Raw genomic sequence first — 1,153,433 nt, forward strand, 5'->3', positions numbered from 1 at the left:
TTGTTTGACCTTTAGCAGGTCCTTTAACTTTTCTGTGCTTCTGTTTCTTCACCCATAAAAGAGGGATCATGACACTTACCTACCTCATTGGGTGTCGTGAGGCTGAACAAATATGAAACCTGGAGCTTTTTCGATGGAAGACACTGTGCAAGTGCACAGTACTGTTATAAAACCACATCTTTTTAATAAGGGGTTGTGAATTCGCACCTATGCAGTGATTGCAATTACTATACATCCTCACCAGGTTCTTACTGGGATCTTCTTGTGACTGAGATATACAGCATTATGTCCTACACCCAACCAGGAGAAATGATAAAGGTATATATTTAATCTTCTCCCTTTGCATTTTTTATATTTATTGCAGTTTTTTTAAAAAAAGGTACACAACCCAAAGTTTTTCTAAAAAAGTCCAGACATTCAACAGCATCATTTTCCAAAGCCTAAGCAAGAGTATTGGGTATGTAACTTTATGGAAAGTGTTTTGTGACTATTCCCTTCTGTATGAGCTGAGTGGGCTAGGTTCCTCGCAAAGGCCAGAGCGGGTAAGTTAACATTGTGATTTGCAGAAGGAAAGGCACTCAGATGTTGTGATGATGGGCAGTATGGAAGTGCAGAATGACAGACTGAAAAGGAGAGAGAGAATATGTGCATGTACATCAGTGTGTGCAAAAACAGCAGTGTGCCTCTAGCTCAGCAGCTGTGTCTCACACACCCTCCTAGAAGCTCCAGGTGTGGGATGGGATTGCTGTAGTGCTATTTACTAAAGATGCATCAGGGTCTGGATTTTTGCAGGAGATTGAGAAAAGCTGCACTTCTTTGTTTAACTGATAGAATTTTACGGGGTGGCATAAAAAGAAAATAAAAACCAAGATGGATCCAGCATAACCCAGGGGCCAGAAACGTCGGCTTGCAGTGCTGCAGCTCTAGTTTGAAAGCATGTGAAATTTTAGGTGCACTAGGAGCTGGTACAACTGTTTATTTAGACAGAGTTTGGGGGTTAAAAATTGGCTCCAGATACCAAACATGTGTTTTTCCAGTACAATTGGGTTGGGATGTAGCAGGGTACAGAGTTTTCCAGTGGAGCAGGAGTGGCTACTTATGCTTTATAATTTGGAGTGAACAATTTGGGGGTTGAGCCAAATATTGTAAAGATCCAGGTTTTGCGACACTCATGTCCTCGGATGGATCAGTGTCCAGAATGTTTTGATCAGCAGAAACAGCTACACTTCTTCTCTGCTCATGTGGTATATTTTGGTTGGTGATGGCCAAAAATTAGGTGGATCTGGCAGGATACATGTGCCACATCTGGGTTTTTGCCACACTCGTACCACAGCCCAAAATATTTTGCAGCATGAGGAATGGGCTACCCCTGTTCTCTAGATAGGCATTAGAATGTGGGGGACCTGGACCAGGTCAAAATTTGGCTGGATCCTGGTGCTGAATCCAGGGTTTGGCAGAATCATGCTCTGGGATGCATTGCAGGTGAGGGGCGAGGAATGGCGTTTGGTGCTGTAGAAGCAGTTACAGTTGCTTTCTCTATGTTGATGATACAATTGCAGGAAATGGCAACAGAAATTGGCAGGGACGCAGGTAGAGGCTGTTTTTACCTTTTTCCAATACTCGCAACCAGCTGGTAGCACACAAGCCACAAAGCAAAATGTCACAGAAACTCAGCAGGTAATTTCAAATAAAGCCCTGGTCTGTCCCCACACAATCCCCCAACAGGAGAGAGGAGCACTGAGGGCTCAGAACTCTCTCTCTAGTTCATTGGCACTAATTCGTTGCTCTCAGTGAGTCTCGATCTCCAAGGATGACATAAGGGCAGCTGCTAAAAGGCAGCTAGCTCCCCAGAGCTACAAACAGCAGCATGAGCCGAGTGTGATGCACAGCATTGCTGAGCCTCTCCAGGGCTGGGGATGGCTTTCAAGGACAGATCTCAGCGGATTGGCTCAGAGCATCCTTCTCTCCCCCTCCCCTATTATACTCCCAACTGCAGAGATTGGACAAGCCTATGACACGTGTTGAAGGGGAGTGTGAATAAATGGTGAGCCGAGCTGAGGGAGTGGGGAGACAGCAGTGATCCAGATCCAGCCCGGAGAAGTTTGCAGGCCACTCGAGAGTAGCAACAAACTTGGAGAGAGATGTGCAGAGCTCATCCATGAAAAGCGAGGGAGACACCAGGCTCTGAGCTGCAGAGGAAGGAGACCTGCAACCCTGGGTTGCAGACAGCTTCAGCCAAAGTTGGATTTGTAGCTTTCCTCCCACAAAGTCCCCAGAGCTCCAGTGTGCAGCCATGTCCCTGGCAGTGAAGGAGAAGAACCACGTGCGTCTGGTCTTCCTGGGTGCGGCAGGCGTGGGCAAGACAGCCCTGATCCGTCGCTTCCTGCTGGACACTTTTGAGCCCAAGCACCGGCGGACAGTGGAAGAGCTGCACAGCAAGGAGTACGAGGTGAGCGGGGCCACCATCAAGGTAGAGATCCTGGACACCAGTGGCAGCTACTCCTTCCCGGCCATGCGCAAGCTGTCCATCCAGAACAGTGACGCCTTTGCCCTGGTCTACGCGGTGGATGACACAGAGTCCTTCGAGAGCGTCAAGAGCCTGCGGGAGGAGATCCTGGAGGTGAAGGAAGACAAGTTCCCCCCCATCGTGGTGGTGGGCAACAAGGCAGAGGCCAACAGAGAGAGGCAGGTGCTGACTGAGGATGCCCTGTCTCTGGTGGAGCTGGACTGGAACAACCGCTTCCTGGAAGCATCGGCCAAGGAAAACGAGAATGTGGTGGAAGTCTTCAGGGAGCTGCTGCAGCAAGTCAACCTGCCCAGCCGGCTCAGCCCGGCGCTGCGCAGGAGGAGGGAGACCTTCCCAAAGGAGAACGCACTCAGACCACCCATGAACAAGACCAACAGCTGCACTGTTTGCTGAGCTGGGCCAGGCCAGGAGGAGGAGCAGCAGGATGGACTTGAAACTCAGGTGGGCTGGGTAGAGATGAGGCTGCAGCCACTAAAGTGGCACCCCTCCCCCTCCTGTTCCTTACCCAGCCTGCTAAGACTGGTAAACTTGTAGATCAAATGAGGTAGGGGCCCGAGTCACTTTGACTCAGCTGGCCGGGGGCTGGAGAGGGGGAGTGACTGACCCATAGGGAGCATTCAGCAGCAGTCTCCGAAAGGCAGGAACTGGGCGTGCCTGAGTCACTGAAGTCTGTCTTCATGGTGCTACACAGGGGTTTGGGGCGGGAGGGGGGGGGGGTGTGTAGCAAGGGACAGAGGCAGAGAGGAGAGAGTGTATATTTAGAGAGGGGGCTCAGTTAGGAAGCATGTTGCATTTGTGAAGCCTTTGAGCGTCCATCATGAGAGTTAGTAAATACCTTATGTCCCTGAAGCTCTGTGGTACAAGGGGGAGCAAACGAGGGAGTCTCTTCTGTCACATGTAGTGGAAAGCGCACACGTGCATCTGTGAATCCGTATTGTTTCTCACTGGTCCCAGTCCCGTGTTGGGTTCTTGCTCACCAGCCCCTAACCCTGTGCATTTGTACACATTTTTGTACAAGCTTCGTTTACAATGAAATAACCAGTGTCCAAGGTAGTTTTGATTTTGCACTTTGGGTAGCATCACAGAGCACAAGGCAGGGCAGTCTGTGAACAGTCTGGTTTTTATTTTGTTCTTTTTTAAAGTTGTATCCAATTAAAAAAAAATTACATTGCAAACTCAAGGTGTGTTTTTCTTCTGCTCTCTGAAAAGTAGTACCAGCTGTGATCCGTACCCAGCCGGACCTCTGATCACTGTGTTTGCATTTTCTCTTCCACACGCTGTCCTTATCTGGTGGCTTCCCAGTACTTTATGACACTCACCCTCCCCTCCCCTTTTATGGCTTTTCCTGGTAATTTAGCCACTAACATTTTACCAGGCAGTGAGCAGCTACAAACAAAACAGCACTCCTCATATCAAAGTATAACAAGAATGAAGCCATTAAAAAGCATTTGATCTGCTGAAATAAAACCATAAACACATTAAAATGAAGGTAATAAAAGGAGTGGGAGAGGAGAGGCAAGTGGCAGGTTTTGCTGTGATTTACTGCATGCTCCGTTGATTTACCCTCCCCTCTTAAACATGCTATTGCCAGAATTTTCAAAGGTGCTTTTTGTCTGTAAGTGGGGCTAGATTTTTTCTAAAAAATTTCAGACCCGCTATAGGCACCTAGATAAGTGGCCAGAATTTTTAGAGGGGATGACCATGATGGGAGCTGAGCTCTTGGGAAAATCTGGCCACCGGTGTGACAACGGGAGTTGCCAGGCCTGTCACAATACACCGATTCACAGATGGCCGGGTGAGTCATCAGTCTAGGCACAACACACCCATCATTGTTGTGCCCAGATAGGACCATATGCTACACCAGAGCCTTTCAAAATGAATACCTCCATTTGTGAATAAAGGATCACACACTCAGGGCCTGACTTACCCTTACGAGCCCCTAGGCACAGCATCTGCAGCACCCCCCTGCCTACAGCTGACCTTCAGGTTTTCAGTAAAAAATGAAACGAAAAGAAATGTAAACGATAATTTAAATACAGTAGAACCTCAAAGATACAAACACCAGAGTTACGGACTTACCGGTCAACCGGACACCTTGTGGAACCGGAAGTAACCAATCAGGCAGCAGCGCAGACCCCCCGAAAAGACAAATACTGTACTGCCTCTGGCCTTTAGCCCTGAGGCTCACAGCTTCAGCCACTAGGGGTTGGGGCTGGAGCTGCAGGGTGCGGGGGAACTCAGGGCGCCGGGCTTCTGACCCGTGACAGCACTGGGGCACAGTGCTTTAGACCTCCACAGTTCCACTGCCGGTTTCAGCCCCACAGCTCTGTTTATGCCTTCAGTCCTGCAGAGGGGGCTGGGGCTCGGGGCTTTAGCTATGAGGGACTTGCCGGTTTCCACTCCAGTGTTCCCCCCATAGCTAAAGCCCTGAGCCCTGGTGTCCCCCCTCCCCCCGCTCCGCTGAAGCAGGGAGCAGATCCATGGGGAGCCCCAAGCCTGAAACTGAGAGCGGAGCTGAAGCTACTCCCTGCTGCCCAAAGCCCTGGTGCCCTGACAGTCAGAATCCCTGATTCTTCTCCCCCCCGCCCAGAGCCGTGACCTTGCCCCCCACCAACCTGCGGCTGCAGCCCCCCCCCCCTTGTGGCTGAAATCTGTAACCTCTTCTTCAGAGTTAGGGAACATTTCAGAGTTACAGACACCTCGGGAATGGAGACGCCAGCACCCCCAGGCACATGCTGACTGTGCCTAATTGGAAATCCGGCCATGCACATACTGCAACAGTAAGGTGACAAACAGCTACACACCCCAGGTCCACTGTACCCAATGCAGTCAAGCTGGGAGACACAGGTCACCTCTCTGAGACGGATGGGACCACCTGGCATTTCCCAAAGTGCAGCTGAATGTAAAACTTCCCAAGGCCAAAGCAAATCAGAACACAGAGGCTGGTACGAGAGAGAGAGAGAGTGCAATGGCCCACAGCTCTGAGCTGGGTGGGCCAGAGAGTAATATGTCCAAGGATTAGGAAGAGGGGGTGCATTGACTGGCTGGGCAGCTAGACGGAGGGCAGGGAGAGCTTCATATAATGCTGACCCTTCCTCTAGCAGGACTGAGGCACTCACAGGCACTCTCCTTTACAGTGCACAACAGGCTAAAACACTCTGATCTCCTGTCTAGGTTTTCCCTTTTGTTTCCCTTGCTGCTGAGTTGAAGTCACTGTCAGAATCTCTCTTGAACTTTGGCTGTTAGGTAGGATTTTGGTTTTGTTTCTAAATTGTCTTTGTATGATAAGATTTCTGCTCAGGGGCAGGCTTGAAAGATAAATGCTAGCTTAAAGCAAGTCAAGTGCTGAACATGAAGAGTGTGTGGTCTCCAGAGAGATCCTAATGTGGGAAGGAGGCTACCAGTAATGAACACTAACTTTGCCTTCAGAGGGTTTTGGATCAACCCCTAGAATGCTGATTTCCCAAGCAGACAGTGGCTGAATGTCAGCAGAATTTTATGCAAGCAGATGAGAACCTGAGCTTAGATCTGGGACCCTTCTCCCCATCTCCCCCCACACAGTAGCAGGGATTGGAGGATGTGAGTGTAACCCTTCTGCCAGGTGGAGCAGGCAGCAACCTGGACCAGGTTCAGAAACTAGGGATTCCTTTTCAACAATACAACACAGAACCGGCTCGAGCCCACATCACCCCTGAGAGGCAATACTTCCCCACTTGCAAGCACAGAGTCTGAGTGTAGAAAAGAAATTTTTAATGAAAGGAGAGAAGTCATCTGACATTAATTAGGGAAAATGCCTCAAGCAGGATTCATAAACATAAAACTGTGAGCAGGACACCCACCCCAGCATGCGTGGGGCAGAGTCTTCTGCCTCATGTTCTGGAGTTCTATAACCAAAAATTCCTTTACTGTGCCCCCCTCTGCTCCCTCACCATACCCTACTCACAGTAATTGTCCTTGGTCAGTGAGGACTCAGGGTTCAGAAGTGCATCTGTGTGAGTTCACCTCCCACCCAGGGAAGAAGGCTCCTGGCTGCTCCACCATCTGAGCACTTGCTCTGGCTGGACGCCCTGCCAGCCACTGTTCCTCACTGTCTGGAAGTCGTGCCAGCAGCTGTTCCTCACTGCCTCCTGCCGGCCTACTGCTCGCTGCCTCCCGCCAGCTGCTCCCGCCGGCCGACTTCAGGGGCTCAATCAATACTCAATCACCAGCTGCTCCCGCCAGTCACCTTCTGCTGCCACCTGCCTCTCTGCTGTGACCTTTGTAGGTCAATCCCTTAGTGATTGTCAGCTCTTAGGGATTTTTAGCTCTCAGCAGGCTGGGCAGAAACACTGTCCCACAAGTAATTTCAGCACTTAAAACAACAAAAGCCTGCTAATGAAGCCTAGTTAGCTCTGTCTTTGAACAGTGGGGAGGAACAAGTTAAACCAGACTGGGGAGCCTTAGGAAGAGTCCACACCTCCTAGCTGGGACACCTATTCCCACCCGTCTGTTTTCACAAGGGTCTGACATTCGAGCCCCTGGCTTAACAAGGTCCTTTCAGTTGAGGGTTACCCTCTCATTTGGGACAGGTTAAGCACAGTTCTGCTCCCCTTTACTCAGACAATAAAGACAACAACATTGATGACAACATTTCACCACCCCTGCATTCAGTACTAAAGTGATTTGTAACCCAGCACCAGCCAAAGTTGATCACTTGGAACTAGACAGCTCTTGTCTGCTAGATACCTACGCAGAGTAGGTGTATTCATGTAAATACAGTTTGCACCTGAAGTCTGTCCCCCTCCCCAACTAGCTGTGAGGGGACAGTTCATTGAGACTCTGCTTACATGAGCAAATGCTGGGCATGGAGAGTAGTATTCTGGAGACAGCTTTGCTCTTGTTCCCCTATCTCCACATGCAACTTGATGATGTAGCACCATGACCCTGCTGGCCTGGGCCTTTGTATGTTCAGTTGTTACCACCACTTTTCTGCTCTCTAAGAGCCTCTTGTGCAGCCTGGTGCGTTGCTTATGTAACTGTTTGCCTGTTCAGTCATCCATCCACTCTCTCGCCTGACACAACTTGGGACGTATGAATGAGTTCGGCAGAGATCAGAACTCTCTGAACCATTGCCCATTTCATGTGAAAATACCAAATGGAAACTTTTTACTCAAAAGCATTTGGTTAAGGGCCTTAGCTCTGACCCCCATCTGTGGGCAAAGGAGAGTGATAATTGGTCCATGTGCAGAGAGAATCAGGGCTTAGATCTGAGCTTGCCTCTGATGCAGCATTCCCCAGAACTGACAAATGGGAAACACTGCATTGTTCATTCTCATCCCCAAAGTTACAGGCAGACAGGGGAAGCCTGACACAGCACTGCAGAATAGGATAAAAACCTATACAAAATAAAGCTGCATTGCATAGCAAAATGAGGGAGAAGAGAGAGAATGGACATACGCTACAGTCCTCTCCTCTACAGGGCTAGGTGTTCCCTTAATGATAAAGATCAGCTTCAAGTTGTGTCTAAAATCTACTTATGCTCAAAAAGCCCTTACCTCCCACCCAGACGGGATCCAACTTTCAGGGGCTCAATCAATATTCTGGATTAAGCCTGGAAATGAGGGGCTCCCTATCTTCAGATATTTCTGGTCTCCTCAGACTTCCAGTACTTGATGTTAACAAATAAAAAGCCAGTGTGCTTTAAAACAAAAACAAAAGAAGGTTCCCGATTCCTCCCGTGACTCTTCTACCCTGTGTTTAGAGACACCTGCTCAAGCCAAAACCTGCTCCTATACTGTCCCCGTTATACTGATGGTCAGGTCCAATGAAAGAAATTTGGGGCTCATTATATCAAGTTCGCTGGGGTACCACCCCATCCCATTTCATTTACACAGACGTTAGACGTTTTTCACCCCCTCACCCAAGCTCAGGAGCCTGGTAACACAGTTCCCCCTTTTCCCTTCTCTCATCAGCCCCACTGACTGTAGACACCAAGATCCGGAAGGTACCAGTACAGTATATATCCACCTCACTTACATATGGAATCTGTTCTATTATTGTTTTCCCAATGGTACAGTAAATACAGTAATACAGCAAGTGACTGAAGGATTTAAAAAGCCAAAGCAAACAAACAAAACTGCAGCCTTGGCCATTCTGGCATTGGATACCTGTCTGCATTATACCACCTTTTGCACAGTGATGCTGCCGCTTGCTTAAAACAAAGCAACAGTACCCTCTGCTGGCCATGCCTGATGTTGTCAGAATATACAATTCCTGTCCACCCCAGGACAGTTCGGGGCCAGAGCAAGAGGCTGCTGGGAGGGGAGGAAGTCACTGGGAGGTGGGTGGGATGATTATTGAATCAGATTTATTTGCAGCATGAAATGAGAGGGCAGCCTGGGAGAAGCTGGATCAGAATTCCAATTGAATTCTAAGCGCCTGTCAGCACCTGGCTCCATTCCATTTGGCATAAGTACCACGCACTTTCACTCTCCCCATCAGACCCACAGGAGCAGAGACAGGTTTCCCAGTGAGGCTTCCCATACAAAGGCACTTTCAGTCTAGGGGCCTTGTTTGGGAGTCATTGAAACAACAGACAAAAGAGAGAAGTGAGCCCTCCATGGGAGAGAATGAAAGAGGACAACTTTCCATCTGGAACCTGCTCATAGCAGACTCAAATCCTCTAGTTTCAGACTCCTTGCATTTAATGGTGCAGCACACACACAAGAGCACCATAACTCCATGCTGAACACAACTCGTGAAGGGGCCCTGCATGCTGATGAGGCCTTTGTCTTGCATTTAGGCTAGAGTGTGGCCATAAGGTGCAGAGGAAGCCAGGCTCGAAAAGGAATGCCTCCACTGCAGATTGAACTGGGACACTCAGTGTATCACCCTGTTACCCCTTGTAGTTCACCTGTTGCTTTAAAACAACTTGTTCTCCAGATTCTAGTCTCTCTTGCACCAGTGCTATTCTCAGCGTAAAAGAGATTTCTTAGCTTTAATCCACTTGAAACAATTAACTATGATTTGAGTTAGCAATCAGGCTGTGGGTGCTTGCTATTTTCATGTGTAGCATTCAGGATTCAAACAAGAATTCTACCTGTCTGTCGTATTTCAGGAAGCAGTGCAGTCCAGTGGGTAGAGTACTGGGCTGGGACTCCAGGCCTGTGTGACCTCGGGCAAGTCACTTCCCTTCTCTGTGCCTTATTTTACCCTCCCACCCTCAGACTTGCCTATTTAGAGTGTAAGCTCTTCAGAACAGGGATTTTCTTTCATTAGGTGTGCAGCACTTAACATAATGTGGCCCTGGTCTCAGATGGGGCCTTTAAGTGCTACTGTACTACAAATAATACATTTTTAAAATGTATTCCACTAATGGGCCAAAGCAAAGGCTGCCCTTCTATTGGTATCTCTCCAGAGAAGAGAGAGAAAATCCTAAAACTCTTTTTATTATAACCCTTCTCCTTGCTAAAATCATTCCCTCCACCCCCAAAACCTATGTTCTTTATACTCTAGGCTTACCTGGGGCATCACCGGTTCTGAAATCTGAAGTTTGCTCTCAGTGTAATCTCATGTCATCTACAGATAAGCATTTTCTGTGCCTTATTCTATTCCTTGGTCCTCATCATGGGACACATCAGATCAAACCACAGTCAGACGCTCCTCTTTAATCTGTGTACACAAATAATCAAGATACATCTTGAAAGAACTCTATGCCAATGATAGAAGCATTGGCTGAAGGGGAGAGAAATCAGATATAAGACAGTTATATATGGGTAATTGGGTCTGGCTGTTAAAGTTTATCTTTTGATTGATCTACAGATGCAGCACCAAAGCTTAGCTGAACAAGAAAGCTACAATGCTAAAGCTGAAATTGCAAGTAGAGGATCTACTTAGTATGATTAGTCTTCAGGGTCTTTTACTGAAGCTCTGCAGCAGCCTTGGAAAAAGAAACCTAAATGCTAAGTACTCTGGAAAGATAAGGTCTTAGGTATGTCAAGTCAGGCAGCCAAAATTAGTGGATGCTTGACAGGCCAGGGGACCAAAAGTTGCTCTTTTAATTAGCATTAATATATATTAATACCTGTATCCCTATCTAATCGTTATACTTACTTTGTAGTAAGTTTGGCCCTTTTCAGAACACTTGACACCCCTTCAAAAGGTTTGTATTCAAAATCCAATATCTACATTTCAACTGTTATAGTCAGGCCTCATCTACCAAGATGGGACAAAAATTCAACCTGAAGTAGTTTTGGAGAGTGAGGAACTTTTTACTATATTTATGTGTGCTTGTTGGCATGGCTTCACTTCATATGACCCTTAAATATCTCAAAAAATGTCATGTTTGACTGTGATAAATATTAGTAATTACACATGCATTATTTCTACAGCACAGTTTATCCTAGGATGAATTCAAAGTGATTTACCAAGATTAGTTAAGCTTGGCCTACTGCTATAATAGAATCATAGAATATCAGGGTTGGAAGGGACTTCAGGAGAACATCTAGTCCAACCCCCTGCTCAAAAGCAGGACCAATCCCCAACTAAATCATCCCAGCCAGGGCTTTGTCAAGCCTGACCTTAAAAACTTCTAAGGAAGGAGATTCCACCACCTCCCTAGGCAACGCATTCCAGTGTTTCACCACCCTCCTAGTGAAAAGGTTTTTCCTAATATCCAACCTAAACCTCCCCCACTGCAACTTGAGACCATTACTCCTTGTCCTGTCCTCTTCCACCACTGAGAATAGTCTAGAACCATCCTCTCTGGAACCACCTCTCAGGTAGTTGAAAGCAGCTATCAAATCCCCCCTCATTCTTCTCTTCTGCAGGCTAAACAATCCCAGTTCCCTCAGCCTCTCCTCATAAGTCATGTGTTCCAGACCCCTAATAATTTTTGTTGCCCTTCGCTGGACTCTCTCCAATTTATCCACATCCTTCTTGAAGTGTGGGGCCCAAAACTGGACACAGTACTCCAGATGAGGCCTCACCAATGTCGAATAGAGGGGAACGATCACATCCCTCGATCTGCTCGCTATGCCCCTACTTATACATCCCAAAATGCCATTGGCCTTCTTGGCAACAAGGGCACACTGCTGACTCATATCCAGCTTCTCGTCCACTGTCACCCCTAGGTCCTTTTCCGCAGAACTGCTGCCTAGCCATTTGGTCCCTAGTCTGTAGCTGTGCATTGGGTTCTTCCGTTCTAAGTGCAGGACCCTGTACTTATCCTTATTGAACCTCATCAGATTTCTTTTGACCCAATCCTCCAATTTGTCTAGGTCCCTCTGTATCCTATCCCTGCCCTCCAGCGTATCTACCTCTCCTCCCAGTTTAGTATCATCCGCAAATTTGCTGAGAGTGCAATCCACACCATCCTCCAGATCATCTATGAAGATATTGAACAAAACCGGCCCCAGGACTGACCCCTGGGGCACTCCACTTGACACCGGCTGCCAACTAGACATGGAGCCATTGATCACTACCCGTTGAGCCCGACAATCTAGTCAACTTTCTACCCACCTTATAGTGCATTCATCCAGCCCATACTTCTTTAACTTGCTGACAAGAATATTGTGGGAGACCGTGTCAAAAGCTTTGCTAAAGTCAAGAAACAATACATCCACTGCTTTCTCTTCATCCACAGAACCAGTAATCTCATCATAGAAGGCGATTAGATTAGTCAGGCATGACCTTCCCTTGGTGAATCCATGCTGACTGTTCCTGATCGCTTTCTTCTCATGTAAGTGCTTCAGGATTGATTCTTTGAGGACCTGCTCCATGATTTTTCCGGGGACTGAAGCGAGGCTGACTGGCCTGTAGTTCCCAGGATCCTCCTTCTTCCCTTTTTTAAAGATTGGCACTACATTAGCCTTTTTCCAGTCATCCGGGACTTCCCCCGTTCGCCACGAGTTTTCAAAGATAACGGCCAATGGCTCTGCAATCACAGCCGCCAGTTCCTTCAGCACTCTCGGATGCAACTCGTCCGGCCCCATGGACTTGTGCACATCCAGCTTTTCTAAATAGTCCCTCACCACCTCTTTCTCCACAGAGGGCTGGCCATCTATTCCCCATGTTGTGATGCCCAGCGCAGCAGTCTGGGAGCTGACCTTGTTAGTGAAGACAGAGGCAAAAAAGGCATTGAGTACATTAGCTTTTTCCACATCCTCATTCGTTAAGGGGCCCACACTTTCCTTGGCTTTCTTCTTGTTACCAACATACTTGAAGAAACCCTTCTTGTTACTCTTAACATCTCTCGCTAGCTGCAGCTCCAGGTGTGATTTGGCCCTCCTGATTTCATTCCTACATGCCCGAGCAATATTTTTATACTCTTTCCTGGTCATATGTCCAACCTTCCACTTCTTGTAAGCTTCTTTTTTATGTTTAAGATCCGCTAGGATTTCACCGTTAAGCCAAGCTGGTCGTCTGCCATATTTACTATTCTTTCGACACATCAGGATGGTTTGTCCCTGTAACCTCAACAGGGATTCCTTGAAATACAGCCAGCTCTCCTGGACTTCTTTCCCCTTCATGTTAGTCCTCCAGGGGATCCTATCCATCCGTTCCCTGAGGGAGTCGAAGTCTGCTTTCCTGAAGTCCAGGGTCCGTATCCTGCTGCTTACCTTTCCTTCCCTGTGTCAGGATCCTGAACTCAACCAACTCATGGTCACTGCCTCCCAGATTCCCATCCACTTTTGCTTCCCCTACTAATTCTTCCCGGTTTGTGAGCAGCAGGTCAAGAAAAGCTCCCCCCCTAGTTGGCTCCTCTAGCACTTGCACCAGGAAATTGTCCCCTACACGTTCCAAAAACTTCCTGGATTGTCTATGCACTGCTGTATTGCTCTCCCAGTGGATATCAGGAAAATTAAAGTCACCCATGAGAACCAGGGCGTGCGATCTAGTAGCTTCCGCGAGCTGCCGGAAGAAAGCTTCATCCACCTCATCCCCCTGGTCCGGTGGTCTATAGCAGACTCCCACCACTACATCACTCTTGTTGCTCACACTTATAAACTTAATCCAGAGACACTCAGGTTTTTCTGCAGTTTCGTACCGGAGCTCTGAGCAGTCATACTGCTCCCTTACATACAGTGCTACTCCCCCCCCTTTTCTGCCCTGCCTGTCCTTCCTGAACAGTTTATAACCATCCTTGACAGTACTCCAGTCATGTGAGTTATCCCACCAAGTCTCTGTTATTCCAGTCACCTGTCTTAAGACAGGTAAGACTCATTTGACAGATGGAGAAACTGATGCATGGTGAATGGGACCAACGGGACTTAACCGGAAGTCCCCTAACAGTCAGTAGCAGACCCAGGAATAGAACACAGAGATCTTGGCTCAAGATTCTCTGCTCTAAAGACTTGACATGCACTCTCCCCCTGATAGGGAGTGCCTTCTGCTTTCCAAACCTCTTATTCCTAGCTAACCTGGATTTTTATGAGTGGTAGAGCTATTTCTTTACACCACCTAGTGGTAGAAGTTGTGAATTGCAAATGGGGACACCTTGCAAAAATTCTTTCCTCTATTCCAAACTGCAAGAAGTCTGGTAACAAATTAAATTACTATCTAAAAATGTTAATTAATGTCTGAAATCCTTCATAAAGGGTAATTTCTTGCATTTACTAGAGCTGTGAATAACCATCTGGATACAAAGTAAATTTCTAATTCAATATGCACGGAACTATTTCCTGTTTACTTTTATGAACATTCAAGTGCTTGAGAATTACTCACATGAATATAATATATATATTAGATTGCACATTCATGTCAGCATGGGAAAGCTGAATGTTAGACTGTAAAATTCAGAATGTGCACTCTTGGTCAGTGGAAATGTAACTATTGTTCTACAACTTTCAATGCACTGTGCTGGTTGTGCACACACACATCACCATTTAGCAGGCAGCTGTGGCCCTTTCCAGGCAGAGGAGTTCACCCTTTCACTGCCAGTCCAGGTTCTGGGCAACCTATCACAGACCTTAAGTCCAAAAGCTACATATAGTGAAGTGCTGACATCAATGTTGTAATACTGGGTAAACATTGACTGGAGACTGGCAGCTTCTCTTTCTCTTCAAGAAATGGAGATTCCTTTATGACTGTGAGCTTTTAATCATAGGGCAGGGACACCTTTCTGTAGCATATGCTGCCCTAGTGAAAGCACATAGCTATTTGGCTATGACTGAACAGGAGGCCTCATCCCCCCTGCTTGGGACCTTTGGTGGGATACAGAGGGAGTCTGACTTCTAGAAATGCCAGTCTTGCCAACCCCAAGCATTCAAAAATCATGAGGCAAGCCCCAAAATGTCATAAGCTTGTCTTAAAAAATGGAGATTACTTACTATAAGTGGAAGTCAACCTGGGTATGCATGAACACCATGCGCCCAAGTCTGGAGATTTTAACAAGCAGTGTACGTTGGTGCCCTCCCTCCCAACATAGTAGATCTCCTCAAACTCCCAAGCAAGAGTATAAGAGGCTGCATTGGTCAATGCCTTCTTAGTTCCTCCTCTTACCAAGAATCTAACCAGATCTGAAGCACAGGGGATGGAGAGTGGGTAGTGGAATTCAGATGGGGACCACACATCTCGAAGAAATTCCAGTTACAGTAAGTAACCTCCATTTCTTCTTAGGGTGCTGATCCCAGTGTGTACTCCACTGTGCTAAGACTGGAGGTTGGTGTGAGGAAGTTGACAGCAAAGAGGCAGACCCCACTGCTGCACCTGGAGCAGAGGTCTGGACTAATGCATAATGTCTAGCAAAGTGCATACTCCACGTGGCTGCCTTGCAAATATCCTGCATTGGGACTTCGTGCAGGGATGCTATTGTGGTGGCCTGTGCTTTCATAGAGTGGGCTGTTATACTGCCAGGAGGCTGGAGGTAAGTTAAGGTCAACTTTCGATAATACAGACAGAGATCCACTTAGAAATCCTTTGAGAGGATATAGCTTGACCATGGGATCTCCCTGCTATTGCAATGAAGAGTCTTGGAGACTGTCTGATTGGTTTGGTTCTTTGTAGGTAAAAGGTCAGTGCACACCTGATGTCAAAGGAGTGAAATCTCTTCTCTTCAAGATAAGCATGGGATTTTGCAAAAAAGATAGGTAAGTAAATACACTGGTTATGGTGACATTTGGAGACGACCTTGGGGAAGAATTTGGGGTGAAGGCCAAGGGATATCTTGTCCTTTTGAAATACCTTACCCACCTAGGGCTCCCAATTCACTGAATCTCCTGGTCAATGTGATGGCCACTAGAAATACTACCTTCGTGGATAGGTGGGACATGGAACTTGTCACTAAGGGTTCAAACTGACGTCTAGTACTTTTTGACAGCACAAGATTAATATCCCATAGTTGGTTATTGGTTTAATGACTGGTGGGAAGGTCTTGATGAGACCCTTCATGAATCATGTTGTAGTTGGGTGGGTAGAGACAGAGCACCCGTCTATTGGTGGGAGGAAGGCACTAATGTTGCAAGGTGGACTCATAACAAGCTGATCGAGAGACCAGCTTTCTTTAGAGACAGGAGGTAATCTAAAATGATCGAGATTCTTTGAGAGACTGGGTGAGACTGACTGTGCTATACTCAGACGGAGAAACATTTCCATTTAGCCAGATAGCAGGTCTTAGTCAAAACTTTTCTACTCTGGGTAAGTATAGCCTCGACAGGGGACAAACAAGAGCATTCTACTTCCGACACCAATCGAAACACTAGGCTGTGAGGTGGAGCGAGCCCATGTTAGGGTGTTTGACTGTGCCTCATCCTGCATCAGGGGATCTGGGAAGGGGTCTGGCCCTAAGATCCTCTGATGCTGTAGTTCTGTGATGTAGCTATGTGTGACCCTGACAACCTCTGATGCTGTAGCTCTCAGATGATGGAGAGAGGAAGGCTATCCTCTCACTTGAACTGCATTCATGAGAAGTCCATTAATCCAAAACCCCATCCCAACCTGACCCTTGGAGGCTAAGGATAAAATGATAAAATCTGCAACACCACTTGTTTTGCAAAAACAAAACCAAAGACTGCATCCCTCCATAATCAAGATAAGCTTGTACTTTGTGATGAAATATGGCTCTTCCATTCTGAATTTGACCTCCCTTCTCTTTCAGAGACAGCAGAAAAAGTTAGCACTGGGTATAATCAAAGATTCAACAACAGGTTTTTGTGGTGTCATCCAATATCAAACCTACTACTATTAAAGCTTTGATTAGATCCATTGCCAGTTAGAAAAAACAGTTACTAACCTCCCGTAACTGTTGCTCTTCAAGATGAGTTGCACATGTCCATTCCACTCTAGGTGCGCGCATGCCCCAAGCATAGTTGCCAGAATTATTTCCCTCAGCAGTACCTGTTGGGGCGGTTTGAGTACCCTCTGCTGCCGCATGCTGTTAGCACTGGTATAAAGTGCCCAGCTGACCCCTGCACCCCCTCATTTCCATCTTTCTGGAAAACTCCAATGTAGAGGGGTAGGAGGGCAGGTCATGGAATGGACATGTGTAACACATGTCAAAGAACAACAATTATTAAAGATTAGTAACTGTTTTTTTCTTTGAGTGATTGTACTCCCAAGCAGAAGAATAGGTGGAGGGATTGGAGTTCATGGACACATGGAATGCAGTACAGCTCAACCAAATTTGGCATCATCTCTGGAATGTTGAGTGATGACATAACGGGAGGAGAATGTGTGCACCTATGACCAAGTTGCTGCTTTACAAATGTCCTGAATAGGGATCTGCGCTAAGAATGCTGCTGAGAATGCTTGCGACCTTATGGAATGAGCAGTCAGGTTAGCTGGCGGCAAAACACCTGCCTGATCGTAACAAGTGCAAATATATGAAGTAATCCAAGATGAAGATGTCCGTGAAGAGACTAGAGACCTGTCATCCTGTCCATTACAGCTACAAACTGTTGGGTGGACAGAAGAGTTTAGTTCTTTCTACGTAGAAAGCTAGAGCCCATCTAACATCCAATAAGTGAAGATGTTACTCATTCCTATTTGCATGAGGCTTCCGGTAGAAAACAGGAAGGAATTTTGCTTGATTGCTCTGAAATTGCGAAACCACTTTCGGGAGGAAACTGGGGTGAGGCTGTAAATACACCATATCTTTAAAGGTTTCAGAGTAACAGCCGTGTTAGTCTGTATTCGCAAAAAGAAAAGGAGTACTTGTGGCACCTTAGAGACTAACCAATTTATTTGAGCATGAGCTTTCGTGAGCTACAGCTCACTTCATCAGATGTGAAGCTTATTCATCAGAAGCTCATGCTCAAATAAATTGGTTAGTCTCTAAGGTGCCACAAGTACTCCTTTTCTTTTTGCATATCTTTAAAGAAGACTGTATACAGAGCCCTCCGATATGAGGGCATGGAGTTCTGAGACCCTTCTGGCCGAACTGATGGCCACTAAGAAAACCACCTTCCAGGAGAGGAATAATAGGGAGCATGTTGCTAAAGGTTCAAACGAGGGTCCCATAAGCTTTGATAAGACCAAATTCAGGTCTCAAGAAGGAACAGGCTCTCTTACTTGAGGATATAACATTTCTAGGCCTTTGTGGAATCTGACAAACATTTCATTTGAAAAAACAGACCAGTTATCTACTCAAAGGGGGAAAGCTGATATTGCTGCCAGGTGAACCTTGACAGAGGAGATTGCTAAACCTTGCTGTTTCAGGTGCAATAAATATTCAAGTATGTTTTGTATGGATGAATGCATGGGCAAGACTCTACATTGGGATGCACAGAGAACTGCTTCCACTTTGAGAGGTAAGTAGCCCTGGTGGAGTGCTTTCTACTGCCTAGTAGAATATGACAAATTTGCTCTGAGCAAGCTTGCTCTCTGGAATTTAGCCATGGAGCTTCCAGGCCATTAGATGAAGGGAGCTCATTTTGGCTGGACTGTGGTCCTGGGAAATCAGGTCTTTGTGCAACAGAAGTGGGATAGTAGTCACCACTGAGAGACCTAGCAGAGTGGAGAACCAGTGTTAGTGGGCTCATGCTGGGGCTAACAGAATAAGCTTGCCGCGATCCCGCTTGATCTTTAGCGGCGCTCTGTGCACAAGAGGGATAGGTGGAAAAGCATAGTACAGGTGTCCCTTCCATGGTAGTAGGAAGGCGTCCATGATGGAACCCAGACTATAGCCTTGTAGGGAGCAGAACTGGTGACACTTTCTGTTGAACCTGCTTGCAAATAAGTCTATTTGGGGAGTCCCACACTGTTGGAAAATGTCTCTGTCCACATCTGGGCAAGAAGACCTCTTGTGGCAACTGGAGAAAGACCTGCTGAGGCAGTCTGACAGCTTATTCTGCACTTCTGGAAGGTACGAGGCCTCAAGGTTGATTGAGTGGGTTATGCAAAACTCCCATAGTTGTATTGCTTCCCGACAATGGAGGGAAGAGTGAGTTCCTCCTTGCCTGTTGAGATAAAACATGACTGCAGTGTTGTATGTGAGAACAAACAAGTTTCTGCCCTTTATGTGGGGCAGAAAAACCTGACAGGCAAGGCAAACTGCTCTGAGTTCCCTGACGTTGATGTGCTGTGAAGGTTCCACCAGCGACCAAAGGCCCTGAGTTCCGAGGGGCCCCAGATGAGCTCCCCACCCTAGAGCTGATGTATCCAAGACCAGAGTCTCTGATGGTTAAGGACATATAAAGGGAATACCCACACAAATCATGAGAGGATCTAACCACCAATTTAGAGAGATGAGAACCTAACGAGCTATCGTAAGTACAGCATCCAGATGGAGAGGGCTTGGTAAGTACACTGAGGCCAGTCAAGCCTGGAGGAGGCTGAGGTGCAGTCTTGTGTGTTGTACCATGTATGTGCATAAGGCCACGTGACCCAGGAGCCTCATACAGTTTCAGGCTGTTGTGATAGGATTAGATTTGAGGTGTGCTATCAAGGATCTGATTAATTGGAAACAAATCTCTGTTTGACTCTACTGTCCTGGCCTGACTAGAGTCAAACACCACTCCAATTAACTCTATCCTCTGCACTGGAGCGAGGACAGACTTTTCTGCATTTATCAGAAGGCCTAGGACTTTGAACGTCGATTGGGTAAGTCGAATGTTGGACACTATCTGAGCCCTGGACTGGCCCTTGACTAACCAGTCATCCAGGAAAGGGTAGACCTGTACCCTTAACCTTCTCAAGAAAAGTGGCATTACTACCATACATTTTGTAAACACCTGAGGAGCTGCAAACAAGCCAAACGGGACAACTGTGAATTGATAGTGTGCATGGTTCACCACAAATCTGAGGAGTCTTCTGTGTCCCTGGTATATTGCCACATGACAATAAGCATCTCTTAAGTAGAGAGCAGTATATCAGTCTCCGGAATCCAAGGAGGGGATAATGGATGCCCTGGTGACCATGCAGAACTTTATTTTCTTGAGATAGTTGTTGAGTTGATGCAGGTCAAAAATGTATCTGGGACCTTCCTGGGCTTTCGGGATTAGGAACTAATGGGGAGGAGAACCCCTTCCCTCTTAAATTCTGTAGAACTTCTTCCATGCTCCCACCCAAAGGGAAGATTGAATCTCCTGGACCAGAAGGTCTTCGTGAGAGGGGTCCCTGAAGAGGGAGAAGGGTGGATGGGAAGGGGGTATAAACTGTAGGATATGTCCCATTTCCACCGTGCTCAACACCCAACAGTCTGCGGTAGTACAGGACCAAGCATTGAGAAAGTGGGAAAGGTGGTTTGTAAATAAAGGAGAAACAGGGTCTGGCATCACAGAAACTGGTATGGCGTCCTTCAGCATACCATCAAAATGCCTGCTTAGAACCCCCTGGATGACTGAGTGGGGTAGGCATTGATGTTGAGGTAGGATGGGGTGGTTGTCTATGACTAAACCCCGTAGCTCTCTTCCTCTGCAGGTCCTGATGGGGAGCTGGGGCAGATTATCAAAGGGGCCGTTGGGGCCTACAGTGCTTCCTTGAAGGAGTTAGGGTGTATAACCCAAAGGACTTAGCGTGGCTCTTGAGTCTTTTAGCCCATGAAACTTTGCAACCCCGAACAGTCTGTTGGACCTCATGCGGGAACCCTGATGACTGTAGCCATGAACTCCTGCGCATAGCAACTGCTGAAGCAATGGACCTGGCAGCTGAGTCAGCAGTATTTAGCACCACTTCTCAAGAGGCCCTTGCCACTGATTTCCCCTCCTCCGCTACTGAAGAGAACTCTTATCTACCTCTTGTGGGAACAAGTCTTTGAATTTTTGCATGGAGTCCCACATGTTAAAATCATGCCTGTCCAGCAGCGCCTGCTGATTTGCAATTCTGTTGCAGCCCCCAAGTAGAAAAAAATGTCCTACTAAACAAATCTAATTTCTTTGAGCCCTTTGATTTTGGGGTTATCCCCTGATGACCTTGTCTTTTTCTCTTGTTGGCAGTGGACACCATCAGGGATCCTGAGGGATGGATGTAAAGGAACTCATAATCTAGGGCGGGAACAAAGTATTTATGTTTAGCCCTTTTTGAAGTGGGGGAAGGGATGCAGGGGTCTGCCACAAAATCTTAACAGGATCCATAATACCCTTATTGAGAGGCAGGGCTACTTTTGAAGGGCCTGCAGCAGCTAAAATCTCAACTAGACTGGGGGAGGACTCTTTTACTACCTCCATCTGTATGCCCAGATTTAAGGCCACCCTCTTTAACAACTCTTTGTGAGCCTTATAGTCATCCAATGGAGGTGAGGTGCTCTCTCCTGAGACTGTCTCATTAGGGAAGGAGGAATAGGAGGCCAGCAGTGGCTGCGGATGCTCTTTCTGCATCACAGGATCCCGTTGAGCCAGCTTTTTTAGATCAGTACTGGGCTCAGTATTGGGGTCCAGACCAGGTGCTGCCAGGTGGGACAATTCTGCCTGTCTTTCTGAGGCCACTGAATAGCAGTGCTTGAAATATGCCCTGCAAACTGGGGGGAACTGCCAGGGGTTCCAAAAGGGCCCCATGACTGATTTAAGTCCCCAGTGACTGCCTGACCATGCACTCAGTAGTACTCCTGCGCCCTGGTCCATGGAAGTGTGGAAATGCCTGAAGGAGTAGCAAGAATGTCTCCTCAAATGGCAGAAGTAGGACCCAACCCCTGACTCAGAAAAGTATGAGTCTGTCTGGTGACCAAAGGGGGTGCCATGAAGGAGAGGTCTGCACTGTGGCAAGCACAGCCGGCTTCCCTTCTGACCTTACTGAAAGGTGCAGTACCGCAAGTTGAAAGGACCCTGCAGGATCACTCCTGTCTGCTAGCACCGATAATGCCAACGCCTGTACTGCTGGCAATACCGTTACTGACAGTGAGAGAAGGTCCCTGGCAGAGGCAAACACCTCTGATGTGGTCGGTACCGATAGCATTGGTAGCACATGGTGGCACAGATGTAGAAGGCTCTCTTGGTGCTGGACTCCACAGTGCCTGTACAGGTGCTAGAATCAACAGCGCCAACTTCTGCAGTACCAAGACAGAGGAGCGCTTTGGCTCTGATCGCACTCTATTCTGATCTCCATGTCTGGCAGTCTTGGGTGCCGGGGATTGCTCCCTCTTGGCTGGCTGTTTCTTATGCCTTTGTCTAGGCAGTGGGGATGGTGATCAGTGCTGGGACTCTGTATGGTAGGAGGAGCACTCTTTATGGACGCCGAGGCACCTAGTGCTAACTCTGACTGGCCTGGCTCAGATGGAAATCTCAATGCTGCCTCCATGAGCAAAATCTTCAGCCTGGCCTCCTAATCCTTTTCTGTATGCGATTTAAAGTCCCTGAAGATCTGGCAATGGTCCCCAGTGTGAGCTTCTCCCAGGTACTTCAGGTTGCTCAGGGTCATAGCTTTGTTACAGGAAGCGCAGGGCTTAAAGCCTGGTAACTGAAGCATCCCCTGGCACTGGGGATCACACAAAATCTCCACAAAAACACTACAACTAACCAATTCACTAAATTTATTAAATTTCACTAAATTCACAAGCTAAATTCACTAAAAATACCTACAACTAACTGTGTAAAAAAGAATAGAAGACCACAGAGAGCTTGTGGATGCAAGTAAAGCTGTTCCAGCGACCATCACGGCACATGGCAGCCGAGGGCACTTGAGCAGCCCCAACAGGTATCAGTGAGGGAAAAATTTCTGGTTACCGTGCTTGGGGTGTGCACACACAGGACAACACACAGGTGAAGAAGAATCTGTTACCAAAATGCATCATATTGATAGACAATGAAAGTCACCTGATTTGAAAAGGTCCAATATTACCTCTGCTGAGGGCGTGACTCTGAAAAGAGAAAAGGAGGACTTGTGGCACCTTAGAGACTAACCAATTTATTTGAGCATAAGCTTTCGTGAGCTACAGCTCACTTCATCGGATGCATTCAGTGGAAAATACAGGGGGGAGATTTATATACACAGAGAATAAGAAACAATGGGTGTTTCCATACACATTGTAAAGGAAATTGTCTGTCTGTATCTGTACGAGTTTTTTCATGAAGTTGATACATTTCCACTCCATACGGATAAATTCAGTGCCTTGCATAATGGCAGGTTTCAGAGTAGCAGCCGTGTTAGTCTGTATCCGCAAAAAGAAAAGGAGTACTTGTGGTACAAGTGGTACAAGTACTCCTTTTCTTTTTGCGGATACAGACTAACAAGGTTGCTACTCTGAAATCTGAAAAGAGAGTTCACCAACCTTTTCATTTCGAGGTTCACTTTGGAAAAGTTCCTCTTTCTCATGGCTAACTTTCCTCCTCCCAACAGTCCAATCCCATCACTACTTGGCTTTTAAAATCCATTCTGTGAAGCACCAGGCCACTGGAGGTAATGGACCACATTTTGAGAAGACAATGGTGTGGAGTGCACAAGTATAGATCCGTGATATCTAGTAGGGTTTGGATTCCATAAAATGGATCAAAAGGTAGTGTTAGAATTATAATAGTGGCAAAGGCCACCATGCATCAGTGCTTATCTACCCAAGAGATACAAGCCTTCCCTTCCTCTGTGTTGGTTTAGTGATGTTCTGTAATTGTGTCTCCATGACTTGAAATTGCCCTAGGCAGTAATGTGTTTCTGAAATGTTCAAAAATCCTTCAGAAATTATTCTGAAACTAAGTGTCTCGAGATAGAGTACATCCTGACTTCCATCCAGGCAATTATTTGATCCTTGAGTCATTGGCTAGACTAGACTGACAGGTAATGAAAACTTAAAGGAAAGTTCAAGGAGAGGACATCTCTGAGAATCTCTCACATGTAGCTTTATCTTGGCCTGCCCAGGACATACAGTTTGATGCAGTGCCATAATCATAAAGGAGCAGTGCTTGAACCCAATGGGATTTTTTCCATCTGTCGCACCCTAACTGAGGAGCAAGAAATAAAAAATATTAAAGCAATCTACATATTTTACTTTTTTTTTGGTCACATTTTTGTACCATAAAGAAAATAGTCAATGAACTAAAGCTGACAGAAGAAAACCAAATGATTTAGTTAAAAAGGGGGGATAAAAAGACACTTAAATGACGCAGAATGGGCTCATCCATGGTCAACCAGTCCAAAACTAATTGTTTAAGACTTGGACACATCCTTTTAGTTTGGTTACTATGTTTCCTTCCAGCTCCTCCATGCTTGTCTGCCTCATTCTCTTGTGAGGTCTTTCCTTTTACTCTGGAATCTCTCTCAAAGCATGATGTGATGGGGTGAGAGCTACACAGCAATACTTACCTTGGAACAATGACACATTTTGAACGCTGTTGAATACCTTTCATTTGCATTGTTACTAATACTTCCATAACAGTATGAGTTGTCAAAGAACTTTCAGTATTTACTCTGTTCTCACATATAAACCTGCATAGTATGGCTGTCTAGTTTTAGGATGATAAAACATAATAGTCAATACAGCTGCTGACCCTAAGTATTACATAGGATACACTTGTGCTGAATCTGCCACTAAATAGAACTATTTGTAAATAGGCAGGATAAACAACTTGTACTGGGAGAAGTTCAATACTTAGGGGTCCAATTGTTCCTTCTGCAGGTTAATAAATGCTTTGACTTTATTGGGAGTTACTTGAAGCCTGTGGGGAGCGGGGAAGAGAACTGGGCCTCCCAATAAGGGAAGCCAGTCGTGAGATCACAGATGTGCAGGGAAAAGGTTGAAGGAGCATGTGGTAGTTGAAATCATATGAGGGAATGAATACCCAGTTGTTTTTTTCTGCTCCAGCAGGATCTGAAGAGGTATATTTATATGTTCAGCCTTTTGTATTGTTAGCCAAACTAGGTCACCTGTTGCAAAGATATAAACAAAAGAGGCTGTTCCTAACTGAAGAAGTCAGTCTATAACTTTCTAGTGGTCTATTTTGGTTCTAATACAATTATCTGATATGGATTGTGAAGGGTGGCAGAATAGCCAGAAAAGTGCTGAGGACTGCAGTTGGGTTAGAAATGGGGGAGGCACAGTTTTGAAGATTAACAAGTCTATGTGGAAAATGAACATTCAAATGAATGACCCAGTTAATTTCAATGCGAGTTTCTGTTGCATGTATCAGGGTAAGCCAGCTAGGGAGGTGAATGGGTTACCTATAGAAACTAGGCAGCACCTGTTGCTAGTTTAATGCCAGCCCATCTCTACAAATAATATTTAGTGAAAAGCAAAGGACTCTTCCAGCCTATTATGCTTTATAACATTTTAATAACCCTGAAACCATGACTGCACTGGAAGCATGTTTCATCAGTGAAAATTTACAAGCAAATTATTTCCAATGCATTCGACAGTAAAAATTAACACTGGGGGCACATAGAAGATAAAATGTCATATGAAACTTTTTCATTAGGGAGAAGGGCGGGGGAGGAGAAGAGAAGATAAATGGGAAACTTTACTGTGTTTGCATGGACTCAATCTGCCATTAGAGAATGTAGTCTGGCAACCTGCAGCAAGCAATATTTAACCTGAGAATGGGTGGAAAGTTAAACAAAGCCACCCACACCCCACTAGAACGTGGGCACGTCAGCAGAGCTTCCCCTCTCCAGAAAACTAGAGAAGACCCTCCCCCCGAAAAAGTGGAGTGAATGTTGGAGGAGCCCCTTGCAAGTTCCAAAAGCGAACAACAGCTTGTCTCTCCCACAAAGCTTTCCGTTGGTAAGTTACTGCCATTCATGCAAGATGCAATGATCTAGGTAAAACAGTCTGAGGGGACCCCTAAAATGGTCCTGGATAGTCTTATGCACAGAGTTTCCTCCAAGGAAATGAATCTCATGTTTCCAGACGTTTCATGGAGTTGCCAGGTTGGGTTTTTTTGCACGGAGGGTAGGTGGAGGCGGTAGGGCAGGCATCCATACAGTTACATATTAAGTTTGTTTGATATAAATATATTGATGCCTATTTTTCAGAACCCGCACCTCCATGGAAGCTGAGAAAATAACTGTGAAGAGATTGTACATTCAGCAGCAACACAGTGATACAATTAGTACAGCTGTCGTTTTACATGTCAATTCTAACAGACATTTAGCAGTTCATATACAATATGAGAAGGTCCTTACAGGTCATCTTGACCGTCCTTGCTCTGGTTATCACACCATAGCTGTCCACAGCCCAAAAACTAGAGGATTCCAATTCTATTTCCAGACTCTCTCAACTCCAATGATACTTAACATACACAAATGTTTGTATACAATTTTTTGTAATTAAAATGCTCCTTCACATACACAACCATACACTGATTTATCAAGGATGAAAATTGTGGAGCAGAAATAGCAAAAGAAAAAAGGGGAAAAAACCCCTGCTCTGACGGCACCACCCACAAATTAGACTGGACAAATGACTATAAGGAAGTTTACAGTGCTGCTGTAGCAGTGCTGGTCACAGGATATTAGAGACAAGGTGGGTGAGGTAATATCGTTTATTGGACCAACTTCTACTGGTGAGAGGAGACAAGCTTTTGAGCTCTGTGTAAGCTAGAAAGCTTGTCTCTCTCCCCAACAGAAGCTGGTCTAATTAAAGATATTATCTCACCCACCTTATCTCTCTAAGAAGAAGTTTGACAGTTTTAGACTGCTTACAGTTTCAGACTGCTTGTTCTGGATTTAGAAGACAACACTCTCATTGCATGGCTCCCTATGTAAGATAACTGCAACATGTACATGAAAGCAATAGCCCCTAATGCATTTCCATGTAAAAGTCAACAGTGGTTTTATATGAACTAAGAAATGTCTTATGTCACTGAATGCATTAAATAGCTATGAATGTGGCATACTGAAAATGAAAAAAAAAAAATCACAAGCACTACAATCAAATTTTGGCCAAAAGCCAAATTTGTTTCTTGCTTTGACAGGATGTATTCTAATTTCTGAAAGTAGTTCTACTTTATAAAAAGACATCTCTGCTAGCCTAAAGGAAGCTGACAAACACCTGGCTCTGTAAGAGACTCCGAAGTCTAAACAAATGAAGGCTGAGAACATCTGATGTTGAACTCTTCTTCATGAAAGACAGCGAAAGAAGAAAGGCACAGCTCTCTTCCCAGAGGTGCATTGCAAATATCATCTTGAACAGAAACTAAAAGAAGGGTGGGACCGCCCTTCTTTGGGCATGGGAAACAGAGAACCAAACACAATGTTTATACCTCTGTATTTATGTAATTTTTGTTACCATGTTTATGAGCAAGATAGACAGATCTAGCTATCTTAGGTATTTACACAGTAAAAATCACCCCAATATCTAGAATTGATCATTTGTGATAATATTGTCATATGCTAAGACTAGTCAGAAAACTCACTAAGAGCTGCTTCTATTCCATTAAGGAGACTTCTTTCTAAATGAAGATGTATTACTTACGGAATCACTGGCCATTGTGCCAAGGACAGAATTTTAGGAAGCTGGGCCAGTGAAATACACTGCCATCAGAACCCTTCCAGTATTCAAAATCTCTCAGATGCCCTGAACTACCTTTATGAAAATATTGCAATTTTAAAAAAAAATCTTAAAGGGCAGGTAGTAGAGTGGGTTGTACACCTTTTACCTCTGGAGACCTGGAACCAGATCCTCAGCTGGTATAAATCATAGCTTCACTGACTTCAATGGAATTATGACGATTTACACCAGCTGAGGATCTGGCTCTTGGTTTCAAAACCTCGTTGGTACAAACATGAAAATAATTGGGTGGCCTCATCATAATCGTTTATAGCAGAGATACTTGGGGTCCCATTACCTCTGCTTCTACTCTCATTTTCAGAAGCACTAAAACAATTCATCCACAATATTTTAAAAGGAAAACAAAAGCATGGATAAATAAAATAACAGAAGCAGAAACAAAATTAATTCTAACAAAAATGTGGTAACTTCTTTTTTATACACCACATGTTCCTAATGTGATTTGGTAAAAGACTATGAGAGTGTAGTCATCAATTAGCATACCTTTAAAGGACGAGACTTTAATAATGGAAGTAATTTGCCTGGTTGCACATTTAAGTCTTCATTAATATTGAAAGGGTTAAACTTCCTCCATGAAATAAACTGACATTTAACAATATCCTTTAGTATCCCCTGTATTAAAGAAAAATACACATTTATTTGAACAGCCAAGAAAAAACTGCAATTTATTAAGTTTCAAAGAATCTTCGTACTCTCGAAAGCAACTTTCGGTGCATGTTCTTTAACAATCACATTCTATGAGGAGAAATAACATTAAAAGCCACAATTTTTTTTTTTTTAAAATCTCAGAGTTACAGACATCTTTAATTCCAAATGAAAGACAAAAAAAAAAAAAAAAGCTTAACAGAAATTTTAAACTTCCATCGCCAATTTTAAAATATCAGGAGTTTTTCTACAACTCAATGCTAAACTTCAGCATGGAAAATTTTATGTACTGTATGGAAACACGCACATACACACATACATATTTTATGTGTGTGTATATATATAAAATATATATGTAGATTGCGTGTAATGGCAATGAGATGCAATTACTCTGAGGAAAGGTTATTCAGCTAAATACACTACTAAAACTTGAGAAAAAAACAAGTCTTGAACCCAGTTTGTGCATAGTTCATGATCCTCTATAAAACCAGCTTTTGTTGATTTGCAAACTTGCAGGACCCTTTTTATCTGATAAAACCATTAAAAAGCTAATCTTCCAAAAAAATAAAAATAAAAAAATGTAATGCACAAGTTTCCTGATCCAAGCAGGCAGGGAGCACAATGTTCATATAATTTTTTAAAACATACTTGAAGGGTATGTTATTCCATTGTCTTTCTTCCTTTCAAAACAATCAAAAACATTGATCATTTTTTAAAACATAAAGCAATTTTTTTAATATATAAAGCACTCTTCAAACATCTATTTCTTTTGAGTCCATTATTTGGTAAATATGTAACTGCTACACATTAGATTAGGTATTTTCTTCTGTCTTTTTATTTTTTTTTATTTTGTTTTTTTAATAATATCTTCAGTGCTAGGAGTTGGGTTTAAAAATACATGAAATGGTGTGGAGTTGCTCCTCGGGAAACCCGGCTTTCCTGAGACATCTTCCACCATGTGCAAGATAGTGATCACAAAGTTTTCGCCACTTTGACGAAGAAGAGGAAAACAACAACAAAAAATAGTACACAGCAATGGCCAAAGAAAAGGATAATACAACAACACTGTTCAATCCCAGAGCTCTGAAGTAGCATATCTTCATTCTGAAAATAGGTTTCTTTACGATGGAAGTCTTTTTTTTTTTTTCCTTTCTTTTTTTTTTTTAATTCCTTTTTTATTTTAAAGTTTGAAGGAGAAAAAAAAACGGTCTGTAAACAGGTGGGAGCCAAAACTCCTGACTCCTCCAAAAGCAGTCAAAACTATGTCCAAGTGCTTGTTTGTGTTCCTGCTTGCAGGGGAACTATCCACTCTTTACAAATATCTATGGCCACAGTTCAACAAGAGTATTTTTTTTTAAACTTTATATTCCGAATGGAAAATGGTGCAATACTCCGGTAATAATTTTCTTGCATTAGTCCACAATAAAAAGCCGCTAAAGGTAGATATACATATTATTCTCCAGAGATACACACTGTAATTTTTAAAACGCAATAAGAGTCCTTGAGTAAACATTTACACATGAATTGTCGCCGGCCCCTCCTATCAATTTTTTTTTTTTTTTTTTAAACATATAGGATTAGCTACAAGAAGGGCTGCGGACACTCAGTGCAAAGTTAGAAGCTAATAACAATTAAACGTTTGACCAATGAGCAAATAAAAAGCATATATACTGATAAGAGAAAAAAAATCACACATTTGTTAAATCACACACGGGCGCGTGTACACGCACACACATACAAGCTCACTCACACACATACATCTGTTCCAACACAAACACATTGTATGAACTTTAAAAAAATTCCTAGAGCCTGTTTTGTGTGTATTGATGCCAACCTGGAAGTGTAATAATTAGAAAGTGTTCACATTTTGTTATTGGCCTGCTGGATTCAAGTATTTGCATGTTTGATATGTGTTTTTTTTTTGTTTGTTTTTTTAACTTTTTATATTTTGGGGGGATTTTAAAAAAATGACATGAAAAAGTAATGAAACAAGGGTAATGTGCATAGGCAGATCCATGGGAGATGTGGACACAGATACCCCACCCCCACCCTCCAATTCAACCTGTACAGTCAATAGTTACCATTCAGATTCATTACTTTTCTGTACCAAAGATGAATATCACACTCCACTCTCTTCTGATTATTGGGTCCGCCTCTGGTAATGTGCATAATAGTCACAGGCTCATTTAAAATAGGCTTTCATTTTCTCCCTCCCCCCAAAGTTGACAAAATAACCCTTTCCAGCCCAAATTCTGAAAAGTGCCCTTCATGATAGACCTATTCTAAGCAGCTTTTATACCTTGTTTTTAAAAACACCATACAAACGTAAAAAGACATAAAATAATAAGCCATGAAAAAAATAAAACCTGTCATTAGCATGTGACACTGACCAAATGTAGCCCATACTGTTTCATTAACAGTTCACAAGGACTTCTGCAGAGTTTCATATTAGATATTGGACAGAGGTACTAAAAAGGGCTGCCAGTCTGATCTGTTAAAGCTGGATTCTTCGTGAAGCCCTGGACTGGAAAGGGTTACATTTTTTTCCTTTAGTGCTGATGATTGTTATTTCCACTTTGTTTCTCTCTTTCCTAGATGGACTCCCCACTGAGAAGATCACCTGGGAGCAGAGTATTCAAAGGTGTTGGGCTGCCAATAACCCTGCCATCATCGGTGCTGGGGGGCCCCCAAAGGCTGCTTGAGTACTGAGGGACCCCACCCCAGAGCAAATCGCTGCTCCCTTTGCCAGCCAGGCAGGGAGTATTCCAGTGGCCTGCATCATTCCGCACCAATCCATGAGAGCTGCTCGTGGAGCCCATACGAGTCTGATTGGTTCCAGTGTTGGACTGCCAACTGGAGGTGGGTGGCAGTGGCTGGCCTTGTGCTAAGAAACGGTTTACTTCTTCTTCACCAGCAAACTCGGCCAAGATGGTAGTGTTTCCCAAAACACACCTAACAACAACAACACAACACAGTGAAACACAGGGATACAACTGACACTATTTTTACAAGTATCAGAGCCTGCTTATATAGTATCAAATGTGAGTAGGCATTGTTATTCCTAATTTACAAGTTGGGAACATGAGGAAGAGAGGTTAAGTGAGTTGCTCCAGGTCACACATTGAGAACTGGTAGAGTTGGAACCTGGGTCTCCTGAATGCCAGTTCAGTGATTCATATTTTCTAAAAACAATTGCATGTAAGCCATTATTTGAGTTTCAATTGTGAAATGATAGCTGAAGTCTTTTAGTATTATGTTACAATCTCGTTAACTTTTTGAAATCCCTTTTTAATTTACCATTATTGCCCTCCAAACAAATATGTTTTTGTATCTGCACACAATACATATAGCACAACCCAATATCCAACCTCTGTAAAGCAGAGGTCTGTCATGTCCTTAGCAGCATATGTACTAACATTATTTCCCCGCTAATCAAAATTCCTCCTTTATATGGATGGCTCTGAAACCTCGGAGAACACAGAGGATGTACTGTATACGCTTTTAAAATATACACTGATTTTTAAATCTACATTTTCAATTACAGCATAAACACTCCCTAAAGGATAGAATTCTTTCTAACTTAGTCCCACATCTAAACTGAAATAATTAAGTCAGGGCAATTTTTGACCTTATCTGTTCTGAATGCTGCCACACAGTCTTTAATTAAGGAAAGGTCAAAACTTTAAAAAGCAACACCACCATGCATATCATTATGCAAATATTTCTATATTACATACACTTTATTCTTTTATCTAATGAGGCTCATCATGGGAAGCTAGCTGCAACTTTGCATCTGGAGTGACTATTGCCCCGTAATTTTAAAGTATAGGGAAATATAGGAACTGCCATACTGGATCAGTCCAGTGTTACATCTAGCCCAGAATCTTGTCTCCAACAGTGGCCAGAATAAGATGCTTCAGAGAAGAGTGCTTTACGTTATTAATCCTTAGCAATTAGTGGTGGGCTTATGTCCTGAAACATTAGGATTTATATTCCTTATATTTCTAAATCTAATATAATTATGTCTCATCCCAGTAAATGCCAAATTCCTTTTTGACGGCTACTAAGATCTTGCCCTCAATGACAGTTTGTGGCAATGAGTTCCACAGGTTTTTTTTTCTTTTAGTAATGTAGTTTAAAAAGAACATCCTTTCATTAGTTTAAAGGTCTTTCAGTTTCACTGGCAGTCCCTTTGGGAAAAAGTAAATACCAGTGCATGAGTTACCTTCTCTACACCAATTCTTATTTTGATTACCTCTAGCATGTCCTCTTTTATTCATTTTTTCTGTGAATTGAACAGTCTTAGTCTTTTCTGTTTTGCATATGGAATTTTTTCCGTGCCTTTAATCATTTTTGTTGACTGTCTTTGGGTCCCTTCTATTTCCGTTGTATCTTTTTCGAGGTGGCGTGAGCAGAAATGAACACACTACTTATGGTGAACACCTACCATCGATTTCTATAATGGCACTTCATACATTACTTCTGAATGTATTTAGTCCACAAATACTTTTCTTTAGGCAGCTCTCCTACAATTTCTGCTAACAGATAATTTCCAAGACACCACCAAACAATTCAGCAGAGCAATTCAATGACATATCAAGCGAATGCTTAGGAGAACAGGTGCTGTACTAGATTCTACTTTACAGAAAAAAGGAAAAGAAGTGAAAAACCATACATATGCAGAGACTTCTGGGCCTTGGCTGCTTCTTCCTTGGAACTGTAGCGGACCACAGCATTCCCTTGAGTCAGGTTCAGGTGGAATGTAATTAGAGGGCCGTGTTGCAAACACAGTGTCCGCAGTGTAGAACCATCAATCTAATTGCAGAGGAAGAAAAAAGTTGACTTGTTTTTCTGTAGTTGTCCTTAGTATATTTGTTAATGGAAGAGGCTTTAAATGATAAAGGAAAAAATTTACATAGAGTGCAAATGTAGTTTCCTCCCACAAGATAAAAGAATGGAATTAGATGTGTCACTATTTTATTAGGAGGAGGTAATCTTTTCTTTTCAAGTTCTGTACAGTTCAGCACAAAGAACCAGCCAGTTATTTTAAATTAATATAAAAATATTTATCACTACATGCCTACCAAGGGTAGGTCGGGAATCCAGCTTATTCATAAATAGTTTATATTAATAAAGCTTGTTTTTCCAAGACATCTCCTGGTTTCTGATCCCACTGCTTTCAGTCTTATGCCTCTCCATGTAAATTATACTATGGAGAGGAGTAGAAGAATTGACAGACTGGGGAGAATAGCAGAAACCCCAGAAAAATTGGACTTTAAATCTTTGAATTTGCCCCCAAAACACCACTAACTTTTAAACAAATAAACGATGTACACTGGAATGACTAATTATACAGACTCAGAGTTCATATTTGATTCGCTCTTGCTTTTCACCTGCAGATCTAAAAGTGCTTTACAAAGGTAAGTGAATTGCCCAAGGTCACACAGCAGGCCAGTCGCAGAACTGGGAACAGAACCAGGGATTCCTGAGTTCCAATCCAGTGCACTATCCGGCCACAGTGGCTCCCATTAAAACCATTAAATCCACTATGTTGGCTTATCTCAACATATTACTGTTACTGCTACATAGATGATTATTATATACTCATTGCAGCTGACCAAAATTACGAGGTTGATAAGCATTCTTCCTACCATCTCTTAAGTATAGCATTGTTCTTTGCGTAGTCGGTAATATTATTCTGCTTACCTGGGGTGTGAGGTTACGTAGGACCAGCCAGCTGCTTGTTCTTCCTGAACTGTCAGTACTCCAGGCAGAACCTGTATCATAAATCCAGAAAGGGACTAATTTAATACCTTAGTGAGAGCACAATACAACAATCAAACTCATCAGGAATAAAGAATGTGCAAGATACAACACGCTAGCAATGCAACTGCTATTGTAAACATGCTCATAAGCAATCCAATAACCAATTTATCTCCATCCTCTTTTCCTTTCTTATTTGGAATGAAAGGAAGGAGCTCAATGATTAGAATGCTCCCAGTTGGCTCTGAAGGATCAGTGGGATTTCTCACAATCCTGCCATCGTATCTTTCATAATCGGCCACTGTGACACTATATTTGTGAAAGCTGATATTGCAACAAAACTTCCTTCAGGTTACACTGGAATTAGCCAGCGGGTAATACCTTAAAAGCAACAGAGATGACATTTTCTAGTGGCATTTGAAAAACTGCAGTACTTCTAAAGTCACTTTGGTAAAAATACTGAGGCTGTAGATGAAATCCTTGCACCAGCGCTCTGTAGCCATCGGGTGGGCTTTTCCCAAGAAAAAATGGACGTGACAGCCTTTGACAATTAGGGAGAACATTTAATTCCCAGCTTTTTGGGAAGATGATTGATAAAATAGTCAGGTATCAGTAGTGACATTTATTTCTGATGCAGATGCTTTTTGATAAACAAACACACGGAGTATATAGCTATTATATACACATTCCCCCTTTAATTTGTGTATAAACAAAATTATGACAGCCAAAGAAACAGATTGAACAGAAAAGAACGTATACCTTACTGTCTGGGGGCCCCGTTATAAAACTGATGGGATAATCAGGTCCTGGATGTTTTGCATCCCTGCTATAGAGATGTACAGTGCTTAATTTGTAATGAAAGAGGGGCTGGGGCTCAAGCAGTTTTTTACTTTCAAAACTTATGTGGCAACCCCAGAGGTGGCAGAGCTATGAACTGCCAAGCCTAGAGCTGCCGGGGCTCAGTCCTGGCAAGCCCTGGCACAAATTAAGCAGTGGATGTGTATTCTATGTAATAAATTCTACTGATTAATTAGCTAATACTGAAGTCTTGCAACAATTCACAGAAAAACACCTGCCACAAAACAAGAAAAAGGTCTCAAGATATTTAGAAAAAATGAGCAAAAGTATTATAAAGAAAGACCCCTGTTGTAGTGAAATTATTCCCCACTGATTGGAAACATGCCCTACTGACCCATATCTCTATTTTGAGAATGAGCCATCCTAAGTAACAGAAAATAAAACCTGCATTTCAACACAGGAGTTGATGCACTCTGTGTTTATTGAACCTCAAGTACCTGGAGCACAGTACTAGAGCAAAAGTACCATAGTACCATACTACTGTAACATGGAAAATAAAAGCAAACAGAGCATTGCAATATTATAAAATGTAGGAGTCAGAGGAATACCAGAGGAATAAGAGCTGGTCCAACCCAGTGGGCTGGCACCCCAGGTAGATGATGGCTTGGTGTTTGTTAAACCTGGAGGTGGTCTCGTAGGAGCAGTAGTGTTTCTGGGTACCTTCCATAGTTCATGGGATAGAGAGGCTTGTGTGTGAGAGATTGGGCCAGAGGACCATGTAGACTTGATGTCTGACAATTTACCTGCAACAGAGAAACAGAATTTATGTATTTTTGGTAAGTAAGCTAAAAAAAAATCTGAACAATCTGCAACTCCAGTAAGTGAAGAGGTGATCCTCAAGGCTGTTCATTAATTATAATCTGCTAGTATCTGACATTTGTTACTATTGTCCGCTTTCTATTGTAACTCCCAGCACTTCTCTTTCTGATAAAGGACAAAGAACCATAAAACAAGACTAGAGACTATGTCTGATTAGCTGAAATCAAAAATAAAATCATTACTGTATATGTTTTAAGTTATTTAGCCCAAATTATTAAAATAATGAAGTTTATACTTTCTGCACCCAAGAAGGAACAACCACTGCTATTTAAAATACAGAAATTAGCACACACGAGTTCTCATGGTTCAGTATTAAGCTGATTCCAGAAGAGGTAGAAAGGGCAAAATTTCCTATGCTGCTGAATAATCAAAGATAAATGCATCAGGTGTATGGATTCTTTTACAAGTTCCTCTTTGAAACACTAACAATCTTCACGAGAAAAGCCCTATACATCGCAATCTACCACTTCTTACAACTTTTTGTTGACCACTTTTTTGTTATGCTCTGAATCCTACCTTCATTTATATTAGTATCATACTTATTTTATTCCAATTTCTGTCAAACCAGAGTTTTATTAAACATACTATAATGACCTAAAATTATACATTTCAAAGACAAACATTAAAACAAAAAAAGGACAAGTTAGCATTTTGGTGTCAATAACACAAACAGGACCAACTCAAAATATAGACACTACCAAACAAAATGCACACTGTCAAATGATCACCTCTAAAACATTTCACCGTTAAGCTTCCACATATCTGCCTGTCTTTCATGCAGCTACACACATACCAAAGATATAGAGCCTGATTCTCCTGCTCTCATTAACGCCTATGTATATCAAGAGCAACTCCATTGATGTCAACGGAGTCAAACTGGTGTAAAGTCAGAGGCCAGTCAGGCCCTTATTTTTGTGCAAACTGCAGTGACAAAAAGGAAGTTGTTAATACTATTCAAGTAACTGACTGAGAAAAGAAATCTGAAAGTTTGATTTTTAGAACTAGTAGCAGCAGCTGGGCCTACAATTTAACATATAACGAATGTGCATTAATAAAAGTTAGATGTTGCTATGTTACTGATTCTTATGAGGTTCACATGCAGATAGGATGTAACAGCAAAAAAACAAACAAATAAAAAGGAAATATGCATGGCAGATAAAATTAAGAGATAAGCAAGCCATTAATTTACCCTCCTTCAAGGCCCCTTTGCTTTGTGGCAACGTTGACCTAAATGCTGCACTAAGGTCCCTGGATGTTCAAGCTTCACTTAAATTAAAATGAGGTTTTTAATTTACTAAATATGAACAGGAATAAAGCAAATTAGTAGAGTGGGTATTGTTATATTATATTTATTTTATACTGGCTGCACATTTCCAGCTTTCAGTACTCTGAAGATTTTGTTATTTTTTGAGACTGTCTGCAGACTCAGGCAGACAGGATTGCATCGCTTTGCATTTGGTTTGTGTTAGAAAGTTTTTAACTGCAGTGGAAAATATGAAGCCTTGATTATTGTGTTAGTACTTAAGTTTGGAAATTTTAAAAGTTTTTCTACAGCTTGCTGGACTCAAAGAAATCCTAACAATGCCGGGGCTAGAGCTTTATAGCAGATACTTAACTAAAGGGACAGGCAAAACTGAATTTACTGGCAATAGCTTTCAGATCAACCTTTCCTGGTAAGATCCAGCAATAGTGTTACCACTGAGTTCTCGCAGAGAACATTCTGCCTCGCAGTTGGAGCAAAAATAAACTTTGTTAAAAAAGTATGAATGCCAAAATAAAGTAGTAGCATCATGGTATGAAGTGGGCTGAATATGTATTTCATTAGCGCCCTTATCAGATATTCACAACTCCAGGCACGTGGTTAAAATGCTCACCACTGCAGAGCTGCCAGTGGGAGCAGCACAGTGCTCAAAAGATATGAAGTCTGCAGTAGTTATATTATAATAACCAGAGGAAAGCACTTTTTCAGGGCCTTTGCTCTTTGGGGATGGAGAGGGATGCTGAAAGTAGAAAGGCCATTTCTCGTACCTGCAATGCTAGGTGCGGATGCAATGCTGCTGAAAGAGCTACTGTAGCCGGAGGCACTAAGCGGCCAGGCACTCGATGAAGGCAGCGTGGCATTCTGAGATGATGTTGGGGATGACCCTGCAGAACCAGCAAAGAAGCAACTAAGAAAGATGGGCAAAATGGTATTTGCTGCAGAATAAGCAATTCTAACTACATCATGTGCAAATACAAACCAGGCAACCAGTTTCCTCTAACCATGAATGAATGTTATAGAAAGCATGATAAAGTGAAGCAGAATTCTTCAGTATAAAAGAAAAGAAAGCTGGCACCAGAGTGGCAAGTGTGTTGGTGCCCATGCAGAAGACACATTTTGGATTTCCTTTAAGACTATCTGACTCTTGGGACATCAGAGTTAAAGTGAGATCTGAAGGAGGGAAGCTATCTATCTGCATTTTATAACATGCTTGTCAGCCTATCTAAGCACCAGCAACTGTGGATGGATATGAATGTATATGTAAAACCAACCAAATATCCTTGATACCTAAAAACTGCTGAAGTAAGCACTTCTTCCCATGCCCTAATCCCCACAAATACCCTCAGGTATTTTGCAAATTTAGGTTTTGCAGCCGGTAAAATAAATATGTATATCATAACAATGTTCTAAAACTAGCTATATATCAAAAGAGCAATAGTAAGAAACAACTTGAAACCATCTTAAGTTGGCAAATCATTCTACATGTGTTCGACAAACTCACACAACTTAAATTAGGAGCTATCTTGTCATCAGGTTGCCTTATAGGAATGTTAAACATACATCCAAAACCTTCCTACTTGCTAACAAATATACGATGTACCAAAAGTAGGGACTGAAACAAAATACCTTCAGAACAGTCAGAACAAAGAATGGGAGGCTATGAACTGAAAGTATCCACTCTAGCAATCAACCACAATTAGCAGCATATTATGAGTGATTTTCATTATTCAAAACATATATACACATACTGTGTTACGTAATATATTAATTCAGAAAACACAAAATTGTTTCTCTTTACAAGATGATATGCTATACAAAAGCCTAATTCTGATGCACTGTTATTAGGAAATATTTTGTTTTGTATCTTAATTGATGATACAAGAGACTAATGATTTATACAGCACCCAGAAGACAGACACTTGCAACTTGACTTTAATGTCAGTTTGACTGAAACTGAATAAATACGTGGCACCAGTGGCTGCTGCACATCTAAACTCCTGCCATCAAACTGTTCCTAAGACAAAGTAGAATGGAAACTAAGAATACAGCCTATAGACAGATTGCTTATCAGTAACCGAGCTCTCACAGTATATTGTCAGTACATATTAACACTATCGGGACGCACATGCTCTCTTGCCATTGAGTCGGAACCCTCTCGAAAGCAGCTGGGGTTGCACAATGCTTCCATGCAGAATTGAACCTTCAAGACCTGAAGGCATGGAAGGGATCCTCAGCCATAACTGTCCCTCAGTTCCTTCTATGTATTCAGAATCTAAAATGAAGACATAGAAGAAGAATGGTGGTGGAAAGTGAGGATCTATGGTTACACTACAGTTACTGGTCAATTATCTTTCTTCTACCTGTTTTGTCAGTATAGCTCCCCAATTTTAGATGACTGAAGTACTGGTATAAACATAATACCCCCACCTTAAAAAAAAAAAAAAAAAAAAAAAAAGGAAGTGAGCATTAGCACCAGTTATAGCTCAAAAGAGCTGACAAATTAATTGGGGAAGTTTTCCAGAACACCTGGGAGCCCTGCTACTATTCTGAGTGAGCCTTAGGAAGCTCGGTCTCAGACATCACTGTAGGGAGGCAAGGTTTGCAAGGGAAGCAGCCCATCTATTATGGGTGAACTAGCTTGCTGGAAAGCAGGGGTAGCAGAACTAGTAAGGGGAGTGGGAGTTGGTGGGAGGTACAGAGGGAAGATTAAACACTGAGATAGAGGAAGGGTTCAGACAGCCATGTCAGCTTACCCTCCCAAGACAGGCAGCAGGCAAAAGTCCAGGGCATGGGGGGAATAAACAGCCACACTCCCCCAAACTATCACAGGTGCCATTATGGACAGGAAAAGGGGGAGATTAAAGGGAATTTCAGCTCATTTTCCTAGATGATACAAACAGTCTAGGGGACTCACTGATATGCATAGTTCCATCCAAATTGCAGCTTAACACCTGGGTGAAACTTAGAACAGGTTGTGGAACCACCTTATCTTTACAGAATGCTATGTATGAGGGATCTATCATTTGACTAATTCAACACTGTAACAACTTACCAAGGGTTGTGCTGGATTCTCCATCACTGGTAATTTTCAAATAAAGATTGGACCTCGACCTTTGACCTTGTAACAGTTGGATGGGTCTCAAACTCCCTTCCTGATGGCAGCAGAATGGACACCAAAAATCCCTGGGCCAGAGGCCTCAATTTCTAGGATACCTCAAACTGCCTAATGGTAATGGGAGACTGACATTTCAAAGAAGGTGGGGAAAAAATGGACAGGACAACCGTGAGTGTCATCTAATTCCTTACCTCCACTACAGCAACAGGGATTGAGTGTTAAACTGGCATTGAGAAGGTAGGCAAGAAGAGAACAAAAGTTGAACAAATTGCTTAGACTTCACCCTTCCAACCTTGCTGGGCACCAACACACACACCAACACAGAGGAATCCGTCAGTGCCAAGAAGCCTCAATGCCAAGGCCTCCGCTGGTGCTAACCTACTTTCAAAACAGACCCTTCCTTGGGGATTCCGAAATACCCAGAGGAATAGTCATGACTAAGGTTAAGATTTTGTCACGGGTATTTTTAGTAAAAGTCATAGACAGGTTGCAGGCAATAAACAAAAATGCTGGAGATGAGAGCCTAAGCCCCACTATTGTGTGTGTGTGGTGGGGGGCGCTCCAGTACCCACTGCCAGCAGTGGCTGAAGCTGAAGGGAAAATGTCACAGAGGTTTCTGAAAAGTTATGGAATCTGTGACTTCTGTGACAAATTCTTATATTTAGTCATGACTTTTCATTTTTATCTTCCTTCTTATATCAAGGAGTAAGAGGTTAAGGCCAAGCACAACACATTGCCCTTCCTCGAGTTTATTTGAACCTGAGGATTTCTAGGAGCCATGATTCAGAAATCTATTTGGTGCCAAAAATAGCCCCGATTCTAAATAGCTAGGCTTTTTAACTAAGAGCAGATTCAACCAGCAATGCTTTTCCAAGAACAGGGAATAAAGCTTGGAATCCGCCTCCTTATGGGTATGAAGGATAAAAGGACTACAAGCCATGCTCTGACCCTGTGAGTGACCTTCACTGAGGTACTTTAGGCATCAGAAATGCCAGTCTGTCAGTGTCTTCTTTGTACTACAAGATGCAGAGCTTTTAAGTCAATCTCTTACGCTAGGGCATGCCATAATATAATCTCAGACTCCAAGGGATCTGACCAGGGTTGAAGGAACAGGTGCTGACAAAAGTGCTCAGAACTGGGCACGGGACCAGACACCTCAGTATTAAGCAATGATAAAAGCTATCCAAACAGCTAAGCTAACATTACAATGCTAATTCTTACACAAATTAAAGGAAAAAGCTGATGAAGGAAGACAGCATGCTAGTGAGCCCCAGAGTCACTGCTTTCCATAGAGGTTTGTCTCAAAGGAGCATGTATGCCCCTAGAATGGTAATGCATATTGACAATCCATTTAAAAGAGAAGGGGAGATTACTTACTGTAACTGGAGATTCTTCGAGATGTGTGGCCTTATCTGTAATTCCACATGTGGGTATGCATGTGTGCCATGCGCCAGAATCCAAAAATTCTTCAAAGCAGCATCCATCAACCTGAACATGTGCAGTAGTTTCCCTTGTGCTCCTGACCAAGGGCATAAGGGGCAGTATGGATTGATGACTCTCCAGTTCCCTCTTACCACAATCCAACAGGATCCAAAGCAGAGGTGAAGGAGGGCAGGTGGTGGAATACAGATAGAGCCCACCCATCTAAAAGACCCTCCAGTTACAGTAAGTAATCTCCACTACTTCTTCGAGTGCTGGTCCCTATGTGTATTCCACACATGGGTGACTAGCAGGCAATGCTCAGAGTGAAGGAGGGTGCAAGGAAGCTGGTAGCCCAGAGAGGGGTGCCATTTCAGATTGGGAGTGGGGAGAGGAGAACTTTAGTGGTGATTCCAGGGGCTACACTGCAGATACAAGTAGTTTTCAAAAATAACCAACCACCACTACCTTGCAGGCTAACTACTTTAAACCTTGTGATACTGAAACAATTTGGATGATTCACACAAACAATATTTTATTACACACTAACTCAAAGATTGTTTCACAGTAACACACAATGGAAGCACTTTCCATAGCATTGGTTTTTGTATTCTGACTTTCCCAATGCATAAATGATTGATTGACATTCTAAATTTAATAGAATTCCGATGAACTTCATGTTTATATGAAGGAGGTAAAAATATATTGTTCAAAATCTTATAGCAGTAAGATCAAAACTAAAAATGAAACAAGATGGCCCATACTGTGTTCTCATTTATACAACTCCAAATTCAGAATAATGGTTGAAACCCAGGCAATTTTTTCCAGATTTACAGCAGTACTACAGAGAACAGAATTTGCCCTTTTGTGTTTGTTAGTGCAATTTCTGTTGGAAACTGTGCTAGAGACAGCTATGGATAGTGATTCTCTGGTAAAACCTCTCCCTAAGTGGCTCATTATATTGAAGAATTCATTTAGCACAACTTATTGTAAGTATTAAAGTGCAGCTAAATTATTAGAACTTACTTGATTATGTTTCTTTGTAAAACTTCCGTAAAATAAAGATTGGAACAAACATTGCCTCCCAGTAATATGAGATCTTTGTGTAGGACCAACTGAAATTAATTAACTATGGTAAAAGGTCCATCTGTATAGAGATCATCCACAACAAAACCCTTTCATTGGCCGGGGGAGGGGAGGGAGGAGGAGAGAAAGCCATTTAGATATAAAATTGAACTTAAACATACTCCACAAGTTATCATCATCCAATACTTGTGCATAGGTAAATGAAGGGGCATTCTGGAGGTAGCTCTTGCTCTTTTTGTTGAAACACTCGTGATGAAACTAGAAGCTGAGGAGATCTAAAAAGAAACCCCCCTGGATAATTCAGAACTACACTGTGTTGCTGCTGGGCATCATTTACCCTCTCCGATCTTTCTCCTTTAATTTCTTTAGGGTGCTGTTCTAGGCATTTTAGAAATAATGCTACATCATGTCAGGAAAAACACTGGCATCTGGAGTCGATGTGATCTCTGCTTGGTCAGTAGGTTGAATGAAACCACACTTGTAGTCCCCGCAAGCGGTGTATAGCGAATGGTGATAAGAGTAGTCCCTGCAGGGGGACTGGGGAGGTGGATTGTGAGGGGAGAAGGAAAGAAACTCTATAGAGTATCCCTGGTGTATAATCTCCAGGACCCAAATGTCCATGGTGATCTTGTTCCAGGTGTGGGTGAAGAGGGTAACATGACCTCCAAATTTGACAGGGGAAGGCGTAAGTGTCATGAACAGTGGTGAGGAAGTCTCAACCTGCATGTAAAAAATGGCCTTTGGCCTGAGGCTGGGAATAAGCAGAGGCTGTGGAAGTAGGAGCTGCCAGTGGTTCAGGTGGACACTGATAATATGGAGCATCTGCAGGGGGTGGTTGTGGCCTGAAGGGCTGTCTCTGGTTTCTTCTCCTGGGGGCTGAAGTGTAATGGACTTTTCGTTAAACAGGTGGGACCTGTCGAAAGGAAAGTCTATGGATAGTGTTTTTGACCTCTCTAGAAAAGCCTGACAATTGGAGTCCCTTTGCATGACCAGGCCTGTGTGGCCAAACTTCTGGATGCAGTATCTCCGGCATCTACTGCAGCTGGAGAGTCAACTTTGTCACTAGTTTTCCTTCGAACAGAAAAGCTTGGAATTGGGCTCGGTCTTCCACTGGGAGTCCGTAAATCTGACGTAGGTGTTGAAATTGTATTTTGTTAATAAGGCTTGGTAATCAGCTAAATGAAATTGCAGACCTGCAGAGGAGACGACCTTCTTACATAGGAGGTCCAGTCTCTTTGGTCCCTTCTCTACCGATGTCTGGTAGTGCAGCCTAATTCTTTCTGTGGCCACCCGTACCATCAGTGATTTAGGGGCAGGATGGAAAAATAGGAAGTCAGCTCCTTTGGCAGGAACAAAGTAGCATCTTTCGGCCCTTTTTGGCATGGGGCACAAGATGCACGTGTGTACCAAACTGCTCTGGATGGATCTAATTTAAGAACATAACAACGGCCATACTGGGTCAGACCAAAGGTCCATCTAGTCCAGTAACCTGTCTTCTGACAATGGCCAATGCCAGGTGCTTCAGAGATAATGAACAGAACAGGTAACCATTAAGTGACCCATCCCATTGCCCATTCCCAGCTTCTGGCAAACAGTGGTTAGGGACACCATCCCTCATAGGGCTTCGCTGATCAGAAGGGCTACTCTGGCAGGTCCTTGTGGTTGTAAAATGTCCAAGAGTCAATGCTGAGGGTCCTGGACCTCTTCCAAAGGGATATGTGGATTTTTAGCGACCCTTTGCAATAGCTGCTGGTATTGCTGGTGGTCATCTGGTGGGCAAGACAACAAAGGAGTGACGTTATCATCTGGATGGTAGGTATCGAGTGCCTGTTGGGACTCCTGTGCCTTCTCGGAGATACTGATGCCTCCATCTCCTCTGGCTCTTCTGATTCTGAAGACGAATCCATCAGTATTGGTGGAACCATTGGTAGGGGGCACTCCTGCCCGGGGGATGTAACTATTCCTGAGACAGTTAGAACGATTCCTCCTCCAGGGTAAGGACATTCCTCAGGAGGGCAGGGTCCAAGAGGAGTGGAGACTGCAGGTAAGAAAGTAATATATCCTCTGGGATGATGAAGGTCTCCATAGGGCCCGGAGTTTGGGGAGTTCCAGCTGGGACACCTGAAGGATGTGGCTCATCTGTTGCCACTCGTCAGTCTTTGGATAAACGAGGCGGTACCAATGAGGGGCCCGGACCCCACTCGTAGAAGGGACTGGTGTGTATCTGTCTTTCTGCTTTGGTCCCACTGTCACTGCTGGGACTCTCTTTTTTTGTGCCTTGCCCCCCAACCTGGGAGTCTTTGTCAGAACCAGTTCCGTGGGTTCCATTTGTGATGTCTTGCCCGACCTAGATCAGCTCAGGGAGGAAATGGGTTTCTTATGAACAGTCCTCTGAGGGGACCTGTCCTTGCGCCCATGAAGTGTCCCCTACTCTCATGGGGAGCCCTGTAGGAGTTGTCTTTGGGCTTCGGTAGTAAAGGCTCTGCTCCAAAGCTCGTGTTTAGAGGGGTGCTGCTAGTCAGTTGAGGCCGATATACTGTGGGAGGTGGGAGGAGAGAGTGGGCCCTCATCCTCCTCCATCAGAAACTTCCTACAACAGAACTTTCATGCCTCTCTAGTTCTGGATGGAAAAGATGAGCAGATATTGCACTTTGCTGACATACGTGCTTCACCCAGGTGGTACCGGCACCACTGATGCTTGTCACTAGTGGAGAAGGAATGAGGGCAGGAGACGCAACTCTTCAATCTTGGGACTCTGGGCATAATCCCAGGACCGGGGAGGATTGTCCCCAGAATGGGGGTTGGGGAAACTTATCCTATACCTACTATAAACATACGCTAACTAAAACTAATAAACTACATATAAAATCTATTTACAACAAGTTTACTTTACAGATTATGCACTGAAAAAGAGGACATGATTCCAATTCAGGCCATGAGACAGTAAGGAGGAACTGGAAAGGCATTGATCCACATTGCTCTTTATACTCTCAGTCAGGAGCCCAAGGGAAACCACTGTGCATGTGTGAGTCAGTGGACACTGCTCTGAAGAATGTCCGGACTCGGGTGTATGACGTGTATGTGTACCCATGTGTGGAATACACATAGGGACCAGCACTCGAAGAAATAGTAAAATTATTTATTCATACACTAGTATTTATGTAAAGGATTATAGTACATTTTCTAACTACGCAGATATGAGATCTGCATGATGCAGAGCCATGAATTATTATATATAAATGTACAAAGTAGACAACGTTAATTTCAGCGTCACTCTAATGTTGGCACAACACAAATAAAATACTGGATGCATCAGAATCTCAACTATAGCTAAATAACTTCTTTAAGCCTACCTGATTAGCAGTGTAAAAATAATTTAAAAATGTTTAAATTCCCCTCCCTTAAAAACACCTAAAGTCATTAAATAGTTAATTGAGTATTACTCATATACACAAATAACTGAAGTTTTAGCTTGAACAAAGACTACTTTCTGACAGCTTTCCAGATGATAAAGGATATAATTCAACATTACTTAATGTGATAAAAAAAACCTCCCGTCATCTCTCACTCCCTTCAAGTTCCACAGCCTCTTACCGGACATAGCTTCGAGTTCCACTGCTCAGGATACCAGGAAACTTGCTTCAATGATAATTATGATTCACAATCTAGGCAAACACCCACAAGTGACTATGATAGCTCAATCTACGTTTTAAAGTCCTTGCAGGTCCTACTGACAGCTTGGTTATAATTCTGCTCTGCGCATTATAGTGTTCTACTAGACTGCTTTCTTCGGACAATTTACATATTAGGTCACAGCATGACCACAAACAACAACTAAGCTACCTTTAGTTTGGTCCATTTCCCGAAGCTATGGACCCCTGTTGAGGTGTACTAAAGTCCAATGACTCAGTGTTTTAGAGAGGATCCCTCTTCATTCTGGAGTAAAACTTATGGGGAGAGGGATGGAGAAAGGTGAAAAGAATATTTATATATAATAATTTTTTTCCAACCCTCTCTTGGCTGATTTTAGGGATATACAAATCCATCTTCTCTTTCTGCTTGATCCTGTAGTGAAGTCACAAATCAGGTTTTCATGACGTCAACTTGTTGCCATGGAAAGAATTGTGATTTCCTGACTTTGGCATTATGACTTCACTGCTGTGTCAAGTAGGAGAAAAGGCTGGGTTGTGTAGAGAGCAAAACCAAACAGATATAGTATTTAAACATAATAAGAAATCTCCTGGAAAACATGTAGATTTATATTTAAGCCTGAGAGTTTTCAACAGTATGAAAAGTGGTAAGTTTCCAATAAGAATCCAGGAATCTCCAAATTCTGACTTAGCGGGCCAAAAATGTCTAGATTTATGGTGGAAGTTCAACAGTAGCAGCAAAGCATGAACACTATCAGATCCACCTTTCATCTGCACATAGGTAGTACAGACAATTCTCTACCGAAAAAAAAAACCAGTATATACAAAACACAGGAATAAGACAAGTATCAGAGGGGTAGCCATGTTAGTCTGTATCCATAAAAACAACAAGGAGTCCGGTGGCACCTTAAAGACTAACCGCTTTATTTGGGCATAAGCTTTCGTGGGTAAAAAACTACTTCTTCAGATGCATGAAGTGAAAATTACAGATTATGCTTGTATCTGTAATTTTCACTTCATGCATCTGAAAAAGTGGTTTTTTACCCACGAAAGCTTATGCCCAAATAAAGCGGTTAGTCTTTAAGGTGCCACCGAAAGCCTTGTTGTTTTTTAGGAATAAGACAGTTAGTTCAAATGTTTGGAAGGAAGGGAAACAAAGTGACTACAGAGGTGCAAAGTGTTTGTGTGACTTTTGCTCTACCTCCACTCTTGAGAAGATAGCGATTAACATCTTGTATGGTGGTATTAATGGTAGGCCCAGTCGGAACACTTCCAGGAGTGACATCTGGGTCATTCTCAGGGTCAATATTCTGCAGTCCTTTCCACGGCACTCCAGGATGAAATTCTATTTTAAAATAGCAGAAGCAAGAGTCTATGAAATTACTATCCTTTGCTCTAAGCTCCCACACAAAAGACAGACACTGATTCAGTAAATAAAACCAACACTTAGATTCAGTGACATCAGTATTTTTAAGGTAATATTTTTGTGTTTTGTTACCTGGTGGCCAGTTAATGCTGGAACCATTGGAGATTTTATCACTATCAGTTTTGGCACGTGACCAGCTGTGAGGAACAGCTACAGGTGGACTGGCTGGTGAATCACTGTTTTGGATCAGATCGTACCGTCCATAAGAGTCATCAATGGAGGACTTTCCTGAAGGACCAATACTTAGACCTCCAGGAATAGCACCTGAAATGATAGAAGGGAAAAAAATAATTTGTATGGGGGCAGGACTCATTCTTTGGCTGCTCCTTTCATCTTTATTACATTTTATAATTTTTCTTGTCCTTAAAACTTTCCAAATTTTAAAATTAAGTAATGTAATTAAAATATACATACAGTAAGAAAACAAACAATTATTCAAGATTTAACACAGTTCAAGATAGTCTCTCTTGGCACTCCCAGGATCTGAATCTGATGAAAACCTCAGTAGCACATCATACTGTAAGTTAGCTAACAGCAATTCAGAGATCTCTGTCAAAAACAAGCTCAAATGGATAAGGTGATTCTGAATAGGAATTAGAAAACAACAAGTTAATGTGGGGATGTAGAAATAGTTGCAGGCTAACAGCTATCATCGAAGTGAAATGATTTGTGCTGCTAATGACAAAGAAGCAGGACACAGTAATCTTAACAGAGCACAACTCTGAGCAGCGCTGGGAATTTAGTACTCAAGATTTTGGAGGTGGAGTTGGGGAAGGAATTTAAAATGCATTACAGTTAGGGCAAAGGTGATGCAGCTCTGTACTGAGGTACACTGGCAATTCTGTGAGGGATGTTTGCGTAGTGCCTGCCACATTAAGGCTGGTTCTAGTTGGTGCTATTATTCACTCATTTTTCTGAACTACATTCGCCAAACCAAAAACATTTTTAAACAAAGCTTTGATGGAAGGTTCCATGTTCTGCAACCATAATGAGACAGCCTATACCATAAGAAGTTCTTTAAAAGTATTAATTTAATAGTTTATAATCTGAAAGGGTATTTTGTATGAGCTCTTATAATAGAGAATGCCTGGAAATTAGGTTGCTTTGCCAATCTGACCATCATGTCCTAAGAGTACTAATTGATAAACGTAGTTGACATACCATGCTTGCTAGAATTCTGGTCAAGTGAAGAAGCAGCACTAGATATATTATCCATGGAGTTGGGGTGTGTCCACTGAGGAAGGCGAGACTGAGACTGAGAAGTATCCTTCACTGACAAACCACCAGTCATGTCCATGCTGTTTACATTCATGTTCGGATTCAGTCCAGCTTAGGGGAAGCAGGTAGGTTGTTACATATTCCTAACATTTATACTCCCCCAATCTCCAACATTAATTCTTGGTGCTTAATGTCCACACAAATGAGTTATTGAACTTTAGATTTCAAATAGAAATAGTTCTGTATATACTGTATGTCAATTTATCACATGCTGGTCTCAGCCTGCTGCTCAATAAATTCTACTCTTCTAAAAAATATCACCCTTTTGTTTCTGCTAAAACTCCCACTAACTTCAGATAAAATTAAACCATTGACAATGAGAAAAAGAACTCACCATAGGGATGTATTTTAATGCCATCGGCATTTCCACTTTAATTCTTCCTAGTTGTCTCAGAAAAGGCATTTTGCATTAGAATTCGAAATTAAAACAAGCAAGGAATTTGCAACGTTCCATCAGTGACAGATCATTCTGGTCAACTTTCCAACAAATCCTTGGATTTTTTGGGCTACCAATGTTTTTTAAAACGATTAACACCTCAGCAACCAATTGCATAATACTGATTTGTTATTCTTTAAGTTGCTGCTCTTCTACTCAGAGTCACGTTTAATGTATTTAAAAATTATAATAAAGACTAAATGATACATTTTTATATCAATACATAGACAGTATTCTAGGGAAGAACTTTTCATCTTTCCAAGATGGGGATCTTTAGATTTTCAGGAAATGATTCTGAAAGTTAACAGATCAGACAGTGCTGAGCACCTTTCAAGTTTAGGCCCTTCATATACTTATAAGCACCTTTTTGACCTTGTGGTGGTCATCATCCTAGTACCTAGCATACACTAATATACCTTTTCAGCTAACCTGTAAGATAAGTAAGTATCATCAACCCCACTTTACAAAGATTAGATAGAGGCACAGATAAATTACGTTATTTGCCCTACGTCACACAGGAAGTCTCGCACAGATAGAAATAAAATACAGATCTCCTGAATCCCACTCAATTGCCTTGCACACAAGACCATCCTTAATATCCTCCTGGTGCAAGTTTTAGTGAAAACCATATAGTTCAGTTAGAGTGGAACTGGTTCACAATCACGCTACATTCTGCTGACAAAAATAAACACATTGACATCTAATGCACTGTAATCCAGCTTAAAGAGGAGGGCAATAGCAGTGCTGGAAGGGCATTTTCTGTAAGAGATCCTTGACTTTGGAACTTCCCCCCCCTTTGGTGCACCAGAATCAAGAATTAGCTTTCTAAGTATGCTGCTAAGTTCATAATTTCTTTCAGGCTTTTGGGGGAGTGAGTTGAGGTAGGCTATTATGACGACTAGGTGTAGGGCTACTACAGTGATGGGGATAAATTATTGTAATTTTGTGTAGCAACTCAATATGCATTTTGTTAACATGCTTCTTGTAGATTCTCTTGTATTTTATATTTTTAGTACTGTAATGCACCTAGAGCAGTGGTTTTCAACCTGTGGTCCATGGACCCCTGGGGGGTCCGCAGACAATGTCTAAGATTTCCATAGAGGTCCACACCTCCATTCAAAATTTTTTAGGCTTCCACAAATGAAAAAAGGTTGAAAATCACTGACCTAGAACAAAGGATAGGTGCTCAGAAGTTGAAATAATTAAACATATAAACACTATCTCCTCTCTTTTGTAAGTGGAAGCTTAAATGAAAGAAACTTACCAAGAGGGTAAGGAGCAAAGGTGTTCGGAGAAGACTGTTGCTCTTTGGTCTGCAGGTCAGGTAGGCCGGGAGCCTGGGGATGAGGTGAAAAGCTATCCATGGCTGATTTGCCTGCAGAGGGGTGCAAAGATAGATGTGGAGGGGGAGGCTGCTGCTTCATAAGCAGGGCCTGAGCCAGCTGGCGCTGGTGCTGCTGGATCTGCTGCTGCATGTTATTGATTGTACGTGCAACCTGTCACCAAAGATTAAAAAAAAAAACAAAAAACAATCAACAAAAGCTAGATAGTACAAAGGTGCACAAGCCATGCTGCCCCATTTTCTAAATTGAATCAACACAACATCCAGCCCTTTGAAACAAAGAATTAACTGAATTAAGAGTTCAACAACATTCTTTCAAAAGTGAGGAAAGTAGAACTGCATTCAGTAACACTGGTACTCTTCTCTTTCAATATAAATCCATGCAATACAGTTTGGTTTACTTAATGCTACTCTAACTCATTTCGAGTAATGAACTAGAATCTTTATAGGCAGCTGAAACCAGAATCTAATGTTGAAATCAAAGTTGGCAGGTTAAACTTACTTGCTGCTCCTGTTGTCTCATAGGTCCGGAAACATTACGCTGAGCCTGTAACATCTGCTGCTGGATTTGTAAACGTTGGTACGCCTACAATATGAAACAAGGAAGGTCAAAAGTCATACATTAAAAAAAACCTAACATCCTTGTTTAAAGTGTGTTTGTAAGTTACAAAATATAAGGAAAGTGTTAGTCCTGTACTTAGCGGGGAAGGAGAGCTAATAATGGCTGACATCAAGAAGGGTGAGGTGTTTAATGCCTATTTTGTTAAAAAGGTAAATTACGACAAGATACTTAATACAATTAATATTAACAAGGGGAAGGAACACAAGCCAAAATATGGAAATAACAGGATAAAATCTATGTAGATAAGTTAGATGCACTCAAGTTGGCAGGGCCTGATGAAATTGATCCAAGGGTACTTAAGGACCCAGCGAAACAATCTCACAGAATTGAGAGACAGACGTGGTAGATTATCTAGGAGAACTCATGGAGGACGGGTGAGGTTCCACAAGATTGGAGAATGGCAAAAGTAGGACCTATCTTTAAAAAGGGGAACAAAGACTACTGGAGAACTATAGACCTGTCAGCCTAACTTCGATACCTGGAAAGATACTGGAACAAATTATTAAATAATCAATTTGTAAGCAGCTAGAAAATAACAGGGAGATAAGTAATACCCAACACGGATTTGCCAAGAACAAATTATGCCAAATCAACATAATTTCCTTCTTTGATAGGGTTACTAGCTTAGTGGGTGGGGGAGAGGGAGCTGTAACCATGATACTTTGATTTTGGTAAGGCTTTTCACACAGTCCCAATGGAAATGTGGTCTACATGAAATTACTATAAGATGGGTGCAAAACTGGTTGAAAGACCGTACTCAAAGAGCAGTTATCAATGGTTCGTTGCCAAATTCGGAGGATGTATCTAGTGGGATCCTGTAGGGGTCTGTCCTGGGTCTCGTACTATTCAATATTCTCATTAATGAAGAGTCTGTTTATTAAATTTGAGGATGTCACCAAGATGGGAGGGATTGCAAGCATTTTGAAGAATTTGAATTCTAATCCTAATGACTGTGACAAATTAGAGAATAAATATGAAATCAACAAGGTGGAATTCAATAAAGACAAGTACAAAGTACTACACTTTGATTTTTCCTTCCTAAGGCACAACTACAAAATGGGGAATAACTGGCCTGGCAGTAATTCTGCAGAAAAGGGTCTGGGGGGTTACAGTGGATCACAACTTCAAAATGAGTCAACATGATGCAGTTACAAAAAAAAAAAAAAGAAAGAAAAAAGTCTAATGTCATTCTTGGGCTCCACTTGGCCCCATGTGGCATCAGTAAATCCCACAGATAATCTGCCATTAAATAATGAACCTGAGATTAGAAAGGAGAACGAGGCCAGCCCCGTCCTTGTGTGGATGCGAGCGGCACAGTTATGTTCCTGCCACTCTTGGTGTTTGATCTTCTGTGTGGGACAACATAGTGGCCTTATGACACTTATACCGTAACATTCTTCACTGTGTCAGAGCCCCATTATGATGAACTAATGCAATGTTATGATCTAACTAGAGATTTACGCATGAGATTGGGGCCTCCTGAGTTCTCTTCCTATCACTGTTTTGGCACACAACATCTCCATGCCTTAGTTTCCCGTTTGGTAAAATGGGGACAAAAATACTTATTTCTTCGGGGTGGGGGTTGTGAGCCTTACTTGCTCAACGTATAGCAATATATTATAATGTATAGCTATATTAAGAGGAGTGTCATATTTAAGACATAAGTAATTGCCCTGCTCTACTTGGCACTGGAAAGGCCTCAGCTAGAGTCCTGTATCCAGTTATGGGCATCACACTTTCAGAAAGGCGTGGACAAATTGGAGAGAGTCCAGATGAGAACAACAAAAATGAGAAAAGGTTTTGAAAACATGACCTATGAGGAAAGGCTAAATAAATTGAACAGGTTTGCTTTTTGAGAAAAGACGACTGAAGGGGGACCTGATAATAAACATTAAATATGCTAAGGGCTGTTATAGAAAAGATGGTGACCAATTGTTCTCCATGTCAACTATAGGTAGGACAACAAATAATGGGCTTAATCTGCAGCAAAGGAGATTTAGGATTAGGAAAAAACTAACTATAAAGACAGTTAGGTACTGGAATATGCTTCCAAGGGAGGCTATGAAATACTCACTGCTGGAGGTTTTTAAGACTAGGTTACACTAACACCTGTGAGGGATGGTCTAGGTTTACTTGGTCCTGCCTCAGTGCAGAGGCTGGACTACATGACCTCTTGAGGTCCCTTCCATTTCTACATTTCTATGATTCTAAAAATGCAAACTGAAATATTCTTGCTTCCTGAAGAAGGTTACTGCAGCAAAAGTACATTTTCTGGTTAAAAAGAACTTTTGAAAGGATAAATATATTTTTGCTTTAAGTATATTGATTTTTTTAAAACGCAATTCAGCTAATAAAACTTAACTGTTGATAATGAGTATGACTCTCAGCAATTATTTTTCACTTAAAGATGGGAATGAGAGTTTCTCTGCATGATTCATAAAACTAGAAATGAAAAAGTTAAGGGAAATTATGAAAACTATTTATCCAAACAATAATGTGAATTAATGTTTTTCAGTGCTGTCCAAACAGACTGGTAGAATTCTGGCATTTGGTCAGATTAAAACAAAATAAAATGAAGTCATACAGGACCAGGTTCTGACATCCTTACATCAAGTAGTACTTTACTCCAAAAGTTGTACCACTGATTTCAGAGGGACTAGTTGAGGAAAGTTTCAGGGCTGTTTTTTCAAGCACCATCCTGCTCAGTTATTAAAGAGTGTGAATCTAATTTTCCTCCTTAAAATTGAGAAAGGCAGTCAGAGATTAATAGTGGTAGCAAAGATTCTAACCAGGGACGATTTCCGTAAGTGAGTAAAAGTAAAGTGTTAATAGAAGAAATTTTTAAAAATAAATCAGCAGTTTTAGTCCTTACAACAAACAAATAAAACTCTATGGCTACAGAAAAATCTATAGCTCCCAAACAATATTTGTAAATAAGATGTCACCAAGCCACATATTAGTAGGGCTATTTGAGAGCATGCTATACAGTACACACATCAAAAACGGAGACAACTGACTTACTAATTACAGCTACAAGAATGAAAAGGACTAGTGTCCTTGGTATTAAATGACAATACAGAAAATTAGTCACTGTAACAATTAAGGAGCATTAGGAAAAACAAAACATGCTTTTACGTCTTGAAGAATACGTAACTTTCAAAGGAATAACTATCTTTAAAAAAAACAAAACAGTAGCAATGTACTTTCCATTTTTAAAACTAAGCTGGCACTTCTCTTATTTTAAATGTGATGTGCAAATCTGAAAAAATGTCTTCAAGTCTGATTTACATCTCGTTTGCTGTGCCTTTTAACTCACCAGCTGCAGCTGATAGAGCTGGTTCAACATCGTCATATGCTGAGGATTAATTGGCGAGGTTAATAGTGCAGGGTTGAGACCAATGTTTTTTGCTGCAAACTGCAAAAGCTGTGCTTGAACCTGGGGAACAGAGAATACAGCATATCAGATTTAAGCGCAGTATGTTCACTGTTAAAACTGCCCACTATGTAAATAGCCAGTAAGAGCCACAAATCATACACAAAATAAATTTGCAATTAGATGAGTTGTCACCAGTTTTAGAATCGCTATATCAAATATAAACAACAATAACCACAATCAAATCTGCTTTTCTGATGGATGCAGAAACAAAGAAAATAAAGAGTTTTTTAATGGTGTTTCTGTTATCAATGCTGGTCCAAATCATCTGGTCATGTTACTTCATTATTTAGAATTTTTTTCATATTGAAAATATTCTTACTCAGTATACAGTCGCTATGAAACAAAGATGTGACAGTTTTTTGTGCTATGCAATTCAGTCTAACCTGAGGGGATAGAAACTGAGGCACTTGAGCACGAAGACTAGGCTGGGATGAGTTAAGAGGTTGCACTGGCGGTTGCTGCGGCTGTTGCATGGTCCTGGCTTGTGCTGCTCCGCTATTGCCAAACATACCCAGATTGCCACTCGGTATCTATAATATGACAAAGAAGATGATCTTATATCGATGCAACATTCCACAGACTCCATGACAGTGACATGCTTGTGCTGCCTTTTATTCTCAAAGATCATGATAAGCATAGACAACGAAATGATCACATACAGGCTTATATCTATTTTGTGGCAAGTTTTACTGAAGATGTGGTTTAGAATCAGGCTCGTAAGTAATAGCTATAAATCCAAGACAGACATTCCAAGCCTGCTAAAGTTTTGTACAGTTCTTTGAGTGGCACCAGAAGGTTGAATATTTTCCAAAATAAGTCTGCATGACTCTAGGATGTCATCCAAGAAACGAATAATAAAATCATCTGCCAAACACATTTCTGTGTCCATGAGAAGGGGCAAAGAATGAAATCACTAAAATCCTATCACCACACATGACTGAATTTTCTAAGTAGTGTCCATGTAGCCCCAATACACTTCTGTTTTACAAAGCTACTGGCAGGGCTTTGAAGCTGTGCTCTGGCTCTGCTCCAGCTCCAGGCAAAAACCTGCAGCTCCACTGCTCCGGAGCTGCTCCGCGCTCCAGGCTCTGCTCCAAAGCCCTGGCTACTGGTAATGTATCTGATATTAGTGTAGTCACTGTTCCCAAAGGTGTGCCTAACGGTTTGTAAATGCTGGAGAGCTACTGCTGTCAGAAAAGCAGAAAAGTGGTTAAGCATACTCCACCATGCTCAAGCTACCTTTTTATAGTCAATGCCACAAGAGAATGCTACAAGATTTTTCTATATTCTTCTCTCTTTTCATGATCAGCCACAATTTATGACCCCACAAACATTCATAGTTATAAATGTTCACTCCACTTACTTTCCTTTCCCCTCCTTTCATTTTCAGTCCCTCAAATCCTCTTCCAACAAGGCAGATAAGAAATGATTCCCACCCTTTAGTCTGCTAGACATGCTCACTAAAGAGATATGCAAGATCTTTCCCCACACATGCAAAAGCTAACAGTCTTATCTCAGCAATTATGGTAGAAAAACTTGATATAACTCCAGCCTCATCACAAGGTTGTATCATCACTGAATAATCAAGCCAGTGAAGGCTAATTAGAAGAAAATTTCTGTTTTAAACAACTATTCTGGCAATCAGCAATGCCTTAAAAATACAGAAACACTATATCAGTCATTTATGGTTTAGTCAAATATACCCTATATATTTTAAGTTCCTTGTACTTCAAAATACAATGTCCAGTATTATAAATCTGTAGTGCTGCATTCTCCTCTCAATGGACGCATGTAAGTTTCAGGTTACAGCAACTACAGTTAAACAGCGGCTGTTAAAGTGAAATGTTTACAATGACATTTCATATGAACAAAATTTGTTCATATTTGGAAATAGTGGTTTAAACTGAAAAAGGGATGAGAAATTCCTCTAGTAGTGAGTTCAAGAGAGCCGAAATTCAAATTGTGATCTCTCCCAACAGCCTTACCTGTCTAGAAGAATTCAAGTTTTGCATGCCCAGCCCTGAGGCAATCCCGCCCAGGGTCTGATTAGGGAGTGCACTGTTTGAAAGGGGGAGCTTCAGGCTTGGTGAAGGCAAAAATGGTGAAGTAGTGGGCTCTTCCACTAGGCCGCCATCCTGATTGGAGAAAGAAAGGGTGAGCTGTGTGCCGTGTCCACAAGCAGACAGAGCACCAAACAGTTTCCCATGGGAATATAAATGGGCATGGATGAATAAAAAAAATCAAAATGTTAAAAAAAAAAGGCATGAGTAATAGGGAATGGAAAGTATGGGGTGGAAGAAAGAAGAAAAAGAGAAACAGGATTAAGGTACTGTTCTTTTTTACTTTTTGCACATTGCAAATGTACAGATGCATGACCATTCTCATTTCCCATCCAGAATAATCAGGAATTGGTGCTTATGTTAAGTTTAAAATCTAGTATGAACATGATAAAACAAATTCCATGGCCTTGCAGGCAACTTCAACCTCATGAATCAGACCACTGCCATACAACTGCTTTTACAACTCACTCTATTCTCTCCTCTCTTGGCACCAGGACATTAAACAGTGGAAAGAGTAGTGCAACAGCAAATTTCAGAAATCTTTCTCCCTGCAGTTTGTTTGCTGCACTGTCAGAGAAACACAGCACCCACTTGTGACGTGCACTTTGTAAAGCTAGAACTAAGGAAAGACCAGATGAGCTCGCTTTACAGGTTCTTTAGCAGAATGCGATGTGATCACTAGTCTGGGTTCAGTTCCAAATCCCAACTCAGCTGTTCAGAAAGCATGTTTGCATTAATCCTCTTTCCCACTCCAGTTTCAACTGGATGATAAGACTTGTAACCTTGTTTTAATTTTCGTGTAGCACTGACTTACTAATATTCATAATTAAATTCTGCTATTCTCTCTCTCTCTCTCTCTCTCTCTCTCTCTATGCGAACGCAAAAAAGACATTTAAAAACTACTTATATCCTAAGTATGTACTCTCCCTGGTAAGTGATTAAAGTGCTGAGTCCCAAGAAACATGAGACAAGTTTTTAGAAGTAAAAAAAAAAAAAAGTCTTTTGCTGTTCTCTAGCACCACAAAAGATAGCTGAAAGAGGAGCATATCAAATAAAGCACCTAACTGTGGGAATTCTCAGGAAACTTTATGTTCTAAGTTACCCTGTAAATATGAATTTTCAACAGCAGTCCTTTGTGCAAAGGAAAAGTTTATCATCAGTCAAAGTGACACTTGATTTGGTGTTTGAATATCCTGAGGGGGATGCTGACATTTTCTAATGATATCCCCAAGGCCTTTCAGCTCAAGATGTTTTACATTCTACTGGACATCAGTCATACTCCACAAACAACTGCAGCTTGCATGACAGTAACAGGTTCAAAGATTTCTCATGCCTAGGTCATGGACATGCGTTAATTTTTTTTTTTTGGACTCTTTAAAGTGGAGATAATTCCCAGTGACTTGTGTGTTCTTTCTTCCAGGTGCCATTGTTTTCTACACAAATAACAACAGTGTTGGCTGAGAGAGTAATGGATGTAACCACTAAATATTGCCAAAAGCAGAAATATCTACTGCCACATTTCCCCTCCCCCCCTCACCCCCATTTAAAAAAAATGTACATTGATTGCAGTGCTGGTGAAAGTGCTAGACTGACTACTATGGAAATCAAAATTTTCAATTTCCAGAACAGATGTGTTCTGCTTAGCTGCAATGCCACCTCCCCCCGAACTTCAATAGTGTGCCTCAACCCTGAACCGGAACAATCAAATGGCAAGTGTAGTTCAGTGTCCATGTTAATTTGGCCTTTGGTTGTGGTTTGCAGTTTGTGACGTGGGATATTTATTCTCTAGAAATGGAATTGAGGTAAACTCATTTCATTTTAGGCACTTAATTCAATAAACGTTAAGGACTTTTGGTTACTACCAATTTAGGGTAGGCTGGACTTATACTAATGACCTAGAGATTTGTAACCCATTACTAAACTTCAGGACCATCCAGTCACAGCCAACTTTCCCTCTCTTAGTCCATCTCTAATAATCTTGTTAAAAAAAAGGTGTACGCTCCTCCCAAGTTCAACCATCATGTCTCCTATCCATTAGTACAATTTCTTATATTTGACTCCCCATAAAACAATGAAACCAATATGGAATTTAGTATTTTATCAGAGTTGATAAGATTGTAATCTTCTAGGATAGGACCATATGCTCTTGTGGTTGTATAGTGCAGAGCACGCCACGGGTGGTCAGTAAGGCAAAGTTACTTATTTCCAGTTATTTGAAAATCTCTCATGGGATTCTTTCTTGAGTCTCATACGCCAAATGAGAGACAACAGAAATCCCTTTGTGCAAAGATTTTTAGCTGTGCAAGATACTGATAGCTTCACGAGACTCCCCTACACCGCAATGGTCACATGCCACCTAACTGCCACTACCTGATTCCAAAGGGCCTTTTAAACAGTACTGGATTTGCATAGAAAGCCAAAGCTTTTCATACAAATCAATTTAAAAAATAAGACAAAACATCAGTAAACAATTAAAAAAAATAAATACAATCCCCCCCAATCCCTGCTAAAGATGTAAAAATATTACATACATAAAGCTGAAAAGTAGGAGTATTTGGAGGGAAATCACACTTCAGAAGCAGATCACACAAACCCATGCAAGTAGATAGGTATGTGCAAATCTTGCAAGGTGATCTATTCAAAGAAGCAGTGATTACTATACTATCTGTGGAGCTTGAGAGAGTTTTCAAAATAAAAAAATACAAAACACTGAATCAGATGCTTCATGGATAGATGAGGGAACGAAGTGTGTGCGAGTGAATAAAATATCATAAAAAAATCCACCAACCAACATCATCATCTACATACAAACAGACAAAAGCTCAGACTATGTCCTCCTAAAAAGAGAGAAACTTTCAAAAATTGTCCAACTCATTAGGGACATCTGGGACAAGAAGATAGAGAGCATGGATAAGGATGAAGAAACTCACTGATATTCACCTCCAAGTACTAGGCGACAGCCTGGGCAGAGGGAAGTGGTTTGTGGAAGGAGCTGAACGTGGCAAATAGGCATCAAAGCTTTTAGGCACTGGATTCTTCAATAAAGGTGAAGAAGAACTGTTGTTTAGTGAGCAAGATAGTACTGAAAGAAAGGACAGAATTTGTAAGGAAGGAATTCCATGTGATCTTCCAGATGCTCTAGGGTCCAGCAGCAGGTTTGGAAGAAACATACGGGTGGTGTGAGCCAGGCCTGAGGGCTATTGGTATGAATGGAGCAGTGTGGAAGAAGGCATAAAGAGTCAAGAGAGGAGGAGAGAGTAGAATTGAGTGAGTCTACCATGAAATCAATAGAGGTGATGTTGAAGGCAAGTCAATTAACAGGCTTGAATCTGATGCCAAACCAGTCAGGAAACCATCTTTGCAGTAGCAAACTGTATGATGTAACAAATCTCAGAGGTTTGGTTGCAGTGTCATGAGTTTGGCAGGTTTTCCTCTACCAAGAGACACCATGTTCATCAAGCTCTTAAAACTGGGAGTAGAAGACTTAGCTGTACTCACTTTGTAAGATACATTTTTTCTCCACCAGCTGGGATAAGGAGAGAGCCATGCTAAGTTTATTCTTCACCAGCTCATCAAGAACAGGATACAAAAGCACAGAAATGTGGGAGGGAGCCTGGTACAGCTATCAATCTTGGCCCTTTGGCATTTCTGGCTCTGGACAAATTTGGTGTTGGGCATCAAAGAGTTCCCTTCAAGACAACCTCAGCCACAAAGCTACATGGAGCAATTCAATAACACACAATACACTGATGCAACTTAGTCTCAAATTGCTAAATGTCGCACACACATGGAGAGGGGGATCTTTAGCTGCCTGGAACAAGCAAATTGGTGGTGGTGGAGTCTGATGGATATTGCCCCTCTCAGCATCTTCTACCTTTGGCACTTTAGTGGAAGCATCGCCTCTTTCAGTGATCTGGTATTCAATAGTATCTATTTAGTTTGCTAATAAACCAAGCCTCAATATGCTCTAGAGACTTTAACTATGAGGTGGTCAGTGCAGATCACCTTCAGACAACCAAGTAGATCCTCTAAATTTTAATGAATACTGTCTGTGAAGTTATGAGTGGTGGTAACATTGAGTGCTACTTGTCAGCAATGGAACTCAGATTAGACCTTTGCTTCAAGACAAGATCCTCTGAAGTATACTGGGCTGACTGACGGTTTCTCTCATAGGATCTTCAGGAGCTCCCCTCCCAAACTGATGGCTCCACTGGACATCCAGGTTACAACTTCAAGCAAATCTTATATCTGAGCAGAGCATACTTGACTCTTAGGTACAAGATAATATGGTTGCAATCATGTGTGAGGGGCACTGCTAGGCTGCATCTGTAGCTCTTGAAGCCACTGGACTTCTTCCTTTTAAAAGACAAGATGACATCCTGAAAAATAATACAATTCAGAAAGCACTGAGTGCCAAAGCTTGACTCAGTGCAAAACAGAATAAAAAATGTGTGTTATGTTGAGAAAGCAAGTCAAACAAAAGCTTCAAGGCAAATAAGTGTTTTGCTCCACAAACTACAGCTATCCCAAAGCAAGTAAGGAGTGCAGCACATCCAGAAGCAGACCCCAATGTGGAGTACTGAGGAGCTGGAAGTCCCTCACCACAATTCATAGGGCAGAAAAAGAATCTGAATAAATAAGTGTTGAACAAAATCTTCAGAGTGGGAGTAGCAGAAAGGGCATTTGGCTTAACTCAGAAGAGAGCTGTGGGGCACACAGCTCAGATCATCCAAAAACAGCTGGCACGCAGAAACATAGAAATATTTAATAACTTACTGGAGACTCAGAAAAATCAAATAAAAGGATACCTGGTGATTTGTTGAAACAGTGGGCTAAAGGAGGGCTGGAGCAGTGGTGGACTGAAGATCTTGATGCAGCTAAGGCAGTGAGCTTGTTCACTGACCAAGGACAAAGCTGAGCTGGCTAGAAGGGACTAGGGATTAAGGCAGTGCCAGTTGATGAATTCTTGTACTGAAATACCACCACTCAAAAGGCAAAAAAATCATTGAGAAGGTGAGTTACTCTAGTTGCATGAAACTGAAGTATGAGAATGATATATTTAAAAAAATACTATTTTCTCTACTTTAGAGAAGAGATTTTTTTTATTTACTAGCAAGATGATCAAATCCCTATCTAACATTAACAAGTAAATATCTATTTAGGATCATGTGGAATGTTATTGTTGAAAGAAAAAGTCATTGTGACAGACTATGCATACCCTGACAGATAGGGATTTTACTTGCTGTATAAATACTGATTAATTTAGTACTTAATATTAAATAGTTATGCTTAACATAGATTTCTATATTATGTACAATATGCTGCATAATGTGCCTGCCTCTCTCTCTCTCTAGTAATGATATAACTGCTCAATGTGTAATCCTAGAAAAGAAAAGGTTAACTGACACATACGCACACATTTTGTACACTTGAGTATGGAAAGAATCTTTCACTTACCATGTTCATTAAGGCATCCCACAAACTGACTGATAATAGTTAAGAATGAGTGATGAATTTTAAAGCAAGGGGAAGAGGATAGTAAGAAAGATGAGCCATGGGAGACAGAGAAAATTATCAATTTAGTCTGGTCTAAGGAAGGATGGTAGAATAGATGCTGATACAACAGTGGTCTTTGGGAGAATAAAGCTGATCCCCCAGAAACAGGGAAGTGTTTTGTTAACATACATTCACTTGGAGGAAAACTGCAATGAGACTAGATTGATTTTAGTAACAGTAATAATTTTTAGCAGTATTAATGTAAGGTGTGTCTCTGTTTAAATATAGTAACTTGTTTTATACTTTTCCTTGTTCCTGATGTGACAAAGTGCCTCCTCTACCTGGGTGGGTCTTGCACTTATTGGCGGATTTGCTCGCCTTGGAGCTTCACGGCAGCACTCAGTTTGGCTGTTTTTGTAAACCCACAGTCCTGGTCAACTCCTCCTGTGTCTGACCAGGAGCTGGGAGGTTTGGGGGGAATCCGGTCCCACCCTCTACTCCGGGTTCCAGCCCAGGGCCCTGTGGAATGCAGCTGTCTAGAGTGTCTCCTGGAACAGCTGTGCGACAGCTACAACTCCATGGGCTACTTCCCCATGGCCTCCTCCCAACACCTTCTTTATTCTCACCAAACCATCTTCCTCCTGGTGTCTGATAATGCTTGTACTCCTCAGTCCTCCAGCAGTCTACATTCTCACTCTCTGCTTCTAGTGCCTCTTGCTCCCAATTCCTCACATGCGCACCACAAACTGAAGTGAGCTCTTTTTTAAACCCATGTGCCCTGATTAGCCTGCCTTAATTGATTCTAGCTGCTTCTTGATTGGCTGCAGGTGTTCTAAACAGCCTGTCTGCCTTAATTGTCTCCAGAAGGTTCCTGATTGTTCTGGAACCTTCCCTGTTACCTTACCCAGGGAAAAGGGACCTACTTAACCTGGGGCTAATATATCTGCCTTCTATTACTCTCCTGTAGCCATCTGGCCCGACCCTGTCACACTGAATAGAAACTTCAGCTAAATGTTTGTGTTGCAAAGTGCAAAGTAAAAGTAGCAGAAATTATCTACAATGGTGGTCACTAAAAAATTAATATTTAGCAATTACAGCTCAGTATCTGAGATACCAAATTTATGTTCTATTTAAAATGTAGGAAAAGAATTGTGGCATCTCAAAAAAAAGCTGTGGAGTAACTGCATTTTAATGATGACCACTGTAGGAAAGAGTTTAATATACAGAGGAGGGAAACTGAATGCTTCAGGGGACTGGTAATAGACACACCCTTTCATGCGTAAAGCACTAGTTTTAAGCTAGCCCAAATTGATAGACAACAAAGTCATTATCATCAGGTGAGTAGCCTACATAAAATGAACTGGTTTCAATGCAGTTCCTAGTGGGTACTGATTTTCAACATTATTCAAGAAACAAATGGGAGAGGAATCTCAGAATCTCAACTATCCTTTTCTCTCCTAATAATTCCTATAGAGGGGTACTGAGATACATTGGTGGGTCACTGCGGGGAGGTTAACAGTGCCAATGCTTTTGTTGTACCTCTTCTGTAACTTAAGAAAGCATTTCAACCTACAGTATAGTCAATTTGTCCCTTTCCACAAGTTGGTGGCTGCTCCACAGAGCCAAGAACACAGGTGTGTGGTAGGTGCAGTTCACGAAGTTCCTGCCACCTGTACCTTCTGCAGTAGGAGGGAGACCCTGGCACACACCTATCTCTGCTCCAGTGCACCAGGTTGCCTCCCCACTTCTGGCTCCTCAAAACTTCGTGCTGAAGTTCTCACACCCTTTTCCTACAGCCTTTTGTGTCCAAGGCCTCACAAAGACATGAAAACCTCGTCTAGACCTCCTCCTCCTGGCATTGGCCAAGATGGCCATACCTGAGGTTAGGAGAAGAAAGCTTGACAGGGAGGTTCTCTGTGACTGGGAAGACTATTTTCAGTCCCTACTTGTCTCACATATCTGAGCACAGCTCCGAGTGTCATCCACTAACTCCTTGGACTGCTTCACAGAGCAGTGAGGGCTGACTGGGGGACTGCTTGGTATTGATATCCAGTGCCCTCATTTTATATCTACAACCTGCACTACTGTTCCTGGTTTGTTTGTTTTTTGTTTAGTTTTTTCTTCCCATACCATGAAATTAATTATTCCTCAGTTCTTGTGGCCCTTCCCTTGAATGAGGGGCAGGCCGTTAGTACTAAGTGGGCTCCTCTCACCTTTGCAGAATTTACAAAAGGAAAAAAAAAAAGATGGAGAAGACGGACACATCTATACCTCTTTTCTTCATTTTGTTTGTAGTGCTCTCCAGATTACTACAACAGTCAGCAGAAATCAGCAGCTCTTCCCCCACCCTGCATTGTCACTACTGATTTATAAATTACACTCATACTTTTGAACTTACCTTGTCAAGGAAGGTGGGGCGGTCCATGGAAGACTCTTTGGAGATTGATGGTGGGCGGCAGCCAAGGGGTTTGGTGACCATTCCATTATAGTCGGTCACTCCCATTCCACGCTTGTCCATTTCCACCTTCTTTTCCAGCAGAGTACCTGCATAGAAGGGAAGAGTGGAAGCAAGACAAGGGCTGGTGATGCAAGGGTAAAGTGAGTCTGCAAAAACTTCTAAAACCAAAACGACAACACTAGTGTCAGTTATACACCTATTACAATTAATATTAATTTTACAGTAGAAAACTAAAATACACTATCTTTGAAAGCACTACAAATTACACTCTGGGGTTTGGCATAGAAAATAATCACAAAACTGTATGTGTTTTCTTGAAATACTCTTTAGGAAAACAGAAGCTAATTTAACTGGAATAGATCAAACTTTATAATCATGTATTCATTTACTGAAGTACCTTTTACGAAAAGTGTTGGTTAGAAAGACACTTACTCATGGCCTGATCGAGATTCATATTGTTGCTCTTCAAGGCCTCTTCTGCTGGCTCTCTCTGCAAACAATAATGTGGGTTTGGTTATATTGTGTTTCAAGCAAGAACACATTTACAGGACTCCAAACTAAATGGGAAATTTCAAGATTCTCTTTAATACTGGGGTAACACTGACATGTATTAACTGAATCAGATTATGTTTACACGTAACTTTTTTGCTTTCACCAATTATGACATGCTTCCCAGAAAGATCTGGCTTGTCTCACTGGACAAAACGTATATTCTTCTCTATAAAGTTAAATTATATTCTTTTTATAACTGAATTTGTAACCTTATGCAACGGATAACTTTAAAAATATCACCACACACCCCTAACTTAAAAAAAACAAACGAAAAAACTCCCCAAACCACATAATACTCCCTATTTCATTTGTTTAATAGGGGAATGGGGAAGAGAACGAAGACTATTAATAAGTTCAAAGTAAAACCCATGATTAAAAAAAGCTACAAATATAAAAGTTCTACAGGTTTCATCAAAATTAAGCATGTCAGTATCTACACTCAAAGGGTATTTTACATGCTCTTTTGAGGTTTCACAAACTATATTAGAGTAAATGGCCAAATATAGTTAAAACAACTGATTTCCCATTTAGGAAACATTTTTGTATCTGCAGTCAGAAAGGTCAAACACATACACTAGAAGCTACAAAAACCAAGCTGCAGAAAATCCTAGAATATGAATGTTACTTACTGGGAAGCCCATGTCCGTGAGCTGTTTTATCAGACGGTTCATGATCCAGGCCTCATCTTGCTTACTAGATGTCTTCATGCCCTAGGTAAACAAATTGGAAAGACCATTAATCATCTATTTTTCATATTTATAGCAATGAGCTGCAGCCCAATCTATGGCAGGTTTCCCTTATTAATACCGTATGTTGCTTCAGGGTATATTCATATGTATATTTATAACACATTCATGAAACCTACAAAACAGGATAGAATTACATTCCTCTTCTCCCCAGAGGGCACAGAGCAAATTTTACCTCACCTGATCAGGTGTTGTAAAGAACTACTTGCTATCTGCCTGATACGCTGGATACTGCAAATAGCTAACCCTTTCTCTAAACAGCATTATTCATTTCAGTTATCAGCAGGAAAACAAAATAAAGTCACTCAGAAATTCTGACATAGTACAAAGTTCCCTCAAAATACCCAACAAACTGAATATGCAAACTTAATCTGTCAGAGACCATTCAATCCATCGGCTGCATTGAAAAGACTGAAATAGACATCTTTAGTAGAGCTCTGGGCAACTTCTCCACTTCAAGACCCTGAAGTGCAACTCTCTGAATTACAGAGGAACAAATGTTAAGGGTTGGGACAGTAATATAAAAATTGTAATACTGGATCAAACCAGTGGTCTATCTAGTATAGCTGACAATTATGGAACAAGCTGCTCATAAGCAAAGCTAAGTCTGTAAATTAGAGGTTGGTTCATGTCCTGAAATTTGAGGGTTTATATTTCTTGTAATATAAAAATTCCTAATGTAACTGTGGATGTTCTCTTGTTTGAGTTTCATTTTGGTTAAATTTTGCTCTCTTCCCACATCAGTTCAGGCCACAAAATTATACATTCCCCCTTCAGATGTAGGAGACAAAACAGATACTTTTTTTTGCTTATGAATTAAGCTGGACCATTTCTTAAGAGACCAACATTTGATTTTTCCACTGCAAATAAAATCGTTTAAGAGGTCATCAGTATGATTTATTTGTGAATACATTAAAAGATCTTCATAATACATAAATGTTCATGAAACTGGTGAGAAACAAAAACAATCAAAAACATCAGACACCACTCTAAAAGTAAAAGAAATTTTTGTAGCCTTCCATCCACTGCCTTACACTACCCCCCTTGGGAATAGTCTGCATGTTAAGACATTCTAGACACACCTACAACAGACTAACTAAAAGAAAAGGAGTACTTGTGGCACCTCAGAGACTAACACATTTATTTGAGCATAAGCTTTCGTGAGCTACAGCTCACTTCATCGGATCTGATGAAGTGAGCTGTAGCTCATGAAAGCTTGTGCTCAAATAAATGTGTTAGTCTCTAAGGTGCCACAAGTACTCCTTTTCTTTTTGCGAATACAGACTAACACGGCTGCTACTCTGAAACCTGTCAGACTAGCTAAAGTGTATTCAAGGGAACAATATTTTGTTGTCTATCATTTAATATGACTGCTTTTACTTTAGTTGCAACAAGTGTATATAAATCCATTTCCTACAGTACTGCACTCATTTTCACCACTCGTGATGAGACAAACTTTCATTCAAACTCAGAGTATTAATCTTATACAGAAACCATGTGTAACATTCAATGCTAGAAATGCTGTACTCTAATCCTACTGATTTCTACAATCCATCCTTATCACTGTCCTACCTTTTGAAGTCCTTTCTTTGGGGCATTCCCCCATGAATTACAGGAGGAGTTACTCTCTTGTGAAGCAGTATTATTCCACATATCTCCTTCTTCATCTTCCCACTGACTAGTACTGAGGTTCACTTCATCCCCACCACTGCCCCAGCCTTCTTGCATAGATTTAGAAGCTGGGGAGGAAGGAAACATTTATGTTAATTTTCTCTAGATTTTAAATCCTTTCGTTTATATGCACATCCATCCAATCTTCATTATCTTAGCATCTGAACATTTTACAGAATTACACAGGTGCAACATACAGTTTGATCAATATTAATCTTTTGTTCCCTTCCCTGAAGCTGGAGGGAAGGGATACAATATTTTTATTATTACTGTGGGAAAATTGTGAAGAGCAGAATCTTGCTTATACTCTGAAGGAGGTGAAATGTTAGGTCAATCCGATCTCTTGGGGAACAGGGCTCCAAAGCCATGCAGCCACTACAAATATATTATCTCCTGATCTCATGATTCTTGCCCTTTTAGTTGACAATTTCTGTTATTCCTAATGAACATAGATTATAGCTGCTGAGACAGAAGCAGATTCGAAAGTGGTCTGAGCCAAACCTATCGAGATCTCTGAGGATTACAACATGAACGTGGAATTTGGCAGTAGTGAGTGAGTTGCAAGTAGATGTGTAAGGAGAACTGGGATGATCTATTTCCAATTGTCCTGTCCTGTGTTGCTCAAAAGGTGGAATGTCACATTTTGAACCCTCTATAGCTTTTCCAGAGCTGTCAATTATTTCTATGTACAACATGTTGCAGCAGTAGAGCTTAGAAGTTACAAATAAAAAGCTCACCACAGCCAAAATGGCATTCTACAAGATGAGGTGTCGCCTTCAGGCCAACTGTAGATGAAAGAATGTGCATCTGACAGCTGATGCTACTTGGGAATCTAATAGCAGTAAACAATCCAGGATGACTTGAGGCTGTGAACTGTTTTGATGGTTGAAGGGTATAATTCCTCTCCCACTAATTCAGTTTAAGATGTTTCAGACTATTAGTTCTTAAGTACAATCCTCTTCCTACTAACATCACCTGGGTCTTGACGGAGTTTAGCAGCTTTTCATCCAGGCAATTATCTCAATTACACAATTGGTGATAGCACAGTTGGCATTTGATGAGGAAGAACAGAATTGGGTGTCATCTGTGTAACGTAGGCATTTGAGGTCTTGGTGTCTTACGACTTCCCTTTTCTATATCTTTTGCTGTTTATATTGAATTGCTTCCAGGATACACACACACACACACACACAATAAGCAATGTATTTGAATCTGACAGTCCAGTAAACAAATTTGATTTTCTAAAATGTTCTAAATGGGACAAAATTAGTGCACACACCAAAAGAATTGAGATAGTTTACTGAGTTAAGAAAGTGGAAGTTATATATTGATATTAGATTGTCCTTGGTTATAATGGTATTATATTTTCCAACCATAATTAAAACTAAAAACAATTTTAAATGCAAAAAAAGGGTATGGGAGAGGAAACATGACTGAAAAATATGCAGAAGTACAGATGATGTTTCCCACATTATCCACCCTACCTCCCAACACCATCACAACAGAAGCAGTGTGAGAGTTCACCTGGCTTGCACAGTGCTGGGGCAGCAGCTGGAGCATTCACTCTTCCATAGGTCCCCGCTGGCTCGGCAGAATTATCTCCCCACCCTGTACCACTGCTGGGAGGTTTCCCCCATGCTGAAGTTCCATTATCAACTGCAGCAGAAGGAGATGAGGGCTCTCCCCAAGAAGATTCAGTCTTTGTGTGGACAGTAGGCATTTCTCCCCAGCCTGCTGAAATCAGAAAGATAAAATAAAGTTAGTCAAAAAGGAAAAAAAAGGGAAAACAACAGTGAACCTTTCTGAATAAATTTCCAACTACATCTGTCATTAAAATGACTTTTTTTTGAGAGAGAGAGCATAAAGCAATGGATAGACACAATGGCTCTACTTGAGCATGTAAAAATCAACTTGACTTACTCTCAATTTTCTTTTTCTTAATTGAACTTCATGATATGCATGTGTCAAGATGGAAAAAATATTTTCTATCAACTGCATAAAGGCAGATGTTCAAGCTTATCCATACTGCTATACAAATGTACCTCAACTCTGATCTGGAGAAACCACTCTCCTTCTCAGATGAATCATCTCCTTAAATGCTATGCCTCTTCAGACCATGCTAACCTGTCTCAAAGTGCAAGTGAAGTGGTTTCGTGTCATATCATGCTACTAGGAGGCTGTAAGATCACTGAAAATATCAGGAGGAATCTCAGCTAGAGTTGAACACAGAGGTGCAATTTTTAACCAAATAATTTAAGCTATTTTTAGTTCTCTTAACCATTTGCAGATGGTCACACTTCCTTTCTTGTGCTCTAGAAAATAAAATACTGTATTTGCCTGGGTGGCTACCTTTAATGTGATCGTATATTTCATAAGCATTCTAAAAAGTTTTTATTATGGGGTTGCAGGAAAGTGTATTCCCCCCATATTCCCTCCATCACTGAGGCTCTGTGCTGTAACCAACATCCTACCATACCAGGACTAAATGGGACTACAACAACCACCTATGGCTACACCAAAACCAGTTGAAGGGATTGCTGATACAAGGTACTATTTCCCAACCAAAGTGGTTTTTGTATTAGTATCTTAATGTCTTTCAAGGGATTACCTGGTAAATCACTTTAGCTTGGCTTGAGTGGAATGCTTTTAGCCAAGTCCACCTCCTATTGATTTTACCACTTAGGATGAATCTACCAGGAATTATGGCACAGCTCTTGGGACCAACAGAAAAATAAAGAGTGGGATATAGTACAAGCGGAAGGTTCCATTTAAAGTTGTAATTACCTCCAAATTAGGTCTTCTGAAGTCTGTTACACTACAGAAAGCTTTTCCTGGTGGAAAAGTTACTCATTCCATTTTTTGTTATATATTCATTTCAGTGTACTTGAGTGTTAGCGATTAAGAAACCAACTTTGTCTAGAAAGCAAAACAAGATGTAGACAAACATAGCACCTACAGATTCTTTTGGAGAACTGAATTGTTTGGGCAAGTTTCCCAAAAGATATGAGTGAAATATTTTTTTTTTATTAGAGATGGACTTCAAGTCAAGGTAAAGCATATGCACTGGGTATTTATGACAGGCAGTATATTACAGGGGAACTGAAAGACAATGTTATCTTACATGGAACTGAAACCATGGTACATGTTCGGAAGCAGGGGTTCTCAAACTTTCTTTTGCTGGGCCCCCCTTTGAAAATATTTCAGGCTCTGAAGACTTCCACCCCCTCATTCCCCACACTCTTGGTACCAGTCATAGCTTTGCAGCCTCAGTGCAAATTCCTACAGAGCTAAGTAACCATATCATGCCACTTACTTCTGCACTGCTGCTGGCAGCGGTGCTGCCTTCAGAGCTGGGTGCCCAGTCAGCAGCTGCTGCTCTCTGGCAGCTCAGCACTGAAGGCAAGGAAAAAGAATGAGCAAGGAAAAAAAATCACAGTTTTTGTTCATATTTAAAAAATCTGTCCATTCGGAAACAGGATCACCAAAAAAGAGGTCATGTCCGGGAAAACTCAGGCGTATGGTAACCCTATTTTTTGTGATCTTGCGACAACCCCCCCCCCCCCAAGAGCCTTGTGACCCCCTTTTGGACCCCCAGTTTGAGAAATATTGTTCTACAGTAATCACAAAATTAATTACATCACGTGCAAGCACAAAGTTCAGAAAGGACAGCACATTTCATTAATTGAGCATAAGCTTAAAAAACCCACTATGAACAGGCTGCCACCCAATACAAAACACAAGGTTAGTATTGTTATAATTGAAGTTGTATGTCACTTCTGCCGCAGCACGGATTCCTTCTGGGAACAGAAACTTGTGGGGGAGATGCTAATGGTCCTCTCCCTAATCCAGAAGTAGGAAGATTGTGTTGAAAGCACCTGGCGCAGCACTCCCCCTTACTTTAAGTAGAGCAGAATCCATCTGTTTAACAGATATCAGTCATTTCTAATCATCCTTAATTCCCTTCTACTGTATAAAAAGGGTCTTTTCTCACTCAGATTAGTTTACATTTAAGCAAGGTCAGAAGAGTATTATCTGATTTGATCATAATTTTTCCTTTTTCTTCAACAGAGAAGAACTCCATCAAGTACTAATATTTTTAAGAACTATTTCCCTTGCCAAAAGATGAAGCCTCTTGGCAAATGACAAGATATTTGATATCATTTGCTCTACCTTTTTAAGCAGCATGTAAACTGACTAAGAACAGGTGCCATTTTAACAAGGAGGTCTACATTTGCAAGTAATCCATATGGTCATTTCTGAGGGAACAATCAGTCTAACTGATTGTTAGACCATGGAGGTGACACTGAGTTCAAACTCCATGCTGCTGCCATTTACCCATAACTTGCACCAATGTTCCAGTCTTGGTGTGGCTAAGCCACAGGCAGCATACATCACTTCACCAATAATTGGCGACTGGCCAACACACAGCAACACACAGCTCACTTTTAGATATTTGGATGACTGCGCATTGCACATAATGCTGAGATAAACTATATACCCATTTAACTTTAATATATAAATCTCCTTCCCTAGCAGCATGCTCTTCACTCTAACTCCAATATATTTTACAATAATCGCCATGTTATTCTTGACACAAACATTGATTTCATGATGTTCCATAAAACATCATTTCTGAATTTGCATTGCCATAAGAAGGGATGATTTTCAAATTATTTTCATGGAATTCATAAGAGATTTTCATTTTTGAAACAAAGTCACTGTGTACTTAGTAGTACCAGAAAGTAATGTATTTTTCATGTTAAGATTTTTAATAGAAAACTAGAGAAATTCTTAATCAAACCTCTTTGTGACTCATCTAAAATTTTTATTCAAGTTTGCTTTTGGTGACAGTGGGTATTTAGTCATATCCATTTAAAAAGATTTAAAATGACATTATTTCAAAATAATCTTTCCTCTGTTCAGGAGACATCCCTGGCAGACAGGTGCATGTATTCTGTTTTACATATATGTTGGCATAATGAAAGAGATCAACTATACACAAACAGATGAGGTAGGAAAACTTGAAATGCATCTGAAGTCCCAACCAGAACACAGTGTATCTACAGTATTATAATCTTTGCCTGTGTGTGCACAGCCTATGCTGAAAATTATAACTAGTTCAACCCCAAAATTTAGCCTCAGAACATGAATGCTATAATTTCAATAAATGGTATTAGTTCTTAATAGGGCTGTCAAGCGATTACAAAAATTTATCGTGATTAATCACACTTAATAAAAGAATACCATTTATATAAATATTTTGGGATGTCTTCTACATTTTCAAATATATTGATTTCAGTTGCAACACAGAATACAAAGTGTACAGTGCTCACTTTATATTTATTTTTATTAAAATATTTGCACTGTAAAAAAACAAAAGAAATAGTATTTTTCAAGTCACCTAATACAAGTACTGTAGTGCAATCTCTTGATCATGAAAGTTGAACTTACAAATGTAGAGTTATGCACAACCCCCCCGCATTCAAAAAGTAAAACAATCTAAAACTTTAGAGCCTACAAGTCCAATCAGTCCTACTTCTTGTTCAGCCAATCGCTCAGACAATCATGTTTGCTTACACTTACAGAAGATAATGCTACCTGCTTCTTGTTTACAATGTCACCTGGAAGTGAGAACAGTAGTTTGCAATACACTGTTGTAGCCAGTGTTACAAGATATTTACATGCCAGATGCACTAAAGATTCATATGTCCCTTGAACTTCAACCACCATTCCAGAGGATGTGTCTATGCTCATGACAAGTTCTGCTCGACAACTATCCAAAGCAGTGTGGACCCACGCATATTCATTTTCATCATCTGACTCAGATGCCACCAGGAGAAGGTTCATTTTCTTTTTTTGGTGGTTTGGTCTCTGTAGTTTATGCATCAGAGTGTTGCTCTTTTAAGACTTCTGAAAGCATGCTCCACACCTCATCCCTCTCAGATTTTGGAAGGCACTTCAGATTCTTAAATCTTGAGTCCAGTGCTGTAGCTATCTTTAGAAATTTCACATTGGTATCTTCTTTGAATTTTGTCAAATTTTCAGTGAAAGTGTTCTTAAAATAAACACCACATGCTGGGTCATCATCCGAGACTGCTATAACATGAAATATATGGCAGAATGCGGGTAAAACAGAGCAGGAGACATACAATTCTCTCCAACGAGTTCAGTCACAAATTTAATTAACGCATTATTTTTTTAATGAGCATCATCAGCATGGAAGCATGTCCTCTGGAACGATGGCCAAAGTATGAAGAAGCATATGAATCTTTAGCGCATCTGGCACGTAAATATCTTGCGATGCCAGCTACAACAGTGCCATGCGAACACCTATTCTCACTCTCAGGTGACACTGTAATTAAGAAGTAGGCAGCATTATTTCCCGTAAATGTAAACAAACTTGTTTCTCTTAGTGCTTGGCTGAACAAGAGTAGGATCGAGTGGACCTGTAGGCTCTAAAGTTTTACATTGTTTTGTTTTTGAGAGCAGTTACAACAAAAAAAAACCCTACATTTGTAAGTGGCACTTTCATGATAAAAAGATTGCACTACAGTACTTGTATGAGGTGAATTGAAAAATACTATTTCTTTTATCATTTTACAGTGCAAATATTTGTCATAAAAATAATATAAAGTGAGCACTGTACACTTTGTAGTCTGTGTTGTAATTGAAATTGATATATTTGAAAATACAGAAACACATCTACAAATATTTAATGAATTTCAATTGGTATTCTATTGTTTAACAGTGCGATTAATCACAATTACATTTTTAAATCACGATTAATTTTTTGAGTTAACTGTGATTAATTGATAGACCTAGTTAATAAGTAAAAAATCCTAGGAAGCAGTTCTCTTCTTGCTCTTTACATTAACTAAATTCAGTAACATTGACTAATAACCACAGATTGTATGTAATGTCTCAGTCATTTTGATTTAAGTGCTCTAAATGTGTTAAGTATAACAATGTAAAACATTACCAATAACAATGGAGTTAGCCCTTACTAAAATATTACTTGTAATTACATAAAAACAAAATCCATTTGATACAACAGTTTTCAAAGCTCTTTTAACAGATGAAATTAAATGCAGGAAATTAGCAGAGTAGATAAAAATGATAGGTGGTGTGGAAACCTCTACAATAGCTTGGGTGCTGCTAAACACTAACCCCCAGAAAAACTGCCAACAATCTTGGTAATTTAAACAGAACAGCTATGAATATTTGTAATTTTTTCATTTTTACTTTCTTCCAAGCTAAGTATAAATTTTTGTTAATGCTGTTACATAGCTCTGTGCCAACATTTATGACTGTACGCAACTGTTCTACGTTAGGGACTTAAAAAGATGGGAGAAAATTCCATTATCAATCTACTGACGCAAAATACTGCCATAGTGATGGACCGAGTGTCTGCTTACCTAGTATTCAGAGGGAAAGTTCCTCTTTTTACTTGTTCTGGGGTTTGAAAATAAGATGAAATGATTCATATCTGTGGCACGTCCGTGTGGAATCTTAGTTCAAAGAAACTCTGTCCTCCACACCAAACCTTTCTCTGCCTGCCCAGTCCAAGCAGCTTTCCTACTGGTAAGGGTACTGCTTTCCACTACTACTTTAGATTTCACAATGGAAGCAGCTTAGAAAATGAGCTAGAATTGTTTGGATGGAAATGATTTAAAGTGCTTTTAAAACCTCTCCAATCTGTCTTTTGGAAGGCTTTGGGAAAGACAATATCTCTATAACAGCTTAAACTATTGAAATCATTTTGTTGGTTTTCTACAGTTCTGCTAATAGAAAATTTCTGTTTTTACATTTTTCTTTACAGTGCGAGAGAGACAGATATAAAGTGTCCTGAGAAAATATCTCCATGGTTTTAGGCAAACACAGATCTGTTTTTAAAACAGGAATAAAGTCCATAAAAGGGCTTTCTCTGTGGCAAGAAAGTATGTGTTTAACACTAACATTTCCAGCCACTATTTTAATGCTGTAGACCAGTAATATCAATACACACAGTGACTAGGGTTACCATACATCCGTATTATCCCGGACATGTCCAACTTTTTGGTTCTTAAATCGCCATCTGGGAGGAATTTTTAAATATCTAAAAACATCCGGGATTTTGCCATTATTATTTTTCCCCAAAGAAGAGTTGATCGTTCAAGAAAGAGTGAATGTTGATCATTCAAGAAAGAAAGTGAATGTTGATCACTCGAGAGAGTGCCTGCTTTTCCCCCCTAGTTCCCAGGGCTTGCGCTGTGAAACAGTTGTTTCGCACGGCGGGGAGGAGGGGGAACGTGGCGCACTCAGGGGAGAAGGCGGGGCCGGGACGAGGATTTGGGGAAGGGGTCCAATGGGGCAGGGAGGGAGCAGAGTTGGGGCGAGGACTTTGGGGAAGGGGTTGGAATGGGGGCAGGGAAGGGGTGGAGTTGGGGTGGGGAGGCACGAGATACCACCCCACCCCCAGTGGAGTGTCCTCTTTTTTGAATGTTCAAATATGGTAACCCTAACAGCGACCCTATTAAAAAAATATTTTGGGCACAGTAGCAGGGTTTGTTTACAGAAAGATAAAGCATAATCAACATGGGGTCTCAGCCAATAGGAAATCCAGCCCTGGATAATCAAGAGAAATGAAACTGTGTCACAAGGCAGTTATTTCCCCTTAAAATCACTCTATGGTCATTTGGTAGATGTGTTATTTTTCCTCAGATTTATTTTATCCACTGCAAAGAGGAGACAGTGGAATTGAAAACAAGCAAACAAAAATCAAGAGGCCTCATATAGGTTAAAAAGAAACAGATTGTGTTCTAGAACAATGAGATCTCCTTATAAAGTTGATTGGTAACAAAACAACTACTAGTCAATCTGTCACTAGACAGTCTAATAGTACTGTGAAATAATTAAGCTATACGTGGCTATAAACTGTTAACTTATTAAGTATCTGCTGATAATATTAGTTGCTAATATAACAGTTTATAATAATGGATTTAATCCTAGATAGACAATTAAAATGACAAAGACAGATCCATAGTTAACAGTGAAATTATTTTCCACAGCAAATTCTCCAAATAAGCCAGGTATCACCAGGACCCACATGTTAGAGCAGGGGCGGGAAAACTATTTGGCCTAAGGGCCGCATCGGGCCACATCTGAAATTATATGGAGGGCTGGTTAGGGGAGGCTGTGCCTCCCAAAACAGCTAGCCATGGCCCGGCCCCCACCCACTATCCGACTCCCCCTGCTTCTCGCCTCCTGCAAGCCCCCCTGGAGTCCCCTGCCCCATCCACCCCCCGCTCTCTGTCCCCTGAATGCCCCCGGACTCCACACCCCTAACTCCCCTCTCCTTCCTGACTGACACCCCCACCCCCCGGACCCCTTACCCATCCAATCACGCCTTCTCCTTGACCGCCCCTGGACCCCCTGCCCCTGACTGCGCCCTGCCTCCCCTTCCTGATGGCCCCCCCGGGACCCCTGCCACATCTAACCACCCCTTCTCCCTGTCCCGACTGCCCCCCCGGGACCCCTGCCCCTGACGGCCCCATCCAACCCATCCCCCTCCTTCCTGACTGCCCCCCGGGGACCCCTACCTCCGTTCAACCACCCTGATCACTGCCCCACCCCCGAACTCCTCTGCCCCCCGCTCCCTTCCTCCTTACTGTGCTGCCTGGCGCACTGGTGGATCAGTACCTAGACCAGCTTCCCCGGCTTGGTCTAGGTACTGACAGGGAGTGCAACTCAGAGCCCTTTAAAACTTTTCTTATAGCAATTTTATATTAAATAAAAATAACTGAGAAACGCTCATCTGAAATTTTGCTACAAAAAAACATTTTACAAATTTATCTGCTGAAGGAAACTTTAATATTGATTTGTCATCTTTGTTGTCTGTTTGCTCCAGCACACTTGATTGTATTATAAGTTTAAAGAGAATTTCTATTTATTAAGCCTGTGGTACTCTAAGTCAGAATTCACCAATGAGATGTGCTAATGCATTTTTTGCATTAGTCAGCAAAGCAAATAGGGGTCTTGGTGGTTCCAATGGTTAGATTGTTATTTGAAATTCTTCAGTTGGATTTTCTTCCTCTAGTTCTAAATATTTATATTATAGGAGTAACTCAAACCTCACAATCATGCATACTCTAGTCCTAACTGTGTTTATGACAACATACACAAAACATTTGGAAGTCTGTGTGAAATTAGTCTGTGGATTCACATCAGTTTCAATATCATAAAAAACCCACACAAACAGCACTAAATTGCATTCTTGTTATTTTCAACAGGGGTGCAAAACTGAATAAACCGTAAAAATGGGTTTTCACTTCACCTTGGAGGTAGTATTCTTCAGGTCAGGGTTGAGACGCTTTAGAAGGCAATGTGGGGAGACTGGCTTAAATAGACAAATTTAATTTCTGATGCACTCAGACACTTTTCATTATTCATTTATATGAAAACTGTTGGAAAGGGTAAAAACCCATGAATTATCATTAGACCCAGCTGACAAGTGTAGAGTGAAAGTTTATTACTATACATTATTTGTGTAGAATCATACAATATACTACACACAATATTGACTCCACAAAAGCAGAAGTGATATCCATGTAATAAATTGCAGAATGACAGATTTCATTTACCATGCACCCTTAAACACTTGATCTGCACTCTGTCCACTAATTCATCTTTACCAGGACTACTAACCTCACAAACCATTCAGTAGCTATAGAAATGTTTCTTGTCTCTGCATCCCCAAAACTTCTACTGGTCCCGGAGCAGTGAAGTTTAAGGTCTGATATATCTTGTGTCATATCAGGGCTCGAGACTGGAGCTTTTAATCATTAGAAAGTAGAGAGTCCTAGTTTTACAATAGGACATAGAATATCCTTAGATCAGACCTTAACCACACATTATTAGATAAAGAACAGGTATTATAGATACATTTTAGAGGTCTGATATTTTATTAATTTTCTCTCCATCCAAAATGTGCACGATTGGCTTTACAAGCAGAAGAATGTGAAAAAGTGTGCCAATATAATAAAAAAATCTAATTGTTTTTCCTTAAGTATTTAGCACATAAATACTTGCTAAAATACACAAGGGTTTTTTGTCATTTGTTTGGGATAAAATGCATAGTTCACTTGTTGCTTTACCACTTGTGCATAATACAGACATTATTATTTCCAACTGAAATTAAAATGGGTGTTTCCCATTATCCGCTGAGACTAAAAATATTAACTCCTCAGAGCACAAGAGTGTCCCCCTTTCTTCTTATTTTATTTTATTATATTTTTACCATGGATTTCTTTTCTAATTATGTTTTGCACTATCAGACTGGCTTTTGTCACACTTCTTTGGTTTTTCCAGGTAAGAAAAGGAACTGCCTAGTGGAATAACAGAAATTAAACAGATGCAAAAAAAAGTTAGGCTTCTGTTTATGTGAAGGAGGGACTCGGTCTGGTTTCAATTCAGAATGAGTTGTGGGGGTAGCTAGCTAAAGAGCTTAAAAGCAACCATTTCTGTTTAGCTATTCATCTCGGAGAAAAGCATACTGAATGGGTGTGGATATCAACTTTTGTTGAAATACTGCATGCTTTGCTTTATTTGCAGTTTGATGAGAGACTTCCAGAAGCATAACATGATCCTAAACAGATTAGCAACAGTCAATAGACTGTTTAAGGTTAAAACCATGTAAAAATGACTTTGTGCAAGAAAAAATTGTGATTCAAAGATTAAGGGTCATATTTTACTTTTAGAAAGTTTTCCGGGTGGTGTTTTAATTGGTGTTTCTTTTCAACATGCACTTTCGAAACAAAACAAAAAAACCCACCTCATTTATTCAACTTAACTATGTGCATAAAACAAGAACCAGACAGAGGCATCAGTTTTCTGCAGGTCAGCCTTTTACCATCAAAATGGTCTACAGCAATCTGTAAGAATTTACTTTGTACAAGACATGTTGCTAATTGCAACATGAAATTTTGATGTAATGCAGAAAAATTGGTTTTAGTATTTACTACTCTACGAGAGACCACACAATCAAAAGTCTAAGAGAAACTGTCAAGAGGCAAGAAATGTATATTTAATTTGCCTTCAAAATATGTTAAAAATGCACAGGATGTGTATTATGCCATTTTAAAACATGTGTTTTGTTTTGTTTGTTGTTGAAACAGGAACTACAAACGCCTTGTTAAATGGACTGACGGGTCATATCTGCTAAAGTACATCTCTATCCTCTGCTGAAATTTTGTGAATATAATGATATTCTTAAATGAATCAGCTATCCCTTCAACACTTACTGGAACTATGGACCAGGCACAGGATTCCCCTCTCATTCCCCCTTCTCCACCAATGGTAAAATATCAATTAGACACACTGCACACTGAGGGTGAAAACCTACACTCCTTATAAATGCGCTTCAGCAGAGGATCAACTCAGAAATACAGGGACAGAATCCTCTCTTCCTAAATTGGTGACATAGTACAGTATGCTCAAGCAAGAGGGTTGAGGTCACCATTCCATAGGTGAGGTTACGGTCTGATCTCATGATATTCTAGTGCTAGACGCAACATCTGTGTCCTATTGTAAAATTACAGTAACTCTCCTGACCTTATTATGAGAGAAAAAAATTACTTGAAGATTCTTGGTCCAATATAATGAAAATGTACCAAGTTCAACTGTGGTTGAGACCATCTACGTAGAGTTTGAGATATTAATCTTAAATTACAGACCTAAAGATGATCCTTAATGGTTTCCTCTATCAGAATGATATTTTTTTTATATTATTTTTTGAGAATTGTTTTTTCTGTTAAATGCTCTTCCGGGTTATTGGTTTTCATTCTGTTCAATGTAGCTTTGATGCTTCAATTGCCATATTTTTCTTTATTTGCTTAGAAAGACACACACTTCAAGGAGAAACTAGGATAGAAAATGTCCATTCATCTTCATCATACGCTTTATATCTCAACACAAAAGTAGTCATGTAGCAAAAAAGAAATAAGTTGTTAGAGTAAAAAGTATTTAAAAAATAAAAAGGGATTTTTCTTCTTTATCCTAGGTTTTCCTATGGGCAAATGACTCTGGTGCAACCTAATAAAATGGGCCCCATTTGAAAATAATTATGTAAACTTTTTACTTTTAAGTAAGGCATTACCAGAACTCCCTATTCTAAGGAGAGAGAATACTTGCTCATAGCATAAAGAAAAGGAGTACTTGTAGCACCTTAGAGACTAACACATTTATTTGTTACAGCTACAGCTCACAAAAGCTTATGCTCAAATAAATGTGTTAGTCTCTAAGGTGCCACAAGTACTCCTTTTCTTTTTGTGAATACAGACTAACACAGCTGCTACTCTGAAACCTGCTCATAGCATTACTCTCTTACATTTTTCTATGAAGTGACAACTAACTTCTTAAGGGCACCTACTTCCTGTGTGGTTTTATATATTTACTGTGTGAGAGTTTTTATATTCGAAGAACAGTGTAGTCAGTGTGAGATAGAAAGACTCTCAGGTGCCTCCATAGAGGTTGAGATGCCCACCCAATATTTCCTGTAGAAGAAAGATAGTTCCAGGCCACAGAACATACCAGTGCCACAAGACCTCCACATTATTCAAACCTAGGGTGACCATATTTCCCTATGCTGAATATGGGACACCTGGTAAAATTACTCATATTCAAGTGAGTTCAACAGCAATCAATCAGAAATATGCAATACAATTGTTCAAATTAACATGAAGCTGACTGAGCCCCCATTAAAAAGAAATACTGCCTAGTTGGATTCTTAGTATTTACCTTCTTATCTTTAAGGCTTTAGGGTTCACACGGGGAGAGGTGACACACACACACTCCCGTACACCTCTCTCACACGAGGGGATGACTGACCCCGACCCTCCCTGCCCGGCTCTCTCCATCCTCGATGCCTGGCTGGGCCCCCAGGACAGACACACCTCTCCTGGTACCTGGCGCCGAGTCTTCCTGAGGCAATACATGGTTGGGAGGCATGCAGGGTCACATGCATGCCCCCTCGCCCGACCCCAGATTTCTGCCAAGGCCAAGCCCAGAACGTGGCCAGCAGCAGCCTTTTTGCACTGTGCAGGAGGGAAGGGATGGGAGCTGCTTCTAGCTGCAAGGAAGGAGGAGGGGGGAAAGGGATGACCTGCCCCGTGTCTTTGCAGATCTCATCTCTTCTACCACCCTCCCCTGTGGCTGGAAACAGCTTGTCCCTTCCTGCCTGCACAGTGTCGAAAAGCAGTTAACACCTCCAGGCTGCTGCTGGCCACTGACATAACCCAGCCTCCTCCTGTCCCCCAGCTACAGTGCGGGCAGGAAGGGGTTAAGCCCTAAGGATGCATTGTGCAGCAGGCAGGGCCCAGGGAACCTGACTGCAGGGGCTTCAGCGAACCCAGCCAGAGAGGTGGCTCAGCAAGAGAATGTGCCTATGGAACAGAGCAGCCCTGTGCTCGCTGGGGGCAGGACCCAGGGCCGGGGGAGCAGGTGAAGAGGGTACTAAGCCCCTTCCCGGGGAGGGGGGGCTGCTGTGGAGCCCAGCTCATGCCAGAAAGTTTTGAGATTTCCCAGGGCTCCAGCCCAGCCAGAGACAGTGCGGAAAGGAAGGAGCCTGCTGGCCAGGCTGTAGGGGAGCTGAGCACTCCAACCAGGGGCTGGTTTTCTGCACAGCACTGGGAGCAGGATGTGCCCTGTCGGGGGGATGTGGAGGAGCAGTGGGGCTGGGGGGAGAGGGAGCAAAACAGGGGGAGGACAGCGAGAGGGGGAGCACGTAAAGGGCCGATGGGTGGTTAGCAGAGGTGACACATAAGCGGCCATCGTCTGGCACCTGCCCGCACTCACCAGCCACTGCAGCACACAGCCACTGCCGGCTGGAAATGGGATGGGAGGCGGGAGCCAGCAAGCAGGGGGGGCTGTGCTGACAGACCAGCAGAGGGAGTGGCCAACCCTGTGCACTGCAACTTTGCCCCGCCACCAGCCTTGCACACCCATTCCCATCATCGGCCACTGGACCCCCCTGCCACTAACCGCTGGCAGGCAGGTGGCTGGCGACCAAGGATCCGGTCAGCAGCAGCACCCACCAGTGCTGATGGGGGGGAGGCACGCAGAAAATACGGGACAATTTGCCCGTTTTTAAGAAAAAGTTAGAACACCTGCAGGAGGCCTTAAAATATGGGACTGTCCCTTTAAAAACTGGACATCTGGTCACCCTATTCAAACCCTGATCTGAAGACAGAATTATTGATTTCCTTATGGGCTTTTCTATGGCATTCGTCACGATCATATCTGAGTGCTCCACAAACATTAATTCATCTTCACAAAACCCCTGAAGTGAAGGGGCTGTATTATCCCCATTTTATATGTGGGGAGCACAGCCACAGAGGTTAAGGGCAAAAGCATCCCCTAATTTTGGGTGCCCTAGTTCAGGCATCAAGGACCTTATTTTTCAGAGTATTTAGCTTTTTATATCATTGTATATATTTAAGCTCAGCTCCCACTGACTTCAGTTGTAGTTGTGAGTGCTCAGCATCAGAGCAAATCAGACCCCAGGGTCTCAAGTTTGGCACTCAGAAAATGAGGTTTAAGTGACTTATTTAGGATCACACAGGAATAATGAAGCACAGACAGGGATAGAATCCAGGCCTGCAGGGCAGCATTCAACTGTCTTACCCATGAGACTTCCTTTTCTCTTCCTGTAATCTCCTACTTCATTCACTACATAATTTCCAATTTCTGCAACGAAGTCAAAGGGACTTGACAGACAATAGCCTTCTTTACAACACAAACCTGATTCATCCCCAGAGCAACTCCCTCCTGTGTATATGATCACGTAATTAAAGACTGCATCACAATGCATGCACACAAGGTGGCCCAATTATGGCTGCACAGGCAACCACCGTAATTATGGCAATTCCTAACTTTTGAGTGCTTGACTTTGCAACCTTTTAACAGTTCTGTGTGTAATACATACAGACACACACAGACAGATGTTTATTCATAACATTGTTGCAACAATGATTTCAGAATTAATTGTTAAAGCAACAATTCTCTTCCTTTTACAACATATACCAATATATAAATATTTTGGATTTTGTTTTATTTCACTATCTCAGCATTTTTTAATGAACATTCATACACATTTTTCAATATTATCATTTGAACCTAATGCTATGGTTTCTCGGTTGGATTTTTTAAAAATGATCATTAGAAGTCATATGGTATAAGCAGATAAATTTAGAAAACAAAAAAATCTGTAATAGTGCTTTTCCATCTGAAGAGGAAACCATGTATAGTAACACCTTTTATTGAAAGGTAACATTCAAAACCTGAAAGACTAATTTGTTAGTCTCTAAGGTGCCACAAATATTCCTTTTCTTTTTAAAAATAGTAAGTTTTCCTGTGCAAGGTATCGAATTATTTGAATAGTGTGAATAGCACATAATTTAAAATTTATAGTTTCAAAATTGTGGATATGATCTACTAAAATCAGAATTAGTGTAAAGAAAGAATTACTTTAACACTGCCAGAAAGATTAAAAAAATCTGAAGTGACAATTTCATGTGCAAGGTACTATGATTAAAATGTTTTGCAAGTCCATTATATTTGTCATCCATTTAGCCCCTGGAAAATATTTTTCTTTCTAGAGTTTAGGTCAATTTAATGAAAACAGATATCCTCAACTTTTAAAAATACTTTAATTAGTGACTGGAAGCTGAAGCCAAACAAATTCAAAATGGAAATAAGGCACAAATTTTTAACAGTGAGTGTGATTAACCTACCAAAAGAAACGCTAGATCCTTTATCTCTTAATGTCTTCAAATCAAAGCTGGATGCCATTCTGGAAGATATGTTTTAGCCGAACACAAGTTATTGGGCTCTATACAAAGATAACTGGGACAAAGTTAAGGGCCTGTGATAGACAGGAAGTCAGACTAGATGATCTAATGGTTTCTTCTGTTCATATCATCATAGAGTTTAAGGCCAATGTGTATGGAAATAGTTTTATACCAAAATTACAATAAATATGTATTGTTCCAGAACACCAGGTAGAAGAAAATGAAGGAGAGGCAGAAAAACCACAACTGGATAGAAGCAGCATCTGGAATGTCAGTGTTAGGCATGACCAAAATAAGAGGCACCAAGAACTCAGTAGCAGGAAAAGAAAATGGCAAATCTATCTGGAACTTGAACAAAACATCCTTATAGGTGGGAACTCAGAGAAAATAAGTAGCATTAGCTTGGACAGCTTTCCAGGTCAAGTCAAAACTGGATGGAAGAATTTCAGATAACACTGCTAGGTCTAATCAGTTTTGTGATGTCGGGAATCATCATATGGAACATTATTTCCAGTGCATGATCTTTCAGGTTTCTGGTAACTTGTATTTAAAAGGTGACCTATATTTTTCATTGCTATTCGCTCACCACAACACCCTGTCCCTATACAGGAAAACTGTATATTTCTTTCCTCCTGAAATGACCCAATAACCTAAAAACTTGAGTTTGGACTACAACAGAAGTTTACAGATGCTTTCCTAGTCACCCTGAAGATAAAAGTTTTTAACCAATGTGCCTTTGTGGGAGTGACATATAAGTGCAAGGATGCTTGTTATCCCAGTGCAGAAGAGGATATCCTCCCAGTACAAGTCAATGAATAGAATTAGTAGAAACAGCAGCATTCCAGACTTTAATAACAGACACAATTGAAAAATATGTCTTTTGGCAGGAAGTATAGCCAGAAGAACAGAAACAGATGTACAGTACAGTAATTGTCTGAAAATGGCCATCAAAGGCTGAAAGACAAACATAGGGAAACAAATAGCAACAGGGAAAAGAAAACACAGAATCTTAGAAATGTAGGACTGGAAGGGACCTCAAAAGGTTACCTTGTACAGTCCCCTGCACTGAGACAGAACTAAGTGTTATCTTCTGACCATTCCTAGCAGGTGTTTGTTTAACCTGTTCTTTAAAACCTCCAATGATGGAGGTTCCACAACCTCACTAGGCAATTTGTTCCAGTGCTTAACTATCCTTACAGTTAGGAAGTTTTTCCTAATGTCTAACCTAAATCTCCCTTGCAGCAATTTAAGCCCACTACTTCTTGTCCTGTCCTCAGTGGTTAAGGAGAACAATTTATCACCCTCCTCTTTAGAACAACCATTTACATACACTTGCATACTTATATTCCACCTCAGCCTTCTCTTTTCCAGACAAAACAAAACCAATTTTTTTCAATCTTCCCTCAAAGGTGATGTTTTCTAGACCTTTAATCATTTTTGTTGCTCTCTGAACTTTCTTCAGTTTGTCCACATCTTTCCCAAAATGCGGTGCCCAGAACTGGAAACAGTACTGCAATCAAGGCCTTATCAGTGTTGAGTGGAAGAATTACTTCTCGTGTCTTGCTTACAACACTCCTGCTAATACATCCCAGAATGATGATTGCTTTTTTTGCACAACAATATTGACTCATATTTAGTTTGTGATCCACTATAATCTCCAGAACCTTTCTGCAGTACTCCTTCCTAGGCAGTCATTTCCGATTTTGTATTTGTGCAATTGATTATTCCTTCCCTAATGAAGAACTTTGCATTTGTCCATATTGAATTTCATCCTGTTCATTTCAGACCATTTCTCCAATTTTTCAAGATCATTTTGAATTCTAATCCTGTCCTCCAAAATGCTTGCAACCTCTCCCAGTGTGGTATCGTCCAGAAACTTGGTAAGGGTACTCTCTATGCCATTATCCAAATCATATATGAAGATATTGAACAGAACCAGATACAGAACAGATCCATACAGGACCCCACTTTATATGCCTTTCCAGCTTAATTATGAACCATTGATAACTACTCTCTTAGTAGTTTCCCAAAGACTTGTGCACCCATTTTATAGTAGGTTCATCTAGGCAATATTTCCCTAGTTTGTTTGTGAGAACGTCATGTGAGAGAGTATCAAAAGCCTTACTAAAGTCAAGATGTATCACATCTACTGCTTCCCCCCAATCTACAAGGCTTGTTACCCAGTCAAAGAAGGCTATGAGGGCATTAGCTTGGTTTGACATTTTTTGTTCTTAACCAATCCATGTTGACTATTAGTTATCACCTTATTTTCTTCTAGGTGCTTACAAAATGATGGGTTGATTATTTGTTCCAGTATCTTTCAGGTTACCAAAGTTAAGCTGACTAGTCTATAATTCCCTGGGTTGTCCTTATTCACCTTTTTATAGATAGGTACTATATTTGCCCTTTTTCAATCCTTGGGTATCTCTCCTGTCCTCCACAAGTTCTCAAAGATAATCACTAATGGTTCAGAGATCTATTCAGCAAGTGCCTTCAGTATTCTAAGATTTATTTCATCAGGCCCTACTGATCTGAAGATATCTTACTTGTCTAAGTAATAATTTGACTTGTTCTTTTCCTATTTTAGCCTGATGTCTAACCTAAATCTCCCTTGCAGCAATTTAAAACAACTACTTCTTGTCCTGTCCTCAGTTTTCCAATCACTGCTAACTTTTTTGGTGAAAACAAACCAAAAAGGAATTTAGCACTGTGGCCATTGCCCCATTTTCTGTTATTGTGTTTTCTTCTTCATTGAGTAATGGGCCTACCCTGTCCTTGGTCTTCCTCTTATTTTGAATACCTTTGTAAAATGTTTTCTTGTTACTCTTTATATCCCTAGCTAGTTTAATCTTGGTTTTGTCTTGGACTTTCTAATTTTGTCCCTTTGCCATATATACACACACACGGGGACAGTTTGCTCTTGTGCTCTTAATAAAATTGATTTTAAAAAAAAACTATCAACTCTTCTGAAGTCTCTTTCCCCTTAAACTTACTTCCCATGGGACCTTACCTAGCAATTCTCTGAGATTGCGGAAGTCTACCTTCTTGAAGTCCACTGTCTATATTCTGCTGTTTTCCTGCATACCATTCCTTAAAATCATGAATTCTATCATTTCATGATCACTTTCACCTACCAATTCTCAACTAATTCCTCCCTATTTATTTGAATCGTACCTAAAATAGCCTCTCCACCTTCTGTAATAAAAGTTGTATCCAATGCATTCCAAGAATTTGTTGGATAATCTGTGACCTACTGTATTATTTCCCCAACAGATGTCTGGGTAGTTAAGTCGCCCATCACCACCAAGTCCCATGTTTTGGATGATTTTGTTAATTATTTAAAAAAGCCTCATCGACCTCTTCTTCCTGGTTAGGTGATCTGTAGCAGATATGTACCATGACATCACCCCTAGTTTTTTACTCCTTTTATCCTTACTCAGAGACTTTCAACAGGTCGGCCTCCCACTATCTCAACCTCAGTGCAAACTTATTCTGGATCAATATCCCAGTCATGTGAATTATCTCACCAAGTTTCTGTGATGCCAATTATGTCAAAATTGCAATTATTCACTAGTATTTCTAGTTCTTCCTGTTTATTGCCCATAGTTCTTGCATTAGTATACAGATAACTAAGATATTTATTAGATTTTCCCTCTATAATTCCTCTTGCCTCATCTTTGTTCCTGCTGTGATTGTAAGGATGAGATTAGTAAGGATGGTGACAATTATGAAAAGGAATTACAACATGGTACCTTTCCACCCACTGAAAGTTTGAAAAAATTGAGAGAGATCAACAAGCTAAGAGTGTAATCAATGGCTAAACTGACATTTTTGAGAAGCTTTTCTTACATTCATTTTGCTAGTCAACAAAATTCCGCTGAACTTCCTTAACTTGTAGAAAAGTATTCTTCCTTTATCACAAACACTGGGAGATAAGTAAGGACTACTGGCCAGTTTTAATTCTGTTGGATATCTAAATTTCTAATTCACATTTCCTAACTGAGTAAATGTACTCTGGATGAACAGCTTTCCAAATTGGCTATAAGAACCTAATCCAAGCTAGTCTCAGATACGTTAACTAAGCATTGTTCGAGAAACAAAATGGTAGCAAGGACGCTAGGAAAAAGATTACTTCCATGTCAGGCCCAGGAAGAATTATAAATGAGATTTTTGATGCTTGGATTTCAAAAGCAGCAAAGAAAAGTGGGGGCTTTCCTAGTGTCAGATACTAAGGGTATCTAACCAAGACATCAAGCTAACCGAGCTGTAGGTTGTGGGAGTCATTTTCTGCCATGCTATAAATACAGACAGCATTTCAAAAAATCTGCAACTAAACTTCAACCAGACCTAGAAAGCTTTCTGTAGTATTTGTACAGAGGTGAATGCTCAAGGTAAGTTTATGTCCCATCTCCTTTTCTTTGCACTATCAATAAAATATTGTTTCATTTAAGGAAAACTGAATTAAGTTTGGAGATTTATTTAGGAGTGTTACTGAATGGAACCATGGAGAGTGAACAATGTTCTTTTCTTCTTAGGGAGACAAAGAAGCGGGGAACTGCCTTGATATAAAATAAGACACAGAGAAGACTCCAGTCTTTCTCCTGAAATAGTGACACAGCAGGGCAGACTAGCGCTAGTGTAGGCACAGGGACAGCTGAATAATCTAGGTTATCAGATGTTGTTACATCTTGGTTTCCTTTTTTTAAAAAAGGAAAGTAGAAAACTGAGAATACTAGCCTCCCTAATTAAATTTCTGAATTCAGCAGCAGACCAGTAAAAAGGCAACTTCCCAATTGAGAGCAGTACAAGTGTGATTTTAAGAGCCAGCCATTGAAGAGAAATCCCTTACCCTAAGACATGTGGGACACGTGATTTGGTAAATCTGCAAATACACTGCCTTAATTAATAAAAAGGTAGACTACACCTGTTCACAAGTACAAAGAGTGCAAGATTACAAACTCGTTTGTCCAGCTATGGAGCAATTAAAGTCAATACTTGATGGATTCCTGCCTATGGTCTAGAGTTCATGATGCACAAGGCTGACTTTTTCTCTATCTTTATGCTTATTCTCAAGGAAAATCTGATTCCATGTACAAAACAGTTAACAAAAAACACAATTTATTGCTAATTACTACACTATGCCAAATATGCCTGACATCAAAGGGTAATCACTACTGCTAGTCAACGTACACAGCATAATTTTTGTTTATAATACTTAAGCCACTAATGTTCTATAAATCTAGCAATTATTAAAAAAATATTAAGGACACTACAAACATTACAACACTGTACATATAAAAATGAAATATCTAAAAAACTTTAATAGGCTCTCTAGCTATAGTTTCAATCCCTTTCTCTAGGTCTTCAAACAACAATGCATATCCCAACCCAGAGGATGAAACAGTGGCTAGCATAAGCATTGCTGGGCTGGAGTTAATTTCTGAATGAGGCTTTCAGGACTCAGAAAATCTGAGTGAGACCATAGCTATATTTTTATGGGTTGTGCCAGCTGAATCCTCCACCTCACTTTCCAGATGCTCTTCCTGTGCAGCAGACAACCAATTTAGACAAGTGAGTGCAGACTCTTTAAAGACATTCCATTCCCCCTTGCCTTCTTAGCTCAAAAGGCCTCAACTGGCCTGCTGAACCTGATGCAATGCTGAGTGCAGCTATGACAGCAGATCCTGCCATAATGATTTCTTGAAGGATCCCCTTCCCCACATCAGTTTCTTTTCATTCCTGGATCCTGCTGACCTATTCATGAATTTTACAGAGCATCCCTCAGATGAGGTATCAGAAGGGTAGCTGTGTTAGTCTGTACCCACAAAAACAACAGGGAATCCAGTGGCACCTTAAAGACTAAGACTTATTTGGGTATAAGCTTTTGTGGGTAAAAAACCCACTTCTTCTGGGTTTTTTACCCATGAAAGTTTATGCCCAAATACATCTGTTAGTTTTTAAGGTGACACCAGACTCTCCATTGTTTTCCCTCATATCAGAAGTTTTCCAACTGGAAAAGCACATCAACTGGGGGCTCTGCAGGTGAGAATGTAATATTTTTTATTTTATTTTAGTAAACACAACCTACACAATTGTATTATCCTAAACGTTTTTTTAAACTTATCTGAAAAATTGAACAAATTCTTAAGTAACACTAAATTTAAATAAATAGGAAATGTCCAACAGATCTCATTTTATACTATTATTCACATTAATTAAAAACATTTGAAATCACTCCTCGTTATTAGAATGTGTATGTATGTCTTAAAAGACAGAGACGTGTGTGTGTGTGTGTGTGTGTGTAATAAAATATTTATTTCCACTGTATCCTACTTCTGTCTTAAAAAGAAAATGAAACTTGTTCCATACCTGGACCAAGCAGTGGGGACCGGTTCGGCTGGGCACTTGACTGGTGCGAAGGCTGAGGTTCAGCCATATTTGTGTTGATAATGGTGGTAGTAGTGGTGGTGTTGGTTGTGGTACTGCTCTGAATTACAGGGTTGTTTCTATCCCACATGTTTACAGTCTTGTTGTTGTTGTAGTTTGGATCACCCCAAGCTGAGGTACCATCATCAATTTCCATCTTACGGCGAATGGATGGTGGAGAAGGCTCTTCCCAGCCAGTTGCCTCACTGCTATCTTTTTGTTTGGGTGGCACTGGCCCACCAACCCATCCTGACCCAGTCTGTTTAACAGAAGCTGCTCCTCCCCAGTTACTCACACTGTTGTCCTGGGGTTTACTAGCCCAATTCTGTTGAGGGCTAGGTTTTAGAGATTCTCCCCAACTTGTACCTGTATTAGCCTTGGTGTTTGTGCCATTTCCCCATCCACTGGTCCCAGACCTTGTAGTATCATTCCAACCTGACCCTGATCTATTGTCAGTATCCCATCCAGATCCATTCTTCTTCCCCTCAGCCAAGTGTCCAGGGACAGATGATGGTTCAGTCCAATCTCCACTTCCTGAAGTCCAGCCTGGATTTGATTTCTGTCCATCTCCCCAGTTTTGAGATTTGGGTTTCTGAGGTTCACCCCATGTCGGTGATTTATCCTCCTGATTTGCGGTCCCACTCCAAGCGTGGCCACTTTTGGCAGCAGTAGCAGCAGCAGCATTGACAGCAGTAGAGCTAGCTGATTCTCCCCATCCCCCTGGGCCATTTGGCGCTTTGTTGTTGTTGTCTCCCCAACCTGTATTTGCTGGAACAGCTGAGGGTGGAGAGTTGGCCCACCCAGATACTGAAGAGGTATTTGTACTGTTCATGATGGACCCATCATTCTTCCCCCCTGAGTTTGAAGACTGAGAAGCTGTACAACCCCAGGCCTCCGTTCCATTGTCATTCTTTCGTTCAGACCTTGGGGATTCTTCAAATTCCCAGGCAGTGTTTTGCTTTACAGGAGTCTGCCCCCAACCAGTATTGGACAGAACTCTTGGGTCAAGGTCATTCCTTGGCAACTGGACTTGCCCTTGGTCTATCACCCCTTTGTCTCTCCTTCTGGCCTCTCCTGCTCCTTCTCTCCCAGTGTTGCCCTCATTTTGACCTCCACCACTGTCATTACTTTCTTCACTAGCTGTGGTGACAGATGCTGCAGCTTTGGCCCAAGAGTTTATTTGTTCATTGCCCTGCTGCATGGCAGGATTCTGGCTGGTAACACTAGGGCTATCCCACCCTGCTGATCCTTTACCACTGATGTCACTATTGGAATGCTGATTTGGGGGCTTACCCCATTCACCATTAACACCATTACTGGTGTTACGGTTGGGGTGGCCCCAAGCTCCAGAATGCATGCTACCAACACTACTGTTGCCACTGCCCCTGCCCCATGCTAGTACCCCAGGACCAGCAGGAGGTCCTGAATCCCATGCACTTGCTCCATTTCCTTCCTTGTGCACAGCACTGCTGGATCCGTTCTGTTTAGCACTTAATGCTGAGTTCACAGTGTCTCCATTCCCCTGACTGAACCCAGAATTGCCGTTTCCTGTGGCAGGATTACCTGGGGATATTCCCCATACCGAACTACCCATTCCTTCACCATTGCCCCCACTGACTTGAGAAACTGATGTTCCATTAGCACCAGGAAGGCCTTGCAGGTGGGGCGAGATGATGGCCCCCATACCAACAGCCATCCCCCAGTTTGGCAGTCCATTAGTCTGCATTGCATTGATAGGGTTTGGTGAAGAGTTCATGGGGTTAGTGTTATTTGGTCCATCAGTGTTAAGGTTCTGAGGTTGTACGCTGAAAGACACATTCTGAGAAGTGGACGTTTGTGGTTCTGTGCTCTCTTGCGGCAGCAAGTTTCCCCAAGCACCTAAGGTGCTTGTTGGGTTACCATTCTGGTTGCCGATATTCTGACCTATGGCACTGACTGGACTACAAATACTGGAAGGGTTGCCTGCTCCCACAGTTCCTTCATGTCCGAGTACAGGCCAGGCAGCTGGATTGGCATTAGGGTTAAGGTTAAGATTAATGCCAGCATTTGAGTTGGAAGCACCCCAGCAGTTTTGACTTCTACCATCTGCAATCATGTTGTCCATCTTTCCATCCCCACCACTGGCAGAGCAGTGAGTTAGGCCAGAGTTGGAGCCTGTGGCCACACCCCACACTCTGGTTGAGTTTCCATTACCATTTGCTCCACCAGCTCCAAGGGCACTCTGGTTAGAAGTGCTTTGGATGAGTGCTCCATTGGTGCCATTATTGCCATTAGTTTTCTTTGTATGTCCAGTGAAGTTGCCTTGGGCACTCCCTGTAGCCATGCTACTGTTCTCTGAGCCACAGTTAGAGGCAGAGTCAGTTTCTGTAGTACATTCTGAAGCAGATTCAGACTCAGTTCCTGTAATGGAAGGCCACGCTTCCTTGTCAGTCCTATCTATTATCACTTTATCCCAGCTGCAGTTGGCTTCACTTCTGAAAGTGGGCTGCTGTCCCCAGTGGGAATTTTCATAATGGTCTCCCAAACCACTGTGACTAAGATCTGAAAAGGATTAAACAAGACTCAGAATTAGTCTGCCATTCAAATTCTGTTAAAATAACGTCATTAAATACATTTTACTTTCTCAATTACTATACCATACTCTACATAAATTCTAAATTACACTAAAACGAAGCATACACTATTTTTAAAAGACGTATATAAGATAATTTTATGCACCACAATAAGTACCTTACATCTTTCTGTTTAAAAACGTTTTTTCTATAAAAGGAGTTTGATCATAAATTTATCTTCTATATCATCAAGTTCATATTCAACATTTTATGTAAATTTTACAAACATTTTACACTGAAAAGGTTTAAGAACTGCCCAGAAGTTATAAATATTTTGCGTCTTTTGGTATACTAGTAGAAACTGATAAACCAGTGAAAAACAAACAGATTAAAAACAACAAACAGGTTACACTGAGGCACAGTATACTTGTACAGAATCCAAAAAGAAGATCTGAAAAAAAAACTATTAGGACATCTAATCTATCCGCTTGCCAATGCAGGCTGGTCCCTACAATAATAGGTTTTCTAGTGCTTTACCTGGTTTAATTTTAAACGTTTCCTTTGAGCTTCCAAAAATAAAACCTTACAAATTTTAAATTTTTGGTCTCTAAGTCATAATATCTCTGCACCAGAAATAAGCAATCCAAAAAAACTCCCACATTTAAGAAAACTGTATCTGTATTCTGAAAATTACTGGAAAGAGATGAATACTATGTCAAGTGTTGATATTCTGTTAACATTTTAGTTATTTTGACTCAGTTAACTCCCCCCCCCCCTTCTTTTGGTGAAATATGAAAAAAGACAGTTCAACAAAAATCATTTTAAAAATTAAAATATTTCCTCATGTAAAATATTCAAAGAGCTATTACTGATAAATATGAATAGTGTCAAAACACTACATTCACTGCTCATTTAGTTTTCTTTCGTTGCTAAACTCTCTCTCTAAGAACCATACACAGAGAATACAGAACTATGATATTTTAATGCAACTATATTATAGTATCTGAGCATGGCTATAAGTAATGTTTTTTGTAGAGCAAGATAAGTAGTTCTAAAGAACAGCCTGGTTATGTCACTCAATAATACGTATTAAATGGCAAGACCAGAATAAGCAATTTAGCTCTTAAATGATTTAGGTGGTACTTGAATATCATTTTTAAACTTGTAATTACAGTCCAATTTGTCTCAAAAACCAAAGAAAATAAACATTATCTTTGTACTTATCCTTAAAATGCAGCACCAGCCTGCTTAGCTCCTCATCCTCTTGCTCCCTTCCCCCCATGTTCCTCCAACATATAAGCAAACACAAAAATATAACCAAATCCTTCTGATGACCTGGCTCTTTACTAGAGTGCACTTAGTTAAATAACCTGAGAGAAGCCACAATTGGTCATGTTAAGCTTATTTCAAGTTTTAAAGACTTAGATATTGTTATCTATCCTGACTGCATTGTGCAAAAGATATGAGTGCAATTATTCCCTTATATTTTCTCATGATGGGAATTTTATCCTGTATAGCTAGTGTGATCAGAGAGCTATGAATAGAGGCAACTTGTAGGATAGTCTCTCTAAATTGTAGTTTGGATAGAGAGGAAAACCAGTGTGCATACATGCAAATATTGAATGCTGGAAGTCTCAATTATTCTTTGCCTTTCCAACCTACTTTACTTCTAAAGCAGACCAAACTCTTTACAAGATAGACAATTATATTGTCCACAAAAAACCAACCATCTACCTCAAACAAAGCCAACCAGGGATGTATGTTTAGCCAGCTCTGTATAGGTGTGTACCCTATGTAAGCCAAATTAAAACCAAGGATAATGCTTCAAAGGTAGACTACTAACAGCAATTATGCTTGAGTGGATTTAAAACAAAAACCAAAAAAAACACAACTATGCAGCCAGAGTGAAATAGTCTCATAACTGAAAATAGCCAAGAAAGGGTCTCTTTTTCTAAAATCAGTGTACTATATAGGCCCACGTTTGTGTTTTTACATTTGTATCGTTACTATCGTCACTAGTTTATTGAATCAGCATGTAAAAAAGGAAATAAAAGCAGTGGTGTATAACCTCTAATTTGCAGTGATAAAATGAAACATGCTGCTGATTGAAACACCATTCACCAGTCAGAATACAGAGCAGTCGTCACCAACGGTCAACTGGTTGATCCTAGAGGATCTCCCAGTCTATCGCGATCTCCAGTGATGTAGTGAGGCTGCCGCTAAGGCAGAGTCCCTGCCTGCCCTGGCCCCACGCCGCTCCCGTAAGTGGCAAACGCAGCCCCGCAGCGGTGAGGGGTCTTCCTCCACCCACTGCTCCTGCCTGCAAGCACCACCCCCACAGCTCCCATTGGCTAGGATTGCGGAGCTGTGGCCAATGGGAGCTGTGGGGGTGGTGCTTGCAGAGAGGGGCGGCACACGGAGCCATGTGCCCCCCTCCCCAGGGGCTGCGTTGGCCCCATAAGGGAGCCTGCCTTAGCAGCAGCCATGCTACACCACGGACCAGGAGCCACTGGAGATAAGTGCTGTCCGGCTGGAGGCTACACCCCAACCCCCAGCCCTGAACCCCCTCCCAGAGTCAGCACCCCGTACCCTCTCCTGCACCCCAATCCCCTGCCCCACCCCTGACGCCCTCCTGCACCCCAACACTCTGCTCCAGCCCGGAGCCTCTTCCTGCACCCAAACTCCCTCCCAGAGCATGCACCCCAATACCCTAACCCAGGCTCAGCCCAGAGCCCCCCTCCCCCACTGCAAACCCCTCAGCCCCAGCCCAGAGCCTGAACCCCAACCCCCTACCCCAGGCAAGTGAAAACTAGTGAGAATTGGGGAGAGTGAATGATGGAGAGATGGGGGGATGGAGGGGGGGGGCAGGGCTTTGGGGAAGGGGCGGGGTAGATCCTGGGTTTCCCTTAAATTCAAAAAGTGATCTTGGGCTTAAAAAGGTTGGAGACCACTGATATAGAGTCATTACAGAGTCAATGGAAAATGCCAAATGCTCTATCAGTAAATACCATTCTGCCTAGCAACCTTTTAATACATGCTTACACCTTATCAAGTATACACAGACCAAGAAAAGATTTACACAGTAGTTAAACCACAACTGCAATGATCATTTCCTTTTTAAATAAACCGTTGCCACTGATTCACTTCTATGCTCATAGTCAATTTAATGGTACTACATAACTCTTTCCATCACCTGTCACAAAAACAAAGAAAAATGCTGCTGTAGAATTTATTAGAGTTTGATTTAAGGCATTTTTTTATATTTTGACATGTGATGTTGACAATTTGTGTTTTAGCAGTTATAAAGCTTAAACTTTTTGAATCTTAACGTCTACAGTCATTAAAGTGTCTGACACCTCCCCGGTTTGACCAACTGATAATTTTCTGTGACAATTTAAATAGATAAGAATTCAATCAAAAAATGCTTAAAACCCATAATTTGGTGCAACTGTGAAAATTTAAATTGATAAAAATCTAAAAAAAGGCTTAAAAATAAACACTGGTATTATCCGTTGAAATTATAAAAATAAAAATCTAATTCTGCCAAGCACAAATATGAGCGAATAATGTACTGCAGTTGTGAAAAAGGCCAATATAATTCTGGGCTGTATTAACAGGAGTGTCATATGAAAGACACACGGGGCACCTGTTCTGCTCTACTTGCTAATGAAGCCTCATCTGGAATACCGTGTCCAGTTTTGGGTGCCATGCTTTAAGAAAGATGTGGGCAAATTGGAGAGACTCCAGAGGAAAGTAACAAAAATGATAAAAACATTATAAAACATGACCTATGAGGAAAAGTTAAAAAAACTCAGTATGTTCAGTCTTGACAAAAGACTGAGTGCGAACCTAATAATAGTCTTCATATATGTTAAAGGCTGTTATAGAGGACAGTTACTAATTGTTTTCCCATGTCCACTGAAGGTAAGACAGGTAGTGGTGGCTTAATCTGCAGCAAGGAAGATATAGTTAGAAAGTTTTTCCTAATGTCAAACCTAAAGGATAGTTAAGTACTGGAATAGGTTACCAAGGGAGGTTGTGTAATCCCCATCACAGGAGGTTTTTAAGAACAGATTAGACAAACACCTGTCAGGGATGGTCTAGGTATACTTAGTCCTGCCTCAGCAGGGAAAGGTGTGTGTGTTTGTGCGTGGGGGAAAACGGGAGGTAGAGTGGGAAAATGGACTAGATAACCTCTTCAGGTTCCTTCCACACATACATTTCTATGATTTTATGATTCTTTGTGATGGAGCTATTCCTAAAACAAGCTCTGGAGATTGCCTGGCACCTGGTTAATTGTGTCCCCAAACTCTCAGGCACCGTGAGACCCACATGACAACAGTAGGTTTATATACCGTTTTACCAAATTTTCTAATCTGAGCACAGGGGAGGGGAGGGAAAAAAAAGAATAAAAAGAATATCTTCGAACGGCACAATCTTGGGTTCTTTATGTAAAAGCCTGTTTGATATTATTCAGATATTGGTAATTGTTAAGAGCTCGTAATATCTGGATTACGAAACCTAGTTTGTCTTGGAAATATTTGCTAGGGAACTTTCAGGAAGGGCTGACAGCTTTGTTCAAATGTAAGCCACCTTGAACAGGAATTTGGGGTGTAAATATAGTACAATGTTATCCTCCAGAAAATATCATCATCTGGAAGTTTAGCCATCATGGTTTGGTTCTCATTGACTTTTCAATTATGTTATAGCCATTAAAAATGAAATCTTCAGTGGCAGGGAATTAAAAACACCACCACATTCTCACAAGTAGGTGGTGACTCACATATAGTTGTAAAGACTTTTATTAGTCCTTTCAATAATTTCTTTAACTTACAATGGTCAAAGACTGAGGCTGTCTGTAACTGAAGGATGGAACACTGATATAGCTGCCAGATGATCTTGCTACTTTCCTATTCCACTTCAAGGCCCAGCTCTTTCTTGTAGAAAGTTTGACTTTGCTAAGAGATTTGTTGAGCTTCCTGTGCACAATCCAAACAAAAGCTTAACAAGAAGCCACTTTCCATACAGACATGCAGAGAAATTTCAGATCCGAGTTTACAATGTAAACATAGTCTTACAACAAAAAAGACAAGAGTTGGTAGTTGGTCTGTATTTCTTCTAACTGGACTGAGAATCAGATCTGATGAACCCCAGGTTGGGACTACCAAAATCAGAATGGATATCTGTCCTTGTTAGTAGAAGTATTGGAATAAAGACATACAGGAATTCTAGAGTCTGGAGCAGGGGTGGCCAAACTGTGGCTCCGGAGCCACATGTGGCTCTTCAGAAGTTACTATGTGGCTCCTTGTATAGGCACTGACTCCGGGGCTGGAGCTACAGGTGCCAACTTTTCAGTATGCCAGGGGATGCTCATTGCTCACCCCCTGGCTCTGCCACAGGCCCTGCCCCCACTCCACCCCTTCCCGCCCCCACGCTGGCCTTGCCCTTGCTCCTCCCCCTGCCCCCCAGAGCCTCCTGCAAGCCACGAAACAGCTGATCGGGAGCTATAGGGAGGCGCTGATTGGCGGAGCTGCCAGTGGCTGGGAAGCGCTGGGAGTGGGGATGGGTGGGTGCGCTGATGACGTATTACTGTGGCTCTTTGGCAATGTACATTGGTAAATTCTGGCTCCTTCTCAGGCTCAGGTTGGCCATCCCTGGTCTGGAGAAAGCTTGTAAAGGATCACCAGATAGACCTCATCTCCTTGAATTTATCCAGAGTGCCATCTGCCTTTGAAATGTAGTAGTAAAGGATTTCAAAAAGTAGCTCTGTTACACTGGATCAGACCTTATGGGAAATGCCAGAATACTTTAGCTGTGAAGACTGATACAGAACACTCACTGAATGGATGCATAAAATGCAATCATTTGGATCACACACGCCAGACCAGTCCACCATCAGGGATACTTACATCACAACAGAGAGAAAGAGCCAAACTGATTAGAACAATGACAGAATGGACTAGATCTGCCTAATCTGCAAAACAAATGCAAAAGCTTTACTATGAATTCTATTAAACTTTTAAAATATAAAAAGACCAAAAATAATCTAGCTACATTACTGATGGCCACATAATAAAGAGGAGAGTGACAGTTTTGATCTCAATGCCACGTTAGTCAGTATTTTATTATTTTGTAAGTATTTATATTAGGATAGCTTCCAAAAGCCCCAAATCAGTACTGGGGCCCCCATTTTGCTGGGTACTGTACATATATAGAAAAGAGACAATCCCTGCACTAAAGGGTTTACAATCTAAAGATAAACAAAGGGTATAATTCTTCATAAGCATTGCCAAAGTTTGTTTTAAAAAATAAAACTGTTAGGACTCAAAAGTGAAAAGAACATTACAAAACTTAATATTGGAAAATCAATTACTATTTCATTTATATGCTTTCAGGATTCCATATTTACCCTGCAAACTGATGACAAACATTTAAAGCAAGGGGTACAGGAAATCAGACTGCTTTAGGAATCTGATGTCCAGGAGTCCTGAGCAGGAAACAGACTAGTTTGAGCATTAGTCTTAATAGGTCATTGAAGATGGAACAGATTTTTAAACATTGCTGTGTGTTTGTTAAGTCTAGATATGCATCCTGTTCACAGTATAGTTCACTTGAAAAGTAAAATTTAATATGTAGTCAATCAGAAAGGAAAAATTCAACGATAACACAATTACAGTGGAATTCTAGAATACTTTTGATCTGGTAAGTTCAAATGCTTTCCACACTTAGTCTCACCTCATCCTGTCAGTATTATACCCATTTCACAGATGAGAAAAAAACAAACTGTGGCACGTAGAGATTAACCTACACAAGGTCACACAGCAAGTGAGCTGTCAAGATGGGACTAAATCTTACAAATGACTCCTAGTACCCTAGAATGAAGGAAAATAAAATAGAGCCACAGAGCTTAAGGCCAGAAGGGCTAGTCTGACCTCCTATACATCACAGGCCAGCAATACCACCCAGCACTCACACACTAAATGCAACAATCAAAATGAGATCAAATAAAGGAAATGATCTTAAGGAGGCAAATAATTTTAGCTATATATTTCAGACAGATGTAATTTAACAACTACTATGTTGTACACTAAATTCATCCATCAATATTTCACCTTTGGGAACAATTTAAAATTGAGGTTGTCATTTCTTGGTGGCCATTTCCATTTTCCACAAAGCCACCTGCAAAATGGCACCATGTGCAGTTTCTGCTCAGAAACAACCCAGGACTGGAAGTAGCAGGAATTTTGCTCTTCAGGATTAATGGTTCATTAGGAAAGCTGAATGGAGAAAGCTGGAGGACAGCATACCTCCAACATGCATAGCTTTAAGTGGTGTCACCAATAATCACTAATAATTCAATCCCTCCCTTACAAAGAGTAGGAGACAGACAACATTTTTTAACATTAAGAACTGTGGTGAAATATACCTTTAAAACTTTGATTTAGTTACTAATTCAAAATAGAACCCAATTTTTTTTTGCTCCTACAGCTCATAATTAGCTTGAACAATTCAAATATTAGTTTTGAGTTTGGCAGCACCATCAAAAGTAAACCGATAACAAATATGAACTCTGAGAAGAGCAAGAAATGAAGAAAAGCTTCTTTTACCCGTAAACTCATATTAACAAACAGAATACCCATTCTATACATCATGCAGTCTACTCAAAAGTTATAACCCCTCCAGTGATACTCAGTGGTTTACATAAACTATTTCTTTTCAGCTTTGCATTCTATTCTAGAAAAAAAATAATGTACACTATCCATATCTCCCAAATTTCTATTTGTTCACTGCACACAGTTCAAACCAATTACACCTAACAAGTTTCAACCATAATGAAAGATTCAACTGATTTACAAAAACATATTGGCGGGGGGGGGGGGGGGGGGGGAGAGGGGAATTGGATGAAATGTCAGAGACTGGCACAGATTCTTGATAGTTGCACATTAACAGATTTAAAAAAGAAAAAAAATTGAAAAGCTCAAGTTCATTTATAAAACCTCTCTCCCCCTTAGCCCCCCCCCACCAAAAAACACCCCCCCAAACCTTTAAAGATAAAAATAAAACCTTCTCTCGTTACAAGAAAATCTTATTCTAGGTTTGAATTCTTTTTTCAGCCAACATAATAATTAATTGGTTCATTTTGCGAGCAATGACTAAAGCCAGTGACATCAATCCTGCTGAGGATTTTAAATCACAGCACTAATCAGATAAAGTTTATGTATCCTGATCAGGCAAGTCCAAAAAGGACAACTACTTCTCCCCCAAAATAAGAAGTAGCTCACTGTAGTGATTCAAATGGACATCTTAACAGAATTCTAAAAAGATTACAATAAATGTTAATAAAATAAATAGGACCTGCCAGAAAGGCATTTAAAAGCTTAGCTCAAATGTAGTCTAACTTTTATACAGCAAAAAATAGAGTCTCGGAACATTCATTTTAAAGAATAAGATGCAGCATAAAGTAGGAAAAACATCTCAATTCAAGTGCTACTAGTTGGATTGTCAGATATGTTTAACAACATTAGCAGATTTTGTCTAATTCCATCAATCCTTATGTTCTGGAGTCTAAGCAAATTTAAAAACTGTTGTATGTTTGAAGGTGCTCAAAAAGCCAATTTACAACTATTCTCAGATTTAAAGTCCCACGAGGAATTCTTGAAAGCATTGTGTCCAAAATTTCTTCCAAAGAACAGTGACTTTATAAATGCTAAAGCTGCCAAACTGTTCATGTTTTTCTAGAAGTGTGGGAAGATAGTTAAGAGATAAGACAACTGAATAGAACATTTTTTAAAAGACAAAAACAAAATTAAGTAACCAAGTGGAAAAGCCTGTTACTCTAGTTTAATTTTCTGCACCATGACATTAAAATGTAGCTGGTTTCCTCCGATGCAAGAGCCTTTAAAATGCATCAAGAAAAACACGCAGAATAAAGAGCATTCTTCATTATTAGTGGGTATTCCACTAAATGCTAACTCTCTAAAACAAAAACAGTAGTAAATAATGACAAATAATTCAATTTTCTGTTCAGTGCAGCATATCTTTAGCAAGCAGCTCTTTCTGCGAGGACGCCATTTTATCAAACCTGAAATGCAGCCAAAAGCTTAGGACGCTGTGCTGCTGCTCTGTCTCTGAAATGTTATGTAATAAATTGATTTAACAGAAGCAGATGCTATTTGCTCAGGGTTTTTTGTGGAGGCTTTTTTTGCTCTAAAAGGGGCTGATGGGTAATGAAATACCTGAGGAAAGGTGCCGCCCAACCATCCTAGGAGACGCTACATTGTGTGCAGAGCTGTCTCTATTCCTTCATCTATGTTCGCCTGGGCTCTCTGCTTCAATATGTCGGCTGTGTACAGTGTGAGCCTCATCCTGTAGAGCTGCCAAGAAAATCTCTCGGTGCAAGCGTGCGTCCAGACAACCTGCAAGCTCAGTCGGGCCTTACTTGCGCTGGCTTTGGAAAAGCCCTTTCCACACAGGGAGCTCCCCTCGGCCCCTGGCAATCTCCAGCCCCTTTAACTCTGGGTTAAGGAACCAACAGACTAGGATTTTTAATCTTTGATTATCTAATTGCAGCTGACACTAAACCGATCTTCCTTCCTCTTTAAATTCTTTCAACTGTCACTAAACATTTTCACTTCGGGACCTAGCTACAATTAGCACTGTAGCTGCTTTTCTTCTGTTTTTTGAAAGTCAGCCAAAAGAACAACCGCATATTGCTGATTGGCTGCATGCAAATACATTCCTGCCTCCTTTATGTCTTCCTCCTCCCCAATCCCTCTATGACAACAGCTCTAGACATTTGGCATACCAACAGTAGCTGTAATATTCAGGGCAAGTCCCATATGTAAATTGGCAAGCTGCCAAATTCTTAATTACTTTCCTACCTCTATCTAAAAAAAGATCTAAGCAACAAACATGAGAGCATATTAATCAAAGCCTCTGTTTATAAATGTATAGCACAGCAGTCCAAAACAATACATCAGACTGTGATGGTTCTTGCCTTGCTTGCTGTGCAGAAGAAGAAGAAATTCTTTAATAATTGCAGGCTGGAGACCACTAGTTATCTTGCAGACTTGTGAATGTATACAGTGTGAACAAAAATAAACATAATGATCTAACATTTTCAAGACCTAAACAGTATCATAAGTTATAGTAATACGTATGTACAGTATCTTATATAAATGCATAGGTACAAAAGCTTTAACAGGTGCATCTTCAACCCCCCATTCCAATATTTTTAACGCATTGCCTTTTCAACTACTTTGCTTCCTCACTTTCTTCCTCTCCCTCTCCTCTGTCTGAAATACACACTAATTTTATATTAAATTCAACTGTTTTAAGTCTGCAGATACAATTCTTGTCAGACTTTTATCTGAGCTGCCTTATCCATTAAATTAGATTGCACATTACTGATGCCTCTTTGAAGGCTTGGTTGCATTCTTAATATTGCTACCGCTCTAACATCTCAGTACAATCACCACTGTCAAATTAGTGGGTGAAGTTATTAGTTTCACTTACTAAACATTCTTGAAAGTGCTCAATTTTTTTTATTTGAAGACATTTACTCTCCATTTGTTTGTAATAACCTTAGAATCCTGAATAGGTACAACTTAAATCTAAGTAAGTTAGAAGCCTAAAAATAAAATTTCCCCTCTGACCATGCCTTTTTCAATTTGGAAAAAAACCCCACTATTTTGAATGGAACCATAACTGGCATGAATGTTGTGTCCATTTTACAGCACCTTTCATGTAAGAATATCTGTGTGAACTCAGTTATGTGAGTGCACTTTTGATTCGTTTTACTGCAGAACCAGCAAAGAATGTAGAACCCTGTTTGCATGAGTTCCACAAACATTGCGGCTTGGTTTTGTTTTTAAATATGGTAGATTGCAAAAAAAAAATATTTATAATAGAGTACTTTCTCTCCCTCAGATTAGGGCCACAGAGGTTAACCCTCAGCTGATAGTCAACAGGAATATGTTTACTGGACAGAGGTAAATGGGAAATCTGACGGTGGGAAGCTACAGAGAGATTAGGGCCTCTAAGGAGGCTTCAGGGGCAACATCCTGGTTAAAAGCACGGTTTCCATTCGATCTGCTGCTAGAATTTCTACCAGAGTGTTGTCCCTTGACCAAATTTGAGGGCTTAATTATACCAGCCTCTGGCTAGTAGGCGTTATACACTGGAAACTCTGTTTCCATCTAGTTCAGGGGTGGGCAAACTCCGGCCCGTCAGACATTTTTATCCAGACCTCGCACTCCCGCCAGGGAGTGGGGTCAGGGGCTTGCCCCTCTCCACCAGGCGCTCCCCAGACCCCAACTCAATTCCCTTGATGAACACCATCTTCTGGCATGCAGAGCTGCACTGCACAGGCACAACTTTGCCGTGCTGTTTACGGGATTTGAACCCCTCCCACAGGGCAGCCCCCTTCCCCCCCAAACACAGCAGCGCACCCAATCCCCTCCCAGTATCCTATGGCCCCACCCTTGAGAGCCTCGAAACCGCCCAGGGGCCGCACCTGTCCCAGCTAGGGCGCCTCCGCCCGTGGCTGTGCCTGGTACAGCTGCCTTGGTGTCACTGCCGGCAGGGCCACAAGGAGCCCCCAGTACTGACCCTGTAGAGCCCCCCCTCTGCGCCACACACCATGAGTCCCACCTCCCCCTACCTTGGTAGCATCCCTTATAGAGCTCCCCCATGCTACATCCCATAGAGTCCCTCTTCCCCACTGGGTATTCATGGCCCATCATACAATTTCCATACCCAGATGCGGCCCTCAGGCCAAAAAGTTTGCCCACCCAGGATCTAGTTGCAGGAGGAAAGCAGGAGCTTTCTCACTCTTCCTGTTCCTGAAGAACCTTGATGTAGTGATAGTAAAGGATCTCCAACTAATATACCCGCTCCCCCCACTCTGCTAGATACAGCAAGGTGGGGAGAGAAAGAAGACCAAGAGATCTCAGTTATTCAACATTTCACTCATCTCTGGTTTTGGATCATCCAGTGAATAACTCCAGTGCCTGGCAAAGGACATTAACTCAATAGATTTAGGTTATGGCTACACTATAGAGCTTACCGCAATGCAACTGCACCGATGCAGCTTTGCCGCTGCAGTGCTGCTGGTGCAGATGCTCCAAGCCAATAGGAGAGAGTTCTCCCATAGACGCAATTACTCCAGCCCCTGTGAGCGTCGGTAGCTATTTTGGTGGGAGAAGCTCTCCCGTCAACATAGCACTGTCCACACCGGCGCTTAGGTCGGTGTAACTTAAGTCACTCAGGGTGGTGGGTTTATTCACACCCCCGAGTGACATAGCTTATACTGACCTAGGCTATGTACACACTACAGCTTAACTTCTGCTAGGTGTCTGGTACATTTTTCCAGCCCTGCTGTCTGATGTCAAATGCCCTGTAAAAAACAGAGAAATTCTTTCCAAAAATTACTTTGCTGATGAGTTTTACAACTGCAGTAATTTTTAATTTAAAATGCTCATGGTTTTCTCTACATTGAGATTGTCACTTCTAATTGTCGTCAAAATGACCATATGTTGGAATTTTTAAAATATGGCATGAAAAAGTAAATCCTTCATCAGCGACACTCATGAAAAAAAAAAAAAACATCCAACCAATTCTGAATCTTTCTTGCTTAGGAGGTCATGTGTTACTATTTCTTGTTACATGAAATCCAAATCTTGTTTCTGTGATATCATCATCTCCAAAGTAAAAGAACATTAGGAACAGGAGGACTGAGACTTCAAGTGAGGAATGAGCAGCAGGAAAACATCAACTTCTAACCAAGACAGACTGATCGGCTATGCTAATGTATCTAGAAATCAAAAAAGCAGGAGAGAAATACAGAAAAATATATTTATGTGAACTGGCCTTAACACAGAATGTTTCTGAATGTCCACCAGAAGCCACCAACATGTCTAACACTTTCATTCTCTTCCTTAGATTTCCCTTTACAATGGGGTAAGATGAATTTTTCCTTACTTGTGACAATTCCTTTTTTAAATTGGGCTTTTCCAGGAGAAATTACCAATGCTTCTGGTGAGTTTTATTTATAAAGCACATGTACTTACACCATGTAAGTGTAATTATACCTGTTTTGCTCACTCTGTGGTTGTTTCCTCTAAACACAGCACTTGAGAAGTCTTACAATAGGGACATTATTTTGGAATCTGTACTACCGAGCTTGCACACACAGCAACTTTTAAAGTGTGTTCTGAAACCAACTGTACACTGATTTCCTATCGGAGCCTTCTCTCCAATGACTGTCTCCAACCCTACATAAGTAATGTCTTCATGTCCCAGATGTTTGGGAACATGTAACAGGGTGACAAGGCAGTAAGATGTTCAACTTAAGTTTGCATGACTTCACAAAGGTCTCTCTCATCACTAAGATAAGCCACTTGCATGCATATCTTCTGTAGAAGTGCAAATAGTGCTTAATTATTGCCATTTTTGCTCTGCCAGCAAGAGTCACCGTTGACTTAACAGGCAAGGCCTGTGTTTGAAGAGCTTAACAAAAGACGACTTTTAAATTTAAACTCTAATGGAAAAATAGTGTTTATCAAGCAGGGACTAATGATCTTATGCTGTCCGGTATGTATATGAGTCTTGTGCTCACCATGACAACAAGCCTGTCGGTCATCATCAAAATGCATGCTGTGTGCCATAGTTATCATTAACAGTCAACCTTTATCTATCATGATAAACAGCACAACTTGTAGATGGTGACATCATGTAGTTTGAAAACCTTTGCCTCCACATTTTAATAAAAAGGGGGCAATACCTATGTGCACAGAGAAATATGAGGTGACAACAAATGGCATTTTCATAGCATGCTCTTTCAAAGCTACTGCCAGAATGGCAACACGTTACGGGAATCTCTGCATGAAGGCAGCTAAAACCCCAGGTTACTATATTTGCTGCAAGCAGTTATCGGCAGATGCATGTTTCCTTTAAAGGAGTACATATCTATTTAATCTATTGTTTACTCTCAGTAAAAGCTGCAGATTTGGGACCCTGCTAGCTGATTTCTATAGTCACTGTACTACCAGATAATACAATGTTTCTAAGACTTTCTATTTTAAAACTATTACTTTTAAAATTGGCATACTTAGTCTAATACACCACTATTAACCATTAGTTGCAAATTAGCAAATATTTTCTGAACTAATTAATTGTTTAAAAAAATCTATTTGAACGTATTTTCATCTACAGACTGATTTTCAGCCTATATCAATTTAAAATAACACATTACAGTGATTTTGAAAGGCTTAGTTTCAGAAAGTAAATTTCTAGAAGTTGTTGACCTTTCTACTGAAAGATCTTTACAACAAAAACTCTATTTCTGTGCATTGTACAGTACCAAGCACACTATCCACATTAAAGAAATTAATAAGTAATAATAGTGACAGAATTACTTCCATTAGGAAATTCTATTTAGAAGTCCATTTTTCCGATAGCTGGCCATCATATCTGGTTTTCAGTACATATAGACAAGCTCTGGTGTCCGCTTAATCCACTGATACAGATTTGCTGTCATTTCTCCTAATGTTTTCCCTTCATTAGTTACACTTAAAACTTCTTTGGTTTTACTAACTCAAACAGACAAATATTTCGAAGTTCTAAAAATCATAATAATCCATGAACGCAAAGGAAGATTTCTAGCACGATCACTCTATCTTTTGGTGCAGGCAAATTCTATAGGAAGCACAATAAGCACAAAGGGTAAAATTTTCAAAAGCACCTAAGTCACTTATGCCAAAAGGCCTGAATGGGTACCACACTGGTGCTCCCACTCAAGATGCTTCACTGATTCTGTCCTTCCCCACATTAGAAAAAGAGTCAGAAGAAAAACCATCAACCCAATCTCATCTCAGGGGCTGTCAGCATTAACAGGTTGCCTAACCAGTCCTGCTGGCTCCTCGCCTTCTCATTGACTCTGTTTTCCTCCTTATATCATTTACCCAATTTCTTCTTGCACTAATGAGCTAACCAGCTCAAGTAATTAGTAGCCTTGGATTAATATACCTATTCCGCTAATGTATGCATTTGGGCTATAGTCATTCAACTTATGAAATAAACCAGTGATACTCAGACTGAGGCTTGGGAGCCACAAGTGACTCTTTGCAGTGTCTCCTGCAGCTTTTTGAAGCACACACTATTAAAACACTGTGTGACTGAATTATTAACCAATCTAAGTTTTTAGCCAATCAGGATGCTTTTATTATGTTATTAACCAACTGTAGTTGATAAAATTATACCTGGTCAGTCATTTTGCTGAGATATATATAGGTAGAAGAAAGCAACACAACAAAAACCCAAGCACAATCTTAAAGTACAGCAGAACCTCAGCGTTATGAACACCATGGGAATGGAAGTTGTTCGTAACTCTGAACAAAGCATTATGGTTGTTCTTTCAAAAGTTTACAACTGAACATTAACTTAATACAGCTTTGAAACTTTACTATGCAGAAGAAAAATGATGCTTTTAGTCATCTTAATTTAAATGAAACAAGCACAAAAAGTTTCTTTACCTTGTCAAATCTTTTTTTTTAAACTTCGTCTTCATTTTTTAGTAGTTTACGTTTAACACAGAACTGTACTGTATGTGCTTCCCCTCCCCCGATGTGTTTAGGTCCTATGATTGTGTCCCTTGAATAGAAATGCCCCCCAACCTAAAGCAAATACTCACCAGCAACTACACACCACACAACAAAAACACTAACCAAGGAACCAATCCCTGCAACAAACCCCATTGCCAACTCTGTCCGCATATCTATTCAAGGGACACCATCATAGGACCTAACCACATCAGCCACACCATTAGGGGCTCGTTTACCTGCATATCTACCAATGGGATATATGGCATCATGTGCCAGTAATGCCCCACTGCAACGTACATTGGCCAAACCGGACAGTCTCTACACAAAAGAATAAATGGACACAAACCAGACATCAAGAATTGTAACATTCAAAAACCAGTAGGAGAGCACTTCAATCTCCCCGGACACTCAACAACAGACTTAAAAGTGGCAATTTTTCAACAAAGAAATTTCAAAAACAGACGTCAATGAGAAACCGCAGAACTGGAATTAATTTGCAAACTGGACACCATCAAATTAGGCCTGAATAAAGACTGAGAGTTGATGGGTCACTATGAAAAGTAATTTTCCCTCTGCTGATACTCACACCTTCTTGTCAACTGTTGGGAATGGGCGGCATCCACCTTAATTGAATTGGCTTTGTCAGCACTGACCCCCCACTTGGTAAGGCAACTCCCATCTTTTCATGTGCTGTAATATATACTGCTTACTGTATTTTTTACTCCATGCATCTGATGAAGTGGGTTTCAGCCCACGAAAGCTTATGTCCAAATAAATTTGTTAGTCTCTAAGGTGCCACAAGGATTCCTCGTTGTTTTTGCTGGTATCAGTTGGTTAATGAAAACTGAACTTTACTTTTTTTTTCTTTTTATACTGACTGCATAGTATCATACTTGGTCCCACTAATATGACAACTTTATTACTTAACCATATTATGGATGACATGTGTGCACTGATTCAATACACACAACTGTTAAGCTTTAGTGGCTGTAGCAGTATAATAAACATCACACACAAAACTGCATTAATAAAATGATATTCTATTTAAAGTGTAATTCAGATGTAAGCAGCATGTGTACACTTATCTTTTCATCTAAACCTTATGTTGTCAAATTTATAGAAAATGCCTATTATTTTATAATCCAGCTATCCTATTACATTGCATGGTAGTGACATTATGACCTACATATATCCAAAGAGGAATGGCTAATTAGTGACATGAAAACTGATTTTGCTAGATGTTCTATTCCATCTTCAAAAAAAGAAATCAGATATTTGCTATAAAAAGGTTTAATCTTTACATAACTAATAAGATATTGCAGATCCCTGAGTTAGCTAAACAACAGTAGAATGAGAGTTCCTTTTATTTCAGAATCAATCGTGATTATATAATACTGCACGTCTTAAAGTTATTTCATAACACACTTAAAAAAAACCCAGAAAATTAAAGACTACTCCACTATGCTTAAAGTCCTTCTTAGGGTCTCGATCTATAATCCGGATATCTGCTCTTTCTGGCAGCCAACACGTAAACATTAATCTGATTCCTGTGTGAAATCCATTCTGGATAATTTTTGTTAGTTATCAACCAGCTAGTATCAAATCAAATGCCAACTTACACCCATTACAAACAACTTTTGTCACTTCATTTCAGTTTTCTAACTATTTTTACTACTGCCATTCAATATAATCATTAAAACTCACAGGCAATTATAAATCTGAAAACCTGGATTGTTCCTCCTACCCCATTAATTTTGTGTATTGACTTTTTTTTTTTTAAACAAAAGCACTTAGATAAAATAAAGAACATGCAAGGTGAACTTTTGTAATAGACAATTTACTAAATTTGTTTTAGCACCAGGAAGACTGCAGGTAACATCCTGCTCCTGCAAGCATTTTATTTAAATACACTTTGATGCAAGTTGCAAAATAATCCTAAATAAAGTAAGTTGCGGCAAAGCCAAATTGAATCAGATATATGTTTAATAATCACACTCTGAATAACATAACAAAAATATTATTTATCTTAAGTACAAACAGGTTTACTTTGGTGTGACTATAGGACAGGGAGACTACTACTTCTGACAGTTCAGTTTCCTCCACAACACATTAGAGCAATATTTGAAAAAGAAAAACTTGTTTCACACTAACAATACTACTTCTTGTCAGCCTTTTCAAAATGTTCATCTAATGCTAGTAAGCATGTTTGGCTCTCCAGTTACATATTTAAATTTCACCAGCATCAGCACATACAGTTTCTGTCTAAGGGCTACTGCCATCAACTAAGTTCTCTTCCAGTCATTTTAACCATTTGATGTGTAACCAACAAATAAAGGACTAGTTTTATTTTGTTATAAGCTTTAGTTTTATAAATCAATTATCTCCAAAGACAAGGTCTAATACAGGACACATGATTGTAATTCTACCTTATTACTCTGATAAACCTTACCTTTAAACACTACAGGTTTATGTAGAGTTGACTTTCCTAAGAATTAATAAAATAGGAATATGTTAAAATAAAAAATTGTAAGATGTAAGGCTGTAGCTATATGGAACTTGCAAATTAGTTTATTCATAGGAGTGACTTCAGTTTGGTGGTATAACTATGTTCAGTAGTTAAAAACCGCAATAATTCTTTCCCTTCCATTGTTAAACAAAAAACATATTTGTCCAATAAACAGGAATAAGGACTATTTTAACTAACTATTGAGAACATTAGGGAATAGCTTTTTTTGTATGTTCCATACAAACAGAAGATATTATTCTTGCAAGTTTTAAAACAGTCCACATAAGAGACTTAAAAACAAGGCCAGAAATACTTTTTGAAAAGGAACTCAAATTTGAAAAATCATCATTTAGTAATCACTTCCAACTCCTGCTCTGAACCCCTAAGCCACAAAGAAAAAATATACAGTATCTGAAAACAAGCCGAAGTAGACAGTGGCATTGCTATGAGTTAATAACTACTGAAAGCCATGAGCTAAGTTCCATTCTAAATCCAGAATGTTTCCCTATTTGTTTTGCTGTTGATTTTGATTAGTGCTTTACCTCTAGTTTCACTGATTTGCATTCTATTTTTATTTTATCAACCGCTTCTGTTTTACAAAAAAAGGAATTAGTGGTGACTGTCCACATGTTAAAAAACCTAAAGTAAATTAAAATGGTTTGTTTTGGTGAAATGCAATAAAGTTGGGATTTCTGAGCTCTCATTTTTTACCAAGCCTGTGAATACTCAGCTGGCTGTGCCTATTTGTTAAAGAGACACCATCAACTTGAAATATAGTCTGTTAAAAATTAGTTAAAAGTAGTTTCAGATACCACAACTGTCTGAGTACTCCTACCATTCTTGAAGGTTTATAACTACATTTTCCTCTTTTAAAATGCTTCTTCCACCTGAGTGAAACATCACCCATAAAACAAATGGGGAAAGTGACTGCAGTGGAATGGGAAAATTGTCAAATTTTTTAAACTTTTTCCTTGACTAAGCAGCAGCTCAGGATACCTTTAGAATAATTTTGCTTTCATACAGTAACTGATTTTTCCTCCGAACAAAATAGAGATATGTGAAGATATTTCCTAAGAGCAGCTACAGAATTTAGGATCCAAACAGCCAGTCTTCAGGAAAATAATTGTTTTTCCAATTAAAAAAATTAACTGAACGCCTTACATGTAAAAAGCACCTGTTAGACAGTCCTCCAAGAAATGAGGTTAAACATGGACCTCTATAATTCTCAGGAGGCTGAAATCAAGATAACTTTATCAGTATACATTAGAAAGTATGTTTGCTATCCTTGTAGACATCTTGCCTTTATAAGCCAATACACTAAACTATGAGGATATGCCACCCCCAGGAATTCTAAATTAAAATATGACAACAAAAGAGAAGCTAAGTAATATGTGATGAAATAAGTATCCTGAGATGTGAATACAGCTCATTTAGTTTTTCCTGTGATATTACTACATAAAACAAAATTTTATACACTACACAAACAAAAAACATAATTAAACCCAAATAGGAAATATGTGGTCTATATAATAGCATTCACAAATTCCTATTTGTTCACAACACTTATTTCAAACTAAACAGAATACACTACAAACATTATTTAACAAAACTGCAGCCAATGAGCTTTTAAAACCCAAAATAAAAGCTGTATTTTCTCCAGAACCACAGAGATTGAAAGAAAAAAGGTCAGTACTGATGCTGGCATCAACCCATGGGGCTGGAAAATAATGAGATTCTGCCACTGTTGTCAAACCCTCACTTTTCAGAGCACAAGAGATGCACTTTTAAATCTGCTTGTAAATGATCTGGTTTTTCACATCATATTGACTACTGCATGTATTTCTTGTTTTCATTTCTTTTTATACGTTCCTGATCAGTTGCAAGACGACCTTCTGCTTTCCAATACAAAAAACCATAACGCTCAGAAGCTTCATCATAATTCCTGCAGGACCATGACCATTTCTGAGAGTTAATGCATGCAGTTTCATAATGCTAAATTACAGAAAAATAATCTTTAAGAAAAACTAATACTGATTGTATCATTTAAACCTGGCACATCTAATCAAACATGCTTTGGCTATCTGGACACAGCTATACCAACTTTGTTACTTATAACAAAACAAAGGACATACTGACAGGTTTCAGAGTAACAACCGTGTTAGTCTGTATTCGCAAAAAGAAAAGGAGTACTTGTGGCACCTTAGAGCCTAACCAATTCATTTGAGCATAAGCTTTCGTGAGCTACAGCTCACTTCATCGGATGAGACATATTATTTGCTATTCTTGTTCTCTAAGAATAGTTGCCGGCTGTAGTCTTCATTCTTCTGGATCATGAGGTACTAGAAGTACTCTAGAAATGTTCCACCTCAATAAAGGAAGACGCTACTGGCGACATACTGGGGTTGATTGGAGGAGGAGAAAAAAGGTACAAACCAATTTCCATCATCATTATTTGCGGGGGAGATAAGGAATAGCAACTGGAACTAGAACAAGCTATATACACACACATAGCTTTCTTTAACTACAATCTTGAAAAGAAGCCCAAAAGAGCAATTCTGTATGTCATGAGTTTTAGGACTGTTTTTGTTATTTGACTCCAGTATAAGGATTTGGACAGTGATACTTATGTACAAAATGCTTTTATTTTTAAAGAAATCTAGTAGTGTCAAATACAATGTTCTTATGAAATTGAGTTTAAAATACTTAACATTAAATGTATACAGCAGAACCTCAGATTTATGAACTGACCGGTCAACCACACACTTCATCTGGAACCAGAAGCATGCAATCAGGCAGCAGCAGAGGGTGTCTTTTTTTTTTTTTTTTTGGTGGGGGGGGGGAAAGAGGGAGCAAATACAGTACAAACACTCCCCGCGTTACGCAAGACCTGACTTACACAAATTTGCACTTATAGAAAAAGTTAAACTAGAAATAGGAGTAGGGGTTTTGGGGTTTTTTTGGCGTAACGTTTGAGTATACGTTTCCAACTAACGCAAAATTCGAGTTACGCAAGGCTTTCCAGAAGGTAACGATTGCATAAGTCGGGGAGCATCTGTACTGTGTTAAACGTAAACTATTAAAAAAATAAAGGCAAAGTTTAAAAAAATATTTGAGATGGTAAGGAAACTGTTTCTGTGCTTGTTTCATTTAAATTAAAATGGTAAAAGCAGCATTTTTTTCTGCATAGTAAAGTTTCAAAGCTGTATTAAATCAATGTTCATTTGTAAACTTTTGAAAGAACCATAATGTTTTGTTCAAAGTTACAAAGGTTTCAGAGTTATGAACAACCTCCATTCCCGAGGTGTTCGTAACTCTGAGGTTCTACCGTAGTTAGGTCAAAGAATAAGATTTTTACATTACTTACATCTGTACATCAACATTCCTAACCGATTTGAAACATTTTTTTCTTACTTCTTAAGTATTACCCATCCAGATCATGATTACAGAATACTTTAAAAGCCAACAACAAAATTATACCCGCTTCATTGATACGTAGTAATGATATATTTACTGGCATTAATCCTTACATTCCTTATATTTACAGAACATCCTTTTTAACGCCTTGGCATCAGGATGAACATTATGAGGAGTATTTTGAATAGGTCAATGATAGGATTGAGTGGATAAGGAAGACTAATTATAAGAGGATATTACAGGAAGAAAAGAGGCAATAGTGAGTACTTGATGACCAGATGTACTTGCCTTTAATTGCTCCTCTGCGGCTGGAAGGGTTATATGGAGGCCCATGGAGGATACTGGCTGCACATGTTTGAAGTTAACTACGCAGGAACAGACTCTTAAGATAGTTTGGGCTAGAAGTGAGACACTGGCCAACAGTGACCCTCCTGTCCTTTAATTCAGGCTAATGGTTAAAATAAAGACAATATTATTCATCATGACAGGTTTCAGAGTGGTAGCCGTGTTAGTCTGTATCAGCAGAAAGAACGAGGAGTACTTGTAGAACCTTAGAGACTAACAAATTTATTTGAGCATAAGCTTTCGTGGGCTAAAGCCCACTTCATCAGATGCATGCAGTGGAAAATACAGTAGGAAGATGTGCCCACGAAAGCTTATCCTCACATAAATTTGTCAGTCTCTAAGGTGCCACAAGTACTCCTCGTTCTTTCTATTATTCATCATGTGAGTACAGAAACAGCACCTGATCTGTCATAGCATAATGGAGACTTGGTCAGACGACACTAAGTCCAATATTGACCCAATCAACTCGTTAGGCACCCAGCTCATCATGCAGTGAGAGAGAATCAAGCAGGTGGAGGTGTCTTATTATTTACATGTAACCTTAGCTGAAGGATATCTTCTTAAAATAATTGTTGTTAGTTGGTTCAAGATTGCTTGGACACTATGACATCTGTGTGACTATCTGAAGTGGTTTCTGGTTTAGTATTGCACTGGGCTCCTGAATATATAAGGATACATCAGGATTACCATGAATTTCTGTTAAATATCCAGCCACATTGGTTGAGAAATGACCATACTTGAGAGAAGGGTGGCTTGACCAGTGGTTGTGACTTGACAATGACTAACTGACCCTCATGGTGGAGTGAATCAAAAGGCCGCATTTTCCAAGAGCATCTGCAGATCTGGCCATTATCTTGGTAAAGACTCAACGTGCTGAGTTCAGATGTGACAGCAGTGTTTTGTTTGGAAAATGTTGTTACAGGACTGCACAGAATAGGAACCATGGCTGAGAGTTTAAGATCAGGATCTAGAGGTAAACTTCTGTAGACCTAATGAAAAGAGAATTGCTTTGAGTTGACTGTTCAGGCTCTATTTGAAAACTCCATACCCAAAGGAATGAATTTAACTTATTCAAACCCTGCACTGGCTTGATCGAAGAAGACAGAGTAAAACTGCTGAAAGGTTTGTAACCTCTTCTTCTTCTTCTTCTTCGAGTAATGTCCTTATGGGTGCTCTACTTTATGTGACTACCGAGCAGTACTCACAGCTGGACTTCAGACTGCAGACAACACAGCATTTCCAACAGCAGCATCTAATCTAGAAGACTGGACCACTGTGTAATGATTAGAGAAGATATGTATGAAAGACCAAGTGGTTGCCTAAATGTCCAAAAGAGGAACATTCTTGAGTAATGCCACAGAAGCAGATAAGGATCTTGTAGAATGGACCAACTCTCTACAAGAAGATTGTATATTTGAAGATTTAAAACAGAATATGATACAGTCATAGATCCATCTGGAAAGTCTATGGGTGGAAAATCGTCAAACCTTTGGCTCTATCTGCGATAGAAAATCAACCAGACTGTTAGTGTCTAAATTCCTTAGATTTGTCCAAATAAAAAGCTAGCACCCTCCTAACATCTCAAGTGTGTAAAACCACTTCTTCTCTGGGGAAAAACAGAAGGTAGATATCTGTGGTTCACATCAACCAGCTTGACACCTTGGGTAAAAATTTTGGGCATGGGAGTAACGTGACTTCGTTCTTACAAAATACTGTAAATGAAAGATCTGCCATTAGAACTCCTATTTCACCAATCCTCTGAACAGAGATGATATCCACCAAAAAGGCTATCTTCTGAAATAAATCAAAGGGGGAAGATGTAGTCCTTGCCTCAAAAGGAGGTCCCAATCAGACATCTAAGAACTAATTTCAAGTCCCAAATAGGGGTGGGTTCCTTAAGTTGGGGAAAGAGGTTTCTTAGTCCTCTCAGAAATATTACATTTGTAAGATGGGTGAAGACTGAGAATCCTTCAACCGCTGAATGAAAAGCTGTTACAGCAGCCAAATGGACCCTGACAGAGCTTACAGATAAACCTGTGTTCTTCAGTTCTAGAGGTAATCCAGGACGATCAAGAGGGAAGAGTGGGCAGGAGGAAGCTTTGAGATGAGATCTGCTAAGGTCACGAATTGTTGTGGAGAAGATAAGCCCTAGCCTAGGCTCCCATGAACTCTATTCTTTGTATTGGGCTCAAAGCTGACTTTTTAATGTTGAGCTGCAACTCTAGTTTGCAGAACATGGATCTTGTAGTCTGTATAGTGTCAAAGACCTCGTTGTAAAAACGGCCCTTGATCCGCTAGTTGTCCAGGTATGAAAAAACAATTATCCCCAGATGCTGGAGGTAAGCTGCTACCACTGCCAGCACCACTGAGAACACTCATGGGGCAGATGAGAGTCCGAAAGGGTGCACTTGACACTGAAAAGTGTAGGAACCTTTTGTAGACTGGGTGAACTGCAATATGGAAATACGCATCATGCAGGCTGAGGACCAAAAACCAACCCCTTGGTTCTAATAATGGGATTATAGCTGCAAGAAACACCATCCTGAAGTTCTGCGACCCGACAGAGCTGTTTAAGAAGCTCAGATCTAAATTCGGTCTCCACCCTCCATTCTTTTTTGGAACTAGGAAGTACTTGGGAGTAAAATCCCTTCCCTCTGTGCTGAATACGGAATGGCTTTACAGCACCCATTTGCAGAAGTGAGTCAACTTTTTGTTTAAAAAGAGGTGCTTATAGGAGGTGTTCCAGAAAAAGTATGGGGAAGGTGGGTGAGTAAATGGCAGGAAGGTAAATGGATAACGTATCCCAATCTTATAGTCTCCAGCACCCATCTCTCTGATGTGATTCGCTCCCATGAAGAAAGAAATGGGGAAAAGACTGTTACCAAAGGGTGGGAGATGGGTAACAGGTCATATAGGCAGAGCGGGTTTGCGGGATAGTTTCAGACCCTCATCCAGACAACTGAAATTGACATTTAGATGATGATGGTTCTGCAGTGGGCATACACGGAGCAGATGGACTCCCCCTCTGGAATCTTGACCTTTTCCTGGGTGGCCCATAAGGTCTCTGAAGTCCTGAAAATGAGACTGGGTAGGATGTTTGAGCTGACTGGGATCTACTAAACCTCTGTTTGTTTTTAAGTGTGTAGAGATCTAATTGTGGATCTTGAATCTTTAAGGGTACAAAGTGAATCAGTGGACTCCGCAAACAATTTGAGACCATCGAAGGGAAAGTCCTTAACTTTGGACCTCCGTTGGGTATCTAGACATCTAAAACCAGGATGCTCTCCAGATGACTACCGCCATAGAGATGGATTGAGCGGCAGTATCAGCTGCATCCAACAAGGCCTGCAGCAATGACCTAGCTAACAGCTGACCCTCATTAATAGTAGCCTGAAATCATTCACACTGATGAGCCAGCAGGTGCTCAATAAAGGTGGTGAATCTGACATAATTTGAGTGATAGTATTTAGCCAGGAAAGCCTGATAGTTCAGGATCCTAAATTGCTGAGCAGCGGATAAGCATGTCTTTCTGCTGAACAGATCAAGGCATTTTTTATTCTTATCATAGGATGTGGCCTTTATGTTGTGTTGTCTGCCACGTTTGTTCACTGCCTCCACAACCAGGGAATTAGGAAATGGGTAGGTGAACAGAAATTCAGTCCTTAGCATGAATGTATTTTTTTTTTTAATCAGCCCATTTATACATCAGGGAGATTGTGAAAGGGGTCTGCCAGATGGATTTGGCAGAGTCAAGCTGGGCCCCATTAATAGGCAGGGCAACACGGGTGGAGGGAATCCATTGGAGGATGTCTAGGAGCTTATGTTGTAACTCTGACCTCTTCCAAGGGAATCTGAAGGGAGTCTGCAATGTGCTTCATCATTTCTTGGAAGAGTCTGAAGTCATCGGCCATGGTTGATTGGGGGGGGAGGGCGGGCGGGCAGACACGCACAAACATGTCATCTAGGGAAGATGAAGAATTTTTTTTTTTGAGGGGTAACCTCTATCTACTCTGACCTCCTGTTCTTCAAAACAGTCTTGCACCTGGGGAAATGGAGGGGGGCAGTTGGAGTGGGAGAGCATCTTCCCCTGTACTTTCCACTAGAGAGGCTGTGGGGCATGGAAAAACTGCTGATGAGATGATGCACAAGGATCCCAGGATGGCCACTGGGGAGGTCTGAAAGGCAAAAGAGGAGTGTGAGTAGACCCAAAGCAAAAGTGGAGCACTTCTCAAAGAACCACCTCCTTTCCTAAAAAACTGTGACCGTTTTCCCAAGCAATAAGTTTGGAATTTTTTCCTCTTCCAAGGGAGCTGGGACAGACTCCACTACAGATTAATCTATCCTTAAGAAGGAAAAAGTTCTATCTATCCCCAGAAGCTTGTTGGATTCCCTTGAGCTCTTCTTCGTCCAAGACTTTTTCATCTGAAAAAAGGATCCAGAGGCTTCTAATGTCTAGCAGATGATACAATGTGCATCATCATGCCTCTAAAGCTACCAGAGGATCACTGATCTAGATGTGGATCTGATTATTCAGGTCCTCCTCTTCACTGTTGATCTCTTCTTCCCATGGGTATTTTTATCCCCCAGGGACCTCTTTTGGTAAATGGTGCATCTGAGGAACCCAGGTCAACAGGTTTTGAAATATGAATACCCCTTGTCTAATAGTATCAGGCAACTCAAAACCATCTCCCTCAAGACAAAACTGAATGTGTACAAAGCAACTGTTATTGCCATCACAACATATAGCAGTGAGACATGGCAACCTACCAAGAAAGTTACGCAAAAGCTGGATGCATTTCATCACAAATGTCTGAGAAGAATACTGGGAATAACATATAGAGATACGAAGACGAATGAACAAGTCAGAAAAATTACTAGACAAGGTACTCTCTCACAAATAATCTACAAAAGAAGACATCAGTGGCTGGGAGAATTGAAAAAGAATGCTTACCAAATACCGTCCTTGAATGGAAGCCAGAAAACGCAAGAAGAAAGAGGAAGACCATAAATAACATGGAAACGAACAGTTCTGAAGGACATCAAGCACCTCAACATGAAATGGGAAGATCTGCAGAGAAGGGCAGTTGACACGCAAGGATGGCAAATGTGGGTAGCCCAACATGCAGCAAAGCACAGGACGGACTAAGGTCTAAGGTAAGGTAATAGTATCAGGAGGAAGTAGAGGCATTTGCTTCTGGCAGATTCTTGCTCTCTCACAGCCTGGATCCTCTTTTTTGAATGCCTGAGGCTATTTTCATAAGTCCATGAACTCTGGAGCCGTATGAACTCAATTCCTTCTGTAACCTCTTAGTTCAGCTATCTATGTCTCTGTGCAATATGTCAGCTCTTCCAATGGGAGGGGAGAAGCAGCCTCTGTTCAGTGGCAGGAGTTAGGGTGGGGTCAAGGGCGGGAATGTTCCCTGTGCCAGGTGTCACAGCTGCTTCTATCACCAGGGAGGTGCCTAAAGGAAGCAGGGAAAGGCTCTCTAGCTATGCCTGGGTGAAGGCACCATAAATCCCCTTTGAGAAGACTATCTGCTTAGATACCAGACCCCCTTGCAGCTGAACAGGTCTTACCTCCTGATTCTCTATGCTGCTCGGAGGTGGAATAAACCATTACGAAAGCCTCATTTTTTGTGTAAAAGACTGGCAAACATGGGCATTTTGTGACCCTGGAATTCCTATAAGAGTCAGACATGCTGTACACCTCTTTCAACTGGCTCACTGCATGTGGGACTGAGACAGCTGCACACTGGTATGTAGCCTGATATCTTCCTAGACCTATGTTACCAGTTGCATTTTCTCCTATATTCAATCTGAACTCCTCAGTTAGCCTCCTCAGTTAGCACCACCTGGTGGAGAAAAACAAATGAGCGCTGAGATTTCAGCAATCTCCTTATATGCAGGGGATGATATCACTAAAAAGTCTCAGTGTGCTGTCTCCATCTGCTAGCAGGCAGAACAGTTCCCAAGCATCTAGCTTGGCCAAGATAACTGGAGAGAGACACATTCTACTACCTGTGCTCCAAAATCTGCTAACTGGATTTCTACGTGTAGTTTAAAGTTTTCATTTTGACCCTAACTGTTCTGCATCCCGATTTCGCTAACTGTATAATATTGCAGCAGTTCTCTTTATTATTGTGGGTTCACTTGTTTTGCATGCCCCAGAGTGAATGTGCTATGAAAGAAGTGGGAAAGGTTGCTCTGCTTGCTTTTTTTTTTTTTCTCTTTTGTTAATTGCAAGTGTTCTGTCTTTCTTTCTAGCCTTCACAGAAAACTAGGAAAAGGGTAAATAAGTAAATGCACACACCGATGTAGAAAGTGCTGTTGAGGACTGCCTTGCTACTAAGACTGAAAGAACTAAATTAATAAACCCTGCTGGAAGCACTGGTGCAGCAGATTAGCAAATGGGAAATGGAGGTACAAGAAACTATAAAAGCCAGATACCTCAGGAGACCTATTAGTCAGGGAGTCTCTGGTTCAAGGCTTGCTAGAGAGCCTGACATTACTGTATACTAAATCCCTCTGTAGGTTATACTGTAATTTATAGTGATCTTCTGCATGTTTTTGGGGGGAGGGGAGTAACTTTCCACAAAGTGAGCAAGAACTAATTTACCTTTGATTTCTTTACGCTATGTGGATAGACTGTATTTTCTTTACAGCCTATCCAATGGCACAGTGTCTATGACAACCCAAAAAGAATGGCATTCTTGATTCTGGAAATAATTTCTCTCTTTGGACTTCCAGAAAGGAGATATGACAACTTACAGAGAACGCTGCAAGGCTCATGTTTTTCCAGGGTTTTTCTAAGTAAGAAGAGGATGTTGGATAGGGATGACTATTAAGTAGTGTTTGGCCATATGGCTTGGAAAAGTCTCAGTTGGCACTGGACAACTGTATTGTTTTCTTAAATGTGTTTAGACTTGTTCTGACACATTTTTAGAAAACTAAATAAAACAAAACATCCCATCCATAGCACAACAGGGTTATGAAACAAGGCGAACTCTGAACATGAGAGATTGTAATTATGGAAGACATGTCTTTCCAGCTAGCCACAGGTGTACATTGCAGAAGCAGGTAAAAATTTGTCATTCATGAGAGAAGTAGCTATGATTTCTGCAGGATATATAGTAAGTGAAAGAAACTGGCCTACATCGGTTGGCAGAAGAAAAACAAATGTGTAGTTAACTATATCTGTTGTGACAATTCCTAAATAACTTTTACTGTGTTTCTAAGTTTTCCCTTGATCCTCTTTTTCATTATAACAAAAACTTATTTGATGTGAAATGCTGCTGTAATCTGACAATTCACAAGCACCTCTATATCAGCAGCAAATGTAAAAGGAAGAAAAAAAAACTGTGAAAACTAACTGATCTATTCAGTTTTCAAACCTAAACAGCAAAGAAATATTGAAAACGTACCTCAAAATGGTATTTCAGCAATATGAGCACCAATAAATAGAACATCAAGCAATTACATGATACATTGTTGCCATAGGAAAATACTGCCACAGACTTCAAATTCAAAGACCTCCATATCACTCAGGATAAATTCATATCTGCTAAGGAGTGACTGAATTCCTTATTTTTGTATTTCTGGAATATCATCATCTTAGGACAGAGAATGTACAAAACAAAATCAAGACAAAAATAATGGAGTTATTTCTTCTCAAATATATAACTGTGAAACTTCCCCAGAAATTCAACTGTGTCTGCTTACTGAACACATTTATAAATTGTTCTGAGAGTACTTTTTAACTCCTAGCTACTCTGAGTTTGTTCATTTTAGTTTGATATTGGACAAGAGCAATTGCATAAATCTCGTAGCATTTACCATTTCCTGTGGTCTAACATATGGCAATTGCCTCCAATATCTTTTCGAATACAATCACAGGGTACTTTGGACAGAAATACCTCTACAACTTAGTTTCCTATCTAAAATATTTCTGTCAAAAACCTCAAATTAATTGATTTTCATAACCAATTTGCAACAAAGAACAGTTAAGAAGTTTGGTGCTTTCACAGTCATACAACTTGCATGACACGACCACAGCCTAAGTGTTCAAAAATATTGAGTAGGGACCCCAAAAACACCCATGAGATTTTTTGAAAAATCTTAATCTAATTCCCCCTGCCTTCCCCAAATATCGGTGTGACATTTACAGAGTAAAAATTTTACTGTAAGTGCATTCAAATACAGGCTGCAGCTCCCCTGTATATCTTCTTTCTCCTGGACCCCAGTCTGCCTTGCTCCCTTGATTCCCACTTTGATAGGCTCCTTTAGCCCCCAAGAGCCACACTGCCCCCTGGCAGGCTCCAGCAGCTGTCCTCTCTCTATAATCTATGGAGAAAGGGGCTTACTACCTTAACTCTGTTAGTTCCCTCCTTCCTGCAGTGTGACTGGGGAAAAGGACAGGATGAGGTGTCCTTTTCCCCAAAAGGATTCTGCTTCTGAGCTTGGGAGTGTGGGAATGGGCTACTTCCAGTACCACCAAAGACAAATGCCCAAATGAGAGTCAGACCCCGCAAAATCACGAAATTTAAAATAAATTCAATTCAATCTCAGGTTCTTTTTATTTGCCTTTGGGGTTTTGTGCCTTTAGGGAAATACTCAGGTCACATTTTCAAATTTTTTCTCCCCAACCACAAGAACTAGAAACGTATTCTTTGTTTTTAAATAAAGGTTGAGATTCTAATCTAATTAAATACCCCCAGAAGCTGAGAGTTTAAGGAAAACACCAAATGTTGTCAGACTTGCAATAAGACCATGACAGCTGGCAACACTGTCCTGCTCTGCCTGCTCCAGGGCTCTGCCATGCTCAGTATGTGTAGTACTACCGTACTGCAGGCAGCAGCTACATCTACAGTTACAGCAAAATGTCCTTGAGCATCCAAATTGGGAAACCGCAAGCAGTTTCGACAAAATTAAATTAAGTCAGGCTGCAACAGTAATATTCATGATATCTCAAACATTGACAACACTGTGAGGGTATGTCTACTATAGCTGCACAGATTGGCACTGGAGCTATGCTGCTCTAGCATAGAAGCTTCCTACATCAACGAAAGGGGTTTTTCTGTTGATGTAGGTGTACCCACCTCTCTGAGAGGCAGTAGCGAAGTTGATGGAATAATTCTTCCATCAATCTAGATGTGGTTATCCTAACTATGTTGCACAGGGCATGCAATTTTTCACAGTCCTGAGCAATGTAGCTAGGACGACCTAGCTTTCAAGTGTGGACCAGGTCTGACCCACTCTGTTTGCCTTTTCAGAGTAAATACCTCATACAAGAATGCACCCTGCTTTGCCTAACATATGTACGTAACAGGCATAGTGGAAAACAGACTGACAGGTATCTATCAGAGACTCTGAACGAATGGATCACCACTGTGAGAAAGAGATTTACAGAACCCCTAACAGGGAGTGGGAAGGGAGAAGCAAAATTGCCTCTTATGTCCTCACCAGTAGCTGGAGCGGAGGAAGAAAGAAGAGGGAAGGTGGATGAGAGACCATCCTCTCACACACTAGTCCCAATAGTCAGGAAGGTAGGTAGCCTTCATGCTTCCATCTGAAGTGAACATGGTGACTTTGCAGGAAGGTCCAGGGTATTCATTTAGTTTTTCTATGATTTTTGTTTCTTACCATGTGGCTTATCAGGGAGCAGAAGAGCAAGTAAATGTACACCAAAAAAATGCAGTACAGCAAATGTGAAATATACCTGTTTTTAACCTACATGCAAAAGATATCTTAAAGAACATGATGATCGCAAAGTCAAGCACTCAACACATAGGAAATTCCCAAATTAAGGTTGCCTGTGCAAGAATCTTAGGCTGTGCCTGAAACATCTAGCACGAGGCCCTGCTACCTGCAGAAATAGAAATCTATTCACATGATATGAAGATTTTTACCAGTGATACAAACAAAAAATAATATATTTTAAGATTCAGATTTCATGTCTCCCTTTCCTCTCTCATAGTAAGATTTTCAGTAAGATTCATCATACTGAGAAAAGGAAAACAGTAGATAATGGTTGCTGAACAAAAAGTTTTTTAAATTTTGGCATATGTAAACATTTCTAAATTTGAGTTCTGCACCATAAAGTTGCTAATGCATCTGCTTTCATGTTCTCTAAGGAAGAAAGAAATTGCACATGTTCAACTTACAATACTATCATTGCCACATATAATATTTGGCATTTCTTACAGTAGTTTTGATCATAGTCTCTTTAATTACCAAAGGTAAAAGGCATAATTACACAGAGAATGAGTTTGCAGTGTCCCCATTAGATGTGAACACCTTACCTGTTTGGGTTAGGGTCTTACTGGGATGATGCTGTCCACCTGCTCCTGGCTGTGGAGGAGGACTTGCCCCTCCTTGTCCAGTACCTTGTGGTGGGCTTGCGCCCGTCAGAGTTCCAGTAGGCAGTGGCTGACCTCTCTTTAAGAGCTGCTTCTGTTCTTGCTGGCGGAAGCGTGGAGGCACCTCACGAGGCAGGTAACGGGATGCAGCTGGCTGCTGCCCATTAGCAGATGCACGCTTGCCATTGCTGCTGTTGGTGATAGTGCTGGTGGAAGTACTGGTACCGGTACCGGCAGGCTGGGGCTGGCTTAAACTGGTCTTAATAGGTTCTGGCACTGTATAAAATGAAACAAATATTAGTTTAATCCAAGGAAGAATTAAAGATCATTTCTTCAAAACGAGTGGGTAAAAGAAATTATAAAATTTAATCTTAGAAACGCAAAGTAAAATACATACAAGAATTATATATAAAATATATAAAGAAACTTCTACGGAGAAAAATGTCAACATTTGTTTAAGGAATAAACAGTTTTATCCAAGTTTCTGTTAGGAGGGATAATAGTATAAAATTGACCAGGGCTTTTCCCTAAACAACAATCCTGAAGCAACAAATGCAGGAACAAACAGGATAATACCAAAATTACTTTACAAGATGAAGAGGTTACGCACCTCGTGCAGTAACCGTGGTTCTTCAAGATATGCCCTCTATGGGTGCTCTACTGTAGCTGTATCCACATTCCTGCATCTCAGATCAGAGATTTTAGGTAGCAGTGTCCATCTGGGCCCACACGTGCGCTCTCCCTATCTCATGCCTTGCCTCGAGGCTATCTAGCACTGTGTGGACAAACCATCCTCAGTTCCTTCTCTACCACAAAGACATTTATTAAGAGCTCCAAAGTAGAGGGGAGAAGGGCGGGTTGTGGAGCACCCACAGGGACACACATCTTGAAGAACCACTGTTACGGCACAAGGTAAGTAACCTCTTCTTCGAATAGTGTCCCTATGGGTGCTCCACTGTAGGTGACTGTACAACAGTATCCCTGATGGAAGGGTGGGACTTCAGAGTCAGTACTTAAAGAGTTAGTACTGATGATAATACTGTGGATCCAAACACAGCATCTGATGCTGAGTTATAGATGATTGCACACTGTTCTGCAAAAGTATGAGCAGATGCCCAAATTGCTACTCTACATATTTCTGTGATGGGAACGTTTTTAATGAAGTCGAAACAGATCCTGTGGAATGAGTTTGAACTCCAGACAGAGGCTGAAGATTGTAGGTGCAATAGGAAATGCAGTTAGATATCCATCTAGAGTCTCTGTTTCAGGATTGAGGATCCTTTAGACCTCTCTGCAAGCAAAAGGAATAGTTTTGGAGATTTTCTGAAAATTATTGTTCTAACCAAATAGAATGCCAAAGCTCTCCTGACACTGAGTTTATGCAATATTGCTTCTCTCTTGGCATGGTGTGGCTTTGGAAAGAAGGTTGGGAGGGAAGTAAGTTGGTTTATGTGGTGTCAGTGTGACCTTATCACTAAAGAAAATTGTGAAGGGTGGGTGTGCAATTAGAGCCTCTATTTCCCTGATTCTCCAAGCTGAGAAGATGGCTACTAGGAATGTCGTTTTCATAGACAGAGGCATAAGTGAGCATGTGGCCACTGGTTCAAAAGGAGGCTTTGTAAGGCACTTGAAAACCAAGTTAAGGCCCCATGTTGGTGTAGGACGCTTGATTTGTAGGTGGTTACCCATACCCTTGAGGAATCACTGTAGGATAAGTGAATTCGGAATAGCCATCTATCTTATGATGAAAGGCTGTTATGGCTGTGAGGTGTACCTTTATTGAATTTAAAGATAATCCTGACCTTTTTTAGATCTAGGATGTAGTCTAGTACTAGCAGGAGTGGAGAGGATATGGGGGTAACATGTTTTGAGTCACTCCAGATTTGGAATCTTTTCCACTTCTGCATATACATGTGATGAGTTGTTATTTTTGTGCTATGGAATAACACCTCTTTCACACGCTCTGAACAGGAACGCTACATGTTTTCGAACCATTGAGGAACCATACCTTGAGTCACAGAACCTGTGAGCTGGGATGGCAAATCTGGCCGGCATTCTGAGAGAGGAGGTGAGGAAGGGACTGAAAAGTGATTGGGAGGCACACTGCTAACTGAGTAAGGTATGAGAACCACATTTGGGTTGGCCACGTGTGAACTAGGAGAATAACTTTTCTTTTCTTATCTTGAGCAGGACCTTCAATATGCGAGGAATTGGAGGAAAAGCATAAAGGAGATCTGTATTCCAGTGAAAGAGGAAGGCATCTCGTAGTAAATGATGTCCCAGACCGGCTCTGGAGCAATACTGGGAGCATTTTTTGTTTTGGTCTATTAATAAATTAAAATAATTAATAAAATAAGTCTATTTTTCAGACTCTCCAATGACAAAATACATTGTGGAGAACAACAGGGTCCATTTCCCAGTCATGTTCCTGCTGAGGGTGTCCACTGTGGTATTCTGCACAGCCAGCAGGAAGGCTGCTGCTATGATGCTGCTGTGCCAAACACACCAATTCCATAGTTTCACTGCCTTTGCACAAAGGGATGGTGATCTCACTACTCCCTGGTGGCTTATGTAGAACATTCATGCTGTGTTGTCTGTCATGAGTTTTATATGTTTATCCTTGATCAATTATAGGAAATGTCAACAAGCATTCCTGACCACCTTGAGCTACAACAGGTTGATATGTAGTGTTGATTCTAAAAGGAACCATTTGCCTTGAACCATGTGATTATCTAGATGAGCTCCCCAGCCACGTAAAGATGAGTCTGTTGTCAGTATCAGTGTTGCAGGTGGCTGAGTGAAGGGGACTCCTATGCAGACATCCTGCAGATCTTTCCACCATTTGAGAGAGTCTTTGACCATCAACAGCAGTTTATTCAATCTGTCTCTGTTTGGTGTGTATACCGTTTGGAGCCATGCCTGAAGGCAATGCATGTGGAGACTTACGTGACTTTTTATAAAGGAGTTTACTGCCATGTGCCCCAGTAGTAGCTGAAGGCAATTTCTGGCCAATGTCTGGAGGCTGATCTGAATGGCATTGATTAAGATGCTTAGGGTGTTGAACTTGTGTAGTGTGAGGAAGGCTTTGGCCTTCACCACATTTACACAGGCTCCCATGTTATACTGGAGTCAGAGTCAATTTTTGAGTGCCAGTTGTAGTCCCACCTGCAGGAATACATCTATAGTCTTTCGCTTGGCTACCAGGACTTCATCAAAGGATTGAGCCTTAAGTAGACACCCATCTAGATACAGATATATCAGGATTCCTAGTTTGCGAAGATGGGACACTACCACTGATAGGACCTTTGAGAACACTCTGGGTGCAGATAAGTCAAATGGAAGTACGCTGTATTGAAAATGGTCTTGACCTGAGGTGAATCTCAGGAACCGCCTGCGGGATTGGTTGAATCACAATATGAAAATAAGCACCTTATAGGTCAATAGTCAAGAACCCTGGTCCAGAGATGGAATTACTGTTGCTAATGTAACCATCTTGAATCTTTGTGCCGTTTCATATTTCTTTAGTGACCTCAGATCCAGAATGGGTCTCCATCCTCCATTCCTTATGGGTATCAGGAAATATTTGGAGTAAAAGAAACCCTTCCCTCTGTGCTGATTTAGAACTGGTTCTACATGACCAGGGTTTAGGAGATGATTTATTTCCTGACATAACAGGCACTCATGAAAAGGGTTCCTAAAGAGGGACAGGCAGGGAAGAGGGAGGGAGGGAGGTAAAGTGGATTGAATAACCATTGGAGATGATCTCCAGTACCCACTTGTCTGATGTTATCTTTTCCCAGTTTTATCGAAAAAGTCTAAAAGGATATAGCTAACTCTAGTTTTGCAGCAATTAATAGTGAGAGTGGGAGATCTGGGCCTCAACCAATGTCTCAAAATTGATGTTTCGACGTTGAGAGCTGTACAGTTGAAGTTGGGGGGGAGAGGGGCTATTAGCTTTTGGTTTTGTATCCATTGTCTTTTCCTCTGGGATTTGTAGTGTCTCTGGGGTGGAAGGAACTGGGCCAGTCAATCTTTGTGATGCCTGTGATTCGCTGTACTTTATTTTCTGTGCAGGTATGTAGATCCCCAAGGAACATAATGTGGCTCTTGAGCCGTTTACTGTGTGGAGAAGAATGTTTTTTCCACAAAGAGTATGGATCCTTCTAATGGAAGGTCTTCCACAGTCATTTGGACTTCTCTTGGGAGGCCTGAAAGGTGATGCCATGAAGCTCTCCTCATTACTACCGCAGTTGATATGGAGTGAGCAGCTGTATCTGCAGTGTCTAATGTGGTCTATAGTGCTGTCCTTGTCACAAGCTGGCCCTCAGCACTGATGGCTTGTAACTGTTCTCTTTGATCATTTGGGACATGTTCAATAAAGGCACTGATTTTCACATAATTGATATTGATTATATTTTGCCATCAGGACCTGATAATTCACAATCCTAAACTGCAGGATTGCTGTTGAGTACAATTTCCTGCTCAATAAGCCCAGTTTTTTCCAATCCTTGTTGCACGGTGTTGATTTAGGGTGGTGCTGTCTGCCAGGATCAATTACAGCATCTACCACAAGGAAATTTGGGTCCACATCTTTAGAGGGGACATAATATTTTTGTCTGCCCTTTTCCATGTGGGCGTTATCATGGCCAGTGTTTGCCAGATGATTTTATATGGATCTAGTAGGGCTTCATTGATCAGGAGTGTAGTAAGAGCTGATGAGGACCTATGGAGTATGTCCAGCAGCTTGTGTTGTGACTCCTTTACTTCGAGGGGGATCTAAAGTAAGTCTGCCACTCTCTTGGTGAAGTCTTGAAACTGTTTGAAGTCATCTGAGATTGATGATGGAGGAGGCATCACAGCTTCATCTGGATAGAATGATGAAATGTTTGTTGCTGGAATAATTTCTTTATTCAGTTGTGCCTCCTACTCCTCAAAGATCTCCTCTTGAGGATCATGGGGTCTAGAAAGGGAAGCTGAGGGAGATCGTTTTCCTCTATCACTATGAGAGACACCTGAGGTCCTAGAGAACTGGTGTCTATATGCTGCCCACTGGTCCCACTACTGCCACTGGAGTGGTGCAAAAGTCATGGGTGGTCCATACCCAACGTTGTCCATACCAAGTGGGCGGGCCTTCCCTGTCACGGTGACGTTGTGGCTCTGCAAGTGTTTCCAGGTGACTGGTCCCTTGACATTGCCCTGGGGAGCTTTGAACTGAGACCAAAGATATGTTATCATTGACCTCTTCTTCTTCGCTCAACAGAGGTGGAGCAGATAAGGAGGCCCATGGAGAGAGTGTCTCAGTACTCTGGGGAATTCAGGAGACTAAGATGGGGTCGATACCTAGCAGGGAGGATTCCAGCATTTGAAACCAAGAGGTCCTTGGAGAAACAGAATTCCTGTGGTACTATGGTGGTAATCGGTGTCGACTGAGTCGGTCTAGAGTGGCCCATCAGTGTCCAGGGAGTCAGTGGTACCTGCAGTCTTCTGTGGTCCAACAACTGATCAGAAGATGGCGCTCTGGTGAAAGTGCTCAGAACCAAAGCTCTCCTTGTCTCCAGCAGTGCTATTTTAGGAGAGGTAGTCCGGTCTCTATCCCTTCTCTTGACTGACCGTATTGACGCTTCTGAACCTGTGCCCCTCCAGTCTTCAGGCTTACTGCCAATACTGGTACTCATGGGTACCATGTCGCGATTCAGTCAGTACAGAGATTATTTTGCCAGGCATAGAATCATAGAACTAGAAGGCACCTCAAGAGGTTATCTAGTCCAGTCCCCTGCACTCAAGGCAGGCCTAAGTATTATCTAGACAATCCCTGACAAGTGTTTGTCCAACCCGCTCTAAAAATCCCCAATGATGGAGATTGCACCACCTTTCTAAGCAATTTATTCTAGTGATTAACCACTCTGATATAATTAGTCCAACTTAAACTGCCCTTGCTGCAATTTAAGCCCATTGCTTCTTGTCCTATCCTCAGAGGTTAAGAACAACAATTTTTCTCCCTCTGCCTAGTAACAACCTTTTACGTACTTGAAAACTGTTATGTCCACCTCAGTCTTCTCTTCTCCAGAGTAAACAAACCCATTTTTTTCCCAATCTTCCCTCATACGTCATGTTTTCTAGACCTTTAATCATTTCTGTTGCTCTTCTCTGGACTTTCTCCAATTTGTCCCCACCTTTCCTGAAATGTGGCGCTCAGAACTGGACACAATACTCCAGTTGAGGCCTAATCAGCATGGAGTAGAGCGGAAGAATTACTTCTCATGTCATGCTTACAATACTCCTGCTAATACATCCCAGAATGATGTTTGCTTTTTTTGCAACAGCGTTTATTTAGCCTGTGATTCACTATAACCCCCAGATCCCTTTCCACAGTACTCCTTCCTAGGCAGTCATTTCCCATTTTGTACGCACCTTTTTTTTCCCTAGTCAAATTCTTCAGTCTGGGGACCTGTAGCCCTCTTTTTTTAGGTTTTATTAAAGGAATCAGCAGATTTCTTCTTTGAATCCACTGGAGTTTAATGTCCCGAGGATCTTGATGGTCACGTCAAGGATTGTTGCTCTGGAGAGGTCCTGGGTCAGAGGCTGGTCTAAGTAAATTTTTCATCATAAGGAATCTGAGCTTCAGTTAATGGGTCTTTCTTGTCCTTTATTTATATTTCAGACAGAAAGTACACTTTGGTGGCGTATGGAATTCTCCTAAGCAGCTATTGCAGCATGAATGGCTGTCACTGACCAGAATGGCTTCTCTGCAGGAAAGACAGTATTTAAACCTGGGGGAGCTGGTCATGCCCCTTCTTGGGGTTCATTCCGCCCCCACAAGGGGAGAAGGTAACAAAATCAGTAAGGAGAGGGAAATAACGGTTTTCGAAAGCTACAAAAAATGTTTTATTATAAAACAAACCTAGATAACAAATCCTACTAGCTATTCTGTAAACTAAAATTAATTTTAGAAATTAATCATCTCTCAGATTGTGCTAATGGTCCGTCGCAGGCCAAAGGCAGTTGAGAAGGAACTGAGGATGGTTCACCTGTGCAGTGCCAGATAGCCTCGAGGCAAGAAACAAGACAGAGAAAGCGCATGTGCAGACTGAACAGACACTGCCACCTAAAATGTCCGATCTGAGGCGCAAGGAGGCAGATACACCTATAGTGGAGAACCCACAGGGACACTACTCAAAGAAAAAATGTGGCCTCCTCAAACTTTAATACATGCTTAAATATATACAATAACTCTTATGATAGCTAAAAATATCAAATGATGTTTAAATACAATTTATAAATTGGATCAAAACCATAACAAAGGTCCACGTACACACCAGTGAATATAATCTCAAGTATCTTTGTAACAGAGCGCATCAAAAACTCAATTCTGCCTCATGTACATTCTGCCCTTCACCCAGCATCTTGGAAATGAGCTGCGCATGCTCATGCACACACCAGTGTTCATCTCCTACTGTAGGATAAAATAAGCCCTAAATATTCACTGAAATTCATTCCAAACCTTGTGTGGCTCGCATTCATGAAGCTCAAAACAGAGAGAGAGAGAGAGAGAGAGAGAGAGAGAGAGAGAGAGAGTGTGTGTGTGTGTGTGTGTAAGTAAAATATATATATACACACACATATCAGGGGGTACCTGTTGTTTTTGTGGTTACAGATGAACACAAGTAGTCTGGTGGCACCTTAAAGACTAACATTTATTTGGGCATAAGCTTTCGTGGGTAAAACACATCATCTGAAGAAGTGGGTTTTTTACGCACGAAAGCTTATGCCCAAATAAATTTGTTAGTCTTTAAGGCCAAGGGCAGTTGAGAAGGAACTGAAAAAAATATATATAAAAAAACATAACTCAAGAATGTATACTTGTGAAATGAATGTTTCATCTGCATTTCCCTTTAACTCTCCACAACTCTGTGTGTGTGTGACTGGAAAAGTTTTCTGGATTTTTAATTGAGTTTAAGTCAAAGCTAGATTCCTGGTGAAGTAAGACTGTCCGAAAACAATAAAATAAAACAGCAAGTATAAGGTTGCTTCGAATAAAATTGCTTTACTATTCTCCACAGCCAAGGAATTAAATTACAAAGTCAAAAACTATACAGACTCTTCTACCACTGTTTTATCCATAATGGTCAGAGTAAGATACAGATGCAGCAGTGTTTTGCTTTAATACCTAATTTAAGAATATTGTTAAATAACTTTCTGTTATCACTGAAGCGAAGTGTGTGTGTGTTGGCTGAAAAGTAATTTCAAGGGAATAAGTCAGCTCACTATTTTTTAAGTTATCAAATAAATAACTCTGGATTCCATTTTAAGATATACTTGCACATACTATGTATTTGTCTGCTGTGACAGGGTTGGACCGGATGGCTACAGGAGAGTAACAGAAGGCAGATATATTAGCCCCAGGTTAAGTAGGTCCCTTTTCCCTGGGTAAGGTAACAGGGAAGGTTCCAGAACAATCAGGAACCTTCTGGAGACAATTAAGACAGACAGGCTGGTTAGAACACCTGCAGCCAATCAAGAAGCTGCTAGACTCAATTAAGGCAGGCTAATCAGGGCACATGGGTTTAAAAAAGAGCTCACTTCAGTTTGTGGTGCGCATGTGAGGAGCTGGGAGCAAGAGGCACTAGAAGCTGAGAGTGAGAACGTAGACTGTTGGAGGACTGAGGAGTACAAGCATTATCAGACACCAGGAAGAAGGTCCTATGGTGAGGATAAAGAAGGTGTTGGGAGGAGGCCATGGGGAAGTAGCCCAAGGGAGTTGTAGCTGTCACACAGCTGTTCCAGGAGACACTCTAGACAGCTGCATTCCTCAAGGCCCTGGGTTGGAACCCGGAGTAGAGGGCGGGCCCAGGTTCCCCCCAAACCTCCCAACTCCTGGTCAGACACAGGAGGAACTGACCTAGACTGTGGGTACACGAAAACGGCCAAACTGAGTGCTGCCGTGAAGCTCCAAGGCGAGCAAATCCGCCAATAAATGCAAGACTCACCAAGGTAGAGGAGGAACTTTGTCACACTGCATTCATGTGTATGTATGTGCCGTTTGTTTAGAAATGGATTATACATACATACATAATTAGAAAATGTTTTAAATTATGAGATCTGTTTTAAACACATGAATAGGATGGATTTATTCAGTTATTTCATTTGGTTGGAAAGAATAAATTACATGTATCCTATGTACGCTGACCACATTTCTCTGGATTTTTTTTTTTGCACTTTCATACAACAATGCCAAGTGTTCCTAGCACTGTACTAATTCATAACTAAGAGCACATAATTCATTATAACATATCCAATGTTTTACAAAATCAACAGTTGTTTCTCTATCCAATAGTTCTAAGTCAAGGACATTTTTCTAAATAGTAGTCCAATAGTACTCCTAAATATAGTAGTCCAAAAACATTCCTAGTCATAACATTAAGTTTAAATTCACTACCCCATTTTCTATACAAAAGCCATACATATTTTCTACTTTTGAAGATATTTTGCAGGCACACAAAAGGGAATGGCTGTAAGGATAATAATCAACAATATATGTGTTGACAATACCAAATTAGTTTTCTTCATATCATCAATAGTAGCGGAGACCTTTTTTCCTTGCTGATTACAATAGGAGAGGTACTCTATTTAAATTGCAGAGTTGATCCAAAATAGATGTTTTCCATGCAGTACAACTGAATGTGGATTTGCTGAATTAGTATTCGCCTGGTGAGAGTATCTTCAATTTGGGTGATAAAGATTTTGCCTTTTTGAAAGAGAAGTACTGATTCTCCAACGTTTGTGTTATCTTACATTTTCTGGGCATCAGATAGATAGACCAAGGCACAGTAGGACAGCACTACAGAAAGAGCACTAGCTTTTATAAATGTACTGAGTAATTTATAGGATAGTCAGAAAAGATCTATCTGAATATATCTTAGATACTTCAGAAATAAATGTACATAAATAGAAATAATACACTATATAAATAATCCTTGTATTTAAACTTTAATGCTCTCCACAAATTTTAGATTTAAATCACTAAAATCAGTTTCACTTGTGTTTTTCATGGCTATCCCAACTTTTATCTCCTCCTTGATTACCAGTTTCTAAATTTAAACCAAAGCCAAAATTTCCCCATAGAAGTACCAGTTAAGTAAGCAGAATACTAAATTCTCAAAATCATGAAAAATTCTCACTATCCTCTGTGTGAGTAATATGCATTTCCAATCTTTGAGCTGTTTATTTCGCAGTTACTATAACAAATCTCTCGTCTGTACAGTTGATCAGACATTCCTCTCTTTAGCAGGGGCAATTTACTCTTGGGATAGAGTACTCATTTAGACTTTGAATTATAAGCAGGCTTTGGAGAATTCAATTTTATCATTTCAATGGACAGTAGCGATGTTTATTTTAAGCATTTTTCAGATTTTTATAGATTTAAATGTTCATAGTTGTGGAAATTATAGCGGGTCACACAATTATTTAATGATAGTAAACAGATTCAAAAAATTATAACCATTAAAACACAACCACCACATGTCAAAATATACAAAGCAGATTTCCTTAGATCAAACTAAGTTCTCAAGAAACGTTTTTCCTACTTTGCCTATCTGTAAATTTTGATAATCGTCAATTGCAATATTTTTTCATCAGTTTGTGTTTGTACAGTGAGATTGACATTTACTGATAAAAATCTAACCTTTCCAACCCTAATTATAAGCCATTGTGTATGTCTGATCAGCCCATGGTCTTTTAAGTTTAGTCACTTCTCCTAATGTTTGGTGAGATTCCACATAACTATATAACCTTCACATTGTTTACAGCCATGATGCTTTGAACCTTAAGCAATTTTACATATTTTTAACCTGTCTAATAATTCAGGAAACAAAAAACTACATCAAAACTGATCCAAAAGTTTATTATGTGGACATACTAAGCCTTTGTTTTCTGGCTGTCTTTAACCAAATCTTTTACCTTATTTATATCAGCCATTTGAGCATATCCCCATTTTGCTGTGCATCTAAATCCTGTACTCCAGATTTATATCTGACATGTCACACATGCTAATCTTACCTGAAGTAATGAGGCCAAAACTACACCAGATTCTGCCAACAAAGACTGGCACAGAGTCCTTAATAGTGTAAAGTCTACTAGGAAGGGGCTCAGAGCTGTGACTTCCACTTTGATGGGGCAATAGGATGCTGAGGACCAAAGTAACACCAAGAGAGTGACATTAGCTAAGGAGAGGTTATGGCTTGTAGCTGGGAAATGCACTGATTCAGTGAAGTCATTGGGCAGCCACTGCAGAACAGGCAGGAAATTTCTTTTGGTTAATCAGAAAAATGTTGACTAAACTGCAAAATCATGGTTTGCTTAAAACTGAACCTAGACTCTTCACAGCCAGCCAATGCCCATGATCAGCCACTAAGTTTTGGCTTTTGGCTTTAGCCATCCTTGGAAAGTCTGTTATGCATCCATATTGTGAACTAGGATTGAAAATGCTGCATTTCAAAAATACAAGACAGACCTCAGATGTCCTTAATAACCAGGGTTTTGGGGACTGGGACGTAGAAAAAAGGGGTGCAGCACAGATGGGAAGTGTCGGGGGGGAGGGCTTAGCCCTCTGCCTGGCACTAGGACCAAGGAGTCTCCCCTAACAGCTGTTGCTCTGCCCCACTATGCAGTAGCCCCATCCCTTCAACCCAGCTTCCCTTGACCCCAGCTCCCTGTGCAACCAGGTCCTGTGCTTCTGCCTCCTGACTCAGTTGACACCAGCTACCTTGCCTGCTGTATGGAGAGCCTTCCTGACTGCCCGCAACCCCTGTAGCCCTGCCTCCTATTGTACAGGCCAACCAATCAGAATTTTTTTTTACTGATGGAAGACACAGCCAATGAACTCTGTTTCATCCGCAGCACATGTGTATGTGCCCACAAAAGGGGAGGGAGCAGGCAGAGGAAGAAATACAGGATAAAAGGCATCCTGCACTGAATTAGTACAGGACAGACAATTTTTTATTTAAATAAGGGATGTCCCTTACAATACAGGACGACCCTACATTGGCAACCCTACAATGTAAACACTGTTTAGGTGTCATAGGAGTTTTGAGAGCAGTTCCGATGACTAAGTGCTGCTTTCGCATATGTAAAATAGGTTAATATGTTTGAAAAGCAATAGGACTCATCAATACTCCATTTCTCACTATTATTTACTAGCAGCTGAAAGCCCATGCTGTTGCATGAGTGCAATTTGTAAAGTTGTGTATAAAAAAAGCTGAAAATGACTGAACTTGAAAACCAGATAGTAACACACCACAAATACCAGTGATGATTCAACGTAGTGACATTCTAAACAGAAAGAACTCTCACCATGCTTGTAGCTGTTTTCTAACATGCCACACTGACTCAAACAGACATCATTCACGGAGGACTGCCCTCTGAAGAGATTTGATAGTGGTCTGAGGGCTCTGCACTTCACTGATGAGGCACCGACAAACTGGCTTGGCAAGCTCGTATGCAATAAGGCTTCAAAGAGAGACAGAGTACCAATCCCAGAATCTTACTATATAAATATCATCATAACACCGCATAGCCCCAGTCACGGACCAGGAACCCACTGGTGCTGTGAAAATACATAACAAGACAGTACCTGCCACAAAGAACAAACAATCTAAGTAACTCTTTAAACAATTAATCTACCTTTCATTTTGGAGTCTACATCATTTTATATAAACTTATTTCTAAAATAAAAAATAATACATTTCCTTGATGTTCTATTTTAATAATTTCTAAATAATTTCAATGTGCAGGAAAAAAAACTTTTGCCTTTTCTAAAATGCCAGCCAATACTGTCTTCTCAGATCCTGCAACTGAAAATTTTATGGGGAAAGAGAAACCTATGAAACACAGAAAAATGCCTCTTCAAATATGAATAAAATCAACATTCATCATTTACACGCAAATGATTTTGTTTTTTCAGCATAAATCATTTTTAGTTTTATCAAGTTTCCCACGTGATCCAAAATATTTTCATTTTGTTTTAATGCATCTCATTACTTTACAGTAGATTTTGACATTCCAGCTGACCTTTAAGAAGCTTACAGTGTACAGTAAGAATTAAATTGGTTCTTTCACTTGACTATAGTCCCTAAGGAAATGAATTTCAGGCAAGCTCTCTGCAGAAGTAATGCTGTTAGAAAAAGCATAGCTTCTACTTGTTAACAATAGACACTGGCAGCTATCAAACATACTATACAGAGAACATGAAGAAAGTCACAGTACTTCTGCCTGCCATTCTGCCTTTGAGAAGGCTACCTCATTTAAGACTTACCTGTACTCAGAACTTATATCTAAATGCTTGTCTTTTCAAATTGATCTGATGCAAAAATCTGATAAGCTGCCTAGCTTTGGTGATTGAGATGACTCAAAAGAGCATTTATTATTAATTTCAAAGTTCTGTACAAAATCCCTTATAGTACCCCTGTGAGGAATGTAAGTATTCCCATTTTATACAGATGTGGACCAGACACAGAAAGGTTAAGAACCTGATTTTCATAGGTGGCTGAGTGCTTAGAACTCCAGTGGAAACTGCAGGTTCTTAACACCTCTGAAAATCAAGCTCTAAATGACTTTGCCCAAGGCCACAAAATGATGCAGGGGCAGAGCAGAGATTAGGGCTTCTGGCTCACTCAGTAATCCTGAAACTACTCTAATGGTATATCTTTACTACCAACGTAAAAGCGCTGCCATGGCAGCGCTTTAATGTGGCTGTGTAGTTGCGGCACCAGTGCTGGGAGAAAGCTCTCCCAGAGCTGTAAAAACCCCATCTGCACGAGGGGAGTAGCTCCCAGCACTGGTACACTGTCTACACTGCCACTTTACAGTGCTGAAACTTGCATCGCTCAGGGGGGTGTTTAGTCACACCTCTGAGCGAGAAAGTTTCAGTGCTGTAAAGTGGCAGCGTAGACAAGGCCTAAGACATGGTCTTCACTACAAAAAAAGTGTGTGTATGGTGAAGGGGGTGTAGAGATACCATATGCTAACACACACATGGTAATGAAGGGGGGAGGGATAGCTCAGTGGTTTGAGCATTGGCCTGCTAAGCCAAGGGTTGTGAGTTCAATCCCTGAGGGGGCCATTTGGGATCTGGGGCAAAATTTGGGGATTGGTCCTGCTTTGAGCAAGGGGTTGGACTAGATGACCTCCTGAGGTCTCTTCCAACCCTGATATTCTATGATTCTATGAAGGAAGACCCTAGTGCAGAGGTCGGCAACCTACGGCATGCAAGCCGATTTTTAAAGGCACGCTGCTGCTTGCCAGGTCCCAGCCGCCCGCCCCGCTCAGCCGACTGCTGAACCCAGGCCGGGAACCTGGCAGGCAGCAGCGTGCCATTCAAAATCCTGCCCACCCTGGCCTGCTCTTCTCCGCTCCCCCGTGGGGGCAGGGTGAAGAAGCTTGGTCCCTGCTGCTGCTGCAGGACAGGCAAGCTCCCCCCTACCCCGCTTCTTCCCCAGCCGTGCTGGGTTCCTACTGCTCCTCCTCTCCCTCCCTGCCACCGATCAGCTGATGGCCCTTGTGAGGGAGGGGGAGAAGCGGAGCCCCGCTCCGGGGAGGAGGCGGAGAAGAGGTGGGGACAGGGCCGTGGAATCAGGGCATATCCCCTCCAGCTCCCTGCCGTGAGCCGCTCTGGGCGGGGGCTGGGAGCACCCCCACGACCCTAGCCCACACCCCCCAGCCCTCTGCCCTGACCCCTACACCCCTCCACACACACTCCCAGCCCTCTGCCCTGATCCCTACACCCCCCCACGACCCCAGCCCTGACTCCAGCCCCCCCACACCCCATGCCCTGACTCCTGCACCCTCCTCACACACCCGCAGCCCCCGCCCTGATTCCTACCCCCCCACACACCCTATGCCCTGACTCTTGCACCCCCCGCATTCCCACCCCCACCCTGAGCACCAAATGGGAGCTCCTGCACCCCTTGCACCAAATGGGAGCTGCCCAGGCAAGTGCTCCACACCCAAACCTCTTGCCCCAACCCTGAGCCCCCTCCCTCATTCTAGCTGCTGGTCAGACCCTGCACCCTAACCCCCAGCCTGCTCCTTCACCTCCAGCCCTGTGCTCAGTGCACTCCCACCCTCAGCTCAGTGCAAAGAGAGAGGAAGAGAATGCCTAGAACCAGGGAGAAGGTAGGTACCCACTCTATATGGGCAGGGCCGGGACCCCAGACTGGCAGTGGGCTGAGACGGGCTGGCAGCCAGGACCCTGGCTGGCAGGAACCAGCGGATAGAACCCCAGACCAGCAGCGGGCTGAGCCGCTCAGACCACTGTTAGTCTGGGGTTCTGGCTGCCGGCCCCTTGCCAGCTGGGGTCCCGGCTGCAGGCCCCGCTCAGCCTGCTGCCGGCCTAGGTGAATGGAACCCCAGGCTGGCAACGGGCTGAGAGGGCCGGCAGTGTAAGATCAGCATTTTAATTTAATTTTAAATGAAGCTTCTTAAACATTTTGAAAATCTTGTTCACTTTACATATGACAATAGTTTAGTTACATAATATATAGACTTATAGAGAGAGACCTTCTAAAAAACGTTAAAATGTATTACTGGCACACGAAACCTTAAATTAAAGTGAATAAATGAAGACTCGGCACACCACTTCTGAAAGGTTGACGACCCCTGGCCTAGTGTCTACCTTGACCTGCTCATGTGTTAAAATGACACACTGCCTTGTCCTCACCAGAATTTTACCACGTGGTTTAACAAAAAACAAAACAAAAATTTTCTAGGGTGGATGCACCCCAAAAGGAAGTTTCTTTGGCAGAACTAAACCCAACATTGGTCATGATGGCAAGAAATCAGATGCCCTCCTGTCCCAAAGATTTTCCCAAAGGAAAACAGTTGTTTGAAATTTACATTGTTTAAAATTTGAAATGGCAAGACAGATTTTTGATTTGGAAAAGCAGCATATTCTCAGGGGTAAGCACTGTATAGAAACCATAGCATCTGATATTTATAAGTATGTGCATATACATTTGACAGTAATAATATTTGATACATATAACTACTAATAGCACAGAATAATCTACATAAAAATGACTGCTTTAAATAAATTCTTAACCAAGCATTTTCCATAAATAAGCTATAGCAGTAGCTGCCTAATTTTGGATTTACAAACAATATTTGCCTGTTGTGACAGGGTCAGGCCAGATGGCTACAGGAAAGTGACAGAAGGCAGATATATTAGCCCCGGTTAAGTAGGTCCTTTTTCCCTGGGTAAGGTAACAGGGAAGGTTCCAGAACAATCAGGAACTTTCTGGAAACAATTAAGGCAGACAGGCTGATTCGAACACCTGCAGCCAATCAATCAAGAAGCTGCTAGAATCAATTAAGGCAGGCTAATCAGGGCACCTGGGTTTAAAAAGGAGCTCACTTCAGTTTGTGGTGTGTGCACGAGGAGCGGGGAGTGAGAAGGCGTACTACTGGAAGATTAAGAAGTGAGAATAAAGAAGGTGTTCGGAGGAGGCCATGGGAAAGTAGCCCAGGGAGTTGTAGCTGTCACGCAGCTGTTACAGAAACCACTGTAGAGAGCAGCAATCCACATGGCCCTGGGCTGGAACCCGGAGTAGAGGGTGGGCCCAGGTTCCCCCCATCCCTACAACTCCCTACTTGATACTGGAGGAGTTGAACTGGACTGTGGGTTCCACCAGAGGGGAAGGTCTCTGGCCTGTTTCCCAATCTACTACGTGGATCAGCAGAGACTGCGGGGATTGTTCTTCTTCTGTTTCCCCATGCTGGCCACTGATGAGGCTAACTGAGCGAACAGCAGATTTGAGCCACGAAAGTGGCCAAACTGAGGGCTGCCATGAACCTCTGAGGTGAGCAAATCCGCCAATAAGCGCAGGACCCACCAAGGCAGAGGAGGAACTTTGTCACACTATAAGTATGAAAGTCCTAGCAGAACATATAAAGAAAAAAGGGAATGGAAGGATCAGTCATGCTTCTGTTTTAGAATGAAAGTATTTCCACAAATTAATAATAATAATACTTAATACTGCTACTAATAATAATAATTTTACAAAACATAAAAGTGCTTTTTATTTTGAATGCCAAAATATCTCTATCTTTTAAACTAGTAACAAAAAGTAACATTTAAACAATGAAATTAATATCCTTCCAAAAAAATAGATTAACGTCATCATGGTATTTGGAAGAGAAACATTTAATTACACCACTATGATTAATTAAAGCAAGGCATATGAAGGATCTAGAAAATGGCTTAATTCCAAAATTCTGAACAAGAGCAACACTTTGGGGTGTGGGTATGGAACACTTCATTTTGGGTATCAAAAGCAGCAATAATTATTTGGAGAATGTATTTTTAAAATGACTACAAATTGTAACAAACTCTTCAAAAACTCTCAGCATACTATTCAGTAGAGCAGTCTTCTGCAGCATCTAAGCAGCAATGCTGATTTGCTGCTGCATTGTGGGAAAATGCCTGCTGCTGTGGGTGACTACATTAATTTTGCTAACTCTTCATGTACTGCAGCAGACCTCATAACTACTGTATGAATTGTCAAGAGTTTGAAAACACCTTCCTTGATCTAACAGGCACATTTTTGAAATGTGGATGCTCTTTGCAAAACGTACCCACAATGTACAAAGGCATACTATTTTAGCAAACCTTAGGCTGAAAGCATACCAGAGAGCATTATTTTTCATACAACAGGGCAATGCTTGTGGTCAGTGGAGGCTGACCAGGAGATGGAAGCATTGTGCACCATACATTTAATCAGCGTCAACGGCCAATCTATAGAGAGATCTTGCCAGTACCAGAAGAAGCTGCATGTCAAACCTTTCATTGGAAGGTATTATACTTTCACAGCTGTTGTCATTTGATCAACTGTTTGAAATATGGAAAATAAAGTCTAGCCTTTTCATGACGTCATTTATATCACCGCAAGCCATCTTTTCTAAAGTAATATATTATTTTTTTTAAATGACAATATTTAATACTGTGCTCTTAAATAACTCAATTTTAAAACTTCATTGAAGAGAAACTGCACATTCTTGATAAATGCAAGAATTCTGTCAAACACAAAAACAAGCATGTTTTTAAAAAATACAAGAAAATATTGCCAGCACTTTAGATTTATGTGATGTAGATGTATCTTCTATTACAGAGGTTCTCAAACTGTGGTCCGCGGACCACTACTCGTCCATGAGCTCCATTCAGGTGTCTGTGGATAGTTGCCTCTAAGGTGCATGCCTGGGCAGCCGCACATGAGAGAATGAAGGGCCACCCACCTAATTAGTGGAGCCACAAGGTGCCTGGACCCTGGAGAAGACGCACATGTAAGGTGAGATGGTGGCCTTGGGGGGAATAGGGGGTAGATAGGAGGGGGCAGTGGGGTGAGAAGAGGGGGTGGGGGGGATTTGGGATGTACAGGGCTGTGGTGGTCAGAGAAAGAGGCAACTTTCCCCAGCTTCAGGGCTGCGGCTACCAGAGAGAGACCCCCCCCTCCTTTCCAGCCCTGGGGCTGCTGCAGTGGGGGAGAGAGGGAGACACCCCCTGCTTCCCAGCCTCAGCTCTGTGGCTGCCATGGCCGGGGAGAGAGGGCACATCCATCACACTAGAAAGGCAATATTACTGATATTAAAATATGAGTTCTGTGCTTCTAGTTGTAGAACAAAAAAACAATTACTACTTTTTTTTATATAGCGCTTTCCGATGAAGTGAGCTGTAGCTCACGAAAGCTTATGCTCAAATAAATTGGTTAGTCTCTAAGGTGCCATAAGTACTCCTTTTCTTTTTGCGCTTTACAATAGTTAGCTAACGGTACATTTGGAAAGATCATTAAGTTGTCTGCCAAGACCCTCAGCAATTTTCAAGTGGTCCACAAAAAAAAAGTTTGAGAACCACTGTTCTACTACATACTAAAATCTTCACATACTAAAATATTGCTTGCTAGTAATAAATTACTTGATACTTACTGATATCTAAACGTCTTAATCCAATTTTACACAAACAAATCCAATAATTACTGCATATGCTTTTTAATGATTACAATCTCTGAGAAAGCCCAACTATACAAAAAAGTGTTATAAGCCATTGTACTGATGTAATGAATAGGATCAAACTACCAGGTTTCAGTAAGTACAACAGCTTTTAAGTACATTTCTGTGACATAAGGAAAGAATATGAATAAATGACAGAAACAGGTGAAGCCACAAAATACTGATTTATAGCAGGATTATTAACATTCCACTACACTACAGAATTCTACACCCATGGCCCCCAGTTGCCCAAACTGGCGTTTGTAACTTTTTTTTTTTTTTAAAGGCATTCTGAAACAGGAATAGTTAAAACCAGAAATGCATTCTTGGCTTCTACTGTGACAGGATTTATTTACAGCTTCTGTTAAACACAGCAGCTCCACTACAAACTATTGTATGTGAGAAGAATTTTTGATTATACAATGCTAATGCCTCACTGCGTTAAACATATCATGCCAATGTATTATTTTTTTCCTTCAGCAATTCGTTCAGGTCATTGTTTGATGGTTTATGAATTCATTACAGGAAACAGATGGATCCCATAATTCAGCACTATTCTCCCACTCAATAATACAGGCAATTTCCACCCCCCCCCCCATCTTGCTCCCCACTCCAAATCAATCTTAATGAAGCCACTTCCTTGATGTCCAAATCCCTGCACATGTATGCTGAGCAGAGAAACAGAAGTTATTAAAGCAACCTTGAAACAGTAAATGCCTTTTTGATAAAACAGAGAACATTAGCATGCCCATACATAAGCACCGCCTCCTGGAACCAGATACAAATGCTAGCGCTTACCCAACTCAGCTGAGAAATAAAAATTCTAGGTCAAAAGCACAGATGCTCTGATAAGTAGTAAATTCACTTTTAATTGCTGAAAAAAATTCTTACAGGGAAAAATTTTTTCCTCCAATCCACTTTTAAATGGTGAATTTTCATTTAGAAAATTATCTCCTTTGTCTATTAAACTCTGATGTTTTTCACAACAGTGACATCTACTGGTAAAAGTAAAGGTATTTCAGCAAAACTGTTAGCTTGTTATGTAATATCCAATGATTTGTACACAAAAAGTCATCCTTCCCCCTCTCCTTCTCACCTGAACACACACATGCTTAAAATCTATCAGATGTAACAATGAATTTCAGTTTGACACTGACAATGAAACAAGATGGTTCACAAGAGAAAGAACTTTAAACAATGACTTAAGAAATGGCCTAGTAACGGGCTTAAAAAATTTACCCAACAGTTACATTTTGACAACTAAGTCTACTAAGCAGGGTTAAATATAAAATTACACGGAATATGTTTGCATCACCATAACCCCCAAAGCTTTACTCCTTAGTATTCAAAGGAATAAATCAGTTCTGTGCTGTTTACTGCACACTGCATTTAAGATATTGTCAATCAATTTTCTATTTGACAAGAACTGAAGAAGAGCTGTGTAGCTCGAAAGCTTGTCATCTCTTTCACCAACACAAGTTGGTCCAATAAAAAATATTACAGCATCCAGTTTGTCTCTCCCTAATGTTTAAAAACGTAATTTGTGTCTCTCAGGTCAGTGTCAGCTTCCTCTTTTTCGTTCTCCACCCTCACATCTTATATCTTTTCTTCTTTTGTTTCTTATGTGTGCTCTACCTCTTTCCCTTATTTTCTTTTCATTCTCCAAAATCTTTCCTTGCACCAGGCTTCTTCCCTACCAATTTCCCCCATTCTCCCCAACCTACATCAGGGTACCCTTTCACCCCTCACCTCACTCACCCTCAGCCCACCCTAGTAGCCCCGTATACATATATGGAGCTTGAAAAAATTACCAGGTACTCAGTCAGACTACTAAATAAGATGCATAAACGAAGATCAGGAGCCCAACATCCCACCGGAAATGGCAATGAAAAAACCATGTATTCCCCCTTACCCAGTTGTTGGGTTTTCTAATAGGGTGATGTCCATATACCATATTCAGTGGCTCAATTTTCTGTAACCTGCAGGTAGCACATATACAATAAATTTCCAAAAGATATGCTCTGTTCCTTCATCCCCATTCCAGAGCCTTCTCTCTGCGGTGGCAGAGTGATTCTGGTAATCCTTCTCCTCAGTCTCAGTTTTGGGGTCCTCTTCCAACGAGAACAGCTCCAGTTCGCTGTTACTCATAACTTTCCTAAATCACAGCAGAATGTGATCTTTACCTGTTTCATGGTTACATATAGCATACCCAATAGCAGCGGTGAAAAATGACAACGTTCTGGTCTATTTTCACTCTGCTCCATCTTTGGGGGCGAGGGAAAGACACTGGAGCTCTGTGTGCAGACTTACAAGTCAGCACTGCATCGGTTTATACCTAGTTCACATTTGAAAAGCTGTCTTCAAACTTTTTTTTTTCTAACGACAGTTTTGGTTCTACAAGTAGATGACACTCATTCAGGAAAAATCCCTACTCACTGTAGGTAAGTGATTTTTTTAAAGTGTTGCCTAAACAATATATATATTACTTGTCTGAGGCAGCTCTTCAGCCTAGAATTAAGTTTCTAGTTTTGTGTAATATCTATACTGCAGTACCTTCCAAAGCCCTATCTATCTGCAGTCCATGTATTCTAAAGACAAATGCAGTAGTCTGCTCTGCTCATATGAATACATTTCATGGGCTTCCTCAAGGTGTGAACATGATTTGTCTTAGAACCTCACATATTCAGGCATATGATCAGAGGCAGTTGATAGATAACTACCCATCATAAATGGATATATTATAAAACAGTGAAATTTATTTGCTATCTATTCAGTGGCTTTTGATTCAGACAAAAATTAATTCCTAATTTTGATACTGGAAAAGCTCCTTTGCAATTGTCATCCAGAAATATTTTATTGCCATCTGTTGGAAAACAACATTTTATGAGGAAACCTTGATAACTTATAGGCCCCACAGCGATGAGCATGTCACAAATCACATTTCCAAGAGTGAGACTTGAATATTAATATTTATAAATTAAAGATTAAAATAAAATCTTCCTTTCTTAACCTCCTAGAAGCACATAAAAATTCAAGTAAACTGAGAACAGTATTTAATTTGATTATACTTTCCAATTTTGAGAGCTCTAAACATTCTGTTCTTAAGCCTTCATTCCAATATTGACATTAACAGCTGCTCTCAAAACAAGGCTTTTTAAAAATCTATTATTTCTGCATCTTCCTGGATCCTCAGAGGTGCTGTTATATGCTGTCTATACCAAATATTGTTAGACCATATGGAACCATGGCTGCTATGGGATGTCTGAACTTAAGTGTGTTTCCTTTTAACTCAGTTTTAGAATATCACCTAGCCCTAACATAGGGCTTTTCATCACTAGATCCCAAAGCACTTTACAAAGATCAGTATCATTATCCCTATTTGAAAGGAGGGGAAATTGAAGCACAGAGGTGAAGCGACTTACCCACAGTCACCCAGCAGGCCAGTGGCAGAACCAGGCACAGAACTCAGGTCTCAGTCCAATGCCATATCAGCTAGAGCCACACAGCTTCCCTAGAGAGTACAATTCCTACAGTCCCCTCTCTATCCCATCAATAACTGTCCTTATGGAAATGGGCACAAATTTCAGTACCAAATTCTGGTTGTTAACAAATCAATGGGAGTTTTTGACAAGTGAGACCAGTCTTTGACCCTTAAACCCAAATCCTTCTCCAAGCACACAGTGTTTTCAAAGCTGGGAAGACTCCTTGACCCTCACCATGGAACACATCACCACACCATCTCTATAGGCTCTATTCACTTTGTTACCCACCTTCAGTTTATAGTTCTGCTCCAAGAGGACCTTCTACATCTGCAGACGAGTGGGCAAGGTTGGTTTGTTTAATGCACTCCAACCTTTGTACATGAGGCTATAATTCCATGAAATGAGACTGGAACAAGGTTCTTCCCCCAGACCTAAAGGGCCCTACCACCACTATATTTTCTTCTGTGAAAGACTCCCATCATCTTTTCTCAGTCGAAGACAGTACCAAAAATAAGTAATTTAATCCGTGTTTTTCACATTTCCTGTTCTCCTATACTTTACATTACATATTTTGGATAGTCTGTCTGGGGTCCACTCTTAGGAAACACTGCAGATGGTGTAAGAAATTACAGAAAGTCAAACAAATGGTTTGGCTCTTGCTACGAGCACCCCAGAATGAAGATACTGCCTTCATTTATATACACTGTTAGCATATTATTATTTAAATGGTTAGACAAAAGTGCGTTTCCCAGAATACTGTAAGTCTCATCTTCCTAGCCTATCCATTTTTATTACAGGGTCTCCACCTCAGTCTTTTCATCCCTTCTTGTTTCAATGTGTGCTTAAATGTCTTCTTCTGTCAAACTGAGGTTGAGTAGCTTCTTTTTAAATACTGTTTTGAAGTCATACAAGCAACTCAAGGCTGAAGCCCGAAGGAAAATCCATGATATCAAAAATAAGTGGTGGCAAGAAAAGGCGATGGAGATTGAGCTTTATGCTGATAAACATGACATGAGGTTTTTTTCCAAGCAATAAGGTCCATTTATGGTCCTTGCTTCCATGAACCCACCCCAGTCCAAGCTCAAGATGGGTCAATGTATTTTAAGGACAGCAAAGCCATTAAAGCCAGATGGAAGGAGCATTTTGAGTTACTCCTGAACTGTGAGTCAACTGTCTCTGATACCACTATCGAATCTATACCTAAATGATACAAAAAAGAATCACTTGCTGACACCCCCCTGTTCCCCAGGTTGAAATAGTAACACAAGCCATTAAGCAAACTAAGAACAACAAGGCAGCAGGGCCAGATGGCATACTAGCTGAAGTCTACAAGTTTGGAGGTGAGGAATTGGTAAGGAAGCTCCACAAACTTTTTCTTCATATCTGGTATAATGAAACGATTCCAGAAGACTTGAGAAACGCTAACACCGATAAGTCGGAGTGTGAAAACTACTGAGGCATTGCCTTGCTATCTACAGCAGGGAAAATGCTTGCCCATATCCCCTTAAACCAACTACTTCCCCTTGTTGAAGAAATACTGCCGCAATCTCAGTGCGGTTTTAGACCATCCCACGGGACAGCCAACATGAGCTTCATTGCCTGTCAAATCCAGGAAAAATCTTGGTATTAAAATCACGACCTGTACATGGCTTTCATCGATTTGACAAAGGCCTTTGACTCTGTCAATCGCGAAGCCCTGTGGAAGGTGCTGGCCAGATTTGGCTGCCCTCCAAAATTTATTAAGTCCTAAGTCTTCTCCATGATCTGATGACTGTCACGGTTCTCTGTAATGGCCTTGAGATGGAACCTTTCATCATCAAAACTGGGGTTAAACAATGCGTTATAACCCCAACCCTGTTTTCCATCTATTTAATAGTTATTTTGGTCCTCATTAAAGATCACCTCCCCAATGGAGCTGACATTCAATGTAGAGTGGACAGGCAGCTCTTTAATCTTCGACATCTCTGCTCAAAGTCTAAAGTCTTCAGGATATCCATTACTGATCTTCAATATGCTGATGATTGTGTCATCCTCACACACACCGAGAATGACCTGGATTTACTTGCACAAGCTTACCAAAGCCTAGGACTCTCATTGAATATTGAGAAGGCTAAAGTGCTCTATCAACCTGACTTTGGAGACAGTTGAGCACTTTTGCTACCTTGGTAGCCAACCTTCTCAAAATGCAAAAATCGACAGAGGGATCCAGCACAGGATCCAGTGTGCAAGTGCTTCCTTTGGGAAATTGCTCTGACGTGTTTTCACAGACCGTGATCTACAGTTGGACACCAAGATCCAAGACTACAAGACAATTGTTGTTCCTACACTCCTCTATGGATGTGAATCCTGGGTGACCTATTGACAGCACCTCAAAAGTTTGGAGAGGTATCACCAGTGATGCCTCCAGAAGACCCTTCGCATTAAGTGGCACTAATGCCAGCATCCTCGCTGAAGCCAATATCACCAGCATTGAAGCAATGATCCTCATGAACCAATTTCACTGGGCTGGACATTGTGTGCGGATGCCAGACTCTTGCCTCCCAAAATAAGTCTTCTACTCTCAGCTCACCCATGGTGGTCAGAGGAAATGCTACAAAGATACACTGAAAGCGTACCTTAAGAAAACTGATGTGGACATCATAAGCTTGGAGGAGCAAGCCACCAACCGACCCCAATGGAGCCATATCCTCCATAAGCCAGTGGCCCACTTCAAGAAGAAGTGCCTTGCCCTCGAAGTTGGAGAGAGAGGGAAGGAAGGAAGGAAGGAAAAAGAAATAACTTTCTCCCAGCAGGCAGTTGGCCTGCCACAAAATGCCTGTACCTACAGTGGGCAGATCTGCGGTTCCAGGATTGGACTCCTGAGTCATTTCAGGACCCATATGTAAATCTGTGGTAGAGATCATCCTCGAGTTGAGGGATGGCCAATCAATCACACTTAGGTAGCACCCACTAGGCAAAATGCTTCCAGCCTAGAGAGCTCATGGTGAAGGGCCTATGCAGAGTAATGAGCCATTAGGAAAAACAACAGACCTTAGGAGAAGCTTATCCATCACCTGGTGAACCTTCCTGAGAACGCTCCAAACAGCCTGTGGCTGCTATGACTCAGCAGGGCATGTGATCAGACTACATGACACTGATCTCCATTTGGGTACCTGTTTTTTCCCCCACAAATTGGGAACTGTTTTTTTAAACAGTATTCCCGCCATATGGAAAAGCTATATCAGGTAGGAAGTGACATCATCTGTTGTTCACTCCCCCACAACTCAACACCTGAGAAAAGCTCCGAAAGAAAAGGGGGTGGAGAGTCCACGCTGCAAAGCAAGTGCTGCTTGTATCATCAGTCGGGGAGAAACTGGTAATTCATATCCAATCTTTCTAGTATCCTTGGCTTAGTTTGTGGTTTGTTTATTTACTAGGTAATCTGCTTTGATCTGTTTGCTATCATTTATAATCACTTAAAATTTATCTTTTGTAGTTAATAAACTTGTTTTATGTTTTAACCTAAATCAGTGTGCCTTTAAGTGACGTGTCTGGGGAAAAATCTCAGCTTGGTTAACAGACTTGTTGCATATTCCTCTCCACACTGAGGGAGAGGCAAACTGAGTAATAAATTCATACTGGTCAGGGTTTTGACCAGGGCAGAATGGTACAGCTCTGAGCTCCTAGGCTGAGAAGGTGGGCAGTATCTTGGCTGTAGCCCCTCCATTGTTGGTTCATGCAGGGGCTGGTCAGCCTGCATGTAACTGCAGCTGGGTGTGTCCCTGTCTGTGTGAATGCTGGTGGGAGTGTAGGACTAGGAGCAGTCTACAGCTTGTCACAGCAGCACAGTGTGAGAGGGAATCCAGGCTGGTGGGTCAGAGGGCTCAGTGGAACCCCAATTCCAAGTGGTACCCCGGTGGGAACCCATCACAGGGGGGGAAAAAATCACAGGGTCACAGCCCGAGTACTGCTGTGACTCGGGTCCAAGCCCTGTCACTTTGCAGTGTGGATGCAATTCAAGCTGCAGACCCAATCCAAGTCTCGGTAGGGCAACATGGACATGTTTGCAAAGCTATTAGACCTGGGTCCAGCAATTATTTACAATGCAGTGTGGACCCTTGTGACCCTGAGCTAGTGCCAACTGGCAAAGGGTTCACTGCTCTATAACTGTTACTCGACAGGCCTGACAAACTCTCTACTCCTTATGCATTGCTTTCATCGTATTTATCCAAGAGGATCAAGTGAGGTATCTAAAAAAGCTTGTCATACTGATCCTCAGTCATTGCAAGATGTATGTCCAGATGACATTTAAGGATCTGTGTATATATACTGGAAATTTACGTTTTAAAGTCTGAACCAAAGGAGAATTCACAAACAGGTTTGGACAAGACAAAGCATGTATATTCACCTGTCTGCCTTGGTTCATATGTAAAATTATCATTATAAGCCATCACAATGGAAGGGAGTTTGCTTACAACATCAACACGAGGATGTGAGGGCAATATGGTGCCAGCATACCAGGGAATAAACCCTGGGGGTCATGTGACTCTGGGGACAAAACAGTGGCTTTGGGGACCATAAGTGGAAGGCAAAAAGACACTCCATCAGTCACTGAAAAAGCAAAAAGGACAGTGCCTTCTGTAGGCATAAAAGTTGGATCCCAGCCATGTCAGCTGGGAGATTGAGATAAACTACTTTTGACAAGGGTTTTAGCTTGTTAAAGTTTAGACTCTAGGAATTGTGTTACACTTTTTGTTTTATATGTAACCAGATCTGTTTTCATCATTATCCTTACTCACTATCTCTTAAATCCTAGCCTTTGATAATAAGCTTTTCACTATAAATATATCTCAGTGCTGTGATGTTATATTGGAATTGATCCTCAGTTGAAGCAAACAATCTGGTGTTGTGTACTTTTCTTTCAGGGACAGTATAAGCATGCCTCAGTCTCTCTCATCTTATTAAAATCACCCTTGACTTCACTTGCCTCTCCAATTACTGAAACTTTCCACAGATCTTCTCTAATCTGGTTTCCAACCCCGCACTCCACTGAAACAGCTTTCACCAAGGTCTCTAATGACCTCTTCAAGGCCAAAGCTCAGCATCCTCATTCTCCTCAACCTATCGCCTGTCTTTCACACACACAGCCCTGCACTTCTTGAAATGTGTCGTCCCCATAGCTTTTGTGACTCCATTCTCTCTCCCCCCAAGTTCCTCTACTTCTCTAATCATTCCATCAGTGGTGCCTCCTCAACCTCTACCCAACTTTCTGTGGAGGTTGTCCAGGCCTTAATCTTTGGCAACCTCCCCTTCTCCCTCTAAATGTTACCTCTGGATAATTTCATTGAAAAACATATATTAAACTATTGTCTCTATGCTGGCAGCTCACGGATCTACCCCTCCACTTGGAAAGCAAGACAGGGACCTGTGTCTTCCAGTTCAAACTATATCTCAGCCCATCTTTCTGACATATTCTCATCGATATCCAGACAACAGTTTAAGCATAACATGGCCAAAACAGGGCTCTTAATCTTTCCCCCAAGGTGTCCTTCCTTTCTCTTTTTGCAGTCACTGTGGAGGGGGGCATGGATCAGTGTTCATGTTGCACTCCCTGTCAATACCTGGCCCAGGGAAGCTCATGATCTAAACAGTGGACCAAATTTGGTCATGAATCCTGGTTATGTGCTACCTGAGGCACATTGCACATACGCTAAGAAGTTGACAGTGTGGATAAACCATCACCTTCCTTGTCACTCAGATCCAAAGCTTGAGCACGGCCTTTAACATGGCTCTCTTTCTAGATTTTCACATCCAGACCACGTTTAATATCTGTCACTTCTTCCTGCATAACACCTTGAAAACCCAGCCTTTCCTCTTCATCCACACAGCTGAAATTCTTGTCCAGGCCCTTGTAATTTCATGTCTTAACTACTGCAACCTCTTCCTCTCTAGCACTGTCATATTCCATTTTGCCCCCATTTGTATCTAAATAATAGATCTGATGCAAAATCACTTTCATGGTTCGTCACTTCAACCATGCCTTTTTCACATTCTTCCATCTTCACTACATCAAACACAATCTCTTGTCTTTGCTTTGAAAGCCCTTCACTGTCTATCCCAGTGCTTTTCAAACTTTTTGTATTGGTGAACCCCTTTCACACAGCAAGCCTCTGAATGTGACCCCCCCATATAAATTAAAAATGGGGGGAGTTAGTTTAATTTAATGGGGGCTCAGGACTTTCAGCCCCACGGAGCTGACAGCTCGCAACCCCCATGTAACCACCTAGTGACCCCCTGAGGGGCATGACCCTCAGTTGGAGAACCCCGGTCTATCCCAACCCTATCACCTCTTACACAGTATTGAGACATCAACTCCCAACTCTGCTATGCCAACGATATCGCCTCTATTGTTCATTTTTAAAATTTCTGAACACCTTCATGCTCCTTTCATGTCATTCTTATGCACTGGAGGAGCTCACTGAAGGCATCTGCAGGGCCACCTCATTTTTCTACTTCAAATTCCCTCTTAAAACTCTTCGTGCCTACAAAAAAAAACCAACAATGGTTAGGCAGCTGGTGTGCTATGAACACAGGTTATGCTGACCATTAGTATCTCACTGCTTCTTTGTATCACTTCTCCTCACCTCTGCCCCCTCAGTCTGTTTCTTGCATTCTCTTGTTTCTCATCTTACAAGCTTAGATTGTAAGCTTTTGGGGGCAAAGACTGTCTTTGTGTGTTTGTACATTGCCGAGCACAATGGGGCTCTCATCCATGACTGGAGCACCTAGATGCTATCACAATACAAATGAACAAACATTAACAACTGTTTCTTTGTTATAGGATAAAAGCCTCAAGATGTCATGAAGCATCCTTTTTTCTCGGTCAAACATAACCACAAACTGTGATTCTTAATTCATTCTTGTTTCCTTTATGTCATAAATACAGCTCATTTCCCCATCCTCTTACATTATAGCCAATCCAGTACACTTTTGCTTTTTTCACAGTACTTAGGATGTTTTTCACTATGGTTTACTCTTGATGAGGTATTTTTCTGTATTTCGACATTATAACCTGTGTACTAATTAGCATGCTTCGCTGACTAGATTTTAGCTTCTGTTGCATATTCTTGAAGAATGATTGCATTTCCTGTTGTTTTCATAGCTGTCAGCAGCCAGGTATCTAGCCTTTCTTAAACAGAGATACAGAAGTTGCTTTGCATTATGTTATTCAATTTCCTAAAAGCTTTTGTCAATCACATTCTTTATCATTAGGTTTTGTTTTAACATGCAGTCGTAGTCTGTCAAAGAAAACTTAAATCCTTAACAACTTCTAATACTTTCTTTTGCACTTTTCTTCTGTTTGCTTGAAATAAGATTTTAATCTTCAAGTAAATTCACAGTTTACATTCAATGCTCTTTGTAAACTTACTAAAAAGTGGGAACTCGAAATTCTTGAATCACAGTCTGGGGAACTGAACATTTAAAGTTACCATAGTTTTCATGGCTAAATTCTCCTGGGATGAGAGCTGATAACTGATGGTAACTTTCACTGCTTAATACTCTCTCTCTGGATTTCTTTCAAACTACAGATCTCCTTCTCACTGATCATGTGAATTAGCATTTATGAATCCATATGACTTAATTCTAATATTAATCATTCATTTTTATATCACACATGCCTTTCAAAAAAACCCCATTGTGTGTGGCAAGAAGAAATACATAACTCTTGCTAGAAAACAGCCTGCAGATTACTCTCTAATTCTGAAATGTAAGCTTCATGCCATTATTTTCAGCATAGACCTATTCTTTCTTTTGCTCTCGGATATGTCGTCTTCACTCAACAACCCTGAAGAATTCAGAACTTCATTTGTAGAATTCTGATATCTGTAAACTCAACTCTCACCTCAGGAGAAGGAGGGACTAGTTGTCTGTGGAATCAGCTATTACTGAATGATTAAATGGATGGGTAGAGTTGCTAACTACTAGGAGGATTTGGTTTGCTAGTATTAGAAACTTCTGGAAGTCAGTAAATCTTCTGATAATGTGGTTCTACATAAAGCAGGTTTAGTCTTCATAGCATTCTCAGAATTCAGTAGGTAGTTTTGCGTGTATGGGTCTTTCACAGAACAGTGGAGAGAAAAATATATTTAAAAATAGGAAAAAGCAATTTTAAGTCACAACAACTGACAAGTGGACCCAGGGACAGGATCCAGTATCTATTACAGTGGTCCCCAAACTTTTTCTGTTGTTCCTCCCCTTGCCAATAATGAAACCTGTCTGCAGCCCTTCTGGAACCATGGCTGGGAGCAGGCTGGGGCTGGGAGCCTGGGGCAGAAGCGGAGCCACAGCCATGGCTGGGGCCCACGCTGCAGCTGGGGTGGGGCCTTAGCAAAGCTGGGACAAAGCAGGGCTGGGTGGAGCTCCCTCCTGCACCCCTGTGGGGGCTGCCCAGGGCCCACTGTGTCCCTCCCCCCCAAACATTCCTCTGTGCCCCCCTGGGGGGGGGCGCACCCCACAGTTGGGGGCCACTGATCTATTAGGTTCTTCTATAATCCTCATTACCATGGTATCGGATCTTCACAAAAATTAATTTATCTCACAACAGCCCAGTAAGATCGGAAAGTATAACATTTTACAAACTAGAAGTGAGTCAGAAACTGTGTATACTACAATTTTTTTCCCCCTGTACTTTTGCAATGTTATTACCAGCAGTTCAACTTCACCAGAGAGAGTAACACCAGGAGGGCTAGTGAAGACAAGGAGCTGGTTCAGAGTTCTGTTTCACATGGTGGTTTAGACACCAGTTGCCCCCTGCTAGGATTGCTGAGAAATCAGGTGAAAATTCTAGCATACAACAACCAGAGAAATTATGAGACTTGGCCCACTGTCACATACTAAGTTTGTGGCAGAATCAGGAATAGAATCCTTGATTTCGAAATGATGTCGTCCCTTTAGTACAGATATCATACAGAAGACAGGCAAATCATTTTCTTTTAAATTGATACTAAAAAGCAAAAAATAAATTAAAGGCAATTTTGAGCAAAGGGTATGCAATGTTTGCATAACATTTTCTATTTCAAAGGAAATTCACAAAGGGTGCTAAAGTCAGAGTGACCAAATTGTCTTTTCTTCAGTAATGAGATAGCCACTTCTAACAGCAGCTTGAAAGCTAAGTATTATTTACAGTAGAAAACTTCACAATTGCATCATAACACACCTGTACAAAGTTATTTGAAAATTCAGTTCAAAGCAATCAACACATTTATTTATAAAGAGAGATAATAGTCTGGTGTACTCATCAATTCTATTGTCTACATCGAGAGACTAAAATTACATTAGAATGTGGGACACTACTAGATCTATAGGTTAGAGTTTACAAGAAAAAAAAAATCTCGAGACTAGCTTTTCTTTTAAATGAATAACCTGGGGCAGTCTGGTGGATTAGCAGGTTAGAGGTTAACTTGAAGCTCTCATACTTTTATGCTGATAGAAGCAAGGAACTCCAGAGAAACAAGCCTCTCTCTGCCTTTGGAAATGATGAGTGACTACAAATACACTGCATCACTCCACTGTCATATTAGAATTAATTTTTTTAAAGTTACCAACCTTCTGAACTACCTAACTACAGATCAAAAAGCAACTGAGTTTTGAAAATAGAGTAGAAAGGCTGTTAAACTGGGAATATGAAGGGGGTAATGGAAAGCAAAGGCTGCTGATTTCAAATACATACGCAGCTGAATATTGTAGAGGGACACCAACTTTAAAAAAAACACTTCTGTCTGCAAATAATCTATTCAGGTGTTACTTATGATGAAACACTTAGAACTGGGTAAATTGGGATGACAGGAGTATAGTTTATTCACCCCCAAAAATACAGTTTTGGTTGACCCAAAATGTCATCCTCATAGTGGTGTCTCTGGTGCCAACTTTTAGCCCACTTGTTAGGGAACTCAACTGGGATGTGGGAGATCCAGGTTCAATTCTCCAGTCTGCCTGATTTAGGGCAGGGATGTGAACTTGAGTCTCTTACATTGTAAGAGAATGCCTTAAATCACTGAGCTATGGAGCATTCTTGGACAGGTCTCTTTCAATCTCTCCTGTGGAAGCTGTCCCACTTAGTATAACTAATTAAATAGTTATTGGAGATGGACTTGATCTTGAGTCTCCCACATCCCAGGGGACTGCCCTAACCACCAGGCGACAGCCACACTCTTCCACTCTCTCTCTTTGGCCCTTTGACTATTTAATTATTTATAAAAAGTGGAACAGCTTCAACAGAAGAGACAGAGATCAAACCCAGAATAAATCAATAGCCCCACATCGGAGGTGGGAGACCCAAGTTCAAAACCCATCGTCACTTCAGACAGAAGAGAGAAATGAACCCCGGTCTCCTGCCTCTCAGATAAGTGCTCTAACTCCTGAGCTAAAATGTTATGGGGGTGACGGGGCTGGCTCCTTCTCCTCCATGAATACAGTCCTTTCAAAATGCCCCAAAACAAAATGTTTCTATTGAACAACATATCAGTATGGTATTGGTGAAAGACAGGTTAGTGATCATTGGGAGGATAAAATGGTACACAAACCAAGAAAGATTTGTTCATGTAAAAGGAAAAGGAGCTACTATAATTAAAAGTATTTCATAAGTGAGCAGTGGTCAAAATGATAGACTTAGACTTGTATCGTAGCTCTGCTTGCAGGGCATTAGATTTGTGAGTACTGTTTGCCAAGTCCATAAGTATTACCATGCATCTATTTTGCATTTCCTTTTCCTCTTAACTGTTTGATGACTCCACTTCCCTACACTGAATTATAAAAGAAACAAATATACAGAACTTATAATTTAATACTTTCTTTCAGGCCTGTTAATACCCTTAATATTTAACACTTTTTTAAATGCCCCAAATACATAAACAATTGTCCTTTGCTAGTTTTACAAAAGCCAGCCTCTCTATGTGGGTTTTGTTTTGAACAGAGGAGTTTAAGGGCCTAACACTGAAACCTTGGCTGACACAGTATCAGAAGAACTCTTCTCATTAATTCAGCTAAAGCCAAACAGATTCTTTATATCTGCAGGGCCATCATACATTAATGACATATATGAGAAGCAGGTCGTAAATTATTCAGGAACACAAGGAATGCAATTCCAGCAGTTTCCAGATATCTCACAAATGCTGCACGAAAGTTCTCTAAAGAAAAAGCACACTAAATTCTGATAGCCATTCTGCAGTCATTTCACTGGGACTGAGCTGAAACCAATGAAGCTCAGTTCAATTTGTTGAACAGAATCTGAAAGAAAACCTTCTCAGTGAAAACGCTTCTGCACAGCAGGTCTGCTAAATGACTAGGCATTCCTTAAGAAGCTTTTTCACTAGCTCTTCAAACACAACTTTGGCATCTATAAAAGATTTAAACAAGCAGGTTCACTAAAAATAGTATGATGAGACTAGAATAAGGCATAGAGCAAGCAGTACCCATTTGCCAGTGTTTACAGCAGCAGAGCCACTGTGCAAAGCAGGGCTGTTCTATTTGTTGTTTCGTTGACAGCCCTTGGTTGATCAGGCTGTCACCATAGCAACTTTCAGAGCAAAACTCACAATGCACCCAAAGGAACTCTGAGCTAAATTAACTTATTGCATGTCACCAATGAGAAATGACTGTTCAGAGGTAATTTTCTCTACTAATATGTAATAGAGTTAAACTCTCTAAATTGAATTAAATTAATTAAATGCCACTCCCAGTAAATCAGATTCTATTACATGATTGTTAAAAGAAATTAAAGATGTTTTAATAAAGATTACTATTACTAATAAGTTATTACTTCATTTTAATTCAAAATTTTGTTCAGTTTATTTCAGACACGTTCTTCCCGTGTTACAGAGGAATGCATAATCATTCCACACAAAGCTGCTTGGATCACATGCCTTTGTTTCATTCAGCTTTACTTACAATTGTCCAAAGCAATTAAGGACACCAGCAATGGAAAGGGACAGCACTATTTAAACTGAAACAGTATAGGTTACTACTGCACATTTAACATAAGGCTTTTGGGAATTTCTCAAGCCCACTGGATCATCTCCAGAATTGTAGTTTTAGCTCTACTGTGAGCTTCTGTGATGATTAAAGTGGCATTGAACAGACAGAAGAATAAGGGAGACGGGCTCTGTCTAGACAGGTCACTAAGATAATATTTGAATCACTGTGGATCCACAAAAGACAAGGAATCTGCTATCTTGATTTTTTTCAAATATTGGATGACACCATTTCTTTCAAATGGGGAAGGGATGATTCAAGACTTTTCAATGTTAGGTTACAGCCATAAAACAATGAAGTTAACGCTGGACTGGATGGCAGCTGCTAAGATGCTTGCAAACCATTTACTAAACATTTAACATGCATGGAAGTTATTAAAGGTAAATTCAAGTAGTTAGTACTATTACAATCTAATGGAGTTACAGAACTATAAGCTTATGCTCAAATAAATTGGTTAGTCTCCAAGGTGCCACAAGTACTCCTTTTCTTTTTGCATATAACATCTGAGTACTGCATTTCTTTTAAACCAGAACCACAACATGCATGACCTACAACAGGAATCTTTTACTAACAGCAGAGGGAGCACAAGCTATTTCCTTACCTATGCTGACCTTATTGAGGACGCTGTTGCACAAACCAGAAAAAACAGATGCCAGGTTCATTTCAAATTCAATTATAAACATATAGAAAAGTCAACATTTCAGCAAAAAAACTCTTGTAAGAAAAAATTATATGCTTCTAAAAGGAGCTATAAGAAACAATGAAAAACAAAGACAATCATTTAAAAAACCTTCTTCAGTCTCTCAACATTTTTTTAAACCAAAAAGAGTGCATTCTAAATGTGCAGGAGTAAAGCAACAATCTAACTGAGGCTCACAGATAGCTTTAAAGTGTTCATATTTGTGAGGTATCACAAAAACAATATTATGGATTCAAGCGTGCACTGAAGTACCAACTGGAAGTTTGAATATAAGTTACAATGATTATATTTTTTAAAAGACTTTGTTGCTCCTGTCATGCAATAACTACCCCAAGATCAGAATATCTACATACAAAACCACAGCTGCTAATGTTCAATGATTAAGTAAGAGAAATATTTGCGTTATCCATGCAAGAGTCATTTTAATCACCTTTAATCATACCACAAAAACGTAACTGTTTACCCACTATACATCTAAATCAGAGGTGGGCAGGGCAACCTTTTTGGCGTGAAGGCCGCATCTGGGTATGGAAATTGTATGGTGGGCCATGAATGCCCAGTGCGGGAGGGGGACTCTATGGGGTGTAGAATGTGGGGGCTCTATAAGGGATGTTACTGAGGTGGGGAGAGGGGGTGTGTGAGGGAACTCAGCCAGGGCTCGTCCCTCGACGGGATGATTGGGCACCACACGCCTCACTACACTCTCGGCTGGGTTGGTGAATACCCAGTCTATGACACAGACCTTCAGGCTGGGTCCCACAAGCAGTTCAATATAAGCCCAGCCCCTGGGTCAGGGCAGGGCAGCAAACAGTCAAGGGCTCAGGCCCTCAGGCAGGGTTTGAGTCAAATAGTTCAATATAAGCTCTAGCTCCTAGCTTTAGCAACCAGGGGGAAGGGGAGACTGTCACCCGCAAGGTGGGTGGCAGGGGGGACGCAGTCCCACCCACTCCACTGCGTCCCAGCCCAGGGCCCTAGCAGTGGCCGAAGACCCGCTGCTGTTTCAGTGGGGATCCTGGCCGCAACACACTGACATGGGCTCTGGCAGTGCTGCAGCCAGACTGGGGTTGGCTGCCCCTGGGCTACTTCTGGACTCCCCCTCATATGGTACCTGGGTCAGGATGGTGTCCTCGGAGGGTTCCAGCACCACGGGCTCCTCTGGGTCGCCGGCGAGGGGCAGGCTCGGCAGCTCCTCTGGGTAGCTGGCGAAGGGTAGGCTCGGCAGCTCCTCTGGGCGTTGGTTAGTGTCAGGCATTGGACGGTCTGGCCAGTCCTCGGGTTAGCCGAGGCTTGCCAGGGTCTCCCAAGCCGAAGCCAGGCCATGGGCGTCTGGCCTCTCCGGCTGCTGTCGCCCAAATTAGCTCTGGGGTTGGGCTTTTCTACTTCCTGTCCTGCACCTTGACCTCGTAGGGCGGGCGGGCACAGGATTCACTGGCTCCGCCCACTTTGGTGTCTGGGGAGGTTCTTCCCTCAGCAGGGTGGTGGGGCACCACACCGCCTCACTACAGGGGGGCTCTACAGGGACAGTACTGAGGACTCCTAGGGGCCCTGCCGGCAGTGACACCAAGGCGGCCGTAACTGGCACCACCATGGGCGGAAGAACCCTAGCTGGGATGGGTGTGGCCTCTGGGAGGTTTCAAGGCTCTCAAGGGTGGGGCCGTAGGAGACTGGGAGGGAATTGGGCCGGCTGCTGCGTGTGGGGGGGGGGAGGGGGAGGAGAGCTGCCACCTATGGGTGGGGGAATCTGATCCTAGAATCAGCACGGTGAAGTCGCGTCTGTGCAGTGTGGCTCTGCGCATACCGGAAGTCAGGGGCTGGGGAGCACCGGGCAGCGGAGCAAGCACCCGACCCTGCTCCCTGGCGGGAGCTCAAGGACTGGATAAAAACGTCTGATGGGCCGGAAGCAGCCCAGGGGCTGTAGTTTGGCCACCCTTGAACTACATGAACATGCATTTCTGGCAGAAAAGTAATATTTGCTAACAAAAACTATAAAGAGATGTCCAGAACACTTTATCCACCTAACATATGTTACAATAGTTATACTGTCATTAAGTTATCTGAAAGTCACATTTCGGACATTTATATGTTTTGGAGTGTTTTTAGCACCGTAAATATCCAAACTAACAGAATATTACCATAATTTTAATGTTTTCAGTGTCCCTAATCAAAAACAATGATGAAAAATATTTGGGAAACATTTTTATACCTCACTGGATCTTTTTATTATCTTGGAATGAGAATTACTTAAATGAAATCCGTTGTAGATAAAATGTGCCAATCTCAGCATTACTGAATCATATTATGAACTCCCTAGATTAATTAGAGATCACTGTCCCGGCAGATCTAACCAAAAAGTCGTAATACAAGAGAAAGACTGAAAGCAGTTTATCACAAACAATACTGGACCAACATCATACACTACCTACTTGTTAAAAGTGAGCAACAAGGAATCCTTGTTTCTACCTCTAAATTATATTTCTGCAATACACTCCACCATGCACTTCTTCTTTCCCTCACATCGTAAAGTACACATTCGTGGCATACATAGGTGTACTAATGGGAGGAGGGCATGTCCCCCTTCTCCCTATCTCCACTTTAAAAAAAAAAAAAAAGGTGTAATTTCTGTCTTCAAGGGCTTACAGGATGCATACATATCACTCCTGTATAGTGGGAATCCTTTTATCAGGCTAACCTATCTATAATTACCTGGTCATCCCATTTACCCTTTATACACTTTTCTAACATTCCTCAAAGATAGTGTCTCTCAAAACTGTTCCCAGATTAATTCTTAATAATTCCAGTTTCCACTGGAAGAAGTTCACTTCCTTCTGCATAATCCATTGTTTCCCAAAGAAACATTATGGCATTGAAACCTGAAACTCAGAGAGAGTCAAAACCTCTATTCAGAGAGCAGATTCAAAGCCCTCTTGACTCCAGGCAAAAAACTGCACACACTTGTTGCAGGGAACACCAGAAAAGCATTCTAGGTCTGCACATTTACCACTTAAAAGAGGTCATCCAGACACATGGTTAAACTTCTTGCTTGAAGGCTTGTGGCTATGTAAACAACATTTTAGCAACCGTGACACAGAAATCTCTCTCTGTGAAACTATCTTTCAGACCTAGAGGCTCAAGAAAAAAGTGGACTCGACCCTGGAGCAAGATATTCAGACAAATTGTTTGGGACTACTACCTGGGCTCCAAGAAAGGTCTAGGAGCTCAGAGTCCTTGGGGCTACCTGGGGGGAAATGGGATAGATATTGCCCTCTCCACAGTCCTGGGGATCAGTTGGAATTAGGGAAGGAGCTATATATAACTCCTTTCCCCATTTCCAACAGAAAGCATCTCAAGCTATAACCAGGGAGAACTGAAAAATGAGGTGTTTAGAATACAATCTGGGGTGAGCAAGACCAAAGGTGATCCCACCTATGAGCGTGAGAAAGGACACTTTTCAGAGTAGCAGCCGTGTTAGTCTGTATCCGCAAAAAGAAAAGGAGGACTTGTGGCACCTTAGAGACTAACAAATTTATTTGAGCATAAGCTTTCGTGAGCTACAGCTCACTTCATCAGATGCAAGGACACTGTGAGCCCCATTCACCTATGATAAAAGAAGGGAAGTTTCAGCTGGAGAATCGGCTCTCCTTTTCCTGGAAAGTTTGAGGCTGGAGCAAAAGGCAGTTGGCAGATACTGAAACGTCACCAGAAGAGAGAAGTGGTTCACATGTCTCCATGGTGCTGCATTATGGGAGACCATCACACATGGTAGCAAAGGAGGGGAGCTCTGAGACAGACATGTGATTGAGAAGACTATTCAGTAGCATGAGAGGAAGAAAAGAAAAAAGCAGTTTCTGTTGACCACATGAAAGAGGAATGAGGTGGAGAGACTTAGGATCCTTAATTTGGTGTTTGGAAAGAAGGAAGGAAGGCAGAGAACAAGAGTCCTATGGCTTAAAAAATTGTCTGATGAACGCAAGGGAGAAAGCATGTCTGAACAAAGAGTTCTACAGCCTCCTGAGGAAACAAAAGTATCTACCATCTGATCTTCTGAGGTGATTGTTGGGCTGTATCTGAAACATGATTTAGACAGGCAGCGTGGCCTAGTGGTTGGAGCACTGGACTGGAACTCAGGAGACAGATTCATTTCCCAGTTCTGCCACTGACCTGCTGGGCGAGTTTGGGCAAATCACTTACCCTCTCTGTGCCTCACTTTCCTCATCTGTAAAATGAGGATAAAGATAAGCACTTTAAAAAAGTGCTTTGAGATCTCTAATCAAAAGTGCTATATAAGAGCTAGGTATTATTAAACATTCCCCCTAAGGAAAAAAAAACAGTTGTCTTTGTGTTTATTGAAACAGCAGAAAGCAAATAAACTGTGCTACATCACAGGTGCATATTCAAATTTATGATTTCCCTACTATTTCATTTTCAAGTTTTCCTCTGGTTGAGAAGTGGTCCACTGGTTTTATGAGATGCTTGCCAGAGAGGGACTGCAAGGAGAGGGAGCCACTCATACCAATATTTAACTACTGTAAATGAGATAGGAGAACAGGAAACCCCAGAGGGGAGGCAGGAAAGAAGTGGGAGCTTTGCAGTGGGGAGTGTTGATGTATTCAACCTCACAACAAATAGTAGCATTCAGCTGTATGATTCTGAAGGCTGCAGCAGAGGTGAACTGCTCACAATCAGAAAAAAACTGAGCAGCAATTGGGAGACAACACCCCTCTGGTATGTCCACACAGCATTATGGATTCAGAGCCCAAGCAACAGCCCGAGTCACAACTTCAAAACCGCTGTCTGCACATCTATTCTTAGAAAGCTTGCCCCAGCTGCACTAGCCCAAGTCTGTTGACCTGGGCTGGCAGGCTCACTCCAAAATGTTGTGTAGACATATTCCCACTGTCCTAACTACCAGAGAATTGACAGAACTAGAAAGGAAGGCTCCTGAATACTTGGGGAACAGGATCCAGAGCAGGCGGCGGCAGCAGCAGCACTCCTGAAGACAAGCTGGGTCAGAGAGGTGCACGCTGGATTGAGGTACAGAAACAGCAGCAGGAAGACTCCTGGATTGGCCACTTAAGGTCAAAACTGTGGGGGTTAAGAGACTAAGGTGTCTAATTTGCAAAGTCATCATCCATCTGAGATCCTGGTAGCCTGAAATTCAGGATGGATCACAAGAGAGACGGTTTGCTTTAGTTTTCTGAGTACTGGTAGCATTAATATATTGTGGAGGATCATCATAAAAGTGCTTGGCTCCCTTTGTCCCTCTTCTCCTTTTGTTGTAACAGAGGCACTGGAGGACTAGTCAGAGCCATGCTTTCAAGAAAGGAGGCATAGAATAGCCAAGACTGGGTGGACATGGAGGCTGCCTTTCAATAGTCTATGCATTTCACTGTGTTTTGGCTCCTTGGAAGACTGTGCTGTGTAACACTGACTCTTGAAACTTGCAGGGTGGGATGGCAAGACACCAAAGAGCAGTTACTCAACCAAACATCTTATCCACTTAAAAAAAAAAAAAAAAAAAAAAGACTTGCTTCGATAAGCGCCAAGAAACCGCAGAGAGTCACTTTCTCCTAAAAAAATTAAACCCTTGTTTCCTAAAGACCCATTAAAAAAATAAAGCATATGAGCTTTTCCAAAACCAGTTGTGATTACAGAAATTCAAGTGATTGACCATATCAGTTTGCATGGTTTAATACACTGTGTTAGGCAATCCATGTCACAGGGGGAGAGGCCAATTATTGTGCACAGAAGTATACACTGTCGGTAAATAAATCATCATAAAGCAGCATGCAGCTTGATCACAACTATCATTGTATAGCTAGGCTCAATTTATATTCTAGAAAATACAGTAATGTAGATTATTTTTTGTAAAGGAAATTGAAACTTGACAGAGAACAAGCAAGCTCTCTCTGCAGATGCTTTACCAAGGAGCCTGCCGCTGCCCTAGAAAAGTGAGCTTGAACTGGACAAAGTTTGATAGTCAGACCTTTATATTTGCTTTTATTCCACCTTGACAGAGTAGTCTTAGGGTTTGTCAAGATGGGGAAATATCCCAGAATAGATGTTCCACACTAGGTCCCCATGTGGACACACTTATTCTACACTGAAACTGCCTTTGTGTAGTTTAGCTTAATCCACTTTTGGATGTGAATTAAACTAAACTGCAAAAGGGCACTCTTGGTGCAGAATAAGCATCCATATGGGAAGTTAGTGTGGAATAGCTATCTTGTTTTAATTTACATTCTAGTTTATTTCACAATAGCTTCCCCATGCAGACAAGCACTTAGAGGCGTAAGGCCCCAGACATATTATAGAATAAAAAGCTACTATGTAAAGCTTATGGGGTACTGGGTAAAATTTTCAAATGTGCCTGGTGACTTAGGTGCCTGAGTCTCATTTCCAAAAGTGACACACGCACTTTGGAGACTAAGACCTACAGTTCTAAGGCCTTGTAAGGGAACTTACACTGACCTAACTCTGTAAGCATCTACACTAAAACTTCACTCCCACTGAAGTAATTCGCCCACTACACTGACTTAACGCCACCTCCACGGGAGGCATAGAGTAAACACTGATGCAGTTAGGTTGATGCACATCAACTATTGCTGCCTTTCAGAAGCCATCTCACAATACCCCATACTGACAGTTGAATATACTCCTGGTGAGGATGTGCACCACTGACACAAGGAGTCTAAAGTAGACATGCAAAAACGATTTAATTACTGTGGTGGCTATATATTCTTGTAACTTAGGTCGATATAATTTTGTAGTGTAGACATACCCTACATTCCAGATGCCTTTTAAACAACTCCCTCACCTACCCAGATTAAGAATGGTGACAAAAACCTTACAAGACTGCTTTCCCTGTTAACCAGGAAACTAACAAACCAGGTAGAAGAAATCTTGGCGTACTCTGAAAAACAGTCTTCAGTGAAACAAAACTGCGACAGAATGGGATAGGTCTGTATCAGCACATTATACAAAATGGAGCTCATAATCTGAGCAGATCTAAATTCGCCTGAGGGCAGCCTGTGATGTGTTCCATACAGCTACCATACCCAGAAAAGTTGCTTGACTTCTCATTGAGAGACAGTCACTGAGAAGCCATCAAGATTGCAACCTAAGGCCACCAACTAATCGTCTTAACTACCGGCCAACCCTCAAGGAACAATACGCTTTCTACACAGGTGCCTACACTGGATGGGAGCTTCCCACTGTAAAACATCAGAGAGAGAGGTTAAGGGTATGTCTACCCTTAAACTGATGATGCAGCCCTTCAGGGTAGGCACTACCTATGCTGACAGGAGAGGTTTCTCCCATCAGCACTTCCCAAGAAGTGATAGCTAGGTCAATGGAAGAGTTCTTCTGTCAACCTAGTACTGTCCACACTGGGGGTTAGGTCAGCATAGTCTCTCTCAGGGATGTGGATTTTTTACACCCAAGAGACATAGCTATGCTGATGTGAATTCTAGTGTAAACCAGCCCTGAGCCTATATTCCTTGCTTTCCTGTTACACTGTCCCTGAAAGTGTAAAACGAGAAGACCAGAGTGCTCATAGCCTAAGTGGAGAATGAGTAAGTGTCTTAGAGGAGAGGGGAGTTCAGGAGATATAAGACACTGATTTTGGGGTCTAGGGTGGCTAGGCAGCAGCAACACATCTGTAAGTAGGGTGTCAGTCAAGAGGTGGAAGCCTAGGAACATGCCCTATAGCCCCTAGAGCTAGAAACAGAGAATAGACTCTACCAAGATCCAGAAATTGGGTTGCAACAGAATAGTCACCTTTCAGTGGGGTACTTGGCCAGTTTATAACAAACATTTATAGATAGGAAACCAGTGAGGGAACCAAGACAAGGAGCGTGAATGGAGCCTCTCAACAACTGTAGGAGAATATGAATGAAATGAGTGGCAGTGAATAGACTGCAGAGGGACTAATCATCTGCTCTAAGCTACCTGGCTTTTAATATAGGGGACCCACCAGATAAACTATCCAGGTTTTATACCTCATCCAGCACCATGGTATCTGAGAACTTGAAACTTTCCTTTGTACATAATAAAAGCTGAAGAATGCACTCATTGGGTCCTGGAACCAACCCCTCATCCAACCTGCCTCCAGTAAGTTTAAGAAAAATCCAAAGTGTCTGAAGTAACACAAAAAAGAAAAGGTTTCAGAGTAACAGCCGTGTTAGTCTGTATTCGCAAAAAGAAAAGGAGTACTTGTGGTACCTTAGAGACTAACCAATTTATTTGAGCATACATTGGTCAAACTGGACAGTCTCTACGTAAAAGAATAAATGGACACAAATCAGATGTCAAGAATTATAACATTCATAAACCAGTCGGAGAACACGTCAATCTCTCTGGTCACGCAATTACAGACATGAAGGTCGCTATCTTACAACAAAAAAAACTTCAAATCCAGACTCCAGCGAGAAACTGCTGAATTGGAATTCATTTGCAAATTGGATACTATTAATTTAGGCTTAAATAGAGACTGGGAGTGGCTAAGTCATTATGCAAGGTAGCCTATTTCCCCTTGTTTTTTCCTACCCCCCCCCCCCGACATTCTGGTTAAACTTGGATTTATGCTGGAAATGGCCCACCTTGATTATCATACACATTGTAAGGAGAGTGGTCAGTTTGGATGAGCTATTACCAGCAGGAGAGTGAGTTTGTGTGTGGGGGGGGGGGGAGGGGGTGTGTGAGAAGACCTGGATTTGTGCTGGAAATGGCCCACCTTGATTATCGTACACATTGTGGGGAGAGTGGTCGCTTTGGATGGGCTGTTACCAGCAGGAGAGTGAGTTTGTGTGTGTGTGTGTTTTTTTTTTTTTTGGGGGGGGGGGGTGAGAAAACCTGGATTTGTGCTGGAAATGGCCCACCTTGATTATCATACACATTGTAAAGAAAGTGGTCACTTTGGATGGGCTATTACCAGCAAGAGAGTGGGGTGGGAGGAGGTATTGTTTCATGGTCTCTGTGTATATAATGTCTTCTGCAGTTTCCACAGTATGCATCCGATGAAGTGAGCTGTAGCTCACGAAAGCTTATGCTCAAATAAATTGGTTAGTCTCTAAGGTGCCACAAGTACTCCTTTTCTTTTTACGGATACAGACTAACACGGCTGCTACTCTGAAACCTGAAGTAACACAGACTCCTTCGGAGCTAAACTGAGATCTGAGCTTTTTTCAATACACAATAATAGCACATAATGACTTCTAAAGCATATAACTAACAGGGTACCTATAAAGGACCATTTTGGACTTAATCTCATTTCAAAAGTCAAGTCTCAGAAAACTAGTAATCTAGACCCTAGAACCCATAGTGTCTCCATTACATTGGGCTTTATCATCTGTTGCAGTCAGCTGCAATAGTCTTGTTCCTGCTCAGGAGTCTGGCTTTAAGGGCATTTCAAGTGCTTACTAGCACACAACAAAAGCAGAATGGGTTCCAGCTATTTGGTACCACATCTTGTGCTCCCTTGATTATTTATTTAGCAAGTTCAGTTTTATTGAGTTTAAAACTTTTTTACAAACCTGATAAGCTCTCTCTGCTGGACACTCATCAGACTCTACTGCACACAAACTTTGGATGCCACAAGCTCTTGGTTTACTTGGGCTGGGCAGAGTCTTTCTGGCACTGGGCCACCAAACACAGTCCAGGTGCAGACCACCATGTGTCTGACACCCGGTAGTAGTGGCAACCTCCTTGTGGTCCAACTGTCTAGGCACTGAAACTAGTGCTGGCTCTCTTAAGCCTCCTGAGAAGTTGGGAACCTGAAATATAGTAACTCTAAAGAGGAGACACCCCCTCCCCAAGTTAATGACCCCTGATCACTCTGTATTGGTCACCCTCTCTGGAAGAGATCAGCACCTTTCGGAATTCCAATAAAAGATGGATGCAAAATGATAAGAGGTAAGGCACAGTATATTCTTAACACCAAAACTGTGTTCACACTAAAAAACCGCATTTGTAGTTTGATGCAGTGACATACAGTAACTCCCCACTTAACGTTGTAGTTATGTTCCTGAAAAATGCAACTTTAAGTGAAACGATGTTAAGCAAATCCAATTTCCCCATAAGAATGAATGTAAATGGGGAGTTGGGTTCCAGAGAAATTTTTTTTGCCATACACTGCAGTACTATAGTCAGGAGATGCCCCCGCCTTACCCCACACAGGCACAGCCCACTGGCACTGGAGACAATGAGGCAGGCAAGGAGGCTGAAGATGCTGTAGGCTAGGAGAAGCATGTTGCGCAGCAGCAGCTTCCCCTACTCTGCAAGCACCGGGGCAGGGGGCTCAACCCTCAGCCCGCCCACTCCACCTCTTCCCTCAAGCCCCCACCCTTAACCTGCCTCTTCATCCCCCCCTCCCCCTTTACTCTGCACACTGAGCCCTTGCTCCTCCCCGCTCCCTCCCGTGCCCGCGGCAATCAGCTGGCTTACGGCATTCAGGAGGGAGGGGGGAAGAGCGAGGACATGGCGCGCAGGCTCCCCCTTCATCTGCCTCCTGAACACCGCAAGCCAGCTGATTGCCGCAGGTAGGAGACAGGGGAGGGAGGGGGGAGGCTGCGTGCTGCATCCTCACTTCTCCCTCCTGCCCACAGCAATCAGCTGGCTTGCAATGTTCAGGGGGCAAGAGGGAGGGGGGAGGAGCGAGGACGCGGCGTGCAGCCTCCCCCCTCCCTTCCCTGCCTCCTGCCCACAGCAATCAGCTGGCTTGTGGTCTTCAGGAGGCAGGGGAGGGAGGGGGAGCCTGTGCGCCGTGTCCTCACTCCTCCCCCCTCCCTCCTGAACACCACAAGCCAGCTGATTGCTGCGGGCAGGAGGCGAGGGGAGGAGTGGGAGGGCACTGATCCGTGGGGTCTGCCAGCGGGCGGGAGGCAGTGTAGGGGAGCGGTGTAGGGGAGCTGATGGGGGGCTGTCAGCTGTGGACAAGGCACGCAGCCAAATGACGTTATAGCGAAGCATTGCACAACTTTAAATGGAGCATGTTCTGTAATTGAGCAGGGACGTAAGATAGAAACAACGTTAAGCGAGAGGACATTAATTGTGGAGTTACTGTATACTATATAGTTACAATGCTAAACTTAGGATTTAGAAGACCATAGGCCCCAGAATAGTCACCTTGTAAACATAATACTTACAAAAATGTTCAAAAGCTCTTCAGAGCCACAAACAAACAAAAGCTGTAATCCCCAAAGCAGTACAGGGTCTGATTCTTCCTGAAAAAGTGGGATCTGGGCATCATGGATTACAACTGTCTTGCTGAAGTCCTCCACCTCATCCAAGCAATGATGAAGCTGTATAATCAAATGAATAGCTATATAGACAGATTTTTTATAAAAACCCATTAATTTTCTTGTCAAATTTGGTCTGTAAGAGAGATACTGACTGGGGGTAAAGAGGATTTTGCAAATGAGACATAGCATAGGTGGAAACTGGGCCCACACCATTGTGGGTTTCTTATTTCAGGATGATTTCTAACTTAAGCTGGCTTTGGGCTGGTCTTCTAAGAGTTGTAGAGAATGGAAAGCTATCCATTTTTAAACAACTTCAGAGCTCTAGAGGAGCAATCTGAGAATCTGGCACTCCTTGAAGAAGGGAAAAATACTATTTTAATAAAAATGAGGTTACTTTTCTCACAACTGACTAATTGCTATTGTCACACGCAGTGGGAGCCTGCCTTGCAGGCTTCCAAAACACACATCTAAACTAAAGTGAGGAAGAACACAAGGTACACAAAGGAGTAGGTGTTTCTCTGCTTCTCTCAAAAGAAATGTAATAAATTTGGGAAAAGTCAGAGAGAAAGGAAGCAAGTGAAGGTGGTGCCAAAAGTTATTGATGGCAATGATTGTTGCTGCTGCTTGTCAGGAGGAAGAAAACAAATAACCCATCAGTTCAGATCTGATGTACTGAGGATACATTAGGATGAAAGACCACAAATATTTCATTTATAGTGTCATAATAAAAACTTAAATTATCAGAATCCATGTTGCAAACATTACAATCGATGCTAGAGTCTTCTTTACAAAAAAAATGCATCTTCCTTTCATTTCCTCACATTTGCTCCAAATTTATTAAGAACTGGGAGAGACAGACAGGGCCGGGGGGGAGGGGGGGGGGGATGTAAGGGGAGGAGAGGGTCGTGCAGGGCCAGAGGCAGAAGTGACGGATTCGTCTCTTCCGGGACCGACCGCACCAGCCAATCGCACCGGCCCATGGGCGGAAGTGACAAATTCATCTCTTCTGGGACCAAATGCGCCGGCCAATCGCACCAGCCCGCGGGGCCCGGAGCGGTCGCCCCAATTTGCCCTACCCAAGGGACGGCTCTGGAGGCAGAACATGAGTTCAAATAGAATAAAACTAAAATCAGTCCTTTTCTGCATCTGGAGTGGATAAATACCAGTAGTAAGGTCTGGAACTGAAAAAAGTTTGCCCTCCCAAGATTTCCAAAAAGACCTAGAGTCTGTCCACTTTCACCTTTTTCTCCTCATCTAGTTACCATCCAAAACATGCAAACCCATTTCCATTGCAAGGCATTCAGTATTTCCTGTAATCTTGGTCTGAGGTGGAAAATAAAACCATTACTTTTTTTCACCAAAGTACAAGAAAGCCATTTGGTTATTTCCATATGCCTTTCATTATAATCTGAATTTAAGCAGCATATAATACAAAAGCAGCTAAACAAAACTTTATGAAAGAGAATAATGAGAGTATTAGATTGTGTTCTTGAAGGTCTTAATACACTGCACTGTATTCTCAAATGACTACACATTAAGATTTAACTGAAGCATTTGTTACAGTGAGCCTCCTTCCCCCTTCAGCAGCCATGATATATGGTATGTTTTGTTACTGGAAGTCAAGCAATTCAATACAAACAGAGCGCTTTACAAGCAAGATGGCAGAGGCAGATATTCAAGCACACACTATAAATAGTCAGATGAGTCAGAGGTCATAAATCTGCTGTAAATCTTACCAGACTACTGTCTGAAACACACTTCCTAATCTTGTACAAATCTCAGAGATGTTCCCATCAAACTCTGCTGTTCCCTGACAAACTACAGATAGTCCAACATCCACCCCAAATAACTTACAAGTGTAATTTGTTCCAGCCTAGTTATGTAAACATATCAGCGTTATTTTACTCCAAAAACAAAACCAGGATTCTGCTAAAAAAAGGTTCTGCATTGTTTCTGGTGGTAATTCACATGCAAGTTAACTACTTCAATGCTTTCTAATATGCTCTGATACACTGGGTATCGAAGGAATGTACACAACGCTACATTTTGGCCAGCAGCCTAGTAAATGCACAACACCCTACCATAACCAGAACTAAGTGTAAGGCTAAAGCCTGATCCATTTATTGCAGGAGCACTAGAAACAGCACATTTGGCAAGGGAGAAGGGAGCAGCAATCCCAAAAGCTATATAACACTTATCTGTTTAATTCAGAAATGAAACTGACTGGTTCTGAAGAGAGCCACATCCTGTATTCATGGCTTTCCCAAGGTAAGGGATCCAAAATGACAACCACACAAATTAAGCACACACTAGAGAAAATGTAACTATTTTCAAGAAACTACCTATTCCTGCACGATGCAAAAGTTATGAACATCTCTATTTTTATACATATATAAAAATATATACATGCACGCACAAACTATGTTGTATCTAAAACACTGTCAAACAGGAGTGAAAATATAACTGTCCAGGTAGATAAGTGTGTTGTAGCCAAAAATTGGTCAGCTATCTAGAAGATTAAACAAGCCAAACAATCAAAGAAATAGTATAATTTTGACAAGTCAAAGGAAGTGGCGTTTTGTATAACTAAAAAGCTCATATAAAGTCATATTCTTTTACTTAAAAAAGAAACCAGCAATGTAAAACTAATAAACTACCAATAATATATGGACCAAGTCTGAAAACCAACGCTTAAAACAGATTAGCTCATAAAATCAAACCCCCAATAAACAAAGTCTGAGTCATCCTAAAACAATCAGGAGGATCATTATAAAGCACTGCAAAACTATCATATCAGTAATTTCTTTAAATAAAATTTGTTAGTCTTACAGAATTCTGTATGTCCATCTCATGTATAGATGTACATAAACAGCCAAGCTATACTTTATTTTACTTCCTTGAAATACTATTTACAATTGTTGAGGCTCACATTTTTACCTACTCAAGACTCCTCTTGACTCAAACTTGTACTGTTATCTTTAGAAAGTATGAGAATTGGACAAGGAATTTAGAGGGATGGTGTGGAAAATTCTCAGTTTTAATCATTGCAGAATTTTGATATTTACACCACAGCTGATGATGATGATCTCACTTTTGGGGAGAAACAGCCTCTACCTTTTTGAGAACCCTCTCAACCCACACCTGTATCCCTACACACTTGGATCCTGCCAGGCTGAGGCTGCCTGGCACGGAAGGGCAGGCCCGGTCCTTGCACTGTGTCATGGTTGGGTGCAGCCTTACTGTTGGGTCCCGGGGAGGGAGGGAGAGAGTTGCAGAGTGATCTCCCACCTCTGTGCAGCCAGTGGCCTGTGCTCTCCACTTTTATTTGACAAATAAAATGTAGAGAATTGTAAAATATTGTGCATATAATTTTTCTTTTTTGATGCAGAATGCCCTCAGACGTATATATAATAAAAAAGTAAGCCACCAACGACCTCTACAACATATTGAGAATCATCTGCTTCTTAAGACTGCCAAGAAACCAAAACTGGACATGCACTTATTTTTGTCCTGAGCTTTGGCAATATCTAAGATACAGTCACCAGAGAAACACTTGCTATTCTTCACAAACTTTATATAAGACTAAACATTGCGTTTGTTTGCAGACAAAAAAGATTTTACAAAATAAAGATAGCTGTGCTTTATGAAATGAAGTGGGAACCCAGAATCAGAGCATATGGAGAAACTGTTTTTTCGTTAGCTGACTTTGAACACACAGGTACAACTTATTTATGTATATCCTTTCTTTTTATGGTTTACATTGACGTGCTCTGCAGTGGTGGGAACCTAAGCTTTAAGACAATCAGTGTACCATTTGTTCAAGTATACACTGCCTTGTCTACACCAGACTTTTATAACATGATTTTTACCATGTGTTAGAATATGTTAAACAGTACCATATTTTTAAATCCTGGTCTAGACAAAGCCTGTGGGGCTTCAGCTGGGATAGGCAATGAGAGAAGTACAGGGAGAAGAGCAAATCAATCACCTATTATTTGCAGAGAACAGCTGTGTATTATTAGAGCAATGGTTCCCTCGGTGCCATAAGGGGGACAGGGTGGGTCAGCCTCAGTGTTTATAGTCTACAAGTATATACATTTCCTCTCTTAAAAGCCTCCCCATAGTTACTAATTAAGATTATAATAATCTAATGCAGGGGTGGGCAAACTACGGCCCGCAGGCCGGATCCAGCCCCTCGGGGCTTTGGATCAGCCTCCTCGGGATTGCCACCGCCACGGGCTCCGTGCCACTCCTGGAAGCGGCCACACCATGCCCCTGCAGCCCCTGGGGGTGGGGGGACATAGAGGGCTCCACGTGTTTCCCTTGCCTGTGGGTACCTCCCCCGAAGCTCCCATTGGCCAGCTTCGGGGGAGGTACCCACAGGCGAGGGAAACACGAGAAGCCCTCTGTGCCCCCCGTCCCCACCGGCTGCTTCCCGGAGTGGCACAGCGCAGGGCTGGGGCCGGCAGGCAGGGAGCCTGCCCTGGCCCCGGTGTGCATCACTGCCACCCCGGATCTGCTCTAGGTAAGTGGCGCTGGGCCAGAGTCTGAACCTCTCCTGCACTCCGCCCCCAAACTCCCTGCCCTAAGCCCCCTGCCTGTACCTCACACCCCTCCTTCACCCCAGCTCCCCACCCTGAGCCCCCTCCTGCACCCCAACTCCACATCCTGAGCCCCCTGCCACATCCCGCACCCCAACTCCCTGCCCTGAGCCCCCTCCTGCACTCCACACCCCTCCTGCACCCTAACCCCCTTCCCTGAGCCCCCTCATACACCCCGCACCCCACCTCAGCCCGAGCCCCTTCCTGCACACTGCACCCCCTCCCACACCCCACACTCCAACCCCCTGCCCCGGCCCTGCAAGCAATTTTCCCACCCAGATGTGGCCCTCGGGTGAAAAAGTTTGCCCACCCCGATCTAATGGCTGCTATTTACCAGAGTGCAGAACACTTGAATGTTATAGAAGAATGCTTTGATTTACAAAATCTTTATCAGAAGAACCTATTCATCAAGTACATATAAAATAGTAAGTTTATACAATTATAGTAAATTCTAGCAAGCTGTGTAGTTCATTAGCCATTTTCTAAAATGCAGTACCATAAAAAAAATCCAATAATGTGGAAGTACACCCAGTATGTGATAAAAGTATACGTTCTCCCCACATCATCCAATTCTGCAGCACTTTACTCCAGTTAAACAGGAAGCAACCCTCATTTCTTATCAGAGCTCTGAAAACCTTTTTTAGTCACACAACTCTGCAGTAGTGGCCAATGAAATATTAAATATTCAGCTTACTACAATAAACCTTAGTGGCCGATGCCTCAGAAAATATGAGACAGACAAGGAGTATGAGGTAATCTCTTTTATTGGACTGACTTCTGTTGGTGAAAGAGAGAAGCTTTTGAGCAACACGGAGCTCTTCTGTAACTGAGAAATGCCTAAGTTTCTCATCTCTTCTGAAAATTTAGAGTTTAATCCTTTTTTTAATTGAAATAGGAGTGTAAGTTGTGAATGGAGCGCTTTCTAACATGGGATCAGTAACTTCAGAAGAAACCACATATCTTTCAAAGCACCTCCTCTGCTGGGAACGTACGTTTGTTTATTCTGGAGGAGTTCTGTGCTTCAAGTCATAAATGAAAACATTTAGCTGCACTTGAGACCCTTTTGTGATGTTTAATTGACAACACACTACATACACCCACCCACAGGAGACCTTTTTTCTGCTTACTAATCTCTCTTTCCTGAGGCTGCAGCAGAAAATGGTCGCTAAGGTATGTAGAAATTGGGCACATTTTACAGCAAACTACAACTGTGCACACAATATTTGATGGAGCTAACTATGCATTACACTATACACTATGAAACAATGCAGTGGATTTTGCATTTTATTAGAGAATTAACTGAATAACTCTGTTTTGTTCAGAATAAAAGAAACTTAATACATCATTGTAGGATTCTAAAATGGAATAAGTGACCCTGGATAACTTACCTTTTAATTGACTATATAAGTAAAGCTCCTTGGACAGATTATTCCATCCTATATTTACTTAGAACGGATACCTTCCCTTCTAAAACACCAATACCCAAATATAAAACAGTATAAAAACAAGGCTTCAAATACACTGAGAGGCATTAATTGCACACTTCTATACCCAGAATCTGGCCACATAATTTCCTTTCCTTTCCTCTCACTCCAGAAGAGCGATGGAAATATGTCTCATTGTTACAGCAACTGACTGCTAACAACAAAGTTCATAGACAGGAAGTAAAGTGAAAGTTATTAGTCACCGCACTCTTAAAGCGGAATACAGTTTCCCCTGCAGTTACATGACTCATATCCAAGGGCCCTTTTATCAGTTTCTTTCATATTTGTCACTGGCCTCAGTAACTTTTAACACTTCTGCACATCAAAATGCAACATCTACTCTACACAATTCACTCAATTTTATGGTCCATTAGCACTATCTTTGTACTATTTTTCGGCACATTGCCTTGTTCTCTCAGTCAGAGTATATGAGGTAAATACAACTACAGTAGAACCTCAGAGTTACAAACACCTTGGGAATGGTGGTTGTTCGTAACTCTGAACAAAACAATTATGGCTGTTCTTTCCAAAGTTTACAACTGAACATTGACTTAAAACAGTTTTGAAACTTTACAGAACTTTTACAGAAGAAAAGTACTACTTTTAACCATCTTAATTTAAATGAAAAACAGTTTCCTTACCTGGTCAAATCTTTTTTTAAAAAAACTTTCCCTTTATCTTTTTAGTAGTTTACATTTAACACAGTACTGTACTGTATTTTCTTTTCTCTCTCTCTCTCTCTCTCCTCTGCTGCTGCCTGATTGCATACTTTCACTTCCAAATGAGATTGTGGGGTTGACCGGTCAGTTCATAACTCTGGTGTTCATAACTCTGAGATTCTACTGTACTCTCAATATTAATCTTTGTGGTACCAATTAATCTTCTCACTTCTTCAGCATTGTTCAAACAACCCTTTGAAATGTCATAAAATACTGCACAAAATATTCTATTTTAAATCAAAGTCCATAGTTTCCATGTTCAACTTTGACCCTTCTTTAAAAAGAAGTTCAGCAAGATTTGCTCCTTTCATGAATGTATGTTGATTTTATACAATTTAAGATATTCCCATTAGTCTGTCAATGGCTAGTGGTTCAGCATCTCTTTTAAGGGTGAATGTAACGGAGTGAACTGTCACCGGACGGAAACCAAAAAATACAAGTCCTCTGAGAAGCATCCATAGATATTGATCTACCCTAGGAACTCTGAACTAGAGTTGGGTCCAGCTCATTTTAAACTAACCACTAATCCTTGCAGAGGCTGCTGGGAGTGGGAAGGGTCTGGGTCCCATATAGGTCAGGCTAAGCTCATTCCAAGGGAGCATTAACTCCAGGAAGTGTGCTGTTGCTTCCTAAAAGAGGCCCTGCTGAAAGCGTGGAGACCGACAAGTAAACCAGGAAGACTAGAGGAAAGTCCAAGAGCACAGCAGAACAGAGTACTGGAGAACAAGGCAGACCCTCTAAAAGGAAGACACTTAAGAGAGTTTGGGCACAGGCTGACGGCTTCCTCCCCATAAAGACCTGAACTTTGAGTTCCCTAAAGAAAGATAGATTTTAATTACACAGAAACACAGAGGCGCAGAAATCACAGGGTCTGGGTCTAAAAGTTAAATAGGTATAAAACTCTAGTTAAATACTAATACAGAACCAAATAAAAACTGTTACATTCTCTGCCCTCCCCCTCACCCGACACAACCCCCCTTTTTTCTATGCTGGTCAGGTCATCACTCTTCCATCAATAAATTAGCATTATTTCTTAAGAGACCTCATCTCATTCAATGACCTCTAGTTTCTTTGAAAACCTCTTTCTCAACCATTTGTACAATTTTATATTCATTCTGAACTTCTACTGCTTTTAAAACTGTATTTGAAGACTAAACAGTCTGATTTTCCAGTCCACTTTACAGGATGTTTTCTATCCTATTCCACTTTCTTACCTTGACTTGTAGTCTTCCTTTCTTCACACTATATATGTTTATTTAAAATATATTTATTGCTACAGTAAAACACATATGTAGTTTAACCTCTGAATGTTTTCTTTGCCTCCTGTTTTCTCACTTTCTTCCCATTGATTGCTTCCTGCATAGTGCCAAAATATCTGGTAGCAGAACAAATTATCTTTTTTGCTTCACTTTAGTTCCCATTACAAATCTGATTATGTTTTGTCACTAGTGCTTAAATTCTCTATCATTACATTTCCAGTTCCGAAGTGTTACTCAAAACTTGGACAGGAACTTTTTCTAGTTCACTTGTTCATATAGTTAAGAAGGCAGCTGTTCAGTATGAAATCCATAAATGTTCTGTTATCCATTTTGAGCAAGGAACATGATCCCTAGGGAGGAGAAAGCTTCCATCACTACAGTAGTAAATACACTAACACACACTTCCTGTGATCTGTTCTCACGTTGCTCCTCAACACACACCCCATGTAGTTTGGTACCTACATTTTATTTTAGTAGTTTTCTTTGAAACCTCTACCTAACTTAAAAGTATGTATAACTCTTGCACAACTGCTTTGTCTATACTTACTCAGATATGGCACAAACCCTTTAGCTGGGATTTTCAGAGGAACCTAAAGGCCTAATGCATCCAACTCTTATTGAATGTCAATGGGATTTGCATGCTTATCTCCTCAGGCTACTTTGAAAATACTAGCATAACATTCATAGAAAATCTTCCATTTCTGGTTCCTAACCCATTACCCTCTACCAAGCAATTGCCATCTCAGTTCCTGACTTTTATCATCAGACCCTCATAGATGTAGTCAGACACTACACCAGTTCAATATGGAAACCTATACTTATATTTAAATTGTCAGGATGCAGAAAACAGTAAGACACTTCTACACCTCTCAACTCCTCTGGATCTCTGGAATTACATACCATGGAAGCTAAAGGAAACACTTGTTGCACACTGAAGGAACATTGTTCTCTTTTCAACATAACATCTACCTAGTTATACAGCACTCATCACTGTAGTATCTGAGCATTTTACAAGAGTTACAAAAAACCAGTAAGTATAAACTCTCTGGTTTGGTTTCTTGCTCTCCTCTTCCTAAGCATACCTGTTACATATAGTGTTTATTCAAGATTGAGGCAGTGCTTCTCTAGTATGTTGGAAGGAAAAATGATCTACCATATCAGTACACATTTCAGATTTTTCTTCCTAAATCTCACTAACTCTCTTTCAATTGCTGTGGTGGGAGTACTGACATCACCATCCCATTCAATTAAAAAAATACAGAAACTGGCTAAAGAACACACTTGAGGGTCTTGGAGCCCATAATTCTCATGTAAAAATTAAATTGTTTATGTATTTTTGAAGGATTGAGAATGCATGAATTTTAGCTGTACAACTAATTATTGCATAAACAGAGCCTGAATGGGAGTGGGCGCGCAGGGACACATGGGGACGGGGAGGGGAGTGCAGGGGATACATGGGGATACGGGGTGGCTGAGTGGGGGTGTAGGGTCTTGGAGCCCATAATTCTCATGTAAAAATTAAACTGTTTATGTATTTCTGAAGGATTGAGAATGCATGAATTTTAGCTGTACAACTAATTATTGCAGAAACAGAGCCTGGGTGTATGGGGGAGTGGATCAAACATATAGCAAGAAAAGGACTGGCAACAATACTTTTACAGAAGAAGTGGACACTAATTTCCCATTTTTCTACCACAGTAGTATAGGACATCTAAGTAGGAAAGCAAGGGGCAGAATCAAGAAATTAGTGAAGAAATACACCTCTAAATTTGAAAAAGAAACACAAAAACAAACAGAAGTCTAGATGAGAAAACGGTGTCAAAGCTACTTAGGAAACTGATATTAAACTTGACAGTTTCAAGCAATTAAAAAAGAAATAGCTATCACAACAGTACCTTCACATACAAGAAAGCTGCAGGCATTGTGTTCCACTATTACCACAAATCAACAGGCATTAAATTACAATGTGAAAAGAAACCTAATTAGTTACAATGACAATAGAAGACAGTTGGCATTGAATTATGATGTGAAAGATTCATTAGTGTGCCGCAGAACAGTAAAACCTTTTGACACAGTGCAAAAGGCCAATAGTGAGACAAAGCAGCTGATACCTCATGGAAAATTGGAAAAAATTCCATTTAGAGACAATTTGGTCTAATTCTTTTTTAGTACAAGCAATTTTTGCATGTAATAAGGATCTTTAAAAGCTTAACTCCTGCTGTTTAGTCCTCACCTGAAGTCAATCTTCTTGAATGATTTATTTCCACAGTAACTATTTAAGATGTTATAGATGATTTCAAGTGGAGAATGAGCAACAGAAACAGAACTCTAAATCAAAAGATCCTGTTTTCATATAAAAGTTTTTCCCGTATAAGAAGTCAGGACAGAGGAATACAGTTCATATATACAAAGTTGAGCAGTCTGTAAAGTATACTTGTCAAAGTTTCCCCATCACATATCAGCAAGCCTACACATCTCAGGACTCTGGGCTACTCAGATGAAACTTAAATAATTCTGCTGGGATAATATGTAGAACAGTTCAAATCACAAGTTGTCTGTCCCAGTCTTGGTCCTTCTGAAGGCCCCACTCTTGGAAGTCTGGTTTTTTTTTTAGAAGCTGTCAGGTTGATCCCCAGATTCTACAGGAGCTGCTGAAGTATTGCAGCGTCAGGGCCAGATCAGAGCCACTCTATCACCCCTGCCCAGGCCTGGAAGGTATATTCCTGGGGAATTTTGCGCCATTGAGCAGAATTCATGTGCTAAACAGATTTTTCCCCACTGCAGAAAATACATTCTTCCACAAAAGTGCTGCAGTTACTCCTTTCACCCACTCGGGGGCGCTGTGATGCCAGAGCAGAGTGCAGTTGCTCCTGGGCAGGAGCAGCCCCAGCTGCAGATAGGGAAGGGAAAAGAGGCTGCCTTCCTCACAGTATCCTGCCCATGAGACTGGGTCAGGAGGAATTGGGGGGGGGAGGGGCAGAGAGACAGCGTGGGGCATATGGGGTTGCTGGGGGTTCAGACTGGGGTTCAGAAATGCTAATGGGGGGATAGACTAGGGTGGGGGCTGAATGAGAGTGGGCGCACAGGGACACATGGGGACGGGGAGGGGAGTGCAGGGATACATGGGGATATGGGGTGGCTGAGTGGGGGTGCAGGGCCCCTCGGGGGAGGGGGATGCAGGGATACATGGGTAGAGGAGGAGGACGACGAGGAGGAGAGGTGGCTGAGTGGGGGTGCAAGGACACATGGGCAGATGTGCCTGAATGAGAGGCTAGGGATCAGCCAGGCTTTGCATGTTGGAAGCTCCCAAACAATCCCTCCCTGCCCCCCAAAAACTCTGCTACATACTTCTCCCACCCACACCCAACAACCCGCCAAGTTCACACGCAGGCTGCTTCCCAGCAATTGCTTCCCTCTCCTTCAGCTCCTCCATTACTCCTGACTCCCCCAAGCCTTTGCACTGCTTTTGAGGGGTGCAGGAAATATGTTTCTGTATTGTAGTTTAAATGAATTATTACACAGAATTATGTATTAGTATTCCTAGTAAGGAATCTATTTGTCAAGAAACATTTCCTGAATCTTTTTTGTCTGCATTGTTACAGACACTGTTGCTGACAGGTATTTTGAAACAAATTACCAAAATAATTGAAACTGGCGTAATTATATTGTTTTATTTTGAAAAACAAAATATGTTGAATTTTGCAGAATTTTAAAATACTATGAGCAGAATTTTTAATTTTTGGCACAGAATTCCCCCAGGAGTAAAGGTAGAAGGACTGAATAGGGAGAATGCACTGAATGCCTAATATTGCAGGGGAGAGACATTATTTGGCCCTTCTTTCCTGGCTTCTTTTTGGAGTAAGTTTCCTTTTTCTTCCCTGGTCTGTCATGCTGGAGCTCTGCTGAGACCTGGAAGAAAGATAATGCCTCAAGAGACCCATCTTCCAGTGAGACCAGAACAACTGGTGAAGCCTGCCTGCATCTTGGGAGAAGAAAATGGATGAGAAACTCCTGCATACAGTTTGCCTGACACATGAAGACTCACTCATTCATCCAACTAGGTGGCAGCCACAGAGTCTGTCATTTCCCACCATCTTTATCGACAGGTTTTGGCTGACACAGTATGATGCAATACGCCAGGAGATATAAATATGCTTCTCATAACATAGAATGTATCACTTCACTCTACGTTCTTGTAGCAGTTTTCCATGACAAGTGTTGACACTGGACTATGATACATTTCAACTGACTAACTTGTGACCAAAAGCCATACTGAAATGCTAAAACATATTCCAAGATTGGCATCAAAATGAGATTGAAAGACAAATGGTTTGCAAAAGCAAAACAAATGGGAAGTTATGTTAGCCTAGGGTTTTCAGAGTCCCATACTGTCTAGAAACACCACCATCAGCAGATTCCATTATAATTACCATATTGGTAGATATACTTTCCTCATGCAGGTATGTGATATTAGAAACTACAATGAATTTTCCCGTGGTTTTGGTTTGCTGCCTACAGATTTCCGCAATTACAACTATACAACCTGAACGCTCCATTAACCCTTACCTTACACACTTAGAAACGCATCTCTATGGAATACCAGGAATAGCAGAGATATAGGCAAAGGAAAAGGCTATATCAAATGTCACCACTGAGACTGTGGCTGAAGGGAAACCGAGACTCACATATTACTAAGGGTATTTGCTATCCTGCCTGCAATTACAGCTACTAAAAGAAAATATAACCGATTGTTTTGCAAAACTGTTGGGATGTCAGTGCTTTTAGAAACCACTGGATACCGTGCAAGGCATTATTCCATAAAAATGGTGCTAATCTGCATAACATTAATTTGTATAATAGTTACTGACCTACTGGTCCTACACCTATTGCAAAATTCTAGTATTACTGATGCATGGATGCACATCAGGCCATTCCCAAAACTAAACCAAGTCCCTAACCAAATGCTAATCACAAAGACAGTTCACGAAAGAGGCTGCCATGGCAGCTGAAGTCATCTAGGATGCTCACGATAACATTCTCTAGCTTTAAAAAAAAAAAAAAAATCACCTGAAAACAAGTATGGTATGGTATCCTCAGCAGAGAAGCCTGTTTCTGTAGTGACCTCCCTGAAGTGACTTCCCTTCAATTAAGGGAGAGATTAAAATATTGAGGGCAAGCAATTCTCAAGAGCCATGAATACTAGAGACATTTTTTAAAAAGAAAAGAATCACAGAAATGTAGGGATGGAAGGGACCTTGAGAAGTCATCTAGTCTGGCCCCCTATACTGAGGCAGGACCAAGTATATCTAGACCATCCCTGACAGGCGTTTGTCTAATGTGTTCTTAAAAATCTCCAATGAAGGGGACTATACTATCTCCCTTGGTAACCTATTCCAGTACTAACTATCCTTATAGTTAGAAAGGATTTCCTAATATCTAGCCTAAACCTCTCTTGCTGCAGATTAAGCCCATTATTTCTTGTCCTACATTCAGTGGACATGGAGAAATAACTGATCACGGTCCTCTAACATATTTGAAGACTTATCAGGTCTCGCTTCAACCTTCTTTTCTCCAAAAGAAACATGCCATGTTTTAATCTTTCCTCATAGGTCATATTTTCTAAACTTCTTATTTTTGTTACTCTCCTTTGGACTCCAATTTGCCCACATCTTTCTTAAAACGTGGTGCCCATAACTGGACACAGTACTCCAGCTGAGGCCTCACCAGTGCTGAGTGGAACAGGACAATTACCTTTCTGGTCTTACATATGACACTCCTGTTAATATGCCCCAGAATGATATTTGCCCTTTTTCCAACTGCATAACATTGTTGATCATATTCAAGTTGTGATCCACTATAACCCCTCAGATCTTTTTCAGCAGTACTACTGCCTAGCCCATGCTCCCCCGCCCCTCATTTTTGTGCATTTGACTTTTCCTTCCTAAGTGTAGTACTTTGCCTTTGCCATCACTGAATTTCATCTTTGATTTCAGACCAATTCTCCAATTTGTCACGGTCATTTTGAGTTCCAATTTTGTCCTCCAAAGTGCCAGCAAGCCCTCCCAGCTTCATATCATCCACAAATTTTATAAGCACACTCTCCACTCCATTACCCAAGTCATTAGTGAAAATATTGACTAGTACCAGATCTAGGACAGACCCCTATCAGACCACACTAGATACATCCTTTCAGTTTGACAGCAGGTAGTTTGCCCTCTGAAGAGTAATGCCTGAAAGCGAGAGTCTAACGTTTCTCAAGGACAGCAATAAACTCCTTACTGTCTGCCATGTCTCAATCTAAGGAGGGTCTAAACAGGCAAAGCTTTTGAAAGTATTAACTTTTTAATTCTGGTGTGTCATCTAGACTACTATACTAACAACTTTCAAGAGTCATACCATGTTCTGGACTGTTCTGTGAAGGAGACTTTCAGCATCATCTGGATGTCTTCTAAGACATTTTCTTGAGTTCTTGATTTACTAATGGCAAACTAACAGACTAGAAAAGTAAGTCACTTGCGCCTTGGTCAGTTCTGTGGTGTTTCTTGACCCTATATCATGGATTCATTCTCCTCTGTACAGTTTCGGTGGGAGAAACTTCCTTCGCCTTTCCAGGGTGAATCGCATCTGATCAGCTGCTACTTTGGTCAGGCAAGAAGGTGCCTAAATATTCAAAGCACTCTTCTGTTCCCATCAGAACAAGCAATTGAACAGGAAGAAATGGTATGGAACAACTTTGCCTATGTAATTCACAACAGCAGTTTTAACATCTTATCCTTTCTTGGTTTACTCCTGTCATTTAAGTCAGAGAAAATTAAACAGCTGCTGCTAATACGACGTTTGTAACTAAAAGGAGTCTTAGCAAGATGGAAAAAGTCCCTGAAGATGCCAAAAGATGTAGGTATGTTAAGCGTTGGTGTTGTTAACTGCCACTGAAGTAGAAGATGCAACACATCTAGTGGGAAGTCGTGTGGTGAGAACACAGAAATAGTGATCAGCTACAATAATCTTTTTGATACTGACATTCAGTTGTGTGTGTTTACAAAGCTAAGTAATTCAAGGTTCAACTATGTTAATATTTTCTTTTCTCTCAATATATGAAGTCTCAGACAGTGGTTTTTAAACATAGAATACACAACTGTTTGATGAATGAATTTAAAGGAAATGAATTAATAAAAAAAATACTACCATGAGAACCAAAATAAAATAATTTTTTGCACTGAATTTTTCTTCTAATTTGTCCTGCCTTTTGGAGGTCCGTACCCTTTCTATTTCCATCCAGAACATTGTTTCAAAGACCCACTTTATTCCACAACTATGTCTCCCCTTTCCAGATTACGTCACTGGCTTAAATACAAGCGTCTCTTCACATTCAAGGCAAATGCAAAACTGTATCTCCCTACATCTCTACCTTCATCATCTTCTACAGATCATACACTCTTTCTGGTCCACCCAAACCTGTCTTCCGATAGCTCCTTTCTCATTTACCCACTCATACTAGTGCCTGAGTTCTTGATGTCCCACACTATCAGAATACGTCCAAAAATCATAAATCTAGCAGGGGAAAATCAATAATTAAAAATATCAAAAATATCAAATTTTATTTAAATTAAATGAAGGGCTATTTTTAAAAAAGCAGCCCATTTTATTTTAAACTTTTAAACTGATAACCTATTTTAAAAGATAAAAAATTATAATCTATTAAAATCATTTTAACTGAATACAAAAAAACAAGATTAAGCAGTACGTTTGCTGTAAAATTTTAAAGGAAGTCAAATCACTGAACTGGTGGAAGTCACTGGCTAAGCACCTGGAACCAAAATTTGTTGATGTGCTAAACCAGCTTTTGATAGCATCAGCTTCCCCTGCATGTGCAGAGAGAATATTTTCTTTATTTCAGTTTATTCAGCTAGTTCAGTTCAATGACTAGTTCAGTAAAAGATAAGAAGTTGATTTGGAGCTGAAAAAGCATGACAGCTTGTTTTCCTCCTCCAATTTAGGACTGAAAACTAGATATGAAAGGGTGAGATAGACTAGTTCTAAAATCTTGAAAGACATGGTGACAAAAAACAAATCAGTAATTGCATTAATTACAGACAATACTGCCTTTAATAAACCAGTTAGTATTATGTGCAAAACATGTTTGGGGGGAGGGGGCGAAGGGGAGGGGAGAATCATGAGTATCCAGACTTGTAATGTAGTTTTATTTAATAAAATTAAAATACTGTTTGTGCATTTGTTTGAATTTCCATCTAAACAGACTTACATCACAAGAAACAAATTAATCAATTTAAGGAACGTATCATTCATTATTTTCTAACATTAAAAATGTCAAAATTAAGACTCTGAATACATGCAAGATACACTATATAAGGTCTTATATAAGATCTTAAATAAATGTGTATAGACATAGTGTACCCTGATTAGCAAAAAGCAGCACCGGATTTAGGGGAATGTTTAGTTGCAAATCAACATGTTTTAACCACATCTTTATCAACTAATAAGAACCAACCTTCATTCAGAAAATAACTGAAAAGTCCGAATTCAGAAAACAAATTACACAATTCTTGCTTACTGATTCAAATCAGCATTAAAATTGGTGTCTTAATTAAATTGCACTTATTTAAATCAATCCACCCTGAAATCAAGGGCTTTACTCTTGGAAAACAAACTTGGTCAATTATGTATTCCATTTACAATGACAGAACCCTGTTATATTCCCTTCACGGCACTTGTTTATGGAGGTACTGTACCCACTCATGACTATTCTCTAACTTCATTGGGACAAGATTCTGGCCTACTGTAGAACACCTAATTATTATTATACTGGAAGTCACTTTCCTTATTATTTTGCTTTTCTGAAGATACCTTGCAGGATTTTCACTCCTGAGGCTTGTGCTACAAGGCTTTTGATACCTATGGGCCATAAATAGTGAGAGTCCTGAAAGGCACCTTGAAGGAAACAGAATTACAATGCAATTAATTTCTCCATTTCTAAAGATATTTACTGAGCAAGGATTCTCAGTCTACCACAGACTCTACCACAGGACTCTACTGGGAACCACAGCGACAAAAGCAGCAGCATGTTGGGCCACTGATCCCAGGAGCCAACAACATGCACCAGCAGCTGTACTACCCTCAGCCCTGCCCACTGTGGCAGGCAACAGGCTCACTAGCAGCTGTTCCTGGTCGTGCTAGTGTGCGCAAACAGCTTGCACACTCCCGGACAGAAGACACACACCACTGCGTGGAAGGACTCCTGTCGGGGAGCATGCGAGCTGCTTGCTCACACTAAATCCAGGGGCTGTGCAGAGAACTTCTAAACCAAAAGGTGCTAGGGGTATCAGTGTCAGGGCCAGTGCTTGTGCTAAGGAGAATTCTATGGGTGTAGGCAAAAATCTCAGTGTAAAATGCACTGAACAGCTCATGACATGGAGCAAGAGGGAAGAATCAAAGACAGCCTTGTGGTCTTTGAGGCAGTCTTAGAGATAAGGGGTGACTTGGCCAGGTCTCATATTCAGCAATACTCATTTTGCTACACAGGCATTATTTGAAGATTCTATGTGGTCTTCCTTCTTCTCAAAGGGTCACAGCAGTACATGATATAGTGAAACAAGAAGCACTTGAAACCAATAGCCTCTGGAGTTGAAGTAATTCTGAAGCGCAGAGAATCAAAATCTTGAGGTAACAAGCTGTGGCTGTGAAGAGTGCCAAGGCAAATAAGGTGCTGAAATGTTCTATGCAAAACAGAAAACCTGGGTCAAACAGATTCCAGAATAATTCCAATAATTCCAGAAAAAGGTGCCATATTAGTGCTCCTGAACCAGTGGTAACAAGAGAAACAAGGTTTTCCAAATCACATAAGAACAGGATCTGAGCAGAAGGCAAGGAGGGCTGCATGTGGAAAAGCATATCTGAAGTCTTCAACTCACAAGGTGGGTTTAATAGCCAAAATGAAGAAGTGCACCTCCCATGTGAAGTTTCTTCACTGATTATGCTCAAGAATGTTTCCAAGGTGAGCAGAGGTAGGAGTCCTAGCTATTAAGCATTTGCAGGAAGGTAGATCATTACGTAAGTCCCATTGCCTCTGCCCAATAATCTTAAATCCTGAGAGCTTTTGCACCGAGCACAAGATCCAAAACTGATGAATGATGCAAAAATTGTATCTTTAAAGGGAAACTACTAATTTTAAATCTATTCAAAGTAACGGAGATAAATGATTTTCCTAGTTAAATCAACCAAGAGACATAGGTACAGAAAGTCTTAATGCATGATAAACAGTTTAAAATTATCCTGATCCATTTTCATTAGATGACCACTAAAAATTAGAAGGGGAAAAAAAATCACATTTGCCTCTACATTAGGCTCCCTAAATTAAACTACTACTAAACAGACCAACATATGTTGTGATTTTGTAGTTGATAATGATCGAGTCATACATCTAAACCATAGGCTAGATGCCTTTTATAGTTTAAAAAAATAGTAAAACAGCAAATACACCCAAAGGAAGTATTATACCAAAGACAACACCCACAAGTCTGTGGAAAAATACAAGAACATTTTCTAATGTAAGTAGTAAGACTATATGTTTATGGAAAAATCAGAAATGCATTCAAAACAAACTCAAACATATCAAATATTTCACAATAAGATAGTAAGTGTTAATTTACCTTTGGTTTTTTGTTCAGCAGCCTGAAAGAAAAAAAAGTCAGAAATACTGGTCAGTATTAGACACTTTCTACTACTGTTATATCAAAGATATAGGACTGTACCCTTGACCCTTTAAAATTTCCTCTCTTGCAGAGAACTTCCTTGAACACTGAGTCCTTGCTTTAGGAGAAACCTGCTGATATCTTATTAGGACTGCACTACTGTCACACAACATTATTTCTACTTTAAATTTAACCCTATTTAGCTATGCTCTTAAATGACCTGAAGTTAGCATCACTAACTTTGTTATGAAGGTTAACATCAAAGCTGTATCCCAGTTAATATTTACTTATAATTTATGAAATTTGCAGATACAGATAACTCCCCAAAATATCCATATAATTATTAATGGCAATGTCTATAAAACCCAGGGGACAAAATCTTTACATGGCTGTAGCATGAAAATAATTCAAAACCAAATGCAAGGGCTCCGCTGCAATATAGGATTTGAGAAATATGAAACTCTGGATTTTTTTTTTTTTTTTTTAGATAGATAATGTGTGAAGTTGATTTATCTAAATATTTGTTTGGGCTGAAGCAAAACAAAAGTCTGGAAGTCCCACTTTCAGAGATGAAGTGCACAACACAAGGAATTAGCTTCTTAAAGATAGCTTTGCCCCATTCTGAAAAGTTTCTACATAATAATGTTCACTGAACTATTATAGCGGCAGCATAGCGTGTGGGAATGTTTGTAGACACATCTGTATTTATACCACTTATAAATCCAATTAATATGTAATATGCTATCCAATTAATAAACTGAAGAACCAAGAGATCAGTGCAATTTACCTTGCACCACCCTTGACTGCCTTTATCTGTATTCTGCTCACTGATCCATCTAATCAGGACTACTTCCACCTTTCCAAACCTCAGGACACCCTTCAACCTGCCACTTTTAAAAATAAAATACAAGTGTTGAAAAAAGTTTCTTTCCTCACTTGAAGCCAATGACTGGGTGTACTCAGTCTCAGAAGAATGACTATTTACAGCCCAATTTAATGATCCAAGTCTGAGAATGAGAGATAGACACAATAGGGAGCTAGGTATCCCTTTTTCCAATAAGATACTGCACATATCCTTAAGATATTATGAAACCTTAGAGCTTAAAAATGTAATATGATCTACAGTCAGGCTATATTAGAGGTTACTAATATAAATTTATCTTTCTTCTAGATGTCTGTGAAGTTGGACTCTTGGGAATTAAGTACGCTGGCTTCAAGTGGAGGGATTAAAAAAAGTATCATTGTTTTTCTTATGTAAAAAGTACACGACAACGCCATTAATGGTGTATAGGGGTAATGAGGATTTATTGGTACTGCTCTGAGATTATCCACATATCCCATATTTTTGCTATTTATTATACCATGAGTCCATCTAGAACACATGCCCAAAAACTATGTTACACTACCCATCATGGATATGTAATACATATTATAAAGGGAGCTATTAGCAATCCCTATATTTAGTTTGCTTAACACTTCCCATTATAAAAGATTCAGAGAACTTTTCAGAAAAGGTTGCAACTCTCCTATTGTTTCCAGCAGGTGTTCAATATTCAGCAAAGAAAAGCCACGGGGCCAGATAAATGCCTTTTCTTTGTCCCACTACATTCAATTCGTGTTTGTCAGATATAAAAACTTTTCAAAATCTCCATTTTCCTTCCGCTGCTTGCATGCCTCAGGAAAAATGTTTGCAGCATTCCAAAACAGTAAATGAATATAAACATTCTAATTTAAAGCTAGGCTCACGCCAAATCCAAAAAACAGCAGCTTCACTTCACTCAGAATCCTGGGAGCAGGCAGCCTCTCTGCAAGAGACAGAGACACACAGGATGGTTTCCTCTGCATGACACTCGCACCTGAACCTCCAGGTTTTTTCCCCCTGCTTTATATGGGGAAGAAACTCCCCATATCTGGGAGAAGAAGGGAAGAGAAACAGGCTAAGTTCCCTCAAACACCTGTGAACTCGGTGACTCATTCCCTCCCCCAGGATAACACAACAGCAATCTCCAGCTACTAGCTAAAGGAAATAATCCTGTACCTGAAGCAGTGCTGAAGATTCAGGGTTCAAACACTGCCAGTGATGCATGGTGGGGGTGTTACAGTAGCACATTATTTTTATCTTTTTCTTTTTAAAATGCTTGGAAATTTTATTAAATAACCTGTTAAAAGAACCTTATTTAGGTTGCAAAGTCAAACACTCAATTTAGGAAATGACAGAATGTAGGTTGTCCAGGCAACGTTAATCCTCTTCCCTTTTGTATATGCCTTGAGATACAGTTTTTAATTATAGAACATACTATTTTTTCCACAAGAATCCTGTTTCTTTCAGTGCACAGGATGGACAGTGCTCAACAAAAGATTCACTGTTGTGTAATAAGTAAGGCTGTTTGTAGGAGTCCTGCCTCATTTGCCCTAGAAGTTGGAAGGGAATGAGGTAGGGGATTGCAGGGAGAGAAAGAATGGTCTTGTAATTAAGGGAGGTGATTGCACGCAGGAGAAAAATCAGCTCAATCCCTGCCTATGCCACAGTCATATACAAATGCTGAGTAAGTCACTAACCAAAATTTCATCATTGTGCAATTCCTCATTTTCTAGGTGCCCAACTTGATACCCCCCTTGGGGCTGGAAATGCAGCAATATCGAGCACTCAACTGCAAATGAAGTCATTAGAACTGTGGATGTTTAGTACCTCTTGCAATACAGTAGTGTGGTCAGAAGGAATGAGCACAGGCTTAGAACTCAGGACCCTCTAACTCCAAGCTCACTAGTCCAACTGTATGTCCTCAATCAAGTCTTTGTCTTAGCTTCCTCATCAGTAAAATGGGGATAAAACAGTACTCTCTTATCTTGAAGTAGAGAGAAATTCATTCATATTTGTAAAGCTTAGATACTATGATGAGTCCCATAAAAGAGACCATAAGGAAATGAACAGTTTTGTACTCACTGAAAACTCTGGATGGTGTACGCTAAAATTAAGGCAGGGGACACTAATTGAGTTAGATGGATAAAAATATTTACCAGTTATTTCATTCCTTGAGCATCATTCACCCTGTGCTCTTAAAGAGGCAGGGTTCCTTCAGAAAAAAAAACATTATGTGATCATGTAATTAAAGCCTATTACAATGCATGGGCACAACGAAGGAGAATTAAGGTTGCATGTGTGACCTAAGCATTTACTAGCTTTCAAGACCTTACTTTTGCAACCTAAATACTGTTTAATATAGTAGTTTGTATGTAATTAATAGATAAATACAAATTCTACTGATTGTAAATACCAAATTAATAATGAATTATAATACTCATACCAGAAACCATCCCATCGTGAGTATTAGTGGCATGACTTCTGAATAGTCTCACACAAAGGTAAATGACTATGTACATGAGGTTTTAACAAGGAGTTTATTTTTGGATGCCATTGTAGTAGCTGTTACCCAAGTACTGAAATATATTGTTCATCTATTTATCAAATAGTTAATATTTCCCTCCACTTTCATTTAAACTATATTGCATTTTTATAAGAACTTTCCATATTTGTTATATTATTATTGAGTTTGTACTAAACAGATAATTAAATATGTTTTAATAAGTGCTTATGTCATGTACTGCTGCAATTTGGAGCTATCCATTTCAATTTGATTTTTTTAATGTTTATCAATTATTCACATTTTAAATGTAATTTATATATGCTTATTCTAGCAAAGTTTTAATAAGTTTTCCTAATATCTTGCCGCATTATCCAAGATACTCTCATGTTGCCCAAATATTTCCTCCCATCAGAGCTCCTCCTGAAAGAGTGGTTCTTAGTGAAAGGGTATGAGCAGCCTAAAATAGGACCAATAAAAACCAAACTCATGTTATTTTCTAAATTTCTTAAGACATAAAAACCATTGGTGCTATTTGCAGGATGCTACACGAGTTAGATTTAATAGATTAATTAATAGATAACATATATAGCGCTAGCCATAATTTTCAGCTGACCACTTAAATGGATATTGAATGAAATCCATGAATTCAGCAACTTCATATACACGAGAAAAAAAAAGTAGTAAAGTGGCTGGAGGTGGCGGGAAGGAGAGGAGGTACCAGTACATGGAAAACTTGAGACTTGATCTTGCAACTCTTATACAGTTAATGTGACTTCTCATTAAAACTATCTAGAATTAATTCACATGAGTAAAGGCCACAGGACCAACTCCATATAAGCGTTCAAGTAACTGCATCTCTAAAATGCAACAGTGTAGACTAACCTTTTTCTGAGCACCTTCCTTCTTTTTCTTTTCTTCCTGCTTTTTCTTTTTCTTTTCTTCCATCAAATGTTCCTCTTCTTGAATTTCTTGTTCTTTCTCCCTATTAAAAATAAGCATTGGGAAAGTTTATGAATGAGGTCAGTCGTATCAATCAAGACAAACAATATACATAATATTAATGCTACAAAGTACATCTCTCGGAAGTAATATCCGAAAACACTATTCTCTAAAGTTCCAACAAGTAGTATTCCAACAGAATTGTTATGAAAAATTCCAAACCAAAATTCCAAAGCCAAATAAAGAGAATGTCTACTTGCAAACTCCTACCAAAAGACTAACTGACAAAACTGGATTTTTTTTAAGATTCTGACCAAATCTTCCATCCCATATAATTTGATTTATATGGAATTCTAAAACATCCAAAACAACAACAACAAAAAGTAAGTATTATTGTTTGGCAAGTAAGGAGTAAGCCAGACAACTCCCTTGTAATAATAATAAAATAGCTAGGGTGTAGACATGAAAGCTCAAAAATATTACCTTTTAATGGTTTATTATACCACCCCACCACAGCCACTCAAAATTAGGCCCCACCACGCCGTCACTCACCCTCACTCACTTTTACTGGGCTGGGGCAGGGAGCTGGGATGTGGGAGGGGATGCGGGCTCTGGATTGGGGCCAAGGGGTTCAGAGTGTGGAAGGGAGCTCCAGGCTGAACCTGGATCAGGGGGTTGGGGTTCAGGAGGGGCTGAGGGGCACAAGCTCTGGGAGGGAGTTGGGGGCAGGAGGAGGCTCCAGACTAGAGCAGAGTGTTGGACCACAGCAACTGGGAGCTGCGAGTGGCCGTACCTGCGGACGCTCAGGTAAACAAAGTGTGTTGCGGCCTGCCAGGGGCTTACCCTGAACAAGCTGCAAACTAAGTTTGGGGACCCCTGGTATAGGGTTATCTTTGGTTTTTCTGCCATCCTTACAATTCTAGGCTCTCTTGTAATCTTATTGCTGCTCCCTCTCATTTTTAAAATCTGCCCCTTCATTATATTCATGCACCAAGGCCTGGATCCCAACTCTTCAGCCATTCTAAAACATTGCAGCTAAAATAGTCTCTCTCTCTCTCTCCACTCTTGAATATTTGCTTTTAAGTGAGAGGACTTGTCTACACAATTTGCCACACACTAACTCCATGTGGACCCTGCTGACTCATATGAGCAGTTCATTAATGTGCTTTCATCTAGTCCTGTTCGAAACAAGACTAGATCAAAGCGTATTAAACTGTTTGTGTGTGTCATCTGGGTCCACAAGGACAGTTAGTTTGCGGCAAGCTAGTGCAAGATAGATTCATGTTCCAGCTTGCTGCAAACTCAATGTTCATGTAGACGGGCCCCAGCGTCTCTTCATCCTACAGTAGCAGCTATTTTTGTCAACCCAAGAAAGCCAATGAAGTGGCATCAGCACAAGAAGTGCTCCTGTGGGATGGGATGTTCCATGTTCATGATACCATTCTCAAAATGCCATTGTAGGGTCTTTACTTCGCAAAAAGAAACCCACTTAAAAGCATAAAAAGAAAAGAATTTTAAATAATAAATTTAAATTGTGTTCCCTTGTTTAAAATATAAAACAAAATAAACACCTCCCTGCATTTTGGCTTAGGGTAGAAATGCTTTCATGGATGGAATAATGTCCATCCTTGAAATGAGCCATTACTATTGGAAATATAATTTAGGATCTGAAATATCGACTGTTACATTTTTATACCAGTTTAGAATGGTACTAATTTAGCTTTCTTTATTTTATTTATTTATTTTTTAAAAAACACTTTTCAGTGAGGTTGTAACACATAAATGTAGGCTTGGAAGTTCAAAGTTGAGATTCAAACAATACTGGATAAAATTGTCTTTTGTCAAAATAAACCTTTACAAAACCTAAGACCATCTTGAATGTTTATATGAATTTAAGAGTGGAGCATTATGCTGGTATGGGGAAACCTGTTAAACTAGATAGCTGAGGCAGTGCTTATAAGTTGCATTTTTCTAGACCCATGTTCTTGATGACCTGGAGAAATAATATGTTTAAGGCTGTCAAAGGTAAACATGATGCTGACCTGGATTCGGTTTTCTTTCTTTCTGAGATACAAATATATAAATTTTAAAAAATGATTGTTTAATGGTTAATGAGTTGAGATGGAACTTAGAAGACCTGGTTTGAGGCTTCCGTGCAGCAAGGTACTTCAAGTATGTGAGTAGTTCCTTGAAATCAATTGCACTTCTTTTTTTAAGTATGTTGCTGAATTGAAGCGTCAGTACCAGTCTCTGTCACAGACATCTTCTCTCACCTTGGGCAAGTCATTTACTTGGTCTGTCTCAGTTTCCCGTTTGTCAATCGGGGACAGTAGTTCCCTACCTCACACAGATGCTGTGAGGATAAATTTGTTAATGTTTGTGAAGCGCAGAGGTATTATGTGAGCTGCACTACATCTCTCTCCCTGAGGTTGAGTCATTATGTGCTTCCATGGACTCAGATTAATGTAGATTCTACCTTACATATTGATTTTCCCAGACAGAAAGTTCCATTGAAAAGGTAGTTTTTCCACACAACCTCTTTTTTCAATGGCAAAATGTTTCATTCAGAATTTTTTCATCTATTTCTTAACTTTCGAATTCTAAGTTTAGTTGACTTTGGATAGATCATGTAGACAAATGCAAAGCACGCATGATACAATCCACATGAATACTGTGCGGAATGAAGTACAATTAATTTAAATGACAAACTTTCCTTGACTGTGCTTGATAACAGTGTTATAAATGAAAACACAATGACCACTGCGTAATGTTAACTAAAACGAAAGCTCCTATGATCCATGTTTGGCTAGAAGAGTGGTCACCAACCGGTAGATCGCGATCGACTGGTCAATCCTGGAGCTTCTGACAGTCAATTGTGATCTCCAGCTGCTAAAAGACCGGCGGTGCAGCGGGGCTAAGGCAGGCTCCCTGCCTCACCTGGCCCTGCATCGCTCCCGGAAGCGGCCATCACACCCTGAGGCCCTTGGGGAGGAGTACGGGAGGGGGCAGGGGTCTCTGCACGCTGCTCCTGCCGGCAAGCACTACCCCTGGAGCTCCCACTGGCTGGGAATGGGGAACTGCAGCCAATGGGAGTTGCGGGGGCGGTGCCTGCAGAGAGGGGCAGCATGTGGAGCCACACTTCCCCCTCCCCCACCTTCCTCCCCGCCAGGGGGGGCGGGGTGTGGGGCCGGGGCAGGCAGGGAGCCTGCCTTAGTCCCGTTGTACCACCATCTGAGGTAAGCGCCGCCCGGTGGGAGCCCACATCCCTCCCGCATCCCAACACCCAGCCCTGAGCCCCCTCCCAGAGCCAGCATCCCATACCCCCTCCTGCACCCCAATCCCCAGCCCTGAGCCCCCTCCCAGAGCCAACACCCCGTATCCCTCTTGCACCCCAGCCCAGAGCCCTGTCCTGCACTCAAACTCCCTCCTGGAGCCTGTACCCCCTCACCCCCCTCCTGCACCCCAACACTCTGCCTGTGTAAATCTCCTACTGACATCTAAACATAGCCTCTTTGCCAAACAGTATTTATATCCAACTTAAAATACAAAATAAGGACTTGGCACCACTGAGCTGAATGGTAGAAAGAGACAGTGGACGAAGACAGAAGGCCTATATTTCTGCTCTGTCCACATAGAAAACTCCCTCCCCTCCCCACCCCCGCAAGTTAATGCATATTCAACTTAGGAAAGACCTGTGCATGGTTACAGGTGGCTCCCTGTAGGCTATAACAATGGTGGCTGAAACAAGGCTCAGGAACTCACCAGACTAGGATGTGTGGAGCATGCAGACACATGCAGCTGCTCTCCCAACCTTACGCTAATTTCTAGAATGCTGCATATTTCACATTTTCAAAAATACCATGAAATAAAATGAACCAAAAAAAAAAAATCCTCAGACAGACACTCCACAGAAGCAGCTCCTGTCCTCCTTGGCGGGGGCTGCCTCTCCACTCTGGGCACTGACATGGCGTACACAGTTGCAGCACCACTCACTCAAATATGGCCCTGCCCCTGCTCTGTCATCATGACAGAGGGCCACCAAGACAAACCTGAGCAGCACTGCAATCCAACATGCCAGGTTGCAACATCCAGAGAGGAAAGCCACGCCCAGCCCCATGGGACAGGAGCTGCTGCTGCTGCTGCTGGGTGAGTGCAGGGCAGGTTCAACTCCGCAATCCACCTTAGGCCTCCCACCCCACCTGCAGGAGGCACGCCACTGCTGCTCCACAGCAGCTCCAGCAGGGGAAGAGTTCCTGGGAACAGTGGGGAGGCTGAAGTGTTGGGACTCAAGAGAGGAGGTTCAATGAAAGAAGAAGAATATATAAATGGGGATGGGGCACCCAAGGAGGAGTCCCTAGATATACTGGGGTGGGGGGTACGGAGAGCTGGAGAAGAAAGCATTAGGGACTGGGAAGATCCATGGTCTCCCATGGGGTTTGTGTCATTGAGTGAGGATGGAGAAGTGGATGTTATATGGGGGTCGCAGTACTGGGATTTATATATAGTCATTTCAGGTATTTTATTAATGTAAACATAGAAAAAATTAAATGGATAAAATTTTAATAGATAAAATGAAACAAATTCCCCAAAAAGCAAAATAAAAAAATGTATAAAAATTTAAAATTTATAAAAATTCACAGGGCTTTACTGATTTCAAAGGGCCATATTCATTGCTGTAGCTATAGTTAGTCCAATGCTACCTGAAGAGGTTTAGGTGACCTCTTTCCACCACACTTACACTGCACGCAGAAATTAAGAAATTATGTACAGGTAATTTTTAAGTTGTTTTTAAATAACTCTTCTAGTGCTTTGCAGAAAGATAAGGAGGTTGGACATCATCTGTGCCGCTGATGGATTTTGAGAGTAAATAGAGCCGAGACTATGATACACAAGTCTGGTTCTGCCGAGGAGAACAGGAAAAACCCCTGTTGGAATGAACTCAGATTTGACAGAAAATTTAGGTCTCCCAAAGATGAAGCTTCATGCAGTGTTATATATTTGCTCCATCAATGCAGATTTGGATACCAATCTTGGTTAACAGTATCTGCTCCTTAGAATTTTTTTTTTTTTTTGCGCCACTTGGTTTCCAGGCAATGCCAGATCCCTCATGGTTCATTCCATGGAGTAAACAAACCCTAGCTATTCCACTAAGCTTTCAAGCACACCCTCAACAAAGTTTGAGCCAACTGCTCTTTTAAGGCGACAGATTAAAACCAGTGCAAATTAAACTATTCTTAGGGAGTTTCTCCTCCCAGACTTTAACAGCATCTGACGTAATAAAGTCTTTACCAGACCACCACACGGCTTACATTTAAATCTTATTTCTTTTTACTGAGGTTCACCATAGAAAGATCATTTTCAATTTGTGACATGCTGCAAATGTAAGAGAGCTTGGAGACACCGAACGCCACTGAAACCGCTCTTGCCGAAGTCTCTGACCTCTTCCCAGTTAAAGTTCAGAATGAGTACTCCACACTCATCCCCCTTGATCTGTCAGCTGCCTTCAACACACTCAATCCTGCTATTCTTCTTGAAATCTTGTCTTCATGACTGTCTTCTCCTGGTTCTCCTCCCTCTCTAATTGCTCCTTCAGTGTTTCCTTTGGAGGATCCTTCTCATCCATTTGTCAACTTTCTGTGGGGATTCCACAGGGATCTGCCCTTGGTATCCTTCTCTTCTTCCTCTACATCAGTGGTTCTCAACCCCACAATCCAGTCAACATTCTCAGGGCCATACAGGTAGTGTGTATGTGTGTGTGTGTATATATAGCGTGTATGCAGGCCACAACGGTAAATACGTTGAGAACCACTGCTTTATACCTTATCTCGGGGCAATCTCATCCACAAACCCAAATTCAACTACTACATCTATGCTGACAACTCTCAGATCTACCTCTCTACTCCACATTGTCTCTGTCCAAACTAAAATATCTGCTTGTCTTTCTGACATCTCCTTGTGTTTGTCTGTCAGCTCAAGCTACAAGCTATCCAGTACAATGGTTCCAAGAAGCATGGCCACGGTTAGCAGAAAAGGAACTCTGAATGGCTAGAGTCACAACTCCTTATATAAACTTACACAAAATGTATGAATTGCAAAATGGTAAATGTAATCCCAATGGTCATTTCTTTCTAGCGGATTCTGAATTCCATAGGCTGAGGTATGCACTAGTAGGGATCTGGAGAGGAAATCCTAATGGAGATATTTTAACCACTATTCACGATGCATTAAGAAGGTGCAGCTCTTTTGTCTGTTTTGTTCCCATATACTATCGTTAAGACTACGATTATGTCATGGAAATCACGGAATCCATGACTTCCATTGACCTCCAGGACATTTTCTGTCCTGGGGCTGGAGCTCCCAGCCAGCCCCACCCTCGCAGGCCCCAGCCATGGCAGGCAGGCAGACCCCCTGCATATGCCTAGCTGCAGTGGGACCCCCTGAATCTGCCCAGCCGCGGCGGGCAATGGGGACTCCACACTACTTCCCCACCACAGCTGCAGCCAGGGGACCCTGCAGCTACCAGCTACCCAGGGTGAGGAGACTCTGCAGCATCCCAACCCCCAGGGGCACGGGGACCCTGAAGCTCCCATGCCCCACATCAGTGGAGGACCCAGCAGCAATGGGTGCTGAACACACCTACTCCTTTTGTCAGGGATATTTTTAGTGCAAGTCAGGAACAGGTCACAGGCTGCCGTGAATTTTTGTTTATTTCCTGTGACCTGTGTCTGACTTTTACTAAAAACATCCATGACAAAAACTTAGCCTTAACTATGGTATGATGAGATCTTTCAAAAGTTCTGAAAGAGTACATTACACAAAAGATCCATATGTGATCTCCTGTCAAAATGTATATTACCGCTAGTTGTTGATGAAATAATTTGACTTTCAACATAACTTATGACAGAAAATTCTGATATCTTGAAAGAAAGGGCTAGTTTTAATATTCTATTAAAGTTATAATTGTATCTGGAAATTTAACTGTGTACCTCCAACCTGTCCTCTAAGTTCCCAACCCAACTGGTTTGAAACAGATTTATTTTTTCAACTTCAACACTTAAATTCAAAACCTGTTTGGGTACAGCACATCTCAAAACTAACCAGAGATCAGCAAACATTTTTGCTATATTAAACATACACTGTATGTTTAATATCACCACATTAACATGTCAATTACCATTATAAAGGGTACAAGTGCCACTCTTAATAAAAACCTGTTTATTTCATTTCTGAGATTAAAGTAGCCTCAAATTCAGTCAGAAAATATTATAATTTTAATGGAGCTCAATTTTCATTACTAATTTACATAATGACATCTGAATACATGTACTTTAAATATGCTTAAAATTACACAACTAAATCTCCAAGTGGCTTCAGACAGTAGTTCTTGATTTCACTTCTAGGTACACTGTTAAGCAGTCAACTAACAGCATAATGAAATGAGAATATTTAAAAGTCTGCACAGTTCACAAGGTTATTTAAAGTTTTGATTATATTGCCATTGATAAAAACCAAGGTGTGCGTTATACATTTTTCTCCAAAGGCACTATTTGTTCTCCTTTATTATACAGGGACAAGTTAAAAGGTTGGTTTAAAAAATATAAAAGCCCACTGAAAATAAAGCATAATTTCTTTGTATGCATTTGTACGATTTTTTTTTCATTTTATGGATACATGCAGAACTGTATCACAGGTGCTTTAAGTAACTAGCAGAGACAAAGAGTTTTACTGTACTATCACATTCTAACTGACCTGAAAGAAAACAAATTATTTAAACCCACAACCCTAAAAGCAAAATGGTTTTTCAAACTGGAGATCATCATATTGCTCAGGAGAGATCTTCTACTGGAACAGCAGGAAGGGTGGCAAATCAGAACTCAGATAAATTGAGAGACCCAAGTCAAGAAGCATGGATATTATCTATCGGCATTACATGTGGCTCTATTAGTTCACCCACCACCGTAAAAACATATTACAGTCTAGGGGTATGTCTACACTACGAAATCAGGTCGAATTTATGGAAGTCGTTTTTTTAGAAATCGGTTTTATATATTCGCGTGTGTGTGTCCCCACAGAAAATGCTCTAAGTGCATTAAGTGCAGTAACTCGGCGGAGTGCTTCCACAATACCAAGGCTAGCGTCGACTTCCAGAGTGTTGCACTGTGGGTGGCTATCCCACAGTTCCCGCAGTCTCCACTGCCCATTGGAATTCTGGGTTGAGATCCCAATGCCTGATGGGGCTAAAACATTGTCGCGGGTGGTTCTGGGTACATATCGTCAGGCCCCCGATCCCTCCCTCCCTCCGTGAAAGCAAGGGCAGACAATCGTTTCGCACCTTTTTTCCCTGAGTTACCTGTGCAGACGCCATACCACGGCAAGCATGGAGCCCGCTCAGGTAACTGTCACAATATGTCTCCTGGGTGCTGGCAGACACGGTACTGCATTGCTACACAGTAGCAGCAACCCCTTGCCTTCTGGCAGCAGACGGTGCAATATGACTGGTAGCAGTCATCGTCATGTCCGAGGTGCTCCTGGCCGCGTCGGCCGGGAGCGCCTGGACAGACATGGGTGCAGGGACTAAGTCTGGAGTGACTTGACCAAGTCATTCTCTTTAGTCCTGCAGTCAGTCCTATTGAACCATCTTACGGTGAGCAGGCAGGCAATACGGATTGTTAGCAGTCGTACTGTGCCATCTTCTGCCGGGCAGGCAAGAGATGGGGATGGCTAGCAGTCATATTGCACCGTTTTCTGCCAAGCAGCCATGAGATGTGGATGGCTTGCAGTCCTTCTGCACCGTCTGCTGCCAGCCAAAGATGTAAAAGATAGATGGAGTGGATCAAAACAAGAAATAGACCAGATTTGTTTTGTACTCATTTGCTTCCTACCCTCCCCTGTCTAGGGGACTCATTCCTCTAGGTCACACTGCAGTCACTCACAGAGAAGGTGCAGCAAGGTAAAACTAGCCATGCATCAATCAGAGGCCAGACTAACCTCATTGTTCCAATAAGAACAATAACTTTGGTGCACCATTTCTTATTGGAAACCTCCGTGAAGTCCTGCCTGAAATACTCATTGATGTAAAGCCACCCCCTTTGTTGATTTTAGCTCCCTGAAGCCAACCCTGTAAGCCGTGTCGTCAGTCGCCCCTCCCTCCGTCAGAGCAACGGCAGACAATCGTTCCACGCCTTTTTTCTGTGCGGACGCCATACCAAGGCAAGCATGGAGGCCACTCAGCTCACTTTGGCAATTAGGAGCACATTAAACACCACACGCATTATCAATCAGTATCTGAAGCACCAGAACCGGGCAAAGCGATACCGGGCGAGGAGGCGACGTCAGCGCAGTCACATGAGTGATCAGGATATGGACACAGATTTCTCTGAAAGCATGGGCCCTGCCAATGCATGCATCATGGTGCTAATTGGGCAAGTTCATGCTGTGGAACGCTGATTCTGGGCTCGGGAAACAAGCACAGACTGGTGGGACCGCATAGTGTTGCGGGTCTGGGACGATTCCCAGAGGCTGCGAAACTTTCGCATGCGTAGGGGCACTTTCATGGAACTTTGTGACTTGCTTTCCCCTGCCCTGAAGCGCATGAATACCAAGATGAGAGCAGCCCTCACAGTTGAGAAGCGAGTGGCGATAGCCCTGTGGAAGCTTGCAACGCCAGACAGCTACCGGTCAGTTGGGAAGCAATTTGGAGTGGGCAAATCTACTGTTGGGGCTGCTGTGATGCAAGTAGCCCACGCAATCAAAGATCTGCTGATATCAAAGGTAGTGACCCTGGGAAATGTGCAGGTCAGAGTGGATAGCTCTGCTGCAATGGGATTCCCTAACTGTGGTGGGGCCATAGACGGAACCCATATCCCTATCTTGGCACCGGAGCACCAAGCCGCCGAGTACATAAACCGCAAGGGGTACTTTTCATTAGTGCTGCAAGCTCTGGTGGATCACAAGGGACGTTTCACCAACATCAACGTGGGATGGCCGGGAAAGGTACATGACGCTCGCATCTTCAGGAACTCTGGTCTGTTTCAAAAGCTGCAGGAAGGGACTTTATTCCCAGACCAGAAAATAACTGTTGGGGATGTTGAAATGCCTATATGTATCCTTGGGGACCCAGCCTACCCCTCAATGCCATGGCTCATGAAGCCGTACACAGGCAGCCTGGACAGTAGTCAGGAGCTGTTCAACTACAGGCTGAGCAAGTGCAGAATGGTGGTAGAATGTGCATTTGGATGTTTAAAGGCGCGCTGGCGCAGTTTACTGACTCGCTTAGACCTCAGCGAAACCAATATTCCCACTGTAATTACTGCTTGCTGTGTGCTCCACAATATCTGTGAGAGTAAGGGGGAGACGCTTATGGCAGGGTGGGAGGTTGAGGCAAATCGCCTGGCTGCTGGTTACGCGCAGCCAGACACCAGGGCGGTTAGAAGAGCACAGGAGGGCGCGGTACGCATCAGAGAAGCTTTGAAAACCAGTTTCATGACTGGACAGGCTACGGTTTGAAAGTTCTGTTTGTTTCTCCTTGATGAAACCCCCCGCCACTTGGTTCACTCTACTTCCCTGCAAGCTAACCACCCTCCCCTCCTCCCTTTAATCATTGCTTGCAGAGGCAATAAAGTCATTGTTGCTTCACATTCATGCATTCTTTATTCATTCATCACACAAACAGGGGGATGACTACCAAGGTAGCCCAGGAGGGGTGGTGGAGGAGGAAAGGAAAATGCCACACAGCACTTTAAAAGTTTACAACTTTAAAATTTATTGAATGACAGCCTTCTTTTTTTTGGGCAATCCTCTGTGGTGGAGTGGCTGGTTGGCCGGTGGCCCCCCCCCACCGTGTTCTTGGGCGTCTGGGTGTGGAGGCTATGGAACTTGGGGAGGAGGACGGTTGGTTACACAGGGGCTGTAGTGGCAGTCTGTGCTCCAGCTGCCTTTGCTGCAGCTCAACCATACACTGGAACATACTGATTTGATCCTCCAGCAGCCTCAGCATTGAATCCTGCCTCCTCTCATCATGCTGCTGCCACATTTGAGCTTCAGCCCTCTCTTCAGCCCGCCACTTACTCTCTTCAGCCCGCCACCTCTCCTCCCGGTCATTTTGTGCTTTCCTGCACTCTGACATTATTTGCCTCCACGCATTCGTCTGTGCTCTGTCAGTGTGGGAGGACAGCATGAGCTCGGAGAACATTTCATCTCGAGTGCTTTTTTTTTTTTTTCTTTCTTTCTAATCTTCACTAGCCTCTGGGAAGGAGAAGATCCTGTGATCATTGAAACACATGCAGCTGGTGGAGAAAAAAAAAAAGGGACAGCGGTATTTAAAAAGACATTTTATAAAACAGTGGCTACAGTCTTTCAGGGTAAACCTTGCTGTTAATATTACATACGTAGCACATGCGCTTTCGTTACAAGGTCGCATTTTGCCTCCCCCTACCACGTGGCTACCCCCTCAACCCTCCCCCTTCCCCGTGGCTAACAGCGGGGAACATTTCTGTTCAGTCACAGGTAAGCAGCCCAGCAGGAACGTGCTCCTCTGAGTGTCCCCTGAAGAAAAGCACCCTATTTCAACCAGGAGACCACGAATGATATCTCATTCTCCTGAGGATAACACAGAGAGATAAAGAACGGATGTTGTTTGAACGCCAGCAAACATACACTGCAATGCTTTGTTGTACAATGATTCCCGAGTACGTGTTACTGGCCTGGAGTGGTGAAGTGTCCTACCACGGAGGACACAATAAGGCTGCCCTCCCCAGAAACCTTTTGCAAAGGCTTTGGGAGTACATCCAGGAGAGCCGCGAATGCCAGGGCAAAGTAATCCTTTCACATGCTTGCTTTTAAACCACATATAGTATTTTAAAAGGTACACTCACCAGAGGTCCCTTCTCCGCCCGCCGGGTCCAGGAAACAGCTTTGGGTGGGTTCGGGGGGTACTGGCTCCAGGTCCAGGGTGAGAAATAGTTCCTGGCTGTCGGGAAAACCGGTTTCTCCGCTTGCTTGCTGTGAGCTATCTACAACCTCCTCCTCCTCATCGTCCCCAAAACCTGCTTCCGTGTTGCCTCCATCTCCATTGAAGGAGTCAAACAACACGGCTGGGGTACTGGTGGCTGAACCCCCTAAAATGGCATGCAGCTCATCATAGAAGCGGCATGTTTGGGGCTCTGACCCGGAGCGGCCATTCGCCTTTCTGGTAGGCTTGCCTCAGCTCCTTCAGTTTCACGTGGCACTGCTTCGGGTCCCTGTTATGGCCTCTGTCCTTCATGCCCTGGGAGATTTTGACAAAGGTTTTGGCATTTCGAAAACTGGAACGGAGTTCTGATAGCACGGATTCCTCCCCCCATACAGCGATCAGATCCCGTACCTCCCGTTCGGTCCATGCTGGAGCTCTTTTGCGATTCTGGGACTCCATCATGGTCACCTCTGCTGATGAGCTCTGCATGGTCACCTGCAGCTTGCCACGCTGGCCGAACAGGAAATGAGATTCAAAAGTTCGCGGTTCTTTTCCTGTCTACCTGGACAGTGCATCTGAGTTGAAAGTGCTGTCCAGAGCGGTCACAATGGAGCACTCTGGGATAGCTCCCGGAGGCCAATACCGTCGAATTGTGTCCACAGTACCCCAAATTCGACCCGGCAAGGCCGATTTAAGCGCTGATCCACTTGTCAGGGGTGGGGTAAGGAAATCCATTTTCAGAGCCCTTTAAGTCGAAATAAAGGGCTTCATCGTGTGGACGGGTGCAGGTTTACATCGATTTAACGCTGCTAAATTCGACCTAAAGTCCTAGTGTAGACCAGGGCTAGGTTTCTTATTTGTAACTTTTTGAGAGTTCGGAAGTGAAAAAAAGAAAAATGTCTGTTTCCAGGTGACACCAAATATTCACAACTCATGTGACTGAGTTCTCTTATTAACTTCAGAGTCTCCTTCACATTTGAAATCACAGTTTACACTTTTAATTGTAGAGAATTTGGTGAAGTCCTGTCTAGACAACTTGGCACTGACCCTTCTGGGGATAGTTTATGCTTAAACACAAACTCAAAGTTAAGTCTAATGGTGTTGCTACTAAATACAATGCATTCTGGTGTAGTTCTTACATTGGCATTCTAATGAGTTTTGTCCTCATTCATTTTAAGATCCTGAGCGCTTGCCTACACATGAAAGTTGACTAGAACAGCTATTCCACAATGGCTCCCCATGTGGACACTCTTATTCTGAAGCAAGTGCGCCTTTTTCTGGTTTAATTTATTCTACTGGAAAAAGGGACCATTATTCCAGAATAAGAGAGTTCACACGGGGAGCTATTCCAAAATAACTATTGTGCTTTAAATTCACTCCCTACCTTATCCCGGAAAAACTTCCCCATGTAGACAAACTAAATAATTGTGGTGTTGCTGAAGTAAATCCTATACATTACATATATGCTCCTAAGTAATACTGTAGGCAACGTGAAGCATGTCAACATTCTGAAAAGGTTAAGGTATTAGCTTAGTACAGTGGTTCTCAACCCGTGGGCCGCTTGCAGCCCATTCAGCACACAGCTGCAGCTCATGTGACATCTTCAGGGCAACACAGGTAGTACATATAGTGTGTGGTATGTGGCCTACATAACAGAGAGCTGCATGTGCAGCCCACAATAGTAAATAGGTTGAGAACCACTAGTTTAGTAGATGCTAATACACTGGCATTTCTACACCATCTTTCAGAGACCTCCGAGCATTTTATTAACAGCTTCTAATTAAGGGCTTGTCTACATGTGAAAGTTAATCTGGAAAAAGTAGGGTGTGAATTTAAAATTGGTTAACTATTCCTGATTAACTCCATATGTGGATGTTATTTCAGAATAAGAGTGCCTTAGTGCATTAAGCTAATTTTGAGAAAAGAACTCTTCTTCTGGAATACCAGTGTTCACACATGGAGTTAATTAGAAATCGTTAATCAGGAATAGCTATTGCAGAATAACCCCATGAAGACAAGCCCTAAAATCACACAACACACTTAAGTAGAAACAGGATATACACAGATAAAACTTAATCTACTACTGAAATGCTACTGCATCAAGGGTGAAATAGAGCTGCAGTTTAACAGCTCACAGAAGCACTACAACAATAGTTTAGAACAGAGCGTGAAAATATAACAGTCAATTAAAATATCCTATTGAAGGTACAGGGGAATATTTAGGCTGACACAGGAAACTATGTTAATAATTTAATCTTACTCTGACAAGTAGTGCCAATGATTTTTCATGAGGAGAACTGAAAAGGATATTTGTTTTATGCATCTCACCTAAAGGATAGTATCTCCAACAGCACAAAGTCTCCCACTACTACAGTCATTTTGACGTACAGGTTAAGTACCAAGAGAAGAGGCCAAACAACTTCCTGCAAAATGTAGATCTTACTTGGAGGTTTCCGAATATTAACTCAACAGGTCCCTTTCATGTAGGGTGAAACAACTGCTTCATTAATTTTTTTCAGTATAGCTATACTGACACACAGAAGCCAATTAACGTGAGCTGGACAATAAGGGAGACCAAGCATTTACACGTTACTAAGGCTATGTTTTAGTCATGGGTATTTTTAGGAAAAGTCATAGACAGGTCACAGGCAGTAAACAAAAATTTATGGCCCGTGACCCGTCCATGACTTGTATGATACCCTAACTAAAACTTGGGCAGGGGTGCTGCAGGTGCAGCTCGGGACCCCCACTGGGGCTGGGGTGGCCTGGCAGCAGCGTGCAACCCAGGACCCCCACTGGTGCTGGGGGGAGGGAGGGGGCACGCGGAGGGTTGGCGGGCGGGCTGGCAGGCTCCCTACCCAGCTCCATGTGTTCCTGCAGCTCCTAGGGGGAGGGAAGGCCAGGGAGGCTTCATGCGCTGCCCCCGCCATGAGCTCCAGCTCCACAGCTCCCATTGGCTGGGAACCGCAGCCAATGGGAGCTGCATGGGCGGTGCTTGCAAGCAGAGCCATCTGACCTCACTGCCTGGGTCAGGAGCCGCAGAGACATGCCAGCCGCTTCCGGGGAGTCCCCTTCCCTCAAGTAAGCACCGCCCCGTACCCCAACCCCCTGACCCAGCCCTGAGCCCTCTCCAACACCCAAACTGCTGCTACTGGCCCAGGGGCTGCCACACCGGCCGCTGCAAACGTCACAGAATCTGTGACTTCTGTGACAGAAGACATGCAGCCTTATACATTACTATTTAATGAGCTATGTTGTGTTAGTTTACTGAACACTAATAACCAAACCTATCATTCAACACCATTTCTATTACAAAAGTATAAAGAAAAAAATCAGTGCACTAGTATTCAATATACTATGTTCACATATACTGGAAAGCAGTACTCCTTAAAGTGGAATTTGACCTGATTCCAGCCATCATCATCCAGCTACCAAAGCACCTGAATCAATGTAACCCCCAAGTGCAGACAAGGGAAGTTGCAATTTGCATTGGTGGCATTTTATCCAGTTTCAAGAGGCGCCACACCAGCGCACATCACGGCTTTTCTGGTCTACACTTGGGGTTTGCACCAGTGCAGCTTCACTGCTAGCTGGTCATCTATTGCTCGAATTGGAACAAAATTCCCAACGTAGAACAAAGCCTCAAAAGAAACAAGAATATAGAATACTGACACACAGCAGAATTGACTCATTGAGTTTGGCAGGTATCCTACTAGCTCTAGGATTTGCCTGAAGTTGGGGGTGGGGGCAGCAGAGGGAAACAACTCTGTTTTGTGTTTTTAGTCAAATATGGTACATTTTTCTGCATGGAGGACTTTAATAGATGTTTTAATGAGAGATTTAGAAGAGAGGACTGAGGCACAGTGAACTAGGTCAAGTAGAGGGTTCCAGGCAGACAGCATTGAATGGAAAGAGGCAGAGATGAGAATGGAAGAAAGACATGAAGGGGACAATTCGTTACCAGAAATTTTTCCCATTTTATTTTTGTATCTTCCAAAAAGGAAAAATTGTTTTTAAATAGACTCTACTTTAGAAAATGTCACCTAGTAGACCAGGGTTCTCCAACTGGGGGTTGTGACCCCTCAGGGGGTTGCGAGGTTACTACGTGAGGGTCTTGAGCTGTCAGCCTCCACCCCGAAACTCCGCTTCACCACAAGAATTTATAATAGTGTTAAATATTTAAAAAACATGTTTTTAATTTATGGGGGGGAGGGGTGGTCACACTCAGAGGCTTCCTGTGTGGAAGGGGTCACCAATACAAAAGTTTGAGAATCTCTATGGTAGACACACACAAGTTAGTAGTTGCTTTTCTAGCTGTTCTACTGCATTAAAAATCAGTTGTCGGAATTCTGTTAGTAACCATCTGCTTCTGTTATGTTCACTCTGGGTTAAATAAAGTTTTAGTGGCTTTTCAAGTCCAAGAGTCCGAGGCATAGTCAGTCAATCGATGGAGCTTTGAAGAGAACTGAAGAACTTAGGAAACAGAGCTAGAAAAAGCAGCCAGGATCACCTTATATTTACAAGCAAATGTCCTGAAGAGAAGATTAGAAGGGTAAAAAGGCTGTATTAGTGACCCAGAAACACTGGTGTATTGAACAAGGTGTATGCCAGGGAAGGGCAGGTGGTGAAATGTATTAAAGAAAAATCTAATCATAAATATATACAAAAAGTCTTTCTGGAAACAAGAATCCAAGACTTTAAAAAAAGAGCATTTATACAAATACAACAGATTACTATGCAATTAACAGGTATAGGATGGTACAAGGAGGAGGAAAACATTAGAAAAAAAGTAGTATTGTGTACTTGATGAAGAATACCTGGAGCATCTGAATTTACAGCAAAACTACTAGTTATATCAACCCAGTATTGTTAGGACTGTCAAAATTGGAATATTTTTATTTCAACAGATATCAATTTTTTTTATCCATTTATATGTTCACACTTGTGGGAAATTACAGGGGTCAGACAATAATTATTTAACTTCATTAGGTGTTACATTTCAAAAAGTTAAAGCTTTTTAACCATTAAAACAAAAATTGTCAACATTACATATCAAAAGTAAAAATACCTTTAAATGAAACTTTAATAAATTCTCATGCAGCATTTTTCTCACTTTGCCCATCTGTAAATCTCAATTATTGATGGACTTTGTCGGTTTGTGCGTGAAGAGTGAAATCAACGTTTCCCAACATGTACCAATAAAAATGTAATCTTTCCAAGCTTAAGTATTGTTTCTCTAGTTTTTCATCTTTACTTTTGAAGCTAAAAATATAAAAGCCCTGCCATCTAGCAATGGTGTATATGTGTCATACCAGAAGACATGTCAGACCTGAGATGGAAAGAGAACCAACTCTGTTCAATTAAAGAAGTTCAACTTCACTTTAGCCTCGCCATTAAATTGTAATACTGTAGAAGTTATTTTTGTTGTAAGTACCTTAACAGAAATAAGCAGAACAAATGAAATAGGTGGCCTGTTTAAAAACAAAAGTACATGATCTATGCCAATGTTTTAGCTTTAAGCCTTATGGTCTTTAACCAAAATGCCTACAATAAAAGGAAAAAATGTTGCTTTCCATTTTTGTAAATGTAATTGTTACAATGGGATACAAAATGCTTGATGTTTTGGGAAGATTTTGGATTACAATAAATCCTTATTTCCTCTGCCTCCCCACATTTAAACTTGCAATAACATACAACCATTCTTCAATGAATTAATTCTTTTTTTTAAGTTTAGCTGCCTTTTTAAAGTTTTTCAAACACTATTCTAGTTAAATGCACTGGGAATATGGAATTCAATTTATCAAGTATGAAAAGAAGAATTTTGAGCAAGACCCCAGTGAGCTAATCCAGAGTCACAATAAAATGTCAGGGGTCCTGGGATTCTCAGCAGGGGGATAACACCAAATCTTTAAGAAAGAACACCTACATGCTCTACTATAAACTGTGTTTTAAAATGTCCACTGTACAGATCTGAAACCTTAAACTAAAGACAAAAGAGGGCACATTACTGTCTAATTATATCTTACTGACTTCTTAATGTGCATTAACTTTGTTTAGTAAAACTAGTTGAAACTTTGTGCTCAAGATTTGTTTCATTCATCTTGAAAAGAGAAGATCAAGAACTCTGAAGTGAGTGAAAGTAGTTTGTTTCACTGAAGTTTCTGCAACCAGATCTGTATCCTCAGCTGAAACGCTATTTTGAAATTACAACAATACTAGAGAAATAAGATTTATTGGACCAACTTCTGTTGGTGAAAGAGACAAGTTTTTGAGCTACACAGAAAAGAGAGGCGATCTCACCAGTATCAACATCTCTACTAGTGCATCAATGCTTTTCTCAAATTTACCTGGAAGTTTTAAAGTATGACCTCCTTTCAAAAAATAAACTTATACAACTCCATTAAGGTCATCAAGCCTGAAAAAAATCTTTCAAAAAGCAAGGCATGGGGGGAAATAGTGCAACAATATATTTGGGAACTAAGCAAGCAGAAATTATTCAAATGGTAACTGGATGGCATCCATGTACCGGGCTTGTAGCCACCAGAATGACCCATCTCCCTAGATTTTATTGAGAATGTTCTGGGCATCAGAAAGATCATGTAACAGATACCAGCTCTATAGGAGAATGTATCTATAAATGTTCTCCGTGGATCTGGGAATCAGTTGCAGTGAACACACCCTTCTTGTCTACCATCAGTTTTCCATCATAATCTGAGTCATAACTTGTACATACACCCACTACTCCATAAAAAGCCTGGGAGAAAGAGAGACCCCTGCGGCACATACTAAAAGGGACCAAATCTGGGATCTGGTTAGCAGATGCAGGAAGAGTTCCACAGAGGCCTATTCACAGATCAGTTGTACATTCAGTTCTATTCCCGTGGCATAGCAGAATGTTGCAATTCTAGCTCACCAGACTGGCCCCTTAAAACAGAATATATATTATTATTGGCTTTAAATGTTTTTAATTAGGACTGTCAAGAGCTTAAAAAATTAATCTAGATTAATCGCACACTTAAAAATATTATCTTGATTAATCGTGCGGTTAAATAATAAATACCATTTATTTAAATTTGTGGATATTCTGTACATTTTCAAATAAATTGATTTCTATTACAACACAGAATACAAAGTGTACGGTGCTCACTTTATATTTATTTTTATTATAAATGTGCACTGTAAAAAAACAAAGGAAATACTATTTTTCAATTCACCTAATACAAGTACTGTAGTGCAATCTCTATCATGAAAGTTGAACTTACAAAGGTAGAATTATGTACAAAAAAAATTACTGCATCCAAAAATAAAACAAATGTAAAACTTTAGAGCCTGTGAGTCCACTCAGTCCTACTTCAGCCAATCACTCAGACAAACAATTTGCAAGAGATAATGCTGCCTGCTTCTTGTTTACAATATCACCTGAAAGTGAGAACAGGTATTCACATGGCACTGTTGTAGCCAGTGTGACGTTGCACTCTATACGATTTTATGAAAGTATGCTGATGAGTATGAATATAACGTAACTAAAATATGCTTCATGCAAAAGGTCTCTTGTAAGGTATTACAAAGCTTATAATCTACTGAGTGTGGTCATCCTATTTGTATAAATGTATCACTCTTGTATCTGAAACTAGAAATATGAAATATAATTCTGAGGGCCTATTGTAATTATGCAAAGTGTGGGCCATTAATGGTGGTTTCGAATCTTGAAGGATCCCATCAACCAGGACAAGTGACTGCGGATGGCTCTGTTTGCAGGCAGGCCTTCCTGTGACTCAGGCTGGGAGGAACGAAGGCTTGGGGGTCTTACAGTGACATGTGATCATGTCACCTGAATTGGAATCCATCTTAAACCTAGTGGTTTTCCATTGAGAAGGAGGGGTGGAAACCCAGAGGGACAAAGGATTCCCGCCTTATGCAAAAGATATATAAATGTGTGGAACAGAACAAGGGGAAGGCCATCATGAGAAATCCCCTAGCTACCACATGAGCTGGAACAAGGACTGTACCAGGGGAAAGGATTGGACCCAGACTAGAAAGGTGTCTGGTCTGTGAAAGAAACTTATTGAATCATCTGTGAGGGTGAGATTTTACCTGTATTCATTTTATTACTGTACTAAACTTAGACTTGCGTATTTTATTTTGCTTGGTAATTCACTTTGTTCTGTCTGTTACTACTTGGAACCACTTAAATCCTACTTTCGGTATTTAATAAAATCACTTTTTACTTATGAATTAACCCAGAGTATGCATTAATACCCCGGGGGGGGGGGGGGGGGGCGCAAACAACTGTGTATACCTCTCTATCAGTGTTATAGAGGGCGAACAATTTATGAGTTTACCCTGTATAAGCTTTATACAGGGTAAAACAGATTTATTTAGGGTTTGGACCCCATTGGGAGTTGGGCATCTGAATGTTAAAGACAGGAACACTTCCTAAGTTGTTTCAGTTACGCTTGCAGTTTGAGGCACATGTTTCAGACCCTGGGTCTGTGTTGGAGCAGACTGGCATGTCTGGCTCAGCAAGACAGGGTGCTGGAATCCCAAACTGGCAGGGAAAGCAAGGGCAGAAGTAATCTTGGCACATCAGGTGGCAGTCCCAAGGAGGTTTCTGTGATCCAATCCGTCACAGCCACAAGGTATTTACGTGCCAGATGCTCTAAAGATTCATATGTCCCTTCATGCTTCAACCACCACTCCAGAGGATAGGCATCCATGTTGATGACAGGTTCTGCTCGATAATGATCCAAAGCAGAGCAGACCGATGCACGTACATTTTCATCATCTCAGTCAGATGCCACCAGCAGAAGGTTGATTTTCTTTTTTGGTGGCTCGGGTTTTGTAGTTTCTACATCGGAGCGTTGCTCTTTTAAGACTTCTGAAAGCACGCTCCACACCTCGTCCCTCTCAGATTTTGGACAGCACTTCAGATTCTTAAACCTTGGGTTGAGTGCTGTAGCTATTTTTAGAAATCTCACACTGGTATCTTCTTTGCATTTTGTCAAATCTCCTGTGAAAGTGTCCTTAAAGCGAACATGTGCTGGGTTATCGCCTGAGACTGCTATAACATGAAATATATGGCAGAATGCGGGTAAAACAGAACAGGAGACATACAATTCTCCCCCAAGGAGGTCAGTCACATATTTAATTAACACACTTTTTTTTTTTTTTTTAAATCAAGCATCATCAACAGGAAGCATGTCCTCTGGAATGGTAGCCAAAACATAAAAGAGCATACGAATGTTTAGCATACCTGGCATGTAAACACCTTGCAACGCCGGCTACAAACGTACCATGTGAACGCCTGTGCTCACTTTCAGGTGACATCGTAAATAAGAAGTGGGCAGCAGTATCTCCCATAAATGTAAACGAACTTGTTTTTCTTACCGACTGGCTGAACAAGAAGTAGGACTGAGTGGACTTGTAGGCTCTAAAGTTTTACATTGTTTTGATTTGGAGTGGTTATGTAACCCCCCCCCCCAAAATCTACATTTGTAAGTTACACTTTCACAATAAAGAGATTACACTATGGTAACTGTATGAGGTGAACTGAAAAACACTATTACTTTTATCATTTTTACAGTGCAAATATTTGTAATCAAAAATACTTATATAAAGTGAGCGCTGTACAGTTTGTATTCTGTTGTAACAGAAATCAATATATTTGAAAATGTAGAAAAACATCCAAAAATATTTAATTTCAATTGATATTCTATTGTTTAACAGTGCAATTGTGATAAATAATTTAATCGTGATTAATTTTTTTAGTTAATCATGTGAATTAACTGTGATTGACTGCCCTATTTTTAATTTAACTACACCATAAAACTATGCTAAAAGTTTTATTTTCAATATTAAAACTTGTTGTTTTTTTTACAGATGAGATTAAACAAGCCAAAATGCTTTTTTTGGGCTAGAACGATACATTTCGTAAGCATGTATGAATACAGCCATAAGTCTGAAAACCGAATGAAGAAATAAGTCTGACAATAGACTCCAATATACCAAGAGTCATGATAATTTATCTTTTATGATATTCACTTAACAAGTATTTGTGGAGACTTGCATCTGAACCAGATTTGGGTCATTTCTCTCAAAAAGCTTGATTAGAAAGATATATGCATTACCAAAAAACAGTAACAATTCTGCATTTTCCCCATTCCATCAAATCCCACAGAAAATCATGTTTTCCCTCAAACTATGCTGTTCATATAAGGATACTAGTTTATTAATGGTAAGAATACTACTCACCACACATTTATGACAACTACACTGAAATCAGTGGTCTAACATCTAAATCAACAATATATGCATTCTGTCTTATGACAAATGATGTTAGAAAATATGAATTGGCAGTTAGAATACCATCACCTACACCGCTTTACAAATGCATGGCAGCTATGTTTTTCATATTCGAGTTACCAAAACACAGGGGAAATCTACTTATTAAGTGTAGAATTACATTTTGCACCAACTACTTCTATATTGTGAAACCAAGCGGTGTTATTGTTAAAAACCTATCTGCCACTTATGTATGGCATGTGTTGGCTTCCTAATTACTATGAGTCACCACTGCTTATTGAACTAATGTATTAAGGTTTTAGCATCATCAGCATTGCAAATAAAATGAGAACGAGTTGCCACATGCTCTCCTTTCAAACTTGACAGCTAAAATTCTACTCCAGATTCTCTATTTTTGGTAATGCAAAAAGCAGAGAACACCATTTGATTTTCAAATGTCAGGTTAAGCCTGCAGTGCTGGCAGTCTGAAGAATCTTGTAATCTGAACAGAGTTTTATATGGTACACTAATTTTATTTATAAGGTTATTTTCCAGACCACACCTACAGTTTAACTGAAAAAAAAAATGACAACCAATTGCAAAGTCTGTAGACACAATACAAAGCAGAATTTTTAAATACTAAGAAAAGATCACTAATAGATGAATAACAAATACTTAAACCTGTAGTAAAATGATTCAGCTTTTTAAATTCAGAAACTTATTAAATCAATATTGTATTTGTTATATATCAACATCAGGACTACAGTCAGAAAGCTAAACTTACAATTATTGTTTGAGGACTCCGCTGTACTCATGCTTAACAAATACATGGTAAACTAAATTGAGAAAAATATAACCATAATAGAATGAAGAATTTTTTAGAACGACAATTACCTCTGAATTCTGACCTGATTTTTCACTGTTTAATGACAATCTTAAACTACATGTTAACCTCAGACAGAGCAATTAAAGTATTTTTAAATTGGGTATTCTTGTTTTTACAGTTTTTCCTTCTTGTGTTGATGAAGTTAAGTTAGATGGATCAAAATGAACTACTGTTTATGCCAAATTAAATAAATAGTTGTAATTCTGATAAATTCATGCAGCCTGCCCAATGAAACAGATATTCTCTGGAGATACTAGTACAGTAAAAGCTGTTTTATCAGGCATGTTGGGGAAATGGGGGGTGCCGGTAAGTGAAAAATGCTGGTTAACTAAGAGGGAGGGAATTTGGGTGAGGGAGAGGGTGTGGGGCTGGAGCATGGGAGGGGGCTCACCATGAGCAGCTCCCTTCAAGGAGCGACCTGTCCCACCTGCTCCTAGGCAGAGGCGCAGCAGGCACCTCTGCATGCTGCCCCCACCCCGAGCACTGGCTCCGCAGCTCCCATTGGCCGGGAACCGCTGCGGGGGCAGTGCCTTCAACATGAAGTGCCAGCCAATAACAATTTTAACTAAAACCAGAGTTTAAGATGAACTCATGTTTTTGTATATTAATGGATAACTACCTCCTTAAAATTCTATTCAATAAAGCTAAATAAGTAAAAAATTTACTTTCACAAACAAAAAATGAAAAAAGGCTCTCATCTGTCACTGGAAGTCCAAATACATACATACACAAACAAGAATAAAAGGGAGGAATAAAACAAACAATACATACATACACAAACAAGAATAAAAGGGAGTGGGAAAGGAAACAGCAGCAAGGAAGAAAATGAAGTTCCTTCTTCAGTAGATATTTACTGGTACTAGATATCTACTATTGACTATAAAAATGTAAGGCCCACAGACAGCAGCTTGATGGGAAGCTCCACACAGGTCCCATTCTGCCCTTGGGTTGACTCTAATAAAATAGTGCCCTAGCCTAGCAGTAGTTATAAAATATTTTGAGCCATGTAAATGTGTTTCTCTCTGGCTTATTTACCACAAAGTATGTCACATTTACTTGACAAGTCAATTTCTCTCTGAAGAACTATATGCATCATTTTTCTCTCTAAAGATTCCACTCTTTAGTCTGAACAAAAACTAGCTTTAGAATAGATCTAACACGTTTTAAATACAAAGAAATTACATTTCCAAGTAAGACCTAGTTTACACCTAAAACTTAGGTCAACATCACTCAGGGCTGTGAAATTCACACCCCTAATGGACACACACAAGCTGACATCAGCCCTAGTATAGACACTGCTATGTCGACAGAAGAATTCTTCTGTTGACCTAGCTACCACCTCTCAAGCAGATCACCGCAGCAAGTGTCTATAGCAGCACAGCTGCAGTGCCATAGCTGTGCCCTGAAGTGTAGGCAAGCCCCAAGAGATTACCGTGAATATTCTTTAAACTTAAACTTGTAAAAATAAATTCCACTACATTTGTTGACAAACCAGAGAAAAATCTCACTTTGATTTAAATTTCTGACGTGAATGTACATTTCATGACACAGGAACAGCAAGCTGCAGATAGTTGTACATTAAGAATGTATTCCAACTACACAGACCTCAAAAGAAACGATGGGGCTGTCTGCAAAGCTAGACAATCTGGGCATCCAGCCATAAAACATCACTGCTATAGCACAAATAACTGTTCTCATTCTTCTGAGCCCTCCATGACCACAAAACACAAAAGGAAAGAGCTCCAGAAAGCAGCCTTCACTACCTCCCCAAACTTTTAATATTTCATAGGTCTGAATTACACAGGACTTTAATTTTGTAAAATTATACGGCTTATACATCCAGGGTCAAGGTTAATCAATTCAAAATTTGATGCTTAGATTCTTGGAACTGTGAAGATTGTAAATATATAGCTAACTACTTCATAGAGATCTTTCTATAGATATTAATAGTGTTATCCAGCATGTCTTCACAAAGAGCGAGCTTTTGATTTGAAAGAGGTAAGATTAAAATGTAAACTCAAAAGGGACAGATTGCCAAGTGAAACATTTTTAGAAAAATTAAGCGAATCAAGAACATTTCTTGAAAAAACAAAGTCAATCTTAAAATACATTAAAATTATACTAATAAAAATTTTAATATTTTCTTGAAGAATCTAATTATGATAATTGTGATTTAATAGCAAAACTTAGTCTCCAACTAAAATCAATAATTTAACTAACCTAATTTTGACCAGCAGAATGGCACTAAAGCAATTTTTTAAAGTGGCAGTTCATACAAAAGAAAATAACTTAATACATGGTCACATTTGTAGTTGCTTTCTGAAAACTACAATGCAGATTAGTCATATTTTAAGTGTTACATGCAAAACATTTCTAAATATGCTTATATTAAGAGTCCAAACTCTAAAGCATGATTTTCTGACAGATTAATAATTTTCATAAACAGACAAGATTTCAAAAACAAAACCATATATTGCTTTAAGCACTAAATTTGACTTCTATTAAAATGGTCACTCTCTCTTTATGTGGTTACTTTTTACTGCTAAATCAAAGAGGCCATGCAGAGTGTAAAATCCATTTAGTAATGCAATTTTATTTGAGACAACACACCTACAACACTGCACACAATTTTATATTGTCATTTCTAAAGCATCTCCCAATTCACTTTCTCTTTTAAATACCATTTGTCCTCGCTGATATCTTCATAATGCAACTGAAAACCTCCAGTCATTAATCACTAGAAGGCACCAGCTGATACAAAATTGGCCAGAATGTAGTGTCACCAGGCATTAAAGAGGTTTCCTTATCATTCATCTCTAATACTAAGGGATTGACAAACTTCTACCTGCAACTTCCAAGTCAGGAGAAAACCTTCTGATGGTGTTACCACAATCTTGTTATCTGAATTTTAACTATTACACCCAATAGTAATTCTGTGCTGTTCATGGTTTGGTGTGACTGAAGATTGAACAAAGTCTTACATTTTTCATTGATTTTTTTTCAAGTAAGTAGTATGCATGTCCACAATTAAACTAGCATAACCTGAAATTATTACATAAATAACTACAGTAACAGGATTTAACATACAGGAAATTAACAGTCTACTTTATCTGAATAGGAAAGGTTTAGGGTTTTTTTGTTTGTTTTTTAACTTTAAGTCTGCAGTGTTCGCATAGCCAGTACTACATGGACTTTATCTAACAATTCTTTCCAACTGAGAGCCTCTCTTTGCTGAAGTAAAAGACTGTTCCACCCTTGACCTCCTCCTTCAGCTTGTTTTGGAAAGGGGCCAGATGACAGCATTTGGAAAAGTGCATATTTATCTCTGTAAGGACAGCTGCCTAGAGGGAAATACATGTAATTTAAAGTATTATCCATTCCCACTGTCACCAGTCTCATTGATTTTTCCTTACTAAAACTGAAAGTAAAACATTTCCAGATCACTGTTTTAATATATTGGTTTCTCATGAATGAAAAAAGGGGGTCTATAATGTTAAACTGTAGATTGTTTGGAGTAACTCATACATTGATATGTAAGCAGCTTACAGTGGTAGCTGTTTTCTCTAGAAGTCAGCAAGTAAGGAAACTAAGTCCTCTATATGAAAAACAAATTTGTTCACAATCCTAAGTAACCAAGATTCTTAAAAAGTAGACTACCAAATGCTTGTGCTATTTCTAGATAGACTGCTTTTGTAGACTCTGTTCTTTAAGTGAAATTTCTTAATAAGTTCAATTTATATTTATCATCAAAATATTTCAAGATTTAAATAATTTGTAGCTTGTGGTGGGAAAAGTTTTAGTCTCACTCTAATCTAATGCTTTACTTTGAGTTTCACACATCATTAAAACTACTAACAGTCCTGAGTATTTAGTCAACACAAAGAATCTTAAGATTGGGCATAACAATACAGTCTCCCACAATGATCATGTTTTTCTCAAACTTATTTGGAAAAATTCATCCTACCTGAAAAAACTTAACATCTATTGTATCAATAATATTCAAAAAATAAAAACAAGGCAGAAGTAAAATATTTATCTATTGTCTTTAAAATTTCAACAAAAGGATCACAAACTTCACCAAAAGTGTACTTTAGATGTTAGGGGGTAATGAAAGACCCTCTAAGCAGGTTAGAGAGGTCTCTACCTCTTCTTTCCCTCTTCCTAGCAACTGACGAGGCTTAGTGAAAGAGGGTGATGCACACATTCCCATTCACAGAGCACAGGAGACAGTTTTGGAAAAGGCGCAAAGACATTCCAGAAAACTTGAAAAGGAAAGAGCTTTAAATTAGCAAATCCTTTTTAAAAAGAGACCCCAACCAAGGTTCAAAAACAGCACTTTGTCAGACATTCCATCACTTTCACTTCCCAGCAGCTGGGAAACTTTGTTGGGACTAGACTTCTCACCAGGACATTGCTTGTGGACTAGACTAGCTCTTCTCCCTGCTCTCCATCACCTCTTCCACTTGCTAGTAGGTTTAGTCTTCTGCCTGGTAGGTGTTTAGTACAACATCCAAGCTATGTACCAGATAACCTCCTAATCACAAAAGAATCTGTACAGCATAAACTGACAGACACCAAATGAAAATGGTAAAGGACCCCATCACCCATTTATCTCAAGAATAAAAGTGGGCTTTTTTTAAAAACAGCTGTACGTTTGTGTATTACCAAACAATTAATATTTGTCAATACATGCTCTACTTATAGCTTGCTATCCCGCAAAGAACTGAAACATAAAAAAATCATAAGTGCAATATCAAACACCTGAAAAAGTTCTGAACAGCACAGTCATTTTGAACTAACATATTTGGCCTATGACACTACATACATTAGACACAGTCTTATTTGTCCAAAGAAGTACATCATACTCTTGGCCCCACCCCAAACAGCCTCTGATGCATGTTTTAACCTTGCTCTGGAGGGACTGTCTCTATGTCTCCATGCCCATTCATTCCTTGGCCAATACAACTGCGATTTTTGGAACCCAAGCACCTGTTCACCAGGAACTGAACTGAGACCATTCTCATCTCACAGATATTACCTCACCCACCTTGTCTGCCTAACAATGGTGAAATGATTTCAGAAGTCAACATATTTCACTGAATTTAATGTGGTCATAGAGGTGAAAAACTACCACCAGTCCCTTGAACCATCCAGGTCCCCTCAAGTTATCCAGTATTGAACTCCACAGCCTTTTTTGGAAACCAGATTGTCTGAATTTAGAAGTTAAGAAACATGGCTGTAAAAATATTGATATCCAATAACAACAGTGTCTTCCAATATAGTTAAGTAGAAATATCTAGCAGCAGCCTTCTTAACTATTTATACACAAGTTACTATTAAGGAGAAGAGTCACTTTGGAAAAGATTTTAAAAGGGGCAGTAGCAGACAAAATAATATTACTCGAAGACAAGTACGTTTTAGACATTTGTCAGTGCACCATTTTGAGATCATAGTTCACAATTCATAGATTAACTTGGCTGGAAAGATATTCAAATGGCAGCTTATTGGATTTAACAAGTCACAGAAGATGTGAAGCAATTCAACTATTAGGCATGGAAAAAAAAACCTGTCAGGTAATTTGTTAGGTCACATCCAATACTATCTCACCTAACCCCCAATACATATTTCTGAGAGAAGCAAACAAAGGTTTTCTAAATCTGTGTTTACCACCTCAGTGATTTCTTAAACAAATCAAATATAATGTACAACAGCAACCAAAATCCAAAGGTCATCTCTCACCAAATCCAAACTGAGGAAACATTTACTGTTAGTAAGGATTTTAAAAAGTGGGAATCATTTGAATAATGGCATCCAAGAACAGCAGATGTTGTCTTGTTCATTATTCTTAGTGTAACAATATTCATTGATTTAAGATATATATTGATACAAATACAACCAACCAGACCACTAACAGCAGCAATTACTGGGTTTTAACTAGTTTAATTAGTCCAATGATGAAATTAAATTATTAGTCTGGATTCCACTGAATATAAAATCAAATTAGTTTAAGATACAGGAAAAAATATTTCCTCAATTCATTTATATGCAAAAATGGCCATGTTGTGCTCAAGAAAAATACAAATCAAAGTTGAAAATTATATAAACTGAATATAAGCAAATATTTTCCAATAAAAATATCCAAATTGAAGCAGAGAATAAAGCTAACCCTAGACCAAATCAAAGTATGACTTGCTAGATTACAATGGCCATTCTAAAGAAAATAAAATGCTGAAGTTTCCAGCAATAACAATTAAAAATATATAACTTAAGAAAACAAAATATTAAATTATATTATGAGGCATAAAATAATTCGTATATTTCAGTGAGTCTCATAACTGGACCTTCTACTAATGCACAGTTACACAGTAAAGAGATTACCCTTTGACAGAAACTTGCAAAATAAAACAGAGGATTCAAATATCTTTAATAAACTTCCACTGCCTCATGATTTCTAAGAATAACAATTGAACATCCATCTCTCTTTGCAGTTAGCAACACGGTTTTTGTTCCTTACTGATGCTCTTACTGAAACTAACAAAGAAAATTTGGCTTCATTAAAATATGAAAAATAATCTCCCTCATGTCTAGTATTTAGAGACTAAGTTCTGGTAGTTACCATAACCTAATTATATAAAAACAAACTACGGATCTAAAGAGCTCTTACCATTTAACTGAAACTGACCATCAAGGATGATGTTCAAGTTTCACCTACTTGGTTATGATCAAAAGCAGCCCTGGTGACCTCGCTAATTATTTTATACTAATTTTCAAACGCTACACATCAACTCACACATCCATCATCATTTATTAAAAGCAAACTCACAAGGTTCTTCCTGTAATCTAGAACATTTTTAACTGCTACATATGGGACTCCACCTAAAATGATGATGCAGGAAATGATAATTAGATACGTGTAAAAAAATCACCATATGAAAATACCAAGTTTTTATAAAGGTCTATTTTTTAACAATTAGGAAGTAGGGAAAACGATTTTAGTTTTAAGATATATCTTAAAGTAACTGTTTAAAAACAGTTGGCGTGGAAGTACTTTACAGTATTATTTGTTCCACCGGTTCCATAATAAAATAAAAAGGTGAAGACTATTTGAAAATAAAATACAGATATAGTGAAAAATCCTGCCCTGAACTCCAAGGGGGGAAAGGGTGGCATGCACTAACGAAATGACTTAACAGGTCTTTCCCATCTCCAACTTCTACTGTTTCCAGATTAATATAAAACTATCGCCCCTTACCTTTTCTTCTTTTCCTTCAGGGGCTCTTTGGCAGCTTTCGACTCAGTCTTTCTACAATGAAACAAGTGAGTATTTCGTCTAGCGTGTGGTCTCTCTGACGTGCTTCTTGCTTATTTTAATGCTTTTTAAAAAAAAAAATACCCGTAATTTCACGAATCTGAATCCGAAAAAAAAAAAACCTCACACGGCCACGAAAAAGATTCAGTCGTTTCCCCCCCCCCCCCCAACAAAAAGCAACTCCCCCCACAACCTGCCACAGAAGAGAAGAAAAACAAGTCAACAAGAAACAGTATCCAAGCAGAAGAGCAAAGAGCTTCAGTGTTATCCAGCCCAAGTGCAGGAGAAACAGGTTCAATTCCAAAACAAGCTTTTGATTTCCAGTGGAGAAAGAAAGGGGAAAAAAGTCCCTAGTTAGACTTTTGCACACGAATGTTGTTTTAAATACACATTTGCTTTCGAGTTGCAGCAAAACCCACGGAATCAGGATGTGGAGTGGATCGGGGAGAGTTTATTTTTTGTTTGTGTTGATGGATTCTCTGTCCACATGGAGGAGCATCTGAGACTTCAAAAAGTGCAAATTAAAAGGAGAAAGTGGATCCCACAACCTGGTTGAAAGAGGGCTCCCCCTCCAAAATTTGGAGCCACAGGGGGATCCAACAGTCTCTCTCACATGAGGATCCAGGCAGGAGGAGGATCCAGTGAAGTCTCTCTCACAGGGAGAAGGACGGGGGAGGATCCAGCAGTCACTCACAGGGGGAGGATCCAGCAGTCTCTCTTATGGGGCATCCAAGCAGAAGGATCTCTCACAGGGGGGACCCAATGGGGCGAGGGGAATCCAGCAGAGCGTCTCTCGCGGAGGATCAGGGGCAGGAGGAGGACGAGGGGAGATCCAGCGGCAGGAGGAGGACGAGGGGAGATCCAGCGGGGTCTCTCCGTCTCCTCCAGAGGGATCCAGAAGTGCCCCTCAGGACCAGGCTGGAAGCTGCCGCAGCGGAGCCTCTCACTGGGGGGGGGGGGGGAGGGAATCCAGGAGTCTTGCGCCCCGGGGGGAGGCAAGAGGCTGAGGCAGCAACGTCTCCCCAGGGGGCTGCAGCAGCGTCTCTCTGTGGCGGGGAGGCTGGGGCTGCAGCGTCTCGCGCGCGCTCTCTCTAGCAGACAGGCGGTGCCGGGCCCCCGCTGCTCCTCCTCGATGCTGCTGCTGCCGCCGCTACCACCACCGTCCTCAGGAGCAGAGCTGCTGCCACCGCGGCCATTTTGTTGCTAACTGACAAGAACCCCGCCAGGCAGCGCGAGACCAGAAGGAGGCCCGCTGCTCGATTCCCCCCCCCCCCCCCCCCCAAACAGGAAGCCTCAGCGCCCCCCCTCTGATCACGTGACGGGAGGGAAGAGAAACTGCGGCATGCAAATGAGTTGGGTGGCAGAGCCAATCAGCGCCGCGGCTCAGCGGCAGGTTCTGCCCCCCCCTTCCCGCGCGCTCCCGAGACCTGAAGACGCGCGAGCTGCTCCGGTCCTCCCTCCCGCCAGCTTCTGCTAGCTCCGTCCATCTTGGCTAGAGCAGCCTTGTGTGTCTCCTAACTGCGCAGGAAGGCGCGCGGCTCGCACCTGCTGCCCGCGCAACTGGGCACGTTGCTCACCCTCTCGCATTTTATGTGCAGAATGCATCCGGGCGGCTGGTATATGCACACCTCGTTCGCGGCAATGCCTTTTTTTGTGCGACTTTAAAATGCAGCACCGACAAATAACATCACCATCTAAACACAACCCAGCAACTCAAAAAAAAAAAAAAAAAAAAAAAAACCATGCACGCCCCCCATGGCTAAGCGCGCCGGTGCAAAACGTGACTTTAAAAATGTATCCGCAAAAAGAAAAGGAGGACTTGTGGCACCTTAGAGACTAACCAATTTATTTGAGCATAAGCTTTCGTGAGCTACAGCTCACTTCATCGGATGCATACTGTGTATGACTGCCAGCTTCAAGTGAAGAAGCAATGCAAAAATTGCCAAGACTGATGCGTTTTGCAGTGAGGGTCTTTAGCACCACTACAGTTGGCACAAGTGCAACATATACCAAATACCAACGCAGAACGCAGCAGTGCACAATGCTCAAAAGAAAACTATGCCAACTAAAACCCCTCCAACGCATTATTAAGGATCTACAACCTATCCTGAAGGATGACCCAACACTCTCACAAGTCTTGGGAGACAGGCCAGTCCTTGCCTACAGACAGCCCCGCAACCTGAAGCAAATACTCACCAACAACCACATACCACACAACAGAACCACTAACCCAGGAACTTATCCTTGCAACAAAGCCCGTTGCCAATTGTGCCCACATATCTATTCAGGGGACACCATCACAGGGCCTAATAACATCAGCCACACTATCAGAGGCTCGTTCACCTGCACATCCACCAATGTGATATATGCCATCATGTGCCAGCAATGCCCCTCTGCCATGTACATTGGTCAAACTGGACAGTCTCTACGTAAAAGAATAAATGGACACAAATCAGATGTCAAGAATTATAACATTCATAAACCAGTCGGAGAACACTTCAATCTCTCTGGTCACGCAATCACAGACATGAAGGTCGCTATCTTAAAACAAAAAAACTTCAAATCCAGACTCCAGCGAGAAACTGCTGAATTGGAATTCATTTGCAAATTGGATACTATTAATTTAGGCTTAAATAGAGACTGGGAGTGGCTAAGTCATTATGCAAGGTAGCCTGTTTCTTCTTGTTTTTTCCTACCCCCCCCCCCCCAGATGTTCTAGTTTAACTTGGATTTAAACTTGGAGAGTGGTCAGTTTAGATGAGCTATTACCAGCAGGAGAGTGAGTTTGTGTGTGTATGGGGGTGGGGGGGATGTGAGAAAACCTTGATCTATGCAGGAAATAGCCCTACTTGATTATGTAAAGAGTTGTCACTTTGGATGGGCTAGCACCAGCAGGAGAGTGAATTTGTGTGGGGGGTGGAGGGTGAGAAAACCTGGATTTGTGCTGGAAATGGCCCACCTGTTGATCACTTTAGATAAGCTATTACCAGCAGGACAGTGGGGTGGGAGGAGGTATTGTTTCATATTCTCTGTGTGTATATAAAGTCTGCTGCAGTTTCCACGGTAAACATCTGATGAAGTGAGCTGTAGCTCACGAAAGCTCATGCTCAAATAAATTGGTTAGTCTCTAAGGTGCCACAAGTACTCCTTTTCTTTATGCCAACATAAAACGTAATTCACAAATGACAATGCAAAACGTACCAGGGACAATGCATATTTTAAATCTAGGGCCAATTTGTGTTTTGCATTTTCTGTAACAAGAAAAAGTCAGAGAGCACTTAAGTCCTTACGGTACATGGACCTCATTTTCTGTTACCCAGGCAAAGCTTGTATAGATTTAATGACAGTTTTGACTGAGAAAGTACTGCAGGATCAGGCGCAATTTGCAAGGATTGCCAGGTACATAATATTAATACACAGGGATAATTTTTTAAAGGATGTTCTCCCTTTTGTGGACAGAAATTGTACCTGCTGCTGAATGGTGGGTACAAATCTGAGCACTTGTGCCTCTAACTTCCTGCAGCTGGCGCAAATCAGTGAGTCAAGTGCTCAGCAAACTACCTTTGATCCGATGAAGTGAGCTGTAGCTCAGGAAAGCTTATGCTCAAATAAATTGGTTGGTCTCTAAGGTACCACAAGTCCTCCTTTTCTTTTTGCAAATACAGACTAACAGGGCTGCTACTCTGAAACCAAACATTTAGGTTCTGATCCTGCAAAATTTAGGCCTTGACTACAGACAAAATGTGTACCTAGAACTGATTTAGTTAAATTAGTACAAACTTCTTGTGTGGACACTATCAAATTGGTTTGAGTGCCTTATATCAATTTACCTTAAACCAATAAGTAATTGCCTTAAGTGATTGAGTATGGATTGCAGGATTAGACCTTAAGTGTTGAAAATTTAGTGGTATATGTAACAGAAACATGAAATTTTTGTTTATAAAAATACAATCGTAATCGAATTTGAATTCAGTACCTCTGATACAAAGACAATACCTTAACAAGCAGGCTAAAATGTCTTTGGTTAACACTAATGCGAGCATAAGTGTTACTTTGGCCACTGGAGGGAGCCCATATTGTTCCAGAATGCAACAGAAACAGAACTTCAAATATAAAAAATAATAAAACATGAAATATCAGATCATTATAGTTAGAACAAAGTGTGTTCTCTATGTCAGACCAAGATCTAGATGTATGCAAAATGTTATAAAAATCAGATTTAAGTGTACTATTTTGCTTCGTAAGCAGCAAAAAGTAAAATGATTAAGAACAACAATTTCCCTGCATTTTGAATGTCAATCTAGCACCTTTCACCACAACTTTAAATTCACGTATATTTTTTCTAATGTAATGTGAGGCTGAGAGACCCTTGACTACAGTGTTCCTGCTCTTACACATCAAGGTCTAAGCTATTTACATTTCAAAGGCAAGTCGTTTGTACTAGTGTAACTGTGTAGATAATTCAGATGAGCTTTCTTTACCTTTTTCTGTTAAACAAATGTAGGTCAACACCTGCAAACGGCTTCCCACAACGATCTCCCCAAAAGCAAGGAAGCAAATTGCCACCTTGTTACTTTCAGAGTGGATTTTGTTCAACATAACACAACAACCCAATACAGTACAAACAAAACAGAGACAACCATGTATCTTAATCACTGATGTATATAGTACAATCTAAGCAAAAGGTTATAATGGGAATATTATGTCACAAATAAAATTTTGTATAGATACAACTGTATTCTACAGATAATTCTGTTTGTTTAGATATATTAGGTCAAATTTGGCCCCAAATTTAGATTTTGTACAAATATAAGCTATTATAAAATCTAAGAACAGAAGTATTTGCCTGATTTTTTAAATTCAAAATGTCTTTTTAAGAAGTAAATATTCCCCTGCCTGTTTTCAACACAAACATTGTAGCATGAGGCAAAGTTCATGATAGCCAAAAATTGAAACTGACTAAAACCAAAAGTGAAACTAACTAATGTATTTTCTTGGCCAAGCTGAAATAAATGCAAACATTATTAGTTAAAATACACACACCCTTACACAGAACCAATTGTGAAAAGTAAATTAGATTTTAAAAAAAATCAATGTCCATATTTTAAGGTGCTATTTGTAAAGATAAAAATGCATTCAAAAATTATTTCAATTAATGTTCTTCTATCATTAAATACAAGGATTGTTCAATCCATTATTTGATTTTCCCTGCTTTGGTTTCTCCTGGCTCAGCCACCACTGGACTTATTCCCGATTTTGCATTTCTAATTATCTTGGTTGTGCTCCCTTGGAATTCAAGCAGAGGTGTTTGGCAAGTTTAAGAACACCTCTGACTTGGTTTAAGCTATCTGAAAGTTGGTAAGTGAAACGGACACACAAAGGAGTACTCAGACCAACTTGCAGATGTGGGTAAAGGTTATAATGCATCTGATTCAAAACAGGATAGGCAGTGCCTATTCTCCCTATCCTGGGAACCCTCAAATACTTGGACTACTATAGGTCAGTAAGTCATGCCCTTAAATATTTCTATACATGAACAATGGTCCACACAAATCATAGAATCATAGAATATTAGGGTTGGAAGAGACCTCAGGAGGTCATCTAGTCTAATCCCCTGCTCAAAGCAGGACCAACACCAACTAAATCATCCCAGCCAGGGCTTTGTCAAGCCTGACCTTAAAAACCTCTAAGGATGGAGATTCCAGCATCTCCCTCAGTAACCCACTCCAGTGCTTCACCACCCTCCTAGTGAAATAGTGTTTCCTAATATCCAACCTAGACCTCCCACGCTGCAACTTGAGACCATTGCTTCTTGTTCTGGCATCTGCCACCACTGAGAACAGCCTAGCTCCATGCTCTTTGGAAACCCCCTTCAGGTAGTTAAAGGCTGTTATCAAATCCCCCCTCACTCTTCTCTTCTGCAGACTAAATAACCCCAGTTCCCTCAGCCTCTCCTCATAAGTCATGTGCCCCAGCCCCCTAATCATTTTTGTTGCCCTCCACTGGACTCTCTCCAATTTGTCCACATCCCTTCTGTCGTGGCGGGGACCAAAACTGGACACAACAGTTCAGATGTGGCTTCACCAGTGCCAAATAGAGGGGAATAATCATTTCTCTCGATCCGCTGACAATGCTCCTACTAATACAGCCCAATATGCCGTTGGCCTTCTTGGCAACAAGGGCTCACTGGTGACTCATATCCAGCTTCTCATCCACTGTAATCCCCAGGTCCTTTTCTGCAGAACTGCTGCTTAGCCAGTCGGTCACCAGCCTGTAGCAGTGCATGGGATTCTTCCTTCCTAAGTGCAGGACTCTGAACTTGACCTTTTACCTCATCAGATTTCTTTTGGCCCAATCCTCCAATTTGTCTAGGTCAGATGATAGTATGACTTAGCCAAACATGCTCAGAAAAAGTATTTTCATCCAGAAATGGAGGACAACTCCACAACTTCTCACCCAAACATTTCTTCATCATGTCTCACTGTGCTAACAGGTATTTTCCGGTTCACCGATCATAATTGCTGCAACCTGCAGTACTGAATGCTTCTGAGGCTGCCTGTGTCTAAGAGACAGCCAATATACTTTTTTATTTTCTGTGCATTTCATTTCTATGCTTAGCACAATTAAGGGAGTTTAACATGTACCAAGATTAATTACTTAAAACTACCTAAAAAGAAAAGGAGTACTTGGGCACCTTAGAGACTAACAATTTATTTGAGCATAAGCTTGCATGATGCATCCGATGAAATGAGCTGTAGCTCACAAAAGCTGATGCTCAGGTAAATTGGTTAGTCTCTAAGGTGCCACAAGTACTCCTTTTCTTTTTGCGAATACAGACTAACACAGCTGCTACTCTGAAACCTGTTAAAACTACCTAGTATTTTCTTTGCCCTAGAGGAAAGGATATTATATGGCCTGTTGACTTGTGTTTCACCTGTCAGCCAGATTCTCATTTTGGTGGGCAAGTGAACAGCTTGTGTTTTGAGCTTCACAGAAATCAGCCCTTTTTCTCCTGGTGCCACCTTCCACCATACAATTCCCTTCATATCGAGGGCCAATATTTAACATCTTTTGTGGCAAACCCTGAATGGCCTTCATCAATTTCCAAGGCATCTACTGAAGTACAGCCTATGTTTCAGGTAGACCCTGCTACCTTTGAACTTTATCCTTTCCCTCCACAGTTCAAGTATTTTCTTTGTCACACATGAGCAAGAACAGATGTGATCAAGTATGAAAGGAATGGAAAGGGGTTGTATGATGCTGGTAGTTCATTGCTGGAACAAAAAGAGGAATTCCTGTAGAAGAGAATGAATTTTCAGTGTGATGCCAGCAATCTTTGTAAACCAATCATTTCTAGGTATCCCTGTGCCCAAGGGGAAAGGACCTGGCAAACTTTTTTGACAGGGCACTGTGCACTTTGAACAGATGGACCTAAGTGTAGGCAGCCCAGATCATAGAGCTACATTAATTTTGTATGTTGAGAGCAGGAATTCTAGACACAGGATTTTGCCCCTTTGGGATCAGGTGGGAGAGGCCTAATAATGGATAATTTAAGCTATTTTTCATTTTCCATCATAGACCCCACCACTTTTAGATAGGACATTTTTTCCAACAGCCCAACCAAAGAGTGTGGGAGTAGGTCAGAAAGGCATCCAAAGGCTTCTTCCATGCAGAATAAAGAGTATACAATCTTCAGTTCAAGCAACTTGTATAATCAGGACTAGCTACTCTTTCAGATTAATTAAATCCCCACACTTTGGAAGGGCTGGGGTTTGTGTCATTATGCAAGATTAAGAATTCCTGGAAACCACCTTAAAAACCTTCCTTGGTAATATATTGTTATTCTGACAAGATAGGCAGAGACAGATTTTTATGAATTGGATGGCGTGGGGGTGACTTCTGATCAAGGCTGATTCTGGGATGGATGCTGATTTCAAAATGCATTGCACATGCTCAACACCTCTGATGATCAGACCCATCCTCTTCTCGTCCACACTACCAGCACTTTTTGATTTCAGAAAATAAATTAAAATGATTTCTTATGTCTTCATATTTATAGCAAATCAGATTTAAATAACTGGTTCTCATTTCACTTTTCAGACGAAGAAACAAAAATTGCAGTTGACCTCTTTCATTCTTGCTACACTTTAACTATTTCTAGATATTTTCTTTCTTTCTTCTTTCCTTGCACCCTGGGATACATCTGTTCACTCCACAATCAGAAGACCACCAAACAAGGTTCCAGAAGCCCTTGCAACTCATCTCCTTATTCTTCTCAAGGCCATATTAACCCCATCTTCAATGGGAGCTGCACATGCACCTCCAAAAATCTGGCTAATTTTATTTTTGGCACCTAGGCAAAAACAATGTTCTGTGTTCCACCCTGCTGCCTCTGCAGCCCTTCACACATTTCCAGCTCTGCTGGTGGTAACAGCAGATACTAGAATGGGTTTCTCCTACTCAACTTTTTACCCATGTGATTGTCACTCATCAAGTGGGGTGGAGTAAAATGGGAGCAGGAGGGATTAAGAGCCTAAGGGTTATAGTCTGAGAGGGAGAGTGTAATCTGATATGACAATAGCTAGCTTCATACAGGAATACAGATCTGAGGAGTCTGGAGAGGCTAAAAAATGTCTTTGGCTGCAGATAGATCACTTTTGCTTGCAGGTAGTTTTCTTGGGGTGCTTTAACACAGCAGTGGATCAGTGATGCAGTTAGGCAGTTAAGTGAGCACAAAGAATCTGAGGGTGACAGCCTAGCCATTGCTCAAAATACAACAAGGAGTATACAAAATAGCAGTGAAGTGGTGAAGTGCTGGGGGTATTAAACCTGCCAATGACAGATCAATTCAGGGAACTGATACTAAAGTCTCTGATGCTCTGGAATAAAAAGCCTGCAGCAGAAAGTGAAAAGATAGATCCTAATGTAGAGAGGTGAATTCAAGTTTTGCCTGCTGAAGATAGAAGAACATTGGCAGGTTTAATTTATCTGGCTCGCTTTAGGGCAGGAGTATTGTCATGGTGAGAATAAAGCAGTAATGATATAGTAATTCCTGGTTTCTGTTTCCAGGTCTGCTAATGACCTTGGGCAAATCTCTTAATTTCTCTGTACCTCAGTGCATCCTCCAGTAAACTGGATATAATATTCTGTCTATCTAACTTAGGGTTTTATATTGCCACCCACCACTGTAGTATCAGAACATCTTCCATGTAAAATCACTAGCTCTAGCAATGTCCCTAGTGGATGTTTGGTTCTTCTCAGTTTTGTGGGTAAAATCTCTCCTTCAGGTAGGGGCTTGGAGTTTTTTGGATGGTTGGTTGAATTGCTTCACTTTCTTTCTTTCTTTTTATTTATTCATGTGGAGAAAGGGGGATGTTGGGAAGAAAGTGTTGTCAATGCTGTATCATTCCTGTTATGGTAGAAAGGCTTTTTGCAATATTTCCTTCAGGCTCTTGATATTCACCTTCCATACCTCTGAGGGGTGTTATGAGGCTTACTTAATGAGTGTAAATTGGAATTATTTTAATAAAAAATGTAGTTTCGGTGTTTTGGCCAAATTCCATTCGGATAATTGGATCCTGCCTATCTAATATTTCTCCATAGTTTCAATTGAATATAGCATTCTTTTCTTTCTGTCCTTAATTGTGTACTGTATAAACATTGCTGCCTTCTATCTCAGAGATGACTGCATTTCAAAGCTGGGTGACCCCACTACATACCCATTGGAGTATGTAAATTTTATTGAATGCTTTGGGACCTGTGGATGAAAATGCACTATTATCATTATTGCGATTATTCTGCAAGGATTTAACTGCATACCTTTCATTTGATTAAAGCATTCATGACATATTTGTGATTTTGGTAAGATTCTATAGGTGATCCGAAAGAATGAAGAATTATCTTCCTGTCCCTGCACCCAAAGGGGCTTCTGTATTCCTGACAAAGCCTACAAGATTGATCCATGGGGAGGGAAAGTGAGAAATAAAGAACCACAAGTGACAAATACTAGCTTTGTTCCTTAATGCACTCAGATACTATGGTGATGAGGGCCATATAAAAAAGGGAATAGAATAAAATAGAAGAGAAGATCCTCCACTTGCTTTAAACTCCCACACCATACAGGAAACTGCAATCCTTCCAAGCCAGGGACTGGACTCCTTTCAAAGTCTGTCAGTCCACTCCTTAATTGGCTGGAGGAGTCACTCTGATTTTGAAGAATTTATTGATACCCACCTACCATCCTTGAAGTTTTATGGTAATATAGATCCAATAGAAATCCATTTTACGGAGATATTAAAATAATGAAGGTGAGAATTAAGAGAGCAGCACACTCCTTTGAAAGACCACTGATCATAATATAGTGCTTTAGAGAAAGTTATCATCCAGTCCCCTTAAAGAAAGTTATCAATTAGTCACTATTTAAGGCCTAGGAGAATTGTTCCCTGAAGAGGATTTTAGGAGGAAAGCCATATACTAAGTGATAAATTTATCACTAGGGGCTGCATGGCTCCATGGATTAAGAAGAAATGGTATAGAGTATTCAGAACACAGAGCAAGATGACCTGTTAACTTCCGAAATGCTGAGGAAGGTTCCATGTACAGTATTACTAACAAACTGATGAGGTCTCATAGAATAGCCACTTTTTCCTGCCTCAGCACCTTAAAATATTTTTAGCCAACCACCTTTGTCATGTGCCGCTCTGATATCCGAAGTATTATGGCATTAGCTGGGGACAATGGATGGCACTATTCTACTCAGAACAGAGTATGTTAGAGATGATGTAAAATATGTCAGTAAGTGGGCATAAGGAACATCTTATGGGCCGAATTCAGCCCTGGTATAATCCTATTAATGTCACTGGGGATGAATTTGGGCCAGTTACTCTCCCTTATAACCACATGCACCCACTGATGTAATTTACACCACTTTACTTGTCACCTTTGAATGTGTTTAACAATGCTGCACTCAGTCAGGGTGGTCCTAGTTGTGTGCAGTGGAACAGTTTTTGAAGAACACCTGAGAACAACTCTCCACTCAGTGTGCAGCATCAACAGAAATAAAGGTCATAATTATTGGCTTTGCTATGATCCTTAAATATGCTTTTATCTGCTACACTGGAAGATGTAACTGCTTTTGAAAGCTAAGCCCAGTTTTCAAAAGCAGTTGAGTACATTGGTAGCACAAATGCTGCATTCCCATGAGCAGAGGGGCACTTAGATGAACAACTACTGGGGTTTTTTGTTTTTATTTATTTATTTATTGTGGCTAAGTGGTGCCCAGTTTAGGTGCCCACTTTGGAAATTTGGGCTCGCTATAGGCCCAATACTGAGACTTTCTTTCCTCCTACTCTCTAAGCAAATCTCATGTAGAAAGGCTTTGCTTCGGAGACCTACAAGGGAGCTAGGGTAAACAGAGTTCTCATTTCAAATTGGCAGCAAGGGTTAAACATACATTCATTTGCTACTCCTCTGCATCTCCAGCAGTAGCTGGATGAGGCCTGCTGTTTCCCTTCTGTATGGCTTTGTGCCCATGCGGATCCTCATTATGAACTGACTCAATGGCCATCCCTCTGCCATGTGCCCCTCCCTTCTGCAGAGATCTCCTCTGCAATGCACTTGAGGGCATGAAGCTCTCCAAAGGGATTCTCCATTGATTTTTGCCTCCCCAGGCACAGCCCCTGCAAAGCAGACATGCAGCTTTTAAGTGCATGTACACAGCTCTATTCAGGCAAACTAGTATGACGAGCGAAGACAGTATGAAGAAAAGGAGTACTTGTGGCACCTTAGAGACTAACCAATTTATTTGAGCATGAGCTTTCGTGAGCTACAGCTCACTTCATCAGATGCATACCGTGGAAACTGCAGCAGACTTTATATATACACAGAGAATATGAAACAATACCTCCTCCCACCCCACTGTCCTGCTGGTAATAGCTTATCTAAAGTGATCAACAGGTGGGCCATTTCCAGCACAAATCCAGGTTTTCTCACCCTCCACCCCCCCACACAAATTCACTCTCCTGCTGGTGCTAGCCCATCCAAAGTGACAACTCTTTACATAATCAAGTCGGGCTATTTCCTGCATAAATCCAGTTTATGCAGGAAATAGCCCGACTTGATTATGTAAAGAGTTGTCACTTTGGATGGGCTAGCACCAGCAGGAGAGTGAATTTGTGTGGGGGGGGTGGAGGGTGAGAAAACCTGGATTTGTGCTGGAAATGGCCCACCTGTTGATCACTTTAGATAAGCTATTACCAGCAGGACAGTGGGGTGGGAGGAGGTATTGTTTCATATTCTCTGTGTATATATAAAGTCTGCTGCAGTTTCCACGGTATGCATCTGATGAAGTGAGCTGTAGCTCACGAAAGCTCATGCTCAAATAAATTGGTTAGTCTCTAAGGTGCCACAAGTACTCCTTTTCTTTTTGTGAATACAGACTAACACGGCTGTTCCTCTGAAGACAGTATGGCAAGTGCAGAATCCCCATTCAGGAGCTTGGTGCCACTGGAGAAGCTGGCATACACACTTCGAGTATATTTAAACATGTTTTCACCCTGGCAGTTCTGGAACGGAGCTAAAGCAAAAATGCCCAAAAGGGAAGGCAATGCAGAGCATTTTTGCCACTGAGGAGCAGGATTTTGGATACATGATGCCAACTAAAAGAGGCCCTGCCTGAGCACATGAGAAATCAGAAGCGTGTTCATGCCTTGAACTAGCAGGTGGGAGTGAGAGTGGAGAAACAGGAGGCTCCTAACTTGTGTGCTGACTGATCAGATGACTCACAGGCTGACCCCAGACACATCATGTGACTCCCTTGCACTCAAATCAACCTAGGTGCAAAACTGAGCCAAAGCACTGAGAGATTGCTGAACTCTACTGGGGTAAGTAAATTACAAACAAAATATTTGTGTTTACTGTGGGGATTTGACTGTGCATAATAATATATTACTCATATTGAGAACTACAGGAGTTTTATATGTTTAAATATGTACAATTAATTAGACAGAATTGTTTTTAATATGGTTCTTCCCTATAATCTCATTCTGAACTAATAGACTTTTTACTGGATCAAGATTTGGAGTATTTTCCATTTTGTGAATGTTATTACTGCCTCTTAGCTCAGGGAAACAGTTTTGGATTCATTCTTTCTATTTTTTTAGTGTGTGTGTGTGTGTGTGCCTTTAAAAATGCTGTTAAGAGAATATTAAGGTTGTATGGTATATCACACAACAGTCAAGAAATGCAACCTTAAGTCTGCCCCCTTGGGAATACGCTTTGTGATGTAGTCTTTAATTATATGGTCAAATAAAAGAAAAATATAATTCTCAAATAATACAACATGATGTCATAACATATATTAAGTGCAGCAGCTTGAAGGAGTATGCACTACTGTGTGTATGATAGGCAAACAGAGTCTATTCAAGTAATTTGCATGGAAAGGACAAAATAAATCATTCTTACAAAATTTAATACAAATTAAGTATAACAGAGTGTAATAGTGACTTGACTTCTCTGTGAACACAGAGGACCAGATTCTCAGTTTATGTAATCAGCATCACTACATCAAAGTCCATGGCGCTGGATATCCTGGCCCAGGGTGAAAGCCCTAACAGTCAGAAACAAAGGAAATGAAGGAAGAGCGCTCATCTGACCATATTTCAGGGTGTTTTGTTCTCAGAGTTCCCCTTATAAAGCCCCCCACCAAAATGAAAATCAACAAGGAAATCTGCGTATGACTACAGCATTATATGCTATGCTGGAAAAACCCAGTAAGGGCTAGATTGGGTTTTTGAAAGCAGAAGCTCTGTTGGGGAGTTGTGTGGAATTGAGCATGGGACGAGAAGAGTTCATTGCACTCATCTTCCAAAACTGACCTTCAGGTGATTATGAACACAGAAGGAAGCAGGGTCTTGGCCACACCTCCACACAGAAAAGCCACTCCCATTTCAAGATATTGGAAACATCAGGTTGTGCTAGCCCACTCACAACCCTGGAACTCAGGTTGTGCAATTGCTGACACTTTGGCTGCCCTTTGAGTAGGAGAGCAAGGTGGAGGAAAGGGGTCCCTGCTTGCATTTTCCCCTGCTTGTTCACCCACAAAAGAGCAGCCAGAATCTGACACTAAGACATTGCAGAAGACAGTGCAAGAAAATGCAGCTCTGATTAATTTACTGTTGGGAAAAAATCACTACTTGGCAAAATATGAAGTTTTCAATGTGTGCCTAACCGTAAAGGGGCCATCTGCAAGCAATGAATGTGTCTGCATAGGCTTCATCTGAGACTGCAAGGAACTCTGAAAAGTTCACTGCACATTCCAATACTCTGTGGGTCCTTACTAATGCAGCTGCTATACAATAACCTTAAACAACCCTTGTCAGAATCTGAATGAATAGAAAGTAGCGTGTATTCCACATCTTCCCCCAGGTGTAGATGCATTTTTTTTTATCTTTCCAATGTTTTCCTTCATACCATACTCGTTTCTGATCAGAACAAACATTTTGTGGCTGATTCTCTTCCACTGAAGCAGTTGGACCAAACTTTAAAGTGGTGTAAATGAGAGGAGAAACATGCTTCAGGCTCACTGTCTGGTGCTTGGATGCCAAGACAGATGTATTGCTTTGAAGTGGTGTTTTTTGGTTGGTTGGTTGTTCTTTTTTGTTTTGTTTTTTTGGGGAGGAGGTGAGACAAGGTGGGTGAGGGAATATCTTTATTGGGCCAACTTCTGTTTGGGAGAGAGAGAAGCTTTCGAGCGACTCTGAGCTCTTCCTCAGGTCTGGGAAAGGTACTCAGAGTGTCACAGCTAAAAAGAAGATCAAACTGAAGGTTTAGCATCAGTAGGTTTTTTTTGTTGAGCATTTTATGGCTTGGTACAGTATAAATCAGCTTGTCTAAGGGTATCATTTTGTTTCATTAGTGCCCCTCAATTCTCTTTTATGGTAAATGTTTGGTTCATTTATATATGCCGAACACAGCTACACACACACTCTTCTGGAGCCAGCACCAGTGTTAGCTAAGAAAGGGGTACATACTTGGGTATTAGAAGGGTGCGATGGGGCCTCTATTAAGTTTGAGTTCTATTTTGCACTTGCAGGGTTTCAACCTCTGGTTTGTACAAAGGATACAGTGCATACTCTCATAGGTTTACAACACATCATGTTTGATTAAAGACCAACTTTCCCAGGCATCTTCATCTAAACCTATTACTTAGTTTATGAGTTAAACACAATTGTAAAATAAGACCTTTAAGAATTTTTAGTGTCTCACCATTTTTCAGAACCCTTTTGCTGGTTTGTTATCCTTCACATTTTGCATATAATTAAAAATGGTAGCCAGTTACCTTCAAATATACACTTGAGAGGGCAGTAGGTGGTAAGTAAGCAGAGTTAACACTTACAAAAAAAATCTTACCCCCATTCTATTCACAATTTTTGCTGAACAAAAATGGCCACTATTTGCTATAATCTGCAATGGGACTGAAGTTACCCAAATGAAGCAAAGATATTTATGCCTCAGTAAAGATAGCTGCTACTTCGCTGGAGGGGTGATCATAATAAAGACAGCCACTGGGACTGATCTCTGGGAAGATGGATGCTATTTCACTAAAACGATCATACTTCTCAACCTTCCAGTGTGTGACACAAGCAGTTGAAATGTGGAACCGGTGTTTTGTTGTGCATTGTGCCATAATGCACAACAAAATTTATGAATGTTTATTATGTTTTTTAAGTATAAAACCTGTTTTAAGGATATTTCTCGTTATACAAATTATATGAACCAGATTTTTTTTTTTTTAAGAAAACTATTTCAACAGAAATTCTGTCATCTGGTCTCACAAAGAACCGCAACATGGGTCTTCAGCAGGGTTGAATCCTGGACCATCTGACACCCAACCCAGACTATTATTACATGAACTTCAGGAGTAACTGTTACCTTCTACACAAGGGGACATGACACACTTTGCCAGTGCATTACATAGTTATTTGCTACACACCAGCAGAACGCTAAGAATAAGACCACCTGGGTTCTATTCCTGGCTCTTGGAAATGGTGTAGACTAGTGGTTGGTTAGAGCAAGGAGACTGAAATCAGGAATTCTGTGCTCCATTCCTAGTTCTGGGGAGGGGAAGGAAGGGGAGGGGATTCTTTAGCGTCTCTAGACAACATAGCCAAGCATATAGGGTTCTTTCTGGGAGATAGTGTAGCTCAGTGGATAAGTCTGGTGTGCTACATTGGTGACCTGTGTCCTATTCCACACTCTGCTAGAAATGACATTGTGCAGCTGCTCAGCTTATTTATAAAATGGGGAGGCTGATGCTTGACTGCCTCCTAAGGTAGGGGTCCTTGCAACATTAGCCAGTGTTTGAGATTGATATGCACAAGTTAAGTGTGTGGTGTGTAATGTGTTTGTGGGGAGGCATGAGATCATAATTAAGGTTTTGCTTTGTACTGCGAGGGAGACTAAAGTGTTGTGTGTAACGTATTCCCTTATCTGTTAGAAGCAGAAAGAAGTTCTTTGTAATGATATGGATGGAGTCTGTTGCTATCTATGGAAATGTGCTGTGTGGGCATTAGGAGACAGGTAAGATTTGTTCCATAACATGGCTTTTTCTTGCTTTTTAGAGTTTGTATTGGATGACCACCACATTTTACCAACCTGACTTGCTTTTAAACAACATATCTGTGTATGGAATTATATACAGAATAGAGTGATTATATTTTTGCAATCTGGAAGTGAATATCTGACGACAGTTCTACTGAAACATTAGGTCGTTTCCCTTTGTTTTGTTTGTTGGGTCTGGTGCCTCATTCTCGGAGCTGCGGCTTCTGCTGAAAAAGACAGAGGTCCATTGTTTCTGCTGCTTAAGAAATACAGTGAAGGATTTATTTTGTTGGAACTAGAAGGGAATGACTATGCCAGGATTTGCTAGTGTGATTTTTGTTTGTTCTGTATATCAGCACATACCATCTGTATATCAGCACATACCATGAGCAATAATGGTGTGCCAGCCAAAAAGCAAGGCTGATGCGATGGCCTACATTTTTAGAAGTGTCCACTAATTTTAGATGTCAGACAGACACCTAAGACCTGATTTTCAAAAGTGCCGATCATCTGCATTCTCATGACAGTTGCTCGGCCACTCCAAAATCAGGCCTTGGGTGCCACAAGTTGGACACCAAAAACTAGGGAACCCTTCTGACAGTGCAGACAGATGTATTTAGAGCACTCATACCATGACTGAGATGACACTCAAGGTACTGTTAGATGTGCTGTGATGGTAGGCAATCAAACTGTTATAAATGAATACTCCTGGGGAAATTCTGCACCACTGCGGCTCAGCAGAAAAATGCCCCCCTGCAGATTCTCTTTGCTTCCTTGCAGAAAATGATTTCTGTGGGAAAGCCAAGAGAAGCTGCACCAGTACTCACTCACCCCTCCCCCGCAGCTCAGAGGTGTCTGTTCAGGCAGCCAGGGGGAGAGGTAACTCACTGGGGAGAGTGGGGACTGGGGATGCCCTGGCCACCCAGTGACATTAGTCACAGCTGGGTGGGAGGGCGGGGGAGGATGGAGACAGTTCCCCCTCCCCCTTCCCTGCATGGAGCAGCCCCAGAAACTTCACGTGGCTACAGGAAGCTCTGGACTGGGGGGCAGGGGGGGAGGGGAGTTTCCAGGTGCGGGGGGAGGGTAAGGCTCAGTGGTGGGGAGGGTTGGGTGCAGGGGAGACTGGATGCACAGGGGTTGGGCAGACAGGGAAAGCAGCTCCCTGTACAGTGACCCTTCCCCCCCACCAGCGCACCTAGAACCCCCACTGCTGAGCCCTCTCCACATCAGGAGCCCCCTGAACCCAGAGTCCCCCCACCAAGCCCCACAAACGCCTTCTCTGCTGAGCCTCACCCCCTGCATCAGGAGCCCCCCACACTGACCCCCCACCCCTCCAAGCCCCACTCCCTCAGTCCCCTTCACTGAGCTCTAATCACCTTCACCTGGAATCCCCTGCAGAGTCCCATTCCCCCTGCACCCAGAACCGTGCACTGAGCCCCTGTGTAGCCAGATTCCCCCCAAACCCAGACCTCCACCAAGCTGCCTGCACCCAGATTGCGCCACACAGAACCCTTGTACTCTTGAAAATGCATCCGATGAAGTGAGCTGTAGCTCACAAAAGCTTATGCTCAAATAAATTTGTTAGTCTCTAAGGTGCCATAAGTCCTCCTTTTCTTTTTGCGAATACAGACTAACACAGCTGCTACTCTGAAACCTGTACTCTTGAGGGAATTCTGCAGCCAAAAATTAAGAAATTTAAAATTCTGCAAAGTTCTGCATATTTTAATTGTCAAAATAACACAGAAACACAACAATATAATCACACCATTTTCAATTATTTTGGTAATTTATTTCAAAATAATTTTCAGCAAATAATTTCAAATGGTGATTATATTGTGATTTTTTGACAAATAAAATATGCACATTGTTACAAAATTTTAAAATATTGTGTGCAGAAGGGGAGCAGCCCCAGAATTATTAATTTTTTGGTGCAGAATATTTAATTTTTTGGCTCAAAACTCTCTCAGGAGTAAAAGGAATAGAGTTTGTTTGGTTTGTTTTTGTCAATGAATTGAGAGGTCAAAGATGTCAAACTCACATCATCCCCAGAGACTGAATTACTTTACTTATTAGAAAAGGATCAGCACAGGCAGCAACAGAGCTAGTTCACCACGCCCCGCTCTGCCAGTGGGACTCAGCCAAGACTGGAAGAAGCACTTGTACAAAGAGGGGTTCAGTATTCAGTCCTTGGCCTCTGCTCACAAGGTGACAGCTGCTTGGTGGGTTTGGGTGATGTAGGTGCACCTTTCAAGTAGGAACTGGACTGAGATCACAAGTACATGACTGCCAAACAGATGATAATACTGGGTCACCACCAACCTGGGCTGTTTTCAGACTGGTGACCCAAGAGTGAAGTTCTCTGTATTTTATCAATAACCCCCAGAGTCATCCAGTCAGACTTGTTGCAAAATGTAACTTCTTTTCAGTAATGCTGCTGACAGGTTTCCCACATACTCTATGTGCCATTGGTTGAAGCACATGCTTAGGGGAAGGGGAGTCTGTCCTTGTCCTCAGCCAGGAGGTTACGCCTTGATGGAATCGCAGAGTGCGGGCAGAAATGTTAGCCCTTAACAAAGCATGAGGAAGGTATCCTACCATGTTGATTCATTGGTGCAATAGAGAAAAGGCTCTCTGTACTTTCTGCTGTCTCCACTACACCCACAACATACACAGCTCATCCATGGAACACAGGTCAGGATTAGGCTAATATTTTGGAATATGTCCATGTTGTTTAAAAAAGTCTGCCTGATTCAATGTTAGAGGAACTTTCTAAGAGCTCTGATACCTGAGAAGGTTTCATGTTCCAGAGTTATTTATTTGTCTTATGAAGAACATCACTTTGAACACACTGTCTAAATAAGAATTAATTGTGTTAAAAATTCAGGTTAATGAATACTGTAAGAAGTTGTCTTGGGGGGAGGCTCTTTTGTGAGAGCATAACCCTGATGTTAGCAGGACCCAGTCTCTGTGGAAACAGGTTACTCATCTTTTCCAGAAGATAGATGCATGTTTATTTTCTATTCTCTGAAGTGGTTAATCTACATGTGGAGCAAAGAAAAGATGGCTTACTAGGCTAATTGCTAATACAAAAAAAAAAAAAAAGTACTGTGAGCAAATATTTGAAAACAGACACAGAAGGCTGTGAAAACAAATACAATCTCATTTTCCATGAAGTTTTCCCACCAGAAATCATGCAGTTCAAAGAGACGTCCAGTAAATACAGTACCTTCAGGCTTCCAGTGCCAATGCTGTTCATTAGCCACCTCCTAATTCTATGATGCAGAGCCAGATTAATGGAAAGGTGACTAAGGAAGGCACCAAGGGACCCACTAATGATATTGTATAGTCCTTAGAGGAGACCTCTCTAGCCATATTGCCCATGTAAGGCAAAATACACACATCACAAGGATACAATGCCATATAATCACAAAAAAACCCAACAGAATTTCAAGAGGGCAAGATGTCATCACAGAAGGGGTGCCGGGAACTGATGAAACCCAAGATGGAAAAAATAATTGCATGCATGTTTTTTAATACAAGGGGATCGCCCTAAGCTCATTAAAACAGATCGAAGTTTTAAACCGTGTATTACTTTAAAAATTAATTTACGGCTGTGGGGCTCAGTGGCCCAGAGAACATTAAAATGATAAATCCAGAAAGATGATGTGATTAGAAGAGAGTATTACTTTGGTCACAACATGGACTTTCAAAGCTGTGAAGGGGAAGCATCACAGCCATGTTAACCTTTGTCTCATTGTTTCTGGTTTTAACCCTGAGTTTCAGAGAGTTTAAAGAATCATAAAAGTTTGGTCCAAGATTAAATATTATGTGCAAGAGTTTGAGGTTTTCTATCTATCTTTGTTGCATCTGATGCAGCGCTAGAATGTAAGATTATACAACTTTATGTTATACTTCCTGACTGAAAAAGAAGTTCTTGTAAGCATTCAGGACAACTTTTGTAAAACATACAGGGCCCAATCCTTGGGTTTGGCAGAGCTGTGCTTCACCCACCCACGACCCGAGTGAGGAGGCAAAGGTGGTTGTATGCCATCTTTCTGTTCTCCTGATCTTTCAGGCCAGTTCAATCCTAGAGTAAGTTAGGCAAATCTCAAGGCTGCTCTAATTTATGTTGGCTAGTGATAGCCTCCAAGGGGTGTCATTTCAGCAAGAAATTGTTGGAGTGCAGCAGTGTTCCTGAGATACACCTCCATGCCCCTATGGCAACTGCATTACTTAGTTCATAATAGCTACATCAGTCTTTTAGAGGATAGGTTTTCATACATGGAGACAATGGGTGCACCCACAAAAATGTGGAGTGCACGGGTTGCTTGTGGAGAGCTCCATATTACACACAAATTAAATTTTGCATGAAGAAGTATCCATTTACTCCTGTAATTACCTTATTTGTGTGCACAAATGCCATTTGGCAATGAGCTAGAATGCTCTTGCCAGCTGTCCCAAGGTTTAAATCGGGGGGGGGGGGGGGGAGAATGAGGACTGGCATTCTTGGTGGTGAGTGCTCTGCCCTGAAACTCACTACTTCTTGCAGATCCATCAAAGCCATGTCTGTCCACTTTTAGGGCACAGTGCAAGAGGCACCTATTCTGTTTGAATGCTGGCTGGATTTTCAGTCGATGAGGCTATTGGCAACACTGTAGTGGCACTTTAGGCAATGGTAAATAAGTGTTTCAATTTGTTATAGTGTTAGGTACCATGGGCATCTAGAAAACACTCAGAAATAAAAAACAACAGATGAATTTAGCAAGAGCTTCCCATGCACAGGAGGTGCTTGTGTGCCTATTGCATCCACATTTAAAAATTTGGCCCTGGAGCTGCAAGACAAATCACCCCAATGACAGCAATTTCCAATTTATAAGTGGTTACTCCCTTTAACCTTTCCTGTTGCGAGTATCACTTGGGTCTCCAGTTTGTGGAGGATGGTGCACAGACATGTTCTGTAATACCTGGGCACAATGAGATCTGTTATTAGGGGAGAGAGCACCAGCCTTTGCTTCGCATACCCCATCCTTCCCGCTGGTTCCTGTGCCTGTGTGATTATTGTAGTCTGCTTCTAGTTCCTGTTCTTAGCAAATGAATTAACGGTAACAGTAAATTAATTTTATTCTTTTGCTGGTTAGTCTGTCGAAGGAGTGCAAATCAGATTTTTCCACTGCCCCATTAATGGAGCCTCAATTTCTCATTCAGCAGGCAGTGTGAGGTGAGTCACAGGGCTGCAAGCTGCCTATTGAATGGACCAGTAGCTTGAACAAAGACTCCATTCACTCCAGGTCTCTGCTAGATTTCCTTAGAGTGTGCACTGCTTTATTTTTTTTTCTCTTTCCCAAACTTTGTTGGCTAATTTCATTGACAATATTCATAACTTGGGATTGGAGATCTGTCTCCTACTCATATAAGACCTCTGGGTTTGTTATTTTTTTCCTATGCTCCCCATGCCCCCACCCGCTGATTCCTATTTAAAATAGTTTTCATTGTTTACTGTCCTGAAGGGCAGCAGGATCCTGTAAGCACTGAATATAGGGGGTCTTCAGCATTGCCCAAGAGGGTGTGGGGGGGGGAGGGAAGTTTGCCAAGGGATGTAAACAGTTCTGAAATTATTGTGTGCCATATAATTGAATGACCCCTTTAAATATATGGCAAACATTTAAAAACAAAAGCCTATTAAGCTTTTATGTCTGTAATGCTTTGTATCCATTCCAGTTAATTACAGCTATTTAAAAACATCTGCATTTCAGAACTTTCCTCCCTTCCCTCAGGCTGCCCCTCCTGAGACATCTCTCTTCAGGCTGCTTGGTCTGCACAGTAATTATAATCCCCAAGTACCTGACATCAAAACCAAGTGCAGTGCATCATTCTTTCGAAAGCAAGGGAAACCATATTACAAGTGAAGGGGTTGAACCAAAACCCTGGCTCCAAATACCCTCAGACTTTGGTCAAGTTCGGACCTGGATCTGAACTTTATGACTTGAGCGCACGTCTAAATGTTACTAATTTAGAAGACAGAATTGAAGACAAATTTGTGTTGGAGTGCCAGCCCACAAAGCAGGGTTTATCTGCTACTTTCTACAAGAAATGGCATGAGATTTTTAATTTCCAACCTCAACTCATGGTTTAGGTGTCACAGTATCCTGAATGGAGTTATTGGCCAGATTCACTGTCAGTGTGCTATGACCCCATGACGCCTGGTCAGCTAGGCTGGAGTAAAGCATTGTCATGTAGGGGTAAGCATATAACTTGGGTAATACTGCTGGCACTTGGGCCTCTCTGCCAGCTCTGCTGTGCCTCTACAGGAGCCCCTGGTGCAGGAGGCATCCCAGGGCTGGGTGGAAGCAGCTAGAGAAAGGGAGCAGATGGAGAGGACATGGCCAGGGTGTTCTTGTGATTCTGTCCCCCTGCAATGGTCCACCTGGGGCACTGCAACATGGGTGCAAGTTAGGACAGCCCCCTAGTCTGTTCCAAGGGCAGAGCCAGCCCCGGAAAAGGGAAGACATAAGCCCCTAATCCCTAGCACTGACACAGATGACTTTGCCCCACAGGAGTTGATGCTATGTAAGTGCTAACTATCATGACGACTGATTATTATACGGCATACTTCCCAGCAGGATGTGAACCAGCCTCCTTTTCTCCTTACCAAATGGGCAGACTCCCACCTGAGCATCTAAAGAAGCTGCAACAAATATTTTGTTTTTCTTCTGTGAATGACTGTAGAAGTGCATACCGAAGAGCACTTGGCTTGTACTTAAAGCATGATAATTATTAATGTTTTGTTTCAGAGTAGCAGCCGTGTTAGTCTGTATTCGCAAAAAGAAAAGGAGGACTTGTGGCACCTGAGAGACTAACCAATTTATTTGAGCATAAGCTTTTGCGAGCTACAGCTCACTTCATCGGATGCTTAAAAGCATTTTCCACTTTTATGCATCTGATGAAGTGAGCTGTAGCTCACGAAAGCTCATGCTCAAATAAATTGGTTAGTCTCTCAGGTGCCACAAGTACTCCTTTTCTTTTTATTAATGTTTTGTACAGCAATTCTGTTTTCTCCTTCTCTCCTGTGGAACAAGGAAGGTCCCAGCATGAGTGAAGTGCTACAGTGTTAGCTCCACTAACCTGCAGCAGCATTCCAGACAGAAACCCAGCTCTTTTTGTGCTACTAAGCTTTCCAAGCAAGATTTCTTGTCTTGTTCATTTATCAGCTTGTTTCCCTGCAGAGAGGTACTGTTTAGAGGAAAAAGAATGTGTTTTTCAGTCCACAGAGCAAGTGATTTGCTTTTTGAGGTTGTTTGCCAAAACCACATTCTTATTTCAGCTTCCTTTCCAAACAGAGGGAGGCCAAGGTCAGAAACAAAACTCTGTAGGCTGATTTTTGTGCACTCTTTGCCTTATGTGGAAGCTGAGCTGACTTGAGGCTGAATCATTCAGCACACCTTTAGGTCTGAACATCTCCAAGATTTCCTGTGCAGTCAGCAGTATCCAATAAATTAACAGCAAGACAAAACCTAAACCACCCCCTAAAAACCAAACAAAACCAAGCATCCTATCCCTTATTGGGCTAATTGGGGAAAAAACTTAACAACTGATTTTAAAGATGAAGTGAAAAGGAAAACTATAAAAGCAAAATAAAGGGACAGCCACACCCTGCAATGATCACAAGTGACAGAATAAGTTTATATCCCTTTATGAATGGGCAGCTTAAATACACTATTTTTCAGGCCTTGAGTTACTCTGGCTGAGACAGAAGAGCCAAGAACCCAACTGACTCCCTTAGGCCTCTGAAATTCCCAGCCTGTGTTCTTGGAAAAAAAAAAGATTAATGGACTAGACTAAAAGAAAAACAGTGTGTAGGGAAAAGGACATACCACAACAGCCAAGGATCAGGTCAATTTGTATTTCTGAATCTGGACACACTTGTATATTTTAACAGCAATTATTCCTTTAACACGCTCCTTTCGTCCACAAATCATCTCAGAGATCCTCTATCGATCTCCCAAATGTGGGTGTTTCCATGGGAAAAGCTGCTGATCATATATATCTATATATCAGTTTATCACAGTTCTGCTTCCAAGGTCTGTTGCTTTTTTCTAGCCACTCAGTCCCAGAAAACATCCTCCCCTCTCCATTTGCTTCCCATGGTTTAGAGCTGTGGTTCAGAACTGGTAGTCCAGACTGCCTCCTGCTCACATGGTCCTGGCTCCTCCGCTCCTCGTTTCCAGCTGCTCTATTACATTAAGGAGAATTAACAACACAGGTCTGATATTAGTTTTCTATGTTACACAGTCACCAGTGGAAGGAGAGCTAGCCTGCACAATTATGGATAGGAGAGGCACTATCAGACAATCTCTGTTTTAAGATGTGGGCCAAACTCTAAGAGAACTGGAGGACACTTGGGTCTAGCACCATGGTGGGCAACCTGTGGCCCACCAGGGTAATCTGCTGGCAGGCCGCGAGACAGTGTTTACATTGACCGTCCGCAGACACGGCCGCCCTCAGGTCCCAGTGACTGTGATTTGCTGTTCCCGGCCAATGGGAGCTGCGGGAAGCAGTGGCCAGCTCGTCTCTGTGGCCTGCGTCGCTTCCCGCAGCTCCCATTGGCTGGGAACGGCAAACCATGGCCACTGGGAGCTGTGGGCAGCCGTGCCTGTGGATGGTCAATGTAAACACTGTCTCGTGGCCCGCCAGCGAATTACCCTGACGGGCCGCATGTGGCCCGTGGGCTGCAGGTTGCCCACTACTGGTTTAGCAGAACTGGAAAAAAATCTGAAGGTAAGGCCCAGTCTTAAGATTCTCTCTCTCCCTCTTTCACCGCATGTGCGCCCAGCTATAACCCTTTTCTTCTTGGCTTTAGGATCCCAAGGCATTCAATACAGTGATCACTGGGAGACCAAATCCCCATAATTCCCAACAACCAACTCCCTTGCCCCCTGGTCCCTGTCCTCAGACACCAGCGGAGTGCAGGGTCCCAGGTCAAACTTGTCCTGCATGAATCAGGGACTCCTTCCCCTGCTGCTGCTAGATGTGTTTCTGAGCCAGCTCTGTAAGAATTTCAAGCTGCTCCTTGTTACCTCTCCAGACCCAGAACGCTCAAATGTGACCCATTTCACACACACCAAACCACCTTTAGTCACACACTGGCAATAGCCCCCTTATTTTCAAGCAGTGACACACAGGCAGGTAGGCACAGCATGATTGAAAAACCTCTCATGCCTTTAGGGCAAACAGCTACTCCTTTGTCAGAAAGTGAAGAGAGATTTAGCTCCCAAGGCTCAAAGAAGATATAAAAAAGCTTATTATATGCCAGGATAGCTTCCTACATCACCAAAGGTCAAATTCAGATCCAGTTTCAGTCACAAGGCAGACGTTTGTCAGACAAGCACTAATCATTATATTTAGTAATCATATTCACCTATTAGAAACTCCATGCTGTAAACATGTCTATGAATTAACAAGGCATCTGGCCTCTCTCATACAATCTGAGCAGCTTGGATCATGAAGTGTCTGAGGAAAAATAAAAAGCACCTTCCATCTGCTACCACCAAAGCAATCAGACCAGCTCTTCCAAAGGATGGCACGTCTCCTCACGCAAAATGTGTTAGTCAAACAAAAACAAGCATTTCGCAGACAGCGTTTGAGGGAACTGAAATAACTCAGAGGAAGGGAGTGAAATTAAGAAAGGGAAAAATTAGACTAAAAAATAATAAATTTGGCAGAAAGCTTCCCAATGATGAGGGCTGTTACTAGAGTACAGAATAATCTCCTCAAAGAAAGTGCTGGAAACTCCATCGCTTGGGTCATTTAAAAATAGGCTGGAAGAAGGACTCAAGAATAATCTCTGAACTAGAAGATGACCCTGCTTCGACCCTCTAACTTAGTTTGTTCCAACATTATGAATTGTAAGTCTGGTTCCAAGTGTACATGAGCACTTTACTCCCACAAATCACAGGGTTTTAACTAATGGCTTTGACTCTGTGGTGGATCGAGAGGCATACGTTGACCTTGGGTGGGTAAAGGCTGTTTGCACCTTCAGCTCATTCAGTGGTGATTCTGCAGAAGCGTAAAAAGGCAAGTTCAGACCGGTTGTGTCTAAACAGGACTTTAGCGGGTTCTCCCACTATTGGTCTAGCAACTGCAGCTCCACCAGTGGTAGCAGTAATGGGAGAATTCAGTGTAGACCAGATGCTGCCATTTTTACTGCGGTGTCAGTAGCAGATCTGGCTGACATGGCAGAAAAGGTTGGGAGCTGGTCTACGTTAAGGCTCCCATTGCTGCTACCGCTGGAGCAGATGTACCAATACTAGAGCCACTAGTGGGAGATTGCCCGCAGATGTCAGTGTGGACAAAGCCGTAGCTGCTGAGAGAGGTATGCGAAACCGAGAGGAGATGTGCATACTGCTGCAACAAGTCAGAGTCTGTGAAGGCAAGCCTGCCTGCATTGAACCAGCAGAGACAGAGCTTTAAAGGAAAACAAACAAAACCCCTACATACAATTTGTATATATGTGCCTTGCCCGAAAATGCAGCATTTTAAATGTGCACATCTTCAAGGGGCAAATAGCAGGCCCTGTTGACTCTGTAGCTCTAGAGGGCAGCAGCCCCTGCCCATTTCCTCTGGAGGCCATGGGACTCTCTTTTTCTAAGGTTCCCATCTCTCTGTCTACCTCCCCTCAAATTTATTCCCGTCTGCCCCATCTCTCTTTCTCTGCACTTCTGCTTCCCATCTCCTGAGCTTCAGCTTCCCTCCCTGCTTCAGCTCTGCCACTTCCAGCCAGCTTAGTTTTTTCCTGACCTAATTTTCCCACATCCAGAGGGGCCAGATTTGCTGCTTGGCTTGTACTGAGCATGCTCACACAGCTCTGAGCCCCCTCCGCCCATCCTGGATCCTTCACCCCACCTCCAAACTCAGCCTCCTCCCCCAGCTTCTTCCCCACAGTTCTGCCTTTTCTAGCCTGTATCACTCAGACACAACCCTGCCTGCCTGCAGTATGTTATTTTCACGAATGGGATGAAGGATCTGAGGAGTCCAGGCAAAGACGCTCTCCATCTCTTCTGTGGAATCAGCGCTTTATCACTTACAGTTGGCTTGGTACAAGATGTAAAATAACAAATGAACCTTCTAGACATCAGATCTACAAGCTACTGCAACAGGATGTTAATGTGAATTATTAGCACAACTGAATGAAAATGTACCAGGCTTTTTAACCTTGCTTTGCGTTGAGGGCACATAAACTTTACACCAACAAAGGTCACATTGGCAATTCATCTGGAGCTCAGAGGCCACAGCTTAAGGATCTACTTTCATGAATAAAGTTAAGCATATGCATAATTCTTTGCCAGACAAAGCTCCAGTACCATTAATATCTTCCATGATGAACACAAACTGCTTGTTGTTTGAACTCATTAGCAATAAAACCGGACAGCTGATTGGCTTCATCCTCATTCTACCCTTGGAGGGAGAAGACAGCTGAGGATTGCATTTCAGAACTCCAAGAGTCACATCTGGCCCCAGGGGCTGCCCTTTGGGAAGTCTCCTTCATGACCCCAGTCCTGCATCCATTGAAATCAATGGGTGATTTGTCACTGGCTTGAATGGGAGCAGAATTGGGCTCCACATGCACAAGGAAACTCTTCAAGCATGAAAGCTAATTTAAAAGGAGCTCATCTCCTTGTGTTCAGAGACAGAGCAAGAGAAAATCATGACAGATTTTGGTGTATTTTAACTGAATTATCGTCCACTGGGGATTAAGCTAAAACCACAAACATTATTTCATTTTCTAGTGAGGCTGCAGTGATGAATTTGAGTTTCAAAGGAGAAAGCCTGATTGTTTTTGCTTTTGGTAATAGTGATTCACTCCTCCCTCTTCAGATGTAAAACAATATCACGGTACACGTATTTTAAAACAAAGGATCTGTAACTTTCTTATAACGTAGACTTGTGGAGGTAAATACATTAAAGCCTTACACTGGTACACCAAAATGCAACCAAATTTTGCACTAGATTCTGTTTAAAATATTCTGCTTAATTGATTTTTTTAAAAATCATTATGTTGCTCTCGGCTTGACTATTGATCTGCAACACTGTGGAAGTAATGAAGAAGCCTTGAAATCAATAAGGCCAAAGTATATCTCAAACTATATCTGCCTCACTAGCACAACAGGGATGTGACCAGTCAAATTCCCCAGACAGGGCAGGGAGTAGAACCAATCTCTTCCCAGGACTGCTAAGATTTATTTGTATTGGCATAAACATAACTAATGAAACCCTGACAATGCCTCACTTTTGTGAAAGCTGATAATATATCGCATCACTCACAGTGAAATGAGCAAAAACACAATTTGCAAAATAAAATCCCAACCCTGAGCTGTTGTTAGTGCACTTGATTCTCTCCCATCTGGATCAGGATAGTATTTCTTCTGATGAGCTCATATGTGGGTCTTTTTCACAGTGTTTATAGGTCGGAGAGGTTTTTGCTTCCCTTTCTGTCACTATAATGTAGGTAGCTGCAATCGCAGGCTGATAACTTTGTTTAGGGCTAACAAAGTTATCTTATCTTGTTTGTATTATTAATATTACTCTAGATAAGCCACCCGGAGAAGTTGGCAAGTGAGTCTCCAGGAAGTGACCTCATGAAAGTAAAAAGTTCAGACAGTTATTTACTATCATAAGAATAGCTGGCTGAATACAATCATACTTTGAACTTCTATGCAATTTTCCAGCTGAAAATTACTTGCTTAATCTTTACTTGCTCTTTTACACCTCATGGCACAGATGAGCAGATGTTTATCAGGTGTCATTTATACTTGAAAGGGACAGATTTTCAAAAGATTTTCAAGATCTTGGGTGCACCTTGGGTGCTGAGCTCTTTTGAAAATCTGGCCATAAGAATCACAATGGGAACTGCTGGGTGCTCAGCATTTTTGAAAATCTGCCTCTTATTTATGTGCCTGAATGTGAGTTCAGCTTTCTTGACAATCAAACTCTCAACTGTGGATGCTAAACTAATGGAAATCTGGCCCCACAATCCTGAAAGAAGATCGGCTCATGGATTTTCCACTCAGTGCCTACTCAGACATCTTGTTTCAGTGGGGGTCTTTCTGAATAAAGCCTTCAGGGTGTGCCCCATTGTCTTCCTCAGGAATTGCAGGTGCTCAGCACCTTTGTGGGTCCAGCTCAGAGAAAAGGGTAGCAAGAATTTTATTATGCATAGCCACTAAAAGAAAAAAAAAATCACATACCTAGCTGAAATCAGTTAACTTGGTACAAACTTGCAATTTTTTAAAATATAGCTTTTCTATCAAAACTCTGTGTATGACACCCATTTGTCAGAGAGAACAGGAGTTCCTCACACACTGAGACAGATGCTGTCGGAGAAGCATGGTCAACATACAAATTTGTACCAATTTAACTGATTTCAGCTAGGAGTGTGATATTTTCTTATTACTAGGTAGTAACAGTACAGCTCCTTGGTGTGGATGCAGTTATACCAGTACGAAGCTGCTTATTACCAGTAACTAAATTTACAGGAATAAACCATACAGATGTACGCATCTGTAAACCAGCATAACAGCATCCACACTAGGCAGGTTGTACCATTTTAATTATGCTAGTTTCAAACCAATATAGTTACAGTGGTACAAAAATTGTGTACAGCTAAGCCCTGGGATTGCATACAGTAGTCATTACAACGCAGTGTCTCCTTTTCAGGGACTGGAAAATGAATGTTACAGTTACACATTTCAAACCATCAAAACCATCAAATTAATTTCTTTCTTTCTTTTTCTTTCTTTCTTTTTGGAAAAGGCTGAACCTAATCTGCACCTCTGAAGTTTAAAAATATGGTAATGCAATTAGTGGCTTTGGCTGTCTAATGAAGCCACTTTAAATCCCTGCAAAAATACCATTAAAAGAGAATGCTTAAGAGCCTCTTCAAACTTTCCAAAATGTGAAGTACGTTCTTATTCAGAAGATGCCAATCTAGTCTCCTTTCTCCAAGGTTCAAGATTAATTAGGGACTTGTTTAGTGCATGAAGGAGGAAACAAATGAACTCTTGGATTGCAGAGCACTGGAACCAATTTTTTAATCATTTTTTTTCTTTACAATTACATTCCTATCATGGAAGTCTTCATTAGACTTCTGTCACAGGCCCATATTATGTCAGGTAAGTATTACCAGTGCTTGGCTTTCATCCAGATTGAATGTTATGAATTTTCTCACAAATAAATACAGGAGATGTATTTTAATACAATAAAAATATGTTTATTCAAATATTTGTGAATTTGCATAATAAATTCATACATACCCCTACAGTATACAAAAAACCTGGCTGTTCAGATATTATATTAGAGAAATATATTAATGCCTGATCTTGACACAGTACCATTATGCAACAACATTACCTAAGATAAGGAATAATAAAGGTGGATGGAATGGATATGTTTGAGGCTAATTGTTAAAAGAATGGCTTGTGTATGTTTAGTGAAAGGGAAAGGGAAAAGGAAACTGTGCTGTATGGATAAACTCACAACCTTGCTTTCCAGTGAGCTGCAAGGGTTAGATCCAGATACAAACTCCCCCAAAGGTTGGAGGAACTGGTTTGGTTAATTCTATAGGTAAGGGCCAGCTGGGAAATTTAGATTTGGATCCAAATGACCCCAAATTCATAGATAGTCTAATCCAGGATTTTGGTTCCAGCACATCTCTAGTTCTAATGACATTTAGCTCTAAGGGAGATTACTTTATCAGTATTCTCTCTCTCATGTATGCATGCACACACAAAACCCTGTTTTGATGTTGAGAACTTCTTCAGGAAAGTCTGTAGAATTAAAATAGAACCATTAAAAAAAAACAACAACAACAACCCGTGCACGGTACTATTTATGTGTGCATGTCTGTGAGAGAGGGGGTTCAGTGGCTCTAGTTTCTATGCAAGTGCTAAAAAAGAAAAGAGAAGCAAAACTTGAGAGAGAGATTGCTGTAGAATAGGTTTCAGAGTAACAGCCGTGTTAGTCTGTATTCGCAAAAAGAAAAGGAGGACTTGTGGCACCTTAGCGACTAACCAATTTATTTGCGCATGAGCTTTCGTGAGCTACAGCTCACTTCATCGGATGCATACCGTGGAAACTCTACAGCTCACTTCATCGGATGCATACCGTGGAAACTCTACAGCTCACTTCATCGGATGCATACCGTGGAAACTGCAGAAGGTGTGTATATAATGTCTTCTGCAGTTTCCATGGTATGCATCCGATGAAGTGAGCTGTAGCTCACGAAAGCTCATGCTCAAATAAATTGGTTAGTCTCTAAGGTGCCACAAGTACTCCTTTTCTTTTTGCTGTAGAATAGAGACATATGCGTGACACTGGAGAACAGACGTTGAAATGGCCACTAGCCTGTTCTTAGTTTATACGTTTTTGATGGGATATTAACAGGCTCCAAAACTTAATTATAGTTATCACAGATGGACTCTCCCCACCCAAAATAAAACCTCACAATCTAGTCTGTCAACTGATTTCTGGAGGAAGATGGATGCTCCTTATGCAAATTGGTCTTTGGAGATGTACCTATATATGCCCACAAATGCCTTTTTTAATTTTTGCTACATATAGTCTAACACTATATCAGGGAGTATGAAGATTCATTCCTTATCCCAACGTTTGTGATGAAAGCTCAGTGGGAAATGGGAAATATGTAACAATGACTGGCAGATCTAGTTACTCTTTTCCATTAGTACCAATTTATCATTATCCAGACCTCTACCAGGGTTAGCAGATAATGTTTTCTCTAAGTGGGAAAGCAAGGGTATAGTTTTCATAGCTGATTTGTTCAATTCTACCTCTCTTATGTCCTTTGAGCAATTGCAGATCAGATCTATGCTTCCCAGGATGCACTTCTATGGCTATTTATAAATAAGGCATTACATCACCTCTTGACCATGTTTCCTAACCTAATTTCTATTGGTTAGACTGATAAAGGCTGTACAATAGATACTCTTGACAGAGAGAGCTGTATGTCACTTCCCTACTCAATATTAACAGGACTTTAAAGCACATGGGCACGAGGGGATTTTGCTCAAAGAAATTTTTTAAGTATAGGTAATATTTCTGAATACTAAGCATGGTGAGGTAGTTAAAAAACCCTGGATTTTTATTGTGTTTCTTGTGCTGCACACCACATGTCTGATTAAACCAGCAGAAGATTGATCAGCACAGACTTAATTGTAGTAACACTATAACAATGGACAAAGTGGCCTTCTGCCAGCTTAATATGCAGAACAATTCAAGCAGTTTTGGACCAGTCAACAAAGCCTCTGCTGGATGTGGTGGTGCAGTGGTAGCCGTAATCTCAAGAGCTCTAATTAAGTAGACTTTAGAGACCTGTGTTCAAACAGATCTTAGGTCACAAGTGAAATGAGTTTATCCCTAGAGGATGAATTGTCCCCACCTGACAAACAAGTAGTCTGCAGACTCTGATCAGGAAATCCCAGGATTTGAAAATTTCCAGGGGAGTTTCAGCCTTAAAATTCACCCCCCCAAATTAAAACTAACCAAGACTTTAGGATCATTCTTGCATACATTGTATTATGAGTGATACAGGGAGAAGAGTACTACATGGGTCGATCACAGCAACATCAACAGAATCAAAACCTGTTCTAAAGCCCATGGAAGTCAATAAGAACCTTTCTACTGACTTCAGTGGGCTTTGGATCAGGCCCATTGTGCCTTGACAGGGTGCAGAGAAATTATCCTTGCAACAAGTTAATTGTGGTTATTTAAAGTGCTATTTCTTATCTTGGCTTCACTAGAAGGGTATGTTTTACAATGGGATTTATACCTGAGTTTTGCCAACACTTGTGAGAGGTGGTGTTTATCTTAAAGCCCCAGCTCCTGAAGTTGAGAAATTATGTGAGAATCTCTGCTTGTCTCTTAAAGAAAGAGGATGTTTCTAGCACTCTTGGCTGCAGAGAAAAGGTGGGAAACCATGACCCAAGTGTAACATAAAGGTTTAAAAACCAGAAGGCAAATAAAAAGAACCTAACGTTGATTATTTTTAAAAATCTGATGATTTTAAAGTCAATCTTATGACTTTGTGGGTCTGACTCATTAATTTTTTTGAATACTTGGGATTGTCAATACTAGTAGCTTTGTCATTTCAGTGTTATCCCCTGGTCTTTTGTAATACTTTCCTCTGAATTCAGCAACTGGTCATTCTGACTCTATTTAATTTGATCACTTCCGCTGGCACTGAACTGTTTGTATTAAAAATCTGATCACAGGTGATAGAATATTACCATTTAATTAATAAGGAAAGCCACATTTCTGAGTGAGGCGGAAGGAAGAAAGAAAGAAAAAATAAAGACTCCACAAGCCTGAAGGAAGAATTATGGAATAACAAGGTAACGACAACCAAAAATGAGTCAGATGTTCTAAGCATAAGCACTCACGTGAGTTCAGCAAGCTATGATTTACACTCTGTCGGCCATACAGACATTGAGATCAGTCACTTATTTAAATCAAAACGATAGGAGCAGACTTGATTCAAATAAGAAAAAGACCCTGCAATATGGTATTCCACCCCTTGTCTCCTAATAGTCCTGATGAGCTTGAACCAAAATACTGAACGATCCCAAACTTTGGGGAAGTTCTGTTCTGATCTGAATCAGCACTTTGCAGCCTAGACCCATCTGTAATGTTCAATAACCATTTTCACTAAAGGTCTTTCACTCTCCCAACATAAAACCATTATCAAAAATGAGCATGGGCCATGAAATGTATAAAGAGATCTCAGTGCTCTCACATCTGGTGTGTATGCACACGTGTGCTTGGATCTGGCGTTTTTAGACCATTATATATTCAGAGAACAACTGTGAGTTTTGATCCAGATGTATTTGCTTCAGCGCTCAGTGACCATCCTGAACTGAATAGATGGACACGGTCAGCTTAAGATGGAGCATGGCATGTTGAGATTGTGAGATGGAACATCTAGAACAGCAGTTCTCAAACTGTGGGTCAGGACCCCGAAGTGGGTTGCAACCCCGTTAAAATGGAGTCGTCAGGGCTGGCTTAGACTTGCTGGGGTCTGGGGTTGAAGCCTGAGCCCCACCACCCTGGGCTGAAGCCTGAGAGCTTCAGCCCCGGGTGGCGGGGCTCAGGTTAAAGGCCCTTTTCTGGGGCTGAAGCCCTTGGGGTTTGGCTTTGACCCCCCCCTCCACCTGGGGCAGCAGGGCTCGGGCAGGCTCAGGCTTCGGTCCCCCGTCCTGGGGTCGTGTAATAATCTTTGTTCTCAGAAGGGAGTCGGGTGCAATGAAGTTTGAGAACCCCTGATCTAGAAAATTAGGGCAGGGTTAAGAGTGCACCTTCAACTTCAGGTTTCAGAGTAACAGCCGTGTTAGTCTGTATTCGCAAAAAGAAAAAGAGTACTTGTGGCACCTTAGAGACTAACCAATTTATTTGAGCATAAGCTTTCGTGAGCTACAGCTCACTTCATCGGATGCATACTGCGGAAACTGCAGAAGACATTATATACACAGAGACCGGAGAGTGGGGTGGGAGGACGTATTGTTTCATGGTCTCTGTGTATATAATGTCTTCTGCAGTTTCCACAGTATGCATCCGATGAAGTGAGCTGTAGCTCACGAAAGCTTATGCTCAAATAAATTGGTTAGTCTCTAAGGTGCCACAAGTACTCCTTTCCTTCAACTTCAGTTACTAGATAGGTCTCCAAAGGTCACACCCCCATGCTAAATGTGAAGGAGACTGCAAGCGTCTCCATTTTATGCAAATTTTTTATTGTCATCAGACTCCTAGCAACTTGCCACCAGGGCCTTTTGTTGGGCAAATTGTGAGCTTCCTGAGGCTATGTTTCAGGTGCTGACTCATGCCCCCATGGAGCCAAGCGGTGAAATATGGTGGATCTGCTTTTTCTTTTTTGCTTGTTCTCACAGCAACTGATTACACGGGGTGCGAGAGATCCTACAGCAGGGATCAGGAACCCCTGAGCAACAGAGAGATTGACCTCAAAATTAAGGGCTTGGGGAAGAGAAGAAATCCTTGTCAAAAGTATTTACGTGCCTTTGCCAGAATATGTGCTTTGTCTTCCTAATGTCTCCTATCCAGGTAAAGGCAAAAGGTAATAATCATCTGTATAATCTGATTTGCAAGGTTAGCTGCCCTGAATCATAAATATGAATGGGATTTATGACCATGAAGGTGCACTTTGTAAGGCTTCAAGAGGAGAGCGACGTTGTCACATCTCCCTTCTCACAGACCTTCATAAAAAGAGAGAGGAAAATGCTGAGATCCAAAAACTACCAAGCCATAAAGGAAGACTTTAAAAAATAGATTTACTTTAATTATATACTTCTGTAATTTTCTGTAGTTTCCCCATCCCATTATTAAATCACAGCAGTAACTCCTCTAATAGATTCTCACAGTAAACACATTGGTTTAGCTTTATTGTCTCCTAGCACGACCAGTGTGTAGTGAAAACAAAGCTCTGCCACAGCTTCTCATCTGGCAGCACTGATCAGAATAGAGGAGGGCAGGCTGGGGAATCATAGTTCTCTTCACTACTATAGAGATGAGATATCCTTGCTCTGAGGAATGCCCTATCTCCAGAGTTGAGCCCCCCCCCGAAATTCATACTTCAGTTTGCTAAGGCTCTACACTGAAACTGGCTGGAGATTCCCCACAAAGAATTCCCTCCGGGTAGGGGGATTTTCCACTGGTGGAAAAAACATTTGTAGTGAGCTCCTCTACTTGTCTTCCTTACCGTGTCATAAAGTCAGAAGAAAGGGTGTGTTGGAGGGCTGGGAGTGAGCTGAGCTCCGCTATGCCTGATTCTCCACCAATGTAAATTATGTTACTGAATTTACAGCAGTGGTGGAAGTTAAAGTAGCCTCCTTGCTGCTCTAACTTTTGCCAGAGCCAAGCCACTGAGGAGCAGGGAGCTGAAACTGGTTCGCTGAAATAGCCACTCTACACAGCTCGGACACAGCAGAGAAACCAGGCCCGGATACATAGGTACCGGCTTCCTCTGGGCCCAGGGGGCTGAACCCCGCATTCCACCCCAGGCCCCTCCCCCACCTCACCCCTTACCCCAAGTCCCCCCCCTTCCCGCCTCTTTCCGCCCCTGCTCCACCCCAGGTCCCGCCACTTCCACCCCCACCCCGCCTCTTCCCACCCAGTTCTGCCCCCTCCCCCCAGTGTGCCCCATCCCCACTCCTCCCCCTCACTCCCAGAGTCTCCTGCATGCTGTAGAACAGCTGATCATGGTGAGTGGGAGGCACTGGGATGGAGGGGGAAGCTGGCTGCCATTTTTTCCATGGAGCAGACACGGAATCAGCGACTATGCCCGGATAAGGGGAAGCTTGGCTGGTACCTTAGGAACAGCACCGGACCAGAGGATTAGAAATACACTCCACCTCGCTCCTTGTCTGGCGAGCTTCACTCTGTTTTGTACAGAGATATCTTAGATGTGTGGAGAGAATTTGCCCTCCATGAGCTGGATTCTTGCCCCTTAAATCTCCTAAAGACTTTGGAGACTTTGGGGCCTGGAGCTGGGGTGGGGGTGGGGGAGGGAAGGGGGTTAGGCTCCTTGTGAGGATTGTTATCACCTCCCTTCAGGAGGGGAGGGTGCCAGCTGTCCTTACACAGGTTGTGAGGAAGCCCTGGGCCTAAAAATCTATCTCTAGATATTAACAGTCTGGGCCATTATCACCCTGTCTCTATGTTCCCCATTCTGGGGGAGAGTATGGAGGAAGGAATGTTGGGAAGCACTCCAGATAACCCAGACCCTGCATACATCTCCTTTATTTAGCAACGAGCCTGTTTTATACACAGGTGTAACAGGGAGCTCTGTCTGGTGATCGATGATGGACCAAGCTAAGGTACCCATGCTGATATTGACAGGCCCATCAGCTGTTTTTGTTGCCATTGGTCATGATGTTCTCTTGACTTGGCTGAGGGTTCTTGAAGGGGTGGGCAGGGGCAGGACAACCCATCACTTGGCTAATTCCTTCCTTTCTGAGATGTCCCAAAGGGTGCTAATAGGTTCTTATGCCCCTGCTGCCTGTGGAGTGCTACAGGGTTCCATCCTGCCACCCTTCCTGCTTAATGTGAGCATATAGCCATTGGGAGAGTATGGAAGATGCTTTGGCCTGGATGACCAGTAGCATATGAGTAACACTCATAGCTCCATTGTTTTAAACCCAGATTCTGTGGTCTCCTTGTTTTCCCAGTGCCTGACAGAGGTAGGGATGTGGAAGGGAGAAAACTGGCTAAAGAAATAACTTGGATGAGGTGGGGGTGATGTTGATAGGCAAGGGAAACATCTGGAAGACTGGGGTCAGGGTTGCAAGTGTGCTCTCCCTTGGAGGTGAAAGTCCAGCATAGTTCACACTAGAATTATCATTGCTCTTAGATTCCCAGGTGACAATGGCAGCAAGCAGTGACTTTTTCATTGGCTGCTGTCCTGTAATCTACCACTTGCCTCTCTGATGCAGTTCTCACCCTAATCATTCAGACCTTTGTAACCTCCAGGCTAGATTATCTCAACACATGCTACTTGGAGCTATTCTGGAGAATGATTTTGAGACCTCAGCTAGTGCAGAATACAGCTGCTGGTGTCTTGAATGGGACAAGCCATTATGAGTATAACACCATGGCTCCAAGCCACGCACTTGGTAAATGTGCATCTCCGAGTTCACCTTTGTACACAAGAGCCAAGGGGGTAAATCTGCTGATGGTTCAGTTTGCTCCTCCTTCTCACCATATCTGTGCATAGCTCTCACTGATAGTAGTGGGAGTTATACATGGGTAACAGGTAGAAGTTAGTATTGCTGGTGTTTTACTCCATAGCATCCACAAGATGGGAGATTTAACTAATGCTGGGGTATCCTACTTCTTTAGTGAGAAATCTGTGGCTGTCAGCAAAAGGCTGTGTGTGTACCAGGCTACTGCAATAGACAATAGATTGAAAAGTTTTGGCTCATGATTGTAGATCAGGATTGAAGACAAGGAGATGTATGGATCAACTGCTGTACTGGATTTGGATGACAGCGCACCCTTTACCACTGGAAAGCAGTTTAGGAACATTAAAGCATGGTACTAATGGTAAAACAGGCTGCTTTATTTAGCTCTGAGGTTTGTTATGGAGGCCACATTTACAATGCAATAGAATTAGGTTTTTTGCATATGTTACCTTTCATGTGAAAGGTTTCAGAGTAGCAGCTGTGTTAGTCTGTATTTGCAAAAAGAAAAGGAGTACTTGTGGCACCTTAGAGACTAACCAATTTATTTGAGCATGAGCTTTCGTGAGCTACAGCTCACTTCATCGGATGCACTTAAAGAAAAATGTGAAAGGTATTCTAAAATGGCTTTACAAGCTCTTTGGGGCAGGGGCTGTGTTTGTACAGAGCCTACTACAATACAGCAGGTACTACACAAGGTGAGTAAAGGTGGCAACATTGGGCCCTGAATAACTTTACATATCACATTTCCTTTTCATCATTTATCTTTCTGCTCTTCACTCAGCATTGACAGTGAAACTCATCCGGGCATTTTCACTTTCTCCTTCTAGTCAGTCCCTTTCTGGTTCTCACACACTAACACAACCCCCTGGTGTTTGTTTTGCAGTGCTGGAGGGGAAACATTCACATTTAAGCACACACAACTGAGTTTGCTGACATTTTCATGAAAACATGTTGATTCATATTAAGCTTTATAAAATCTTTTTGTTTTCTTTAAATACAAACTAAATATGTCTAGGTTTCTACAGTGGCATGTATAATGGAAATAGAAAAGTACTATTAACGGGGGTAGGGAAGAGGAGAAAGAGGGAAGCTGCTCCTGGATCTTCTGGAATGTCAGGTTCCCCAAAAATATCCATAGATCTCCTTCCAAATCCCCTCTTAACTGTGCCTACCTTGAAATGTAACAATAGAGTCTGCAGGCACTGGGACCTGAAAGTATTAGCATCTCCTTAGCATTTAGCTACAGTGTGTGGCAGAAAAAGAATAGTAACACGAGGAGGAGGACAACAAGGAGAGAGGAAGAAGCAACTGGAACGTTCTGCAGAGCCAGCAGCATCACCACACAGACGCTCACAGCTGGGGATATGATGAGCACAGGTGTTTGCTAGCTAGAGCCAGCAGTCAGATTCCTTGGCAAGGATCTCCCAGTGTGCTCTCACAGGCAGAAAGAGGGAGGCATCTCTGTCCACTGGCATGAATTGTGCTGGGACTCCAGAACACACTCGGGGTTTGAATTGAAGCCACCACGCTCCCTGAGCTGGAGTCCTATTTTATTTCTGAACCCCAGAGCACAGATGACCATGGCTAAAAGAAGAGTGACAAGGAGATATCAGCCGTTAACGCTCTTGAGCTCCTGCTGGCACCGTTACAACTCTCGGTCTTCATTAAGAGGAACAAATGGCGGAGGTCTTTGATGTGGTGCGACAGAGCCACTGCAGAACGGGTAGCGGAGGCTTATTGCCATGGGGCACGCTGCTTGCAAACCGCACTGGAGAGCAGATATGCTAACAAGCTTTCTGGCGGCTGCCACAGCTCAGTCTTAAGACAAAGAGAGTAAATAACCTTGGAGATACTTCTATTACTACTGCAGTGAGACTCTTCTCCGTGTTTTGTAAAAGAGGAGGTCATGTCAGCATGCGATTAGAGGTGGTCAGCTGTAAGACTGGTGTGGTCTATTGGACAGAACACAGGACTGGGAGTCAGGACTTCCAGGTCCTATCCGCGAGCTCTGTCACCACTTGCTCTGCCTGTGCCTTAACCACAAGATATGGGTGAAACTGAAGCATCAAGACAATAGTAATAATCATGAATTGTCAGGGCTGCACTCCCTGTCCTCTACAGGAGGGAGCATTCCTTAGAAACTCCACAAGTTCAGTCTCATTGAGATTTCCAAGCACTCGTCCATCTCTTGCTGCTTTCAGTAGATGCTCTGAGCATGAGGAAATAACCTGCTAACCCTCCCCACAGCATCTACAGAAGAGGCAGTAGCGAAAGCAGGTGTGTCTACTCACGTTAGGCTGATGAACCTGCTGCACCCAGGACAGTGGAGCTAAGAAACCCTAAAGAAAATAAACACACTCCCTTCATGTGCATGGTCCCCTTGTCCTCTGGCAACGGAACTCCAATTTTGGGCCAGAAGCTCTCACGGAGAACTGCCCTGTATGTATCTTGTTAACATTTGAAACTCATCTGGCAGGAATCGGGAAGAAACACACGTTTTCCAGTCTGACCTTTCTCAGGAAACAAACCAAGTATGTTGGTAGCAAACCAGGTCAGGGGAATAGGACTGATTTTAGCTGTCTCTTGTTTCTCCTCAGAGGGACTCGCTCTCTGCTTTGTTTGGTCTGCGTCCCTGGGTGGGCATGGCCCTGTCAGTTTGATGAATGAGGCTGGGTAGAAGAGGCTTCTCAGTCTCATTTGAAATGTTCTCCTGGTGGGTTGATGAGAAACTGTCACCTGGAAACGTTCCTCTAGGGGAAGGTCTGTCACTTTGCCTTTGGTCCTCATTTAAACTTTCTTTTTAATGGTTAAGTGTATTTATATACCACCTCCAGAAGTTTATTTTGCCTGACCAGATCACAGAGTGATTAATGACTACGGTCTTGCCAGGATATCAATGCCTTGGCTGTGCCATAGCTAGAGACAGAATCCAGCTGGTGCAGAAAAATATGGGTTTGCTGCTACTTCCAAACATCAGGCTGCTCAGAGACCTACAGGCTTCCTCCAAACTGTGCTTGGCATTGCCATGATCCCTAATGATATCAACCCTGGCAGAAACATGGCCAAAAATCAGTGTTGCCAGCAATGTACAGTAGTAGCTCAGGAAATACTGATTGGCTGGGGAAGGAGGGGGGATGTCATTTCCTGAAATGCTGCAATCTGAAGGTAGAATATCTAGAGATGATGTGGGAGCAATCAGATTGGCAGGTACAACAGTATGAAACATTTAAGGAGCGCTGATGGGCAGAGAGCAGTTCTGTGGGTTGCTCTACTCCAGGCCCTTTTCTCATTACATCAACTCACTAGCTGGCTGATATTATGATATCGTTGCTTTCGCTCTCTTATCTGTACTATGTATAGCTAGCATGGCTCTAAGCATAGAGAGGCAGATAACTTCACGTAATATCTACTTCACAAGGTGAAACACATGGTCAACATCCAGCAGTCATGAATCAGTGCTTTAAGGTGAAATTCACCCTGGTGCAGAAAACACACACAAACTTCAAACCAACTGAAACCCTATTGTGAGTCCTTAAGTGGGACTTAACTGGTGCATCTATATATTTAATGATATGGTCTCCATTACTGTAATATCTGAGCGCCTACAATCCCTAATGTGTTTACCCTCATAACACTGTGGTGAGGTAAGGCAGTGCTATTATCCCCATGGTACAGAAGGGGAACAGAGGCACATAGAGGCTAAGTGACTTGCCCAAGATCAAACAGGAAGTATGTGGCAGAGCAGGAACTTGAACCAAGGTCTCCCAAGTCCTAGGCTACTGCCCGAACAAGACCATCCTTCTTCCCTTACTGGCCTTTTGTGGTCAGTCTGCAAATGTTAACCCTAAGAGAACTTTAGTCAGTCCCATTCCTTACCAAGAGGCTGAGCTTTGCTCCTCAGCAACATACCCAGTCTCCCTCTGACCCCCCATGGGTTTCAGTGTGGGGTGGCAGGTGACAACCAAGGGTATGTGGTCAGTGGGCTTTTTTTTCTTTCTTCTGTATTGAAGCAAGTTCTCCTGGAGTACTGTACCTCATCCAGTGCCCATCAACAACTATGTGGGTGAAACCAGACAATCACTATGCTCTTGAATGAACTCACACCAACAAATAATAAAAGACAAAGACAGCCTGTGACCTGTAGGCGAACACTTTTCACAAAATGATTGCTCCATATCTGACCTCTCAGTCCTCATCCTCAAAGGAAGTCTGTACAACACCTTCAAAAGATGAGCTTGGGAACTTAAATTCATCTCTGCTAGAAATAATAAACAAGGACTTAGCAGGATCCTGGTTTCATTACAACAATTTGTAACACCCCCCATTGCTTGCTAACTCTTAATTCCCCACTTTATTTTAAGCAGTCTCCTACAGCATGTGAACCCCTTATGCTTAACTTCTGTCCCAATTTGTATTTAGCTTAGACATTCTGGTTACCTTACCCAGACATGAGGAAGAGCTCTGTGATGTTCAAAACATTGACCCTTCCACTAACAGAAGTTGGTCCAATAAAAGACATTACCTCACATACCTTGTCTCTCTCATATCCTGGGACCAACTTGGCAACAACAACACAGCAAACAATTTTGCAACTTTATTATTTTCTGGAGTACATTTAGTGCTTGTGAAAGGAACCAATCGCATAACAAGGCCCCAGAGGGCCCTGGTGCAAGAATTAGATTAGAGGCCTGCTCCATGATTCTAAAATTGAAAATTTATTTTACCATCTACATCACGGCCCCCAACCTACGCCACTACCCCCCAACATCACCCATTCCCTCCACAGCCCCCACAACTCACCCCATTGCCCCCAATATCCCTCACTCACCCAACCCCTCATCCTGCAGCTCCCCAACAATCCCCACTCACCCGATAGCTCACACCCCTTTTCCCAGCATCCCTGGGACCGTCCTGGCCTCTCATTGTTGCCCCTCAGGCTCAGCGCTCTGCCCCATCCCACACTAGGGTGGCTCCTCCTGCCACCCAGTTCTGCTTACGCCCATCGCCCGCCCCACACTCACACAACATGGGCCAAATATGAATGATGAGTAGAGTTGCGACCCCATGCAGAGGTGCCATTTGGCTCAGCCACCCCTCTGTTACAGAAGGGCCAGTCAGGCCAAACCTGAGTGGCATTGTGACCTTGTGCACCAAGTTATAACACCACTCACTCAAATTTGGCCTGGATGATCTCCTGTCATGACAGAGGGGCAGCCGGACGAAACCTGAGAGGTGCTGTGCCTTTCACGAACCCATCAAAATGCCACTCACTCATTGGCTGCTCCCTCCATCTGGTTGGGTCCCCAAAACAGCGTGGGCCTTTGTGTGACTGCACCACTTGCACCATGGTAGCTATGCCACTGAAAGGAACTGGTTTGAGCTACCTGAAGGGTGAAGTCCTGTCTGCATAGCACAGGCAGAGAATGGTCAGTGACCATGCCAGCACACCTGACTCTGCCTTAGTATGTGCTTAACTCAGCCATGGAATTAGGGATGATAGGTAAGCGTGAGCCATGTGCCCATTCAGTCGCTGGCTTCTCTGCAGCAACGTGTGCGCTGCAGAAAAGCGCCATTCATGATGTGAGTGTATGTCATCACAGAGCAGAAAGAGACCAAGCTGCTGCTGCATTCTTAAAAATGATGTTGATGAGTTGCACTGACTCTGCCTACCAACGTGCCCAAGGCTTGCACAGAAGTTTGGCTGGATGTGATGTGTGTGTTGCTTTATGGCTGTGCTTTTATTTCTGGATGCGATCCAAACCTACCAGAAAGAGACAGAAAGCTGTTCTCACACACTGTACCCTCTCTGATTTAGAGCTTTCAAGTTAAAGGCTAGAGGCAAAGCTTTTGTTATATTCTTCCAGCTCTTGCAAAACCTGCGAGAGTCCTTCCAGCCTCTCCACCATATTTTAAAAGTCTCCTGCTCTTTCTTAAAGTCTGACTTCATCTTTTACTTTCTCAGCTCTTAAAGCTGTGATGTCTGAAATAAGAAAGGCTACAACTAACCCAGAAAACCCATATATGTAATATGGAATGGAAAAGAATGGCAGAGGTTGAAAGTATAAGAAGATTAAAGTTAAATAAAAGTATGATGCCTCAGTGTGTCAGGAAAAGGACTCTAGCAAAAAGTTTTTGAAGATGATGACCAAAGTAATGCAAAATAAGTCTTCACAGATCTTGCTGCAGCATTTTATGGATGACTGTTTGGAGCACTATAGATACTGGATCAATTTTAGCTAACTATACCTAATCATATAATAAAAAATTTCTGCGCCTCTGTGCTACCTAGGAACCTTTAGTTCACAGATCTCAAAGGATTTTACAAGGGTTACTTTGTGATGCTGATAAGCTGAGTGCCAGCTCTGGCCATGGCCATTGGTGACAGCTAAGAACTGACAAACTCATTGCTGGAAGCCAAACCAGCTCACCTGTATGTTAGTTTTGTTCAAAACAGGTATTAATCTTATAAAATGTATTTAGTGTTTAGACTCTGTGAAATGCTTGTAAATTTCTACATGCATTAATCTCACTTGTAATGTTTGTATTCCATGCTATAAGGACATATGTAAGTTTTGCTTTATAACTTTGAAAATGTTTGCTCTGAACTTGTGATCCCAAGCATGGGAATCATCCCCACTGCCTTGACCATCAAGGACTATCAAAAATTAAGTGGGCCATTATAAGACAAAAGCTTTGTTAATTGCCCCATTCACCTGTGGAGAAGTATGGGCATTGTCCCATCAGTTTGAATGCTGGAAGAGGGAAATAAAAAATCTTTGTGTCCACTATTTTTAACTCTTTGCTGTCTGAACTCTCACAGGGCCAGAGACACTAAGCTGAAGCCAGAGATGCCCAGGGGTTACCCCCGGGTCCACTCTGAAAGGCATTTTGAATTGACAGATGACTACAACTTTCAGAGTAGCAGCCGTGTTAGTTTGTATCCGTAGAAAGAAAAGGAGTACTTGTGGCACCTTAGAGACTAACCAATTTATTAGAGCATAAGCTTTCGTGAGCTACAGCTCACTTCATCGGATGCATACAGTTGAAAATATAGTGGGGAGATTTTATATACACAGAGAACATGAAACAATGGGTGTTACCATACACACTGTAGCAAGAGTGATCAGGAAAGGTGACCTATTACCAGCAGGAGAGAGGGGGTGGGGGTGGGGGGAGAAACCTTTTGTAGTGATAATCAAGGTGGGCCATTTCCAGCAGTTTACAATGACAGTGGAAGGGGAAATAAACAAGGGGAAATAGTTTTCTTTGTGTAATGACACATCCACTTCCAGTCTTTATTCATGCCTAAGTTAATTGTATCCAGTTTGCAAATTAATTCCAATTCAGCAGTCTCTCCTTGGAGTCTGTTTTTGAAGTTTTTTTGTTGAAGAATTGCCACTTTTAGGTCTGTAATCGAGTGATCAGAGAGATTGAAGTGTTCTCCGACTGGTTTTTGAATGTTATAATTCTTGATGTCTGATTTGTGTCCATTTATTCTTTTACGTAGAGACTGTCCAGTTTGGCCAATGTACATGGCAGAGGGGCATTGCTGGCACATGATGGCATATATCACATTGGTAGATGTGCAGGTGAACGAGCCTCTGATAGCGTGGCTGATGTTATTAGGCCCTATGATGGTGTCCCCTGAATAGATATGTGGACACAGTTGGCAACAGGCTTTGTTGCAAGGATAGGTTCCTGGGTTCATGTTTTTGTTGTGTGGTTGCTGGTGAGTATTTGCTTCAGGTTGGGGGGCTGTCTGTAAGCAAAGACTGGACTGTCTCCCAAGATCTGTGAGAGTGATGGGTCTTCCTTCAGGATAGGTTGTAGATCCTTGATGATGCATTTTAGTTGGGGGCTGAAGGTGATGGATAGTGGTGTTCTGTTATTTTCTTTGTTGGGCCTGTCCTGTAGTAGGTAACTTCTGGGTACTCTTCTGGCTCTCTCCTTGTAAACTGTTGGAAATGGCCCACCTTGATTATCACTACAAAAGGTCCCCCCCCCCTCCTGCTAGTGATAGCTCACCTTTCCTGATCACACTTGTTACAGTGCGTATGGTAACACCCATGTTTCATATTCTCTGTGTATATAAAATATCTCCACTATATTTTCAACTGTATGCATCCGATGAAGTGAGCTGTAGCTCACGAAAGCTTATGCTCTCATAAATTTGTTAGTCTCTAAGGTGACACAAGTACTCCTTTTCTGACTACAACTTTGTCACTCTTAGTTAGATTGCAACTTGTTTGTGTGTATATGTTTGCTTGCTTTAACCTGTAAACAACTCTCATTTCTTTTTCCTAGTTAATAAACCTTTAGATAGCTTATTACAGGATTGGCTACAGGCATTGTCTTTGGTGTAAGATCTAGGGTACCAACTGATCTGTGGTAAGTGACTGGTCTCTGTGTGATTTACCACTAAGTCCAGCTTGCCTGGGTGGCAAGATGGACTGAAGAGTCTAATGCAGGGGTCGGCAACCTATTGCATGCGTGCCAAAGAAGGCACATGAGCCGATTTTTAATGCAACGCTGAGGCCTGCTGGGTCCCAGCTGCCAGCCCCGCTCTTCGCCGCCCCTCTCCCCCCTGTGGGGGCAGGGTGAAGAAGCTTGGGCCTGCCGGCTGCTGCTGCAGGGCAGGCAAGGTCCCCCCTCCCCCGCCTCTTCCCCCCCCCCCCCCCCCGCCGTGCTGGGTTCCTGCCCCTCCTTCTCTCCCTCCCTGCCTCCAATCAGCTGATGGCCCTTGTGAGGGAGGGGGAGAAGCAGCCGCTCCGGGGAGGAGGCGGAGAAGAGGTGGGGACGAGGCCTTGGGGAAGGGGGGTGGAATCAGGGCATATCCCCTCCAGCCCCCTGCTGTGAACCACTCTGGGCAGGGGGCTGGGAGCACCCCCATGATCCTACCACACACACCCCAGCCCTCTGCCCTGACCCCTGCACCCCCCTCACACATACCCCAGCCTCCTGCCCTGACCCCTGCACCACCCCATGACCCCAGCCCTGACTCCAGCCCCCCCCCACACCCCATGCCCTGACTCCTACACCCTCCTCACATGCCCCCTGCCCTGACTCTTGCACCCCCCACATTCCCACCCCCACCCTGCACACCAAACGGGAGCTCCTGCACCCCCCTCCCCCACATTCCCACCTGCACCCCTCACACCAAATGGGAGCTGCCCAGGTAAGTGCTCCACACCTCAACCTCGTGCCCCAACCCTGCGCCCCCTCCCTCATTCTATTTCCTGGCCAGACCCTACACCCCAACCCCCAGCCCTGTGCTCAGTGCACTCCCACCCTCAGCTCAGTGCAGAGAGAGAAGAAGTGAATGGGCTAGAACCAGGGAGAAGGTAGGTACCCACCCTATGTGGGCAGGGCCGGGATCCCAGACTGGCAGCGGGCTGAGCAGGGCCGGCAGCCAGGATCCTGGCTGGCAGGAGCCGGCAGATGGAACCCCAGACTGGCAGCGGGTTGAGTGGCAGCAGGCTGAGCCGCTCAGCCCACTGCTGGTCTGGGGTCCCAGCTGCCGGCCCCGCTCAGCCCGCTGCTGGTCTGGGGTTTTGGCTGCCGGCCCCTTGCCAGCCGGGGTCCTGGCCGCAGGCCCCGCTCAGCCTGCTGCTGGCCTAGGTGAATGGAACCCCAGGCTGGCAGCGGGCTGAGCGGGCCAGCGGCGTAAGATCAGCATTTTAATTTAATTTTAAATGAAGCTTCTTAAACATTTGAAAACCTTGTTTACTTTACATATGACAATAGTTTAGTTATATAATATATAGACTTCTAGAGAGAGACTTTCTAAAAATGTTAAAATGTATTATTGGCACGCGAAACCTTAAATTAAAGTGAATAAATGAAGACTTGGCACACCACTTCTGAAAGGTTGCTGACCCCTGGTCTAAAGGGACTTTCTCTGGCTCCATGGTAAGACTGTTCCAGTGATCCAGAAATTCAATTTGTTACTGGCTTGGTGAAATCTAATTATAGAACTTACCACCAGTTGGGGGTATCTCCCTTGTTTTTGACAGTTTGCCCTGAGGTAGGCACTCATGTTCGTGAGCAACTCCAGAGAGCATGACATAATTAAACCTGGCAACATCCACTGAAATAGATAGCTACTTTACTCATTGTACAGCCAGTAAACTGAGGAACAGAGAGGTTAAAGGCCTGATCGAACTCCCATTTAAGTCAATGGGAAGACAGTATGTCTCAACATTGCCACGGGGAGTGAGCCTCCCAGCCTGGGTAGACAGACTCATGCTAGCAGGGTTCAATCCACTCCACTAAATGTAGCAACATAGGCATTGTGGCGTGGCTGGATTTTGGGCTTTCAAGTCAAGGTGGTCAGGGGGGCTTGAGAGCCCAAGCAGCAACGTCCATACTGCTGGTCTTAGTGAGCTAGCATGAGCCCCGCTAGCGCAAGTCTGTCTACCTGCTATGCTGGGAGGCATACTCTCTATGGCTTAAATGGGAGTTGGATTGAGGCCCTAAGTAACTGATCTAAGACTACATAGTATGTTAGTGTTAGAGTTGAGAATACAACCCAAAAGTCCTGCTGCTTTACCCAATAGATCACACTTCCCCAGTGCATACATGCTTTCATCTGACCAACGATTAAGGAAGCAGGACTCAAGGGGAAAAGCCCTATTTTTAAAAAAAGCCATTACAGCAATTTTTCTCACTCTCGGTCTGTTCCCCGTCCCCCCCCCCCCATCTTCTCTTGAATTGTGTTCAAACTTCTTGCAAAGCTGATCCTTCCATGTTACTGCAGAACAGGCAACAGGCCCACACTTCCTTGTAATTACTGCAGATCGGTCCTGCATTTGCCTTCTTTAGAAATGGCGAGATTGGGATCATGAAGATGAAAAGCCAAAGATAAGCTATTTTACCCAGCCCATCTGAGAAGGCTGGAGGTTTCCTTTGGAGGTGTCACTGTGATTAGTACTGCTTTCCTGTAAATGACCCCTGCAGTCACATAAATACTAGAAAAGAGCTTCTTGTACTTCTCCACTCTGGCGGGAAATGACTGTGTAATTTAGTCTTTTGAGAGAGTAGTATCTCTGCCAACAGATCTACAATGTAATCAAGGCCTGTCTAATGTAACATTGGGTTGTGAAGGGACAGAGACCTATGGAGAAGCTACTGCATTGTGGTGTATATGGTTTCTTTTTGAAGAGGCTATTGCTTGCTCACTGCATTCCTTTCCTTGGGCCCATAAATCTATAGCAGAGGGCTCCAAGACAAATGAAAAACTCAAATAAAGCAGCAAAGGAGATTGCTGAGGGAGGCAGTGTGGTCCTGGGGACAAGGCACCAGAATGAGAGTCAGGAGACCTGGATTCTATTCCCATCTCTTGCACTGATGCACTGTGACCCTGGCAAGTCATTTAAGCCAAACTTTGCAAAAGCAATATGAGCAAAGGTGCCTTCCCACCACACTCTAAAACAAAGTCTTCACCCAGTGTAGAGTCAAAGCTCATCCCCTGCCTGGAAGTTGGCTTTATCAATGCAGAAATACCAGTAAGATAAAGATCTGCTCAAACCTTGTCCCCAAGCTTGGGTGCTCCTAAATTTGCCATCCCAGAACTGCTCAGCCCATATCCTAGATCATCTGGACCCAATTTTCAGGCCCAACAAGGTTGTGGCTCAGCACAGCTCCTGGGAAAGATGTTTTTGTACCATGCTTATGTTACACTGCCAACCTGCTAGCAACAGGCAAATTTGGTTCTTGTGCAACTTAGAGCAGCCTCAGGGCAAACAATTTCTGCTCTACAGTTCTCCTCCTACCTGCAGCTTTTCATATGTGTTTCCAAGGCAGAATTGGTCTATTAAAGTTTTGTAAACTCCTTCTTTCCACCACTAGCACCTTTTTCCAACCTGTACATTTTGGGACACTGTCTAGATTGCTTTGCTGCAAATTTGCCCTGCATTTTTAATCTTCTTACTTATATTGCAGCCCTTTGGAAGCAATTAAAATTTCCCAATTGACATCCCCAGTGATCACAAACAACCCTACAATAACAAACAAATACAGTTGGGCCAGATCCTCAGCTGGTATAAATCACCATTCCTCTACTGATTTCAGTGGTGCCACACTGATTTATGCCTGCTGCGGATCTGATCTATTGTGTGTCAAGGAGATCCAGAAATATGTGGCAAGAGACCATATCTCCCTTCTGTGTTTTGTATACAGAATACCGCAGCAACAGTGGAAGGACACAGATTTCAGTGCCAGCTTTCCAAGGGGATCTAATTAAAAATAAAAGAGTCAGCAAAAATGTTTAAGAGATTATGAAAAATACCTGGACAATGTTCTTTTAAGCAAGGAGCTAATCTCCCCTGTGTGCTGGCTCTCTCTGCAGTGTCCATTAAAGTGGGCATAAGAGAAAAATTGTGCACATAAAATTTAACTTGAACCAGGGTGTTAATAAATAAATCCGGATGGATAACACTGGAGGGGACCAAACAACTGCACGGTTAACAGACAAGGACCTGCTACTCTGAAGAGGGGAGGTACGCCTACTGTTATGCTATAGCCCAGTTTCTGATACACTGGAATACTGAGCATTACTTTCCCTTTTGGTGTTCTTCCACTTATTCGGGGAAAGTAGTCCACAGGAAGAACATCAAATCAAACCAACACCATGGCATTTTCTCCTTTCGGTCGTACCACCAAGGGCCTGATTTAAAGCTCATGGAAGTAAATGGGAGTTTTCCCACCCATTTCCATGGATTTTGGATTAGGGCTTTCATGCATCAGATTGGCTCTTGCTGACAGGTCCCCCTTTGCCATCCTGGACCCCTCTGCTCTGGGGATTATTTCAGAGAGGGGAGCTGGTGCCCTATTCTCCCTCTGAGTTTCTGCTGGGTTGCAGCAGCTTAATGTGTTTAGTTCCCTAGGAGCCCACTGGCTGAAACTACCAAAGGGAGTTTATGTCTTATGTTCCTAAAAGCTCATACTTCAGGGTTTCAGCCAGCCACCAGCAGGGGTCAGGAACGGATTCCTCTTCCCCGTGGCGCCCCCGTCCCTCTCCCAAATGTATTCTGGGAGGTGTTTTTTGCTCTCCTTCATTTCCCCCAGGTTAGATTTGCAGTGACTGTGGGGTTTTTACACCTTTCTCTGCAGCATGTGGGTGTGGGTCACTAACCAGAATTATCTGGGTATACCTCATTTAATCATTTCCTTGCCATCGGGGGGCTGGGGAGGACACTCATGCACCTTGGTAATGCTGTAATGCTTTGGTCTCATTTCAGTTGCTGGGTTTATGGTGTGGATGCTGGGTGGTGTTGGTGTCCTGTGATGTGCAGGGGATCAGACCAGATGAACTGATGATCCCTTCTGGCCTTAAACTCTTTGACACTATGAATCTCTAAATGGGCATATGTCCAGGCTGCCCCGCCCCACTTTTTGGGCTAAGCTGACCCTGATGGACCACTCTGACTGAGGGGAAGTTGTGGCTACTTTCTCCCGCTTCAATGTAATGGTAGACAATCTGCTTCAGAGACCCTGCATCTGGATTCATGGTATCTCAAATTGGGGGAGTAGATGTCAGGTCAGGTCTATGCATGAAATTGCCCTGGAGTAGCTAAAGGTGTGACACTGCACCCATTCTGTTAAAATGGTGCAGCTCTGTGTGGGGGCACTTTCCATCCGTTTAAATGAGTCTTACAGTGGTTTAGCTTGTCTGTAGGTTGAATAGATGCAGCAAACAAAATCATCCACCAAGTTTCAACAGTTAGTTTAAAGTGGTTCATCATCATACTTGCAGTTAAACTGGTACAACTTCTGTGGGTACGTGTACACTTCACACGAGGGATGTAAATTTGAGCTTTACACATGCTAGCCCTGGCTGAGCTAGTGAACTAAAAATGTGTGTAGCTGCCAAAGCAGGAGCAGTGGAAGAGGCTAGCCACCAACTATGATCTCGTCTGAAGCGGTAGGCATGTACTCGGGGTGGCTAGCCCCTCCCACTGCCACGGCTACATTTTCATTGTTAGCTCAGGGCTTGTGCGGCGGGTATGCCTCCTTGGCTAGAATTTACACCTTCAGCTCAAAGTGCGGACTTACCCGGTGTATAGATCATGCCTCAGTGTAATAAATTAGGGGAGAGAGGCTCCTTGTGAAGAGAGGGCCTCAGTGACTCAAAATGGGAATGAAACACACTGCATTGCCTCAGACTGGCCGAGGCAGGTGCTCTCTTGAGGGGGAAAGTTTGTGTCACAGGTTGGATTCGGGGGGAGTTGTTCTTTGTGTGGGTGGCTGGATGTCTCTAGGTGTGGGGAGGACTTGCACTTAATGGGGGAGAAAAGTGGGTTTCTCCATCTGTGGTGTCCAGGAAGAGCCAAACATTTAACTATCCCGCGCCCTTCCCATCCCCAACACCAATAGCCCCCCCCCCGAATCCTCTGCAATGCATCTTGGTGTGGTTTTGTTTTTCTGTGCAGAAGCAGCTGAATAGCACGACGGAACGGTCTTTACTAAACACACAGTGATCTCTCCATGTCATGATTAAGACAGACTTGGAAACAAGCAGCAGAGTTCATCAATCCTGCGTCAGCTTTTCAGTTCCCAGGACAGCTCATTAGCCGCACCGTGTCACAAAAGATATTGCCTTCCATTTGAAGAGAGAAAATGCCACACGCAGTGCGTGTGGACAGAGGGGAATAAAGCGTGCAACACATCAAAGAGTCCTGGCAGTGGTAACACAGGAAACAGAAGAGATTTTAGGCGTGGAGGGAGCCAGTAGCCCATCTCAGGCATCTGTCCCTTCCTTTAAGTTAGCACCAAACCTGCCTCTTTGCACAATACCTGCCTGACATCTTTTAACAACTAGTTAGACTTGTTACTGCTTTTGATGCCTTTGGAGAGTTTATTCACTTCTGTCTGTACTGAAAATTTCTGGATTAATTCATTCAGTGCTCAGGTCGTAGTTACTGCAGGTGCCTGTCCCCTCTTCCTCCTGTCTGACACTTGCTCAGCGATCCTCCTTCAATGTTATATAGGATTTATTACAAAAATAATCTAACACAAGACCACTACTTATTATGCTAAACGTAATTGTCTCACTGTCACCTTGTGGTCCCCCCCGCCTGTCTGTCTATCATAGTCACCTGTTGTCTCTGACCTTAAACTTAGATTGTGAACTCTTTTGGGCAGAGACGATCTCTTTGTCTAAGTTTGTACTGCACCTAGTATAACGGAGTCTTGACTTCTTGGTGCTGCTATGTTACAAATAATAAATAAGAATTAGAATAATCATAACAATAGCTTTTATTTATGTAGCATTAAGAATCCCAAAGTGTCTTATAAACTTTGGGCTAGATTCTGGCACCTTGACTCACGTTGTGTAGTACCTTACTGTGCAAGTAGACCCACTGCAGTCCATGGGATTACTCAGACAGTAAGGTACTACTCACCATCAGCAGGTATTGTTAAAAAAATCAAGTTATTAGCTCTCATGGCTGTGGAGAAAAGCTGAAGAACATAACCTGAGTGTACCCTTAAGGCTCAAAAACCAGAAGGCAAATAAAAAGACCCCCAGGTTATTTAAAATCCCATGATTTTTAAAGTCAGTATCATGATTTTTTAGGGCCTGACTCATGATATTTGAACACTTGGGAATGGCAGTGCTGCTTTACCCATCACTGAAATGCAGCCACCTCTGTCTAGTCAATGGCACACAGCAATTACAGTTTCGGGCAAGAAGCAAGGAAGCATACCGTATACTGCTGAAACTTCAGCAGAAAGGAATTATTTACTTAGGTTCGTATTTGGGCATAACTCTGCAATTAACATCAGCTTTTAATAAAATTGATTTGGGATATTTAGTCACTAAAAATGGTCAGGACCTCAGTTTTGTCTTACAAAAAAGATGCTGTGGTATTTAGTATCCTAGCTAATTTTAGTGTGGAATGCAGTGCCCTGAATAGAAACCATGCAGACACAGTAGCCAAGTTTCAAGAATTAATATAAACAGATATTTTAATGGGCAAATACATATAAGTGCCAAAAGATCAGGTTCATAATGATTCTGCTATAGCTATGTTAGTCAATTTCCCCATGTACACAAACCCCAAGTCCTTCAAGTCCTATAAGAGCTCAAAACTTCCCTCCTCTCCCCGCCCCACAAACAACAAATATCTGTAAAACCATGAAACCTCCGTCTCTCACCTGTCTGGTACTTGCACAACCTAAATGCTAACATCAGGACTCCTTTCTTTTTTCTAAGTGCGTAAAACATTTGCTTCAGTGAAGAGATTTTGTAGAGCAAATTTTCCAATGAGTGTGCAATGGATAGGCATGCACTCCACTGTGCCTGACAAACTCTGCAGTTGCATATGCAAATCACCATGCTGGCATGTGCAAATTGGGTAGCTGTGTACTAATGGGTACCACTGGCAATTTATGACTGCAAATGCCCCTCTGTGCAGGAACAAGCAGGTTTTCATAGGTGCAACATACAGACTGCGCTCTTAATGGTGGATGTTTTAGTCCAGCCTCCAAATTTAAAGATCAGAGTGATAAGCCTCTTAAAAGCCAACAAAAAAAGTGTGGCAGAGAACACAGGAAGGGCTTATAACAAAACAGCTGACACCACCTTAACTTTATCTGTACTAGCAAGTGTTTCTCTGATTAATGACCCAGTTCATTTACAGGAAGTGGTAAGTACAGCAGACGTGACCACCTCCCTGTCATTAGCAACAGCTGCAATCACTAAATTCATCACCAGATACTTTTGGGTTTTGGCAAACCTGTTTTAAACACAAATTTGGCTCAGATGAATAATTTTGTCTATTAAAAAAGAGGTATGCAAACACTGCCCCAAAGTTACTGCAGTCTATAATTTTCTAATGCAGAGAGTGAGACACGCACAGAGAGATGGCATCTGCTACAGCCAACATCCAGGGCCAGATCTATTCATGCTGTTGCAGGGAGCTATCAACTGAACTTTCTGAACCAGCCTGAGCTGATGCATCCCAGAGGGATTTAGCTAAGGGAGGGTAGTGCAGACTACCATGGGCATCCCTCCCTTGAAGTTTCCACTAGGGAAGCAGTTTTCATTCCCATCTGGGGTTCTCTAGGACCCTGCTAGCAGAGGCAGAAGCAAGCACTTGCTGAAACAGCTCCTCCCACCCAGCAACACCACCTTTATGGGGTGCACTGGCCATCTGCAGGGTCCCCATCCAAGTGTAGGGCAATTGTAGGCATTTTGTGCAACCCCACGCTCTGGAGTTGCACAAAACCTAAAAGAACTGGTGGCCTAGAAGTTGTGCCCTTTACTTTTGTAAAGCTGTGTCCTTCAACAGCTAAAGAGAGGAGCAGGATATCTGAAAAAACAAACAAACAAACAAACAAAAAAAACCCCCCAGGATCTCCCCCTTTAATGCCATTGAAATTGTCTGGTCTAAGGAAGTTTTTTGGGGGTAGATATTTTGCAAAAAGGGTAGGTACTGTGTTTCCCTAATAGATAGAGTGACCATGAATGTAGCCTGGAGTTGGGGAGGACACGATGCAGTTTCCTGGGCTGAAGTCTCTCTCCTTGGGCCAGGCAGAGTCTGGCATTACTGTGGAGTTTGTGTGCTTGCCCCTAATTTTTAGGCAATGCCTCATGTTGCTAAACAGTAACCCTTTTGTCCAATTAAAGAAACGTCTTGACAGGTTCCTTCTTGATTGGCAAGACTGTGACTGGAACACAGCATCCATAGGCAAGGGTTTAAAAAAAGGGGGAAATCATTATGTCCCTGCCAGAACGAAAAGGATTTCCTCTCCACTCAAACGCCCCCAATTTAGAATGACAAATCTATAGAGAAACTTGACATAAATATTGTTACATCCCCTCTCTCCTTCTGATGGGCACCAATACCCCCAAACATCAGTTCTGGGTACACTAAGACATTGCTCCTCTGCTCCTGTAACCATTCCAATAATCGAACAATATAATATAATCTCATGGAAATTCCGGGGCATACTGGGGAGGAGATACAGGAGCAGCAGGAACTGATTACCACTATTTGTCAGTAGGAGAAAGGGTAGGGAGGGTAACGGGTGTGGGGCAAGAGGGAAAGAACTTGCTCTGGAAATCTAAATGGAGAGTGTGTGTTATGCAGACAGAATACATGAGAGGACAGGCCAATGTGAAAAACAAGGCATTCAGATCTCACAGTGATTGATGCAGTATAAGAACTGAGACAGACAATGAGAAGATGAGGACTCTTGTCAGGATGAGAACAGTGATATTCAGTAAGCCCGGACTGAGCTAAATATTTATGCAACTGCCTAACATTAACCAGGCGCTTAAGTTAATTGGACTTTAACATGTAGTTAAATGCTTTCCTGAAGCTAAGCCATGACTCACCAGTGGCAGAGAGAAGGCTGTTTACTTGGTTGGTGTTTAAATGTGCGTTTTATTTTTGGAAAGCTGCTTGAGTCCATGGCTGTCATTTTCCATGCATTTCCTCTCTCTCTCTTTTAAAGGCTTCTGGTTAAAAATAAAAACCAACCAACCATCCAACAGTAGCAGGGAGAACAAAGTGAGTGTGAAACCAGCTACTGAGAGGGGGGGAATCATAGCTGCTCTGACAGCATGGGGATTTGTCATTGTTCACGTCACCGCTTTAGATGATATCTCTCCCAGTATGTATAGTTGTGGAATACTGAGATATATTTAACGATCCCACTGTGGTTCACGATATGTACTGTAATATAGCTGCCAAAATATCACCACATGGACTATGTAAAGAATATCTTTTTCTTGTATGCAGACATAGATTCCAAGGCCAGAACGGATCATTGTGATCATGGAGAATGACCTCATGTCTGACAGGCCACAGAACTTCCCCAAAATAATTCCTAGAGCAGATCTTTTAGAAAAACATCAGAGATCAATGACCAGGTTCTGTAACCAGAGGATAGACTCTGTATCAAGGGAAGACTAGGCACTGCAAACCACCCACCAGATGTCAAGTTGGGCACTTTTCTACCCCATGAGTTACTGTCTGCAATGCTGCCGCACAGTCACAGCATAGGGAGGAAATGAGGCCTATTGTTGCAGCAAATCTGGTTGAGCCTGGTCCGGGATCTACGATCAAGTGGACAAGAAGACAGGTGCAGGTGATGGACTCCTGAATTTACTTAGTGTGTTAAACTTTTCCACGCCATAAGAACATAGTTTTCAGCTCCCTGGCAGTGCTGATCACCAGTGGATGGTAAAGAGCAGCACTTTGGCCAGAAGTGAGTTAGCTGCTAATGAAAAGTGGTATCAAAAGACCAGCTTTGGTGTCATGCCCTGGTTCACAGGGAGGGATTCTCCCCCCCTGAATATAAGCAGATCTTTAAGTCATGTGCTGTGTGTTATTTCCTATCTGAAAATGGGGCATCAAGTTTCACCTGTCAAAGCTGTCCAGGCAAATCTAGCAGTAATGACATCTTGTCAAAGGTCTGTCAGAGTTACGTGTGCTAGCACATACAAACTGAAGTTTGGTGTGTACTTCAAGCAGCCACTAATAATACAAGTGGCCAAATTCAGCTCTGTCTTGACAAACTGTGTGGCAACAGTGTCCCCAAGCTGCAGAGCAGTCCGAAAACACCAGGGCCAATGCAGATAGATGAAGGCCTGAAGGATCTGCTCCTGAGGAGGTTCTTGATAGTTTTTGTATCAAGATAGTACAGGAAGAGATCTTCCTTTTCACAGGTGTTCCAGGTGAAGCTGATGTGTCAGACTATGGTCAAGTTTTGCTCCCCAGCATGTGACAACTGGTTGGAATGGCAGTAGCCATCCTTGTACCTGGCTTGAGATGGGTTGATTGGCAAGATGATTGTTTAGTTAGAAAGTAGTTGCCACAGTCTTGGTTTCACTAAGAATTCGTTTCCATTGCTGGAAGTAAGTGATCAAAGTATCCATGTCTTGGCTGGGATTCCCTTCAATCCTATGGAAGTCATTTCCAGTGTCAGGAATATAGATGTGATCAGCGTACACACGCTTCTCAGCCTGTGTCTCAGGAAGGTCATATGAGTTTATGTTGAATAAAAGGGAAGCCAAAACAGGCCCTTGTGGAAGGTCATGGTGGAGGTATTTAAGGCAACGGATTTTCTCCCCAACTTGCAGGATGAAGCTTTTGTTACTAATCATTTCTCAGACGAACCACATCCTTGACCTATAGGGAATAAATTGCAGCAGCTGGACCATCTCTTATAAAGGATATATGGCCCACTCTTCCAGGCCCCTGCTCATGCAAGCAGTCTTTACTCATGTGAGGCATCCCATTGACTAACACTATGATATTCATGTGCTAAATTGTATTTGTCGTCCACCTTTGGTCACTTCACCTGTACTCTGCCTGATAATTCATCTCTGCCAGGACTGCTTCTAACATTCCAAACCTCCCTGGGGCTTCAAACAGCTACCATTAAAAAAGAATGGATCGCTTCTTGTCCCACAAATGACTCTAGGGTGGAGGAATGGGGGGTAAATACACAAGCTTTATACACTGTGTGTATATTCTATGTCCTAGATAGATCATTGGAGATACCTAAATTGAAGACTGACTAACCCTTTTCACTACTTTAGATTACTTACATATAACTGACAATTTCTGAAGTTTCCCATGCTTGCTCTCCACCTCAGGTGGAATGTTTGTTTTGAAAGTTTGAGCAAAAACAGTGCAGCCATGTTCAAGAAGGTAGTCACTGAAAAACTGGTAGTTTCCCAACATTAAGCATTTCCAGTCATTTTTACTAAAAGTAGCTTGAGTGCCTCCATGGTTTGAAACAGCAACTTGAAATTTTATACACACATATGCAATGTATACAGTATATGTAATCTCCTTCCCCACCCACATGTGTGTGTACGTTTATAAAGGGAAGGGAAGGCAAGTTCTCATGGATGGACAAGGCACAACTATGAAAGGAAATACCCGACCAGGCCTCTTTAAATATCGCCCTACCTATCATCTCTCATTCACTACTGAGAGGATGATTTCTGCCGCCAATTGGCCACTGATGCCAGCCCCCGGCAGCCACTTCTTAAATTTCTGTCTGTATCCATCTGTTGTCTCTGGTCTTATACTTAGATTGTCATCTCTTTGTGGCATGGACTATCTTTTGGTTCTGTGTTTGTACAGTGCCTAGCACAATGGGGTCCTGGTCCATGACGAGAGTTTCTAGGCGCTACAATAATACAAAAAATTAACAATCACAGTTATAATTCATTGTTTATCTGTGCTATCTCCCGCAATAGGAGGACACCAGCTTACAACTTTGCACCACCCAAGATCTGCATGTGCATCCAGTGTTAAAATCGGAGCAGTTTGAAGCACTAACCTAAAGGCTTTTGTTTCATAGTATTTACCAACCTCTGTCAGCCAACGAGAACATGCTCAGGCAATGGAATTAAAACAATCACCAAACTGAAAGCCCCAAGGAGAATGAGGAGGAGGAAGCTGCCTTCATACAAGGCACACTACTACTACAACAGCTGCAGGCATCAGTGGTTTCTTTTCTTTTTTCCACCCCTATCTTTGCTTGGCTACAGGCCAAAGCAAGTCACCCGTGCACTGTGCTTCCCGCCAAATAAACAAACAAAGCTCTGAGTGGTATCTGTGGTAAACAACTTTTTCTGCAGTGCTATGAAAGCATGGATGGCAATGGGGGAGCAGTCCTCTGCTGGTTACTGTATAGCAAAGTAGGGCTCTCGGATACAAATTACCAGGGCTTTGCACAACTCCCCTGCATGTGCTGCTTTTGCACAAACTCATTTACCTTGTGACGTAATCAGATTCAAAGCTGCAGATGAGACCAGGGGAAGCTAATGAGAGCTGTGGCTGCTCAGAACACTTTTATGTGGTCACCTACACATGAATGCAGGTATCTAACTTTAGGCACGCCAGTTTGTAAAGACTGGCCTGGGCGCCACTGTCCCACCTAGCCTCTTCTTTTCTCCACTGAGTGAACCAGGGTGAGAGCAAGCAGCATGAGAGTAGAGTTGATGAGTATGTACGACTGGTGAGAGCAGCACCATTTTACCTAACCCATGGTCATGGCTAAATTCTGCAACAAAATACTAAAGAACGTTAATAACTGCCATTGTGCTGTGTTCTCACTGACCTCAGCACGCTGGCACAGGGTTGCAAACAAGAGAGTCTAGTTAATCCCATGCTCTACCTCAGACATTTACTCACATCTCTCCATCCCTTCACCAAACAGGTGTTGATTGTGTTTAAAAAAAAGGGGGGGATAAGATTTACAGGATGAGATTTTCTAAAGTACCTAAGGGGTTTAGGAGCACACCTCCCATTGACTTTTGAGACTAAAATAGGGAGGAAACTATATCAGATCATAATCCTGAATGTACTTGTATGAGTACGGTAAGCAAAGTTTGATGTATTTAGCTGCTCCTGGTAATTAGGGGAGCAGTACAGGAAGTGCAAACTATTGTTATTAGTAATATATTATTAGCATGGCTAACTGTACCAAAGGGCAATGAGACATCTCAAAGAATCATCCTAAATGCCTGCCCATTTTCCATTGCTAGGAGAACATCAATCAATGAGACACTGCAGTGTCTCTAATAGTCCCAGGCCTGAAACCTGGTTGGCAGGGATCAAGAGACTCCTCTCAGTACGTTTGCTCCAAAAAGGCAAGTTCAATTTAAGTATTATAGTTGTATTTCAATAGCACCTGGAGGCCCTAAACAGGATCAGATCCTCACTGTGCAAGGCACTGTACACACACTCAGTAAGAGACAGTCTCTGGTTCCAAAGAGCTGAAAAACTAAATAGACAAGGTGAGAAAGAAAACAGAGGTCCAGAGAAGGGAAGTGGCCTGTTCAAGATCACTCTGTTGACACAGCAGGTTAGCGGTAAAGCCAGGATGAGAACCCATGTCTCGAATGTCACTCCACTGCTCTGTTTACTGGACTACACAGGCATGGGACATTTAGTGAGATTATTACAAGGTAGTTCCTTAAGCAAGCATCTACTAATTTGAAGCAGGCTGGTATCCTGCCCTGTCTTTAAGTAGCATTAATTATCTCCAGAAACAACAGAATCAATCCCTCTCCGCACTTTTCCCTCTTTTTTTTCTTATAACTAGTTATGAAGGACATAGGTCCAACTTACAAGAAAAAGCCCAAATGCTCTCCAACATTTTGGATCTCAGGGCCAGTAATTTCACCAGGCTACTTGCAGAATGAGGTGCTACCCAATGAGAGGAAGGTGGCAGAATCTGGCTATGCATGAACAAAGATGACGGACGCTCAACCTGAGATGTTAGGTTTGTCCCTTCCAGGAAAGGTGAAAGGATAGGCTGCCACTCATAGAAAAGCCAGCTGTCTCAGACAGTGAATGCTGAAATGGTGCTGTTATCTGGAAGGTGGCTTTTTGATGGACTCTGGTTTAATTGTCTGAAACGGACTCAAAGGTTTAGCAGCAATCGAAGAATTCTTTTTAAAATCAGGTTTAGCAACTCAAATAGAGGAATGCCCAATGCCTTTGAGAGTAGGGTGGGGTGAGATCCATGCCAGTGGCCTTGGGCTACCTTCCTCTTTGTACTTTGTTTCACTGGACTGCAGGCTGAATTTCCCTGAAATAATAGGTGAATTCACCAAAGGGCTATGGCTTAATAAACGAAATGCCAAGCCTGGGAAAGAAGTCTGTTGGCAGGCTATTAAGGAAGTGCAGGTTGTTTAGGCAGCCTGTTGATAAGACCATTTTATCAGAGTTGCAAATGGCAAAGAAGCTGAAATGGCTCTATCTGGGGTTATATGGTGAGGTGAGTAAAAGCTGAGACACTGTGTTCTTGAGCTGCTTTCTGCTGACTGAGAGCTCTGTGGTGATAATAACTTAGCCCCCTTGGGACTCAAATAACCCTCTTTCATCATGCCCATGTCTGGGAAGCATCACAGGTTCCCTGGTCCTCCAGCTTCACTGAAAACCCTGAGCCCTACATGAAACTGATCTGATCCCCTTTCCTCTCAGCCCCACTACCCACAGACACAACCAACCAAAGAATGCCTGGCACAGGAGTTTGGAGTATGGAGGGGCATTATCACTCAGAGAATCCTGGGCCTTGTAGCCAGGAGAAACCAACTGAATCGCTACAGGGAGCCCCAGTTCTGCTGGCTGTGGTCTACTGTAGATGAGGGGGATGTACAGGGTACAGTGGCTGAGAGGACGTTAGCTGAGAGTTTCCACGGTATGCATCCGATGAAGTGAGCTCATGAAAGCTCATGCTCAAATAAATTGGTTAGTCTCTAAGGTGCCACAAGTACTCCTTTTCTTTTTGCGAATACAGACTAACACGGCTGTTACTCTGAAACCTGAGACCACATGGTTGAGGTAACTTGTTTTTATATGGCTGAATTCAACTGATGTTCACAGATACTATACCATTTTCAAACAGCCACAGAAACAAAGTCCTTTTTTATTCCTTTTCTTCCGGATTTGTCCTGGTAATGTGTGCACAAACCTATATTCTACTCTTTCCTATCCTTTCTTTCCCTTATCCACAATGCATTACATAAGCCTTTAGCCCAGGCCCTGTCCAAAAAGAAAGACTTTAGGCTTGGATTTATTTAATTTATTGAATTTCTGGGCCAGATACTCAGCTGGGGTAAATAAGCCTAGCTCTGAGTCAATGGAACTGTGCTGACTTACATCAGGATAGCCAAAGATTTGGCCCTCATTGGGTAAGAACTCTTCCACCCCCACCCACAAAAACACACAGAATTATTGCAAATAAATTTTTTTGCATAGCAGCTAATTAAAAAAAAGAAACAAAACCAAAGCACCCTCAGGCACTAATCAATAATAATTGTTATTTATTCACAATGCAACAATTGTAGGAGTCAAGATTCAGATCAGTTTCAGAAATAAAACCACATTGTTTGATAATTTTATTGTGTACCCTTAACTGGCTGCCAGACAGACTATGAAGCAAAAGAGGGAACTGATCCCTGAAGTCTTTGTTCATGGCTTGCCTATGCCCATGCAGTCTTTTCTGCACAGAACAGAGAATCAGCCACCCTGTGGGGCAGTATTCCCCTTTCTTCAGGGCGCCTGCACTCTTGCTGTGTTCATGGCATCTTTGGTATCTGTGGGTCAGACCTTTGCTTTCTTATGTCTACACACAAAGAAAAACCCATGGCTGGGGCGCTGGAACAATTTTTACAGTGGGGTTCTGAGAGCCATTGAACCAAACTGTAAACCCTGTATACGATGGAAACCACTTCAAGCCAGAGGGTGCACCACCACCCTCAGCATTCCTAGTTCCAGCACCTATGCCCGTGGTTGGCCTGTGCCAGTTGACTTGGGCTTGTGCTGCTGTTTCATTGCTGTGTAGACTTCTGAGCTCCGGCTGGAGCCCGGGTTCTAGGACTCTACACTCTTCCCCTGACTAAAGTATGCATAGAAACTCCTCAAGGTGAACTCTGCAGAGTTTCTACCAATTCAAAGATATTCCTATGTAGGGAAAATAACTCACCCACAGTTTTTACTAAGCCTATAATAAAGGGAAAACTGACTGATTTCAGTAAGACAACAGCCAAGAATAGACTCCAGGACTTGGCTCTATATGTATTAAACTTTCCCTATTGTAATTTTTTATTAGTAAATATAGCAGTATTTTAGTCCATTTTAAGGTGAAGGGATAAATAGATGATGACCATGATTCATTCAGGCAAATCAAACCCATCCACGTCTAAATGTAGATCATGCACTTGTCACCGTGGAAGGCTCCAAATTTCATTTTTTTCCCCTTTAAAGTAAAAGTCTCCATTATACAAACCAAACCACAGATCAACCAGCAGCTTTGTATTAAAAGATCATTTGGTGACATTTTAATCTCAGATGGTAATGTGGATGTTTATCATTTCTGATCTCCCTTTCCTGCAACCATCCACAGATGACAAGATCTGTGAAATTGCAACTGCCAAGGAGAGAAATGAAAATTAACCTCGTGCCCATCAGCTGCCTCAACACCACCCTTTCCAAGCCGGCCTTGACCACCTCTCTTCGTTGCTGAGAGAGAATGCCTTCTACATGCAGCATGCTTCCCATTCAGCCTGCGATGTCTTACATACCATGACCACATGTTAGTGAATAACAAACTCTGTCATGTTAAACAGATTGCTTTAAATCCAACACTTTCTTTCTGATTCTAATTTGCTTTACTTTTCATGCTACTTTCTCACATATAAAAGGGGAACTGGGAGGAAAAATAAAAAGACACATGCACACCTGAAAATCTTTTTCATGTACCTGCTGCTGCTACCACTCAGTGCTGAATTTGAATAGAAATGGATGGGAGGGAGATGGTGAAGGATGAATAACATTTCATGCCCTGTAGTCAAACATAATTTCAAGTAGGAAACGAGTGCTGACTAGTAAGATGGCTCATCTTGTTAGAAGGCTAATGCACACTTCAGAACCCTTTCTTTGAAGACTAGGGTCTAATTTCCAGTTTTCAATTATTAGTTTGGTAACAATTTTTCAGAAAAGGGGCCCTTTTTGTGAAAGGAAAGGAATGGTCAGAGGGGAAAAAAAAATCCCTAGTGCTAGTGGTTTGACCAGCCCAATTAAATTGATATCAACTGAACTGCTGTGCAAAGAAACCTTAACATTCTGCTACTGCATTTCTCCTGAAAGACCCATGGGTGAGATTTTCCTCATGTTCCAAGTGACTTAGAAGCACACAGCTTAAAGACTTTCAATGGAACTTGTGTGCCTAAAACACTTAGGTACTTGTGAAAATCCCACCCAGATGTGCTTAACTTCATACACTGGTGTATGCTGTTTGCATCTGTATAATTTGCTCTCTGTCCTACAGCTGAGATTTTCAAAATTGGTTGTCTAAAGTTAGGCTCATAGGTCCATTTTGGGATACTTAACTATATGGTCTGATTTTCAAACATGTTGAACTCTCATCAGTTTCCACTGAAGTCGACAGAAGCTACTGGGTGCTCAGCACTTTTACAAATGAATTCACTTATTTAGGTATCTAAATATGGATTTAGAAGGCTAATTTTAGGTGCCCAGTTTTGAACATCTCAGCACACCTGTAGGGAAGTTCCAACTCCCAGCTGATGGGACAGTTGCCATTTTTGTCTTTGGGTTCAACCTGCTAGAGGGCAGACATCCACACAGCGTTCTTGCTTGTAGACCTTACTTTTATTCTTTCTTGACGTCTTGTTCTTGTAATATAAAATAATGGTAATGATGGGCTGGATTTACAAAAGATCTCAGCACCAAAGAAGATGAGCTCTTTCAAAATTCAGGCCATTTATTTTGGTGCATAAATGGGAAATGAGCTCTTCTCAGCTGCTGTCACATCAGGGCACACCCTGGTTTTTAGCATACAGAGAATAGTTCAACTATATGCAGAATAATATAGAATGTTCTTCAAGGGGACATGGAGAAGAAAAAATAAAGTTGATATCCCTTAGTAGGACTGAAATGGACCAACAAGAAAGTCTGCTTCACCCCAAATGGACAAGTCTCTAAGGGCTAGATTGATCAAGGTATTTAGGCACCTAAAGATGCAGATAAGCGCCTAGTAGGGTTTTCAAATCAGCCTATGCAGGTTAGGTGCCTAAATCCCATTGAAATGTGCCATCCCCACAGAGCGACTGACCATGCTCCAGCCCAGGGCTATGGGGACTCAAAAGGACTTCCATGTAATGGCTGCTTCCAGCTGCTCTGGGCCAGGGTGGAGACAGGCACTGGAATGGAGAACAAGAAGCCAGTCTCTCCTGTGCTCTCAGTGACCACCCTGCTGGCACCCAGGTGGCATGGAGGAGTAAGCAGTCTGACTAGAATGCAAAAGGGACAACAGTCGGACTAGGGGAAGGGGAGGGAAAGCAGTAAACTGAGACAAGGAGTCTGACAATACTCTGATTGGAGTGTGGGGAGACTGAAAGCCAGGGATGTGAAGAGCAGTCTGGGACTGGCTGGGCAAGGAAACAGGGGCTGGGAGCCAGGAACTAGGGGAGGCTGGGGCTGGTTGGGTGGGAGACTGGGAGTAGGAACACTGAATTTGGATGAGTTGGGGGGAGGGGAAGAGATTGGGACTAGCTGCACAAGGAGACCTGGACAAGGCACCAGTGTGTGTGTGTGGGTGGGAAACGGGGCACTGGGAGGAGAGACATTTTGACAAGGAGCTGGTGTTTGTGGGGAGAATGGGGACTGGATGGGCAAAGAGACTGGGATAAGGAGCCATGGAGGGGGCAGAAGGAAGACTGAGTTTAGATGAGGAGCACAGAGAGGGAGAGCAGGACTGGGAGCCAATGGAGGTGGAAGGAGAGAGACAGACTGGAAGAAGAGCTGGGAACTGGGGAGAGACTGGGATTTGGGGGTAGATTAAGACTGGGACAGCAGGCCTGGAGAGGGAGACTAGTACTGGCTGTGTAAAGAGGCTGGGACTGTGATGAGAAGCCCAAGGGGTGGAGTCTGGGACCAGGTAGTCAAGGAGAATGGGACAGACACAAGAAGTCGGGGTGGGGAAGAGAAAGGATGGGGACAGGTTGGAGGAAATAGGGCAGAAGGGGTCAATTTGGGGAGAATGGGCAGAAGAATCCTGAGTCTCATGACTCCTCTGATCCCAGCAAATATCTGTCAAGCCCACTAGCAAAGTGTGTGTCTCATCCCCCTCTAGCGATGGTCCATATAAAGGAAGACAATTTACTCTTGCTATCAGGGCTATTAAGTGGCTGAGGTCTATGCAGTGGATATAAAGGCTCTAACCCTGCTGATAGAGTGTGTGTACCAATATGCCTCTGCATGATGGAATTTATGTTTTTTTCAGTTTGCATTATTTAAAACGTAGGAAATTACAAACCAAAAACTACATTAAAAGAACATTATTTAGATTAATTTGGCCCCCTTGTTCATATGCATTCTTACACTGATTCATCCCCAGAGCAAGTCTATGCTGAACAATGAAAGAGGCAGGGGATCTGTGGAAAAAATAGCATGTGATCATATAATTAAAGATGATCATAGGACATACACCACAAAAGGGCAGAATTAAGGTTGCACAAACAACCTGAATTCTGGCATGTCCTAACTTTTGAGTCCATGACTTTACAACCTTAATGTTCTTTCAGCATAGCTTTTTGGTGCATAACTTATATAAAAAACATCTTGAAATTTTTCTTTTGCAAAAATTGTGCATTTTTTCTGCTTGCTTGCTTCATTAGCAATACCTGATCTTATCTACACTGTTTTTGCTGGAGGGCTCAATGGTCAACTAGAGACATTATAACATCACAAGAGACCAAAGCCATAGCCCAATTAGGAGGGGAAAGGATTTGTAGTCAAACTCCTTACGACTCTCTGAGGGTTTCTTAGTTTTGTTAACACCCATTTAAGTCAGGAGAGGAAAGATGTCTTTGTGAAAGTTTCAGATGTCCCTGTCTCTTCAACTGAGGGCTAAGAAAACTTCCATTCCTGGGCCTCCAAAGAGGTCTCTGGATCTCCAAATAACCCTCCTGTGAAACCTGGGAAGACAAGACTTGATATTCCAGATATTTTAAAGGTAAAAACACAAGCAGAAATAAATCCAATTAACCTCCCTTTCCTCAACTTTCAGGCTTTCTTTATACACTTGATAGAAGGAAAAAACAGGTAGAAACCCAAATATTGTTGTTTTACAGGTCACCTTTTAGTTAAAGTTTCTTCCATATATTTCACATACCCCAATGTTCTTTACAAAATGAGGAGTTAGGGTCCCATCCAACATCCACTATAGTCAATGGGCTTCTTTCTACTGCTATCAATGGACACTGAAGCATACTCTCAAGTACAAGTAGAGCAGTGGCCATGTGCAGGTAAATGCAGCAACCATTATGCATATGAACTTCGACTTAATACAAACCTTAGACACGTCATTCAGGGTTGGGAAGTTGGCCCAGACACAAGGGTTATCTTTTCTAAAATGTATGATGAGTTCTATAGCTCTACCTACATTTGAGAGGTGGGCAGAGGGGACTTTGGTTTAATGACTCATAGGAAGGATAGCACCTCTAATTGTAACATTCTGGATCCCTGTTACCACACTGCCGTGTCAGCAATGGATGTACAATAGGGGACATCATATGATCAGGTAGAAGTCCACAAGAGACAGGTCTTTTGGAGCCAATAGATTTTATCTGCTCACACTCTGTATTTATTCACCCCTTCAGAATTAAAATGAGGTTAAGGATAGCAGTTCTCATGAGGATGATGAAGGGGTGGCTTTGGTGGAAACTACTGTGAAATCTCCCTGAATGCTGTGAGTTAGGGCAGACATTGAACAAGTTACACCCTGGGACCAGTCATTCACTTCTAGTCTGTCCCAAATTTAATTCAAGATCTCCCTTTGCTCTTATGCACATCCTCACCTTTCTTCAATCCCCACATAGAATTTATACTTCTCCACTCTGGAAGCAGCCTGCAGTTCATTAAATATCTTAAAGGTGCTAATGATTTTTTTAAAACTGTCTAATGTTTTTCCAGCTCATTTCCTGCTGCTATCACCCCAAATCCGGTGGGCAGTAATGACATGTCTGAGGCAGAAAATGGGATTATGATGAACAGAGTGAATGCTGTTGAAATATGGGCTACATTAAACATTTGCAGACTCTCTCTCTCTCTCTCCTCCCCCTCCTTCCCCCCCCGCAGCAGGCTTCTGCATTGTATTCCCCTCACATTCAGGCTCCAGGTCTGTAGGCTCACCAAGAGGAAGGTAATACAGAGATAATAATAGCAAAATAGAACTGTTAGCATAAATAAAGGCGATCTTGGCTTGAGACTGGCTGAAAAAATTATGTGATGAGTCAGTTTCTATTTACCTCATCACAGGTTACTAATTCAGGGTGAAATTAACTAGGTTTGAGTGAGACTTAAGTGGTGCATAGTTCTTGTGCTGGCCCCCTGCACCGGGGAGAACGTCGCCCACTGAGATCAGCGCCAATGCTAACAGGTCACGCATGGCATTAAAGCAGTCGTGCGTGAAAAGCCTTCATAAAATGTTGCCAAAATGTTCACTATTTTTTTCTGGGTCATTACATTTTTATTTTCATGATTTTTATATGTGAAACGTCTGGGCTTGCTTTAAAACACAACAGTTCAAATTTTTGCATGTTTAAAGATGGAAATCGATCATCAAAGGGAGAGTTTTACTGAGACATTGTTATACTACTAATAATTCATTATTTGTATTGCGATCATGTCTTGAAGCCCCATTGAAGACTGCAGCCCCACTGTGTTAGGTGCCAAATATATATGTAGTAAGTAATAGGGACTGTCCAGGTCTTTATGTCCCAGTTCTGCAGAGCTGAAAATTTTACTAGACAAAATATACAAAGTGTGGGAGAAAGGAAGAAATATGATCCCCATTTAAATGGGGGAAACTAAGGCACAGAGTGATTCAATTACTTGCCTAAGGTCACACACAGGAAGACTACAGCACAGCTGGGAGTTGAACCAAGATCTTCTGTGTCTCAGTCCAGTGTCCCAATCAAAAGACCTCTCTACTGAAAGGACTGACATATCCCAATCCTAGAAGGGGAATTGGTTTAGCACCTGCCCCTTAATGAAATAAACAATTCCCCTGTGGAGGACAGGCAGCCTACACCTTTTCTTCCAGTACTGACGGATGCAGCAAGCAGGCTCACATCTCACTGTGGGTCCTGCCACATCTCACAAGTGAAGGAATCCTTATTTAGACCTTGATCCGACAATGGGATCTACTCGCAGAGTCCCAGCAAAGGGGCAGGCAGAAGCAAATCTAACTGCAGAATCAGGACATTGGTATCATTTTCTCCTCAGACTCCAGTCCACACTGGCTCACTTCCCTTCTTTCCTGTGTCTCAACCTCATCTGCATTGTGCACCCTCGGCTCTTATTATTAAGCACAAACTGATAATTTTACTGCTAATCTACCTCCACTAAGGTGTTAGAGACTGTGTGCAAATAAACTGTTGGTAAGGCTGCAAAAGTGGCTTTTATGCTAGCACAATTGTGGACTATGTGCTCCAATATAATTTAGAGAGGTCTGAAGGCTGCTTTAAATTACATCAACTGCACCAACGTGTTAAACTGGCAGCTTACAATCACTGGGGCATAAGAAAACCTCAGCCACATCCCTTTCTTGCATCTATACCCCCTATATGTGCAGCCAATGACTCAGGAACTGCTACGCTGTCTCTGCACTACTAGGCAATTCCTGTATGCTGTGGTAATTCTTTTGTGGCTAGTTATAGTAGGGTGGGGAAAAGTGGTTGCACCACAATGGAGAATCTAGGCCATGGAGTGAATTTCTTTGTCCAGTTTCCTGTTTCTCTAAATGTGTATTTTTCTGGGGTGGGTGGAAATCTCTTTATTTAAAAAGAACATATATCTTTTTTAAAAGAAACTACATTTCAAATTGTGCAACTTTTGCTCAAAATTAGGGACACTTTGGAAGACAAGATTTAGAGTGAAAACAGGGAAAATGTATCATTTTGTGTTTTCTGCCTTTTTGTGCATGAATATTTTGTAGCACCATACATACAAAGAAGCGCCTACCCATTGACCGCAATAGATTCGATGAGATGAATAACATTTTTTTGTTTTTGAATCTCTGCATTCCCCTACAGAATGCTAGTTTAAATGGCGGGGAAGAGAGAAAACAGCTGGCAGTTCAGAAGAAAAAAATGTTCTGAATATGCTAAGCATGTGATTATCAAAGGTTCATAGCTGAGTCGAATCAAAACCAATATCTTCCAGAACAATGAAAGGCACTTCTCAGTGAGGACTGTTCCCAGGCCAAATTTCATTTTGCAAACATCTTTCAAAAATAAAAAGCTTGTAATATTTATTTCACTTCCTTGATGTTCAAACTGGCTGAACTGATTCTGCTACATTTCTCTAAATATTTCACCTTTATACAAGAAACCAAGCCTGGAAAATTCCAGCCCAAGAAGTGAAAAGACCAGAAAGTTATGCACAAATTTAAACAGGTGTTTAGAATGGAAATCCTGCCCCCCATATCCCAGTCACTTTGCTTGTCTCATCCATCTTTTAGGTCTTGTCTTTTAGATTGTAAGCTCTCTGAGGCAGGGACTATACTCAAATATCATATGTTTGTACATCACCTAGCACAATAAGGTCCTTACCTGGTTGCCCTCTAGGTGCTACCACAAGACAAAAATTAAATGATACTAATACCCATCTTAATTATAGCAGCTGCTGCCACCTTGGTTATAATCCATATCCTAACTTCTTATTTCTGTGCTGATCAGGATTTCATGACCAAAGAGGCAAATAGGTATCTCTTGGATCCATAAACTTGCACTTCACTGTAAAAGACCTCAATAGCTGCTTAATAATTTGCAGATACATAGCTCTTTGTATCTAAAGATCTCAAAGCAAACTTAACTCATGCCTGGGAGGTACCTGAGTTTTATTAACCTGGTTAACAGATGGGGAAACTGAGGCACTGAGCACTTAATGATTCGCTCAAGATTACATAGTGAGTCTGTGGCAGAGCTATCAACAGAACTGAAGAGCTGTGATTGGTGTTAGTCAGCCAGTCTACTGCTTTCACTACCACCAGCTAGACAGCACTGCATTCTCTACATGCCAAGGCAAGGTTTTGGAAAATGCCATCCAGATTTGTGTGTGTTTTCTTGCTGGTAAACATGAAGCCAGAATTCATTGCTTGTTCTGCTAGCTACCCTTTGTTTTTAGCATACTAATTGCACTGTGTGTGTATAGGTGAATTCTGTATACAGCAAACCCCACCGGGAGAGCAAAGGGGAAACTTCAGGAACTGATGAGTCACAGAAAGCCCAGGGCAGTTAAAGTGGGAAGGGATTTTCAAATTCCTGGAAGGGGATCAATATAGCTCAGTGAGATTAATTTTACGTTTTAACATTTCTGAAACTGGGGTTGTTCACTGACTCAGACTCCACCAGCATGTGTGAATAGATCTCTCTATTCTCTGGATCAAATTCTGCTGTTCTTACTGACACTAAAGAGTACTTAGTACTAAGTATTAGTGCCCTTCGTACTAGACTTAATATCACAGTAAGGTACTGCTGGTAGAATCAAAACCACAGTATGTACGTTTAGCCTCTCCAAAGTTACTGAATCCTCCCTTTTTTTGGCTATGATGATGATTATGGTAGCACCTTGAAGCCCTTATTATATTCGGCACTTTACAAACAGATAGTGAAAGACAGTCCCTGATCTGAAAAGCTTACAATCCAAACAGACAAGGCAGACAAAGGGGTGGGCATGGGAAATAGAGGGTCTGAGAGGTGAAGCAATTTGCCCAAGGTCACAGAGTAGATCAGCAGTATAGCCAAGAATAGAAGCCTGTCTCCTGAATCCCAGTCCAGTGCCCTACCCAACAGACCATACTGCCTTCCGATCTGTTCCTGACTAAGGGCCCAGTCCTGCAAATACTTATTCCTGAGTATAGTGCTGTAGTCTCATCCACTTCAATGGAAACACTTGCAGTTGTAAGCACTACATTCCGCAATACATGTTTGCAGGATGAGGCCCAGCATTATTACTCTTCTGCCAGACCCTCTGAGTAGCAATGCATGCAGTGAGGAAGCTGATTTGAGTTCATTCCCATTCACATGATGCCTCTTGCTCAAAAGTGCTGAACAATAATAGACGTAAAAAGGAGTAATGATAAATAAATAAATAAATAAATAAATAAATACAAACCACGAAGCTCCCAAGTGCTTCACAATTGCTGCAGCCCACGCTTTCCAGCCCAGTGTGTTTGTGCCCCTGCTCCGGAGCCCATGCCAGCAATGTTAATCTGCACCCAGATCAATTAACCGGAATGCCAGATCTGACCTTCGCAGCTCTGGGGAAGTTTGGATCCGGATTTGATTCCAAGTGTGAGTGTCACGGCCTGTTCCCCTCTCCAAACAGGAGTGTTTATAAGAAGTCTCCCTGGAATGAGCAATGACTTGAGGATGAAAGGGTGAGAGGTGGCCTTTTCCAGACCTTCCTAACATCAGCTGGGAATTTCTGAGTTGTCTAGAATTTAAAAGAAATTGCAGTCACAAGCTTACCAACAGAGTCTCACCTTCGAAGCACACTCCCAGAGAAAAGAGTGAGCCTAAGTTAACTAAATTATCCTGTGTTCTTTACACACACACACACACACACACACACACACACGAGAGGGTCAATGCATGTATCTCTTCTGCATATGCAAATCGGAGAACAAAATGGCTGCTGTCTATGCAGGCAAGCAGGATTCTTAGAAATGTCAAGGTGCAACAGACACAAAACAGGCCCAGCTCATTATGAACTGTGTTCTTTGAATTATGACAACCAACACATGGATGTATATCAACAAATCAAACCAAGGTACAGGTGCATGGCTTGTGCTCCATAAAAAAGAGAGTGCAACCAAATACCATTGCATAGTGAAGCATGAAAGTGGTGAGATAAGGAATGTTATCTGGAAGCTCCTGAGTGACTACTATGAATGGCAGTGACTGGGATGCCAAAATTTAAAACCACCCTGCACAACTGTGCAAAGCCGACCCACACCAGCCCCCCCCAAGTCCCCACCGATCTAAAACCTCTGACCTGGTTTGTGAAGGTTCACCAGCCCTTCAAGTCAGTCTCTGCAACTTGGTGCAGATTTATGGATTTACACTGAAATCATATGAAAGCTGGAGTTTGGCATGGTCTCAGAGCCACAGTCCTGTTTTGAAGTCTGTTTACTTTAAAAACGGATCTTTTTATTGCCTCCAGGTGATAAAAAGGATGCCGTGCATTTTTAAAAACATAACAACCTTGCTTTAAGTTCATTTTAAATCCTAAATGGAAAATTATATTTATTCATTAATCTTCATGCTTAAGAGCTCAGTGAAGGAAATATGCTTCCCAAACACAAACTCGGTTTAGAGAACTTCAGGATTGCATGGTAAAGCACACCAAAGTCAGATGTCAAAATATTAAAGTTATGTGAGAATACAAGAAAATATTATTATGATTATTATTTATTTATTATTTGCAATAACTGCTCAGCAGCCACAGTCATGGCTTAGACCTCTGTTGTGCTAGGTACTGTACATGTATGCAATTAAAGATGTGCTCTGCCCCAAAGATCTTACAGTCTCAACATATGATGAGAGACAACAGTTGGATACCACACATGGCGGGAAGGAGGAGGTAACCTGCCATGATGATATTTAGTGTAATAAGCAGCAGTCACAGCACGCTAGCTGCCTAGCTGTTTTGCCATTTTTCCAGTCTTCAATACCCACGTAGCATGTGGAAGTATATTCGTCAATCCTGGATAATCACATTATTTTCATTATTACAATGGCTCACCTAAACCTTAAGCTTAAGGGTTTAAACCATGCTCTAATTACTATGGACTAGGAAGTTTTGCTCCTTCCTCTGAAACATCAGGAGCTGGCCACTGTCGGAGACAGAAAAATGTGCTAGGTGGACTTTGGGTCTGGTCCAGTCTGGCATTTTTTATGTTCCTAGTATTTCCTTACTGACACTTTTTCCAAAGGGCACTTCTCTCCACAATAAATATTTCAATACTCTAAGGCTAGCAACAGCCTTGTACTATATATTTTCTTTTCAACCAGCAGGAACACCTTCCTTTGGTGCTGTTCAGTAGAATAGCTTGTGAACTATCATGCAAAGCTAATTTCCTTGTGCATACATGCACAGTGCAGCTTTCCTTAAGTCCATTTCAGGGTGTGAGTCAGGTAATTCAAGAGATAACATAGTTGCAAACGTGTGTACTTCTGCTGTTTACTGTTCATATGGATGACATTCCTGGATTTTGTCTGGCATACGCAATACTACAACAGTAATTACACATGGGATTCTAGGATTGCAGAAAAAATGTATAAACTTATAGTGCATTATCTGAGTAATTTAAAACTGCCATACTGCATTCACACAAGGAGGCAGAGTGAACTTTGGGATTTCCTGAGCTGCAAGCACAACTTTAACTTCAACATTTACTGTCTTTTGCAGCCAGTTACGAATGACATTGTGGAGAAAGGTGTGTTCCTTACAATGACTAGTGGCTATTACTAACGTTGACTTTGGCTGAGTGAATATAGCAGATGTCTTGCTCTTCAATCAGTTGCATCATATTGGGGATAGTTGGTCAGTTCTTGGCATTATTACTTTAAGTTTTCTGTCTGACCAGAATGGAATTAGTCAGTGATCGGAAAAGTGAGGCCTTGGTAAACACTGGCTACTGCCAGATATAGTGCTGGCTTTTCACACACAAGATCTGCCAAAATACTTCACTAACTCCCCTGCTAGAGGGTGAGAAAACCTGGATTTGTGCTGGAAATGGCCACCTGATGATCACTTTAGATAAGCTATTACCAGCAGGACAGGGGGGTGGGAGGAGGTATTGTTTCATATTCTCTGTGTGTATATAAAGTCTGCTGCAGTTTCCACGGTATGCATCTGATGAAGTGAGCTGTAGCTCACGAAAGCTCATGCTCAAATAAATTGGTTAGTCTCTAAGGTGCCACAAGTACTCCTTTTCTTTTTCCCCTGCTAGTCCAATTCTGGGGATCAACAGTCTCACAATCCTGGCCTACATCACTACTGCTATTACCATGCTAAGATCTCACATAACAATGTACTGCCAATGCACTTTGGAACATCTACACTGCAGCTGGGACTGTGCTTCCCGGCCGGGGTAAGCAGATGTGCTAGCTCTCCTCAAGCTAGCATGCTAAAAATAGCAGTGTAGCTGTGGGAATGGGTAGCACAAGTGGCTGCGTGGGATTGTCTTCTGTCTGGACCCCTAGGTACATACTCAGGCAGCTAGCCTGAGCCCATGCCCATGGTAGGAAGGACGCTCCCAGCTGCAGTAGCAATGTACCCTCAGATCTGGTAGTGGGCTCTCACACAGTTCTGCTAACCATGCCTGGCAAACCATTGTCTACTTTTATCACTGTGGCAGCAACTGGTTGGACATTTTGCTATTTTTACAGCAGTGAGGAGGCAATGGTTCACTATTGCTCTAGTGCTATCATTCCTGCTAAGGAAGCTTTCTTACCAGTATACACTTCCAATATAATATCAGCATATTCCTGCTAAAAATCAGAAGCGTTGTAAGACTTAATGCTCACCTACTTGACACCATTGTGTGCGTGTTCTCCCAACGTCACAATAAGAACTGATTTAAATCTATTGTATGCCTGGGGGTAAAATCATCCCCTGAGAAACACTTTCAGGACCTCATTGTGCTAGGTGCTGTACAAACACATACCAAGAGACAGTTCTTACCCTGAAGAGCTTACAGTCTAAATACAAGACAAAGGGTGGGAGGGGAGACAGAGAGCTGAAGGGGCTTTTCTGAGGGCACACAGCTGATCAGTGGCAGAGCCAGGAAAATAATTTAGGTCTCCTGAGCCCCAACCCAGGGTGCTCTGCATTAGATCATGATGCCTCTCCATTAAATTTAAAAATGACCATGCTGGGCCCCACTCCTGTAATCAGAACCACATAGGTAGACCCATGGGCTCCATGCTGGTACAGGGATCCATTCTGTCAGCACAAGTAGCCTCATTGAATTCAGTGAGTCTGCTCATGTGAGAAAGGTTAACCACGTGCACAAGTGTTTGCCGGATGGGGACCCTGGTTTGCAATGAGTTGCTTGATTATAAGAAAAACAAAATAAAAAAACACTCTTGCCCTCCCTGCAGAGAAACAACGCCCTCAGTCCTCCTCCCGCTCCCAGTGTACTTGGATTACACTTTTTTTTAAACGCACTTTTTCTTAGATGTGGGAGGAGGGTTCTTTGAGCTCTCATGCGTTCAGTGCTACATTGTACTGTTGCTGCTTTCAACACATTTCACTCAGTTAAACAGTAACTGATGACATTTACACACTTAAATACTTAGGTGCTCTCATCATGGATTTTTAAATCTATAAAGACAAGCATACAGCAATGCCTCTCACTCACTCACTCACAACCAACCTTTGTGTGAGATATCAAAGCAGTAACGCGTGCCAGCAAAACTGCAACCAGCCTATCACAGGTTCATCAGGTTTCAATGGCCTTGAGCAACTCTGTGTGCAGCGGTCTTCAGACAAGGAATTTATTAAATTTTCCCACTGCCTGACAGGCTTCTCTCTCTTCCTCCTGCCCATCGCCCTCAACCTCTTTCCTTCTGACAAATGGGTTCTGCCAATCTTATGCTTTTAAAATTTATTTATTTATTTTCTCTCTCTCTCTCTCTCTTTTTTTTAATCTTATCACTGGCCACTAGAGTGTGACTACTCAAGCATCTGTTTGAGGAAAACCCATTAAAGTGCCATCTTAAAAAAAAAAAAAAAAAAAAAAAGGCAGCAAGCTATATAGCCCATTAGTGACTAGTTCAGCCTTATTATACTACATTGCTTGATATGACTAGCTTTGCATACATATAACACATACTAAATTGTTCCTTTATTTATTTATTTGGCTAGCCTAGTTTAGGCTTTGTATGGTGCCCTGTAATAAATTTCATGTTTCAGACAATAGCTTGTTGCCTCTAGCAGCCTGCCCCTTTCATAATCCAGCACTGCTAAAAGCATCTGCTTTGCTTGCCACTTCCTATCAATGAACTGGATCGTTATAGTGACGCCAGCTAGTGCGGCTACAGTTAAGGTGCTGTCAGTTTCCATTTGAGAGAATAATGCTCCCTCTGCTCCTCAAACTCCTACATTTGCCATCCTTTATAGTGTAGCTGTAAAAATTTGCACTAGACTGAGACACTTTCTCTCTTCCTCTCAACAGACTGTGTGCAAATACATAATGTATATGTACACTGAAATACATACATATACAGTGATGTAATATATGTGCAATATATGTATATAAATAGTATTTCTGTGTATGTATGAATACATGTAACTGTGATGTATTACTTATGTACATGTGTGTGCATGCATGTATCTATGTATTGTGACAGGGTCGGGCCAGATGGCTACAGGAGAGTGATCCTATTGGGATCCGGGAAGTGCTAAAGAATCCCCCCCCCCGCAGCCTAAGAGGGGGATCCACAGGACCTGGACACCAAATGAGTATGGGGGACAACTAATGAAATAACAGGGACAGGAGTGTGGTCAAAAGGTCAAACGAAGGGAACCAGACGGGGACACTGAGCAGAGAACCCCGGACAGCGTCCACTGCTCCTCAAAGGCGTCAAGGGAGTCAGTGGACACCGCCCAGAGGAACTCTGCCCGGATACATGAATGGACGGAGGATCAGAAATAGGCCCCACAGTCAAAGGAGCCTCCATTGGCCAACTACAGGAGAGTGATAGAAGGCAGCTACATTAGCCCCAGGTTAAGTAGGTCCCTTTTCCCTGGGTAAGGTAACAGGGAAGGTTTTTTTTTTTTTTTTTGAAACAGAAAGAAAGTTTATTGGTAACGCTTACAAAATTACCAGAGGAAACAAAACAACTATGCAACAAAACAACGCAATCAGAAGGTATAACACAGCAGCTTTCAGGAGGGAGAAGTGTTCAGGCTAGCCTGGGCCCAGAGCGGGGGGGCTTCCTCGACACTCGTGGTCTTCCACCCTCCTGAGTTACCTGGTGGCCTAGAGCGGGGGGGCTTCCTCGACACTCGTGGTCTTCCACCCCCTCGAGTTACCCAGTGCCGTGCCCAGTGTCACCGACCCTCCCTCTCCTGAGAGTGCCTGGTAAAATGGGCACGGCTGCGGGGTGGGCGGTTTAGGGAGAGGGGGGGTAGACACCCATGTATTATAGGACCCCTCTTAGATGACAGGAATGATGGTATCCCCAGCGGCAACAGCTGGGGCTAGTGTCTCTCGCTCTTACCCTCAATCAAAGGGTCAGACGGAGGGAACCGGACGGGGTCACCGAGCAGAGAACCCCGGACAGCGTCCACTGCTCCTCAAAGGCGTCAAGGGAGTCAGTGGACACCGCCCAGAGGAACTCTGCCCGGATACGTGAATGGACGGAGGATCGGAAATAGGCCCCACAGTCAAAGGAGCCTCCATTGGCCAACTACAGGAGAGTGATAGAAGGCAGCTACATTAGCCCCAGGTTAAGTAGGTCCCTTTTCCCTGGGTAAGGTAACAAGGAAGGTTCCCGAACAGTCAGGAACTTTCTGGAAACAATTAAGGCAGACAGGCTGATTAGAACACCTGCAGACAATCAAGAAGCTGCTAGAATCAATTAAGACAAGCTAATCAGGGCACCTGGGTTTAAAAAGGAGCTCACTTCAGTTTGTGATGTGCATGCGAGGAGCTGGGCACACGAGGCGCAAGAAGCTGAGAGTGAGAAGGCATACTACTGGAAGACTAAAAAGTACAAGCATCATCAGACATCAGGAGGAAGGTCCTGGGGTGAGAATAAAGAAGGTGTTGGGCGGAGGCCATGGGGAAGTAGCCCAGGGAGTTGTAGCTGTCACACAGCTGTTACAGGAGCCACTGTAGACAGCTGCAATCCACAGGGCCCTGCGCGGAACCCGGAATAGAGGGTTGGCCCGGGTTCCCTCCATCCCCCCAACTCCCTACTTGATACCGGAGGAATTGAACTGGACTGTGGGTTCCACCAGAGGGGAAGGTCTCTGGCCTGTTCCCTGATCCACTAGGTGGATCAGCAGAGACTGCGGGGATTGTTCTTCTTCCTTTTCCCCAGGCTGGCCAGTGATGAGGCTAACTGAGTGAACGGCAGATTTGAGCCACGAAAGTGGCCAAACTGAGGGCTGCCGTGAACCTCAGAGGCGAGCAAATCTGCCAATAAGCGCAGGACCCACCAAGGCAGAGGAGGGACTTTGTCACAGTATACAAACCTACAGAGGGAGAAAACATTTTAAATTAGGCTTGGAAGGAATAGATTTTTATGAGTAAATGTCAATTTCACTGTACATACACATACCAACTAAAAATATTTCCATTAATAATAATAGAAATGCACAGATAAGCACAATAAGAAAAATGCTGCTTGAGAACTTATTAGAGTTTGCTTTAAGGATATTTGTTTTGTATATTTTGACATGTCATGTTGACAATTTAAATTTTGTAACTTGTTCTATGTTTGTCTAATTCTGAACTTCATGCTTCAGAGTGATAGGATCTAATCAAATATTATGGACCAGATCCTCAGCTGGAGTACGCTGGCATAGCTCCACTGATTTTGTTGGACTTACACCAATTTACAGCAGTTGGATCTGGCCCTAAAAGGCTCTTTCGGCAGGTAGCATTTGGCAATCAGTCCTGTGCACACAAATACCGTTTAAACAACATCAGGGAAGACAGTGAAGACACATTTTGGAATTGTGGTGCACCCTACTTGTGTCCTGCATTAAATTACTGTCGTTATAATTAACTATTACTGTTTATTATCCCTTATGGTCCAAAGTGTGAAAGGTGCAGCAAAGAACCACATGGACCCTGCCCTAATGAGACAAATAGCTAACAAAGTATAGGTTTTTTGGGGGAAAAAAGCCTAAATACATACACCACCTTGCACTCTGAACTTGAAATAGCTGTGAAGGGACAATGCAGGGCTGTGTTTTAACCCTTACAACTTCTCCCAAGAGAGATCTTCCCCCTTCATTCTTTGTGGGGGGTTTAAATATTGCTATAATCCCCCTAACACTGAAATATCTGAAGTCCCTGAATTCCTATGCATACTGCGCGTGCTGCATTAAATCCTCCTGTGACAAGCTCAGCAGGATGAGATGAGGTTGCAGAGTCTCCACTTCTCCCTGCATTCCCTTGCTTGTGTGAGGAGTGAGACTCTCAGTGTGTCCTTGACGCTGTTTTTTGCAGCTCTATTTGCAGCATGCTCATGCCCCTTCAATCCACAACCCCCCCCCCCACCCTCTTCCCTTCTTTTCTTCTTCTCCTTTCTGTGCAGCTACTGCAGCAACATTTGGCAACAGCCAACATGAATGGGCTGCTAGAGATGAAGCATTTCTCTCCCTCTACCGCCAGACTGACCCCTCTTGGTCCTCAACTCTCTCATACACAATGTAACAGCGTCTTGGAATGGCTCAGAGCAGAACCATAGTAGTGAGATGAGGATTGGGGGTATGGAAGAGACTTTTCCTGCTCTCATCCACAATCCTTCAAAATGTAACGAAAACATTATTTATTTTCTTTTTCAGGCAAGAGAAAGGATGGGCTGCAAAATCCAGATCCAGAATTCAAACCAATACCCGGGATGTCCTATTGCAGAGATAGGAGTCAGCAAACAATTTTGATACAGTTTCAGGCTTGGATCCGATCTTCTCCCGCGCTTCACAATAATTCATTGGGTTGAAATCTGGGTTTGAATCCACCACCCACCTTGCACAAGAGTTCAGGGAGGTTCCATTAGGGAATGGGGAAGTATTGCTTCACATCCAAATCCAAAGAACATGCAGCAGTTGTGACACTGGCAGGCTAGGTGCCAGCTCTTGCCAAGGCTGCTGGCATTAGCTAAGAACCGACAAACTCATAGCTGGAGACCAGACAAGTTCACTTATGTGTTAGTGCTGCTCAAATAGTCTTATAAGAATGTATTTAGTGTTTAGACTCTACAGAATGTTTGTAAACTGCTGCATTCATTAATCTTATTTGTAATGTCTGTATTCCATGCCATAAGGAAAAAAAGTAAGTTTTGCTTTATATCTTTGAGAATGTTCCTTTATCCAACCACGGAGGGACAGTGGAAGGACTCACTGCCTAATGGAGACTGAAGCTTGAGTGAGGGCTAGTTGGCTGAGACTCAACCCTGACACAGCTCAAATTATGACTACAGGATGGGGAAACTAATTGGAACAAATGGCAGAAATTATATCAGAATCCCTCTTAACAAGCTAATCGTGTTGTTTGTTTTCAGATTTCATAACCTAGCAGGTCTGCATTGCATCTCAAGTAAAAGCCATTGGCAAGAGCTCAGTACCAGGCAAACTGGTTGAAACTATAGTAAACAGAATTAGGAGACATAGATGAACAGGATGTGTTGGGGAAGAGTCAGCACGGCTTTTGTAAAGGGAAATCATGCCTCATCAATCTATTAGAATTACTTGAGGGGGTCAACAAACATGTGGACAATGATGATCCAGTGGATATAGCGTACTGAGACTTTCAGAAAGCCTTTGACAAGGTTTCTCACCAAAGAGTGTTAAGCAAAGTAGGGAGTCATGGGATAAGAGGGAAGGTCCTCTCATGGATTAATTACTGGTTAAAAGGAAACAAAGGGCAGGAATATATGGTCAGTTTTCACAGTGGAGAGAAATCGGTAGCAAGGATCTGTACTGGGACCAGTGCTGTTGAACATATTCATAAACGATCTGGAAAAAGGGGTAAACAGTGAGATGACAAAATTTGCAGACGATGCAAAATTACTCAAGAAAGTTAAATCCAAAGCTGACTGTAAAGAGTTACAAAGGGATCCCACAAAACTGGGTGACTGGGTAACAATATAACAGATGAAATTCAATGTTGATAAATACAAAGTAATGCACATTGTAAAACATAATCCCAGCTATACATACAAAATGATGGGGTCTAAATTAGCTGTTGCCACTCAAAAGAGATCTTGAAGTCATTGTGGATAGTTCTCTAAAAATATCTGTTCAACATGCAGCACCAGACAAAAAAAGCTAACAGAAGGTTAGGAACCATTAGGAAAGGATAGATTATAAAACAGAAAATATCATCATGCCACTATATAAATCCATGGTACACCCACACCTTGAATACTGCATGCAGTTCTGGTTGCCCTATCTCAAAAAAGATATATTAGAATTGGAAAAAGAGAAGGGCAATGAAAATGATTAGGGGTATAGAACAGCTTCCATAGTAGGGGAGATTAAAAAGTCGGAGACTGTTTATTTTAGACAAGGGATGACTGAGGGGGGATATGAGAGAAGTCTATGAAATCCTGAATGGTGTGGAGAAAGTAAATAAGGAAGTGTTGTTTACCCTTTTACATAACACAAGAACTAGACGTCACCCAATTAAATTAATAGGCAGCAGGTTTAAAACAAACTTAAGGAAGTTCTTCTTCACATAATGCACAGCCAACCTGTGGAACTTGTTGCCAGGGGATGTTGTGAAGGCCAGAAGTATAATTGTGTTAAAAAAATAATGAGATACGTTCATGGAGGATAGGCCCATAAATAGCTATTAGCCAAGATGGTCAGGGACAATAAAATAAAATAAAGCCCCAGACTTCTGTGCCATTCCAAAGATTCAGTAATCTGGCTATGACAGGCAGAGCAAGCCACGTTTCTGACAGTCATACAGCTCAGGAAAACAAACTTTATTCCACTGCAGACTATAGTGAAACCCTTTGCATGTCTCTGATCTCACTGATGTTTTTCCTGTATAAGCCACTTCCCACAGCCATAGAGAGACACAATATTTACCCCCACATCACACTAATTAAAAGATTGCACATGTAGAACAAAAGGTCAGCACCTGAAATAAAATGATTATAAAATAGGAAGGTGCATGGGCCACTAGAGCAGGTGACTGTAAGTCAGGACCCCAGTGTTCAGTTCTTAGTTCTGCAATTGACTCATTGTCTGATCTTGAGGAATTCACTCAGCCTACCTGTGCTTCAGTTCTCCACCTGTAAATTGGGCTGAATGTTTACACACCTCTCACCTGAATGGAGAACTCTGCTTTTGAATAGTGCGTTGTATGCAGAAAGCACATAACATAAACCCTCCGCAATGGCTTCTAGGTGAAGTTCCAGTTGCTAGTTTCAGCCTATAAAGCTCTAAAAGGTTTGGGTTCCAGTTATGCGATGCACTACCTCTCTCCCTGGCCCATCCTGCTATGACAGGAGATCAGTGAAGGTGCTCAGGCTGGACACACTTGAAATAACGGAGGGTTTGTAGGCTGGACATTCTCTCTGAAAGATTATGGAATCTGGGTTAGCGTTTCTCTCTTTGGTACCTTCTGGACACACTGCAAAGCTCATCTTTTCTCACGGGCATTAAGGGAGATTGGAGATCAAGAGCTGGGGGGACTGGAGACCGACAGTGACGAGGGGGGACAGGTGTCTGAAGACATGGTTGTGCAGTAGTCTTGTGGGAGAGTCTGTTAACTGGAACATGTGTGATTGGAATAACTAATGCACTTGAGAATTGGCGCAAACAAATTAGGGCTGGAATTTTTGAAAGTGCCTAAGGGAACTGGATGCCTACCTTCCTTAGGTCTTTGGGAAATTCCAGCTCAAATGGTTAACAAGAGGATCTCCTCTTCCCTTCAGGCCTCTCCCTAGATTTACTAGACACATCTCTCTTTAAGTACTGTAGAAAGGGGAGTTGTGTTCCCCGTTCTTATTCCCCTTCAATGGGAAACCTGAATGCCTTATCTTCTGGCCAGGAGGCAAGAGTGCCAGCATCAGAACCACCGCGACATTTAACAAGTATCTCTCCACCATTCTTGTTCTTTATATTATGAAGAAATAAGCTGGCATTTCTTTGATCTAGGAACGCTTACAATAAGATGGATAAATACATATAATTAGCTAAGGAGAGACCAAACTCCAGTGAATACAATACATGCTGTGAGACAACCCTCCATTAAAAGCCTCCTTGTTTAAACTTCAATATTTTAGCAATAATGACAAAGAAACACCATGAAAAGCATTTATTTTTCACTTTTTATTTAATCCCCTCTAATAGGTTCATCAGATAATTCCTTTTACCTTGAATTGCCCCCCCCCCATTCCATGCCCAAATTCATGTTTCCAGCTCTCCTAGTTAAACTGGATCCCAGAGCATTACTAGCAGAGATTTTCCACTCTTGTAATCTGCATTCTCTCTTCCTACCATTGTTGTTTTATTGACCTTCACTGTACAGTACAGAACAACATACACTTGAGAGGCAACAGGGCTGTGTTCCTAGCACACACAATCCTACCATAAGCAGTAACAAAAGAACAATTGCATTTACATAACATAGTAAAATGTATACAGAAGGGGCCTGGCCAACTACTTGTACAGGCTGACAAATTCCTCACAATTTATGTGCCCTGTTTTGCTGATCTGCTTCTCCAGCTTGGCGAGCTGCCACTGAGAAATCCACGTGAAACAGGGGGAGGGGAATCCCCACTAAAGCAGGTGCTGTATTTTATATGTGTGCATGTGTATACACGCTTACACACACACAAACATGCACACCATTAAGAGGCTAAGGAGGGGAGTTGGGGAAATATAATATCCAGGACACACTTTAAATGTCATGTTTTCATATTTATTCCAAACCGGAAAACAGAAATAACCAGGGGCGGGGGGGAGGGGGATCAAGGGGTAGGAGTTGGGGGGCTGGCTTTTTTTTATTGTTCCCTTCAGAGATTAGATTTGGGCTGACCGCAAACATCAGCATTCTGCACTCTCGGGGGAATTAGAGACTGAGCTTTCTCCTTCCCTCCCCCGGTAAACAGTGCTGAACTGATGATGCAACATTCAGCTTTAATATGCCGTAGAGGCCCCAGCTAAGGTTGCATTATTATCAGCAGCAGCCTAGTATCCAGAACTGTTGTGTTGAGCAGATCCTAGAATGTTTCCCTAGAGAAGGAACAATCATTCATTTTCACTGTCTGCTAATTTAAAGATGTGAATAGAAGAAAAGTTCGATTCTGCACAGGAGGACTTAGCATTGGACACTTTGACTGATGTGTGGGTATAGAATGTAGTTACCATCAGGGCAATGTTTCAAAGAAAACTAAGGGTCTCAATTAGTGGAAATGCATTCTACAAAGGTCCACAGATTAAGTACTAGATTGGTCTAAACAAAGCACACTGACCTGCACATGCCCTTACTTCGAATCTCCTAAACCCTCAAAGCTGGATCCAGAGCCAAATGTCACATATGGCTCCTATCTTTATGATCGGATGGACCAAAATAATGGATCCATGCATGCCCTCATGAACTCTGGAGTGTTCGAAATCCAGACCCAAATTTTGTGGCTTGGGTCTATTAATAATGAAACACTGAAAACATTGAAGTCAATGGGCCAAGTGTGCATAGTCTCACTAGACTTGATTCTCATTTACAATAAAGCCACTTTGCACCACTCTGGCAGTATAATGTGGCCTTACAAGACGTGTAAATGTAATTTATGTCCACTTTAAGACCCCTTTATACTGACAAAGTGGTGCCAAGGGACCTTAGTGACAAGAGAATCAGGTCCAATGAGACTATTCATAGCCGTAAGAACTACACTGGGCAGCAAGTGTTTGCGGGATCAGACTCGCATACAGTACTGATAGGCCCAAATCCAGATTCTGTCCTGTTTTTATTCAGTCCTTACTCAGGGATACTGTGTTCCTGAATTTGTGCTAAGCAAAAACCAAGTAAGGAATCAAAGATTTGGCCTAGTTAAACTAGTCTCTAGATTACTTTACTGTGTAGTCCTTAGGGTACTCATACAGGTGCATTGAAAATAATGTTATTTCCACAAGAGCTTTATCATTGCTGTGTTATTGCCACAGTAACCATGTCGTTACAATCAAATTTGTATCACCATAAGAAAGTGGTTCCTTAGAAATTAAACAGCATTCCCCAATGGGATAATTTGTCCTGCTAAATTCCCACATGCAAACAACAAAAGCCACAGGTAAATTTACTGCAGAAATTCAGACAACAGAAGACCTATTACTGTCAAACTAATGCCTACTATAGCTGCCAGAAAAAATAACAAATATAGATCAAGGGCTGAAGTTGCCTAAAGATACACATAGGTACCTAGTGAAATTTACAAAAGCACCTGAAGGAGTTAGCTGCCTAATTCCTATTGATTTAAATGGGAGTTAGATGACTAACCTGCTTAGGTGCTTTTGTAAATTTCCCTACATGCCTATCTGCATCTTTAGGCACCTACATCTCTTTGTAAATCTAGTCTTGTCTTACTACACCAAATACCAAACACATTGATAAAGATATTTGTGCGTTGCTATCAGGGCTAAGCCATGGCGTTATAGTGTGTCCTTACCAGAGCACCTTCTTTCAGCATTGTGTGGTGAAGCAGCAACTCACCCTCAGTTTCCCAACTGCTCTTCTGCTGCTCCACACCCCCAATCTCTAATGCCTTCTGGATTGCAGAAATTTAGGTCTCTGGCTAGGTCACTTACAGTTCTACCCCTTCAGGGATTCAAAGTCCAAACCAGTATGAAGCAACATAAAGTCTTCCCTTTCCTCTGGTAGATCTGCTTGGCACCAGTCTTCCTCAGTCTGACAGTGAGAGCTCCACATCTGCTCTCTCTACCTCCTCCCCTCCAACCCCCTAACTGAACAAGGCTCTTCTTTTTTAAGCCCTTCCCTGGAAGCCTGCCTCCTGCTCCAGGTATCTCAATTTGGGCTCATTGGGCCTTCAGTAGCCCATTAACCCCTTCCTGCCTTGCGTGGAGGCTTGTGTGCCCCATTACATATGCATATTAAGATATTCTGGAAGAAATAAAATATTTCAAACCATCCTTCAGGTAGGTGTGTGTGTGTGTGTATGTATCTCTCTCTCTCTCTCTAGCTTTGAAGATCTGTGGCAGTTGGCCCAAGTAATCTACCCTCTTTGTAATCTCCCTCACATAACCAATGAAATAATAGTATACAAATTAGGTATACAGCCAGGGAGGTGATTGGTTGAGCCATCTCGCAATGGTCTAGGTCTCTTGGCATGGCATAGATACATGTCTTGCTGTCACACACATATAATGTCTTCTGCAGTTTCCACAGTATGCATCCGATGAAGTGAGCTGTAGCTCACGAAAGCTTATGCTCAAATAAATTGGTTAGTCTCTAAGGTGCCACAAGTACTCCTTTTCTTTTTGTGAATACAGACTAACACGGCTGTTACTCTGAAACCTGTCACACAGGTGTAATTTGTAAACTCAAAATGGCTGAGAACTTAAAAAATGGATGGTATCAGAGCATGAAACCCAGTGGTGATTCAACCTGGTGATATTCTGAATAAGATGACCTGTCAACCGTGCTTGTAATTGTTTCCATCCCTTCACACTGGCTCAGAGATTTTGGGCTTCAGAGTGACAAAGACACACAAAGTGACAAGTGACTCTTCTTTATTTATATACATAAAATCTGTGTAACCAAATGGGAAACAGGTGTTAGTCAAGGGTATCGTGTCTGATCTAGACCAGTCCACTAAATAACCAGACATCTCACAGTCTATTTACAACAGAGGTTTTCAACTGGGGCAGCAGAGGGGTGTCCCCTGGGGCATGAGTCAAACTTTCTATGGGGGTCACAGCAAGCCTTCTAATTCAGAAATTTATGCCACTCGCTCAAATTTGGCCCAGCTGCCCCTTCGTCATGACCCAGTAGAAGCAGTGGTGGAGGCAGACAAGGAAGAGGACAGGGCTGGGGACCCAGGTGGGTCAGGGCTGGGCTCCCTGGGGGCTCATTCCACTCACTGCCTCAGGTTCTTCACAGAGTGCTGTTGCCTGCACTTGACCCTGTTAGTGCTGGCCTCGCATTTCAACCAGCCTGGGCCACCGAGCGCAGTGGCTCCTGTGTGGCCTCAAGGATTTTACCTGCTCTGCAGCACTTAATTTGTGCTGGGGTTTGCCAGGGCTGAGCCTCAGCACCTCTGGGCCTGGCAGTTCATAGCCCTGGCACCTCTGGGCTTGTTGTGTCAGTTCTGAAAGTAAAAATATTGCTTGAGCCCTGGCACTTCTTATGAATTAAGCACTGCTTCTCTGGCTATCTGGCTGCACCAGGGGATGACCTTGGGGCATACCTAGTAAGTGGGATGGGGGCGGGGGCTGGGGTTTGTGCCTCCCACAGGGCACAGGAATAGAAGAGGGGAGGCCCAGTGGTGCTAGCCCCCCCTTCAGGGATCTCTGAATTGGGATAGCCTCTGGGGCACAGGGGCTGGGCCCCACCATCCTACCCTGGGGATTGGAGAAATGGGGTGGGGGGGGGTATCCAGCCCTTGTTGGAGGGTAAAGAGCCCTGCTGCTAACTTGACACCTACTCAGTTACAAAACAAAAGTTAAGGTCCTGCACCCATCACCTCTGCCTTGAGGGCCCCTACTCTGCAACATGACCTCTCCTCTGCCTTCAGGGAACCTCTACACACACCTGCACCTGCCCATCATGAAGGAGAGGCAGCTGGCTGGGCCCAATTGGAGTAGAATTGCAACCCTGTGTGCCAGACAGTATTCTTTTCACTTCTGAGGGGAAGTAGGGGGAGGTGAGGGCGTCAAGTTAAAAAAAATGCTAAGTGGGGCATGATTCAAAAAAGGTTGAGAACTCCTGCTTTAGAATAATCAGCAAGCATGGGAGAGATTAGGAAGGGTCCCTACAGCACACAGATTGTTGCACAAAGCATAATTTCTCATCCCTCATTCTGAGCACCACAGCTACCTCCGTCCTCTGAATCTGAGGGTTATTTGTTATCTCTACTAGGGCTGTACTAAACAGTTACAAGCAAAGGGAGTGCCCATGTCTTGTGCCTATAAAGGTTAAGGGCTCTATTGTGCATTTAAGGCTCATCTGCACTTGAGGGCAGTGAGGTGCCTCAGCTGGACACATTGCTCCCTGGAGCTCTGGGTCTGCAGCATGCAAGTGACCATCCAGATCTGCAGGCTGGTATGGAAGGGTGGGATCATGCCTTGTGTCTTCTGCAGTGATTAGTTCCACTAACACTTTTAGCCTCACGCTGCCTATGCTCAGGTGAGTGCAAAGGTTGCAATTTGTACATCCACCCTGGGGTGAGTCACAATCTGGCCCTGAATGCTTCCCCTTGAAGTGTTCTTCGCATCCATGATGGAACTTCATGATCTCCATAATTCGCCCCCAACCCCTACTTGAATCCCACTCCTGGCTCCTTCTCCTGCAACTCAGCCATCATTCTTCTGTAAGTGCATTGCAGTGAGTTGATTACTGGATATTGCAGTGCACTGAACTTTGTCTTCTGAACTCATTTCAGCCATTTAGATGTCTGTACTGTTTGACTTAGTCTGGGATGCAATCCAGAAAGAGTGGGATGGAGAGATTCTGCAACTCATTTATTCTTTGCCTTGAATGACTGTCTGGCTTTTTCACCAATATTTACCTTCTGGCTCAGGAGGACTGCATGGGATTCCCGTTGGAGCCCATCAGTGCTGTTCCTTAATTGGACAAAGGGGTCACTATTGTGTAACATGAGATATTCCCTGTTCCCAAGGGCTGAGCATGTAGACCAACAACCCTACAAGTTTTCTTTTGTTTTTACTCCTAAATTCCATTCTGCAATAGCAATATGATGATCTAGGCACTGCACTGCAGAGGTGAGGCAGACATTTCAGAGGACCAGGCAGGGTGTTCCAGCTGATTTTTTTTTCAGATAGTTAAGTATCTTGGTCTTTGGTTTCATGCTCAATAAATAACACTCAAGGTGTGCTATGAATTATCATTCATAGATGTACTGCATTCCATGTTGCTGTGTCAAATATACTGAATATGTAAATATATATGTTTCCACCTATAATACAGATAGAAAAGGAAGGGCAAATTGGAAAGTGTCTCTCAGGTTTTTAACATGATGCCTACGACCATAAAGTGAAATCCTGAACCCACTGAAGTCAATGGGCATTTTGCTATTGTCACCCTGGATACTTCAGACCTAGCCAACTACTGCCCAGTGTCAAAACTCCAATTCCCGAGCAAGTTCACAGAGATGTTAGGCAAAGGCCAACAACAGTTCTTCTAACTGATGCTAACATTCTCAACTTGATGCAATCTGGATTCAAGCCAGGACATGGAACTGAAACTGCTTCAATGGCACTGACGTAGGATCTCCCGCTATCAATGGATACGGGGCAGACAACCATTCTCATCCTCCTGGACCTATCAGCAGCATTCAGCACTGTTGACCATGAGGCAATGCTGTCTCACCTGACAGAGATGGCAGGGGCCCTGGGTAATGTGTTAAAATGGTTTGAGACCTTTCTGGAGAGGCACCCAATGAGTAGTGATGGGAAACTGCACCTCGACCAGTAGGCCCCTCACTGATAGTGTTCCACAAGGATCAATTCTCTCTCCTGTCCCTTTCAACATTTACATGCAACCACAACGTGAACTGGTCAGACCGCGTCGGCTGATGTGCCAGCTGTATGCAGAGGATTTGCCTCCGCTCTCTATACTGACTTACTGTTGAATTTCAAACAAAGTTAAGGTCTCTGTTCTTATCTTTGAGGCACTCCATGGCCTGGGCCCAGGATATGTGAAAGTTTGCTCAAAGCTCCAGGACAAAGATTGTGGCACATTCCTGTGGCACAACAGAACTCTCAACAATAAGCTCGCCTGTGTGGGAGACAGAATTTTCTTGGTGGCCAGTCTGACCCTGTAGAATGAACTCCCTCACAAACCAAGGACCATTGTAAACCTCACCACCTTCCACTCCAAGTGCAAGGCACATTTTTGTTTGACCTTGCTGTCTCTAACATAGCAACGTGTATATTAACCCCATCCCACCCCCACTCTCCCAAAAAACAACTACCAGTACATGCTTTTCCCTCTGGAAAGAGAATGAGAGAACAAACAATACGTGACAAACGTTAGTCACTAAATGCATTACAGGAAGGAGCTCAGACACTACATTGATCAGTGTGGTATTAGAACCTATATAGAATAGGAGCTTTCCCATTGACTTCAATGGGGCCAGGAATCACTTACAGTATCTAAGCCCACCCACCCCTACACACAAGATACACCTTGAATGCCTGTAGCCTATAAATTCCATTGTAGCTCAGATGTTCTGTAGTTTTACTCCATTAGGTCCCAATCCTGCAAAGGGATGCACTGCACATTGTGTGGACCCCTGCATCTGTTCAAAATCTTGTTGAATTCAGTGGCCCCCTGCCCATGGGCATGCCTTTGCAGGATCAGGCCCTTAGCTGGTAGCACAGAAAGGGGCCTGACACTAACATTCAGATTTCCCCATTCCATGGTCCACGAAGGATATTCAGATCCAAGGTTTGGTTTCAAGCCAAGTTAGAGAGAGGGGTTCACTGCAAAATTTGATTCTGGATTCTGAACCTCCCCAATGAACACAGGTGAGGGGTGCTGGAATCTGGGGTCTGGGTTTCCTACCATCTTTAGTAACCTATTTACAAGGGGGAAATTGTGAACCTTCCAGTGGTATCTAGAGAACGACACCAAAGAAGAGTGTGTTACACAGACAAAAAGGAGATCGGATAGCTGTGATAACGTGCACTGTACCAGCCCAATTAATAACTGTCTCTCTTCTTTTTATTCTTTATTGAGCTAATACAACTGCCTGCCCCAGCGTAAGTATAAAAGGAAATATGCTCCCTCCCCATTCCTCTACAGACGCTGCCGCAGTCATGTTGACATATAACAGATTCCACAGCTATAGCTGCTATATCGAGAACTGCCTGTGCCAAGACTTCCTATTGTGTGCCTTGCCCTCCCTCCCCTCCTGATATCCAGGAAGAACAGTCCCAGCCTATTACCCAGTCAGTACACATGCTAACACTTCACCCTCATGAATCTTTCATGGCACTCCAGAAGATTTTTCAAGCATACGCCACCACCACCGGGCCACTGCAGGGCCGCCTGAATCAGCTAGAGCTGGATAAAATAGGAGAAGGCAGCAGCGGCTCAGCACAGTGCCTGCCAGGTCCAAGTCAGTGAGGGGTGATTAATTGGGACAGGTTTAAGCAATGTCTTCTAGGTAGAGTGCTCTGCAGCCAGCTACACAGAGAGATCCTGCCTGCTATGGCACGTTGCTCCTCATTTGCACCTTTCCAGCTTAGTCTCACAGAGAGGAAAAAACAAACAAACAAAAAATTAAACCTCAAGCCTTTCAGCAAAGCCAAGCAAGCTAGGAAACAGCAGTTAGAAAACAGGGCTTAATTCTGCATCCTGGCAGCGTGTGGCTGGCTGGTACCCCAATTAGCACGGCATGTTGATTACAAGCACCACTATGGGCTCTATTCCATCAAACCACATACAATGCTTTCCTCCCCCTCCACATGCATACGGGTGGGTGCTTTGTACCAGGAGGGGTGGAAACAAAGAACATTCAGTTTGAATTCTCATGATCATTTAAAAATATCAGCAGGAACTGACCCTCTTTATGGTGTGTTTCTGAGTTATGTAATTCGGCAGCCGAACTGGAGGGCAGCCCTTGATCCCGAAAGGTAGCATGCAACTCAGGAATCAAGTGCTACAGTGGATTAGCTTATGCGTCTGCAAGGGGAGGCGAATGACGGCCAAATCCTTCCAGCCCCCATCTCCCCCCAAACATCTGCAGAGCCTATGCATGTTTGTGCAGCACTCAAAATAACAACAAGAGAAAATTATTCCTCCAAATCACCCCCTCACCAGTGAATGAATAAATACAAAGCTGTATTGAAGAACAGAAGACATCGGTGATAGCTCAGGACAACGTACCTTATTCAGGGAGTAATGACAAAGCCACAGCTATGGGTGTTGTTTTGCTTCTTTTGCCTTAGATTCAGATTGTAAACGAGGGGCAGAACTAACCATCTCTAGGGGTTGACCCTTTCCCCAGCCTATTTGAAAACTATTTAGTCCCTGCCTCCTCAATTGATTGACACACATCCAGACCAATTGCACCACACACTGCTCCTTTGGGGCTGTGAAGCCACATTACAGGTAGGGCCTTTGCTACACATTGCGCAGGTCTTTAATGCTACTGAAATGGACCACTCACCAGTGCAATGTGTATGTCTCATACCCAGACTTAGAGTTGAATGTGTTAATGTGAAGAATGACTTATACAGTGAAGGATGCCTCTCAGTATCAGTCTGGCATCAGAATAAGAATAAGAACATTGCAAGCTGATCCAAGAATGATGTCAATAGGGTTATTCGAAGAAACATTGGAAATGCCATACTACCTCAAAACACTATCCTTTTTTTGACAGTGGCCAGCACCAGATGTTTCACAGCAAGGTGCAAGAATCCCTGAAACAGACCAGTATGGAATAACCTGCCCAAGGGGAAGTTTCTTCCTAATTCCAAGATATTAGTGAAGCATGAGTGTTGTGAATGCAGTTGTGAATACTCTCATTCTCCAAATACATTTCTAATTGTTTTTGAATCATGTTTACCTTAGACCTCAATAAAATAAAGCAATGAGTTCTATGGTGTGACAGGGTCAGGCCAGATGGCTACAAAAGAGTGATCGAAGGTAGATACATTAGTTCCAGGTTAAGCAGGTCCCTTTTCCCTGGGTAAAATAACGGGGACGATTCCAGAACACTCAGGAACTTTCTAGAACTAATTAAGGCAGGCAGGCTAATTAGGACACCTGTAGTGAATTGGGAAGCTGCTAGAATTAATTAAGGCTAATCAGGACACCTGGTTTAAAAAGGCTCTCACTCCTGTTAGTGAGGTGTGTGCAAGGAGCTGAGAGTGAGAGGGCGTGCTGCTGGAGGACTGAGGAGTACAAACGCTATCCGGCATCAGAAGGAAGGTCTTGTGGTGAGGATACAGAAGGTGTTGGGAGGAGGCCATGGGGAAGTAGCCCAGGGAGTTGCAACTATCACACAGGTGTTACACAAAACACTATAGACAGCTGTGATCCACAGGGCCCTGGGCTGGAACCCCGAGTAGAGGGAGGGTCTGGGTTCCCTCCAACTCCCTATTGGATACAGGAGGAGTTGCCTTGGACTGTGGGTCCCACCAGAGGGGAAGGTTCCTGGCCTGTCCCCCAACCTACTAGGTGGACCAGCAGAGACTGTGGGGATTGTTCTCCTTTCTTTTCCCCATGCTGGCCAGTGATGAGGTTATCTGAGTGAACGGCAGATTTGAGCCATGAAAGTGGCCAAACTGAGGGCTACTGTAAATCTCTGAGGTGAGCAAAATCCGCCAATAAGCGCAGGACCCACCAAGGTAGAGGAGGAACTTTGTCACAATGGGTTAATTATGTCTTGCATAGAAACTATTTCCTTGGTCAGTTTTAAATTTGTTGACTTCATACTGGATTGAATTTCTCCTTGTTTTTGTATTATAAAAAAAAAGTGTGAATAGGCATGCCTGATTTGCCTTATATACACACCACTCACTGTCACCACACATCATCTCCTCTCTAAGCTAAATGGTCCCATTTTTCAACCACTCTTCATATGCAAGTCTTTCAATGTCTCCAATCCCTATTTCTGCTATATCTTTTTGAGACGGTTTGCCTGGAAATGAACACAATATTCCAGGCAAGGCCATATAATTGATTTATATAATAGTATTACAATATTCTCAGCATTATTTTTAATCTCATTCTTTATACTTCCTACCATTTTCTTTGCTTATCTGACAGCTGTTGCACATTGAGAGCAGAGATTTTCACTGAGCTGTCCACATGGATACTCAGGTCTTTTCCTTGAGCCATTACAGTTAATTTAGAACCCACCAGTATGTAGGAGTAGCTCAAAGGTTTCCTTCCAGGTTGGCATTATTCTGCATTTGCCAATACTGAATTCCATCCTCAAGCATGCTGCCCGTTTACTGAGCTTTGCTTGGTCCCTCTGAAGTTCCTCATGGTCTTCCCTAGTCTTGACTAACCTAAGTAAATTTGGGCTGCTTGCAAACTTTGCTACTTCGTTGTTCAAATTCTTTTTCAGCTCCTTAATAAATATATTACACAAAACTAGGGCTTCCAGGGATCCCTGTGACTATGATGAAAATTGACCATTTATCCCTTCTCTTTGTTTTTCCTCTCTTAACCAGTTTCTGATCCATGACAATTTTGCCTTTAACTTCATGACTACTAAGTTTCTCTAACTGTCTCTTAGGAAGAACTTTGTCAAAGGCTTTGTAAAAGTCCAGATCAACTAGTATCATCCATTTCTCCATTAATCCACTGTTTCAACAAAAAGCTTGTTTTCTTTCCCTTCATCCTTCTTGAAATAATTGACTATATTCCAGACCTCTATCCTTGAAGTTCATTCTGGATGGCTTGTTTCTCCCCAACCTTGGTTGTATTGTCCCTAGGGTGTAGAATTGATCTCCTCAGATGAATCTCCCAGCCCTGCCTCCATCCATTTTTCAAAAGGACTGAAATATATATTCTTTCCTGAGAGATTTTCTATTTTAATCAGTATCAACTGTTCTGTAGGATACCTGCCTTCTTGCATATTTTTTGCAATGGTAAAACTTCATTAGGCTTTTTAGATGTGTTATTTTTAGATTATTTAGTTACTACTTTAAAAACACACTAATATTCATAATAATACATTTTAAATATAAGTGCCTTGGTGGGGGCCTTTTAAAATATAAAATAACAATTCACAATAAATAATAATAAATTATTATTGCTGATAACAAGGGAGTGTGTTATATTTTCATAAGCTCTAGACCACCTACAGCTCACAAAATATAATGGGAAACATTAAGCGTTTAACTGGTTTTATACATTCCCTCCCCCACCTCCACTCCCCATGTTCTGTAATAGATTTACAAACAGTATAAGGGAAAAAAAATCTTCCCTTATAAGAATAGCATCAAAATTCTTCTCAGCTTTCCAGCTGCTGAGTGTTTCTGAAGCCTTCAGTGAAATGCAATTAGTATCTTTTACCGCCTGCCTTCTGGGGATAGTGACATTATTATCTTATTGCCGTTTCACCTTGACATGCAGATCACAAGGCAGAGAGCTGGATTCTGTCTTGAGACGGCTTGAATTGTGGCATTTCCACAGATGGCTCAGTGATTTGAGAAAAAGGAGAGAGAAAAAAGTAAAGCGAACTATTTTCTAGCTTTATAGATCTCAGCTTTAAAAAATAATTAAAAAAAGAGAATTAGAAATGGAAAAAATAACACACATCAGCTCTTTGCAGGACAAACAAGGGAGAGAAACAGGGGAGAGGGTGATCCAAAAAGCTTTTCAAAATCCTTCCCAAGCCAAACCCCAGCACTAGATGCTGTTGTGAAAGTGCCAGCATTTGGGTTTAGGCTTAGGTAAGGACCCCACTTTCCCTCAGCCCAAACCCTCAGCATATTTCAGTTCCATATGGACATATTCACAGATTTTTGCTTCTCACCGGGGTGGGGAGGGGGAAGAGGAGAGGAGAGAAGAGAAAGAAAGAGAATAATTTTATATCCTTTCAAAAAAATGATCACAGAGGCATGATCTGCAACTCTTTAGCTACACTAATGGGGTCAGCCTTCCTAAATGTTGAGCTGTCCAATGTGTAATATTTGTCTCTTTGAGTAGCGGATTGATGGTTTTATTTTTGTTTTGTTACATTAAACTTCAGATTGCATAGCCTGAAAGAATGGGCTTTTTGAACAGCAAAAGCAGAGTAAATCTAAGGTGTGTGCATATGCATGCATGCATGTCCTTCTCAACAAAGCCATGTGAGTGGGCTGTCAGTTTAAGAAACGAGTTTAAGAGTCTTGCTTGACTCAGGGAGAGCAACACTGCCTTGTGGAGACCTCTATAGAAAGAGTCCATCCTCACATACAGACTTATATCAGGCTGCCTGCTTCCTAGCTGACCTATAGAAGAAGTAATTTTCATTTGCTTTCAGTGTCCTTGGATTTGAACTTGCATCCCAGCAGGAGAGAGCTCAGAACACCAATGAGTGAGTGGGACACTGTGTATGAAAGGAGGTGGGGTTTAAACATTATTTAAAAGTGGGTTTACAAGTCTGGCAACTTCAATAGGTGATGTGAAAACTTCCTGTTGTGAGAAGGGGCTATTACTGTCATCATCCAAGGTCTTGCCTGACTTTGGAGGCAGACATGTTGGCTTCTCAAGTCAAGCAGTTTGTTTTTCTCACACTTTGGTAGCATGTGTGCCTGCGTCTGGAAGGAATTTCATTACACTTAAAGGTGAGAAGTGGCCCTTCACTTATCATAACTTGAAGGATTTTTTGGGAGCGGGGTACTGTGTAAAAACTCAGCTCACAGGGGGCTGTGAGATCCTTTTCTCTGGTTTCAGTTCCCCTGGGTCCTCATGGCTTGACTCTCAGGTATGCACAAACGCAGTAACTCAGTAACAATCTGCATCTAAATCAGACTCGAGTTTCTTGAAGCAAACCCATCAATTGGCCCCGGTATGCTCAAATTTAGAGATGGACCACAGCCACCATATTCGTATCTGGATCCAAACCTCCTCACAGTTTGAGTTGGCCCATTATAAAGTTAAGAGACAATTGCAAGCATGGTACCAGGATCAGAACCTCGCCACAGTTCAAGGGTTTTTACATGCAGGATTTTGATTCAGTCAATTCTCTGCTTGATACTGGACCCAGTTATGAACCTTAGCGTGAAACTTTCAATGACCATAGACTGGATTCCAAGTTTATAATGAAACACACAAGCCAGGAGAGTTTGGTGTCTTCTAGGTTACATAATGGAAGGTTTCTCTGGCTTTGGTGAGTCTTATAATATCTTGTAGCCACAATGAGATGAATATATGTTGTCTATTGTGTACTTGTTCTGGGGAGTGGGATCAGGGGCTGATCCCACTCCCCAGAACAACTTCCTGAGAACACACAACCAAATGGGACTGGCGGAGCTGCTGTTAGCAGCTTGATGAGCATCTCCTGTTTTCTGTTTAGATCCTTTTCTGGCTTATTTGCTGATGTTTGTTTATTTTAAGCTCAAATGGCAAGTGTGTCTACTAAATTGAGCTCCTTTTCCACACATGCATCAGCTCAGTTTCTTCTCTTATGATGAGGGGTTCACTGACCAATGATTGGCACAGTCATTTGTTAGAAGCCTAATTTGTACTGACCTCATTCTCATACAGCAGGTGGGCTTTGGGCTATTGAAAAGATACACGACAGGAGTTAAGATATCTCCAAAATCTTTATGAATTTATCATTTAAAAAAGAGAGAGATAGAAAGGATGTTGGTTTTTTAAAACACAGTAAAATATATTAAATAAACCTCCTTATTTTTTGATGGTGGATTGGCAACAATGGATGATGCTAATTAGAGATTCCATAAAGCAACTGGCTAATTTCCACAGCGGGTGGTGTGAGGCACAAGAGAAGCATCTCAACAATTTACAGCTTAACCAGTTTTTATTTTCTCTTTATTGCTGTCACCAGGATTAACAAATGCAAAGTATTCATCCCATTTTACTGGCAAACTCTTTTAGTACTTTGGTGCATTAATGTGAAGTTTTAAAATGTATTTGTTGTTTTGTGGTGGGTTTTTTGGTTTTCTATTGCAAAATCTGAAGTTCTAACTTCTAAGATAGGTTCATGAGTTTGTCAGTTAGGGTGTTACCAGCTCTAGCAAAGACATCTCTCATTAGGGACAGCATCAATTAGACTCATTTAATTTGTTATTTATTATTATTATTATTGAGGAAAATCCTCTGGATCATAATAATCTTTTCCTAAAAAGATCCATATGCTAAATGGAAATGGACCAAAACTGATAATTAAAATGTAACTTTCAAGTTTCTGAGAGAGCACCAGAGGAGAAAAATTAAACAGAAATTAAACAAGAAACATTTCATTTTGCAGGCTTTTTCTGTATCTACTTATGTGTACTATATGTAGCACCTTCCACCTGAGAATCTCAAACTGCTCTACAAATAGTAATTAGACCTCACAAGTCCCTCATCAAGTAGATGTAACAAAACATGCTACTGCAGTTTGCCTTGATCTTGTTGATTTGATTCTATGTTGACTTTTAATCGCTCCTGCCCAATTTCCTGCCAGGATACATCTGGTGAGTTGGTCTAAGTGCTGCTCTAGCGGTTGCAATAAAGTAGCCAAATGAGCAAGTCTGTTAAGTTGGGAGTCCTCAAAACATATCAATAGGGAAAAGATTGATCCCCTTGGAAGCCCTCTCTTGTGCTCTGGGAATGGGGCTCTTTCAGTAGCTCTGGACCAACAGCAACAGGAGTTCCAGTACATATATTTGGATTGCTGATTTATTTAAAGGAAAATGTAGGAAGGGCGGGTTAGTGTTTTGGGTGCTAGCCTGGGAAATAGGAGACTTGGCTTCAATACTCTGCTTTGCCACAGACATTTTGAGCAAATCACTTAGTCTCTCTGGGCCAGATTTATAAAGGCAGATACACGTCTAGGAGGAACTCCCATTGAAAACCAGACACCTAACCTACTTAGGCACTTTAAAAAATCCCACTAGGTGCCTATCTGCATCTGAAAATCTGTTACCCGTCTGTAAAATAAGGATAGTAGCATTGCCCAAACTCACAAGGGTGCTGTGAAGATAATAAATATATTACATATTGTGAGGAACTCAAATACTATGCTAACAGGGGCCATATATCCCTTAGTTCAGTGGTTCTCAACCTGCGGCTCATGGGCCGCTTGTGGCCCAATCAGCACATAGCTGCAGCCCATGTAACATTCTCAGGGCCATAGAGGTAGTATTCAATGGTAAACAGGTTGAGAACCAACAGATGTTTAGCTAAGAACCATCCTCAAATATTCTTTAGCTGTGAAACACAGCACCTTCTACCACTGCTCTGTTTAAACAAGTCATCCAGGACTTGAGTACCAAAGTGGAGGTGCCAGCTAGTGCATTGTAGAGTGGATGGGCTTTATCAGCATCTTTACTCCAAAGTGAAAGCCAAAAGCTTCCACTTTGTTGGTAGATATCTGCCACTAGTCTTTCCCATTTTCCCATCACTGGCCCCATAATGGTACACAATATCCTAATCTCACTCAGATCCAACAGAGGCTCAGAAGTCCAGTAGATTTGCCCAGTTTCATCATTGTGCAGATTAGTTCGTCCTACCAGGGGTTATGGTGGCCGCTATGATCAATATGGTCATTAATAGGCTCAAACCCTTGCAGTTGTGGGTGCTCAGCACCTCTCTAGACACAGCATTAAAACTTGAAAACTCTGGCCTAGATTTTTAAGGGTATTTAGGTATTGCTACATGCAGTGTGAAAACTGAATTGTCTTTGAAAGCATAAATGAGAACAGGAGCCTAGGATAAAAGATCCTAAGAAAACTGGTAGCCACTAGCTACTGTCTTAGCATGAAGACAATTATAACCATTGTAAAGAGCACGATCCTGTGGTAAAGGGTAGTTTTGCTGCATGACAAAGCCCAGCATGGTTCTTCACAGTCTCCTGATATGAAATCATAATGGTTACTCTTGCGTTTTAGCTCCCAGCCTAGAAGAGTCCCTGGGGACGGGGGGCAGAGAGCAAGAGTGAGAGAGAGGCACACACACACACACACACACACTCACACACACAGAGTGCTGAAGCAATATTATTTCAACTGACCACATCCAAACTGACCACTCTCCAACTGTGCCCACATATCTATTCAGGGGACACCATCACAGGGCCTAATAACATCAGCCACACTATCAGAGGCTCGTTCACCTGCACATCCACCAATGTGATATATGCCATCATGTGCCAGCAATGCCCCTCTGCCATTTACATTGGTCAAACTGGACAGTCTCTACGTAAAAGAATAAATGGACACAAATCAGATGTCAAGAATTATAACATTCATAAACCAGTCGGAGAACACTTCAATCTCTCTGGTCACGCAATCACAGACATGAAGGTCGCTATCTTAAAACAAAAAAACTTCAAATCCAGACTCCAGCGAGAAACTGCTGAATTGGAATTCATTTGCAAATTGGATACTATTAATTTAGGCTTAAATAGAGACTGGGAGTGGCTAAGTCATTATGCAAGGTAGCCTATTTCCCCTTGTTTCCCCCCCCCCCCCCCCGACGTTCTGGTTAAACTTGGATTTAAACTTGGAGAGTGGTCAGTTTGGATGAGCTATTGCCAGCAGGAGAGTGAGTTTGTGTGTGTCTCCCCAGGAAAAAGGGGGGGGGTGGGTGAGAAAGCCTGGATTTGTGCTGGACATGGCCCACCTTGATTACCATGCACATTGTAGGGAGAGTGGTCACTTTGGATGAGCTATTACCAGCAGGAAAGTGAGTTTGTGTGTGTGTGTTTTTTGGAGGAGGGTGAGGGGGTGAGAGAACCTGGATTTGTGCAGGAAATGGCCCACCTTGATTATCATGCACATTGTGTAGAGAGTTGTCACTTTGGATGGGCTATTACCAGCAGGAGAGTGAGTTTGTGTGTGGGGGGGTGGAGGGTGAGAAAACCTGGATTTGTGCTGGAAATGGCCCAACTTGATGATCACTTTAGATAAGCTATTACCAGCAGGACAGTGGGGTGGGAGGAGGTATTGTTTCATGATCTCTGTGTGTATATAAAGTCTGCTGCAGTTTCCACGGTATGCATCCGATGAAGTGAGCTGTGGCTCACGAAAGCTCATGCTCAAATAAATTGGTTAGTCTCTAAGGTGCCACAAGTACTCCTTTTCTTTTTGCGAATACAGACTAACACGGCTGTTACTCTGAAACCTGTCATTTTATACTAAAATCTTTGAAAAAAATATCCCAGGTGCTAGTTTGGAGTTCTGCATGGGGCTTTAGAGCTATTATGCTGAGAGGTGTGGGTGACTACACTAGTTACAAACCTCTTTCAGACTTGGTGAACACACCCTTTGTTCAATTAATATAATGTCAGGAACCCCCCACCTCAGAAAAAAGGGGTTGTGAACCCACTTAGGAGTTGTGGACTGAGTGGTCAGAGGGTTTTGCTGAGTATTGTTTAGGTAAGTGTTTATGGAGGGCAGAGGGAGAGGCAAAACACACAGAATGAGAGAGACTCAGGACCAAAGCCAGAAAGCCAAGCAGCAGCATGTAAACATGGTGCAATCCTGGAGAAGCTCAGAAAGAGGGTCAGGAGTGCTGGCTGAATGAAGCTTGCGTGTGTGAGCTAAGAAACTGCTCCTCTTGGTTTTGTTCCCTCCTGTGTTTGAAGAAGCAGGACTGTAAAGGGGCCCTCACCTCTTGAGCACCTCTGAGTGGCTGCAGTACCAGATTCCTTTTCCTGCCCCTAGTGCCCCCTGCCATCTGACTTTGGTGGGTCTTCAGTGGCTTGGCCCTCCAGCCAAGTCACAAAGTCCAAATGAACCCCCTTTTCCTCTCAGCTTGCTGCTTCTTGAAGCGGGGCTAATAGGACCAAGGGACCCCAAGTAGGAAGCAACAAAGGCTGAATACACCACATCACAAGGACTTGGTACATTCCTTATAAAAAAGCAAGACAGCATCAAAGAAAATACCGGGCTCCATCATCAATATCTGCTTCCAACTGGGACATTCCCATGGCCCTGAACTTTGAGTAGCCGCTTGGTCAAAAAGAGGTAACGGAATATTTATGAAGTCCATAAAAGCATATAATCATCAGTTCAGTTTTTCCTGAATCTGGCTAATGCCAGGAACTTTGTACTGTAACAAAACCTGACCTGTGACCACCCAAAAATAAATGAAAATTATCATCAAATCATTGTCCATTAGCTTCAGTGGGAAGATTCCTCCATCAAAAGAATAATTGGTGGGAAAAACTCATTTCCACTACAGCAAAAAATAATAAGTTCAGATAATGCAAATATAATTCAGAAGAAAGTTTGAACTCTGCTCATTTGCTTAAAAATTACCCATTAACTACTGCATGCTAATTATCCACCTTTTTTCATTTTGTTTTTATGAGAGAGATTCATTCATTTTTAAACAAAATAAATGCCCAGAAAATCATGCCACCCACTTCAATTATGATCAAAATAACCATCTCTATGATAAGTTAAAGCAGCAATAGCAGCCTGGAGAAAATGTATTCTGAAGATAACTCATTACTGAGCACTTTGTCTCACCTTCCCTTAATAAACTAGTCATGTTTTTCACTTTATAAACATCGAAAATATTGGGTTTTTTAATAGGGTAATTTGTACTACGAACTCCTGTAAAGATGTTTTGATTTTATTTTTTTGTGGTTCATAGAGCTCCAGTTTTGGAGTATATGTGGACAAAAGGACTTTGACTTGTTCATTTTTTTCATTTCCAGATTGCTCACTAGAAATCCAAGACCCGCTCCCTGACTCTGAATGGAGGTCTATGTGAAATTTGAGAGCTAGGATGGGTAATTAGGTTTGTCAAGTTATTCCACAAAAGGCAGTAAGACACATGGTATGATTTTCAAAAATGCCTAAATGACTTTGGAGCCTAAATCCCATTGACTTTCAATAGGATTTAGGCTCCTGAGGCTGCCTAAGAGTATGTCTACCCTGCATTGTAAATCTGGGTCTGTGGGACCTGCGCTTGTGGACATGGTGTTTCCAAGTCCATGCCTGAAGTTTCAAACTGCATTGTAAACCTGGGTTTACAATTGCTGGGTCTCAGAATCATGCTAACGTGTCCATACCTCACTACGTAGACCTTCTGACTCGGGTCTGCATAGATCCACAATATAAAATGACAGGGCTCAGACCCAAGTCTCAGGGGGCTAGGTCTCTGATCCCCCTCTTCCCTGCAGCAGGGTCCTAGGACCCGGGTCCTGACTGCTTGCTGACCCAAGTCAGACAGATGTGTGTGTGGACGGTAGGGGGGTTTGGGCTTAGATCTGAGACTACAATGTAGACATAATCTAAATCGCTTTTGAAAATGGGATTTAGGAACTTCTGTAATTGTTAACCCTTCACTAGGAACACAGCTCTTCCAGATGGTTTGAAAGGATGGATCTTTTGTTATTGTTTGTGTGTGTGTGTGAATAAAATAGTTATCTTTATTCAGTTTTTAAATAAAATGAGCTATATAAAAGAGAAATTGGATGGACTAACGAGGTTCGAAAAACCACACTGATATCTAGTCTAGCTACAAAGATGCAGCCATATTTATTACTCGCCATTTACGCCTACACAAGTGACCTTCTGTTTATTGTGCAAAACTTACTTATTTTGTTGTTACCCTATCCTCCTGATTCTACTCATTTCCCCATTTGTCTGTTTTATCCACCTGTAGCATCCTGCCAGGAAACTACACTGCAAACTCTCTGGACCAGAAACTGTCTTTTCTTTTACTTGTTTAGACACTGCCTAGCACAACAGCCCCTTGTTTGGCATCCCCAGTGCTATACAAATAACCGTACAATAATATGCACATATATCTATACACACATAAATAAAAACAATGCTACACTTCCAGATGGGCATCATCTTGTTCTCAATGAAGAACTCCCATGGACTTCAGTGGGAACAGGACTGAGCCCCAATACAGACTGCTGGATGGCTAAAGATGCCAAGGGTCTGATACTCTTTCAAGGGGAAATTTCAGGATCCTCGGCATCCAGAGGGAGGTGCCCACAGGCCAAATTTTTCAAAACTGGTCTCCATGTTTGGGGGTCTCAGTTTTGGGGTGCTCAGCCTGAGACATCAAGGGCATGATTTTCAGCCATGCAGAATATCCACAGCTCTGAATGAAGTTGGTGGGAGCTCCACGGGCTCACTATCTCTGAATTCAGGCCACAGATGCTTCAACGTGGGTGCTCAAAAATAGAGGTCTGAGCTGGAAATCCATAGGAGCCGAAAGCAGTCAGTACCTCCCGGGTGGTATTCTACAACGCAAGGGAGTTCTTTGCCCAAGGTCAGTTGCAGACCCAGAAATGGAAGTCTGGAGTCCTGACTCCCAGAAGCTTGTTATAACCACATTGGGGCCCAAGGTTTCAAACCCCAGCCCCCCAGGGCTCTTAGGAGCCAGCATGTTCTGACTCACCATCCACTGACCTGTTAGCAGTCTCCAGAACTGGAAGCTCAACTTTGGCAGAGGACTCCAGTTCTGGGCTCTGATTGGTGAAACTCTGAGGGTCCTGACTAGTTCCCTGCTTCTACTTAAACCAAGCAGAGGAACAGGAAGGTGTCCGTGCTTAGGACTGTCTTCCTTGTGCTACGTGCTCCTTGACTCTGACCTTCTGCTATCCCGACCCTGCCTACCTTTTGACCATGGGCCTCTGACCTGTCTCAATCTCTGATCTCCTGGTAATCTGTCTCCTGACATGAGACTCTTAGTCTGCCCTCTGCCAGCTTCTGGAGCTTTGGTATCCAGACTCAGACTGCCTCCTCACTCCCAACTCATGCTCCAACCACTAAGTCAGACCACCCACCTCCCAATTGTGACAAACCACTAATTGCAGCCTCCTGGAATGAAAGCTCCGGGCTGAATCCCCGTATCCAAATGGCCCTGAAGATATCTCCTACCTATCTTACATTGGTCAAACCAAACCCCAGCCCCAATTCAAACCATCCAAAATTTTGGCAAAGTTGGGACGTTGAGCTTTGCCTCTCACAGCCCTTTATTAGAAGTCAAAATAGGACTGAAGAAAATGGTTTTATCATTTAATCTGCAAATGTATCCCAGGTTTCCCCTCCCAAGAAGATTTCTTTTCCTTGATTTCATCATGCTCAGAATGCTATCATCTGAATGTCCATTGACTCACTGAACACTGAAACCTTGCTGAAGGGCACTGTTTGGTGAAGGTGATTTCCAAAACAACAAGAGAGATTTGGAAATATAAAATGTGAGGCCTGAATCTGACCTCCGTTTTACACCTGGGTAACATAATTAACTTCAGTGGCATTACTCCTGATGTACACTGGCACAAATGAAGGTAGAATTAGGCCCCTGGCACCCAAGGATGAGGATTTGTGCACATTGTCACAAGGGTAAGGTGGTAAAAGCCATACCAACTGGTGCCAGCTCTTTTCCAAGGCCAAAACAGGTGCTTTCCCTTTAATAGGCGGCCATCTGTGTCACACAACTCTAATTAAGCATCTGTTCTCCAAGAGGCTAACAAGTTCTTTTACTGATAATCCCAAACAGCTTGCCAGCATTATTTATAACACAGCTACAGTGAGTCCCCTCTCTGGTTTGAGTCCCTTCATTGTTAGAATAAGATCTAACTGCATCATTATTATAAAAAGACACATAAAATATAACCCAACTGTACTCAGTATACATGGAAATCCCTATGATTTGAATTCATACAGCTTTATTCAGAAAAAGACTTAACGAGACAGGTTGTCACTGGGCATCAAAGGATTTGGGATGATATTTAGGATAACAGTTTTTAGACATGGAGCAAATCCTATTATGATACCAAATGGCCATCAGTTGTCACGGTGGCAGGTATAGTGCACATCTGAACTGGGATGCCAGCCACGAGCCTGGTCATCTGAGATAAATTGTACATCACACTCCGTTTGCCCTGTGTTAGACAGGGAATTGAAAGGCTTTCGTGTGCATCAGCAGCTGGCAGTCACAGAGCACTGATAGCATCTGCCTCTTCTCCTCTGCTCTGCAATATCCCTGCATGTGCCCGGTGCTCATAAAGGGAATCTGCTAGTAAAGAATATGGAATTGGATACACCTGGGATTCCCAGAATGCCATAATAGGAGACAAAACAAGGTATACCAGCCACCGGAGCAATAGGGGTATTAACTAAAGCTTTCACTTGGGGTGTTTGGCCCTACATGAGAGCCTTCTGACCCCAAGCAATACTAGTGAAGTCTTAATAAGGCCCAGATACTGCTTCACAAAGGGGCTGATCCAAAGTCCACTGGACCGGGAGTCTTTCCATGAACTTCAATGGTCTTTGGGTTAGGCCCAGAGGCTGTTAGATAAATAGAAATGGGAGAAAATGAGGAGTGATCACCAATCTTCCAGTCAGAGGTGGTGAACAGCTTAAACCTGAGTGCATTCAGACACCAAGAAGGGCCTCAGACCCCATTGGGTTGGGTCCAGTGTTCACCCCAACTAGACACCATATCTCTTTATATATCAGAGCCAATGCCCACTGAAGTCAAGAGGAATCTTTCCTCTGACTTCAGTAGGTGCTGAACTGGGCCCTAAGTAAGGAAGAATCACCTTGGTTAAGTGTCTTATCCCACTTCTAGCCTGCGTTACCCTTATTATTCAACTGCCGGCATACAGCAGTACAAACAAATACTGTCTCCAGGATCCTCCTTCAGCCTCCAATACAGCAACAAATTTAGCAGAGAAAAGATTCCCCCCAACCGCCACTATCTCTCTTTCTTTGTTCATTCTTTTATCTCAGCAGTCCTCCAAAGTCTGTTAGCTCTACTGCTCACAGCAATGCCCCCTGCTAGTGTATATCAGCATGGACCTTCTAGTTTTCTGTTCTCCTCGATTCCAGGGGAGCAGCAGTGCTCTTCTTGCTTATGCTTTTCAAGATCAGTTACTAGCGGTGCAATTCTAGAATCAGCCCAGGCTGGTGCAGTACCCTGGGAACTGAGCCACAGCCCGTGAGGTGTATTAGTACCACAAGCGAGGTTGCTAGCATGCTGAGGCGATACCCACCGGTCCTCATTGCTGTACAGGAAGGTTAAAGAAATACATAAAAATGTGCTGACCAAGATAAATTTTTCTTGCAAAAAAATCCCTGGGAAGTTCACAGCAGTGATATATAAAAGTGCTGGAAAGTTTACAAAGCAAGGGAGACTTTATAAGGGTCTAAAAACACACAAAAGAAATAACTAAATTAACTTCTGTCTTGCAGCTGCTAAAGGCAATGCCAGCTTCTTATGATAATGATAATTTCCACGAGTCACCAGGAGCCACAACACAATTCTTTCCTTTCCTTTTTTAGTGGCTATTAATCCAGCTATTGCAATGGAAACAATCTTAATAGCGGGCCATTCTTTTGAAACTTCTGGAGCTAATTTTCACCTCATCACTCTTCCAGGTACAAATGGTTCTACTACAAAGAGATACAGAGACAAGCCAGGGTGATAAAACAAAACACCACCAGACACTAATTAAAAGATTGAGATATAGACTATCAGGTTAGCTTTTGCAAAGAAAAGAAAAGAAATAAATAAGAGACAACGTCCAGCAGTCAGAGCAGGGGATTGGAAATCAGGACTCCTAGGTTCCATTTTTGCGTGTTCCAGTGACTCACTATATAACTTTGATGAAGTGAGCTGTAGCTCACGAAAGCTCATGCTCAAATAAATTGGTTAGTCTCTAAGGTGCCACAAGTATTCCTTTTCTTTTTATATAACTTTGGAAAATTCATTCAGTGCATGATTCTTCTTTCAGGTATACTGGTGCAAATCAGCAGTAACTCCATAGCTATGAGAGTGCCACTGGTATAAAAACAACATGAGAGAGCAAAGTTATGTCCTTAACTTCTATGCCTCAGTTTGCCCATCCATAAACTGGATATAACGCTTAATTAGTACAGCAGAGGGGCATTGAGAGAATAAATGTTTGTTTATTGAGATTGGTGGGCCTCAATTTGAGACTGCTGGATGAAACCTCCGCAATACGTATCATGATCATCATACTCTAAATTAAATCAAACAGCTTTATAATAAAATCTACAGCTGTTGTGATCTAAGGAGTGAAAAGATGGGCAGCATAATTATCTGTTTGGGGTTCACTGTGAAGAAGCAATCAGCTGACAGAGCAGACGAATGGTGGCCTAGTTTCAGAGGGGCTGGGAGATGCTTTAAATCTAATCAAGTTGTCCCAATCTATCCCAGACCTAACTGAGCCCCCAACCAAACTACTTTAAGCAACCACATGCTTGACTGCCACTGAGAAACAAGAAGGACAAATAACTACAAATGGGCTCCATCCAAATCCCTGGAATGGAGCACTCCTATATTTTTGGGATAGGATGGGCAAAATGAAATCTGGATCCAAATGTTCTACCTTGGGCTCACCTTTACAAATAATTGGCTCAATGTGAAAAGGACATTTTAAATGCATTTGGTATCTGATTAATGGCAGTGGCTGTATCTCCCCTCCTCCCCAACCTAGCTTTGAGACAAGACATTAAAGCTAGTTCCTTTAGACTCCTCACATGCGATTTATGAAGATGGAAGCAAGAAGACCCATGGCATTTAAAAAAAGATAAGGAATAGGGAATAGCCCCATTGTCCTAGGGAATATTCTCTTTTCTTAGGAAAATGAATGTTCATGTCCCAGGCTGTGTACAAAGTTATTATGTGGCAGATTACGTCATCTGTTAGTTTCATATTCTGCCACAGCAATTTTGCCTTTCGGAGCCTTTTGGAGGTTTAAGGCCAAACCGGACTGGGCTTCAGCACAAATGCACAAGAGGAAGGTCACAAGGAGCCTTCCCACTTCTCGCAACCCCACACAGGTCCTAACCACACAAATGCAGCTCCTGTGGTTTCTTGACTGCAGGGCTTCATCCCACTGGTACTCTTCTGGGATGTAAGCCATCTCAGAAAAAGGACGGATGCAGGGTAATGCCCCACCCCCTTCACCCTGGAGGGTTCGCTGGCTGGGGAAGGCAGTGGTCATTACTTAGCATGTGGTGCAGAACTGGGGAGGGCATGCACCCTTACAGAGTTGCACTCTGCTGCAGGACACCACCTACTCAGAGTTGTGGTTTAACAGCATAGCCTGGTTCTTTGGGCTCCCTGCACTTTGAGAAAATGACCTCTCTCTCCTCATGACTATTTCAAAACTTGGATTCCTCAGTTCCCATCCCTGCACACTCCTGCTGTTGTCTCTGTTAAAGGGCCAAAAGCATTACCTTATTGAGAGGCACCGGGCTGACACGCCACCACTCACTGGCAAGGAGGGAAGAGGATCATTCTCTGAAGAGCTAAAATCCTAATCTGCCTTAAACTGTTTAAGACCCAGGACAAGCCCTTCCAAGGTAGCACCCATTGTCAACGACATGCTGATGAGGGAGAGCAAGGCAGAGTCATGGAGCACTCGACATGGGTTTCAATACCGTGAAAGAGGGTCTTGCAAAGTGAAGATCAAGATTCAGTTAGACTTCACTCTCCATTATTTAAGTGTATTGCTTTCTGTACTCATTAGAAGCTGGAGTGAAAGGGCTGCAGCAGGACAAGGCATCAAGGGATTAAAGACACCAAAAGGCTGTTTGACGAATCCTGATATCCCTAGGCACCATCAGGCTTGAGAACCAAAACCTTTCCCTCCCATTTCCAAGCAGCCAGCACTGCAATGTGTCTCAAAGAGCTAACACAGTCCTTTGGGTTTGCAGCATCGCAGAGATCATGATCAGTGGGTCCATTTTCCAGACACACATCTCTCATATTTCAACAGTGCTTTCCATTCCGAAAGGATCTCAAAGCACTTTAAAAGGTATAGCAACCCAAGGGCCTTAAAAGCCGGCCTCTCATACAATGGATATCCTGGCCTACATGGTGAATTCCACTGAATAACTGTGAGTTCCTGTATTAAGCACCACCTCCTTTCTACAGGATAAGTGGACTGGAAGGCCGCAGGAGTGTATTTACACAGGAATCTGCTCAGTCTGCCACTGAAATGTAGCTATCATTGGGGTAGAACAGGTCCCAACCCCACCACATGATAGGAAAGAACAAGAATGTCAGATCAAGTTGAAAATGTCCGGGCAGCGTATGAGGGAAGCAAAGTATAAAATTAGTTTGGACAGGATCCTGGGACTAACACCCCTACTGTTGTGAAAATGCCATGGATTTTGGTCAGTTTTACACCTCATCTGGAAGGTGACATTTCCATCAGCACAGTGACCCCCTCTCAACATTCCACTGGGGCATCAATTCTGTACTGACCCAGAAAGAAGGGGTGCCATTATGGTGACTCACTGATACCATATGTCTGAACCTGCTTAGCTTGTGACTCTGTCAAGGCCATAGTCCAAGATGGAGTGACTGAATAACACAGACGACTCATAGACTTTCTGCTCTCTTCCTGGTCATTCAGAGTTTACATGGATGCTAGCAGCTACCCTGTCTAGTAGCTAAGCTGCTCTCTGCAAAAAGATCCACTCCTAATTTTAGGCAAGAAGGTTTGTGTACAATCTGGGCAGGGATATGTTAGCAGTTTCCTAAGAGAGGATGACGAGAACCTGGAAAATCTACCTCTTAAACGTTTAATTTGAACTCTACCATTACGATGAGAAATTAACACTACCCCTCCCCCACCCCTACACGTAGTCCCGCAATCTGATTTAGGGCATGCCTATATGGAGAGTGAATACACGGCAAGCTGCGGCGTGGATCTAGAGCGTGCTAGCATGAGGCATACTAACTGGCTGCGTGGATCCTGCTAGTGGGCACTTAAAGTTCCGCAGTGCACTTTATCTAGATCAAAGAGCACTAACTTTCCATACAGACAAGCCGTTAACCTGTCACTCGTTTCCTTTTCTTGGCTTTTTGGATACAGACAAATGAAGAATTAAACCAGAGCCTGATGCTGGGCTCAGCAACATAGGCACCGACTTCTACTAGCGCCGATGGGTGCTCGACCCCCTTCTGACCCCGGCCCTGCCCTGCCTCCACCCCTGCCCCGCCCCCATTCCAACCCCTTCCCCAAAGTCCCTGCCCCAACTCCGCCCCCTCCCGGACCCTATTCTGACTCCTTCCCCAAATCCCCACCCCGGCCCCATCTCTTCCCCACCTCCTCCCCTGCGCGTGCCATGTTCCCGCTCCTCCCCCGTCCCTCCCAGAGCTTGCCAGAGCTGTTTGGTGGTGGCAAGCGCTGGGAGGCAGGCGGAGGAGAGGGGACGCGGCGTGCTCAGGGGAGGAGGTGGAAGAGGAGGTGAGGCAGGGCGGGGAGCTTGGCTGCTGGTGGGTGCAGAGCACCCACTAATTTTTCCTTGTGCGTGCTCCAGTCCAGAGCACCCATGGGGTCAGCGCCTATGCTCAGCAACAAGAGTGACATATCAGTTTACTGCCCTAAATGAACACCAATTTTTAATCCCCCCTTTCTCCTAGAGCTACAGGTGGAAAGCCCAGCAGCATCTTATCCCTTTATCTTTTCCAGGTCAAATGTATAACATACAGTTAAATATGTGGGTTTTCTTTTGGTTCTGTTTCTTTCACATGATGGCACTTTGCATAAGAGTAGCGTTTTGTACCAGTGCCCTTAGCCAAATTGACATCCCCACTGCATGCCACCTCATTGCAATTTTTGCATGTCATTTCTATTGTATACACAGTGTCTTTCAACCCACAGACTACAGAGCGTGGATTTTGTGGAGAGCAGACAAGTTTCAGGCTCACTTGTAAGTGTAAAATATTGTTAGTCTAACATCTGTTATTTCCTCCATCCGGGGACTACATCCCGCACTCGCATGCTAGGTGACCCAGAAGTTCCTTTCCAAGTAACTACTGCAATTCTGTTCCCAGAACATCGTATTTGATTCTGTGTGTGTGTGTGTGTGTGTGTGTGTGTGTGTGAGAGAGAGAGAGAGAGAGAGAGAGAGAGAGAGAGAGAAAGAACGCGCAATTTTGCCTTTTGGAAGTTCTCAACTGTGAAACATGCTGCAGCGCTTCCTGTGGGAAAGGCAAGCTTCCAAAATACACTGGGATTGGAATTGCTAGATCACTCCTGTGCAATGAGGAAGAGGAGGGAGAGACACTGAATAAATATTTATCTGTCTACACCGCATTTTGGAACAGAAAATTCGAAAAAGCAACAACCTCCAATAAAACTCTCAATCTGCTGAAGCTCTCTCCTACTCAGAAACCCCTGCAGCTTAATAACTTACTGATGTTTGGGCAGATTTTATTTTACTTTGAAGAAAGAAATAATGGGAGGAAAAGGATTGTCTAAAAAATAAGAGAAATCAAAATCAGCCCATCTGTGCCAAATTACTCAGCAATAAATCAGCTGTTACTTGCCTGGTTGCTCTGCTACACTTACGTTATTCCAGTTTCTTTTGTTATTAGCACACTTGACTTTGCAATACCATAATTGGTACCAGGGCTTGTGTAGCTGTGCTGCATTGTGTCATGCTGTATTTGGATCAAAGGTCAGAGTGCTGCAATTGAAGAAGATTGCAAGAGATGGGAAACAGGATAATGATACTAACTTGCTGAATTCATATGTCCATCATCATTGCATTTTCCTGGCTGTCTGATGATTCAAAGTCCATGGAACAGGCCTCCCCCCAACTAGGGACATTATTTCACTCTACGCAGAGATAATGTCCATAAGCAGCCCGAGCTGCCAGCATGCATCATGAGCTATCAACCACCAGGCTTTTCTTAAAGGGTTTCTCCCAGCTCCCCCCTGGGCTTTATTTTGGGTGTACAGGAATTGTGATACTTTCACCCTCCCTGAATATAAATTGAGGATCTAGAAGTTTCTATTCCATTGACATACAATAGGTTTGGGTTCCATATGATGAGAGTGAAGTGGGGTGGCACACAACATTCACAAGGGCCTAGTCTGAGTACCTCTCTAGCTTTTGAACGGCTACTGCCTCCCCAGAAAAAATGGCCTTGGAAACAGAGCATAGGGGTGAAGTGCAAAATTCAGATGTGAATCCTCACCCACACTTTCCCACAGATGGGGCAACTGAATCTGGGGTGTATTAATTATTAACCCCAATCCCTACACCTAGTTCCTTATTACACAGAATGTCCCCCTTTTTAAAAAAATATATGTACAACAAGATCAGGAGATGCTGAGTGCTGCAAAAAGCAGCATGAAATATCCCTAGTGAATGTAGATGAGTTTTTGTTTTCTTCTTCTTTAATAAATAATAATAATAATAAATAATAATAATATCAGAAGGAGGGCTGCTAAGTAAACAGTCCCTTATTTTTGAAATACAATGTTGGCTACCCTAGTTGTGTCCCACATGGCTGGAAGTCTGGAATTATTACTAATGAGGCCCAATCCTACAGTTTTTACATGCTCATTGCAATGCTGGGTTTATATGAGATGTAAGTGGTGCATAGACTTTGTGCGGGCTCCTTGCCCGGGGTGAATTTTGTCCCATGGTGAATAATGGCTGCTGGCTCTGGCTCTAGGTTGAAGAGACCAGCTGTCAAACTTGGGGCCCTACATTGCGCAACTAAGAGCTGCATCTAGGCCATCAGATAACAGAACTCAGGCATATTTAACAGGTATCTGAGCATCTAAGTGCCCATCTGAGCATCCAAATGCAGAATGCAGTGACCTAAACTTAGATGCCTAAGTTTTAAGGCTGGGCCCTGAGTACTAATGGAAAGAACTTTCAGTTCCATTGAACATTTCCACTCTGCCTGGACTTCTACACAGCACAAAAAAACCCTCCCTAACCCTTGTCCCAGCACATCCAGGGTCCTGTATAAAACCTGAAATGGACCCTTTGGAGGGAAGTCATGGCAGGGTTTCTACTTCAGTTGATTCAGAGGCATGGTGAGGTGTATGTGGGGAGGAGCTATTTCCAGGTCATTCATTCATTCCAAATGTGACACTGGCTGACCAGTTCATACTAGAGCATATTCAGGCCAATTCACTTGTGTATTAGTATAGATCAAAATGAGTGTAAATGTAAGAGTGTATTCAGGTGTTTAAACTTCATGAAAACTAGTGGAATGTTACTTGTACTGTTTTCACTTATCTGTCCCTGTTATAATGTAATAGCAGACATTTACACTGTGTATATCCCTGTAACTAAATAACCCTTCAAAGAAATCTTGTGAAATGCTAATGAAGGACATAAAGGACTTTAACAGAAAATGCTAACTTCAAAGCAAGTGGCCATTATGTATGGTGTTCGGAGGTCAAAAGACTAAGTGCATTCCTTGATGACCGTCATCAAAGGAAAAGCCTATGTGGGTAGGGACATTGTCAGCTTGCTTTCTGTGTGAAGAGACTACAAATATGGATTCAAAGAAAGATCCTGCATCTCTGAACTCTTTGGACTCTTACAGGGAAGTGTACCAGATGCAAAGCAGCCATACCCAGATATCTAAGTACTTTGAAAAGGGAAACTGGCAGTTTATTACATCACTGCCATCCTTTGGAATTATAAACTGCGATTCACTTGTACATATATTTTACCTGCTTTAATTTCTCAATATGTCTCATTGTTTTTTCTTAGCTAATAAATCTTTACTTAGTTTACTACAGAACAGGCTACCAGCGTTGTCTTCGGTGTAAGATCTCGAGTACCAACTGGAGTAAGTGACTGGTCTCTTGGGACTAGAAGCAATCTGCTGTAGTGTGATTTTTGGTTTAAATAACCTTTTATCACAAAGTTCAGTTTGTCTAGGTGGCAAGATAAACTGGACAGTCTAAGGGGACTGTCTGTGACTCCATGGTAAGACTGGCACAGTGATCCTGGAGTTTACATTAGTTACTGATTTGGTGAAATCAGAATACAGAACATACCACCAGTTTGGGGTATCTGCCCTTGTTTTCTGACAGTCTGTCCTGAGATAGGCACTACTCACAGTTGTGAGCCACTCCAGACAGCATGACACCAAATTTGAGGGATGAGAATTTGGTCTGACACAATACCACACAGGCAGTATGCCTGGCAGCTTTCCTATAGACCCCCCAAAACTTAGGGGGAGAGCACAATGTAAGTCTCACTGCACAGAACTGCACTCCCAGACAAATGCTGCTATTTTCAACAGAGCGGGGCCTGAAGTCTATTCCAAGACACCAAGACTATACCGGCGGGGGGGAAGGAAGGAGAGAAGAGACACACACAGCCCAACAGTTAAAAAAGATTTTTTGCATTGTGATATTTTAAATGGGAAAAAATGGTAAGTGCAAAAGGATTTGTAGAGCTTCTCTTTTCATGTACAAAAGCCCTTCCAGAAGCAATCACCTCTGTTGTCCACACACACATACACACACATACACTGCGCTTCATGAATTCACATTGGCACTCCAGAGGCTTAAATGGGAGAAGTACAACATAAGCCACCGTTGTCAGCAAGCCACCCGATACTATAATTGGGTCGGCTGAGCTAAGAAGATGGAAGGAGAAAAAGAAAGAAAGAAATAAAAGATGAAGCCCCCGCATCAATGGGAAAACACTACAATCCCATGCATACATTGTCCGGTTAAATTGATGGTCTTGCATTATTTCTAGCTTGCATTAAATAGCTCTGTAGAGTTAACACTGTTCTTGAAAGATAACTTCACCTTTCACCTCTTAAGCTCTGAGATACTCCTAAAAGTACTGGCACATTATTATAAATGACAGAAAGCAACGTTAATGCCAAAATGCTCTATCTGTTCTCCTCCCTCCTCGTCACTAGTGTATTATTGGCATTATTAAAAAGAAAACATATCTTGGAAATATAGGATTCCCTTTCAGTGGCAAATACCATGCTTGGAAACTACCTCTCATCTCCACTGTATGCCAAGTGCCGACAGGTTACTATTTCCAACCTCTTGTCTTTGTTGCTCCTCCTTGACATTTCTCACTCTCTCAAAAAAGTGTCAGATTATTATTACTGTTATTAATAATTTGCCTCATCTTTGAATGTGAGAATTAGAAGGGAGATATTAATGGGAAGTTAGCAGAGGAAACGCCTCGCACTTTGGAAAGCATCAATGAAGCCAAAATTAGGACAGCTGAAAACAGAAATGTTTTTTGCCATTTAAAAAAAGCAAGCAAGCAAGCAAACCCACAAACTGCGTTAATGTTATTTAGGATGCTGCAGAAGTATGGGCCAAATCCTCAGCTAGTGTAAACAAGTGTAGTTCAATTGAAGTTGTTGATGGCACTGTGCCAATTCACACTAGCCAAGGATCTGGCCCGGATATCTATATACAATCTCTTTCCTGCCCCCTCTCAAATGCCTGGAAGAGACTTCCAGTTTTCATCCTCTCTCCTTCAAGCAATCCCTCCTTCCTTGACATCATCATCATCAACTCCCTTCAACCCTTCTTTCCAGGATCTGTTGTCTTGTGTTTGTCTCACCTAGCCTGTAAAGTCTGGGGGGCGGGGGAAGAATGTGCCTTAATCTATGTTTGTAAAGCACTCCGTAAATTACTAAATAAATGTGTTTGTTTTCAACCGCTTATTTGTTTTTCAAAGAGGTATTTATGGGAAGGCAAAAAGAAAAGGAGGACTTGTGGCACCTTAGAGACTAACCAATTTATTTGAGCATAAGCTTTCGTGAGCTACAGCTCACTTCATCGGATGCATACTAGAGTCTTGGTCTTCTAGCCAGCAACGGCACTTCCCCAAACTCTCCTCTGCTCCAAACTCTCCTCTGCAGTCAGAGCAGAGGAGAGTTTGGGGAAGTGCCGTTGCTGGCTAGAAGGCCAAGACTCTAGTATGCATCCGATGAAGTGAGCTGTAGCTCACGAAAGCTTATGCTCAAATAAATTAGTTAGTCTCTAAGGTGCCACAAGTCCTCCTTTTCTTTTTGCAAATACAGACTAACAAGGCTGTTACTCTGATACAGGAAGGTAGGCAGCTGAATAAGTAATTAGGTACATAGACCATGACTGAAGTAAGAGAAAAGGTGGGTGAAGTAATATCTTTTATTGGACCAATAAAACTGGTCCAATAAAAGGAATTATGTCACCCACCTGGTCTCTCTAATATCCTGGGATCAACACGACTACAACAACACTGCGTATAACTGAGGTGACACAGATAAAGAAAGGATTGTGAACAGGAAAAAACTCAGGAATCTGAATTCTCCATTGCAGCCCAGGTTGCAAATAGTCAAGCCAGCATTTGTTGGGATAAATCAACTGGTAAAAGGCAGACAAGGAAGATATTTTTAAATGAAAGACTTCACCCTTTCTACCTACATTTGACAGGAGAGGATGATGAGTGATGCTGTAAAAATAAATAGACATCTGGTGCACCACCAAACAGCTGCATTTGAATGCCTCACTGCTAATGGCCATCACAGCTGGGCAGCTAGGCTTCCAGTTACTTGGATCTGTGTGTGCCAAGGCTGTTTGCACATTCCAGTGTGGTTTGCAGATGCACCCATTGCATCATCCTTTTAAATGTGGCCTTTAAAGCTATTCAGTAAAAAATAGGTGCCTTAAACATTTTGAGGATGGGATTTAGGCATCAAGGACAACTTTGCTATTAAATCCTTCCCAAGAGTTAGAGTCTACTGGAAATCAAATGAATAGGGTCAAGATGGAATAAGGTATTTTAAATACCTCTTTTCCCAAGGCTGAAAATATAGCAAAAAGAAATTATGCATCAAAACTACCAGCAGCAGCAGAGGTGAATACTGAAAAACGAGCTGTACAGCACTCCTGCCAGTTGATGGAAAACTTTAATACATAAAAATATTTTTCTGAGAAATAGACCCAAACCAGACCCTTGAATCCAAACCTCTTTGAACTTTAGGGTTGGAGGTGCAGAAGTGAAATCACAAAGCCAAACCTGTCTCTACAGTTTTGGTTCTCGGCCATTTCCAGTACCAGAAGGGGCCTATTTTTTGGTTCAATAGCAACCAAAATCCTGCAACAATATATGGGTCTTCAGCTGGTATAAATTGGTGCAGTCCACTGAAGTCAATGGATTTACATCAGCAGGAGATCTGGCCCATGATCTTAAATGATTTCTATCACTGACCTCTTGTGTGACTTTAGGCAAATTGTGTGAAGGAAAACTGCAGATTTTAAATTAGACAATGATCCTTTTAGAGACAAGGCCTGTGATAATTTCTTGGACCAACTTCTGTTGGTGAAAGAGACTTTCATGCTCTTCTTCAGGTCTGGGAAAGGTAATCAGAGCATCACAGCTAAATACAAGGTGGAATGGCTTGTTAAGCATATGGAATTAACACATGCTGCAAGAGACCATTCAAAATTAAGTGGGCAGACACTGCAAACGACCATTGTTTTAAATCTTTTCAATACAACTCTACTGGTGTTAATGAGACCTCGTTGTTATTATAGCTTGAGGCCCGTTGTGCTAGGCACTATACAAATGCAGAGTAAGACAGACTTCCTGCCCCTCAGAATCTACAGTATACCAAACAAGAAAACCAAAGGAGAGGAAATGGAAGTATTAGCTCTGTTTTATAAATGGATATCTGAGGCATAGAGAAACTAAGCAACTTACCCACAGTCACACAGGGAATCTGGGGCAGAGCTAGGAACCAAAGCCAGGACATGGCCGGCCCAGTCCAGTGCCTTAACCACAAGACCATCTTTCCTCCTAGAAGAGCACCTTGTCTTTGCTGTTTATCAGGATTCGTTGACCGGGTGGGGGGAGCAGAGAGAACTTGCCTTGCAAACCAGCTCCTTTCCTCATGCCTGATTCACACAGCAAATTTTCATGGGATCATAGTAACTTCCATAGAAATAAATGTAATGCTACAAATGCCAGAATGTGGATTATCATAAAATAGGCTGGTTAAAAAAAGGGAAGAAGGAGTTTGCCAAGGGGTGACTGGCTCTTACAATTAAATATGTCCTTGTTGAAAAGAGGGAAACTTTTTGTCCTCAGTGGAGGCTGACAAGCCCCTAGGCTATTGGCCATTGGATTCATGTGGCAATATACTGAACTGTATGGCTTTGAAACTCAACTGCCTAAAAAGACAAGAAACGACTAACAAGTGGACTGTTAAAAGTCACATCACCAGCAACTATACAAGGCAAAAAGAAAAGGAGTACTTGTGGCACCTTAGAGACTAACCAATTTATTTGAGCATGAGCCCCCCCCACCCCCAGATGTTCTGGTTTAACTTGGATTTAAACTTGGAGAGTGGTCAGTTTAGATGAGCTATTACCAGCAGGAGAGTGAGTTTGTGTGTGTATGGGGGTGGGGGGGATGTGAGAAAACCTGGATCTATGCAGGAAATAGCCCGACTTGATTATGTAAAGAGTTGTCACTTTGGATGGGCTAGCACCAGCAGGAGAGTGAATTTGTGTGGGGGGGTGGAGGGTGAGAAAACCTGGATTTGTGCTGGAAATGGCCCACCTGTTGATCACTTTAGATAAGCTATTACCAGCAGGACAGTGGGGTGGGAGGAGGTATTGTTTCATATTCTCTGTGTGTATATAAAGTCTGCTGCAGTTTCCACGGTATGCATCTGATGAAGTGAGCTGTAGCTCACGAAAGCTCATGCTCAAATAAATTGGTTAGTCTCTAAGGTGCCACAAGTACTCCTTTTCTTTTTCCTCTGAAACCTGTCATCTCTTTCAAATGAAAAGGTTTGCTTCTCCACTCACTCCACCACAGTTGCTTCTGCGCTCAGAGCCAAGGATATTTTGACACTTAAATGACAGCAACAGAGAGTCTCTTTGAAGGAGAAAACAAACTGAGAAACAGAACCAAGAAGCCCTCTCTACAGAACTTCATACTCCTCCCTACTGGTAATTCCACTGGACTCCACTGGAATCTGACAACAAATCTTGCTTGGTTTCTGCTGGTTTGTATAGGTATTTATTTAGATTTAAGGTGGATTTTCTAAAGCACGCAATGTTGGCCTAGTTCTGTTTCCATTGAAGTCAATGGAAGTTTTACCTTTGACTTCAATGGGAGCAGAATTAGGTCACCATGGAGCGCTTCTGAAAATTCCCCCTTTATACTGCACCTTTCTAAACTTTAAGCATGTCCACAATAAAATAAATGCACATGATGACAAGTAGGCTCAGGAACCAGTAGAACAATAGACTTATTGCTCCATTTCATAACCTAGTTGTCAAGAAGGGCAGGAAAGGGGGTGACAGGATTGTATTACAAAGCAGAGCAGATCCAGCACTTGCCCTACAATTTAATGACACATAAAACTCAGCGTGTTCCAAAGTTTAGTTAAGCAGCCATAAGTTTTGATGCTAATGCAGAGCTTATCTGAGCTATTCAAATGTCATGAGTCTGTAAATACAGGCTGTGCATCTTGTAATTACAGGCTCCTACTCGGGATTTTGGCATTTCTACTCCTAGCCCAACCTCAGAAGCGCAGAAGGATGTGAAAATGAAAAACAGTAAAACATAAATATTAACCTAACTTTTTTGAACCTCAGAAAAAGGTTTGATTTCCATTTCTGGCAAAAGTTCTCGCACTTGAAGTGCTGCCCTGTGTGGCGTATTTGTCTAAGATTAAAAGCATTCTGTGGCAGTGACTATATCTTGTAAAAATTCTGAAAAGCACTGTCTACGGTACAATTATGGAGCCATAAAAAGAATAAGATTTTTGAGTCAACTCCTATTATAAGCAAACGGGTGGCTCTTTTTGCCCATTTCTACTGCAAACCAGCTGACACTCAGCTATCCCTGGCAGTGTGTACTAAAAGGATACTGTCCAGTTAAAATCTATTGGCTAGTTTTTCAGATGTTCTTAATAGAAGCTGCCAGGCGCTGAGCACTTTTGCACATCTGGCCACTTCATATATGTGCCTAAATGGAAGCAGCTCTTTGGAAAACCTCGCCCCCAATATTTATCAAAAAATATCCTTGCCTATATTGTAAATATTATTAGTATTTGTATTACTGTAGGGCCTAAGGCTCTTCGGTAATTAGAGGGGAAATAATTATCACCTTTAGCCATTGCTTATCAATTTTACTGTCAGGGTCTTTCACACTTCCACAGTGTTCCAGTGTCTGAGTAGCACTGCGATGTTTATCTGTTGCAGAATAAGGCGCTAGATTTGGGGCCAAATTTGACCTGACCTCTCCTTCCCTCCCCCCTGTACATTCTATTTTGCTTTGTGCCATTATTGTTTCCTGAAAGCTGCGTACATATACATTCATTTACATCATTTTAGTTCTGTTGAGAAAAAAATCTCCTTCCCCTAATAGAAGAAAACCAACCTTGTCTCCAGCCAGTCAGAACTTGTCAGCAGTCTCAGTGCTACAGGGTACGACGAGCCAGATGACACTGAGCACAACAAGGGATTGGCTGGCAAGAAGGGAATGATGTTTGCATCCTATTTTTAGTACAGCCTGCAGCAGGCTCTTGTGATCACAGAGCTGGGTCTGCAGGAACAATGTGCGATGGATGATCATTCTCAATGACATTAAATCCCACTCTGAACTCCCATGTTACTGAATTAAATAGCAACCCCAGGAAAGAAACGCCTTATTCACTGCACTGGTCTCTCTCTAAATCTTTGCAGTCAAGTATAGGGGAGGCAGGGTGTGCAGGGTGGCTTGAGAATATGGTTCCCCTCAATTTCTTCACCCCCCTCTCCATGTTTCTTTGTAAATAAAGGAAGCTGCAATTCACACAAAGTCATGACAAGAATCCTCCCTGCAATCTCCACACGGGCCATCCTTATTAGCTAACGTACTTTTCCCCTAAGACCAGCCTGGTTATAGCTTCAAAGCTGTGCAAAGATTAGACAGCAGCAACTCACAGAGATGTTCCTGGGGTCTGCCAACAGGCCAGATATGAAACAGTTGCTGGGTAAATGTCTCCCACATGCACCAAAGCTATTTGGGGCCCAATTCTCTCCACTCAGACAGGACACAAGCACATTTTCCATTAATTTCCATGGAGGCCATTTGTGTCATCTGGGGTGGGAGTTGAGTCAGGATCATAGTTCGCAGCTGCCAGCTGTCTTTTGTTGATATTTATAAGTGAAGCTACCTAGGGAAAGGTGCTGGTTGGATGGGCCTGGAGACCGACACCTATTTAGCCACAGAAATGGTACAACACAAGGAGCAGCACTGCCCATGTCACCCGAAATTCAAACTGAATCTGAACAGGTTTTTTGCTTTTTTTAATCCCTGAGGTTAGAAAAGGTTAATTTATTTCTTGGATCATTTTTGTTTCGTTTTTCTCCATTTTCACCATGCACCTCTGAGCTTCCTTTTTTCAGCTGGGAAGGAAGCAGAAGCTATAGCTATTATCAAAAACACCATTCATCAATATTTATACATATCCTAACACATGTTCTCCAAATTATCCCAATAAACAATTCAGCTTAAGCTGCTAAGCAGCCAAGCTTCTACTACAAAGCTGGAATGACATGAAACTTGCTGTTTCTCGTTGTAACCTCAGCCTAGGCTCAACGAAAGCTCCCCAAGGCACACAAACCTAGGCATATTGGAGCTTATTGAAAAACAATTCATAGTTTGTCACTAAAATCACATGAGTTTTGCTGTTTTACAGGATTCTGATGCTAAACCAGGAGAAAGTCAATGGCCTGATGGAAGTTCTACATTGTGGTAACTGGGCATTTCAGAAACGAAGCTTGGGGGAGTGATTGAAACCAAAGGAAAGAGTTGCATGAACCTTTGTAAACAAATCTGTCAAGCTTCACCAACTGCAACCCTCATGTCTATATAAAGGAATGTCCTTTATTAGTTATAGGCAATAAAGTCTCTGATCTCACGGGGATGTAAATCAGGAGTAATTCCAATAAAATCAATGGAGCTCAGAAGCAAGAGCAATGGGTCTGCTTCTCCACTGCCTTGCCCTTGTGTTGTCATACATACCTGTGCAAGGTAAGAGCAAAATATAAAATCCTCCACTGGTGATGGCATTTTGCACTTCCTTTCCAGAAGTGTAAATGACTATCGGGGTTGCAAAGCAGCAGAGAATCAGGCCGACTGTGTCTCATTCCGTAGGACAGTAGTTTTACTGGGCCAGACTCTGATCTCATTTACCCTGGTTTAAAGCCCAAGTAACTCCTTGACTTTCTTTAATTTGTGCTGACTCAAAGAGTAGGCTGTTGCTCCCCTTCTCTCTGTTCATACACTAGCCAGGACATTAAGAAGACAAGCTTAGAATTTAGATAATAAACACTACTGTGAAAATCTTCTTAAAATATTTCAAGGATTATTTCACTGTGCAGTTGCACTCTTGCGGCTTAGTGGCAGTTATACTTCCGGAGGGTTTGTCTGTAATTCTAATGCACACGGCTCTGCAGTTTTCAGAACATACCCGGAGATGCATTGCTGGGGGAACAGAAGAGTTCTATTCTCTTCCTGATGTATGGAGGTGAACCCATCTGAATTTAGCCCACTACGAGGGTGCTTCAGTGGGAGATGTACCTGCTTGCCCCTGGGCTGAGTTTGAACCAGCAGGTCTCAATCATCCCAGAATATCACAGCAGTGTAAGCTACACTTGTTTTGTACACCCATCATATGCACAAATGCACAAATCAGTGCAACCAAAAATATTTTATCATTTACACCCATTTTACACTTGGCATGTAACCGTCGCTATGTTCATCACCACTCATATTAGACCCACTGTCTTTAGGATTCACCCATCCATTTGTTAAGGCTCTTCTAGCTCAGTGAAAAATCCGTAAGATTCTTTGTTTATTTTTGGCACATGATTATTTCTCATAATCCCATTTACTTGTTCTGATAATGCAGATACATAGGCATTCGGCCAGCTTTCAGTCTCATTCACACTGGTATAAATCTGGAGTAACTCTGCTCAAATCAATGGAGTTACTCCACATTTACACTGGCATAAACGAAGAAAAGTCTGGCTGATTGAGAATGAACTATTCAACATTTAGGCCTTGGTCACTAAAATATCATGGTGATGATTGCAGTTGGAAACCCGATAGAGATGAATCTACCTATTTATTGTAATAAATGGATATAGACAGAGAGAAGGATGTAAAGACAGATAGTCCAATAGAATACAAGTCAGAGATGTTGTTTCAATGCAAACACAGGGTGTCTAAAGTTTAAATAAAATAAGCTTATCTAGGGACCTAATAGATTCTCTGGCACTTGCAGTCTTTAAGTCAAAACTGGATGTCTTCATAAAAAATTAGCTGGAACTCAAACAGAAGTTATGGGCTTGGTGCAGAAGTTATGAGGTGATGTTCTCTGGCCTGTAGTATATAGGAGGTCAGTCTAGATAATTCTAATGGTCCCACCCGGCCCTAAAAATCTATGAAAATGGGGATGTGATGTTTCACTCCATATTGTTTATGAAATATGCTTATGAATATGACATAATTGAGATGTACTTTATGTGAAATATCATTGGAAAGGCTATAATTTACTGCAGTGGTCCCCAACCTTTCTTGGTAACGGTAACGCTTCTCGGCGGCATTTCGGCGGCGGTGTGTCCTGCGGGCGCACAGAAATGCTCCGGCGGGCACCACGTTGGGGACCCCTGATTTACTGAATGTGATTCTCCACTGTGTATGCCTGTATTATTTCTGTATCTGAAGTTAAGAATGTTGACTATATATCTGACGAAGTGGGCTGTAGCTCACGAAAGCTCATGCTCAAATAAATTGGTTAGTCTCTAAGGCGCCACAAGTTCTCCTGTTCTTTTTGGGGATACAGACTGACACGGCTGCTACTCTGAAACTGACTATATATCTGTATTTCAATTATGTTACTTTGGGTGACATCCACTAACACTGCAGGTTAGCCAGAAAAGCCAGAAAGGGTGGATGGCCCGTCAGTGAGGGCAAGGGACTGTGAAAAGGCTTGGCCTTCATGCCATACCGCCACTGACTCATGGATGCTGTGATACTACAAAGTCAGGTGGTCTTGTCACTGGCGTAGCCGGGTGGAGAAAACTGCGGGAGCGGAGGTAAAAAAAAAAAGGTGCCACCCGCTAGTACTCACCCGGCGGCGCTCCGGGTCTTCAGTGGCACTTCGGCATCGGGTCCTTCACTCGCCCCGGTCTTCAGCAGCACTGAAGGACTCCCCACCCAGCCACTGCAATGCCGCCGAAGACCAGAGCGAGTGAAGGACCCGACACCAAAGTGCCGCTGAAGACCCGGAGCACCACCTGATCTGCCGCCAAAGATCCGGAGCGCCGCTGGGTGAGTAAAAATTAAAAAGGCGCCAAAGAATTAAAAAGGCCCCACTTCTGCTCGGTGGGAGAGCGGCTGCTGCCCCGCTCCCCACCCTAGCTATGCTACTGGGTCTTGTCACCCGATACTAAACATTACCTGGGACTTCCCGTAACTTTCCACTGGAAGGGACCAGGTGGGGGGGCAAGTTTGGGAAACAAAGGATTCCCACCGTATGTAAATGCTATTTAAGGTCAGGGAGGAAGGCAAATGAGACTCCTCCTCTCCATGGCCTGTCTGCCTAAGAAGAAAGATTGCTAACGCTACCTGAAGGGAAGACGGAGGGGGAAGAAGAGGAGAGTCCAGACTGAGACAGGGGTCCAGTCTGAAAAGGAATATAACTGGAACTCTGAACCACAGAAACTTTGCAACCTGTCTAAAATAACATTTAGGGTAAGAAATTACATTTTGTAACCTGTTTCTTAAGTATATTGAGCTTAGCTTGCATACTTTGTTTTACTTGCTCAGTAATCTGCTTTGTTGTGTGTGTTATCTCTTATATTCACTTAAAATTCACCTTTTGTAGCTAATAAATTTATTTCTTGATTATAATATAACCCAGTTTATGTAATTTCTCACAGGGGGGGAGGGTGCAAGAAGTTGTGCATATCTCTCTCCACACAGAGGGAGGGGGCGAATTTCATAAAACCTTTGGGTTTGTACCCCTTAAAAGAAGTGGGCACCAGACGGTTGGAGCAAGCCCCTAAGGCTGAATCTTTCCAGAGAAGATCTCTGTCTTTCTCTGCAGCTGGGTGTGGCCCTGCCTGTGTGCTTGGCTGGAAGAGGCTTGTGCGCCTAACCCAGTATGGACAGATAAAGGGGACCCAGACTGGCAGAATAGGCTGACTCAGTTAAACCCCAGGACATCAGGTGATACCCCAAAGGGCCCAAGCCCATCACAGGGGGAATAGAGAATGCTGAGCATTTGTTTTGATGGACTGACAGCTCAAGGTGATAACACAGGGTGCAAGTTGCACTGTGTGAAATACTGAAGATGCAAATCCTGCCGAATCAGTTGCAATGGAGGCTTTAGACTGGGATTATCAAAGGAGTCTAATGGAGTTAGATGCTCATGTCCCATTACATTTCAGTGGGACTTTGGTCCTTAGCTCCCATTAAAAACCCTAGCTGTAAATGCCAAAGCACCAAGGAGGGGCAGAGGGACTCTTACCTTTAGAGTGGTCCAAGCCGGAATGCCAATGAAAGTAATAGGATGAAATTAAGAAGAGGATGATTTCGGTTGGATGGTGGTGAGATCTGTAGAATGGCCTTCCTGGGGAAGTGAGGAAACTCCACAAGTCAAGTCATCTCAAACTAGACTAGATAAAGCATGGGAGAATATAGTGAAAGGAACGATCCTACAATCCTGTCCTAGCTAGGGAGAGGCAGGCTGCCCTAATAGCCTTTTTACATCTAACCTGTCACTAGGCAGCACTATGAAATGCAATGCTAAATGGAAATGGGGTCAAGCCTGCAAACATTCACCAGGCTCTGGAGACCTTTAGCACAAAAATAACATTTCTTTTTTAAGTACTCATCCCCCTCCATTATTTCCCCTGTGAAATCCTCACAGCACATTCAGGTTTGTCACAGTTCTATGACGTCACTGATCATCAGAATTTCCACGCAACCCCTGGAATCAGTGTGGTCACAGAACAATCCATTCGAGGCTACTTATGCAAACCAGGAGGCGTCACAGGATTTCTCAGCAGGAGGACAAACTCATTTTGTAAAAGATATTTGTATAGAGCCATAGGTTTGCACAGCACTTTACAGGTATAAAACATGAGATACCTACCCTAAAGGGATTATAATGTAACAACATATACCACTAAATTAAAACATACAAGGATGCTGTGCTGAATGCCCTTCAATGCCTAATTCGAGGGCTGGGGGCTGCATTCAAGCCATATTACGAGGCAGAACTCAATTTTAATTTTTAATTTGCAGTTTGCCTTTAAACAGCCAACGCTCCCCAACTTCAAATGAGGGAGAAATGTATCACCATTATATTGTGGGGGAGGGAGTGTTCTCACAATGGTTAATTGATCAATGGTTATTGTTATTTATTATTTGTTACACAAGGGAAGTGTGTTCAGCAACAGCATTTTTTTACTGGATTACTTGTTGCTATATGATTCCTGGGTTCTGTATTTTTAGCAACACTGTTACATTCTCACCCACTGCATGGAGCTGGGGAGGGTGGAATGGAAGAGGCATTCACACAATTAATGTAAAGAGAGTAATTAATTTTAAAACAATGCCCAGGAGGTGGGAGAGTTAGGTTTTTGTTTTTTTTTTTAAGTTTTTTTTTTTTTTTTAAAGAAATTAAAGTCACACCAAAGCTCCCGTGTCCCTCAGGACTGAGCGTTACACTGACTGCACTTGTTATGTTCACATTTTAATACTCATTCAAGCACATTTCTCATGCTCTGTTATTTTACCACTTCCTCACCCTTGTATAATAGATACAGTCATTGCCACTAAAAAGCCAACATTTACCCACAGAGGTATGTAAAATACCGTGGCGTAAGCTGATGGGTGGTTTTACCAGCTAGGGAATAGAAATAAAGCTCCAAGCCGCAGTCCTTTCCTCAGGGCTTGTTCATTAACCACCAATAAACAAAACAAAATAAAATAAAAACAAAAACAAAAACAAAAAACATCACAAAACCCAGAAGCAAATTAGATGAAAAACACTGGGAATGGTTCCACAGAGGCTTTGCCCAGCCAGCCAGGCTTCCTTTCCCCTTAACTCATCTTCCCCTTCCTTTTATATGCTGCTCCCAGCAGCCATGAGATTAGTTAAGACCTATGAACTCTTGAGACTGCCTTGCATTCACCTTGTCACACACGGTTATTTCTTGTTCTAAACCCAGGAAACATCCAACTGTAACCATTATGGGTAACCGAGTAACAGCTGTGTTAGTCTGTATTCGCAAAAAGAAAAGGAGGACTTGTGGCACCTTAGAGACTAACCAATTCATTTGAGCATAAGCTTTTGTGATATTTTTTCATGCTTTGTGTGTATAAAAAGATCTTCTACACTTTCCACAGTATGCATCCGATGAAGTGAGCTGTAGCTCACGAAAGCTTATGCTCAAGTAAATTGGTTAGTCTCTAAGGTGCCACAAGTACTGCTTTTCTTTTTGCATTATGGGTAAGTAAATAATGAGGTTGTAATGGCAACTCACACTTTGTCCCAGATAGGGGTCTGAAATCAGCAAGGGGGCCAGGACCTGGCTCAGGCCATTGGAATCTCATGTTCACAAGAATGAAGTATTAATTGGAGTCAAGCAATGTAGGGAAGCACTGTGCAGGCATCTAGACTGCACCTTCCCTTCTTTACTGACAATGAGCCTCATTCCTGGCCTGTATCGCCCTCTGCTATTCCACTCTTAAATAAGCCAAGCACAGCCCTTGTGCTTCTCGAGCAGTCATAACAAACAGTGCACACAAAGTGCAAAAGCCTTGCACCTCTGTAGATCTGACTCAGGTCACAAGTGACAGTGAGTTCGGTGGCCCACCTCACAAAGCCACCGGGCCCACTCTGGCTTACTTCTCAGGGTGAATTCAACACTTGAGTTCAGGATTATCACAAAAGTATTTTATTGACTTCAGATACCTACTAAGCTAACCCCTTTGGATTTCTAGAACTGAGCAAATCAGCATTTCAGTTCATGAAGCCTCATGAACAGCCTTGAGTTTCACCTGGCAGCTGCAGAATCTTCTGAAAGGCAGGTCTAGCCCCAAGTCCTGATAATTAAAACTATTGTCTAGTCTTAGAAAGGGAGCAACCTGGGGTCCTATTGATTTTGTGTGAGTGTGAGAAAGAGCACAAGCAATAGAAAGGGGACTGTAAGTAGGGGTGGATGCATTAATGAAAAGGAATTAGACTTCTGGACAGGCTCTAAGGGCAACCTCACAAAGACCAGAGGTTCAGCTAAGCCATCAGAGGTCACAGGAGCCTCCAAATCATTTGAATCTTGCCCATCACTAAGGGTATCCCTATACTGCAAGTGAAGGTGTGATTGTAGTATGGATAGGTACATCCAGGCTAGCTTTAATTTACCTAGCATGAGTAACAACAGTACTGTAGAAAGAAAAGGAGTACTTGTGGCACCTTAGAGACTAACCAATTTATTTGAGCATGAGCTTTCGTGAGCTACAGCTCACTTCATCGGATGCATACCGTGGAAACTGCAGCAGACATTATATACACACAGAGATCATGAAACAATACCTCCTCCCACCCCACTGTCCTGCTGGTAATAGCTTATCTAAAGTGATCATCAAGTTGGGCCATTTCCAGCACAAATCCAGGTTTTCTCACTCTCCACCCCCCCACACACAAACTCACTCTCCTGCTGGTAATAGCCCATCCAAAGTGACAACTCTCTTCACAATGTGCATGATAATCAAGGTGGGCCATTTCCTGCACAAATCCAGGTTTTCTCACCCCCCCCACCCCCCTCCAAAAACCACACACACAAACTCACTCTCCTGCTGGTAATAGTTCATCCAAAGTGACCACTCTCCCTACAATGTGCATGATAATCAAGGTGGGCCATTTCCAGCACAAATCCAGGTTTTCTCACCCCCCTACCCCCATACACACACAAACTCACTCTCCTGCTGGTAATAGCTCATCCAAAGTGACCACTCTCCCATGTGAAGGAGAGTGGTCACTTTGGATGAGCTATTACCAGCAGGAGAGTGAGTTTGTGTGTGTGGTTTTTGGAGGGGGGTGAGGGGGTGAGAGAACCTGGATTTGTGCAGGAAATAGCCCACCTTGATTATCATGCACATTATGAAGAGAGTTGTCACTTTGGATGGGCTATTACCAGCAGATGAGTGAGTTTGTGTGTGGGGGGGTGGAGGGTGAGAAAACCTGGATTTGTGCTGGAAATGGCCCAACTTGATGATCACTTTAGATAAGCTATTACCAGCAGGACAGTGGGGTGGGAGGAGGTATTGTTTCATGATCTCTGTGTGTATATAAAGTCTGCTGCAGTTTCCACGGTATGCATCTGATGAAGTGAGCTGTAGCTCACGAAAGCTCATGCTCAAATAAATTGGTTAGTCTCTAAGGTGCCACAAGTACTCCTTTTCTTTTTGCGAATACAGACTAACACGGCTGTTACTCTCAAACAGTACTGTAGATATGGCAGGGACTTCAGTATGGGCTAGCAACCAGAGTACAAGCCCTCTGGGGGCCCTGGATATGTACTCTGGTTGCTTGCTCATGCAGAAGCCCAGGCTGTCACATCTACATTACTGTGGTTTCCCATGCTTAAAAGTAGCACGGATAGGCCTACTTGTGCATAGATTCCAAGGCCAGAAAGGTCCATTGTGATGATCTAGTCTGACCTCCTGTAGAACACAAGCCACAGAACTGCCCCAAAATAATTTCTAGCACAGATCTTTTAGAAAAACACCCAGTCTTGATTTTAAAATGGCCGGTGATGGAGAATCCACCACGACCCTGTGTAAATTGTTCCAATGGTTAATTACCATCACTGATAAAAATTTACACCTTTTTTTTAGGCTGAATTTTCTAGCTTCAACTTTCTGCCATTGGATTGTATTATACCCTTCTCTGCTAGACTGAAGAGTCCATTATAAAATATTTGTTCCCCATGAAGATACTTAAAGGTTGTAATCAAGTCACCCTTTAACCTTTCCTTTGTTAAGCTTAATAGATTGAGCTCCTTGAGTCTTTCACCATAAGGTATGTTCCCTAATCCTTTAATCATTCTTGTGGCTCTTCTCTGAAGCTCTCCAATTTATTCACACCCTTCTTGAATTGTGGACACCAGAACTGGACACAATATTCCAGCAGCAGTTGCATCAATGCCAAATATAGAGATAAAATAACCTCTCTACTCCTGTTCAAGATTCCCCTGCTTATACTTCCCAGGATCTTATTAGCCCTTTTGGCTATAGCTGCACACTGGGGGCTCATGTTCAGCTGATGATCTACCAGGACCCCCAAATCTTTTTCAGAGTCATTGCTTCCCAGGATAGAGTCCCCGCACCTGTAAATGTGTTGTACGTTCTTTTTTCCTAGATGTATACACTTAACCTAAGGTCTCTCTAGTGCACATGTAATTTGATACCATTCTAAGGCCCTTTTACACTGCCAGAGGAGGTATAAAAGGGCTTTAGTGTAAATGAGCACATGTGGTTGGTGTTCAGGCATGGTTTGGATATGCATCCAGAAGACCAGACACTTAGGCATATCTGAACTGTGCACGTCTCTGGGTGTGCAAAACTGGGCAGGATCTCTCTCACAAGACTTTCCTTTCTGCTGGCAGATTCTACAGTTCCAGTTCTGGTGCCAGCCACAAACTAGAAAGGAACCCACCCCTCAAAAGTTTGGATCAAGCTTAGTTCTAAAATCAGGTGAAGATGGAAGGATGAGTTTGTTACAAGTAATGCACAGAGCAACACTTAGAGGTAAGGCTGCCTATGCATTTCTATTGTGAAATTTTACTTTTCTTGTTACAGTTTGTATTACAGCAGTGCCTAGATGCTGTACAAACATTTAGCAACTGTCCCTGCCACAAAGAGTTTACAATCTAAATAGACTAGACAAACAAAGAACGGAAGGAGGCAAGAGATGAAGTGACTGGCCCAACGCCATAAGGAAGGTCAGTGGCTCAGCTGGGAATGGAACCCATGTCTCCTGACTCTTAGTTGTGTGCCCTATCCATGGATCACACTGCCTCTCCAACCTATTTTCAGTTACTTGTAACTTCCTCAAATAAATTTCTTTTCCCCTGAAAGTTTCATGAAAAAAATGGTTGAGCATTTTCAAGCATGGAACAAGTGAAATGAGCTGTAGCTCACGAAAGCTCATGCTCAAATAAATTGGTTAGTCTCTAAGGTGCCACAAGTACTCCTTTTCTTTTTGCAAATACAGACTAACACGGCTGTTCCTCTGAAACCTGATAAGAAGATAATTTTGCAACCTTTTCTTTGAATAACTCTAGTGCCTTTGGAGAAGGTGATGGGAATTTGAAATTTGGCAGACACATAATCCCTAGGTTGCAGATGTACCTTACAATGGTCCAGTCAAAATCAGATTTGATATTGTTTAAAGATGTACTTTGTGAATGTGCACCAGATCATGTTAAATAATAAAATTAGGATCTTTGAAAATTCCACTAGCAATGCATATGAGTGTTTATATAAACTAAGAGAAAATGTCCATACAATGAACATACAGTGTCTCAGGACTGTGCTGGACGTGCAGATGAAAGCATAACAAAGAGTGGAATTTCTGTTTGCACACATAGCAGATTGTGGAATATGATCTGCGAAGGGGTGTATGGAGGCAGGCAGTGTTCAAAGGAGTCCAGCCTCCTTCAGTATGATATTTGAAGGGGAGGAATAAAGAATTACAGACTTGTGGTTAAGGTACTAGATAGGGACACAGGAACCTTGGTTCATTCCCAAGCACTGCCACAGATTTCCTGCGTGACCTTGGGCAAGTTACTTCATCTTTCTGTGCCCCATTTTCTCATCTGTAAAATGAGGCTATTGATACTGCTTTATCTATGAAGATAAATTCACTGAGGCCTGTGAGGCACTCAGATATCATTGGGCATGGGGGCATATAAGTACCTAGACAGACATGGAGGGAGCACCTCAAAACATTTATGAAGAAGGAAGCAAAGCTGGGAAGGAGTCTTGTTTTCTTTTATATGACACAGAAAGGTGTGTCTCAAATGAAGCAATGGTTACTTTTGCATTGATTGTACACATTGCCTAGCAAATAGCTGAATGTGGTGACTGTGGTGGAATTGGAGCTGCTCTGTAATAATTTATGAATACTCCATGTTGCCAGGTTATTGGGATATTTACTATATGACTATACTGGTTTTCATTTAATAGGGGTCTGTAAGAAAAAACAAGCAGGAATGAATGACTCAAGATAAGCCACTTCTCCGCAAATGCCTGAGGGCTCTTAAGAGACATTGGATGCAAAACAATCTGTTCAAACCTTATATTTAACAGTGAGTGACACTTTGAATTAGTTTTCCATACCTGAAGAAGAGCTCAAAAGCTTGACTCTCTCACTGTGAGCACCTCCTGTTGGCTGGGTGCAAACCTGTACACCCTTTCTCTCTGCTCATGGTGCCCCGTCGGCCGTTGCCCTTGTCAGGCAGAGCTTCAGTGGCTCAGCCCTCTGGCTAAGTCACACAGTTAATACGCAGGAACGAACAAACCCTTTATAGGGTAACAAAGTTCAGTAGATGGTTGACCCTCTTCAGCATCTTCAGTCCTTGGCCTATTTAAACTCCTAGTCCCTTTATTGTGCTTGTCTCCTTCTTGGGGCTTTGGCCACTGTTCCAGTGGGTAGGACCTGGGCCCACCTACTAATCCAGGCCCCAACCAAGGGACCCTATAGCCATGTACTGCCTTCCTTTAATGGTTACTGCTGCTTTCACCGGGAGGCTTCCCAACTGGTCCCATCACCTTCTTGGGTTCTCTGTCTGTTTCCTGCTTGACCAAGGTCTCTTCCAGGCCTTGTTGTCTGCCGAGTTTCTCAGTCTTTCAGTCATTCTGCCCCCTTCTGGTCCCAGCCAACAACTGACCTGCTTAGGCCCTGCAGCTCCTTCCAACTGAACCTGCTGGGCTCTGATTCACGGCTTCCCTGCAGTCTTTCTAGGCAGGCCTGGAGGAGCCCCTTCGCTGCTCCTTTTCTAGGGCAGAGTGTGTTAGGACTGCAAGGCCTTCAGCAGGAGGCTGCAAAGGGCCCAGTACACGCCCCACCCATCACACTCACCAACAGAAGTTGGTTCAATAAAAGATATTACATCATCTACCTTGTCTATTTAATATCCTAGGACTAGCATCGCTACAACACTGCACATTACAGGAAAAGGCCCATGCACACCAGCTGTTGATAGGACTAGAGCAGTTTAAAAAGGGATTCTCTCAAGAGAGGGGGAGATGTTCAAGGGCATGATAAAAAGACATGGGGAACCATTTGGGGTGTCCGAAGAAGCTAGGCCTACCTAAGTCACCTTCACAGGACTCTTTGGGTAAGCATGTAAGATTCTTTGTTGTTTTAAAACCCTTTTTCTCTAAATATTTTGTTCCTAATGTTAAAATAAACAATGCTTTGGTTTAAGAAGGCGGTCTGGTCACTATACACCACTGGTCACTGACTCCCAAAAGGAAGAACTGCATGTGCTGAAACCAGTTGGACCTGCTGGGAAAGCATGGTTGTTACACAGGATGCTGTAGCCCAGGGGGTCTGGCGTAACAGTGAAAGAATTGCAGCATTCCAGACCAGGAGAAGTAAGGGCCTGAGGCCTGACACCTGAAGGAGTGCTCTCAGAAAGATCAGAGAGGAAGAGAGATGCAGCTCACCCTACAACCATAACAGCAACATTTCCTTGACTCTTCATTTTTAATTTTTTTTAAATGTAGGAAATCCCATTTTAACAAAACAATCTACATGGAAAGAACATGAACGTTGCAAAGCATAGTATTCCCAAGTCAGGATACAACAATGGTTATGTTTCCTGTTCAACCTGAATCCTGCCCCGTAGTATGTATGCATAGCTGGACCATGACATACCCTGCAATGTAACACAGAGAGAAGACATAAACCAGCAGGACGATTTACAAGCCCAGGACTAACTTAGATCTACTTTCTGGTCCTTAGCCATGATGTAGACAATGATAAAACTAATGTTAATTTATTCACCTGTCCAAAAAAGCCACTTGCCTCAGGTTAAATATTGGCAGGCTGATCTATAGCATCTTTCTGTCTCCCTAATTATAACCTAGGGTTCCCACCTGTCCAGGTTTTCCCAGGAGTGAATCTTTTTTGAGGTAGCTCTCCTGGGAAATCTGTACAAGTGCTCAGTACACACTGCCAGCTGTCTAGTTTTATGGGTTTAGGATCATCCCGGAATGTGCCTTTTTTTGTAACTCAGAAGAGCCAGCCCTCCCGGGGCCCCACAAGGGCAGAGTGTTGGCCCGGGAAAGATAATTTCCTGTTCCACAAGGGACGAAAGGAACGGGAGATCTGTCGCGTACTTGAGCTCACGTTGCTTAATTGTTTGGCATGCTGCGGTAGGAAAGCAAAACCTTTCATTGGGAGGTTACAGGTTCAGCTCTGCAAAGAGATTTTTTGTTTCCCCCTCATTTAACACTAGCTCGGTTTAGTGTTGCATTTTGTTTGGGTTGGGTTTTAACTTTTTGCCCAAACGTTCATTAGCAAAAGCGACATTTATGGGGACAGGCAGCCTCTAAAGGCAGCTAACCGCTCCCTGGCTGCGGGCCCTGTGGCTTGTTTCCTTAGCAACTGCAGGAAGGGAAAACAGAATCTGTCAGATGGAAAATGTCAATTACAGCAGAGCTGTAGAGGAGAGAGGCAGCTAGAGGAGGAGGGCGGTGGGGGGAGGAAGGCGCAGCAGAGGGTTGTGCAATGGTGAAGGAGATTTGGCAGGAGGGAGAGCAAGTGTCGAGAACAGCAAATCTGTAAAGGAGAGAGGCTGCGACAGAGAGAATTGTGTGCAGTGGAGCAGGGCGGATGTCAGTGGAGCGGGGGGGGGGGGTGGGGGGAGGCAAGGGGGAGATGGTTGAACAGCGCAGCCCTGACAAACAGGATGAGAATGATACTATTCAGAGACAGACAGACAGACTGCCAGGTTGATTATAACACGGTTTCTTTGGCAATTTTGCCAGCCCGAGAGCCTGTGAGAGTGGTCCTAAGAAGCCACCTGACTGCAGCCCCCAGATCTGACAGGGATGAGGGCAGCCAGAAGATTAAATAACTAGATGAAGAGAGAGAGAAATAAAAAGAGCCGGGGGCGCGCGCTGCCTGCACTTGCGATATTGATCTGCGCCCCCTCGTGTATGTCTCAGCGGGCCAAGGTCCGACTGAAAGAGAAACCACCTGCCGAAACGGTCGGGAAAGAGTGAGAGACCCAGCGTTAATACGAATCAAAACCAATCCTCCCTCCGCAGACCACCACCCACCCTGCCAGGGAATGGAGGGAGGGACAGAGAGAGGCAGCTTCTTTGCAGGGCGCCCAGGAAGAGGGCGACTCTGGGGGCAGTGGTCGGTTAACAAGGCCCTGGCCAGTGAGGCTCGTTTGGGGATGCCCCGGAGGAAGAAGGAAGGCGCAGGCGTGTGTGTGCATGTGCATACACGCGCCATTCATCTGTGTTGCTGTGTTCTGTCCCCCTAACCTTACAGCTTCCCCATGCATCAGACTCTGCCGTACAGTCTGAGACACGCACGGCATAGGCTGGTACTGCACCTTGTTTTTAAACGAATGACTTACAGGGAACTGAGGTTAGACTCTTCCCCCCTCCCTCCTCTCTAGGCTTTGAGGACAACTGCTCATTTCTTCATGTGTTTGTTTCTCTCTCTCTCTCTCACACACACACACACACACACACAAAATCCTGCAGTCCTGGCTTTCAGGCCATGGAGGTGAATGGGACTCAGGACGCCCTGCTAAGTGGGTTAAGCCTCAGAGAAAAATCGAGCTGTTCTCTCTTGCCAACATCTGACTTTACAGAAGAGCCACAGGACAAACATAAAAAGGGAAAATCCTGGCCATTGCTGCTGTTCCTTAAGGGCAGCAGATGAATTTGGGGATGTTGGCTACGTCACTTCCATTTACGTCAGTGTGAACTGCAGCAGCTAATTCCCCGCACGCTTTTCTGCAAATATTCCCTTTAGTAGAGCGCCTAACTGGAGAAAAGGGGGTAGAGCTTATTAGCCTGTGGTTTTATGTGGTCTGGAAAGGGCTAACACAGGGCACATGGTACCCAAGCATCATTCATGAAAGACTGACAGACATAAAGGATACAGAGAAAATAGGAAAAAGACCTAAAATACTTACTTTCAGTTGTGTCCAAGGATGAGAGAATTGATTCTGATTAAATAAAAAAATCCCACAGAACCTTTCCAATTGCTACAATTGAATTTGAAGGGCACTTTTTACAGTCTCCTTGTGGATTTGAACCTGGCTTCTATGACAGGAAGAATGATCTTATGTTTAAGGCTCTGAACTAGGACTCAAGAAATCAGGATTTAGTTTCTGTCTCTGCCATAAGCTTGCTGCATGACCTTGGGCAAGTCACAAACTCCCTGTGCCATCTATAAAGAAGGGGGTTGTACTAATTCTCTCTGTCCTTCTGAGGAGTTCTGAGACTTACTTCATTAATGTCTGGGAAGTGTGCAGATACTATGGCAAAGAGGGCCTATAAGAAGCTCCACAAACAGATAAGAACCAAAATTACCAGCAGTCTCATGTTCACCGGGAGGTTTTCAGGGGAGTGTTGCAGACCTAAGACACATCTGAACCAAATCGGAATTTTGAGCTCTTTGTGATTTACCCATCACTGCTTGTGACCTGAGCCAAGATTTGAACGTGGCGCACCAGATGGGAAGGTTTTTTCCCCATGAATTCACCATGCCATCCCTGCCCAGCCTTCCCAAGAATATCTGATTAAAAATTATAACAATGGCAGCAGCTAGTCACTCTGCACTTCTCACTTTGGACAACAATTCACACACAGCCAGCTCTTGATGTGGCAGCAACTTCACCCCCAGGGTGCAGGGGTTATTATTCAGTCCCTTGATGTCAACACCTACTTGCAAAAAGAAAAGGAGTACTTGTGGCACCTTAGAGACTAACCAATTTATTTGAGCATGAGCTTTCGTGAGCTACAGCTCACTTCATCGGATGCATACCGTGGAAACTGCAGCAGACTTTATATACACACAGAGAATATGAAACAATACCTCCTCCCACCCCACTGTCCTGCTGGTAATAGCTTATCTAAAGTGATCATCAGGTTGGGCCATTTCCAGCACAAATCCAGGTTTTCTCACCCTCCACCCCCCCACACAAATTCACTCTCCTGCTGGTGATAGCCCATCCAAAGTGACAACTCTTTACACAATGTGCATGATAATCAAGTTGGGCCATTTCCTGCACAAATCCAGGTTTCTGCACAAATCCAGCAGGAGAGTGAGTGTGGTTTTAGGGAGGGGGGTGAGGGGGTGAGAGAACCTGGATTTGTGCAGGAAATGGCCCAACTTGATTATCATGCACATTGTGTAAAGAGTTGTGACTTTGGATGGGCTATCACCAGCAGGAGAGTGAATTTGTGTGGGGGGGTGGAGGGTGAGAAAACCTGGATTTGTGCTGGAAATGGCCCAACCTGATGATCACTTTAGATAAGCTATTACCAGCAGGACAGTGGGGTGGGTGGAGGTATTGTTTCATATTCTCTGTGTGTATATAAAGTCTGCTGCAGTTTCCACGGTATGCATCCGATGAAGTGAGCTGTGGCTCACGAAAGCTCATGCTCAAATAAATTGGTTAGTCTCTAAGGTGCCACAAGTACTCCTTTTCTTTTTGCGAATACAGACTAACACGGCTGTTACTCTAACACCTACTTGCTCATTTAAAGCTGTTTTAAATGGTAACAGTGCTAAATCACCCCACACTCTCTTCCCTTAAAGACCATATGGACTTCCTTGTCGGACTGCGACATACTTAAATTACAACATTTTTCATCTTGATTGACAATTATATTCTGGTGGAAGTTGGAGAATAGCAGGCTCAATGACTATTTGTAGGATAGAGTAAGTAGAATAAAATGGAGAATAATTATTTTATTAATATGGTCCCTGGCAGTTGGTTAAAAAGGAGATTTTTAGTCAGGCTTGTTCTGTATTTGTACACTCTGTATAGTTGTCTAGACCAGGAGACTACGGTGCAGAAGGCCTGGATGTCATTGCCCCACACTGCCACTGATTCACCTTGTTCAACCCCTTTAAACTCTCTGTTCTCCATCTCTCCCCCTGTAAAATAGGGATGATCATACTTGTCCATCTTTGTAAAGAGCTGTGAGATCCATGGATAAAAGGTGCAATTATTGTGTGCAAGTATCATCGCTTTCACTGCTGCTCTCCCAGGTTGCCCCTTATGAATAAGAAAAGCTACAGATCAAAATCTGTAAAGCCACCGCCTCCTCCTCCAAATTTCCTTCTGCCATAATGTACAATGACAACTGCAATCTGACGAGGGCTAGGCAGGTGGAGAGTTGTGATCACTGCCCTGATTGGCTAAGAATTGCAAACATCCTATTATTGTTATTATTATTATTAAACATTTATATTGTGGCAGTGCCTAAAGACCTTAACTGGGTTGGACCCTATTATCTAGGTGGTTACCCTGTTTTTCTCTCAAATCCCACCCTGGTACACATGTTTGGTTCATCCACCTGTTCTGTCTTGTCTTTTAAATTATAAGCTCTTTGGAGAAGGGACTGTCACCTACTATGTGTTTTAACAATGTCTAGCACAATGGCATCCTGACCTGGTTGAATTTTAGGAGTTGTCACAATAAAAATGTTAAACAGTCATTGTAATATTTACATTTTTCCCCATCCCCTCCCTTTCATTCCACATAACTTTTTTCCTCTTGTGAGGCAGATTAATTGTGATGATGGACTTTACAAGCGTCAGTCGTGGTTCTGTGCCTACATGAGACCCAATCAGTGCCGTATTTAAAGGACCAAAGAGAAGGGCAGGAAATGGGGAAAGCCACTGGCATCTCTCCTGTCCCACTGAAGAAGTGCAGCAGCAATCACTGCCCTGGAAATGAATGTACAGGTCTATTTTCCTGTGTTTTCAATTCCTCTATCACTGGTTATTTTTACACATCAGCTTTTGTAATTGAGTTAAAATCTGTTCTGATTAACACCTCTGTCTGAAATGAAGACACCCAAATAAAAAGCCAAGAATCCAAACATAAACCTTCAGTCTGTTGCCATCCCAGAATTTTCATAAGTCCTTTTCGTGGCCTTCAGAAGGGCAAAAGGTGCTGGCTTCCGGCACCTCTGAAGAGCTCCGACAGAGCAAGAACAGCCTGGGTGGCAGCAGCATAAGCTTCCACTCACACTGCCCTGCCACTGGGCCTCAACTTTCAGCTAAAGGGCAAGCCTGTAGGGCTGAGAGGGATGCTCAGTTTCTGTGAGTACCCAGGCTCCTCCTCTGAGCCTCATATTAAGTCTTCATAAGCATCCCAAACTCATACCTCAAGTTATGATAATGCCACAGCGATGGGCATAGCATAAAATCCTAATTTAGGCAGACCACAATAAATAAACAATAATAATTCAATAAATAATCAATATCTAGCATTTATCAAGCACATTTCATCCCTAGATCCCAATTGCTTTACACACTTGGGTGAGCACTATTACCCCACGTTACAGACAGGGTAACAGAGGAATGAAGAGGTTAAGTAATTGGCCCAAGGTCACACCACGACCCTGGGGCAAAGTCAGGAATAGAACCCAAGTCTCTTGGCTGCCGAGCCTGACACCCAATCATGATGCCATAATTAGCGTCTCCATGAACTCAACACCCACTCCCCAAATCTTTGACTTTCTCTGGGAGTTTTGTGCTTTGAAAAGATCTTAAAGGGGACACACCCATTCCATTCACCCAGAGACCTTCTCTTCCTAAACTCTCTTATTTTTAAACACAGGGGGCCTCTGATATATACCAGCTGAGAATCTTGTTCTACGGTCTAAGAAAATCACTTCATCTGCTTTTTGCCACCTATCCCACCCAGCTGCTTCCTCCTAACTTAACCCCTGCAGGAAACAGACATTTTGGTCACTAGTCCTTAAGCCACTTGCAGAATCTTTCCAGGGAAGAAAATGAATATTGTAAGGAGGAATCAAGTAAAAGTGATTCATATTTGGTAGCCTTTGAAACTTTGAATCAGCTAATGGTTGGGCCATTTCAAATTCTGCAGAGACTCTAAAATCAATTGAGGTGCAATAAAGGGCTCTTGCTGACTGAGGCAGTGTTGTAAATATCAGTTCTTTTAACCTGGTTTAAGTCCAATAGGTTCAGCAACACCTACTGAAGAAAGGGCCAGACCTTGCTTATTAGAGGTCTAGGAAGAGAAGACAATGATGGCTACTGAGGCAGCACTAGAAGTGACCCAAGTAGTGACCCAAGAAGGAAAGAAGATGGTGAGCTGCATAATGCACATCATCCTTGAGGGGGTATCTGATAGAAGCTACTTATGTATGAAATGTGGCCTGATAGAGCTCATGGCAAAAAAGATTCAGATATTAGAGATGCAGCTGGAGATAATCATAGAATCATAGGACGGGAAGGGACCTCAAGAGGTCATCTAGTCCAGTCCCCTGCACTCATGGCAGGACTAAATATTATCTAGACCATTCCTTACAGGTGTTTGGAGATCTTTTAAGAGCAGATTAGATAATGATGGAGATTCCACAACCCCCCTCGGCAATTTTATTCCAGTGGTTAACCACCCTGACAGTTAGGAAGTTTTTCCTAATGTCCAACCTAAACCTCTCTTGCTGCAATTTAAGCCCATGCTTCTTGTCCTATCCTCAGAGGTTAAGAAGAACAATTTTTCTCCCTCCTCCTTGTAATAACCTTTTATGTACTTGAAAACTTTTATCATGTCCCCTCTCAGTTTTCTCTTTTTCAGACTAAACACATCCAATTTTTTCAATCTTCCCTCATAGGTCATGTTTTCTAGAACTTTAATAATTTTTGTTGCTCTTCTCTGGACTTTCTCCTATTTGTCTACATCTTTCCTGAAATGTGGCACCCAGTGCTGGACACGATACTCCAGTTGAGGCATAATTAGCACGGAGTAGAGCAGAAGAATTACTTCTAGTGTCTTGCTTACAACACTCCTGCTAATACAATGATGGAATTCATCTGAGGATGAAGATATAATGCCGGAGAAGACAGAGGAGATGGTACAGACAACAAGATTTGTAGATCCCTGCTGAACAAAAGGAGCTGGAGGGAGGGCTGCCAGAAGAGGAGGGTGATCCATAGAAGAATGTGACCATGAGGACAAGGTAAAGGAAGGGACCAGCTAGTGGTGGTGAAATTAAGTTGAATAACTGGTTTGCTGCACTGGGGAATGAAGAGGAGAAACAGGCAGAAGATGGGATGGAAGAAGAGACGAAGAGATGATGGAGATAACCAGGGACTGGAGCCAAAGGAACTATGAGGATGTTGTACAGGGGACTGTGTGAGAGAACAAAAAACAGATTCCTACCAATACCAGGAAGAGACAGGCCTAGTGAACAGGACTCCACACTCAAAAGACTCGACAGGCCTGTCCCTAGACCAGATCCAGAGAACAGGAGAGTGTGCTGTCCACCAGGAGCAAGGATAAGTAATGTGGACATGAGGCTGAAGAGGCTCCTGATGGAGTGGTTAAAAATTCACTGATCATGCTGCATGTTGGGACAAATGACACTGCTAGATTCCCATTGGAATGGATCAAGGGTGTCTAAGCCCAGCTGGTTAAGAAGTTTGAAGAAGTGGAAGCTGAGGTGATTTTCAGTGGAATACTTCTAGACCCCAGAGAAGGCAGTGACAGCCTGACAAGATAATTAAGATCAACAGATGGCTCAAAGATTGGTGCTAGACATTTTCACATTTGAGGTGGAACAACAACGTAAAGAGGTTAATGCACTCAAATTGGGAGGACTGGATAACTTCCATCGCAGAATACTGAAAGAACTGGCACATGAGATTGCTAGTCCAGTAACAAGGATTTTTAATAAATCTGTCTATTCAGGGGTAGTACCGTATGACTGGAGAATAGGTAACGTCATACCTATATTTAAAAAAAGGGAAAAAAGTGATCCGGGCAATTATAGGCTTGTTAGTTACTGACTTCAGTAGTATGCAAGGATTTAGAGCAAATTGTGAAATTAAATTAATATATGTAAATTTAAATAATTAAATTCACAGAGGTAAAATGAATAGAGGTAAAGGGGGTGTAATGCAACATTGGTTTGCCAATGGTAGATCATACCAGACTAATCTGATTTCCTTCTTTGAGAAAATAACTGATTTTTTAGATAAGGGAAGTGCAGTAGTTCTAATATATTTGGACTTCAGTAAAGCATTTGACATCATAATACATGGGAAATTATTAGTTAAATTAGAGACAACAGGGTTCAGTATAAGCATTGTAAGGTGGATAAGGAATTAACTAAAAGGGAGAAGGCAGCTGGTTGTGTTGAAAGGTGAATTATCGGATTGGAGCAGAGTTCCTCAATGATTGGTCTTGGGACCAATCTTATTCAACATTTTTTATTAATGACCTTGGCACAAAAAGTAAGAGTGTGCTAAACAAATATGCTGATGATACAAAGTTGGGATGCACCATCAATAGTGAAGAGGATCAGAATATTATACAGGAAGATTTGGAGGTTCTCAAAGACTCAAGTGACAGAAATGGGATAAAATTATAGTACAAAGTGCAAGGTGCAATAGTACAAAGTACACTTAGGGTATAATAATAAGAATTTCTGCTACAAGTGAGGGGGTGATCAGTTGGAAGGAACAAAGGAGGAGTGGGTGTGTGGGTTGATCACCGGATGACTATGAGCCACCAATGTGATGCGGCCGTGAAAAAGGCAAATGCAATCCTAGAAAGTATCAGGCAGGGCATTTCTGGTAGAGATAGAGAAGTATTAATGTCATTGTACAAGGCACTGCCAAGACCTTGTTTGGAATACTGTGTACAATTCTGGTTGCCCATGTTCAAGAAAGATAAATTTAAACTGGAGCAGGTGCAGAGAAGAGCTACTAGAATGATCAGGGGAATGGAGGGCCTATCTTATGAGAGGAGACTGGAAAAGCTTGGCTTGTTTAGACTCACAAAAAGGTGGAGAGAGTATATGATTGCTCTCTACAAATACATTACAGGGTTAAATAGCTGGAAGGGTGAAGAGCTATTTAAACTAAAGGACAATGTTGGCACAAGAACAAATGGATGAAAACTGGCTGCAGGGGCACCAGAACGGGGTGGGCCAGGGCCCTACCACTTTTGGAAAGGCTCCACTGCTCCTGACTGGCCACGAACAAATTTGGGCTAGAAATTAGAAGAAGATTTCGAGCCATCAGAGGAGTGAGCTTCTGGAACAGCCTCACAATCGGAATTGTGGGGGCAAAAAAATTAATTAGTTGTAAGAGAAAGCTGGACAAACTTATGAGTGCAATTATATGGAGGGGTTGCTTGTGATGGTAGGGGCTGGGCTCAAAAGCCCTGAGGCTCACTTATGGTTTATATCTTGTGTTGCTAAAGCTCATGCTTTATGTGGGGTTGGGGAGGAATAACCTTGAGGGCTTTTCACCTTCCTCTGCAGTATGTGGGTGCAGGTCACTTGCCAGGATTATCTGGGTCTCTCTCACTTAATCATTGCCCTGCCATTGTAGGGACTTGGAGCACTGGTGCAGCTCAGTCCCCCCATTCTCTGCTTGCGGTGCATAGTCTAGTTTCCTGTGGGTTTCATTTACTTTGGTTTCATTTCCCTTGTTGGATTTAGTGTCAGGGTCCTGGGTGGTGTTGGTGGCTTGTGACATACAGGATGTCAGATTAGGTTGGGGTGGCCAACCTGTGGCTCTGGAGCCACATGCGGCTCTTCAGACATTAATATGTGGCTCCTTGTATAGGCACTGACTCCGGGGCTGGTGCTACAGGGCCCAACTTTCCAATGTGCCAGGGGGTGCTTTCTGCTCAACCCCTGCCCCCACTTCGCCCAGTGCCCTCACTCCCCCCCACAGAGCCTCCTGCATGCTACGAAACAGCTGATCGGGAGGTGCAGGGAGGAAAGGGGAGGTGCTGATCAGAGCCACCCGGGGGGTGAGGGGGAAGAGGGGCAATTTGCCCCAGGCCCCACAGGGGCCCCCACGAGACTGTCTGAGGTCTGAGACAAGTAAGGGGCCAGTAGCGTAGCTAGGGGGGTGCGGGGCAGTGGCTGCTCTCCCACTGAAAACAAGAGGCACCTTTTGAATTTTTACTCACCTGGCGGCGCTCCGGGTCTTCAGCCGCATTTCGGCGGCGGGTCCTTCAGTGCCGCTGAAGACCCGGAGTGAGTGAAGGACCTGCCGCCAAAGTGCCGCCGAAGACCCAGAGCGCTGTTGGGGAGTACAAGCGGCGGGCACCTTTTTTTATGTCCGCTCCCCCTGTTCGCCCACCTGGCTACGCCATATGAAGGGCCCCTCAGAATTGCTTTGCCCCAGGCCCCCTGAATCCTCTGGGCAGCCCTGGTGCTGATCTGCAGGGCTGCCAGTGGGTGGGAGAGCTGATGCGGGGCTGCTGACATATTACTGTGGCTCTTTGGCAATGTACATTGATAAATTCTGAGGCTCAGGTTGGCTACCCCTGGACTAGGTGATCTGCTGGTCATTTCTGGCCTTTAGCTTTATGAAAGAGCATGACATAGCACTGGTATAGTTTGTCCAATGTATGTAAAAGTTTAATAGATTAACAGATTCCAAGGCCAGAAGGGACCATTGTGATCAGCTAGTCGGACCTCCTCTATATTACAGCCCACAAACCATCCCTAAAATAATTCATAGAGCAGACCTTCTAGAAAAATGTTCATTTAAAAACTGCCTATGATGGAGAATCCACCATGACCCTTAGTAAATTGTTCCAATGGTTAATTACCCTGACTGTTAAAAATGTACACCTTACTTCCAGTCTGAATTTGTCTACCTTGAGCTTCCAGCCACTGGAACCACTAGACTGAAGAGCCAGCATCAAATATTTGTTCCCCATTAGGTACTTATACACTGTAATCAAGTCACCCCTTACCCATCTAAACAGATTGAGCTCCTTAGAGACTATCACTAAAAGGCAGAATTTCTAATCTTTTAATCATTTTCAAGGCTCTTCTCTGAACCCTCTCCAACTTATCAACATCCTTCTGGAATTGTGGACAGCAGAACTGGACACAGCATTCCATCAGCAGTCGCACCAGTGCCAGAGACAGAGGTAAACTAACCTCACTACTCCTACTCAAGATTCCCATGGCTATTCATCCAAGGATTGCATTCACCCATGTGGCCACAGCTGTACACTGGGAGCTCATGTTCAGCTGATTATCCAGCACAACCCCTGTCTAGGTTCCTTCCCCACTCTGAACTCTAGGGTACAGATGGTCGTATAATTAATGGTAATCAACATGGGTTTATGGAAAATAGATCCTGTCAAAATAACTTTTTTATGGAAAATAGATCCTGTCAAAATAACTGACTAATTATACGAACCTTAGTGTTCCAAGACTTACTGAAAATCAACATTAGCAGTCTAGCACACTCCTCAGCCAGCTCTTTTAAAAATCTTATATGCAAATTATCTGGATCTGCTGATTTTAAAATGTCTGATTTTTGTAGCTACTGTTTAACATCCTCCTGAGATACTAGTAGAATGGAAAGGGTGTTATCATCATATGATATGACTACATCACCTGTTTTCCTCCCCAAATACAGAACAGAATGAGTCATTGAACACTTCTGCCTTTTATGCACTGTTGTTGATAATTCTACAATTTCTATCTAGTAACGGACCATTACCTTTATTAGGATTCTTTTTGTTCGTAGTACATTTAAAAAACTCCTTCTTAGTTTCCTTAACTCTGCTGGGCATAGATTTGTGTGTTTAAATGCGCATTTAGTGGCTGTCAGGAAACAAATTCCTATTAATATAAAGATATGCACTTCTTGGGGCAAAATAAGAGCGCTCCAAGGAAAAATGTATATATTTCAATGAATGTTAGTGTGATAATGAAAAAGTGCAAACATCTAAAGCTTACTCTATCTTAAAGAGACACTGTCAAGTTGAAATGCAGATAATTAAAAATATTTAAAGTTTCTCCACCTCTGTAATTAACATATTAGATTATTAAAATGAAAAGAATTTCAAACCAATTTTATTTCTTCACCATTTATGCTCCTTGCTTATTTATTTATTATTTGCATTTCACTCAGTTTGAAGAATGTAACAACTGACCAGTTGCACTTTTGTTTCTAGTCAGTTTCGTTTTGCGTGTGGTTCCCTATATTTGAGGGAAAACTGTAAAGTCACCTTCACAAAAAATCCCTATTAATTGGAATTAAAAACAAAAACATTTCTATTAATTTCAGGTGTTTGTCAATATCCTTTTAAATTAATTGGAGATAACTTAAATTTTTGGGTCAACCTAAGATGACAGTGTCCTTTTAATTAATGAATATTAAAAAAGCTTGCACATAGATTGTTAATTCTTTCTTTTGTCTGCCCTTCCTTGTTAGGATGAATCCTTTGCAAAACTCCACAGATTTTCCTTTTCTTACAGACAGTACAATTTTACTAATATCCAAACTGATAAATTATGTAAGTGAAGTCAGAGTAAAACCTTTCATGGACATAAGAAATTATTTCTGCGTCATGCAGAGTTTCCTGTTCCACTCATTTATTTTTTTTGGTTGTCATCTTCATTTGAGCAACCTTTCTGAGACTTGAAAAGGTCAGTGCCCCCACATTTGGTCCGTAGGATTATAGGTGACGAGCTGTGTTGAAAGATATAATTGAGCCCCTGGCACGCAAGAGATTTCAACCTGTCCAGGCTATCAGACAGGTCTATTTCTTTGAAGAATCTAAAGAATGTGAGAGTTGGGGATGGAGATGGAATTTTTAAGAAGCTGGAGGCTGTGTCAAAAGATAATTAGTGTAGTCTAATTGGTCTCAAGGCCCTTGATCACAACTCTGTATGCAGTCTGCAATACCTATACCCTCTCTTCTTTCCAGTGACGGTAAGGCATCCAATAGTGAGCTTCTTGGTTGCCATGCCTGGGATCAGGTTTAGGTACAAGAAGCACAGTCACTGCAGGCAATACTGAAAAGAAAAGGCATGCAATCACAAGTCTGCATGACCGTGTTTATTAGATGGTCCCGGTCTGTAGGTAAAAATGTAACAGGGAAATGAAAACTTTAGTGGTTTGAAACTGTATATGATTGTCAGATCTACCCATCTAAGGTGGGACATCTCACAAGTTTGCAGAATGTTGGGACCCTGGTATCCTCAATTTTCTGTTCTAGATATTAAATGTATGGACCCTCACTGCTTCTTAGTCCTAATTCTAACTTTATCCAACAATTTATTTAGCCTCCCCCTAAGCCAACTTAGTCGTGGTGCTTATCCTGTGCCTGTAACGTGCTCCAGGTGGAGAACAGATGGTGCTCTCAATTCATTATGGACACAGTGAAGAATGGTCATCTCTAGATCTCTGGTTTGAATCTGACTAATCTTAATAGCTATTCAATAGCCTTTGTGAATTGAGTAAGAGGCTCTCCATCCAATTCTTATTGGACAGATATCCATATCACTGAAACCTAACTCACAACTGTGACCTTTGTAAATACTCTTCTTCTATGGGCTGGGCATATTGAACTATGGTACCTCTCCCTGTTAGGGCCTTGTTTGAACTAGGGACATTTGTAGCTAGGTGTGTGTTTAAATTTTTTTTTTTTGCACCATTACTGGCAGGATCCCTACTACCAATGGCATGGTGGTAAAAGTGCCTGCACCCAGGCTGCTCTACAGCTTTCACCATTGGTTGCACTGGTGCAAAAACCCCAACAAAATGCAAATTTCCTGGTGAGGACACACCCTAGAGGTGGTCATGTCTGAGGCACACGGATGGATAGGGAAGGGACACTGTTGCAAAGCTTGCATATGTACTGCACTTGCATTTGCATGTGCTCTGGTGTGTTTCCAGTGCTGCCAATTTACCACCTCGTATTGGCAACATGGAGTTAAAGATGCAGCTGGAAGTATACGAGTCATGTTTGTTCCAAAGTTGGGAAGCAGAAAGGGAGAACACTTTGACCTGTTTTACGCCTTCAGATATCTTGAAGACTGAGCCAAAATAATATATTAGGAAGCCAGAAACTGACTGTAGCTTTAGATGTCAGAGATATCATCATAGTCACTCTGTCAGTAGCCTATCCATCATCATTTGGACACAGTCTCTGGAGCTGGTTAGATATAATTAACCCTGTGTCTGCTACATTTCAATGGCAGAACATTAGCAAGCAGAGCATCCATTATTCTCCCCTCTGTGCTGAGAGTTGAGCAATTTATTTTCTCAAGTAGACAGTGTGTAGTGAAGAGTGTGATGAGGAAGGAGGAGGACTGGAAATATATAAAACCAGGCAGAAGCCAGTTAAAGTGGTAATTAGAAGAATGAAAGGAAATCTACCAAATTGTATGGAATATTTTCAGGGAACAATATTCTTTGGGTCACATTCTCAGCAGGCACAAGCAAAGAAAAGTCACCCACTATTTGCCCTATACTACTGTAACCTTCCTGGGGTAAGTGTGTGTCAACAGCATTCCAATTTCAGCTACAGAGGCAGTTGCAGAGAATCATACCACCTGCCAAGGTCTGAATGAGCAGCAGTCCCAAATGTTGCTCCTGTTGTAACAGAGGAAGGAAATGTATAGAAAGAGCAGCTTTACACAGCCTTCTTATTCAGAAGGAACTCCAGTTGAAGCCAGCAGGGCTTTGCACATACAAGGTTTGTGGAGAGAGACCCTAAAAAAGAGACTGTGTTTCCTGGTGCCTTGTGGGAAGCAGTTAATGTTCAGGTGGCAATAAAAATGGTAGCAAAAACCTGGGCACTATTGGGGTAGCAACAGTAACCTGTCTAGATCATATCTCTAGGAACAGAAATGTTCAGTTTAGTTCAGAAATGGACTAAGCTTTAGTCCTAATTAATTTTTTTAAAGAAGCTTTTCCTATTCACGTGAACTGGAAAATGGTGAATATTTATTAAGGACCACGAGACCTTAGCAAGTAAATTATTACTGTATACTAGTAGAAAGAATAAATATTGTTTATAATTATTATTTAAGGGCTGCTGGTGCACTGGGGTAGAAAGTGGGAATTTAATAAGGCATTATAGTTTGAAAAACATGGGGCCAGGCTCTAGTACTTTAATACACACTGATTTAATACCTTTCTATTCAACAGAGTATCAATATTTTTTATCTAGTCCATAGTTTGATCAGGGAAGACTATCAGTTTCTCAGGAGAGGACTGCTTAAGCAAATAGGAGTATTTTCTTCAGTGATATCAGTGCCAAAGTGAACAAAGGAAAACTTATGATTACTCTAAAATGAAAGCCCCCAGACAAAGACTGATTTTTCTAGGAAGCAGTTTTGTGTTCTATTTGCCTGTATTGGTGCATTTTATTTTCCCTCATGGAGAGAAATTGCTTGTTTATACACTTTCCCCGTTTTCCCCCTATGCTTACATTACATGGTTTTAACATGTCCTAAGCAGATTTTCTGGAAGAAGTCTAGCCATAGTCAAGCAAATAAGATTTTATTAGCTTCATTTTTCACTCAGATACGTGGATAGTGAGGTTATCAAAAGCAAAGAGATAGAAAAAAATATGAAAAATATGGAAAGCAAGCTTTAAATCAGACAAACAAATGGGCCTCTATAGAAAAGAGTCTAGCTAGCTAGTTTGTATTTTTCTAATGTTCCCATTCCCGCAGTACCTGAGCACCAATAATGGGATACTGTAAAATTGTCATATTGTATAAAGCAAAGGCAGCCCAAGTTTATTCAGCCAAGGAAAATATTGTCAGCTGGTCGGTCTGGAGGCTGTGGGCCACGGAGCAAACAAATATGGGTCTGTTTTAAAGACTGCTTCAGGAAGAGATGACCCATTGGTATGGTGTTGTCAAGGGGTTAGAGTAGCTGCATGGGAATCCAGATGTATGGGTTCTAGTCCCAGCCCTGCCACAGATTGGCTGGGTGACCTTGCTTTGTGCAATATTTTATCCATCTATAATATTAGTTTCTCAGAACTAATATGTTTGTAGAGAAGCTCAATTAATATTGAAAAGCACTTCAGATTACTTGGTACAAGCTATTATTTTAAACAAGAAATACTGTCATAAATATTTGGATACAAAATGAAGGAGCTTTAAGAAGAGGCGGTTATGCAGGTTAGGATGAGTGGTAGGAAGGCCGTGAGAGGGCATAGAGGCAATCAGCAGACGCCACATTTCAGCTTTGTTTCAAGTTAAATGAGGATGAAACCAGACTCAGGTTGGAAACTGCTCTCTCAGTGATGCTGAAGGAGATGTGTCTCTAAATATAGAATGACTGGCCTACTGTTTAGAAATAACATGCGTTGATTAATCCTATTACCCAGCTCAACAAAAGAAAACTTTCCAATGAGAACTGCCATGGGTGAAATGACATTAACACATGACGGTCATAAACCAGCAAGAGCTGATCTCTCTCACCCTACTGCAATCTATCAGGTCTCTTTTCCTCTTTCCATAATTTGTTGAGATGCTGGAAATCTGCATACAAAGGCACCAGAGCTGTGAAGAGAGCCAGCGCAGGGCCTACGCACCACTTAATCCCCGCTTGCACCCATAGGATTGGTACAGTCACTCATGATAATATTCAAGTAGAATGAAGGATTCTAGCCAATAACATGGCTGGTTCAAAAGCTGAGATTTAAAAGCAAAAATTATTTGTCCGGCAGACTTCACGCATATCTGAGTCTCATGCCTGCAGCATCGTCCCTGGTTTCTGAGGGTGAATGCCCGGTGTTCGTGTACCTCCTCTGTATCCTAAAGATAAACATGTCCTTCACTGTAGTCACCTATTCCATCATAAGCTCCTATCAAATGAGCCTTGCTAGCTTGTAAATTACTGCGCAAACCATTCTAAACAATAAAGGCAATTTTACTTACTGAACCATTAAATTTACATACTTAAATTAGACTCAACCAGACGTTGAGAGGGGACATCTCACGGCCAGACAAACAATGAATTTAGGGAAAGAACTGCCGTGTACTTCCCCACCTCTCACATGAAATTAATGAGGTGCTTCAATTTAATCATAATTAAAATTACATCTTTATTTAGTTACTTAGCGGAGTTGGACTCACTGCGCAGCACGGAAGACGCAGCAACCCCATCCATCTACCTTTCCAAAAGAGAGAAGAGCTGAGCGTGCGGGTTTCTCTTACCCTAACTTCCTCTGGATCCCTGGACTTTGTGTGTCTGTGTGTATATGAGTGAGTGTGAGTTAAGGGCCCAAGAGGTTCACTAATTCACTAATGTTTATTATTAAGGTGAACAAAACAAAGCGGAAAGGGAAAGAAAAAAGCAAATTCAAATGAAGTGAGAAATAGGGTTTGAGATCAGGGAGACTGGTGGGAGATATGAGGAGAGGAGGAGGAAAGAGACAGAAAGACATTAACTCTTTGGAGTTTACCAACTAATCGGAAACCTTCTCAGCAACATTAGTTTTAAAACTTTAATGTGTCTTAAATGGAAAAGCTCATTAGAAACCAGCACTTTGAAATAAAACCCAGAATATATACTTAGAGAAAGAGAGAGAGTGAGCAGAGATGAGACACAGCAGGTCTTGTGTGCCTCTGCAATTTGTTTTGCATTTGCTCTCACACACATAATTTATTCATCTCAAGATGCTTTTGTGCAGTTGCAGGGCTAGCGTGGTGAGAAATGCTCACTGAGAGTGGAAGCAGTACCCACTGTGCTGTATTTATAAATTTACTGTGGCAATGAAAAGCTTTTGGGCTCTCAAAACAGTCCAGAATGACTCTGGACCTTTCCCATTCATCCATTCCTGTACATGCAGGGTTCTGCTGTGACTAGCACTGAGCCAATGCCCAAAGACATCTCTTCTCCCCCACTCCCTTCACCTGCCTGAAGGCACAATTCCTCTGGGAACTCCTGCAGGGAGGCTGCACTTTCACACTATTTCCACCATAGACAGTGGCTGTAAGCACCAGCTGAGCCCTTGCTTTTCTCCAGTACATAGGAATTGAGCTAGAAAAGAGAGTGATAGGAACTGTTGCAGTCGGGGATGATGTGACCTACAGATGGAATCCAGGGACAGCAATGTTGGCTCCTCCCTATAGGTCAGTGGTGAGGCTAGACCTAGAATATTGCAACAGACTGGTCATCTCAATTCCTGAGAGACACCAACAAACCGTAGGGATTTTTGGGAAGAGCAACAAAAAATGCCCATGATCTGTATGCAGTGGAGTAAGTAACTGAACGGTGCAAGCATGAGAAGGGAACGGTATGAGAGGGTGACTGGCAACTGACAGGGGAGGGACTAGGTGGCCTGACAGATCTTTACCGTCTCTACTTTCTGTGCAGTTATGGTTCTGCATTATTGAAGGATAAAGCAATGAAATGGAGTAAAGGAAGTCTTAAGCTGTATTGTAATAGCCCAGTGGAGGTCATGTCCCTCCATTGTACTAGTGCTAGGCATCGTACACGCATGTAGTAAGAGACAGAGACTGCTGTAAAAGGCTTACCATCTAAATAGACAAAGGTGGGGGAGGAAGGAAATGTTACCATACCCATTTAACACATGAGGAACTGCAGCTGAGAGAGATCAAGAGATTTGCCTGAGGCCACACAGGGAGTCTCTGGAGGAGCCAGGAATTGGACACATGCCTATTAAGTCGAAGGGTATGTCTGCACCACCGAGACTACACCAGCATACCTATGTCACCATGAGGCAGCCTACACTGAGAGAAGGGGTTTTTCTGATGATATAGGAGCATCACCTCCTCAAACGACATTAGCTATATCGACAGAAGCAGTCTTCCATCGACCTAGCTGTGTCTACACTGCAGGGTTTTGTTGGCATAGCTACGTTGCTCAGGGGAGTGGTATTTTCACACCCCTCCCTGCCTGATGCAGCCATGCCAATCTAACTTTCAAATATAGGTCAAATCCTAGTCTGGTGCCTCATCCACAGGGTCAGAAATGGATTATATGACAAAAAGGGCCTTTAACGGTATGGGGGCCTGGCTCTGGGCCCCGGAAGGGGCGGGGCTGGGGGGGTTCAGCCTCTCCCAGCCAGCCCATCCACGATGCCTGGCCTGTGCCGCCTGGGGCTCCAGCGGTGATTTAAAAGGGCCTGAGCCTCTGGCCGCTGCCGAGGTAGCTGCAGTGGTAGCCGGGAGACCCGGCCCTTTTAAATCGCCAGGCCCCGGGGCAGCTGCCCCTTTTACCACCCCTATCCTGTTGGCTCCTTTTACCCCCTCTCCTGTCAGTGGCCCGTCGGTGGCCCTGTCGGCGGCGGGAGTGGGGACAGCAAAAGGGGCAGCAATGTTAAAATGCTGCTGCAGTAGCACTTTAATGTCTTCTGCATATGGGCCGGTACCGGCAGCCACTTCTTACCGGTACACTGTACCGGCCCACTTTCACTCCTGACCGTGGGCCTAATTGACCTCTCACTTACAACAGTGTAACCCCATCACCTGATGCGGAGTCAGTCATGTTTTACACTGACGTGGGTGAACAGAATCAGACCTTGTGGTACCAGACGGACAGAATCCAAACACAGGGTAGCCAGTTCTCCCAGTGATATGTGAGGAGCTGCTCAGGTGGATAATGCTAATGGGGCTACAGGTAGAAACCCTTCACCTCCACCTCATTTACTTACCTCCCAGGCAATGAAGGGAGACTAGACCCCAACAAGGTCAAATGATGCTTAATTTTTCTATTGCAGGGGTATCAAATGTATGCCTGGAGGCTGGATCTGGCACAGATGATACATTGATGTGTCCTGCATGACATATTCAGATCCTTCAGAATCGAAGCTTTGATTTATAAAAGTAAGTTCCTAGCTCTGGTGGCTGCGGAAATTACCTTTCAAACATGAACCCATGCACTGACCTTTACCTGAGTCTGCAAACAGCCTGAAATAATGACTCAGAGGAGTAGCCACCCCGTCCCCTACCAATCTGATTGGAGCCTCATCTTTAGAGCCCAGTGATCGCACTTTAGTGTCAACATTAAAGTACTTAAATCACTGATTGTTTTAGCGGATGGCATGGAGTGAAGCCCACTGGACTGGGAATTCCACGTTGTGGCAGGAAAGTAAATGCAGAAGGAAGATCAGAAGAGACTCACAAAGACCAGGAAGGCTCAGAGAAACAGGAGGAGGAGGAATGGAAAGGAATCTGTGTTTGTGCTGTATCTAGCAAAGTGGGGTCCATAACTGTGGCTCCGAGATGCTACTGAAATACAAACAACAACAATAATGAAGGACAGAAACAGTGGGGGCCTAACAAGGAGACGATTTTCTCACTGAGTGATGAATGTGACAACGAGGCACTAAACCAACAATAAATAATAACTAAACGTTCAGTTGCTACATAAAAGCCGTATTTTCCCCTTGATCTCTTTGCAAGGGATTTACTGACATCAGTGACATTTCACCATGCATTGTGGTGAGAGTATAGTTCTGAATTCATACCATGATCCATGGACCATAAATAAACATAGAATTTGGGTAAATGAATTTGACACCTCTGTTTTATAGCATCTTAACTCTTTCTTCAGGCCAGGAGGGACCAAGAATTAGCTACATTTGACTGGAAATAGCATTTATACCTTTCAGCTCTGGGTGCCTTTTAAAAAAAAAGTGTTATCTCGCCTGTAAATCAAAACACAGTTCAGAAATAAAAGCCTTCAAATGACATCAGCAAGATCAAACATCAGCCCATGAAGAGGGAAGATGGAAGAACCGGGGCTGGGGGGATTAGAGCCAGAGATACAGTTTGTCTACATTAAAAATGCAACATCAGCAGAGGCATCTGAAAGAGTCATTCATCAACTCCAGGATCAGAGAAACATCTTAAAGTAAGTACGTCATTTACATATGCACATGCACAAATTGTCTGCTGGGGAAGGAGAGGAGAGCAGCAGTCTTTGTGCCTTGTAAGTCTTTCCCTAGTCCTTTGGGTAAATACAGGACCAGAATGACATTAGGCATGGAAAATAAGAACCTTGCTCACAGTAACACGGGGTACAACTCATGTGAGCAGCCTGCATGGAAAGTAATCTAATGCTGCAATTTCACAGAAACAATATAGAGTCACTCACATACATTATGATTAATGGCTGGATACCATGGTGTGAAAACCATTTTAAAAATGCCATTTTTGTCACTGACAATGTTACACATATAGTAAAGGTCATACATGATAAGAGCATTATCCATATTTCTTCTGCAAACACGTTTAACCTTGTAGAGCACAATTCCCCAGAAGATCAGTGATCCATCTCCAGCAACAGAACTGTACTCTGCAGAATCTAAGAAAGTCAATTTTACATGCACACACACACACACACTTTTATATATGTTATATATGCATCCCAACATTTATAATTTCTCTCTCTCTCACACACACACACAGGAAATCTTGCATGTCTTTCAGACCCAAAGGAAATGGAAATGTTCTGTAACAATGCCTCACCCCTTAAACTCCAGATTTGGTATGCTGTCAATTTGTACAGGAACCCATCCTGTGTGTCTTGCCACCCAGGAATCCAAATGTGCCCTTCTAATGAGCACCATAAAGGATGCCTCGGAGCCTGATTTCACAACCCTTACCCTTGTTAAGTAGCACCGTTCTCCATGATTATAAACAAGTTCTTGCATTGTGCAAGATGAAAGGGCAACTCACTAGGGTTGCCAATTTTGGTTGGACATATTCTTGGAGGTTTCATCACATGACGTAATATTTAATTAAAGATTAATCTTTAATTCGTGGAGACTCCAGGACAATCCTGGAGGGCTGGCAACCCTAACTCCCAGGTACAATCTCTTCTGCCTTTATGGTCTCCATAGGGGTTGCCAGTGTAGTTCTGTTCGGGGTAGAAATAGTGGAGAGGCCGTGCCAAAGGGATTCCTCCTGAATGACCCTGGACCTCCCCTTCTGTGTTACTCTGAGATCAAGGCAAAGGGGATGGGGGGAGCGGGGGTTAGACTCCCATGCTGTTTTCAATGTAAACAGCCCTGAGAATCACAGAGGCACTGCTGTGTAAGCAGGAACTGATTACATTCCCTAGTCGATTTCTAGGCTGACATTCTCAGTTTGTCAGATCAGCTTGTGCTCCCCTGTGTGAACAGCACACCATCATTCGAGGTGGGAAAATGTTTCCCCCAAGTGGTTTGCAAAGTCTGCTGGACCAAATTATTCTTCTCATCGTTAATGCTTCTCTCCCCAAGCCTTTTCACCCACGAAAAAGCTAGGATGCCATTAGCATGACTGAAAATATCTCATCTAGGGTATCACTGATGGAATGAGTGTTCTGATCATCTCACTTGTTGGGGGGGGGGAGAATGAGGGAACACACCTGGGTGATTCTGGCAGCACGCCCTTTTACTCCAGAGATGACAGAAATAGACTAGAAGAGGCACCTCAGACAGTAGGCATTCATAGATTATACATCATTCATTGTTTTTCTTTACCTTGTTAGCTTTTGTAGTACGGAAACAAAGGATTTACCTTATTGTAGCAGACCCTGGACATTCCTTCTGCAGTGCCTGGCTGCCGATAAGTCAGGAAAAAAAGGAGGATTTCCCTTATCCACCTAGCTAATTGTTCCATTCTGTGAAGATGTTGTGTACATTTTTTGCAGATTCCTTCCTGACCGTGGTAGGAATTCAGTTTATGCCCTGAAGCATGTGGCTTAACTCTCAGATAATTCTGTTATCTTATGTAACCACAAAGGGAATTAATGGTCATACATTATTTAGTTCTTTTAAAAACCCAGCCAGAACATTTATCTCAATAAACACCTTAAGATAAATCCTCTCTAAAGTCAACATAAAAGGAGTGTTTGGTTTTTTTAGTGGTTCAAAATTTACTACCCTTTAAAGTTTACTTTGTGGTTGTTAATACAAATGGACACTTTTGCAAGGAGAAGATGCTGCTGGTGGAATTCTTACAGTGAAAAACTAGCAAGAGGAGATTACAGTCCACAGATTATACAAGGGCCTCAGGGTGGACTGGCTGACATGAAGCCCAAAATTTATAACAAATGTTACGGCTTGCACTAGGACAGGAGCTACCAAAGTGCGTTGCCAAAGAAGACCACAATGTAGACTACAGCACCATACAGAGGTGGGTGGGGGAGCATACATTATGATTCCTGCAGCCTGCACCTCGGTATTAAAGATGGGAATGGCCTTTAATCTGCTCCATTTTATGCAAATTAGGTAGAGGCCTGTGAGGGGCTGCCAAGGAAACCCCTGGTTGGGCAAAGCTTGTGATCCTCTGTGGACCTAAGGAAAAGGGTTCATAGCTTGGCGGAAATAACAGAGGCAGATACAAAGCCCTGTGGCTACAAACAGAGTCTCACTAGAGAGAACAAGGAGTACTTTTGGCACCTTAGAGACTAACCAAATAAATTGGCTAGTCTCTAAGGTGCCACAAGTTCTCCTTTTCTTTTTGCGAATACAGACTAACACGACTGCTACTCTGAAACTAGAGAGAACAGGTCCTCTGAGCAGAAAATTAGTAAGCAGGTTCCTGGAAATGGGGGTCAGAATCAGGTGGGCCTGGGAAAGGTTACAGCCTGCATTGGGAACACTTTGCTGCTCCAGCCACATCCTCTTCATGCTTCTGACCTTTGACTCTGCATGGCCCAGGGGAGAGGCCCCAGGTCCAATAATTGTTTGTGTTTTCCAAGAAGTCAGGTCAAATATCTGACCAAAGGGGAAAAAGAACAAGTTTCTTCTGGCCCGGGTTTGATTCTGCCCAGTGTATTTTCAGTATATAATAGACCACTTCAATGAACAAATAGAAAACAACCCCTCCTCCCACCCCCAGCAAAATCCTGAGTGGCTTTCATTCACTCTTGTTGTTGTCTAAAAGACAGTCAGAGACTGCTTGTGTCTGCATATGCAAGTGTGTTTGCAGATTCACACGTGTAGTTGTATCTGCCAGTGCACACTAGTATGTGTGTATGCTTGCGTGAGTGCATGTATTTTCATTCAGCTACACCCTATTCATAAGAACAGAGAGTTAACCACTCGCTGTAAGTGATCTCTGCCATCTTTTGTGGGTTGAGAACCTGGAACGCTGCATAAATCATTATTCTTGCTAATTACTAGGAAACTTCAAACAAGACAAGCATTTTACTCCTCATCACTGAATTTTGTTATGCTAATTAGAGTTGTATAAGCTGTTGCTATTAAACCTGGAGAGTCAGAAAAAACATTTGCATTAATACCCACAAAGCTGCTTCAAAACCTAGTTATTAGTATTTCAATGCGGTTCATGTTATCAAGAAGCTGCTGCCGTTTCAGGGGCTAGTTTGTTGTTTTCTTTTACCCCCTAAATCCTGCTTTGAACTAAAATATAAATAAATGCAGGGCGATGCAGCGTGCTTCATGCAGACTGCACTGCCAAACAAGGAACAAAATGTATGAAGACAGGTTGAAGAGGAGCAGATATAAATGTGAAGGAAGCACGAAAACCTGAGCCTTGGTCTAGGCTGCGGGGCGGGGAGCTATCTAAGTTACGCAACTTCAGCTACATGAATAACGTAGCTGAAGTCGACGTATTCAGATCGACTTACTGTGGTGTCTTCACTGCGGTGAGTCGACTGCTGCTGCTCCCCCGTCAACTCCGCCTGCGCCTCTCACGGCGCTGGAGTGCAGGAGTTGACAGGAAAGCGCTCGAGGGTTGATTTATCACGTCTAGATGAGACGCGATAAATAGATCCCTGCTGGATCGATCGCTGCCCACCGATCCGGCGGGTAGTGAAGACATATCCTTAGACTCTGTTACTCCAATATATAGCACTTTTCAGTTTAGGATCTCAAAGCCCATAAGCCAACATTTTCAGAAGTGGGCACTGATTTTGGATGCCAAATTTGGGCTTGACTTTCAGAGGTACTGAACACCCAGTGCCTCTGTGGGGTTCAATTGGAATTGTGGGCACTCAGTATTCAGCTGAAAGTTGAGCACCCACACTCAGTGGCAACTTGTAAATGTTAAATGTTAACAAACAGATGCCCAAGCTTCATGATGCCCATTATACAGATAGGTAAAGTGAGAGACAGAGAGAAAGAGGGAAAAGCTGCAGTTTAGCTCTGATAAGTTTCTATAAAATATCCCCGGCTTACTCAGTCTTACACTGTGTGCACAGGGTGACCTACCCAAGCAGAAGCAACTCTCATGCTTTTTCATCAGACTTGCAGGGTAGAATTCTGCCCTTGGTTCCATGCACATGTTGCTATAGACAATCGGTTAACTAGTGGAAGTGAGGTCAGCATTTGAGCTGCAGAGGATATCACTGAATGATGCTTTGGCCCAGCTGAATGTGGTTATGTATGGAGCTAACAGGCTGCTCAGAGGTTCCTGATAATGAGTTCATAATATTTTGCACTTATAGTGGTTGCTATCCAAAGTCAGCATTTGCCAATAGTTACCATAGTGTAGAATCTGAGACACTGGTAGTTTTTCCATAGTCTGAAAATAGGAAAGAACTCTGTTATAATGACTAGCAATCTTTTTTCCACCTAATCTTTTAGTTATAACCATTGTATGTGGCTGTTTCCATCAGAAGGTCTCACAGCATTTTACAATGCTCAGTTACTCCTCTGCATATCCCTTTGATGCAGTAATGATTATCCCCATTTTACATATCAAACACGTATAGAAAACTTAAGTGACTTGCCCAAGATAAGGCAGGTAATCTATGAACAAGCTTGGAACAGAACTCAGATCTTTTGCCTCACGGTACTGGGACTTAACTACAAGATCATCCTTACTGTTAAGTGTTCAGGAAGGAATGAAGAGCCATGAGAAATGTTTCCCTTCCATCACACTGAGCTGCAGGCATAATTTTTCTTGTGATCATTTTGCTTCTGGTGATCACTACAGCATGGGGGCTTAATTCTCTGGTGTGTGACAGGTCTGTGCTCAGCATTAGGTATCTGTAAGGAGAAGGGGATGCTTAAGGATGTAATTATAGTTATGAGTAAGAGTCCTTAAGCCATAATTGCAGTGTATGTTGTTATTGGACTGCATTTTACCTGTGTAACAGACAAACGGCCCGTTGTGTGCCAACTGGTATCCAGACATCCATAGTGGACTTCATCAATTAGTACAATCCCCACCTGTTGGCTAGACTTGCTGTGTGTCTTTCAGCTCAGGACACAAAATTCCCTTCTGTGACATTTATTTCACAGTAAAGAGTAGACCACATTGACAGCTGGCTGTCACTTAAATAATACATCTTGAACTATATATCTAACCCACAGTGTTATTCTATTGACTGGACTTCAAGTTATTGGCTTTTAACAGAGCATTTGTCACTTGCTGCTGAAAAGGGAAATCTGTCCTGTCCTGCAGTATATTGCTGTCCAGAAAAACAAAAACAAACAAAACCCTCCATTATTTCCTGTGGGTTAAAATATACAAGTCAATTTAGTATAGACTAAGGGTAGGACTATTGTAATACTGATGAGTTATTTCCCCATGCTTTCCCCACAGGTTTTCTGCTCCATGTTAATTCTGACCCACAGCATGCCCCATTCCCCCCTGCTATGGCACTTCTCAGCTTCTATTAACCAGAGACTGTCAATCACACTAACCTATGCAGCGCTCTTTCTAAAATGACCTAACCTGGTATTAGAACCCATGTCATCTGAGTTGAGAAACCAGAGCACTGGCTTACTGTGCTTCTCCCAGCATTAATCTCCCTCATTTCCGGTGGCAACTGCTGCTTTACATTCCCTCAGGTCTCATTTACATCTGTATGTGTCCAAATAAATAAGCCACATTCCCCTCTGCATCCAACAGACAATGTGAAGGTCTCGCTTTTTCTATATTGCTATGAATCAGTGTAAGAAGAAGGGACAGTTGGCAAGGACAGTGCCACCATCCTTTGGGGCCTATTCTAACTCCCTAGCCTCCCTAATCATAGGCAGATTAAATAGTAATAATAATAATAATAATAATAATAGAAAAACCACAGTAGCAAAGCTATGGTAAAGAGAACTCTAAGATGGATGAGGAAAATGAAGACACTATGAAATGCAATTGATGTCAACTTCTACTTATTTTTTAATTTCATCTCTTACAAGCTTTTTGGAAGCTAACATGATTAAGTTCTTCACACAATTTATTAGCATCATGTTGGAAATCCAGCAGTATATTATGCTGTCTGAGTAATCCAATTAGTAAAATGTATTTATTTAACCAGAATATTAGCGACACACAATCCCAAATGCAGTAAAGTCCCTGATCCTAGAGTTCCTCTCGCTACTCAAAATGCATTTCCCAGCTATCGAAAGGTTTATTCTAATGAAATAAATATTATCCCTTTATTTTCAGAATAACAGAGGTAAACTGAGCCTGCATCCTCAGCAGACAGCTTCTTGCAATAGATATTGGTGTAGATTTCACAGCTTTACAGTACCAGCCGCTCCTCCCCTCACAAAAAAACACAACAAACCAAACCAAATCAAAACTATTTCCAACTGGATTTCTCAGCCAATTGCTCATAAAATATAGAACTTTCTTTCATATGGAAACGCAAATGCACAAGTAGGCTTGTATCATCTTTCAAACTTTAGCCTGATTGGAAAGACCTTTAAAATAAACACAGTGTGACACATGAAGGGTCTTAACATTTGCACATGCGTACTCTAGTGTAAATGAATTTAGAGCCGGTGAAAGAGAAGTGATTGACAGCCTCTGAGTCCGAAGCAGGAAAGAAGTCGCATAGGCAGCAGCATACAACTTTTGCACCACCACTACCACACACAGGCTTGCCAATGTGTCTTGACCCTAAACTGAAGAGACCGCCTCGTGGGCTTTCCTTAGATTTTTAGCTCTTTGGGGCAGGGACCATCAGTTTGTTCTGTGGTTATACAACGCCTAGCACAATGCTTTGAGTTTGTGTGTGTGGTTTTTGGAGGGGTTGAGGGGGTGAGAGAACCTGGATTTGTGCAGGAAATGGCCCACCTTGATTATCACACACATTGTGAAGAGAGTGGTCACTTTGGATGGGCTATTACCAGCAGGAGAGTGAGTTTGTGTGTGGGGGGGCGGAGGGTGAGAAAACCTGGATTTGTGCTGGAAATGGCCCAACTTGATGATCACTTTAGATAAGCTATTACCAGCAGGACAGTGGGGTGGGAGGAGGTATTGTTTCATGATCTCTGTGTGTATATAATGTCTGCTGCAGTTTCCACGGTATGCATCCGATGAAGTGAGCTATAGCTCACGAAAGCTCATGCTCAAATAAATTGGTTAGTCGCTAAGGTGCCACAAGTACTCCTTTTCTTTTTGCGAATACAGACTAACACGGCTGTTACTCTGAAACCTGCTTTATGATGGGGGCTCCTGGTCACTACCACAATACAAACAGATAATTCGGGTTGCCCTCTATGTCTACTCAATCGCTGGCCTTTCTGCAGAGAATGCCAGCCAAGGGCTCGTCTCGACGCGGATCGTGGCACTGGCTTTTGTGAAGCAGTAACACCAGTTTGTCTCTATTTATTTGTTTCTTTTCAGTGAGCAGCCATCACTCAATACAGCAGTGATTTCTAGTCACTACCAACACAAACTAGATTTGAACTAGCAACCTAGCACATTCCCTTGAGCCTGCCAGTTCCTTGAAGGTTTTACAATAATTTTAGTGAGTTCCTTTTTGCATATCCTACCATTTTTGTGAACATAGGCTGAGGTGCTTAGAACATGGGTTCTCAGCCTGGGGCTCAGAGCCTCCAGCTGGGGCACAATCAGGTTCAGGGGAGTCACAAACACTCTCCTTCCTTTATAGCTAGATGGGGTGGATGGGGAATCCCGAAACTTTTTCTGGTGTAACACGAGGTCACAGCATGGAAAAGATTGCGAACTACTGGGCAATTAAAGGACAGGGAGACCTGCCTCTCCCCATAGCTTTAGGACCTACCCCCTTAAGACAGCTAAGGTAAAATTATAAGGGTCCTGGGGCTAGTTTGTGGGGAGCAGGCATGGCAGAGAGAGGATGTACCTAGGGCTTTCCAAGTAATCTGCCAGGCACTGGTTTGCTTCCGGCCCTTGGGAACCAAACTCCAGGGTTTGATGTGCAAATCAGAATCATAGAAACTTAAGGCTGAAAGGACCCCGAGAGGTAATCTAGTTCAGTGTTTCTCAACGACTGGTCCGTGGACCGGCACCAGTCCCTGAGATCTCCCTGACACAGTTTAGGAAGGCAGCAAGCTGGGTAAAAGACCTCCAGAACCAGGGGGACCAGGGGGCCATGGCCCTCCCACTTTTTGAAAGTGGACAGGCCTGGCCCATCCACTTTTCGCCATGGGCCTCCCTGCTCCTCCTCTTGCCCCTGGCCAGGGTGGCAGCTGGATCCCGGCCAGTGAGCCCGGGCACTGTGGGGCACTGTGCCGCAGACGCTCCTCCTGTCCTGGGCGGAGGGCCCCAGGGGCAGAGGGTATGCACTGCAGCTCTTACCATGGCTGGGCTGCGGCTCCAAGGCCCTGTCTCCTAGCCGGAACCGGGTCAGGGAGAGCCACACAGGTAGCTGTGGGGAGCTGCAATTCCTCCACCTTCCCTGGGCAGGGGGCCCGCAGGGCGGGGACACAGCCTGGGGGTTGCTTTTGGCACCCCACACCCCAGGCATGTAGAGAGTCCATGGCTCCCTGCGGGGCCTCAGGAGAAGGGGTGTAGGGTGGGGACACAGGGGGAGGGGCAGGCTGGCCCCCCCACTTTTGGGAAGGCTCCGCCACCACTGCCCTGGTATCAAAAAGGTTGAGAAACAGTGATTCTAGTCTATCCCCCTGTGCTGAGGCAGGGCCAAATATACCAACACCATCCCTGACAGGTGTTTGTCCAATCTGTTCTTAAAAACCTCCAGTGATGGGGATTCCACAACCTCCCTAGGGAACCTATTCCAGTACTTAACTATCCTTATACTGTAGTTAGAAAGTTTTTACTAATAGCTAACTTAAGTCTCCCTTGCTGCAGATGAAGCCAATTACTTCTTGTCCTACCTTCAGTAGACCTGAAGAACATTTGAACACTGTCCTCTTGATAATAGCCCTTAACATACTTGAAGACTGTTTTAGGTCCCCTCCCTCAACCCAGTCTTCTTCAAGGACTACAGGATTAAACATATTGAAAGGGAGAGCAGAATCCATACAAATGATTCCATTACTTTTTGCACCTCTCCCGAAAGTAGAGCTTGCTGAATAACAGATATTCCGATTTGCTGACACTTCCAAAAAATCTATAGAAAAAAAATCATTTCAGGTCGAATGAAATGCTACATGTGATCCCAAACAAGGTATTGGAGTACTTGTGGCACCTTAGAGACTTATAAATTTATTAGAGCATAAGCTTTCTTGGGCTACAGGCCACTGAATTGGATGCATAGAATGGAACATATAGTAAGAAGATATATATATACTCATACAGAGAAGGTGGAAGTTGCCATACAAACTGTAAGAGACTAATTAACTTCCACCTTCTCTGTATATATATATCTTCTTACTATATGTTCCATTCTATGCATCCGATTAAGTGGCCTGTAGCCCACGAAAGCTTATGCTCTAATAAATTTGTTAGTCTCTAAGGTGTCACAAGTACTCCTGTTCTTTTTGCGGATACAGACTAACACGGCTGCTACACTGAAACAAAGTATTGTGTTTCAATTCCAAATATTTTTTGTTTTTAATTTTTTTTTCAAAAATAAAGGAAATTTCTGAATGAAAGGTTATTTTGAAATCGAAGAATCAAAATATTTCATTTTGGTATTTTCCAAGTGAATGTTTGGATTTGTTCAGATTTTTTTTTTTCTGACTGAAACAATTTAGCAAAATCGACACAAATTGGGGAAATCTTTTGGGGTTGCCCAATGTGCATTTTTGAAGGAAAAAAGTTCTGGTCAAAAAATTTCACCCAGCTGTACCCCAAAGAGACTGAAATCTAGACCAGACGCAGCCCATGCATGTCAGAACCCAGCAGATAAGAAGGGATTAGGGTGTGCACATGTCATATAGACCCAATAATATGTTTCCCCCTGCAGTTCCCTTTCAGAGCAGGAATGGCTTTTTATTCTCCCCAAGTTAATGTGAGATCAGTTCTCTTTGCCTTCTGTTTTGGGAGCTATTTTTTGAAAGCCCCAATTGCCAAAGCCGGGGGGGGGGAAGGGAGGAGTTAATAGCCATTCACAGTTAGTAACAGGTCTGAAAAATGCCAGCATCATCAGACAAAGGATCTAACTTTTTCTGCCAGGGATTTGTTATTTTGTGTTTATTTTCAGACCCTCCTTCAAATAAATCATTACTGGAATGTGGGGAAGTGTCTATTCCTCCTGCTGATGTGCTGAGCTTCAGTGTGTGTGTGTGTGTCTGTCAGTCTGTGTCTGTGAGAGAGAGAGAGAGAGAGAGACATACACGCACACAAAACATGGAGACCCTCATAATAATACTAATGGGAATTACCCATGTAAATTAGAGATTAATAGACCCCAAGGAATTAGTTACTGTTGGGGGTTCATACTTCCTAAATAGGGGATTCTGTGCCTAGTGCGTAGAGCAAAGACTGGGAGTCACAACACTGGAGTTCTACTTCCACCTCCAGCAGTGACTCTGTGTGGCTCCTGTGTGCCTCAGTTTCCCCATTGGCAAAGCAGCTGTAATGACTTACCTACCTTGTAGAAACATTGCAAGACTTATTTGATGTTTGCATGAAACTTTTTGACGTCTTTGGACAAAAGGTACTGTACAAGTGCAAAGCATGATCAGCTGTGGCCTCCATGGGCTCTGTGCATGGAGTGAGAGGTGGGCGATCTTTATGTTCCAAAAGCCACATCCAGTGATTTTCCACAGAGACTAAATGCCAGGGACACAACCGACCATTCTCCAAAAATATCACGGACATAAAACACGTGTCCCTTTTATTAAGCAGCCTTAACAAAATAAGAATCAGGTTTCTTCCTCCCCTTCCCCACCCCCTTTATTCACAGTCTTGATGGCAGCTGTTAGGGGCTCTCCTACTTCACCTTTAACAGGATATTAATAAAAAGAAGCCCTCTAAGCTTCCCACGCTGGGGTGATGATGAGCCAGACTCCATCTCTAAACGAGGACATCTCCTGCAATATTACCCCCTCCAGACTAATAGCTGACAATGTATGCCTTCCACATTAATGATAAGGGTACAAGGGGAAACAGACTGCTCGCCTGTTCCGCTGACATTACACTCTTCGATGTACCCTCCAACTTCCCCTAAGGCAACAGAGCTAGTAATAGGTTCCTCTAACTGCCTCCTGCATCAAACCTGACACAGGCCGCTTTCTTCTCTTTTCCCACCACTCTGCTTACCGCTCTGTCATTGTCATTGATTTTGACTTAAAAAAAAAAGCTTTCCCATGCTTTGAGAATTGTAAGTTAGTGAAGGGCAAGCGACCGGGGGTGGAGCAGGAGAGAGGAAGGCGGAGGGGCTTTCTCTTGTGGTGTCTGCCTCTGAGCTGGGGAGAGACAAAGAGGGGATGCTGTGACCATTGCAGGGCTGAGTGGACAGTGAGGCTTATGCCACAGGAACAGCCCCCGTATCAGGATTCACAGGGATGATGCCCACCCATACAGGTTGCTCTGTCACTGATTTTTGCAGTGGTGACAGGATTTGCTTTGGTTTTGCACTGACGTTAAGAGCACTGGACCTCTGAGGGAGGGGTGGCTCTTCTAACTCTGTTGTCATCCCAACCTCAAAAGCATGCTGAGGGTACCCTCCTTATCTGCCTAATAGGAGAAGGAGAAGGGAGGGTTCCAGGAAGGGCTCTCTTCCTCCCCCAAATGTCTGCTGTAAGACTGTGGAGGAAGGAAGCTTCTCCTCCCCAGCTCCTGAGAGATAAGGTTATCTCAGGAAATCTTACAAGCTCCTTGAGAGCTGGAAGTGGGAGAGTCTGAGGTTAGTCAGGGCCTGCTGGTCAGCACCACGAAGGTCATGTTCCTTTCACCAAGAAGCCAGGACCAGCTGAATGACTGTTACTGTTCTAGAGTGAATATGATGCAGTGGTTAGGCCAACAGCTTGATAACTGGGACTCCTGAGTTCTCTCCAGAAATCTGGCCCTGGTTCCCTGTCAGTTTCTCTGTCTCTGTTTGTAACATGGGTGTGACACCTCCTTGCTCACGCCGGTGCTATAAAAACCTCCGTTTGTGCTTGTGGTTTGGCTGCGTGGTTTCCTTTAATTCCTTCTCTCTGGTATGTTGCCTCTAGGATCCAGAGTCAGCAGTGATCTGAGGCCCTGGCCTAGGTCTAGAGGAGGACATCTCTCTGGACACCTCAAGGCAACCTCATTAGCTCCCCATAGCATCTCATTCCTCCACCTACCACAGTGGTGACCCCAGAGATGTACCTCTCCTTATGCTATGGTATAGGGCTGAGGGATGATGAGTGGGTGCTTGCCCATGGAGAAGTAAGTGGATTTCCCTTAGAGAAATGAGGGGGAGGGCTAAGGAGAGGTGACCTTGTTAAATCCCAAAGTGGAGGGAAACCATTAGACTTCACGGTGGTGCAAACTTTAATTCAATACTAACATGGGCTTCTATGGCAAGCCCCAATAAAGTACTCTATGCATGCCTAGCTGGGGGTGGCTTTCTGCTCATAACCTCTGATTTATGCCCTGTCTGGTTTCCTGGTGAACTGCTGTGTGCAACAACGTTCTACAAGAAAAAAAAGTTAAGTTTTAAATCAAGTATATTCCATGTGTTCCCTGTGTCCTTCTCTGCTGCTCTGGGTGGCAAAGATACGGGGTGAAGATAGGGGGTCATGGGGTCAAACCCTAGATGTGGCCAACACATGTTAAGAACACACCTATGTTCCTAGTGAAGAGAAGATGTCACAGCCAGTACATTCTGATGGGCAGGAGCATCGTAGGCAGGTACTGGGAGGCTCCGGTCTGGCTTCTATGCCAGTGCTAATTGTCTGCATTGGCACCACTATGGTACAAAGTAACATGATGGTGGATGACTTGGTGCTTAGCCTTGTTCAGAGTAAGTATGTTCAAGACTTAACACAATCTAGTCCATGTCAGCAGTAAATGAAACTGAGAATCATCCACCAGCTGGTTGACTGCTACTTGAAATGAATTTCACTCCAGTTCTTAGTGAACAGGCATCCTTTTCATCATAAAAATTAACACACCGCTGCTAGCAGGGTCAGTGGTGAAGTTACTACGAAAGGGAGAAGGAAAGAGAGGTATGTCTGAGCACTATGTTTTAAACCTGTGGACAGTGGAAGACTATTAGTTTTTCTTTCCTGCAGATCAAATCCACTTTGGACACAGCAAACAAATATAAATGCAGGATCAATCTTCAGATGCAAGATATAGACCACTGTAGACTTGCAAAGTATCTATACTGCACTTCCATTCAGCTGGAGCAATGGAGACAGAGTTGGCCTTTGGCATTTTAACTGCCATGCTGTCTAATTCTGCTCTAAGCAGATCTATGGGATGCCATGGTAAATATACCAGAGGCTGCTGACACTTTGCATATAGCAGAGTTCTCACCACTGGAGCTGCAGAAGTGGGGAATGGTTCAGAAAAATGCCTAGTGTAGATGGAGACAGTGTCTATCCCCTTCTAGTTGCCGGTTCACGTAGGAGGCTTTGAGTGAATCTCCTGGAGAAGGAGTTTACTAACCAGAACATTTGTGGAAATAGCAAGTTGTATGTGACTGTCTGAGACTATCTGCCCAAAGCTATTTTGAATTCATTAAACACAGTGGTTGCCCCACACCTCTAAGAGCTAGCCTCATCCAATCAAGGAGCAGAAACAACATCAGGAGACCCATTTGTCCAACCAAAACCTAACCAATGCAGCTTGAATTCTGAATCTCTCACACTCTCAATGAACGGCTTGCAAACAAGCTGCAGACCAAGGGTAACTGGCAGGCATTATTTGGGTAATAATTCTAAATCATGAATACATCTGAGAAACCGGCAAGCTGTTCACAGGCCATTCACCAACAAGGAAAAACTCTGAATCAGCTCAACAGTTTGTTCACTATAAATTATTTATTCAGCTGTAGCCATAACCTTATTTAAAGCATTAAGACCCAATTAGGCAACTCTTCATCACTCAGCACATTCTGCTCCATCATAGGAGTAACAGTCTCTTCAGTGTCCACCATTGCACATTCCGTAATTTAGATACTTTGCCCTTAGGTATGGCAGCATTGCCCAGCTGAAGACCTCAAAGAGCTTCACAAATGTTAACAAGTTTAGCTTCACAAGACTCCTAGGAGGGAGATAAGTATTGTTATCCTCATTTTATAGATAGGGAAAAAGAAGCACAGTTGGTTAGGGGCCTAATGTTCAGAAATGACCTTTAATGGTGGGTACCTTGTATTCTTTGCATGCCCAATTTGGGATACTTAGAACCTGATTCTCAGAGCCTGACTGCTCAATGTCTCTGAAAATCAGGCCCTGGGTATCTCAAGTTGAGCACCCCAAAGCTGAGGGAGGCACCCAAAATTAGAGGCCACTTTTGAAAATGTTGGGACTTTGGGACTTTGCCCAAGGTCAAAGAGCAAATTTTTGTCTGAGCGGAAAATCGGATCTAGCTCTCCTTTCTCCCATTGCAGTAACTACAAGCCTCTCTCTATTATCTACAGCTTCCGCGAAGCCTGTGCAAAAATGAATAGTGCTTCCCCAAAACACATTTTACCTGAGCTGTCTCATGACTCCCCTGCAAGTTGTCAGAGCCTCTCAGACAAACACTAAGTTCAGAACAGTGTCAGGAATCGGACATCAGAGCCGAGCATACCAGGTTCTGGGACTTTGGAAGTGCTACTAGCTGCTGCAGAGCCTGGGCTCTTTTTCAGAAGATCCTGCAGCTCTCTGAGCTATGGACACCTGCTGCGATGTCACCACCCCATTCCAGTTAGCATGTGCCATTGGAGCTGTCTGAATGGGGAGGGCGGGGATGCAAAACAGAGTAGAGACAGGTTTGATATGAAGTATCCAATTGAATAAAAGCATATAGGGAATTGAACCTTCCCCTCCCCTTGTTTTATGGGGGTGATGGGGTACAGGAGAGGTGGGGGAGATGTTTCCCACATTGGCACGAAAGGGGCAACACCTTTATGAGAATGGTTCCAACGTAATGCCCTAGACTAAAGTGGGCTGGGGCTGAAATAGTTAATTACTGCTCAGCTGTCTGAAGCCTTTAACGACTCTGATTAATTTCTCTCCCCTTTTTAAGCATTCTCTGCATAAGTGATTTGCTCCTCCACCCCTCTCCTTTTCTCTTTGTAGAGCTGTTTGCAGGCAAGGCGCTGTGCTGGAATTATTTATTCCATTCTGTGCTGCTTACCTAGCACTGCAGCAAAGCTCCGTAAGCCCAAATCCCTGGCCTATCATATGTGGTGCTCTGAGCCATGGCACGGCAGTGAAAGCCATCTTGGCATTGTCCTTCTGTTTCAGGTCCCTTTCCAGCATCAGAGCTCAGGGACTTGTTTTTTAACTGAGCAAATTTCTTCCTAGAACAGTGAGTGAGTATGTAAGTACCTGAAAGAACTGATTTATGGTTATTAAAACCAGACAGAGCCTATCATGCAGGGATTGCTCTCTGGCATTGGATGAGAAAAGAACAATGCTAGCTGCACTGGTGTTTACAGGCAGCGGTGGGGGTAGGGAGTATGGTTCCTCCAGTACCTGTCATTGGTCCCCGTTTCTCCCCTGGGACATGAAAGCAAAGAAGGGTCTTTGTGTGCACCCATACCTAGAGGGAGTGCTGCACAATCATATTCCTAACTGCTGTGTTGCTATGATCTACATATGCCACACGGCATTCCACTGATCTGGGGAGTCAGAGAGACCCAGTTAAAGAGAGCTCAGTGCTCTGTCCTGCCCCCTCCCCCTTGCCCATTCCCTGCTTAGTGGCCTGCTCTGTGACCTCCTTCCAGGCAGGGAGGAGACAGGTTTCCTTTTTGTGCCCTCTTGGTTCAGCAGTTCATCCCTGCTAGTGTATTATTTATTCTAATGCTGTTGTAACTCCTGCCATTGCCCCCCGCTCTCCCCATTGCCCCCCTCCCTCTCTCCATCACCACTAGCTGCACCGTTATACGGGACCCACAACCCTGCCAGCTGAGTAAGTAGACCTCCCGATCCCTTCAATCCCCTTCTGTGTTGTTTACCGAGCACCTTCAGACAATCTAACATTATAGAATATTTTGCAGCAGCTATGCCCATCCATCAGCCTGGGACTACAGCCCTGATGGAGGACAGAACTGAAGGAATTACACAGCGCCTGGCACAGACACAGTATTTTAAAAGTAAACAACAGTACACCTCTCTCTGCTGCTTCCAATCGTGTTTTCCATCTGTTAGGATAATTACTACATGAATTATTATGATTGTTGTTGTTACTGGTTGTGAGTAGGAACGGGTTTCTCTTTCTTTCCACATGTTAAAGGTCATGTACTGGCTGTGATGCAGTATACACTGCATAGCTCCCTTTCTTCAAAAATAAACCCGTCCCAAAGGGATCTGTATCATCAGCTGGAGTCAGTCACAGATTGCAGGTAGGATATAATAACAATGCATTGCATCTACTGCCTTTCGTCCAATGATCTCATCCGAACAGTTTACAAATCACAGTGCCCCTGGAAGGGAGGTGGGCATTTGTTATCACCAGTTTGCAGCAGAGACGGGCCCAAAGTGGAACAGAGGATCTGGGCCAGGCGAATGCTGGGAAGGTTCAGATCTGAGTTCTGCGGCTCTAACTTGTCTCCATGATCCACCTGATTGAGCCTGTCAAAGCTGTATTGAAAAAGTAATCATTTGGATTCGAGCACTCCTCCTTCCACCACTGCACACTCCTGACATTCTGACATTCATATTTGGATCTAAATGCCATGGCTCAGGTCCATCTCCACTTACAGATGGGGAAAGTGAGGCATCCAGATATTTTTCCAAGGCCACCCAGCAGAGCCAATGACAAGGTCAGGAAGAGACCCAGGCCACTGCTCCACCACTCTAACCACTAGACAATACTGGTTCACCTTTTGTCTATATGGTCCCCATTCTCTGTGTACCCAGTCCATTTCCTACTGAAGTCACAGAGACTCTTTCTGTTGACTTAAATGGGAGCTGGAGCAGGACCTAAGTTTCTCACTAATTTGGGGCCAGATTTGATCTCATGAGTAGCAAGATAAATCAGGAATAACTCCACTGACTTCAGCAGAGTTACTCCTCACCTATACTGGTGTAGCTGAGATAGATTTTGTCTCTATTATTTCAAAGTGCTCTCTCTTACTTTCATTGTATTTCATCTACAGTGTGATAAAAGCCTTTCCAAAGTGTGGTTTTTCCTCTAATAGACAAGGCACAGCCAGTGAGATGAATGCATTTCCTAGGTTAGTTTGCTCTAATAAGTGTCCAGACACACACACACACACATGCACACACACACAATCATTAGTACCTTTTGCTGTGAGCCCTAATTTTGGAGACTGCTGCTGTCCCAGATGTCTTGTTACTTCATTTAAAGCATGTGCTTAAGCTCCATTGAAATAAGTGAAACTTAAGTGCTTTGCTGAATCAGGCACTCAATTAATGACAAAGATAAAAAATTATCCCCGTTCCAGAAAAGGACAGACGTGAAAATTACAACAAATCTATTTTAAAAACCAGCCACCCGTTGAAGGCAAGAGACACCAAGAATCCATACTCAACATTACACCTTCAAAATAATACAATACAAGAACCTGGAGGAAAAGGAACTCCATTACATGTCTCCAGTTCTGTCCCCCACATGCCATCCCATAGACAAAGTTAATGGCTCTGCATGGGAGAAGTCAATTGTCTGAGTTAATGTTTGAGCTGGCTTTGAAATCTAAGCAACCATCATGTATGATCTCTGGAGTTCACCACCATGTTCAGTGTAAGCTACCATAGCTTTAGGAATAAATGAGATAGCTTGAGTTTATCCATGTAAATTAAAAGAAAATCCCAGCAAATCATAAAAATACAGGACCACGTGGAAATCGTTGATGCCTCATGATATGGAGGTGTAGGTAAGCAGAGACATCTTACTGCACACCTAAAGAAGAATAACTTGAGCTGTTTGAAAAATGCAGAAAATATTTTGCAACAATATTTCAATTCTTTTCATCAAACATTTCAAATTTTCAAACAATGTTGACCACTCTGAGTTGGTTGAAAAGCATAAAAATAACACAAAATATTTCAAACAATTTTGACAAATTGGATTTTTAAAAAACTAGCTTTAAAAACAATCCTTTGAATGATATATGGCATAACCCTCAACTTCTAATCATCTAGGAATGCAAATCAAATGGTTCAGAGTACAATAACACAAAGTAAGACAACACACAGAGAAACAAATATTTCTACGTTGTTCTCAATAGCAATATTATATTTGTATTACATATACACTTTTAACAGAGCATATTTTGCTGCCAAATATCTTTACTACAAATATATTGTAGGAAAAAAAGGTGACTATTGCTTGCTTGTTTCTTACAGGAATTCCATTCAGGTCTCCAACCATTGTTTCATGTTTCCACTACAGTAAACATCCCAGCCTCACCTGTCCCTTCATGATGGGGTGGGAGATTATGCAGTTTGCAAGCACACAGACCTTCACTGGGCCCATGTCAAGTAACAAATAAACCTCTTGCTTTGATGTAATCCAAATTGAAATCCTTACCTGCTCTTGACTCCTTCAAAGGCGGTTTTCTGGCAAGAGCTTATTGGATGATTTATTCTTTGCTGAAAGACAGAGAAAATAAAGAATTTAAATGACACACAAACAGTTTACCTGATTGTGATGGATCTTTTCTACATTTGGGTAAAAAGTATCAGAGATCTTTCAGTTTTATTTTCATTATTCAGCATTATGTGCAACACTCACTTACAATGAATATTTCTTTCCACCCAATTTTTTCACTTTGGCAAACTCTCTCCCTACCACATATTATTGTATTTTGAATTGGGATGGATGAACAGATTCAGATAACATAAGAGACACTTTTTATGAGCATTTGCACCCTATAATCAAACCAAATCTTTTCTGACTTTCAAAACAAAATTTGCATAACTTTCCCCCATTATTTTTGCATAGCTTTTCTCACATTATTTTTCATTTAATTCACACCATTGCCCTCTTTCTGCATAGAAACAGAGCTGCTCAGGTGTGTGTGTTAAAGGCCCTGTCTTGCTAATGGCGATTCCATTTTAGCTTAAGAGGTAAGTGCCTGTGCTTTTGGAGCAGGATGATCTGAGCTTATCCCCTCTGTCACTTTGAAGTTCTAGAAGCCAAAGTGTGCAGCATAGTAATCACCATGAACGTTGTGACAACACATGCGTTTTTCCTGGATTCAGTCTGGTCTGAAATCCAAGGGGCCAAAACAGCAGGAAGAAGCCTGTTCTTGGGTTATTTCCTGTCCAGCCACAAACAGAAGCCCCAGAACTCTCACAAAAAAAACCCGTTTGAGTGAGATTTCCAATCCAGTTTTGCAAACCTAAAGGTGTGGATAATTTAGATAATTATCTAATATAGATAACTTCGATTTGGATAAAGTAGATAATTTAGAACAGTAGCAACCTTTCCGGTGAGTGCTCCACCAACTGCTATTTTAATGTAATATCTTTCTCCAGCCTAGCCCGTGTGGCTGAAAAGACGGTTTGCTTTGGTCTGTTGTGTGAGTACTAAAGATAGTGCAGGGTTCAGAGTAGCAGCCGTGTGAGTCTGTCTTCGCAAAAAGAGAAGGAGTTCCTTGTGGCACCTGAGAGACTAACCCATTTATTTGAGCACAAGCTTTCGTGAGCTACAGTGCCACAAGTCCTCCTTTTCTTTTTGCGAAGATATTGTAGGACTTCAGAACAACCAAAAGGGAGGGTGTCCTCAGAGCGCTTCCGCCGACGTGCACGGGCTGAAATTGTGGAAAAGCGGCATCACTTGCCCCATAACCTCAGCCGTACAGAACACAATGCCATCCGCTGCCTCAGAAACAACTCTGACATCATAATCAAAAAGGCTGACAAAGGAGGTGCTGTCGTCATCATGAATAGGTCGGAATACGAACAAGAGGCTGCTCGGCAGCTTTCCAACGCCACTTTCTACAAGCCATTACCCTCTGATCCCACTGAGGGTTACCAAAAGAAACGACACCATCTGCTCAAGAAACTTCCTGAAAAAGCACAAGAGCAAATCCGCACAGACACACCCCTGGAACCCCGACCTGGGGTATTCTATCTGCTACCTAAGATCCATAAACCTGGGAATCCTGGATGCCCCATCATCTCAGGCATTGGCGCCCTGACAGCTGGATTGTCTGGCTATGTAGACTCCCGCCTCAGACCCTACGCTACCAGCACTCCCAGCTACCTTCGAGACACCACTGACTTCCTGAGGAAACTACAATCCATCGGTGATCTTCCTGAAAACACCATCCTGGCCACTATGGATGTAGAAGCCCTCTACACCAACATTCCACACAAAGATGGACGACAAGCCGTCAGGCACAGTATCCCCAATAATGCCACGGCAAACCTGGTGGCTGAACTTTGTGACTTTGTCCTCACCCATAACTATTTCACATTTGGGGAGAATGTATACCTTCAAATCAGTGGCACTGCTATGGGTACCCACATGGCCCCACAGTGTGCCAACATTTTTATGGCTGACTTAGAACAACACTTCCTCAGCTCTCGTCCCCTAATGCCCCTACTCTACTTGCACTATACTGATGACATCTTCATCATCTGGACCCATGGAAAAGAAGCCCTTGAGGAATTCCACCATGATTTCAACAATTTCCATCCCACCATCAACCTCAGCCTGGACCAGTCCACACAAGAGATCCACTTCCTGGATTCTTTTGGCAAGGTATCGAGTTTCGTTGTTCCAAAGCCCTGGGCAGGAGCATGAAAAGGGTCTCCCCAGGACATTATACAAGCCTACTTAACAAACCAGTGTGTGCCTACATGAGGGAGGAAAAGGAACTATTGTAAACTTTCAAGAGGCTATTATGAAATAAATAAAATGGAAACTAAAATAGTTTTAAAAAGTTACCAATAGTTCAGTGTCTTAAATGCTAATATAGACAATCCATTTTAATGGTACTGCAGAAAGGATGGCATTGTGTTATTATTTGTATTGTGGTAACACCTATGAGCTTGAGTAACAATTCAGCATCCCATTGTGCTGCTCACTGTACAAACACAGAACAAAAAGGCAATCCCTGCCCTGAAGATATTACAGTCTTAGCAGACGGAGAACAAGTAACCAGCCAAAACAGCACTGGTTTGAAGATCAGAGATGTAACAGCAATTTGGCCTGATTTAATGTGACCTTTATTTACTAGATTGAGAGGTCAGACAATAGCATTTTATACCCAGGCAATTTTTTCCACGCTACACTATTAGAAATGAAGGCCTGTCATCAGTTCATTATAGAGAAGGGCCGGCCATAATGCAGCACAGAGCAGCTACTGGCTGGATGTCTCATAGTCAGTGCCCATGACAGGGTCCACAGCTGTAGATTCTCACCCAATCAGCAGAGTGCAACATCAACTGAAGGCGATAAAAGGTTTCCTATATTTACTAGCCATTCACCTTTGGAGATGCAAGTTCACTAACTACCTTCCATAAGCACATGAAACTTCCAGTGAGGTCAATAGAAACAGACATTTTACCAGACCAGGTAAGAGCATTTGTTCACCAAGTCCAGCATTCTGCTTCTGGTATTGGCTCATTTGAGCTGATGACTCCCTATATCAGCAACTCCCACAGACACACTAAACTCTGTATATCTCCATTTAGATCTTCTAAATGTACTGTCATTAATTTTATGGAATTACCACTAGTTCTAATACCGGACAGAGTGAAAAAGAGAACAGATCAGTCTTCATTGTAATTGCCACATCATAATTTTGAAAATCCCAGTCAAGATCCCTCTAATTCTTCTCTTTTCCAAGCTAAATAGTCCTAATTTCTGCAAACGTTTCTCATGTGCACTCTATGGTATGTTATAACTTCATTGCCTTTCTCTGGACCTTTTCAGTCTCAGCCAATACCCTTTCTAAGGAGATCAAAGTTTGAGACAGGGGTCCAGCAAAGGGCGTACACCACTGGTTTAATATACCATATTTTCTGTGCCATTTTGTTCCCCTTTTTAAAAAGCATTATATTAGCTTATTTTTTGTAAAGAAGGAGACAAGTAAATTGTAGAAAAAGAAAGTAACCTATGGCCTTTATGTTCCAGGTTCAAAGCTGGATGAATCTCAAGTAAAAAATGAACCTTAAACCTAGTGGTATCAGAAAGACCCCATACAGTTTGGAAACTTCTGCCCACCCCTCTGCACAGGAAAGGGACATATTGCAGATCTGAACTTAAGTGCCTTGACAGAGACAGTGCATCTGTCTTCACTATCATTTACTCATTCCAGTTATGTGGTCCCCTCATGGTCACCAAATTTCCTCCCAATATTTAAAAACAATAACATGGAAAGAAACGGTTATGCACAGCACAACTGTATATCTCATATACAGTGAAGGAGAATAGGGCAGAGACCCCTCTTTAATTCCCTGTGGAAGACCCTCCTCACTATTCCTCAAAATGTGGACATGAAATGCGAACAGCTAGTTAAACTGAAATTCCTGTCAAGCCAAGAGGGCTGGGCCTACAACCCATTCTCTCTTTCTGTTAAGGTGAAATACTTTGGCAAGGAAATTGTCTTTCTGCACCAGATGTATCCCCCTAGTAACTTGGTAAATCCAGTTCTTAGGCTTTGCCACAAAGAGGCTTAAAATCAGTTAGCAAATATTTTTAAAGGGGGTTTCTGTGATGAAAGAGGAGTGTGAGAAAGGCCATTGATTAGGAGCTTTTCAATGCTTATAGGCCAAAAGGATGAATTATAGCTTTTAAGAAAAGTGCTTTATAAATGGGGTGATACATGGAGTGGGGTGAAGCTTACAAGCAGATGCTTCAATATTACTTTGTTTTTAAGCCTTTGTGAACTATTTTCAGGATTCCATTTTCAGCATTAATTCATATTTATGCAACATTTTTGAAGATGAAAATTAACAGGGTGATCTGTGGTGCCCTACAGGTAATGGAGGAACAGCTGTCCCATCAGACTCCATTTTCATCTGGCATATCAGATTGCAATTCTGGAGATGGGTAGCTGGGCCGTGGAATAGGACCTTTTAGTGCATCAGCAACCTTCACTACAGCTCCCAGGTTCTGATTTTATCTTTGATTGATAACGTATGCACAAGTACTGGGCTAGCTCTGTAAAAGTCACCTATCTTAGCTGGGCACTGCAAAAACGCCTCGATGTTAGGAGACTTAGAGCTGAGCAAATACTTCAAAAATATCCTTCAAATATTTGCTCAGATAAAATGATGAATTAACTTTGGGCGTGTTTACTTTCCACAATCATTCTGGCAGAATTGTTTGAAAAAACAGCAAATATTACACAATATTCATGGAAAGCAAATTTTGAACATGTACATTTTTGCTTATCTACCCTGGAAACCTGATTCTAGAAGCTACTCTCCTCCAATCAGGGTATGTCAGCAATACCATATGACCTATATGTCCAATCAAAACTCAACCAACACAACTCAGATTTACCATACTGAAGTGCCACAATAAAGGCTCATGTGTAATCTATAGAACAAGAAAAATTTGCAGAACGTATTCAGCAATAACTTCAAAAAACAAACACATCTGAGAAAATGGTGAAGTGCTTGTAGATTGTTTACAAAGACAGAGGGTAAAATAGAATCTTTTGCTATGAATACCTCAGGTTCCTTTTGTATTATAAGCAAATTAGAGCATTAGGATGCCATTAGATATTATTTACCCCTGTACAGCCATGCAAAAAGATATGGTCCCTGCCTTAGGAGTTTGCAATCAGAAGTCATCCTATAAATATAGGGAAGAGGACTGGAGGCCCTAGGACTTGTGAACAGGCAGTAAAGATTGTACATGTCTGGTAGTTCCATGGTTTTCTTTTTCTTATACTTGTTTAAAAGGGAAGGCGAGGGTTGGCAGGCTATTTCATCACACAGGCAGATAGTGTTTTTCCAGAAAGAGTAATTAGAGGTTTTGGACGATCAAGCAATACGATACCTGATTTCTATACAATACATAATAGGTGACCATAAATATCAACTGGTTCACTTATAAACCTCTTGGGACAGATGACTAGATCTGAACTAAACCTATCATAAAATCCAAGTGACTTCTATGTGCACAAGCTGTTGGCTCTGAGTGTGAATGAAAGCCCTATTTTTGTTTGTAAGTGGTCTGCAGGGAACTTGTTAATGAATCTCAGCATCCTTGTCTACACTAGCCTTTTTCTCTTTACTCTTCCCACTGTTACCATCCCTGGTGCAGCTCCCACTGTTGGTATCAACAGTGGGAGCTGCACCATAGGTAGCCACCGGTATTTTAACCATCATGTTGCCTAGACCTGTTCTCAGCAGTGTTAGGTGACAATGTTTAAAGCCCCAGCAGAATTGCCTACACCGTGGGTCAAGCTGCTCTGGTGATACCAATACTGGACATTTTAAGAAACTAGTGGCTGGTGTAGAAACAACTGAAGATGTTATTCAAGGGCCATTAAAACCAGACAGAGAGGAAACCAGAGGCACTTTCTGGGGGGGGGGGGGGGAAGAATATGCATTTGGAAGATAAAAGAAATCTGAGCCATGTGATCAGTATCCAGCAAGATGATAAATAGAAGCACGAGAAAATACTCCGAAGTGCAAACACTGATGTGTCTGAAGCCTGAAATTTGGTAGAGTATTTTTGCCCATCACAACCTGCAGATCAGTAATTGAGAAGGACACATCCTCTTTCTTATATTGAGTCTGTCTGAGACTGATGATAGTGGCAAGTTAATTAATTATCTCCAGCATCAGTTTACTTGAAGATTTTTTTTCCCAGTAACCCATCAAAGAAGCTTGATAGAGGCCTTGATTAGAGGGATAATGAAGGAAATCTCCAGTAGATTAGATCATTTCTAGTCTAATTGCAGCCATTGTTAACATGGGCTGCTTTCGTGGTTCTGGGATTCATGTCAGGGAAATTTCATGAGAGTGCAAATCCACCTGAAATGTGATATTTAAGGATAAATTCAAGTAACAGCATGTTTATCATATTTCTGTCAATGGAATAAGAAAAAAAAATCAGATCAGCTGATTCAATATTGGGAAGAGATTTTGCATGCATCCTATCTCGTGTTCTCTCAGTCCATGGGAATGACCCATATTTTGGACTCAAATCACAGACGGTTTGGGATCCCTGAAAACATGACATGTGCAGGGGAGCAGAAGGAGGGTACTCACTGATGTAAAGGGAGAGTAGGGATTTTGATATGCACATCTTTCTCTGTGTCTGAAGGCCTCTTACTAACATTGACCATTTAACACAGACTATAAATGGGGTGGTTCAACTCAGTCCTTTTCACCACTCATCAGCTTCCTTCTCTGGTGCAATTCAGTGATTCCCCGTCCTCGGAACTAGATTGTCAGGGCAGCAGAATGGGGACAGTAGATCCTAATGGGCTGCTGAATTTACCTGGCAAACCTACTTCCTTGCTGCATTTCTAAGAATGAGCTTGCAGTGAGTAGAACAGACATGGAGAAAAACTTGCATAGATTGGACTCACCCCAGTCAGAACAGAGATGCAGCAAGACTAACAGAAAATGTTATAACTTTCCTTATCTCACATGGTGAGTATAAGGCGGCACATGAATGATGAAAGTGCCGGGGCAAGCTCTGCCTTGTCTTACATCCCAGTGGGACAACATGGAGTTGTCAGGGCAGCATTTGGCCTGCTCTGTGCAATTAGGTGGCAAAGGAACTGTTCCACAATTCTGGTAGTGTGATTCTTGTGTGTGAGAGCGTGCGTGTGAGAGAGAAAGAGACAGAAGTGTATGTTGCTTTTTAAAAATGTAAACTTAAATACATTTGGAAAGAACCAAAAGCCTGTGAGCTTCAGACTGAGCCAGATGCCCCTGGTGGCTGTGTCATTTAGTGTTGAACAGATATCTCTGGAAAGTGAAGTCTCTATCCACAGAACAGAGAGACACTGAAGCAAGCTCCCCTACACCACCGTGCTTCATTGCTTCTAGCAACAAGCTGGTGCATACTGTCTCTAGGGTCTCACTGTGAAGACTGCCAAAAAGGAGGTCAACGGATGCCAACCATGATGGTGGGTCTTGTCCTGAGGATGAACGTCCACTGGGAATGTGAGTCCGGCTACCAATTCCTTTCTCACAGGCCACTAAACGGCTGTCAGGTGGGTCACCACTGAGCGGGATTCAAACCAGCAACTGAAAGATGAAAACCTCCATCTCCCAACACTTTCCCCTTGCTGGTGTCCCCAGTACAAATTCCCTTTGCCTTCGAAGTCCCCTGGGTATTTTAGGGTAATTTTCAATCTACCCAAACCATGCACACTGTGCCAATCTAATAGCAGGAAGAAATAAATGGCCAGGCTCCGATATTTCAGTCTATTGGGCAGATCTCTATCTCACATAAATAAAACCCCAGGCCATGCCCAGAAATCCCTGGGGCACATTTAAGCAATCTCTTTATATTATTTTAAGAGGCTCCAGATGTTTTCCACTGTGTTGGTGTTCTGCAAACTACTCCCGGACATAGTTACATTGACTGTAGGGTTAGAAGATGCCAGAGATGCCATTCTATAAATGCCTGGATAGCAGAAACAGAAAAAGGACAACAGTCTGACGGAAATGCAGTGATAATGATGGTGAAGTATTATCTTCATAAACAGAACACAACATGAAAGGAGAGCATCGTCATCACCATCTCACAGTTAGTACATGTCCCGCTCTTCAACATGAATGTTAGTTGCCTTATTTTCTATCTGGTAAATGGTAGGTGATGGGAAGAGACCTGGCTTCATACCACTGCACTGCTACCATCATTCTATAACTGCAGACTGGGTCCATGCAAGTGGGCTTAAATAAAAAGAGAGAGGTGGGGAAGTAGAAAGTGTTTTATGGGATTAAATGTCCCAGTCTGAAGTAAAGCAATTTCCTTCGGTCTCCTGCCATTTCCTTGTGGAGGCTTATCATCTCCAGCTGGGACGATATAAAGCCCCATTTAATCGAGATCCATTTAACACTGAATCACGCTAACAAGATTACTTAGCCAGGGCTAATTCTGCATTTGCTGAAGTGCAGTATCCAGGGTGAGTAATCTCTACGTACTGGTGGCAGGTTCACAGACAGGTTAGCCAGTGGCTTAGCATCACAGACAAAACATGGAAAGTACATGGAGGACCATGACAATGAAAACCCAGCCAGTTAGCCTATTTGGCTATTTCCTTTCCCCTATTCCATGTTATTTGAGATCATTGCAGAGAGGGTTTCATCATTACCCCATAGGATCCTAAAGGGGGAATTATTTTCTTTGTCCTCTCTAGCAGCTGGGCGGCCAATACAGTGAAATCCTCTTCAGTCATTATTTGTTAAGTGCATAGCATCCTTTTTGTGAGTTAAAGGGCACAGTATTTTTTGCCTGGGACTGAATTCAAAAGGTTTTGCCTTCCATCAGGAGGTAACTCAAGATTTGAGGACTAATTGAATACATTTATATGCACACAAGTGATAGGCATTCATACAATTTTTTAAAGTAGATTCTTACAATTCAGTCATTTAAAAATATAGCACTAGGGGCTCCATTATTTATGATTATTATTAATGGCAGCAACATACTTCCCTCACAGTGTGTGTGAAGTGCCTTTTTTTTTTTAAAAGGGGGAAATCTGCTTTCCAGGATTCATAAAACACCATCAGAGTGCCATATAATCATTACAAGAAATAATAAACAATACCTATAATTCCATGTCTTTACTGCCTTACACCTGAGACTCTCAGAGTGCTTTAGACAGGTAAATGGTTTAAGCCTCTCAGTACCCCAAAAATGCTCCCAACCCTCCAAAAATCTATGGGCAGAGCTAAGACTGTTGGGCTGTGATGAAATATGTATTTCTTTATACATGATAAGAATAACGTGTTTGCTTATTAGGTGGGCAGTGCAAGATTTGATGATGATCTCAACCATTCACTTCCTTACTTTTTAGTGCAAGGATTTTGGAAACAATGTGATTGTTAATTATACTGTTATCACTTAGTCACCTTAGTTCCCCCCTCCCCCTTAAATAAATGAAGGGTTTTCTCCTGTTTTGTTTTTTTAATCTTTGGAATTTCTCATGCCATTATTTATTTATTTATTTGTACATCTTGCATCCCCCCCCCTTTTGCGTAGGCAAAGGAAGACACAATTTTTAACACTGTAAATAAATGGGACAGGCGAGTCACCAGATTGTTAAGGAACTCGGTGGAGGAGAAGAATCTAATAATGGCTCCTACAAAGCTCCGCCTTGTTCAGGACCTGATCTAAAGCCCAGTGCTGTCAGTGGAAAGAGCCACATATTGACTTCAGTTGCTTTTGGATCAGGCCCTCACTGTGCTTCTGACACGTTATTTAGCTACGCTAGACATGAGTGCATGCACAACATAGCCTACTTTCACTTAAATATTAAGCATAAAAAATTCATAGCAAATGAAGTGTCAGAACCAAGAATGGAACCAATGACTTGAATTCAGCTGTTTTGTTCCACAGCCAATATCTCACCCACTATGCCATAGTATCTGCCAGCCAAGCCCCTAATCCAAATCCTGTGCTTTGCTTGGCCTAAGTACTAAGTACAGCTCTGAACCAATATATATGAAAGCAAGATATGGTTCTGCCAATTCAGAGTTCACGGTTCCTGGCTCTGTCACAAACTTACTAGGTGACCTACAGCAAGTAACTCAGAGTTAATTTTTCAAAAGTATACATGTGATTTAGAAGAGTCTAAATCCCATTTTGAAAAGTGACTTAAGTTTCATTGGAAAATGCGAATTTGTCAAACCTGAAATGTTTTGCGGAAACATCTCTGATTCAAAGAATTTTTGTCAGATCAGAGGTAGGGTTCTTGGTGGGCTACTGAGAAGCCAAGACTTCCAGGGCCTCCAGCTGCAGGGTTCCAGGATCTGCAGCTCTAGGGCAGCCTCACTATGCCAGGGCTTCCAGGCTCCCTGTCATAGACCCAGGAACCTGGAAGCCTTGGGTGCCCCAACTCTAACCAGGGCTTGGCTACCAGCTTCACAACAGGGAACCTGAAAGTCCTGGAACAGGCTTCCAAGATTCACAGCTCTGGGGCAGGCCTGCTCTGCGGCAGGCCTTCTCTGCAGACTGCCCCAGGGCTGGGAGGGTTTCCAGGCTCCCAGGTCAGCTTGTTCCCATGCTGCCCACTTCCCAAGGCATTTTGTTCGGGCATCCAGGAGAAGGAATAGCCTAGATTGAGGCCAATAATAGATTCTCTGTTGCTATTTTTTCCCCCTCCATCAATTCATTGACAGGGAATTGTGTCTAGATGTGAAATGATGCCAGTTGCATAAACATTTTACAATTCCTGCCCTTGAAAAATGTCTTTTGCACAAGTCAATGTCAAAATCTACTTACATGTTATTTTGTGGCATAATGTGATTTTGTTGGGCAGCTAGAGGGACGCAAAGGAACGTTAGACACTGTTCACATTTCAAAAACGTTATTTAAAGCCTTTAAATCTCAATTTTTTTCCAAAATTTTCAGCAAAGTTTCCAGTTGCCCATGAGACTTAATCTGAAACATTAGAAAGCATGAGAATTTTTTCTGTCTTTTTGAATTAATAGAAGAATAAAAATCAGCCTTAAAATGAGACAAGGTTTACATAAGAAGCCAGGGAAGTTCTATTTCATGTAGGCACAGAGGTCGTGCAGGGAGACCACTGTTATATATCAGCTGTAGAATGAGCCTCATGTTCTTTCTAAGCTGCAACTAGCCAATAGAAGATGACATACATACATGAGATGCATGTATGTACAATGGGAAAGGCAATGGGGTCTAGTGCCTAGGGCACTGGACTGGGAGTCAGGAGTCTTGGGCTTTATTTCTGGCTCAGTCATTGACCTAGTATGTGACCTCAGTCCCCCCTTCTGTAAAATGGGGACAATTTTGTAAGGTGTTTTGAAATCTGTGTTTGAAATTCACTAAGAGCTAAGTAAATAAGTGCCCAGCCATGCTCCAACTGAAGCCCATGGCTAAATCGTTCACTGAAATCAACATGATCTGTAATGGGCCCCAAAGTATCCAACAATAGAAGTAATCAATAATTTTGCTTTCGTTACAGTCGATTTTCTTCCTGTATCGCTAGCACATGCATTTCCATGGAGATATGACTCCGCGGAAAGTGTAAGAGGTAGTAACATGTAGAGCTGTGTCATAGGGCAATTGGCCCTTGAAGGGGAGTCAGGGCCTAGCTTGCACACAATGACCCTGGGAAGACCCCCCCTGGGAGTAACTGATTGCTTACATGGCTGTTTAATGCCAACATATAGTAACTGTCAATCAGTAGACTTGGCAGAATTCAATCCTTATTTTTTATAATTTAGACGGATAATATCAACGTTTATTTTTAAGTGTTTTTTCAATTTTGTATCTATTTAAATTTCACAGTTGCCAGAAATTACAGGAGAGGGGAGGTCACATAATAGGGAGGTCAGACCATTGTTTAATGACAGGAGATGCTGAGATTCAAAAAGTTAAAGCTTTCTAACCACCATAACACAAAACTGTCAGGATTACATGTCAAATTTACCAAGTCAATATCCTTAAATCAAACTCTAGCCAATTCTTTCTTACATTCCCTATCTGTACATTTTGATCCTCATCAATGGAAACTTTTTTTTGTTGGTTTGTGTGGTAGGATGGGATCTACATTTAGCAGTAAAAATCTAATCCTTCCAAGCCTATCAATCCGTAGAGGAGCATGTGCGCCCTATAAAAAGGCTGCCTGAGGATACTCCTATGTGGGAGGTGCCTTTAAGGAGAAGGGATTTGTAAGGGGGAAGGCAACCCTGAAGGGTAAGTGTCCACATGGAGGGAATAGGAGTAGCCCAGGGGAAGGAACTGGGAGGGCTCCAGAGAGAGGGAGAGACTGTACCCCACATGAACAGAAGTACCCTGAAAAGAAGGAACCTAAGACTGTTCCCCAGGAACAGGAATATCGTGAAAGAAGGATCTGGAGGTGGTCTGCAAGGGAAGAGAGCAAAAGCAGTCTAGAGTCCTGACTTCAGACGAGGGACTTGGCCTTGAACGCCCTGTGTCTACCAGATTCAGAAGTTAATTGGCTGATACCAAGGTGGCAGAAATACCTAAACGAAGTCTTGCTTATACTTTTGTTAATCTTTGTGGTCAATAAATGAGACCCTCTCAAGGGGTTGCTATTTTATGCACAGAAGGTCATGTGGACTTGTCTATACTTTAGGTGAGGGGAAACTAAGGCAGGGCTCACCTATGGCTCCACAACCAGACACTAGAGGGCTGAGAGGCAGAGCTGGAACATTCACAAGTTGGCCAAAATATTTTGGCCTAAAGTTTTGGGTTTTTTTTACTTTTCAGTTTTCACCAAAAAAATTGGGGGAAAATCATTTTGGATCAACCCCCTTTTTATTTATTTTTTTATTTTTCAGAACAGCCAGTGAACTGAAAAATCGGGTATTTACACAGATCTAGTAACAAGCTATATTTTGAGCTAGAAGGAAATGAACAGTTAGACAAAAGTCAACATTTCAGCTCAGGATGATATTGTTAAGTGACTCAAGAACAGTTTGATGAATTTTCTTCAAACTTTGCGGAAACATTCTCCTTTGCCTTCAGAGTAAATATTTCAATTTTCAGGTCAATCCAATTTTACAATCAAAGTTATATGGGAGACAAAACAGGTTTTTATAATGGAAGCCAGCTGCACCTTGACACCACTCCATAATAAGCTGGTGTTCTAGTTTTCTTACTGACTCAAGCAATACTGAAACCATATTTAGCAACAGACAGATTAAAATGAGAATTGTGGAAGCATGAAGCCTTGTTATCTGCTAGATTTTCCACAGCTGAGGCTCAGCCATGCATTGATTGCCAATTCAGATCACAAAGTTTGTCCCTGTGGAGCCTCCATATGTTTCTCCCCCTGGAGGAGCTATGAATGTCAATACACCCGTTGGCGTGCAGTATATGCAAGTCCTCCAGAGGATGAAATGAGAACTGACATTAATTGGCCACCATTGCCCTTCGTAACTTTTAAACATTGTCCAATTTTTTTTATGAGTCAGGAAAAATAAAGCTGTATTTAGTGTGACACACAAACATGGTATTGATGGATAGATTCATCGCTGACTATTCGCTATATGGAAATGTAAGGACTAGCCACATAAAATGTTCACATAACATAATACAAAACAGGTGAATGCATAGGTGCTGGAACTAGGGGTGTAGGGGGTGCTGCAGCACCCCCAGGTTTTGCACAGAGTCCCGGCTGCTGGCCCCTCGCCCAGAGGCTCTGCTGCTGGCCCCGAGTCCCAGTGGCCAGCCCGCCTGCTCCTGGCCCTGCCCCCAGCTGCCTCACTCCTGTCCACACCCCTGCCTCCCGGAGCCACGGCCCTGTTCCCAGCCCCAGCTCAGCACTCCCACTCTAAAAACTGTTCCAGCGCCACTGGGTGAATGAGTAGACAGATTGCTCAACTAAGCTGCCACTTCATGATCTTTATAGAGAACTTGGTATTATGCTGAGAAACTAGTCTAGAAAATTACCATCGAAGTTATAGTTTTAAAAACATTTTTTTCATTCCCATTTCCCAAAACATGCAAACTAACCACTTCTACAGAACCTTCAATTGGAGGATTTCAAGGGGTTTTACAAACATTAATTAAGCTTCACATCACCCCTGTGAGACAGGTTAGTGTCATTAACTGCATTTTGCAGCCAGATAAACTGAGGTATAACGAGATTAAATAAACTTGTTTTAGGTCATACAGCAAACCAATGGCAAAATCAGGCATAGAACCCAGAGGGCCTGTCTCTCCTATCCCTTCTCTAAAAACTTCTACCTTCCCTCTCCCTTCCAGGAATCTATAACGTTTTATCTGATCTTATTCCATCATTTTTCATTAAATGACCACCTTCTTGTGAGACTATGAGCGACAGTTTTGTCCATTAAAACCTTATTTTGCCAGGAAATAGTGAGGGGCAGAGATTATATCTCAGAGTGCAGCAAGGGGATTTCTCCTGGAGAGTATTAAAGGAATATGTATACTCAGTGGTATAGTTTGCTAGTTAGTTAAATTCTGTGGTTTTTTTAAGGTTCAGAGTTTCAGTTTACATAAACATGCCAATGTTTGCATGCTTACCTGGATTATACCCGAACTATCCCAAACTCCTGAATCTCCAAAATTGGTCTGGAAATCTCAGGAGAACAAACTCCTGTGAGGTTTCTTATAAATTCCTGTGTAAATTGGTGGAACGATCTAAAGCAAAGAGAGCCTAGACTCTGATCCTGCAAAGACTTGAAGCATGAATAGTCTCATTCAGTCTTATGAAATTCATCACATGCTCAAAAGTTAAGCATGCACCTAAGTCTTTGCAGGATTCAGGCTTTAGTCAGCAAGTCTCTTGCCTGGCATTTATTCTTGAGGGCAGTGTTTATAATGAGGTAATAAATATCTGGCTGTAACCAGAAAATAAAATGGAGAAACTCCCCAGCTTGTGTTCAACCCAGGCCCATGATAACTGAGTGTGGAGCATCATCTTTCCAAAGGCCCTCTCCTGCCCTCTCTTTCCAAAACAGCCATTCCTATATTACAGAGCTACCTCTGTGGACCTGTGCAGGAAGAGAGAAAGACTGAGCTGGTTAATCTCCAGGTCACCAAAAATCACAAAGTGCTCCTTCACCCTGTCACATCTTGCTTCTGGGTGGACTGGTAAAACAGCAAGAACAGCTGTTTTTTTATGGTATTACAGCATCTCCACTTCCAGTCTTGGCTGGAAACAGAAAGTTCAGAGATGTACATGAAAAATCAGAGGTGGGGCCAGAACAGAACCAGAAAATCAGATCTGGACCCCTGCACTGCATGATGATTAAAAATGAAAACAATGAAAAGTTACCCAGTATTTTTGAAACCTCAGAAAAAAAATTGTTTTGAGCTCTGGGTGAATTTTCAGGTCCATTGTTACTTTATCTGATCAGGTTCAACCACACCTTAATTTAGGAACTTCCATTTTCTTCTGTGCTGTTCTTATATATGACGAGTTTGAGTTTCTTTAAACAAAGTAAGCTTTATTTTCCCCAAATCCTCCTTAACTTCAGCCTCTGTGTATCTAGCATGGTACGTACTGATCTAACTGAGGTACTTACATGGCCTCATTACCATAGTATCTGAGCACCTCACAATCTTTAACATATTTATTTTCACAATATCCTGTGAAGTAGGCCAGTGCTGTTATCTTCATTTCACAGATGGGGAATTAATGCCCAGAGAAGCTATGTGACTTGCCTGAAGTCACACAGGAGGTCTGTGTCAGATCAGGAAATCGAACCTAGGTCTCCAAAGGGCCATGCTAGTACCCACTGGATGATCCTTCCTCTACATGTCTGGCTACGGAAAGAATTCTAGACATGCATTTTATTAGGCATGCATGTCTTCTATCAAACTCTCAAGGGAATATAACCACCAGATTTTTGTAAACAATTGAGGGTCTGAGTTGTTACCAGCAGTAACTATCTTGCCTCTTAGCCACTTCCAAAGCCTCATTCAGGAGCATAATTCCTCACCCTAGACAGGTCTGCCCTGTGACCGGGCTATGGTGATCTTTTGGTGTTGTAGTCTTTTATTACTGAGTGATAGCGGCACTCTTTGAGTGCTTGCTTCACTGAGGGTGATATCCAAATTTCTATATTAAAACTATAATCCTTTTTACCCCCTTTAAATTATTCTGGCCCTACTGCAGCTACAAGTCAAATAAAGTTGTACTGCAGCTACAAGTCAAATAAAGTAAAGAAGCGTGCAAATTCCAGCAACAATGTAGGCAGACTTCATAGCACCCAGGATAAAAGCATGCAGCAAGTCAGCCTGCCCATAGCAAAAGTACATGGAAAAATATGTTGTAAACCTCACAGAGCAGAAATACACAATCATAGTGAAGGGAGAACCTTGAAATGTTCTGACTTTGGTTCAGATAAGCATCCAAAATCACCCCCAGGGCAATTTTCATAGAGGGAGAGCAATAAACAGCACTTCTCCTCTGCACTGCACAACTCTAGCTACAACTGACAACCAGTTTATAACGGGATTTCATTGCTAGATTTGTAAACTGTAAAATTTCCAACAACAAATGCATAATAAAAGCAATGGATTAACTCTTTTTGGAATGCAGCCATTACTGGTTGTTCTACTGCCCTCACCCTAACTAAAATACGCCCAGCCTTTATTGAAGAATTGGTTCTTGTTTGTTAAAGAAAAACCTCATCAGTATGAGCTATAACAGAGAACAGACATAACACAAACCACAGAACACAGCAGAAAATAGAACTGATAGACATTTTAAAATTTTGGAACTTTTACAAAATAAAGAAAATTGAAAAAAAATTAGGAGAAATTTTGGTGTTTCCAAGAAATTTCCTCCTTGCTTTTAAACCCACTATATACATTTTAATTTCAAATTGAAAAAAATTAGATTTTTAAAAACTTTTTGATAGAGGTCGTTTTATTTAAATTTGCAAAATGTTTCCCTCCATTTCAGGTCAGTTCTAGCAGAATGAGATGAGTAAGGCAGACAATAAAGATTCTGTTTAGTCCCTAGACAATTTATTTTTATTGTAAACATACTGTCTCATGATATTTATAAATCTGACACTTTATAATATTACAGAAAAACTTGTTTCAAGTCCTGCCTTTGCAGTTCACATAATAGAGAGGGAATGTGGTCAAGTGGCTACTTTGGGAGTTCTGGACTCTGTTCACAGATCTGTCACTGATTTAATCTGTGATTTAGTGGAATTCACTCTGGGCCTCAGTTTTAAATGTGTGCAAATACTAACTCTGCTAATATTGGCAGAGGGGAGGAGGAAGGGGTGCGGTTGCAAGGACTAATTAATTCACATCTGTAAATTGCTTTGAGATCGTCAGATGGAAGGCACTAAACAAAGTGAAAATTATCATTACAATAAAATAAATGAAACTGGTAAGCCAACCTGGTTGAATTATTCACTGTGAATTCAGCCCTTTTTTTCTGGCTGTAAATCTATCACAAACCAATCTACTTTGCTGGTTTGAATAATTTTAAGACTCTGACTTACTGGTAAAGTGTTTCATTTGCCTATTCATTACCTGTTATTCAGCGATTGCGATTGGTTACATAAGTCACCATGTTATTGTTTCTGTTCCCAGACTGGATTGCTAAACCTTTATTAAGTATGAGAATAATGAATACTCTTGTTGGCATATTAAAATGGGTGACTGGGAGAAGAATAGTCACTCTCTATACATGTCTGCAAACAAATCCCCATTCAAATGAATGTTCAATAGCGAGCAACAGTGGGTGCACACATGATTCAACCGAACAATGGTTGGTTCATAAACACTGGTTTTCACAGTTTCACCTGCTCTACCTACACGGGTACTTGAAATATGGAGGTGGCCAGCCTATGACTGGATATCCAGCAGTACAAAGAAAAGCCCGCAGAAACAAGTTAATAAGTGGAATGAAAAAACACAAAATAAAATGAACAAACACACCTTGTGCACAGCACCACCCAACTCACCTTGCTTGCGCTGTACCTTTCCCCCCATGGCCTTTATTTTTGTGTCTTTACAGAATGTAAGCTCTTCCAAGTGGGAATTGCATTCTGCTACCTGGGTGTACAGCTCCTAGTGCAGTGGGGCCTTCGGACGCTCCTGCATTATACATAAACAAGGAAGATCCCACTGGGCTTTTAACTGGGTCCAACCAATGGGAGTTTTATAGCAACAAAATCCCATCCTTTACCACAACTGTACTTTGGTACAAAAGTCAAAATTCAAGCAGCTTGTCACATTACAAGCTTCTCCCGCAGCAAATGCCAGAAACTAGCTATGCCTGAAACCCGCCGTCCCTGCTTAAATAGGAAAAAGCTCACACTTACTCAAAGCTGCCACCTCTTGCCTGTTTTTGCTGACTGCATGGTTCCCCTTTGCATGTAATTATTTTGGTATGCTGGTGTTAATGATGTGTCCAGTTCAGTTAGCCTGTTCATCAGTATTGTTGATCATTTGCTGTTTCTTTGTTTCTTGCCTCCACAAAGGTCACTACATCATCAGCAAAATCAAGTACAGTTCATCCATTATTTATCAGGCCCAGCCTACCGCTCACCTGTCCCTCATTTCAAGGCCACACCACATTTTAAACCCACGCTTCCCTTCAGCCCGACATGCCGTTGGTGTAACTTTTGTCAGTATAAAATATGTATTAAACTGACATGCTGAATTGTGAAAATGAAGCACATGGTGTTAAGTTCAAGGATCTGGTATTATTTTAAATTTCCTTTACTTGATCCTTGCTATGAGTCCCTGCCCCATGTTGTGTCCTATAGAACAGATGACTGCTTGTAGGCAGATGTGTGTAATGACCTGCCATTTGCTAGGGTCGCTATATGACATAGGAGTGCAGCCCATTCTAATCCCAAAAGTATGGATCAGAGAAGGCAGTTTGGTTTCGGTCTCTTCCTTGACCTAACAGTCATCATGCTCCTACAAGAGTGTCCTGCATGCAATCTAATTACAATATTGACTGTCCTCCTCAGGAGCAATATCATAGTATAGGGTTCCAAAGGGAGACCATGTGGATATTGTCAAATGCCTTGTAAAAAAAAAATCAATAAAATTCATCATGTATCCACAGTGGAACACTAGTACCTTTCCAATCTGAGTCCTCACAATGTCAATCTGGTCAGTGCTGGAGTTAAGCACATGCATGATGTGTCCCGGAGAGTTTGGTGGTACAGATGGGACTTAGTGTTGTCAAAGCCCCTAAGCCTCCTGGGAGGCTTTTGAATGTCAATCCCCTGAGAAGTGCAATAATATTCCAGAAAATGCATAGCCTTGGACTACCTTATTTCTGTTACAGAACAAACTCTACCTAAAAATAAAGACCCCAAGGGTAGGCCTGTGAGGATTGTTTTTTTGTTGTTGTTTTTTTGTTTGTTTGTTTTTTAAAGAAAAGGTCTTAAAACCCTTGACACAAGCGGAAATGTCCCGATTAGCTGTCAGAGAAGCAATTCCAATGTCAATAACCCCCAATACACACATACATTACAGAAAGCTAGTGTGAATAAGGATTATTGTTGAGAGGTATTCTTCACCACAACACTCAGGTCACCCTGTGTCATCATTTTTCTCCTGTAACCTGCCCCTATGGCTTAGGTGATGATATTTATCATATCTATTGCTTATGCTGAGAGGAAAACCAGGAAAGTACCTTATAACAATACATACCCCTCCACAAAGGAGGGGGAGGGAAGTGGGGAATGCCACAACCACTTTGTACTACCCTTTCCCCTATTTGTCCTGGTTATCAGACTGGAAAAGATCACCAATTACCCTCTTCCCAACCACCACTGCTTCTGCTAACAAAAGATGAAAAGCACATTTATTTCTCTTAAGTGAGATCTTTTTGTGACACATAAAGACCCTCGTATACATGACAATTACTGTAAAAATGTCTCTCTGTCTACAGCACATCGGCAAATGGATTTAAGCTCATATGATGGATGTAAAAATGTCTATAACTGCCCCCGTCGCAGCTCCCTAGAAGCTCTCAGTGGTTCTACCATGTTTTTCCATGTATATAAAGGCCCACAAAGAACAAAAAGGCATGTCAGCAAAGAAAGGTGGATTTTCTTTCCCCACCTAATCAAGGAAACTTAATTTTATTTATTTTTATCAACAATTTCAAGAACTATTTCTCAATCATAAAAGTAAAAAGCAGAGGCTAAGACAGCCAGCTAGTCAGCCCATCACTCATATTTAGCTTTTATTTGTGCTAGAAAGCCTTAAGAGATGCAATATCTTGCTTGCAGAGACACCCTAGTGGCAACATTACATTACTCAAAACACCAAATGAGGCTTGTGCAGATAATGCAAACTTCCCCATTCTGCTCCTCGTTCACTTTATGGATCTTACCAATGGCTGTATGTGCAAATTAGGGCTTTTTTTCCCCTTCCCCTCAGTTTATTCTCCTAACCAATTTGATTTCCAGCATTGACATTTAGAAAAATCAAGCAAACTTTATGTAAAAACAAATATTTTCATTGGACTGTCAGTAAATTATAAGTTTCAGAGTAGCAGCCATGTTAGTCTGTATTCGCAGAAAGAAAAGGAGGACTTGTTGCACCTTAGAGACTAACAAATTTATTTGAGCATAAGCTTTCCTGCTACAGCTCACTTCATTGGAGCATTACACTAGAGATTTTTCCACACACATGCCCCACCATGATTTCTCCGATGGCACAAAGTATCAGGGACAGTACCCCTGTGTAAAATATAGACAGACATCTCATCCCCCTGAGACCCTTTCATCAAAGGGCCTCAAAGGGCCAGATTTATCAAGGTATTCAGGTGCACAAAGATGCAGAAAGGCACCTAGTGAAATTTACAAAAGTGCATAAGCAGATTAGGCACCTAAATCCCATTGAACCCCATTGGGAATTAACTTTTGAAAATTCCACTAGGTGCCTATCTGCATCTTCAGCTGCCTAAATACTTTCGTAAATCTGGACCAAGGGACTTAGCAAACATTAATGACAATTACATATGTATGGTTGTAGCACCTAGAGGCCACAACTGGTGTTCAAGGTCCTATGGTGCTAAGTAATGTACAAACAAGTACAACAAAGATGGTCATTGCCTCAGAGAGCTCATAATCCAAGATCATTACTGACTGTATCTTCATGATAGCCCCATGAAGTACATAATTGCTGTCTCTGTTTTAAAGATGGAGAAACTTAGCCCCGCCCCCAAGAAAAATATCCTTTAGGCAAAGCTACCCTGATTTCAATGAGACCAGGATTTTAGCCACTGGCATATACAGTACACTTCCTTTATATACTTTGATAGTGTACATCAGAATCAGCATGGATTTGACAAGAAAAAATCATGTCAGACCAACCTGATAGCTTTCTTTGGCAGGGTAACAAGCCTTATGGATGGGGGGAAGCAGTAGATATGGTATATCTTGACTTCAGTAAAGCTTTTGATACTGTCTCACATGACCCTCTCTTAAACAAACTAGAGAAATGCAACCTAGATGGAGCTACTATAAGGTGGATGCATAACTGGTTGGAAAACGATTCCCAGAAAGTAGTTATCAGTGGTTCAGTCATGCTAGAAGGGCGTAATGAGTGGGGTCCCTCAGGGATCAGTTCTGGGTCTGGTTCTGTTCAATATCTTAATCAATGATTTAGATAATGGCATAGAGAGTACCCTTATAATGTTGGCAGACAATACAAACTGGGAGGGGTTGCAAGGGCTTTGGAAAATAAAATCTTGGGGTCATAGTGGATCACAAGCTAAATAAGAGTCAACAGTATAACACTGTTGCAAAAAAAGCAAACAACATTCTGGGATGCATTAGCAGGAGTGTTGTAAGCAAGACATGCAAAGTAATTCTTCTGCTCTACTCTGTGCTGATTAGGCCTCAGCTGGAATAGTGTGTCCAATTCTGGGCGCCACATTTCAGGAAAGGTGTGGACAAATTGGAGAAAGTCCAGAGAAGAGCAACAAAAATGATTAAAGGTTTAGAAAACAAGACCTATGAGGGAAGATTGAAAAAACTGGGTTTGTTTAGTCTGGAAAAGAGAAGACTGAGAGGGGACATGATAAAAGTTTTCAAGTACATAAAAGGTTGTTACAAGGAGGAGGGAGAAAATTTGTTCTTCTTAACCTCTGAGGATAGGACAAGAAGTAATGGGCTTAAATTAGGTTGGACATTTGGAAAAACTTCCTAACTGTCAGGGTGGTTAAGCACTAGAATAAATTGCCTAGGGAGGTTGTGGAATCTTCATCACTGGAGATTTTTTAAGAGCAGGTCGGACAAACACCTGTCAGGGATGGTCCAGATAATAATTAGTCCTGCCATGAGTGCAGGGGACTGGACTAGATGACCTCTCGAGGTCCCTTCCAGTCCTATGATTCTGCCTCCATTGCAGTCTCTGAATTCACATTCACCTGAGAGAGATTTCTTGCTCCTATTTACACTGTTACCCTAACAACAGCACAAGGTGTCAGGTGTCTGGGAGCTAAAGGCTTCCCTCTCTGTGGTATGATATTAAAAGCATATGCAACGAGGCTGCACCTTCTGTTCGCACTCTGTCAGTAATCCCGCGTAGGCAGGTTTGCTGTTAACCTTCCTAATGGAAAGTCTGTTAGATGGCTCACTGGCTGTGTCTCACAGTTAAGTATTATCTGTAAAGATGCAGACTGTTGATTTGTGGGCTTCTTTTAAAGAGAGAGCTGCAGAGGCTTAAACGAAATGGCTGGATGCAGCACAGACCAGAGGATGAAAGGTGTTTTTGTCCAAATTTGGGACAATCAGATTATGTGTACCTAATTCCTACAGAAGAAATAACTCACTTTGGCTGCTCTTGGGGAGGGAAAACGAACTCATTCTAACTTAATTGCAAATTTACTTCTCTCTTTTTCCCTCCTCTGATAAAAAGAAGGTAAAAAACCTTGTAAATGGGAATATCTTATGTTCATTAGTGGTTTGTGAGAGAGACAGAGAGACACAACTCATTACTGGGTTCTTCACCTTTACCCTTGACAATGGTTATTTACATAATAACCTGACCCTTAGGTCTCTGTTCATTAACAAACACATGTGAAAACACAGAAGCAGCTGGCCAGAACTCATAAATATATATTGTTAACCTTGCTTAGAAGACTTACTTTCACTTACTAAAAAAAAGGAGACACTATTTTGCATGGCTATTTAGTTACAACCTCAGTAAATGGTACAATAGGCCAGAGGAACGAAAGAGCATCAGTCGAGTAGCACTAAATGTGCACTCACACTCGGCTATACTGTCAGTTAGTTTTAGACATAGGGTTCAATGCTTGATTAATTCCTTCATTATTGTGTTTATTGCTTTATGTTTTATGGGCTACCTCAGAGGTGGTTCCCCTCACTGAAGCCCAGGAGCAGAGACAGATTAAGGCATTAAACCCACATGGTGTCCTGTCCCTGCACCACAGCTTCACCCCTGCACCGTAGCCCTGTCCTGCCTGGGCTGGTAGTGGCAGGGGCCAGCCACCTAGGAGCCAGCAGCTGGGCTGGTAGAGAGCTAAAGCTGCCCTCACCTCTCCCTGGACCACCAATCTCTGTCTTCTAGTGGGGTCTGTCTCAGAGGTGGATAGGATTCAGCCCCCACATGCCCATCTCTCTGTGTGTAGGGCCTGCTCATAGATTCATAGACTTTACAGTCAGAAGGGACCATCATGATAATTTAGTCGACCTCCTCCACATTGCAGGCCACAGAACCTTACCCACCTGCTCCTGTAATAAACCCTTAATCTCTGGCTGAGTTACTGAAGTCCTCAAATCCTGATTTATAGACTTCAAGTTATAGAGAATTCACCATTTACACTAGTTTAAACCTGCAAGTGACCCGTGCCCCAAGCTGCAGAGGAAGGTGAAAAACCCCTAGGGTCTTTGCCAATCTGACCAGGGAAAAAGTCCTTCCTGACCCCAAATATGGAGATCAGTTAGACCCTGAGGATGTAGGCAAGGTCCACCAGCCAGACACCTGGGAAAGAATTTTCTGTAGTAACTCAGAGCCCTCCCCATCCAGTGTCCCATCACCGGCCATTGGAGAAATTTGCTGCCAGCAGTCACAGATTGCCTACATGCCATTGCAGGCAGTCTCATCATACCATCCCTCCATGAAATTATCAAGCTGAGTCTTGAAGCCAGTTAGGTTTTTTGCCCCCACGGCTCCCCTTCGAAGGCTCTTCCAGAACTTCACTCCTCTGATAGCTAGAAACCTTTGCCTAATTTCAAGCCTAAACTTGTTGATGGCCAGTTTATGTCCATTTGTTCTTGTGTCCAAGACACAACTAACTCTTCCCCATGATAGGGGAGCAACGCTGAACCCTCCCCCACAGTCCTCCATTGGGCTGGTGTAAGCAAGGACCTCTCAGAGCAGCTGAGATAAATAAAGCAATTGGTGCCCCTCACAACTACTGTTTCAGCCTGCCTGCAGAGCCAGAGAGACATCACTGCATTCGTTACACTTTAGTCAGGTTTTAAAGCTGTTCTTCATAACCATGAGGGTTTTTAAAAAAATGAAGTTGAATCATGTGATGATGTCAAAATCTCTATGTGCCTGGACCCTAAACATGCACCAGATGTGCCTGTGCCTTAATCCAGCTGTGCTCAGGAGTGGCGCTCCCTCTGTACACTGACAGCTACGAGTTTAAGGTGAATCCATGACACCCTGAACCATAGGCTGCCCTGACTTTCATTGACCAACAGGGGCTCCTTATCTGGCTTAAATTAGGCCCTTCAACATTCCCTATTCTTTAAAGGGGGATATTTTAATAATCATTTCTGTCAGGCACCCAATGTGATTTCTCCACATTGTACTGATTATAGGAAGTTTTCCATCTAATCTATTGATACTTTGCTTCAGTTCTGCAGTAGGGACATCTGCCCAAGTCTACTTCTTTGGTGAAGCCCCTAATAGCAATTGTACAGTGGATTCTGAAAGGTACCAGTGGTTTCTATGACCTGCTGTGGCCCTTGTGGCTAGCAATAGTCATTGGCCCTTCAGGTACTTGCCTTCCACAAGCCGCTCCAGTTTTACAGTAAATGGATCTATTCATGCCATGTTCCTAAAGGCAGCATTTCCAAAAGCTCTTTTTTTGTGGTCAAAAACATCTTGTTTTACGATCTTCCAAAGCACTTTCACAATCCTCATCGGTGTAGTAAGAGACAGTGTGGTGCAGTGTATAGGGCACCAGTGTTAGTCAGGAGAGCCGTTTTCTATGCAACTTGTTAAATAACCTTTGCTAAATTACTTAAACCATCTGTGCCTTGGTTTCCCCAAGCATACAATGAGAATAGCGTTACTCACCAAGCTTTGAGAAGCGCTTTGAGATCTCCAGATGAAAAGTGCTATGAGCTTATTGTTGTCAGAAACTCAGCTGCGCATTTTATCTGAGCTATGGGATGACATGGGTGTGACACACGAGTGCAATCTAGACCAATGAGGCGCTGTGTCACCCCTTTCCTGCAACCCTGGGTGCCGTAAAAACTTTGCTAGAGTAACAACCACCTGGGCCGCTCACAAACAGCCTTCCAGCATGCAAGCCACACCCTGAGTGTCTGTGTGTAGCCTGTCAGCCACACTTGGGTTACACTCTGGCTTTTACCAGCCTCGATTACTTCTGTAGGGTGACCCGAACACACTCCCAGTCCTGCATTTCCACCCAGAAATTAATGTTCTATACTACACAGTCCTTTCCTGGACAGTCCACAAATATTAAGTCCATTATTCCTTTAAGGGAATAATATACACACAACTTGCCACCCTAAATGGAATTACCCAAACACTTTAATTTAAACACCCTGGATTAGATAAAACAAGTGTATTAACTACAAAAGAGATAGATTTTAAGTGAATACAAGCAATGAAGCTTAAAAGTCAGAAATGGTTACAAGAAAATAAAGATAAAAATGCTTTCTAGTGCCTAGCTTAACACACTGTATTAGATTAAAAGCAAAGTTTCTCACCACATGCGTCCAACAACATTACTGACCAAACTTTCAGGACCCTCCCCCAGAGTTCAACGGCTGTTTCCTGTGTCTTTTCAGGTGCAGAGACTGAGATGGGCATAGAGAGAGAGAGAGAGAGAGAGAGAGAGAGGAGTTTCTTGGCGTGTTTTCCCCTCCTTTTTATAGTTTCAGCCTGCCCCCCCTTTAAGATTGCCTCCCCAGGCACCTGCTTGGAATGCTGGTGCCTGGAGCCGGCCCTGCGGGTAGATATACCAGTGCTAGCTGTGATCAAGCCACAGGGATAAAAACAGATTTGTAGGCAGAGTGCTGCGAGCTGCAGGAGGGTTGAGCTGCCTGAGAATGTGCCTAGAGTCTCAGATGGGATCGTACTCAGGGCAGCTAACTCCTCCCATCACCCTTACAACTTCCAGCTCCAGCATACACATACCCTTAGAAGACAGATGGAGAGCTCCCACTTGAGAAACATTTTTGTTAGTATTAGTATAGGATAGTGACAGAGAAGGGCCTTGTGATCAAATGTTAGTTTCTCTTTCAAGGGCTAAGATGATTTTGAGACATTTCCACAGTCATGTATCCATTGAAGAGACACTGAAGAAAGAAAGTAAAGGACACTCAATATTCTTGCTACATTTAGTTCCCACTATTGAAATCCTTCAACAGTGCAAACCCTGCAATGCTTTGGAAGACAGTGGGTAGAAGGATGATGGCAGCTGCTAAAATCTAGCCATGACCATGCAGCTGGTGAGTATGTAAATGTACAATGTTGCCACTGTGTGGTCTAATTACTCAGAATGCACCCATGGTATTGAGATTTCAAGGTCAAGGGTTCTTCAGAGTGGAGAGTGCATGGATTTTTTATGTTCTACGTGAGTTCCTTTTGGCACACTGTGATTATCTACAAAAGGGGGCCCTTCCAAATCCCATAGTAATTATTTCAGAAACCAGCAATTCTATCTGCTCCCACCCTATCATGCCTCGGGCATTAGGCTAGAGGAGCTTGGGAGGATGAGAAAGAAATAGCACATACACACACTTTCTTGAAAATTAGGCAGAAGGCTTCCCTACAAAAATATGCATTGGACAACAAATCCATAAGATTGGATTGGTCTCCACATACATAGGAAGCTCTGGTATGGATGTATAGAGATTTGAAAAAGGAACGGTCTAGAGAGATTATTCATATTTTCACACTTTTGTTGTGTCAACTAGAAAAGCTGTTCCTCTCTCTGGAGCAACTCTCAAAATCTTCATTGGCATCATCCTAAATAATATCTTATATTTACTATAGACCATTATATCCCAAAGAACAAGCTCCATGGGCTTGATTCATTCCCACAGATCGTGGCTTTCAAAGTACATCCCCTCTGTCCCTGGGGCTAGCTGTGCGGCATGGGGGGAAATATACATGCCAAGGGAGATCAGGTGGCATGGCCTCCACTGCCCTTCTCAGTGGGATCTGTCATGACACAGAAGCTTGTATTTTCAGCTGGGACTCCATAGGAGTCCAGCTGGCAGAGGCTGCCAGGAGATGGGTTAAATGAGGCAACGTGCGCATCACAAGAAACTGGAGCTTGATCTTTCCTATCCATCTCATGAAGCCAGGAGCTGTCAAACATTTTTATAAAGTTGACCTCATCTTAATAGAAAGACTGTCCCAAAGACAATGTTTGAAAACTGTATAATCTCTCTGTGCCAACCAGAATTGCTTACGAGACAAAGCACTGTTCAGAAAGCATTCACCATACTCTTAATGGCTTGAATGCAGTATAAAGGCCGGAATCGAGGAGGAGAGCCAGGATCATGTGTCCTGCCAGCTCTCTGCACACCTCCACCCAAGACTCCATGGACCGCAGTGTGAGGAGAACTGATACAGAGCTCACCACTGAGTTATCTGAATGCATTGCAAGTTCCCTCTGCAGCTATTTTCTGCTTTCTCCATGAATGTCAGTCTGTTACACTCTAGATGCCAGTATCAGACATTTTGGCTTTGTGAGCTGAGAGCTTTGCAGAATGCTAGCCCTTGGGCCTGGCTGGAGTTTGACATTTGAGAGACAGAGGACCTGGTTAGAGAAACCTTAGATAAGGCTGATGTGTGATTCAAGCAGAATTATATCTAGTGGTTGCAGAGTACACAGTTTAATTGTGTTTATGTATGAAAGGCTGAAATTAACAGCTCATGCTGCATACTCTGGCAACAAAATCAATCCCCTACACTGTATACAGTCTATATTATCCAGCATGAATCCCTCAGAAGCCTTTTTACTTATTCACTCAGTATTTCCAAACCAATTACTAGCTTACAGTTTGCAAAGCGGGCTGACACTTGGGGTTTCAGGCAGGGACTTCCTTCAGTCCCACTACCAATCCAAGTATGTTTTAATTTAGTGAAGAGGGAAAGCATATAATTTTTTAGCTCCAGGGAAGCCAGAGGCAATCACAAATATCCCTTGAGCTGAGTCAAATTCTTCAGTTTAAAGAAGCAGCTCATTCTATTGCAATAATTGGACTTTAGTGTCCCTTTCGTTTAAAAAAACAATAGCTGATTTAGAGAGCTGATCACTTGGACACATGGCTTTTCACCTCTGGGACCCTAGTACAGCCCTAAATTTAATTGGAATGAACCCAGAATAGCAAGTGGTTCTCATATATGGAAATAAAGCCACTCAACAATCCACAAACCCACCTATAGTCAGTGTGCCTTCATTAGCATTCACTCTCTAGGCAAGACTGAGCTAGGATAGACCTGGGAGGAATATGAATCCATTTTGTTACCCAAGAGGAAGGCTAGACTGGTAGGAGGGTCATGTGATGACTGCGTGTTGGACAATCTTCATCTGCCATGACAGTGAGCAAAGTTGGATAAATACACCCAGAGGGTGCTGCAGTAACAGGCCTGACACATTCTGCTGCAGATCAAACAGCAAAAATTCTGGGAAGAAGGTATCAGCCAAAAGAGAAGCTGTTGGAGATTAAATGAGCAGGTGATGTCTATTCACCTCGGAAATGCTAATGATACTTTTCAGATAGGGAGACACAGTAGGCCTGTTGGAGTAACAGGGTAAGGTTTGTGCACTGACTGCAGCCGGTGCCTATTGATTTGAATAGGACTAAGTGAGCAGAGACTGGGATCATTAGTAGGTGCAAAATCGAGGAACGCTGGGAAAGGCCAAAGTAATAATACAACGCACTTTCCATTGGAGGATCTCAAAGTGCTTTGAAAACAACAATTGAATTACTTTGCTCTTAATACTTCTCTCGAGTAAAGAGGCATCATTATCCCCATTTTGCAGCTAGGAAAACCCAGGCACAGAGGCATGAAGTTACTTGCTCCAGGTTACACCGGGAGACTGTGGCAGCACTGTAAATAGAAGCCTGTTCTCCTGACCCCCAGTCAAGTCCTAGGATTTTACCCACAAACCATGCTTCTTCCTGTGGATAGCAAATGGCAGGCCAGAATTAGACACAGGGGTGGCACATATAGCTCCAGCTTGGAAAATGCCATCATGTATTTTTAATCCAACCGCCCCGTCACTGAATAATCAAATGAAAGGATTGCTGAGTTTGACTGGCATTTGTAAGTAGCTTGTGAAAGGGGCTAATAGAGGGAGAAAATTAGCTGCATTTATCATCTTAACTACATTCATATTATACTCACGATCCAATTGTTTAAAAATTGGGCTTTTAGAGCTGCTCCTTTTTAAAGTGTAAGCATTACAAACAATTGTGATTTATTCTCAGAACAAACATTCTGTTAAAAAGATGCATTTTTTAGCCTATATATGCCATAAAAGAAGTGACCTATGGTGCACAGATTTGTATTGAATAACTTTCAATAGAGTCTTATGAAACAAGAAAATGAAAGCTCCAGAGGATTTTATGTTAGGGGCTTAGTCAGAGCTTATCTGAATCATCAGAAGTACGCAAAGATATTGTGTATAAAAGATACACTATGTAACTACTAATTTTTTCCTATATAATATATCTTTAAATGTCTAGAGATTCTGCTGTTTGGAGATACTGACAGCCATTTTGTATTCCATTCAATACAGATTGTTACAGAGGAGACAAGCACATTGTGCTTTCTTAGGAGTCCTCATCTCCATTAGAGAAATTTTGCAAAACATCACTTCTGTATTATCTGTACTGAACATCAGCCAGCAGCCCTCACCCATACCCCGATTTCTACCAAATACAGGGTCAGATATTCAAGAGCACTGCCTGGGATCACATGAAATAGATGGATAGAGCTGGCTGTCATCAGTGTACTGTAAACACAGTAGTCCATGCCTCTTGACTAATCCTTCCAATGGCCCAATATGCACGTTGAACAAGAGTGGGGACAAGATGGAACCCTGCAGAAATCCACATGAAAGAAACTTTGGGAAAGAAGAGCAATTGCCCAGAACTATCCTTTGGGACCATGCAGAGAGACAGGAATGAAGCCACTGAAGGGGGCTATCAAAATGCTAGAGTCCACAGACAAATCACCAGCACTCTATTGTCAACAGTACTTAAAGCATCTGACAGATCTAACTACATGAACACCTGATCTTCATCCACTGCCAGGAGGAGATCAGCTACCAAAGCAACCAGTGCTGCACCACGCTCAGGTTTGTGCAGGTCTAGGTTCTTTGTGTGTTTCTGATCGCATTGGATCTTCTGATGACCTGAGAGTTTATTCTGTTAACAAGATACGTCCTTTATACTTATGCCAGGGGGCAGGTGTCAAGACTTCCGAGTTCTATTCCCACCTCTACCAGTGACTCACTATATGACTTTGGTGGACAAGTCAGGAGGACACGTCAGAAGATCTAACAGATCTTTGCCATCACTAAAGCCATTTCTATACTGGGAATATGCCTCAATTCAAATGATCGATGGCTAAGGCTATGTTTAAGTCACGGGTATTTTTAATAAAAGTCATGGACAGGTCACGGGCAGTAAACAAAAATTCATGGCCTGGGACCTGTCTATGACTTGTACTATATATCCCTGATTAAATCCTGGGGGAAGGGGCCCTGGGTGCTTGCAGGGGAGAAGGGGTGGCCTGGGGGTGCTAGGGGGGTGGGTTGGCAGGGCTGGCAGGCTCCCTACCTGGCTCCTTGCAGCTCCCTGGAAGCGACGACATGTTCCTTCCTCAGCTCCTAGCTCCGTGTGCTGCCCCCGCCCCAAGCGCTGGCTCTGCAGCTCCCATGGCCGGGAATTGCGGCCAATGGGAGCTGTGGGGGAGGTGCCTGCAGGCAGAGGCAGCACACAGAGCTAGGAGCTGAGGGAGGGACATGTCACTGCTTTCGGGGAGCCCCCAAGGTAAGCGCTGCCCAGAGCCCTCACTCCCTCCCGCACCCCAAACCCCAGCCCTGCACCCAAACTCCTGCTGCTGCTGGGGGCAGTAGGGGTGGTGGCCCGAGACTGCCCCAGCAACGGCTGGCATGGCTGGCTCAGGGGCTGCTCAAACAGCCCCCGCGCCAGCTGCACCAGCCACTGCAGAAGTCACAGAATCCGTGACTTCCATGACCTCCATGACAAACTTGCAGTCTTATCAATGACCAGCCACAGATGTACCTTGAAACTAGTGTAAAGTCATCCAATGCAAATCACACCAGCTCATCTTGTCTACATTTGGTGTTTACCCCAGAGCAGTTACATCAGTGGCTAGCCATTGCTTTCAGGGGAAGAAAGGTTCCAGTGGCTATGGAGCTAGGCTGGAAGAAAAGAGACGGGTGTTCAAATCCGTGTTCCACCACAGACTTCCTGTGTGACTCTAGATGTGTCACCTAGTCTCTCTGTGACTCAGTGCCCCATCTGTAAAATGGGGATAACAGAACTGCCCTTCCTCACAGGGGTGTTGTGAAGATAAATACTTTAAAGGTGTGAGGTGTTCAGATACTACACTAATGGGGGCCATATAAATCCCTTAGATAGGCTGATGGAATTGGGACAAATTCTCAATGTAGGCAAGGCCCAAGTTCTATGATTGTAATTAAATGCTCTACAGCCTTCCTGCAGAGTGGGAATACCCTCTGCGGCTGCCGCTGCCCTGTATCTGCGAACTGATGCTGGGTGGGAAGCCACTGGCTTTTTGGAGACAAACAGGAAAGTCTCCTTGTCCTTATCAATGGCAAAAAAAAATTATAGTCATATTTTGTCAACTATTTCCTTAAATTGCCACTCTGGCTCTGCTAGGGAAGCCCCCAATGATGACCACACTGGGTCACAGAGCTGGAAAACTGTGAGATTCCTCTCTGCCCCTTTTCCTCAACCTCTCACCTGAATGTATTGATTGTGCAGCTTTTCATTCACGCTTTGAGGGACCAGACTGTTTTTCTAATTAAGCCGGCAGCTTACGCCCAAGCGATAGTGAAAGAGTGCAATTAGCCCTGAGTCATAGTTTGCATTCATTTCCCCAACTGCAAGCTGCCAGTCCGCCAGCAATAGAGACATTGCTCGCTAGGCAAAGCATTTCATGCCGGCTTGCTGGGAGGAGTCACTGACCCACTCAGTAATTACTCATGCTAACAGCTTAACTCACATGCAAATTCCTCAGCTGACTGACAGGTGAACAGTGAGATGGCCCTGCCTTGAGTTAGGGGGTGGGGGGAAGAAAGGGAGGGGAAAAATGGGGGGGCGGAGTGACACAGATGTAAAAGCTTGTGTCAATTTCAGCTCTAACGTGGCTTCAAAGTAGGACATGATTCATTAGCCTTATTTCATGCCCAGGATAACAAAGTTGTGGTTGCGATGTTAATTAAGGAGGGAGGGAGTGGGGTGGAACTTGGAAGGGACCCTTCAGCTAGCATGGCAGACAGCGCCCAGATGACAGGGCCGCTCCAAAACACTTGCTGTCTCCCCAAGGGGACCTCAACACATCAGCCTCCCCCCTGCCCCAACTGCCCTTCATTGTGCACCACTCCAAACCAAGGGAGATTTATTCTCACCACTTCCGACAGAGCCAAATCCAGGCAATAAGCCCCTGAGTCCTGTTCCACTGCCATGAAAAGAAGAGCTGCCCTGGATGTTTTCCCTTCAGTATCTGGAGCCTGCTCGGGACCCAGTGGGTTCTAAAACATTCTCATTCCTTCTGGCCGTAGCAATCATTTTACTGTCATAGGAAATTGGTTGAAAGTGACAAGAAAGGGCTGCTGGTGTCAGGGGGACAGTTTGAAAGCAAAAAGCATTGTCATGTATTTCCTTCCAGCCTGCCCTGCCTCCTCCCTCTGCCATTGCCTCTCTTGTCCCATTCTCCCTTCCTACTAAGGTGGCCTGGTTGCTCAGTAACTGAAGTGGGTGCCTTGGCACCATTGGGCCTATCTCTAGTTTAAAAGAAGGGAAGGGAGTAGACAGCGGAGTTTATGGGAGAGGAAGGAGCCTGGAGAAGGAAAGGAGAAACTTATAAGCGCTGTCACAATGCAGACAGAACTGGAACAGGAGACACGCCTCAGAATAACCTGCCATAGCCACTAGGGGCATGTCTACACAGTCCGCAACAGCGAGCCTCCAAGCCCAGGTCAACAGACTGGAGCTCACGCTACCATGCTAAAAATAGTTGTGTGGACATGACCGCTTGGGCTGGAGCTTAGGGTCTGAAGTCTAGCAGGGTGAGGGAGGATTTCAAAGCCTGAGCCTCAACTTCAAAGCAATGTCTACACAGCTATTTTTAATGTGATAGGGCAATTCCCGTAAGCCAAGAGCCGAGGCTTGCTGCCTCGGACAGCCATTGGCTACATAGATGTAACCTAGGCCACATGACTTTATTCCCTGTTTCTTACTATGTTTCTTCATTGATGTTTGATGACTCTCTGGTTTGTATTCAGGGCCCTAATAAAATCTCTTTAACCACGCCCTGACTGTATACATACCCCAATGCAACCCGATTAAATTGACAGAGCTGCATGGGATGCAAGACAGACCACTATCCCACTAAACTATTTGTGATGTGAGATTTGGAGAGGAAAACATATGACATGCACTGATGGCATTGACACCCCCAGCTGTGCAGAGAGGTTTATTGTTAGATTAATGCTCCCATAGTGCTGCACTTTAGTATTATCCATATTAGAGTAGTGCCTAGAAACGTCAACTGAGATGAGGGCCATATTGGGTGAGGTGACAGACATACACATAGTAAGAGACAGTCCCTTATGCTCAGAGGTTATCATCTAAATGGAAAACACAGACAAAGGGCGGGAGAAAGGAAACCTTATTATTCCCATTGTACAGATTGGGAGAAATTAAGTAACTTGCTCAAGGTCACAGAGGAAGTCTATGGTGCAGCCAGGAATTCAACCCAGAATTCCCAAGTTCCAGTTGAGTGCCTCAGCCACAAGACCATCCTTCCTCTCATTTACAAACATTGTGGGAGGGAAAGTGAGTCTGGATCAAAAGAAGCTACTTTGCTGAAGACAGGAGAGCACTGACATTAAAAATCACCTTGGTGAGTGTTTCATTGCAAGGACCTAAAAACCTGCATACAGTCTTGCCCTTTAAATAAGATGAAGAATATCAGCCCAGCACAGCTGCCTTTATAAGGAAAGCTAAGTGTAGCAAAAGTCGTTTAATCTCTCACAAACCTGTGAGCGGCTTCCCAATCCCTCCTCCTCCTCCTCCTTTAAAGAAGCCATCAAGAATTTTTAAGTCTATGGACTCTTACTCATGGAATAAATAAAAATCAGGACTCGGAACAATAGTGCAGACTCCTATGAGGTCCAGATACTGTAAACTGGTGCCACGCCAATTCATCATTTATTACAGCCTTTTCCAAGTGCATCTATTTTTTTTTTGAAAGTGGCTGTCACGAACATCTCTCAAATGTAACAACATGCTAGGATTCAGGGACAAGAAGGGGGGTGGGGAGGAGAGGGAATGCATGGCTTTGCTAGCTGGGTTTTTTGCTACAATAGCTATCTTAATTTTAATTTTATTTATTTATTTTTTAAAAACCTCCAGCGCCAGCGCTCTGCATAGAGCCTGGTTGCAGCTCCAAAAAGCTCTTCTATTATTCTCAGGCCATTTGGTAGCGGTTGCCATGGAGATCAAAAGCAAAATGGCATGCAAATCAACACAAGCCCTGGCGTTCAATAACAACATTAAAAGGGCAGCCGGATAAGACGACAGAAAACACTTGAAATGCTTCAACCTGCACTGCTAACTGTGATTAGATCTAAAAGGGAAGAAAAATACCCTAATGGATTATATTGAGCAGGGTAAAGGACTGCAAAATAGGACTTCACTGCAGTCTCTGTGATTATCTTATATGTATACACCCATACATATATTATACATACACACAAACACACATATGTCGTAGATTGGAACAAATAATTCTTAATGAATAATTTATACCTTGAATTTACCCCTTTTTTCTGCTTAGAATATCCATAAGCAGCTGCCGATTGCCTTGCATTTGCTATTAGAAATCTTGTATGGTATTGTTTCTGAGTATCTCTTCTAGTTGTTGTTGTTTTTGTTTTTTTTAACTCCTCTAGGGACTGATGATGCATATTGCTGTTTCAAGCTGTGCTGCTTAGCTGTGAGTGGTCAGAACAGTCACACAGCCCTTGTTTCCATTCCCTGTCTGAATGAAAGCATACAAGAACTTCTGGTGCAAGTATCTGTGCACACAGTTTAGTTTCTGCAAGTATTCACATGTGACTTTGAAATCTACTTCCGGCAAACATTTTCCACCAGCAAAACCCTGTTGTGCTCAGAAGTTCCAAAAAATTAACTCAAAGGGGGTGAGAGCACAGCTAAAGCAAATTAATTGAAGTATTCAAACTAACAGTCATGGCCTTTTTTTTTTTTTTTGCATCATTTGCCCAGTCCTAATTATATATATTTATATATATAATTAGAACAGAGCAAATGATGGGAAAATTGTATACACACATATATGCGTATATTACACAAAAAAACTATATTAAAATAATATTCTTACGGCTGCAAAGTCAAGCGCTCAAATGTTAGGAAATGCTAAAATTAAGGTTACCTGTGCCATCTTAATTTGACCCCTTTTTGCCCATGCTTTGTGCTACAGTTTGTAATGAAATGATCAAATACTATTTTTTCCACAGGACTCCTTCCTTATTCAGTGCACAGTCGGGCTAGTGCTCACTTAACAAGCAGCTGTTTATTATTTTGTTTCTGTCCTCATTGTTGTTGTTATTAGCTATTATTAAGACTACGATTTAGACATGGGTATTTTTAGTAAAAGTCGTGGACAGGTCATGGGCAATAAACAAAAAATCACACCCTGTGACCTGTCCCTGAGTTTTACTAAAAATACCCCTAACTAAATCTTAGGTGCTGGCGGGTGGGAGCTCCTGCAGATGCTGCTGATCTGGGGTGTGGGGATGCTCCAGGGCCCTGCCGCTGCTGGGGTGGCCTTGCTGCTGCTGCTGCTGCTCTGGGCAGAGTGGGGAGGCTGCCCAGGGTCCCGGTGCTGCTGCTGCTCGAGGTGGGGGGTGGCCCAAGGCCACGCCGCTGCTGCTCCCAGACCATCGCTCTGGGGAAGCTTGGGGCTGCCCAAGCAGTGGCTGATGCGGCTGGCTCCAGGGCCACCCCAGCTGCTCGGACGGCCCTGGGATCAGCTGCACCAGCTGCTGCCAAAGTCATGGAGGTCCCAGAAAGTCACGGAGTCTGTGACCTCCATGAAAGACTCGCAGCCTTACCTATTATTTGTATTACCATAGGAGCCTGTGGCCCCATTCTGTTCTCTAGAGATTTTAAACCGGGGTGGGCAAACTGCAGCCCAAGGGCTGCATCCGGGCCTCCAGATGTTTTAATCCATCCCTTGAGCTCCCGCTGGGGAGCGGGGTCAGGGATTTGCCTCACTTTGTGTGGCTCCTGGAAACAGTGGCATGTCCCCCCTCCGGCTCCTATGCATAGGGGCAGCCAGGGGGCTCCGCACGCTGCCTCCGCCCGAAGAGCAGCCCCCGCAGCTCCCATTGGCTGGGAAAAGTGGCCAGTGGGAGCTACAGGGGCAGTGCCTGCAGACGGAGCAGTGCTCAGAGGCACCTGGCCACGCCTCTGCATAGGAGCCGGAGTGGGGACATGCCGGTCCTTCTGGGAGCTGTTTCAGGTAAGCGCCGCCCAGAGCCTGCACCCCTGACGCCCTCCCATGTCTCAACCCCCTGCCCCAGCCCTGATCCCACTCCTGCCCTCCAAACTCCTTGGTCCCAGCCTGGAGCACCCTCCTGTACCCCCAACCCCTCATCCCCAGACCCACCCCAGAGTCCACACCCACAGCCCTCACCTCCTCCTGCACCCCAATCCCCAATTTCGTAGCATTCATGGCCCGCCATACAATTTCCATACCCAGATGAGGCCCCAGGCCCCCCCAAAAGGTTTGCCCACCCCTTGTTTAGACCATGCCCTTCACTGTAGTATCAGAACGCCTTCTAGTAGTGCATTAAGCAACATGACTAACAGCTGTTATCATAGAATATCAGGGTTGGAAGGGACCTCAGGAGGTCATCTAGTCCAACCCCCTGCTCAAAGCAGGACCAATCCCCAACTAAATCATCCCAGCCAGGGCTTTGTCAAGCCTCACCTTAAAAACTTCTAAGGAAGGAGATTCCACCACCTCCCTAGGTAATGCATTCCAGTGTTTCACCACCCTCCTAGTGAAAAGGTTTTCCTAATATCCAACCTAAACCTCCCCCACTGCAACTTGAGACCATTACTCCTTGTTCTGTCATCAGCTACCACTGAGAATAGTCTAGAACCATCCTCTCTGGAACCACCTCTCAGGTAGTTGAAAGCAGCTATCAAATCCCCCCTCATTCTTCTCTTCCGCAGACTAAACAATCCCAGTTCCCTCAGCCTCTCCTCATAAGTCATGTGTTCCAGACCCCTAATTATTTTTGTTGCCCTCCGCTGGACTCTTTCCAATTTTTCCACATCCTTCTTGTAGTGTGGGGACACAGTACTCCAGATGAGGCCTCACCAATGTCGAATAGAGGGGAATGATCACCTCCCTCGATCTGCTGGCAATGCCCCTACATATACATTCCAAAATGCCACTGGCCTTCCTGGCAACAAGGGCACACTGTTGACTCATATCCAGCTTCTCGTCCACTGTAACCCCTAGGTCCTTTTCTGCAGAACTGCTGCTGAGCCATTCTGTCCCTAGTCTGTAGCGGTGCATGGGATTTTTCCGTCCTAAGTGCAGGACTCTGCACTTGTCCTTGTTGAACCTCATCAGATTTCTTTTGGCCCAATCTTCTAATTTGTCTAGGGCCCTCTGTATCCTACCCCTACCCTCCAGCGTATCTACCTCTCCTCCCAGTTTAGTGTCATCTGCAAACTTGCTGAGGGTGCAATCCACAGCATCCTCCAGATCATTTATGAAGATATTGAACAAAACCAGCCCGAGGACCGACCTTTGGGACACTCCACTTGATACCGGCTGCCAACTAGACATGGAGCCATTGATCACTACCTGTTGAGCCCGACAGTCTAGCCAACTTTCTATCCACCTTACAGTCCATTCATCCAGCCCATACTTCTTTAACTTGCTGGCAAGAATACTGTGGGAGACCGTGTCAAAAGCTTTGCTAAAGTCAAGGAACAACACATCCACCACTTTCCTCTCATCCACAGAGCCAGTTATCTCGTCATAGAAGGCAATTAGATTAGTCAGGCATGACTTGATCTTGGTGAATCCATGCTGACTGTTCCTGATCACTTTCCTCTCCTCTAAGTGCTTCAGAATTGATTCCTTGAGGACCTGCTCCATGATTTTTCCAGGGACTGAGGTGAGGCTGACTGGCCTGTAGCTCCCAGGATCCTCCTTCTTCCCTTTTTTAAAGATGGGCACTACATTAGCCTTTTTCCAGTTGTCCTATGTGTTGTTTGTTCTCTCATCCTCTCTCCAGAGGGAAAAGTGTGTACAGTGGAGTGTTTTTTGGTTTTGTTAATATAAATATACCTGTCACTAAATATTAATATTAGAGAAGGCAGGTCTGTGAAATGCACGTTACACGTGGAACAGAAAGTGATGAGGTTTGTGATTGTCTTTGATTCCTGAGGGAATTCATTCCACAGGCTCAGACCACCCCCAGAAAACATTTGGTCTCTTGCACAGACAAGCTTTTTACTCTTATTGTAGAGAGTTCCATTGTCCCAGAGGAGCATAATTGTCAGTTTTTGTCCTGAAGTTTTAGATGGTCTTTTAGGTGTCCTGGGCCCAAGACATGCAGTGCTTTGAAGATAAGGACTGAGACCTTGAACTTGATTGGAAATCCTGTGGGAAGTCAGTGTAGAAAGTGGAGGACAGGTCTGATGTGCTTGTGATAGCTTTTATTGCTGAGGAAATATTGCTGCAGTGTTATGGTCTAGTTGGAGTTTCTTAAGTGCTGAAGGTTTCATGCCCAGGTATAATGCACTGCTGTATTCCAGGTGAGGAGTGAGGAAGACAAGAATAATTGAAACCAGGTTTTCATTCCCCAGAATGGGATGGAGTCTCTTAGCTGACCAGAGACGGCAGAAAGCATTACTCTCAGCTGTTGTTATGTGAAAGCTCAGTATCAGCAAGGAATCGGAGAGTACTCCTAGACTACAGACGGAATTAACCTTCAACCAAAGAAGCCTGGACTGTGGCTGCAAACTCTTCAAAATAGTTTCCTCTGCCCACCAGCATCACCTCTGTCCACAGATCCAGGGGCATGAAAAGTCTTTCTTCTTCACTGAAAGTAAATGATATCGGTGGAGCCATGCAAAAGATCCTAATCAATTTCAGCCCACTTGAGGAGGCAAGGTGAAGAAAACAGATGCTCTTACACCTTCTAATGTCTTTAAAATGACATTGCAGCCTCAGTAGGGGCTCCCAGATGGAGAGTGAGAGGAGCCCTTTGCTCAGAGTAATACTAGGAATTAATTGGCCTTGGATTCAACCTAATGAACGAAACCTTATAATCTATAATTGGACCGCTAATTCTTTGAGGTACTTTGGGGACAGAGCAGAATCTTGGTAGATGCTCTGGTTTGGATTTGAGGAGGAGATTGTGATCATTTCTCCTCTGCCTCAAATATATATTATTTGTATAAACATTAACTATTGGACTTAAGTACCTTTCTATCATCTTCCCGCTTTGAAACTAATTAGCTTTACTTGTTCTATTCACTACACCAGCTGGATTTATGAACCTTTCACCTCAAACTAGCAAAAACCAGGAGCAGGATGCTGCGGTGGATCTACTGAATACTCTGCCACCCATGCTGGGCACAGAGCCATTTTAGACAGCAGTTTTCCGGAGCCAGCAGGTCCAGGTCCTCAGCACCAGACTTGATCAATTGGTACAGATTCAGGGACCTCATTGTTGCTCATGCTAGGCACAGAACCCTCTTGGCAAGAGGTTCTCCATCATTAACTGTGCTGGGTCTTTGGCACCAACTCAAAGGACCCCGACAGATCCAGGGACTTCCCTGACATTTATGTGTGGCAGAGAGCCACATTGGTGAGCAGATCTCCAAACTCGATACTAGACTTACATTTTGCTAGACATAGTCATTTAAAACTGAATAGACTCCCCAGTTGGATAAGGTTTGAGGCATCCCTCCTACTCATCACAGATTGTTTTCCTAAGTCACTGCTGGACTGAAAAGCGACCTCCAATGTCCACAGTCATAGTGGCATTGTGAACTTCTTTGGCAGCCTTTTCCCCCATAGATCTGAAAGCCCCTTGCAAACATTAATTCTGTCTATCTCAGCACTTACACTGTGCTCCTCCCTGTGGTATCAAAGTGCTTTCTAAAATCAATAAGCAAAGCACAATGCTTGCTCAGCACACAATTTTAAAACATTCCCTGCTTTATTTGAAAATCATCAAATAAGGCAAAGAGCTAAGTTGCTGAGCCTCGTCCTCAGTTACTTCAGCTCTTGGGGCCAGCTCCTGAGTTGACGTAAATCTGCACTGATTTACTGAAGTCAATACAGCTGCATCAGTTTACACCAGCTGAGAGTCTGGCTTTCACTGGCTTCAGTGGAAACTGAAGATGCTCAGCACCTTGCAGGATCGGACCCTCATTCATGATTCAGGACAGCATATAGCAATGGTTTGTTCAGGCACAGAAGTGCATACGACTGAACCATTTCCTAGGTGGTTGGAATACACTGATTTTTCATTTGCAGGTAATATCAGAAATGGCCAAATGTATTTTCTTCAACTGTTCCCCCAAAGACATTCACTTCTGGGGAAGACCAAGTTTATAAAGCTTCAGCCCTTGAGGGTTACTTTTTGAGTCAGAATATGTAGCTGAAGAAAAGAGTTTCATATGAAACACCGTCCGGCAAGTGAGGAGAGAAAGCAGAGGTTTCTGTTACAAGCATAGCCCTCCAAGTGGCTGATTCTAGGTGCAGCAGAGACAAGAGGAGGGCTTTATTACAGTCAGTGGCTAAACAGGAACACATTTGGTCTTAGGCCCATGCTGGTGTCCCTCAGTTCAGCTAAAGTGTCATGCATGATACAAGAATGGTGAATGGAATAGGCAAGAGTGATCTTCACTAGGCATGATCCTTACATTAAACCTTGGATGATTAATCCTGGCATTAGTCGTGCATGATGCCTGTCCTTTTCCTTGTATAAATAGTCATCTCTATTCTAATAAATTAGCTTAGGCTTTCTTGACTCTTTCTGTTTATTTAAGGGGTTCTCGTCAAACAAATTTGTACCAGCTTAGATCATAGAATCAAAGAATATTAGGGTTGGAAGGGACCTCAGGAGGTCATCTAGTCCAACCCCCTGCTCAAAGCAGGACCAATCCCCAACTAAATCATCCCAGCCAGGGCTTTGTCAAGCCTCACCTAAAAAACTTCTAAGGAAGGAGATTCCACCACCTCCCTAGGTAACGCATTCCAGTGTTTCACCACCCTCCTAGTGAAAAAGTTTTTCCTAATATCCAACCTAAACCTCCCCCACTGCAACTTGAGACCATTACTCCTTGTTCTGTCATCAGCTACCACTGAGAACAGTCTAGATCCATCCTCTTTGGAACCTCCTTTCAGGTAGTTGAAAGCAGCTATCAAATCCCCCCTCATTCTTCTCTTCCGCAGACTAAACAATCCCAGTTCCCTCAGCCTCTCCTCATAAGTCATGTGTTCCAGACCCCTAATTATTTTTGTTGCCCTCCGCTGGACTCTTTCCAATTTTTCCACATCCTTCTTGTAGTGTGGGGCCCAAAACTGGACACAGTACTCCAGATGAGGCCTCACCAATGTCGAATAGAGGGAAACGATCACGTCCCTCGATCTGCTGGCAATGCCCCTACATATACATCCCAAAATGCCACTGGCCTTCTTGGCAACAAGGACACACTGTTGACTCATATCCAGCTTCTCGTCCACTGTAACCCCTAGGTCCTTTTCTGCAGAACTGCTGCTGAGCCATTCTGTCCCTAGTCTGTAGCGTGCATGGGATTTTTCCATCCTAAGTGCAGGACTCTGCAATTGTCCTTGTTGAACCTCATCAGATTTCTTTTGGCCCAATCCTCTAATTTGTCTAGGGTTCTCTGTATCCTATTTCTACCCTCCAGCGTATCTACCTCTCCTCCCAGTTTAGTGTCATCTGCAAACTTGCTGAGGGTGCAATCCACAGCATCCTCCAGATCATTTATGAAGATATTGAACAAAACCAGCCCAAGGACTGACCCTTGGGGCACTCCACTTGATACTGGCTGCCAACTAGACATGGAGCCATTGATCACTACCTGTTGAGCCCGACAATCTAGCCAACTTTCTATCCACCTTATAGTCCATTCATCCAGCCCATACTTCTTTAACTTGCTGGCAAGAATACTGTGGGAGACCGCGTCAAAAGCTTTGCTAAAGTCAAGGAACAACACGTCCACCGCTTTCCCCTCATCCACAGAGCCAGTTATCTCGTCATAGAAGGCAATTAGATTAGTCAGGCATGACTTGATCTTGGTGAATCCATGCTGACTGTTCCTGATCACTTTCCTCTCCTCTAAGTGCTTCAGAATTGATTCCTTGAGGACCTGCTCCATGATTTTTCCAGGGACTGAGGTGAGGCTGACTGGCCTGTAGCTCCCAGGATCCTCCTCCTTCCCTTTTTTAAAGATAGGCACTACATTAGCCTTTTTCCAGTCGTCCGGGACTTCCCCCAATTGCTATGAGTTTTGAAAGATAATGGCCAATGGCTCTGCAATCACATATGCCAACTGCTTTAGCACTCTTGGATACAGCGCATCCAGCCCCATGGACTTGTGCTCGTCCAGCTTTTCTAAATAGTCCCTAACCACTTCTTTCTCCACAGATGGCTGGTCACCTCCTCCCCATGCTGTGCTGCCCAGTGCAGCAGTCTGGGAGCTTACCTTGTTCATGAAGACAGAGGCAAAAAAAGCATTGAGTACATTAGCTTTTTCCACATCCTCTGTCACTAGGTTGCCTCCCTCATTCAGTAAGGGGCCCACACTTTCCTTGACTTTCTTCTTGTTGCAAACATACCTGAAGAAACCCTTCTTGTTACTCTTAACATCTCTTGCTAGCTGCAACTCCAGGTGTGATTTGGCCTTCTTGATTTCAGTCCTGCATGCCCGAGCAATATTTTTATACTCTTCCCTGGTCATTTGTCCAATCTTCCGCTTCTTGTAAGCTTCTTTTTTGTGTTTAAGATCAGCAAGGATTTCACTGTTAAGCCAAGCTGGCCACCTGCCATATTTACTATTCTGTCTACACATCGGGATGGTTTGTCCCTGTAATCTCAATAAGGATTCTTTAAAATACAGCCAGCTCTCCTGGACTCCTTTCCCCCTCATTTTATTCTCCCAGGGGATCCTGCCCATCAGTTCCCTGAGGGAGTCAAAGTCTGCTTTTCTGACTGATAAACTGGTTTAGTTGAAGTCTTGCAAACTCCTGTGTGGACACACTTACTTTCATTTAACAGTAGCTTTTTCAGTTTAGCTTAAAACTTTTCCTGATCAACTAAAGCTACACTGCTGGTTTAAACCAAATTGGGAGTATACGCACAAGGAGTTGCATTATTTTAATTAACCCGGTTTAAAAATCACACCTTTAGTTAGCTGATGCAACTCTGAGTGTAGTTCAAATTTTAAGACCATCCATCCTTCTTTCACTCACATATTTTCACCGGTGCTGGTTTAAGAATCTTCCACTTTTGCATCCCTTTTATCTGACTCAAACATCCCTTTTACAGACTTAGATCTTTCCAATCTCAGATCTAAACATTTTCTCACCCTCTGAATTTTTCCTTCCTTCTGCTCTGATGTTATTTCATTCTATAAAGCTTTTGGGGATACAGTTTGCAGGAAGGACACTGCTATCTATTTTGCTTATTGGTTGCTTTACAGGCACACTTAGTTTTAAGTCTTGATGACCTCTAAGTCTCCATGATTTGAAGAAAATCAGCTCAGTTGTTTTAAAGTTATGAGCATTTAAAAGTGACCTATGAACAAAGTTTTAAAAACTGGGCTTGTGCTATTCCTGCATTTCATTTATGATATAAAGAAAGCCTGAAGGAGGGTTTTCACTTTTCTTTTAAACCTAAGAAATGCCTGGAATGTCCAGTCTGCTCTTCCCTGGTTTTGCTGGGGGAGTCCATGGGGCAGTCGGAAAAGTTTATTGCAAGCTCTTATACCTCACCTAATGGGATAAAGGTATTGAATCTTTAACAAAGGTCTATTTTTCTCCCACATATTCATTACACGTTGACATTAAATAGGGCTTAACAAAAACAACCGCTCCAGCAGGTTAAGCTGTCTGATTACAAATCCCTTCCATCTCTTCAGGGGTGAAAGTAAGGCAGTACGGGCTGGTACAGTGTACTGGTAAAAAGTAGCCACCAATACCGGCCCGTACCGCTGACTTTAAAGCGCTGCCGGGTTGTCGATGGGGGGCGCAAAAGGGGCAGTGACATTAAAGCGCTGTTTCCCCTTTTGGTCCCCCCCGGATGCCAACGGGGAGGTAGCATAAAAAGTAGCTGGCCCCAGGCCATAATTTAAAAGGCCCAGAGCTCCGGCTGCTGCTGCTCCTTTAAATCGCTGCTGGAGTCCCAGGCGACATGGGCCAGGTAGCGCAAATGGGCTGGCTGGGGGATGCTGACCCTAGCCCTGTCCCTTCCGCCCGAGGCCACACCCCTTTGGGCCATGAGATGGCCATGTACTGGTAAGAGCTCCATTTTACTTTCACCCTGCCTCTCTTTCTTGTGATGTTAGCATTTCAGTAGTTCTCCAGTTACGGTCCTACCAAATTCACGGTCCACTTTGGTCAATTTCATGGTAATAGGGTTTTTTAAATTGCAAATTTCATGATTTCAGCTATTTAAATCTGAAATTTCACGGTGTTGTAATTCTAGGGGTTCTGACCCAAAAAAAGAAGTTGTGGGGGGTTCGCAAGGTTATTGTAGAGGGCGGGGTTGCGGTACTGCTACCCTTACTTCTGCACTGTTGCTGCTGGCGGCAGCTGCTTTCAGATCTGAGCAGCTGGAGAGCAGTGCAGCGGCTGCTGGCCGGGAATCCAGCTCTGAAGGCAGAGCCGCCACCAGCAGCAGCACAGAAGTAAGGATGGCAGGGTATGGTATTGCCACCCTTCCTTCTGCTGCTGCCTGCAGAACTGGCCCCTCAGTCAGCAGTGACACTCTCTGGCTGCCCAGCTCTGAAGGCTGCAGCACAGAAGTAAGGTGGCACGGGATGGTATTGCCACCCTTACTTCTGCACTGCTGCTGGCAGGGCGCTGCCTTCAGAGCTGGGTGTCTGGCCAACAGCTGCCACTCTCCGGCTGCACAGCTCTGAAGGCAGCACAAAAGTAAGGGTAGTAATATCGTGACCCCTCTAAAATAACCTTGTGACCCCCCTGCAACTCCCTTTTGGGTCATGAACCCCAATTTGAGAAATGCTGATCTCCCCCGTGAAATCTGTATAATATAGTGTAACAGCACACATAAAACCGGATTTCACGGTCTGTGACATGTTTTTCATGGCTGTGAATTTGGTAGGGCCTTAATCATAGAATCTTCCAGAGAAGACAGAACCTGAATTCCTAATGTAAGTAACAAGCAGGGAGACCAACCAACCAACCAAACTAAAAAAAAACATTGACAGAAACCTTTCAGATCTTCTGTCTCCATCATAAAGAAGCAAAACTGGGCACTATCCCAGTGTTATGTCCTTTGCAGGTCACCTTTAAAGGGAATTTGTCAATGTTAAAAAGAATGGTACTTCGTGTGTCAGAAAAAGTTTCTACCTACTCTTGTTACAAGTAACATCTATGAATACTACCATGTAGATTTCCAAAAGCACAATGGAAAGCTCGGCACCCAACTCCCATTGATTAAAGTTAGGCACCGAGCTCCTCTTTGGGCCTTTGAAAATCTCCCCTTATATCTGAAAGAAATTAGAAGAATATTGGGGGAAAGGAAAGGAAGGGGAGAACTATGAAAGATAGTGGAGGAGGCTGAGTGGTTGAAGCAAAAGGGAAGGGGAGACAAAGGCCTATACACCTAGTCTCCAGGCTAGAGCTCTCTAATAAATCTGGATCTTTGGAATGAATAATAATTATCCAGAGTGGCATTTTCCAATGTGCCTAAGGGAGTTTGGTGCCCCTCACCAAGGTGTTGTGCATCTCACTCCCTTAGGCATATTTGAAAATCCCACTCAAGTGTTGCCTGAACTTTTGTCCAAATTACAAATCCATTTTTTCCAAGGTTTCCAAGTAAAATATATATTTCAGATATATGACTCCTAACTTATTTCTGTCCTTCCCCACTGATATAAAGGAACATATGACCCACAATTCCCACACTACAGCTGTAGTGTGACAGTGACTTAATTAGTTAATGTTTGTAAGCCTCTTTGAGATACCCAGATGGAAAATGCTGCAGAACTACAAAGAATTATTACCCAATACAGGCACCTCAGAGCTAAGGATTCCCATTTAAGGACAAGCCAAATTTAAAGAAAGCTGGTTCAACAGTTTTAAAGTTACAGGGTGGGATTTTCTGGTCCCCTAATACCACTTTGTAGGTGTCTCAAAGTGGCCTTAACACAGTCAGAAGAAGCAAGTGAAGAATTCCCACTGTGTTTGGGAACTGGTCACTTACTCCTTTGCCAGCTTCTCCTTACTCCCACCATAAGGGGCGGGATGAGGTGTTTGGGGAGTTCCAGGGGAGTAGGCCATGGGCAGGATGGTGAGGGGGTGTGGCAGACCAGAGAGCAGCTCTGTCCAATTCTCCACTAGTGTAAGGTCCTAAGGGAGCTTAGCAGTGTAATTTTGAGCTGCTCTTGTGCAGCTCTAACTTGCACTAGAGAAGGGTGACTGAGGATCAGGGAACCACAACTGGCTCCCTGCAGACTCCATCTCCACTGGACTGGAGAAACTATCCCAGCATGTCTAACATCAGCACCATTGTGTTGATTCACCACACTGCTAGAATCTGGGAAAGAGGGGAGACCATGAAGTGGAGAGAGCTGTTCTCTTGCATCCAGCCCCTCCTTTTTTTCATTTGGTTTGATAAAGATGGATTCAATGATAGTGGGATTAAGAACTGCAGAATATCTCAAACTCTGTCATTTCTAATCTTAGGCCATTAATCTTTAAACAGTCAAAACTGTAAAATATACAACTGATTTTTTTCAAACTTAGCTTGTTTCATAGATCTCATTAGAACTGAGCAATCAAAGCCAAGTAGCGGTCTGTAACTTACTTATGCAAGGTTGCATACTGAATTTAATTTGGTGTTATATTCTATTAGTTGACAAATAGTTTACAAAGCTATAGAGAGAAAACATTTCAAAGGGAGGAGTTTATAATCTTAATTCTGCATTTTCTGACTTTGAAATAATGCAACTTTAAATCTGAAAAAAAGTGTTATTCAATTTCTAATGGCACACACACAAGATTATGATTTCTTTCATCACAAGTGCCACCCACTGCAGAAGAATTTTCTCCTCATCAATCCAATTGTTAAAAAGGTTCTATTTTCCCCATAGTGTCAGTCATGATGAAACCCTCCACTTGTTCCTGTGTCCGCATGGCTGAAGGAGTTAATTGGGCAACATTTCGCTCACCTACCCAGCATCAGAACCCCTTGCTGAAGCTCAGCTGTGTCTCATACACCCTCCTAATTACATTTATTCACAGAAATCAAAAGGAGAGGGAAGCAGTTGAGTAAAGGTCACATTAATAACAGAGGCTGAAAGAAAGCCTGTGGATATGTATTTTTCATTAAAGCCACATTTGACTGAAGGGGACTATTCTTTCTGGATTGGCAGCATTTCTTCAGCAGGCTGTCGATATAAATTTTAAAAGAGATTTTGCTATTCTTCTTGTCCCTGCTTGTTGTCTACTGGAAACTTGTTTCTTTAAAAAGAAAACTAACACTGCTCACCTCAAGGTCAGGTCTAACCTGAGGTAACAGACATCAAGACAGGGGTGTTTGCACCCTCCCCAAGACAATGGGCACTACATCTACTTCCAGACCTAGGCTTTATTGAGGGCCCTTTGAGAAGCAGGGGACCCTGAAGATACAGAGACCATAGGCATCTAGAGTCAGCTGGGCACGCAGTCTGAAACCTGAATTGCCAGTTGTGGCCAGGCTTGATCATGCACGTGTTTAAAGGTGTGTTAGGGATGAACAGAGGCGAGTCTCACCATACATGGAAGGCAGCAATAGAAATGAGGAGACATAAGTTCTGTTCCCACTGGCCTGCTGGTGACTTTAGAGAAGTGACTTCCCCTCTTTGTGCCTCAGTTTCCCGATCTATAAAATGACAGGTTCCCACAATGTGACATGAGCCTTTAAGGATTTTGATTTCAGGAAACAAATTTGATGTACTTGGCATGAGGTTACCATATACAGCCTACTTGTTCCAATGCCTCATCCATGCCCCAAATCCTCTGTTTTCCCATGCACTAAGACCTGTCTTTCTTCCTTCAAACATCTCCTCATTGCTCACTGGTCAATTTGCTTCCAGATGCTGATCACTCCACAAGTGTCTGCTCCCCCTGTTCTGCCTAAGTCTTAATTAACTACATTGTGTCCATCTAAACTAGATGATACACTGCTTGGGTCTGAAACTATCATCTTAATAAAATGCTTTATAAATAAATAATATTGACCATTGGTGAGATCCCCAATTGGAATCATCAGGCTCTCACTCGTCAGGACATCATCAATGGAGGACTTACCTCAGGCCCTGATACAGATACACATGCATGCACCCACATGATCTGTGTCAGCCAGATACACTAAAATGTCATTTACTACAATAGCTCTGTCCACAAGACACTGGCCCTTGTAGAAATGGGAATCAACTTGGTAAAGAAGTAGGATGATGAAATCTTGAGTAAATACTTGGATGACCTTTAGGTCTGCTTGTCTCTCTCTGTTTTCATGTACAGCATCTGAATCTTTGAAGGAGATACCTGTACTATCTATATGCTCACACTACATATAAACTGCACAGATGGCTGCATTCCCCATCCTCAGCTGCCTCTAAAATGTGCTTTTATCACAATCGGACTGAACATTACACTCACAGCCTTTCACTCAAATATGCACCACAGATCAGATTACTCCTAGCTAGATGAGGTACTTATATGGTCCCCATTACCACAATATCTGAGGTCCAGATTTTTAAAGGTATTTAGACTCAGCATTGCAAAGCCTAAGGGTATGTCTACACTACGAAATTAGGTCAAATTTATAGAACTCGTTTTTTTAGAAATCGGTTTTATATATTTGCGTGTGTGTGTCTCCACTGAAAAATGCTCTAAGTGCATTAAGTACAGTAAATCGGCGGAGTGCTTCCACAGTACCGAGGCAAGAGTCGACTTCCGGAGTGTTGCACTGTGAGTGGCTATCCCACAGTTCCCGCAGTCTCCGCGGCCCATTGGAATTCTGGGTTGAGATCCCAATGCCTGATGGGGCTAAAACATTGTCGCGGGTGGTTCATATTGTCAGGCCCCCGTTCCCTCCCTCCACCCGTGAAAGCAAGGGCAGACAATTGTTTCGCGCCTTTTTTCCTGAGTTACCTGTGCAGACGCCATACCACTGCAAGCATGGAGCCCGCTCAGGTAACCATCACCCTATGTCTCCTGGGTGCTGGCAGACGTGGTACTGCATTGCTACACAGCAGCATCAACCCCTTGCCTTGTGGCAGCAGACAGTACAGTACGACTGGTAGCCATCATCGTCATGTCCGAGGTGCTCCTGGCCACGTCGGCCAGGAGCGCCTGGGCAGACATGGGCGGAGGGACTAAATTTGGAGTGACTTGACCAGGTCATTCTCTTTAGTCCTGCAGTCAGTCCTATTGAACCGTCTTATGGTGAGCAGGCAGGCGATACGGATTGCTAGCAGTCCTACTGTACCATCTTCTGCCAGGCAGGCAAGAGATGTGGATGGCTTGCAGTCCTTCTGCACCGTCTGCTGCCAGCCAAAGATGTAAAAGATAGATGGAGTGGATCAAAACAAGAAATAGACCAGATTTGTTTTGTACTCATTTGCTTCCCCCCTCTTCCCCGTCTAGGAGACTCATTCCTCTAGGTCACACTGCAGTCACTCACAGAGAAGGTGCAGCGAGGTAAATCTAGCCATGTATCAATCAGAGGCCAGACCAACCTGCTTGTTCCAATAAGAACAATTACTTAGGTGCACCATTTCTTATTGGAACCCTCCGTGAAGTCCTGCCTGAAATACTCATTGATGTAAAGCCACCCCCTTTGTTGATTTTAATTCTCTGTAAGCCAACCCTGTAAGCCAGTCATCAGTCGCCCCTCCCTCCGTCAGAGCAATGGCAGACAATCGTTCCGCGCCTTTTTTCAGTGCGGACGCCATACCAAGGCAAGCGTGGAGGCCGCTCAGCTCACTTTGGCAATTAGGAGCACATTAAACACCACACGCATTATCCAGCAGTATATGCAGCACCAGAACCTGGCAGAGCGATACTGGGCGAGGAGGCGACGTCAGCGCGGTCACATGAGTGATCAGGACATGGATACAGATTTCTCTGAAAGCATGGGCCCTGCCAATGCATGCATCATGGTGCTAATGGGGCAGGTTCATGCTGTGGAACGCCGATTCTGGGCTCGGGAAACAAGCACAGACTGGTGGGACCGCATAGTGTTGCAGGTCTGGGATGATTCCCAGTGGCTGTGAAACTTTCGCATGCGTAAGGGCACTTTCATGGAACTTTGTGACTTGCTTTCCCCTGCCTGAAGCGCATGAATACCAAGATGAGAGCAGCCCTCACAGTTGAGAAGCAAGTGGCGATAGCCCTGTGGAAGCTTGCAATGCCAGACAGCCAGGTCAGTTGGGAATCAATTTGGAGTGGGCAAATCTACTGTGGGGGCTGCTGTGATGCAAGTAGCCCACGCAATCAAAGATCTGCTGATATCAAGGGTAGTGACCCTGGGAAATGTGCAGGTCATAGTAGAATCATAGAATCATAGAATATCAGGGTTGGAAGGGACCCCAGAAGGTCATCTAGTCCAACCCCCTGCTCGAAGCAGGACCAATTCCCAGTTAAATCATCCCAGCCAGGGCTTTGTCAAGCCTGACCTTAAAAACCTCTAAGGAAGGAGATTCTACCACCTCCCTAGGTAACGCATTCCAGTGTTTCACCACCCTCTTAGTGAAAAAGTTTTTCCTAATAGTGGATGGCTTTGCTGCAATGGGATTCCCTAACTGTGGTGGGGCCATAGACGGAACCCATATCCCTATCTTGGCACCGGAGCACCAAGCCGGTGAGTACATAAACCGCAAGGGGTACTTTTCAATAGTGCTGCAAGCTCTGGTGGATCACAAGGGACGTTTCACCAACATCAACGTGGGATGGCCGGGAAAGGTACATGACGCTCGCATCTTCAGGAACTCTGGTCTGTTTCAAAAGCTGCAGGAAGGGACTTTTTTCCCAGACCAGAAAATAACTGTTGGGGATGTTGAAATGCCTATAGTTATCCTTGGGGACCCAGCCTACCCCTTAATGCCGTGGCTCATGAAGCCGTACACAGGCAGCCTGGACAGTAGTCAGGAGCTGTTCAGCTACAGGCTAAGCAAGTGCAGAATGGTGGTAGAATGTGCATTTGGACATTTAAAGGTGCGCTGGCGCAGTTTACTGACTCACTTAGACCTCAGCGAAACCAATATTCCCACTGTTATTACTGCTTGCTGTGTGTGCCACAATATCTGTGAGAGTAAGGGGGAGACGTTTATGGCGGGGTGGGAGGTTGAGGCAAATCGCCTGGTTGCTGGTTACGCGCAGCCAGACACCAGGGCGGTTAGAAGAGCACAGGAGGGTGCGGTACGCAACAGAGAAGCTTTGAAAACCAGTTTCATGACTGGCCAGGCTACGGTGTGAAAGTTCTGTTCGTTTCTCCTTGATGAAACCCCCCGCCCCTTGGTTCACTCTACTTTCCTGTAAGCTAACCACCCTCCCCTCCTCCCTTCGATCACCACTTGCAGAGGCAATAAAGTCATTGTTGCTTCACATTCATGCATTCTTTATTCATTCATCACACAAATAGGGGGATGACTACCAAGGTAGCCCAGGAGGGGTGGTGGAGGAGGGAAGGAAAATGCCACACAGCACTTTAAAAGTTTACAACTTTAAAATTTATTGAATGCCAGCCTTCTTTTTTTTGGGCAATCCTCTGTGGTGGAGTGGCTGGTTGGCTGGAGGCCCCCCCACCGTGTTCTTGGGCATCTGGGTGTGGAGGCTATGGAACTTGGGGAGGAGGACGGTTGGTTACACAGGGGCTGTAGTGGCAGTCTGTGCTCCAGCTGCCTTTGCTGCAGCTCAACCATACACTGGAACATACTGATTTGATCCTCCAGCAGCCTCAGCATTGAATCCTGCCTCCTCTCATCACGCTGCTGCCACATTTGAGCTTCAGCTCTGTCTTCAGCCCGCCACCTCTCTTCCCGGTCATTTTGTGCTTTCCTGCACTCTGACATTATTTGCCTCCACGCATTCATCTGTGCTCTGTCAGTGTGGGAGGACAGCATGAACTCAGAGAACATTTCATCACGAGTGCGTTTTTTTTTCTTTCTAATCTTCACTAGCCTCTGGGAAGGAGAAGATCCTGTGATCATTGAAACACATGCAGCTGGTAGAGAAAAAAAAAAAGGGACAGCGGTATTTAAAAAGACACATTTTATAAAACAGTGGCTACACTCTTTCAGGGTAAACCTTGCTGTTAACATTACATACATAGCACATGTGCTTTCGTTACAAGGTCGCATTTTGCCTCCCCACACCGCGTGACTACCCCCTCACTCCTCCCTCCCCATGGCTAACAGCGGAGAACATTTCTGTTCAGCCACAGGCAAACAGCCCAGCAGGAACAGGCACCTCTGAGTGTCCCCTGAAGAAAAGCACCCTATTTCAACCAGGTGACCATGAATGATATCTCACTCTCCTGAGGATAACACAGAGAGATAAAGAACGGATGTTGTTTGAACGCCAGCAAACATACACTGCAATGCTTTGTTGTACAGTGATTCCCGAGTACGTGTTACTGGCCTGGAGTTGTAAAGTGTCCTACCATGGAGGACACAATAAGGCTGCCCTCCCCAGAAACCTTTTGCAAAGGCTTTGGGAGTACATCCAGGAGAACCGCGAATGCCAGGGCAAATTAATCCTTTCACATGCTTGCTTTTAAACCATGTATAGTATTTTAAAAGGTACACTCAACGGAGGTCCCTTCTCCGCCTGCCGGGTCCAGGAGACAGCCTTGGGTGAGTTCGGGGGGCATGGGCTCCAGGTCCAGGGTGAGAAACAGTTCCTGGCTGTCGGGAAAACCGGTTTCTCCGCTTGCTTGCTGTGAGCTATCTACAACCTCCTCCTCATCATCCTCTTCTTCATCCCCAAAACCTGCTTCCGTGTTGCCTCCATCTCCATTGAAGGAATCAAACAACACGGCTGGGGTAGTGGTGGCTGAACCCCCTAAAATGGCATACAGCTCATCATAGAAGCGGCATGTTTGGGGCTCTGACCCGGAGTGGCCGTTCGCCTCTCTGGTTTTCTGATAGGCTTGCCTCAGCTCCTTAAGTTTCACGCGGCACTGCTTCGGATCCCTGTTATGGCCTCTGTCCTTCATGCCCTGGGAGATTTTGACAAAGGTTTTGGCATTTCAAAAACTGGAACGGAGTTCTGATAGCACGGATTCCTCTCCGCATACAGCGATTAGATCCCATACCTCCCGTTCAGTGCATGCTGGAGCTCTTTTGTAATTCTGGGATTCCATCATGGTCACCTCTGCTGATGAGCTCTGCATGGTCACCTGCAGCTTGCCACGCTGGCCAAACAGGAAGTGAGATTCAAAAGTTCGCGGTTCTTTTCCTGTCTACCGGGCCAGTGCATCTGAGTTGAGAGTGCTGTCCAGAGCGGTCACAATGGAGCACTCTGGGATAGCTCCCGGAGGCCAATACCATCGAATTGTGCCCACAGTACCCCAAATTCGACCCGGCAAGGCCCATTTAAGCGTTAATCCACTTGTCAGGGGTGGAGTAAGGAAATCGATTTTAAGAGCCCTTTAAGTCGAAATAAAGGGCTTCATCGTGTGGACGGGTGCAGGTTTACATTGATTTAACGCTGCTAAATTCAACCTAAAGTCCTAGTGTAGACCAGGGCTAAGTGACTTAGATGGCGAAGCCCTGTTTTCAAAAGTGATTTAGGATACCATTGACTGTCACAATTGCCTAAGTCACTTTTGAAAATGGGACTAAGTCATGGAGACCTTGCAGTGCTGAGTGGTGCAACACCTAAATACTTTTAAAAATCTGGGCCTGAGTATCTGACACTTTCACAAGGACTCCTCCTTGTTTCTGACACTTTTTAATGTATTTATCCTCAGAACAGCCCATTGAGGGAGAGAAGCGCTATTACCTCCATGTTCAGAGGCACAGAGTGACTAAGGCCCAGATTTTTAAAGGTATTTAAGTGCCCAACTTCCCAAATCTGGGCACAAGTGATTTGTCCACGGTCACACTGGAAGTCTGTTGTGGAGCAGGGAATTGAACCAGATCTAAACTAGTGGCCTAATCACTGGACTGTCCTTCCTCTTTGTTGTCTTTGGAACAAACTGCAACTATAATCACAGTTCTCCGATATTTACATCTATAAACTGAAATACAAGTGTATTAGCAGCTCAGAAGGCATCTAGATCGGATCTGTTTTTTCTAAGTACACAAATATAGTAATAAAGACACTAAGGCTGAGATAGTCAAAGCCACTTAATGGATTTGGCTGTCCAATCCCCATTAAAATCAATGGGACCTGGGATCTGAATCCCCCAGGCTGCTTTGCAAAGCTCAGCCTGTGTTGTTCATCCAATATATAATGATTTTGAATTAATTTCTGAACAAGTGTGTAGAAAGCTGCATGATGCTTCTTGGTGCCTCTCTTCCCACCCTGGATTTTTGTTGTTCGTTACCAGTTTGTTTCTAGCTCCAAAATCATCAATGTCTACTTCAAACCTATGTTGCACTAGAAATCCCCCAAGCCCACTTCAAAGCTGGATGGTCCTGAATTAGTACAGCGGAGCCTGACAGCAGGAATAGGTGTCAGTAGCTTTCATGAGCTACTTAACCTGCCGACTAATACACAAAGTCATTTCTGCCACAGCTGTCTGAACAATACATTTGCCAATTAAGTTAATACAATCAAATCCCTTGTATCCAGCAGAAAGGGCAGAGCAAATCCAGGTGAAAGAGAATGGAATCTTACAATTCTCCTATGTGTCACACAGCAGAAGAACAAAGGGAAAGAAACAACATTATAAAAACAGTGAAATCCACTGTAAATTAATGTGAGGTATTAGGGGCCTCGCTTATACCTTGGTCTGTAACACTACAAAGAGGTGAATTATGGGAAAGCTAGCCAAGTGGAACTTAGAACACAAATTGACTCACTGGCTTCGTGCTTTTTGAACCTGTTCTTTAAAGTGGTTCTGTTGGACTGGGTCTGATTTCATTCACCTACAGTCCTTCTCTGGATTTGTGGGGATGTCCCCTCTACTGAGCTGGGCTCTGTGTGATACACAGTACGCAGGTGTCATAAATATACAGCTAAGGGTAGCATAAAATCCCTCCTTACCTGTAAAGGATAAGAAGCTCAGATAACCTGATTGGCACCTGACCAGAAGGACCAATGGGGAAAGAAGATACTTCCAAATCGGGGGGGGGGGGGGGGAGAGGGGGCCGCGGGAGGCTTTGTTTGGTGCTCTGTGTGTGTTCTCCCTGGAGACAAAGGGAGAGACCAGACAAGTAATCCAGCTCCCACTGAAATGATACATCTAATATTACAGAAATAGTAAGTAATAGCAAGGAAATGCATTAGAGTGTCTTTTGTTTTAACTTGTGAATTGTCCCTGTGCTAAGAGGGAGGTTTATCCCTGTTTTTGTAACTTTGAAACTAAGCCTAGAGGAAGTTCTGCTGTGTTTTTGAATCTTTTGTTACCCTGTAAAGTTATATTCCATCATGATTTTACAGAGATGATTTTTACTTTTTTTTTTTAAATCAAATCCTTCTTTTAAGAACCTGACTGATTTCTCTATTGTCTTAAGATCCAAGGGTGGGTCTGTGTTCACCTGTACCAATTGGTGAGGATATTATTCTCAAGCCTTCCCCAGGAAAGGGGGTTCAGGGCTTGGAGGAATATTTTGGGGGAATAGGCCTCCAAGTGGTCCTTTCCCTGATTCTTTATCTAAATCACTTGGTGGTGGCAGCAAACTGTTCAAGGACAAGGTGGAATTTGTACTTTGGGGAAGTTTTTAACCTAAGCTGTAAAAATAAGTTTAGGGGGTCTCGCATGCGGGTCCCCACATCTGTACCCCAGAGTTCAGAGTGGGGAAGGAACCCTGACAACAGGTTAAGGTACCAACCTCATGCGCTGCTTTGACACCATAGTGATAGACACCTATGGGTAAGTATATATTGCAATTACAGGGTATGACTGCAGTTCAAGGAGACATACCTGAGCTAACTTTAGCTAGCTTGGGACCTGGAGCAGGGAAGCTGTGGCAGCACAGATGGGCCTCCTGAGTAATTAACCCAGGGCTTTGGGCGGGCTTGTACCACCCGCTGAAGCGCATGAGTTTTAGTACGTATATTAAAGCTAGCTCAGCTACATCTGCTTGAGCTGCCACCGTACTCTGTGATTGCAGTACAGACATACCCTTAGAAATAAAAACAGGTAACTATAGGCACAGTCACAGGGTGCTGGGGAAGGACAAGGGGAAAATAACTTCTGCTCCCGCTAACTTTTCAGCATTCTCTTAATGATTCCCTCAACATAGCTGCAGATCCTGTCCATTTTTGCTATAGGCCCCTCCCTATTTTTATGAGGTTGTACCTCTGTAGGTCATATAGACTAGACAGAAGGGTGGAGCCTAGAGCTGGAGAATACTCGGGTTCCAGGTCTCAGAGTCCTGGAACAGTTTTTTGAATGCAATTTTCTTTTAACTGGTTTTCAAGACCAAACAACACAGTTTATTACAGGCCCAATCATGCTCCCTTTGAACTCATTAGCAAAACTCCCACAGATGTCAATGGGAGAGGGCTCCACCTTTACATTCCAAAATAAATAAATGCACAGAAGCTATTATAAATACCAGGAGTTCCAATAAAAACATAGCAATATGAAGCTTAAAATATTCATCTAGAGTTTTTATCCCTAGTAAACAACTTAATGGCCCCCTGGCAAGAAAAAGAGAAATCCTGATACTGAAAGAATACCTATCATGTGGATGTATAGAGACAGGTCTTCTGAGCAAGTCAGGCTGCGCTCAGTGCAGGACTTGTGTATTTGTCCGTGAGGATGTATGTGTGTGCACACGCACAAAAATGGCTTTATGATGCCTTTGTGTCCCCACAATCCCAAGACGAGGTATGGGCTGATTCAATCCTATGGTGCAATTTAGAGGGGCCTTGGGGACGCTCTAAATTGCACACCACTCCCTATGGCCCCAAGGGCCTATTCTGGTAGCAAGTGTACAAGGGTGCTCTGGACATGTATGCTACTTTAGGGGTGGCATTGATCTCTCCACACTCTCAAGGAGTTCCCCCTCCATAGAGTGAATCCTCAGGTAGCCAGATAATTTGGCATTTCAGCCCCTTCATGCTGCTGGAAAAGTGCAAAAGGACCACAAGTGAGGACAACAATCTGGCCTTAAGATTTTTACGACAAATAGAGTTTTCTACAGCCATAACTTCCAATGGGAAATTATTTCCATGCCATTCTCACAAACTACTCAGGTTCCTTCCATTTTGCTAATTACCTTATTTCTTGTCATCATCATCACTGTGTAATAGTATCTTTTAAAACCACTACCAGAGGGGTAGCCGTGTTAGTCTGGATCTGTAAAAGCGGCAAAGAGACCTATGGCACCTTATTTACTAACTGTTAGTCTGTAAGGTGCCACAGGACTCTTTGCCACTTTTAAAACCAGGTTTTTCTGCTGCCCTGACAGGAAAACTCCATAGCTTCCTCCAGATCAGAGGTTCTCAAACGGTGGTCCGTGGGCCACTGGGCTCTATTCAGATGTTCTGCGGATAGTTCCCTCTAAGATGCACGCCTGGGTGGCCGCACACAAAAGAATGAAGGGTCACCCACCTGATTAGTGGAGCCGTGCAGGCCTGGCTCCACTAATTAGGTGCCTGGACCCTGGAGAAGATGCACACGTAAGGTGAGGTGGTAGCCTTGGAGGGAGTAGGGGGTAGGTGGGAGGGGGCAGTGGGGTGAGAAGGCGGCATGGGGGGAATTTGGGATGTACAGGGCTGCGGTGGCCAGAGAAAGAGGCGACTTTCCCCAGTTCCAGGGTTGCGGCTGCTGGGGAGAGACCCCCCTCCTTCCCAGCCTCAGCTCTGTGGCGAGGGAGACACCCCCCCCACCTTCCCAGTCCAGCTCGGTGCCTGCCACAGCAGGGGAGAGAGGGCACATCCATCACATTAGAAAGGTAAGACTACTCATGTTAAAATATGAGTTGTGTGCTTTTATTTGTAGAACAAAAAAACGTTTATTTTTAAGGTTTTTTTATATAGAGCTTTTACCCAAAGCACTTTACAATAGTTAGCTAATGGTACAAACAGCATTTGGAAAGATCATTAAGTGGTCCGCTGAGACCCTTAGCAATTTTAAAGTGGTCCGTGAAAAGAAAAGTTTGAGAATCACTGCTGGAGATCATTCTCTTGTGGGGGACGGGGGAGGGAGAGAAGAGAGAATTTGCCTACCGCACCTTTGCTCCCCCCCCAAAAAAAGAGAAAACAAGCATGGGTTTCTGTCTAGAGCCATGAATCTTAAAGTATTTGTCAGAGATGCAGAAGAGAAACCCTGTGCCACCGCAGTACAGCCAGATCTTCACAAACTAAATGGCACCAGGGTTTTAACAGTGAAACAGGACCTTCCATCACCTCTGCCTCCAGGATCCCCACTCCTGCCAGGGGACTTGAATGTTCTAGAGGGGCAGAGCAGCTGTGTACCTGAGTACACAGGTAAATATATATGCAATATACCCCAGGCAGGGGTTGTGGGGATAATTCATTACTGTTGTTAAACACTGTATGGTCCTTGGAAAGAAGAGTAAAGTATTGTTAGCCCTTCTGACCCACGCAGTTAGCCAACATTGTCCCCAGGGATGTTTCTGCTTCCTTTTCTGTGTGTTTCATAGAATATCAGGGTTGGAAGGGACCTCAGGAGGTCATCTAGTCCAACCCCCTGCTCAAACCAGGACCAATCCCCAATTTTTGCCCTAGAGCCCTAAATGGCCCCGTTAAGGATTAAACTCACAACCCTGGGTTTAGCAGGCCAATGCTCAAACCACTGAGCTATCCCTCCCTTTCTATGGTATTTCTGCTGCTTACACACACACACCTCCACCTTCCTCTAACAATACCCGTCCCTTCAGACCCCAGGAAAAACCCATCACACAGAATGGCTTAACTTCTACTCCAGCATTGCAAGTGGCCTGTGTTCTGGGTGGTGGCTCCTATTGTTTTAGATATCCAGGGCTTGCCTTAGGGGCAGGTGATCAGGGTGGCCATCCTGAGTGCCAGCTTCCGGTGAAGCCCCAAATCTGGGGGAGGGGAGAAAGGGAGAAGGGCGCATATTGCTCATTCAGTTTTGGGGGGGGAGGAGGGTTTCTCAGCAGGGAGGAGCCTGAAAACGTTTTCAACCATGGGCACCAAAACACCAAAACTAGTCCTACAGCTGTCTATTCCATAAAAGGAGCTTACTTGCTTTCTACATTTATCTTGAATGAAGGGTGGGTATTACATGCACCAGCTTCAGTGAGGTTTCATCTACCCCCAGTGAACAGTGTCAGTAAACAGTAAAGCAGGGTGGAAGGAAATGGCACACAGCAGACTGGTCAGTGTGTAAACAAATGTCAAATTGCTTCCTCCATACTTGCCTAATAAGGCCTTTTCTACACTACAGGGAGAGATCGATCTAAGTTACGCAACTTCAGCAATGTGAATAACGTAGCTGAAGTCGACGTACTTAGATCTACTTTCTGTGAGGTCCACACGAAGCGACGGGTACAGGAGTCGATGGGAGAGCGATTGGTGGTCGATTTAGCAAGTCTTCACTAGACCCGCTAAATTGACTGCTGATGCATCGATCACCATGTGTCAATCCCCCAGTAAGGGTAGACAAGCCCTTAGTGTCTAAGATAAAGACAAAGAACAAGCGACCAGAGAAGAGCTAAAATAGGTGATGATAATACAGAATACTTAAGCACTTACACAGAGTTTTTCATTCTAGCAACCCAGTGCACTGTGCAAACGTGGTAAGTATTGTTAGGGGGCTTATTCCTTCACCCACTTACTTCCCTGGTCCTTCTCGCATGAACAGAGAGCAACAATACCCGAAGTCCAAAGGTGCAAACAATTCGATGTTTATTGGGGTGAACTTCCAGCAAGCATGATTCCAGTTTTCTTCCTTAGTATCCTCCTTCCCAGCTCTGACACCACAGAGCCTTACACCTACCCATTCCTACCCTTAGCCAAACATGATTCCAACTTCCTTACTCCCATTCCCTGTTCCCATTTCCCCCTTTAGCAAAACATGATTCCAATTTTCTTACCCCCATTCCCTGTTCCCATCTCCCTCCCACCCACACCCACTCACTTCCTCATTGACTACAGATATAGTAAAACTTGAGTTCTGCTTAGCTATACCTTAACCAATCATTTTCCTGAAATTTAACTAACCAATCCTAACATATTGTAACATGATTATGTAACCAATTATATCCCACCACCTTAATTAGTTTACACCCAGCAAAATTAATTATACAGCAGACAGGAACAATCACAGAACCAGACAGAGATTATACAGACAAACAATAGCAAAGTGGGAATTATAATGACAAGACAATACAGAAGTGAGGATTTCACATCCCAGCTATTGATAAGTGAGTTCTTGCCAGACAGGATGCTATCAAACTAAGTTTTCTTTTACATTTTCTAGGCAGGTTTCAGAGTAACAGCCGTGTTAGTCTGTATTTGCAAAAAGAAAAGGAGTACTTGTGGCACCTTAGAGACTAACCAATTAATTGGTTAGTCTCTAAGGTGCCACAAGTACTCCTTTTCATTTTCTAGGCACTTCCCTTTCTCTGGAGGTGATAGGAATACAATCCTGTCCTGATAGTGCCTAACAGCCCAATAGCACCTTATTTCAATGTGACTAGTTTGGAATGTGAGGATGTGACTGTTCGCTTCCCAGCTTATGGCTGCCTCTGCTGCTTAGCCAAAGGCCTTAGCCTAAGAACAGGGCCTCAGACTGTCACAGTAAGAGAAGGCCCTTACACCAGCAGATAGTGATTTTGATTCTTTCTTTTATACCTCTATAATTAGCCAAGTGATAAGAATACACCTAAATTCTTAGAGTATAGGCCTTTACAGACAGGCCTGAATATCTATATCCTAACAAGTATCATTACTTCCATTTTACAAATGGGAAAACTGAGGCACAGATGTACATAACTTGACTACTGTCACACAGTGAGTAGGCAGAAGATCCAGGGCTAGAATGCAGGTATCCTGACTCTCAGTCCTGTCTCCCATGAGATTTTGCAGCATGAGACATGCAGGCTGAGAGGAAGGAAGAGGCACTCCAAAGACAACAAAGAGATTCACTACAGTTTTCCTGTAATCCTGAACAAAACTCTGCACTCTGCCAAGCTACTGCCCCTAGAAAAAACAGCAGCTGCAGCAGGAGAGCCACCAGCAAACTTTGCATTTTACTGTTGAGCCAGACACCTAACCCAGAATGCAAGGCTGCTTCCTTGGGGCGGGGGGAGGGAGCGGAGAGACACGGCTAGGGAATGGGGGAGTAAATGCTAGACACATGGTTGCAGGTGACACATGCAGCACCACGGGGGACAAAGACAAATTACAGTCTGTGGCTCTCCATTTTCGGGAGCCACCTCCGGGAAAAAGCTGTTCTGCTCTACCTCTTTCTTAGCCAGAGGCAAGGTACTTAATAAAGAAGGTCTGGTGGCAGGAAGAGGAAAACACAAACAAAATAGGAAACAACCATGGAGGCAAAATACTTCCATGCATAGGGAAAAAATAAGATTTCAGCAAAATATCTCTAGCCCACTGGAAAACAGAAACAAAATGAATGAGGCAGCGAGTGTTTAAAGTGTGAGGCTCATATATGACAGCAGAAGATCTGATATTTATGAAGAGATGTAACTGATTTGCTGTGTGAACCAGGAATATCTATCAGCTGTATCCACTGCAATTAGCTGCTATTATGCTATCCAAAAGAGGTCACTGACAGCTACAAGTTCTACCTTACTAAAGCAAAAACTCCCAGGCTCTGCATTTCCATTAAGAGCAATCTCGAGAGTTTGGTCTGCAATATGATTGAATGATCTTATGGAGTGATGGCTTTTGTGGGTCCTGTAGTTTGTCTCATGGAATACCAATTACAGTCATTTCAGAAACACTCTACAGCCCCACTAGTGCCGGGATACATCAGGTACCTTGCTTACTACCAGCTTTCTTCTTTTGTAAAGGATTGCATTGTGTACCAGGGAGCTTAGAGGGGTGTTCCCAGAAGATTTTTACTTTAAAAAAAATATTTTCTGTTAACGCGCCTAAAATCACCTAATAGTGGAGCTGGGCAGGCAATGTGGAAGTTTCTCTGTGTAGCTTTGCCAAGGCATCCCAATACTGAAAGGCTAGTGCAGCAATCATAGGCAGTGAAAGAGAGAAAAGACCTATGGAACTGTGTTTAACTTATCTCCTCAGATGGTTTGTAACATATAACATGCCCTGTATTTTTGGTGGGCTCCTCTGGGGCTGTGATCACTAGAAATGAGGGAAGATGAGTCTTAATCTGACCTTCTCTGAAGTTTGGATCAAGGGTTTAGACCTCTGCGTAGCTATCATATTATTAGCCCTGTTACCTCAGCACATTTGTGCATATCCTTCTGAGCTAATGAATAATCTGTGACAAATAATTACACAATTAATTCTGCTGCTTCTTCTGCTCATGAGCTTCCTGAAAACAAACTGCAATTTTCTCAGATTTATCTGAATTTACTCATCTAATACTTCCTGCCAAATCTTTGGTCTTTAGTTTGTTTACAAGCAATTTGTGTTGCACGTATCCAAAACTCAATCTTTTTTGATTGGCTGCAGAAGTCACATGGTGTGTTTCTGAGCGTGACACTTGCAATAGGGTTTCCACTGTGAACAATCATGATTAAGAATTTATTATTCACTTACAACAAATATTCTGAAACATCCTCATGAAATTCACTGTTCCCATAAACATCCTTCCACTAAACTCATTTGTGAAAATATTCATGGAAAATGAATCCAAAAGAATCAAAAATGAAGACAAAGCAAAGCGGTTTCATATTTTGAATGAATACTCAACCGTTTTTAACCAGTAGTCACCCAGCTCTATTCTTAATAAGCTTTCACTGCATACACTTGCAATGATTACTTGAATTAATTAATCATAGTAATAATATGCATGAATTAACCATAACACCATGTATCATGAGGACCAAGGATAGCGAATGCAATACTGATTTTCTTAGTAGACCACTAGCTTTTAAAACCTCAGTACATCTTCTACAGGTTAGGCCTTAGATTTTTTCCTTTTTCCAAATGTGGACAAGCAAAATGCAAAACTGATCATACCAGTGGCAACAACAACAAAAAGCATCCAATTCCCACACCTCTCCCACTCATCCCAGGCTGCAAGGCAAGGGTCAGGCCCAGGGGACATTTAAAGGCCAGTTTCAAGCCTTCCCAGATAAGGTTCTCTAATGGGAACATTAACCCAGATGTGGTGAGAGCAGCACCAATGGGCACCAACCACTGTAATAATCATAGACTGAGTTATTTTCTTCCTTCACACATGATTATTAAGAGACGATGCAGGTCTTAAAGCTGGAACCTTTTGCTCTGGGAAAATTGTGGGTGACACTTTACATACGGATTAGATAATTAATGTATGCCCTGATTTCCTTCACCGTAACATAAAAAGGATGAGAACGGCACTATAATTCCAGATAATTAAAGAGTGATCGACTTACAGTAGCTTCCACTGCGGCCCACTGTCATTAACACTGCAGAAGCCCTCTCTATTCTTCACACCTCACTGCAAAGTGCACTCTCCTCTCGAGCTCCCCAGGGACTGAAGAGCTATAGAGCATCCTGTGATTGAGGTGCCTGCTGCTCCATACTGGTGTGGCTCAGGGCTTGGGCAACAGCCTCATTTCCTATTACCAATAAAAGACAGGTGTCTGCCTGCCCCTTTACAGACTCGATGGCTGAGTTTGAACCCCAAAGGATGCTGCAAACACCACGCCTGGTGCCTTGATCAAAAGGTTCCTTTCCAGTGGGATTTTGGTAGTGATTTAGCGAGAAGCAAATGGAACCGAACAAACTACTTTCATCTCCCTGCGGACTTGCCTGTCAAGCAAAGCGACACCCATATCCTGCAGATGACTTGGACTCACGGAAGAGTAACTTTCCAGAGCTGTTGGATGAGGCTGAGGTATAGTAAGTTGTATAACACAGCCATAGTTGCTGCTAGAAATCACTGTAAAACAGTTCTGGATCATAATGAGATCTTAAGATGAACCGACCGGTTGCAAAGCATTTCCAAACATTGGGCCAGATGCCACCAGTAGAATCCAGGCTGACAGTCTGTGGGGAGGAGGCACAAAATCTATCTAGAATGGGGAAACAGTAGTACAGACTCTAAGGCACAGCCCCCAAAGTAATGGACGGGCTAGGACACCCAAGAGAAACATTAGGGCAGCACATCTCCACAGGAACTGCCCAAGAACCACAAATGGAATGTTAAGCGCCTCCCTCTGGTGGAAGCAAACCAGCAAAAGGTTGATTTTCTTTTCTGGTGCTTCGAGTTCCATAGTTTCCGCATTGGAGTGTTGCTCTTATGAGACTTCTGAAAGCGTGCACCACACCTCATCCCTTTCAAATTTTGGAAGGCACTTCATATTCTTGGGTTAAGTGCTGTAGCTATCTTTAGAAATCTCACACTGGTATCTTCTTTGCATTTTGTCAAATCTGCAGCGAAAGTGTTCTTAAAATGAACATGTGCTGAGTCATCATCTGAGACTACTATAGCATGAAATATACGGCAGTATGCAGGTAAAATAGAGCTGGAGACATACAATTCTCCCCCAAGGAGTTCAGTCACAAATGTAATTAAAGCATTATTTTTTTAATGAGCGTCATCAGCATGGAAGCATGTCCTCTGGAATGGTGGCTGAAGCATGAAGGGGCAAACAAATTTTTAGCATATCTGGCACGTAAATACCTTGCAATGCCAGCTACAAAAGTCCCATGTCAATGCCTATTCTCACTTGCTGGTGACATTGTAATTAAGAAGTGGGCAGCATTGTCTCCCATAAATGTAAACAAACTTGTTTGTCTTAGTGATTGGCTGAATGAGAAGTAGGACTGCGTGGACTTGTAGGCTCTAAAGTTTTGCATTGTTTTGTTTTTGAGTGCAGTTATGTAACAAAAAAATCTACATTTGTAAGTTGCACTTTCACGATAAAGAGATTGAACTACAGTACTTGTATGAGGTGAACTGAAAAATACTGTTTATCATTTTTACAGGGCAAATATTTGTAATAAAAATAATAATATAAAGTGAGCCCTGTACACTTTGTATTCTGTATTGTAATTGAAATCAATATATTTGAAAATGTAGAAAAACATCCCAAAATATTTAATCAATTTCAATTGGTATTCTGTTGTTTAACAATGCAATTAAAACTGCGATTAATTGCAATTAATTTTTGTAATCACGATTTACTTTTTTGAGTTAATTGCATGAGTTAACTGTGATTAATCAACAGATCTACTTTTTATACATCTAAAAAGGGTTACATCCTAAATCTCTCACTGGCTTCTCCCAAATATACCTGTTGTGAATGGGCTTAATGGCTCAGGGGATTGGGATATAGAGCCTTTCACCTGTAGGCCACTAGTTCTTTTTGTATTAACCAAAGCCCATTAACCTCTGAAATCTTCTCAGTGTCCACAATAGGGACATGAAATCATATTTGATTGAAGCAAATATAAGAAATAATCCCAGCCTGCAAAATTCACATCTAGTTGTGAAGCCAAAGTTTCCCGAACTCTGGGGGGTGCTGGGATTTGGATTCAGACCCCAGCCCAGACCAGGTTTGTTTATGGCCTTCAAGGCAGAACTTTCCTAAAGCTTGGTGGTGTCCAGACCCAGTGGGTTGGCTCAGACCCATCTCCAGTAAGAACTGATCCGAACCTTTGCCCATTCCAAAACCAAAATTGTTCTCAGGGCTTGGATCATCTCAGGAAGTATCTCCCTCACATCCTGTAACCAACCAACCACACCTGCTCCCTTTTAAATCCAAGAGGCAGGTCTCAGTAGATCCAGTAGCCTGTCTTCTGGCCCCCAATTCTGCTACTGCTACAGTAGTTCTCCTTAGGCTTCCTGGTAATCTAGTGATTTCCTATTCCTGTGGGTGACTCATGCAAATCTCATCTTCTTGTGGACTTGAGGTGGCAGCTGCCCTCTTTGGGATAAAAACATGGGGCAGCCCCAGGGCAGCAGGAGACTGAGCTGTAGTATGGTTCAACAGAGAAGTTATTGTGCCCTGTCACCAGAGGAAATGTTGCAGCCGTCAGAGGAGAGAGGCTATATGCCCTCACCTCGCCCAAGTCTTGCCACCCCTGGAGGGAGGGTGGATGTGGGAAATGGTGGAAGAATGATGGCTCAAAGGTAGTAAAGAACAAGACTCTGTTGGAAAGAGCATTATTTTTTGTCACAGAGAGGAAGAAGATGGTGGACTGGAGGGGGAGTGGGGGTCCAAAGAACTTTTAGATAAGCTTTGGTTAAGCCTTTTGGAGGTTCACTTAGCCCTGATACCTATCACTAAAAACCACTGTCACAACTGCTGTTAACCAGAACACTAAACAGCCTCAGCAGAACAGAGGCATGGAGGCTGCACTAAGAAGTCACCTCTAGAAGTGATACCTGCGGGTCAAAGATAAGGCCAATTCCTGGCAGGGTTACTTACATTGCCTCTACCTGTCTACCTATTCTATCTGTGGATATGTATTATGCAACTGAACAACAGTTTCTGGTTTCCAATCCAGAAACTTGCCACCTTTCACAAGTAGGTAATTTACCTACCAGGATCTCCTTCCTGGACCAGTAACACTTCATGTTAAACACTGGTGCTTCGTATGGATGGCGAGAACACCCACAGGTATGCTAGTGTGGAAGGTCCAACTCCACACATCTGCAGCCTGCTGCCCCTGCTGCCAAGTGGTTATGGAAGGGGCCTAGGAAGTCCAGCGATACTCAGACCTCAGTGGTTCAGGACCCAAATTAGCAATCAATGTGACCCAAAAGAGCCACAGTTGTGTGAATTAATTGTTTCATTTACTATAGTACTATATAGTCATATTTAAATAGTATGAGAGGGGAAATGTTTAGTTTATATAATTCTTACAGCAAAAAAATGACTGACCAAGTATTATTTTATCAACGACAATTGGTTAATAACAAAGTAAAAGAATCCTGACTGGTTAATAACTTAGATTGGTTAACAATTAAATCACACAGTGTTTTAATATCATGTGCTGCAAAATGCCGTAGGAGACTCATTAAAGAGCCACTTGCAGCTCGCAAGCCTCAGTCTGAGTATCACTGCTATAATCTCTCGACTTCCCCATAGCCCGGCTTGGCTAGAGAGCTGGCAGGAAATCCCAGCCCCCTTTCTGCTGTCAGCTCCCTTCTCATTTGAGCGTGGGAATTCCACTCAAGAAGAGACCACATGGCATAGGCAGGAAGCAGGGGGCACATGCTGCTGCTGTTGCAGGGATGCAGCAGGCCCATAGCCTGAGATTTTGGGCTGGGAGGGCCAGCCTGTCCAGGGAGCAGCATGGGTGTTTGACCAGTCAGGGCTTGCACTGCACTACACTAATATAAGAATTGGCCATCACCCTGAGGGAAAGAGGTGACCTAATCTGGGGCTAAGGCTGGAGAGGCCTCATGGAGAGTTTGTTATTGATGAAGTTAGAGCTCCTTTGTTAAGCGTCTCATCCCCTTTCCATGACACTGTGGTTCTTCTGCCCATGCTGACAAAGATGTTGGAATAGACCAGCATTCTGGAGTAAATTCCTGGGTAAATTCCTGCCTCCCTGAAGGCTGCAGGAGGGTTCGCCACCCTTAGGCAAAGAGTGGGAGTTTGGAAAAGCCTACCTTTGTGAGAAGAGTAACTGCATTAGATAGGCAAAGGGGAGGAGAGAATAGAAGGGCTAAAAACCCCCATGCTTCAGATAATAATTCAATCTCTATCTGAGAGGGGTCAGGAAGAAACTACTGGTAAGAGTACAGAGAAGGTAAACCAAAATGATTAGGGGTATGGAACAGCTTCCATATGAGCAGAGATTAAAAAGACTGGGTCTGTTCATCTTAGGAAAGAGAGGACTAAGGGGAGATATGATAGAGGTCTATAAAATCATGACTGGTGTGGAGAAAGTGAATAAGGAAGTATTATTAACCCCTTCCCATAACACAAAAACCAGGGGTCACCCAATGAATTAATAGACAGAAGGTTTAAAACAAACATAAGGAAGTATTTCACACAATGCACAGTCAACCTATGGAACTTGTTACCAGAGGATGTTGTGAAGGCCAGAATATAACTGGGTTTAAAAAAGAATTAGATAAGTTCATGGAGGAATAGGTCCATCAATGGCTAGTAGCCAAAACAGTCAGGTACGCAACCCCATGCTCTGGGTTGGTCCCTAAACCTCTGACTGCCAGAAGCTGGGACTGGGCGATTATTCAAATTGTCCTGTTCTATTCATTCCCTCTGAAGCAGCTGAAACTGGACACTGTCGGAAGACATGATACTTGGCTGGATGGTCCTTTGGTCTGACCCAGCATGGCCATTCTTACATTCTTAAGGACAGGTTACTCATAACTGCCTGATATGGCTTTCATCTGAAGCAAAAGGTACTAGCCATTTACAGAGACAGGATCTGGACTCCATGGACCATTGATCTTACCTGATATGGAAATCCCTATGTCTGGATTCTCAGGCTGGTAATTTCCAAGGGAGCCTAAGGGAATTAGGCACACTACTCATTGAAATTCTGAGCTGCTTTGAAAGTACCAGCTTCCCTTTCTAAACTAAGCCTTCTTCAGCCCTCCCTACCCTTAATCTTGTCATCAGCCTCACAGTAAAGTGGACAGCCCAACATACAGCTCACCTCAGCTTGGCAGGGGGAATTCATCCCCTCTCCAGGCTGCTTCACACATCAGAGTTACAATGAAACACCAGAATCAGACAGGCCGCTTCATTCACTGCTGCTTCCCTCCCCCAACCCTCCAGAAATAAAATAAAATTAAATAAAATAAAAAAGGCTCCTGCAAGCTATGCTAGTTGCAGGTTACACTCCCTTTTTCACTGGTCACTTCTGTGTGTGTCAAACCCCCTTTTCCTGCACAGCTCAGCTCCATTCCCAGAATAAAACAAACAAAACCAAGTGCAGCTCTCAGTGGTGCTCATTTCACTTACTGTGGCTTTACAGCAAAATTTGCTAAGGAGAGAAATGCACAGGCCGCAAGGGAATGGTTTCCCATTTCAGGTTCTCCTCTTTATTTCCCTCTGCATCACTATCTTTAGCCCTTTGTTTATTGACTCTGTTGACTCTCCTCCTTTTTCTCCGTTGCATCACCCAGTATTTTTTAATCTATGCCTGGTTTCCTTCTTCCCCAACATCTAATACAGTTATAATAAATAAATAAATAAATAACCAGGACTATTATTGTTGCTTCTCTTCCTTCAGGGTCTCTTCAAGGCTTTAAAGGTCTCAAATGTCTGACCACAAGCCCCCTCCCATTTCATCAAGATAAACCCTTCCTGGTGCTGAAACCTGACAAATGCCTTCCTGCCTTCAGCTGTGATACTTACTTGTATCACCTTTGAAATATGTATGCACATGTTATGCAGTGTGGATGCATATCAATGCCATGCTGTCTACCTTTGCATATTAAATCATTGCCATATCTTCACCGGTAGTAAAATATGCAGAGCGTATGCTAAAGAAAGCATCCCTGCTGAACCATGGCAGACTAACGTCCTCCCCCTAAACCCTGCACACACGCTCCCCAGCATGGGCTGAAGATCCCAGGTATTTCAGCCCAATGTCCTTTGTTCTTATATTAGCAAAGGTATTTTGCTCGTGTTGCCTTTACAGTTTTAAATGCTTCGATTTTACAACTTGTGCAAATGCAAATTGCAGCTAAGTCTAGACTCTACACCCTCTCTCCATCTCCAACCCTCCAAAAAGGGGGCTTCCAATGAAAACCCAGACCCATCTTTAATTATAATAAAGATAGCAGATCTCCTTGCGTCACTGCATTTTCTGTATCACTCACTATTTCCCCTGCCCCACAGCATCAGACTACCCCAGAACACAGAGAGGTATTTCCTTCAGTGTACATTCTTAACCCCCTTCCGTTGCTGAATCAACATTGCTGTAACATTCTTTCAGTGAGGAGGGCCACTCATATGTTCACTTGTGGAGTGGTGGGACCCTTCTACAAAGAGGCGAAGGACACATTGTGCCTAGAAAGCAGCCTGGCCAAGTCCCTTTGCTGACATTCACCTTCATGATGTCGCTTGGCACCACAAGCCAGAGATGGTCTGGAATCTCAGTCACTCCCACAAACCAAGCTGTTTTAAAGGGAGCATGGGATTAGACTGACCAAATGCCAGATTAATCTTTTGTGGGCCCCAGCACCTGGACCGTAGCCCTGCCCCTCACTCCTCCCATGCTCCACCTAGAGGTCCCACCCCTACTCAGCCTCTTCCCCCTGAGGCCCCACCTGCCGCTTGCATGGAGGGGAGGAGGTGAAGAGGAGTAAGCAGGGGGAAGGGGGCAGAGAGCAGTGAGTGGTGGATGTGGCCTCAGGGAGAAGAGTCCGAGCGGGGGCAGGGCCTTGGGGCGGAGCGGGTGTGGGTCCACAGTCCGGGCGCTGGGGCCCCTTCTGAGTGTGGGCCTGGCACCACAGCACCATTGTAAACCCGGTACTGGACTGACCACACTAGACTTCAGTCTGCAGTCTTGCTTCCAAGAGTAGCCAATACTTGATGCTTTCTAGACAAGCCTCACAACTGAGTTAGTTGTGCGATGCTATACACATGGGGGAAAATGCCTTCCTGACCCCTCCAGTGATCATTGTACACTCTGAAGCATGAGATTTGACTAATCTTTTGTTAGCATCATTGAGGGTCATTGTGCACTTTGAGCTCAGTGAAACCATCTACTCAGTGTGCAATGGCAGTCAAAGAAGTGAATAAAGTGTTAGGATGTATCCAGAAAAAAATAATTCTGAACATATAATAATGCCTTTATATAAATCAACGGTAACCCTTCCTCTTCATTGCTGTAGTCATTTCTGATCAACCCACCTCAAAGAAAATACTGCAGAAATTGAGATGATTAGAGGCATGGAAAGAATTTCATAGGAGAAGAACTGGAAAAGTATTTGACTGGTTGGTTTAGAGAGGAGACAAATAAGAAGGGTTATAAAGAGATATAATACAAGTACCAGGGGACATTCAAGGAAATTGAAAGGTGGCACATGTAAAATTGATAAAAAGATTTGTTTTACTATTTGTATCTATTTATATACAATTCATAATTAAACTGTGGAACTCACTACCACAAGATTTAATTGAGGCCAAGAGTTTAGCATGCTTTAAAAAAAGCATTAGACATTTATATAGATAACTGGAATGTCCACAATTGCATTAGAGAGGATGTAAGCTCTTTGGGGGCAGAGACAATCTTTTTGTTCTGTGTGTGTATAGCATCTAGCATAGCGGGGTCCTAGCCCATGACTAATTCTCCTAAGTGCGACAGTTATACAAATAATAAGTCATAATAAAAATGTAAGGAATATATGACATCATGTTTCAGGGTATAAACTGACCATTAACTGCCTGGGGTTATGAGGACACACCCTGTTGGCAAGCTACACTCTCATTCTTCTTTGCCAAGATTATTGTTCCTTCCTCTGTTCTGTCACTGTTAGAATCAGGATGCTGGACTAGATGGACCACTGTCTGAACAAGTGCTGACATTTAAAACTTGCCACCTAAACTGCACCTGCAAAATGGCACCCACTTCTCTTGTGCTGACACCACTGCATTGGTGTGCGCAAAATGAACACATACACATCTAATTACCTGTTGTGCATCCGTAAATGCCTGTGTCATCATGAATATGGGCTGTGAGGGGGCAACGTGCCTGCACAATGGAAGCAATCAGCTCTATTATTGATCATCAAACGATTCTATTTTTAAAAGGAATCCAGGCAAAGTGTTTGACTTGATCCGCAGAGAGTGTGAATTCTGCAGGCTGACAGCAGGCTGCGTGATGAAGTATTGTTTTTATTCGTTTTAGTGTTACCTGCCATTCAGTTCACTTAGTGACCCTTCGTCTTGGGTTCTGGGGTAGCTATAAAAAGGAGGGACTGGTCAGTTCTCACAACACCCTTCTTAATCTAAAATATCACTCCCAAATCTTCTTAAGCGCATCCCCTTTCCAGGCAAAATTATTCTAGGCTTTGCAGCCTCTTGTCATATATGCAATAATACTTTGCCATCAGGCAGCCTGGCCAGCTAATTACCTATCATTCCTCTTGCTTTCACATCTCATCTCAGAATTTCTCTCTCCTACCTGTAGTCTTCTACATTTCTCAGGCATTTCTCTTCTAGCCAGTCTTGCTCTCCCCCACCCCTTTGCTCTCCCCAATGTTGCAGAATTCAGAAAAGAAGTGAGAAAATGAGAAAAGCTGTCACTATCAAAGTGAGCTCTGGTAGAGCAAGAGAACAGGTATGAGCCCCTTTGTTTCTCTACAAGATGTCAGAAAGAGCAGGATTAGCAAGAACCATTTTCTTCTCAGCTCCCAGATGGCTATTTTCTTCAGTTGGTATCGATCCATTCACCTTTCTCCATCCTCTAGTTAAGCCCCTGAGTACTTTACATCACTGCTTCTGCAGGAATACACAAAAGTTGCTCTTTGATTTCCAGTAATTAAAGCTTCATAAGACAAAAGCTACATAATGTGTCAGTGTTGCTCTGTTGGTCCCACTCTCACTTTTCAGCTAAAAGTCATGGGTTCAAACTCTACCTTAGGATTCAGGCTTCTATTCAGTGCTGACATTGTAGCACAGCATTAGGTGGGAGATGAACTGTGAAAGGTGTTATCCTTCAGATGAGAGGTTAAATGTCAGTCCTTGGTGACTGTCCAGCTTCTCCTGTCCAAGCTAATTGTGACGTTGCACGCCATAATGCTTTATAAAAATATGTTTATAAGTGTGGATACGATGTAACTGGAATATACTTTATGCAAAAGGTCTCTTGTAAGGTATCATTACAAAGCTTATGATCTACTGAGTGTATTCATCCTATTTGTATGTATGTATCATTCTTGTATCTAAAACTAGAAATATGAAGAATAACTCTGAAGTCCTACTGTAATTATGCAAAGTGTGTGCCATTCATGGTGGTTTAGAATCTTGATGGCTCCCATTGTCAAGGACAATGGACTGTAGATGGCTCTGTTTACCTACAAGCCTCCACTGCATTCATGTGGGCCAGTCCTGGAGGAATGGAGCGGGGCTCACAGGACATGTGATCAGGTCACCTGAACTGGAATAGATCTTTAACCTGGTGCTTTTCTATTTAGAAGGAGGGGTGGGAACCCAGAGAGAGACAAAAGATTCCTGCCTTGTGCCAAAGCTATAAAAGGGGGTGGAACCAAACAAAGGGGCCCAGTCATGTGGAATCCCCTGCTTTTCACCTCAGATGCCTGCTGGAAGTAACAAGAACTGTAGCAGGGAAAGGATTGGGCCCAGACTAGAAAGGAGTCTAGTCTGTGAAAGAAGCTTATTGGTACATCTCTGAGGGTGAGATTTACCTGTATTCAGTTTCTTAATGTATTAGGCTTAGACTTACGTGTTTTGTTTTATTTTGCTTGGTAACTTACTTTGTTATGTCTGTTATTACTTGGAACCACTTAAATCCAACTTTTTATACTTAATAAAATCACTTTTGTTTATTAATTAACCTAGAGTAAGTGATTAATACCTGGGGGAGCAAACAGCTATGCATATCTCTCTTTCAGTATGATAGAGGACAGACAATTTATGAGTTTACTCTGTATAAACTTTATACAGAGTAAAGCGGATTTATTTGGGGTTTGGATCCCATTGGGAACTCGGTGTCTGGGTGCTAGAGACAGGAGCACTTACTAAGCTGTTTTCTGTTAAGTCTGCAGCTTTGGGACCATGGTTCAGACCCTGGGTCTGTGTTGAAACAGATTAGCATATCTGGCTCAACAAGACAAGGTTCTGGAGTCCGAAATTGACAGAAAAACAGTCTTAGAGGTAGTCTCAGCACATCAGAGGACAGTCCCAAGGGGGTCTCTGTGACCCAACCCATCACGCTAACACTCTCTCTTGCTCAATAAAATAGGTTCTAATATAAGGGCTGTGCAGTTTTCTTTAAGGCAAAAGAGCTTCTCCTTTTTGCCGGGGTCACTGATCTTCCTGAAACAAGTTCACCATTAGGAGAGAGGCCAGTTTGTTTACTTTTCTGTGTTCATTTCTGACTGCGACCTCATTTTTCTCAATTACCTCCTGCCTCAGGTCAATAAAGATCTCAACATGTTTCGTGGAATGAGTAGTCAGAGATCAGGAATATGAATCAACCGGTGTGTTATTGGATAAGGGAAGCAGGAAATGAAATGGTCACCAATGGCTTGTTCTCTTGCGTTGGGGAGCCCCATCATGCTTTTCAGAGAACACTAAGGATTTCCTAATCTGCAGACTTCACTGAGGCTTTTCCAAGCAGAACATGTTCTAGAGGCTTGAAGACACTGAAACCTCCAGAAAGGATAGACACTGGTCTGAGAAAATTAAAGTATTTGGTCAAACCTAGCTTCAGCCAGGATCTCTTACCAATGGCATATTCCTAGAAGTACACTGGAATAAGAACCCCCCTGGATAATATCCCACAAAAGGTGAAGTATTTATACTTTGAAATTGGCTCAAACGAAACAGAAAATGCCTCAGTCATTATGTGCTCTGACCACATCTCGTGTTACTCAAGTCACAGTAGAGCAAAAGCCTCTAATTTCTTTCTATCTGTCATGCTTGAACCTCACCCTGCCTGGCCATAGTAGGGTTAGTAAGGTCAAAACACTGTTAAGCAAGTCACCGGTGACCACACTGCCAATGTGAAATGTGCCATGGGCTGGCATACCCCACTGTATTTGTCAGACCTATTTCCATTACCCTGATGTTGTGTTCCAAGGTTTTGGGTCAGCAGTATATTCTCTCACTGAATTATGATGACTGTAGTTTAGCTGAAGAAAAGAGCATGGTAAAGTACGTTTTAAAGTGGAGGGTCTTGACCCTGCCCTTTTATATGATACAGTTTTCTCACAAGTGCAGAAGCTTTTTACCAAAGGTACCAAGGCATGTTGTGGATTGAAAAGCAAATTTGAGCACGCAGTGATAGATTACTGACAGCTCATTTTTGGCATGCAACTGCTAATCTCAGACAAGGGCATTGTAACGATCAGCTAAACACATATTACTGGTGAAATCCTGAAAAAAGCCTTTCCTAGACAAATAGGAGAACTTTACAGCTGAGTTCCTGTAGAATGTAAGGTTGTGATAAATAAAGTGGGAGGATAGCGCCCTTTGATGGACACCCAGCCAGCCAGTTAGCTGTAAAATCGCTCTTGGTAGCTGTTCTTTTTTTTCGTTACCTGGTGGACTTTTTAACCCTTTACAGGTAAAGCAAGCTTTTTAGGCTTCAATCTGCAGAAAAGAAGAGGGAGCACCAAAGATTATTGCAACTGAAAGAACTGGAGATAAAAGAGAGAGTGAGAGAAGAAAGAGAAAGAGTGAAAACATCAAGTGAACCTGCTACAGAAGCAGAACTCCCCAACCCCAACAACTCCCATCACTCCCAAAATCCACAAGTGGGAACACTTATGACCTGCATACAGTGAGGACGACGATATTGCTGAATATCTGACAACCTTTGAAAGGCTGTGTGTAATACACAAAATCCCTGATAAGAGAGTTCCTACCTTGATTGCGAAATTAACTGTAAAGCTTGAAATGTATTCAATGGAATGCCTATTGAAGATGCTGCAGACTGTTGTAAATTTAAAGATACTGTTTTGCGAAGTTTTCAGATTACCCCTGAAACATATAGAGTTATATTTAGGAATCTTAAGAGGGATATTGGGATGAGTAATGGGGAATACGTACACAAAATGAAAGATTTGCTGGGAAAATGGGTGTGGGGCAAAGAGGTGGTAAGATTTGAGGGAATGTTGGATCTTGTTGCTCAAGAGCGTTTCCTAAGCATAGCATACGTAAGGCTGATGTAAAGCAAAGCCTATGGGACACGGATGTAAAGTCTGTGGATGAGATGGCTTTTTTTAGCTAAAAGAAAAGGAGTACTTGTGGCACCTTAGAGACTAACTAATTTATTTGAGCATAAGCTTTCGTGAGCTACAGCTTACTTCATCGGATGCATCCGATGAAGTGAGCTGTAGCTCACGAAAGCTTATGCTCAAATAAATTGGTTAGTCTCTAAGGTGCCACAAGTACTCCTTTTCTTTTTGCAAATACAGACTAACACGGCTGTTACTCTGAAACCTTTTTTTAGCTGATGCCTTTGAACAGAATCAGGAGTCTATTGAGGGCAGGCCACAGAAAGAGGGATTTTACAGCTCACTGACTGGCTGGGTGTCCATCAAAGGAAGCTATCCCCCCACTTTATTTATCACAAAGGTGACATGGACCGTGTGTGTCTATGGAGTGGCATCTTCATAATAAAACAACAAAACACACATCATCAAACGCAGATGAAAATTCTGTGACAGTTTTGGTCAGTTCTTATCACCTGTTTTGAAGCAACAGACACAATTAAACCACTCCCCAGAATAAAGGGTGACTGGTTGTCACAGGTCCAGTGATGGGACAGTTGCCTGCTTTGAGCACCCTGGGATGTTGTGGTTGATCACAACATCTCATCGTCTGTGACTCACGGGAGCACACTGCAAACACACTCCTCCCTTTTCATGAAACTCTCTCCAACTGGGTCCACTTGCCCTTTGATACATTTTACAAGGTCTGCAGACCCGAGTGTACCTGTTTCATGGGGGAAATTTCTCATTAGAGCTTGTGCTCCTCTTCGTCTTTCATGATGAATCATTGCTGTTTTAACCATACTGCGAAGATTTATGCAGTAATAGATGTGGGGAATAGCGCTGGCTCAAGGGTCTCTGAACAATAATACATAATTCGGAAATTAATACAGGGTAGCAAAGACAATGGGATTTGAAACGGGCATTATCGGCTAAGTCAAAGGAAAATTCCACAGGCTCGTCATGTGTAGATGCTTCTGTTATACACACACCCAATTATAACTTTGGCTTTTACAGAAGAAACTGACTTAAGCCATTAAAGCTTTATTATTTTTTCCCAGGATGGGAGGGGGAGTGGGAGTATGGATTTCTTAAAGATAGAGAGTTTAAATTAAAGCTTTAAAACTGTGACTGCGCAAGATTTAATACTGACAATTAGCCTGGACAAACAGTTAATCGTCCTGCAGACATAATTTATATATTCTCTGTGCAACAGGGAGAGAATGTCAGTGCATCGCACTGCAAATTAGTGCAATAAAAGAATCTCATAACCTCTAACAGCTCGGCTGTCTGACAAAGAGAGATCATTCCTCCACTTCCGATCCTGTTGCCTAGCCACAGTGAAATCATCCTGAGCAGCTGTGCTCAGATATATACTTTATTTCCTGACTGTGTATGCTGCTTGTTTCCTTCCTACAGCATTCTGAAGCCATTCTAGCTCAGGTTGTGAGTTTTGTCAGTGCTCATGAGCTAAGCTAAGAAGGGTTGGGCCTGCTCACTGCTCAAATGGGAGACAAGTGAAAAATGATGGCTGCTGGTGCAGGAAGTCAGGTTAATGTTGTAGGTCCATTTAGGTGATTTCAGCAGAGCACCTGAGCGCAGGCTTAACTTTCAGACTTGACTTCAACAGGGCTTAAGTGCTTTGCCGAACAGGGATGGATTTGAACATGTTGTTAAAAGCTAAACTCGTGTTTAAGTTGCTTTCCTGAATCAGGGCCTAAACAGGCCTCATTCTGACTCAGTACTGTTTTTAGGTGACACTGCTGTTGGAGGTGGTGTCTGTCAGAGAAAATGTAAGATCAAGGTCCTAACCACTTGTGAGTACTTAAAGATTTTCTAGCTATTTTTGTAAGAGGACATGTGCGAACACCTGTATTTTGGCCAGATTATAAAATGGCTAATAATGTTCAAGTGGCATAAACTTCCCATACAATTTCATTTGGATAACGGTAGCAACTGCAAAACTGTGGTCCATGAACTGGAGCTATTGCTAGTGTTCTGTGGAGAGATAATTACAGGTGTTGACTCTTCTTTGTTTCCATGTGCTTTAGCGACAGCTTCAAATACATTAAATAATTTCCCAATGTTAATTTTCCATGTTTTCCAGTTACTATCATTGCCACATGGGTGTCATGTGATCATCAAGAGGAAGTGGAGTCAGACCATCACCAAGAGCAGGAGAGGTTTCCATCCATTTCTCAGTTACGATGTGGTCCACACCATGACAAAATTTGGGAAGTCCCTGGATAAAGGTTACTTCTTCACTTCCTGTCCTAAACTGTGAAGTAGTATTGCTATGGAAACCTTAAACAGCTGCTGTGTTCCAATACAGATCTCGCTGCATTTCAGCGATGAGCATCTTGTACAGCACCTAAAGTATTGTCTAATCTTTTGGGATACAAGGTGCTAGCAATATGGTGCCGGAATCTGCTTTCCCCCATCTCCCTCCAGTACCTCACAGCGAACACAAACCAGTGGTATTTTCTTTTGTAAAATATTTTTTCCTTGCTAGAATGTTTTGCTTTTCTGAGCTAAGGGAGCCCCAGAGAGGTTGCTGCACATGCAGAATTTGGAAAAGCTGTTAGACCCTCTCAGCATGAACCACTAAATGGTAGATGAAGCTGAGAAGTCAGGAAAAAATACATCTTATTCAAATTCACAATTTATACCCTCGTCTCTCCTGTAAAGTTAAATTTGATTTCATTTGGGAGAAAGGAGAAGGGGAATTAAAATCTTGCGCAGAGAATAAAATAGTTATACTGGGACTTCCAGCTTTTAGGGCACTGCAGGAAATTCTATCATATTTACTTCAAATAGGTTAACAAGGCAGCTAACCATTCTCTGCTTTTACTACTCATAATAGTATGCTTCTGAAGAAAGTGATTAATGAAAAGGATTAGGAACCAAACTCCTCTCCAGCATTACCACTGACTCTCTAGGTGACTTTGAGCAAATCACTTAACCTCTTTGTGCCTCATTTCCCCCATCAGTAAGAAGGCTATAATGGGCCAACTGGGGTAAATTGGCATAGCTCCACAGTACACAGATTTACATCAGCTGACGATTTGGACCAATATCTACTACCAGCCAAGGGTCTAAGGAGACCCCAGTAGAAGCCCTTTGATATCCTCATACGAAAGTTACCATGTAAATGCAAAGATTATATATTACAATGTCGTACTCAAATCAATCCCTACCCTATGCTATAACAGCTTACCCTAACCATATTTGTTGGGGGTGAATGGCCAATAAAATAATGTAATCAGTTCACCAATGTCAACAGCTGCCTCTAAATATGATTTGGCAAAGAGACATCTTATTTGCAAAAGAAACAAAGTTTTAAGAGAGGCAATTTGTTGGCTCAAAATAATTGCCCTTACATCAGGATATGTTAAAACTGAGACGTAACAAGAATGTCAGTTACCTAAAGATTGATAGTACATGACATGCTATTCTTCCCACTACAACAAATTTACATAAAATGCTTATATTACTGTAGTTTCATCGGACCCGAAAATGCAATATGATTCCAATAACATTTCTCTAGAGATACACAATGGGCTGAAACAAACACATAACACAAGTAGTGTTGGTTCAGCTGAGTGCCTTTATTAACAAACATGCCAGAATGCATTTCTAATATTGTACAATTTAAATGGAGCTTGGGTGGAAAAAATCTCTTAAGCAGGGTGGCTCTTGCTTTCAGCCAATCCATTTTACTATTTCCTAATGTCAAGCTGTTGTTTTAAAGGTGTAATAAAGCGCTCGGTTGAAATGCTGGCATCACTGTAAATTCAATCCAAGCCATTTATGTCTCCTGTTTAGCTTCCTTAGTGAGAACTCACTGGTCTCAAGTTTTAAAAAGTTTGTTTGTTTGTTTTCATTGCTTCAAACTTTTGACCTCATGGCAAATAAAAAAACCAGGACATCCTCAGGGGATATATTACATGGTTTTACAGGGACAACTCTGTTCTATTCTCAGCTCAGATACGGGCTTTTGGTAAGACACTTAAGAAAACTTTAGGTGTCAGTCTTCCTTATATGTCTACCCTCCAAACTAAGTATGGCATGCTTGTTGTGACACAGCTAAGCCCTAGTCTAGGGGGTCAAAGTGTAACTCACTAGCAAGTGTGTCTTACATGCCGCCCCCCCTCCCCCCCGATCTTGAGCCGCAGCTAGAGAACCTATGTTAGCCGACCGACTCGGAATGTAACCAGGGACCTCCCAGGGTGATCACCGTTTCAAAAGGCAAAAGCGGGACACATGCAGGAGCTGCGCCCCTCCCTTCTCTGGCTCTGCCCCTGCTCCTCCTCTTCCCCCGAGGCTCCACCCCCTAAGGCCAGGCTGGAGCCAGGCCATGGTAAGAGCCGCCCAGGGAGCCTAGGCCACTGGGGGGAGACCCGGAACCTCCACCTGCCCTGGGTGGGAGGTTAGGGGGGGCCTGAGAGCACCCCCGACCCATGTCCCTGCCTGCCCAGGACTGGTGGAGGGTTCGGGACACCCCACAGCAGCCTGGGCTTCCTGGGCGGCTCTTACTACCTCTTCGGGAAGAGGAGGAGCAGGTAGTGAGGCCTCATGATGGGGGGGGGGGCTAAAGCCCAGCTCATCCTCCCCGCCTCCGGGAAGCGGCTGGTGCCACTCCTGAGCCTCAGGCAGGCGCAGAGGGGCTCCACAGGGAATCCAGAACAAACACTGTCATGGAGTCACTCAGCCTGGGCCTGGGACTTGAATTCTGCATTTTGGGACTGTCCTGCCCAATTCGGGGTGGGTGGTCATCCGAGGACCTCCAGAGCTAAAAGCACAAGCCATTATATCTTGAGCTAAAGGGCCAAGTCTCCTTAGCTGTAACAGACTCAAATCCTCTCCAGATCAGGCACAGAAGGGGACCTGTAAACACACACTGACCAGTGGGTTACACTACCAAATACTTCAGCATTTGTTTTGCTTCAGAATAAAACAATCCCAGCAGACAGACACATAAGGCGACACTACACAACAAACCAGTGTGAGCCACCCCATGCAAACAGGTTGCTGTGCTATAGCAAACCAGCATATGAAATCCCAGCAGCAATGAGCAGCCTTGCAATGACCTACCAACATGCATGCACAGCTAAGGAAAAACTAATTTGACAAATGAACAGATTTCAGTTTCAAGCTTCAAAGGGGTTTCATAGGATAAATAATTAGTGAAATTTAAATTATTAAAAATATGAACTTACAATTCTTAAAAACAACATAAAATAGTATCCTAATTTTAGTTTTCACCATGGAAAACAAACTTCACCCATAGAAGTTTGAAATAGTTAGCTGCTGCTTCTCCTAGCCAAGACCAAGGTAGCACCATTACCTTGTTAAAAGTACTTGATTATCACCTGCCAACATGAGAATTGAAGGTCTGGCAAGGAACAACTTGTAACAGGATAGATACAGCGTTGCTAATTAAAGTCCAGGAGCACAGGCTAGATGTGCAAAGTGGTTTGTGCAGAGGAAGTCTCCTTCACACCTAGTCACTGGCCATTGTAAATTTGTTCTTCTAACAAAATTATACCCTAATCATGCATTTTGTTTAACAAGGTTTCACATTAGTCATCCCAAAAATAGAAGCTGGTGAATGGTCTTTATCCATTTAACTGGTGCGGTAATAATCATTTTATTCCAAAGGGTATGTGCAGTTTGTAGCAAATGTACAGACTGGATTGTACTAAAAGCATCATTTTTGTAAGAGGTTTTTGAATTCTTACATTCAGGATTGGTTTAACTGGCTTCACCGTACACACAATAATTTCTTAGAAAGGGGTTGTTATCTTTAAAAATCTTCTTTTTCATTTTTAAACTATGTTTACAATAATTCCTTGCAGGTTTGAAACTGAAATCTCTTTTCTTACAGACATTTTTTTCCTGTTGTAAGCAGATTGCTGGTTTATTATTGCTTGTTATTCCACAAGGATGTGTCTAGGGTGTGGTGAGTTGAGTAGTCCAGAGGAAAGATCTCTAGGAGCAGCCAAATCTGAGGGGAAGGCTTGTACTGACCTTTATGTTCTCCTATTGTTAATTACTTCATAAATAAAGCAAACACAAAGGAAGGGTTTGTTTTGACAGTATTTGGACTTTGTTTTAGAGCAGGTTTGAAAAAGGATCCTCTCAAAAGAATACTGAATTTGGGGTGGAGGGATGGGAGTATACACAGTTTAACGACATGGAATTTATAAGAAGATAAAACAGGGGGAGTGGGAATTAAGTCACATTTTAGGCCTACTAATATTAAAGGTGCCCCTTTAAGAAGTTTGTACTAATGAGCCAGCAAATTATTGTGAGAGTCAAAACCAGCCCTCTAGTTCTTCAGACTCAGAGAACCAATCTGGGGCTGCCCAAGTGGAAAATGATGTGGTTTTTTGAGGTCAGTATCTCAGGTCAGTATTTGTGAAGGCTGCATGTGAGCACAAAGAATTCCCACAAATATATCACAGCTGAAGTCATTCATAACAAGAGGACCTATGGGCAGGCTGTGTATTGGTTGAACGTACATGGAAATAGGCTCTGGCACTAGACTCAATGCTTGCACAACATTCTGTTAGCATGAAGGGAATTCTTCCCCGTCAGGAACTAACATGTGAAGCTTCAAAGCAGAGTGGACCTTTTGCCTTTTGTAGGATGATTACCTCCTTGCTGGCTAATAAACCAGCAACATAACTGTGTGTGATTATAGCTGGAGAAGTTTGTAAGAGCTGATATCAGGGGGTTATTTCTTAGCAGACTCCTCCACAGTGAAAGGCCAAAAGTGGAGCCTCCTGTCAACAACCTGCTCCGCAAATGAAGTCACTGAACGCTGCTTTATGTTGCAAAGTCAGATTTAATTTGCTCCTCACTGTTACCTGCAAGAGTACTTTCCAGGTTTCTCCCTCCCTGGGAACATCTGTGTTTTGTATTAGTTTCCCCCAGGACTATTCTTTTGCATTTTACCCAAGCTGAATTTTCTGTCCATGTTTCCTATCTATGTAATAATACCTTTGTATTATTTCTCCCTCCTTACTGGTTTATACAGCACCTCTGAATTTAACATGAGCTGCCAATTGGGTAGCTGGGGGAGATGAGAAGGTGGGTAGTGCTGGGGTTACTGATCAACAGAACTCAGGGCAAAAGAAGGGTAAGGGATAATTTTTCCTCTGTTGAATGGTTTGGGCTGCAACATGGGACCTCGAAGAGTGGAAAAATGGGAAAGCAGGAGGAATATTCAGAGTTCTGTTACAACCCCCCCCCACACACACCCAGAGAAAGAGGAGGGCAAATAAGAGAATTCAAAAGAAGGAGGGGTGAACAGAAAAGATAAATCCCAAACAAAAACACCCCTTTCCAAAGCAGCTCCATGGAATGTTCTCATCACTTCACATAGTGAAAGAGGGATATGTACAGTACAAACTGAGATACGACTGAACTGAAAAATAAACGACACTCTGCTCTCAGTGTCTAACCTCGGTTAAGGGTAGGTAACTGGAAGCAGAGAGATTGCATGCTCAGATGTGCAGTAGGAGGTGGTGATATGTAGTTTCCTCTGACAATAATTGTGGCTGGAATGTCTGACTGCACCTATTTCCAATGTGCACAAGGTGGAAGAGAAAGGCTCTTGATTATAAAGAGAGACCTTCCCTCCCCCCTCCCTCACCGTAATTACCAAATTAACACATTCTAATGGGTGAAGTACTCCGGCAGCAGACTATGATTAATGCACAAGTCAAATTAGCTGCAGATTCTTTCCCTCTAATTTTAGCCCACTAAAATAGCACGAGACAATCTGTAATGTCTCTGGGGTGAGCCTCCCACTCCACACCAGCTCCCTCCTCCACCATTTAAGGAAATCTTTAACGCTTAATGTGAGAGGCAGCTCTGCTCTGCCACTCTGCTGGAAACCTCACTCTAATTCACCCATGGCATTGCTGCGGCCCAGAAAGAGAATAATACTATGTCCTGCTAAGGGATAAAAGGTGTGAGCATCATTTGGTGTCAGGTTAGCCACTGTCTTCCCAGGCACAGAAAGGCACATGGCATAGGACGATATTTAAGCTTTTCACCCCCACCTGATCACTTACAAAGACAGGGCCAGATAGTAATCCCCTTGGCACACTGCTGAGCAGTTACTGACAGCAGGCATCTAAGAGACATCTACAGGACTGGTGGTGTGGGGTAACTGCTCGGGATGTGCAATCTGGCCCATAATATTTAAACATGAGTCTGTTCATCTCCTCCACTATTCTTTTAGTTCCTTTGCTATCACAGCTATTAAAGTAATAATTTTTAACACATCTAAAGCCACATTTAATTTATTTCATACTAATGAGTGAGTGGGACAAATGATCTGTAAACAATATTTATTAAGAGTATAGCCCTTTTTCCTTTTGTGATTTGTTTGCAAACTGACCTCATGGTGACAGCACTGGCTCAGCATGGTACAGCTCCAGGGGTGTAGAAAGCTGAGAAGATGAATGGAGAAGAGGCTCCAAAAGACCTTGTTTGAACAAACACTACACACTTAGTAAACATAGTGTAGTAAAAGCATTCTCCACAAGGCTATTATAGGAAAGTTCAACTCACAACCTCAGATAAAAACATCTATGAACTTCAGGAAAGTTTGTATCTAGATCATAAATTCACAGCCCAGGGCCATCTCTATCACAAACCTTTCGCCCGGCGTGAGAGGCCTGAAAAGGCTGAATGCTGAAATGCAACCTGTGGAACAGTCTTCCTTCCAAATGCTATCATTATTTCACCCTTGCAGCAATTATTCTGAGTACTCATGGAATAAATGTAATAATATGTTGCCCTGGATCTGTGCACAAATCTTTCCTTGGGACATCACTGGGAGTCCTAGTTAGTAGGGGCCAAATTTAAAAAAAAAAAATCAGCATCCAATGTACAGCTCCCCAAGTGCTCAGCAATTTTGAAAAAACTGGCCTCTTTTTGGGTTGCCTTTCGGAGAGCACCTAAGCTCCCCCAAAATGACACCCAAATGACATGCTGAAGTGGGGAGCTAACAGAACCATATTCTTTTCAATCTCCGTTTCCCTCTGTAAATACTTTTAAAAAAGCGATATGCTTTTGAGGCAACCTGTCCCAATGGAAAAGGGCAATGTGGCAAATGGTAACTGAACAGAAATCCTGTGTGTCCTCTTTCTGATTGAAGATACACTGAAGTCAACATTTGTAACTACCTAGAATACTGCAATAGGAATTTTCATTACCATGCTCTAAGCTATAGCGTGAAATTCTCTCTGGACATGCAGGAAGAGAAGGTTGCAAAATGTCTGGTGTTTAAAACGTCCTTTAAAAGCAAAACACCAAAGGGCTACCAAAAAAACAAAGGGCTAGCAGACCGGAAGGCTCAGGACAATCTCCTCCTGGCCACAGGCAAGCTAACTGTTTATATTAGGATTTTCTAAGGCATCTATTACACAGTGGGGTTTAAGGGCTACACAGCACTTCAATTTAACACAGCCTTAAATGGCCACATGCTCAAAGCTGCCATAGCTCCCAGTGTGCCTGTGTGTCCATTTCCCCCTGCTTTCTTCTTTCTCCTTTATTCCTTCCCTGTGTGACCAGAAATTTACACGACACCTGCTACCTTCAGGAGCAATAAAATGGTCAACCACAAAGCTGGGACTAACAAGGAAAAGTGCTGTCTTGGGCCAAAAAAGGGTGTTTTTAAACCATGTTAATTGGGTGTCCTAGTAACTAGGACAATAGAAAAAATTAACAGTAGTTTGAAACACCCCTTAACACCTGAGGTAGATGCACTTTTAAATCATGCTGCCTGGCCATGGTGTAAGGTAACTCATGTTAGCTGACAGAGCAGCCCCTTTAATCACCATCCGGGCCATAGTGACCAGCCCAGTGCTATGGAATTTCCTTCCAAAGAGATTAAAATGAGCATAAATCGCACTGCTGTTAGGACAAAACTGCAAGACTCATGGCATCACTCTGTCTTTCCAGCAGAAAGTAAAAACAAACAAGCCCAAGTATCATACCCCCTCACCAATCTCTCCTGATAAGAGGAGAAAGTGCCATAGAATAAGTGTTTAGATATGTGGTGGATTAGTGTATGTAGCTCTGTAATGCAATCAGATACCATAGTGATTAGCGTAGTGGAAAAGCCTCAACAGATTAGACAGGCAATAAAATACAGATTTTTTTTTTTAAACCTCATGGTCACTCCCCCTAGTCTGAATCTAAGCTAGATGGCTCTGACAAAGGCATTGTCATCGGACAAGACAGATCTTTGGTAGCCTCTGAGAAATGGAACAGTCCAGTTTCTGTGCATATCACGCTTGACGTACAAGAGAGTGGCGAGGGATAGAATGAACATTGAGACTAGTCTAACCACACTGTGGACCCTAGAGTTGGTCCCTCCCCAAAAAGGTGCGTGGAACAAGGGAGGTGGGGGGAGGAGATGCTTCCCACACTGTAACAGTTAGAAAACAGAGGACTTCCATTTACAGGGCTGTTGATCCAATACTTGCCCAGAAGCATCATGTGGCTGGGAGATGAATGGGAGGGTCTAACAGATGTTTTCCCTCTCTAAATTGCCTGAATCACTGAATTAATATTACAGCTGCCCAGCAGAAAATGATTGCAAGAGAGCCAAATATAACACCACAGTGGCTGTGTCACTTCGTGTTACAGTGGTCAGCCTTGCCAGCTTTAACTTAGATGCAAAAATGAAGTTCCACTGGTATTTGCAGTATCCTCCATGCTTCCCTATACTTACCATAGTGAGTACCTACACATCTGCAAATTCTGGGATAACCGTATCAGTCTATCCAAGGCAAAACTAGTGGGTTAACAAATGGTGATGGTATTTGAATTTTCATACTGTAACTAGATTTAATGTTGTTCATTTATCTGGTGGAAAACTGTTTTTTAGTCTTTTTTGCATTACAGTTCTCTAGTAAAAATACTTAGCTCCTACAGGGTATGACCAAAAGACCATAGAATCAATGGACAGGTTCCCACTGGCTTCAGTTGGCTTTGGATCTGTCCGATATAGTGTTTTTCATCTGCAGCTCTCAAATAATGTAACCATCTTCAAGCATCCTTCTCCCCGTGTTACCGACGCGGGAACTAAGGCACAGAGAAATGAAGTGACGTATCCAAGGTCACAGAACAAGTGTGTGGCAGAGCTGGGAACAGAAATGGAGTCTTCTGACTCCAATTCTACTGGACTATGCTGCCTCTCAGATGTAAATACTCTGCCACGCCATTTAGACAAATCAAAGTCTTGCATCAGCTGCTGTTTCTTTACATCATCCCAGATTTTCCACGAAGAAAATTTACTCAGACAATGGCATCATGTACTTCATCCTCCAGACCTAGCAATTGAATACAATGCCCTTCTTTAGCAGTCATTTGTTTTCATAAAATGTAAAGGAATATAGTGATGCACTCCGTGTGGAGGAGGCTGTGTACAAACTATTAATGCTGTTTATCGCTAAATTGATATTTCTCTGAAGACTTCTAATAAAGTCCAGTTCCTCCAGAGCCTTAACCATGACAAACGTCAATAAATGTTATGAGTCCCTGAGGCTGAATTTTAAAGGCGCATTAAAGAATAAAGAATGCACAGGTCAATTGCTGAAACAAGTAAATGACTTTAGGAGTAATTACATATAATTTTGTCTTGTTTATTTTGCATTAGTTATAAGTGTCCATAATCTTGTGTCCCTCGGGGTCTCTTACAGTTTGAGTTGAAAGAGTCCTCACCTCTCGTTTGGTTCCAAGTGTGGTTATAAGGACCAAAAAGGGGTTCTAAAAATGGACCTTCAGTACCTAGCGTATCTGTTCCCCCTGTGTGAATTTAAAAAGTCATACCAGCTCTGTATCAGCAGAGCAAAACCCCTTTAGCTGCTGAAGGACAAGCTGTGTTCTGTTCTGGTGCTACATCAAAGGTAGGGTGACCAGAAGTCCCGTTTTAAAGGGACAGTCCCGTATTTAAACCCTCCTGCAGGTGTCCAGACTTCTTCTTAAAAACGGGCAAATTGTCCTGTATTTTCTGTCCCCCCTGTCAGTACTGGTGGGTCCTGCTGCTGGCTGGATCCCTGCCCACTGCCTGCCCACACACCAGCGGTGAGTGTGGGGACCAGTTGCTGACGATGGGGGTGGGTGTGCAAGGCTGGTGGTGGGGCAAAGCTGCAGCGTGCGGGGCCGGCCGCTCCGCCTGCTGGTCCGTCAGCACAGCCCCCTTTGCGTGCTGGCTCTCAGCCAGCAGGGCCCCACCTCCCATCCTGTTTCCGGTCAGCACTGGCTGTGCGCTGGGGTGGCTGGTGAGTATAGGCAGGCGCAAGGGGTGGCCGGTCATGTGTCGCCTCTGCTGCCCACCCATTGGCCCTTTACATGCTCCCCCTCTCGCTGTCCTCTCCCTGCTTTGCCCCTTCACTCCCCCACCCCACTGCTCCTCCATATCCCCCCTGGAGGGGCATGTCCCACTCCCAGCACTGTGTGGAGAACCAGCCCCTGGTCAGGAGTGCTCAGCTCACCAACAGCCTGGCCAACAGGCTCCTTCCTTCCCACACTGCCTCTGGCTGGATCGTCATCCCAGGAAAGCCCAAGATCCTCCGGTCCAGGGCGCTGGCCAGAAGGAGCCAAGCTCTGCATGTGCCAAAGCCCCACACAGCGCCGGCACGGGGAAGCCTCTCCGCCCCTCAGTTAAGCTCTGGAGTGGCCGGGGGACGGGGGAAGAGAGCAATTTCCAGCCTGTTCATGCTTCATCCCCTAGGCACCCTCCCCTGCTGAGCCACCTCTCTGGCCAAGTTCGCTGAAGCCCCTGCAGTTAGGTTCCCTGGGCCCTGCCTGCTGCACAATGCATCCTTAGGGCTTAACACCTTCCTACCCATGCTTAGCTGCGGGACAGGAGGCAGCTGGGTTACGTCAGTGGCCAGCAGCAGCATGGAGGTGTTAGCTGCCTTTCAACATTGTGCGGGCAGGAACGGACAAGCTGCTTCCAGCCACAGGGGAGGAGGGAGAGACCCTGCAACTGGAAGCAGCTCCCAGCTGTGTGAGAGAGGAGTATGGGAGTGTTTGTGTGTAACCGATCCCTGAGGGGGGGGGGCGCGGTAGGGGTGTGTGTGTCACTCCTCCCCGCGTGAACCCTAAAGCCTTAAAGATAAGAAGGTAAATAAAAAGAATCCAACTAGGCAGTATTTCTTTTTGACAATGGCTCAGTCAACTTGATGTTAATTTGAACATTTGTACTGCATAGTTCTGATTGATTGCCATTGAACTCGCTTGAATAGGAGTAATTTTACCAGGTGTCCCGTATTCAGCATAGGGAAAGATGGTCACCTAATCAAAGGGCAGAACTGCAAAGGCGGGGTTTCAGGTTTGCTATCATCGGTTTTCGTATCCAAAGCACTAGTGTTCCCAGGTTTTTAAAGCTGGGATGAGGAGGCACAGCAAAAACAAGGCAGCTTTACTACCAATCCAGCCAGTGACAGGGGTGAAAGTAAGTCAAGTGACTTACCGGTACGCTGGGGCCAGCTCTGGCCCCCCGAAGGGGCGGGGCCTAGGGCGGAAGGGGTGGGGTTGAGGGGGTCAGAGCCAGCCCCAGCCCACCCTATAAGGTAAGTGCCTCCCCCCACACCGGGGTAGCAGCAGCAGCTTGGGGCTCCGGGGGCTATTTAAAGGGCCCGTGGCTCCCCTCTTCTACCGCCCGGGTCCTTTAAATAGCCGCCAGAGCCCTGGAGTAGCAGCGGCGGGGCTCCAGTGGCTATTTAAAGGGCCCGGGCAGTAGAAGCAGGGGAGCCCCCTTTAAATAGCTGCCAGAGCCCTGCAGCCGCTACCCCAGGGCTCCAGCAGCGGGGCTCTGGAGGCAATTTAAAGGGCCTGGGGCCCCAGCCAGTGCTGGGAGCCCCAGGCCCTTTAAATTGCCCCCTGGGGAAGTCGGGCTGCCCCAGTACAGTACACCGGCTCTTGTCGGTATGCCGTACCAGGGCGTACCGGCTTACTTTCACCTCTGAGACAGTCTCAGCTCCTCAAGCATATGAGGTTTGTGTGCCTGGATCAGGAATGCGCCTGAACTGAAAAACAATGAAGAGGAGGCATTATGCTGGAGGGAGAGAATCCGCTTGTGGAACCTGAGTGCTTGTAGCAAGGATCTAGTGGATAAGAGTTTTACCAGTCAAGAGAATAGAAGATGCTGAAAACAAATAAAAGTATGAGCTAAAAGTTCTAGGAAATTTCTTCCTGGGTGGATGACCAAGTGTCTGCCTCCAGTGATCTGAAATGAACAGATCTGTCCCATGCACCAGCAACCCATCTGTCCTCCTCAAAACTCATTACATTTCACCTAGCTGACCACCACTCCCCCAGTCTTCCTGGACTCTGCTCCCCCATACTAACATACTATTACAAAACAAAAGGGAACAGAACAGCAGAAGGGTTCTTGTTTCATCTCCCCTCTGTGCTCTACTCTCCAGCCCCCATTTCTCTCTCTCTGTTCTGCACTGCAACATTTCAGGAGCTCCCCTGCTTTTTCCTCTGACTCCTGTGCCCTGCTCAGATCTGTGCGGTAGCAAAAGAGTTGTCCCCATATTGCTTCATTTTCTCTTCTTACTTTGAGTGCTCTCTCTGTAGCACATGCATGGACATGTGCACCTCCACCCCCCATATTTTCATTTTCAGTCATGGTTTAACATGTTTTAACTATCCCAATTATAAATTCCACTACATGAGTAGAAATTAACATTTGTCTCTCATCGATGCTAAAAATTATAACTGTGTTGGTTAATACGTGTTGAGTAACACATGCTAACATATGACTAAACACACAACATACCTCCACAAACACTCTAGAGGACATACCACTAAGACACGATGAGGACAGAAGGCGAGTGCTGTCGGCGCAGAACTAACTGGAGATAAGAACTGCTTGCACGGTGATTTTTACTCACTTTTCATTTCTTTTGTGCTCTCAGATTGCTCTAGATTAGCAGACTATTTACATACCCCTTATGAAGTACATTTGATTTTCAGGGCAGACTCAGCATCTCTTATGTGGCTGTTCTGACTCTGATGTTACTTTAAAGTGTGTCTGCTTATAACAAGACTAATAAAAATAAAGATTTTTTTTAAATGAACACAGTTTGTAGGATTTGGGACCTCTCTGCAGACAGCAGGAGGAGCAAGCACGGTAATGGACATGTCATAAACTTTCTGTGCCAGTTAATATATGTCCAGTTTTACAGTGATGTTTTACCACACTCCACACATTCAGCAGAATCCCATTTCTTTTAAGTGATTTTGATAAGCTGATTGATGGAGTCCCTGTTCTTCTCATATGTGTGTGTTTGTAAGAACCCGTCTGCCTGATGCCATGGGCTTCTATCTAATGCATCCGATGAAGTGAGCTGTAGCTCACGAAAGCTTATGCTCAAATAAATTTGTTAGTCTCTAAGGTACCACAAGTACTCCTTTTCTTTTTGTGAATACAGACTAACACGGCTGCTACTCTGAAACCTATCTAATAAAGGACTCATAATGTACTTATTTTCCTCAACCATGACTTTCCTCGACAATTTACTACTTTACAGAAATTTAATCTGCTGCTGAAATTCACTGTATTATTAATGGAGAGTCAGTGCACAGCCACACTATAATTAAACCACATGCCACAAACAAACAAAACAAACAAACAAAAAAACCCAAACCCTACCATCCAGCATTCAAATATCATCAAGGATTTGACTGAAATTCACCAAGAAATTTAGAGCCAGGCTGAAATGCAGAATCCTTCCAATGCCATCTTGTCTGCTCAGTTATTTCATGGAACAGATGATATGTAGATTTCCCACTATTATGATTTCCAGGGGAGGAAAAATAAACCACTTATTATAGATGTGCACATGTACACACACACACACACACACTCTTCCAAGGTGGGATAGAAATGGACAAACTGTTTTAGTAAAAATAAGAACCTCTGTCCCCACCCCACAATTCCCTCCCCTTTACTGGACCAGCATCTTTAAAGTTCTGAAAATTGCCAGTCAGTTTTAATAGTGCTTTCTTGTTTTCAAAATCTATTCTCATAAGGAAATTGGCTTTTGAGAGATTTTAAGTTCTGTATGTGATGCTGGCAGACCAGATGCCAGCTCACACCAAGGCCCTTAGGCCTCAACAAACACTGACATATGCATAGCTGGAAACCAGTCTGTCTCACCTGTGTATAGTATTGTTAAGATAGGTATTGGATTTATCAATGTGTACAGTGTTTAGACTTTATGAAATGCTTGTAAATTGCTGCATGCATTAATCTCATAACCGCTATATCACATGGTATAAGGTAGTACTTAAGGCTTGGTTCTATAATTGTAAAATGTTTGTTCTGAAACTATGTAACTCACCAAAAAACCTTCATCTAATGCAAAATGCTGGATTCTTACAGAAGGTGCTCTCTCCTGCCCATCAGGAAGGACTACTGAATCCAAATGGGCCTTTGTGGAACAAAGACTTCATTGATTGCTTTCCTCATAACTCTGAAGAGGATAGTGCCCAACCCCTTGTCCCATCACAGCTTGAACACTGGGGAAGGGGAATAAAGATGCCTGTGAAGGAAAACTTATTACTCCATAGCTTGGACTCTGAGGGATGAAGATTTCTAAGCATAAGCAAGGAGTCCCCAACTGTTTAGCTTGGGTTAGCCCTAAAAGATGCATAAAGTTTGCTTATCATAGAAGTTTCTATTATCCTTTGGCATTTAAGACTGTCAGTCATTTGTGTGCGTATGTTACCTGTTTTAACCCTGTAAACAACTCTCCTTTCTTTTGCCTAGTTAATAAATCTTTAGTTAGTTAATTACAGGATTGGCTACAAGAGTTGTCTTTGGTGAGAGATCTAAGGTGCAATTGACCTGGGGTAAGTGACCGGTCCTTTGGAACTGGGAGTAACCTGAATAATATTGTGATTTTTGGTGTAAAGGACCGTCTATCAAGAGGCATCTATCTTATCTTTGGTAAGATAGCCCGGAGTGCCTAAGGTGACTGTCTGTGACTCCATGCTAAGGCTGTTATACTGCTTTAAGAGTTCACACTTGTTATCTGGTTGGTGAAATCTAATTATAGAACACACAACCAATTGGGTTTGTGCCCTGTTCCTGGACAGTCTGCTCTGAGGTTGGCATTCACACTTGTGAGCCACTCCAGCCAGCATAACACCATGATCACTAAAAATGGACCCAGACCTAGGCATCCCCAAACTTTGGATGAGACCATGAGATAACAATCTGCCCTAAGCAAAGGGCAGTAAGTTGTTATGCTACCCCCAGAGTAGCCTGGGAGAGAGACGTTGACTCAGCAGGTTATTATCTCTCTGCTCCGAGGAGGCAGTAAGTTGCTCCAGGTCTATGCTTTGCCCAGCATGTACAGTACAGCAGCGTTTGTTGAGGTTTATTTTGAGAGAAAAGGGTGCAGAGCCTTGACTGGCCATTCCCAATCCCATTCCACCTCCTTCCATCTGCCTGCACTGCTGGGGAAGGGGACGGGGTGGAAGTAGCCACTGTACAGAGTTCTCTTCCACTCCAGTGTTGCTACCTGTGATGTGGACTGTGGGAACATCCTGCAATTTGGATGGTACTTTTGGATGATCCAGATTCACATTTCACAGCTGGCCATTCCCTCTCTATTGGGCCCAACCAATCCCCCAGAGTCAAGCATCCTTTAACTATAAGAAAGTTCACACTTGGACTTTGCAACTTTGGCCCCTCTCTAGGTTGACCTGCATCTGCTCTGCGGCTTTTACATTCAGTGCTGGGAAAAGAACAAAAAGGGTTAACCTCATGGCTGTGGTGATGCCAGGCTACCTGGGTCCAGTAATAAGCCTATGTGGGCAGACAGAGGTTCATAATTACTGCAGGGGACATTTTTAGAAACAAAAGTTGAAATATTCTAGCTGGAATCCGTTTGGATGGACCTTTCGACTGGCTGCATCAGTGCAAAACAGCATCACATTGGCAAGGTACTCCATGCCCCTGCCAAGGGCTGACTGTCACTCACTGAGTGCCTCACGTTCCAAATCACCGTTCACGTGAAAGGTTCTCCAGGCAACACCAGAGCAGCCTTTTCACTGCGGTTGTCACAGGAAGGGAAGAGTGACAGAAACATGGCCCCCCAACACTCTCCCTAGAAAATCTGGGGACTTTAAAGGAGACCTTCCCAGTACGCCTCATCTGTAAGGATGATTGGATTGAGAGGGTGGGAAGCTGTTACAGCAGAGAGAAGAGAGGAAACCTTAGGGTTTCCCAGCACTGCAGAAACCTTTAACCCATCCTTTTCTTTCTTTCTTTCTTTCTTTTTTTGGGGCGGGGGGAAGGGGGAGAATGTCTCTGCATTGCAGTCCATAGGAATTGCACACTGTGGGCCAGGGAAGCTTTAATAGGACATCCAGATCCCACATTTGTGAGCTCAGACTGGCATAAAGACATGTAAAACAGGCACTTGGGAACCCTATTGCCAATCTGAGCACTCAGCTTCAGAACTTGGTGCTCTTACTGAGACATCTGCATTTGAGCACTAGGCCCAGTGCCTCTGTATCTGAAAGTGTTTTCAGATTCTTTCACTGAAATCTCTGCTCGCTCCTGCAGGCTCTCCCTGGCCTGTGGCAGTCCAGAGGAAAGCAGATTACTCTTTGCATCCTTCCAAGGGGGACACATGCCCATGAATTCAACTCACCAGATGCAAAATGCCCTTTTACAAGACAAAAGCAATGCCTCACCATTCGACCCAATTTAACACATCCTGGCACTGAACGCAGATTAACGTCACACATTTCTCAGGTTCCAGTCCGCCACAGGACAATATTGGGGTATGCTGACACCAAGCTGCAGGAGACTGGGGTGTCTGGAAGTTGCTGATTTGAGCTTATCCAAACCTCATTGAATAAAAACTGCAATAAAGCTCCTTGGCAGGGTGGCTCAGCACCTTAGGTGTCTAACACATGGAGACAGCTAATCTGGGCGAGTGTGGTTTTGCTATCTGGTGCGGAGTATCAGGTCAGGAATCGTAACCATGGAGAACAGAATGGGGTTTATTTTGATCTTGACATGTTAGCTGCTACTGTAACATAAAAACCTGGATATGAGGCTTTGCCACTGGGTCTATGATGGGATTCAGAAGCGAAGCATCACATATTCACTAACTAGACTAATATTTGAATCTGTTTCATTCTACTTTAGTGAAGGTGGGATAAAATGGTACTACTGCTCCCTCCCTTCCTCCTCTCCTCTCCCCCCCGTCTTTTGGGATTGGGTCTGAGCTGTTAAAGGGGATGCAGTGGGGGGCTGGGGACATGAAGACAGAATTTCTCTGGAAGAATGGAAACAGCATGGAATGTAAAAGGAAAACAGTGGGCCATTATCTCTGCTCTTTTCACATGGGACACTGCTGATATTCTTCCTGCGATTCTACACTCCTCAATATCCCACCTGTGAAAACATCAGCGCAGCAGCCAAGAGCACATATTTGTGATGATAACATCACTGGGAAGGGTGGATTTAAACAAACAGAAAAAGAATCGAGAAAGATTCTCATGCTGCTGTGTCCTACCAGTCGGCAGATTTCAATGAACTGTAGCATAAAAATGGTTAAAACAGTGTCTGAAATGGCCACTTATTATTATTTATATTGCAACTGCACCTAGAGGCCTAACCAGGATTGGACCCCCACAGTGCCAGGTGCTGTACAAATGCATAGTAAGAGAAAGTCCCTGCTCCAAAGATCTTACAGTCCAAATAGACAGTAATAGATTACAGTTTTTTGTTTGGAGAGTACTTTTGGAAGTGGCACCCTGCTTTCATTCACCCTCCTTGTGCCCATACATTATGATACAGTCTTTATTTACATGATCACATACCAATTTTTTCCCCACAGGACCATTGCCTTATTCACTGCATTGGATGGATCTTTAAGAGCTGCACTTAACGAAAAGCTATTCAATATTTTGTTTTCCCCTACTTGTTCAACGTGCAGCCCTAGACTTTATTTACTGCATACTATTCAAACTGATCTGGAGGCAGAATTATTAATTTCCTCATGGGCTTTTCTATGACACCCATGACTATAGTATACAAGTACTCCACAAACAATTAATCTAAACAAAACTCCTGTGAGGTGAGGTGAGGTGCAGCTATTAGTCCCATTTTACAGATGGGGAGCTGAGGCTCAGAAAAGTTAAGGTCAAAAGTATCCACTAATTTTGGGTGCCCAAACTGAGATGTCTAAGACCGGATTTTTTCAGCGTATTTAGCATTAAATCATACTTTATTAGTTCAAAGTACAGTTCCTATTGATTTCATTTGCAGCTGTGAGTGCTCAATGCTTTTGCAAATCAGACCCCAGAGTCTCAAGTCAGACACCCCCAAAATGAGGAACACACAATTAATGACCACATGTGAAAAGTTTTGTTTAAGTGACTTGACTAGCATCACCCAGGAATTCTGACGCAGAGACAGGGATAGAATCCAATTCTCTTAGGCACCTAAGTGTCTTAACCAAGAGGCCATCCTTTCTCCTCAAGCAGTCCCCTGCCTCATTCACTACATACCTACCAACTTCTGCAACAAATCAGGCAGGGGCCCACAACCCTAATTCATCCACAGAAGAGCTCCATCTTGTGCACGGACAGAGGCTTGGGTGCTGTGGAAAAATAGTATTTGATCATATTACTAAAGACTATTGTAGTGCATATGCAAGCACAAGGGGGTTGAATTAAGATTGTGCAGGCAACCTTAAATCCAATCTTTCCTAGCTTTTGAGGGCTTGACTTTGTAACCTTACTAATGTTCTTTTAATGCATATATTTGAACGTAATTTCCTAGGTTTTTAAATAAAAGCAAACAAAGAGCAGAATTCCATCACGTGGCATCATACTGGCACCCACATAGGTCATCAGCAGGGTTAGAAACCTTAGCCCTACCACACGGACTTCTGTCATTTGAGCTAATGGAATAACCAATAGCAACAGCAGGTTGTCAGCCTCTCTGTAGACCAGCACCAGAGGGGAATGAGATAAATACTTTGTCAGTGAGTTTCACTGATATTTGCTGGCATCAGAGAAATGGTGAGGCACAGGAATCTTGGCTCCATTCTAGGCTCTGGGAGGGAGTGTTCTTTAGTGAGCAGAGACTCTGCTGCCTGTTGGTCCCAAGCTCGACCCCTTCTGCCCTGTCTGTTCCTTGTCCCAGTCCTGTCTTTTCCCTATCCCCCAGCTCCTTTTCTCATTGCCCACCCAGAGCCAACCTCTACTCCTCAAACTTCTCATCCTAATCCCAGTGTCCTTGCCTGGCCAGTCCCAGTCTCTCCCCATTCCCATGCCATTCCCAGTCTCACCATATTCCTTTCCCTCTCCCCAGTCTGGCTTTTGCCCCCTCTGTATTAGATTCAGATGGTTTTCTTCACCATGGTGCCTGACTGTCATAAGTGGGGGAGCACTGAGTGCCCAGGAAAGAGGCTCCCTGCTCTCAGCTCTGGTGCCTGGTCCTGCCCTGGCCCAGTTCAGCCAGGAGTAACCATGTCAAGGGAGGTCCTTCTGCATATCTGTAACCCTGACTGGAACGCACTCAGTCTCTCTGTGGGGATGGCGCATGCCCAATCTGGCCAGCACTATGAACTGTGAGGGGATGGAGCGTGTTCAGTGAGGATGGAATCCTCAGAGATTTTAGCTTTACGCTCCAGCAAGTCTCTATGGAGAATGTGTGAACTGCGGTTTTTCCAAAGGCTTATAAGTTGGCCAAATTTGGGCATATTTTCACAGGGACAGCAAACTGCACATCCCTGACAAAGGTCATCTGCCCAGATTTCAAGACTCTGCTCCAAAGGATGCAAGCACCAGAGTATTTTGAAGACAAAAGTAGACAATTTTTGAACATGGGCTAAACACTGTGTTTGTCCCTATCCTCATTCCCAAAAACAGCCAAACCATTTTGTCTGAATTTTTTTCAGAAGCATGCAGCCTGAGACAGAGATTTAAAATTTCAGCCTGAACAGTTAGCCTGGCAAAGTTACAAGCAACTTAAAACAGGGAAATGTCAGGCAACCTTAATAATAGGCAGTATTACTACCTCTTATAATATGCACTTACACACTATAAGACAGTAAGAACAGGATATACGGCAGAAGTAATTTTTCAGTGGAAAGTTCTCAAATATGCTTGTGACACTGATAATTTCCAGCACTATCCTAAATGAACTTATTTAATTAAGCTAAACCTTATTGAATTAGGTTAATACCCTTGGGTTTCATTGTATTAAAAATGCAATGGTGTATGTGGAATTGCATGTATTTCCACGGGAAGTGGTAATAGGAGAACAGCAGGGGGTGATTAAGCAAATTCACTAAAGTTGCGATATCTCCAGAGAAGCCACACCCTTGGAGTGATGCACATGTACTAGTTCAAACTGGATTCTCCAGGGACCAACAGACAAAGACAGGGTTTTTGGAAAATAGTCTCTTTTAAAACTGGCTCAGGGCCTTCTTCCTGATCCAGCAAATGGACAGGACCCCTGGCCCAAAGACGGCCCCAATTCTTAGGGGAGGGTTGGAAGGACTGGGCCTATTGAGACCCCATAAAACTAGGTGCTTGTTCTGAGCAGAAGGTCGAATGAACTCGTAACCACAAGGCAGCCCCTTGGTGGGGTGTTGAAGGACTGCTCCTGCCTGAGCCCATGTTAGGATTGAGGTGATGTCTGGTAAGCTTATTAGTGTGCATGTAGGTTCTTTTGTTTTTAACATATTTTCTCTGTAATGCTTTTTACGTGAAGAATAAAATAGGCATCCATAAAAAGAGCTGTGTGGTACTTCTAATTACTGGCAATCACTCTGTTACCAGTCTCTGAAGAGAAAGCAAGCAGGTGTGCTTGGGCCACCTGTCTGTGTTGGGAAGAGCACAGTGATGGCAGGGAACTGTGCAGCCTGGAAAAACCCTGGTCAGAAGGGAGTGAGACGCAGATCTCCACCAAAAAAGGCAACGGTTGGGCAGCTGGATGCCTGAGAGTGGGTGCCACTGAGGGGAAATACAAGTGTGGTTGCCATGAACTGTGACAGAGCTCCCTAAGGAAATAAATTAATTCAGCATTGAAGGTAGGGTAGATGAAGACGAAGGGACAAGGAATAACACAGGATAACGCTGATGACCACAAGAAATAATCACACTGTGCCCATTCCACGGTGGCGTCTTTCCAATTCCAGATCTGGAATTAGATGAACAGTGAAAGGGGAAACTATACAAATGTCTCCATTTCTTTCACTGATAAATTAAAAAGAGAAGAAAATCCTCAATCTGAATGTGGTCACTTGCATTTTATGTAGAATCTTCTATTTGTATTTATTTTCCAGTGCTTCCTTTCAGTCACTGGGAAGATTTACACAGTGTATTTGTGAAGGATGATTGACTACAAGGAGTCTTTGTTGTACTATCCGCTGTAATTATTTTAATTCAAACACATTTCGTTATAGGACTGACATCATAAACGCTGTTTTCTATAACAAATAGCTGTCAGGGCTGTCAAGCAGATCTGCTTACTGTTTTATATCATTACAATATTTAATTTCAACTCTGCATTTTTTGTCAAATGTTCTCAAGATTCCCTTTCCCTGCTAGCGGGATCAGACAGACACCTTCAGTTTCAAACCGATGACTCTTTTGTGGCACGATCAGGACAAGGGGGGATTTGCTGAATGATGCAAATGTATCAGCTATGCGAGCATGTGCCCAGTCTTAACTTGACTGCAGTGTCTGCATTACTGCACATATGGGTTGTTATTACCACCAAGCTGGCTGAGTTTCATGACATGCTCAGACTCAAACCTTCCTTAGTAATAAGATCACAGAGAAGCTATTTCATTATTGGGCTTTAAATATGACCAGGAACGGATAGGAACAAGCAGCAGCTAATTCTTGGGTTCTTCCTATATTTCTCACTTATCTGACTCTGACCCTCCTTTGTTAAATGAAAAGCACTGGATCAAAAATAAAACACTTCATAAATCCTTAAAGACAAATATATGGTAGCACACTCTGTAGCGGTCCCAAATCACCACATTACAATAGAGCTGCTATGATGTTTTGAATCTTTACTGTAGAACACTAAGATTCTATTTATACAGGGGTGCTACAATGTTCACTTTTGTTTTAAACTTACTTTTTTTAATTGTCAGCCACAATTTTTAACTGACCAGACCTCATTCTCCTGGCATGTGATCTCTATCCCACCAACAAACTGCCCCAGTATTTGGGGCTACATTTATGCCTGCTTCTTTGGTTCAAGGTAGCATGCTCTGTTACCAGACAGATGCCTTTCTGATGGTTTATCACTTGTATTTTTTTAATTAATGAGAGGGGTGTCTATAGCCCAGGGTAGGGGTTGTTTTTTTTTTTTTTTTTCATCTTAGTTAATTAAAATTTAAAATCTATTTGCAAAAAAGTGTGGTAGGGAATAGTAGTATTTGGGATAATATTTTGAATTGTGTGATATCTGTCGCATGTGGCTTTGGACAGTGGCTAACAGATCACTGGCTCCTTTTGGGTCTATTTGGAAGAGATGACAGCATGATCATTTTAATCTGTCTCTTTATGTTCTTCTGGTTGAAAAGGGAGTCTTCAGAAAATTCCCAAGGACAGGTACATGACCAAATAGATGCACAGTACCAATTTTCTGTGTTTCGGCATGACATCTGGAACCATCATTATATCATGCATATTCTGCCAAGACATTTTCATGGGATCTCGGAAAACACAGCCTATAGGGAGGGTCCAAAAGCCAGTCTGATAGTCTGTATAGCTGTTGTTTAGTGAGATCTGTATATGAGGATTTACAAATGTCCACCCATCTGCCCAGCATCTTTGAGCATCAGTTACTCCATTTCAGGAGAGTATGAGATGGAATAACTTATCTATTCTATCTTTGACTTTGCCACTAATTCATCAAATTTTGAGTCAGCAGAATACTTGTTTAGGGGACTGAGATGGGTTATAATTGCCCTTTTGGGTCAGTCCATAATCTCTTTTGGAAATCCAATCTGAGCCAGCAGAGAAATGGTGCACAAGCTCCCGAAATCCCTATCTGGCACATAGAAGCACCTGGCAAAACTAAATTTTTGCACTGCAGCTCATAAATCCTCTTTGCTGCCACTGATCTCAGGTCTACCCCATGCTACAGAGCTGACTGGAGAAATTCACTCCATTTCTTAATCACTCTCGATTTGCTGTTGCACTCAACAAGAATTTGGGAGCCAAAATATTGCCCCTGCATTCCAAAATTTGTTAACTAGAATCATAGAATATCAAGGTTGGAAGGGACCTCAGGTGGTCATCTAGTCCAACCCCCTGCTCAAAGCAGGACCAATCCCCAACTAAATACTCTGAGATCTGATTCATCACTTCCTTATGGCATGTCGTACGCTGGTGTAACTCCACTAGGCACCTGTCTGCGTCTTGAGGCAGCTCAATACCTTAGAAAATCTGACCCTAATTGACTTGCCAAAGATCACACAGGGAGACTGGCAAATCAGAGAATTAAACCCAGGTTCCAAGTAGTAACAGACAGAACAAAGTGAATTACCAAGCAAAATAAAATAAAACACGCAAATCTAAGTCTAGTGCAGTAATAAAAACTGAATACAGGTAAAATCTTACCCTTAGAGATGTTTCAATAAGTTTCTTTCACAGACCAGACACCTTTCTAGTCTGGGCCCAATCCTTTCCCCTGGTACAGTCCTTGTTCCAGCTCAGGTGGTAGCTAGGGGATTTCTCACGATGGCTGCCTCTCTTTGTTCTGTTCCACGCATTTGTATATCTTTTGCATGAGGCGGGAATCCTTTGTCCCTCTGGGTTCCAACCCCTCCTTCTCAATGGAAAAACACCAGGTTAAAGATGGATTCCAGTTCAGGTGACATGATCACATGTCACTGTAAGACCCCAAGCCTTCGTTCCTCCCAGCCTGAGTCACAGGAAGGCCTGCCTGCAAACAGAGCCATCCGCAGTCAATTGTCCAGGTTGATGGGATCCTTCAAGATTCGAAACCACCATTAATGGCCCACACTTTGCATAATTACAATAGGCCCTCAGAATTATATTTCATATTTCTAGTTTCAAATACAAGAGTGATACGCTTATACAAGTAGGACGACCACACTCAGTAGATTATAAGCTTTGTAATGATACCTTACAAGAGACCTTTTGCAGGAAGCATATTTTAGTTACATTATATTCACACTCATCAGCATACTTTTATAAAATCATAGAGAGTGTGTCACAGCAGCGTTTGTGCAAGAAATAATAATTTTATTTTAAATCCTGGCACAAAACAGAGATGTATATTAGGAACCATTAGATAAGAAGACAGAAAATAACTTAATGCCATTATATAAAGCCAGGATACACCCACTCACTGAATACTGTGTGCAGTTCTGGTCACCCCACCTCAAAAATAAAAGATGTAGTAGAATTGGAAAAGGTACAGAGAAGGACAACAAAAAATGATAGGGGTATGGAACAAAGTCCATGCAAGGAGATATTATAAAGACTGGGACTGTCCATCTTAGAAAAGAGATAACGTAGGGAGGATGTGATAGCGGTTTATAAAATCGTGCCTGGTGTGGAGAACGTGAATAAGGAAGTGTTATTTTTCCCTTCACGTAACACAAGAACCAAGGGTCACCCAATGAAATTAACCAAGTCAGCAGATTTAAAACAAACAAAAGGAAGCATAAGCACAGACTCCGTGGGTGCTCCAGAGCTGGAACACCATGGGGGAAAAAAAGTGGGTGGTCAGCACCCACCAGCCGATCAACTGCTCAGCATGTCGCACTGTTCAACTGCTCAGCGGCGGGTGGGAAATGCTGGGGCCGGGGCATAGGAAGAGATGGAGCAAGGGTGGGGCCCAGTTGGGGGGGGGCGCAGAGTGGGGGAAGAGGGAAGAGGCAGAGTGGAGGTGGGCCTCGGGGCAAAGCAGAGGTGGAGCACCCACCCAGAAAGAAGAAAGTCGGCACCTGTAACAGGAAGTACTTTTTCACACAACACTCAGTCAACCTGTGGAAATTATTGCTGTGGGATGTAGTGAAGGCCAAAAGTATAACTGGGTTCAAAAGAGAATTAGATCAGTTCATGGAGGACAGGTCCATCAATGGCTATTAGCCAAGATGGTCAGGGATGCAACCCCTTGCTCCAGATGTCCTCAAACCTCTGACTGCCAGAAGCTGGGACTGGACTACAGGGGATCGATCACTTGGTCACTCCCTGTTCTGTTCATTCTCTCTGAAGCATCTGGTACTGGCCACGGTTGGAAGACAGGATACTGGGCTAGATGGACCATTGGTCTGACCCCATACAGCCATTCTTATGTTCTTATCCTTACTTAATTTTTTAGAATTCCATCTGACAGATACTAGGGGATGAGTGAAGTATAGATTAGACAAAGAGACACATGGAAAAAGAGCAGCATGTTAATAACCCTCTTCAAATCTGTGGAATCTAGAGTTGCCTAACGCCCTAGATTGGGAGCTCTCTGGGGCAGGGACTGCTTTTGTGTTCTTTGTTTGTACAGTGTGTAGCACAATAGGACCCTACTGCCTGGCTGGGTAGCTTACAGAAATAATAATAAATAATAATAATAATAATAAATGAAATGGGAGCCGGAGCTAAACCCCGTTCTTTCCCATGTTGCTAATGTAAAAATATGACTTTATCTACACAAACATACACATTGTGAAACCCCCCTCCTCCAGGAATGTGCACTTCCACACAGTAAACATTTCATTCGCTCAAGCAACGAGACCTGAGGCTACAGACTGTTATGAGCCTAACACATGCTCTGCTATTTGGAGCTTATCATTTAATTAAAAATAATGCATGAGTTTTGGGGCCAAACCAATGAGCTAAAGCAAACTGTTCTTCTTTCCTCGCTCCCGTCTGCTTCTATTTCTTTGTGGCTGGCATGCAGAAGCATAGAACACTGTAACCTTGCTTTCTGGCACAAAAGTGCTATAAACCGTCAATAAATTTTACTGACTTTCCAGTGACCTTCATGAGGACTGGAAGAGTCACATTTCACACCAAAGATGGAGCTGTAAATATTTTATCAGTGCAGTAAACACAGTGCAGACAGCAGCACCTTACTCATTTCCCCGGGACTGCTCTGTGAATATTGCCACCTTGCTGAGGAGGAGATTTATCTGCTGCTTCAAGACGAATCCCAGCACAAAGGCGAAAGCAGCTCACAGAGAACCGAGTGTCTTATTCACAGCAGCCTCCTGTCACTGGCAGCTGCTGCCTCATTATAGAGCAGCTCCCCAGGTTTTTGAGAAAGACAGCAGCCTGGGTTGAATTAGAGTGGGATACACACTGTCCCCAGGGCATGGATCTCACTGCTACCTCAACGGGGCCCCGATCCAGCAAATCACTGAAGTATGTTCTTGAGTAGTCCTACTAAGGTGGGATTTTTCACGGCCTTTAAATTAATTGTGTGCTTAAGTGCTTTTCCTGAATCAGGGCCTCAGTCTCCAGAGTGAACTGTCCTGGTCCACTCAACAAAATTGATTTTTCTATAATACAACTAATACTTATTTTTCCATTCCTGTAGATCTTTTTAATGGCATACATCACCAACTCAACCACCAGCTGATATGGCAAACACTCACTCACTAATATGAATAGAGGAAGGCTATGCAAAATAGGAGATATAGAACACAGATCAGATTAGGCAGCCCCATAATTTGTGAGAGGATGACTGGGCTTTAGTGAATGAGCTGTGGGAAAACATGCAAAAACCAGAGACAAACCATTAACCTCAAACTGAAATGACATTGTCCCCTATGGAGAAAGGTGTCTCTCATTTATATGCTGCATAAGTAACATCTGCACACTTAGCTGAGTACAGCAGTTCTTCACTAAGCAATCCTATGTCTATTTGTGTAGGAAAACTCAACACCAGCTATTCAGGGACTCAGACTACCCTGTGTGTGTAATGCCATTACATCAATGCCTGTGTGTATACATATGCAGAACAATACGATATCAACTATCTAAAAACACTACCCTTAAAACCTGTATAACTTTTTCCTGTTTGTGCTTTATATCAATATAAAACAAATACATTAATATAAAAACAAACTGAAAAAAAGGAAGAAATACGATGCACCTCACCACTATCCCTATTCAGGAGAAATAAATGCTATTTTTGGGAAATAGTTACTATTATTTCCCCAACTTTAACCCTCCAAAAAGCGGTCTGAGTAGCTTAGGCCCATATTGATCAAAATGCTTAAGCAGATGCAAATCCCACTGAAGTGCTTTGCTGAATAATATGGCCTTGTAGAAGAGTTCCTGTTTGTACACTAGCATTCAGATGCTGGCAAGTGTGACCTCAGTGTTTTATATGTGTGAATTAGACATGCAGTCAGAGAGGCTGCTGGTGTGACTATGACATACACAGACCTGTAAAAGACCAAGGTAGAGGCATGCCCTGCTCTCTACTCTGCTCTTCACAATGTTTTTTTTTTTTTTTTTTTTGTGGCACTAGCTGGCCAAAGAGATTGGGAATGGGCATGAAGTAGAAAGCCTTTCCACTGGCACTCAAAGGTAGGCCAGCACAGTAGTGACTGAATCCCTGCCAAAAATGCTGGGGCCTGATCCAAACCCCACTGGAGTTGAGGGGAGTCTTTTCATTAACTTCATTAGATTCTCGATCAGGCACCTAGTGGACCTCACAAAAAGCACCAATGTATAGCACTAGTTGGCAGCCTCGGCAGAAGAACTAAGGATCACGTGCATGAGGACTGAGTACCATCAGGGTGCTTAGTACTGTATAAACATGAAGGAAGACAGTGTTCCTGTACCACAAGGACACCATACAACTAAAATCTTACAACACAGACTAAGACTGGCCTCTTCGGTCAGCTATGGGGGGTGCAGGAAAATCACACTGTTGTTTATCTGTTCCATGGATAAACAGAGGACTCCATTCTCCAGAGCTCTGTTAGTCCTGGACCTGTTCACTGCATGGAATTCACTTTTTCTGTTTGGACACAAGAGTCTGCTGACTTCACTGTGGAGCAGCCATAGCTGTTCATCTGCAGCAAACCACCATTTAAAATAGTTCCTCCCTCCTAAATATGCATCTCAATTAACTAAGCAAATTAGCCTCCTTTCTGCCAAGTCACAGGAACATGGAAACAGAAGGGGAGAAGATTGAAAGGCCATCAATGACTTCTCCTTGCTGCAGTGGCAGGAAGTCATTTGTATGGGGTATGCCTCTATGATTGTAACAGAAGCTTTCCGCTCACTGTTCCAGAGGAAGACAAAAGCCTCTCAGGGTCCCTGCCCAAATGCCTTGAAGAGGCAATGAGATTGGAAGGGGATTTCCCTTCCTGCCCCAGACAGGAGAATCAACCCTATTGCATGTGAACCAGACTTGCCATGATCAAGTAGCTCATCCAAGGACACACCAGCTATTTTAATATCCCCTTAATGCAAGGCCACATCTACTGGGCAATCTCATCAGGGACACAACATGTTTTAATTTTTTACAGCCATGTTATTTCCTGGAAATAAACTGAAATGCACATGAAGTTGTTAAAAGAAAAGGAGTACTTGTGGCACCTTAGAGACTAACCAATTTATTTGAGCATGAGTTTTCATGAGCTACAGCTCACTTCATCGGATGCATACCGTGGAAACTGCAGCAGACATTATATACACACAGAGATCATGAAACAATACCTCCTCCCACCCCACTGTCCTGCTGGTTGTTGTTGTTGCTCTAATTGTACTAGCAATGGTGCTGGATTGGGTTCAGTTCAGTTCCCTCTCCAGACAATGCAACTCCAACAGAGGCATGTACATGGTTTTCCCCTCTCCCAGATTCTCAGTCTACCTCCCAAGTAAGGAAGCCCAGCCTGCCGCAGTCAGCTGTGTGCTTCAGCACCTCCTCACTCTCACAGCTGTGTCAGGATTCCTTCTGACCAAAGACACTGGATCCAAATCACCCTGCCCTACCCCACACCTCCTGACAGGTATGTTCCCGTCTAGCTTTTGGGTGGTTTTACAGGTCCAGGGCACTGAGAATTTTCATTAGTCCCTAAAACTTTCCTCCCATGGCTCGCAACAGCACCCTAGGATCATGGTGATGCTGAATCCCTGAGGCAGTCTACACTGCACCCATTTGTCCCTGAGCCCTTCTCTACAAGACACACAGCATCAGCCATTCCTAGACAAGGTCTGGTTGGCACAATTCAAGGCAACTTCTAGGCTGCAGCATGTGCTTCTTTATAAATAAAAAGGACAGCAAGGAAAACAAACACTAAAAATTCCCCTGCCATTGCAGAGATGATCATCCAGTGTCATCTGCCCACTCAGGGATTGCAATCTAGAGCCTATCAAAGAAGCACAACCTCTGACTAAAACATTGCATTCTGCCTATAAAGGGTTAGTTTATGAGAATAAAGGATTAGTTCTGTCTAGCAAAGGCTCCCCACCCCCCAATTTATTTCTGCAATTGTAATTAAGGCCCTGACAAAGTGGTTTAGCTGCCTGACTCTTTTGTTCAATTTATTGATTAGCTATTTCTCAGAAGTTCATTACTATCCAGAGGCTGGGAATTGGGAATTGGGTCTGTGAGCTTTTTCAAGGCTTCATCTCTGCTTCAGATGATTAAATGCAGCCACAACACATCCATCCTGCATCGAACAGCTCTGCCCAAGGTCAAACATTCATGCAAAACAGGAGTGCATATCTGCATGTCTAAATATCATCTGCATGAATTTCCAAGAAGACATTTTTACAGCCTTCCCAGCAAGTTAAAAAAAAAAGTATTTATAAAGGTAACTCAGGTCATCTCCTGATGTTCCCCATACAATATCCTTTAAGAAAAAATGTAATAAAAAACAAACAAACATAAAACCAACTCCCTTTAACTGGGATTTTGGGGCAAAATCACAACTGGTATTCACTGGCAAATCTCAGCAGAGCAGCCAAGGTCAAAATGGCAAAAGGGACCATTCATAACAGGTATGAGGCACGTGGAAGGGGGCTGTGGAGAAATGTGGAACCTCCACTACCGGTGCTGTTTTGGTGGAGAAAGGATTTTAGTGCTGTCAGTTCAGCATCAATATTCACCACCAAAGAATAAAAACACTATTTTTCTTTTCAAACATTCAAAGCTATCTGTCCTGAAATTGGTCCATCGTGCCAAGGTAACGCAAGCCCACCAAGAAGAGTACCAGTTGCAGTGGGGATTTCTGGGGCTGTAGGCAGGAAGTGGCCCCTTCAAGTCACAGCGGAGATGCACCACCAGCAAGGCAGTAAAATTCCATGCCCAACACACCACATTATGCTTGAGGACTGCAGGGTTTTGGGGATGTCAACTTTCCCCTCTCTGGGGACAAATGGTAGCTGTCAGGGTTCCTTCCCCACTCTGAACTCTGGGGTACAGATGTGGGGACCCACATGAAAGACCCCCTATGCTTATTCTTACCAGCTTGGATTAAAACTTCCCCAAGGCACAGATTCCTTTCTTGCCTTGGGATCACTGCCACCACCAAGTGATTTAACTAACAAACAAACAAACAATCAGGGAAAGGACCACTTGGAGTCTTATTCCCCCAAAATAGTCCCCCAAGCCTATGCCCCCTTTCCTGGGGAAGGTTTGAGCATATATCCTCACCAATTGGTTACAAAGGGACTACAGACCCAAACCTCTGGGTCTCAGAACAATGGGAAAATCAGTCAGGTTTTTAAAAAGAAGGATTTTATTTAAACAGAAAAGGTAAAAGAATCACCTCTGTAAATTTAGGCTGGTAGTTAACCTTACAGGGTAGCAGAAAATTCAAAGAGCACAGAGGAACCTCTCTAGCCTTAGTTTCCAAGTTACAACAGAACAGGGATAAACCTCCCTCTAGTAAAGGGAAAATGTACAAGTTTATCTTTGTTTTCTCAACTAATACGCCTTCCCTGGCTGTAACTTACAAGTTTGAAATAAGAGAGACTTGTTCAGAAAGATATGGAGAACATGGATTGATGTCTGGTCCCTCTTAGTCCCAAGAGCAAATGGCCACAGAAAATAAAAACCCAAAACAAAACCTCTTCCCCCCCGACCCCAGATTTGAAAGTATCTTTTGTCCCCATTGGTTCCTTTGGTCAGGTGCCAACCAGGTTACTTGAGCTTCTTAACCCCTTACAGGTAAGGATGAATTTAGGCTACCCCTATGTTTATGACAGTAGCACTTTGTATAATGGTCGGAGCTCTGGAGAGACAGCCTGCTTAATGTGCTGACCTCTCCTGAATTTGGAAATTAAAAAAAAAATGCTTTTCTTTCTTTTATAATGAATGCTGTGTTTGTGAAAGCCCTGGAAACTGAAATCCAAAATCTCATGGACCATAAAGGAATGACCTTGCTAAATCAGACCACTGTTCCTAATTTAACATCAGTCTGTTGTCATGAAAATACATAGAGATGGAGGGTAACATTTTCAAAAAGTCCTAAACCCCATTTTCAAATGTGCCACAGGCACTTCGGACCCTAAATCCCATTGACTTTTAAAGTGCCTAAGTCACTTTTGAAAATGGGGCTCAGGCTCCCAAGTCATTCAGGTGATTTTGGAAATTTCACCAATAATAAATTCAGCCTTATGATTTCACTGCCAGATCAACAGACATAAGAAGTGGGGAAAGGGAACTCTACCCAAACCATGCCTACAATTCAGAATAATTAGACATTTCTTATGAAATTACCAGCAATGACATAGTTAACTTTTATTTTGACATGTTGTCATGAGGATTCAGAGTCAACACCACATTGAGGTGAATGGAGTCTGTTCAAACCTCTCATGTGCATTGTTTATGTCTGCCTCTGCAGACTCAGCAAGATAGCAGGACATACAAAAATTAATGAATGTTCTCTTTCCAGCTCTAAGGGCCAGTGAAAATATTTTTCGGAGCAACAAGGCAATGCGGGAAAAACCTTTGTTTAAACAAATATGCTTGATAACAATCTGCATTTTAATATGGCTAAATGTAAAAGTATACATCTCGGAACAAAGAACGTAGGCCACACTTACAGGATGTGGGACTGAATCCGGGGAAGGACTGTACTCTGAAAAAGATTTGGTGGTCATGGTGGTTAATCAGCTGCACATGAGTTCCCAGCGCAACACTGTAGCCAAAAGGACTAATCTGATTCTTAGATGCATAAACAGGGGAACCTTGAATAGGAATAGCAAGGTTATTTTAGCTCTATTAGGCTCTGGTGTGACTGCTGCTGGAATACTGTGTCCAGTTCTGGTGTCCACAATTCAAGAAGGATGATAATTGAAAAGGTTTCAGACAAAAGCCAAGAGAATGACAAAGGATTAGAAAACATGACTTATAGTGATAGTCTCAAGGAGCTCAATCTATTTAGCTTAACAAAGAGAAGATTAAGGGATGACTTGATCACAGTATATAAATACCTACATGAGGAACAAACATTTGATAACTGGCTCTTCAGTCTAGTTGAGAAGGTATAACAAGATCCAATGGCTGGAAGTTGAAGCTAGACAAATTCAGACTAGAAATAAGGCAAAAAAATTTAACAGAGTAATTAACATTGAAACAATTTACTAATGGTTGTGGTGGATTTCTCTATCACTGGCAATTTTAAAATCAAGATTGGTTATTTTTTGTAAAAGACATACTCTAGTTCAGAAGTAATTACTTGGGAGAAGTTCTGTGGTTAGGTTCGACTACATGATCATCTACGAGAGGTTAGACTAGATGATCACAAAGAGTAGCAAAAGAAATTATAAAACCATGTGAAAGGTGAAGGGACTTATGATTTACTGAAGCGCTTTTTGAGAACTGTATTGCCCAAATGGCTTTATGGCTTGGTATACCCTTCTGTTTCTAGGTTACCGGATGGAATATGGCTCAGCTTGGTAATGATCAAAGGTTATCAGCAGGCCAGCTGAAATGAGCTGGTGGTCTCAATCTAGTTCTACAGGGAGCAGATGTTCATATCACCAGTACTGGCTTCCTTGTTAATAGTATCAGTAGAAAAGGGGTAATGACTGAATGGGCAACAGAGACTAAACTACCCCTTCATCTATAACGGATGCTAGGGAACTGGCCTGGAATACAAACAAGAATATGTTCTTGCCTGAGGCTTACAGGGGTTCTCATTTAATGATACAGAAAAATATATATAAATGATTCCAGGGTCCATATGGAGTCAAATAATATGACAAAAACTTAAATCCAACAAGTAACTCAACCCTTAGCAATAAAACACATTAAGAAAATATCCTACTTTCCTTCACCCCAAAATAACTTATTTCAAGTATCCACTGAGATAACCCCAAAAGCATGAGCAAAGAAGTAGGCTTTGCAGCCTTTCCTGAAGGTCAACAAATCTTTTGTGTAAGTGGGTCACAAAAAATCCCACAAACAGCCTCTATAGGAGTTTTTCCTATATTTTCAATATTCTGACAGGACATCCAGAAGCCTGTTCTGCTTTGAAATATTACTGGGATTGTTGTAAAACTTCAGAGAAATTTCAAGGTTGGTCGGAGTTTGGGAGGAAGATTTAGGGCTGAGATTTGCACAGGAGCCTAAGGAAATTAGGGACTCAACTGACAATTTTCAGAGTAGTAGCCGTGTTAGTCTGTATCTGCAAAAAGAAAAGGAGTACTTGTGGCACCTTAGAGACTAACAAATTTATGAGAGCATAAGCTTTCATGAGCTACAGCTCACTTCATCGGATGCATGCAGTGGAAAATAAAGTGGGGAGATTTATATACACAGAGAACATGAAACAATGGGTGTTACCATACACACTGTAACAAGAGTGATCAGGTAAGGTGAGCTATTACCAGCAGGAGGGGGGAGGGGAGGGGAACCTTTTGTAGTCATTTCCAGCAGTTGACAAGAACGTGTGAGGAACAGTGCGGGGTGGGTGGCGGGGGGGGGGGGGGGGAGTGAATAAACATGGGGAAATAGTTTTATTTATTATAGGTAACTTCTGTGTACTCTTCTGGCTCTGTCAATCTGTTTCTTCACTTCAGCAGGTGGGTATTGTAGTTGTAAGAACGCTTGATAGAGATCTTGTAGGTGTTTGTCTCTGTCTGAGGGGTTGGAGCAAATGTTACCTACTACAGGACAGGCCCAACAAAGATAATAACAGAACGCCACTAGCCATCACCTTCAGCCCCCAGCTAAAACCTCTCCAATGCATCATCAAGGATCTACAACCTATCCTGAAGGACGACCCATCACTCTCAGAGATTTTGGGAGACAGGCCAGTCCTTGCTTACAGACAGCCCCTCCAACCTGAAGCAAATACTCACCAGCAACCACACACCACACAACAAAAAACACTAACCCAGGAACCTATCCTTGCAACAAAGCCCGTTGCCAACCATGTCCACATATCTATTCAGGGGACACCATCATAGGGCGTAATCACATCAGCCACACTATCAGAGGCTTGTTCACCTGCACATCTACCAATGTGATATATGCCATCATGTGCCAGCAATGCCCCTTTGCCATGTACATTGGCCAAACTGGACAGTCTCTATGAAAAAGAATAAATGGACACAAATCAGAAGTCAAGAATTATAACATTCAAAAACCAGTTGGAGAACACTTCAACCTCTGTGGTCACTCGATTACAGACCTAGAAGTGGCAATTCTTCAACAACAAAAACTTCAAAACTCCAGACTCCAACGAGAGACTGCTGAATTGGAATTAATTTGCAAACTGGACACCATGAAATTAGGCTTGAATAAAGACTGGGAGTGGATGTGTCGTTACACAAAGTAAAACTATTTCCCCATGTTTATTCCCCCTCCCCCGCACTGTTCCTCACACGTTCTTGTCAACTGCTGGAAATGGCCCACCTTGATTATCACTACAAAAGGTTCTCTCCCCTCCCCCGCTCTCCTGCTGGTAATAGCTCACCTTACCTGATCGCTCTCTTTACAGTGTGTATGGTAACACCCATTATTTCATGTTCTCTGTGTATATAAATCTCCCCACTGTATTTTCCACTGCTTGCATCTGACGAAGTGAGCTGTAGCTCACGAAAGCTTATGCTCAAATAAATTGGTTAGTCTCTAAGGTGCCACAAGTCCTCCTTTTCTTTTTTCATTTGACAATGTATTTCAGTGCAAGCTGGGCATCTAACTGCTACCGTCTCTGCATTGGATCATCTTTTTTGTATCCAAATTGGCTTGCTCGTTCCCAAGCATTTTTCTAACCCTCTTCAAGTTCCATAAGTAGTTATGTCATAGGGCCCCAATTCTCTAGCATGCAGAGTACCCTCAACTTCCAAGTCAATGGGAATGGAGAGCATTCAGCACCTTATAGGATGAGACCATGCTGCACAATTCAGTCATTTCCATAGCAACAGACTGATGTCACAAATACAGGCTTAAGACTGTGGTGGGATTGAGGTGAGGAAGCAGAATGGAAAACCCTTAAAAAGGGATGGGAATGAACATAGGAAGAGCTTACCAACTCAATAAACTGCTCTTTGTAATAATGTTTTCTCCTTTCATGTGTGAAAGACCTTTTTAAAAAATCACTTTCAAGTCAAGGGCAGGAGAGATTAATACTCATACACAGCTCGATTTCTCTTTAATTGGATACATTATTTCCCTTTCCAATCATTCATTTTTAAAAAATAAACATTGTTTACATTCAAATCAGGCCATTTCCTGTTCTCGCTCTTCTCTCCCTCTCATCCCAGCACCTGTTTGTGTAGTGGCACAATTATTTCCATAGTGACAGACTTGTGATCTTAGATGTGTTGTGTACAGGGCTGAGTTACAAGCTGGATGATCAAGAAGCTGAGCAGATGGGTTTCTCTAGGGATAAAGTGCTGGGTTACCGACAATGAACAAGGAAAAGGGGGGAAAGTTGCTCTTCCACCCGCTCCCTTCTTGCCCTCCAAAGATTTTGTCTCCAATTTTCTCCCCTCCCGTAAGGTTCCCTTGCAAGGAACATAACTGATATCGTCACTGAAAATAATAGAATTGATAGCCCAGACTCAACACTATAAATTTAGCTATTATGTTCCTGATGGGAAAATGAAGAATGAAATGAATTGAGACAGAATATTTGTCTTAATAATAGTCTCTTTTCTATGGTGTATGTGTTAACACATCTGTGTATAAATACACATAACCTATATATAAAGGACTGGATACACACATATATAATTAGGCATTCATGTGTGTGTGTACATACTCATAACTAGTAACAGGTTTTTTAAATAAACACTCAGGTGTGCACACACACCAAGAAATTAGCTAAGATAACCAAAGACCAAATTACAATAGAAATACAGGTTTCAGAGTAGCAGCCGTGTTAGTCTGTATCCGCAGAAAGAAAAGGAGGACTTGTGGCACCTTAGAAACTAACAAATTTGTTAGTCTCTAAGGTGCCACAAGTCCTCCTTTTCTTTCAATAGAAATACAGATGCTGTGCTCGAGCTGCCTCGTGGGGGATGGCTGTACCCTATCAGAACCTGTCTATGCAGATAACTAAATGGTTCCACCATCACAAAAAAACCAAGAGGCTTCTTCCTTGGCCCTTCGTCATCTTTTGGGTTTATTTTATTTTTCGCCAGGAAAGTAAAAGCTGAGCCAGCGGTTCACTGGTCTAAGCTGTTGTCCTGAGGCTGTGATAAGAATTCTACTCATAATTCCAACTGACCACTCCCCCCAAGCTCCTCTCCCCCCCCATACACCGTCCCTCCCTTGTTGGGCTGGTGCAGAGTCATCCTCCTCATCCCACCCTGAAAGCATCACCCGAAAAAGAGTGTGTGTCCAGGATATGATCGTTTGTCATTTAGATAGAGTATATGATATGAACCATGGCAAACACTGTAATGACTAATTTCAAACATTTATTACAACACTTGAGAGACTTGAAAGCTGTCCTTGCGCTTGATTTTAATAAATGCAGTCTTGAAGCAGCCGCTTATCAAAGTGACACAAATTGTGTGGTAAATAGATTATGGCACAGCTGAAATACTGGAAAATGAGATCAGAAATGCTCCTACTTTCCCTTTTAGAACACCGTAAGATACTCCAACCTGAGTGGATGCTGGAACACTAGCATGGGCAGATCCTCTGAAAATGAGAGGAGGCCAAACCGCTGGCAAATTAACGCTGAACCCGTTTGACTGTAAATCATTTACTCATTGGTGTGTGAACATTTTCTTATGCATTAGCTGGTTATGGTTTGTACTTTCTAGGGGTGGGAGAAGCCACAAAGGCCTGATCCACACCTAAAACTTTGGTCAACCTAGCTATGTCTCTGTGGAAAAGTCACACTCCTGAGAGACGTAGTTAAGCCGATATAAGCCCTGGTGTAGACAGTGGTAGGTGAATGGAAGAATTTTTCTGTTGACTTAGCTATCAGCTCTCAAAGGGGTGGATTTACTACAGCAACAAAAAACCCTTCCTTCGCTGTAGCAAGTACCCACACTACAGTGGGGCAGCTGCTGTGCTGCTATAGCGCTTTCAATATAGATTTATCTGAAGAGGGACCTTGGTTCGCTTTCAGTGCCAAACCCAGAAATCAGACCGCCCACCTGAACAGGTGGGGCCTATCACATTAACGACTGATCTTTCAAAGGTGCTAAGAGCTCACAGACTCCATTGGCTTTCGTGGGAGGCGCAAGCCCTAGAGCAGGTGAAAAATCAAGCCATAAGGGCTTGTCTACATAGAGACAAACAGGGTAGGTCTACACGGCAGCTGGGAGCGAGCTTTCCCACCTGTGGTCGTTGCAGCTCCGGTGGCGATTCAGGCTAGCCACCCAAGATCAAACCCGGGGGGTCAGGTGGCCCAAGCTGCTGCCCGAACAGCAACATCCACGCTGCTATTATTAGTGCACTAGCTCAAGCCCTGCTAGCATGAGTCTGTCCACCCAGGCTGGGAGACTCACTTCCAGCTGCAGTGTATGCATATCCAAAGTCTCTGTTGGGTATGTCTAGATGTTGAGTGGGGGGTGTACTTCCCAGCTTGAGGAGACATATCAGCACTACCTCTGACTGAGCTAGCATGCTAAAAACAGCACAGCCATGGCAGCGTGAGCCACCTGAGGGCCCAGCTGCCCCGAGTACCGGCCTAAAGTCTTGGCCCAGGTCAAAACGTACCCATACCCTTAGTGCGCAGCAAGCTGGGATGTAAATCTACAGCACGCTAGCTTGCCACACACTAACTGGCCGTGTGGCCCCTGATTCCTTAGCGTGTTTTGACCTACAGAATTTTAGTGTGTGGTAGCAGGATCCACACGGCCTGTTGGTGCTTGACAAGCTAGGGAGCAGTACCTGCCACATATTAAGTCTTCATGCAGAAAAGCCCTGACATTTTTAACAGCAGCCACTGATTTCACCAGTCCAGCTTGGGCCTGATTTCCTGGAGGTGTTGAGCACCCACGGTTCCAATCAAAGTCAATGAAACCACTGTTGCTCAGCTCCTCTGGGGAAAAAAAAATACCACAACTCAGAAGCCACTTCTGAAATTGTTTAGGCCAAGTGGCTTTTTCCACTTGCAGAACTAGAAAGAATACAACTACTGTCATGGACAGCATGGCATAACACGAGCCTTTTACTGGCCACTAAGTGAATTTATTTCAGATCATTTATAGTCTTTTGCCTTTTGCTAACAATAAGTAAAAACAAACAGATTTCACTGCTGGGGATCTGACTTTTATTTGCTTTCATTCCTCTCTTCTTGGTTCACTTTCTTTTACAATTCTTTCTTTATGTGCATCTATTACAGCTGCCTGCATGATTCACGTCTCTCCGGCTCCTTGCTCTCTTCCTTGTGTTTTATTTCATTCTGCTCTTTATGTTGCATGGATTGCTTTCCCTCTTCCTGTCCTTGCCTAATTCTCACTCTTCTTGCCCATTTTCTAGTTTTGCTTCCTTTTTTTGGCTTCTTTTCCTCTCCAATTCTCTGTCCTCTTCTGATTTTTTCACCCTCATTTCTTGTCTCACCCCATTTCTTCCCCTATTTCCAGTTTTAGGCTGTTCCTTAGGACCGAGGTCAGAGTATTTTAGTCAGTTCAAAATTTTTTTACGGAAAAATGTTTTGATGAAAAATGGCTTTTTAACTAAAATGAAAATTTTCTGCAAAAAAATTCATTTTGGTTAAAAAAAATTCATCCCCCCCCCCCCAAAAAATGAAAACAGAAAATGTAGGTAAACTTTTTTTTTAAAAAAAGGGGGGGGGGCAAAAAGGATTAGGTTTTGGTTTTCAAAAAGCAATTTTTTAAAATTGAAAAATCATTTTTTTTAACCAAAATCTGTTTTTAAAACTGAAGATGTTCTTGGGTTTGGTTTCATAAAAAGAATGAAAACATTTTACAGGAGATTTTGAATTTTTTTTTTTAAATATTCAGTGAAAAATAATTGGTATTTTTCAACTGGTTGCACTGGGTATTTTGGCCAATATCTTTAAAATGGGCCCCAGTTATTTGAAAGAACTGCAGACTGGAGACGAGAGAACCAGTTTGGAATAAATAGGAATTCCTCCTCCTCAAAACTTCACCCCCTTCTAGGACCAAACTCACCCCTAACTGTTTTGAAGGTTCACAGAAGATTTTTTTCCTGCCATTCCTGACTGGGATTGTGGATGGAAGTGACAGGAGAAAAAAAAAAAAATCTGCTGTTGCAAGATTTCCAGCCCAGTATTGCAAACCCAAGGGGCCAGATTCTCTCTAGAGTTACGCATGTGCGAGCCCACAGAAGCGATGGAAACCCCATTTGTCCCTGTAGGCTGTGTCTACATTATGAGATTATGCCAGCACAGCTACAGTGCTGTTGCTATGCGGCTATATGCCCCGTAGCGTGGACATGGCCAAAGATCAGCCCCAGATTTTTTGGGAGGGTGTGTGTGTGGAGGGGTATATTAAGTGAAACTGAATGGCAAGGTTCCCTTTGAGAGTCACCCATCGCTATGCAGCTTTATACTGTTAAAAAAAAAATGCATATGTGAACTAATTTTAAGAAAAGATCTTTGGCTAAATCCCCTGCACAGCTTCTTTGCCTTTTGATAGTCCATTCATCTGGAAAGGATACAGCCCAGGAATTAGGCTGCAAGTTTTGAATATGCAAAGCGGAACAGTCACCATCAGATATTCTTTCACTTTATTCAAATAATTGAAATGCTTGCTATGGTTCTTACAAATCCAGGGAAATGTGTTTACAGAATCATCCGCTAAAAAGAATTGGATTCCCACATCACAGCTCGGGGGATTTTCAGGGGTTTCTAGAAAACACTGCAACGGCAACAGCAGAAGGCCACTTTAATAAGTAGATATACTGCAATTTCATATTGGAATACACAATTAAAACCAGAAGAGAAAATAGACATGACCTCAATCCCCCCTTTAGGATAAACTCCACACACCTGGGGAGAACACATTCCTTGTAAAATTTCCCTCTTTTCTCTTTTGTGCTTGCTGAGAGGCAACTTCCTCACACGGCCACTGGAAGAAACTTGCAGTTTCACACCAATGAGTACAGAAGAGGAGGAGAGAAAGGAAAGGGGACGAAAGCTCTGAATCTCCATCAGCATAACATTCCCTTCAGTACATCTGCTAGCCACTGTCATCCTCATTTCTATTGAACGCAGAGGTGGGTTCGACACTGGTTTTCCTGGATCCCAAATGGCCAATGTTACTAATATTTTAGAGAGTATTCTCTTTCCAGGAGAGAGAAAAAAAATTAATCCAGCTGGTAAATCTTGAAGGCTGATGGATGCCTGTGGCACACAAAGAACCCCAACCCATGCATTTTCTTTGGTTTCCTTTCCATTGCAACAGAAAGGCAAAGGGCAAGGACTGGGTTGGAGACACGCTAGCTAGCAGACTATAGAGTACGTATCACCAGCTTTAACTCTTTATCGTAAGTAAAAGGAGCGATACAAAAGAGTGGGCAGCTAGCAGCACCAAGTAGCTAATCGAGACTTCACGCAGGGGACTGAAGTGCCTTTGAGAACTCGATTTGTGCACCCAGTCACACAAGTCCAAATGAGACATTCCAGTAGCCAAATTCACACAGCCAGACACTCAGATAGCAGCAGAACAAATGCACTTGAAGTGAAGGGGCCCGCTCCTGTTCCCACTGTAGTTGCTGGCAAAACTGTCCCATTGATTTCAGTGGGAGCAGGATCAAGCCCCTATAGAAGGAATAGCTGCATGCAGAACGTGCTGCTCTACGGCCTTTGCCAACACGCTCCTCTAGACCCATTTCATCTGCATTGCCTACAGGAAGTTAATTCACCAAAATAATTAGCATGATATTTAGTGCTCTGTGGAAACGCCAAGCCGTGCATATGCTTAGAGCGAGCGTCTACGGGTGGAAGCTGCAGCCTGCCCCCTCCCACTGAGTGTCATCCTCACTCATGGCCACACATCCAGTACTAGAGTTTCTCTCTGGGGCAAGGTCTTATTTCTCTTTGTGTTATAAAGCATCCCACATGCCCATTTTTAATTGTTAATAATAACGACAACTAGACAGGAGTCCAAGCTGCGATGTTTGAATCTGGACCCAAACAACCCCAGAGTTTGGAGATTTGGATCAGGTCCCTTCTCTAACTCAGACCTTTAAAACTTTTACTTTTTACTCTAAAGCAGGTGTTTCCTAAATGTGGTCTATAAGCAGGATACTTTTTTATAACACTGAGGCAATACTTACTTACTGCAGGATAGGATGGCTGCTTTCAAAAGCAAGTATAACTCGTGATAAGATTTTTCATCTATAAATCACAAGCTACTTTAGAAAACTGGGTAAATATTATCCTCATTATATAGGGGAAACTGAGGCACAGGTCAGTGGCAAAGGTGAGACTAGAACCCAGGCCTCTCATCTCTCAGTGCAATACATTCGCAGTATCCTCCCAGTTTTATTGTTCCCGAATAGTAAATGGGAGTCTTTGGATTTGATAAACCTTTCAAGCTCCTGACGGGTTCCAAGATTTTTTTGGGGACTATTCATCCACCTTTAATTCAAATTACCAGGCTATTTAGTAGCTATTATTTGATGCCACCATGCTTCTGCAGAGGCATGGCCCAAACCTTGCCCGGGTTTGCTATTGAGTGCAAGCAGTGACCCTGGCAGGAGGAACAGCACTTTGATCAGGAGAGAGACACTCGCACAGTGTGGTAGCCATGGCAACGTGTTTTTGCAGAGCAGGAGGCATATCTGCCAAGGCTCAGAGATTTGCCATTTGATCAGATGGATTTCCATCTTCTGGATGTGATCACACCCCACAAAATCCAGGCCAAGCTGAGATCTTTACAATTCTTCTTCTTTGGGGGTACAGGACTGAAACAGGAAGCTGTATCCCACACTGGGTACAAAGGGTTTAAATAGAATATAATTTGTGGGTGAAAATGTGATCTGTAAAAACTAAGGTCTGACTCCTTTTCTCATGTTGGGGGTGGGCAAATCCACAATTTCCTAGGATGAGAGAGAAAAGGTCACTAATCCCACTGCCGGGTCTTTCTCAAATGAGCCTCTGGTCCTCTTTCCTGATCAGCTGGTAGAAGGTGGTTAGATTTTTTTTAAAAAAATACAGGTGGACACTTTTGCTGTCTTTTACTTAGAGATGGATGCATTGCCTGGAGAATCACCTGGCTCCTGAAACCCAGAGAGTTCAGAGTGTCTGAACCAGGCCTAGGTCTAATTTTATTGATCATGAAAACAAGACTCTGAATACGTTAGCTGGACCTTGGGCAAAGTGTGAGCAGGGACTAGTCAAGCTTTCTGAATACGGACCTTCCCAATGTAGCTTAGGTATCACTGGCTGCATCCCCTCATATTCCAGTCCAGGGCTCCCGCCTAGCTCTGCCCATGCACCTCAGCCCTGACCATCGGCAACCCCAGCTATTCACATTCATCCCTGGCATGGGTGGAATGACTTGTTATCCGAATGTGGAGCTTGGGGATCAATGAAAAAGCAGAGCAGACAGGCTGCAGAGGAATTTCCATCTAATCTGCCTCAGCTAATAGGAAGGTAGCCATGACTTGGAGACTGAAGCAGGAAAGGGAACAGGAAGAGAGAGCCATGATGGACTAGATGGCCTCAGGCCTTCTGCAGAACTGTGGCAAAGCTTGGAATGAAAAAATAATCACTCCTCACTATCTGATACCACTCTGTATCTGAGCTAACGCTGCAGAATACCAAGGAGATTGTGCTGCTGAAGCTGATGGTAGAGTTAGCACATACAAAATATACCCAAGCAAAGCATCAGAGCCTGTGCTGAGACCTGGAAGGCACAGGAGTATGTTCAAGAACAAAAGAAATTGGATAAATAATAGGATTTGCCACCAGAAAGTGCCATGTTCGCATATTTCACAAGCATGATGAGCAAAGTTCCTCGTGACTGATGTGAAAACTGTGTGCACTTTTTTGTTAGGAGGTGAGCAAAGGAAGACGTATAGGTAAAGTACAACTACTGATCACCTCTCCTGCTGAAGATAAACACAGCTCAGCGTCAGACTGCTTTGCTCTGCTTCAGTTTTCACTGCCTGACCTTAGGAAAGGCCAGAGAAAGATGCACGAAACAGCAGAAGAAAGCACAGCATTGCAGAATTGTTTACGCGGTGGCTGCGCTTATGCCAAGCACTCTGTACTGTGCAGAAAAGAACTGTGGAAAGATTTCACCACACTAAGCTCGCGATGGGACGAGCCCCCATATGGTTCAGAGCTCAGTTTGGTTTGGAGAGCCCCCCATGAGTTCATATGCTAATCTCACCATTCTGAGGTCTTCCTCCCTTCCTGCAAGCAAACCTGGAGACTCTTGCAAAGCCATTAGATTGGGGCCAGGCCTCTCCATAAAACTTATCCTACTGCATTCTTCAAAGCCACAGCTTGCCCCCACCTACCTTGACTCTGGGACTCCTGCAGCTGCAGATCCTGGCACTTAAATTGCCCCTGCTGTCCCCGATCTCAAGCTTCCCCCCTTACTACCCAGCTCTGCTCTCCTGCTTTCCTCCTCAACTCTCAGCTGGAGCAATCCCACCTTGGAGCGAGCGACTTCTGTTCCTCCACCCCCATGCCCCCAAGCCTGATTTTCTTTCCTCTTTGTGCCCCCCATCCCCAAACAAACAACATTACCAACATTCTGCAAAATGCAACATGGGATCCCAGCAAGTCTGTGCAGTGCCAGCTGCATTCTTCATTTCTTATCTACGCTGGGGAATCTTCCAGCTCAGTGGCGCCCTTTTTAAAATGCATCCCCTTCTCTCGGTAGCCAGGGGCTCACGAGTTTTTACAAAAAGCGCCCAGCATGGCAGAGTCAGACAGACCTACAGTGGACTTGGACAGACAGCAGTATAGGCAAGGATCAGGCCTTTGGGCAGTGGGGTAATGGGACGAGGGGCAGGTGCATTTATCCGAAGGATAGACAACTAAACCTAATTGAGAGGTGTGTATGAACTAACTCTCTTTTTTCACCCCTCTCTCTGAACCCACATGCCCGCCCCTTGCTTTTTGCCTCTGTAGGTTTGAGCGTGAGATAAACATGCCCTAATTAATTTTCATCTTGCACAGCTGAGCCCTGAGGCTCTTCATTTCCTTACCTGAATGCTCTCGCTCCCAGTGTGTTATATATGAAGAAGCCCTGTGACTATATTTGCTATGCAGCAGAACTCCGGTGTCACAGGCATCTCAAAACTCTCTCGTTTTCTTGCCTGAGATTCTAATAAGGGACATGAATTACTCAGAATTCTTACAGTCAGGGGGCTGGATGATGTGGGGAGGTGGGTAATGGGATATAGAACCTTTTGCCTCTAGACCACTGGTCTGGATCCATCTTGAGCTGGCAGAGATAACAGGCTGCCTGCAGTTTTTTTGCCCCGTGTGAACTGAGATGAAGGGCTCAAGCTTCTTACAAGTATCTATCACAAAGAAGTGCCACTTCAGCTGGCACCTTGACACTTATCTCCTTGATCATTCCTATGAGAGGGCACCTCCTGCTAAGGTTTGAGGCAAATTAGTAAGGAACAGGGAATGTAAGGAAAGCTTCTCCTCCCATTATTCTTGCTGTACCAGTTCAATGCATTTTTACTAGACGTATTATGGTAACACCCAACGTTTCCAGTCAGGATCAGGGTGCCCCTGTGTTGCACACAGGTCACTCCCTCAGCACTGCACTGTGCATTGCAAATTTCACCTTTACTTTCAGATACATTATGACAAATGCAGCAGGTGGATCTGAACCGCCTTTGAGGATCAGAAAACATCTCCACCTTACTTTCAGTTGCCAAAAAGCACACTCTGCCATTATCATAGTTGAATCTCTGTATTTAGGTTTGTGCAATCAGGAAAGGGTTTAATTTGCCATGGCAAGAGTGAATATGCAGGGTTATCTAGAGTCATGGGAGGATAGAAATACCATCAATGCCAGCGTTGGATGAAATACTGCTTTTCCTGCTTCTAAAAAGTCCAGACGCTTTGACATTCCTGGCATAACATACTTTCCCCCATTAACTCATGTAAGAGTCCATGAATCTGCCACAATTAACCCTTAACACCTGCATCACCATTTAGTGAAAACCCTTTGTGTTAATATACTTCTGGGATCACTTGGAATGGAAGGGTCACAGGATAGCCAAGTCTGTTCCATCAAAGCCTCAACTATTTAAATCCTGAATCATTCTTGGCTCACTGGCCATTTTGATCAGATGCCCCACAACACACTACGGGTTCATCTCTGACACCTTCTCCAAAGGATCACACTTCATGGATTTCCCCAACCACAAACTGGTGCCCAACTGACCAATAAATTATCTGTAGTAGCCAACACCCACGGGGCAATCGATACTTTCTATTCCATGACAAGACCATCTCTCCTTCTGGTGGCATGGCCCTGTAACGTCCAGACAGTTTATCACAGAGATGCAGAAAAGATTCCTTATCTTATCTTGAAGTTCTGCAGCCACTGAAGCTCATCCCAGCTGTTGAGAACCATTAGATCTCATGTCATGGTCTGGGCCCCTTTGGGTGAATATCACCCTCAATTATCACTCTGAGCCAGCTACTTGGGTAGTGGCGAGTATACTGCTGCTTCATCATGGACTCTAAACACTTCGTCTCTGGCTCTGGCTCTCTGAACATAGCACCAGAACCTTCTCCGCTGCTTTGCTACCTCATGTGATACACAATTGTTTTTCCAAAGCTCTAGCAGAAAAATCTTGGTTGCCAAGTCAGGAACAAATCCAGAGCATTCTTTCTGGCCTCTATTTTGAGGTTAAAAAATGGCACCAGGATCAGGGCACTGATGATTTCCCCAGGAATCACTGGAGTTTGACCTCTTCTCCCCCCCATTCACAATTCCCTGGGTTCCCAGAGGCCTTTTCAAATCTCCCAGAAGCTAATGGTTCAGGAAGCTGTGACAGGACCATTGGGCAGGTACCCAGAGGACAAATGCAACAGAATAGCACAGCACATTGGGTGGATGTGGGGCAAAATTGCGAGTAATCAACAGCCAAAAGAGCCTGGCTAGCGCTAATACTTTGCACTGATGGTCCTTACACCAGGGATATCCCACCATCCAGTGATCAGCAGAGCAGTTCTCTGACATAGAGTAGTCCTCTGAAGTTGGAATATCACGGCTGTTTTGAACCACTCTCTAATTATTGTGCCAATTCCGAGAAGTGCTGGACACACCTATAACTTCCACTGAAGTGAAATGGGGAGAGAGAAATGCTCAGCACCTCTTAGGATCAAACCCCCAGTGGGAAATACTGTACCTCCCCTAGTAACTGAGAGCAGAATTTGGCTTGTCATTTGCAATTAAGTTTCCTGAGCTAATGATGCTGCTTCGCAAACCCAGGTCAGTCTAATTAAGAAATGTTATACCTTGTAGTCCCAGCATATCATGTGGCAAACAGCTGTGCATGCTTTCAGCTTTGACAGCAAAAATAGTGTATTTATTTATCCAGAGAATGTGTAACTGCTCGAGAGAAATAAACTCCTGTGCTGCAAAAACAGCTGAAAATACAGAAAAAGAAATGCCATTCAGATGGGACCTGTAATTATAGGAGAGGACACTGACCATGTAAAATGCAATTTTGTAATGAATACTTATGCATTAGCTTTTCTTTGAGATTAAAAGTACACAATCAAATCAGGAACAAAGTGAAGCTTGCCCTCAAGGAAAGACAGTTTGGAAGACAAATGCAATTATACCACCATTTGCAATGCTATATAGACTGGCTGAGAAGACCTCATGGAAAGAACTTGGGCAAAAAATTCTATTTGGAAACAAATCTGCTTATGCTTTGTATGTCTCCATTCCTGTGTTCTTTACTACTACGCACATATTAACATAAACAGGATCTTGGTAGCTTAAAGTGTTCCATCTGATCCTGATGCATGTTCCTAATCTCAAGTCAGACAAAGTGACAATACTTTTCCCTGTATTTTTTTTCAAATTTAGTTTTAACAGAAAAAATAAATAAATAGAAAGGTGAACAGTATAACATTCATTTGAATCCAAGGCCTGCAAGGGTAGAATTTTAATTAACTGCCTTTGAGAATACCTTCCTAAAATGCTTGGAATACAAATCCAGTATTCGCAAAAAGAAAAGGAGTACTTGTGGCACCTTAGAGACTAACCAATTTATTTGAGCATAAGCTTTCGTGAGCTACAGTTTCCACAGTATGAATCCGATGAAGTGAGCTGTAGCTCACGAATGCTTATGCTCAAATAAATTGGTTAGTCTCTAAGGTGCCACAAGTACTCCTTTTCTTTTTGCGAATACAGACTAACACGGCTATTACTCTAAATCCAGTATTGTCTTTTTGCTTCCTTGGGCTCCCCCATCTGTCTGTCTCCACCTATTGTCTCATCTTATGCTCAGATCTGTAAGATCTTTGGAGCAGGGACTGTCTTTTTGTTCTGTGTTTGAACAGTGCCTAGCACAGTGATGCCCTGGTCCGTAACTAGGGCTCCTGGGCACTACTTCAATACAAATAATAATAAATCCCCCTGGTGGCATTCCTCTCAAATTTGAAACCTGTCAATGTGGGTCACAGGTCATTTAAATGTAAGACCAGTGATCAAAACATGGTGCATCTGTGTTTTGGTGTATGTCACCCTGTAACGGGGTTATTCTTTACTGGCTTCCTTCTCCCTTGACAGGACACTCCCTGTTCTGAGCGAGAAGGCAGCATATATACTTGTCTCCTTCAGAGACCTCCCCTAAACTGGTGGGAAGGGAGGGGAGGTGTACACTACAGGACTCCTGGTCCCAGTACAGTATACTGGTTTTCCCATCCAATTCCCTGGGAACACCTCATTTTCTGGCTACAATGCTGTTTCCAAGCCTTTCTTTATTCCAATGTGCCTGGAATGGGGTCTTCTGGCCCCCTTCAATCTTAAAGAGCCAATACACCCCATCACAATAAGCAACAGATATAGTATTTTAATCTATAAAAGCTGTATTTAAGAATGCCTTCTCGCTTTTCACAGTTAATTAAACCAGTTTTACAACCTGTTTGAGATTCAGAGGAATTAGGGCCACCTGTAAGGGCTGCTTGGGCACTGGCGGTGGGGAAATCATCCCAGTAAATTATTAAAGGTCTTATTAGCTTGTAAGTGTTGGTAGAAGAGCAGACTTGGGCACCCAGAATGGTCTTTCATTTCTTAGAGTCTAGATTATCCACTACAGTAGCTAATGAAGAGGGGAACTAGTCAGTTTGTGTGACACCTTTGTGTGAACCAATGCCTGTATTCACTTTTGTGTGAACCAATATGGAACCCTGCAATAACAATCCACTGTGCATAGCCAAGGCCTTCTGCAACCACCAGTCTGTGCAGCACTCTGCTCACAACCAACCCTGCAAAAAACACAAAGTGGTATGCACAAGTAACTCTACACTAACAAACCCCTGGATGCAACCCCGCATTTATAGACAAACCTACAACAACAAAGTACTAACGTTCAGAAGCAACTCACCACCCGCGATCTTTACTGCTCAGCACAGAACTCACAAGACATTCTACAGTAACAACCTAGGGTGCACAACGCACAGCTCACAAACAACCCTACAATAACAAACTTGAGGACATGTACAAAAGAGAGGGACATTCAGATGGAACCTCAGATGAAGGACAGATTCCTGATTAAAACAAAAAACAAAATAAAAAACGATCAAGGGAGGAAAAGAAAAAAAATGTAAAAAAAAGGACTTTACAAGAGATCAAATATCTCAACTGTCCATTTAAGCTTTGAGTTTCCTGGCTTTGTCTTGCTGCCTTAGCACGATGGAAACATAGGGTGGTTTACTGCATTTGGAGTGACAGACAGATGCTCAGAGCCGGTTTGCTTCTCATCTGCAATTCCAAACACCTTGTCAAGAACAAATGTTTCAAAAGACATCTATCCACCCATTAATGTATCTATTTGTGAACCTGTTTTTTAAAGAGAAAAAGAAAAACTAACTGTGTATTTGCCACAAAGATGTTCACACAGAGATTCTGGTGGGACCATATCATGGGGATAAGCCTAGTTTCAGCCCCTTTTTCAGGCTGAAAACAGCTTGCCATTTGAATTGAAAAGGTGTAGTTGGTTAAGTATTTGCAGCAAGGGGAGAATCAAACAGCCGCATTTTTAACCGATCATGTGCTTGCTTCTGTTTCGTAAGATTTATTCCCTCATTAATCACTGCCCTCCCTTCATTCATGTTAAATATAAAAATGATTAGGAAAGATTCCCCATCATGGTTAAAAAAATAATTAGCTGCTACATCATGTTGCACACATTCAGATAGAAAGGAGTGATTAAATTAGGAATATTAAAACCCCATTAATCTGTGCTCAACTTAAGCTCTGCTTGTTCGTCTCACTGTAGCACTTATTATTTCTGACACAGATATTTGAATTACTAGCTGAAACAAGGTCACTATCAGAAAGATGTCAGGTCAGCAATTAGTCAAAGGTGGGAGAAGCTACCAGAACCAAGCTGTGCTTGACAAGCCACAAACGTGTCAAGAAGTCTTCACTTCCTTGTGTCATTGCGATGAGTGGGGTCCCTCCCAGGAACCTAAATTAATGTATATGCAATGCAATACTGCTATTAAAGGGTTGCGTTTGACACTGGCTGACAAATCCCATGCAAGGGCTTATTACGTCGGACAATAACTTACAGGTATTTGGGGATTTTAAAAAATATATATTTATTTTAGAAGAATTGCTTCTTAAACAAGCATGATTGACAGCACAGAGTTTCCTGTTTATCCAGAGAACAGGTACAAATGGAAGCCATCCCCCCACCACCAGAGTTGGTTTTGCCTCTCCACACCCCAACCTGTCCCCAACCCGACCCCAGTTGCTGCCCTTTCCTATGTCTCAGCCTTGCCTTGAGAGATCATCTCCACAGAGTTTCCCCATATTCCCCCCGCCGCTGTTCCTCAGACATTCTTGTCAACTGCTGGAAATGGCCCACCTTGATTATCACTACAAAAGGTTTCTCTTCCCCCCCGAACCCCACTGGTAATAGCTCACCTTACCTGATCACTCTAGTTACAGTGTGTATGGTAACACCCATTGTTTCATGTTCTCTGTGTATATAAATCTCCCCACTGTATTTTCCACTGAATGCATCCGATGAAGTGAGCTGTAGCTCACAAAAGCTTATGCTCAAATAAATGTGTTAGTCTCTAAGGTGCCACAAGTCCTCCTTTTCTTTTTACAGAATCAGAAGGTAATTCAGCATCTGCACCCATTCACTCTATTTGCTGAGGGGGCCAGCAAAGGACTCAATTCTAGTGCCAAGTGCTGCAGTGCTTTTGTGTTGTGGATACCAACCCCTCTGGGAAACCAAACTAGCCTGAGCCTGTCCCACTTAGTTGTGTCTCAGGCTTGAGGACAAAAACCAGCGAGTTCAAGTCCCATACAGGACCTGAGCTTCTACCTAGTGCTGACACAGCTTGGCAGCAACAGAAGCAAGTGCTTCACTGTTACATGAACTGTCCTCTGAGGTTCCTTCTACCCGTCTTTGGTGGGGACTGTAAAGGCAGAATTGTAATGTTCACTTCTCTGCTTTTCAGAAAAGCAGAGAATGTGGCACCATCTTCTCTACAAATTGGTATTGCAGTGGCTAATCTTTTGGGCTCCCATTGGCAGCACGGGTACTAAAATTGGAAGGAGACAGAAAATTAGCATGGCCTCTGCATGAGGATGGACACTCAGAGCTCTAGATGACACTTCAAGTCTAAACAAGCTAATTTCATATAGTCAATTCAGTAGTCAGCAGATGGGAACATCCTTCATTCACTATGGACCAGTGCTGGATTTGAACAATGACTTCAAGGCAAAGGCTGTATGGCCCGGACCTTGGAAAGTATATAGGCTCCTGACTTCCACGGAAGTTAGGACCATAGGTATTTCTGAGGATCTGGGCTTATGCTACTACCTTATACTCATGACTACCATTTCCCTGAAGCAGCCATGGTATGGCTCTTCTTTTATTTCTTGAAATTAATTTAATAGAAATTTGTGGGACTTTTCCCTAATCTATTCACGTTTTTTTTCCCCCTTCCTGTGTGAAGCATGAAAACATGTCTGGGTTTACATGTTTTAAATGATTTAATTCTGCAATCAGTTACATCAATGGGACAGAGATATCCACCCTCTGCAGCAATGTGGTCAAATGGATCTCTGTAACTCCAAAAACAACCGCCCACATGCAGAGCTCAGTTGCTGGCTGAAAAGTTTGTTCTCCACATGACTCCCACAAGCAGGAGAATTTATGGTTTACACAAAAAACTAGCTGCATTACACGTTTTGCATGGCCCCTGCCCCAAGTATCTTATAACCTAATTTTAAATAGAAATCAATGAACAAGAGCAACAGAAACCAAGTGGGAGAGAGGAGGGAAAGGAAGGATGTAGGTTATAGTAAGGTTACACGGTTATGTAAGTTCTAAGTGTGTAGGCCACAGTATTGAATATCTATTCACTGATGAACAAATTAATCATGTTCTTGACTGGGGGAAACTTTATTGGGCCATTCATTTTGATCCTCTTCTTCTATCCAATGCTCACCTCTGCATGCCTGCTCTCCAGCAGGTTCTTAGCCAGGGGAGTGGTGCCTCTTCTGCACTTGTAGAGGCATATCCACAAATGACGGATCCACTCCACATGTGGCTCTGGGATCTAGCTCCTAGTGCACAGCTTCATGCAGGAGAGTCACGGTACCTTCTGATTCCTGTTGATCCAGGATTATTATAAAAGCAGCATCTCTCATGGTTTGTTTAGTTCCATTGTGGGTGGTTCTGAGTCTACTAGGATTGTGTCACTGGTGGCCCCACTGAAAAATGTAACACACTGCAATTGTACAGCACCTTTCACAATGGTGTCCTGGTCCATGATTGGGACTGCTAGGGAGCCACTGCAATGATGATAGTAATACAGCAGTGTAAACGCCTTTACTTGCATTCAAAAATGAAAAATAACTTGACTAGAAAAGTTCTCTGCACCTTTGAGGAAGCTCAAAAAAGGCTCCGTTTGCATTTTGGGTAGTTCAAGTCAAATCTTCTTTTGTCTGGGTTGAGCTCAGTGCCATTGTTTGTTACAGAGCCCAGTGCTCAATGTCCACAGCACTCTGAGAAAAGCCCTTGGACCTCACAGCCACTGAAAGCCAGGCGCTATATCACCTTTCCCATCTGAGTAAAGGAAGTAGCAAGGGAAGTCTGAAGAATTATTCAAGTCAGTGAGGCTTTGCAGGATGAGGCAACCAGTGGAACTCCTTGCCTGAGGATGTTGTGAAGGCCAAGACCATAACAGGGTTCAAAATAGAACTAGATAAATTCATGAAGGATCAGTCCATCAATGGCTATTAGCCAGGATGGGCAAGAATGGTGTCTCTAGCCTCTGTTTGCCAGAAGCTGGGAATGAGCAACAGGGGATGGATCACTTGATGATTGCCTGTTCTGTTTATTCCCTCTAGGACACCTGGCACTGTCCACTGTTGGAAGACAGGATACTGCGCTAGATGGACCTTTGGTCTGACCCAGTAGGGCCATTCTTATATTCTTATGAGGCCTTAGACAATTTCTCCAGCCATAGATGAACTCAGGTGTATCCTGACCAGAATAAAACCCCTAGTTCCAACTTAGACATGTATCTAATAAGACAATATACATTTCTATAGCACTTTTCATCACCAATAGCCCTTTGCGAACACAACAAGCTGATGTACTAACTATTTAGCGTATACTTCATCCAACGCTGAAATGCAGCCACCTCTGGAGCTGCTTTTCAAGAGCACATAGCAACACTACACTCTAATTTAGTACAAAGGAAATAGCGTAGGGAGAATTTAGGAAAGTAAACCATAGTTAACTGAGTTAGGATTTCACCAGGACACACTGCTTTTATGAAAGATGCCATAAGATGTTTAATGACCAGAAATGACGACGATCTTGGTTTTTGAGCTTATTTGAAAAGGAGCATGTAAATTACAAAGCGATCAGAAAAATACATTTTTTTTCTACTTTTCAGTTCAGCTTGTGACATTTCCCATGGTACCATTTCTAACATTTTAGGGAGTCTCTTGTTGACTGTGGTGAACAAAACTGCCCCGACTACATTCCCATAACTGCTCAAGGGAAAAGTTAGCCGCACACAAATCTACCCATCATTCAGCAACTGCTTTCTTTAGGAAAAACATGGCTGGGTTGTGAGAGAAAGGGATATCATCACAGCGGCAAATGTGCACTAGCAGAAAACACCATATAAATACTTCAGTGCAACCTTGTGTTTTGTGTATACAACCTCTACCCCATGCCAGGGTGAGAGTCACTTGGTTCATGATCGATGCAGTTTTCAGAAGCACTCAGCACTGGCTGAACCTTGCTCCCAGTGGGAGTTCTACTATTGACTCGTGGGGGCCAAGTTAGGCCAACACTGAGTGCTTCTGAAAATCCTATCTAGCCATGATAGTTATATATGCCATTGGGTTTTAGAGTATTTGCTAGAAAAAACTATCAATGACAATGGGCTGGGAGTGATGGAGGTAGTTCTCATCTCCCCTCCTTGCTTGTGTCCGCTGCCATCCCATTCTTTCTGTCTGCTCCATCCTGGAAGGAAGGTTTGCTGCAGCATTTTGTTTGACATACCAAAGGAGATTTTAAGGATTATCCAGGAGAAAAAAATATCTCTGCTCAGCTGCAACACCAGGCCTGGGAAGGGGGAGAAGAGGGCCCTCCTTTAATCTGAATATTCCCTACAGACTGGGAAGGGGGTATGAAGAGCCCTTAAAAGTCAGCTCCCTCAAGTCTGGAAAGGGGCTGCCTGTGAAGAATCCCTGAAACTGCATGAGGAGCAGAGATGTGTAGGGGGACAAAAGACAGATGTGGGGCTGGGGGTAATGGAGTGCAGAATTCATAGCATCACAAGTTTAGGGTTGGATAGGCAGGGGTGCTAGAACAATTTGTATAGTGGGAGTGCTGAGAGCCATTGAACCAAACTGTAAACCCTGCATATAATGGAAACCACTTCAAGCCAGGGGGTGCAGTAGCACCCCCTGCACCACTAGTTCCAGCACTTATATCAGCACGGGAACTCAAGAGGCAATCTAGTTCAGCCCCCTGCACTGAGGGAGGACCAAGTAAACCTAGACCATCCCTGATGGATGTTTGTCCAACCTCCAGTGACGGGGATTCCACAACTTCTCTTGGAAGCCTATTCCAGAGTTTAACTACCCTTATAGACAGACATCTTTTCCTAATATCTAATTTAAATCTCCCTTGCTGCAGATTAAGCCCCACTATAACTCCCAGATCCTTTTCCGCAGTACTACCACCTAGCCAGTTATTCCCCATTTTGTAGTTGTGCATTTTATTTTTCCTTCCTAAGTGAAGTACTTTGCACTTGTCTATCAAATTTCATCTTGTTGATTTCAGACTAATTCTCCAATTTGTCTAGGTCATTTTGAATTCCAGTCCTGACCTCCAAAGGACTTGCAATCCTTCTCAGCTTGGTGTCATCCTCAAATTTTATAAGCATATCCTCCACTCCATTATCAAGTCATTAATAAAAATGCTGAATATAATCATACAAATGTCAGACTGGAAGGGACCTCAGTAGGTAATCTAGTCCAGTCCCTTGCACTCAAGGCAGGACTATGTAATAACTAGACCATTCTTGACAGGTGCTTGTCTAACCTGTTCTTAAAAACCTCAAATGATGGAGATTCCACAACCTGTCTAGGCAATTTGTTCCAATGCTTAACTACCCTGACAGTTAGGAAGTTTTTCCTAATGTCCAAAGTCCAACCTAAACCTCCATAGCTTCAATTTAAGACCATTGCTTCTTGTCCTATCCTCAGAGATTAATTAAAACAATTTTTCATTCTCTTTCATGTAAAAACCTTTTGTGTACTTGAAAACGGAATAGTACCAGACCCAAGACATACCCCTGCGGGACCCCACTATTTATGTCCCTCCAATTTGACAAGGAACCTTAACTACTCTTTGAGTATGGTCTTTCAACCATGCATCTAATAGTAATTTCATCTAGACCACATTTCCCTAGTTTACTTATGAGAATGTCATTAGGGACTTGTCAAAAGCCTTACTAAAATCAAGATATATCATGTCTACGGCTTCCCCCCCATCCACGAGGCCAGTAACCCTATCAAAGAAGATAATTACATTGGTCCAACATGATTTGTTCCTGACAAATACATGCTGGCTATTCCTTATAACCCTATTATCCCTCTAGGTGCTTACAAATTGATTAATAATTTGTTCTAGTATCTTCCCAGGTATTGAAGTTAGGTTTCGTAGTCTATAATTCCCTTGATCCTCTTTGTTCTCTTTTTTAAAGTCAGGTACTGAGTTTACCCTTCTGCAGTCCTCTGGAACCTCACCCATCCTCCATGTGTTCTCAAAGATCATCACTAATGGTTCCGAGATTGCGTCAGCTAGTTCCTTATGTACCCTAGAGTGAATTTAACGAGGCCCTGACAACTTGCCTCTCTCTAACTTCTCTAAATATTTTTAAATATGTTCTGTCCTTATTCTGGCTTGTGTTCCTTCCCCCTTGTTAACATTAACTCTGTCAAGCATCTAGTCGTTATTAATCCTTTTAGTGAAGACTGAAGCAAAACAAACACCACAAACATCTCAGCCTTCTTGAGGTCATCAGTTATTAGCTCTCCTTCCCTGCTAAGAAGGGGACCTTCATCTTTCTCTCTCTCCTAATGTATTTAAAGAACCTCTTCTTATTGCCTTTTATATCCCTTGCTAGGTCTCGTTCATTTTGTGACTTAGCCTTTCTGATTTTGTCCCTAAGTGCTTGCACTGTTCTTTTGTACTCACCTTTAGCAATTCATTCATGTTTTCACTTTTTGTAGGATTCCTTTTTGATTTTCAGATACAGCTCTCCTGGTGCAGTCATATTGACCTCATACAATTCTTCCTATCCTTCCTTTTACATCAGGATTGTTTGCTATTGATCCTTTAATACTGTCTCCTTAAGAAACAGCCAACTCTCCTAAACTCCCTTTTTCCCTTAGATTTTCTTCCCCAGGGACGTAACCTACCAGTCGTCTGAGTTTGATAAAGTCAGCTTTTTCTGTGAAGTCCATTGTCCTTATTCTTCTGCTCTAATTCTTTCTTTTCCTTAGAGTCAGGACATCATTTCATAATCACTTTTACCCAAGCTCCCTGCCACCTTCAAATTTACAAAGAATGGCCCCATTAGTCAGAATCAAGTCTAAAATCATTGCCCCAGCCCCCCAGTTAGTTCCTTCCTTCTGAAAGAAGAAGCTGTCCCCAGCATATTCCAAGAATTTATTGGACATTTTGCATTCTTCCAAAAGATGTGTGTCTGGCTGGGTGGAGTTGGTGGAGGGGTGCACAAAGCTAATTGATGTGGGGATTAGGGTGCAGAATTGATGTGGGGGGGTTGAGCACAAAATTAATTGATATAGGGATGTGGTGGCCAAAATTGTGTTTCACTAAAACTGAAAAAAATAAGAACACAGGTCAAAAAACATTAATTTTCTTTTTAAAATCCATGTGTGGTTTTTTTTTTTAGTTTGACTCATGATCTTTGAATTTTTGGGGCTGGCAACACTGCATTGCCTATATATTGATCTCATTCACCATAACACTCAGCCCCTACCCCCATCCTGGGTCCAACAAAGCCCAAATTTGGTGACTCTCAAGTCATGCCTGAACATGCATTCCTTTGTCCAGTGGCTTTTCGGGAGCGGCTGTATAGGGACTTGGGTACTGATGTGGGAGCTTCTTTATTTGGCCTCCTACAACCTTGGGAGTTGGAATTATTTTGTTGGCAAATCATAGTTTGTTTTGGATGCTTATCTCCACATTTTGCAAACCCTAAATAACTACCTCAGCACTGACAGCTCAGGAGACTTTATAAATACATCGAAATAAATACTGGGAGTTACTTCTGAGCATCAAGAGGAGGACAGAATTCTCCCCATCTAAGCTCTGTTGAATTAAAGACAGTCATAAATCACTGCCCAGCTAGCCCTGGAGAAATGAAAGAGGCTTTGAGTATAATCTGGCCTGCAATTTAATACAGCAGAAAGAAGAAAAAGGGATGAGAGTAAGCAGAGACCAGCAGGGGGAAGGACAAACATAATTGCTGGAGTCAAAGAGACGGATGAAATTGCAGGTAAGTGCTAGCCAGTGAACTTCCAAAAACTTCACAAAGGACGTGGAAGTAGTTCAGCTGTTAACACCCAGTTCACAGGATAAACTGCAGGAGTACACCCGCCCGCTAGAACATGTTACTTTCAATTCCGGGAATGAATAGCACTGCTGATGAGTAGGTCAAGTACAGCTGTAAAAGGCTCAGCTAAATACACAATAAGCGTTAACCAGAGCCTGGCCATTGAGACACCATTGCTGCATAAGCTTCTATACAGCTTTGACACTTAAAAATTGTGCTAAGAAATGGGGAGCCTGCCAGCTCTTCAGGACTGCAGCCAGCATAGTAAGTGGCAGTTGTTGTATCTTGTCTGACTCGCTGGCATGCTGCTTTGTGGCACGTTCACAAAGACATCATGGAAAAGACAACAAGGGTCAACATGCCAGACTGGGGACCTATAACAGCTGGATCAAAACCAGGCAAAAATGCTTTGGAATAACATCACACCGAGGACAGCCCAGCTGCACTGACATTCCCTACCCTTCTATTTTCCGGTACAAGTCTATAACCAGCATGCACATCTGCTTCCTCTGCCCAGTCTACAGCATCTCAAACACTCTGAATACACCCCCTTTGAACAGGGAGGACATTTGGAGAGCAATCTCAACATGAGGGTTATGTTGCCAGGGAAACAGTTTACTTGGTAATAGAAGCATCTATTCCGGGGCTATTTTTCCCCTTATTGTTTTTGTATCCCCACAGCATCAGCTAACAATCAAGCATCAGCAATCAGAGCACCAGCCACAGGATACAGAACAACAGATACTAAGACAGTTAAGATGAGCACACAGTAAGCTGGGGATGTGAATGTGGAGAGGAAGAGAATGCCAGGTGCAGCCAGGCTGGGGCAGGAACTGCTGGTCTCTGAGCGTCATGCCATTAAGAAGCGTTTGCAATAAAGCCCTGATATACGGGTGAACTCTGATTAACCAAAACCAAACATCAGGCACTTCCCCAGGTCCTGTCCTTTCCAATTTACAACAGCTCTTAAATCCAGCAGTCTATAGTAAGAGAAAAGCCATCGCATGCTCTCCTGCCTCTCTTTGAGCAGGAAAGAAGTGAGGAGTCAGTCCTCAGCCACCAAATGCTTTCCTCGGTCTCTTTGCCCCATGGCCGGGCTTGGAAACAGCCTGTAAACATGTATGCACCACACCTCTCTGAAGCATACTTTTAAAAAGTAAGTCTCTAGGTGTTATGGTTGCAAAGAAAACCTCAGAAATGTTACCTGAGTAATTGATGTAGCGATGAATCTGCAGAGAGCCTGGGATAATAGCTTGGAGAGGTGAAGTGCCCCATTCATCTCAGTGAGGGGTTAACTCAGAGATCCTGTGATGATCATTTAAGTGTCAGCAGTGTTAACTATTTCATTCCTCATGTAAAAAGGAGAGGAAGAGTCACAGATTTCCATGGTTTACTGTGAGCGACAGCCCATGTTGGTGCCGCAGGTGGGAGGCATTTGGGAGATGCTGTCACTCCTTAACTTCCCCCTTGCTCAATATGGAGTCAAGCCTATGGAGCCTAGCAGAGCCCATGGGCATGTTCAATCTCCGCTGAGGAGGGGCAAAGCTCAAGGAGCCCAGTGGAGCTAAGCCATACTGTGCACACAGTCATATTTTTAACATCTGCACACTTTACTGTGAGCAACACCTCATTGTGGTGACTCCCATGGGTGGAGCTTATTTTGTGAGTGCAGCATCACCACCATTTTTCTCCAATCTGATCCCTGCCCTATGGTCACACTGCAGTGACCTTCTCTCCAAGGAAGGCTTAAAGTAGCTCCTTCCAGAGCCAGTTAATGCTACTTCATGTGCCTACTAGAGATGGTGCTCTGCAGGTGGGGAGCTGCTAAGCTTTGCAGGATGAAAGCTTGCCAACCCCGGAGTTATCTGATTCATTCTTTAAGAGTCCCAATCCTGATTATCCATATGACCTGGGGGACATGTGAAATACTCAGCTGAATGTTTCAGACATTCCAAAAATCCTATGGATAATCAGGGTTGGGGTCCTTGTCATAAACATACAGCTAAGGGTAACATAAAATCCCTCCTTTGCCTGTAAAGGATTAAGAAGCTCAGATAACCTGGTTGGCACCTGACCAAAAGGACCAATAAGGGGAGAAGATACTCTCAAATCTGTGGGGGAAGGTTTTTGTTTTGTGTTTCTTTTTTTTCCTCTCCGGGACAGTGAGAAACCAGGGCAGGGAAAATACATCTCTTAAAGCCATACCTGAACTAAGCATCTAAGATTACAAATTGTAAGTAATAGGAAGGAAATGCATTAGATTATCTTTTGCTTTAGCTTGTGAATTTTCCCTAGGCTAAGAGGGAGGTTTATTCCTGTTTGTTTGTTTTTGTAACTTTAAAGTTTTGCCTAGAGGGGAATCCTCTGTGTTTTGAATCTGATTACCCTCCATTCTGATTTTACAGAGGGGCTTCTTTTACTTTTTCTTTAGAATAAAGTTCTGCTTTTAAGAACCTGATTGGTTTTTAATGTCCTAAAACCCCAAGGGGCTGGTCTGTGCTCACCTTGTTTACTCTCAAGTCTCCCCAGGAAAGGGGGTGAAGGGGTTTGGGGGGATATTTTGGGGAAACAGGAACTCCAAGTGGTCCTTTTCCTAAACCTTTGTCTAACTCACTTGGTGGTGGCAGCGATTCCGTTCCAAGGACAAGGAAGAATTTGTGCCTTGGGGAAGTTTTTAACCTAAGCTGGTAGAGATAAGCGTTCATGCGGGTCCCCACATCTGTACCCTAGAGTTCAGAGTGGGGAGGGAACCCTGACAGTCCTTAAAGAAGGAACCCGAAGAAACTACAAAATCAAATGCTTGCTTCAGGCAGAATCCAGCAATAGGTTCTGATGCACTTAAGTTCCACATACTTTGACACAGGGGCATTCAGGTTTTGTGTGATCCGTGCTGCCAGCAAAGCCCATCCCAAGGAGAGTTGCTTTACAAGCAAACAAGAACAAAAATGTTAGGAGCATTGTACTGGAACTCAGGATCCAAAATGCCAGTTCTGAGAGGGGAATACCAGCCTCACAGACATAACCTGAAATGGGTTGAGGAGGTCAGAGTTTGGCTTTGGTAAACCTGCGGCAATTTGGATCTAGGTTACATTTTATCTGAACCAAAATTTGTGGGAATTTGAACAAACATTTTTTGTTTAGGGCCCCTCTAAAGAAATGGAAGTTGGAAAGATCTATCGGATCATCTTTTCTATAGCCTGTCACTGCAGAAATGTACTATCAAGTATATTCTTAAATGCTTTGTCTAATTCAGTCCTAGACATCCCAAATGATGGGGTTCCCCCAGTTCCTTTGCAGGACTATTCCAGAGTCTTGCTATTAGTAACATTTATAGATACAACACAACACATTTTTCAGGAAGGTGAACCCAGTAAGGGAAGGAAAGAACAAGAAAAACTACCTCCCATTACAGAAATGGCATCCTGAAATGCTACCCAACAAGCAGTACCAGACAGGAAATGAAGAAGAATAACATACCAACAAATGACTGAGAAAATGTACGTAGATGGATTACCCAAATAAGAATTTGTCCAGGATGCCAGATCAAATACACCCATCTCTTGCAAAAAATGACATCTTGGGATCTTTTATGACCCCACGTGGCCAGGACCTGGATTTACTTCTCAACTGAACTAGTGCTGTGCCCAACGGTCAAATCTTCTGGAGCTCTAATAACCAGTTCACAATGATTGCTTTCATAGAATCATAGAATATCAGGGTTGGAAGGGACCTCAGGAGGTCATCTAGTCCAACCCCCTGCTCAAAGCAGGACTGATCCCCAATTAAATCATCCCAGCCAGGGCTTTGTCAAGCCTGACCTTAAAAACTTCTAAGGAAGGAGATTCTGCCACCTCCCTAGGTAATGCATTCCAGTGTTTTACCACCCTCCTAGTGAAAAAGTTTTTCCTGATATCCAACCTAAATCTCCCCCACTGCAACTTGAGACCATTACTCCTTGTTCTGTCATCAGCAACCACTGAGAACAGTCTAGATCTATTCTCTTTGGAACCCCCTTTCAGATAGTTGAAAGCAGCTATCAAATCCCCCCTCATTCTTCTCTTCTGTAGACTAAACAATCCCAGTTCCCTCAGCCTCTCCTCATAAGTCATGTGTTCTAGTCCCCTAATCATTTTTGTTGCCCTCCGCTGGATTCTCTCCAATTTTTCCACATCCTTCTTGTAGTGTGGGGCCCAAAACTGGACACAGTACTCCAGATGAGGCCTCACCAATGTCAAACAGAGGGGAACGATCACGTCCCTCGATCTGCTGGCAATGCCCCTACATATACATCCCAAAATGCCATTGGCCTTCTTGGCAACAAGGGCACACTGTTGACTCATATCTAGCTTCTCATCCACTGTCACCCCTAGGTCCTTTTCTGCAGAACTGCTGCCTAGCCATTCGGTCCCTAGTCTGTAGCGGTGCATTGGATTCTTCCGTCCTAAGTGCAGGACTCTGCACTTGTCCTTGTTGAACCTCATCAGATTTCTTTTGGCCCAATCCTCCAATTTGTCTAGGTTCCTCTGTATCCTATCCCTCCCCTCCAGCGTATCTACCACTCCTCCCAGTTTAGTGTCGTCTGCAAATTTGCTGAGGGTGCAATCCACACCATCCTCCAGATCATTTATGAAGATATTGAACAAAACCGGCCCCAGGACCGACCCTTGGGGCACTCCGCTTGATACCAGCTGCCAACAAGACATGGAGCTATTGATCACTACCCGTTGAGTCCGACAATCTAGCCAACTTTCTACCCACCTTACAGTGCATTCATCCGGCCCATACTTCTTTAACTTGCTGGAAAGAATACTGTGGGAGACAGTGTCAAAAGCTTTGCTAAAGTCAAGGAACAACACATCCACTGCTTTCCCTTCATCCACAGAACCAGTTATCTCATCATAGAAGGCAATTAGATTAGTCAGGCATGACTTGCCCTTGGTGAATCCATGCTGACTGTTCCTGATCACTTTCCTCTCCTCTAAGTGCTTCAGAATTGATTCCTTGAGGACCTGCTCCATGATTTTTCCGGGGACTGAGGTGAGGCTGACTGGCCTGTATTTCCCTAGATCCTCCTTCTTCCCTTTTTTAAAGATGGGCACTACATTAGCTTTCTAGTTCATTTCTAAAAATCTTGCGGACCCTTCTCCCCCACATTCTCTCACATGCACTTTCCTTGCCCTGTCCCTGACTCCTCCAAAAATAACCGCTCTAAAACTTCCACAGTGCAATCACAGCCAGTAGTGCTGAAGAAAGGAGTCAGGGGAGTAAAAGGCTAAAATGTGGCAGAATGGGATTTTTCCCTCCCAAATAATTACAGAATCAAATATTCATGAGCAGCAGGTATACTGCTGCATTATCTGCACATTCCTCCACCTGCACTTCTGTGTTTTCAAGGCACTGACTGATGCAGTTTCATATGAGACAGAGAGAAGAAAGTTTTCAGTTTTCTTACCATCCCTGTATTATGTAAAAATCATTTCTCCTCTCCCTTTGTCACAGCTAATTTAGATGCAAAGCAAGCTCCTCTGTTGGAGTGACTCAAAGCACTAGGAATGGTGCAGGATGGATTATTATTGCTGCTTCTCCAATTTTGAGGGAGCTCAGGAGCTTGTGATTACTGAAGTAACAAGTCCGTCCCCCCCCCCGGCCACAAATTCCTTATGCACCACAAATAGTTTGCAGCAAGGCCTCCTGGGAAGAATTTCATTTACATACACCCTATTACAAGGGCTGGCCACATCCTGGCTTAGGCAGTGTTTGATAAAGAGATACCATACAAATGGCAAGTCTGAGCATTCATGATACTGGATGGGGGCGGGAAGAGGGAGGGTTGAATCTCTGTGTGGCGGTGGGGAGAGCGAAGAGGTTGGAAGGGGGAGAGAGAGAGAAAACATATGAAAAGAGAGCAGTCCTCATTCTGCTCAGCACAGCAGCCTGAAAGTTCACACAATGAGCAACATGCTGCATACAAACTGTTAATTGGATTTCTGAGCCTTCTACTGGCAGTGATCGAACTATTAAAATGTGACTTCCTTTGTAATCCCACCATGATGAGAGAGGAGTATCCAACAGGGCTGAAGGTGGGATCTATTATTTTTACTTAAAGAACTTGTATTGGTTTCATTTTTCCAGTGAGTTTTTGTTTTTTTTTAAAACCGCCCACAGAGTTATTTATGGAGCCTAAATCAGAAAAGATCTGGTCTTCTTGAAGCACCTTCCAGTTCCTGAATGGACTAGATCTCACTATCTAGATGGCTTTATGCAATAAAGAGGACAATGAAAATGTAAACATAAATAGAAATATTGAGGTATCTAACTCTATTGGGATTTGCACAAGTCCCTCTGTTTTGGGCTTTATTTGGGTTCTTGCAGAAGCCAGTTGTGCAAATCTGCAGTTAAGAGACTGGAAAGCAGGTTCCCTGCCGTATTTGATTTCACAGACAGAAGCATTTCCATTTTTGAAAGTTGAGTTATTTTTCTTGAAGGTTAAGAGACAAGTGGTCTTTTGCTTTTTACTAAGTCATCTGAGTGACACACTCATTCTGTGGTGATGGAAAGATGGGCCTAAATTTTCAAAAGTGACTAGAGATGTTAGCTGCCCAATTTCAGCCACTTAAAAGGAGCCTTGTTTTTCTGAAAGTGGTGAGCACCCGCCTTCTGAAAATCAGGCTCCTCTACGGTGTCAAGTTGGGCATTCAGAAACTGAAGGACCCAAAATGACTAGTCATTTCTGAAAATGTCGGACAGAGATTTTAAAAAGGGTCAAAAGCAAGAGCGTAATTGGAAAAGGGCCTCCGAAAAGCTGACCTCAGCATCATGGTCCATTTTCAACAGAAAGCTCTGAAACGCTATTTTAAGCGGGGCCGGCTCCAGGCACCAGCTTTGCAAGCAGGTGCTTGGGGCGGCATTTAGAATGGGGCGGCAGTCCGTGTCCCATGGCAGCAATTCGGTGGCGACTGCTTGGGGTGGCAAAGTTGGTAGAGCCGCCCCTGATTTTAAATCTAAAACTTTCCAAGACAGTGTAGAGTTCTGAACTCTATACTGAGGACTCAGCACTTTTGTACTTGTGTACTCTAGAAGCCCTTCACTGAGCAAAATAGGTGTGTCTCAGGCCTCTGATAAAAAAAGCATTCCTTGTAATAGTGATGGGCAATCTCTGAGTAAAACAACTGACACAAACTGTTGTACAGAACTTCAAGCTGAAATGCAAAGATCTCACTCCTCTCCCATTTGGTAGAGATGCAAACTGACCAAGTGTTACCTGGGAATCTAGGTCACCAGACAGAAGCCTTTACCTTTTCTCCCCCCCCCCCCCCCCAAGCCCTTCCCTCCTCACAGGTCTGAATTCCTTAAATCATGACTTTTATTAAATCCCAGCATGGCTCAGATCACAGCTATAATTTTTCTCTCTCCCCAACTTCCCACCACAAATCCATTCTAAGTGAGTGACATTTGCAAAGTGTATTTTCACGGCCCTCCATAATCCCTTCAGAATATTAAGACTGCATTACTTTGTCTTTGGTTACATTAACTTCAATTTTCCTTATGAGTAAGTATTTGGCTAAAAATTAATATAGTGAAGTTGAAAAGAATCTTATGATAGGAAAAGACTAATTTCATCTCTGGCTGCTCAGATACCAGAGTACATTGGGGTTAATGTAATTAACTTACAATTTTAGCCTGGGTTGTGTACATACACTGAATTTCCCTGCTGGAAACAAGATTAGATTTTATTACACTATATATCCTGGTTATCTTCACCATGCCTCTAATATTACTTCCCTCAATGACTTCAAGGCTCTCTGCTGCAATGAAAATGCAGAACCATCTGGTACTGAGCCCATGCAGTTTATTTAAGGATTTAATTAAATGCTCTAAATGGTGAGCTTCTACGAATTAACATTTTAAATGTGACTTATTGCAGGTTTAATATTGTCTTAATGCCAACCTGGGAAACTCCATAGCCAAGTTGTTGACGTTTAAATTGAATTCATCTGGGTGGCTCCAGGGGGACTCATTAATTAATCTAAACAACTAATGGGGATTGGTTCTGACTTTTGATGAAGATTATTTACAGAGACAATTTGCAGTGAATAAAGAGTCACAGTAGGCAAATGTTTAATTGAATTTTTAAAAAAGGGACCTCATTGTCTTCAATATCAGGGATGCATCTTGTGAGTAAGCTTTGAAATACACTGAAAGGGGATGATTGCTTGAAGCTTTCCTAGCTCAAGCTAATAACAAAAAGAATGGGTAATTTCATTTGCCTGTGTAATTTGCAGCTTGTAAGGGGACAACAGGTCTGCCTGGCTCATAGTTTACACAGAAACAACGTTTCCTAAAGGAAACTTTGTGTGGTACCAAGAGCAGGTTTCTCTGCTCATTTTTACTTCGTCTAGCAGAATGCAGGATTTTCCATCTAAACAACAGTTGGTAGAACTAGGGTCAAATTCTGCTCTCATTTATACCAGTATAAATCCAGAGTAACTCTAATGAAGTCATAGAACTTACTCTGATTTGATAACAGTGTAATCGAGAGAAAAAAATTGGCCCATTGTCTCTTTTCTATTCTACTGTGCACAAATGGAAATCAGCCCTCTGCAGCTCATATTGTGCCATCAGCCTGCCAGGGATTGACATTTTGCAACATGGTTATTTTTCCAGTGAAGTATAGTACCAAAATAGCACCCATCTCTCTGTCTATTGATTTACAGCCATCAAAGCACTTAATCTATTGTCTTAAATACTGCATCTTTCAGATTCATTTTCACTGAGCTTTTCTTTTTTACTATTTCAAGTTAAAAATTTGTGTTCCAGTAGCACTTAGAGACGGCAACCAAGATGGGAGTAGTGTGGTGCTAGGCATTGAGCATACACATAGTAAGACAGGAGTCCCTGCCCCAAAGAGCTTGCACTCTTAACTTTTAATATTAACCTTTAACCACACTTAACTTTAAGCATATTAATAAACTCATTGTCTTTAATGAGAATATTCACATGTTTAGAGTTAAGTACATATGTACACGTTCGCAGGACAGTATTCTAATTAGGCAAGAGGGACAGAGGATGAGAGAAAGGAATTATGCCTCAATTTTGCATCTGTAAAATGGGGATAAGAGTGATTAAAAGACTTGTTCAATGTCATGCACATAATGTCTGTGGCAGAGCAGAGAACTAAACCCAGATTCCCTGAGTTCCAGACCAGTGCCTCAACCACAAGGCCATTCTTCTTCTATTTTGAAGTTGCCAGAAATTTATTTAACTAAATGTTAAGGATGTTTCAGTAACTAACAAATGTTAATGAGGTGTATGCAGCTATTAATCTGTGATCAATGTTCGCATTTGTAAGAACTTCGCCTGTGTACAGAGAACACACTCATTTTATTCCCAGTGTTGTTTTAGGCTATTCCAGATGAGAGAGACACACATTGCTCTCTCCTGGAGACTTCACTTCTGTTTTTTCTTGTAGCTGGTTTTCCTTAATCTAAAATAAAAGTAATTAAGATTCCATGGTCTAACTTAATCCAGGACTTCAAAAGGTATTTGTTAGGTGGTGGTTCCATCCCATGAACGTCTGTTCAGTCAGAACAGGACTTAGACCTCAAACTCATCTCACAGATGACCCCAAAAGCCTTTAGATCTTGGGTAATGACTTTGGGTCACTTCTGATTTTGTCTGTTTGAGAGTCCATCCAAAACTTAACTAAATATTTTATTTCTGATTGTGAAGACCAACGACATACAGATGAGTGGCATGGCGATGCAGTATGCCCATTTTGGCCAGGATCTTGCCCCTGCTAAAGCCCTTTTGTGATGTTCTGGCTGCCCAAACAGGCTATAAAGTTGGCTCAATCACCCAGCTGAGAACTCCCTGCCTCTGCACCTCCCTTTGCATCACAACTCTTGGCATCAGGGACACAGCATGAACACTGCTGTGACCCAATGATCCCTACCTGGTTTAATAGTCCCTTGGCGACTATTATCAGCCTGCACAAGTTAGAGCAAATCCTAGGCTGCTTTATATCGCTTCAGAGGCCAGAGTGACCCTCAGTCACCACCCCGAGGCTTGTGGGGTGTGTGTACTATATAAAGCTGTCTTTTCCACAGCATGCTCAGGTCTGCACTTATAGGCGCTCAGCCAGACCCAAGGATCAAGCCCATTATCTTCTCTGATTTATCTCGACTTATGGTTTAAATTTTATTTTTGATAATATAAGAATCTGTCTTGTCTGAAACTAAGAGCTTCCAGACTTCATTTCTTTACATGGCTGGGCACAACCAGAATGCTAATGCAGAAGGGAATTGATGGGGAGGATACAGTAAGAAGATGTACATAGCCATTAAGTCAAGGAGACTAAAGCATCCAGTCCCGATCAGCCCTGTTGGATACTGTCTAGAGCATTGCCAATGGCTCTGATACCTAGAGAGGAGCTCTTTTATGCAAACACCTCCAGTAACAGCTTTTGTGGATCTGACAGACAGAGTGGTTAAAAATTATACATTCAGTGGGTATCCTGTAGAGAGAGATTGTTCAGCACATCTGAAGAGGGGAGGTGGAAACTCAGAAAGAAATTTTGAATTGTCTGAAAGGAAAAGGCTCTCAGTCAGACAGGATGAATCCTAAAGGCAGTTCAACCAGTATTCCTTCCTACCTTCTCTGGGAAATTGAAGAGGGAATTCAACTTATATGAAAGTAGACCAGAGTCAGGAGGAAGATAAATCCCAAGGGAAGTGATGAGAGGCAGAGACTCAATGTAGATGAGAGGATGGTCAGAGAGTAGTGCTTTCCAATGGAGTGAAGATCTCAGAATACATAATCTCTCCTATCTTTTTTGTAGCTAATAGGTTAACTTCCCCAGGCTTCTCTTGAAGTGATGTGGCTAAAGGTTAAATTTTATTTTCTGTAATACCTCTCTTTCTTAGATTAACTTGATGTTAAAAATGTAAGGTGTTTAATAAACCAAAAGATAGCTTGCTATAGCTAATTTATTTGAAAAGAAAGGGTCCATTCTGATAACTTTCTCTCTGAAATTATCTCCATCTTCTAATGAGAGGTAAGTAATTCACTCATCTGGGTTACAGCCTATTACCTGGTCCTGGGCAAAAGGAAGGGGCAGAGGTTTCTGCCCTAAGGGGTTCCATCAGGACCTGGAGGTACACAAGGACCTGAAAGTAGAGTAACAGGTAGTGTTACAGTAAAAGCAAACAACAGGCAAGTTACCATCTTACCTGTCCTTTAAAGAACTGCACATTCTCATGCAGAACCCAAATAAACAGAGCAACTGCTAACTGATAGTGGGGTTCATATTTTTGGTATTTCTCCTTGCTTGTGTTTGACCACTACTGCCATCAGCGGAAATTAGAATCCTTTTTATTTTTTCCCCATTGGTGCACCTGCTTCTGCTGTTTATTCTATACCTGAAGTCAGCATAATCCTGTTGGTCCTATCACAACTGTGGAATTGCCATGTTTCAGCACCAGTTGATCTTTCCAAACCATTAGTGCCTGAAGTTCACTCAAACAGTGCTACCTGCTTCATTGTATCATGGGAGAATGTGGGTGAGTGCAGGCAACCCTGCATAATTTTTATTTAAAGACATGTTTTAAAAATCTGCTAGAACCTCTGAGTGAAATTTGCCTCACTCTCTGGAGTGACATTTCTGTGACCCAAGAATCCAGTGTTTTAGAATTAAAAGAAGCTGCATGAGAAAATAATGAAGTTTAATGCCTGGATTCAGCCTTTTGGGGAAGAACATTGTAACCAATAGGCCATGTCCACATCTTACCATTTCTTCCTTCACATTTCCAAGATCTGTCCCTTCCTCTCTATCCCAACAGTTATACTCCTGATTATCTCCCATTTCAATTCCTGAAATGTACCCATTGCTGGCCTTCCAAATACCCACATCACCCCCTCCAGTCTACCCAAAATACAACCACGATAACTATCTTCCTTGCCTGTTGGTCTGACCACATCTGTGAGTCTCTCCTCTAGCTCCTCCTCCACTATATCAAGTTTCAACTTCGGATCCTCACTTACAAGGCTCTCCGTAATTCAGCCCCAACTGACATCTCCCATTTAACCGCTTTTCTTATTATCCCAGCCTCCAACTTCATAGTGATATCAGCCTCAAAGCCTAAGTTGTCTGCTTCTCCCTCAGCCATGCTACCCTCATGTACAGAATACTGTCCCATTACAGGTCCTCCAAGCCACCACACTCTCTTGATACCGATTTCTTCCCCAGTACCTACAAGAATGGAGTCACTAATAATTATTATGTATTAAACTACCTGTACCGTCAAGATCATCAGCTGAACCAAATAGCTAGCAAACTTACTATGTGCTGTAAGGTAACATTTGCTACCTACACTTGTCATGTGTCAGTTTGGACCATATTGGGGGCAGAGACTATGCCTTTCTGTTTTGTCTATAAAGTGCCTGGCACACTTTTGAGGACGGTAGAAATAATACTAAAATAGCCCTATGACATGAGTGTTTTAGTTAAATGGATAATCATGACAGGTTTTCCGTGCACAGGGAGGGCCTACTGATTTCCCTTGGACTCTGTTGCTGCTTCTTCAACATGGTTCCACAACCTTTGGCCAAGGAAGCAGCTCCCTTTCCCCAGGAGAAATTCCCACCCCCTGCAAGCTCGAGTGGGAGGAGAAAAGGAAGAGGCTAATGCAGTAGATAGTAGGGATGCTCAAGATGGGGAGATTATTTACATCTCATCTATTCCTGCCTGCAGAGTTGGTAGATTTTATATTTTGCCCTGAGCACCTATCTACCTAGTTATGGGATCCCCATCCTTCCCGCAGCTAATTTGAGTCCTTCATCTGGTCTCTACTGATTTCTGCTAGTCTCTGTTGGGTCAGCTGGAGGGCCAGTAGCTCCAGGGGCCAGTACACCAATAGCCTTATTGTTCTGTTCTAAAACCCAGTTGCCAAGTGGAAACTGTAGGAACCAGCTGAAAGTTTTCCACTATAGTATCCACTAGAGGTAGGTTTATATGTCTCAGAAGACCACATAGCTGGTTGCTTGGATAGGGCCTGTAAAGCTCTGCTTCCTATTTAACATGAACAACACCTGACTCGGTCAGTAGGCCCATTGACGTTAGTGGAACTACTAGTGGAGGGAGGTTCCACTCATCGCTTGTGAAGGTTCCAGAATCTTACTTTGCAATTCTAGTCTCTTAAATCTCTCGTAAATTAAATATACTCATTACATTTAACAAAACCCCCTCCAGTTATGTGTGAAAACGGGATGCTTACTGAGAGGATTAAACAACCATGCAACCAAAAGCTCACAGTCCCGATAAAACCAAAGGCCTCACCAGAACTCTGCCTCTAGATGGACGCCTCATTAATAGTTGTGAAGCTAACACGAGAGAGAAACTTGAAGAGCTGACAGCTATTGGGGAGTCTTGCCCTGACATCTGATAACAAGAGAAAATGAATCATGGGGCTGCGCATCAGAAATGATTGACTGGTCGCTTTCCCAACAGAGCTTGCGGTCTACAGCAAGTCCACATTTACAGTGAACACAATATGGCTGGCACTTTCAAATCCTTGCTCATGCTAGTGATTCTTACTCACACAGTAATCTCATTGATTACAAGTGTTCCAGGATCAGCTCCAATTTCAACACTCATTTCTGATATTTGATGCATTCTTATTTAAAGTGCCATACTACTATATAGAGGATGCCTTATAAGGTATCCCAGACATACTTGTCAGAGATGCCATTTTTTCCTCGCTTTTAATATATATTTTATGACATTTTAATAGTGGTTATTATTGTATGAATCATCTCCTCAGTAACCCAGGTGAAGCCAGTGGACTTTAAAATACATCTATCATATACTATGTCTGCAAAATGTATAGCGATGGGACCTAGCTACAAAGTGGAGACTGGATCTGAACTTTCACAAACTCCTGTGATGTTTTGTTTTCTGGGTTTTAATTCAGGCCATTATAAAAGATACTTATAAAGGGCCAGTGACAAAATTCCTATCTAGCTCAAGATCCAAATTTCAAAGTGTGAGGATTTTCAGATCCAGGATTCTGATTCAGGCCCATCTCTCCGTAGGATTTATATATTTGAAATATAGTCAGAGATGGATTCCATCAAGAATGTTTTTGAAAATTAAATCTTGACCAAAGCTGCTGACATTTCAAGACTCAGGTATTGTAGCTCCTCTCTTCTCCATTGGGTACCAGTACATTGCTGCTATAGTATGGTCAACTTTTAAAAATATATAATACATATTTTAAATTCTTAGCTCCAAGCAAGGTTTGTTGTACCAGGACCATTCATTAGGAACATTCTGCTAACTTGGTAACATTCAATATGTATGTAAGTCTGAGGTAAAAGGATGTACACAAACAAAACTTAACTAAAAATCTTTCATACTAAAATTCCCAGCTTTCTGGAATATATTTTAATTGTCACAGAGTTTAGCAATGTAAAAATGTTCCATTATTGTGCAAATTCTGTCACACTGAGTTATTAGTAAACTTCATCTTCAAAAATGTTCAATTAAACCCTGATCATCTTGCTGTGGGAGGCTACCTTAACTGAAGGCCATTCACACACAAATAGATGTACAGAAACATTTTTTTCTGGGATGGTTCAAGGACTTCCTAGGGAAACAGAATTGTTTAGTTTGTGCTAATTTTTAGTTAAGGGGTAAAAACTGATTCAACAACATGTTTTCTTTTTGTCTTACCTATACTCTTCTCTTACACTCTTATATTGGCAAAAAATATGGTTATGCTGAAATGCTGTATGACATCTCTACCACTTTGTGCTGGAAATGGCCCCCCTTGATTATCATGCACATTGTAGGGAGAGTGGTCACTTTTGATAAGCTATTACCAGCAGGAGAGTGAGTTTGTGTGTGTGGTTTTTTGGAGGGGGGTGAGGGAGTGAGAGAACCTGGATTTGTGCTGGAAATGACCCACCTTGATTATCATACACATTGTGAAGAGAGTGGTCACTTTGGATGGGCTATTACTAGCAGGAGAGTGAGTTTGTGGGGGGGTGGGGGCGGAGGGTGAGAAAACCTGGATTTGTGCTGGAAATGGCCCAACTTGATGATCACTTTAGATAAGCTATTACCAGCAGGACAGTGGGGTGGGAGGGGGTATTTTTTCATGGTCTCTGTGTGTATATAATGTCTACTGCAGTTTCCATGGTGTGCATCCGATGAAGTGAGCTGTAGCTCACGAAAGCTCATGCTCAAATAAATTGGTTAGTCTCTAAGGTGCCACAAGTACTCCTTTTCTTTTTGCAAAGACAGACTAACATGGCTGTTACTCTGAAACCTACCACTTTTGTAACAGTTTGGATGAAATGTATCATTCCATATCCAGTATGTGGTTTAAGTATAGCAATAAAAATAGAAAGTTCACAATACAATTTTTCAAACAAATATTCACAGATAGTTTTTTGGTAGTGTCTACCCAGCTCTAGGAATTAGCCACAGACAACACAACTGAACAGCTTTAAAAAACAAACAACCACGTCCTTTCTCCTTCAAATAAAACAACAGCATTTAAAAAGAGAAGCTCGAGCCTTAATGCTTTGCTATGAACCAAATGGAATTCTACCGCTGAAAGACCCAGCAATCCTTTGAGACCTTTGCAAGCCCCAAGAGGACTCACTTATAAATTTGTAATTTTTCAGTTCATCCCTTTAACAAACTGTCTTAGTCCTGGAGTTTAAATTGTTCTATTAGTTGCCATCAATCTAGGATATTCATAAGTCCTCCCCACCCCCACAATACCTTAGTATTTGAGTGCCTCACAATGTTTTTAATGTAGTTGTTCACCCAACACTCCTCTGAAATAGTCCTTCCCTATTACCTATTTTACAGATGGGAAACTGAGGCTCAGAGGCCTGGACCCACAAAAGGGCTCGGTTGCCTAGAAAAATCACTGAAACAACACTGTGATCCACAAAGCCTGAGCCAGGTTCCTAAGCTGTCTCTACAATGCATGGAGAGAACTAGGTGTCTTAGAAAGCGATCCACAAAAGCCAGCATGCTTGGTAACTCCCCATCTAAGCATGCCAGAGGGGTGTATGCTAAGCCCCACCCATCTCACAGAGTTATGTGTGTAAGACTGGGCTGCAGGGACTGCTAGCAAACCACAACTGGGAACCTACCTCCTGGAGTCATCTCTTGTGAGAATGAGTTAGGTGGATGCCTCATTCCATATAAAATGTCTGGAGGAGGAGACAGTGGTGCCCACCCATAACTTTTAGCCCAGTGATTACAGCACTTACCTGGGATGGGGGAGACCCGGGTTCAATTCCCCCCTCAGGCTGACGGGGTAGAAAAGTTTTGAACAGGGTGCTTTAACCACAGAGCTATGGGATATTATGATGAGGGGCTCCCAAAGTTCTCCTACTGAAGTGTTTTCACTGTGTAGAATAATGAAAGAGTGATTGGATCAGAGGGACTGGAGCCTGGGTCTTCCACCTGCCAAGTGGGTGCTGTAACCACTGGACTCGAGTGTTTCTCTCTCTCTCTCGCCCTCTGGCCCTAAGATGGACACTCCTCCACCTCACTTCCCCCAGTTTGTGGATCACAGAGGGCCTCAGGTGGGAGACAGATGTTCAGTCGCATAGAGTGAGGCATCAGCGTGCATGCTCCAGCGCAGAAATGTAGGCACTGAGGAAACTTTGACTTACGCACAGAGTGAGTTTAGGTGGCAGCCTCACAGGGGTTTTGTGGATTGCAGGGGTGCCTTCATAGATCTGGACTAGAGAGACTACAGTACATGACTATCCAAACTTACACAAGGAGTCTTTGGCAGAACAGAGGATTGAACATGGGTCTCCCAAGTTAGCATCCTAAGCTCTTGGTCATTCTTTCTCCCTTATCACCACTTGCAGAAACTATGAAGAGAAAACTTCTTTTAAACCTTTCTGTGCCTCCCCTCTTATGCAGCCGAGGAGACATCAACCCATAAAATGAAGTGATGTGTTTTTTTTAAATGAGGGTTGGGGAAACAGATGTCACAATTTCAATTTTGATTAAACAAAGCTATGAGACTGACCTTCTCTCTCTCACCAAGATCTTGATTGTCTTTGGTTTTAAATTCAAAAGCCGCATCCATGTCCTGGAAAAAAAAATATCGAATTTGCATTATTTTCAAGTTTTATATCTGTGCTTCCAGTAATAAAAGACTGAATAGTGAATATTAAGATGGCTGCAATTTTGAGGTGATTGTTTCCTGTAGAATCCAGGAGCTCAAGTGGAACGGAGCTCAATAAAACGGCAAAAAATGTTTCCAGTTCTGCAACACCTCTATTGGCTCACATTAAAGAGGGCTGATTAGAACGGGTTAAAAAAAAAAGGGAGGGGATAATTTCATTATTCTCCCACGACCCCCCTCTTGCCCCCAATTTCCTTCTCTTTTCTGAAACTTTAAAAATTTTAAATTCTGAAATTTGGAAAATTTCAACCAAGTCAGTAGCTACTCAAAAACAAGGGCAAATTTTGTGAGAATTTTGTAAGATTCTGTTTCAGACTTTGAAATTTTATCAATATTTGAAAAATTTGACCAGCTGTAATAAGAACAAAGAATATTTAGCATCTATTAACCAAGGCTTTCTAAGCACTTTAAAAATTTAAAATTTAAATTTTTGTCATTTAAAATTTAAAAATTTGTCATTTTCACACCATTCCTGTAAGGAAGATACTATTATACCAATTTACAGATGAGAAGATTGAGGCACAGAGAGACAATTTGTCCAAATTCACATAGAAGTCAACAGCAAAATCAGGAAGCAGTACCCAGAAATCTGAGCTTCCAGTTTCCTGCTGTTATTAACCATTATCAATGTTCAGATCTTTGCAGAAGAAAAAAAGTTTCTCAACAGCTGCATTTCATAGCTCTCTGGCTGTTTGGGGACTCAGGCCCAGATTTTGAGAGAGACAAGGTAGGTGAGGCAATATCTTTCATTGAACCAACTTCTGTTGGTGGAAGGTGCACACTTTCAAGCTACTCAGAGCTCTTCTTCAGGTCTGGAGAAGGAGAGTGTGCTTCATTCCTTAGACCTGAAGAAGAGCTCACCAGAATATTTTGGAATCCGCTTAATTATCTTAAGATCTGCACAATAGTTATTGGAATTGGATTTATTCTCCCTGGGTAGAAGCGAAAGGCCATGAGATGAACTAAAACAGGTTTTCAAAATCATGTAGGTCTAGCAACATTGAGGGGAAATATTATCCCCCCACCCATGTGTGTTTATTTCCTACACTGCCTCTTTCACCCGCTAAGGACACTGCTGTCTGCAAAGACAGGCACCCATTGTGTGTTCAGTTAAGTACAGACTGTAACAAAAGAGACATCCTCTTACTGTGTGTGCTTCTCATGAAAAATGTAATTTTGTTCTCTTAACAAATAAAGGTCATTCTGACAAACAAACAATCTGTTTGCATTTTGCATATGGAAGATATAACAGTAAGGGCTTTAAAAATGTAAAGAAGACAATCTAAATATTAGGGGGAGCCAAGAAGTTTGGATTCAGATTTAAACACCAGAGTTCAAGGGGTCAGAGCCAGTTGCACCTTAGGCTCATCTTCACTAAAAGTGAGATAATCCAGATGAGAGAGAATTGTTTAACACAAAAGGCCAGCTAGAAGTTGAGTAAACAGAGGCAGAATGCAAGATTTACTGGGTGAAGTTCCATGGCCCATGTTATACAGGAGGTCAGACTAAGAGGATTGTAATATTCCCTTTTGGCCTTAAAAATCTATGCATTACCAGGGCAAAGCTGAGAGCACACCATGTGTGAATAAAAAAGACAGCAGCAACATTTGTTTTAGGAGAAGAGAAGTGAAGGAAATGGTGAAAGAACAAGAAGATGAGATTGGGAATATACGTCACCTAAAAGAGGCAGACATGCAGGGCTGAATGATAGTTATCTACCTCCATATTACTTGGATTAATTTAATGAAACAGGTCCTATTGCCTCAGTTGGAGACTGTTGAACTCAACAATTCACTTTTATAATTATTCACTACTGTGATTTAATTATTGAAGGAGAATCTCAACACCACTGCTAACTGTTTAATTAAAAACACTATCAGGGAGCAATAACACCAACATGTGACATGGTACTTAGAGGAGGTTCCTCGCTGAAAACTTATTCCAATTCCTTTTCCTGGCTAAATTTGCCAATACATTCAGAATTCTAGAGAAAGGGTGAGGTGTGAGCTGCACAAAATAGCCATAAGCTATTTTTTATTTGGATTCTGCTTAATTTATGCAATATCAAGCTGGAGAAAAGGATTCTCTAGGGCAACTGGGATGGGGCTAGTATCTCTCATGGTAGGGAAACAGACAAACCTTGGATACAAGGATTATAAAGGGATTCTTCATTCAGGCTGCTAGATGCAAACAGATCCTGTGAGGAACCTCCACCTGCTGCTACTGCTTTACCTGTTCTGTGGTTTGAGAGCCTGGCTCTCCCTTACCTTCCTCTTCATGCAATTCTTTTCACCTGTGTAAAATGTTACCACAGCTGTGAGGGCAGAATTCTGATCTAACAGAATTTCACACCCACTTTAAACAGCTGCAAATGGCTCCAGCCAGAGCCTCAGCTGGTGCAAATCAGAGTGACTCCACGCTAGCCCTCAGCACCTTCTGGGCTTTGAGGTGAAACTATGTAGCGTGAGAGGATACCTTGGTTCAAGTCCCTGTACAAAGTCCTTGCGCTGGCACCTTTCATCAGCATTAAATTCATTGTAGACTATTTAAAATAAAAGAAACAGAAAACTAGCCCTTAAATGATAGTGAGTTGAGCCATTATCTTGACCAACACTGGTACTCTAGAAATATTGAGCTGTGACTAGAACAATTCCCATTATTTAGATACTTTGGAATTTTAACAGAGATCAGTGGTATTTATATAGCTAAAGGCGGAGACAAAATAGCTGCCTCTCTCCCTTTGACAAACCAGGGTCCCTGAAAAGTCCAATTGGGTCTTTGGGAATTCACGTCTTTAGCTCTTGTTGCAGGGGTGGGGGCTCAGCCCAAGCACACAGGCTAATCGTGGTTTATGAGGCAGGTAGGATCTTTTCAGGAAGGAAAGTTTGCATTAGTTTATTGTGAACTGGACTGGTTATGAACGAAAGCGATTACAGACCCCAGGGTTGACAGTACTTGCTAGATTTAAACAATCTCACTTGGTGCTCGTAAGAAGTTGAAGTGAAGATTCCTAAATTCCTAGGCTGTCTTTTTCTATTATTCTTTAAAACTCCCAGCTTTCCTGCTAACTAGGTTATATCAACTTTTTTGGTTTTAATACTTTTTAAAAAGATGAAACTACTGAAAAAATTAAATTGCTGCCTTCTTGAATATTATCTTCCCAGTTTATTGTGTGTCCTCTCTCCCCTTCCCTTCCCGGAGAGACCAGCCATCACATGAAAATGCTTTTCAGCATCTGCAAAATTTGATGCCCAAAATAGCCCCATGGTTGCCCTAGCAACTAGCATTTATTCCCCCTCCCTCATTCCCCCCCTTTGCATATTGCTGCATATTTCTATCATCTCTTTCCAGGCTCAGTTCATAAACACGACTGCATAATAAAGAATGTTATCACCAATGACTTACAGCCCAGCTGCTGCAAATAAGATATGAAGTGGCAGGGAAATACAATTTCATGCAGCTAGGACAACAGATTGATTGGGTGCCCTTCAAATTTGATGCCACTTCTTTAAGTCTGTCCAAATAAAAAAAAAAGTTAGTTCCCCCCACGTCTTTTCCTGGTAGAAACAGATAATAAAAGCAGGAGATAATTCATAGGGATACTCACTATGGCTGAAGCAACCTTGCCCTGAGACATTGATGATTCAAAGAGATATGTGCCTTCATCCCCATCCCCATCCCCCTATGCTTCCCCAGCGCTTCTTCATCAAAAGGTTTATCCCTCCAGTTTGATCATCTTTTTAATTTAATTAGCTTCCCTCTCAAATGATTATTCCTGCTCAGATTACTAGCAGGAGGGCTGTTGCAGATCTAGGTAAAACAAAACGCTGCACTCCCACAAGTGCCATCTTCAAAGTTTGATTATATATAGTTAGACAAAGAGTAATACAAAAAGCTGTGAGCAGCTCCCATGAGTAGAAAGAGTTTCTAGGATCATCAGCATGTCAAGAGGAGGTGGGGTTCTTGATCTGAATCTGGGCAGATCACACTACTCCATTGTGCCATTGTTTATAGCAGGGGTCATCAATGTTTTTCTTTCTGAGCCCCCCCACCCCCACCCCAAACTCGCTATAAAAACCCTACAGCCCACCAGTGCCAAAACCACTGTTTTTCTGCATATAAAAGCCAGGGCAAGCATTTGGGGGCAGCAAGCAGGGCAATTGCCCAAGGCTCCACACCACAGGGTTCCCCGTACAAAGCCAAGTTGCTCAGGCTTTGTCTTCAGCCCCAGGTGGCAGGGCTAGGAGCCCCAGGCTTCAGCCCCACACACAGGGTTTCAGCTTTCTGCCCTGGGCCCCAGCAAGTCTAACACTGGCCCTGCCTGGTGGCCTCCCTGAAACCTGCTCACGGCCCTCCCCCAGGGTCCCCGGAGTCCTGGTTGGGAACCGCTGGTTTACAGTATTTGGGAAAAATTCTCTGCTGGCATAGCTGCACTGAAATGCATGGAGTTGTGTCTGCTTGCATCAGAGGGGAATTCAGCCCTCCCATCCAGCCTCAGTCCCTTCTCTTTTTCCTCTATCTATATTTTAAAACGGAGGTCTGCTGGACTCTTTGCTAGGCCCTGGCGTATTGTTCGTGGTAAACTTGGTGATGCTCTCTGGCTTCGCTGTTCCTTGGACCAGAAAGAGATTGCTGTGAATTACTAATAGTGCCACAGGTGATGTCAGATTAAAGGCCTCACAAAAATACATGTAACTCCCTTCCCCCCATCCTCCTCCTTCCTCCATTGGCTTCCAAGCAGCATATACAGTCTATATAGCTTTGTGAGACATCTCCCGTGCCCAGGAGTTTCCTGTCAGTTATGCTAATCAGCTCCAAATATATGATAGTTATTCCATTATGGACACCATTGTCAGAGGCAGGATACCAGACTAGATGCATGCCTGGTCTGAGAAGCCCACAGTACCAGGACACTTGCACTGAATGGAGAACTGGGGCCTGCTGTTTTTCTCGCATCTAAAAAAGGCTGGAACGGGGCCAGGTATCCAACCCTAAATAAAAGAACAGTTTAGATTTTTAAGAAGCATATGGGCAAAAGTTTAGGCTGGACTAGCTGTCCTTCCTTCATTTCAATCCTCAGAACACTTGAGTTCACAAAGACCAAAGACAGACATATGATATTGTACTTAGAATGTGTACTGAAAACATGCTCAATCTCTTTTACTACTTTAATTTGCCAATACATTTGGGATTCTGGGGAATTTAAAGGTGTGAGCTCATGGTCTCCACCTCCCCTACTTAGTACAGGCTTCACCTTGCAGCCTCATTCAAACAACAGTTCTATCTGAATCTGCACTCCGCTCTGAACTCCTCATCATTAAAGATGCTGGAGCTCTTTCCCCAGCATAAAGGCTATTGGGCTTGGTGTCTTCTCAATCCTGGCTTGGGTAATTACATTCTGCTAACCTAAATTCCCTCTGCAGTTCCATTGGATACCATATTATACTTCACTTCCTGTCCCAAACCGATGTACAATATTGCTGGGCACTTCTTAGCTTATACAGTCTGACAAAATCACAGTGCAGTGGGGTATGAGGCTGCCAGCCATTGGGGTGTATCCTGGAAATTACAGAAGGATGGACAGTGTATCAAGGCTGCTCCTCTTGCAACAAAGGAAATTAAGAGACTAATCAGGTGATTGCTGTATAATTCACATGGGTTAGAATCCCACGGGATCAATTCTTATATGGGAGAATTGCCATTAAATTCATTGGGCGCTTTTCCAAAACCAGAATGAAGAACCAAATTCAGTCCCACCAGTGCTTAATTTGCAATGAAAGAGGTGCCAGAGCTGAAGCAATTTGGTGCCAGGGCTCAAGCAGTTTTTTTACTTTCGTAACTGACACAGCAAGCCCAGAGGTGCTGGGGCTACGAATAGCCAAGCCCAGAGGTGCTGGAGCTCAGCCCTGGAAAGCCCAGGCACCAATTAAGCACTGTGTCCCTCTTTATAAGGGTGTGCAAGACTCAAAGCCCCAGTGGTTCTGCTGTGGGGGGGAGGAGGATGCACGTATGCAGGCCAGACAGGGGGATCTCACCTCACAGGAATGTGCAAGAGGAGCGTGTGGGTGAGCAGACGGGCATGGAGTTGTGCCTCCCATGCAATGGGGGAGGAATGTGGGTGCAATAGGCACAGACCCAGAGACAAAGTGACTGAAATTCTATTATATCCGGGCTCTCACAGAGCCCTCATTCCCATAGTATCTGAACACTTTGCAGAAATGCATTAAGAGACATGACTAGCATGTGGCACCTGTGGTTCCCCCCACCCCCACCCCCCAAAGGAAACTATTTGGAGATTTTTTTACTTTTACTATTTTAACTGTATTTAATGTATTATACAGACACTATGCTATGTGTTTCTATTAGAAATCTAACGTCAAAGAAGAGCACCTTGCACTTGAAGCAGAAGGGAATGAGATTTATGGCATGTCTTTGATCCTGTGGGAACTCTTTCCACAGTCTGGGACCACCCCCCAAGAAAGACAAGCTTTATCCTTCTGCTGGAAAGCGCCATTGTGTCAACAGAGGGGAGCTGTGGACTCCAGTCCTGATCCTGGACCTTTGTGATCTTTTATATATCACTAGCCCAAACCCTTGAATACCTCAAAGACAAGGGCTGCAACCTTAATTTGGCTCAATAGTCTATAGAAAGCTAAGGTAGAGAGCAGAGAACAAGTCTGATGTGCATGTGCTCACCATAGCCTACATTGTGGAGGAGCCAGACTTCTGCCTTCTGTGCTGGTTGGGAGTTTCCTGCTCTAGAGCATCAGGAGAATGAGTTCATTGAAATTAATTGACATATGCAGCACAGTTAATGAAAAAGTTGCTCAGGGGTCAAATCCAGGTTGTCACCACTTCAATGGCAGCAGAGACAGTCGCTGTAGTCCAGCCTGGAGGTGACAAAAACATATATAACTGAGTCCAGATTCTGTACGATGGGAAGTGGCCTCCGGGCCCGTTGTAGAGTGCATTACTTGCAGATGCTGCTATTGAGAGCTCAACATCAGCAAGGAATCCAGGAGCCTCCGACACTGTCGACTCCATTGACCAGCTGAGGTTGTGCATCTTCAAGCAGTGGAGACCGCAAAGTGGCTAAAAACATCTCAAAACGTTTCCCTCTGCCAACTAGCATCATCTCTGTCTTGTTTAGGTTCAGCTTCAACTAGGTATTCTTCATTCATGAGCTGATCTCGAGGCAAGCACTGGGCCAGCTCAGTGACAGCGGTGTTGTCATACATAGCAAAGGCTAGATAGAGCTAGGTGTCGTCAGCATGATGTTGGCCGTTGAGTCTATGAAGTCTCAGCAGTTCTAGTGGCTTCATGAAATGTTGGTGCTTCATGCCCAGTTACCAGGTCATGGGGCAAGATTCTGTTTCTGTCATTCCTTTTCAGCGTTAAGTACATTTGCAAGAGAAAAGGATCTTTAACCGTTCATCCGCTTCTTTTACCAGTTCCCCATCTTAAGAGATGACGGATTATCTAGTGGTTAATGTCTAGTGTAGGACTGGGAGACAGGAGCCCTGGATTGTATTTCTGGCTTTAACATAGACTGTGTCACCTTCTGTAAGGTCACATTACCTGACTGTGCCTCACTTTTCCCACCTGTAAAATGAAACAGTGAACCTATATTGAAAGCTTGGATCCAAATAGCTCTCAACTATGGGGTATTTGGGAGCTGCATCTGAATTTTGCAGCTTGAGAACATCTCTAGCAAAATGAGCATAATACTTCCCTACCTCCCATGGGTGCTATGATGCTTAATGAATGTCTGTAAAACATTCTGTCATCCTCAGATGGAAGGCCCTAAAACAGGGCAAAGTATCCATCTCATTAGTGGCATGGGGTGATTTCAGATCTAGCGTGACCAGATGCAACTCCACTGAAGTCAATGGATTGACACCTGAGTAGAGGTTGGAATTTGCTCAGTGACAACATAATCACATCCACGGTAAGTAGAGTGGTTTGTCAGGCGGAGACGTGCACCTACAGGAGGGAGCAAAAGAGCTCTACGGGAGCAGTGATGCTTTTTTTTTTTTTTTTTTAAATGGCAATATCCCTACTAACAAAGAATAAGGAAAGGGAAATCCAGAAAACACACCATATGGGAAGGGAAAAGGTTCACGCACTGAGTAACTCTCAGCATTTTCTTTGAGGCAAGAGTAGCTCTTTAATTTAGTGAGGGTCATTCCTGTGCTGATTTCTGCCCCAAGTGGAGGCCAAGTTCATTCCTTTTAATTTCCTTTAGATGCGAGTGCTTGGATACAGAATCCAATTTATCCTTCTTGCCTCAACTAAATAAGTAATGATAAAAAATCCCTAGTGTGCCCTATAAATGCCCCATAATATACAGAATCTAAACATCACATTTTTTTTGCACCTAAAACCTTAAACCCCATTGACACCATAAAACACCAGCATCTCATGTCCCATGATTGTTTCCCATAATCTAGGAGAACATTACGGAGAGAAAAACTGTGCTGAAAAATGACATCTTATCTGTTTTCTCCCCACCAACTTCCTCCCCCACTGCCACTCCGTGTTTTTGTCATTGCAGGTCAGACACCTGCTCCCCACTTCGTAATCTGCAGAGGTGATAAATTCTTGTATGCACTGATTACCAGTGACTGCATTTGCTCTGTGTCAATCTGGAAACCAGCAAATTCACTCATAGTTCCCATTCTTTGTCCTGCAGGAGGGGAAAAAAGCATGGACTCTGGGAATCTGTCTCTGTCCTCCTTGCCTCATGTCAGCGATGAAGAATTATTATTCAAACAAGGCTCCATATTAGCACCCACATCGTATGAGGCACACAGCCACTTTGATCTGCTCTTCTGAGTTCTTTGAGTTGGGGGAGGCAGGGAAGATCATTTACATGAGCTGGAGTCTTCTGTATTTGGCCATCACCTCAGCATGGCTAAAGAAATGTTTAAAGGGGAATACTCCAAATTGGCATATACCTGTCAAAAAAAACCAATTTAATAATTTTATCTGCAAAACAAGCAACTGGGCTGCTCATTGAAAGACTGACCTTTGCAGGAGAGGGGAGATTTGGACCCTCACTTAGACCCCAGCCAGCCCCACTTGAGTTGTACCAGTAGGTGAGGGGAGATTTGGCCCTGATTTTGTTTTTTTTAAAGTCATGATAATGCTTAGCACTGAGAAGTGCTGTACAAGCCCTGACTAGTTGAGACTCCCGACCCCGCAGGAGACTGGAATAGAGGACGACTTCGCTTATTATTTGTTCTTGTGTCATAAAAAGTGTTGATGTAAAAATGGGGAGGTGGGGTGGTCTGAGGAAGAGAAGGTGAGAGCATTAGCTGGTGTCCATAGGGAGAGCTCCACTGAAGTCAATGGGCCAGTCAGTACAGCTCTATTGACTCTTTGAAGGCAAAGAAGCAATGCCAGTTTACAGCCACTGGGGATCTCGCCCTAAAATAATCTGCACTCTTTCGGGAGATTGCACCTTTATCAAGTAAACAGGCGTATTATTGGGCTGAACTGTATTGTCTACCTAAAGCACCCTTGTGTGATGGGTTGAATCACACAAATCCCCTGGGGGCTGCCACCTGATGTGCCAAGACTACTTCTGCTCCTGCTTTCCTGCCCAGTCAGCTTAGGACTTCAGTGCCCTGCCTGGTTTGAGCCAGACCCTCTAGCCTGCTGCAAACCCAGACCCAGGTCTGAAGCACATCCCCTAACAGCTGTAGGCTTAACTGAAAGCAGCTTACAGAAGTGTTCCTGCCTTAAACACTCAGATGCTGACTCCCAGTGGGGTCCAAACTCTAAATAAATCTGTTTTACCCTGTATAAAGCTTATACAGGGTAAACTCATAAATTGTTCGCCCTCTATAACACTGATAGAGAGATATGCACAGCTGTTTGCGCCCCCCCCCCCCCAGGTATTAATATATACTCTGAGTTAATTAATAAGTAAAAAGTGATTTTATTAAATACAGAAAATAGGATTTAAGTGGTTCCAAGTAATAACAGACAGAACAAAGTGAATTACCAAGCAAAATAAAATAAAACACGCAAGTCTATGTCAAATCAAACTGAATACAGATAAAAACCTCACCAGTTCCAGTAAGCTCTCTTTTACAGACTAGCCTCCTTCTAGTCTGGGTCCAGCAAGCACTTACACCCCCTGTAGTTACTGTCCTTTGTTCCAGTTTCTTTCAGGTATCCTTGGGGGTGGAGAAGCTATCTCCTTAGCCAGCTGAAGACAAAATGGAGAGGTCTCCCATGGGCTGAAATAGACTTTCTCTTGTGGGTGGAGATCCCCTCCTCTCTCCCAGGGCCAGTGCAAGGATATTTTGCACCCTACGCAAAACTTCCACCTTGCCCCCCTCCCCGCTCACCCCCCCCCACATTGGTTCATTGCTGGGCAAATCTCAACAAGCCTTTATAGGCCCCAGGGGCCAGCTGTGGGGCTGCTCCCCAGACCAGGTTCCCCCCTTCCTGCCCCCTGAACTCCCCTGGAGGGTGCACAGCCCCCCCGCGAGCCCTCCCCACCCCACCCCACCCCACCAACCCCGGTGGCCCCCGCCCCAAGTCCACTCACTGGCTTTGCCAGGCTTGGGCCGCTGCAGCAGCTCGGCAGGGAGGAGCTGCCTTCCAGAGGCACTGGAGAGCCAGAGTGTTCCGCTTGCGGCGGCAGCGAGCCCCAACCATGGAGGAGCCAGCGCAGCACGGGGGGGGGGGCAGCAGCCCTGCGAAGGCAGCGATGCCTCTCGCGGGGAGCAGCCGCCCCCCCACCCCTCCTGCCCAGGCTGTGGCCCGGCACCCCCCACCCCCCGGGGGCTCCTGCAGGCTGCAGCGGATGCATGCAGATGCCGGCCTCCATGTGCCCCCCTGCTCCCTCCTCGCCTAGGATTACCATATTTCAACAATCAAAAAAAGAGAAGGGGGGGGGGAAGAGCCCTGCCCTAGCCCCGCCCCATCCACTCCCTCCCACTTCCCACCCCCTGACTGCCCCTCTCAGAACTCCCAACCCCCCCACTCCTTGTCCCCTGACTGCCCCCTCCTGAGACCCCCCCCATCCTAACTGCCCCCCTAGGACCCTACCCCCTACCTGTCCTCGCCCTTCTTCACACCCCCGCCCCCAGACAGATGCCCGGGACTCCCAACCCATCCAACCCCCCCGGTCCCTGTCTCCTGACTGCTCCTATCCCTCTCCACACTCCCTACCCCTGACAGGCCCCCCCTAGAACTCCAGACCCATCCAACCCTCTCCCTGCTCCCTGACTGCCCCCCGGGACTCCCCTTACCATGCTCATGCTGGTCAGACGCTGGCTCCATGTTGAGGCAAAACACACTGCCGGGCTGCCGCGCACACAGCCCCTCCCCTGCGGAGTGCTGAGGCAGCGGGAGGGGTGGCGGCGGCTCACATGCCTGGGAGCCGCAGAGCCTGAGCATGGTGAGGAAGGTGCCAGGGGGCACACGGGGGCCGCCGCCCACATGCATCTGCTGCAGCCTGCAGGAGTCCCCGGGGGTGGGACGCCAGGCTGCAGCCTGGGCAGGAGGGGCAAGGGGTGCAGCTACTCCCCACTAGCGGCGCTGCCCCCCTGCGCCATGCCGGCTCCTCCATGACTGAGGCTCACCGCCCCTGCAAGCCGACACTCTGGCTCTCCGGTGGCTCCGGAAGGCGGCTCCTCCCTGCCAAGCCAGGGAACCGCTTTTTGGTGCCCCCAACCACTTGGTGCCCTAGGTGACCGCCTAGTTAGCCTAGTGGTTGCACCGGCCCTGCTCTCTCCTATGCAAAGTCCAGCTCCAAGATGGAGTCACCTGGGCAAGTCACATGTCCATGCATAACTCACAGTTTTTACAGGCAGCAGCCATTGCCCACATGGTATCTTGAATGTCTCCAGGAAGACGTCTTATGTGGATTGGAGCATTCCAAGATGCATTGTTCCTTAAGTGCTTCTTGACTGGGCACTTAACTTTGCGAATTCCTTTCTCCAGGATTTGACCAAATGCTCTACTAAGGTTATTTAGAAATCAAGCCAGTACACGGCCAATATTCATAACTTCAAATACAAAAGTGATACATGCATACAAATAGGATTAATAGATGCAGTAGATCATAACCTTTACATAGATATGTTACATGGCATATGTAGCATAGAACATATTCCAGTTATGTCATATATATTCATAAGCATATTTCTATAAAGCCTTATGGAGTGCACCGTCACACCTTGAACCGGGGGAGTATGTCATCTACAAATGATACAGCTTCATGTTCAGTGTTGGTGCGCAGTAAATCATAATGGATGCTCACACCCAGAGGAATGCAAAGAAGCATGTCCTTAAAAGGTTGGGTCACCAAAGGGTGTGAGTAATGGGAATAGTTTGCATTCATAAGGTTTAGTCCACTCGAGCTAAAATGGGTACAGCGGTTCTTTAGAGTTGAGAAAACAGCAGGAGAAAGCAGCTTCATATACACATTGGTGAGTTTGCTCACCTTTCAGAAGCAACTCCAGTGAACTCTCTCTTACCCAGCAGACAGCACTTCACCAGTTTTAGATCATTCCTGACCTGGGTTGCATTTGAACAAGTGAACTGGGGGTGAAACAGTTGCATCCAGCCATCACTGTTTCCCTCCGTTGTCCAGTCCCTGCACAAATGCAGGAAAACACATCCCCTTAAGTTAAGATGTCTAGGCTTTGATTCTGTGGCTCCACACATCAGTATACACACAAACCCTATATAGAAATTGCCTTTTTCTGTGTGACATACAGGAGAGCTTACACTCTGGTCTCTCTTTCACCTGGATTTGCTCTTTCCTTTGTGCTGGATACAAGGGATTTGATTTAATTAACTTAATTGGCAAATGTATTGTTCAGACAGCTGTGGCAGAAATGACTTTCTGCATTAGTCGGCAGGTTAAGTAGCTCATGGCAGCTCCCGCTACCTATTGCGGCTGCTAGGTGCCTCTGTATTGGTTCAGGATCATGGACCTTCAAAGTGGACTGAGGGGCAGTTTCACTATGTTCTTCATCTGAGCTGGAGAGTCACAGCTAGTGCCTTTTGGCACCCAAGCATCTGGAAATCAATATTTACGGAGTTGGAAAGACCAAGGAAGAGTTTGCCACAATCTACAGTGTAACATGCATTGGAAACAGGGCCTGAATATATAGTATACTTTAAAACAGAGCATCCATGTGTCTTTGGAAAGAGGGAATGCCTCTGTCTCCTGGGCCTAGTTTTCTGTCTCTTTCTGAATTACAAATTGGGCCTCAGTGTTTATAAACCCCAGCAGAGCGCATTAGAGCTTCCAGTGAGCTCCTACAGCCTGCTTTTCTGCACCCACCCTCCCCTGACTGCAATACAGGTCTGACACATAGGAGCATTGGGAAGAAACTAAATTTATTTCTTGGTCCATTGACTCTAGGGCCTGCTGTACACTGCACAGGCAAGCCCACAGGGCAGCCAGGAGACATATTGTTTGGCTATCAAGGGGGAGAGCCTATTTGCTTCCTCTCCCACAGCTGTCAAACCCCTTCTCCCTCCCCCCATCGTCCTCTAGGCACCCGGAATGGCAGGGCTCCGTTCTATCACTCTGTGATCATTTTGACCCAAGGGCTCCTTAACACTCGTGCGAACACACACCCTCTTCTCCCCTGAATGGTTGCCTTATATCTTACTGCAGGGTGGTCTTATTCGGCCAGGAAGCTCTTTGGGTCAGGAAAGTCATTTTATCTGTGTGCAAAGTGCTGTGCCACCTGATCGTGCTGTGCCAATGCGTTCCCCTCACTTACATTCAGATGGGTAAACAAGCAAGTGCTGTCCAAACAGCTGAAGCGCTCCAAGAGCGGCTTCGAACCTGGGGAAAGGGAAGGCCCGGGGACTGCTGAGGCGGCTGGCTGCAGTGCTGCAAAGTGAGGGACAGTGGAATGATGAAGGGAGCATAGGGGCAATGGAGACTAGAGGAGTAAGGGAAAGCATTGGGAGCAATAGAGAAAAGGGAGGGATCTGGAACAGTACAGGGGGAGAAGTGAAGGGGGGACACGTAGGTGGCAATTATTGACATTTCAGGAAAGACCCAAGGACACTCTGGGAGAAATGTCCTTTAGTGTGTCCCCTCTTGAGAGAGGCCAGTGTTTGTCATTTGGGGGCCTGCGCCCTGCAATACAGCCCTGGGAGCTGTGAACAAGCACCCTTGCGTTACATGCTTGGAAATCTATTCTTACCCAGTTTCCACACTGTGTGTTCTAAGCGGACTAAGCACAGAGGTGGGGAAGGGGATTGTCCCCAGTAATGAGCTGGTGAGGCTTTTGCTTCTAGGTTAGTGTGAATTTGACAGTGATCAGCAGCGGCGAGCAGAGCAACACAGCCACACCAACGGACCTTCAGTGACCTGCTGTGTGTGATATGAGCTGTAGGAAATAATCCTGATCCTAGCAGAGACGGCGTCTATATCACCATCCTCACAGGTGGGACCTGGCGGGCAGTCTTAGCAGAGAGGCAGAGGAGACTGAACTGCCCTCTCATCCAAAGAGGTCATTGCCAGGTCACTGGCAGAGCAGGGTGTGAGGAGAGGGCTTGTTTTACCTTTGCTTACACTAAGTAATCTTTGGAAAAACAGAGGTCTCCATCCTCCTGGGCTGTCAATGTGGTATTGTCTCCACCACTAAATTCACTTGAAAGACCACTTTTAACAGCTTTTTATTTGCATACACACTGAGCTAGAGAAGAGAGGAAATTTTCATAAGCATCTTGATTTCTACTAACTGAAACCAGTGTAAATCTCTGTTTTTTATGAATCTCACTTACATTTTGTGCCTGACTTGTGCATAAAACTTCCCCAGGTTTACACAAGCCAACTCCGTAAGTCATTCCTTTCCCAATTGGGCCTTATATCTTGATGACCTTTTAGAGACCAATGACTGCTTTTTTGTTGTTATCCATAATTGGAAAAGCACTGGAGATAAGAAAATTTATAGCAATGTGCGATCTACCTGAGAGAGACAATAAAGAACACTGGTCGGCAGAAAGAGGAGAAGAAAAAATACCCCCTCTCCCCCACACAACTGCCAACCAAGATTAACTTTTTATGCTTTACAAAATATATTTACCCCAATCAGTTCTACCCCTTAACCTTCTATCACTTTCCCTAGCCCATCCTGCTTACATTTCCAAAATACACACATATTCCTGACTAGCATCTGCTTTAGTTTCCTCCTGTTATGAATTTATCTAAACACACACACTTTAATTTGAACCCTATAAAAGGCAAAAAGAGTTTGCTTTCTCTTTCCCCTCCAGCCACCTCACTCCTAACCTCATCCTTGCCCCCCTCCCCTCCAAAGTGAATAACCTTTTTATTACATGAAACAGACTCCTCCAGAAAGGTAATCTGGAACCGGAGTGAATACACAAACACATGTCTACTGGAGAGGGAGATGGGAGAGAGATAAACTTCAGTGAATACTCATGTACACACACACACTCACAGACAGCTTTGGGGTTAATCACACAGACACATTAATAACCCCGCCCATCACTCGCACTGATCTCTACCAGCAGGAATCATTTCACACGACAGGATCACTGAACTGCTTATGAACATCAAAAGAGCCATTCCCAGCCTGAATCTTATTTTGTTTTGGAACAAAGACAGAACGGTTACATGATGCCTCACCCCCTCAACTGGGGAGAGTCAAAAATGGGGAAGCAGTTCCGTTATTTTTAAGAAGGGAGAGTCATTTCTAAGGCTCAGATTCTGATCTCAGTCACAGTGGTGTAAACCCAGCATATAATATTGCCCTTAAATGAAAATGACTCCCATCAAGTTAACTCTGAAGTTTAGCCCTGAAGTTTACTGAGATCAGATTCTGGCCCAGCATAAGCAGGAGAGGTTCTAAGGTTATATATTTTTTAAAAGATTTCCTAATACAAACATTAGAATATGCCCCACCAGCATCATCCAGGCTCATGGGTTTAAGATTTACAAAGAGGAAAGATGAAAAGGTTCATGAAGAAACATTGAATGATCATTCACTAAATCTTTCTATGTCCTTGCTTTCATACTTCCTGGGAGAGCAGAAGGGTCCTACAGAAAGTTTCCAACAGTGGCAATGCTGCCAAGTGTTTAATGTAGAGGACAGGAAGAAAGGGTTCCTGGATGCCCTACCACTGGTGCAGTATGTGCCCACGGAGAAATGACTCTCTCTGATATTTTTAGCACACTAGCTAAAGCAGAGCTAGTGAGTGTCCTTCTACCAGCACTGGGAAGCTGTGACCAAATGCACCCCTGTATTCACACCCTACACACCATTGTAAAAACCTTCATACAAAATACACCTTGTGAGGTATCCTTTGAAAACTAATAACTTTCTGGTCAAGAATGTCATGCTGAAATGTATGTAGCAACATTATATATACAGTTATGAACATAAACTGAAGTTATGACTGAAATGTGTTTACCAGACAAGTCTGCAGAGTGGGTAAATCAGTTTCTCAAAGACAAAGGACAAGGTAACACCTCTAGCCAGGTGTCAAAGTTGACTGGCAATCACCAATCAAGTGGCCATTCTTTGGCAGTGAAGTAGGGAAGGAATAGGTGGATCTGCATCGTAACAAACAACTAACATGGAACCTCTTTTACCACGAGACCCCATATGTCCATCCTCACAGCTAGAATGAATTTTATATAGGGGTACCCCTCTGGAAAATGTATTTCAAAGTGTGACTGGATTGTAAAAGGGAGGAGCAAAAACACCCCAGATATTCTCTCTCTCTTTCAGCTGAGAAGACAAAGGAACCAGTCATTATTAGACTTTGGGAAGGAGTCTGACCTGAGAATTTGGTTGCTATATTGCTGGGAACATGTGGTAAGGATTTCACCTTGAACTGAGTCTAGTTTGTTAAGTTTTAGTTACTAGAAAGCATTTTTATCTTTCTTTTTCTTGTAACAATTTCTGACTTTAATACCTTACACCTATGCTCACTTAAAACCTCTCTCTTTGTAGTTAAATAAACTTGTTTTCTTCTTTAATCAAAACTAATCTCGTGTTGTGTTTAAACTGAATTGTTTGGTAACTCTAGTTAAGGTAGCAAACTGTTGTACAAACACAATGAACCTCTAATATCTGAACTGTCCAGGAGAGGGCTGGATAGTGCAGAACCCATGTTTTTGGCTAAAATCTGGGGACTGGGAGTGTGTTGGGGTCACTCTACAAGTGGAAGCCAGAGTGTTGCTGGCAGGCTGCAGCTACACACAGATACTCAGGGTGTGACCTGCATGCTGTTTGTGAGAGGCCCAGGTGGGAGCTACAGCAGCAAAGCATTGCAGGGCAGGTGGTGACATGAACTCTCAACTAGTTCGGATTGCATCCTGGAATGTCATGGAAGCGCCCTCCCCACTGTTGTGTCGACCTAGATCTAGAGAGGTCGGGTGTACCATGTACCACCGCACTCACAACACCCTGTAATGCACCCAGTTACAGTAAAGTTCTTACATCCCCTGCCTTCAACCACTAGAGGCAGATTAAAGAAGGCACTCAAGCTGTTCTGATTCCATTCTTCAGATGGCAGCTCCATGTACACACACACACTCTCTCTCTCACTCTCTCTCGACTTGTGTTACCTCATTCTTCCCTCTGAAATGCTAAGGAGTGCTATTGATTGAGCTTTCCGTGGAACCAATCTGAGCACTATTTGGGAATGAGAAGGTAGTCCCGATTTGGTGCTCAGAAAATGGAACGGCGGATGGGATATATTGCACCATGAAAAGGTGGAGGAGGCGCCTTCAGGGCTCCAGCCAAGATGCAAAACATTCCTAGAAATAAGCATGTTCCAAGAAAGAAGAATGGATTACTGTAGTATGGTTCATGCTAAGGGAAGGCAGTCACAAAGGGTGACTTATCATTTACATAGTGATTAGCAACTTCTGTTCCAAAGGATCCCAAAGCACTTTACAAGCCACATTATGGGAAGGAACCCTGCTGCCACCTCCAGGGTAGGTGCTGAGATTCAGAGATCCAGCTTGCATCGGCACCCAGAAGATCATACACTTAACCATACTATTCCAACTTTCTGGGGCTGCAAAACTGGGTTGGGAATTTCATGAAAACTACAAGCAAACAACTCTCTTGCTGTTCATATCCTTTAGCTTCTCTTCCCAGGGGGAACCCACAGTTACAGCAACAAAGAAAAAAAATGAAGTAAAAACAAAAACCTGTATATGAACATTTTCAGTCTTGCAGGCATATACACAGATTGGCTAGGGTTCAGCTCTTGAAACAGATAAAGGTGGGGGATGTTGTGGTATTTCCAGAACAGTTAGGCCATCACTAGGATTTAGCCTGTGTAGTTTACACATGGAAACAACAAGTTGTGGAGAAGCAGAATAAGACAAATTTGCATAACACAATGGTAGAAAAAAACCATGACTCTCCTTTGTCACTAGAGAGCCTTTGAACGCCCCTAAGAATGTCAACTGAATATGGCAACCACACAGAATGGTTCTGTCAAGGTGAGGTGCGCTTGGAGCTATAACCCAACCAGCAGCACCTTGATGTGTCTAAGGAAATTGGGACATTTAGGGGAGGCAGGAGGGGCTCAATGTCATGTTTTGCTCACAGCTCCCCCTGCTTTTCTCCTCCCTTCCTTGGTGCAGTCATTCTGCACTGCCGCCGTCTTTCTCGGACATCTGTATTTCTGATTATTCGTTACACATTGATTAGTCAATCCCACATTCACAGTGATTGTATTCTTCCTATGTACTAATATTTCAATGAATGAGCAGTCAAGTAGAATATGAATTTATTAGCACGTGATTGTATTACTGAGCTCTTGTATAGGCAAAGTATGCAGCAATATTTAATGCAGCCGAGTAACAAACAGGTAGTTCAGAATTAAATAGCACAGATGGCCGACAATGAGTACCAGTGCCCTGAGAAACTCTATGAACCCTTGGTTTGGGCTTTGAAATCAGCTGGGGGGGGGGGGGGGGAAGAGGAGGCAAGAAGGAGGAGTGAGAGAATTTTTTTGCTTAGTATTAACTTAACATTCATTTTCTGAGATGCCTTTCTAAGCAAGAAACAATGTTATATTTTTAACTACTCTATGATACCTAAGACTTTTTCTTCTTACTATACTATGCTGTCCATCATGAACACTACAAGGACATAATTTATATCTTCCTTCTCTAACACCTCATGCCCCTGCCAGTTGAACTAACGGAGAAATCTCCTGCTCTTGGTAGAACTATCAGGCCTGTGACACAGAATGAGCACTTCTGATTCCAAGCAGGGTAGTGTTATCCACTACCCCATTCATTACAACACCAACACGTACAAGCTCCTTTTTAGCAGGGAATATTCCAGAAAATTGTCCCTTCTAATTCCACCAGATTGATTTGAATTCACAACTGGAGTTCAGCATACAGTATGAAGTTCCCAGTTCTTTACTGGGGGAGAAAAACACAACCACTGTTTTCCCTGGGATATTCTAAATTAAAAATTTGTCAATCTTCATTCAGATGTCTCAGATACTAAATGTATCATATGTTAAAGGATAAATTCAGTACAAAAATGCACTCACATTTTAAAGACAAGCTGAAATGGGCCATTTTTCAAAATGGGGTAGCCAATTTTGTACTTAGGTGACAAGTCCTCATTCTAGGAACCTAATGTCATGTTATATAGGATCTATGCTTCTCTGAAACAGGAGGTGTTCATTAACACAACTGTTAGCTACAGATATGAGGGGGAAAAAGGCTTCCACACAGCTTGAGTCCCAACTTTATCGCCCTTTGTCATAAATATAAAGGGAAGGGTAAACACCTTTAAAATCCCTCCTGGCAGGAGGAAAAACTCTTTCACCTGTAAAGGGTTAAGAAGCTAGGATAACCTCGCTGGCACCTGACCAAAATGACCAATGAGGAGACAAGATACTTTCAAAGCTGGAGGGGGCGGGGAGAAACAAAGGCTCTGTGGCTGTCTGTGTGATGCTTTTGCTGGTAACAGAACAGGAATGGAGTCTTAGAACTTAGTAAGTAATCTAGCTAGATATGCGTTAGATTCTGTTTTCTTTAAATGGCTGAGAAAATAAGCTGTGCTGAATGGAATGGATATTCCTGTTTTTGTGTCTTTTTGTAACTTAAGATTTTGCCTAGAGGGATTCTCTATGTTTTGAATCTAATTACCCTGTAAGGTATTTACCATCTTGATTTTACAGAGGTGATTCTTTTATTTTTTCTGCTATTAAAATTCTTCTTTTAAGAACCTGATTGTTTTTTCATTGTTCTTAAGATCCAAGGGTTTGGGGTCTGTGTTCACCTATGCAAATAGGGGAGGATTTTGATCAAATCTTCCCCAGGAAAGGAGGTGTAAGGTTTGGGAGGATTTTGCAGGGAAAGATGTTTCCAAACGGGCTCTTTCACAGTTATATATCTGTTAGACATTTGGTGGTGGCAGCGATAAAGTACAAGGGCAAAAGGTAAAATAGTTTGTACCCTGGGGAAGTTTTAACCTAAGCTGGTAAAAGTAAGTTCAGGAGGTTTTCATGCACCCTAGAGTTCAGAGTGGGGAAGGAACCTTGACACCCTTATTCGCAAAGGAGATGCACATCCCCTCTGAAACACTGCACATCATACAGAGACATCAAATCTAACTGTAAGTACATAGCATTATACCTTACAGCCAGTAGGAACATAGAATTGCCTGCTTTAATTTAAGCTACCACGTTCGGCAGTTAGGTTGTTTATTTTCATAAAATATATTTTGCAAGGTTTGGAGAGCAGCAGTTAAGGCTGCGCAAGTAACCCATGTACCTGCTGGGATGCTGGCAGACCAGGTGCCAGCTCATGCCAAGGCCTGGGCCTTACTGAACACTGACAAATGCATAGTTGGGAACCATTCTGGGTCACCTGTTAAAATAGATGTTAAATTGATAAGAATGTGTTTAAACCTTATCAACAGCTTGTAGGATGTTGCATGTATTAATCCTACTTACAAATGTCTGTATCTCATGTTATAAGGTAATGTTTAAATGTTTGCTCTGTAACTATAAAATCCCCACCCCAGTCAGGGGAGAAGCATTATCAAGTGTGAAATACTAGTTCACCACCAGAGGCGTTAGCTCCTCCCCAACAAAATAAGGTCTACATTCATCAGAGAAGCCACGGTGGACAAAAGACTGTTGATTGCTTCCCCCACAGCCCTGGAGAGGGTACGTGCCCAAGCCCTCTTCCCATCACAGCTTGAACATTAGGGCAAGGGAATAAAAATACCTGTTAAGGATAACTTCTTATACCTATTCTGCTTGAGCTCTGAGGGGTGAGGATTTTTAAGCATTTGCAAGGAGTCCCCGGTTCTTTTGCCTGGATTAGCCCTAAAAGATATGCAGTCAGTTTACTGTTGAAGTTTCTATTACTTTTCTTTTACTGTAACTCATTTGTTTATGTATGCTTACCTGCTGTAACCTTATCAATAACTCATTTCCTTTTCCTAGGTAATAAAACTGGACACATAGTCCAGCTTGCCTTGGGCATTTCAGTCTGTCCGTCTCCATGGCAAGACCATAGACAAGTGGTGCCCCCCATACTGGGGGGGCACAAGCTAAAGGGGAGGACACATGACTGCCCCACATACCTCCCCTGCCCAGTGACCCCTCCTGCCCTGCACCCAGCATGGGACTGCAGCGCTCTCCTGGCCCCATGTTACCTTTGGGAGGGGCAAGGGCTCTCTGCCTTTATCTCCCTGCACCTCCCCCCTGCATATTTGGCCATTCTCCCTGGCAGCTGGGTGGAGAGCAGGACAGAGCCACTTCTGCCTGAAATGGCCTGGCTGGGAGGCAGCAGTGCAATCATCAGCACAATCTGGAAGGCAAATGCCAGGCCTGGTGACTTACTGGGAAGCACCAGGATCTGAAAAATCCCTCCTGGATTCCTGTCCTTTCAGCACTTCCTAGAGGGGCAGTTCTACTTGCAGCAAATTTGAAACAGGGCCCCAGGTAGAGCCAGTTGCCACACTAAGGCAGCAATTTCAAAGCAATGCATCAATTAGGTCCCAAGCATCTGCAAAACCAAATTTTCCTCCAGCCCTTGAAGCCCGAGCTATTATCCTGAGTGTCTCAGCCACTGCTAGTGGGTATTTCAACCAATTGGGCTGGAGAACTGAACCCAGTGTTCCCTCATTTCTCTTCCAGAGTCCCACATGTACAAAGCCAGTCCTGGCACAAGCCATGTGCTTAAAGCTACGTGACATTCCTCAGTTTACAGACCCTCTGCCAATCTTCTTTTGGATGCAAAACTCCTCACGAGAGATTCAGATGCCTCTGATTCTAATATGGACTCTCTTGCAGTTAAATTATGTAAGATATTAATTTTTGTCCTTGCTGCTTTAATCCTGCAATGCACTATAGCAACCCCATACTATTTTGGGAGACAATCAAAGCCTATGTCTGAAATCATTTCATTTAATAGACTCAGTAAGATGTTTTAGAACTAGAACCGAACTTCCCCTTTTTCACAAAGGACACTGAAAAGAAAATTGACCACTCAAGCCAAAGCTAAATTGGAGGCTGCGAGAGGTTCCTATAATAACCTTCACTGAGAGGACTGACTCATCTCTTTTGTTTCCTCAAGCACAGACTGTATCTGTTTGGAAACAGACCAAGGAAAATGCAGGCATGACTCCCCACGTCCCAGACAACCTCTTATTTTAGCCTCTCCATTGTTCCACTCCAAGAGACCAGGTTTGCTTGGTAGTTACCCATAGTGCTGGCATCATTTAGAAGTTTAAACCAGTCTACACCATTCTTTTGATACACAGAGCAAGGGGAGGATTCCATCTTGCATGAAATCACAGAAGCTCTTCCTCAGGGTTAGCCCATTTCCTTCCTTTAGAGCTGAACAGATCCATTCTCTGCTTTAGGGCCTGATCCGAAGCCCACTGGAGTCAGTGGAAAAGCATATGGGCTTTGGATCAGGCTCCTAGCAAACATCCTTGGGAATTCATAAAGTCTAGCAATGAGTCCTGTCCCAATAGCCTGGAAAGACACTTTTACATGAGCACATTCCCCAACTTTAAAAAGGAGACGTTTGCACTTGAAGTCCTTTCATAAGAGAAGCACACGAGATAAAGGACTTATGGGGAGATCACTGCACTTACCCGCTCCTTTGTGCTTATTGAAGAAATCGGTGGGTTTAAATAAAACAAAAAACAAAAACTCTGCATATGTTAAGTGCAGGTGAAAACTCTTGGGCTGTGACAGAAACTCAAGTATTCTACACGCAGCTGCAATGCAAACTTCCCCCCCATGCGGCTCCACTCTTGAATTGGAAGGACCACCCCAAGATGAGAATTCACTCTTCATGCATCCTCAGTCCTGGGGGTGAAATCCTGAACCTACAGACGTCAGTGCGATTTTTGCCATTAACTTCAATGCAGCCAGGATTTCACACTTGGTCTGCTGAGACTGCCAGCAATAAGTGAGGGTTTTGCAATTTGGGCAAATCTTCACTGGGAGCCGGACTTAGACCATCAACTCATTTCACACAGGCCACCAGCCAGCCATTCATTGATTAACAACAGGATGGGATGTGTCCTGAATACCTTTAATAGTCACGGGTAGATTACTGACCTTTTAATAGAGCGAGTCAAAAACTGGACAAACTACAAAAAAAATATCAAAATATTCAAGTTGATTTTGTTTCACATCGTTCAAAGTAAATCATTATTAGTCTTCCCCCCCCATCAGTTTGCTGTGATAGATTTTCAAAAAATTTCATTTGTTGTTTTGATTTTTCCTTTCCTTTTTTTCTTTTCCCAATAATTTGTTTTTAAAAATGACTTGAAAAAGTAAGAGGAAAAAAGGAAATACAAAAAGAAAAAAGGGTGGAGGGGGACAGGAAGGAAGTAAACTGATGTAAACTTTTCAAAAAGTTTTTCATGAAAATTTATGATTTTTAGAACAGACAATTTTTCACCAAAAAATTAAAAGGCCACTTTTTGGGGGCGGGGGAAACCAAAAAACCCAAAAAAAACTGTACTGAAAATATTTCAGTCACTTCTAGTTTTTATATAAGGGAATCTTCATCACAGTCCTGTATCTCCAGCTCCATTTCTAGATTGGAGCCCTAATGCAGTGCTAATGACACAAATTTAATGTTTACTTTGCCATGGGATCACATAGGCTCCTTGTCTCCTCCTATTAACCATGCAGTAACTCTCAGAACTCTCAGAACTGGATGACTGGGCAACAAAATGGCAGATGAAATTCAATGTTGATAAATACAAAGTAATGCACATTGGGAAAACATAATCCCAACTATACATATGAAACGATGGGGTCTAAATTAGCTGTTACCACTCAAGAAAGAGATCTTGGAGTCATTGTGGATAGTTCTCTGAAACATCCACGCAATGTGCAGCGGCAGTCAAAAAAGCAAACCGAATGTTCGCAATCATTAAGAAAGGGATACATCATAATAAGACAGAAAATACCGTATTGCCTCTATATAAATCCATGGTATGCCCACATCTTAAATACTGTGTCCTGATGTGGTCGCTCCATCTCAAAAAAGATATATTGGAATGGGAAAAGGTTCAGAAAAGAGCAACAAAAATGATTAGGAGTATGGAACAGCTGCCATATGAGGAGAGATTAATAAGACTGGGACTTTTCAGCTTGATAAGAGACTAAGGGGGGGATATGATAGAAGTCAAAAATCATGACTGGTGTGGAGAAAGTAAATAAGGAAGTGTTATTTACTCCTTCTCATAACACAAGAACATGGGGTCACCCAATCAAATTAATGGGCAGCAGGTTTAAAACAAACAAAAGGAAGTATTTTTTCACACAATGCACAAGTCAACCTGTGGAACTCCCTGCCAGAGAATGTTTGTGAAGGCCAAGACTATAACAGGGTTCAGAAAAGAACTAGATACATTCATGGAGGATAGATCCATCAATGGCTATTAGCCAGGATGGGCAGGGATGGTGTCCCTAGCCTCTGTTTGACAGAAGCTGGGAATGGGAGAGAGAGGATGGATCACTTGGTGATTACCTGTTCTGTTCATTCCCTCTGGGGCACCTGGCATTGGCCACTGTCGGAAGACAGGATACTAGGCTGGATGGACCTTTGGTCTGACCCAGTATGGCCGTTCTTATTAAAAGCAGGAGTCATAGCACAGGGAGCTCTCTCCCCTCACACTACACCAATCCACTTGTCTTAACAAGGGGAAAGTCATTCCTCTTTCCTTGTGAAGTATGGCCACAAGAGTGGTGGATCTTCATACTAAAGAATCCCAGGAAGGAAGGAAATAGCTCCCTCCCCCCTCTCTCCCGACACACAGCATGATCAAATGAAAACAGAATCAGTGGTTTAGCCATCCAAAGGCTAATTTGCTGCACACACGCACACCATGGTGCCTACACAGTAATTTTATAGTCCAAAGACCGGTCCTGTACAAACAGGACGAACTTCTCCATAGAAATTATCTCCTGTACATTAGACAGGAATTTCAGAATCATAGGAGCAAATTCCCTAGCGAAGAGTGATAAGACTTCTCTGACAGCTGGTAAAGGGTAGGTTATCAAAGTGTTTATGGTGATCAGACCGGAGGGGATTACATTCAAACCCCGACAGGTAAGCTTGAGTATCAGGCAACATGGGCATACCCACTTGTGAATATAAACTCTCATCTTAATAAAAGAGGTTTATATATAAACCGGGGGACGTCAGCCAGGATTGAACCAGGCACCTGTATCTCTCAAGGACAGACCTCAACCAATGGATCCAACAGATCCAAGTCATAAGCTGGCAGCACTAGCAGGTATCACTACTCTATGGCAGTGGTTCTCAACCTTCCCAGACTTCTGTACCCCTTTCGGGAGTCTGATTTGTCTTGTGTACCCCAAATTTCACTTCACTTAAAAACTACCTGCTTACAAAATCAGACATAAAAATGCAACAGTGTCACAGCCACACTATTATTGAAAAATTGCTGACTTTTTCATTTTTACCATATAGTTATAAAATAAATCAATTGGAATATAAATACTGTACTTACATTTCAGTGTATAGTATATACAGCAGTATAAACAAGGCATTGTCTGTATGGAAGTTTAGTGTGTACTGATTTTGCTAGTGCTTATGTTGCCTGTTGTAAAACTAGGCAAATATCTAGATGAGTTGATGGACCCTGTGGAAGAACTCTGCATACCCCAAGGGGTACATGTACCCCTGGTTGAGAACCACTGCAGTCTATGGAACAGCCTCAGGTGGGACATATACATTTGGCCAGTACATTACATACACACGAATACAAAAAGACACCCCACATTGACCCCATATTTGCCAATGGAAGAAAGATACATTTCGTCTTACAAAGCATTGCTTTCATAGGTACCATGACAAAGCTGGGATGCAAATCTGCTCAAAGGACATGCTCATAACTTGTGTGCATTGGGGGAGGTATTAAGATGGCATCCTTGTGACATGGAGAATGCTTTTGTTCTGACAACTCTTTCACCTTTCAGGTGAGGGGGGCTTGAATGCAATATACCCTGGAAAATATGTTAAACCTGTCCAACTGTACTTTTAAAATAAACGGAGTGGTGAAAGGGGCCAAACTGACAAGGCTACAAAACTAAATTTCTTGATTAATCCACAAGAGGTGCAGTATGGCCAGAACAGAAACAAGCTTCCCAGTCCTTCTCCTGAGACCTGTGAGGACCACCCACAGGAGTGAAGGCACAGTTCAGTCTCCATGCACTGTCAGTCCTTACGACTCTACTGACAGAAACTGCCAACCACGTGGTTAATGCTGATGATGGTTTCTTTTGTGGAGGTGTGGGGGGGAAGGATAGGGGCCCATGTAGAGTAGCCAATGGATTGACACCACCAACTCACCTCATATAAGCTACCCATTAAACATCCACCAGAATCATTTCTGGTCATTTCACCATACTAAGAGGCACTAAAATCAGTGACCTGAAATTAAAAGGTTCTGCATTCCATTTACCAAAGTCCCTGTATATTTAGTTACATCAATGCAGAATTTCTCTTACTAAGCCAGTTGTGCGAATCAACACCCCCTCTTCCCGAGCATCTATTTTGTACTGTCTTTAAAAAGTGGGGATGGGGGGAAATAAACTGGCCATGTCTTGATCCAAGAAGAACAGTCTCTTTAAATATTTTTATTCTATGTGTTGATAATACATCACAACTGCCAGCTGGTGTCCAGACTCCAGAGCTGCTTTCACCAACCACCATTGAAAAAGCACAGGTGCCCTAGACGTGGAATAGGGGAGCAAGGGGCAGGGATGAGTTATGGATGTTTGCACTGGGATTTACATGAGAGCTTTCGGTGGAAAAATATTGCTCCAAAACCAGAATTGGGAACCCAAAGTTAGAAGAAAGAGGAACTAATAAATCAGAAAGAGTCAACCATTCTAATCTGGGATGACCTTTTGAGAAGACAGTAAGTGGCATTAAGTGCCACCACAAAGAAAGAAGAGTTTGTACCTTTATTAATAGGTAATAATAATTTGCTCTGCGGTCCTCCATCAGAGGATGTCAGCACTTTGCAAAACAGTCATTAATTTAGCCTAGGCCTCTTACCAGAGGGAGCCACATTTCTATGTACCCTGCCACTTGTCAGCACAGGTTTCAGGAGGTAGAGATATGGTTAAAACTATAGGGAAATGTTAGAAGGAGAATGAAGCCAGAGCACTGGGTGTAACTGCGTCCATCCTGTTATGGAACAGTTGAAATGTTTGTCAGTTTGAGTGGTAGCTCATCACTCATGATTTGTATTACAATAGCACCTAGATGTTGTAACCAAGATCAGGTCCTCACTGTGCGAGGTGCCATACAAACATCTAGTAACAGATAATCCAAATAGGCAAGCCAGACAAAAGATAGCAGGGAAAACTGATGAATTAACTTGCCCAAGGTCACATGCAGCAGGTGGGTAACAGAGCAAAAAGAAAAGGAGTACTGTGGCACCTTAGAGACTAACCAATTTATTTGAGCATGAGCTTTTGTGAGCTACAGCTCACTTCATCGGATTAAAACCCAGGTCTCCCAAAGCCTAGGCCACTGTCCCGGACACAAAACCATTCTACTTCTTTTTTACCTTGCTCAGCAACTGGGCTGGGGCTATACAGGGGGAGCAGCTGGTGCAGCCATCTTAAGCCACTTTAAGTCTCCTACAAGTGTGAAAGTGTACACATTCTCTGGCTTGCTCAGAAGCCATTTTCCAGTCTAACAGTCCTTAAACATCTGGCTGATCTGGATATGTCGGCAGACGGTCTTCAAGGAAGAGTGATTTCTTTCACTCCTTTTCTAACAGCCAGGCATGCCCAGCTAGCACATGGCGGCTCTGAAACACACAGGATTTCAGGGAGCGACAGATTTGGGGAGCAGGGAAGGGGTTTTAAGGCGCTCTGGTGTCATCTTGTTTTATTTTTTGACATTGCAGCACTCTGGCAGAGTGATTTGGTTGCCAAGGAAACAAGCGTGAAGGTGCACAGGGCTGCTGCCCACATTGCAAAGTGTGAGAAATGCCTGTAATCAGCAGCTCAGCACTCCCCGCTGGAACTCTGCCAATTACCGCCAACCTCACCATGCAGTTGGCAGGACAATGTGAGGCATGCATTCTAAGAGAGGAGTGGGGGAGGGGCACGAAACAAACAGCAAGCCAAGCATCTGTGCCAGCACTGGTAATGGGGACATCCAGATTAGGACAGTAATCCAAGGTTATCAACTCACAGAGAGATCTCTGTATTGGGAAAGGGGACATAAATTCATCCCTAGCTAGCAGCCAAGGTACCTGCTACAGCCTCTACCTTTATTATTCCCATTATGAGAACTCCATTATTGTTGGCAATTTGCAATAATCAATTTGAAATCACAGTTTGATTAGTTAATGCACATTTGGTTGATCTCTCTAGATAATTTGATTCAGCAGGGGATTTTCTGTTTTTAAAAGTGTATTGCAGTTGTAAACATATCAGAGTGGGTGTTCGTTTGAGGGGGTCTGTGTGCACATGTCACAAAGACTGGGGGCCACATTCACAAGTGCAGGGAGGTTCAAGAGACATTGGTGGGGAGAGGCAAGCTTTCTGCTCCTGTGGCTGCTCCTTGTGCTGTCCATGCTCCATGAAGGACTGTGGTCAGCAGAGTGGGATCCCTGTTGCTCATTCCTGGCTTCTGGCAAACAGAGGCTAGGGACACCATTCATGCCCATCCTGGCTAATAGCCACTGATGGACTGATCCTCCATGAATTTATCTATTTTAACCTTGTTATGGTCTTGGCCTTCACAACATCCTCTGGCAAGGAGTTCCATAGGTTGACTGTGTGTTGTATGAAGAAATACTTACATTGTAATACAGTACTTTACTTTCCCAGGAATTCTTACTTCAGTGCACATATGTTACTTCTATAGCCATTAACAAGAGATACAAACACACAGCAAGGGGAGACCCAACCCCTTTGGAATATCTTTTGCAGAAATGCAAAGGTTTTGTAAAAGAAAGAAAAAAGAAAAGAAAATGTAGCATTTTTTCCCTTAAACTATTGAAAACCACAGACTTCAAACTCCCCACAGCAGGCTACATCTTCCTATAAAACATACCATGCCCTACGAGAGGGATTAGCAGTAACTGCTGACCAGTTCATCTATAGCATAGCAATGGGTCACCCCCAGGCAGGTTATTAGCCACACGTCCAAGCTAAATTGATAGCATCAGCTTTCTAGCTCATACCCTGCCCCTGCTGGTATTAGAGATTGAGATACATCTTAAGCCATTAGCTCCTGATGCCCAGAGTGCTGTGTGCTACACAGAAACAACACAGGGCAGCTCTCAGGCTATGGACGCAATTCTGCAAGCTGCATTTTATCAAGCTAGTTATTGAAAAGTATAAAAAACAACAAGGAAAGGGGAGCACAGTATCTGGAAGAGGATGAGTAAGGAAAAGGTCCCTAGGAACCTCAGAGAAGGATTGTTCTGTAGCTCTCATTCTGCCTAGAGAATGAAGTTTATCCACCCAGAAGCAGTATCTAAAAATGCCTTCTTTCATCTCCAGCTAGCTAGGAAACTTCATCTCTTCCTCATGGGCAAGGACCTAACCCCATTCATCTCTGCATTCATCCACCTCCAGGCTGCACTACAGAAATTCATGGTAGCTGAACTTGAAGACACTATGTAGACTGCAGCTCATATGTAAGGTGGCTACCCATCTTCTCTGTAGTCTCAGCCACTGTGATCATAACAGGCCCATGCTCACGTCCCTCCATTGGCTCCCCACTTAGCCCTGGTCTACACTGGGGGGGGGTCGATCTAAGTTACACAACTTCAGCTACATGAATAACGTAGCTGAAGTCAACATACTTAGTTCTACTCACCGCGGTGTCTTCACTACAGTGAGTTGACTGCTGCCCCTCCCCCGTCGACTCTGCCTGCGCCTCTTGCAGCGGTGGAGTACAGGAGTGCACTCAGGGATCGATTTATCGCGTCTACACTAGAAGCGATAAATCGACACCCGCTGGATCGATCTCTGCCTGCCGATCCGGCAGGTAGTGTAGACATAATCAATGTCCAATGCCAGTTTAAGCCTTTGCTTCTCGTATTCAAAGCAATTAATGGATTAGGCCCAACTATATTAAAGACCAAATTTAGATCTATGAACCACCATGACAGTTGACCTCTTCTGGGACAAACCAGATCATAAAGCCCAAGATGAAGTGCAGGATTGTAGGAGACAAAGTATTCTCAGTCAAGGGGATCTGGCTGTGGAACACGTTTCTGGAGGAGATCAGGCAAATCCAGAGTCGAACCATCTTTGGGAAATACTGCAAACCCTTCCTCTGAAGGGGCCTTTCCATCCTAAGAATGCCTAACATTGGCACCCCTTTTACTCAAAATCCCCAAGCACACAAAACTTGTTTAAAAAAGTAAATTAATAATTTTAAAATAAAAAGAAATCCTGCCCCACATAGAGGTTTTACCCCAAAAATTGAGATGTGCCAGAGGCTCCATGGAGTCCATTAGGAGCTTCTCTGTTGCTATTGGTTTTATGTGCAAGGTGCTTAGATACTCTGGTGTTGGGCTGCAGTATAAAACCTTAAGATAGGCAGATGTCTGCCAACTACTGTGCTTCTAACTACTGTGGGACATTTTCTTTAGTATAACTATACGTTTGCTGCCCCAACATAAAGGGGTGCTCACACTTTTCTGTAGCTCCTCTTAATAGAGAGAAAAACTCATAGGCTCCTTCCCTCCTGCTCACCATGCCAGGTGCCCCCCCCCCCTCAGTCTCTACTCATTGTCCCTTTTGAATTCTTAAAGTTCTTAAGGGGTGCTGAGGTTTTATTTGTTTTTTTAAAGAGTGCACTGGAAATTTTGCACTATAATGTTTGAGCTCCCCCCACCCCTTAATTTAAGTTTAGTTTGACAAGTTAAGTACGGTCTCCTTTTTCCTCTTCATTTCATCTCCCTTCCCTCCTCCCCCCCATTCTGTTCCCCTCACTCCCCCTCCTCATGCTGTTCTGATTCCTAGTCAGCTTTTCCTTCACATATTTCATGTCTCTCCTTCATATTCCTCACCTCTAGGTCTCTGATGTCACTGTTGCCATCAGGCTCTCTTTCTTACATATCAGTGACCCTACTGGCTTGTGTCTGTCTGCAGGAGCGCACACTGCTCCTTTTCACACCACACTGTGGCTGTCTAGCCTGAGTCATTCCTGCTCTTTGCCAGCACGATGATTGTTGTAACTAACATGCAGCTGTTCTCTACTCTCCATTCCCAGTACATCTCCTACCTGCGAGTGCAGAATCTTGCCCACTACATCTAACTATCCAGCACTCTCCTCAGCTCCCCCATGGGCACTTAAGCTTACCCACACATATGTTAAAAGGAGGAAAATGCACAAATCTGTCATTTAAAAGACATTATGCATCCGGGATGTGCCTGCAGCATCCTTTGGAGAAAGTCGGCTTGCTGCAAATGACATTACCTGGCTGGCGCAGTAATTATGAGCAGTATTTACAGCCTTGATACCATTTTAATGTTGTTTTGCATCTGCTATACTTTCACTTAGAGAATAAATATAGTAGGGAACATCTGTTTTCTATTGCAGTCTAACATGACATTCCCAAGCCAGAAATGTCCCCAATGTTTCAGTGGGCTTTAATTATTTCAATCAGCATAGCAGGGCCATCTCCCCGCAGCAACAGGTACAAGCCCTAGCCCGGCTTTTCGAGCAGATGACATTACCTAATGCTGTTCATTTTTATTTTGCTCATTACAATAACATGTGGAAGAAATAAGGAACTCCCAGTGCAGATGTCATCTCCACTTTGTATAAACAGGGAGTCATCATCGGGCATGGGGAAGAGACATCAGAAGGAGGAGGGAAAAAAGCCACAGTCAAGGTCTTATCCCAATTGACAATAGAGAGAGCATGAGAGGGAAAGAAGGCTGCTTGCGAAAGAACAGGGAGCCCTCAGGGTTCTGTCAGCTTCACTCACAAATAAGATCTATATAGAAATCTGTCAAAGAAATTTGACCGAAAGTGGAGGAAGTTTAAAAGGTCTTCATGTCACCTTCCCAACTTTTATCTGAAAGTCACCAGCCGCTGCAGATGTTAAGAGTGTAGGGAAGGGCAGGGGGCATGGCATTCGAATTACCAGAGGGAAGAAGGTGTCCTTGTGCCTTGTCCTGGGAGTCAAGAGAACTTTTCCTGGCTCTTTCCCACACTCGCTGTGTAGCCTTGGGAAAACTAACTAGATTTTCTGTGCCTCAGTCACCTTCTTTAGTAAAATGGGAATAATGCTGCAAAACTTTCATTTGTGTTTGTACAAGTTTTGGAGATCCTTGCCTGCCATAAAAGGGCAAACATATCTTTATTACTCTCCTTCGTAGCAGTTTCTTATGGTCATGCAATTCTGTACATCTCCTTAAAAACAAAGGCAATTCTAATATATCTGTACGGAAAAAACATTCAGATGAAGACATCTACCTGAAGTTGTACCCACAGAGTTTGTGTGGTTGCACCGTATGAGCAACACTCGGATTTGTACTCATAAAATGGGTAATTGCCTGTGCAAAATTGTGCCACCTGCTACACCCCCCAAAAGCAGTATTTAAACCAACAATGAGCCACAAGCAATGGAGCCTTCATTGGAATGATGCTAACCAAGATGTGACAATGCTCCGCCCAGTCTTCCATCCCAAGAGATGCAGGACCATCCTCTTTCTTGCCTGATTTTGGTTTGAAATGGGAGCAACAACTGGCCCTAGCCTAGACAACTCTGGCACAAGATCTCATTCCCTTCCCATTCAGTCTAATTGCTCCGAAGAAATGTACCATGCAATCAAACTGGAGCAAACAGGGACAATTAGGATTGTTTCCAAAGTTGCTTCCTGATATCACCGTACAGTGTTCTGAACAGCAACACTGCTGCTCCCCCACCAGGCTGGAGACTTTTAATGAGTCCAAATTATCAGCACAAAGACCCCACTCCCCACAAGTCCCGCCAGTTTGCCAGGTGCATGAAAGGAAAGTGATTAATTCAGTCATGTTCTGTATCATCATATTCTATAATAGCAGAGGTACAAAACAAGTGCATTCTACACACTGCAGACACCATGTGGATTCTAGGGAGATTATAGAACAGCATTAAACTAAATTGCCTAAGGGATCACCAAAGCATCTCTCTTCCCACCAAGTTTAAAGGGGGAGTGCTGTTGTTTCTGTAACAGGTTTGCTGTCTCACTTTCACAAAGCGTCACTATTCTTTACTGCTATTTAGTCTGTGGACAAGGAGAACCCTCGAAACAGTGGCGGGGTGGAGAGAGATGGGAATATTCTCTGTTTAGACACATTTTCTTTGTAGGTTTATTTAGTTTGTTATTGTTTACAAGTACCAAGCCAGCACTCTAAGAAAGCCTCAGACATGTTTAGCATTTGCCACAAGAGGGCTCCCTAAATGAAACTGCTAGAGGCAGTTTGGCATTTCTTCACCTAACTAGACGGCTTGCTTTCTTCCTGTCCAGAGAATGGTGCGCCCTCGGAGAGCCCTCTCCACTGGCACATTTCCATAAAGTGCAAATTATCTAAGGATTAATAAATCTGAAGCCCAGGGCGGGGGCAGGGGGGAGGGCAGGGGTCCCATCAAAATCTCAGACCTGAGCTTCTCCATGTTGTGAGGACACTTGGATTTTGATCCAAATTTGTGGCCAGTCTTTTGTTTGAAGATTATTTTCTTTAGGCTCCTTTATCTATAGGATATGAACTGAAAATGTCATCCAGAGAGCTCAGTGCTTTACAAAGGAGGGGAAACTGAGGCACAGAGGAGGGAAGTGAGTTGCCTATGGTCTCTCAGCAGGTCAGCAGCAAAGTCAAAAAATAAAACCCAGATCTCCTGACTCCCAGCCACATGCCCTATCCACTAGATCGCATTGCCTCCCCTCCATTTGTGATGCAACGACGAGCCCTGTGCTTCCCGGGGATCCCCATCTGAGCCTTGAGGATCTGTCCTCTCTTTTCGCCCATTTCCCCATACTTGCCATGCACCCACCTTCCAGGCTGGACTTGGAGCTCATCTAGAGTAGAAAAATTCCACCATGTAACTAAATCAATTTTAAATCAGTGCACTTACACTAGATCAAACCCCTAATGCAGATGCACTTAAGCCACTTTTAAGTCATGATTTTACTGGTTTTGGTTATTTTGGAAACTGAATTAAGCTAAACTGGTCTAAGGACAACTACAATGGGTAGTTTGCACCAGTGTAATTGTACCGATTTTGTTACACTGGTGCTAGTTTTCTTAATGCAGACCAGGCCTAGCATGGGCAGAGGGTTCTGCGGGTCGGGAACGAGGTGCACTGAGAAAGATTTGTGGTAGCCACAGAATGCAACAGCAGAGGATGCAGCACTTCAGGAACAAGGTGCGGTGGTAGAATGGAGCATAACGTCTCGAAAGAGGTCTGAGCAGGATTGAGATGCATTAGAAGAGCTCTGGAAACTTCTACAATGCCTGCCCAAACTATGCCTGGGTATAGCCATGGGAATAAGTCCCTCACTGTCTGAGGTGCCACATATTTTAGAAGTTGGGAGCATTGCTTCTATTAATGATAAAATGCAATATTTATTGAGGAAACCTAACCACTAAAAGGCTACACTGTGTTGTAAAGGCAGTGTAGTCTCGTGAACAGGGCATTAGACTGGGAGTCGATAGACCTTGACTTTTCCCAGCTCTGCTGTTCACCTGCTGTATGGCCTTGAGCAAGTCACTGCTACTCTGTATGCCCGTGTTGCTCCTCTTAGCCTTTGTGTTGGCTATTTAGACTGAGCTCTCTGGGAGCAGGGACTCTCTCTCTGTATACATAGTGTGTAGGACAATGGGGTTCTGATCTCAATTAGGGTGTCTAGACGTTACCATATTATTATTGTTTGTGTTAAAACAGCTGCTTCAATATGCATTAGGCAATCTGATCTGGAACATGGTTAAGCAAGAGAGCTGGGGCTACACAGATGTGTATATATATATAAAGCCAGCAGAAGGCTCTTGGCTCATTTAGGTCAATTAACTTCAGCTTTCCATTTAAATTCTCATGTCACTTTACAAATAAGCTGAAAGCAAAGCATAAAAGGGGGTCAACTGAGGAGAGAGTTGGCTCAGGATTTCTAGACTGTGAAGCTGTTTAAACCCAAACGGTGCAAAGAAAATGGAGATGATCAGACAAGAACGAGGATCAACCAACAATTGCTGCTGCTTCAACGATTTGGATTCCTCACTTCTTACACTGAATTTCCAGACCAGAACATGACAGTTGCTAATAGTGGATATAAAGGAAGCCATCTGAGGTGCACAGCAAGAAGTTTTATGGGTCCTACTATACCCAGGAACTATGCTATATCTTCTTGAGCACCATCTACTGGCACTTTATCCATAGATTATATCCAAAACACTATGTTAAAAGACCATTAAGGTTGTAAAGTCAAACACTCAAAAGTTTAGAAATGGAGGAAATAAGATTGTCCAAGCAATCTAAATTCAGCCCCTTGTACAATACAATCTTTAAATACATGATCACGTGCCATTTTTTTCCACAGGACCCCTACCCCATTCCGTACACAGGATGGACGTTGCTCAGTCAGTGAATCAGGGCTGTGAAGCAAAGGAGGCACTTCTGTATAGGACTCTTGCCTCCAGAGTCGTCCCTTGAGTACGGTGAATCGGGGCGACTGCCCCGGGCCCCACGCTTTAGGGGGCCCCACGTTTCAGGTGTGGAGGTGAGGTGGGTGGGTGGGCAAGTGAGCGGGGTGAGGAGGTGAATGGGCAGGCGAGTGGTAGGCGGGGGGGCAAGGAGGAGCCCCCTTACCAGAACGCCCCTCTCTCCCTAGCACCTCCTGCACACTGGCAGACCCCACCAGTCAGCGCCTCCCCCTCCCTCTTCGCGGATCTGATGTTTTGTGGAATCAAGAGGCGCTGGGGGAGAGAGGAGAGGAATGAGGGAGCGGCGCGCTCAGGGGAGGGGCGGAACTGGGCGGGGAAGAAGCGGGGTGGGGGCGGGAAGAGGTGGGGTGGGGGCAGAGCCTTGTGGGAAGGGGTGGAGTGGGGGCAGGGCTTGGGTGGAGCCGGGGGGGGAGCACCCCCCGGCAGATTAGAAACTCCGCACCTATGTCCCAGGTGCTGCACCCCTCTAGGGACGGCCCTGCTTGCCCCATTTGATGCAGAAGTTGTAAAGTGTGTAGTGAATGAAGCAGGGCACAGAAGGAACAGGAAGGATTGTCTTGTGGTTTAAAGCAGTTAAGGAAGTAATTTGGGACATGAAGAGGCAGCAGCGGCATGTTACGCCAGGAACAGCAGGGAAGCTGAATGCAGGAGAAATTGCCAGGGAACTGTGTACAGAGCAGGCTACAGCATGTGGGACAGGGTATAACTGTTGGACATTGCAGCTGGGTTCAGGTCTGTGTGGGACTTGTGGGGAAGCAGCAGGTATAGGGCAGGCAGCCAGTGCAGACGGGCCCCCAACAAGACACACACCCAAGGTTTCAGGGTACACTGTCCACATTCTGTGAGCATCACCAAGCTACCACACCGCCCCATGGCCTCAACAAGATTTATGGGAGCGTAGCATCTCACAGGATCAACACACACACACACACCTCTATCTATTTACTGGGATATTATCATAGGTAAGGCTGCGAGCCTGTCACAGAGGTCACAGAAGTCATGGATTCTGTGACTTTCCGTGACCTCCGGGATTTCTGCAGCAGCAGCGGTTTGGGTGTGTGGGAGGGGGCTCAGGGCTAGGTGCAGGAGGTTGGAAGGTGTTGGGGGTGCTTACCTCGGGGATGGGGGCTCCCACTGGCATGGCCCTGCAGCTCCTAGCTGGTGGAGGGACCAGGGGGGACTGTGGTTCCTGGCCAATGGGAGCTGCAGCAGCCAGCACTTGTGGCAGGAGCAGCACATGGGGGACCCTGGCCCCTCTGCTGCAAAGGAGCTGCAGGGACATGAAGCAGGGTAGGGAACCCTGGCCAGCCCCCCCAAAACCTCCCCCCAACACCAGCAGGGTCCTGGGCCGTGCATTGCGGCCTGTCCTCCCCAGCACCAGTGGTGGCCCAGGCCATGCGCCGTGGCCCAGCTCTCACCCCCAACAGTATCATGGGCCTCCCGTCCAAAGTTTTTAGTAAAAGTCATGGACAGGTCACAGGCCGTGAATTTTTGTTTACTACCCATGACCTGTCCGTGACTTTTACTAAAACCCATAATTAAAACGTAGCCTTAATTATAGTGCATGATTCTTCTCTCCTTCATAGCATGATTACACTGGTCTAACTCCATTGAACTTCAATCAACACAGAAATATAAGGATTGCCATACTGGTCCATCTAGACCAGTGTCCTGTCTTTAACCATGCCAGGAGCTTCAGGGGAAGACACAAGAAGTCCATGGTGGGCTGATGTGAAGTAATGTGCCCCGATGCAAGCCTCATCCTAAACCCCAATAGTTAAAAACTAGTTAAAGCCTCTCATTTCAGGGCTTAAACTCCCTTCCAGTACTTTTTTTTCCTGTTAACAATAACTATAACAATGCTGGATATTCTTATTATCCATCTAAAGTGTCCAAACCTTCTTTGAATCTTTTAAGTTCTTGGCCTCAACATCATCTTGTGGCAATGAGTTCCACATTTTGCTTTTTCACACAACATGAAATTATTTCCTTTTATCAGTTTTAAGTTTTGACATCTTTTAATTTCATTTAATGTTCCCTTGTTCTTGTTATGAGACCAAAAGAACAGAAGCTTCAGGATACCTCCTCTGTATCATTCATTATTTTTATACACTTGTGTCACATCCCCTCTTATTGGTCTCCTTTCTAATCTAATCCCAATCTTTTCCAATTTCCCTTCAGAGAAGAGTTTTTCCAGGCCCCTAGTCATTCTGGTCACCCCCTCTGAATCCCCTCTAAGTCTGCAATATCTCTTTTGAAATGGAGTGATTTGTATTTCACACGGTATTCCAGACAAGGCTGATTTATAGAATAGCATTATAATTTTTCCTTATTAGTCTCCTTCCCACTCCTTATTCATGCTGGCATCATATCTGCATTTCAGACCACAGCCATACATTGAACAGAAGTCTTCATTGAGCTGTCCACAGTGGCATCCAAGTCCCATTCTTGAGCGGATACAATTACATTTACAGCCCTGCGAGGTGTAGGCATAGTACGACTTTTCCCCTCCAGAGTGTACATGGGTGGGAGTGAGAGGAGAATCAGTCCCTTGGAATGCAAAGTCACTTGAGCAAATCACACCATCCAGCAGCAAAAGTAGCGCTGGAGACCTGTGTGTGGCAATCCAAGATAACCGATCGCCTTACCTGACTGGGAAGGATTACAGACGCTTCTGTGCTGATCTTTCCACACAGTGCCATTCAGACTCATTCTCTCTGATGGCCTCTGAAGTTCAGTGGTGCCCCTGGGAGGAAAGAAAGGAGGGAGTTGGTTTGGTTTGACAGGAAGGGAAAATACAGCTACGATTCTCACAAACTGCACTGACAGGCATATCATGTATGTGTCCAGTCCCATAACTCCTTTCCCCACCCAGGTCACTCTCTGTCTTGCACTCATGAGCCCTGCCCATGAACAATTTTTCACCTATGCCCCAATTCTTAGGGATATGGTTAATAATCTCGAACACTAATCACACGAGTAATTAAAATGTCATCAGCGGCACTATTCATACGTTTAAGATTAAGCGCATGCCTCAGTATTTTGCTGAATCAGGGCCCTCGGTCCCCCACCTCCTTCTACGTTGTCATAGTAGAAATACGGTTCCCGGCACTGGAGCCCACTCATCTGCTCTCAGGTGCGTAACCGCTCACACAAGCCATTCATTGCTGCATTGTACGTTATCACCTAAGTAGCACTCTGGGTAGAGGAACATTCACATGCATAAGACTCAGCTAGAGTCATGGTAAAAATGCCCAGCTTATCTGTTTTCATAGGAGAACAGCCCATCCTAATCTGGTTTCCTGTCCCGGGTGCTGGTGGCTAATGCCAGATGTTTCAGAGGATGGTGCAAAACCCCCATAATATACCTCATTGTGCAACACTATGCTACAGAGTGAAATTGATTCCTAAGCCCAACTAGTGATCAGTATATGCCTTGCTGCATGAGAATTGGTAGCCCTAATAATTTTCCATCTCACTCTTCTCTAACAGTAGGTGCTAATGTTATTTGTATAAATGTGTAATCTTGTTTTTAACTCTTTCAAAGATATTTGGCTTCATAATCACAATAAAACCCTGCAGCAGCAAGTTGCATAGATTAATCATATGATGTGTAAAAAATTGTTTCTTTTTATATGTTTGTTGCCGTTTAATTTTTACTTGCCCCTTTATTCTTATTTTATGGGCAAAGGCAAACAGGAGTACCTGACTGGCAAACTCCATACCATTCATTATTTCATATGGCTTTCCCATAGCTCCCCTTTGTCCCTCTTTCCCAACACAGGCATCTTAGGCTTTGACTCTTTCATCCCCTGAAATCTTGACACCCACTTCTTGTTTTGGCAGTCCTTTGACCAACATTGGCTATTTTTACTAGACAGCCCCACAGGCTCACTCAATGATTTTTCCCCATAACCTCAAGAGTGCAGGCAACTTTTACCACTGTCTAGGAGTCTGCTAAAATGTACTTAAAAAGCAGGGTACAACTAGTTGGGAAAAGGACCAGCAGAAAAAATTAACCCCCTACTCAAACCGAATGGAACTCTTTGGTATTAAAGAGTTTGGTTAACTTCATTTGTTTGGTAGAATTAGGGGAGCCTCTGCACTTTATGACAGAAGTGACAGAAGTACCATGAGAAAGCCTGTTAGTATGAAATCTCTAGCCCAATGAGGTTTGGACGACACTACATACAGGCAAACAAACCTTCAGTTTTGCTTACACTAACGAAGCTGAGAAAATCCTATGAGGTTCCTTTCTCTTTCCTTTTATTTTAAGGCACAAAGCAACACACCAGCATTTCCAAAGGATTCCTTCATTTATAACACAAACAGATGAGCTTCTTTCCTAGTGTCCATTGACACAATAAAGATCTCAGACTCCCATGAACTTCAGACACAGCTGGTGAGTAGCAGACCTCAGTGCCCACAAAGTTTCCTCTCTCAAAATATCCACCAATGGGTAATGAAAAATAAATCCCTTGCCTCCAATTTGTGAAAGCCCTCAGTACAGTCTCTTCTGCAGAAGCATCTTCTACATGCTGGGATGGGACTCAGGTGAACTGGATTCAGTGCCCAGATTTGCCACTGACTAGTCACATCACTGCTCTGTGCCTCAGTTATCCCCATCTGACAGCTGGGGATAACAACACATGCTCACATTTTTAAAGGGCTGTTAAATCCTAGGAAGAAAGGTAGTGTTCTAGGGATTACATCGAAATTGAATTAAACTTTTTATAAAGATAAGCAAACACCCTCAGCAACAAACAAGCCCCCTTTCACATAAACTCAAACCTCAGAGCAAAAAGTCTAGGTTGAATCCTATGGAAAATAGTTAATTAATATCTCTTGCTGAGGCCTAATTCTCTTTTCAACATGTGGCTGTCACTGCCTTGTCATCACAGATGATTTACAATGGGGTTTAATTAAATCCTCTGTATATTATTCAGCATTCTCTGAAGACACCACCAAAGTGGCCAAGGGTATTTAAAATGTCACCTGCTGAGACGTATCATCTCCTCCTAAATAAATATGACAGTGATCAAACTTTGGCTAATTACAGTGACTTCGTTATTTGTTTGTATGTTTTAATATTTAATTGCTTTCGTGTTCATCCGATTACAAAGCAACAGCAAATAGAAATTAACTTTTTATCAGCGTGTTCCCAGCCCAGCTAATCAGCACTTCAAAGGCCAGGCACAACTGGAAGCCATCCAACCTGAGAGAACTTTACAATATATTCTCTATCGAATGGACCATTCTATTAAATTAAGGGTGAATTGTGTTCTTCAGAATGTCCCCAGATCCCACCCAGGCTCCCTTTATGTGACCTTTCTTGGACCTGTTGTAGTATCTTTGAAGCATGATTGTAAATTGTGCATTTGTTCATGCAGGGCTTTTAACCACATGCTGCCACTGCGAAACTGACCAAGGCAACTACACTTTATGTGCATCAGTCAGTACAAAATAGTTTACATTGGATAACTTACTATTTGTAAGTCAGTAGCACTTAGGGGCCCCACACAAGATTGTGCGCCTACAGGGCCTAGCACATAGCTAGAGGCAGTCCCTGCTCCAGGGAGCTTACAACCTACACAGACAAGATACAAAAAAGAAGTGGTATTACACTCATTTACAGGTGGAACTCAACGTGGAGAGAAGTGACTTGCCCAAAGTCACTAAGGCAGCCACACAGAGTGAAGAATTGAACTCAGATCTCCTGCGTTTCATTCCAGGGCCTTACCCACAAGGCCATTCTTCCCCTTCTTGACGTATAATGAATAGTACAATTTTGATTACAGGACAGTTCCTGGGATAAACCCCATTCTCATTCACTCATAACTTTCTTTAAAATAAACAAAGAGTCCTGTGGCACCTTATAGACTAACAAACATATTGGAGCATAAGCTTTCGTGGGTGAATACCCACTTCGTCGGATGCATGTAGTGGAAATTTCCAGAGGCAGGTATAAATATGCAAGCAAGAATCAGGCTAGGGATAACGAGGTTAGTTCAACTGCTAGAAGAGGGCCTCATCCTCCCTGCTTGAACTAACCTCATTATCCCTAGCCTGATTCTTGCTTGCATATTTATACCTGCCTCTGGAAATTTCCTCTACATGCATCCGACAAAGTGGGTATTCACCCACGAAAACTTATGCTCCAATGCGTCTGTTAGTCTATAAGGTGTCACAGGACTCTTTGCCGCTTTTACAGATTCAGACTAACACGGCTACCCCTCTGATACTTTCTTTAAAATAAAATCCTTCCTTTGGACTGAAATTTTCCATCTTTCAACTCAGCTGCAAGGTGATCTTTCATATTACTGGAAGTTTTCAGAAAACTTGTCAGCCTTTCTTACTTCACGTGATGCAATAGACCAGTCAGCCTAACTTCAAAATCTGGAAAGATACTGGAGCAAATTCTTAAACAGTCAGTTTGTAGGCACCTAGAGGATAATAGGGTTATAAGGAATAGTCAGTATGGATTTGTCAAGAACAATTCATGCCAAACCAACTTAATTTCCTTTTTTGATAGGATTACTGACCTAGTGGATGGGGGAAAGCAGTTGACGTGATATACCTTGATTTTGGTAAGGCTTTTGGCACAGTTCCACATGACATACTGACAGGTTTCAGAGGAACAGCCGTGTTAGTCTGTATTCGCAAAAAGAAAAGGAGTACTTGTGGCACCTTAGAGACTAACCAATTTATTTGAGCATGAGCTTTCGTGAGCTACAGCTCACTTCATCAGATGTAGTGAGCTGTAGCTCACGAAAGCTCATGCTCAAATAAATTGGTTAGTCTCTAAGGTGCCACAAGTACTCCTTTTCTTTTCACATGACATACTCTAAACAAACTAGGGAAATGTGGTCTAGAAGAATTTATTATAAGGTGGGTGCACAACTTGTTGCAAGACCATGCTCAAAGAGTAGTTATAAATGGCTTTCTGTCCAGTTAACAGGGTGTATTTAGTGGAGTTGGTAGGAGTCAATCCCAGGTCTCATACTATTCAATATTTTCATTAATGACTTGAATAATGGAGTAGAGAGTATGCTTATAAAATCTGTAGATGAGACCAAGCTGGGAGGGGTTACAAGCATTTTGGAAGACAGGTTTAAAATTCAAAATGACCTTACTAAATTGGTGTGAATTCAATAAGATGAAATTCAATAGCAACAAGTATAAAGTACTTCATTTAGGAAGGAAAAATCAAACACATAACTACAAAATTGGGAATAACTGGCTAGGTGGTAGTACTGCTGAAAAGGATCTGGGAGTTATAGTGGACCACAGACTGAATATGATGCAGCTGGAAAAAGGCTAATATGATGCTGGGGTGCATTAACAGGAGTGGTGTAAGTAAGACACAGGAGGTAACCCTCCCTCTTTCCTTGGCCCAGCTGAGGCCCCAGCTGGAGTACTGTGTCCAGTTCTGGGCACCACAATTTAGGAAGGATGTAGACAAAGTGGAAAGAGTTCAGAGGACAGCAACAAAAATGACAAAAGGTTAGAAAACTTGACCTATGAGGAAAGGTTGGGGAAAAAAACAAACAAACAAACAAAAAAAAACAACCTGGGCATGTTTAGTCTTGAGAAAAAAAAGAGTGAGGCGACACAATCACAGTCTTCCTCTAAGGTACGGGCTGTTATAAATAGGTCAGCAAACAATTGTTTTCCATGTGCAATGAAGGTAGGACTAGAAGTAATGGGCTTAATCAGCCTCAAGGGAGATTTAGGTTAAATATTAGGAAAAACTTTCTAGCTATAAGGGTAGTTAAGCTCTCGAATAGACTTCCAAGGAAGGTCATGGAGTCTGCATCGTTGGAAGCTTTTAAAAATAAGTTGGAAAAAAAATCACCTGTCAGGGATGGTCTAGGTTTACTTGGTCCTGCCACAGCGCCGAGGGCTGGACTTGACTTCTCGAGGTTCCTTCCAGCCCTACATTTCTATGATTCTATGTTGGGAGGGGAAAGGGGAGAGAACTGACAACCACAGTGAAACAAGAGGAGAATTCTGAAACTTGAACTATGAACAGTGTACCCTTTGTGGTACAGTCATGAGCAAGCATGTGTGTGTGGGCGGGGGGGGGGGGGGGAATTCAGATAAACGTGCCTAATTGATAAAAAATATACTGTCGGCTTTTTCTCCTGAAAAATTTCCCATGGTTACTAACACCAGTGGTAGCAGAAATGGTTGTGAATGCAAGTGGAGTAGTATTGTGGATGCTTATGTTTTTAACACTGGGTCAGGTAGACTCACTTTGACTAGGTTAGCTGACACAATGGTTTAAAATGCTGGCAGCTGCTTGGAATCTTGTCTACACTAGGGCTCCCACTGCTACTAGCCACCTGTGAGGTCTGAACCGCTTCAGTGACAGTGAGAAATTTTTCAGCAAAAAAAGGCTAGAGCAAACAAACATAGCATGAGCAAGGTAAGTCAGTCTCCCCTCTGCAACAAGCTGTGAGCTGGATGGCAAGCAGTTTATGTTTTCAAGGAGGTTGATGTGGAAAATGATTAATCCCAGTTGGTTTCTCTTTGCAAAGTTCCTAACAGCAGTAGGAGCCTGCTGCAGAGAGAAAGTGATTCAGGACTGATCAAGGAAAGGAGATAAGTAGCACTGATGCAAAAAGATGTGGGGACTGATGCAACCAGGCAGCCATACGCAACCCATAAAGATAATATATTTGTATTCTGTCTTCAGAATATTGTGGGATTACTACTTTTTCCTAGCCTTGTAGGTGCCACAAGGAAGGTCTGGAATTAGGGTCAGGAGGCTGTGAATGAAGCTGTGCCACAAGGTAAATCATGATCTTAAGAAATGGCCCACAAAGTAAACAAAATTTGAAAACCCCTGTTTTAAATACATAATTACAAAGTCTAAATAAGCAAAATGAGCCAGTTATCACATAGATTTCTCACAAAAATATATATAAAATGTAAACATCTTTCTGTCCTTTATACAGCAGTTGTAAAAAGTCTGACCTTTCATACAACCAGAGACAAAAAATTAAAAAGTACTTTAAAAATTCAAGTTTTTTCAAGTAATTCAATAAATTATCCAAATGTGATCTAAAGTTTCTTGTAACATCTGTTACTTTGGTATATTCCTACCAAAAAAAACAAAAACAAAAACAAAATCCAAACAAACAAACTTGGGACACATCTCCTTAACTCAGAAAAGCAGGAAACAAGTTACAATAACCATCTTCCCCTTGCCTTAGCCAGTACACAATGGTCACTGTCACAGAGAGAATTCACCCCAATTTAACTCTTCTACTGCAAGAGCACGTGGGAAAAGATCATTCAAAAGACACGTTCCTCTGGGCTGCACTATAACAGAAGACATTAACTCAGAGCTCATTCTTACACCATGCGCACCTAACAGATCCTATATTTATGCTTACCTCATTTGTATAGCAGTATGAGATCGAAGGATAAAAAGTGCTTTATAAAAAGCTAGGTATTATGATTATTAATTATTATGTACCACCACTATGTTAGGATTTTTTTCTCACTTCTTTCAGGCTTTACCACTTCAGAAACTGACTGTGGACAATGGTGAAGTCCTATTTTAACCCCAGGAGTTGTATATCTTTGTTAATGGCATACTCACATAGTGGCCCACTGGAGGGATTTCTGTGTTTGAATTCCAGACAAAAGCATCTACAGTGGTGTATGGAACATTAAAGCTTGTGGTGACCATGTAGACAAATAGAACCTTCAAGGTCTGGAATATTCCGTATGTCAGAGATCAAAAGATTTGTCAGTTGATAGCATTGCAGCTGGAACTGGCCTGGAGCCCAAAAGCAAGAATGGAACCTAAGGTGCCACAAGTCCTCCTTTTCTATTTGCAAATACAGACTAACACGGCTGCTACTCGGAAACCTAGCAGGGTTGGATGTATCATGTAGAAGAAGGTGTGGTTGGAAATTTTCTGACAGAACAATTTTTCCATCAGAAAATGCCAAAGAGGCAAAAGACCTTTCTGGAAACGTTGTTTCAGACAAAAATTCGTCCCCAGTAATTCCATGTAAGCTCTCTTGACACAATAACACTGTCCTTGGGGATGGTTTATTATAAAACATGGTGCAAATGGTCCAAAATGTAAGTTCCAAACACACACAGTTCACTTCTCACTCCAGTGCAAACAGTCATTAAGCTCACCTGGTGTTTCATCTCATAAGACTCCATATATCACACACTAGTGCCTTTGACCCTGTCCAGATGCTCTGGCAGGCCCCCACTGTTCTTGTACCAGCCCCTCCTACTGGAACATAATCCCACTCTTCCCAGTGGGAACCCCCACAGCCTGTTCGCTGGCAGATCATCTTTACCAGGGGAACATCTCTCCCTCCCCATGGCCCTCTCCTGGTTCCTCTGAGTCCAGCCCTCCAGCCCCAGAGATGGTAGAAGATAAGCTCCTCTGTTGGTCCCCTGCCTTCAGCCTTCCCTGGTCCTTGGCTCTGGCTATCTGACTTAGAGCCAGCAGAAATCTCCCTCTGCAGCTTCTCCTGCCTTTAGCCTTCTCCAGCCCTCTGCCCCTAGCTCTCAGGCTTGGGGATATTAGCCAACAAACCCACTTGCTGTTCTCCTACCTTCAGCTTTCTCCCAGGTCCTAAACATACAGTCTCTGGCCGCTCTCATCTGCTCTGACTCCCTCTCAGGCAACTCTGATTCACCAGGCCTCCCCCTCTCTCTGATTCTCCCTAGTCCTTTATAGGCTTCAGCTGCTCCCCTACACTCTTAATTGGCCAAATGGATAGGAACAGCTGTCCTGGCATAAAGGAGATGGACCTACTTTATTTACAGGGGCCATCCACCCTGTACCTAAGGCACGTAGCAAAATAAAATAAAATGCCTCACTGTGGTTGGAAAAAGAGAGATATTTGCGTCCTGAAAGGCTTAGAATGTCCCTCAAGATCCCAGTGATTAGGACTCTGATGATTTGATCCAAGTGTTTAAAAAGCGCTATGTTCTCCTCCCAAAATTCCTTAGCTAAGAAAGAAAAATTTCACTTAAGAAACCAACATGAAGGAGAAAATGTAACCAATTTCCTGGCTAATCCTACAAAGCTGCCCACTACATGTCATTTTGGTAGCCATCCATGAGAAGACGTTGAGAATCACACTTTAAGATAGATGTGAACAAATTGAAGAGAATCCAGAAGCGAACACCACAAATTATTATAGATCAGGTGTTCTAAACCTCTTGAGGAAAGATTGAAATAATTCACATATTTAGTCTAGAGAAAAGAAGGTTGAAGGGGGACATAATAGTCTTCAAATATGTAAAACATTGTTATAAAGAGAATATATGGAATGTGGTTCTATTTATACCATATGCTTCCCACTTACATTGTTTAACTGGTGGTCAGACTATGGAGAGAAAAAGTTCTGTCTGAGCAGCTGGATGGTTCAGCAAAAGTGATCAGCAGGGAAATAGTTAGAAATAGTGACATTCAATGTGCCATTAGGTTTCAGAGTTAACACCCCATTCTTATCGGATCACAACTCCCTGAGCTATTCAGGCTGTCTGCCAGCAGGCTGAAAAGAGTACCCTGCATAACTTCACCATCAGAAGAGATGGAAACTTTTAAAGAAAGCTCAATTTTTGAAGGTGATGAGTCTGCCCAAAATATGCCTGTATGATGTATCACGGTAAAGCCTGTTGAGATCCGCTTTGTAGGAAAGGTGCTACCCAAAGTACGGACTAGGTCCAGGAGGTCTAAGCAACCTCAGCTTCTGCTGAACAGAATCCAAGTGCAGAAGAATGATCAGCATCTTGAGACACTGGGCCTTGAAGCACCGTGACTTTGATGCTTATTCATAATCAAAAACTTATTGGCAAAACAGCAATCCAAGATGCAGAACAAGCGGGATTGTCTTCCAACACAAAAACCAAAGCAAGAGGTTTGCATGCAAGCATCACATTTGCAATTCTGATTGTCTAATAGGAAACGGCTCCTAAAGGAGGGAGGGGCAGGAAGGAAATATTACAGCAACATTATTTTGTTACACTAATTACCAATAATGGCACATACTAAGATACCAACTACAGTCAATTCATTTTAAAAGCTATATAATAATGTTTAGGATAAGGAATTAATTTTTACAACCACTGAAGCAGATTTACTTGTACAGTAATGCAGAACTGTAATACAGATTTATTACAAATTACATTTCCTAACTCAAGTGGTTGACTTGAAGAGGCTCGGCATGAAAGGAAGGCACCCTGTGGTAAACAGGGGATGTTCAACAATGCACAGGTGCACTCCCCCCAGGAATGGGAGGCATTTAGGGTGCTGTTAACCCTTTCCTAGCCACCATGCCCCACTCGGCAGAGTACCAATTCTCTTACATTTCAGTGGCAAGAGGAAAATGTACATTCCTAATCACCCATTTCATCTTCCTAGCTATAGGAACGAAAGCATGGATTTTTTCCATTTAAAAATATATACTGTGACAAAGTTCCTGCTCTACCTTGAGCTTATTGGCAGATTTGCTCGCCTTGGAGCTTCACAGCAGCCCTCAGCTTGGCCGTTTTTCTGAATTCACAGGCCAGGTCAACTCCTCCTGTGTCTGACCAGGAGTTGGGAGGATTTGGGGGGAACCCGGGCCCGCCCTCTACTCCGGGTTCCAGCCCAGGGCCCTGTGGAATGCAGCTGTCTAGAGTGTCTCCTGGAACAGCTCTGCGACAGCTACAACGCCCTGGGCTACTTCCCCATGGCCTCCTCCCAACACCTTCTTTATCCTCACCACAGGACCTTCCTCCTGGTGTCTGATAATGCTTGTACACCCCAGTCCTCCAACAGTCCGCGTTCTCATTCTCAGCTCCTTGTGCCTCTTGCTCCCAGCTCTTCACATGCACACCACAAACTGAAGTGAGCTCCTTTTTAAAACCCAGGTGCCCTGATTAGCCTGCCTTAATTGATTCTAGCAGCTTCTTGATTGGCTGCAGGTGTTCTAATCAGCCTGTCTTAATTGTCTCCAGAAGGTTCCTGATTGATCTGGAACCTTCCCTGTTACCTTACCCAGGGAAAAGGGACCTACTTAGCCTGGGGCTTATATATCTGCCTTCTATTACTCTCTTGTAGCCATCTGGCTCGACCCTGTCACAATATCCATAGAAAATTCAGAAAGCACAAACCTGCAGTTAAACGAAAGACACCTGTGAATTTACAGCCGTTTCTGTAGAATTTCATGCACGCTTTTGTTTTAAACTGCTCTACTGTAAACATAAAAGTGAAAATTCTGCCCTCAGAAAGTCAAGTCCAGATCCACTGGTATCAACAAGATTGATATACACATAACTGAAGACAGAGAAAAGCCAGAAAATAGTCAGTTGGTATGTAGGACTCGAAGGGTACAAAATCCACTATCAGGAATGGTGAATAGTTTGGATAAAGTACAGACCATCATAAACCTTTGCCCAAGATTCAAACCAAACCCAAATGGACCCTTTTGTTGAATATCAAAGTGATCAGATTCCTTTTGCTTTCTTCTCCCTCTTCACTTCCTGGTTCCAGCTAGGGCCCTGAAGTAAAAGCATCAGATTCCTGAGAAAGGATGGCTGAGGTATTTTGCACCTACACAGAAGCTGGGATGGTCGTCTGCCCATCTTCTGAAAAGGCTGATCTTGCAAGAGTTCCAGGTCCAAATATGCAGTGCCAATGGATTTGGTTGAGCTTCCAATGGGCAGGTCAGGATTAAGAGGTATAAGAGCTAGAGCAGAGGACTGGGAGTCAGAAGACTTGGGCTCAACTACCCTGGTGACAGGTACGGTATAAACTTCTAGTGAGATATAACCACTCTTTCCCAGATCTGCCACTGAGTTACTGCATAGTCTTGGGGGGCTGGGCAGGGCTCACTTAACCCTTCAGGCCTTCCATTTCCCTATCTGTAAAATGGGAATAATACTCTCTGATGAAAAAACTCTCAGATCCTCAGAGGAAAGGATCTGTATAAATACAAAATATGATGTGAATGGCACCTTCTCAGGTTCCCCCTTCAGTAATCTGGATCCTTTCTTCACCGCTCTATGACTTCAGTTTCATGGATTGGAGCTGAAGGCCTCAGAGCTGTCCCAGAGCAAGTAGGTCTGTCATGGAGAAGCTTTTAGACTGCATACCCCGCAGCTCATCAGGGAACCTGTGCTCATAGAGAATGTTGGCTTCACAATTTCCTTTTCATTGTTGAAATCATACAAAAAGCTACTCACCCTTATAAGAAACTGACCCAAGAGGCTTTTGGGGGAGTCACTGTTGAGAAAGTCCCGATGAAACCAAGGCAGCAACAGTTTCCACTGTCTCTGAAGGTCTCTACCTCACTGCTGGTGGACAAATGTCCACATTACAAAATCCACCAACAGCACCTTTGGTGGTGGTCTTCAGGTGACATGATAAGGAATGAAAATGTAATGTGTGGAGTCTGAACTTTCTTTTCACTCTCAAGGTATTCTCTCTAGAGCAGGGCATCAGGGAGTGGCGTGAAGAGAGACTTGCCTTGCTACAGATTGCGAGGTATCTGTCGATAAACAGAGAACTATTGCCAGAGACCCTATTCCCCTGCCACCAAAAGGAGAGACAAGTATCCTGCAGCCTGGAGAACTGGGCCCCAGGGTTGTAAATCAAACATTTTTCATTATTAGTTTACCTTAAAAAATAATCATGCCATTTTTTTAAAATTTCCCCTTATTTTACAATACCTTAAATCCAATAACTTTAGTGACAATTGGCACTCACAGATCCCCCTGTCTATACCCAGTCAGTTGAGAAAGGTTTCCTGAGAGCCGCTTCCCTATCACAGGTGTGCAGAAATTCGTATGGGTTTTTAAAAAGCCTTGCCTGTGACATCTGACCTTTTGTACACAGGCACCAAACAAACAGCTCTCTCACAGAGGAGGGAGAGTGACCAAGGAGGTTTAGATCCAACAAGCTTTTTCTCTTCTGTGTTGTATTGGATGAGTTGCTAAGGGGCAGTTTTGCAAAGCATCCCCCATTGTGCCAGACACATGGCAAAGGCCACATTATGAAGCCATCACTTGACAAAGCTCAGCCTTAGCCGCAGAAATACATATTTTATTTACAGAATTTGACCAATTTTGTTTTTATTTCATTTTTAATCATTCCTATATGGAGACCCATTTGCGTTAAGTTTTATTGTGGGAGCGCAGTGCCTGGAGGGAGATTCAATAGCTTAGCTGTAAAGCCCTGAAAAAGGGAGGATGGGGAGGGAGTGGTTTCTCATGCAAATACTGGAGAGACCGTGAACTCCCGCTGATGTTTTCCTAAGCTCCAGGATAAATAAAACTTTCTTAATACTTTCCCCACTGCAAATAAACAGATGGGGAGCCTCTGACATGTGACTTGTGCTGACCTATTCATCACAGCATCCCAACTACAGGTAACAGTTATCACAGCTAATTATTGGCAATTACTGCCACTGGGCTAGTAGGTGTGTTTCCCCAATAACTTCCAACAACTAGCGGGGCTTTGAGGGAGGCTTTACTGCCTCAGCCCAGCCAGCAAGCCATTTCCCCCCAAAATGGCAACTCTGTTTCACACCATGGCATCATCACAGGACAACCGAAGGGATGGGCATGGGGGGAACGAAACCCAAACCCACAAACCTATGGGGTTGCTGACAACACATTTTTTGCCTCCTGAGTATGGCGTGTGGAGTGGGGACCCATTTCAATTCGAACAATTCTCCCTTTCTCTCCTGAAAACCTTTACGCAATCAAGTCTAGTTTCCCGCCCTCCCCCCCAGCCTCTCCCTTACATGGATATAATTCAATTCAGACAAAAACGCAAGTGCAGTCAGTGCTTTCCCCACATATAAAGTATACCGCAGTGGGCTGAGGAATGGACCCTTTGAGAAATTCATATGCCAGCCTTCCAACTATTGTCATTTCATTCTGTCTTTGTAATTGTCTGATATTACATTGTTCCCTGCCGGAAGATTAATTAGCTAGTCTTACCCACAAACATACCATCCCTCTGAAACCCTCCAGGAAGCTGGAGTGTTGCCAAGTCTCTCGTATTTGCTATTCTGGCTGGCAGCTGCTACTGTATCTAAGAAAGCCTCCTATTCTCCCTTAACAACAGTTGCTGTGCCAACTGACCCCCTTTTTTTCCCTCCCCCTTCGCTCCTAAGTCCACCACCAAAGAGGTAGCTAAGTTTCAATGCTGCAGGCCGGGGATAAAGAGGGGAGGAAGGGGGAAAAATACCGCCCCACACAAACCAACCCTCTGATTGGCATAATTACTCACACTCATTAAGTATGGCTGCATTGCATATGCAAATCGAGCGAGTCAAGTGCACAGGGTGCGTCAGGCTGCCGGAGCACCAATAATGCCTTTCAGATTCCTCAGTTCTGTCTAGCGTTGGGAAGAATGTGAGCGAGATGGCATCTCACAGGCTGGTGTGCCGAACTGACAGAAAACAGCCTTTGCATTCAAGCTAAAGACCTACAGCATTAACACCAAGATCCTTGAAAAGAGCGAGGGGGGAGGACGAGAGAAAGAGAGAGAAGAAAATGGGGGGGGGGGAATGGAGGTGTGTGTGTGTGTGTCAGGGAACATCGCCAGCCATTTTGGATCGAAGGGAAACAGTGGGGCAGAGAGAGGGAGACACGCAAACCTGCCTGTCTATACTTCCGCATCCCCACACCCCCGCCCATTTCCCCCCCCCAACCCATTGCCCTCCATCGTAATCAATGCTCAAGACTTTTTATTTTGCAGCTGCCATTAGTGAAGACAAGGGCACTGTGCATACTACAACTGCTTATTGTGTGCACACTTGGCAAGGCGCCTGATCCACCGCTGAACACCTCGGCATGCCAGGCAGTATATTTTCCGCTTTTGTTTTTTTTTTTCCCCTCCGCCCCATTCTCCCTCGCCCTCTCTCTCCCATCTACCACCCCCTTTATTTATTTTATTTTAAATGTGGTATCCAGACAATCTGAATTTCGCAGTTGCTGACCGCACAAAATGTTTAAAGCAAAGGGGGACTGTTTTGTTTTAAGGGGAGGAGAGTCGTGAGTCTCTCTCCAAAGACAACGTGCAAATAAAAGACATACCCTTTTGCGTTAGCGACTGGCATTCATGTCCGTACTTACAAGCCTCTGCCCCCACCTCGTTTGTATGCTGCCAAGGAATGGACTGCCGGCATACATTGTTGTTTTGGGGTTTTTTTTTTCCTTTTAAAGCTTAAAAAAAAATTAGAAAAACCACGTTTAAATTCCAATGCGCTCTGTAAACCAATGCTAATTAACCAGCAGGAAATTACCTTGCAGATTGGATGCCTTTGCAGAAGGTCCTTGAGAAGTTATGCTCGCCTCCTAAAATTGCCACATCGGTTAAATTTTCTGTTTTTTTTTTTTTCCCCCAGTTTGCTCTTTTGCCAGAGTCAAAAAATAAAAGCGCGGGCCCGCTCGCCCTCCCCTAACCTTCGCTGGATTTCCAGCTGTGGTCCCCTTCAGGGCAAAGGCAGTAAGAATTTGCAATATAGGAGGTACTGCATGTGAAAGCAGGTCATGTTTAAAAAGGAAAAAAGAATAGCAAGCCTGCAATACCAGTAGTAACAGCTATGAGCAAAAATGAATATACTGGACTCTTTACAGCCTGACACAGTTTTAGCTCCGGCACCCCACATACCTTGCCCATTTCCAATGTCAAACCCCAGAGACAGACTGTATCTAAGGAGGCAGCAGCAGGCTATTTTGCTTCTTTTCCTCACCAGGCTCAACACTGTGGGTTTAAAGTTGGAAAGAAAAAGGGGGCTTTGTTACAACAGATTGTCCTGCCCCTCCATACATTCCCCCTAGCCGACCCCCTGCAAAAAATCCAAAAGCAAAACCCGTGCACTGACTCTTAAGGGAAAGATGCTGCAGTGTTTGTTTGGAATGGGCTATACACTAGGGTGCACTAAAAAATTTTTGAACCATGTGATCCAAAGGCTGCAGGAAATGATCAGATATTATCATGGGGACTAATTAAGTTCCACCGATAGAACGGAGAAGCTGGAGTGTACTACTGTCCCCCTCGGTAGGGTCCCCCCTGCCTTTTCCTGCCATCCTGGTGTACTACAGGAACGTGAATTAAGCCCTGATGAATGCTGTATTAATTAATTACATGAAGACATTTGTGGGCGGGGGGTGAGGATGAGAGGTAGTGGGGGAATTTGCACTATGCAAATGACCTGAGGAGGGGCAGTTATAAATTTGTCTCCTATTGTTTTCTCACCAGAAGGTATGGAGTGGAGACAGTGTGTTAAGTCAGTGTGGCTAACCTGCAGGCACCAGGCACAGCATCAGTGAGACTGAAAGCCATCTGTTTTGTACCATGGAGATGAGCTGTGGGAATAGGATCTCTCAAAAACTAAAGCAAGAGGGGGGGGGGAAAGAGGAGTTCATACAGCCCACAGCTCTGTGCCGCCATCTTCTTTCACTGAGAAGGATGGATATGAAATCAATTTCACACATTCTGAAATGGCTGTTCAAAAGGGTTTTGCTCTCAGGAAGTTAATGAGATGAGCTCAACGGAGCCAGCCAGTGTTGGGGAGGGTTGTAAGGTTTTGTTTTGCATATGCAGATTGTTTACTAAGCCAAAATATTAAACCATTACAAAGAAGAAGAATCAAAGCTCAGAGTATCACATCAATGTATATTCTCCACCCTCCTGCTCGCATGCCGCTGATCAGAGGAACAGAAGGGCTGACCTATCATAATGGGTGGCTGGGACTTGGAGAGAAAAACATTTTTTGCTCAAGTGTGAGTGAACGTATTGCTGAGGCTGAATTGCACTGGCCAGCATAAGGCATGAGATGGAGCTCCCTGATGCACACAACCCTAGCAGTGCACACTCAGTCCCAAAATACTATACCCAAAGTCATTCCAGTAGCACAACCCTCTGGATATTGCCAGTGAACTAACTCCAAACCTGTCCTGCTACACCAACACTGTCCCCACTCCGATTCTGCCAATGCACGTCAACACTGAGCCCACTGCATCCCCTGCTAATCCAGTCCTAACCCCACCCCCTCAATTTGTTTGGAAGGAAGTTTTGAACTTGGGTCTCCAGAGGTGAAAGCTTGGCATATTCACCCCACAGCACCATGATTCCATGAAGGGCTGTTGACTTGAGTTGCCCCTGTAGTCTGCTCAAGATTATACAGCCCACCTAGCTCTTTTCCCCCGCAGCTCGCACGTCTCACCAGTCTTCTCCTCACTCTGCCTCTCTCAATCTCTTGTTCTCCCATGTGAAATTTCTCACCCAAGCGCTATTCGTACTTACCCTAGAAAATGGAGCCATCGCTGACAACAGCTGTTGCCACAGCCTTATACACGTTGACATGCTGGAGAAGTCCCCTAGGGTCCCTCTCTCCAGAGGAGAGCCACACATCTGGATTACCCCTGCCAGAGTCAGCTGAACCCTCAAGGTTCACAGCCTTTTCTCTAAAAGAAAAGGAGTACTTGTGGCACCTTAGAGACTAACCAATTTATTTGAGCATGAGCTTTCGTGAGCCACAGCTCACTTCATGAAGTGAGCTGTGGCTCACGAAAGCTCATGCTCAAATAAATTGGTTAGTCTCTAAGGTGCCACAAGTACTCCTTTTCTTTTTGCGAATACAGACTAACACGGCTGTTCCTCTGAAACCAGCCTTTTCTCTCAAACCCCTCCCCCGACAATATCATCACCAGCAAACAATGTGCTATGCAAAATACTTCATAGGTTTTTCAGAGACAATTCCAGACGGTGGCCCTTGTACTTCAAGTGCTCTTGCCTCCTTGGCTATGAAGTAGTGCTGGCATTTTAAACTAGGAAATAAATTCTTCCCAGACCATTCCCCTACACATAAATCTCTCAAGTATCCCCAGTTTTGAGGGACCTCACTCATTTAAGTCCCAGAGTTAGCAAGGTCCCACATAAATTTGGCATCCCCTCACTTTCGTTGCTGAGGATTATTTACATTAGAACAAACGAACCATGGAAGAGTGGTTAGAGAGTCATTTATGCCAAAGGAGGGAATCCCTCATTATTTTAGGCTTTCTTAGTGAATAACTTGTGTCCCCTCATCCTGGCTTTCCATCACAGTGTGTCCCAAATTTGCACCTTGTCAGGTTGAAAGGTATGTGGCTTCTGCAGCACCCTGATAAACATTTATCAGGGCTTGTGTACACAGAGACTTAGCGTGTGGCAAGCCAAGGTGTAAATCTACAGCAGTCAAAGCACACTAGGGACATTTTTGTGCACAGTAGCAGAGTCCACATGGCTAGTTAATGCGTGGCTAGCTAGTGAGCTGTAGATTCACCATCTGGTTTGCTGAGCACTAAGTCTCTGGGTAGACAAGCCCTCAGAGGGCAAGGCAGAGGGTGGAGCATGACAGGGGATGGACACATGTTGTGGGAATCCCTGTTTAAATATTGGCAGCTCATCCCTGGCTTTACTTTCAGCACTATTTTCCTAAACAGGTCTCTTTCTTCGTCACACCTTACGAGTACCAGCTTCTCATAATCGTTTCTATACTATTCATGCCTCCAGTGCTGTTCCTAACTATTTTGCTTCTCCTCTTGGACCTCGACTCCCCAGAATGCTATCCTCCTCCTCCTCCTCCTCCTCATTTATGCCATAATTTAAAAACTGTCTTCAAACCTCTTTCTTCTCTGTTGCACTGAAATTGCTATAGAGGGAGAATGGGGGTGCAAAGCACTGCAGTTGTGGCTAGCAGTTGTGGCTTTGTCTGTTGCTATTGCTCATGATGTGCTAGTTTTCACACTGTTTCCTCTCTAACACTCACTCATCAGGTGTTATAAAAACAACATCATTTAATGTCTATTTCTTCAACACATTTTAAGTTTTTTTATTAAATGTATTCACATTAAAAATAAAAATGCCACCCTGTCTAAGTGACTGTCCTTATTACTGTACCAATCCTCCTGTTAATTTTGGATTTTATACCGGGACACAGAACAAGACTGCCAAGTTGCTTTGCAAACAACAAAGGCTTGCCTTCTAAACATTCCTTGCAAGAGCTCTTATTTTCAAAAGTTTTCCACTTGAAGGAGTAAAAGTTGTGGTTAATGTCTTGAAAGAGATAGTTCAGAAATAGAAGAGACCCAGAGATAGGCAAAGAAAGTTATTAGAGGTATGGGGAGGCTTCCAGAAAAGAGAAACTTCACCTTCCACTCCAGGTTCAAGATGCACTTCCTCGACCTGCTTTCTCAAAACACTACAAACTTATGCTGGTATAACTACGTCACTCAGGGATGTGGAAAATCAGTTATACTGACCATAGGCGCCAACTCTGTGGGTGCTTTGGGGCTGGAGCACCCACAAGGAAAAAATGGTGGGTGCTGAGCACCTACCAGCAGCCCCCCAGCAGCCCCTCCCCAGTGCCTCCCATGGATCAGAGCCTCCTCCACCCCTGCCTGTTTTGTGGTATGCAGGAGGCTGGGAGGAAGCGGGCAGGAGCGAGGACGTGGCAAGCTTGGAGGAGGGGTCGGAACTGGGCGGGGAGAGGTAGGGGCAGGAAAGGGTGGATTGGGGGCAGGGTCTGGGGCAGAACTGGGGTCCAGCACCTCCTGGCACTCTGGAAAGTCAGCGCCTGTGATATCGACCGAACATCTGGTGTAGACAGTGCTAAGTTGACAGGAGGGCTTCTCACACTGACATAGCTACTGCCTCTCGAGGAGGCGGAGTATGTACGCCAACAGGAGAAGCTCTCCCATTGGCTGAGGTAGCATCTTCACTAAGTGCTGCAGTGCTGTAAGTGTAAACAAGCCCTGACACACACAGAGCAGCATGTACATTCTAAAAATACCTAAAAACAAGCCCTACCAAAATAAAACCCTCCGGTGCACACACAGTTATCTCCTTAGAGAGAGGAGGAGAGAGAGAATGAACTGCGTGTGACAGATATTAGTCATGTTGTTTAATTCACTACTGGAAGGTGCTCAGACATTACAGTGATGAACACAGTATAAGAAAAGCCTATATAGACGATTGAAAGATGGTGACTATTTTAGTTCAGTGAGGAAACAAATTAAGGGCAATATGAAAGAGATACACAAAATAATGATTGGGATAGGAGTGCCAGACCTACTTCTCTATTTACCCTTTCTCAGAATATAAGAGCAATGGGGCAGTCAATGAAGTTGAAAGGCAACAAATTAAAACTGTGAAAATACTTTAAAAAAAACATAATGCATAATTGCCCAGTGAAACTCACTGCCACAAGATATTAGTGAGGCCAAGAAATTAGGAGGAGTATAAAACCCAACTAGACTGTTCTATATAATGAAAACATCCACAGTTCAATTATTTTTAAACTTATCTAATGTAAGGGATACAAACAATCATATTTTACCCAGTAACTGCCTGGGGTTAGGAAGAAACGTCTCCCTGTGGGCAGGTTATATGGGGATCCTTGAATCATCTTCTGAAGCATCTTATACTGACAACAATCAGAAAGAAAATACTTGACTTGAGGGAGCACTGGTCTGATCCTGTATGAAAATTCCTGTGGTCCTAGGACTTATGAAGAAAGATTAAAACTAAAGGAGTGTGGTCTAATGGTTAGAGTAGAGTAGGAGCCAGGTCGCCTTGGATCTGTTCTTGTTTCTATCACAGATTCATTATATGCCTTTGGACAAATCACTTTCTCTCTCTTCCCTCAGTATCCTGGGCAGCAGAACAAGGACTACCCAACCCCAACCTCACAGCTGTGTTATGAGGCATAAAGCACTTTGAGACCCTTGGATTAAAGTCTCTATGTGCAACATATTTTTTATTAAATATGAACAGCTTGGCTAAATGACAGCAACTAAAGGGAATATGATCACAGTATATAAACAACGAGAAAGCAAAAGAGCAGTTGGGGGGAGGGTAATAAAGTGGTGTAATATGAAGTAAAGGGAAAAACTAAAGTGGGGGGGATATTAAGGATGAATATCAAAAAAACGTATGTAAGCCCCCCTGTTTAAATCTTAAAAGTGGACTGGACATGCCACTAGACAGCATGCTGTGCTAATACGTGAAGAGGAGAAATTCTGCATTAGACAGGGAATGGAGCTAACAAGTCTTTTCTATCGCCAGTTTGCAGGATTCTGTGAAATTGTTTAGACACTATTAATAACCCAGTATGTCCATCGCCAGGGCAGCCCGTTTCTCCATAGCGAGTGGGGGCAGCTTAAATGTAACCCTCTGGCTAAACGAGGAAAACTCCACACTTCCAGAGTAAGCAAGAGTCCAAAACATACAGTGGCTCCAACAGATGCTCTTTGTTGTCTCTGGACCACAGCCCCTCTCAAATCCACCATCTCTTGGAAGCCCTGCCAATGGGCCCTGAACTAGGAAGCCAACACTTAGTGTATACCTTTTGGCTCCCTTTGTCTGTGACCTTTTCCTTCTCTCTGCTTGTCCTTTAACTCTCCCCTGAGTCTTAGCTACTTCTGTCCCTTCAGCATAAAACCAACTATTCCTGAGGTATCTCAAAACCCGTCACTCCCAAATCTGTCCCCCAACAGCTCTATCCACCCCAGGTATCTCTATCAAAGTCCATAAGAACTTCTCCCTCCCTGGGGTTCCTGACCCTTCAGTCTATCTGCCTCTTAGGCCTCCTCCCGGGCAGTGTGGAGTAGTTGTTATTGTTAGGTTAGGGTAGGGGATGCTCCATTTTGGAAGGTGGGCCTCTGGTCAGCAGGGTGCAATCCACACCAGGCTGTAGCTGCCAGTACTGCCAGCCCCTAAAGTTTGAACATCACCAGTCAGATCCCAAGCAATCATGGAGTTTGGCCCTAAAATTGTATTTAAAAAAATCATAAAACAGAAAAGGTTTTAGTGTGTGATATGGTCTGTCTCCTGATTTCTGACACACACTCCTGTCCACCCCCAGTGCATGTGTGTGGCATGACCGTATTGCCAACTCTCCCACATTTAGAGGGTGCAGGAGTGCTCACTGGAACAAAGATTGAACCACACCGATGGGTATAAAATGCTGCCTAACAGTGCCAAGTTTCCAGCTTCTCCCTGAAGCCAAAAATCCAAATTAATTCATCCTTCTCAGCCCCAGACATGCCCATCCCCCACATCCATTCTACCCCAATTCTGTCCCCAGAGCACCTCTGCTCCTTTTGCAACTCCAGGGCTCTCCAGTCCCCGCACCCAGACCTGGGGCTGGGGACAGCTGCAGCATGGGCTTCTTCGCCCACTTCCTAGGCCTGGAAGGAAGGTGCTGCTCCAGAGATTCTTCACCCCCTTTCCCCTTCCCCAGGGCCAAAGGGGCAGAGAGCAGACTGATCCACTGTTCGTAATGAGGCAGAAGGGAGCAGAACCACCTTGAACTACTGGGCTCTTTCTGCTCCTTCTTCCACTCTTATGCAAATTGGGGGGAGGAAACTCTCTGCAAATAGGGGCAGAGGAATAGGAGGGGGAGTAAGGGGAGGTACTGAGACTCGGTGGGGGTGGGGGTGGGGGGAGACAGCCAGCTCCAGCCTGGAAATGAGAGTCCTGGGGTTCCTATCTACTCCCAGGCCCGTTCCAGCCCCTATGAGTCCTATTCCCTGCTCCTGACCTAAGAGGCGACAAATACTGTATAGTGTAGATGGGACCCTTAGTCACAGCCTTTAAAGGGAATTCAATTAGAATTGGTTACCTTTAAAAAAATTCTTAATTTGTTTTTTTAAACAAAAATAAACAAAATTGTGAAAAGTTTTCATTTTGGTCAGTTTTCCATTGTTTTTATTGTTAAAACAAGCTAACAAACATATCAAAAAACCCGACTCAGAACTCAGAAACTGAGAAATTTCACCAACCCACCCCTCTCCCCCTAAATTTTTTGTTTCTTCTTTTTTTTCCCCCACAAAAAACTGAAAGCTGGATGTTTTTATATATATATATATATAAATTTTTAAATATATCATGCAGAAAAAGAAAAATTCCCTGGCTCTTCTTTGCATATATGCAGGGTAACTTAATTACCCATCCCAGCACATTTCCTCCTTGCTAAGCTTCCTCAAATAGTTTCACCTGGGGCAACTCTTCACAGCTGAGGTAATACTATGGGTGAAAAGGGGAGTTTCCTTCTCTTAATCCAAGGAAGGATCATAACCCTTTCCACCTCCATAAACTGTCTGGGGTTTATGCACCCACTCACAAGGTCATATTGAATTTCTAACTCTTGTAAGGATCTCATCTTTTCCATCCATCTCCTCCATGTCCCCATCAAAGCCTTGAAAATTCACGCACATGCCTTCCCTGAGTTTCCCTCTAAAGGCCTCTTATTGCATCTTCTTGGTTAAGAGTTCTGCCCCAGTAACTTATCCCGGCTAATGATTTGGGGGCACAAATATCTCCTCTCCAGCTCAATCCAATCCAAAATATCAGTAGCTTGCCTGCTACTGTGTCTTTATAGTTAACTGCCACCACAGCCCAGGTTCCATTACAGTTTCTGGCCTGACTACAATCATGGCAGCTGTTTCAGAGTTCCTGCTTTTAAAACACTGTGGTATACTTTATTTGAGGCCTCTTCTGCCAGAATCCAGTGGAAGTTAAAGATCCCATGAAACATGTTGAAGAGAATCAGGTATCGCTCACCTCCCCCAGGTAACATTCCCCCTCTCAGTAAATCATATTCTAATATCCAAGGTGCTATTGTGAAGAACACGGGCTGTTGCAGTTGCCTGTGTGTTGACTCTAGTATCTGACTCACGGCTTTGCACAGCGCTTGGAAATATGGTGCCGGGAACATAGAGGACATGAACACAAGATTTCTGTTCTGCATGGGAGGTGGAGACAAATACACTCACTGCCCTGATTTGAATGATCCCAAGGTGCAAAACTCATATCTGGGCCCAAGTTTCCCTAAGTTGAAGATATTACCTCTACAGTTTTGCTTTAGGCCTTTGCTAAGCAGGACGCATGTACCAATCAACGTGTAATCCACACGTAGGGCCTTCTACCTGCTGCTAGGTATGTTGCAGTTTTCACTAGTCCCTATTTTAAATAGAAACGTCTCTGTTCTCCCAGGGTAGCTGTGGTTTAAGTATCAGTGAGGTTAAGTCTCATTTCTACAATGAGCAAGTGATAAGTGGTTGGAGGTGGCAGCTTTAGTGCCTATAAAGAAAGGAAAGCCATATTCCACCCTCAGAGTTCACATTACTACTACTCTTATTATTATTATTACATTATTAAGGTGCCACCGGTCTCCTTGTTGTTTTTGTGGATACAGACTAACATGGCTCTGTTAGTTTTCAAGGTGCCACCGGACTCCTTGTTATTATTACTTTACTTAGTTATTTACAGTATCTCCCATTATATGCCAGATTCTTTCTACACTCTCAGGAAAGACAGGTTGAGATTTAAAGTCCAACCGGGTGAACCAAGCCAGGGGTTTTTCCCATGCCCACATCCAATTACAATTGCCATCAACTGGCACCTTTAAGAACATAAGAATGGCCATACTGGGTCTGACCAACAGTCCATCTAGCCCAGTATCCTGTGTCAGATGCTTCTTAGGGAATGAACAGAACAGGGCAATTATCAGGTGATCCATCTCCTGTTGTCCAGCCCCAGCTTCTGGCCAGCAGAGGCTTAAAGACTAATAGCCATTGCTGGACATATCCTCCATCAACTTATCTAGTTCTTTTTAAAACCCAGTTTAAACTTCCAGTCGCAATGAATAATTCACCAGCCTAACAGAATGTACAGTTAATTAGCACAGGGAATTCAGAGTCTGGATGGTGCTTTGTTTAAAGGACAAAATGCTTGTGTCTGTTGCAGAAATTCTTGAAAATACCTTTTTTTAATTAAGCATTTTAACTCTTGGGAGAAGGAAGCCATGGGTAAGTGTCCTCCCTTCAGTGCCAGGAGATTTAAAAGGGCAGCTTTCCAAACTATACATTAAAATAAAGAGGGGAAATGCACCAGTGAGACTTTTGAGAAATCATGTACATTACAAGTGTGGGTTACGTTAATTGCCAAATTATTGGGCTGCCACTTCATTACACACAACCCCTATCCTCACTCCTTCTCAGGATCTCACTCTGGCAAACAAAAACCTAAGTTACAGGTTGAAATTTACTTTAAAAAAATCAAATCTCATATTCTCATGTAATCACCTAACCCCAGGAGCTGGTGCTTTCAGAGAAAGCATTGAGACCCCCACAATAAAATCGCAGGACATTTCACTTAGAACCCAGCAATGAGGCAAAAACTAACTTCCCTCTCCAGCTATAACAGACCAGGGGGCCCATTCAAAAGGGAAGCTGTCAGAGTGTTTTAGAGGGAAAACAGCACAAGGATGTAAATCTGGACTCAGCTCAGAAAATCTCCCAAAGTGACGGAGGGTTCAGATCCGGGGCTTTTTAGGTTTGGGCCTATTAGGTTTTTCCAGCCCTAAAGAGCAATAATACTCTTTCAATCGCAATGCCTTTTACTTTTAAAATTTTTAATTAAGGGAAGAACACCATAAGAAAGAACAAAAGTTAAGTCTCTGTGAAAGAGCACAGTGTGTGCGCACAAGTCTCCTTTGTAACAGGGTACACCTGAACACAAAACGGCAGCTGCCTCCCTCGCAGTGGGTGGGTCTTCCTGTCAGTGAAAGACGCACGACAGAGAAGTCAAGTCAGAGCAGATACAAGTGAAGTTGCATACCACAGTACCATCTCTTGGCTTGGATGGGAGAAAAAGTGGAAAGAGGGTGGGGAAGGGAGGGATGTGGGGGATTAAAGAGGACAGTGAGTTTTAGAATCATGGAGCCCTCTCTCATCAATCTACATCATGCAGTCAGGGGAACAAAACCATTAGTGTCTTGGATGAGAGTGTTAGGCAAGGAGGCCTGAAAAGCCCTCTTGTCCGGGAGACATAACTCACAAGCTTTGTGCAGGACATTTTATGCAAATTTTGTATTACCTCATTTACATTTTTGTAAATAATTTGCATACAATCATAAAACACTGACTGTAAAAAAGTGTTATGGGTGGTGTCTGACTTGAATGGGACTCCTTACACTTGAAGAGGATGCACCCACGCAGCTTGTGTAGCGGTTCTACCCTTCAGGGGGAGACTCCTGGAGTGGACAGAAAAAGGGGCAGTGATTCAACCTGCAGAGAATGTGAAAGCAGTGGAGACGGGGAAAGGGAGATTTCTGAGAACCCAGAAAAGCTACTTTTCCATCTGTTATCAATAACACAGCCTGTACCTTCAGTGCAGTTCGTTCAGGAACGTGGCTCTTGTCAATTATGTTAGATTCCCTCTGTGGTAGGTGCTGGGGTAAGGAGAGCACTTTCTAGGTATTGCAACCTCCGTGCTCTTCTCTCTTATTATACAGGTAGAGAATACATGTATATTGCTCTGTGTAAGAACAGTCTGTAGCTTTCATCTGAGGATCCCACAGCTCATTACAAACATTAACGAAGGCTCATGGCGGGCCAAGTATTGTCTTATATTGGCACCCATCACCATACTATTTGACACCTCGTCATTTTAATGAGCGGGAAAACTAATAGCTACTGACTTGCTGTGTGGCCTGGAGCATGTCATGATGCCTTTCTGTGCCTGGGTTTCCCAGTCTTTAAAATGGTGGGGGCAAAACACATATCCACCTCACAGGGGTATGGTAAGTGTTAAGAAGTATTTGTAGCATGCTTTGGCACTGTGGAATGATAGTGTTATGTATGGTGCTAACACCAAGGTCAACGCCATCCTCAGCAGCTGAGTCCGCTCTGAAGCCTCCTTCTAAACACACCAAGGTAAATGAGTCACGTTAATTTGCTACAGAAGGTGGGTCTTTGACCTTTGCCTATTTAGACCTTATTTCACGATGCTTCTGCCACCAATACACAGGATACCTGAGTGGTGCTTTCACGAGGTTTTCATTGGTCATTTTCTCTTCAGGGACAGAGAAACTCTTGGCCATTTTGACTAAAAACAAGGACAATTAACCAGATTGTCTCAGGTGTCTTCAGTATAAACACTCTCATGATGTGAATGTACTGGTTCAGGTTTGGTGACTTCCTTAATATTGACATTTTAGGATGGAAGACCAGTGAATTAGGAAGTGCATTTACAAGGGAATGCCGCTACCCAGCTGGTGACTATATGGGGTCCAAAAGCTTCAGTGGTCCGATGAAATCATCAGTGATGGACACAGACTGAACATCCAGCCAGACAGCCTTAAGGAACTAACTAGAGATCAGTCCTTGTGGTTCTTGTTCTGCAAGGAAGCTATGTCCTTTTGAGAGTTATCGTGGTAATGAGATTGATGCTTTTGAAATGGCCACTGGACAGCTCAGAGCAAGCTGTGCTCAGGTAACAAGGCAAAGGTTCTTTTTGACAGGAACTCTTAATTCTAATCACTTTTTATTTTTAAATAAAATTGATTGCAAACTGATTTGGAGCCATTTTTTAAGTGGGAGATTATCCGGGACATAGTGAAAAAAATATGACAGGTTTCAGAGTAGCAGCATGTTAGTCTGTATCCGCAAAAAGAAAAGGAGGACTTGTGGCACCTTAGAGACTTGCATCCGATGAAGTGAGCTGTAGCCCATGAAAGCTCATGCTCAAATAAATGTGTTAGTCTCTAAGGTGCCACAAGTAATCCTTTTCTTTTTTTGAAAAAAATATGTAATCTCAGGTTTTCTGAATGACACAGAAATGTCACTTAGCTTTAGAACTTGGAAACAGGCTTCGGGGAGGAGGGGGGGGAGCTTGTATTTCCAATTTCTTTCCTGCTCAAGTTGGCCTCAGCTTTAGAACTTGGAAACAGGCTTCGGGGAGGAGGGGGGGGAGCTTGTATTTCCAATTTCTTTCCTGCTCAAGTTGGCCTCCTCTTAAGAGATTTAACTTTCCAAATCCTCGGGGACTATAAGGATTTAACATCATCTGGATATGTTCTCAACCTATCGGTAAACCCGAGACTTTGTTGCTTTCAGTAATATGGCAATACCTAGGAAACCAAGATCGCCTAGGTTCACCTTTGCCTTAGGATGGTAATTAGAATTGGCATTTTCAAACAGCACCTCCCACTTTAAAGAATCCTATCAAACGCTGTAAATTATGGCCCAAAACATGGAAAAGATCCCAATTTAGGCACATATTACCCCTGCCAAAGCAGGGTTGTAGTATACCCAGATTACCAGCAGTACCCTTTGCTCAAAGCAGCAATAAACTGTGTGAGTGGGGCTCTGTGGTCCCCATTCTGATATAGGGGGCACACTGTAGAAGTCTGGCAAGCATGTCCTTGACCCCCAAATGCTCCTCTGTTACCTCGGGGTCTCTGGAGTGGCCTTTTGATGGTTTGGGAAGATACCCAGAATCAAGGCACAAAAATCCCACTCCATGCTCTCTCTGCCTGTGGCAGACAGAATTTGGCTCAATATTTTGTGCAGGGCTACGGGAATGCATCCCCTCTGGGGAGGTGTACATAATCCAGGCAGACAGCACAGCAGACCGCACAAAGCAGAAAGAAGGGAAAATTTTGGCCAAGAATTCCTCCCCTCCCCCCCCCTCGCCTGGACTTAAAGAACAAACAGACAAACAGCCTCCCACTCAGTCACAGCGTGTCAGACACGCTGAGGTCCTTGTGATTAACAGAAGGGTCTCAGGCTTCCTTAGATCAAGGGCCCTTCATTACTTGTTCACTAAAGCCGAGAGGAACCGGCAGAAATACTACAAGTACTTAGGCGGAAAAACATTACAGAGTCTAAAGGCACTTTAAATGATTTAGATACAAACTCGCCTGTAATAAGACATCTATTTTGGTTAATCTTTTAGTTGCAAATCTTGGAACTCTTGAACCTGCCTGAGGGTACTGTCAGCAGCACTCCATTTAAACACTGCTTATTGGGAGTAACTGCTATTTCCCACTGTAACCTCCAAACCTCTTCAAGTCTATCTTATTGCTTTCCCCAAATATACTCGCCTTGAGGATGCGGAGGGTTTTTTTTCCCCTTCTCTCCATTTCACTAAGAACTGTTAAGATGATTTAAACAAGCCAGATCAGACAAGACTTCCCATGTGATGCAGCCTGGGCTCAAAATAGCCTGCCCCAGGTTTTTTAGAGGTTTTTTTTTTATTTTAAGTACTTGCAAGGGTTATGTATTCAAATGACTGTGGGTTGATCACTTGTCACATGCAAGGGATTTGAAAAGACAGGTGCATTTTCATCTTCCCAGCGAGCCAATTTAGGACAAGGCTCCCCGCCCCCACCTGAAGGAAGAGGCTTCTCTCCCAAGATGCAAGTGACTAGAATCTTTTTTCTAGAATCAAGGTGGGCCATTTCCAGCAGTTGACAAGAACCATCTGAGGAACAGCGGGAGCGGGGAGAATAAACATGGGGAAATAGTTTTACTTTGTGTAATGACCCATCCACTCCCAGTAAAACTATTTCCCCGTGTTTATTCCCCACCCCCACCGTTCCCCATGTTTATTCCCCACCCCCACCCCCACTGTTCCTCAGACATTCTTGTCAACTGCTGGACATGGCCCACCTTGATTATCACTACAAGAGGTTCCCCCACCCCCGCTCTCGCTGGTAATAGCTCACCTTACCTGATCACTCTCCTTACAGTGTGTATGGTAACACCCATTGTTTCATGTTCTTTGTGTATATAAATCTCCCCACTGTATTTTCCACTGAATGCATCTAATGAAGTGGGCTCTAGCTCACGAAAGCTCATGCTCAAATAAATTTGTTAGTCTCTAAGGCGCCACAAGTACTCCTTTTCTTTTTGCGGATACAGACTAACACGGCTGCTACACTGAAACTTTTCAGTGACAGTTTTATATTCTCTTGCATCTGAGCTTTGTTGCATTCTAATTTGTGTTGTCCTGTTTCCCAGGTGGGCTCCAAAGGTCAGACTGTGAGTAAAGAGGAAGATCCAGACAAGCAAAATTTAAAAAAACCTCCACGCTCACAATTGGAGCCAAATTTTCAGAATGGCTCGACTTTTATTTTAAGCATCAAAGTAAGCGGCCAGTTCTTCAGAATAGCTCAGCCTGTTGGGTGCAGGGCGTATTTGAAAATCTGGCCCATGGTGGAGAAAATAAAATGAAAACAGATCACGACGAGTTCACCGTAGTTTTCATAACTTAGTTTTCAGATCCTCAGTGCACATCTCTGAGGACTGTGACCCTTTTGAGTTTTCTGCCTCATGGACCTTCATTACTTTTAATATTAACCTGCTGCAGCAGCAGCTATCAGCCTTAAAAATACCTGGTGAACAAGCAACAGCACCATAATTTCACTCATTCCATCATCGCATCTGCTTTCAAGCCATCAGCAGCCGTCAATCATTGTTCCTTAGCATCTTGTAAATTTTGCACCAAGATCAAGATTCCTCTGCAAGCATTCCCAGCCAAGCATGCTTCAGTGCAGTTCAGCGGTGCTTCCCTAGTTTTCTCTCCAATATTTCTAGCTTTCAAATGTTGATATTTATGATATGTCATATTGACCTGCACAACAACAGAAAAACCACCATTGCAGTCATCTTTTTTTTCCTAACAGTGCCCAAATCCTTAGCACAGTGAAAGAAAGAAGCACAAAGAGTGTATTGTTCCATCAGAAAAGTCAGTGTTAATAAACTATTATGGTTGCCTGGCTAGAATCATTCGGAAGTTGGGAAATGTCCAAGTGAAGATTGGCTGTGTTACCTTAACTCCAACACCTCATGTATGCACTGCAGTTAGGGCTGATCAAAAAACAGAAAAACAGTTTAACGCCATTTGAAAATACTTTTTCTTACACAGGGTTGCACTTGGGCCCTGCCCCATGCACCCCTAACCAAATCTCATCTCCTCCATCATCCTCAAGCAACTCCATTTGTGTACAAATGACCCGCCTTGCTTTGCAACACATCTTAATGGGAAAAGATTCAGCTGTCTATGCCCCTCTGAGACAGGCCTTGAGTGAGGGTTAAGGTTGCAGATACCTGTATCCTTCACCCCCCTTTCCTTAGGGGATGAGGGGTTTGCTACCTTATGAGGCAATATGCAGGAAATAAATTCACCTCCAAAATGCTAGAGTTCATTATCATATCAGGGTGATGTTGCATCAGCATTTTCATAAACAACGTTTAATCAGGTGGACTGTCTTAAAGAAATGAACAGTTCTTTGTTCCCCACACAATGGTCATTTTCTCCTCATTCAGCTACCGCCCCCCTGTTTAGCTCCCCAAAGTTTTCCTACCTTCCTTTCTCCAGTCTTAGCAGTCCGTCTCCTCCCCCACCCTCCCACCCAAATAATCCTTTTGAAGGTAGCTTCACATAGGAGGAGTCTATAGATCTTTGCATCCTCTCCATCTTGGGAAGATGGTCATTAGAGATACGAGTGCAACCCCTCCAAATGTTTAATATCAGACAGTTTCTTGTCTGCTAGGTGAGCTCCCTTCCATGTCTTTTGTCTGGGTTTAGAAAAGTAATTTGCAGACATGCATAACTCCGTCTTCACAATAATTTTGCTCCATATCTAATATCACTTAATGACAGAACCAGGCCCTCTACCACAGATCTATTTTTTATTGCTTTTTAAATCTTTTCATGTCTTTCTTTTTGTTCCCCCTCTCCGTTCCCTGCATGCCAGCTATTTTGAAAAATGACTGGAGCAAAAAAAGACAGAAGAATAATAACAAAGGAAAGAGAAGAAAGAAAAACTGAAAAAACAATATGTGAAAAAATTCAGGCAAAACGTTTTGAAAAAATGTAAAAAAAATAAAACCAGTTGTCACAAAAATGTTTGAATTTGAAAAAGAAAAGAACAAGGAAAAGGTCATTTTTCAGCAAAACAACTTTTTACACCACAAATATCAACTGCCTGTAATTACAGTACAATCTCATCACATGATCTTGGACTACTTTTCATTTATACAGCCAAGTTGGCCACTCATGTAGGCCTCCAAAGCTGTCCTTAAGCAGCACACTTTACATACTTAGCAAGAAAAACCCGTGTTCAAAAGGTACTGCATGTGGACAAGTTGTGATTTTAAAGAGGTCATCAACATGAATATCAAGATGAATTTTCACTGGCACAGCCAAGGCATATCTTTATCTTGGGAGCTATCTCCAGGCCAAAGTTCAGTTTTCTGCCTCCTTGAAGTTTGGGATTTGCACAAAAACCTCATAAGATTTATTTTTTTTAATGACGAAAAGTGCATTTTCTTCATTCTCTCATACTCAAGAGCAACCATTTTGGCCCAAGCTTTCAAAATAAACAAATAAAAATGGTTTAAATGAATCAATCACCTTCCAAAGAGGCATAGCCTGAAAGGTGGAGGTTTTGGTAAGTTATAAGTGACTGACAACAGGGGGTTAGAATGGAATTGCTTATGCAACCTTAGCTCCAGCAATCCACTATCACAATAATAATGAGTGTATACATTATTAATGTTGATGTTTATTCTTATGACCAAAGACAATGAATTAATATTTAATCCAAAATCCACATGAAACCCCAACCTCCCCTCGCTTCTCATTTATCTCCTTGTTACCTTGGAAAGCTCTGAGCTTTGTAAACTGACCTGAGACTTTGACTATTAGGGTCTGATCTAAGAACCACACTGGCTGTTTTCTGCATAAGTACTGCATCTTTTGATCCGGTAACCACTGTCACTTGGGATCTACAAGGTTTCTTAGATAATCCTGGAGAGCCAATGCTTTGTAACTCACTTCACTTTAATATTCAAGGCAAAATCTGGACAGCCCACACATAAAGAGACAGACTTCTCTTTCTTCACAGACTTAATTTCATCTGCAAATTACATATACAGAGACAGATATTTATACAGGAATGCCCTGATCCTCCCGAGGGGAGCTCAGACTCTCCAATGTGTAATTTTGCTTTAGGAATATGATATGTAATCTTGCCTTTCTTCTTGAGGTGGTAGGAGAAAGGGGGAAAGTCACTGAAATCATCTCCTAGCAATCGCTCCCCTACATAAACCTACAGCTAATAGGACGTAAAATGTGGCAGAAACATAAAAGGGAACTAACTCGTTCTTCCTACTTTCACATCAATGTAATCAATAAGGACATTTTCGGATGTGTTTCTTAAAGGGCTAAATTTTTCTGCAGATTTTATTTTTAAAGCCAGGTTTGTCGATCTGGTTAAAGGGAGTTTTTGAGACGGGTTTGTGGTAAAACTCTTTTTAAGAGGTGGCTTGGCTAAGGGGGGCTGGATAGCTCAGGCACCGGTATTGGGTTATGGGGTTTTCCTAGGTTTGAATCCCATTTAGGATAATAGGGGTCCAAGTTGTCAGGTTTTCTGTTGCCCATGACCTGCCTCCATACAGGGAGTTGTTAGTCTTAGTCCATGTCACAGGAAAGGTTATGAAAAGCCACTAAAACTGGGACGAACTGCCACCTGTGTATGGCCCACTGCAATAATCTGTCCTTGAGCTGACAAAGGCCCAGATCACAGCACATGTGCAGCATTAAAAGCTACAACAGGTCAAGTAAAGTCAGTTTGCATAGACTCCCACCCCCTAGAATAAACCTAGGGCCTGATTATCAGAGGTGACCCTCACTGACTCCTACTGGAGTTGTGGGTACCCAGGACTTCTAAAAAGCCAGTCCTAAATATACAGCCCAGCAGACAGACGACTGAGAGAACAGACAAGCTTTGCCCTGTGCCCGAAACGTCAACACACACAGGCTCTGGTGGACCAACAGGGCTTCATAGCCCTGCCCCCTCTTTCCTGAGGATACCCGCCTTGCCATCCATCAATGCCTATTAACAGAGGGGCCCCTGCGGTTCTCAATATCACACAGAGCAAGAGTCTGGCTGCGGGTTATATCAACAGCTTGGCTTGCACCCAAAAGCAAGTCGTAAGCCATTCTGTTTCCTGGATAATAATTTTCAGCCAGCTCCCTGCAACACCCCATCTACCCATTGCTCATTGATGGCTCCTTCCATTCCCCAGCCCTTATTAACCCAATGCCAATGGGTTCTCATTTTCCCTTTCCCACACTTTTGCTGCCTGGCACCAACCCCATTCTCCCGCTGGTGCTTCCTAGCTTCTCTCTACATTAGCTACTGCTGCCCCGCTCCCCTCATTTACTCTTGTGCCTCACAGGGTCACAGTGATAGCAGCCCTCCCATGCTTCTGCTGCAATAGCATTAGACGTGCAGATCGTCCTTTGTTACACAGTACTTTGGAATTGTTTGGAAAGAAAGACCCGTGCAGGTCATCCCAGTGCCAGACTAACAGCAGAGGTAGCAAGGATAAGATAAGAGAGGAGCAGCACTTCAGACCAGCCGCTTTTAAAGTCAAAGGGACGAGGTTGAGGTATTTTCAAATCAGTTTTAATTCTTGATTGTTTAGAACAACCCCCTGGAAAGCTGGGACTGAAGTTTGCGGCTTTAATTAAATATTCTCTGTTGTTCCGTTGAGCCAGGCGCCCACTGTTCTGTCGTGGCAAGGCTGCCCATGAGGAGGTGTGCACTTTTATTTGTTATCGTAGGGTTGCTCAAGAAAAGCAGAGTGGGCTTCGACCACAGGTTTGTTATTGCAGGGCTGATCAGCAGCACTGGGCATTGAGCATTGGTTTGTTATTTTGCGGTTGGTTGTAATGAAGCAAGGTTTGGTACATTGGTTTGCTCTTGAGGGTAGCTTGTCAGGAGCCGGGCTCCCTGCAGATTGGTTTGTTATTGCAGAATTGGTTCTAATGAATGCTGGGCTTTCCTTACCAGTTTGTTGTCGTGTGGCTGTTTCTAATGGAGCTGGGTTGTGGATGCTTATTTGCTATCAAAGGACTACTCATGGCAGGTGCTGGGCTGTGCATCCTAGGCTGTTTTTCTAGGGTTGCCTGTGAGGAACTGCCCTACACCCATTAGTTTGGGATATCAGACGTTATCAGAGTGAGGGAATGGCTCAAGAACCCATTAAAGAGCTCTGGGGGAATGGGCACGGGAAGATGGTTTTAATCAGATAAGGGAATTCAGTACATTGCTGCTGCATGCTAGGAGATATCCTTTTAAGCTTCAGTAATTTTTTTGAGTCCCTGGGAAGCTTGTGAGGTGCCTTTGAAGGAAGCATGACTTATGAAATTGCAGTTTTTAGCCTAGATGGGTAATGTTAATGAGAAAATATTGCAGTCTGTGATTGCAGTTCTCCTGAATCCCATAAGTTTGAAATAAATTATTCTGTTTTCCTAAATGAGGCAACATGGCACAATCCTGCTTCTAAGTCATTTCAATGGTGATTTTTAATTTGGGTAGCACCACTCATAGGGTTTGCCAGATTAAAAACAAATTAAAACAGAGGACAGAGTTACAAACTTTCACTTAGGGGGGGTGGGAGAAAACCTTTGCTTTAGATTTTAAAAGGAGCAATGAGACCGGCAGCTAGATCTTAACATTCAGAGAATTTTGCATGAGCAGAGAGGTACTTTGGCAAAAATGGCCTGATTCTAATATCCATTGAAGTCAGTGGAGTAACCCTGGGGTAAGCGGGATCAGAACTCAGCCCCTCATGTAGCACCAGCTGGTCTACCCTAGTGAATTTCACCAGAACCCCACTGTAGATGAGACTTCATAGGCATCCCTCTGCCCCATCCATTATACTCAGCCTTGGACATGGTTTTGTTGTCCAGGACACTAGAGTTATAATATGCCTCACAGCCCACATGAGCTGGGGTGGAAGGAACCTTCAAAGGGACTGCCCCTCAACCACTGCAGATGGCCCCTTTGATCGCAAAACCTGGTCTTAGCACTAAACTGCCATGGAGTGTGAACCCCACTCCCCTCTATTGCAGAAGTGAGAGTGCTACTTCCTGGTGTCTCGTATCTAAGATTTCCCCTGTTGTTGGCACCTGCATTATTATCTGGAGAGGATTTATTTCATTCAGAAATAGGTCTCCAATGAAGTTATTAATCAGAGAGAGAGATGGAAGAGTACAACAAAAGTTTATTGTGTGCTGTGGATGAATGATAAGCGAATACCAATGCCTTGGATAACAATCAGGAGAGAGAGAGAGAGAGAGAGGAGAAAGAAGTGCAGCACTGTGGGTAAATATATGCTGCTTCTGGTGATGATTACCCTCAAAGTAATTAGTTTTTAAATCAGGCAGACATTTCAGAAACTACTCACTATGAGCGACTTTAATTATTTATACTCCCTTTTATTCTTCTTATTTATAGTCATCCTCTTTGGAAAGGGAGATGCTTTCTGGGGTGGGCCACTCAGCCGGAACAGAAACCTAGCTCCAGCCTGGCCTTGCTGAGCACACATCTCCGTAAGAGCCAGGAATTTTAACAGCTACTAGGTGGGGGGGAGGGACCAAAAAATCTCAGAGGCCAAATTTCACTTGTGCTGTTTTTTCTGGTGGCAAGACAAATTAAAGTGAAAATTTCCACCCAAGTCGCAAGCTACAAGAAGCCCTCCTCTGCTCAGTCATTAAACTGTCCCTCATCGTCCTTTCTGTCATTAATTAAAGTGAGGCCACTCAACAAGTCATCCACACCGAGCTCCCTGCTGTCCCAGTCCAGCACTGGTAGGCCAATTTCCCCAAGGCAGGGCTGAGCTTTTCAGGGAATGTTTTGTCCCACCGGACCGTCTCTCTCTTGAGAATAAGGGAGACTTATTTTCACTTTACTCTTTGCACAGAAGAATATACTAAGTGTAGGGATTGCTAGGTAACTAGTTCTACCTCTTTGTTAACCTTTGAGCAGCTTGACAAACAGGAGAGAAAGGGAAAGGGCATGGGCAAGAGGTTTACTGGAGTGTGGTCCAGTGGTTACTACAAGGAATCAGGACTTCTGTGTTCTATGCACAGCTCTGCCAGTGACTCATGAAATGATTTTGGTCAAGTCACTTAACCACCCTGTGTCTCTCAGTGCTCAACTGTAAAATAGGGATTAACCCACATTTGTAAAGCACTTTGAGAGCTTGGGCTGGAAGGTGCTGTGTAGATGGAAAGCATCTTACTAATCTGGCAACCAGCAGCTAAAGGGGTACAGTGGATCTCAGGGCATCCTGGAGGGATGTGTTCCTTGCCTGCTTTGCAGGCATGAAACCCTCAACCCAGCTTCTGATGATCTGTCAGCAAGTCTCTTAGTAATGGATTTTCCTGTTAAACTGTGGCTCAGCTCCTGAATTTAGGCCAGAAAGGGCATGGTTTGGCCTTTGTGAACATGAGTCTTGCTTTACTCACTACTGAAATGCAGCAACTTCCAAGGCATGCTCAGCAGCTATTTAATGGTGCACAGCAACATGAAATCAGAGTTTAGGACAGGAAGTGGATGCCTCTTGCATCAGCAGTGAGAAGAATGACCCAAGAGGGTCTTTCTGTTTTTAAAAAAACAACAAGGAGTCCAGGGGCACCTTAAAGACTAACAGATTTATTTGAGCATAAGCTTTCGTGGGTAAAAACCTCACTTCTTCAGATGCATGGAGTGGAAGTTACAGATGCAGACATAACTATACTGACACATGAAGAGAAGGGAGTTTAATGGTGTTAAATTTGCAAATGAATTTTAGTTCTGCTGTTTCTCTTTGAAACTTTCTGTTTCTGAAGTTTTTTTGGTCAAGTATAGCTACTTTCAAATCTGTTATAGAATGTCTAGGAAGATTGAAGTGTTCTCCCACTGGCTTTTGTCTGTTACCATTCCTGATGTCCCATTTGTGTCCATTTATTCTTTTATGTAGGGACTGTCCGGTCTGGCCAATGTACATGGCAGAGGGGCATTGCTGGCACATGTCACATTAGTAGACATGCAGGTGAATGAGCCTCTGATGGTGTGGCTGATGTGGTTGGGTCCTCCGATGGCGTCACTAGAGTAGATATGGGGACAGAGTAGGCAAAGAGGTTTGCTACAGGGATTGGTTCCTGGGTTACTGTTTCTGTGTTGTGGTGTGTAGTTGCTGGTGAATATTTACTTCAGGTTGGGGGGCTGTCTGTAAGCGAGGACTGGCCTGTCTCCCAAGGTTTGTGAGAGTGAGGGATCATTTTCTAGGATAGGCTGTAGATCGTTGAGAATGTGCTGGAGAGGTTTTAGCTGTGGGCTGTACGTGATGGCCAGTGGTGTTCTGTTATTTTCCTTGTAGGGCCTGTCCTGTAGTAGGTGATTTCTGGGCAGATTTGAAAGTAGCTATACTTGAACAAAAAAGACTTCAGAATCCAACAGACTTCAAAGAGAAACAGCAAAACTAAAATTCATTTGCAAATTTAACACCATTAATTTGGGCTTGAATAGGGACTGGGAGTGGCTGGCTCATTACAGAAGCAGCTTTGCCTCTCCTGGAATTGACACCTCCTCATCTGTTGTTGGGAGTGGACCATATCCACCCTGATCGAATTGGCCCTGTCAACACTGGTTCTCCACTTGTGAGGTAACTCCCTTCTCTTCATGTGTCAGTATATTTATGTCTGCACCTGTTACTTTCACTCCATGCATCTGAAGAAGTGAGGTTTTTACCCACAAAAGCTTATGCTCAAATAAATCTGTTAGTCTTTAAGGTGCCACTGGACTTCTTGTTGTTTTTGTGGATACAGACTAACACAGCTACCCCCTGATACTTTCCGTCTTTAGTGTCTCTTCAAAATATTGTATCCATTTGAAACTGCAAAAGAAATGTAGAAAGGCAAAAGTGTAATTGGACACCCAGAAAACTGGCACACTAGGGGTCACATGTTTGTTTTTACAAGAAAGTACTAGGATATTTTTCATGTCCAAATACTACTCAGAAACTGCTTTTCATCTCATCAGAAAGCTCTTTACCTTTTCCAACATATGCACAGGATTCTAACACACTATTACTGTTTACTTAGCATGAGAAATACACAGATCTGGACAAAATATTGAACACACCCACACACCTCTCTGCCTCAGGTTCCTCACCACTCTGGAGGTTTTTGCAGGGTCCAGGATTCCTCTCCTGCAGCTCATGGCTTTAAGACTCATGGAGTCTCTCTCTGACCTCTGCAGTCCGTGGCCTTCTGCTCTCCTGCCCAAGCTTCCTGCATCTTGCTCTGCTAATCTCTCAATTTTTTATGTCCCATAACCTGCAGCTGATTTCTTTGTTTTGCAAGTAGGAATCTTCCACTGTCCACTTCTCCAAACCTTTGCACATACACTTGGTCAAACTGGTTTCCCTAGGCTTCTGTCAGCCCATTGTCCCAAGGTGCTTCCACCTGAATAGATGACCATTAACAGTCTAATGACCCACCACTGTACCTGGTTGGGGAGGGACATTTTATAACCCTGACAGCAGATGACTGACATCATGTCCACACTGAGGCGTTCAGAATAACTTCATAGCACCAGCCAGAATAAGCTGTACATAGATAAATTGTCCAGGTCATCACAGGGCACACAGAACACTTTTTCAACAGGCTGTCATTTACGTGACATCCACCCGTAAACTCTTTAGTCCCGCATGTCAACATACAATTGTGAAGTTGCTACCGAAACTCCACTCCTTGATATTTAAGCTTGGAAGCATGAGATTTTTCATCACTAAATGTTAATAAACATCAATTTCACAGTACATACAAACTGATTAAAAATATTTCCATCGATAACAGAAATTCACAGATAGGCAGAGGGAGAAAAATGCTGCTTGAGAACGTCTTAGTTTGATTTCAGGCTATTTACTTCATATATTGTGATGTTAACAATTTGTGTTCTAACAGTAATAAAGCTTTAACTTTTTGAATCTCAGCATCTACTGTCATTAAATAAAAGGAAAAGGAGGACTTGGGGCACCTTAGAGACTAACAAATTTATTTGAGCATGAGCTTTCGTGAGCTACAGCTCACTTCATCGGATGCATTCACAAAAACTTATGCTCAAATAAATTTGTTAGTCTCTAAGGTGCCACAAGTACTCCTTTTCTTTTTGTGAGTACAGACTAACACGGCTGCTATTCTGAAACCTGTCACTAAATAATTATTGTCTGACCTTCCCCCAGTTTCTGCCCAGTTTCCTGAAACTATGACAATCGAAATCCGTTTAACCCCCCCCCCCAAAATGCGTAAGCCGTAATTTTATACAACTGTGAACAAAAGTTTAAATAGATAAAAGAAATCTTGAACATAAACGTCAATACCTGTCCCAAAATATATTTAATAAAAATAAAAATAAAATGCTGCCAAACTTACTGATATTACATAGGCCTGCAAAGCTTGCTCAGTGTCATTTAATGTCCTGCAAGCTAGAAGTATAGAAGGTAGAATAACCTGGCAGTAACTGGGACCCCCCTTAGAAGGGAAAAACAAACAAACAAAAAAATAGAGCAGATTGCACCCTGAGACTTTTACGCTCCTAAATGAAGACCCTGAGGTCTGTGTGCTTAAATTCAGAGGCTATTTGATAGAAGCAGCGCCCAGAGTTCAGCACAAGAATCAATTGTTAACAAAGAATGAATTGGTTAGTCTCTAAGGTGCCACAAGTACTCCTTTTCTTTTTGTGAATACAGACTAACACGGCTCCTACTCTGAAATATCTATTATCTTAAGTACTTCTAGTGCCCCCAGGTCCCATTACCATTGCACCTGAACACCTCACGAGCTTTCATGTATTTGTCCTCACAACACCCCTGCGAGAGGAGCAAGTGCTGTGATCCTCATTTCACAGCTGAAGAATTAAGGCCGGGGATACTACGTTTCTTTCCCAAGCTCACACAGGAAGTGCATGGTGGAGTTGAGAATTAAACCCAGGTCTTCTGAGTCTAAGACTATCACACCCTAACCACTAGACCAGCCTTCCCCTGGAAGGGTAAATCTTGTGTTGAATTAAAGGATCATTATCCTGTGATTTTTCTAACACAGGGGAGGTTACTAGAGCAAAGCCTGAAATAACTATTGGGGTTGGTTTCTCTAATAGATTGCAGACCCTTGGGAGAATACACTGGGGAATGCCTCCCTCTATTGAGCCCTTTCAGAAATGCCTTCAACTCTTTATATGGAGCCCAGCATGGGAAGTGTTAGAGTCTCATTCTCTTTTCTGTTTGTAACTGGCTCATTCAGATGTAACCAGCTGTTAAAGTACATTGAAACCAGAGGGGGAGCTCTCATGGGACCAGCCTAAAAGGGGGATTATTGTGTTCTCCAGCCAGGAAAGGAAGGGACTCTTCCCCTCCTTTTTCAGGAGAGGCGAGCCCTTCTCTCACTATGCTACCATACCCCCAATTCCTGCTTACTTTAACCTTCGTGTATAGTTGTCCCCTTCAGACCCAAGAACTGCCAGTGGGCAAAAAGGCCCTTAGGACTTATGGTAGCCAGCAGGGGATGGAGGGGCAAGTGGCTCTAGCCAGCCCCCCAGTGAACCTGTTAGCCACAGATCTCTTTTATTCACAGTGAGTACCTCTTGCTGCTGGCCGAGCCTCTGGGAAGGGTCCTTCAGCACACGTGTCTTCAGGCCATTCCTCAGGGCTCCCAGAAAGAACTTTCCTAACTCAGCCCCAGCACTGAGGGGCCAGGCCTCATCACCAGGGTTCTGTAATTGAACCCAGCTGGTCCCCCTTCTGCTTCTCCCTGGGGCTGAATTAACTCCTTCCTGGCCTTTAAGGTGCATGACATCCATTCACAGACCCAGCCAGGTAAATCAAATTCAAATCCCTTCACTTTTTGAGGACCCCTGTATCCAAACTAGCCAAGATCCCTCTCCCTCTCTCTCTAACCTAGATTAACATAGAGCTACATTTAAGTTCCAAACCAGTTCCTGCTCCAAGGCAGCTGAAACCCCACGAACAGCTGAGCTCCCAGGATTTCTACTATTTTGGGCCAAAAATCTTGTGACAAGAAGTTGCGAGATTTCATAAAGGGCTGATCTGCCAACAAGCCCTGAGTTGGGTATGAGCTCGCAGTGTGGGTGGAGCCTGTACACTTCTCAAAACACACTGGCAGCTCTTGTATTTTTCATAAATAAAAGTAGAGAGGTTTTAAAACCTTGGGGGAGCAATATTGTATTAACACTCCAGCTGCAGCCAGCAGAGCAGACTATGCATAATGTGTCAGAACTTCCTGAGAGCAGCTGGCTTTATGGCTTTATAAAAACTACCTTTCCATAGCATCCTAACAGCTGGAAGCCATTCGCTGGGCCATTCCCGTGAAATGGCCTTTGACCCCGAGGAATGGTTCTTCAGCCGAGTTGAACGGCATGGTCCCCTTTTCTGAGAAGAGGAATTTTGCCCATCCCAAGCGGTTTCCCAGCATCCCTCTCCATCGTGCTCAGGAACATTTGTTGATACAGCAGAAACATTGGGCTAGCTCAATGCACTCACTGGGCTGGAGCTTGCAATGCGCTGGGCACCCTTTGCTCCCATGTCTTTTGCTTTGTGCAGGAGTAAATTGCTTACAGGCTGAAACAGAATTCTAGGGAAAGCCTGCAGGATGAGGTAATGCTTGTGGGAGCAGGGGGGTGGGCATTACTGCAGTCACATCTCTAGGCGAAGCTCTCCAGCTCATTCGTAAGTGCTACATTATCTACATCCGTCCTTTTTCATAAGAACTTCAGCTCAAGTGGCCATCTGCCCATTGCAGTTCACTAAAACAATGAGACGCTCTGTGCAGACAGCTTCACGACTGTAGACTCTTGTTTGTCGGAAGAGAATGGGGGACCAAGAATTTATTTCGACTAATTGGATTTTGGAGAAATGGGAGGAACTTTAATACAAAGTGTTCAGCAATGGACATAACCCCTCCACTATTTAAATTGGGCTAAAAAGGGGGTGCAAGATAAATGAGGTTCTACTGTGTATTGGAGTTGCTAGACAGAAATATTTCACATCTGACAATTATAAGACAATATACTTCCATCCACACGGAAGCACAAAGAACCCACAAAGAGACAGGCAACTCTCGATTTAGTCCCAAGTGAAGCACAGGATCTGGTATCTGTGGCTGAACTGCTCCATAATAGTTACCATAATGTAATTAAATGCAACATCCTGGTAGTAGGGATAATATGAAAAAAACCACCATGGTAACATTTAACTTCAAAAAGGGGAACTACACAAAAATGAGGATGTTAGCTGGAAATTAAAAGGCACTGTCACAAGGGTTAAATACCTTGAAGCAACATAGGCACGATTTAAAAGTCCCATAATAGAAGCTCAGACTAAGTGTACACTCCAAATCAGAAAAGACAATAAGAGGACCAAAAGAATGCCAGCATGGCTAAACAGAAAAGTAATGGAGGCTATTAGAGGCAAAACGTCATCCTTTTAAAATTTACAAGTCAGATCCTAGTGAGGCTATCAGGTAGGTGCACAAACTCTGTCAGTTAAGTAAAAGATGGTAGGCCAAGAAATAATTTGAGAAGCAAGTTGCTAAAGATGCAAAAACTAACAGTAAACATTTTTTTAAGGACATCTGAAGCAGGAAGCCTGCCAAACAGGCAATGGGACCACTGGATGATCGGGGTGCTAACAGAGCACTCAAGGAAGACAAGGCCACTGCAGAAAAGCTAAATGAATTCTTTGCATCAGTCCTCACTGCAGAGGATGTAAGGGAAATATCATAATGCCACTGTATAAATCCATGGTGTGCCCACACCTGGAGTACTGTGTCCAGTTTTGGTTGCTCCATCTCAAAAAAGATAGTGGAACTCGAAAAGGTTCTGAGAAGGGCAACAAAGAGGATAAAGAATATGGAATGGCTTTCACACAAGGAGAGACTATAAAGATTAGAGCTGTTCACCTTAGAAAAGAGGTGACTAAGGGACAATATGATAGCGGTCTAGAAATTCACGGTTGGCGGGGGGAAAAGTGTTACTTACCCTTTCCCACAAAAGGAAAACCATGTGTGTGTCTCCTGCTGACATTAATAGGCAGCAGGTTTAATACTAACAAGAGGAAGTCCTTTTTCACACAAAGTACAATTAACCTGTGGAACTCATTGCCATGGGATGTTGTGATGGCCAAAAGCATAACCAGCTTCAAAAATGACAGGTTTCAGAGTAACAGCCGAGTTAGTCTGTATTCGCAAAAAGAAAAGGAGTACTTGTGGCACCTTAGAGACTAACCAATTTATTTGAGCATGAGCTTTCGTGAGCTATAGCTCACTTCATCGGATGCATACCGTGGAAACTGCAGCAGACTTTATATACACACAGAGAATATGAAACAATACCTCCTCCCACCCCACTGTCCTGCTGGTAATAGCTTATCTAAAGTGATCATCAAGTTGGGCCATTTCCAGCACAAATCCAGGTTTTCTCGCCCTCCACCCCCCCACACAAATTCACTCTCCTGCTGGTAATAGCCCATCCAAAGTGACAACTCTCTACACAATGTGCATGATAATCAAGTTGGGCCATTTCCTGCACAAATCCAGGTTCTCTCACCCCCTCACCCAATTAATGGAGGATAGGTCCAGCAATGGGTATTAGCCAAGATGGCCATGGGTGTAACCCCATGCTTGGGGCGACCTGAAAACTCTGACTACCAGAAGCTGGGAGGAAAAGCTAAGGGGTGGCTTACTCCAATTGCTTGTTCTTTACACTCTCCCTGAAGGTCTTGTATCGGCCACTGTTAGAAACAGGATACTGGGCTAGACGGACCATTGGGGTGGCCCAATATGGTCATTCTTATAATAATAGTACTTGCCCATGTTGTGAGACTTTGTGTTGGAAAGGCACATCCCAGTTTCATCTCAGCACAACTTAGTGCTGTCAGGTCAGTACATCCTCTCTTCCTCCATCTGTGCCAGTTTCTTTCCCACCCCAGACCAGCCCCTGAACAATGGCTTAATCATCCTACTCCCAGCACCAGGGTTCCACCCAGCTGCTTTCCCAACCACCCGTTTCCAGTTCCATGCTACAGCTCCGCCACCCAGGGACTCCAGGGTCCTTCACTGAGGCCAGACCTCATTCCTCCAGTGGAGCTGCAGTCACTGGGGAACGTGCATTAAGGGTTTTGCCCCTGAACACTCATCCAAGCAGCGTAAGTCTCAGGGAACAGCTATACTTATGCTAGCCAGTGCATGGTGTGCCTGAAAAGTGGGGCCCATCCGTGATCACTTCATTCACACTGCAGTTTCTGTTCAGGAACCTCTCCCTTGAGTATCTCCTCTCTGGATCCCATTGGCATAGAGTTTCCCCTGCCCTCAAATCCTCCATCTATGCTGCCTTCACCCCTGCAATTCTTTCCCCCTGCCACACCAACCAGGGCTAGTTCTGGGGCAGGCTGCTCCATTCAAGGTGGTACACTACTGGGATTTTCTTTTTGGTTTGGTTTGCCAGGCTGTGATTACATGTGTTTTTGTTTGCTTTGCTGATTGGCTGGCTCCAAGTGCGGGGGTGGGTTGGCTCAGCTGCTGCAGGGAGGGGTGTGCCAAAACCATTTTCTATGCTGACCCGCAAAACAGTTAGGGCCGTTCCTGCTACCTACCACAGTGCTCTGGAGAGAGTGTTGAAGCAGAATATATGGTACTTAAACGGTCTCTTTTTCCTCTTTAAGTATCACAGCACCTAGCTGGTTACATGCTGGAGAGGTCCTCATGTCTCAGCCAGCTCCAGCCGGACTCTCCCCTTCCCATTTACAAACCCAGTGAAAATGTAGGAGTCCTTCACCTCAACAGCGGTTATTGTACCCTGGGCTCTGAACTACTGCTTCCCTCACCTTCCACTTCCTGTCTGGTTTACAGTGCAGCTGATGGGTTCCAATTCTTTGGACCCTTAGCCTATTAACCCTTTTCTGCTCAGTCCCAGCAAGACCTGAACTGGGACAGGACTGATGGGCCACTGGTGATGCTGAATATGTTCAATGAAGCTTCTTGGTCTTTCTAATGAGTGTTGGTCCAGTAAAGGCTCCTGGTATTGCCTCAAGTGAAATGCAGCCTCTGTTAGAGCAGTACCAGTAACAGGAATGAACAATACAGGAACTGAGATAGGTCGGTCACCCATAATAGAATTTGGCTAGGATGCTGTGGCTCCCTGTCCCGATTTTTAAGCCTGCTTAGCATCCAACATCTCCACTTATATCCCAGATCTGGCCCAATATCATTTTTGTTGAAAGAACCAGAGGGATCTTTATTAGCCACAGGACCTCTTTTATCATATTCAAAAGTGGCACCCCAAATCCCCCAGCATGGTGGCTCTGGAACCTTAGCAATTCAAAGAAGAGCACTTCCTACAGAGACCCTAACACAATCCCTGCAGCTCCTGAGTTTGCCTTCAGGAAGAAATATCCTTGCATAGTAAAAGATCCGACACAAGATCAAACTTCCTGAGGTTGTGTGGCTCTGAAAAACAAACAAACAAACCAACCGAACATTTCTAAGTAAGCCTCTTTCCATCTGCATTTGAAACATTTATTTTGGGAAATACATATTAAACACTATTATTTATACAAAAAAGGACTAAATTTGTCATAATGCATATAACACCCAAAAGGCCATATTTAATAGATCTGGATTAATTTTTTTAAACATTTTTTTTTCAAAAATTAGATTACAAAGGAGAAAGCGGCATGTCTTGCTTGGCCCAGCTTGAGATACTGTCTAGGAAAGGAGTTTAAGATGGTGATATTTGCAGAAGTGCATCACGCAGAAAAGACTTTCTACCCTCCCCTTGAATAGTCTTTTTAACACTTGAAATACATACACTTTTCAGTTAATACACAATATTTTGTTTTTGCTAAAATATAGCAAGTCAGCAAGTAAATAATTCATTTTCCTCAACTTAACACAGCTCTGTAAAAATTCCTACATTTTTTCCAGGAGGGGGGTGAAACAGAGTTAAAGGGGAGTACAGATTTTACCTGCAAGGCAAACACACCTGCACAGACACATTCATGTGTCCCATAACCACACCCACCATATAGAACATCTGCCCATGCAGGCATGAAGGGGGGCGATCTTGCAAGATGCTACTTCCCTCGGCTATCATGCAGAATTGGGCCCTGCTAGCCTGTAATTGGTTCCTGTTACCGGCCTGGCATGGACAGTAAGACAGCTGGAAATGGTGTGGAGGGATGCAGCCCTGAGCAGACTCTATGGCTGGGTCTCTGAAGAGTGATGTGTGGGGAGCAGCAGTCTGCAGATACTCCACTGATGCAGAAGAGCATGCGGGCCTCTGAATCAAGAAGAGAGCAGCATCCCTCTTCAAAACCTTCTTACCGCCTGTAAACATGTAACTGGTCTCAACCCTCAGGGGGGTCGGGGGGCTCTGCAGGTGTCTCTGTGAGGCTGGAAGTTGGGACACCTTTGCCATTTTGTGGGAGCACCAAGAGGAGACAATCTGGGCACAGTCTTACACCTCCATGGGGGGGGGTCAGAAAAGTAATGTTGGGCAGACACCAGAATCTGTCTTGGGGCTGGGTTTTTAGACAGAAGTCGAAGTTGGGCAGTTGGATCTCTGCTCCAAGATCGACTTGCACATGGGTGGTTCTGTCCCTGCTGGATTGGCCCCAAGCATGGAGTTTCATTTAAGCACACTTGGCGTTTACGGTAGCTGATCTAAGTCAACAGACCATGTTGGGGATCAGGGACCCTATACTACAAAGCTTGCGTGAGATACCAGTTTAGCCTTTCTTACAGCTGAAGGCTTCTAACAAGCGTGTGGCATGCGGGGCTCGATCTGTGTGCGTGCACATGGTTCTCAAGAGAAAGCATTAGCCAGATTAAGGAACTGGCTATGTACATATAAGATGCCCAGGTAAAGGAATAAAACAAATTGATTCAACAGCCTCCTCTGGCTTATTTAAAACCTAATAAAACACACAAGTCACACAATACAAAGAATTCCGGCCCCCTGCCCGTGCTTTGCAGAGATGGTTCTGTTCTCAGCCCCCTTCACACACACAAACGTACTCTGAGCCTTCAATAAAGACACTGAATTAAAAATAAATACACCAAGTGTTCCCAGGAAACCAGCCATAGGTATGGTCCAAGCACTGAGTGAGAGGGAAAAGCTGGGAAGAAGAATCTCTGAAGAGTCAATCTCAATAGGCATTTGGCAGGCTGCACAGAGAAACTAGCTATTACATGGGAGCTGAATTCAAAGGCACTTCTCTCAGAGCGGGCCGAGATTTAGAGATCTGTGAGTCACCCCATGGCATTCCTGGCTTATTGCAGGTGACAGGGAGTGGGGTGAGTGGGTTGGCTAGGCACAGGGCTGGGGGCAGAAGAGAGGCGGCAGAGGTAAGCTTGTGATCACTTTCGCTTTCCATCCACATGCCCGCACCTTGTTTACGAAGGCCATGTTTACTTAGAGAAAGCCTTGCCTTCAATGGACGGAGAAGAAAATAAAAGAGCCACATGACGCAGGGTAAAGCCATCTGGTTCCAACTATCTTTACAGACATGATGCGTGGCACTAAGGAGGGCAGTCCCTGCTCCCCACTCCATGGCGCCGTTTCAAGACATGGAGGAGAGAGAAATCAGATTCATTTCATGATTGGCTTCTGTGAGCAAGGAGAGAGAGACTCTCCCCTATCTCATGGCTTGGATTTCATTATAAAGCAACCCTCGGGGCCCGCTCCAGCTCCTGGTGAAGCCAGGTGGAGTGAGTTAGAGCAGGCCTTTGCGAGGAGGGGGATCTTCCACCTACCCAGGGATTATGCTTTGGGCTAGTGTTAGAGAATAAATAGAGACTGACTTCTGACTTGGGACAGTCATCTCCTCTCCTCCCCTCCCCTCACTCCCTCCCCAGCCATCCTGTCCAACCACCCAGCCGCCCCTCACTAAGCCCAACGGGAGCTGAGAACGGAACCCCTGCGCTACGGGGCAGGCCGCGCCAGGGGACTGGCAGTCACCACGCTCTTGATGATAGATATGGCATCAGGTTACTTGGTCAGTTAACATGGGCAGCGCGGGGGAGGGGGACGGCGGCAGAAGAATTATATAAAAATAAAGGGGGGAGGGGAAGAACTGAGAGCGCGAGCGCGTTGGGTCCTGGCGACGGAGAGAGACGGTTACATTTCATTGGCCTCCTGGTCGGCCACGCCGTTGGAGAGTGCGCTCCGGCCCTCATTCAGCCGCTTCACTCTGTAGGCTTCAAAGTGGAAGCCGCTGGTAATGTCCTTGATGTTCTGCATGTGTGTCCTAAGGGAAGCAGAGAAGACGGTTAAATGAGATCTCTGTGCGCAGATGCGTAGCCCCACAATGGGGCTTTCACGGCAGCAGAGTCTGCCACCACCTCTTCCATGCTGCCACCTCAGGCCCCGCAATTTCAAGGTCTCTCGCCCTTCTGGTTACTCCTGGAACCTCGAGAACGTGACCCCGATGTAGCTGCTGCAGATGGAACAACAGCTCTGAGAGATACCAACTGCCTCTGTTCGTTCAAAGTGCCCCAAGGTGGGGGCCTATGGACGTGTGTGGTCCCCTCTACAGGGAGCCCAGCCCAAAGAGCCTACAGGCTCATATTTTGACGCTCTGCAGACTGCGAGTAGGCGGAGCATCTCCAGTGGGCACAGCTTACAGTGTAGGCAAGTCTTGGAAGAGTACTGCCTTTCTCACTCCCCTAACCTCTGCATCTACCCCTCCCCCCATGAAGTGCAGTAGCTGAGTGGTTAAGACACTCAAGTACAATTCTGAAAGTCATGGGTTCAAGTCTTGCTCAACCTCATGCAAAGACCACTTTCAGTGCACCAGGCCCCCAAATGGGCCCTCATCTGCTAAAGGCAGTAGGAGGCGATGCTGGCCAGATCGCCCCTGGGTGCCGTGGGGTAGGAAACAGATGTGCCTTAACCACTTTGGCCTGATGAGCTATTGACTCAGGGAAACTTTGATAACCGGGGGGGACGGACAAGAGCAGCTTGGCTTCCCATTCCCCTGTGGGAGGAATCACTCATATGGGAGAAGAGGTGGTAGCACAGAGCTTTGATCAGCCCCTCTCCACAACTCTCAGTTTCTCTCGATTCCCTGTTGTTCTGAGGAGGGCATTGACAGGTGATCCAGGAAGGAAGGGCTTGGCCGTGGGATTAGTGTTGGAGGAAAGGCTCCAGGCAGATCTAGCCTGGCTCATAGGGGAGGTATTGCACCTTACACACTATTTGCAGTGTGGGGGGAAGTCCATACCTCAGGGCTGACTGCCTAGAGGGGGTCATGGGGACTGGTGGAATACGCTCAGCTAAACAGCCTGCATTGGCAGGGAACGGCTGCCACAGGTTTCCCCAGTTCAGAGCTTTCTGCAGCTTTGCTACCAGTGAAGGAGGCTTTTCTTCTCACAGGAGCCCTTACGCACAACTCTGCAACCAGCACACCCTCTCTCAGCTTGCTGCCCGCCCTTTAGTCTGAAAAGCACTTCTGAGAGCAGCGTGACTCACACGCAAACAGCAGGTTGGCCCGTCTCAAAGTCAGGCAGCGTGTCAGTCATGTCTTTCACACAGGAGCTGACCAAATGGCCCCTGGACTCCCGTGTAATATCTCCAACAGTGATCAGTGCTAGGGGCTTCAGGGAGAAGCCTGGAATCCCTAGAATCCATATATCATGAGGGGAAGTTTTCCCCCAATCCAAGCTGGCAATCAACTTAAGCCACGATACACAAGGTCCAATGCCCCTTATCTCTTTACCCTAGCTGGCGTGACTGCAGGGACTAGTCTTATTTGTGCAGGAAGTTTTAGGCCTGGAGGTGGTTACTCTTCAGAAGGGTTTAAATGGGGTTTAGAGCATCACCTTTGCCACTGTAGGGAACCACACCTGGGATTCCACTCACTAGTATGAGCCCAGTGCTACAGCAGCCAACTGGAGGGCACGGAGGTGTATGGTGGCAATAGGCAGCTGGCACGGTGATGCAGGAGACACTGGGCCTGAAGCAATCTTTGGGATGCCTCTATGGTGGGCATTGCTAGTCTGACAGCAGGACTCCCTTCCCATTCCCTACTCCCTAACTTCTGCTGGCCAGTGCACCCAGGAAGCCCCCTAGTTCACGTCCTCATTCAAGAGGCTACGGGTTACACAGCAGCTGTTGCTACTGTGGTCTGCAAGAAGCAACGGCAGAGAGGATAAAGCAGCCCATGCACCAAGCAACTGCTGAGCTCTGCCCTTCCCTTTGATGCCACCTGCTGGCAGAAGTGACACGAATACAACAATGGCGTCTCTTTCTCACCCAAGAGCAGTTATACCGACCTGATCAGGAGATCCCGCAGATAAGCAAACTCACAGTGTGTCGTGTTCTCAACTGGAAAGGAGAAGAGGAGGCAAACCGTTAGGCCACAGCCCAGAACACAGCCACATTTCCTGAGCAAGCCAGCAATTTCAGGACAAGCGGGACTCTGCCTTTTGTTTCAGAATTAACACCAGTGCACGGTAGGCACAAACAGCCTGGAGCAGGGGCTTCAGCCCAGCAGAAGGATCACTCAGTTGAGGGATTCCAGGGGCTTAAAAATCGATGTTTGCCTGTCATGAGGAAAAGCCTCTTCGCCATCATAAGCCAGGATATTTACACAGAGGCTCATTACCTGTTACCTGCCTAAAGAGCAGCTGGCAAGAGACAGGAAGAGCTTTCGTGTCTGTTTCGTCTGCTCACGCTCACTTGCTGCTGGAGCGAACACCCTCCGGTGTAAGTCCACAACTACGTCACTGCCTCACCCAGGCAAGGGGCACCAACTGACTCCTCGTAAACAACGAGCCTGTTTCAATGTGTCTCCCGAGATGGCCGGGGGTAACCGGAAAGGCGAAGGGAAGTATGGTTTTGTGGTTAAGGCCCTGGACTGTGACTCAGTAGCCCTGGATTCAATTCCTGGCTTTATCCCCGACTTCCTGTGGGACCTGGAGCAGATCGCTGTGCCTTAGTCCGCCCCTCCCCCCAATCTTGATTCATGCTGTGGAGTGACATGATCTACTATTGGGACTGTTCGGATTAAAAGCGGCGTGGAGCGAAAAGCCTTGAAAAAAGATCACTGTGCTGTCTGATCATCCTGTGTCCTGCTCTCAGCACACGGTGTGTTTGAACGGTGCTGTTGATCTAATTCAGAGGGACAGATCCCTGGGCCAAGGAAAGCGTCTTCCCCTTTGTTTTCTACATGGCTGAACACAATGCTCAAATAGCAAGCAGATTAACAACACTATTTCTGCCACATAACCAATGGCAAACACTGGGTCCTTGAGTCTCCCTATGCTGAAGGCAGATACCTCACACCTGAAGGATGACCAGCATTTCTCACAAACCCAGCCAGGACCATCACTGCCAAGCCCCGAGAGTTACCAAGAACTAGCCACAAGAGGGCATCCGAGGGTTTAAAATAAAATGGGTTCCTTTGGCATCTTTGTTAAGTGCTTACTCGAAATAGGATTTCTATAAAAAGAATTGTAAAATCAGAAAAAGCTCTGAAATGGAAGGTGGGGGGAGAAGAGAGGGAGGGAGCAGTGAAATCACATGGACTGTGCCTCTGGGATCCTAGCTACCGAGAGCAGAGCATGTGTCGCACTGATAGAGGTAGGCTTCCCCAATGAAATGCTGGCAGGAGACTGACTGTGGAAGGAAAGAAAGGAGGGGAAAAAGAAGAGGAAAGCAGAGGGGAAGAGGAGGAAGAAAGGAAGGTGCAGCACATGGTGGGGAAGAGAGAAGAACAAATCCTGTGAGAGTCCTGGACAGAAGGACGATTCAAACGTCCCAGCGGGTGCTGAGAGGCGGCCTGTCTGCACAGACGCCCTCCCCCGCAAGCAGCCAAGCATTCGGTTTCAGGCTCCTGCAGCAATTGAGGAGACCGGCTTGGTGCATGGAGGGTTCCTTCCAGATGTAAGGCAGGGAGGGCCTGAGGAGCTGGACATGGCCATTCGTGGGCCCTTTCATGAAGCAGCAAGACTCAAAAAGGGCTGTGCACCCCCTGCAGGCACTGGTGGGATGGGCAGGAGAGAGGGGCCCGGGAAGAAGGGCCCTGCCCCCACTCAACTTGATCCCAGCATTTTCAGAGAGGCAAAAGATGTCACCACTCAGTATCCGTCACTCCCAGCCTCTGCGGATTAGGGGATGGGGATAGGTGGGTGGAGACTATTCCGTGGGGCAGAGAAAGTCGTACACTAGTCCCAACTGAGCACAGTGGCTACTGCGAGTGCAGTTGAATCCACTGAAGGTGACTTGCAAAAAAAAAAAAAAAAAAAAAAGTCCTAAATTGGGGCTGTGCCCATTTTTGCTCCTTTGGACAGATAAAAGCTGCCAAATGGGAATGCCACCTCCTAACGGGCACACTCTCCTCCTCAGCGATAGCAGACATGTCCAGTCTTTCCTGGAGAATCATTGGGAGGCAGCAGAGATGGGTGTGGGGAGGTCTAGGACCTTGCAGAGATAGAGGGGGTGAATATGTAACAAAGGCCTGCTCTCTCCAGTGTATGTTGGCCCTTGTAATTAAACAAAGGACAGCCCAACCCCCACAATAGCTCTCTTAGAATATCATCCTCTCCTCCCTGTTCTCTAGTCTTCAGGGCAGACCAGATGATTCTGATGGAAAATGCACACGGAATCCCCATCCCCTCACGCGCTCCCTTTCCGTCTTTCTCCATCAGAAAGCGGAAGTTTCAGGTCACCTTGGACTCCAGATTTCCAGGCTCAACTGCACCATCAATGACTGCAGGCTAGGGAAATGGAGATTTCTAGAACCTGTTAAGAGAATCTCCACACTTACATGGCACTCCCACAGCCAGGCCCCTCCTTTGGGGCAGTTGTTGAACAAGAGAAAGATGCTGGCATCGGGGCAGAAGACAGGTGAGAAGGGAGACAACAGAAAGGAAAACAGCGGGAGCAGTGGAGGATCCTCCCCTCCTAGCCAGCGGTCAGGAGAACAATGAAAGGGCTCAGAAATGACCCTGCTCTCACCCTCATTCCCAGAGTGGGATGCGTAGGAAGGGGAGCTCTTGATCTGTGTTACAGTAGCACCTTCACTGGCCTCTGCTGAGATCAGGCTCCATTGTGCTAGGCATGTACACACTAAGACACTGCCTGCTCCAACGAGCTTACAGTCTAAACAGACAAGACAGAGAAAGCGGGAAGAGGGGAGACAGGTTCCGCAAGTGGCAGTGGCTTGCTCAAGGTCACAGCAGCTCAGTGGCAGAGCGAGAAACAGAACCCAGGTCTCCTGGACACGAGCCTGGTGCCCTAACCACTGGACCATACTGCCTTCCTTATGACCACTTATCAAACACCAGTGCTTCCCCATCAACAGCAGCCGTGTAATCTCCTCTGTAGGGCCCCAACACCGTATTGGAGGGAACCTCACACGTGTCTGCTTCTCTGCAGATGGAGAGCTGCCGGAGCAATTTCACACAGGCTGCTCTGGGATGAGACCCCCAGCTCCGGGATGCTTGGCCTGGGCTCTGCCGTGCCATGAGGCTTTCAAGAGCCACTCCCATCGCAAACACGAGAGCAGGGTCCAGTTCTGTTCTGTAAAGGTGGGTGCTCTATCCACATATTGCACATGCTTCCAATTACCGCCTTTTGACTTCCCGTTCAAACACTGCAGAAAACAGACAAGCGGGGCGGGGGGGAGGCAAACAACGACAGCCCCTACCTTCAATGGTGCCCCACTTTGTTTTCCTTCCAAGAATTCTTCTCCCGTTAACCTGGTATTCCTGGTCACTGCCCACCACTGCAAACGGAATCATTTCCTGGAGGGACAGAGCATAGCGCACAGGTTAATGGCTTCATCCTGGAAGCCAGCAGGTAAACCAACTGGGCGGAGTTGCCTTGGGTAGGATAATCCACAGCCAGCTCAGCAGGCAAAGCAGTTATGGTACATGTCTAAGAGCTCTGGGCTGTGGGTCTAGCCTCCGGAGAAATCTGCAGAGGAGATTTTTTACTGAAGAGTTTCACAGGAACATCTCCATAGGCTCGACTTGTCTGTTTCCACTGCACTTTAATGGGGACGATGCATCTTCAGCCCAGCAACGGAGGCTAGATACATCACCGCTGCCATGTGTGGGGCCAACCTGACCACAGCTGCTCTCCCAAGAAGGGACAGGCTTCCTCGGCTTCCCTTTGGGAGACTGGTGGTAGCTCCCTGAAACACGGCAGGCAGACAGGACTAAAAATAGGGGATTGGGGGCTTTCAAAAACCAAAGCGAGGGGATGCATCACCTCAGCAAGTGCTGGGAAGGGCCTCACACATAGGTCTGTGAATGCTGTGAGCACCATTTGTTGCAGCACCCACTGCTGCTCCAATCGCAGACACCAATAAAAATCTGCGAATGCATCTCTATCCTGGCCACTCCCTTCCAATCGTGCCCCTCTCTGCTATCTCTTACTATTTAAAACCTCCAATCAATAGTGCTGCCAGAGGGAAATGCTCTTCAGAGAACAGGATGCCTCCACCCAGAGCGCAGCAGGAAAAGGGCATCACCTGCACATGGCTTGGCAACAGCGCAGTGCAACAGTGCGGAGGGGCTCCCCTGCCCACTTGTTAAGGGCTGCTGAGGGAGAATCTGCTGAGGGAGGAAGCTGCAGCGACACCTCAAAGGGCAGGAGGGCTTGAAAGAGTGGCAGAAAGATGACACTAGCCCATCACTAATGGCTGATTGGCTGCCCCACTGCCAGCCGTCACACCTCGGAGTCAGAAAATACCAGTGGGTGGCAAAGGGCTGGGAAACGTTCTCATTCAGAGCCCTCCTCTTCCTAGCCTAGCTCCCCAGCCTGGCTTTGCCCCCAGGGCCCTTGTTGGGCAAATACTGTGGTCCAGCATGTCACATTTAGGGAGCTAGACTCTAACAGCCAGGCCAGTTCTCAATGAGCCGTCTGGAAACAAGTCACAGCCCCAGCCGCAGGAAGCCTTCGCTTGCTCCTCTGAGTGCAGCAACAGCCAACATTCCCCAAGGCCCAGACGAACGGCGTCAGGGACACAACACAGGAAGGAAGGCTACTCTACCTACTTTCCTATCCCTGTGGGAAGGAAGTGCAACAAACACCCAGCCAGCCTGCTGCCAGGAGGATGGGGCTCAGCATCCCAGGCTATGGCTGAAATCAGGCAATTCTCATGACCTGGGGAGCAAATCTCCCGCCCACTCTTTCTATATTGTCTCCAGTCTCTGTGCACAAACAGGGGTATAGTGCCCCAGCCTTGGAAAGGAAATACAGGCACTTTGCTGAACCTCCCAAAATCTTCACAAGCCTTTGGAGCCGTAAGGCCCAGCCCGAAGAGCTCTGGGCCACAGTGCTACAGGACAAAAGCACCATCCACTCACTCTGAATTTCTCATTCACAAGCCGGTCCTCAGAGTCTTCGTCAAACTCCTTCTGGGGATACACGTCGATGTCATTGGAGAGCAGGTCGGCCGTGATCTGAAGAAGACGGACATGGAAAGGACACCATGTTAGACTCCATGACCATGGCTGCTGCCTTTCAGCCTCCCGGCAGCATAGCAAGGCTGCACCCTGCGCAATACTGAACAACTCGAAGCCCTTTCCAGCTTGGAACTAGCCAGGTAACCTTGCGTCCCCTCCCCCCCTTACTGCTCAGTGAAGGATGCGAGTTTTAGTGCTAAATATCCACCCAGCCTGAAGTGCAGCCCATGAAGTCCTAGAAGATCCTCTCTCCATCACCCCAACGCCCCTAGGACAGCGTCCATCTCTGAGCAGAGCAGAAGGCCACACAGATCAAGATGAAGCATTGCAAGCTGGATCCCGCCTTCACATTAAAAAGACAAAGGGTAGTGACAGCCTGCACCATGGGCAGCAAGTCAGGGCGACTGTGCACCTCCCAGGCACATGCTCCTGAGACTTGGAGGTGGGCAAGTTTGGGTGCTCCAGAGTAAGCTAGCAAGTCACTTTCTGGTATTTGTGTCTTGCTCACATTCCCTGGAAGAGGAACCCCAGATCTGGTGCTGCATATCCTGAGAGGGGTCACGTGGGGGCAGGAACACCCAGCTTCTTATACCAATAAAATAAAAACCAGCAGGATCTTATTAAAGAGAAAAAGGCAAAATACCACATTTATTGTGAATACAGAAAGAATCATAGTAAGCAGTTAGTTATAGCTATAACATTACATTCAATCTCATATTTATTCACACATTCATTCATACAAACACACACACACACACACACACACACAGGTTCTGCAAGGTTGTTATCATAGTTACCAGCCTTAGAGTTGCTCATGCCAAGCCACTGGCCAGGTGGCCTGGACATGAGGAGGGAGCAGGGCCTTGTCAGATGCTCATCTGATGCTCCTGGAAGTTGGTTTGCAGAATCAGACCCCAAAGTTCTCACTTTTTAAGAGTCTATTTTTATAGGCATTTCTTCCTATGCCAGTCTATGGGAATTGCTGCTTCATGCTGTTGCTGAATCAATCAGCAGATAGCACATTCCTGACGGCTCCAAGATGTTATCTTGTTCTTTGGTTCTCCCATTCTTGAGGCTGTTGGGTGGATTCCAGTCTGCCCTTCCGGGAGGGGGTCCTCTGGTTATTTCCACTTGACGCCTTCTTCAGCCGATGGACACTGGATTCTTAGGCTGGCACCTCCCTGATCATTCAGTTATCCACACCAAGCATCCATCCACATCCATCCTCTATCTCTATTTTAATCACAATTGTTAATACAACAAAAGGGCGGGGAGTCTCTGGGTGCTGTTTCTGTTGTTAGAGTATTGCTTTGAGTCTCTCTCTCTCTGTGAATTGCTTTGAGAACAGACTCTGTCTTAGAATGTACTAACAGAATTAGCAGCTTGCAAGTTTCACACATAGAGGGAGAGAAACAGTACCAAAAACCAAGAGTCCTCTTAATTAGTAATACCCTGGAATTTAAACTATGGGGAATCAAACTCATTTGTGATTTTAATACAGAACTTCTTTAATATGATCCAACAAGCTCAGTGAACTGTAGATGCACGAACTTGCTCTTTCTACCCCTTCAGATAGGCGCTGCAGCTGGCCATGAATGAGAACAGTGCGCCTCTGTCCAGCCTGACACCGTGGGGAGAAAACCATGGTGCTCAATGGCATTGGCCACTGCAACAGTGGTCATTTTGGCGAATACCTGGCAAACCAAGCCTGCAGCTTCCAGAGCTGAAGGCATGAGCTAAAGCTGCAGGCTCTTGAGGGTTGTGTTCAGTAGCTGGGCAGCGTAACAGACTCCCATCCTCTGGGGATCGAGCTCAGAGGAAGACAGACACACACTGATCAGTGAGTTATGCCACCATGGACTCCGCACAGGATAACACCACAGGAAAGAGGCACCCCGCGCCGAGAAGCACAGTGGAGCAGTGACACCCAAGCCCCAGGAGCTGAAGAGCCTGGAATGGGGTCTCGGAAACCTATTTCAGTTGCAAACAAACCATCTGCCAGGAGACTTGCTCTGAGGGAGCCTCACTTTGCAGCCTGGGATCTGCTATGTGTCTGAGACAACACCAAAAGGTTCTCCCCTGTTAGATACCGGGCTGATCCTCCGCCACCTACTCAGCCACTCCTTCCCCCGGATCCATGGGCTTGAGGTGGAGGGGTGGCTCATGCTCCCCTTGGCACACCATACACTGCTCCTCACTGTCTTAAGCAGACGGTAGCACTGGGTTGTTCAACAGTGATGTCATTCCCTCCTCCACACCAGGCCTAAAGGGCAGAGCATCCTACCCAGATAGGGGGATGGTCTGTTAGTCCAGATCGGTGTCGGTTTTAATGCAAGCACCAGCACTGCACCATTCAGCCGGGAAGAAGGGCAGATTTTCAGCTCCCGAATCCAACCGGGCATCAGCGTCAGGGATCTTCAAGCTCCTGAATCCTGTAATGTGCACGGAATTAGCAACCCTGACACCAAGGGACGTGTGCAGGCCCACACTCCCCAGTGCGGTGAACATCTCGCTGTGGTGCATGCATTAGACACACACTGATACCAGGTTCCTGGAGGGAGATTCGGGTGCCATCAGCACCAGAACGCACCTGTGCCGTTTGTCTTGAAGAAAAAACTCACGTTTGAATCCAAGTCTGAATGGTGACAGTGCCATGAGGCTGACACTGGCTCTAGATCAGCCCTGCATTTGAGGGGAAGTGAACCCCCTCTCCCAAGCCAGAAACGTCCACTCTGACAAACTTCCCCACCTGAGCGCACGCTCCGTTCTTGTGGGCGGGGGAGTCACGTAACACCAGCAAAGACATGCTGCGGTTTCAGGAGCAGGCTTGGCTTTAATGTGAGAAGGAACAACTGTGCAGGTCTTTGGACTCCACTTTGGTGCAAGTTAACAGAGCACTGGCATAAATCTGGAATAATGCCACCCAGCCCATGGGAATTATCCCAACTTAAGAGAGAACAGAATCTGGACCTACTGAGATCTGAGTGGGGACAAGACAGCTACTGGTGGTTAATGCTCCATCACCACTAAGCTACAACGGACCAGAAAGCAGAGTTTAAAGGCAGTTCCAGCTAAATCACCTTCCAATATACTATGGCCACCTAATGCAGATGAGGCCATTGCATATTACAGCTGTGCACGTGTGTATAGATCTGGAGAGAGAGAGACACACTCACACACGCCTAACCACTATTGCCAGAGCCATATCGGACCACTGGGGGGGCCAGATCCTCAGCTGGTGTAAAACAGCCCAGCTCCACTGTCTCCTGATTTACATCAGCTGAGGATCCAGAGCTGCTGGCTGGTTCCGTTGGAGCCCGTTGAGGAAGGGGTGCAAGGTGTCCAGTCTCACATGGCGCATAGACCAACTTAGTTACGTTTTTCACCTCCCTTTGGGAAGGATTTTAAGAGTCTGGTTATAATCAAAAATGTAACTCAATAAAAAGAAGGAACTTCTTACCCCGCCTTCCTGCTATCATGGGCCAGTGCTGCTCAGAGACACCTCTGCCACCCAATTAGAGTGAATAGCGTGGTACAGGGCTGAAACAGCGGAGGGGAAAATTTGCTGAGTCTTCAAGTTCTATCTGTTCCTGCTTCCCTGACAAATCCAAGTTTAGTCCATTAACTGCAAAGCCAATACGGCACCAGGAGAGCCAGCTGGATTCTATTGCGCCTGACGCGTCAACAACATTGTCAGCTCAGTTCCGAGCTCAGCTTTTATTGCCAAGGATGATATCTGAGGCACAGGGGGCCAAGCTGGATTTTCAGATTCCAGACTGACTCTAGCTCCAGCAGCTAGGCAGACGGAGAGGGAGCGACACATACGCGTGCACGAGCTTTGTAACTTCTGAACTGAGCAAACGGCATGTGGAAAAGTCATCAGGAAAGACCAGACTAGGGCAGGCTAGACCGTCGGTCGTTACAACCCTTCCCCTGACTGCAACAGCTCCTCACTTGTCCCCGAGAGCACGGGATGCTGATAACGCGCAGCCTGGGCTGGGCCACAAGATTTGGCTCCATTTCCAGAACTTTGCTTGGCCCTCTGTAGAATGGATTCAGCTGTGAAATTTGGATTCAACCCCCCCTCCCGGTCAGACTGCTGGTTTCAATTCATGGCCCTCGCTCCCATGGATGGGACAAGAGGATGCTCAAGCCAGCTCTGAACCCCAGCCGGTGGATGACGTTCAGTGAGCAGGGCAGCTCCTCCCCTTCCGCAGCGATGGTTTGAGTAAGACTACAGCCAGGCAGGCTTCAGAGCCCTGTAGCCTCTCTCCACAACCCACAGCATCCCCCGGTGACCTGGATATGACAATCTGTGCTCTCCCCACCACCCCGAGAGTCCCTCCCCAGGCAGAATGTTAGCAAACCCTCTCCGCATAGCCTTGCTATATTGCCCAAGGTAAGAATGGGCTGAAATCAAACTGGGAATCTCTTTGCTTCTGTTGCTCCAAGTCAGATGCTTATGGAGACATTTGAACATGTGGATTTAGCTGTGCTTCATATTTTCCTTCACTACCTTGAGCCTGGATTTACAACGAACCCTTTCACCTCAAGCTATTTGCTACCACATGCAAAGCCTCCCTCTCCGCTGGGCTCTTATGGGTTAATACTGGATTAGAGGACCAGGACATCCTGAAGTCAGCCGGACAACCCTGAGACCCCTTTCCCTGCCATTTACCTGACTCCGCCCCTTGCCCGTTTCCTTCCTGCGTCAGCCTCGCTGCATTCCGCGGGGGTATTTATGGAACGCTGGCTGAGCTATTGGGTTGGCAAAACCCAGGCTATTCATGCTCAGAATGGCAATTCAGACTCGAGAAGCAGCAATCCAAGAGGCGACTGGTGGCTTGCTTATTTCTGCAGCGCATGCTGAGACCATCACGCCTGCAGCAAAATCGTTGGTCATATTATTGGATTTATAGCCCTTTGAAAGCCAAAGCAAAGCAGCGGCACCACAAGGAAACAGCACGCTTGGCTGTAGACTGAGACAGCCTCTTATGGGCTCCCCACCTCACCAACCTCCAGCTGATGCAATCAAGGGAACTGCACGGTTTGCTTCCCCCGTCAATCTCAAAGCGGACCTCAGCATGCATACATTTTGGCCTGGATTCTGTATCATTGCAGATGCTGTGCAGTAATATGAGCTCCCCAAAAAGGGCTTAGAGGCTCGACATACAGCAGGACCGGCCTCCTAAAAACCATAAAAACAGCCTGGGGGGAAAAAATAAAACAGCCATGCAGAGGGAGACCAAGAGCTTGAAATCCATTGTGAGCTGACAGAGATCCAAGAGAAACACAAGGAACTGTTTGGAGGCGAAGGCCCTTCCTCCTGCCACATGGGATCACTCAGAGCTGCAGCCTAAGGAATGCTCTGGGCTCCAGGCCAGCCCTTAGGCTTTGCAGCCCTGCAGGGGGCGGTGGGGAAGGGAGGGAGAAGAAGTGCCGGCTGGGGAGTGGCTGCCATCCCCTTACCCTTTTTTTGAAGTAGTCTCTCTCCTCCAGCGTTAACGTGTCGGCTTTGGCGATGACTGGCACGATGTTAACCACTTTGCTCAGGCGTCTCATGAATTCGATGTCTAGCGGTCGGAGGCTAAAAGCACAGCAGAGAAGAAAGGGAATCAGACTTCAACAGTAGCAACGTAGGGGTTGTTTCAGGGGGAGAATCCCCAGCTCAGAAAGGGTATTTAGAGCCTAGGGAAGCGGGGGAGTAATTTTGTAACGCTGGAGAACATCCCTCTCTAATCAACATTTTCTTAAAAGCATGAGAGGGGGATAGAGACAGACACATGCTTTGTGGACACAAATACCGAAACATGCCAGGTTCCATTTTCCAAGTGCCCTGCAATCATTTATTAACCCTCCACACTCTGTGAAGGGGGAGAGGATTTTTATCTTCATGGGGATTCTCAGCCACAGAGGATTTTAAGGAACTTGTCACGGCTACACAAGTCTCTCGCAGAGCCAGGATCAGCACTCAGGCATTCCTGGCTGGGCTCGGTCTGCTAAGCCATCCTGCCTTCCTTGTGCAATGGAACTGGACAGTTTAAGGGTGACCCATTGTATAAAACTTTGCCCATCCTGGCACCTGATCAGAATGAAGTGGAATCATGACCCTTTCCCCTCCCCCCCATTCCCCACCCCTGCGCGCAGAGTAACTGGCCTATGGACCACACGCTTTGTACTGACCCCTCTGCACAGGGGTGAATTTCACCCAAAACGACAGATCTGTCAGTGCAGATAAAAAGTATGACTTGGTTAATGCCCACACTGAGCAGTAGCAGTGGAACAGATTACTCTACTTCCACAGCGGGGTTAGAGAGGACATGAAGCATGAAGGGAAAAACAGATGCCCCAAAGCTACAAGGAATTCACAACCCAAATGATTGTCCTTCTTAAGTTCCCAGCTAGAAGGCTGTCTAAAACCAAGAGTGGCCTCAAGTCTCGTTAACAGCTGGCCAGCAGCTTAAGGGAGCCAACTCCATCCACCCGAGCAAACTGCTGGAACACAAGGCCAGGATTGTTTCTTTTGGCCCAGATGCTGCTGGGGTCCAGAACACTCCTGCCCCTTGCGAAGAACAAACACAATTTGGGTATCTGGATTTGCAGCTAGTTGTGTTGGCCTGAGTGAGGCACGATCCCCCTGCCCACTCCAACTACCTCATCAGGCAGCCAGACATGATGCCAGGGAGATAAGCCATTGCCATGGGGCTGAGAGGCCCCAGCCAGCTTGGGAAGCAGAGTGGTAAGAAGAACAAGCTACTGTAAAGAAGCGAGCGCAGTGTCATGTATACTGCCTGGATACAGGGACACTTTACGAGCACTGAAGCCCCTTGGGTGAGGGAAATCCCAAGGAATCTGCCTGCTTGAAACTGGCCAGAGTACGCCAGGGTAGAAGTGGAGGCAGGGAGTATGAGGAAAGGGCGCAGCCAGGTCAGTGCTGGAGCCAAAGGGCGAACACTAAATTAATGCAACTTCATATGAATCAATCCTTGCCTCATTGTCCTGCCTCACAGATGGGGGTGAATTTATCCCCAATGTACAGTGGGGGAAACTGAGGCACGGAGCGGCCAACATGTCTTGCCCAAGGCCATACAGCAACTTAGTGGCAGAACTGGGTCTACACACCAGCTCTCCTAAACCCGAGTCCTATTCTGTAAACTGGGAGACTGGCACCTCTGTACTCACGGAAGGAGACAATATTGGCAACTCAAAGCCTTTCACCTCCCAGGCAGGCAAGTCCACTTCCCGCTTGGAAGCCAAGCTAGCTAGCCACTGCCTTTCACAACTGGGATTGCCACAAAGCTTTGTAGCAATCTCAGTTGTGAAAGGCAGGAGTTAGCTTTGAGTTGCGAACATTGTCTCATTCAGATGCCTTGTGGCCAGTGCAAGGCTAGAATTCCTTTTCTACATTCAGCTGGCCACGGTGCAGCTGTGGCCACAACGCATGGAGGACATGGAGAGATTCAACACAAGAGAGGTTGTGGTCTCTCTACTGCACAGAGAGCAGCGGGAGTGGGGCAAACACACCAAAAAGCCTAGAGATCACATCATTAGCATTAGGGAGAGCAAGGTCCTAATACAAACTCTGCAGTCACAGATTGCCCTGAGCTCCAGGAAAGCAAGAAATTAGTTTGGCTTTGGAAAGGAAACCCCCAAGGACACATCTGAGCAGACTGCTGTTGGAGAGTGCTGTTTGGAACTCTGCAGAATACATTTGCCAACCTCCCTGGGAAGCATCACTCTTATGTTTCTCTCCCCAAGGACTTCTTTCCCTCCCATTCTCCTTGCAATTTTTCAAACAGCTTTTCCCCTTTAAAAGTCTCTCCCCCCATTGACAGCATGTTCCTGCCTCTTTCATCAGCTTTTGTTTTAGGTGGAAGATGGGGATGTGTATGTGGCCAATGCAGATTGAGTCACAATCAGAAGTACGTTGGAATTTTAACTCTGATTTAAAAGTCGGAGCCCAGTTATCAAGCCTGCCTTGGTCCACTGAGCCGTAGGGGGCCGGGGTGCCCTTTGTTACTCTAACAGCAGCGTGCCACGCCACACCTAGCCCACATCCCCATCTGCACCCAGCTCCGACATCAGCCAGCTGCACAGCTTTGGATCTGCTGGCATCTACGCACCATGCTTAGCCCATCCCAGTGGGGTTTGGTGACTGGGCAACAGCAGTGCATCTCCTCTTGGTGCTGAGGTATTCTTAACGGCCAAGACCAGTCATGAAGTCTCCTATGTACAATATATGAGATTGTGCACACTTAATACTGGGGTGAGGAGGCAGAGGAGGTGCTCTTGAGTGAGCCCACACAGCTGCAAGATTACGATCATCTCCCTCCCCATAACACCAGCCCACTCTGACTCAGTCACTGATGCTTTTCCCTCTAGCTCAGCAGTGCAGCAATGCCCCTGTACAGCAATAGGGGGCACTGCTATCTTTCGTACAAGCCCTAAAACAGAGGTCCCAATCCTTTCTGATCTTAAGGGTCTTACAGCATTAAGAGCCCCACACACCTTTCAATCTGTAGTGTCCTTCCAGTGACTGGTTTCCCCTCGATGCTCTAACTAGACAAACAACACAGCTGCAACACCAGCATCTCTCCAGAGAGAGGTACAGGCAGACTTGGGACATAGAGAGATACAGAAAAGCTGCTCCAAATGGCAAGAGTTGCCCAGAAGGTGGCTCTTGCACTAACAATGGTGAGATGGTGTGAAAGACCAGAGGAGAGGCTGGAGGAGCAGAAATGCAAGCCAATAAGGCAGGCTGCACTGCTCCCAGCATTCACCCAGTGTGGTCTTTGAAAAGAAGGCCCTGAGTCTATCAGAAGATTTTTACCCCATCATAGCAGACGAATTCCAATTCAATCCCCCTGCACTGAAGTTTCAGTTCAATAGGGTATTCGTCTCCACTTCCTGCCCTACACAGATGCAACATTGCAGCAGAGGACTCGCTCCAGAAGTGGCTGCATTTCAGTGGTGGGCGTAAGAATTCTCATGCTGATTGTAACACTCGTTGGGAGGAAAGGCATCTATGGGTCTAATTCTCTGCAGCTCCACTGAGCAGAGGATTTGGCCCATAGTGACCATTCTAAAACCCCATTAACTGAATCTGCTGGCTGCGGCTTCTGCTTTCTCACAAGCTGGGGTGTGAACCTGTACGTTAGTGAGGAGGCTTTTGACTGAAGGGTCAGCAGCAGGACTCAGGGATGCAAACTCTTCTCTACTATCAGCCAGGTCCCCTGTCTGACCTCAGTAGACCTAGGGCATCCATGAAGCCGTAACCCCCCCACTCCCCCCATAGTAAGACACTGTCAGAGGAGACCAAACAGAGTAAGGCTTTGTGCACTGTGGGGCCCTGTGCTTTCCCAGAGTCCCCAAGGCAGAGCTTCCTGGCATCTTGCTGAGCTCTTTCCTCTGACTGCTAGAGAACCGAGGTCAGCAGACTTTCCCAAACAGCCGTTCTTCCTACACCACTGCAGCGAGCAGCATTCCAGCTTCGAGGCTTGATACCAGGACAGGGCATGGGACAGCCAGGCTGGCTGCTGGGGATTTACACTTTGACCCAGCTCCCTGTTAGTAGCAGAGCAAACAGGGTGAGCTCTGAGCCTAGAGGCAGCAGGGCCCAGTAATAAGATAGACGATCCAGGTCTTTCGAAGCCAAACTCCAGCTCTGCCACTGACACAATTTAAAGGTGTGTGGTCTTAGACATGGTATAACCTCTGTCTCAGTCCCCTCACCTTTAATGGGGGGAACACTTCCCTCCCTCCCTCCCACACAGGGTGTTAGAAAGCTTGATTGGCCGCCTTTATAAAGTGCTTTGAAAATGCTATTACTCTCCTATCAAATGAAAGTCACAGGGATTAAACAAATAGAGCTCTAGAGAAGTAACTGAACTTCAGAGAGCAAATAATTTTTCTTTATGCTTTTTGGACCATCCTATACAATTTGCTACTACATTCTATTGGACAGTTTAAAAAGAACTCTATAGAAAAATACCATTTTCTATTCAGTTTCGTGGGACTTTCCCCAAAGGAGGCCCTGTAACTGGAAGTCTAGCCAGGAAAGCTCTAGCTCTAGACTAAGTTACAAATATTAAAGCAGATGAAAATTCATTGGCTCAATGCACCTGAGAAGTCACTAGCACTGGGAGCTGGCTTACGCACAAATTAACCCTTTCATAGATATTACGTGCACTATAGACATGGCCACTGTAGTAGCAGTGGGAAGAGATGGCTTACTCTAGTCTCAGGTAGTCCATCCCCAGCTCCCTATCGCAAGGAGCAAAGCAGCTGATTCTGGAACCTAAGGAAGACCATTTTGGTTCTCACATTAACTTTTTCACTTCTGAATAAAGCATGCAAGAAAAGATGGATGATCACAGTACAAAAACATGCAGGATCTCTTGTGATCAGTGGTGTGTTCCAGAGTCATAAGCCGGCAGTGGGTGCAGTTCACAAGAGGCAATTGATTATATTTTAACTCTTTTCCAGTATGATCTCTGGAAGGCCAGGTCTGTGACTGAATATGTACAAGAGAAACTGCTTTTGCCTGAGAGGCAAAGGGACCTCTAGGGAAAGAGGACAGGCCACAGCTGAGTGGAACTGTGGCAGGGGATTGTTCCACTGAGCTGAAATATACACACTGGGTGGCTATAAAACTTTGTCCTTCCTTTTTGTTCAGTGACCACTACTCAGCCCCACAAAGTTTGGGGGTGGGGGAGGGAATGGAGGGAATTACTGTGGGGGTTGTGTATGGCCCCTCCAAGTTATCTACACCTGGGCTTGCTAGCATAGGTGGGATCGGGCAGGAAAATTCCCTCTAAGCTGCATGGCCACGCAGCAGGCTATCAAGGGCCGCGCAGCCACAGGGGCCTGGAGAGGACAGAGGTAGGGGGTGGGCGGGGAACAAGTTGGGGCATACAGGGCTGTGGCAGGGAGAAGCGCCTCTCCCCAGGACCAGAGTTGCCATGGTGAAAGAGGGCTGGGGGTAGTCCTCTCTCCCCGCCTCAGCCCTGTGGCAGTCTGTACCCCAAACCCCTCATCCCCTACTAGAGCCCTCACCTCCGCACACCCCATCTCTCTGCCTTAGCCCTGAGCCTCCTCCCACACCCCAAACTTCTCATCCCCGGCCCCACCCCAGAGCCTGCATCCCCAGCCCTGAGCTCCCTCCCCACTTCGAACCCCTCTGCCCCACCCTGCCACACATCACCTCCATATTGGTGCACATAAAATTCATTCCGCACATGGATGTAAACAATTAGAAGGAACATTGTAGGGCAGACTCGGCTCTTGCTTGTTCCCTTAAAATGCAGTTAAGGAATAAAAGCCGCTGAGAGTACGAAACACAGAATATACCCTGTCAGTGGCGTCCCAGATCTAACTAGCAGCAAGGAATAAAATCTTCTGATTTGTACACTGAGCAAAACACCCGTGCGGAGTCACGCAGGGCTCCCCCCCCCACCGCCAGTAAGGGTGCCTCTGCACAGAAGCTGGGAGGGTGCTTCCTGGCACAGGCAGTCAGACGCATGCCAGCTCTGCTCGAGCTAGTGTGCTACAAATAGCAACATGGCTGCTGTGGCATGGGCAGTGGCTTGGGCTAGATGCCTGAGCACAATCCGCCCCCCCCCCCCCCCCCGGGGACATACTCGGGCAAGTAACTAGCAGAGCTAGTGCGGGTCTGCCTACGCATGCAGGAAGCAAGCTACATGTAGACATACCGAAGTGCGCAACAGGAAACTGCTGAGGCACAAACCAGAACTGAATCTAGCTCCCTCTCCAATAGCAGGGACACTAACAGGAGAGGAAACTGGACGGTGTCAGTACTGTGAGAAGCAGCGACTCCAACACACACAGGCTGCACAGCCGGTGAGTGAGAAAGTGCCGTATTTCACAGCCACTTTTCAGAGTCAAGCCATGCTTTCCAGACATCATGCAGAGCCTGCTGTGGAATTTATTGGGTGGTAAGTAGTTGGGGCTTTATGTCCATGGACAAAAGCCCCTGCCAGCATGTTACTTAGTCTTTGCAAACATCATTTTACCGGGGGCCTTATGAGGAGGGCAGGGCACGCACTAGATTAGTTTCCTCTGCCCTGGACTCCTGACTGATGGGAGACAGAGCTGAGGATGTGTCGTTAGGAGATGGAAAAGGCATCAGCTGATTCACTCTCGGGTTCCACTCTACGGGAGGAATAGACAAACCTTTTACTCAAGGTCTACGGCAGAGTCTGAAATGGAACCAAGCAGTCTACTGGGTGAGGGCTATCATGGGATAGGACATCTCTGGCTCACAGACTGGAGTGCTATATTCAGCAGTCTCGTAAAAGTCACTCAGGGATTCACCAGTCTTGGTGGGTTCTGAACGTATGTTAAATGTTTATGACAATGACAAAAAGAACGGCTCCAGAGGATCAGGTATTAATCCAAATGCAACTGGCACAGAAAGCAGAACCAACTCCAAGCCAGTCCCCATCTCCACAAGGCACTGCAGTTAAACTAACCCCCTGCACACTGCTGGCTGCAGAAGCAGTCACATGCTGCCAAAGGGGTGCTAGGAGTCCTTGCTGTGCAGTTTGGGAAGGGAGGAAAAGAGTAATGCTCTGCCCTTGAGTTGTCAGGTCTGGAAAGCAGCAGGGCCGCTGCATCATTCCCCATCGTCAATGAAGGGGCAGAAGGCCCCTGAAAAGGACAATCTGAACAGTGCAGGACACTTGAGAATGACATGGGGATTAATTATGCTACCACATTTTCTGTAACCGGTGCAAACGATTGACAGTAGTAAGATGTGTCCGTGAGAACGGGGAGAGGGAGCTGGCTGCCAAGAAAAACTGGGATCGAAATTAAAAAGCAGGTTATGCAGGCAGAAGCATCCCAACAGGTTGAACCACCACACCCAGAGAGTTATCCCTTCTGGGGACACCTCTGGTGAGCATCATAAGAATGGCCATAGTGGGTCAGACCAATGGTCCATCTAGCCCAGTATCCTGTCTTCTGATAGTGGCCAATGCCAGGTGCTTCAGAGGGAATGAACAGAACAGGAATCATCAAGTGATCCGTCCCGTTGGGATTTGTGTGATGTTGCCCCCAGTGGGGATCCACAGAGTCCAAAGGGATACCTGTCATTACCCGCTAAGGTGGCTCAAGTGATAGAGGCCTGAGGTTTGAGAGCAGAAGCACCAGGGTTCTAGTCCCGGTTCCCTCCACTTGTGGCATATTCAAGACAGCGGTAGTGTAACAGTGACAGACCCTGGTCATCGGCGGGCCGGATCGAACCTGGAACTCTGGAGCGAAACGCATGAGTCTCTACTGTATGAGCTAAAAGACACATGGCTTTTAGCTAAAGCTGCAGAGCAGACTCATTAATCTCTCTCTCAGTGGTCTCGGTGCCACTAGATGGGACAGAACACCATATCTAGAAGGTGTGTGGGTTACACTAGCATCTGCAACTCCCAGCTGTGTTAGAGATGCACAAAACCAGCATGAAGGGATGTGCCTTGATTACATAAAACTATGGGAAGATGCCTCCCAGCTCACCACTCTCTGAAAAGGTTTATGGTCATTTCAAACAATACTCCACTCGACAGTGGGAAGAGAGAGTACCCCGTGCTAGCCCACAATCTCTGAGCATGGGGCAACTCATTAGGAGAGCAGGGGAGATTATGAAGGGCAGGAGGAAAGTGCCAATGGCAATAAGAAATTAGATATGAAACTAACCAGAGTGTGGCATCAGGAACTCAAATGCCACATGTTACAACTCCGAGAGAGCCAGCATTTCCCATCCACTCCCCAGTCCCATTAAAGGTCTTCCCTCCCCCCGAGCTGTAGTCTATGGCCTCAGTGCGTCCTGCTGTTCCCCAGCATATATGTATCCTCTGTCGGGAGGCGAAAGTCAGGAGCCAGATGTCCTCTTTGACACCTGGGCAGGAAACCGTGGCCCTAGGAGAAGCAACCTGAGACGGCAGCCAAGCGAGCGGGTTCTAACCCCCAGCTGGGGTATCAGGCTACATGCAGCCAAAGGCTATTGCAGGGGAAGGAGCCTGTTGCGTGCAGCGTGGTAATGAAGCCTCTCGAACTGCAGGGCCATTTTCTTATATTGGAAACACATGTTCTTTGGAGAGAGAGGGGAGAGGGAGGGAGGAAGAGGCGGGGGGGGGGAGAGGAAGCAGAGAATCAGACTTCCATGCAAACACTGCTACCCTGGGAGCAGCTGGGTGAGAGAAACCAGAACATGCCATTAGAGAGGCACAGGCAGAGGGATGAACGCCTAACATGTCAGTGCCCTCCCCCACACACACGACGGCCACACACAGAATGACGGCGCTTTCCCAGGGATGGGGGAGCGGGCTGTGGAATGGGTCATTTGCTCCACCTCAAGAGTTGCATTAGCAAACTCCTGCTGCTGGATGCACGGCCAGGTCAGTGGCACAGCCATAGTGCTAAGGGTTCAAGGGCATGCACGTGGTCACCCCTTCTAAAGCTCCAATGCTCCTTGCACACAAGCAGAGGGCTCAGAGCCTCCTTTTCTTCCTCTGCTGAAGAGTGGGATTTGCAAGGTCACCAGACCTAGAGTCTTCTCTAGAAAAGGTCTGATCATCCCAAGGCAGACAACTCCATTGGCTCCCTCTGCCCCTAACAGAAGGCTACAACAGACAAAGACTCCAGGCTCACGGCCCAATCAGACAATCCAAGGACCCCAGGGTCTTTGCAAACTGCATGTATGCAACCACCTCTGCTCTATGCTAAGGTATGTGCAGGGCCGTTTACATTGACAAGGAATTTGCTCTCTAAAGCCAATGGAGAAGGGCACTCTAAGGTCTTGTCTACATGGGAAAGTTTCGTCAGTTACACAAGTATAGTTATACCTGTCTAACTTTCCACACCGGGACAATTATTCTAGTCGAAGAGTGCCTTTTTTTTTTTTTGGTTGAGTTGAAGCCCCTTCCCAAGTGACATATGTGAAACTAAAACAAGTCACTCATATCCAAACAAGAGTGTCCACACAGGGGTTAGACTAGTATAACTATATAGGTTTAACTTCATACCTTGTTTATAAAGAAGACAAGGCCAGATCTCGAGTGAAGAAAATGCCACAAACCAAATGAAAATTCTAGGTCCCGACACTTGGACACTTGCTTTTTAAAGGTGCCAAGGACAGAAATGAGGCTACATATGAAATAGGCCATGATCACTTCCAGGCTAAAAGCTCTATTTCTAAATACCCCCTTCAGGCTCAGTACCAACTTGTTCCATCTGCTTTATACTGCTCGGACAACTGGATCCTTGCTTAACAAAAACGGATAGCATGGTAGGGAGGCACTTTAAACGTTGGCAAGCACATTACCATCAGATTCTAGCCACTACTCACAAGGACTCTTGGGATGCTACAGACTCCCTGGATTTTGGCTAACTGTTTGATTGGTCCTGGGGGTTGGGGGGGGGGGGGGGAAATGAAGTGATACCTGCATATTTGTTCTACCTATGCCTGGCTAGGACTGCTTTGTGTTAATACTAACAGCTATAGATGGGGAAGGAGCTAGCTATAAGCATTAGGAATTATGGCATTGATATGTTACTTGTGTGCTTGTATATAGAGCACCTAGCAGTCAATGTGTGCATGCTTCAACGTACAGGAAGTGACCAGAACCTGGCTAAACAGGATGTAGTATCTGCACTAAAGATGATTGATTGGAAAAAGTTATTGTAAGGTCACACAAACCAGAGTGATTTTGAATTTCTTAGCAACTTCTGGGGAAGACTAAAGACAGAGACAGCTCGCACCAGAGAGAAAGTAGGTTCAATCTTGATCATAACCCCACCCCCATAAACACATATACACGCCATCCTCAGTAGGAAAGATCATTCTCCCAAGGAGGCGGGTACATACGCATGGCCGGTGGCTGGGATGAAGTATATACAGCAGTGCACCCTGGTGTCTGGGATCCGCCTCTTCCGGTTAACATTGAGCTCCTCCTGCAAGTACTTCTCGTACTGGTCATTGATGAACTTCATGATGGGCTGCCAGCTATGCAGAAAGACATACACACAGGTGAGACAGGACTCATGCAGGGACTCTAAAACCACCCACAGGCTACCCTCTGGACTGGATTCTGAAAGGGGGAGTCATTGGGAGTGGATGGTGCTTAGCATCTTGCAGAATTGGGCCCCCAAGTAAAAGCACGGGAACGTTTCATACCACAGCTGCAGGCAGCTAAGTAAAGAATCCCCCAAGTCCTGTGTGAATGGCAAATCTTGTTTTATCACCTTTCTAAAGCCAAGTTTTCTGGGAATCCTCCCAGTCCTGGCACTCAACAAGGGGAACAACTAGGATGTATGGCCGCAGGAGAGCTCAGCTTCTTGGCTGTGAGCTCTGCCTCTAGCACTAGGAGGCAGTGCAGAGCCTGCAACCACTTCACGTGGATAACTGGGCTCCACCATCCAAATGCGAGACTCTCACAATGGTAAGCAGGCTTTGTAAGTGTTAGCACCCACAGTAGCCCCTTTACTGCCGCAGTAATGGGCATCCTGTGACCAACTAGGCTCTGACCCATTTCAGAACAGAAATATTAGTGAACAGCACCAGGAGTGTCAAATAAGCCCTGGAAAGCCTGGCCGCTTAGCTCTGCCATCTTCTTGCTCTTCCCCATCCACCCCAGGATCCCAGCCATAACCCTTCACCAGGAGTTACTTCTGAGAAAGGCAGCAGAGCAGTTAGCCATTGACTGCCCGGACTGTGGGAGACCTGCAGTGCCCCAGAAAGCTTAACAGACCTTGTAGTGCTTTCCTAGACATTGTATTTAGAGAGAGGTTGGGAGGCAGGGGAGTGGGCTTTAAAAAAAAAAAAAAAAGAAACGTGCTTGTGTGCCCTTCCCCACAAACACTGGTCACTCAAATTTGTCTGTATGCTTCCAGTGTTATCCTCATCCCCACATAACCACATAGCGTGTGGGTGCATGGGTGTGTGTGTGTGTGGGGGGAAATGTACAGATATTTTGGCACTCACACATCCCCACAAGTGGGACACATGGATGTTCAGAGACGGTGGCTGCCCCAAGGACTTTCCCCACAGCTGCTAACTCTCCAGCAGATGCAGAAAGGGCTAGGTGATCAGTTGTGTCAGCATGACGGGGATGCTGGGGCTGAGGAGACGGGTGGCCTCCTTAGCAGTGGCAGTAAGGTGCTCTTTAACAGCTGCTGATGGAACTGCCTGGCCATTTCCCGGGAAATCTAGGGCAGAGTCTGGCCTTTGGCCTGCTGAGAGCAGTGCAACATAGCGCTGTGCCCCAGGGCCCTGAGACATCTGGGGGTGCAGAAGGATTGTAACTAACCACCAGTGGGTCATAGCTGTCCCCATGCCATCTCCACACCATTTGTCCAGGTTCTTTGCCCAAAGAGCAGGATTCCTCGGCCTTTTTTGGCACCTGCCCTGTCCATGAAGCGACACTCTGGGGTGGTTGGGCTCCACCCCCTGGCAGAGAGAATGCTGACTAACCCCAGCCCTTTGCACTGGAGCTTGCTGGGGAAGGAAGCTGGCAGGATTATCTGGTTTCCCTTTGCAGCTCACCAGCCCAGCTGTTCAGCATCTCCAGCCTCCCTCCCCGCCCCTCAACAACCAAGCTGGGCAGAATGAGAGCCACAAGGGATCCGCATCTTTGCAATGCGCCCCGGCCCATTCCATGCCCCAGGCCAAAGGAAGGGTGGTGTAAAGTGAGCCCCCACCCTCACAGGTGGTCTGCATGACAGAAGGCCTATGCCAGCACAGCCCGGGGCCATTTGGCTGCAGTGTTCCCCTCTCCTGGCTCCTCACCAGTTCTCATTGTTGATGTGGTCTCCAAACCCTGGGGTGTCGATGACAGTCAGCTTCATACGGACACCTTTCTCCTCAATATCTGAAACAGAAATGTCCAAGGGATGGTATAGGCAGCAAGCAGAGACAGGCCCAGCGTGCAGCCTTGCCCTACTACCAGAGATCTCTCCAAGCGGCTGCTCTCTTGGTACCTGCAGCCCTCCAAAGATACAGCATCCTATTACATCACTAGCATTTCAACTGCATTATAAAGAAGACACTATGCAGCTCGGCTCTCTCAATAGACCCTATAACTCCTCCCCCTGCGAAGCATGATACACAACCAGCACTTTCAACTTATTGCGTTCTGGCATAAAGGGGTCTAGGCTGGTGGATACAGAGAAGATGCTCTGGCTTCTCTTGGCCTAGGAGGCACCCCCAGAGCTCTGTCACCCCGCAAGGTGCATGTATGCCCAAGAGACTCACCATGAGTGATCGACTTTATTTCAATGGTTTTGGGAATCCGCTCTTCAGAAGCTGGCTGAACGGATTTCCGGCTGACTTTGGATTTGAAGAGGGTGTTGATTAACGTGGACTTCCCCAAGCCACTCTGACCTGGAGGACAGGGAGAGTCAGAATCAGAGTTAGAATTGTCTCCATTTCACCTTTATGAGAATTCCCCGTCCCCACCATGCATCAAGAACACATTCTGCTAACTAGGGTGGGGCCAACTCCGCAGGCAGAGGCTTTGCACATACCTACAGTTTCTTTGCAGAATTTAACAGTATTTCCCAGGCCCTCTGGGATATTTCTTCACACAAGCAGATGGCTACATATTGGCTTGGGTACACATGGGCTGGAGCAAACGTTTCAGACCGGCTCATGCTTTGTGCCCCCTGCTGGCTGACATAGCAAAGTGGTTCCTATAGCATATTCAGCCCAGGTCTGTTCTCCGGCTCATGCCGCAGGCTAGTCAAGTGGCCTCAGCACGTGGGTGTGGATCACTGGGACTGCAGCTCCGTCTTTGGAAGCGAAAGCATCCTTGGTAACGAGGCAACACACTCAGTGGAAGCACCTTCCTCCTGCGATCAATACGGTTCTCTGCCCCCTGTCCCTGTTCAGGGTGGAACACAAAACCGGTGTGTTGGAAGACATTGCCCGGAGATGTGGGATGGAAAGCGCAGGGATCTGGCACCCCGTAGAGTGAAGTCAGACAAGTGACTCCAGTATGGAACAAGATCTCACTTGGTTGAAGACGTGCTAGACAGAAAACACAGCCCATTTGGGCACAACTAGACAAATTCATTGGGGAGCATGTGAATAGCTAGTTTGTCAGTTCGCTGAACAGCAGCAGCTCACACGACCAGTAAGGGCAGAGATACACATAGCACAGAAGGGCTAATGTTTACAGAACCCCTTTATTAACCTTAACTGAGCCAACACAGAGGCCACACAGTCATCTTGAATTATTTATCTGCCCCCTGTAAGGCTGCAATAACCATTTCCCTCCTTAACAAGAGGATGGGAAGCAGACAAGCTCTCCCTCCGCCATGACCCCTTCAATAAAGATTTTCTTAAAGGGACTTACAGATTGAAATGGCCCACAGGAGGGCTCACTTACAGGCTTCCTTCACTGTCTGTCCCGCATGAATCCCATTCCTTGCAAGGCTCCTTCTACCTTTATCTCAGCCGATATTAAAGAGGACACTCTAAACTGTATCTTATGTTTTTGATCATCCACCATGACAGACAGCTTCCCCCAAGCTCTTCAATAAATCCTGCATGGGATAGATACGAATGATCCAGGACTAGGCTAAAAACAAAACTCGATGGTTTATGGCTGAGATCACAAAGGGGAATAAATTAGGTCTGGGGATAGATTGGTTCTTTCAGCTAAACTAACGAAGCATCGGCTCTGGCCCCAGAAATCAGTCACGTTTAACAGGACCAGAGGTTCTCTTAAGGGCCAGATTTGGGCAGCGCATGGCAGCTTGGGCTAAATCCATCTCTGTTGGTTAGATCAATGTTCCAGGAAAAATAGCACAATGATAGTGCTAGAAAATTCCTACGAAAAATACTGTCAGACAGGCTTCAGCTACCGAGCAGAGCCACTCGCTTGCTAACTAAATTTGCAAAAGCACTTCAGAGTAAGCTTAGTCCCAGCCCCTGCCCCACACCCAACCTCCACCTCCACGCCCACCCTTCTAGGACCGAGAAGATCAAAATACCCCCTTCCCCATCTCCCCAAGCATCCAGAAAACTCATAGGTCCCAAAAGCTTCTGCACTGGTTTGCTCTCCCATAGTCTCTCCCCACCTGCTTTTAGCAGTGCCAACAGGAGGAAGTCTTGTTTTTGTCAGTAGGCAGAGAAGCTATGGGTGCAAAAGAAACACAGGGCAAATTCAGTTCAAGTGTTTTGCCCTTTGCAGAGAGTTTCATCAAGCAACAGAAGGGTTAATGCCTGAAGTGTAAACAAAATAGGCTAATCTAGGTATTCTATTTGTGATCTTGTTAGTTTTTCCCATATAATTCTAATTAAGATGTGATACATTGTTGCAACCTGTGCTAGTCTGTTCCTGCATCTAACGCTGTTTAATTAGCTGGAGTGAAAAACATTAGAGAAGAGCAGCTCCTGGGAGCGGGGAGCAGAGACGGAGGTTGGAATGCGAAGCTTTTTGGCCATCTCTAGTCAGTACATACTATGCGGATTTTGTTCAGGAAAGTAGTTACTTTGCAACTTCTCAATATCTCAGAATAAGGAGCCATTTTTTACATAGTCCTTTTCCTGGCTGTAACCACATTTTAGCAGCAGGGATTAGGGGACTAAAGTAGTTCTGGGAAATCCAGACTGACCCACAAGTTAAACACTTCCAGGAATCTGATTGAAGCTCTCAACAGTATTGTTGAGGACATTAGTAGTGCTCATGGTGGCAAAGGTCTCCAGAGAGATTTGCTCTACAGAAAGGATGGTCCTGTGTTGAGTGCACTAGACTGGGTCACAGGACACCTGGGTTCAACTGCCAGCACCACCACAGGCTTCCTGTGTAATTCTGGGCAAGTCACTTAACTTCACTGCCCCTTGCTTCCCCAACTGTAAAACGAGGATAATAGTACCTGTCTTTGCAAGTGCTCAAATGCCAGAGTGGGGGGCCATATTATACCTAGATAAATGTCTGGGCAATACAGTGGGGTGTTGTCTGGCTCTTTGTGGGGCTGCCCAGCTGACCACTAATGAAGAAAGGCAGAGGACGGACCAAGAAAGAGCTGACTGGAAAGAACGTGTCCAGGGAAGGCGTGCTTCTCTACAGCTCCTGTAAGCAAGTTGCCTGGGAAGTTGCTTTCCAATAGAGGTTCATTGGGTGCTCTGCACTGCCACATGACTAGGCTAACCCTGAGGATCCCACTCAGCTGCATTCAAATGGACTCCACAGAGCGCATGCTTTAGACTAAGCCCATCAGGAAGAAGGACTGAAACTGCTTGGCTACTCCTCATTTCTCCCTTCTGTCTGCCTGAACCAGAGACCTGTGGGTGACTTCTAGACAGTTTTAGGAACATGGCAAGACTCCCAGATTCAGCGAGAGCGAGAGAGAGAGAGACAGACAGACACACACACAACCCTCAAGTAATACCGCAGTTCTGTGGGAGCCCTGAAATAAGCAGCTGCCCCATCCCCTTGCCCTTATCTGTACAGATTCAGGAAGCCTGTTGTCTCCCAACTTGGCATGGTATTTAGTCAGGCAGGAGAGAGTGAGGGGATAATGGGAGATCCCATCCTGGGGCCTCAGACTTAGACCTGTAGGGCTAGAAGGGACTTTGAGAAGCCATCTAGTCCAGCCCCCTGTCCTAAGGCAGGACCAGGTAATCCTATCCTATCTCCGACAGGTGGTTGTCCAACCTGTCCTGATAAAGCTCGGTGATCCATCGCAAGGGTCACCCTCCCATTCACATGCACTGAGCACCCCTCGCCCGCTCTGTTGCATACCCTGTGTTTTCCTGTGATAGGCAGAGAGTTTCAGCACTTGTTTAGGCTGCCACGAATTCCCTGGCCTGTGAGCACTCAGCCAGGAGCTTGCCAAGGAAAGAACAGAGTTTTCCAGCCACTGTGAGGTATGGGCTTCCACACCATACACAGCATTCTGCCAAGGCAAGTCCGGGCCCCTCTTAAAAGTCTCCCATCACCACCAGAACTGCAGAAGGAAGAGGTGCCTTCCCACTGCAGCCTGCCCTCGGATGGCAAGAGGAGAGTTGTGGCTCCTGGGCATCCCAAAGCAACACCCCTAAGCTGTGAACTCAGGGTATCCTAGGACAGGGCAGAAGCAAGTCCAGCCCTGCCAGGGGCCTAGGGTCTCAGTTCATGCAACTTTGGATCTCATGAAGAATCTTGATCTTTGGGGGACAGAAAGTCAGCTGAAATTGCAGCTGATTTGGGGAGAAGCTATTGTAACCCGCAAAGCTGGCCCAGGCTCACCAGTCTCAGTGACTCTGACCCAAGTTACGGGTTTGTTGTGAGCCAGGCCTGGTTTTGGGCTCGCTGCACAGCTCCAGGGTAACCAGCAAGGAGGCGCCGGCTGTCCAGGTACAGGAAAGGGATGAGGGCAGAGAGAGCAAGAGAGCTACATGTCAGGGGGCTGGAAAGCCAGGTGCAGAATCAGGCTCCCAGGGGAGCGGATGTCAGAGGAAATGGACAGTGCCAGCACACACGGCAGGTTAGGCCAAAACTACTCCAGTCGTCTTTGACCCCCCAGACTTTCTTTCTGTACTTTGCCAGCCCAGGATAAACAGTGCTTGGCACCCTCCACCATTGGGGAGAGCAGACATCCCCAGCAGCAGGAGGCACTGAGGGAGAGAGGAAAAAAAAAACAAAACACATGCCAGAGGCCTTGTGCTCCGAGCAGACTCGGTGTTGTGTTCTCTTCCCCTTGCACCCTGCCACGGGTCGGTCACCTGAGAAACTGCTTACCTACAGCTGACTGACCAAGTCCTGCTTACAGTTGCTCAAGAGGAACTGAGGACAAGCTGCTTTGAAAGCCCTTATTCCTGGGGATTATGCAGGAGTCAAGTGTAGGGTGATCATATTTCCCTAACTGAAAACATTGGGTGTAGCTGTGGGGGGCTGGCCCGAGCCCTGCCTGGCATTGCCCCCCACCCAAGCTGCCATCAGGGGCATCATGACTTTTTTGGCAAAACTGGGCATTTCTCCCGTTTGCTCTTACCTGAACATTCCTCTGCACTTCCCCTAGGGCAAAAGCAAATGGGAGAAATGCCCAGTTTTGCCAGGACAGAGTTTCAAAAGGGGGTCTGTCCTGGCCAAAACGGGACATATGCTCGCCCCAGTCAAATGGGTTCCGACTTCCAGATCCCAGGTGGAGTTTCACGGGTCCAGGCAAACCACCTTGAACTTTGCAAGCTGAGCAGCTTAGATCTGGGTACCACTGCAAAGCACGGAGCATCGATAACAGTTTTACAGGCAGTGCAGGGAGCACAGATAGCACTAGCTCTGCTCATTTCTTTTATAGACAGATGCTTCTTCAAAGGTTGCTCTTCTGTAAAGCCTCCCCCTTAATAACCAAACCTATAGATCCACGTGCTCAGATTTCAATTGCTATCTGCTGAGGCAGACAGTTTTAACCTGAGGCAAGTTTCGTAAACCTCTTAAATTAGAGGCTTATAAAAGGGAAACTTAGATAACCACAGCACTAAAACTTCAGCTAGAGCAGCAGTAAGGAAACCTGTGGCCTCCAAGTGAGGGCAGGTGGGTTGTGGTGGTGGGGATTGCCGGAGACCGAAGGAAGACTCTAGGTTCCTTGTCCTTTATCCACTGCAGCCTCAAAGGGATAACAAGAGCTCAAGAACGTCTATCGGTGTATCGGGTTTTGGCACCAAGCTCACCATTCACAAGGGAAGAGGGAAAAGCAAAGCTCCTCCCCATTCCCCACATACCACAAGCACCAGGGATGCTATAATCCCAGTGTACATTGCACCAGGGTAAGCTTTTATATGCTGCAGGCCACTCAGACTGGCAAATGGTCCAGCCAGAGGAGCCTCAAAATGAGGCCAGCCCCATTGGGGTCCTTTAATTACATCAGCAAATCTTCGGTGTTATTTCCTCCCCTGCTTATAAAGCTGCTGCACCCCCAGTCCAGCTCTGAGGGCCAAGCGGTTTGTGCCTCACCCAAGCAGCAATGGAAAGGCAACCAGGACGCAAAGCGACAGCCCCTCCTCTTCATCATAACACATCGAGAATTCAGCTGCAGAGGAGTAGACACCTGGGGCCACGCTGTGCCATGCTGCACAGGCCCTGCTTACACAACAGCAACTACCCTGATAATGGTGTGCGTTTCCAACCCACCTGCTGCACACCCCTCTTCATCTCCAGCCTCGTACACCCCACCTGTAAACTGCACTCCTCCCCGTCCCCAGGCCTTTCAGGAAAAGAGCCCTGCTCTGAGGCCTTGTTTCACAAGCAGCACCATCTCACACAGCGCCTGGTATCCCCAGGTAAATGCAGCAGATCTGGGGAAACTGTCCGTACAGCTTGGGCAGAATCATTGCTTACTTCTTGTTTATCTGTAGTACAGTAAAACCTAGAGGCCCCAATCAAAAACCAGGCCCCATTATGCTAGGAGCTGTACATACTCACAGGAAGAGGTTGAAATCATGCAGTTACTACCGGCCTCCCACTTATACCATCAAACCACTGCACTGGGGACAAAAAAGGAAGAGAGAGGAGAAAGACTCCTTGGTCCATGGCCCAAGCAGGGGCACTGAGGTCTGGCTGTGGGGAGCCCCCACTAGATTTAAGGGCGCACAAACTCTTAAATGCTAAACGATGTGCCTGGCAACACTGATCCCAACCAACTCTCTGCTTTAACAACCGATAGCAAGCCAGGCCCCTTAAAGTAGAAGGGAGTTTGCTGACTCCGAATGCAAGAATCCCAGCATTAAATCTTGGAAGCTGCTCCTATAGAAGCTACAGGGAGAATAATCTTGTCAAGGAGCTATAAAATAAACAGCTTGTCCTCCACCAAGCACAGCACAGCCGGCGTCTCCTGGGAGAGCAGCCTCTGACGGGAACTCACCGACTACCATGATATTGAACTCAAATCCCTGCTTCATGGCTTTCCTTCTCATCTGCTCGAGGATGGCGTCGATCCCGACGTAGCTGAAGTCGGGAGCTGGCTTTTCGGGCCGTGGCGGTGCCGCCTGCTTGAGGCCAGCATCTCTGGGGGCGTCCGTCATGCTTGGCGTGTAACTGGGAACTGCCTCTGGACCTGTGGAAGTGAAGGAAGAGCAGTGAGGAACTCTGGGAAGTAAATGCTGAGTGCAGCGCAACGGGAGAGGATGGCAAACAAACACCCTCTTGCCCTTTAGCTTGGAAGCTGAGAGACACCCTGAGCATGAGTGCCAATGACTAACCTAGCCAAGCAAGTGAAGGGGACAGATGGGTTAAAAATGGATAATGCATCACAGACGGTGCTTCCTTGGAGTGCAGTTAGCTTGGTTTACCATTCACTGCACCCAACTATGGGTCTAAGAACATTACAAAGCTTATTTAAAGCAATTTAAAATGGAATATTAGGTTGTCCAACAAGGCCCATACCAGAGACCCCTCCTGCAATATCTTCCCAACCCCCATCCATCCCCCTCTGATACCCATTCACAAGAGCTGCCTGGTAGAACAGGCTGCTCTTGCGTCATATCCCAAAGATCATCAGAAATCTGATGATGCAAATCAATCACAGCAAGGAGGGAGGCGAATTCCAGAGCCAAGGAACCTTCCTGTAAGTGTCGTAGTCAGAATATTTAATCAGACTGATGAAGTCTTAGTGAGATGAGATCTCAGCACAGACCCTGCTACTAAGGGCCTGTCTATGTGGGGAAATTTACCGACTCAGCCTAGTGGTAGTATTATACCGCACTTACAGTTTTGCTTCAGCTGCTTCCAAAGGACAAAAGCTAGGCTGAAAAGAGGCCACTCTAAATCCTGAAAGAGTGTTCACACAAAGTGGGGTGGGGGTGTTGGTTTACACTGCATAGTTGCAGAGATAATTATACTGGTGTAGTTCTGCTGGTAAATTTCCCTGTGTAGACAACCCCCTACTTGATGTTCATAAATGGGACAGTATTGCCTGGTTTGAGAGACCGTTGTTGGGTTTGTGGATTAGCAGAGGGAGAATTAGTAAAGTTCCACTGTATTGTCACTATTACGAGTCTGTGGAGGCGGGGGGAGGAAGTGGCGTGTGGGTATCAGAAGATTCAATTACTTGGTTTAGAAAGAAAAAAAAGTGCCTTGTAACCAGCCACTCCCACACCCACATGTTAACAGAGCTGCAGGTTCATGCTACCTGTAAGGAAACACTGCAACTGTAAGCTGCTAAAGGGCAATTACAAAACGCACAAGTGTAAACCTTGATTGTGCCCCACTTTGTTTGGAAGTGGCTTGATCAGGGAAACCCTGTAAATTAAAAGGGGGAATATCTAAACTGCATCTCCAACCCACACGTGACAACTCTGCTCTGTGGGTCAGTGTGTTATTTCTGGGGCTCCCAAACTAAAGTAGCTCATGAATTCATCCTTTCCAGAAGGAACCAGGGCCTGCAATGACAGCCAAAGTTGTTCAGTTTTTAGAGAAAAACTCCAGTAGAAGCCAAAAAGCTGCCACCTTATAGGATGTTCAACCCCCTCTCCACCAGCCTGGGTCTTGGGAGCTGCAGCCTAGTTCAGCGTTTCTCAAACGCAGCCACCAGGGATTTTTCTTGTGGCCACAGCCTCCTGGGCAGTGATTGGGGGGAGTGGGGGGTGTGGGTGGGCAGAGCAGCAGCCCCTCCCCAGGGGCCACCAGCAGTGAGCGGACCCTGCCCTCCTCTGGAGACACACAAGCTGGAGGAGCAGGCAGCCAGTGAGTTCCCCACCTTCCTGGAGTAGGGGGGGTTGGACTTCAGCCCTGGGGTGGCAGGCTCCACCCCCAGGCTCTGGCCCCGAGCTCACCCCCCTTATCCCCTGGCCCCGCTGCCTCCCCCAGTGCCCCATCGCCTCTGGCCCCCATTGCCTCTGTACCCAGGGCTTAATTTGTCCCCGGGGTTGCTGGGGATGAGTAAGTCTGCTGTGAAAATGATATTTGTATGTTTGTTAATATCACTTTTCACAGTACACTTAGTAGCTAGCAAGTCTTTAAAAAAAAAAAAAACAACAACAAAAAAAGCAAAGGAAACAAGAAAAAAAGACAAGAATGCTCAAAGCACATTATGTGTGTTTCTGTTCTGTTTAGGTCCAGTAAAGAATAGAGACAACTGTACATTAATTTTTATTATTGAGTCTTCAAAAAAAAAAACAAACCCCTATGTAGATAAATTACAATGATTTGGACATATGTATGTGCATATTTATTTGTTTTTCCTAAAGTATTTTAGGGAAAATGGTCAGAGCGGCCACCAGCAAGATTTGGTGGCCACACTCTGAGGCCACCAAAAAACTTGTTGTGAGAACCCCTGGCCTATGTCCAGAGCTTGGTTCTCTATTCTGGAGTAATCAATGTCTTCTGGGAAGTCTCCTAGGCTCTGGACACATTCCCCCCTCACTGCTACTAGGCCTAGCGAGGATGAAATCAGACCCTCTCCTGGCTTGTTTGCCTCACTCCGCTGTTATTTTTGGCCTTTTATGATGTGCTAGGTGCTTCCCCCCCCCTCCCCTTAAGTCCAAAAACATGTGTGTGTGACTGAGTGAGTGAGTGTGGGTGTGTAAGTTTAGCTGAATTAAAGAAGCCTACATCCAAACAAAGCCACTTTCACATTCACCATCCTCTCTCTGCCAGTGACCTGCAAGAGCTTGTAACCTCTTGTAAGCCAGACAGTCAGTCAGGACTCACATGAATCTGGCACTAGGAAGCATTCACTTCGCCCAAGTAGCACACATTCTATTGCACATACTCAATCCTACATTGCAGAATACAAATTGACAGCACAAATGCATTTAGACCACTTCAAACTTTAAAAACAAAAACAACCACACACACAATCCCGGGCTCTCCAGAACAGAGTTACACACAGATCCAGTAGGGAACACGCCAATTTTTATATGCACAGTAGCGGCATGTTCCTTCAAAGCATAGCTTTGTACCAAAGCCACAAAAAGTCATGCTGATAATGGGCTGCTGGCCCCAACGCTGCTCCTTGCAAAATTATAGACCCAGCAAGCCAGAGGTCTTTCCATGGATCCTGAATTAGTGCCATTTTCAAAATGGCAAGGCCAAGAGTGGAAAAAAATCCTACATACCACTTGAAAAAACAAATCCACTTGGAAAGAATGTAACCGCTAGGAGAAATACTGGGTTATGTAAGGGTTTAACTGTTGCAGTTACAGAAACAGTAACACAAAGCACCCTTCTAGGCATAGCTTAGGTAAGAGAGATCAGTAGGACTGAACCCTAAACCTGTACGATTCTGGGGTGGTTTGTGGGGATTGCTCATGTACGTGCGGGAGGATTCAGGTGCAACAAGGCAGCACTGGAGCGGAAAGCTGGCAGCAAAGAAATTGGAGCGTACTTTCTGTGCTCAGCTAAAGAAGCCGCATTGTTTGTACTCTAAGAGTCAGAACCGGGAAATAAAATATCTGGAGAAGAGAGTTATTCTCCATTTGCAGCAAAGGAAATGCACCTACAGCATCTGCTCCATGTTCTCCAACCCACACAACTTCTAACAATGCTTGCAGTCCTATGAGAGGATGCAACATGCATTGCTACATAGGTCTGTGCTTGGCAAACAGAAAGGCAAACCCCCATATGGTGCAAGGGAATGGACTAGAGACGCCGAGCTGGGATGTTCCAACCCAACTCACACAAGTCCACACTTGACTCCGCCAAGGTTCTCATGTTTCAGCAGCCCCAGTAGACCAGATAAAAGCCCTACGACATCAGAGGAAATGCAGACAACATCCTGTTGGTGCAAATCGAAATGACTTGCTGCCAGCTAGTGTATGGCAATGCAGTTAGGTAGCAGCTAGTTCCACAACTGCTTGGTCCAGGCTAAAAGAAAATGTAATCAGAAAGAATTTATTTTAAATGTTTCTCTCTCCTCCAGCTGTGGTCTGAAAGCTCAACCTGACTAGGGGAAGGTTACTGACCCTACAGGGCAAAGCCGCGACGCCAACTCTGCATGCAGTGCTCTCAAATGCACAGGAGAGATTTTGTGACAAAGGAATTGAGAATATTTTTTTCATTTGACCTCTCAGTGTTGCAAGTAGCCATAAATGTTACTTGTAGCAAACATAGGTGAACAATTTTTAAGATGTGTGACTCTAAATTGGCAGGGTTCCTTTAATAATCAGCAATTAACAAACAAAAAGTCAGTGTCAATAGGTGCACTCGAGCATCCCACTTTGGCATGGTTGGTTGTGTCCTGGCCTTATTCTCACCAGCCAATTTGTATCCAGGATTCCTCTGACATCCCGAAGCATGAGTAATTTGGCTGCAGCAGCTCTTGGAACAATAGGCTCTCCTGCTTTTCTCCAGGCAGACTTTTCCATTATGGCTGGGGGAGTGTTCTCGCCAAACATGTATAAAACAGTCTCAGAACTAAATCTGAACAGATGCAGTGGTTGGCTGTACATACATGCTGCCAGGATTTCCTGTTAGTATTTAAAACGTATCTTCTTGATCACGGTAATAGTGCCAGAGCTGCAGAACTTTCCATAATACTCATATCAACACCACTAACCAGAAGCTCTGAGTGCTAGAAGCGGGCATGTACTAAGCTACATAATACTGATACAGATCTGTGGTTGCTTAAGAAATTCATGGTTGTCACTATGCTGCCCACCTAGAGAACTCATAGTAACAGCTAAGACAGATCTCAGATGCCTCTGCGCCCCAAAAGCCCCTACCCCTTTGCGCTATAGGAAAATCTCAGTCTAGGGCCTTTGACACACAGCCAACCAGTTCCAACAGCATTCTGGAAAGGCTAGTGATACATAGTATCCACCTCATTACAGATGCCTTGTTTCCTCTAGTTGAGGATAACCAGGTGCAACCCTCCCATGTGTTTTGTGGTGACACCTATCTGACGAAATAGCATGTTACTTTGCTTGCCGTTTGCACTCTCCAGAGATACATGGATAGGGGACCATCAGAATGTCACTGCACTAGCAAGAACAAAATAAACCGAGTGCTATGCTACACGCAGCAACAAGCTGTGCGGGAGTTCAGTTTGTCAGAGACCCTGGGATGGCTGATAGCAGTTCACACACACACACTTCGGACTCAAGCCAAACTCAGCATCTGTGTATCAACATGAAAAGCTCACCTCAGGCACAGAGAGCGCATCTGCTACCCACGTGGGGCTGAGATGCTAAGAGCAAGTCCACGCACAGGCAGCTACAGTTAGTTAGCAGAGTGCATTCATTCAAAGACATAGGAACCCCTGGAAGCCAGCAAGTAGTTGAGGAGAAATGAGGGCCTAGAAAAAAATGGACAGGCAATGCACCATTCACAGTTCAAGAGATAACCTAAAGTGTTTGGGAGGCCAGGAAGAGAGCAATTGTAGACTGTGCATATTGACTGGATTCCCATTAGAGTCAGAGTGCTTCTAGTACCCTAGGTTTTAGAGCAATCATAAGAATGTAAGAACAGCCACACTGGATCAGACCAATGATCCCGTCTTCCAACAGTGGCCAATGCCAGATGCTTCAAAGGAAATGAACAGAACAGGGCAATTATCGAGTTATCAATACCTGTTGTCCAGTCTCAGCTTCTGGCAGTCTGAGGTTTAGGGACACCCAGATATGGGGTTGCAGCCCCGACCCTCTTAGCTACTAGCTGTTGATGGACCTATCCTTCATAAACTTGGGTAATTCTTTTCTTAACCCACTTATGCTTTTGGCCTTCACAACATCTCCTAGCAATGAGTTATTCAGGTTGACTGTGCGTTGGGTGAAGAAGTGCTTCCTTCTGTTTGTTTTAAACCTGCTGCCTATTAATTTCATCGAGTGACTCGTGGTTCCTGTGTTATATGAAGGAGTAAATAACACTTCCTTACTTTCCCTGTCATATTCCCGCTTAGTCTTCTCTCTTCTAAGATAAACAGCCCCGGTCTTTTTAATCTCTTCTTAGATGGCAGCTGTTCCCTACCCCTTTTCATTTTGTTGCCCTTCTCTGTACTTTTTCCAAATCCAATACATCTTTTTGGAGATGGGGTGACCAGAACTGCATGCACTATTCACAGTATGAGCATACCATGGATTTATATAGTGACACTATGATATTTTATCTCTTATTATCTATCCCTTTCCTAATGATTACCAACATTTTGTTAGCTTTTTTGACTGCGGCTGCACATTGAGCAGATAGTTTCAAGGAACTTTCCATAATGACCCCAAGATCTCTTTCTTGAGTAGCAACATCTAATTTAGACCCCGTTGTTTTGCATGTATAGTTGGGATTATGTTTGCCAAAGTACATTACTTTGCATTTATCAACACCGAATTTCATCTGCCATTTTCTTGCCCACTCCCCAGTTTTGTGAGATTCCTTTGTAACTCTTGCCAGTCAGCTTTGGATTCAACTATCTTGAGCAGTTTTGTATCATCTGCAAACTTCGTCACTTCACTGTTCACCGCTTTTTCCCTGATCATTTATAAATACGTTGAATAGCATAAATTCGAGTACAGATTCTCAGAGAACCCATCTATTTACCATTTACCATTGTGAAAACTAATCATTTATTCCTATCTTTTAAGCAGGTACTGATACATGAGAGGACCTTTCCTCTTACCCCATGACTGCTTATTTTACTTAAGAGCCTTTGGTATGGGACCTTGTCAAAGACTTTCTGAAAGTCCAAGTTCACTATATCTACTGGATCACCCTTGCCTGGTTGCTTGTTGAACCCCCCCCCCCCCCCCCAAAAAAAAAAAAAAGAATTCTAATAGATTGGTGCGGCACGGTTTCCCTTTACAAAAGCAGTGTGGACTCTCCTCAACACACTGTGTTCATCTAGGTGTCTGATAATTTACTAGAGTTTTCAGCAATTTGCCTGGTACTGAAGATAGGCACCACCCTGTAATTGCCAGGATCGCCTCTTGAACCTTTATTAAAAATTGGCATTACATTAACTACCCTCCAGTCATTTGGTACAGAGGTTGATTTCATTGATAGGTCACATACCACGGTTATAGGATTACCAGATGTCCCGATTTTATAGGGACAGTCCCGATATTCGGGGCTTTTTCTTATATAGGTGCCTATTACCTCTCACCCCTGTTCCGATTTTTCACACTTGCTATCTGGTCACCCTACACGGTTAGTAGTTCAGCAGTTTCATACTGGAGTTCCTTCAGAGCTCTTGGATGAAAACCATCTGGTCCTGGTACTGGTTAATTTATCCACTTACTTGTTCCAAAACCTCCTCTATTGATGCCTCAGTCTCGGACAGTTCCTCAGATTTGTCACCTGAAAACAATGGCTCAGGTATGGGAATCTCCCTCAATCTTCTGCAGTGAAGGCCTATGCAAAGAATTAATTGAGCTTCTCTGTAACAGCCTTGTTTTCCTTGAGGGCTCCTTGCTGCCTTGATAATACAGTGGCCCCCATGATGGTTTGCAGGCTTCCCGCCACTTTGCAGGTGACTTTCTTCAGAGCCTTACAAAAAGGGGGATAAACACAATTATCTCCATTTTGAAGACAGGCAAACGGAAACACAGAGGTTAAATGGCTTTAAGATGGAAACTCCCTGCTCCACCCTCTAGATCATGCTGCCTCTATTTATGACAAGTCTGAGAGGCACTCCGTGCAAGGAAAGTGTTCATCAGGAATGGTAGAGTTAGGGTATGTCTACACTGCAATTAAAAACCCACAGCTGTCCTGTGCCCTCTGACCTGGGATCAGGCTAAGGGGCTATTTAATTGCAGTGTAGATGCCTGAGCTCTGGGACCCTCCCACTTCACAGGGTCCTAGAAGCCTGGGCTCCAGCCCAAGCTTTAACATCAACACCGCAATGAAACAGCCCCTTAACCCGAGCCCCACAATCCCGAATCAGCTGGCATGGGCCAGCATTTGGTGTCTAATTGCACTGTAGATGTACCCTTAAAGACGGAAGCCCAAACTGAGGGATGTTGCTTAAAGCCCTACCAGAGAAGCTGGTTTCAAGTCCTACACGACAGCTATATCAGAATGCAGCATCCAACCATGCAACATGATTCGGCATCATCCCTGTGTATTGCCATGGTTTAACCCTTCATATGCTATGCACGTCTCTGGCTACAAAATGCCCCCACTGCCAGGGTTACTGGGGCTAGAGGCAGAAGAGTGGGCCCATAACAAACTCTCCCGTTCAGAAGAGCCAGGAGAAGCACTGCTGCTAAACTGCCTGAAGCACTATCATGCACCTCTAAAGGAGCAACAGGAGCTTCCACTGGGACATTCGTGGGTCTCGAGCCTTGTTCTGCAGCATCTGTGCAGCCCAGTTACTCACTCCTGCCCCAGGCTGCTGTCCCTTCTCCTAGTACTGAGTGCTGGTCTCTAGACTGGGTCAGAGTCTTCACTCGGATTAGCACAGAGGCTCGTACACCTTGAAGAGGGTACAAAACTGCTGCAGAAAGACAACTTGATTCTCCCCTCTTCTTCTTGGAGATCTGCACAGGCAGGATTTCCCCTCCATAGAGTTCATTTCTCTCCCCACAGATTCCTTCTATTGCTGGCCTTCAATCTTCTGTTTGCACTTAGCACCTGGTTACCTCCTGGTAATTCCTCTCAACTACAGGCACTCCAGCGGAAGGAAAGACGCTCCAGACCCCTCAAGGGGAAGGGGGAGTTGCTACCAGCTGTTACAAATGTATCTTTCCCTGTATTTGGGGTTTCAGGCATGGGTGTGACAAGGAAACACACAGACTTCCAGGTCTGTCGAGTGGGCTTGTCATATCATGCACGTGGGATGCACAGTGCTGAACCAACAGTATCAGTCAGCTGAGGGGATGAAAAGCAACAGCTTCTTAGGGTCAGGTATCCACAAACAGCTACTAGAGCAGTCCAGACCAATGCCAACTAACCTCTGAACCGCTGGGCACCAAAATCCCATGACAGCCATGGCTGGTGGGTGCAACAGGGATGTGTTTTAGAACCCGAATGTGCATACAGAGCACTCGACTGGTTAGAGGCAAACTCGGCAGCATGGACCAAGCACAACACACACAGGTGCCGGGTCCCCGACCTTCGTCCTGCAGCTCAGTCCTAGGCTAAGCTTGGTGCTCCAGCCCAGACATTTCCTGAGCAGAGGGGCCAGGAGCTCTCAAAGGAGGGAGGTTCCTAACTCCCATTGACTTCCCATGGGATTTGGGCCCCATGTTTTCTTAAGCTCCTTTGAAAAAAGGTCAACCAGCATTTATGTCCAGAGGTACTATGGTGTGAATTTATGCGGATTAGGAAAACTCTGTGGTCATCACAGACTACTTTTAACCCAGCAAGGCAATTATTTCATAGCCCTTGCCCCCTCCACAGCGTTTCTTCCCTTTCCTCCCCACAATCACCCACTGAAATACAGACAGCCCATGAGAAACGAATGCCATGGGGCCTGCTCCTGGTGCCAGGGATGCTACAGCATGACCCCATTGGACAGTCTTCATTCAAGAGGGATGGCCACGAAGATGGCTGCTCCTGAATTAGGAGCACTTTGAGTCTTGTCTGCAGAACCTCTCAAGTCAAAAGCAATACAATGAAGTCAAAAGGTAGGTAAGAAATACGCTCCGGTGCTTTAGTTTTAGACCATCTGATGCAGAGGTGAAAGAGGACTGGGCAGCTGAGTGAACAGGGGCAGTTCATGCCTCACAGCTACCGTTTCAGACTCTCTGCAAGGGCATCTGCCTGAGTTGGCATCGGTTACCCTTGCTTCAAGTTTTGGAGGTTCTTATCCCCACCACAACAGCCATAAGCCAGAAACGGGAGAAGGATCTCATCTCTGCCTCCTGGGTCTATCGGTGAGATGACCAGACAGCTGCCGTACGTACATTGGTCAAGGTGATGGTTTCTGTCCAGATCCTAGTGAGGGGCGGGGGGGGGCGGCTCCCATCCCAAAGAGGTGCCCATGTTGGTAGTGTCTGCAGAAAAACCAGGCCAAAAGCGAACCTGCAGACAGCCCTCTTCTCTCATTCCCAGATGGGGAGGCACATTGGTGATGCAGATGCTGCTATGGAGTGAGTTGTTCAACCTGCCAATCCAGCACGTGGCACTTCGAAAGTGCACGGGAACTGAACTCGAGCTACATGACATCCTGCCTTAAAGACACAATGGGTGCCCCCCCCGATCCTTTAGAACAGTGGTTCTCAACCAGGGGTAAGCGTACCCCCCTGTGGGTACACAGAGGTATTCCAGGGGATACAGCAACCCATTTAGATATTGACTTAGTTTTACAACGCGCTTCTTAAAAAGTATTAGCGAAGACAGTACAAACTAAAATTTCATACAGTGACTTGTTTATATTGTTGTATATACTATACACTGAAATGTAAGTTTAATATTTATATTCCAATTGATTCATTTTATAATTATATGGTAAAAATGAGAAAATAAGCAATTTATCAGTAATAACGTGGCTGTGACACTTTTGTATTTTTGTGTCTGATTTTGTAAGCAAGTCATTTTTAAGTGAGGTGAAACTTGGGGGTACACAAGACAAATCAGACTCCTGAAAGGAGTACGGTAGTCTGAAAAGGTTGAGAGCCACTGCTTTAGGATATGGCTACACTGCAATTAAACACCCATGGCTGGCCTGGGTCAGCTGACTTGGGCTTGCAGTGTTGACATTCAAGCTCAGGCTGGAGCCCAAGGCCTGGGACCCCATGAGGAGGGAGGGCCCCAGAGCCCAGGCTCCAGCCCGAGCCCAAACATCTACACCGCAATTTTGCAGTCACATGGCCCGAGCCAGAGTCAGGGCCAGCCGTGGGTGTTTAATTGCAGTGTAGACATTCAGTTACTGAGTTGGGTAGAAGTTTAGGTTAAATGGCTCCAACCCTCCTGATCCGCACTGCCCATTCCCTCACCAGGAAGTGCCATTTGAGGCTTATCTCTCACTCATTCATTTGCAAGAGAAGCAGAATTTTTGCAATTTGCTTCCCAATTCCCACTCTCCTCCTGTTGCTTCGCCCCAGAGGGAGGCTCTGTGACAGTAAGAGAGTTTAACCCTTTCAGCACTACACCATCCCATGTGGGCACTTCCCAGGAGAGGAACTCACACTAATCCCAACAGCTGCTGTTCACCGTTCCAGCTAGCTACAGACACACAGCCTTCTACAGCTAGGGAACTCCACACTTTGGGATGCCAGCTGCCCTCTGCAGTGTCCCATGGCTCCTGTGCTCAATCCCCTGTGACTGAGGCAGGGTTGTCCCCTGTCTCTGGGATAAAAAGCTTATCAGTAGGGCACATGGCAAGGAGGAGCTTGGCCCCTGCACAAGAGACGGACTTAAAACACTGAGCAAAATAGAAGAAAAAAAAAACAGGAAACAAACATACAGAAAAAAAGAGAGCCTGAAGGGAAAGACTAAAAAACAAACCAAAAAACACACACACAAGTGAGGAAACAAAATAACCTTGCCTTTGTAGGACAGGGGATGGGAGTAGCCACTAGTTCTGACAGGAAGCTGGGGATCCAACCAGAACTGCTATATATTCCCTTCAACCCACCTACAAGAAATACCATGAGAGGTGTTGTGGAGGACTCCAGCAGCCCAGCATTATCCAAGCTTTGGAAAGTGAGTCCCCCTGCAGGAAACTGAAGTCACTTGCAGGTCCCCTGCGATCCTGCTATGCGTTAAAGGCCCACACATCTTAATTTATACATGCCCTCCCTTCCCTCTACCCATGCTTTGGGAGACCCTGATGTAGTTCATAATATGACCCCTCCTTTCCTTTCTTCCATGCTTTGATGAGCAGAGAAATAGTTGAGAGTTCATAATTTCCTGTTTTAAAGGCCAGAAGGTGCGATTTTGATCCCACAGTCTGACCTATTGCTTAACACAAGCTAGAGAACCTCACCTAGGATTCCTGTACCATTTCTGTTCGCAATCAAAGTATCACGATTGGGGTCTCAGTTAGCACCCACTGAAATGAATGGGGCCATTCACACTGGAAAGCTACTGTTTCAGGCTCTCAGCAAACTCAGGCAGAGGTCTCTGCCTCAGTTACACTTGCTGAATGTTTTATTGACAGTCTCCAGCTGGTGTTTTAAAAATAATTAGAGCTGAGATTCTGAAGAACAATTGAGAGGTCTCCAGCCAGTCGGTTGTATTCTGCACTTTGGAAAATGCTGTAATCTCAGGCTCTTTGAGAAGGAAGGAGAGCCGTCCAACAGGACATGTAAGTCTTGCCCATCTACCCTCCTGCTGTGCACCAGCTACCAAAACTCAGTCTCACTTTGCTGGACTCAACATCTTTCTAACCCACACACCAGTCCTCTCAGGGAGGACAGGAAACCACATGCCCTGGTTTCTCTAACCACAGGAGAGTGCAGCTCAAGTGACAGACAAAAGTGCAGGAAGCCAACATTTCTAGAGAAAACAAATGTGTTGTCATTTAGCCTATTCCCCTTTCCCACTCACAAAGACTGTTTCCAAGAGAAAAAACTAAGTTATGGCACATGGCTTAGCTCTCCTGGACATCCCTGGATTGATTTCCCAGAATACCCAGCTTTCAGCACACTGTACATGGGTTCTGGAGCCAGGTGCAGCTGAGAAGTGCAATTAAGTCCTACTCGTATAACAACTTCACTCAGGGCCATCAGTTAGGATGGGGCATGGTCATACCCTAAAATCCTCTCCAGTGGGGTCAATGAAACTCCCTGCAAAGGCCAGGATACAGGGGAAAAAAGCCATCCCTCCCAGACACCCTATATTCAGAAAGACACACTGCACTGCCAGCTACTTTACTCCCCACTGAGAAACAGGAGTGGAGTGATTGGGGGATTATTTAAATAAATGAATGACACAAAGCTTGTCACCCTCCCCCCAGGGAGAAGAGCCCCTCTGCCCATAGTCCTGTCCCAGGTGTAAGAGGTCAGCAGAGGAGGGACAGAGAAAGGACACAAACCAGTGCTGGCCTGTGTTATGGCTTTAACTGCAGAATTTTAGTCCCATTTTTCCCTTTAAAAATGGAAGTAGACCCTAGTTAAATTAGCTGAAAAAAGAGTAAGCAGGTTGTTAAATGAGTGTCATTGGAAGAAACTCCCCATCTCTCTTTGCCCAGCTTCAGGCACCGTTATCTTCAGAGTAAGAGCTGCTACAGGCACAGACAAAGCAGGTTGCCCAACCTAGCCCAATCCTGCACATATGCATCTGAGGTACCTGAGCAGTCCCAAATGACTTCTACAAGGCCACTTGGGTGAGTAAAACTAGCCACAGGCGTCAGTGTTGACAGGCATTCAAGGGCAGCCATCAAGCTGTTGCGGGGTATTTAAAACCTCTGTGACTGTAATAAGGAGAGTTATGTCCAGGGAGCCTCCCTGTGGATTAGAGGTCAAAGCAGCAGGATGTGGGAGGAAGACAAGACAGGGAGGCCTAGAATACAGTGGTTTCTACTAAGAGCGCTGCTAGGGTTACAGTCTGGGAACTCATCTATACAAGGGGTACGTTAGTCCTGGATAGGTTTCAGCGTAGCAGCCGTGTTAGTCTGTATTCACAAAAAGAAAAGGAGTACCTATGGCACCTTAGAGACTAACCAATTAGTCCTGGAGAGGCTATGGAACACCTCTGGCACACCGATATCAGCAGAGCACATATCCCCCTTTGCTTCCCCCCACATTACCATCTAGGTTGCCTGTAGCAGTTGCTTCCCCCTTCATTCCAACAGCAGCCCCTGTGCTAGCCGGCACCGAGGCTTTCCCATCTTCCTGCTAGGAATACAACCTCCTATTCATTCCATCCCAAACAATACTGGGCATGTAAGCAGGGCTCCAACTGAGGAGGGAGAAGAAACAACAGCTTGTCTTGTGGAGCTAATTAATTATAAATACAAGGGAAGGACAACCAGGAGGGAGAGGGCCCTGTGTTGAGCGTTTACCAGTTGAACCTTGCATGTGATCTGGGGGGGTTTTGTCTCAGGCCCTGCAGATGGAGTAGTATTGGCAGCCCCCCCGTACAAGACCCTTAAAACACAGAGAGCCGCTGTTTCCTGACTCCATCTGCCTGGGTCCATTACACTAACTAGGGGACTCCCATGGGTTTTCAGATACTTTGCTATCAAGCTATTCCACTCCAGACCTCAGAATTTTTTAAGATACTGTTAAAATACCTCCCTGTGCTTTAGGCAGAGATGCCTGCTGTGAATTCAGCTCACTGCACAGGCTACCAGGAGCCTCTTCCATCCTGCCTTCAACACTACATACAATGCAAGCAGAAACCTCAGCAAAGAAAGGAAACAGCAACTTACCCTGGCTGCTTTTATTGCTGGTGCTGCTTCTCCTCCTCCAGTCAGCTTGCAATGATTTCCTCCTCCCCCTAATCAACTAACTACTTCCACTTGCCTTGCTCTGTGCTGATGGTGAGCTCCCCCTTGATTAGCTGCAGTCAGCCTGCAAACACATCTTCTTAAAGGGGACTCGCTCCCCAGCACTCTCCTTTTCCTGTTCTTCTGCTCCCTGCCACCATCCCCACAGTCAACAGAATTCCACCCCTCCTCCCACAGCCACTTTTGAAAGGGCATATAACCCTCTTTACCAGAATCTTATATATGCCCACCCATCCTCCTAGGATGCCCTGCAATGAGATGGACCACCCCATGCTCTCCCTACCCCTCACCCCACCCGTTTGGAGTGGGAAGTGCCCTGCCTCTGGCAGGGAGGCTGCTGCATTGCAGGGCAATTTCAGTAGGCCTGCTGGAAACAACTGTGCCCCTGGAGAGTTAAGGCTTGCGAAGACAAAGGGTATGTCTACACTGCAATGAAATACTCACGGCTGACTGGGTCAGTGGACTCGGACTTGCGGGGCTGTAAAACTGCAGTGTAGACATCCAGGCTCAGGCTGGGCTCTGGGACCTTTTCCCCTTGCAGAATTCAGGCTCCATCCCAAGCCCGGACATCTACATTGCAAGTTTTACAGCCCCACAGTCCAAGCCTGTTTACATGGGCTAGCCACGGTGCTTAATTGCAGCGTAGACAGACCCGAAAAGGCCTAGACATTTGGATCCACAGTTCTGAGAGATTTCAGAGTAGCAGCCGTGTTAGTCTGTATTCGCAAAAAGAAAAGGAGGACTTGTGGCACCTTAGAGACTAACAAATTTATTTGAGCATAAGCTTTTGTGAGCTACAGCTCACTTCATCGGATGCATTCATTAGCTGGCTTGGCCTGTGTCTACTTGTAAGAACGTGTCTGTACTGTGTATGCCCTCAATGGAGTGATAGGGACCAGTTCCCTTGAAGGGTGCTTGCCAGCTTTAGAGATTGGACTAGATGGCTATCAGGAATGGCAGTGTCTTAGCAGGGATTTTCACTGAGAAAGAGCATCAGCAGCAGAGATCGATTCAGGCCCTGTCTAGACATCCATGGAGCTGCATGGGTACAAACCTCTAGTGAAGACACACTGCACCTTACCCCAGTGACCCACCAGGGTAAATTGCACTGGAGCAAGCCCCATTTTACATGGTTGCATATTCACCGAGGGCAGGATGGAGGGTTTTCATCACACTGTGGCTCCACCAGGGTTAAAAAGCACTGACAATTATACACAGGGCATTAGGGCAGACCCACCCATCCTGACTCCACATTCAAAACCACCCCCAGAGGGCTGTGTGCTGTGATGCTACCTCCTAACACAGCATCACCGCTTCAGTTTGGGCAAAGTGCCTGCTTGCCCTGCCCCTGCATTCCCAACCCGGGGTGCCAGCAGGAGCTATGGTCCCCTCCCAGCTGTGCCGGCAGCAGGATGTTGTTAACATCCTTGGGGTGAGGCTGGCACTTCGCCTCTGGGTGCCTAGTGTCATAGGGACTTGGGGCCTGCTGTGCGAACAGAGGCTCTTTTCATAGTTAAAGGGACGGCAGCTAGTGGGGACTTTTTAGTGGGATGGAATACAAAGCCAGGCAGCCCCTGGGAGCGCCCCTTGGATTATTTCAACCACACAGCAGTCTGCTACAGTAAATAAACCGAAAGGCAGCCTCCATCCCACCCCACCCCCAACATTACCTAGCCGACATCCTCAAATATTTGCATTAGAAGGGCCTCCCTAGCCTCCACTTCCCCCAGTGCAAGCAGGAAGGCGGGACTCCCGAAGATTATCACAATGTAAAATGGCCAGGCTGGAATGCCTGGCGCCACCGCTGTCATTGCACTGGTGCACGTAGGCAGCCCGAGCCCGGATACCCTTGAACCAGCCAGGTCCTGGGATGAATGGAACCAGGCTTTGGTGCCCAGTGCTTTTCGGGAGTGGTCACTGCACCGTGAGCGCTGCCTACCTGTCCACCATCTCTGCAGCAGATCACACAGACCACGGAAATGGAGACATGCTGAGGCTGCTTGGCTCAGCAAATTAATTTAAGGGCACTCCTTCCTCTATTCTCCAAGTCCATTGTCTTCCCCAGATTAAAGCTAAAATGGCTCCCTTGTTCTGAGACCTGGTTGTCTTGGCTCCAATACTGTTGCGTAGATTCTTTGATCCTCAGGGATATATATATATATATTTTAAAGCTATTCCAGGAGACAGTACATTGCAGGACCAGGATCATAGGGCATTGAAGAGGTGAAGAAAGATCAAACTGTGCGCCCCTACTGCTTTGAAACCAGGTAGGGAGAACGCACAGATCAGACGTGTTATCAGCATCAGCAGTCCTCCCTCCAAGATCAAACCCTTAGACAGATTTCTGATAACTAGACCAAAGGAGCTGCTGCTATGCCACCAGCCCTCTGGGATCCTAGCCGTGTACGAAATACTCTTCTGCAGGAAAATCAGCCAAAGGCCATGCACCCCAAACCCGATTGGTGCCTAAACCCCTGGACTTCAAGTAGCATTTTGTGCCTGTTCTGTTGCTTTCTGTTGTCTGCGGCAGGCTCTATCACTCACATTCTGCTTTCCTTCTCCCCTAAGAATTGGCTTGAGCCGCCTTATTTCCCTTGTCCGGTGGTAGGTCCCTGCCGATTACAATGTTAACCCCGCTCATCCCGATGGCTGCCTTCCCTTCTCTTCTCTTCCCCTGGCTGCCAATCAGCTCTGGCAAGGTTGCTGAAGTTGGCATGTATCCCTCTGAAAACGGGCTGGAAAACAGACTGGACAGGATTGATTCCGGCCCCTCACTTTACTGATCGCCACAAATAACAATTGCTGAGAAAGTGCCGTCACTGCGTTGAAACCGAGGCTGGAAATCCAGCCTCAATCTGTTTACCCTGCTGGATTACACCACTTTTTATGACTTAATAAAGCTCTAACCCCTATCAATGAGCATTAGTGTTTTAAGCTCCTTAATAGTGAAAATCCTACGCTAGATGCCAAACAGGGCCTTGCCCAGTAGCAGCTGGGCCCATCATTTTTTAAGGTCACTCCAGGTTTTCATTAGGTTAAGGGCCAGGACTGGGTCATGCAAGCCAGCAGGCTGACCTAAACCGTGACAGGGCCTTGCTGATGTAGGGCTCAGTCACGCTCATGCTGAAGTCAATGTCTTAAAGAGAGCAGGATCGGGGCCTTCGAACAAGAGCTATCAATATAAAATGGTTACCACTGAAAAGCCATCATGTGCCAAGAGTTAGCACGCAGCTGTGTCTGAGGTGCTGCACTTTCCATCTGTGCTTAGAACAGGAAATCAGTGCGGTCTCTCAGATGTGTGCTGACTTTATAAATGGTGGCTAATCTACACTTAACTATTATTAAAACAATTACACATGCTCAGGATTACAACCATTTCCTGGATGCTTGTGAAATGTCCCTACTCTGGGTCACGAGCAGGGACTGAACCAGAAACTTTACCCAAACAGCATGGACTTCTACCCCTTGAACTAAAGGAGTAACTCCACGAATTGCTAGCAGTAGCAAGTACTTATCCTCTGCGTGAGTGAGCTGCTGGAGGGAGAACATAACATGCTTGGCCAGCCTGTTATATTTGAAACTGAAGTCTTTTTTCTTTTTTTACAGATTTAATAATTTTATTAAGATGATGTTGAAGTAAAAAGAAAATGGTACAGAGTTTAAGCATAGAAGTTTCTGGTTATCAGGGAATAAAGTACAGATTATCAAGGGGTGCGAAATTCGGTTTAGGAATGGGTGGCGTAAGGAATACGTAATCTGCAATCTCCCCGATTGGGGGTAAAAGTTTAACGGGTCAAAGTACAGACATTGAGATATGGGGGTATGTTGTCCATATAATGGCTATGTTCAGGTGTGAAGTATGAGTGGATAAGATGATGAGGATGGATTTACCCTCATTTGGTGGGATTTAATGTTCAGTGAGTTTATGGTTCCAGTTCATATGGTCCAATGGAAAAAGTCTCTCAGTCCCTTTCCCATAGTTGATGCACGATGTCGTACCGGCTCACACCTGCTGGTACTGTCGGTGGCCGGTGATGTGTTCGACGTAGATGTCCCTGGACCATCGGATGGCGTCCGAGACCATGAGGTGCCGCATGAGCCGTGCGTACTACTTCTGTCCTCACTGTTCCACACAGACTCGGATTTGTGATGTTAGCCTTGTTTGTGAGCAGCAGAAAACTGCAGAAAAAGTTTCTCCCCTCAACAAGTCAAGCGCTGTAGCGCAGTGGTTCTCAAAGCCGGTCCACTGCTTGTTGAGGGAAAGCCCCTGGCGTGCCGGGCTGGTTTGTTTACGTGCCGAGTCCGCAGGTTTGGCTGATCGCGGCTCCCACTGGCCACGGTTCGCCGCTCCAGGCCAATGGGGACTGCAGGAAGCGGCGCGGGCCAAAGGACATGCGGGCTGCCCTTCCCGCAGCCATGATCGGCCGAACCTGCGGACTCGGCACGTAAACAAACCAGCTCGGCATGCCAGGGGCTTTCCCTCAACAAGCAGCGGACCGGCTTTGAGAACCACTGCTGTAGCACATCTATAAACACTGCATCATGGCTGGTAACTCACATACCGTGGGGCTGGTTGCTCACGTATCACGGGACTCTTACACACTCTTTCGATCGGACTTACTGTTTCAGCTGCAGAAGCAACACAAAGAGCCCACCCAGAAAAACGATTGAAGGGTGGGGAGAATGAGCCCCCGAGCACAAAGACTATAAAGAGACATCCCCTGACTCTACCAAAGAGACACGCTGGGCATTTAGAACAGTACATTTCATCAAAGTTATCTGTGGACTGTTTGCATAGAGCAGTGATACTCAAGACCTCAGTGGTTCAGGAGCCAAATTAGCAATCAACGTGACCCAAAATAGCCACAGTCGTGTGAATTCATTGTTCCATTTACTACAGTACTATCTAGTCATATTTAAACAGTATGACAGGGAAATATTTAGATTACATATATCCCCACATATATCATTCTCACGCAAAATGACTGACCAAGTATTATTATTTTATCAACTACAATTGGTTAATGACATAGTAAAAGCCTCCTGATTGGTTAATAGTTAAGTCACACTGTGTTTTAATATCACGCACTGCAAAGAGGCTCCAGCAACTCATTAAAGACTCACTTGAGGCTCCGAAGCCTCAGTCGGAGTATCACTGGCACAGAGGAATCGCTTGTATAGCGACACGACCACCTCTCACATTTGTGCTGTAGTAGCACCAACAGGCTGCTGAGGTTGAGGCCCAATTATACTAGTTTCTATAAATGGAGATAGGAAGAGACAGTCCCTATCCCGAAGAGCTTACTGCCCAAAACGACAGCAGGTTAGTGGCAGGAAGGATTCTTATCACCAGTTGCTAGTGAGCAACACAGAGATTAAGTGACTTGCCCAAGGTCACACAGGACATCTATAGCAGATCCAGGAATTGAATCCAGGACTCCTGCACCCCGGTCTAGGGTCATAATTCACAAGATCACCCTGCCTCTCTCTAAAAACTTTGGGACTAGGAATAATTCTGGGCCACCCCCTGTGTTCTTATGAGAAGCGTCACAGATTTGCACTCTGCACAAGGGGACATGCTGTCAGTGTTGCATCTCCTCCAAAACACTGGGCCTGATTCTCCCCTCCTTTGCACAGCCACTTACACGTGTGAGTGTAAAACTAGACCAGATCAAAATTCTCCATGCACACCAATGGCAGCATTTTATATCCCCTTGGTACAAGGCAGTGGAGAATCAGGCCCAGCATCAGCCCAGGGTGCCAGAAATTCTGCTGGGGCACTGGTTCAGTACTGGCTCCCAGAGGAGACTCCGTGGTATCTATAGTCATGAATCATCAGTGCCAGTAGCACTTTCCACAGGAGCCCAGGTTTTCCTTGGGGCAATCCCATCCAAAGGCTGCACCAGGGTCCGCTGCTGCTTATCTTGGAATGGGTGGCCATATGGCCCACTGGACGGGCACCAGGCTAGGAGACAAGATTGCTGGGTTCTAGTTTTAACTCGGCAATTGATACGCTATTTTGGACACAGTACAGAGTGCAAGGTTCCGGCAGCCAGACGTTCGGCCTTGTGGCTCTTAACAACAGAGCTCTGAAGAGTGGTTTACAATCCATACAGGCGCACATCGCATTGATCCCTGGTTTACCGCACAGCAATAGGGCTCAGACACCAAACTGTTTGTATTTTATTTTTGGTAAATAAAATGGCCCAATTTGCAGTGGTGCCAATCACCCATAATTCCTACTGGCTTCAATGGGTGCTGCAGGTGTTCTGCACCTTGGAAACTCCAGCCGCTTGTATTGCAACTCTCAGATCAGGAGCAGAAAATGGAGCAAATTCAGACCATAGTGAAGCTCCATTAAAGTCAATAGGAGGCAGTGTGAGCCACTGAACAGGGAAGGACTCCGGTCCGCAAATCAGATTCTAGCCAGTGCAATTCAAATTTTTAACAGTGAGGGTAATTAGCCATTGGAAGCATTCAAGGGCGACGGGTGGGAGGGGCCCAGAGAGTCACATGACCCTCGCCAAATGCTGGGGGGGGGGGCAAGGGGCCAGCAGCTGGCAGGGCCAAAGCCGGAAGGGAAGAGGCAGGGCCAGAGTCTCTCCTCTTCCGGCCATGCTGCCCGGCTGTTGTACTCTCCCACGCTACCTGGGAGGGCATGCTGCCCAGCGTGGTGCAGCCAGGTAACGTGGGATAGGGAAGAGACAGGCTGGGGAGAGCGTGGAGGCCCTGGGCTGGGAGGAGTCATGTGTGGGCATCAAGTGGTGAGGCCACATGCCCCCCTTTGTGTCCCTCCCCACTAGTCGCCACCAAGGGTTGTTTGTGGTGGAGTCTCCATCACTGGAAATCTTTACATCAAGAGTGGATGTTTTTCTGAAAGATCTGATCTAGTTCAAACAGGAATTAATTCCGGGAAGTTTGTGATATGCAGGAGGTCAGTCTAAATTATCACAATAGTTCCTTTTGGTCTTGTAATCTGTGAATCAATGAATCAGCTGCCACTCGCCTGCACTGAGACCTTAGATAAGATACTTCACCTCTCTATCCCTTAGTTCACCCCAAAATGGAAGGACAATAATCAGGGCCGGCTCTAGGTTTTTTGCTGCCCCAAGCTCCGAGAGCGCAACTGCCCAAGCCAAAAAAAAACAAACAAAAAAAAGGAATGCGGGAATGCCACCACCCCGGCATTGTGCCGCCCCAAGCACGTGCTTGCTTTGCTGGTGCCTAGAGCCGGTCCTGGCAATAATACACATCTTCCAGGGTAAAGCGCTTAGACATCTATTGGTGAAGAGAACTATATAAGAGTTAGCTATAATCATTGTATTGGAATTAGACATTAATATTTGTTACATTCGATTGTGGCAGAGCCCCGAGTCCCTCCTCCTACATAAAATGCAATTTTCTTCTTCAAGTTGTCAGTTTTTGGCACTGGTTGAACTCCCTATTTAAACAGCATAATCCTTGCTTAGCATATGCCTGGGCCTGGGCAAAGACCCCATTCATTTCTGAACAGGGCTGCAAGCAGAAATTTACTTAGCGGCTTAATCCCACAAAAGGGAAACCTTACACTTTCTGGGGGTGAATGAACCCAATCCAAACTCCAAGGATTCAGAACAAACAAGACCCGGTCCTGCCACTGCGGGGCAGCCCCAGCAACAGGAGCAATGCAGAGAGCAGAGACTTGCACTAATTAGCTGCAGTTCCTGTTTGAGAACAGATGTAAAACAAAAACAAAAAAACTCCCCAGACATTTGCAGTAGCTAGTTATTCACCAGTCATCTTTTTGGCCAGAGTTTTGGCCATAAATTTTTTTGCCCCCCATATGCTGTGGTAAAGATACTCCATTATCAATGGTTCTAAGAGTCAGGAGAATGCAGCGTTGAATGGGAGCATTGAGTGGGGGGAAACTGAAGAGTGAGAGGAGGACGGTCCAGTGATTAGGGCTCTGGCCTTGGACTTGGAAGACCTGGGTTCAAGTTCTTGCTCTATCACAGAATTCCTGTGTGAACATGGACAAGTCACTTAGCGTCTCTGAGCCTCACAGTTCCCCCATCTGTAAAGTGGGGATGATAGCACTGCTCTGCCTCACAGGGGTGTTGTGAAGGTAAATACACTAAAGACTGGTTTCAGAGTAGCAGCCATGTTAGTCTGTATTCGCAAAAAGAAAAGGGAGTATTTGTGGCACCTTAGCGACTAACCAATTTATTTGAGCATAAGCTTCGTGAGCTACAGCTCACTTCATCTGTAGCTCATGAATGCTTATGCTCAAATAAATTGGTTAGTCTCTAGGGTGCCACAAGTACTCCTTTTCTTTTCACACTAAAGACTGTGAGGGACTATATCAGTACTTTAGATAGTGAGGGGAACTTTTGGAATCAAGTACTTTTGCAGTTGTGAATTTGTTTTGATTGGCAAGAAACCAGGGAGCAATTCTGACTGTTTCCCTGAATTCAATAAGCTGCATCATTCGTATCTTCTGGAGAAGCATCAGTTTTCCATTTGCCACCTATGATCTCTCCCTCCTGCTGCAGCGCAGGGAACATCTGTGTGGGAAATGCATCCGCTCTGACAGCTCGTTCCCACAGCCTGCTCCGTAAAATTCAAGCCTGGTCTCAACACATGAGTAGGGCAAGCAGCGTATTGGGGCATTTCAGACTCTGCAAGTCCTGGGCCAGTCTAACCTTCGCTCTCTCACAGACATTCCCCCGGGTTAAAGTACCGGAGGGAGAGCCAATTTACAACCTGATTCCCTCCCATGACTAGGAGCCCAACAAATCACATGGGCAGCTCTGGACATACCTTCCGCTTTGCTCAACCTTTTCAGGTGAAACTACAGCAAGTTTGGGAAAAGGAGCTGGGGCTCAGCTAGTTCAGCTCTGTGTCTCTTAAGAAAAACAACACATTCCTGTTCAGCGAGCTCGGCCTGGCTGCCTGACCCCTGGCTAAGAAAGGGAAAGAACAGCTCCCGCAGACTGACACCTCCAGCCTGGCTCGCGTCCACCAGCAGGCACAGGACGGACGGACGGACAGAAGGAACCATTCTGGATTTTGCCATTGGTTGATATGCAAAGCCGACTCTGCATCCTTGGGAGGTGTCAGCTGCTCTGCCAAGAGGGTGCGACTCACTTCCCTTCACCCAGCATTGCCACTGCAGCAGCACCTTCCTTCCAGCGCGGCTCATTAGCAGCAGGGAGACCCACAGCGCCACTAGGCCAGCGACCTCTAACTGTGCTCCATCAGTCACTGCTGAGAGGCAGGCCCAGGGCCAGACACGCACTCAAGGAGCACAGGAGAAAAATGCTCCCATCATCCTCTGCTCACCAAGGACACAAGCTCGGTCGTGCAATATGCTGACATCATCAGGAGTTGAGAGCACTCAGGAGACACCTAGAACGTGACAGGATCAGGCCCAGCAGCTACTGATTTGCCTTTACACGTAGAGGTTGTTAGACAAGTAGACAAACACAAGTGTCGCAGCTACAAAGGTTACCTTGGAGACAGTGATGCTCAGACCTACAGAAGGTGGGGAGGCCTGCTCTTTGGGCCACAGCTAGAGATCTGCTGCCCTGGTTGAGGAAGAGAGCAGACTAATTCCCATGCCACATTGCCTCGGAGCTGCCTGTGTCTTCTAGTGTGTTTCTGGTTGATGGGCAGCTAACAGCTCCCCTCCTGCAGTTAAGACTTGAGTGTTGTCCCACTACTTATGGGAGAGAGGTCCTGAACCTAGACCATCAATAGCTAACTCCTCACCCTACATTAGAAATTCATCTGCCACCTTCAGCCAAACACTAACTACAGCCAGCAGCTGATTAACCAGAGATTGAATGGATCAGCTGGTCTGAAGGGGCTCTTGCACCCCAAGATTGGGTTGCCTCCCACTGGGCTCCAAGTTTGGACACCTCTCTCCCACGTAGCCTCCTGCCACATAAAATGTATGCACCAAGCTCCCAATTCACTGTTCCACAAAGCCCGCTTTAAGCCATTCCAGCAGCATAAAGGAGCTGTTCGGTAGCAGAACGGACTGCTTGGCTAATAACCCCAGTGGAACTGCTCTACGCCACTCCCTCTTGCAGCTCCCTCAGACTGCTCTCACTTACACCAGGCTGAGAACACAGGGATGGGGGCAGTGGCTTAGGGTATGATTACAATGCAATAAAAGATCCATGGCATGGCCACGGGCCGGCTGACTCAGGCTCTTGGAGCTTGGGTTCGAGGGGCTAAAATTGGCAGTGTAGACATTGGGGCTTGGGTTGGAGCCTGGGCTTTGAGATCCTGAGTCCGGGCTCCAGCCCAAGCCTGAACGCCTACACTGCTATTTTTAGCCCCGCAGCCCGAGCCAGCTGACCCGGGCTCCGAGACTCTGTGCCACAGGGTTTTTATTGCAGTGTAGACATACCCTTAAAATCTTCTGTCAATGGATGGAGTGGAGATCAGAATGAATGGAGAATCAGGAACCACATCTCCCACTCCCCAGCACAACCATTGCAAAGCACCTTGAAGCTAGTCTGCCCCCACAAACTCAGGACATTTTCAGAGTGATTTGGCACTACTTCACCACGACCTGTGTTTCTCTAGCCACTAGCAGCTTAATTTATGGGCAACTAAAAACAGCAACAGGCGATTTGCATAAAGACACACAGGAAATGCACTCAGCAAGTAACAATCAGTTCTCATCCAACGGCATTAAATGGGCGAGGGGAAAAATGCACATCTTGTAATTTTTTTTGGTGAACAAATAAATGCAGTGAAGTGTGGGAAGTCACCCCAGAGCTCAAAATGGGCTTGCTGGACCGTTTCAATCCAGCATGACTGGCCCTACAGTAAGATTCTTCAGCGCTCTGCTCCATCAGAGTTTGAGTGACATCAGCACTGCAGCTTGCCCCAATTCCCTCTGGAATTATAAACTTTATAAATTATAAATTCAATTATAAAGTCAAACAGACCTCCCCGTTAGGAGCATTTCTCTGATAGCCAGCTGGACTTTCCCATGCTAACTTTCATCCCGTAATTCTAGGACAGCCTTTCTGTACCAACCAAAATTCTACTCCAAGCATGGCACCTCACACACACTTCTGAAATGGTTTGCCACATTTCTCTTCAACCTTGTCTACACAGGCCTGGCAATGGTTTCACTATGTTGCTTAAACCAGTCCAACCCTTTGTATATCAGGAACCAATACAAACCCTGCACGTGTAAGCACCTTTAACCAAGGATCAGTGTCTGTCTGGAGGCTTTAACTGAATTGGTGTTTCTATCCATTTCATTAGACTGGTGTGAAAACTGCACACACAAGCCCCTATCTGACCAAGCAGCACATATTTAGGATCCATTCTTGTCCCTACTGATGTCAACAGGAAAAACTTCAATTTGCTTTTAGTGGATGCAGTACCAGGCCCTTAGTTTTCTCAATAACTCCTCACCAGTCACCTTAATTATTATTGTCATTCTACTCTGAATTCCCTTCGCTCTGTCCTTATCTACTGAGGAGGAGAATCAGCAGTCGTGGAGAACAGCAAAAGGGAATCATGGAAGCAAATTAGTTACAAAGAGGCTGCATGGCACTAGAATGGGAATTAGCCGATCTGGGCTCTCTGCCACTGACCTGCTTGGTGACCTTGGGTTAGTCAACTGAACTCTCTCAGCCCATTTCCCCTCCCACCCTTCATCTGCCTTCTCTATTTAGGACGTAAGATTTGCAGGACAGGGATGGTCTTGTGTGTTTGTACTGTACCTAGCACACCAGAGCCCCGTTCTCGGACGAGACCTCCAGACACTACAAAGCATAAGTAGTAGCCTAGAGAACTTCCTCATAGTGCTTCAGCCTTTCATTATTTTTAACCACAAGTTGTTGTGGGTCCAGCTAGTGCTACAGCATCAGGAAACAAAGGGATGCCTGCTCAAAGTGGTGTGGTGTGTTACCATGACGGGCCAGACAAAGGCGGTCAGTTACGTCTTAGTACAAATACTCCCAGCTGAGGTGTGACTGCGCACACGCAGAGCAGGCGGTTTCTGGACTATTGTTGTCAATGCTGAGCAAGCCAGCACTTCCCCTGTCTCAGAACAGAGTTAGCAACAGCATATAGCATGGCTGGTCTTTGTTAGGACATTTCTCTGCATAAGAGAACTTAGGTTCGTTACTGGGTGCTCGACGAGGCTTGTATATGGCTAAAATGCTCCTGAGTGCTGATTCTTCTAGTGCCTTTTGCATGCCCTGATAGAGACATCCACATTTGACAGCTGGCCCCAATCGTGCCCTTACTCACGTAAGTAACTCCCACCGATGCAAAGCCCACCTGAGTAAGGGCTATGTAGGACAGGCCTATTGTGCCTATGTATTCATGATGGTCAACGTACAATGCATGCACACGTACAAACCAGGTGGAAGGGGCGTTTCTTTGTGCCCCTAAAGATTCCCATGGCGGAGAGATTTTCTTGCTTTTGGTGCTGTGCAACCCAGAAGAAGGGAGGACAACCCAACACTGAAGAGAGGGGAAAACTCTTAGCTACAATCCTATTAAAGCTGCCATGGTGCTCCTCTTTCTTCTAGAGCTTAATTAACAGCGTGTTGTCATCCCAGGTTGTTTATAGAACCAGCCCTGTCATTTAATGCAGATGCTGTTCTGCTAATAATAATGCTTTGTACTTGTATATCTAAGAAATCCATGAGCAAGGGTGGAGGCAGATGGGGGGGAAAGGGCCCAGGCATGTAAGTGCAGAGTTATCCAGCTACATTCTTATAGTCATGCCCATCACCATTGTTTCTGGTACCCCTATAATATCTTCCCTTCGGCCCCCAGCCCCAGGGGGAACAATGGATCATTTTGTTTCCTCATGCTCAGCACTGTGTCTTACCCAACCCAAGTGGGAACCCTGGGCTGGTCCCAGCCCCTCGTGTCAGCTCTGCTCACCGTGATGATAAATGCGTCGTTACAAGCTTCCTGTTTATCTCTGCGCTGCAGCACCAGCAGGGAGTGAGCGCTCAATGGAGGACATCCCTCACCCCTGCCAGTCTCACCCGCTTCCTCCTTGAGGAAACACTTCCCTGGGAACCCAGTGCACCAGCCTTACACAGGGTGGGTGCAGCGGCACATCCCATGGTGCTGCTGGGCAACAGGATTGGGGCTTGAAGATGCAGGTTCTGAAGCTGCAAGGTGCTGAGCCCCCTCAACCATCCTGGGCTTCGATGGGCATGGAGGATGCTCAGTACCTCACAGGATCAGACCCCTAAATGCTCAAATCAGTGTCAGTTCACTGAGCCTTAGTGGTAGCACCTTACAGGAGAGGTAAAGCAGGTGTCTACCCCGCCCCTAAACCTGGGAGGTTGCTTTCACTGAAACCCCTGTGGCGCTCTCTCATCCACCCAAGACAAAGCACATCTCCAGTGCCGCCCTGTGTCCTAGGTCTCACCACGGAGGAGGCAATGTTCCGCTTTTCACCCTAGCGTACAGACAGCTTTGGAGGCCAGCAGGTAAAGGGTTAACTCTGGAGCTCACTAATTCCACCTCAGCACCTCTCCTGGGAGGGGAAGTGCTTCCTTGCTCCCCAGCTGCAAATGCTCCTGTAGTCGTGGCCCGGCAGAGCCAACTCATTGGTCCAGGAGTATCCCAAGCTGCCTCGTTTGAGCACAGCCATGGCAAGCCCAGGAGCACACAGCAGAGTGCAGAGCTACTTGTGACAGTGGCTGCTGCTTGCTGTGTGCGTCCGACACCAGCACATGCCCGGCTGTGCTTCATGGCTTACACTCACGTCAGCGAACGGCACAGGAGGCGCCGACTCCCTAGAAACAGACTGGGAGCTGGACCTTCCGGACTTGATATTTAGAGCACTGTCCCCTGGAAAGTGGGGGAGGTTCCAGTGACCACATGCTGCATGGCTCTGGGCTGAATTAGGTAGAAGGCTCCAGTTTAGCATCCTCAGAGCCCTCCAGCATATGAAGCGGAGGAGACTGGATGGTAGCAGCCCCCAAGGAAGGACTTGAGGAAATCATAATGCATTTAGCTGGCCCAGCAGTGTAGCATGCTGCATGGCCATGTGCAACAGCCCCGGCTGGCATCTCCCCAGTCCTGTGAAGGCAACACACTGAACCTCTGAAGAAGGGGTGTCCCGCACTGCACGAGAGTGGTGCCTCCGGCTGATTAATGAGTGACACTGATGGACCCCAAATCTTCAACTCACTCTTGGTCAGAGGACGGGTCTAAGCAGGGGATAATTCGGTGCAACTGTTGGGATTCCAGCAACAATGCAAAAGGTCTCACCTTCCCTCTTCGGTCTCAGGAGAGACTAGAAAATATGTTCCTAGACATTTCCAGGCCTGCTTTAGGGTCACCGTATCTTAACGTTCAATTTAGTAGAGAGGCACTCCTGGGAGTGTCTCATTAACTCCCCTCTCATGCCAGTTTGACTCAGACCCAAAAGGGAAATCCCTTCTCTCCTCTTAGCTGCAACTCACCAAGAGAAAGCACCTTATGATTCTCTTCCCAGATGGGCAGAGCCCAGCACTCCTTCCCCAACACATGTCCTTGGCTCCTGGCTGGTGCGGGCCGATTTGGATCCCAACTTCTGGTGGATAGCCAATGTTTTAGTTATTAGTATCTGTATTACAGCAGCACCTAGATTCCCCAGCTGTGATCAGGGCTCAGTGCAGCAGGCTCCGGATGCACAGTCCCTGCCTGAGAGCTTCCAGTCTGAACAGACAAGACAGACACAGAGTGAGAGGCAAAACCGAGCTCTTGGGACTTGCCCCAGGTCACACACCAGGGCAATGGCAGGGCTTGGATTAGCACCCAGCACTCCAGACTCACAGGGCAGTGCCCGAGCCACAGGACTATGGTGGCTTCAGTCTGGCCATTCCAGAGTGGAACAGGTCACCAAGTTCTGATGTGGATCAGAGCCTTCCCAGAACTGGATCTGGACTTTACTGCAGTCCCATTTCTACTGGGATTCTTTCACTTTGGGAAAAAACGAGGACTCGTGATACAGACTAACACGGTTACCCCTCTGAAACCTTCACTTTGGGATTACCCTGCTGCCTAGGGCTAATTGACTGATCTAGTCCTCCTGGCAAGAGAACATGCCCTGCAAACTGGATCCCTGCAGAGAGCGCAAGTCGCAAATCCACATTCCCATGGAACTGCTGGGAGAAAGGGCTCCCGTTGCCTGCCAAGCAGCAGGGCCTTGTTGTGCAGATGCAGTTGCAGAAGTGCCTAAAGCCAGGCCTCGCCCTTGCGATCTGCATTTCCTTGGGCGCCAGAGGAGCCAGCCTCATTGGGATTGGGAAAGAGCGGTATTCATATGGTAATTCTTCTGCGAAGAGAGAACAAGGAGAAGCCTCTTCTGCTCAGCAGCTGGGGCTGGGCTCCCACTAAGGAGGAGCCAGCTGGCTGCCCCAACCGCCAGGGACAAAAATACAGGCCTTGCCTTTTGTTCTACTTTTCCCGCCTGCTCGCTGGCATTGTCCCTATTCCACCCACTCCGGCCTGCCCCACCCTCCGACAGCCCCTGCTGGCCTGATTCAGAGCCTGCCCAGCCCAGCATGGGCCCAGGGGTCAAAGGGAAACAGCCCGGAGCGGGAAACAGCTTGGCCCATTGGCAAGGGGGAAGGAGGCATTTGAATGGAGTCCCATTGCCCAAGGTAGAGCGGGGACAGCTCCCCTGTTTGAGGCGAGGTCTGACACAGCACCAGTTAGTGGCTGCCCTCAGTCCTGAAGGGGCATCAAAGGCCACTGTGAGATTGGCTGGCCACTGCCTACAGTTTGTGATGGGAAAGCAAAGTCCCACACTGCACTAAGAAAACAGGATCACAATACAGTTCCCAGCACTAGTGGTTAGGACAAGTGGCACCCTGAGATGAGGGTCTCATCTGAAGATGCTCCAGGGCCAGTGGCTAACGATGGGAGGGCTCCAGGAGAGGAAGCCTACAGTGAGTGTCGCTGACCAGTGGGGAAACGTGGAGGCGATAAACAGAGGGGGAAATTATGCCAATGAAACTCAGCAGAAAGCCACATTAGGGGGCATAAAACTTGAGCTGTCAGTGCCCCTGTCTCACACACACTGTGGGCAAGTCTGTTGTCCAGTCTGGTTTCAAATGTTCGTACTTTCCACCTCTTGTGGACTGTCCAATAGAGGCTGCATGTTACTATTTTTAATCTATGAATCAGGAGAATCAGCTACAGACATTCCCTATTGCCCAGCCATCCCTGAGAAAGTGACAGAGGCAATTCCCCTGCTCCCCACAATCATCCTGGGTAAGAGTGTTACTGGGGGAATGGAAAAAATTAACCTTTTCCAGCTGAGCCAGGAGAAAGCTCACAGCAAATGCTGCCTCCATCTAACTCACAATCCTCCCCAAACACTGAAGAACATGGTTTTTTGTCTTCCATTCAGTGACTCCTCCTGTCAGAAAACAAATCAAAAGCCTCCATGAAAGTGAAGATACAGAGATGCTGCCACTAAAGCAGCAGCTCAGGAAGATTTTGATTCTTCTTTCTCTCTGCTCCAAAGGCCCCTTCAATGAGCAGGCATGTAAATCTGTGCTTCAGGGGTTTAGCGTCTGATGCCGAACAATCCTGCAGTGCTCTCCGGACCCTCGCGAAAGCCAAAAGATTGTCAATAAGCAACTTGTGCACCAAAAGTCCTGGCTGGGACCTTAGCTCCCGTTCCTAAGATCTGAGTACTTGGCCCTCGAAAGAACAAACACACCTGGGGGCAACACAGATGAGGATGGAGATTTCAACATCATTTATGATCTTAACAGAGTTTAAAAATTCAGAGCAGGAGAAAGGAGCGTGAGCCCCGAGGAGGAGTTCCCAGTATGCAACAGTTTAACCACATCACAAGAAATCCCCCGGCCACCTCCCTTCCTGCTGTCAATCAAATAACAGCCCGGCGGCAATGACAGCAATTGCTTATTACGTGAAAAATGTGTATTAGGAAAGGAGTGAATATATTTTTAGCAAGAGGAGCCAGGGCCATATGACCAGCCAGCTCTGCACTGACCACAGTTTGGACACCACTGTTCTAAGGTAACAGAGGCCATGGAATTCTATGACCCAGCGAGAGCTACAGTGAGGCTGCATCTCTTTCTATAAAGAGGATGGGGATTACAGGTAGTGATTTCAGTGGGAGGTCTATTATTGCTCTGCAGGATGCTGAAGTATCCTCACAACAGCAAACCCCTGGGAAAGCAAATTCCTATGCTGCAGTTCCAGAGAACCCTGGAATTCTGAGAAAGGAGGGCCCTGCTCAAGAGACTCTCACTTCTCAGGGCGCATGGAAGGCCATTTCAAGAGCATGGTGAGGATGGACTTCCATTTCCCTCTCTTGAGCACAACTGAGACTTTCCAGTAGAAACCAGGGCACATGCTTCTGAGAGCAACAGCTACGGCCTAATTATAGCTGACTGCAAGTTAGAAGACCGTACCCACACACACTGAGCAGGGGATATGTGATAATGATCCTTTGCATTTCTCGAACAATTGTCACCTGAGCATCTTAAAGTGCTTTATATACGTCATGCAGCGGCGGTAACCAGACTTAAGGTTGAAACCAACTTCCTGGTACAAACCTGATTATCAAGCCCTCCCAGCAATTACTCAACTTCCCTAAAAGAATCCAATTCCCTTGAAATTTCACATGCCAGATTTCAACCCAGGCTAGAATTTTTGGAGGGATTGTTATCTGGGCTCCATTTGAAATGCACTGGCAACATTAACTCAGCAAGATTTTCTCTTGTGAATTAATTAAGCCTCTCTACACTCCTGATAGGAAAGCATTAACCCTCTTTCAGGGATAAATAAACCGAATTGCAGAGCAGTTAAGTGACTTGCCTGAGGCCACAAAACGGCACTGGCGGAGTCAGGAATAAAACCCAGTCCTGGCTCTCACTCGTTCGTTTGAACTACACATCAAGACAACACTGTAGTCTAGGACATTGTGATAACCAGAATGAGGCTTGGATGGATTGTGTGGGGATCGGAACCTGCAATGCATGCCTAACCTCCAACCCCCCCATCACGGACAGGGTTCCTATGTTAGGTATAGCATATAGGGCACCACACTGCGTTAATAAGAAAACCATGGTATTTAAAATTAAAAAAATGTACAATGTAAAATCTCTTTTGTGTTCTGTTCAAGGGGAAAGAAGAAAACATTTAGAGTCCCTCCCTTCAAAGGAGTTCAAAAAAGTTAGGAACAGCTGATTGCTGAGTGCAGAAGTGAGACATTATTGATTATTCAACCAATCACAATACAGTTGGACCTTGGTTCATTTGTATACAGCTATCCTATTGGTTAGAATATTGGCAGACTTTAAAAGTCATATTTAATCACTGTGCTGTCACAGCTCTTGGGTACTGCACTCTGATGTCCTCTCCAGGAGATGGACTTTATTCCACCAGCAGACAAGGAGACTTTCTGCTGTATTAACAGAAGGAGACATTCACCTTAACTTAAAAGTGTTACATGGGTTGCACTAGTTACTTTGTGATAGTGTTAAGCATCATTATTATAGTGCTGTAAAAATATAGGATGCATTACAAAACAATGTCAGACACAAGCCGCACCCTGAGGAGCTTACAAACTCAGCAAGACAAGACTAGGCACAGAGCAATGGGTCAGGTAAGGGACAGTGTGGTGATAGGATCAGTGAAGAGAACTAGGCAGGAAGGATACCTGGAAAACACGGGGTCTCATCCGGTGCTGAACCTTTTGGAGACTCAGCACAGAAGGCAGAGATTGGCGGGAGAGGGGTCAGAGGTAACTTCACCACACCTTTGTGCGGCCCAGATTCACGGCTCGTGGGGCCCCAGGCATAAATTAGAGCAGTTTATGAGACTGCTCTCCTCCCATGGGCTGCCTATGGGTTTGCCTACACAGCAGTGGCTGGCCCGTGCCAGCTGACTCAGGCTCGTGGGGCTTGGGCTGTGGGGCTGTTTTACTGCTGTGTAGACTTCCGGGCTCGGACTAGAGTCCAGGCTCTAGGACCCTGAAAGGTGGGAGGGTTCCAGAGCCTACACGCAATGACACAACCCCTTAGAGCCCAAGCCTGAGTCGGCGGGCACAGGCCAGCCGCAGGCATCTAAATGCAGTGTAGACACAGCCTAAGAGCTGTGTGCCAGCACAGAATCTCCACAGTGCCTTGTGCTATGGATATGCCCTCTCCTGCTCCCAGCAGGTCCCTGGCCCTGCCCTTGGCATGCCCCCTACACTGGGGACTGTGGGGGAAGCAGTGCAGGACTGATTGCGGCCCCGATTCCAATAAGAGTATGGACACTTTGGCACAGAAGGAGTGGGAAACTGTTCTGAGTGCAAGATGAACTCATGACATAATAATAATACATATATAGCACTTTTCATCAGCAGATTTCAAAGCACTTTACAAAAGACATATCGTCATCCCCCTTTTATAGTTGAGGAAACTGAGGCACAGAGAGGGGACATGACTTGCCTAAGGTGATACAGCAGGTCAGTGGCAGAGCTAGGAACCGAACCTAGGTCTCCTGAATTCCAGTCTAGTACTCTATACACTAGGGCACATTGCTCCAATAGAACGCATGAAGCTGAGAGTGGGGAACATATATACCCACATCTCTTATTCGATGCTCTTCACAGCAGGGTCAGTGCTAGGTCATAGCTGGCCCTGTGCAATTACTCTCATGAATTTACACTTTAACCTTGGGTGGGGGGGGATTTTAAAGCAGCACAGTGCTAGATTTTGGAAGGGGTTGAACAGAAGTGCTTAAAAGAGCCAGATCTGGTCCCCTAAAAACATAAGACCCACATGGTCGCATACCCACTAAAAGCAGCTCCTGTATGGGCTTGTACAAGCAAACCTTGCATCACAAGATCTATGCTCATGCATCTGAGAGCAGAATCCAACACAGAATCTAGATTTTAATCTGTAAGGCTTCCTAACAGGAGAAACCCACCCCCCTGGGATGGTAGGTTACTTCAGCAACTCTGTTATATAGTCAGTTTTAAAATGCTGGAGCAATGGTACCCTACACCCCTGGTCCTACAGATGGCCTGCTTTATCTGATCCACATGGCATCTATGCCAGTGCAACGGTGGGGAATTTACATGAAAGAGTAGTCCACATTAAGCCAGTGGGTTTGAACCAGAACACACCTGGACCTGAACTCAGAAACTGGTTTCCATTCTCAGTTCTCTGCATTAATAACATAAATGCATCCTGTATACTGTGGTGATGGTCATTACAGAAAAACCTGGAAACAATCTCACTCCGCCAGTAACAATGGTACAGTTACATACTCAGCTGCTTGCTCAGCCCTCAGCCCCTGCCTGTTATGGAAAAGAAAGCATCCTTCATAAAGGGTAAAGACTGTCTCAGCGGATGCTCATGGCACTAGATAGATCAGGCCAGATTCATCCCAGATGCTACTTTGCTGACTGAAGTGGAGCTACCCAAGGAATGAATCTGGCCTCTTTTAAAAGGAGAGTCTAAACTTTCCTGGAACAAAGCTGGTTTCCCAACAAGGATGCTCGCTTCAAGCAGCACAAGGCATACTGTAGCTGAGGGAGCAGGGCCACCCTAAGAATCTGGTGCTCAGTCTGTTTGGATTTAAAAGTGCCAGGCAACAATGAGTTGCTTGGGGATACCAGGCCTGGAAGAACAGAGTGCATTTCCTGTAAACAAGCCCTTTCACTGTAAGAGTCATTGCTGGATCTGTACCTGCCGAAGGACCCCACGCCCAAGCACTTGTCTGTCTGAGAAGTCCCAGGAAAAGCATTTACTTAGTAGGACTACAGTTTTCCCATAATGCCAAATAAACACACGTTTCCCAACCTTCAGTGATCCTGCCGCAATGCAAGCAGCTGTCCCAAGTGATCATTTAAGAACCGGGAGCTCCCAGTCAGTTGCAAAGAAAACGTCTTGCCCTCCCCCAATCCCCTCACTATATCTCCCTGCAGCCCTGAAAGTTTTCATCATGAAAAGGCTTGTAAAGGGTAACACAGCAGCAGGACACTGACTGAAAGCGACACTTGAGAACACGGCGTAAAGAAAAGTACTCATTTGAGTTTCAAGCGAACACAAACCGACTTGGACTCCCCCCCTCCCCCCGGGCTTATAGGAAAACACGCTCTGCACTCTTTCAAAAGAGATTGCTAGATAAAGGCAAGAGGAGAGTTACAGTTAAGTCCCCGTCTCAAGGAGAGCAAAACAAGCTCCTTCCAAAGCAAGGGCAAGAAACCACCAGAGAGAAAGAAACTAAAGCACCCGGCTCAGTTGGCCAAATATTTACAAAGAGATAGCTGTGAAGCACAAAGCTCTTTTCTTCTTTCTCAGGCGGAATCTGGTCGGAGCATGGAAACAAAATTCCCCCATCCCTGTCTCTCTCTGGTTACAATGACTCAGCCTGGAGGCTGAAAGCTTTTAGCAGGGCTAGAGCTGCTGAAACCTGCCCATCTCCAGGAGGGGGACAGAAGCTTGAAGGCGTCCTGCTCTGCTGAGCCTTGCACGTTACCATTGAAAGCACCCCACGATCACAATTTAGGATTGCTGCCTTCCCCCCATCCCTACCCTGGCATGCAGGTCCCCAGCCCTGCGAGGGAAGCTGTGGCCGGAGAGAAGGCGAGTCCCCGTGCAGCACACGGCGAGGCAGAGGGAAGGGGGATTATTGGAAAGAACAAAGGGAGAATGAGAAGACTCACCCCAGCAGTTGAAACACTCTAGGCTCCTGGCGATGTTAGCAGAGAAGGCCCGCCCCCTTCAGGGTCACATGGTTCAGAATACTAGTCAATGATCAAAGGGGCTTTGTCACTCTGTGAATTATGAGCACCCAACAGTGTGGGGGGTGGGGGTGCAGATGGATAATTACTGCCCAGGGTGCAGAGAGTGGAGTGGAACCGGCAACGGGAGGGGGGGCAGTTCAAAAGAGCCAATTAAAAATAAAAACTCTGTGACACAGTAATTCAGAGGAAAGTCTCTGCTCTAAAAAGGAGAGGAGGTGAAGCTGACTCAGCTTATAGGGATTTCGAAAACTCAGGGCGCTGTCACACAGGGGCGATCTGGAAAACAGGGAAGCATTCATCCCACAGTGCTGGCGGGATCTCAAAGCACAGCACATGTGTGAATGAACTGGGCTTCACAACTCCCCTGCCACTCAGCTAAGCATTATCATCCCCATTTCACTGGTGGGGGGCGGGATCCCACGTCACACCATGGTTAAGGGATTTGGCCAAAGTCATGCAGGAAATCAGTAGCAGAATGATGACCAGCCTCCAGATCTCCTGATGCCCAGCCCGGTGCTTTAGCCACAGGACCATCACCTTGCGGCCAACACAGCAGGTTAGTTGGCCGCTCCTCTGCTGTAAGTGATGATAGCTGTGCTGAACAGCACTTTGCATTTGTGCATTTCGCTGGGAGATGAATGGGGTGACCTCACTGATCTCCTCTAACCCCCGATTTATCTTCCTCCCAGCCCAGCCAGCGCTTCCTCCTGCTGCCTGATCCTGCCCTCAGTGGCACTGGAACATTTTTAATAGTAGGGGTGTTAAAATCCAGCCCCCTTACCCCTGTCTGCACCCTCCACCCCCCTGCCCAAGCTAAGGCTGGGAGCAGGGCTGTGTCTCCAGGAAGAGGGGACCCAGACAGGGATAAGGGGGCTGAGGCTGTGGCCACAGCTGAGGAGGGGCATGGGGCCAGGAGCAGAGCCCCTGGCAGGGGCTTGCAGCCGGGACGCCACATGTGAGGCCAGGAGCAGGGCCCTGGGAGCAGGGAGTGGAGCCCTGGGAGCAGGGGGTGGGGCTGGATGCGGGGCCCAATGGCTGGGGAGTGGGGCCAGCACCTGTGGCCCCAGAAGAGAACCCCACGCACGGGGCTGGGAGTGGGGCCGGGGCATAGGCCCCTGGCACAGGGCCAGCAGCTGGGGAGTGGGGCTGGTGGCCAGGATCCTAGCAGAGGGCCAGGGCATGGAGTCCTGGGCAAGAGCTGGGAGCAGGGCTCCCGGGTGTAGAGCCAGCGGCTGGGGAGCGGGGCATGGGGCCGACCCCCAGGACCTGAGCTGGGGAGTGGAGCCCAGGGTGCAGGACCGGAGGCCTCACGTAAAACCTGGGGGTGGTGCAGCACCCCCTGCACTCCTATTTCCCATGCCTATGCCTGCCCTCTAGTAATAGCTTGTCCTACATCCCGACCCACTGCCACAGAGAGGACTCTGATGTCTCCAGTTCAACACTGGGACTTCACCGAGGAGCCAGTCCTACCTCTTCTTCCACGAACACGAGGGCCACATAGGCACAGAGCTGCTGGGGTTTTGTTGCACAGGGAGGGGGCAATTATCTGAGGAGTCTTGCACCCTCTATGCACAGTGGAGTTCAATCCTATAGGGGCTCCCTGCACATGTTCAGACAGCGGAGTTAGAGGGAGCAGGGCTGCTGGTCTCTTGGCTACATGGAGCCCCACCCAGATCAGCAGGTGCAGGAGCAACTGGGGCTACTGCAGCCTGAGGAGTACTTCTCCCCTCGCCTGTGTGGAATCCCCTGTGCCAAGTCTAGCCCCTTGTGTTTGGAGCAGGAGGGAGGCTTTTGCTGGGAGTAATCAAGCCAGAGGAATTGGTGGGCTAGAATAGGCCCAGCCCTTAAACCAACCCAGCTAAGAAACAACAAGTAGCAAGGATAGCCAGGACAATCTATTAAACAAGGTGAATGAGCAGAAGTTAGTTTTATGAACCACTTTTGTTGGGAAATAAATACACAAGACAAGGAACTTCAGTGGATTTGGGCTAGTAAAACCATAAATGCACTGGGCCCAACTCTCCACCACCTTGCCATTTATCTTGGCTTTTCCAGCTCTGGAAGGTGGGCGTAAAAGGATACCTGTCTGCTTTCCCTGGGTGCCAATGATGACACAAGGTGCAGGGCAGTGGTGAATCAAGCCCATCATTAATCAGAACCTAAGTTCCCTCTAAGCTGTACGGTTGTGCAGCAGCCTATTAAGCGCTGCTCAGGGCTGCAGCAGGGAGAGATGCCTGATAAAGAGGCGACTCTCTCTGCAGGCCCCAGCCCAGCCCCGGACCTGCCAGGAGAGGCACTTCTTCCCACCAGACCCAGCCCAGCCTTGGACCTGCCACAGCTGGGGGAGAGGGGCCCCTTCCCCTCCCCAACCCAGCCCTGGGTCGGCCATGGCCATGGGAGAGGCGCCCCGCCCCTGGCCTCAGCCCAGCCCCGGCCCAGCCCCAATGGGGAGAGATGCCCAGCCCAAGGGGAGTCCTCTTTCCCCACTGTAGCCCTGGGGCAGCCTGCACCCCAAACTCCTCATCCTCGGCCCCACTCCATAGCCCACACCCCCAGCTGCAGTCCTCACCCCCACACACACACATCCCAACCCTCCGCCCCAGCTCTGAGATGCCTCCGAACCCCTCGGCCCCACCCTGCCACATTAATTTTGTTATGTGCACCAACATGGAGGTGATGCACATAACAAAAATAATTCCGCACATGCTGGGAAAAATTAGAGGGAACACTGGGGACTGGAGTCCCATTGTGGGAGAGTACCTGGAAACACCTGGAGAATGACTACCTGGGAATAGAGGACCCTGTCATCTTTTTTCAAGTGTCTAATCACTACTGTACTGGTGCTACATGAATAATTTGGGACATGGGAAGGCAGACACTCCCTATCCACCCTCTCCTAAAGGCTCTAGTCTCTGGCTCTGACACAAATCACATACCATAAGACCATGAAAGCTTATGCTCAAATACATTTGTTAGTCTCTAAGGTGCCACAAGTCCTCCTGTTCTTTTTGCGGATACAGACTAACACGGCTGCCACTCTGAAACATACCATAACACAGAGACCCACGATGCAATCTACGAATAAGCCTACACAGTTGCTTCACCTAAGACTACTTCCTTTCTTGTGCTTTTGTATGAACTCCTCTTTGCCCAAATGGTGCATTGGCACAGGATCAGGGAGCTCGGTGGATTGCCAGCCTGGGTAAGTCAGATGGATGGTAACACATGCCTTTGGGCCAGGCTTTCACTGCTATCCATTGTTCATTTGCAAGCTGAATGTACGTCGCCCTCTGACAGCATGTCTGCTCCCAAACTAACCCCACGGGCAAACGCTCGACGCAGCATGAGCACTTTGTCCAGGTCAGGACATATCAATGGGTTTGCATGCAGGCAGCCTCTCTGGGTTACTGGCCACAGTCGGTCTTCTCCATCTTTTGGCTGGCCTTTGCTTCTAATTGGGGTAAGAAATCTCTCTCTCCCACGTGGCGAAGAACACACTGAGGCATGGGGAAGGCGGGGGAAGGCTGGCCTTTGAACCACCCCACTCATTCACACAGGAACAAACTCAAAGACAGATAAGGAGAAAAAATAAAGATTCCTCCAACCCCTTTTTGGGAGCAGGTTCTCACAGCTAAAGCTGTTGGGGCAGGGATGGGAGAAATCCTTCTGGTGCCATCTCTTCCTAGCCCTAATGAGGGGCCAGGCAAGTTATGTAAGTCACTAGTACTCCATAGAGATGTACTGGGGAGGAGTTCGCCCTGCCCTAACCCATCCCTGCTACCTTAAACAGCCAGCAGGACAACTCAAGCCCATCCAGTACCGGGAGGAAGGGAGTTTGCTTCCTGACCATTCCTCTTCTTCCTACTATCCAACTGACAGAGCAAAGCACCTTACCAAGGAGAGATTTGGGAGACCAGGCTCCTGCCGCAGTGGCCTTTATACAGACATTTAAACTGTCCACAAGCAAAACTGCAAGAGAGAAATATGCTTCTCAGTGGAATATGTGTCACAGCAGTTTTGCAATTGGCAAGGGTGATCTGTGGTTGGCGTCTGACTTGTCAGTCCGACACAGGACTGTGTGAGCTGGACAGTCTTGGACAACGCCAGCACACTGGATTGGAAAGTCAGGATCATCAGAAAAATCAATGGTCGCCTCTGGTCTGCAGCATGTGTTTTACAGATGGGGCTCTATGGCCGAGGGGGATGTTCTCAAGAGCCAGCCCCTCCGAGCTGGGGGGGACGTTACACTGAGGCAGGTTATCATACCTGCAATACACTTCACTGAGCCTGGGAGGTAGCGGGCGGAAGCTTTGCTCCACTGCAGGCCGTGGAATGAGTGACCGTTATTTGTGCATGGGATAGTGTAGCCCAGAACTTCCCAGGTTGCCTCCAAAGTGGTCACATAAAATACAACCACAGAGGAGAGACGCTTATTGCAGCAGCCTCAAGTGAAACATCCACAGCGTGACGTGGGGAAGCGACCCTGCCAACAGAGAGTCCCAGGTTCCTCTCCTCTTCCCAGCATGCCCCAGCTCAGGGACAAGAACCAAACTGAGGAACTGGTCATGTCTCTGCCATGCAAGACCTCGGTCTCAAAGAGATGCAGACTGAGTGTAAGCATCTGCACTCTCCTCCTCCTTAAAATAGTCACTCACAAGCTGACCTATTCCTTAATCCACCCAGGTCTTTGGGTGGTTTTGTCCTTCCAGAGAGCTTGGACCTAAAAACAAACACCAGGGCACAGGGGAAGTGCTAGGGCAGCTGCAGTAGATAGCAGGCAAACAAACCAGCATCATCAGCTTCCCACCTATTGAAGAGAACCTCCTCCCAGCAACTCAAGTTAAAGCAGGTCCAGTCCCCCCGTGCTCCCCGAGCTCTGCCGTCAGGGCCCTTAAAACAGAGCCAGGGAACATACAAGAGGGTTGTTAAATCCACCATCATCTCCATCCTTTGTGCCCTTCAGATGTTCTGATTGTAGTTTGCAGTGTGAGTGGGCAGAGCTTTGTAATAGGAGGAGAAAGGTTAAGCAATTTGGGGACCAATTCTGCAAGGTCCTGAGCGACTGGAGGACACTCAGTGCCTCCAGGACTTGCTGAGCACTTTGCATAATCCACCCCATATGTGTCAAAGGAGAAGTGAACAGGGAGATGGAAGGATAGGACGCTGAGACCGTCAAAGCCAGCTAAGGGATCTGGAAACCCAATTCCCATGAGACATTAATGGGAGGGGGCTTTGAAGAGAGCCTTAAACCCTAACCTTTGGCAGAGAACCATCCATTTAAAGCTACATACGCTCCCTGCTCCCCTGGCCCTGCTGCAGACTATTAAGCAGCCCTGTAAGGAAATCGGGAGAACAATAGGTAGCAGCTCATTTAGGAAGGGCCACTACATGCGCTCCTAAAGCAGAGCACAGGCTTATTCGTGACACTTTCCCTTCTGCTACCCTACCCAGCTGCTCAGCAACCGAAAACCAGGCACAATGATAACCAAACCTACTCCCCAGGGGCTTCCTCCTCCCCCCACTGTGAAAACAGAAGAGGCAGGCCTGGCTTAGATCACTAAGTTCTGGGCAAAGCCGTCTAGTTTGCATAGGAGCATGCAGAGACCATGTTCAGTATCACATGTCAAAAATCTCTGCGCTTTGCGTAACTTGGGCTCTGCCAAAGGAGCATTTCCCTGTGCTGATGCCTGCATCACGCCCCTGGTATTTCTCCTTCTATCCCTCCCCCAGACCAAGCCACTTCTGCACCATCCCCCCATCTTCCAACTTCCTTTACACTCCGGTCATCTCATCTCAAGAGCTCTGACTTCCTGTGCTAAACTCCTGTAGCTGCACACAGCCACAAAACCTGAGCAGCTTCCTCCCCTGCTCCTTATTCCCTGCTGTGAGGGGAACAGAGAGGTCAGGCAGAGAGATTTAACTCAGCCAAGGATTACATGTAGGAGAATAAGCCTTGGCCAGAGTCTGCAGAGGCTCCAGGATGATTGGGGGACACCAGCTCTTTGTTAATCACATCTACAGCAGAGCTGGTTGGAAATTTTTCATTAAAAAAAAAAATTAAATGGAAAATGACACTTGTCAAAATCAAAATGTTTTTAAAAGGGTGATTTTGACATTTAGTTTTAAACAAATGAAACAAAGCATTTTAATAATGTAAAAACATCCCAATTCAACATTTTTGGAATAGAATGTTATGATTTTTCATTTCAAAACACTAGTCAAACAAAAATTCACTTTTTTAATATTAAAAAGTTGTGTGTAGTTTAAATGGGTCAAAATCAGAGCAAAATGTTTTGATTTTACCAAAACCAAATGTTTTAATCAACCGCCCTCCCCCTTTTTTTCCCCCCTCACAGAATCTCTGTTTGCGGGAAATTTCAAAGGTTTGGCTTCCGTTCTGTTTCAGAATAGAAAGAAACTGGAAATTATGGAATTTCCCATGAAACAGAAAATCCAGTTCCCACCCAGTTCAAATCTACAGGCTGCTAGAGCTTCCAAACCTTTGCCGACACTCCCTCTTAGCAGTGCTCTCTCATCAGTCCTCCTCTGTGCATCACAACCAGTTCCTGGGCCTCCTCCCAGAACAGTGCTCCAGGAGGACTAGCTTTCCTGTATGGGCAGTGCTGGAAACACCCACACTGATGAAGTGAGCTGTAGCTCACGAAAGCTCATGCTCAAATAAATTGGTTAGTCTCTAAGGTGCCACAAGTACTCCTGTTCTTTTTACCCACATCTAAGGTAACATATGGGGAGCATAATGGCCCTCAGATGCAGCTGTTCATGCAGGGCAGACTTCTCAGAGAGGATTGATAGCCTTGTGGTTAAGGCACTGACTACACTGAGCCTGAAGGGATCTAAGTTCAGTTCTGAGTTTTGCCACAAGCTTCCTGCATAACCTTGGGCTAATCATTTAGGGCCAGATGCTGGGTGACTTCACTTGAGCTACATGGATTTTAACCAGGTGAGGATGTGATCCACTTTCTCTAGATGCTCCAGTTCCCCATCTATGATTACTCCCAGTAAAATGGGGTCAGTAATACTTCCTGTGCCTGTCTTGTCTAGTTGGGACAGGAATATGCTCTAGCATTGCCACAATGGGGCCCCGATTCCAATCAGTACAGGTACTAGAATACAATTAGAGGTGACAATTCTGCCACCCATAGGCTGAGCGGGACATAAGTATGCAAGGAATCCCATTACATCATGGAGTAAGGTGCTGCTCATCTGGAGTAAGGGTGCCAGATTTGGCCCTTCAATAGCACTACGAACAATTAAAAGGATTCAAGGCAAGAGAGCAGCCTGGGTGAGGGTGACAAGAAACCTTCATGGATTTAGGCTCAAAATGAAGGAGATTAGGAATTGTTAGGGAACAGCTCAAATGCCGCAGGGGATTTCAAAAGTCACAGGATGGCATGGTTTTTTAGCTTAAGAGTGCTGTCCATCCCTTCATCCCACAGCAGTTGTTCTTGCCAGAGTATCATTTGCCCAGACCACTATGTTAATTTTACTAATGAAACACTGAATCGACCTTCACTGGGGGGAAGGAGGGATGATGTACCATCTTACACTTGGCTGCATCTGTGCTTGTGATTAATACCGTTCAATGCACAGATGCCAGATGTTCTCTGTGCAGGCTGGAGCCTATCCCATATTGCACCGAGATGGAATTTTTGGGCATATGGATGTGGAGTGCTGAGGGCAGGAGTTAATCAGAGTGCAGGGATTTGCAAAATCATTTGCATGGTTATGAGAAAAGACTGTACAGTTCTTATGCAGACCAGAGCCAGTCAGAATAGAAGGATGCACCTACAGGATGTGACACATAACTGGGCCTCTATTTCTCAAATATACATCTAACTGGCTGATGGGTATTGCTTTGCATAATCGCTCTCAAATTATTTCTCAGTAACCCTTTGATGATTATTCAAATCCCTGTACTCTCATTAATCATTGCCTTCAGATCTCCCATCCATACGCCCACACTAAACTTGTCTTGCCCCTGCCCCACTCTGTCACTGATACTAACTGCAAGTTAACCGGAAAAGGAACTATGTGTATTTGGTCTGAGAGGAGTGGGGAGGATACACACCACGAGGAGGAGGATGGGGAAGACAAAGGAGACAGACATTCGGCATAGAGACTTCTCAAGGTCCCTTCCAGTCCTACATTTCTATGATGCTATGGTGACAAAATGGGTGGAAGGTCAAAAACTGAGGTCTCCATGTTTGGGGTAGGCATACGGAGCAGTAGTTTGAGGACGACAGTCAATCAGACCAGAGAGCATGACAGGAGCCAATCAGAGTGCAGGAGCAAGAGGAAGGATCACATGTCCTCAGAATCCATGGAGGGGGTGCCCGGGCTGTAAACACCTCTGCCTCCCTCCTGGGAGATCATCTAGTTCTCACCTTGTAAACAGGAAGCAGCCTCAAGTTATCATTCAAATCTCTTTCTGTTTTCATAGCAAGTGTTCATAAAAGCTTGTTCTCAGGCTGGTAGTGCTGGGTGGCCCTGTCTCTTGTCTCCCTGAAGGGCTGAGAGATCTGTCTGCATAACCCTCCAAGCCTGGACTGTCCGAGCTATTTCCCAAGCAGCTTACTTAGGAGTCATTTCACTTGTGATTCAAGCCAGTTTGTAACTGGACTCTCCTAAAGTACTGTGCTTGCTCCATCAAGGCTTAGTTTCACTCTCCTGTGTCCCCTCGCTCCTGCAGTAAGCAGCTTTACAGCTCTGGGACTGCTCGTTGCATAGACGCCCCTCAGAGTCCACAAGGATTTCCTTTTAATCAGTCTCGCTGGGGTTTGTCTCTGCAACAGACATTCATTTGCAGCCAAATCCTGCAGTATCAGATATGATGACACTGCAGCACATTCTGATGTGCCACATCCTGTCCTGGGCTGAAAGGGAACCTGACAGTGCTCCTTCACTTGCCATCTTCTGGGTGTGGTGTGAAACACAGTACCTGAGCACTCGTCCTCACTGTTCCCCTGGCTCCTCTCTGCAGAACAGGGGTGCTACCTGCAAGGTCCCGGCCCACTTCCCACCGGCTAATTACTTTCTCTCTACATTTCCTCTGTGGTTTCAATGGGACACACGGTTTGCTAAAAGGGTTGTGTAGCATTGGTGTGCATGGTTAAATAGCTGCCATGTTCCATCCTGGACATGGCTGCATTCAGTAATGGGGGAAGTTCCTGTTGACCACAATGAGAGCAGGAGCAGGCCAGTCTTTTCCGAAGTGCTCTGGAATCTTTCAAGGCTGAGAGACATTAAATACCCTTACCACCACTGATAACTCAGTCTCCTTGTTCATCTTCATTTCACATTCACAGCCTAAGTGCCTGGCTCATAGCAGTCCTCTGCTTGTATAGTGACTGGTGCTTTCCTGCCTAACTCTAACTTCCAGCTTAGCAATGCTGGTAACTTCTCTAAGCATGTAGGCCCTGAAGTAGCAAAGCACTTACGCATGTGAGCGCTGTTGTACCACTGCCTTCAACAGAACTTCTCATGAGCTTAAACTTAAGAGTGTTCTTAAGTGCTTTGCTGAATTGGGGCCATAATGAACAAAGAGCAATGCAGTTACTGACATCAAAAGCTGCAGAGAATCAGACGAGATATGTATTCAGCAGAGGCCAGACTTATGTGTGTGACCCAAAAAGCTTCTCATGTGGCTTTGGTTCACTTCCGCTCTCTTTCTTGCATGGTTTCCTCTTGCTTTGAGCTCCTACAGGTGGGAGCAGAGCAGAGCAGAGCGCAAGCAGTTTCCTCAGATGCTGAATTCAGCTAATAAACACTTCAGGTCTGAGTAGATGGTTCTAATGCTAAATCAATGCAAATACTGTGGAGCCCAATGGCTAGTGCACTGGACTAAGACTTAGAAGAGACCTGGGCCTAAATCCGAGCTCTGCCACTGGCATGCTGAGGGCAAGTCACTTCCCATGCCTGTGCCTCAGTTTCCCCATTTGTAAAATGGGGATAATGATCCTGACCTCTTTTGTAAAACAGCTATAAGCTTTCATAGCTATAAGAAGTGCTATAGAAGAGCTACATGGTATTGTTGTTGGCAGCTCACACCATTGTTCGTGAAAGGGTCACTAATTCCGTGATATGGTGATTGTCTCTCTCGCTGGGGCATATTCAGATTTCAGCAGCACTGGTGTAAATCTAGAGGAGCCCCTCTGAAGTCAAAGGACTTACACCAGATTTTAGTGAGAGCAAAATCTGGCCAGGTGTGAAAACACCCTTGCAGTTTGTGATTTCCAGCCTGTGCTCTGATGCACACGCCTGAATCCAAACATTCATGAGGATCGTCAGTGATTCCCTCAGGACCAGCCCAACCCATTGACTTTGGGAGATGGGGGTATTTGTTAGCATAGGAGGAAGGAAACTGGATTGGGCAATTCCCCATATGATTTAGTGGAATGTCCCGTCCCCCCACCCCATTCATACACTCTGCACATGTACCCCTCCTTTTGTTCTCCATCAGATTTCCCCTGGAAGCCTCCTGTCTATATTGGCAGGTTTCAGAGGAACAGCCGTGTTAGTCTGTATTCGCAAAAAGAAAAGGAGTACTTGTGGCACCTTAGAGACTAACCAATTTATTTGAGCATGAGCTTTCGTGAGCTACAGCTCACTTCATCAGATGTATACCGTGGAAACTGCAGCAGACTTTATATACACACAGAGAATATGAAACAATACCTCCTCCCACCCCACTGTCCTGCTGGTAATAGCTTATCTAAAGTGATCAACAGGTGGGCCATTTCCAGCACAAATCCAGGTTTTCTCTGGAAATGGCCCACCTGTTGATCACTTTAGATAAGCTATTACCAGCAGGACAGTGGGGTGGGAGGAGGTATTGTTTCATATTCTCTGTGTGTATATAAAGTCTGCTGCAGTTTCCACGGTATACATCTGATGAAGTGAGCTGTAGCTCACGAAAGCTCATGCTCAAATAAATTGGTTAGTCTCTAAGGTGCCACAAGTACTCCTTTTCTTTCTGTCTATATTGGAGGCAGAGCGCTGCACAGCCCAAAGAAAGGTCAAGCTGCAGCCCTAAGCAATCTCCTCGTAGCTCTTACGTACAGGAAGGGGTTGGAAGGGGGATAACAATTGACTCTCTGTGATGGGACTTTTCAATGTTACTGGCCCAACCTAAATATGAAAGAAACGGAGCCAACCTCTAGCCAATCCGAAGGCTTCCTGATTCCTAGCCCTATGTCACTGGCATCACAAAGCCAGCAGCCCACAGCATCAAGATCAGAGGTGGGCAAATACGACCCGCGGGACTGTCCTTCCCGGCCCCGGAGCTCCTGGCCCGGGAGGCTACCCCCAGCCCCTCCCCCACTGTTGCCCCTCCCATGCAGCCATGCTGCCGCGTGGGCAGAAGAGCTGTGAGCTCCTGACGCTCTGAGTGGCATGGTAAGGGGGCAGCGGCAGCCTGCGTGCGGCGGTGACAGGGTTGGGTAGGGGGTCCCGGGGTGCAGTCAGGGGACAGGGAGCAGGGGGTGGCTGGATGGGGCGGAGGTTCTGAGGTGGTCAGGGGTTAGGGAACGGGGGGGGGGGGGCATTGGATAGGGTGTGGGAGTCCTGGGGGGCCTGTCAGGGGGCGGGGATGTGAATAGGTCAGGACAGTCAGGGGACAGGGAGCAGGGGTGGTTGGATAGGGGGTGGGATCCCAGGCAGGGGGCAGTTTGGGGCGGGGGGGTCCCAGGAGGGGGCAGTCAGGGGACAAGGAACAGGGGGAGTTGGATGCATCGGGGGTTCTGAGTGGGACAGTCAGGTGGTGGGAAGTGGGAGGGGGTGAATAGGGAGCGGGGGCCAGGCTGTTCGGGGGGGCACAGCCTTCCCTCCCCGGCCCGCCATACAGTTTTGCACCCCAATGTGGCCCTCAGGCCAAAAAGTTTGCCCACTCCTGATCAAGATCCTCAACTCGCCATAGTGACTGGATGCAGCCTTCCAGGGGTTGGCCAGGAGAGAGTTAACACCACCAGAAACCTCTTCAGTGGGTGTCTGCCTTCCCCACAAAGGCTGCCAGAGCGCTCAGCCACAGGTGGATGCTCAGCCACAGGGGCGGATGTAGCCTCCTGATTCAATGGGTGCGCTATACTTAACTGGGGAGGGGGCACCAACCACCCGCTGCAGCGCCCTCCGCCCCAGCTCTGCAACTCTAATCCCAGACCGCTGCAGAGGGGAGGCCCCAGGGAGTGGGGGCAGGGGCGTTGGAGACAGAGGCCACCCTGAACTCACCCCAGAGCCGCGGCTCCTGAGCCTGACTCCCCACTCCAGATGGCTGGCTCATACCTGAGTGACGCTGCAACCCAGGGCGCCAGGTCGCAACGCCTGGAGTGCGTAGCTAGGTTCAGCTCCGCGGGACAGGAGATGCCACTGCAGGGTGAGTGCGGGGAGGTCCCTCTCTCCAACATCACACCTCCCCCAGCCTCCCCTTCAGACTGGGCCAGGAGAAGGGTACATTTGCCTGCTTATGAACCAACCCTTGGTTGTGGATGCAATTGGGCCCATGAACTCACACTACAGCTGCCCCTGTTCAGCTATGAGAGGAATGCGGCTGGGCTCAGCAGCTGTGCACTCTGTAAGATGAGTGGGATTCTAGTCGCACTTGGACAGATCCGGGAAATACAGCTACTGCAGGGAAAGGACAGACTCTGACTATGACAAGCCATCTGCCTCGGATGCTTGATGGAAGCCTCAACTCAAATCCAAATAGTGCGTGTTCCCCTTCAGCTGGCCGCAGCTCACCGAGCTACCCGTGTAAAGGGCCCTCAAAAGAGGCAGAAATAGCCTCCTGCCACGTCCCTGCACGGTCTAGAGCTGATGAAAGGGTTCTCAGTGGCTCTGCTCCCAGGCCCATGCATAGTGGTGGATTGGGAGCATGTCAAGAGCAGAGCATAGGTTAGAGCAGCTTTGAGGCAGCTCTAATTTACACCAGGGACCAAGATGGTCCTTGTATGGCACCAAACTCTGGGAATGCAAAAGTAGATGAAAACCACCTTCACTCTCATCCCAGTCCCAAGCACATGGAGTAACTGAGAACCAGGCCCTTTCACTTCGAGCTTGCTGGCATGAATCCAGCCAAGCCTGAGAGCAACTGCATATTATGACCATCCCTTGGCTATGTGGTGACCCATGTGAAGCTTGTTGCTTGGCTCGCTCTACTTCGGAGCAGACAAGTATCCACATCACAGAAACACTCTTTTCGGCACACTCCATGCAGGGCACAGGTCATGCTCCTAGAGTTGGCCCCTGCAGGGCAGGGCTGATGCCCACTGGTGAGCAAAGCCGGCAGGGCTGCCAAAGGTGCCGTACTCCAGCGCTGCATAAACAACAGCCGTCACACTCCAGGTCCATCAATCCATTTCTTCTAGCTCTCTAATGTAATTCTATGGCCCCACCACCGTAGTTTCTGAGCGCCTCATGATCTCTGACATATCTATCCTGACAACAGCCCTGGCAGGCAGAGAAGTGCTGGTGTCCCATTGTACAGGCAGGGAACAGAGGCACCGAGAGGCTAAGTGACTTGCCCAAGGTCAGACAGGAAGTCTGTGACAGAGCAGGGAACTAAACCCAGGTCTCCCGAGTCCCAAGCTAGCCCCCAGCCAATGGCCACCCTTCCTCTCCTATCCCCGTTCCACTGCACTAAATTTGCTTAGAACAAAAACAGAATTCAGACCCATGCGCAAAGTTTCCTGGCACTGACAGTGCTCTTTCCACATGTGCCCTGCCGAGGCCAGGGTGGCAGAGGGAGGCATTTGCAGAGGAAACACAGGGCATCTTTCTCCAAAGTCTAGTTTCCACCGGGTTCCTGGTCTTTGGCTTTGGAGCCCAGTTCTATTGACTCTGGCTGGCCTCCAGCAGCACAGACAAGGAGAGGAACAAGTAATGTTAAACTTTACCATGAGAGATGGTGGGGGGCTATGTTCTGATGGGGAGGCTACAGAAGCCATGTCTGCTGCTCTATTTTGTGAAAAAATTGTTTCCTGAGGTGGTTTAAAGTGAATTTTGTGCGGTGAAAGGTGCTACGTTCACAGAAGGCCCCTGCGTAGCAGGGACTGGGTGGAGCAGAGCTGCACATATCAATAGTTAACCAGGAGGGTTTTGGGAAGTCTATCGATGAATGTCCAGGAGTTATTGCCCAGCAGCGTATTTGGGAGAATACAGCCACCTGCAACCTTAACTCCCGCCCATCCCACCTCCTTGGGAAGAGGAAGCAGAGCTGAGGTCTGGTGGTGAAATAAAACTCATGGACCAAAATAAATGACCAGGATATTCTCACCCTCTTTGTACAGGTGGGTCCTGTTTTGAGGCTGGGGTTTATTTGCACCTGCTCAGTTGCCATTTTACACCTACAATCTGCCTCTGTAGCATCCATTAGCATCACTCTGTGGACAGCTGGAGCTCCCAGACGGCACAGCCTTCTCTGCCAGGATGGTCCTAGGCCCTGGTGGGAGGTTCCCTTAGCCTGGGAAAGTCAGTCTCTCAGCAAAAACAAAAGCCGCACGGGTATGAGAAAAGTGACGCTTAACCTCCTATTGTCTTAATTTACTAGGAGTAAAACAGGAACTGGATTTTGGTGCCCGTCGTGGAATGGACTCCGAGTGCAGCCTCTACTCTTGAATTCCAGCATGAACTGCCAGCTCCTGAGAAGAGAGGCGGCACCTGCTGCTGATGGGAGTAGCAGCCCTGACTCCATGGGAAGGAAACCCTCCCAAGGATCCCCTGTTAATGCAATGAGAGCAGCTTTAGACATTGACTTTTCTAACACTTCCCTCACAAGACAAGCCCAAAGCAGCAGCATCACAGCAGTCCGACCTTACCTGAGCTTACAATCCGTCCCTTAAACCCAAACATTACATAGCAACCTAAAAGCAACTCAAGGGTGCATTTCAACCCAGCAAGCAGCGTGGCTCTGAGATCTGCTCTGCAGATAGAGGGAGAGCATTTGGTTTGCAGTATTGTTGCAGGCTCTTAAAGGTCACAATTGCTGCTGGTTTGGGGTTTTCAGTTCTACAGGATTCAGCTTTTGTTTCTGACACTTTTGTGTTGTAGCCAAGAGCAGAGCAGTTTCTCGGCTCAGTGTCTTAGTAGGAGGACCAGAGATTGTGGCACAGGCACATCTGCCTCAGTGAGCTGCAGTCCGCTTGGTGCTTCTAGCCACCAATGGGACCTAGGCAGTGCCATGGGTATGACAAAGTTCAGGAGCGCCTGGATCGGGGATTTGGGTTCAGACATCTCTAGAAAAAAGAAGGGCCGTTTACATGGGACTCGCAAAAAGAAAAGGAGGACTTGTGGCACCTTGGAGACTAACCAATTTATTTGAGCATAAGCTTTCGTGAGCTACAGCTCACTTCATCGGATGCATACTGTGGAAAGTGTAGAAGATCTTTTTATACACACAAAGCATGAAAAAATACCTCCCCCCACCCCACTCTCCTGCTGGTAATAGCTTATCTAAAGTGATCTCTCTCCTTACAATGTGTATGATAATCAAGTTGGGCCATTTCCAGCACAAATCCAGGTTCTCTCCCCCCCTCCCCCACAAACCCACTCTCCTGTTGGTAATAGCTTATCTAAAGAGATCACTCTCCTTACAATGTGTATGATAATCAAGGTGGGCCATTTCCAGCACAAATCCAGGGTTTAACAAGAATGTCTGGGGGGGGGGGGGTTAGGAAAAAACAAGGGGAAATAGGTTACCTTGCATAATGACTTAGCCACTCCCAGTCTCTATTCAAGCCTAAGTTAATTGTATCCAATTTGCAAATGAATTCCAATTCAGCAGTCTCTCACTGGAATCTGGATTTGAAGTTTTTTTGTTGTAATATCGCAGCTTTCATGTCTGTAATCGCGTGACCAGAGAGATTGAAGTGTTCTCCGACTGGTTTATGAATGTTATCATTCTTGACGTCTGATTTGTGCCCATTTATTCTTTTACGTAGAGACTGTCCGGTTTGGCTAATGTACATGGCAGAGGGGCATTGCTGGCACATGATGGCATATATCACATTGGTGGATGTGCAGGTGAACGAGCCTCTGACAGTGTGGCTGATGTTATTAGGCCCTGTGATGGTGTCCCCTGAATAGATATGTGGGCACAGTTGGCAACGGGCTTTGCTGCAAGGATAGGTTCCTGGGTTAGTGGTTCTGTTGTGTGGTATGTGGTTGCCGGTGAGTATTTGCTTCAGGTTGGGGGGCTGTCTGTAGGCAAGGACTGGCCTGTCTCCCAAGACTTGTGAGAGTGTAGGGTCATCCTTTAGGATAGGTTGTAGATCCTTAATAATGCGTTGGAGGGGTTTTAGTTGGGGGCTGAAGGTGATGGCTAGTGGCGTTCTGTTATTTTCTTTGTTAGGCCTGTCCTGTAGTAGGTGACTTCTGGGAACTCTTCTGGCTCTATCAATCTGTTTCTTCACTTCCACAGGTGGGTATTGTAGTTGTAAGAATGCTTGACAGAGATCTTGTAGGTGTTTGTCTCTGTCTGAGGGGTTGGAGCAAATGCGGTTGTATCGCAGAGCTTGGCTGTAGACAATGGATCGTGTGGTATGGTCAGGGTGAAAGCTGGAGGCATGTAGGTAGGAATATCGGTCAGTAGGTTTCCGGTATAGGGTGATGTTTATGTGACTATCGTTTATTAGCACTGTAGTGTCCAGGAAGTGGATCTCTTGTGTGGACTGGACCAGGCTGAGGTTGATGGTGGGATGGAAATTGTTGAAATCATGGTGGAATTCCTCAAGGGCTTCTTTTCCATGGGACTCCCGATTCATGACTTGAAACTAACCAAGAACTTCTGCTACCCAAAAGAAAAGCCAGCCTGTTCTGACTGGATACTGCACAAACTGTGTTAGTTAGTGTCTAATCACTGACATTCAGCAGGAAAGGGACCCTGGCCATAAATGGCATGCAGAACAATAAGCAGCTAAGGGAAAGCTATAATAGGTCAGTGGGTGGAGGATACCCCCTCATAGATGGAAGGGGTTTAGATTAGATGCCATCCCAACATCCCTTGATCCTTTATTGCCCTGGTAAATCATTTATTTGGAAGCCCTTTTCCGAAATCCCTGGAAGCCTCCCCCGACCCTAAGGATAAAATATGTTGATGAAAAATACACAGCTTTGTTCTTGGGTCCTTTCGAGTATAAGGTTTGTGGAGCAGGGATCATCTCTTTACCCATGTTTGCACAGCACCAAGCAGAATGGGGTGCTAATCCTGACTGGGGTCTTTGGGTGTTAAGATATTTGGGAAAAATTTCAGACACACAAAGGGCAGTTAAGGTGCCCAACCCATTGAAATTCGGTGGGGGCTGAATGCTTTCCCCCATGTGTGCTTTTGAAAAGCTCTTCCTTTATTATTAATTATTATTATTATTAGACTCTTACTAGCAATTTACGGACTGGTTGGAACGCTTCACTGACTGGAGCTGATCTTTAATCTCTCTCCATGTTTCCTGTCCTACAGAGAGGAGAACTGAAATGCAGGTCTGAGGTCCCAAAAGCAGAGCTGACCTTCAGCTTTCAGGATGGCTGGGATCACTCTACATGTCCCTCCTTCACTCAGGCCTTTGCCCGACGCCCTGAAGGGCTGTGCAAAGCGGCAGTGCCCCAGCACAAGCACAAGGAAGGGTTCCGCGTGAGAGTGCGAGTCAGGTGACATGCCAAGTATTGCAATCCCCACGCTAGAGATGCAGAGTGAAAAAGGGACGGGGCAGATGTTGCCAACATGAGATTTTATTATGAATCTCACGATATTTGGTGTTTTTCTTAAAGCCCCAGCTCCTGGAGTCATTTTGTCACATGAGAATCTCAGTTTTCATTACAAAGAAGTAAATTTCTAGCCCTTATGGTTGTGGAGAAAAGCCTGAAACATGAATCAAATGGACCCTGATGGCTCAGAAATAAGTTAAAAGACCCCAACATTTTTTATTTTTTTTTAAATCTCATGATTTGAAGCTAATGTAATTTTGGGGGAGCCTGACTTTGGATTTTTGAACTTTTGGGGTTGGAAGTACTGGAACAGGCAGGTCTGCAAACATAGGTTCAAGCCAAAGACTCATGTTAGCTTCACACTGCCCTCGTAGGCTTTAATCCTGCTAGCGGGCAGAGTAACTTGGCAGGAGTGCAGCAACGCTCTCCTAAAAGCAGCATCTGGTCCCTTTGCATTCCTTGTCCTGCTCATGACTTTACCATGAGCTTCTCTGTGTAACATTCCACAGCTGTGCTGGGCAGGATTCATCACCCTACTGAGCCCAACCTGTAAAGGGTGACCACAAACCAAGCCTGGGAACAATCCCCCTTCCCAAAAGCAAGAGCAATGCAGCGGCAGGGGAAAGTCCTTCCATTCAATTTCTTCGGCCGATCTATTTTTAAGGCAAGGACTGGCTAGATCAAGAAGGGACCCCCATGCCCCTCATGAAGACCACCCAAGACTCACTCACTGGGAGGGAAACACCTTCACTTTGGATTCACTTGAAGGCAGGCTCGGTAGGACTTCACCCTCAATTGGCAAAGTACTCGGTGCTGCACTCTGGCCCCTCTATGGAGGATCTGGCTGTGCATGTCAAGGAGACATTTAATATCCTGCTCCGAAGTGTATCAGTGAATCTCCCTCTTTCCAGTCACTGCAAACCAACCCTGCAGGCTCAGATTTCACAGTTTGACCAGGGGACCGGTGGCTGCCACGTAGCCTACGGTGAGTTGGTTCACACAGGCTGACTGCTGTTATGTGGGACTCAACAGTCTCGGCTATGGAGGTGATGGAGGGCAGCCAAAAACTAAAGGATAAATAATCAATTCCACAGTGATTTATACAAAAGCTTTCCCTGTCCTCCTCTCCCCCACACTTCAGCCCTGGCTGCTCAGCAGAGCCACGGAAGGACCTTTTCCCTTACAAATTAAGTCTCTGTGGAACTTGCCCTCTCCCTGGGAAAGCCCAGAGGCTCCCTGGGAGAAGGACTGCATACACATGTAATTCACTCTTTCACTGACTTCTGCTTCCTGAAGGCATCGCTCAGCGTCAGAGGCACGCAGGGCAGGAAACACAACCGGAGAGCAGCTGCTAGCTTTGACTCAGCAGGATTAGAGACAAGCGCCCTTTTCTACCCCCCCTCAATATGTGAATCAAGTGGAACTTCAGCACTGGTGGCAGAAGGGGTAAGCAGCCCCCTGGAGAGACAGCCAGAGAGGGATAGATTCTTCCCTGCTGGGTATCTTATGAAGTCATTTACACTGGTGAAAACCCTACCAAATCACAGTACTCCACACACACCAGTGGCACCAGCATAAATTACTACACAGGGTGGTGCAAGGAAGTGGAGATTTTGAGTCTCCTTTCTGGTTCTGATAACTGTGAGTAAGCTGCTTCACCACTGTGCCTCAGTTTGCCCATCTTTAAAATGGGGATAAAGATTCTGACCACCTTTATAAAGCACTTTGAGCTCTATGGATGAAAAGTGCTACATAAGAGCTAGGATTTATTTATCATTATTATTGCAGTCTTAAGCTGCAGTATCCCCTGCTACTCTAGTCCTGAGTCCTCATACAACTCTGCCAATCCACCTCAAATCTCACTGCTACGCTGTCCTGGGTTCCCACCAATTCTGGCAGCTTAGACCATGCAATACTCCATCCTCCCAGGCCTGGACTGGAGCCAGCAAGATCTGCCAGCTCATCCAAGAAGTTTTGTGATGCAGGCTAGTGTTCATCAGTTTCCCACTGGGCACAGTCTTCAAATCCCACATTTATTACCCCCCTCACACACTGGGTGGCAGTGGCTGGTGTACATTTTACAGCCATTTGTGCCCAGTTTCAGGTTTTTTTTCCCCTTCACTCCAGATTTGTAAATCAAAAGGTAGCTTTTGCTGGGGAAAACTGCCTTGTGGAAAAGCTTTGTGAAAACTAGGGCCTGTCCCCAGGAGAAACCCCACCGCCTCCAATGGGGAGAGCTTTGCTGCTGGGGACTTAATATGAGTTTTTACTCATGTCTGCAGAAGCAAAAGGTGTCCCCAAACCAGCTCTCTGTGCTCCTGATGCTGCAAGGGATCTAGCATCCCGCTAGGCATGCCACCTACCTCACTTTTCTGATCTTGCTTCCTGTAAGAGGCTGAAAGCTCACAGAATAACTTTTAGGCCACATGCAAGAGTCTGATTCAGCAGAGTGTAGCAAAGAAGGGGTTAAGATGAGAGCCGAAAAGAGGCATGACCTGACTACAGGATAGTGCCCAGTTCATGCCGGACCTGCCTTAGGAAAGCTCCCACCATGGTGTGGTTCTGCTCCCAGCCCAGGAATTCCGCTGTGGCCAATGGAGTTAAGCACTTGGCAGGGGCACACCCAGAAACTTTTCTCATGATGCACCGTCAGTCCCTGTAGAGCCATCCCCACTGCAGCCACTGGCCCTGGCACCTTGCCCGCTGAGCGCTCAGCCCCCACCTTCCAGCCCAGGCCACCTGGGGCAGCATTACTCTCCATCTCTGAGAGGGGACACAGGCTGCTGGAAGTGGGGTGAGGACAGGCAAGTCCCCAGGGGGAGCTCTGGTATAAAAGCCAGCCCCTCAGAGGGTAGCTATGGGGCCAAACTTGAGTGAGTGGCATTGCAACCTGGTGCATGGGTGTCACAATGCTTATCACTAATTTTAGACCCCCACCCTGTTACAGCAGAGGGCCGGTGAGGCCAAAGCAGAGTGGGCCTCCTGGGCAATGGGGCAACCAGTGCTGCTTCTCCTCACCACTGCCAGTGGTACGCACCGAGTGTAACATGTGTCCGGCTGCAGGTGCCACTGGTGCCCAGCACAGACTCAGGCCCACGCCTTGGCCCTTGATGCAGTGCAGGAATAATGGGCCTGACTCTGTTCTCACATGCACTGGTATAAATCAGGAGTAACTCCATGACTGTCAATGGAGTTGCACCGGGGGGCAAATGGTGCAAGTGAGATGGGACACAGGCCCAATGCATTGTCAAGTGAAATGCTCCTTCACACCAGCCAGTAGGTTTTACATGGCATCTCCCTCCGGTTCACCGTTTTCTAGCCTCTAACCATGAAGGGGTCTATTCTTTTGTTGCACTTTTGCAGTCCCTGGTCACATTATATGTAATACAAGCCACTGCCAGCCTACTGACAACACCTAGGATCACTGACAAGGGTGCTCACACCTTGTGCGTCAGGCCAGAAGCTAGAGGATCTTGGAGGAATTTCCCACAATGGTGTAGTATAGAGCTAGATTACAGGATGGAGCTTCCTCTGAAAACACACGACATCTGTCAGAGACAGGATATCAACTAGATAGAGTCTAAGGGCTAGTCTACATAGCCCCGCCACTCGGACTATGGGGGTGTGAAGTGCAGTGTGTACGAGCCGGTTGTGCTGTAACTGCCCCATGTGAACACTGCAGGTGTGAACTAAAAGGTACCTAGTTTCAAACAAGACACACTTTCTCTCTTCTGCACTAGTAAGCGCTGCAATTCATACACCTGTAGTCCAAACTGAAGAGCCATGGAGACATAGCCTTCGTCTGTTCTGGTGTAGCAATTCCGGTCTTCTAAGTCACTAAATGTTTACTACCCTTCCTCCATCCATCCACCCCCACCCACACACACTTCAGGCCTAGTATTGTATAGTTCTACCGACTTCACTGGAGTTACACCAGAGATGAATTTGGCACCCAGTTCTATAGCAACACCTCTTATACATGCTCCTCCTTCTATATCAATCAACCCTGGATAAGGGGGCACAAGGGGCTGCATTTCCAGGCTTCTAGTCCCCCTCCCGTGCAGAAGTGGGTGGAGCTCAGCCAGCGTGATGGGGGATGTAATCTGTCCTGCAAAATTGTCTGGCACAATTTCCCTCCATCCTGATGTAGAGGGGAAGCGGGGGCTGAATTGTGATGGTCAGGCTAGAAGGTGCCAGTCCAGCCCAAAGTGAAAATCAGCTCAAATCCTCATCTCCTGTTGACTCCAGAACCTCATCTTTCATTTCCAGCTGGCAGTTCCAAACCCCTCTGACTGTCGATGGAGCCGCTGTTTCCTAGTTAGAGTCTGCAGCAAACAGATTAAAACAAGAGGGCTGAGAGAAGGGCTCAGCTTGCCCCAGGCAGCTCAGTGGGCTGCTAAAGGCAGGTATTGCCAGTACCAGCCCAATGCAACCAAGCTGTGGCGCAGCCTGGGAGACTATTTAAAGGGAGCTGCCATACAGCTTGGTCAAGCAGTGAAAGGTCCTTTGAGAAACTAGAGTGAAATCTTCTCCACCATGCAAAGCCCAAGAAAACAGATCTATGGGGGGTGGATGGAATCTTCCACCTCAACCCTCCGAGCTGCTGCACAGCTATCCCCTAGCCAATACATTCCCCCTACATAGGGGTTCGGCCACTGGATTTGCATCTTTCCAACCTGCCTCTGCTTCCCCTTCTCCTGCCTCACTTACAACACCCTCACCCCCATGTTGCTGCAGAGACAGCTGCCACAAAGTACTGCTCCATGCAATGCAAGGGATTTGGGGTCCCCACCACACAGCCTCTCTGCAGCCCAAGCTATGCTGCAGGTTGGTCTTGCGTGCTCACACAATGGGGGCGAGAATTTGCCCCAGCTGATAGTTGTCAACAGCTCTCCTTGGGCATGTTATTACAGAGCAATAGAGCAAGGCAGAGCAGAAGAGGAAATTCAATCAGCCTTGATTCCCCTGCAGAAATCCTGAAGATCTTGGTGGGGGTGGGGAGGAGTCAGGTTGAATCCCCCTCCCCCCAACATCTACTACTCCTGAACAGCACCAAAATCAGCGTCTATCTTGTACGGAACAACGCTGCACTTGTGCTGCAGGGTGGGCAAGGCTTTTCCATCAATCCTGCATTTTGCCCTGGGGTCGCGGAGTGGACTTTTCTTTGCTATGCAGGAAGTCGGAGGTCGAATGCTCTTCTATTTCAAAGCTTTCACACTCCTGCTATCTTGGGAGCTGGAAACTTAAGCCATTTCCTGTGTTCTACTGACCGCCACTTAAAAGACATTTGACCCTGAAGTACCACACTATTTATGCAAAGCATGGGAGCCAGCCTGGTGACTTACACAGGGAGGGGACATTTCTGTTGGGCAGGATGAATACAGCATCTGAAACCCAGCCAGGCCCCAGCTCCACTGGGCAGAAACTCACCTAGGGAGAACACAGCCACCATGGGGCGACTGTTGAAAAGCTAAATGAGCCCTACATATTTGGAGATCAAAAGGAAAACAAAGACCGAAAACACTGGATAGAGCCCTCTCCTCTCCAGGGACCTGTGCTGGGGCTCAGACAGGCAACCCCCAGCAGCTGCTCCCAGCAATACACACATTCTGTATAGACAGCCAGTGATTACGAGGTGGCCTTGTCTCCTTGTGCTGTTCATTACAGTGGGGTCAGGAGGAGACTCACTTTGGTTCTCACCAATCTGTTTAGGGACCCTCGCAGACCTTGTCCCACAAACTGGTCTAGTGGTTCAGACAAGCTCAGCGATGGTCTTCGCTCTCCTCTGAGCAGACAGAAGGCTCGACGCGGATGCTTCAGATAATGGCTTCTCCCCACTGTGAAACAGGCACAAACAACACTCACACCACTGCTTCAGATCCTGAAGATCTACTCTGAGTCACACACCCACAGGCTGCAGCCTTCCAGCAATGGGACTGGAGAAGGAAAAAACTCCCGGTTCAGCCCCACCCCTGTTCCAGAGGCTTAGGGCCATGCGGCTCACAAAACCAGCCCAGATCTGATCTGGCTTCCCCTTGGGGGCCTGGAGATCATCACCACCAGAGTTTTGATACCCCTGAGGTCCATAAAGATAGGAACAAACAGGAGCATTGCGTGTGAAAGGCTGGCAGCAACCTGTGTTAAGTAGCAGAGATAAACCAAGGGGAAGTGGCTGAGCTTCATTTTTGCTCTCCATGTATTTTGGACCTTAAGGACAGAATCTGCCCCAGTGCCAAGCCAGCGTCTCTCTGTTGAAGCCAGCAGAGTTACTCCAGATTTGCACGGATGTGAGTGCAGGCAGAATATGGCCCTCGTGTGCCCTTATGCTTTAAGAACTGGCCTGGTGAATGGTGCCCTTGGACAGTGGATAGCTCAGCCATAGATCTATCAGATCTGCCTGCCTGTCTCTTTATCTTGCCCTCAGAGGCAGGCCTGCCTCCTGCTCTTGCAGTCCTACAGTTTAGTTCCTTACAGAGCGTGCAGTCCAGGGGCTGTGCATGTTGCTGGACACCCCAGTGAGAATCGCAGGCAGCTCTGAGAACTTTTTTTCCTGAGGTCAATGCTGCCTATTTAGTAACCCAGATTAACCTTCTTGGGCCTGCACACACTTGCTGCTTTCAGAGCTCACCCTCCTGGGCATTCAGCTAGCTGGCAGCCTGCAAAATGCCAGCGTTCTTGGCATGCTTTTCACCAGAATGCCTTTGAGCGCGAGGTAACAAGCGCTGGGCTGATATATAGTCCTCAGCTGAAAGGTCTTGTCCTTCCCACCAGAGCTGCCCCAATGCTGAGAAGTGGGAGCACTAGGCATGCACAGATCACTCCATTAGGCTTGGACAGATGAGCTGCTACAATGGGCCACGCTCCAGACCGCTCCTGGTCCTTGATGAAGGGCTCAAAGCCTGCAGCTCCCTTTGGCTGCTGAAGTATGTTCTCTGCAGGGCTCAGCCCACCAATCTACAGTCTTGTGGAAAAGGCCAGAAGAGCAGGAGAAGAAGGAAAACACAAGCACTTTCTCTCTCCCTGTGGTCCTCTTACACCACTTCTTTCCTTCCCCATCTCTTTCTGCTCAAACACAAATTTAAATGAAGAAGAGCCGACTTCTCACCTCTGGCTCCAAATCCCAGTTGGGTGAAAAGTGACATGAGTCAGTAGTTTCCAGTCATTACACACCAGAGCAGTGGAAGTGAAAGAGCAGAGGGAGGGAAGGAGGGAGGGTGTGTGTGTGTGTGTGTGTGTGTGTGTAAGGGGCGCGTTGTCATGACGGTCCTAGCAAGCGAGTGGAAACATATTGGCAGAGCTGGGGGTGGAGCAGAGGACTTGGCACTGCTGGGCAGGATTGAGGTGCACCGGCAGAGCAGTGGGGGGAAGACAAGGTTTGAGGTGGACTGGCAGGGCTTTTGGAGGGCTCAGCTCCCACCCGACCGCACTCTGCCAGACTCTCGCCAGTGCCATCAGTTGTTTGTTTTCACCTGCACTAGGTTCACTCCCAAAATGAACAATAAACAGAAAAATCTCAAGCAAAAGAGAACTCACGCCTGAGCTCTGGTGCAAGGCCCATGGAGATGACCCAGTGGGGCAGGGCTCAGCCCTGCAGCCTCACAAGCCCAATTACACCCACAAGTAGTCAATAAATCACGCTCTCCCAGCCATCCCTGCCTCCTTTTGTGCTTCCGTGTGACTCGTCTGCCTCACCGCTGACTGTCTGGGCGAGGGGGATGGATGCATGGTCTCATTCCAATGAAGCAAAACAGTACCCCAGTGCCCATGCAAAAGGCCCTAGCTCTGCTGAGTCCCTGTTTACAAGGAGCTCAGACCAAAGCAGAGCACTCTGGCCCTGGAAAGATCTCCAGGTGCTGGGGAGCAAAGCGGTGCACAGCTCTCATCCTGAGCATTTACATCTTCCAAGCCCTTCTCAGACATTTAACCCAGTGTCCCGCCCTACGACATAGGTGGTGGTGGGGGTTGTTATTTCCCCAGGGAACAGAGACGGTAACTGCCAGGAAAATCACGACTACGGCTCCAGTCCCAATCTCAGTGGACGCACCAGCAAAACTCCCACTGACTTCAACGGGAGCAGGATTTGGCCCTTCTACATTCCAGCTCCAACGGCCATTCCCCACTCTGCACTTGCTCTCTCATATCACGCTCGTGCCTTTAGTCTGGAAGCTCCTCAGGGCAGGGATCCGGCCATTGCTCGGCATAGCATACAGAGAGGCACAACAGAACTCCCAAACAGACATGGTAGGAGTTGCTAGTTCGAATGTGCTGAGTGGCTCACACATTCCTGAGGAAATTCACCACGTACATAAAACTGAGTGAAACGTAAACAAGGCTGAGCTGTAGCTGACTAGCTACGACTGATCCTACAGTGACCTCTGATGAGGCTGGTATTTACATTAACTACCCAGCTAATGGCACTAATGCACTTTATATCGCGGCGCCCTCTCCATTTCAGGACTATAAATTAGAACAGTAACTGTCACTGGTGGCAGGCCCCGGCCCGCTAATGAGCCTTGTGCCAAGTGCCTTCCCGCACCCTGCCCTCCCCCTCAGGGCGGCGGAAGGGAGGGTGGGCGCTGGATCTCGATGGCGGGGTGACCCCCAGGGAAGGCCCGAGCAGCATGTGAGGTAATTTCCCCCAAGACCCACTTTATCAGCGTGCTGGGCCGCGAGAGGAAACGAGTTCAGCCAGAGTTTGTCTAAACACATTGTGTTTTATGCGAAAAGCTGCTCCGATCTCCTCCCTTTCCCAGGCAAACCCTGACAACTCCAAGGAAACCTTCACCCTCCTTTCTCTTACTGGGGAAGGTGGAGGAGGGAGCGCGCTGGACAGAAAACGCAGATAGTGTTCCACGCTTCCTGTTAGAGGCCAATCTGACCAGGAGTACCAGCTCCCAAGGGTCAAAAAATCATGGGGCAGGCCCCCAAAATCATGAGATTGGCTTGAAAATCATGAGAGGTTTTATTTTTTTAAAAAAATGTCCTTTTTGTCTTCTGGTTTGGGGGCCTTTGGGGTGCATTCAGCATCATGTTCTCAAGCTTTTCTCTGCAGCCATGAGGATTAGCTACTTTTTCTTTTTTATATATGAAAGCTGAGATTTTCACTTAACCACATGCCTCCAAGAACTGGGGCTTTAAGAAAAGCATCAGCTATCCTGAGGGTTGGCAACATTGTGTGAAATCTTGGTCTCACTGAAGTCAAGGGGAATTTTGCCTTCAAACATCGTCAAGATTTCACCTAGGAGTACTGCGCGTGTACATGATTTGCCCACTATCTATAGTGAAAGTGAGGGGCAGAAGTGAACGTCTGGACAGTTAATTAAGGATACCTTCAGCATATTCCAGATCTATGAGCTAGGTTGGGGAAGGACTGCAATACACGGTCAACCTGGTTTTGTGCTCTACACCAGAACTCTGCTGTTCCACAAGCAATCCAGAAACTACCCCAGAGAGACTCAATTGTATCACCGCAAAGTGCAGAATGGGAACAAGGAGAATGCGCTACAGTTTAATCAAAGTTTGAAAAACAGAGCCATAAAGAAGCAGCTATCAATGTCCCTTCCACAGGAAAAAGGGATGAATGTGTTGGCTTAATGTAATTCAGTCAGGCACAATGTAATTCTTCCACCACACAACTGGATGAATGCACTCAATCCTGGAGGAGGGGACTATCAATGGCCATTATCCAAAATGGTCAAGGAAGCAACCCCATGATCTGGGTGTCCTTAAAACTCCAACTGCCAGGACTGGTGACAGGGGATGGATTGCTTGAAATTGCCCTGTTCTGTTCATTCCCTCTGAAGCATCTGGCATTGGCCACAGTCAGAAAAGATGGACCATGGACCACAGCTGTTCTTATGACCCACAGTACCCCATGCTATTCTGGGTGTGCCCACACACAGATCTACTGATGCACACAACCCAACCCTGATCTGCAGAACCCCCTACTATCCCCATCCAGACCTTCTCCTAGCTAGTACATTAACCTGCAGCCGCTGCCAACCAACCCGCGTCCACACACTGCATATTGGCACCTTTCTTGTTTGCTTTCCTCTTAGGGCTAGTCTACACGTGGCTGTGTAGTCGCAGCAGAGCGCTGGGAGAGAGGTCTCCCAGCGCTCTAAAAAACCCACCTGCACGAGGGGCGCGGCTCCCAGAGCCGCTGCACTGTCTACACAGGCACTTTACAGCGCTGAAACTTGCTGTGCTCAGAGGGGTGTTTTTTCACACCCCTGAGTGAGAAAGTTGCAGCCCTGTAAAGTGCCAGTGTAGACAAGGCCTTAGAAGGATTCTGTTTGCAGAGTCTGTTGGGTGGGCTCATATCCCAAAACAACACTAGCAATCAAACACCAAGGAAAATGACCAAAACAACCCAGAAAATAGATGTCATTCTAAACCCAAGGGCTCTCTGAAGTTGGCCGTGAGTTGCCAGCTGTTTCCTAGATCCCTGAGAAAGTGGACACAAGGGCAGAATCTCAGAGCAAGCTGGAAAGAGCTTGTTTTGCATAGATACAGACGTTGGCTGGCATCTTCCCCTTCCCCACAGACAACTGCCAGCAGCTCTCATGGAATAATAATGCTCCAACAAGTTGTGCAGACATCAAGGGCCGGCTTTGATCACCCAAACCCTTACTCACAGTGAGTAGCGCCATGCTCCACGAGCAATCACAATGAACCCAGTGGGACTATTCAAAGCATGAGATCCTAATCAAGGGTGGCAAAATTCAGGTCTATCTAACTAACCCTCTTCACACCCCCATCAGATAGCTACAGAAAATCTCATGATGCCCTGTCTTACAGAGGGGGGAAACTGGAACATTGGTGACGTGACTTGCCTGAGGCTACGCTATACAGTTTAATGGCAGAGCCACCACCAGAACTTGGGACCTCCGCTCTCCCAACCTTCTCTTTATTCTTCCAGGCCATGCTGTGTTTCATGCTCAGAATACCTGACCCCATTTCCATAACAGTCACTAGCAAAAACTCCCATTGACTCCAGCTTCACAGAGGAGAGCGACAGACAGAAAGCTCCCCTGTGCAGAAACTGCATGTGCCCACGTGCTCCTAGCTGTGAAGGGTTCCGCTTCAGATCCTCATCCAGCTTTTCTTAATGTCTCTGCCCCAGGGCTCTGGCAAAGGATTTGTTTCAGAGTAACAGCCATGTTAGTCTGTATTCGCAAAAAGAAAAGGTGTACTTGTGGCACCTTAGAGACTAACCAATTTATTTGAGCATGAGCTTTCGTGAGCTACAGCTCACTTCATCGGATGCATACCGTGGAAACTGCAGCAGACATTATATACACACAGAGATCATGAAACAATACCTCCTCCCACCCCACTGTCCTGCTGGTAATAGCATATCTAAAGTGATCATCAAGGTGGGCCATTTCCAGCACAAATCCAGGTTTTCTCACCCTCCACCCCCCCACACACAAACTCACTCTCCTGCTGGTAATAGAGGAGAGTGAGTTTGTGGGGGGGGGGGGGGTGGAGGGTGAGGAAACCTGGATTTGTGCTGGAAATGGCCCAACTTGATGATCACTTTAGATAAGCTATTACCAGCAGGACAGTGGGGTGGGAGGAGGTATTGTTTCATGATCTCTGTGTGTATATAATGTCTGCTGCAGTTTCCACGGTATGCATCCGATGAAGTGAGCTGTAGTTCACGAAAGCTCATGCTCAAATAAATTGGTTAGTCTCTAAGGTGCCACAAGTACTCCTTTTCTTTTTGCAAAGGATTTGGGGAACCCTGCCTCCCCGCTGTGTTAATAAAGTGCTGTCCCATCCCATCCCAACCCAAGTCAGAGAGACCTTTTTCATTGTGAATACCTGACTGCACCAATTCACTCTCAGCCAGCAAAAACAAAAGCAAACGTGGCCAGGGGCCCAAGCACAGTGACTAAACTCTAGATCCCAATGAATATTTGTGGTATCCATCCCAGTCTGTTCTTCTGAGGAACACTGCCTAACACTTTAGGAGGTCTAAGCTGTGATTCAGTCACCATTAGAGAGCATGTCAATTTGTTTCCAATGTCCCCCTTTCCCTACAACCCTCCCTTTCGGATTCCCATCTCATCTTTCTCTGCCTTTTCAAGGCCAGACTGTTTCCACCAGGAGTGAATTGTGTTTGTTCTGTTTGGAGGGGGAGGTGCAGGGGGAGGAGGAGGGAACATGCTGCCACCATAAAATTCAAGTGCTGCAGATAAACATCAAAGAAACATTATTCCCTTGTATAAGTAGATGACTGTTAAACATGAATTGATCATAGCACTACATGACATAATGAGGCCAGAGACACAAAGAGGTGCTCAAAATACCACTGTGCGGAACATTACAAGGGGCTGGTAGTTTACACTGCTCTGCAATGCAGGAATGCCTCTCTTAATCACCTCTACCACCCTTGGCCTTGCTCCGGAAATAATAGACAACATATATAGAGAGTGGAATGCATCAGACAATACTCTCAGTCCAGGCCTCTTCTGCTCTCATTCTCAAAGGAAACCAAAAGCAGGAATTTTCAAATTGCCGTTCAATTCCCACTGAAAGGCAATGAGGATTGCGTGCCTTCAGCCCTTGCCAGCCAAAAAGCAGACATGTCACATGTATGACACAGGCAGCCTTTGCATGTACAATGTGTGCTTGTAACATGTTGCAGGTATATAATCTGCAAAGGCAACACCCACCAGCAGCCCCTCTTTCTTTAGTTCTAGGGCTTGATCCTGGGAAGGTTGTTTAGCACTTTAGAACAGGCCCTTAAGCTGAATATGAAGTTTTAGCATGCATGAAATCGAGAGATTAATTCCCTCCCTTCCCCAAAAGCCAGGCATAGTTGGTCTATGAAAAGCTCTCCCCACCGATTCTTGTCCTGATCAAATCGGAAGCACAGCATCGGCTGTGCTGGTCCAGTCCTGAAAACAGTTCTGCAAGTGCACCTCAGTTCTGAGCTGAAATAAATCCCCACCATACAAACCCAGGCCTCTCCTGAGCAGACTGAAAACCGTACAATGGTGTTTTGCCATTTGTACACCTGGGGGACTATGATGAGATCATCAGATTCATTTTCACTTGGGACCTAAGAGTTTTAACATAAGCCTCTGAAGGGGTGACAAGCTAGAACACTAACACCCAACCCACCAGAGCATCAGCCCCTGCAAAATCCGTCTTTGCTTCAACCAGTATTTATTCCAGTTGCCAAGTGTTGCGTTTGCTATGCAAGAAGACTGATGGGCCTTTTTTCCCCTATTGAAGGAACCATAGGCAAAGCAAAGCCCAGTGAGAACATCCTGCCATTACTTCTTGATAGCTGTAAGAGCCTTATAAGGCATGTTACGTATTTTCCTTGTTCATATGTGTATAATTCATTAGTTGCAGTGGCTTGCATGGTACTTTGGTCCATAGAACTGAGCCAGCCTCTCTGGCAGAGTTTTGGCTCTGAGCTTCGTCTAGGTCTACCCCCACCCCACGAAAGAATGAAACTCAATGGAGAGAACCAGTTTTGCATGCGACCCTGGAGAAATCCAGATAACTCCTGCTCCGACCCAGGAAATGAATGTACTATTTAAATTGATCTAAAGGAAAGCAGCCCCCTTCCCCAATTCCCTTCTTTAAACTCTATGGCAGATGGAACAAAAACTGGGCCCAAGGAAGTCTTAGCACAGGCTCCAATCCAAGATGAGCTGCTTCTTCCATTTATAGCCATGTTCAGTCCAGCTTCATTGCAACATCTTGGACTCTAGGAAATGAAGTGTGTGTGTTTGAGGGAGTAGTGAAGAACACAATTGGCCAATTGTCAAATTATCTTGTTTGATCACAATGAAGTTTGATGTTCCCAAAACAAAGCTATCTCTGCATAATCTTAATTCAGTCCTTTGCCTCGTCTTATAAGGCTTATTGCGCTGGCAGGTTACCCAACCTATCCTGTCAAGCAGTGGCCAACAGCAACATCAAGCTTAGGCAGAAGGAAGGATCTATAAATAGCTTAAAAGATAATTCTTCAATCTGGAAAAGTCAATTCTTATCCTACTTTTATCAACAGTCAAAGTGCCCTATCAGCAGAAGGCATTGAAGTCCAAGTTAATAGCCAACCCATACTGAAGGAGACCCTGGTGAAATTTTTGTCTTATCTCTCCCAAGATAACTGACTTTTTTTCTTATCAGCCTGCAAGACTATTTTCCCAAATGCCTGAGCCCCTGGAACATCCAGAAGAGAGAAGAGCTGGGGACCATATCTCGTAGAGCTAAATAGGATTTTCCAGGGCGTGTGGATGGGAGACCTCCAATTAGCAGATAGGATCTGCACCGCCTTGCACCTTGTGTAATCATTTACACCTATGGTAGGAACTGGTTTTCCTTTACTCTGAGGCACTGTTACCCTGTCAGAGCATAGTAGAACCTTAGTATAAACGAGAACTAGGTCCATAGTGTTTTATACCCACTTTGCACAAGTGTAAATGATGACATAAGGTGCAAAGCTGTGGAGGATCTGGTATCTAAGAGTGCTGCTGATTCAGAAGGGGGCACTCTTCCCTTGCAGGGTAGTTCTACACTGCACACTAAGCCCTGGCTCCGATTCAGGTTTGAGCACAAGCCCCCCTTCAATCCACACACCAATCAGTCTGACTCAGGTCAGCGAGCACTCAGGACCCAGGTCCTAAGACCCTGCTAATGGGGTGGGTCAGAGCCCTAGGACCCTGCTAGGGGAGGTGGATCAGAGCCAGAGTCCCACAGGAACTCAGGTCCAAGCCTTGTCATTTTGCAGTGTGGACACAACTCAAGCTGCAGACCCAAGTCAGAAGGTCTGCATAGTACACTATGGATGCATTAGCATGGCTCAGACCTGGGACCAGCAATTGTAAACCCAGGTTTACAATGCAGTGTGAACCTTCAAGCATGGACTTGGAAACACTAAGTCCACAAGCCCAGGTGCCCCAGATCTAGGCTTAGTGTGCAGTGTAGACATATCCTAAGTCTGCAAGGAGCCAGTGCCCCAGCCTGATGTGATGAAGTGCTGGGCGGCTGCCTTTTGGAGAAAACAGAGGCCTTGATCACTTGGGGTCTTTAAAAATCCCAAGTACACAGATCCCAGCATCCTCTTTGGAAATTCTTGGAGGCAAACATCATGCTGATGTATAGAAACTAGAAATGGGAGAGAGACGTTTAGATCATCCAGTCCACTGCAGGAAGGTGCCTACAGTGTTCAATCCAGTCCAGCTTTAAACAACAGGACTTGCACCACTTCTTTGGGGAGACTATTCCACAGTACAATAGATCTGTCTGCTGGTGAGATCACCCGTTTCACTGCAGACCCACAGGGACTTACACTGGGGTAAACAAATTCCTTCTTTTATCAGAGTTTGGCTGACTCTGAAATGAGAAAAGGAGACACTGAATCTGCTAAAACAAGGAAATAAATCCAAACATTGGCCCTGAGTCACACTGGAAAGGAGGGGCTGGTTTGAAGGAGGGGGGAATCTGCCAGTCAAACAATATTAATAACTGCTTGAGTCAGTAATAAGGCCTCGCTGGCCTGCAATCACACTCCTATTTAATGCTCTGCATCTTGGCTCAATCATACTAGACCATCTCTGGTGTCCAAATATAACTCCTTATCCCTGCCCATGTTGGTTTGGTGGCTTGGTAATTGACTTCAGAACCTTCCACCCCTAGGTCGCCAGCAACCAGTTATTCACCACCTGGTGGCCCAGGTGAGACGAGTTCAGCAGGCCTCAGATCATCTCTCAGCAGGGAAGGTGTCCTCATCAGAAAAACCACTATCACTGCTGGCACCTTCACCAGCATTCTCAGCAGCCAGTCCCAAGTCTAAATGAGCTTGGAGGCTGAACGACCCATTTCCTGTTTCAGAGTAGCAGCCGTGTTACTCTGTATTCGCAAAAAGAAAAGGAGGACTTGTGGCACCTTAGAGACTAACAAATTTATTTGAGCACAAGCTTTCGTGAGCTTCATCAGATGCATTTCTTGTTGCCATTCCAGAGCAAGATCAAGGAACGCTGGCAGAGGAGGGGGAAGCTTGCTCTGCTGCTGCCTATGCGGTACCTGCCTGGGGGTATGGGAGAGGGGAATAGAGTGTGAACAGAGAGCTTCCTCTGTTGTCAAATTCATGTTGCTCTCCAGACTGTGTGCAACCTCTGTAGTGAGACAGGCACATCTCCCCCTTGCGCTCTCTCCTCTTTCCTCTCTTTCTTTCCAAATAACTGGCGCTGCAGATTTTCCTTTTTTCCAGATTATCTCATATTTGGCGCCTACTACATATACACAGCGTTGGACTCAGTGCATTTTTCATTCCCCAGTCCCCTCCCTGCTCGCAGTCTCTCTCGGGTATGTTCGGCTGCAGCACCCAATCTAGCCCCAGTGTGTCAGCTGGTTGTAAGGAAATGCTTCCCCACAGGTTTAATCTCTTAGTGCAGTTAAACTGTTGTGCCACTCAGGGACTTGGAAAGGATTACTCAACCCTGGCCTTTTCATTTCAGGTAGAGTTGCTTTGTTTGTTGTCTTTTAAATCTCTTTAACTCCCCTTCCCCTTCCCCTCCCCCACCCCCTTTACAACTAGGCCAGAGAGCCACATCCCAAGAGGGCCTTGATAAAGTAGACACAATGGTATTTGAATAGCACATTCCACCTTTCCATCCCCAAACCTCTCTGGATGAGAAGAGCCCCACGCGCCCACACCTCCCCCAAACCAATGGGGCCCTCTTCTCAATGGGCCCTTGTGATAGGGTCTTCCTCACAGGAGCCTTGTCCTGGCAGTGAGGCATTCGCCTCTCAGATTCCTCCAAAGGCAAAAAAAGCCCTTTTCTGAAGATGTCCCTCCTCATAGAGAGGGTCAGAGAGTTTGCCTCCCCGGGCAACTCTTTTCATCAGCTTTGAGTGGCCACCTAGGTTACAGGGTGGTGTTTGGGGTTCAGTTTGGAGAAGCACCCAAATGCTCAGATGCTTCACCACACCTTCTCTAAATTCCTGAACCTCCTGGGACAGCAAAACAGGGCTGGGAACCTCGCTCACCTCCCACCAGATTTCCCAGCACTTCTCTGGCTTCCCCAGCGGGGGCCAGGAAGGGCAGAGGCTGCTTCCAAGAAAAAATAGGTTTTTAAAAAGTTGTTGGAAAGCTTTGGAAGCCAAACCAAGAATCAAGGCAGGCTCATGGGAACACAAAAAATGTCACACCCAATCAGATCTAAAGTCCATCTAGTGACAGTGGCCATTAGTAGCCGCTTCAGAGGAAGGCTGAGTTCAGGTTTTGGGTGAAGGTACCTAGTACTAGTTTATCTTATCTGCCTTCGTTTCTCCATGCCTGCTGGGGAGAGTCCTGGAGAGAACAGCAGCCAGAAAATGGAGGGATAAAGGCAATGAGATCCTAGTGCTGGGCAAGGGCAGGACAATGACTCTGTGGAGTGACGTTAAACTCTGCGGTGTCCTCAGCCTAGAGCATACGCACGAAGGCACTCTGAGAACCCATGGGTGGGGATCGAGGGGACTAAACTAGCCACACGATAATGGTAGTGAAGGCGTGAGAGAGCCGATAAGAGACTTATGGGCTTTTCTTGGCCCCAAGCATATGCCATTGGTCAGAATGAGACAAAGGTTATACCCCCATCACGTGGCTGCGGTCAGTAGTCACTGACACAATGGCTTCTCTTATAACACCCTTCTGCCCTTTACAAACCCGAGGACCCCCATACCTTTCCCGAGCAGACCTGGTCAAACAGACCCTCTTCTCCTTTGAGGGCAAGTGTGGAGATGGGGCTCTGAGTGACACCAGCAAATGAACTCTTTCCTCTCATGACTGACACACCGAGGGTCTTTCTAACCTTTCCAGAGCCAGGCATTTGCTAAACTCCTTGCTCCGCTGCCAGTTAGAGCTGGCAGGAATGACAATCAGGCAAAAAAGCAAAGAGAAAATTAGTTTCATCAGTGCCAACTTCAAGCTGGTGGCTTTCTAAATATGACCTATTTTGCTGGCAGCATGCGGCCAGGACAACTTTCCCAGAGCCTGGGCCAGCACTGAAGGCACAGCATGTGCTTTCAAGGAGAAGTCACTTCACATCGCTTTCGTATCAGATCAAGGAAGATTTCCAAATGCACCAGGTATTGCAACTGAGCCTCACCTCCAAATACAACCCAGGGGTTGAACAAGGAGGAGCCGGGGCCAGAACGAGAAAGAATTGACTAACGAGGAAAAATTTACCGAAGTTCTGGGAGCACCTATGGCCTTCTACGTTGAGTGTTCATGGACTGATTGTAAAGGAGGTTTGTTACCGGGGGAAAAGCTGCAACCTTAGTGGGTAAGCACAAGAGGAGTATGGGGAGAGGACAGGGAGCAGGAGATGGAACCTTTCATCTCCAGTCACCACCTCCAATCCAGCCTACCTCGGTGATGGCAAAAAGCTTTTGGCATCTGGAAGCTGTTCAAGGGCCTGTCATAAGTAAGCTGGGGTTTTCTGTCTGGGTGTCTTCAGCAGAGGCCAACAACTGAATGGACATGGGAAACTGTGCTACTGAACTATCCTTTCACCTGCAGAAGAGGTCCCTGGAGCAGAGGATGTAGAGGGAGAAGTGGGGAAGATTGCTCTGCCACTGCCTGTCCTATAAGCTATTCTGTGGCTAAAGCGTCCGTACCCCACATTTAATGGGTAAATGGAGGCAGAGACAAAAAGTGACTTGCCTCATGCAGCAAGCTGGCAGCAGAGTCTGTAAGGAAACCAAGGAGTCCTGACTTTCAGACAGCCATTCTAGCCACTAGAACACTTCTTCAGAGAGTCCACTGAGGAGATGAAAGGAATGTAGAATAAAAGCTGGAGGTTTGGATGCTCTTCCTCAGGAATAACCTGTTGACACAATGTACACCCACCCACCCACCGACCCCCACACACGTCCCCTCTCAATCTTTCTACCTGAGGGGAACTAGACTGAATTCCTTTCAAAACTCATTAGTGCTACTTTCTTCATCAGACAAAAGGTGGCAGGCTATCCTGTTATTTACCTTTTACTTTTCAAAGTAAAATTTACTGCCAGGGAAATTGCAGGCCAATTCAACCATCCTGGAGACTGACCATCTTCTACTTGTCACAAGAGGGCTGCAAACTGAGTGACACAGACAACTTCTTGAGCCTCGTTCCATGTGCTGTATCAAACCCATTGCCTCCAGGACTCAGACCTGCTCTGAGAGAGCCGTGTGGATTCCTTACCCTTTACCACCACCACTGGGCACGCGACAGAGCCCTTTTCACCAAAGACGGTAAAGCAGTGCAATATAAAGAGATGAATTAAGCCGCACCACACCCAAAAGGGAGCTCAAAAGAATTATACCCATTTTACAGAGGGGAATCCCAAGGCCCAGAGAGAGGAGATAACTTGCCCAAGATGACAAAGTAAATGAGGAGTGGAGGAGGCGAGAAAACCCAGAAGTTCTAGACCTCTACTGTAAGCATAGAAAACAGCTGCTGCTCCCTGCACTGGTGTAATGCTTGCCATGAGATGCCAGTAGGAGAACCTACCCTTTCCCAACAATTAAATAAAAAGAAGAAGATATCTACTGGACATAGAAAGGCTTCAACTGTAGAGACAGCCGGACCCAGGTCATCTATCCCTGGAGTGTCTCCAGCAGTTTTTGTGGTTCTAATGCATCCGTGTATGTATTACGTGCATATGCAGAGCGTGTGTTTGAATATATATTTGTGATGTGTAGGTATGCATTTGTGCACGTGTGTGTATAGGTACATTTGTGAGTCTGTAAGCAGGTGTGTAGACTGAGTATGTGAGTTTAGAGCAGTCAAAATTGCAACATTAGTGACAAGAGGCCATGGATGGAACCATGAATACCAGAAACAGCTGAGACATGCTGTTCATCTCCCCAGACAAGAGGGCTCTTGCAGAATTAGTAATTACAAATTATACGAGGCTCTTCCTAAAGGATTAGGCTGGCACCCATCCAAACCAAAGGGAAGCCCTCAAAATCCTTCTATTGAGAAGTGTCTGTGGATGTCATGTGCTGGTTCATATGCACACGGCTCCCTCCTACTCCTCCCTCCCGGTTCCCCTGTCCCAGAGACAACATGGAAGGGAATTCTCGTGCTGCACCTAACACAATTCTCCTTGCACCATCTGCCAAGCCAACAGAGGCCAAGGAGCTAATATCCAGGCTCCAGGCAAATGACAACAGCTGCACAGTCTCAGGGGGCGGGGATAAAACCTGCCCCCAAAAATGTCAAGTGCTCCCCTCCTGGTTTAGCCCGGCACCTGGACATCAAGGGACACAGTATGCAGCAGCTGTGAAGCATATATGCCTCCAGGAGCTTGGAGAGGGGCACTGTGGAGGCAGCGAGGAAGGCAGGTGCCTAGGTGCTGCCTGGCAACAGGCAGCAGAGGAGAGGCTGTTTGGAAGGCAGTAACAAAGCACACACCTGAGAAGAGAAATTGTAGAGCTGACCAATGCCTGCACCACCAGGGCAGGGACCCACATCCGGGCACTAACACACCTGAGGCAGAGTCCTGCCTGCCTTGAACTGGTGGAAAGGGGCAGCATAGCAGCTGTGAACACCCTTCCCAGTGCAGAGCACCCTCTTACCAGGCACAAAGTCCCCAGCCCAGGGGATGTTCTGGAGTGGATCAGGTTAAGCTAGGGGACACAACAGGGGCAGGAGGGGATGAAGCAAGGACAATATTGCCCATCTATTCCACAGCTGTTTCAAGGTCCATAGGGCCACAGCAGAGGGAGATGCATCGCCAGGCCCATTCCCTAACCCCAGCGTCAGCGTGCCGAAGGTTCAGTCCACACGCCTACAGCGTGCCCCCAAGGACACGTTCTCAGAGGTGCAGCCCAGCCAGCCACTCAGATGGATGGAGCATAGCATGCTGGGAACCACAGTGTCCATGGACAGCACGCCTGTATTAAAGAAGAGGCTGGCTTCAGGAGGCTCCTTTATGGAAGGTGCATGTATCCCTTGGACACGTGGAAAGCTGCCCTGGAGCTGGTGAGCTTTGGGCACCCCTGGCCCAACCGTAGGGGTTTGCTACTTGACCCTTTGGTACACAGCTGTGCTCTCCACCCAGGCTTTCCCCAGCAGGCTTGCTAGGCCTGCGGTAACGCTTTGAGGAAGCTGTTTGCACGTTGTTTACAGTGATGCTGTTGCCTATAGACTATACCATATCCGAGGCTGCCTCCTGCCACCTACTGCAGAGGTGGAATAGTCTAGCTGATAACATTACTCCTCCCCCACCCCCCATCCTCCCAGGGCCCGCTTCAGTCCTTCATGTGTCTCGCTCAAAGTATCCGAAGTACGGCCTGAGAGACAATGTAGTTTGAAACCATCCTCTGCCCAGAGCTGCAGAGTGAGGACACAACCTAGCAGCAGTAAGCAGTTACTGCTGGCAAACTGAACCAACCTGCAAATTCTGCTCATCTGTCAAGGAAGCTCAGCCCACATTCAGTACTTATCTGGGCCCTACCACCACTGCATCTGGGCCCCTCTCAGTCTGTAATTCATTCATCCTCAGAAACACCCCTGTGAGGTACACTGCTATTATCCCCACTTTACCGAAGGGGGAGCGGATGCAAAGAGAGACTTGAGGTATGTCTGCACTGCAGTTAAACTCCTGTGCCTGGCCCATGTCAGCTGACTCAGGCTCCAGCACGGAGGTTACGGCCGGACTGTAAAATTGCAGTAGACACATTTGGGCTTTGGCTGGAGCCTGAGCTCTGGAGTCTGAGCTGAGGGGTGCAGATGAGCCCAAACGTCTACACCACAATTTTACAGCTCCACTGCCGGAGCCCAGGGAGCAGGAGTCAGCTGAGCTGGGCCAGGCGCGGGTATTTAGTTGCAGTGCACACGTACCCCAAGCAACTCGCCCACAGTCACAAAATAAAACATATGGCAGAGCAGGAACTGAACTAGCAACTTAACCACTGAACCCAGCCTAGCAACTTAACCACTGGACCATGCTTCCAGCGGACTGGAAGTAGCCTGTCATCAGTTCAAATCCTGCTTAGGAAGGTGGCAGGAACCAAAGGTTACCACCATCTGATGTTGGCTGCTGTCGCATTAAGCGAACCGGCTGTCACAATCGCCTGCGCAGTGGACGGCGTCCTCATAAGAGTCGTCACTCTCAGAGGAAAAGCCAAGGAATGAACAGACCTGGAGGACTGACTACACCCTCCTCCACTAGAAAAGTTCCCTTCAGGTCAGGTGGCAGGGCATGAGCGAGGAAGGGAGGAAGAGTTTGCATGACTGCTGCTTGTCCTAGGGATAGCTGCTATTGGGGATTCCAGTCTCCAGGGCTGTCAAAACAGCATTAAACTAATGCAAATAAATGTAGAGGGGGAATAAAAGCAAGAGACAGATAATCAGGTTGTGCACAATAATATTTGGATTTAAATATGCATGTAAATTAAAATGCAAATTAGGCACAGCCCTCCAGTGCCTGGCAAACTGCCATGAGGCTTTTGAAGCTATGCAGGTGGAAATCACGCTCTACGGCAACCTCAATACAAACTAACTGCTCCCCCTCCTACCCCGCAATGGCAGTTTCACCACAGCTAGCTGCTCCATTTGTTTGGCTTCCTTTTCCTGCCGTTTCTTTCAGAGCTGCTGAGCTCCAGGTGACAGCTCATCTCCAACCAGCCTCCTTCCTGCATCACACACTTTTCTGAAGACCTTCAGCAAAGGTGGTGGTGACAGCAGCAGTGGGGTGAGGGGGAGGGGAACAGCATGAGAACACAGACAAGTCACTGACCGCTGGAGCTGAAGGGAAATAAAATCTCAACAAGCTAGAGGCAGGCACAAGGGGTTAATTACTTCTGGGCTGTTTTTGAGGCTCCACTGTAGGGGTAGCAGGGGGCTGGGGTGGAGGGGAGTTTCCACGAACATCATGTTGCAGCATCATGCCTGACCCAACCTCTGGGAGCATTTCCCAGGTAGAGGAAGCAGGGCATCAATCCAGGTGTCACAACTGCCAAGTGAGACAGGGGCAAGTGCCACTGCAGGGACACAGCTGCAGCATGCCTAGAGATCTGGCAGTCTCACCTGCAGCCAGCCATGCATCTCCAAGGGAATGCACTTTGCTCTGCAGTGCAGGGACAACTGGGGAGGACGGCAGTTCCTAATCCTGGCTGTCGGACAAGAACTCGGGACTGTTTGCAGCCCTCAGCTCCCTTTGGCAGGAAGCAGCTGAGTTGCCAAGCTATCATCGCCCTCCAAATCAAAGCTTCTTTTAGTCACAGGGCCAAATTCACCCCTGCTGTCAATCGGTCCCGTTTCCAGCTCCCAACGGGATGGATTTGTTTAAGGGGAGAGCTTGTTTTTCTCTTGGGTTGTTTCATTCGGTCTCAGGTCCACGAGCAGCTTTGAAGCGATTTCTTCCCACACCAAACTCAATCCTAGGGAAGGACAGCCTGGGATGACAGGTCTGTCCCTTGGCCCCTTCAACACAGATGAGAGAAGCCACCTACCAAGACCCCACTGGGTAGAGGGATTATCCAGTTTCTTTTCTGTGGGGCTCAGCCGTGGCCTGCCTCTCCGCACTCACATATAGGCTCTGGGGACATCTCTTCCAGGACGGCACCCCTATTACAGTCCCCACCCTGCTAGCAGACCCAGTTGTACTACAGCTCAGAGCTATGAAAACATCACAGACCTCATGGGCCTCACTTGGAGTGGTTAGTCCTCACCTACTCTTCAGAGCAGACTTTCCTCCATTATCACTCTACTAGCTTGGACACGGAGCATCAGCCGAGCTGAGAAATCCTAGCCTTTGTAGCATGGCAGCCAGTGGTGCCCTGTGGGCTTTTAAGAGTGGGAAGCAGAGCAGCCCCCACCCCAGCCACTCCTTCCATCTTGGAAAGGTAAGGGAAGCATCTCATTACCCCCAAAGACTGTGTGTGTGTTTGGCGGGGGGATTATGTAGTAACGTCTTCTCAGGGGGTTCCAAGAAGCCTTCTCTCTTTCTCCTACCACTGAAGGGACCCCCCTTGGCTCTCAAAGTCCACGGCTTCTCCAGACATCAGCTCTGCTTGCTTTGCCCATGCTCAGTGAGCAGGTGCCGATCAAAGCTCCTCCCTCCACAGGGCTAAGGGGGCAGGACGCTCCTCCTCTGCCAGGCAGGACAAACAATGGGCAGTCCCATAAAATGCCAGATCTCCGACATTCCCACTAGGCCACAGCAGAGAGCGCTCCTCCAAAGCGGGCGCTACACAGCCATTCACAGGGAGGGAGTGCCCCACAATGGGGTCTGGCAGGGAAAGTGGCCCAAGGAGCTGTGATTGCATAGGCAGCTTAGAGTTCACAACGGAGAGTGGCTGAGATATCAGTGGGGGACGGGGAAGGGGTGCTGGGGCTTGAGGGGTGCAGTGGGGATATTGCACTAGCTCTTGGGCTGTAAATCTGAGCTGGGAAAGAGTGACCAGGAGGATGAGCCTTTTAACTCAGTTTCTCAGCTCTTTTATTGGACTCGGAGCCTCCCTGGGCCTGAAAGCTCCCTTTGTGTCACTCCCACCGAGCACGGCTGCCTTCTGTAAATCGTACCCCAGACAGCTGTGCTGTCGTGTAAACCTCACCCTCAGCAGCTGTCTTGGGATTAAGAAAAGGAGTACTTGTGGCACCTTAGAGACTAACCAATTTATTTGAGCATAAGCTTTCGTGAGCTGCATTCCGATGAAGTGAGCTGTAGCTCACGAAAGCTTATGCTCACATAAATTGGTTAGTCTCTAAGGTGCCACAAGTACCCCTTTTCTTTTTGCGAATACAGACTAAAACAGCTGCTACTCTGAAACCTGTCTTGGGATTGTGGAACCCCTTTGATTTAAAGACACCCCCACTTCCAGGCAGCTGTCCAGGGATTCTGTAGCTTAGACACTGTTTCCAGTACCTAACAAAGGGCCCGATCCTGCGTGATGTTGTGCTCAGTGTCAGTGGGAGCGGATAGGGCTCTGCGCCACCCAGAAGGAGCTCCACGCCTGGCAGGATCAGACCCACCGAGCATCTCACTGGGCGGATGGTCTCTCTGGGATTACCCAGGCTATGTTAAACCCGGAGTGGGATGAGGCAAAGTGGATTGGCCTGAAGTGCTTTTATGGCTTATTGTGCTGTTTCTTTGATATCACTCAGCCACAGATAATCAGAATTTGTTTACTGAGATAACTGCAGCTGTCCTAGGCTGCTTCCCCTCCCTCAGTCCCACCAAGGCTGTTCCTCTCTTCTTACAAAGGCTACACACAGTTGGGACAAGGGGGACTTCACCATTTCCTCATTCCACATATTGTAAACTCTGTGGGCTCATGGTTAGCACAAAGGACTGGGAGTCAGGATTTGGGGGTTCAAAGCCCAGCTCCGCCACTGACTCACCCTCAGATCTTGAGCAAGTCACTTGCATCAAAAATGTGGCCTCTTTCGGTGCCTCAGCTTTTGAGCGCCCAACTTGATGTGATTTGAGCCTGATTTTCAGAAGCCCTGAGCAGCTGCAGCTCCCGTTAAGGTCAATGAGAGCTGAGCTCCAGGCTCCTGCCCCTGCAGCAGCCTGTCCAATGGCAGAGACCAACTCCTCACGCGCTCGCACCCAATTGCTAAATGATGCCCTTCAGCACTGCCAGCTTCATGCCTAGGCCAGGTGGGGAGGGAGGGCTCGCTAGAGACCAGAGAGTCTCACAACAGCTCAGGGACGAGGGGTCAGAGGCAAGCAGCATCATCAAGCGTACGTGGAAGTGAAGGGGGAGTGAGCTGGATGGGGCCCTGTGCAGTTGACTTCACACAGGGTCCTCCTGGGGCTAGGCCCAAGCCTGGAGAGGGCCCAGCACAGCTTCGGTATCAGATAATATGGCTTTCCTGTTTCCATGGACACTTTTGAATGGGAGGCCACCTGGAGCAATGCTAACACCTGAGAGGCCAGGTCCTCAGACCAAGGCACTTCTCCGCTGCCCCCGCCTAATGCCAATGAACGGGTCCAGCAGCCAATGGCAGAATGTATGCGTGTAGGGAGGGGGTGAAAATCATTCTCTACTTGTCCAAGTGTTACTACAGGGCCAGGTCTCCCCCAAGCAAAACCACCCTAACAGCCTCTGCTGGCAGCGGTCGCTCCCACAACCAAGCAGTCCAGCTTGTGGCGTAGAGCAGCAGGGAGGCTCCTGACTGGTAATGGCAAAAGCCGCAGGAGGCCTGGACACCCCCGGCCGGGTCCGCATGCGACAGGCCTGCAGCAGGCTCCGGGGCAGAAAGGGGAGGGCGCGATGAAGAAGGCAGCTCTTCTATGGTCTCCAACCACCCTCCCGAGCTAACAAAGCAACTGAACAATAGCGCTGGACAGGCTGACAGACGTTGCCTTGTAAGGAAGTCTGGTTAACTCCTGGCTGGACTGAGTGAATTGGGGGGCGAGAAGGGCGGGCTGCGTAACTCACTGGACATGCACAGTCCGCCCAGCGGCCTGTTTCAGCTGTAACACTTCACCCCACAAGGGATCGGCTTGCGTGAGCCCTGGAGAAGAGCAGGGCGAGGAGGGAAGGTTATGGCCTTCGATGCCAGTGCTGCACCTAGCAGAGGAGGGGACTGGGGAATGGAAAAATAACCAAAGAGCTGGAACAGAACAAAAATCTCTTTAGAACAGAAGTGGGGGGGAATAAAGGTCCCGGCGCCGCTGGGGGAGGGGAGCCAGCTTTAATGCCTAATGCAGGATTAATCAAAAACAAGATAGAGCTAATGTAAAACAGGGCTCCAATTTCACAGTGGCTCCGGTCCATGACACAATTACAGCATCTGGCTACAGGGGCCAGAGGGAAAGAGCTCCTGATTCCTGCTAAGAGAGAGGCTGGGTGGCTGCCCCAGCAGGACAATAACTGCTGACACAGTGCTGGAGTCCCACAAGCGTCAGCACTGCAATGAAACAGCAAGCAATGCAGGCGCCATGTCCGCACCTTTCACGTCACCCCAGTGGCTGCTTTTCTTAAGGAGACACAGTCAAGGCGGGTGGGCCCAAGATTAGGGCCAAAAGTGAGAGCAGTGTCCCATTTTACAAGCCTGGCAAACAGCTGAGGTAAGGGGGAGGGGGATATTTTCTCATTCCACTTGCAGCAAGCTTTGTGGTCTCATGGGGCCACTTAATGAAAATTCTGCAGTGCCCCCAGCAGTTCCAGAAGTCTCAATAAATCCAAGCGTAATGGACGCTTGACTATATTCGTTCAGACACCAGCGGGTACAGAACCCAGGACCTTCAGCACCAGACCTCACGACATGAACTAAGGGAGCAACAGTTAGCTGTGAACAAGCAGCAGCTGGCTGTTGCCCCCCTTGTGGGACAGCCACTAGGGGGAGACATAGGCAGACATATACTTAGCCAGCATGTTACACAAGCATTTGCCCAGGACTCTACTTACCCTCTGGACTCTTTGGCGGGATTTCAGCCATTACTGGTTGCGCCTTTGATTCTGGTTGGAGATACTGACTGGTCAAGGAAGGCTCCAAATTTTCCATCTGCCTGACAGGTGGGACTGGGACCTCTGGAGACTTTGCCACTTGGATTTCTACCCGTTTGGTGGCAACATCCGGCACAGGGGCACTGGCTGTGTCGGCTCTCCGCTGGGGCAGCTCCGGGATCTTTGAGGTGGGGGCTTCCATCCTCCGGACAGCGGGCTCCTGAGGCTTGCCTATAGTGATCTCAGTCCTTCTTGGAGTGGGCTCAGGGGGTTTGTGCCCCAGCCCCTCTGCTCTCTTGAGGCCGAACCTTGATAACCCTGGAGTGGAGTTCTCCACTTGCTTGGATGAGATATCAATGGAGATTTCTGTTCTTCGTGACACAGGCTCAGGAAGTTTGGGTCCAGAGAGCTCCACCCTCCTCAGAGACGACTTAGGCGACCTTTGGCCTGGAGGGTCTGCATGTCTGGCAGGTGTGTCTGAATTCCTGGCACCGAGATCCTGGAATTTCTGTGTGGAACTGGATACAGTGGACCTGAGGAGAGGGTTCGGGGTCCGTCTTTGCGGCGTAGAAGTGTTTGGAGACTGGTCTACCTCCTCTACTTCGAAAGATCGCTTCAGAGCTGAAATACATGAACAGAATTCAGAATTTAACAACAGCATCTTCATGAGAGGATCACAGCACTTTACCAATGTTCATGAACCTTCAAGACTTCCATCCCACACTCAAGAGATGGGTAAGGAGGATCAGTACCCCTGCTGAACACGTGGGGGAACTAAGTAACAGAGAACTTATGGAACTTACCCAAAGTACCCCTATGGTACTTACACAGCGAGTCAGTGCTGGAAATAAGACTAGAATCCAGGAATCCCAATTCCCAGAAATCTAACCACAACTTGAGTATCTTTTACACCTCTAGTACAAGTTATTACCTTATTAGCATTCTCCACTCATCCTGGGGGTAATGTCTTGTCTCCTGCTTTGCACAGGTGTAAATGACTTCACAAGGTACAAGGCAGCCTGGAACCAGGTCCTAATGGGGGCCTGCTGGCTGGCTTTAGCTCAGTTACACTCCGAGTAGCCAGCCAGCGCGATTCCACCTCCAAGGACGCGGTGGTACATATACAACTTCTGAGGGTCGAGTGGGTCACTTGGAGCAAAGTAATCCAAACCCACCCTCATGAAAGTGTCCAAAACAACTGGAGAAGACCAGGAAATCCCCAATAAACATACCACTGAGAGAGAAGCTGGTTATATTTTAATAACAAGGGATCAGACTCTGAATAAATCCTCTATAACAATACTATGTATTTCTCAAGAGCCTTCTACCCAAGGATCGCAATGCGCTTTTAAAATGTTCATGAATTTAGCTTTGCCACAGCTCCTTTGGGGCAGGGAAGTGCTGGTTGGGCCTCTGGACACTATTACAGAACAAACCATGATCAGCCTCATTTTACTGATGGGGAAACTGAGATACAGTGCTGCTAAGTGATTCATCCAGCATTGCACACAGCCAGCAATAATACTCAGGAGTTCTGGTTCTCAGGCTTAGGCTTCAATGTGAGCTTAGCACCGAGTGCTTTGGTTTAATCAATAGACTGCAGAATGTCTTTACACTACTGCTTTCAGTCATTCACATACTAGACCTGAGTAATCAGCCTGTCTGAGAGGCGCTACAAAGCTGCATGTCATTGAAAGTGAAGTTTTCTGCTGTTCTTGCTGTCCCAGTCTCAAGGGGCCCACAGCATTTGCTCTGGCCCCTTTAACACATGGAGACAGTTTTCCCACTAAGAAGGCAACTCTGAAATCCCCGACCCAGGAATCTGTCTGGGGAAAGCCAATAAGTATTGCACGGCCCCAGAAACCTGAGTTTGCTGGACCTGCACTTCAGAAATCAAAGGAAGAACAGAGTATCCTAGCAGGCTGGGTCCATCCACATCAATCCATCTCTCTTCCATCAACTATTATTATAAACTCCTCCAACCTGATGATCCCCACATTAGCCCAGGGTCAGCCCCTGTCAGATCCCAGCCTGCTTCATGTCAGACTGGCCAGGTATGACTGACCCTGCCCACCCCTGGAGTTATCCCCCCGTTAAAGGAATAGGCACCTGAAGAGAAGGCATCAACTCCACAGCCCACAGGACCAACTCCAGTCCCTGAACGTCAGGCACAGGGAGCAAGAGGTGAACAGCACGTGCACAACAGGAGGGAAAGTGGGAGAGAGAGAGAAGAAATCATAGCTACTCTCAGTTACTCTGCCTCCCTGTGCTATGGTAATGTCCTAAAACCTACTTACTGCACAGCACCCTTAGCCAGGGGACCAGAGTGCACGGAAGAGAAACAAGCCCTGGCGTCTCCCCACCTGTCACACGCAACGATAGCATGGTGGGACAGGCCAAGGAGGTGTGGAGAAAGCATCAGCACCAAACCCTGCTTCCCCTCTGTGCATGAGCTCTATGGCGTTGGGACTCCACTGAAATTTGGGAGCAAAAGAGGGGGGAGTCAGCATGCAGCTGCATGATCCCTTCCAAGCCTGATGGATGCTCTGACCAGCAGTAGCTGCCTAAAGCAGCGTTAGCTCCTGCTGGGTTCTCTAGTCTAGGAGCCTACCACTGTGCAATTGCAGAGACAGGGACTAAGGGCAAGAGAACTTCAGGACAGGTCAGTGTCTTTCTAGTCAGGCAATGAGTTACGTCTACTACCTGCCAGCTCCTCCTTAGAAAACACAGGGCCAGTCTTGGAAGTAGCAGCCCTACCGTGGTGGCATAGTGAATAGGGTGGCCATCTGCCTTTCTGTAATAGGGTGGCTATTGAATGGTGCCTGCTGCCCTGCCCCCCAGATCAGGGTGCACTTACTCCCCTATCTCAACAACAATCAGGCAAAGGCCCAGGCGCTGTAATACAAATGTCCGAGTTTGGCCCATGAAGAACGACACACATGCTGCTCAGGAGCTGTCCCATATATTCCAGAAGCAGCGGTGCTTGTCCCGACTATAAGGCAAGTATTAATTCCAGAGTGGAGGAAAGCGCCTGAACCCAGAGGAGAAGGAAGAGAGGCCTGTGAACTCTCAGACCCTCTTGACACATGTATTTGTCAGAGCAGCAGCCTCCCCACTCAGAAATAGGAACCATCTGCTCCAGCTCTCTCCAGCGTACAGGGTCAGGAAAGCGTTCCACGTGGCAGGAACTCCAGCGCCACTCTGCCAGCAGATTGTAAATGCAGCTGCTAACACGCAGCCGCCCAACCATTCGTTAGTTATGCTTATGTTCAGAAGGTTCCTCCTCCCCTCGTCATGAGCTCGAGTGCTGCAAAGTACAGGCCAGCCAACTGCTGGGAAAGCGCTTGGCTGCAATATAGCATGGCGGGGGGGGGGGGGGGGCCACGGCTGTGATGGAGATTGCACCGATTTGCTGCAGCACCTCAGTCTGAGGGGTTATCCTGCAGGGAGCTGGTGGACCCCGGTACAGATTAAACAGCCATGCCCACACTTGGATCTGCTATGAGCAGAATGGGATTTGAGGCATGTGGAAGCTGCATGCTTTACCGGCATAATCTGCAGTGCCTGGGGTCACCATGAGCCCCACATTTCAGGAGTGGCTGGAGTTTTAGGGCCAATTCAAAGGGGAGTACAAGGGAGTCTGCTGATGTCACTGACATCTTCCAGGCCCCTCCAAGAGGGTTTGGATTCCCATTCTGTCATCAACACAGCCCTTACGCATCAGGTAGGCTGGGTTGGCCATGCTCAGAGGTAACATGTAAGGAGCAAGAGGAAGGGTACGTTACACGTTGGTGAGTGGCTGCACGTCTGGAAGGGGACAAGATGATGTAAATTACACCACCTTCGACTCCACGAGCAGGGCTTGCGGGACTTAGAGAAGCTATGGGCCCCCATGGTGAGGTGCTGTAGGGATTAGAACCTTCTGTTTTCATAAACAGCTTCCCAAAAGGGGGCACTATAGCATGATCATGGATGCTCAGTATTCACTTGAGTGTGGCCCCAGGGCTCTCGCTTGGATGCTTTGCACTATTACCTCACCAGGGGTATCGGGGGAGTCGCTCTCTCTGGAGATCCCTCTTTTACTCAGCAGTCCACAGGACACATTCCCCCTCCTGTGAGCCTCACTCGTGTGCACTCAACCTCCCGGAGTGGAAATGGTGGGAAGCAACAGTGGCCTGGGACCAGACTGCCACTGCAGCCTCTCCCAGTAGCCATGCAGGGGGCATCACAAGGAGGGCAGTATTCAGCAGCTGAAGAATCCACAGACACCTCTCCCCCAGCTGGAGCAGCCACGAAGGGAGAAAGGCCCATCTGGTAGTTTAAGGCACTGGACTGGGACTCAGGAGATCAGGTTCAATTCTAAAGTCTGCTACAGGCTCTATGTGTGATCGTGGGCAAGAGACAAACTCTCAGTGCCTCCATTCCCCTTGCTGCAGAACAGGAATCACGATTCTTCGACCTGGCCAACAAGCCAATTCCAAAGCTGTTGAGAGGATAAGTGCATGAAGGCCTGAGTAATACACAGACAGTGCAGCGAACGGGGCACCAGACGGACCTTGACAGATGCAGCTCTGAAGAAGCCAGGATCAAGAATTTTAGGTAGGAGCTTTGGTTATGGGGGGGGAGGGGGTGCTGAGAGAGGGAGCGTGCTGCAAGAGCTCATTAAATATCACTTTCCCCTACCCTGAAGTGATAGTTAACTATGGGCTGCTCCATTAGCATTTCTATTCCAGTAGCCCCTCCAGGCGCTGTACAAACTCAATCTAGACAGTCCCTGCCCTACCAAGCTCTCTATAGCATCACCCTGACTCTTGCATCAGTACAGCAACTCCACTGCATGCTGGGAACCCTGCTCTGTTATTTGAACATTGCACTTAACCTGCCCAGTTCATGGATTACCGCCAACTAAGATAAACAGCTGTCTGCATACTCTGTGTGCCATGCAATGAGAGACATTACTTCATGAAAGAGGTGGTGAAGTGCCTCTTCAGTTAGAACTACCACTCAGAAAGCATCAAGTCTTTATTGCTATCAAGCAGCAAATGTGCAATACGGAAGGAGGGTTTCCGAGGCACTGAGGTACAGACCACAGCATCCACATGACACCCCCAGACCAGCACCGACTCCAATCACAATCACGAAGCAGCAATACCCTGCTTTCTTCTAGCACCCTCTTACCCAGCGTGGTCAGATACCATGATGGCAGCAGGCCATGTAAATAGATGGCAAGATCAGATGAGCTAGACTGCTTCATCCACCGCTCAAATGCAGACTGTGCTGGGATGGACTACGGCAGCTGTTTAACACAACACAGCAACACTTCAGGGCATGCAGCAGAAAAGACTCATCCAACTGAATCTGCAGTGGGGACAGGAGGTGAGGTCGGCAGAATATCCTCTGCCCTGGCATTTAGCCAGGACACAATGGTTAAAGCCCTGTACCTGCACCTTCCAGACCTGCAAGCGGTCTGGTTTTACCTCTCATGGGAAAGACAACACATGCAGCAGCAGGGCGCCATCCAGCACTAGGCCGGGCACTGACTCAATACGGACCCAGAGGAAAGAGAATCATCAGGCTCATTTACACAGGGGAAATTAGGAGCAGAAAATCCTAACTAAAGCCTTGAAAGATGTCGGGATAGTTTCCCTTCATTGTGCCCACTCCTGGTTCCACTGATGAACTGGAGGGGTCTCACGGGAGCCTCTTGCTAAAATTTCCAAGCCTGTGTTCACAAGCCTGGGATTGAAACAGACTCTCAACTGCAATAAGATCACTTTTGTCACAACCATGAAAGCTGCTGCTGCCTCTGCTCCCAACTCCCCCATTGACACATGGGGTGTGGCACGCAGCCCTGTAGCACCCCAGCAGCGCCTGGCTCTCTCCCAGCACTCTTCCCATAAATGAAATAACCACTGTCTCCCACTGATGCCATTATCCAGCGCGACAGAGCAGAGCCCCACTGCTGTGCATTAGACCCCTGCCACAGGTAGGTCTTTCCATCAGCAGTCGGTGCCTTGTGACTGATCAGCTCAGCACAAGAACATTCCACCAGGGGTCTTGCAATTAAGCAGCAAGCAAACCTCAGAAGGGCTGGGAAAGGATTGTGTCAGTTTTGTATGCAGTGCTGTGAGGAAGAACACCATCTCCTAGGCTGGCAGCGTGGACTTGAGGTGAGGAACAATGGGAAGAAGCTACCGAATGTCGGGCTTCAGGGTGTAAGCTGAAGGCCTGTGGGATTCAGGAAGGCCCCTGTGGGGTTTGGCTGGAGGCATTATAGGATTTGTTGCCTAACTTTGAGGGGCAAGGGCAGTCCAGCAGAGAAGGGCTGGGAGTCAGGGGACTAGGCGCTATCTCCAGAGCACCGATTCGCTATGATCTCTCCGTGCCTCACTTATTCAAGCCATAAAGCGGAGCTAACGACATCCACCTTTGCTATAGGACCCTGAGATCTGGGAACGAAAGGGGACATGCTAGGCAGCATCTCTGAGGTATCAAGTCCAGACTACTACTGGAGGCATGATATTGGTCGGATGGACCAGCAGGGTTGGCCGTACTGGATCAGGCTATCCTCTGCCCCATTCCATACCTAAAGTGAATTATCTCTACTGGGGCAAAAGAATCCTTGTAATGCAGGCAGAGGGAAGAATTGGGAGGGATTTAATACTCCGGAGCAGCGGGTCTCAACCTTTTCAGGTTGGCAGCTCCATATTTGAAGTCAAAAATTTCCCCACCCCTCTTTTATCTCTTATAAGAGAGTGAACAATCTATCGATGGTACCAATACTAAGCCTAAATAATTAGTTTCCTGAGGCTGACAGAGAGCATTTGGCCTGTTCTCCACCAGTCGCACAGAACGTTTAGTCTTCTAAGGGCTGTAGTGCTGTGTTCGAATTCTGGGTGTTGGCTTGGCGTGGGGGTGGTGTTTAGTAGCCTGCAGCAGGATTTGCACGAGGTCAAACTAGACCATCAGTGGTCTCTCCTGGTCTTAAACTCCGACTGACTGACAAGCCAGTTCCAGCACACCAGACTCCACCCCTCTCCTCATTCAAATCCCTCTGATGAGCCACTTCTTCCAGGAAGCCCACCATAGAAAACCACATGTATTGTTAAAAAACACTGGGCCTGTTCAGTCTGGAGAAAAGAAGAAGGGGGAGCTAATAACAGTCTTCAAATCTGCAAAGGGCTGTTACAAAGAGGTGGGGCTCAATTGTTCTCAGTGTCCACTGAAGGCAGGACAAGTAGTAATGGGCTCTATTTGCAGCAAGGGAGATCTAGGTTAGAGATTAGGGAATCTTTATAAGTCCAAGAGTAATTAAGCTCTGGAACAGGCTTCCAAGGGAGACTGGAATCCCCATCATCATTTAAGACAAACCACCTGTCAGAGATGGTCTAGGTTTACTTGGTTCTGCCTCAGTGCAGGGGGCTGGACTTGCTGACATCTCAATTTCCCTTCCAGCCCTACATTTCCATGATGAGAAGATCTGTGAGATGTACAGTACTGTATAGGCCCAGGTGCATATTAGAGGTGATGCAGAGTTGCATTGCCTCAGTGGAAAATCTAGGAAGAATTCTACCAGAGGCTCCCTCATTGGTCACTCAGGGGTTGTCGTACACTTCAAGGACACTCCAGGAAAAAACAGATGGTCTGCAACTGCACCTGGCTGCTGCCCAGGAGAACGGGGAGAGGCTCTTGTGCCCTTCCTTCCTTAAGCTCCTATAGGGCAGCCAAGCAAGTGCTAGCCCCATGCTTAGCTTCGTGTGTGCGCGCTTTCAGGCAGACTCGGTCTTGCTAGCTAGGTCTTGTGAGCCACCACCACCAAGCGCATTGCTGGTGAGCAGCAGCTAATTCTTGACGAAATCAGCAATGTCCTATTCATAACCGTAATTAAAAATAAAGGTCCAGACTCAAAAGCTTTTCCAAACTGTCCAAAGCCTTCAAGTCTCCAGTGCTGGGCTGGAGAACCCAAGGGCATCAGCTTTTCTACCATTTTCTTTCCTGCTTTGTGCCTCTTTAATGATTAACTCCTTTTTCCCCTAATCTCTATTTTAAAAAAGTTTGATTCAGGTCATTAACCTGCTAAACCCAGGGTTGTGAGTTCAATCCTTGAGGGGGCCATTTAGGGATCTGGGGCAAAAATTGAGGATTGGTCCTGCTTTGAGCAGGGGGTTGGACTAGATGACCTCCTGAGGTCCCTTCCAACCCTGATATTCTATGATTATTCTATGATTCTATGAGTTTTGGATAAAGGTACAACAGAGAATGGGAAAGGAGAAAGTAGGATTCAAATCTGAACTGCTCCCTCCACCATTCTCTCTACACAAGACAGCTGTGGGGGTAGGATGGAAGTAGGTCAGATGAGGACACAATCATTACCCGCTGCCACTGTTGTGACAGACAGTACCGCAGTTCTGTGAGCTGGGGGTTTTAAACCTTGCTCATCACTATGATGTCTGAGTGCTTCAACCTCTATCTTATTCCCTTGGACCAAGCGGCCTACTCATGTAAAGATAGATGTGTCTGGAAGATCATACATTCCAAGGTAAATAATGTTCTCCCAACGAATGTGATAGCAAAGGAAATGGCAACATTTTGATGAGTACTGGAAAGTTTCTTTATTTAGGCAATACTCCATTTGTGGATCTCACTCTGTGAGCAGGCTGCAAGATTTACGTTCCTTTTCTGGTAACGTGCTGTCTATGCAAACAGCACCACCAACCACCATTTCCTAGCCCACGGAAGTGTATTGTGAAGCTGACTCAATGTTTCAGCAGAGTTTAGTCTGCACGAAAAATCACCAGCACCGCAGGAATTAAAGATTCTGGAATCAGAATTTCACTGGCTACTTAGCTGTTGACCAGCACAGCCAAAGAGAGGCTGCGGTGCAATTATGCTAGTTCTGCAATGCTGACAGAAGGATTCAATAGAGTTTGTCAAACTCACCAGATTAGGATTTGGGACAAGGCACGTGGGATATACTCTAGTTTCCCAGAGACATCAAAGGGAGTTCCACAAGCAAGTAGAGGGGAACACGGCCTGATAACTACTGGGGGATGTTCTCTGGCCTGTGATATGCAGGAGGTCAGAGTAGATGATAACAATAGTCTATTCTGGCCTTGAAAAAATCTCTGAACTTGCAACTTTCCCTCAGGTGAGTAATCCCATGGAAGTACTTAGGTGAGGAGGAACAAACAACCTGTGTGACTAAGGGCTATAGGTTCAGACCTATAGGGCTCAATGCTCCAATGTTCTGACTGTTTGAGCCATGATCCAGCAAAGCATATGCCAAAATCAGCCCTTCCAATGGCATCACTCATGCACTTCAGTGTTCTGCTGGATCGGGGCCTGAGTGCTCAGTTTGTTGCAGGACCCAGTTGATATGTGCAGTCCTAAGGGGTGATTTACAGACTCATTTTTCTGTACCATAAACCTCCCTGAAAGTTTCTGGAAACCAGAAAGAACCTACCCCATTAAACCAAGATCAGACCAAGGGGGAGGGGGTTAGGCAGATAGTGGTCTGAAAAGGCCAGCTGAATGTAACAGAAAACAAAAAGAAAAGGAGTACTTGTGGCACCTTACAGACTAACAAATTTATTTGTTTTCTTATGCTCAATCACTCTTCTATAGCTCTTTTGGACCAGCCTGTAGAACCTCACAGCCCAACCACAGAATTCCACAGGATGGCTCAGAATTCCTACATGGCCCAATTCAAGTCCACCCAAGTCAATGGGCGACTTCCTGCTGACCTCACTGGGCTCTGAAGCAGGCCCACAGAAAGGATTCAACAGGCTTCGAGAGATGTTTCTCTAGAACTCCATTGGTTTCATCCGTATTAATCACCGCAAGCCTCTTCCATAAAGAGGAGCAGGAACACCGGGTCGCGAAAGCAGCGAGCTGGTTGGTCCAATCAAAGAGGTTTTCAGACCAGCCCAGGAATGCAGAAGACGGCTCCAAAGATACAGAACAAACTGTGCTGGGCAGCCAGCTACAGACTGCTGAGCAGCGCAGGAGGGACCCACCCCAACTCCACTTTAGTCTTGGGCAGGGCAAGTATTCCATGTTCCTGGGGTGAAGGAAGGAAAATGGCTGTGACAAATGGGCCTTGCATTTCTGCCCTGCAAGCAGAAGCACGTTCCTTTGAGCAGAGCATGCTTCTAAAGCATCCTGGGGCTCAAGATCACCTTGGCTTTATGACTGCGTTAGCCCATTGCTCAAACTTTCACCTTCTCAGCTTCCCTGATGCTTTGCTTGCCTCTTGTTCTAGCTCTTTCCTGCTCAGCGTCACCACGCCCCTGCACACAGCAGCTGAGCAAAGAAAAGGGCAAGAGAGAGAGTGTGGAAAAAAAGACCTGAGGAAGCAAAACAATCCCAGAAAAAACAAAAACAAAAAAACCCATCAACATTGGAGAGTTTAAAAATAGCCTGCACAGCCCGGAGCCAAGAGAAGGGAAGTAAACAGTCCAAAGGACCCGCCTCCTGGCTTCCTGCAGGGAAGTTGGCTTACTAATTAAAACAATAATAGCCAAATAAAGGCCAATGCCGCAGATCAGCCTTGCAGGCAGGCCCTGTGTGTTAGTCCTCCTGGGTGCCTCGCACAACACCATACCAAAGGGGCTGCGTCTACAGATGCATTGCACAGTTCTCCCACCACTGCATGGCTAATACTTACAGGGCCAGATTTTTAGAGGCATTTAGGCACTTAACTCCCCTTTAAAATCTGGTCCTTTGCCCCTATGTAGCCCCCCAAGTCCTTCATTTCCCAAGACATGGATTCATTTATATGTGGCCTAATAGCAGCACATTCCACCAACCCAAATTCCTGCCTTTCCCCTGCAGCTTCCATTGTATTTTTCTTCCCTACCTGTGACAGGGCAGAAACCTCCCTGCTCCAACCTGCACTGCAAATCAATCATCAACAGCACTGACCTCTCAGGAGCACATATTCTGCACTTATTCCACAAAGGGACTCACCCTGAAGACCTTAGGCAGTTTCCACAATATCACTGTGTGTTAAACTGCCACCATGTTCTGCCCCAGAGGTGGCTGCATTTTAGTGCTGGGTGAATTATTTATGTCTGTATGCATTTTGTAAAGCCTCTGGCATGAAAGACACTTGTAAATGTACATTATTGCTGTTACCTGTGCAGGATGCAGTGTGCTATTGTATGATGACTGGCTGCCTTGTGCTCACTCTCTCTAAAAAGGACAGCATGTCCATGATAGTATGAAGAGACAATAGAATCTCTTTCTCCCCCTTCTCCCCTGAAAAGCTGTCTGTGTTTGTGTTGACAATGCAACATCTGCATAAGGCCAAGCAACATTCAGCCACGAAAAAGGTGTTTGTTTTCTGGTGTGTTTTTGTTTACCCGGTTTAAAAGATAACATGAGCAGCTCCAGCTCTGCCTAAGTGTTGGATTCTGCCCTGTGTATCATCAGTCCTGGAGAGGCTTCAGCAGAAAATTCTTCTAGGAGCACCAACTGCCGTGCACATTGGCATGCCCTTTGCAATACCCTTGGAGGGGATCCATCTTGATCCCCCATCTGGGCTTGGCTAGCGAAGCTGTCCTGTGCAGAGGGGGAAGGGAGCAGATCTGAAACCTCACCCTACCGTCCCAGCCCCAACTCAGGGACTGGCTTTGTGAGGGTAACTGGGTGGTCAGAGCTTAAACAATCATGATACTGAAAAAAAAAAGAAACAATCCCCCCAGTGTGGATTCCCGGGGGAAAAGCAGCCCTCTCTCCAAAAGCGGCAAAGAGTCCTGTGGCACCTTTCAGACTAACAGACGTATTCACCCACAAAAGCTTGTGCTCCAATACCCACTTCATCAGATGCATGTCTCTCTCCAAGGCACCTTGCTGTAATCAGCGTAGTTTACAACACACAAATGCAGCAACTCTTTGCTCCTACAAGGAAACTCGTGTTCAAACAGAAAGTCGGGGCACAGCTTCCTTTAATACAGTAAATGGTAACGTTTGTGTATGTATGTGTTACTTGGTCCTTGGAAAATGCTTTGAAATATGTACAGGAACAGATTTGTATTGTGGGTTTCATAATTTCCCTTCACTGCTAATGCTCTCTCCCACCAAAAAAATCCTTCTGTAAAACCCACTTCCCCCACAAAGCCTTCCGACCTGGCGGTTCTCAGCTTTAATCACTCCACATCCCATCTCGATGGAACTGTTGTCTGTGTTTCTCTGATCTCTACTAAGGCCTGATCCTGCAAACACCAGTGAATGTAGAGAAGTGTCACTACAGAATCTGATTCTGCCACCTACACTTGCGCTGTGCGGCTCCTGTAAGCATCGTGCCCAGTAACGTGAGTTGGCAGGACCGGGCCCTGCGATTGTGAGTACGTTGGCACAGGAAACTTGTCTTGCTCTATGACCGTGCATCACGGTAACTGTGCACACTGCAACCTAAGTGATGAACAATCATTTTTGTGCATCTCCCAGACCATCTGCCTCTCCCACTGCTGCATGGAGGTCATCGTAACGCTGACTTTGCGACAACTCAGGCATGCCTGTCATCACACACTATGGAATCACAAGCTAAGAATTAGGATCTTCCCATGAGGGTCACACAGAGAGGGAAGTAGGGCTGAGCCACAAAGCTCTGAGAAAATCCCACTCATTTACAAAACAGACAAATCATCAAAAAACAAAGTCGGGGGCAAAGCCCAGGGCTGTATGCATGAAAGTGCCTTTCTTCCAGAGTGAAAGATTCTCTCTGGAGCATGATCCAAACTCACTGAAGTAGACGGAAAGATTCCCATTGACATCATTGGGCTCGTTGGCCCCTGCCCTCCCCGCCAAGCTTCCTGCCCCTTGCCTGCAATACAAATCTTTGCTGGGTTTTCATTAGAGAGCTTCCTGCTCATCTGTTTTCTGCTACGTGAAATAATGTCCGACATCAAACACCCCGTTTTAGATGTGGGGATAAAAAAAATCTCTGGATGACACCTGTGAATTGGGGAGGCTAACATGTGTGGACATGTTGTAAACAAAAAGACACCAAGTCCCAGCCAAGGTGATGCCGTGGACAAGGAAACCTCTGTTTACAAAGCACTGAAGGAGACCAAAGGAAACAAACAGAAAGGGATGCCGTTTCCTACAGGACCTATGCTAACTGCTTTGCAACCTGGCTCAGGCTCTGCAGAGACTGAAGAACTGAAAGGAGAGGCGGCTGCTTCCCACTAAACATCCCGCACTTGATTTCTGTAGCCTCAGAGTTATGTTTGTTTGCTTGCTTAAGCACTGAAAGCTCTCATTGCATTTTTAGACACACGAGACTCTTATGGGAATAAGCCAGAGCCAGTTAAACTGTTTATTTCAGAATATACAACGGTATTATTCCAAAACATTGATTTTCTTTAAAGGGCTACCAGATGGTGAGCTGGGGTTCCCAGGGAGGGTGAGCCATAGAACTGAGGTCCTACCCATTCACGGTCATTAAATATCCCAGGACACTTGTCACCAGACTGGCAGGATGTTAGCACCAGTTTTCTGGCCATATTTCAGCTTGAATAATTACATTCTTACACTTCACTGACCCCTCTACATTCAAATGGATATGACATGACAGGTGAAGTAAAAGGCTATGGAAAGAGCTTTTGGAATATTAGATATGTTAATAATGTGCATGCAGGTCATTCACAGCTCCCCTCCAACAATACTGTGAGTTATATTTGTGTGATGGCTGCCATCTTGGTAGACAGCCCAGGGACTGAACTGGGGACTTCCAGAGCTAAAAGTGTAAACTGCTACAGCTTGAGCTAAGCTCCCTAGAGGGTGCTATAACAAAGTCACAGCTTTTGTGGCTGGGACATAGAAGGGAACCTGGAACAGATACTCACCAGTGAGTTACGCTTGTATGTGCCAAGAAGAGCACAGAACATCTAGTTTGGACTTGACACGCACTCTAAAAAACAATGAGTTATAAATGGTTGATGGTCACCATAACACTTAGGTATGCTGCTTTGCAAACGTTCACTGACTGATCCTCAAAGCACCCCCAGGAGATATTCTGATTCTCAATTTACAGACAGGGAAATGGAGACAGAGGAGTTCAGCAACTTTCCCAAAGCGACTGAGTGAATCAGCATAAGAAACAAGAACAGAACTCTGAAATTCCTGGATCCTTCTCTTGGGCTTGGATCAGGAGACCACATCATTATCCTGCCCAGCCAGCCTTGCTGCGACACGTCCATATGATACAAGGGCTTGGTGTGGTAGAATAGCATCAAGCAGCGTGTGTTTGGGATGGTCACATTACTCTCAGGACTTGTCCGTACAGCAAGCTATTGGCAGAAAATCACACTATGAATCAACAGGGCGTCAGCTTGCCACCAAGCAACGTCCCGTCTGGACATTATGCAGTAGTCACTTGCTGTGCAGCCAAGCCCTCCGTTAGAGTACACACTTCATAATGCCTTTTACCGAGTGTCCAAACAGAGCTGAAATGGCTTCAGTGTAGTTCCCAGGCTGATACACGGGTTATATACAACAGTTTAAGGTGATGGACTGATTAACATTAGGACCGCTGTAAAGTGAGGGTCGGTGACAGCATGTAAACAGAAAAAGACAAAACGTAGCGGTAAATGAAATCGCAGAAATCTCATCTAAACCAAACATCTCTAAGCAACATTCCACATGTGTTCATTTAAATTATGATGATTACCTGTAATAGCCCGTGCGGTACACTCAGCCATTAGGAACCATTGCATCATTGTACCAGATGCCTATTTGAATGTGGAAAAGCAGAGGACTAATTATGTTCAAGTATTAAGAACAGCAACAAACGGCTCCCAGATTAAGTCAAATTCAGATCTTGTCTCTTACTGTACTGGATAGATAAAAAGGCTTTGGGCTCGATTCTCATCTTGGGAAAGTCATTTCACCAGGGCAAAATGCTACCAAATAAGAATGGGAGCACTTTACACCTATTTTGTACTGGTGTAAGACAACGGAAAAAATCAGCCCCTTGGATTTTATTCCCAGCTTTGACATCAACTTGCTGGGGGACCTTGGTCAAGTCATTTCCCTTATCCATGCCTCAGTTTCCCCATCAGTACAATGGAATTGCGATATTTCCCTCCCTCACAGAAAGGTTGTGAGGCTTAGTTCACTAATGTGCTTTGAGATCCTTGGATTGACGGTACTAAAGATCTGCACAGTTATATCTGCACCCTTCTCCCTGCAGCAGAAAATACCATGATTGTGCTGCAGATTTTTTTTATTTTGTTTCTTCATTGGGGACAATGCTGTTTTTCCAGAGATTATTTTTTTAACCTCACCTGTGTCTTTAAACTATAGTCAGAAGGTCACCTGCATCGTGACCACTGTTGTGCATCAAGCAAACAGCATCAACTCGTATTTTGGCAAGGCAGTGCTGGGCACATGTGGGGAAACAGCCACAAAGGCTTGAGAGCAACCATTGCTCTGGACTGTCCAGCAAGGCTGAGGCTACGTCTACCTTACCGCTTCCGTTGGTATAATTTAGGTCGCTCAGGGGTGCCAATAAGCCACTCCCCTGAGCAACATAAGTTACACCGACCTAAACACCAGTGTGGGCAGCGTTATGTCAGTGGGCGAGTTTCTCCCACCGACATAGCTAACGCCGTTTGTTGGGGGTCAATTAATTAAGTGAACGGGAGAGCTCTCTCCTACCGGCTCAGAGCAGCTACACTGGAGAGCTTACAGCGGTGCATCTGCACCAATGCTGTACGCTCTTGAGTGTAGCCATAGCCTGTCTCTCTTGTCTAACGAAGCTAAAGGTCCCCTGTCACATCAGAGGCAGTCTCTGCTGACAGATGCCATCTCTGATGCGAGTCACATATCCTGAGGGGAAGGCGTGGGTGCAAAAGAAATGTCAAGACCACTTATGGTAGGTGGCTGATCATGGAGCGACAGGGGATTAATGTCAGGTTCTGGAAAGGAGATTTCATCACCCTCAATAGTTTAAATTACTAAATCTTTGTTTGACAACGTGTCCTAACAGGCAGAAGTGCCACCAAGCAGCTTTGAGCAAGCTTGGGAAGAGGGAGGGTTTAACAGATCTGTCTGGAGCCAAATACAGCGCGGACAGGAGCTGTACAAGTTCCTCCACCACACAGTTCTGCTGGTGCCCTTTGAGCTTCTGGCTATTCCGATCCTGGGGACCCCACCCACACGCATAGAGCTCTGCCACTGCCCCTCAGTCCTGGCCTGAGGACCCCCACAGCTTTGCCAATGCCCCCTAATCTTGCCCTGCTGTACCTTATCCTATTCCAGGCCTAATCTGCTTCTGGGCAATATGAGCCAATCCTGCAGAATCAACTAGTATTTTTGTGACATAGGCAAGTGTCCCATAGGGACTCTAATGAGACCGCCAAACTCATCTCACTGGTGAGCTCCAGTCTGGAGAAGAGGTGAAGGTTCAGATCAACTGCAGTGAAAGAGGAGACAACTGGGGAAAGCCTGTCAGCATCTTTAACAGCCTCCCCACACTGACTCCACAGGAAGCCATGCTCTTCAGAGGCAGCTTGTTCCCAGCAGCCGTGACATGTACACAAGCCTCCCAGAATTTGACAGCACTATAAACACACCATCATGCCGCTCTCCTTAAACAACAACCCAGGAAACCAAGGAGGGAGGAAGGGGGAAAGAAGAGCGAAAGCAACCGACTGGCCAATCAGTCACTCTTAATATCCACAGCAGCACTGGCTTCTATAGGGCAGGGAAAAGACCAGCGCTGCAAGAAGGCAGCTGCTGCCAAGAAGTACTGGGAGAGATTCTTTCCCTTTCTCTCTCCTCCCAACCCTCGTCCCTTTCCCATTTCCCCTCCCTGGGACAGTACTGCTTGAAACATCTCATGAACTAAATCCAAGATCTAAAATGGCCCTTCTCCCTTGTTCAAAATTTACTTTTCCGTTAGCAATTAAAATAAATATATACAAGCGATGGGCTCCCAGCAGGAAATTCTGATACTTGCAACAATCTCTTTCTCCAGTGGTAGTTTCTCTCTCAAATGATCTTTGCAGTTTTCATCTGGTTTGCCTTCTCCATTTTTGCGAGCCCTCGCTATGCCTCCCCGGTGGCTGGATCAGGCTGGACGCTGCGCAAGTCACCAGGATCAAGGAGTGATGTAACCATGGTGGCTACTCAAGTTAATATTTTCTGTGCAAACGGAGGTGGTGCTTATCCATCACTCTGTTGGTTGCATGGTAGATGCTCCCCCAATGCCCCTTGCCCTGGAATTTAGATGCCACCAGGCCTGATTTCCCAGAATCTGTAATGCTCTTTCTGAATTTCGCCAAAGGGGTCTTTTGGTTTATTGCCATATCCCTGTCACATGGAAAAGGGACCAAGCTGCAAAATCTGGATTCCAAGCCCCTCTCTCCCACCAGCTTCAGTGGCATTTGGATCATTATTACAGATTGAGGCCAGTTTGGAACTAGAGGGTCAGACTCAAAACACTATAAAAGAGAAGGGGGCAGTTTCAGATTTGCAGCCTGGGTATCAGCCCATCTCCAGCATTATCACCTGGGACAGGGGTTGTAATGACCCATTTGCCAGAAATCCATGTCCCTCACTCCTCCGCCTGAGCCAATGGTGTCTGCACCGGCAAGGGGAGCAGAGGTAGAGCCATCTGGAAACATGGAGACAGAACTCCTCTCCCATCTTGAGGGTGGTCCCTGTAGGTCAGGTTTCAGACACGTTGGCAGGGCTGGGTGTGCGGTGGAGGACACTTCTCTTCCCCGTTCTCTTTGGTCTTACCTCGAGCTGTAGCTGCCTCTCCACTGCATTACTACCTCAAGCATCAGCACTCAAGCTTCAACCCATATGCCCCCAAGAGGCCTGCTATTTAGAGTTTAAAGCGCAACTTAACATGAGCTAGAGATTTCTGTGTGTGGAAAGGAGTCAGGTCGGGGCAGCATCCAAGTTAAACCGCAAGCTAGCACTGCAGTGAAGACAAGCCCTTACAGAAAAATAAATTAAGAGCAGAAAAGGAAATGTTCTCTCTCCATGTTGAAGAGGAAGGTTGCCTTAGTAAGTATAGTTAGCGGTCAATGGGAGCTTTGGTCCAGTGGAGCCCAGGACACCCAGAACTCATTGCACGTACTGCTGTGACAATCAGTGTTGAGCTCTGGCCAATGACTTTGGAAAAGTAATCACAGCGAAAGTCTGAGTCACAGCTGCGAAGCACTGAGAGCTTTCATTAACCCAGGGGCAGCTTTTCGGACCACGTCAGAGATAACAATAAACCTCTTCCTTGCCCAAGGTCCCTTTCCTCTTCCTCAGTGCTGTCCTTCACGTACAAAGGAAGGAAAACGGGAGTGCTAGAGTGCGCTGGTGAAAGACAACCGCAGAGCAACCAGACCCTAAACTCTGCTGGCATCTGCCCGGGGGTGGAGATGTGGCTGAGGCAGGGGAGCTAATGGGACGCAGCGATTGTGAAAGGAAAGGGGGCAGACACGCAGCGCAGCAGCATGTCCCAGCGCTGAGCGGGAGGATGAGGCACAACAGCTCAGGGTACGGTGACCAGATGTCCCGATTTTATAGGGACAGTCCTGATATTTGGGGCTTTTTCTTATATTGGCTCCTATTACCCTCCACCCCGTCCCAATTTTTCCACACTTGCTGTCTGGTCACCCTAGCTCAGAGACAAAACCAGCCAGGCCTAGGCCTTTCTACCAACACTGTCCCCACTATCAGCAACATGAATGCTCTCCCACTGAGAAATGGACATGGGCCCATCAACTCTTTTTACACGACACCAGCAGCCAAGAGGCTGGGCTCGATCTGAACTCGGAAGCAAAAGGATCCACAGCCCATTACCCATCCCCGCCTTGCCCCTTGATCCTCATCTCTCTAACAGTGGAAAAAGAGCTGTCAGGGGTTTGCTCCTGCAGGAAGAGGAGGGTGGGGACAGAGGTGATGGGAGTGGGAGGGAGGGAAAGCACAGCTGATAGCTGTAGGGCTGGGCCAGCTGCAAGCGCCCTGTCTCCTCATTTAAATAGTAAAGCTAGTCATGTAAATATTTGGAGTGATGCTGGGATCTGAGGTCTCCATTATTGTCTCTGAATTTACAGTGTGTCCTGAACTCAGGGTTTGGCTGCTGCTGCTGCCCTCGTTCCCACTCCCATGAAAACATGCCATGTACCCTATGGGGGGCAGAAGGGGAACCAGAGAATAAATAAAGGGAAGCAGGAAAGCAGAGCCCAGATGACACAGCCAGGCCAGGCCACACCACACCAAGGCTTCACATCCCTTTAACAATGCGATTTTGCAGACACTTGCCAGGCTGAAAGGAGTAGCGGGTCCTAGCCTGGGACAGGATAAAACAAGCTGCTTCCACCGCACTCTACCCACAAGGGGGTCTGGAGGTCAAATAAGCCACCTAAGGGCAAAGAGCAGATAATAAAATGGAAGAGCAGAATTCTGAGGGTAGCATACCAGGCCAGCCTTGGGGGGACTCCAAATGATGGGCCGCAGGGGCCTCAGACGGCAGGTGGCACTCACAGTGCAGGCTCCAAAGATGCTCCTCTCTTCTGGCCTTGGTCCATTTGCATTGGCCAAGCACCTGCACATTCTGCAGCCATAGGCCCTTTCCCATCCCCCACAATCCTTCAACTGTACTAGTGCAAAGCCGTTCTTAGAGTTCTCCCATTGCTGACCTCACCCAAAGGTGCTAGTATTTTGCCACGTCTGCAGCACTGGAAGCTCCGGGGCCTAGCATGGTGCCACAGAACAATCTGTGCTTTGTGGCGTAGACTGTTAGGCCCCAGGGGAAGCAGCCGGGCTCCTCACTGCATAGGCTGCCACAACCAGAGACCCTTGGACAGTCCCACTTCCTAACGAGGGACAAGGTCGGGGCTGTCACCAGAGTCTAGCTCACACAGGCACAGAAACCCTTTTCTTTCCTCCTCCCCTCCCGCAACTTACTTATTCCATTACTTTACACACGGAAAAATTCCAGCCACCTGCATGCCCAGCACGATTACAGTCACCTGTGCCACCCCAGCTGCTATGACTATTACTAGAGACTGAAGTCCATAGGCTACGGTAAGTGACCAGCTGCTTCCACATCTGTCGGAGACTAGAGGTTGGCAAACTAACCATAACAGAGTAAGAAAAGCCATGAGACCCTTACCCAAAACTCAAACCAAACCTGAGCAGAGCCTCTTGTGAGATGCAGAAAGGTACCCTCCCTGCCCTCACAGACACCTCTGCTGCCCTTGATGCCAGCTGGAAGCAGAACTGCTGAAGTATCATGACAGATGGTTTCTGTGGTAATTCTGGCCTAATCAGAGGCAGACAGTGCTGGAAATCTGATGAGAAAGGCTGTTCTTAGGAACATTCTAACCATGGTACGCCCATAATTCGAATACTGCATGCAAATCTGCTCATCCCAGCTCAAAAAAGATATATTAGGATAGGGAAAGGTACAGAGAAGGGCAACAAAAATGATTAAGGGTATGGAACAGCTTCCATATGAAGAGAGATTTAAAAGATTGGGACTTTTCAGCTTGGAAAAGAGACTACTAAGAGGAGGATGGCAAGAGGATGGCAAGAGGTCAATAAAACCATGAATGTTGGGGAGAAAGTGAGTAAGGAAGTGTTATTTACTCCCTCACATAACACAAGAACCAGGGGTCACCCAATGAAATTAAGAGGCAACAGGTTTTAAACAAACAAAAGGAAGCATTTCTTCACACAACGCAGTGTCAGCCTGTGGAATTCATTGCCAGGGGAAGTTGTGAAGGGCAAAACTATAAAAGGGCTCAAAAAAGTATTAGCTAAGTTCATGGCAAATAGCCACTGTTGGACCTATTAGCCAAGATGGTCAGCGATGCAACCCCATGCTCTGGGTGTCCCTAGCCTCTGACTGCCATAAGATGGGAATGGACAACAGGATGGACCACTCGATGATTGCCTGTTCTGTTCATTCCCTCTGAAGTACCTGGCACTGGCCACTGTCAGAAGACAGAATACTGGGCTGGATGAACCAGTGATCCGGATTCATCTCCCCACCCCCCTCACTACAAAATTAATGAAATCAAGCCAAGCAGATGCCTCACAACTCACCTCTCCACCTCCTCCAGTTTGATGTCCTTTGGTCCCAAAGAAAAGTATTGGCAGGACAAAGAAAAAAAATCCAAAAACTAAGCAGGTATGTGATTTCTTCCATTCTTACTGATCAGCTCAGTTGTGCTAAGACATCAGGCATTCCATGAGCCACCTCCCATGCCCTCCACTCAAACAGCCGCGTCACTTCCCAAAATGTTTGTTGTTTTGGGGGAAACGCTTCCATTTTACACCATTTTTTTGCCTTGGATTCAAGAAGACTGTTAAGGGGAAGGTGGAGAGCAGAGACAACCCTCAGAGGTCTCATTTGAGGATTATATAAAATCTAACTGGTCAACTCTGAGCATTAAGCTTCCTCAAACAGCTGGGGAGAGGTATTTGTTAGTGTCGGGCATGTGTGTACAGGATCAGGAGTGCAAGAAGGGGCCCATCTCAATCTAATTTTTTAGATACTCAAGGAAATCAAAAGATTGGGGGCAGGGATACCTACTTGCTTAGAGCATCTACAAATCTTGGGTGGGAGGCTGAGATGCACCTTGAAAGATTTCCTAGCATCTACTTCCCTGAACATGTGCAAAAGAAGCTGGAATAATGGAACTGCCTCAGTATGTGGGGACTTTAGTTAGGCCTTGTGTACACGAAGGGAAAAAGTCGACCTAAGCTACGCAATTTGAGTTATGTGAATAGCAAAACCCAAATCGACATAGCTTAGATCTACTTACTGCAGGAGCCACACTACGCGACGTCGATGGGAGAACGTCTCGTGTCAACTCCCCTTACTCTTCTCGATCAGGTGGAGTACAGGAGACCAGGGGAAAGTGATCAGCGGTCAATTTAGCAGGTCTTCACTAGACCTGCTAAATCAACTGTCAATGTATCAATCATCATAGTATCGATCCTCCAGTAAGTGTAGACAAGCCCTTAGTAGGCCCCACCCCATGCATCAGAGGCCCAAATGCACATGGCATCCAGCCCACGCTCTTGATCGAGTCAGATTGGACCCAAATGCAATGTTATGAAAATCTTGTGCACTTCCTCTCCCCCAGCTTTGCACCATATTGAGTTCAAGTCACATTCTCCACATAACACCACATCCATCCTTCTGGCATGCTGCTCTCTAATATTAGCATCATGGCTGATACTCAGCATCTGCAGCATTCAAGCAACAGCTGCTTCCCTCATGCAGCATGCAGGAAGAATGTGTGCACCAAGTGGCTTAGCATGCATACCCCAGAAATGTGTCCCTACGAGATTCCAGACACTTGCTGAACTGCACTTTAGGGAAGAAGGTGGGCTGGATGAGACTACGGGACTCTGGAAAGCCCTGGGATCCATTTCTACTTGGGTCCTTTGTCAACATGACCTGGCAGCCTTTTTTTTATCTCCCACTGACCCTGAAAACCACCACAGAGGTCGGGTACAATTGGTGGACCTTGCTCAAGTGAAGGCCATGACTGGAATATCATGGGGTGATATAGGGCAGGACAGAACTGCACTGGCAGAGCTGGGGGGAGGGACTGCAAAAGGAGAAAGTGCTGCCAGTTAGAATCGAGGTGCATTGTCAGCTGTTATAAATTACCTTCCCATGGAATGCCTGCTTCTAGCCAGCTCTAGTGCATTGGATTGTAAAAGCTATTATTTTTGTGAGGAACACGTTCGGATTGGTTCTTGTTTTCTTTTTTAATAAACGGAGCTCTGCTCTGCCAAGTAGCAAACTACACAAGAAGCCACTATAGTATGTTGGCAGCCTGAAGCCACACTATTTTTGCGCTCTGATGCCGTCAGATTTCATGAACTCTGCAGGACTGAGCTAGGATGGGAGACTGCCAAGGCCCACCCAGGTACAGGAAGAAGCGGGTGAGTCAATAAGCAGCTCTCGTCCCAGTGAGTCGGTGCTGATCCGATGTCCCAGCATGGCGTCACTGCACTGCTGGAAATGGAGTCTTTGGGATGGACCGTAAAGCCAAGGATCTAACCACTGGTGACAACTGAAGCTTATTTTGCATTTTTTGTTGGAGCAAAGGTGCTAGCCCCAGCATCCTGATCAGATGCTAACTCTGGTAATTACATTCTGCCTCCTTACATCACTTGAAACTGCAGGGTAATTATGGTCTCATTCTCCATTTGCTGCCATTTGGGTCATGTGTTCACTAGGAAATCCCATGTTTGGAGCGGATGCTGACCACGACTGATGGCAAGAGTGGAGAAAGACTAGTTGTACTCCGCATCATGCCTGCTAACTCAACTCCATGAATTCTTAGTGAAGACACACCTTTGTTCAAGTGTCATTCAACAACAGTTGAATTCCACCCTAGAGGTGGCTGTACTTCACTAATGGACATCTTCTCTCTCTCTAAGGGACTTTACTTCAGCAGAAAATGTTTGCTCAGTGCTTTGAGAGGCCCTGTATATGTGCAAAGTATTCTTACATTACTAGTGCCCTGAACTAACCCACCTTGAGTAACTGCAAATGTAATTCTTAATACTGGTGAGAAACACATACACCCCCACCCCATCTTCGTTGGATACTCCAGAGATGGGTTCTGGAATGTAACCTGACATTAGGACAGATTCAGGTTGATCCCCATACCGAAAAGCAAGCAAGAAGCACATAGTCAAGCTATGTAGATCAATGGCTGGAAGACAGTCTCTGTACCATATTGCACATATGTATTTATTTCACATTACTGAAAGCTGAGCTAGCTGCAGTCCAGGCCCTTGGGGGCACTGTGGAGCTGGCTGGGCCTGGGAGTTTTGTTGAATTTTATGCTAGTGCTGGGCAATGTAAGATGCTGATGGAGCTATCTCACCGGGGTGAGGCTGGGGGGGGGGGGGGGGGGGTACTGGCACAGTGCAGGGCTGAGATCACTGTGGGAGGAGGAACTCTTCAGAGGACCTGCCAAAAGCTCTGAACTTAGGACTGCAACTGTGCTGGTCCTGCACGAGTCTTGGCAAACCAGACTCCAAACTGTGTGGGGAAGGGGGGAGAAAAAATGTCTCTGCTTATTAAAAGAGACAGAGTCTCTGCCAATCACATACTGGGGATTAAAGTATCTATCCCACGCCACCATACCTGTTAACCTAACCAATGCTTATAGATGGCCCTGCTGCCGCCCACTTCAAATCAGATCGTTTCCTCCCCACCACCCGTGGCACTGCTCACGGGAGCATGGCAGAGCCAATTTTAACTCCAGCCACATCACAGGGGATGGGCGTTTCCCCACGCTAGCTGATGCTCTGGTTTGGATGCTGGTGCTCACCAAACTTCATTGCAACAACTCGCATTCCTCCTCCTGAAGATGCGCTTTGTGAAAGGATGCCCACGCCCTTCAGCAGCGGCATCGCAACCCCACCACGCTGGCTCATGAGACTTGGCAAGGCTCCCATGCACAAACCTGTACTATACCAGGGCATCCCCACATACTGAGCAGGGACTCATGTTTGAGTGATGGCCGCCCTCCTGGCCCACGCCCTGGGATTGAATCAGGGACCTCCCGAGCTGAAAGCATGAGCTGCTACAGTTTGAGCTAAAGAGCCCAGGCTGGGGGCTGCAACAACTCCTATCCTCTGTGGACATGCCTGGAACACTCATGACCAGTGGGTTACACTTGCACCGGGGGGCGAAGGAGGAGAGGAAGGAGTAGCATCCCCTCATGCCAAGTAGCACTTTGCTCCCATCTGCTACTCTGTAGTTTTAGATAAAGTTGTCAGGCCCAAGCCAGTGAGGGACACTAGAAGAGGAACCAGACAGGGATGGCCAAAGGGAACATTTTTTTGCAGGACTGACAGGCCTGCAGTTTGCAAGAACAAAGTCAAACACTGGGCTCACTATTGAGGGGGTTAGGAGAATAACTGGAACTGGCACTACCAGGGTCTCTGCTTGGGATGCCACCGCAGAATGGGGACAGCTAATTAAGCTGTGAACCATTAACCTGGATCCCCGCTCAGGGCAATGCCAGGACTCTTGGCCAGATGCATCCACAGCTTTCTCTCTGCTTCGCACTACACAGACAGAGGCTGCCGTTTTGGGAATACCCACTCTGGCTTGAGAATTCTCCCACTGGGGGGCAGCTCCTTGTCGGGGGGGGGGCATTCACATTCTGCAGCTAACAGCCTTCAGGCTCACGGCAGGGCCTTTACCCTCTTCAGTTTGTTCTCCGAGTGGAGGGTTACTTCAGGCTGCAGACAGATTTAAATGCAGTTGGGATGGGTGAAAGGGGAGGGTTGTAATTACTTCAGAGCCTGAGCATACTTCAGTAGGGATGTGAGTGCAAGTCTCTGAAGGGCAGTTATACACGCACTAGAGGAAACAAAGAGTGGAAAACTGATCGAGCAGTCGGGCAGCTTCACTCACTCCAAACTTCCACCAGCACTTACTTTGTTATGAGATTGTATTTCCCCCTCTCTCACACCCACCCACCCCTCCCAGCGTGCTGCTGCCGAGTCTGGAGTCCTGCACGGTAAAAGATTGCGAGGGAGGGGTAGCCACACTGGGAAGGACATGCCCCTGATTTTCACAGGAGGGGAAAGATGATCTTGTGGTTGAAGCACTGAACTAGGACTTAGGGTTCAATTCCCAGCTGTGTGTGACCTGGAGCAAGACATGCTGTGCCTCAGTATCATCAACTACAAAATGGGAATGAAAATACGTCCCTGCTTCACTGCAGGGGATACAAGACTTAATTCTGAGAGACTATGGCTACAGAGGCCACAGAAGTATCTAGACGGACAGATCTAGAGCCATGACCCATCATCCTTGCCCTAGAGTTCTGCTATCTCTTGGTTTTCTACAGCACACTGTGCAAAGCTCCGTTTCTTTGGACCATGGCTGGCTCTTAAGTCCAGTGTTTCTGGAGGGAAAATGTTGCTTTTCCAGAACTCGCACAATTTTTAGGAAGAACAATCCCCCTGATCTTAATATCACACCTGTGTTCTCCAAGCCATTCTAGATTAGTCCCTTTGTCCTGTCATTGCCTGTCTCTGGCCTACATGCCTCTCTGGCAAGAGTCCAGACTTGACTAGGCTAGTTCTTTGTGCTCTCCTGAAAACTCAGCACATTGGGCACATGCCCAGAGCCCTCAGTTCAAAGGCATCCCTCAAAACCCTTCAGCGCTCCACAAGGGTCTGAGAAGGAGGTACTCCTTCTCTCTTGTATGCTCTCCAGAAGTTCAGGCTGCCACAAAGTAATGAGGCCGTAACAGGCAGTAGAAATTCGAACCCAGTTCACAAAAGAAGCTTCCTCCGGCAGCTCTAGCTATGGCCATCTCACAGCTATCTCCAAGCTGTGCTGGCATCCAAGAGAAGCAAAGGGCAAGCAAGCCCTGCGTGTGCTTGGAGATTCACAGTCTTCTCTATTATGTCAGGCATGCACTTCAGACTAAAAAGCTACATAAACAGAGTAAGAAAAGACAGGAAAAAAACAGCCTGAAGATCTTCCCGAAGCAGATAACAACAGAATGCACCATTGCGCTGAACCAAAAAAAACCCCCGTACACTCAGAACTGAGTCAATCACCTCTGAGCTCCCCAAAAAGCTGCCAGAGGATGTTAGATGGCAGTCAGCCAGGTTCAGACACCTCAATTTTTCCAGCCTCCCCAGTCCTACCTACAGAAGTACGGACAAGTCAACAAGTGGAGCCAAACACTTCTCACTTTGCTGAAGAAGAGGTCAAACCCCACCCAGTCTGTCCCCTGCCCTCCTGCGTAAGAGGGACGGTCACCAGCCGTGGCCAGTGGTAGTGACTCAATGGAGCTGTTTCCAGGAGATGGCAACCCCCTTGTTCTCCCTGCAGAAGTGAAAAGCACTTTTCACCCCTCCTAAAAGTGCAGCCTGCCACATTTCCTGGAAGAGAAGAAGTATGACATTGGCCTAGCCCTGGGACCCAAAGAACTGGGCTCAGTCCCCAACTCTGCCACACTGGAGGAGCGAACTGGAAGCTAACCCTTTACACACCGCTGGATAAGCGCCAAACACACAGATCCCATGGCCACACCTGATTCAGCCCAATCTGGTGCTGGCAGGTTCTGGGGACAGGGCCCTGACAGTCACTGCCCCACAGACAAAGAGTGCCTAGCAATCCCGGACTGATCTGCCTGCGGATTTGCTACGCTGCCCTGTAGGAGAACCCAGGGCCAGGAACTTGAGGAGCTCTGCTGAGCACAGATGCTGCTGGAATAACGCAAATATTTCCAGGTCTCTTTCTGGTTGGGGGGAAGGGGAGGAGCTGGCAATAATCCCCCTCTCGAGAGGACCCAGGAACAGAAGGGCCTCACTCCCTGCACTGCCAAGGAGGCTGCCCCAGACACAGCTCAACAGGAGGTTGGAGGCGCCGCTGGCCCTTGGATCCACCCCAGCCCCAGATGACTGGAGCCTGGAGCGGTGGCAGGCCCGGCCCCAGCAGGCACAACGGCGGGGAAGAAGACGCGAAGACCGGGGGGGGGGGGGGGGGGAGGGCGGAAGCTGCCAGCTGTTGTCCTGTCCCCTTGAGAGCCCGGCCTCTGCTGAGGCTTGGGGCGCACAGAGCCCCCAAGGCAGCTACAGCGCTGAGACCCTCCAGTCCCCGGGGACTCCGCCTGCCACTCACCGGAGCTAGCGACCCCCTGCCCTGCGCCACCCCCCGCCGCTAGCCGGCCCCAAGGGCAGAGAGGGGACCCGCTGCAAGGGCCGCCCCGCAGACCCAGCCCAGCCCGGAGCGTCCTGGCTGAAGCGCCCGCTTGGAAAGTAACCAGCGCGCAAGCAGCCCCGTGCGCTCCTCCAGCCTAGGGGCCAGCGGGCCCCGCCTCACGTCCCGGCAGATCCCCCCAATCCAGCCTCCACCCAGGCGCTACCTCCTGCTGCCCCTACGCAAGCCGGGGCGCGGGGGGGGGAGGGGCAGACAGCAATATCCCACCCAGCGCTAAGTGGGGACCCCCCCCCGGGAGTGCTCGGGGGCTGCCCCCCGGCGCAGGCTCCTACCTTCGAAGTCGGAGATGATGCCCTCCAAGTGCGCGTTCACCGCCGGGTCTGACATCGCGGCGCGCTGCCCCCACCCCCTCCCCAAATAAAGCCCCCGGCTGGGGGTGGCGGCGCTGCGGCCAAACTCCTGCCGAGCCCCTGGCCGGCCGGACAGCAGGATCTCAGCGACCGCGGGCTGGGTTCGCTGCCGAGCTCGCCGGAGCCCCTCTGGGGCCCCCTCCCGCTCGCAGGCTCGGGCTGAATGAATGGAGGAAGGGCCGAGGGAAGGAGCCCTCCCCGCTCGCTCGCTCGCACACCCAGGGCACAGGCACAGCCCCAGCCCCAGCCCCAGCCCCAGCCCGTGCGAGCGGAGCCCAGCCTCCCCTCCTCGCACTGGCTGCTCGGCACGCCCGTCAAACCTGCCTCCCAGCTCGGGGACCGGGGGGCACAGCCACCTCGCTACCGCCCGGCTGCTGACTCGCCGCCCCCGGGAGAGGGGGGGCAACAGAGCGGGAGGGCGGCGATCGCGCCCCGCTCCCCGAGGAAGTGCAAGTGGGTCGTGCCGGTGTTTGCAAACGCGCTGCGCGAGGCGAGCTGGCTGGGGCGGGCGAGCGAGCAAGGACCCGGGAGCTCATCTGGGTAGAGCTGGGCTGATGCTGTTTACCATTGGGGGTGCCCCATTCGCACATTCCCTGCCACGGGGAGAAATCACCTCCTGCCACTATAGACAGGGAACATGCCACCCTGCAGCCCCTTTCCCCCGTGGGGGGAACTCATTCGCTGTACCCAGTACTGACATAGGCTTTCCCCGTTGCCTCTATACCCGCCCCCCGCTTTATTTCTGCCAGTCTCCCTGTATTTCCACTCTTCTCCCCACCGCTTCCACCTCTACTCTTCTTGGTCCCCCTCTTTGTTTCAGGTTTTGTCTACACCCAACAGTAACTAAAATGGGTTTAGACACTGATTTAACCGCCTGTAGTTAAATGGGGTGCAATTCCCTTATGTGGACACTCCTAAATCAGTTAAGTACAGGGGAATAAGCTACCCTGCTATAACCAGCTTAACCAGACCCACACTGGGGGAGGGTGGTAGAAAACCATAGCCATCACAGAATTAGTTCAGTCAGGCCAAACAATGGGTGTAGAGCGGGCCTTAAGGATTGCACCAATTCAGTGAGTTAAACCAGTGCAACTTTAGTGCATAGATAAGGCCTCATGCTTTCCAACCTTCTTTGGATTACACAGGACCTTCCTCCTTTGCTTTACCTCCCCAATTCCCCCTTGTACTCCCTCCTCCAACAGCTTCAAGCCCTGCTGTGCCAGTAACGGCCTTTCTGTAGGACAGTCCCTTATGATCCTCTGACTCTGTCTAACTGGTTAGACTAGGCCCATCAGTATAGCATCAGTGCAGGTCCCTGCAGCTGATCAGAGATTGCTATAGAAAGTAGTGAGACATGCTGCATCTCCCTGGGGACTGAGTCTTCCACAACTCGGTGGTTTCAGACTGATATACTCTGGCCCTAGAGCCCTGGTGCAGCTTGTGACTCTGTTTTGTCACTGTCTGCCTCCCCTCTTCTCAGATGTTGCCCCTCCCCTTCTGCTTTCCCCTTCCCATTGTGATTCAGATACTACCACCTTTACTCAGACTGGGTATGTGTAACCGCAGAGAAGGCTACTACTCAGCACGTTCTGTTCCATTCTAGGTAGATTCTTACACTGAGCTCATCACCCCATAGCATCGGAGTAGGGGTGGCAGAATCTGGCCCTCTGTCTTGTCATTCTCCCAACCAATGATTCCCTCAGAATCATTTTGACTGTGCTACCCTAACCCACTGAATTTGTTCAGAGACAGTAGCAGGAAAAGTAGCATAAAACAGACCCAATTTAACTCTTTTTCTGCTAGGCCATGGGGGAAGCGATGTGGAAAGGAGCAGGCCGGGTATAACCCTCCATTGCTGCAATAGGGGTGCATCTGCAGATTTATTTTATTTTAAAATTCTTAATGACTTTCCACCCCCAAACACCAAAGAGACTTGTCCTAGCACACAGGAACCCAAAAGCAAAACAGACTAGCCCAAAGCTGTCTAAAGCGCCAGAAATCCAAAAGGCAAATGAATGAAAAGTGTAAAGCACAGCTGATTTCCACTGCTGTCCAATCCAGGACTTCACTGAGTGACGTTCAGTTGTTGATCTGATGACATTGGTTGTGCCCTAGCATCTAACAGGACAGACCACATGAAGCAAACAAATGGATTGCCAGCCTAGATTGGGTATTTAACACTGCTGGTTTTAAGCCATATGAAAGCAGCAGCAGGAAAGGTGATTTGTTTTTTACCCAGTTTTAATAATCTGAGGCTTTATTACTAATACGTGAAAGGACTTCCTTAAAAAAAGAAAATCATGATTGTTTAAACAAGCTGATTAATGCACCCTTTAAAACAGCAACATGGTATTTTAAGCTACAAATAACTTGTCAGACATTACAGCCTCCCTTTAAAAAGAATAATGCTTGTGTCTTGAATTCTTTACAAGGAACTGGTAAACCACAAACAGTTCCGAGAGGTTTGCACTATGCCTCCTTGCCATTACAGGTTTAAAAATAATGTAGATGCTTATTGCATTGATAACGTGAGATTGCTCAAAAATACATGAGTGCAACTTTCTTTGGAAGCCCATGGTAAATTAGCCCAGTTATACATTCCAAGTGAGTTAGACAATGGCATGAACTCACATGGGTTCACAGCTCAAATTGCCTTTCTTGTGATGCTAATTTCACATCCTTAGTAGTGGGCCCTTGCCATTTTCAGATCTACACTGAGTCTTTGGGAAAAGGAAACTATTGTTATACAGGATCCAGTGCTGCTGACCTGTACCAGTGGCCTTGGCACCAATTTTGAAAGGAAGCTTGTGTTTCCTTCTTGTATGGTGCTAAAGTGCAGGGGTTATATCCACAATCCATTTTAAATGGACAAAAAAAAACCCAAACCCAGAGTCTGAGATTTACAATTGGCTAGTACAAGACAGTGGTTTTCAACCTTTTTTTATTTGCGGACTCCTAAAAAATGTCATATGGAGGTGCGGACCCCTTTGGAAATCTTAGACGCTGTCTGCAGACCACGGATCCATGGACCACACGTTGAAAACCATTGGTAGAGAAAAGTTGCCTTGCTAAAACTGATGGAGAATTCTCTCAGTATTGGGAGCTGTATAACCTGAGTTTGACTGAGATGAGCACTGCTAATGGGCATAAGCCTCTGGTGAATTGTCATGATGGGGTTGGGGGTGGAATGCAAATAAAAAATAAAGTGAGCAAGCAAAGAAAGAAAGAAATATCGAAGGAAAACAACCCATGGCCCTCAGAGGGGCTGAGTAGTGTCTGTGAACCAAACAGTGACCTCAACTCCCATTGAATTCAGTGTGAGAGGAGACTGCTGAGACACTCACTGAGCCAGGTCCATTGTTTGGAGTCTGATGTTACCCTCCAAAATATGTCACCCAGGCAATAGTGTTGCAGTGTGATAGAATCTGTGTTTTTGAGATGGGGAAGGGGTCAGGGAATAGGGAGTGAACTAACTAGTGGAAAAACCTGCTAGTTGGATATATTTTTAATGCCAGTTATCTCAATGACAACAGAGCCAGAGCCTGGACTCATAGCTTCTCTGGGAAATACATCTCTTGTGATACAGAGGGAAACAGCTTCCAGAACAGAGATAGGCACAGGGATTCCATAAATACAGAGATAGGGGAAATGAAGTCATCAACAGGAAATCAAAACCCCTTTCTCTCTGTTTATTTGGTAAAATGATACCTATTGTGGAGGAAATGGGAAAATTTCCACTGCCTTACACTGTACAACCTGGGCCAGGGGAAGAGATGAGGGAGAGAGATTTGTCCGGCCATATTGCAACTTGTTGCTTTCCGGATGATTCCTTTTTTTTCCTTCTTCCATTCCCTTAGATAATTACTTTTCATATAAGGCTGCTAAATGCCATCTGTTCTATTAATAGCACACTGAGTGGTGCACAGAAAAGGAATATTAGAAAAGCTAATGTGGCATGCAGCATACTCAGACTTGGGGTATTCCTACAGTGCAATTAGACAGCTGCGGCTGGCCCGTGCCACCTGACTTGGGCTAAGGGACTGTTTAATTGCAGTGTAGATGTTAGGGTCCCTCCCTCACTGCAGGGTCCTAGAGCCCAGGCCCCAGCCAGAATGTCTCCCCTGCAATTAAACAGCCCCTTAGCGCGAGCCCGAGTCAGCTGGCATGGGCCAGCCACAGGTGTCTAATTGCAGCATAGACATACTGTGACAAAGCTCTGTCCTTGCCTCCGTGGGTCCCGCGTTTCCTGGCAGATTTCGCTAGCCTCAGAGGCTCACTGTGATCCTCCACGTAACCCTTCTTTCTCTAGAGCGAAGGGTGACAGTCTACTGAGCCATTTTCATCATAAGCCAGCAAGGGAGGTGAGGAGAAGTTATCCTTCCTTACACAGTCTCTGTTGTCTTCCAGTCTCAGTGATTAATCAGGGGGCAAAGGTGTGGGGGGTGGGGAGTCCAGGCCAACCCTCTACTCCGGGCTCCAGCCCAGGGACCCTAATAGTATCAGCTATGGTAGCTGACCTTTTAGAAACATAACATGTACAATTCCCTGGGCTACTTCCCCCACAGCAGCCCTCACTTCCTCAAGCTCCACTTCACCCTTACCTCAGGGCCTCCTTCCTTGTGCCTGATATGGTGTGTACTACTCAGCCTCTCCAATAGCACAACTTCCTCCTACAACTCCTGACATGCACACCCACCTGACTGACTAGGAGGCTCTTAACTAATTTCAGCCAGCCCCTGATTGGCTTCAGGTGTCCTAATCAACCTAGCATTCTCCCTGCCTTCTGGAAAGTTCTTAATTGGCCCCAGGTGTCTTAATTGACCTGGAGCAGCTTCCATTTCACTTAACCTGGTACCAGGGATTTGTTGAGCCTGGAGCTAATATATCTATCTCCCACCACTTTTCTATAGCCATCTGGCCTCGCCCCCATCACAATACCCATAGTTGCTAAATATTGAACAAAACCCTAAGTAATATCGCTTGTGTGGGTTTGATTTAATCTGGGAGGAAAGCAACCAACATCTGAGCTAAAGCTGCCACTGTCACTAGCACAGGAGTGTGAGAACAGTGAGTAAGTTATATACCAGATGGGGTATAACAACTGGGCACAACGAGAGACGGAAGAGGCGGCTTTCATTTGGAATTGTTTCGCTTTTGTTGGGTTAAGATATAGAGCTGTAGATTCTTAGCAGACTCGATATCTCCTCTCTTCCTCCATACAGCTGTCCTCATCTCTTCTTAGTTTCCAATCTGCTCCTAAACTCCTTGAATGCCAGATTTATTCCTGTAGTCTCCCAAATCTACCCAGTCTGCTAGGATTGGTGGGAAGGTTGACTTTATCTAATGGGCAAACTCAGCTATCTTGACATAATCTCAGCTATGCGGTTGCTTTGCATCAGTCTGCACCACAGAAGATGTTGAGGAGATGGGTACCCCAGATCTAATCTTTCCTGGTAATAAAGATGAGGTGCTATCAATGGATCACCAGGCCCAGATGAGGGCATCTAGAGCTGGGACGGAATTTGTCAATGAAGAGACTGAGGTGCTAACCCCAATATGCAATCTCTTATTGAAATCAGCTACCAGGATAGCAAATAGCAAAATAAATAAATAAAATGCTAGCGGTGAGCAAAAAGGATTGGATACTCATGTTTATGGATAACAAGAATATCCAGATTTACAATAGTAAATATTATAAAACTAACAGGAGTTTTAGAAGGAAGGTAAACACTCATGCCTTGGCAAAATCTGAACACTAGCTGGCCAGGGTCAGAAGACAGCTTTCCCTGGGGCAGCTTATCCCATCACTGCCTCTCCCCCAGTGCACCTTCTTGCACCTTCTTCTGAAGCACCTCTTACTGACCACTGGCAGAATCAGAATTCTGGACTGGATAGACCTTGGGTCTGATCCATTATGGCACTTCATATATTCGTGGAGTTTAAGAGCAGAAGGGACCATTTGATCACCTTGTCTGACCGTATCGCACAGGCCCAGAGGTGAAAGTAAGCCGGTATGCCCCGGTACGGCGTACCAGCAAGAGCCAGCGCGCTGTACCGGGGTAGATCGGCTTCCCCAGGTGCAATTTAAAGGTCTGCGGCTCCCAGCAACGGGTGGAGCCCCTGGCCCTTTAAATTGCTGCCGGAGCCCTGGGGTAGCGGCGACGGGGCTGGGGTGGCGATTTAAAGGGCCCGGGGAGGTAGTGGCGGCCGGAGCCCGGAGCCCTGCTGCTGGAGCCCTGGGGAAGTGGCGGCGGGGCTCCGGGGAAGATTTAAAGGGCCCGGGGCTCCAGCTGCTGCTACCGCCTAGGGCCCTTTAAACCACTGCCAGAGGCCGCAGCTGCCACTGTTACTCCGGGGAGGGGGAAGGAGGCACTTGCCAGTACAGGGTAGGCCGGGGCTGGCTCTGACCTCCCCCAGCCCCACCCCTTCTGCCCGAGGCCCCGCCCTCTCCGGGGGCCAGAGCCGGCCCCAGCCCAGCCCTGTACCAGTAAGTCCCTAGACTTACTTTCACCCCTGCACAGGCCATTAAATTACATTCCGTTACCCCTGTATTGAGCCCAATGACTTATGTTTGGCTAAAACATCTCTTCCAAAAAGCAGCCAGTATCAGTCTCACGCATGCCGTATACAGAGTGGATGTTGTGATGGTCAAAATTATAACAGGGTTCAAAAAAGAATTAGATCAGTTCATGGAGGATAGGTCCATCAGTGGCTATTAGATAAGATGGTCAGGGATGCAATCCCATGCTCTGGGTGTCCCTAAGCCTCTAAGTGCCCGAAACTGGGAGTGGATGACAGGGGATGGATCACTCGATGATTGCCTGTTCTGTTCATTCTCTCTGAAGCACCTGGCACTGGCCACGGTTGAAAGACAGGATACTGGGCTAGACGGATCATTGGTCTGACCCAGTATGGCCGTTTTTCTGTGGTAATGTCAACTCCCTCCTCCTACTTACTACTCTCCTGTTTATACATCCAAGGTTTGCACTAGCCCTTTTTTGCCACAGCATTGCACTGGGAGCTCATGTTGAGTTGCTTGTACACTCTGACCCCTAGATTATTTTCAGAGTGAAGGATACAATCCCCCAATATATAGATATGGCCTCCATTCCTTGTTCCTAAGGGTATGACTTTGTCTTTGACTGCCTTAAAACACATTTTGTTTGGATGAGCCCAGTTTACCAAGCGATCCAGATTGCTCTATATGACTGCCCTGTCTTCATCATTATTTACCATTCCACCAAGCTTTATGTCACTTGCAATGTTCCTGTGTGATGATGTTTCACAGGCCCCAGAAGTGATTGCTAGGACCTGTGAACATCCTACAAGTGCAGCCTGCAAAATACAGGAGCCAAGTTAAAACTAGTGTAATCCCTTAATATCTGGGACAAGCAGCAGCTCTGACCTTCATTCTCCATAGTAGAAGTATTTTGCTTATGCTATCCCTACGGTCAGGAACTGGGTGGTTCCTGGCTCTCTTTAAATGCTTTCTCCAGACCTGTCTTTTCTCCCTGGCCTATGACTCCCAGCTCTTCTCTTAAAAAGCAACCAATCAAATCCTACCACTTAAACCAGCCAGTTCTTTTTGTGATCAGTCATTCTCCCCCAGACTTAGTCTTTACTGGCTCTCTAGCCCTGCCATGCTATAGTTACAGATGCTCCCTGTAAGTTGTATTGTAACCTACATACTTTACATAACTGCATTTCCTGGTAAACTGGATTTTCTGGTAAACTGGAAACTTTCCAGTTTGGCAAGGCATCCCACTGACCAAGCCAGCTACATTAAGACCGGTATAAAAAAAACCACAATTGCAATATCATCACTTGGCTGGCCAGCAACCTTCCTACACAGCAAACTTCCCCCCTGGTTCTTATGAATTCAGGGGCTCAGCTGACCCTGTGCTGGGCTCCAACATATCTCCAACCTCCCCAGTCAATTGTGTGCATCCTCACTTACGCTGGAGTCTGAGTTTTCCAAATCCCATGGCAATCTTCTTCTTCAGAAGCAGCTAGTACTGGCCAGTGCCACTGATTGGCTATGGGGCTAGACAGACCTCTGGTCTCATGCAGGCTGGGAAATTTCTGTGTTCCAGATCCTGCAGTTGCACAGGGATGGGGAGGAGATGCCAGGGACCATGGCATGGCAGAGGACTGCCCAGGCAGCTGTATTATAAAACAGGGGCAAAACCCCCATTTCTCTCTAGGAAGGGTCTAGGAGGCATGGCAGACCCTTCTTAAAGTGCCTGAGGGGCTCAGGCCTGGTAAGGGCTCTCCATCCCCACCCACTTTAAAAAGCACTTTTCATGGTGTGTTTGTGGGTGGCAGAGAGGAGTGACATGTCACATGGCGAGTACGCTCTCTTCTCTAAACCCTTCAGAGTCCCGCCTTATCGCTCTCACAGTCTGCTCCCCCCTCGAATGCCAGGCTCAGTTGCAGCAGATGGCCTGAGTCATTGTGGCTAAATGAATCCTGTAGGCATATTTTTAAAATTATCCAGCAAACTGTAGCAGATAATTAATCCCCATCACCCTCTTTTTTCCTCCCCTGGCTCTAATTAGAAAATGGAACCCTTGGAGGGGACCCGCTGTTCACATCGGGCAGTCAGACGCCTCCCCTGCTGAGCTGAATCTGCAGCTGCTCCATGATGAATCAGCCCTCAACAGCTTTCCAGGCCAGGGCTCCCTTTCCATAGGAAGAACACACCAGCCTCTGTGCCCTGCAGGGAGAAGGCCAGGGCTTGGAATGCTCTATAGCTCCCCCTGTGGCTGATGCAGGAGCAGTGCTGCCTAGTCCATCCTGTCTGCTTTGGTCAGAACATCAGCAGTGAAGTGGAAAACCAAGGAGAGAGGGTTCAGAGTAACAGCCGTGTTAGTCTGTATTCGCAAAAAGAAAAGGAGTACTTGTGGCACCTTAGAGACTAACCAATTTATTTGAGCATAAGCTCAAATAAATTGGTTAGTCTCTAAGGTGCCACAAGTACTCCTTTTCTTTCTTCAAGGAGAGAGGGGGCTTTCCAACCATTAGGGGGCAGAGGAATGAGGAGCCCAAGTGACTTCACTGCTCCTAAGCTGCTCTCCCTCACCAAAGAACTCTGGAAGATAGAGCCAGCACACAGGAAAGCTTTCCTTCCCATTCCAGCCCCTAGACAGAACTAGGATCCCTACCAAATCCAGTGCAGTGAATGCAAACACACACATCATCCAACAGAATCTTAAGCCAGATGCTTAGGGAACAGGGAAGGAAAGGTTTGCAACTTCCTAGAGAAGGAAGGAAGCAGTGTCATTAAATTGGGCTGGGCTTCCTTTCTAACTGGTCAGTGAAGTGACTGCAAAACTGGCCATTGTCCATGCACCCATGTGCACCCGTCATCTTCTGAGTCACATGTGCTCAGGTTTCCGCCACAAAGTTTCTGCTCACAACGCCCCTAGGAAGAAGCCCTGTGATCTCCCTTTTACAGGTGGGGAAACTGAGGGAGAGTGCATTAGTGGCAGAGATTTTCAAATGGGGTCAGCACATCAACTGCATCTGGTTGGGGAGTTCTTCCAAAAATCTTCCAAAAATGTAGGTATTCAGGTACCTACATGGAGCTGAGTTTTTTGGAAAGCCTGGCCCTAGCTGTGGGTGCTGAGCATTTCAAAACCTGACCCTGAACTCCTTTGAAACTCAGGACCCAGGAATGAATTTAGCCTGAAACAAAACACGTGCTACTAAAATAGTTACAGCAAGAAGAGTGACTGTACAATGATACTTCTTTTCCATCAGTGTTTCCAGATCAAATTTGCTCAGTTAGTCAGAGAATCAAGCTGTGCCTTTTCTCTTCCATGTGTACATACATGCACACCAGATCTTGCCAACAATATGCAAAGGGCCCAGTCCTCCTCTTGTGCAACTTGGAATAACTCTCTTGATTTCAATGGAGTCGCTCTGGATTTACACTGGTGTAACTGAGATGAGAATCTGGCCCTAAACCTATTCGCTTCAGCAGGATTTATACTAGATTTACATGGCATAAAAGAGATGGGGGGTCTGGAATTCAGACTTGAGTCTCAGTCCTGCTACCCATATGCAGGCAAAACTCTTTTAGACTTTAATGGCCGTTTTCCCATCTCAGGACTGCAGGACTGGACCCTGAGCTGACAGTTCTGTTTAACAAGAGCTTGCCCTTCTGCAGCTACATTGTCTCTGGCAACAGAAACTTTGTTTGTTCCAGCAACCTGAGCAGATGTGATACCGAAGATGCAGGGAGCACACGGGCCCAGTTTTACAGACTATAATGGAACACATGGGGGGACAGCAGTAGCATGCCAGGTTGCAGGGAGAGTGGCCTACAGCCCAGCGGGCTCCATACAGGGACTCTGCTGCTGCCTCTGTCAGCTGCACACGGACATGAAGCGTCCCCCTCCCCAGGCGATGCTCCCAGCAGCACTCAGAGCCTTATTGACCTGAATGAGCAATTTGTCCATTTGCACAGAGCAACCCGTGTGCACTTAATGAGTTTGCTATTGACCACACGGACCTCATGCTGCAAACACATGAGTCACTCATGGCATCAGTGTCAGAGCCCAGCTGGAAGCATTTCACGTGGAGCCGTCAATTCCGGCTATTGTGTGCACTGAGAAGCCGGGAAACGAAAACACTGTCCGAAGCCTGGGCTGAGGGACATGCTGAACTCCCCAGCTTCGCCAGAACACGGACACTCTAGCACAGCCAACGCGGCAGCGTTGACACAGCATGCTCGCTGCCTCCCTTCGCCCAAAAGAGACCTGCACCACTAGGCTACTGGCTCAGGGAGGGGGGAAATAGGCTGATGATACCATGTCCATGCCTTATGGGGGGTAGGCTGGGAGACTTAAGTGCTCTGAAATCCTTGAGGAAGGGGGAGTAGAAATGCCAATTGGGATTATATCTACCCAGACCCTGCGGCCTTCAAGGTAAAATAAGGTCAGCCTGAAACTCTCCTCCAGCTTGTTTATTTTCAGTTCAGCGCTCACTGTGAAAGTTCAGTTTAAGGTGCAGCCTTATTGGAGGCTGGCTTTTCACAACAAAGGCCAAGCGTGCTCTCCCAGAAGGGGAACGAGCTGACAATGCATCATGCTGCACACATAGAAATAATGTAGAGGCTACCCTACGTTACAACACGTAGGCGCAAAACTCAGCATGGAAAAGACACCTGAACCAAGAGGAGAGGGGTCCGAACCCTTGCTTGGGCCCCGAGGAGTTTAACACACACACACGTGGCCCAGCGTGTCTCCGGTCGCAAAGCCTTCCCGTGCAGCTGTCAGAGGCATCTGACTCTGTCAGAAGTCGCTGGGCCGTTATCTTGAGCGAGAGGAGATGTCCTCACATTCCCAGCAGGAGATATTGTGCATGTCTTTCTGCTCATGGAGGGAAGGACAATGGGATGGGGGAAAGGTTAGTCTGGGACCCTGGTCCCCATAGAAGCAGGCCACTTTGCTTACTGAAAACTACCTGGCAGCCCTTAATTAGAGAGGGCTCGGAGGAAGGAATGAGCCAATGTAACACCCATGCTTTGCTGCCAGATGTTTCTCCCTCTCCTTTGCAGCTGGTCTCCAGCTGAGAGCTTCCGAGCTCCTTCCTTCAGGATAAGGAGATGATGTAGGAAGAAGATGGGCTCTCCATGCTGAGGTGCTGCAGAGATTACCCTGGGCTACTCCGACTTATACAACAACCCTGGCCCCTATTTCTCCTCCCACATACACAGCCTAGTCTTTCCTCTCTCTGCCTGCCTGTTTGTCGCCCACCCTTCCCTCTGCGCTCCTTCTCATGTTACACCAGGCTGCTAGGCGATAGTGCAATGCTCTTTTCCTATCCAGCTGGGTATGTCATTCCAGAGAGCAGCACACAAACCAGCCGGGGAGTCAGCCTCTAGAGATGCTCCCCAGCAGCTCCTTCAGCTGTGTGCGCGTGACCTTTTCAACCCAGAACTTTTCCAGTCATAAATACGCCAGCACATGGCTGGAGAGTTTCCTCTTTTATGGCTCCCTACTGCTTTGCCATGAGGCTGTTTCCAGTGGTTCCTGCTACATGTGCCAGTCCCTGCTTGGCTTCTCACCACCTTGCAGAGGCTCCAGTGATGTTCCAAGCCCCACATGGCATCTATCGGGACCATGAAGATCTTATACACAAGCTGCAGGCTGCCTGATCCAAAGCCCGAGTCAATGGGAGTGCAATAGGGTGGAGCAGGCCCTGAGAGAGATGGTGTCTCCTCAACCGCTTTTCCTTAAAGATTTTTTTTAGAAAAAAACATTCGAAGAGCTGATAAGAACAATTCCTCAGTTACGTACCCACCCAGCTTCCTCTGCAAGAGGCAGATAGAATAAAGTTACAAGGCATGGTTCTATCATGGTAGCTTTACCTTAGTAAAAAATTAAAAGAAGCACGAGTAGGGAAAAAAAAGTGAAAGGAACAGAAAAATAAATCAATCTTTCCTCTCCTGCGAGTACCCTCCAAGATCTCCAAGGCCTTTGAAAACACCCATGAAGCAAGCCTCCCAGCGCCTCGCTGAGAAATATCCTGATCCTTGTTAAGCAGATAGGGAAAATGAGGTACAGGGAGGGTTTGTTCTTTGTTCATACAGCGCCTAGCACAATGGGGTCCTGGAATGGGGCTCTTAAGCACTGCTGCAATACTCATAATCAAGTGACTTGCCCCAGGTTGCACAGTGAGCAGTCATAGAGCCAAATTAGAAACCAAGTCACTTGATTTTCAGTCCTGTATTTTAATTGCTAGACCATACTTCCCCTCTGCAAGACAGCGTGAGGTCGGTATAAGCAAAAGGAACAGGGTTAGTGTGGGAAATCGTTATATATGATGCTGTGTGTAACTCTTCACAGTGCTGCCAGACCATCAACATCCACCACTTCTTTTCGGGAACAGTACCACTAAGAACCAAATGCCTGTCGTAATACAGCCTCTTTACCTGCCCATCAGAGTGTGCAGCCTGTCAGTTCATTCATGCCCTCTGGTTAACACCACACAGCCCCACTAGTTAATCTGCAAATGTCTTTCACCTGCAACTGGGCACACCTGCCTCACACAGTGCACAAGCAGCTGCTGAGCGCCCTTCAGCTGTTTAAAATCCTGCAGCATGAGGGAGATTCCCGGCAATCACTGAACTTTGCTCTGCCTCCAGTCCAAACTAGCACCGAACCACGGTGTGCGCATCATTAGGAGTGCAGTGATAAGGGTCTAGATAGACAGGATCACAGCAATCCACACAGGCCGGCCTGTCCCCCCGTCACTCTCCACTTCTCCTCTGCACTTGTACACCTACGCCCATCCCCCCTCGAGGGAAAGTGTGTCTTGGAAGCCTTGTCAGCACAGAACTTCCACGCCCACACTAAGCAAGAGGAGCTAGACTATTTCCTCTCCCTTGCAGCCTGTTGAATCTTTGTTCTCTGGTGTAGCCAAGGTTTGTGGCATGGGAGCGTCAGTTTCCTTCTGGCACTCAGCCAATGGTGAAAGCCAGCCTTTGCCATGCACACTTCTTGTTATGAGTATCCTCGCTTCAGCCGCTGCACAAGTAACATCTGTCAAAGAGTCTGTCGGTCAGGAGCTGGTGTTCACTGATACCGGGTGTGGACAAAGGCAAGCGGTCCATGGTGCTGCGGGTGCAGGAAGCCCTGGGGCACGTCTGATAAACGGCTTGTACAATAGAATCTCAGAATTACCAACACCAGGGTTATGAACTGACTTGTCAACCACACACCTCACTTGGAACCGGAAGTACGCAATTGGGCAGGGAGGGGCAGGTGTTGACCTGGGAATGTGGCAGGGGAGTTTCACTGGGGATGGGAGACCTGAGAGCCGGTAACCTGAGCCGGAAGGGGGAGGGGGAGGTAACACCTCTGCCCAGGAAACTGGACAAAGGCTGCAGGAGAGAGCCTGCTGGGGGGATTTTGGTTTCAGTTTGGTGCTGGGTGGTGGAATGCAGGGAACCCCAGGGCTGGGGTCTAAGCTCCCTGCCCCGCAGAAGGACTTGACTGAGGGGTCCTGGTTGTACGTACAAGCTCTGTTTTAGACTGTGTTCCTTTTGTCCAATAAACCTTCCGTTTTACTGGCTGGCTGAGAGTCACAGTGAATCCCAGTAAGAGGGGTGCAGGCCCCGGACTCCCCCACACTCCGTGACAACTGGTGGGAGAGGTGGGATGTACTGCACCCCGTGAACGGCGCTTCCTGCAGTAAGTGACTAGGGAACAGTAAAACGAAGGGGGATTGACGGGGACCGGGCATGCTGAAGATTCAGAGAGAGACAGTTTCAGGGGGCGGTTAAGCCCTGGGAGTGCGTGACTAGAGAGAAGGACTTTTGCAGTAAAGGGTCCCCTGGGGGATTGCAGCGAGCAGTCCCAGGGGCGGAGGAGTCTGCAGCTCGACCCTGGCAAAGAGGTGGTGACCTCAAGAAGGACTGGCACCCTAGTGGTTCTTCCTGGAAACCGTGGAAAGCTGCACAGGCCTGCGAGTGGCCAGCAGGGAAATGTATGCTAAATGCCTTAAGAGTGACCTGGTGGAGCTGTGCAGGCAGAGGGAGCTGCACATTGGGAGGTCCACCAAGGAACAGTTAATTGCCCAGTTGGAGGAGAAGGATCGCTTAGATGACCTGATCCCTGTCCCCGAGGGAAGTCGCCCAGTGGACACAGTGTGGGCCCTGGGGCCTGACTGGGCTGGGAGGGGTCAGACTGCTGAGGAGGGGGAGGACATAGATAGCTTCCTGACGGCCTTTGAGAATGCCCGCGAGATGCACAGGGTTGACCTTGCAGACAGGCTCCAGTTTCTCACCCCCTTACTGGACCCCAAAGCCATGGAGGTGTACAGCCAAATGACAGGGGCGGAGGCAGGGGACTACGAACTGTTCAAAAAGGCCCTGCTCCGTGAGTTTGGGCTGACCCCCGAGATGTACCGGAAAAGGTTCCAGACTCAGCGTAAAACGCCTGAGGTCATATACCTACAACTGGTCAACCGAATGCAGGGATATGCCCGCAAGTGGACAGCTGGGGTCCAAGCTAAAGAGGACCTGCTTGACCTAATTGTACTGGAGCAACTGTATGAACAGTGCCCTTCCGACCTGAGGCTATGGTTGGTGGACAAAAAGCTAGAGAACCCCCGACGAGTTGGTGAACAGTTGGTCAGGGAGTAGCAGGGAGGAGTCCCAAAAGAACAGGCCCCCCATGATGCAGAGAGAGAGTCACCATGGGACCTCCCAGTGGGGAAATATGGAGAACTCCCTCCCAAGGGGAACGCCTGGCGTCAGGACCATCCGACCCGCTCGAGGGGACCAACATGACATGAACTGCTATCACTGTGGCCAGAGAGGCCACGTACAGACCCAGTGCCCCAGGCTCAGGGACAGACTGAGCAGACCCAACCTACCCAGGGTTAACTGGGTGGGGACCCAGCTGGACGAGGGGCAGACAGCCCAGGCAAGGGGGGCTGCCAGCTTACCACCTGCTCAGGAGGGAAGAGTACCCCAGGCCAGCTCTGCCAGAGGGCTGGATGCTCTGGACTCAGGGTGCTCGGTTTACAGGGTGGGCGCAGGGTTGTCCCTCCGGAGAGAGTGCCTTGTTCCCCTGGAGATGGATCGGAGGAAGGTCAATTGATACTGGGATACGGGCGTGGAGGTGACACTGGCCTGGCCCAAGGTGTTGGCCCCAGATCGGGTGGTGCCCAACACCTACCTGACCTTGATGGGGGTGGGCAGGACCCCATTCAAGGTGCCCGTGGTTGTGAAATGGGGGGCCAAGGAGGGTCCCAAGGATGTGGCGGTGCACCACCATTTGCCCACTGAGGTTTTGATGGGGGGGGACCTAGGGGACTGGCCAAGCAAGCCCCAGACCGCCCTGGTTGTGACCCGTAGCCAGAGCCGGAGAGGGGCACTTCGCCCCGACCTTGGGGAGGGTACCACACCGGAGGCGCAGGACCCTACCCTGGTGGGGAGGGAGCGCCGAGGGACACAGCTCAGAGAGGTTGTGGCCTCAGACCTGGCCAATGAGAGGGAACCAGTCCCCATCCCTTCCCCAGCCGCTGAGTTCCAGGCCAAGTTGCAGAAAGATCCCTCCTTGCGGAAGCTCAGGGACCTGGCCGACCTCAGTGTGGTATGGACCATGAGGAGAGGTTGCCAGGAGAGGTTCCTGTGGGAGAAGGGATTCCTGTACTGAGAATGGGCTCCCCCAGAGGAAGTGGAGTCCTGTGGGATCAGGAGGCAGCTGGTGGTCCCCCAGAAGTATCGCCACAAGCTACTGTACCTGGCCCATGACATCCCCCTCTCAGGGCACCACGGAATCTGGCACACCCGGCAGAGGTTGCTACAGAACTTTTACTGTCCGGCAGTATTGTCGATCCTGCGACCCCTGTTAGAGGGTGGGGAAGGCCCGGGACAAGGGGAAAGCGGCTTTGAAACCTTTGCCCATCATAGAGGAACCTTTCCAGAAGGTGGACAGTGGGACCTCTCAGCAAGACGACCCGGTCGGGGAAGAAATACATTCCGGTGGTGGTAGATTTTGCCACCCACTACCCCGAGGCAGTGCCCTTAGCTTCCATTGAAGCAGACACCGTGGCAGATGCACTCCTGACCGTTTTCAGCCAAGTGGGGTTCCCCAAGGAAGTCTTGACAGACCAAGGATCCAAATTCATGTCGGCCCTGCTCCGGTGCTTGTGGGAGAAATGTGGGGTCCAGCACAACTGGGCCTCAGCTTATCACCCCCAGTCCAATGGGCTGGTGGAGAGGTTCAATGGGACGCTAAAGATGATGTTGAAAACCTTTATGAACCAGCACCCGCAGGATTGGGACAAGTACTTACCTCACCTGCTGTTCGCGTTCAGGGAGGTACCCCAGGAGTCTATCGGATTTTCGCCTTTCGAACTGTTATATGGAAGGAGGGTAAGGGGCCCCCTGGACCTGACGAGAGACGAATGGGAGGGGAAGACCACTCCCAATGGAGAGTCAGTGGTGGAGTATGTCCTGATCTTCCGAGAGAGACTTGCTGAACTCATGGGCCGGGCCAGGGAGAATCTGGCCAGAGCCCAGAAGAAGCAGAAGGCCTGGTATGACTGCACGGCGCGGGCCCGTGCCTACGCCACCAGGGATCAGGTGATGGTTCTCATCCCCGTGAGAAAGAACAAACTACAGGCCGCCTGGGAGGGCCCTTTCAAGGTTGTCAAGCAGCTAAATGAGGTAAACTATGTGGTGGAGCTGTCTAACCGGGCGCACCACCGCCGGGTGTACTATGTGAATATGATGAAGCCATATTATGCCAGGGGGAATGTGGTGTTGGCTGTGTGTGGACATTGGGAGGAGCAGGGAGATGACCCTTTAGTAGATCTGTTCCCTGGGACCAGAGCTGGTTCACCCCTGGAAACAATTCCCCTCTCGGATCAGCTAACCCCTGCTCAGCAAGCTGAGATCAGGGGGGTGCTGCATCCGTACCGACAGCTGTTTTCCAACCAGCCTGGATGCACTAATCTGACTCTCCACCAGGTGCAGAAAGATGCTCCCCCTTCTGAGTCACAGGGAAAACTGCTCAGGACCTGGAAAGAGAGGTCAGGGACATGCTGGCTTTGGGGGTGATCCAGCCATCTGCCAGCCCTTGGGCCTCGCCGGTGGTGCTGGTCCCCAAAAAGGATGGGTCGATCCGGTTCTGGGTGGACTATCGGAAGCTCAATGCCATCACTGTATGTGATGCCTACCCCATGCCCAGGCCTGATGAGCTCCTAAACAAATTGGAAGGAGCTCGATACCTTACCACCATGGACCTTACAAAGGGCTACTGGCAAGTGCCGCTGGATGCAGATGCCCAGCTGAAATTGGCCTTTATCACCCCTCTGGGGCTCTATGAGTTCCTGACCCTGCCTTTCGGCCTCAAGGGAGCGCCGGCCACCTTCCAGCGCCTGGTGGATCAGCTACTGAAGGGGATGGAGAGTTTTGCCGTGGTGTATATTGATGACATCTGTGTCTTTAGTCAGACCTGGGAGGACCATGTGTCCCAGGTTAGACAAGTGCTGGACCGACTCCAGGATGCTGGGCTGACCATAAAAGCTGGGAAGTACAAGGTGGGGATGGCTGAAGTATCTTACCTGGGCCATCGGGTGGGGAGTGGCCACCTAAAGCCAGAACCAGCTAAGGTGGAGGTGATCAGAGACTGGCCCGCTCCCCACACCAAAAAGCAGGTCCCAAGCCTTTATTGGGTTGGCAGGATACTATTGAAGGTTTGTGCCCCGCTTTAGCACCATAGCCACCCCCATCACTGAGCTATGCAAGAAGGGGAAGCCAGACAAGGTGGTCTGGACTGAGCAGTGCCAGGAGGCTTTCTGGGCGCTGAAGGAGGCTCTTGTCAGTGGCCCAGTTCTGGCAAACCCAGACTTTGACAAGCCCTTTATGGTGTTCACCGACGCCTCAGACACGGGACTGGGAGTGGTGTTAATGTAGGAGGATGAAAAGGGGGAGAGACACCCCATCGTGTACCTGAGCAAGAAGTTGCTACCCTGGGAGCAACACTACGTGGCCATCGAGAAGGAATGCCTGGCCATGGTGTGGGCCTTCAAGAAACTAAACCCATATCTCTTCGGGTGACACTTCACCGTGTACACCAACCACTCTCCCCTGACCTGGCTGCACCAGATGAAAGGATCCAACGCCAAACTCCTGAGGTGGAGCCTGCTCCTGCAGGATTATGACATGGACATGGTCCATGTGAAGGGAAGTGCCGACATGATAGTGGATGCGTTGTCATGGGGAGGGTGCCCTGAACTTCCCCAGCTCACTGGTCAGAGTGACCCAGCTTAGTTCAGTCTCGAAGGGGGGAGAGATGTGACATGGCAGGGAGGGGGGAGTGTTGACCTGGGAATGTGGCAGGGGAGTTTCACTGGGGATGGGAGACCTGAGAGCCGGTAACCTGAGCCGGAAGGGGGAGGGGGAGGTAACACCTCTGCCCAGGAAACTGGACAAAGGCTGCAGGAGAGAGCCTGCTGGGGGGATTTTGGTTTCAGTTTGGTGCTGGGTGGGAGAATGCAGGGAACCCCAGGGCTGGGGTCTAAGCTCCCTGCCCCGCAGAAGGACTTGACTGAGGGGTCCTGGTTGTACGTACAAGCTCTGTTTTAGACTGTGTTCCTATTGTCCAATAAACCTTCCGTTTTACTGGCTGGCTGAGAGTCACAGTGAATCCCAGTAAGAGGGGTGCAGGCCCCGGACTCACCCACACTCCGTGACAGCAATCAGGCAGCAACGACAAAAAGCAAACACAGTACAGTGCTGTGTTAAACGTAAACTACTAATAAAATAAAGGGAAAGTTAAAAAAAAGATTTAACAAGGTAAAGAAACTGTTTCTGTGCTTGCTTCATTTAAAAGAAAATGGTTAAAAGCAGCATTTTTCTTCTGCATAGTAAAGTTTCAAAACTGTATGAAATCAATGTTCGGTTGTGAACTTTTGCAAGAAGAACCATATAGTTTTGTTCAGAGTTACCAACATTTCATAATTACAAACAACCTCCAGAATGGAGGTTGTTTGTAACTCTGATGTTCTAAAAAGAAAAGGAGTACTTGTGGCACCTTAGAGACTAACCAATTTATTTGAATAAATTGGTTAGTCTCTAAGGTGCCACAAGTACTCCTTTTCTTTTTGGGAATACAGACTAACACGACTGTTCCTCTGAAATCTGATGTTCTACTGTATTTTTGCTTGGGTGGGCACTATACATTGTGCCCATCCAGGCAAAAATACAGACCATTTAGCAGGCCAGCCAATGGTCAATGGAGGGGACCTACAGTGGGAAGGAGAGTGGCTGATGATCTGGAGAAGGAAAAACTATACTCAGGAGAAAGCATGTTCTCTGTGGCCTGGGACTGTAGTCTAGCATAGTGACTTGGGACCTGTCTGCAGGGTCTCCCTTGAGTCCCAGGCTCGAGCCCTTACCACTAGCTCACCCTTCCTCTCTCCAAACAAAAAAGGATGTAGAAAGTTGAGTCCCGCATGCATGTAGACGTGGAGCTATGCCCAAGAAAGCCTCCCAGATGTGCCCACTCTTCCAGCCTTCTGTGGTAAAGGAGACAGGCACTGTTTATAAAGGGAGTGTAACTGAGAAGCACGTGCTAACCAGAGCACATTATACTAATGGGCCGGTTCCATACTTCTCAGCTAACGGGCTCCCCAGGCAGCAGTAACGCAGTAATCCACTCTGCATGGCCAGTGGAGCAGGGCCAAACCCAGCGCATGCCGAGGTGTTGCTATCCAGTTCTGACTCTGAGTAGCCCCTCAATGGGACGTCAGGGATGGCGAGACCCAGGGAAGAGTAGGGACACCAAGAGTGAAGCTGGCTGCATGTCTCTCTGGCAACCAGGCTGTCCCCAAATTGTCAGGTCACAGGGCAGGGACCTTTGCTTTTTACTGACTTGTGAAGTGCAGCACACACCTAGGGTAATATTTGTACAACCAGCCGACTCTGTATGATGTGCATGGTCCTAGGTGATTTTCCTTTGAGGCCTCCTGCAGCCCTGTCCCAGACTTCAGCGGACTCCCCCACCCTCACTCCACACACACACAGACCATCCGCCACACCACCCATGCTACGGCCTAGGCTACTCTTTCCTGGTGAGAACAAATTCTTCTCACTCAGAGACTCCCATTTCAGCACTTGCGGCCTCCACCAAATGGGGGCAAGACAGTACAGACAGAGAATCAAACCCAAGACTTCTGCATGGCAGTGCTAAATGCTTGGCTGCCACCGGGTCAGACTGTTCTGGTTTTCTGCTCACGGAAGCCCTTCCACTGGCACAAGCAGCTTTCTGCACATGCAAGAGAAAAGGGCTGTGGATGCTGGCTCCCGTAATACAGAGGGGAGCCTAATAAAGATTCGTCTGCTGTGAGACGATTGGCAGGGGTGGGGGTGGAGTGGTACCCATGAACCAGAAGGTTCATTGCCGCGTTTCCCCTGCAGTGGGGAAGGGAAGAGCAGGGGGCACGTGAGATGGAGGGAGGCAGAGCACTGAGCCGGGCGGTAGATTTGGGAAGCGATGGAGGATGGCGGCGCATGGGGCATGTGAGATGGAGGGAGGCAGAGCACTGAGCCGGGCGGTAGATTTGGGAAGCGATGGAGGATGGCGACACATGGGGCATGTGAGATGGAGGAAGGCAGAGCACTGACCCAGGTGGTAGATTCGGGAGGAGATGGAGGATGGGAGAGGATGAGGGATTTTCAGCCCATCAACAGGAAGTGAAAAATGCTAAGTTAACATTCCATGCAACCCGCTAGCCAGGCTCTAACCCATCGGAGTGAAACCATTAGAGATGGGCTGACTCTGAGGCCTTTGGAACCAGATAAGAGTCAAAGACACCAAAGCAGGGGGGTGCTCCCTTAATAAGAACTGGCCTAGCTTATATGGGTGCATACGGGGGAAAGAGGGAAAAAGGCTTGGACTGGGGTAAGCCATGAGTTTGAAAACAGCGTTTGGCTTTGCATCTGCTCTACGAAGTGCTGTCCTAAGCTGCTCTAGCCACCAATGCTCTTTGGACAGGAAGTGCCTCCATCCATCATCCCCCTAAATCAAACCAGCCTTGCTGTAGCTGTTTAACGGCTCGGTTCCACATGTCTTGCTGTGGGCTTTGGGGTCATTAGCTTTGCTTTTGTTTCAAATGGAGGCTGCAGAGCCAAACGGCTTTCAGAAGCAAGTCATGCATTGGCTGCCCCCTTGCAGTAACAGAGCAGCAGTTTCATCTCCACATGCATAGACCTGTGTACATAGCACATGCCCCGGTCACACCCTGGCCACTGGGCTCATCTGCAGGCAGCAAAGTGTAATTGCAAACTTCTGTCCTGATCAGGAGACCTTATCAGTGTCCCTGCAGACAGGAGTGAAGCATGCAGGCATGGTAGTGAGACAAGTGTAAGGTGCTCACCTGCATTAAACCCTCCCGCAATCTCAAACATGTAGGGCAGGCTGCATTTGTTCAATTACTGGCCTCAGCAGCCACCCCGTGCAACCCAGGTGACTTCCCCCACTGTCTCGTCATTATTATTTCATCGTTACATTGCAATAGCATCCAAAAGATCCAACCCACGTCACAGCCCCATTGTGATAGGGGCTGTGCGAACACATAGACTCAGACAACCCCTGTTCTGAAGAAGTTACATTCGGATTGATTTTAAATTCTAAATACCTTCTCCTAGAAAGGAATTGAAAAAGAGAACAAGTGTATGCATTACACATTAGCCATGACCCTACCTTTGGACATATCGGTGAGACCCTCCTATACAGGGAAGGCTCTTTTACCATATTCAGCAGACTCAAGGCATTGTCCTTAATCTCTGGAGTGGAGATGCTTTGGTCAGGCTCCCTAGCAATAGATCTTCAGCACATCTTGGCAGGCCAATGGACACCACAGATGCCATCAGATTTCCAAAGGTTATTGCTAAAGTCTGCCGATGCGGATTCACTTCCATAACTGAAAATTTCCAAATAAGGGTCCTGCCAATAATGCTTGCTCAGAGTTTATCGGAGAAGAGATCACTGCCAGCAGGCCAGAGCATGGTTCCCAGCCTCACTTCAAGACAGCAAACCCAGAGCCGCTCCACTTACATCACAAAGTGCATTTTGACCCTTTGGTTATTAATTTTGGTGGGAAGGGATGGAATTATTTTGTTAAAACCTGTTTAACTTCAAACAGCTGACAGTGAAAAAAGTGGGGGGGAAGAGTAACTGTCTCTGGAGGCCTCAGCATCTCATTGTCCAACTTAACTGAGGGCTGAGACAAAAAGAAAAAGCACTGGACTGGGAGTCAGTAGATCTGTGTTCAGTTCCTGGCTCTGCCACAGACTTCCTGTATGCTCTTGGTCAAGTTATTTAATTTCCCCGTGCCTCAGTTTCCAAAGCTGTAAAATGAGGGAAAATCATTTCCCTACCTGACAGGAGGGTTGTGAAGAACAGTTCAATGATGTCTGTAAGGCAGTCTGATATGATGGTGATGAGGGCCATATAAGAGATAGCTGCAGCTTGCGCATCGGACCATTGTGGGTGGGGTCACTCTCCTATTCCATTTCTCCACCCTCCAAAAAGTCCTCCAGCAAAAGGAAGGATGGGGAGTCCAGATATTAAAAAAAAACTGGAAAAAAAATCTTTTTTCTTTTGTTATAAACAAACAAACAAACAAACCAACCCTTGAGATCAACTTTATCCATCACAAAGATGGGCTACAAAGACATTAACAGCTTCGAGTTTTCCTTTGATCCTGACCTCATGCAAATGTCCTGTGGCATAAAGAGCAATACAAGTCGCTCTTCACACTTTCCTAAGAGGTGACAGCGGGTCATTTACTGGGTTCCTAGTTCTCTGCAGCATCCACCCTGAGGTGACAGAATTCAGGAGGGCTCTTGAAGTGGCAAGATTCCACTGGAATGCTGGCCTCAGTGGGGGGCACTAGGTAGATGGGGCCATTCCAGCTCCTGTTAAGCCAGGCATCACAGAAGTTAAAGGGACAGTTGCATGTACAGAGTCAATGTTGACATATTTCAGAGTAACAGCCGTGTTAGTCTGTATTCGCAAAAAGAAAAGGAGGACTTGTGGCACCTTAGAGACTAACCTATTTATTTGAGCATAAGGTTTCGTGAGCTACAGCGCACTTCATCTTGGTTAGTCTCTAAGGTGCCACAAGTACTCCCTTTTCTTAATGTTGACATAGGTACTTGGGGGGAAGGGCCCCCTCTTGGACACCTACCAGTCTGGAAACAGTTTTTAGGACCCCTGGGAATGGAACCTCTTGCACTGACGGATGTTACCTCAGCCAAGCAGGCCACTCCTTCTGTGACTGGACTCCACCAGAGTCCTTGGCAGTGCAATAAAGGGGTCATTTAGAAAAGTCACAAAGCCTCTTGAAAAAAACCTTCCCGCAGTGAAGAGGAGGAGCCGTTTTGCAGCCAAGCCCCCCTGTAAACAAGCTGATAATGATGTTTGCATCAGAGCACAGGATGAATGCGGCTGCACTGCAACACCAAGCCTCTCTGTCTGCTCCAAAAAGCCTCTTTCTTGCAGAGCTCATGTTTAATCCATGCTGGGAATCTCTGCTGCCAGCCATATTAACACACAGCAGGAGCTCTCACCTCGTATATATTTATACCTCCAGACACTCTAGGAGGAGGGTAAGTAGTGGTGCAGATATTAAGAGTACCCACTGGTTGGCAAATACCATCTTGTTTTTAGCAGCCACTTAGCTAGCTAGTCACTGTACACAGTAGTCTCTTAGCTAGTCACTGTGCAATGATACAAACCCAAACCAGAGCCATCACGTTATTATGACATGTGCATCAGAAGTGACTGAAAGCTATTAGTGTTTCATAGCGGCTCAGTGGCCTACATGAAACAAGCTGATGGGTCTCAGGCCAGATCCTAGGAGACCACCTGACCACAGCCCAGCTGGTACAAACTGGCAGCACACCAGAGAAGCCAAGGGATGAATATCCCTTGAGATTGAATTCTGCAGCTCTTATCTCCAGAGGCAGGCAGCCCTACACAAAACCATGTGTCATCTGGAGGAAGAGTCATTAGCAGCTTGGCTTGTGCATCAAGATCCAGATTTTTCCCAAGAAGCTGGTGAGATTTTCATGCACTCAGCACCCAGATTCAGGATCTAATATTCAAAATAGCTCTGCTCCCATTTGGGCGGCTAAATAAGGGCTAGACTTACAAAAGTGCCCATCAACCAGCAGCTCCCCTTGTGACATATTGCTGATCACGAGCAATGTTAAAAACCTAGCCTCTGAGCCACTTATTTGCTGTAATAGCTATAAAGCCTACCTTAGCGGTGGGCATGTTTTTCTGGGACATTTGGAGAGAGGCGGTGTGTGTGAGCTGGGGATAGGAAGACAGGGATTGATTTGGGGATTTTATATGGCAGTTGAATATATTTAGTGATTGGAATTTTTATCCTGGATATTATCAATTTTGTAAAGAACAGCAGATTAGCACTATAAATCTAAATATATACTGTGGCATGAAATCTATCCATCTATATGTGTTATAGATATAAAATGTATTCTATTTATTTGCAAATCAGGTCCCAAAATTTTAGGGCCTAATAGGAGAAAGGCAGTAAAATAAGCCGGGTTTTGCACTGGAAACGCTGTGCAAATCTCTGATGTTGGCTACAACAGAAGTGGTGACAGAGCACTTACAGATTAAGCACAGGATCTTCGCTCCTAGTGGACCAGACTTGTGTTCCTCAAGTGCTTTTCCAGATAACACTCTTTGCGCACAGTTTGCTAACAATAACTGTCAATCCCTTCCATCCACAACTTTCAGCCTACAGTATTTCAAACACAGTCCTACTTGATCAGATGCCTACAATAGAGACCTGCAGTGGGACCAGGAGAATGGGAGAGGTGTACAAGGTGAACTTTAAAGAAAACAATGTGACTGAATGTCAAGATAAGGGTTGTTCTAACAGCAGCATCATATTCCTCTATCTGCTAAGAACACTCTTCAGAGAGGCCTGGAATACTTATTTTGCCAGTCAGGTTATTACAGTCACACAACAGTGTCTGCACATGCCTCGGGTGTGTCCCTTTCATGACCTCTTTGTAGAATCTGATTGCATCACTCAGAACTTTTGATGCTCTCATGAGAAAAATGCAGTTTTGCTTCCCTTCTCACTTCAGCCTCCATTCCCAAGGAGGTCCCTTTAATTCGGACCTGGCTTCTTTCAGCTTAGTCCAGGCCTCCATTGACCACAGCCAGTCTCAGGGCAATGTGGCAGCATGAGTAGAGATCACTACAAAGGTCATACACTCAGCTCAAGGTGGGAGATGCTGCTGGCTGAGGCCCTTATCCTGGAAATATTCAGACAGGAGAGCAGTCCCACTGAGGTTCAAAATATGGCTCAACCATTCCTCATCATTTACCTATATTATGCTCTGTCCTTTTTGGACATATGGTTTACAAATAGCCATCCATTTCACGTCATTCTTCTGCCAACAACAAGAGCTGTAATAAACCTATGGAGAAATCGCTCCACAATGTGTAAGGTTCAAAAGTTTTCTTAAGCAGCAGCCATAGTTCTTACAAACTAGAGGCCAAATCTTGAAGTCTGCACCCATTCCTTAGACAAAATTTCCATCAGCGTCAATTGTTCAGCCATTCTAACAGATGGGCAAGGCCTCTAGGCTTTTATAGACTTACGCCCCAGTTACTTTAGAGTCTGACAGGTGTAGAAGATAAAGATACCATTATAATTATAACATATAATTGCCATATTGGAGCTTCCAGGAGTGATGTTCAGCATGGCTAGTCAACACTATCTTTGGAGAGACACTCGGGAGTACGTATGTAGGTGCCAGCAAGCTGTAGATAATTCAGTCACGGCTGGTGAGCTCACTCTACCCACTGCAAAATATGAAAGGCTAGGCAGGACCATGATGGCTGTAGACCCAAAGGAGGGCTCAATGTTATCTATTTAACTGCCAGGTGAGATTGTGGGGTTACTCAGATTAGCGAGAATTATGCCACCCCTTTAGAGAGGGCAGACAGACCAGCCCACCACTGGCATGCTAGAGATTCTGAGCATCTGTGACGCTCATTACTCAGCTCATAAGAATGTGAAGAAACCCATCTCCAACCCAGAGAGCAACCTGTGTTATTTGTTCCACTGTCTGCCTCAAGTCATCCCCAAGGGAGTTACTGTGTTTAAAGTGAAATCAGCAATGATGGCTCACAGGGCCCATCAAATATTCCTCCTCACGTTCCCAGGCCAGAGCAGGTGTGAGGGAGGTATCCATTTTATACAGCATTTGCCCTCTGTATCCAACAGCTACTAGAGAACAGGACGATAAAGAGCTGACAAAGTTTCGGCATGGGAGTTGGGGCCTACGAGCCCGTCAGAGTGAGCACAGTGCAGGAGATGGCATGAGGAGATGGCAGATGGAATCTCACCACAAACTGAGCACAAAGAGTTTATCTGGGCAGGGCCAGATCCCTGTGGAAAGGGTCCACATGTCAGTTTGTTCATGCAGGGGGCACCGGAGTCTGGAATGTGTTAGCAGCAGATTGATGGGGCATCCCCCTTGCAATCCCCATCTTCACAGCCCTGACAGATGTCCTCTCTCTCTCCTCCTACAGTGTTCCCCATTGCAAGGAAGGTGGCTGGAACTCCCTTGAAATGCCTCTCATTTCCATACCTCCAATCCACAAAGGGACTGATCAAATCATTTCCTCCTCCTCCTCCACAGCAGCATTCCCAGTACCTGCTTGCCTGGAGAGCCAGACTCTAGCCCCATCAATCACACTGCTTTCAGAATTGTATCCATCTGGCCTAGGTTTTAGTCTCAAACAGCTGCACCGTGCCCCTGAACCTGAAAGAGATCCCCAGAGTCTGTGACACTGGAGATTCCCATGGCAACAAGAGTGGTGTCACCCAATGGCCTCAGCTGAGCACAGGATTGGGGCAAGTTCTGATGACAACAAAATCCTAAGCCAGACAGGGAGAGCCACACAAAATCCTATCTGCGCCTTGGCTTCCTTTCCGCTTTGACCCTGGCTCTAAGGCTGTGAGTTCCATGCAGCCAAGCCCACTTGGAATGGTCTCTCTCGCAGCTTGGAAGCCAAGAACATCCTCCGCAGATGAAAGCCTGTTGCTACATTTGTTATCAGAAAAGTCAGCAATCACTGGGAGGACAACAGTGCTATTATTTATGGCCTGGATTTATTGCCATTCACCCCATCCTATGGGACCCCTGGCACCACATTCCAAATCCTGAAATGCATCTGCCTTATAGGCTGAAATATGGAAGATACAAATCCCAGGATCCTGCAAATCATGCACCTCGCTTCTCCATCCAGCCCCCTGAATGTCCCAAAGGTATAGAATCCTCCTTATCTGCCACCTCAAAGGAAAGTACAGTTCCTGGGGGCCACTGAAAAAGAATCAAGCCCGGCCTCTTCATTATAATCAGATGCGCAGGCCAGAACACTAGACATGCATCACGGAGGTCCAAACACAATCCCACCAGCAAGAGGGGTATGTGGAGTCACAGAAAACAGCAAGATCAGTAGCTTGATCCATAACCCAGCTTAGCAAAAGGCAGGCAAGGCCTGTGGGAACACCTGTGAACGAGGGAGATGTAAATTCAAATTATAATCAGAGAAAGGCTCCAGCAAAGTCACCAAGGAAAGTCTCTGGGGCTTTAGCAGAAAAAACTTTGTGAACAGAATAAAGTTTGGAACCTTCCCTAAACTACCTTTTGTTTGCAACCTTCAGAGCAGCAGCTGCAACACACCAAAGAGAAAACCATAGAATATCAAGCTTGGAAGGGACCTCAGGAGGTCATCTAGTCCAACCCCCTGCTCAAAGCAGAACCAATCCCCAATTTTTGCCCCAGATCCCTAAACAGCCCCCTCAAGGATTGAACTTGCAACCCTGCATTTAGCAGGCCAATGCTCAAACCACTGAGCTATCCCTCCCCCCCGTGAGGCCCCATGATTTACCTGAAGTTAGACTCAGCGTGATGCTTTTGGCCCCTTGGTGTTTTTGGGCCTGAGCCTAGAACATGCTCATCAGCTGCTCAGAACTACTCATTGGAAAGAGCTCCTCCTACAATTCACAGACTCTTTAGGGGACAGCATGGTCTAGTGTACTAAGTCCAGGCCTTAGAGCCCAGAATACCTGCCTTCTAATCCCACTGCTGCCACTGTCTCTCTCTGGGGCCTTGGGTCGGTGTCTAAAGTTAGGCACTTAGGGATGTAGTGGGATACCTAAATAAGTGGCCAATTTTCAGCTCCCATTAACGTCATGGACATTGGCAGGTGATCACTCCATCTGAAAGTCAGACTATGTATTTACCAGGAGGAGCCTCTATATGGAATTTGCTGCCTAGCTTTCTACATCCAGTTTGAAAACATTGGCCTTATCCTCTCTGAGGCCATTTCTGTGACATGCTGAGCACCTCCTGAGCAATGCAGAGTTCCTTCAGCTCCCAGTGAAGCTCAGGATCTCACAGGAGGCACTCAGCAACTTGCTGGATTGCTCAGCACCTCACAGACCCCATGCCTCAATTTCTCCACCTATAAAATGGGGATAATGATACAAATAACTGCAACCTCTTACCTACCCTGCAGTGTTGTTAGGAGATGAACTAATGTTTGCAAAGCACTCTGGAAATATTAAGTGCTGCAAAAGTATTATGGAGCAGACCCTCAGCCGGTGTAGTCAATGGAGCTCTATGTGTTTAATATTAAAAGGGCAGTATTCCCATTTAATTTAAAACAATATCTGTGGAGCTTCACTGGTAACTTTTTATTCCCCAGTTTTACATACCCCTGCACCGGGGGTTCAGGCCAGCAGGGTGAGATCGGATGGAAAAATCCTGCACTATGGGGCAACTCTTGTAAGTCAATCTGAAGCATTGGTTATCTCATGGGAAAATCTGCTTGCAGGAGATTCTGAGCAGTTATGTACATCCAAGCTGTCCAAGTAGTTAGGATCGGACTCAGAGAAGCAACTGGATTTGCAGTAACCTGTCCTCATGGAATGTGGCTAAAATTGTCACTGTCTGGGCACTGGCAGGCTTGGAGTAGAGCCTGGTAGGAAGCCATGAGCTAGGAAAATGCAGCATGGTCTGGGCGGGCACTTATTAAAGCATAAAAGTAACTTGATGGGCTGTATCTGGCCACTTAGTTAAACAATCCATCCCCTCCCTCTGGTGCCTGGGAAACCGGAAGCTACAAACTGTGTTCAGTGCTTGCTCTTTGTACGCTGCTAGCATTTGATAGCAAGATCCAAGCTCCTGCTGTGCTCACTCGGCTTTTAATGAACAGCAACAGAAAACACCTTCCTTTGCCAAGGACATGGGCTCCAGGAGCCCCGCTTCCTGCGAGGCTCAGGAGACTTCTGAAGCTCCAGAAGCGGAGAGGGGAGTGAAATGAGTGCCTGGCCCCTGCTGGGGAGGTGAGCAGAGGTGAGCAGTGGAGAGAGGAAAATTCCATGAGGAGGTGGGGACATTAGCAAAGAGAGGGCAAAGGTCAAACTGCACTCCTACTCTCTCTGCTCTGAAAGGCCCAGAGTCATGGGCTTCCTGCATGCAACATGAAATGTGGATAAAACTTTGATAAAAATGATCACCTTGATCACCTCTCCGCAAAGATCAGAGAGATCCGCTTAGCTACCCTGGCCCTGTGTGTGCTTCCCTCCCGTTCTGCCTCCTGTGCAGCACAGCTCCTTGCATTGTGCGCTGAATCCCCCTTTCCCACCCTCGCAGATTCCCTTTGGTCACATCCCTGACAAACCTTGCTGCTGGCTGTCAGCTCCCCCTTTGCACAGGGCAAGGTTCCATTTCCTCCCCAGCTGGACGTAGCAGGCCGAGACTTACCTCCTTCTGCTCCAGATAGGGAAGGGGAGGTGGGTTGTCTTGGTGATCAGCTCTGGGATGTGTCCCAAGACACTATATCCAGGAGCTCACAGTTACGGGAATTGGGCAGGGAGGAAAGCATGGGGCCCTTACTGAATGAGGGAGGCAACCTCATGACAGAGGATGTGGAAAAAGCTAATGTACTCAATGCTTTTTTTGCCTCTGTCTTCACGAACAAGGTCAGCTCCCAGACTGCTGCACTGGGCAGCACAGCGTGGGGAGGAGGTGACCACCCCTCTGTGGAGAAAGAAGTGGTTCGGGACTATTTAGAAAAGCTGGACGAGCACAAGCCAATGGGGCCAGATGCGCTGCATCCGAGAGTGCTAAAGGAGTTGGCATATTTGATTGCAGAGCCATTGGCCATTATTTTTGAAAACTCATGGCGATCCGGGGAAGTCCTGGACGACTGGAAAAAGGCTAATGTAGTGCCCATCTTTAAAAAAGGGAAGAAGGAGGACCCGGGGAACTACAGGCCAGTCAGCCTCACCTCAGTCCCTGGAAAAATCATGGAGCAGGTCCTCAAGGAATCAATTCTGAAGCACTTAGAGGAGAGGAAAGTGATCAGGAACAGTCAGCATGGATTCACCAAGGGCAAGTCATGCCTGACTAATCTAATTGACTTCTATGATGAGATAACTGGTTCTGTGGATGAAGGGTAAGCAGTGGATGTGTTATTCCTTGACTTTAGCAAAGCTTTTGATATGGTGTCCCATAGTATTCTTGCCAGCAAGTTCAAGAAGTATGGGCTAGATGAATGGACTATAAGGTGGATAGAAAGCTGGCTAAATTGTCAGGCTCAACGGGTAGCGATCAATGGCTCCATGTCTAGTTAGCAGCCAGTATCAAGCGGAGTGCCCCAAGGGTCGGTCCTGGGGCCAGTTTTGTTCAATATCTTCATTAAAGATCTGGAGGATGGCGTGGACTGCACCCTCAGCAAGTTTGCAGATGACATAAACTGGGAGGAGTGGTAGATATGCTGGAGGGTAGGTATAGGATACAGAGGGACCTAGACAAATTAGAGGATTGGGCCAAAAGAAATCTGATGAGGTTCAACAAGGACAAGTGCGGAATCCTGCACTTAGGATGGAAGAATCCCATGCACCGCTACAGACTAGGGACCGAGTGGCTAGGCAGCAGTTCTGCAGAAAAGGACCTAGGGGTGACAGTGGACGAGAAGCTGAATATGAGTCAACAGTGTGCCCTTGTTGCCAAGAAGGCTAACGGCATTTTGGGCTGTATAAGTAGGGGCAATGCCAGCAGATCGAGGGACGTGATCGTTCCCCTCTATTCGACATTGGTGAGGCCTCATCTGGAGCACTGTGTCCAGTTTTGGGCCCCACACTACAAGAAGGATGTGGATAAATTGGAAAGCATCCAGTGGAGGGCAACAAAAATCATTAGGGGCCTGGAACACATGACTTATGAGGAAAGGCTGAGGGAACAGGGATTGTTTAGCCTGCAGAAGAGAAGAATGAGGGGGGATTTGATAGCTGTTTTCAACTACCTGAAAGGGGGTTCCAAAGAGGATGGATCTAGACTGTTCTCAGTGGTAGCAGATGACAGAACAAGGACTAATGGTCTCAAGTTGCAGTGGGGGAGGTTTAGGTTGGATGTGAGGAAAAACTTTTTCACTAGGAGGGTGGTGAAGCACTGGAATGTGTTACCTTGGAAGGTGGTGGAATCTCCTTCCTTTGAGGTTTTTAAGGTCAGGCTTGACAAAGCCCTGGCTGGGATGATTTAGTTGGGGATTGGTCCTGCTTTGAGCAGGGGGTTGGACTAGATGACCTCCTGAGGTCCCTTCCAACCCTGATATTCTATGATTTCCCGCATGTGGAACCACAGACCTAATGCAGTGGAATTCTGGCCTGTGTAGCTGCCTTCTCTCCCTGTCTCCTCAGATCCCTGAACTTTCCCATGCAGCCATCTTTAACGCACCCCCTTTGTAATGTTCCCTACCATGGTTCTCCTTCGGGGTAGAACCTGTGGCCTGCAGTATCAAAAGCACAAGCCTTTATCGCCTTTAGCTGGTTGTAGCTGCAGTCTCTATGACTGGCTGGGCCAGCCTCCAAAGGATTAGTGTCAGACAGCCCGCCTTGGTAAAAAAGTGTGGCTGTATTAGGGTGCTGACCCCGGGCACTGCATGGACCCTACTGTAAACAGCTGTGCCTTGGGCTAGTGCTGCTGTAGAGAAATTGTATTCTTCCAGAAGGGCCCAGCCCATTTCATCCACAGTTTGCTAGGATGGGCTCTCATGAGGATAAACTACTTCTCCATCCACTCTCATGCACCTCCCCACGCTCCATAAAACACCTTCACTAAGCTACCAAGCTTTGTGCCTATCCCACTGGCTGACCCTAGCGCCAGTTTTAAAACGGAGGCAGTCTGGCCCCACTGGTGGGGCACTGAGTTAGAACTCAGGGGTCCCAGGTTCTATTCCTCCTGACCTGTTGTATGACTGTGGGCAAGTACTTTTCCCTCTCCGTTTCACAGAATGGTAGGGCTGGAAAGGACCTCAAGAGGTCATGCACTCCATTATCCTTCCCACCCTTGGCCTGTCTTGTCTTCTTGGACTGTAAGCTTTTTGGCACTTCCTAGTACAATGGGACACTGATCTCTGCTGGGGCCTCTACGTCGTACAAACAGCAGTGGTTTATTATAGTTGCCCCTTCTCTCTGTTTAACGGGGTCTGTCTCCAGCTGTGACGACAATTCACTCCAGGCATGGATCTGCTGTGGGAAATTCAACTCTGTCGTTTTCCTTTTCTCCTGTACCCCCTCCCCCGACTCAGGCATGGAAGGAAGTGACCATCAGAGGGAAAAACCTCTGTGCACTGAACTAGGATGACTTGTTATGGAGCTGAACATACACCCACCCACCCACATCACTGATATTCTGAATACTTGTGGGCGTTAGAGATCCATGACACTTTTAGTGAGAGCAGGAGTGAAATCTGATGTACTGGCCTCATTCCAATACAAATAATTACCATGACACATATATTTCCCTCCTCCCCTCTGGCAATTTATTAACTAATAATCCCTATTTTAAAATGAGCTAACGTGTGCTGTTAAACAGCTCAGCTCAGAGGTGGCTGCATTTGATGGGTAGCTGAAGCAATTCCTATATAGGTGAAGTGCTATAAAATACCTTTGAATAGAGCTTGATATGGAATTATTTTTTCTCCACACTGAAAAATTTCAACAAAAACATTCATTTTTATCAAAAAATTGCTTTGAATATTTTCAAGTTTTTCTTCACAAAACCAAAGACCTGAAACCTTCCCAAAATGGGGTTTTCAGCTTTTCGACAGCCTTAAAAAACACACACACAAAATTTTCAGTTCTGTCAAAATGTTATTTTTAGTTAAAAAAAAAAACCAACAGTCTGGACAATATGGTTTTGACCAGCTTGTATTTGAATCCTTGAGATTATTAGAGGAGAGTGAAATGGTAAATATTTTAAGTGCTAAGGCATTCAGTTGCTACTCTGCTCAGCAGTTGCAAGGCCCATGTGATTTAAGACTAGGTCCCATGGGAAGTTAGCAGCCCCAAGACCTTTGGGGATCTGAGCCTCGGAAGCTCAAGCCTTGTTGCAATGTTGAGCAGAGCAATGCCTCAATATCTTTACACATCTGGTCCTAAAGATTTTGTGCTCCCTGAATTTGGCAGCTCAGCTGCTCACAAGGTTGCATCCCTTTCCTCTACCAGGATAAATTACTGCACATTTAGACCTGAGCCTTCCCTGAGAGCTGTGGCGTTTCAGGCCTGGCTTGCAAAACACAGAGCACAGAGAGGCCTTGGGGCAAGGGAAAGCAAGAGAGAGCCCCTGTAGCTGAGTGACTGCTAAATGCTTTAGCAGCTAAGCAGGAGCAAATGAAAAAACCATGATGGAAAGAGTAGGCCATTAACTGGAGAAGATCTCTCTCTGCGGGGGGCGGGCGGGAAGGGGGAGCAGGGGGGCTGAAAGAGACACCAGCCAAGGCCCCGAACGTCTCTGTCTCTGGAAACCGTGTGGGCTGGAGGAGCCATAAAAGGACGAGCTGGTTTCTGTCTCCTCCTGCACGTCCCTGGTGATACAATGGGCGCTGGACAGTTCCAGCTAACAGGAGGAACAGAGACATGCAGCCGCATGATTTGTGTTACCTTGAACATACCTGAGGCGGCGGCTGGCTGCAGGCTCCTGATTATGGAGTGCAGAGAACTCCCCACAGGGAGAACCTTGGCTGGAGTCTCAAACGCTAATGGTGTCTGATGCAGAGGTGGGCAGCATTCTGGGGAGTGAATCTCAGACCCGACCATCTGCCTGGGCTCCCCAGAATGGGCCAAAGGTTGAGTCAGGGAGATCTGTTCATGTCTGCAGCCAAGCCCCTCCAGCGGCTCTCCATCTCTGCTCCTTGCATCCGGACTGACTGCTGCTTTCATCACCCAGAAAGCCCCATTGCCTACACTGAAAATGGAAGTGCTTGCAACAGAGGTCATTGGGGTTTCCAGCTGTATGAAGGCAGCCCCTCCTGCTGCCAACTGGGAGAGGATCTTGAAGCACATCTCTCTGGCAGACAGTAAGTACCAGGCTCATTTTACAGCTCGGAAAATCAAGGCATGCATGTGAACTGATTAGCGCATGGCCACAGAACAAAGCGGTGACAGAGCTTGGAGGAGAATCCAGGAGTCCAGAGCTCTGCTGTAGCCACTAGAACACTCCCTTCAGTGTGGGGCTCAACTAAGGCTTGCTGGTAAAAAATAAAGACATTAACCAAAAAGTTCCAATATCAAAACAAAACCGGACAATGGCCAGTGCACAGGAGAGGAGCCCAGCGAGTCCACTCGGAGAGCTGCTGGCCAATTTCACAATGGGTAGCAGATGACAACGGGTGAAAGATGGCTCTCACACTGAGCTTTTCAGCGCCTCACTAATTTACTGAAACAGAATGCACACACATTCATGCACACACACATGCATGCTCACAACATTCCAGCAGCATGCACATGACACCCCATATTATAATTGGGGTGGAGAGGGGAAACCAAAGGACCAACATCTGAGAGCGGGCATCTCTAACAGGCTACAAGGTCACTTCTCTATGCAGCACCCACCTCCAGCTGTTTGGGCCTCTCTGCCTCCTAACAGGTGCATGCACCAAGCTGCCAAGAAAACAAAGATCAGAAGAGAAAGGGCAGCCATAATAGCCTGATGTGGCATTGCAACGTCAGCCTGGAACGTTAGTCCAGAAAACAAGCATTGTCATTTTTTAATATTAGAGAGAACACTAAATGTGCATTGTATATATCATATTGCCTCTATATAAATCCATGGTATACCCACATCTTGAATACTGCGTGCAGATGTGGTCGCCCCATCTCAAAAAGATATATTGGAATTGGAAAAGGTACAGAAAAGGGCAACAAAAATGATTAGGAGTATGGAACAGCTTCCGTAGGAGGAGAGATTAATAAGACTGGGACTTTTCAACTTGGAAAAGAGGCAAGGATATGATGGAGGACTTTAAAATCATGATTGTGTGAAAAAAGTAAATAAGGAAGTGTTATTTACACTTTCTAAGAATACAAGAACTAGGGGTCATTAATAGGCAGCAGGTTTAAAACAAACAAAAGGAAGTATTCCTTCACACAATGCACAGTCAGCCTATGGAATCCTTTGCCCGAGGATGTTGTGAAGGCCAAGACTATAACAAGGTTCAAAAAAGAACTAGATAAATTCATGGAGGATAGGTCCATCAATGGCTATCAGCCAGGATGGGCAGGGATGGTGTCCCTAGCCTCTGTTTGCCAGAAGCTGGGAATGGGTGAGAAAGGATGGGTCACTTGATGATTACCTGTTCCGTTCATTCTCTTTGAAGCACCTGGCACTGGCCACTGTTGGAAGACAGGATTCTGGGCTAGATGGACCTTTGGTCTGACCCAGTATGGCTGTTCTTTTGTTCTTATGTTCGCCTAGAAGATGGCTAAAGTGGGGACCAGGAAGGGTCAGGGCAAGAAAGCACAATGGCAGTCAACAAGTGTTTGAAGGGTATGAATACCAAAGATGGACAGGATTTATTTCGGGCGCCCCATGCGACAGAACCAGGAGGAATGGGATGAAGTTAAGAAAAGTTAAAAATGGATCGCAGAAAAAAAACCTTCAAAACGGTAGTGGGACAATTTCCATGGTTGGGAATAGAAACCCTCAGCCCTTGGGATTTTTAAAAGCAGGCTGGACAAAGCACTAGCAAATATGCATCAAGACAGAGACGGGGCAAGTTAACTGGGATTTTTCATCTTTAACTGCTAGGATTTTTTTTTTCTCCACCAGAGCTCCATGTTGGGATTTTGGGGTATCCTGAGAGCTGGGGTAACTGGAGGCAAGATGGGTCCGTATGGAGTAACCCCTGGGAAACTAAGGAGGCTGAAAACAGAAATGTGTCACATTCTGCTGGCTGTTTGTAGTGCCAGCCAGAGAAATGTACAGATGGGCAATTACTAGTCTCGCTCTCTCTCCCTCTAGCTCAAATCCCCTCTTGTAATCCTCACTAATTCTTTGCCTCTTCTACATATCTACAGAACTCTAATCCTCTGTCCTCTCCTCTGCTGATGTGTAATCAAAGCCTGGGCTGTGGGGTTAAGGGAGCTTTTAAAGGGACTCAGAGGCTCACATGAGCAAACATGGAGCTCCCACCATAAACTGGCGCTAGGCACATTGCAAAGACGGGGGAAGATCCCTATTTGAAAGCACTGAACATTCGGAGGTGTGGGGCGGGGGTGGGACGCTGGCCCCTTTCTTAGCCAGTGCCCTGTTGGGCGCTCTCCCTTTATTGTTCTTCCTCTCCCTTCCCCTTCTTCATTGTCTATTTCCCGTACTGCCCACCCCACCCCCTCACGTTCACTGCCCCCTGAAGCTGGAACAGGGCAGCAGCTATTTCTTCTGCCATGAATTATGTGAAGGCATAAACCCACAAAGCATCCCCAAGGCTTCCGATTTCAGAGCAGGCCTGGGATCCTATTGCGAAGCTCACACTGCCATCTACTGGCACCAAACCAGCGTAGAGAAACAGCCTGTCAATTCTTTTTGTTATTTTCCCGTATCTTAGGGATTCCTCCCATCATGGTCTCCGTGGCCAGTCGGTCAGCTTGACTAGGCGACAGCCTTCTGGCTACTCTCTCTGTCCATTCAGGCCTCTTCCAGACGAATGCCTGCTTCGCTCAACGTCTAGTTCCACGCTCCCCTTCTCCCCACCCCAAGCCTTCCCAGCCCTAGCGACCCACAGGGAGTGGAGAGCGAGTCACTGGAAATGGATGACTTCTCCTGAAAGAAGAGGCCAAGCCTGATGCCCCAGGAGATGGCACCTTTCCCATTTGCGTCGTGGAAGCCCAGGACTGAGGTTGCTGGGTTACAGCTGCTAATAATCCCATAGTTCACAATGAAACACCTTTTTGCGTCTACCCGTGGTCTTGCTGAAGTCCATTCAGGGAGTTAAATACCATCTGCCCTGAAGATTTACCTGCTTGCTGGACTACCTGGTTCAGACATTTCACGTGGGCAAATGAAGTCAGCACTGCCATCAATCAGCCTACAGCTAACACTATTTATGTGGAGGGATTGCCCTCCTCCCCTATTCGTCTTTGGAACATTTTTAAAGGACTCAGGGGTGCAGAGACCAACCCCCAAGAAACCAGAAGGGGTTAAGATGCCACTTCCCCTCACCGCTGTAGGCAGTATGGGCCAGTGAACAGGGCACTGGACTGGGAGTCGGAGACCTGGGTTGTTCTACTCCCAGCTGTGTGAGCTTGGGCAAATCAGTTCACCTGTGTGCGCCTCTGTTTACCTTCTACCCCTTGTCCGTTTAGACTGCAAGGGGGCAGCGACTGCCTCTCACTATGTATGTGCAGCGCCTAGCACAAGGGGGCCCTGCACCCAGCTGGGGCCTCTGCTGCATTTAATAATAAATAATAATGTTCAAAATGGGCCCAATACAAAACACTTTCAAACCTTGGGGAAGTTCAGCTCTGCCCTTTGCAGTCAGCACACTTCACTGAACTTTCCCTGCAACTGCCCACACTGGGGCAGCCTTAAGGTATCCCACAGACACAACAAAACCTAAATAGTAACGCTGGATTCAAAGGAAACCCAGAGCACCCTGACTCCTGCAAATGAGTGGTCTTGTCCAGGTGCTGCACAGATTGAACATGCCAATGTTCTGCCACAGGGCAATGCCTTCCAACAGCTCCCTCTGCAGCTACTTCCCTCCCCCCTGCCTATCCTGTAGAAACAGAGAGCAAGACATGGCTGATGTGCGGGAATCATCGGCACCAACACAGATACACCCTCTCCGCAGTCTGTGGGACAGCTGGCAAAGGGAGATGTTAACCGGGAATAGTCACCTGGGACTCTCAGACCTGCAAGCCTCAAGAAAAACTATTTCACTCTCTGCTTTGTTCTTCATTCCACAGACAGCCGTGGGAAGGAAGCATGGCTAGGACAGAGATTACATTGCAGCTACGTCCCAGCTCCTGGCCACCCAGCTCCTGGCCAACATGCTAGAACATCCTTGCATTGCAATTGCATGTCCACAACCTACTGTCCTCTGACAATGAGGACTCCTTGTTGTTTTTGCTGATACAGACTAACATGGCTACCGCTCTGAAACCTGTGCTCTGACAGTCTCTCTCCCCAGTTTTCTGCCAGACTCCCCTCTGCCACAGTGCCCTCTTCTTGCCTTTTGTTTTGGCAGCTTGCCAAGCAAGTGGGACCCTTTGGAGACCAGCGTGGTGAGTGAGGGTTGTAATTAATATGCTCTGGATTGCAGTAGTGCCTACGGCCCCATTGTGCTAGGTTCTGTACACACCTCTATCACACAAAATCCCAGCCCTAAAGAATTTAGAGTATTATTAAAGTATTAGCATTAACTGCAAAATCTATTCTTGCCTGTTCATATGGATGAAATTCCAAGTTAAAGATCTCTTCTGGGTTAGACAATAGATAATACAAACCACCACCATAATAATGCTCTGTATTTATATAGGCCTTCTTAAATTAGAAAATCTCAAAAGCACTTTACAGAGGAATTCCCATACTGGATAGACCCAAGCTATCCAGTCTCTGGCAGCACCCAATGCTTCAGAGCAACATGTAAGAACCCCAGAAGAAGCAAGTGCAGGCCCCATTCTGGTCTCTAAGGCCTTGTCTACACTTCTGGCAGCATGCAGGGAATGTGGAGCTACACGCCGCAGTGAAAGGCAGCCTGCGTCCACACTTATCACTGTGGCGTGATGTTGCATGCAGCAGGGAAAGGCTCCGGCCGTGGGACATTTCACTGATATAAACAGCAGTATAAACAGCTGTGGGAAGCATGGCTTGAGTGTGTAGAGAACTGTGTAGGGTACATGCCGTGGGGGTTCAGGCACTCTACTCTTTTCTACTCACCCACGCAGAGCCTCACCATCTACACTGCTGTTTATACCCGTGCTACTTTGGTGTGCAGTGTCTGTACTCTACGGGCAGCTGTAAGTGTAGATGTACGTTAACAGAGATGGGCTTAGGCCTGAAGCGTGAGGTAACACCTTGTAGATGGAGAAACAGGGGGATGAAGTGACTTGCTCAGGCAGCAGGGCAGTGGCAGGAATAAAACCCTGGTTTGAGCCTCAGTCCAGGTCATTAACCAGTAGAACATGCTACCTTGGTCTGTCTGCAAGGGGAGTCCTCCTGAGTAGGATGCTGGATGCAGCCACTTCTCTCAGATTGAGACTAGAGTAGAAATGGGCCCTAGCCACAAAGCTAAGATCTGGGTCCGGATCCTTACTCAAAGCATGCTAGCGTCACAGGCATTCTCTGAAGGAAAAACATCCACCTGAGCCCATGGGAGCTTAACCCTTTCATTTCTGTTTCTGCAGAGCGACCTAAACACACAGCTGCACGCACACAAATGTTAATTTAGGCTACGTCTACACTTAAACGGCTACAGGCTGGCTTAACTATGTTGCTCAGGGGCATGAATCATTTTGTGTCATGTAGGTCAGCGGGAGCCAGACACTCCTCCCCACCAGAAAGGATAAAAAGCCTGTACAAAGCACAGCACCTACCGACCATGTGCCCCGTGGCAATCCTCCCCGGTTAGACTCACTGACCTGTTAGTAGAGGGTTTGTATACAGCCCCCAAACCACCATTACACATTTGTGACTCAGGGCTTGAAACATGCAGCCCTAAGAAAAAGCCCTGGAAAGAAAAGCATCTGAAACTAATAAATAACACACGTCCTTTTCTCTCCCCAAAGTGAGAGAGTCACCCGCAGCTGACAAGGACTGGAGAGTGGAGGATGGGTGGCCAGTAATGGGCAGAGCTGCTGGCCCAAGGAGCCTGCAAACCAGGCCCAGAGGATCTGAGGGAGAAAAGGGGAAAGAGTATGTGGGTGGGGAATTGTGCTGGAGGTCCCTCTAGCAGGGGATCACTTGAACAGCGGTTTCAGTTTTTGGGTGCCCGTCTGAGGCGCCTTGGGTTGATCTTCAGAAGCCTGTGGGATCTGCTGGTGCTCAAGCCCTTACAAATGAGACCCAAGGTATCTCCAGCAGGACAGCCCAAATCAGACGCCATTCTTGCATGTTTGGGCCTAAGCTTCTCCCTACAGCAGTGCCTATTCCTCCCAACGGCGCTTTCTGCACTCACTGGGCCCTGGCTGCTTTACGGGGAGGACATTCCCATGTAACTCACACCCAGTCTTGCCTTTAAACCAAGAATGGCACACGTGGAAAAAGAAGAGGCACCTCTGAAATCTGGCTTGGATAGGCCTGGATAAGAGAATGGCATGCATGGCGCAGACCATTTCAAACCTGAGTGGTTTGCCGTTGCCCACAGTGTGTCGTAACAGACCCTAGTAGTTCTACTGGGCCACTTTGGGGGCCGCTGTACCAGACAGCAAAGAAGACGGTCCTGTAAAACCTTTTCTACACTGTGCCAAGGCATAAACCTCCAACCAGTCCTTGGATACGAACCGTGACCCCTGAGCCTGCCCCATGGCTGGGTTTGGCCCCTGATGGGGCTTTTCCTGTGAACCCTATGGAGCTGGGTATAGCTGAGTGAGTAATCATGCTTGTTAGGCCCCAAACTAATTACCACATAACCTCCAGTTTGCTCCAAGAAGTATTTATTTAGCCCATCAGACCTGGTGATGATGTAATCAGTTAATTAGTAAGGATCTTACAACACAGATTTTTAAAAGCGTAGGGAATCTGCCATGGCCATTTACCAGCCACAAAATCTACTTGTTGGCCCTTTTATCGTGTAATGATGTAAAAGCTAATGATATTGTACTCACCTGTCAAATTACATATAATCTCCCCAGGCCAGGGCAAGTGGACGTTTGCACAGCTCTTAGAGCATCTCATAGCTTTAATGATCTCAAAGGGCTTGGTGAACTTGATATACAGGGATTTCTTGGCCAGCCACTCACACGGCAGCCACGCCGGGGGTGGAAAATGGCCCGTGTTTAACAACAGAAACAACATTAAGGACTGTGTGTTTGTAGCACAATGGAGCTCCAGTGCAGGATGGAGACTCACAGGCACTACTGCAATACAAATAAATAAAGAAATAATAATGATGCCCCTTGGTTTAGGAGTGGTAAGAAGGAGTGCAATATCCCATTCCAACTGCAAGGGAAATTCGTTACCCAGATTGATATTTCATAAGGCTGTGCTGCTCTCGCAAACAAATGCTGTAGGATCTTTGGTAACCAGAAGCAGTCAGAGCGTCACTGTCATGAAACTCATCGCTGGGGAAAGTGATGTGAAGGGAGGGGCACTGCCTACTGACTCACTCATCTTATTGCCTGGAGCTCCTGAGTTTCCTTCATGGCCTTCCATCCAAGCACAGACAGACTATTATCCCCATTGTTCAGGTGGAGAACTGTGGTACAGAGAGACTAAGTGACTTGCCCAAGGTCGCACAAGAAGTCTATGGCAGAGCAAGGAATTGAACCTGGGACTTGTGACACGAGGCTACTCCCTAACCACTGGGCTATCCTTCCTCTTTTAATACCAGCCAGAGAAGGTATGGTTGAAAGCAGGTCCCTTCTATGTAGGCTACATAACCTGATACTAGGATTTATAGCAGGAGGTATTGCTGCTCTCTTTAATGCATTACTGCATACCTACAGTATTAGCTACAGCTGCAAGTACCTAGTGGAGAAGCCAACAGGACACACAGACATTGTGCTTCTGGGATTGCTAAGACTACAGAAGACGTGTTGATTCAGACATACTTTCCCCAACTATGTACTTGCTTTTAAATACTCAGCATCTTGGTATGCTAGACTCTGGAACTTGGAAACATTTTGACTTGCATGAGATACTTCTTCCCTTCATCCCCAGCAATGTCTGAGTCTCAGCCATGCAGCATGATCAATCACTGTGAAAGGGAATCTGAAAACTGGAAATGCACTGAAGTGCTGATTCAAGGCTGTGTGAGGTGGTGATGGGAAAACTGACAACTGGAGACTTGATTCTACTTGATCCCCCATGTGAGAGGAGAATCATGAAGTACTTTATTATTGTAAATTATATTACAGTTGCACCTAGAAATCACAACACAGATGTGCTAGACATGTGTACGTCCATATACACAATAGAGTCAGGAGCTCACAATCTATGAATAAACCAGCCAGACAAAAAGGTGGGTGAAGGCTAGCATTGTCCCCATTTTACAGAAATGGAACTGAGGCACAGAGAGTAAGTGTCTTGACCAAGATCACAGAGGAATTCTGTGGAAGAGCCAGGAAGTGACTCCAGATCTGGTGAATCTCAGTACAGAGCCGTACTCACAATGTATCTTTCCTCCGATCTGAGTGGTGCACAGGATCTGCTTCAAGAGATGAATATAGCTGAATTGCTTGGTAATAATGACCATACTGTAATTACATTTAACATGCTTATAGGGCGGGAATATAAAAAAACAAAAACAAAAAACAAACCACCACAATAGCATTTAACTTCAAAAAGGGGAACTACACAAAAATGAGGTGGCTAGTTAAACGGAAATTGAAAGGAACATTCACAAGAGTGAAATGCCTGCAAGCTACATGAAACTTTTTAAAAACACCTTAATAGAGGCTCAAACTATATGTGTACCCCAAATTAAAAAAAAACAGTAAGAGGACCAAACCTCTCCCCTCCCCCCACCATGCCTAAACAACAGAATAAAAGAGGTGGTTAAAGACAAAAAAACATCCTTTAAAAACTGGAAGTCAAATCCTACTGAGGGAAACAGAAAGGAGCATAAACTCAGGCAAGTCAAGTGTAAAAGTATAATTAGGCAGGTCAAACAAGAATTTGAAGACCAGCTAACACAAGACACAAAAACAAACAGCAAATTTTTAAAGCCTATCCAAAGCAGGAAGCCTGCCAAACAATCAGTGGGACCACTAGACAATCGAGATGCTAAAGGAGCACTTAAAGAAGACAGGGCTGTTGCAGAGAAGTTAAATGAATTCTTTGCAATGGTCTTCATGGCTGAGGATGTGAGGGAGATTCCCACACCTAGGCCATTCTTTTTAGGTGACAAATCTGAGGAACTAGCCACTAGGTTTCAATAGAGGAGGTTTTGGAATAAAGTGATAAATTAAACAGTAATAAGTCATCAGGACCAGATGGTATTCACCCAAGAGTTCTGAAGGAACTCAAATATGAACTTACAGAACTAGTAACCAAAGTATGTAGCCTATCACTTAATTCAGACTCTGTACCAAATGACTAGTGGATAGCTAATTTGACTGATTTTTTAAAAAGCTCCAAAGGCTATCCTGGCAATTACAAGGCAGTAAGCCTAACTTCAGTACCAGGCGAATTGGTTGAAACTATAGTAAAGAACAGAATTATCAGACACAAAGACGAGCACAATACGTTAGGGAAGAGTCAGCACAGCTTTCGCAAATGGAAATCTTGCCTCACCAATCTATTAGAATTCTTTGAGGAGGTCAACATGCATGTAGACAAGATTGACCCAATGGATATAGTGTATTTGGACTTTCAAAAAGCCTTTGGCAAGGTTCCTCTGCAAGGCTTTTCAGAAAAGTAAAGAGTCCTGGGATAAGAGGGAAGGTCCTCTCATGGATCAGTACCTGCTTAAAAGACAGGAAATCATGACTGGTGTGGAGAAAGTAAATAAGGAAGTATTATTTACCCCTTCACATAACACAAAACCGTGAATCACCCAATGAAATTAAGAGGCAGCAGGTTTAAAACAAATGAAGGGAAATACTTCTTCACAAAATGCACAATCAACCTGTGAAACTGGTTGACAGGGGATGTTGTGAAGGCTAAAACAATAACTGGGTTCAAAAAAGAACTGGATAAGTTCATGGAGGATGGGTCTATTAACAGCTATTAGCCAAGATGGCCAGGGACATAACCCCATGCTCTATTGTGGGTTTAGTTTCCCTTCACATTTTTGACTCTGAAGTAACAAGGTCCAAAGATCAGTTCATATAAAACAAGCCACCTGCAGGTATAGGCTGGCACCCATGAAAAACACTAGATAAAAAACCCTGCACTCTTAGGGCTGGGACCAATATGGACCTTCTTATCCTTTCAAACTCCAGCTCTTGGGATGAGATAAAAACAGGTCTAGTAAAAAGCTATCATCATTGAACAGGAGGTGGGAATCCCATATTGTCCCTGTCTCTTTCCAAAGTACAGGTTTGGTGCTGGAGGTTGCCTCTAATTTGCTGCTAGCCTGCAGAGTAGCCAATGGGCTGAATTCCAAGTGCTCAGCACCCCAGCCAGGACCAGAATGTCAGAGAACTCAGCTCCCATTTGGGCAACAAAATAAGTGGCTAGATTGTCACATTGGGTGCTGAGGATTATTTGTTTGAAAATCTGCCCCTAATTTGGAAAGTGAAGCAGGCTATCCTGTCTGCAGCATGTTCATTGCACAGGCAGGGAGGAGGAGAAATACGAAGTGGCATAGAGGAAAATTAGCTAGATTGCTCAATTTTTTTCCATTTTAATAATCTAATCTTACTTGTAGAATAGATGAGTTTCTCTTTTTTTAATGATGGATTTTAAACCTGGCAGCATTCCTTTAAAAAGAAATGAAGAGAATCCCTCGCACATGATTGAACCGAGGTCAAATCAGGCTCTTGATAACAAAGGAACCAATCTGTTGGCTTCTGGAGGAGATAGTTTTCTCCTCACACTCCTACCTGGTGGCCACATTTTTTTTCTTTTCAGGGGTCCCCCAAGCAGCTGTTCTCAGAGCTCACTCCTGGCTGCACAGCCTCTAGAAGGCACCATTTCTAGGAATGGCATCGCACTATTGTAGCAACCTGCATGGAACTTGGAGGGAGGAGCACAGGTTTCAGGAGGTGCCAGAACGTCAGCCTGTGTGCACATGACTAGAATGCTAGCTGCAATTGCAGCATCTCTTTAAATCTCTTAGTAAAGAGACAGTAAAGTTTTACAAGCAATGTTATCTTCTCAGTTATTACCCAGCATGAGGTACATGAAACATGGTGGCAGTGGTCAGTCTAGTGAGACTCATGTCAAGAAACAGAGTGTGATTGACAGGAAAACAAAGTAGTACACACAAACAGCACAAACAGGCAGCATGGAGGGACTCAGATCACCAGGAAAGCTGGGTTTCTAGACAAAAAGCCTTGCACAAGCAGAGAAACAGTAGAAGCAAGAACTGAGTCTCTACATAGATCTGGGGGGATAAAGATGAGGAAATGAAAGAATAGCTTTTTTACTGCTCAATGGGAAAAAAGAAGCGAGAGAGACATTGCTGCAACGAATAATGCCTGAAACACTGGAAGAGCTGGTAGAGGTGTTTGATAAGTGCTGTGAGACCAGACAGAATGAGACTGTTTTTTTTTTAATCCAAAACCAAGAAACCGAAGAGGGATTAGATATTTATATTACAGAGTGGAGAACTCAGACATCCACATGTAACTTTGCAAACATGAATGACTCCCTAATTAAAGACAGGATTGCTTGTAGGACTCACAATTCTAGTTTACAGGAGAGACTGCTGAAAGAAACAGATCTAACCCTAGAGAAATGCCTCCAAATAGCAAGCACAGCTGAACTGTCCATAGAAAGGATCAAAGCAATGACAGCCCCTAGCGCAGAACAAGTACTCAGGTTCAAGCCAAAGCAACCCAGGAAGTAGGACAAAGGCAGACTGACTGAGAATGCAGACATCATGGCTCAGTGTACATACTGTGGAAAGCAGCACAAAAGGCAGAAAGAAAAATGCCCATCTGATAGGCAACAGTGCCAGGGATGTAGGGAGCAGAACCTCAGGTTTGGCCCGGCCATCCCCATACCAGGTTTTTTTCTTTTTTCCCCTCAGTTTTTAACACAGGGCTCTCCCCAGCACTGGCCAGTCCTCATGCCCCCAGTTAACCATGTCATGCACCCCACCAGGGCAACATGCCCCACAGTTTGAAAATCTCTGCTGTAGAGGGTGGCTGACGGGCGATAGCACTGAGGGAATAGAAAAGGGGAGCCTGTGCCGCTGTGGAAGCCACTGGGTAGGAAAATGCTAGACACAATTCGGACATTCAAAGTTTACACCTGGGTCTGATTCTGCTGCCTCACCACCATTAATCAAGACTAACTGCAGGGGAAGCCAGTGGAGTTAGCCAGGGGTAAACACTGCTGGAGTGAGATCAGAATCAGGCCACCTCCATTCAGAGCTACACACGTTTATGGAAATCCCATTTACAAGCATGGAGGGATACTGTGATCCCTACCAATCTCTCCCCCTATACCCTGGGGCTCAGGTGGGCTCACTACCTCAGTCACTCCCCGTAGACTCTAAGCCCCAGGAGGGGTGGGCACTGCCAAAGCAGAACTGATTATCACTGAAATTGGTCCTTAGACACCCTACTGATTATACAGCTGCTGATAACCACACACACTGCAAACAGGTGCTGTTCGGGCTGCCGCTGGCTGTTCAGTTGTCACACTTTACTGTAAGCTTCCATTTATAAATTGTTTATACAGGGTTAATAAATAATTAACAGGTGTGTAATAAATGGCTAATCAATTGTTAGAGAATTCACTAGGTTACTTATAATCATCTACAGCCCCTTCTAAGACTATCTGCAACACAAGCCTCTCATGTCTGTAACATGCTTATAACATCTATGAATCATTTATTAACTGTTTATAAACCATTTCTATATGGAACCTTAGTATAAAAGTGCAACTGATCATTCATCTGGGGTACTAGATCCTCCATAAAAGCTACGTTTATCTGCTCCACCACCCCACACGTCTCAATAAAAACACAATTCCTACCCCTTCAACTTCTCTCTGTCTTTCCTTTCCTTTTAATAAAACCTGATGGAAACTTTTGCCTCTTCTGCAATTAACGTCTCAACTGAGGCTGCAGATAAGAACTGGCTTGGCCCTTTATAACAGGAGAATCTGGATGAACCAAGATGTCCATCTCTTAGAGAAAGAAAGGAACACTACCAGGAACAAACCTGCTGCTATCTAGCCTCCCCAAGACCATTTGGAAAGGATTAGAGGAAGAGGAGAGAGGGATATGAATTAATAAACAAGGGGCTAGAGAACACCAGATGGGTGTAGCTTTGCAGCCCTTTTACCGAACACAAGAATAAAGATATCTGATAACAAAAAAGCAGCTCTGTGTGTTTTAATGCACCACAGCATAACTTGTGAAACTCAACGCCAGGTGATTTTACTGAGGCAGACAGTTTAATGAGGCTAAATAGTCATATTATTATTAATAACCATTTCTATTACAACAGTCTATTCTACTGATGCCCAAAGGCATTCATCAGGATTGAGGCCGCAGGGTGCTTTACCTGTATAAACATAGAAAGACTGTCCCTGCCTGGGACAACGTAAAGCAGGACAGGAGACAGGCCCAAGATTGTGGAATGAACTCCCACAGGAATTAAGGACCATCACAAAGCTCACCGCCTCCCGCTCCAAGTACAAGGCCTTCTCTAACATAAACATAGAGCACCATTTATAAGGTATCTAAAACGAATCCAAAACAAGACACTTCCCTGCACACACTTCTCCCCTGAGGAGCGGATGAGAGAACAAACATGACAGACTTTAGTCATGTTGCTTACTGCACTACTGAGGGTGCTCAGATATTATGGTGATAGGTGCAATCTAAGAACCTAGAGAGACCAGAAAATTTTAAAGGACCATGATCTAAATATGTCTCTGTAGTTAAACTAGCTACAATAAAATCGACAAGGACTATCATAGCCTCACACTTCAAGGATCACCAAGCGCAGAACTAGGTGTTTTACAGAGATTGACACCTTCATCTGGAGCATCGGGCATTGGCCACTGTCAGAGACAGGAGAGCCAATTAGGGAAGCTGTTGATCTGCCTTGACGTGGCAAGGCCTGTGCTCTCCCTGTGTGGGGAGCGCCTGTAGGATTCAGGAATGCTTATTTGCAGTAGCTGCAGGAACACAGCACTCTTACGGAAGAGAAGAGGCTTGATTCTCAGTCATGCTGAGGCCCCTTCACACGGAGAATTCAGACAGGGAGTTTTTATTTCCTCATTGTGAAGCTCCAGTGGTGGAATATTAATTAAAAACATGTTTCTGGCCAGAAGAGTGCCTTGGAAAAGTGGCCGCCTAGCACCGCGTGGATCTGTTCTCCATCTGAGTCATGTTTTGTTGATTCACCAAAACCAGGGTTTTTTCTTTCCTGCTGCCAACACTGCAGAGCCAGCAGAGCTGTGAGAGAGCAGGATGCTTTCTCCTCTGCCTGGGACACCAGCCGCTGAACTGCCAACTCCTGTCATGATGGCTGAAGCACGACCAGCCAGACTATGAGACTGTGACTCAGGCAAAACTGGTGGGCCCGATTCTCCTCCCCTGTTCACTGGTATGCAGGCCCATTGAGAGAAATTTGGGGCCCTGGTACAATCATGTTAGCTGGGGCTGCACCCCCTCCATTTAATTTTATTTACCCAGATATTACAAACCTTTTGCCCCCCACCCCCTCCCCGAGCATAGGGCCCCAGTAAAACTGCCCCCCTCCATCAGCCCTGCTGGTGTGCATCAGGGGTAACATCGATAGAGTGACTCTGGTGTACATGAGACCAGAGTCAGACCCCGAGTAAGAATCGGATCCACAGATTGCAGCCGGATTGCCAGGTACCAGGCACAACTCAGTCTGCTGGCAGGCAAACCGAGCCGATTTGCCCAGAAGTCAATGCTGGAGAATAAACCTGGAAACCTAACAACATAATCTGAACTGACCAGAACCTCACTTAACAAGATTTTCCTATGTTCCCTTTAACCCTTACTTTACTGTGTCTCTAAAGTGGTTATCCAGCACATATGAAATCCCTCCCTGAACAGCAGCTTTTAAATACTGTTTACTATAAACAAATTTATGTCATTGGATTTTAACTCTTTCCTCAGGGTCTACATATACCCATAACCCTCCTGCATTTCCCTCTCCCACGCTGCTGCTGAGAAGGGGGTTTTGAAAGGATGAGTCATTCAAAAACTGCTTCTAGTCATGTCCCTTTCTTTCTCCAATCTTGGACAGAGCTTCATTGCCTGGCGACTCTGCAGTGCACTCTTTCCTCCCCGGCACAGACTGCTGACATCTTAGGCCTCTAGAACAGAGCGAGCATGAGGAGCAAGAGCAGAGTACTGGGTATTGCGTCCCCAGTGAAACACTCCCAAGTCTGAGCTGTGTGTGCAAACCAGCCTCTGTGCCCCTGAGTTAAGAGACAAACAGCTACGACCCTTGTTTAGCGCATATCACATACCACAACTATTTGTCATCCACATGCAGGATGAGGATTTAATTGGAGGGCTCTGTTGCCTGGCTTCCCTGCCAACTGCGTGACACAGCTAAATCAAGAGAACTGAAATCTGCATACTCTCATCAGACTCCAGCAGGCCTCGCTAGCACACCCAAGCTAAGTCATCAGCAGACCTGACCGTTTGCATACTTTGCTAGTGACCCTTAGGAAGGTGCCAGGCTACTGGAGGTTAGCTAGAGCTGCTGCATCTGTGGACTACTGTACCAGGGTCCTTCCTGCCCTTGGCTCCATTGCACATGGGGTACCAAGGACGAGAGTGGATAGGTGGTATCCCACCCAGACTTAGGTGGGCTCTTTGCTGCAGTTAGCTATTGCATTTAGGTTGCATGAAGTGTGTTGAATCGAGCAGTTCCCAAAATGAGCAGGGACTCTGGGGAGCGGAGATCTGGCACCTCTCTTGACTAGAGAGCCCCAGATCATGTGACTGGGGCCAGAAATTTAAGTCCAGTTTCTTGCCAGCACTCCTGTTTGTCAGGCCCCCTTGTCCTGGGAAAACATCAACGCAAAAGGAAAGCAGCAGCAGATTTAAAAGATCGGTTCGGTGCTGGGTCCGACTGGCTCTGTTCTGCAGACCTTGCCCCAGTCCCTCTGTGGTTTACCCTCTGCCTGGCCAAGGCCTGTGCTGCAGTGATAGCGGGTTATCCACCTCTGAGCACTGGTATTACTGACACGCACATGCTCCATCCTTTGGGTCAAGGGCAGCTCCCAGGAATGCTTTGAAGTGACTCAAAGCAAAGGAGGGAACGTGGGGAAGAGACGGCAAGAGAGAAGGAGGGCAAGAGAGAAGGAGCGCACACGTCATCCGAGCTGCCCTTATTGGACAAGGGCTGGGAGGGAGAGAACGCTCCCGCAGGCCAGTCTCAAGCTGTGAGCGCTCTCAATTCCCATTGACAGCAATGGCAGGAGTTGCGGGTGCCCAGCACCTACCCGGATCAGGCCCTTAGTCAATTGCAGCCGGGTCTGTGCTCCGTCAGGGCTGCGCTCCCTCTGTCGAGCACTGTCACACACCTGGCTGGAGTAAAGAAAGGCCTCCCCTGTGGTACTTAATGGCACAGACTAGTGTCCAGACAGACAGCAGAGGCGTTACAGATGCCTCAAGGTCTCCAACTGCGGAGCCCCACAGACCCCCACTCTCAGCCTGATGGCCTCTATGGGTCTCCTCAGCCCCTGATTGCAGGGAGCAATGCTGGGTGGCTGCACGGTGGACCTACGTGGCCCCATTTGGCCCAGGAATGGGATGGACGTTCCCTCACGGCTGCTGCACACCACCCTTGCTCGACTGCTTCCCCTCGTCCTTGTGGTTTTCTTTCCAAACCTGATGCCCAGTAGCGCGGTGCTGCTTGCCTCACCCCACCCGGTCGCTGCTTTACCCAGTCCAACTCAGAGTGGCCAGAAGAATATGCAGGCTCCAGAGCAGGTAAGAAGCGATCTGCTCTCCACCCCAGCATACCCCCTGGCCGCCAGCAGGGGCGGGGAGCAGGGAAAAAGCAGGGAACCACAGTCTGAGTTAATGGCTGCAGAGTCCCAGCCGTTCAAAGCAGCAGCCCCTGCACCCCTGGCCTTTCCAAAGGCACTGGGATTCCTTTGCTGAAGGGCCTCCTGTCTTTTCTTAGGGACCCTCAGAGCTCTGTATGGACTCAGCCCTATCCTCAGTCTCTGGGCTCAAGCTTCTAGGGCAAACATTCCTCCACCCCCACCCCTGACTTTTAATAATGAATAGTTGTCAAGGCCTTAGCCATTGCTCAGCATCAAGTCCTGCAATGCTGCAAAGCTGCTTGCTGAGACGCGGTTACCTGATGCCTTCTGACCAATCGGCAGCAGTTTTGGGATTAATCTCTCGGACATGCGCCATTAGTTGGGGTTTGCAAGGAAGGACAGGAGTTGGATGTATCCAGTTTAGTCGCCCTTCTATTCCCACCCCCCGCCCCAATACACACACTTCACCAGCAACTTGAAGCCAAAGACATGCCAACTGCATGAAATCAACCCCCTTTTCCAGGGTTATACAACAAACCCCAGCTCAATGTGGGAACACACATGCAGCCAGGAGGCCCTGTCCTAGCAAAAGAAGACTCCTGACCTATGACCAAGTCTCTGTACAGCAATACAAGCATTAGTGGAGAGGAGGATATTGTCTTTAACACAAGCTTTGGCATGCAGAGAGAGCTAAACCACAACACACAGCCATATGAACTAAGCAGCCAACCTCCAGGATCTAAAGGCATCCTTAAGTCAAGAGCCAGGATATTTTCTCTCCCTGACTCCGAGTCCTGAGCTAACAGTCTCAGCATTCATCTGCCTCACTCGGTGCGGCAGATTGGAAAATATAAAAAAAAAAGAGAGAGAGAGAGAGAGAGAGAGACTCAAATGAAATCCAGACCCAGAAAACGGTTTCTTTCTCCCACACCCTCCTCTGCTTCTGTTGGAAACATGGTCTGTCTGGAGAATTTAGGAGGTTGAAAAAAAAAAGCAGCAGAACATTAAAAATAAATAAAAGAGACCATTGAAATCAAAGCAGAGCTTGGCTGGTTCTTCTCTTAACATGCAGACACTCTGGGGGAAGTGAAGGGGGAGCAGGGGAGAGTAATAGAACAGCAGAGATAAAACGATCAATAGCCTACCTGAAATGCGGTCCCTCTCCATTACTACGGGATATATTTAGCATCCGCGTGTCACGCCGTCCCTTTTTTCGGTGGTGTCCCCTTCTTTCACCCACTCTCCCTCCCTCCCTCCTTTCCTTGCCTCCTCCTCCTCCTCCTCCTCCTCTTCCCAAAAAAAGCTCTTTGTCTGGTCTAATTTCTTCAATCTGTTGCAATCATGAATGCATCCAAATTACCACATTTCCATGTGCTGATCATATGTTTGTGCTCCAAACTGAAGTAGCTTTGTCTCTTTGAAATGAAAAGAAAGACTGAGGCAGAAAGGGAGAGAGAAAAAAAAGAGGGGGGGTACATGACCCACAAATTCAACAACCCCCCGAAATACTCCAGAGCATGTAGATGATGGCAAAGCCCAAGTTCTCCAGAGCAGTCTTAAAGCTGCAGCATGCACGAATCCAGGAGACTGCGGCCGTCTCTGCGGCTGGCTCCTTTTAGTATCCACCAGGAGAGGCTTACACAACTTGACTCCTAGGAATAACAGAGCAACACATCCAGCTTCCCAAATCTCTCCCGGCTTCCCCAGTCTGATTTTGTTGCTATTTCCTCTATCCCCAGCCCTCCTCCTTCAGTGGCTAAAGCATTTTAAAGAACTCAGATCCTGCTTGTTCCCCCGCCCAGCCAAGTCTGAAGTTTCGATTCATGCATAAACTATTCCGCCGATGAAGGCTGATTTCATCCTCAGGCAGAGCATCACGGTTTGCCTGCTACCAGGAAGGACCCGACTGCTGCACATGTTTAGTCTCCCACCGGAGCCCTGCTGGAGAGGTTTACTGCTGAATCTTGGCAAGCAATCCCTGCTTCTCCTTCGCATGAACAGCCGGCTACGCCAGGCCCTCCCCTCGCTACACAAGCGATAAGAGAAGAGATTTCTGAAGCCAGCTAGAAACCAATAGTGAAACCTCCCCTTCTAACCCAGTGGTGACAGGAGTCAGGGGCTGCCCTGTCATCCCCGAATGGACAGAGCTGGGCTTCAGAAAGCACCTTTCATGGACTCCCTTCTGCACAGTGATGAGATAGGGGCTGGCAGTGCACTGAGTGTGCAGAGTAAATGGAGCAGCCATTAGGAGCTCATGCGCCACTCTGGACATTAGAGCTGCTTCTGTTGAGGGCAGGGAGGGGGAATGCTGGCAAGGACTCTGGGGCTGGAGGCTCCTCTTTGTGGAAACCGCCACCTGGACAGCTGCCAAACCCAGGCAGAAGAGATGTTGGTTAAACACCTCCCCATGAGCAAACACCTGTACCAGCTCAATACATACTGCCTGGGGCTTCAGCATGGGAATGAGGCCAAGCCCCTGATGGGACTCGAACCCACAGCCTTCTGGCTCTGTAGGGAGCGAGCTATGCTTGCACCTTCTGTTACTGAAGCAGTCACACTGCTCACTACCCAAGCCACAAGCCGTTCTTTCCACGGGACACACTGCCTTGAATGATCCAGGAACCATCTCTGTGACTGCAGCAGATCCAGAGGATGGCACTAAGTGGTGAAGCACACAGGGTACCAGCAGCCGACACGTCACTCATCAGCTGGGCAATGAGAACACTCTGCTAATTCCTCAGGCCGTGAGTCAACAGCCCAGATGTAAGGGCACCCGCCCCCCCCTTCAGTGTGCATGCAAGAGAGGCCTGGCCCCGCAATGAGAAAGCAGGGACTGCCACTAGGTGGCAAGGAATGGAAGGCCGTTATTGTTATTCACCTGTCGCACGGGTGTCATTTGTAAAGCCTGGTGCACCAAAAAGCCAAACATGGCTGAGAACTTAAAAACAGGATGGTAACAGACCACGACTCCCAGTGCTGCTTCGGCGTGGTGAGATTCCAAACAAAAAGAGCTCTTGGACAGGCTCCTTGCTGTTTCCATTGCTTCACACGGACTCCACAGACATTCTAGGCATCGGGGGGGACACACACACCGAGGGGCAATCCTGCAATCTTCTTATATGGATTATTATTTCTACTAGAGTAGCACAGACGCCCTGATCAGGGATCAGGGCCCAATTGTGCTAGGCACTGTACATGCACCTATAATGAAGACAGTCCCTGCCCAAAAATGCGTACAATCTATATGGAAAATTATGTGTATTGCATTAGCATCAGGCGCGTGCCCCTTAGTAATGTGGACTATGACAGAAGATTACCTCATGATTATTATTTGTATTGCAGTGGCACTTAGGAGACCTGATCATGGACTAGGACCCTATTGTGCTAGACGCTGTACAAACACAGAACAAAAAAGACAGTCCCTAAGCCATTATCTGTCTGGATGAATAAACTTTCCATGAAAGAATCATTGGATTAAGGGAGCTGTCAAGAAACGTATCTTGGTTTTTGTGGGTTGGATCTACTATCCATTGGTTTATGGCAGCAGTACTAAAAAATCCCCCAAAGCTACACATTTTCCAACATGTCCGATGATGGAATCTGGTTGCTGCCAAAGCCAGAGAGGGGAGCAAAGGAATTACTGCAGGGGATCAGACCATTGGCCCCTATGGCCAGTGCCAACTGCTCCAGAGAGAGATGCAAGAAACCCTGTAGGAGCAGTTATGGGATAATGTATTCCCATGGAGAGTTTCCTTCTGACCCCAATAGTTAGAAGTTGACTTATGCCTGAAGAGGTAGGGATTAGATTCCTTCTCATATTCTTTCACTATGAGAATTCTGGATATTTTTGCGGCTCATATAATAATAATCATCTCTAGCTTTTCTACAGCACTTTGCACCAGTGCATCTCAAAGCACTTCACAAAGGAAGTCAATATTATCTCCATTTTACAGAAGGGGAAACTGAGGCACGGATCCATGACAGTCACCCAGCAGGTCAGTGGCAGAGCCAGGAACAAAACTCAAACTTCCAGAATCCCTGTCCAGTGCTCTATTCATTAAGGGTATGTTGCCTCTCAAATGTCTAGAGGAGAATAGGTGATGTGGCTCCATCCACAAAGAGCAACTCTGTACTTCCTGTCTGAAATGTAAAAGGGTAAAAAGCCATAAGTGTCGCATAGCTACATGCAGCACAGAATCCAATCCATTGCCTCCCATAGGGAGCCTTCATTGACAGTCTCTCCATGCAGGAAGCCAATTGAAGGCCACAGAGGAAAGGAAGGAGTTAAGGGGAAATATTGAGAGAGGAAATAGATGAATGGGAAGGAAGGAGAGATGCAAGGCAGCACAAATGTTAGCGCATATGGGTTTTAACCCATCAAGACCTGGATGGCTCTGGACCTGCCAACCTGAGACATCGTCTCTCACTGCATGCTAGCTGCAGTGGGTACAGGCCGGGAGATGGGAGGCAGCCAGTAGCTACTAGCCAGGTGGTCTATGTGCAGGATTTTCTTCCTTCCCTCCCCTAGAATTGGAAATAGCATGTATCTAGTGACTCAGGGCTGTTGGGCAGGAGCAGCTGTGCCAAGGGCTGGAATTTGAGTGCTCCAGCTTTTTTTACCTTCTTGGTTTGGGAGAGTTTATGGAGTTTGCTTTTAGTTGCATTCATATTTGTATTTTAAGCAGCTGGCAAAGGGGCCGAGAGTCCTCAATCGGTGCTTTATGATGTAGGAATTGTATAAATCTAAATAAAGTAAAACAAAATACATAGTAATTGCTAACAAGACCTGTTGGTGAAAATGTAGACTTTTGCTTGCTTGTTTGTTTTTGCTCCTTTGCATAATAGTGAAGCATCTGAAAGAAAGTCCCTAAGACCCCAATGCGTTTAAGAACGAGCTTATGTTTAAGCACATGCTTTGCTGAATAACTGCTGTACTCATCCATAACCTTAAGATAATCATGTGTGTAAACAGTTTGTTGAAGCAGGGAGGGCCTAATACAGTAGCTGCTGTTTGTTTCAATAATTTCTTGGGAAGAGGTTAGTAAAACGTGATCTGGTGATGGGGCTTCTCACTGATGCTGTTATTTGAGGGATATATAGGCACTTTAAAATCAGTCGTCCTGATGCAAAGCGCTAGGGAAAGAGGAGCATTGAAGGTCACGTGCGTCTGACATTGAATGGAGCCACTCCGATGAGGGCTGTGCACGGTACGGAACATGAAATGTGGGTCTCAAAATTAACAGCTTCTGCATCTCATTTTGAATCCATGAAAACTGGCCCTTATTTTTGAGAAAAAAATTGACATTTGGAACTTTTCAATGTCAGTAGGACAGGGACCATCCTTGGAATTGTTGCTCCTTGTGAGAAACTGGCTGTTCTGCAAATATTTAATGAAAGACAAAATCTGGAGGGAGGGTGAAGTATCCCAGAATGAAACGGCGACTGTCGCATTGTGTTGGCCTTTGATGAAGGCCCTAATACTGGTGCTGTGTCTGCCCCTTGAGAGACACTGACAAAGTGCATGAGAGGCCTAGGACATTAGGGATTGGCCACTCCGCTAGAGGTTTATCTGATGGTTTTCTTGTGCCTGGACTTTTTTTAAACATTAAAAAACCTTGTTAAAAAATACAAGTGAAGTCACAAGGCCCAGTTGGTGGCATTACAGAGGTCCAATAATAGAGCTGTGTGAGAGGGCAAATTAGGAACAGCCTTTAGGGAAGAACTGTTGACCATTTTAAAAAGAGCCTCCAGTTACATTTGGGGCTGGGAATCTTAAACAAATAGGAACCTTGATCTCCCAGCCTCCTTTGAGCTTGCTGAGCCAGGCAGAGGTTGGAGACAGCGTGTGGCTTCCGTGCTTTAGCCTCCCCCTTCAACCAGTGTGTTTGCTAATTACGACAGGCTGCAAACACAAGGCATTTCTCTCCGATGGGGCGTTAGGGAGGAAACAACAAGCAGGAAAACAAACAGAATCCAATTAGAAGCTAGAGTTTGGGGTTTATATATAGCGTGTCTTCCACACCCGAGTCAAGAGACCCTGGAGCACTTTGCAAGGCAACCAGATGGGTGCTGGCAGTGCAGCGACTCTGCGGACAAATAAAGCAGTCATTATGTGGCCAGCAAAAGCTCACACGCAGCTTTGGATGCTGGATCCCGTTGCACTGAGACAGGGGACTGTTAGCCAGGACATTGAGGTGACCCAGTACATATAGGTTCTTTAATTACCAACTTGGTGGCCACCACAGGGTGGGTAGCAAAAACCTTGGGATGAGACATGGAGAAATTCTATTAGCCGGTCCTCCTGTCTGGCTCTCTAGGTTTCCTAGCATGCTCATCACCATGACACCTGGGTGCCTGCCACAGAGGGTCTGAGTTCCTCCTTTCTTTCAGTTAAGGAGAGAATTATTTTCTAGCTCAGCTGGTGCTCATATGGGACGAGTCCATGGGTTACAGCCTGAGCTTTTCCAAGCTGTCTAGGTGGCTTGGATCCCCATTAAAATTAATGGGATTTGGGCATCTACATCATTTTGGGGAGAGGGGAGTCTGTAAACCCATGTCATTAGGGGCTGTACTGGCGTTGCATGGATTTTAGAGTCAGCACAAGAATCACCTGGTTGGGACAGCTTGCTTCAATCCCCTTCTCCCCCAGTGAGGCTCCCAAGAGTCCATCCCTTCTGACACTTTCATTATTCCTACTGTAGCAGCACCTATGGCCCCCAATCTGCCACCAGAGCCCCACTGCACTAGGTGCCAAACCAGCAAGTGACACAAAGTCCCTGGCACACAGAGCTGCCACTCTCCCTCTCTCCGTCTTCTTCCCGTAAAACACTAACCAGATTATATAGCTCCCACTCCTGCCCCAGCGCTCAGGCTGCTGGCAAGGGAAGTGTTGCATGCGAATGCACAGACTGCAGGCCCCTAGGTTGGGCTGCAATGGATTCAGCTAGTTACTTTATTTCTCAGACATCCATAGTACCTTGGAGACTGGAGCACCAGAAACGGGAGGAAATTCAACAGTGTGAAGCGCACTTAGGGTCTAATAAGAATTCCTGCTTTAAGCTGGGGGCCCACCAGTTGGAAGTGACAGGGGAGGAGAGAGACCTGGGTGTGTTGGTCGGTCGCAGGATGATGAGGAGGCACCAGTGTGATGAGGCTGAGAAAAAAGGCAAATGCGTTAGGCGAGGCATTTCCAGTAGAGAGAGAGAGAGAATTAATGTCATTGTACAAGGCACTGGTAAGACCTTTGTTGGAATACTGTGTACAGTCTGGTCATCCATGTTCAAGAAATATGAATTCCAACTGGAATGGGTGCAGAGAAGAGCTACTAGGAGATCAGGGGAACAGAGGGTCCATTTTATGAGAGGAGACTGGAAGAGCTTGGCTTGGCTGAGAGGGGATGTGATTGCTCTCCGTGAATACCTTGTGGGGTAATCACCAGAGAGGGTGAATAGCTATAAAGAACAATGTTGGACAAATTCAGGCTGGAAATTAGAAGGTTTCTAGCCATCACAGGAGTGAGGTTCTGGAGCAATCTTCCAATAGGAGTTGTGGGGGAAAACAATGTAATTAGTTTTAAGAGAGAAATGGGCACATTTATGAGTGGGACTGTCTGATGGGGTTGCTTGTGATGGTAGGGGGCAGGGCTTGGCAGCCCTGGGGGTCCCTTCCAGTTTATGTCTTATGTTCCTAAAATCTCATGCTTCAGGGCTTCAGCTGGTCACCTTGCAGGGGTCAGGAAGGGATTTCCCCCATTTTTGCTTTGTTGGTTTGTTCTCTCCTTCCTCTGAAGCATCAGAGATGGCCATGGGTGGAAACAGGACATTGAAACGGAGAGGGCCAGGGCTCTGAGGTGGCACTGAACATTTTCTCTCTCAGGTACTTGGCTGGCTGGTTCTTGCTCACATCTCAGGGTCTAACTGATCACCCTATGTGGGAATGGGAATTTTCCCCCAGGTCACACTAGCAGTGACCTTAGGGGGTTTTCACCCTCCTCTGCAGTCTGTGGGTGTGGGTCACTTGCTGGGATTTTCTGGGTATATTTCACTTAATCATTGTGGGGGCACAAATAGTCTAGTCTCTGTGGGGGCAGTGTTGCTTTGGTCTCATTTAGCATGCGGGTGCTAGGAGGTGTGGATGGCCTATGATGTTCAGGGGTCAGACTAGGTGAGCCAGTGGCCCCTTCTGGCCTTAAACTCTCTGACTAGTAGCCTGGGAGGCAGTGAAAGGACGGTGAGGGCAGGAGGCAAGGTGTTTGTAGATGAATGTGTTTGAGCCACACCATGTGCAATGGAAGATGTCTGGCTGTAGCAATACAGATTCAAGCATGGAGTGATCAGGTGCAACTTCCTTACACCAGGGCTGGGCCCATTAACGTCTGGACTGAATTTGGCCCACCAAGTCGTCACGTTAGATCAGCATCCACTGAGCATTTGTTCCATGAACCCCCTTCTCGCATGAATAATTTGGTGATGTGCAGGTTGGGGAGGCCCTTAATGGAATTCTACCACTCCTCTGAAAGGTGGATTCGGGACAATCATCCCCTCTCTGGATGTTGCTTAATCATGCCTGCCATAGATGACGTATCCCTTGGGCTCCTAAAAATGCTTCTGAAGACCAGATTGCACCAGGTGCCATGTATTTAAAATACAGGTATACGCTGAGAGAGGAGGAGAACCCCACCTAGGTCTTGACATTCACCCTGCCCCTTGTCCCTTCCAGGTATACAGGCTGAAAGCTACTCTGCCCTGTCAATAGCCTCAGGATGACAAACATCCCCAGCACATGGCTCTTTATAAACCTTTGTTTGCCAAGTGCTGTTACTTCCCTCCCTTTTTATTTTCAGGAGAAAGCATATTTGTTTGAAATAGGAAAACAAGTGTGTACATTTCCTCAGCTCTTAGCTACCCAGCCCTGAGATCACAGGCACCCCTGATCACAGGCTTATCGTTGGCTACTCGGGGGACATTTTAGTGGCAGCCTCTTGTTAAATATTAGCAGCCCATTGCTTCATGCCCCCAGGCCCGTATGGAACATTTATTTAATGCGCACACAAACCGGACTCGATTTCACTTCCCGCTGCTACCAGCATGTGTGTCTCTTTAAGAAGAGCTGCTGGCTAGAACTCTCTTCCACCCTGGCTGAGTCTCTGCCTGATTCCCTTCGAAGGGCAGGAAATCCCCAGCATATCCTCTCCAGCCTTTCTGCTCACACTTCAGAATTAACGTGCGGATGTCTTAATAGCTGCTGGCAACGCAGAATGAAAGGGGAGGCGGAACAACTAGACTCAGGACCTCGTGGGAGCTGGTTTCAATTCCTTAGCAGTGTGAACTCTACTAATTCATTTCTGCTCAGCTTCCCCTCCTCACACCCAGCCCTGAGAGCCAACTGGGGCTGTCTTCTCAGAACCACCCCATCTCCTCTACCCACCCAACCCAGCACCTTGCTCAAAAGGGCTGGGACACTTCCCCCCTCCCACCTCCAAGTGGCTGATGGGACAAGGCACGGTCCTGCATTTGATTGTACCTGGTCCTCTGCTGGATGAGGATCTTGCTACTGTGATCTGTGCTCTCATCACGTCCAGGTCAGGTCACTGCAATGGCTCTGACCTAAGATGGAGAACGAAGGCCACATGAGAGCTACTAACCTAACCTATGCAATGGGCATCACCCTACCTCTTACGCAAGGAAAGCAACTGATTGCACCCGGGCTCCATACACTGCATGGCTCCCAGTTCATTCTGAATACAATTCAAGGACCCAGCTCTATTATTAAAGGCCCTTCTTAATAAGCCAGGGCCTTGGCTTCCTTGGCAACTTTACTCCCTCCCTCTGCAACCCAGCAGATCAGCCGTGCCCAGATGGAACCTACGACTGTCCTAGGGAGCGGCGCTTGCCGCTTAGCTTTTGCCCTACAATAACAGTGTGGGTAGCCAGACACCTATGATAGGTGTTTTCTGAATGCAACACAGTCAGATGCCACTGTGGGTCAGATCCTCAGCTGGTGTGAATCCAAGTAGCTCCACTGAGGTCAACAGAGCTACCCTGACTTACAGCAGCTGAGGATCTAGCCTGGTGAGATCTTGGTTTCTCACTTCGTACAAGAACAGCTTTCTGGGGAAAGGACTTTCCTTCCCACACAGTGCATAGGGTACTCTCCTGAGAGGGGCGCTCCTGGGTGCCACCCCTCTCATCTTTTAGCCAGCACGGCCACTTCCAGCAGTTTGTCCCGGCAGGATGGATTTCACTGCTTCGTAGCACCGCATCATTCCAAGGACCATCATCGTGTTGCTAGGCAACACCACAAAGAAACTTCACCATGGGATAACATAGCAGGATGCCATTGCACTGGCCTAAGGGAGCCTCTGGGTCTCATCAGTGGTCTTTCAGGTCCTGCTAGCAGAAGAGACCCACCTGTTAAAATAGGAACTATGCTGCAAAAGCCTGGCTGGATTGGCAACACTACAGGGCTTGCTAAGAGTGGCAGAATCTTGAAGGCCTGGGCAGTTCTCAGATCATCAGGCCTGCTTTTAGGCACAAGAAATTCAACTGGAAAAATTCAGACCAGCAGGAGCTGATCCAAGACCCATGAGTCAGAGTTGTATTTTGCTACCTGATCCACCCCGGCACCCACAGGAATGATTTTCATGGTTCCCAGAATGCCATCCATACTCTTTAGTGCCTCACAGCCCAGCATCAACTGTCCACAGTAGCTGATCCCCTGCTTCCATGGCAGAGTAAACAGCAAAATCATCCAACCAGAACGATAAGGACACGAAGAAAGCGGCCATGTTCCCATCTCTTCTGCAGCCCTGCTTACAGAACAAATTTAGAGGTGGGTAAATGGGTGCTCTGTGCCTAAGATACAATTAGGGGTTTCGATAAACACTAGATGGTAGCCGGATGTTCCTGCCTTGGAGGCTCGCAGCATGCCTGTGGTGTGAAGCCAGCAAGATTTCTCCAAGCAAGCCAGAGTCCTGGAAACTGCCACTTATCCCCGACTGACGTCAAGACACAGGGCTGCCGAGGAGAGAAGAGAGAGCTCAGAGAGCCCATCAGCGGGTCTCACAACAACCAGCCCTTGAGAAAAGTTTGCAAACTGCCATTGTGGAGGTGAAAAGAAGTGGGAGAAATCAGTCACGGAAGAAAGACAAACTTGCAGCGCAGGGGATTCCTGACTAAACATAGCTACAGCACCGATCTCACTTAGACAATGGCACACTAGCCATTGAAGCCAGACAGCTCCTTCCTCGCACCTGATCCCCACTCTATGCTGCTGAATGCATTCCTGAGCTATATAGAAGAGGTGGGATCATGCTGTATGCCCCTCCCCACACGCACATGCAAACACACACATGCACACACACACACACACACACATCAATAGTGGAATAATCTCAGCAGTACCTGTCAACACCCTGGCAGGAAATATTTCCCCTCTTCTCCCCCAGACACAGGAGAAGCCGCCTGCAGCCTCACTCTCTGCTTAGCTCCTGTGCGTGTGAAGCAGTTTGCAGTGCTTTCAGGCAGGCTAAGTGCCTTCCACCACCGCCGCCCCCCATCAAGGTTGTTGTGTTCCTCACTGGATACATGTTGGTGCTGGGAAGGTTGATAATGAATGTGTGCATCTCTCTCTCTGGGTGCACTGTGTTCAGTTTAAGGGGGATTGTTTTGTTTTGCCTTTGCAATGGAACGAGACTAGCAAAGTAAACCAGACAAAGCTAAATTCCATTGTGACTTCCCCCCTTCTCTGCTCCCATCCCCCCGGCCTGTCCCTGCCGCAGCAGCTTGCCATACTCACTTGAAAGGGCTACGGCTTAAGGAGTTTACTCCAGAGGCTGGCTGGTGCTGAGACTATAAAGAACCTGATTGACAGCCTGTTCAAAGGCAACAGTATTTCAGTAATGCCTCGAGGCCCCAACCCAGATCAGGGCCCTGTTGCGCTGTACCAACACATAATAATGGAGACCCTGCCCCAAAGAGAGCACAGTCTAAACAACAAAGACAGTCAAAGGGTGCGTGAAAGGAAATAGCACTATCCACATTTCACAGATGGTGAATTGAAGCTTGTGATGGCAGGGGGCAGGGGGCAGCAACTCACTTCCAGTTAATATCATACGTTCCTAAAAGCTCATGCTTCAGGGTTTCAGCTGGCCACAGCAGAGGTCAGGAAGGGATTCCCACCTCCCCTCCTCCAATGTATTCTGTTGGTGTTTCTAAAATCTCCTTCCTCTGAAGGATGATGGATGGTCACAGCTGGAGATGGGACATTGGATGGGGTGGGTCAAGGCTCTGAGGTGGTGCTGAGTATTCTCTCTCTCTCTCTCTCAGGTGCTGGCTGGTTGTTGCTCACATGCTCTGGGTCTAACTGATCGCCATGGTTGGGGCTGGGAAGGCATTTTCCCCCGCAAGATTGGCAGTGACCTTGGGGGAGGGCAGGGTTTGCCTTCCTCTTCAGCGTGAAGGTACAGGTCATTTGCCAGGATTATCTGAGTACATCTCACTTGATCATGGCTGGGGCCTCTGACCGTGGTACAGCTCACTCCCTCCTGTTCTCTGCCTGTGGCACAGAACAGTTTAATCTCCCATGGGCTGTAACATTTTGGTCTCATTTCAGTTGTTAGGCTGAGTGTGCAGGTGCTGGGGGATGTTGGTGGCTTATGAAGTGGTCAAACTAGATGGTCTGGTGGCCCCTCCTGGTCTTAAACTCTGTGACCCTATCACACCAAACCCAGAATACCCCATAAATCAATAAACCTCAAATCTTCCTCAATATTTTATACCACCCCTCCCACCTGGACCACCCCATATACCTAACAAACCAAAATGACTCACGATATTGTGGTCCCAACCAGAGATACTGTAAAGAAAGTGCTGAGCACTTGCCTTCCACAAGAAGTCAGACCCCTTTAAGAGGTCTCAGGTTGGGCAGTCATAACCTGAGGTGTGGTATACTGAGGACTGTGTTGGAATTGCAAGCTATCACTTTAAGTGCGGGGGCTTTCCTGGTCCTACTTACAGGGTTTTGTAGCAAAGCACATGAGCACTGGCAGCAAAAGTTAGTCTGGAAAGAGCCAGGTCAAAGAAACGTGGTGTGAATTTTGCCTTGCTGCCCTTGGGAGCAGCCTGTTTTCTCTCTCTGTGTTTTGGGGGTTTTGTGTATTATCTAAATTCAAAAAAATAAAGTAGTGTTACATTGCAATCATCCAGCAGGAATCCTTTATGGTTTTACCTACCTTCGCTGTGTGAATGCTGTGAGTATAACACGAGGCACCCAAAATCACTAGCCACTTCTGAAACTCTTAGCCATGCACACATAAATCACTATAAACCTCACAATCCTGGACACCAGAACCCCCCGCACTGCCGCAAACCATCAGATATGTTGGTGGTGCCCACAGCCGCATGTACTTTACACATGGTGCGTACCATTAGCAGGGGGGAAAGTCAGCAGCATTGGACTCTCCCAACGGCAGCAGCGAGGAGCAGCAGCACTGGCCTCCCCGCACCCACCCACACAGGTTTGGCCCCACAGCTCGTCCGTCATAGTGGGGCCAAAAGTGAGTGAGTGGTGCTGTGACTTGGTGCACAGCTGCATCCAATTGATGCAGCTTCAGCCTTTGCTTTCTGTCCCCGCATCCTCCTCCGCCCAAACAGGAACACAAAGAGGACACATTTCAAATGCCAGCCTGGCACTAGTACCCAAGAGGAGCGAGTGACGCATGCACATGTGGGCACTCTTTGGCACAGGGCTGCACGCAGCTGGGGTAGCCCGCCTGGTGCATAAAACAAAAGGGAATAGAGACTGCCCCAGGAAATTCAAATGACCTCATCTAGGAACATGTTCAAGGCAACCAGGCTTCAACAACCAGCTGTTAACTCCTTTGCTGCTGTGTCAAAGTAAAGGTCAGAGGCCAGGCCTCAAAGCATGCGCTTCCATTAGTATCAGAGGCTCAGCCCCAAACCCTGCAGTACCCCTAAATCTAAGCTACTGTGTGTGACGAAGTGGGACTGTTCTTAATGTTTCCTCTGAATAGTGTGGGGGTGCCTCAGTTTCCCCTAGGCAGTTCTTAAGTATCTAGGGGGTGGGGTAAGGGTGTATGATCATTGCAGTGCCCTAGAGGGCAGGTGTGTGCAGGGGTCTGGACACAGAGAATGGCCGACACCCTGTTTCCTGGCAACTGATGGCCTGGGCCCTTCCCCCTGCAAGGTGAGAGCTGAAGGGTTGGAGAACAAAGGAATCAGGTGACCTCCTGGCCCGGGAAAGGAACAAAGCCCAGAGGAGGAGGGGCTGGAGGGGTTTTTCAGTTTGGGGCTGGCTGGGACATGGAGTGAAGTGCAGACGTGGTTGTCTGGCTCACTGCCCCCCAGAATGGACCCAGCTGAGGGGTCCCGTTCTCTGCACCTGCAAGCTCTGTTTTAGACCATGTTCCTGTCGTCTAATAAACCTTCTGTTTTACTGGCTGGCTGAGAGTCACGTCTGACTGCGAAGTTGGGGTGCAGGACCCTCTGGCTTCCCCAGGAGCACCGCCTGAGCGGACTCGCTGTGGGAAGCGCACGGAGAGGCAGAGGATGCTGAATGCTCCGAGGTCAGACCCAGGAAGGTGGAAGCTGTGTGAGCTGTGTGTCCTGAAGACAGGCTGCTCACAGAAAGGCGACTACCCCAGAGTCCTGACTGACTTCATGGGGAGCAGTTCCAGAGCATCGCCCAGGAACTCCGTGACAACTGGTGGCAGCGGTGGGATCTACTGCACCCCGTGGATGGCGCTTCCTGCAGTAAGTGACTGGGGAGCAGTAACACGAAGGGGGATTGCCGAGGACCAGGCCTGCTGAAGGCTCAGAGAGGAGCGGTTTCGGGGGGCGGTTAACCCCTGGGAGTGTGTGACCAGCGAGAAGTACTGTGCAGTAATGGGGTCCCCCTGGGGACTGCAGTGAGCAGTCTCAGGGGCGGAGGAGTCTGCAGCTCGACCCTGGCAAAGAGGTGGTGACCTTGAGAAGGGCTGGCACACTAGGGGTTCTCCCTGGAAACCGTGGGGAGCTGAGAACACACGGGCCTGTGAGTCCACAACAACTTGGGAGGAGCGGAGTGATGGCCTGTCACCGTCTCCTTAAGAAGGACATTGTAACCCTGTGCAGAAAGAGAGGGTTGAGCATTGGAAAGTTCACCAAAGCAGAGTTAATCGTGCAGCTGGAGGAGGATGACCGCTCTAAGGAACAGATTCCTGACCCCAACTGGGGCTATAGCAGGATCTGGGAGCAGCTGAAGCGGGAGCCAGGCATCGCCAAGACTCCTGTCCCCGACCAGACGAGGGTCTTCATGATCGGGTTCCCCATCGGGGGATCAAGACGGACGGGATTGCAGCTGAGTCTGAGAGAGCAAGAGGACCGTGGGAGACAGCGAGAGCCCGAGAAAGAGCTGCAGAAGCAGCAGCAGCATGAACTGGCGGTGGTGGGGCGGAGAGGCCTAGGGGACCTCCCCGGGGTGAGTGGGGATAGATCCCGGGGGGCCAGTTCCGCAGGGAACCTCGAGACTAAATTGCTGCCCCTGGTTAAGGAGGGGGGGGGTGTGGATGCCCACCTCACTGCCTTTGAGCAGGCTGGCGATTTGAACCAAGGGGACCCTGCGGAAAAGCCCCGGTGTCTAGCTCCCTTGCTGGGTCCCAAGGCCATAGACTCCGTCAGCCAGGTGGTTGGGGATGTGGACAGGCTCCCACTCCTGACCCCAACCTATATGTCTGTGTGGAGTTTCCTGGGGCCAGGCCCCCCGGACCTCCAGTGGGAGTAGAAGGTGATGGTCAATGGGGAGACATTCTTGGGGTGGCCAAAGGGCATGGGCTGCATAAACCTTCCCACATGCGGCCTGCGAGTGCTATCGACCACCCCTGATCTAAGGGAGGGCGTGAAACTGGAAGGGCCTGGTGTAACTCCTACCAAGGAATGGGAGAGATGCTGGGGCATCCATGGGAACGTTGGTGGCTTCAAACTTCCCCAGGTCACCGGCTAAAGTGACCCCGCTCAGTTCGATCTCGAAGGGGGGAGAGATGTGACGAAGTGGGACTGTTCTTAATGTTTCCTCTGAATAGTGTGGGGGTGCCTCAGTTTCCCCTAGGCAGTTCTTAAGTATCTAGGGGGTGGGGTAAGGGTGTATGATCATTGCAGTGCCCTAGAGGGCAGGTGTGTGCAGGGGTCTGGACACAGAGAATGGCCGACACCCTGTTTCCTGGCAACTGATGGCCTGGGCCCTTCCCCCTGCAAGGTGAGAGCTGAAGGGTTGGAGAACAAAGGAATCAGGTGACCTCCTGGCCCGGGAAAGGAACAAAGCCCAGAGGAGGAGGGGCTGGAGGGGTTTTTCAGTTTGGGGCTGGCTGGGACATGGAGTGAAGTGCAGACGTGGTTGTCTGGCTCACTGCCCCCCAGAATGGACCCAGCTGAGGGGTCCCGTTCTCTGCACCTGCAAGCTCTGTTTTAGACCATGTTCCTGTCGTCTAATAAACCTTCTGTTTTACTGGCTGGCTGAGAGTCACGTCTGACTGCGAAGTTGGGGTGCAGGACCCTCTGGCTTCCCCAGGAGCACCGCCTGAGCGGACTCGCTGTGGGAAGCGCACGGAGAGGCAGAGGATGCTGAATGCTCCGAGGTCAGACCCAGGAAGGTGGAAGCTGTGTGAGCTGTGTGTCCTGAAGACAGGCTGCTCACAGAAAGGCGACTACCCCAGAGTCCTGACTGACTTCATGGGGAGCAGTTCCAGAGCATCGCCCAGGAACTCCGTGACACTGTGCTTTGAACCATTATAGCCGAATGCTTAGAAGGGCAGTTTTCAGCAAGCCACTGCCACTCCAGTGGAGAGTCATTCAGCTCGATAGAGCACCCTACGTTTTTGCATCCTTCGGGTCTCTTGGGTCTGCTAAAAAGAACTGGAAATCTCCTGGCAGCAAAGTCTCTCAGGAGGCATTTGGATCATTTCTGCTTCTGGTGAGACTGGAAATATTACAGTTATAGCCTTGATCACCTGATGTTGGAAGTGGCCTGCGAAAATGACTCAACCAAAGTTAAAAGTTGGGGTCATCTGACGCTCTGGACAAATGTATAGGTCGGGTTTTGTTAACTGTGTTGTCTCACCTGTCTCCTAACTCCAACTCATCTCTGATGTTAACCCTTTCACTGCTTCTAGGCATAAAGAGAGTGACGATGGTCCTATGAGGGAGGCAGGACCCTGAGCTTCATGAGCCCTGGACACTAGTCCCCACTCTGCCATGAACTCTCTACATGGCCTTGGGGAATTCGCTTAAGCCTCATCTTTCAAAAGTGTGCACTCGTTTTGGGTTGCCTCCATTTTTGGTTGCCCGACTGGAAACAGTGAAGGTATAAACACCCACAGCTCCATTCGCTCAGCCCCTCTGACCAGCAGGCCATACATGGTTCCATTTCAACATTAAGGCATCCCAGATTCACAGACCCTGTAAAACGTGTTGGCCTCAGCATCCCCATCTGTACAATGAATCCTTTCCTGTGGGTTCCCTCACAGTGATGCTGCCATGAGATTTCCAGTTCTTTTTAGCAGACCCAAGAGACTTGAAGGATACAGAAACGTAGGGTGCTCTATTGAGCTGAATGACTCTCCATTGGAGTGGCAGTGGCTTGCTGAAAACTACCCTTCGAAGCATTCAGCTATAACGGTTCAAACCACAGTATCACAGAATTTAGGACGGGGGTATTCATTGCTTAGTGTCATGCCATTGGCTTCAAAGGCGTTACACCGAGAAGGAATTTGCTCCCATACTTGTAGTGCATTTTGAGACCCTGAGTGGAAGGTGTAACAGAAATGCCAGGTGTTGTTACTCTTCCACCATGTCTCAACCTCCAGTTGGAGCAGTCACACTTCCTGAAGCAATGGGAAGTGAGGCCTGATCTGCTCTCAAAGAGTTTGCTGGCAAACCTTGCTAGTGTAGACAGTTTATACCAGCAAAATGTCCTTTTATCAGTATAGCTTATACCAGTTCCCCTAAGCAAGACAATGATACCAGCAGAAGGATCTTGCCACTATAACAGCAGCTACACTTGGGCTTTTGCTAGGACGGCCATGTCAGCAAAACACTAAAATAAAGAAATAAAAATCCCTTCCCCAACTGCTCTAGCTATGGCAGCAAAGCTCCCAGTGCAGCCCAGGCCTGAGGATGGCGAGGCTGCACGGCAGATGCACTGGAAAGAATGTCACCCAACGAGACACCTTGATGAAGCTGGTGAACCACGTTCTACAGACAAGCGCTGGATATTTGTTGTGCTGACCTGGCTTCCCTCGCAAAAGTCCAAGTGTAGCTGCTGTTACAGTGGCAAGGTCCTCCTGCTGGTATCATTGTCTTGTTTAGGGGAACTGGTATAAGCTATACCGATAAATGGACATTTTACTGGTAGGGAATCACGGTTAAAGCTTTAAATTTGCAGATAAAACATTTTCTCCCTACTCCATCTATAACTCCAGTCCTCTTGCTACGTAGAGACGTGAGATAAGAGCAGTACCTCTGGTAAGGAGTTGCCATGCCTGGGAAATACTGTCAACTGGCACCTACTTCAGCGAAGGCTGATGAAAAATCTCTCCTCCTCTGACCTTTGATTCTTAGGAAACATGAAAAATCTTAATGGTGGGGAAAAGGATTGAATTGTTCTACAATTTCATTCACTAAGGATTCCCCTGGAACTTGAATATTTTTAAAAATGTCTCTGAGCTTAGGGATGGATTTCGCTGCCTAGGGCAGTGGCTTTATAGCACTAACTGGGGATAGGAGCGGTGAACCCCCGCGACAACATTCAGTCCTGACCTGCCTTAACATCTCCTGTGCCTCCACTCCTGCGTCCCTTTCACAGCTGTGTCAATGCCACACTTTGTGGTGAAGGGGATTTTACAGTGTCTGCTCAGACTTTGATAGAGAACATCAACCTTTCATTTTGTCACCAGCATCAGTCTCATGAGGTCCTTGAATTAAGTTCTCTGGAGGCCCCTACTCATAAGATTCCATCCCACACTCCCTCACCTCTGATCGCTCTTTCGGTCCCTTTGTCCCTTGACCTCCTCAGGGTAAGAGGAGAACGAAGGGCACAAGTGACTCCAAGAGTAACAGGACTGGGGCATGGTGCTTCTCGCCTTGTGTCCGGTAGGATCATTTTGAGAATAAAAGACAAACCTTTCGGATGAAGGTTTTCATGCTGTCAGTGAGTGCCCTTTGTAATGCAACCCAGATAGCTGGGCCTGAGCTTTGTGCGTCTCTAAATTATGCATTGCGCTTCCAGGCAGCCTCAAGATAAACTGCAGTCGGGCTTCAGCCAAGTGCTGATGATGCAAAACTAGGGACGTTGCTAGCGCTCTGCCTCTTGTGGATAGACTCACGGTGCCTCCCCTGGATTGCAGCTGGCTCTGGTGCAACGCCTCTCTATTGGTCTGGCTGGCTGAAAATGAATTAGCCATGCAGCAAGATAGAGAACAAAACATGGGAAACATGAGGCACCTCTTCCTCTCTTACCCGGGTGGGAGTTCTGACAAACAAATCACCTGATCCAGAAACAGATCTAGTAAAGGAATAATTTCCCTGCATCAGATTTAAAGGCCATCTCCTCATTAGGGCTTGCCTGCGCCCCAAAAGTATACTGCTTTACCTGCACCCCAATCTGCATGCTGCACCAGCGCCCCCCAGAGATGTTCTTTCCTCTGGACAAAAGCCAGAGAGTAGCCCGGAAGGAAACCAAAGTACAGAGAGCAGCTGGCATCCCAAGATGCAGATTCTCTCCACTCAGGTGCTTTGGGGCTATTCACGGACCTGCCAGGTAATATACACTCTCTCCTGGCTGGCATGTGTCAGCAAATATTTTCACTCACTAGTATTCCTCAGGGCTGAATCTGAAGAAGGTTCAGTGGGGGAAGCCCTGCTGCCTCAGGAAACACATTTCCATGCTGCAGAAATGATAGCCAAGGCTACCAAAGACATGCCGAGTTGGCATGTTAGGTTGGGAGCTAGAGTTTGCCATGGAAGTTCTGATTTAGGGCTTCTGCTCTTCTCTCTCCTCCCGCCCAGCCTCCACTCATCCTAAAGAGGAGTCGCCTGTTTCCAATTGCGTGTTTAATACAGACCCCAAACCTCCCACATTGCTCAGCCTGATGGACTGTATTCCCTTGTTTAATTGTCGGGTGACATTGCCAAACCCAGACATTTGTATGTCCAAGGGACTCTCAGCAGGGGCCCCTCCGCAGGGGCCCCTCCAACTCTTGAGGAGCAGCCACTTCTTGCTGTGCAGTGCTGCTGACCGTGGTTACTGAGCATTGAAACTTGTTAATCATCCTTCCTGGGCTGGGCAGGCAAAAGAGGTTGTAAATTCCCAAGTGACGCTGAATCTGGAATTTGAGGGGTGGGGAATCGGAGCAAGTGACCATACAGGAGGGCCACCTAGGTGGGTGTGGGGGAGAGGGCTAATAACAATCCCTCATTTGTCCCTGTTCCACCTCTGAATAGGCTTCGCTAGGTCCAGCTCTGTAGCGTCAGTGATCAGACCTTAGTCAATCCCCATACACAGGCTGCAATGGCACCTGTAGCCAGGGTCTGCATATGGCCCCCTGACCAAGGTCTCTGAGTGCCTCAAACAAATGTGTCTATGTATTTACCCTCATGACCCCCCTGTGAGGCAGGGCAGTGCTGTTATCCCCAGGGTACAGATGGGGAACTGAGACAAGTCACTTGCTCAAGGTCACACAGGAAGTGTGTGGCAGAGCCAGGAATTGAACCCAGGTCTCTCCTAAGTCCCCCGGTAGCACCCTAGTCACTGGGCCTCCCTTGTGTCTAGGGGGTGTCCTGGAACTGGAGATGCTAGCCTACTTGTAGATGACTGGCAATGGCAAAAGGGCACTGGCACAGGGAGGATAGAAGCTGAGAAAGGGGTCACAGGACCAGATTTCCAAGACGGCTCTGGGTCAGATCTGCAAGGGCTCAGCCCCCAGCAGCCCCCATTGCTTATGGCCAGAACTCTTGAAAATCTGGCCCGCAGAATGCAATGGCTGTGGAAAGGCACCTTGGGGTGGCGAAGAGCCCCACGCCATCCCTGACTGAGCAGCAGTTACAGGGGAAACACCACAATCGTCCCAGTTATAAGTGCTCCAAGGTGCAGGGCAAGCGAGCAGAGAGAGGAAATTTGGCCCTGAAATGAGGGGAAATGGAGCTGCAGTTATATGGAGCTGTAAATATTTACTACAGTATAAATCAAAGCACTGAACTGCTTGTTAAGATTCTCAACATGAAAAAGTTTATTAAAATTAAGAAGGGCTCACACCAGAAAAACAGGAGATTATATAAGTAGAGTCTGAAGAAACCAGACTAATTCTGTGTCTTTCAATTTAGCGTCTCTGCACTCCAGTTACCCTAGAACTTCTACCTAGTCCCCTTTCTGTCTTTGGATATAGCTGGATGAGGACATACCACACCAGAAGTCAAGACAGCATCTTTGTGTTTGCATATGAAATGAACTAAAGTGCACTAGATACTAAGACCTGACTACGGACTATTTCACTGGTGGCCAAGAATTTGAAGCCAGTTTTCCTAAGGTGATGGTTTAGTGCATCACCTATCATCCAGACTGGTGTCACTTCCCATCCCCAAATTTGCTGGAGAATCAGAGTTTTTAAGAGGGATCTTCAGGGCTTTGCAGCCTTGTGACGTTGGATTATGACAGTGTGCTATTATGATCATGTCTTTGCATCAAGATACCACAACATTATGAGAATGCAACATCATCACCCATAGAGTCATCCTCAGGGCAGGAAGAGGCAAACATTATGACATGGTACAATACCACAGCATCAGCAGCTGCATATTCTTTCTGAAGCCATCCTTCAATCTACCCTTTGGGGACAACCATAACCTGAACACTCAGCTGTGGCCTTTGAATGGTCACTTGACCCAGTATCTGCCAAGGACCAAATTTGAACCAAGGCCCTGATCCAGCGAAGCACTTATGCATCTACTTAAACTTCCAGCACATTTTCTGTAGCTAAGTCACTGCTCCAGGAAATCATTGTTAGGATAACTTTCGCCTCCCTCTGTGCACTGGGAAGAGCAGCAAGAACCTGCCACAAGAAGATCTGAGATCTCAGACAACACATCCAGGGAACGAGGACTGGGAAGCGGTACAAATGGCCAAGAAAGCAAGTAAAAAGGGAGAGAGACTGTGAACGTAAGACTATCCAAGGAGAGGTGTAGCAAGGTATCAAAGGAGAGTGTGGGAGTTCTCCAGGGGATCTGTTGATTGAAAAGTGATAAGCATTCCTAAAATAATAATTTAAAATTAGATAAATTCTGCAGCATTCCGGAGAGAAAGAGGAGTAGGGCGGGTAAGAGATGCCAGCAGCCATCCATATATCTCCTGGGGAGGCAGAATAAATATGAAAGTTACCATCACACCAAAAGTGGTAACGAAAAGAGAAGAACGTTTGCAATGGGCAAAGCCCCAGAGGCAGCTGGAGCCTCCCAGAATTCTGAGGGAACCTCTCACAGCCCCTTGGGATATAGGGCAGCACAGACAGAGCATAGGGATGATAACACAGGGGCCAGCAGGCTCCAGAGATAAGATCCCACCAAGGGAAAGCACTGAAGCTCGTTCTGTTAGAAGCTTCTTGTTGGTTAATTCAGCCCTGAAGACCGAAGCCCTTTCTTCCTTCAGAGAAGGAGTGTGGGGTGGGTCATGGCAAAGCCGGCATTACCTCTAGCGTGGCAACTCTGCCGCACAGGGATCTGCTTCCGGGGGCCCAGTTCTGCAAGGTGCTCAGTGCTCCACTCATAGCAGGCCAGATCTTGCCCTTCTGAAGACAATAGCAAAATGTCCTTAACATCAGTAGGTGCGAGATTGGTCTTCGCAGTTTCAGTGGGAGCCAAAGGCACTTTCCAGGACTGCTGCCTGGCTAAAAGGTTAGTTCCATCTCCATGACCCAGTCAGTCCTGGGCCCCACCATACGGAGGCACCAAAGTAGGGGTGCCAATATTTATTCTATTGTGGTAGTGGTCAGAGGCCCCGATCAGACCAGAGCCCCAGTGTGCTCAGTGCTGTGCAGGCAGTGGATCCCTGCCCAGAATACCTTACACACTAAGGAGACAAGCATCAGGCAGAGACAGGGGAGAGAAGAAGTCTATCAGATAGATAGAAGTGTTCCACACACCTACTGTTTTCCCTGTGCTTTGCATTGCATAAAGTTATATCCACTTCCTCCCAGCTGCCCCTCTGCCACATCATCACAGGCTGGGTTATTTCTTGTAGGCCTCGCCGCGGAAGCAAGGTAGTTTGTAATGTTGTGCTGAAAACCTCTCTTCTGGGAGCTAGATACCTGTCGCACCCAGAGAGCTGAACTAAGGCCAGCAAGGACAAAGGAAACTAGAGACCTTTAACGGAGATTCCAGCAGTAGGGCCCAGCAAGTGGGATAGATCGAGATCTAAAGAGAGTTACAGTGAACTGATAACCAGGATTTGTGGATTCTCTAAGGGCTTGAGTCAAAGCCCACCTCAGCCAATGGAAAGACTCTCATTGACTTCAGGGGGCTTTGGAACAGACCCCAGAGGGACAGCATGTGTAGTAAGGGGGAGGGAATGTTTTCAGGAAGTACCATGTCAGCCTATGAAAAATTCCCCAGGGGGCAAGGAAGATGGGAATATCAGAGTTGCATTGGCAGTCAGTGGGAAACTCCTCACATCCCCATGCTCCCATACGTCCCCACAGGGACCCATCCCATTTCAGTCATTTTCTCGTCAAGTTCAGCATGTGCTGTGCTCTTTCAAAGGAGTCGGGGCTTATTTTAAAACTGTCACTTTATATAAATCATCTGTGATTAACATCCAGGTGAGGAGACAGACTATAAATATAGAGTCTACACGGATGGACGCCAAATATCCCAGTCCTGCTTTTATAGCACATTGTCCATGGTCAAGCCAAAGAGTGTTACAAACAAACTGAGTGAGAAAATAAAATTCTGACAAGCTTGTTACACTAATAATTCCGTTGCACCCAAATGACGTTCCTTCACCAAGACCCGGCAGCACGAGAGGTTTGAAAATGTATTTTCGCTAGGCATACACCCCCATCATTTTTTTCTATTGTATTTTAACTTTTGGTGCACGGAAAAATAGGGTTTTTTTTAGCAGGTCTGTCCCTTAAAAATGGTATTTGCATAAGTTGTTTCTACTGCCCTATGGTGTTCCCCAGAGGAAACAGAACAAAGATTTGTCTTGTGGCTTCTTGCAATAGGTGATTTCTCTACATACACAGCCTAATTGTGCCCAGCCCTGCAGGGGTGCATGCAAGGGGATGAAGAAAGTACAGGGAGCCTCCTCACACTTTTGTGCCCAACCCCTGTGCAAAGGCACAGTGGCAATGATTGTGCTGTCCTAAGTGCTACCATCTCATTGCTAGTTCCTAAAACAGCACATGCCATAGCTACCCCCATCCCAGCAGAGAGGGAAGAGAACAGCTGTGGCAATCGAAAGGGAAGGGAATTGAAGGGCTATAAAAGGAGCTTTGGGACCATGATTTCATCTCAGCCTCTGGTGGAGGACCAGTCCTGGTGCGGGAAAACCCATGTTCAGATGCCGAGAGACTAATAAAGGAGTTGCCAAACCAAACAAACATTCCAGGCTGACCCCACTGGCTTCATATTTCTCTTGATTATTTCACAAAGGAAAAAAAAATCTGTTTTTCAAGTGACAAAGTATAAGCAATGGTCTGTTAGAGCTGGAAATGGGTGTCCACAGACTGGCTGTTCAGTCCAATTGCCAGGCAGAGAGAAGGTTCCCAAGGAGAGTCACAGCACTATGAGCTCTGGCTGCAAGCACCTGGTACTGCTTAAAAAACCAACTAAGCCAGAGTCTCTTTGAAAATGAGCATTCAAGCTCGAAGAGCAGCCCTGTGACTATAAATGTCGCCAGCGAATACTTGTGGAAATGGATTTATGGAGGCTAGCAGCTGCCAGCTCTCTCTCTCTCTATTCCTCAGCATCTCCTCCAGAAAGAGCTTCCAAACTGGGAACGCAGCTGCTAGGGAAAGGCCTAGAAGCAAGTTCCATGCCAGATCGATTGGCAAAACACTCCCTGGATTACACAGCCCAGTCAAGAGCACCAGACCCCAGCGCTCATGTCCCCAGTGATCCTTTCACAGGCCCGCCATCTGGAAGACCACATGGGTGTTTTAAATGGAGGAATTTCAGTGTAGCCATTAGGGAAAGGTGACCATCCAACTCCACTCACCTTGGCCAGCTGGCTCCAGCTCACCTCTCTGCAGCTCTTTTAAATTGTGTAGTGACAGTGCAAGAGGAAGCCACCCCGCTGCAGGAGATCAGAGCTCACACTCACATGGGGCGTGTGGGTGTGAAGGATTCCGTTCACACTAAGGGAATGAAACCCACAAGTATTCTCCCTTTCCCCCCAAGTGACTGACCCAAGATGGCTACTGCTTGTTGTGACTCTGTGCAGAGGAGCCAGGTACAAAGCCGGATTCTTCATCGGTGGAGACCCCACAGCCTCCTGCAGGTACATTGCACTATGACCCTGATGTAAAGCAACGTTCAAGAAACAGACTGGATCTGGGTTCCCACTGCCATCTCCCGGTAGCCATCTGGACAGCTTCATCCATTGCTCTACTTGCATTAGCAGCAAGCAGTGCAGCAGGCAGGCGGAGCTGTAGAACTAAGATACCTGTCACAGATGCTGAGTGGCCAGTGTGAAGCACTGGGGCTGTAGAGTTTTATGTGCAAGCAGCTTGGGCCTGGCTGGGTTCCTGAGCCCCCTGGTGCCACACTGAGCTAAAACTGAAACTTGACCCTTGTTCTCCAGCCCCACTCCTCATACTCCCGCTGCGACTGGGGGGTGGGGGTGGGGTTGTTCAGGAGAAGCTGTGCCCACACTCCCCAGCACAGCAGTGGTTGGAGCAAGAAGTCATTTCCCAGCTTGCAAACAAAAGGCCACTTCATTTGACATGGGGCTTGTTTTCCTGGGGAAATGCCATTGCAGTGGCGGTGCGGTCCAGCTCATGGGGCAGCAGACTGGCTTTGAGCAGATCTCGATTCCAAACCTGCCTCTGCCACTGAGTGAACTTGGGCAAGGCACTGCCCCTCTCTGAGCCTGTTTCTCATCCCTCCCGTCATCTGTCTTGTCTAGTCCCATGGAGCAGACAAAGTCTGTTACCCTGGGTTTGTACAGTGCCTTTAACCATGAAGCCCTGAACTTGGCTGGCACACCTGGGCATTAAACAGTAGTAAGTGAGGAGCTGCCAGCAGGGATCTTGCTGGAAAAGGGACAGCATTTGACAAATAGTGGCACAGTTTTGAATCTCCTTTCCTTCTAGCTGTAAAAAAGCTATTGCAATAGATAGAAAAGGGAGCTTTAGGGACAAGTTTCCAGCCAGTCTTTAATAAGGCACCAACAGCATTTGCAGGAGCATTTATCTGCAAGCATAAAATCCTGGATGGGAACAGGGAATAAAAGTGTTACCCATAATCCTGTGAGTTCCCCGTGCATGGAACTCCTATAGACACCAATGGGAGTTCTCATGAGACAAACTTCAGCCACGTCACTACAGGAGGAAGTGCCATCTTTTAGAGCCGGGGCTTCTGGGTATGGAAGCAACTGCACAAAGGTTCCATGATAGCATGACCAGACAGCAAATGTGAAAAATTGGAATGGGGGTGGGGGGTAATAGGCGCCTATATAAGAAGAAGCCCCGAGTATCGGGACTGTCCCTGTAAAATCGGGACAGCTGGTCACCCTGTTCCACGAGTTACAGCCCCGCCAGCCACTGGAATAGGAGAAGCTGGGGGTACTTGTCAAAGGGCCAGTGTCTTGGGAGGACCTGTAGGCAGGGTACATTTGGATTTCAACCATCACTTTAGTCACTAGGATCCCTTAAGCAAGATTGGCCCTAGGTGAATTGTTGGCCTAAACACAGCACCTCTGTCCCTTCCAACCCTGTCCCAGCCAGAACCCTTCCTTTATACCTCTGACCTTCACTCTCCATCCAGTTTTCTTTTTGGTCCCCCTGTAATCAGTTTTCCAGGCTTTGGGACCCAGCTGGGCCTTTCGTTCTAGTGGGCTTCGGCCCCCCCCACCTCTGCCAGGATCAAATAGGCCCAGCCCTGCCCCAGAATCCTTTGCACTGGCTGCAGTGAGCATCTTCATATTGGGGACTTCTGCAACATCCCCCATACTAGGCGATTCCCTTCTGCTCTTCCAGCCAGATTCCACTGATCTCCTGCTGAGACCTCGCTAAGAGGGACATTTGGGACTCCTGTGCTAACATGGTGCTATTTCAGATGTGGCCTCCTAGCTAAGCTCAGCCCTCCAGGGACCACTGCAACCTAGGCAGCCCTCAGGCCGGGTGTAAGCTACAGCAGGGTTCAAGCTGGCTCCAGGCAGTCCCAGGTCAGACTAGATCTAATGGTTCTTTTTGGCCTCAAAAATCTCTGAGTCTATAACTGCCTGTCTCTCCTATGCCTAAAGTTGGTGCTGCCCTCAAGCATTTTCCCTATTGCCCCATAATTCCCTCACCAGTCTGGGCTGAATTCACACAGTTAATCTCAGCAGGACTCCAAAGCTCACCACATACGATACAGACAGGGCTGCAGAGCAAGTGTGGCTCAAATGCCGAAAGCCTCCGAAGGGAGACAAGAGAGCCGTGCAGTAATGAGTCTGGGAGACACCTGTTTAAAGAGAGAAACCCTCCCACTGACTTCATCCTGAATGGGGGAAACCGCTTAAATCATGTCAAGCTGCAATTAAGAATGTCATTTTAAGGACAAGCACACATTATTCGTAAATCTCCATGTGCAATAAAAGATAATGGCTTAGGAAAGTGAGAGAAAGCCATTAATTACCAGAACTGTAATTCAACCTCAGGGCACTCTCACTTTCTGCTCACTGGTGTCGGACCCTTGACTTGATGTGCGGATCCATCATACAACAGGTAATTCACCTCTAATTCTATAGTGCAGAATATGTAGGGTACGGAAGCCTCTCTCTGTGTTTGTTAGCAGCTAGCTTTCCCTTCTAGCAGTGCTTGTTATTTGATGGAAGGTGGGAGAGGTTCTCTCTGATAGCCCCAGGAGGCAAGCATGGGAGAGGCAGCCTTTCTATTGGAGGAGAACGACTCAGGGAAACTGGTGTATTAATGCCACTTACTTGGACTTGTCAGGTCACCGAGTCGCCGAAGTCTCCCACTGGAGGTCCTGGTGATTCCTAGAGCAAGAAAAATCAGTGATAAGGTGCAAGGCTAACTAATATGAACCTGGCATGTGGTTCGGTGTGCATGCTGTGATTCCTGATCTGCCAAAAGAGCAGGAGTACTTGTGGCACCTTAGAGATTAACACATTTATTTAATTCCACCTGTTCTTTTTGCGGATACAGACTAACATGGGTGCTACTCTGAAACCTGATCTGCCAAGCCACCCTTCTTCTGCTGGTGTCTGCTTTGTACAGAAACATTATCTATGAAATCTCAAGAATGGGTATTTTGAATGGAGAAATACCTCACTAGTAACCTTCAGCTGCCCCTGCAGTATACACTGGCTAATAGTGGTTGTTATTAGTATTCTGCAGTGTCAGAAACTGCAAGCATGTTTAAAGGTCATGAAATTGGAGAAGAAAGTCCTGAAGTAATTGAGTAGGACAGACACACACACAGACACACAAACCCCTTTCAACCTAGGACTTTTTTTTACTACAGATATTCATGCCTGGCAATGTTTTCTCCAACAGGAAAACACAGACATTCCCCTGGATCTTGCAGAGAAGTGAGTTTTGCTAAGACAAGCAAACACAACAATATTAGACCCAAATCAATGTCTAGGCTGGTGCATGCATACGGTGTGTGCATGCATGGTACAGGGACTTAGAAGGGGTGAAATGGTGCCTCCCATATCCTGGAACTGCCCAGAGCCAGCTTGGCCTACGGTGCAGGTTAGATCAGCCCAGGAGGCTGCAGTGGTCTGTGCGCACTGACCACAGCATGCTCCTGCCACGTCCATGGAGACATTCCGTCGGGACCCTAGTGAATGGTACCCACTGCTAGTTCCGTGCCTGTCAGAGAGGATCCCTCCACCAGCAAAGTCAATGCAAAAGGACCAGATAGAGCTAATTTATCACATAGCATCTGTATTAGTGTGGCTAAACTGGCTGAAATATTAGACACATCCCTGTGTTCTGGACTGATGGTCAACCAGAAGAGACACACCTGAATTTGGCTTGGTTTGAAAGGCCTTTTTTAATGAGTTAGTCTTTCCATATCAGTTTGTGTGAACCACCCAGCTGCTACCCAGACAGTGGCAGGGAGATAGTTACAGAGGAAGTTTACCCCATCCTGGAACATATTTTTCTTTAGAAGGTGACCAAATCTCTCCTTTATTCCATTCCACATACCCAGATCCAGAAAGAGAGTACTAATCCTCCATATATCTGGGTGTTGGGCACTGTCAGCAAGGCAGTGCTGTCTACTGGTTAGAGCAACGGACTGCAAGGAGGGATTCCTGGGTTTGGTCTCCAGTTCTGCTACCTACTCCTTGACAAGTCACTTACCCTCCTTGTGCCACAAATTGCCCATGTGAGGATAGCCATAACCACACATCTTCCACTTGTGCTGTGGGTGTTAAATTTTCCTTATTAACCAGGTCTGATTTAAAACAAACAAACAAACAAATGAATTGGCCATATCCAGGAATCACAGATTTAAGGCTGCCCCACTCTAACTGACTCCGCAGTGCCTTGATGCTACAAGCAGTGGCAATTACATCATGGATTCAGTGGATCAGCTGATCTGGCTCCCATGGAAATTCCAAGAGATTCCAAACAGAATCCTTCAGTCTCTCTTGGTTTCTACTGGAGACTGGGGGGCATGGATCAACGTTCACTTCGCACTCCCCAGCAGTAACTGGCCCAAGCCGGGGAGCTAATGATCCAGTCAGTGGTCCAAATTCGGTGACGAATCCTGGTCATGTGCAACCTGAGGCATGTTGCACGTACGCTAAGAAGAAGACTGGAGGACCAATGTCTCTAAGATCCAGTAGTCCCAGCAACAAATAGCCAAATAGATGCACTACTCTTTCCAAACCCTAGTTGGCCACTAGGGCATTTTGAACAGGAATTTCCACTAAGGTCCCCACTGTACTTGCAACCTACAGGACACAAGCAGGTTTGGAACTCTCCACTTTTTGTTCAATGCAGAGTTCATTTATAAGAGATAGCTCACTAGTAAGTGTGTTTTCCTCCCACCCTGCAGCAACCAGTCAGAAAACCAGGGTGTGCCTAGGTCCCAGAGCCCCGAAACAGTGGGTTAAGTATTGTTGCTCCAGCCTCTCAGCTGGAACAGCTTGTGCCTTATTTAAAAAAAAAAAAAAAAAGAGGGAGGTGGGAAGGCAGCAAACCGCATGCTAACTGCCCTGGGACAGGGGTTTCTGGCTGGCAACTTCACTTGGAAAAAGCGCCTCATGCTCAGAGCCGTGCGGGTGTGTGTCTCCACTTTCCTTTCGTAATATAAGAAAGTCTCGGTGACTGCAAAGCCACGTGGCTAAACCCCTGGGCCAGTTCCACGATGACGCACCCTGCTCCTCATCCCCGGAGGAGGAAGAGGGAGAGCCCCCGGGGCAAGAATCACCCTGTGAAAGGGGGACAGTAAAAAGTCCAGATTTCAAAAGGAAAAAATTGAGACTGATGTTTCCCTCCTAGTGGCGAACACTGCTCTATTGTGCATGTGTGAATGCAGATGGAAGAAAGCCTGTCCCTTCAACAGCTGTATCTGTATCAGTGGGGGTCTGATAGAATTTCCAGCAGATCAGTTTGTAAACAACTTCCATTATCAGACAGCACAAGGCAGGAGTCTAGTGGACAGGACTTTGGCGTGGAACTCAACAGACCTGGGTTCTATTCCCATTTCTGCGACTGACCTTCGGTGTGACCTTGGGCACCTCTCTGTTTCCTTGTCTACTGACGTAAGCAGGATCTGAATGAATGGTCCCCTGACAGCTAGCTGGGAGGGGGAGAGACTTTGGGTGTGTTTATGTAAATATAGTTGGTCCTGCTCAGCAGATAGAGCGGTGTCAAAGTGATCAACTTTGGCTGGTGTTGGGTTACAAATCACCTTAGTACTGAATGCCAGGGTAGTGAAATATGGTTACCAATGTTGTAATTACTGTAGGAATACAGGGAAGCAAGACTGTACTTAATCTTTCCCAAATGAGGGGGTCACCCTCAGTTGAAAGACCTCGTTAACCTGTTCCTCCCCATTGTTCAAAGAAAGAGCTAAATAGGCTTCATTTGGAGCCTCTTTTGTTATTTTAAATGCTCTATCACTGAGAGCTGAAATCACTTGAGATGGGGCAGTGACTCTGCCCAGCCTGCAAAGAGCTGAAAATCACTAAGAGACTGATGTGCAGAGGTCATGGCAGAGAGACAGATGGCAGAAGAAAGTGACTGACAGTCAGCTGGCGAATGAGTGGCTGGCAGAGTCGGAGAGGCAGAGCGAGCGGCAAGCAGGGCGGCTGGCAGAGAGGCACGGCGAGTGGCCAGCAGGGCGGCTGGCAGAGAGGCGCAGCGAGTGGCAGGCAAGTGCCTGAGCAACGGAACAAGTAAGGTGCTTCCTTACCTCCACCCAGGGTGGGAGGCGAACTCTGAAGATGCACCTCTGAACTCTGGTCTGCACTGACCAAGGACAGCAACTGTGCGTGGGGTGCAGAGAAGGACGGGCACATTACAGGGACTTTTGGGTTGCTGGACTTAAGAACCTGAGGGGAAAAGGACACTGCCCAACTTACTTGGGCGTGGGTCTTTTGCTCATGGTTTATGTTTATGAACCCTGTTTCTGGTGTTTTCCCAAATTAACGCCCAGTTACTTCCCTCCTTTTATTAAAAGTTTCTTTTCTACACTCAGACTCTGTGCTTGCGAGTGGGGAAGTATTGCCTCTCAGAGGCTCCTGGGGTGGTGTGTCATTTTCCCAGGTTACTGGGTGGGGGCTTGAGCCTGTTCTGTGTTGTACTGATGGAAAAGAACCCCTAGATATTGAACCCAGCCCTGGTTGCTGCTGCCTCTGCCTGGAAGAAGGGTTACATTTTGCTTGTAAGCTCTCAGGGGCTAGTTTTGCTTCTTACCAGGTGTTTTCACAGTGCCTAGCACAGTGGAATCCCCAACCTCTCCTGGGACCTCTAGGTGCTAATGTAACACAAACAGCATTGCAATCTCTTGTGTTTGGGGTTGTTTTTGCCACCACCTCCACCACTTTCGGAAATATTCCCCTGAGATTTTCTTCACTTGGTCTTGGCCCAAAAGGGGATTTTTTTTTCAGGAAGTTGGACTGGATATTTTGGAGATTGTGTGTGGCAAAGGTGAAAATATTTTCTTTGTTAAACAAGAATTTTAACAGCACTTCTTTAGCTAGGCTATGGCAAGAGTGGCTGAAACCTAGCAAAGAGTGGCTCCTCCTTGAGCCGTTGCTGTGTTTGGGCAGGGGGAGAGAATGATTTAGCTTCCACAGAAGCTACAAGCATTTGAAAACTGCATCTATAGGAGAAACTGCCCCCCTTTGGGTGACCTGCAGATATGCAGTCATGCAGAGCTAGTTAAATCCATCCTTTTGGGGTCAAAGGCCATATTCACTCTGCTGGCAAACAGATGCAAAGCAAGGAACTTCCAAGCTTGGACAAGATTGGACACAGGAAATAGATTTTATTTCTCTTAGCCCTGGTAACAAGGTAAAAACGAAATGTAAAACATTCGCAATGTCCAGTGTGGCAGAGCCCTCTGCATTTGAACTTATTCTTATTCTTGAACTTGCAATATAGCTATGTATCTATTTACTTACACACACACACGCACGCACAGTTTTGCACTTACATGGCACCTGTGATAGAAAGACCTCCCAGCACTTTGCTAGTATGATTTAACTCTCACATTTCTGAGATGCCAGTAAGGATTATTATCCCCTTTTAGTAGCTGGGTAACCCAAGCTGCAGAGAGCTAAAGTGACTGGCCCAAGTTCACGCAGTAAGTCAGTGGCAGAGACAGGATTAGAGCCAGAGTATCCTGACAGCTATTTGGCTGCTCTAACCACTAAGTGACACCATGTGAAGGCTACCTCAAGTACAATAATACCAAGCTTTTATAAAGCAGTTTTCATCAGTAGCTCTCAAAGTGCTTTACAAAGTATTATTACTCCATTTTATAGACAGGGAAACTAAGGCACAGCGGAGTGAAGTAACTTGCCCAAGGTCACCGAGAAAACCAGAGGCAGAGCTGGAAATAGATCCTACATCTCCTGATTCCCAGTCCAGTGTGCTATCCTCTAGACTTCTCCACAGAGACACAAACTGCCCAGACTGACCATGGGAGGGCAGTTAAGCAATGTGGAAAGACTCCAGTCCCACAGGATAGGAGAGAGAATCTGTCATAGATGCAAATGCAATCAGTAAGAAAATGTATTCACTCCCCAGATCATTGCAAAGACTGCAGCGCAGGCGGGGTGGACAGTGTATCAGCATGTTAGACAGCATTCTGGGGTTACCTCTATTCATAGCATGGAGGCCTTTGCGGCTCTGGTTCTGGGCTATGGGACTAGGAATCAAAAATCAAAGGCTTCTATCCTACACATACTGTCTATACGTTTTCCCTCTAATAGCAGCAGGAGCATCCCCAGGCCAGGCTATAGTGTACTGGAATAAGAAACAAAATTAAATACATCTTATCTGGTTGAAATTAGGGCAGTTTCCCCACAGTCCCTCAGTGTAATTTTGAAATGGAACAGTCCGTCAGGTAAAGTAGGACAGTCTAAGAGCAGTGCATTCCACCACATGGACATGTCCCTGTTATGCACGGGGGGATCGCGTTAGGGACGCTTACCTCTGTCCTCTGATCTCTGGCTGAACAGTATCCGGTATCAGTTTGTAATCAAGGCAGAATCACTCCCAGACCAGCAGCCTAGGCCCATAGAGAACACAGTGAACACAGGGGCATCCCCAAAGCATGCTGGGCCTGACTAAGATCCCTTTTATAGCTGTGCAAGGCAGCAGCAATTCCAATGGGGTTGCATCAGTTTGAGCAAGATCAGAATCAGGTCCAGTCACTCTGGCAGTCTCACAACTCCATCTGCCCACCCCCAGACAATACAGGGCCCAATTCCCTACTGCCTCGCACCTCTTGTGCCACCAACGCAAAGTGTGTGTAAAATGCTCCCAAATCCCATTTTGCACTAGTATAAATGATACCAGGGCCAGGGTGGGGGGGTAGGGCAATGGGAAATCAGGTCCAGTGTATCTAGAGGAATCACTGCTGGTGGAAAATGACTGTCTCAGCTGGTTACTACCGGTGCAAAACCTGACCCTAATAATGGAACTGATAGCTACTTCCACGTCCAATATCCCCAAAATACGATACTACCAAAATAATCCTGGTTTGTTTTGTACAAAGTGCCTAAGGCAAAGAATTGTCTCCCTGACCCTTTTATGAACATTTAACAATACCAAGAATGGGTCCTTTCCGTGGGCGTAGTTTTGCGGGTGGGGGAGCAGGGGAGGGCATTGCCCCCTTCCAAATTGCAAGCCTTGGGCAAGCACGGAATTTGCCCCCTCATGCACAGCCCCATTGGCCTGACTGGAGCTGCCCCCCCAGTTACAGAAGTCAAACTACGCCTATGCTTTAGGCTCATTCTCAAATTGTGTCGCTGATCCCGATAGCTATACACATCCCATACATAAGGCATATGTATGGGACATATTCTTAGATATTCTTCTACATATTCTTAGATCCAACTCTTCAGATTTATGGGCTATGTCTGAACAACAACAAGGTGTTACAACCAGCAGCACATGCTCACTACACCCGTTACAGAAGTAAATATAATGGTGACCACTGGTCCTGTCTAAAATGACTAGGCCAAATGCACCAATGGTGTAAGCAGGAATCATCCCACTGGTCAGTCATGTGGCTCCTGCTTATCTGAGCAGTGAATCTGGCCCCTTGTTTCTATAAATTGTATTACTGGCAGACTACCAGTCTCTGGGATCATCCAGGAGATCTTCTCTAGGGCTACTCAGATAATTGAATGTATGTTTCTGCCCCCAGTATTAGCCCTTTCTTGTCTCTGTTTAAGACCGGGACCTTTTCCCAAGGCTATTCAGGCCATCCCAGCTACCCTCCCATACCCAGAGGATAAGAAAAGAGCTTCTCCAAGCCATCTCCTGCCTTCCATTGATCAGGAGTGAGGAATGATGGGAGGGGCTCTTGGCCATGAGGGGGACACTTCTGAGATGTATATAGGACTTGGCTGGAATGCTGCTCTGTGACACTGGTATTTCCCAGTGTGATGCTCAGTTTTCTAGACCATCCGTTCTTCAGAGCAGGTTCTGCATCACTCTCTGTATTTGAAAAGAGCCCAGCACATTGTGGCTGTGATTATCAACTAAATAGTAACTATCAACCTTCCAGTGCTGCACTGTCATGACCCCCCACCCTGTCTCCTAGAGAGGATGTGAGGGTGACAGCAAGGCAGAGCCTTACTGCCTTCAGGAGTACAATTAGATGATTATGAAATACTCAGTTTCCCTCCTTTTTTTGTTTAGATTTGTGTGTGCATTTCAGTGCATCTGAAAGCTGCCAGCTAGGCCATCCTGAAGAGTGGAATCTATGCAGTTTATCCACTGCACAGGTGCAATGCAGCCAGGCGCAACACAAGTGTCCTTCACCCCAGCCCTAAACCCTGCCTTCATGAACAACCCCTGGAAACGCTAGTTAAGCTGTTGAGGGTTGGGACCAAAGCTCATAATACAAAAAGGGAAATTCTGCAGCAGGGCTGATCCACAGTGCATAGGCAGGTCCTCAGTGACTTCTTTACCTTTCTCTCTGGTGTCTGGATGCTGGACGTCTGCCCAAGCTGCAACGTTCAAATGCTGGCTCGGGACATAACTGAAAATGGGTTGGATGAGTCCCATTCCCGTTTGCCCACATCACATTCAGTAGAACTTCAGAGTTAGGAACACCTCGGGAATGGAGGTTGTTCGTAACTCTGAACAAAACATTCTGGTTGTTCTTTTAAAAGTTCACAACTGAACATTGACTTAATACAGCTTTGAAACTTTACTATGCAGAAGAAAAAAGCTGCTTTCCCTTTATTATTTTAGTAGTTTTTTTCCGTTTAACCCAGAACTGTATGCACTTTTTTCTTTTTGTTTCCTGCCCCGATTGTGTACTTCTAGTTCCAAATGAGCTGTGTGGTTGACCGGTCAGTACGTAACGCTGGTGTTTATACCTCTGAGGTTCTCCGGTAGCTCAACAGCCCTGAACGGGTCCGCTCAACAGAGCACTAGAAGTGGAATAGCAGAGGGTGCTGGGGGTGAGGACCTGAGCTGCATTGGAACAGCTTGGAAGCAGCAAAGTTGATGAAGGCTAGGAGTGGCACTTATTTGCAGAACATGCAGGTAATGGGGGCAGAAATCTATGCCTGACTCCAGCCAGTGCAATTAGTACTTCTCCTTCATTCGCTCTAAATCCATTCTCACCGCCGAACCCAAAAAGGAATATGTGAAACTGAGCTGCGCTGAGCTCCTGCCCTAATCAGAAACACGCACTGAGGAACCCGATACTTTCCCCAAGTTCTGTGTAACGGAGACACTCTCCAAATAAGCTGAGCACAGCTGGACAGAAGCACAGCCCATGTGTATGGTTTCTTTTGCTTTTCATCCTGGATCAGATGTCTCTGGCAGCAGCAGCAGCAACAGCATGCTGCAAACAGACCTCTCACTGGAAGCAAGGCAGGGCTGCATCTGCAGTTCCCTAGTTGACACTGATAATGGATTCAGACATGGATCAATGCCCATTTCTGATGCAGCTACTTGCCAGTGTGCTCATGGGACTGTGGCACATGCCTAGGTGCACTGCTGCCTATAACCACTGTATGGCCTAAGCACCAGAATTGTCAGTGCTCAGCAAGCTTGTGCAGATCAGGGGTCAGATTCTAAGCTGGTGTAAATTGGCCAAGCTTTGTTGACTTCAGTGGAGCTATGGTGATTTACAGCAGCTCAGAATCTGGCCAGCAGCTGGAGCACAGTCATCCCTCCAGAAAGCTGTTGGGGAATTGGAATGAATAAACTGCCTACACGTCTCGTACTGGGCACATGGCATGATACTAGCTACCACGTGTGTTGCTTGGAAGGTCATCATCCTGCCACTGAGCAGTGGCCAAAAGGTAGAACTGTGTAAATGGTGGTTATGGATGGAGGAGAGCCCCAGCTGCAAAACAGAGACTTGAATTTTCCCAAGCTTAGAGCAGGAAAAGGAATTGAGATTGAGAGTTTTAAACTGAGTTCCTCTCCAGTTATGATCAGAGAGTGATTAACGAATCCATAGATTTTAAGGTCTGAAAGGACCATCAATACCATTTGTCTGACCTGAGTTAACTCAGCCATAGAACATCACTCAGTCATTCCTGCATCATGCCCACTCACTTGCTGTTGAAGTAGTTCATGTCTTTTAGAAAGACGTCCAGTCTTGATTTAAAGATTTCCAGTGATGGAGAATCCACCATATCCCATGCATGGTAAGCTTAGTGTTCAAGGGTTAAAATGGCCTCCAGTTATTGCTGAGACCATTTCAGCACAGAATACACACAGCGAGGAGGAGGGCTGGATGAATCATACAAAACGGGAGTCACAAATATTTCCACAGATGGGAGTGGCTGGATCTGTTTGTTGCTGTTAGTGGGAATGTTATTCATTATTCATGAGTGCCTGGACATCTGCCATCTATTCAGAAAGATGCTGGTGAGTATGAAGGCATCAAAAATGTTAGCACAAGCGATTATTTGTACTGTAAAGGGTGTTCGTCATCACTCGTGCTTCTCCGGTTTAAAAATCAGTCATGCAATCAGGTAGTAGAAATGGTACCACATGACTTCACTGACAAATCACACTCTCTGAATTACACCAGTTACAAGGCACTGGAAAAATAGGCCCTTTGTGTGGGGGGTCAATTTCACCATTTCCTCTGCTCTTTGTCAGGGATTCATACAGTATTAGGGGAGAGAAACATTTTTAAATGAATAGGAAAATAATACTGTGTGAAACCATAACAATGAGGAAGGGGACTCAGGGGCAGCTATCATGCCTGAAACAACTTGTAATTCTCTTCTTGAAATGTACTAGATTCCCAGTTGTTGATGTTCCTCTAACTTTCCCCTCCTCATTTACCATACAAAGCTTCCAAGCTCCATCCGAGATCAGAAAAGGAGGGGGTGAAATGCCGAGTGAAATGCTGCTGTTGTGGTATTTCCATGAGAGAGGGACTTAAACCCAGAGGTGAATTTGGTTTTACAAACACGCCCCCTCCACCCCCGCCCAAAAAAAAAAAAAAGAAACAACAACCCACAACCTTCAGTCAGAGTTCACAAAACCAAACTCGGAGTGGTTGAGATCTGGCTTCCCTTTACTTTTTATCAGCCCCAGCTATGTTCTGGGGGCAGGCCTGGGTGTTTGAACCAATGGCTCCAGCCCATCTCCAATTTCTGGCTGGCTGGAAGGAGGAAATACCAGAAATCTACGGTAACCAGCTCTCACAAAACCTTCAGGCCAGCTCTGCAGCCTCACGAGCTTCAAATAATAATAATAATAATTCGCTGAACTATGTATCTTGCAGTAGCACCTAGGAGCTGGACCCCACTGTCTTAGGAGCTTTACAAACACAGAACAAACACTCGATTCCTACCCCAAAGAGCTTTCAGTGTCCAAACTTTGGGGTGCTCATCACCCAACCAAACCGCCAAGCTTTCTGAAACTCTCCTGTCATAAAGCAAAGCCAGGGCTACAACCTGGCTAGAGAGATCCCTTATCTGATTTGATGGAGGGAAAAGAAATTTTAAATATGGAATCTGGTATGTCCAGAGGAGAGCAAATGGTCCCAAGACTTCCCCCTCCTGCCCTTAGCCCCATACTATTCTAGGCTCTGGCTGAGGATGAAAACTCCCATGGCAAAGCTTCGGTGCGCTCTGGCATTCTGCAGAACTTCGAACCCTGCGCAGCAATGTGCGGCTCAAAAACACATGCATTTTGAAAACTCTGTTTCCTGCTTTCCTCGCGCTCGCTCAGTGCAATTCAACAGATGCTTTTGGTTTTCAGCTGCAGATTTTCCCCAGTGGCCCTTCAGTGCTTTCCTGCTCTGATTGCAAACACGAAGCGCTCTCTGGCTTCTATTTTAGAGGGTTCCCCCCTCCAGTCCCCGGACTGACACTGCAGAATTGATCACCAGAAAGCTGCAGACCTAGGGCTGCTCTCAGGATGGAGTACATAATGCTGCTGTTTGCCAGGCTCAGAAAGACAAATGTTGATTTTTCCCAGAGGATGATGGAGTGTGTAAAGAAGAAAAGGCTCATAAGAGGCATCTGTTGACTCTCCTGAGCTCCTCCTTTGTTAAGTGTATCTGTCCTTGAATTCAGGTAGGGGCCTCAAAACCAATTAACCAAACTCACTCAATCAAGTTCTCACCCTACCAAGGGAAAAAAAAAATAAATAAAAAAATCAGACACAAGCCCAGAAACATTCTAAAAGGATCATGCTCTTCACCCTAAAGCATCCTCGGTGTCAATAGTTTGCACTCATGTACCCAGGGCCCACTTCACCATAGCTTGTGTGATTACTTACACAGTGCAGTGTGAGTGTAACACAATCAGACCACAGGAGGAGCATTTTACATTCATTTTGCACTTCTGTAAGCAGCCCCACAAGGTGCATTGGTGAATCGGGACCTCTCTTGGACAAGTCTCCTTCGTATTTGTGGTCTCTAGCATTCTGATCATGGGCTGGTAGGCCTAGATTCAAGCCCCAGATTTGACAGACTCCTTCAGTGGCCTTGAGCCACTCACTTGAGCCCAGATGGTGGCTGACCCCTTGGGACATTGAGCATCCAGATTGCTGTTTTACAGCTTTGGCCCCATCCCTAGTCACAGCTTGGTGTTCCATTCACTTGCAACAGTGTCCCCTAGGAATAAAGCTGCAGGGTTTGAAGAGGCAAACAGCTCATCAGCTGTTGAGGCAGTGTGGTCTGCATAAGCAAACCCTAGACACGGAGTCAGGAACTGCTCTGCTCTAAATATTGCTGAGCCACTGACTCACTCACTGCAATTCAATTCTTCTTGCCAGGCACCTGTCTGTAAAAGTGGGTGAATAACACTTCCCTGCTTATAGGGCAGCCCAAGGATTTATTCCTGAATGTCTGTACTTGTTACTAGCACCATAAAGCACTTGGTAGGTGTGAACTACTTATAGATAATGGCAGCGATGGCTATTATCCACAAGCAGTTTGGCAGAAGGAGGTTTATGGCTATGGATGCTAAGAAGCCTTGAATCCTGGCTGTAGGGCTTTTTCCATAAAATCTACCACAGACACAGCCAGGGCAACTCCACTGAATAAGCTAATAACATTCTTTGCATGTTTTTCCTTGAGTCTTACAGGGATTTTTATTGCTAACTGCAAGAGGAGGGCAAAGCAGACTAGAAAAAAAAACTGGGGACTAGCTTTTGAAAGGGATTTGGGTGCCTAGAGATGCAGACAGGAGCTTTTTGAATATCCAGATGCAGAGAGTCACATAGCAGGAGATTTTCCCCCTACTCCACTTTGCCCCCCCCCTCTTATAGTTAATATTGAAAATCCTTGTAAGACACAAGGAAAAACACACAAAGAATGTTATTAGCTTATTAAGCAGAGCTGCCCTGGCTACGTCTGTGGCAGGTTTTATGGAAAAAGCCCTACAGCGAGGATTTGCTGTGTTTGCATTTGGTCAGTTCAGCTCCACACAGATGGACAGGGACAGAGGCACAGGCAGAGAACTGGAACACAGTGGTCTAGGCACAGAGCCATGAGGGGAGTTAGGGACTTACCTATCTGTGAGGATCTGAGCCCTAATCCCAGACCTACAAACACTCAGCAGCTGGAATTGGGCCATGGCTTTCCAAACAAGACAGCTCCCATTCAGGCATCTAACTATAGGTTTGATATACAAAAGGACCCAGCACGCTGAGCTCTGGAAAACCTGACCCCCCCGATGCTCCAATCCTGCATGGGAAGCAGTGGAGGGGGAAGGGCAGCCCTGAACCCACACTAAGCCATGTTAGCTTTAAATAAGAGTAATAGAACAAGGAAGCAGATGTTAGGATCAAGCTATGGGGGGAAGGGGTGCTCAAAACAGGAAGGGGGAACAATTATTTAACTAAACTACCTTGCTAGTTGTGTCCTTTTAAGTTCGGCTTCCAATAGCACTGAACAACTCTGGCCTCAGTCCAGCTCATCTGACTACACCTTAGAAGCCAGCTCAGTCAGCTCCCTAGATGAGGTGGGAGGAAAGCAACCCTAGAGTGGTGCCTTGAAACAGGCCCAGCTGGAGGAAATACTGCTTGATGTTACTCTATGGTTACCCTCTCCTCTCCATGGATACCAAAAGGTCACTAAGCAGCCAGCTGCTCTAATGGGCTCTTCCAGCTGCAGCTGAAGAGTGGGAATATTAGGGAAAGAATAAAACCCCTGGCATCTACTTAAACAATCAAACTCTAATGCAAGGCAAAATGAACTGGCTCATGGCTCAGGTGAAAAGCATGAGTAGAGCTGCCACCTGCAAACTTAGAACATGAGTCCTTAGAACAGGATTCATCACTCATCTATTTATGAAGGGAAAGTTCATGCAAGAGGAACCAAAGCCTGTGCTGAAATACAGTGTCATACAAACATAACCCAGTCTGCTGGGGACAGGAGAAGAAGATAGGGGGTGCCCGAATGACCCCCTAGAAAAGCCAGGTTGAATCAGCAACAATGCCATGAGCCCAAGAGATTAACATGATTTACCCAGTGGTAAGGTCAGGACTAGAACCCAGAATACCAGTCTCCTAAGCTCCCCACCCACATGAGCCACACATCCAGCTATGCTGGCTGGTGTGGGAAAATTACCTTTTTCTCCAAAGGACTGTTACCACATCTACAGAGCAAATACACATCTACACAGAGAACTGAGAGCTGCCTTGTGCTGCTGTTGGTTTTGCAACAGGAAGGTCTATATAAATGCATCGAACAATGTGGTGCATTGATCCAGGCTCCAAAGGGCAAAGGCTGGAAGAGTTTAATGTATAGATTCCCCTGTGGAATGGAGAGGACCCCCAACACCCTAGGCTGCTCTTTTTCACCTCAGCTTGTACTCCATCCCCAGCAGCCCAGACAGACTGCACTCTTGTAGCTGGAAGCGGGCTCCAGCGCTAGCAACATTTATATGCTAGGAAGGACTGAGGACTATAGCCCATACAGGACGAGAGGCAGGTGATCTCTATGGCCTGAATCCAATACGGGTGCTGTGTTGTCTCCTTTTTAAAGACAAGCTGGATGGCAGGAGAAGGTACAGTAGTCACGCAGTCCAGGATTACAAAGAGACAAGTTAATAGTGCCCCTATCAGAACATTCTTGGTCCCTATGGACTTGAAGATTTGAGATCACTTTCTGGAGTACTGCTGGTCTCCTTTGTCTGCACATCAGGGAGGTTAAAGGGTGATGAGAAATGAGAAGGGGCTGTGAGTAATTCTCATGCAGCTCAGGGCATGCTGACATTTATAATCCCAGACCAGCTACACAGTATGTTAAACTCAGCTGTGGCCCAGCAGGCCTTGGGCTGTTCCCTTCCCAGCTGGTTGGGACTCACAGGTGATTATGGATATCTAGTAAGTGGGACCTTGGTATTGCCAGATTCTGTGATTTAGCAAATGACCTGGCTTCTCCTGCTTTCCCCCCTTTCCCATTAGAGAGGGCCCCAGAACCCCCGTCAGAGAGGGATCTTCAGCCAGTGCCACAACCTGCCATTCCAAACCTGTCTCCAGTATTGTTCTCTAGGACATGTCCACTCACAGGATGGAATCTCTCCTGCCTGGATGTAAGCACGAGGACTGGACAGGGGGCGGAGGGAGGATGCTTAAACGGCTGTTTAAATTTCAAGCTTATCTCAAGCAATTGAATTCATGGATAGAAAATGGTTCTGCTTTGTCTCAAGAGGAACTGCTGGCTCCTCTCCCTGCTAACACGTCACAACAGCCTCACGCCCTGAGCCACTGAAGAATATCCACCGGCTCGGCCCAAGTTTATGTTATCATACTGAGGTGCCAGGTCTGTGACCGTGTCAGTCTCTAGCATGGCAGTTTGCTTCATGAGCATCTGTGCCCTGGTCCACTGATATTACAGGATGCTGGGAAGGAGGCTCAGCACCTACCCAACCAGGGATCTCTATGTTGGAGCATGCAGTCGCTTATTTTCAAAACGTCATACGGCCTGAGGTGAATTCAAGCAATAAAGCTCCTTTAACTGCCACTGTGTAAATCAGCAACCTGCTGAATAAACACAACAGAAGGATACGAAGGGCTTAGCCCCAGCTGTAAACAAGTGTTCACTTTTAGGATGCAGTTTAGGGAAGAAGGATTGTCCAGGTGTTAGGACACTACCCTGGGACTTGGGAGACCTGGGTTCAATTTCCTGCTCCATCACAGGCTTCCTGTGTAACCTTGGGCAAGTGATTTTGCCTCTCCATGCCTCAGTTTTCCACCTGCAAAATGGGGATAATAGCACTGCCTGCCTGCACAGGGGTGTTGTGAGATAACTATGCTCAGATACTGCGCTAATGAGGGCCAAATAAAAGCCTAAGTCAATGGTTGTTAAGGCAAGGAGATGGAAGTTAGGATACCTGGCTCTGATGCAGTGTTGCTGTGTGACCTCGATAAAGTCTCTTCACCCCTCTTTTCAGCAGCTTCCCATCTGTAAAATGGGGCTCATACCACCCTCCCCTCCCAAAATGATGCCTGTAAAGGGCTTTGGGATCTTTGGATGGAAGGTGTTAGAGAAGTGGGACATATCTTTAGTTACAAAGCTCAGCCAGTGGAAGAGACAGAACTCCCTGTGTGTGGGATCTGTTTGTGATGTAGGCACTCTCTGAGATGGTGACAAACATACACCAGCGCTCCACGGGAGGTACATTAGAAGACGGCCATGTCCCTCGCCCCTGGTGGGGCAAGATGAGCCACAAGGCGGCACTGCTTTGGCTGTGTGTAAATAGTCTCCAGTCTTCAGCTTCAGTCTCCAGCTCTCCCAGGCCTGGCTTTTTTGCCAGCAATAGACACAGTCAAAACCTGGAAAAGATTATCCAGCAAATGGCAACACCATAAGTCAGCTCACGTAGGCCCTGGGTCACTGGAAAGGCTCACAAATCTTCACAAACTCTTGGGTGAACTCAAGCACTGTGACAAACCCTCTAAACCATGGGAGTTTTCCCTGACTTTGTCCTAAATTTTTCTCACAGTCTCCACATTCAGGTACCTAGAAATTCAGGGCCTGAGCTGGCTCCCATTGAGAACAGTGGGACCCTCACTACTGATCACAATGGGAGTCTGATCAGGCCCCTTAGTAACTGTCATTAGTGTTGTTTGTTATGGGCCTGATCTAAGGTCCATTGACGTCAGTGGGGTTTGGATCAGGTCCTAAAATAATGAAGCAGAAGGAATTTCTGTGCAGAATCTTCAGCTGGGCTGTAAGGCATTTAAGCTAGTGCTTCTCAAGCTATCTGATGTAGGGGACTGGCAATTTTTTTTTCCAATGTGCGCACAGACCGGCAGCCGATGGCTCGTGGACTGGTACTGGTCCGCGGACCACCCCTTTGAGTAGCACTGACTTAAGCCATCTGCCTGGTGGCGACTTGATCCATGACCACCTCGACAGAGCCAGGGCTGCTGAGCCTCAGGGTCAGACAGCTTCACCCTGGGGAAGTGCATGTCCCACAAGTCTATCTGCTCTCACTGCCAGGCTCCTGCTGCTACGGACATGTCAGGGCTGAACAGAGGGGCTATTGATCCTTCACTTTGCCCCAGAGCAGCTCTGTGGGTCAGGCAGAGAAACCAAGGGCTTTTTCGCTGTTTAGTCTTCCTGACATCTCCTCAAGGCACAAATCAAAGCCAGGCTCCCCCCTGGAAAAAGGACTAACTCCCAGAAGGGGAAAATCAGCTCTGGCTGGGTAAAAAGTGATTCAAGTCAGCTGTATTATCTCAGAACAAAATTCAGCCTCTTACCCACTCACGGTTCCCTCAGCCTCACTGAAGCAACACAGCGCTGGATATCGCACTGACTCCATGCAAAGCAGAGACTGTTATAACATTTTGAATGACCTGACTTGTGCGGTACACAATGAAGGTGGGAGGAACATGCCTTTGTAGAGTAGAGGAATAAGGTAGTATCCCTTTAAGTAGTCCGTGGGCTCCCTAGTGGCGCTCACAGTGTTCTGTGGTTTAGAATCCGGCAGAACCCAGTGTACCTGAGCCTCATGTGTTTGGGTATGTTTAGGAAGTATGGTTACTTGGGATCCAGCTGTGCCCATGTGGTTTCTTCATATTGCCTTTTGGGTAAAGAGCAACAGACAGCAAAAGCCTTTAAAAAGTTGGAGGACCCAATGGATCAGGAAGTCTGACATTCTCCCTGGCCAGCTTAAGGGCAACAGGCAAAGTTCTCCCCTGGGATCTATGCAGTGGACTAGGCCTCTGACCTCCTGCTCCACCCTTGTGTCCCCTGAAAGTAGTGAGCTGGATCTCAAAGGAGATAGGTGCCCTCTCTCTCTGGGAGGGGGATTTTGCCTTCAATGCCATTTTCCCTCTCCCTCATGTTCGTTCTTTTTATGTTTGAGGTATAAGCCCAAACGGTGGTACACAGCCTATCCCAGTAACAGGCCTGTGCACCCTGATGCTGTCATGACCCAAACAAGGGCACTTTCAGTAAGAACCCCAAAGGTAACTGGCAGTCTGGGAAGCTTCAGTCTCCCACACACAACCTGCATTCTCTCCAACCCTCCAAAGTGCTGCAGACCACTGAGCCTGGGGCCCATTGACCTCTTGCCACCCAGCTTCTTCAGGGCCTGGCTGGCTGGCCCACTCTGGAGCTCTGACCGGGGGAGGCCAACCTGCTCCCCTCATTTGGATTCTTCTGTGGGTTGGCAGCTTGCCTACCTGCCCCTTTCTATTACAGCAGGATCAGGAAAGCTCCTTGACTCCGGCCTCTTGTTTTTAGGCCCTTATATCAACCTGGAGCTGAGCCACCCCAAACTGGGCAGCACTCAGAGGGCATCTCCTTTGGTTTTATTACCAAGCCACCCCTTTGGTGAGAATATTATGGAGTACTTTATTCCTCAAAGATGAGCAAATTCCTGCCAACTAAGGATGGGGGCCCCTGTTCAGATTCCTGCCATGACACAGGCAGACTACACAGACACACAAGCAAACTCAACCTGGCGGGTTTCACACCCTCCAAGAGGTCTTCACTTAAACAGGGTCAGCCTAACCGTACATCAAGAGAAGAAAGAAAGATCTTCGGTAAAGCAACTCCCCCAGTGCCTGTGCCCTGTACAGCCTGTAGCTGAGGGTGAACTGGAGGGGAGAATGAGGTGTGAGAAAAGCCACAAATATAGCCAAACTTACTGACTCTCTGAGCCACATACAACAACCTTCAGAAGTTCGGAGCTGAGGCGCATCTGCCAGGGCTCAGGACTTCAGCCCCTCTCCTGCTGAAGCCCTGAGCCCCAATAGGTGTGCCAGCCCTGAGATCCCCCCTCCCCTCTGGGAAGAAGCCCTGATACCTCCCTCCCTGCTGGTCAGAAGTCCCTACCCCACCACCCTGCTGCAAGGCAGAGGTCCTTAACTCCCCACCCCCCAGTCTAGTTGGGGAATGGGCATGTGGCTCACAAGCCACAGTCTGGCCATCCCGGAAACATCAACTTTCTGCTGAAGTGGTCCAGACACCACAAGGAAGAGCCATAGCTCACTACCTCGCCGAGCACAGTGGCAGTCAGTTATGAACGTGCCATTTCTCCTCTCCTGTGACCCCTTCTTCTATTGGCTCACTTAGTGGTGATCTCATTTTGCCATACAACTGCACCAGACAGACATTTAAAAAAATAAAAATACTAATGAACCTCTTCCGCTGACTGTCCTTCAACACCTGCAGCTCTCATTTCTGATACCAACTGCCAGGCTACAAAGAGTCAAAAACTCCATCCCAAATTAAGAAGGTAGGTAGTAAGTATACTGCCCCGAGCATGACGCTTAGATATAAAGGTGCAGAATAATTTCAACTAGTACATTTTTTTCAGTTATGCCACAGCGTGGTTATGCCAGTGAAGCTCTAAAGGCAGAGCTATGCAGAGTGCACTTTTTATGGCCTGTAAAGTCAGTTACACAGATGCTGGACTTCGCTGTGAGGTCTGTTTTGAAAGTAGAAGTCATTGCCATAAAAACTTCTTTAAACAAACACACAATCGAATCCAACAAAATAGCTCCTGGGCATCGTAGTGTCCTAAAAGGCTGTTACGTCTCTCACTCCCCTTCCCGCAACCGTGCCTCCCCTAAAAGCGTTGGCTGTTTTAATCCATTCTAGCCCTTGTCTCTTTAAAGACCTGCTCTGTCCTTGTTGTCTTCGTGTCTTCCCCTGCGTCTTTACAAGATTTCATGCTTTCCCTGTTTCCCCTCCCAAAGCTAACCAGATTCAGCCTATAAACACGTGGAGTCTGGTTGGCTCCCGGTCCCTGGTGGTCCCTCTTTGTGAATAGCAATAGGTTGCTAGGAGAGATGTCTCCCTGTGAGTGGAGAGAACCACCAGCTGCAGAGGTTCAGCTGTGTCTCTGTGCCGGCTGGTTTGGGCTCAGGTCCATTGGATCTCAGTGGGAGCTGCTGAGTATTTCGTTCGGGGGCCTAAGTGGGAGCTGGGCTCTTTGGAAACTCAGCTACTCACTGGATTGGAGTATTCTTGCCCTTTGGGAATCTGAGCCAAAGCCCCTGCCACCCCCTCTACCCCCAAAGCAGCAGTAATCCCCCCTGAGGATGATGGTCTTTCTTGAGCATAACCTTGCCCCTCTTCATTTCCATCAGGCATATCACTATCTCCTCTCTCTAAGCCCCTTGTTAAACAAAGCTCTGAGTCCTGTACAATGTTTCCTGTAAATAAATAATCCCACAACATGGAACCAAACTCCTCCTTCCCCCAGTTCCCTTGCATTGGCCACTCCAGCTGAGTTTCCTAGAACCCAGATGTCATCGGACCTCGCTGGGAGCCTGCAGGCTCTTTCACTTTAATGTTGTGCCTGTAGAAAAACTGGAAGGGGATGCTCTAAACATCAGTTTGGAAATACCAGTCTGGGCTGGAATCACAAGCCCCAGTCATAGCAGCTCTGAGTAAGCCCTTCAGATTTCCAAGATGGCTAAGTTTAGTACCATACAGGGTGTCTTTTGAACAAGAACTTACAACTAAGGTCCTGGCTGCTCAGCATGGCCTGACACTTTACATAAACGGCAGGGTTGTAATCTGCCACTATTGGCCAAAAGTTTCCTCTTCCCTACTCATGTGCTGCCCTCCACCCCAGAAGTGGCTGCATTTCACTGGTGCTGTGTGACCCATAGATCGTAAAGCCATTTGGTGTGGGGCGAAGGGTGCTTTATAATTGAGAAGTCAGAACCCAAGCTGTGATTAGACGACTCCTGCTTCCACAGAGCTGGATTAGGCATTGATTCCACTATGAGCACTAGGAAAGGCCTTCCCAAACTCTGTGATGTCCTGTCACCAACTCTAGCCAGGATGATGAGTTACACAGCAGGAGGCAGATTCCCAGGCGGCAATGAATCCTCATCTGAAGTGTAAGCACTTCAAAGGGTGTCTCGGGGCTCCTTTGTCATGATAAGGTCATCTCCGGCAAGCGTGGGAAAGCGTTTACTCACTAGTGACTGTGCTGCCTTTCTCTGACTGGACTGATTGCCTCTGATTACAATACGAAAACTGCACACACGGTGATTATATGTGCACAGGCGTCCTGGATTTCTTCCAGAGGATGCTGGAGCTGGGGAGGAAGGAAAAACCCCTAATGTTTTCTTAAAGTGGTGTTGGTGAAAGTGTCAGACCAGCGGCCACGGAGACCAAAGTCCACCTATCCAGAGAAGAGACTGGGCACAGAAGGTCGCAGCACAAGTTTTCCAACACCAATAAGCTTCAGCCTTAATATGGAGGAGTCGCCTCCAGGGATGAGAAGGGAGTTCAGTTTCCTTGGCCCAGTCAGTCTGTGGCCTGGCCAGTGGTCTGAGAGAGGTGGCTGCACTGGACGGAGACCACCGTCTCATGTCAGCCACCAAAGAGCTCCCCAAAAGAAAGAAGAGACTTTCCATTTGTACCTGCTGGGAGAAAGCTTTAGAGAGTCACTCTTTCCCTTCGCCAAAGAGGCTAAGTTTTCTCCATCTCCACAGACTCTGCCCCAGATGGGAAAGCCCTTTTGGGCTGCAAGACTAATTCTGTCTGTTGTGGTTTGCAAGGGGGCAGATAATGATCATTCAGGAAGAGCCAGTTACTGTGTTGTAGTCAATAGCTCTGCTTCCAATGAGTGACTGATGGCAAGCAATGCCCCGGCTGAGGTTCACGGAGTCCAATTCTGTTCCAGCTGAGGTCAATGGGACTTTTGCAGTTGACTTCAAGAGGAACAGGACTGGGCCTGTGTCTGTGAGCTGCAGTGCATGGAAACTCACAGCTAAGCTGGAGTTCAGGCAAGACAGGACATGCAAGAGGCAGCAGAAAGGAGCGAAGAAGAAAAGAAGTGAAGGTTTATTTGCTTCCATTTCCCTGCCTCACATTTACCCGTCTGCCATTAGCTCATCAGGGAATTATTCCCCACAGCCATATTTCCTTGTTTGACGTGATGCCTTTTGTCCGGTTCTCTCAGGGCAGGCAGGGTGAAGGCAGGAACAAGGACCTTGCTCCCGGAGGGGGATTACACACCCAGTCAGCCTCCTAAACAGCAATTTTTGGCTGCAGCTCTTCTTTATTTGACATCTCATTAAATTGCCTGGTGTTATGTACAAGCAGTAACTTACTGCTGGGCTGGAGTTCCCTGCTCTGTGAGCTGGTTCCTGAGAGGTATCAGGATGTCATGTTAGCTACGGCAGAACTTTTCCACTAGCTGGAAGGGAAAGCGATGCTATAATCGCATGCCCGGCCAATAACATAGCAGCTGATGTACCATGAGCTGCCAGTACTATCTCATACCATGCCAACAAAGCATACCAGTGCTATAGCGGACTGTCCTACCAATGCTACATCCACCCACCATGCTGATGCCCTGGAAGCCATGCCAACATCATAGCCACATGGCACACCGATGTGATAGCAGCATATTCTGCCAACATCACTGTAATACATATTGGCACCAGTATGGCAGCCATTAGGTTCCACTGAAGCAGTCCACCCACACTAGAGTCTTTGCGGCGAGCAATCCTGGGGCCTTGGAAGGATGCCTAATGGGGTATCACAGGTGAAGCACTCCTTGCCAGACTGATGCCCCCTCCTGGTCGTGCTGGGGATTAGCTCAAGGCCGACGCCCATGTCCACAGTCTGAACACTGGCACCGTCTCTCCTCCCGTCTGTGGCTCCTCTCTCAGCTCCCAGAACCACAGCATCCTCTTCTCTACTGAGCCCTCTGGCTAGGTTGTCGTCTGTGTTTCCCCTTTCCAGGGGTAGGTATCTCTGTCCATCTGTCCAGCCACTTCCCTAGTGGCAAGTCGGGGGGACCTAGATCCACCCATTACTCTAGGCACGAACCCAGGGCCCCTGTAAATAGCAACCTCCTGCTGCTCCTCTGAAACCTCTGTCAATGCAGCTCTATTCCCCTGAGCCACTTCCCCATGGCCCCGGCACCTTCTTCACCCCCACCTCAGGGCACTTCACTGCTCAGTCCCAGGAGCCAGCCAGAGCTCAGTCCAAGGTGCATACAGCTCTCTCGGCCCTCCAGGGTCGCAGTCCTCACTGGAGAGGCAGCATAGGCTCATGGCGAAGGCACTGTGCTGGGACTCAGGGGATGTGAATCTATTCTTGGCTTTGCCACTGTCCCGCTGTGCACCCTTGGGCAAGTCACTTCCCTGCTCTGTGCCTCAGTTTCCCATCCTACCCGTTTCTGTCTCGTCTATTTACTTTGAAAGTGCTTTGGGGCAGGGACTGCCTTTTGCCAGGTGTTTGTGCAGGCTCTAGTGCGAGCGGTTGGAGCTGCCAGGTGCAATTGTAGGACGAATTACAAACACCACTGCTGAAAGTGCCGACGGGCAGAGCCGGGGGAGCGGCGGGAGGGGAAGCGAGTCACACAGGAAGTTCAGAGGTGTGCTTTTCAGTCTGTCAGCTCCAGTGGTGAAAGTCGTTGCCAGGCAGCATATGTAAACATGACAGGGCAGCGTAGCTTTTGTTTACTGGCTGGAAAATGTGACTGTGTGGCACAGGCTAATCGGCTGCCTGAAACAATGGGCAAGTGTTTTCCTTGTGGGAACTGGATCCTATTTGTTTTCTCTTTTGTGTCTGGGTTTGGGGCAGGTATGGAGAGCGATTGACCTTTCAGATTACAAGCTTTCTCACAGATGTAAATTATGGCCTCTCTTAGCCCATGTGACTCACCAAACCAAGCCACAGAATTTGTTTCCAGTGCCCTGAAGATGAAGTACAAAGCTCCTTGTCTGTGCAACAACTATCAGCAGCTCCTAAATTAAGGGAAGACAAACTCCTGACATTCCCCTGGCTTTTCCCCCTCCTATAATTTCATAAAACTGACTCATTTCCAAGCAAGTTTAAAGTGTTTCAATACCCTCCTTCATCATTAGCCACGTCATCAGAGGGCTGGAACAGAGAGGGTTTAGATTGTAAGCCTTTTTTGAGACGGGAGCTGTCTCTTACTGTGAATTTGTACGGCAACGAACTCAATGGGGCCCTAATCGGTGCATCACCACACTCATGTAGATAATAAATAATATCATAATAGACAGGAGGAAAGCTCTGACTTCTCCCAGCACTGGGGAATTTCAGGGATTGTCCATGTAACAGTCCAGGACATTTTTTCCCCTGAAGAAGGGTATCATGTCTTTAAGGAGGCTACCCTCTGCTCCTCCCCCTAGTGGGAGGAGCCAAGCCTCGGGGACTCTGCAAATGAGCAAGCAACAAGTCAATATCGGGGAAGGCTGTTGGATGCATGTGGATTGACCCTTCAGCCTTGTAAAGTGAATGAGGCACCATCAGGAGATGGGACCAAACAAAGGCAGGAACTGCATGTATGTGACATTGAAAGGCCATGAGAAAGGCCCAATGTACGTGGGTCACGCTTGTGGGAGGGAGTCTACAGGCAAATTCTGTCCCTAGTTACCTCCATGCATCCCCAGTGAGTGTAGTAGGGTAGCATGGGCAGAATTAGGGGCTTGTATAATTTCTGGGCCGCTTTAAGGCAGGATCGATGGTATATGAGTAGATGGAGTTCAGGTCCTTGGGCAATGTAAACACAGTGGATTTTATTATCAGGAGAAAGACTCCCAGATTAGGAGCTGTATGAAGCAATTGGCACCACCGGCAAAGCAGTATGCGTGGCACTGCCAACCCCCATTGTTCAGAAACCAGGAGTCAGGCTCCAAAACGATCAGGAGACTGGCTTAAAATCATGAGATTTTTACAGTCTAATACATCTGGGGTCTCTGGCAAGGGGTGGCTCAGCACCTCCTGTGTGTCGCGCATGGCGAACGGCTGCCCTTGGGTGATTGGAAAGTGTCCGTTTCTGCAGACAGAAATTTACAATGCCCAGCGCAGAGCCCTGAAACGATTCCCAGCCGGTTCCAGGGCCAGGTTTCACCTGCTCAGGAGCTGGCTTGCCGTGGGGCTGGGTGATCCCCAAAGGCTTGATCCAGAGGCCCCTGCAATCGCTAGGAGTCATTCCACTGACTTCAAAGAGCCCTCAACCAGCTCAGCAGCTGCTTTTCTCCCCACATTCCTCCAGGAGGAGGTGAGAGCAGGGGGGTGCCTTGCTCCGTTTGTTTATGAGCTATGCTAGGCGTTCTGGCCTCACTGACTGGCTCCAGGGCTCAGCCTGCAAAGCCTAGCTCTGGGAGGAACGATTTGTGGTGTCATTTATGTGAGTTTTAATTAAAACAACCCGATAGAGAAACTTCTGTATGTAATACAAACAATGAAAGGCAAAAAATCACGCTATGAACCCCGTGCCTAGTTGCTCCTCCCCTGGCAGTTTAGCTAGTCAGGGCAGGCATTGGGCATGTTGCCAGGAAGATGATTATGCCACCATTGTTTCCTCAGGCTGGGAGGACTTGGGATGAAATCCTGGCTCCATTGAGGTTCATGGGAGCTTTGCCATTGAATTCAGAGGGGTCAGGATTTCAAACTTGATGGCCAGCAGGGACCTTAGACTCCCAGGAATGCCCCATGCATGGATGGGAGGCCAGACTGTCAGCTTCCCCTCCCGCAACCCTTATCGGTTTTCAAACTCCATGGCATTGTTTATGGGTGCTCAGCATTGGCCTAACTCTGCAACAGGAAGCACGGCTTGTGTATTTCTAAAGTCCCATGCCCAAAAATTACACCAGTGTCTGCAGCACCTGTTTGCAACCCTACAATAACAAACTAGGGCTCAAAGATATGCATTTAGAGTGTAAACTCTTTGGGGGCAAGGGCAGCCTTTTTTCCCCTGTGTTTGTTCAGTGCCTAGCACAATGGGGGCCTGGTCCAGGAGTGCAACAGCAACACAAATAATGGAAATTAACAGGTTTCAGAGGAACAGCCGTGTTAGTCTGTATTCGCAAAAAGAAAAGGAGTACTTGTGGCACCTTAGAGACTAACCAATTTATTTGAGCATGAGCTTTCGTGAGCTACAGCTCACTTCATCAGATGTATACCGTGGAAACTGCAGCAGACTTTATATACACACAGAGTGTATGTGTGTATATAAAGTCTGCTGCAGTTTCCACGGTATACATCTGATGAAGTGAGCTGTAGCTCACGAAAGCTCATGCTCAAATAAATTGGTTAGTCTCTAAGGTGCCACAAGTACTCCTTTTCTTAATGGAAATTAACAACTTGATATGAACATGGCTCAACACAACCCTGCAGTGAAAAGCCACGGTGGGAAACCCCAGCAACGCACAAGCAACCCTACAATAATAAACGAGTGCTCATGAAAAGCCATGTTAATTGTGAGAGGTCTCCACGTGGGTAGATGTCCCGGTGGCAGATCCTTTTTCAGGATCAGAATCTAACTGAGGCAAAGAATAACTCCAATCAGATCTGTTTTCTTAGTTGCTCAGATACCACAGTGATAAATATAGTGAAGATACTAGATAGACAAAGAGATAATGCAGACCGATTAGATTAAATAGCTCAGAAAAGGGATTCTGCTGAGAATGCCTTAGCACAGAATATCCAGGGTACGCAATTATCTGGGTCAGGTTGACTGAGCATCCAATGGTGCAACTGGTTAAGGTCACCGTTCCTGAGAAATAATGGGGTAACCTTTAATGTGTTTGAATGCACGTCACAGTGGCAGGCAGAGCTGTTCCTGGCAGAAATGATGGGTGGAAACAATGCCACCAGTTTGTTAATCTGCCCTGGCAGCGATGTAGTTTGCACTGAATTCTGTTTTCATACACTCGCTTATTGCAGCTAAAGACTGAGATCTGACCACGCATGGTCATTAAAGATTTTCCAGGCTTTATACAGGCAAACTGTCTGCTGGGTCAATGGGTAAAGGAGAGAAGAACTGAGCTCTCAAGAGCCCCATGACACTTGCCCTGGGGGGAGGAACATTAATTTCAGAGGCCTGGCCAAATTCCATTCTGCGCCTCTAAAATCCCCATCTAATCTCAATTGGAAACAATCTCTCTCGCTTGCAGCCTCGGCGGCTGTGTGGTGTTGCTGTGCACCGGTAAACAGTTAGCACCATCCCTCTGGGGAGCTGGCTCTTTTGAAGATGTGACCCTTAATTAGGTGCATAAATAGTAGTTGAGCTGCCCCTGGCTGTGGGTGCTGACCACGTGAAATCCGGCCCTAGGTGCCTCTGGAAAATCTGACCCTTGGAGTCAAAGCTTGCTATGCCATGCCACTGGAGAAATACAGTTCAGCTGATCATTATCAATGCTGCTCTGCTCAGCAAGGCCTCAGCTGACAAGGAGCAAAGCAAATGATCTTAGTGTCCAATCTTTATTCTCCTACTGGGTCTAATACTTACCGCATGGTACAGCCAGAAACACTGGATCTAGTAGGAGCCTGATTCGTAGAGGCACCAAACACCTGCGGTCCCACTGGTCTGAATCACAGCTCAGCATCTCAGAATGATCAGACCCTAGTTCTATTAGGGTAGTGACCAGAGGCCCAAGTCAGGATTGGGGCCCCATTGTGTTGGGCACAGTACCAACCCACAGGAAAACACAGTCCCTTCCCCAATCATTTCCTGTCGAACTAAACTGCACAACTTCTATTTGCCTTTGGTATTATCACCTACTCAGAAGGAAACTGAGGCATGGGGGGTTGCTCAAGGCAAGGCTACAGAAAAAGTTCTTGGAATGTATTGGAGACAATTTTTTTATTTCAGAAGGTGGAGAAAGCTACTGGTGGGAGGCTGTTCTAGATTTGATTTTGACAAATTGGGAGGAACTGGTGGAGAATTTGAAAGTGGAAGGCAACTTGGGTGAAAGTGATCATGAAACGGTAGAGTTCATGATTCTAAGGCTGGGGTGGGCAAACTTTTTGGCCCGAGGGCCACATCTGCGTAGGGAAATTGTATGCAGGGCTGGGGCAGCGGGCTGGGGTGCGGGAGGCAGGGTGGGGTGTGGGAGGGGGTGTGATGCATAGGAAGGGGCTCAGGGCAAGGGATTGGGGCAGAGGAGAGGTGCAGGGTGTATGAGGGGGCTCAGGGAAGGGGGTTGGGGTGCAGGAGGGGTGCGGGGTGTGACGGGGCTTGGGGCAGGAGGGGTGCAAGGTGCAGGCAGGGGGCTTAGGGCAGGGAATTGGGGGGCGGAGTGCAGGAGCGGTGTGGGCTCCAGCCTGGCGCCGCTTACCTAAAGCGGCTCTGGGGTGGCAGCAGCCAGGGCCTGCCTGCCTGCCCTGACCCCACGCCCCGCTGCTCTGGGAAGCATCCGGCACCACGTCCCTGTGTGGCCCCTGGGGGAGGGAAGGGCATAGGGCTCTGAATGTTGCCCTTGCCACACCTCCAGATACCTCACCCGAAGCTCCCATTAGCCTCGGTTCCCCGTTCCCGGCCAATGGGAGCTGCGGGGGGCGGTGCCTGGAGGCAAGGGCAACACACGGAGCCCTCCAGCTCCCCCTCCCCCGGGGCCGCAGGGATGTGGTGCCAGCTGCTTCTGAGAGTGGCATGGGGCCCGTGGCACCACTGGGGGCAGTCCCATGGGCCAGATCCAAAGCCCTGAGGGGCCGGATCCAGCCCACAGGCTGTAGTTTGCTCACCCCTGTTCTAAGGAATGGTAGGGGGAGAACAGCACAATAAAGACAGTGGCTTTCATGACAGCAGAGTTTAGCAAACTCAGGCAGCTGGTAGGTAAAATCCCATGGGAAGCAAGTCTAAGGGGAAAAACAATTGAAGACAGCTGGCAGTTTTTCAAAGAGACATTATTAAGGGCACAAGTGCAAACTATCCCACTGTGTAGGAAAGATAGGAAGTATAGCAAGAGACCCCCCCTGGCTTAACCAGGAGCTCTTCAATGATCTAAAACTCAAAAAAGAGTCCTACAAAAAGTGGAAACTCAGTCAAATTACAAAGAATGAATATAAACAAATACTACAAGTATGTAGGGACAAAATTAGAAAAGCCAAGGCAAAAAACAACATCAAACTAGCTAGGGACATAAAAGGAGACAAGAAAACATTCTGCAAATACATTAGAAGCACGAAGAAGACCAAGGACAGAGTAGGCCTGTTACTCAATGAGGGGGGGAAGACAATAACAGAAAATGTGGAAATGGCAGAGGTGCTTAATGACTTCTTTGTTTCGGTTTTCACCAAGAAGGTTGGTGGCGATTGGACGTCTAACATAGTGAATATCAGTGAAAATGAGGTAGGATGAGAGTCTAAAATAAGGAAAGAACAAGTCAAAAATTACTTAGACAAGTTAGATGTCTTCAAATCACCAGGGCCTGATGAAATGCATCCTAGAATACTCAAGAAGCTGACTGAGGAGATATCTGAGCCATTAGCAATTATCTTTGAAAAGTCATGGAGGAGATGGGAAACATTCCAGAAGACTGAAAAAGGGCAAATACAGTGCCCATCTATAAAAAGGGAAATAAGGACAACCCCGGAAATTACAGAATTACAGCCCAGAAGGAATTACAGACCAGTAATTCCATACCAGGAAAGATAATGGAGCAAATAATTAAGCAATAAATTTGAAAACACCTAGAAGATAATAAGGTGATAAATAACAGTCACATGGATTTGTCAAGAACAAATCATGTCAAACCAACCTGATAGCTTTCTTTGACAGGGTAACAAGCCTTGTGGATGGGGGAAAGCGGTAGATGTGGTATATCTTGGCTTTAATAAGGCTTTTGATACTATCTTGTATGACCTTCTCATAAACAAACTAGGGAAATACAACCTAGGTGGAGCTACTATAAGGTGGGTGCATAACTGGTTGGAAAATCATTCCCAGGGAGTAGTTATCAGTGGTTCACAGTCATGCTGGAAGGGCATAAGGAGTGGGGTCCCGCAGGGATCGATTCATCAATGATTTAGATAATGGCATAGAGAGTAATTTATAAAGTCTGGTTTCAGAGTAACAGCCGTGTTAGTCTGTATTCACAAAAAGAAAAGGAGTACTTGTGGCACCTTAGAGACTAACCAATTTATTTGAGCACGAGCTTTCGTGAGCTACAGCTCACTTCATCGGATGCATACCGTGGAGTCTGCTGCAGTTTCCACGGTATGCATCCGATGAAGTGAGCTGTAGCTCACGAAAGCTCATGCTCAAATAAATTGGTTAGTCTCGAAGGTGCCACAAGTACTCCTTTTCTTTTTATAAAGTCTGCAGACAGTACCAAGCTGGGAGGGGTTGCAAGTGCTTTGGAGGATAGGATTAAAGTTCAAAATGATCTGGACAAACTGGAGACATGGTCTGAAGTAAATAGGATCAAATTCAGTAAGGACAAATGCAAAGTACTCCACTTAGGAAGGAACAATCAGTTGCACACGTACAAAATGGGAAATGACTGTCTAGGAAGGAGAACTGCGGAAAGAGATCTGGGGGTCATAGTGGATCACAAGCTAAATATGAGTCACTGGTGTAACGCTGTTCCAAAAAAAGCAAACATCATTCTGGGATGTATTAGCAGGAGTATTGTAAGCAAGACATGTGAAGTAATTCTTCCTCTTTACTATGCGCTGATTAGGCCTCAACTGGAGTATTGTGTCCAGTTCTGGGCACCACATTTCAGGAAAGATGGGAACAAATTGGAGAAAGTCCAGAGAAGAGCAACAAAAATGATTAAAGGTCTAGAAAACATGACCTATGGGGGAAGATTGAAAAAATTGGGTTTGTTTAGTCTGGAGAAGAGAAGACTGAGAGGGGACATGATAACAGTTTTCAAGTACATAAAAGGTTGTTACAAGGAGGAGGGAGAAAAATTGTTCTTCTTAACCTCTGAGGATAGGACAAGAAGCAATGGACTTAAATTGCAGCAAGGGAGGTTTAGGTGGGACATTAGGAAAAACTTCCTAACTGAGTGGTTAAGCACTGGAATAAATTGCCTAGGGACGTTGTGGAATCTCCATCATTGGGGATTTTTAAGAGCAGGTTGGACAAACACCTGTCAGGGATGATCTAGATTATACTTAGTCCTGCCTTGACTGCAGGGGACTGGACTAGATGGCCTCTCATGGTCCCTTCCAGTTATATGATTCTGTGAAAGTCAAGATTATGCTGGAGCATGCTGGAGCTCCTGACTCCCCATCCAGAGCTCAGAACACAGCTCTCTTTCAATAACCTCTACATTTATTATAAGTACATTGATCATGAATGAACTATACAGGTATTTCTTCTGCATGCACCCTGTTAACAAGTCCATGGTTTATACAAGCGGCAAAGAGTCCTGTGGCACCTTATAGACTAACAGACATATTGGAGCATAAGCTTTCATGGGTGAATACCCACTTCATCGGATGCATGTAGTGGAAATTTCCAGAGACAGGTATAAATATGCTTCTATTTATAGCTGCCTCTGGAAATTTCCGCTACATGTATCTGACGAAGTGGGTATTCACCCACGAAAGCTTATGCTCCAATACGTCTGTTAGTCTATAAGGTATCACAGGACTCTTTGCCGCTTATACAGATCCAGACTAACACGGCTACACCTCTGATAGTTTATACAGTGGCAGTACAAGCAGGAAACCCCTTGATCACCCACAGATGTTCTTCAGAAGGATTGAGAGCTACAGTATACAACCCAAGGGTCTGATCACATCCATGTGGGCAGACCCCTGTTGTGTGGAGCCCAACCAAGGCCTAGGCCTCTCCCTGTTAGCAGCAGCAGTGTCTTAGATGGAACCGTTCTGAGGTTCCTGTTCCGTTCAGGATGAGGAGTGTAATTGGCCACAGAGGGAAAGTTTTGGAAGATTTGTAAATCCCAGATTTTGTGCAAGTTTCCCCCCAATCCTGCTCAACCGGTGGGTCACATCCAATTCCATGGGGGTAATTCAGGAGGTAATTAGGGCACTCGTTTTTCAAATATTCTCAGCATCATACACATTCCTTAAGCAATTCTTGCCAAGCTTGGAGGTCACCTGAAGGTCATTCCACGTCAAGCCTCAGCCTCACCTCTCAGCATGAGCCTTGCTTGTCTATTGCCTTGTTGGCAATGCACATGGATCTGAGTAATGGAAAAGGGAGCACTATATCCTTAAAGAAACAGTATCCCCTAGAGAGGATCCCAGCACAACTGAAACATCTCAGGACAACTCTCTTCTCCCCACAGATCTGAAAAAACAAGTGTGAGGAGTTACAGTTGGTGTCATAGTGGGGGCTTCTTGTTCTTAAACCTGCCTTGTAAGATTCCTCCTGATGGCTGCAAAGGCCTTTATAGCCCCTCTCCCCTCCAGCCACCTCAGTATATTCAGGCCCAGCTCATTGCAGGGCTGAGCTGTGTATGCCTGCAGCTAAAGCACAAAGGTCTGAATGTCTGTTTATGGGTAAGAGATAAAGTATCTAAGGCAGGATCTCTAGCCCAACCACACCTACATGGCAAGTGTTCAAAAGCCACAGCAGATGTATATGATTTCCCTACACTGCCTCAGAAAATGTAAATCCTGCTTGGGCTGTGAATATCCCCAAGATTAAGATTCAGCAAAAGCATTACCGCGTGCCCAGCAGACACAGGGCCTGAGCCAAAGCCCAGTGAAATCAATGGGAGTCAAAGGGAGTGGGGCAAAGTCTGGTACCTCGGGAGACTGAATTTAAGCCCCATGGCCCCTCTCTATCCTCACAAATCATGTGAAACGTGCTTGTTGCTTCCTAATGTCGTAGCTTTGGGGCGTTCATTAGCTGGTCTCTCACAGCCGTACTCTTGCTTCTGGCCGAGAAGGCGTGTAGTTCAAATCCCACAACACAGTGCTGGGGGTTGCAGTGCTGGCAGAAAGGGGTCATCTTTTCAGCCGAGCCGTTTTGGCATGTTCCCTTCCATCTCTCATTAGTACTGACTTTCCCTGTCAAACAAGTCCTGATAGTCTGCACAATCAGTGAGCGGCAGTAACCTTTCTTTGTAAAGCCAGCGGGATTCCCTGTGACCATCCCAAAAGAAAACCATACATCTACCAAGATTTGTAATGCTATCCAATTTATAAGCTTAAGCAGGCTTGGGTCTGGAGGGGAGACCACCAAAGAAACCTAAGGATGGTAGTGATTCAGTATGTGACCCTCTTCCTTCCGCATCAGCAAAGAGACAAGCCCCCCAAAGGACATTATGGGGAGCTGTACTCACTTTGAATTCTAATCCTGTCCTCCAAAGCGCTAGCCTTTTGGCTGAGTTACACACAAGGTCTGATTATGTACAGTCAAGATCAAGTCCACTGTGCCTTTTCATAGAAATGTAGGACTGGAAGGGACCTCGAGAGCTCCTCTGATCCAGTCTCCTGCACTGAGGCAGGACTAAGCATTATCCTAGACCATCCTTGACAGGTGTTTGTCTAAACCTCTTCTTAACAACCTCCAGTCACAGAGAGGTTCTTGACCCTCTCTAGGTAATTTGTTCCAATGCTTAGCTACCCCCACAGTTAGGAAGTTTTTCCTAATGTCTAATCTAAATCTCTCTTGCTGCAGTTTAAGCCCATTACTTCTTGTCCTGTCCTGAGTGGATAAGGAGAACAATTTATCACCCTCCTCTTTATAACAGCCTTTTACGTATTTGAAGACTGTTATCATGTCCCTCCTCAGTCTTCTCTTCTCCAGACTAAACAAATCCAGTTTTTTTCCCCAATCTTTCTTCGTAGGTTGTGTTTTCTAGACCTTTAATCATTTATGTTGCTCTCCTCTGGACTTTCTCCAATTTGTCCACGTCCTTCCTGAAATGTGATGCCCAGAACTGGACATAATACTCCAGTTGAGGCTTTATCCATGCTGAGTACATTTGAAGAATTACTTCTTATATCTTGAGTACAACACTCCTGCCAATACATCCCAGAACGATGTTTGCTTTTTTTGCAATAGTGTTACACTGTTGGCTCATATTTAGTTTGTGATCAATTATAACCTCCAGATCCTTTTCTGCAGTACTCCCTCCTAGGCAGTCATTTCCCATTTTGTATGTGTGCAACTGATTGTTCCTTCCAAAGTGTAGTAATTTGTATTTGTCCTTATTGAATTTCATCCTATTTATTTCAGATCATTTCTCCAGTTTGTCCAGATCATTTTGAATTCTAATCCTGTCTTCTAAAATGCTTGCAACCCTTCTCAGACTGGCATCTTCTGCAAATTTTATACGTGTACCCTCTATGCCATTATCCCAATCATTTATGAAAATACTGAATAGAACCGGACCCAGGACAGATCCCTGTGGGACTTGACTTAATATGCCCTTCCAGCTTTTCTATGAACCCATTGACAGCTATTCTTGAGTATGGTTTTGCAACCAGTTGTGCACCCACCTTTATAGCAGGTTAATCTAGACTATATTGCCCTAGTTTGTTTATGAGAAGGTCATGTGAGAAAGCATCAAAAGCCTTACTAAAATCAAGCTTTAACACATCTACTGCTTCCCCCATCCACAAGGCTTGTTACCCTGTCAAAGAAGGATATTAGGTTGGTTTGACATGATTTGTTCTTGACAATTCCATGTTGTCTGTTACTTAGCACCTTCTCTTCTAAGTGCTTATAAACTGACTGTTTGATTATTTGCTCCATTATCTTTCCAGGTACTGAAGTGAAGATGACTGGCCTGTAATTCCCTGGGTTGTTATTATTCCCCATTTTATCGATAGGTATTATACTTGCCCTTTTCCAGTCCTCTGGGATCTCTCCTGTCCTCCACGAGTTCTCAAAGATAATCGCTAATGGCTCCGAAATTGCTTCAGCCAGTTCCGTAAGTATATTAGGATGTATTTCATCAGGCCCTGCTGACATGAAGACATCTAACTTGTCTAAATCATTCTTAACTTGTTCCATTTTAGCTTCAGATCCTACCCCATGTACACTGATGTTCACTGTGTTAGTCGTCTGATCACTGCTAACCTTTTTGATGAAAATGGAGCCAAAAAAGTCATTTAACACTTCAGCCATTGCTGTGTTTTCTGCATTGTCTTTCCCTCTGCATTGAGTAAAGGGTCTACTCTGTCCTTGGACTTCCTCTTGTTTCTAATGTATTTGTAAAATGTTTTCTTGTTATCCTTTGTGTCCCTAATCTCATCTTGTGCCATGGCCTTTCTAATTTTGTCCCTACATGCTTGTGTTGTTGTTTTTTATATTCATCCTTCACAACTTGACCTAGTTTCCACTTTTCATGTGATTCTTTTTTGAGCTTCAGGGTATTGAAGATATCTTTATTAAGCCAGGATGGTGTCTGGCATTGGGATAGTCTGTTCTTGTGCCCTTAATACTATCTCTTTAAAAAACTGTCAACTCTCCTGAACCCTTTTTTCCCTTAGACTTGCTTCCTGTGGGATCTTACCTACCAATTTTCTGAGTTTGCTAAAGTCTGCCTTCTTGAAGTCCTTCGCCTTTTTTCTGCTGTTTTCCCTCCTACCATTCCTTAGAATCATGAATTCTATCATTTCATGGTCACTTTCGCCCAGACTGCCTTTCACCTTCAAATTCTCAACCAGTTCCTCCCTGTCTGTCAGAATCAAATCTAGAACAACCTCTCCCCTAGTCGCTTTCTCCACCTTCTGTAATAAAAAGTTGTCTCCAAAGCATTGTGAGAATGTAAGTGGGGGTTTCAACCCTAGTGTCCTGGCCAAATTCCAACCCACGCAATTACCTTCTGCCTCCCTAACCTTCCTCTTGTTGTACCTTCCTCTATATTGAACAATATAAACTTCCCTTCCTTTTTTAAACAACTGCCATGTTCCAGCCCAGAAGTGGCTGCATCTTTGCGATGAGCAAAGTGTTTCTAAAATCCCTTTTGGATGAAAGGTACTAAACAAATGTCAAAGCCGAACCCTACTGTAGTTATCTGGAATTGTGCTCACTGGGGCAGTCTGATGAGCTACACATCTCACTAATGCCAGAAGATTTGCAGTCTCTCAGGTTTACCCCACCACACATCAGTACAAAGCAAACATGACAGTCCAGGACACTCAGCTTCAATAGCAAGCAGCCACAATTTCAGCTCATTGGACACTGACAAGGCTCCTTAAGGTATGGGATTAAAATATGTAATGCTCATATTCAGCCCTGCTGTGCAAAGTAGAACATATGTGTTGTCTAGTATTTGGGAGGCGTCAGGAGGCATCAGAAAGGGGTTGCAACCCATCAGATGTTTTTCTATCTATGCCTTTCTAACAGGCCCATCTCTGTGGTGCCTGTGTGCCATGTTTTGCCATTGTTAGCTGCCCATCTCACATAAAATCTATTGGGCCAGATCTTCCATAGAGATAAATCAGCATGGTTGCAATGGAGATGCACCAGCTAACACCAGCTGAGGACCTGGCCCATTATTTTTAGGAGCAAGGAGGTATTACGAATCCCTTCTCCCATCCTGGTGTCTGCACCTTCTTTTTGCCCTGATCCTACCCTTGAAATAACCCTCCACTTTCTATGCTCCACACATTCCCCCATGAAACACACTTCTTTTGCCCTGCTTTCTCACACTCAGGAAGAGTGGTCGCTGCGACTGCCCTCATGCCATGTCTTGCTGTACTGTAGCAGTCATATCTAGCTTGTCAAACTGCCCAAGGCAGTGGCCCATCTAAATGACATGCTTTGTAAGGCATGGTGCTATATTAATAATAATACTTTCACCAGCTATGGGTCCCAACATGTAAAGTCAGAATAAAACCACCAGAACAGTCTGCTGATTGACACCAATAAGATATATATTTTAGGGGGTGGGAGCTCGAGACTGAACACACACCAATAGAAACGTTCTGAACGGACAGAAGCATTGGAGTAATCCGAGGCATTTCCATTGGGGAGCTCTGAAGACAAAGCACTGAATCCAGCTTGCTCCTGTGGTTTATGAGGTCATCCAAGCCCCCAGAAGGGATTCGAGTTGGCTGTTATGTGGCTTCAATAAGTCACAGTATTTTGGCCACTCCAAAAAGCAACGAAATACCAGCGAAGAAGCTCACCCACGCAATGGTCCAACAAGGAATGTGACTTCGGCTCCTTGGAAGAGACCGGCATGTAGAAAACAGCCCACATTCTGCAGGCAGTCACATCCAGCCTGCCCCACTGAAGTCACTAAGGTAGCAAGGGTGTAAGTGAGCAGAATTTGGCTTAAGGAATTTAAAGGCACAGGCTGCTGGCTGCAGCAGGAATGGAACTCAGCTGTCAAGGGGAAGATATGCCTAAGTGCTAGCAGGGACCCTAACTGCAGCATGTCAGCTGGGTAACTGATTGGTCTTTCACAGGGGATTTGCCCTCACCGTCACCCACTGATCACTTATTCCAACGATTTGTTAGTTTGACCTTACAGGAAGTGTCGGGAATCCATGCTAACTTTAGCCACTCCCCTCACATTGTACCAGTGGCAGCTCTTTGTGAGCAGTGGCTTGGCAACTCTTTCAGAAGCTGCCAACGCCAGGCTTCCACAGGGCTCGCAGGGCTCTGCTCTAATGGGAAGGCTGAAGATGAGAGGGGAGGAGCTGTAATATCGGACTGCTCCTCGGCTGGTGACTCAGCTTCCAGGAGGCAGAAGATGACCTTGGCAGGACTGTAACCAGCTGCAGCCCCACCGCTGCCATTCACCTACAATGGCTGTCCCCGCAGGAGCGAGTGCGAAAGAGCCTGCATTGACTTGGAGTAGAGCTGGGGAGTGGAGCAGGGTGGGATAGCGGGCACTGACTCAGACCCACACCACCCTCCTGTGGCTCTGGTTCATTCACTTTAGATAAGCTATTACCAGCAGGACAGTGGGGTGGGAGGAGGTATTGTTTCATATTCTCTGTGTATATATAAAGTCTGCTGCAGTTTCCACGGTATGCATCTGATGAAGTGAGCTGTAGCTCACGAAAGCTCATGCTCAAATAAATTGGTTAGTCTCTAAGGTGCCACAAGTACTCCTTTTCTTTTTGCGAATACAGACTAACACGGCTGTTACTCTGAAGCACACATACTATTAGCGTCCCTTACAACAGGAAATGCAGCCGGTAACTTAGGCACCACTTTGCTTTTTAGAGTCCCTCTTTTGTTCCAAGCTGACCGTCTTTGCCGTTCCTTGTGGCATGTGCTGTCACAGTGACGTGTGGGTCACAGGAACTGCATTCACAGACATTTCCAGAGGGCTGGCACAACCTGCCTCCCTGGGTTTGCTCTGGGTTTCTTAAGCCTTTTCCATTGATCAAAGACTTTCATTTATAGGCAACAAAACAGCGTCTCTCCTCCGACAGAGAGAAGTAGAGCAAGAGGGGCTTGTATGTGCCATACTGTTATTTTTAAGTGTTGGGTTCGTACACACACACAGCTGACTGATGCAAGAACACCCGGCAGCCACCAAACCAGGGCCCGCTTTGCTCACCTGAGTGTACTGACTTCTTCATGCTGCCACCGTCGCGGACGTTACATAGGAACAAAATTCCGTGCCGGGATGGCTTTCCAAGTTGCTCCTGCGACTAATCCCCAGGGTGATGTGTGACTGGCTTAGTCCTGTTGTTCCCGCAGGCAGGGATCAGCCAGGGGAAGTGCACTCCTCCTGCACACTGGCTCCACACAACCCGGAGCTCCAGCGGAGGGGCAGCCCAGCACACTCCCAGCAATTAGAACACACCTTTCCTAATCTGATGTTCAGTTCTGGGCCGTTCCAACTGCGCTGACATTGGCAGGGGAAGGAGGAGAGCTCAGCCTCCCTGGTGGGTTAACCTTTTCCCCTCCAAACACAAATGCACTCTGCAGAATATTTCTGCCAGCTCCCGGGCCTGGAACCTCCCGCAGATTGAACCTGTGCAGCCAGGAACAAAATCTACCTGAGTTTCTTCCTTTAAGCCCCGAGCCACCCCACCGCCGTTGACTCAGCCCCTCCCCGTCTGTGTGGGGCAGGATCACCCCAGTTCTAGGGAGAAGCAGTTTCTAGTTCAACGTGCATTGCTGGCCTGTCAGCCTGATTAGTGTAAACATCTCCTCTTCGTTCTCCAAACCCGCATGGAGAGGCAAGGCTGCCAGGCAAGTGCAGCATTTGCTTAGCCTCCCACCGTGGGGTTGTGTGTGTGCGTGCGTGCGTGTGTGTCACAGTGTGTGTGTGTGTGCGTGCGTGCGTGTGTAACCGAACCATTCATCACACCGAAGAGAAGCAGCCCAACAGCCAGCCACATACCAGACAACCAGCTTCACAAAGCGGAGGGAGATTCTCCCCCCTCACACACAGGTCCACTCATCGCCCTTCAGAGCATCTGGGGAGAGGGAAGGCTCGAGTCTGACACATGGTCTGGGTGTCTCAGGAGCCCAGAGACGAGACACATGCTTCCGATTACTGGCCATGTGAAGTGCATGCTGGGTAATTAGTAGTCAGGCAAACATGCTGAAGGCATTATTAGCACAGAAAGAGGAGAACATTAAGAAGAAAAGGCCAAAGAACTGGATTCTGCCCCATGGAATTGGACTCTTTATGGAGTTAGGTCAATGGAAAATTCCCATTGACACCGAGACTCACTCAGCAGGAGGAAAGGTGGCAGAACCTCCCCCCAAAGCCTTGTCTACATGAGAAAGTTGCACTGGTTTAACAAGAGGTGCAATTTTGAAACTGATTTGGTTAAACTGGTGCAAGCCCCTGTATGGATGTTCTTATTTCAGCTCAGAGTGACGTATTTCCATTTGGCTTAAGCCTATTAGGATCTGGTTTAAACTAAAAGAATATGAGCCAGATTTAAACTGAATTAAGCATGTCTACACGGTGGTTTTCACAGGTTTAATTGAAGTGGTTTAAACACTAATTTAAGTTAAACTGGCACAACTTTCTCATGTAGACAAGGCCTGAAATAAAAATGATGCTGTGGGAGGACTGACTGGCTCCTAGCTACAGTTTTTCACCTCTAGGCCACCAGTTTGAATCCAGCTCCAACCATTAGTTATTACCAGCTGATGGCTGTTTGGTGCCCTGTGTGAAATGAGTTTCTTGGGTCTCAGTCCAGGTTCCCCATGGGCAAGTGTCCACACCACACAACCCACCATCATAGCCGGCTCCAATTCCCATCTCAGGAGAGCAGTTGAGGACTGAATGGGCCATGGAACCTTAGCTGCCCTCTAACCCTCAGAAGTACTTGCATGTGTTGTGAAGGAAGCTGCTGAACCAGCAACTTTCACCAGCACTGGATTTGCACGAAGTAGTAAAATATTGACATTGTGGTTTGCAAAAGGCCCCCTCACCATGTTGTTGGCTGTGTGGCCACTGCCCTTAAAAGCCCCCTCCCCCACCCCTTCCTGGGACTGCGTAAGCACGTGTCTCATTACTGAGAGCCCAGGGCCATCCCTGTTGTATTCAGCAATCCAGAGGACAGGTGACTCACCTTCTTGCTTTTACTCCCACTGTAATATCCTGCAAGGAAGTCTGTTGCTTTGCAAGCTTGCCTGGCACAGGGTGGGTGTGCTCTGATCCTGGCATTACATGAGGACACGGAGAGACCAGTAGCCCATCCCATCATTAAACAGCAATACCTAGCTCTTCTACAGAACAAATCTCAAAGCGCTTTACAAGTCATTAGCTCCATTTTACAGGTGAGAAACCGAGGCACAGAGAGGTGCAGTGACTTGCCCAACGTCATACAATGGGCCAAGGCCAATGATGAAGCCAGGAAGACAATCCACAGCTTGCTTGGTTGAATGCTAATCAAATATCCTACCGTCTGGGGTACCCCCCTTGTCTCTGCACCTCTGGTTATATTCACAGACATGGCTGATTCAAATACTATCATACTCACATAGAAACGTTTTGCAGAAGGTTCAGGGACAATTTACAGCTCCTCTCACATATTTGCATGTGTGTATGTGTGTACAATTGTGTGTGGGGGGGACATGCAATTAGGTGTGCACAATTGTGTGTGTGTGTGCAATTGTGCATGCACGGTCATGTGATTGTGTGTGTGCACATTCGTGTGATTGTGTGTGTGCTCAGTCATGTGTGCATATGATTATGTGCATCTGTGTGTTTGACTATGTATGTGTGTGCATGTGTGCAGAGCAGCTGCTCGACTGCACAAACACAAACAGCAAACTGTGGGGCAAGGTCTCTAGTGCAGGGCCAAATAAACGTGAAGAACTAGAAAATGGCTGGAGGGATTTTTTTATGAAACATCCATCAGACAAAAAATCCTTTTCTTGAACTGCCTGGGCCTCCAAATTATCCAGAGAGTCAGTAGTTTTGCTTGGAACGGCAGGTTAATGTTTAATCCAATACAGAGCCCTCAAGCTGCAAATAGGTAAGTCATTTATAGCTCTTTTCTGTTCCCTAAGATAAGTGAGGGAATTTATTGCTCTTGAAAGGGGCGGGATTCAGAGTCCTGGCTTGCTCCAGACACAGTGCAGGCCCGACACTGTCTGGGTGAGCGTCCCACACATGCAGCTCTGCCAAAACACCTCAGGCCTGAAGGGCAGCGCCTCTGATGTCCCAGTCCTGGGCCCCCATCAGCTCTGCCAAAGCACTTTGCTCCTAGCCTGGAGCACCCCTGTTACTGCAGTTGTGGGCCCCCAGGCAGCCCTGCTAATGCACCTCACTCCTGACCTGCAATGCTCCTGGCATTGCCAATCTTAGTCCATCCTCCCCATTCCCAGCGCTGCCAATCCACCTCAGGTCTCATCAGTAGGAACCCCGTCCCCCGGCTATTCCAGTGCAGACTGTAACCAAAATTCAAAACCTTGACATTCTTCATGACATGGAATGCTTCTTTTCCAGCCAGCCAGCCAGCCTTGTGAGCCTTTAGTGCTGGTATCGCGTTTGAAGATGCTGCACGCTATCCAATCATTGTGGCTATTATTAGGAACAGGAAAGGGTTAACCGAGGCTACCATGAGCAAGGAACGGCAGCAGGAGCTGCATTTAGGGAATAGGATGAGGCTCAGCAGGGCTCAGGGGAAGAGATTTTGTGGAGCAGGGCCCTGTTCCATCAGGCTGGCTGTTCTGCCACCAGTCAGGGAGGGAGGTGGGAGTGAGTAGAAGCCAGCGGAATGAGGGGCAAGCAGGAGAAAGACACAATAGGGCCAAGGGAAGGGGTGCATGGGTTGAACAAGCCAGCAGCAGGCCAGGCCTCATCAACTTCTTTGGGGAAAAATATTCCTGACAAATGTAAAGGTGGAAACTAGAGTGATGGGGCCATAAATCGGCCGCATCCCCCTCTCCAGCGCTCTGTTTGTTTTACGTCTGATCCTGCCAGCTTCGTACAGTTGCACAGTCGCTCTGCCGTGGCTGCATGGCTGGAGGGAGCCTGTAAAGTTTTCCATCCAGCACACTCTTCCCTGTTTGGCCGAGCAGCAGGGGAAAGGGCAGCTGCCAACCCAAACAGTAGGTGAGCTGTGCCATCCACCCACTGGCTGGAGAGAGAGAGACACCCAGGGAAAAGAAAGTCAAGCAAAGCCTTTGAACTGGGAGTGAAGGGAGTGGGACCATACGGAGATGGGAGCTTGTGGCTTTGGCAGAAACTGGCTCCAGCGTGAGCTCGCTGGGAGGGACGGAGGAACAGCCTCAGTGCTGACGGATGTGCAGCGGAGTGCTGACTCCTCCTGTGCACTTCGTACGTCCAGCAGCCGGGAGGCACTGAGTCAGCAGAAGGGGCCAGCCAGGCAAATCACTGGCTGGAATAGGATCCCGGCTGGTTTTCTGGCTGCAAAGAAACGGTCTTTCAGGGTAGTTTGCTCCCTGCTGGAGGCATGATGTTTCCACGTCAAGGGGAAGTTGCTTGCGACTGAGGCCAAGCCCAGAGAATGGCCAGCACTGGGAACATCTGGTACCTGCACTCCCAAGAATCAGAGCCTCTACCCTCCTCATCCTACAGCTAACACTCAGAGCACCAGCTATCCCTTTCTGTTGCAGAGAGACCCCCTCTGCCGATAGCACAGTCTCCCTGCCTAAGCCAGTACCAGCACCAAACACCCCACTAGCCCTGGCTGCTTTCCTGGCTTCTCAGAATCCTAGTAATAACACTGGGAGCTTGACAGCTTCAGAGCCCTGCCTAAACGGTAGTGAATTAACTCTGCAGTGAACTAAGGCTAGCATTGTCCCCATTTCACAGAAGGGCAAACTGAAGCACAGAAGCTAACCCGGGGTCCTAGCAAGAGTCATTTTCAGAGCTAGAATTAGGAGCACCGACGTTCATTTTCGCCCACCCAGCTAACTTTCTAGTTGCTGTCACATTTCGCCTGGTTCTCCCTCTGAGCCCTTGGAGGTGGATAACTGAGACACCTGGCTTCAGAGCGTTACCAAAAGGCCATTCCAATTGAAGAATTTCTGAGAACATTCCTGTAACAGCTAGTCTGTGGCATGTGCAATTTACACGATGAAGAGGTCTAGAGGGTTGATTGGCACTCGCCTGGCACGGCCTCCATAACTCATGCATCACTCCAGCAGTTGGGAGTGAGACAGCCAGAGTCATGCCAAGAACACTGTTATGCTGCAGCATACTAGCTATGTGTGTATATTTTTATATAAATTATATACTCACACCCACAGCTGGCTTGCTATGGCAGACATGGCAGGGAGGGGAGGGGTAAAAGTTTAATTGGCCAGAGTTTGGGATGGCTACAATATTCCTGTCTGGGGAAGCCAAGTGAGTCAAAGAAATGAGGCTGTCAAAGATGCATGCTAATGATGGTATAATGCCTTGTGGTCTAGCGCACCAGAGGCCTGGGTTCAATTTCCTGCTCTGCCACACACTCCCTGTGTGATGTTGAGCAAGTCACTTAGCCTCTCTGTGCCTCAGTTCCCCACCTGTACAATGTGGATAACAGCCCTGCCGTGTCCCACAGGAGTATTGTGAGGTGTTGAGATAGACATTAGTCTTTGTGTATGTTATATGTAACTCTACACATAAGAATGGCCATTCTGGGCCAGGTCAGTGGTCCATCCAGTCCAGTATCCTGTCCTCTTGCAATGGTCAGTGGCAGACATGTTAGAGGGAATGAACAGAACAGGGCAATTACAGAGTGATCTATCCTCTATCGTACAGTCCTAGCTTCTGGCACTCAGAGGCTTAGGGACACCCACAGCATGTGGTTGCAGCCTGGCCATCTTGGCTAATAGCCATTGATGGACTCATCCTCCATGAACTTATCTAATGTATTATTGAACCCATTTGTACTCTTGGCCTTCACAACATCCCCTGGCAACGAGTTCCACAGGTTGACTGTGCGCTGGGTAAAGAAGTCCTTTCTTACGTTTGTTTTAAAACTTGCTGCCTATTAATTGTATTGGGTGGCCCTTGGTTCTTGTGTTCTCTGAAAGGGGTAAGTAACACTTCCTTATTCACGTTCTCCACACCATTCAGAATCTTCTAGACCTCTATCATATCCCCCGTTAGTTGTCTCTTTTCTAAGCGAAACAGTCCCAGTCTTTTTAATCTCTCCTCATATGGAAGCTGTTGCATATCTTTGCAGAGATAGTGCAACCAGAACTGAACACAGTATTCAATGTGTGGATGGACCATGGCTTTATATAGTGGCATTATGATATTTTCTGTCTTATTATCTATCCCTCTCCTAATAGTTCTTAACATTGTTTGCTTTTCTGACTGTTGCTGAACACTGAGCAGACGTTTTCAGAGAACTATCCACAATGACTCCAAAATCTTTCTTCAGTGGTAACAGCTGATTTAGACCCCATCATTTTGTATGTATAGCTGGGATTATGTTTTCCAATGTGCATTACTTTGCACTTATCTGCATTGAATTTCATCTGCCATTGTCTTGTCCAGCCACACAGTTTTGTGAGATCCTTTTGTAACTCTTTGCAGTCTGCTTTGGATTTAACTAGCTTGAGTAATTTTGTATCATCTGCAAACTTTGTCACCTTACTGTTTGCCCCTTATTCCAGATCATTTATGAATATGTTGAACACCACTGGTCCCAGTACAGATCCTTGAGGGACCCTGTTATTTACCTCTCTCCATTGTGAAAACTGACCATTTATTCTTACCCTTTGTTTCCTATCTTTTAACCAGTTAGTGACCCATAAGAAACCTTCCCTTTTATTCCATGACTGCCTACTTTGCTTAAGAGCCTTTAGTGAGGGAAGAGGTGTTGTCAAAGGCATTCTGAAAGTCCAAGTCACTATATCCACTTGCCCACTTGTCGACACCCTTCAAGAATGATAATAGATTGATGAGGCATGATTTTCCTTTATAAAAGCTGTGTTGACTCTTCCCCAACATACCATGTTCATCTATCTGTCTGATAATTCTGTTCTTTACTATAGTTTCAACCAATTTGCCTGGTATTGAAGTTAGGCTTACCGTCCTGTAATTGCCAGGATCTGCTCTGGAGCTTTTTATAAAAATTGGTGTTACATTAGTCATCTGGTACAGAGGCTGATATAAACAATCAGTGACATACTACAGTTAGTAGTTCTGCAATTTCATATTTGAGTTCCATTAGAACTCTTGGGTGAATACCGTCTGGTTCTGGTGACTTATTACTGTTTAATATATCACTTTGTTCTAAAACTTCCTTTACTGACACCTCAATCTGGGGCATTTCCTCAGATCTGTCACCTTCAGTGAAGACCAATGCAAAGAATTCATTTAGTTCTCCTCAACGGTCTTGTCTTCCTTGAATGCTCCTTTAGCACCTTAATTGTCCAGTACCCCACTGACTGTTTGGCAGGCTTCCTAATTGCTAATTGCTGTTAGTTTTTGTGTTTTTTTGCTAGATGGTTTTCAAATTCTTTTCTGGACGCCCTAATTATGCTTTTAACGTGAGTTGCCAGAGTTTATGTTCCTTTCTATATTCCTCAGTAGGATTTGACTTCCAATTTTTAAAGGATGTCTTTTTTGTCTCTAACCACCTCTTTTACTCTGTTGTTTAGCCATGATGGCATTTTGGTGTCTTCATACTGTTATTTTTTATTTGGGGTATACATTTAGTTTGAGCCTCTGTTACGGTTTTTTTTTTTTTAAATTTCCATGCAGCTTACAGGCATTTCACTCTTATGACTGTTCCTTTTATTTCCATTTAAATAGCCTCCTCATTTTTCTGTTGTTCCCTTTTTGGAAGTTAAATACTACATCAGTGGGTTACTTTGGTATTTTCCCTCCTACAAGGATGTTAAATTTAATTACATTATGGTCACTGTTACCGAGCAGTTCAGTTATATTCACCTCTGGGACTAGATCCCTGTGTACCATATAGGACTAAATCAAGAATTGCCTCTCATCTTGTGGGTTCCAGGTCTAGCAGCTCCAAGAAGCAATCATTTATGGTGCTCAGAAATTTTATCTAGACTGCATCCCAACCTGTGGTGACATGTTCCCAGTCACTATGGGGATAGTTGAAATCCCCCCTTATTATTGAGATTTCTGTTTTTGTAGTCTTTCTAATCTCCCTGAGCATTTCCCAATCACCGTCACCATCCTGGTCAGGTGGTCAGTAATATATTCCGACTGCTATACTCTTATTATTCAAGTATGACATTTCTATCCATAGAGATTCTCTGGTACAATTTGATTCATTTAAGATGTTTACAATATTAGACTCTACGCTTTCTTTCACATACAGTGCCACTCCCTCACCAGCACGACCTACTCTGTCATTCCTATATATTTTGTACCCTGCTATCACCATGTTCCATTGATTATCATCATTCCACCAAGCTGCTCTGCTACCTATCAATATCCTCATTAAATACTGGACACTCAAGTTCACACACCTTAGTATTTAGACTTCTAGCATTTGTATACAAGCACTTATAAAATTTGTCAATATTTAGTTGTCTGCCTTCATGTGAAATAATTGAATGGGACTCTTGTCGTTTGACTGTTTCTCTTCAGTTCCTACCTGTACTTTATCAACTTCCATCCTCTCCTCTTTACTAGAATCGAAAGAATCCCCTTTAATAAATCCTCCCCTAAGGGATGTCTCTGTCCGAACTGCGTGCACGTGTCAGCTTTCCCCCAGCCATTCGTTATAAAACTGCTCTACGACCTTTTTAATTTTACATGCCAGGAATCTGGTTCTGTTCTGGTTTAGGTGGAGCCCAAACTTCCTGTATAGGTTTCTCCTTTCCCAAAAGATTTCCCAGTTCCTAATAAACTGAAATCCCTTCTCCACACGCCATAATCTCATCCACACACTCAAAGCTTGCAGTTCTGCCTGTCTAACTGGTCCTGCACATGGAACTGGAAGCATTTCAGAGAATGCTACCATGGAGGTCCTGGATTTTGATATCTTACCTAACAGGTAAATGTGGCCTCCAGCACCTCACTCCTACTTTTCCATTTGTCATTAGTACCTACATAGACCACAACAACCACCGGCTCCTCCCCAGCACTGCACATAAGCCTATCTAGATCAGGGGTGGGCAAACTTTTTGGCCTGAGGAACACAGCGGGGAATAGAAATTGTATGGTGGGCCATGAATGCTCACAAAATTGGGGTTGGGGTGTGGGAGGGGGTGCAGGCTCTGGGATGGGGCTGGGGATGAGGAGTTTGGGGTGTAGGCGGGTACTCTGGGCTGGGACTGAGGGGTTCGGAGGGTGGGAGGGGGATCAGGGCTGGGGCAGGGGGTTGGGGCATGGGGAGAGGCTCAGGGGGTGCAGACTCCAAGTGGCGCTTACCTCAAGCAGCTCCCGGAAGCAATGGATGTCCCTCTCTGGCTCCTACGTGGAGGCGAGGCCAGGAGGCTTTGCATGCCCCCCCATCCTCAGGCACTGCCCCTGCAGCTCCCATTGGAGCATGTAGGAGCTGGAGCGGGGCCATGCCGCGGCTTCTGGGAGCCGCATGGTGTGGCCCCCGACCCAGCGCCATGGCTGGAGTGGAGCCGAGCCAAGTGATGCGTCCCTGACCCAGTGCCCTGGATAGAGCGGGCCGAGCTGTGTGGTGTGGCTCGTGGGCCGGCTTAAAACAGCTCGCAGACCGAATCCAGCCCACGGGCCATAGTTTGCCCACCCCTGGTCTAGATGCATTGAGAAGTCCACCACCTTTGCACTTAGCAAGTAATTCATCATGTGGTTCTCCCGGTCATCACAAATCCAACTATTTATATTTCTAATAATTGAAATGGTTATATAAAATGGTTGTTCACTAGTTCTATCACAGCAGCACCTGGAAGTCTCAACCAGGATCAGGGTTTTACAAACACCTAAAGACGTGGTCCTTGTCCTACAGACTTTATATTCATATATATATATGTAATTAGCAGCTGCAAAACAGCTGGCAATCTGGGTGGAAAAACCCTAGGAAGGCTTGGGATCCTTCTTCTACAGTCCAGGCACAATCCTAATTAGAGCCCTGTGAAATGTTCAAAGCCAAACTTGCCTCATTTGGGGCTTGGTAAGAAATCTGATGCTCAGAACAGGTTTGCAGACATGGGCAAATGTGAGGTTTCCCAGCCAAGCTAGAGGTGGGGTGCAGCCAACCCCCACTATCAGAACACTAGAACTAGCTCCAAACTTCATATCTCTGTGCAGAGCAGAATCAAACCCCAATCTAAACTCTGGGGGCAGCATCCAGGTCTAAACTTCCCCAGAGTTTGGAGAGTTTGGATCCCACCCATTAAGGAAGTAAGTTGCAGCAATAATCTTGGACATGGAGCTCAGATCTGACACCCAACTAAATGCAACCAGGCGATGTTGGGTAGCAGTGGCTGAGTCTTCATTTATACCCTAAACTCAAAGTAACATTTGAGTGTGCACACACCTGTGTGTATGGTCACACACCTCCATAGGGACTGACACTACAGAGAACTTTTCTATGGACAGTCACATACTCCAAGAGCTAAGATTTGCACTGTACTAGTCCTGAATGACCCTCCGTCTCTTCAGTTATAGTACAGGTGTTAAAGCAGGCATCCCCTGGAATGGGAGAACACAGATGCTCTGGCTTTCCTAACACCCCATCACAATCTGATGCTCAGATAGCAGAGGGAAGCAGTCTGTGATGTGATGAGCTGAACCCTCCTTCATTGTCTGCCTGTTTCAAACCCCGATTCACTTTATAGCACAACAGCCAGGCTCCCTCTGCACTCTCAACTGCATATGGCTAGGAAGTTAGTAATTTAGCAATGCATTCCCTGCCTCCTGCTCCAGTGACTCCATCTGACACTGCAGCATCCATGGGCCACAGCATCATAACATTGTCATCTAGCCACCTGGCTCTGCAACCCGGCTGCTCCACAGCCTGGACTAATGGATGTGTTCAGGAGGCAGGAACTTTAATGAAGCAATTACCTAGCTTAAGACAGAAGGCTTTGATCTTTCCTTTCACCTTAATTACGGTGAGCCAGAAGGAGCGTCCAATTGCTCATGGGCAGGATTTTATTACCAAACAGGGTAACATCTGCTATGGCACAAGTGGTCAGTTTCTGAGAACGACCTTGCCAATGTATTTATAAGAGGAAACTTTTTTTACAGCCCCAAACTGAAAGCTGATGCTTCTATTATAAATAAAATAAAGCAGCAGGCATGGGCAGGAGGGCTGGTGCCCAAGGGAAACAGCAAGAGGACAAGTCACTTACCTGTTCTGTGCCTCCGTTTCCTCATCTGTAAAATGGGGATAATAATCCTATCTTATCTCACAGGGAGTTGTGAGGCTTGATTAATTGAAAAGTGCTTTGACATCCTCGGGTGAAAGGGACGACAGAAATGCAGACTTTTTTATAGTTACTAGTTAGTATAATGTAAGTCATTGTTTTGCCTCTTCATTTGAAGGGCTTTCAGACATGACCGGTGACTTTGGGGGCCCAGATCGAGACATCTGAAACAGCCTGATTTTCAGTGACTCTCTGAATCTCATGCCCCTCCAAGACATCTCACTCACATGCTGAGTACTCACAATCAAAAGCCAAAAAATGACCCCACAAAAAACACTGACACCATTTTGCTCTAAAATGTGTTGCTGTTTTTGATGCGCTCTAATGGTCTTGTTCTCTATTCCCTTACAGTCATCTCTTGGGTGCTGCTCGGCATACGAAGAGGAGCACAGCACTGTTCAGACATTGTTGAGTATTTTTTTCAAGGGTAGGAGTGGGAGACCCAAGAACTGGCTTCTATTCCTGGCTTTGCCACTGACTCCCTGCGTGACCTTGGACAAGTCACTTACCTGTTCGGTGCCTCAGTTTCCCCATCTGTAAAATGGGGATAATAATCCTGCCTTATCTCACAGGGAGCTGTGAAGCTTGATTAATCGGAAAGTGCTTTGACATCCTCAGGTGAAAGGGGCTACAGAAATGTAAACTTTTTTATAGTTCCTAGTTAGTATAATGTAAGTCATTGTTTTGTAATAAACCTACAGGAGCAAGAACCTGTTGGATTCTCCAGGGCCTCAGTCACAGGTTTTCTAGGGCAGACTCACATGACCCTCATGTTCTCCTCTCAAGTGGAGCCCCTCTCCCTTGTGCTTTGCCCAGGAAATACTGACCAGGAAACATACATTCAGACTGGAGATGCATCAATTTTAATAAAGGCCAGAAGAGACCATCATGATCATCTAGTCTGACCGGCTGAAGAGCACAGGCCATAGCATTTCATCCAGGGATTCCTGATTCTAGTTTAATAACTTGCAATTGAACTAGACCGTGTGTAAAATTTTCAACAGTGTCTAAGTGACCTAGGCCCATATCCCGTGGGAGTCAGGGGCCTAAAGACCGCTGACAGTCTGAGCCAAAGTGCCTTTTAAAAATGGGACACAGGCACTTTTGAAAGTGTTACCCTACATCTACCATACTCAGGGGCAATCCCACCTTCCTTCTCCTGCTCAGTACATGCCCTGTTACATCTTAGCATGGGGTTAACTCTTTTCCCCCCAGCATCCCACAGGCAGCTCATGTTCAGCTGGCTGTCTACAACCACCTGCAGAGTCACTGGTTTCCAGAGCACAGGCCCCCTCCCCAGCACTGTAAGCCTGACCTTGGTGTCTGACCTTGACCTGTGTGTTTGCATGTGCTTGGGAGGAGGGCATGAGAGGCCCCTTTCCCCTACTGGCTGCTTGTGGAACAGCAGGCATAGAAACCCATCAGACCCATTGTACAGCTGTTTCTCTGCTGAGAGATTCTGGACAGGAGCCACAGAGCCCAGCTGGTAACTGGAGAAGGAGGGAAGCAGGGAACTGGAGAAGAGGGGAAAAGGAAACACAGCAAATCTGGATGAAGGAAAACCACAGAAGGCTCAGCGAGAGCCAGGCTGTAATCGCTACTAAAGCAATTATGGAAGATTTATACCAGGCTGCAGAGCTGGGTCCTTGGCACGTGAAATGGAAAAGCTGGAAGGAGGGAATTTGGTATCCTGGCACTGGGCTATCTCAGATGTGAGCAGTACAGCCTCAGCACTTCTGTCCTATCTAGGGGTGGGGCGGAGGCGGGAAGGAAGGGCTACGCTTCTCCGCTTCCAGCCTGGAGCTCAGGCCAAATGTTACTTCCAAGTTTACAAAGGAAAACAAACACCACAATGTCAAATCAGTGACTCACAATCCTCAGCACCTTCCCGGCGCTGGCGTGCAGTGTGGCCATTGCCCAGGTCTGGCAGCACCCCTGCGTGGAAGTATTACTGCCCCCTCCCCCTTTTTACAGGTGGGGAAATGGAGGCATGTAGAGGTTTGACATGCAGCTAGTCCATGGCAAAGCCAGGAATGGAACCCTGGAGTTCCCAGCCCCAGATCATGCTGCCTCTGGGAACTGAGTACATCCCTGTAGCCCACACTTGCACAGTGTGGCTCTCTGTCCCGCTCTAAGGGTGGGGTGAGGGCTGGACCACATCACAAGTTTCTGTGCTCCTGACTTAGCGCTAACACAAGCAGCTCCTTTAGCCCAGGCGGTAGGGGCGCATGCGTTTAGATCCAGAGCTCCTGGGTTCAATCCCTGCTACCAGCGCCCTACCCCGGGGGCTATTATGTTACCATCCTAGGCTGGCAAGTTACCAAGGAGATCCTTGCTCCTGCGCTGAGCAATGCGGTGCAGATCTCTGTGCCTGTGAGAGCCCCAGTGGGGCAAGGATCTGCTCCCATGGAGCTGAGAGCAGGACTGGGACCAACGAGTGGAAAACTGAACAGGCCAATTTTCACCCCTGCTGTAACTCCACGGAGTCTGGAATCTCCACAGCAGCCACTGTGAGCAATGCTGGAGGCTTCCATGGGGGCAAAGTGGGTGAAGAATCTTTCCCCAGTCAGTGGAGTGTGAGCAGAGCTGATCCACTACTGCTATTACAGCCTGTGGGATCTAGGCTGCGATAAATCGCTGCCTGGCACCTTCAGACAGTGTCACAACACCCAGGAGAGGACTCTGCCCTGCACAGAAGGAGAACACCCCTCAGACGGAGTCTGCAAATGATGCCTTCACCCTGGGCAGCAGAACCCCAGCCTGGTCCTACTGCAGCCCTGGAGGCTGGAGCAGGTTTCTGTCTAATATGCCATTGTCTGTCACTGGTGACATCGCCACTGCCTCCCTGGTTGTAGCAAACCAACCCCCATTCCTATTTGATTTCTATGGACTTGAGTCTACTCTCCCTTACTTTGTTTTTGCACTAGTGCAGCTCCATCAGGCCTGATTCTGCATGGCCCTGTACCTTGCAGGGCCATTGCACTGGTGAAAATGACTGCACCAGTTCAGGGCAGCTGCAGAATGAGGCCCAGTGAATTCAGCACAGTTATTCCTGATTGACCCCCAGGCCCTAAGCACATGCTGACCCTGACAGTTCCATGTTAGATGAGAGGGGAAAACAGCTTTGGAAAGCTCAAAGCCAGGGGAGCTGCGGAACCCAGAATGGAGCAAACCTCAATAGTTTCCGCAGGAGATCCAAAAGTCAGGGAGGTTAAGGGGGTGCAAAGCAGCCTGGCCCAAAAGCTATCAGGGCAATGAAATGAAGCAGAAAGGACCGACTGCAAACCCAGCTCAAAAGGCTGATCCATCAGAATGAAAAATGCCTTGAAAGAGACAAGCCAAGAGATAATGTAAACACGGAACCAAGCTCGCTGCAGTTTACCAGGTAACAGCAGGGATTTGACTAATGCATCCACCTCAGAGGGGGACTTATAGAAAGACGCCTCAGAGCAAGGGTGGAGGGATGGTGTGGGAGAGGGGGAGAGAGAGGCCAGCGAATCACTAACTGTTTTCCAAGTTCTTTGACTCCTCCCAAAGGCTCAGCCTTGATGCTGGGAAATCACCTCAGATACTAAATATCTATTTCTGTCTCCATTCCTTTTTTTTTTTAAATAGCCACGGTTGTTGTAGGGTCTATCATATTTTTGTGTTCTGCTGCTGCAAAGCCAGTGCAAGTTCACAGGCAGCCCCCGTATTCCAGAGCTGCACAAAAGATGAAGTAAGCAAAACAAGGCCATGCTTGTCTCCTTCTTGGTGACAAAAAAGGCAGTGTGACCTAGTGGTTAGAGCCAGAGGACTGAGGATCAGAAGAGCTAGGTTCTTTTTCTAGCTCTGCCACTGACTGTCTCTGTGACTTTGGTCAAGTCACTTCACTGTTAGATGCCTCAGTTTCCCCATCTGCAAACTAGTAAGTTGTGTGTGTTGAGGTTAATACCTCTCTGTTTACACTGCTGTGAAAGACTTCCCAGAGATGCAAAGAAGGAGAGAAAAAGGATCAGAGGAAACGCTGATTCACCAAATGAAAATGAAACCAAATCTGGATTTCACTGCATAGTGCAGCCGGTAGGGTAATTAAAGGTCAAGCAGGCGAACCAAAGAATTGGTTCTCACTGTTCTTCCCAGCGATGGGCCAGAATCTCCCAACCCAAACAATCCCGCACTATCAGGCTTTGCACTGGGACCCAGAGCATGTGCCCCAAAGAGCACTGGGTTGGCTGGCAATCTAGCCAGGAGTAAGCAAACACTGCTATTATCTAACAGCCTGGCGGGTCTCTCTGCAAAGGTCTGCACTACCAAACTGACCAGCACAGCTGGCAGAAAGTGGTATCCTTGTAGGCAATCTCAGAGAGTCCAGGGACATTGAGAAGGACCATCCCTCTCTCACCCGTAGACATAGGGCCTAAAGAGATGAAGCACAGGGCGGCTGCTGCATGAAGCATGCAGAGGATTTAGGTCTCCCGGGCTGTCAAGCTAGCACAGGGGTGGGTACACTACAGCCTGCGGGCCGCGTCCAACCCATCAGAGCTTTTAATCTGGCCCTCAAACTCCATTGCCCAGCTCCGGCTGGGGAGCAGTGTTGGGGGCTTGCCCTGCTCTGCCTGCCCTGCGCACATCAAACCAGCAGTATATTTCCTCTAATGAGCCAGGCAGGAGCGGTGGCTCCTAGTCTGTGTTAGTGCTTGGCTGTTTGCTACATTGCAGGGAGCCACACCAGGGCCCTGGCTGGAGCATGAATAGATTCCTAATGGAACGATGACTTCAGAGTCTGGACTGGTTTCAAGAGCAACTCAGTGAGCGGGCTGGTACTAGCAGCTGTGTGAATGTAGCCGTGTGGAACTCCCTACTCCTCACCCGCTGCCCCCTGGCTCTTTTGATCTCTTTCTGAGCTGGGGCTGACTTGAAGGAAGATGGAAAATAGGTTGTTCTCCAAAGAGCCCTGGAGATGGATGCTTTAGTGTTTACGTGCCAGGCGGAATCCAGGGCTCTGAGAGTTCAGAGAGGGGATGTTCATTCTCTGGGCTAGAAAGAATGGGACTCCCCGGACAAGGAGCCATGCACATCCTCACCCACTGGCAAAGGGCAGAGTGTAGAGACAGCTCACCCTGCTCTCACCCTCGCTCAAAGGGAGGGGACTGTGCCAGTGGATGGGGGATAACATGGTGGGTAGGGAATTGTTCCACCAGTGCACTGTGTGGGAGCTCTGTGGTACAAACTGTTAGCTCTCTGGGGTTGATCCATTTTTATATCTTTCCAAACATATTTGGGTCATGTTGACACTGATGGAATGATGGTGATGGCTACAGCCAGGTGCGCCACAAGCTTTCCACACACAGTTCTGCCCGTGCGCAGCCAACCTGACTTGCAGCCCCCACTGCTATTCGAGGCCTAAATCTTTGTTCTGCTTGCAATATAATGGATCATGGGTAGACGAGCATTTCCCTGGACTCAGTGAATTCCACACTGCTCAAGATTTTGTTCCTGTTTTGCCCTCTGGTGGCTGGCCTACAAACAACAGGTACATCCTTGTGCAGTTGGACTACCTATTGAACACGGAGTCATCATTAGATCAGGAGCCAGAGATTGAGGATTTTTTGAGCTAAAGGGTGGGAGTTTTATTTCCAGTGTTGCACACCTGTGGCTGCTTTAGCTGACAACAGTTGTCTCAGTATGGGAGCAGAGACCGATTCCAGCTTTGCCTATGCCTCCCATTCCTGCCCTGCCCTTCCACTTGTGGGAATAGCCACCTGCACAGACATCTCCACACAACCACAGAGAAGCCTCTTCTCTGCTGCTAGCCGGCAAACTGAGGATTTTAGCTTACTGGACTGTTAAGAACCTTACTCTGTGGAACCAGAACTACGAGGCACAATCACTCAACGCAGGGCACAGGCTATCTATCTATATATATCTCAGCGCTTACAATCAGTTTCGTACAATTGCAGGGCAATGACGATTTCGGAGCCTGTCAGACTTAAATAGAAGACTCCCAAAAAGCTTGTGTCATGGGCACCTGCCAGTTTCCAACTGTGAAAACCAAACCAGACAGGCATGCACAAAAGCAGGTCTGAAACTGGTCCGTTCCTCAGAGGGGAATAGGAAGATATGACTTTTTGCACCTGTCTATTTTCCAAAAATGGTCATTGTCATTATTTGTTTAATTTAGTAAATGAATGGGGTGGGAGAGACAGGAGGCGGGGGATGTGTTACCTGAATGGCTCATGGGCATAGGACTGGGTTACAGAGCATTTTACCAAATAGATCACTGGCTTGATTCCAACTGAGACGACTGGTGCCTCACCATACTGGGGGGGCACCAGCTAAAGGAGAGGACATGTGACCTCCCCACGTGACTCCTCCCTGCCCCCCTGCGTTATCCCCGTCCCCTCCCCATCCCACGTTACCTGGGGGAGGGGGGCTCTGTCCTCCCGCTGCACCGGGCATGTTTGGCTGCTCTTCCTGGCAGCCAGGCCCCAGAGCCACTCCCGGTTGCTGCACGGTGCGGCATAGCAGCTGCCTGGATGAGTGACTGGCTGCAGCAGCAGTGGGCTGCCTCCCACCCGGGCTTGGCTTAAGGGACTGCGCCTGAGTGAGTCGGAGCCCCCTGCCCTCCCCGGCATGCTGAGAGTCGGCTCCTGTCCCCAGAAGCTGAGCCCATTCTTTATGAGATATTTTCCCAGCTCCAATGATAGAGGAATATATCCATGGACTCCTACTGTAGCATGTCACAGGTCTCACTGCTGATTTCCACGGCCGTCTGGAACCTCCCAGCAACGGCTAGGGTAGAACTCAAATCTTCCCACTCCAGTATAAGCCTCTATTGCAATATTCTTAGCAGTCACCAGATGGCACTGTTACAGATACTCAACTGTGTATCGGCAGTTAGATCTTGGAGAAATAGTGGAAGTTAAGTTAGTTGTGGTGCGGGTCATTTTTAGAAGATGAGCACACACCAGTCTGGTCCGTGCTTAAGTCTCTTTGAATAGAACTATTCTTTGATGGTGAGCTACTGACAACAGGCTATGCCTGTGCAAGCAAACAAACTATTCTGTGATATCAAAACAATGCATCTACCCTTTGAGATCAAGGAGTATCGCTCTTAGCGGTCACCAGTGTAGGATCTATGCCACGCTGCTGATCAGCTCTACTATGGTATCCATATCCTTTCATTGCAGTGCTGCTCTATTCCCTCCTGTATGGGTCTACAGTGTGTGACCTTGCCCCATGCACTAAGGCATAACATTTCTTGGCCACAGGACCATTAGCTTACATTACCAAATGGCAGATGAGGTTATATATCAGTCACACACCCATATACATATTATTATTATAATATATAATATTATATATATATAATTTGTAAGAAGAGTATGTTTGTGCAAAGAAGCTGCAAGCTGCAAACCTGCCTAAACACATAGAGGAAAGTCCAGTGCAGGAACTGTGCATGTGGCTGTCAGTCCTGATTGAAATCATTTCAATAATTCATGGCTCATTACCTTACCACATGGCAGTTCAAAGACTAACTCCCTAATCCCTTTCCCCATTCTCTCCTTTGGTGTGGTTTCTTAGTTTTAATCAGTGAGGAGAAACAAAATGGAGAAAACTGATCAGGGTCTGCCCTTGGGAGCAAAGCACAGGGGGTAAAATTAAGATCTTAACTCTTTGAATGTTGCCATGTTCCCTCACTGCCCGCTGAATGAATGAAGGTCTAAATGTAATGAACTATTATGCACTGTCCTCTGTTGGATGGCATGAGAACTGCTCGATGGCATGTCCTAGGCACCATACTGCTAATAGTGAAGGGAGATTTCTATTTTTATTTAGCTCCAAGATGACCATTGTGGGCAGCACAATAAGATCTGTGAGTGGCCACGGTATTTTCAAATATATATGTCCACATCCAACTTTATCCTGAGGGAAGTGGCTTATCCTTAGGCTGCTTCAAGGATTGGCCGATTTCATGGGTGTTCCCTGGGGCTGCTGGAGGAGGTTAACTGATCCTCTGGCTGCCAGGAAGCGAGACCAAGCAGGACTCTTAAGCGGAGTCAGTCCCACTGCTGTGCCTTAGCTCTCTACACAAAGTTAAGAATATATATGTAGCGTATAGGACAGGGGTGGGCAAACTACGCCCCGCAGGCTGGATCCAGCCCCTCGAGGCTTTAGATCTGGCCCGCGGGATTGTTGTGGTGCCGCAGGCCCCACACCACTCTCAGAAGTGGCCGGCACCATGTCCCTGGGGCCTCGGGGCGGGGGGGAGCGGGGACAGAGGTCTCCATGCATTGCCCTTGCCTCCAGGCACCGCCCCCTGTAGCTCCCATTGGCCGGGAACGGGGTACCACGGCTAATGGGAGCTTCGGGAGAGGTACCTGGAGGTGCAGCAAGGGCAGTGCGCAGAGCCCTGTGCCCCCCACAAGGACTGCACAGGGACATGCTGAGTGGCACGGCGTGGGGCCAGGGCCAGGGCCAGGGCCAGGGCATTCAGGGATCCTGTCCTGGCCCCAGTGCTCGCCGCTGCTGCCCTAGTGCTCGCTGCTACCACCCCGGAAAATTAGGTAAGCAGCACTGGGCTAGAGCCCGAACCACTCCTGCACCCCACCCCCCAACTCCCTGCCCTAAGCCCCCTGCCTGCACCTCACACCTTTCCTCCCTGCCCTGAGCCCCCTGCTGTACCCTGCACCCCTGTGCACCCCTGCCCTGAGCCCCCTGTCATACCCTGCACCCCTCCTGCACCCTAACCCCCTGCCCTGAGCCCCCTCCTGCACCCCAACCCCCTTCCCTGAGCCCCCTCATACATCCCGCACCCCTCCTCTGCCCCAATCCCTTGCCCTGTCCCCATTCCTGCACACCACACCCCTCCCACACCCCGCACTCCCTCCCGCACCCCAACCCCCTGCCCCGGCCCTGCATACAATTTCCCCACCCAGATGTGGCCCTTGGCCCAAAAAGTTTGCCCACTCCTGGTATAGGAATTGGGTGGTATCCCTTTAAATAGTGTAACTTTAGTACCCTCATGACCAAGATGGAGTCTGCTCTGCAGGCAGCTGCGGCCATGAAAAGGCACATGCAGGAACACAGCAGGGAAACTCTCTTCCACCCCAGGGACACCTGTTTCAACCCCCCCCCCCCAGAGTAAACACACCCACCCACCCACACACCTGGGAATAGTACAATGAATATAGGAAAGGGAAATATTGATTTACAGAGGGATGAATGGAGAAAAAACAACAGAGGGGAAGAGGGGAATAAAACAGGGTTACATACAGCACGAGGCCCCACAGGCCCTGTGGTACCACAATATGACAGGGCAGACACCGAGCACTGCGTCTACACTCAGCGGTCAGGAGTCCTGGGCAGAGTTCCAGTCCAGCAGCGAGTCTTAGGTGCTCCTGGTCGTCTTCAGTGCCAGTGAACTTTCCCCAACAAACCCCTCCGGTGCCCTCTTCTGCCGCTCTCTGCAAAGCCACACAGAGTGACCACCCCCCTACTTAGCTAGCTACAGCCTCCCTCCTTATTCCCAGTGCAAGGTCACAAGCCCCCCACAGAGCCCTGGGCAGCAATGATACTGGGTTCAGCTCCGGTTTGTCCTCCTCGGGTGATTCCTCCCTGGCACAGTGCTCCTCCTGGCTCCTGTCCCAGGGCATCCCTGGCTTCCCTCCCAGTCTTCGGGCAGGTTCTTGGCTATGTGAGGGCTTGCTGGCTGTAGCCCTCTTCTGTGGAGCTAGACATCCACACCCTTGTCCTCTCCCTCTCCCTACGCCCCTGGGACAACCAGCCCTTCCTCTGCCTCAGGGCAAGGTTTTAAAGGGGCCATTCCTATATCTTATGTGCTGGTGTGCTCAACTTCTTGCAGAGTAACGGTGATATTGGAAAATGCCAATTATTTTTAGGGGAAATGTGGGGAGAGGGGAAGGAATTTCAAAATGTTTGCTTTTTGAGGTAAACAAAAAAAATGTAGGTTTTGAAAGTCATTTTTTGGAAAACTTCAGTTTTTGGTTTCTAGTTTTTCAAGAAAAAACAACCACCCTGGAAAATGACCAAAATTAACATTTTCATTGTGGTCAAAAAGCCATTTCTCAGGGAAATACTGTCATCTCCACATTTTGTCAACCAGCTCTAGCCATAGTCCAGCTGCCAGGATATCCGGCTCCCTCTAAGCCCTGCTGGTTAGCAACACGCTGCATTATAGTAAGACTATATGCAAACAAACACCTGTTGGCAAATATCAGAGTGAGCTTACAGGAAACAAGCAGACAATGTCGACAGCTCCCCTGACTGGAGAGAGGCATTAAGACTTCACACACTTCTAGATTTACTAGAATTTTATGGACACTTTTTTTCGGCCGGTCTCAGCCACAGCATCCAATTCTGTGCTTACAAAATTGCACACACAAATGTTTGCACCCACAACATTCACACACAACTGTTTTGCACACATCAAGAGGTGTGCAATGCAAGGGGCAATGCATAAAATTGGCAGGTGCAGTCAGAGGTTGTGGCTGAAAATGTGGCCCTATTGATTTATGATAATCAATTCAGCTAGTAGAAACTCTTTCATGTCTAAAACGGTATTTATTTCCATTGGAAATGTCCTTTTGCCTGGGAGCGGGAGTTCCAAGGGGGTTAGTGAGGGAGACAGTATGAGAATGTGTGCGTGAAGATTAAAGAGACAGCAGCACTAGCCTAAAATTGAAAAAGTGATTCACAAATAACGATTCACATTTAAGTCCATCCATCCCAGGGTAACAGAAACTCCAAAAAATAATTCCAAGACCTTGTGTCAGGTCACTGGCCCCTGATTGTGAGCCCACTGATCCTTACACCCTTATCTCCGGGCCCTCAATTGTCCTTATCCCGGACTTCAGGTGATTTCATGCCACCTGGCCAGTGGCAACCAGGGGAACCCAGGCCCACCTTCTAGTCTGGGCTCCTGTGTATTGACTCTGGATCAAGCCTGCCTGCTCTGTCTGTCACTATTGCTGCTACCCTGGACTCCTTCCTACCATTAGCCTTTCCCCCGGCCTTTCCCCTAGCCCCTTCCTGGGCCCTTGGGAACAATCAGCACCTCCCAGGGCTTTTCCCCAGGGGTCTCTTTCCTGCCCTTGGGTCAGGGTCAGCCACTGCTCCACTCCTGTCTGTTCCAGGGATCTCCACTACCCTGCTCCCCAAAGAGCGACTGCAGAGTTCTTTGCTCTCCGCCTGCAGCACCTCACACTCCCATCCCAAGACCCCTTAGGCTTTATCCTTGCTGCCTCTTGGACTTCTCTGCTTCCTACTTCCTCAGGACCATCCTCCTCTGGCCCCTGGCTTCACAGCCCCCACCTCCCAGGCTTCCTCCTCCTTCAGGACCCTCCAGTTATAGCTCCAGAGCATAAACTCCCAGCTGCCTTTCTCCTGAGTTTCCTCCTTGGCCTTCTCAGTCTTCCCAGCGCTCCTGCTTTTATGAGGACCCAGCTTGGTTTGATCACCAATTAGATCTACCACTCCTGCAGGTGCCCCCCAGGGCTCAAGCTCCTATTAACCTATTGCTAACCAGTGTGGGGTTTATACACCTCATCACGCAGCCTTTACCCAGTGGCAAACACTCCCGATTTAAAAGCACCTCTGTCCTGTCTCAGCTTCAAGCCCGCATTAGGGTTAAAGCTAATGTCACAATTATGGGCACAGAGCTTCAATTATTAAAACGAATCATTTTATGTTAGAATTTGGTGCAGCCCCGGGCACCTCTCAAAGCAGCTTTCAGTGCTGGAATGACTAGGATTTTTTATGCTAGTGGAGGAGAGCCAGAAAGTGAAACTGACCCTAAACAGAAAGGGAAACTGACCGGTCTAGTTCCACTGAGCAGAAGTGTAAAAGAGTAAACAAAACATGTAAAGAGCCAATTCGGGTTTAGAGAATTCTTTCCATTGTAATAATCTAAGGATTTAGTTGTAGTAATGCAGACAAGGAGACTGATGTTTTAAAATCTGACACTGCCCCTTTAAATGCAGACGTGTCATTTTGCCAGAACAAGTGCCCGGCGATGGCAGGTGGCTTAGCCCAGGTCAGGGACTGAACACAGGAACTTCCAGACTGTATCACACCAGTTCCATCTATTCCAGTGTCTTGTCTCTGACAGCAGCCGATACTTCAGAGGGAGCTGGAAGACCCCCAACAGTAGCAGATGTGGGGTCATCTGCCCCTTACATAGGTCTCTAGTGTCCCTGAAATGAACATCCCTTCACTGAGAGTATTGCTGCACTGACCCCCTGCATAGGCCCTCCTGGCTCAACCCTTCTGTTCTTCCCCTCCAAAGCCCCGTGAACAGGCCTCAGTCGATCCCAGGCTTCTTTGTAGCGTAACGTGAGGGGAAAGGAATCTGGCCATTTCCCTTCCCCTCCCCCCACCCCTTTTTGGCTATCGCAGTCGACCATGCTGCCAGCTTTTGACACACCCCAAACATATATTTAGTCGCCAGCAATTTGTCTTGCGTTGTGTCATGTGGGTTCCAAACACAGGGATCACTGATCCCGCGAGGCGTCCGGCAGTCTCTGGGTAAACCTGTAATTTCAGAGGCTTGACTCAGCTGCCGCCAGAGGTCGAGAGCTCCTCAGGTGCCGGGGTGGGGGTGTGGACCACGACCGCTGAAGAGAACGGCAGCTCAGGGAGAGGATAGCAAGTCACAGGGCCTGCCTTTGTGCGGCCCTGACCAGCTCTGCAGGCACACCAGATACGGGGCGAGAATCAACCTTCGCCTCTTTCCTGGAGGGAATCCAAAGGCTTCTGATGCGAGGGAAAGACAACTCCCCTGGCAGCCCTCCAAAACAAATGTACCAATCACTCCACTCTGCACAGCAAACTGGAGCACCCTGAGTCTGGAAATGGGGGGTCGGGAGGGCATCAAGGATCGGCATCATTGCAGTGCATTGGCGAATGGAGAGAATCCAGATTAGGAGTGAGGGGAGCAGGGGCCAAATCAGGCTATTTTAATGTTCTAATTTACAGGGAGGGCTCAGGTTCAAAGGGGCTGAAGGTGCACAGCCACCACTAAAGTCACTGAGCCAGATTCTCCTATGTGATCCAGACCCCTACTCAGCTGGTGACTGATTCTGGCTGTAACTGGCCATCTGAAAATTATCCCAGCAAGGGGGGGACTTTTAGCTGGCTCCTGTGCCAGCCATTGCCCCCAGCCTGAGCACAGAGTGCATACCAATGGGGCAGAGCAGATAGACAGTCCGGAGAAACCACGCGGCATTGCATAAGCTAGAGCAGCTCCTAGGCTGCTTTAAGTCCTGGTCTACACACAGCATTTCTTCTATGTCAGTTAGGTGGGTGATTTTATAAGGAGATAGTTAAATCAGTGCAGATCCTAGTGTGGATGCAGTTAAACTGGTATAAAGGTGTTTTTACCCGTGCTTGTTACAGAAATAGCCGAGCAGCCCTAGCTGGAGGTCAGCGGGGTAGCAAGGTTGGGTGATGTGCTCTACTCATTCCCAGTGGTACTTTCAGAAAAAGCCTTCAGGATCAGAAGGGGATGCACGTGCAGAAATCTCCTGGCTGCTGGACTCTTCTGAGGAGGGAGCAGAAATGCCCAGCCAGCCCTCATGCCCAGGGACGAAGGGAGAGAGGTGAGAGCAAGTGAGGATGGGAAAACTGGCTTAGGAGCTCTGAGACACCCTTCCGCAGCACTGGCCTCTTTCTAGAACTGAACTGGGACAGAACTGGCCGTGATGTTCAAACACAGGTTTCTTCTCTGCTGGTTTCTGGCTGGGACACAAGGTGGAGAACAGCCAGGTATCCTGAGAAATGCTTTTCTGGACGAATTCACAGCCAAGTCAAGGAAACTCGGGAGGGTCTCTTCTCTGGTCCTGCAGCCACAGGTGGCTCTCAGCCAGTAACAAGGAAGTTTCAGGAGTGCAGGCCTTTGGCATTCGTACCCTGCCTGGATCCACCCACCTGTGCCAAAGCCATTTGGGGTTGGCCAGTGGCACTGAAGAACATTTGGGGTCCCACAGAGCAAAGGAGGAACCCCAGGGGCAGGGAACAGAGCTCCCTCACAGAGCAGGCTGCCACAGATGGGGCAGGCCTGTGCCCGGCATGCCGGGGCGATAGATGTGTTGGAGAGGCACCGCCCAGTGCTTCACCTGCAGGAACGGGGCAGCAGGCTGGAATTTAATAATAGCTTCCCTCACTGAGCATCAATCACCTCTCGGAGAGCAGGGCGATTTGGAAGCTGTTTAGACAGGCCTGGCTCTCCAGGAATCAAAGCCGGAGCTGCAAATGGATTACGGTCAAAAGGGTGGGGGGAGCAGCTCACCTTCCTCACGATGGCCTCTGCCCCGCGCATTCCTGGGGCCTTCGCTGCCACACACTTGATCAGTTGGCAAGAGAAAACAGGACAAATGCCCAGTTTTGTCAAAAAAGTGGGGTGTGGAGGAACATGTGGGTGGTGAGCAGCGATGGCAGCCCCAGCCTCGCGAGGGCAGCAGGAGGACAGGCAGGGATCGGGCGAGCAGCTCGGGCCAGCCCCACATGATGTCCCTAAGCAGGAAGCGCAGCTAAAAGTGGATGGGAGCTGCTTCTGCGTGGAAGAGCCACGCTCCCCATCCTTTCCCTGGCTTGTGTAAGCAGCCCTCCTCCTAGGCCAGCGTGGGGAGTTCCTTGATCCCCTTCCCTGATTACTCTTGGCCCAGAGCAGAGACTCTATCACAAACATGAACACGGCTGCCTCCGTCAGGGGCAGGATGGGACCAGTTCCTAACCGTGTCTCATCACCTGCTTGAGTAGGCAATTAAGGGCCTGCTCCTGTTGAAGTCAGTGGGAGTTGAAAGGGGGAGCAGGATCTTCCCTGAAGAGAAAGGAACATTTCATTTCAATGCTGGAAACTGGTTAGTTTCTCTGTCTAAGCAGGTTCCCCAAGGAAAAGCAGCTCCAGCACAGGGGAAAAAAATTCCTAAGGAGACATCGCCCTCTTGTGTCCCACCTTGGGATTTGCAACAAATTCTTTACATGCAAAAATATTTTTTTAAAGCAGTCTTCTTAGCAAAGGTTGCCCAGACAGTTGCTATTTGATCCACATGATAGCCCATGCACTGAGGGGAGTGTCTGAAAACTTGAACCCCTCCTCTGCAAGCCGGAGAAGAGAACAGAAACACCCGGGGAGAACTGAGGCGATGCAAGAGAAAGTCCAGGGGTGCTTCTTTGTCCCAATTATTGAAACTATTAACGTGGCTTCCCTCTGTCCATTCCCTGGACAAATACCAAATGTCACCAGCAGCTAACCCTCATTATTACTCAATTTAGAGAATATAAATACTAGGAAGTGAGATCCTAGAATGTTTGGCTGCTGGAGGTATTTACATTTATGCGCTTATGAGCACGCACACACACGGTTATTTGCCATGTTGTACAATGAACATAGCAATGGCCATACTGGATCAGACCCATGGTCCATCTAGCTCACTATCCTGTCTCTGACAGTGGCCAGTATCAGCTGGTTCATGTTACCATACTCCTTTTCTGCATGTTTTTTAAAGACTTCACTTATAAAAGGTTTGAATCCAGACTGAACCAGTTTCTAATTATATGACCACACAATGGCAAGTGACTTGATCTCATGCCTAAAAAACAAAGCAGGACTTCAATGAAAACTAGCTGCTGCACATTTTTTTTTCTTGCCTGCATTTGTGCATGTCTGGGTTCCAAAATGCTTGGAAGCAAGGAAGACTGGGAACCTTTGCAAAATAGCCTAGGCGATTTCCAGCCACTAGCCTCGATTCTGCAGCTGCACCTGCTAGCATGGATCCCCACATCCTTGCAGAGCTCCAAAGGAAGCTACTGCAGGACTGGAGTGCAGGGTTCCAGGTTCAAAAAGGCATTTGAACATTCCCAATACTGCCACTACCTAGCTTCAGCCTGTTTAATGCAGCAATCGCTTTTACTCTACTGTGTCGGATGCAGCTCTGCTTTCTCTAGAGATGGCTCGAAGTTGCACAGCTCCGAACCTCAACCAGACTCCCCCCAAAGTTCAGAGCTGGGTTTTTGGTTCAGCTCACTGTAAAGATAGGGACTGGCAGCAAAATTTGCAGGAGGTTGGTTTGAAGAGAGTTCTAGCTCTCAGGTACATTGAATACCTGACCCTGTAAATTGTGGTGTCTCCCCTCTACCTCAACATATACTGTAAATGTGAGTATGGAGAAGCAACAGCAGGGAATGGACAGGAGAGGGGATGGATTTTTCTGGTACTGGGTAGAGATGAAGGAAGTTTATTCCCATTTGACACCCACTTTCCACTGGTGGGAGAGGTAGCACAAGATGCAGGGACAGTGGAGAACCAGGCCCACTGTCATCCACCCCGTGCACCCAGCCTCTATGTCCCCACAGCCCACCACAGGTTACACTTATCATTAGCAAATCCTCTCAAATGCAAGCACCTCTCGTGGTTCTCATGTTAATCAGTTCAGTTCTCTGTCTTGCTCTAGGTGTAATCCAGACCCATGAGTCTGAGCATGAGATTAATCAGCCATCCTGCTCCCAGTTCAGTGATGAGCTGTTATCACTGAATGCACCATTACGTTTCCTTCCTTCCTTGCTCCTTGAGGGCAGTGCTATGCCAAAGAGGGGAATCTCCCTGCCACCTGAAGATGGCCAAGATAGAGTTTCCTGATCTGCTTTGGGAAGCTGTATCCCACAGCATGGCAAAGTCTCTGCGTCTTGCTTCCTTGAATGTGTGTTTGTGTTCCTGTAGCCACAGAATACCCAAGGATCTGGGTGATGGGGAGTTACTGAAGAAGAAACTATCTCTGAGATAGCATGGCCTAGCTGGGCAAAGAACTACGCAGGGTGGAAGATGAGGTATCTAGTTGGCAAAAACAGCAAAAACTCATTATAACAGCTCCCTGGGTTGTTGAAGTTATTGCTCCTTGGGATGGAAGGCAAAGTCATATCTAACTCAGCAGCATTAGGAAGATCACAGAGATCTATTGCTTTCCTCACTCTTTAAGAAAGAGATCAGCAGTGGTGCTGAGATAGGGTTGGGGTAGATCTTGTATTGAAATGTAGGATAAAGGATATGACCCTCAGACTGGAGTGCCTTGAAAAGATGGAATATTTAACTAGGTCCAAAGACAAAGGCCCTGTGGGATTTCTTCTGAATCCTCTTAGTGAAACCCAGGCAGTCCATCTCTTTCAGAAAGCTACATGCTGGCCCATCGGCATGGACATCCACATGCATGTAGTCTTTGAGGACAAGAACCCGAGGACAGCTTAGAGAGCCTGGCCATAACCCCTCTAGTTGCTTTGAGCTGCATTCACCAGCAGAACCATCCCTTTCAACCTGTCGCCAGGAAATGACCAGATCTTTGACTAAGGTCTTCTCTACCTTTGGCAACCTCATGCATGGGAAGAGGGATGAACATATCACAGTTATGACACTACCCCTTTTTCTGCCTGGTGTCACTGGGCCATCATTGTGAGACCCACTGGAGCCAGCCTTGCCATCTGTGGCCTGCAGCATCACTCAGCCAGCAACCTGTGCCTATTCTGGGTGATACTTCATGATAAAATCTTGGAGACTGTTGGCACTATTCACCACAGACCCCAGCAAAATCCCACGCAGGAGCGATACAAATGAGCCGTTCCAGCGTGGCGTATTTCTCAACAGAAGCCATGGAGATTAGCCGAAGGAGATTTAATGGAAGCTTATTCAATCATCTCCTCTAGGGAAAGTCATCCTGATAGAGATCCCCAAATCTGTTCCTTTGCCCACCCAATTCACCCCCATGAAGACCCCTTCCTTCTACCCACACTGCTCAAGAAGTGGCAAAAATAAACACAGAAATGTGCACTGAAATCAGTGGAGCAAGATTAGGCTCACAGAGAACTTCTATTCCCCAGACAGGCACAGGCTCATCAAGCAAGCTCCTTTCACTCCACTTTCCCTTTGTCTCTCTCTCCATTCTCACCTACACCCCAAATAACCACTTAAAAGCCACCCACCACACGCACAGACTAGCCCACAAAGGCAACAAGCAGCTTTCAGCCCAGTGCTGAAGGAGGGTTCTCCAGTAGGCCAGCCATTTAGATTAATCAGATTGCTAATGTGCATTAAATAGTATTTGAGAATTTCCGGTGTATTTAATATGGGGGGATTTGCATATCTACCACTGAGTTTTTAATCCTCAATAAATAGATGTAGAGTAATCATTATTAAATGAACATACAAGGGCTGGTTGATTAAATCCCATTATAAAGACAAGTCTTACTGAGTCTATTTATTGCAACCCTACTCTTTCAGTATTAGCTCATTATGCCATATTTGATTATGGGGGGAGCATATTTATTGCAGATTTTGCTGTTCTGTAATTGATGCCTATCTATGGCCCAGCTATTAAGCCTTAATAAATGTTCTTACTAGTTAATTATTTAATTACCATAAATAACAGTCTCCTCCGATCTCTGCGAGAAGTGCATGGGAGCCCTTTGGTGAAAGCATTCATGGAGATGAAGCTTTATTGCCTTCACCAGCCCTTCAGTGTACTTTGGTGTTGCCACGATGCCCCCAGCGCTGCTGCCAACAAACTGCTGGGATTGGCAAATGCTCCGAAAGTGTCGCTGTCATGTGCTATTTTTTTTTAATAGCCTCAGTGGATCGTTTTGGTTTTAACTCTCTCTGACTTGTCGCACACTCTTGGAAAAACAGGGGAAACATTTCAGGCCAAATCCTTTGCTTTCAGTAGAGTTATCCCCCCGATGTGAAATTTGGCTCTTGATTGCCACGGGTATTGGCCATCTTCTCATCAGGAGAAGCCCAGGGGCACAGCAGCAGGGATGCTCACATCAGGGATTGAAGTCTGTGTATGAAGCCTGGCCAGCCTCTGCCTCCATCACATGATGGTTGTTCCAGGCTAGTCCCAGGGATCAGCTCCTCACTTTCTGGAGACATTGGATGTTGCTCAAAGTTACAACCCACAAACACAACCACCTATGTAAATACAAGAAATGGAGAGAAAAGGAGCTAGAGAACCTAGGTTTATACACATACATACAGTACAACAAAAGTTTTTTTTCTCCTACTGATAATAGCTCATCTTAACTAATTAGCCTCTCACAGTTTGTATGGTAACTTCCAACTTATCTGTACGTGTATATATATATATATATCTCCTACTATATGTTCCATTCTATGCATCCGATGACATGAGCTGTAGCCCATGAAAGCTTATGCGCTAATAAATGTGTTAGTCTCTAAGGTGCCACAAGTCCTCCTGTTCTTTTTTCAGATACAGACTAACATGGCTGCTACTTTGACCATACAGTACACAGTACAGTACACATAAGTTTATACACACGTACAGTACACATATGCATGCATGTACACACATTTTGGAGCACATCTTTGCAAAGTCTCATTCGCGATTGCTGAGTCTCAGCTTGGGACTGATTCATCCCTATAACTATCTGCTGCAGGTGGACCTACCTGCACGCCTTGTAGCTTAGCTTAAGACACTGCTTTGTTCTTTGCTTGTGGCTTAAGGCAAACATTGTATTTGCAGTTTCTGTATCTTTGAGCCAAAACATTCACCCTGCTGTAACCACCCCATGTTATAAAACATGTGGCTGGCTTCACCTTGTATCTGTTTAATGCCCATCCCTGCTTCGTCCGAGTTCACTAAAATTTGTTAATGCACCAAACAGAACAATGGAGGAGAATCACAGAAAATTCCAACATACGCAGATAAAGATAAACAAGTTATTCCAGGAGTGAATGAAATAACTGAGATTGTCTCAGAGCAACAACATGCACTGCAAATCTGCTTGCCATTACCAGCTTTCCCCACTACGACTGATTCTTGAAAAGACAGCAACTTAATTTTGCATCTGTTTCCCATCAAAGAATTCCTGTAAGGCAGCTCATGAGCAAAGAATTTAGAATCTGGGTTTTAAGCATCCTTCTCATTCAGCCCTGATGTAAGCAAGTGCTACTCCATCGACTTCAACAGAGCTGCACCCATACGCACCAGGTATGATTTTAATTGCAAACATTTCTCTTGTCCTTTTTTTTAAAAATTAGATTTCCTTTATTGCGGAGTCTTTTCTCTCCATATGGTACCATCTGAACCTCTAATATGTAGGAGTGCTAGTACCCATAATGCCAAACTTTCAGTACCCTGTTCTGTCTGTGACTTAGTGGCCAAGCACTATAGCTGACTTAACTTCCACTGCTGCGTCCCCTAATACAGCGTCATAGAAAGAAAATTGACATGATCTTTGCAGCATTGGTGGAATCTGAACCTAGATCCAGATCTGAATTTTGTGGCTGGTCTAGAGTGTGCCAGATTTCCAGAGGTGCTGAGCACCCACAACTCCTGTGCATCCCTCTGAAAATCAGGTTTTATATCTACGATGGGTCAAACCAAAACCTTGGATCCAAATAGCCCTGGACTTTGATGGTTTGAAACTTGGTTCCCACTTGGCTCAGCATTATTTCTAATTGTTTTGTTGATGCGGTGCATCAGAGAGCTTTGCTCTAGGAAGGATCCTCCTTTGATATTATACAGTAGGGCTTTAAAGGAACAGGAATGGCCTGTTAACCATGCAGGCCTGCTGGGGTAAGACAAAAGCTGAGTGAATTGAATACAGCTGGCTCCGTAATCAGTCAATGGATGATAATCAAATTGCAGGGATTTCTTTGGAGCGGGCTCATCTGTTTTCAGTTGTGGGCCTCCTTTAATGGGAGGAAGATTCTGAATTTAAGGTCTTTCATTAAGACTAATCTTCAAAAGAATCCTAATCAAGTAAAATTTCTAAATGAAGGAAATTAAAGAGGGATCTGTTCCCCCCTTCACCTCCCTGTTATCCAAATCCTGTCAGAAATGTGAACATCTCCTAGATTCACTGAGAGGCTGCCATGCCTGAATAATGCAAAACATTCAGATGAAAACCTTCCTCTGATGAATACTTGATGGGAGTGATATAGAGACTGAAGCCGGGATGCATGTGTGCATGAGCAGAAAGCCCCCATGGCTTAGACACTGAAGGAGTACAACGGCCAGCCTCTATGGTCCACACGTATCTAGGGAGCACATTGTTCTCCCCAGTGCTTGCTAGGTAAACTTAATCAGTGGCTCCACCAGGATGTCTGACCACCAAGCAAGACACACCCATCTAGGCTTGCATGGACACTGGAAGGAGTGATGCTTGTCAGTAGATGTAAGTTTATATTAAGGCCACCTATTGGAACCAGACGAGCCCTGGTGCTGCAGTGAGCTTCCTGAAATAGATGCACGTGAATTGTCATCAACACAGCCTCCTTCTCTGCAGGTAGGGATGAAGATCTCCCCTTGATGCTTCCAGGGAACCTTCCTCCGCCCCGTACCATTTATGTCCTACAAAGCCCAGTATCCTCAGAAACAGCTGAGTGGCTCCCATCTGTCTTCTGTTGTCTTCTCTCCATTCCTTATTGAAGTTATCCTTTGAGCATCATTCTTGCATCAGCCTCATCCATCTTATAGTGCCCATGCTAGTCTATTACCACTTTCACTTGCTCCCAGTCCTCCAGATGCCTTTTCCCTTGGCTCACTGACTATCAGCAGCGCGATCTCTTAAGGGGATGTACCATTGAGAGAGTCAGCAGCGTAGCTCTCAGATTACTGGGGTGCCCTGTGATGGTGGTAAGAAGTTGTCTCAGGCTGAACAAGGAATAAGATTAATAAAAACCCTTCACCCCAGTTAGAGCATTAAAAAATTCAGTGTAGTCTGGGGTTTTCCTGTCGAGTTATCACTGGCATCTTCCATTGTCACAATTGCCATTAAAATCTTTTTAACCTTGTGATGGGGTGTCCACCCCACCTAGGACTGAAAGGGGTTAAAATGGCCAGGCAGGCCTGTTAACTCCACAGGCTGCACCCAGAGAAGAAGCCAGGGAGCAGGGAATTAACTGGAAGCACAGTCAGCTGGACAGGAACAGCAGGGGCCCATATAATGCCCAGGAGCTGGAAGGAAGGAGTCTCCAGTCACTCCCTGGGAGAAGGGAGGTGTATCTGGGGCTGGAGGTGAATAACCTGTAGTTACTCCTTGGGAGGAGCAAGTGTTGTTTGGCAAGCCCAGTGAAAGGAGAGAGCCAGAGAGATAGGCAAGGCTTAAGGGAAGGATCAGTGAGGTATGGGGTAGGTCAAACCTTGGCTGCCGATGAGAGGGCCCTGGAGTGTGGACCCAGAGTAGCAGGTGGGCCCGGGTCCCCCTACCAGCTGCTGATGAACTGGCACCAGTGGGGCAGTGAGGAGGCAGACACCCTGAACCCATTTGCCAAGGGGGACTTTGCTACCCCTGCCGTTCCTGGCATGAGAGGGGACCACAGGACAAGAGGGTGACGGGAAAGACACTGCCAGAGGAGGATGCAATATCTGGCCAGAGCTAATCCCCAGAGTGACCAGGAGGAGGTGCCACTCGTGGTGAGTGGACCCCAGGACAAACTTCTTACTAAAGATGCAGGAAAAAGAAGAGAAAATATTTAAAGCATTTGAAACTCAAAGCAATATGCAAGGCTTTCATTTTAACCATCTTCCTTATTTCCTTCAGCTGTATCGAGTGTCTTCCATAGGGGAAAACCCCTGCTTACCTGTCATTTCAGAGAGTGTTAGGCATGGTTTTAACTGGGCATTTGGGAGTTAAAAAGACAAAGTGAGTTGTGATAAGCCCAGACCGGTGTTTTGTTGTGGTGGTGATTAGTGAAGTCTGATCGTGGAAGGCAAACACACATGTAAGGGGAGACGAAAGAACAGTGAAGAAGAGAAATTGCAGCTTGCGTCTCTGGTGCTTTCTTCAGCCGCAAGGCTGCGAGTGAAACACAGGCCCAGCATGGGCCAGGGCACTGCAGTGGGATGCAGCCCTGGGTTCTATTCCTGGCTCCGTCACTGACTTGCATTGTGCCCTGAGGCACGTCACTCCACCTTCTCTGTGCCTCTGTTTCCCCTCCCATCATTTACCAGTCTTATCTATTTAGCCTGCAAGCTCTTTGAGACAGGGGCAGCTTCTCACCATGTGTCTGTACAGTGCTTAGCACGAGGGGGTTCCGATCTCAGTCGACACTGCTGGGCGTTACTCCCATCCTACTCATTGTGATCATTCAAGAAATAATTCCCGGTGCTGCTGTGCCAGTCATCCTTCCTGATAATCAGGCAAGCCAGAAGCCAGTGACGACTCTGCCTCTGCAGCAATTTGCATGCTCACCCAGAAGCCTCGACTTCCTCGCGGACACATTCAGGCATGCCCGGTGCTGGCACCCAGTGCTCCAGCCTTGTTAGACAAAGTCCTCGGCAGGCTCATGTTCTCCCAGAGGCAGAGAGAGATTTTCCGATGTAAGCCACATTGTGCACATGTTGTTGTCCCCTCCTCCTCCCCAGTCTCCCACAAACAAGAGACATTTAAACAAACAACTGAATGTGATGTGTGGTTAAGTGGGGAGTGGCCTGTGATCTGCTTCACGCTCTGGCGTCTATATTTAAACATCGTCTAGGTGGGCCACTTGCGTCTGCAGCAGAGGGCTTTGCTGGGTGTGGTGGAACAGTGCGGCAGAGATGCAAAGGAAACATAGACACCACCAGGAGGCTCCCCACACTTTGCTGAGAACAAGCAAGAGCTGGAGTTCTCACAACAAATTATTTCGGTGGCCTCAGAGTGCAGCCACCAACTTTTGCTGGTGGTCATGCTGATGCTAAAGAGTGAGTCCCCACCATTCCCTGGCTGAAGATGAAGCCCAAGCCCTGCTGCTAGGAACTCACCGGCCGCCTGTGGAGTCTCAGGCTCACTATGCCCTGGCCGGGCGGGAGTGAGGGAGTTGCCCAAGGAAGTGCCCCAGTGATCAAACGCCGCAGCCCACAGCCACCTCTGGTGCCCCACACACCGGCCCCACGTGTCTCCAGATGTGCTTCTTAGAGTCCTTGAGGAGGCTGTGCAGTGCAGGGCACCGATCCCTGCCAGCAGCGCAAATACCAAGGCAGCGCATCCAGGAGCAATAGCTGGGTGCTATGAGGAAGGGCTGCTGCTTTGCACCCACTCCCAGCCTCAGCCCATGCTTTGGAGGCTGTCGTGGCCGCAAAAAAATACACTAGTAGCCGCATGCAGCCATGGTGGCCACATTGAGAAATGTTGAGCTAGAGAGAGGACCAGGCAAAGACACAGACTGTGTCTGGCTGGGCTAAGCAAATGAAGGCAAATGGCAAAAGATGCACACCTGGGTTTTTTCTTTTTCAAAAGATGCACACCATGGGAACTGCCCTATTGTGTCTGTGACCAGACATGTCTTGTCTGCTGGAGTATGGATCAGTGCCCTGTATTCTAACTGTGCACAGGGGCCTGTCGAAGAATTCATGGCATTCTGGCTTTCATATTCCCAGGAGGCATTCACTTCCCAGGAAGCTTGACATTGCTTTACCATTTAGAATTAGATGTGTTGTCAAGGTTCCTCCCCCACTCTGAACTCTAGGGTACAGATGTGGGGACCTGCATGAAAAACCTCCTAAGCTTATCTTTACCAGCTTAGGTCAAAACTTCCCCAAGGTACAAAATATTACACCCGTTATCCTTGGAATGGCCGCTACCACCACCAAACTAATACTGGTTACTGGGGAAGAGCTGTTTGGACGCGTCTTTCCCCCCAAAATACTTCCCAAAACCTTGCACCCCACTTCCTGGACAAGGTTTGGTAAAAAGCCTCACCAATTTGCCTAGGTGACTACAGACCCAGACCCTTGGATCTTAAGAACAATGAACAATCCTCCCAACACTTGCACCCCCCCCCCCTCCTGGGAAATGTTGGATAAAAAGCCTCACCAATTTGCATAGGTGACCACAGACCCAAACCCTTGGATCTGAGAACAATGAAAAAGCATTCAGTTTTTTACAAGAAGACTTTTAATAAAAAATAGAAGTAAATAGAAATAAAGAAATCCCCCCTGTAAAATCAGGATGGTAGAGATCTTACAGGGTAATTAGATTCAAAAACATAGAGAACCCCTCTAGGCAAAACCTTAAGTTACAAAAAAGATACACAGACAGAAATAGTTATTCTATTCAGCACAATGCTTTTCTCAGCCATTTAAAGAAATCATAATCTAACACATACCTAGCTAGATTACTTACTAAAAGTTCTAAGACTCCATTCCTGGTCTATCCCTGGCAGAAACCAGCATACAGACAGACACAGACCCTTTGTTTCTCTCCCTCCTCCCAGCTTTTGAAAGTATCTTGTCTCCTCATTGGTCATTTTGGTCAGGTGCCAGCGAGGTTACCTTTAGCTTCTTAACCCTTTACAGGTGAGAGGAGCTTTCCCCTGGCCAGGAGGGATTTCAAAGGGGTTTACCCTTCCCTTTATATTTATGACATGTGTACATACTGGCAGTCCTCCATCGTGGCTCAGAAGCAGAAGAAACCTGGCCTAGATTCATTCCCTTATGCAATTCTGGGGACTCCAATGGAATTTCCCCTGGGGATGAATTGGGCCCAGTTGGGATCAAAGGGGCTCTGGGGCTAACAGACAAAACGTAGTTCTCAAATAGAAAACCAAATGGCCTGCTTGTGAATCGTCCCTTCTCACTGTGCTCCCAAGTTCGGCCTCTCCCCTGAGGGAGCTGGTTTTATTGTGCTCCCTGATTTACCTCTGAGCTCCTAATGAGGCCTTTAGCAGCACTTCGTTACCTGGACCTTTACACCTGCAACAAAGCTGAGTGGGCAGTTAAGTCCTTGCCTGTCAGTGCTCTGGTAGGGCCTCTGCACCTGGACACAATGTAATCATACATGAGAAATTCATACTGTATGTGCACACAAGTAACGTACAGAGGAGAGCTGAACTGAACCCCCCAAGGGTTCCTTCGAAGATGAGAACTTAGAGCTGCCATAGGTCCCTGTTATCTAGGGTCTGCTCCATGCCTACATCTAGTTCAGGCTGAACAGCCTTTCAGGGCATTTCTGCAAGACACTCCGCCCGAGGACTCGGAGGCGCCATTACCATTCACAGCATGCCAGTGCAGCACGTGAAGCAGGTTTGCTGAGCACAAATGAACCGACAGGCATTTGATGCCATCGGAGAACTGACACTCAATTCAGTAGGACTGGCACTCAATTCAGTAGGACTGGGACCATCCCTGGCCAAGAGAAGTCCAGGTGTGGGAGACAGCCAGCGCAGGTGTGGCAGGGCAGGGCAGTGGAGAAAATACTTGTTCAGCTCCTGACTGCACTATGTACCCGGGAACAATTGCCATCTCAGATCATATCATCAGCCCGTCTCATCTTCAGCCTTCACCCAGAAATGACGGGTCCCTGATGGGAATGCCCACTCTCCTGCGATGCTCCTAGACAATTGTGCCATATTGTACATAACTCTTCTTCCTTCGTCCCCTCCTGGCAGATAGTCAGCGTCACTGCCTGGGAGCAGGGATCTCCCCTTACATCAGAGAAAAACATGAAGATTTTGTATATCAGGTTTGTGGGCCCTTAGGTCATAAGGCAGCAAAAATATTCACTGTCTGAATGCTAATAGCTGGCATTTTTATCATCCCTCGCCTTCATGATCACCCAAGGGTACCTCACACAAAAATCCCTTGTGTCCAGCCCATTTAGTGGGCAGCTTTCATTTTAACTTTGCAATCTCTGGGGTTCCTTCTCTGCAGCCTTGTCAGTGTTGGGGTGGGAGCTGAAGATTTCATACAGAAGACATACAAGTGCTGCCCAGATGAGACAGCTACCGTGTCTGAGCTGCAAGGAACTTGATGCTAGCATGCTCTGCAGAAGCTGGTAGACTAAAGCTCTGCTGTAAATGTCAGAAGTCTCTGCAGCCTTGGTTGGAGACCACACCAACACTCCACAGGATGTTTATGAGTTGGCAGGGTAAGTCCAACCCTTATAAAATAACAATCCATGTCAGCAGTTTTCTGCAAAGAGGTGCTGCACTCAAACGTGCCCTTTCAGCAGACACTTGTTTAACATAGGAACCTCCACATAGAGCTCACCAGCCTGGGAGGCAATAGCAGAGTATGTGTATGCAAAGTACGGTAGCACCCAACTTGTGTGTGGTGTATGGGGGTGGGGTACTTTGCTGGTCACCCTGATGTCTGTTGTAGCTTTGCTTAGGACTTATAATAATACCTAACTCTTAGACAGCACTTTACATAAGTTGAGCTCAAAACACTTCATACTCTTTTAAGGTATTTCTTTCCCCTGCCAGGTAGAACACTGCTATTGGCCCCATTTTACAGATGGGAACTGAGGTGCAGTGGAGCCAAGTGACATGCCCAAGGTCACCCAGGAAGCCTGTGACAGAGCAGAGAATTGAAGCCAGGGCTCCCAAGTCTCCAGTTAGTTTCCTAACTACTGGAGTATCCTTTCTGTACAGCACAGGCTGTAAAAATACCACTAAATGAGCAGACGCCATTAAGCTGCAGTCCTCTCAAGCCCAACAAGGTCAGCTCTTCTCCCACCCCTTTTCCGCATCCCACTTCCCCGTATTTAATGACAGCACCACAACAGGGCCAGTCAGTGTTCATTTTTGCCAGCGGTGAGGCGGCAATGCCTGGAGCAATGAAAACAAAGCTGAGACTCAAAGGGGACAACCTCTAATCCTGGCTGTACCCCTGATTTGCTGTCACTTCCCTGACCTGTGCCTCTGTGATAAAGATACTACCTGCCTCCCAGGCATGTTGTAAGAATGGATTATGAAGTGCTCTGAGCAAGCAGCATGCTATATAAAGGCCCAGTATTGCTATTATTGCTTGTATAGCAAGAGCACCCAGTCAGGATCAGGGCCCCGGCACGCCTGGTTACGTACAACCATACAGTGGGACCCTTCATCCTTTCAGGACAAAAGGCAGTATATAAATGTCAGATTTCTGTCTTTACCACCTGAGTCCTGTGTTCTAGCCATTCCTGTTTCTAACCTGGGAAAAGAGAGTCTTGGCCATCAGCTGCCCTAGAATTATTTAGCTCCCAAGTGGGAGAGGTCTGCAGCCAGCCATTAGTCCTGTGAGACCCTGGACAGGACAGTCCATCTGCCATTGCATTTCCAAGCAATCAGAGGCAAGCTCTGGTGTAAACCACGTTGCTGAGATGTCTGTCAGGGAGCCGCAGTTCAGCACATCTTCCAGCAGCATTCGGGGTCAGAGAGATACGAATGAAGGTGATTGTTTACTGAGCTGATGCGCCTTGGGTTTGCTGAGCTGCATCACCTCTGCAGCAGCCTCTTCTGAATCAAAGTGACCACAGCTTGTCGGTGTGTTAGCATGGAGCCATTGAACAAGGTGGTAGGCTAGTAAACCAGACCTCAGAAAAATAAGCCCCTTTGCAGATAAGCTGTAGCTGTGAAGAGTGTCAGATAGAAACATAGCACTTCAAAGGCTATGGCAGCAATCACCCCTGCACCTACCCCACCACTGTTCCTTCAGTGCGACAGCAAAGAAAGATGCACTAGCCCAGCAAAGCGTGCTGACCAGATTCGGTGAGGAATCCTGGTCATGTGCCACCTGAGGCACATTGCACCTATGCTAAGAAGATCGTGATTAGCAGCCTGGTTTGGGTTATAAATATTGCTGTCCTCTTTGCTCTTTCCAAGGCAAGGTGGCACCCTCAGTCCCCAGGGCTGACTTTGTCTCTCTATAACAGAGCCAGAGAGGCAAAGGAATAAAGTGGGGTGGTGGTTTATCTCTCCCAGCAGCTCCAGTTAAATGTGAACCTCAGGCTTCTGGTCACTTGCCACCATTCTGTAGAGACACCACTACAAAGCCGCCACAGACTGCCCATCATGTGTTACCCTCAACTTGCTAGCAAAAGAGCGATAACAAGAGACCTGAGGATTTGGACAGCACGTTCCTTCTCTTCTGCTGGTCACCAGACTGTCAAGGGTGAGACACCTCTGCTTTGTCCATTGCTGGAAATGTCAGAGGTTCTGTTTGGGATCTTTACATGAACCTTTGGGAATTGAAACGAAGGCTGCAGATCCCATGGGAAACAGCACTCCAGTGAGATTCTGGTTTTGGCTAGGCCAGAAACACGGATAACCAGGGTGTTCCTGCATGCAGCTGCTGTCAGCTTCCTAGACACATCCTGCTGGAGGGGACAATATGGCTGCCTGAGGACAGCCTTTCGTCTGACCTTTCATTGCTTCCACCTCAAACCAAGTAGGGAATTAGGAGGTGCAGCCTTACCTCCCCCAACACACAGTCAGAGTCCCTGTTAACTGAACTTTCTGGAACATAGTAGTTCTGGTCCATGAGTATTTTAATTTACTCCCTGACTCTCCCCATTCCAGACACACAGAAGGAACCACTGCGCTTTGCTTATAAATAACCGAGAGCAATCAGAAGAGCAGCGAATCCTTCAGAGATGTTACAGAGATGATTAGTCAGGCCAGTCCCTTTCTGAGAAGCTGAGGACCTTCAAACGCATACCCATATCACTTGGTACGCTGAGAAGCCACATGAGAAACCAACCACATACACCTTTAAATGTCATTCGCCAGCAATGCAGCTGACCTGGCCGGTGCCTCACTTCTCACTGTTGAAAAACAACATATTGCAGTCTGGGGCCCTAAGCAGTAAATTTGTCTCTGTGGTTTCACTTGAGCAATTGCCAGAGAGCTGCAAGGCAAGATGGGTAGAGGAAGACAGCTCAGAGAAGCAAAGCCGAAGGGTGCTCAAGCTCATCTGTGGGCACCGCTCTTTCGGAGAGCTTGTGCAATCCTCCTTCAAGTTGGGGAGTAGTCCCAGACCAGGGGCTCCCCAACATGAGAAAGGGCTGCAGATTCCTGCCTTCTGTGTCATGCCACATTCTTGAATTCAACCCTCTGGTTCCTGATCTCTGATCCTCAGCCAACATTCAATGAAAAGAAGGAGCAAGTAGAATAACAAAGAAAGTGCTTAGGAGAATGAAAATATTGGACCTGGCCAGTGTATTTTAATAAGCCCCCCCCCAACATTTAATCCGAGATGAACCCCATGCTCCAGAGGGTCTGGGAAGTGGATTCATTGGTTTTTCCATTGGAACAGAAGTGACTCTGAAAGCCAGGTCCAAAGAACAAGAGAATACTACCTGGAAAACAAACTTTTACAGGGTGCCCTTTCCTGGAAGGCCTAGAATCATAGCAAGCTTGGGCTGGAAGTGTCGCGCTGAGGCAGGACCTAAACTAAAATGGAACTAGATTGCTGGCACTTGACATTAAAAAGGTCATAGAGCAGTTTTTAAACAAAGGGGTGGGGGAAAGCTGACAGGTGCAGAAGAGCATGTGTTCAGACAAAGATATCTCTTAGGGGAGGATCTATTAATGGCGATTCTCTATGTCCTAGTAAGGAGGAGAGGATGGAAAATGATAAAATATGGGTAGGATCTGATGAGAAGCAGTCAAATGAAAAAGAGTCCCATTCAATTACATCATGTAATTTCAGACAGCCAAAAAGTGACAATAAAAGAATATAGCAGTAAGGATTTAGTAACGACCACCTGACCAGGATGTTGATAGTGACTGCAAACTGCTCAGGGAGATTACAGAGGCTATTAAAATAAAAAAACTTCAAATAATAATGGGGGATTTCAACTATCCCCATATTGACTGGGAACATGTCACCTCAGGATGTGATGCAGAGATAAAGTTTCTTGACACCTTAATGACTGCTTCTTGGGAGCAGCTAGTCCCAGAACCCACAAGAGGAGAGGCAATTCTTGATTTAATCCTAAATGGAGCACAGGATCTGGTCCAAGAGATGAATATAGCTGGACCGCTTGGTGAACATAGTGAACATAATATAATTACATTTAACATCCCTTTGGCAGGGAAAACACCAAGCAGCCCAACATGGTAGCATTTAATTTCAGAAAAGGGAACTATACAAAAATGAGGAAGTTAGTTAATGAGAAATTAAAAGGTACGGTGCCAAAAGTGAAATCCCTGCAATCTGCACCATAATAGAGACTCAACTTAAATGTATACCCCAAATTAAAAAAACATATTAACAAAACCAAAAAAGTGCCACCATGGATAAACAACAAAGTAAAAGAAGCAGTGAGAGGCAAAAAGGCATCCTTTAAAAAGTGGAAGTTAAATCCTAGTGAGGAAAATAGAAAGGAGCATAAACTCTGGCAAGTGAAGTGTAAAAATATAATTAGGAAGGCCAGAAAAGAATTTGAAGAACAGCTAGCCCAAGACTCAAAAAGTAATAACAAACATTTTTTTAAAGTACATCAGAAGCAGGAAGCCTGCTTAAAAACCAGTGGGGCCACTGGATGACTGAGGTACTAAAGGAGCACTTGAGGGATGATAAGGCCATTGCGAAGAAACTAAATTAATTTTTTGCATTGATCTTTATGGCTGAGGATGTGAGGGAGATTCCCAAACCTGAGCCATTCTTTTTAGGTGACAAATCTAAGGAACTGTCCCAGACTGAGGTGTCATTAGAGGAGGTTTTGGAACAAATTGATAAATTAAACAGTAATAAGTCACCAGGACCAGATGGTATTCACCCAAGAGTTCTGAAGGAACTCAAATGTGAAATTGCAGAACTACTAACTGTGGTTTTTAACCTATCAATTAAATCAGCTTCTGTACCAAATGACTGGAGGAGAGCTTAATGTGATGCCAATTTTTAAAAAGGGCTCCAGAGGTGATCCCAGCAATAACAGGCTGGCCAGGCAAACTGGTTGAAACTAAGAACAGAATTGTCAGACTCATAGATTAACATAATTTGTTGGGGAAGAGTCAACATGGTTTTTGTAAAGGGAAGTCATGCGTCCCCAATCTACGGGAATTCTTTGAGGGGTAAACAAGCATGTGGACAAGGGGGATCCCGTTCTCACTTTCAGGTGACTTTGTAAATAAGAAGCTGGCAGCATTATCTCCCGTAAATGTAAACAAACTTGTTTGTCTCAGCAACTGGCTGAACAAGAAGTAGGACCAAGTGGACTTCTAGGCTCTGAAGTTTTACAGTGTTTTGTTTTTGAGTGCAGTTATGTAACAACAAAAAATATACATTTTAAAGTTGCACTTACACAATAATATTACTGAGGCATTCTGTGCCAAAAAATTAAAAATTCTCCACACGAATATTTTAAAATTCTGCAAAATTCTGCAAGTTTTATTTGTCAATAAATAAATGTAGAGGCTCCAGCATAGCAGTGGGGAGCACAGGCCACTGGCTGCACAAAGGTGGAAGATCACGCTGCAGCCCCCCTACCCTCAGGACACGGACTCAGCGGTTAGGTTGCACCCAACCCTGACACAGCACAAGGCCTGGGCAGGGATGGTGTCCCTAGCCTCTGTTTGCCAGAAGCTGGGAATGGGCAACAGGGGATGGATCACTTGATGATTACGTGCTCTGTTCATTCCCTCTGTAGCACCTGGGATTGGCCGCTGTCAGAAGACAGGATACTGGGCTAGATGGACCTTTGGTCTGACCCAGGATGGCCATTCTTATGTTCAAGTAAACCTAGATCAGGTGTTAAAAACCTCCAGTGATGGGGATTCCACAGCCTCCCTTGGAAGCCTGTTCCAGAATATAGCTACTCTTATAGTTAGAAAGTTTTCCTCCAATATCAAATTTGCTTCCGATTGAAGCCATTACTTCTTGTTCCACCTTCAGTGGGCATGCAGAAAAATTAATCACCATCCTCTCTGTAACAGCCCTTAAAATATTTGAAGACTTAGCAGGTCCCCCTCAGTCTTCTTTTTTCAAGACTAAACACGCCCATTTTAAAAACCTTTCCTTGTAGGTCAGGTTTCTAAACCTGTTATCATTTCTGCTGTTCTCCTCTGGACTCTCTCCAATTTATCCACCTCTTTCCTAAAATGTGATGACCAGAACTGGCCACAGTACTCCAGCTGAGGCCTCACCAGTCTCCAATAGAGCAAAACAATTACAGTACTCCTGTTAATACACTCCTAAATGATATTAGCCTTTTTTATAACTGCATCACATTGTTGAGTCATATTCAATTTGTGATCCACTGTAACTCCCAGTTCCTTCTCAACATTACTACTACTAATTATTCCCCATTTTGTAATTGTGGATTTGATTTTTCCTTCCTAAGTGTAGTAATTTGCATTTATCTTTATTGAATTTCACCTTGTTGATTTCAGACAAATTCTCTAATTTGTCAAGGTCATTTTGAAATCTAATCCTGTCCTCCAAAGTGCTTGCAACCTCTCCCAGTTTAGTGTCATCCATAAATTTTATAAACACACTTTCCACTACATTATTCAAGTCACTAATTAAAATATTGACTAGTACTAGACCCAGGATTGACCCCCGTGAGACCCTACTAGATATGTCCTCCCAGTTTGACAGCACACTATCGATAACTACTTGGAGTATGGTTTTTCAAACAGTTGTATGCCCACCTTATAGTAATTTTATCTAGACCCTATTCCCCTAGTTTGTTTATGAGAATGTCATGTGGGACTGTGTCAAAAACCTTACTAAAATGAAGATATATTGCCCCCTTCCCCTTTATCCACAAGGCCAGTAACTCTGTCAAAGAAGGAAATTAGGTCGGTCTGGCATATTTTGTTTTTGACAAATCCAGGCTTGCTGTTTTTTATACCCTACTATCCTCTAGGTGCTTACAAATTGATTGTTTATTAATTTGTTCCAGTATCTTTCCAGGTATTGAAGGAAGGCTGACTGGTCTATAATTCCCTGGGTTCTCTTTGTTACCCTTTTTAAAGATAAGTTCTATGTTTGCCCTTCTCCAGTGCTCTGGGACCTCACCCATCCTCCGTATGTTCTCCAAGGTAATTGCTAACCATTCCAAAATTGCTTCAGCTAGTTCCTAGGATGAATTTCATCAAGCCAATTAGATTACATCAAACTTATCTAAATATTCTTTAACTTGTTCTTTCCCTATTTTGACTTGCATTCCTTCCCTCTTGCTGTTAATATTAATTATGTTGAGTACCTAGTTACCATTAACTTTTTTTAGCAGAATAGGTAGTAAATACCTCAGCCCTCTTGATGTCATCCGTTATTAGCTCTCCTTCCTCACTAAGTATAGGACATACACTTTCCTTCCTCTTTCTTTTGCTCCTAATATATTTAAAGAACCTCTTCTTCTTGCTTTTTACACCCCTTGCTAGATGTAACTCATTTAGCCTTCCTGATTTTTCCCCTACATGCTTGTGCTACTCTTTTGTACTCCTCCTTAGCAATTTGTCCACATTTCCACTTATTGTAGGATTCTTTTCTGATTTTCAAGTCATTAAAATTTTTTTTCCTGTTGGAGCCATATTGGCTTCTTACTACTCTTCCTTCACATCAGGATAGTTTGCAGTGGTGCCTTTAATATAGTCTCCTTGAGAAACTGCCAAGTCTCCTGAACTCCTTTATCCCTTAGATTTTCTTCCTAAAGTACCTACCATTTCTCTGAGTTTGCTAAAGTCTGTTTTTTTGGAGTCCATTGTCCTTATTATACTGTTCCCACTCCTTCACTTCCTTAGAATGATGAAATCTGTCATTTCACGATCACTCATAGGTGCTGGAACTAGGAGTACGGGGGGTGCTGCTGCACCCTCTGGCTTGAAGTGGTTTCCATTATGTACAGGTTTCAGAGTAGCAGCCGTGTTAGGGTTTACAGTTTGGTTCCAGGGCTCTCAGCACCCCCACTATAAAAATTGTTCCAGCCCCCCTGCAATCACTTTCATCCAAACTGCCTTCCACCTTCAGATTCACAACCAACTCTTCTGTGTTGTCAGAATCAAGTCTGAAATGGCTATCCCCCAGGTTACTTCCTGAGACTTTTTTCCTGACCGCAATACATTGAATGTGGTCAGGACAGCAGAGGGTTCCACCTGAGTCATTTAAAATTCAGTGGAGCCTTATAGGGAGACAGGGGATCGCCTCCTCAGCTGGGGAACTTTTGGAAAACACTTGCCATCTGCTGCAATCTGGTCCCTTTGAATGGCAAAGCAGTGGCTCTGCTGAAGTATTTCCATGTGCTTCAGGGATGGGTTATAGCAGCACCAAGAGAGTTCATTCACCCCCAGTATTAATACACTTTCCTTTTGTATGCCGGTGTCTCCCTTTGAACTGTACAGTTACATAACTTGGTGCTAGATAATAACAGCACTGCTGAGGGAGAGAGGAAGGAAGGAACTACAAAGGAGTTGCCCCCTCTGCAGTTGAGCGAGCTTTGCTGTCCAGTAGAAGCAGGAGAGAGCAAGGCTCCCTGGAGCTCAGTGCAGAGAGTATGTCTCTTGCTTAATCCTGCTGAAGCCTGTGTGGGCACTCCACTGACACCTGCCCAGGCAGGTGCTGGGGCACCCAGCTCCACACAGCACAGGGACTGCAGGGACAGGGTTTCCAGGTTACATTTAGGGAGAATTGTTTAAATTCAGCTGGTAACAACTTGGGTTAATTTGTCCATTCCTTAAATGGAAAAGCTTTGAAATCTTGTAGTGAATCAACACAGCATGTAGGTTTCCTGCTTCCACCCACGTCACAGGGGGGATGCTCTAGCCAGGTTAGATCAATAGATAAAGACAGGAGAGGCCAGTGATGCACTGCCAGAGGTTTGCTAGAATCCTCCTCTCATTTCAAAGAGAGGTTTGGGGGGAGGGAGGCCTGCTGGAGCCAGCTCCTCTCTGCACATAGTTGTTATCCAGCACAAAGATGCCTTATTCGTTTTAATTATTACAGGTTCCAAAACCATGCTAGAAGCTTAAGGAACAGAAGAATGACCATACTGGGTCAGACCAAAGGTTCATCTACCCTAGTATCCTGTCTTCTGACAGTGGTCAATGCCAGGTGCCCCAGAGGAAATGAACAGAACAGGTAATCATCAAGTGATCCATCCCCTGTCGCCCATTCCCAGCTTCTGGCAAACAGAGGGGATGGACACCATCCATGCCCATCCTTGCTAATAGCCATCGATGGACCTATCCTCCATGAATTTACCTAGTTCTTTTTTGAACCCTGTTATAGTCTTGGCCTTCACAACATCCTCTGGCAAGGAGTTCCACAGGTTGACTGCGTTGTGTGAAAAAAATACTTCCTTTTGTTTGTTTTAAACCTGCTGCCTATTAATTTCATTGGGTGACCTCTAGGTCTCGTGTTATGAGAAGGAGTAAATTATACTTCCTTATTTACTTTCTCCACATCAGTCACGATTTTATGGATCTCTAACATATCTGCCCTTAGTCATCTTTTTTCCAAGCTGAAAAGTCCCAGTTTAACTCATCTCTCCTCATATGGCAGCCGTTCCATACCCCTAATCGTTTTTGTTGCCCTTTTCTGAACATTTTCCAATTCCAATATATTTTTTTGAGAATGGGTGACCATATCTGCACGCAGTATTCAAGATGTGGGCGTACCATGGATTTATATAGCGGCAATAGGATATTTTCTGTCTTATTATCTTTCCCTTTCTTAATGATTCCCAACATTCTGTTCGCGTTTTTGACTGTCGCTGCACATTGCGTGGATGTTTTCAGAGAACTATCCACAATGACTCCAAGATCTCTTTCTTGAATGGTAACAGCTAATTTAGACCCCATCATTTTATATGTATAGTTTGGATTATATTTTCCAATGTGCATTACTTTGCATTTATCAACATTGAATTTCATCTGCCATTTGTTGCCCAGTCACCCAGTTTTGTGCAATCCTTTTGTAGCTCTTTGCAGTCTGCGTAGGACTTAACTATCTTGAATAGTTTTGTAAGAGCCATTTGCTGTGGGACCGTAAGGAAGTCTGCGGCCAAGCACAGGGACTTGAACCTAGGTCTCTCAAGTCCTAAGCAATTGCCCTGCCCGTCGGCCCATACTTCTGCACTACACAACACTCCATTGTGCTACACCATCATGTTTCTGAGGAACAAACTATAAACACTGCCAGCGTGTGGCCCAGATGACAAGCCTGTTTGCTCTGTGCTGCTGCCTCCCTCTTTGGCTCTAGTGGTGAGAGAGCAGTCTTGTTCCAATGGGAACACCCAGCAATTGATTCCCCAGCCCTGCACTCCTCCCCTTTCCAGCCCAAGCACTCCTGAGACACTGGGTTTGCCCTGCGCTGAGGCAGGAAGAGGAACGTTTCTGTGGAATTCTCCTCGTCATGTGATTGGCAGCACATCACTGTTCACCTCAGATGAAGGCCTGTCTGGCCTCAGGGTCAGATGAACTTGTTCCCACATGTCACGTTTATGTGGCGGGTCCATGGCTCAAGAGCCCCACCATTGTCCACAGGAACATGCTGCCTTTATGAAAAGCAGTTTCCGCTTGAGAGGTCATGAAGCCAAATCCCCCGGGACTCTTCATGGATCCTCCTCAGACATCAGATGCCCCCTATCTATCTGGGTAGGCCCAGGCCATCACTGTATTGTACACACTAACAGAAGTGTCACTTCTGGGAATCACAGCAGACAGGCCGGGGGGAGGGGAGGCTTTGAGACTGGTGTAAAAAAACAGCTGGTCCCCACTGGTTATGGCATATTCTCCTCTCCCACTGGTAAAGTACAAGCATTTCTTCAGCCTTGGTGTGTGGTTCATTAGCTCCTTCCTTTACCTCACCCAGGCATATTTTGAAGAGCAGGCTCACTGAGGTCATAGCTCCCCTGCGGTCTTGGTTTTACTTCTCACTTCTGTAAATCGGAAGGGCTGCTGTGAGTCAGGTGCCCCTGTGCAGAGCCCAAGGGCTGGTCTAAGGCCTGTCAGACATTAGAGGAATGGTTCCTGTGAGAGGCTTTCTGCACAAAGCCCCAGCCAGTGCATTGAGTAAGGACAGTGCACATAAATCCAGCAAAATACAATGAAAAGCGTTCTAAGCAACTGCCACTAACCAACAAACATATGGTTATTCAAAGGTCATGCAAAATTGTAGTTGTCTATTTTATTTCTTCCCATCTCCATCAACCTGATATTTAATGATTTTTGCTTAAGCAGGTAAAAGCTGCACTCGGAAGGTGAGCAGTTCCTCCCCTCAAATTTCTTCACCAATTTACTCTAAATTGAAAATCATGTACTGGACAATATTTTCCAATGCTACCTTAACAATGGGAATTGAGTGTTAGAGGCAGTGTCTGCTATAGATTTTATTGTGCTTTGCAGGAAACTGTCAAACTAGCCTAAAAGTAAAACTAAATCAGTATCTATAATGTTAATTTGTAAAGGACATGAAAAGATATAGAAACTGAAAAAAATGTGGATACAAAAAAAAATGTGTAAAGCCCTCTTCATAAATGTGCATGTAGCATTTCATACACATTTAAAGTTTGACCAGTGGATTTGGTATTTTTCCAACAACTACACAGTAAAATATTAAATATTATGTACCCAGTTCTGTAGTCCCTACTCAGGGAAAACTTCCAGTGAATGCAACGGGAGCTCTGCCTGGGTAAGGATTACAGGATCTGAGCTGACGGTCACATAACACACATACAAATGAATATTGCAGATATGTGAGTACAGCATGCTGGACTATAGCCATGCAATAATATACTGAATATTCAATAATCTACTCATGCAAAAGTGACAAAACAGTTGGGAATGTCTTTGATGAGACACCAATTCAATCAGTCACTCTGCTGTAGTTACAGCTTGTTGCCTAACCAAAAATTCTCTCTCAGTACCCTCTCTCCTCCCTAATGTCTCACAATCTGTCTTTTTGGCACCTTCTAGATGACAGGAAATATTGTGGTGAGTAAACAAGCCCCCTGCTTATCCGTTGTCTATTACAGGAAAAAAAAACCAAAAACTTCTGTCTTCAATAGCTAATAGATTTCCTCACCCACACACTCTATTGCAGTGGTTCTCAAAGTTTTGTACTGGTGACCCCTTTCACACAGGTTTCAGAGTAACAGCCGTGTTAGCCTGTATTCGCAAAAAGAAAAGGAGTACTTGTGGCACCTTAGAGACAAACCAATTTATTTGAGCATGAGCTTTCGTGAGCTACAGCTCACTTCATCGGATGCATACTGCCCCTCTGCCATTTACATTGGTCAAACTGGACAGTCTCTACGTAAAAGAATAAATGGACACAAATCAGATGTCAAGAATTATAACATTCATAAACCAGTCGGAGAACACTTCAATCTCTCTGGTCACGCAATCACAGACATGAAGGTCGCTATCTTAAAACAAAAAAACTTCAAATCCAGACTCCAGCGAGAAACTGCTGAATTGGAATTCATTTGCAAACTGGATACTATTAATTTAGGCTTAAATAGAGACTGGGAGTGGCTAAGTCATTATGCAAGGTAGCCTATTTCCCCTTGTTTTTTCCTACCCCCCCCCCCCGCCCCCCCCCAGACATTCTGGTTTAACTTGGATTTAAACTTGGCGAGTGGTCAGTTTGGATGAGCTATTGCCAGCAGGAGAGTGAGTTTGTGTGTGTGTGTGTGTGTGTGTGTCCCTGGGGAAAAAAAAAGGGGGGGGGGGGTTAGAAAGCCTGGATTTGTGCTGGACATGGCCCACCTTGATTACCATGCACATTGTAGGGAGAGTGGTCACTTTGGATGAGCTATTACCAGCAGGAGAGTGAGTTTGTGTGTGTGTTTTTTGGAGGGGGTGAGAGAACCTGGATTTGTGCAGGAAATGGCCCAACTTGATTATCATGCACATTGTGTAGAGAGTTGTCACTTTGGATGGGCTATTACCAGCAGGAGAGTGAATTTGTGTGTGTGGGGGGGGGTGGAGGGTGAGAAAACCTGGATTTGTGCTGGAAATGGCCCACCTGTTGATCACTTTAGATAAGCTATTACCAGCAGGACAGTGGGGTGGGAGAAGGTATTGTTTCATATTCTCTGTGTGTATATAAAGTCTGCTGCAGTTTCCACGGTATGCATCTGATGAAGTGAGCTGTAGCTCACGAAAGCTCATGCTCAAATAAATTGGTTAGTCTCTAAGGTGCCACAAGTACTCCTTTCCCTTTCACACAGCAAGCCTTTGAGTGTGACCCCCCCTTATAAATGAAGAACACTTTTAAATATATTTAAACACAATTATAAACACTGGAGGCGAAGCGGGGTTTGGGTTGGAGGCTGACAGCTCGTGACCCCACAGGTAATAACCTCACGATCCCCTGAGGGGTCCCAACCCTCAGTTTCGGAACCCCTGCTCTATTGTGCATTGCTCCATGGTTACAACATAGAGAGATACTAAGGCCAAGATTTGCAGAAGCAGCCCCTGATTGCGGGTGCCCAAGTTAGGACACTTCAGGTCCAGTTCTCAGAAGTGCTGAGCACCCACAGTGCTAACTGAGAAAGGAGACTGGTGCGCTCTGAACAAATTTGTAATGCAAAATAGAAATATACCACCAAGATAAAGGATATCTTGTCCCCTTTGCAGACCAAATACAAGACAGCTTCCCTCAATCAAATACAAAGCACAAAAAAAACTTTAAAGACCATTTTCCTTCATTAACTTCCTTCCTAAACACCCTGAATCCAATAACAAATATCAGGCCCACTTCCCCTGTTTTATACTGTGCTGGGGCTGGGGGTAATTAATTAATTCCTCACAGCTGAGCCAACTCTGGATCTCCCTGCACTCAAGGCAGACAGCTGTGGTCTGTCCTCTAGCCAGAGAGAAAGAGGATTAAATCCTTCCCTGCTAACCAAAGGACAGGTCTATATAAGCCATTACAGAGCTAATGTAGCTTTTTATTCACCCCACTGAGTTTTTAAACTCATGTTACCAAGAGAAAGGTAAATATCCTAGCGTGATTTTGGCCCAGGCTCATCCACTCCCTGGTCAGATGTCTAGCTATTGATTGGTTTCAGAGTAACAGCCGTGTTAGTCTGTCTTTGCAAAAAGAAAAGGAGGACTTGTGGCACCTTAGAGACTAACCAATTTATTTGAGCATGAGCTTTCGTGAGCTGTAGCTCACAAAAGCTCATGCTCAAATAAATTGGTTAGTCTCTAAGGTGCTACAAGTACTCCTTTTCTTTTAGCTATTGATTGTGGTCCAGGCTAGCTGACTTTTGAAAGTCATTGTACAGTGCAGCATCACTGAGGTGGATTTACTGAGCTGTGTTGTGTAATAACCTACATTAAACAGACAAAGAATCAGAAAGAGGGACAGCAGCTTCTGTGATATCATGGACCTGAAAACCTCACCATTTCCTGAATTTAATGCAAGAATCCCAGCCATCTGGCTATTACCCTAAAGCAAGACCAGTCATATACACTGTAGGTCCAACTTCATCCCTGTGGGATAGTCAATGACTACAGGGGTGTTAGACAAGCTCTTTACATTTGTATGTTGCCATTTCACAAATGGGTTTTGAATACTGTTCTGAGGAACTGCCTCTGCTTTAATACTTAGATTACACAAAACCCACTTACCCAGCTACCTGTGCTTTGTTGCAAATGCTGGAATCCATCTATTTATTTATCCATCTATGTTTTTATATAGATGTGCATCACCATGGTGTCTGAAGCCTACCTCATGGGTTCAGGCGTTACGGTGCGGAGTATAGCAACACCCCATGTTTAGATACCTAGAAAATCACAGAACAACACTGCAATCCACACAGCCTGAGTTAGGTGCCTAAGCTCCCATGGGGAGAGAGAGGCACCTTAGAATGAGCTCTACAAAAGCCAGTACGCTAGGCAGGGAGCCACCTCAGCTAGCCAATGGGAGATGCTGACAAAAGGCAGGTGTGCTAACCCCTACCTCTCTCCCAGAGATAGGTGTCTATGACCAGGCTGCTATTTCTGCTAATGATCCATGAATAGGAACCAGCTGCCTGGAGTCAAGCAGCTTAGGTTCCTACCTTGTTTCTTGGGAGAATGAGTTGGGCACCTGCACACAAAACAGCCACGGGAGGAGGCAGTGTCTACCACCTAACTTTAGAGCACTTAGCTGTGGCTTGGGAGACCCAGGTTCAATTCCCCCCACCCTGCCTGAGGGAGAGAAAGGATTTGAAGAGGAGTCACCCAGCTTGCAGGAGAGTGCTCTAACCACTGAGCCATAGGAGAGGTCTGTTGTTGGGCTCCCTCGCTTTCTCCTGTTGAAGCTCTTACATGGTGGATAACTAGTTACAATCACTGGAGCAGGGGAACTGCATGCTCTAAACACCCATCTGCAGAGCCATTTTCTCTCCCAAGTACTAAGTATTTATTCAAAATGGAACAGGTTTCACAGGAGAGAGTCCCACATCAGCATATCCCATAACTCAGTAGTCCGAGCACTCGCGGGAGATCTCTGTTCAGATCCTTTCTTCCCCTCAAGCAAAGAGGGGGACTGAACCCAGGTTGCCCACATACCGGTAAAGTGAGCTAACCACTGGGCTGAATGTTATAAGGTAGGCACCAGCACCACCACTTTCCTCCAGCCAGATTTTCTGTGGGACCCAATCCAGTAGGTAAGGTCTGAGCGTGCCTATTGGATCAGGTCCCACAGGTAAGATAGGAGGAGGAGTACCTATCTTCCCTTGGTTCTTGGATTGCTCTGGGGCTTAGGTGGCCAGACACCAAGAGGGAGGCAGGTGCGCCCTTGCCCAGAGGAACTTAGGTGCCCAGGGAACTTTTACTGCAAAATCAGGCGCTGAACACATTTAGGCACCTACAGGGTTAGGTGAAGCTGAGTGGAGGTTTTGTGGATCTCAGTGGCACCTAAACCGGGACTTAGAGGTGCCTGTGTGGGTTGAGGTGCCTAAGTCCCTTTGTGGATCTGGACCTGAGTGCCTCCCCGTACTCCCGACACAACTTCTCTCACATGCTTCATTGGGGACTGTGAGCATCACTAACGGGCGGAGCAAGGGTAGGTGTTGCATCATACACCGCAGCATCTAATGCCACCTTCCCCAGCACACACTCAGACACTCAGGGATGCACTCATTTCTCTACATTTTCTGTAAGTAACCTCCCTGCCCCCCACCCCAAAGTGGTCTTCACAATTGATTGAAATAAGCAGAAATATTGCACAGGACACAAGGCAGGTATTTTTTTCTTTTCACTAAAGGGAATGACTGTCAGATGTCAGCCTTTCTAGCTCAAGCACATGGAGAAGGAGCTGCTGATGTCCACACTGCCTCAGCTGGCAAGAGCTGGTTAATAATTGCTATAAGAGTTGCCTGTGGCCAGGGTGTTGACCCTATGGGTGTAGGACATGTCTTCGTACACCGTATTTGCTTGCTTTTTCTTTCCTTCTTGGCAGTGTTTCTTGATCTGCAAAAAACAAAACAAAAACAAAACACTCAGGCAGCCATCCAGGTCTAGGGCTGGAGCAGAACCCCTGCCCAGGAGTTGTTTTCATCTCAGTGTGCAGGGAGTTACAAGCAGAGATAACAAAACGGTCCTTCTCTTAGCCCAAAGGAATTACATAGAGCAACAAGCAGAAAGGGCTGGGTTAATCCCCAAAATTCTTACAGGCTCTTCCACCAGCAGCTCTTTAGGGGGCTAAAAGTATCAATGGCTCCAACAGCTTTGGACAATTGTCTTGTAATTATTGCAAGAGGAGACATGGCTTCCTTAGGAGAGGCTTGCTGGCATCATTGCACTGCGGTGCCTGTTAAACTTGTTAGGAGGAGGCCCAAAGCAAGGCTTTCATTCAATCCTGTTCTACAGTTCGAAATGACTCTCCTAAATAAACATGCAGGGCATGGGAGGTGAGTGCGTGTGTCAGTCACAACCCATTTCCAAAGAGGCTTTTCTGCATAAGCCCTCTGAGGAAACTTTATTGTCAGGGAACATGGCTGTGCTACCCTCTGACACTGAGCTTCTTCATGACCCTGTGGTGTCCCTGATCTCCCACAGAACACCGCAAGAAGGGGACGTCCCTCTCGTCCATCCCAATAGGGGGCTTGTTGAGATTCCATTCTTCAGTGAGAAGGGCAACCGCAGAATGGTGGGATTTCAATGCAGTTACCACATCAAGGTCCATAGGCAAAGCTGGGGGGGGGGGGGGAAGGGGGCTGGCTTGTGCTTTCCTCCTCCTCTCTAAGAAATTATTATTATAATGAGCCTGAAAATGAGCCTGGGGCTGTACAGTCATGATAGAAGCCACAGTCCCTCCTTCAGCAATTTGCAGTCTACATGTAGTCATGACACCAGGGGATGTCAGCACACAAAGGGATGGGAGCAGTGGGGATGGAAGGACAAAGGGACAATAGGAGACACACATGGTTAGAGAGGTTTATCATATGCATGTCTTATGGCTCCACAATGTTTTATATGCACAGCACTTTAACAGGCATGGTTGTGCTTGGGGATGACTCCTATCTGCAGGGTCAGAAGTGCAGAAAACATTGGGGCTGTGGCCGAAGACATACTTACATCGATGTGAGACAGAATGAGGTATCCCAGCGCAGAAACCGAGATCAAAACCATGAAGGAAAGGACATAGGGCACCCAGGAAGCCACACAGCACTCTGCCTGCTCCATTTCTGTGGGTGATTTATCAGAGGAGAGGCAGAATTATGACTTCATGTGAGGAACATGTTATATCGCTCTGCAGGGGGCTCTGCAGGCCAGCAAACTGGAAGTCCACCAGTGTCACCATCATTCCTCATTACCACCAGTGCATTCCCAGTGTCACACCACACATCACGGGAACCCTTAAGTCGACTCCAACAACAGGTTGGCTACCTGTTCTGTCTAACATCGCTCCCCCACCGATACACTGAACTGCTGTGACATTCCGCGAAGCTCAGCGAATCCAGGAAAACAGATGTCTTCCTATACACCAAGACTTGACAATGCCCTGCCCCCACTGTGTTAAGTCCTGCAAGCCTTTCTGGGAACATTCGTTTAGTCTCATGCAATCAGGCTACGATCAGGAGGAGGCTTGGAAAGCAGACTGGGCTAAACAAGACTTAAAAAATAAGTACCCTGTGCCGGATTCCACGCAGAAAGTTTCTGGGTTTGGTGTTCCATGGTCAACTCTGACCCAAATCCGAACCAACCATGGTAGATGCGGGCATCGAATGCAAAAATGGAAAATCAAGAACTCCACGTGGTGCGAGTGTTGTTCCCCACAACAGACCATCGAACATATCACTACCTATTGCCCAATTCATAAATATGAAGGGGGCATTTCTGCAATAAATTCTGCTACTCCTGATGTAGCCATTTGGCTCCATCAGCTTCAGGTGAAATTATAGTTGCTGCTCTACACCAGCCATACGAAAGAAGAAGACGACCAGTGGAGATGGCAGTATGGCTTTCATCCTGGAACACAAAGGATTTAGGTGCCAATCCCATTAGGATGGTTGCTACCATTGCGTGCAGTGCTGGAACACTTGGAGTAAGAAGAAGCTAAGCATCAAGGTTTACTGTTCTGGTATCATGGGGTATAGAATTGTGCCAGGAATGACATGTAACCACTACCCTACCACTTCTCCAAAGAATTATTGTGCAACCAGCGTACCACTGTCCAATGCCACAATTATTGAAAACAAACCACCGTATAATAGCCATGACTTCATGTTTAATAACGGCTACAGCCACGTGTTCTTATGAAGCTTCAAGTGCATAGATTCGAAAAATGTCATCTTCACATGGCAGCCCAGTTATATATCTGACTCTAGTAAAGACATAGGGGACTAGATGAAATAGGGTACAACTGGCCCTTGCTTTATCTTCTCTTTAACCAAGGACATTACAGACTCTATTGTGGCAGGGTACAGTACTCCCCATTTATTGAGTCCTCTCTGTTTAAAGTTACACCCTGCTTTGTAACTCTGCGACAACAATTGGGATCCCTGCCATGCTCCTGGCTCCAGTAAATCCCATGGGATAAGGCTGTGATAGCAGTGTGGTTACACAATCGTTGGGAAAGAAACTAGTTGGAATTGCCCCTTTCTATTTAGCAACTCTGTTTTCTGTGGGCTAAACTGTGCAACCCCTACTCCTGGTGGTCTCTTACACAAGGAGACCCAATGAAGTCATAAGTACCTGCCAGCATGAGTGAGAGCTGCCCAATCTAGCCTCATGTATTTTTGAGTCATCTCTACATATTCTATAGACAAAACCAATTTTCTGTATTATGCTGCAGAGTCAATAGAGCATGGAGAGAGTGACCTCGATTCTATTCTGCCTCAACATTTCAACAAAACTATTGCCAAAAGGTTTGACTTTAGAATCTTTATTACTGGGGCTGATGATGCAAGAGGTAGGTGGGGAAAAAACTAACCAAAATGGAGCTTTATCTTTGGATCCCATCCTGAATTTGCAGCATGATTACCTGCTGACTTGTAAATTGACCAAATCTGAGAAGAAGTCACCTCTGACTTTAAAGAGAAAGAGAGGAAAGTGCAGAAGGATAGGGCAGCTATTTCAAGGCAATATGCAACAACTACTTTGTACTGTCTGGTACTTCAAAAATGGTTGTGGGAATTATCATCTTTTGTGGAACAGAGCAGGTACTTATGACTTCCCACCTAATTCTTCACCTCAACTGGGACACCCAGGATTTCCATTATCCTTAATGACATAGGTACCCAGATCACAGATGAGAGTTGCCTACTCCCAAGTAACCTGGGAAGGAAATGGGGGTTACATTTAAAATTTTATGGCTGAACAGCAAATTTGGGAGGGAATAACTGTGGTGTCTGTAGCTATAAAACTACGATGCCTTTGTTTTCTGTGTATTGCCTGTTTCCATGTCAAAGAAATCTGTTCAATGCAGAAAGAGCAACCATTTCACTTTCAGACTTGCTGCAGCCTGTTACAGATGAGACACACACTGGACTCTTGCATGGGGACTTTACTTTTGTTCTTTCTTGTTGTCTTCAGATCAAAAATTTATGGTTGGTATATGGGAAAAAACATAACTGTAAGAAGACCCCGTCTTTCCATAAACCCATCCTTGGCTCTACTCATATACTGAAACACATAACCATTCAGTTAATGTTCTACACTTCCTCAGCCCTTTCAACTGAAAATAAATACCCACTTGTCTTACACTTTAAAAAAAATAGAAAAACGTGCAATACCTTTCACCACCAATATGGTGCCATGGCTCAACACATTACGGGGCTCGAAATTTTCTAGCGTGCTCCCACTACAGACATATACAGCAGTGTCATTTTTCTGCAACTGGTGCAGCGTTATCCTCATTTCTGTCCCGAGTAAGGAGATCTCGATGCGGTCTTTGTAGTGAAAGTCTACGGTACTGGTATGACTATTATTTTTGATGTATAGCACTTCCATGGCATTTACAACTTCTCTTTTCAAATACATCCCTACTAGTATCCCCTTGTTAGTAACGGAGCAGGTTATGTTGACCGACTCTCCTTCATTAACTATGAGAATAGCTGGCTCCTGTGTCACACCTGCATGCAGAGAGGAGGAAAGGAAAATATGTTATTACCATGCGGCTGACTGGGAACTGTTGGAGGCTAGAGGGAGGATGGCCTTGCACTAGCAAGCTCTTCCAATTACAAAACACCCCTCTGCTCCAGAGCCAGGTGTCTTTGCCATACTCTTTGTAACAGAGTGTGCTGGCCCTTCAAGGACAGACACCCATCCACCACTGTTCACACTTCCCAGAGCTATATCAAGGGAATTCTGGGACTTGTAGTTCAGGCACTATTAGAGTCGCAGGCCTGAGGGCAAGGCTTGATGGGAGATGAAGCAGGATATAAAAGGCCAAACCACTTTCTTAGTTTAAAAAGAGACCTGGCAGGGACAGGGAGTCTGCCCACTTGGAGACCTGAAGGGGAACAGCAGTGATTTTTAGGCCTCTCCAAGCAGTAGCCTGAGGAGGGGCAATAGCTGTCTGGAACCCGTACAGCCTTGGGTGGGACTTATGAACCCCAAACACAAGAGGAAGAGGGTTATCTGCACACCCAATTGATTGGGCTATGGGGCTTCCGAGGGAGGAAACTGTAGTCTGGGAAGGGTGAAGGATTATCTACAGGCCCTAGAGGAGAGCTGTGATATCCTGAGGAGGTGTGGGTGGATGGGGTCTCCTGTTGGGATATATTTTGTATGGTGATAAACCAAGGCCCAGGAGGGGAAGCTTTGAGTTAGAACTTGAGTCATGTTGTAGCAATTACAACAGATCCCTCCCCTCAGAGAGGAAACTGAGGCAGGGCTGCACCTGGAGGATAGAAGGATAAGGTGCACCTTACACCCTATCTAAAAGTGAGAGGTGAACAAATAAGTCTCTTTTAATAGCCATTTTCCTTCCGCTGACCATCTTGGAAGCTTATCTCCATTGCCTTAGCTGCGTTCCTGAAGCCAGCTCAGACCTCTCACTCTGGGGTGAACCTGGTCATTTGGAATCAGAATCCAAATGTGTGAATGTGTATCCAGACATTGGAGCCTGCCTACCCCTACAAATCTGCTCACTCTCCTCACAAGACTTCCCCCCTCTCCATCAGCAGGCCCAGGCTTCCATCCTTATTTTGGTTGTCTTCCAGGGGGAGACCCAGTGGCCTTCTGTCTCCCATCCAGTATCTTTGGAGGTTGCTCACTGGCCTGCTTCCCCTCCTGTTTTGTTGGGAGCTGCCACTGGGCAAGGTAAGGAGCCATGGATCTGACTTTACATAGGTCCAGAGGATCCACTATTCCATGCAATGGACTGAAGTAGCAGCTGCAATGGAGGAGCTGTGATAGCTGCCCAGGGCCTTGGTCCTTTGTTGGGGTGTAGATTTCACCTCCAGGTATGCCAACTAAATGCTTGGGTTTTATGTGCTCCCAGTGACTTTCACACCATAATAATAAAAGATACAAAAGTAATCCACAGGAACTGTGTACTGCAGGCTTCAGATCAGTAATGCAGATTATAAACAAACACTTGGGAACACAGAATGTGTGCTCCACTGCATTTGAACAGTACTGAGTACCCTGATGGCATTCAGCAAACAATAATCATCATATTACAGACTCCGAGATTTTGAAGGCCAGAAGGGAAAATTACAATATTCTAGTTCTGACATTCTGAATAACACAGACTATAGATTTGCACCCATTGATATACGCTTCAAGGCCATATCTTGTGACTGAGCGAGAGCATTTAAAAAAAATTTTTTTTAAGATGCCCAGTCTGGCAATACACTGTAGCATAACACTTTCCCCACCCACCCAAAAAACCCAACTAAACAAACCAAAAAAACCCATGTGATTCCCCTGTTGTCCAGTTTTCTCCCAGGCTATGTTGTATAGAAGTGAGTTCAGGTCTCAAAGTAGCTACATTTCATGGGTTTCTTTCAGATCTGGTGCAACCATGTACAAATAGGATCTAGTGACTGATGGCACCAGGCAAATATCTACCGATAGCAGGAACTTCTGAGACTTAATGATCCCAAACTACAATACCACACTACTGAATAAGGAATTTTCTCTCATTAATTTTTAAATGAAATATGATCAGGTTGGGGCTGATGTTCACAACTTAAATCCTCTGAAGTTGCCCAATCTTCTTATTTCAAGTATCTTTGCAGTGTATTGTCTAATAGCATATATGTGGTTATGATAGTCATGTAAATTCCTGCATGTCACAAACCATGGAATATATTTCAAACCATAGCATCATAGAACTGGAAGGGACCTTGAGAGGTCATCTAGTCCAGTCCCCTGCACCCAAGGCAGGACTAAGTATTATCTAGACCATCCTTAACAGGTGTTCGTCCAACCTGTTCTTAAAAATTCCCAATGATGGAAATTCCACAATCTCCCTAGTGCTTAACCATAGATTCATAGATATTTAGGTCAGAAGGGATCATTATGATCATCTAGTCTGACCTCCTGCACAACGCAGGCCACAGAATTTCACCCACCACTCCTGCAAAAAACCTCACACCTATATCTGTGCTATTGAAGTCCTCAAATCGTAGTTTAAAGACTTCAAGGAGCAGAGAATCCTCCAGCAAGTGACCCGTGCCCCATGCTACAGAGGAAGGCGAAAAACCTCCAGGGCCTCTTCCAATCTGCCCTGGAGGAAATTCCTTCCCGACCCCAAATATGGCGATCAGCTAAACCCTGAACATATGGGCAAGATTCATCAGCCAGATACTACAGAAAATTCTTTCCTGGATAACTCGGATCCCACCCCATCTAATATCCCATCACAGGCCATTGGGCCTATTTACCATGAATATTTAATTACCAAAACCATGTTATCCCATCATACCATCTCCTCCATAAATTTATCGAGTTTAATCTTAAAGCCAGATAGATCTTTTGCCCCCACTGCTTCCCTTGGAAGGCTATTCCAAAACTTCACTCCTCTGATGGTTAGAAACCTTCGTCTAATTTCTAGTCTAAATTTCCTGGTGGCCAGTTTATATCCGTTTGTTCTTGTGTCCACATTGGTACTGAGCTTATATAATTCCTCTCCCTCTCCTGTATTTATCCCTCTGATATATTTATAGAGAGCAATCATATCTCCCCTCAACCTTCTTTTAGTTAGGCTAAACAAGCCAAGCTCCTTGAGTCTCCTTTCATAAGACAAGTTTTCAATTCCTTGGATCATCCTAGTAGCCCTTCTCTGTACCTGTTCCAGTTTGAATTCATCCTTCTTAAACATGGGAGACCAGAACTGCACACAGTATTCCAGGTGAGGTCTCACCGGTGCCTTGTATAAGGGTACTAACACCTCCTTATCTCTACTGGAAATACCTCTCCTGATGCATCCCAAGACCGCATTAGCTTTTTTCATGGCCATATCACATTGGCAGCTCATAGTCATCCTATGATCAACCAATACTCCAAGGTCCTTTTCCTCCTCCGTTACTTCTAATTGATGCGTCCCTAGCTTATAACTAAAATTCTTGTTATTAATCCCTAAATGCATGACCTTACACTTCTCACTATTAAATTTCAACCTATTACTATTACTCCAGTTTACAAGATCCTCCAGATCCTCCAGTAGGATATCCCTGTCCTTCTCTAAATTGGCAATGCCTCCCAGCTTTGTATCATCCGCAAACTTTATTAGCACACTCCCACTTTTTGTGCCAAGGTCAGTAATAAAAAGATTAAATAAGATTGGTCCCAAAACCGATCCTTGAGGAACTCCACTGGTAACCTCCCTCCAGCCTGACAGTTCACCTTTCAGTAGGACCCGTTGTAGTCTCCCCTTTAACCAATTCCTTATCCACCTTTCAATTTTCCTATTGATCCCCATCTTATCCAATTTAACTAATAATTCCCCATGTGGCACAGTATCAAATGCCTTACTAAAATCTAGGTAAATTAGATCCACTGCATTTCCTTTGTCTAAAAAATCTGTTACTTTCTCAGAGAAGGAGATCAGGTTGGTTTGGCACGATCTACCTTTTGTAAAACCATGTTGTATTTTGTCCCATTTGCCATTGACTTCAATGTCCTTAACTACCTTCTCCTTCAAAATTTTTTCCAAGACCTTACATACTACAGATGTCAAACTAACAGGCCTATAATTACCCGGATCACTTTTTTTCCCTTTCTTAAAAATAGGAACTATGTTAGCAATTCTCCAATCATACGGAACAACCCCTGAGTTTACAGATTCATTAAATATTCTTGCTAATGGGCTTGCAATTTCATGTGCCAATTCCTTTAATATTCTTGGATGAAGATTATCTGGGCCCCCCGATTTAGTCCCATTAAGCTGTTTGAGTTTCGCTTCTACCTCAAATATGGTAATGTCTACCTCCATATCCTCATTCCCATTTGTCATGCTACCATTATCCCTAAGATCCTCTTTAGTCTTATTAAAGACTGAGGCAAAGTATTTGTTTAGATATTGGGCCATGCCTAGATTATCCTTGACCTCCACTCCATCCTCAGTGTTTAGCGGTCCCACTTCTTCTTTCTTTGTTTTCTTCTTATTTATATGACTATAGAACCTTTTACTATTGGTTTTAATTCCCTTTGCAAGGTCCAACTCTACTTGACTTTTAGCCTGTCTCACTTTATCCCTACATGTTCTGACCTCAATAAGGTAGCTTTCCTTGCTGATCCTCCCTTCTTCCACTCCCTGTAAGCTTTCTGCTTTTTCTTAATCACCTCTCTGAGATGCTTGCTCATCCAGCTTCATCTACAACTCCTGCCTATGAATTTTTTCCCCTTTCTTGGGATGCAGGCTTCCGATAGCTTCTGCAGCTTTGATTTAAAATAATCCCAGGCCTCCTCTACCTTTAGATCTATAAATTCTTCAGTCCAATCCACTTCCCTAACTAATTTCCTTAATTTTTGAAAGTCAGCCCTTTTGAAATAAAAAACCCTAGTTGCAGATTTATTTTTGTTAATCCACTCTGACAGGAATTTTTCCTAATGTCCAACCTAAACCACCCTTGCTGCAATTTAAGCGCATTGCTACTTGTCCTATCCTCAGAGGTTTAGAAGAACAATTTTTCTTCTTCCTCCTTGTAACAACCTTTTATGTACTTGAAAACTGTTATCATGTCCCCTCTCAGTCTTCTCCTCTCCAGACTAAACAAACCCAGTTTTTTCAATCTTCCCTCATAGGTAATGTTTTCTAGATCTTTAATCATTTTTGTTGCTCTTCTCTGGACTTTCTCCAATTTGTTCACATCTTTCCTGAAATGTGGCGCCCAGAACTGGACACAATACTCCAGTTGAGGCCTAATCAGCACAGAGTAGAGCAGAAGAATTACTTCTTGTGCCTTGCTTACAATACTCCTGCTAATACATCCCAGAATGATGTTTGCTTTTTTTGCAACAGCGTTACACTGTTGACTCATATTTAGCTTGTGATCCACTATGACCCCCAGATCCCTTTCTGCAGTACTCCTTCCTAGGTGGTCATTTCCCATTTTGTATGTGTGCAATTGATTGTTCCTTCCTAAGTGGAGTACTTTGCATTTGTCTTTATTGAATTTCATCCTATTTACTTCAGACCATTTCTCCAGTTTGTCCAGATCATTTTGAATTTTAATCCTATCCTCCAAAGCACTTGCAACCCTTCCCAGCTTGGTATCGTCCACAAACTTTGCAAGTGTACTCTCTATGCCATTATCTAAATCACTGATGAAGATATTGAACAGAACCGGACCCAGAACCGATCCCTGCGGGAACCCACTCATTATGCCCTTCCAGCATGACTGTGAACCACTGATTACTACTCTCTGGGAATTGTTTTCCAACCAGTTTTGCACCCACCTTATAGTAGCTCCATCTAGGTTGTATTTCCCTAGTTTGTTTATGAGGCGGTCATGCGAGGCAGTAACAAAAACCTTACTAAAGTCAAGATATACCACATCTACAGCTTTCCCCCATCCACAAGGCTTGTTACTCTGTCAAAGAAAGCTAGCAGGTTGGTTTGACATGATTTGTTCTTGACAAATCCATGCTGACTGTTATTTATCACCTCACTGTCTTCTAGGTGTTTGCAAATTGATTGCTTCATTATTTGCTCCATTATCTTTCTGGGTACAGAAGTTAATCTGACTGCTCTGTAATTCTTCAGGTTGTCCTTATTTCCCTTTTTATAGATGGGCACTATATTTGCCCTTTTCCAGTCTGCTGGAATGTCTCCCGTCTTCCATGACTTTTCAAAGATAATTGCTAATGGCTCAGATATCTCCTCAGTCAGCTTCTTGAGTATTCTAGGATGCATTTCATCATTAAGCAAAGTGGCCCAAATTCTAATCAGAACAACAGCAGTAGAAATCTATATTCTGCACTTGTAGATGACACTCTTCAACCCATACCAATGGTTTCATTATTTCTATAATACAAAAATGTTTCAAAGGGCGAAAGTAGAGGGGGAACTACAAAGATAGAAGCAAAATAAGTGGCACTGAAAAATGTTTGTGCTACAAAGCTCTTATACTATAGCCACTTGATTGGACTGATTTGCAGAATTCATTGTTTGGCTCCAATGTATGAGAGTGACTGAGTTACCCCAAACTCACAGTAAGAAATACTTCTTTTCGCAGCCCCCCCCACACTATTACATATTCCCTCTTTATGCACAGACAGAGGTACTGTGGGGGAAGAAAAGCAACTGAACTTAAAGTAATAAATCATCTGTACAAAAATTATTTTCAGTGGTATGAGTCCTACTGTAACAAATGGTCTGAAGAGTTAAAAAGGTTCCAAGAAATCTCTGTTAAACATTGTTGGGGTTTTATTATTGTGGTTGCTGGCTGAAATATATCACCTGAAGCGTATTTTCTTTTGACTAAAAAATACTATGAAACACAAAACAATCCTACCATAGTTGAAATGCCTGGGAAATACCAAATTCAATCTTAGAAAATTTCAGAAAACTTCTGAAACTTTTGTTTCCTTTTAAACCAACCCACCTCTCCCCAGTCAGCGGTTGATAACAACTATTAACACCCAGAGAGTACATTTGCAGGAAATAACAATGTTATAAATCCTTCTCCAAGCAAGTTTGGTAAAGAACTTCATGACCTTGCTTTCCATAACATAAAGGCCTTGCAAAATTGTATGTGCAAATAGCGTAATTGCTGGCAACTAGGTGTGTGTGCAAACAAATAACAAGGTAGGCTAGGGTAGATGGAGTCAAGTGTTTCTCAGCACCTATATATACACCGCGTGGTGGAGACCTGGTGGAATTTGGTGGAAAATAAGTTTTCTGTAAGAGTGATGAAAAAGGTGAGACTCTATCTACGCTCGTAGCTAAATCATCTTCAATACTAGTTGAAAGGGGACCCATTGTTACTCACCAGCCATTGTGAATAGCAGGTCACTTGCCCAGATTAGAAGGACCCCAAGCCAAATTTGGATTTAACAGACTGAGCCATTGGAGCTACAATATTCCAAAACAAAGTTAAAGCTTGAATCTTCACTACATACCTTTCTGGGCTGGGGTACTCTGGAAAAGCAGGAAGAGCAGAAACGCAGCTGGAAGAACCGGTGTCCAGGGCATTTTCACAAACCTTTGGAGCTAGATTTCTGTGCTACTGCATAAAATCCCACCCAACGTCAAGTGAAGAAAGGCAGAGCTTGATGAGCTGTTTCTCCTGTGACGCTGAACACGCATCTGCTAGCTGTCAACCACATCAGTAACAGAGAAGTACAAACACCACTGCATGAGCTAGTTTTGAAGAAGTGCTGATGCGGGGGAAAAAAACCCAAACCATCGGTGTTTGTGGGGCTCAGTTCATCTATGCACTGAGCTCTCTTGACTCCCACTGAAGTTAGCTAGAGCACAGGTCCCCCTGTACCGCACAGGAGTGCTCAGAGCCTTGCAGGTTTGTGCCATTGGAAGGCCACGTTCCACCTTGCTGTAATAGGTGAGGCACCACTGACTTCAGTGGGTCTTGCACCCACTTGTACCAGGGCTGAATCCAGTTCAGTTTATTCCCACATCATCTAATGTACAAGGTCAGATGGTTCACTCCACTTTCATTCCCACTTCTGCATCCTTTTCAATGTCTATTGCTGTTGTGACAAAGTCAGGCCAGACGGCTGCAGGAGGATCTGGGAAAACAGGTATGTTAGCCCTAGAATGCTAAAGGCCCTTTTTCCTACAAGCTGGGAAGGGGCTACTTCAGGTCAATTAGGGACACCTGAGTCCAATTAAGGGCTGCCTAAAACCTGTTAAAATCTCTCTCCTGGTGAGAGGGTGGGGGGAGAGACAAACTGTTGCAAGCTGGAGGCAGCAGGGAGATAGGCTTCTCCAGTGTGAGAGACTGCTCTCCTCCCCATAGGTGAGACACCCAAAACCCAGTGCCTGTTTAGGGGAAGGACTAACACCCTGGGGCCAGCGACAGGACAACACCTGCCCCAGTGAGGGGGCCAGAGAAAGGTATTCCCTTTTTGTTTTGGTGCTTTATAGGCTTGTTCCCCTTTGTTTGGCAGAGGAGGACTCCTCAGGCCTGCCCTGAGGCCTACTGGGAAGGCTCTGAGAAACAAATCCTGAAGAGGGAAGACAGACATGCTGCAGAGTGGGGGCTGATGTACTCCAGGCCCTGTCCCTGCCAGAGAAGGGAGTGCTAAACCCGGCGAGGCAGAAAGGGTGCTTGCCGCACGTGGTGTCAGAAGGGGGATCGCATTGGTGCTGAGAATCATCCTAGGGCAAGGTAAATCACCTCCCTGCCCCTGCAAATGGATGATCTACTGAGGGCACTGGTGCAGGCCATGGCAGCATAACAAGAGGCTACCAGGACCCAGATGAGTGCCCAACAGGAGTTGGTACGACTACAACAGGAGACGAATCAGCTGCTGATAAGCCAGCCCAGGATTAAGCCACCCTGTAGGAGTTCGTAAGCCAGCTAAAGGCCCTGACCACTCTGACACATGGCCTTAATGAGATGAAACCCCGAAGGGCCAGAAGTTACCTGCAAAAGATGACGGTGGAAGATGATGTGAAGGCGTATCTTCTCACCTTTGAGAGAACGGCCCTACATGAGGCCTGGCCCTGAGACCAGTGGGCCAGCATCCTTGCCCCTTTCCTATGTGGGGAAGCCCAGAAGGCCTACGATGATGCTGAAGAGCAGCCGGAGTCTGCAAAGGGATTTGGAGGACTGAGGAGAGAGGGTCTTGGGGTAAGACCTGATAGCCCAAAGAATAGGGGATATCCCGAGCAGGATATAGGTGTTATGCTTGTAGAGAACTAGAGCATATAGCTGCCCAATGTCCTAATACTGAGGAGCCCATGCAGTGCAATCTGGGTGATCATGCAGGCCCATGTGGCTTAATCAACCTTGTGGGGGTTGTGATGACCCCACATAGATACATGCGGCCAGTTAAGATGAATGGCATGGAGACCATTGCATTGATGATGGCTGGGATGATTTAGTTGGGAATTGTCCTGCTTTGAGCAGGGGGTTGGACTAGATGACCTCCTGAGGTCCCTTCCAACCCTCATATTCTATGATGGTTGTTTGATTACTCAGCGTGTATGTACTGAATGTCTCAGTTTCTGTATCTACTGTTTTGCTTAAATTCAGCTGCATTGGTGCAGGCTGGATCATTGTTTCCTATCAGGAGCCATCTTGTTTTCACATGTCAGACTTCTTGGTTAGGTGCATTTTCTTCTGCTTTTTCATCTGTAAAAATCGGGGGGAAACTCTTGTGAGAACACCATCGACTCAATTCCCACCTTACAAAAGAAATGCCTGAAGCCAGGTTAGTGGCAGCTGGGTAATGGCGAGCTTGCTTCTGCTCTTTCTCACACCAGTGTAAATAAGAATCCATGACCGTCAGAGACATTGCACTAGTGTACAATGGGTTTCAATTAGATCAGAACCCGGCCCAGTGTGTATCTGTTTGGATACAGAACAAGCAAAGCACAGACTGTGGTGGTGCCAGCTTCCCCTGAATGGCCCTGCCAAGGTACCTCAGCTCTGACCTAGTGGAACTGCCTCGAGGGCCGAGGGGATCCTGTCACTGTTGTTCCATAGAGGGTAGTGTTCTGAAGGGCTACAAAAGCTTTGTCAATACCATATAACTGCACTGGCAAAGCCCCCGATGGAAACACAGCATGTTCCGACAAGAGGCATTCTCTGCCGCTATAGTGCATAGAGTTCTACATTCCAGGGCCAGAAGGGACCATTGTGACCATCTAGTCTGACCTCCTGTGTGACACAGGCCATTAAACTTGACCAAAATAATTCCTTTTGAACTACAGCATATCTTTAAAAAAAATCCAATAGTGATTTGAAAACAGCTATCGATGGAGAATCCACCATGGCCCTTGTTCCAGTGGTTGGTTACTGTCCCTGTTAAAAACTTACATCTGAATAGTTCAACCATCTCTCCTAACAACACAAACCATCCAGGCAAAAGTGCCCCTTCACCTCAATAAACTGCAGCTACATAGCCATTTTTCCAGAATAGGTATGATTAATTTTTTTCACACCCCAACCAACATAGCTATGCTGGCCAGACTTTACAGGGCAGACCTGGCCTCTGTCTGTAGCCTGTTGGTTCACACTGCCAGTGATGAGGTGCAATGGGAGAGCTGGGTGGGTTGCCAGAACGGGAAGCGAACAGGACATTGCAGATGAGTATAGAGGGGCAGAGGCTGAGTTTCGGTAGGTTTAACAGGCGTGGGTAGAGTTGTGTGGTGGTTTTAAGGAGTGGTTGGGGGAAGGTGGAAGCACTGAATAGGAGGTTTGGGGTCCATCAGCTGAGCATGGTAGGACACATTCTATGGATATGACTGAAAAGCACAGGGTACTTTAGTGCAGGAAAAAGATTCCCTGCTTCTCCTTCAGGCAATCAAGGGTCACTCTACTCTCCTGCTGTCTCCATTACAATTTCTCATCCTCTTTAGGGGGTGCAAGGTAAGGTCTGTTGGGTGTTACGGGTTTGCATTTGTTCATTTGTATGGAATCAGTCTCCACCAAGGATCATGCAAACTTCCCATTACGTTCTTGGGTGTAGCATTATGTGTTAGGTTTCAGTCATGAAGAAGTATGGGCTGGAATGGACTCTACCTGGTTTGTAGCATGGAGGGGTTCAAGTGCCCACAAATACTGGCTAAATCAAGCCAGTAAGCTCAAGAGGAGAGTAAGGATATGTCTACACTGCAAAAAGAGTTGTGTTCCTAACTCAGATTAAAATAGCAGTGAAGATGTAGCAACTCTACTTTTAATTTGGGATAGCAGCTAGAGTGCAGGCCGAAAGGGATATGTCTATACCGCAGCAGGGCGCAAGCCTCCCAACCTGGGTAGGCAGAGTTGTACTCGTAATAGCAGTGTGGACATTGTGGCTCGGGCTCTCCAGCCCACCTGACCCACGGGTGTGAGCTCGGGTGGCTAGCCCAATTCTTGCTGGAGGTACAATTGCCATGGAGCTATTTTCAGCATGATAACTTGAGCCCAGCTAGTGTGAGTCTGTCTATCCAGGCTGGGAGGCTTACATCCAGCTGCCGTGTAGACATACCCCAGGGGAGACTGGGGTTGAATTTGAGCTGCTAATCCAAGTTACCATATTTTCACTGCTATTTTAACCTGAACAAAGAGCTTTTCTTTCGCAGTGTAGACATATCCTTAAGCAGCAGCATTCCTCCCTCTTCTAAACTCATGGGATTGGTTTGCACTAGGCATTTTAATCTCAAATAATTTTGTTACCAATTAACCTGTGGTAGCTAACACATTTACAAAGGCTGGCATGGACACTCCCCACATGTTTGTTCCAGGCTATCACCATTAAGCGTGGATTACCTGAGTTTGTGGCACTAGCTCCTAGGAAGTGACTTTTTGGAATTCAGCAGGTGCAGATCGGACAGGCTTCGACCTTAATGTGTGTTGTCAGACTGTACCTGCTGGCGGTACTTGTAGTACAGAACAGCTGCAAAAGAGCAGAGAACCAGAAAGAGGAGCACTAGAACGGTGGCAACATGCTCTTTCATGGTCTTCGGAATTTCCGGATCGGGAAGAAAAACCAGGTGTGTTAATAAGGACTCAAAAACATTACGGTGCCAACTAAAACTGTAGCTTGTTTAAAACAGTAATTCTTAGTGAGATGATTTGCGTGTCATAAGGTACATTCGGCAGATATTGATGGTAACTTTTGTGATCTTGTTTTCAGCTTACTTGGAGTAAAATTTTCAAAAGCGCCTAAGTGGTTTAGGAGCCAATGTTGACTTCCAATAAAACTTGAGCAGCTACAGGCTAGATCCACAAAGAGACTTAGGCACCTTGTTACCCAGTGCAATCCACAGCCCTGAGTTAGGCACCCAACTCTGTATGCACTGCTTGAGGAGATTTAGGAGCCTAAGAAAGGGATCTGCAAAAGCCAGCACACAGAGCAAGGAGCTGCCTAAGCTAGCCAGTGGGAAATACTTTGGCACCAATCTCCATGTGCGATTCACAGCTGTGAAACCGCTCCTGGTGTCAGGTGCCTCAGCCCTTTCTTGTACAAAATGCACTGCCTACACTGCTTTGTATTGTAAAAAAATCTAGACTAATCTAGCATGTGAAGCAGATGCATGTGACATATTATTCAAAAATCTCTGCTTTACCTGCAGACAGCTATTCCTGGAACAGTATGTTGGTGGTGCTCAATAATAATGGCATTAGAACTAATACTCTGAGAACTTCCAGTCACCCCTTTCCAGCTGGGGAGCAAGAATTCTGCACAAGACACCTGCTAACGTGTCATCATCAGGAGACGATTGATTTGTGGCTGAAACTCAAAGTATTTCTGCTATATCTTATACCTGGGGTTGAAGTAAAATGAGGGTAATCAGCGACTGCTTTGTGGGCACGAAGGCACTTGGTTTTGTTTCTCTTGGTGTGCACATCATACAGCACAGTACAGCAATACTCTGAGGCAGCTAAGCTGGGTCTCTCATGGAGAGTGCTGCTAAGGCTGGTTAAGACACCTTCTGCTTCCTCAGTTACCAGGCTTGCACTGCCCGTCAGGTTAGTCCCATGGCCATCGAACCAATGGATCTCCCTTTGTCGATGCCCTATAGGTGACAGGCAGGTGAGCTTTGTTCCGTTCCTAGTGAGATTAGGCTCAGTTTCTGGAGCTGAAAGAAACACAGTGTTGATTATGACTAGTGCAATATCCATTGCTTTTTTCCACAATAGGTGACTAGGGGTCCGAATTAACAGCTAATCTATGGTCAAATTCAGCCTTGGCATGTGTGGGTAACTCCACTGAAGTTCAGTTGAGGATGAATTGGCCCTAGAACTGTGTAACGACAGTCCTGGCTGGATTTCTGTGGGGATGGAGCTAAAGGATCTGGTGCTAGGGTGGGTCACAACTACACCTTATACCATATGTGTGAGTACAGCTGGGGAAAAAAGGGAAAGTGACAATAAAAGAAAAGTGGATTGAGGTGTCACTAAAGATTCTGGAGACGGCAGGGAGTTTATAAACAAAAATGGTTTCTGCCAGGGTGGTCTGGGTGTCCGTTTACACCTGATTGATTTCTCTAAATGTTTTATATTGCAGGTGAACCTCTAATGCGGAGGGCTTGACAGCCGTGACTTCAGTCACACACAGTGCAGCCATGTGCTCTACAGGCTTCCCTCACCCAGCAATTCAACTGCCCTCAGTTCTTTTCTCAGCCCCCTGTGTCTGGTCCAGTGCTGACCTGTGTGACTCCTGCTATTCTAGCCATGGCTGTCGCAACCCCAGCTTTCCTACAGCACAGACAATTGCTGCCACTTGGGAAATTTTAGATCCTGGCCCACCTCATTCTGCTCCCTTATTCCATGGGCCCCATCCTCATGAGCGAGGGGCTTGCTGATCAATACGGTAGGTGCCCTTTGAAGGCAATTGCAGGAAACCTCAGTCAACCCTAGCTCCATGCTAGTCTTGGTTAACAAACTCTTACTTTATTGACTGCAGGTAAACCCAGGAATTAACTCATTTAGTGTGGATCTAAAGGTGCCCTCTTTCCCCTCTCGCTTATCAGAAAGTCTCATAACAGATCCCAGGTCAGACTTCCTCCACAGCTCTACCAATGCATCACAACCCTCTCTGGCAGCATATATCTATTCCTGATGGCCACGGGACTAACCTGACTGGCAGTGCAAGCCTGGTATCTGAGGAAGCAGAAGGTGTCTTAACCAGCCTTACCAGCACTTTCCATGAGAAACCCAACTTAGCTGCCTCAGAGTATTGCTGTACTTTGCTGTATGATGTGCATACCAAGAGAAACAAAACCAGACTCACAATCTGGTCCCCAGTTTCCTAAGGGCTCAAGGGAGAGGGAAGAGAGGGTGGATAATCTATGCCAGGCCTCTACCTGGCAAAGGATACTTCTGCTTGCACACAGGAGGCAGCTGCATTGGGTGATATGTTTGGGGGAAGGGCAGAACCAAGCTTCCCTGCAACTGTTGTGGCTGCTCTCCCACCCTGCACTGGTACCCATGACATGGGCAACAGGCACAAGGGAACGGTGTCCCTTAACCCTGGGTGGCTATACAGTAAAGGCCACAATCTGGCCCTAAACAAGCTAATATAATACAAATGACTGGAACAGGGAGAAGAACACAGTCCAATTCCGTGTCTCTACTGAGCTAGAACCTTGACACTCGGTGAGCTCACTCATGGATTGCTGAGTACAAGAACAATAAACGCTGAGCTTTCACCTGTCCATCACAGGTCACCAAACAGTCTCTATTCTTTTATGGTATTTCAACCATTTAAGACAATGGGGCTGTGCAGGGCCTAACTCAGTGTTTGAAATGTTTTATTTATTCTGAAAACCTCTTTATTTTATCTCCAAAACCTCTAGTGCTGGTAATTGTCCTCTGAAAACTAATCCATGGTGGAACTGAATTTATTTATTAAAATGCTCAAAAAAGTAACTGAAATCTGCAGTAGCTTTATTATAGTGTCCATGATCCCCTCTGTGCTGTGAGTTTACCTGTAATCTCAAGGGTTGCACATCCATCGCGTTCCCCAGCGTCAGAATAAAGATGCCATTTATAACCTCCTTCATCAGTTGCTTTTACTTCCTGTATGTGCACTTCAGAAACATTGTGTTGTAGCACCAACCGAATTCTTCCCTCTTCACTGGAATCCTTTCGTGCCCACGTGTTTATAACGCTTTCTAAGCACGAGTTCTGTTTATTACAATTTTCACAGCGCTTAACGACCACATGTGTAATCTTCTTGTTGCTAATGCATGAAATTGTTGCCGTTTTGTTATATTCTGTCTTGACATCACTGCAGATGAAGGTTGCAAGTTCTGAGGGAGGCGGGGGAAAAAAGAAGACAAATAAATAATTACTCAAACAGAAATCATTAAGTGTAAAACAAGTGTTTGATTGCTAAAATATAGAATAGGTTTAAGTGGAGAAAACTTGTATCCGTTCGAGACCATTTGGCCATATTCTGTCCCAAGTTACACCTGTGCTACTTACATAAGCAAATATGCGCAACTGAGCACAGAATTTTAATTTGGGTTTAACTAATCTCTAGTGTAATTCCACTGATGTCTGAGGAATTACCCCTGGGGTGAATGTGCCCTAAGATGACAGACAACTGATGGCCAGCATTTAAATCTACTTTATCCAAAGAGCATTTCCAGTGGATGGAGTAGCACTGTTAGCATATTAGCACATCTTAGTCTCAGTCTTAGTCTGGAATGTGGGGGCTCGGTAGACAGGGGTTCTCCCAGGAGAGCCAAAGTGGAGGTTCCTTACTGGCTGAGCCAGTGGGAGCAGTGACCAGCCTGTCTGAGCTGTGTTTCACTGCCAGAGCTTACAGGAGACAAACAGGATATAACGATTGCTCTAAAACGGATCTGCTGGCTGATTCCAAACCACGCTGGTTGTGGTGGGAGCGGAGCTGGAGGGAAGAGGTGATGCTGTGGTTTGCAGTATCCCCTTAGACTATCAGTACTGTAATGTCTCTTGTTGCCAAGCTGCTAGTCCCTCTCCTCAGAAGGCTCTAGCTTCAGTTCTTTCTAAGTAGCCTAACTCAGTTTCCTCCTTGCCCTCGCCCCAGCTCATTGGGTTGCTGGTTTTAATTGTTAACAGTTCAGCTTTCTCCTTGGAGCATAAAATATATATTATTGTGTGATGAGAGACCAACACAGTAAAATGAGGTGACTTACGGCCGTGGGAGACACTTGAGAAAACGGACAGGAACAGGAGGCATGCAGCTGTTTTCTGGAGGGAGCCCATCAGGCGTGTGTCTCAGATGTCTGAGCTCCTGAGGTGAAAGATGCTGTAGACGTCCAGCGTTTTGGTATTATTCTATCAGAGCAGAAGAGGTGACATCAATTTCCTGGGTATAAACTTAATTTACAGCCTTGAGAATTCCTGTCCCCTTCTCATCCTGTTTAATCTCCTTTCCACCCGCAACAAAATGACCCCTCATCACAGGACTTTTACTGAAAGAAGAACCCATTGTAACATCACAGCAAATGCCTTTGGATGATGCCTGTGCAGTATAGGGAGGCAGCACGATCTAGTCAAGGAAGTGGTTGGCTGTGGGGACACTTGGGTTCTGTTGCTGATTCTGACCCCTTGTGACCCTGGCTTAGACTGTCTCTGACCCTTGTGACCACTCCCAGAGCCCACCCTAGCCTAATGGCTTGGGCACAGAAGAATGCAAGCAAGAGTATGAAAATGGTGATTTTCAAAAGTGTACATCTCAGCAAAACCTGAATGGAATTTCATGGTGCGGGGTAGGGAAGGCCCGTCTCCAGCCTGAGGGGTTTCCCTCTCCCCACATATCAAAGGCCTACTGCAAACAAGGGAGGCATGGGAGCTTCTCAAAACAACAGTTGCAAGAGTCATTTATATCAGAAAGCGTTAGGTATCCTAAATGTAGAGATTGCTACCAACCCTATCGTGCTAAAACGAAGAGGAATGTAGCTTCAAATCTGCTGTGGATTAACCACTTCTAAGGATGAGCAGGTAATTGTCTCCATGGCCAGGCAACCTTTGGTGTCTGTGCTGGAGTGGTGGCAAGGGTGCAGTGCAGTCATGGTGCAGGGGTCTGCCATGTGGACATCTGTCCTGCAGGAATTTGGCCTGAGAATCATTACTAAACCACTGAGCAGTTTTCAGACTTTAATAACTTCCCTGCGTTGCTACCATGGCTGAGATTTAAATCAGTGACTCAGGTGCTAAGCTGCTAGATCTTCCATCACTATCCTGAGACCCATCGAGCTCTCAGAAAATAAAAAACATCAGACGTATTTATTCTTCATCTGAACTTGGTGATGCTAAATAATGAAATTCCTGTATGTTTCCTTTTAAACCACCAGAGGGTGCAATGCACTCTGTTAACAAGTGACAATGCACAAAATTTATGTTAAAAGAAAAGGAGTACTTGTGGCACCTTAGAGACTAACCAATTTATTTGAGCATGAGCTTTCGTGAGCTACAGCTCACTTCATCGGATGCATACTGTGGAAACTGCAGAAGACATTATATACACAGAGACCATGAAACAATACCTCCTCCCACCCCACTCTCCTGCTGGTAATAGCTTATCTAAAGTGATCATCAAGTTGGGCCATTTCCAGCACAAATCCAGGTTTTCTCACCCTCCGCCCCCCCACACACAAACTCACTCTCCTGCTGGTAATAGCCCATCCAAAGTGACCACTCTCTTTCAAATGTGTATGATAATCAAGGTGGGCCATTTCCAGCACAAATCCAGGTTTTCTCACCCCCCCACCCTCCTCCAAAAACCACACACACAAACTCACTCTCCTGCTGGTAATAGCTTATCCAAAGTGACCACTCTCCTCACAATGTGTATGAAAATCAAGGTGGGCCATTTCCAGCACAAATACAGGTTTTCTCACCCCCCCACCCCCTTTTTTTCAAAAAAACACACACACAAAAACTCACTCTTGCACTTCTAATCTTTGCAAGTTTCAGGTCCTATCCTCCCGCCTCAGGCTACTAGCAACTCCTAAGGACATTCCTCTCTCTTTCACAGCGCTTAAGTATATGGAGGATGCTGTACAGAAATAAACATCATTATTTAGACCTGTCATTATTTAGAGGGATGCTGTTAACTTGAAAACAATCTTACTTTTCTCTGAAAATTTTGCACCTTCTATTCTTACAAGGTTATTATCAGTGAACAAAGTTTTAAAAAGTGTATTTTGTACATAGTCAATTTCACCGTTTCCCCTAAACAGTCAATTGACCATGATCGTGTAAAAAATTAAGCTGAACTTAATTAAGCTGAACTTCACTGAGCTCAGTTAAGGAATTACTCATAAAGATCCTTATAAGCATCAACCAGGGAACAGAAACGTCCTTATAACATCTTTAAAGGAATTTAAGCAAACATTTCGGACATACTATTTCAAAGGTGGGCTAACAGAAGCAAGTCAAATTAGAGTCAAATTTAAAAAAAATCAAGTTGGCTGATGTCATACCCCAATGAACAGTGCCATTAAATCCAATGGAAATCAACAATTCTTTGTGTGTGAAATCTTACCACCTAGGCACAGTCCATTTTTTCCCCCACCCAATTCTAGACTGTCCATCCGTCTTTTTCTTACTCACAGGTTTGCTGGAATGATTAGCCTACATGACTGGAGTGGCCTCTTAGTTTGGCCTGAAAAAAAGCCATAATTTTTGAGGCTTTCAAAGGTATCTGGAAATCTCTGGGAACGCTTTCAGTGTCCTCCCTATCACATTGATGAAAATCATGGATTTGAATGTAGTGCTCAGGAAAGGGTTCCCTTAAGACTGAGTCCGACTTAGCATATGAAGCTGATGCTGGGCAAACTTCTCCCACAGGCTTAATTAACGCTCCTCAATCCCATCCTGCGACATCAACTTATTCTGCTGCTAAATCTGCACACAGCTTTGCCAGCGCCCCTCAGCCCTGGCTTGCAGCATGGCTGTTGTTCCATTCCTAGGCCCACACGCAGCTCTGCCAAAGCATCTCAATACTGATCTGCAGCACCAGCTTTTTTGCCTACAGACCTTCAATGTACCAATGTACCTTCATTCTGGCTGAAACTAGAGGCAAAGGGCATCCTGCAAAAATGAACTAATGAAAAATTGTACATGGATTTTCAGAGACCAACATTTACCAGTTTTTCCCAGCTCTGATGTTGATCTGTGAGCCGTATACCACTCTGTACATAGATTGTGGCCTGTTCTGTATATTTTGTGTGGATTTCACAAAATGTGTATGAAATATTTGGACAATTCTACAGGGTTTTCATGTGGAGCGTTTTATGCAGACCAGTAGAATCAGGCACGCACTTAACTAAATTTTTCATTAATGCCAAGATCTACGTGTCCTAGAAATAGATAGCTCGATAAAAATGATGAGGAGGGAACCAGGAATATGAATTAATGAGTCCTGTAGCAGCACTAAAGGGGCCATCACCAGAACAGCACAATGGGGGAGTGACACTCAGCCCCCATTGTTTGCACCTATGCCTTGAAGTGACCTCATTTTCCATCCAGCCCTTAAGGTAACATATTGTGCAATACCAAGTACCAGCGAAAGTCAGCGGGACATTAACAAGAGGCTCTGTACTTTTCGTGTCCATTTGTCAATAAAAATGGATTAAAAAAAAAAAGATAAGCCAGAGTCACTAACAGGTATGGTAGAGCATTAAAAACTGTCATGCAGGGGGCTGGAGAACAGCTCCTACCTGTCTATGGCTGAAAGATGTTAACACAGAGGTAGGTGCATATCATTAAGGAGCACTTACATTAAGGGTGGTTAGTATTGAATGCAAAGTGTTGTAACTTGAATAAAGACACATGTAAGACCCCACCTATACTGTGAAAAGCCACTGGTTGGTGGTTCCACTACGGTTACTGCCTGACACAGTTAGCAACATGGTTCAGACATGCAGTGTAGTGAAAGGGAAAAAACGTGATCCAGGAAACTACAGGCCTATTCGTTTGACCTCAATAGTATGCCTGGTCTTGGAACAAATTTTGAAAGAGAAAGTAGTTAAAGAGGTAAACGTAATTGGGATAAAATACATCATGATTTTACAAAAGGTAGATCGTGCCAGACCAACCTGATCTCCTTCTCTGAGAAGGTAACTGATTTTTTAGACAAAGGAAATGCAGTAGAACTAATCTACCTGGATTTTAGGAAGGCATTTGACACAGTCCACTTGGGAAATTATTAGTTAAATTGGAGAAGATGGGGATTAATATGAGAACTGAAAGGTAGATAAGGGACTGATAAAAGGAGAGACTACAGTGGGTCATACTGAAAGGTGAACTGTCAGGCTGGAGGGAGGTTACTAGTGGAGTTCCTCAGGGATCGGTCTTAGTACCAATCTTATTTAACATTTTTATTACTGACCTTGGCACATCAAGAGAGGTATTTCAAATAGAGACAGGGAAGTGTTAGTACTGTTATACAAGGCACCTTTGAGACCTCATCTGGAATACTGTGTGCAATTCTGGTCTCCCATGTTTAAGAAAGATGAATTCAAACTGAAACATGTGCCGAGAGGGGCTACTAGGATGATCCGAGAAATGGAGAACCTGCCTTATGAGAGGAGACACAAAGTACAAAACAATGTAGAAATATTTTGCAATCAATACGTAGCCTTAGTCTCATCTCGTGGCAGGCAAAAGCAATCTTTGTGGGATTAAAACATTTGGGAAAATATTCAAAATTGCAGAGAATTGTTTGCATATCCTAAGCAACATGCATAAAACAAAAGCAACAAGGAACTTCATTCTACAGGATATGTTCTAAAAGCATGAGTTGCTCAGCTGATGACTTAGATTTTCAATACAAATTCCTAACTGACTGTTTAAACTGGAAACCAGCAAGCTTTGCAATGGAAAAAAAAACAATCTGGCTGTCACCTGTTCAGAGCCTGGAAAAGAATAACCTAGTATGGTACCTGAAAGCTGACAAGCATCCAGAATAAGTTTTCGATCCCTGACTGCTTCATTCCCTAGTAAAGTCACTTCCAGCAGTTGGCAATCTTGCAAGAAAAGGACTTCAGCTGTAAGCTATAAGCTTTCCCACTCCAGTTTATTCTGCAGATGCTTTGGCCCATGGGGTTGTTTTCATAGCCTGGCAAAAAGAGAAGGAGTACTTGTGGCACCGTTGAGACTAACAAATGGTGAGTCAAAGCGGGAATTTTCCTGCTTCGTGTTTATCCCTGAGCTCATGGTACAAAATGAAATGAAAGGACTGGATTTCCCATCATAACACCAAGGAACTTTCATTTCATTTTCATTCTGGGCCATCACCAGAACAGCACAATGGGGGAGTGACATGTCACACTCAGTCCCCAGTGTTTGCACCTATGCCTTGAAGTGATGGCTACCTGTAGTGGCCCTCATTTTCCGACCAGCCCTTAAGGTAACATGTTGTGAAATACCAGATACCTACAAATAAAACAATCAGACTGTGATATAAATCAGAGCAGTCAGCTAGAATTGCCAATAGCTGTTCGGGGAGATCATTTCACTCGACTGAACTTTCTGCTTCATCAGTATCAGTGAAGTGTGATGTTTAACTTTGCCTTTAGCCTTATCAGCTGTGCCTGTGTTCTTCAGGTTGTTTCTGTTCCCAGCTGCAGAACTTAGCCACTCTTACAACTCTGTCCTGGGATGAGCACCTTCCGCAGGGTCCTTAACTCCCGTTGACGTCAATGAGAGTTGGGGCTGCTCAGGACTAGGCCCTTCATAGCTAGGGCCTCATTTCCCAGCTTTACCCCGGTGCAAGCTTGGAGGAACTCTGTAACGTCAATGGAGGTAACACCTGTGTCTAACTGATGAAGGGGAAGGGAAGATTAGGGCCCCATAATTTATTTCATGGCACTTTACTCTCCAAGGGAAACTGAAAATTTATCATTTGCCAGCCCAGGCCCCACAGCTCTGAGCTGCACTCCAGACTCCTCTGACCACTGGCAGAGGTTTGGGAACAAGGCTGAGCTTCCGGCTGCTTTTCACTGTCTAAGAAGCAGTTTGCACATCTCTACTCAACTGGCCTGATTCTGTGAGATCAGGGCTGAGCATTGCCGGCTGACAGGGACACCAGTGGCAGTTGGGGGTGGGAAGCTGAGAGAGAGAGATGGAACCATAAGTCACCTTTGAATTCTTCACCAAGGTCACAAGGAGGTTTGGCGGAATCCATGGGCGGAATTTGCCCCTGTTGTAAGTGGGTGCAACTTACATCAACTTCAGGGGGCGCTGCACCTGCTTATGCCAGGATGAATTTAGGGCTACAAGCCAACGCTGAAGTCAGTAGTGTCACGTGTAAATCAGTGTAGCTCTGACTTCAATGGCACGATGTCAATTGACACCTGATGAGGAACTGATCCTAGATGTTTAATCGTATCTCAGGAGGCTCTAGAGGTGAAGCTATTCCAGTCAGCGGGACATTAACAAGGTGCTCTGTACTTTCGTGTCCATTTGTCAATAAAAATGGATTTAAAAAAAAAGATAAGCCAGAGTCACTAACATGGGACCTTTTAATGTATGGTAGAGAATTAAAAACTACCATGCAGGGGGCTGGAGAACAGCTTCTACCTGTCTATGGCTGAAAGATGTTAACACAGAGGTAGGTGCATATCATTAAAGAGCATCGATATTAAGGGTGGTTAGTATTGAATGCAAAGTGTTGTAACTTGAATAAAGACACATGTAAGACCCCAGCTACACTGTAAAAAGTCACTGGTTGGTGGTTCCACTACGGTTACTGCCTGACACAGTTAGCAACATGGTTCAGGCATGCAGTATAGTGAAAGGGAAAAAAACGTGATCCAGGAAACTACAGGCCTATTCGTTTGACCTCAATAGTATGCCTGGTCTTGGAACAAATTTTGAAAGAGAAAGTAGTTAAGGACATAAAGGTAAACAGTAATCGGAATAAAAAACAACATAGTTTTACAAAAGGTGGATCATGCCAGACGAATCTGATCTCCTTCTCTCAGAAGGTAACTGATTTTTTAGACAAAAGAAATGCAGTAGATCTAATCTACCCGGATGTTAGGAAGGCATTTGTCACAGTTCCACTTGGGAAGTTATTAGTTAAATTGGAGAAGATGGGGATTAATATGAGAACTGAAAGGTGGATAAGGGACTGATAAAAGGAGAGACTACAGTGGGTCATACTGAAAGGTGAACTGTCAGGCTGGAGGGAGGTTACTAGTGGAGTTCCTCAGGGAGTTCCTTAGTACCAGTCTTATTTAACATTTTTATCACCGACCTTGGCACATCCAGACAGGTATTTCCAATAGAGACATCGAAGTGTTAGTACTGTTATACAAGGCACTTTGAGACCTCACCTAGAATACTGTGTGCAATTCTGGTCTCCCATATTTAAGAAAGATGAATTCAGATGGGAACAGGTGCCAAGAGGGGCTACTAGGATGATCTGAGAAATGGAGAACCTGCCTTATGAGAAGATACTCAAAGAGCTTGGCTTGTTTAGCTTAACCAAAAGAAGACTGAGGGGAGAGAGGATTGCTCTCTGTAAATTTATCAGAGGGATAAATACCAGGGAGGGAGAGGACTTATTTAAGTTAAGCACCGATGGGGACACAAAAACAAATGGATGTAAACTGGCCATCAACAAGTTTAGACTTGAAATTAGATGAAGGTTTCGAACCATCAGAGGAGTGAAGTTCTGGAGCACCCTCCCAAGGAGAGCAGTGTGGGGGGGGGAGTACAAAAATCCTAACTGGCTTCAAGACTGAGCTTGAGAAGTGAATGGAGGGGATGGTATGATGAGGGATGGAGAGGGCTCTGAGTAACTACAGAGAATTCTTTCCCAGGTAGCTGCCGGACATACTCAGGATCTAACTGATCTGCATATTTGGGGTCACGAAGGAATTTTCACCCAGGTCAGATTGGCAAAAACACTGAGGAGTTTTCACCATCCTCTGCAGCATGGGGCACAGGTCACTTGCAGGTTTAAACTAGTATAAATGGTGGCTTCTTTGTAACTTAAAGTCTTTAAACCATGATTTGAGGAATTCAGTAACTCAGCCAGAGGTTAAGGGTCTATTACAGGAGTGTGTGGGTGGGTGGGGTGAGGTTCTGTGGGCTGCGATGTGCAGGTCAGACTAGAAGATCATGATGGTCCCTTCTGACCTTAAAGTCTATGAGTAAGGTTTCCTCCTGCATGAACTGAATTCCTAAATCCCATGAACCCTTGTTCTTTGCCACAGCATGATTTGCTTAGCCAAAGCCTATCTTGTTTTGGGTTTTTAATTGACTAAAACCTTGCAATGTAATAGGACAGATAAGTGAGATATCTCATATTTTGTATGATGTCCTTCGCTGAACCACACACACATTTCTTGTGTTTCCAGATTTGGGCTGGAAAACTAGGGAGGGTTTTTCTGATAAGCCTCACTTCTGGCAAGGCTACCTATACCCTGGGCTAAATTCAGCCCTTGGGTAGCTCTGCTGAAATTAATGTGATGGGTTTGGCCCCCTGTGAACTGCCTTTCGCAGAAGAACAAGAGCAAATATCGAAAATGAGGGGTGGGAAAGGGGGGGAATTAACCAAAGAAGGAAGGGAGTTTGGCAGATAATGAATCAGACTCTCTGGCCCTAACTAGAAAGCTCAGAGCTCAGATAGGAAAGGGTTATTTGTGCATGAATTTTGTTCATCAGCTGCAACCTTTTCGTGTCTCTCGTTTTTCCCTGATTTTGCTTTTGTGTTTTGCATTTCATTTGCTATACACAAGCCCTGTGTTTATTAAGACAGAAATAAATAGATTAACCTAGTGGCCCAGAGATCAGTCTTCTAATACTGGGAATATACAATGTTGATACAACGTTAATCAAGGGTCAACCCTTACTCTGGCAAAGCACCCAGTGAAGGCAGGGGGATTTTTCTTGAGTGAACACTTAGGACTGCACGGTTTGGCTCAGTAAAAATAAAACTAAGGATTCGAAAGTGCTTCCCAAATATTATGCAGATAATTCTCACAGCCCAGTTGTTCTACAGACAGATAAACTGAGGCACAAAGAGGCCATGGGCATTGCTCAGGATCATAAGGTGATTCTATGGCAAAGGGAAGAATATAAAGCAGAGGTGAAAGAATGGTTCCTATTGAAATTAATAGCAAAATTCCCATTAGCATCCATGGAACCAGGATTTCAGCTCAGGAGTCCCCAATCTTACACTGCTACTCTGATGACTAAACCTCACTTCCTCCCACCTTAAATCATGGAGGCTTGCTCGAACAAGGCCGGGGAACCAGTTCTAAGTACTGTGAGTGACAAGCAGAGGGCTAAATTCATTCCTGGTGTAACCCTCTTATGTCAGTAGAGTTACATCAGTGACTCATTTGTGTCCATCTGTACAAAGGGGCATGGAGGACAAGATGTCCACTCAATGTGCAGCAGCAGGCTAAAAAGCAAACAGAATGTTGGGAATCATTAATAAAGGGATAGATGATAAGTCAGAAAATATCCTATTGCCTCTATATAAATCCATGGTACGCCCACATCTTGAATACTGCGTGCAGATACGGTTGCCCCATCCCAAAAAAGATATACTGGATTTAGAAAAGGTACCGAAAGGGGCAACAAAAATGATTAGGGATATGGAACAGCTTCCATATGAAGAGAGATTAATAAGACTGGGACTTTTCAGGTTGGAAAAGAGATGACTAAGGGGAGATATGATAGAGGTCTATAAATCATGACAGGTGTGGAGAAAGTAAATAAGGAAGTATTAATTACGCCTTCTCATAACACAAGAACTAAGGGTCACCAAATGAAATTAGTAGGCAGCAGGTTTAAAACAAACAAAAGGGAATATTTCTTCATACAATGCACAGTCAACCTGTGGAACTCCTTGCCAGAGGATGTTGTGAAGGCCAAGGTACTAACAGGGTTCAAAAAAGAACTAAATAAGTTAATGGAGGATAAGTCCATCAATGGCTATTAGGCAGGGATGAAGTGAGTGATGAAGTGAGCTGTAGCTCACGAAAGCTTATGCTCATGAAGTGAGCTGTAGCTCACGAAAGCTCATGCTCAAATAAATTCGTTAGTCTCTAAGGTGCCACAAGTACTCCTTTTCATTTTCAAAGACAGACTAACACGGCTGTTACTCTGAAACTAAACAAAATGTGAGCTATTGACGACAACAAGGAAGTCAAGCCAACAAAAAAAAAAACAGCCCCAGAAAAGCCTTCCTTGAATTGCCATGCTGGGTCTGCAGCTTCGTTCTGGCAATCCTAGCTGGATTTATATTCACGTTAAGGGTCATTCCTGCTGAGTTACATCTGAAATGAATTGGGACCCATTAACTCAACTGGGGAAAACACTTTTCCCTGTCAGTCACACTACAAAATAAGCGCTACCACCCTAAAAGAAAACATGCAAGATGACGAGAAAGGACAACACGGCTCTGAGGCAAACAAAAAAGAGAAATCAGCAATTAACTGGGGCATGGGGACTCCGTGGAAAAGAATGCAAAATAAGCTGAATATTTTAAAGCACATTTGCTCAAACCGCTGGATAATACTCAAGAGTTGTTTACTGCTTACAGCTTTTAAAGGGATTTTAAATGAAAAGAGATGAGGCTGTGTGGAAAGTTAATTTCAAGTCAATACATCCCTGCAAACTAAATTGTTACTGGTTTGCTTCCAGCCCTGCTGCAGTCACAACAAATCTCAGTATAAATCCATGCTGTAATGTAACTTTCAGTGCCTCCTACTTATCAAAATCAAGAGTTGCAAGAATTTTAATTGTAAAGTAATGGCAAGCTATTAAAAACCATTCCTTTACAAAACATCTACAAAATAACCACTTTGGGGAAAGGGGTCATCCCCTCCCCAAAAAAACCCGCTAACAGGATATGACAAATAGCATCAGTGTGATGGGACACTCACCTGAGGATTCGCAAAAAGAAAAGGAGTACTTGTGGCACCTTAGAGACTAACCAATTTATTTGAGCATAAGCTTTCATGAGCTACAGCTCACTTCATCGGATGCATACTGTGGAAAGTGTAGAAGATCTTTTTATACGCACAAAGCATGAAAAAATATGAAAAAATACACACAAAGCATGAAAATACTTTTTCATGCTTTGTGCGTATAAAAAGATCTTCTACACTTCCCACAGTATGCATCCGATGAAGTGACCTGTAGCTCACGAAAGCTTATGCTCAAATAAATTGGTTAGTCTCTAAGGTGCCACAAGTACTCCTTTTCTTTTTGCGAATACAGACTAACACGGCTGTTACTCTGTCACCTGAGGATTGAAATTCTGCATGTGTTACAGTGATTCAGGTCCTGACTGTCCACTGTTTTGCCCCTTGTATGGTTATTCATACCTGTGCAAAGTGGCTGTCAGATGGGACCGTTTTGATAGGGTAACATTTTTTTACCCACTTTGCACAGGTATAAATGGTGCGAAGACAGGAGAGAATCATGCAAAAGTTTTGCTGAGCAGCACTCAAATGCAGAACATTTCTAGCACACCTGTTTCACAGGTTGTGTCTTTGCTGCAAAACAAGGTGGTGTGTTTTTACATGGTTAGCAATCTGAATGTAAACTCCTACTGCAGACTATAATTTTTACCTCCATGTAGTTAGTTGATGTAAATCCCAGGTCAGGGGTGTTTGACCTCAACTAATTACACAGAGAGGTAAAACTACATTGTGATATCTAACTCGACATGCAAGACAAACTACAAAACAACGTACAAATATTTTTCAATGAATACATAGCCTTAGTCTCATCTCATGGCAGGCAAAAGCTATCTTTGTGGGATTAAAACATTTGGGAAAATATTCAAAATTGCAGAGAATTGTTTGCATATCCTAAGCAACATGCATAAAACAGAAGCAACGAGGAACTTCCTTCTACAGGATATGTTCTAAAAGCATGAGTTGCTCAGCTGATGACTTAGATTTTCAATACAAATTCCTAACTGACTGTTTAAACTGGAAACCAGCAAGCTTTGTAATGGAAAAAAACAATCTGGCCGTCACCTGTTCAGAGCCTGAAAAAGAATAACCTAGTACAGTACCTGAAAGCTGACAAGCATCCAGAATAAGTTTTCGATCCCTGACTGCTTTGTTCCCTAGTAAAGTCACTTCCAGCAGCTGGCAATCTTGCAAGAAAAGGACTTCAGCTGTAAACTATAAGCTTTCCCACTCCAGTTTATTCTGCAGATGCTTTGGCCCGTGGGGTTGTTTTCATATCCTGGCAGGGGAGTAGAAGTGGGAATTTTCCTGCTTCGTGTTTATCCCTGAGCTCAGGGTATGAAATGAAAGCACTGGATTTCCCATCATAACACCAAGGAACTTTCACTTTCATTTTCATTCTTGTAGCCAGCACTTTTACCTCATTAAATATGAACTGTTACTATCTTTCAGTGCTGGAGACAGGTAGAGGAATTAGAAATCATTCTACAGGTCAAGAAAAGGTGAGGCTATGTCAGTGGCTATCGAGTTGTGAAACAGACACAACCGCGGCAAAAAGGAAGAAATGACTGTGTCTTAATTAAGCACATTATCTGTATTTGTAGAGCTGGTTCTTAAATGGGTGCTTGGCTAATGCCATAACTTTATGCAGTGGGGGAATAACAATAGGGTGGACTGGACCTCAGACTAGGACCCCTATTCCTTGGGGCTTCTTTCTAGCTCTGCCACTGATTGGCTGTGTGACTCTGGGTAAGTCTAGTGAACTTCCCTGAGTCTCAGGTTCTCTGTTTGTAAAATGATGCTCACCAGCCACGGCAGGACGATTTGAGATCTACTGTTGAGCAGAACTATCTATACAAGTATTGTTATTGTTTCTTTGGAAACAGTGTATGTAGCGTTATTCTGCAATGTCCTCTTGAGGGGGGAAGTGCAGCTCAATGAGTTTGAGCAAGGACTCCTGGGTTCTATTCCTTATTGCCTCACACTCTGTCATGTGGCCTTTGCATGCCTCGGTTTACCCATTTCTAAAATGGTTCACAAAGTATTGGGAGACTGCGTTCCTTACTCAGGTGGAATGCTCAGGGACCCAAGCAGAATCATCCCCAGTGTTTGTAAAGTGCTTTGAGATCCCTGGAGGAAAAGCTACGCATTAACTACTACTGACATCAGTGAGCAAGAGGGGCATGTATCAGGTTCTAGAAAGACAAACAACAAACCAGTGTAGGCTCAGGCACAGCAGTCTCTCTGGCAGTGCTTTAGGCTGCCAGCATATGGTGTGAAGCCAAATGTTTCCTGTGGACCTCTGCTGCGTCCCAGACCAATGACACCTTCTGAGGCAGCATGCAGGGCATGGGAATGCGATGAGGGATTCGTGCAAAGCGTAGACTCAAAACACATGTTGCCCTGCTCTTGTGCCTGCTGTTTGCACTGCCATGTTTATGTACAGCAAGAGACCGAGAGAACAAGAAATCCCGGAAAGCCATTTCTGAACTCTAATCAATGTGCCGTGGAGACGGAAGAGTGGCAGCGAGTGGTAGATTTAAGTAATAATGGTGGATTCCATTAGAAAGATTCTGCCATGTTTCAAAGTCCGTTATTGTACTGTCATGTTCTCAGGTAAATGGGCCCAGAGCCTCAAAGGTATTTAGTTGCATAACCTGCACTGATTTCATTGATTTAGGAGCCTAAATACATTGGAGGATCTGGCCCAAGGTTACTAATTCCTAGCACGTAGTACTAGGATTCCCAAGTGGGCCCCTGAGACAGACACTGACTCAACATGGTTGTGTATCCACTAGCAGAAGGCAGAGGATTGAAAAAGAAATCCCAAGCTCAGACTCCAATACATGGGAGTCGCTGCTTGGGAAGTTTGGGGATGAACACACCTTGAGTGGAACAGGGAGGCTGGCGAGTTTGGTCTAGAACAGGAGAAGTTGGAGTCCTGGGTTCCACTCCTGACTCTGTGAATCTTTGGCCACACAGGAGCAGGTTCTTGTCCTCCTACACAACGCCCAGATAAATAGGCTTTGTCCAGGGGCCTATGCATGGGGTTGAGAGGATGGTGTATGGAGCAGCCAGATAGTGAGTGAGCTGTGGTAGTGATAGTGACCCCCTATGCACCTCTTATGCAGGGGTTTTCCCAAGCCTATCTGCCATGGCTCAGGCACACTGCCTCTCCCACTCCGATGTCTCTTGCCACAGAGAAAGCCTGTGTGGCACAGTGCTCTGTGGGTGGAGGGAGACTTCACCCTGTTTCTTGACAGAGATGAAAACCATGCTCTGCACCAGCATGGGGGATGAATCCCGGCTGGCACGTTTTAAAGCAAGTGGACATTTTATACTGAAGTGAACAGACACTAGAATCAGCAAATGGGTTGCCTTATTCCTGTAACACATCCACATGAGCCATCCCAGTGATGTCAATGGAATTATCAGTGAGAGTGTAAGCAAAGTCTGGATGAGCTCTCCCCTGACGTCTAGTGTTGAGCTGTGGAAAAAAACTTCAAAAGCTGATCTCACCTGCATGAACACACACACCCTACCTAGGTGCTCAGCATGATGGGACTGCTTGTCCAAATGATCATTTGTGGCTGGTGTTGGATCTCCAGTCTCCTTGTTATTGGGGCAGGAGTAATAAAGGGTTGCTATCCTTTTTGTGTGAACCAAGGGCAACAGAACTGTACCTGGCATACCCCAATGGAGGGACTCCCCCTCAACTGAACAGCACTCGCTAGGCAGGGGACATGGGTTCCAAAGCCCAAGGAATTGAGAGAAGGTGGGGACAGGTATTTGTGTGTGGTGATGTGGGACACCACTTGATCCTTGTTGTCTTTATGGCATAATAAAAAAGCTAATTTAGATTCAATTGAGAGTCTTATTATATGCTGCAGAGCTGAAATCACTGATATCTAGGTGTAATATTAGACCTACTTTGGGACAGTATCTCAATTACAAGAGACTACCCAGTGTGCACCAGCGGTGAGGCTTCTCTCACTAACAGCTGAAATCACTGAGAGCTGTGTTAAGTGTTGGGGGGGCCCTGGAGACATCTTGGTGAGTGGGCAGCTGGTGGAGAGGTGTGGCAAGTGGCTAGCAGGGTGGCCTGCAGAGAGTGTTAGCTACAAGACCTAGAATGGATAAGGCAGCAGGGAGCCCCCCAACTATAAATGAGCTCTCATTCCTTTACTGTGAGACCAGTATCTCTGATCTGGTTGGCTATCACCCTCTACCATGTAATTTCCCTCCCCCTTCCTATGATGGATAACGATACAAGTGAAGATAGGCATATGTAAAACAAACAGAAAATGTTTATTTGGGGAGATGTAAGCAAAGTGGGGACAGGGAAGTGAGTAAACATTAACTGAAACTTATTCTTTTACAGGTACAGTAACCTAGTGAATGCATGGTGTGAAGCCAGGACCCAAATCAATACCAGATGGGGTACAAGGTAAGTATGACATACATATATCACCCTTCCATTGGTTGCTCAGGCCCTTTATCTCTTAGCTCATATAGACCCCCGAGAGAGGAACACTGAAGTGATCCCTCGTTAGTCTGTTCTTCCATGATGACACCAAGACAGTTTTTCGCGATGACAGCAGGGCATCTGAAGGCAGATAATAATGGCTGTGACTGTGACGGGTAATTGATCCGGAGTCTAGACGGCCCGTTGGAGCAAGATGAGTGTACCTGCCTCTAGGATGGGCAGCCCCTAACTGAGATAACTGCCAGCCTTATAAAGATTCTAAGGCGGGAAACCCCGTAGAATCCCTGCACAAAACCAGTTTGAGCTGGTACTTGTTTACCATTGTACCACTACTGACCGTTGAAAAGGGCGGGAAGCATTCTAGCTAACCCTGGGGTCACATGACCAATACTCCATTTTGGATTATAACATGGATGCCACCCAAATACAATAAACAATGATAATACAAACACAAACTTTAGGATTTTGCCCCTTACAAGAGGCGCGACCAACAGGGCGGCTGGTGGAGAGGCATGGCAAGTGGCCAGCAGAGAAGCTGGTGGAGAGGGCCAGAGAAAAGCCCTGTAGAGGCGTGGCAATCGGCCGTTGGGGCGACGAGCGAGTGCCCGAGCAGTGCAGTGTGTTAGTGCCTCCTTACCCCCCACCCTGTCTTCCACACAGGGTGGGAGGTGAACTCTGCGGATGAACCTCTGAACTCTGTGACTGCACTGGCCAAGGAGAGCAACTGTGAGTGGGGGTACAGAGAAGGGACGGGCACGCTAAAGGGACTTTTGGGTTGCTGGACTTAAGACCCTGAGGGGAAAAGGACACTGCCCAACTTACTTCGGGGTGGGTCTTTTGCTCATGGTTTGTGTTTATGAACCATAGCTGTGGTGTTTTCCCAAATTAATGCTGAGTTAATTCCCTCCTTTTATTAAAAGTTTTTGCTACACTCAGACTCTGTGCTTGCGAGTGGGCAAGTATTGCCTCTCAGAGGCACCCAGGGGGTGATGTGTGATTGTCCCAGGTTACTGGGTGGGGGCTTGAGCCGGTTCGGTGTTGTATTGTTGAAAAGGAACCCCTAGATACTGAACCCGGCCCTTGTTGCTGCTGGCTTCACCTGGCAGAAGGGTTACATGAGTAAGGACTGCAATGCAACTTGCAGACTCAGGCTCCAGGACAGAGGGGATTGCCCGCCTAAGATCAGAGGGGTGCATTTCCCTTTGATTATCTGCTGTCAAGTTTTAGGGCCAGGAGCTCTCCCAGGCTTCCTCCTACCCCGCATTTAAACCCGGCTTGTTTGCCATTTTGTCTCCTGGAGTAGGAGCCCTTCTGGTATACACATTTTCATCCAACACCTTGTGCTTCTACAGCTTGGGTTGTGTCTTTCTGCCCATCCCTTTCGGCTCTTGTGTGGCAAGAGCTTCTACCAAGCACATGAAATGAAACACAGGACTGGGTGCTAGTCTTTGCTTGTTTAATCCCTTCCTTTGCATCTGAACATCTTCAGTGGATGTTGCGAAACTCCTCTTCCTCCCCCCCTCCACCTCCCAGTGTTTAAAGGTGGTATTCACAAAGGTGGGGGATTTCACTATTTACAGTGCTCATGGGTGGTTGGTGGTTCTCTTAAAATTATACTGCTGTATGTAGGATATGTTTTGGAGTGAAGAAAGCTTAGACCAGATAGATAGGTGCCTTTGCTAGCACTTTTATAAGATTTAAAGAAATAAACATTCACCCTACTGCAGAACTGATGGAAGAACTTGGTTTCTGGAATGACCTATGTCCTGCTGATGATGCAATCTTACGCTTTATTTCCATGTTTCTCTCTAGATATTCCCCATGCATTGGTTACTCCCAAAATGGAGAATTCGGTTGAAACCCATTCAGATTTGCTAATTCTTGTAATTCAGATTTTAAACCCTATGGGATGGAAGGATAAAGCACAACCGTCCTTCGTACGAAGGGCCTCAATTGTCACAAAAGACTCCTGAAACCTTGTGTATATACAATTTTTAAACCATTTTAAAACAATTTTTAGTCTTCTTTGCAACTATAATAATTGATAGAAATCAAAACGGTGACTTCAAAATCCGTCTGGTTAAAACCTTCTGTTCAGTCAACAGACAGAAAGAATCCAGAGACGAAAAACACAGAGAAATAATTTCCCACTTTCCAGTGAGTTGATTTAATGGCTCTTTGATTTTTATGTGAAAATCTTTCATATCATTAAGTAGATTGGGTGCTAAAATGACACTGCAGCCAGGAATTCTCATTTTAACAGGAGACATTGATCCATTGCATAATAAAACAAAGCAACGTGTATTTGTGTTTTGATTACAGTTATTTACAGGATTGGTTAAAGGGGCACAGAGCCGAATAGTTGAGGGTCAGAAGTTTCTATACTTTGGAAGTTGCACATTATGGCTTTGGTCCTACAAGCTTCTGATCATCACCAGGGGAGTTGAGGGTGTTGGACATTATACAGGGCAGACCTATTAGTAGATGTCCTTTGATTATTGCCCTTGTTTCTGGTATGAATAGCAAGCTCCAAGGAACTAAAAAATATTCCATTGTCTCCTACTGGAGGTGTCTTGCATAGCTATAGCTGCATATGGGTGCACAGCCAGCCCCGTCTCTCTTCCCTGCTATGGGTGCCTCCTAGCAGGGCTCAGCGGGACTGATAAGTGTCTTTCCCAGGCACGCCCCCTCTTCCGCACTCAGCCCCACTCCCACCCGGGCAGAAATCTGTGGGGAGGCACGTGTCCCCATGTAACCCCCCCCTCAGCTCTCTGCTATGTGAGATAGAGGTGAAGGGAAATCAAGACTCCTCCATGAACAACCATAAACTAGCAGCCTGTCCCTTCCTCTCCCACAGCCGCAGGTACCTGCTTGGCAGTAGGTGTCCGCAGCACTCTCCGGCCTGGGCCGTGCCCGCAATGGAGAGGCAATGGGAGAAGTAAGCGGGAAGGAGCTGTGAGGGGAATGGGGGCAAGTTGGTGCCAGCTTTGAGCGGGTGTGGAAGGTGCAGGGGGAGCAGGAAAGGGGCCAGAGGCAACACGTGGGGTGGTCACGTGCCCACCCCAACCTTTAAATTGCCCCCCCCACCATCAAGAGTTATGGGTCATTTCTGGCTCAGAGCACATCAGATTCAACATGGTCATCTCTCAGGCCCCAATCCTGCACTGTTATCTCATTGTGCCCACATGGAGCCCATTTTGACATCAGCTGGGCTTTGCACAGGTGCTGCAGGCTGTCTACATGGGTCACAGTGCAGGACTGAGGCTTCATTTGGTGCAGCTCCCCCGCACCTCGGGAAAAACTAATAAAGTTATGCAGGTGTATAAGCACCCATCAGAGGCAACAAGCCAACACCCATGCAGAATCCAAGCCCTGATCTCACACAGTGTTAACCTCTGTGTTGGAAATAAAGAAAACACTGGCATGGCTTTAGCAAATACGTAAGTGTCAGGATGGGAACATTTGAGACCTAACTCACTGGTCAATGTGCTCTTTCTAGCCATATGAAAGTTCAAAACCTTATGGAAAAAATATATAATATTCTTATCACTGATACTGCAAAATTAATTCAAAATGATTTCTTACAGAAATAAACCACAAGTAATTAGTGTTGCCATGAAGTAAAAAAATGTCAAGAAAGAAAATGCTATCCACAGCCAGAGACAATGCTAGAGCTAATTCTGGAACACAAGCTCCTGTGGCAACTTGAGTGGAAAAAGAATAACTTTGGTTCACATTTTTAAAATGTCACTAATGGAAATTCTATTTGAAAATTTGTATCTGGTTTCTACTGATTCTGCTGGCAAAAAAAGTTTTGGCACAGAACGATACTCGTATTATTGGCACGGAGCCATAGTTTCATTATTGGGCTACTGATGTCTGGCCCAGCACTAGAAACCAACACAGACCAACTGAAAGATTCAAAAAGAGCCAACTGGAATTGCCATTACGGGTTTGATGCTCCAGAATCTGAAAGGACAGTGTCAGACTTTGCTTTGCATTACCTTTGGCTCTATACGCATGACTTGCTATGTACGTAAAAAGAAAAGGAGTACTTGTGGCACCTTAGAGACTAACCAGTTTATTTGAGCCACAAGTACTCCTTTTCTTTTTGCGAATACGGACTAACACGGCTGCTACTCTGAAACCTGTCATTATGTACATAAAATACACTATGATTGCAGATATGCCTTTGGCCTTAATTAACAGAAAGACTGAATCAGCATAGCAATGACAATAAGATCTACCTCTTTGACTAACAGATTCCTGAGACAAAACCAATGGATACCTGGTCATGTGATGGCTGGCTGTTTGGATGGAATTTTGTATCTGCAGCTTCCTGCCCTGAAGAAGCTAGGTCCTGGGCCTAATTACTGGTTTAAAACTCAGCCAGAGGAAGTGTGACAGGGTGCTATTAATAGCACCCTGGTCACTGAGTTTGCTGCAGCACTGGCAAGAGCGCAGGATTAATTGAAGCCAATTAGACACTTTCTGTTGGGGGATTATGAGCCCCTGGGTGCTATTCACTGGCCTAATGAGGTAACTGGGAGGCTGTAAATGGGAGGAACAGGAAGCACGGGGAGCTGAAAGGGTGAGCCTGGGCTGAGGAGTGAAGGTGGCATGGAAGCCTCCTCTTGCTATAACCCTGCACTGAAATCCTCACAGCGTGTAAGGAAAGAATAAATACACCCCTGGTGAAAGGGTAAGGGTCGGGCATGTGTTTGTGACTGAGTCGACACAAACTGGCCTGGAGGTACGGTACACTGGGCAGTGACGGAGGCGCCCATTGACAGGAGGATGAATAGTCTCACAAATCCTCCCACCTCCAGGTTCCGACATTCCCATGTACAGGCCCTTGTGTCGCTGGTGGGTAACTGGAGTGTCACAGATACATAGCTCAGCCCAGTGGCCCATCAAGGATAGTGTTTTACCTCAAATAGCAACAAATAGGGAACATTTCTGAGGAAGACAAAACAGCATCTCCCAAACACACACTAGTTATCTAGGACAAGATATTCCCTGGCATCCTAGGCAGCTCTATGTCTGCTCGAGGAGGAGTTGTTTAAGCCTGGTGGGTACTACAATTCCCAGCAACCACTGGTGCAACTGTCAATTAAGTTTATTTAAACAGGGGTTTCAAAAGGTCTGTCCTGTCCCCAAAGAGTGTTTGGAAAAAATTACTAAAATCTGGCCCTATGGGAATCTCCCATTGGTTTTCAGCCGGAGGGAGGAAGGCAGGTATCTCTGTGTCTTTCAACATAGCAAGACATTTGGATAAAATCAATGGCCAAGATTTTTTTCAATGGATGCCTAAAGTTAGTGTCCTAAATCCATGTTTTAATTACCCGATTAAAAGCCCTGATTTTCAAAAGTGCCAAGACCCCAGCAGCACTACTGACAGTATATGTCTGAGGCTACACTATTCAGTCAACAGAAATTTCCCATCATTGCAATACCAACAATTTAGCTCCTCAGTTCTAGTGTAAATTAACTGCATGTCATTTAATCACCCTACTATCTAAAGTGCCAGAACAGGTCTACATGGCACATGGGGCAGGGACAGTCTTTGTTTGGTTTTTGTACGGCACCTAACAAAATAGGATCCTGAGCCATGACTGGGAGTGCCAGTCTCTACAGTAATATAAATACGTACATATTTAAACTGCCAGTGGCCTGTCTTAACTAGCATTCCACCGTTGGTACCACATTGGAGCTGCACCAACAGGAGAGCAATGGTGGGAAATTTTAAGACATTTCTAGTGGAGGCTAGGGGCAACATTTTCAGAAGCACCTAAGCCCTTTGGAAGCTTTCAATGAGCAGAGTGGCCAAGTCTTGCATAAGCTTGAGACAAATCATAACAAACAGCACACTTTCATTCTTTAGGGTGAAATAATCCAGGTAACTCTCACCCCACAAAACAAGATTCCCTACTTTCTTTCCATATTTTTTATCATATGTAGAAAGTAAATCAGTGCAATTAATTTCTGCAATCTACTTGTGAAGTTAGGGCCCCATTTACATTCATTTTCTCTTCAGTGTGTCCATTCATCATACAACTCTTGCAAGTAATTGAAGACGGTTCTGATTCGGGGGATGGTTCCCAGTTCTGCAGCCCCTTCACAACACACCATTTGGTTGGTGAATTAGATTGGCACTTGCATCACAAAGTCTTTGTGATCGTGCACTGCACTTCTGTCCTGATGGCTGGCTGCAGGTTAATTGGGGGATACAATGCTACATACATCTAGCTGCCATATTAGCCCATCCTAAAGGGCTGGCTATTAAGGTAGGAAACAAAGCTTTGATTCCATCAAAAGTGGGGAAAATATGGCCTTAAAGCATCAGTGTTTCAGGGAGGGAAAGAACTTTGCTCAAATTATCAGACCAGTGAAACTGAGAGGAGAATGTAGCCCCCAGTCTGCAAAGCAGGGGATGTCAGACAAAAAAAGTCTTTAAAATGCTAGGTTTCAGAGTAACAGCCGTGTTAGTCTGTATTCGCAAAAAGAAAAGGAGTACTTGTGGCACCTTAGAGACTAACCAATTTATTTGAGCATGAGCTTTCGTGAGCTACAGCTCACTTCATCGGATGCATACCGTGGAAACTGCAGCAGACTTTATATATACACAGAGAATATGAAACAATACCTCCTCCCACCCCACTGTCCTGCTGGTAATAGCTTATCTAAAGTGATCATCAGGTGGGCCATTTCCAGCACAAATCCAGGTTTTCTCACCCTCCACCCCCCCACACAAATTCACTCTCCTGCTAGTTTCTTAACATTGTTTGATTGCTGAGTGTGTATGTACTGAATGTCTTAGTTTCTGTATCTACTGCTTTGCTTAAATTCAGTTGCATTGATGCAGGCTGGATCATCATTGTTTCCTGTCAGGAGCCATCTTGTTTCATACGTCAGACTTCTTGGTTAGATACATTTTCTTCTGCACTTTCATCTGTAGAAATCAGGGGGAAACTCTTGTGAGAACACCCTAGACTCAATTTCCTCTTTACAAAAGAAATGCCTGAAGCCAGGTTAGCGGCAGCTGGGTGACGGCGAGCTTGCTCCTGCTCTTTCTCACACCAGTGTAAAAAAGAATCTATGACAGTCAGTGACATTACACCAGTGTACAATGGGTGTCAATTAGATCAGAACCCGGCCCAGTGTGTATCTGTTTGGATTCAGTACAGGCAAAGCACAGACTGTGGTGGTGCCAGCTTCCCCTGAATGGCCCTGCCAAGGTACCTCAGCTCTGACCTAGTGGAACTGCCTCTAGGGCCGAGGGGATCCTGTCACCGTGGTTCCATAGGGGCTGGTGTATGGTACAAAGGCTTTGCCAATTTGCCAATAGCTGCACTGGCAAAGCCCCCGAAGGAGACACAGCATGTTCCGACAAGAGGCATTCTCTACCGCTATAGTTCATAGATTCCTACATTCCAGGGCCAGAAGGGACCATTTTGACCTCCTGTGTGACACAGGGCCATTAAACCTGCCCAGAATAATTCCTTTTGAACTACAGCATATCTTTAAAAAAAAATCCAACAGTGATTTGAAAACAGCTATTGATGGAGAATCCACCATGGTCCTTCTTCCAATGGTTAGTTACCTTCACTGTTAAAAACTTACATCGTATTTCAGTCTGAATAGTTCAGCCATCTCTCCTAACAACACAAACCAACCAGGCAAAAATGCCCCTTTACCACAATAAACTGCAGCTACATAGCCATTTTTCCGGAATAGGTATGATTATTTTTTTTCACACCCCAACCAACATAGCTATGCTGACCAAACTTTACAGGGCAGACCTGGCCTCTGTCTGTAGCCTGTCTGTTCACACTGCCAGTGATGAGGTGCAATGGGAGAGCTGGGTGGGTTGCCAGAACGGGAAGCGAACAGGACATTGCAGATAAATATAGAGGGTCAGAGGCTGAGTTTTGGTAGGTTTAATATGTGTGAGTAGAGCTGTGTGGTGGTTCGAAGGAGTGGTTCGGTTGAGGGTGGCAGCACTGAAATAGGAGGTTCGGGGTCCATCAGCTGAGCTGTATGGTGTCCCAGGACTGGCAGGGGGTACTTTAGATCAGGAGTTAGATACTTTTCATAGGTGTGTGTACTCCCGGAACATATTTGCTTGGATTGCTGCAGGTCAGAACTGAGGTGTGTTTTGGCAAAGCTGCAGGAGAGAAGCACATATAGCCAGTCCATGCAAAGCACGACATTGTGTTCTTATCAGCTTTTCATTATGAAGGGCACTAAAATGTAACAAAGCAATCAAATCACAGAGATATTGGGCTAAATTCAACCCTGACACAACGCCAGTAATTTCAGCTGAACTACACACCAGATGAACTTGACCCATGATTAGATACAATATGAACAATGGAAAGGCTTACATTGTCTCAAAACTGGAAGGAGGTTCCTTAATATGTCTGCAAAATTCCCTCTGGCCATTGCTAGGAAAATGAAGGGGAAAAGGGATTTGCATTAGAAAATGTATGAAACCATTACATGATTTAATTTCAGGAACTATACTGCATCATTGAAAACAGATTTTAGCAGTGCTGCTTTCACTGTGTTGACCAAGACAATGAATGAGAGGCAACACCCCATTGTGAATGCAGACACAGGAAAGGACTACATTTTGATTTTGACTGGGGTCAGTCACGTGTTTCCGTGCAGCCCTCTGCATGGTTCCCTGATCACTTGTATACCAGGGGCAGTGCTGTCTTGCGTGTATTTGAAGTTCTTTCTCTGGGCTGGATTTGGCAGTGCTACCCAAAGCTTTACTTTAAATGCCATCTGAAATTTAGCAAGAGATTAATCCTTTGCCTGGCTTGAGACTAATGGCAAAGCGAAAAATTTTCAAATATGCCTATGTTACTTAGGAGCCCTGGTCCCACTGACTTAAGTGGAACTCAAAAACATGTCCTGGGGACACTTTTAAACAATATTTCTCGGTTAATATAGGGGCTGGTCTTTACTGGGGGTAGAATTGGACCATTGGGGCTGGGAGTTACACCTCTCCAACATCATTATTTTGCATGGTAGGACACAATCTATGGATATGACTGAAAAGCACAGGGTACTTTAGTGCAGGAAAAACATACCCTTGATTGCCTGGAGGACAAGCAGGGACACTCTACTCTCCTACTGTCTCCAATATAATTTCTCATGCTCTTTAGGGGGTGCAAGGTAAGGTCCGTTGCGTGTTACAGGTTTGCATTTGTTCATTTGTATGGAATCAGTCTCCACCAAGGATCATGCAAACTTCCCATTACGTTCTTGGGTGTAGCATTGTTAGGTTTCAGTCATGAAGAAGTATGGGCTGGAATGGACTCTACCTGGTTTGTAGCATGGAGGGGTTCAAGTGCCCACAAGTACTGGCTCAATCAAGCCAGTAAGCTCAAGAGGAGAGTAAGGATGTGTCTACACTGCAAAAAGAGTTGTGTTCCTAACTCAGATTAAAATAGCAGTGAAGATGTAGCAACTCTACTTTTAATTTGGGATAGCAGCTGGAGTGCAGGCCGAAAGGGATATGTCTACACCGCAGCTGGGCGCAAGCCTCCTAACCTGGGTAGGCAGACTTGTGCTCGTAATAGCAGTGTGGACATTGTGGCTCAGACTCTCAAGCCCACCTGACCCCTGGGTTTGAGCTCGGGTGGTTAGCCTGATTCTTGCTGGAGCTACAACCTCCACATCACTATTTTCAGCATGATAGCTCGAGCCCACCTAGTGTGAGTCTGTCTACCCAGGCTGGAAGGCTCACATCCAGCAGCCATGTAGACATACCCCAGGAGTTGAATTTGAGCTGCTCATCCAAGTTGCCATGTTTTCACTGGTATTTTAACCTGAACAAAGAGCTTTTCTTTCGCAGTGTAGACATATCCTTAAGCAGCAGCATTCCTGCCTCTTCTAAATTCATGGCATTGGTTTGCACTAGGCATTTTAATCTCAAATAATTTTGTTACCAATTAACTTGTGGTAGCTAACACATTTACAAAGGCTGGCATGGACACTACCCATGTTTGCTCCAGGCTGCCACCTTTAAGAGTGGATTAGCTGAGTTTGTGGTATTAGCAGGGCTGGCACTAGAATTTTTGCCACCCTAAGCAAAAAAATTTTTGGCTGCCCCCGCTTTTTTTTCATGCCCCCCCCCCTCCTGCTCCCTCAGCTCCGACCCTTCCCAACCCCTTCCCCAAATCCCCGGCCCCGCCTCCTCCCCCGGGCTTGCCGCATTTCCCCCCCTCATTGCTTCCTGCGGCTCCCCCACCCGCAACCCTCTGCCCTAGCTCACCTCCACTCCGCCTGCTCCCCTGAACATGCCGCCGCTCCCTCGCCTGAGAGGGAGGGGGGAGAAGCGGAGCGGCGGCATGTTCAGGGGAGCAGGCGGAGTGGAGGTGAGTGAGGGTGTGTGGGGGGGAGAACCGGAAGTAAAGGAGTGGGGTAAAGGAACCGCTCCCTGCCCCAGCTCGCCTCCGCTCCACCACCGCCGCCTCCCCCGAGCGCACCGCCGCTCGACTTCTCCTCCCTCCCAGGCTTGCAACGTGAAACAGCTGTTTCGCACGCGGCAAGCCTGGGAGGGAGGAAGGAAGGAGAAGCAAAGCGGTGGCGGCGCGCTCAGGAGAGCAGGCAGAGGCGGAGCAGAGGCAAGCTGAGGCGGCGGGGGCACATTTCCAGGGGCGGCATGGCCGGCGCCGGAATGCCGCCCCAAGCACCTGCTTGTTTTGCTGGTGCCTAGAGCCAGCCCTGGGTACTAGCTCCTAGCAGATGACTTTTTGAAACTCAGCAAGCGCAGATCGGACAGGCTTCGCCCTTAATGTGTGTTGTCAGACTGTACCTCGCTGGCGGTACTTGTAGTATAGAATAGCTGCAAAAGAGCAGAGAACCAGAAAGAGGAGCACTAGAATGGTGGCAACATGCTCTTTCATGGTCTTCGGAATTTCCGGATCTGGAAAAAAAACAGGTGTGTTAATAAGGACTCAAAAACATTACGGTGACAACCAAAGCCGTAGAGTGTTTAAAGCAGTAATTCATAGCGGGATGATCTGTGTGTCATACGGTACATTTGGCAGATGTTGAGGGTAACTTTTGTGATCCTGTTTTCAGCTTACGTGGAGTAAAATTTTCAAAGGTGCCTAAGTGGTTTAGGAGCCGCAGTTGACTTTCCATAAAACTTAGGCAGCTACAGGCTAGATCCACAAAGAGACTTAGGCACCTTGTTACCCAGTGCAATCCACAGCCCTGAGTTAGGCACCCAACTCTGTATGCACTGCTTGAGGAGATTTAGGAGCCTAAGAAAGGGATCTGCAAAAGCCAGCACACAGAGCAAGGAGCTGCCTAAACTAGCCAGTGGGAAATACTTTGGCACCAATCTCCATGTGCGATTCACAGCCATGAACCCTCTCCTGGCGTCAGGTGCCTAAGCCCTTTCTTGTACAAAATGCACTGCCCACACTGCTTTGTATTGTAAAAAATCTAGACTAATCTAGCATGTGAAGCAGATGCATGTGACATATTATTCAAAAATCTCTGCTTTACCTGCAGACAGCTATTCCTGGAACAGTATGTTGGTGGTGCTCAATAATAATGGCATTAGAACTAATACTCTGAGAACTTCCAGTCACCCCTTTCCAGCTGGGGAGCAAGAATTCTGCACAAGACAACTGCTAACGTTTCATCATCAGGGGATGATTGATTTGTGGCTGAAACTCAAAGTATTTCTGCTATATCTTATACCTGCGGTTGAAGTAAAATGAAGGTAATCAGCAACTGCTTTGTGGGCACGAAGGCACTTGGTTTTGTTTCTCTTGGTGTGCACATCATACAGCACAGTACAGCAATACTCTGAGGCAGCTAAGCTGGGTTTCTCATGGAGAGTGCTGCTAAGGCTGGTTAAGCCACCTTCTGCTTCCTCAGATACCAGGCTTGCACTGCCCGTCAGGTTAGTCCCATGGCCATTGAACCAATGGATCTCCCTTTGTCGATGCCCTATAGGTGACAGGCAGGTGAGCTTTGTTCCGTTCCTAGTGAGATTAGGCTCAGTTTCTGGAGCTGAAAGAAACACAGTGTTGATTATGGCTTGTACAATATCCATTGCTTTTTTTCCCACAATAGGTGACTAGCGGCCCGAATTAACAGCTAACCTATGGGTCAAATTCAGCCTTGGCATGTGTGGGTAACTCCACTGAAGTTCAGTTGAGGATGAATTGGCCCTAGAACTGTGTAACGACAGTTCTGGCTGGATTTCTGTGGGGATGGAGCTAAAGGATCTGGTGCTAGGGTGGGTCACAACTGCACCTTATACCATACGTGTGAGTACAGCTGGGGAAAAAAGGGAAAGTGACAATAAAAGAAAAGTGGATTGAGGTGTCACTAAAGATTCTGGAGACGGCAGGGAGTTTATAAACAAAAATGGTTTCTGCCAGGGTGGTCTGGGTGTCCGTTTACACCTGATTGATTTCTCTAAATGTTTTATATTGCAGGTGAACCTCTAATGCGGAGGGCTTGACAGCCGTGACTTCAGTCACACACAGTGCAGCCATGTGCTCTACAGGCTTCCCTCACCCAGCAATTCAACTGCCCTCAGTTCTTTTCTCAGCCCCCTGTGTCTGGTCCAGTGCTGACCTGTGTGACTCCTGCTATTCTAGCCATGGCTGTCGCAACCCCAGCTTTCCTACAGCACAGACAATTGCTGCCACTTGGGAAATTTTAGATCCTGGCCCACCTCATTCTGCTCCCTTATTCCATGGGCCCCATCCTCATGAGCGAGGGGCTTGCTGATCAATACGGTAGGTGCCCTTTGAAGGCAATTGCAGGAAACCTCAGTCAACCCTAGCTCCATGCTAGTCTTGGTTAACAAACTCTTACTTTATTGACTGCAGGTAAACCCAGGAATTAACTCATTTAGTGTGGATCTAAAGGTGCCCTCTTTCCCCTCTCGCTTATCAGAAAGTCTCATAACAGATCCCAGGTCAGACTTCCTCCACAGCTCTACCAATGCATCACAACCCTCTCTGGCAGCATATATCTATTCCTGATGGCCACGGGACTAACCTGACTGGCAGTGCAAGCTTGGTATCTGAGGAAGCAGAAGGTGTCTTAACCAGCCTTACCAGCACTTTCCATGAGAAACCCAACTTAGCTGCCTCAGAGTATTGCTGTACTTTGCTGTATGATGTGCATACCAAGAGAAACAAAACCAGACTCACAATCTGGTCCCCAGTTTCCTAAGGGCTCAAGGGAGAGGGAAGAGAGGGTGGATAATCTATGCCAGGCCTCTACCTGGCAAAGGATACTTCTGCTTGCACACAGGAGGCAGCTGCATTGGGTGATATGTTTGGGGGAAGGGCAGAACCAAGCTTCCCTGCAACTGTTGTGGCTGCTCTCCCACCCTGCACTGGTACCCATGACATGGGCAACAGGCACAAGGGAACGGTGTCCCTTAACCCTGGGTGGCTATACAGTAAAGGCCACAATCTGGCCCTAAACAAGCTAATATAATACAAATGACTGGAACAGGGAGAAGAACACAGTCCAATTCCGTGTCTCTACTGAGCTAGAACCTTGACACTCAGTGAGCTCACTCATGGATTGCTGAGTACAAGAACAATAAACGCTGAGCTTTCACCTGTCCATCACAGGTCACCAAACAGTCTCTATTCTTTTATGGTATTTCAACCATTTAAGACAATGGGGCTGTGCAGGGCCTAACTCAGTGTTTGAAATGTTTTATTTATTCTGAAAACCTCTTTATTTTATCTCCAAAACCTCTAGTGCTGGTAATTGTCCTCTGAAAACTAATCCATGGTGGAACTGAATTTATTTATTAAAATGCTCAAAAAAGTAACTGAAATCTGCAGTAGCTTTATTATAGTGTCCATGATCCCCTCTGTGCTGTGAGTTTACCTGTAATCTCAAGGGTTGCACATCCATCGCGTTCCCCAGCGTCAGAATAAAGATGCCATTTATAACCTCCTTCATCAGTTGCTTTTACTTCCTGTATGTGCACTTCAGAAACATTGTGTTGTAGCACCAACCGAATTCTTCCCTCTTCACTGGAATCCTTTCGTGCCCACGTGTTTATAACGCTTTCTAAGCACGAGTTCTGTTTATTACAATTTTCACAGCGCTTAACGACCACATGTGTAATCTTCTTGTTGCTAATGCATGAAATTGTTGCCGTTTTGTTATATTCTGTCTTGACATCACTGCAGATGAAGGTTGCAAGTTCTGAGGGAGGCGGGGGAAAAAAGAAGACAAATAAATAATTACTCAAACAGAAATCATTAAGTGTAAAACAAGTGTTTGATTGCTAAAATATAGAATAGGTTTAAGTGGAGAAAACTTGTATCCGTTCGAGACCATTTGGCCATATTTTGTCCCAAGTTACACCTGTGCTACCTTACGTAAGCAAATATGCACAACTGAGCACAGAATTTTAATTTGGGTTTAACTAATCTCTAGTGTAATTCCACTGATGTCTAAGGAATTACCCCTGGGGTGAATGTGCCCTAAGATGACAGACAACTGATGGCCAGCATTTAAATCTACTTTATCCAAAGAGCATTTCCAGTGGATGGAGTAACACTGTTAGCATATTAGCACATCTTAGTCTCAGTCTTAGTCTGGAATGTGGGGGCTCGGTAGACAGGGGTTCTCCCAGGAGAGCCAAAGTGGAGGTTCCTTATTGGCTGAGCCAGTGGGAGCAGTGACCACCTGTCTGAGCTGTGTTTCACTGCCAGAGCTTACAGGAGACAAACAGGATATAACGATTGCTCTAAAACGGACCTGCTGGCTGATTCCAAACCACGCTGGTTGTGGTGGGAGCGGAGCTGGAGGGAAGAGGTGATGCTGTGGTTTGCAGTATCCCCTTAGACTATCAGTACTGTAATGTCTCTTGTTGCCAAGCTGCTAGTCCCTCTCCTCAGAAGGCTCTAGCTTCAGTTCTTTCTAAGTAGCCTAACTCAGTTTCCTCCTTGCCCTCGCCCCAGCTCATTGGGTTGCTGGTTTTAATTGTTAACAGTTCAGCTTTCTCCTTGGAGCATAAAATATATATTATTGTGTGATGAGAGACCAACACAGTAAAATGAGGTGACTTACGGCCGTGGGAGACACTTGAGAAAACGGACAGGAACAGGAGGCATGCAGCTGTTTTCTGGAGGGAGCCCATCAGGCGTGTGTCTCAGATGTCTGAGCTCCTGAGGTGAAAGATGCTGTAGACGTCCAGCGTTTTGGTATTATTCTATCAGAGCAGAAGAGGTGACATCAATTTCCTGGGTATAAACTTAATTTACAGCCTTGAGAATTCCTGTCCCCTTCTCATCCTGTTTAATCTCCTTTCCACCCGCAACAAAATGACCCCTCATCACAGGACTTTTACTGAAAGAAGAACCCATTGTAACATCACAGCAAATGCCTTTGGATGATGCCTGTGCAGTATAGGGAGGCAGCACGATCTAGTCAAGGAAGTGGTTGGCTGTGGGGACACTTGGGTTCTGTTGCTGATTCTGACCCCTTGTGACCCTGGCTTAGACTGTCTCTGACCCTTGTGACCACTCCCAGAGCCCACCCTAGCCTAATGGCTTGGGCACAGAAGAATGCAAGCAAGAGTATGAAAATGGTGATTTTCAAAAGTGTACATCTCAGCAAAACCTGAATGGAATTTCATGGTGCGGGGTAGGGAAGGCCCGTCTCCAGCCTGAGGGGTTTCCCTCTCCCCACATATCAAAGGCCTACTGCAAACAAGGGAGGCATGGGAGCTTCTCAAAACAACAGTTGCAAGAGTCATTTATATCAGAAAGCGTTAGGTATCCTAAATGTAGAGATTGCTACCAACCCTATCGTGCTAAAACGAAGAGGAATGTAGCTTCAAATCTGCTGTGGATTAACCACTTCTAAGGATGAGCAGGTAATTGTCTCCATGGCCAGGCAACCTTTGGTGTCTGTGCTGGAGTGGTGGCAAGGGTGCAGTGCAGTCATGGTGCAGGGGTCTGCCATGTGGACATCTGTCCTGCAGGAATTTGGCCTGAGAATCATTACTAAACCACTGAGCAGTTTTCAGACTTTAATAACTTCCCTGCGTTGCTACCATGGCTGAGATTTAAATCAGTGACTCAGGTGCTAAGCTGCTAGATCTTCCATCACTATCCTGAGACCCATCGAGCTCTCAGAAAATAAAAAACATCAGACGTATTTATTCTTCATCTGAACTTGGTGATGCTAAATAATGAAATTCCTGTATGTTTCCTTTTAAACCACCAGAGGGTGCAATGCACTCTGTTAACAAGTGACAATGCACAAAATTTATGTTAAAAGAAAAGGAGTACTTGTGGCACCTTAGAGACTAACCAATTTATTTGAGCATGAGCTTTCGTGAGCTACAGCTCACTTCATCGGATGCATACTGTGGAAACTGCAGAAGACATTATATACACAGAGACCATGAAACAATACCTCCTCCCACCCCACTCTCCTGCTGGTAATAGCTTATCTAAAGTGATCATCAAGTTGGGCCATTTCCAGCACAAATCCAGGTTTTCTCACCCTCCGCCCCCCCCCCCCCACACACACACACAAACTCACTCTCCTGCTGGTAATAGCCCATCCAAAGTGACCACTCTCTTTCAAATGTGTATGATAATCAAGGTGGGCCATTTCCAGCACAAATCCAGGTTTTCTCACCCCCCCACCCTCCTCCAAAAACCACACACACAAACTCACTCTCCTGCTGGTAATAGCTTATCCAAAGTGACCACTCTCCTCACAATGTGTATGAAAATCAAGGTGGGCCATTTCCAGCACAAATACAGGTTTTCTCACCCCCCCACCCCCTTTTTTTCAAAAAAACACACACACAAAAACTCACTCTTGCACTTCTAATCTTTGCAAGTTTCAGGTCCTATCCTCCCGCCTCAGGCTACTAGCAACTCCTAAGGACATTCCTCTCTCTTTCACAGCGCTTAAGTATATGGAGGATGCTGTACAGAAATAAACATCATTATTTAGACCTGTCATTATTTAGAGGGATGCTGTTAACTTGAAAACAATCTTACTTTTCTCTGAAAATTTTGCACCTTCTATTCTTACAAGGTTATTATCAGTGAACAAAGTTTTAAAAAGTGTATTTTGTACATAGTCAATTTCACCGTTTCCCCTAAACAGTCAATTGACCATGATCGTGTAAAAAATTAAGCTGAACTTAATTAAGCTGAACTTCACTGAGCTCAGTTAAGGAATTACTCATAAAGATCCTTATAAGCATCAACCAGGGAACAGAAACGTCCTTATAACATCTTTAAAGGAATTTAAGCAAACATTTCGGACATACTATTTCAAAGGTGGGCTAACAGAAGCAAGTCAAATTAGAGTCAAATTTAAAAAAAATCAAGTTGGCTGATGTCATACCCCAATGAACAGTGCCATTAAATCCAATGGAAATCAACAATTCTTTGTGTGTGAAATCTTACCACCTAGGCACAGTCCATTTTTTCCCCCACCCAATTCTAGACTGTCCATCCGTCTTTTTCTTACTCACAGGTTTGCTGGAATGATTAGCCTACATGACTGGAGTGGCCTCTTAGTTTGGCCTGAAAAAAAGCCATAATTTTTGAGGCTTTCAAAGGTATCTGGAAATCTCTGGGAACGCTTTCAGTGTCCTCCCTATCACATTGATGAAAATCATGGATTTGAATGTAGTGCTCAGGAAAGGGTTTCCTTAAGACTGAGTCCGACTTAGCATATGAAGCTGATGCTGGGCAAACTTCTCCCACAGGCTTAATTAACGCTCCTCAATCCCATCCTGCGACATCAACTTATTCTGCTGCTAAATCTGCACACAGCTTTGCCAGCGCCCCTCAGCCCTGGCTTGCAGCATGGCTGTTGTTCCATTCCTAGGCCCACACGCAGCTCTGCCAAAGCATCTCAATACTGATCTGCAGCACCAGCTTTTTTGCCTACAGACCTTCAATGTACCAATGTACCTTCATTCTGGCTGAAACTAGAGGCAAAGGGCATCCTGCAAAAATGAACTAATGAAAAATTGTACATGGATTTTCAGAGACCAACATTTACCAGTTTTTCCCAGCTCTGATGTTGATCTGTGAGCCGTATACCACTCTGTACATAGATTGTGGCCTGTTCTGTATATTTTGTGTGGATTTCACAAAATGTGTATGAAATATTTGGACAATTCTACAGGGTTTTCATGTGGAGCGTTTTATGCAGACCAGTAGAATCAGGCACGCACTTAACTAAATTTTTCATTAATGCCAAGATCTACGTGTCCTAGAAATAGATAGCTCGATAAAAATGAGGAGAAGGGAACCAGGAATATGAATTAATGAGTCCTGTAGCAGCACTAAAGGGGCCATCACCAGAACAGCACAATGGGGGAGTGACACTCAGCCCCCACTGTTTGCACCTATGCCTTGAAGTGACCTCATTTTCCATCCAGCCCTTAAGGTAACATATTGTGCAATACCAAGTACCAGCGAAAGTCAGCGGGACATTAACAAGAGGCTCTGTACTTTTCGTGTCCATTTGTCAATAAAAATGGATTAAAAAAAAAAAGATAAGCCAGAGTCACTAACAGGTATGGTAGAGCATTAAAAACTGTCATGCAGGGGGCTGGAGAACAGCTCCTACCTGTCTATGGCTGAAAGATGTTAACACAGAGGTAGGTGCATATCATTAAGGAGCACTTACATTAAGGGTGGTTAGTATTGAATGCAAAGTGTTGTAACTTGAATAAAGACACATGTAAGACCCCACCTATACTGTGAAAAGCCACTGGTTGGTGGTTCCACTACGGTTACTGCCTGACACAGTTAGCAACATGGTTCAGACATGCAGTGTAGTGAAAGGGAAAAAACGTGATCCAGGAAACTACAGGCCTATTCGTTTGACCTCAATAGTATGCCTGGTCTTGGAACAAATTTTGAAAGAGAAAGTAGTTAAAGAGGTAAACGTAATTGGGATAAAATACATCATGATTTTACAAAAGGTAGATCGTGCCAGACCAACCTGATCTCCTTCTCTGAGAAGGTAACTGATTTTTTAGACAAAGGAAATGCAGTAGAACTAATCTACCTGGATTTTAGGAAGGCATTTGACACAGTCCACTTGGGAAATTATTAGTTAAATTGGAGAAGATGGGGATTAATATGAGAACTGAAAGGTAGATAAGGGACTGATAAAAGGAGAGACTACAGTGGGTCATACTGAAAGGTGAACTGTCAGGCTGGAGGGAGGTTACTAGTGGAGTTCCTCAGGGATCGGTCTTAGTACCAATCTTATTTAACATTTTTATTACTGACCTTGGCACATCAAGAGAGGTATTTCAAATAGAGACAGGGAAGTGTTAGTACTGTTATACAAGGCACCTTTGAGACCTCATCTGGAATACTGTGTGCAATTCTGGTCTCCCATGTTTAAGAAAGATGAATTCAAACTGAAACATGTGCCGAGAGGGGCTACTAGGATGATCCGAGAAATGGAGAACCTGCCTTATGAGAGGAGACACAAAGTACAAAACAATGTAGAAATATTTTGCAATCAATACGTAGCCTTAGTCTCATCTCGTGGCAGGCAAAAGCAATCTTTGTGGGATTAAAACATTTGGGAAAATATTCAAAATTGCAGAGAATTGTTTGCATATCCTAAGCAACATGCATAAAACAAAAGCAACAAGGAACTTCATTCTACAGGATATGTTCTAAAAGCATGAGTTGCTCAGCTGATGACTTAGATTTTCAATACAAATTCCTAACTGACTGTTTAAACTGGAAACCAGCAAGCTTTGCAATGGAAAAAAAAACAATCTGGCTGTCACCTGTTCAGAGCCTGGAAAAGAATAACCTAGTATGGTACCTGAAAGCTGACAAGCATCCAGAATAAGTTTTCGATCCCTGACTGCTTCATTCCCTAGTAAAGTCACTTCCAGCAGTTGGCAATCTTGCAAGAAAAGGACTTCAGCTGTAAGCTATAAGCTTTCCCACTCCAGTTTATTCTGCAGATGCTTTGGCCCATGGGGTTGTTTTCATAGCCTGGCAAAAAGAGAAGGAGTACTTGTGGCACCGTTGAGACTAACAAATGGTGAGTCAAAGCGGGAATTTTCCTGCTTCGTGTTTATCCCTGAGCTCATGGTACAAAATGAAATGAAAGGACTGGATTTCCCATCATAACACCAAGGAACTTTCATTTCATTTTCATTCTGGGCCATCACCAGAACAGCACAATGGGGGAGTGACATGTCACACTCAGTCCCCAGTGTTTGCACCTATGCCTTGAAGTGATGGCTACCTGTAGTGGCCCTCATTTTCCGACCAGCCCTTAAGGTAACATGTTGTGAAATACCAGATACCTACAAATAAAACAATCAGACTGTGATATAAATCAGAGCAGTCAGCTAGAATTGCCAATAGCTGTTCGGGGAGATCATTTCACTAGACTGAACTTTCTGCTTCATCAGTATCAGTGAAGTGTGATGTTTAACTTTGCCTTTAGCCTTATCAGCTGTGCCTGTGTTCTTCAGGTTGTTTCTGTTCCCAGCTGCAGAACTTAGCCACTCTTACAACTCTGTCCTGGGATGAGCACCTTCCGCAGGGTCCTTAACTCCCGTTGACGTCAATGAGAGTCAATGCTCAGGACTAGGCCCTTCATAGCTAGGGCCTCATTTCCCAGCTTTACCCCGGTGCAAGCTTGGAGGAACTCTGTAAAGTCAATGGAGGTAACACCTGTGTCTAACTGATGAAGGGGAAGGGAAGATTAGGGCCCCATAATTTATTTCATGGCACTTTACTCTCCAAGGGAAACTGAAAATTTATCATTTGCCAGCCCAGGCCCCACAGCTCTGAGCTGCACTCCAGACTCCTCTGACCACTGGCAGAGGTTTGGGAACAAGGCTGAGCTTCCGGCTGCTTTTCACTGTCTAAGAAGCAGTTTGCACATCTCTACTCAACTGGCCTGATTCTGTGAGATCAGGGCTGAGCATTGCCGGCTGACAGGGACACCAGTGGCAGTTGGGGGTGGGAAGCTGAGAGAGAGAGATGGAACCATAAGTCACCTTTGAATTCTTCACCAAGGTCACAAGGAGGTTTGGCGGAATCCATGGGCGGAATTTGCCCCTGTTGTAAGTGGGTGCAACTTACATCAACTTCAGGGGGCGCTGCACCTGCTTATGCCAGGATGAATTTAGGGCTACAAGCCAACGCTGAAGTCAGTAGTGTCACGTGTAAATCAGTGTAGCTCTGACTTCAATGGCACGATGTCAATTGACACCTGATGAGGAACTGATCCTAGATGTTTAATCGTATCTCAGGAGGCTCTAGAGGTGAAGCTATTCCAGTCAGCGGGACATTAACAAGGTGCTCTGTACTTTCGTGTCCATTTGTCAATAAAAATGGATTTAAAAAAAAAGATAAGCCAGAGTCACTAACATGGGACCTTTTAATGTATGGTAGAGAATTAAAAACTACCATGCAGGGGGCTGGAGAACAGCTTCTACCTGTCTATGGCTGAAAGATGTTAACACAGAGGTAGGTGCATATCATTAAAGAGCATCGATATTAAGGGTGGTTAGTATTGAATGCAAAGTGTTGTAACTTGAATAAAGACACATGTAAGACCCCAGCTACACTGTAAAAAGTCACTGGTTGGTGGTTCCACTACGGTTACTGCCTGACACAGTTAGCAACATGGTTCAGGCATGCAGTATAGTGAAAGGGAAAAAAACGTGATCCAGGAAACTACAGGCCTATTCGTTTGACCTCAATAGTATGCCTGGTCTTGGAACAAATTTTGAAAGAGAAAGTAGTTAAGGACATAAAGGTAAACAGTAATCGGAATAAAAAACAACATAGTTTTACAAAAGGTGGATCATGCCAGACGAATCTGATCTCCTTCTCTCAGAAGGTAACTGATTTTTTAGACAAAAGAAATGCAGTAGATCTAATCTACCCGGATGTTAGGAAGGCATTTGTCACAGTTCCACTTGGGAAGTTATTAGTTAAATTGGAGAAGATGGGGATTAATATGAGAACTGAAAGGTGGATAAGGGACTGATAAAAGGAGAGACTACAGTGGGTCATACTGAAAGGTGAACTGTCAGGCTGGAGGGAGGTTACTAGTGGAGTTCCTCAGGGAGTTCCTTAGTACCAGTCTTATTTAACATTTTTATCACCGACCTTGGCACATCCAGACAGGTATTTCCAATAGAGACATCGAAGTGTTAGTACTGTTATACAAGGCACTTTGAGACCTCACCTAGAATACTGTGTGCAATTCTGGTCTCCCATATTTAAGAAAGATGAATTCAGATGGGAACAGGTGCCAAGAGGGGCTACTAGGATGATCTGAGAAATGGAGAACCTGCCTTATGAGAAGATACTCAAAGAGCTTGGCTTGTTTAGCTTAACCAAAAGAAGACTGAGGGGAGAGAGGATTGCTCTCTGTAAATTTATCAGAGGGATAAATACCAGAGAGGGAGAGGACTTATTTAAGTTAAGCACCGATGGGGACACAAAAACAAATGGATGTAAACTGGCCATCAACAAGTTTAGACTTGAAATTAGATGAAGGTTTCGAACCATCAGAGGAGTGAAGTTCTGGAGCACCCTCCCAAGGAGAGCAGTGTGGGGGGGGGAGTACAAAAATCCTAACTGGCTTCAAGACTGAGCTTGAGAAGTGAATGGAGGGGATGGTATGATGAGGGATGGAGAGGGCTCTGAGTAACTACAGAGAATTCTTTCCCAGGTAGCTGCCGGACATACTCAGGATCTAACTGATCTGCATATTTGGGGTCACGAAGGAATTTTCACCCAGGTCAGATTGGCAAAAACACTGAGGAGTTTTCACCATCCTCTGCAGCATGGGGCACAGGTCACTTGCAGGTTTAAACTAGTATAAATGGTGGCTTCTTTGTAACTTAAAGTCTTTAAACCATGATTTGAGGAATTCAGTAACTCAGCCAGAGGTTAAGGGTCTATTACAGGAGTGTGTGGGTGGGTGGGGTGAGGTTCTGTGGGCTGCGATGTGCAGGTCAGACTAGAAGATCATGATGGTCCCTTCTGACCTTAAAGTCTATGAGTAAGGTTTCCTCCTGCATGAACTGAATTCCTAAATCCCAAGAACCCTTGTTCTTTGCCACAGCATGATTTGCTTAGCCAAAGCCTATCCTATTTTGGGTTTTTAATTGACTAAAACCTTGCAGTGTAATAGGACAGATAAGTGAGATATCTCATATTTTGTATGATGTCCTTCGCTGAACCACACACACATTTCTTGTGTTTCCAGATTTGGGCTGGAAAACTAGGGAGGGTTTTTCTGATAAGCCTCACTTCTGGCAAGGCTACCTATACCCTGGGCTAAATTCAGCCCTTGGGTAGCTCTGCTGAAATTAATGTGATGGGTTTGGCCCCCTGTGAACTGCCTTTCGCAGAAGAACAAGAGCAAATATCGAAAATGAGGGGTGGGAAAGGGGGGGAATTAACCAAAGAAGGAAGGGAGTTTGGCAGATAATGAATCAGACTCTCTGGCCCTAACTAGAAAGCTCAGAGCTCAGATAGGAAAGGGTTATGAGTGCATGAATTTTGTTCATCAGCTGCAACCTTTTCGTGTCTCTCGTTTTTCCCTGATTTTGCTTTTGTGTTTTGCATTTCATTTGCTATACACAAGCCCTGTGTTTATTAAGACAGAAATAAATAGATTAACCTAGTGGCCCAGAGATCAGTCTTTTAATACTGGGAATATACAATGTTGATACAACGTTAATCAAGGGTCAACCCTTACTCTGGCAAAGCACCCAGTGAAGGCAGGGGGATTTTTCTTGAGTGAACACTTAGGACTGCACGGTTTGGCTCAGTAAAAATAAAACTAAGGATTCGAAAGTGCTTCCCAAATATTATGCAGATAATTCTCACAGCCCAGTTGTTCTACAGACAGATAAACTGAGGCACAAAGAGGCCATGGGCATTGCTCAGGATCATAAGGTGATTCTATGGCAAAGGGAAGAATATAAAGCAGAGGTGAAAGAATGGTTCCTATTGAAATTAATAGCAAAATTCCCATTAGCATCCATGGAACCAGGATTTCAGCTCAGGAGTCCCCAATCTTACACTGCTACTCTGATGACTAAACCTCACTTCCTCCCACCTTAAATCATGGAGGCTTGCTCGAACAAGGCCGGGGAACCAGTTCTAAGTACTGTGAGTGACAAGCAGAGGGCTAAATTCATTCCTGGTGTAACCCTCTTATGTCAGTAGAGTTACATCAGTGACTCATTTGTGTCCATCTGTACAAAGGGGCATGGAGGACAAGATGTCCACTCAATGTGCAGCAGCAGGCTAAAAAGCAAACAGAATGTTGGGAATCATTAATAAAGGGATAGATGATAAGTCAGAAAATATCCTATTGCCTCTATATAAATCCATGGTACGCCCACATCTTGAATACTGCGTGCAGATACGGTTGCCCCATCCCAAAAAAGATATACTGGATTTAGAAAAGGTACCGAAAGGGGCAACAAAAATGATTAGGGATATGGAACAGCTTCCATATGAAGAGAGATTAATAAGACTGGGACTTTTCAGGTTGGAAAAGAGATGACTAAGGGGAGATATGATAGAGGTCTATAAATCATGACAGGTGTGGAGAAAGTAAATAAGGAAGTATTAATTACGCCTTCTCATAACACAAGAACTAAGGGTCACCAAATGAAATTAGTAGGCAGCAGGTTTAAAACAAACAAAAGGGAATATTTCTTCATACAATGCACAGTCAACCTGTGGAACTCCCTGTCAGAGGATGTTGTGAAGGCCAAGGTACTAACAGGGTTCAAAAAAGAACTAAATAAGTTAATGGAGGATAAGTCCATCAATGGCTATTAGGCAGGGATGAAGTGAGTGATGAAGTGAGCTGTAGCTCACGAAAGCTTATGCTCATGAAGTGAGCTGTAGCTCACGAAAGCTCATGCTCAAATAAATTGGTTAGTCTCTAAGGTGCCACAAGTACTCCTTTTCATTTTCAAAGACAGACTAACACGGCTGTTACTCTGAAACTAAACAAAATGTGAGCTATTGACGACAACAAGGAAGTCAAGCCAACAAAAAAAAAAACAGCCCCAGAAAAGCCTTCCTTGAATTGCCATGCAGCTTCCTTGAATTGCCTTGCAGCTTCCTTGAATTGCCTTGCAGCTTCGTTCTGGCAATCCTAGCTGGATTTATATTCACGTTAAGGGTCATTCCTGCTGAGTTACATCTGAAATGAATTGGGACCCATTAACTCAACTGGGGAAAACACTTTTCCCTGTCAGTCACACTACAAAATAAGCGCTACCACCCTAAAAGAAAACATGCAAGATGACGAGAAAGGACAACACGGCTCTGAGGCAAACAAAAAAGAGAAATCAGCAATTAACTGGGGCATGGGGATTCTGTGGGGAAGCTGTATTAGACTCCGTGGAAAAGAATGCAAAATAAGCTGAATATTTTAAAGCACATTTGCTCAAACCGCTGGATAATACTCAAGAGTTGTTTACTGCTTACAGCTTTTAAAGGGATTTTAAATGAAAAGAGATGAGGCTGTGTGGAAAGTTAATTTCAAGTCAATACATCCCTGCAAACTAAATTGTTACTGGTTTGCTTCCAGCCCTGCTGCAGTCACAACAAATCTCAGTATAAATCCATGCTGTAATGTAACTTTCAGTGCCTCCTACTTATCAAAATCAAGAGTTGCAAGAATTTTAATTGTAAAGTAATGGCAAGCTATTAAAAACCATTCCTTTGCAAAACATCTACAAAATAACCACTTTGGGGAAAGGGGTCATCCCCTCCCCAAAAAAACCCGCTAACAGGATATGACAAATAGCATCAGTGTGATGGGACACTCACCTGAGGATTCGCAAAAAGAAAAGGAGTACTTGTGGCACCTTAGAGACTAACCAATTTATTTGAGCATAAGCTTTCGTGAGCTACAGCTCACTTCATCGGATGCATACTGTGGAAAGTGTAGAAGATCTTTTTATACGCACAAAGCATGAAAAAATATGAAAAAATACACACAAAGCATGAAAATACTTTTTCATGCTTTGTGCGTATAAAAAGATCTTCTACACTTCCCACAGTATGCATCCGATGAAGTGACCTGTAGCTCACGAAAGCTTATGCTCAAATAAATTGGTTAGTCTCTAAGGTGCCACAAGTACTCCTTTTCTTTTTGCGAATACAGACTAACACGGCTGTTACTCTGTCACCTGAGGATTAAAATTCTGCATGTGTTACAGTGATTCAGGTCCTGACTGTCCACTGTTTTGCCCCTTGTATGGTTATTCATACCTGTGCAAAGTGGCTGTCAGATGGGACCGTTTTGATAGGGTTACATTTTTTTACCCACTTTGCACAGGTATAAATGGTGCGAAGACAGGAGAGAATCATGCAAAAGTTTTGCTGAGCAGCACTCAAATGCAGAACATTTCTAGCACACCTGTTTCACAGGTTGTGTCTTTGCTGCAAAACAAGGTGGTGTGTTTTTACATGGTTAGCAATCTGAATGTAAACTCCTACTGCAGACTATAATTTTTACCTCCATGTAGTTAGTTGATGTAAATCCCAGGTCAGGGGTGTTTGACCTCAACTAATTACACAGAGAGGTAAAACTACATTGTGATATCTAACTCGACATGCAAGACAAACTACAAAACAACGTACAAATATTTTTCAATGAATACATAGCCTTAGTCTCATCTCATGGCAGGCAAAAGCAATCTTTGTGGGATTAAAACATTTGGGAAAATATTCAAAATTGCAGAGAATTGTTTGCATATCCTAAGCAACATGCATAAAACAGAAGCAACGAGGAACTTCCTTCTACAGGATATGTTCTAAAAGCATGAGTTGCTCAGCTGATGACTTAGATTTTCAATACAAATTCCTAACTGACTGTTTAAACTGGAAACCAGCAAGCTTTGTAATGGAAAAAAACAATCTGGCCGTCACCTGTTCAGAGCCTGAAAAAGAATAACCTAGTACAGTACCTGAAAGCTGACAAGCATCCAGAATAAGTTTTCGATCCCTGACTGCTTTGTTCCCTAGTAAAGTCACTTCCAGCAGCTGGCAATCTTGCAAGAAAAGGACTTCAGCTGTAAACTATAAGCTTTCCCACTCCAGTTTATTCTGCAGATGCTTCGGCCCGTGGGGTTGTTTTCATAGCCTGGCAGGTGAGTAGAAGTGGGAATTTTCCTGCTTCGTGTTTATCCCTGAGCTCAGGGTATGAAATGAAAGCACTGGATTTCCCATCATAACACCAAGGAACTTTCACTTTCATTTTCATTCTTGTAGCCAGCACTTTTACCTCATTAAATATGAACTGTTGCTATCTTTCAGTGCTGGAGACAGGTAGAGGAATTAGAAATCATTCTACAGGTCAAGAAAAGGTGAGGCTATGTCAGTGGCTATCGAGTTGTGAAAGAGACACAACCGCGGCAAAAAGGAAGAAATGACTGTGTCTTAATTAAGCACATTATCTGTATTTGTAGAGCTGGTTCTTAAATGGGTGCTTGGCTAATGCCATAACTTTATGCAGTGGGGGAATAACAATAGGGTGGACTGGACCTCAGACTAGGACCCCTATTCCTTGGGGCTTCTTTCTAGCTCTGCCACTGATTGGCTGTGTGACTCTGGGTAAGTCTAGTGAACTTCCCTGAGTCTCAGGTTCTCTGTTTGTAAAATGATGCTCACCAGCCACGGCAGGACGATTTGAGATCTACTGATGAGCAGCACTATCTATACAAGTATTGTTATTGTTTCTTTGGAAACAGTGTATGTAGCGTTATTCTGCAATGTCGTCTTGAGGGGGGAAGTGCAGCTCAATGAGTTTGAGCAAGGACTCCTGGGTTCTATTCCTTATTGCCTCACACTCTGTCATGTGGCCTTTGCATGCCTCGGTTTACCCATCTCTAAAATGGTTCACAAAGGCATTGGGAGACTGCATTCCTTACTCAGGTGGAATGCTCAGGGACCCAAGCAGAATCATCCCCAGTGTTTGTAAAGTGCTTTGAGATCCCTGGAGGAAAAGCTATGCATTAACTACTACTGACATCAGTGAGCGAGAGGGGCACGTATCAGGTTCTAGAAAGACAAACAACAAACCAGTGTAGGCTCAGGCACAGCAGTCTCTCCGGCAGTGCTTTAGGCTGCCAGCATATGGTGTGAAGCCAAATGTTTCCTGTGGACCTCTGCTGCGTCCCAGACCAATGACACCTTCCGAGGCAGCATGCAGGGCATGGGAATGCGATGAGGGATTCGTGCAAAGCGTAGACTCAAAACACATGTTGCTCTGCTCTCGTGCCTGCTGTTTGCACTGCCACGTTTATGTACAGCAAGAGACCGAGAGAACAAGAAATCCCGGAAAGCCATTTCTGAACTCTAATCAATGTGCCGTGGAGACGGAAGAGTGGCAGCGAGTGGTAGATTTAAGTAATAATGGTGGATTCCATTAGAAAGATTCTGCCATGTTTCAAAGTCCGTTATTGTACTGTCATGTTCTCAGGTAAATGGGCCCAGAGCCTCAAAGGTATTTAGTTGCATAACCTGCACTGATTTCATTGATTTAGGAGCCTAAATACATTGGAGGATCTGGCCCAAGGTTACTAATTCCTAGCACGTAGTACTAGGATTCCCAAGTGGGCCCCTGAGACAGACACTGACTCAACATGGTTGTGTATCCACTAGCAGAAGGCAGAGGATTGAAAAAGAAATCCCAAGCTCAGACTCCAATACATGGGAGTCGCTGCTTGGGAAGTTTGGGGATGAATAAACCTTGCATGGAACAGGGAGGCTGGCGAGTTTGGTCTAGAACAGGAGATGTGGGAGTCCTGGGTTCCACTCCTGACTCTGTGAATCTTTGGCCACACAGGAGCAAGTTCTTGTCCTCCTGCACAATACCCAGATAAATAGGTTTTGTCCAGGGGCCTATGCATGGGGTTGAGAGGATGGAATCCTCCCCACCTCACCCTGTATCCAAGGTATATGGAGCAGCCAGGTAGCCACTGCAGGGGTTTTCCCAAGTCTATCTGCCATGGCCAGAGGTGAAAGTAAGCCAGTCTGGTCTGGTACGGCACGGCATCCCGGCAAGAGCCAGTACGCCGGACTGGACCGGCTTCCCCAGGCTGGTGCTTTAAAGGGCCCTGGGCTCCCCACAGTAGCTGGAGCCCTGGGCCTTTTAAAGCGCCACCCGAACCCCGCTGCCGGAGCCCCTGGGGTAGCGGAGGCAGGGCTGAGGCCGTGATTTAAAGGGCCTGGGGCTCTGGCCACTGCGGGGAGCCCCGGGCCCTTTAAAGCACCCCCGGGGCTGCACGGAGTGGCCGGAACCCCTGTGCCCTTTAAAGCACCACCTGAGCCCCACTGCTGGAGCCCCGGGGTAGCAGCAGCAGGGCTCTGGCGGTGATTTAAAGGGCCGGGAGCTCCACTGTGGTAGCGGCGCCCGGGGCCCTTTAAATCGCCCCTGAGCCCCACAGCTCCCAGCTGCCTCTGCAGCTGGTAGCTCCGGGGGTGATTTAAAGGCCCGGGGTCTCCCAGCTGCAGCCGGAGCCCTGGGGCCTTTAAATCTTGATTTAAAGGGCCCGGGTATTTAAAGGCCCCGCCTCTTCCAGTTGAGGTCACAACTCTTCTGGTTGAGGCCACGCCCCCTGCTCAGGACTCTGGAGTACCGGTAAGTCCTTTAAGTTACTTTCACCCCTGGCCATGACCCAGGCCCACTGCCGCTCCCACTCCCGGTCCCTTGCGACAGAGAAAGCACGCATGACACAGTGCTCTGTGGGTGGAGGGAGACTTCACCCTGTTTCTTGACAGAGATGAAAACCATGCTCTGCACCAGCATGGGGGATGAATCCCGGCTGGCACATTTTAAAGCAACTGGATATTTAATATGGAAGTGAACAGACACTCAAGCAGCACTATCAGGTCAGCCAGTGGGTTGCCTTTTCCTGGAACACATCCACACGAGCCCTCCCAGTGATGTCAATGGAATTATGTGTGTGAGTAAGGACTGCAAATGCAACTTGCAAACTCAGGCTCAAGGACAGAGGGGATTGCACTCCTAAGATCAGAGGGGTGCATTTCTCTGTGACTATCTTCTCTCAAGTTTTAGGGCTGGGAGCTCTCCCAGGCTTCCTCCCACCCCTCATTTAAACCTGGCTTGTTTGCCATTTTTGTCTCCTGAAGTAGGATCCCTTCTGGTATAAACATTTTCATCCAACACCTTGTGCTTCTACAGCTTGAGTTGTGTCTTTCTCCCCATCCCTTCCGGCTCTTGTATGGCAAGAGCTTCCATGAAGCACATGAAATGAAACACGGGACTGGTTACTAGTCTTTGCTTCCTTAATCACTTCCTTTGCATCTGATCATCTCCCCCAGTGAGACTCCTTTTCCGCCCCACCCCCCGGTATTTCGAGGTGCTAATCACAAAGGTGGGGGATTTCACTATTTACAGTGCTCATTAGTGGTTGGTGGTTCTCTTAAAATTATACTGCTGCCTGTAGGATATATTTCCTAGGTATGTGAAGAAAGCTTAGACCAGATAGATAGGTGCCTTTGCTAGCATTTCTACAGATTTAAAGAAATAAACATTCACCCTACTGCAGAACTGACAGAAGAACTTGGCTTCTGGAATGACCTATATCCTGCTGATGATGCAATCTTATGCCTTATTTCCATGTTTCTCTCTAGATATTCTTCATGCATTGGTTACCCCCCGAATGGAGAATTGGGTTGAACCCCATTCAGATTTACTAATTATTGTAATTCAGATTTTAAACCCTAAGGCACAACCATCCTTCATACTAAGGGCCTCAATTGCTGAGAATTTTCTTGCCAAATCCTCAGTTCAGGCCTCTTCCTAAGCTAAGTGCCAGGCATCAGTCCTTTATGGAGACATGTAATGGGTCGGGGAAGAGGAAGCAGAAGTACACAGCATGTGTATAAAGCACACTCGTCCAGCATCTATCAAATCCTGCAATCCAATCAATAAAGTAAAGCCAACCAGTGAAATGTAAAGACTTTTCCAAAGGCTTTGTCGCAATCACATTAGAATTTCAAGGAGTTTCCCATCCCCTAAGAGATTTCTATTCAGGGGAGTAATTCCATAAACGGATTAATCATCTGAAAACTAGAGATGGGACAAGCAAATCTGAGCCCCTGTAAGACTCAAGGTTCAATGTTCCTCCTTTCTCTGGGCCCATTCTGTTCTGCCATGTGAGGAACTTGAGGCTGCAGACACAGCAGCACTGGCTGAATTAGTCATGAAAGCAACAGGAAAAGGGAGCACTAGAAATTCATTGCTGTTTCTACAATGCCAGGTTTCTCAGAAACACAAAGACACGCTTTAGACAAGTGTGAGGAAATTGACACAGAAGTGTAGCTTTGTTTGGGTTTTTGGAAGTTCCCTTTCCTTTGTGAGCAACCAGCACACCTCACGTTCTCTGGTGTGAACAGCCAGCTTCACTCTCCGATTCCCAGAGACAGTAGAACTATGACTCCCGCGCCTGAAGCCCCATGTTCCCTGGGGGAGCCTATCAGTACCCACCCTGAGGTCCCCTGAGTACAGAGGATGTAGAGCCATAGTGAAGGGAGGCTTCTTGTCCCCTTCCTCTCCCCACCCCACCACATAGTGCACCTACCTAAGGGCCAACCAGACTCTAACGCTCAGAGGCAGATTTTTCAGCAGAGTTCAGCTTCCATTTATGCACCTAATCATGGGCCAGAGAGCGCAGAATGCTTAATACCCAGTATGCCGAGCTCTCTTGGAAATGCTGATTACATATAATCTAGCATCATGTAGAACAAGCAGGTTTCATGTCTCCTAAAACAGTCCTTAATTTGGCCGGTTAAGAAAAGCAACACAACCAAACCCAATGAGTAGAAGAGGGACATTAAAGAGCAGGGTATCCAAAGTATTGCTCCTTAACTCACAGAACCATAGACATCAAAGAAGGAAAAGCCCTGTTACGTCTTCCTCTCTAACAACCCTCTGGCTCTCTGATATGTTAGAATATTAGGGTTGGAAGAGACCTCAGGAGGTCATCTAGTCCAATCCCCTGCTCAAAGCAGGATCAACAACAACTAAATCATCCCAGCCCAAGGCTTTGTCAAGCTGGGCCTTAAAAACCTCTAAGGATGGAGATTCCACCACCTCCCTCGGTAACCCATTCCAGTGCTTCACCACCCTCCTAGTCAAATAGTGTTTCCTAATATCCAACCTAGACCTCCCACACTGCAACTTGAGACCATTGCTCCTTGTTCTGTCATCTGCCACCACTGAGAACGGCCTAGCTCCATCCTCTTTGGAACCCCACTTCAGGTAGTTGAAGGCTGCTATCAAATCCCCCATCTCTTCTCTTCTGCAGTCTAAATAACCCCAGTTCCCTCAGCCTCTCCTCGTAAATCATGTGCCCCAGCCCCATAATCATTTTCGTTGCCCTCCGCTGGACCCTCTCCAATTTGTCCACATCCCTTCTGTAGTGGGGGGCCCAAAACTGGACGCAATACTCCAGGTGTGGCCTCACCAGTGCCAAATAGAGGGGAATAAACACTTCCCTCAATCTACTAGCAATGCTCCTACTAACACAGCCCAATATGCCCAAAAACATAAACGGAGAAATAACTTTTGAAGTGGTAAGAGAATGGCCCATTACAGACAGTTGCCAAGAAGGTGTGAGTAACAATAGAGAGAAATTAGTATTGGGGAAATTAAGTTTAGGTTTTCTAATGACCCAACCACTCCAAGTCTTTATTCAGGCCTAATCTGATGGTATCTAGTTTGCAAATTAATTCCAGTTCTGCAGCTTCACGTTGGAGTCTGGTTTTGAAGTTTTTTTATTGAAGAACTGCCACTTAGGTCTTTATACTAATTTCTCCCTACTGTTACACACACCTTCTTGTCAACTGTCTGTAATGGGCCACTCTCTTACCACTTCAAAAGTTATTTCTCCTCCCTTGGTATCCTGCTGTTAATTGATTTATCTCATTAGACTGACCTAACACTTGGTAAAGCAACCCACATCCTTTCATGTATTTATACCTGCTCCTGTATCTTTTACTTCATACATCTGATGAAAGCTTGTGCCCAAATAAATTTGTTACTCTCTAAGATGCCACAAGGACTCCTTGTTTTTTTGCTGATACAGATTAACACAGCTACCACTGAAATCTCTCAGGGCTTGGCTACATTTGTGAGTCACAGCGCAATAAAGGAGCCCCGGGCGCACTAGCTCAGTACCCGTCCACATTGGCAAGGCACGTAAAGCGCTCTGACTCCGCAGCTACAGCGCTGCTGGTACTCCACCTTGGCGAGTGGAATAACGTTTGCTGCGCCCCCACTGGAGCGCTGCGGTGCCAGTGTGAATGAGGTGTTGCATTACTGTGCCCTGATCGGCCTCCGGAAACGTCCCATAATCCCCTTAAGTCAAGTGGCCACTCTTGTCATTGTTTTTGAATCACTGTAGGAATGTGGATACGCCCTTTGAAAGCTCCGATTCTGACATTCGGCTGCTTATCTGCTCCGAAACAAAGGAACCCTTAGTGTGGAATGCTGTGTGTGAGAGAGAGAGGCGGGGTGGGCGAGGGGGGTCTGCTGCTGTCTGAATTTACAAGACAGCATGCTGACATGCTCTCAGCCCCCCAAAAACCCACTCTCTCTCCCTGCACATACACACAGCACACTCCCTGTCACACTCCACCCCATCCCACCCCATTTGAAAAGCACGTTGCAATCACTTGCATGCTGGGATAGCTGCCCATAATGCACCGCACCCAATGCCGCTGCAAGTGCCACAAATGTGGCCATGCCAGTGCGCTTGAAGCTGTCAGTGTGGACAGACTGCAGCACTTTCCCTACTGCGCTCTACAAAGGCTGGTTTAACTCAAAGCTCTCTACATCTGCAAGTGTAGCCATGCTCTCAGTAGATAGGTTTCAGAGTAGCAGCTGTGTTAATCTGTATCCGCAAAAAGAAAAGGAGTACTTGTGGTACCTTAGAGACTAACAAATTTATTTGAGCATAAGCTTATAAATTTGTTAGTCTCTAAGGTGCCACAAGTACTCCTTTTCTTTTTTGCTCTCAGTAGAGAAACTGTTTTTACTATAGATAAGGGCCCGCTAATGGGTTCAATCCCCCTCTGCACTCATTAGGCACAACAACTGACTGACACACTTCAAAGAAATTCCTTCCTCATTGAAGAGTCCTGAACAGCAACTGGTGCTCAGAAAGAACCTGTTGGTGTTCAGGATCATTCAGAGAGGAAGGGAATTTCTTAGTGAAGTCTTTGAAGTGTGTCAGTCAATTGTTGTCCCGAACAAGTGCAGCAGGGAATTGCACCCACTAGCTCTTGATAGGCCATTATCTATAGTAAACAGTTTCTCTACTAAAAAGAAAAGGAGTACTTGTGGCACCTTAGAGACTAACCAATTTATTTGAGCATAAGCTTTCATGAGCTACAGCTCACTTCATCGGATGCATACTGTGGAAAGTGTAGAAGATCTTTTTATACACACAAAGCATGAAAAAATACCTCCTCCCACCCCACTCTCCTGCTGGTAATAGCTTATCTAAAGTGATCAAAATGGGTTTGCGGGGGGGTGAGAACACCTGGATTTGTGCTGGAGATGGTCCAACTTGATTATCATACACATTGTAAGGAGAGTGATCACTTTAGATAAGCTATTACCAGCAGGAGAGTGGGGTGGGAGGAGGTATTTTTTCATGCTTTGTGTGTATAAAAAGATCTTCTACACTTTCCACAGTATGCATCCGATGAAGTGAGCTGTAGCTCACGAAAGCTTATGCTCAGATAAATTGGTTAGTCTCTAAGGTGCCACAAGTACTCCTTTTCTTTTTGCGAATACAGACTAACATGGCTGTTACTCTGAAACTAGTTTCTCTACTGAGAGCAATTTCACTAGGGAGAGAAGTGTATTGATTCCTAGTGGCCAAAGACTTTCAGATGGACATGGACATACTGAACTTGCTTTAGAAAGATCCAGTGTGGATAGCTCAAAGGAGGTTTCAGATGGACTGCAAATTGTTAGGGAGTTTGAACTGTCCCACAACCAAGAGGCTGTGCTTGGCCAGCAGTTTGGGGTGACAATGTTGTCAAAACAGGAATGTCTTCATACTGACATTGTAAGTGAACGGTTTGTGTCTCAGGTTCAGAGAGAAGACTGGGTAGCTGAATCTCCCAGGCAGAACAGCTGTGCTGTTGATCTCTGAAGGGGGGTGGCAGACAAATTCTCATCCCTAGACACTTTGGATACGTTGTAAGAAGAAAGGGAGTACTTGTGGCACCTTAGAGACTAACCAATTTATTTGAGCATAAGCTTTCGTGAGCTACAGCTCACTTCATCGGATGCATCGTTGTGTAATTATGTAGTGAGCTCCAGGGCATCTGATCCCATGTGGATGAAGAAATTGGTAGTTGAAAATCAAGAGGACTGTAGTTCAGACCTTTTTAATAAGAATTGGCTGTAAGTGTGTATTTGGTAAAGTCTGAAATATTCACTGACCTGGTGGGTAATGTGTCCGGTGTCTTGGGATTGGTAGAACTTTACATATGGTGAACAAGATTTCAAGTAATCCTCACCATATTTGACTTGGCTGTCTGGGTGGGAGCCCAGGGCTGGATTGCTGAAGGGAAAATGTACTTTTGGGCTTCTGGGTTACCAGTAAGGTATTAGAGTAACAGCCGAGTTAGTCTGTATTCGCAAAAAGAAAAGGAGTACTTGTGGCACCTTAGAGACTAACCAATTTATTTGAGCATAAGCTTTCGTGAGCTACATTCGATGAAGTGAGCTGTAGCTCACGAAAGTTTATGCTCAAATAAATTGGTTAGTCTCTAAGGTGCCACAAGTACTTCTTTTCTCTTTTCAGGAAGGTATTGTAGAAGCTGCTTTGTTGCTGGCTTGGTCAATCTAATTATTAGAATTGAGCTATCTCAGCATGGTTCCTCCAGGCATCAGGGTCACAGCATTTAATAAAAATTTCTATTCCAAATTACTCTACTTCCTTTCTGGGTAATATAGATGAGAAAGCAGCTTGGGAGGGGAAGGTATATGCTATTCTATTCAAGTTCCTGTATTGCGCTCGGCACCATGGTATCTGAACAACCTGCCAATAGTGCATTGAGCAATTTGACTACACATTTGTCATGTGTTGTTTGTTCTCCTCAGCGAGAGAGGTGTGTGCAATGGAGTGTTTTTATTATACAGGTTGCTATATGTTTATTTTAGAGACAGCAAGGTCAAAGAAATGCACCTGCATTTGCACTTGGAGTGGATGGTGGGGAGGTTCGTAATGGTCCTTAGTTCCTGGGAACATTCATTCCACAGACTCAGACCGGCCCCCAAGAAAGTTCTTTCTCCTGCACAGACAAAGAGGTCATAAGGGTAATCTTTATATTCTTGCTCCTAAGCCAGACCTCTGCACCAGCCTAGAGTAATGTAAGGGCAATTCCAGTGTATGCAAAGGCAAAGAGCAATAAGTGGCCAAAACTGCAGGGATTACAGACATGTAAAGACATCCCTGCCATGCCCCCTTTCTGCTGGCTGTGTTCCTTATTGCCCCAGCATGAAGGGGGAGTTTTAGGAATCTCTTTGCCAGGATGAATCTCTTAGGGCTGGATAAACCAGCTCTGCAGCCAGAATCCTGCTGCTGGTCCAGCTCAATGGAGCCACACTGCACCAGGAGAACTAGCCCTGAGTATTTGAGCTCTCATCCTCTCCCCAAACTCTGTTTCTATCCCACATATGTAGGAGAGAAAGAAAAACAATTAGCCATCTACAGGGGTCTAAATGGTCCAGCGGCCGGTGACAGACGGAGATCCTGGATCTCAGGGTCAAATCCAGCCCAGAAGAGTATTAATTGAAAACTGTTCCCTTTGGAAAGCTGTTCTGTTGCCTGTTGAGAATGAATTTGGAGGTGTCAGGCCAGTTCCCAGAGGGCAGCTGTCCACAGCCACAAACCTACCCCTATTGGCTGGAATTGGCCCCATTGTTGGCAGTCTCAGCAGAGCAGTCAAGGACTGAAGAGACATTGCCTGAGCTACACTCTCACCCCAAGGTATGGTCCGTCCACACGGGGTTTGACTGTGGGGAAAGGCTGCACTGCTGCTGCCTAGGCTGCACTTACCCTGGGAACAAATGGAGTGCTTGAGTGAGCACTATAGCTTGTCATCTTTGGTACCATAGAGATGTGTCGGTTTGAACCCTGTCCATTCTCCAGGGCACAATGCTTGTGGGCAAAGGAAAGTACTCAGAAGAGTTCACAGCCACAGTCTTCTTTGATAGAAAGTACACACATGATTGGTCAAATCAGTCCATAGTTTAGCAGTATTCTTGGGTTCCTTGGTGACACTAAGCTCTCACGCAGCTGGAGCCATGGGTAGCGCTTTCTATCATCCCCTCCTGGCAGACAGAGTCTTGGCTTCAATTATTCATGCCTTTGTCACCACTTGTCTGGATTACAACAATGGGATATACCTGGGCATGAAGCCTTCAGCACTTAGGAAACTCCATCTAGTATACAACGCTGCAACCTGTCTCCTCAGCAACATAGGCTACCATGAGCACATGAAATATGTCCTCCACTCCCTACACCAGCTTCCCATAGACTATCCAATCAGGTTCAAGGTCTCAGTCTTTATCTATGAGGAGCTCCGCAGCCCGCACCCAGGATATCTAAAAGACTGCCTAGAGCTGCAGGATAAAGACCATGGTCAACAGCTTTGCTTCTCAGGCACGATGTAATTCTCAACACTAAGGGGAAAAAGTTTGTATGTGCCGGAGATAGACGTTTCTCAGGGACCAGTCCAAAACTGTGGAATGAACTCCCCCAGGAAATAAGGATCATCCCAAACCTCACCACCTTCTGGAAGGGGTGAGGTCAACGACATGCCTTCTGCATCATGATCCTATGCAATAGTGTACATTAAAAACAATCAGTCAAACAACAAACAAAAAACTCATTCCAAAACAAGACATTCCACTGCACACACCTCCGCAGGGAGAGGATGAGAGACAACAACACGTGCACAGATGTATAGCCATGTGGCTTAATGCACTACTGAAAAGTGCTCAGATACTAGGGGGATGAGTGTGGTATAAGAACAGAGCGCAGTGTGTAGAATAGAATAAAATAAGTCTTATTCTTAGCTACTTTCAGCCAGTACTTCTACTGTGTCCTTTAATTGTGTGTAAAACCTCTCTTTCCCTTTCTTCTGTGCAACTTATAAAACCAGACGCTATAAAAATGTCTGTAATGAGGAACTTTGCACCCGTGAAAGGCTTTGGATGCTCGGCTTGGAACACAGGAAGTGTATGCCATCCCAAAGGGACTCAAATTTGATTTCCAAGAGCTACCTTAAAGTTCTGTGTCCTATTCCCTGTCTCAGGTTCTTCTGTGCCAAGAATCCTGAGATCTTTACTCTTGGAATGATTTCTAGTTCTCTGCATAGAGCAATGTTTTCTTGAACCATCATGGCAGGGGATTTTTAGAGCTATCAAGTTCAGCTTTTACAACATGCCATTATCAGTTGCACCTTAAACACCTCTTTCAGTCATTCAACCTCTTGAGGAACCCAGGGGCAAAGGCTTCAAGTTTTGGATCCAATCTTCCCTCCACAGATTTAGCAGTTTGCAAGACAGTTCTATGTGTGGCCTTGACTAAACTAGGGCATTGGTTTAGGTTCAGCGGCAGTGGTGTCAACAAGGTTGGAGGTCTAATTATTATTATTTGTTTATATTGCAGTAGTTTCTAAGAGCCTCTCGTCTTTGATCAGGGCCCCAAGTTCGGTGTGGCTGGACTCCAACCAACTTTAACTAGCAAAGTGGTCTGCCCATCTGGATCCGAGCAGACAGGACTCCTTTGCACAATTCCCTCTGCAGTTGCAAAAGACATTTCCTTAATGTAGAGATTACTAGCTTGGATAACGCATCCTTAATATTAGAGATGAGTCAAAAGCAAAAGGGCAGATCCAAACATTACCAACTTTGGAGAAATTCAGTTCTGCATCTGGACTCTATCTTTGTTCCTCATTGTCCATTTCTACTTAACATGATGTTTGCGGTTTATATTTGCCTTGCTTATTACAACTTAATTCCAGGGCCGTCTTTAGGATTTATTGGGCCTTATGCTCAGGGCCGTCCCTAGGCATACGCAGAATACGCAGCTGTGTAGGTGTTATAAACATACAGCTAAAGGGTTAAGAAGCTCAGATAACCTGGTTGGCACCTGACCAAAAGGACCAATAAGGGAAAAAGATACTTTCAAACCTGTGGGGGAAGGTTTTTCTTTGTGTTCTCTAGGGACAAAGAGAGGGACCAGGCAGAAAAGAAAAACCTCTCCTAAACCATACCTGAAATAAGCCTCTAAAATTACAAATTGTAAGTATAGCAAGAGAATGCGTTAGTTTACTTTTGTTTTAGCTTGTGAATTTTCCCTGTGCTAAGAGGGACGTTTATCCCTCATTTTTGTAATTTTAAAGTTTTGCCTAGAGGAGAACCCTCTGTGTTTTGAATCTGATTACCCTGTAAATTTACCTTCCATCCTGATTTTACAAAGATGCTTCTTTTATTTTTTTTTCTTTATAATAAAGTTCTCTTTTTTTAAGAATCCGATTGGTTTTTAGTGTCCTAAAATCCCAAGGGTCTGATCTGTGCTCACCTTGTTTACCTATCTGGTTGGTAGATTATTCTCAAGCCTCCCCAGGAAAGCGGGGTGAAGGAGCTTGGGGAGATATCTTAGGGAAACAGGAGCTCCAAGTGGTCCTTTTCCTGAATCTTTGTCTAACTCAGTTGGTGGTGGCAGCAGTACTCATCCAAGGACAAGGAAGGATTTGTGCCTTGGGGAAGTTTTTAACCTAAGCTGATAGAAATAAGCATAGGGCATCTTTCATTCGGGTCCCCACATCTGTACCACAGAGTTCAGAGTGGGGAGGGAACCCTGCCAGTAGGGCACCATGAAATTTGGGGCAAATTGGTGCCTCAAATTTCATAGTGCCCTAGGCAGCTGTGTGCTGCATATGCGGCAGCACCAGCTCCGGCGACCAGCCCTATCCCTCAGCCAGCTCCCTCGCGGGCTGCGCCCACTGCAAGGGGCAGGGCCGTCCCTAGTGGGGTGTGGGGCCCCAGACAACTCCCTCCGCCCTGCCTCTTAGCCTTCCCTCCTGCTCCGCTCCCGGCCTGCCCCCATTCCACCTCTTCCCGCAGCAATCCCGCACTCAACGGCAGCGGCGGGAAGCGGAGTAGCCCGGCCCCAGCCCGCTCTACTCCGCCAGCTCCCAGCCGCGTCGCTCTGCTTCCCGCCGCTGGTGAGTGCGGAAGGGACTCCTCCCCTCTTCCCAAATCCCCTCCCCCGAGCGACATGACTGGGGCGGAGGGAGCGGAGCAGAGCGGGCTAGGACCAGGTCACTCCACTTCCCGCCGCCGGTGAGTGCAGGTGGGGGGCTGGGGAAAGGACCATCCCCCGCACTCACCGGTGGCGGGAAGCAGAGCGCCATGGCTGGGAGCTGGCAGAGTAGAGCAGGCTGGGGCCAGGCTACTCCACTTCCCGCCGCTGCCGGTGAGTGCGGAGGGAGACCCCTTCCCCCAAGTAACACAGCTGGGGCCGGGGTGAGGGAAATGGAGTGGGCTGCTCCTGGCCTCCGCTGATCCCCCGGGTCATTCTGGGCCTGTGGGGGCCCCCAAAGTGGCTCCCCACAGCTCCTGCCTCCCGGGCCCCGCAGGCCTTGAGTGCAGCCCAGACCCTGGCGGGGGGAGGGAGGGGGAGGAGGAAGGGAAGCAGGTGCTCCCCCCAGAGGCCTGGGGCCCTATGCAGCCCCCTCCGCCCTCCCGGCACCCAAATGGCTAGGGATGGCCCTGCCTATGCTGGTACCCCTATGCCCAACTTGCTCTTAGCAACACAAACATAAGCTTATAGTAATGGAAAACTTGCCACATGCACTTTATTAAAACCAGTTTAAACAAATTAAGGACGCTATAATGCTGATGGACTATGTCTCCACCGCCCCATTGCTGACACGTACTGAGCTTCGTACAGGGCAGATGCTGCTGCAGCCTGGGCTCACAGCCCGGGGGGCATGGACGAGGTAGCAAAGGATACCGAGCCGCCCTGCTGGTGATGGGTCTCCCCCAGGGGTGCTGGTGTAGGGGGATAGGGTAGGGGGAACTGGTCTCCCCCAGGGGTGCTGGTGGGGGGGATGGGGCAGGGGGAACTGGTCTCCAGTTACTCCCTGGGGCCCAGGTCAAGGTGTTTTATCTGGAACAAGGAGCGCCCACTGGTCGGGGTGTCCATCCACTGGATGATGGTGCTGCCTCCTGCCCCGCATGGTCCGGGAACCCCGTGCTCCCTGGCCTCCGCATTTGAATAATGGCAGGGCCGGGATGGGTGCACGGGGCGAGAGGGGGAGCTGCATGCTCAGCACCCTCCCACCAGCACTGCCCCAGGCCCGGTAGGAACCTAAGAGCACAGGGAGGAGGCGGGGGCTGTGTCACGGGGGAGCCCAGCTGTCCGCAGCGCGGCAACCAGAAACCCCCGGGCCTGCCACCGAGCCTTCCCCCCACCCCCTCGCACCACCAAGTGGTACTAGCCTCTGGGGGAGGAGATGGGGCCAGAGAGGAGCTGCAGAGGCTGAGAGCTCCTCTCCACCCCCGTCACTGTCAGGAGCCGGCAGCCAGCTGGCCAAGAGGAGCAAGTGGGCAGGGGTCATGGGTAGGGAGAAGGCAGCCCTGGGCCTGCCGGCCGAGAGCAGCCAGAGGGAGGGGCTGGGCTGGAGAGGAACCAGCGCTGCAGCGGCTGCTTGGCTGCGGCACGCATGGAGCATTGGGCCAGGCCAGCACATAGCACCCTCTTTGCCATGCCACCCTGGGCACCCGCCCTGGCTGCCCACCCAAAAAACGCCACCCCTGGTCCTGCCTCAAATTTTCTGGTGCCCTACGCAGCAGCGTATGCTGCGTATGCCTAAGGACAGCCCTGCTTAATTCATTTTAAGAACGGTAAAGAAAGTGACAGAAGGATCATACTGGAGAACTCACAATCATTTTAGACAGTGAATATCCATTAAATGGACTTATTTTAGTGGTGGTGGCAGTAGAGAGGTTACTTACTGTCTGTAATAGTTGTTATACCGTCTAGTAAGAGGTTCAGCCCAACTTTTTGTATCAGGCCTTCACTCAGCCATCTGCTATTGGTCCTCTTCACATGCCTCCTTTTTGCTTCAAAGGAGGCATCACAGAAATTAGTGGAATAGCTTATGGGGAGCATTTGAGGAGGACTCCTCAGAAAGTGGGTAAGCAAAAGTGCTTCAGAGCAAGACTGGAAACACAGAATGGGAGCCACCAGGAAAATGCTGGACAGTTTTCTTGGTTGGACATCACTGCTGTACAGGAAGTGGAGAGCCCTTTCTTCTGAAGATGCTTGAATGCCATTTGCCTTGGTCATGTTCTGGGTTTTCGGGTTTTCAGCCTTCAGAAATAGATAAATTTCATGTGATTTACTCTTTGTATGGGGTGGTGGCAATGGGGGATGTTTAGATGAAACCCAACTAACCAACATCCCATCTCGTCTGAATGGACATTCACTGCCCTATCACACTGTTTCCCCTAGTGCCCTTGGCCTTCTGATACTGTACAATGTGCTGCATGTCAGTTAGCTACCTAGCTGCTACCCTCTTCCTCCCCCAAGATGGCTGCACTTCATTGGTATTGTGTGTACACCTAAAAAGAAAAGGAGTAGGACTTGTGGCACCTTAGAGGCTAACAAATTTATTTGAGCATAAGCTTTCGTGAGCTACAGCTCACTTCATTGGCATCCGATGAAGTGAGCTGTAGCTCACGAAAGCTTATGCTCAAATAAGTTTGTTAGTCTCTAAGGTGCCACAAGTACCCCTTTTCTTTTTGCGAATACAGACTAACACGGCTGCTACTCTGAAACCAGTGTACACCTAGTTCATGAAGCCCTTTGGTATCTTTCTGAGTGAAAGGAGCTTTAAAACTGCAAAAAAGGAAGATCTAATCTGTTTGCCATCCTAAAAGCGAAAGCACATTTATCTGGAACGTGATCATTCGTATTAGCCTGGCTTATTATAACAAGCTATCTGTGACTAATAAACAAAGGGATATAAAGTGTTTCCAGTAAGTCAGTCCATGTGATTTTTTTTAAAACCCATAAAGCGGCAGTAGTGAACACAAGCTTCCAAAGGTCAAAGTCACTCTGTCTGTGTTTACAAGTTTCAGCAGAGACTGGCGGTCTAGTGTTTAGTAATGCACACAGGAACCAATTAGAAAAAATAACTAACTAACCCAAGATATTGCTGGGCAGACTAGAAATTTTATAGGTCAGCACTCCGGGTATCTAAGAATTTCAGTTGTCATTTTGCATACTGAGAATTTTAAATCTTCTTTCAAAGTTTTAATTAAACTAAAAGAGTCCTCCCTAGTGAAAGTCCACTGGCTTCAACGGATGGAAAAATTTGGACTGTTCATACACATGGGAAACAATCAGGGTTACTAAGTCATGCATGTACACTTTGATTTACTTTCTCATATTACAAGAACAAAGTAACATTCAATGTACTTGAAAAGCAACACAGTGCGGTTGTAACTTTTTTTATGCAAAAAGAATTATTAACCTGTGGAACTCATTGACTCAAGTATATAATTGAGGCCATGATCTTAGTGGGATACAAAAAAAAAAGACATTTATATGGATAATGATAAAATCCAGAGTTACATTAACTAGGAAAATGTTGTTAAGCTATATAACCTAGAGCTGTGCAGGAACTGGAATTTCCATTTTGTGCAAAATTCTGCTATTTCAAAATTTGTTTTCATGACAAGTCAGAATAAAATGTCGAGTTCTGAAGCATCCCACAATTTTCAAAAATATTTGTTTCAGCTCAGTTGAAGCATTTCATTTCAATTTTGACTTTTTAGATTTTTAATTTTTTTCTAACACATTTCAAAATGAAAAGTCATTTTGAAATGAAAAATCAAAACATTTGGTTCCAAAAATGTTGAAATTGAATTAAATTAAAATTAAATTTCATCAAAATCAACATATTCTTGCAGAAAGGAGCAGCTCTACTAGAAGTCCTTATGCTTCTGGGCAGAAATCAATCACTTACTGATGGGGGGTCAGGAAGGAACTTCACCTAGCGGTTGGTTATTCCATAATTGTCCAGTCTGGTGCTTCTTGCACCTTCCTTTGAAGCATCTGTTACAGGCCACTCAGAGAAAGAAATGTTATAAACTTACATATTTTAGTTAAATAGTTTTAATTAGCCAGTTACCTCAACTAGTTTCTCACTGGTCTTTGGATCTCTATTCCTTAGAGAATGTGCAGACTACTGAATTATTTTAAACTTATGAGTTTTATTAGTCAAAATACCATTTCAAAAGATATTAAGAAATAACAAAAAGCCAAATAAAGATGGTTAGAAGATATTGTTTACCATCTCAAAATAAAACTCACATGGGATGTTACACATTATCAAAAGGTAATAAGTCAATTTAATTAATTCAAGGTCTTATTGTAACCCACATACCTTCTGGGTGTGGTGTTCTGTCCCATCTAGTGTCACTGAGCCCTGGTCTACACTAGGACTTTAGGTCGAATTTAGCAGCGTTAAATCGATTTAAACCTGCACCCGTCCACACAATGAAGCCCTTTATTTCGACTTAAAGGGCTCTTAAAATCGATTTCCTTACTCCACCCCTGACAAGTGGATTAGCGCTTAAATCGACGTTGCCAGCTCGAATTTGGGGTACTGTGGACACAATTCGATGGTATTGGCCTCCGGGAGCTATCCCAGAGTGCTCCATTCTGACCGCTCTGGACAGCGCTCTCAACTCAGATGCACTGGCCAGGTAGACAGGAAAAGAACCGCGAACTTTTGAATCTCATTTCCTGTTTGGCCAGCGTGGCAAGCTGCAGGTGACCATGCAGAGCTCATCAGCACAGGTGACCATGATGGAGTCCCAGAATCTCAAAAGAGCTCCAGCATGGACCGAACGGGAGGTACGGGATCTGATCGCTGTTTGGGGAGAGGAATCCGTGCTATCAGAACTCCGTTCCAGTTTTCGAAATGCCAAAACCTTTCTGAAAATCTCCCAGGGCATGAAGGACAGAGGCCATAACAGGGACCCGAAGCAGTGCCGCGTGAAACTGAAGGAGCTGAGGCAAGCCTACCAGAAAACCAGAGAGGTGAACAGCCGCTCTGGGTCAGAGCCCCAAACATGCCGCTTCTATGATGAGCTGCATGCCATTTTAGGGGGTTCAGCCACCACTACCCCAGCCGTGTTGTTTGACTCCTTCAATGGAGATGGAGGCAATACGGAAGTAGGTTTTGGGGACGAAGAAGATGATGAGGAGGAGGTTGTAGATAGCTCACAGCAAGCAAGCGGAGAAACCGGTTTTCCCGACAGCCAGGAACTGTTTCTCACCCTAGACCTGGAGCCAGTACCCCCCGAACCCACCCAAGGCTGCCTCCTGGACTCAGCAGGCGGAGAAGGGACCTCTGGTGAGTGTACCTTTTAAAATGCTATACATGGTTTAAAAGCAAGCATGTGAAAGGATTACTTTGCCCTGGCATTTGCGGTTCTGCCTTTGCAAAAGGTTTCTGGGGAGGGCAGCCTTATTTCGTCCTTCATGGTAGGACACTTTACCACTCCAGGCCAGTAACACGTACTTGGGAATCACTGTAGAACAAAGCATTGCAGTGTATGTTTGCTGGCATTCAACCAAAATCCGTTCACGCGGTGGGAGGAGGCAAAATGCGACCTTGTAACGAAAGCACATGTGCTATGTATGTAATGTTAACAGCAAGGTTTACCCTGAAAGAGTGTAGCGACTGTTTTATAAAATGTGTCTTTTTAAATACCGCTGTCCCTTTTTTTTTCTCCACCAGCTGCATGTGTTTCAATGATCACAGGATCTTCTCCTTCCCAGAGGCTAGTGAAGCTTAGAAAGAAAAAAAAACGCACTCGCGATGAAATGTTCTACGAGCTCATGCTGTCCTCCCACACTGACAGAGCACAGACGAATGCGTGGAGGCAAATAATGTCAGAGTGCAGGAAAGCACAAAATGACCGGGAGGAGAGGTGGAGGGCTGAAGAGAGTAAGTGGCGGGCTGAAGACAGGGCTGAAGCTCAAATGTGGCGGCAGCGTGATGAGAGGAGGCAGGATTCAATGCTGAGGCTGCTGCAGGACCAAACCAGTATGCTCCAGTGTATGGTTGAGCTGCAGCAAAGGCAGCTGGAGCACAGACTGCCACTGCAGCCCCTCTGTAACCAACCGCCCTCCTCCCCAAGTTCCATAGCCTCCACACCCAGACGCCCAAGAACGCGGTGGGGGGGCCTCCGGCCAACCAGCCACTCCACCACAGAGGATTGCCCAAAAAAAAGAAGGCTGTCATTCAATAAATTTTAAAGTTGTAAACTTTTAAAGTGCTGTGCTTAAAGTGCTGTGTGGCATTTTCCTTCCCTCCTCCACCACCCCTCCTGGGATACCTTGGTAGTCATCCCCCTATCTGTGTGATGAATGAATAACGAATGCATGAATGTGAAGCAACAATGACTTTATTGGCTCTGCAAGCAATGATTAAAGGGAGGAGGGGAGGGTGGTTAGCTTACAGGGAAGTAGAGTGAACCAAGGGGCGGGGGGGTTCATCAAGGAGAAACAAACAGAACTTTCACACCGTGGCCTGGCCAGTCATGAAACTGTTTTTCAAAGCTTCTCTGATGCGTACCGCGCCCTCCTGTGCTCTTCTAACCGCCCTGGTGTCTGGCTGCGCGTAACCAGCAGCCAGGCGATTTGCCTCAACCTCCCACCCCGCCATAAACGTCTCCCCCTTACTCTCACAGATATTGTGGAGCACACAGCAAGCAGTAATAACAGTGGGAATATTGGTTTCGCTGAGGTCTAAGCGAGTCAGTAAACTGCGCCAGCGCGCCTTTAAACGTCCAAATGCACATTCTACCACCATTCTGCACTTGCTCAGCCTGTAGTTGAACAGCTCCTGACCACTGTCCAGGCTGCCTGTGTACGGCTTCATGAGCCATGGCATTAAGGGGTAGGCTGGGTCCCCAAGGATACATATAGGCATTTCAACATCCCCAACAGTTATTTTCTGGTCTGGGAATAAAGTCCCTTCCTGCAGCTTTTGAAACAGACCAGAGTTCCTGAAGATGCGAGCATCATGCACCTTTCCCAGCCATCCCACGTTGATGTTGGTGAAACGTCCCTTGTGATCCACCAGAGCTTGCAGCACTATCGAAAAGTACCCCTTGCGGTTTATGTACTCGGCGGCTTGGTGCTCCAGTGCCAAGATAGGGATATGGGTTCCGTCTATAGCCCCACCACAGTTAGGGAATCCCATTGCAGCAAAGCCATCCACTATGACCTGCACATTTCCCAGGGTCACTACCCTTGATATCAGCAGATCTTTGATTGCGTGGGCTACTTGCATCACAGCAGCCCCCACAGTAGATTTGCCCACTCCAAATTGATTCCCAACTGACCGGTAGCTGTCTGGCGTTGCAAGCTTCCACAGGGCTATCGCCACTCGCTTCTCAACTGTGAGGGCTGCTCTCATCTTGGTATTCATGCGCTTCAGGGCAGGGGAAAGCAAGTCACAAAGTTCCATGAAAGTGCCCTTACGCATGCGAAAGTTTCGTAGCCACTGGGAATCGTCCCAGACCTGCAACACTATGCGGTCCCACCAGTCTGTGCTTGTTTCCCGAGCCCAGAATCGGCGTTCCACAGCATGAACCTGCCCCATTAGCACCATGATGCATGCATTGGCAGGGCCCATGCTTTCAGAGAAATCTGTGTCCATGTCCTGATCACTCACGGGACCGCGCTGACGTTGCCTCCTCGCCCGGTATCGCGTTGCCATGTTCTGGTGCTGCATATACTGCTGGATAATGCGTGTGGTGTTTAATGTGCTCCTAATTGCCAAAGTGAGCTGAGCGGCCTCCATGCTTGCTTTGGTATGGCGTCCGCACAGAAAAAAGGCGTGGAACGATTGTCTGCCGTTGCTCTGACGGAGGGAGGGGCGACTGACGACACGGCTTACAGGGTTGGCTTCAGGGAGCTAAAATCAACAAAGGGGGTGCCTGTACATCAAGGAGTATTTCAGGCAGGACTGCACGGAGGGTTCCAATAAGAAATGGTGCACCTAAGTTATCGTTGTTATTGGAACAAGGAGGTTAGCCTGGCCTCTGATTGATACATGGCTAGATTTACCTCGCTGCACCTTCTCTGTGAGTGACTGCAGTGTGACCTAGAGGAATGAGTCCCCTAGACAGGGGAGGAGGCAAATGAGTACAAAACAAATCTGGACTATTTCTTGTTTTGATCCACTCCATCTATCTTTTACATCTTTGGCTGGCAGCAGACGGTGCAGAAGGACTGCATGCCATCCACATCTCATGGCTGCTCGGCAGAAGATGGTACAGTACGACTGCTAGCAGTCCGTATCGCCTGCCCGCTCACCATAAGACGGTTCAATAGGACTGACTGCAGGACTAAAGAGAATGACCTGGTCAAGTCACTCCAAATTTAGTCCCTGTGCCCATGTCTGCCCAGGCGCTCCTGATCGACCTCACAGAGGCGACTAGGAGCACCTCAGACATGACGATGACGGCTACCAGTCGTACTGTACCGTCTGCTGCTACAAGGCAAGGGGTTGCTGCTACTGTGTAGCAATGCCGTACCGCGTCTGCCAGCACCCAGGAGACATAGGGTGACGGTTACGTGAGCGGGCTCCATGCTTGCCATGGTATGGCGTCTGCACAGGTAACTCAGGAAAAAAGGCGCGAAATGATTGTCTGCCCTTGCTTTCACGGAGGGAGGGAGGGAACGGGGGGCTGACGATATGTACCCAGAACCACCCGCGACAATGTTTTAGCCCCATCAGGCATTGGGATCTCAACCCAGAATTCCAATGGGCAGCGGAGACTGCGGGAACTGTGGGATAGCTACCCACAGTGCAACGCTCCGGAAGTCGACGCTTGCCTCGGTACTGTGGAAGCGCTCCGCCGAGTTAATGCACTTAATGCACTTAGAGCATTTTCTGTGGGGACACACACACTCGAATATATAAAACCGATTTCTAAAAAACCGACTTCTATAAATTCAACCTAATTTTGTAGTGTAGACATACCCTGAGACCATTTAAAAAGAGAGAGATAAAATGAGTCTGCTCTACAGCCTTAGCAGGGCTGGCCTTACCATGAGGCGAACTGAGGCGGCTGCCTCAGGTGCCAGACTTGGGCGGGCGGGGTGGGGGGCGGGGGCGCCACTAGGAGCCAGAGTGTAGAAAATTGTGTCTGCTGCTGGTGCATATGTATTCTCTCTGCTCTAGATGCACAGAGATGGTGGAGTGCTGTGCTGGAGGAAGGAGGGCACAGGAGACATAATAGGCAGGCAGGAGAAAAGGTGAGAGGGAATAACAGAAAGCAGCAGGAGCTGCAGGGAGAGAGAGGAGGAGGAGCCTCTTATGTACCTCTCTAGCACCCCCCAGGAACCTGGACTGATTAACACCAGCTTCTCAGGGAGCTTCCTGTTTCCTGATGCTTCCCTGAACCCACTTGAGGAGAACAGGCAGTCAACTGAAGTAGTAGGAGCCAGTTAGGCCCTTGAGATGCTGATATCTTCCCTCACTCAGGCCCTGCTACCAGCCTGCTTATGTGTCCCCTTCAACTGAGTGTTGAGAGCCACTATAGCTGGCACAGAACAGCAGTCATGAGTGAAAGAAGAAAACGCCCCTCTGGGGCAACATTCAGAAAAAGAGAAAGAAAAGCTTCCTTTCCTTTCTTTAGGCAGGAAGAAGCTCTCCTGAGATACATAGACACAAATGTTCACGGTGAGCCTTCCAGCCTCAGTGAGGATGTAAGTGGTGAGGAGATGCCTGGTCTTCCTGTTAGTCAGAGTGCAGGTGACCTGGCAGCTACTGCAGCATCCATATCTCCATCTCAAATGGATGTAACCATGCACATTGCTGAAGAAAAGTGTAGATCAGAGAAGAGTGTGGTGGAGGCACAAGAAACAGCTGCTGCTGAGTTTAGTTCCTTAAATCTAGATTATCCAGGACTGTGGACCCACTTGAGCAGTAGTCTCAGGGACTTCCTTGTACTGCATGGGACACAGCAAGTGAAAAACTTCATGTTCCCCAAAGACAATGAAAACAGAAGTTTCCATCCAACACATTACTGAAGTGAAATCCCCAATGGTGACAAAGTGGAGAGGCCATGGCTTATGTACTCAAAAGCCCAGAATGCTGCATACTGTTTTTGTTGCAAACTCTTCCAGTCTAATGTTCCAGCCACACTGGGGTCTACCGGAACAAAGGACTGGAAAAATCTGGCTAGAAATCTGGCATGCCATGAGAAGGCAGCAAATCACCAGAGAGCATTCCATAGATGGAAAGAGCTTGAGATGAGACTAAGGTTAAAGGCCACCATAGATGATCAGCATCAAGAGAAGATTGCATCAGAGTCTCTTTACTGGCAAAATGTTCTGAAAAGGCTCATTGCCATTGTGAGAATGCTTGCTACCCAAAACCTAGCATTGCGTGGCACTTCAGATCAGCTGTATGTGCCAAACAATGGAAACTTCCTTAAAATTATGGAGCTGATGGCTGAGTTTGATGCTGTACTCCCAGAGTATCTAAGAAGAGTCACCACCCGAGAAATGTACACACACCACTACCTTGGAAAAACAATTCAAAATGAGATCATACAGTACCTGGCAACAAAAGTCAAACAGAAGATTGTGGCAGATCTGAAGTCAGCAAGATATTACTCTGTTATTCTGGACTGCACACCCGACATCAGCCATACGGAACAAATGACTTTAATGGTGTGTTTTGTGACAACAACAGCACCTAGTGAAAATGTCCCTGCAATGGTGACTGTCACAGAGCATTTTCTAGAATTTATTGACATTAATGATACTACAGGAGCTGATATGACAAATGTGCTTCTTAAAAAGCTGAAGGATACGGGAATTGTGATAGCTGACATGAGAGGCCAGGACTACAATAATGGTGCCAACATGAGAGGAAAGAACAGAGGAGTGCAGACACAGATCCGAGAGTTAAACCCTCAAGCTTTTTTTTGGTCCCTTTCAGTTTTCATTCATTGAACTTGGTGGTCAGTGATGCAGCATCAGCTTCTAGTGAGGCTGCTGATTTTTTAAATGTAATTCAAAGCATCTATGTATTTTTCTCTGAATCAACTCATCGATGGCAAATTTTGAAGCAACATCTGGAAACATCCTCTCTGACACTGAAACCATTGAGTGCCACGTGATGGGAAAGTCGAGTGGAGGCGATAAAGCCTATCAAACACCAAATTGGGAAGATAGATGATGCAATAGTTGCCATTATGGAGGATAATGTTATGACAGGAACTGTTTGTGGGAGAACAGTGGCAGAGGGAAATGGAATCACCAGAAACATACATAACTTCAAATTTCTGTGTGGCTTAGTGTTGTGGCATGACATAGTGTTTGAAATAAATGTTGTAAGTAAGAGACTCCAAGGTGTTGACTTGATATATCTGGAGCAATGGAACAACTGGACAAAGCAAAGTCATACCTACAGTCTTACCGGTCAGATGAGGGATTTCAAAACGATTTGAAGAGTGCACAGAAGTTGGCAGAGGAACTTCACACTGAAGCTATTTTCCCACCCATTCAAGAATACAAGAGTCACTGAAGAAGACGACATTTTGATTACGAGGCACGGGATAATCCCATAAGAGACCCCAACCAACAATTCAAAGTTGAATTCTTTAACCAGGTGCTAGATTGTGCAATACAGTTAGTTGAAGAACGTTTCGTGCAGCTCAAGGAACACAGCAGTATATTTGGGATGTTGTATGATATTCCAAAACTCCTCACTATACCTGAAGAAAACCTACACCAGCAATGCAGGGCACTAGAGACAGTGTTGACACATGATGACATGCACAATATTGGCAGAACTGAGACCTTTCAAAGTTTTGGCCCAAACGAGGGGGCATGGGGGCAGCATTTGAGCTCCCCACCTCAGGTACCAAAATGTTGTGGGCCGGCCCTGCTTAGCTAACAGCCAGTTGGCTTCTAGCTCATGCGATAGATGCTCATGCACTAAGCTCCAGAGGTCCCTGGTTTAACCGTGCCCAGTGACAACTGGGGTCTGTTGGTGTTACATGATTACAAGTCTTTTTACAAAGGTAAACATTTATCTGAGCTCTTAGTACTCTGGGCAGATGATTTTGGAAGCAACATTGAACTACTGATCCTTAAATCAGAGATCCTTATTTCTTTCTAATCACGTCTGTACCAATGGAGTCATCGGACTGCTCCTGATAGCTCAACCAAACAATTCTAAAGTAGAATTTAGAAGTTTTGACATGTTACTTAATTATCAAAGAATGTCAATTCAGTTCCAAATTATCTTGCTCACCTGATACTCATAGCCAAGCTTTGCCACTTATACATGCACAAAACTTATCCCAAAATGTAATATGCAGGGAATGACGTTGAAACTACTGTCTGGCCTCTGGAACTTCAACAGGACCGTAAATTCTTATACCACTTTAATAAAAGATTCAATTAATGATAACGATCTTTAGCTTACAAACCAGTTCAAAGCTTCTTCCTCTCTTTGTCTGAGGTGCTGTCAATTCTCTTGACCACAAAATCTGTGCCATTTCTAGGCTGAATTCTTTGAAAGAGTTTCTTAGAGCTGACTAGGTAAGCAGTTTCCTGTTGCAAATACCACTAGACTTAGTGTAACGAGTTTCCCCAGACTCAGAACTCTGAACTATTTACTGACAGCATAATTTCAAGACAACTAAGATTAAACTTGTTAGTGAAACACAAATATACAGCATACCCTTTAGGAATTCAGTGTTTTAGCTTAGGTATTTACTTCTGGAGAAGCATTTAGCCAAGTCATCTCATACATGTTTAGAACTGCCTTAACTACTTAGTTGGAACTGACATGAAAGTGGGTTTTTCAGCTCAGCTTCCTGGTTGCAATGACTGATTTCTCAAGAAAGACAAAAAAGCCATTCATTCATGATTGCCTAAAGGTGTCATGATAGATGTATGCTCATTATTTTTCTGGATTTCACAGCGGTCTGCCTTGGTAGGACTTTGGCATTTTGTGCCATACCACTTTGGGCAAGATATATTAGGCCATACCAGTTTGTACAAAACATCCTGAGACATAGACAGAACACCTGCTGGGATCAATCAGCAACCTATTTTCTTACGGCCTGATAATTTTGGCTGTTTCACCTTAAAGATTTTCACTTCACACTAGCTTCTCCATATACCGCTTAAACGCATAAGATTCTTTAGCACAAAACCAATACCTTGTCCAATATATCTTTGTTAAAGATCAGTTATAAATTGCTTGTTGATCACATTTCTATTTAAAATAGACAATGCACAGTCTGAACTAGCTGCTGGATTCTGTGGGCAGGCTGCCCAGGGATCTGTCACATTATCACTTAGATAGCTTTAATTTTCAATATAGTTTCTTGAATCTTAATTGATCCCTTTTAGACTTATTTTACTTAGCAATAAAATTATACTTCTAATCATGTATTGTTGCCCCTTTCGGAGGGAGCAATTAGCGAACATTTGGGCCTTGCAGGCTGTTCGAAGAAGAAATTGATGATACATGTGTCACATTCTGGAGTGCAACCCAGACCAGTGACAGGTTGTGTCACCAGCTGCCCTGTAACCCTGAGTGCCTTTAAATGCGCTGCTGCTGTGGCTCACAGCCCAGGCAGCAGACAAGCATGCAATGAGTGTCTGTGTGCTGAGCAGTCCTGGTTCAGCGCCCTGACCCTGCAGCCTGCTTGTTACATCACAGCCACACACTGGTCCCCTCCAGCCTTGGTTACTACTCGCAGAGTGACCCCATCACATCTCCCAGTTCTGAATGCCCCCAAACCATCTGCCCTGCTTTGTCCAGCCCTTTCACAGACGATTAATAAAGTCCATTGCTTGTTTAAAGAAACAAACTGCCTGCTGTTGTTTGTTTCTGCAGTGTTCAGAGAAACTGAACTTTGTGTACGTCCTTTGTAAATAAACAGGATCACACCAAAAAATATGCCTGACACATTGTGACAAAGGGCCATTGGTGGTTCACTCTTCTGTGTCAGCAACTTTTGTCAGGCCTGACATACTCACTATACTTAACACATTGTTGTCATGATATTTATCCAAAAGATGGCATGTGGAAAACCAATAACTCGCTGATCATTAATGAGCAGACAGTTTCCTTGCTCACTGTTTCCAAGTCTGACACTCCAGCCTGTTCAGTGCCCAAAAAGCTCTGTCTCTTTCAAACTATGTCTCCTCTGGGGGACGTAACATCTGCTGTTTGACATGTTTTAAAGGCTTTGGCCTGAGTCGTGCCAAGGATTCTGGCCTATGTGTGGATGTATACAACATCACTCTTATTAATGAATTCCCTGCTTTCTCTGTCATTGCTATCACACTCTCTGAGATACTGAACTACATGGAGTACTTGTTTGATCCATTATGGCATTCCTCTGATTGTGGTTCAGTGCTCTTGCTGCGAAAGGAATCCTCACTTGCTCAGAATTACATCAAAGTGCTATTTAAATACTCCACACCGGACCATATGCATCACTGAGTACAATGCAGTTCACCCAGGTGAGAATCTGGCCCAGCGTCTCCACTTCTTTAGAGTGACTGACTTTTTAAACAATGAATTTAGTGCTGGTTAAAGGTCCTGGATTAACTGGCCTGGAAAGTGAGGTCTTCTGCTTAGCCGAAGTACACTGACAGTACAAGCTTTCCCTGACATTGTCCAAGCCAAAGAACCTCAACCCTGACCTGCTGTGACCTCCCCTAAGGGTGTGATGGGAGTTCTCTCCTCACACCCATTCTATTTTTAGCCTGTCTACTGACACAGTCAACAATGGGGTCTGCTGAGTTGGGGGTTGCTGAGATATGGAGACTTCCCTACTAGAAGATAAACTCACACGCACAAGCTAATCTCATACTGAGGCAAGCAAAGGCCTGGCACATAGAAAAAACTTTCGGTGATCTATGGACCTAAGCAAGGCTCAACTTGGTGACCTAGATATGTCACTCCATAGCCCATTACTAACCTCCTGAGCTATTCAGTCAGTCACACACCGCCCAGCTGACTTAGCCATTAGTGGGCAAACTGCCTGAACAAAATTGACAACACAATGTTCAGGTTGCATAGACAAATAAGAAACAAAGTCAGGAAAGTCTTCAAGGAAGCAAAGTGAAGTCCTGAGTCTGGAGGGGAAGAGGAAAGACTGGCCAAAATGGATCAGAGCTTAGACTGGTCTCCTGCCTCTGCACAGTGGCCAGTGCATGGGCCTCTAGAGGCAAAGGAACCTCTGCCCACCCCCAGTGCACCACTGGCAATTGAGAAAGAAGAGCTCATCCTGATGTAACACTATTGACGTATGTGGGCTTACACCAGGGATAACTCTTGCCCATTATTTCCTGATCCAGACACCAGTCACCCTATTAACTTAAAGCCAAATTCTGCCCCGTGTCACATGGGCTCACTATGTCTCCACCCTGACTTCATCCACCCAGCAGCACACAGACTGAGGCAGGGGCCCGGCTAATAAGCCCACTGGTGCATCACAGCCTCACTGGGGCATGGGCTGCTAGCTAGGGGCCTGCTTTGGCACTAAGCTTGCCAGTACACATGTTACAGTGTCAAGGAGAGACTGGGATTGAGGGGGCCCTGCTGCTCCTTTGGGAGCTCCACTGTGTTTTCCTTATGCTCCCACGCCAGCCACACTGATGCAGCCTAGCATTGGCCAGCGAGATGCCTTTGAAACCTTAATCGGCACACCTCTCTTCTCCCCCTGAAGCCTCTATAGCCACATTGTATAAGGGCAGGCTATGTACTAATGTTTGTGGTCATGAATTTATCCAGCTGTTTATTAAGTCCCAGCTATAGTATTAGAGCTGATGACCTGTTATTGCACAGAACTGCATAAATGAATGTAACAGTCCCCTTTACCTGTGCCACATTCACTGCCCTTTCATTTCAAGGTAACTTTCTGTTTTGCATTATGTTGGGAGTGGGTAAACAGGACTGACTGATCATCTCACTGTACCCCCAGAATTTCATATTCATAATCAGAAACCCATAAACATAATCTGAAATGCTTCCAAGTATCTCCAACACTTCTCCTCTCCCAGATAAACAAACCTGGGATTTGTTATCTCTCATATATAAATTCTGTCAAAGCTCTAACCATTACTGTTGCCTGTCTCTGGACACGGCCAATCTCATTTGCTCCATCTCTTAAAGGAGACCCCAGAGTGGACACAGAGTACCATGTGCTATTTTCTTTCCCTCTTTAATTCTCCCAAACTTCTTATTTGCCTGTCTAATTGCTGATTTTTCTTCAGTAAGCTATCCCCAGTGACCCCAAAGTCTTTGTCCTCAGTGAGCCATGCAGATTCACGGCTCTAGTTCTTCCCATTTGTTGATTTCAATGTGTTGAAATCTATGGGGAGTTTCTTACAATTCTCCATAATTTATACAAAAATCTAGGAGTTTAGCATCACCAGCAAACAGCACTAACTTGCTTTATTTCTCTCCCGTCTGAGAAACAGCCATTCGCTATGACTGCATGTTTTCTATAAGACAATCAGCATGCATGACTAAACTTGGCACATAATTCTTTTATTATACTTTTATGAGGCCTTGTCAGCCTTTGGAAAATCCAAGCACGTCATGCCTACGGGAAACACTGATAAAAGAGGCTATCCCAGGTTAGCAAGGCATATTCTTCCCACAGCAGCCCCCAGACTGCTTTGACTTAATACAGCTCTGCTTACCCAAGCCCCATGTTATTCGAACTTTAGTTGGGGTCTTCTGTACTTTCCCTGCATTGAGCTTAGACACACTGGTCTATAATTGCCAGGGTCTTCCATGTCACCACATTAGCAATGGTGCCAACCAATTCCTTAGTCATGGTAGGCCACATTATTCAATATGTAGATCAAACTCATGAGCATGGGAGACAGCACCTGCTCCCAAGAACTTACACTTAAAATAGACTGGAGAGACCAAGGTGGGGAGAAAGGGAATATCAATTATCCCCATTTCACAGACAGGAAAATGAACTACGGAGGGATTAAGTGACTCTCTCAAGATCAAGATCGTGCAGTGAGCTTGTGACAGGGTTGGGAACTGAATGATCAATGCATCTTTCTCCTCGCCCCAGCCACCTCTCCTAGTTCCCAGAGTCCTCACACACCCCCAGGATGTATATACCCCTAATCCACAGCTCTGTCTCTGCTGTGGAGCCCTTCCTTCTACCCTTCCCCTCGCCTGCTGCACCTCTCCTCCAAGCTTTGGAGTCCATTCTTCTTCCCCTGGATGTGTGCCCCAGCTCATATGGCCTAGCTATTGCAGCTGTTCCATGGACAAAGGTGACCTACCCCTGTGAGATGCATGGCTATTAGGCTGCAACTGGTGAACACAAGTGGACCAGCAGGAGAAGGAGTTTGGTGGTGGTGTTTGGTCCACAATATTATCATGAAACATTCCTAACATTCAGCCTAATGTTTCACTTTCTTAACTTAAATCCTGTGATTTCAAGTAAATGGAAACCATGTGCTCCCTTCCCCCGCTGCCCACAATCATCTCTTCCCCAAACGATCTACCTCTTTTATCCTTATCGATCCCTGCTGTCAGCTGATTGTTTTTGCAGTCCTTCTCTGAACACCTTGCCGCTCAGTCAATCTCCTTCTCGTAATCAGGTGACCATAAAACAATATTCTGTGTGTAATTTGGAGGCTAGCCATAAGTTATTTTGGCCTTTACTGCCATGTCACACTGTAATCTCATGTCGGAGACATGCTATTCTCCCCAGGTCTCTTTCAGCATATATGTCTCAGAGGACAGAGGTGATAGCCCTGGTGTATCTTGCTTTGCTCAGAGTGCTCCCAGAGTTCCTCCCTGAACAGCTGCGTTTCAGATTAGTTTGAAACCAGCTAGAGTGTTTTACCTTTTCTAATCTCACTAGCTCCCTTTGTATTATTTTTCTATCCCTCTTGGTGTCTGCAACTCTGCCCAATGGATCACTGTTTATGAATTGCATTAACATGCTATTTACATGCCTCCCTTCTGGACTACTAACAAAGAGGCTAAGCAAAGAACACACTTAACCCCGATTCCTGTAGTACCCTGCTGTGCAACTCCCCCAACTCAATCCTTCCCGATGTATCAACGCATAGGAATATAGGAATTGCCAGAGTGGATCAGATCCAAGGTCCATCCAGTCTGGTATCCCGTCTAACTGTGGCCAGCACCAGAAGAGGTATAAACTCCATAGGAGCAGATGTGGGATAAGAAACTCCTCTCACAGGTCACATAATAACCTCTGGTAGTTGGAGATTGGCTTCAACCTTGAAGTAAGAGGTTGAATATCCCTTCCAACATTTTTGCCATCAGTTATATAATTTTGTTTATTGTATCTAAGCCAGTTTTCAATCCACATAGGAATGTTCCTCTCCAAAGCCACTGGAATTCAATTTTCTGGTAAGATTCTGAGAGTGACTTCATCCAATGTTATGATTTTATGCCTTAAGCCAAACACTTTCAAATATGGGTGTATCTGGGTTACTCGGGAGCACTGGGAGCCACGGAAAACAAGAACTGAAATCAAGGTGGGTTTTGTGCGTATATAGGAGCCTACGGTGAGGACATCTGCACACACGTACTGCTTTCTCCTTGTCTGCTAATTCTATAATTCAGTTAAAACATCACAAAGGACTGAAAATCCTGTATCCACTAAAACAAATGACCATTGTTCAGGATAGGTAAGCACAAGAGTCATCCTGTTATTACCTGTAACACTTATAGTGAGTGGGGTTAAAAGTTAGGCCATTCAAACAGCCAGATGTTCAGAAACTGGCCTTGTGAAACCAGGGAGCAAACACAGTACTCCTCCTCTTCAAAACCACCACTCCCTTCTAATCATTTTGGCAGCTTAATTACCCTTTCCACAGACGAGGTAAACAGGAATCACCACAACCTACAAAAGGAATCAGCATGGACAACACTTTCCCCCCTCACCTCACTCATTTAGGGGACTATAAACCAATCAGAGTGTAAATTTAAACCTTGGGCACTAGAGTTCCTCCATGGAACTACACCAAGCTCATCTCTGCCCTGCATCTGGGGGGGCTAGGGTTCCATGGGTGAGGAGGATGTTGACCAACTCTGCACAGGTTCCCTGCTCCCTAACTGACACCCAGGATGATGACAGAAGCAATGGGTGCTACAGACCAAGCAATGTTTTAATAGCCTGTGAAATGTGCTGGGAGTAAGTGCAACCTGTAAGGCAGGGTGTCCAGTCCCCAGCAAATATGAGTCTGTTACAGCCCAAGCAGGGCCTGGTTCCTTAGTTCAAGCTGTAGACACACATGCTTTCATCTCTAAGGGTATGTCTACACTACGGAATAAGGTCGAATTTATAGAAGTCAGTTTTTTAGAAATCGGTTTTATATATTCGAGTGTGTGTGTCCCCACAGAAAATGCTCTAAGTGCATTAAGTGCATTAACTCGGCGGAGCGCTTCCACAGTACCGAGGCTAGAGTCGACTTCCGGAGCGTTGCACTGTGGGTAGCTATCCCACAGTTCCCGCAGTCTCCGCTGCCCATTGGAATTCTGGGTTGAGATCCCAATGCCTGATGGGGCTAAAACATTGTCGCGGGTGGTTCTGGGTACAAATCGTCAGGCCCCCGTTCCCTCCCTCCCTCCGTGAAAGCAAGGGCAGACAATCATTTCGCGCCTTTTTTCCTGAGTTACCTGTGCAGACGCCATACCACTGCAAGCATGGAGCCCGCTCAGGAAACCGTCACCCTATGTCTCCTGGGTGCTGGCAGACGCGGTACGGCATTGCTACACAGTAGCAGCAACCCCTTGCCTTGTGGCAGCAGACGGTACAGTACGACTGGTAGCCGTCATCGTCATGTCCGAGGTGCTCCTGGCCACGTCGGCTGGGAGCGCCTGGGCAGACATGGGCGCAGGGACTAAATTTGGAGTGACTTGACCAGGTCATTCTCTTTAGTCCTGCAGTCAGTCCTATTGAACCGTCTTATGGTGAGCGGGCAGGCGATACGGACTGCTAGCAGTCGTACTGTACCATCTTCTGCCGAGCAGCCATGAGATGTGGATGGCATGCAGTCCTTCTGCACCGTCTGCTGCCAGCCAAAGATGTAAAAGATAGATGGAGTGGGTCAAAACAAGAAATAGACCAGATTTGTTTTGTACTCATTTGCTTCCCCCCATCCCCTGTCTAGGGGACTCATTCTTCTAGATCACACTGCAGTCACTCACAGAGAAGGTGCAGCGAGGTAAATCTAGCCATGTATCAATCAGAGGCCAGGCTAACCTTCTTGTTCCAATAAGGACAATAACTTAGGTGCACCATTTCTTATTGGAACCCTCCATGAAGTCCTGCCTGAAATACTCCTTGATGTAAAGCCACCCCCTTTGTTGATTTTAGCTCCCTGAAGCCAACCCTGTAAGCCGTGTCCTCAGTCGCCCCTCCCGGCGTCAGAGCAACGGCAAACAATCGGGCATCTGAGAGTGCTGTCCAGAGCAGTCACAATGGAGCACTCTGATGGGGCTAAAACATTGTCGTGGGTGGTTCTGGGTACGTATCGTCAGGCCCCTGTTCCCTCCCTCCCTCCGTGAAAGCAAGGGCAGACAATCATTTCGCGCCTTTTTTCCTGAGTTACCTGTGCAGACGCCATACCACGGCAAGCATGGAGCCCTCTCAGGTAACCGTCACCCTATATCTCCTGGGTGCTGGCAGACGCGGTACGGCTTTGCTGCACAGTAGCAGCAACCCATTGCCTTCTGGCAGCAGACGGTGCAATACGACTGGTAGTCGTCCTCGTCGTGTCCGAGGTGCTCCTGGCCACGTCGGCTGGGAGCGCCTGGGCAGACATAGGCGCAGGGACTAAATTTGGAGTGACTTGACCAGGTCATTCTCTTTAGTCCTGCAGTCAGTCCTATTGAACCGTCTTATGGTGAGCGGGCAGGCGATACGGACTGCTAGCAGTCGTACTGTACCATCTTCTGCCAGGCAGGCAAGAGATGAGGACTGCTAGCAGTCGTATTGTACCATCTTCTGCCAGGCAGGCAAGAGATGAGGATGGCTAGCAGTCGTACTGTACCATCTTCTGCCGAGCAGCCATGAGATGTGGATGGCATGCAGTCCTTCTGCACCGTCTGCTGCCAGCCAAAGATGTAAAAGATAGATGGAGTGGGTCAAAACAAGAAATAGACCAGATTTGTTTTGTACTCATTTGCCTCCTCCCCTGTCTAGGGGACTCATTCCTCTAGGTCACACTGCAGTCACTCACAGAGAAGGTGCAGCGAGGTAAATCTAGCCATGTATCAATCAGAGGCCAGGCTAACCTCTTTGTTCCAATAAGAACGATAACTTAGGTGCACCATTTCTTATTGGAACCCTCCGTGAAGTCCTGCCTGAAATACTCCTTGATGTACAGGCACCCCCTTTGTTGATTTTAGCTCCCTGAAGCCAACCCTGTAAGCCGTGTCGTCAGTCGCCCCTCCCTCCGTCAGAGCAACGGCAGACAATCGTTCCGCGCCTTTTTTCTGTGTGGACGCCATACCAAGGCAAGCATGGAGGCCGCTCAGCTCACTTTGGCAATTAGGAGCACATTAAACACCACACGCATTATCCAGCAGTATATGCAGCACCAGAACCTGGCAAAGCGATACCGGGCGAGGAGGCGACGTCAGCGCGGTCACGTGAGTGATCAGGACATGGACACAGATTTCTCTGAAAGCATGGGCCCTGCCAATGCATGCATCATGGTGCTAATGGGGCAGGTTCATGCTGTGGAATGCCGATTCTGGGCTCGGGAAACAAGCACAGACTGGTGGGACCGCATTGTGTTGCAGGTCTGGGACGATTCCCAGTGGCTGCGAAACTTTCGCATGCGTAAGGGCACTTTCATGGAACTTTGTGACTTGCTTTCCCCTGCCCTGAGGCGCATGAATACCAAGATGAGAGCAGCCCTCACAGTTGAGAAGCGAGTGGCGATAGCCCTGTGGAAGCTTGCAATGCCAGACAGCTACCGGTCAGTTGGGAATCAATTTGGAGTGGGCAAATCTACTGTGGGGGCTGCTGTGATGCAAGTAGCCCACGCAATCAAAGATCTGCTGATATCAAGGGTAGTGACCCTGGGAAATGTGCAGGTCATAGTGGATGGCTTTGCTGCAATGGGATTCCCTAACTGTGGTGGGGCTATAGACGGAACCCATATCCCTATCTTGGCACTGGAGCACCAAGCCGCCGAGTACATAAACCGCAAGGGGTACTTTTCGATAGTGCTGCAAGCTCTGGTGGATCACAAGGGACGTTTCACCAACATCAACGTGGGATGGCCGGGAAAGGTGCATGATGCTCGCATCTTCAGGAACTCTGGTCTGTTTCAAAAGCTGCAGGAAGGGACTTTATTCCTAGACCAGATAATAACTGTTGGGGATGTTGAAATGCCTATATGTATCCTTGGGGACCCAGCCTACCCCTTAATGCCATGGCTCATGAAGCCGTACACAGGCAGCCTGGACAGTAGTCAGGAGCTGTTCAACTACAGGCTGAGCAAGTGCAGAATGGTGGTAGAATGTGCATTTGGACGTTTAAAGGCGCGCTGGCGCAGTTTACTGACTCGCTTAGACCTCAGCGAAACCAATATTCCCACTGTTATTACTGCTTGCTGTGTGCTCCACAATATCTGTGAGAGTAAGGGGGAGACGTTTATGGCGGGGTGGGAGGTTGAGGCAAATCGCCTGGCTGCTGGTTACGCGCAGCCAGACACCAGGGCGGTTAGAAGAGCACAGGAGGGCGCGGTACGCATCAGAGAAGCTTTGAAAAACAGTTTCATGACTGGCCAGGCTACGGTGTGAAAGTTCAGTTTGTTTCTCCTTGATGAAACCCCCCACCCCTTGGTTCACTCTACTTCCCTGTAAGCTAACCACCCGCCCCTCCTCCCTTCAATCACCGCTTGCAGAGGCAATAAAGTCATTGTTGCTTCACATTCATGCATTCTTTATTCATTCATCACACAAATAGGGGGATGACTACCAAGGTATCCCAGGAGGGGTGGTGGAGGAGGGAAGGAAAATGCCACACAGCACTTTAAGCACAGCACTTTAAAAGTTTACAACTTTAAAATTTATTGAATGACAGTCTTCTTTTTTTTGGGCAATCCTCTGTGGTGGAGTGGCTGGTTGGCCGGAGGCCCCCCCACCGCGTTCTTGGGCGTCTGGGTGTGGAGGCTATGGAACTTGGGGAGGAGGGCGGTTGGTTACAGAGGGGCTGCAGTGGCAGTCTGTGCTCCAGCTGCCTTTGCTGCAGCTCAACCGTACACTGGAGCATACTGGTTTGGTCCTGCAGCAGCCTCAGTATTGAATCCTGCCTCCTCTCATCACGCTGCCGCCACATTTGAGCTTCAGCCCTGTCTTCAGCCCGCCACTTACTCTCTTCAGCCCGCCACTTACTCTCTTCAGCCCGCCACCTCTCGTCCCGGTCATTTTGTGCTTTCCTGCACTCTGACATTATTTGCCTCCACGCATTCGTCTGTGCTCTGTCAGTGTGGGAGGACAGCATAAGCTCGGAGAACATTTCATCGCGAGTGCGTTTTTTTTTCTTTCTAAGCTTCACTAGCCTCTGGGAAGGAGAAGATCCTGTGATCATTGAAACACATGCAGCTGGTGGAGAAAAAAAAGGGACAGCGGTATTTAAAAAGACACATTTTATAAAACAGTGGCTACACTCTTTCAGGGTAAACCTTGCTGTTAACATTACATACATAGCACATGTGCTTTCGTTACAAGGTCGCATTTTGCCTCCTCCCACCGCGTGACTACCCCCTCAACCTTCCCCCCTCCCTGTGGCTAACAGCGGGGAACATTTCTGTTTAGCCACAGGCAAACAGCCCAGCAGGAATGGGCTCCTCTGAGTGTCCCCTGAAGAAAACCACTCTATTTCAACCAGGTGACCATGAATTAGATCTCACTCTCCTGAGGATAACACAGAGAGATAAAGAACGGATGTTGTTTGAATGCCAGCAAATATACACTGCAATGCTTTGTTCTACAATGATTCCCGAGTACGTGTTACTGGCCTGGAGTGGTAAAGTGTCCTACCATGAAGGACGCAATAAGGCTGCCCTCCCCAGAAACCTTTTGCAAAGGCTTTAGGACTACATCTAGGAGAACCGCAAATGCCAGGGCAAAGTAATCCTTTCACATGCTTGCTTTTAAACCATGTATAGTATTTTAAAAGGTACACTCACCAGAGGTCCCTTCTCCGCCTGCTGGGTCCAGGAGGCAGCCTTGGGTGGGTTCGGGGGGTACTGGCTCCAGGTCTAGGGTGAGAAACAGTTCCTGGCTGTCGGGAAAACCGGTTTCTCCGCTTGCTTGCTGTGAGCTATCTACAACCTCCTCCTCCTCATCATCTTCTTCATCCCCAAAACCTGCTTCCGTATTGCCTCCATCTCCATTGAAGGAGTCAAACAACACGGCTGGGGTAGTGGTGGCTGAACCCCCTAAAATGGCATGCAGCTCATCATAGAAGCGGCATGTTTGGGGCTCTGACCCAGAGCGGCTGTTCGCCTCTCTGGTTTTCTGGTAGGCTTGCCTCAGCTCCTTCAGTTTCACGCGGCACTGCTTCGGGTCCCTGTTATGGCCTCTGTCCTTCATGCCCTGGGAGATTTTCACAAAGGTTTTGGCATTTCGAAAACTGGAATGGAGTTCTGATAGCACGGATTCCTCTCCCCAAACAGCGATCAGATCCCGTACCTCCCGTTCGGTCCATGCTGGAGCTCTTTTGAGATTCTGGGACTCCATCATGGTCACCTCTGCTGATGAGCTCTGCATGGTCACCTGCAGCTTGCCACGCTGGTCAAACAGGAAATGAGATTCAAAAGTTCGCGGTTCTTTTCCTGTCTACCTGGCCAGTGCATCTGAGTTGAGAGTGCTGTCTAGAGCGGTCATAATGGAGCACTCTGGGATAGCTCCCGGAGGCCAATACCATCGAATTGTGTCCACAGTACCCCAAATTCGAGCCGGCAACGTCGATTTAAGCGCTAATCCACTTGTCAGGGGTGGAGTAAGGAAATCGATTTTAAGAGCCCTTTAAGTTGAAAAAAAGGGCTTCATCGTGTGGACGGGTGCAGGTTTACATCGATTTAACGCTGCTAAATTCGACCTAAAGTCCTAGTGTAGACCAGGGCTAAAGGTCCTTGGTTCAATCCCTACCACTAGCCAAGGTGTCAGTTGTCATGGGTAGTTAATGGTTACAGCAGGATCCTGGGATCATAGACTCCAGGGGTCTATTTCATCTCTACCACTGACTTGCAGTGTCTCTTTGGGCCAGTCACATCTCTTTGTATTTTAGTTTGCCCATCTGTAGCATGGGAATAACGATACTTACCTCTTGCACAGGAGCTCTTGGAAAATTCATGCATGAAAAGCACTTTGACGGAGCTCTCTGGATGGGAAGTGCTGTGTAAGAGCAGGGTATTATAATGTTATGTTAGTCTCAAAAAATACGGATCTGGGCATTCCCCAATGGCCCTATATTAGTGAAGAGCCCTTAAAGCAGCCTGTCACATAGGCTCTTAATTTAAGAATGTGTATTTCTCACCCCTATGATTCAGCGGCTTCAAGTCCTCGGTCTAAATACTGCCGTTTAACCTCTATCAGCTATGGCAGGTCCAGGGACTGGGCAGCTGCAGATAAAAGTTCACAGGGGCCAGAGGTTATGTTAAATCACCCTCTACGTTCACAGACTATTTTTACCGTATGTTTATGCAACACAAAAAAACCCACCAGAAATCAAACCAACACAACAATAGTTCACCACCCCGGCCACAGCTTAAATCCATAAACATCAAAGAGAGACCCACAAAGAACAAAGCTGACATGGCCCTGTTTGGCTGCCTCCTGTCTCCCTAGTGAACATTGTTCTGGCTTCCAGCCAGCAACCCTTTCCTCTCCTGGTTCGTTGCTCAGGGGTATCTCCCAGCTGGGACTGTGAAGCCTTTGCTGGGGATGAACTCATAGAGGGCTATGGCACCTTCTAGCATTGCCAGGGCCTCCCTTGGGGAATCTCTGAAAAATTAGACAGTCTTCTAAGTTACTAATTTTTCAGAGATTCCCCAAGGGAGGCCCTGGCAATGCTAGAAGGTGCCATGGCCCTTTATGAGTTCATCCCCAGCAAAGGCTTCACAGTCCCAGCTGGGAGAAACCCTGAGCAACGAACCAGGAGAGGAAAGGGTTGCTGGCTGGAAGCATAGATTCACCAAGGGAAGGTCATGCCTGACTAATCTAATCGCCTTCTATGATGAGATTACTGGTTCTGTGGATGAAGGGAAAGCAGTGGATGTATTGTTTCTTGACTTTAGCAAAGCTTTTGACATGGTCTCCCACAGTATTCTTGTCAGCAAGTTAAAGAAGTATGGGCTGGATGAACGCACTATAAGGTGGGTAGAAAGTTGGCTAGATTGTCGGGCTCAACGGGTAGTGATCAATGGCTCCATGTCTAGTTGGCAGCCGGTGTCAAGTGGAGTGCACCAGGGGTCGGTCCTGGGGCCGGTTTTGTTCAATATCTTCATAAATGATCTGGAGGATGGTGTGGATTGCACTCTCAGCAAATTTGCGGATGATACTAAACTAGGAGGAGTGGTAGATACGCTGGAGGGCAGGGTTAGGATACAGAGGGACCTAGACAAATTGGAGGATTGGGCCAAAAGAAATCTGATGAGGTTCAATAAGGATAAGTGCAGGGTCCTGCACTTAGGACGGAAGAATCCAATGCACCACTACAGACTAGGGACCGAATGGCTAGGCAGCAGTTCTGCGGAAAAGGACCTAGGGGTGACAGTGGACGAGAAGCTGGATATGAGTCAACAGTGTGCCCTTGTTGCCAAGAAGGCCAATGGTATTTTGGGATGTATAAGTAGGGGCATAGCGAGCAGATCGAGGGACGTGATCGTCCCCCTCTATTCGACATTGGTGAGGCCTCATCTGGAGTACTGTGTCCAGTTTTGGGCCCCACACTACAAGAAGGATGTGGATAAATTGGAGAGTCCAGCAAAGGGCAACAAAAATGATTAGGGGTCTGGAACACATGACTTATGAGGAGAGGCTGAGGGAACTGGGATTGTTTAGTCTGCAGAAGAGAAGAATGAGGGGGGATTTGATAGCTGCTTTCAATTACCTGAGAGGTGGTTCCAGAGAGGATGGTTCTAGAATATTCTCAGTGGTAGAAGAGGACAGGACAAGGAGTAATGGTCTCAAGTTGCAGTGGGGGAGGTTTAGGTTGGATATTAGGAAAAACTTTTTCACTAGGAGGGTGGTGAAACACTGGAATGCATTACCTAGGGAGGTGGTAGAATCTCCTTCCTTAGAAGTTTTTAAGGTCAGGCTTGACAAAGCCCTGGCTGGGATGATTTAATTGGGGATTGGTCCTGCTTTGAGCAGGGGGTTGGACTAGATGACCTCCTGAGGTCCCTTCCAACCCTGATATTCTATGATTCTATTCTATGATTCTATGAATCAGTGGGGCAGGATGCATAACGGCTGCGTGACTCCATTGAAGGGACACACAGTATGATAAGTGCAGTGCTCTGGCTGATTTTATTCTCTCCTTTGGTACGTAAAGAGCCTCCCATTCCCTTTTTTGATCAGCTCTAATATGTGCATTACTACCTGTAGTAGCGTTCTGTGTTTGTTTATTCTTCTTCCAGGGCCCTCCTTAGGCATACGCAGCATACACAACTGCGTAGGGCACCCGAAAATTTGGGGCACCCCTAGGTCTTAATGTCCACCCGTCAGCCTCTTCCTATCCCTGTTCCAACCCTTCCTGCAGGTTCCCACCACAGCTGGCTGCTGCAGCCTGGTGAGTCTTCCTCCAGAGGGGATCTAGTACTTAAAAGTGAAAACGCCTTCCAGCCCGCCAGACCTATTAGCACAACATTGAAACTGTTAAAGAGCCATTCAAGTGGTAATGAAGCCATTTACCAGGCATTTGCCAAAGCCCAGATATATATGCTCAGTTTCTGAATTTACTGACAAAAACAGTTTTGCATTACTGTTATATTTACTCAGAACATGTTAGTCTACAGGACCTTAGTTTAAAATTTGCTTTAAAAAGATTTCATTAGTATGTTGCTGAAGATTATAAAATCACATCTCTAAAAAAGGTTTCAGAGTATCAGCCGTGTTAGTCTGTATTCGCAAAAAGAAAAGGAGGACTTGTGGCACCTTAGAGACTAACCAATTTATTTGAGCATAAGCTTTCGTGCGCTACAGCTCACTTCATTGGATGCATTCAGTGGAAAATACAGGAGGGAGATTTATATACACAGAGAACATGAAACAATGGGTGTTATCATACATACTGTAAGGAGAGTGATCACTTAAAATGAGCTATTACCAGCAGAGCAGGCCAGGGGGAGGGGGGGAAGAAAACCTTTTGTAGTGATAATCAAGGTGGGCCATTTCCAGCAGTTAACAAGAACGTCTGAGGAACAGTGGGGGGCGGGGGGTGGGGGTGGGAATAAGCATGGGGAAATAGTTTTACTTTGTGTAATGACACATCCACTCCCAGTCTCTATTCAAGCCTAAGTTAATTGTATCCAGTTTGCAAATTAATTCCAATTCAGCAGTCTCTCGTTGGAGTCTGTTTTTGAAGTGTTTTTGTTGTAATATTGTGATCTTTAGGTCTGTAATCGAGTGACCAGAGAAATCGAAGTGTTCTCCGACTGGTTTATGAATGTTATAATTCTTGACATCTGATTTGTGTCCATTTATACTTTTACGTAGAGACTGTCCAGTTTGACCAATGTACACAGCAGAGGGGCATTGCTGGCACATGATGGCATATATCACATTGGTAGATGTTCAGGTGAACGAGCCTCTGATAGTGTGGCTGATGTGATTAGGCCCTATGATGGTGTCCCCTGAATAGATATGTGGACAGAGTTGGCAACGGGCTTTGTTGCAAGGATAGGTTCCTGGGTTAGTGGTTCTGTTGTGTGGTGTGTGGTTGCTGGTGAGTATTTGTTTCAGGGTGGGGGGCTGTCTGTAGGCAAGGACTGGCCTGTCTCCCAAGATTTGTGAGAGTGATGGGTCGTCCTTCAGAATAGGTTGTAGATCCTTGATGATGCGTTGGAGAGGTTTTAGTTGGGGGCTGAAGGTGATGGCTAGTGGCGTTCTGTTATTATCTTTGCTGGGCCTGTCCTGTAGTAAGTGACTTCTGGGGACTCTTCTGGCTCTGTCAATTTGTTTCTTCACTTCAGCAGGTGGGTATTGTAGTTGTAAGAATGCTTGATAGAGATCTTGTAGGTGTTTGTCTCTGTCTGAGGGGTTGGAGCAAATGCGGTTGTATCGTAGAGCTTGGCTGTAGACGATGGATCGTGTGGTGTGGTCTGGATGAAAGCTGGAAGCATGTAGGTAGGAATAGTGGTCAGAAGGTTTCCGGTATAGGGTGGTGTTTTTGTGACCACCGCTTATTAGTACCGTAGTGTCCAGGAAGTGGATCTCTTGTGTGGACTGGTCCAGGCTGAGGTTGATGGTAGGATGGAAATTGTTGAAATCATGGTGGAATTCCTCAAGGGCTTCTTTTCCATGGGTCCAGATGATGAAGATGTCATCAATATAGCGCAAGTAGAGTAGGGGCATTAGGGGACGAGAGCTGAGGAAGCGTTGTTCTAAGTCAGCCACAAAAATGTTGGCATACTGTGGGGCCATGCAGGTACCCAAAGCAGTGCCGCTGATTTGAAGGTATACATTGTCCCCAAATGTGAAATAGTTTTAATTGCACTGTTAAAAATAGAATACAAATTGAAATTTATTAACTATTTTGGGATGTTTTTCCACATTTTCAAATATATTGATTTAAATTACAACACAGAATACAAAGTGTACACTGCTCACTTTATATTATTATTTTTATTACAAATATTTGCACTGTAAAAATGATAAACAAAAGAAATAGTATTTTTCAGTTCACTTCATACAAGTACTGTAGTGCAATCTCTATCATGAAAGTGCAACTTACAAATGTAAATTTTTTTTGTTACATAACTGCACTCAAAATCAAAACAATGTAAAAAACTTTTAGTGCCTACAAATCCTCTCAGTCCTACTTCTTGTTCAGCCAGTCACTAAGACAAACAAGTTTGTGTACTTTTACGGGAGATAATGCTGCAGGCTTCTTATTAACAATGCCACCTGAAAGTGAGAACAGGCGTTCGCATGGCACTTTTGTAGCCAGCATTGCAAGGTATTTACGTGCCAGATATGCTAAACATTTGTATGCCCCTTCATGCTTCAGCCACCATTCCAGAGGACATGCTTCCATGCAGATGATGTTGGTTAAAAAAATAATGCGTTAATTAAATTTGTGACTGAACTCCTTGGGGGAGAATTGTATGTCTTCTATTCTGTTTTACCCACATTCTGCCATATATTTCATGTTATAGCAGTCTCGGATGATGACCCAGCACATGTTGTTCATTTTAAGAACACTTTCACAGCAGATTTGACAAACTGTAAAGAAGGTACCAATGTGAGATTTCTAAAGAGAGCTACAGCACTCAACCCAAGGATTAAGAATCTCAAGTGCCTTCCAAACTCTGAGAGGGACCAAGTGTGGAGCTTGCTTTCAGAAGTCTTAAAAGAGCAACATTCAGATGCGGAAACTACAGAACCTGAACCACCAAAAAAGAAAATCAACCTTCTGCTGGTGGCATTTGATTCAGATGATGAAAATGAACATGTGTCGGTCCACACTGCTTTGGATTGTTATTGAGCAGAACCTGTCATCAGCATGGACGCATGTCCTCTGGAATGGTGGTTGAAGCATGAAGGGACATATGAATCTTTATCACATCTGGCATGGAAATATCTTGCGATGCCAGCTACAATAGTGCCATCAGAACGCCTGTTCTCACTTTCAGGTGACATTGTAAACAAGAAGTGGGCAGTCTTATCTCCTGCAAATGTAAACAAACTTGTTTGTCTGAGTAACTGTCTGAACAAGAAGTAGGACTGAGTGGACTTGTAGGCTCTAAAGGCAATTTAATCCAGTGCCCAACTATCTTGACAGTTCAGAAGTTTTTCTCCTGTCCAACCTAAACCTCCTTTACTGCAATTTAAGCCCATTGCTTCTTGTCTTGTCCTCAGAGGTTAACAAGAACAGTTTTCTCCCTCCTCTTTTTAACAACCTTTTATTTACTTGAAAGCTGTTATCATGTCCCCCCTCAGTCTTCTCTTCTCCAGACTAAACAAACCCAGTTTTTTCACGGGGGAATACACATAGCTCAAAAGAGCAATATATGTTCTGTTTCTGCAGCTACAATTGAACTGAAAGTGTTAATTACATGTAACTCTGATCATGGATTGGCATCCTCATGTACTGATTTCAGGTAACTGGTACTTCATGACAACTTCTTGCATGTCTTGAAAGATTCATCTCAGTCGGTGCACATCACAGACAGCATCTGTAATCTGATAGAATGATGTATCTGGTTATACCAAAACTGTGAAGCTGTTAACTATGGTGCAAAGTGGTTTTGCTTCAGCAGTTTTGCTTATAGCAATCTAACCATTTTATGACCATCAAAAGGCATGGCAATCTGTCTTGGAGAACTGTGACTGACGATAGTCTAATTTGATTGTATGCCAGTTTGGATGGTGCCATTCATTTAAGATGTGCATCAGTTCACATTAACTTCCGGAATGATGCTTGCTTTGGAGTAATAACAGAAAAAGATTTTTACATGATCCTTAAAGGTCTAGCCCCAGTTATGGAAACATCATCCTGAGACATATGCAGCTTGCTTGATATTTACAAAACTCTTCGTCTCAAGGAACTTGCTGAAAAAGCAGTGGCGCTGAGATGTTGTCTGAAACAGGAAAGTCTTTGGCCTTATTGTTGAAATCTAAATATGGTGGGTGTGTTTTATTTACTCTGCATTATCAGAAAGAAATCAGGGTTTGAAACCCAGGAAAATAACCTCACTGAAGTGTAGCAGAGGCACAAACAAAGAGTTCCCAGGAGATCTAATCAACGTCACAGCAAATGCTCTCAGAACCAGAGAGAAATAAGTTTAAGCTGCTTAGAGCCCTTCTGACAAGACTGCTACCTGATCCCATTAGTAGGAAACTGCCAGGAAACATCAGCAACTGATACCAGGGCCATAGTTATAGGAAAAATGCATTAAACATTTATTTTCTTTCAAAGGAAAACTTACAGGCCCTGGACATCCAAGTAGTTTACTGAAGTGAAAGGCTTCTGCTCACTTGTCCACTGGATCCCTGGGGGCAGTTGCATGCACAGCATGGGAGCCGTGGAGGTCATTTCAACCAAGGAGCTCTTGGAGTTCACCGTGGGGAAAGAGCCATATTTTTCCAGCATTTCTTTAGCAGAGACTCTGGAAGTGATTCTCCCCCATCCCCAGCCAATCTGCATTATGACATTTTTGAAAAAGTGTAGTACTGAAAGGAAATATTTGTTGTGCTCTTCAAGTCACTGGGGGTAGAGGGGACCTTATTGGGAAGCCAGGACCCTGAGTTTTCACCTCTTCACCCTTATTCATTTTAAGGATAAGCTTATTGGTATCCCTGTGTCAAAAGTTCTGGATTCTGAGTCAGTCCTCAGGAGGAGGAGGAGGAGGACACCTTAGCAAATCTGACCTTTATGAAGCTGGTAGCCTTTTGCCGGTGGCGGGGGTCTGCGGAATCCAATAGGGGCACAGACAAATTTGAAGGGACCACGTTCTCAGCCTTGTCTCCAGGACTCACTGCACTAACTGGGGGGGGGGGGGGGGGGCGGAGCTGATCAAGAAGCAGAGCTAGGGCATCAGGGTCTTGCTAAATATAATCCCCATAATTGTAAGGAGCAGTCCAAGGACTGCAGTGTGACCATGCAAACACATTCAAGAACACGAGGGTCTCTGGCTTTGGTCTGGCACAAGGAATCCTTGTCCCAAGGGTGCTTCTCTCCATACAGAAAAGGAGTACTTGTGGCACCTTAGAGACTAACCAATTTATTTGAGCATGAGCTTTCGTGAGCTGTAGCTCACGAAAGCTCATGCTCAAATAAATTGGTTAGTCTCTAAGGTGCCACAAGTACTCCTTTTCTTTTTGCGAATACAGACTAACACGGCTGTTCCTCTGAAATCTCTCCATACAGCTGCAAACAGTGCGTTCCTTGGGTGATCCCTCAGAAGAGCAGTAAATCTCTTTAAGGGCAAGAGCTTGCACTTGAACCAAAGTTTTACATTGTTTTATTTTTGAACTCAGTTATTTTTTTGTACCTAATTCTACATTTGTAAGTTGCACTTTCATGATAAAGAGATTGGACTACGGTACGTGTATGAAAAAGACTTTTGTTTTTACAGTGCAAATATTTGTAATAAAAAATAAATATGAAATGAGCACTGTACACTTTGTATTCTGTGTTGTAATTGAAATCGATATATTTGAAAATGTAGAAAACATCCACAAATATTTAAACAAATCGTATTCTCTTATTGTTTAACAGTGCGATTAATTGTGCTTAATTTTTTTAATCACTTGACAGCCCTAGTACAAAAGCAATCTGAGTGACATCCAGACTAGATTCCTCCTAGCCTTGTGAACAGGGGCCCCACAATCCTCTGTGAACATTTCTGAGGGGGAGCTGTACGGGAGGCACATTCAGTTAGAATCTGGATCGAATTTTTCTTTTGGCTCCACAAAGGAAGTGAACTCAGTCTGTCAGGACTCAAGGTCTCAGCCAGAGTAACCAGAGTCTGCAGGCAAGCAGTTTGCAAAAGCAATAGATAGACCGGATCAGTTACTGTCTTTGACAACTCACCAAGCCACTCGCTGTGACTATGCCAGTGGACCAGGATGTCCTTAGGACAAGCCTTCCTGCATTGGAAACTGGCCCCCAAACTAGCTGATTAGTGGTGGGATCCAATCTACACTAGGGCAGACCCTAACTGTCAGCCATGGAGAAGAAGGGAGATGGGTTAGAATCCACAACCATCCAAAATGACCATTCGCACATCAGGCAGGATTTTGTTGATTTTGTACAGGTGGATCAAAGGGAAAGTTTATTTAGGGGAACTTGTCCCTGGAGGTCCTGCCCCGAAGCGGTTAGGATACAAGGCACTGTGATGGGACTAGCTCTCCCTGGATCCAGGGGCAGAAGTGACTCTAAGGGCAGAAAGAATGTTTGACCAGATTAACCAAGCACTCCTGTCAGCAGAGAGAATGCTCACCCCACAACACAATACAGCCAGATTCACCAGTTATTCCAGGATAGGGTGAATGTTGTGGGTATCTGCTGAAGAAACTAACTTGGGGGGGAAAGAGGGACGCCCACCCTGTATACATTACTGAAGGCTTGTTAATTGGGAATGATTTACTAATGCACTTCACTCCTCTAATTGAGTGCCATAGTTACATGTTGTGGGCACATGTTTCTAAAGCTAATCCTTACAAGTTGACTTCTGAGAAAAAGACAATGCAAGTATGGGTCTGCACCACCCAACAGACCCAGCTAGTACTGAAAGTGATGGTCAGGCCTCAGAAAGAGGCGAATAGGCTAGTCCTAGGGGAAGCCAGGACATCGCAGAAATTGGAAAAGCAATTTGATATTCAAAGCCCCACAAGCAATAGCAGAGAGATAAAGGAGTTAAACCATGAATCTGCAGCAACGCCACAGCCTATGGGCACAGAAACAGGAAGTGCTGTTGGCAGACAGGCTCCAAGGCCTCACACTAGCCCTCTGTCCTTTGTAAAATGTATCTGTTAGCCTTACATGTTAGCTAGCTCTGAAACGGAAAAGGCAACTTTTTCCCCGAGTCCCTTAATGAAAGGGTTATTGGTAAAAGAGCCATTTATGAAACTGGCCTTGGAGAAGACTCATTCGGATGGATTCGTTTGAGACATTAGCTGAGCTCCATGAACAAATAGCAATGGTCCCCAAGAAAGAAGCATTCTGCACCATCCAACAACAGAAAGGCCGTGGGAGAGACCAGGGTTGGGTATATGTGCACTGACTATTCAGCTTGGCAATCAGACGTTATTGCATTCTGCCCCGGTAAGAGATCTCTAGAAGCAAAGGTCATTCCATATGATCTTCTATCACATGTGAAATTACTGCTCCATTTCCTTAGGGGGAAGTTGCACAAGCTACTTTGCGGGCAAAGATGCACTGAAGCATGTAAGAACCCTTTCAGCTGCTAGGAGCTTCTTGGCCTCATCGAAAGTCTCAATGCACTGCGTGGATGAACACGACTTCTGTCCATTGTACCCCAGTTCATTCGAGGGCTGTAGTGCTGTCGCAAAGTTAAGCAAAAACCTATCGTAAATGTCACTCTGTCGGAGTGGTTCACGACCCCAGGGCAGGCTGCCAAAAGCAAGGCAGACGCTCCAAACTGGTGGTCTACTTTATAATTAGATGTCGCTGTAACAGTCTCAGCATGGAGTCACAGATAGTGCCCTTGGGCTCCCCAGTCTGCTTACCCGCCAGGCAAGCTGGACTCAGTGACAAATAGAGCCCTGCGCGAATACAAAATTTGTATCAACATCCGATCTGCAAAAATGATCCATGGATTTGTAGGGCTTTAGTGATAAATGGTCACTTACACCAAAAATCACAAAATATGCAGGTTGCTCCCTGTCCCAAGAGACCAGTCATTCACCCCTGGTCCATTTGTACCTTAGACCTCACATCAAAGACAATGCTTGTGGCCAAGCCTGTAATAAATTAACTAAAGGTTGATTAACTAGAAAAAAGAAATAAGGGAATTAATTACAGGTTAAAGCAAGCATATATGCAAAAATAAGTTTGCCTGTAATTCAAAAGGTGACTGGGATGTAGTAATCTATCAATTCAGAATGTCTTTCAGGGCTAATCTATGCCAAGCAGCATTGGGATCTCTTTGCTTATGTTTAGGAATTGTCACCCCTGAGAGGCCAGACAGCATGAAAGAGACACAGTTTCTCTTTGTCAAGGATTTTTATCCCCAAACTGATGGGATGAGTTCATGTGTAGGTCTCTGCTTCCTGGAGGGAGTCAGGAATGTAGTCAACAGGGTTTCTGTCCTCATTTGCCTTCAATGGGCCATGGACGAGCACTTTACCTTACTCAATGCCTCTTTTCCTGTTTGGTGAGTTACACAATGTTAAAATATAGATATTCAGGCCTGCCTGTAAAGTCCCATACTTTAAGAACTTAGGTGTATTTTTATCACTTAGCTAGTTAAAACTATGTTCATTTATGCTAAGTTATGCTCATTTATACTAAGTTATGTTATAATGAGTTATACACATTTATACTAAGTTATGTTCGTTATGCTAAATTCATTTATGTTAAGTATCCCATAATTACTTGCATTTGCTGAAGAAAGCACTTGGCATAAGCAGATAGGAAACTTGTCAAAATCAAGGTACATTCATTCTATGTCTTAATCGAAGCTAGGGAAGTATCTGCCCAGACCAGTACTTGGAATGCTTGTATCCAAAACAATGATAAGGAAGGAACAGAACGACATGTTTGAGAACTGGGACACACTGATGGGTTGGATCATCATATAAATAATACCAGATGAAATGTGTAACCTTGGGAGCATACCTTCTGAATAAAGTCAATGTAACATCACTGCACTAGATAGCTTCCCAGAGACTGGTGTACAGCCTTTTCCCTGTACTAGATTATTATTGGCTTAGAGCAATACACCAGACGGACACTGTGATCAAGCAGTTGACTGTACAATTTATAAACCAGTTGGTAAGCCAAGCCATCCAGCCAAACGTTAGTCAAACCAAGCAGTGCAGAATCACAATGTAACTGCTTGGAGGGGGATGATGCTCAGGAAGCAGTGGGATGCTAGTGTTCATTAATCTCACATACACTGTGTAGCCAGCCAAGCCAGGCCTAGTGACCAGTTTTATAGCTAGCACATGATAAAACACTTTAGGCAAAATGCCAATACCTCAGGAATTCCTGGACCAAAAGCCACATTTTCAGTATTCTGTATATAAAAATTAAAACACTTTTCTTGGCTAAATACCAGACACAGACTAAAAAGGGGGGGGGGCCAGAATCCTCTTTCAATAAACATCATAGAACAAATTTAAAGCCAAGGCAAATGAAAGTGAGAGATGGGAGACATTAAAATCCCTTGTTGTACAATTTGCAAATAGTCGTGTTTGTCCATGATTTGGGCTAGATATGTAAATCTTAACCCTTGGGGTCACGTGAGTAACTTGTAAAAAAGGGAAAGATAAGAAGCAAAGTGGTATTGCATTGCATTGCCTCACATGTTTAGTGTTGAACAATAATGTAAGAGCTGACAAGGAACTTATAACTAGAAAAAAATCAAAATGGGAAATTAAAACAGCAAGTGGAAAGTGTAAGCAACTGCAATAACCTTGTTGCCTAGACAAGAAAGTAAGGGAAGACTAGGAGATTGTCAGCAGAGGTGCATCCAGCAAAAAAGAGAAAAATTAACCTGGCAAAGACAGGCTAAAAACCTGTATGATGTTGCCCAAAACCAGTTAACTGCAGCAAGAAAAGTGCTCTTGTAACCAATTTGACATGTAGACAAAAGCAACAGGCATTTGGGGGGGAGCGCTGGTTTCACATCTCCTGCGGTGACGAACTGGAAGGGGAAAGTCCGAGTGTCTGATAGTTTGGAACTTGGGAAGGATGGATTTGGGGGTACTTGGGACTGAAAGGGCAGTTAGGATCACCCTGCAAGGAGTAACTAAGCTGGTGGAAGCCAGGATGAGACCTTGTGCTTGTGGGCTGGCTACTGATGTCAGGGATCTGAGCCATAGCAGCACAGAATTAAGGTTACAGGACCTCTTATGGGTCTGGATGACCCCAAAAATGTCACAGACCTTCCTGACCTTTTGATAATGGGTTTGGTTTTAGACATTGATGATATAGGCACCATTTATTTAAAACTCTAGCAGGAAGCCAAGCAGATGTGGGGGATGGAATTGGGGAAGGTTCTAGGCAGAATCTCGACAATGAAGCACTGAGAAATGGAGTAGCTTTAGAGAAAATATTCTGTTACTTATACAAATAAAGTTCCTTGTTCAGTGTTAGATGAAAGAAACTCTTTGTGCAATTCTTTATCCTTGTTACATGGCAAACAGTACCCCCAACTTCTCTATCAGAGGCTGCATCTATTATTACTCATTCAGTGCTCACTCACAGTGATACAGACTGTCATATAACAAGGGGAAGGATCCCTTAGGTACCAAGACTGTGATTTAAACACCCTCCTCATTTTGCTGACTGATAAGGGGCTCACAGATGCAGTGAGGATGGGTGTGCTGTGGTAACACACCTCTAGGAGGTGTGTTGAGAATTAACTCCCTTGAAACACACCTCAGTCTAAAGGTATCAGAGACAGAACAATTACTGGACACAATAATCATCATCAAGCAATCAATATGCAAACAGCTAGAAGACAATAAGGTGATAAGTAACAGTCAACATGGATTTGTCAAGAACAAATCCTGTCAAACCAACCTAATAGCTTTCTTTGACAGCTAACAAGCCTTATGTATGAGGGGGAAGCAGTAAATGTGGTATATCTTGACTTTAGTAAGGCTTTTGATACTGTTTTCCATGACCTTCGCATAAACAAACTTGGGAAATATAGCCTAGATGGAGCTACTATAAGGTGGGTGCATAACTGCTACGAAAACCATTCTCAAAGAGTAGTTATCAGTGCTTACAGTCAAGCTGGAAGGGGATAATGAGTGGAGTCCCGCAGGGATCAGTTATGGGTCCGATTCTGTTCCATATCTTCATCAGTGATTTAGATAATGGCATAGAGAGTACACTTATAAAGTTTGTGGATGATATCAAGCTAGGAGGGGTTGCAAGGGCTTTGGAGGACAGGATTAAAATTCAAAATGATCTGGACAAACTGGAGAAATGGTCTGAAGGAAATAGAATGAAATTCAATAAGGAAAATCAATTGCACACATACAAAATGGGAAATGACTGCCTAGGAAGGAGTACTGTGGAAAGGGATCTGGGGGTTACAGTGGATCACAAGCTAAATATGAGTCAACAGTGTAATGCTTGCAAAAAAAGCAAATGTCATTCTGGGCTGTATTAGCAGGAGTGTTGTAAGCAACACAAAAGAAATAATTCTTCCATTCTCCTCTGTGCTGATAAGGCCTCAGCTGGGGCTCTTAGGCACCATCATAATACAAATAAATTAACAACAAACAACAGCGTATTCCCACTCAACTCACTAGGAATTCTGCCTGCAGGACCCTGGCAGGATCAGCCCCTATGTCCATAACTTCTGGACATTTTCCGTGGGGAGTATTTCCCATGTTCTTGGACCCCAATCTAATGCTGATGGGGGCCCTGTCTATTTCAATGTGCCTTGAAGGCCTTCCTTAGTTTAGCTCCTTCCTGCCTCTCTGCACTTTTCTCCTTTTACTCTCCCTACCTCTTGAATCATCCCAAGGCATTTGCCTGGATGCCCCCCTTTATGTCCCACTGTCATTCCCCCCAACCTTGGAACTCCCTTCGTGTTCACTTCCAACCCCACCTCATCCGTTGTTCTTATAAATAATAGTGCTAATCACATAAAACAAATATGATGTGCTAGCCTCCCAGGTGATCATGTACTCATTGTCCTTACTCTGGTCCCATGCCTCTTCACTGCCTCTTCTTATGTTATTGTCTCCTCCTTTTAGTCTCCTGGGCAAGGAACCTGTTTATTCTGTAAATATCCACAGGTGTCTGGGGCACTATATAAATAATAACGATTACTTGTGCATGTATCATTTTTGTATGTGAAGTTATAAATATTGGAATATCCATCAGCTTTATGGAGATTGTCTGCCCCATTCTTTGCAGTTCACACTAATTGAGTAACCATAGCTATCCCGCACTGGGACACCAGTCACAGCCAAATATGCCATGTAAGATATTAAGGACCATCAGCTATACAACTGACCCACTGAGAGAAGGCAGATACACCTTATGACTCAGCAAGGCATACAGGGACATGCCTATGAGGAGAACTCTAAGGCTTCCTAGCCATGTGCTGGGCAGCTTGTGTTTAAAACAAAGAAAGCACAGGCCGCATGACAAGAGACTATAAAAGGCAGGTGCATCTTCTCCATTTTGTCTTCAGTCCTGCTTCTTACCTCTGGAGGAACTTTGCTACAAACTGAAGCTCTGAACAAAGGACTGAATGACCCATCCAAGCTGTGGATGTATTCCAGAGACTTGACTTAAGACAGCAGTTTATTCCAACACTGCTACAAGCCTGAACCAAGAACTTTGCCATTACTATATGTAATTGATTCCTTTAACCAATTTCAGCTCTCATCTTTCTTTCTTCCTTTTTATAAATAAACCTTTAGATTTTAGATACTAAAGGATTGGCATTGGCATGATTTTTGGGTAAGATCTAAGTTATATATTGACCTGGGTGTGTGGGCTAGTCCTTTGGGATCAGAAGAACCTATTATTTGATGAGACTGGTTGTAAAGAACCACTCATCTCTGAATCCAGTGTTTTTGGTGGTGATATAAGAACTGGAATGCCTGAGGAAACTGCCTTTATGTTTTCTTGTTAGCCAGTGTAGTAAAACAGGAATTTAATTTTGTGGCTGGTTTGGCATATCTTATAAAAGAATAACCACCAGTTTTGCGTTGTGTTTGCCCTATTTCTCAGCAGTTCCTCCTGAATTTGGCATTCTCAGTTATGACCCATATCAGAAGGAAACACCTATGAGAATAATGGCAGGGAGAAACCAGAGATTTTTTAAAGATAAGATCTCTGATAAATTCCCACAATGCCAGGTGGTCTGGTCATTACTGCTGAGATGTCTCAGGAAGTCCACCTCACAACATTGTTTCCAGCAATTAGGGGACAGCTGGCTTTCCACTGGATGTATCCACATGGGAGTAGTGACCATGAGGCAGAAGATTTTGGTTTCCCACCACAAACTTGGAAGCAGGTCAGTAAGTTACTGGAGGCAGAACCGAATTCGAATCTCCCACGTCCTTATATAAGACATAGTATTTAAAGAAGAGCTCAAGAAGCCAGGTGCATGATCTAGAAATAAACATTATGTATGATTCTTTCAGCTTGTCCCAGGACAATGGATTCAACCAGTGGTTTTGCTCCAGTGAGCAGCACCTTATTCTCACAAGCCTTGCAAAGCGGGGTATTTGCTGAGACTGAAAAGTGAGTTAGGCTTCTGGGTGAGCTCCCTCAGCACTGCTATAATTTAGAACAGCTTTGCCACATTGATGCTGGGAGGGGCACCTGAGAGATCAACTGAATCCACTGTGGAGGTTATGGGCTCCTTTGGCCAGCTGCTGTTAGGAACTAACTCGGACTATTAGGAACATGTTTGTGCAGGAGTTAGCAAAGTGTCAACAGGCAGAAGTGGTGAAATCCACTTCAGGGGATTTTGTTGACATCAGATATTAAAGAAACCTGTCCCTTTAATGAGGATAGTCATAATGAGATGTCTTGAACTTGCTCTGTAATAAAGTCACCACCCATTGCAAGCTTGCCCTGCACTTCGAATGCAACTTCGGAGAATGCATCCTGAAAGAGTGTACTTTTGCCATTAATGATGCTCACATAGATACCTGGGGCTGGGCTAAGTGCTGGTCACTGTATAGCTCTCCAGGTGGGAGGAAGCAGCTTTCCAATATTTCCAAGGGTTTCCAATATTAGCTTGATTTTTTTTATTCCTCACCAACCAGCTTCAACATAGCTAAAGCTATCCACCTGAAAGGTACATGTCGAATCTTATACCAGGGTCTGATCTCCCTAGGAATTTGGAGGCAAATCAGACATGGTGTTTCTAGCAAAAAGGCTTCAAAACCAGGAGGGGATTCACTTGTGACATTTTCAACTTCCCTCCCCCTCAAAGTCACAGCCCCCACATATATCTCTCTGTCACCAGTTGACTCTTTTATTCTGCTGTCCTAATGCCTTTGACTAGACTTTCGAGCACACTAATAGTTTATGCGCAAAGGTCAGGAGTCTCACCAGTTTCCTGATGAAGTGGGTTTTAGCCCACAAAAGCTTAGGCCCAAATACATTTGTTAGTCTCTACGGTGCCACAAGTACTCCTCGTTCTTTTTACCAGTTTCCTTGAGGCATTAAGGCATTTCTCCTCAAAGCAACTGATATGCACAATATTCCCTTGAACTTGGAGTTTCTGTTTTTGTTTTTTAAGCTGGGAATTTCCTGATGTCTTCCTCTCCCTTGTCCCAAAACATCAAGTTTACTGATGAGTCTCGGGGGAAGCTCTCAAGCTTTGCTGAGGCTCTGGCAGAGTTTGCAAGCTGGACATGGGCAGAAGCTTTCACAGAGGCAGAGGCTGTATGTTGAAAAGGAAGGGAGTCTACTCCCTTCCTGAGACATCCCCCTACTTCCCCTATCCCAGGGAAACAGCTACAGAAAGGGAGGGGTAACAGTCACTCAGTGGGGTGGGTTGTGCAGACATGCCATGGTATTGTGGGAATGAAGCCACAGTTGACCCTAGTAAACTCTGCTCTATAATAGGCTGGTGCTGACATTTCTCTCACGCAGTGCTCCTGGACAAATCATCACAACAACCTCCACTGCTCTGAGCCCAGCTTCCTTTCGTGCCTGCTATATAAAGCAGCTGGGCCGACTTCCCCAGCAAACGCCAATTGCCTTGAATTGGCAGCTGGTTAACCCTTTAATCCCTGGTTTCTGAATCCTGCTGACAAGTACTGGAGAGGGTGAGGATTTTTCTTCCATCTGACTCTTGTCAGGTAGCCCCATCCCCAGTAACTAGTGCTTTCTGGAGGTCCAGATGCGCAGTGCACCCTTTGACACCCCTCTTTTCATTTCCAAGGGATTTGCCTGCCTGCAGGGGCAGCTGCCTGTGAAGACCGGGATTGTGGCATGTGACAGGGCAAGATACACACTGTGCTCCCTGATGGAAACTTTACTTTTATTCCTTCTTTGCTTGGTAGTTTTCCTTGAAGAATTTTAACAAGTTTTCCAGACCATCTTTTCCTCGGTGCATGGAAAAACATAACAATTGGGTTTCTTTGGGAAGCATCCCCTAGATGGACCTTCCCCCGCCCCCATTCCCCCTATCCCATACACACACACAAAACCAAGTGCCTTTTTTCATCGCTTGGTGCAGCTCTTCCCAGACTACATACCCTGCATGAAATGCAATGATGGCGTCAAGCCACCTCTAGCTCCCCACCTTCCTTTCCTGGCCTGAGTACAGGAGTGTGGCCAAAAGAACCATAGTCTCTTCTTTCTCTAAGAGAGTAACAAATAAGTTATTTGGATACTTCTGGGGTGGGGAAGGTGTTACACCTGAGAGGAACTGTGGAGGGAGAACATGGGTTCGGTTTTTGTACACAATATCTAGACATCAGCCTATGCTGTGAATTAGGCACAGATGCAGCTTTCACCTTTTCTGAGGCACTTCTCCTCTGAGAAGGCAGAACCAAATCTGGCAGGTTTGTGCTGGTTAAAGAAAAAGGGGAAAGAATTTTGGGAGTCACCAATTTGAGAGTCGTTCTTTAATTAGTCCCTGTGCCTTGCTTGTTATGCATGGCTCAATAGCTGGCCTGTAAGCATCATTGATATTGTACTTTATCTGATTGTGTGGGAACAGCATGAGCAGAAATAAAATAAACCTCTGTAGATCACTTTTGGGCACTTGTTGCAGGAATTTTCCTTATCCAGTGCTGATCACACATCAGAAAGGGTTTTTTTAAATCCAGAGCAACAATGTTTGGCAAATGTTTTCCACTAGGGAAAATCCCAGCATGCTGTTCAGACTACACAGGGGCCACTTGACCCACCATGGAAATGCAGCCACTCCTGGAAGAGGAACGGGGCGACACCACAAACAATGGTGTCATAAGGGGATATGAAGACTAATGTAGCCATCTGAAATTACAGCCCCAATGAAGTATTACAACATCCGATGAAGTGAGCTGTAGCTCACGAAAGCTCATGCTCAAATAAATTGGTTAGTCTCTAAGGTGCCACAAGTCCTCCTTTTCTTTTTGCGAATACAGACTAACACGGCTGTTACTCTGAAGCCCCAATACAGGCAGCAGAACTGGAATTTGGCTGAGATACCAAAGCAAATGGCTCTCCTCTTGTAAAAAAATGGCATGGAGTCTTTTAATGACCCCAGCTCATCAGTGCCTCTGCTCTATATCTCATCTGACAAAGAGACGTCCCAGTGACCCAGGGCATCTGCCCAGGAATGACTCAAGCTCAGTTGCATTGGGTTGTGGTTGAAGAGAGCAAACAAGAACGTAACTAGGATTGACCTGAATTACTTATTCATACAAACACACCTAAATGCCGGGATTCGAATTACCTTCTCTATCCAAGCCTGCACTCCTTCTCCTATTTTCAAGCATGATGTGCATTTATGTTAAAGCAGGTGTTCAATTAACCTTGGACCCTAAGGCTACGTCTACACCAGGAGCTAGGAGTGCAATTCCCAGGTCACACAAGCTCTCATCTGAGCTAGTTCACTAAAAATAATGGTGTAGCCATAGTGGCATGGGCAACAGGGGCATGAGCTTGCCACCCTGAGTATGTGCCCACAGGGTTCAGGCGGGTTTGTACCTGGGCTGGCTAGCCTGTAGTACTGCAGCCAGAGGTGAAAGTAAGCCAGTACTGTCTGGTACGGGGTACTGGCAAGAGCCGGTACACAGCGAACCATACAGGCAGGGGGCAGCTTCCCCAGGCCAGAGATTTAAAAGGAGCCCTGGGCCCTTTAAATCACCGTCAGAGCCCTGCTGCCGGAGCCCCGGTGGCAGCTGGGAGCCCCAGGACTCCGGCGGCGATTTAAAGGGCCCTGGGTTCCGGCTCTGTGGGGAGCCCTGGACCCTTTAAATTGCCACCAGAGCCCCGGGGCTCCGGCAGCAGGGCTCTGATGGCAATTTAAAGGGCCCGGGGCTCTGCTGCAGTAGCGGTGGCCAGAGCCCCGTGCTCTTTAAATTGGCCCCCTCTGTCAGAAGCCAGGCGTGATGCGTAATTCAGGCATGTGTGAACAGAACACACCAGGAGTAGGGTGACCAGATAGCAAGTGTAAAAAAACAGGATGGGGGTGGTGGGTAATAGGTGCCTATATAAGAAAAAGCCCCCAAATCAGGACCGTCCCTATAAAATCAGGACATCTGGTCATCCTAACCTGGAGGGAACGTTGCAACCACCGGGAGACATGGGAAATTCCCAGGGAGTCCTCGAAAGGAGAGGATTTGTCAGCACCAGGGAGGAATGTGTTTCTCCAGGTATTGCACTGTGTAGTTGGTGAAATGCCTTAATAGGGTGCAGCTTGCACTCCTTTGACACATCCAGTATCAGGCACGGCTGGAGACTGCATACCAGGCAGGATCACAGTCTGCTCCAGCACAGCAACGATTAGCTCCTGGCTCTTTCCTCCTGTAACAGGGTTGGCTGCCTCACCTGCCCCCTTGTGGTCACGGATACCTCTGTGATGCCCTACCAATAATTTCTCCCTTGGAGGGCTCCTTACACAGACTCCGCCCACTTTTGAGGTCAAAATACCCTCCTTGGAGCCTGGGTTGGTTCACAGACAATAACTCCATAAGACTCCAAGCCCCAAATTAAAGTCCCTCAAATCAACATTTCTCTTCCTACTCGCAGGACTCCCCTCCTGGAGACCACTCTCCCTTGCCTGCTCAGTGTCTCTCCTGCCTGAGCAGCCCTTCCCCCGCCCTCCTGCCTCCAGGGGTAACATACTAGAGCGCAGGGCTCCCCCGACAAGTCATTTCTCATCTCTGACTCAATTTCCCTGTCAGAAAAGTGGGTTAATGTTTGCCTAGCCTTCTATGGGTCGCTCTGAGCTGATTAATACCCTGGATATTTTCAGATTGTCCTGATGGTAAATAGTATCATGCCCATTTTACAGGTGAGCTACAGTATGGGACTCCAGCCCAGTCCTGACATTTTATAGAGCACTTGCCCTTTTAAAGGACCCTTAAACATTTTGCGAACCGAGAGAACCAGAAAGAGTGTGCAGGACACAAAGGCTTAGCCACCCGAAGGCAGCCGGGTTATGGGGAAAGCTGTTCCTGTTTAAGCCACGCACGTTGCCCTGAAGGGTCATTGAGATTCAGCTGCTTCCATGGGAGGCACGTGGATTAAGTGTGTCATGATTAAGTGAAGATTCCTGAACTTCCATTTTCTTAAAAGATGCTGGAAGAAATGGAGCTGCGCCCTCTGCCTATTGGGCAGCCACGAGGCTGCAGAGCAGCTGAAGGATTCACTCCTGCTTGATAAGGACCCTTTGCAGAGGACAAGTGTCAGCACTCTCACTGACGCATCAGTGACACCTGCACTTGACTGGAACTCAGCAGTATTACAGGAATATTCCTGTAATCAGCTAATCAGTGGCATCCAGGAAGCACTTTTGCACACATATATATAGCTCTGAAAGGAAAGCCCTCTCTTCCCACGCACGATCAGGCACCTCCAATAATAGCACTATAAACTACAGCACATCCATCGTGACATCTCTGCATTTTTATCCACGTAAATACCTGGCAGAGCCCAGAGGTGAGGTCTGATCTCAGGCAATATAGGTTCAACGTCAGGGTCAAAGACAGTCTCCGCTGGGGGTTAATTCTTGTCTTCAATGCAACACAGATTTATTTTGCATTTCCATTTCTCATAAAAACCATATCCCAAATAAATGTACAGAGTATTAATTATTATTATATCCTTGGATTACAGGAGCAGCTGAAGGCCTCAGTTAGGGGATCAGGGCCCTATTGTGCTAGGTGCTGTACAAACATGTAGTAAAAATACACACCCTTCCCCAGAGATCTCACAGTCTAGATCAGGGATGGGCAAACTTTTTGGCCCAAGGGCCACATCTGGGTGGGAAAATTGCATGCAGGGCCATGAATGTAGGGCTGGGGCAGGGAGTTGGGGTGCGGGAGGGGGTGTGGGAGAGGGTGTGGTGTGCAGGAAGGGACTCAGGGCAAGGGTTTGGGATGCAGGAGGGGTGCAGGGTGTGGTTGGGGTGCAGGAGGGGACTCAGGGCAGAGGGTTGGGATGCAGGAGGTGATGGTGAGGGCTCAGGGCAAGGGTTTGGGTGCAGGAGGGGTTTAGGGTGCAGGCTCAGGCCCAGCGCTGCTTACCTCAAGTGGCTCTGGGGTGGCAGTGGTGTGCAGTGGGGCTAAGGCAGGCTCCCTGTCTGCCCTGGCCCCGCGCCGCTCCCGGAAGTGGCCATCATGTCCAGCAGTGACTGCTGGGGGTGGGGTGGGATGGGGGTGGGGCAGGCGGCTCCACCTCGTGCTGCCTTTGCCTGTGGGTACCACCTCCAAAGCTCCCATTGGCCACAGTTCCCCGTTCCTGCGGTGCCTGCAGGTGAGGGCAGCACACGGAGCTCTCTGCCCCTCCTCCCTCAGGAGCTGCAGGGACGTGGTGCCGGCCACTTCTGGGAGCAGCACAGGGCTAGGGAACCTGCCTTAGCCCCGCTGTGCCACAGGGTTGGTAATCCCATGGGCCAGATTGAAAACTGTGCCGAGCCAGATCTGGCCTGCGGGCCGCAGTTTGCCCTCCCCAATCTAGATCAATGACAAGCTGGACCAGGTGGACGGTACAATGAATAGATGCAGGAATGGAGGGTGAGGCAGCAATAATGGCAATCTGTACACTATCTATTGCATGGCAGCAATGGATCCAGTGATGGTAGCGAAGAAACATTTCCTGTTTGCTAAGGTGCTTCTAATGTCCCTGACCCAAGACTCTGACCCAGGTGGGACTGGTTAGCAGCCCTGATGGCGGGACATAGGGAAGCATGCTGTGGCACATGGCAACTGAAGTTCTCTATGTCAGTGGGCCAAGCAGAGCGCAGGCGGCCAGCTGTGACTCATTGCTAACTGGAACGTCATGGACTTGCAATAGACTCTGTGAAAGAGTATGTGGTAAAAAGGATACTACCCCTTTAAGGAGCCGATTGGATAATCCAGGATGGCCCTGCTCTGCTCTGGAGGCTGAACCATATAAACAGAAACAGGAACAGGAAGTGGAGTGGGGTGGGGAATAGAACTCAGGCAGGCTGCAGATGCTCTTATGTGCAAGGAGACATGTCTAACCTGACTGAAAGACTTGGGCGTGGATTGTAGGTTTGGGAGCCCTGATACAGCGTTCTGATGAAGTGTTTGCTGCAATGCTTCCCGTTCGGAAGTCTGATTCAGAGGTAGACATACTACTGTGTAAATAGGCGTTGGCTACTCCTTGCCCTTGAAATTGAATTTATTGCTGTTCTACTAGAGGAAATTAAGGTGGGCCAAGCCTGCAGCATCACACCAGGGTGTTCAGGGACTGCCTTCACCATTACATACTCGTATCACCATAGGAGCTAGGAATTAGTCATAGTGTTATACCAATAAAATAAAAACCAGCAGGATCTTATTAAAGGGAAAAAGGCAAAATGCCACATTTATTGTGAATACAGAAAGAATCATAGTAAGCAATTAGTTATAGCTATAACATTCCATTCAATCTCATATTTATTCTTACACACACAGGTTCTGCAAGGTTGTTATCGTAGTTGCCAGCTTTAGAGTTGCTCATGCCAAGCCACTGGCCAGGTGGCCTGGACATGAGGAGGGAGCAGGGCCTTGTCAGATGCTCATCTGATGCTCCTGGAAGTTGGTTTGCAGAATCAGACCCCAAAGTTCTCACTTTCTAGAGTCCATTTTTATAGGAATTTCTTCCTATGCCAGTCTGTGGGAATTGCTTCATCATGCTGTTGCTGAATCAATCAGCAGATGGCACATTCCTGATGGCTCCCTGCTGCCAGATGTTATCTTGTTCTTTGGTTCTCCCATTCTTGAGGCTGTTGGGTGGATTCCAGGCTGCCCTCCGGGGGTCCTCTGGTTATTTCCACTTGACGCCTTCTTCAGCCAATGGACACTGGATTCTTAGGCTGGCACCTCCCTGATCATTCAGTTATTATCCACACACATCCTCGATCTCTGTTTTAATCACAATTGTTAACAAAGCAAGATGAATACAACAAAAGGGCAGGGAGTCTCTGGGTGCTGTTTCTGTTGTTACAGAGTATTGCTTTGAGTCTCTCTCTGTGTGAGTAGTTGTTGTTACAAAGAATTGCTTTGAGAACAGACTCTGTCTTAGAATGTATTACCATAATTAGCAGCTTGCAAGTTTCACACATAGAGGAAGAGAAACAATACCAAAAACCAAGACACCTCTTAATTAGTAATACCCTGGAATTTAAACTATGGGGAATCAAACTCATTTGTGATTTTAATACAGAACTTCTTTAATATGATCCAACAATAGTTGAGATAAACCTGTATTCTATGGGCAGGTGCATTACAAGGGAAGGGAAATTAATGGTGTAGTTTTACATATGAAACATCAGGTGGTGCATTGGGAAGACTTGTTAGAAAGGCAAAGCTTACAGCAGCAGGATTGCCTGCTCACGTTGAGACCTGAGGCTGGCCAATCCTGCTGGAGGCTGGCTCTGCACTGCTCCATTAGTGCTCAGAATGTGTTTAGTTCTCACAAATTGTCCTAATTACCAGAAAATCGCCCTCCCTTTGCTCCCCGCTCCGCAGCCCCATGGTCTTTATCAGTGAAGTCCTACTTAGTCCCAGTTCTTCACTACAAAGAGCCTGGAGGTCTGTAAAAGGAGCTAGAAACAAGTGGAGGAGCCTCTGCTAGGGAGCACTGACCACAAGGAAAAGGAGGAGCGGAAATAGGAACCCCCACAGCCAACCTTGCACCAGCTAGCCCTGAATTCCATCCAAAAACAGGCTTAGCAAAATATTTCCGATGGCATTTTTTTCCCTTTGGACTGGCCCGGACTGTACCAAATAGCCTATGTATCCTGTGGAAGGGATCTTGGAACCCACCCGCAGTCTTCTCCATACCTAGCTGTACTCCCTATTTCAACTCATGCTGGTTGGACACTGAGCTGTTCTACTGTTGCCCCTTCTTCCGACGCCAGTGGCCCAGAGTGGACACCAGTGTCACACCCCTTCCAAGCTATCGCCGACAGCAAGTCGGCTTCCCAGTGGGGAACTCAGTGAGGTGGAGTCTACATATGTTCTATGTGTAACTTGCCTTAGATACACTCATACCCCAGTCATGGCACAGAACCCAAAGGCAGCAAACGGACAATTCCCCTTCCAGAAATCTCAGCCCACACATCAACACCCAACTTACCATGTGCCCAAAATTGTCCCTGCATAGACTCAGGCAGGAAGCACAACCAATAGTGACCTGGCCAGAGGGTCAAGTCACACAGAGGTGGCTGCGGTTTCTGAAGCGAGAGGGTCCCACGGGGTGAGAAAGGATGTTGGATAAGGACACTGCCAGAGGGGGGGCAGCACCTGGCAGAGCTAATCCCCAGAACGGCCAGGAGGAGGCTCCACCAGCGGTGAGTGCGCCCAGTGGCGCGAGCTACTGAATAGCATCAGATTAAAATGGCCTTCAGTCAGTGCTGGTCAAGATTTGAACCAATGACCTAGAAGTGAAAGGCCTCCCCCCTCCCTGGGCCAGCCCCAGGTCACCCATCGCTGAGGTGCGGATACCTCTTTTTCATTTAAAAATCTGAACTTGTAGCAAAAGCACCAGCCCAGGCATTTGCTCACTCACATTCTTTCAATTTTCTATGTCCCTTCTCCCCGTCCATCGGTTCATTGGCTTTTTCTGTGCAGATTATGCATTTCACTGATTTCCAGTAAAGTTAACAGAGTTTTAATATTACTCTGCTCTCTCGTGGCACAGATGTTTATCTATTTAGTTTTTCTTTCTGCTGACTTCAAAAATAATTCCTTCAGAGCAAGTATCAGCCTTTCCAAGCAAACAGTCCATCCTCTCGACCAGTTCTGATCTCTCCATGCAGTCATTTCATTACCAGACAACGTTATCTCATCATGGCTCATGCTGTTTCCTTTTGTTCTCTTCACATGACCCCAGTAGTCCATGGGGCAAGCTAGGCTTAATGGTAGAACAAATAAAAGGCATGCAGGCTTGGAGGCTGACAAAGAAAAAAGAGAAGCACAAAACAGCCTGATGTGTCAAGACATAGTTTTGACTTTGACTCATGCTCTGGGTGTCGGGGGCTGATAATATTTTGACTCAGCACCTCACATATGCTATTTGAAGCAGCACTTGCTTGTTAGATTTTATTTGCCACTTGTGGGACAAAGCTAAAGAACAACTTCCCGCAGAAGCTGATTCCTTACAGCTTCACAGAGAGGCTGGGGAATGTCAGGATCCCAGTTTGAGGCTTGACTGCAGGAACACACTAGCTGTACACACAATGGGCCAGATCCTCAGCTGGGGGAACTGTTGTTGATGTCAGTGTGGCCCATTCCCAGGGGGAGGGACTCTGGTGATACACAGGCCCGCTCTAACTTGTCAGCAGACACAAATTGGAACCGAAAGTAGAAGAGAACCAGAGACAACTGAATAGGATCTTTAGCTTGTGTAAATTGGTGTGTCTCCACTGAAGTAAATAGAGCTATGCTAATTGACACCCACTGAGGTTCTGGCCAGACAATGCGATTTCTTTCTTAGTATTTTTATTGAGTTCTGCATGTTAGCAGACATTCAGAGTCCGTTGCGCTCCATGACACTGGAACCAATAGGAAAAAAATAACTGATAAAGCATGGGTGAGGTGTGTTACCCAATGAGAGCATTAAGCAGCCTCTGATATTTCAGGAAGTGTCTGGGGAAAGTTATGAAAATGTCCAGCCTGTTGAGCTTATCTGTACGTGTTTCATTACTAATCATCTCACCCGTCTGAGCAACTGAGCTTTCGTGTCCCTGTCTGCCACCTGGAAATGTTGTAAGAACCACAGAGTTCTTGAAGACCCCTGAGGCTTTATGCTTCTCCTCCACAACTTGTCAAGCAGCTCCCAAGGGAGATGTCAGAGCTGATAGGAGCCTTCCTTTGGGAAGTCAAGATCAGTGAGTGGGTAACGGGAGTAGTCACTTGACATTCTCCCCTGGAGGCTGAGGGAAAATGCCTTTGGAAACAAAGTCCTAGATTTTCAAAGGCACATGTGTGGGAATTTTAGCTGCACAATTCCCAGTGGATATACCCTGTCCATGTGTCACAGGCATTCCTTTGCCTGCCAGCCTGAAACACGTGAGTGTTTTATGGGTTAGTGGGAAACACGTGGCTCAAACTCCTCACATTGCCTTGAAGATTTAGGTGGAATAATTAAGGGTAACTGGTATGTCCCTGGTTAAAGGGAGCTCCTTCAACTGAGGCACTGAAATAAGATGGGGAAGTGCATAAACTATGAGGTTTTTTTATCCTGTCTGGTGAGTGAAAGCACTAGCTAAACTCCAGAAGAGCTACCCGAGCATATGCGTGGCTAAGTGTAAAATCTAGGATAGATTCTCTAGGAACAGCCGCTTCTTTTGCCCCGCCCTGCTTCTTCCCAACCCTGCTCTGCCCCCGCCCCACCGCTTCTCCACCTTTTCCCACACTGCCCCACCTCTTCCCTGCCCAGTTGCACCCCCTCCCTTGAGCACACTGTGCCCTCGCTCTACCCCAGTGCCTCCTGACGCCGTGAAATGGCTGATCCGCGGCAGGCAGTAGGCCCTGGGAGGAAGGGGGAGGTGCTAATTGGTGGGGCCTGCTGGCTGGCAGGAGACACTGTGGGAGGGGGAGGTTCTGGTAGTTGAGCTGATGGTGGGTGCTCAGCACCCTGCATTTTTTTCCCCGGTGCACAGCCCTGGAGCACCCATGGAGTCAGCGCCTAGGCCACAAATTGTAGTTAGGAATCTGGAATGGATGGGCCAAATTGAGGAAGGAAGGTGATTGCAGTTTGTCCCCCTCACCCTAATGTTGGGTCTCTAGAGGTACTCATATCTGCTCTACCCATGTGAAAGGGAGTCTAACGACTATGCCAAGGAGCCAAAAGAAGACATAAGATAAAGTAGGGTGGGATCTCCTTTAATATACATCCTCTTATGCTTTCTTGCAGTTCCAGGCTGTGTAAGTTAGGCCAGCATAAGCTCTCTTGTACATGGTGAGAGTCAGTAGATGTGAAGGAGTCTAGCAGAGGGTAAGGGGTTCTAGCTCGCACTGCCTTTTGCATCACTTCTGAACTTAGCCCTGTTTTCAGGACTTTACAATAGCTATCTAAATATCCAATACCTATTAAAGTCAATGGAAGAGCTCCCATTGATATCAGCGGGCATTGGACTAGGCCCTTGAAGAGCAGATGACACCTCATGCCATGTTTTTAAAGTCATCCTGTTCAGATACAAGTCCCCTTGGAAAAGGCTATGTTTTTAGGGGGATCCTACAGAAACTTCCCCCCCAGTCTGGAATGATTCCCTGTTTCATCAGAAATAAGCTCCTCACAGACCAGGACACATCGACTCAAAGCAGCACCAGAACAACAGGTGCAAAACCTTTAGACATATCTCCACTACTATAATGATCAACCCCTCCCCCACCCCACAATTCACCTTTCAAGATTCATGGATCCTACGTATGCCTGTCACAAGCTAGGGTGTACCTCATCCAGTGCGCTAAATGCCCCCCCCCAAACAACTATGTGGGTGAAACCAGACAATCACTATGTTCCCACATAAACTCACACAGGAAAATGATAAAAAGACAAAAACACCCTATCCCCTGCGAGCAAACACTTTTCACAACACGATCTGTCTATATCTGACCTGTCAGTCCACCTCCTCACAGGCAACCCGCACAGCACTTTCAAAAGATGAGCCGAGTAGCTTAAATGCATTACTCTGCTAGACACTAAAAATCATGGACTGAACAGAGACACTAGATTCATGGTTTATTACAACACCCTAACCCACTAACCCCCTGTTTTTGTCCCATGACTACAGAAGGGTCAAAGGGCCACTTCTGGCTCAGGGGCCCTCTCATCAGCAGCCAGTGTCTGCCCTACTCCATACCTTGCTGCTTCTCCCCTGAGCCTCTCCTACCCCTCTGGCCCTCACCCTTCCTCTGGGCTTGCCGTCCCAAACTCCCTCCTCCCTGGGAGCAACCGTAGGATACCTGTCTCACCCCAACCACACCCCCTGCCTCTCAGGGAGGGACTGCAGACTGCTTCTCCTGCAGCTCCTGGGCTTTATGCAGGCCCTGCTTGTTTCTGTCCAGCTGAGCCTAGTCTTATTATTCCCTGCTCCCTGGCTGCTCCTCCAAGTGTAGCTTGGGCAGTTAATTGGCCCACCTAGCCACCTTAACTCCTTCAGGCTTTGTGTGGGGTGAACCCCCCATCACACCAAGGCACAAAGTAATGTAATGGCATTGCAGCCAAGGCCTGCCCGGACAATGGAGGCTGAGCTCTGGTCTTCATTTGATTCTCCACGGTCCAAGCCATGGTGGGTGTCCTGTCTGCTGGAGGAGCGTGGCACATGGTTCTCTCTGGAGGCTGTTAATGCTGCTGCTTTTGTCTACCACAGAGGGTCTCTAGAGAGTGATGGTTGGACCTTCCCCACCCTAACAGCTGCCTCTTCAATGTCCTCAACCCCTTGCCAATTGGAAAGCTGAGCACCCAGCTCCAGACCTGCCTGCCCCAAAAAACAAAAGGTTTAAGGAGACATTTTCACATGGCCAGAGCCCAGCTTCTCTCTCTGTCGGAGCTATCTGCACCTGGTTCTTTGCAGGATGAACTCCCAAATTGCAAGGGCACAGCCCAGTGCTTGAACACCTCCTGACCTGGTTTGCATCCATGGTCAGTCAATAGAGATGCAAGTACCAGCACTTCAAATCTGGGTACAGATTTAATGCTGTAAATGGTGCCTCTAGAGAAAAGGGGGCCCTGAGTATCACTACAGTAGGCTCCTTTGCTGTCCGCAAGCTACCACAACAGGATGGAAACTGATCTGCAACCTTTGAGCTCAGCTCCCATTTCCCTGCTCTCAAAAATTCTACCCGCTGCCAGCCAAGTGGCAGTTCAGCTTTGTTCTCCAGCACACCTGGCACTTTCTGCCTGGGGAGATATGTTTTTCCCACCCCAGGAACTTGCCACTGGCAGCTCTGATTGAAATGGAGGGCAGCGGCTCACCTTTTAGATTGCTACAGCACCAGCTGTAAATGCTTTGTCCATCTCTTCTCTCCAGATAAGTCCCTTAAGAGGTGATGCAAAGCAGCTGCTCCCTGTGAATCCATTGAGAAATACTGGGGTAGGTAATACAAGCTGCAGGACTTAAAATAAAGGGGGGAAAGCACCTGCTGGAGAGACTGGCCTCGCTAGCAACGCCGAGGTTATAGCATGGAGAGGGTGATGGGAGGAATGGCCACTCTATTAGCGCATGGGGTGAAATCGATAGAAACCTTTCAGAAATAGATGAGATGACAGTGGGAATTCGTGGGGACAGCAGGGTTTTCTTCCCCCTCTCTACACTTATTTTGTATTGGGCTGCATGGCAAAGTGAAATAGGTGACATGCTGGCGAGAAAAGATCATTTCAGAAAAAGTCAGAGGCCCCATGGAGTTATGCCAGAGAGACGGGGCACAGGAAGGAAGCCTGGCACACGTAACGGGGGACAGAATAGGGAACTGATAGCATGCTGATTAACCAAAAGGACAAAGGCTCCAGGAGGTAATGATGAGACAAGAGGCCCAAAGTTATTGGATGCTACTAAGAAACTGTGAGGCTCATTTGGGAGCAGCCTGCCTAAGGTACTTCTCTGGCCCCCTCCTCACAGACTCTGAGCACCTCACAGTCTTCAGCCTATTGATGTATTGATTCTCACAGCACTCCTGGGAGGTGGGGAAGGGAAGGACTATGACCTTCATTCTACGGCTGGAAACGGAGGCATAGACAGACCAAGTCACTGGTCCACCATCAGGCAGGGAACCTACAGCACAGCTAGGCATTGAACCTGCATCTCCCATGTCCTAACCACTGGACGATCCTTCCTCTCATGATGTATTATACAGTATGGGTGGGTCTTGCCTCTGGGAGTGCAGGTGAAGGGTGTGAGTTGTACCCCAGGAACTGGAGGTCTTGCCGCTGTCGGTGCTCTAGTCCCATACTGTGGGAGAAGGTGGTACCTCCATTCGAATTCATTGCTCTGTCCTGCAGTGTGAGCTGGGAACACAGATTCAGAACTCCTCGATTCTCCTCCTGGTTCTGCCTTGAACTCTACTCTGCAATGCTAGGCAGATCACACAGCCTTATTGTGCTTCCTTGCCAAATGGGGAGGAAATGACACTCACCCCCGAGTAGCACAGTGAGACATCAACAATGCATGCTAGAAAAGCACACAGTCCTATTAAGATCATATAGGACGGACAGGTGCTAGACTGTACAACCTGCAACTGCTGCAGTAACATCCGTGATACCCATCAGTGCAAGCTGCACCCCAAGATTTGCTCCAACGTGCACATCCATAGAAAATCCAAGCTGGGAATGGTCTTGGGAAGAGTCCAGCTTTTGTGTGAGAATCAGCTGGCAGGTCCAAAGACCACTTGCCACCTGCACTAGACAGATCCTGCTGCCTCGTCCTGCATGGGTGGATTATAGCTGAGTGTCATTGATCCTATAATTCTACCCTATTAGACTGTAAGATCTTTGGCGCAGCTCTCGTGTTTGTACAGTGTCTAGCACAGTGGAGTTCCATTTTTGGTTGATCCTTAGGCACTACCATAATAAACAGGGTGAAGTCGCTGGGTCCATTGCCAGATTCAGAACTCAGCAGCTTTCCTGTTCATCAGGAGGCGAGTCCCCTTCCAAGAGGCAAAATGGAGTCTGGCACTCAGGCTTAGGGACTGGTCACTAACAGGAAGGTTAAATTCCTTTAAAAAAATCCCCCTTGGCCATAAGCTGGTTTCTGCACAACGGAGCCTGGAGAACCAAGAGCTGATGGTATTGATGAGAAGCTGCCTGTATCTCTTCTTCCTCCCCAGGCACTGGTAGGTAGGGAAAGATGGTCTTGAAACTGTTTTCGCACTCCCTGACCTGAAACCATTACAGGAAGCTCAGCTGCTGTGATTTCCCATTGTTTTGTCACCTGCTGTATGGTATGATATGCTGCCACAGCAGGTAAGCGGCAGGGCATGTATGTGTGCGGGTCAGGTGAGGGGGGGATAATGTAGTTACTTTTATACATCGGTGAATTTCAATGTTTCTGAAAGTAGGGACTGGCGCAGACTACAGCCAGGCATTGCACACACTCCCACAAACCTCTGCCAATGCCCCTCAGTCCCATTCCTGCTGCGCCCATTCTGCCAATCCTGTGCCCCCCAAACCGCTCTGCCATTGCACTGCAGTCCTGACCTGCCCATTTCACAGGCCTGCAAACCCATCTACTAGCCTGTAGACCCCTCTACAGGTAACTAGCCTATCTCACTAAATTTCTTCCATGTCCAAAGCAGAGCTGGAAAATTTCGGCCCTGCCTAGTTTTGGATCTGAGCTGTAAATGGAACCATAGGGGCTAGTTGAGACATGGGGGTCCTAATTCAAACCCCCCACATCACCCCAAATTCCGAAGGAATTCAGGTCCAAGGCTTCGAGTTTTGACATAGCTCCAATTTTGATGCCATGGTGAGAAATCCTAAAGTAGGAAATGCCAAATGATTAGCACTTGTCCCTCTCCTCATCAGCTGCCCCGATCCTCGCTTTTTAATGACACAGTCATTTCACCTCAATAGTCTCCACCCGTGCATTAAAGTAAATGGCACAACTCCTCTTTTTTCCCCTGGTTCAGCATTTGAGACCGTGGGGCTGAACAAGGCAGAGATTCATCATGTTTCTTTCCACTTGAGAATAGGTTGGATCTGACTCCTGGAAGTTGCTCAGAACCCTCAACGAGACGTTGAATTATCCATAAGGGCATTCGTTGAAGGATGGGATGCTTCCAAAGCTCTGGTGCTTTAGAGCTTTCCACGAGATTATTTTACCTGTCAGTGCCAGTGCTGGGGAATTTCAAAGTTGACAGAGCTGTAAGGCATCATATCCGACATGGCTGTGCCATAGCTTGTGAGGATCCATCAATCATCTTCTGCTTTCACTGACCTCAGTCAGACATTCAAGCAGCTACTGATCTCTGTGTCTTCATTCATCCTGCTATAAGGAAGCTTTCAAATGGAGTCAAGCAAATGCAAATGCAAAAAAAAAAAAAAAAAATCTGCAAACATTTGTGTGAATAAAAACTGTGAACTGAGATTCTGCATTCATTTGCCATCGCTAGTCGGAGGAGGGATTTTTGTGTTTGTTTGCAAGAATGGTCTGGCGAAGCCCAAAGGATTGCAAATATTTGTGCAGATGTGTTTGCAGGCAGCTTTCCAGCAGAAGTGTTCATGCAGCCATCTTGTTATTCATTATTTGTATTCCTGTAGCGCAGAGGAGCCCGTTGTGGACCAGGAACCCATACACAGCACAAAACAAAAAGGCAGTCTCTGTCCCAAAGAGCTTACAAACCAAGTAACCCTGAAATCACTTTAAGTTCCCTCCTATTTATACAAGTTACAGTGGCCAGGGAGCAAACAGCTTATCATGTGACTCCAGTGACCAATCAGAAGCCAGAAATAATGAGTAGCCTAAAAGATGGTTAAAGAACTAGTTCATGCACAGCCCACCAGCTGAAATAAAAGGCGGGTCAAACAACTGCTAATAATGGACAGATACATAAAAATCAAAGTCTGGTTTCATGTAACTGGCAAACAGAACAACAGGCAAAACTCATCCACTAAACCAGGGGTGGGCAAACTGCGGCCCAGGGGCCACATCCAGCCCTTCAGACATTTTAATACGGCCCTGGAGCTCCAGCCGGAGAGCGGGGTCCTGGGTTTGCCTCACTCCAGCCAGGGAGCAGAGTTGGGGACTTAACCTGCTCCGCTCATACCGGGGATCCGCACGGCTCCCAGAAGCAGTGGCATGTCCCCCCTCCACGCTACGAGTATGGGCAGCCAGGGGGCTCCACACACTGCCTCCACAGCTCCCATTGGCCAGCATCCGCGGCCAATGGGAGTTGCAGGGACAGTGCCTGCAGACAGGGCAGTGCGCAGAGCCACCTGGCTGTGCCTCCACATAGGAGTCGGAGAGAGGACATGCCGCTACTTCTGGGAGCTGTTTGAGGTAAGTGCCACCCAGAGCCTGCTCCCCGACCCAGCCCTGATTCCCCCCTCCCACCCCCCAAACCCTTTGGTCTCAGCACGGAGCACCTCCTGTACCCCCAACCTCTTATCCCCAGCCCCACCCCCGAACCCACACCCTCAGCCGAAACCCACCCTCCCTCCCACACCCTAACCCTCAATTTCATGAGCATTTATGGCCCACCATACAATTTCCATATCCAGATGTGGCCCTCGGGCCAAAAAGTTTGCCCACCCCTGCACTAAACTATATTCTGTCCTTAAAATATGCACAGCCCAACACAAACTCCTCCTTGCACTCTTAGGGATTGACGGTCATGCCATATTTCCCCTAGATATGCAGTAAGGTCTCAGATTTGACCCATATCCTCCATGTCACAATAATTTGGCTATTCTTACTGGGTGCCTCCACCAGTTAAACCTATATTTACTGAGCTAATGTCAGATCAAGCTTCAGTGAAACGTGCTTCAGCCAAATAACCCCCTCATAGACTCTCCCTCTGATCTCCTCCAACCTCCCAACTCTGTCGCGGAATCTGGGCCTGAATCAATGCTTACTGATGCCCAGTTCTGTAGTTTCAGGACAATGTAAGGGCATTAACTAATTAATGCTCTCAGTGCCCTGGGGCAGAGGGATTGCTGAGAGCCAAAGGTGAGGTGTCTTACCCAAGGTCAGAACAGGAGCCAGCTCCAGAGCTGGGAACAGAAAGCAAGCGTCTGGATTCCTAGCCCCACCTTTGCTCTAATCACTGGACAATGCTTTCTCCATTAATAATACAATTAGTTTCCCTCCCAATTCAGTGTCGCCACCTCTGTCAAACAACAATTATCTCTTAGTTCATAAAACTAGTTCCTCTTGCATAGCTAACTCTCTGAAGTACCTCACTCCATCCCTAGTCTCATGACCAATTTACTAAGGGCGTGTCTACCTGGGAAAGTTATCCTGGTATGAACTAAGGCATGAATTAAAACTGAGATTGTTCTACTGCTATAATTCCCTGTGTGAACACTCTGATTCCAGTATAACACACCCTCTTTTGAGGAGCCCCAATTATATGGGAATAAGAGTGTACTTATGGGGAGATATAATGGTATAGTTACACCAGTATAACTAGTAAAACTTTCCCAGTGTCATTGTAGAGTGTCGGTCCCAGGATATTAAAGAGACAAGGTGGATACAGTGTGAAAGATATTACCTCACCCACCTTGTCTCTCTAAAACGTTCCCATGCACACAGCCCTAAGCTAAGAGATGTAATCTCTTCTGTCTGTCTCCTGCAGGTGCCTCACACACAGTTCAGCTATTGCCTGAGCTTTTGGGGGGCTCATTATGTTCAGGAGAACACTTTGCATTACTCAACCGTTAACGGCTTCTCCCTGGGTTAACTGCACATAGCTGCTGGTGGATATTGTAGCCAAAGGAGGAGTGCAAGTCCAGGTGGAACTGCACTGGCAGAGCTGCGTGAGGAGTGTTTGCCCAGTGCCAGCTCTATGCTGGCTTAAATCAGAGCTGTCTGTCCCTCCCTTCCCTGAGCACTGGAATTCACTCACAGTTATGTGTGTGCAAAGCCTGGATTAGCCTGAGGAAAAGAGTGTTTCGTGCAGAGGGGGAGCCTGGTCTAAGCACAGATCTGGCAGCCCAGATCCAGCTTCACACAAGCCCCCCTCTTGGGCAATTGCTCTGTATCTTCCATTCCCCATCTGTAACACAGAGACAAACATTCACGTCCAATGGGGGTTGTCAGGGTTAACTCGCCTGGAAGAGGGAAATTGTTATCTAACTGCTTGGCATTATTTTGTGCATGTGCCAGATGCCCAGTCTGCCATGCTCAAGCTTTCATTCACACCGGCAAAGGTGCTCCTTGGGCATCCCCCTGTGGATCACTGGCCTTTCATATAAAATGCGCTCAAGTTCCTCCTTGTGAGGCGCCGATCCTGCTCGGTCTTTATTACGGTAAAGTGGGAAAGAAAGAAAAAGGAACAAAATGCACCAAGTGACCAGTGGAAAACATCTTAATTGACAGCACCCTGGGAACTCAACCATTGCTTCCTTTATTTATTCCTTGGTATGTATTTCCTGTGTGTGCTATTCTGAGAATGGGGAAGAACTCTATATCAGGTCGAGAGAGAAAGAGAGAGAGGTTAAGGAAGAAGAAGGGGGAGAAATTAGGGAGGTACACAGGTGGGAGGGAATGGGGTGGAGGGGCAGCTGGCAGGGTTACAGCGGGAAAGACAGGTTGAAGGTGAGAGTTTTGCTGCCATTCCCCTGTGAAAAGAAAGCAGTTGCCAGGTGAGAGCAGTGATCATTCCATTCCTGATCTCTGGTGATCTGATGGAACGGAAGTAATTGTGGATGGTGGGCGTTTGAGTTGGGTTGAAAACAACTGACAACACACATTCAGCACAAGCTGGGTGGCAATATGCATCCAATGCACGCGACGTGGTTTAAAAGTGGGTTGCCCACAGCACAAGTGGCAAAGAAAGAGGAAAGCTAAGCATGTTGCTTTACAAGAGGGAGCAGAGAGCTGAGGAGGAGAGAGATGGGGGCACAGTATCCTTAATCCAGCTATGGGTCACGGCACCCACGCTGTGATTGTCAATCCAGGCCTCAGGTAGGCTGAATCCAACTTTTGCCTCTGACGTTTGTCTCCTCTCACAGGCAATTTCTCCTCCCTGGCTGCACTCCTAGTCTGTCCTGCCTCTTAGATGGCACCCATAACTTGTGGAGCTGTGCTCATACACCGAGAACCCCTCAGTGGCACAAAGGGTTAATGCTCACAACTGGAGCACTGCTATTTAGCTAAAAAGTGAAAGGCGCCAGTTCTGCCATAGACACCTAGCTCCCTAACAACCCCCAGCTCCCATTCCATGTGCCAGAAATCAGCAATCTTTACTAAGAAGAGATTTAGGGCTCAAAGAGTCGCAGCAGGCCAAGGTTAACTACATTGGCAGATAGGCTCAGGAATGGAATAGCAGAGGGGTTTGGAGGTCAGCCCTCAGGTCTAGTGTCAAACCTAAAGGAGTTTAGGACTGGAGTAACAGTTACAGGGTAGAGTCGAGAATCATTTGCCAATCTGAATGGGGAAAGCTTGCACAATCCTTAGCTTTTGCTGATGCTATTCATCCTTCATTGTACTACTGAGAACCAGTAGATTCCCACCAGCCCCAGAGACGTCTGCAGACAATCACTAAGATTACTTGAATCCCACAGCTCCAAATGGCATTACGCCATTGCCTGATGGGCCAGGATGACCTGACTACCACAGAAAGGCTGGGGGGAGAAAGGGTGCCAGAGAGAATGTCGGCGTGCTTATCAGTGAGCTGTATCGGCATTTAGTTATCAGCATCTATGAACAAACTCCTCAGTCCCATGTCCCCCTACGTTCTCTTACCTCTCAGGCAAGTCCAAAGTTTCTTGGGAAGCAGGTCCCAGCCTGTACTCCATGTTCGCCAAGCTCAGCACTTTTCCCCCAAACTGATTGTCTCTCCTGCCCCTTTCTGGGACTGTTTTTCCCCTTGGGACTCCTTCAGCCTCTAGTCTTCTCGGGTGTGCCCCTTCCACCCTGTGGACTGAGCTGGGCCTGGCTTATAGAGACCCCAGATCCTTCCCACTCCCAGCAGCCTCTGAGGGGATTGGTTAATTGTAGCCAGCTGCTTGGCTTTTTCTTCTCCCCACTGGGACAGTTCACACTGCCACAATGACACAATCCACCAAGGGGAAACACCAGTGCTTACTTTGTGCCAGGGCTTGCCAGGAATGAGATTAGCAACAGCATTAGCCACGGTACTTCAGACCGTTCCAATCAACACAGCTATTGAATGGTGGGATCAGCCAGCTCGCATAGCCACAGTAATATTGTTTCTCAGGCACCTTCTGACATGGTTCAAGGGAGCTAGACCAGCCTTGCCTGAGTCACTTCGGAGATGCTTCCTTCGTTATCCTAATGGTGTGTCCCAAGCCGAGATTCTCAGCATGTTCTGGCAGATCACCGGGTGGCGTGCAGAGAGTGAAGTTGGCTGCCAGAGTTGCATAAAATATATCTTAGATGTGCTATAATCATATTAAAACAATATTTCTATGAAGAATATGGGGTGTAGTGTCACACCCACCCTAACCCTCCCTCCTCCTTATAAGAATCCATGGGCCTTGCAGCATGTCCAGGGGGCACTGTGTCAGATGGAGAAGGGGAAGCGAGTGTGAAGATCAGGAGCTCTTCACATAACATGCCCTGTCTGCACCCCCTCTGCTATGTCCCTGGTCTCCTTCTTCCTGCAGACGTCCCCTCAAACTAGGGAGGCTAGTTTCCCCCAGCACTTCTGATGTGAGACATCTCTGGGAAGTTCTGGGGATGCCTAGCTGAAAGTCAAACCCTGGCTCTGATGGGGAAGGGGCCAATGATGTCGTCTTTTGTCACTCCATTGGGGTCAATGTTGCATTGATCAGAGATGGAAAGATGAGCCAGGGGTTGGAGTGGAGACTGTCAGCTTCATCACACCCTGTCCTCAGAGGAAGTCCTGAGCCACTCCCCCTTTCCCTTTCCTGAGAGTGAGCACACTGAGACAGCCGCAGGTGAAACAAGTGATGATGGGACTGAACTGAAACCCCAGATCCAGAACCTGAACTTAAATTCAGCTGGAGTTGTCAGGAACAGAGCGCCAATAAATATTTTCCCTTGATTCCAGCCTGATGCTGTTGGTTCTCAATGAGGGGTCTGCAGCCCTCTGGAGGGCCGTGAGCTGGTTTCTGGGGAGCCACAGGTCCCCACTGAAGCCCTGAGCCCTGGTGCGCCCCATGGGGCAGAAGCCCCGAGCCTGGGCACCTCCTGTGGGGCCGAAGCCCTGAGCCCTGGCACACCCCACAGGGCTAAAGCCTCAAGACACCCTACCCCACAGCTGAAGCCCGGAGCCCCAAATGTGGGAGGGGGGCATGGGAAGCTTGAGGAAATACTCTATGAGAATTAAGCCCTGTCCAAAACCTTCCCTGTAACTTTGGAGAAGTTCCGATCCACACCCAACATTCACAGCTGCTTCTGTCTCTATAACAGGCCAAACCAAAGCTCTGGACCCAGATACCCCTGAACACAGGGTATATTTGGAACTAGATACAAACCCCAAAGTCGAGGATCTGGCCCATCACTACTCAAAACCAGGGACTCTGTGAGATAGGCTGGGATGTTTTTGAAATTTTTTTTTGTATACATCAGTGCTCCTGGAATGGTCGCATCCCCTACCTACCTCCTGCCTGCCCAAAAAATTCTGACTTGCCAAGCTGCCACACATAGTGCCATCTGCCTGTGATTCCTGCTCCTTGTGTGCCATTCCCAGGTACAATATCTATTAGCCTTAGTCTGGCACATGGATTGGAATAGGAAACAGCCTTAATCTATCCTGGTATTGGCACGGCTTGTGTTGCTATCATACTGCTCCCTTTGATCCCACCCGAAAGTGGGATGTCATACCTCTTCTGAAGGGGTGGGGGGCATTGATTGCTCATCTGCCATTACCAAGAGTAACCACTAGATGTCCCCACTGCTACATAGAAATGCAGTGGCAAGGCTACAAACACAGGTAAGTTGGGGGAAATGGGCTGAAATACCAGCTGGGTACCACACACCTGCCAAGATGCCTGGAGCCTGTTCTGAGCATGTGTCTGTGACTTCTCCACCTCTGCTTCCAGTAGGGCCCCTGCCCCCTGATATGCCTTGTATCTGATCTCAACTGGGGGACCAGCCATGGGATGGGCCAAGGGAGGAGCCTGTAAACAAAACGGAACAGGGGTGAGAGAAGGGCTCATTAAATAACTGGCGTTGAAACTCTTTGGGAGCAAGAATGAGGGGAGTTCAAAGCGTCCCTTCCCATGGCTCTGCCCCCTCTTGAGGGAGGGTTTTCCCCAAAGCTCTGAGGGGTTTAATTCCCAACAGGGCTTCATTTCCTACCCCCCACCATTCCCTTCCCTGAACGCTCCCAGTTCCTCCCCTCTCTGCCCCAGCAATTCAATAATACCACTGTGAATACTGTATTCGCCCTGGGACACAGGAACACTCTGGTCACATTTTTGAGGTTTTCTTTGCAGCTCATACACCTGGGAGACTTTAAAAAAAAACAACCTGTAAGCTGAGATTGTGGAAAATGAGATAGAAGCATCAGCAAGGTGCTGGCACAGTGCCTGGATATGTTCCAGCCGTTTCTGAGTCCGTGGCCCGGCGCCGGTCCCTGAGATCTCCCTGACACAGTTTAGGAAGGCTACAAGCTGGTCCGGAGTCTCAAAAAGAGTAAGAAACACTGATCTAGTCCATCCCTCTGTACTGAGGCAGGATTAAGTATACCTTGTTTTCTCCATTCTCGCAGGTGCAGTTTTGGATGTGTGGATGCAGTGTTGGAGAGTCTGGTTTGGAAGCACTTGAAGTCAATGAGCTTCTAATACCAGCCAGTCTCCAGCCACCGTTAATCATAATCAGCTCAATCCCCTTCCTCTAGAGTGTAGCAGCCCTGCTCTGCCACTGGAGAGAAGCTGAGCTGTCAGTCACATTCACATGCTATAACTGAGCCCACTTAGTTTCACATCAGATAAAGAAATCAACAGCTCGAGGCATTTATGTTTTCAAAATTCCCAGCCCTTTCTCATTTCCGTGCATGTTCCTGGTTAAGCATAATCCTGATAATTCCCTTAATTGCATCAAAATACCACACCAGCTGTGGCCTTTAAGTATCTGCAGTTCTCAGTTACTCAGGCCAGCCCCCCCTGGGAAGTGATAATTAGGTACAGGAAGCACATTAGAATATAATGGAGATGTTTCCTGCCAGCCAGTTAAAGGCTCTTATAATTTATGACTTGCATTGCGGTAGTGCCTTGGACCCGAACGCCATTGTGCTAGGTGCTCTACAGACCCAGAACACAGTGAAGGTCCCTGCCCCAAAGAGTTTACAAGCTCAGGTGACATGCCAAGGAAAATCATGGGCTTGTGCCCTTTGGGGCTTCTTCCAAGTGTAGACCGAGAGATGCCCGGAATGGTATTTTTAAAGTGTTATTTTCTATTTGTTTTTCATCTTTATAACAGAAGGGACAACAAAGCTTCATCTTCCCTGTTCATGCTGGAGGTCTTCTGGAAGGACTAGGTAATTGAAGAAGTAGCTTTCCCACCCTTTAATTGAATGGTCTTTTCCTCCCATCTCTTTTCAGGCATTTCAGTTAAACGAGTGTTAACAAAAGCAAAGAATTCTAAATATTCTGAGGCAAAATCTCCTCCTTTCTCAACTGCTCCTTGATTTTTATGATGTCCGAATCCTACAAGCTCACCCAGGAAAAACAGATTAGGGAAAACCCACATTGCTAATGTATAAAAAAGAGCAGAAACCTTTCAGGTCTTCTGCATCCATCAGAAAGAAGTAAAAGAAAAAAATAATTATTTTCCCTTCACGGGCAATGTTTAAACATTAATCAGGTCTGAAAGCCACAGACCATGCATTCTTCAGCAACATTCAAACCTACACTGTTTGAGAAAGGCTTGGAGCTACTGACATGGCTCTCGAAAGCTTTGCAATTGGATCAAGGGTGCTTAAAAGACTCACCCGCTCAGAGAGCTCACCCTTCACTGCAATGGGTGGATTGCTTTAAGCGATGGGAATTACAGAGTTGTGATGAGACAGGAACGTGCTCCAAAGTGATTTTACCTGTGGCAAAAGCCTCTCCCCCTTTGCTTTTCTAATGGGATGACAGTCGGACTCAGACTCTAGCTCCCCCTGTAACAAACTCACACTGGGAGGTTCCTGGAAATTCTGAAACTAAGAAAAATGAGCCATCAAAGCTCAATGTTCCTTTTAACTTTGAGCTTTCCTTGATAAATGAAGGGGAGTTTGAAAAATTCTTCCCAACGAGCAGCTCATACTGCTGCCAAAGCCCCTGAATATTCTAGCACTTTGCTTTCTTTTTCAATTTCTGGTTAGTCCTAGCAGCACATGTCCTCTCTGAAGTCTGCTCTTGTCCTTGTGCAGCGGGTCTGTGAGATTCCAGGAAAGCATGAATAATACAGCGAGCACAGGGCTGTCCCTCCGGCCTGGTGAACAAAAGGGGAAAGAACTGAACTGTGGAGTTAGACTCACAGAAAACAAGGGCAGTTATTAATTATTATTAAACATTTATATTGCGAGGTGCTGAAAGCTCACAACCACGCTGGACTGCACTGTGCTAGGCACTGTACAATGAAGAATAACTGAAATAAATCTATGGCAGGGATGGGCCTCTGGTGGCCCAGAGGCCGCCTCTGGCCCGACAAATCATTTTATTTGTCTGGCCACAGCCCAGGTTGGGACAGGTGACCTGACAGCACCAGTGCCAGGAAGAGGGTGAGATGGGCATTACGGCGGGAGGGCCCTGCCTTTGCGCAGATGCGTAAGTTACATGAGACAAGAAAGAGGGATAAAAATTGTTCTCATTAACCTCTGAAGATAGGACAAGAAGCAATGGGCTTAAATTGCAGCAAGGGAGATTTAGGTTGGACATTAGAAGAAACTCCCTGTTGGGGTGTTAAGTACCGGAATAAATTGCCTAGGAAGGTTGTGGAATCTCCATCATTGGGGATTTTTAAGAGCAGGTTGGACAAACACCTGTCAGAGATGGTCCAGATAATACTTAGCCCTGCCTTGAGTGCAGAGGACTGGACTATATGACCTCTCGAGGTCCCTTCCAGTCCTATGATTATATGATCATGCTTTCTCATCTGCCACCAAGAGTGTACATCTCCATACAAAAACAAAAAATTACATGTTTAAGAGCAAAAAGCAAAGTCAAACACCTGCTGAAAAGAGAACCTCTTCTTGCCTAACCTTTTGCTTAAACTTGTGGGCGATCTGTGGTGTCTGATACTTTTGAAAGAATGGATTATAGTACGGTTGTCACCACCATCACGGAACCTGCAAGTTTTGCCATATATTTCAGTTTGACCCTGAAAACAGCGAGAATCTACCATACCATCCCTGTAAAACTGTTTGATTTTTTGTATTTGTAAGAACTAGCAGTGTATTTAAAAAAGAAGAAACGAAATAAACTGTCTAACATTTGTTTGCATTCATTGCCGCTCACGTTGTTTACAGTCAATCGCCTAGCAACAGTAACTAAGGATGTTTCATCATGCGGCCTTCATCGAATTTCACATGGAAGAGTCACGCATGTAGAAGAAGGGGTTACAGCAACTGGTTTGAAATACAACTAGGAGAACAACAGCAAACAAAAAAAATGAGCAAAGTGGTAAAATTAAGTGCTGAGCAGCGAGCAGAGCAGTGCCCTACAAAATTCCATGAAAGCGGAGGAAAATTGTTTTGTACATTATGCAATGTCCCTGTTGATTTTACGAGAAAGGCTGGCTGTGATAAGCATCTTGAAAGTGCAACTCATTAGTGCGAACGAGAGGCATTAAAAATGGACGAAGATAGAAATGTCAAAAAGCAGGGAACCGTTACAGAGCTGTTTAATACCAAGACCAAAGAGCAGCATTTCAGGAGAAATGAAGTCTTCAAATTAACAGAAGGCTTCTGTGCTGCAAATATGCCCCTGCATGCCTTCAGCAATCCAAAACCAAGAGGGTTTTTAGAGAACAAGGTAGGTGTTCTATCATGCGCAGCTTGTCACGTTGAAGAATGAAAGGAAGAGTCGCAGTCCTGTGTAGGAATTAGCATTGCGGCAGATTAAACTATTGATGCTGAAGACAGGTATGTGATTAACATTCTTGCTGTCCCCGTCCTACCAAGCACTGACAATTGCAGGCACTTCAGATGCAGGTGAACACAAGCTGGGTGTTCTTTTGTTACATTGTGATGTTTTGGAAGCAGTCAATTTTAAAACAGCAATGGTTGAAAAATTCGCAGTCCCATTCGATCGCACCACTGCGTTTGTGACCGGTAATGCCATGTTCATGGGGAAAGCCCGGGATCAAGGTTTGGAAGGTCTGGATGTAAATGCTGTACATCTTACACGCATGGCGCATTTGCTTAACCTTGCGGGCGATCTGTGGCGGACGATACTTTTGAAAGAAAATGAATTAGTTGTGGCTGTAAAACGTGCTTTCACTCTCTGCCCTGCCAGAAACGCCTAGTTCCACATGTTTTGAACAGAAAGAGGGAAAAGTCCTTCCATCCCACCAACCCCCATAATAACCAGATGAACAGCTGGTTCAATGAGGCTCTTTATCACACTGAACACACTGAGGATTACATTTCATTTTTTATGGAGAATGGTCATAGCAGTGGTTCAAGTGTTCAAGAGACTGTTGATTTTGCCAATTTGCAGCAGTTACTGAAGAACTTCAGGTCCAAAAAGAGTTTGCACCCCAAATCATGAACACGCTTACAGCTTATGAAGAGCCCACAGTTCAAGCTCATCAAGTCAAAAATGGCATGTGTGATCTTGCGTTGTGGGCAGAGAGCTGCTCTGAAATCTGCCAAAACCCAACAGCAAAAACAGCCCTCTTGGAAAGTGCCAAAAAAAAAAATCATACATGGACCCTCAACCTCCTGCTTTTGCCAACCTGCTGCCGCTTTCTTCAGTGCATGCTGTGTATTTGAGCCAAATCAAGCAAAACACCTTGACATTTGCAAGATCACGGGATTTGAAAATCCACTGTTTGAGGACAACATCCAGCCCAGAGAGAATATCGGGCGTACTGCGGAGCAACTCTAGAATTGAGGAACGAGGAGGTTTTCCATTTCTGGAGAAGCATGATGGCCAGACTCCCAGCTGTGTCAGTAGTTGTCCTGTGATTCTTAGCAGTACCAGTCAATAGTGTGGGCCGAACACGCCTTATAAGAATGTGCTTGGGGCCAACAGAATCTGCACGAAAAATAACAATCTGTCTGTCTCTAACTTGCTGTACCAAAATTGCAACAGTTTGCAAAAGGGACTTTACTAAAAGAATCAGTTATTTTGGTTATGTAGCTTTTCATTTTTGTTCGAAAAATGATTGCACAATATGTATATATAATTTCAAAATAGTTTACTTGGACAAGGAAATGAAAACTATTACACTAACTGTGTCTGTTTCTTGTAAATGTTACACAATAATACTTTATTGTTAAATTGTTACACTTTTTTTGTTGCCATGACCATAAGCTGATTTGGTACATTTTTACCATGACTGTTTCATGAATTTTGCCTAATTTTACCATAACAATATCATATCCATACCAGTGACACAGTGCTTGTTGCACGCAGTACAAAGGAATTCCAGCAATTTTGAAATAGCTTTGCACTAGCTTGTGATGAATTTGTACTAACCATTAGCCTAAAGAAGACAATGATTATTGCACAAGGTGGGCTGACTGCACCAGACTAGATGCTGTGCACAAGTTCTACTGTCTAGGATCACTTGCATCAGATAACCTATCTCTGGGTGACACGCTTCACTCTCACATCGGAAAGGCAGCCCTCTCATCTGGCCAACTGACCAAGCACATGTGGAATAACAGGAACTTGCATTGAACACCAAGATTCAGGTCTACCTGGAATGCATTTTGAACATACTGCTGTATGGTGGCAAGACCCCGACCATCTATAACAGACACAAGAGAAGACCACACACATTCCACCCCCGCTGTCTTTGGTTTTCCACTTTGTATTTAGAATACAGCAAAGTTCCTGATACCAAAGTACTCAAGAAAGCAAAATTACCAAGTTTAATCACTCTTCTCAAACACAGATCTCTCTGTTGGCTTGGTCATCAGCACCAGATGGATGATGGATGCATTCGAAAGGATCTCCTCTATGGAGAACTTGTGGATGTCCCAAGGCCACTGGGCCAACCTAGGCTCAGGTTCCAGGATGTTTGCAAGAGAGACCTGAAAACTTTCAACACCGACACTGCAAGCTTGGAAGCTGTGGAAAAAAACAGGCTACTTGGAAGGACTGTGCAGCACCAGGAAGTCAAAGAGGCTGAAGAGAGGTAGAGAAACGGGAAAGCAAAGAGAGTGAAGAGGAAATTGCAGAGCTAATAGAGCACCAGCTTCATCTTGTGGCCCTGCATGTCACACTTGCATTGTCTGTGACAAGGACAGTCAAGCGAGAATTGGACTTGTTAGCCACTCGCAATGCTGCAGCACGATGCGCAGTAACTGAACTGCTTTGGCATCGCCTTTCAAGATAGACGGTTGCCACTCAGTACCTTAAAGTTACCCATCCTGGTCTCAGGATCCCGGGGGTTTAATTTCCAGCTCAGGCAGACATCCCCACACTAGCTCGGATCGAGTTAGCGTGCTGAAAATGGAAGGGTAGCTGCTGTGGCCCATGCAGCCAGATGGACCAGCTGTCCCAAGTTAATGTCTAGGGTTTCAGATGCAAGCCGTCAAAGCCCAGTCTCCCATTCCTCAGGAAGTATGGAGCTTATATGATCCACACACCGAAGTATCAAGTTTCTTACAGAACCCCCGCATCCATGGTGCTATCTGGGGGACTGAACTGGGGCTCTCAAGTGCCAAGAGGCCATTTGAGCTCAAAAAGTGTCCCTGGAGGTCAGTTCTCAGCAGGAGGGAGCCATTTCAATTCACTGAACTGCCTGGTTTTTTGTCAGGTGGGTTCTGCCCAGGGCTGACTCCCTGCTGCGCTTTGCATGGTCTAAATGCGAGGCAGGACAATGGAGTGTCGGCTCACACATTTTGTGCCTTTCATTACACAGTAACTAGACCAAAATAAAAGCCGCCCCATCCACAGGCCTAGCACGAGCAGTTTCCTAACCCTTTAGCTGGAGCAGAAAGGAATCCCCCCCTCACCCACCACCACCCTCCTGACGTCACAGCTGTTTTAACCCACGCCTTCCCTAGACCATAAGTGCATCTCCGCAATCTGGAGCCTGATAGCAGAGGGCCCCTCCCCATGGTGACCACACAGAATCATTCAGAGGGTTGGAAGGGCCAGGACTAATCCATGCCAGCGTCTGACTCCTTCACACAGAGCGCAGGGGGAGTGCTCACAGGAACAAAAATAATTGTCTGCTTCAGTCCATAAAAAAGCAATTACTCTTTCCTCGAGTCGGGAAGCTGATAAAGCCAGGTGTTAATGGACTGGCATGAAAAGAAACAAAAGGAAAACTGTCACAATCCTGATAACCGTAACTGCCACTCTGAGCCCAACAAAGGCAGAGCTAGGGACGAGCAGCACTTAATTGTCAGGTCAGCTGTTCAAGCCAGCCCCGGTCAGTCGTTACCATTGGCTGCATGGGCATGAAAATGAGCTGGTCACCTCAGAAGTGTGCACAGCACAGAAACATTCTGCCGGAGAGGCCATTGGGCACTGCAACGCTGACCCTGAGCTCCCCGTTCCTGGCCATGGGGGCGTGCAGCGGAAAGCCTGCACAGTGGCCATGAGACAGCTGTTCTGTGGAGAGAAAGCTTGGTCTCTGGGGCTGTCAATGCAGAGCCAACCATACGGGCAGAGTAAACAGTCACCTACGACAGCAAAATATTCAGCCCCTGCTTGTTCAGGTTGCTATGAGCTGGCGAGGGTGGACATTTGCCAGCTATCGAGGACAGCAGAACTCTTAGCATGGGCCTGTCTCACCAGCCCTACATTCATTTTGCAGTAACGCTGCTTTGAACTGACACAGCCCATCTTCAGCTGTAGGTCACAAAGTGATTGCTTTACCCCCATTTTACAGCTGGGTAAACTGAGGCAAAGAGCCATGAATGGATTCCGAGAAGTGCACCGCGCAAGCAGCAGAGCCAGGGAGGGAACCCAGGTCTCCTGCCTGTCAAGCTTTGACCACACTGCCTCTCCCAGAATATACATAGAAAATGGTAAAAAGCTAAGGAAAACCTGATGTTCCCTCAGATCCTGCCAGTTGCCTCCAGCCCCGTGGCTGCTCTGCCACAGGCATGTAACTCTGCCTTCAAAATGGAGAGTAAACAAACCCTCCGGTGAACTGCTGCCTATGTCACTGTTCCCTTCCTATTACCTTCCCCTTGAAGCTCATCAAGAGTTCATCTTTCATTGGATTTTTACCATAAACACATGTGACACAAACGGATTAAACTACAAACAGCAAGACAGCTAACCCATCCTTTAGGGCTGGTGTCAGACCCTTTCCCCGCTCTTGTGGAGTGTCAAGTATCATGCAAAAAATTGAAGACTCTCCTTCCATCAGGAGTGTGTACCGGGTGCCACAGCGAATCCCCCGCCAGCAGGGATGGCAGGGGTGGAGAAAGAGACATTTGAAACTTGGAATCAGATTTCAGTCATTTGCACATTTTAAAAATTACTCATTTGGGATATTTTTGCCCTGATAATCACAGTGAGGCAATCAGTAACCTGTGCAGGATGTTGACAGTTTTAGCTCGGCATCAAGCACATTGGAGATGCTAAATTTAAAAGACCTCTTGCTGTATGTGATGGAGGCAGCCCTGATCCTCTTTTCCTGTGGGCTGTAATACCTTGGTCTAATTTCATTTGGGTTTACAGTGCAGGTGCTGGGTGGTGTTGGTGTCCTGTAATGCACAGGAGGTCAGATTGGATCATCAGGTGGTCCATTCTGGCCTTGGATTCTCTGACTCTGTGACTCTAAAGGTCAGAAGTCTGGGGTCCTGTGAGCCAGGGATTAGGGCTGGGAGGGGACCCAATATGGTGGATCCAACAGAGTAAGAGAGGCTTTTTTCCTCATGGAGACGTTACATTCATTCTTTGTTGCTTGCCTTGAACTCAGCTGAAAGGAATCCAGAGTGAATGTAGATGTTTTGCTCTTTGTGGGTGGAAAATTGAAAGAGATCCTTTCTGTACTTTCCCATCAACCTTAAATGCCAACCCCGCAGCTTTTACACAATGTATAATTAGCCTGTGGAACTCATTGCCACAAGATATCATTGAAGCCAAGAGCTTAGCAGGGTTAAAAAAGATGGAATAGTTCTAAGGATGATGAGTATATCTAGGGTTTTTAATAATAAGGACTTAAAAACCATGAGGGAAGGGGTAGAAATCCTCATGCTTCACGAACTAATAGTGTGTCAGGAAGAAACTTTCCGAATGAGTAGGTTATTCCATAACTGCCTCTGTAGAGATTCGTGCACCCTTCTCTGAATCAGTTGGTGCTGGCCACTATTGGAGATGCTATACTAGACTAGATGGTCCCCTGGTCTGATCCAGCCTGTGTTCCTACAGGTTACAGCAAGATCAGACATTGTCATCTGATTTCATACCATCTCAGGGAGACTGCCAGTGAGATTTACCCATTTTGTTCTTTTTTTCCCCAGTAAGGGTTTTTCAAAGTTTAATCCTAGATTCATCAATTCCAAGGCCAGATTTCAAGTCCTCCATTCAGGCGGTCTCAGTCACAGAAGGTCTCATCAGGTCAAGGACTGTCTCCCACCTGTTTGTACAGCACCTAGCATAGCAGGGTCCTGATCTTAGCTGGGGCCTCTAGAAGCGACTGTAATACAAATAATTAACACTAGGAATCCAGAAGTAACCAGATACATTTGATTATAGTTGGGCAAATTTCCCATTGACATCAAGATTGTCAAAGCCATTTATCCCCAGGACTGGTACAGCATAGGCACCAACACCATGAGCTGCCCCTACCGTATCCCCCAACAATGTGCCTCAATGCTGGTCTGAGAGAGGGTGGTGGGCAGACACTACGTGGATCAGTACTATCTCCAAGACGCAACCTAAACACCTAGTCTAATGACGTCGGCTTGTCACTTAACTGGTGTGACCAGCTTTGATGGGTGGAAAGTGCAAATGTTGGTGGCAGATGCAAAATGTTTATATGGGTAGTGGGGCCCCAGAAGGTGCTGCAGCTTGGCCCGCTGGCCCTGGGGAGGAGCTTCATGCTGGCCATAAAGGGCGGGGGTGGGGAATGGGAGGAAATGAGGTGCAGAACACTGTAACTAGAGGTGGGCTTGAGACACAGTGTGGGTCCAACTCCAAACTTCCCCAGCATCTAGGGCTGCTGAGAGCTGGGGGTTTGGTTCTGTTGGTCTCATCTGCAGCCACAAAGTATTTTTGGCCTCTGATAGATTCCTAGCACACCACTAAAGGAATCCACCAGGGGCAGCAAATCAGCAGCAGAGCCAAGGCTATGGCTGCAGCACACATATAACGGTAGGGCCTGTGGGATACCAGTGGAGAGATCAGGTCTCGCCTGCAGACCACTAGAACTCAGCCTGCTGCTCACACATTTCAGAGCCTCAGAGCCGTTTACGATGAAAGAATCACCCTGGCATCCCAAATACCTGCCAGATCCAACAGAAACAAGACAGGCTTGTTTTCCAGGGAGAATAACAGGAGGTGAAATTAAAAGCTGCTCTCAAAAGAAATGTGAGCTGAGCTCTTCTCACCATCTTTGTTTTCATTCCCGAGCTCTCCGATTTGGTCATATTGGCAGGTCTGTAGCAGCAGGGCTCCCTTTACCCATCAGCAAAGGAGGAAATCCCAAGCTAAGCTCGTCAAGGGGGAGAAAAATGTTTTTGTTGTTGTTTTTGTTTTGCTGCTTTATGTGTTTTTAAAGCTATTCCTCTTCGTTTTCAGTGCAAAGGAAAAATTAAATCCTGTGTCACGTTGCATGCAATTCCAGCACTCGTTGCGGTTTTTTTTAACTTGAAGCTTTTTCCAGACACACACACCCCTTTGATTGACATCTTGGATGAAATTTCAGGCATCCCTGGGTAGAAAGAATACAGCTCGGCTTCAGAGCTGTAACGGTAAACCAACCCTTGTCTCAAAAAACAGCTGTCTGATCCAGCCGCACATGCCAGTCATTTCTGTGGTAGGGGTGCTAGTGGGTTAGCTGCTGCTCATGTGTATCAGTAACATGGTGTCCTTTACCTCAGCTCTTAAGCTCCAGCAGTAGCATCAAGTCCTTCATGTTATTTCACTTCTCCCCTGGCTACTCTTCACCTGGAAGGCAGAATGATCCAGTAGCTACACCACACAGCTAGTAATCAAAAGACGAGGTTTCAGGCCTGGCTCTGCCACAATTTTGCTGGGGGACCTTGGGCAAAAAGTCACTTCAGTGCTCCGTGCTTCAATTTTTGTTATCTGTAAAATGGGAAACTTCACTTCCGTTGTAAAGTGCCTTGAAAAAAGATGAAAAGTGCCATGGAAATTGAAATGATTAGCAGTATTGTACTTGCAGGCTGCTTTCCGTGCATTCTGCATTGAGGCAAGCCCCTCCCTTGTTGAGGTTTTTCAGGCAAATCTAGTTTCATATTAGTTGGCCCGAAAGTCCTCACATTTATTCTTTACTAGCGGCCCTTCCAATTGCAGGTTCTCTTTGTGCTTAGCACTAAAAGTATTTAGAGGATTATTAAATTGTTCGTTCCTGGAAATAACTGTACTTAAAAGACGTGAGAATAATGACTGCTGTTCTTCCTGAAATCCCACGTCTTCCTACAGCAAGAGGAAGAGGAAATGAAGACTGTGATCAACATTCCAAAAAGCAGTGCTTTTTCTTATTACTGGACATTGCTTCCAAATCTAGGCCAAACTTATGGCCAACCATTAGAAAGGAAGTGACTTCTCCTGTCTCCTTGGGTTGCATGCAGAACTCCACCCTGTGCTTCTCCTCCCCCCCCCCCGCCCCGATGTTTTTCACTGATGGACACTGAGTAATGTCCTTGTGCCCCCACCCAGAGAAGCACACGTAGCCTCTCATGAATTATGGATGTTACTGGAAATGACAACAGGTGAAGGAACATTCAGAAGAACCTTGTCCGTGTGACAAAATGTCCTCTTCCTCTAAAAAGGTCTTTGACAGCTTCCTCAGATAAGTTTCAAACCACTGGAGACTAAAATAAGCAAGACAGCTTGGTGTTGTCTCTTTACCATGTATTGACAATGACTCACCGGAGAGAAAACTGCCTACTGAAGTACTGATTTTTCACATCAAGGCATGTGGAATAAGGGAAAGCGTATCCTTAAATCCCATCCACAGTTAGCGTGCCGGAAGGAAGACTGAATGTAGTATGCAAGAGCTTGACAAACTCACTTTTTGCTTGTTTTTAATCCCCTTTGGCTCTAAGTGAAGAGCATCCAATCAGTGTTTGTAAGCAGAGATGGTTTACCATGGATGCCACTGCAAGAGGAGATGGGACACTAAGACTCCTTAAGGAGTCACTGGCTACACCTATGCTTTAAACCAGTGGCTCTCACCCTTTCCAGACTATTGTGCCCCCTTCAGGACTCTGATTTGTCTTGCGTACCCCAAGTTTCACCTCACTGAAAAACTACTTGCTTTCAAAATCAGACATAAACATACAAAAGGCTCACAGCACCCTGACAAATTGCTGACTTTCTCCTTTTTACCATATAATTATAAAATAAATCAATTGGAACATAAATATGGTATATACATGTCAGGGTATAGTCTATAGAGTAGTATGAACAAGTCAGTGTCTGTATGAAATTTTAGTTTGTACTGACTTCACTAGTGCTTTTTATGTCGCCTGTTGTAAAACTAGGCAAATATCTAGATGAGTTGATGTACCCCTGGTAGACCTCTGCGTACCCACAGGGGTACCCGTTTGCCTGGTTGAGAACCATTGCTTTAAGCAGGAAGGGAATACTCAACTCTCTCTCACTCTTGGTACTTCCACAATGGATGAAAAGTGGCATATCAAAGTTCCATGGAGATCCTCAGAACACTATACGTGGACTTAGCCAGGTCCCCATTCAGAGACCAGGCTGACCTCAAAGGCCTGTTTTCACCACCTGGAACGATACTGAATGGCACATGATTCACACCATTGCTCTCCCCAGTCTATGTTCAAACCAGCCCATCGTGTTTTTCATCATTCGTTGTGGAAGGATCTATATATACCACCTGGGTAGGAGCCCTGAGCATCCAGCAGCGCTGACTGTCACCAGCGAAAAAGGAGTGCAGTGAGGAGGTTCTGTTCTCAAAAGCACCTACTGAGCCTGATGTAATCCAGGGGTGAGCATGTTACAGCTCCCTGTCTGGGCCCAAGTCTGAGACAGTCGTGGCTCAAGTGCCTTAGCTCAAGCTCTATTGGCTCATGCTTTTAGGCTTGGAGGCATCTGGTTCACTCCCCAGTGCATTGGCTAAGAAGGTGGCCTTCTTACTTGCCCATACCTGCTCTGCATTGGCCCCCCAAAGTACAGTCATAAGATGGGTGTCCTCACCCTTGAACCAGGACAAGGATAAGAGTTACAAACAGTGATACCCTACCTCTTGCCAGGGGTCAGGATCTCTCCTGACTCTAGTCACTACTGTGACAACATCCACTTGGTTTCCTGAACAACTCTTACCACTAACAGCCCTGCAGAACGAGGCCAGCTGCAGAAGAGCAAGCTGGGTGCTGGTCTGCCGCTTGCGACATCAGCCAGCTAAGCTCCAGTTCTAGTCTCTGTACTGGTGGTGACATGCAAAGCAGAAAGCACAGCTGCAGATGCCTGGCTGAGTTGCAGGGTGATTTGTAAACAGTGGGGCATATTCATGCAAATGCCCCTGGCAGAGATAAGAAACTAGAACATTGACTACAGTGTGAACAGACAGGGTTGGTTTCCAGCTGGAGCGGTGCGTTACATGAGAGAAAACAGGGGGGAATTTATCCCTTCCTCCCACAAAAAAGGCCCTTGGTTTCCCCACTGGAAAGTGCCACCCAGTCACCCCCAGAAAATGATGATTGATCAATAATAGTTTATCAAACATTGCAGCTTCGTTAACAACCCCTGGCCCAGTAGGATCCTGCTCCATGGCTCGGGTTCCTAGGAGCTGTGGCAATACAAATATTACGTAGTCAAGGGAAATGAATGGTGCAGGGGGTTAGGAGGCAAACAGACCCTGGTGGTGCTGAAAGGGATGTGCTTAGAGAACACTCCCTGCCCCCAGGCTGCAGAACCCATGGGTGGCCGGCGGCACCTGCGTTTCTGAACCTTCTCAGCATGGGTAGGTACACCTATGGCTACACCAGACCAGAGAGGGTATATCAACACAGTAAAAACAGATAAGAGAGATTCAAATCTCTGCCCTGCATTAAAACCTAGAAAAGTTAATCTGAAAACCAGCCGAACAGAGGAGGCAATTACCACCCTGAAAAGGCATTTGTGCTTTAAAACCATCCTTTAGCAGCTCACTTTCAAAGCCTAGGTTTTTTCTGAGTGAGTTAATGTAAACAAAGTCCCACGAGGACGTCAAATACAGGCAATGGCAGGAGCGGAATAGCAAGGCTCATTTCCCATAATCTTCTCCCATGTTCTGCCGGGCTTCTGCTCAATAGTGTTCACTTGCTGGGGATATCCTGCCCTCCCCTCTCTGCCTTTGCAGAGGCACTGCATGGGGAGTGGGATGCACACAGCACTGCTCCACACGGGCTGTGACAAGAGGAGACTGTTAGAAAGGGCAGGCCAGAAAGAGAGGACTGGGAGAGGCAGGGCAAAGTCAATGGATCGGCATTTACATGGATTCCGCAGGCAACACCCCTGGGGCAGAGAGTTATAGCCATTCTGGAAGCCACTGTTCTCAGGAGTAGTTCCACAGCCTGGCTGGAAAAAATATTCCTGTTTCCCCAGGCTCTGCCTTGCAGGGAGTCTCCAACTCTTCAGGCTTCCCTCCCCTTCCCACTGCCCCCACCAATATCAGCCATTATTTCTTCGGGTTTGTATATCTTTTGTGAGAGGTTTGAGCTCTGTGTGGAGAGCTCATCCTTTCGAGCTGCCGGCTGGTGAAAAGAAGTGGTTCCCACATGGCTGTCTCGCCTGACACCCCAGGAGGAGGCAGACTCAACATTCAGGATCTGAAGGCCAGGGATGAGTGGCCAAGACCAACACATCGCAGACCAACAGTATGTTAATCAACAGCATGGCAGATGAAAAGGCTACTGTGGCTGACAAAGAACTGCTCTGCCTCATCTGTCTAGTTTGGAACAGGCATTTATTTGTCACCACATTATTTCCATTGGACCCAGTGAAAAGTTTAGAACTGTGCCCGTGGAGAATGGAGAGAGTTACGAAGAGCAAGTTTTCTGCCTTCAAACGTTTGGCACTTGTTTTGTCCAGACTCTCAGCCAAAAGATGGATGAAAAGCTAAAAGCTGAGCAGGAGAGGACTGAAAGATAATAGACATAAAATGTCAGAGAGGCAGGAGGACAAACAATGGCTAAGAGAGGATCTTATGATGAAAAGCATTTGGAAGACACGCTAAAATAGCCCAGCCATGTCATAAGAAGAAATGGGAGTGTAAGGATGGAGATGAAGGGACAGTTAGGGAAATAAAGAGGACACCAGGGAAGAAGATAGATGAATTGGGAAGCATTGTACACCTAACTTGGCACTCACATTTTGTCCCCGGATGGAGAAGTTTCTCGGTGATCACCCCAAGTAATGTGGCCCCTGGGATGTTTACGAAGGTAAGAATGATGAATTGATACCTCCCCAAATCTTAGCCAGCAGCCAACATGTCTATGTGTGTGTGAACCCATCTAAGGTTTCTTCTGGACAAAATGGAAGTTCAAATTTTGGAGCCCCCAAACCTTGATGATTTCACTCTCAAGGCCAGATTGATGTAAATCAGGCATAGCTTTCACCAGCTGAAGATCTGGCCCTCCATAACAAATGCAACAAGGATTTACTTTTATGTAACAATTCTGTTTTAATGAATTGCACTTCACCCCAAGAAGCATCTGAAATATTAATCCACACAGATCAACAATTACTGTATATGGACCAAAAGGGCCCAAAGGCTAAAATTGAACAGCCATAGGCGACGTTTAACATCCTTTCTTTCACTGAACCATGGGCACCAGAATATGGCTAAGATTTTAAGTGGACTCCTCTTATGGCTTTCCTTTTGGGTGGAGAGCAATTCTTAGATGTGTTTACTCCAGGAGCCAGAGAACTCTGCATAGTGCCTACATGGACCGACCTTCTGCTGTGCCTTCTTCAAAATACGGACTTTATGCATGAGTTTTTAGTGTCTGGTGCATAGATCCTTGGTAATGTGTTAATTCACTCTGAAATACTAATGCCATGACTTGGTGCGATAGCAAATCACCAGTGATGTGATACCTATCCCTACAGCACTGGCTCATCATTAACATGACAGCAGCAGTTGATACCATCTCACCTGATATCTGCTTCAGAAAGAGCCTTCAAAGATGCCTTCTTTGCCGTTCCTTGCTAGGATAGAACATCGGCTCTGACAATATGGGGAGGAAAGGAGAAGGAAAGGTTTGATGATTATGGGAAACACATGGCACTGGGTGGGAGAAATACATTGCTTCAGACTGCAGAGATACTTATTTTTAGCCTTGCTAATTTCTGGAGTGGGAAAAACTATTCTGTGTTATTATCCTTGTTGTTGTTATTTTTAATAGAACAGCCCATTAGCTGTGTAGACTGTAGCAACTGTGTATTCCTGGATCGCTTTCAGCTCTGGTCTCTGAATAATTAATACCCGCATAATGGATCTTCTCTCAATGTGCATGGTTTAAAGACTAGGCAAGTTATCCCCCAGCCCTTCCATGAAGGCCCTGAATAAAGCCCTTAGAAGGGTTTGGGAGACAAGGGGCCTGTTGGAAGTACTTTCCTTTCTGCTTTTAGACTTGCAGTGTATTTGTCAGAGACTTTTGGATACCTCGCAAAGTGGGGGGAGATCCCTTTCATTCCATGGCTGGAGGTCTTCAAGGGGCCCTTGGGGCTAGTTGGAGGTCTTTGAGGGGTCCCTGGACATGGCTGGAGGACTTTGAGTTGTCTTTGGTCTTGGGTGGAGACCTCTGATGGGTCCCCAGGTCAGTGTGAAAGTCTTCAGGGATGGAGAAGTAACTGTGGAGTTCTTTTGGGGTTATCTACTGGGGTATGGAATCTGATTTTTGCTCTCATGGGAACCAGCAAGTACAGGCAGAGACCTTGTATTATCATAGTGTGTGACCTGGATGTTGTCCCTGCCACACTGACTGAGCTAGGAAAGTGTTGCAACCCAACCGATGCCATTAAAGCTGTAGCAGCTTTCAGATGAAAGATCTTGTCCTGGGGTACCACCTACAGGGGAATAGGATCTTGGGGTGCCACCTGGGGTACGGGGGTGCCACCTCTGGGGGGATCTTTGGTGCAAGAAGCTATTTGTTCCTGGTACCACCCTCATAGATCCCTGATCCCCTAGTGCAAAGGCAAGGGAACCAGACACAAATTACCCCAATTACATTTATGTTCTGCCCATCCCTCCCACAACAATATGGAAATGCAGCGCCCATGCTGCAAACCCCGGCCTGATGCCTTCTTTTGGGGGGCAGACCCCTCAGCTATGCCCTCTGGCATGACAGAGCAGGTGAAAGAGCAACAGACAATGGCCTGTTTGGGAACAATTCTGTATATAGGTCACATTTCCTGCACTTCTCATCCCCCCCTCATTTATTACAGAAACATTCCTTTGCATGGATCTTCATTGCCGATAGGTTCATCTGCTTCCACTTCTGATTCACCACCTTGTCACCTTGGATGAAGGGTGCTATGGTGACGAAGTAACTTATCTAATGCCGTGCAGCGAGTCAGCAGCAGAGTTGGGCACAGAACCCAGGAGCCCCTAAAAGCCTTATTAGTCCCACTGAAGGAAACCAAGGCAGACCACACCGATTTTTTTGCTACGTAACAGGAATCTTTAGGGTGAGCCTCCCAATTTTCTTGGAAGAAATAAATGCAAGCCGTAGGCAGTAGCTTACTCATGGAACAGATAATAATTCTTCCTTCCAGTAAGATACCTGCTGTGTTTTTTTTAACCACCTCTTATTTATTGCTGTAACTTGAAATCAAACCTGGTGATTTAAAATCTTTTGTAGCACCTCCTGAGTCCCACCCCAGTGCACTATCCCACCTGTTCTAAACTCGTTACTGTGTGACTAGCTCTGCCAGCTACCCCAGTGGGCACAGCACTGCCCTGGGTCACTCAGGACCAGGAAACTATCTCAACAGCTGCAGCCTTTGGCTAAAAGTCAGATATAATAGGTCAGAATATTAGTTCTCTGGGAACTGTAAACATTGAAACATTTGTGTCCATGTGGAGGCCGGAGTCACTGCAAGGGAGCTGTATACTCTGTTCATCCAAGCAGATGTATGAGAGAGAATCCCTGCCAACCTGGGACTGTGATCATGGGATGAGCCATATTTCAGTCTGTGACAGACTGCTGGGGAGGGGTGGGGGAGACACCACTCCTGAGATTTCTCTGCACCAAGCCTTGGTTCAGAATCACTTTATCATGAGCAAAATTACAGTGAAACTGGTCCCATAGGTTTACGCTTCGTCCAGCCAATAGATAGACCAATTGTCTCTGCTCTGCTTTGCACTTGATTTCCTTTCCCGCGGAGCTCTCCTCTTGGATCAATGCCTGCAAGCCAGCCAGCACACACAGTGTCATTTCAAGGGCCAAGCTCAATTATTTCCATGATAATCACTGGTTCTCCCAATGGGAGGCCCGTATAGATTTCTGGCATTAATGATTTTCTCTAGTAGCTATAGCCAAGCAGAGACAATGGCTCAAGGTTCTCAGATACAGCTTCCCAGCTGGACCATTTCTATGCAACATGTTACTTTTGTTAATTGCTGGGCAGTTTTGCTTCCTTAGGAGCCCAGACTGCTTTCTTTTTGTATCCAATGTCAATGCTCCACTTTGGTTTTGTTTCCCACTTGTGCTATGGCCCTTTTTACACCCCTGTAAATGTAAAGAGTGTAGAAATGGCCCTCAGCAAACATACCCCGTGTAAAGAGGGCCCTGGCTAACTTAGAGCTATGGCCCAGGGAGATTAATTGAATTACTCATGATCACACTGGGAGTCTATGGCAGAGGCAGGAACTGAACTCAGACCTCCTGAATCCCACTCCAGTGCCTTATCCACAAAACCATCCTTCTAAGAGAGTCACCTTCTTAGAATTATAACTAATCGCTCCGTTTTTGTCATTGCGGCTTATGAAAGCTGTTTCCCTATCACAGCTGCCTTGCACTCTGTCAACAGTTATGAAACGTTCATCCGTCAGATCAAGCATGTTTTCAGCTGATACCAACGTTGGCCGAGCTGGGTGGAAAGGAATGAACTTAAGGCCATCTTTATTTCATCATTCTACCAGCTCACACAAATTGCTTTTTCCTTTGCAGTGAACAAAACCTTGTGCCTAATGAACCAATTGCTCCTCTATCAAGACTAGGAGGAGTCAGTTTTAAGATGCTTTTCCCACCACTCTGGGAATTAGTTAATTGAGGGGATTGCAAAAAGAGCTGGGCAGGAGACTGGAGACACCCATTCCTATCAGCAGCGCTATAATTGGGGCTAAGTAAGGCAAGGCTGCTGGGCTGACAAAATCATAATTGAAGAAAGCATCAGTCAGACTCAGACTCATATCTGAATCTCACATTTGGATCTGTCTATGGCCAAATTGCAATTCCGGGGTTAGTGTAGTTTTATTTGGTCTACATCGAGGGTTTCTGTTGAGGCAACTTCTGTAATTAAAGAAAGCACCCAAGACAGAAGGTTTGTCTTAAATGAGGTTTTCTCTGCAAAATGAGCATTGGGGACAGCTTAATAACAGTAGCTGCAGAAATAGACTCATTCTGGGTCTGTCAATCAGGCTATTCAAATGGTGTCAGAAATGTGCCAACAGAAGTGACTCTAAACCCACTGAAATGTGTCCCTGTTGGAGGAGAGGCAGGCTGAGTTGTGTGCCTCTACATTCTTGGGAAGGAGGGGATATAGGCCTGCACAGGATTCCTCCCTGCAGCGGTGATGTCCTGTGTGGGGACCTGCTGTTCCCATCCCCACCTCCCTCTTGTCTCCTGACAGCATCCCTTGACACTCATGAGCCATTCAGACTGCTCTGTCCTGCTCTGTTACTTCACTCCTTTGCTTCATTCACTCTTGACGTGGCCAGAGGGAGCCGAGGGAGCATCTATCCAAGGAGTTGTTCCTCTCTGTGTGTAACAGGGAAGCACCGCCCTGATTACTGCTCCATCCAGGTACTTCTCCCTCACCACGGTGAAGAGCGAGGACTTGCTACTGATGAATGAGAAGGGGATTCGTTACTCCATGCTGTGCTAATGCTCAACCTGTGCTGCTGAACGTCAGCACCCAGACTCTCTGTGATGTGACGCATCAGCACAGTGAGACTGAGGGGGCAGGAGTAGCCCTCCGGTAGGATATCCTTGCTTTTGTGGGGCCGACTCTCAGTGTCAGGGCTACTAGAATGCCATTAAGTTCACAAAAATAAATTGAAATATTTTTTTCTTTGGGTAGCAATTCCAGCTGGTCCCTACAATCCACTCACTGACCAAAGATAATGGAGATGTACTCGGGCTGTAAGCTGTTTGGGAGAGAGGGGCTGTGTTTTGTTCCGTGTTTGTGCACCACCTAGGACCTCAGGGTCCTGGTCCATGACTTAGGCTCCTAGCTGGTAATGCAGTACATAGAACCATAGAAATGTAAGGCTAGAAGGGATCGTGAGAGGTCATCAAGTCCAGCCCCCTTCACTGAGCCAGGACAAAGTAAACCTAGACCATCCCCAACAGGTGTTTATCCAACCAGTTCTTAAAAACCTCCAGTGATGGTGATTCCACAACCTCCCTTGGAAGCTTATTTCATAGCTTAACTCCCTTTAGAGTTAGAACGTTTTTCCTAATATGGAACCTAAATCTCTCTTGCTGCAGATTAAGCCCATTACTTCTTGTCCTACCCAGCGGCGGATTAATGATTTTGCCACCCCTAGGCCCAGAAATAATTGCCGCCCGCCCCCGCAGCTCACCTCCGCTCTGCCTCCGCCTCTGCCTCCTCCCCTGAGTGTGCCACCGGGTCCTGCTTCTCCCCACTCCCTGCCAGTGCTTGTGTGCGAAACAGCTTCACAAAGGAGGGGGGAAAGGGGCAAACGCGGCGTGCTCAGGAGAGGAGGCGGGGCTGAGGGCGGGGATTTGAGGAAGGGGACCAATAGGGGCAGGGAGGGGGCGGGGAATGGGTGGAGTTGGGGCAGGGCTGAGGGCGGAGGGCACGAACCGACACCAGGGAAAGCAGCCTCTGGCTGCTATTATAAATTTGTCGCCCCTGCAAATTTGCTGGCCTAGGCCTTATCAGCCTAGGCATTAATACCCCGCTGGTCCTACCTTCAGTGGGCATGGAGAACAATTGATCACCATCCTTTCTGTTACAGTCCTTAACTGTAAGACATCTGAAGACATGTAAATAAATATTAATAATAATTAATAATATTAATAATGGAGAGACTTTTCTGTCTCGTGGACTCTTTCCCCTTTAGTTTCTGAAAGTCAAATTTACCAGCTAAGACACAAGATAGGAAGGCAAAAACCCAGGATCCAGCTGAGGGAATTTTGGTCTTCCATCCATGCATGGAGCCTTCACTGCTATACTAGTGGACTGAAGTGAGGCAGTGTAGCAGGGCAGTCACCCTGCTCTGGCCCTGAAAGGGTTAAAGCCAGCCCTTGGAGAGGGCTGGGGCTGAGAGAAAAGGCTAGGCTGATTGGGAAGGCAGCCACAACTGGGGCCACGCCCCAATCAGGCCACAGCTGGCCCTATAAGAGTGCTGAGGGCCAGGAGCTGTAGAAGTCTCACTCTAGCCCTGGACTGGGAAGGCCTAGCTGCCTGGGAGCAAGGTACCTGAAGTGGAGTAGTGCTGGGGAAGGGCAAAGGGAGCTCCAGCCTGATAAACCCCCACGCTACAGGCCTTGGTGGAGGCCTACAAAGGTACTGGGGCTGCAGAGGGGCAGCCCAGAGATAGACAGAGGCAGCTGGTCCTAACCCTTTGCCAATGATGAGTGGCCATTACACTGCCGTCTGCCCCAGTGAGCAGGGGCTAGATGATGACTGGCAGTAGCCACTGAGGCAAGGTGGGTTTAGAGGGTTGGGGGTTCCCCTGGGAGGGGAGACCCAGAGTTGGGTTCTGCCCCAGCAGTACCCCGAGGAAAACGGCACCAGGGTCCGGGAGGGACACGGGGCCAGCGGCAGGCAAGACACTGGCCTGCAGAGGATGCTCCGAAGGCTGGAAAGAGCTAATTCCCAAGACTTCCAGTAGGAGGTGCCGCACCAGTGAGTTGTCACACCGCTACAGGCAGCCAACATGTATATGATCCCCATGAATAACTGATCTGGTCTGGCAGTGAGCTACAGCCTGTCTGCGGAGTCAAGAGTGACTGATGCGTCTTGGCTGGCACTAAAACATAGTTGCAGTCAAAATATTTTATACGCCATTGAGAATGACATAGATGCAAGAAGCAGCCCAGGCTACAGGCTCTAAGATGATGAAAAGCAGCAGGCAGTTGCAGGGAAATGGAAAAATAAATACCTCACTATTTTTGCTCCGCTGATTCTGACCCATCCTCCTCAGAAAAAGAATGACTGTGATGTATTAACATGGATTTTTTATGAACCTAGATCTCTGATCTAGAGAGAGAAGTAATTGTATAATCTGGGTCTTGGTGGAAAGAGGTGGAGGAGGCAACAGATATGAATATGGGATTACTGGTGAGTCCCATATTGAACCAAGAGCCCCATAGTAAATCTCTATTTTTACTGATCCTAACTTGCCTCTCCACTCTTTCCTTCTGCTCTTTGAAATAAAATCCCCAAATAGCGTTTAAAACATCACTTGGGTGCAAAAATGAACAGGTTTGCTAAAAACCTAGCAACAGAAATACAAACAGCCTGCAGTGAAGTCCTCAGGAAGAAGAAATGAGGCGCTCGCAATCTGTAGAGATAAATTCTAGGAACGCAAATTAGCAATCCGCACTTCTGGACAGATAGGATGGGTGGTACGTAGCACTAAGACAATACGTGGGAGTAAAGCTCCAAGCTGGCTGTGCCTCATGATCATCATCAGAGCTGGGTGAATAGTGGAAAGATGTTTCCATTAATATTTGCTGAAATATGAAAGCAGATTTTGAATCCACTGTCTTGCTGCCCTGTCTTATGTGCATTCCAGGAAGAGCCACAGCCTTGAGCTTAGACACCAAAAATATTCAAAGAAAGCAATTTTTAAAGTATTTCTTTTTACTGGATTTTAGATATCCAGGAAAGAATCACAGCACAGAATGAGGCAAAGGAGAAAGATGACCAAAATCAAGATTGTGCATGCGTCTTCCTAGCAGCACCAGCACTGCCAATTTTGCTTTAGTTCTTAGCAGTGTAGGGCCTATGACACACAGCTATCCAATTCTGATTCTATCCACTAGAGTAGGCACAAAGTTAGCCCGTTCAGTATTAACATCTCTGATAACAACAGCTCTATATTTTGGGTGAAGAAACTGCCAAAGGGCTTGTATGCCTTGGCCAAGGCAATAGAGCATACCAGTGGGAGAGCTGGCATTCCTGTCAGTTCCACCCACACATTTATTTCCCTAGACCACACCTACTGTCCATGCAGCACAGTGTTTCATTGGGACCCCTGTGAAAACAGATGCAACAAATCCCTGCTGTAGAGTAAAGGTCACAAGATGTGCCTTAGCAACAGCTAAAGGATGGGATGGGACCATCACCTACCCTGAAATTTGGGGATCAGCCCAGCTTTTCATAGGTCTGCCCAGCCTCCTGCAAAGTGAGCATGTGAGACAACAAAGGAGTCCTGGCCCCCAGTGCAGTGCAAGAACATCGGCTAGTGTCTACACTGGCCTTTCCTGGCCTAAAGCTCCCCATTGCTGCTACCACTGAGAGTACTAGTACAGATCAGATGCAGGTGGCCACGGGCATTTGAACTACCCTCTAAACAGGGTTAGATAGCACCAGTTAAAATGCTGACATCCAACTACTCGGGGGCTCCCGCTGGCAGAGTTGCACGGGTGGTAGCAAAAATGGGAAATACGCTAGGCGAAATCCCCAACGTTGACAAAGACTTAACATCATCACAACAGCAGCAGCATGTGAAGTTGACGTGTCATGATGTGACTGTTCAGGTGTGCCGGAAAGTAGTGCATTGGGGGGCTGTCCAAGACTAGCATTCCAGGGTGGAGCCTTATGTTATCAGATGACCTGCTTGTTAAAGAGGACTGAGTTACTCCACTCTCTCTCCCCAGGTAGCACAAACACAAGCTTTGGCTGAAGTGCATCAAATTTCCCCTCCACACCTTGGGCATTTGGACAATGTTCTTGCCAGACTCCACACATGTAATTAGCTTGCTGAACCAAGCAAGACATGCTAGTTTAGTTTGTGTGCGTGCATTTGGATTCAGAAGCCCCAGGATCCCTCACTTAAGTGCAGAAAGGCACTCTCCAGCCAAGCAGCTGGTCTTCACCATTAGAGGAGAGAAAAATCAATGCAGGAGGAACCCTGGGAAGCAGACAGGATTAATTCAATCCACAGCCCTTGCAGATCAACCTCTCCCTTGGAATATACAACATGCCCTGCAGCTGCAGCCTTCTATCATTTAGAAATCAGCCAAAAGGGAGGAATTGAAATGCTAGGCAGGTTTGCCCAGGGACGTGCGATTGAATAATGCCTGGCCAAGCTAAAGCACAGCTAATGCTGCAGCTGGGCATGTGCTGGTAGTGTAAAGGATGTGAAAAACAGGTACTAGAGAAACAGAACTCCTTTTGAGTTAATATTTCCCAGCCTGGGGTATGAATGAGTCACTCTCAGCAGCAGAATGCAAAGCTTTATAGAACTAGAGTTGAGCTGGGGGAGGGGGTGAATGTTTCTGCAAATAGCCTATCAACTTCAAGCATAAAATTCAACTCAACCACGTTTGTGACTTTCCTGAGTTCCCTTCCGAGTGCGACTCACTCCGTGCAGTCAGCCGAAGGCCTCTGCATCCCATAACCGCCCCCCAAAATAGCAATTAAGTAGCACTTTGAAGCGCTGCCTAACTTGAAATTTGCATGGATGGGTTGGTAAATTTCACAGGGCACAACAGGAATCACGAAGTGTGTATCTGGTTGGTCTAATTCGCAGCAGTTGCATTCTGCTGACCAGAATGAACAAACTCGGCAAATAATTTGGAATATCAATAACTGGAGAATTTCACTATCTGTTTGCAGACAATTCACCAACTGGAAAAAAAAAGGGGAATTCTTTAAATATCTTATTGGCGGCGCACGTCACACACAGATCAGGGGGCTGCCACAGACTGGAGCGTTTTATTAAAGCTTTTGCCAAAATCCAGCAAACCCACACAGGTTGCAAAATCTGCCCCACTGAAGTGCCTTCCAGGAGCACCTTCCTGAGCTGGAACCCCCCTGGCTGTGGCCCAGAGCACTGACCTCTTCAGCAAAGCTCAATCCCTTAATGGGAAAGGCACTGGAACAGGCAGCCCTAACATTTCAGCCCCTTCTATGTAAAAACAAAACACTTGACACCAAAACAATAGGCACCATTTACACTAACATCCATGTTCTAACTTTTGAATGATCCACATATGATTTGCTCCGCTCGCTCTCTCTGGAGCTCACAATGGAGCGATGGTGGCAATTTGCACCCAAGTCAAGCCCAGCACTAGATTAGCAAGGGCTGTTTGCACAGCAGGATAGGAGTACATTCGAATGGCAGAACTCTGCATGAAACTCTAGCAGCAAGAGATAGTGCCGGTCAGGATTGGGGTGCAGTGGGAGAATTGTATTGGGAGAGCTTGCACAGACCTGCCCACAGTACTCCTTCCCCTAGCCCTCTCCCTCAATCGCCAAATTCATGCCAAATTAACCCCAGGGCAGATGCAGTAGCCAGAGCAGTCCAGCCCAGCCCATGTGCTCAAGTTTAGGCCCACACCCTTAGGGCAGGTTTGTTAATCACGAGAAGATAGAAAGGCTCAAGATAATACAAAACACGCAGGACCTGGGCCCTTCCCTGCTTTCAGAACCCTGCCTGGCTATTGAGGGGAGCTCCCTTCCTAGCCCAACCCTACCCCTGGGTCTCTAGTGTCTCGCCCCTGATTAGGAACAAACGTGACTTATCACTCTAGGCCCCAGTTTTAAAGGGCCCCAGGGTGTAACAGACACATGGGGACGCATGCCCCAAGGCTCAGTAGCTATTACACACAAGTAACACCTCTGAGTAGCAGACACTAGGCATCCTCTGCAGTAGGAAATGGACAAAACAAGCCACATTTTACAGAAACCTCTACACTCATCTGGGGGGCACCATGGAACCCGTGCAGAGCAGAAGAGCTTCATCTGAACACACTCTGCCAAAGCCCAGAGCAGACGTGTGGCAGCACATTCCCCGGTGCTTTCCCTGGGGAGGCTTGCATGAGACAGACTTGCCAACCAGTCTGCAATTCAGCTCAAACGTTCAAAATCCTGTTTTTCCTCTTAAAACAAAAGGCAATAGCTCTTTCAAGGGCTTGCCTCAATCACTAGCCAGCAGCAAAACCAGGAGGTGATCCCTGGTCTCCAGCCTTCTGGGCGTTTCAGTTAGAATTGTGGGTATGAAGCCTCCTTCCCCCATAGAATAGCCTGACTGCGTAGCCACAGGGGGAGCAGACTGGCGGGAGCTTCACCTTCCATTTGGCCCTCCCCTGCCTACGCAGCTAAATGGACTACAGACTTGGGAACCCTAAAGCAAGAGCCCTGCATCTGGTTCCCCTTGCTTTCCCCTCGGCATCTGGCCCAGCTGCTGCCTTCTGCTCTGTTCTTCCTCTGCGGTCGTTCCAGGCCTTCCGGCGGTCTAGGGCTCAGCTATTGGATTTTTCTCCCAGAAACGGGGCCCGCATCAGACAGAACCGAATCCTCCCCTGGAGTGTCACTGAAAACCCAAAGCACAGGACAGACCCCGCACAAGAGGCTGGCCATTAAAAACCTCCGCTGTCTTTGCGAAGCTTTCACCATGTTTGTAACCCAGAGCATCCAGCACAAGGGAATGGTGCCCCCTCGACAGCACTGGAGACTGGAGTCCCTTATTTGTCCACAGACCCAGTACACCATGGGCCATGCCAGCTCCCCGCACACACTGCGTTCTGCCAATCTGCCTGGACCCCGACCTCGTGGGGTTATGGCTCGTTGCTCATTCAGTCCTTATTACCAAGGCTGTTTAGACAAAACTGCTGCGGGATGGACGTTGTGCTGCCTACTCACAGCCTTAGTAAATGCTATGGGCTGGTCTGTTGCTGGCACCCTGCAGGAGAGAGTGCAGGGACCCTTCCACTTTCTTTTCACCCTGGCCCTGGGGTGAGCCACAGAGTGCCTGGGGAGCAGAGTTATTGCTCTCTGTAGATGCTGCTGCCACCACTGGCTCTGTGTGTGTGTGTGTGTGTGTGGGTGGGTGGGTGTGGCAATGCACACCCCACTATCTTTGTCTCTCTCATCTAGCTGCAGTGCTCAGGCTCTAGGGGCCTGCTATGGAGTCCCTATTCTGTGGACAATTTAGTATAACTACCAAGCGAGTGGAGTGAATTCACCGCTCACCATTTTAAACAACACTGTCCCCAGTGCTCACCGTGGGGATTAATCACCTGCCAGTGCCCCCTTCTGTTTGCAAAGTCACCTGCGTTTTGCTCTCTCTCATGTGATTGACCTTTGCCCAGGTATGTTGTTAAGAGATCCCTCTCTGCCCAATACCATATATGCCACTGAATATGTCTGCCAAGTGGAAGAGCATGAGGCGGACAGGGCATGGTGACCATTTCGCACATGTATCCAGCTTTGTGCCCTACTCCAGCCCAGTGCAAGGAGTTCCTCTAAGTGGACAGTGGACAATGTTCTCACCCCAGACAGGAAGATCCATGCCTACCTCAGTCCCTCTCACCCTGCCCATCATGTAACCCAGATACAGCTAAGAACTAATTCCCCTGCCAGCAGGCCAAGCAACCTGGGGTGACACGGTGGAATTCCAAATTCCACTCTGGGAACCACTCACTGACATCCAAGTTCTCCACCCTCCTGGCTCCACCCAGGCTCAGAAATTCAGCAGCCTGAAATCTGCACTGGCAGAAAAGCCAACAATAAGATCTACATGTGACTTCCCAAAGCCCCTCAACAGGCTTCTCACTGGACATGATCGCATTAACCAGGTTGCGACATTGCACTCTATATGATTTTATAAAAATATGCTAATGAGTGTGAATATAATGTAACTGGAATATGCTTCATGCAAAAGGTCTCTTGTAAGGTATCATTACAAAGCTTATAAACTACTGAGTGTGGTCATCCTATTTGTATAAATATATCGTTCTTGTATCTGAAACTAGAAATATGAAATATAACTCTGAGATCCTATTGTAGTTATGCAAAGTGTGGGCCATTAATGGTGGTTTGGAAACTTAATGGCTCCCATTAACCAGGACAATTACCTGTCGATGGCTCTCTTTTACTTGTAAGTCTTCTGGTAGGCGGGCAAGTGGGTAATGAAGTCTTACAGTTACATGTGATCATATCACCTGAACTGAAATCCATGTTTAACCTGGTGTTTTTCCATTAAGAAGAGGGGTGGGAACCCAGAGGGACAAAGGATTCCCACCGTATGGAAAAGATATATAAGTGGGTAGAACAGAACAAGGGGAAGGCCATCATGAGAAATCCCCTAGCTACCACCTGAGCTGGAACAAGGGCTGTACCAGGGGAAAGGATTGTGCCCAGACTAGGAAGGTGTCTGGTCTGTGAAAAAAACTTATTGAAACATCTCTGAGGGTGAGATTTTATCTGTATTCAGTTTTATTACTGTATTAGATTTAGACGTGCGTGTTTTATTTTACTTTGCTTGGTAATTCACTTTGTTCAGTCTGTTACTACCTGGAACCACTTAAATCCTACTTTCTGTACTTAATAAAATCACTTTTTCCTTATTATTTAACTCAGAGCATGTATTGATACCTGGGAGGAGGGGGTAGGGGGTGGGCAAACAGCTGTGCATATCTCTCTATCTGTATAAGCTTTATACAGGGTAAAATGGATTTTTTGGGGGTTTGGATCCTACTGGGAGTTGGGCATCTGAGTGTTAAAGGCAGGAACACTTCTGTAAGCTGCTCTCAGTTAAGCTTGCAGTTTGGGGCATGTGGTTCAGACCCTGGGTCTGTGTTGGAGCAGACTGGCGTGTCTGGCTCAGCAAGACAGGCTGCTGGAGTCCCAAACTGGCAGGGAAAGCAGGGGCAGAAGTAGTCTTCACACCTCAGTTGGCAATCCCCAGGGGGGTTCTGTGATCCAACCTGTCACACAGGTTATCTATCAATGAGCTGCCACCTGATCTTCCAGTAGGACAAAGTTCTTAGGTGGTGTCCCTCAGGCTGTGGACGGCAGCCCTATCTCTATGTCAGGAGGAAGTATCCATCGCCTTTAAGACAGCTTCAGCAGTGGTCGTACTGGCAGACAAGTTGGAGTGCTAACAGTCCCAGAGGAAAAAGAAAAGGAGTACTTGTGGCACCTTAGAGACTAACCAATTTATTTGAGCTTAAGCATAAGCTCAAATAAATTGGTTAGTCTCTAAGGTGCCACCAGTACTCCTTTTCTTTTTGCGAATACAGACTAACACGGCTGTTACTCTGAAACCAGTCCCAGAGAAACAAGCTATACGCTCCAGGGCCCTTTGATCTTGATGCTGACTTATGCCAGTAGGCAGCCTTGCTGGACGGCTATGAAAATCCCTGCATCGCTTGCACTGGTGTGGACATGTTGTGCATAGAGCATAGGAGCTGATAACATGCAGCCAGACGGGACGCTCCACTATCGGGCAGCCAACAATCCTCCTCCTCCTCCTCGACTTCCACCATGGAAACAGGAACATTCCAATCCCATTAGATGGCATCAAAAGCCAGTAGGACGTGCAGTGAAGCCAGGAAATGTGCTGGAAGGGACTGGGGCCCTGCCAGTGTGAAAGCTGCCTTCTTAGGGAGGCAAGAGACGTATAATATGCAAAATTCCAGTAGGTGCTTGCCTGTCAGAGCTGGTGCAAATGAATAGTGAGACCTGTCTTGACAAATAAGTGAGCTCACTAGACTATGGAAATTAATGCCATCATGCTCCCTGAAAAATCGAGGCAGAGAAGCCCGGTCACAGCTACCCACTTTGGGCTGCCTATAGAAATATCCACTGTCAGCCCTCACTACCTGCACTGCTGTTTGAAATAAGCCTTTTGACAAGCTCCAGCCAGAAGGCTGCCATTCAAGGAGCTCTTAGCAGCTAGCTGTATTTCTAGTTAACATATAACCTGGGAGATCACGCAGCAGCAGGTTCCCAGGCAGGGAAAACTGTATTTAGTTCAGTCTTTCCCCTGCAGATATGATGCTCCGCGATTATACTAGTTCTCTAGATTCCCAGAGAAAACAAGTTACAGCATGACCAGGGTGACTATCCGAGCCCCATGTTGCCCACAGCTGAGGCGGGGACTGAGCTGTCGAGCTCTGCACCACCCAGGGGGAGGGAGGGCAGCTCTGAAGGCAGCGCTGCCTGCCAGCAGCAAATTTCTCCGCTCTCCTGCTGGCAGGCATTGCTGCCTTCAGCTGGCCCCCAAGCAGCAGCCGCCACTCTCTCCTCTGCTTTGCAGCCGGGACAAATGCCCAGTTTTTGGTGTAAAAGTAGGGACAGAGCTGAAAAAGAGGACTGTCCTGGCCAAAACTGGACATTTAGTCACCCTAAGCAAGACCTTTAATTGTGAGATACATGTTAGTTCAGCCCACGAAATCAAATAGAGGCCTGGAGTTGGTCAACGGGAGCAGACACAAGTCTCCACTATCCAATGGAGCTTTGGGTTACAAAAAGATGACCATGGGGGCAGAGCCAAGCAGAGAAGATGGGAGCTTTGCTAGGGGTGAGCTGATGAAGGAAAAAAGAATGCAAAACCTCTGCTTAAGATGAGCTGTCACTTTCTGAGTCACAGCAGGGACCCAGCAGCAAGTTAACAGGCCTAGAGGTAAAAATAGAAGGAAGTCCATTGATTTTGAAAAAAACCCAGTAAGTGCCCATCTTGATCCTTCCCTACTGAAGAAGTTCTGCCTACAAACGTTTGGAACCACTTCACAGTCAAATGGCTGGAGCTCTGTGTTGAAATGTCTTCCCTAGAAGAGACACTAGAAGTCTTACCCACTGACATCGAGTTCTTAGAGGGAAGAGGGCCTAGAAGAGAAAAGCAGCTGGGTAGCATGGAGGATAATGCAGAGGAATAGGCAGACTGGCCATTAAACTGCAGCCAAAAAAATCAAGTGGACAGATATGTGCAGGGGGTTGAAGATTAAATCTGTGCAAAAATATCTGGATTCTGGGAGCCCTCGCCAGCCAGGGGAGCTCGCTAAGCTAAATGCTTTACTGGGAAAAATGATGCCCTCAGTGTGAGAACTAAAGAGGAAAGATGATGCCACACGTGGTTAAAAGCTACAAAACTGAAACAAAATTTCATAGCATCAGTCTAGTGGACAAAGAACTCTGGCTGATGATTGGAAATAGGAACCTAGGGCCTGAATCTCATTTTCAGTGCCTTCAAATGGGTATGACTGTAATTTACATCCATTTTAGGGACCCCTTATGCTGTCAGGGCAGTGCGAAGGGGGCTTAGTTGTGTTGACCTGGATTAAACCTTGTTATGGATTGAGTTAAAACCTCCTTGAAACTGATGTATGAATAACACACGTCGTTTAAGATTGATGCAAGAGAGAGAGTTAAGGGGTTCCACAAGGTCTAATAGAGCCTGCCCAGAAACTAACACCACATGGGCGGAAGGTTCCATTGGGTATTGCTCTGACCTGGGAGGAAGGGTGTGAAAAAAGACTAGCTGGGGTGAGGGGCAGACAAGAAACTAAGAGAGCCTCAGAGCCAGCAAGAAAGCCAAGCAGCAGCCTGTAAGCATAGCATGACCCTGGGAAAAGTCTAGAGACCGGCTCTAGGGATGGTTGAAAGAAACTCGGGCTGTACACAAAGAAGGAGAAGCAGGATATGATACACTCCTTGTAAATAAACAAGCTTGCATCAAACAAAATACCCGACTCCATCATAAAGTTCTACTCCTCACTGGAACATCCCCAAACTTTGACTAGTTGCTTGGGTCAAATGGGCTTACAGTTGTTATGTTCACAGTATCCACAAAGAGAGGTTAGACCAAGACATAAAATATTCTTTCTGGAAGGCTGCAACATATCAGTACTTTATTTCTTAGCATCCAGAACCCTAACACAGAAGAACCAAAAACAGAGGAGCGACAAAGCAGGCTGCTCCCTAAGGCAGTGAGGCACAACTCACCCCACCTTGCTCTAGGCTGGCGTTTTGCAGATTGACTGCTGGGAAAACCCAGACTGCACACTTTTCTACAGTGCCCCCTAGCCTGCAAGGACCAGGAAACCCCTGACACTTAACGTGATAGTTTGTCATTTTAACACAATTTTCAATAGAAAACCTAAGTGTATATGAGAATCAGGCCCCTAATGTTTGAAGGGAACAGAGCCCTACTTTTTCCTGAGTTCAGCTTGGTTTTGAGTTTCACAGCAAAGAACTGATGGAAGTTGAGAGAGCACTACAAGGAGAAAATAAAGAAGGTGCATTCTTGGTTTGGAATACAGCATCGAAGCAAAAGCTGTTGGCTACATCCTTGAGGGGGTTGGGGAGCGTAAATCAACACAGAGACACAGAGCATACAGGACTTACTGGTGGATCTGACCCAGAAATGAATGCAGTCACTGTCCCAAAGAACGTACAAGCTAATATTAAGATGGGTTATAAGTGAGAACTATTGACCTAGCCAGAGGGAGGCAATGTGGCCTAGTGGATAGCGCACCATTCTGGAACTCAGGCAACCTGGGTTCTATACCTGGCTCTGCTGCTGGGTAACTTTGGGCTAATCACATTGCCTCTCTGTGCCTCAGTTTCCCCATCCCTAAAATGGGGATAACAATACTGATCTGCTCTGAGAGCTACTGATAAAGAGTGCAGTATAAGAGTTCCGATCAAGGAGAGTAAAATGCTTCTTCCTAGGCTGAGCTCTACAGAGACTCCATTAACTCCTGGGACTCAGTTACTGAATCAGGTAGCAGACAATACATTTACCCCCATACCAGACAGCTCTTTACTATACTTTGTAGCTGTGAAGACTGCAGTCTGGGTCTCCACACTGGCTGGGAAAGCTGATATTCTGTTGTCCCAAGGCACTGAAGCTACCTGTGATGGGACTTTGCTGTCTAGATAAGCATCAGGCTTTTTTTTCCAATAACAAACAGGAGGGAGCTGACGCAGTCCAGTGAAGTCCATGGATGTGGACTGGAATGAGCTACTTATACCTAATGTAAAGGGACCACTCAGTGCTACAAAACTAACACTCTATTCCCAGGACCAAAGGTGGGGAACAGACTGCTTTATTCAAGTACATCACAAATAAACAGTGTGTGGGGTGGGGAGAACCCCCACTGACAGACACACTGTAGGGAGGGCTGGAGCATGGCTACATCCCTTGATATTTGTCCTGGTGGTGGCCATCTTCTCTATTAATTGTTCATGGCAGCAGCACAGCTGGGAAGTGACCTCTTCTCCAGAAGCTTCAGGTCTAGCATCAGATCCTCCTGTAGTAGGAAGAGGGCCTGAAATTTAAGCCCGTGTATCAGAGGCCTGGTATGAGGCCTGAAGCCTGGGCTAAAGTAGTGGTCAAAACTTTGCTAATATAAAGCAACATCAGGCTGTGAGCGAGAGGCAAGCTCTGCTCTCAGAATCTGTCAAGAACAGGGCTGATATTACAGAAACACACGTTCCTAAGAAGTGTTAGGCACAGAGCACTCACGCAAACACATTCCAGAAGGGTGGTATGAGAACACCTCGATACCAACACATTCCCTAAAGAGAACAGGAACACGCTAACCCATCCTAAAGATACGGTCAGGATGACAGTGTGATGGATAGAGATGTACAAGGTGATGGGTGGTAACTGGCTACGTCAGAGGGTGTCAACTAACTACGTCAGAGGGGCAGTACGTAACTTGTTTGTATTGATGTATAAAATGGAGTCTCAGAGGCAGTGTCTCTGTCTGGCCAAGAGGAGAATGGAAAGTCCTGCCATTTACTGAGCCTGGCCATTGTTACGGGCATACGTGTGTTAATGTACCTAGAACCATTGAGCTGGCGCATTAGCACCGTGTCTCATCGGCAGTAAACCTGACCAAGTTCCTTCGCTATGAACCAAGCCTGTGGATTTATTGGGCAGTTCGATCGGAGCCTGCTGTTCGGGCTATCACACGCACGCAGCCAAACATCTATAAATATCTGACCACAGCTCCCAGGACCCTCCAGGCAGGGCAGGTATTTTGCTTAGGCACTGGGAGAGTCTCCCCAGTAGACTTTGCCAGGAAGGGGGATCCCTGTACATCTCATACCTCCTCTCCTGAGCCTTCTATACCCCAGTAAACCAGCTTCCATGCAGGCTTGAAATTACTGGAGGTTACTCCATGATGGAAGAATGAGCATTTATCAGAGAACATTTTGGTCGAGTTGTGGACTGCAGAGCTACCCTGTGCATTGATCTGCTCCTGAATGTCTGTGTCGTCCCAGATCTTTCATCTTCTGACATTTGAATGCACAAGTTCAGAGCTGTAACCTTTAAAATGTTAGCATTCTGTCAGTCAGAAAGGGGACAACTGCTCATCTAGGGGAAAAGGGAATGCAGTGTCTCCGTGGCATTTTCATTTGGCTTTAGGTGATTAAAAAATAGGATAAAGAGTACTGAATAAAACCAGGTGTGCTTTATCTTCAGTGGCAAACACTACTCCAGAGCTGTTCCTGGGAAGAGAGACATTGATGTCACCAACACAGTGCATGCTGGGAAGGTCAGCAAAAGCAGGATATTGGGGCTGGGGTAGAGAAGAGTAGTCCTTTTATAACTTGAAAAAAATTAAATAATTTTGCTGTAGCTCCTGAATTCCTTCAAATTAGGGGGCAGAAAAAGTAGAAGCACCATCATGTGAATCAGTTATAACTGGGCTGTACAAAGGCTGTACATTCAGAGATCTTCCTTTGCCATGGTCCCATGACTGGGCATAGAACTGCTCAAAAATTAAATGTTCTTTTCTCAGGAAATTTTGACATTTCAAAATTACTCGCTGTTCCCAATCGTGACAAAAAGTTGAAATAGTGTAAAAAAATAAAATAAAATAAAATAAAATAAAAGCCATTCTGACAAGTTCTGAATCAGTAATGTTTCAATGGCATAATGTTGACATTTTAAATCACAATGAAACATTCTGACACATCCAAATGAAATGTTTGTTTTCAACAGACATTTCATCAGACCAGAAAGTAAAAAAAATAAATCATTGTACTCACCATTTTCCCCACAGAAAATTTCAATTTCAATGAAACCACATTTTCCAACAGTGTATTTTTTGGTCAAACACTTTCGACCATCTCTAACACAGCAGCTTTGGTGAACGCTGATCTCAGTTTTTGAGGACATATTTCAGCTCACAGTTAACCCCGCTGGGGCTGTGAGCTGTGCAATTGTGGACATGACAATAGTGCAGTACCAGACATGCACATCCCTCTCCAAAGATGAAGTTACAACACCTGCAAGGCTTCCCCGAGATAAGGAATCTCCTAGGGGAAATCTCCCACTCAGAGGGGTCGGCAACCTTTCAGAAGTGATGTGCCGAGTCTTCATTTATTCACTCTAATTTAAGGTTTCGCGTGCCAGAAATACATTTTAATGTTTTTAGAAGGTCTCTTTCTATGAGTCTTTAATGTATAACTAAACTATTGTTGTATGTAAAGTAAATAAGGTTTTTAAAATGTTTAAGAAGCTTCATTTAAAATTAATTAAAATGCAGAGCCCCCCGGTACGGTGGCCACTAAAATCAGCTTACGTGCCGCCTTTGGTACACATGCCATAGGTTGCCTACCCCTGGAATAGAGAGATGAGATATACAGAGATCCCCCTTCCTGGGAAATTATACCATAACTACAGTGGGGGCTTTCAATAGACACAAAATATGTATTGGATGCCTTCTCTAAGACTCCAGAGATAAATCTCAGGGGATTGTTCCTTCACCGCTGAGAGTGGGGATATGATACAGCATCTAAGAGGGACTCTTTACTTTTCCCCTAGGCAGAGAGGAATAAAACTTTAGGGAGACTCATCAAAGGCAATGGCAAAACTCCCATTGACCAGGATTTGGTCCAATGTCCTTTGGCTTCTATAGGCCACTTTATTGAAAGAATGTATTGAAAATCCCCAGCAAAGGAAGCCCAAAGACCCTTGAGTGGATGGACTGAGCTGCTTCTCATAAAATAAAATAAACTTCCTCGCATACCCTAGGCAACTGAAAACTTCTCTCCTACTGTCCTCAAGGCATTTATTATCTGCCCAGAGATGAACCAAGAGACATTCTGGTAAGAGAACAGCAAATACAAGGTGAATTTCACCCGTGGTCAGAGTGCCTCTAAATAGCTGTCACATAAAGCGACTGGGCTCCAGGAGAGCTGGGCATTATTGTTATTAGGATATTATCTACACATGCAGCTGAGCCCTTGGTTAATTCATCTGAGCAACATGAGACAGTTCTGCGGTGTCAGCACGATCCAGCAGACTCATTGTCAGAGAAGAGACAAGGCAACACGGGAGAGAATCTGGCAGGATAAAATAGATGCAACTGGGGAGTGTTCATCATCAGAATAATCATTAGACTAGAGGGACTAGAGGGTGCAGACCAACCCATAAGGTACAATACACAAGCAGCTACAGCTGCCGATCCAGTGTAAGAAAACAATTGCTTTGTCCAGCTTGTCCATTCTTTTCCTGAGGCCCAGTTTGACCAATCACATTTCCGGCTACCACAGGACTCATCTGAAAGCTGGTTTGGGTAAAAGTGGGGCTGTCTTAGGGCCAAGACTGGGTCTGACATGGGGCATTTATCATTTCAGGTGGAAATCCCATGAGGCTTGGTGACGTCACACATTTCCAAATCCAAACCAGGACATGCTTAGCGGGTTTGACTGAGTTCCTCTTCGATTTATTTTTTTCCCATTCGACCCTGAGACTCCGAGCACCAGATGGGGCTGCAACCCCACATCAATCCATATCAGATCCCTACACACCAAACCTGCTGAGTTGCACTCAGCTCTATGTGCAGCCCAGTTCCAAGCCTTTAAGGAGGCCTGGCTGGGTTTGGTAAGTTACGGGTGAGCATCTGGACATCTGGGGGATTATCTGAACTGAGCCATTCTGGGCATTCACTCACCACTGATCAGAAAAATACAGCTGTGAGTTTTCACCCAACTGAGAGAAACCCTCCATTCCCATTCCCGGTCCTCACGGTCTCTCTGTACACTCTTTTCTCCAACCCACCACCGGCTCCAGCTGTTTATTCACCAGGGCAACAGGTTGTTGCCATCACTTCTGATGGCACTGAACAACAGGAAGCACTAAATCAGCGCAGTGACAGGCAGGCAGACTCATGGCAGGGCTAGGAGAGCAGGGACAAGCTCAGGGCAGCCCACAAAGCGCCAGAGAAACATTTCATCTTCCAAGAGGTTCACACAAGAGAGCTTTGAAAAAATCAGAGACCGTCTGTCCAGCCTCTACTGCCTACATCCCAGGCTCTTTAATGTATTTGGAGCTGCTTCTTATCAGTTTCCCTTTAAATTCCCTTTACACAGAGAAAGCAGAGACGAAGAAGAGATAGGTTCATGCCAAATTAGTACCTATTTCTGCAAAAAGAAAAGGAGTATTTGTGGCACCTTAGAGACTAACCAATTTATTTGAGCATGAGCTTTCGTGAGCTACAGCTCACTTCATCGGATGCATACCTTTCCACGGTATGCATCCGATGAAGTGAGCTGTAGCTCACGAAAGCTCATGCTCAAATAAATTGGTTAGTCTCTAAGGTGCCACAAGTACTCCTTTTCTTTTTGCGAATACAGACTAACACGACTGTTACTCTGATACCTATTTCTGGTTTTCGAATGTCTCAAAGATTGGGCCCCAGTTTTCATTCATTAAGGGTCTCCTCTCTCTTTTCTCAGCAGCCTCTGATGAGCGTGAGTGTGAGAAACAGCCAGACTTTTTCTTTTTAATTAGAGTTCATGCATTCAAATTCCCCTCATTTAGGTCTCCTTCTGCTTCCCAACGCTCAGTCCAGTCTGAAGTTCTAGGAGCTCCAGGTGATTGTAGCACTCACAGGCAATGAAGCCAGGATTGCTTAACCGATAGCAGTGCCATTTCTAATTCAGCGATGCAGCTCAACCTCTAATTACAGTGGGAATGGAGATATTACATCCCACCATTCACTGCCATTGTGGGGCATCAGCCCCTCAAGCTCATTGAGCCTAAGCACTGCTGATTTGCATTAATGCTCTCAGAGGGGATTTACTTTCCAGAATAGAATATGCAAAAATTTACAGTAAAGGCCACTGAGACACAAAGAAGCAATCAGATTTGCAGGGATATTTATAATGACAGCAAGCAAACTCCTGGCAGGGGGGTGAGGGGAGGGGAAGAAGAGCCTGCAGCAGTGCAAGCTGGCTTCCAGACCAACTTGGAACAGAAGCAATCACCGCCAGAAGGAATATTTTCTGTATATCACAAGAAAGGGTTCTAATCCTACCTTTCTGTTATGCTTTTTCTCTAGACGGGCCCCATACAGCTCTAGGGGTGAGGCAATAATAGTATAGACATGGAGGTTTTCAAACCAGGCTGTACAAACACCTGTCAGCGATGGTCTGGGGTTACTTGGTCCTGCCTCAGCATGGGAGATAGACTAAATGACTTCTCGAGGTCCCCCCAGCCCTATGTGTCTTTGATTCTATAAGAACCCTCACCAGGACACTGAGGGCACATCTACACTGTGATAAAAGATCCACGGCATGGCCATGACTGGCCCAGGTCAGCTGACTTGGGTCCACGGGGCTCGGGCTGCCGGCTTATAACATTGCAGTGCAGATGGTCCGACTCAGGCAAGATCCCAGGCTCTGATACCCCATGAGGCAGGAGGGTCTCAGAATCCAGGCTCCAGACCGAGCTCAACCATCTATAGTGCAATTCCATAGCCCCGCAGCCTGCGCCCGAGCCAGCTCACCCAGTCTCTGAGTCTCAGGGGTGCAGGTTTATTATCGCAGTGGAGACATACCCTAATAACCGGCTTCTCATCCCCTCTTTCCCAGTCTGGGAGGAGCAGTCCTGACTTCATACCTTCAGCAGTTTCCCAGGTTAGCATGGCGCACCCTGTGACCCTCTGTTTACAACTGATGTTGTGGGAGGGATTGTTTCAGGGCTGCATCCTTGAAGATTTAAAATAACCCTCCATAACAGAGCTCTGTTCAGCTGCAGGGAAGTGCAGTAGCAGCTTGAGTTCTGTGCCTGGCCAAAGGGTGATGTGATCCCAGCTGAATGGACATGATGGTAAAAGTGAGCCGAATAATGTACATAGGTGGCAGTGGCCAAGGAGCACTCAAGAGCACTCCTAGCGGCCCAGCTCTTCAGTGACACAGTGACCACGACACGCTTTAAAACTCCACTTTTTTACTTTCATACAAAGTTGAAAGCTTTGAATTTTGCACTCATGAAAAAGACATTAACGGCACCAGCTCCATGTAGGCAGGTACCATGTGACTTCCCACACACAGCTGTGTCCCTGCCCCTCAATCCTGACCTGACACACCTCTCATTATTCCAGTCCTGGGTCATCTTTTACTGCCTGAGACCTGGGCTCGATCTTGGTTTAAATCACAATGGACAGTAATTGGTTGATCTCAACTTAGTGAGAGCTGATGGTATTTTTATGCTCGCACCTAAATCCTCATGCATAATGGGTCTTGATCTGCAAACTCTCCTTAGTAGAGATCCACGACTGGCACAGCTACCTGGTGCTGCAGGTAAGGACTGAGGAGCACTGAGTAAGAACCGTAATAGCAGGGGGAGCATGCAGTGGAGGGGTGATGCCCATTAACCAAGCAGAGTGTGTATCCCAGACTGGAGCAGCAGAGAATTCTGCAGGTCAGGACCGGGAAGCATTGTCATAGCTGGTGCGGGGAGCTCAGACATGCCCTATCTGTACTACAGTAATTCGGATCTCTAGCCATTATGATTGACTGCTCACTTTCAGCAGCACTAAAATTCATTGATCTATGAAAGCTAACGGGAAAAGCCTGTTTTGAGGGGACTGAAACTGCTTCTGACATTTCAGCTAGGTCTGCATGTCTTCGTTCTTCTGCTACTGTCAGCCCAATATCTGACAGTGGGACCATGTTATCTCTTCTATCAAGAGACGGAATAAAGAGCTGCTTCACTCCTTTTAAATGAGCCAGTTCACTTTCTACGGTATTTCACCAGAATAAAACAGTGCGAATCAAACAGCTGCCCTGAAGGATTTGAAACTGATGCATGTCAGAATTAGCCAGCACACCCAAACCTTCCAGCTACATTCATTGGTTTGTTTTTCATGGGTGTGTAAAATGTGTGTGTGTGAAGTTGCTTGTTTAGCTCCTGGAGACACTGATTTTTTTAATGGATAGCTCATTACAAGCTTACATATAAAAGCAAAAAACAACCAACTTTAGACACATCTGAGTTGTGACTCATTGGGAAGGTGAATAGATTAGGGATATACATACACGGCTCCAGAAAGCAAAATTGTCATCTAAGCTCAATAAAGCAATTTAGCCTCTGGGCTTTCAATACAGAATGGGATTGTTGCCAGCCAATGAGCTAGCAAAATCCGCTCCAACACCCCAGACCAGTGCTTAATTTGTGCCAGGACTGAGCCCCGGCACCTCGGGGATTGGCAATTCATAGCCCCGGAACCTCTGGGCTTGCCGCATCAGTTATTAACGTAAAACCATTGCTTGAGCCATGGCACCTCTTCATTGCAAATGAAGCACTGCCCCAGACCATGGACATGTTTCGGGATAGAATGATTCCACATGGGTTACCATCTCTGCTGTTCTGCACGCTATGAAGGGGAGACCAGAGCTGTCTTCTTCAGCAACCAACCGAAGCCAAGTACGTCAAAGCTGTGTGCAGTTTCCACAGCAAAACAGAAAAGGCCTCAACATGGGAGTGTTTTAGCATCTCCATAGAAGACTGGAAAAGGCCCTATTTCGCCTTACATCTTAACTCAAAAATGGGCAGTTAGTGAAAAGTGACTCATTTGGGGCCAAAAAGTGTGACATTTTCCTAGAAAATGTGTGATGTTTCAAACAAAACAAGGCCCATTTTTAAACAAACTGGATTTTGCATCAAAATGATGAAAATCTGTATTTTCCCATGGTTTGGTCTCGATATACTTAATCCTACCTCAGCATGTGGTGGGGAGGGGGTCAGAGGTGGGGGCCTGGACTAGATGGCCTCCTGAGGTCCCGTCCAGCCCTACATTTCTATTATTTCTATGATTTCAGTGGAAAAAAATTAAATGGAAAGCAAACTTTCGCCTACAATGAAATGGCAACATTTTTGGATAATGTTTTTGCTGAAAAATGGCCCTAGCTTTGCACAGGGAAAGGCAGTGATACAATAACCTGGCACAATAATTTGAAAGGTCGAAACACCACAGTGGTCATGGGAAATGTGGGTCCTTTTTCCTCGCTATCTTGAGCTGGGCACACAAAATCAGTGTCCAATAGTGAAAATCTGACTGTAAACCCACGCAGCATAGGAGTGAAACATCACCACTCTGACGTGGTCACACTTGACATCCACTTTATGGAAGTGTATAGGACTGCACAAGGTGCATGGCACTGGAGAATCCGGCCCAGAATGCTTTGCTGTAGCAAGTACCAACTGGCTAACTGCTGGTGCTCGTAGAGTCTGGGAGCTCAAACCCATAGGGCGCTGAGCACTCTGGAACTGATCCAGCGGAGCACTTAAGCACATGCTTAACTTCAAGCAGGTGAGTACCCCCACTGAAGTCTCCCTCTAGGCTGCCTGTGCAGGCAAACTAGCCCCATTCGCTCCTGCCTCTGTTCCCTTCTGTGAAGCCCCTTCAAGCCGAGTCGTGAAGGGTGGATGGAAAGCACCAGTCTGCTGCTGTGGCAGAAGACTTTCCAGAAGCTCTGAAGGTGATGGAACAAGTCAAGTCAGCTCGAATCCCCACAGCAGCAGCTGCCTTTCCTGTGTCATTCTGCAGAATGCATGAAGCTGGGAGGGAGTGCCTGCCAGGGAAACGCAATGACATGCAGGGACAGGAATAAATGAAACTCACACACGTCAATGCCGGGACCTCTGCATGCTTTGACTTTCTCTTCTTTCCACTGCTTTATCTCCTTCTCATTTTTCTTTTCTTCCATTTCCCTCTTTCATTGACTCCCAGTTATTGATTTATTACACACACACACACACATACACACACACACTCTCCCCTTCTGGAGGTAAAATCCTGGCCCCATTAAAAGTCAGTAGGAACTTTGCTGTCATTTTCAGTAGAGCCAGCAGTGCCTCTTAATTCTCTCCCTTACTTTAACAAGGTAAGTCTGCCATCTTTCCCCTATTTGTCTTTTCAATAGACTTGCCAGGCATTTCTTCCCCTCCCCCTGCCCAATTCTCTCAGTCCCCTGTGATCCTCTGGGTTATTCCCTGTCACTCTACTGCTGTCCTTCATATTCCATTGTCTCTGTCCCTCTTGCGCTCACCTGTCCTTTTGCCCAGAGGTGACTCAAGATAGGCAATTGTCTAGGCTTCCAGGGGCTCTGTCACTTAGGATGGAGCTCTCCTACACCAACAAGCTGTCGGGTGAGAAGTTCCCGGCACCCACTCCAAAGCCTGGGCTGCAGGAGGAGGTAGGCCATCCTGCAGACAAATGGGGCAGCATTACAGATGGAGAGATCAGGAGGACTGACTCAGGGAAAGAGATGAGGTGACCTGCTCTTTTAACTCGGGCGAGAGGGAGCAAACCATTCTTCACCTAACCAGCTGATATACCCACAGCTGGCACCATCTGTCCCTCTGGCTCTCCCCTATTTGTTTGTACCAACTTGCGCCCCCCCCCCCCCGCATCTCCTTGTGTTCTGTTGTTTCTTACTATTGGTCTGTTCTTTTTCCTCTGCCTTCCTTTTCTGTTTTCTCTCTTCCCTCTGCTATATCCATTTTGTTGCACCTTTGCCGACTTTCTCTCTCTCCTTTCTCTCTTCTCCATTCCCCCTCTTCTCTTGTCCCTCCCATGTCTTCCTCCACCTTCTTCTCCATCAGGCATGGATTCTGTTACTTTCCATTCTGCAGCCTCAGCTCCACACATTGGTACCCACTCCTCACAGCAGCCCCAGTGATACTGCACAGTCAAGAAATGTCTCCTCCCTCCATCTATCGGGGCTCAACGGTGCGATGCTGTCCTTTAAAATGAGTAAGAACACGAAGGACAAAATGAGAGACAGGTTAGCAAAACCAACCGACAAGAAGCTAAAATGACCAGGTGTCATAAATCTTCACTTCATGCCTCGGCATTCTTGATGCCAATAATGAAGAGCACAGCCTGCTAGACAAAAGTAAATGTAAGTTTGGTGGGTGGTGTCTATGTAAAGCAGGACAGTAAAGAGGTGGTAAAATGCACCAGGCCTGTCTTTGAACATCTCTTTAGATCCAAGATACCAGAACTAGAAGTGGTTTGGCTCATTTCTCCAACCATTTAGCTAGACTCAGCTCACATTTAACTCTGCCAGGCAGATGAGCCCCAAATGTTGCATTTCGGAAAAATCCAGAAGGCTTTTATAAAACCGATATTAATGGAAACATTTTTGAAAATGGGACATGGTTTTGGTTGGGATAGAAATAGTCCCATGGAGTTTGTGCTTCCGAGCCCCGAGACCTCACAGCCTTGTGCTGGCGCATGAGAACAGAAGGTGAATGTCAACACAAGCTGAGCATAAAGAAAAGCCTCATCCATGATGCTCGGCTCAGTCCCAGAGTTCCCAAGTGTCCTTATCTTGGGGGGGGAGGGGGGGAGGGGTTGGTTCTGGCCCATCGTGAAAGGGACTTATTTAGTCTCTTGGTCCAAACTGAGGCCTTGTCTCCATGAGAAAGTTGTACCAGGACAATTCACGTCAATGTAATTAAGCTAAACCAACGGTGGGAGTCCCCACTGCAGTGCCCGCACCTGTTTCAGTTACATCGCTTGGGGAGCACTTTGTGCAGCACAGGCATGGCAGCAAGAGAAGCCCCCTGCTCTCTGGGTGCGCAGGTGCAAAGAGCTGCTGGTAGAGAAATGAACGGGTAAGTAGCGTTGGTGATAAAAAGTGAGGGAGCTGGAAGAGGAATGCATAGAGCCACCGGGAACCATTGCCAGCTGGTGCCTGGGTCTCACTGTCAAAAGGGCCTCACGCCATCTGATCAGGTGAGATACTGAGAACACTTTTGCCATTGGTTCCAATAGCCAGCATAGAAACAACAGGCTATACAGGCTGAGAGGGGGAATTTACCGCATGCTTTGAACATCCAGAGCTCTGAGCTGATTGTGCTATAAATGTCAGCTGTCCCCTGGTACTCAGACATGGCCCTAAGTGAAAAATGGTCAACACAGCTGACAGAAAGGCCATTTGCAAAAGGGTGCAGGACACGCAATCACGTAGTAACTCAAGAGCTATGAATGCAGCCTGGCAAAGCTTGGATAAAGCAGGCCAGCTAAGCATCATTGGTCACATCTATGCTGCAATCAGAGGTGTGACTGCAGCATGTGTAGACACACCCAGGCTAGTTTGGATCTAGCTAGCTTGAATCACAATAACAGTGAAGCTGCAGCTGCCGAGGCAGCAGTACACGCTAGAAACTTGAGTACACACCCAGGGCCCTAGCCCTACTGGGCTTGTACAGAGCAGGTGCTGTCATGGCCCCGCTGCTATTGGTACCCAAGCTAGCTAGGCTATGGCTACAAGTGTCGAAGTCACACCTGTGACTGCAGTGTAGACGCACCTTTAGACTAATGAGTCTAAAGATGCCTTTCATTTAGATTTACCATTAGAGCTGCTTAGGGGCCCAGTTCAGCAAGATGTTGAGCACGCACAACTCAACAGCCTCCTCCAGGGAGTGACTATATGTTCCCTAACACAGGGGTTCCCAAGCCATGGGCCACAGCCCACTGACAAAGACCCGGGTGGTCCCCCAGTACAACGGGATTCTCCAAGCAAGCTCTTAGTAAATGTTTAACTCCACATGACTCGGGTAATCTAAATAAAAGCTATATAAATGTAATATTTTGACCTGTATATGGTGGACAGAGTATACAAAAAAAGTTTAAAAAAACCCGAAGCTGCAATATGTCGAGTTTAATTCTCATGAGTACAAGAGTGCGTTTCGCTGAAAGATAACCAAGAACGTACAACACAGTCTGCCATTTACAATGGTAAAAAATGACAAGCCATATTTCAATCTGACAATGGATCCATATATTTTTTAAAAACGAGTAGGGTGGACCGGTGGAGAAGAAAATGAAAGTCCCAGACCATCTACAGCGGCACGAAATGAGTCAGCAAAAAAAAAATAAAGAAAGTGATAAGAAGATACGATGACGCATATTTGAAGTTTGTACTCGCCTTTATCACATCGGAGGAGTACCCATTGCCTCAGCGGGTTTAATATAACTCTTATTTTCTATTTTTATTTACAATATTAGATTATTTTCTAATTTGTAGAGCGCATGGGTTGAGTCTTTACTTTCACAGTGCAGAAATTTAGATTTTGCACTAAACAAATTTGAAAACACAATATAGTGTTCAAAGTTGGACAACCATTTTGTTTTAAAGTAAACACCACCATGGTGTGGTTTTTAACCCTTTTGTTAACATTGTTGTGTTGCTTATTGTTCAGTTTTAAACAACATTGTGTTTCCCCCATTTGAACACCACATCTTGCTCTCAGCATTTTTTTAAAGTGTAGTTTTCCTGAAACTCTTTGGGTTCATAGATCTTGCAACATTTCTTTGAGTGCATATTGCTCGGGATTTCTAGCCTTACAATGGATTGCCTTACAATGAAAAGGAAACATGGACATTGTTTATTTACTGTGTTATCGTTTAAATGTATGCAATAAAATTAATAATTTCCCTCCAGAAGTGTTAATAGCGGGCCGCAATGCCTATTGCAGCTGCACCGGTGGGCCTCGGGGAGAAAAGTCTGGGAACCACTGCCTAACACACTTCGGGAACATCTACACTGCAGTGAAAACCCTGCAGCACCAAGCTCGGGTCACCTGACTCAGGCTCGCAGAGCTCAGGCTTTGGCGCTGAAAACTGCAGTGTAGACTTTCGGGCGCAGGCTGGAGCCAGGGGTCTGAAACCCTGCCGTGGGGGTTGGCTCTCAGAGCCCAGGCTTCAGCCCAAGCATCTACACTGAGGTTTTCAACCCTGAAGCCTGAGCCTTGAGACGGCACTAGCTGCCCCAGGCCAGCTGTGGTCTTACCACAGGTCTTTTATTGCAGTGTTGATGTACCCTGAGAGACGGGTGGGCAGGGAAGCCACCGGTGGGAGGAACAAAGACCATTCAGATACTGCAGTGATGAAAATCCGCACAAAACCATAATAGAAAAAGAGGAGGCAGCCCAGCGGCAGCAGGAACAGGTGCCTCTAGTGGAAAAAGTCCAACACTGCAGTCAAAATATTTTCCATTCCCTTCTGACAGGGACACATAACAAGGACTGATGAGAAAAGTCACTTGAATATGCTGTTAATTTTTGTTTTTAATGAGCTTTCTTATTTATGCAGGTGTTTGTATTTTCTGGCACTGCTGGTTTGAAAAACTGTTTGTCCAAGAGGCAAGATTCTCCACACTCCCTATGAAACAGCGGTGGCTCTGACCCCATTTGTAAACCCTGCAAAAATGACTCTCTTTTAACCACATGGCATCAAAAGGCAGCGGCACACATTTACAAGGCTACTTCCTCATCCATTCTTGCACATTAGAGTTTTGAAAGGCATCAGCAGCATCTGTAGCAATTGTGCAACAAAACATATTCTAAAATAAAATAAAAGGGAAGTTTATTCCCACACCATTTAGGCTCAGTACCTGCAGTTCTTTTCCCTCCCCAAGCTCCGATCAGTGATACCCAGTGACCAGACAGCCTCTTAAAGCAATTATTATTTATTTAGGACCAAATTATTTCAGATAAAAATTTCTTAAAACAATAAGCAGACAATACACACTTCGAGCTTGCCAAGTGTCTAGCCACCTTCTATGTAGGGATCCTGCTAGGTCTAAGATTCACACAAGCTTCCCCCAAAACCACTAGCAGGGTATAATTTTGCATAATCTGTCTTCTTAACTGACAAACCAGTTCATGGAGTGAGGCCTTTAAACCTGTTCAGTCTTTTGATCACCCTCTACAGAGGAATCAAGTCAGGTTTCAACTGTTGTGATGGGGCAAGGCCAGATGGCTATAGAAAAATAGTGGGAGATAGATATATTAGCCCCCAGCTAAACAATTAAGACACCTGGGGCCAATTAGGCGATGGCTGAAACTAGTTAAAAGCCTCCCACTTAGTCAGTTGGGTGCACATGTCAGGAGCTGTAGGAGGAAGCTGTGCTGTTGGAGGAATTGAGCAGTACAAACCATTTCAGACGCAAGGAAGGAGGCCCTGAGGTAATGGTGAAGTAGATATTGAGGAAGTGGAGACTGCTGTGGGGAAGTGGCCCAAGGAATTGTACGCATCCTATTTCCAAAAAGTCAGCTACCATAGCTGCTACTACTAGGGTCCCTGGGCTGGAGCTGGAGTAGAGGGCGGGCCTGGGCTACCCCCCGATTAATCATTGAGACTGGGAGACAACAGACACTGTGCAAGGGAGGGTTGCTTCTCCTCACCTCCCTTGCTGGCTTATGATGAAAATGGCTCAGTAGGCTATGACCCTTGCCTCAAGAGAGAGAAGGGCTACATGGAGGGTCACAGTGAGCCTCTGAGGCTAGCAAAATCTGCCAGGAAGCGCAGGACCCACAGAGACCAGGACAGAGCTTTGTCACACTGTTTATAGCCTGTTGGTCTCAAGGCTCCCAGCCTTGGCAAAGCTGCTGTGAACCTTCAAACTGGAGCCTGGAAGTAGCATCTTCATGCTAATAACTCAGCAATTGGCTAGTAATTGGCACCCCATGTGCTTGCTAGGAGGTTGCCCATCTAGACACATGTTGTTTTCCTGTTGTTTTTTCCAGCATTAAGTTAGACCAATACATTCATGTAGGAAAGCCCAATAACACAATGTATCTGGACTGCCAGGACTGTCTCACTGACCAGGTCATATACATTAGCCACAGAATTATTGCAAATCAGTTAAGTGTAAAAATAAAATTAGGAGGGCCAAAAAAGAACTTGAAGAACAGTTAGCCAAAGACTCAAAAAGTAATAGCAAAAAAAATGTTAAGTACATCAGAAGCAGAAAGCTTGCTAAACAAGCAGTGGGGCCACTGGACGATTGAGATGCTAAAGGAGCACTCAAGGACGATAAGGCCATTGCAGAGAAACTAAATGAATTCTTTGCATCGGTCTTCATGCCTGAGAATGAGAGGGAAATTCCCAGATCTGAGCCATTCTTTTTAGGTGAAAAATCTGAGGAACTCTCACAGACTGTGGTGTCATTAGAGGAAGTTTTGGAATACACTGATAAACTAAACAGTAATAAGTCACTAGAACCACTTGGTATTCACCCAAGAGTTCTGAAGGAATTTAAATGTGAAATTGCAGAACTACTGACTGTAGTCTGTAATCTATCATTTAAATCAGCTTCTGAACCAGATTACTGGAGGAAAGCTAATGTGACTCCAATTTCTAAAAAGGGCTCCAGAGGTGATCCCGGCAATTACAGGCTGGTAAGCCTGACTTCAGAACTCGGCAAACTGGTTGAAACTACAGTAAAGAACAAAACTGTCAGACACCTAGATGAACATAATTTGTTGGGGAAGAGTCAACATGGTTTTTGTAAAGGGAAATCATGCCTCACCAACCTACTAGAATTCTTTGAGGGGGTCAACAAGCATGTAGACAAAGGGGATCCAGTGGATATAGTGTATTTAGATTTTCAGAAAGCCTTTGACAAGGTCCTTCACCAAAGGCTCTTAAGCAAAGTATGCTGTCATGGGATAAAAGGGAAGGTCCTCTCATGGATTGGTAACTGGTTAAAAGATAGGAAACAAAGGGTAGGAATAAATGGTCAGTTTTCAGAATGAAGAGAGGTAAATAGTGATGTCCCCCAGGGGTCTGTACTGGGACCAGTCCTATTCAACATATTCATAAATGATCTGGAAAAGGGGGTGAACAGTGAGGTGGCAAAATTTGCAGATGATACAAAACTACTCAAGATAGTAAAGTCCCATGCAGAGTGCGAAGAGCTACAAAAGGATTTCACAAAACTGGGTGACTGGGCAACAAAATGGCAGATGAAATTCAATGCTAATAAATGCAAAATAATGCACATTGGAAAACATAATCCCAACTATACATATAAAATGATGGGATCTAAATTAGCTGTTACCACTCAAGAAAGAGATCTTGGAGTCATTGTGGATAGTTTCTGTGAAAACATCCACTCAATGTGCAGCAGCAGTAAGAAAAGTGAACAAAATATTGGGAATCATTAAGAAACAGAAAGATAATAAGACAGAAAATATCCTATTGCCTCTATATAAACCCATGGTACGCCCACATCTTGAATATAGTGTGCAGATGTGGTCACCCCATCTCAAAAAAGATATATTGGAATTGGAAAAGATTCAGAAAAGGGCAACAAAAATTATTAGGAGTATGGAACAGCTTCCATATGAGGAGAGATTAATAAGACTGGGACTTTTCAGCTTGGAACAGAGATGAGTAAGGGGGGACATGATAGAGGTCTATAAAATCATGACTAGTGTGGAGAAAGTAAATAAGGAAGTGTTAGTTACTCCTTCTCATAACACAAGAACTAGGGGTCACCCAATTAAATTAATAGGCAGCAGGTTTCAAACAAACAAAAGGGAATATTTCTTCATACAATGCACAGTCAACCTGTGGAACTCCTTGCCAGAGGATGTTGTGAAGGCCAAGACTGCAACAGGGTTCAACAAAGAACTAGATAAGTTAATGGAGGATAGATCAATCAATGGCTATTAGCCAGTATGGACAGGGATGGTGTCACTAGCCTCCATTTGCCAGAAGCTGGGAATGGATGACAGGGGATGGATCACTTGATGATTACCTGTTCTGCTCATTCCCCCTGGGGCACTTGGCATTGGCCACTGTCGGAAGACAGGATACTGGGCTAGATGGACCTTTGGTCTGACCCAGTATGGCCATTCTTATGTTCTTATCCTACATAGCAGATCCCTGTCTACCAGATCTGAAAGCTGAGAACCAGACAGTTTGGACCTTTCCATCCTTCCTTTGCTAAAAAGGACCCTCAGGAAACAGGCTTTCCCAGGAGGAATAGCTTTGCTGGCCATTCTGTCTCCCTCTGTAGGCAAGGAGGGGTTTTTCTCTTTTTCAGAGGAGTTTCCCACTTCTCCCCCACTGCACACAGTGTTTCAAAGTTTGGTTTTTAAAGAGAGATTTAAAAACAAACAAACCCTCTCTTGGCTGCGAAACTGGAAAGTCACTCCCATCCCATTCCGGACAGGGAGGACACAGTACCGGTATCTCCCCTATAGGAACGGCAATGGTGTGGAGGTCTGGTGGCAGGGAAAGTAGAAGGCGAAGGGGAACAGGCAGAAGCACCATGAGAGAGAAAGGAGAAGGGAATGGAGACAAGAAAGCAATATGTAGAAACAGTCTCCAGGACAGAGAGGAAACTGCTGTACATTTGGTACTGTTATGTTCACAGCATACACGCAGACATTAGATAAAAGCAGAACTTTTTCTTAGAATTCAGAATGATAACACACAAGAACCCAAAGAGAGAGAAAACAGGCTGTTCCCTAATACAGTAAGGCAAAACTCATCCCACCTTGCTTTAAGCTGGCTCTTCCCAGATTGACTCTGCTTGCATGTTTTGCTACAGCACCCTCGAGCCTGCAAGCAGGACCAGGATTTAAAGTGGCAGCTTATAATTTTTACAGTTTTCAGTACACCACTTCTACCACTCTCCCCCTCCCACACTGGCAGCTTCCTTTGCCCAGTTTCATCAGTGCCACTTAGCATGCCCAGTGCCACCTGCTGGAGGAATGGAGGAAGTTCAATGTGTCCTGCACACCAAAGCCAGTAATAAAATGACACACCCTGAATTTGCTGTGCTGCATGTTACACTTTCTGACTAAGCCACAGTGCTGGGGGAATGACAGGGAGCAGCTGCAGGGCCTTATTTTTACAGCTGGCTCCTTCAATGACCTTTTTGGCAAGGAGATGTGTGTCTAGCCTGTGCATTCACACTAATACCCCGCCCCTACTTATAGGTAGCAAACAATGGGTGCGGGGAGGGACATTTTATTTTAAAAACAGCCATGTGCTTTGTTTAACAAACAGCTGCCATCTCTGGAGTTGCATGTTTCATACACACTCCTTCTCATTTAAATAGTTTCCAACTACTCATTGCAGCCTGACTCACCAGGAACCTCACATGTATATGCATCTCTGCTGTAGGACACGGGGCCGGGGTGGGCCGGGGGGAAGCAGGGTGGATAAAAATGGATGATTTTTAGAAAATAAATAAATACCTAGAGATTATTCTATGTACATTAAATACATTTTTCTTTTCAAAAAGAAACCTATTTAAAATTAAATTTGAAATTATGACAACCTATATTACAGCCTTAACTTGGTACAATCTATTAAAATCATTTACATAAAATTAAAATAGTCAAACAGAACATGTTTGCTGCCAAAGCTTTAAAAGAAAGTCCAGCCACGGACGATACTGGCTAAGCAGCTAGAACCTGAGTTTGCTGAAGTGCCAGCAGTAACGTCTTTTGTTCAGACAGAATATTTTCTTCTTTTCAGTTTATTCAATTAGTTTGGTTCAATGATTAATTCATTCAAAACTGAGAAGCTGAACAGAGCTGAAAAAACAGGAAAACTTGTTTTCCTTTCCCAATCTATGAATTAAAAACTAGGTCTGAGGATAAGTTCTACTAGTTCTAAAATCTCGAAGGACACGGTGACCAAAACCAATCTATTAAATTCACTAAATATAGATAATATATTCTTTGCTTAACAAATCAATTTTAAATGCAAAACAGGCTTTCATACACTTTAACTTTCTCATGTATCCAGCACAGTTAAGATCGTTTTATTTAGATGATGAAAAACGATTTTAAAAAGCTGGTTTTATGCATTTTTACTTTAATTCCAATTTGTACTTAAATGCACCTTGACACAGGTCACAAGTAAAAAGTTAATCTTTTAAACAAAGAAATGCATCACTCAACATTTTCTAACATCATAAAAAAATGAACAAACAAGAATCTTAATAAATATTAAGCTATATATTTGCTTAAATGTATATTTATGACATATGTTTATAATGTATCCTTGGGGTTAGCGGAAGGTACCAAATTAATCATGGATGCTATAATTAGTTGCAAATCAACATGTTTTAATAGTTGGAAATCAATGAGAATCAAACTTTCTTTAGGAAAATAACTATAAAGTACAAATGCAGAACAAGATTAAAATTGATGGTTTAAATCAAGGTTTCCTGTTTGCTGATTTAAATCAACCCATCTGCCATGGGAAAAATGCATGATGCTTTTCTCTCTTAAAGACCAGAGCTCATCTCCTGGATTTTGGTGAACAGAGCTTTTTCGTCTCATCCATTTGTAGATGACACAACCCTTTCTCTGTATAGGTACTTCCATAGCCCTCCTTACCAGAGCATATCATAATCAGCATGGGTACAAGCCTAGCACAGGCCCTGATATTCAGCCTGCTAGCCTTCTCTGAAGCCCACACTGCTCTGTCTTTACTGCTATTGTTCACTACATTAGCTGGATTCAAGCTAGCTGGGGTAGGCTAGCCCACACACAGCTTTTGTTGTGTAGACATTACACAAAGATAAGCTATTACCAGCAGGACAGGGGGGTGGGAGGAGGTATTGTTTCATATTCTCTGTGTTTATATAAAGTCTGCTGCAGTTTCCACGGTATGCATCCGATGAAGTGAGCTGTAGCTCACGAAAGCTCATGCTCAAATAAATTGGTTAGTCTCTAAGGTGCCACAAGTACTCCTTTTCTTTTCACAAAGAGACAGACATTTTAAAAGAGGCCTCAACCTAGCATCTACCACAATTAATTGTAGGTGCAAGTGATTGTACTTGCAGTGCAGTGTCCTAGTAACAGGTCTAAATGCTCTCCCCTGTGTCTGCAATTCTGTTAATTACATAAGAACATAAGAACGGCCATACTGGGTCAGACCAGTGATCCACCTAGCTCAGTATCCCATCTTCCAACCATGGCCAGTGCCAGGTGCCCCAGAGGGAATGAACAGAACAGGAAATCATCAAGTGATCCATCCCCTGTCACTCATTGTGGGAGCAGAACTGGAAAAAGCAAAAGAGGAGGACACTTTAAAAAATGCTGTTCAGAAATACAGGAGAATCCATGTACCTAGCACACCCCAGTGGGCCCAAGAACATGCCAGTTTAGTTATCATAGCAATGATCAGGATCTCATAGAAATGCATTGCATTGGGAGACATCACTTTCTTTTCTGAATGGCTTTAAAAACAAGCAATACACAAATCACTATCACATGTTTTAAGACTGTATTAAAGGCAGAGCAGCTTGTTCAGCAGCCAGATGCTTCAGAGGGAATGAACAGAATAAGGCAATTATCAAGTGATCTGTCCCCTGTTACTCAGTCCCAACTTCTGGCAGTCAGAGGTTTAGGGGAACCCAGAGCATGAGATTGCATACCTGACCATCTTGGCTACTAGCTATTGATGGACTTATCCTCCATGAACTTAACTAATTCTTTTTTTAACCCAGTTATACTATTCGCCTTCACAACATCCCATGGCAATGAGTTCCACAGGTTGACTCTGCATTGTGTGAAGAAGTACTTCCTTATGTATGTTGTTAACCTTTGACCTATTCATTTAATTGGGTGACCCTTGCGTGACGCCCTTATGCTATGTGAAGGGGTAAATAACACTGCCCTATTTACTTTCTCCACACCATTCATCATTTTATAAACCTCTATCATATCCCCTCTTGGTCTTCCTTTTTTGAAGCTGAACAGTCCTAGTCCTTTTATTCTCTCCTCACCTGGAAGCTGTTCCATACCCCTAATCATTTTTGTTGCCCTTCTCTGTACGTTTTCCAATTCTAATTCATTGTTTTTTGAGAACTGAACTCAGCATTCAAGGTCTGGGCAGACCCTGGATTTATATAGTGACAATGTTATTTACTGTCTTCTTATCTATACCTTTCGTAATCGTTCCTACTGTTCTGTTAGCTTTCTTGACTGCCACCACACACCAAACAGATGTTTTCAGAGAACTATCCACAATGACTCCAAGATCTCTTTCTTGAGTGGTAACGGCTAATTTAGACCCCATCATTTTATATGTATAGATTATGTTTTCCAACATGCATTACTTTGCATTTATCAACACTGAATTTCATCTGCCATTTTGTTGCCCAGTCAGTCACTCAGTTTTGTGAGATTCCTTTGTAACTCTTCACAGTTTGCTTTGGAATTAACTAGCTTGAGTAATTTAGAATTGTGTGCAAACTTTGCCACCTCACTGTTTACACCTTTTCCCAGATCATTATGAATATGTTGAACAGCACTCATCCCAGTACAGATCCCCAGGGGACCGCTCTATTTACCTATCTCCACTGTGAAAACTGACCATTTATTCCTACCTCTGTTTCCTATCTTTTAACCAGCTTTCCCTCTGAGCCCATAAGTGCCTACTTTACTTAAGAGCCTTCAGGGAGGGATCTTGTCAAAGGCTTTCTGAAAGTCCAAGTACACTGTATCCACTGGATCACATTTGTCCACTGGGAATAAGGACCACCCGGGGAATAACAGACCAGTCAGCTTAACTTCAGTACCCAGAAAGATAATGGAGCAAATAATTAAGCAATTTGTAAACACCTAGTAGATAATAAGGTAATAAGTAACAGTCAGAATGGATTTGTCAAGAACAATTCACGTCAAACCAACCTAATAGCTTTCTTTGACAGGGTAACAAGTTTTGTGGATGGGGGGAAAGCAGTAGATGTGGTATATCTTGACTTTAGTAAGGCTTTTGATACTCTCTCACGTGACCTTCTCATAAATAACTAGGGAAATATAACCTAGATGGAGCCACTATAAGGTGGGTGCATAACTGGTTGGAAAACCATGCTTGGAGAGTAGTTATCAGTGGTTCACAGTCAAGCTGGAAGGGCATATCAAGTGGGGTCCACTGAGATTCGTTCTGGATCCAGTTCTGGTCAATATCTTCATCAATGATTTAAGTAATAGCATAGAGAATACACTTATAATGTTTGCGGACGATATAAAGCTAGGAGGGATTGCAAGTGCTTTGGAGGATAGGATTATAATTCAAAATGATCTGGAAAAACTGGAGAAATGGTTTGAAATAAATGGGATGAAATTAAATAAGGACAAATGAAAAGTATTCCACTTAGGAAGGAATCAGTTGCATGCATATAAAATGGGAAATGACTGCCTAGGAAGGAGAACTGCAGAAAGGGATCTGGGGGTCATAGACGATCACAAGCTAAATATGAGTCAACAATGTGACACTGGTACAAAAAAAGCAAACATCTTTCTGGGATGTATTAGCAGAAGTGTTGTAAGCAAGACACGAGAGGTAATTCTGCTGCTCTACTCCACGCTGATATGGCCTAAACTGGAATATTGTGTCCAGTTCTGGGCACCACATTTCAGGAAATATGTGGATAAATTGTAGAAAGTCCAGAGAAGAGCAACAAAAATGATTAACAGTCTAGAAAACATGACCTATGGACAAAGATTGAAAAAATTGGTTTTGTTTAGTCTAGAGAACAGAAGACCAAGAGGGGATGTGATAATAGTTTTCAAGTACATAAAAAGGTTGTTACAAGGAGGAGGGAGAAAATTTGTTCTCCTTAACCTCGGAGGATAGGACAAGAAGTAATGGGCTTAAACTGCAACAAGGGTGGTTAGGTTGGACATTAGGAAAAATTTCCTAACTGTCAGGGTAGTTAAGCACTGGAATAAATTGCCTAGGGAGTTTGTGGAATCTCTGCCATTGGAGGTATTTTAGAGCAGGTTAGACAATACCTGTCAGGGATGGTCTAGATAAGACTTAGTCCTGCCTTGAGCGCAGAGGACTTGACTAGATAACCTCTTGAGGTCCCTTCTTGTCCTATGATTCTAGCTGTGTCTCTTCAAGTGCTGCCACACACCCTGTCCTGACTCACCTTGTATCCCTCATGATTCACAACTGCTTTTCAACAGCTCTAGCAGAAACCTTTCTTGCTGGGCAAGGAACAAAAGCTGAGTGCTCACTTTGCCCTCCATTTTGAGAAAGAGTCTCGGAAATGGCAGCTGCTCCCACGGAATCATGGGAGTTTCCACTAGAAATGATGGGGGAACTGACTTCTTCTCCCACCATTCCCTTGGGCAATAAGACAGCCTTTTTAAAATCTCGCACAACATAACAACCCGGAGGGCAATGAGAATGCAACCCTAGAGTAGCCGAGCTGTGGGCCCATGGTGCAAAGCTGCAAGTAGAACCGCATGGCTAGGATGGCCTCACTTTCAGTGGGCCTTTCCCATCCATTCCTTCGCCAGCCGATGAATTCTCTAGCAGTCCCAGTTTGGCCAAAAGGCAGCTCACTTATGTATAGATGATGATCCTAGCCTTGCTGAGGATGTCTTGGATCATTCTTTGTTACCTGACTATGAATAGCTGGCATATTTGATGGTAAACAGATTATGACAATAGTTAAGCTACC

General features: G+C 45.1%; 6 protein-coding genes, 4 long non-coding RNA genes and 1 pseudogene across 35 annotated transcripts; 5 read left to right on the plus strand and 6 right to left on the minus strand.

The window, feature by feature from the left end:
* The first annotated feature begins 1,961 nt into the window (after positions 1 to 1,961).
* LOC125621212 (GTP-binding protein Rhes pseudogene) lies at positions 1,962 to 3,702 on the plus strand (annotated as a pseudogene).
* A 21,414-nt stretch (positions 3,703 to 25,116) lies between these two features.
* Positions 25,117 to 609,364, minus strand: TNRC6C (trinucleotide repeat containing adaptor 6C). Of its 16 annotated transcripts, none has more exons than XM_075119317.1 (27): positions 609,348 to 609,364; positions 594,343 to 594,440; positions 555,328 to 555,390; positions 401,507 to 401,568; positions 195,013 to 195,112; positions 190,724 to 190,745; positions 125,477 to 125,809; positions 90,703 to 93,300; positions 69,035 to 69,244; positions 67,412 to 67,578; positions 65,723 to 65,803; positions 64,974 to 65,031; positions 64,482 to 64,627; positions 56,513 to 56,686; positions 54,911 to 55,057; positions 54,408 to 54,527; positions 50,972 to 51,055; positions 50,392 to 50,623; positions 48,575 to 48,742; positions 47,486 to 47,677; positions 47,189 to 47,332; positions 38,843 to 38,989; positions 37,485 to 37,601; positions 35,186 to 35,380; positions 33,723 to 33,793; positions 32,692 to 32,831; positions 25,117 to 30,968 (listed from the first exon to the last, which is right to left on the minus strand). In XM_075119317.1, the coding sequence occupies exons 2-27, from the start codon at positions 594,394 to 594,396 to the stop codon at positions 30,608 to 30,610; spliced, it is 6,186 nt and encodes a 2,061-aa protein (XP_074975418.1). In that variant the 5' UTR covers positions 594,397 to 594,440; positions 609,348 to 609,364; the 3' UTR covers positions 25,117 to 30,607. The 16 variants fall into 16 exon arrangements, with proteins under 16 accessions (XP_074975418.1, XP_048673767.2, XP_048673768.2 ...); XM_048817810.2 differs by lacking the exon at positions 609,348 to 609,364 and adding an exon at positions 608,980 to 609,152; XM_048817811.2 differs by lacking the exon at positions 609,348 to 609,364 and adding an exon at positions 607,962 to 608,120 and having other exon boundaries at positions 69,035 to 69,241.
* LOC125621213 (uncharacterized) lies at positions 238,232 to 307,445 on the plus strand. Of its 2 annotated transcripts, none has more exons than XR_007352459.2 (3): positions 238,232 to 238,376; positions 241,991 to 242,073; positions 306,944 to 307,445. It is a non-coding gene; the product is annotated as an uncharacterized LOC125621213 (long non-coding RNA). The 2 variants fall into 2 exon arrangements; XR_012664919.1 differs by lacking the exon at positions 238,232 to 238,376 and adding an exon at positions 241,664 to 241,825.
* On the minus strand, positions 454,088 to 457,669 carry LOC142069048 (uncharacterized). The gene is made up of 2 exons (XR_012664921.1): positions 457,595 to 457,669; positions 454,088 to 454,604 (listed from the first exon to the last, which is right to left on the minus strand). It is a non-coding gene; the product is annotated as an uncharacterized LOC142069048 (long non-coding RNA).
* A 30,560-nt stretch (positions 609,365 to 639,924) lies between the features above and the next one.
* SEPTIN9 (septin 9) lies at positions 639,925 to 901,991 on the minus strand. 7 transcript variants are annotated; one of them, XM_048817769.2, is made up of 12 exons: positions 901,798 to 901,991; positions 863,934 to 863,990; positions 755,921 to 756,580; positions 674,691 to 674,882; positions 668,098 to 668,226; positions 667,633 to 667,714; positions 665,713 to 665,850; positions 655,308 to 655,425; positions 649,740 to 649,835; positions 648,074 to 648,170; positions 644,697 to 644,748; positions 639,925 to 642,670 (listed from the first exon to the last, which is right to left on the minus strand). In XM_048817769.2, the coding sequence occupies exons 1-12, from the start codon at positions 901,817 to 901,819 to the stop codon at positions 642,541 to 642,543; spliced, it is 1,773 nt and encodes a 590-aa protein (XP_048673726.1). In that variant the 5' UTR covers positions 901,820 to 901,991; the 3' UTR covers positions 639,925 to 642,540. The 7 variants fall into 7 exon arrangements, with proteins under 7 accessions (XP_048673726.1, XP_048673728.1, XP_048673729.1 ...); XM_048817771.2 differs by lacking the exons at positions 863,934 to 863,990; positions 901,798 to 901,991 and adding an exon at positions 845,274 to 845,337; XM_048817772.2 differs by lacking the exons at positions 863,934 to 863,990; positions 901,798 to 901,991 and adding an exon at positions 836,897 to 837,034.
* Positions 901,992 to 954,165: 52,174 nt separating this feature from the next.
* On the minus strand, positions 954,166 to 967,879 carry CD7 (CD7 molecule). Its single transcript, XM_048817270.2, has 4 exons — positions 967,654 to 967,879; positions 959,871 to 960,209; positions 957,211 to 957,320; positions 954,166 to 956,103 (listed from the first exon to the last, which is right to left on the minus strand). Exons 1-4 carry the CDS (start codon positions 967,724 to 967,726, stop codon positions 955,987 to 955,989), a joined length of 639 nt encoding a protein of 212 aa, XP_048673227.2. The 5' UTR covers positions 967,727 to 967,879; the 3' UTR covers positions 954,166 to 955,986.
* A 4,537-nt stretch (positions 967,880 to 972,416) lies between these two features.
* Positions 972,417 to 988,408, minus strand: LOC142069049 (uncharacterized). 2 transcript variants are annotated; one of them, XM_075119338.1, is made up of 4 exons: positions 988,192 to 988,408; positions 976,331 to 976,472; positions 975,137 to 975,460; positions 972,417 to 973,285 (listed from the first exon to the last, which is right to left on the minus strand). In XM_075119338.1, the coding sequence occupies exons 2-4, from the start codon at positions 976,398 to 976,400 to the stop codon at positions 972,915 to 972,917; spliced, it is 765 nt and encodes a 254-aa protein (XP_074975439.1). In that variant the 5' UTR covers positions 976,401 to 976,472; positions 988,192 to 988,408; the 3' UTR covers positions 972,417 to 972,914. The 2 variants fall into 2 exon arrangements, with proteins under 2 accessions (XP_074975439.1, XP_074975438.1); XM_075119337.1 differs by lacking the exon at positions 988,192 to 988,408 and adding an exon at positions 981,086 to 981,225.
* LOC142069050 (uncharacterized) lies at positions 973,559 to 975,513 on the plus strand. Its single transcript, XR_012664922.1, has 2 exons — positions 973,559 to 974,019; positions 974,113 to 975,513. It is a non-coding gene; the product is annotated as an uncharacterized LOC142069050 (long non-coding RNA).
* Positions 988,409 to 991,407: 2,999 nt separating the features above from the next.
* On the minus strand, positions 991,408 to 1,018,812 carry LOC125620977 (uncharacterized). 3 transcript variants are annotated; one of them, XM_075119341.1, is made up of 7 exons: positions 1,018,594 to 1,018,812; positions 1,006,668 to 1,006,809; positions 1,005,474 to 1,005,797; positions 1,003,305 to 1,003,619; positions 1,002,406 to 1,002,516; positions 999,962 to 1,000,021; positions 991,408 to 998,526 (listed from the first exon to the last, which is right to left on the minus strand). In XM_075119341.1, the coding sequence occupies exons 2-7, from the start codon at positions 1,006,735 to 1,006,737 to the stop codon at positions 998,486 to 998,488; spliced, it is 921 nt and encodes a 306-aa protein (XP_074975442.1). In that variant the 5' UTR covers positions 1,006,738 to 1,006,809; positions 1,018,594 to 1,018,812; the 3' UTR covers positions 991,408 to 998,485. The 3 variants fall into 3 exon arrangements, with proteins under 3 accessions (XP_074975442.1, XP_074975441.1, XP_074975443.1); XM_075119340.1 differs by lacking the exon at positions 1,018,594 to 1,018,812 and adding an exon at positions 1,011,435 to 1,011,569; XM_075119342.1 differs by lacking the exons at positions 1,003,305 to 1,003,619; positions 1,018,594 to 1,018,812 and adding an exon at positions 1,011,435 to 1,011,567.
* On the plus strand, positions 1,002,441 to 1,005,850 carry LOC125620980 (uncharacterized). Its single transcript, XR_007352375.2, has 3 exons — positions 1,002,441 to 1,002,531; positions 1,003,113 to 1,003,326; positions 1,004,051 to 1,005,850. It is a non-coding gene; the product is annotated as an uncharacterized LOC125620980 (long non-coding RNA).
* Positions 1,018,813 to 1,031,961: 13,149 nt separating the features above from the next.
* On the plus strand, positions 1,031,962 to 1,038,044 carry LOC142069052 (uncharacterized). The gene is made up of 3 exons (XM_075119343.1): positions 1,031,962 to 1,032,162; positions 1,036,519 to 1,037,119; positions 1,037,507 to 1,038,044. The coding sequence occupies exons 2-3, from the start codon at positions 1,036,540 to 1,036,542 to the stop codon at positions 1,038,025 to 1,038,027; spliced, it is 1,101 nt and encodes a 366-aa protein (XP_074975444.1). The 5' UTR covers positions 1,031,962 to 1,032,162; positions 1,036,519 to 1,036,539; the 3' UTR covers positions 1,038,028 to 1,038,044.
* Positions 1,038,045 to 1,153,433: the final 115,389 nt, after the last annotated feature.

The sequence above is a fragment of the Caretta caretta genome, chromosome 14 (genome assembly GCF_965140235.1).
Source record: "Caretta caretta isolate rCarCar2 chromosome 14, rCarCar1.hap1, whole genome shotgun sequence".
Taxonomy (NCBI): Eukaryota; Metazoa; Chordata; order Testudines; family Cheloniidae; genus Caretta; species Caretta caretta.

Bases quoted from the DNA above. Each gene is read 5' to 3' on its own strand.
- LOC142069049 (XM_075119338.1), bottom strand. From the start codon at position 976,400: ATGGGCTCCCTCCAGAAAACAGCTGCATGCCTCCTGTTCCTGTCCGTT. The intron at 975,461-976,330 runs GTAAGTCACCTC...CGCCTCCCTCAG, and splicing joins CTCAAGTGTCTCCCACGGCC to AACTTGCAACCTTCATCTGC. The intron at 973,286-975,136 runs GTAAACTCACAG...TGTTTCTTTCAG, and splicing joins TGCAACCCTTGAGATTACAG to CTCCAGAAACTGAGCCTAAT.
- LOC125620977 (XM_075119341.1), bottom strand. From the start codon at position 1,006,737: ATGGGCTCCCTCCAGAAAACAGCTGCATGCCTCCTGTTCCTGTCCGTT. The intron at 1,005,798-1,006,667 runs GTAAGTCACCTC...CGCCTCCCTCAG, and splicing joins CTCAAGTGTCTCCCACGGCC to AACTTGCAACCTTCATCTGC. The intron at 998,527-999,961 runs GTAAGCCTTTCC...TGATTTCTACAG, and splicing joins CCTTCCAGTTTTGAGACAAT to ATGAAAGTGCAGAAGAAAAT.
- LOC142069052 (XM_075119343.1), top strand. From the start codon at position 1,036,540: ATGCAGAGCTCATCAGCACAGGTGACCATGATGGAGTCCCAGAATCTC. The intron at 1,037,120-1,037,506 runs GTGAGTGTACCT...TTTCTCCACCAG, and splicing joins AGGCGGAGAAGGGACCTCTG to CTGCATGTGTTTCAATGATC.
- CD7 (XM_048817270.2), bottom strand. From the start codon at position 967,726: ATGCCCTGGACACCGGTTCTTCCAGCTGCGTTTCTGCTCTTCCTGCTT. The intron at 957,321-959,870 runs GTATTGCACGTT...AATCACCCACAG, and splicing joins CACCATATTGGTGGTGAAAG to AAATGGAGCAGGCAGAGTGC. The intron at 956,104-957,210 runs GTAAGTATGTCT...TGTTTTTTGCAG, and splicing joins TCATTCTGTCTCACATCGAT to ATCAAGAAACACTGCCAAGA.
- SEPTIN9 (XM_048817769.2), bottom strand. From the start codon at position 901,819: ATGAAGAAGTCAGTACACTCAG. The intron at 668,227-674,690 runs GTGAGTTCCCGT...CCTGTCCTCCAG, and splicing joins GTTCAATATCATGGTAGTCG to GTCAGAGTGGCTTGGGGAAG. The intron at 644,749-648,073 runs GTAGGGGCTGTC...TCTCCTTTCCAG, and splicing joins AAAGTGGGGCACCATTGAAG to TTGAGAACACGACACACTGT.
- TNRC6C (XM_075119317.1), bottom strand. From the start codon at position 594,396: ATGGCACTGTGTGGAAAGATCAGCACAGAAGCGTCTGTAATCCTTCCC. The intron at 55,058-56,512 runs GTAAGGCTGTTG...GTCATATTATAG, and splicing joins ACTTGAATTCTTCTAGACAG to ATACCGAGTGGCAATCTGGG. The intron at 33,794-35,185 runs GTATTCCTCTGA...TTTATGATACAG, and splicing joins GACCAGCTCTTATTCCTCTG to GTTCTGCCTGGAGTACTGAC.